At 44.3% G+C, this 986,782-nt stretch overlaps 3 protein-coding genes, 2 non-coding genes and 3 pseudogenes across 7 annotated transcripts; 3 read left to right on the top strand and 5 right to left on the bottom strand.

Annotated features, from left to right (window-relative positions):
- Window positions 1-19,194: 19,194 nt before the first annotated feature.
- On the bottom strand, window positions 19,195-734,569 carry LOC126106100 (RAC serine/threonine-protein kinase). Its single transcript, XM_049912348.1, has 10 exons — window positions 734,322-734,569; window positions 442,825-442,905; window positions 106,087-106,321; window positions 57,585-57,789; window positions 54,976-55,173; window positions 54,430-54,621; window positions 51,135-51,263; window positions 40,920-41,057; window positions 25,559-25,723; window positions 19,195-21,892 (listed from the first exon to the last, which is right to left on the bottom strand). Exons 2-10 carry the CDS (start codon window positions 442,901-442,903, stop codon window positions 21,632-21,634), a joined length of 1,602 nt encoding a protein of 533 aa, XP_049768305.1. The 5' UTR covers window positions 442,904-442,905; window positions 734,322-734,569; the 3' UTR covers window positions 19,195-21,631.
- Window positions 46,509-46,581, bottom strand: Trnaa-cgc (transfer RNA alanine (anticodon CGC)). Its single transcript has one exon. It is a non-coding gene; the product is annotated as a tRNA-Ala (tRNA).
- On the top strand, window positions 84,551-84,625 carry Trnat-ugu (transfer RNA threonine (anticodon UGU)). The gene has a single exon. It is a non-coding gene; the product is annotated as a tRNA-Thr (tRNA).
- Window positions 184,025-184,142, bottom strand: LOC126106980 (5S ribosomal RNA; annotated as a pseudogene).
- LOC126107177 (5S ribosomal RNA) lies at window positions 316,273-316,390 on the top strand (annotated as a pseudogene).
- A 791-nt stretch (window positions 734,570-735,360) lies between the features above and the next one.
- LOC126106916 (piggyBac transposable element-derived protein 3-like) lies at window positions 735,361-850,565 on the top strand. Of its 2 annotated transcripts, none has more exons than XM_049913335.1 (3): window positions 735,361-735,790; window positions 847,671-847,865; window positions 847,959-850,565. In XM_049913335.1, the coding sequence occupies exons 1-3, from the start codon at window positions 735,526-735,528 to the stop codon at window positions 848,612-848,614; spliced, it is 1,116 nt and encodes a 371-aa protein (XP_049769292.1). In that variant the 5' UTR covers window positions 735,361-735,525; the 3' UTR covers window positions 848,615-850,565. The 2 variants fall into 2 exon arrangements, with proteins under 2 accessions (XP_049769292.1, XP_049769293.1); XM_049913336.1 differs by lacking the exon at window positions 735,361-735,790 and adding an exon at window positions 847,348-847,425.
- A 733-nt stretch (window positions 850,566-851,298) lies between these two features.
- On the bottom strand, window positions 851,299-851,416 carry LOC126107169 (5S ribosomal RNA; annotated as a pseudogene).
- Window positions 851,417-864,795: 13,379 nt separating this feature from the next.
- LOC126106915 (smad nuclear-interacting protein 1) lies at window positions 864,796-893,342 on the bottom strand. 2 transcript variants are annotated; one of them, XM_049913334.1, is made up of 5 exons: window positions 893,295-893,342; window positions 892,242-892,864; window positions 885,848-886,123; window positions 877,371-877,719; window positions 864,796-866,053 (listed from the first exon to the last, which is right to left on the bottom strand). In XM_049913334.1, exons 2-5 carry the CDS (start codon window positions 892,847-892,849, stop codon window positions 865,760-865,762), a joined length of 1,527 nt encoding a protein of 508 aa, XP_049769291.1. In that variant the 5' UTR covers window positions 892,850-892,864; window positions 893,295-893,342; the 3' UTR covers window positions 864,796-865,759. The 2 variants fall into 2 exon arrangements, with proteins under 2 accessions (XP_049769291.1, XP_049769290.1); XM_049913333.1 differs by having other exon boundaries at window positions 893,201-893,333.
- Window positions 893,343-986,782: the final 93,440 nt, after the last annotated feature.

Below are 986,782 nucleotides of genomic sequence, written 5' to 3'. Positions count from 1 at the left end.
TTTTGCTTTAAAAATCAAATTGTTATGTTTCCATAATTTAAGCAACTTTTATTAAAAGTATTTCATAAAATATCAATAATTAAGAATTTATATTTGAAAGAAAACAGGAATTTCACATGCAATGTGTAATTAGAAACAACATGGTGTGCATTATTCAGGAATAATACTAATGAATTTTACAGTTACGAGACTTAGGTATTTCAAATTGAATAAGAAAAAACAATAAGACGAGATTTGAACCAACAAACCATGAACTGTAATAGATTTTCAGTCAGTTACGCTACTGATTGTGTTGCACATCTACTATGTATTTGTGTCTCAAATGAATCTAATACAGTCCACAACAGTGTGCAGGTCATGACTGTTTTCTAATATTGAAATGAAAATTATAAAGCTAAAGCACGATTGAGACAAATGTTAATGACCGTTAATACATTTGAATATCTTTAAGTTTCATTTAATGTAAGTTAGTAATAATATATCTAATACATACCTAGGATCTACTACCAAGAGCCGGCCGGAGTGGCCGAGCGGTTTTAGGTGCGTCAGTCTGGAACCGCGCGACCGCTACGGTCGCAGGTTCGAATCCTGCCTCGGGCATGGATGTGTGTGATGTCCTTAGGTTAGTTAGGTTTAAGTAGTTCTAAGTTCTAGGGGACTGATGACCTCAGGTGTTAAGTCCCATAGTGCTCAGAGCCATTTGAACCATTTTTTTTACTACCAAGAGCGTAACACCAGTGTACATGTGCTATATTCCGTTCATCATAAGAATATACCTGATGTAAACAAATACAAACACAATGATTGGCCAGAAGCCATAGCACAACTGGTGTTTTAATGCTCTTGGAAGTAGGTCCTACTCATGTATTAGATAAGTTTCATTTAATGTAAGTTAATATATCTAACCCATGAATAGGACCTACTTCCAAGAGCGTTAAAACACCAGTTGTGCTATGGCTTCTGACGAATCATTGTGTTTGTGTTTGTTTACATCAGGTATATTCTTATGATGAACGGAGTATAGCACATGCACACTGGTGTTACGCTCTTGGTAGTAGGTCCTAGTTATGTATTAGATATATTATTACTAACTTACATTAAATGAAGCTTAAAGATACTCAAATTTATTAACAGTCATCAATGTTTGTCTCAACCACACTTTAGCTATGTAGTTTTCATTTCAATAATAGAGTACAGTTATAGCCTCTGCACTACTGTGCTCCGATTGTCGCGCTGTTGATGTGCAATATGAAAATGGCTGAGGCTGCTTCTTGTTCTGTAGTGAAACAGGTTTGTGGAACATTGTTAAAAAGTGCCGAGGAGTAGGTTGCTCTTAATGTATTTCATAAAATTGCAGAGATAGTTGAGTTTGAAGTTTTCTGAGGGGCTATATTGGATTCAGTTGAGTCAGAAATACATACTAGATGGGTAGTGCAATCAGTAACGTAACTGACTGAAAATCTATTACAGTTCATGGTTTGCTGCTTCAAATCTCGTCTTATTGTTTTTTCTCATTCAATTTGAAATACCCACATCTCGTAACTGTAAAATTCATTTGTATTTTTCCTGAATAATGCACATTTTATTGTTTCTAACTACATATTGCATGCGAAATTCCTATTTTCTTTCAAATAAAAATTCTTAATTATTGATATTTTATGAAAGACGGTTAATAAAAGTTGCTTAAATCAAGGAAATATAACAATTTAATTTTTAAGGCAAAAATGAATAATGGATTGCTCTTTATTTGGACTAAATCCATCGTTTTAGACCACAGATGTAGATAAGTGTCGTAGAAATGTGAAAAACAATCATTTTCACAGCATACAAATGCCGCATTTTTTCATTTGCCATTATATCATTACAATATGAACAGAACTGATCTGGAGCCAAGTTACGGGATTTGAGCCTAGAAGTAACAAGACTACTAAGCTGCCAGACATACTGGAACTACCGCACGCAGGTTTTTAACGTGTCACTGCCGAATGCTGGTGGGATATAGAATGGCTTGTCATAAAAAAAAGAGGAGACAATGTGGCGCCTGGTTGGCTTTGTGGGTTCTGTTATTGATAGGCTTGTTATCAATGTAGCAGGCGACACTTCCAGAACTGAAATGTATTTCTCCGATCCAGATAAGGAAGGAGTTAGGTGATTGTCAGGTGACTGATTGTAATTAATACCTTCAGTGACTTCAGTATTCAACAGTACAGTGAAATCCCTGTAGTATGATTTGCATGAAACACAGCTCACTCAGAAAAATTACCCTGCATCTAAGTTAGTATTCTGATTACAAACAAGAGTGATGAAAATTTCTATGTCAGGTGAGAACAAGAGCATTTTATGCTTTCTGTCTGGTCACCTAAAAAGCGCGCAGTAGTGCTGCAGTTTTGTCAAATATTATTTCAATCTCTTTAAAAATTAAATGACATTTGAAGCTTTTTTTTTTTTCTTGTCTCTTTTTACATCTTAACTGCAACTGCTCACATCATTACAGGTTAGTTGGACTGCTGGCTGGGCAGTGCTGTCCCCAGTTTAATGTGTCGGTAAAGCTGTTGTCCCACAGTATTGCTCAGTCTACGTGCATGTAAAGCAGCATAAAATGTATCCTTACTATTGTACTTGACTGTACTGGTCACAACTTGGCTTCCACTCCACGTGAAACGAAATCCAATGACATTCAAGCAAACGCAGAAGAATACATAGCGTAATGTTTACATCGGGTTTATTCTTATGATGAACAGAGAGTAGAAGCAGGAATCAGTTGATACGACACATTCTGAGACATCGAAGAATCACCAATTTAGGGTTGAAGTGGGGGGGGGGGAGGGAGGAGTGCGTGTGTGGTGGGGGGAGGTGCACGCGTGGTCGGGGAGGGGGGGGGGGGTAAAGATTCAGAAGTAGTTGTTTGGAGGTGAAGAGACTTGCAGAAAATATAGTAATATGGAGAGCTGCATCAATCCAGTCTTTGGAAGACGACGACGCCAATGCCAATTGATAATTTCTTTCTGAATACTATTGTCTTTCGGGAAATTGATTTGAGCCACATCATCAACCAGATTTAACCCTTTAAGAGAAAAAAGGTTTTTCCCAGAATAATAGTGTCATATATGCAGGCATAGCCTCTGGGAATAGCAATCAATAAACCTGCTCAATTTATTAGCCATCCACGAGTACCTGTATACTCTTGCCCGTTGCGGCTGCTCTGTGGTCTTTGTGTGGACCCCCGGTCATGTTCGTATCCCGGGCAATGAACATGTTGACCGCCTGGCCAAACAGGCCACCAGTGAACCCAACCTGCACATTGGCCTCCCGGAGACTGATTTGCAGGCAGTCTTCCGCCGCGAAGTTCTCTCACTTTGGGACACTGAATGGCGCAATCTGCCCACGCCAAACAAACTCCGTTCTCTCAAGGCGACGACACGTGTGTGGCAGTCATCCATGCGATCCACTCGCAGAGATTCAGTTGTTCTTTGTCGGCTCCGCATTGGCCACACCCGACTGTCTCACAGTTATTTATTGCGTTGTGAGGACCCGCCTCTCTGTCGCTGTGGGGCGGTTTTGACGGTGGTGCACATTTTATTAACTTGTCCGCTTTTAACTGTGCTCAGGCAGACATCTGCGCTGCCTGATACACTCCCTGCCCTTTTACTAGATGACTCTGCCATGGTGGACTTAGTTTTGCGTTTTATTCGGGCAGGGGGTTTTTATCGTTTAATCTGAGTGTTTTATGTTTTTTTTAGTGTTGGTTCTGGCTTTTAGCCTCTGATTTTAAACTGAGTTTTTAATGTGTTCTTGGTGGTTGGCTTTTCCTCTTTTTTTCTCTATGGTCGGCCAACCACCGTCACTCTCTGTGTTTTAATTTGTTTTGTCTGATCTCTGTCGGAGTCTTTCTTGTCCCGTGTCATCTGACGTCTTTCCTGCTGTTCGTTTTTATTCTCTTTTGGCGGTTTTAATTTTTTGGAAAAAGGGACCGATGACCATCGCAGTCCGGTCCCTTTAATCCCACAAACCAACCAACCAATTTATTATGTATTATTAAGTCTACCATGAGATATGGCAAAGCAAATATTCATACCGGTAATTCAGGTGAAAAACAATTATACATGTTAGTACTGAAAGTTTTATGTGAAAATTGTTCTGATAGCTCTGACATTGGACTCTTCTACTGCAAGCTCTTTCCATTTTACAGTTTTGGAGGAGGTAATATGGAAGAAAAACAAGAAAACAAAGACCAGTAAATAGGGGTAAACTGCATACCTTAAGAGCTATAAGCACTTGTTAACCTTTGCTAGTATTTAACACATCTGTCATTGAACAGGTGCTCATAGCTCTTAAGAGTTTTTTTTAACTCATTGGTATAAAACTACTGCTGGGATTTAATTGAATTGGTAGGGCACTTGGATGATGAAATACTTTATAGCATTCATATATAAATCTCTAAAAACAAAGATGATGTGCCTTACCAATTAAAGCGCTGGCAGGTCGATAAACACACAAACAAACACAAACATACACACAAAATACAAGCTTTCGCAACCACCCTCTTTCCTGGTGAAGCAACCGTTGGTTGCGAAAGCTTGAATTTTGTGTGTTTGTTTGTGTGTCTATCGACCTGCCAGCGCTTTCCTTTGGTAAGTCACATCATCTTTGTTTTTCGTCCGGGTTATCTGGATACTTCCCACTAACACCAACCTATCCGAACTCCGGAGATGGGAACTTGCCCTTCAATATATCCTCTCTTTCCGTTGTCCACCAGGCCTCAATCTCTGCTAATTTCAAGTTGCCGCCACTCGTACTTCACACACACACACACACACACACACACACACACACACACACACACACACACACCTAAAAACAAAGATGATGTGACTCACCAAAAGAAAGCACTGGCAGGTCGATAGACACACAAACATACACACTAAATTCAGCCTAGGTCTTCGTGGCAAACGAATCTGTTCCAGTCCGGAATCCCTGAACCATTACACCAACAACCTGATAACAGCTTTCACATCCCGCAACTACCCTCCCGACCTGGTACAGAAGCAAATAACCAGAGCCACTTCCTCACCCCCTCAAACCCAGAACCTCCCACAGAAGAACCACGAAAGTGCCCCACTTGTGACAGGATACTTTCCGGGACTGGATCAGACTCTGAATGTGGCTCTCCAGCAGGGATATGACTTCCTCAAATCCTGACCTGAAATGAGACCCATCCTTCATGAAATCCTCCCCACTCCACCAAGAGTGTCTTTCCGCCGTCCACCTAACCTATGAAATCCCCAATCCCCAATCCACTTTCCCTACCCTCTGGCTCCTACCCTTGTAACCGCCCCCGGTGTAAAACCTGTCCCATGCACCCTCCCACCACCACCTACTCCAGTCCTGTAACCCGGAAGGTGTACACGATCAAAGGCAGAGCCACGTGTGAAAGCACCCACGTGATTTACCCACTGACCTGCCTACACTGTGACGCATTCTATGTGGGAATGACCAGCAACAAACTGTCCATTCGCATGAATGGACACAGGCAGACAGTGTTTGTTGGTAATGAGGATCACCCTGTGGCTAAACATGCCTTGGTACACAGCCAGCACATCTTAGCACAGTGTTACACCATCCGAGTTATCTGGATACTTCCCACTAACACCAACCTATCCGAACTCCGGATATGGGAACTTGCCCTTCAATATATCCTCTCTTCCCGTTATCCACCAGGCCTCAATCTCCACTAATTTCAAGTTGCCGCCACTCATACCTCACCTGTCATTCAACAACATCTTTGCCTCTGCACTTCCGCCTTGACTGACATCTCTGCCCAAACTCTTTGCCTTTGAATATGTCTGCTTGTGTGTGTGTGTGTGTGTGTGTGTGTGTGTGTGTGTGTGTGTGTGTGTGTGTGTGTGTGTGTGTGTGCGCGCGCGCGCGCGCGAGTGTATGCCCATCCATTTTTCCCCCTAGGGTGAGTCTTTCCGCTCCCGGGATTGGAGTGACTCCTTGCCCTCTCAATTGGGACCCGCATCCTTTCGTCTTTCCCTCTCCTTCCCTCTTTCCTGGCGGGGCGGCCGTTGGTTGCGGGAGCTTGAATTTTGTGTGTGTGTGTGTGTTTGTGTTTGTGTTTGTTTGTGTGTCTATCGACCTGCCGGCACTTTCTTTTGGTGGGTCGCATCATCTTTCAAACAAAAGTGCTGGCAGGTCGGAAGACACACAAACAAACACACAAAATTCAAGCTTTCGCAACCAACGGCTGCTTCGTCAGGAAAGAGGGAAGGAGAGGGAAAGACGAAAGGATGTGGGTTTTAAGGGAGAGGGTAAGGAGTCATTCCAATCCCGGGAGCGGAAAGACTTACCTTAGGGGGAAAAAAGGACAGGTATACACTCGCGCACACACACACATATCCATCCGCATATATACAGACACAAGCAGACATTTTTCAATATATATATCAGCTCCACTCCCTCCAAAACCTCAAAATTCCAATCAACACAATCTGGAACCACAACACCCCAATTCAGTAGTTAATCTTTCCTCCAAACCTCTCTCCCAATCCGAAACCTCTGTCCTATCCAAAGGCCTCACCTTCAGCCCCACTCCCAGATTTAACCAAACAGCCTTCGTCAAAGATTTACTGTCGAACACCCGTACTCTCTGCTGGAAGTATCACTTTGCCACAAAGAAAAATGATCCTAATCCTACTCCTAATGATCCAACTCCCCAAGACACTATCCAAATTTAACCCTGCCTGGAACAGCTCCGTCCTCCGTCACAGCGGGACCCACCTCCTCTTCCTCAAAATCACCCTCTCCAAACCTTCCAGGAATTTCTGACTTCCAGCCTTGCCTCACAATCCTCCTTAAAAAACCTTAATCCTACTCCCAACATCACCACTGCTGAAGCCCAGGCTATCCGTGATCTGAAGGCTGACCGATCCATCGTCATTCTTCCGGCGGACAAGGGTTCCATGACTGTGGTACTTGATCGTCGGGAGTATGTGGCTGAGGGACTGCGTCAGCTTTCAGACAACACTACTTACAAAGTTTGCCAAGGTAATCCCATTCCTGATGTCCAGGCGGAGCTTCAAGGAATCCTCAGAACCTTAGGCCCCCTACAAAACCTTTCACCTGACTCCATCAACCTCCTGACCCCACCAACACCCCGCACCCCTACCTTCTACCTTCTTCCTAAAATTCACAAACCCAATCATCCCGGCCGTCCCATTGTAGCTGGTTACCAAGCCCCCACAGAACGCATCTCTGCCTACGTAGATCAACACCTTCAACCCATTACATGCAGTCTCCCATCCTTCATTAAAGACACCAACGACTTTCTCGAATGCCTGGAATCCCTACCCAGTCTGTTACCCCCGGAAACCATCCTTGTAACCATTGATGCCACTTCCTTATACACAAATATTCCGCATGTCCAGGGCCTCGCTGCAATGGAGCACTTCCTTTCACGCCGATCACCTGCCACCCTACCTAAAACCTCTTTCCTCATTACCTTAGCCAGCTTCATCCTGACCCACAACTTCTTCACTTTCGAAGGCCAGACATACCAACAATTAAAGGGAACAGCCATGGGTACCAGGATGGCCCCCTCGTACGCCAACCTATTCATAGGTCGCTTAGAGGAAGCCTTCTTGGTTACCCAGGCCTGCCAACCCAAAGTTTGGTACAGATTTATTGATGACATCTTCATGATCTGGACTCACAGTGAAGAACAACTCCAGAATTTCCTCTCCAAACTCAACTCCTTTGGTTCCATCAGATTCACCTGGTCCTACTCTAAACCCCATGCCACTTTCCTTGACGTTGACCTCCACATGTCCAATGGCCAGCTTCACACGTCCGTCCACATCAAACCCACCAACAAGCAACAGTACCTCCATTATGACAGCTGCCACCCATTCCACATCAAACGGTCCCTTCCCTACAGCCTAGGTCTTCGTGGCAAACGAATCTGCTCCAGTCCGGAATACTTGAACCATTACACCAACAACCTGAAAATAGCTTTCGCATCCCGTAACTACCCTCCCGACCTGGTACAGAAGCAAATATCCAGAGCCACTTCCTCATCTCCTCAAACCCGGAACCTCCCACAGAAGAACCCCAAAAGTGCCCCACTTGTGACAGGATACTTTCTGGGACTGGATCAGATTCTGAATGTGGCTCTCCAGCAGGGATACGACTTCCTCAAACCCTGCCCTGAAATGAGATCCATCCTTCATGAAATCCTCCCCACTCCACCTAGAGTGTCTTTCCGCCGTCCACCTAACCTTCGTAATCTCTTAGTTCATCCCTATGAAATCCCCAAACCACCTTCCCTACCCTCTGGCTCCTACCCTTGTAACCGCCCCCGGTGTAAAACTTGTCCCATGCACCCTCCCACCACCACCTACTTCAGTCCTGTAACCCGGAAGGTGTACACGATCAAAGGCAGAGCCACGTGTGAAAGCACCCACATGATTTACCAACTGACCTGCCTACACTGTGAAGCCTTCTATGTGGGAATGACCAGCAACAAACTGTCCATTCGCATGAATGGACACAGGCAGACAGTGTTTGTTGGTAATGTGGATCACCCTGTGGCTAAACATGCTTTGGTGCACGGCCAGCACATCTTGGCACAGTGTTACACCGTCCAGGTTATCTGGATACTTCCCACTAACACCAACCTGTCAGAACTCCGGAGATGGGAACTTGCCCTTCAGCATATCCTCTCTTCTCGCTATCCGCCAGGCCTCAATCTCCGCTAATTTCTAATTTCAATTTGCCGCCGCTCATACCTCACCTGTCTTTCAACATCATCTCTGCCTCTGTACTTCCGCCTCGACTGACGTCTCTGCCCAAACTCTTTGCCTCTACAAATGTCTCCTTGTGTCTGTGTATATGCGGATGTGTGTGTGTGTGTGTGTGTGTGTGCGCGGCGCGCGCGCGAGCGAGTGTATACCCGTCCTTTTTTCCCCCTGAGGTAAGTCTTTCTGCTCCCGGGATTGGAATAACTCCTTACCCTCTCCCTTAAAACCCACATCCTTTCGTCTTTCCCTCTCCTTCCCTCTTTCCTGACGAAGCAGCCGTTGGTTGCGAAAGCTAGAATTTTGTGTGTATGTTTGTGTTTGTGTGTCTGTCGACCTGCCAGCGCTTTCTTTTGGTGAGTCACATCATCTTTTAAATTGCTTTAAACCCTTAACATATATATAAAGTGCATTATACACTTTTCAAGTGATATTTGTGAACCTTTGTATGTTGACCTACATTGTTATGCATTTTAATCATTCCTGAATATCATTTAAACCCTTAACTCACTGATTGTCTTTTTCATGTTACATTAAAAAATAAAAACTTTATTACTGAGGAACATCCTACAATGAGTGACATTATGCACAGATATATAAAGATAGCTTTTATAGCTTCAAATAATGAGTTACAAAATTTTGAGATTCACCAAATAATATCTTGAGTATACTTGTGCACTGGACTTGGTGAACTATGCTGGAACTTGAAGTCATTTTTTAGTTTGTACATAGCTTTGAAGTCTAACCATGTATTTCAAAACGGTTTCCTGTGCATATAAATCTTGGAAGGAGCTGGGGAGCTGGTTGGAGCACAGTGAATGTATTAATCTCATACCACTGTCATCACTTTCTTTTTTGAAAGCATTGTCTAAACAATAACAGGAGACAGGCTGAAAGCGTGTTTCGTCATCTTGTATTCAACGCTACACACAGTAAAGATGATACCTAGTGGCAACCAGCTCAACCAAAACATGACAGCCGGGCTTCAAATGTAGAAGCAGCTGTTCTCTAGCAGCTCAGTATACTCGGAATTTGAAGTTTCTGTCAACATAATAAAAATAAACTAGGGGGTTTTATGTTGAGGTCTAAAGCAATTTAATGACATTCAAAAGGCAAAGTTCATCACTTTATTTAATACGCAAAATTGTGAAACTACAGCAATTCAAATTTCATTTAGACATATTTTACTTCAGTCGGTTTAGTAGTTTCAAACTCAGGTACAAAAATATTTGTTCAAGTAATGCAATTTTTGTGAAAATATATGCAGAATTATGAGAAGCATTGTAAAGTAAGACAGTCAAACATTCAAAATGTAAACATTTCACACCATAACTTAGATTTTTCTGTCATTGTTTAAACAGTTTCAAGTATTTCTGTACAAGCAAATATATTGTCTAGCGTATTATTTATAACTGCAGAATACAATGTCATTCTTAAAACTCTGTGAATACTTAATTCTTCATTTTAAATTAATACTCAAGACTGAATTACATAGCTGTGATTGTTACTAAAATATATAAAGAAGTGTTGTGTACAAGAGTGACAATGGAAACCAGTTGTGAGCTGTAGTGGATCTAATCATTTTGTACCAATCTTGTGGCAGTTTTGTAGCATATTTCAACCAGATACATGTACATGGTGGCAGCCAGTCAAGGAATATTTTAGGGAATTAGTTTAAAAAATTTATTTCAAAGACCTAGTCAAATCTTTACAAGTGTTCTCCCCCGAGTAACTTACGCCGTGCCCACGTGACACAAGTTGCTTGTCTTTCAAAACCGAGGCAGTTCTGTCCAGTTAAAGCTGCTGACAAGAGATGCCCTGAGACCTCTGATGAAACTGCTAGCGAATTCACGTCATTGGTTTTAGTCAATAGTGTGCGCAGGATACCGATCACATGTATGGATGCTGGAGTGTTTTGTGGTGCAGAACACAGTTGCCTCTCTCTCTCTCTCTCTCTCTCTCTCTCTCTCTCTCTCTCTCTCTCTCTCTCTCTCTCGTAATCGAGACCTCGAGTAGAACAGACGTCTTTTTGGAAGTAGACATGAACCACTTCCCCTTCTGTTGCCCATTTCAATTAATTGTTCGACCTCCTAGACTGGCCTGAACCTGGTAACTTCCACCCAACATACATTGAAATACATCCTCTTCATTGTACCTAATTTCCGGTTTTGTCATTTAACGGCAGCCCTCAATGCCAACTCTCTAATCCTGACCGCCCGACCTCCTGCACTCTGTCATCACAAGGCATATGTTGCAACTGCCTCCCCCTTTCCCAAACCCTGTATACATTTACAATTGGTACCAGAAGTGGGATCATATACATTTACAATTGGTGTCAGAAGTGCCCGTATACTTTACATATGTATCAGTTTTTGTGCAGTTTTGACACTTATTTGACAGTCAACAGACATTTGTGACATGAAAAATGGTGTTTCATTCCATAGTTCATATTATGACCAAAACTATTGCTGCCGAAGACAATGTGCCATCTTCAACAGCTAAGTAGTAAATAAATTCCATATACTGCTCCTGCCATAGCCTTACTTGTTAAAATTGTTACTTGTTAAAATTGCCTTAAATTTACAACACAGTTACATCTGTAGATACAAGAGTTAATCAAATACAAACGGGAAGGTTTTTTTTTTTTTTTTTAATGGAGAAGTGTCATCTCTGCTCATTGACGTTTTTCTTCCCAGTGATTATTCTCCACAACTAGAATTTTATATTGCTTCTTTAATCAGAATCACAATGTCAGAGCAGGAGATACAGTCATCTGTCGGACTATGCATTATAATCAACTTTCTCACAGGATATAAAACAGTCCGAAATTTTGAAAAACCTTGCAGCATTGTATGGGACAACACCCTGAGAAAAACGCAGGTGTACTTATGACACAAACAATGTTTACGAGGGCAAGAAATAGTCGAGAATGTCACTCACTAATGTCACTCGACTACCAGCATGACAAGAATATTCACACTGTTAGCCAGCTTATTGAAGACGACTGCTACCGAAGTCTGTATAAGCTATGGTAGTGTTCAGATGATCATTACTGGCACACTCGGATTTTGGAGATGTCCACCAGGTGGGTGTCTCGTCTTCTCACCAAAGATCACAAACTTTACTGTCTCAAAGTGTGCAAATGGCTACTGACATGCTACCAAACTGAAGAGGAACACTTTGGGAAGGTTCTTTGAAGTCTTATTTTAAAGAAGTTCTTCTCACTGCTAAGTTTTATTCTTGCTTGTTTATTCACTTTCTCTTCATATTATACGCAAGTTTTGTTAACTAAATGTTCTTTTTGGAGGAATTTGATTAAATTGTTAAGTGATCTTGGACTTAGCAATTGATTTAGTATTGGCATAATTTGTGCCAGCGGCCACAGTTATACAATTGGTACAAGTGAATATTACTGGCTATTATCTTATTTGGATTAAGACATAAGTTTGTAAGGTGAAATGTTAAAATTTATTTATAACCCTTTTTATGACTTTGAAACTTAAATAATAAACTAGGATTGGATACTCTATTATTTTAATTGTACTTACCAGGGTATTATACAGGGGAGTCGCATAAGACGTAAGTAACACCCCCGATTATTCTGGGGGCAATTGCACGTAATCGGCATGTGGTTTTCGGCGAATCATAGCCGACTATGGGGCACATACGTTGGTACATGCACAATAATCATAATGTTTATATTGACCGAGATAATGCAGCAAGTACATGTTTTTTCAATGGGATGCTATACTTTTTTTACCATCACTCGAACGCTCTGGAAAAGACGCGTATAGTGATGTAACGCATGTTGCTATTGTGATTTAAACTTCGCTTAAAAGACGCTGGGAAATATTGTACGACTGAAGGTCGAGGCGGTCGGAAGCAGCTGCAGACTGTAAACACACCTCACGCGACCCACAGGCCGAGTTTCCGTGCTCTATGCAGCATGCAGCATGCAGCATGCACGGCCTATGCTACGTAGGGAAATTCTCATCCGCCCTCTTTTAAGCAAAGTTTGAGTCACAATAGCAGCATGTGTTTCATCACTATATGCGTCTTTTCCAGAGCGTTCGAATGATGGTAAAAAAAAAGTATACCGTCCCATTTAAAAAACATGTACTTGCCTCATTATCTCGGTCAATATAAACGTTGTGCGAAAACCGCATGCCGATACGTGCAATCGTCACTGGAATAAAGGGGGTGTTATGTCTTACACGACTCACCCTGTATATGCTGTACTATGAATGCTGCATATTAATGCCAACTTTTGGACCAAACAAAATGTATATATCGTCAGAAAAGGCACGCGCTTCCAACCCAAGATATGATCGTGTTTCACGACAATGATCGACCCCATGCAGCAGCCTGAAATCAATGGAACATTCTATAATTGTTATGGACTGCACCAGAACATCCTCCCTACAGTCCAGACTTAACCACACTGATTTTCATTTATTTGGATCATTAACAGAAGTTGTTGAAGGTCACAGATTTAGCAATAAGGGTGCTGTCACAGCCATATTCATTTTACAAAAAGTAGGTCAAGAAACATTTTAGCTATGGGGGGAAAATGGGTTTCCCTGTTCAGGAGACACTAGAAAAAAAAAAAAGTCCGGATGAATTAATTTTCCTGCAACTTAAATAAGCTTCCAAAGGGAAAAAAAATCCAGTTTGTGTGTGGTTCACCCTCATAGTAGGGTATACTGGAGAGTTAAAATTTTGCATGTATATGCCATTTCCACACATTTATCAAAATTCATCAATAGATAATACTTTTTCTTGTTAGGAAGTACTAGAAAAGTCTAATTATAGCAGCACATTGTATATTGATTAATATCAACAGTATAATGAAGATAAAAAATCATAAAGCTAATTTTTTTGTGCACACGCGTGTTCAGAAGGGGTGGGGGGGGGGTGGGATGGTTTGGATAAATTCAGTAGTGTGCTTCTAATTAATATGTTGAATGTACATACATTTTAAGTGGGTTTCAGTCCACAGATAAGATTTAAATATGATAGTCTGAGTTATTTCCTTAATATTATTCTGTTTCCAAAAACACTGCGCTTATTTTACAGTGGTCATCAACTTCCTATGGCACAGTGGATAGTTTTATGCATCAATATTTTAGTTCCCTAATTATTAACAAAGATTCTATCATAAAATAAAAATGGAAGAATTTTGTTCCTTTTCACAGAGTGATAATTCACTAATTACTTGCATGCCATGGCTATAACTTTGATGTTTTTCTGGACACTCTCACTTTGGCCCGCTGAAAAAAAAAAAAATAAATAAAATCAGAGATCTGAGCTGTGACACTGGGTGCAAACAAGTGAAATGGTTTTTCATTTGTCTCTTCGAAGTTTTAAGTCAAGTTCATATCAAAAACAGAATGCAGTTTGTTAAGATGCCTATAAAATACAGGAACAAAATCCACAGTATCTTTGAATTTTCAAGACACTTACAGTCATACCTTATGCCACACCACAATCACGTGACAGCCAAAGTACGTTAGCAAATAAAAATTCTGTTCTGTACATGTGAATGCTCACTCCATAGGTATTGCTACTCTTGAGTATCATTAGTACATAGTTATAAAATGTAATCAATCCAATAAAAAGTTCAGTTCCATTTACTTACAATATGTTTAGAATGAAGTAATATATGAATACATCTTCAATAAAACAATGGAATTGTCATATTTCTATTAGTTTTTCTTCTGCTTGAGACCATCAACTGATAGTGAAATGAAATGCCTCCCTATTTTGTCATGTCGTGTGTCTGTTAAAAGACATTGTTACCTAGATTAGATTAGATTAGATTAGTTTTTCGTTCCATAGATCCATGCTGAAGAGATCCTCGTGGATGTGGAACATGTCAATAATTTTTTTTTAAGCTGAAATAACAAAACTAATAGTATGAATATATACATACATCATTTGTTTCTGTTAAAAAATTCGTCAATGGGGTAGGAGGAGTTGGCCACTAGTAACTTTTTCAGGCTCCTTTTAAACTGATATTTATTTGTAACTAAATTTATGTTTGATGGCAAATTATTGAAGATGAGTGTTTCTGAGTAGAGGACCCCTTTTGAACTAAAGTGTGTGCTTTTAAGTCCTTGTGCAGATAATTTTTGTTCCTGGTATTGTATGTATGAACTGAGCTGTTTGTTGGAAAAAGAGATATATTATTTAGGACAAATTTCATTAAGGAGTAAATATACTGAGAGGCTTATTAGTATACCCAGTTCTTTGAAGAAGTTCCTACAGGACATCCGTCAATTTACTCCACAAATAATACATATTACACGCTTTTGGGCTCTGAAAACTTTTGACTTTAAGAGTTACCACAAAATATTATACCATATGACATTATGGAATGAAAGTAGGCAAAGTATGCAAGCTTTTTCATTTTTATGTCGCCTATGTCTGCTAACACTCAAACTGCAAATACAGATTTGTTAAGGCGTTTCTGCAGTTCTGTGGTGTGCTCCTCCCAACTGAATTTATTATCAAGTTGTAATCCCAGGAATTTAAGACTGTCAACCTCTTCTATCTGCTCTTCTTCATAATTTATGCATATGCTGGGTGGAAACCTCTTACAGGTACTGAATTACATATGGTGAGTCTTTTCAAAGTTTAATGTCAGTGAGTTGGCTTTAAAACATTTATTAATTTCCATGAAAATATCATTAGCAGATCTTTCTAGAACTACACTCGACATACTAGTTATTGCAATACTTGTGTCATCTGCAAGCAAAACGAACTCTGCTTCTGGCAGTAACTGATGAGAGATCATTAATGTACACAAGAAAAAGCAATGGCCCTAAGATGGATCCTTGTGGGACACCACATGTAATTTCTTGTCATTCTGATGATGACTGATGACTTAATTCGCTAGTCCCTTGCAGTGACACCCTTTGTTTCCTGTTAGTGAGGTATGACTTGAACCATTTTGCAGCACTGCCCATGACACCATAGAATTCTAATTTATTTAAAAGGATGTTGTGGTTCACACAATCGAATGCCTTTGACAAATCACAGAAAATAACTGCTGCTTGTAACTTGTTATTTAATGAATTAAGTACATTTTCACTGTAGGTGTAAATAGCCTTCTCGATATCAGAATCCTTCAGAAATCCAAACTGTGTTCTTGATAATATGTTATTTGTGGTCAGATGGTTGAGAAGCTGCCTGTACATTCTTAAATTTTTGAGAATGCTGGCAAAAGTGAAACTGGTCTGTAGTTTGATGGTATCTCTTTATCCCCTTTCTTGAATAGAGGCTTAACATCTGTACATTTTAGCCAGTCAGGAAATGTCCCAGTTATAATGGACTGGTTACACAAGTAACTTAGAATTGTACTAAACTCACAAGAACATGCCTTAATTAACTTTGTTGATATTTCATCGTAACCACTAGAATGCTTTGTTTTGAAATTTCCCCATGTACAGTGGGGCTTGCTCATGGGGAAATTCTGCACCTTCTGTGGCAATTCAGTCTACCTGTAACTGGCACTAAGGTGTTGAACCAAGCAGTATTGCGCATTGGTCACGTAAGTCAATACAGCTATGACGACGTGAAGAAGACAAGAATTGCCTCTACATTTCAAATTCTGCAGCTGATTCTTGAACCACTGTTCACTGACCTTTATGAGAATTCAGTCTCATTGCAGTACTTTCTTGTCTTCCCTGGTGAATAGGAACAGCACAGTTACTTAGTACTAGTAGGTCCTCAGTTCCAGAAAGAATTTTACTCTCATGTATAAAATAGGTTCAAACCTCTGTTTACTATACAAATGAGTTTGTCGTAATTCACTGACTGCCCTCATTTTCAAATACGGGATCAATATAGACTAGGTATTTGCCTAAAGACAGCATTAAGTCTCTTAACAGTACTACTACTACTCTTGCTGTGTCATATCAAACATAACATTATATCTCTTAATTTGAATAGATTATGACAAATATTTAAATTTGATCAATAATTACGTGAAATACTGAAGTAGAGTAACTGTATAGTTGCTGATTCGACTCTTCTAGCAGCCTCATTTTCATCTTTGTATTTATTAACACACAGAAATGTTAATTAATGAACATTGAATCATACCTTTTTGATTACTGGTTGTATGAAAGTAAATTTAAATTTAATAAAGAAATGTAAAACTTGAAAAATTACATCAGTAATACTGCTCGGTCTCTCTAATAATAAATGCGTTATTTTATAATTGTGTTTGATATTTTGGGGCCAAATTTTAATTAATTGTGAATACTGGCATTTTCAAGTGACTATTTTTAATTACTTAATACATGCTAGATTTCATTAAAAAACTGATTCTGTAATTAATTTAGGAGTAATGAAATCGCCACCTAATAGGAGAAGTGTTAACTCGTTGACAGCCACACACGAAAGAGAATGCATGTTTTGCTAGGTTTTGGAAAAAATTCTTTACATTTCAGCAGACCTCTCCTTACTACATGATTCAACAACTGTTAATTAACAATTATATTAAGAAACACGAAATTTGGATTTTCAAAATTTTTACACTAGTCACTCAGCTACTGGCAACAATGTCGATAAGCTACAAACAGTTTATACTTACCATCACATGGAAATCTGATCTTCAAGTGGTTTATTCATAAGCATAATAAAGAGGGGGGGGGGGGGGGGACTAATGATAGTGTTACAATGTTGACTATTTGCCAAATGCTACAGTACAGCGAACTGTAGCTGTAGTCTGACCTTATGTCATATTTGCCATAAAGTGCTTTTGGAGTACAGTTCTTATTACTTCTTTCCAATTTTGAAATATTTTATTTTCTGTTACTATTACAATGCTCACTCATTCAGACGAATATGAGTCCCACACGTACGTGAAGCCAACTGCATTTGCACTGGATCTGCTCCTGTTAAAAAATTTCCATTCCAATTTCCAATATGAAGGTAAACAAATTACAACCCATCAGGAAGAAAAAAAACTTTATTTATACATTCTTTCAGAATAACTAAGAGGAATCACCCAAATAGTCTACAAGCAGAACTTACAGCATTTCAAACTATCATCATTTCTTGCAATAAAACAGTTCATTATTTTCCTATTGAAGGCTAAAAGAAAACAATAGATTTCACAACAAATGTTATACCAGAATAAATAAATAAAACTTGTGACAAATAACAGTAATAGTAAAGCATTATTGCCTTTCCTTAAATGCAGAATTTGTATTTTAATAAATACATGGTTTCTGGTTGTAAAACTGTAATCAATACCAGTGGGGGAGAGGGGGTGCACAGATAACCCATTCTATGGTTTTATCTTGCTTATAGTCAAGAAATGTTTTCTAATCATATAAACTGCTGTCAGTTTCATCAGCTGCAAGGCTATCATTTCAACAAAAAAGTACAATCTGTATAAGATGCCTGGTTCTACTAATAATTCATTGGATTTAATTCTTTATAATATTTGATCCTGTGCACAAAATCTCCCAAGGCTTAAAAGAAAACAGAATTTTAGTTACTTATTACATTGCTTCCTATAAATACCTTCTTTCACAGTGTGCACACTACCACCTTTTGCATGAGAAGAAACAACACATCTGAGGCAAGTTGACAAAATCATTTCTCTTAATTGTATCACCAAAGATCACCTACTGTGTAGAAATATGGAGCGGTCATACTGCACATCGTCACAATAATTACAGTGCTTGTACCAGTTTCGTCAATGAGGATGATAAACATGAGTAATGTCTTTATATTTATTACTCCATCAACCTATTACCTATGAAACTTAATGGATATGACTATAATCATGATATTCTGTATCAAGATGCTCTCTCAAGCTCCCACTTTACATACAAAAATGATGAACATTTATAGAGCTTTAGCGTGTCCCTCTTAGAATTTGAACAAAACCCTAACTCAGCACTCTGGCAACAAAATTCATATCTTAACATTACTACCCACTCTAGCTTATGATGTAAACACATTGCACAATGAAACAGTGGGAACAGAAATTAACAAATGCCACAACAAATGACACCAAATGAAGCAAAAAATATTTTGCCGTCTGCTCTTACATTTCTCACACACAAAACAAAGTTTGTGCAAAGTAAGATGATCAACTAAGAGAGATAAGCTTCATGTTAACAACTCACTACTACTGGTCTACTGCAAACCTACAGTTAACGGAAAAAAGGAAATTTCAGTAAAATGAGAACTTTAAAATTCAGTCAAAGAAACAATAAGAAGAAAATATAGGCAACATTTGCCATTTGGGTACAAAAAAGTATGAAGAAATGATCAAGACAGAGAGGGCTGGCTTCACTTTATTAGAAGTATTTTGCTTATGTTTTGTTCTTATTGTTTCTCTGATTGAATGTTAAGGTTCTCCTTTCATTGAAATTCCTTTTCCACTCAAACTAGTGCCAAAAAGTTGCATAGACTATTTAAGCAGAAATGGCAAGATGCAACAAGAAACTAGTCTTTGAAAAAGCTACCTGTTAATTTCTAATGTACTTCACACAATAATTTATTGAATGCTACAGATTAAGGTACAAATGCATAGTCTCATCAAGCCGCAGCAAATGGTTATACATCGACCTGACATGGCTGGAAGCTTGAGAACATTTTGATATTTTTTCATGTTTGAAAAATTAGATTTCCATATCCAATGAGGGGAGTTATAGAGCACCAGTTGTAACTGTTCAGCACTGTTATGAAGCTTGCATTTTTAGTGCTAATAAGACAAAACTAATCACTCTTTGCTACATCATGTTTCTAGCCATACGATTCGGGTACAGCACTGGCACCATTTAAAAAAGGGAAATATTATACTTTATTCCTACCAGTCAAAATTTGCACATTTTTCACCTCTCTAAATTTGCCTAAATGTTACTGTCACCCTTTAAACATTATCAAAGACAGTACATACTACTAATAGGCAAGACAATTTAAGTTTCAATAATACTTCCACCAGCAGAGAGAACTACTACCAGATCATTTAGCACACAATTGGGACATCAATAACATAAATCTGCTTCTTACTACATGGCCCAGAACTGAATGGTATAATCAACTTCTGTGCAACAATAATAAATAGCTCTTTAAAAGGAGGAGCTGGATGTGTTAATGAGCTACTATCACAACAAATGGAAGTATCATTGTCAAGGTTTGACCTCTGTCAACACATCCATATAGTATTTAAACATATCTATAGCATGTAACAACACTCACCCATAACTGCTTCCTTCACTCTGGATTTTGTCAGAAATGTACAATATTCAACAGTAGAAGATAATTCTGGGTGTAATCACATTGGCTGCCTTTTGTATGTACCACAATAGTGCCAATAAAATAGTGGTTGTCACATCCACCTATAGTACTCTTAAGACGACTTTTAATTCATTATTTCACAAATTAATTATAAACCTTTAAGTTCATTTGTATACAAAGATAACTGTGTTACTACTTATAGTAGTGGCTTCTCTGGTTGAGTGTGTAAAATCTAACATTCTAGTTACTGTTATCCATAATTTATTCCTAACTGTACAACACAGGATTTAACAACATGATCCCCTTGCAGTATGAAAAAACTGACAGTCATTTCATATCCATTCAGGAAGGCTTAGACTTAATTACCTACAGGCACACTCACGCAAACTGGTATATCCCTTTGTACCTACCTTTGAATTCTAACACCAAAATCTAATAGGTATTTATGGCTCACTTTGCAAAAACACGTGGCAGTCAACATACGATGCTCCAGCAGGTATTCACATAATGACTTATTTTGTGGTGTGATCTAAAGCTACTCATGGAAACTAACAAAATGGAATGCTAACTACACTGTCTCCAAGTACTTAATTCTTCCAAACCACAGTACGCCATTAAACAAATTACCAAACTGGTTTCAGTTCTTTCACAATGAAAGAACTAGGAGATACAAAGGGAGCCCCAGTGCAGTTGCCCACAAAGTATGTCCCTGTATTGCTTGTTAACAATGCAATAAAACTGGTGAATATGCACTTGTAAATAAAAAGGAAAGAAACATGAAAATTAAGCCCAAAGAGCTTTGCTCACCTTGCACTAACAATATTGAAGTACTAACAAAGGTACCAAATTTCACCATTGCATAGAGGCCAGAAATTTGTTTCTGGCTTGATGGACATTAAATTTACAGTGATAATTTAAAAGAAAAAAAGAAAGAGAAATGTACAGTCTGCACAATATGCATGAAATGACCATGCTTGAAATATAAAATGTTCTTACCAGCTGAAATCAACAGAATCCCTCTTAATGTATGTTATATACTACTTACACACACACACACACACACACACACACACACACACACACACACACACACACACACACACACACACACACACGATCATGCAATGACAGACCACAAACTGGTCACAGTCTAATTATTTGCAGCCGTATCAGCGATCAGGCTCCATTTGCTTCCAGAATAGGGCAACATAGGTATTGCACAAGCAGACTCCTTTTCCTACCCCTATTGTCAATTTTAGTCAAAAAATCTCCAGAGCAGGGATTCCTAGAATCTGCCTACGGCCCGGTTCCGGGCAGCTACACCGGTATCCTACGGGTGTCGAAACGACCTCAGAGGCTCTGTCTTCGTCGCATCTCCCATTACAGCCCATCACTATCCTGATCCGTCACTCCCATACCGGGTACGTGCACAATATATCGAGCTGTCTCTCGGTCCCCGGGAAACTGCGTGCGTCGGTTCAAAATGGGAACAGTGGCACAGGGTCCTTTCAAATCGAGCCCCGGAAAGGTGGAGTTCCTCTCGGAAGGACGAGGTCGGTGACCGCAGCACACTACTGCATGCTGGCCGCCGCCGAGGAGGAGGAGACGATCGAAGTGCCGGCCGTAGAACTGAGCATACTACTGCCAGTCAGGTCCTGGTAGCTGAACTGCGAGAAATACGGCCCCGTCTGCTCCAGCTCTTCTGCGATGCTGTTCAGAGCGCTGTCCGAATGTTCGGGTGGCGTCAGCTCCACACTCTCACCAGTGAACTCCGACTCGAAATACCGGGTGTCTGTATCGGATGTCACTTGTGGCTTGAAAGGTGGCTTGATCTGTAAAGACATAAATAATGCTGCATTGAATTTTAACTTATTTACCTTGTATAATGACATAAAACACTGTCTGAAACGGTAACATCATCTCTGGGATTTTTATTTACAGTGTGTGCAGGGCCATCAGATGTGCAGTCGACAGGGCAATAGTGGGAGTTGTGGGCGGGTGCTGTAGGAAAAACGCCAAGCACTGGAGGGCAAGTGCCGTTCTAAACTGAAGGTTATACTCATATTTCTTGTAAATATTAAGTGGAGATCCTCCATGCCCACACTTGCATGGTCGCTGTTCAAAACGATCTACTGTCACCTCTGCTTTGGTTAGTATCTAAAAAGAACATATCTGGAACCAATATCTTTTAAAATCTTTACCTTGACAAAGTGCTTACCATTGAAACCTGCATAACTGTAACACATTTTTGTTACATCAGGCATTCCTCATTCACATGGAGCACTTTAAAACATTGTTGTTAAAGCCATCCATTTGTGTTACAGGTTCCTTGCGATTTCGGTGCTTTCCAGGTGACACGAAACCAACTGTTTCTATGGTTCCTACAGCTCTGACACTTTCGTTTACAATTCTCTTTACAGTTCTCTTGCCGACACCACACGGTTCTGAAGCCCATTCTTGTGTTTTCAAATGTCAACAGTAGGAGACCTGCTTTCAAATTCACATTTGAAAAAGTTATAAATGCGGGTGAAACGTAAAACCAGGTCAACGGTTTTGGCACCATCCGTCAACACCACAGTAGCGTGTCACATTTAAGATATCGCCGCAAACCACCCAAATTTGGGAGTCTAGCAGGATGTGGGCCACTGTCAGGTGGACACCACATCAGCAGTAAGGTGGGTCCTGGCGTCAGAGAAAGTAGCATTGTATCAGCCAAACACAGCCAATGCATAGCCGAGGAAGAACACTGGATTCCGTGCAAGAAATGCGAAGAAAAGACTGCCACACAGTTGTATGGCTCCTACAAAGGAAGGGACACTTAATACAGAGCCCCATGGGACCTCATTCTCTCGAACGTTGGGGTTACTGTGGGAAGCACCAACTCTAACCCAGAAAGTGCTGTGCAGCATCAAGTGGATGCGGTCTGGTCCTGGTGCTGTATCAGGGCAAAGTGCTAGGGCACTGCAGCATTCCCACTCCCTGAATGTAGCACTATAGGGCTCCAGGTGTTGTGAAGTGGAAGATAAGTGCAGTTTCTCAATCCACTGTTTAAGAACATGAAAGGTAGGTTGATAGTTTTCACACACAAAGCCTCAAGAATAATGAAGAGCAAAGTTTTCAGTTATGGTGTCTAGGTCAGTGTCCACAGCACCGTTCAAGGAAATGCCAAGTATACCTGCAGAGGACTGGTATTCAAAGAAATTAGAATCTTCGTCCAAACCTGTGAAGTTGGAGTATGTGGTCCAGTGGTTGAAACATACCATTCCCAGCATTATTAAATGGCAGACCTGGACATGGAGCCATTTAAAGGCAATCAAGTGCTTGATCGACTGATGTCACTTACGGAGTTGGAGAGCCTATCTATGATCTCCAACGGCCTGAATGATTTCCAAAGTCCAAACATCCACCGGGATACTACCTTCCAACAGAATGATCTCAAAGAATAGAGAATCGCTAAGTCGGCTCCCGATAGAATGACTGCTGTTGCATTCTGGACAGCCTCGTCAATGTCTGCATTTAATGCGGAGCTCAGAATTACAGTGGAGATGAAACCCACCCAGTCAGCATTCTGGAGAGCCCATCTAGGTGGACATGCAGGTGAGTAATGCTGAGGGAGGGACAGGAAGATCAGGAAGTGGCTGCTACCACACAGGTCATCGTGGGCCCTCCAGTGAAAGGATGGGAGAAGACCAGAGCCGCAAAAAGAAAGATCAACGGCCGAGTAAGTTCCATGTGCCACAATGATGTGTGTGGAGGCTCCAGTACTAAAGAGACAGAGGTCGATATCTGCCAGTAAGTTTTCGTTGTCTTTACTGCAGCCAGTGATCGTGGTTCCACCGCACGAAGGGTTATGGACATTGAAGTCAGTGAACATTAGGAAAGGCAGGGGGAGCTCAGAAACCAATGCACACAGTATGTTCCGACGCACTCCACCATCGAGGAGACAAACACTACAGATGGTAAAAATCCCAAAATGCTTCTACCTAAACAGCCACAGCCCTCAAAACAGTATCAAGAGGCAATACTTCAGTGTGTACAGAGTTCTGAACACAAGTGCAAACTCCACCTGACACACTATCATAATCGGCACGATTCTTAAAATACCTTGGTAGCCACGAAGGGCAGGGGACCGTGTCGTTGCAAACCAAGTTTCGTGAAGGGCAATGCAGAAAGTAGATGTCATAGCTCAGCCAGGTAGTGGAATAAACCACTACATTTCCACTGGAGAATCATGCTGTAAGTATACTGTGAGGACGTGAAGGGTCTAAGCAGCAGGTTACGTCTCAGGATCACCTGCTGCCACTGGTTGGGAGGGTATGCAGTCAAGACACAGGTTCTGAGACACGTTGTGTGGTAAGATCTGGAGCGTCAGGGAACACCGGAATTGCTGCCGTGGCCACACAAACAGAACGTGTGATTCAGTGGCATGAGGGCCACAAAAATTTCCTTCATCTTGGAAGAGTATTTCTTTTCGTGTTTCTTTTATTTAGGGGGTTTGAATTACTGTGAGGGATTCCTGTAATTAGTTTCAAGGGCGGAAGAAGATCGTGAAGCAGCCTGTGGTTCCTTCAGTCACTGGCTCATATCTGACTGAAGACCGGCAGAAACATTTGAGTGTCCCAAGGCACCCCTCGCTGGCGTGAGAAGCCAAATGAGGTTTATGCATCTCCGACTGAGGAATGGGGCCCCGTGGTAGTCAAACACATGCTCATGCCCACAAACAATAGAGTTGTGAGCCCCATGAAGGATGTCTAGTTTTCAGCAACACATTTGATGGAGTAGCATGGAAGATAATGAACTGCTGATTAGTTACTCTATGATGTGTATACATCTTATGTTGTTATCTCTGCCTAACACTGACTGACTTTGTACAGCCAAAGTTGTATGTTATCCTTCATAAACGTAACAGAAATCTATGCATCAAGTTACTCATATCATTGATAACAGCCATTAACTGCATTACCATCAATGGTGACATCCTTATAAGAACATTTATTTTTATCCTGTTTGTATGGCATAGTTCAAAATAAAATCTTCCCCAAAATCTACCCCTTTCCCTAGATCTCTCCAGTCCTTTTCCTTCACCCCTCTTCCTTCCCCTTCAACCCTTCTACTGAAGGAGGAGCCACTGGCTCCGAGAGCTTGCCAATTGCAACCGTCTTTTACATATGTGTTCTGTCGCCACTTTTTATCTATCCAATTAAATTATGAAATCAAATCTTCTATGTACAGGGATGCTGAAAACATCTCATACCTACTGTTGTTTTCCTACAATTTTCTTCTTAGCACATTGTACTACAGTAAATTTTTGAAGATTATTGACAATGGCAAATATGCCAAAATTGCAACATCACAAGAAAACAGCTACAGCCAAATGTAGAAAATCATTTCAACTTAACTAATGTAATGTAATCAATCATCAAAGAGAAAATGAGATTTAGTAGTAGTGTTACATTTCCATAACATGAATTGAAAGTACTGCAGTGACAGTAGCTCACCTTCTTCTGCACAAGGTCATTCCAGTTTATGGAACGAAAGAACGGGTGAGCCATGATCTCCTTGGCATCCTCCGGCCCTCCACCGAGCCGCTTGGTGGGATCCTTAACGAGCAACCCACTTAGGAGGTCACGGGCATCATTGGAGATGCTCCGTGGGAAGCGTACCTGCATGCAGGAGAAGAAATTTACACTATCATTTCCAAATGATGGCCAACAAATTGTTCAAAAGATTTTGGCACTACTCATTTGCCTTGAATTCTTTTATTTCTTCACCACAGAAAAAAAATCTCTTGATAAGAACAGTATGATTAAAAAGCATAATAGACATACAACATTTTAAAATTACTGTAGCTAGAAAAAATATACAAGGAAACAGATAATGGGCATAAGACCGACGACACTGCCAAGCTTTTTGATAAATCCTCCTTCAAAGCTGCATTTTTTTTTACAATAAAAACTCACACACATGCATCCATTACTTCGTTCCCAGTCTCCAACACAACTGGAATGAAAGGTTGTATCAGGTGGAACGGATGAGGACAGTGAGATGTAACTATAGCCTGCATGAAGTAGGATGGCGCTTCCATGCCTTCCACACAAAGAGGCAGAACAGCAGGAAACGTGGAGGGGATGAGACCTGCGCATGCATAGCAGCAAAGAGCAGGTAAACGAAGTCAAAGTTACTGAACTGTGCTGCTGAGAACAACAATCAGTATAATTTGCCTACGGTATAATAAATGTTAAAGCTGATTTCGATTAATCATTATGAGAGAAATCTTGTTTCACACCTTGACAACATAGCATTCACTGCTCCACAGCTTCTACGTGTGATGTTGGAGGGCAAGAACAGCTAACACAGCTTTGTGAAGACATCAAGAACAATTTTTCTGGAAATGACAACTGTCAAAAACAACGAGGTTGTTCTAACTGCTTGCAGTAACTGCCATTTTTGATTTGAACTGTACTATAAGAAAAATACACAATAAAATAAACTTCAAGCGGACACTGAAATCATCATATTTGCTGGACAACTGCTTCTACTCATGGAATTTTTAAAAATGGGTATAAATTGTACATGTTGGTGTGCTTAATTGTAGTTAAGTGTAATCACTGTGCGTATAAGAGAATTAGACTGTTGTAAAAATGGCCAGTATGCTGACATTTTTCACTGTCAGTGGGCACTTTGAGTGTAAGCTAACTCTTCAACATTACAGTGAGGGTCTGCATTTACAACTCATTGAACAGGCAAGCAGTTAACTGTTTTCTGCGAATAACTTGAGACAATGCTGACCAATAAGATAAAAAACCATTGATATCTCGACAAGTAATAATCTGTCATTTTATGGTATTTTCCTGTTTGTGTCTTGAAAATGACAGTGGTTTACCTGTAGAAATATCACAGTCTTTGATAAATTAATCTGGCCACAGTCTCTTGAGTTATTAGAGCATACAAAACGCTGGGAAAAAGGCTACAAAGTTCCCATACACTATGCGTACAGTTGATATGTAGACAAACACATTTTTTAAACCATGAGTCCTTAAAACTTAGAAATATTATTACTTTACTTTGTTTCAAATTCTATATCATACATCAATATCACTGCTAGTCTATGTCCAAACCATCTAACTGTAAATTTATAATGATAGGTTCAATCCTTATATTCATCTTCACCTCCGTATCAAAATCTTCTTTGTGATGCTTTTCAGCACGCCGCACTGACTGTGCCCATACTGAAAAGATGCTTTACTGCCGAAGTTAATTCCATGGGATTATACTGACGGTGATATGTGGGTAACCCCAAAACTCTGACCACATTCACGTGCACGAAAGTCAAGTGCATACATACGGTTGTGTGATTTATACGAGGGTCACTCCAAAAGAAATGCACATTATTTTTGTTAAAATACAGTTTTCTTTCTGCATGTGTGAAAGTTTTACAGTGTGTAGATACATCCTTCCTGCTTGTTTTCAAACTTAGTTCAACCTGTTCCCATGAATGTCACCGTCACAGCATGTCTTCAAGATGGCTGCTACACTTGACGTTTCTCAGAAGCAACGTGCTGTCATAGAATTCCTGTGCTGTGAAAACGAGACAGTGGGAAACATCCACAAGAGATTGAGAAAGGTGTATGGAGATGCTGCTGTCAATCGCAGTACAGTTAGTCGGTGGGCAAGCAGGTTATGTGATGAAAGTGGGCACACAATATTGAGGATTGTCCTCACAGCGGCAGGCATCGTGCTACACACACTCCAGACAGTGTGCAGAGAGTTAACAAATTGGTGACTGCTGACAGATGCATCACAGGGAACGAATTATCACACTATGCTGGGATAGGGGAAGGAAGTGTTTGCAGAATACTGAAAGTGTTGGCATTAAAAAAGTTTTGTGCCAGGTGGGTTCCCAGGATGTTGACAGTGGCTCACAACGAAACAAGAAAAACGGTATGCAGCAAACTTTTGGAACAGTACGAGAATGGTGGAGATGAATTTCTTGGAAGAATTGTGACAGGTGATGAAACATGGCTCCATCATTTTTCACCAGAGGTGAAGAGGCAATCAATGGAGTGGCATCACACCACACCTTCTGCTGGAAAAGTTATGGCTACGGTGTTCTTCGATTCAGAAGGACTCTTGCTTGTGGAGATCATGCCAAGTGGAACCACCATAAATTCTGATGCATATGTGACAACACTGAAGAAACTTCAAACTCGACTGAGTTGTGTTTGACCACATCAGCAAAAGCAGGATGTTTTGCTGTTGCACAACAATGCACGGCCACATGTCAGTCAAAAAACCACGGAAGTGATCACAAAACTTGGATGGACAACACCGAAACCCACCTTACAGTCCTGACCTGGCTCCATGTGACTATCATCTTTTTGGGAAATTGAACGACTCTCTCTGTGGAACAACGTTTCAAGATGATGACTCCCTTGTGCACGCTGCCAAACTGTGGCTCCAACAGGTTGGTCCAGACTTTTACCCTGCAGGTATACAGACGCTGGTTCCAAGATGGCGTAAGGCAGTGGAGAGGGATGGAAATTGTGTGGAGAATGAAAATATTGTTCCTAAAGGATGTATCTACACACTGTAAAACTTTCAAACATGTGGAATAAAATATGGATTTAAAAAAGAAATAGTGTGCATTGCTTTTGGAGTGACCCTTGTATTATTAATGAGCTGCTGGAGTTCAGCCCAAGTCACATTTATAACATGAGAAATATTTTCATTTTTAAGCCAGGGCAAAATAACCACTTTCCTGGTGCATGTTCTCGATAACAGCCGATTGATAACTGGCATGCAATTCGAAGTAATTCTGGCAAAAATTGTTCATTCACATTTGAATGGTAGACACAGAAAAACACCTGTTCACTCTCAGGAACAAAACCAGAAGAAGAGCAAGCATACAGAATAATTATTCAAAAAAACTATTTCAATGGGAACTGTGAAACTGCCAGTACCATCATTCATTTTCCAGCAGGTCTTCCTAGACCAATTCTGAGCCACCCATATTTCACCAAGCTAATACACTGTTGAAACAACTTCCTTCTCTTGTATCATGCATCCGTATAAGGGATGCGATTCTTGCTGCACCTATGCCATTTCTTTCAACTAAAACACTCTCTCCTTGACATATTTGAAACCAATGTTTTTTAAAATTCTTTACACTGAATAAGTGCTAACCCTGAACCCAATTTTCCCAAGCATAACTGTAAAAAGTTTTAGTGATGGGTATTCACCATTCACACAGAGTACTTTAAAAAATCATTGTCGAAACCATCCATGTTAGAGGTTTCTTGCGATTTCCATGCTTTCCAAGCAACATGTTACCAACTTCTCCTAAGATTCCTACAAGGCTGATACTTTCATTTACTTCCCTTTACAGTTCTCTTGCTGAGACTATGTGTTTCTGCAGTCCACTGCAGTCCGTTCTTGTAGTCACATGTCAACAGTAGGAGACCCACTTTCAAACTCCTGTTTGAAAAAGTGATAAATACAGTAAATAACCCCCGTCACCTGCTTGTGAAGCAATTCACATTTATTGCCATCAACTTACTGTTTTTCTAATCATATATTAAAACATATGTAAAAAGAAAGATGATGAGACTTACCAAACAAAAGCGCTGGCAGGTCGATAGACACACAAACAAACACAAACATACACACAAAATTCTAGCTTTCGCAACCAACGGTTGCCTCGTCAGGAAAGAGGGAAGGAGAGGGAAAGACAAAAGGATATGGGTTTTAAGGGAGAGGGTAAGGAGTCATTCCAGTCCCGGGAGCGGAAAGACTTACCTTAGGAGGATAAAAGGACAGGTATACACTCGCGCGCACACACACACACACACACACACACACACACACACACACACACACACACACACACATATCCATCCGCATCTACACAGACACAAGCAGACATTTGTAAAGGCAAAGAGTTTGGGCAGAGATGTCAGTCGGGGCGGAAGTACAAAGGCAAAGATGATGTTGAAAGACAGGTGAGGTATGAGCGGCGGTAAATTGAAATTAGAAATTAGCGGAGATTGAGGCCTGGCGGATAGCGAGAAGAGAGGATATGCTGAAGGGCAAGTTCCCATCTCCGGAGTTCTGACAGGTTGGTGTTAGTGGGAAGCATCCAGATAACCCGGACGGTGTAACACTGTGCCAAGATGTGCTGGCCGTGCACCAAGGCATGTTTAGCCACAGGGTGATCCTCATTACCAACAAACACTGTCTGCCTGTGTCCATTCATGCGAATGGACAGTTTGTTGCTGGTCATTCCCACATAGAACGCTTCACAGTGTAGGCAGGTCAGTTGGTAAATCACGTGGGTGCTTTCACACGTGGCTCTGCCTTTGATCGTATACACCTTCCGGGTTACAGGACTGGAATAGGTGGTGGTGGGAGGGTGCGTGGGACAGGTTTTACACCGGGGGCGGTTACAGGGGTAGGAGCCAGAGGGTAGGGAAGGTGGTTTGGGGATTTCATAGGGATGAACTAAGAGGTTACGAAGGTTAGGTGGACGGCGGAAAGACACTCTTGGTGGAGTGGGGAGGGTTTCATGAAGGATGGATCTCATTTCAGGGCAGGATTTGAGGAAGTCGTATCCCTGCTGGAGAGCCACATTCAGAATCTGATCCAGTCCCGGAAAGTATCCTGTCACAAGTGGGGCACTTTTGGGGTTCTTCTGTGGAAGGTTCCGGGTTTGAGGAGATGAGGAAGTGGCTCTGGTTATTTGCTTCTGTACCAGGTCGGGAGGGTAGTTACGGGATGCAAAAGCTGTTTTCAGGTTGTTGGTGTAATGGTTCAAGGATTCCGGACTGGAGCAGATTCGTTTGCCACGAAGACCTAGGCTGTAGGGAAGGGACCGTTTGATGTGGAATGGGTGGCAGCTGTCATAATGGAGGTACTGTTGCTTATTGGTGGGTTTGATGTGGACGACATGTGAAGCTGGCCATTGGACAGGTGGAGGTCAACATCAAGGAAAGTGGCAAGGACCAGGTGAATCTGATGGAACCAAAGGAGTTGAGGTTGGAGAGGAAATTCTGGAGTTCTTCTTCACTGTGAGTCCAGATCATGAAAATGTCATCAATAAATCTGTACCAAACTTTGGGTTGGCAGGCCTGGGTAACTAAGAAAGCTTCCTCTAAGCGACCCATGAATAGGTTGGCGTACGAGGGGGCCATCCTGGTACCCATGGCTGTTCCCTTTAATTGTTGGTATGTCTGGGCTTCAAAAGTGAAGAAGTTGTGGGTCAGGATGAAGCTGGCTAAGGTAATGAGGAAAGAGGTTTAAGGTAGGGCGGCAGGTGATCGGCGTGAAAGGAAGTGCTCCATTGCAGCGAGGCCCTGGACATGCGGAATATTTGTGTATAAGGAAGTGGCATCAATGGTAACAAGGATGGATTCCGGGGGTAACAGACTGGGTAGGGATTCCAGGCGTTCGAGAAAGTGGTTGGTGTCTTTGATGAAGGATGGGAGACTGCATGTAATGGGTTGAAGGTGTTGATCTACGTAGGCAGAGATGCGTTCTGTGGGGGCTTGGTAACCAGCTACAATGGGACGGCCGGGATGATTGGGTTTGTGAATTTTGGGAAGAAGGTAGAAGGTAGGGGTGCGGGGTGTTGGTGGGGTCAGGAGGTTGATGGAGTCAGGTGAAAGGTTTTGTAGGGGGCCTAAGGTTCTGAGGATTCCTTGAAGCTCTGCCTGGACATCAGGAATGGGATTACCTTGGCAAACTTTGTAAGTAGTGTTGTCTGAAAGCTGACGCAGTCCCTCAGCCACATACTCCCGACGATCAAGTACCACAGTCGTGGAACCCTTGTCCGCCGGAAGAATGACGATGGATCGGTCAGCCTTCAGATCACGGATAGCCTGGGCTTCAGCAGTGGTGATGTTGGGAGTAGGATTAAGGTTTTTTAAGAAGGATTGAGAGGCAAGGCTGGAAGTCAGAAATTCCTGGAAGGTTAGGAGAGGGTGATTTTGAGGAAGAGGAGGTGGGTCCCGCTGTGACGGAGGACGGAACTGTTCCAGGCATGGTTCAATTTGGATAGTGTCTTGGTGAGTTGGATCATTAGGAGTAGGATTAGGATCATTTTTCTTCGTGGCAAAGTGATATTTCCAGCAGAGAGTAAGGGTGTAGGACAGTAAATCTTTGACAAGGGCTGTTTGGTTAAATCTGGGAGTGGGGCTGAAGGTGAAGCCTTTGGATAGGACAGAGGTTTCGGATTGGGAGAGAGGTTTGGAGGAAAGGTTAACTACTGAATTGGGGTGTTGTGGTTCCAGATTGTGTTGATTGGAATTTTGAGGTTTTGGAGGGAGTGGAGCTGGAAGTGGGAGATTGAGGTTTGTGTGCAATGAGAGGAGGTTGAGGTTTAGTGGAAAGGTTGTGAAGGGTGAGTGAGTCGCCTTTCCGGAGGTGGGAAACCAGGAGATTGGATAGTTTTTAAAGATGGAGGGTGGCATGCTGTTCTAATTTGCGGTTGGCCTGTAGGAGGATGCTCTGAACAACCGGTGTGGATGTGGGAGAGGAAAGATTGAGGACTTTTATTAAGGATAGGAGTTGATGGGTGTGTTGATTGGCTGAGTGGATGTGTAGGTGAAGGATTAGGTGGGTGAGGGCAATGGATTGTTCGGTTTGGAACTGGTGTAGGGACTGATGGAAAGAAGGGTTGCAGCCAGAGATGGGAACTTTATGTGTGAGGCCTTTGGGGGTGATGCCAAATGTCAGACAAGCCTGAGAAAATAAAATATGGGAGTGTAATCTGGCTAGGGCGAAGGCATGTTTGCAGAGGGAATGTAAATAAAACTTAATGGGGTTGTTGTGGAGGTGTTGTGAGGGTGACAAGGTACTAGAAGGTGGAAAGTGGAACACGAGGCTGAAATGAAAATGAAAATAAATATAAAAATATATGGGGAGAGATAAAGGTATAACTAGAAAGCAAATGGAGATCTGGCGTAAAAAAGGCGAAAAAGGGTTGGTTAGAGCTGGGCTATGTTGATCCTGTGGTCTCCCATCCTTCATCAAAGACACCAACCACTTTCTCGAACGCCTGGAATCCCTACCCAGTCTGTTACCCCCGGAAACCATCCTTGTTACCATTGATGCCACTTCCTTATACACAAATATTCCGCATGTCCAGGGCCTCGTTGCAATGGAGCACTTCCTTTCACGCCGATCACCTGCCGCCCAACCTTAAACCTCTTTCCTCATTACCTTAGCCAGCTTCATCCTGACCCACAACTTCTTCACTTTTGAAGCCCAGACATACCAACAATTAAAGGGAACAGCCATGGGTACCAGGATGGCCCCCTCGTACGCCAACCTATTCATGGGTCGCTTAGAGGAAGCTTTCTTAGTTACCCAGGCCTGCCAACCCAAAGTTTGGTACAGATTTATTGATGACATTTTCATGATCTGGACTCACAGTGAAGAAGAACTCCAGAATTTCCTCTCCAACCTCAACTCCTTTGGTTCCATCAGATTCACCTGGTCCTTGCCACTTTCCTTGATGTTGACCTCCACCTGTCCAATGGCCAGCTTCACATGTCGTCCACATCAAACCCACCAATAAGCAACAGTACCTCCATTATGACAGCTGCCACCCATTCCACATCAAACGGTCCCTTCCCTACAGCCTAGGTCTTCGTGGCAAACGAATCTGCTCCAGTCCGGAATCCTTGAACCATTACACCAACAACCTGAAAACAGCTTTTGCATCCCGTAACTACCCTCCCGACCTGGTACAGAAGCAAATAACCAGAGCCACTTCCTCATCTCCTCAAACCCGGAACCTTCCACAGAAGAACCCCAAAAGTGCCCCACTTGTGACAGGATACTTTCCGGGACTGGATCAGATTCTGAATGTGGCTCTCCAGCAGGGATACGACTTCCTCAAATCCTGCCCTGAAATGAGATCCATCCTTCATGAAACCCTCCCCACTCCACCAAGAGTGTCTTTCCGCCGTCCACCTAACCTTCGTAACCTCTTAGTTCATCCCTATGAAATCCCCAAACCACCTTCCCTACCCTCTGGCTCCTACCCCTGTAACCGCCCCCGGTGTAAAACCTGTCCCACGCACCCTCCCACCACCACCTATTCCAGTCCTGTAACCCGGAAGGTGTATACGATCAAAGGCAGAGCCACATGTGAAAGCACCCACGTGATTTACCAACTGACCTGCCTACACTGTGAAGCGTTCTATGTGGGAATGACCAGCAACAAACTGTCCATTCACATGAATGGACACAGGCAGACAGTGTTTGTTGGTAATGAGGATCACCCTGTGGCTAAACATGCCTTGGTGCACGGCCAGCACATCTTGGCACAGTGTTACACCGTCCGGGTTATCTGGATGCTTCCCACTAACACCAACCTGTCAGAACTCCGGAGATGGGAACTTGCCCTTCAGCATATCCTCTCTTCTCGCTATCCGCCAGGCCTCAATCTCCGCTAATTTCTAATTTCAATTTACCGCCGCTCATACCTCACCTGTCTTTCAACATCATCTTTGCCTTTGTACTTCCGCCCCGACTGACATCTCTGCCCAAACTCTTTGCCTTTACAAATGTCTGCTTGTGTCTGTGTATATGCGGATGGATGTGTGTGTGTGTGTGTGTGTGTGTGTGTGTGTGTGTGTGTGTGTGTGTGAGCGCGCGCGCGCGCGCGAGAGAGAGAGAGAGAGAGAGTGTATACCTGTCCTTTTTTCCTCCTAAGGTAAGTCTTTCCGCTCCCGGGACTGGAATGACTCCTTACCCTCTCCCTTAAAACCCATATCCTTTTGTCTTTCCCTCTCCTTCCCTCTTTCCTGACGAGGCAACCGTTGGTTGCGAAAGCTAGAATTTTGTGTGTATGTTTGTGTTTGTTTGTGTGTCTATCGACCTGCCAGCGCTTTTGTTTGGTAAGTCTCATCATCTTTCTTTTTACATATATTTTTCCCGCGTGGAATGTTTCCCTCTATTATATCCATATATTAAAACATTTACAGATACATATTCACAGCTATACTGCTACAAGAACAAAAAGAACGACAATAAAAAGCAGGATTTCTCAAGCTGAAGTTTTGTAGTTAATTTAGATCTTTAACACTAAACAGCAAATGACCTGCAAATAATCAAGAATGTTAATACACTACTGGCCATTAAAATTGCTACACCACAAAGAAATGCAGATGATAATCGGGTATTCATTGGACAAATATATTATACTAGAACTGACATGTAATTACATTTTAATGCAATTTGGGTGCATAGATCCTGAGGAAACAGTACCCAGAACAACCACCTCTGGCCATAACAACGGCCCTGATATGCCTGGGCATTGAGTCAAACAGAGCTTGGATGGCGTGTACAGGTACTGCTGCCCATGCAGCTTCAATACGATACCACAGTTCATCAAGAGTAGTGACTGGTTATTTGTGATGAGCCAGTTGCTCGGCTACTATTGACCAAACGTTTTCAATTGGTGAGAGATCTGGAGAATGTGCTGGCCAGGGCATCACTCTAACATTTTCTGTATCCAGAAAGGCCCGTACAGGACCTGCAACATGCCGTTGTGCATTATCCTGCTGAAATGTAGGGTTTCGCAGGGATCGAATGAAGGGTAGAGCCACGGGTCTTAACACATCTGAAATGTAACGTCCACTGCTCAAAGTGCCATCAATGCGAACAAGAGGTGGCCGAGACGTGTAACCAATGGCACCCCATACCATCACGCCGGGTGATACACCAGTAAGGCGATGACGAATACACGCTTCCAATTTGCGTTCACCGCGATGTCGCCAAACACAGATGCGACCATCATGATGCTGTAAACAGAACCTGGATTCATCCGAAAAAAAAATGACGTTTTGCCATTTGTGCACCCAGGTTCGTCGTTGAGTACACCATCGCAGGCACTCCTGTCTGTGATGCAGCATCAAGGATAACCGCAGCCATGGTCTCCGAGCTGATAGTCCGTGCTGCTGCAAATGTCATCTAACTGTTTGTGCAGCTGGTGGTTGTCTTGCAAACGTCCCCATCTGTTGACTCAGGGATCGAGACATGGCTGCACGATCCGTTACAGCCATGCAGATAAGATGCCTGTCATCTCGACTGCTTGTGATACGAGGCCGTTGGGATCCAGCACAGCGTTCCGTATTACCCTCCTGAACCCACCGATTCCATATTCTGCTAACAGTCATTGGATCTCGACCAACGCGAGCAGCAATGTCGCGATACGATAAACCGCCATCGCGATAGGCTACAATCCGGCCTTTATCAAAGTCGGAAACGTGATGGTACGCAATTCTCCTCCTCACACGAGGCATCAGAACAACGTTTCACCAGGCAATGCCGGTCAACTGCTGTTTGTGTATGAGCAATCTGCTGGAAACTTTCCTCATATCGGTGTCGCCACCGGTGCCAACCTTGTGTGAATGCTCTGAAAAGCTAATCATTTGCATATCAGAGCATCTTCTTCTTGTATCACATCATTTTCGTGGTGTAGCAATTTTAATGGCCAGTAGTGTGTAATTTTTCCAGACTTAGTTGCCAATGTTTCCTTTTACTGATCCTTAATGTTTTTGAACTGCATATTTCAAATCTGAAAGCATTTTTGCTCTCTGTGCTAATCCAGATCGTACTTTTTCCATTCCAGCCATTTGCCATTAGATTAATTACTTATATGCTTAAGTTATCAACAGGATTGTGATGAAGTACATAGCTCTCTCTCTCAGATCCCACATCATTTCATCATAGCTATGAAGAAACAGCAACGTCACAATCATCGAGACAGTTTTTGTTACACCTGTGGATACTACACTCTTATTAGGTAAAAGATGCCATATAACATCCTCTTTGATGCAAGTTTATAAAGTGCTTTGGACTTAGTCCTTCTGACCAAGATTAAACATGTCCCTCCACATGCTGTATGTCACAACTGTGAGGAAGTGACTACACAAAAGGAAAGTATTAAGAGTTTACCTTCCAGAATGACCACACAATGGCAAGAACAAGTGAGTCACACAAGTGACTGCTATTTTTGTCTTTTAATACAAAGGGTGTTGGTTCAAAAAATAAATAAATAAATAAATAAAACAAAAAGACATAAAACACCATATATTAGTATCTCCTCAGCAATCAAACCTTTCATGCACTCTGATGAGTTACTGCATTTAGTTTTTACAGGATTTATTCCATCTGCAGATGTGGATAGTGACAAGAATTGAGACAGAAGAAGGGAGTGTCTTTGAATACGTATTCCTTTAATCTCTCTCAGTCCTCAACTTCTTGGTAGTTTAAGCAGTCTGAAGTGACTGACACTGTGGGTGATTTGCGTCTCTCCAACTTGCAGCTGAAGTGTTCGCCTCTAGATTTCAAGAAGAATGTGTACTGGATGTCTCAGGACTTCTCCAGGAATTAGAAAGTACATTGTACAATCCAGATGGCTGACATTTATTTGTAGACAGCTCAAAACGCAGTCTGAAGTGAGTTCTACTACACAATGGAAATGTCTCTGCTACTGTTCCAGTTGGCCATTCTGTCTCTTTATGAGAAAAGCATAATGACATGAACACTGTGATTAACTCACTACAATACCAGAAGCACAACTGGACATAATGTATGGCTGCTTTCTCTGAGTCTGAGACAGCGAAGCATGAGGTAGGTACTGGTACCACAAGGAGTGGTCCATATGTGTGACTCTCCAAGCCAGTATGCCAAATGTTGTGCATCGAGCAAACATAATTTTCCCTCCACACCAAATCAAACTGCATTTCATTAAACAGTCTGTTAAAGCATTAGATTGGGCCACTAGACTGTGTGGTGAATGCTTCGAACATATAGTCAGTGTTCTTACTACTTTGTCCCTTGAGAAGACAAAGACAAGAATGTTTAATGGCAACGCGAACAACTTATTACAAAGACGAACATCCACAAATCGGCTGAAAGGAAAGAAAGGGTGGCGAGTAACCAAAAATATTTGGTATTCCAAGTCACTAACAACTAGCTCTGCTGAGAATAAAAAGTTGAAGGAATACAAAAACTACCAATTCGGTACAAACGTACAGACTAGTAACAAAACACTTCCATTACTCTGACTCCACAGAATTGGAGGGACACAAAAACTACCGAACTGGCCAAGTCGAGCAGCCAGTGCATGTGAAAAATAAAACATGAAGTACCAACACATTTCACACAGTAACAGAACAGTACTTCAAGCCTTGTGGAATAGTCTTAACTCTCTAACAAATGCATATGATAGGCAACAGCCCTATGCCTCGTTCTCTCCATCTGAAACAACCCATCATCCCAGTCGAGTTACTGTGCTGGTTGAATGCACTCACATGAAAAAAGCAGCCATGGTAAGCATATTGTCATTCCGACACATCTTTCCCTTTGAACATTTGTGATTTCATGCCCATGCTGTAGTACAGCTGGGCCTTGTTGCCACAGCTTTGGCTTTGGCGCTAATTAGTATCCACTAGTCCGATCAGACCGATTTGGTGAATATGTTGTGGGGATGAATGGCTGTGGTATACTAACACCGTGGCATTACTAAAATGCAAAGCACGATTTTAATGCTGTTTTAACAGTGTCAAAGTATGTGACCTATTTTCGTAAAGTGCTCTCTAATAACATCTGCCAGGCAAAAAATAGAACAAACTTTCAAATATGTTCATAATACGATCAGAATAATAATAATAATAATAATAATAATAATAATAATAATAATAATAATAATAATAATAATATATGTGCACAACTGTGCCACGACTGAATTATAGACAGTACGATTTTTGTTATTAAAATTGGAACATCCCATCACTATTGCAGAATATATTGATCTTATAACTCTAGTGAAAGTTGTCAACAGTCTTCCCTGCCATCAAATCAAGTTTAGGAAACTGTAAAATGTAACTAAGTAATTTGGATTTAGTACTTTTGGAATTTATACGTGTGTGTTTGTAACTTGTGAAACATTTTCAGCAAGCCTCCACCTCTTTAGTGTAATGAAACAGTAGGTGCCATACACAAGTAGTATGGTGAGTGGCTGAAATGCAACAACTGATGCAAAGATGAGCAACTTTGACGAACTGTATTCAAATGACACTCTCATCCTTCAAAATTGTGAAGATCTAAGCCCTTTATTGAAATTTGCTACATGTGAAGTTCAGATATACAGGTCTCAGATTTTTCATCACTGTACTTATACAGTAACTATATTTAACTGGGAAAAGGGCAGGGAATACTATTAAAATACACCCATGATCATCTGGGAAGAAATATAGTTTGAAGTACAATTGAATATTGATGAATTTAGGAAATGACAGTGCGACAGTGATACAGGTGATTTAGCAATCCCGGAAATAGCATTTTGTGGTAGCAGGGTGTATACACGGATGAGGAAAGAAATAAGTTCCCTAATTCTTCCTGGATTTCCTGGTTAGAAATATACTTGTTCCCCTGGCTGAAAATACACTATACCCCGAATGAAAGTAATTTTTTTTCCTATTAAGTGACTCTATACTTTCGTTTGGAGCTGCAAAACTCTTCAATCCTTTGAATGGAAAGATGGAAGTTTTATAGGCTGATGCAGAACTTTGCAGCACTTCACAAAACAAAAAACTGTAAAAAAAAGAAGAAGAAGAAGAAGAAAGTAGAGAGAGAGAGAGAGAGAGAGAGAGAGAGAGAGAGAGAGAGAGAGAGAGAGAGGAGGAGAAAAGAAAAGAAGAAAAAAAAAAACGAAAGAAAAAAGAGTGTTTTGTTAAGATCTTTGACGTGTGGCAAAATGTGCGCTGCATATTTTCATGTTACAGAAGTACAAATACGAATTCCACCAGGTACAGCACAGTGGCTTCCAAAGTGCTGAAACTGAGGTTGTGATGTGCTTTTGTCAGCGAATCATAGCATAGGACACATGATACTACTATTACTACTACTAAAACAAACAAACAAACACACACACACACACACACACACACACACACACACACACACACACACACACACAGAGAGAGAGAGAGAGAGAGAGAGAGAGAGAGAGAGGGAGGGAGGGAGGGAGGACTCAAACCTCCGACGGGGGGTAGGGGTGCGAACCATGGCAAGGCACCTCGGACCGCATAGCTACCCCACACAGCACAGTTTGTTTTTCCTCAGCATGTTGGTGTCTACCAGCAGGAAATGTAATGTTGCAAGCAATGTGATACAGCTCGCAGTGTACATGTGTGGTTGATAGAGCACCAGTGTGAGTTTACTGTACTCCACTAGCCATCAAACTCACTGGATTTCAATCCAATCAAAAATCTGTGGGTACATCTCAATAGAGCTATTCATGCAACGGATCCTCAACTGAGAAATATAGCGCAGCTGACCACCAAACCGGAGTCGGCATAGTTCCCCATCCCTGTCAGTACTTTCTGGAACCTTTCTGACTCATTCACTCCACACCTCTCAGCAGTCCATGAGGCCAAAGCTGGGTTATTCGTGTTTTTGACAGGTGGTCACAATATGACTGGACAGTGTATAAAGAATACAATAACCGACTCAATCAGCTGATATCATTACTGCCTTATACATGTATCAGCATCGCAATGCAAGCACCACAGTTCTGGGACATTGAAATAAAAGAAGCCATACTGATAGTTACTAACCATGAGTGCACATTGTATTTGACAAAACACGAATATTTACTGAAACTTTAACATCAGTGTTCTAATGTATAAGTTTTGAAACTGTAACAAATAAGGTAATCAACACAGCAACCGTTGTTTCTGATATGACATTAAAAAAAAAGGTGTCAAATCTGAGAGGCACAACCCACAAAAAAGAAGAAATATATACAAACAGTGCTGCACTCACAACAAGCTACTTGTCACTTACATCCTCCATCAGAATCAGGGTGAAGAGCACATCGTGGTCACGATTGTAGAAAGGCAGCCGACCGCACATCATCTCGTACATGACCACGCCGATGCCCCACCAGTCGACAGCACGCCCGTAGTCGTTGTCCTCGAGGACCTGTCCAGGGGGAAGCCAACAGGAACATGAGCGAGGCACACGAGAACGCACAACCTACAATAGCACCAGGTATGCATTCAGTCTGCCATGCAAGTATCCAATCCAGGTTTAAAGCATCGCACTACCGGAACAAGATAGTCCCGTACCAACCACCGGAAGCCGAGAGACCAAATGTCTAGAAAGACTCCTTGCGGGACAATAAGAAGTGCCAGAGAACTGTAACATGAACAAGAGAGAAAAATTGCTACTACATTTAAGTGTATGGCATGCACTAAGATAAATAGAAATCACAGCTGCCAGATTGCAAATCACATTTTACACCAGCTATTTAGTCCTTGTCAATAATTAAATAGAAGAGAGATAAGCACAAGCAAGTAACTCTGTTTTGAAAATTCCTGGGAGACTAAAACTGAGTGCCAAACCAGAACCAAGTGCCAAACCGGGAGTCAAACCCTCAGCCTTCCCTTTCCCAAGCAGTGCTCTCAGTGAATGAACTCCTGCACTCACAACTTCCCTTCTGCCAATTTGGAAGTGCGTCGCATCTGGATAGCACAGCTGGCAACATCATTCCTTGTGAAAGAAACAGTTCCACAATTTTGTTTTGTAAACTGGTCTGGCAGCATCACATTTCAGGCTGTCCAGAAATATAATGTGAGATGGTGAGTCTCTCACATCACAATATATTGCATGTATGTGAAGAACAGAATTTTTGTAATTTAACCCCTCAAGCTGGGAGCCCGAATACCTACTTGCATGCTGCGAATGTCTGCACTGGCAGCATCCCGACCACGTACTCACCAGTTGCAGTCTCTGAGGTAAAACTGTATTGCTCTGCCATCTGTTGACGACAACTGATACTACTTCATCAGCTAACTACAAACATATATGTGCTGCTCTGTTTTGAAGATCTTTGTCACGAAGTGAAGCAGTCGGGAGGAATAACGTGTTGTACCTTACAGTCCAAGTGACACTCTCGAATGCAAAACGATGCAGCCGAACACTTCGCGCGGTCTTACTTCAGAGCAAACTCTCAAATTCTCAATGAACCAACGAATGGTTTAGATAGTATAAATGACAGCGGGAGTGATCTAGATGTTGACGATGAAAGTGATTTTGACTGTTTGGAAGAAACACGTGAAAGAAATGAAGAAGAAACAGCAGACAGTGATGATGACATCGAACAAGGTGCACCAGTGAAATGCGCACGGAATGAAGAAAACTGGAAATGGCAAGAAGTTGACAGCTCTTATGTCTCTCTGAAAACACCATTCATTGGTAAACGTGGATCTGTGATACAGGTAAATTCTGCAGCTGAAGCGTTCAAGCTGCATTTCGGTGAAACCATCGTAGAAAAAATCTTGTGTGAAACTAACTGTTATTCTGAACTGGGTAGATACTGACAAAGATGAGCTTTGTGTGTTTTTTGCACTGCAGATGTTAATGGGAATTATTCAGAAGCCACCAGTAAAGTCTTATTTCAACAAGCATCCGCTTTTGAACACGCCGATTTCTTTACCAGAGTATGCAACAAGACAGGTTTGAGCTACTTTGCAGATTCCTTCATTTTGTAAACAATGAAGAAATGAATACATTTGAAGGCAATAAGAGATTGTTCAAGTTGGGTTCTGTCATTCAGCACTTGAATGATACATTTATAAATACATTCAACATGGGAGAAAACATTTCTGTTGACGAATCTTTTACATTATGGAAAGGAAGGCTGGCAATAAAAACTTATCTACCTCTAAAATCCCCCCCATGAACCACGGACCTTGCCGTTGGTGGGGAGGCTTGCGTGCCTCAGCGATACAGATAGCCGTACCGTACAACCACAACGGAGGGGTATCTGTTGAGAGGCCAGACAAACGTGTGGTTCCTGAAGAGGGGCAGCAGCCTTTTCAGTAGTTGCAAGGGCAACAGTCTGGGTGATTGACTGATCTGGTCTTGTAACAATAACCAAAACGGCCTTGCTGTGCTGGTACTGCGAACGGTTGAAAGCAAGGGGAAACTACGGCCATAATTTTTCCCGAGGGCATGCAGCTCTACTGTATGATTAAATGATGATGGCGTCCTCTTGGGTAAAATATTCCGGAGGTAAAATAGTCCCCCAATCGGATCTCCGGGCGGGGACTACTCAAGAGGACGCCGTTATCAGGAGAAAGAAAACTGGCACTCTACAGATCGGAGCGTGGAATGTCAGATCCCTTAATCGGGCAGGTAGATTAGAAAATTTAAAACGGGAAATGGATAGGTTAAAGTTAGATATAGTGGGAATTAGTGAAGTTCGATGGCAGGAGGAACAAGACTTCTGGTCAGGTGACTACAGGGTTATACACACAAAGTCAAATAGGGGTAATGCAGGAGTAGGTTTAATAATGAATAGGAAAATAGGAATGCGGGTAAGCTACTACAAACAGCATAGTGAACGCATTATTGTGGCCAAGATAGATACGAAGCCCACACCTACTACAGTAGTACAAGTTTATATGCCAACTAGCTCTGCAGATGACGAAGGAATTGAAGAAATGTATGATGAAATAAAAGAAATTATTCAGATAGTGAAGGGAGATGAAAATTTAATGGTCATGGGTGACTGGAATTCGAGTGTAGGAAAAGGGAGAGAAGGAAACATAGTAGGTGAATATGGATTGGGGCTAAGAAATGAAAGAGGAAGCCGCCTGGTAGAATTTTGCACAGAGCGCAACTTAATAATAGCTAACACTTGGTTTAAGAATCATGATAGAAGGTTGTATACATGGAAGAACCCTGGAGATACTAAAAGGTATTCAATAGATTATATAATGGTAAAACAGAGATTTAGGAACCAGGTTCTAAATTTTAAGACATTTCCAGGGGCAGATGTGGACTCTGACCACAATCTATTCGTTATGACCTGTAGATTAAAACTGAAGAAACTGCAAGAAGGTGGGAATTTAAGGAGATGGGACCTGGATAAACTGAAAGAACCAGAGGTAGTACAGAGTTTCAGGGAGAGCATAAGGGAACAATTGACAGGAAGGGGGGAAAGAAATACGGTAGAAGAAGATGGGTAGCTTTGAGGGATGAAGTAGTGAAGGCAGCAGAGGACCAAGTAGGTAAAAAGACCAGGGCTAGTAGAAATTCTTGGGTAACAGAAGAAATATTGAATTTAATTGATGAAAGGAGAAAATATAAAAATGCAGTAAATGAAGCAGGCAAAATGGAATACAAACGTCTCAAAAATGAGATTGACAGGAAGTGCAAAATGGCTAAGCAGGGACGGTTAGAGGACAAATGCAAGGATGTAGAGGCTTATCTCACTAGGGGTAAGATAGATGAGCCTACAGGAAAATTAAAGAGACTTTTGGAGATAAGAGAACCACTTGTATGAACATCAAGAGCTCAGATGGAAACCCAGTTCTAAGGAAAGAAGGGAAAGCAGAAAGGTGGAAGGAGTATATAGAGGGTCTATACAAGGGTGATGTACTTGAGGACAATATTATGGAAATGGAAGAGGATGTAGATGAAGATGAAATGGGAGATACGATACTGCGTGAAGAGTTTGAAAGAGCACTGAAAGACCTGAGTCGAAACAAGGCCCCCGGAGTAGACAACATTCCATTGGAACTACTGACGGCCTTGGGAGAGACAGTCCTGACAAAACTCTACCATCTGGTGAGCAAGATGTATGAAACAGGCGAAATACCCTCAGACTTCAAGAAGAATATAATAATTCCATTCCCAAAGAAAGCAGGTGTTGACAGATGTGAAAATTACCGAACAATCAGTTTAATAAGCCACAGTTGCAAAATACTAACACGAATTCTTTACAGACGAGTGGAAAAACTAGTAGAAGCCAACCTCGGGGAAGATCAGTTTGGATTCCGTAGAAATACTGGAACACGTGAGGCAATACTGACCTTACGACTTACCTTAGAAGAAAGATTAAGGAAAGGCAAACCTACGTTTCTAGCATTTGTAGACTTAGAGAAAGCTTTTGACAATGTTGACTGGAATACTCTCTTTCGAATTCTAAAGGTGGCAGGGGTAAAATACAGGGAGCGAAAAGCTATTTACAATTTGTACAGAAACCAGATGGCAGTTATAAGAGTCGAGGGGCATGAAAGAGAAGCAGTGGTTGGGAAGGGAGTAAGACAGGGTTGTAGCCTCTCCCCGATGCTATTCAATCTGTATATTGAGCAAGCAGTAAAGGAAACAAAAGAAATATTCGGAGTAGGTATTAAAATCCATGGAGAAGAAATAAAAACTTTGAGGTTCGCCGATGACATTGTAATTCTGTCAGAGACAGCAAAGAACTTGGAAGAACAGTTGAATGGAATGGACAGTGTCTTGAATGGAGGATATAAGATGAACATCAACAAAAGCAAAACGAGGATAATAGAATGTAGCAGAATTAAGTCGGGTGATGCTGAGGGAATTAGATTAGGAAATGAGACACTTAAAGTAGTAAAGGAGTTCTGCTATTTGGGGAGCAAAATAACTGATGATGGTCGAAGTAAAGAGGATATAAAATGTAGACTGGCAATGGCAAGGAAAGCGTTTCTGAAGAAGAGAAATTTGTTAACATCGAGTATAGAGTTAAGTGTCAGGAAGTCATTTCTGAAAGTATTTGTATGGAGTGTAGCCTTGTATGGAAGTGAAACATGGACGGTAAATAGTTTGGACAAGAAGAGAATAGAAGCTTTCGAAATGTGGTGCTACAGAAGAATGCTGAAGATTAGATGAGTAGATCACATAACTAATGAGGAAGTATTGAATAGGATTGGGGAGAAGAGAAGTTTGTGGCACAACTTGACCAGAAGAAGGGATCGGTTGGTAGGACATGTTCTGAGGCATCAACGGATCACCAATTTAGTATTGGAGGGCAGCGTGGAGGGTAAAAATCGTAGGGGGAGACCAAGAGATGAATACACTAAGCAGATTCAGAAGGATGTAGGTTGCAGTAGGTACTGGGAGATGAAGAAGCTTGCACAGGATAGAGTAGCATGGAGAGCTGCATCAAACCAGTCTCAGGACTGAAGACCACAACAACAACCTCTAAAATCAGCAAAATTTGGTATACAGCCCTATGAGATCTGCGAATCTTTCACAGATTATTTATGGCAATTTATTATTAATGCAGGAAGTTCCACAGAAATAGAAACGAAATTTCTTTCTGCAGATACCCTGAAAACCAGTCAGACTGTAGTGAAGCTTGTTGATTCAACTTAGGCCATACGCTCTGGATGGACAATTATTATAACAGCATCCTTTTGTACCACTTTTTGAAGAGGAGGAGGAGGAGGAGGAGATTAGTGTTTAATGTCCCGTCGACAACGAGATCATTAGAGACGGAGCGCAAGCTCGGTTGAGGGAAGGATGGGGAAGGAAAGCAGCCGTGCCCTTTCAAAGGAACCATCCCGGCATTTGCCTGAAGCGATTTAGGGAAATCACGGAAAACCTAAATCAGGATGGCGGGAGACGGGATTGAACCGTCGTCCTCCCGAATGCGAGTCCAGTGTGCTAACCACTGCGCCACCTCGCTCGGTACACTTTTTGAAGGGAGGTATGAATGTAGCTGGCACACTTCCACTGAATAAAAAGAATGTACCTGATGCCTTGAGGCATGCAAAACTGAAGAAAGGTGAACTCGTAGCATATCATTCACACGGCGTAATGGTATTGAAATGGATAGATAAAAAGCAGGTTGACTTTATTTCTACATTCATAATGATGCAGTTGTTACAGCAACCAAAAGGGGCAATGAGGTAAGAAAGCCTCAGTGCATAAAAGGGTACAATAGCTTAATGATTGGTGTAGATTTGAAGGATCAGAAACTACAACCTATTCTCACAGAAAGGAAGAAAGGTGTGAAGTGGTATATGAAAATGTTTAGAAGGATGATGAATGTTGCAGTGCACAATGCTTTTATTGTTTACAATGCTAGCGAAAAAAACAATGGAAGAAACGCATATAAATTTCAGGCTTCTGCTCTTAACACAATTCCTGGAAATTCATGGGAAGAATGTAACTTCACCTCGATGTAGGTGACCTTCAAAAACTCCTGCACCTGAACGGCTCACAGCAAGGCATTTTATTGAGAAGATCCCATCCGCAAAGAAGAAGAGTAAGCCTACAAAGAGATGTGCAGTCTGCTGCAAGAAGACAGGGAAACATAAGGAAACATCATTCTGGTGTAAGGACTGTGGTGTAGGACTTTGTTCCGAAGATTGTTTCAAAATATACCACACTCAAAATTCATTTTAAGTGAGAATATATATTTTAATCGTAATAAATATGTATTGATACCAATTCCTGAAATTTTTGTAACATTTGAACAAGTAATTCCTATTCTTGAGCAATTTCACTGAAACACTGTATTCTAGGCCGGCCAGCAAGCCATAGAAACTACCGCCAGTAGGCTAGGCACACGTCCCGAAACTACCAGCTTGAAGGGTTAATTAAGATACAACCAACTAAATCTGAATTCAACTGATTCTACACAAATGACATTGCAACAACTGCCTACAGTTCTAACTCACGTGTGATCTATGGACAAACCTGATTCTACCCAAAACCAGTACTTCAGAAAGTCTGCTATAAACACTGAAGGAAAAAAAGAGAAGACATACCAACAGAATTTTATGGCACTGGTCCATCAATGACCATAAGGGACAAAGGAAAACTCCAAGATGACACACGTGATCACCAGAATGGCAGTTCATGGTTTCCACCACCTTATTTGCAACAACACGTCCTATTGTGAACCGAACGCAACATGCAAGTGCAGACTGTGTCAGTGAATATGCAAATGTTACCACACAGAACTCTGTACCAACAGGACATGATCAATAAGTGACTATCCAAACCTTGTACTTTGAACTTGTATGGCTATTTGGCTGCAATAAATTTATTATTATAAAAATATAAACACTTGAGGAGTCCATTGTTTTGTAATTGTGTTTTGTAAAGGGTAACACAAATAATTCGCAGTGGTTCCAAATATGACATATTATGCAAGTAAATTCATAGTACAGTGGAGTCCTGTTAATCTCAACTAATTTGGACCGGACCTTGTTCGGATTACCGATTTGTTCGGATTAGCCGGAATTACGGTGACTAGTTTCTGGAATGAAGTATACCAAGCAGCTAAGTAGGTACACCATGGTAACAAATGGGAACAAGTGTGGTAACAATGGCTCACTCTCACTCCCTGCCCTTGTTGTTGTGCATTGTTGAGACCTCTAGTGTCTGGGGGCATCGCACTGCCAGTTGGGGTGCTAAGTGCTGGGTTACGTTAGTTATCGATCACTGGCACGCGTAACAGTTGTATTCGTTCAGGTGTAATGGTGTACGTATTTTCATCATGAAAAAACAGAAACATACATTAACTCTCAAAGAAAAAAGGAATGTTTTGAAGTGGATGGACAATGGTGAGAATGTATCTAAACTGGCAACGGAACTGGGTGTTGGTAAACCAACCGTTTGTGATTGGAAGAAGAACTGAGTGAAGCTTGAACAGTCCTGTGCAACATCTTCGGGAAAAACACTCCAAATTCGGCCGACTTTGAAACAGTCCCAGTATACTAGAGTGGATGAAGCTCTTTTCCTTTGGATTATGCAGGAAAGAAAAAGGGGAACCCTTTGAGTGGAGCACTGGTTTACCTCAAGAAGTTAATGAATGGTGACGAGTCTTTTAGTGCAAGTACGGGTTGGTTGGACAGATTCAAAAAACATCAAGGAATCCGTCAGCTAACAATTACTGGAGAGAAGGTTTTTCTGACCGTGATGCAGTGAAGGAATTCATGGGTGAGTTTGAAAAAATTATGAGAGGCGGAAAGTATTCTCCCCAACAAATTTATAACACTGACGAGACAGGCCTTAATTTTAGGGCATTGCCAACAAAAAGCCTGGCATCAAAAGCAGAAGACCATGCTCCAGGTTTTAAAATGTGCAAAAATCGTGTGATTTAATTAGCATGCAGCAACACTACTGGTAATCACAAGCTGCCTTTAATGCTGATTGGCAAATCTGCTAGGCCCAGAGCTTTTAAGAACTGCAACATGAAGTCCCTGCCTGTATATTATCACAACCAGAAAAAAGCACGGATGGATGGTAAGCTGTTCAAAGAACGGTTTCACTGCCAGTTTGTTCCCTCTGTTTGACAGGTTTCTAAGGAAAATCATTTGTCTCCCCATGCAATCCTTTTGACTGATAACACGTGATGGAGAAATTGTGGTGAAGTTTTTTTGCCGCCAAATGTTACACCAATTCTACAGCCGAAGGACCAGGGCGTACTGCCAACATTAAAACTGATTTACAGAAAACAATTTTTAAGAATGGTGCCACACAGTGATGCAACAGAAGCCCTTGACCTCACACTACGTTATTTGGAGCAACATCCCACTGCTACACCTGCTGATTTGATGTTTATGAGACGATGGCACAACTATGCATCATATAACGGACTGTCTTCATTAGACCAAAAAAACAATGACTGAATTTTTGTAATCTTAAAAGTGGGGATAAAATGTCCGCTGTATTTTAGTATGTTTGACAGATTTTATTTCATTGTTATGCACTGTTTACACCTAATGTTTTCTTGCCAATTTTTTAAATACATGTTTACTGTACTGTGTAAATAGAGTGTGTGTGTGTGTGTGCAGCAGTTTACCGCACAGTTTTCCATACTTAGACTAACATTTACCACATTCGGATTAGCCGAATGTCAGCTTACCGGGGTTTGGATTAGTGGGACTCTGCTGTATAGTGGTTACATTCCTGCAACTGGCACTGCTAATCCCTCCATTCATTAAAAAATTTAACTCGTGCATTCAAATGTTATCATTTCTAATTCATGCAACAAATGATGTTTAAATTGCTTCAAGCACGAGGCTTAGCCAAAATCAATCACTACAAGATCACAGTTTTGTGGAAGTCAGATATACAGTTTGTTAAGCAGGAGCGTGGTCAGCATTACACACAAGTGATAAAAGATATTGCCTTAGTTCTTTCACACCTCATTACAAGGGAACCTTTGTCCTTTACGAAATGTCCATAAAATATTAGTTTACTTTGAAGGCTTGACTAACATTTGCACCTGTTTGCTAAGAATTTAAATCTATAGAAAATGTTATAAATTTATCGAAGGTGTTTGATTGCAACTGCCAGACATTGGTGCATTGACAAAAATTAACAATGGATACTGCAGGAGGACAATAATGCGAGGCACCACAGCAGGCATTGCAGTGACTACAAAAATGAGAACATTTGCAGGTACAGGATTTGTCCTCACAGTTGCCTGATGCTAATCCTATTCAAAATGTATGGTCTTACATAAAAAAAAGGTTGCAAGGAAGCAAGATCTTCAATTTGAAACAGCTGTTAATGCAGAGCCAATGCATTTGGAGGTCTCTTCCATGTGAATACGCAGAAAACTTGGTTTTGAGCACAATTCAGAGATGCCAAGCAATTATCGGCGCTGTGGGTGACTGGATGTATTATTAATTGGAAATGCATTTTTCTTTTGTACATATATGATGTAAGGACATGTTTCAGTTTGTTGTCAAATAAATATTTCTATTGGTTAACCAACCACAATCTTACTTAACAGACTGTATCAAACATTTATTGTAATAACTATCAACTGATATTTTGAAAGTAAGAACAATTTTGCTTCCTTCAGAAGTTCAAAATTTTGAAAATGAATGTTACTTCATTTCACAATTCACTTTTACACGATCAGCTGATTTCAGTGTGTGGTCATTATGGTGGTCTTCGCTGAAATTAGCTGATGTGCAAATGTGAATGGTGAAACCTACAATAAAATTCCAGCAGCTATGGACCAAAGCACAAAAGAATTAAAGGACACCAAGCTCTGTTTAGATTAAGCATTAGCATACGAACTAAAGTTATTGGTACATATTCAGAACAATAAAAAGAAACTAGTCAAGCACTGCTAACATACTGAAATCAAGCCATCAGTTCAGTTGTGCTGTAACATGCACAACAGAGAGTACTGTTTAAGTCATGCAAGCACACCACACAGACCCAATTGACCACAGTTCAGCATAAGCAACAACAATAACTCCAACTCACCTCTGGAGCTAGGTATTCTGGTGTTCCGCAGAAAGTCTTTGTGGTCCGGCCATATGTGATGTCTTCTTTGCACAGACCAAAGTCGGCTATCTTTATATGACCATCTTTGTCGAGCAAGAGGTTCTCCAACTGAAATTAAGCACAAAATATTTTGGTACTGTAAATACACATTCTATGTCTGAGGGAATACTATGAACAATAAAGATGGAAACAATGTAACGACAGCTGTACATCCACTTCTATTATCTGCAAGCAACTGAAGTGCATGGCAAAGGGTACTTGGGATTGTACCACATGTTTGATTTTCTTTCCATTCCTACCACTTAAACAGCGACCAAAGAGTGGCTGCTTAGATGTCTCTGGAAATGCTGTAACACCTAACGTTATCATAACATAAATTTGAGTTACAAACAAGGGAAACTCCAGGTAGGAATATCAACAATGTAGGAAAAAGACAGCTTGTACTACTGCTGTTACACGTGGTTTTTAAATGAAATCACTTGAGCGACATGTACTTTTGAAATAAATTTATTAAATTTTATGCTCTTTTTGCGTGTTATTTAGGACTATAATTTGATTTTGGGATTATTAAGTTCATGGAAGTTTCGAGATGTGGGATTGTGTCTAGGAAAAATGGAAAACTGCTTTCAAATATGTCTGCTGAAATGACATGTGGCTGAAAACTTATGTCCCCGCAGCTCCAAAGTTAAACCAAAATTTTAAAACAACTGATTGTTTACTTTTTGACAATGTCTTCTTGTACTTGTGCTTGCTATGCTAATGAAGGTCAATTTTGTAAAAAAAAAAATTAATCATTGAAGTTTTTTTATACTGTTGGGACACTAAGGATTAAAGAAGCAAGAATGGATGGATGGTTGACGCTAACATTCTGTTTATGTAACTAGAAACACAGCAACATCTCAAGGGCTAGCAACAGAGGTAAATCAGCTGTGATCTTGTTACAAAAAATGATTCCAGGAAAATATAGTGGAAGAAAGCAAGGGGAAACCTAAATAATAAATGCTAGGGCGTCATTTGAAATTAGGACGTGAGCATTTAAAATGTAAGTGGTTTCCTCGCAAAGGGTATTTCTGACATCCCAGGTGATCTACAGAATAAATCTTTCATACAATATATGCTGATAATACACTTGTCATCTGCCAGAAAAATAGTGCAGTTAGTCTCAACACAGAGGGGCAGATCTTTATACAAAATTGCAACACTCATATTCAGGAAAACAATTTAAGAGTTAATTTAGGTGATAGAAATGTCATTCGCTTTAACCCAGTTGCATTAAAAAATGCTTTAAATGAAAATTCATTGCATCAATCTGTTCAGTATGTGTGTTTCCAGATTCATACATACAACGTCTGCTCAAGAAGTAGTGGGAATTTTTCTTAATTTCACAGGCTTTATACATCTGATTTTCCAAAAAAATCTTGTTGGTACACATGTTCCTGATTTATGTTAGCATTTTGAGCTGTTTTGAATATTACTTGAAAAGTGGAATAAAATGCACCACCTCAGGTTCAAGTAAAAGAGCAGCCTTTGACAAAATCAGTAAAAAATGTGAATAGCGGAGTGCAAAGATTGGAGAGAGAGTCAGGGAAATCAGAGTCCATTAGTTAGGGACAACTGTAAAATGGTGTTTTCAGAAAACCCTGATTGTGTCAAACTTATAAACATTTCAAAAATTCTACAAGGTGACAATTCTATTGCAGTATAAATGGATGCTACTATAGTTCAGTGTCTTACATTTTCTCCAGTTACCTCAGCTCATGTTGACATTATTATCTCAGTTGGAAAACGTATTATCTGACAGGAGACTCAACACGACTCGAGAAAATTTAAAAAGCATTTGGTTACCAAGTGTAACAATTAAGTCACTACGGCATTATAATGCCAAGGCTTTCAAAAATATTTTCAGTATTCCATCACGTATAATCAGCATTCTGTTTAAAACTTTGAATTTACTTTAAAAATATTAATACAATACAATGTTAACATGTATTTGCTGACTGTTTTTTCTATAGTGTATTCTCTGCAATCTGTTTTATGGATCGCGAAAGTGTCTGCAGTATTTTTCCAGAGTACAGAAAAAATTTCACTGCCACTCTTCCAGAAAAGAAGAAAAATCATTTAAGTATGAGTTTTAGCGGTAAGCCTTGTAACATAGAAACATACAGTGCAAGCCGCTTTCACTGGTCCACTAGCAGGTCATACACATTGAAAAACCGATGATTTTGTGCTCAATGACTGCAAATTGGAGACAAAAAGTTATATTGCCACATACCACCTGTAAGCCAATTGCCCCAAATGACATAGAGGGACGCCCTCAAAAATCAAGCAAGGCAGAGTTCCAGAACAAGAAGAGTTCTAGCAAGCAGAAGAATTTCAGATCAAGCAGCCTTGGATGACCAATGGCCTACAGCAAGTACCATATGAGTGAACGTAAACTCAATCAAGCTTGTACACAAAGGTTTTGCAAAGCTTGCCTGGACATACCTGTAGGCTAGGGTTACTGGTTTCTTTCTTTCTTTCTTTCTTTCTTTCTTTCTTTCTTTCTTTCATAGGGTTACTGGTTTCTTTCTTTCTTTCTTTCTTTCTTTCTTGGTTAGGTTAGGTTAGGTTAGGTTAGGTTCTTTCTTTCTTTCTTTCTTTCTTTCTTTCATTCATCTACAACAACCTAAGCCTGTGTATCACTTTCACTGTGATATGTACTTCAACCTGGTGGTTCAATTAGAATAACAGAATCTGCTACTTCCATGTGGTCTGTAGTACCATACATTATTGTGCATACCTGCACCTCAACAAAGTTCCAGGCCAGGTTGGCCATTTATCCTTTAACTGATTGGAGAATTTTGTAAGCCTCATGTATGTTTTACACTTACTGAAGTTACATAATAGTTCTGTGCCCTTCTGCATCTTCATTGCAAACACTTTAAATACAAACAAAAAGCAGACCAATAAGCCAAACCAGAGTCTCATTTCCGTATAACCACCATATTTACACCTCCTTAGCCTAACATCCTGTCCCCCTTCTGATTTGAGCATGAGCTTCTGAGTATGTTGCGACCCTTGTTCAGTTATGACAACAGACAGACAAAACCTTCCTGGACATTGCCAGGGGCAGTTCTGACCTCTCAAAAATCTGCACAATACACCCCTAGTGAGAAAAATGTGTACCCCAGAGGCTCCACCCAATGCAGCACTACTCTGGAAACTTTTTGGTACACTCTCACAAACACATATATTCAGATAGCCACTGAGAAGTGGAAGTCTAACTGTTTAATACCTTAAGATCCCTGTAGATGATGCCCTCTTCATGCAGGTATCCAAGTGCCGAGATGATTTCTGCCCCGTAGAAGCGTGTCCGTTCTTCACTAAATATTCTCTCTCTCGATAAATGAAAGAAGAGTTCTCCACCATTCACATACTCCATTACAAAACACAACCGGTCAGCTGTCTGAAATGAATACTTCAGCGACTGAAACATAAGATATAATCCATTGTAAAAACTTTGTCCACATACAATGGTAAATGACAATTCTGCATGAGGAAATATACTAGCTCCACCATACATCAGTATTCAGTTGTTAATAAAAATCCATAAGAAGCAAGGCAAATAATACTTAATGAGTGACAACCAAAAATGGTGCAACACATCAGCCAATGACTGCTGCATGCAGAAAACTATGCCAGAAAATGAAACATTCTAAGGATATGGTCCACCTTGCTGGCATTATTAAAACCTCAAATGTCAACTTTACAGTAAATTTCGGTATTTGGACACAATTTAATAATATTAACAGTTGAGTTTTAAATTTCAATTAATACTCACAATGAGAAATGGATGGCTTGTGGTCCGCAGCACTCTGTTCTCCGTCAGGGTATGGGCCACTTCGTCCTTTTGGATGATAACCTCCTTCTTTAGAATCTTTATTGCATAAAGGTGTGCAGTAGCCTTTTCTCGGCATAAGATTACTTTGCCAAATGTCCCCTTTCCAAGGACTTTAAGGAACTCAAAATTCTCTAGTGTCTGTGGAGAGGTAAATAGAAATTTAGAATAAAATACTGTTAAGCTATATACAATGTATATTTAAAGCCTTATCAAACATAAAACAAGAGAAACAAAATAAAAAAAAACTACACTCAATCAAAATGACAGCTGTTAACAATGGGTAACAGCCCATTCATGCCAACAGTACTCTTAAGAACAAGTTATAAATCAAGCTAAAACAGTAGTGTATCAAGTAACAGTGTCCGAAGCAATTGCCATAAAATATGTCTATAACCCCCTTCTCTGGCAGACTGTCTACCAAAATAGCCAAAATTCTGAAAACAACAAAATACATTAAACCTTCACTAATTTTCACTATAATTCAGACTGAAATTTTATTGGAAAGTGAAATGCTGCCTTACTGTATGAGACATTATTTGGGATACAGAATGCTGAAAATATTCCCTTCCTTCCGGTTCACTTCAACCATGGCCTACAATGAGTTACCTATGTATCAAACAACGAAATCTAAATGTGGATTAAGAGTTTTAACTTATGAGACATGTACTTTCAACACCAAAACGAAACCACAAACTTCACAAAAGCCACACGACTGAAACATACCATCTTCAGACCGTGTCTTGTTCAGCAGCACACAAGATGAAAACTTTGCTATACCCTGGCCACCTGCCCTCCCAGAAACATTATGGCAGTCTTTCTGTTGTCTCTGTCTGTAACTCAACACCTCCTCTATATACAAAACAATATGTACTGCAATATCGTATTTATCTGCCGACACCGGGCAAGCAACTTTCAAGTAAAATGTCTCCCCTGTACAGAAATAGCCTATATACAATGGATGTATGACTACAGGTTGTAGGTACGTGGTTGAAACATATGGAAGTTCAAGTCTGGCCGTAAGTTGTGCTCAGGTATTAAAATAGGAAGGCAACCGCTCGTGATAAGCAAGAAATCTGGGTTTGAGTCCCTGTCCAGCACAAATTTTCATTACCATTATCCAGCTGATGGTTGTTCATATTTGAAACTGTGAATACATTTCATGTTGTTCTTTATACGGCAGATAGTAATATTTCCCTTTTCATAATACTGTCATTATTCCATCCCAGATTTTCCACTGTTTGATTTCATTTACACACGCTTGATGCATGGGTGCTATTAAATTTTTAAAATGTTGACACCTCATAGGTTCCTTTGAAAGTTTTATAATATTATTATAAATATTTGTCAGACAAAAACAACCAACTTGTAGAAATGGGATGAGTGGAAATATGCTATTTAAAAATTGTTTAAATTGGTAATTTATGATTACCTGCGAACTGCTGAAGTTGAAGGGGCTACCTTGGATGTCCCTAGGGACAAATCCTATTTGGAAACACTATTTAAATGCCACTAGATGTATTCCATAACACATTTAATTTGCTTTGAGTCATGTTCATGGAGCCCACAGTTCAAGCTCTTGTACTGAATTGTGTTGCATAATTCATTGCTTTTCATAAATTTGGTTGTATCAATTTTACAAATATTCACATACAAAAGAAAAGATAGTATTTCCTGCTGAAAATAGTAGCAATAACATTAAAATAATAATTTCAAATACTTTGTAAAGAAACAATGGAACAGTGCGAGTCTGTCATTAATCACTTTTTATGTTAGGCCTACCTCTTCTTGATTATTTATGACAAATGGTGGTTTTACACCTCAAGCAATAAGGAAAACACAAGTAGTCAGTGTTCTTTTGGACAGTATCTTCATATTTCAAATTTACCGTCATGTGTGGGTGAATTGACTGATGAAGAACAAGTACATACATTATAGTAAAGCAATAGTCATCCATACTGATTATCTGTGTATTATATGTGTGTGTTAAAAACAGGTACCTGCACACATTCTCTCTGTGTAAGAAAATTTACTGTGGTCCTTTTAAATGTAGAAAATGAGACATTTCATCTCAACTGTGTGAAATCAGTTGACAAAGGGCAAAGGACTTAAAAATTAGAGGACTGAGCAATGTTCTTGTGGATAAACTGCACCAAACCTGTACCATACTTGTACCAAACTTATTATGAGAAACAAGCACATAACTCATCATCATTATACGATGTAAATGTCTGTAATGTTAAGGTGAAAATTCCTGAGAAAGAGTTGAATATTGGCTTAACTAGCCTAGGAATATCTGTCGCAAAACTGGATTCAGTTTCTTGGCATAGTCAGTACGCAGCACGGAAACATAAATTGGACTCACCAACAAGGCATTAAAAACTAAAATTTCACGTGTATATCAAATTAAGTTTGGTACTCAGTTCTCTAGTAGATAGTGGTGACATGGCCTTGATGGCTTGACATGGAATGGACTGACCCATTTGTATGTTACTGTAGTTCTCAATTGCTCCCTACAAACTTCAAACATTTTTAAAATTCTGAATACATACCACTTTCTTCTTTCCGGAAGATTTGCTATTCGAGGTGCCTTGTACAGAAAACTTGGCACCGAGTTCATTAAGAGCTGCAGACGAGCCATTGTCAAAGCTGTCACCGAAGGACGCACTCCGATCCAGGTCAGATGTGGGCATGTCCACATCCTCCGATCCCGCAAGGCGGTCCGCTACGTAACGGATCGCAGCAACCCATTCTTCCCTGGAAATTACAAACTTTTACTGATCTTCTCAACTACTAGTCATCTAGTAAGCCTAGTCCAAATTTTTCTTCGTGAACTGTAACTAAAAAAAATTTGCTTTTCTTCAATCAAGATGGCAAGAGGTACTATGGCTATGTACATAACAATTTTTTAACAAAATAAATAAATAAAAATTAGTAGTGATTTTTCAGTTCTCTGTTGGGATCCACTAGTCAAAGTGCAGAAAAGGGATCGCAAGCAACGAACGCTATGGAAGCAGATTAATAACTGTCAGACACATTTACTGCATGAAGATGGTTTATTTATAATGACGATAGTTCTAGATGGATTAACACATTGAATTTGCAGGACCCAAAATTTAAATAATTTACTGCAGTAGTCTTTAGTCCGAAGACTTTGTTTCATTCAGCTCTCCCACTACAATTTTTATCACACACACTTCCTTCGATTACCGAATTAACTATTCCTTGATGCCTCAGGATATGTACTTCTTTGAGTCAAGTTGTGGTGCAACTTTTCTACCCAATTTGATTCACTACCTCTTCATCAGTTACATGATCTTCCCATCTAAACTGTAGTAATCTTCTGTAGCACAACACTTCACTTCAGAAATTCTATTGCCTTCTTATCTGTTAGTTCCACTTCCATACACTCCAGGCAATTACTTTCTGGAAAAAATTCCTAACACTTGATTTCATATTTGACTGTAATGTATCTACGTTTTTCAGAAACTCTCTTCTTACTATTACTTGTCTGTATTTTATATACTACTTGTCTCTGCCATTCTCAGTTGTTTTGCTGCTCAAATAATGAAACTTCTGTATTACAATCAGCATTTTAATTTCTAATCTATTTCCCCCACATCACCTGATGCACATAAACTACACTCCAATACTCTTTTTTCACTGACTTCACATGCATTTGAATTAAATTGTGCTTTGTAGTAATTATGATTCTACTTTTTTTTCTGAAAGTTTAAATGTTATTTAACTGTATTTCTTATATTGCAAGATAAAAGTTAAAACAGTCTCTCTCCCGTTCAAGTTGTCTTACGAAATCAATCCAGGGTGGTTTTAATTTCACCCGGAGGAAAAAAGCAGCAAAAAACACAATTAACTCAACTATATTTAATCATGAAAATTTAAGTAACATACAAAATGGTAGATAGTTAGCCTTACACAAATTAAAGAGAGACATTATATGTATTGAAGGCAACTAGTTACTATCGCAATAATTTATTTTATTATTTCTGTATTGTAACTTTTCTTGCAATATAAGACAGACTTAATTATGACCAAACACACATGTAGGGGGAGAATATTCTCTCAATGGATGCATTGCTGACACAAAGCAAGAAATGAATAAAGACATTGTAAGACTGGGTTAGTGTTTTGAACATATTACTTACAGGAATTTAAATTTCACTATTTAATCATCAATATTACGGGGGAAAATCATCCACTTTTTTTAAAAAAATATCTCCCTTAACACTAGCTTGTTTTCAAAATTTTTGTTACACATTTTTATGGAGCTGTATTGGCACCTGTAACTTGTTTAGCTGCCGGTATACAAGGATGGTTTGACAAATCCGGTAAATTTCCATGAAAGATTGGAACATTTTTGTTGCCCCTTCATACGGGGTTAATGTATTATTCCAAGGACCGTATAAAGAATTTCAGCAATGTACAGCAGACAGTTCATTATTCACAGCCATTTGAATTGGTCAGTGTGTCAACTGCAATTGAAAATGGAGAAAACAGAGTTTCATGATTTTTTTAAACATTTTCGTTTGGAGGATTAGACTGCCACACACATCAAGACAGATTGAAGGAAGTTCATGTGGACTCTGCACCATCATTGAAGACCATTTATTTTTGGATTAATTAATTTAAACGTTACTGGTAAGGGAACAAAAATGAAGAGCTCTATGCAACTGAAGTCACCACAAAGGAAACCATTGACAAAATCCATGACATATAATGAAAGACCGCCAAATAAAACTCCGTGAGACTGCCGAGCCTGTGATCATCTTAACTGAGCGAATGGGTAATAGAGGAGTAGCTATGAAGAAACAATGTCGGTGCTGTAAGATTGCCAACAGTCGATCATAAGTGCATCTGGCACAACATTTCAACACAGTGTCTGACTATGTTTAATCACAATCTGCAAGACGTTTTGCATGGATTTGTGACTGTCAATGAAACCTGGATCCATCATCACACACCACAGTCACAACAATTGAAAAAGGCAGGTGAAAGTGCACTGAAGAAGGCAAAGACCATTTTGTCTATTGGAAAGGTGGCAACCACTGTTTTTTTGCGATTCCCAAACAATAACCTTTTTTAGATTATAGCTGGGCCCTGTTATGCTTCATTGTTGAATCGTTTTAAATTCGTGTTGGCTGAAAGAAGACCGACGTTGACATGCAAAAAAGGATACTGCACCATCCTATACAATAGTGATAGCAATGGCGAAAGTGCGTGGGCTCTGAATTGGTTCTCATCCATCCTACTCACCAGACGTAGCCCCCAAGTGACTTCTCTTTTCCCTAACCTGAAATTTTGACTTGCTGGAATGACATTTTCATCAAATGAGGAAGTGATAGTTACAGTCAACGAGTATTTTGCAGAGTTTGACTGAACCCATTCTTCCGATGGGATGGAAAAGCTGGAGGACCAAATGTCCAAGCCATCAAAGGGTGACTATGTCAAGAAATAAGGCGAATTTTTTACGAAACAAAAACATTTTTTTTCTTTTTACCAGATTTATCGAACAACCTTCGTAACATGCTGTAGCAATTGTGGATATAGTGTCGATTCGCGTGCGGTGGTGTTGTGCTTATAGTCTGATTACAATTACTTGATACTTGACGTCTGTCACTTGTCACTACAGAGTTGCCACATCAGCTACCGCTCGGTTAAAAGCGATACGTTAACACGGTAGGTCACTTTACTAGTGCTGAAGTGCTGTTCATGTAATGCAGAGCAACGCCAGAAGCTGCTTGCCTGCCATCAAGTATGGCGAGAACGCGAGGTGCTCTACTCACAGCTGATTTCGAGTCACCACTGGCTGAATCACAACAGATGACGTGTTACGCAGATCTGAATATTCACACTCTTGTCCCAATTTAGCTACAACTTCTTGATATGCTACTATCCGAGAAAACGGCGGTCACCAACCTGCAGCGACTTATTAATCGTGCTACCTTTGCTCACGGCGATTAAAGCTGACCTGCGCGAGCAGGCTAAAGACAGAAAAGATTTCTGTTTCAGCGCTATAAGTGAACGGTTAGCTTGTCGCTTTTACCACGCAAGCAGTCCTGGTATCATTCATTTGATTGCAAGCGACATTGGTAGTTTACAAACGTAAAAAAATGATAGGAAGAAAAATAAGAGCAAACAAAAAAGGTCAAGATAAAAGTGATGCAACAGAAAAAAATCATTGAAACTAATTAACTAAAAACAATAATAAATAACTTTGATAAAGATTTTTAAATGACATTATTACCTGACGAGATTCGAACCCACAACCTTCAGCAGATCTGATTCTACCTTTTCCACTGTGTTACAGAAGTTATTTGTGTAAGACTCTTACATTTATTTGTGTATAGGCCAAGTTGCAACGACCATTTACTGCCTTCGAGAAGTTCTGTTTTACGCCACGTCGTATGAAGCTTTCCTATTTTAGGCAGGTATCTGCGATGATGATAATTGAATGTGTGAAGCCGAATCGCGTCTTGTGTGAAAAAACTCAGTAGTCTTTGGCAAATGATGTGTACAAATGTGCGTATTTAGTTACCGCCGTTCTGTGTGTATTGTTTTAGGTATGGTTATCCGTGTGATGAAATGCGAAATGGAAGTACTATGCAGACACACCATCGTGGCTGTTTTGAGTGTGTTTCAAATTAGTTGGCTGACGGTATAGGGAAGTGACGCCGTTGCCCAGGTAACACCAATGGCGAGCCGGCTTTCCCTACCACGACGCCAGCGGGTCTGCTGGTAAAACGCCACTGTTGCCAGACCATGAATCAACCGCAGGCTTTACATGCATGAACGTTCGTCAGCTCTCATGGAGATGTATTTTCTGGTATTGCGGTGTTCTGAAGTTGTCTCAGATATTGAGAACAAATGTTTTGTGTTAGTGCTGCATTAATAACAACAGTGCAGTACATCTGAATACGATATTTTCAGTAAAAGTGTCGCCCGAGAACACGTTCATGAGCTGGGAAGATAATGTCCTACTGCAAAACGTTCTTCGGACTTCGACAATACTAACGGCTCAAATGGCTCTGAGCACTATGGGACTTAACATCTGAGGTCATCAGTCCCCTAGACCTTAGACCTACTTAAACCTAACTAACCCTAAGGACATCACACACATCCATGCCCGAGGCAGGATTCAGACCTGCGGCCGTAGAAGGTCACGCGGGACAATAGTAACAGGCAAAACGCATTACCACTTTGTTATCATGCACAAATCTCCAACAATATAGTGAAACAAAGAGAATATTTTGTGGGTACAAAGAAATGTGCCATGAAATAAAGGTGAACTTAGCGTGTATAAAGCGAAAATATCGAGCTTTTAGTGCTGTACAAGCCAAAACTTCACGCTACCGGGTCGACGAACTGGCTAACGGTAAACCAGGCTTGCTTCCTATCAAGCTCGTTTAAATCCGACAGAATATATGTGCCTAGGTGGAAAGTAATATGGCAAAAAAACAACACGAAATTTACGCTCAGTGAGGCTGAAGTGCTGACCAAAGAACCCACTGAAAATGTTGCACGACAGGACTGGTCTCGATTTGTCAGCCGTACCCAAGGGATCACCAATTTAGTATTGGATGGCAGCGTGGAGGGTAAAAATCGTAGAGGGAGACCCAGAGATGAATACACTAAGCAGATTCAGAAGGATGTAGGCTGCAGTACGTACTGGGAGATGAAGCAGCTTGCACAGGATAGAGTAGCATGGAGAGCTGCATCAAACCAGTCTCGGGACTGAAGACAACAACAACAACCACCAAGAACGCAGTTCAGGAGACATTGATTCATGTAGGGCTGCGACGGGTTCTGACGAATACGTAACTTCTGTAGTTGCGACGTTAAAATCTGATTCTTTTGTCAAAACACAGCAGAGTTCAGAAATATTCATCTCGCCAATACTAATGCAGTTGGAATTGTTACAGAATCCTGAAATAGTGTATTATTATACTAACTGAGAGCTAATCAGGTCAACTGTTTATGAAACAGCCCGTTCTTGGTATAAAAATAAGCATGTAATTTCTTCGCTTATATTGTAATAAAACCGACAGCAGTACTCGCTTCACCAGCTATCGATCGCTCTCAGTTACATTATTTCATTGCAAGAATCTGTAGTCGTTTGAATATCGTGACGATAGATACGGAAGTTTCGCATACTAACGGTACGGCGAAACACACTCGTCTTTGCGCGCATCATTTGCCAAAATCTAGTTTGGATATTTCAAACCATTTATGAGATACGAGGAATTTTTGATTATTTTATTCTAGTTTTTTCATGACGCACGAGTTCGTCACAGAGCTCTTTAAATACATTAAATTTTCTCGAAATCTGAAACAGACGGCGATATCCTTACACGTTTAAAGAATAATTCAGTACATCATCTACATTTAATACGCAGCAACTTTTAATCTATCACGCACCAAACACAAATTAATAGCGATGCCTACTTTTCACTACAAACTAAGAATTTCTTGCTGCAGTTTACCTACTATCGAAATATCACAATAATTATGACTATTAACGAAGTGATAGAAGGCTCATCATAAGGCTGACGAATTAAACTATAAGAGGTGCGAGAATTACAGTTCATTAGCGAACCGTTTCTTTAAAAACATTTGAGAAATATCGCAGATCGGTCATTGTGGTCACCTGCTGACGCGTACTTCAATTTGCTTTGTGTTGGGGATTGGTTGTTTTCTTGTTTTGAAATGAATGAAGAGACTAATCCTGCTGCATAAAGGGAGTCGAATGCGACTCTCACCACAACAATAGTAATCAGCTATCCCTATAACCATTATGTCAGATCTGCTTTCGTGGAAGCACAAAACTAGGACTAGGATGGCAGCACTTCGATAGGGAGGGGGTGCTAGTTACCCCACACCGCCCCCCACCCCTCGGGGAGCCGTAGCTCATTTGTTTACGGTCGTGGCCGACTGCCATGATATACTGTTCGCACAATACCAGACTCTGGATTCAGGACCCAAACACAACAAGAAAGAAAAGCCAGACAAGGAATTGCAAGTGAGCTGACCATTTGTTGTGGCAGTCCGGCAACGGCGAATAGTTCTGCCACGGCGTTGAGCTCTCTGATTGGAGAAAGACACCTCAAACACTTGAAATGTGAACTATCAAAAAATTTTAATCAAACTATAGTTCCGTCTGTAGGCAACAGCCACTTCGCTCAGCCCTTCGTAGCCACAGAAAATAGCTCTAAAGATCTACTGCCTAAAAAAAAATCCGAAGTTCATGTTCAGCATAGAACTCTGTACCGTCTGCAAGTATAAGTAACTTAGGAACTAATTAGGGCCACAACAATCTTAATTTTGAAACTTCCTGGCAGATTAAAACTGTGTGCGAGACCGAGACCCGAACTCGGGACCTTTGCGTTTCGCGGGCAAGTGCTCTACCAACTGAGCTACTCAAGCACGACTCACGACCCGCCCTCACAGCTTCAATTCTGCCAGTACCTCGTCTCCTACCTTTCAAACTTCACAGAAGCTCTTCTGAAGTGCACACTCCGCTGCAGAGTGAAAATCTTATTCTGGAATCTTAATTTTTTTTTTTTTAATCTGATGGAAGTTTCCCGTCCAGGAAACAGCTTCGAACACATCACATCAAACAGGGTCTCCCAGAAGGAATGGTCATTATTCAGGAATATGAGAGGCATAATCATGCGAAGAAAAAAAAAAGTGTCTTTTACACACGAGCTCCAAAATGCATACGTTAAAGAGCAATGAGCATTCTTCAGTAGAAGAGATGTGTTTCACAGTTGATCCCCGAGTCTTCAGTTTTCCTTCAAGGGCATCCTGTATATATCGAAAACTGTTTACGTCAACAAAATGCTTTTTTTTTCAGTGGTTACCAAAATACCTCCATTCTGGCTTCTTTTTAATACCATTTAGCTGGCAAATAAATGATTCGGCTGCCGTCAGGAAGAATGGCTTATTTCACAGTTATTTGGCTTCCTTTCTACCTTTTTCTTGGCTATAGGAAAGCATTAACATCCATGTTGATTAAAGGAAGATTATTTGCATTGAACTAAGATTTCCAAATACGCTTAAATATCCTATGAAAATGCATTATTAGATTGAACCAGAATGCAAAGCAAACTAAAACTGTGACTTTAGCTGTACTGGGCACGTCGGCTTGCACATACACAAGACCAAAACTCTTACTACGGAATATTAACAGTTCAGAGCTTTACCGGAAACGCTGTTGCAGCATTACCATAGCTGACATCAGCACAGTGTCACAGCTTCACAATAATCAAGTAAACGGCCGGCCGCGGTGGCCGTGCGGTTCTGGCGCTGCAGTCCGGAACCGCGGGACTGCTACGGTCGCAGGTTCGAATCCTGCCACGGGCATGGGTGTGTGTGATGTCCTTCGGTTAGTTAGGTTTAAGTAGTTCTAAGTTCTAGGGGACTGATGACCTAAGATGTTGAGTCCCATAGTTCTCAGAGCCATTTGAACTAATGAAGTAAACTGTTCCAGGCTAAGCGGACTGATTTCTGCAGGACGAGTCTGAAGACGGACTTCACGGTTGCAACAAACTATGTGCCAACTATTGAACTGGGGAGAGGAAGCTGGAACTTCTACTTAGCGCAGTAGTTTGCTACGTGTAAGAAATAATGTACTATTATGGTGCAGAAATTGTCAAGTTTGCCCCGTAAGTACCTAGCAGAAACAATATTTATATTTTTATTGAGGGAAAAAGGAAGTTGTGTAAAAAACTTAATGTAAGTATATTTTTGTGTCAAAATATCAAGGTTTTTAAAATAGGCTGCCACTTTATACGCATATCATAGAAATAAAGTTTCAGATTGTTACATCAGCATTCGAAGTACTAGTTCATCCAGAAATCATTTCTCTAACGGGATGGACAAGGCGCACCTCTAAATTTTTATTCTTTTGTGCTTTCCGAAGCTTTATATTCATTAACATCTACACTTTCCTCTCCAGCTGTTAAAACCATTAAAATGAAACGCTGTACATTTGAAGCAAAATCCTTTGGAACAGTTATTTCCTGAAGTTGTTTCAAACTGTGACTTATATACCTGATTTGAGTAAATTATTTTCCAAGCACTTAGTTTGAAAGTTAGAAAAAAGTTCATCAAAATAAATAATATCAGTGTTGATTTCATTTAGGGTAGTCTACGTATAAAGTTTGATCAAATTATTCTTCACACAGTTGGAGTTATCTAAGAATATGTACTCTACTGCATTTTCGTGTATGTCCCTCTCCTCCTCCAATATCTTACACAATTACTACAAAAATAAAACTGCACAACAATACACCACATTTTATTTCAGCTCTTCCTGGCTTTTTATGGACAGATTTGGCTTACTTCGATTTCAAGAGATGGCAACATATCTGTCGGGAGCTGTCTAGTCCTCTAGTTGCCTTATTCAGGACTACAGTTCCCCATTCTAGTTAGTCATTTACTGCATCATACCTAAACTTAATGACTTGCGTACAGTCTTCTGAACAATTACTGATAATAGGTGGTTTCAGTTTCAATCCATGACAATCAGACCAACTGCACAATGAACCACAGCCTGCTCGCGCCAAAAAAGCCTTAATTGATCTATTGACCAGTGACGGTACCGTTTTCATGCGCCGACGTCAAATTTCCGACGTTGCACCACAACAAAACGTACAAAAAAGTTCAGATCATGTGTTTTGCAGGGATGTTTACAGCGATGGGTCACAAACTGCAGATTTATTTAATACGTAACTATAAACACAAAATCAGCAAATACGGCCTGCTACCAGAATGACATTTTCATTCTGCAGCGTAGTGCGCGCTGATATGAAACTTCCTGGCAGATTAAAACTGTGTGCCGGCCCGAGACTCGAACACGGGACCTTCGCCATTCGCGGGCAAATGCCCTACCATGCAAAGGTCCCAAGTTCGAGTCTCGGTCCGACACACAGTTTTAACCTGCCAGGAAGTTTCATACGGCCTGTTAGTTGCGCAAACACTGAAATCAAAACGGCACCTGCAGTAGTTGTTGTTGTTGTTGTTGTTGTTGTCTTCAAGTCATGCGACTGGTTTGATGCAGCTCTCCATGCTACTCTATCCTGTACAAGCTTCTTCATCTCCCAGTACCTACTGCAACCTGCATCCTTCTGAATCTGCTTGGTGTATTCATCTCTTGGTCTCCCCCTACGATTTTTACCCTCCACGCTGCCCTCCAATACTATATTGGTGATCCCTTGATGCCTCAGAACATGTCCTACCAACCGATCCCTTCTTCTAGTCAAGTTGTGCCACAAATTTCTCTTCTCCCAAATTCTATTCAACACCTCCTCATTAGTTGTGTGATCCACCCATCTAATCTTCAGCATTCTTCTGTAGCACCACATTTCGAAAGCTTCTATTCTCTTCTTGTCCAAACTATTTATCGTACTTGTTTCACTTCCATACATGGCTACACTCCATACAAGTACTTTCAGAAACAACTTCCTGACACTTAAATCTATACTCGATGTTAACAAATTTCTCTTCTTCAGAAACTCTTTCCTTGCCATTGCCAGTCTACATTTAATATCCTCTCTACTTCGACCATCCTCAGTTATTTTGCTCCCCAAATAGCAAAACTCCTTTACTTCTTTAAGTGTCTCATTTTCTAATCTAATTCCCTCAGCATCACCCGACTAAATTCGACTAAATTCCATTATCCTCGTTTTGCTTTTGTTGATGTTCATCTTATATCCCCCTTTCAAGACACTATCCATTCCGTTCAACTGCTTTTCCAAGTCCTTTGCTGTCTCTGACAGAATTACAATGTCATCGGCGAACCTCAAAGTTTTTATTTCTTCTCCATGGATTTTAATACCTACTCCGAATTTTTCTTTTGTTTCCTTTTCTGTTTGCTCAACATACAGATTGAATAACATCGGGGAGAGGCTACAACCCTGTCTCACTCCCTTCCCAACCACTGCTTCCCTTTCATGCCCCTCGAGTCGTATAACTGCCATCTGGTTTCTGTACAAATTGTAAATAGCCTTTCGCTCCCTGTATTTTAGCCCTGCCACTTTCAGAATTTGAAAGAAAGTATTCCAGTCAACATTGTCAAAAGCTTTCTCTAAGTCTACAAATGCTAGAAACGTAGGTTTGCCATTCCTTAATCTAGCTTCTAAGATAAGTCGTAGGGTCAGTATTGCCTCACGTGTTCCAAAATTTCTACGGAATCCAAACTGATCTTCCCCTAGGTCGGCTTCTACCAGTTTTTCCATTCGTCTGTAAAGAATTTGGGTTTGTATTTTACAGCCGTGGCTTATTAAACTGATAGTTCGGTAATTTTCACATGTCAACACCTGCTTTCTTTGGGATTGGAATTATTATATTTTCTTGAAGTCTGAGGGTATTTCGCCTGTCTCATACATCTTGCTCACCAGATGGTAGAATTTTGTCAGGACTGGCTCTCCCAAGGCCGTCAGTAGTACTAATGGATGTTGTCTACTCCCGGGGCCTTGTTTCGACTCAAGTCTTTCAGTGCTCTGTCAAACTCTTCACGCAGTATCATATCTCCCATTTCATCTTCATCTACATCATCTTCCATTTCCCTAATATTGTCCTCAAGTATATCGCCCTTGTATAGACCCTATATATACTCCTTCCACCTTTCTGCTTTCCCTTCTTTGCTTAGAACTGGGTCTCCATCTGAGCTCTTCATATTCATACAAGTGGTTCTCTTTTCAAGTGGTTCTCATTTCTCCAAAGGTCCCTTTCATTTTCCTGTAGGTAGTATCTATCTTACCCCTAGTGAGATAAGCCTCTACATCCTTACATTTATCCTCTGGCGATGCCTGCTTAGCCATTTTGCACTTCCTGTCGATCTCATTTTTGAGACGTTTGTATTCCTTTTTGCCTGCTTCATTTACTGCATTTTTATATTTTCTCCTTTCATCTAGCTGCTAGCTTTGCTTATTTCAGCCAATCAATGCACAGGACACTATGTCGTCCCACTAACACGATGATTTAATATTCTTACAAGCTGCACGAATATTATGACATAATTAACCAAGGCTCAGTCATTATGTTTGCATGGGGCTACCGAAATCTGGTTTCGTAAACCGATTTCACAACACCGTTTCTGGTTGGTCATGTAAACACTCCAAAATGGTTACTATTGGTTTTCCGTCTTGAGCTTAGTGCAATTTAATTAAAGAGAATTACACCAGACGCGTTTCGCTTTTATATATTAAGCATCTTCCGCGGTTATAGATGTTTCGTTATGTATTCTGCTTCTTACCTCCTTCCTAGCAGCGATTGACGCGGAAAGACTGCTTCACGTTGCACTTGGCAGTTTTTACCATTCTGCAGTATTTTTTTGCGCTGCATTTTTTACATTTTACTCTTGTAAATTGAATTAAAGTTGTGTGTGTTTCTCATTAAGTTTTTATATCAGTGCGTTATGTCAGAATGGCAAAAACTGCCAACTCCATACGTGAATCGAAGCCTTTCGACATCCACAGCTGCTAGCAAGGCGGGAAGAAGCAGAATATGCAAAGGAAAACCAATAACCACGGAAGATGCTTTATAAATAAAAGCAAAACGCGTCTGGTGTAATTTTGTTTAATGAAATTGCAGCAACCTCAAGGTGGAAAAACCAATATTAACTGTTTTAACAGCTGCTGCAGAAGACGGTCATGCAAACAAAACGTGTTACTCCAAAATCGATTCTGGAAACCGGCGATCTTATACTTCCACACAATCTATTCTCTCTCCCATGTAAACGCACAACAGATTTTGAAACGTGACTGGGTTGTCAGGTTACGTTTTGTTTTCAAAATATTCGGATAATATGGACGGATAATATGGACCTGCAGTGCAGTGACGGAGAAGCAGAAATATTAGACCGAGCATGAACCTGTTTACCTCTAATATTTAAGCGAGGAGAAATAGCGGCTGTATTGAGTAAATCAGAAACTGTAACAGCTGCTTTCCAGGCGTCATATTTAACTGGGCTAGCAAACCACTTCAGAGCTTTACATGTAAACATGACAGCGAAAAACGGTTCACGAAATTCGGTTTTCGTCCTTGTGAAGATGTGATGCATGTAAATGTAGTTATTCAAGCTGCACGCATATTATGAATTATAATTAATCAAATCTCAGTACCCTACAGTGTGGGCTCAGTTGCCTGAGACTGCAAACGTGTGTGTGTGTGTGTGTGTGTGTGTGTGTGTGTGTGTGTGTGTGTGTGTGTGTGTTTTCGTAATATTGTTACCCTACAGTTCTGTGAGATTGGGCACAGGATATATACTGACTGTGCACTTTTATTTGGCCCCTCTGTGATCGGTGGAAGTAACAGCATTGTGCGCCGTAACAATTACCAGTGAATATAGTGTTGATCCGTATGCGGTGCTGTGCGTAGTGATTGTTAATAATACTTACAAAAGTGATGCTGTACCTGGTCCTTGTAGCGACTCGTCATCAACTTTGATATCACTCTGCAATGTATTAACAGCTTAACCTATTACACGTTCAATTCCTTTAACCGCGCAGAACACACAGGAAATATTAGTTTATTTATTCAAACTGTGCAATTAGATCCCAATCCAATCACAGCCTGTCACGTGTTCTGTGCTGTGACGGGAAGACGTAGTCAGCTTCCATAACAAATCGTATTTGGTGGTTTTGCATTTATACTTGTACATTACGTAAATATGCAGTTTCGGTGATACAGCGCATTAAAGATCTCTCCGAAGTGCGTCATTTTTCGTGCTGTTTGTTGTGCTGAAGTATAGGGAACAAGCCTTCAATGTGTGGATATCGGGAATTCGTTATTCGAGTCCATCCTTCCACAACCTGACTTAGATTTGCAAGTCTTCGAAGAAAGCACTCGAATAAGGAATTCACGATGTCAAGACACTGATGACGCCTATAAACCAATATAGATACATCTGAAAATACACAGAAATTGCATATAGGGCCTGAAGATCGCATACTAAAATGTCGAAACTGGTAGTAACAATAAAAAACTTCCCTAAAACGTACGGCTGTTTGGCGATCTTCCTTGATAAATATTTGACCAGTTGCTGTCCCAGATCCACAATAGATCAACAGAGACCAAAGATTGTTCAGAATCTATGTTAGTATTATCAGTTTTGCAAACATAATTATCTGAACGGCCACCCGAGGTCTAATTTACCTTGGAATCCGATAGTCTTTATGAGTTAGCAAGCCTATAAATGAGAAGATTTTTTTATACATTTTGTAATAATTTTTTGCGCTCCCGCTGAAAGACCTCTACTTTCCCAGTGGTGTGCTTTTTGAAATTTTCATTACGTTTGATGACCCTAATAACAACAGCACCCCACTCATATTCCCTCAATGATCACGAAGCTCTGGTACTAGAAATATCCTTGACAGTATGACGACATAGTTATGTAACATTACTGTTCTAAAAAATGTCCGCACTGTTGGGGTATACAATATTCCCAAATAAACCATTTCAGCCTTTACGGCAGCTCTGACTGCTCTAATCTGAAAGAAAAACACAAGGGAACAAAGAAAGCTTGGGGCAATACAGTTTCAAAGATTAGGCGGGTTACTGCTGAAATAATTGAATAGTGTGTCATGCACGAGCATGAAACTTAATACAAAGTGCACCCTTCCATCGAAAGATCGAGAATTTTATTCGAATTGATGAGACTTGAAAACCAAGAAAATTTTGTTCTTCGCGTGTTGATGGTCCGACATTTGATACATTACCCCTATATCCCCTTGCCACAAATCAAATAAATACAATACCTATATTCTGAGCAACAAAACACACTATTCATCGTTCTTAATATTTGTTTTTGTACTCATCTGCCCTAACAACTCAAAATGCCAGCAGTGATTCATACATTTCGATGCACTGTAATAATAACCATCTTTTGTCTTGTTCTGTGCTAATTTTCCACGCAACAACGACAGCAACAACAAACCTGACACAACCTCCTTTGTCTGTGTAGCATGCGAGAGACTTTAAAGGATGTTGCGAATACTGCTAGAAGACAGCACATTATTTGCAGGAAGCGCAACAATTTGCAAAGCTTTTGATGTTCTCAGTATTAATGCGCAACCTCACAACCTCACTCCTCTAAGGTCAATATTATTGCGCATTCGGGAAAAACCGTAAACATTATTGACCATCTACGGGTAGCTTTACACATTTCTGGCTTTTGTCTTCAAATGTCCTAGCCTGAAAGAGCAATACAAAAATGGCCTCATCACGATCTTACTCATATTAGATAACTATTTCAGACTCTACACCGTAAAAAGAAGTACATGTCATTAAATTAACATTCAAATTCGAAAAATCTCAGAAGCCACAAATGCGTACTTAGGATAGTCGAACTTTAAAGTATTATTGAGAGTTTCAGTAACAGTTTCTGAACGAATTCATGGTGGCCATCTTGGCCCAGAATAAGACAACCTCTCAGACATTCTGATCAGTACTAACTGCGTTAATTATTAGGTCACACTAACGATAAAAACACGTAAGTTGGTGAGCATACGAAATGTACTTTATCTACGAGACTGGCAGTTTCGAGAAATTCAGCACACTTTCAGCCTACGATGGCCTCCCCCGACCTCTGCCAGAAAGCTATCTCGTCCAATATCTGCAGCGAGTAGAAAGAAAAACCATGAGCAACACCGTTAACATATATTGGGATCCTTATTATTAAAACAAATTTCAGTAAGACACTCATTTGTATTTCATTACGGTAAGCCTAAAACTGCACGGCTGCTGACAGTATTGCAAGAAATCGTGAAGGATTTCTAGCAATCGTAAACACAAGCTTCTGTTGACAAGTCGCACCTCGGTAAGAGTAGTGACAACTCACAAACAATACAAAACTCGAATTCAATGAATTAATTTTATAAAACTTCTTTTGAAATACTAGACGCTTCCTTTAAATTTCAAGTATTGTTCGCAGTAAATTCCATTATTTTTTCGTGTACTTTGGGGCGCTTCCTATGTATTTTTCAGTGACATTACCACAAGATGCAGTTCAACTTCTGCCACTTTTCTTGTCGGGGCGTGAAGTGTGGAAATGCGTTATAGGCACCACAAACGAACTCAGGGAAACATTTATTTGAAGCCTTACAACTTTTTCTGACGTAACACTGCGAAATTATCCCATGAAAGTTACGTTGTGGACCCTCCTGGTTTGTGTACGATAACAACAAACATCAGAATACTCACCGGTGACTTGTTCATAATCTAATATTTCCTACTGCAGTTTAGTTTTTATGTGGGAAATACGGTCAAGTGCGTTAATGTATGGCGCGAACGTAAACAATGAGCTACGTTACAGCTTAGGACAATAATTTCATTTAGCTTTAAATGCGAACATTTTAGGCAAGGCTTTACCGTGACTTATTTACATCGAATGAAACAAGTTTACTGTCGCCAGTCACCGTCATTGTAGAATGTCGTGACGTTCTTAACGAAGCCACAATCTCATCTCTGCTTGCACCGTCCCATCACTATCAAAGTGAAGTCCAGTGACTGGTAACAGTTAACTTGTTTCATTTGATTCAATTTCATTTGGCATTCACATTCGTTGGCTTCAACTCAAACCAAATTATCACCTTCCAACCTATCCTAGACCTCGGGCTACGCTTCATATCAGTCTGTCATCGCTATCAAGACATCGGTGGTGTGGGGGGTGACTGTCAATATTACACACTAGCCACCACTGGCTAAAAAATCGTTTTACTTAAATAAAGTGTACATATCTGTACAGACTCGCCGACTGAACAATACGCAACGTACTCTGGCCCATGGCTACCCTCTTACATAGTAAATTAAGTAAACAATGCTTCCCCAGTTGGCACAAATATTACGTAACGTAAGATAACCAATTTGAAGATTGACGTTACAATAAACATGGAATACGAAAAAAAGATTACCGTTTCAGATGCATGACGCCACAAATCCGGAACGTAGTCCTCCAGAATCTCTGCCACAGTTTGGAAGACCGTCGCCGCTTGTCCATATGGCCGACCATGCCACGCGCAAACGAAGCAGTCACGAACTGCCCCGAGTAAACATGTTTGTATTTACCTACAGGATCCGCCTTCGACGCAGTCAATTGTTTGGTTCCATTGTACGCTCCCGCCAAACTTTGAACTCACGTACTATACGTTAACATCGAAACCTTGTAATTAAAAAACGTAAAAAAATATTAACTGAAACGCCTGGATTATTTCTCTCCGATTAGATACAGCAATGAAATGAAACTTAATATGTGCGAGCACTTGTCTAGACACAGATTAAACTCGGTGGGAGAAACGCCAACACTTCCAGCTAAGGTCTTTGAAACGAGAGATGACAAGTGAAGCTTGATTTGTGGGCTACAATGAAACAGGGCGTCTGGAGCGAGGAGTGGGGGTTTGAACGCAATAATACTGTCTCGTTATCCGTCTACACCTAAAGCCGTTGCCTTGCGCGCCAGCTTTCATCAGAGCCTATGATAGAAAGAAAATAGACTATGTGCGCACGAAGGAATCGTTGGTTCGCCGTCTATAGTCGGTCGATCAGTGTGGAAAAAAACGTTTTGTAAATCAGACGATGGCAGTTCGAGCGCATAAGCGATTCATGGTTCGGTCGACAATTTACTTAATAATGAATTTACAAACGATAGCAAGTGTTTGTGTTCGACGTATAAAACTGATGCAGAATATTGGGTACATCCAGTAATAAGGGCAAGCCTAGCGAAAGATCGATTCAGGGGCGATAATTGGGTCACACATTTAGCAATTTTGCGATTACACTAGCACGTCTGTCAACAGCTTCGAGGCATTACTTGCTATTATTTCAGAAAAAAACGGTTCAAATGGCTCTGAGCAATATGGCATCTGTGGTCATCAGTCCCCTAGAACTTAAAACTACTTAAACCTAACTAACCTAAGGACATCACACACATTCATGCCCGAGGCAGGATTCGAACCTGCGACCGTAGTGGTCACGCGGTTCCGGACTGTAGCGCCTAGAACCGCACGGCCACACCGGCCGGCGCTATTATTTCACCTTGTATCACATGTTAGAATATCATTCGTGACAGTAGTTAAAGTAGTGAAAAGCATTTAGTTGCCTGGTGGGTACAGGTGTGTACGGTAGTTATATTGTTCATAAACATTTAAAAGTGCGACTTTTTGGAGTCGACTTTCACAAAACAATTTAACATTTCTGATAAAAATCATTAGACGACAAACAGTATACAGCACTACCATATGCGTTTATTGCTGACGAGGCATTTAGTTTATCAGAATATGTGTAACAGCTTAATGATAAATGAAATTCGATATATCTGACATGAGTTTTTAAAAACAAACTATAAACTATACAAAGCTGACAGACGTTTACAGTGAGCTTTCATCGTTCTCGCCAGCAAGTGGAGCATACTACACCTGTCTCGGCAAAAATACTGATTTCTGTGAAAGTTTTATAACATGTTGCGTGCTTCATAACATTGTAGGACAACCCGGAAGACGAAAAACATTCCCCCACAAATTTGTTGCTTGGGTTATTTCTGCAACGAACAAGTATGATTCAAAAGTGCTTCACGAGATTCGTAATTACTTTTCCGGATTCTTACTTCGCTAAAAGGATCTGTTGGGCAGCAATATAACCAATTTTTCCGTATTTCAACATACTGAGTACTTAGTTAATAACTGGTTTCTCAATAACACAGTAACAAATATTTCTCAAAAGGCCGCGAGCATAATAGCGGTTTTTTTTTGTTGGGGGAGGGAGGGGGTGGAAGGTCACAGAGTTCGGTTCCTATTTGAGCTAGTAACATGAAGTATAAAGGTTTTTCGTTCAGCCCCGGCCAGCTGCCATTTGTATAGCCATTCGAACGTACTGTAGCTATGTTACAGCATGTTAAGCAAGGTTCGAACGACGCATTGGAAATTGCACGAATCGATTAATTCCCTTTGCAGGTTTTAATTGGATTGAAATTAATGCTCAGTTAATGAAATCATTTGTAAATGCACCGCTCGGATGTTACGTGAAAAACCATGCAAAAAACAAGTTTTTCTGGGAGGTTTTAGAAGAAAACGTTTATACTTTAAACTTTTACGATGCAGTTCAAACTTTACATGAAGGCAGATAAATGGATAAAAACATGTAGCACTTAAAATTCGGTCTTACGTAAATTAAATGCGCGGAAACAGTTTAACTGTACCGAATAAATTTAAAAAATGCCTTCTGACGATAAAACTGAAAACTCGTTTCCAAATATCTAGCTTCATTCGAATTTTAGACGCAAAAACCAAGTTTTTTGTAAGCTTTTTTACGCGCGGCACCACCGTGTTCCAAACTTGTGCTAATCGGTTCAGCTTTTGTAAGAAGGTAGACAAATAACTGTAATTAATATTCGTCCTGTTGTTCTGTGAAAGCTTCTCCGTTGCCACAATAAAAGCAACATGATTCAAAAAGCAATACTGCTTGCACCGGATCAGTCGTCGCCACCCGGGTCAACAAAAATGTACATCGGTTTCCAGGCGATGGCGGTCTAATGTCAAAATTATGGTAGGGTGAAAGTTGGCAACCAAAATGCAAAATGGTGTTATGAAAGCAATGAAAAAATGACGAATATGTCCTAAGGGAGCCGGCTGCAGTGGCCGAGCGGTTCTAGGCGCTTTAGTTTGGAACCGCGCGACCGCTACGATCGCAGGTTCGAATCCTGCAACGGGCTTGGATGTGTGTGATGCCCTTAGGTTAGTTAGGTTTAAGTAGTTCTAAGTTCTAGGCGCCTGATGACCTCAGATGTTAAGTCCCATAGCGCTGAGAGCCACTTGAACCATTTGTCCTAGGCGAAGTTAGGGATGTAACAGAAAGGAACTAGCATTTCGACTTATCTGGCATCTTGAAAGACATTTAAATCAAAACATCTTGACATATTCGCGTTTTTTTACGAGTTAAACCTACATCCTTAGCTCAGGGTTAGCTCTTAGCTGCGTGTTGCCATACCTGCATCTCGCAGTTTATACGCTGAAGTTCCTGATACTGGGCCCAAAACCAAGAAGATCGACCAGCCATGGTAAACAATATAAATGTCATATACCTTAGGAGCATACATATAATATTTAAGAAGTTTTTTTTTTTTTCTGGGAGGATAAAATTTCTGGGGGTGGATTTGTCTGGGGGGGGGCACTCAGACATTTTTTTTTTTTAATTTCGATGGGGCGCGGGGTTACTTTTTCATTGAGGGGACCATTTCTCCCCCACATCCATCCCATTACATGTATGGTGTGGGGTGTAAGAACAGACACAAATTTATGTGCTTCAACAGAGTGGGATGCATCTACAATAGGAAGTATCCGATAGTGTGGTGCGTCTATAACAGTAAGTATTCCAGAGTGGGGGTGCATGAATCCTGCACTTTAATGACACATTGTACAACACAAACGCCATGTGGGATGAAATGATGACGTACATCATGTTGTATGACATGAAATCATGCATCACATTAATTTACTTGACCTGATGCATTTTATCACATGACACGGGTACTAATACTAACAAAAAAAAGTAGTCGGCCGCTGTGGCCGAGCGGTTCTAGGCGCTTCAGTGTGGAACCGCGCGACCGCTACGGTCGCAGGTTCGAATCCTGCCTCGGGCATGGTTATGTGTGAGATGTCCTTAGGTTAGTTAGGTTTAAGTAGTTCCAAGTTCTAGGGGACTGATGACCTCAGAAGTTAAGTCCCATAGTGCTCAGAGCCATTTTTTGTGTGTGATGTCCTTAGGTTAGTTAGGTTTAAGCAGTTATAGATCTTAAGTCCCATAGTGCTCAGAGCCTTTTGAACCATTTTTGGGAAAAAAAGTATGAATATCTCACGGTGTTTTGATTTAAATGTCTTTGAAGATGCCAGCTGTGATAGGAGCATTTTTGATTCTGGATTGATTGTTATTTTTAACAAAGAAATGGCTCTAACGCATTTCTATTTTCTCTCAAAAAGTTAGTTCTACCAAACTTCATGTCAATGCTTCAGAGAGGTCTTTAGTCGCTATAACTCTTCAACCATTTATCGTACAGTGCTAGTCAAGGTTCTACTAACGAAATTAGTAGTTCTGCGCTGATTTCCAGTTTTCTTTTCAAGCCCTCTCACGTGGCACACCAACCGACCAACAACGAGGCATGCGCTGTCAGAGAACCACACTGCAGATTACAGAGCAATGCATCCGCATGGTCAAACCGCGTGAGTAGCGCACGTGCTTCGCACGCACAGGCGAAAAGACATGCCCTGTAGTTCTCTCAGTCGTACCCGTGGTCTAGGGCAGCCGGCACGGTAGCTCAGCGTGTTCGGACAGAGCGTTAGCTACCCTCTGTAATAAAAAAAAATAAACTGAGTGACTGGATCAACGAAGAATCTGAACGGGTGTCACTGGACGTCCGCCCAAACAAATTCAATGAATAATATAGAACAAAATGAATTCAACGAAAAAAGGATACCGTCTTTGATTCAAAAGGTCTTCGGTCCCGGGTTCGAATCTCGCCGCTGCTTAAATTTTAATTAGTAATCAGCACTGGCGGCCAAAGACTTCCGGCATAAGAAGTCACCCCTCATTCTGCCAACGGCCTTGTCAAAGAGGGCGGAGGAGCGGACAGAGGTTCAGGGCACTCTCTTGTCCTAGGAGTGGGAAACTGCCCCTAAAGGCGGAAGAAATGACCAACGGCATGAGGATGCAGAAGGCAATGGAAACCAGTGTATTAAAGGCACGTAACGTGTGTCCATAGGGAAAAAAAATGTTCAAATGTGTTTGAAATCTTATGGTACTTAACTTCTAAGGTCATCAGTCCCCTAGAACTTAGAACTACTTAAACCTAACTAACCTAAGGACATCACACACATCCATGCCCGAGGCAGGATTCGAACCCGCGACCGTAGCGGCCGCGCGGTTCCAGACTGTAGCGCCTAGAAACGCTCGGCCACGACGGCCGGCCTCGGCTAATCCCGCGCGGCGTGCCCATAGAACATGTGGCTTATTATTGAAGAACTGTCATGATGATCTCTCCATTGGCAAAAGATTCCGGCATAGTCCTCCATTCGGATCTCCAGAAGGGAACTGCCAAGGGGGAGGTTACCATGAGAAAAAGATTGAATTATCAACGGAAGGATAAAGTTCTAAGAGTCGAGGCGTGAATGTCAGAAGCTTGAACGTGGTAGGGTAACTAGAAAATCTGAAAAGGAAAATGCAGTGGAAAGAAGACAAGGATTTCTGGTCAGATGAGTATAGGGTAATATCAATAGCACAGAAAATGGTATAACGGGAGTAGGATTCGTTATGAATAGGAAGGTACGGCACAAAGTGTTTACTGCGAACAGTTCAGTGATAGGGTTGTTCTTATCAGAATCGACAGGAAACCAACAGCGACAAAGATAGTTCAGGTATACATGCCGACGTCGCATGCTGAAGATAAAGAGACAGAGAAAGCGTATGAGGATATTGAAAGGGTAATACAGTATGTAAAGGGATATGAAAATCTAATAGCCATGGGAGACTGGAATGCAGTTGTAGGGGAAGCAGTGGAATAAAAGATTACAAGAGAATATGGGCTTGGGACAAGGAATGAAAGAGGAGAAAGACAAATTGAGTTCTGTAACCATTTTCAGCAAGTAATAGCGAATACTCTGTTCAAGAATCACAAGAGGAGGAAGTATACTCGGAAAAGACCCGGTGATACGGGAAGATTTCAGTTAGATTACATCATGGTCAGACAGAGATTCCGAAATCAGATACTGGATTGTAGGCGTACCCAGGAGCAGATAAAGACTCGGATACCAATATAGTAGTGATGAAGAGTACACTGCAGTTTAAGACATTAGTCAGGAAGAATCAATATGCAAAGAAGTGGGATAGGGAAATACTATGAAATGGCGAGATACGGTTGAAGTTCTCTAAGGCCAAAGAAACCGCAATAAGGAATAGCACAGTAGGAAGTACAGTTGAGGAGGAATGGACATCTCTAAAAAGGGCCATCACAGAAGTTGGGACGGTAAACATAGGTACAAAGAAGGTAATTGCGAAGAAACCACGGGTAACAGAAGAAATAATTCAACTGATCGATGAAAGGAAGAAGTACAAAAATGTTCCGGAAAACTCACGAATAGAAAAATACAAGTCGCTGAGGAATGAAATAAATCGTAAGTGCAGGGAAGCAAAGACGAAATGGCTGCAGGAAAAAATGTGAACATATCAAAAAAGAAATGATTGTCGGAAGGAAAGACTCAGCATACAGGTAAGTCAAAACAACCTTCGGTGATATTAAAAGCAAGGGTGACAACATTAAGAGTGCAACGGGAATTACACTGTTAAATGCAGAGGAGAAAGCGGATAGGTGGAAAGAATACGTTGAAGCCTCTATGAGGGGAAAGATTTATGTGATAGAAGAAGAAACAGGAGTCGATTTAGAAGAGATAGGGGATCCAGCATTTGAATCAGAATTTAAAAGAGCTTTGGAGGACTTAAGATCAAATAAGGCAGAACGGATAGATAACATTCCACCAGAATTTCTAAAATCATTTGGAGAAGTGGCAACAAAACGACTGTTCAGGTTGCTGTGTAGAATGTATGAGTCTGGCGACATACCACCTCGCTTTCGGAAAAACATCATCCACACAATTCCGATGGCGGCAAGAGCTGACAAGTGCAAGAATTACCGCAAAATCAGCTAAACAGCTCATTCATCCAAGAATAATTTACAGAAGAATGGAAAATAAAATTGAGGATGCGCTAAATGACGATCAGTTTGGCTTTAGGAATGGTAAAAAGGCAATTCTGACGTTGCGATTATAATGGAAGCAAGACTAAAGAAAAATCAAGACACGTCCATAGGATTTGTCAACCTGGAAAAAGCATTCGACAATGTAAAATGGTGCAAGATGTTCGAAATTTTAAGAAAAAGTAGGGGTAAGCTATAGGGAGTGACGGGTCATATACAATATGTGCAACAGCCAAGAGGGAATAATAAAAGCGAACGACCAAGAACGAAGTGCTCGTATTAAAAAGGGTGTAAGACAGGATGCAGCCAGGGAAGGTTCAGGAGTGAAATTAAAATTCAATGTGAAAGGATATCAATGATACAATTTGCTGATGACATTGCGATCCTGAGTGAAAGTGAAGAAGAATTACATGATCTGCTGAACGTAATTAACAGTCTAATGGACCGCTACGGTCGCAGGTGAGAATCCTGCCTCGGGCATGGATGTATGTGATGTTCTTTGGTTAGTTAGGTTTAAGTAGTTCTAACTCCTAGGGGACTGATGACCTCAGAAGTTAAGTCCCATAGTGCTCAGAGCCATCTGAACCATTTTTGAACAGTCTAATGGGCATAGAGTATGGATTGAGAGTATACCGAAGAAAGACGAAGGTAATGAGAAGTAGTAGGAATGAGAACAGCGAGAAACTTAACATCAGGATTCACGGTCACGAAGTAGATGAAGTTAAGGAATTCTGCTACCAACAATGACATCAGAAGCAGACTAGCAATGGCAAAAAGGGCATTCTTGGCCAAGAGAAGTCTACGAACATCAAATATGGTCCTTAATTTGAGGAAGAGATTTCTGATAATGTACGTCTGGAGTACAGCGCCGTATGGTAGTGGAACATGATTCTCAGAAATCTCTTCTTCAAATTAAGGCCGATGAGGAATGAGGAGGTTCTGCGCAGAATCACAGAGGAAAGGAATATGTGGAAAAAACTGACAAGGAGAAGGGACAGGATGATAGGATATCTGTTACAACTCCCCCTTAATAATTTTCTTTGAGAAGCTGTTCCTGCGAATTATCACGGTTTTAGAAGTGCAACGCGTTTCTGTTTTAACAACTACGTTACAGCTTCGTAATTTTCACTTAGTGATACAGATTTTCTTATTGTATAAGTTCCAAGTGAGTTCGTGTATTCTTGTAGTTCTGCAGCTCTACCTTTGTTAGCTACTGGGGCAATATGTTGGTTGCATAATTTCTCGATGTCACTCGAGCTTGCTTGCTTACGATATTTTGTCGAATTTCGTGATAAAATTGTGAATCTTGAGCCTCTCTCTTCCACGAAATTTGGAGATGAATCTCCCGTTATTTCATGGAGTCACTCTAAACATTAGACTGCTTCTCGTCTGTTACTGGAGATGTTTGCAATGGTGCCAATAAATTCCAGACAGTAAAGGTTATTTTCCTTTTGGAGATTTCTGCCAAAATTTATACGTATAAATTTTTTTGGAACTTTGTTTTACGAAAAAAACAGCGATCTTCGTAATATTATAAATTATTTCAGTACAAACAATCGTAATCGCACCTCAGTTATTTATTTTTATTTTCAGATGACCGGTTTCTATCACTAAGAGATCATCTTCAGATCTTACATTTCCTGATAACCGTAGGAACCGTTGGCGCAGAGCAGGTCCATCTGTGAGGGCGTGGAGACGACTGCAGTACTCAGTGTGTCTATAGGTTTGAACCTGAAGATGGGTCACTACCCGTGAACCAATTTCTTGTAACTATGCTTCGTTTTGTAACTAAGAGAGGGTCTTATCTTCCTCTAATAATACCACAGAGGGTAAGAATTAGGTTTCTCGTATGTTATAGTAGCGATATCTACATCTTAAACAGTTAGGTGTGTTAACAAAATAGCTATATTCGTTACTTGAAAATAAATAAAACATCCAGCGCGATTGGATCTCTCAAATCACAACAAAAACCAAACAAGTGGAGAAGCGCTTTGGTTAACATAATTTCTCTGAACAGAAGAGCCAAATCTTCCATGCGACGGTCATTTTCAGACATTAACACCAGGCGTTTACAGCCAGAATAGCATCAGAGAATCGTCCCAGTTCAAAAATAAAAAATTCCACTCTGTCATTCGTTGTCAATAGTACATCATTTTACCAAGTCATTGTCCCTTCCGTCTTAAAAAATATCATGTAAACATTAGTAGTGTAATAAGATGTCTACGTTGGTTGAAGTATAGCCAACACGCACGCAACCTATCAACGCTGGACTGGCTCAAACAAATCTCTGTAGACAGACTGGCTCACCCGCCTGCCAGTACTTTCTTCCTCCATCCGAAGTCCGTCAGTACACGTCACCCTGCCGAACTCGGCAGAATGTAAATAAACAACTTAGGCAGGCAGTGCCTCGGGTGGGCGTCACTCTGAGCACACACCGCTTGGGCGACACGTCACCGCCAACTTCTCATAGCTGCTATCTCGTCACAGTGACACACACTCTAAAAATATACCATCTACCGCTTGTTTCCCATTATGAAGCCAATAACTGCTCACCTAAGGCATCGCTGCTGTTTGCGCTGCGACGTGGTCCACAGCCAATATACACTGCAGAAATACTGAGCCATGTCCATACTCCCGAAAGTGTTGCTACTACAGGATTTTGTGCACGAACTGAGCTGGTTCAAAATGGTTCAAATGGATCTGAGCAATATGGGACTTACATCTTAGGTCATCAGTCCCCTAGAACTTACAACTACTTAAACCTAACTAACCTAAAGACATCACACACATCCATGCCCGACGCAGGATTCGAACCTGCGACCGTAGCGGTCGCGCGGCTCCAGACTGTAGCGCCTAGAACCGCTCGGCCACTTGGGCCGGTCGAACTGAGCTCTCGATTATGTTCCATAAATGTTCGATGGGATTCATGGTGTGCGACCCGGCTGGCCAAAACATTCGCTCCAACTGTCCAGTACGTTCTTCAAACCAATCGTGAACAACTGCGATTCGGTGACATGGCGCATTGTCATCCACAAAAAATTCCATCGTTGCTTGGGAAAATTATGTCGTAGAATGGCTGCAAATGGTCTCAAAGTAGCTGAGCATCCAAAGGACCGCCACGCGGGATTAGCCGAGCGGTCGAGGCGCTGCAGTCATGGACTGTGCGGCTGGTCCCGGCGGAGGTTCGAGTCCTCCCTCGGGCATGGGTGTGTGTGTTTGTCCTTAGGGTAATTTAGGTTAAGCAGTGTGTAAGCTTAGGGACTGATGACCTTAGCAGTTAGGTCCCATAAGATTTTACAGACAATCCAATCAAAAATCCAAAGGACCCAACCAAACACAGCCCGCACCACTATGGATCCATCACCAGGTTGCACATTGCCTTATTGACAACTTGGGTCCACGACATCGTGTAGCCTGCACCACATTCGAACCCTACCATCAGCTCTTACCAAGTGTAATCGGGACTCATCTGACCAGGTCAGCGTTTTCCAATCGTCTAGTGCCCAGCCGATATGGTCACGAGCCCCGAAAGAACAGATACCATCTTCGTATAGTTACGGTTAACCGGCCATTGACCTTCTTCTTCTGTGCTGGGTGCACACGCATTGCCCGAACTCTTACAGTACTCGGTAAGATTGTCTGCCGCGAGTAATGAGTGTAATGGGCAGGGGCACTACGAATGTAGTGTGTGGACATTGAGTTGGAAATGTGGCTCTGACGGGGAGCGTGTAAGGGATAAATCCCTGTGGTCACACTATCCTCTGTGCCTTCGGTGGCTCAGATGGATAGAGCGTCTGCCGTGTAAGCAGGAGATCCCGGGTTCGAGTCCCGGTCGGGGCACAGATTTTTCACCTGTCCTCGTTGATTTATATCAATGCCTGTCGACAGCTTAGGGTCTTGATTTAATTATCACCTCAGGTGCTGTAGGCGATGTCGTGTTGTCTGCTACCAAAGCCCATTAACGCCAAATTTCGCCGTGCTGCCCTTACGGATACGCTCGTCGTACGTCCCACACTGGTTTCTGCCGTTATTTCACGCTGTCTGTTAGCACTGACAAATCTAAGCAAAAGCGTCTGTTCTCGGTCGTTATGTGGATGCCGTCGACAGCTGCGTTGTCCTGGGGGTGGGGGAGAGGAAATGCCTGAATGTGGTATTCTCGGCACTATTGACAAAGCAGATTGCGGAATATTGAGTTCCCAAACGATTTCCAAAAAATTCAAATGGCTCTGAGCACTATGAGACTGCCAGCCGGGGTGGCCGAGCGGTTCTAGGCGCTACAGTCTGGAACCGCGTAACCGCTACGGCCGCAGGTTCGAATCCTGCCTCTGGCATGAATGTGTGTGACGTCCTTAGGTTAGTTAGGTTTAAGTAGTTCTGCGTTCTAAGGGACTGATGACCTCAGATGTTAAGTCCCATAGTGCTCAGAGCCATCTGAACCATTTGAACTATGGGACTTAACATCTGAGGTCACCTGTCCCGTAGAACGTAGAACTACTTAAAACCTAACTAACCTAAGGACATCACACACATCCATGCCCGAGGCAGGATTCGAACCTGCGACCGTAACGGTCACGCGGTTCCAGACTGAAGCGCCTAGAACCGCTCGGCCACAACGGCCGGTAAACGATTTCCAGAATGTAATATCCCATGCGTCTAGCTCCAACTACCATTACGCGTTCAGAGTCTGTTAATACCCGTCGTGCGGCCATAATCACGTCGGAAACTATTTTAGATAAATCAAATCAGAACGCCGGCCGCGGTGGCCGAGCTGTTCTAGGCGCTTCAGTACGGAACCACGCGCTGCTACGGTCGCAGGTTCGAATCCTGCCTCGGGCATGGATGTGTGTGATGTCCTTAGGTTAGTTACGTTTACGTCCCATAGTCCTCAGAGCCATTTGAACAATCACCCGAGTACAAATGTCAGCATCGCCAATGCACTGCCCTTTCATACCTGCGTAGGCGACACTACCGCCATCTACATCTACATGGATACTCTGCAAATCATATTTAAGTGCCTGGCAGAGGGTTCATCGAACCACCTTCGCAAAACTCTATTATTCCAATCTAGTATAGCGCGCGGAAAGAATGAACACCTGTATCTTTCCGTACGAGCTCTGATTTCCCTTATTTTATCGTGGTGATCGTTCCTCCCTATTTAGGTCGGTGTCAACAAAATATTTTCGCGTTCGGAGGAGAAAGTTGATGATTGGAATTTCGTGAGAAGATTCCGGCGCAACGAACAACGCCTTTCTTTTAATGATGTCCAGCGCAAATCCTGTATCATTTCTGTGACACTCTCTCCTCTATTTCGCGATAATACAAAACCTGCTACCTTTCTTTGAACTTTTTCGATGTACTCCGTCAGTCCTACCTGGTAAGGAACCCACACCGCGCAGCAGTATTCTAAAAGAGGACGGACAAGCGTAGTGTAGACAGTCTCCTTAGTAGGACTGTTACATTTTCTAAATGTCCTGCCAACAAAACACAGTCTTTGGTTAGCCTTCCCCCACAACATTTTCTGGTTGTTCCTTCCAATTTCAGTTGTTCGTTATTGTCATACCCAGGTATTTAGTTGAATTTGCAGCTTTTAGATTAGACTGATTTATCCTGTAACCGAAGTTTAACGAGTTCCTTTTAGCACTCATGTGGATGGCATCACACTTTTCGTTATTTAGGGTCAACAGCCACTTTTCGCACCATTCAGATATATTTTATAAATCGTTTTGCAGTTTGTTGCCCGCATCTCGTGGTCGTGCGGTAGCGTTCTCGCTTCCCACGCCCAGGTTCCCGGCTTCGATTCCCGGCGGGGTCAGGGATTTTCTCTGCCTCGTGATGGCTGGGTGTTGTGTGGTGTCCTTAGGTTAGTTAGGTTTAAGTAGTTCTAAGTTCTAGGGGACTTATGACCACAGCAGTTGAGTCCCATAGTGCTCAGAGCCATTTTGCAGTTTGTTTTGGTATTCTGATGACTTTATTAGTCGATAAAAGAAAGCGTCATCTGCAAACAACAGAAAACGGCTGCTCAGATTGTTTCCAAAATCGTTTATATAGATAAGGAACAGCTAAGGGCCTATAACACTACCTTGGGGAACGGCAGAAATCACTTCTGTTTTACTCGATGACTTTCCGTCAATTACTATGAACTGTAACCTCTCTGACAGGAAATCATAAATCCAGTCACATAACTGAGACGATATTCCAGAAGCACGCAATTTCACTACGAGTCGCTTGTGCAGTACAGTGTCAAAAGCCTTCCGGAAATCCAGAAATACGGAATCGATCTGAAATCCCTTGTCAATAGCACTCACCACTTCAGGTGAATAGAGAGATAGTTGTGTTTCACAGGAACGATGTTTTCTAAACCCATGTTGGCTGTGTGTCAATAGACCGTTTTCTTCGAGGTAACTGATAATTTTCGAACACAATATATGGTCTAAAATCGCGTCGAGTGAACGGTTGTATATGATTGTTAAGTATGGAGCTAATGAATCAGCATACTCCGAAAGGAATCTAATTGGTATACAGTCTGGACCATAAGATTTGCTTTTATTAAGTGATTTAAGTTGCTTCACTACTCCGAGGATATTTACTTCTACGTTACTCATGTTGGCAGCTGTTCTCGATTCGAATTCTGGAATATTTACTTCGTCTTCTTTTGTGAAGGCATTTCGGAAGGCTACGTTTAGTAACTCTGCTTTGGCAGCACTGTCTTCGATAGTATCTCCATTGCTATCGTGCAGAGAAGGCACTGATTGTTTCTTGCCGTTAACATACTTCACGTATGACCAGAATCTCTTTATATGTGCACATCGCTAGCCAATGACTTTTGGTACCTCAGTGTACAGCTAGATTCAAAAAGGAAGAACACATTTCAGTTGTTTATTAGAGATAAACTATACAACACAGAAACACAATGCGCATGTCACTAGTTAGAGGAAAGTTCCAAGTTTTGACACGGCTGCCCTGTAGTTTGTTCGCAGCAAGTTGGCGACTACACCAAGAGACAAATCATTTTGTATGTTGGGATTTGCGGGAAGCCCACCCACTGCGCAACGTGTTTTCTACTGTCGATTCAGCAAGAAGCCGCCTCTGCACACGCACATTTATGACTGGCACAAATAATTTTATGGAAGCTGGTTGCATAAGCAAAGGGAAGAGTACTGGTCGGCAATCCATGTGTGATGAAAATGTCGAGTGTATGCGAGATGCGTTCACACGGAGCCCTCAAAAGTTCACAAGACAGCCAGGCCAGGAATTTCACCTTCCTCAAACAACGGTGTGGCGTCTTCTGGAGCAACGCCGGCGTATGTAGCCTTACAAGCCGCAGTAGTGAGCAACTGCGTCCCGCCGACCATAACAGAAGGTACGAATTCTGCATTTCCACGCTCAAGGACATGGGAGAGGACACTTTTCCCAAACGACTTACACTATTGGCCATCAAAATTGCTACACCACGAAGATGACGTGCTACAGATGCGAAATTTAACCGACAGGAAGAAGATGCTGTGATATGTAAATGATTCGCTTTTCAGAGCATTCACACAAGGTTGGCGCCGGTGGCGACACCTACAACGTGCTGACACCAGGAAAGTTTCCAACCGATTCCTCATACACAAACAGCAGTTGACCGGCGTTGCCTTGTGAAACGTTGTTGTCATGCCTCGTGTAAGGAGGAGAAACGCGTACCATCACGTTTACGACATTGATAAAGGTCGGATTGTAGCCTATCGCGATGGCGATTTATCGTATCGCGTCATTGCTGCTCGCGTCGGTCGAGATCCAATGACTGTTAGCAGACGAGATCCAATGACTGTTAGCAGAATATGGAATCGGTGGGTTCAGGAGGGTAATACGGAACACCGTGCTGGATCCCAACGCCCTCGTATCACTAGCAGTCGAGATGACAGGCATCTTATACGCGTGGCTGTAACGGATCGTGCAGCCACGTCTCGATCACTGAGTCAACAGATGGGGACGTTTGCAATACGACAACCATCTCCACGAACAGTCCGACGACGTTTCCAGCAGCACGGACTATCAGCTGGGAGACCATGACTGCGGTTACCCTTGACGCTACATCACAGACAGGAGCGCCTGCGATAGTGTACTCGACGACGAACCTGGGTGCACGAATGGCAAAACGTCATTTTTTCGGGTGAATCCAGGTTTTGTTTACAGCATCATGATGGTCGCATCCGTGTTTGGCGACATCGCGGTGAACGCACACTGGAAGCGTGTATTCGTCATCGCCATACTGGCGTATCACCCGGCGTGATGGTATGGGATGACAATGGTTACACTTCGCGGTCACCGCTTGTTCGCATTGACGGCACTCTGAACAGTGGACGTTACATTTCAGATGTGTTACGACCCGTGGCTCTACCCTTCATTCGATCCCAGCGAAACCCTACATTTCAGCAGGATAATGCACGACTGCATGTTGCAGGTCCTGTACGGGCCTTTCTGGATACAGAAAATGTTCGACTGCTGCCCTGGCCAGCACATTCTCCAGATCTCTCACCAATTGAAAACGTCCGGTCAATGGTGGCCGAGCAACTGGCTCGTCACAATACGCCAGTCACTACTCTTGATGAACTGTGGTATCGTGTTGAAGCTGCATGGGCAGCTGTACCTCTACACGCCATCCTAGCTCTGTTTGACTCAATGCCCAGGCGTATCAAGACCGTTATTACGGCCCGAGGTGGTTGTCCTGGGTACTGGTTTCTCAGGATCTATGCACCCAAATTGCGTGAAAATGTAATCACATGTCAGTTCTAGTATGATATATTTGTCCAATGAATACCCGTTTATCATCTGCATTTCTTCTTGGTGTAGCAATTTTAATGGCCAGTAGTGTATCTCTTCGGACGAATCAACTTTTCATCCACTGTGTAAAGTAAACCGACGCAATGGAAGCATTTGAGGGTCACAAAATGTTGGCGTCTTCGCGCTGACTCACCAAAACTGAATGTGCTTTGTCTTGTTTCTCTTCACAGTTTATACTTTTTTTTATGCATGGCGGCGCCCTGCCCCACGCTCACCTTTAGGTGCGGCGTTATCTTAACACCACCATCCCACAAAGTTGGATTGGATGAGGTGGACAACAAAATCTTATTCAAGACTTAAAGGAATTACATGGGTATTGGTTTAAATCAATGGGGAAGGTTGGAAATTTGTGCTGGGCTGGGATTCGAACCCGGGTCTGACCACAACACCATGTGGACACATTGGTCACCACAGCCACGCCTACCCCAGCACGCCTCCCGTCTGACATAAATTCTCGATTTATACCAAACTCTACTTAATGTACGAGGGTAATCCCAAAAGTAAGGTCTCCTATTTTTTATGAGTACATAGACCAGTTTGTTTTTACAATGGTTTACATCAATTTACAGCTTGAACAATTAGCTATTTTTCGACATAATCACAATTTCTGTTGATGCACTTTTGTAGACGCTACGGCAGTTTTTGTATGCCCATGTCATACCATCTAGCCGCCATGCCGTTCAGAAAGTTATGAACCTCTTCTTTCACCTCGTCGTCGGAGCTGAATCGCTGGGACCAGAATTAACGCTGACAGGTACTGTGGCACTCTGAAACAACTAAGACGGCCAATTCAGAACCGGAGAAGAGGAATGTTGAGCAAGGGTGTACACATTCTCCATGACAACGCTCGCTCACACTTGGCTCGGCAAACCGTTGCTCTCCTGCAACACTTTCAGTGGAACACAATCACCCACCCACCCTATAGTCCTGACTTAGCGCCCAGTGACTTTCACCCGTTTCCTAGATTAAAAGAACATTTGGCCGGAAAGCGATTCAGCTCCGACGACGAGGTGAAAGAAGAGGTTCATAACTTGCTCTCGTAGTAGAATTGTTGACGCCATCGATTCAATAAACAGAGACCCGTTGATCTGTGTGTGGAATTAAATGGACTACCAATTTCGTATTTCTCGAGCAACGGATGCTGGTCACATTGAGTGTAAGGTATAGTGTCTGTCTAAACATAAAACTTCGAACCGTCATATGTCCAGAAGATGCACATTATGTTTCTGTCTTTCACAATTGTAATAAACTGAAATCACTCTTTCCTTTTGAATCAACCTGTTTTTTTTTTTCTTTATTTTTCGAATGGCAGTAGTATCTACGCACTGCCTACCGTAACCAGGATTAGAACATGCTTTTATTCTGTCTTTTTTTGCTACTGCGCAGTTACGCCTGTGAAGTCATTTTCAAGTGTCTGACCGGCCGGAGTGGCTGAGCGGTTCTAGGCGCTACAGTCTGGAACCGCGCGACCGCTATGGTCGCAGGTTCGAATCCTGCCTCGGGCATGGATGTGTGTGATGTCCTTAGGTTAGTTAGGTTTAAGTAGTTCTAAGTTCTAGGGGACTGATGACCTCAGAAGTTAAGTTCCATAGTGCTCAGAGGCATTTTCAAGTGTCTGCCAAAAACAAAAACAAAGAAACAGGCACCACGAAGTGGAGACGGAAACGAAAGGAAACTTGAAGGGTTGATAGTGTATGTGATGTTACCTCAGTGGTTACAAAAATCGAGTAAAATTTTTACTTAGTCGACAGTATGGATCTACTTACCACTGCATTCTATCGGGGGCGAATGCGCTCGGCTAACAAATAGTAGAAAATGAGTGTGTAAAGACAACAGCAAAAAAAAAGCGGTTTAACTGGACACAAACAAGGAAACAAAATGGTTCAAATGGCTCTGAGCACTATGGGACTTAACATCTGAGGTCATCAGTCCCCTAGAACTTAGAACTACTTAAACCTAAGTACATCACACACATCCATGCCCGAGGCAGGATTCGAACCTGCGACCGTTGCGGTCGCGCGGTTCCAGACTGAAACGCCTAGAACCGCTCGGCCACAACGGCCGGCAAATAAGGAAACAAGCTGTAGATTGTGTATCAGAGTTGAAGTTAATAGCACGGACAACTAATAGCTTAATTTGAGAAAGAAAATGAAGATGAAGGTATAAACCCACTGAAGATGGCACAAAAAGTGCTGAAACGTGTCTAGGTGACCATAAAACAATGTCTTGAATAACGCGGCATTTGTCTCTGTTTAGCTTCTTCTGTAGCACCACATTTCAAAAGCTTCTATTCTCTTCTTGTCTGAACTGCTTATCATCCACATTTCACCTCCGCACAAGGTTACATCCCAGACAAATACAGGGTGTTAAAAAGGTACGGCCAAACTTTCAGGAAACATTCCTCACACACAAAGAAAGAAAATATGTTATGTGGACATGTGTCCGGGAATGCTTACTTTCCATGTTGGAGCTCATTTTATTTCTTCTCTTCAAATCACATTAATCACGGAAACACAGCAACAGAACGTACCAGCGTGACTTCAAACACTTTGTTACAGGAAATGTTCAAAATGTCCTCCGTTAGCGAGGATACATGCATCCACCCTCCGTCGCATGGAATCCCTGATGCGCTGATGCAGCCCTGGAGAATGGCGTAATGTATCACAGCCGTCCACAATACGAGCACGAAGATTCTCTGCATTTGGTACCGAGGTTGCGTAGACAAGAGCTTTCAAATGCCCCCATAAATGAAAGTCAAGAGGGTTGAGGTCAGGAGAGCGTGGAGGCCACGGAATTGGTCCGCCTCTACCAATCCATCGGTCACCGAATCTGTGGCTGAGAAGCGTACGAACACTTCGACTGAAATGTGCAGGAGGTCCATCGCGCATGAAGCACATGTTGTGTCGTACTTGTAAAGGCATATGTTCTAGCAGCACAGGTAGAGTATCCCGCATGAAATCATGATAACGTGCTCCATTGAGCGTAGGTAGACAAAACTAAAATGAGCTCTAACATGAAAATTAAGCGTTTCCGGACACATATCCACATAACATCTTTTCTTTATTTGTGTGTGAGGAATGTTTCCTGAAAGTTTGGCCGTACCTTTTTGTAGCACCCTGTATAAGGAGCGTTCAATAAGCAATGCAACACTTTCTTCTGACAGCAGGTTGACCTTATCCAGGATGCCAATTGACCCTATTGTTCCCCACTCTTTTGGCTACACGCCACCTTATTGGGGGCTTTTATGGACGCATGGTACCACTCTACTGGTCGACTTCGGAGCCATCGTCGTATAGAGCATCAATAACCTCTCCATCGTCCACGTACTGTTCCCCACGGATCCGCAGAGACAATCCTTCGTTGCTCTTTACGGTCTCCTGGTGACGAGAAACCCAAAGCACGAGCGTGCCAGCACTACCAACAGAGACGTCCAGTTGTGCAGTGAGATGTTTGTGTCGATCACCTGGAATGAGAGTGTCCCCACGTTCCGACATACCAGGAGTCGCAGCTGTTCGCGGCCGCCCGGCACGCAGGAGACTGGACAGGCTTCCACGACCTTGTTGCGATGATGGCAGACGCCTCGCCCAACGACTCGCCGTGCTTTTGTTCACTGTCAGGCCTCCGTAGACATTGTGCAAGTGCCTACGAATATTTACGATCTGTTCTTAATATACAGGGTTATTACAAATGACTGAAGCGATTTCACAGCTCTACAATAATTTTATTATTTGAGATATTTTCACAATGCTTTGCACACATATACAAAAACTCAAAAAGTTTTTTTAGGCATTCACAAATGTTCGATATGTGCCTCTTTAGTGATTCGGCAGACATCAAGCCGATAGTCAAGTTTCTCCCACACTCGGCGCAGCACGTCCCCATCAATGAGTTCGAAAGCGTCGTTGATGCGAGCTCGCAGTTCTGGCACGTTTCTTGGTAGAGGAGGTTTAAACACTGAATCTTTCACATAACCACACAGAAAGAAATCGCATGGGGTTAAGTCGGGAGAGCGTGGAGGCCATGACATGAATTGCTGATCATGATCTCCACCACGACCGATCCATCGGTTTTCCAATCTCCTGTTTAAGAAATGCCGAACATCATGATGGAAGTGCGGTGGAGCACCATCCTGTCGAAAGATGAAGTCGGCGCTGTCGGTCTCCAGTTGTGGCATGAGCCAATTTTCCAGCATGTCCAGATACACGTGTCCTGTAACGTTTTTTTCACAGAAGAAAAAGGGGCCGTAAACTTTAAACCGTGAGATTGCACAAAACACATTAACTTTTGGTGAATTGAGAATTTGCTATACGAATGCGTGAGGATTCTCTACCGCCCAGATTCGCACATTCTGTCTGTTCACTTCACCATTAAGAAAAAATGTTGCTTCATCACTGAAAACAAGTTTCGCACTGAACGCATCCTCTTCCATGAGCTGTTGCAACCGCGCCGAAAATTCAAAGCGTTTGACTTTGTCATCGGGTGTCAGGGCTTGTAGCAATTGTAAACGGTAAGGCTTCTGCTTTAGCCTTTTCCGTAAGATTTTCCAAACCGTCGGCTGTGGTACGTTTAGCTCCCTGCTTGCTTTATTCGTCGACTTCCGCGGGCTACGCGTGAAACTAGCCCGCACGCGTTCACCATTTCTTCGCTCACTGCAGGCCGACCCGTTGATTTCCCCTTACAGAGGCATCCAGAAGCTTTAAACTGCGCATACCATCGCCGAATGGAGTTAGCAGTTGGTGGATCTTTGTTGAACTTCGTCCTGAAGTGTCGTTGCACTGTTAAGACTGACTGATGTGAGTGCATTTCAAGCACGACATACGCTTTCTCGGCTCCTGTCGGCACTTTGTCCCACTGCGCTCTCGAGAGCTCTGGCGGCAGAAACCGGAAGTGAGGCTTCAGCCGAACAAAACTTTATGAGTTTTTCTACGTATCTGTAGTGTGTCGTGACCATATGTCAATGAATGGTGCTACAGTGAATTTATGAAATCGCTTCAATCATTTGTAATAGCCCTGTATATTAATGACTTGCCATTCTATATTCATGAAGATGCAAAGCCGGTACTGATACATGTATAGCTATCACGCCCAAAAGACAAGAATTAACTGATGAAATTGTAAACGATGTTTTTCAGAAAATCGTTAAGTGGTTCTCTGCAAATGGGCTCTCATTAAACTTTGACAAAACACAGTATATACAGTTCCACACAGTAAACGGAATGACACCATTAATAAATATAGACTTCGATCAGAAATCGGTAGCTAAGGTAGAATATTCAAAATTTCTAGGTGCATGCATTGATGACTGGGTTGAACTGAAGATCTGCTGAAACGTTTGACTTCAGCTACTTATCCGATTAGGGTCCTTGCAAATTACGGCGATATACATTTCAGTAAATTAGCTTACCACCCCTATTTTCATTCTCTGCTATCGTATGACATCATATTCTGGGGTAACTTATCATTGAGTAAAAGAGTGTTCATTGCACAAAAGCGTGTAATCAGAATAATTTCTGGAGCTCATCCAAGATCATCCTGCAGACACTTATTTAAAGAGCTAGACATCTTCGCTGTAGCCTCACAATGTATATATTCACTTACGAAATTTGTTATTAAGAATCCGAACGAATTGAAAAGTAATAGCAGTGCACATGGGTACAACACTAGGAGAAAGGATGGTCTTCACTACTCAAGGTTAAATCTAATTTTGGCTCACAAGAGGGTTAATTATGCTGCCACAAGTCTTTGGTCACTTACCTAATAGCATCAAAAGTCTGACTAATAGCCATATAACATTTAAAAAGAAATTAACAGAATTCCTGAATGGCAACTCCTTCTACTCATTAGATGAATTTTTGGATATAGTAAGTGGGTAACTACCCCACCCCCACCCAAAAAGAAGTGTCATGTAATATCTTGTATAGATACCTTTTATTAACCTGACACGTTCCACATCATTACGACGTGTCGTATTCATGATCTATGGAACGAGTACTAATCTAATCTACTTTTCTGCCAAAAGGAAGTCAATGACTGCTCTCCGCTTGGACTGCAGCCCCGTTTGAGGCGTCATTTTGAAGACTACGTGGTCCGCCGCCCTCTGTCGCAACTGAAGCAGGAATATTCCTCGATGTCCCCCAAAACAAATTCCGGACTTTTCAACCACCACAAAAAATTCCGGATTTTTTCAACCCAGACTGGCCAAGAAAAAAAAGGTGGTACTTTACTTACAGAATGATACTAGCATTTAAAATTTATATTTGATGTGGGGCCGTACAGAGCTGGTGGCTAGATAGGCAGCTGCTAAGTGGTCAAGCACGGGCGGGGGGGGGGGGGGGGGGGGGCACTATTGCAGAGCAGATATAGGGCCCATGCGATACCGAGATATGGCTGCCCGAATCATCACCGAACCCCCGGCATCTTTCACTCTTGGGACGTAAACTTGCCCAGAAGTTGGAAACAGTGTTGTTGTTGTTGTAGTCACAGTGGTGGTGTTGTTGTTGTCTTCAGTCCTGAGACTGGTTTGATGCAGCTCTACATGCTACTCTATCCTGTGCATGCTTCTTCATCTCCCAGTACGTACTGCTGCCTACATCCTTCTGAATCTGCTTAGTGTATTCATCTCTTGGTCCCCCTCTACGATTTTTACCCTCCACGCTGCCCTCCAATACTAAACTGGTGATCCCTCGAAGTCTCAGAACATGTCCTACCAACCGATCCCTTCTTCTAGTCAAGTTGTGCCACAAACTCCTCTTCTCCCCAATCCTATTCAGTACCTTCTCATTAGTTATGTGATCTACCAATCTAATCTTCAACATTCTTCTGTAGCACCACATTTCGAAAGCTTCTATTCTCTTCTTGTCCAAACTACACTCCTGGAAATGGAAAAAAGAACACATTGACACCGGTGTGTCAGATCCACCATACTTGCTCCGGACACTGCGAGAGGGCTGTACAAGCAATGATCACACGCACGGCACAGCGGACACACCAGGAACCGCGGTGTTGGCCGTCGAATGGCGCTAGCTGCGCAGCATTTGTGCACCGCCGCCGTCAGTGTCAGCCAGTTTCCCGTGGCATACGGAGCTCCATCGCAGTCTTTAACACTGGTAGCATGCCGCGACAGCGTGGACGTGAACCGTATGTGCAGTTGACGGACGAGGGCGTATAGTGGGCATGCGGGAGGCCGGGTGGACGTACCGCCGAATTGCTCAACACGTGGGGCGTGAGGTCTCCACAGTACATCGATGTTGTCGCCAGTGGTCGGCGGAAGGTGCACGTGCCCGTCGACCTGGGACCGGACCGCAGCGACGCACGGATGCACGCCAAGACCATTGGATCCTATGCAGTGCCGTAGGGGACCGCAGCGCCACTTCCCGGCAAATTAGGGACACTGTTGCTCCTGGGGTATCGGAGAGGACCATTCGCAACCGTCTCCATGAAGCTGGGCTACAGTCCCGCACACCGTTAGGCCGTCTTCCGCTCACGCCCCAACATCGTGCAGCCCGCCTCCAGTGGTGTCGCGACAGGCGTGAATGGAGACGTGTCGTCTTCAGCGATGAGAGTCGCTTCTGCCTTGGTGCCAATGATGGTCGTAAGCGTGTTTGGCGCCGTGCAGGTGAGCGCCACAATCAGGACTGCATACGACCGAGGCACACAGGGCCAACACCCGGCATCATGGTGTGGGGAGCGATCTCCTACACTGGCCGTACACCACTGGTGATCGTCGAGGGGACACTGAATAGTGCACGGTACATCCAAACCGTCATCGAACCCATCGTTCTACCATTCCTAGACCGGCAAGGGAACTTGCTGTTCCAACAGGACAATGCACGTCCGCATGTATCCCGTGCCACCCAACGTGCTCTAGAAGGTGTAAGTCAACTACCCTGGCCAGCAAGATCTCCGGATCTGTCCCCTATTGAGCATGTTTGGGACTGGATGAAGCGTCGTCTCACGCGGTCTGCACGTCCAGCACGAACGCTGGTCCAACTGAGGCGCCAGGTGGAAATGGCATGGCAAGCCGTTCCACAGGACTACATCCAGCATCTCTACGATCGTCTCCAGGGGAGAATAGCAGCCTGCATTGCTGCGAAAGGTGGGTATACACTGTACTAGTGCCGACATTGTGCATGCTCTGTTGCCTGTGTCTATGTGCCTGTGGTTCTGTCAGTGTGATCATGTGATGTATCTGACCCCAGGAATGTGTCAATAAAGTTTCCCCTTCCTGGGACAATGAATTCACGGTGTTCTTATTTCAATTTCCAGGAGTGTATTTATCGTCCATGTTTCACTTCCATACATGGCTACAAGGAAACAAGAATGAGATTGTCACTCTGAATCGGAGTGTGCGCTGATAGTAAACTTCCTGGCAGATTAAAACTGTGTGCCGGACCGAGATTCGAACTCGGGACCTTTGCCTTTCGCGGGCAAGTGCTCTGCGTCCCGAGTTCGAGTCTCGGTCCGGCACACAGTTTTAATCTGGCAGGAAGTTTCAGAATGAAACAAGACTCATACGAGCGAACGACTTTCTTCCATTGCTCCACGGTCCGGATTTTGTGGCTCCGTTTTCCTACTACAGGCGTTAGCATCAGTGACGAGTGGTTTTGGGACTGAGGCGCCTTGCAATACTCTGCTTACGGAGCTCCCTTCGTGGAGTCTTGGTGCTGACGGTTCGCGTGTGCGGCATTTAGCAGTGACTTTTGCAGCTGTTGTCCTCTCTATGTTTCGTCGCACTTCTCTTCAATAACCGTCTGTCACGACCAATTAACACACACACTTTGTCAGCGTTGTAACAGAGCGTAAGATGCATTTCCGTTTTCCTCGCATGCAGTATGAATCTTCGGTAGCGTGTCTTGAATCACCAGCATTTCGTCTACCTTGGTTACGGAAGCACCCACCGTGTATTATTACTTCAAATTTGATCCTATTTTGTATGAAATAACTCTGTAAACGATGTACTTTACTTTAAATTTACGCATTCACATGAGTGTATCAACTCCTGAAAAATTTCATACCTAATCGCTGGACTAATTTCATTCGTCTGATACTTTTGCGCTCCGTATGTTGTGTTATATCTTGTGAGTTTAATCTTTCGTTGTCTAGCTCTCGTAAGATAAGGACGCCATTCTGCTGTGCTCATTGTAAAGTTTACTATGATAATTAGGTTTTCTCAATATACACACATTAAAAAAAGTTTTCCATCACCCCGGTTCCCAAAACTCCTGAAGATAGACGTTGACTATGGATACTGTATCACAGACACAGTCCCTTTGACTGTTCAGAGATGTCACTAAACCCGCGCAAAGATGTAAACAACCTTGCATGAGCAGCGCCTATAGGCGGAGGGGGTCAGACGGCCGATCAGTTAACAGACGTATACGGCTCGCGTTGTCTGTAGTTCAACCATGCCTAGATGGTCAATACCGCGGTTCGATCGCGTCCGCACTGTTACTTTGTGCCACGAAGAGCTCTCAACAATGGAAGTGTCCAGGTGTCTTACAGTGAACCAATGCGATGTTGTTCGGACGAGGAGGACATACAGAGACACAGGAACTGTCGATGACGTGCCTCGCTCAGGCCGCCCAAGGTCTACTACTGCAGTGGATGATGGCTACCTAAGGATAATGGCTCGGAGTAACCCTGACAGCAACGCCACCATGTTGTATAATGCTTTTCGTGCAGCCACAGGACGTCGTGTTACGACTCAAACTGTGCGCAATAGGCTCCATGATGCGCAACTTCACTCCCGACGTCCATGGCGAGGTCCATCTTTGCAAAAACGACACCATGCAGCGCGGTACAGATGGGCCCAACAACATGCCGATTGGACCGCACAGAATTGGCATCACGTTCTCTTCACCGATGAGTGTCGCATATTCCTTCAACCAGACAATCGTCGGAGACGTGTTTGGAGGAAACCCGGTCACGCTGAACGCCTCAGACACACTATCCACCGAGGGTGGAGGTTCCCTGCTGTTTTGGGGTGGCATTATGTGGGACCGACGTACGAAGCTGGTGGTCACGGAAGGCGCCGTAACGACTGTACGATACGTGAATGCCATCCTCCGATCGATAGTGCAACCATATTGGCAGGATATTGGCGAGGAATTCGTCTTCGTGGACGACAATTCGCGCCCCCATCGTGTACATCTTGTGAATGACTTCATTCAGAATAACGACATCGCTCGACTAGAGTGGCCAGCATATTCTCCAGACATCAAAGATGCCTGGGATAGATTGAAAAGGGCTGTTTATGGACGACGTCACGCACGACCCACTCTGAGGGATCTACGCCGAATCGCCGTTGAGGAGTGGGACAATCTGGATCAAATGCTCAAATGTTCAAATGTGTGTGAAATCTTATGAGACTTAACTGCTAAGGTCATCAGTCCCTAAGCTTACACATTACTTAAATTAAATTATCCTAAGGACAAACACACACACACCCACGCCCGAGGGAGGACTCGAACCTCCGCCGGACCAGGCGCACAGTCCGTGACTGCAGCGCCACAGACCGCTCTCGGCCAATCCCGCGCGGCCAATCTGGACCAACAGTGCCTTGATGAACTTGTGGATAGTATGCCACGACGAATACAGGCATGCATCAATGCAAGAGGACGTGCTGCTGGGTATTAGAGGTACCAGTGTGTACAGCAATCTGGACCACCACCTCTGAAGGTCTCGCTGTATGGTTGTGCAAAATGAGCAGTAAAAAGGGCGGAATTGATGTTTATGTTGATCTCTATTCCAATTTTCTGTACAGGTTCCGGAACTCTCGGAATCGAGGTGACGCAAAACTTTTTGTGATGTGTGTAGTATGAAGTTACAGTTCTCCCGCCTTTTAATTCTATCAAACACCATATCACTTTTATATGATTTTTAATCTGTATGATGTGTTTTCTGAGGACCGCGGCTGGAACAGATGCGTCGACGGAAGATGGTTAGTGGACGTTAGTGACCGAACACTTCTCATGTTCAGTCATTACTTTTCATTGCAGTGAAAGGAACGAAAGAGGTGCTTTCTTCAACCAGCGCTTAAAGAGGTGACAATGTTACGGTTACTGCTTGTTGCAACGCAGCAAGTTTACCACCACTTGTTATCTCGAAGGGCCTAAGACACTGGTCGGAGCTGACAGTTCACTTTCCCAGTGGGTTCATTTCACGCCTGACTGAAAGTGGCTGGATAAATGAGGAAATATTCTTGCAACAACTCTAACTTCTTGGATGTCAACTGCGTCAGTTTACTTTTCTGCAAGTGGATTTTCCTGATGGGGATTTACCCATTTAACCCAAATTCGATTGAGGATTACTAGTTTGCTCCTTCTGAAGCCCTAAGAGCAAACACAGAAAAGAGTGTAACAATCGGTAATTCGTTAACAGCTATCCTAGAAGAATCCACTCGGGATATCCTTCCTTCTCCACAAAAGATATCGTGAAAGAAAGATCTCCAGAGATATACCAAACGCTCGTCACACAACATCTCCAGAGACCATTGCTGTAGTGAGGGCAAAGAAATAGAGTGACCTACCGATGCATGAAGTAGCAAAAAAGAAAGCTTCTGAATCTAATGGTGACGGAAAAAGTAGTGCCAGTAATAGTAAGAGAGCTAATGATGGCCTATCCAAGAAGACAGCAAACAAAAGAAAAGTTGTATACACCGATTCAGATTGCAGTGTCAACACTCCTGTGCCCCTAAATGATTCACGTAAATATGGATTCTGCCAGAAGAAATAAGCACGTGTTGCAGATGATCAAAAAACGTGAATGAATGCAATGCCAAAAGTGTACCACCTGGCATCAAGAATACCGCGCCGGTGCAGGATGCTGTATTCAATTTTTCTGACGACTCTCCAGGTGACTTACGAGAGCAGAAACATTTCACAAAAACTACTTTCAATTAATGTGAAATCAGCATTGCAGTTATTATTGTATTATAGGGGTAATGAGTGTTAAATAGAAATTAGCGTATTTTCAGCTAACCTTCCATGTAATTTAGCTGTGTATCTGTCCATAATTTATCTTAATCAAATAGCCCCGGCCACTATTCGAATAGCGCCGCTAGATTCCACTTTTGTCCGGTCGGGAGGGTAAATCGAATAACAGCGTAACATAAAATGTTTGACAACCCTGTACAACCACCTTTCATCAGTAGGATAGAAGTAAAACTACATGCCTAAAACGAAAATTTAGTTAATAATCTCCAAAAAAAAAAAAATTGATATACACTGAAGCGCCAAAGAAACTGGTATAGGCATGCGTATTCAAATACAGAGATATGTAAACAGGCAGAAGACGGCGCTGCGGTCGGCAACGCCGGTGTAAGACAACAAGTCTCTGGCGCAGTTGTTAGACCGGTTGCTGCTGCTACGATTGCAGGATATCAACACTGAGTGAGTTTGAACATGGTATTATAGTCGGCGCATGAGCGATGGGACACGGCATCTCCTACGTAGCGATGAAGTGAGGATTTTCCTGTACGACCATTTCAAGAGTGTATCGTAAATATCAGGACTGCAGTAAAACATCAAATCCCCGACATCGCTGCGGTCGGAAAAAGATCCTGCAAGAACGGGACCAAAGACGACTGAAGAGACTCGTCCAACGCAACAGAAGTGCAGCCATTCCGCAGATTGCTGCACATTTCAATGCTAGGCCATCAACAGGTGTCAGCGTGCGAACCAACCAACGAAATATCATCGATATGGGCTTTCGGAGCAGAAGGCCCACTCGTGTACACTCGATGACAGCACGACACAAATCTTTACGCCTCGCCTGGGCCCGCCAACACCGAAATTCGACTGTTGATGGCTGGAAACATGTTGCCTGGTTGGACAAGTCTCGTTTAAAATTGTATCGAGCGGATGGACGTGTACGGGTATAGAGACAACCCCATGGAGCCTGCGTGTCAGCAGGTGTTCAAGCTGGTGCGGAAAGTGCCCAGTTGGAGTGATATGGTACCCCTGATACGTCGAGATACGACTCTGACAGGTGGCACGTACGTAAGTATCCTGTCTGGTTACCTCCATCCATTCGTGTCCATTATGTATTCCGACAGACACTGGACAATTCCAGCAGGACAATGCGACACCCCACACGTCCAGAATTGCTAGAGAGTGGCTCCAGCAACACTCTTCTGAGTTTAAACACTTCCGTTTGTCACCAAACACCCCAGACGTGAGCATTATTGAGCATATCTGTGATGCTTTGCAACGTGCTGTTCAGAAGAGATCTCCACCCCCTCGTATTCTTACGGATTCAGGGACAGCCCTAAAGGATTCATCGTTTCAGTTCCCTCCAGCACTGCTTCAGACATTAGTCGAGTCCATACCACGTCGTGTTGCGGCACTTCTATGGGCTCGCTACACGTTATTAGACAGGTGAACCAGTTTCTTTGTCTCTTTAGTGTAATTTAACTGTGTATCTACCAATAATTTACCTTATTCAAATACCCCGACCGCTAATCGAAAGCCCCACTGTAATGCACTTTTGTCCGATCGGGAGGGTAAACCGAAAAATAGCGTAACATAAATGTTTGACAAACCTGTACAATCACCTTTCATCAATCGGATAGGTATACCCATAGAAGTAATACTACATATCTAAAACGGAAATTTATTTAAAAATCTTCCGAAATAATTTGACATACGCTCAAATCATTCTTATAGCACCGCTCGCTGTTCCCTTTGTGAATACTGTCTTGCAAAGTGTAGTGCCAATATAATACATAGTACACAAGCAATAAATTAAAACAGGACGTCTGAAGCGGCAGTTTTACTGCATGAACGGCTAAAATACAGTAAGCGAAGATCTTTTTTCGTTTCATTAATATGTGCTGGATGTCAGCGAGAAAATGTTTGGAAAAGTTTGGAAACTACGAGTAAATTTTGTTAGAAGTCACCACGTCCTGCCATTCTCAAATAGTGGATGAATATAGTCTGGATAATTTTCGCGCCGTGAGTTACACTGTCCGAAGACACAAGACACACAGTTTCTAACTGTAATACGTGAGTTTGTGTGCTAAATTTTTAACGCAAGATTGTGCCACTTAATGAGTAGATCATGACAGCATTTTAAAATTTTGAATTCGGTCAATAATTACAGGAAACACTGAAAATCAAACTTTTGTTGTTCCTGGAGGTCGCCAGATAGGCAACCTGCAATCGGAAGCCTGTAGCTTTTTAGGTGTTTGGTAATATACAGCATATTGTTAAATATTACGGTTGTCCATCTTACGTGGTACGTTACGCGTTTCACTTTACAGTATAATGTCTACGGTCTCTTGAATAATTTGCACAGCCTTAGCGTGAGGAATGGCCGATGCCGTAAACAAACAATGTAATCGAAGCCCCCCCTGTCCGCGATACGGCGACTGGAAATATCTGGTTCTGCGCGGTACGTGGCACGGCGAGGCGCGAAAACTGTTTACATAGGCGGCGCCTGGTGATCGCACATGCTGCGGGCCTTTAAGCTTGCTCCTGTTTCGCGAGTCGGGCAGCGTAGCGAGCCAGAACAGCGGGGGCGGTGTCTTCACCCTCTATGTACAACCACTTTCAAATTCAGAGGAAAAATTGCAGCTTTTTTTCTAGTAAAGGGGACTGACTGGTTCTAAGAAAGTATTTATATTAATCTATTTTTAGTATTGGTTAAAAACAGTCTTGGTTGTAATTTTTAGTTTTTTTATTTTTCAACTACGCGTTCCGCCTTATTTAGGCATCTTCAGGTTGATCTTTTCTAGATGGACGTGAGTGACTCCAAGACCTTCATAACGGGTTCCCGCTCACAGGAGCGAGTAACAGAATAAGATGGGGCTCAGGTAGTAAGCATAATGCATAAGGCATTAAAACTAAAATTGCAACCAAGACTGTTTTTAACCAATACTGCTAAGCACTGGTTTGCTGTATTCCACATATGGATTGGAAGCATAATCTATTTTTGTAACGGATAAGATCTTACCACCACAGAAGCCGCAACGGGATTTTTTAAAAATATTTATTTCAAGTCTTAGTTGCAATTAGTCACACTTGACACCTGGCTTCGGTCACACTTAATGATCATTCTTCAGATCTAAAAACAAAATAATAATACTTCAAATACTTATTTGTTAATATTTTTACTGGTGTTTCTTACGAAGCACCACATGACATAACTTATGTCGTCTTTCTCTTCTCCTTGCCTGTTTTCGAGTAGTTTTTCACTCTTATCACAACAGTATATTGGCACCAATAGTAGGGCACGCATCCAGTGTGTGGGCCCACAGGTTAGCTCTGGTGCGGCCTGCCGCTGCTGTCAGGCGAATACAGAGGAACGTTCTGTTGAGATGCATTGGAGCATTCAACACAAGTCCAACAGATGCACTGTTGGTAATTATGGGTCTATGTCCACTAGACCTGTAATAAGGCAGCACGCAGCCTTCTACTGGCTGCGCAAACAGAACATCGACATGGTGCAAAATATAATGGGCACTCCTCTGGTTAGCGTCAAATCCATCCGAGAAAAAATGCTCGACATTTGGCAGGACGAATGGGATGGGTCCAGTACAGGCCGTAGAGACCATGGGTTTCTACCCACAGTAAGGGAAAGACTAAAGAACAAGATAATGAAGCCCTCACAGGGCGTAGTTCACTTCCTTACAGGCCGCGGTCCCTATCCCACGTACCTGCATAAAATAGGAAAAAGCCAACACCGGAGTGTGACTGGTGCCCACGCAGGATCGCCAGAACACACAGTGTTTGAGTGTCCAATATACGAACAGGCTGTCTCAGTTGAGAGACAGCTTCTGCACACAAGGGATACAAATGATATATTAACAAACGGCGAATTGTTTAGCAATTTCGCAAAATTAGTGAATAAAATCTCAAGGGAGGCCCAGCGAGCCTACCTTGGGAGAGGGTAAATGCGCTTCAGATCTAATGCGCAATTGTAAATATGTAAATACTACGTTTGTTTAAGTCTCTGAATTGTAGTAGCTAGTAGTTGTAGTTAGATCAGTATGGTGGTGGGGGGAATAAAAGAGAAGTATAAATGGAGTGGTTTCTTCTAGTAGTAGCGGCCCGCCTCCACGTCGCTACGGACGGGCAACTCTCTGGCAAGATTCCAGAGAGGCTAAGAGGCCGATCATCCGTATATAGCACAACGTTGCGTAATAAATAGATAGTGTGCATGCATTAATAAACCACTTCTGTAGTACTAATAGCAGAGATAGTTAGTCTTAATACACCCACTCAAAAGTGTCAGAAAGTGGGTTATGAATGTTTCACAAATTGGAAGAAAAAAAAAAAATTGGTACCTTTGGGTCTTCATGGTCTGTTCGAGAGGAGTTTTAAACCGCGAGTTGTGCTATATGAACCACTGCACTCGCCGTTTCTAACTGTGGGCCAATGACGCCAAACGTCCATTTCCATTCCAATGTTTGACACAAGGAATACTCGGCGAATGCAAAAATTAGGCCTGCACCTTGGGCCAAGGAGTGCACTACGAACCTCTCCTTGTCGGACTCGACGTGGAAGGTGCGCTCGATGACGGTGGTCCACTGGAGGCCGCGGATGATGAAGGTGTAGGGCTTGGGCCGGTCCACCGACATGATCTGGCAGCCCTTGACGGTGAAGTTGTTGAGCGGGTCGGAGAGCGCGTGCTCCGGCTTGTTCTTGAAGCCCACCAGCGAGCCGTCGTCCAGCAGCACGAAGTAGCGCGACCGCCAGTTCTTGATGTGCTCCCCTGCAACAGCGCCACAAACCCCACGTCACTCCACACGCCCTCTGCCGCCTGCCAACGTGTACAATACCCAACTCCGTTTCCAGAAGCTCTGCGCCACTGCAAAGATTAATGATACAGATATTAGAAATCATATTTTAGATGGTTTTTGTTTTATCCAGATATGACTTGGGGGACATACCACCAACACAGATAAATACAGCCAATATGGTATACACCATTTAACCTGTAACTGCTGTCAATCTGTATACGTGGGCCAAACATGTACGAATTTTAGAATCATATACACTACTGGCCATTAAAACTGCTACACCACGAAGATGACGTGCTACAGACGCGAAGTTTAAACGACATGAAGAACATGCTGTGATATGCAAATGATTAGCTTCTCAGAGCATTCACACAAGGTTGGCATCGTTGGCGACACCTACAACGTGCTCACATAAGGGATGTTTCCCACCGATTTCTCATACACAAAAAGCAGTTGACCGGCGTTGCCTGGTGAAACGTTGTTGTGATGTCTCGTGTAAGGAGGAGAAATGCGTACCGTCACGGTTCCGACGTTGATAAAGGTCGGATTGTAGCCTATCGCGATTGCGGTTTATCGTATCGCGTCATTGCTGCTCGCGTTGGTCGAGATCCAATGACTGTTAGCAGAATATGGAATAGGTGGGTTCAGTAGGGTAATACGGAACGCCGTCCTGGATCCCAACGGCCTTGTACCACTAGCAGTGAGATGACAGGCATCTTATCCGCAGGGTTGTAACGGATCGTGCAGCCACGTCTCGATCCCTGAGTCAACAGATGGGGACGGTTGCAGCAGCATGGACTATCAGCTCGGAGACCATAGCTGCGGTTACCCTTGCGCTGCATCACAGACAAGAGCGCCTGCGATGGTGTACTCGACGACGAACCTGGGTGCACGAATGGCAAAACGTCATTTTTTCGGATGAATCCAGGTTCTGTTTACAGCATCATGAGGGTCGCATCCATGTTTGGCGACATCGCAGTGAACGCACTGTAATGTCTCTTGCAGCGGTCTCTCCGTGATATTTTCAGAAATTTTATAAATTATATAACTCAGTACATATCTCGAAATATCTCTTCTTATCTTACCGATTATCAATGCAAAGTAGTTTCAAGCCCAATTATTCCTTGGAGCGTCCATTTACTCCATGGAATAGCTTCTCTGCTATCTATGTTTTCTCTTCGGAAAAAGAATAGGGACTTCTTGCCGAGTAGTCGTGAAAGAAGGATGTATATGTATGTATTGTTGAGCTAGTCGCCATATTGAAGAGATTCTGTATGAGAAGGAATTTAATACATGAACTAAACTAAAGTAAGTGTGTTCGCGTATTATTTAACTGATTATTATTGACAGTGTCTGCTTACTACGCTGTGTTGCACGGGATCAGTGGGGAACGTCTGATTTACACTGGACGAACCTGCCGTTTTGTATGCTCAAGATATCCAGTTACTTCAAATAAATAGGCTAACACGGTCTTACCAGCAGATCTCCGGTCTGCCCCATGTGATCACCGAAAGTTAATAATTATTACAAATGTTTCCAGGAGATCGACTGACAAATTTCGTCGCACCGAGACTTCGAAATTGCTTCACTGCCTTATGGAATTTAAGCTAAGCTTAATTTAATCAGGATAGAACAGTACTGAACTGTGAGAATGTGATAAGCTTGCTTTGTCAATGAAAATTACCTTAATATACGCATGTTTTTACTATCCTGATCAGTGAAGCTAAATCAGGCCGGTGTGAGAGAGGTTTTTAAATTTTAGATCACATACAAAAATATGTTAAAGCACATTGGATGCGTGTATTCATCATCGCCATACTGACGTATCACCCGGCGTGATGGTATGAGGTGCCATTTGTTACACGTCTCGGTCACCTCTTCTTCGCATTGACGGCACTTTGAACAGTGGACGTTACATTTCAGAGGTGATACGACCCGCGGCTCTACCCTTCGTTCGATCCCTGCGAAACCCTACATTTCAGCAGGATAATGCACGACCGCATGTTGCAGGCCCCGTATGGGCCTTTCTGGATACAGAAAATGTTCGACTGCTGCCCTGGCCAGCACATTCTCCAGATCTCTCACCAACTGAACACGTCTGGTCTATGGTGGCCGAGCAACCGACTCGTCACAATGCGCCAGTCACTACTCTAGATAAACTGCGGTATCGTGTTGAAGCTGCATGGGCAGCCATCCAAGCTCTGTTTGACTCAATGCCCAGGCGTATCAAGGCCGTTATTACGGCCAGAGGTGGTTGTTCTGGGTACTGATTTCTCAGGATCTATGCACCCAAATTTCGTGAAAATGTAATCACACGTCAGTTCTAGTAAAATCTATTTGTGCAATGAATGCCCGTTTATCATGTGCATTTCTTCTTGGTGTAGTAATTTTAATGGCCAGTAGTGTATACAGAACGTCTCAGAGCACAGAAAATCTACATCTACATGGATACTCTGCAAATCACATTTAAGTGCCTGGCAGAGGGTTCATCGAACCACCTTCACAATTATCTGTTACTGCAATCTCGTATAGCGCGCGGAAACAAAGAACACCTGTATCTTTCCGTACGAGCTCTAATTTCCCTTATTTTATCGTGGTGATCGTTTCTCCCTATGTAGGTCGGTGTCAACAAAATATTTTCACATTCGAAGGAGAAAGTTGGTGATCTGAATTTCGTGAGAAGATTCCGTCGCAACGAAAAACGCCTTTCTTTTAATGTTGTCCAGCCAAAATCCTGTATCATTCGTGACATTCTCTCCTCTATTTTTCGATAGTACAAAACGTGCTGCCTTTCTTTGAACTTTATCGATGTACTCCGTCAGTCCTATCTGGTAAGGATCCCACACCGCGTAGCAGTATTCTAAAAGAGGACGGACAAGCGCAGTGTAGGCAGTCTTCTTAGCAGATCTGTTACATTTTCCAAATGTCCTGTCAATAAAACGCAGTCTCTGGTTAGCCTTCCCCACAACATTTTCTATGTGTTCCTTAGAATTTAAGTTATTCGTAACTGTCATACCTAGGTATTTAGTTCCATTTAAGGCTTTTAGATTACACTGATTTATCGTGTAACCGAAGTTTAACGACATCTTCATCTTTTGTAGTCCTGTCCTCCTCAGTTGCGTGTAATATTACGGTATACTGATCATTTTTACTTATGGACCTTCTGCCAGCAATTTTAGTGCCATACGCGTTTCGCCTTTATTTTCTGCAATGCACCATCAGTGGCATGGAATATATACATATGTTTGCTATTTAATTTACATTTTTGTCACTGTACCTATAGGTTATAAACAGTTCAGGTGGTTTGGTATTACCTATTAAGTAGTAATGTTTTAAACTGTGCTTACAGGTTGCGTGGACAGTTTCTTACATATCACGCCCCTGTTGCATTTTTGGTGTTTCTGTTCTTCTTATGAATGCCAATTTGCGGTTTTTCCCACATTCCACAGCACTTAGAACTGAACGCTTGTTTCAATGCAATGTTTTGGTTTCTATTGCCGACTGTCAAATGTTTTTGCCAAAGATCGAATGATATTGCCGAGCTTTCGAGTGTAATTATCTTCGACCATAAATATAATAGACTGGCCCTGACGTCATTTTCGTGGCTCCATCATCTCTGGGCTGAAGTCACGTGGATGTTGGCAAAACATGGTTGTTTCGTGTAGCGCTTATGGCTGTACTCAGCGTTTTGTCGGGGGAAATGGCATTACATTTCACGCGTGTTTCTATGATAATGCAGATGCGTTTATTGAAATCTGCTGAAGTGACTTGTATATGTTTTTTACACTTGAAATAGAATATCACGTAAATTAAAGTGTTGAAAGTGATGCCTGTAAAGTCAGATTCATATTACATGTTGGAAAGTATCTGTGATAGTTCGGTTACAGAAGTAAGTATAACTGTTTCTCGTTCCTACTCATAGGTTCCCTAAGGATGAAAACCAAGGGCAGCTTTGGATACAGGCCCACAAACGAAAAAACTTTAAGCCATCTGCACATAGCGCCTTTGCTCGAAGCACTTCTAGGAGAAGTGTTTTGATGGTTAGTTATTATTTACAATGTATATTTATAATTTATATTTACAGTTTCTGTCATTTTTAAACCTGATGTTTTTATAGGGCTAAGACTGGAGGGAACTGGCTAAGTAGTGATGCTATCCCCACACTTTTTGATTTTCTGGAACATATGAAATCGAAGAGGCCTAAGCTCCGTAAATCATATTTTTTTTAAACTGATAGTTTAAACTTTTGTAAAAATAGTGGGAACTGAACCTTTGAAGTGCACCTAAAATTGATACTCTAAAATGGACCTGCTCCTAAAGTCGGCAATTTTGGCATCTACTGTTGACATAATTCCCATATCCCATCTTCTTTTATAAGTGACTAGAGCTCGAAACCCGGCGAATCCAATGTTTAAAGTTATGACACGAGCCCACTCTTACTGTTTAAAAGAATTTTAACGACATTTTACTTTAATTGATAGTTTATAGTAATTTCGGCCCGCTGCCCACCAGAGTGGCGTTCGATGTATTTGTTAGATTTTATAAATGGTACTGTGAACAAATCCAAGTCAAATGTAGTTCCGGCTTAATTTTTGGCAAATAAAAAAAGTAATTTTTGTTGGAAGCGTTTGGCAGTCAATTGAAAAATGTGGAGAAAATACGATACAAACATAGGATGGCAGACCGCCGATTTGAAATCCCGCCACGTTTTGCCAACAGTCACGTGGTTTATGTTGGAGCCACGCCAGCCCTATAGCTTCTGCACAGCAAGGCCAGTCTACTAGAATCTATGGTCGAAGGTAATTATCTTCGACCATAAAAAGAATCTATGGTCGAAGGTAATTATTGAAGTATCTGTGATCTGTTCGTGTATGCATTTCTGTGTGTTTTTTGGTGTATATATATATCACGCCAAAACAGACAAACACACACACATACATACACACACACACACACACACACACACACACACACACACATATATATATGGCTGTGTGTGTGTGTGTGTGTGTGTGTGTGTGTGTGTGTGTGTGTGTGTGTGTGTGTGTGTGTGTTTGTCTGTTTTGGCGTGATACATTTTTTTCAACGAATTCCTTTTAGCACTCATGTGGATAACCTCACACTTTTCGTTATTTAGGGTCAACTGACACTTTTCGCACCATTCAGATATCTTTTCTAAATCGTTTTGCATGACTTTATTACTCGATAAACGACAGCGTCACCTGCAACCAACCGCAGACGGCTGCTCAGATTGTCTCCCAAATCGCCAGAAATCACTTCTGATTTACTCGATGACTTTCCGTGAATTACTACGAACTGTGACCCCTCTGACTGGAAATCACAAATCCAGTCACATATCTGAGACGATATTCCATAAGCACGCAATTCCACTAAGAGCCGCTTGTGTGATACAGTGTCAAAAGCCTTCCGGATATCCAGAAATACGAAATCGATCTGAAATCCCTTGTCAATAGCACTCAACACTTCATGTGCATAGAGAGCTAGTTGTGTTACACAGGAACGATGTCCTCCAAACCCATGCTGACTGTGTATCAATAGACAGTGTTCTTCGAGGTAATTCATAATGTTTGAACACAATATATGTTCCAAAATTTTGCTGCATATATACGTTAACGATATGGGCCTGTAATTTAGTGGATTACTCCTGCTACCTTTCTTGAATATTGGTGTGACCTGTGCAAATTTCCAGTCTTTGGGAACGGATCTTTCGTCGAGCGAACGATTGTATATGATTGTTAAGTATGGAGCTAATGCGTCAGTATATCCGAAAGGAACGTAATTGGTATACAGTCTGGACTAGAAGACTTGCTTTTGTTAAGTGATTTACGTTGCTTCACTACTCCGAGGATATTTCCTTCTGCGTTACTCTACATCTACATCTACATTTATACTCCGCAAGCCACCCAAGGGTGTGTGGCGGAGGGCACTTTACGTGCCACTGTCATTACCTCCCTTTCCTGTTCCAGTCGCGTATGGTTCGCGGGAAGAACGACTGTCTGAAAGCCTCTGTGCGCGCTCTAATCTCTCTAATTTTACATTCGTGATCTCCTCGGGAGGTATAAGTAGGGCGAAGCAATATATTCGATACCTCATCCAGAAACGCACCCTCTCGAAACCTGGCGAGCAAGCTACACCGCGATGCAGAGCGCCTCTCTTGCAGAGTCTGCCACTGGAGTTTGTTAAACATCTCCGTAACGCTATCACGGTTACCAAATAACCCTGTGACGAAACGCGCCGCTCTTCTTTGGATCTTCTCTATCTCCTCCGTCAACCCGATCTGGTACGGATCGCACACTGATGAGCAATACTCAAGTATAGGTCGAACGAGTGTTTTGTAAGCCACCTCCTTTGTTGATGGACTACATTTTCTAAGGACTCTCCCAATGAATCTCAACCTGGTACCCGCCTTACCAACAATTAATTTTATATGATCATTCCACTTCAAATCGTTCCGCACGCATACTCCCAGATATTTTACAGAAGTAACTGCTACCAGTGTTTGTTCCGCTATCATATAATCATACAATAAAGGATCCTTCTTTCTATGTATTCTCAATACATTACATTTGTCTATGTTAAGGATCAGTTGCCACTCCCTGCACCAAGTGCCTATCCGCTGCAGATCTTCCTGCATTTCGCTACAATTTTCTAATGCTGTAACTTCTCTGTATACTACAGCATCATCCGCGAAAAGCCGCATGGAACTTCCGACACTATCTACTAGGTCATTTATATATATTGTGAAAAGAAATGGTCCCATAACACTCCCCTGTGGCACGCCAGAGGTTACTTTAACGTCTGTAGACGTCTCTCCGTTGAGAACAACATGCTGTGTTCTGTCTGCTAAAAACTCCCCAATCCAGCCACACAGCTGGTCTGATATTCCGTAGGCTCTAACTTTGTTTATCAGGCGACAGTGCGGAACTGTATCGAACGCCTTCCGGAAGTCAAGAAAAATAGCATCTACCTGGGAGCCTGTATCTAATATTTTCTGGGTCTCATGAACAAATAGAGCGAGTTGGGTCTCACACGATCGCTGTTTCCGGAATCCATGTTGATTCCTACATAGTAGATTCTGAGTTTCCAAAAACCACATGATACTCGAGCAAAAAACATGTTCTAAAATTCTACAACAGATCGACGTCAGAGATATAGGTCTATAGTTTTGCGCATCTGCTCGACGACCCTTCTTGAAGACTGGGACTACCTGTTCTCTTTTCCAATCATTTGGAACCTTCCGTTCCTCTAGAGACTTGCGGTACACGGCTGTTAGAAGGGGGGCAAGTTCTTTCGCGTACTCTGTGTAGAATCGAATTGGTATCCCCTCTGTTGAGTGATTTCAGTTGCTTTTCTATTCCTTGGACACTTGGACACTTGGAAGCTGTTCTCGATTCGAATTCTGGAATATTTGCTTCGTCTTCTTTAGTGAAGGCATTTCGGAAGGCTGTGCTTAGTAACTGTGCCTTAGTTCCAACTCAATATTTGCTGATCACTTAATAGCACCATCATCACCTGATGAACACAGAAACTGATTTATAAATTCTCAAACTTTTAACAGCCGGTACCCTAAATTAACAGTACAATAACATTATCACATCCAAAACCCAATAGCTCCAAGAAAGAAACTTCTAAAAGTATACACATCACCATGTAATAAAACACACTTTGCTACAATAACCAAGTGTACAAATAACACCTCCCCCCAACAGCATCTCTCTCTCTCTCTCTCTCTCTCTCTCTCTCTCTCTCTCTCTCCCCCTCTCTCTCTCTCTCTCTCTCACACACACACACACACACACACACACACACAAACACACACACAACCAAACAAACAAACAAGCCAGAAAATCTGCGCCAAGCCGCAAACAACATGAAACGAAACAAATGAACACAGGGCAGATACAAAAAGACGTGAAATGGCAGCAGATGCTTTCTGCTTGGCTGTCAAACTACACAAAATGCGTGTGTAACAACATGAAACGCAAAGCGACAGTAGCAAACTAAAATACGTACATCGGCACATCAACATGGAATACCCGTAAGCAACGTGCTAAATAACGCGATATATCGCGATTCTCAGTCGGTAATGAACGACAAACAGAAAAAAGAACGTTTCTTTTGCTTTCAGATGACAAGCTGTAGAATGTGTGGTAGATTTACAGCTACCATCATACACAACTAATAGGTGCATGCTGAGAAGTAATACCTCCGAATTTTTTATGTGAGAACTCTAGAAGCTTTTTAAACAAAACAAACTTTACGAACTTCAACATCTTTATTCTTCATGTCTACACTACTGCCCATTAAAATTGCTACAACACGAAGATGACGTGTTACAGACGCGAAATTTAACCGACAGGAAGAAGATGCTGTGATGTGCAAATGATTAGCTTTTCAGAGCATTCACACAAGGTTGGCGCCGGTGGTGACACCTACAACGTGCTGACATGAGGAAAGTGTCCAACCGATTTCTCATACACAAACAGCAATTGACCGGCATTGCCTGATGAAACGTTGTTGTGATGCCTCGTGTAACGAGGAGAAATGCGTACCATCACGTTTCCGACTTTGATAAAGGTCGGATTGTAGCCTATCGCGGAACGCCGTGCTGGATCTCAACGGCCTCGTATCACTAGCATCTTATCGGCATGGCTGTAACGGATCGTGCAGCCACGTCTCGATCACTGAGTCAACAGATGGGGACCATCTGCACGAACAGTTCGACGACGTTTGCAGCAGAATGGACTATCAGCTGGGAGACCACTGCTGCGGTTACCCTTGGCGCTGCATCACAGACAGGAGCGCCTGCGATGGTGTACTCAACGACGAACATGTGTGCACGAAGGGCAAAACGTCATTTTTTCGGATGAATACAGCTTCTGATTACTGCATCATGATGGTGAACGCACATTGGAAGCGTGTATTCGTTATCGCCCGGCGTGATGGTATGCGTGCCACTGGTTACACGTCTCGGTCACCTCTTGTTAACATTGACGGCACTTTGAACAGTGGACGTCACATTTCATATGTGTTACGACCCGTAGCTCTACCCTTCATTCGATTCCTGCGAAACCCTACATTTCAGCGGGATAATGCACGACCCCATGTTGCGGGTCCTGTACGGGCCTTTCTGGATACAGAAAATGTTCAACTGCTGCCCTGGCCAGCACATTCTCCAGATCTCTCACCAACTGAAATCGTCTGGTCAATGGTGGCCGATCAAGTGGCTCGTCACAATACGCCAGTCACTACTCTTGATGAACTGCGATATCGTGTTGAAGCTGCATGGGGAGCTGTACCTGTACACGCCATCCAAGCTCTGTTTGACTCAATGCCCAGACGTTGCAAGTCCGTTATTACGGCCAGAGGTGGTTGTTCTGCGTACTGATTTCTCGGGATCTATGCACCCAAATTGCGTGAAAATGTAACCACATGTCAGTTCTAGGACAATATATTTGTCCAATGAATACCCGTTTATCATGTGCATTTATTCTTGGTGTAGCAATTTTAATGACATTGTAATTCTGTCAGAGACAGCAAAGGACCTGGAGTGCAGTTGAACGGAATGGACAGTGTCTTGAAAGGAGGATATAAGATGAACATCAACAAAAGCAAAACGAGGATAATGGAATGTAGTCAAATTAAGTCGGGTGATGCTGAGGGAATTAGATTAGGAAATGAGACACTTAAAGTAGTAAAGGAGTTTAGCTATTTGGGGAGCAAAATAACTGATGATGGTCGAAGCAGAGATGATATAATATGTAGACTGGCAATGGCAAGGAAAGCGTTTCTGAAGAAGAGAAATTTGTTAACATCGAGTATAGATTTAAGTGTCAGGAAGTCATTTCTGAAAGTATTTGTATGGAGTGTAGCCATGTATGGAAGTGAAACATGGACGGTAAATAGTTTGGACAAGAAGAGAATAGAAGCTTTCGAAATGTGGTGCTACAGAAGAATGCTGAAGATTAGATGGGTAGATCACATAACTAATGAGGAAGTATTGAATAGGATTGGAGAGAAGAGAAGTTTGTGGAACAACTTGACCAGAAGAAGGGATCGGTTAGTAGGACATGTTCTGAGGCATCAAGGGATCACCAATTTAGTATTGGAGGGCAGCGTGGAGGGTAAAAATCGTAGGGAGAGACCAAGAGATGAATACACTAAGCAGATTCAGAAGGATGTAGGTTGCAATAGGTACTGGGAGATGAAGAAGCTTGCACAGGATAGAGTAGCATGGAGAGCTGCATCAAACCAGTCTCAGGACTGAAGACCACAACAACAACAACAGCAATTTTAATGGCCAGTAATGTATATATTTATTTCCCAATATAGTCAGCCTGGTGATGAACACATTTATCCCAACGAGAGAGCTCATCGGAGCTCAGTTCGAAGCGGGACTCGTCACTGAAGACAATTCTGCTCCAGTCTGCGAGCTTCCAGGCCGAAGACGAGTCTGGAAACTCCCTGGACAGCAGGGGGACACCAGCATGACAGTCGCCCGCCATACGCCGCGACAACCAGGAGCGACTGTCTGGGGTGCCATTTATTTTTTTTATTTATTTTCATAGCAGGACCCGTCTGGTTGTCATCCGCGGTAGGTACACAGTACAGAGGTACGCCGGCGATATTCTTAGCGCTGTTTTGTTTCCCTTCATGATAAACATCCTGGGCTTACATTTCGGCAAGATAATGCTGAAAGCTTGTACTGTTTGTCTTCGTGCTTGCCAAATCCTACCTTGACGAGCAAGTTCGCCGGATCTCTCCCCAACTGAGAACGTATGGAGCAGAATGGGCAAAGCCTTCCAACCTTCTCGGGCAGAATTTGGCAGGATATCCTTCAGGAGAACATTTAACAGCTTCGTCAGTCAATGCCCACCCCAACAGCTGCTAGTGTAAGGGCCAGACGGCCGGCCGTTGTGGCCGAGCGGTTCTAGGTGGTTCGGTCCGGAACCGAGCTGCTGCTGATACGGTCGCAGGTTCGAATCCTGCCTCGGGCATGGATGTGTGTGGTGTCCTTACGTTAGTTAGGTTTCAGTAGTTCTAAGTCTAGGGGACTGATGAGCTCAGATGTTATGTCCCATAGTTCTTAGAGCCATTTGGACCATTTGAAGTTGAAGGGCCAGACGTGGAGCAACGCTTTATTGATTTGATCAATTTGTGAAGCTCTTTCGCTTGAATAAACCATCCAATTTTTCTGAAATTGTAATCATTTGTTTATGTGTACATCTGCGTCACATCTACCGATTTATGTCATATTCGGATAATTCCTCCGTGGTACTCCTCCCCTTTTTTTTTTGCCATAGAATGTATGTACGCTACATAGGCAATTGAAGAAGTTTGACATTTCGATATACCAATACCGCAGTGCAACAAACTGTAGAGATACGGAATGGGATGATTACATGGGCTCAGTTTTAGGTAAAGCAGGCGGTATACTTCGGTTCACTGTTAGAACATTTGGGAAATTCAATCAGTCTACAAAACCAGACTGTTTACAAATGCATTTTGCGTTCCATCGTAAAATATTGCTCAGGTTTCTGGGATGCGTACCGCATAGAATTAACAAGGGACACTGAACGTACACAAAGAAGACAAGCACGGATTGTCACAGATTTGTTTAACTAATGGGAGAGAGCTGCTGAAATAATTGAACTGGCTCGCGCCTGAAGACAGACGCCAGTTATCACGCGAAAGCCTACTTACATATCTTCAAGAACCAGGTTTAAATGATGAATTGAGGAAATTCAACCTCCTATGTGGCGCTCTTACGTAGCGTGAGACAATTCCACTGCGCACAGGGGCGTTTAAATAGTCATCCATCCCGAGCTCCGTATGTGATTGGACTGGGAAGAAAAGCTACTGTGAGTTACGGTACAACGTGTGCTCTGGCACGCACTTCACAGTGTTTGGTAGTGAATGTATATGTGAATGTACGAGGGCAAAAGAAACCGGACTCCGAGGGTGCTGCCACTCGTAGACGTAGTGCAGGGTTCTCACGCTAGATGGTGTTAGCAGAGAGCTTCATGAAACAGCTGTGCAGACGGCGTCAGTGTAAACGTGCAAGTGTGGTATTGTGTTTCTCTGACTGTTGGTGGGTTACCTCTGCGAAGTCGTTATGGCAACTTTAAAAGAACAAAGAGTATGTATGAAATTTTGTTTCCTGCTTAAAAAAACTGCAACGGAGACACACCAAATGCTTCAGGAAGCTTTCCAGGAGGACGCTATGAGCCGCACACAGGTTTTCGAGTGGTTTGTGCGCTTTAAACGTGGTGGGATGTGTGTTGAAGACCAAGCTCGTTCTGGGCGCCCTACAACATCACGAAATGAGGAGAACATTGAAAAGGTCCACCAAAATATCAACGAGGATCGTCGCCAAACGATCGAACAAATTTCAGCAGAGACAGGAATCAGTTGGAGCTCGTGCCAGCGGATTCTGGGTGAGGATTTGCACATGAGACGTGTTGCTGCTAAATTTGTTCCGCGCCTCCTCACACAGGAGCAAAAAACCATCCTCATGAATGTGTGTCAGGACTTGAAAACAGATATTGCACGTGATCCAAACTTCTTGAACAAAGTCATTACAGGGGATGAGAGTTGGTGATACGGATATGACCCAGTAACCAAGCAAGCGTCAAGCCAGTGGAGGACTCCCAACTCTCCCGGACCAAAAAAAAAGCAAGGCAAGTGAGGTCAAATGTGAAGAAGATGATCATTATCTTTTTTGATGTTCGTGGAATTGTGCATCGGGAATTTGTACCCCCTGGCCAGACTGTTAACCAGCACTGTTACTTGGATGTTTTAAGGCGTCTGCGAGAGGATGTGAGGAGGAAACGCCCGGAACTTTGGCGATCAGGTGACTGGTTTCTGCATCACGACAACGCCCCGGCACACACGGCCTTACGAGTGACCCACTATTTGGCATCTCAGGGGTGGTCTGCCGTTCCCCACGCTCCGTATTCGCCGGACCTAGCCCCGTGCGACTTTTTCCTATTTCCACGAATGAAAAAAACGCTAAAAGGAGAGCGTTAGGACGATGTGGAGGCGGTAAAAACAGCTTCGCAAAGGGCACTGGACAATATCAAACGTGAAGAGTCCCAAACATGCTTCCAACAGTGGGAAAAGAGACTTGACAAGTGCATCGCATGTAATGGAGAGTATTTTGAATGTGACTGAAGTAATTTCGTAAAAAGGTTCATCAATAAATTTTTTATGACAACAATCCGGTTTCTTTTGGGTCCCACCTCGTACATTTGGATAGTCGGATGGGGGAGGGTTGGAGGGGGAGGGGGCAGGGGTCTGAATCCAGTTTCTTCAGTAGACGAGACGTTTCTCCAGACCACGAGACCTGCACCGGCTCGGTCGAAAAAATGGTTGAAATGGCTCTGAGCACTATGGGACTCAACTGCTACGGTCATCAGTCCCCTAGAACTTAGAACTACTTAAACCTAACTAACCTAAGGACAGCACACAACACCCAGCCGTCACGAGGCAGAGAAAATCCCTGACCCCGCCGGGAATCGAACCCGGGAACCCGGGCGTGGGAAGCGAGAACGCTACCGCACGACCACGAGATGCGGGTCGGCTCGGTCGGTTCGGGTCTGTATATGGCGCCACAGTTAAGAAGAAACACTAACCGCTATTAGACGGCCGCCTTTAGGCAGACTAATTTAGCTGTTGCCCTTGGTTGTTCTTCATGGCTGGGGGAACACGTGCTGAGGCTCTTGAAATTCGTGACTCGGTTACAGACAATTGCGAACGTTACGGTCCGCCTGAGCTGTAAGCCGGCCAACAGGGAGATGGCGCCAAAACTGTTCGCACGTGCGAGCCACACAACACAACACAGCGCACACCGGGCACCGTTTGAGGAGAGGGCCACCACGAAGGAATGAAGGGTGTTAAAAAAAAACCGAACACCTGTTAGTGGACATTAATATGGGGTGTGTCCACACTTCGCGTGAAAGACGGTGTGAGCTCGACTACAGACACTTTCAATGAGATGTCTGAATGTCTGTCGAGGGATGGTAGTCCAATCGTCTTCGAGAGTCGAAACTAGAGAAGGTAGTGATGCTGGGCGGTGGGTCTGGAGCGCAATCGACATTGTAACTGATTCCAAAGTTGTTTCATTCGGTTCATGTCTGGACACTGGGTAGACCGTCCATTTGTCCGCAAACCATCATTGGTACTTCATGAAAAGGTCCATAGTCATGCTGATACAGTCATCGTTTCTCAACTGTTCCTCAACTGTAAGCATTCCACAATGCCGTAAAACGTCTGCACAGCCTTCCGCATTTAGCATATTCTTAATTGCAATAAGGGGCTCACAAAAACATACCCATACCGTAAAACCACCTGCGCTGTTGTCACTAAACATGATGGCAGGTAACATTCCAGAGGCATTCGCCAGACCCAAATACTCCCAATGGAACTGAGGCAGGGCACAGCGTGATGCATCACACCAAATTACTCGTTTACAATCATCCACAGTCCTGTATCGTCGCTCTTTATACGCTGAAGCGCCAAAGAAGCTGGTGTGAGTATGAGTGTTCAAATACAGAGGTGCGTAAACAGGCAGAATACGGCGCTGCGGGGGGCAACACCTATACAAGGCAAGTGTCTGGCGCAGTTGTTAGTTTGGTTACAGCTCCTATAATCGCAGGTTATCAAAATTTAAGACACTTTGAACGTGGTTTTGCCCGCAGCTCGTGGTCGTGCGGTAGCGTTCTCGGTTCCCACGCCCGGGTTCCCGGGTTCGATTCCCGGCGGGGTCAGGGATTTTCTCTGCCTCGTGATGACTGGGTGTTGTGTGGTGTCCTTAGGTTAGTTAGGTTTAAGTAGTTCTAAGTTCTAGGGGACTGATGACCATAGATGTTAAGTCCCATAGTGCTCAGAGCCATTTGAACCATTTTTGAACGTCGTATTATAGTCGGCGCACGAGCGATGAGACTCAGCATCTCCCAGGTAGCGATGATGTGGAGATTTTCCCGTAAGACCACTTCATGAGTGTACCGTGAGTATCAGGAATCCGACATCGCTGCGTCTGAAAAAGATCCTGCAAGTACGGGATTGAAGAGAATCGTTCAACTTGACAAAAGTGCAACCCTTCTGCAAATTGCTGCAGATTTCAATGCTGCGCCATCAACAAGTGCCAGCATGAGAACCATTCAACGAAACATCATCGATGTGGGCTTTCGGAGCAGAAGGCTCACTCGTATACCCTTGATGGCTGCACGACACGAAGCTTTAAGCCTCGCCTCGGCCCGTCAATACCGAGATTGGGCTGTTGATGACTGGAAAGATGTTACTTGGTTGGACGAGTCTCGTTTGTATCGTGCGGATGGACGTCTACGGATATGGAGACAACCTCTTGAATCCATGGACCCCGCGCGGGACTGTTCAGTCTGGTGGAGGCTCTGTAACGGTGTGGGGCGGTAACAGTCAAGAGTGATATGAGACTCCTAATACGTCTAGATACGACTCTGACAGGTGACACGCACATAAGCACCATGTGTGATCACCTACATCCATTCATGTCCATTGTGCATTACGACGAAATTGGTAAATTCCAGCACGACAATGCGACACCACATACGCCCAGAATTGTTACGCACTGGCTCCCCGTCTTCTGAGTGTAAACACTTCCGCTGGCTATCAAACTCCCAAAACATTAACACTGTTGAACATATCTGGGATGCCTTGCAACGTGCTTTTCAGAAGAGATCTCCTCCCTCTCTTACGGATTTATGGAGAGCCCTACAGGATTCATGGTGTCAATTCCCTCCAGCGCTACTTCAGACATTAGTCGAGTCTATACCACGTCGTGTTGCGACACTTCTGCGTGCTCGCGCGGGCCCTACACGATATTAGGCAGGTGTACCAGTTACTTTGGCTCTTCAGTGTTCGACCTCCTGCGTCGCTTAACAGTGACGTCAGAAATGTGTGGCTTATGAGCAGCTCCTCGACGACTGTACTTCTTATTTTCAGATTACATTTTATTTCCTTATTTTCCAAATTTTTGCGTCTGCAGATATCAGTAGCATTCAATAAGCTCAGAGAACCCTACAGAACGTATAAGAAGAAGTAAGATTTCATTTCCCATTCTAGCTGAAGTAGCCGCTAGACCTTGTGGCGTTGGCAGGCCGCTGTGGCCGAGCGGTTCTAGGCGCTTAAGTCCGGAACCGCGATGCTGCTACGGTCGCAGGTTAGAATCCAGCCTCTGGCATGGATGTGTGTGATGTCCTTAGGTTAGTTAGGTTTAAGTAGTTCTAAGACTAAGGGACTGATGACCTCAAATGTTACCGTAGTGCTTAGAGCCATTTGAACACCGTTCCTACGATTTTGTTGCCATGCAACTTGTACATCTACATCTACGTCCATACTCCGCAAGCCACCTGACGGTGTATGGCGGAGGGTACCTTGAGTACCTCTATCGGTTCTCCCTTCTATTCCAGTCTCGTATTGTTCGTGGAAAGAAAGATTGTCGGTACGCCTCTGTGTGGGCTCTAATCTCTCTGATTTTATGCTAATGGTGTCTTCGCGAGATACACGTAGGAGGGAGCAATATATTGCTTGACTCCTCGGTGAAGGTATGTTCTCGAAACTTCAACAAAAGCCCGTACCTAGCTACTGAGCGTTTCTCCTGCAGAGTCTCCCACTGGAGTTTATCATCTCCGTAACGCTTTAGCGGTTACTAAATGATACTGTAACGAAGCGCGATGCTCTCCGTTGGATCTTCTCTATCTCTTCTATCAACCCTATCTGGTACGGATCCCACACCGGTGAGCAGTACTCAAGCAGTGGGCGAACAAGTGTACTGTACCCAACTTCCGTTGTTTTCGGATTACATTTCCTTAGGATTCTTCCAATAAATCTCAGTCTGGCATCTGCGTTACCGACGATTAATTTTATATGGTCATTCCATTTTGAATCACTCCTAATGCGTAGTCCCAGATAATTTATGGAATTAACTGCTTCCAGCTGCTGACCTGCTATATTGTAGCTAAATGATATGGCATCTTTCTTTCTATGTATTCGCACCACATTACACTTGTCTACATTGAGATTCAATTGCCATTCCCCGCACAATGCGTCAATTCGCTGCAGATCCTCCTGCATTTCAGTACAATTTTCCATTGTTACAACCTCTCGATATACCACGACATCATCCGCAAAAAAGCCTCAGTGAACTTCCGATGTCATCCACAAGGTCATTTATGTATATTGTGAATAGGAACTGTCCTAAGACACTCCCCTGCGGCACACCTGAAATTACTCTTACTTCCGAAAACTTCTCTCCATTGAGAATGATATGCTGCGTTCTGTTATCTAGGAACTCTTCAATCCAATCACACAATTGGTCTGACAGTCCATATGCTCTTACTTTGTTCATTAAACGACTGTGGGGAACTGTATCGAACGCCTTTCGGAAGTCAAGAAACACGGCATCTACCTGGGAACCCGTGTCTAGGGCCTTCCGAGTCTCGTGGACGATCGTCTTTTTCGAAACTCATGCTGATTCCTACAGAGGAGATTTCTAGTCTCCATAAATGTCATTAATACGTGTTCCAAAATTCTACAACTGATCGACGTTAGAGATATAGGTCTATAGTTCTACACATCTGTACGACGTCCCTTCTTGAAAACAGGGATGACCTGTGCCCTTTTCCAATCCTTTGGAACGCTACGCTCTTCTACAGACCTACGGTACACCGCTGCAAGAAGGGGGGCAAGTTCCTTCGCGTACTCTGTGTAAAATCGAACTGGTATCCCATCAGGTCCAGCGGCTGTTCCCCTTTTGAGCGATTTTAATTGTTTCTCTATCCCTCTGTCGTCTATTTTGATATCTACCATTTTGTCATCTGTGCGACAATCTAGAGAAGGAATTACAGTGCAGTCTTCCTCTGTGAAACAGCTTTGGAAAAAGACATTTAGTATTTCGGCCTTTGTCATCCTCTGTTTCAGTACTTCCCACAACGAACACCCGCCACTCCGCTGTGCGTACCATCGTCTCCTTTGCACTACTCCACTCGCTCGGACACAGGCCTGACTACGCTCTGAACGGTGTGAAGCCACCGAGCGAGGTGGCGCAGTGGTTAGACACTGGACTCGCATTCGGGAGGACGACTGTTCAATCCCGCGTCGTCCGGCCATCCTGATTTAGGTTTTCCGTGATTTCCCTAAATCACTTCACGCAAATGCCGGGATGGTTCCTTTCAAAGGGCACAGCCGACTTCCTTCCCCGTCCTTCCCTAAACCGATGAGACCGATGACCTCGCTGTCTGGTCTCCTTCCGCAAAAACAACAACAACCGGTGTGAATCACGTGGCGGGAGTACAAGTGGTGTGCGCCACATGGGGTGTGGTTATGCGCACACATTCACGTCCAATGGTGTCCATTTGCCCGGTCATCTTTCATTTGCCCCACCGTGTATCTGGTGGTCAGTTCTGCATTACACAGTGGTGTCTGGATACTTTTGATGAGACTTGTAACATTATGTGATTTCCTTATCATTTTAAATCATTCACTAATCGAGCAGTCGCTCGGCAACAGCTACAGTTAGCAAATAATGTTGCGAGAATGTAAAAGGTGAACGACCTGTGACGTAACTTGTTTATTGTCGAAGCGCCGTCAGAGATGCAGTGAGTTATTGACTTGGAAAACCGCGGCGCGAAAAACGGACGGAAGAAGAACACTTTTACACTTTTTTTTTTTTTTTTTTTTTTTTTTTTTTTTTTTTTTTTTTTTTTTTTTTTTTTTTTTGATGTACGGGATATTCTCGATGAACAGTTACTCACTTCTTCTCTTGTCTTTTGTAACTTGTGTCGGACGCCCATGTCTTGCCGCCGTATTATTATCGTTAAAAATAATATTATTTTAGTGTAAAGTAAAAGTGCAATACTGAAAGTGTAATACTGCATAGCAGTAGATTTATTGCGCGGTGTGTATGTGAAAACGTCAAAGGAATTATTTTCATTACGAGAAGCGCCAGTGAAAACGGCATCCATGTTACATTCTTCATTGTAGTGTAAGTTCATGTATTAATTGCCATAAATTCAGAGTTAAATGGAACTAGTGTATGGACTATTTATTTAGTGTAGAATCTATGTCTCACTCCTTCATGAAGTTATTTAATTTTCTTTATGTTTCTGCCAAATAGAGAGTTCACACTCACGAATTCCTTCGTCGAAATCGGACGGAAGTTGTATGCAGCGAAATATTTTCTCCGCGCCATATTCTACTGGTAAATGCATGATAAACTACGGTCCCTTAGGAAATTCATGTTGAGCTATCCAAAAATAATTATATTTTGAGTAGGCATTTACTCTCCTCTGCAATGCAACTTCCGACTGATCAGACGATCAAACAAGAAACAGCCGCACACGGTCGGCGTTCGCAAATATATTTCCACCGCTGATTATAGCTATATGTTACAGCACAAAAGTAAACATATTGCTATAATTAGTGACTACGAACGGGGACATTTATAACTGTATGTTTATGTATACACATTACGTAGACATATCGTTATAGACTGTGAATACCTTATTTATGGATAAAGTTAGAGAATTTTAACTTGGGCTTAGAAATTAAAATTTCACCATGGCGCCAGTTCTTAACTTGCCGTAGGGCCTCCCTGTTGCAGCCATCTCCCATGCTCAGCGTGCGTCGACTTGTGCCGGCGACAACGCAGCAATGAAAGGTATATCCTACGAGGTGTGGCTAGAAAAAAACCGGACTAGTACTGGTGAAACAATGAAACGAATGCAATAAGGCTGAAAGTCGCGTGGCCTGTCACGTGACTCTCGCTCCGCCTACTGCTCGAGTTTCATCTGCCTCCTGCAGTCAGTCTGCCCGTGGCGTCTGTTCTAAGAAGTTGACGTTTTGTCTGTGCGTCGGAAAATGTTGAGTGTACAGAAAGAACAGCGTGTTAACATCAAATTTTGTTTCAAACTGGGGAAACCTGCAAGTGAAACGTTTGTAATGTTACAAGTAGTGTACGGCGATGATTGTTTATCGCGAACACAAGTGTTTGAGTGGTTTAAACGATTTAAAGATGGCCGCGAAGACACCAGTGATGACACTCGCACTGGCAGACCATTGTCAGCAAAAACTGATGCAAACATTGAAAAAATCGGTAAACTTGTTCGACAAGATCGCCGTTTAACAATCAGAGCAGTGTCTGAGTTAACAGGAGTTGACAAGGAAAGTGTTAGGCAGATTCTTCATGAAAGTTTCAACATGAACAAAGTGTGTTCAAAAATGGTTCCAAAGTGTCTCACAACTGAACAGAAGGAACGCCGAAGAATGATTTGTTCTGACATCCTGGAAAACATTGAAAGTGATCCCACCTTCTTACAAAATGTTATTACTTGCGATGAATCGTGGTTTTTTACTTACGATCCCGAAACTAAACGCCAATCGATGCATTGGAAAACTCCTGGTTCTCCACGACAAAAAAAAGCACGAATGTCAAAATCGAAATTCAAGGCAATGATGATTGTTTTTTTTTTTTTTTTTTTTGACATCAAAGGGATTGTGCACATTGATTGGGTACCAGAGGGACAAACAGTGAATCAGCATTACTACATTAGCGTCCTGGCTACCCTACGTGAGCGAGTACGGAGAAAACGGAACGATTTGTGGAGAAAAAAGTCATGGATCCCTCACCAAGACAATTCCCCAGCTCACAGTGCGTTGTCAGTGAAGACGTTTTTGGCAAAACACAACATTCCCATCTTAGATCATCCACCCTACTCACCTGATTTGGCCCCCTGTGACTTTTTTCTTTTCCCTAAAGTCAAGTCAGCTTTGAAAGGAACTAGATTTGAGACTGTTGAAGCAGTAAAAGAAAAAGCGACGGAAGTAATGTATGGACTTACCGAAAATGATCTGCAGCATTGCTATGCACACTGGAAAATTCGTACGAAGCGGTGTAGAGACCGAGGAGGAGAGTACATTGAAGGAGATAACATGAAATTGTAAATAATTGTAAATAAATGTATTTCCAGTATTAGTCCGGTTTTTTTCTAGCCGCACCTCATATGCCCGTTACAACAGGTGTTACGACTGTGCGCTGGTTGTTTTGATCGTGAGTACGGAGCTGGAAATCCTACGGCTCAAGATGCAAGACAATGGCACCAGCAGTCTAGAGACACAGACTGTGTATGTAAGGGGAAATCCACAGTTTGCCTCAGCGCGCTCGCAGTCCGCCGAACTTTACTCACGGTGACCGCCCAGGCTTAGTCACTCTCCACGTGCCTGACGTGTCTTGCGGCGACGCTTACGTTCTTGCTGAACACCATCAGTCATTACAAACGGCCTTCACAATCGTGGCAAACAACGACGTGCACAGTTTGGTCAACTCGAACTGGGCGTGGAAATGCAGAAAAATTTCTTTCACACCGCATTTAAATAGGAAAGTGAGCGGCCACAACGTAAGAGTATGAGGAAAGCAATAGCGAAGTACCACAGTCGACGTCGATAACAGACTCTCCAAAGCTTCATGTTTTCTGCGTCGTTTCCACAAAAATATTTACGATCCGCCCATTTTTTTCCGGGAAAGACGGTTATATGAAGTCCAGTCACGTTAATGTGACCACCGCCTACGTTCGATGTCAACGTGCAATAACCACGCACAGACGGCAGCAGGTGAGGGTATACGAGGGCAGTTCCATAAGTAATGCAACACATTTTTTTCTGAAACAGGGGCTGTTTTATTCAGCATTGAAATACACCAGGTTATTCCCCAATCTTTTAGCTACCCAACACTATTTTTCAACGTAATCTCCATTCAATGCTATGGCCTTACGCCACCTTGAAATGAGGGCCTGTATGCCTGCACGGTACCATTCCACTGGTCGATGTCTGAGCCAACGTCGTACTGCATCAATAACTTCTTCATCATACGCGTAGTGCCTCCCACGGATTGCGTCCTTCATTGGGCCAAACATATGGAAATCCGACGGTGCGAGATCGGGGCTGTAGGGTGCATGAGGAAGAACAGTCCACTGAAGTTTTGTGAGCTCCTCTCGGGTGCGAAGACTTGCGTTGTCATGAAGAAGGAGAAGTTCGTTCAGATTTTTGTGAACAATTGTGACAGCACTACCAACAGAGATGTCAAGTTGAGCACTGAGTTGTTTGATGGTGATCCGTCGATCATCTCGAACGAGTGTGTTCGCACGCTCCGCCATTGCAGGAGTCACAGCTGTGCACAGCCGGCCCGCACGCGGGAGATCAGACAGTCTTGCTTCACCTTGCGGCGATGATGACACACGCTTTGCCCATCGACTCACCGTGCTTTTGTCCACTGCCAGATCACCGTAGACATTCTGCAAGCGCCTATGAATATCTGAGATGCCCTGGTTTTCCGCCAAAAGAAACTCGATCACTGCCCGTTGTTTGCAACGCACACCCGTTACAGACGCCATTTTAACAGCTCCGTACAGCGCTGCCACCTGTCGGAAGTCAATGAAACTATACGAGACGAAGCGGGAAAGTTTGAAAATATTTCACAAGAAATTTCTGGTTTTTTCAACCAAAATTGGCCGAGAAAAAAAATGTGTTGCATTACTTATTGAACTGCCCTCGTATAAAGTCAGTGGGGAAGCGAAAAAAAAATGCAGCGGTTGCGTAATGCGGAAACGAAGCGTCCAAGCAGGCTTTATCATTGGCCTTCAGACCAAGGATGGAAGGATTTCTGAAACTACTAAGTTTGCAAAGCATCCGCTTGCCACCGTGGTTAAAGTTGAAACGTCCCCTTAGAAAAATTATAAATCAGTGTGCTGGTAAACCTCTTACGTTATTTGATACAGAAACAGCTAAGTAACACTGAACGTACTCAGACAGTTTTCTCTTTACTTATTCTGATCATCATTAAACTGCACACAATATTTTAGCGCAACGCAATCTCACTCTTTAATAATCCCTACAAAAGAATAGCCCTGACTAACAATAACCTATCCTTCATGAATCATTTACCTCACCAAAATCTTCCGTTACTCGAACTACTGCAATACAGCGAGCGCCAATACTGCCAGCAAAATAAAAGATGCTAACTACTGAACGCGCTAACTACTAATAGGCATAGTTAGCAAATAAAAGATTTTGATAGACAACAAACAATGTATTTACCTTAATAATGTCAAAAGACATCATCTACATCTACATCCATACTCCGCAAGCCACCTGACGGTGTGTGGCGGAGGGTACCTTGAGTAACTCTATCGGTTCTCCCTTCTATTCCAGTCTCGTATTGTTCGTGGAAAGAAGGATTGTCGGTATTCCTTTGTGTGGGCTCTAATCTCTCTGATTTTATCCTCATGGTCTCTTCGCGAGATCTACGTAGGAGGGAGCAATACACTGCTTGAGTCCTCGGTGAAGGTATGTTCTCGAAACTTCAACAAAAGCCCGTACCGAGCTACTGAGCGTCTCTCCTGCAGAGTCTTCCACTGGAGTTTATCTATCATGTCCGTAACGCTTTCGCGATTACTAAATGATCCTGCAACGAAGAGCCCTGCTCTCCGTTGGATCTTCTCTCTCTCTTCTATCAACCTTATCTGGTACGTATCCCACACCGGTGAGCAGTATTCAAGCAGTGGGCGAACACGTGTACTGTAACCTACTTCCTTTGTTTTCGGACTGCATCTCCTTAGGATTCTCCCACTGAATCTCAGTCTGGCATCTGCTTTACCGACGATCAGCTTTATATGATAATTCCATTTTAAATCACTCCTAATGCGTACTCCCAGATAATTTATGGAATTAACTGCTTCCAGTTGCTGACCTGCTATATTGTACCTAAATGACAAAGGATATTTCTTTGTATGTATTCGCAGCACATTACACTTGTCTACATTGAGATTCAGTTGCCATTCCCTGCACCATGCGTCAATTCGTTGGAGATCCTCCTGCATTTCAGTACAATTTTCCATTGTTACAGCCTCTCGATATACCACAGCATCATCTGCAAAAAGCCTCAGTGAACTTCCTATGTTATCCACAAGGTCACTTATGTATATTGTGAATAGCAACGGTCCTACGACAATCCCCTGCGGCACATCTGATATCACTCTTACTTCAGAAGACTTCTCTCCACTGAGAATGACATGCTACGTTCTGTTATCTAGGAACTCATCAGTCCAATCACAGAATTGGTCTGATAGTCCATATGCTCTTACTTTGTTCATTAAACGACTGTGGGGAACTGTATCGAACGCCTTGCGGAAGTCAAGAAACCCGGCATCTACCTGGGAACCCGTGTCTATGTCCCTCTGAGTGTCGTGGACGAATAGCGCGAGCTGGGTTTCACACGATCGTCTTTTTCGAAACACATGCTGATACATATCTATGACATCCATCTGTACAAATTTCCTTTTTCTGGCGGACACACGTCCAGATCGTCCGCTTATAGTGACCTCTCAAAACTCTGGCATCTCTCCCCCCCACATCCACCACGGCTGGCGGCCCACCTGCAACTAGTGATGGGGAGCTCGTGAATGAGTCGTTCAAATGAACGCTTCATTCCAGTGAAGTGTGAACTAGCCACTCATTTTCAATGAACTGGTACTTCAAACTCTTCACACATAGCACACTCCACACTTTTTTCTAGTTCACTTACTCTCTTCCCCTCTCCCTCTCCCACTACATCGGCGCGTCTACGGGTAGCCTACCGTTGGCAGCGCTTGCAGACAAATGAATATTAAAGATACAAACGAAGAGGCTGGCTGTTTGTTAATAACACTGAAAGAGGGTTTTTACCTGAAATCGTACCAATGACTACAGGTGACAGTTTACGTTTTGAATCTGGAGGGTTATTATTTTCAACAAAAATAAAATCTACAGGAAAACTTCTGAATAATTACTTAACGTAGGTATATAGACTTTATGACAGTGGTAATCTTAATCATTCTATTTTGGATTAAATTTTAAAAGGAACATAAAATTGGACTGCTTTTCGTTGGTAGTCCTAGTTTTCAGTCCATGAATACAACAAATAATGTTTCATTTGGCCGATAAAGACTTTCTTGGGCGCTTCCTGAGAAAATGTCGAGCAAAATTAAATGTAATTTCTTTATATGTGACAGGCTTCTCTGTTTATCTTTCCTTTGTCCCCCTCGAGCATGCTCTATTTAACTCAAACCCTATAAGAGCGCAAAACGTTGCGTGCACGTTACTGCATAGTTCGGCCATCTGTTGGTAAAATTATGAAGTTCTACGAAGCTTTATTGTACGAGGCGAAGCGAGCGTAGCCGCAGCTGAGCGGCGAACTGGGCAACTTCGCCAGGCTTCCGTACATCATGAATGAACTACTTCATTTGAACGCTTCACGGCAAAGAGTGAAATGAATGAAGTAGTTCACGGGAATGAACGAGTTCGACCCATCTCTACCTGCAACTGCCCAACGCTAACGTGCTGTTCACATCCAACTGCCCAACAATACAAAAGCGAATATTCCAACAATGAGTCCAACCAGCCACAGACTGCACACAGCACAGTCAGTGATTTTCATACAGAGTAGAGATGGGCAAACTGAAACACTTAACCGTTTCGAAACAAATGAAACAGTTTGTGTTTTATAATTTAATAAACCTACACATTTTATCATCTTGAATGTCTACTGTATAAGTATGTCCATATAAACACAAATGAGGCGCGAGAGCGCTAATCATATCGCAGAAAGTATGAAACTATCACTTAGGCGTTTTGACAGTTCCGTATTTCATGCAGCAAATGCGCTGCTTTCGTGTCGTGTCACTTTCATACTTTGCAATTGGCTGAGGACAGCCATAGCTGAAGACAGAAGAACCACCACGAACGGAACTGGAGGTGGGAGCAAACTGCAGAAACTACGGATATTCTACTGGGATTCCCACATTCCGTTAGTATGGGTAATATACCCATCCTGCTAATTTCCATGCACACAAAGGGAATCATTGTGGAAATAGGTATACAACAGAAAAAAATTTGTCTTTCAAGGTGTTTTTAACCGTTACAATAAATTCACCATGCTCCCCAACACTTCCCGTTCACCATTACACTATAAGTGATATGTCAGACAGATTTATTGCAATTATACCTACATCAAATTTATGTATGTGTCTAATAACTGTCACTCTACGTCTTTTTTTTTATTCAAAATGTAGTAGGCTTACTTGCGTTTCTTAATATGATTACTGTACATGAACAGAGAAGCGTGTGTTATAAAAAAGTGTAATTTATTTGAATGATTTTCACATATTTATTATTTTGAATGTGAATAGTATGCGTTGTTTTATTGTTTGGTTAGTGTTTATAAAGCAGATGTTACGCCATTTCGGAATAGGACAGTCAGCTAGAAACGAAGATTTATTTTCGGATATCTTAAGCTTCATGCTATTGCCTGTCACAAAGATTTCGACACTCTTGAAAGTGTTTCATGAAGTGGTATGTTGTGTTTCAGTACCTGTGCCGAGCCCGAATCTCGTCCGACACAGAGCGGAATGACACATCACTGTTTCGATACACTTGGTCCGTTGCAAGCACAGATGGACTGAAACAGCCTTATTTTGAAACAACGATACAGTTTCTGTGTCTCGCTCGAGATCGAATCCGAGACAGGGGCGGAATGAAACACCACTGTTTCGAAACAGTGAACCACAGCCGTTCCGAAACACTGAAACAGTTGCATGTATCGATACACTGTATCGAAACATAGAAACAGTGGCCAAGTCTAATACAGAACGCTACGTGGCGTTACCAACATAAAAACCTAAACAGCCTACTTACGAAGTACACCGTGCATGGCAAAATGGCGCCGAGGCAAATATGGCTCATCCACTGACATGTAAAGGCGAATAGATGAGCAACTGTTGAGCGACTGCCCGCCCTGATAAACTAGGGCGCTAAGAATCAATGTCTCGTCAACGCCCGTACAGCGGAAAGTTGCTGTTATGGGCCTCCGTAGCAAGCGCCTCTTTGATGCACCCTTGTTGACCGCCGTTCAGCGACGACGAAGGGTGAAACACGCACGCCAATATCGCAACTGCGCATGCACACAGTGGCGACATGTGGCCTTTTCAGAAAAATCATGTTTTATGTTCCAATTCTTTACAGACGAGTGGGAAAACTGGTAGAAGCCGACGTCGGGGAAGGTCAGTTTGGATCCCGTAGAAATATTGGAACACGTGAGGCAATACTGACCCTACGACTTATCTTAGAAAATAGATTAAGGAAAGGCAAACCTACATTTCTATCATTTGTAGACTTAGAAGAAGCTTTTGGCAATGTTAAATGGAATACTCTCTTTCAAATTCTGAAGTTGGCATGGGTAAAATACAGGAAGCGAAAGGCTATTTACAATTTGAACAGAAACCAGACGGCAGGTATAAGAGTCGAGGGACATGAAAGGGAAGCAGTGGTTGGGAAGGGAGTGAGACAGGGTTGTAGCCTCTCCCCGATGTTATTCAATCTGTATATTGAGGAAGCAGTAAAGGAAACAAAAGAAAAATTCGGAGTAGGTACTAAAATCCATGGAGAAGAAATAAAATCTTTGAGGTTCGCCGATGACATTGTAATTTTGTCAGAGACAGCAAAGGACCTGGAAGAGCAGCTGAACGGAATGGACAGTGTCTTTAAGGGAGATTTATGATTAACATCAACAAAAGCAAAACGAGGATAATGGAATGTAGTCGAATTAAGTCGGGTGACGCTGAGGGAATTAGATTAGGAAATGAGACACTTAAAGTAGTAAAGGAGTTTTGCTATTTGGGGAGCAAAATAACTGATGATGGTCGAAGTAGAGAGGATATAAAATGTAGACTGGCAATGGCAAGGAAAGCGTTTCTGAAGAAGAGATATTTGTTAACATCGAGTATACATTTAAGTGTCAGGAAGTCGTTTCTGAAAGTATTTGTATGGAGTGTAGCCACGTATGGAAGTGAAACATGGACGATAAATAGTTTGTACAAGAAGAGAATAGAAGCTTTCGAAATGTGGTGCTACAGAAGAATGCTGAAGATTAGATGGGTAGATCACATAATTAATGAGGAGGTATTGAACAGAATTGGGGAGGAGTTTGTGGCACAACTTGACTAGAAGAAGGGTTCGGTTGGTAGGACATGTTCTGAGGCATCACGGGATCACCAATTTAGTACTGGAGGGCAGCGTGGAGGGTAAAAATCGTAGAGGGAGACCAAGAGATGAATGCACTAAACAGATTCAGAAGGATGTAGGTTGCAGTAGGTACTGGGAGATGAATAAGCTTGCACAGGATAGAGTAGCATGGAGAGCTGCATCAAACCAGTCTCTGGACTGAAGACAACAACAACAACAACAACAACAACAACAACAACAACAACTGGCTGTTAGCGTGTACGGAGTGGGACGTTTGAAAGCAAAGGGGTACGTCCTGGAGGGTGGAGCGGTATAAATTGAGGGACGTTGGCGCGGCATTCCCTGGGTGATTTCGTCATTGTGAAAGGCATAACGTATCAGAACAAGTATGGATCTGTCGCTGTGCACCATGTCCACCCCTACACGCACGCCTCGGCAAGATGGCATCTATCAGGAATACAATGCATCTGTCACACACCTCCCGTGGTTCGAAGACCGCCAGTATCAGTTGACCGTTCTCCCCTGGCCATCAAACTTCCCGGATTGAAATCCAATCAAGAACCTGTGGGACCACCTCTTTGGGGCTGTTCGCGCCGAGGATCCTCAATCGAGGAAAGTAGCGCTCCACGGCACTGAAGTCGTCATGGTTCCACATCCTTGGCGGCCCTACCAGAACCTCATTGACAGTCTTCCTGCATGTCTCGCAGTGGTCCACGCTGCAAATGGTGCTTATTCAGGCTTTTGACAGGGGGTCACATTAATGTGACTAGACGGCGTAATACGGCCGTCCGTGGAAGTAAAACTGGTAAGCTGAGCTAGGACCAAAGCTGACAACTTCTCACTTGAAGGCTGGGAGCGAGGCCAACATTCGCAGCATTCCTCGAGAAGTGGTTTGCACTCGGACTGAAGAGGTGAATCGCCGCATACAAACAAAGTATCCCGGAACTCGCCATTGGCCATACTACTGCTGCACACGTCGACGGCGTACTCCAGAACAATGGAGGAGCGTCCGCCTGGAATGATATATCAGATTAACACGTCGTGGCAGTCAGACGACAGTAGCGAGGCGGATGGAATACCAAATGAGCAGAATTTCCGAGAATGCGTGTTTCTCGGCTCGCGTCTACCCTCTGGCTACTGTCTTGGAACTGCCGGATTCAAGGAGGAGGAGGAGGTTACCGTTTAACGTCCCGTCGACAACTAGAACATTAGAGACGCAACACGACCTCGGATTAGGGAATCTTGGAGAAGGAAAGTGGCCCTGCCCTTTCAAAGGAAACTTTACGACATTTAGTTATCACTGTTAGCATTCAACCGCGATTCTTATACATATATTTTAACAACGCGTTTCAAGATACAATGCTCTCATCATCAGGTTGTAAAATCTATGTCATGAAATTAAACGGACTAAAAAGACAAAATACCATCACATATAGTTGGGAAGTCCATAGAGTAAAACAGAATTAAAAGTATATTGGACTGTGGGTCCTCGTCTTACATTGAAGTTGTTGACACAAGTCGATGGCCGTCCCACAGCTACCAAATATGCTGTCGCACTGTGCCGGCTCGGGAGCTGTTGTGGACTGACGTGCCTAGGTGTTGTGGCGTGGTTACAGCCGTGTGCTTGACGGTAACGCTATGCTATTGGGCGCCTGATTTCCTTATTGCATTGGTCTGCCATCGTTAGCCTCTCGCAACTCCGTCTGTGACATGCTACAAGTTTAAAGTCGCATACCTGCCCTAAAATAATTCTAAAAACCCGCTAAAAAATCTCATTTCTATAAAATTATGTCAAAATAACTTTTTAGACTAATAACCTAGTAAGGTATAGCCTTAAGCACGATATTGGCGAGAAGAGAAATAAGTTTGAAAGATCGGGAGTTTATAAGATTCAGTGCAGAACTTGTGATGCAAAATATATAGGGCAGACAGGAAGATAGTTCGCGATCCGGTATAAAGAACGTAAAGATGCGTTCAGGTTAGGAAATTATGACAAATCAGCTGTTGCGAACCATATATATGTAACAGGCCATCCCCTTAATAGCATAGAAGATAACGTAGAAATACTGCATGTAGAAAAGAAAGGGAGGAAACTTGATTTACTACAGGAATTCGAGATAGCTATCCATGAGAAGAAACAAAGCAATATTCTAAATGCACAAGATAATTTTATAGAAATGAAATTTTTTAGCGGGTTTTTAGAATTATTTTAGGGCAGGTATGCGACTTTAAACTTGTAGCATGTCACAGACGGAGTTGCGAGAGGCTAACGATGGCAGACCAATGCAATAAGGAAATCAGGCGCCCAATAGCATAGCGTTACCGTCAAGCACACGGCTGTAACCACGCCACAACACCTAGGCACGTCAGTCCACAACAGCTCCCGAGCCGGCACAGTGCGACAGCATATTTGGTACCTGTGGGACGGCCATCGACTGGTGTCAACAACTTCGATGTAAGACGAGGACCCACAGTCCAATATACTTTTAATTCTGTTTTACTCTATGGACTTCCCAACTATATGTGATGGTATTTTGTCTTTTTAGTCCGTTTAATTTCATGACATAGATTTTACAACCTGATGATGAGAGCATTGTATCTTGAAACGCGTTGTTAAAATATATGTATAAGAATCGCGGTTGAATGCTAACAGTGATAACCAGTATAACGACAACTGCTACCTCAACTCCATTATGGATTATATTAAATTTACGACATTTGACTGAAATGATTTAGGAAAATCACGGAAAACCCAAGTCTGGATGGCCGAATGCCAGTTTGAACCGTCGTCCTCCCGAATGCGAGTCCAGTGTGCTAACCATTACGCCACCTCGCACGGTGCAATATTCGACACGGGTGATTACATTGCATATTTCTTAGGGTGAAAAAAATTGGTGTCATTTTTTATCACATTGTTTTACTTAAACATTTTACACTCTCTCTTGTCATACTCATAAATTCATTTTTACAAATCTCCGTACATCTAATAATAGGCCAGGTACGGTAGGACGCACACACTGTGGGTTCCGTAAATACGTAATTATGTGTACAGACAGTTCACCGATCCCGAGAGTCTAGAATCGACGAGTTTTTCCAGTTATCGACATTGATACTGGCAGGATATCGATTCGTAGAATTCAAAATCTTTCGATAATTGTTTTAATTTTAAGTTTGAAGACGGATAAAAAGTGACAAAAGAAATATTTTTTGTATGATATAATCACAAATCAACAATTTTCTTATCAGTAACTTGATTCAACATATTAACGCTCCACAATAATATTTATTAATTCGTTATGAAGGGCCTTCCGGCTTCTTAGGTCATCGTCAGATAACGTAATATTGAACAGATAGTCCACACAATTTCAGTGAGAATTCATAGCTGTACAAAGAGTGCTGTACAGAGATATGTGATACTTCATAACTATATCGATACAAACACAAGCATGATGTAATACCTAAAGAGACAGTGAACAAATAAATCTTACATTATAGTATATTCAGATATTAAAAAGGTGTTAGCGTATAACACAGAAATGTTCTACAAGTGAATATTGGCACAGGCTACTGTATCATACGGACAAACTGGTGAATGGACAACAAACAGGCCGAATAAAGGGAGGGGAAGGAAGATGTCTATGGTATATGGGTGTGGAACAGTTATAACAAGCTTATTAGTTAATGATGAGAGAAATAATAACTGGCTGCTACTTTAAGAAGGGTGAGTAGTGGAACTGTGTTTGGTCATTAAGGACCAGGTCACGATTCTTTGATTGGTGTTTATTAATGGCCAGAATTCCACGTAACGTTAGTTTTCTCCCTTTAGTTGCTCTATGTAGAACATCACATTTCACATCATATGTATTGTATTGTATGTTAACAGGGGTCCTAGAAACAGCAGAAGGCTCCGTCCCAGCCACAGCCGCGGTGGTCCACAACCCCACGACGACTACCGCAGTCCACTTCACCCCTCCGCCGCCCCACACCGAACCACTCTTTCAGGGCTATTGTGTGGTTCGGCCCCCGGTGGAAACCCCTTGGGAACGCCCCACACCAGACGAGTGTAACCGCTATGTTTGCGTGGTAGAGTTAATGGTGGTGTACGCGTACGTGGAGATCTTGTTTGCGCAGCAATCGCCGACATAGTGTAGCTGACGCGAAATAAGGGGAACCAGCCTGCATTCGCCGAGGCAGATGGAAAACCGCCTAAAACCATCCACAGACTGGCTGGCTCGCCGTACCTCGACACAAGTCCGCCGGGCGGTTTCGTGCCGGGGACCAGGCGCTCCTTCCCAATCCCGAAAGCCGTGCGTTAGACCGCACGGCTAACGGGCGGGCTCGCATCATATGAATCACATTCATTCAGAGCATGTTCAGCGAAGGTGGAATATTTCTTTTAGTCTGCAACTCCTTTCACGCTCAGTCAGTATAGTAGTCTGAGTTGTAAATACTAGACTGACTGATCGACCTACATATAATTTGCCACACAGATTGCAGGAAATTCTGTAAATTCCTCTCTATTCTAAAGGTGAAATGTTATCTTCACTGCCGGCCGGAGTGGCCGTGCGGTTCTAGGCGCTACAGTCTGGAACCGAGCGACCGCTACGGTCGCAGGTTCGAATCCTGCCTCGGGCATGGATGTGTGTGATGTCCTTAGGTTAGTTTAGGTTTAATTAGTTCTAAGATCTAGGCGACTGATGACCTCAGAAGTTAAGTCGCATAGTGCTCAGAGCCATTTGAACCATTTGTTATCTTCACTGTTGTACAGAAGGTGGGCAGCAGTATTCCTAGAGTAAAAAGCTGGAATACATTTCCTGGACTTTAGTTTTCTGGCAAGAAACTGTGAAGTCCTACCCACACATAGCATCGTGGCTCGTTTCCTATTATTGCGTGGGTTTGTGTTGTCTGTCTCTTCTCTTGGTGAGTATATAAAGAAATAATAAATATTACTGTGGAGCATTAATATGATGTATTGAAGTTGTTAATATGTGTATGTTCCTCCAAGAGCCGACGGAATATTCCACAAATATCAACTATTTTCTGATTTATTTATTTATTTATTTAGCGTATGGCTCATAACATCACAGTAAAAATTACAGAAACAACACGATGTCTGTCGTTCTGTTTCACTGTGATGTGGGGCAGGAATTCTTCGTTCGGTCTGCCGCCAGTTGTGTTAGTTCATTTAGCATTACCCAGGGTGCACCACGTGGAGGCGAACTAACTTTACACTGATTTTTTTTCTTTATTTGTTTTGTGAAACCTTGCTCGTTGCCAAATTTCATGATTCTAGGTCAATACCCAACAGGTTTTGATGAGTGAGTCTGCGATTATCACAATATGTGACATAAATGGCCGTATCTTTTAATTTCACTAATTTAAAAGCTTAACGGACCATAGATCTACGTATGTGACATCAGTTTCAACTTTATACCAGTCGTGAGAAAATAGTTGGATGGACTGACGCGCGAACAACGAAGTGATCCTGTAAGGGTTCAGTTTTTACCAATTGAGGTACGGAAGGCTTAAAATCAATTTTCTTTTTCTGTTAGGAATCCTACCTGGTGAGTGTCCCCTGGCATAACGAGCAACGTTCAAGAATTAATCGAACACAGCACTTGTAGATTCTCCCGGTCGTGGATGAATTACATTTCCTTAATTCCAATGAATCACAGTCTGGCGTCTGCTTCTGATATAACTACACTCATGCTCATAAATTAAGAATAATTGCAGAATGTGGTGCCACATAAAGTAGCACTACACAAAACTGGCGCTAATAGCATAGGCACATACAGACCACACACGACGCAGATCTGTAAGTCCACGGTATTGGTGACAAGTTGAGAAAACCGTCCCGAAACACATGTGCTACAAAACGCCACTGTTTACTGCCCATGTACCCCGACATCAGTATGGGATATGATCACCATGCACACGTACACAGGCCACACAAGGGGGTGGCACACTCTGGATCAGGTGGTCGAGCAGCTGCTGGGGTATATCCTCCCATTCCTGCACCAGTGCCTGTCGGAACTCCTGAAGTGTCCTAGGGGTTTGGAGACGTGCAGAGATACTTCGACCGAAAGCATCCCAGGGTACTCGACGGGATTTAGGTCTGGAGAACAGGCAGGCCACTCCATTCGCCTGGTATCCTCTGTTTCAAGATACTCCTTCACGATGGCCACTCGGTGGGGCCGTGCGTTATCATCCATCAGGAGGAAGGTGGGACCCACTGCGCCCCTGAAAAGGCGGACATACTGGTGCAAAATGATGTCCCGATACACCTGACCTGTTACAGTTCCTCTGTCAAAGACATGCAGGGGTGTACGTGCACCAATCATAATCCCACCTCACACCATCAAACCATGACCTCCATACAGGTCCCTTTCAAGGACATTAAGGGGTTTGTATCTGGTTCCTGCTTCACGCCAGATGAAAACCCATCGAGAATCACTGGTCAGACTATACCTGGACTCGTCCGTGAACATGACTTGGGACCACTGTTCCAATGACCATGTACTATGTTCTTGACACCAGGCTTTACGGGCTCTCCTGTGACCATGGGTGAGTGGAATGCACCTTGCAGGTCGCCGGGCGAATAAACCATGTCTGTTCAGTCGTCTGTAGACTGTGTGTCTGGAGACAACTGTTCCAGTGGCTGCCGTAAGGTGCCGAGCAAGGCTACCTGCAGTACTCCGTGGCCGTCTGCGGGCACTGATGGTGAGATATCGGTCTTCTTGTGGCGTTGTACACTGTGGACGTCCCGTACTGTAACACCTGAACACATTTCCTGTCTGCTGCAATCGTTGTCATAATCCCGACATCACACTTTGTGGCACACGGAGGGCCCGTGCTACGACCTGCTGTGTTTTACCAGCCTCCGGTCGCCCTAGTATTCTACCCCTCATAACGTCGTCAATATGTGAGCCATTTTCAACACACAGTCACCATTAGCACGTCTGAAAACGTCTGCACACTTACTCGCTGCACCGCACTCTGACATGCAGCAACACACCTCTGTGTATGTGGACTGCTGCCAACGCCACCGTGCGACGACCACAAGTCAAATGCACAGCATGGTCATACCCGCCGGTGATTTAAACCCGCAAACCGCCCACCAGAGCGTTGTTTCACCATGTATCAGCATTATCCTTAGTTTATAAGCATTAGTGTAGTTTTAGGTGGTCGTTTCACTTGTGGTTGAATCAGACAGATACTACAGACATTTTGCGGTAGCTAATGTATCGAGTGATCAATCGCCAATAGTGATCGAGAAGTAATGAGCTTTTCGTTTCTTTTATATATATATATATATATATATATATATATATATATATATATATATGCACCTAATGTCGATTCGCTACAGGTCTTTATGCACATCGCTACAGCTGTCTGGAGATGCGACCTTCCTACACACAAAACCAACATCGCTAATCAGCCTCACTCAGTTTGGGACTTTTGCACCAGTTGGTACCTCATGACATCACAAGCTAAAGACCGTCGCTGCCAGATACTGCCACGAAAGAGAGGCAACGGCGAAGACACGTCCTCGAGAGGTTCCCTCCTCCGCCGGTGCTGGAAGTAGACTTACGTCCAGTGCAGCGTCGCCCATCCCACGCTGTGATCGCCATAGTTCAGGTCCGGCAGCGCTAGCATCCTTATTCGGATCTGTGTGCTAAAGTTTAAAGTTAAATGTACATTGATACGTGACTTGTCCTTCAGTATTATTAAAGTAGAAACAGTTTATTTACTCTGTGACAGTAACGAATTCATATTGTCATTGAAGTGGACCAAAATTAAGTATTATATATTGCAGAGTTATAGTAAAAGGAACTACCAAGGGGAAGCCACAACGTTGGGCTCACAGATTTACTTCAAACTTTGCACAACTCTAGTAGGCCATTAAAACGTACAAGCAGTAAGGTGCACTAGTCTGGCAATTCCCAGAAAATCGCGTGAGAAGTTTAGCGCGTCTGTTATTTGGCTATGTATCTATGCGTAGGTGCCAGACCTTAGAGGTCATGCTGATCAAGTGGTTTGCGTTAGAGCTTCGTAAAACGAAGGTGAATGAGGCGACGTTTCGCCTCCCGCTCAATGTTAATTATTAATCGACTTTATCATCACTGGTCATATTATTTAATTTATATGACATTTGAGAGGTAATATAATTTGCATGAAGTTTTCATGAATTTCTTGTTATTTGACTTCGTACTATTTTTAAATAAATTTCATTATTACAACAAACATATTTATAACTATCGACAACTAAACGAAAACAACGCAAACAGTTTTCCTGAAAATGTATGTCGTCGCGATTTGCAAAATACCTTGTACATACAATCTAGTACGGTACCCGGAACTACTTTGCATCTCGACGCTTCATGCTGCAGACACAGAGGCAACCCTCATTTGGCAGTTAAGCTGCGTAGCGATGCGACGTTGATAATAGAGCAAGAACGAATAGCGTAGGTGCAAATTTTTTTAATATCACAGAATTTACACTTGCACTACAAAAATGAAGATGATGCCCTCGTTGACGTCGGCTTTCCAAGCCTGTTCCTCGTCCTTCAAAATTTAATTACAGGTATTAAATAGTTAAATAGCATATGAAGAGCTTATTTCAATAGTGGTACAAGTCCATTTTTGTTCATTCTGAGATACAGAGTCCTAAAGTTAAATGAGCGCTGAAAAATCTGCAGTTGAGATACCAGAAATATTCAAGTATATGTGAATCCGCTGTGTTTATTAAACTTACGAAAAAACGCTTCGAACATATCCACCAACCCAATAACATAACCTATTGTCGCAACATGTGAAGTTTCATTTCGTTTTCTCCACCGCTCCTGGGAGCTTCCTTTTTTGTAAGTGAATTTATCCGTTATGCATCTTTTTTTAATATTTTTGCTTCCATTTCTTTTACCTTCTTACATCAGATTCCCTGCCCCGTTGCATTAGCGACGAGGCATTTGCTGTTGTTGTGGTCTTCAGTCCAGAGACTGGGTTGATGCAGCTCTCCATGCTACTCTATCCCCTGCAGGCTTCTTCATCTCCCCGTACCTACTGCAGCCTACATCCTTCTGAATCTGCTTAGTGTATTCATCTCTTGGTCTCCCCCTACGATTTTTACCCTCCACGCTGCCCTCCAATACTAAATTGGTGATCCCTTGATGCCTCAGAATATGCCCTACCAACCTATCCCTTCTTCTACTCAAGTTGTGCCACAAACCCCTCTTCTCCCCAATTCTATTCAATACCTTCTCATTAGTTACGTGATCTACCCATCTAATCTTCAGCATTCTTCTGTAGCACTACATTTCGAAAGGCTCTACTCTCTTCTTGTCTAAACTATTTATCGTCCACGTTTCACTTCCATACATGCCTACACTCCATACAAATACTTTCAGAAACGACTTACTGACACTTCAATCTATACTCGATGTTAACAAATTTCTCTTCTTCAGAAACGCTTTCCTTTCCATTGCGTCTACATTTTATATCCTCTCTACTTCGACCATCATCAGTTATTTTGCTCCCCAAATAGCAAAATTCCTTTACTACTTTAAGTGTCTCATTTCCTAATCTAATTCCCTCAGCGTCACCCGATTTAATTCGACGCCATTCCATTATCCTCGTTTTGCTTTTGTTGATGTTCATCTTAAATCCTCCTTTCAAGACACTGTCCATTCCGTTCAACTGCTCTTCCAGGTCCTTTGCTGTCTCTGTCATCGGCGAACGTCAAAGTTTTCCATGGATTTTAATACCTACTCCGAACTTTTCATTTGTTTCCTTTACTGCTTGCTCAATATACAGATTGAATAGCATCGGGGATAGGCTTCAACCCCGTCTCACTCCCTTCCCAACCACTGATTCCCTTTCATGCCCCTCGAGTCGTATAACTGCCATCTGGTTTCTGTACAAATTGTAAATAGCCTTTCGCTCCCTGTATTTTAGCCCTGCCACCTTCAGAATTTTAAAGAGAGTATTCCAGTCAACATTGTCAAAAGCTTTCTCTAAGTCTAGAAATGCTAGAAACGTAGTATGAAGAAGAGCAGATAGAACAGGTTGACAGTATTAAATTCCTGGGATTACAACTTGATAATAAATTCACTTGGGAGGAGCACACCACGGAACTGCAGAAACGCCTTAACAAATCTGTATTTGCAATTCGAGTGTTAGCTGACAAAGGCGACATAAAAATGAAAAAGCTTGCATACTTTGCCTACTTTCATTCCACAATGTCATATGGCATAATATTTTGGGGTAACTCTTCAAGTGAAACAAAAGTTTTCAGAGTTCAAAAGCGTGTAATACGTATTATTTTTGGAGTAAATTCACGAACGTCCTGTAGAAACCTCTTCAAAGAACGGGGTATACTGACTACTGCCTCAGTATATTTACTCCTTAATGAAATTTGTCCTAAATAATATATCTCTTTTTCCAACAAACAGCTCAGTTCATCCATACTACCAGGAACAAAAATATTCTGCACAAGGACTTAAAAGCACTTACTTTAATTCAAAAAGGGTTCCACTACACAGGAACACTCATCTTCAATAATATGCCAGCAAACATGAAAAATTTGGTTACAAATAAAGATCAGTTTAAAAGGAGCCTGAAAGACTTAGTAGAGGCCAACTGCTTCTACTCCATTGACGAATTTTTTTAATAGAAACAAATGATGTATTGTATATACTCATACTATTGGTATTGTTATTTCAGCTTTAAAAAATTATTGACGTGTTCCACATCCACGAGGATCTCCTCAGCACGGATCTATGGAACGAAAAACTAATCTAATCTAACCTTGCCTTTCCTTAATCTATGTTCTAATATAAGTCGTAGGGTAAGTATTGCCTCACGTGTTCCAATATTTGTAAGGAATCCAAACTAATCCTCAAAAATGGTTCAAATGGCTCTGAGCACTATGGGACTTAACATCGGAGGTCATCAGTCCCCTAGAGCTTAGAACTACCTAATCCTAACTAACCTAAGGACATCACACACATCCACGCCCGAGGCAGGATTCGAACCTGCGAACGTAGCAGACGCGCGGTTCCGGACTGCAGCGCGTAGAACCGCTAGACCACCGCGGTCGGCAACTAATCCTCCCCGAGGTCGGCTTCTACCAGTTTTTCCATTCGTCTGCAATGAATTCGAGTTAGTATTTTGCAACCGTGGCTTATTAAACTGATAGTTCGGTAATTTTCACATCTGTCAACACCTGCTCTCTTTGGGACTGGAATTATTATATTCTTCTCGAAGTCTGAGGGTATTTCGCCTGTCTCATACATCTTGCTCACCAGATGGTAGGGTTTTGTTAGGCTAGGCTCTCCCAAGGCTGTCAGTAGTTCTAATGGAATGTTGTCTACTCCCGGGGCGTTGTTTCGACTCAGGTCTTTCAGTGCTCTGTCAAACTCTTCACGCAGTATCACATCTCCCGTTTCATCTTCATCTACATCATCTTCCATTCCCATAATATTGTCCTCAAGTATATCACCGTTGTATAGACCCTCTATATACTCCTCCCACCTTTCTGCTTTCCCTTCTTTGCGTAAAACTGGGTTTCCATCTGAGCTCTTGATATTCATGCAAGTTGTTCTCTTTTCTCCAAAGGTCTCTTTAATTGTCTTGTAGGCAGTATCTATCTTACCCCTAGTGAGATAAGCCTCTACAGCCTTACATTTGTCCTCTAGCCATCCCTACTTAGCCATTTTGCACTTCCTGTCGATCTCATTTTTGAGACGTTTGTATTCCTTTTTGCCTGCACCATTTAGTGCATTCTTGTATTTTCTCCTTTCACCAATTAAATTCAATATTTCTTCCGTTACCCACGGATTTCTACGTGATCCTCTACTGTCAGTACGCATTTACGCAATGAAGAGTTGCGGGGGCCTTCCTGCGTGTGGTCGTAACGCCGTTGCTCCGGTGTTGACGCGGCGGCGCCGTCTTAACGCGAGGTACGAAAGACGCCGGCGCCCGGCAACCCCTCCCCCCCCCCCCCCCCCTGCTGCTGAGCTATGAATAGCCGCGCAAAACAGATTAGACGGCGCTATTCTCGGGGCGACGTGGGCCGCGGAAGCATCCGCGTTGCGCAAAACGGGGCGCCTCGGTCGCGCTCCCAGCCGCTGACGTCTGCCCGCCCGTCTGTCTGCCTGTCTGACGAGGCTGGGCCGCGTCCCCACCACGGTTTCACTTCAGTACACTTTTCTATTCCATTAGGAAACCACAATGTCCAAGTACACTACTGGCCATTAAAATTGCTACACGAAGAAGAAATGCAGATGATAAACGGGTATTCCTTGGACAAATATATTATACTAGAACTGACATGTGATTACAAAAAATGGTTCAAATGGCTCAGAGCACTATGGGATTTAACACCTATGCTCATCAGTCCCCTAGAACTTAGAACTACTTAAACCTAACTAACCTAAGGACAGCACACAACAGCCAGTCATCACGAGGCAGAGAAAATCCCTGACCCCGCCGGGAATCGAACCCGGGAACCCGGGCGTGGGAAGCGAGAACGCTACCGCACGACCACGAGATGCGGGCATGTGATTACATTTTCACGCGATTTGGGTGCATAGAACCTGACAAATCAGTACGCAGAACAACCACCTCTGGCCGTAATAACGGCCTTGATACGCCTGGGCATTGGGTCAAACAGAGATTGTATGGCGTGTACAGGTACAGCTGGCCACGCAGCTTCGACACGATACCAAAGTTCATCAAGAGTAGTGACTGGCGTATTCTAACGAGCCAGTTGCTCGGCCACCATTGACCAGACGTTTTCAGTTAGTGAGAGATCTGGAGAATGTGCTCGCCAGGGCGGCAGTCGAACATTTTCTGTATCCAGAATGACCCGTACAGGACCTGCAACCTGCGGTCGGGCATTATCCTGCTGAAATGTAGGGTTTCACAGGGAACGAATGAAAGGTAGAGCCACGGGTCGCAACACATCTGAAATGTAACGTCCACTGTTTAAAGTGCCGTCAATGCCAACAAGAGGTGACCGAGACGTGTAACCAATGGCATCCCATACCATCACGCCGGGTGATACACCAGTATGGCGATGACGAATACGCGCTTCCAATGTGGGTTCACCGCCAAACACGGATGCGAGCATCATGATGCTGTAAACAGAACCTGGAACATCCGAAAAATGACGTTTTGCCATTCGTGCACCCAGGTTCGACGTTGAGTACACCATCGGAGGCGCTCCTGTCTGTGATGCAACGTCAAGGGTAACCGCAGCCATGGTCTCCGAGCTGATAGTCCATGCTGCAGCAAACGGCCTCGAACTGTTCGTGCAGATGATTGTTGTCTTGCAAACGACCCCATCTGTTGACTCGGGGATCGAGAAGTGGCTGCACGATCCGTCACAGCCATGCGGATGAGATGCCTGTCATCTCGACTGCTAGTGATACGAGGCCGTTGGGATCCAGCACGGCGTTCCGTATTGTCCTCCTGAACCCACCGATTCCATATTCTGCTAACAGTCATTGGATCTCGACCAACGCGAGCAGCAATGTCGCGATACGACAAATCGCAATCACGATAGGCTACAATCCGACCTTTATCATAGTCGGAAACGTGATGGTACGCATTTCTCCTCCTTACCCGAGGCATCACAACAACGTTTCACCAGGCAACGCCGGTCAACTGCTGTTTGTGTATGAGAAATCGGTTAGAAACGTTCCTCATGTCATCACGTTGTAGGTGTCGCCACCGGCGCCAACCTTGTATGAATGCTCTGAAATGCTAATCATTTGCATACCACAGCATCTTCTTCCTGTCGGTTAAATTTCGCGTCTGTAGCACGTCATCTCCGTGGTGTAGCAATTTTAACGGCCAGTAGTGTAGTAAGGCCTACTGAAAGTTCCTGTCAGATTAAAACTGTGTGCCGGACAGATACTCGAACTCCCAACTTTGCCTTTCGCGGGCAAGTTCTCTACCATCTGAGCTACCCATGTACGACTCATGCCCCGACCTCACAGCTTTACTTCCGCCAGTACCTCGTCTCCTACTTTCCAAACTTCACAGAAGCTCTCCAGCGAACCCTGCAGAACTAGCACTCCTGGACGAAAGGAAGAAAGGAAGTAGGAGACGAGGTACTGGCGGAAGTAAAGCTGTGAGCACGGGGCCTGAGTCATGGTTGGGTAGCTCAGTTGGTAGAGCACTTGCCCGCGAAAGGCAAAGGTCCCGAGGTCGAGTCTCGGTCCAGCACACAGTTTTTATCTGACAGGAAGTTTCATGTCGGCGCACACATCGCTGCCGAGTGAAAATCTCATTCTGGAGTAAGACCTACTTCTTACTTGGGAAACTCCCCATCGCAACCCCCCGATCAAATTTCTTTTTCTTCACGTAAGAACTCTCCCTCCGGCGATTGAGTTGTCTGTTCGCTATACTCAAATTTTTGTCATTATCGTGCTGCCACGTCCGTTTGCAACAGGAAGGAATCAGGAAGGGACTCCAGACGTACTCTATGTGATCAAAAGTATCCGGACACCTGGCTGAAAATGACTTACAAGTTCGTCGCGCCCTCTATCGGCAATTCTGGAATTCAATATGGTGTTGGCTAACCCTTAGCCTTGATGAGAGCTTCCACTGTCGCAGGCATACGTTAAGTCAGGTGCTGGAAGGTTCGTTGGGGAATGGCAGCCCATTCTTCACGGAGTGCTGCACTGAGGAGAGGCATCGATTTCGGTCGGTGAGGCCTGGCACAAAGTCAGCGTTTCAGAACATCCCGAAGGTGTTTTATAGGATTCAGATCGGGACTCTGTGCAGGCCAGTCCATTACAGGGATGTTACTGTCGCGTAACCACTCCGTCATAGGCCTCGCATTATGAATAGGTGCTCGATCGTATTGAAAGATTCGATCGCCACCCCCAAATTGCTCTTCAACAGTGGGAAGCGAGAAAGTGCTTAAAACATCAATGTAGGCCTGTGCTGTGATAGTGCCACGCAAAACAACAATGGGTGGAAGCCCCCTCCATGAAACACACGAGCACACCGTAACACCACCGCTTCCGAATTTTACTGTTGACACTGCACACGCTCGCAGATGACATTCACGGGGCATTCGCCATACCCATACCCTGCTACCGGATCGCCACATTGTGCACCGTGATCCGTCACTCCACACAACTTTTTTCCACTGTTCAGCCGTCCGATGTTTACGCCCCTTACACCAAGCGAGGCGTCGTTTGGCATTTACTGGCGTGATGTGTGGTCTATGAGCAGCTGCTCTGCCATGAAATCCAAGTTTTCTGACCTCCCCCCTGCCTGTCATTGTACTTGCACTGGATATTCATGCAGTTTGGAATTCCTGTGTGATGGTGTGGATAGATCGTCTGCCTATTACACATTACGACCCTCTTCAACCGTCGGCGGTCTCTGTCAGTCAAAAAATGCTTCAAATGGCTCTGAGTACTATGGGACTTAACGTCTGAGGTCATCAGTCCCCTAGAACTTAGAACTACTTTACCTAACTAACCTAAGGACATCACATACATCCATGCCCGAGGCAGGATTCGAACCTGCGATCGTAGCAGTCGCGCGGTTCCGGACTGAAGCGCCTAGAACCGCTCGGCCTCTGTCAGTCAACAGACGAGGTCGGCAACTACGCTTTTGTGCTGTACGTGTAACTTCGTTTCCACTTCCCTAGCACATCGGAAACAGTGGACCTAGCGATGTTTAGGAGAGTGGATATTTCGTGTACAGACGGATGAAACAAGTGCAACCCAATCACCTGATCACCTTAGAAGTCCGTGAGTCCCACGGAGCGCCCCATTCTGCTCTCTCACGATGTCTAATGACTACTGAGGTCGCTGATATGGAGTACCTGGCAGTAGGTAACAGCACAATGCACCTAATACGAAAAACGTATATTTTTGGGGGTGTCCGGGTACTTTTGATCACATAGTGTATTTGAATGACAACGAACGAAAAACTGATTTTCGTGAAGATGCTATTAAACACATTCAATTGTACAAAGCCAATTTTCGGCACCGATATTTGCGAAAATGTTGCGTTAGACATGTATTCTATCCAATTTTTGGAAGAAAGATAAGTTTTTCAAAACGGCAAACAGCTTTGTTTCTTGTTAGAAACACTGAAGATTCCTTGTGCACGCGGGATAATTGCTTTCATTCGATGTAGTAGATGTCATTTTAATTTATGTTTTCCCTGTCTGTGTGAAAAATATCATGTTGGAAATTGTGACGTCGAAACTATATCCGACGATTAATCGTACATTACCCTCATATTCTGGCATATTATAACTCATTGTCTTATTGAATAAAGTTATTTACACCTTTATTTATCGATGTTCGACTTGGGCTTTTCACGCCTGTCCCTCGTCCCTGAAACTTATGTCTGCAGCTCGAAGCATCCAAGTGAAAAGCAGTTCTCAGTTCCTTACCCGATTGCAGGTATAAGCGAGTTCGAAAATGACGACAGACATACATATTCAGAAAAAACTTCACGCATTTGGTCGTTTTTTGTCGATAATTACAAATTTCATATTTGTTGTGCTAATAAAACTAGCAAACAACCAGTTAATATTGGAAATTCAATAAAGTCATGGAAATACATGTGACTTTTCATCGTATTACCTTTGAAAAGTAATTGTATGATATAATATGACATATGTTGAAAAAATATAAATTTAAAAAATGTAACGGGACTCGATGCAGCTCACCATCGATTACGGAGCTTTAACACCAACCACATGACCGCCGCCATGTCGTGCTCAGCGTCGCAGCACACCAGTATATCACTGACGTGTAAAACTTCTCTCGCGGTTTTCTCGGAATCGGCTAAGTACGAGGGCAGTTCAATAAGTAATGCAACACTTTTTTTTTCTCGGCCAATTTTGGTTGAAAAAACCGGAAATTTCTTGTGGAATATTTTCAAACATTCCCGCTTCGTCTCGTATAGTTTCATTGACTTCCGACAGGTGACAGCGCTGTACGAAGCTGTTAAAATGGCGTCTGTAACGGGTGTGCGTTGCAAACAACGGGCAGTGATCGAGTTTCTTTTGGCGGAAAACCAGGGCATCTCAGATATTCATAGGCGCTTGCAGAATGTCTACGGTGATCTGGCAGTGGACAAAAGGACGGTGAGTCGTTGGGCAAAGCGTGTGTCATCATCGCCGCAAGGTCAAGCAAGACTGTCTGATCTCCCGCGTGCGGGCCGGCCGTGCACAGCTGTGACTCCTGCAATGGCGGAGCGTGCGAACACACTCGTTCGAGATGATCGACGGATCACCATCAAACAACTCAGTGCTCAACTTGACAACTCTGTTGGTATTGCTGTCACAATTGTTCACCAGTTGGGATATTCAAAGGTTTGTTCCCGCTGGGTCCCTCGTTGTCTAACCGAACACCATAAAGAGCAAAGGAGAACCATCTGTGCGGAATTGCTTGCTCGTCATGTGGCTGAGGGTGACAATTTCTTGTCAAAGATTGTTACAGGCGATGAAACATGTGTTCATCCCTTCGAACCTGAAACAAAACGGCAATCAATGGAGTGGCGCCACACCCACTCCCCTACCGAGAAAAAGTTTAAAGCCATACCCTCAGACGGTAAAGTCATGGTTACAGTGTTCTGGGACGCTGAAGGGGTTATTCTGTTCGATGTCCTTCCCCATGGTCACACGATCAACTCTGAAGTGTATTGTGCTACTCTTCAGAAATTGAAGAAACGACTTCAGCGTGTTCGTAGGCACAAAAATCTGAACGAACTTCTCCTTCTTCATGACAACGCAAGACCTCACACAAGTCTTCGCACCCGAGAGGAGCTCACAAAACTTCAGTGGACTGTTCTTCCTCATGCACCCTACAGCCCCGATCTCGCACCGTCGGATTTCCATATGTTTGGCCCAATGAAGGACGCAATCCGTGGGAGGCACTACGCGGATGATGAAGTTATTGATGCAGTACGACGTTGGCTCCGACATCGACTAGTGGAATGGTACCGTGCAGGCATACAGGCCCTCATTTCAAGGTGGCGTAAGGCCGTAGCATTGAATGGAGATTACGTTGAAAAATAGTGTTGTGTAGCTAAAAGATTGGGGAATAACCTGGTGTATTTCAATGCTGAATAAAACAACCCCTGTTTCAGGAAAAAAATGTGTTGCATTACTTATTGAACTGCCCTCGTATTATGCCTTCCACATTATGTTGTCGTAATGGACTACTAAAAGTGTACACAGTCGGAAAGAAACTCGTGACCTCCCCTTGTGAGTGTACACGTGACGAACGCACGTGGCAGAAGACTCACTTGTTTATTGTAATTTAATCCCCTTACCTAAAAAACGGTGGTGGGGGGGGGGAGGAAGACGAGTCAGCGGTAACACCTGCTGTAACACGACCATTCAATAACGTCTTCACAATGACGTGTCCACTTTACTAAAAATAGAAAACTTTTACTTATCTAACTGTTTGTCTTACGCTGACTTCGTCGTCTTGTTTTTAGATGCATAATTGTCTCGGATAATTTCTCCATTATCCAAGTGACCCTGATTTCAACAAGATGTGGTTCACGCAAGAGGGGCTCAACTCCATCGAAGCAGGAGAGTGTTTGATGCCCTAGGGGAGCACTGTGGTGACCAAATGGACGATCGGCATCGACCTTGATTGGCCGCCATATTCTCCGGATCTGGACACACGTGACTTCTTTTTGTGGGGCTATATTAAAGACAACGTGTACAGCAATAACCCAGAAACCATTGCTGAGCTGAAAAGAACCACTGAGGAGGTAATCGACAGCTTCGATGTTCCGACACTTCAGTCATGTAGAATTTCGCTATTCCTCTGCGCCACATCATCGCCAATGATGGCAGGCATATCGAACATGTCATAATCTAAATCCGAGTATCTGTAGTGGCGTTCACACGTTGGATAAAGTGTGTGCGCGCCGTAGTTTGTAATTAATATACGTTCTGTTCACAGTTCAGTAATTGTCACCCTATATGTAGACATATCAGTGCGCTGGTTGCTTTTTCTCTGCTTCTAACTGTCTTGCCACAAACACGTCACAAACTTAACGAAATTATGTTTTCTACATGGTTGTAACTGTACCACTACGTGGACTACGCCACTCAGTATAGGCAAACCATTTGGCATCCACCTGTCCACACTTCAACATCTGACATGACGCCCAGGCGTAAATAAGCATTAATGGCTTCTTCTGGCCAAATGCACTTGGAGGTACTAATCAACCGAAAAACACACTACTCCCAATAGCTATAATTTTTTGTCTGCAAATGAACCAAATACTGATACACAACTGGCCATTAAAATTGCTACATCACGAAGATGACGTGCTACAGACGCGAAATTTAACCGACAGGAAGAAGATGCTGTGATATGCAAATGATTAGCTTTTCAGAGCATTCATACAAGGTTGGCGCAGGTGGCGACACCTACAACGTGCTGACATGAGGACAGTTTCTAACCGATTTCTCATATACAAACATCAGTTGACCGGCGTTGCCTGCTGAAACGATGTTGTGATGCCTCGTGTAAGGAGGAGAAATGCGTACCTTCACGTTTCCGACTTTGATAAAGGTCAGATTGTAGCCTATCGCGACTGCGCTTTATCGTATCGCGACACTTCAGCTCGCGTTGGTCGAGATCCAATGACTACTAGCAGAATATGGAATCCGTGGGTTCAGGAGGGTAATACGGAACGCCGTGCTGGATCCCAACTACCTCGTATCACTAGCAGTCGAGATGACCGGCATCTTTACTCGGCATTCCTGTAACGGATCGTGCAGCCACGTCGCGATCCCTGGATCAACAGATGGGGACGTTTTCAAGAGAACAACCATCTGCACAAACAGTTCGACGCCGTTTGCAGCAGCGTGGACTATCAGCTCAGAGACCACGGCTGCGGTTACCATTGACGCTGCATCACAGACAGGAACGCCTGCGATGGTGTACTCGACGACGAACCTGGGTGTACGAATGGCAAAACGTCATTTTTTCGGATGAATCCATGTTCTGTTTACAGCATCATGATCGTCGCATCCGTGTTTGGCGACATCGCGGTGAACGCACACTGGAAGCGTGTATTCGTCATCGCCATACTGGCGTATGACCCGGCGTGATGGTATGGGGTGCCATTGGTTACACGTCTCGGTCACCTCTTGTTCGTATTGACGGCACTTTAAACAGTGGACGTTACATTTCACATGTGTTACGACCCGTGGCTCTACCCTTCATTCGATCCCTGCGAAACCCTACATTTCAGCAGGATAATGCACGACCGCACGTTGCAGGTCCTGTACGGGCCTTTCTGGATACAGAAAGTGTTCGACTGCTGCCCTGGCCAGCACATTCTCCATATCTCTCACCAACTGAGAACGTCTGGTCAATTGTGGCCGAGCAACTGGCTCATCACAATACGCCAGCCACTACTCTTGATGAACTGTGGTATCGTGTTGTAGCTGCATGGGCAGCTGTACCTGTACAAGCCATCCAAGCTCTGTTTGACTCAATGGCCAGGCGTATCAAGGCCGTTATTACGGCCAGAGGTGGTTGTTCTGGGTACTGATTTGTTAGGATCTATGCACCCAAATTGCGTGAAAATGTAATCACATGTCAGTTCTAGTATAATATATTTGTCTAATGAATACCCGTTTATCATGTGCATTTCTTCTTGGTGTAGCAATTTTAATGGCCAGAAGTGTATAAGTATAATATTGTTCAGTACACCGTCCTCAGTCACCACTAGAAAGATCTGCCAGGTGGTCTCCTTGTTATTCACGTGCAGTACGTGCAGAACAAACGTCAAATAATTCAGTGTCATCTCAGAAATTTACAACTGTGACAACTAACACGCGCTACAGAAGCGCTAAGGAGTCCCTGCGCACAGTCCGGACAACGGCAAAACGGAATCTTCAGGCTGGGACTGCACGCAGACGCCGGCGACATAACAGGACGCAGTCCGGCCGGCGCAGCCACCACGGCAGGAGCCGCTCCAACGGCACCTGCGTTCGCTGACTCACGCTCGGCACAGCGAAAACACGTTTCCCCACTCCTCGCCCGTATCAATTTCACGAGTGGACGTAGGCCTCCCTTCAGCGCCCACCCCCTCTCTCCCATTGCTGCCAACCGCGAAGAGAAACGAAAATAACGGCCCACTGTCTCACATCGAGCTATAGAGGTGTTTGGCAACTTCCGACGGAAATACAATTTCCCATTACGAAACTACGCCATCTGAAAAAAATAAGGCGAACACGATCAAGGGCAAGGTCTTTTTATTGACAAGTGATGTTACAGGTAGTTCATTGTGGTAGGTGTGTATAATAGCAAAAAATGGTTCAAATGGCTCTGAGCACTATGGGACTTAACTTATGAGGTCATCAGTCCCTTAGACTTGTTGTTGTTGTTGTTGTGGTCTTCAGTCCTGAGACTGGTTTGATGGAGCTCTCCATGCTACTCTATCCTGTGCAAGCTTCTTCATCTCCCAGTACCTACTGCAACCTACATCCTTCTGAATCTGCTTAGTGTATTCATCTCTTGGTCTCCCCCTACGATTTTTACCCTCCACGCTGCCCTCCAATACTAAATTGGTGATCCCTTGATGGCTCAGAACATGTCCTACCAACCGATCCCTTCTTCTGGTCAAGTTGTGCCACAAACTTCTCTTCTCCCCAATCCTATTCAATACTTCCTCATTAGTTATGTGATCTACCCATCTAATCTTCAGCATTCTTCTGTAGCACCACATTTCGAAAGCTTCTATTCTCTTCTTGTCCAAACTATTTATCGTCCATGTTTCACTTCCATACATGGCTACACTCCATACAAATACTTTCAGAAATGACTTCCTGACACTTAAATCTATACTCGATGTTAACTTTCTCTTCTTCAGAAACGCTTTCCTTGCCATTGCCAGTCTACATTTTATATCCCTTAGACTTAGAACTACTTAAACCTAACTAACCTAAGGACATCACACACGTCCCGAGGTAGGATTCGAACCTGCGACCGTAGCACTCGCGCTGTTCCGAACTGAAGCGCCTAGAACCGCTCGGCCACAATGGCCGGCGTATAGTAGCAAATTCCGTCCAAAAGAAACACATATGTCACGGTGAAGAGGCTCAAACAGTCGCATCAATACACTGTCTAAATCTCCTCCCCTCGCCTCCCTTGGCGGCAATGCATGTTTAAAACCATTTATCCATTTTCATTTCGTCTCAATGCTTTTAGGAAACATATGAAACGTGATTTCTAACTTAATTAATTGTCTGCCCTGGTTAGTCAAACTGGCGATAGCGCAGCAAACCATTATGTTTCACTTAAAAACTTACTCTAAAAAAGTACCTCAGTACATTGATTATTAGGCATAACTCTGAATTCAATCCCCTGTCGCTAATAAAAATTCGTACTATCGTAAACAACCTTGTTTTCGCTCGTAAACGCAATTACAACACAATACGTCATGCCACTTGCAAGCTACCAAGCGCTGGTTGAGTGCTTTCTGACATCAGCGCCGCGTCTTGCTACGGCGCATGCGCCTCCTGATATCTACCGTGTATTCTGGTATCCGCGGACCGAACTATTTCCTACTTCCGCCGAAACTAGGTTGGTTGATTTGGGTGAAGGGACCAAAAAGCGGCCGGCTGGTGTGGTCGAGCGGTTCTAGGCGCTTCAGTCTAGAATCGCGCGACCGCTAAGGTCGCAGGTTCGAATCGTGCCCCGGGCATGGATGTGTGTGATGTCCTTAGGTTAGTTAGGTTTAGTAGTTCTAAGTCTAGGGGACTGATGACATCAGAAGGTAAGTCCCATAGTGCTCAGAGCCATGTGAACCAAAAAGCGAGTTCATCGGTCCCATCGGATTAGGAAAGGACGGGGAAGGATGTCGGCCGTTCCCTTTCAAAGGAACCATCCCGGCATTTGCCTTACGCGATTTAGGAAATCACGGAAGACCTAATTCACGATGGCCAGACAGGGTTTGAACTACCGTCCTTCCGAATGCGAGCCCAGTCTGCTAACCACTATGCCGCCTCGCTCTCCGCCGAAAGTAAGTTTGAGCCACTCAAACAGCAGTCTCACTGAGCGAGACGATCATTTAGGCCTGCGCGCTATGGCACCCGGCGCTTCCACCGCAGCCAGCTACACCCGGAAGACCCCGCCTGGACAACGCGCTGCCGCCATCAACTCATGACTTCCGCCGTCACTGTGAAGGCAGACTTTATGTAAATTGAAGGGGGAGGGAGGGAAAGGACTTCGTGCGGAATCAGCGGGGACGAGCGAGAATTTGTTCCCGACCGGGACTCGAACCCAGGCTCTCCTGCTTACTAGGCAGTTGCCTTATCCACTGCCCAGATACAGTGTTTATCGCAGATGCGCAGACTGCCTCGGCACGCTCCCCAGCCGACCCACGCGCCCCCCCAAGTGTAACTTACCAGCAGCGTCCGTCCATGTCCTCCACGGTCGCCAATTTTAGGTTCCAGCTAGAGGTCGAACGTAATTATCCGTCTGCACTGAAGGTTGTGGTTTCATTGCACATCGAGGCGATTTAGTTATATGATTTCGTGGTGTTCATGCATTCACACAAGTGGGACTTTGTTGGCAGGACTTGGTATTCTGTTTTTGCTACTTCATATAGAATTGGAAAGTGTTGTGCTTAGTGCCACAATAAAAAACATTTATACAGATTCTAAGGGATTCAACTTGCTGCTGTTATTTTTGGAACACAGTTTATTTGAGCATTCACTCAGTGTAGAAAGTTTCTTTGTGTTTCCTTTTTCTTCAGTAGTTAATCATCGTGTTAATCCCAAATCTGTGAAGTTATTTCTTGTGTTACGAATAAACCTGTTTAATGGTATACCTGGTGAACGTTTCGTGTGATATAACCGAAGTAAGGGAAATATCATACTTTATTTCAGTTATATAACACTGACTGGAATCTAAAATTAATTTTGCTATTCGAAATTAAGTTACGATTTTTTTAAATTTTGAAATTTAGTTGAGATGGTCAGTAGGCTGCCCCATAAATCCGTATTTCTATCAGACATTACTGCTTTAGCCAATTACTACAGTCGAGTTTGGACAATGATCAGAACTGATAGTCTTCACACAACTAAAAAACGAAAAGAGTGAAAAAATAAATTACGAATGTGAGACATACATAAGTACCAGGTTGGATGAGGGCATACTGAAAAGCAATGCCTCCGAATTTTTAATGTAAAAACTCTTAAAGCTTTTTCAATAAAAAGCCGGCTTTTCCGGCGATCTAATGACATCTTGGGTTGTCGGGTGTTCTGCCTGAAATCAGCGTCGTACTTGCACAATATTTCGGTAGCGTAACTCGTTACCTTCATCAGGTGAGACCTGATAAAAGTAACGAGTTACACTACCGAAATATTGTGCAAGTACGACGCTGATTTCAGGCAGAACACCCGACAACCCAAGATGTCAAAACGAACGCTATTAACATTCTTCATCTTTATCCATCATGACTACATATCCCCAACCCTTTGCGGCTAGAGGGCACTTGACGTGACAGTGTGTAATATAACTACGAGGGGCGTTGGAAAAGTCCGTACAACGTCCGAGAGATGGCACCACCGGTGCATATCGAGGTCATGTTTAGTTAGTAGCATCTTTGGAAAGAACGCCCACCAAGTTTCAGCCCTATTCGTCTATTTCTTTGGCATTCGTGTGAATCAAGGAAGTTGAGTGATTGTCAAAAAATGGACGAAAAAAAATTTCGTCTGATGGTTAAACATTACTTCATGAAAGGAAAAACGCCTAAGGAGACTAAAGATAAGCTTGATAAACATTACGGTGACTCTGCACCTTCGATTATAACAGTTTATAAGTGGTTTCAAAATATTCGGATTGGCGATATGGGCACAAGTAATGCTGAACGTTCTGGACGCCCTGTGGAGGTTACGACTCCAGAAATCATTTATAAAGTCGATCATATGGCGATGGATGACAGAAGAGATAAGGTGCGTGAGATTGCTAGTGCTGTGGGCATCTCGAATGAACGGGTACATAATATTTTGCATAAACATTTGGACATGAGAAAGCTATCCGCAAGATGGGTTCCGCGATTGCTCATGCTTGACCAAAAACGGAATCGTGTGAAGTGTTGCAAGGATGGTTTGCAGCTGTTCAGGAAGAATCCGCAGGACTTTAAGCGTCGTTTCGTCACTGTTGATGAAACATGGATACATTACTATACTCCTGAGACCCAACAACAATCTAAACAATGGGTTACCAAGGGAGAATCTGCACCAAAAAAAGGCAAAGACCAGTCCTCCGCGCGGAAAGGTTACAACGACTGTCTTTAGGGATTCGCAAGAGATAATCCTCATCAACTATCTGGAAAAGGGTAAAACTATTACAGGTGCACATTATTCATCGTTGTGGGACCGTTCGAAAACCGAACTGCAAGAAAAACGCAGGCGGTGGGACCACAAAAAAGTCCTTTTCCATCACTACAATGCACCAGCACACACCTCAGCAGTTGTGGTCACAAAATTAATGGAAATAGGATTCGAACGCGTTTCACATCCCCCCTATTCTCCATACTAGGTTCCCTCGGACTACAATTTGTTCCCCAATTTGAAGAAATTGCTGGCGGGACAAAGATTTTATTCAAGGAGGAGGTGATTGAAGCAACTAGTGGCTATTTTGCAGACTTGGACATTTTCTATTATTCGGAAGGGATCAACAAATTAGAACAGCGTTGGACGAAGTGTGTAAGTCTAAAAGAAGACTATGTCGAAAAATAAAAAAGGTTTACCCCAAACACTTACGTAGTTGTTACTTTTGCACGGACTTTTCAAACGCCCCTCGTATGTTGGTGCGTGAGAAACAGCGTACTCTACTCGAATGTCAAATTAGAGTCCACACATGGAGCACCCTCTGCTTCAGCATGACAATGCCAGATCACACACGAGCGCTGCGACATCTGCAACCATCTGACGCCTTAGGTTCACTGTCATCGATTATCCTACATGCTGTCATGGCCTGGCGCCATCCGACAGGGCTATTACAAATGATTCAAGCGATTTCATAACTTCACTGCAGCTCCATTCATTGACATATGGTCACGACACACTACATATACGTAGAAAAACTCATAAAGTTTTGTTCGGCTGAAGCCGCACTTCAGGTTTCTGCCTCCAGAGCGCTGGAGAGCGCAGTGAGACAAAATGGCGACAGGAGCCGAGAAAGCGTATGTCGTGCTTGAAATGCACTCACATCAGTCAGTCATAACAGTACAACGACACTTCAGGACGAAGTTCAACAAAGATCCACCAACTGCTAACTCCATTCGGCGATGGTATGCGCAGTTTCAAGCTTCTGGATACCTCTGGAAGGGGAAATCAACGGGTCGGCCTGCAGTGAGCGAAGAAACGGTTGAACTCGTGCGGGCAAGTTTCACGCGTAGCCCGCGGAAAATTGGCTCATGCCAGAACTGGAGACCGACAGCGCCGACTTCATCTTTCAACAGGATGGTGCTCCACCGCACTTCCATCGTGATGTTCGGCATTTCTTAAACAGGAGATTGGAAAACCGATGGATCGGTCGTGGTGGAGATCACGATCAGCAATTCATGTCATGGCCTCCACGCTCTCCCGACTTAACCCCATGCGATTTCTTTCTGTGAGGTTATGTGAAAGATTCAGTGTTTAAACCTCCTCTACCGAGAAACGTGCCAGAACTGCCAGCTCGCATCAACAATGCTTTCGAACTCATTGATGGGGACATGCTGCGCCGAGTGTGGGAGGAACTTGATTATCGGCTTGATGTCTGCCGAATCACTAAAGGGGCACATATCGAACATTTGTGAATGCCTAAAAAAACTTTTTGAGTTTTTGTATGTGTGTGCAAAGCATTGTGAAAATATCTCAAATAATACAGTTATTGTAGAGCTGTGAAATCGTTTCAATCATTTGTAATAACCCTGTATTTTCGTCTATTTTCCAAATTCGAGGGCTTCAGATTAATAGTGGTCAAGCGGAGCAGAGGAGCCGCGCGGGATTAACTGAGCGGTCTGGAGCGCTGCAGTGATGGACTGTGCGGCTGGTCCCGGCGCAGGTTCGAGTCCTCCCTCGGGCATGGGTGTGTGTGTTTGTCCTTGGGATAATTCAGGTTAAGTAGTGTGTAAGCTTAGGGACTGATGACCTCAGCAGTTAAGTCCCATAAGATTTCACACACATTTGAACATTTTTTTGGAGCAGAGGGTGAGGTCAATGGATTGACACATCCAACAGAGGCAGTACTTTTCACCACAACCTCTTGCCTACGTTTTGTGTCTCGACTTCTGCAATACCGCTTTACACTGGCAATTATATCACAACAGGAAGGGACTTAAGGCAATCACTGCATCCCAAACAAATCCTAGAGAGAATCTCACGTAAATGAAAGGGGGAGAGCTGGCAGTATTTGTTTTTCAGCGAAAATTTCTTTAACATTTCTCTGTTTGTTTTGCAGACTGCCTTCAAAAAATGGTTCAAATGGCTCTGAGCACTATGGGACTCAACATCTTAGGTCATAAGTCCCCTAGAACTTAGAACTACTTAAACCTAACTAACCGAAGGACATCACACACACCCATGCCCGAGGCAGGATTCGAACCTGCGACCGTAGCAGTCCCGCGGTTCCGGACTGCAGCGCCAGAACCGCTAGACCACCGCGTCCGGCACAGACTGCCTTCTGAGATCTGTTTTACGAACTGCCTTTTGAGATAAGCGGACTTCCTAAGAGCAGTTTTCGTTCCTTCATTCACGAGTTTATAGTGCCATATTCTTGATAGCGTTATATATGCTAGCCATGAAATACATACACGCGTTGCCCCCTCCCCCCCCCCCCCAAATCTCCTGCTTCTGTTTTTCTGTGTAAAATACGTTTTGTAATTAAAATCCTAAAAAAAAAAAACGATTGACTAGAGACTTTTGCTAGAGGGACCAAACAGGTATGAACTTTGTATATCTTCTGCTGTAAAACTGATTCGCCATTCTGTGACGTCGCTTTTCGTCTGGCCGTTGTATACGAGAATAAGCACATATATTTCTATGTCCCATAAATTTAGATGAAATATACGATTTTTTAAAAAAATTGTAAGTGGCATTTAATTGCAGTATCAGACTTGATCATATCCCATGATAACAACCATAACTTTGTACGAATATTTGCCTCTTTCTTTCCCGAGGATGTAAAGAAAGGATAGGTGACGAATTTTTCACGGACAGAACGACCAACCACATTACGTGTTCTCTCGCTACCTATTCGATATCGCTGAGCAGAGCTACTCCGAGATCGAGTTGCCAACTATTTTCTTTCATTTATTACGTCTATTTTTACGTAGTAATAATCATTTAGGTTGATCGGTCAGTTACCTTCGAATAATGACGTCGGCATTCGTTTAAATAGCTTGGATGATGTTTGGTTTGTGGGGCGCTCAACTGCGTGGTTATCAGCGCCCGTACAATTACCCAATGTTTGCTCAGTCCAATTTCGCCACTTTCCTGGATGATGATGAAATGATGAGGACAACACAAACACCCAGTCATCTCGAGGCAGGTGAAAATCCCTGACCCCGCCGGGAATCGAACCCGGGACCCCGTGCTCGGGAAGCGAGAACGCTACCGCGAGACCACGAGCGGCGGACGTTTAAGTAGCTTGATGTATCGTGACACACAATATTAATATATGTGGTAACCTGATTATTACGTGAATACTTAATTTACATTATTTGCAGTAATCATTAATTTCATTTATCTATATTTTTGATACAGTTTGCCGTCTTTGAACGTATCTCCCGCCCGTCACGGAATTGTATAATAATCAGTAATTTTATTTGCCGTGGCGTACTGGGAAAAGTTTCAAGGTAGGAATATCTCAGGCGTTTCTCTCGTAATATAAATTGTAGAAGGGAAACGCTTCGCGAGAAACGAATAGCGGTTACTTAAGTATTTCGTTCCCATACATCGTAAAACTTCTTACAATACTATAACTATTAACATTTTCTGTTTTTTCTTTTTTTAAGTGTAGCTATGTATACAAGATTTTCATACTCGCTTATTCTTTGGCCTTGTTGCCAGTTATCTGGTTCAATGGCCTGATGTTCACGTAGGAACTGTTTCCCATTTCATCGATTTGTGATCTTCGTCGTACAGCACACCATTGTTCGACATTTAAATGCGTAGAAAATCAGAGCGACTACGAACGAACCGAAAACACCAAAACAGAAAACCGGAGAAGAAATCGTCCACCGCGTATGCGAATCGGACATTGTGTGTCCAAAGATACACTTAGAGAAAGTCTGACTGATTTTGAGATTGACAAGACACTGCCGTAAGGAACTCTTAGTCAGATCCTGCAACTAGTACTATGAGCTTGCATCATTTGGACATGAAAATTCACAAAAAAATGCTTAATTACCAGGTTCTGAGCAAACCTTAACCATTACATAGGGAATAATAAAACTAAATGCATGTCATAATTATTTCCGTATTTGTTTCTTTCTTGCATAGCTAATGGTCTCAGAATTGAATATGGTCCAGTCAGCACACTGCGAAAAGAATAAAATGAAGTGCTGTCGTCCCTATACACACACAAAATCCCGTTGTTGTTTTTACTAGTATAGGAACGATCACTTTTCTCTAACGAGTTGTCATATCCAACAGTTCCTCACACCAAGATTCCAGAAGCTGGAGTGGTATGGGTCTCGATAACCGCTGCTTCCCTAGACCTTTCGTCTGGACCTCTATGGACACGATGATGTTGGCTTAGTCGCCAAAAACAGAAGAGAGACTCACCTCTGGACACCACATAATGACATTCAACGTCCTTGTTGATTCTGGCTCCACACCAAGTTTTCTTTTTTTTTTTTTTCAGAATTTGTCGTCTGCACGCTCCGGCAAGTTTTATCGTTTCTATCAGCTGGAAGCGAAGAGCCGTATGGTTTCCCAGAAATCCTCAGACAAGATTTTGCGTGTTCTCCCCTCTATAAAGTTTATTTCTCGCAAATTTTCAAGCTTTAGTATGTGTGGAAATTCTCTCGAGTTCATCGTCCGAACGTAGCGATAAATCGAAAACACACCAGAATCTAAAAAAGTTGTCAGTTATTCACAAAATTATCGCTTTCTGCGCAGATGCAGCCAATAAATAACACCCGGAGGATTGGTAGTACGAGGTGACGAAGGAGGCACCCTATTTTGTTTTATTTTGTGGGAGACTGTAAATGAACAAGCGGCAGCTTTTCAGCATTAATAATCTGGCCCATGAATTATGAAACTGGACATGTTCCAAAAGCACCCATTAATTCTCTACTTGATTTACCGTTAATTTACAGAGAAACTCCTGTGTCGTGAACACATCCTTTGCAGCTTCGTCATTGTCATAATAATAATAATAATAATAATAATAATAACCATAACGCCTGTGGACATATTAGATCCTCATTAGATAAATCAACCGGACTGTATCAAGCTCGATTCAGGAGTAACAGATCGTGTCCACAGCAAATTCCGAACCTTAAACAAGTAATTAGGTATATGAAAATATAGAGGAATAAATCCTAGTCACTTCCAAAATGTACCAGAGCCAGTCAAGGAGACAGTTTCCCACTATTATCACACAACTGTATGCTGGAAGAAGTTACAAGAGAATGGAAAATAGAGGAAGATAAACAAAAACTTAACAACCACATAACGTTGAACAGAAGACAAGTATCTGTAAATTGCTTAGCCGTTGCAGACGATCTCGTAGTAACAGATGGAACCTCAAAGAAAGCAATGAGAAGACTAGAACTTATGAGGGAAAGAGCTGAGAAGGCAGGTCTACAAATATCGTTCGAAAAGACCGATCACATAACTTACGAAAATAACTCAGCAAGAATTTTAAATACCAAGTATGGCAACATCAAGAAAACATACACCTTTAAATATCTGGGTGAGAATATAAACATAAAAAGTCAAAACAATCGATAAAAATCAGAACTGAAAAAAAAGAAAAGAACAGACAGGACAGTGATAAATATGTACTGTGAAAATATTTTTCTAAATACGTTAATCTGAGGCACTGTAATACAGCTGTAAGCCCGAGAAGCCCTCCACGGGTTGGAAACACTACTTTTATCCAAATGCAATAGAGTCTTAGAGGACGTGGAAAAGACACAAAGAAGAATCCTGAAAAAAAATGTTAGGTCCAGTCAAGAAGAAAGATGGCAGTTTGGTTCTCAGACCAAATAATGAAATATACTCATTCTGCCTTAAGATAATAGACGATATCACGAAAAACCATGGCCGGCCGAAGTGGCCGTGCGGTTAAAGGCGCTGCAGTCTGGAACCGCAAGACCGCTACGGTCGCAGGTTCGAATCCTGCTTCGGGCATGGATGTTTGTGATGTCCTTAGGTTAGTTAGGTTTAACTAGTTCTAAGTTCTAGGGCACTAATGACCTCAGCAGTTGTGTCCCATAGTGCTCAGAGCCATTTGAACCATTTTTTTGAAAAACCATGTTACACTCTACAGACATCTAGAGAGAGCGAAGGCATACAGACTAACAAAAAAATCGAGACATCGACACATTCTTCAAATACAGGAAAAGAGACAAAGAAAATGGGTGCGGAGCAAGATCAAAAAGGACTGGAGGAAATGCAGTTTAATCACGATAGTTTACTCAACGCAGAGAAGTTCAGACTAGGAGTCGAGAAGGTAAAATAAACAGAAAACTAACTCTGGTCAGATGGGAGGAAAAGAGCTCATTCTGAGAAAATGAAGGAGGTTTACAAGTAGCTAAAGGAAAAGAGAAGTAAATAGTCATCTTGACGTAGTCCTTAGTTGGCCTGTGACGATATAATAATAAGCTCATCAGGCAAACAATTACTCAGTCGTATAGAAATCATTACAAGCATCATTTAACACCGTGTAATTCCGCTGCTGGAGTTGATAACCGCCTGGATTCGGGTAGGAACAGAGTCCACACGTTGTGCCGGTACGTCGCATCCAGCTTAAGCCACTCGCTGAGGATTTGATCGCGCAGTTGCACAAAACAGCGAGGATGCTGATGTCGGCGTTTTACCAACATGTTCCACCATGTCCCTCAGGTTCTCTATGGAGCTCACGTCAGGTGATTTAGCACGAAAATCGAGAAGTAATAGCGTCGGGGAGTGTTCACAAAACCGGTCAAATATTCTTCCAGCCCGATTAACTTTGCTGTTGTCGTCTCTAAGTGCTTGTGTGAGCAATGGCCTCTTGCGAGTTTACCGACGCCAAATGTTCACTGTCTGACCTTCCCGACGCAATGTTCTCCCGCTGTCAGGATGGGATGGACGTTCATTCGCTGCCTCAGCAATTCCGGCCGGCCTTGGAAGCGATTTTGATTCACAAGCCCTGAAACGCGTTCCGGTTCCCCTCAGTCAAGATCTTTTACCAGCCACAATTACGACGACGTGTTTCGCAGGCACGCGTGTTACACCACTGCCCGCTAGTCCGCAGCGAAACACTAACAAATCCAGCAACTTCAAATGGTTCAAATGGCTCTGAGCACTATGGGACTCAACTGCTGTGGTCATAAGTCCCCTAGAACTTAGAACTACTTAAACCTAACTAACCTAAGGACAGCACACAACACCCAGCCATCACGAGGCAGAGAAAATCCCTGACCCCACCGGGAATCGAACCCGGGAACCCGGGCGTGGGAAGCGAGAACGCTACCGCCCGACCACGAGATGCGGGCCCAGCAACTTCACACACCGTATGGCCATGGGAGCGGCCGAACACGATTGCCCCTCTTTGTCACGCTGTCACGTCCTTACATTTACCCACGTTTACGTACAATGTCTGCTTGAAGCATAAATGCCTCACTGGTCGCTACTGCCAACTCACGTGGAGGTAAGTGCGTGCACGGTTACACACGTGAGTCGATCGCTGCGGCATTCGTAAAGGCTTAACGAAACATCTGTGCGTAAAGAAACATCTGTGCGTGCGCATTAGAGTGGCCAATATTTTGTCTGGCGATCTTAATAATAAAAATAATAATTACTGAAATTTATGGCAGATATTCACGATACTTTTGAACTCAGGCCGACAAACTTTTCAGTTGTGCGTTTGAGAAAGTGGACCACGAGTGGCGAAAAAGAATGAGTGAACAAAGTGTTAACAACACTATGAGTTTAGTTCCATAAACATGAATCCGACAGTTGACGGCCTCGCCTTTGTACATGATCTCGCAATTTCAGTTGACTCGCCAGACACAGCTGCAGAACAGATCAATGACCTCAGAAGGGGGAACTCCAGATCTCCTTCCAGATAAATGAATTTATTACGAACATCAGCCCACCACCCATTGTAGCAGAGGCACAATGAGGGGAAATCAGACGGCTGGAGAAGTGTAACCTTCCTTTGTGAACATGGCACTATTTTACACAAGTGGTCACGCGGGGCCAAGTGGATCCCCATGATGTCTTAATGTTGCTACAGGCGTATAACATTAATAAATATGTTATTTAATACAAATTAAAGTAGAGGCAACAACATAAATTGTGAAATTGAACCAGTCAATGCTTATTTGAAGAAATAATGACTTTTATTACAGTAGATACAAGATAATACCATACAGTGATGTTTACACAATATAAACTGCATATTCAGTGATTCAACAGTCTTCTTCTGATGACTCATTACAATTACCATTTAGACACTGGTCACAGACTGCAAGGAAATGTTACATGCACATATGTTTTCCACATTGCTGTCAAATCGAGTTTTTTACATCCTTATTTTTAAACCAGATGATGTGCCTTGTAAAGGGACATCCTCCTCTACCACTACTTTTCTTCGACAGCAGTTGTCCATACCAGTATTATTTTTCGAATTTTGGAAAGGTCAGTATTATCTCAGCCGCTTTTCTGAAAACTTTTATATAATTTATGAAAAAGAATTCCTCTTCTTGGATGTTATAATCTATATATACTATCTCTGAATGGGCAGTTAAAAATGATGTTTTTTAGAAACATTTCAAGTTGCGAATTATATGGCACAATTAAAATTTCTATTATTAACTACGCGATCTAGTACTGTTTATTATCCAGAATGAGATTTTCACTCTGCAGTGGAGTGTGCGCTGATATGAAACTTCCTGGCAGATTAAAACTGTGTGCCGGACCGAGACTCGAACTCGGGACCTTTGCCTTTCGCGGGCAAGTGCTCTACCAACTGAGCTACCCAAGCACGACGCACGCCCCGTCCTCACAGCTTTACTTCTGCCAGTATCTCGTCTCCTGCCTTCCAAACTTTACACAAGCTCTAATGCGAATCCTGCAGAACTAGCATTCCTGAAAGAAAGGATATTGCGGAGACATGGCTTAGCCACAGCCTGGGGGATGTTTCCAGAATGAGATTTTCACTCTGCAGCGGAGTATGCGCTGATATGAAACTCCCTGGCAGATTAAAACTGTGTGCGGGAAGAACGACTCCCGGAAAGCTTCCGTGCGCGCTCGAATCTCTCTAGTTTTACATTCGTGATCTCCTCGGGAGGTATAAGTAGGGGGAAGCAATATATTCGATACCTCATCCAGAAACGCACCCTCTCGACCCCTGGACAGCAAGCTATACCGCGATACATAGCGCCACTCTTGCAGAGTCTACCACTTGAGTTTGCTAAACATCTCCGTGACGCTATAACGCTTACCAAATAACCCTGTGACGAAACGCGCCGCTCTTCTTTGGATCTTCTCTATCTCCTCCGTCAACCGGACCTGGTACGGATCCCACACTGATAAGCAATACTCAAGTATAGGTCGAACGAGTGTTTTGTAAGCCGCCTCCTTTGTTGATTGACTACATTTTCTATGGACTCTCCCAATGAATCTCAACCTGGCACCCGCCTTACCAACAATTAATTTTATATTATCATTCCACTTCAAATCGTTCCGTACGAATACTCCCAGATATTTTACAGAAGTAACTGCTACCAGTGTTTGTTTCGCTATCATATAATCATACAATAAAGGATCCTTCTTTCTATGTATTCGCAATACATTACATTTGTCTATGTTAAGGGCCAGTTGCCACTCCCTGCACCAAGTGCCTATCCGCTGCAGATCTTCCTGCATTTCGCTGCAAGTTTCTAATGCTGCAACTTCTCTGTATACTACAGCATCATCCGCGAAAAGCCGCATGGAACTTCCGACACTACTTGGTCATTTATATATATTGTGAAAAGAAATGATCCCATAATACTCCCCTGTGGCACGCCAGAGGTTACTTTAACGTCTGTAGACGTCTCTCCATTGAGAACAACAAGCTGTGTTCTGTTTGCTAAAAACTCTTCAGTCCAGTAACACAGCTGGTCTGATATTCCGTAGGCTCTTACTTTATCAGGAGACAGTGAGGAACTGTATCGAACGCCTTCCAGAAGTCAAGGAAAATGGCATCTACCTGGGAGCCTGTATCTAATATTTTCTGGGTCTCATGAACAAATAAGGTGAGTTGGGTCTCACACGATCGCTGTTTCCGGAATCCATGTTGATTCCTACAGAGTAGATTCTGGGTTTCCAGAAATGACATGATACGCGAGCAAAAAACCTGTTCTAAAATTCTACAACAGATCGATGTCACAGATACAGGCCTATAGTTTTGCGCATCTGGTCGACGACCCTTCTTGAAAACTGGAACTACCTGTGCTCTTTTCCAATCATTTGGAACCTTCCGTTCCTCTGGAGACTTGCGGTACACGGCTGTTAGAATGGGCAAGTTCTTTAGGAAGGAAGACGGGGGGAGGGGGGAGAGAGAGAGAGAGAGAGAGAGAGAGAGAGAGAGAGAGAGAGAGAGAGAGAGAGAATTACAACCTCCTTTTCGCAGCTGGCACTTAGTTTTGTGCTCGTTTGTCATTAACAGCAGATGTTGACACACTCATTTTTGCTGCCCTTAGGCGAATTTCTCTGCGTAAGCAATCCAATGTTGTCCTATTCTTTAGATGGTCTTACACCAAGCCCAATCTAATTTCTCAAAGAAAATCCTTTTCTCCATTTTAAGCATGAGTATGCGAATTTAACCTCTCTCTTCGGCACTGTCTTGAACACAAGTGATAATGTGGAGGTCTAGGAAATTCCCAGCCACTAAATAACTGTCGAACGCTAATAACGATGAGCAGCACAAGAGTGGAAAACTGGAGACCGGGCATCAACAGATGTGAGAGGCGACTACTAGACGGCAGGCAGTGTTGCCAACTTTATTCATACAAATTTAGCTAAACTAAATGTGCTGCCGATCTGTCGGACCCCATGTTAACAATTAAAGATTAAATACATACTAGAGTGGATAGGGCAAACTCCCCTGAGGAAGAAACCTTTGCATCACGGATCGGTAAAAAAAAAAAATAGAAACAGCAAACAAATTAAAAAAAACGGCGTCTGCAAGAAGAAGAAGATATCATTTAATGCTAAGATACAACATAACTGCATAGCAACACGACCGGAGAACCTACTTGCAGAATGCCTTGCTATGAATAGGAAAGGCATGATCTAAAAAAAAAAAAAAAAAAAGAGGGTTCAAATGGCTCTGAACACTATGGAACGTAACTTCTGAGGTCAGCAGTCCCCTAGAACTTAGAACTACTTAAATCTAACTAACCTAAGGGCATCACACATATCCATGCCCGAAGCAAGATTCGAACCTGCGACGTAGCGGTCACGCGGTTCCAGACTGTAGCGCCTAGAACCGCTCGGCCACCCCGGCCGGCTCTGATCTACTAAGCAGAAATAAGAAAAAGACAGATCTTGAGAAAAATGCTACACCCGGTGACAGGAAAAGGAGAATTCACGAGACGACACAGCCAGGAATCCTGCACACATGTCTCCCACAGTAAATTTAATCTTTCGCTCTGAGTTGTGACCAATTAATAACACGCGACGCCCCAACATGTAGTGCGACGCTATGAAGGCGTCCTGTTTTGTTTTCTTTCCGAGAGATCGCCGTACTCACAGAAGACAGTACTTTCGGCATTAATAACGACCATAAATTGCAAGAGTGGAGGCGTTCCAACTTTCGTGGAAGACTTGGCGATCCTCCGCTGTTTTCATAAAATTATCTTTCAGAGAAACACACGGTAAATCGCGGCCATGTTCTTAATGCACAGCGCTGTTTATTACGGCCATTACGAAAATAGCGCTATAAACACACAAAGCAGACCCGTGAATGAAAGATCGGACGATTATACGAGCTGCTCGAAATAATGACGGTAGAGTCTCAGCAAGTAGCTAGTAAAACAAACACGGGCAAATGCCCGAGATAAACGGCCGTATGCTCTGCTATAGTTTATGAGCCGCTATTCAAGCTTTCCGAAATTTAGCCAGAAGCGGCGTCAACTCCCGTCAAGTCAAGAAATGCAATACAATGCCTCCAGAACCGAACGGTTAGCACGTGTGACTTCGAAGCAGGAGAGATGGGTTTGATGGTAGGTACTTCCTAAGATATGGACTTATTCAACTACATGAAAAAAAAAACATAAATTAGTTACAAACAACGGCGTGCACACACATTATTCAATATGTAAACGTCAGTTCAAATATTCGGATTTAGGTTATGACATGTTCGATATGCCTACCATTATTGGCGATGATTTGGCGCAGACGAATAGCGAAATTCTGCATGACCCGCTGAAGTGTCGGAACATCGATGCAGTCGATGACCTCCTAAATGGTTGTTTCCAGCTCAGCAATGGTTTCAGGGTTATTGGTGTACACCTCGTCTTAAATATAGCCCCACAAAAAGGAGTCACATGTCTCCAGATCCGGGGAATATGGCGGCGAATCAAGGCCCATGCCAGTGGCCTCTGAGTACCCCAGAGCCAGAATGCGGTCCCCAAAGTGCTCCTTCAGGACATAAAACACTCCTGCTTTGACGGGGTCGAGCTTCGTCTTGCACGAACCACAGCTTATCGAAATCAGTCACTCTGGATAATGGGGATGAAATCATCTTCCAAAACCTTCACGTACCGTTCTGCACTCACCGTGCCATCAAGGAGTATCGCACAGATTATTCCGTGACTGAACATTGCACACCATACAGTCACCCATTGAGGGTGAATGGACTTCTCGGTCGCGAAATGTGGATTTTTAGTCACCCAAATGCGCCAATTTTGCTTACTGACGAACCCATGCAGCCGGCCCTTGTGGCCGAGCGGTTCTAGGCGCTTCAGTCCGGATGCGCGCTGCTGCTACGGTCGCAAGTTCGAATCCTGCCTCAGGCATGGATGTGTGTGGTGTCCTTAGATTAGTTAGGTATAAGTAGTTCTAAGTCTAGGGGACTGATGACCTCAGATATTAAGCCCCATAGTGCTTACAAGGGAACCTCCCCATCGCACCCCCCCTCAGATTTAGTTATAAGTTGGCACAGTGGATAGGTCTTGAAAAACTGAACACAGATCAATCGAGAAAACAGGAAGAAGTTGTGTGGAACCGTGATAAAAATTAGTAAAATATACAAACTGAGTAGTCCATGTGCAAGATACGCAACAATAAGGAGAATGTGAACTCAGGAGCGCCGTGGTCCCGTGGTTAGCGTGAGCAGCTGCGGAACTAGAGGTCCTTGGTTCAAGTTTTCCCTCGACTGAAAATTTTACTTTCTTTATTTTCTCAAAGTTATGATCTGTCCGTTCGTTAATTGACGTCTCTCTTCACTGCAATAAGTTTAGTGTCTGTGTTTTGCTACCGCACCGCAAAACCGTGCGATTAGTAGACGAAAGGACGTGCCTCTCCAATGGGAACCGAAAACATTTGATCGCAAGGTCATAGGTCAACCGATTCTCCCACAGGAAAACACGTCCGATATATTCTATACGACAATGGTGACGGCATGTGCGTCACATGACAGGAATATGTTGTCGACCCACCTAACTTGTACACTTGGCGAATGGGTAAAAAGATTCTTCTACCTTGCCCGATTTAGTTTTTCTTGTGGATGTGATAATCACTCCCAAAAAAGTGATGAAAACGTAAGAGTTTGTCACATAAACTTAAAATAAACAATTACAATTTTCAGTCGAGGGAAGACTCGAACCTAGGACCTCTCGCTCCGTAGCTGCTCTCGCTAACCACGGGACCACGGCACTCCTTGACTGCCACCCTCCTTGATGTTGCATATCTTCGCGTGGACTACTCAGTTTGTATATTTTACTAATTTTTTTCATAGTTCCACACAACTTCTTCCTGTTTTCTCGATCGATCTGTGTTCAGTTTTTCAAGGCCTTTCCACTGTGCCAACTTATAACTAAATCTGAGGGGGGTGCGATGGGGAGGTTCCCTTGTTAGAACCATTTGAACCCATGCAAATGAAAGTGGGCTTCGTCGCCAAACCAAACCATATATGCGCATACTAGTTCCCATCATGCCCCGCGGCCAGCCGCCCAATCAGAAGGTCCCAATGCAAACCGTTCAGAATTTATAACGATTTTATTTCATGTAGTCAGCCTGTAAGAGGTCCAAACACAATGATTAAATGCTTCAAAAATAAACCGCGTTCAGCTGTATATGAACTTTTTTTATTTACAGGGCTACGACCAGTTTCGCGATACTATATCACATCATCAGGTGTAAATACGTCAACAAAACAATAACCCAATATTAGGGGGAAGGGGAGATTCAGCCTCCTCAAAGTATAATACTGATACCCGCAACAAACAGGGCGTCCATATATCAAATTGACCAGTTGAAAAACTCTTGACATGTGGAAAGAGCGAATACTCCATGTCTGGAAGCGATTGGAGGTTTGGTGTCCGGTGCTTCCAGGTATGAAGTAAACTCCCTTTCAACATGTCAATTTTTCAAACTGGTGGATTTGACCTACGACGCCCTGATTGCTGCGGGGAACAGTCTTCCAATTTCTGCCATTCCAGAAATAGGGAGTTTAGCAACCTAGTGATACACAAAGTGATCTGTGAGCACCTCGATTTGGCTGCTCGCATCACGGATACTCAGTCGGGGAAACACAAGGCAGCTGGCCACAGCACTGGAATCAGCATGACTCCACATACCTGACGATACCTTCCAGAACCTCACTGAGTCTCTTCCTGCGCGCTCCGCGCTGCGAAAGGTGCTCACTCAGACTTTTTACAGTGTGTGGTACTGAACGGCAGAAAAGATGCACGAATTCAAATTGAAGTTGACTGTGCAAAGGTTTCCAGGGACAACAAAAATTCGATTTTCCGTATTCATAAAATCATCGACCGAATTTAAAAATTCTGTCAGAATCTAAGTAATAAGTAACATAATTCTAGGTTAATGATTTAACACAATAATGATGTTAAAAGTCAGATACAAACAGTCTCGACCGCGTTTTCATATTTTGATTAGTTAGCAACCGGTTTCGTCCCTGTCCTCATACTACCTTTAGGCTTTTCCCCGCTGCAATACAGTTATAATACATGTCCCGTACGGAAATGGAAATAAAGTCTCATGCTTCTTGACAGAGCGTACTAGGCAAGATCCTAATGGAGGTGGTTTTCCGTTGCCATCCTCCGACCGTAATGGAGATGAATGATGATGAGGAAGACGACACAACAACACTCACACATCTCGGGGCAAATTAAAATCCCTGAGCCCGCCGGCATAGAACCCGGGACCCCGCGCTCGGCAAGCGAGAACGGTACCGCGAGACCACGAGCTGCGGACATATTTAGAATAGAGGGATAAAAATGTGGCTAAACAACGTCTACGATATAAGCTACAATAATTAAAATGTACGATCTTACACCCATTATGGCTGCTATGGCGGCAGACTGAGCGAGATCCGTAAAAGTATGCATGGCACTGTTGAATAAGGTAGCTGTATTCGAGATTATATACTGTAAGTTCCGCCCGTCGCTTACAGCAGTGCATCATTGACAACCTATCATCTACATCTACATCTACATTTATACTCCGCAAGCCACCCAACGGTGTGTGGCGGAGGGCACTTTACGTGCCACTGTCATTATCTCCCTTTCCTGTTCCAGTCGCGTATGGTTCGCGGGAAGAACGACTGTCTGAAAGCCTCTGTGCGCGCTCTAATCTCTCTAATTTTACATTCGTGATCTCCTCGGGAGGTATAAGTAGGGGGAAGCAATATATTCGATACCTCATCCAGAAACGCACCCTCTCGAAACCTGGCGAGCAAGCTACACCGCGATGCAGAGCGCCTCTCTTGCAGAGTCTGCCACTTGAGTTTGTTAAACATCTCCGTAACGCTATCACGGTTACCAAATAACCCTGTGACGAAACGCGCCGCTCTTCTTTGGATCTTCTCTATCTCCTCCGTCAACCCGATCTGGTACGGATCCCACACTGATGAGCAATACTCAAGTATAGGTCGAACGAGTGTTTTGTAAGCCACCTCCTTTGTTGATGGACTACATTTTCTAAGGACTCTCCCAATGAATCTCAACCTGGTACCCGCCTTACCAACAATTAATTTTATATGATCATTCCACTTCAAATCGTTCCGCACGCATACTCCCAGATATTTTACAGAAGTAACTGCTACCAGTGTTTGTTCCGCTATTATATAATCATACAATAAAGGATCCTTCTTTCTATGTATTCGCAATACATTACATTTGTCTATGTTAAGGGTCAGTTGCCACTCCCTGCACCAAGTGCCTATCCGCTGCAGATCTTCCTGCATTTCGCTACAATTTTCTAATGCTGCAACTTCTCTGTATACTACAGCATCATCCGCGAAAAGCCGCATAGAACTTCCGACACTATCTACTAGGTCATTTATATATATTGTGAAAAGCAATGGTCCCATAACACTCCCCTGTGGCACGCCAGAGGTTACTTTAACGTCTGTAGATGTCTCTCCATTGAGAACAACATGCTGTGTTCTGCTGTGTTCATGCGTGAGATATGCTACATTGATTGCTTTAGTGGAATTTATACGAAAAATAGATACAGAAATAAATACAAAATTTACATACTTAACATTTTTATGTGTCTAATTCTATCATCATTTAAGTAAAAAAACTACATGACAGGGATGGTATCTGTGGTGGGCCTCGCTACAGTGCAACTATCGATACTGGCAAGCCATTGCTATAGCAACCAAACATAGATGTCTCCGCTGCAGCGAGTACATACAAATGCTCCCAGAGGACAGACTGCACACAGCAGCGATTACAGAATGGCTGTCGGGGTACCTGCCCCGGGCACCTAATTCATATTCTTGAAGAAGAAAAAAGCGTTTTCACAATGAGCCTAGCATCCTGCGCGCGTTGGTCTATCGATTATTCATATGATTTTGAAACGAATCGCTGTCCGTTTTTGATCATTTTTGAGCACATTCTAAGCTTATTTCTGAACGAATCGTAAGTCGATTTTTGAATGCGTGCATGTGTACACGATGTCTCTGCCGGGGGGTATCCCCCTCGAAACTAGAAACAAAAAACTTTCTCGCAGACAAAAGGGGACGGGGCTATACGAGCTGATCCGAATAAACCGAACAGGTGAACGCCAATCGCTGTTCGTTCATGTGGTTGATTGGAGTGAGAATGATCAACGTTGTTATAATTATTAGCGGAATCTATAGACTCAGGCGACCAGAGTCGAAATACACGATTAACAGAAATAACGGGCGAGGAAGATTACGTATTATCTTCTCGGTGTATCCAAGAACATAAAATTTTGACAGGAAATTTTTGCCAGATCGTCACACTACTAACAGCCAATTGTGAAGGCCCTGATTAGCAGCCGCATAAGTTCCGTTCTCGGTATTGCGCGGAAAACGCGTTGTCCGAAAACGTAATAACGCCTAACCGGAGAATAGACACTGGATAACTAAACCGGTGATTCTGTCAGGGTAACGAAGTTAACCGGAGAATAAGTTGTGACAATGGTAGGAATACTTACAGAACTAGTGATGACGAGATTGATTGTTAGAACGAGGAGGAAAAGAAATGAGGGCATCACATAAATTATATGGAAGAAAATGACGATTCCAAACTTATAAAAAAGATATCGTAATACTACTTTTCTATCTTATGCTTGAGAAACTGTAGCGTATGAATGAAATGTGAACATAAAACGTTTTGCTTGTAGTAGACCTAATACGCATTTAATATTGGTACTTCTTGAATTATACCCTGTAGTCTTATTTATGTGAATGAGGTACATAAAAAATCACCATTTATACCAAAACAGTCTCGCAAGATTACAGGAAGAAAAATAATGGGACCTAAGGATTGAAGAAATGTGTACTGCCGTGCTTGACTCTTGTCTTTGCTGGTTTTGTGTGTCCTATACTTCATTTTGTGCCACATAAAATCTAAAGTTGTTAGCTGACAGGCAATAAAGAGTGGAAACTTGCTGAAGAGTTCTTATTCGGCCGGTCACAAATGATACTACCCACCGTTAGTGTTAATTGCGAGGCGCTTCTTTTTGAGGGAGTAGGATGTCAAAGTGGCCAACTGGGAACAGGGAAGGCACCACAGGACATTTTAGTTTCCACTGTCCCGAATATAGGTCTTATGGCTTCCACTGCAAAATATACGCGTTTGAATTCCACAGAACGAGATACAGTGACGTGCGATAGAAGAACATTGCGTGAAAAGGTGCGGCACTGCACTTTGACACATTTAAGACCAAATAACATGTCTTAAATTTCCTTGAAGATACATGTTTAATATATCAAACTCTTCAGAAAGATGTGCGCTACAAAATGAACATATTTTTGCCGGTTTTTTTTTAATTTTTGGACGTTCTATCCCTCAAACTCTCGAAGAGGAGAGGAAGGGGGGAGGGGGGGAAGGGACAAAATTTACTCACATATACGAGTAACTACCACTACGAGTCTCAAAGGCTGGTTAACCACTAACCGAAATAAAGTTGGACGCAGCGATAACATATTTGCCACTCCTAGAGAAAGTGGCGACAGAATATCTCCACCTACTATGTTTCCCCAGGAGTGATGTTCGAGAATCATAGGTTGAGAACATCACAGACAATGGAAATTTTCGTTGGGCCCAGAGACGTGTTCGGAAGACCTGATGGTATAACGCGGCTGTTCGCACTGAGCAGGAAATCCAGGTTCGCATCCCACTGTGGCACAAATTTTTGTTGTCACATCTATTCATTACTGTCCTGCCTGCCAGAAGGTACGAGACAGGGCCTACATGGAAGAGCGCCGGGCTGCCTACAACTCAGGCATAACACAGTTAAGGTTATATACTACTGGCCATTAAAATTGCTACACCACGAAGACGACGTGCTACAAACTCGAAATTTAACCGACAGGAAGAAGATGCTGAGATATGCAAATGATTAGCTTTTCAGAGTATTCACACAAGGTTGGTGCCAGTGGCGACACCTACAACGTGCTGACATGAGGAAAGTTTCCAACCGATTTCTCATACACAAACAGCAGTTGACCGGCGTTGCCTGGTGAAACGTCGTTGTGATGCCTCGTGTAAAGAAGGAGAAAAGCGTACCATCACGTTTCCGGCTTCCATAAAGGTCGGATTGTACCTTATCGCGATTGCAGTTTACCGTATCGCGACATTGCTGCTCGCGTTGGTCGAGATCCAATGACTGTTAGCAGAATATGGAATCGGTGGGTTCAGGAGGGTAATACGGAACGCCGTGCTGGATCCCAACAGCCTCGTATCACTAGCAGTCGAGATGACAGGCATCTTATCCGTATGGCTGTAACGGATCGTGCAGCCACGTCTCGATCCCTGAGTCAACAGATGGGGACGTAAGCAAGACAACAACCATCTGCACGAACAGTTCGGCGACGTTTGCAGCAGCATGGACTATCAGCTCGGAGACCGTGGCTGCGGTTACCCTTGACGCTGCATCAGAGACAGGAGCGCCTGCGATGGTGTACACAAAGACGAACCTGGGTGCACGAATGGCAAAACGTCATTTTATCGGATCAATCCAGGTTCTGTTTACAGCATCATGATGGTCACATCCGTGATTGGCGACATCGCGGTGAACGCACAATGGAAGCGTGTATTCGTCATCGCCATACTGGCGTATCACGCGGCGTGATGGCATCGGGTACCATTGTTTACACGTCTCGGTCACCTCTTGTTCGCATTGACGGCACTTTGAACAGTGGACGTTACATTTCAGATGTGTTACGACCCGTGGCTCTACCCTTCATTCGATCCCTGTGAAACCCTACATTTCAGCAGGATAATGCACGACCACATGTTGCAGGTGCTGTATGGGCCTTTCTGGATACAGAAAATGTTAGACTGCTGCCCTGGCCAGCACATTCTCCAGATATCTCACCCACTGAAAACGTCTGGTCAATGGTGGCCGAGCAACTGGCCCGTCACAATGCACCAGTCACTACTCTTGATGAACTGTGGTATCGTGTTGAAGCTGCATGGGCGGCTGTACCTGTACACGCCATCCAAGCTCTGTTTGAGTCAATGCCCAGGCGTATCAAGGCCGTTATAACGGTTAGCGGTGGTTGTTCTGGGTACTGATTTCTCAGGATCCATGCACGCAAATTGCGTGAAAATGTAATCACATGTCAGTTCTAGTATAATATATTTGTCCAATGAATACCCGTTTATCATCTGCATTTCTTCTTGGTGTAGCAATTTTAATGGCCAGTAGTGTATTTAAGGGGTTTCGTTTGATCTCCCCTTGGTATTCATACAGTAATTATGCCCGTAGATCATTGTAGCAGGCAACTGCATGGCGTGACAGTGAAACCTACCTCGGGCCCGCGCGGTGGCTTTGTGAGTGGGGCCTTGCGGCGTGCCGCTACGGCGCTAGTAGCGTTTTAGAAAGAGGAAAGTTGGCAGCAGTGCGGCGGCCGCCTGCGCCGCGGTGCTGGTGTTCGATTCTCGCCCCCAGGGCTCCGTCCCTCCCTGCGGGAGTACCCTTCCGCGTGACGCGGGCCACTTAGTGGGTACTCTGAGCGTCGCTGCGCTGACACATTAGCGACGCGCCTGCTGCCCGGAACACACGGTCAGACGGCAGTCAGACCACTCCCACGGCTGACACGACCCGTGGACTCCATAGTGGTTGCCCCAGCGCTCACACACGCACGCACGGAACGAGCTCGCCGACGTCATCCCCGGCTGCAGACCTTTGTTTTTATTATCCCACTGTCCGCCCCCGGAAGCTGAATGGTCAGCGTGACGGATTATCAATCCTCTGCGCACGGGTTCGATTCCCGGTTGAGTCGGGGAATTTTCTCCGTCCAGGGACTCGGTGTTGTGCTGTCCTTATCATCATCCTATCATCCTTATCGACTGCAAGTCGCCGAAGTGGCGCCAAATTGAAAGACCGGCGCCCGGCGAACGGTCTGCCCTAGCCGTATGATTAAATTAAAAAAAAAAAAAAAAAAAAAAAAAAAAATCCCATTGTCCGACTGCGATCCTTGACCGCGTAAACATAGAGCGGCGATCTAGGCCTCCGCCTAGCCGCGTTTATTTTCCACGTTTTTAGTTTTCATATTTATATTTCACATGCATCTGGAAAGTGTACACGTGAAGAAGGTAGACACAAAACTTAACGACACAATGCGCTTCACTACTGGTTCCATCAAATCAACCCCCTGCTGCCACTGGTTACCTGTACTGAGTCATACCTCCACCTCACTTAAGGCAGAAACAAGCTCTACTGAGGGGTCCGCAGCTCGTGGTCGTGCGGTAGCGTTCTCACTTCCCGCGCACGGGTTCCCGGGTTCGATTCCCGGCGGGGTCAGGGATTCTTTCTGCCTCGTGATGACTGGGTGTTGTGTGTTGTCCTTAGGTTAGTTAGGTTTAAGTAGTTTTAAGTTCTAGGGGTCTGATAACCATAGATGTTAAGTCCCATAGTGCTCACAAGGGAACCTCCCCATCGCACCCCCCTCAGATTTAGTTATAAGTTGGCACAGTGGAAAGGCCTTGAAAAACTGAACACAGATCGATCGAGAAAACAGGAAGAACTTGTGTGGAACTATGAAAAAAATTAGTAAAATATACAAACAGAGTAGTCCACGCGAAGATATGCAACATCAAGGAGGGTGGCAGTCAAGGAGCGCCGTGGTCCCGTGGTTAGCGAGAGCAGCTACGGAGCGAGAGGTCCTAGGTTCGAGTCTTCCCTCGACTGAAAATTGTAATTTTTTATTTTCAGGTTATGTGACAAACTCTTATGTTTTCATCACTTTTTTGGGAGTGATTATCACATCCACAAGAAAAACTAAATCGGGCGAGGTAGAAGAATCTTTTTACCCATTCGCCAAGTGTACAAGTTAGATGGGTCGACAACATATTCCTGTCATGTGACGCACATGCCGTCACCATTGTCGTATAGAATATATCGGACGTGTTTTCCTGTGGGAGAATCGGTTGACCTATGACCTTGCGATCAAATGTTTTCGGTTCCCATTGGAGAGGCACGTCCTTTCGTCTACTAATCGCACGGTTTTGCGGTGCGGTAGCAAAACACAGGCACTAAACTTATTGCAGTGAAGAGAGACGTCAATGAACGAACGGACAGATCATAACTTTGCGAAAATAAAGAAAGTAAAATTTTCAGTCGAGGGAAAACTTCAACCAAGGACCTCTAGTTCCGCAGCTACTCACGCTAACCACGGGACCACGGCGCTCCTGAGCTCACATTCTCCTTATTGTTGCGTATCTTGCACATGGACTACTCAGTTTGTATATTTTACTAATTTTTATCACGGTTCCACACAACTTCGTCCTGTTTTCTCGATTGATCTGTGTTCAGTTTTTCAAGGCCTATCCACTGTGCCAACTTATAACTAAATCTGAGGGGGGTGCGATGGGGAGGTTCCCTTGTCAGAGCCATTTGAACCATTTCTACTGAGGGAGGTCAAGATAAAATGTCTGCATCGCCCTCTCTTTCACTGCACCATGAATTCTGTCATCCGCCACAGCAACGATTCCGATCAAGAAGACCAGCAAGTGTTACTTCAGGACAACTCATCGCGGGTAGTTTTGATGTAAATGAATGCTGGAAGCATGAATGGTCAACAAAAACATTCGGAACAAGAGCCCATCACCTTGATCCCACAAAGAAGCCAAAAGATTTCGGCCTACCGAGGAACCTCTGGTGCCGCCTCAACAGGTTAAAGACTGGACATGGTTGTTGTAGGTACTTCAGGTACAAATGGGGCTGGATCAATTCACCAATGTGTGAATGTAATCAGGAAGAGCAGACAATTGAACTTTTAGTCCAATTCATACCCTGGAATTCGCGATGACTTGTTCACTCTCACATCCAGCTTATATTAAAAGATTATATATGTTTTCTATTATCCTCTATTTTCGGTCATCTGGCTTCTGACTAGTTTCATGCTGCCCAACATACATTCCTATTCGGTACCAATCTCTTCATCTAAGAGGACCACTTGAACCCAACATTCTTAATTATTTGTTGGATATATGCTACCTCTACAGCTCCCTGGAATACCGTGACAATTATTACTCGATTGCCTGCGACTGCATTTGCACATCAGTAACTTTGTTCTGGTGAGTGACTATTTGGTTGGCTGATTTGGGGAAGGGACCAAACAGCAAGGTTATCAGTCTAATCGGATTAGGGAAGGAAGTCGGCCATGTCACTTCAAAGGAACCAACTCAGCGTTTGCCAGAACAGATCATGGAAAACGTAAATCATGATGGCTGGACACAGGTTCGAACCGTTATCCTCCCCAACGCGAGTCGAGTGTGCTAACCACTGCACAACCTCCCTCGGTATGATGAGTGATGGTGAGTAAACAAGCTACAGTACGAGCAGTGATGTGCACCCGGCTCTCCCGCCTTCAAAGCAGTCCCACGCACGCCGGCCGGTGTGGCCGTGCGGCTCTAGGCGCTTCAGTCTGGAACCGCGTGACCGCTACGATCGCAGGTTCGAATCCTGCCTCGGGCATGGATGTGTGTGATGTCCTTAGGTTACTTAGGTTTAACTAGTTCTAAGTTCTAGGGGACTGAGGACCTCAGAAGTTGAGTTCCATAGTGCTCAGAGCCATTTGAACCATTTTGAAGTCACACGCACGATGCGTCGGTATGTGCAATGCGGGATCAACGACAGATACGGGCCCAGCAACGGACCTGTGACGTCATATTAGTCGGCTTGTTAGCCACACTTCGCGAACACCCAACTCCGTGCAGGGTCCACGGGAAATCAACATTTAATTAAAGAGGTACCCACTAAAGGTCTTAACTATATCGTGTGCTATCGAGAAATCACATGCAGCTACATGCGCAATCGAGGATTATTGAAGTTGTCTGAAACAGTTACTCGCTCCCCACGTGATACGGCTGCTGGCACTCATAAGACCTGTAGTGTTACGTGCTGTGACGTACGCGCCGCAGTCTTTCTTGTGGATCTCAGTACAGTGTGGCTGCCGAACAGCACGTATAGATGGGCATAAGCAGGAGGGCGCGTCTCTGCAGCGTGCTATTGAAGTAGCACTTCGTCTTCAGGCCACGAGTGGCTTACCGGTACCATCCGACCGCCGTGTCATCCTCGGTGGAGGATGCGGATAAGATGGTATTCTTGACCGAAGCCGCTACTATTCGGTCGAGTAGCTCCTCAATTGGCATCACCAGGCTGAGTGCACCCCGAAAAATGGCAACAGCGCATGGCGGCCTGGTTGGTCACCCATCCAAGTGCCGACCACGCCCAACAGCGCTTAACTTCGGTGATCTCACGGGAACCGGTGTATCCAATGCGGCAAGGCCGTTGCCATTGAAGTAGCTATATATTATACAACGTGTACATTATGCAACAAACGGCGAGGAAGTATCGATTAAACACTCAAAACATTGTACAAGCATTCTATTCATTACTTTGAATCGAATCACGTGGCACATGTCAACCAATAAAAGCATGATAAGAGATCAAAACTCAAAGAGTAATTTTTTTTTTCTAATTCGCGTAACATTCTTCAAATCAATAACTATCTTGTACTGCACACTTTGTAAAGTAGCCTACGTCCTTCCTCACTGTTCGAGATATATCCAAACCAAATTTCATCGAAGTCGATTCAGCGGGTTCGTCGCGAAAACTAAACAGACGGAGCTACTTGCGGATTTCATTATTAGTAGGTATAAAACTTTCAATTAAGTTATATTTTTTTCGTAATCTGAATTTGATGAAATAAGGCCCTTACGGTGTCACAAGCTATGCACAAGTTAAAATCAGACCTTTAGCTGCTTACAGGCGTTGGTAAATATCATCGAGGACAGTTGAAAGACGGCCTGTGTGGCCGAGCGGTTCTAGGCGCTTCTGTCTGGAAGCGCGCGACCGCTACGGTCGCAGGTTCGAATCCTGCCTCGGGCATGGATGTGTGTGATGTCCTTAGGTTAGTTAGGTTTAACTAGTTCTAAGTTCTAGGAGACTGATGAGCTCATATGTTAAGTCCCATAGTGCTCAGAGCCATTTGAACCATTTGACAGTTGAAAAATGTGTTCCCCGACCGGGACTCGAACCCGGAGTCTCCTTCTTACATGGCAGACGCTCTATCCGACTAATTTTTATCTCAGTCTGCATTTAAAGCGAACAGCCAACCAATATAAATTCTATATGAAGACGGTACCTGTTCTTTCGGACATCTCTGAAAGAACAAATACCATCTTCATGTAGATAAGGATTATCGGCTAACGATGTTCTTCAGTGCGGATGTACTTAGATTGCCCGAACTCTTACGGGAATCGGTAGATTGACTGCCGCGAGTAATGAGTATGGTGGGCAGGAACACTACAAATGCAGCGTGTGGACAGAAAGTTGGAAGGTGTGGCTCTCTTGTGGAGCGTGCCAATGATAAGTACCTGCAGTCGCCCTCGGTGGCTCAGTCGGATAGAGCATCTCTCATGTAAGCAGGAGGTCCCGGGTTCGAGTCTCTGTCGGGGCACACACTTTTCAACTGTCCCCGTTGATATTTACCAACGCCTGTAAGCAGCTAAAGGTCCTATTTCGTTGTAATTTCGTTCTTCCAGAGCTGCAAGGTCTCCAACGGTGTCTGTACAGATATCAGCTTCATATAATTATAAAATGTTTCGCAGAGCGACTTAGCTTCTTAGTTCATATCACCGACCGTAAGTAGTTTACAAATGCATGGCATAAGTCAAACTGCAGCTAACAGACGGCACACGGCGTTGAATATTAAATGCAACTTGTAGTTGTGACTGAAATTACAGCCAGATTCTGTAAAGAAATTATTGTGGTTTCTGCGACTTCTCAATAACTGTGATTTGTAACCGATACGCTATTTCTTGGCCATCCCTTCTGAGGGTATAGGGAAACAGACTTGCCCTTTGGGGCTCCAGTACCCCGTGGTCAAGCGTGGCTGTCGAGAAGCCGTGACCAGAGGTGACTGACTCGTTAGGCAACCAGCACAACAGTTCCGTAGGGCAGGAAGCAGATCTCTCGACACATGGTGCTCCGATACCTACATCTGCATCTGCGTCTACGCTGCAAGCCATCCTGAGCTGTGTTGCGGACGGAACTTTATAAACCGCTTTCACACTTCTGCTCTTTCTTGTTCCAGTCGAGACTGTCACATATTTACGATCTGTTCAAGAGATATGCGAGGGTCACTCCAAAAGAAATGAACACTATTTTTTTTTAAATCCATCTTTTATTCTACACGTTTGAAAGTTTTACAGTGTGCAGATACTTCCTTTAGGAACAACATTTTCATTTCTCCACATAATATCCAGGCCTCTCAACTGCCTTACGCCATCTTGGAACCATCGCCTGTATACCCGCACGGTAAAATTCTCCACCAACCTGTTGGAGCCACTGTTTGGCAGCGTGCACAAGGGAGTCATCATCTTCAAATCTTGTTCCAATACGTCCCAGAGATGGCAGCACCGTACGGCAGATGGAATTTTACCGCCAGCGGCGAGAATGAGAACTGTTTTAAATACTTAAAATGGCGACGTGTGTTTTAGTTTCCCAAAGAGATGATAGTCACATGGAGCCAGGTCAGTACTGTAAGGCGGGTGTTTCAGTGCTGTCCATCCGAGTTTTGTGATCGCTTGCATGGTTTTTTGACTGACATGTCGCCGTGAATTGTCATTCAACAGCAAAACATCCTGCTTTTGCCGATGTGGTCGAACACGACTCAGTCGACCTTGAAGTTTCTTCAGTGTCGTCACATACGCAATAGAATAACTGGTGGTTCCACTTGGCATGATGTCCACAAGCAAGAGTCCTTCTGAATCGAAAAATACCATAACCATAACTTTTCCAGGTGTGGTTTTGAGTTTGTTTTTTTTTCCTTGGGTCAATTAGCATGATGTCACTCCACTGATTGCCTGGTGAAAAATTATGGAGCCATGTTCCATCACCTATCACAATTCTCCCAAGAAATTCATCTCCACCATTCTCGTACTGTTCCAAAAGTTCGCTGCATACCGTTTTTCTTGTTTGTTCGTGATCCACTATCAACACCCTGGGAACCCACCTGGCACAAACCTTTTTTAAAGCCAACACTTTCAGTATTCTGCAAACACTTCCTTCCCCTATCCCAACGTAGCGTGACAATTCGTTCACCGTGATGCGTCTGTCAGCAGCCACCAATCCGTTAACTCTCTGCACATTGTCTGGAGTGTGTGCAGTACGAGGCCTGCCGCTGCGAGGACAATCCTCAATATTGCCGTGCCCGCTTTCATCATGTAACCTGCTTGCCCACCGACTAAGTGTCCTGCGATCGACAGCAGCATCTCCATACACCTTTTTCAACCTCTTGTGGATGTTTCCCACTGTCTCGTTTTCACAGCACAGGAATTCTATGGCAGCACGTTGCCTCTGATGAACGTCAAGTGTAGCAGCCATCTTGAAGACATGCTGTGACAGCGACACTCAAGGGAACAGGTTGAACTAAGCTTGAAAACAAGCGGGAAGGATGTATCTACACACTGTAAGACTTTAACAAATGCAGAATGAAAACCGTATTAAAAAAAAATAGTGTGCATTTCTTTTGGAGTGACCCACGTATGTATGAGGAAGCAATGTACTGGTTCCCTTTCGGTATTCTCACTCTCTGGGAGAAACCCTAATAGTAATGTTCGAAAACTATAGGCACAGAACATCAGTCACAATGTAAATCTGGATTAGGGCAGGAGGCGTGCTCGAATAGCCTAATGCTACGAGGTGCATTCAAGTTCTAAGGCCTCCGATTTTTTTTTCTAATTAGCTACTCACCCGAAATCGATGAAACTGGCGTTACTTCTCGACGTAATCACCCTGCAGACGTACACATTTTTCACAACGCTGACGCCATGATTCCATGGCAGCGGCGAAGGCTTCTTTAGGAGTCTGTTTTGACCACTGGAAAATCGCTGAGGCAATAGCAGCACGGCTGGTGAATGTGCGGCCACGGAGAGTGTCTTTCATTGTTGGAAAAAGCCGAAAGTCACTAGGAGCCAGGTCAGGTGAGTAGGCAGCATGAGGAATCACTTCAAAGTTGTTATCACGAAGAAACTGTTGCGTAACGTTAGCTCGATGTGCGGGTGCGTTGTCTCGGTGAAACAGCACACGCGCAGCCCTTCCCGGACGTTTTTGTTGCAGTGCAGGAAGGAATTTGTTCTTCAAAACATTTTCGTAGGATGCACCTGTTACCGTAGTGCCCTTTGGAACGCAATGGGTAAGGATTACGCCCTCGCTGTCCCAGAACATGGACACCATCATTTACAGCACTGGCGGTTACCCGAAATTTTTTTGGTGGCGGTGAATCTGTGTGCTTCCATTGAGATGACTGGCGCTTTGTTTCTGGATTGAAAAATGTTATCCACGTCTCATCCATTGTCACAACCGACGAAAAGAAAGTCCCATTCGTGCTGTCGTTGCGCGTCAACATTGCTTGGCAACATGCCACACGGGCAGCCGTGTGGTCGTCCGTCAGCATTCGTGGCACCCACCTGGATGACACTTTTCGCATTTTCAGGTCGTCATGCAGGATTGTGTGCACAGAACCCACAGAAATGCCTACTCTGAAGGCGATCTGTTCAACAGCCATTCGGCGATCCCCCAAAACAATTCTCTCCACTTTCTCGATCCTGTCGTCAGACCGGCTTGTGCGAGCCCGAGGTTGTTTCGGTTTGTTGTCACACGATGTTCTGCCTTCATTAAACTGTCGCACCCACGAACGCACTTTCGACACATCCATAACTCCATCACCACATGTCTCCTTCAACTGTCGATGAATTTCAATTGGTTTCACACCACGCAAATTCAGAAAACGAATGATTGCACGCTGTTCAAGTAAGGAAAACGTCGCCATTTTAAGTATTTAAAACAGTTCTCATTCTCGCCGCTGGCGGTAAAATTCCATCTGCCGTACGGTGCTGCCATCTCTGGGATGTATTGACAATGAACGCGGCCTCATTTTAAAACAATGCGCATGTTTCTATCTCTTTCCAGTCCGGAGAAAAAAAATCGGAGGCCTTAGAAGTTGAATGCACACCGTATATGGTAACAAGACTGTCCGCACTGAGTGGCAAATTCAGGTTCGAATCCCAGTGTGGAACAAATTTTTGCTGTCACGACTTACCATTACTGCTCTGTCTTCCAGACGATATGGGACACAGCCTATCTACAAGAGCAAAGGACTGTTTAAGACGCAGGCGTAACGTAGTTAAGGTTGGACTACAGAGAGGGCGCACTCGACAGGCGGTAGTAGTTTCATCAATACATCACTACATCAGACTCTGTCCGCAGTTCGTGGTCTTGCGGTAGCGGTCTCGCTTTCCGCGCAGGGGGTCCCGGGTTCGATTTTTCTCTGCCTCGAGATGACTGGGTGTTGTGTGTCTGTCACCATCATTTCATCCTCATTCACTAGAAAATCGCCGTAGTGGCGTTAAAGAACTTGTGGAGCGGCGGCCGAACCGCCCCGCGAGGGGTCTCCCGGCCGCCAATGCCACATGCTCATTATTATTATTATTACAGCAGACTTCCTTCAAATTCCGTTTGTGCTTCGTAGTTAAAATTCCAAATATTTGGACAGCTCCGGAGTCGGCAACGATGGACGAAGTATTAGCAGGGCCGAAACTAAATCTGCGCCCAAGAGGCAGTCGGTGGAATGACATTTCAAATCATCTCCGACAAGGAAAAAATTAAGTTTTTGAAAACAGCTACACGTCTTCAAATGAACAAGAGCAAACATGACATCAGACTGGTTTTTAGACTAACAAAGAAAATAAGTCAAGTACTCCGATCTGTGTAGGATAAACGCTCTCCTCTGTAGACATATGGCGTATACAAAATTCCATGTATGAGTGGTAAAGTTGATATTGGAACTACCATGAGGAGCGTAAATACACGGCTAAAAGAGCACAAAAAGTCTTTGCGAAGTAGAAAAAGAGAGAAATCAGCTGTAGCAGATCATGTTCTTCAGTCAGGAAACCACGAAGTGACGTTTTCAGAAACAGAAATTTTATCTACAACGTCAGATTATTATCCACGACTATGTAGAGAAGCCATTGGAATTTATAAGCATCAGGATATTTTTAATAGGAAAGAGGAGGCAATAAAAGCGACATATGCACAGTAGCTCTGCAGAATCGCTAGACAATTTTGTCTTCCAAAATACGACAATCGATAGTTAAGTTTTATCTTTGACAAGGATTATCTCTGCTCATCACGTGTTACTTCGGCCACGCCCCCTTTCCTGTAGTATATATGTCGCTCTACGACGTCCGACCTGTCAGTCGGCAAGACCCAGCGGAGGAGCGCCTCTGCCAGCGCAGTCGTGGACGAAACGTCATGAACAGCAGAGTTTCTTGGACCACGACCTTACATCACGAAAGGTTTACCAGCAGCCATGTAGTTGAAAGCTGGCTTACATCATTGCTGCATTAATGCCGTGAACCAACTTTGAACTATATATTCTTACGATGCTCTTGTAAATAAACAATACAAATGCTCTTGTACATAAACAATACAAAGTAGATGTGTGGCTGTTTTCAGAAACTTAGTTTTAACAGTCGCGATGCACTATAAACTCTATCCAATATGTGAAAGGGGGAAAACTCTCAAGAAGTTAGTTTGAAAGCACGTGTTCTGCAAGTTCGTCCACCAAAAGTTACTGAGGATGTTCTTTTCCATCCTCCGTACAGCATTCACCTAGCGCCGTCAAATTTCCATGTGTTCGGACAGTGAAAGAAGTTTTTTGGGGATATCACTTTGAATCCTACTGCAAATCGACGTTAATGGTATGGGTCTGCAATTCAGCGGATCATTCCTGTGTCCTTCCTTAGGTATTTGCGTGACTTACGCAACTTTCCAGTCTTTAGGTACGGATCTCTCGACCAGCAAGCCGTTGTATACGAGGGTGAGTGAAACGAAAACCTTAAATATTTTGTTTACATATTATTTATTGTGCAGAAGTGGTACAATGCTGTATCACTTTTCAACATAATCTCCCCCACGCTCAATGCAAGTCCTCCAGCGCTTACATAGTGCTTAAATTCCTTTAGAAAAAAATTCTTTTGGTAGTCCGCGCAACCACTCATGCACCGCGTGGCGTACCTCTTCATCAGAACGGAACTACTTTCCTCCCATTGCGTCTTCGAGTGGTCCAAACATATGGAAATCACTTGGGGCAAGGTCTGGTGAGTATGGTGGATGAGGAAGACACTCACAATAGAGTGAACCCATGCTTCGTCCCCAGTAACGATTCTTGCAAGGAAGCCATCACCTTCTCGTTCAAAGCGCCGAAGAACTTCTTCACAAGCATCAACACGTCGTTCTCTCATTTCAAGAGTCAGCTGCCGTGGCACTCATCTTGCAGACACTTTGTGAAACAGGAGCACATCATGCACAATGTGGTGTGCTGACTCATGACTAATCTGTAGACATGCTGCAATGTCATTCAGTGTCACTCGGCGGTGTTCCTTCACTATGGTTTCAAGTGCTGCAATTTTCTGTGGAGTCACAACTCGTTGTGCCTGACCTGTATGAGGAGCATCTTCCACTGAAGTCACACCATTTGCGAACTTCCTACTCCATTCGTAGACTTGCTGCTGTGATAAATATGCATCACCGTACTGAACCTTCATTCGTCTATGAATTTTAATAGGTTTCACACCTTGACTACGCAAAAACCGAATAACAGAACGCTGGTCTTCCCTGGTGCGAGTCGCAAGTGGGGCGGCCATCTTTATACTGATACTGCGACGGTATGTGTGCATCTGCACTATGCTGCCACCTACAGGCCATTCTGCACGCTGTTTGTAGCACGCTTACCAACTTACAGGATAAAGGCGCGAAATTTCGATTTGTTATTACAAACAACGTTTTCATTTGACTCATCCTCGTATGATTGCTAAGTATACAGTTATTGTATCAGCATGCTATGAAAGTAAAGTGACTGGTATATAATACGGACCGGTGGCCTTGCGTTTAATAAGTAATTTTAGATTCTTTGCTATACCGAGGATGAATTCTGGAGTTCTTACTTCGTTTCCTTTGGTGGAGAAATTTCGGAAAACCGTGCTTTCTGACTGATGCTCGTATGTTTATATAATGACGTAGATCTTGTAAGGGGCAGTCAAATGGAAGCGGAACACACGTCACAACGGGATAATGGAATGGTTCCATTCAGAAGTAATGACCACACGTGTTACGACATTTACCACATTGGGAGACCACAAGACCGGTTCCCGTTTCGTAGAACGCGGTCGGCCGCCCACGGCCTTCCGACAGCCAGCCCGGGCGTTTTGACTTCATGGCGCGTCGCAGTTTCTGCTAAGTCTCTACACAGCGCTGCGCAATGGTTGCAGTCCCACGCTACGAGCAGAGGACCTCTGCAGACATGACCTTACCGAAACTTCTGGGTACAGCTTTGGATTTCTTTGGCTCGGGAGATGAGGGATAGGTCCGCGTTGGCTTTCACGTTTGCATCGGACTCGAAATGGTGGGACCACGTTAAGCCGTGATGTCCTCCTCGTTCACTGGAGAGGGCCTCTCCTCGTCGAGTCCCTGGAGCGTGGAATCAAAATAAACGCACAGCTCTACGGAGACACACAGCAGAAACTGCAACGCGCCACAAAGTCGGAACGTCCAGGACTGCTGTTGCACGAAATCGTCTTGTAGCACGAAAACGCCAATCTGACGAAGGCTACACTTCAGCGACTTGGTTGGGAAACACTGCAAAACGCTCCTTAAGTGGAGCCGGAACGATCCATCTCCTCCACGTTAATTTCAGCAACTAGAAGGAACATTTCTTCTAAAACCATTAAACACATTGCTCTGAAATTTGGACTACATGTTCAGTGAATATTTCTCTACAAAGTTTTAATGGCATGTTTAGAAATATTTATTGGTTTTTGTTTTATTATAACTCTTGAATTATACAATATTTTCTTTACACTTTGTTACAAAAATGAAGGAAAAGAAGTAAACAATATTGTGTATAAATTTCATTGATATACTGTTAGCAGTTTTTGAGAAAATGTTCCTCAAAGATGAAAATTTTAAAGTTACTGGAAATGGCTTCCAAAGTTTTTAATACATTCCTGCCCCACATGATGGATTATCAGCATCTTCTTCTTTTTCCAGGGTTAGTTTCCTCTTCACTGGTCTTATCTTGCCTTTTGCTGCATATTGTAGGCTTTTGTCTCTTCTTCCTGCACCTCTTAGTCTTTCTTCATCAATTAGGCCCATTGTGGAAGTGGTGATGTGTCCTGATTGGAAACCTAAGCGTTTCAGCACATCACATTTCATAATGTTCACTTCATTGTATGTTGCTACTGCAAAGCCCGGATCTCTCGTCGTGTGATTTCGCCAGTTTTTGGCCAACTGAAGATGGATGGATGGATTGAGAGGGTTGTTGGGCGCACGACGGCAAGGTTTTTAGCGCCCACTCGGTAACAGATTGAGAAGGGTGTCAAGAAAAGACTCAGAACAATAAGATAAAACAGAAGGTAAGACACAGGAAATGAGCTTGGAAAAATATGTGCCTACCCACACCGAAGCGTGGGACGAAGCATGCCGCCAGCCGTAAAACATGGACAACCCAGGAAGAAAGTGGTAGAGGTAAGGCATGCGTAGACGCCGGTTTTAGTCGGACTAGGAAGTACAGGACCGGGTGGGGTCGTGGAGTCAACGGACGCCCACGTTCTAACAAGGGAACCTCCCCATCGCACCCCCCTCAGATTTAGTTAAGGGTTGGCATAGTGGATAGGCCTTGAAAAACTGAACACAGATCAATCGAGAAAACAGGAAGCAGTTCTGTGGAACTATGAAAAAAATAAGCAAAATACACAAAGTGAGTAGTCCATGTGCAAGATACGCAACATCAAGAACAATGTGAGCTCAAGAGCGTCGTGGTCCCGTGGTTAGCGTGAGCAGCTGCGGAACGAGAGGTCCTTGGTTCAAGTCTTCCGTCGAGTGAGAAGTTTACTTTCTTTATTTTCGCAAAGTTATGATCTGTCCGTTCGTTCATTGACGTCTCTGTTCACTGTAATAAGTTTAGTGTCTGTGTTTTGCGACCGCACCGCAAAACCGTACGATTAATAGACGAAAGGACGTGCTTCTCCATTGGGAAGCGAAAACATTTGATCGCAAGGTCATAGGTCAACCGATTCCTCCACAGGAAAACACGTCTGATATATTCTATACGACACTGGTGACTACATGTGCGTCGCATGACAGGAATATGTTGTCGACCCACCTAACTTGTGCACTTGGCGAATGGGTAAAAAGATTCTTCTACCTTGCCCGATTTAGGTTTTCTTGTGGATGTGATGAAAACATAACAGTTTGTCACGTAAACTGCAACAAATGAATGCAACAGTTTCACAGTCCCACAGTTTTCCCTGTGCTCTGTCAAAACATGTTTTTAACGTTCTCAGGTATTTTCCATTTGTAGGCCGTCAAATCCTGCATATGTCCAAGCAAATCTGAACATGTCCTGGAATTTTGGAGAGCGAAGTTGATTATCTGTGAGTGCCTGAACTTTGATAACTGACACACGATCACGTAAACAATACTGCTGTGTCTACCTGTGCAGCTTCGCAACATAATTGTCTCATAATAAAAAAATTAAACTTTTCACTGGAGGAGGACTTGAACCAAGGACCTCTCGTTCCGCAGCTGCTCACGCTAACCACGGGACCACGGCGCTCCTGAGCTCATTATATCCTTGATGTTGCTTATCTTGCACATGGACTACTCAGTTTGTATATTTTGCTTATTTTTTGACAGTTCGACACAACTTCTTCCTGTTTCAAAAGTGGCTCTGAGCACTATGGGACTTAACATCTTATGGTCATCAGTCCCCTAGAACTTAGAACTACTTAAACCTAACTAACCTAAGGACATCACACAACACCCCGTTCTTCCTGTTTTCTCGAGTGATCTGTGTTCAGTTTTTCAAGGCCTATCCACTGTGCCAACTTATAACTAAACCTGACGGGGGTGGGATGGGGAGGTTCCGTTGTAAGAAACAAGATTTGGTCGTCCTTTCTCCGTGTGGGGTAAATTTGATCAGTTTTGAATGGAACCATTCCACAGTCTCATTGTGGCGGGTGTCCGGTTTTCGTGTCACTGCCCGTTGTCGTTTGTCCAACCTCTGCGTGCGGCGCTTACGCAAGTACTGTCACGGTAGGCGGCGAGTACGTATAATACGCGACGTGCGACACACGGAGCGGGGGCGTGGTAGGCACAAGACGAGGGCGGTGTCCAGACGGAGACTTGGCAGCGCCGCGGCGCGCCACCCCCGAATCGAACCGTCTCGCCGGCGCCCAGACGCCGGAGGGTGCGGGGGGCGGCTGGGGCACACGAGCCGCGGCCCGTGCCGTGGCGTGGCGTGGCGTGGCGGCTGGCGCAGCGGCGGCGGCGGTCAGGGGTTCAGCGGGGGCGGCAACAAGTAGCCGAGCCGGGCCGGCAGGCGGAAGTGGGGGCCAAGCGGCGAGGCAGCCGACTAGTCGCGGGATCGGAAAGCGCGTGACCATTCCGTTGCGGCATATACAGGGTGGAAAGTATTTAAACCGGCAAACACTGCGAGGTTGTAACGGACATCAAAACTAATATTTTTCCCTAATGTCATTTTTTCTATGAAGATTATTTAAGCCGGTGGAGGCTGTTCAGTTGTAGGCAACTGCTGTCCACCGGTGTAGTAGTGCATTGTCTCTGTTTACTATTGGAGCGATACACCTGGAGTGAGTACACTGATATGGTTGGTGCGTACTACGAAGCGCACCACAAAAGACAAGCTGCACAGCGGGTTTATCAACAACAATATCCTAGAAACTTCCTGGCAGATTAAAACTGTGTGCCGGACCGAGACTTGGTAGAGCACATGCAAAGGCAAAGGTCCCGAGTTCGAGTCTCGGTCCGGCACACAGTTTTAATCTGCCAGGAAGTTTCGTATCAGCGCACACTCCACTGCAGAGTGAAAATCTCATTCTCGAAACATCCCCCAGGCTGTGGCTAAGCCATGTATCCGCAATATCCTTTCTTTCAGGAGTCCTAGTTCTGCAAGCTTCGCAGGAGAGCTTCTGTAAAGTTTGGAAGGTAGGAGACGAGGTACTGGCAGAAGTAAAGCTGTGAGGACGGGGCGTGAGTCGTGCTTGGGTAGCTCAGTTGATAGAGCGCTTGCCGCGGAAGGCAAAGGTCCCGAGTTCGAGTCTCGGTCCGGCACACAGTTTTAATCTGCCAGGAAGTTTCATATCAGCGCACACTCCACTGCAGAGTGAAAATCTCATTCTGGAAACAATATCCCAATCGCCGTATCACGCATAATACGACCTCTGCTGCTGTGTACCTATGTCTCCGTCAGACCGAGTCATTCAGCAGATTACCTGCACAGGGACGCCGTCGCACGGTAAGAACGCTGCAATTTGAGGAAGCTATCTCGCAGCATGTGGAGCGGGATCCTTCAATCAGCACTCGTGCAATTGCTCGTAAAACGGGGACGGATCAGACGAATGTAAGAACAGTCCTTCGAGAGCAATTGTTACGTCCATTACACTTACAGCGTGTCCACAACCTGGAACCAGTTGATCATCCACCCAGAGCACAGTTTTCGCAGTGGTACCTGGAACACAGTGAAATGCATCCTACATTTCCATCCTCTGTGTTGTTTACCGATGAAGCAACGTTCGGGCGTGATGGAGTCTTCAACACGCACAATTCGCATGTTTGGAGTGAGGATAACCCAAATGCCACAGTTACTAGCGCGCATCAAGTGCGGTTCTTCGTTAATGTGTGGGTCGGTGTTATTGGGCACCGTTTAATTGGGCCGTATCTGCCACCTAGGCAGTTAAATGTCAGGGACTATTACAATTTTTTCGCCAGAGCATTGCCAGAATTGCTGGAAGACGTCACGCTCCCTAGAAGACAGCGCATGTGGTTACAACATGACGGGGCGCCGTCACATTTCAGTCGTCGTGTGTGTCGATTCCTGGACCGACGGTTCCCAGGAACGTGGATTGGCAGAGGTTGTCTTGTAGCATGGCCTGCTCGATCCCAAGATATGTCCCCTCTGGAATTTTTTTGTGTGGGGAGAGATGCGCAACCTTGTTTACGCAACCCCTGTTGCATCAGAAGAGGATCTGGTTGCCCGGATAGTAGCAGCACCAAGAACAATTCAGGATACTCCTGGGATTTCTGCCCGTGTCAGACAGAACATGATCCGACGGTGTAACCTTTGTTCAAGTGTCAATGAAGGCATTTTTTGAAATCTACTATAATTGAAATTGGGTTGTGTTAATGTGTTGTCTCTTGGTCATAAAAAATGGAAAAGCGTTTGTTGGTTTAATTAATTTGCCGTCAGAGAAATCTTCCACTACCGGTTTAAATACTCCTCATACGAAAAAATAACATTAGGGAAAAATATTTGTTTTGATGTCCCCTCCCATAGTTTGTCGGTTTAAATATTTTTCACCCTGTATACCACACGATAAAAAAAAGAAAGAAAAAGGCGCACTGCGAAGGAATTGTCCGAATGAGATGCAAACCTGTAGATCTTATGTTAATGTACAGACAAACAACTGATTACAGCTGCAGGAAAACTGGATGATTTATTCAAGAGAAAGAGCTTCACAAATTGAGTAAGTCAACAATGCGATGGACCACCTCGCGCTCCCTATTTGTTAGAGTCTTCAGTCTTTCTGACTGGTTTGGTGCGGCCCGCCACGAATTTCTCTCCTGTGCCAACCTCTTCATCTCGGAGTAATACTTGCAACTTACGTCCTCAATTATTTGCTGGACGTATTCCAATCTCTGTCTTCGTCTACAGTTTTTGCCTTCTACAGCTCCTCTAGTACCATGGAAGTCATTCCCTGATAAATGATAATTAATTGAAACCCTCAGCTGCCGACAGGTGTTGATATACCTCGATGGGGGCAGCTGAAAATGTGTGTCCCGACCGGGACTCGAACCCGCGATACCCTGCTTACACGGCAGACGCTCTGTCCATCTGAGCCACCGAGTGCCATGTGCGAGCAGACATTATCTTGCTGAAAGGTAAGCCCAGGGTGGCTTGCCATGAAGGACAACAAGACGGAGAAGACCTAGTAGATAGTGTCGGAAGTTCCATGCGGCTTTTCGCGGGTGATGCTGTAGTATACAGAGAAGTTGCAGCATTAGAAAATTGCAGCGAAATGCATGAAGATCTGCAGCGGATAGGCACTTGGTGCAGGGAGTGGCAAACTGACCCTTAACATAGACAAATGTAATGTATTGCAAATACATAGAAAGAAGGACCCTTTATTCTGTGATTATATGATAGCGAAACAACCACTGGTAGCAGTTACTTCTGTAAAATATCTGAGAGAATGCGTACCGAACGATTTGAAGTGGAATGATCATATAAAATTAATTGTTGGTAAGGCGGGTGCCAGGATGAGATCCATTTGGAGAGTCCTTAGAAAATGTAGTCCATCAACAAATGAGGTGGCTTACAAAACACTCGTTCGACCTATACTTGAGTATTGCTCATCAGTGTGGGATCCGTACCAGGTCGGGTTGACGGAGGAGATAGAGCAGATCCAAAGAAGAGCGGCGCGTTTCGTCACAGGGTTATTTGGTAAGCGCGATAGCGTTATGGAGATGTTTAGCAAACTCGAGTGGCAGACTCTGCAAGAGAGGCGCTCTGCATCGCGGTGTAGCTTGCTGTCCAGGTTTCGAGAGTGTGCGTTTCTGGATGAGGTATCGAATATATTGCTTCCCCCTACTTATACCTCCCGAGGAGATCACGAATGTAAAATTAGAGAGATTCGAGCGCGCACGGAGGCTTTCCGGCAGTCGATCTTCCCGCGAACCATACGCGAGTGGAACAGGAAAGGGAGGTAATGACAGTGGCACGTAAAGTGCCCTCCGCCACACACCGTTAGGTGGCTTGCGGAGAATAGCGCGACTACAGGGACTTACCCCTTACACGCTCCCCGTGAGACCCACACTCCCAACTGTCCACAATTCTACATACGTAATGTACCTAATAGATATTTGCCCATCTACTCAATACTCGCGCACACTTTGGCGATTCCCGTAGGAGTTTAGGCAACCTGTGCGCATTCGCATGTGGGTCTCAAGGGAAGCGTGCAAGGGATAAGTCCCTGCACTCGCGTTATTCATCTCTCCTCGGTGGCTCAGATGGACAGAGCGTCTGCCATGTAAGCAGGAGATCTCGGGTTCGAGTCCCGGTCGGGGCACATATTTTCAGCTGTCCCCTACGAGGTATATCAACAATACCTGCCGCTAGCTCAGGGTTTCAATTAATTATCATTTATTCTAGAGAAACTGCACGGTCATCAATGGTATCTGTTCTTTCGAGAAAAGTTACTATCTTCATGTATCATTCCCTGATGTCTTAAAGTCCTAACATCCTGTCCCTTCTCCCTGTCAGCGTCTTCCACATATTCTTTTCCTGACTGTTCCTTATGCAAGCAGTTATTCGGCTTCGGATTGAACTGTTGTTTTGTGGCCTGCTGAGAGATATGGTGGCAAATTCTGCCCAATTAACGGCGTGGATCGTCAAAATGCTGAGTGGTTAGAAGGCCCCGCCCATAGAGTTCCAAACGTTGTCAATTGGATAGAGATCCGGCAACCTTTCTGACCACGGTAGAATTTGGCAGGCATGAAGACAACCCGTATAAAATCTCGCCGTGTGCGAGCAGACATTATCTTGCTGAAAAGTAACTCCAGGGTGGCTTGCCATGAAGGGCGACAAGACGGAGAATATAATGTTGTCGACATACCGCTTTGCTGCAAGTGCCCTTCGGATGACAACGAAATAAGTCCTGCTATGTAATGGCAGAAAAATCAAGACACGTTCATAGGATTTGTCAACCTGGAAAAAGGTTTCGACAATGTAAAATGGTGAAAGATGTTCGAAATTGTGATAAAGTAAGAGTAAACTATAGGGAGAGACGGGTCCATATACAGTATTTACAACAGCGAAGCGAGAATAATACGAGTGGATGACCACGAACGAAGTGCTCGTATTAAAAAGGGTGTAAGACAAGGACGTAGTCTTTCACCCCTACTGTTCAATCTCTACATCGAAGAAGCAATGATGGAAAAAAAAAAGGTTCAGGTTCAGGAGTGGAATTAAAATTCAAGGTGAAAAGATATCAATGATAGGATTCGCTCTTGACACTGCTATCCTGAGTGAAAGTGAAGAAGAATTGCATGATCTGTTGAACGGAATGAACAGTATATGGATTGAGAGTAAATCGAAGAAAGACGATGGTAATGAGAAATAGTAGAATTGAGAACAGCGAGAAACTTAACATCAGGATTGACGGTCACAAAGTAGATGAAGTTAAGGAATTCTGCTACCTAGGCAGTAAAATAACCAATGACGGACGGAGCAAGGAGGACATCAAAAGCAAAAAAGGCATTTCTGGCCAAGAGAAGTCTACTAATATCAAATACCGGCCTTAATTTGATGAAGAAATTTCTGAGAATGTACGTCTGGAGCACAGCATTATATGGTAGTGAAACACGGACTGTGGGAAAATCGGAACAGAAGAGAATCGAAGCATCTGAGATGTGGTGCTATAGACGAATGTTGAAATTTAGATGGACTGACAAGGTAAGGAATGAGGAGGTTCTGCGCAGAATCGGAGAGGAAAGGAACACGTGGAAAACACTGATAAGGATAAGTGACAGAATGGTAGGACATCTCTGAAGACATGAGGGAATAACTTCCATGGTACTACAGGGAGCTGTAGACGGCAAAAACTGTAGAGGAAGACAGAGATTGGAATACATCCAGCAAGTAATTGAGATCGTAGGTTGCAAGTGCTGCACTGAGATGAAGAGGTTAGCACAGGAGAGGAATTCGTGGCAGGCCGGATCAAACCAGTCAGAAGACTGATGGGTGGGGGGGGGGGGGGGCGAAGAAGCAGCTCAGACCATTACTCCTGGATGATGGGCCGCATATCAGGTTGGTGACCCACCGCTATCTGGAGCTTCTCCAGACACGTCTTCCCACTGTAACCTCACTGACTGGAGAAGAACTGTCTTCAGTGATGGGTCCCGCTTGGAATTCAGCCCCTATGAGCAGCGAAGGCGTGCATGGAGGCGCCCCGGACAGTGGTGGGATACCAACCCGACTGTCGTCCGGTGTACAGCCGATGACAAGGAGTTACAGTCTGTAGTGCCGTTTCTTTTCATAGCAAAACCGTTTCGGTTGTTATCCACGGTACGGTTACAGCACAGCAGTACGTCGAAGATATTCTACGCCGCGTTTTGTTGCCCTTCGTGGTAAGATAACCAGGACTTACATTTCAGCATGACAACGCCCGCCCGCACAAGACGAGATTGTCTTCCTCCTTGCCAAACCCTTCCGGCGTCAGCAAGGTCGCTGGACATCTCTCCTATTCAGAACGAGAACGTTTGCAGCGCTATAGACGGTCCCTCCAAGCCTTCTGGTTCTGACGATTTACCGCGACAATTGGACAAAAACAACCTTGACAATCAATACCAAGCCCAATAACTGTTGGCATAAGGCCGAGAGGTTGGCCAATGAGTTACTAACTAGCTCAATTTGTGGAGCACTCTCTCTTGAATAAATCAACCAATTTTTGTGAAACTGTTGTCATTTGTTTACAGTGTACATACTGAGAGGCCAACGTCAGAATTCCCAGAGAGCTCAACAGACGCGTTCTGCCCTCTGCTTCCTGAACGCAGGAGAAGTTCGTGCCGCCGAAATTCATTGTCGTTGTCATTGTCATTGTCGTTTGTACCGTGTGTAAGGGGACGGCGTTATAAGTGATGATGCTGTGAAGGAATTGTAGTACGGAAAATTCATGGCTGAGCGCACAAAGCGCATGATGAAAGTGGTAGAGGAACACATTCAGGTTTGACTGACAAACTTGTGCAACACCTTGAAAAAATTGTGCGTGCGAGACGTCGGTTCTCAATTTCCGAACATCCTTAAGTTCTGACCCACTTCAACATTCTGGTAGAGGTGTTGGGTTACGACCGGTTTTGTGCACGGTGGGTACCAAAATGCGTAATCGATACTCGCAAAACTGGAAGAATAGGTTTGACCTTGACATTCCGTAGCGCTGACACGAATCTTTTAATAGAATCGAGACCAGGGAGGAGGAACGGGTGATACACGTGAATTCTGAAACTAAGCGACTGTTCAATACTAGATGCACACTAACTCTCCAAATAAGCGTCCGCAGCTCGTGGTCGTGCGGTAGTGTTCTCGCTTCCCACGCCCGGGTTCCCGGGTTCGATTCCCAGCGGGTCAGGGATTTTCTCTGCCTCGTGTTGACTGGGTGTTGTGTGATGTCCTTAGGTTAGTTATGTTTAAGTAGTTCTAAGTTCTATGGGACTGATGACCATAGATGTTAAGTCCCAAAGTGCTCAGAGCCATTTGAACCCAATAAGCCCGAAAAATTCAAGCACACGGATGTCAAACCGCAAAATGGTGGTTACAGCATTCTTTTTCTTTTTTTTTTAAAAAATCGAAAGGATTTATTTCGTATTAAAAAGGAGAAAAACACTGATGTAGTCTTTTGCACCTACTGCTCAATTCATACATCGAAAAAGCAATGACGGGAATTAAAGAACTGTTCAAGAGTGGTATTAAAATGCAGAGTGAAAGGATATCACCGGTAGATTCGCTGATCACATTGCTATGCTCAGAGAGAGTGAAGAAGAGTTACGGCATCTGCTCAATGGAATGAGCAGCCCAATGAGTACAGCATATGGACTGAGAGTAATTCGAAGAAAGCGAAAGTGATGAAAAGTAGCAGAAATGAGATCAGCGATTAACTTAACGTTAGAATTGGTGATCACGAGGTTAAGGACTTCTGCAGCCTAGGCAGCAAAATAACCCATGATGGAAGGAGCGAGGAGGACATAAAAAGCAGACTAGCACTGGAAAAAAGGGCATTCCTGGCCAAGAGAAGTCTGCTAGTTTTAAACATAGGCCTTAATTTGAGGAAGAAATTTCTGAGATTGTACGTTTGGAGCACAGCATTATATGGTAGTGAAACATGGACTGTGGGGAAACCGGAACAGAATACATTCGAAGCATTTGTGATGTGGTGCTACGGACGAATGTTGAAAGTTAGGTGGTCTGGGCAGAATCAAGGAGGAAAGGAATATGTGGAAAAAACTAACAAGAAGATGACACGGGTCGATAGGACACCTGTTACGGCGTCAGGCGTCCAGGGTACTAGACGGAGCTGTCGAGGGTAAAAAGCTGTAGAAGAAGACAGAGACTGAAATACATGTAGCAAATAACTGAGGACTTAGGTTGCAACTGTTACAATGAGATGAAAAGGTTGGCACAGGGGAGGAATTCGTGGAGGCTATATACCGGGTGATCAAAAAGTCAGTATAAATTTGAAAACTGAATAAATCACGGAATAATGTAGATAGAGAGGTACAAATTGACACACATGTTTGGAATGACATGGGGTTTTATTAGAACAAAAAAAAAATACAAAAGTTAAAAAAATGTCCGACAGATGGCGCTTCATCTGATCAGAATAGCAATAATTAGCATAACAAAGTAAGACAAACCACAGATGATGTTCTTTACAGGAAATGCTCAATATGTCCACCATCATTCCTCAACAATAGCTGTAGTCGAGGAATAATGTTGTGAACAGCACTGTAAAGCATGTCCGGAATTATGGTGAGGCATTGGCGTCGGATGTTGTCTTTCAGCATCCCTAGAGATGTTGGTCGATCACGATTCACTTGCGACTTCAGGTAACCCCAAAGCCAATAATCGCACGGACTGAGGTCTGGGGACCTGGTAGGCCAAGCATGACGAAAGTGGCGGCTGAGCACACGATCATCACCAAACGACGCGCGCAAGAGATCTTTGACGCGTCTAGCAATATAGGGTGGAGCACCGTCCTGCATAAACGTCGTACGTTCCAGCAGGTGTTTATCAGCCAGAATGGGGATGATGCGAATCTGTAACGTATCGGCGTACCTCTCACCCGTCACGGTAGCAGTTTTGCTGTCCAGCGCCATCTGTAGGACATTTTGTGAACTTTGTTTTTTATTTCGGTTCTAATAAAACCCCATGTCATTGCAAGCATGTGTGTCAACTTTTACCTCTCTATCTACACTATTCCGTGGTTTATTAAGTTTTCAAATTTATACTGACTTTTTAATCACCCTGTAGTTAATCCATCCTGGGAACCGAGAATATCAACAATTTTTACCTGTTAAAGATATCGATACTTGCAACACATTGGTCCCAGGAATTCCCAAGACCGCATGAAAATCGCTAAGTAATTCTTCGGAATAGCCAGGACATGAAAAAAAAAGACTTCACTTTATATATGTAGAGAAAGAATATTTACTAAAACGACGGCTGCTGTGACCGTTCGGTTCTAGGCGCTTCAGTCCGGAACCGCGCTGCAGCTACGGTCGCAGGTTCGAATCCTGCCTCGGGCATGGGTGTCTGTGACGTCCTTAGGTTAGTTAGGTTTAAGTAGTTGTAAGTCTAGGGGACTGATGACCTCAGATGTTAAGTCCCATAGTGTTCAGGGCCATTAGAACCATTTACTAAAACATTTTTTATTTAGCTGCTAAAATGTGACTACAAGTTACATTTTATGTGTGTCTGCGGTTCGTCCATTATGCTTCTGACGAACTGAGAATGCAATGTACGTACGTTCAAATTGCAAAAGGTACAATATTTCTAATCGATACAATTACAGTTTGGCAAGTTTCACATTGTTACTTACTTGTACTGTGAAACGTTACTTCTTGCCGAATTCCATGATTTCAGGACAATGGAAGTTGGTTGTACGAATTTGAGAGCACCTAGACATGCGACGTAAATGACCGAATCTTTTGACTGCACTGACTAAGAAAGTTAAATTTTTTTACACCGCTAAGGGACCATAGCCTTTAATATGTGACATAAATTTGAGCTTGTAAACTGTGACATCACAGGTTTATTGTGGAAGTCTTCCAAAACTACGAAGGTCAGTCCAAAACAAACGGCACGGGATAATTACCGAAGGCATCATTTGGTGATATAAAAATAATAAAGCTAGTACACTATGTTTAATGTCACTATGTTATGTAATGTCACAAGCATTTCTTGAGGGGGCGCGGTAACTCATCAAGCCGAGTACTCCGGGTCAAAAAACTTGTAATAAGTATTATTTGTGATGTGAACTCAAGAAGAGCGTGCTGCGTCTTGTTCATGGGCAGAGGGGTACTAACTGCTGCTTCCCATTAAACTAATTCCTAAATGAAATTTCTCATTAACATATATTTTTGTAACATAAAAGTGTAAATACGACAAATACGGCCAGTAAATTTCCAAGGCGGCTGCTCATGTCTGCGAGTGACAGCACAAGATCCGTGACGTCATGGTAACGTCACTGTTTCGTCACGAAAGCTCATAAACAATGTGGTTTGAGAGCACAAAACACTAAACTTCAGAAACTTTTAAATGAAAACCTCACAACCTATAAGCATGCAACGAAGCTTAACATACACCGAATTAAAGATCTCTCCAAAACGCGTCTTTTAGTACGATTTGTTGTGGTAAACCGTCGGGAAATGGCGTTAGCTTTTGATGTTATTTTGTAGTTGATTATGAAACGGAAAGAAGATGTAGAATGTAAACGTTTCGCTACACTGTGATATTGCGACGCCATGTCCGAAAGGAGATATATATATATAAAGCTCATTGGCCATTTGACCATCTTCTTCTGTGCGGATGCACAAACAGTGCCCGAACTCCTACAGGAGTCGGAAAAAAGCCGCGAGTAATGAGTATAACGGGTAGGGGCACGATGAATATAGTGCGGGACAATAAGATGGGAGCCGCCCAATGTGGCCGAGCGGTTCTAGGCGCTACAGTCCGGAACCGCGCGACCGCAGGTTCGAATCCTGCCTCGGGCATGGAAGTGTGTGATGTCCTTAGGTTGGTTAGGTTTAAGTAGTTCTAAGTTCTAGGGGACTGATGACCTCAGAAGTTAAGTCCCATAGTGCTCAGGGCCATTTGAATAATAAGTTGGGAATGTGGATCTCACGGGAGGCGTGCCAGAGATAAGTCGCTGCAGTCGCACTATCCTCTGTGTCCTCAGTGGCTCACAAGGGAACATCCCCATCGCACCCCCCTCAGATTTAGTTATAAGTTGGCACAGTGGATAGGCCTTGAAAAACTGAACACAGATCAATCGAGAAAACAGGAAGAAGTTGTGTGGAACTATGAAAAAATAAGCAAAATATACAAACTGGGTCGTCCATGCGTAAGATAGGCAACATTAAGGGCAATGTGAGGCGAGGAGCGCCGTGGTCCTGTGGTTAGCGTGAACAGCTGGGGAACGAGAGGTCCTTGGTTCAAATCTGCCCTCGACTGAAAATTTTGCTTTCTTTAATTTCGCAAAGTTATGATCTGTCCGTTCGTTCATTGACGTCTCTGTTCACTGTAATAAGTTTAGTGTCTGTGTTTTGCGACCGCACCGCAAAACCGTGCGATTAGTAGACGAAAGGACGTGCCTCTCCAATGGGAACCGAAAACATTTGATCACAAGGTCATAGGTCAACCGATTCCTCCACAGGAAAACACGTCTGATATTTTGTATACGACACTGGTGACAGCATGTGCGTCACATGACAGGAATATGTTGTCGACCCACCTAACTAGTACACTTGGCGAATGGGTGAAAGGATTCTTCTACCTTGCCCGATTTAGGTTTTCTTGTGGATGTAATAATCACTTCAAAAAAAGTGATGAAAACATAAGAGTTTTTTACATAAACTGAAAATAAAAAGTTAAAATTTTCGGTCGAGGGAAGATTTGAACTGAAGACCTCTCGTTCTGCAGCTGTTCACGCTAACCACGGGACCACGGCGCTCCTCGCCTCACATTGCCCTTAATGTTGCCTATCTTACGCATGGACGACCCAGTTTGTATATTTTGCTTATTTTTTCATAGTTCCACGCAACTTCTTCCTGTTTTCTCGATCGATCTGTGTTCAGTTTTTCAAGGCCTATCTACTGTGCCAACTTATAACTAAATCTGAGGGGGGTGCGATGGGGATGTTCCCTTGTCAGATGGATGCCGGCACGCGAAGAACCTGAACGGGTGTCATCGGACGTCCGCCCCAAACAAATTAAATGAATGATATAGGATCAACTAAAAAAGAGCGTCTGCCATGTAAGCAGGAGATCCCGGGTACGAGTCCCGGTCAGAGCACACATTTTCAACTGTCCCCGTTGACTTATATCAACACCTGTAGGCAGCTAGGGGTTGTTGTTGTTGTTGTTGTGGTCTTCAGTCCAGAGACTGGTTTGATGCAGCTCTCAATGTAGTTAGGGGTATTCATTTCATTGTAATTAATTTTACTTCTGTCAGTACGTGATTTGTTTACTTGAATGCGTACCAAGTGAAACGTCCTTGGGCGCCACCGCCTGGGAACCGCTGCTCTTGAAGGTCCAGCTTTTATGGCACGCCTAAAGCCGTCGGCACACGGACTGTGCATCCGAACGTTCTGCGCTGAGCGTGCCGAGTTTCTCACGTCATAGCATGGAATAGCACGTTAGGGAGTCTTTCCGAACGTGCGCAGCAGTATCTGGCATGTAAGATATAGTGACAAGGGAACCTCCCCATCGCACCCCCCTCAGATTTAGTTAGAATTCGGCACAGTTGACAGGCCTTAAAAACTGAACACAGATCAGTCGAGAAAACAGGAAGAAGTTGTGTGGAACTATGAAAAAATAAGCAAAATATGCAAACTGAGTAGTCCATGCCCAACATAGGCCACATCAAGGATAGTGTGAGCACACAAGCACCGTGGTCCCGTGGTTAGCGTGAGCACCTGCGGAACGAGAGGTCCTTGGTTCAAGTCTTCCCACGAGCGAAAACTTTACTTACTTAATTTTTGCAAAGTTATGATTTGTCAGTTCGTTCATTGACGTCTCTGTTCACTGTAATAAGTTTAGTGTCTGTGTTTTGCGACCGCACCGCAAAACCGTGCGATTAGTAGACTACAGGGCGTGCCTCTCCAATGGGAACCGAAAACATTTGATCGCAAGGTCATAGGTCAACCGATTCCTCCACAGGAAAACACATTTGACATATTCTATACGACACTGGTGACTACATGTGCGTCACATGACAGGAATATGTTGTCGACCCACCTAACTTGTGCACTTGGCAAATGGGTAAAAAGATTCTTCTACCTTGCCCGATTTAGGTTTTCTTGTGGATGTGATAATAACTTCCAAAAAAGTGATGGAAACATAAGAGTGTGTCACATAAACTGCAACAAATGAATGCAACAGTTTCACAGCCGCACAGTTTTCTCTGTGATCTGTCAAAACATATGTTTTTAACGTTTTCAAATTTTTCCGCGTGTAGACCGTCAAATCCTGCATATGTCCAAGCAAATCTGAACGTGTCCTGGAATTTTGGAGAGCGAAGCTGATTAAGTGTGAGTGCCTGAACTCTGATAATTGTCTGAAAATAAAAAGTTAAACTTTTCAGTCGAGGGAAGACTTGAACCAAGGACCTCTCATTCCGCAGCTGCTCACGCTAACCACGGGACCACGGTCCTCCTGACCTCACATTATCCTAAATGTTGCCTATCTTGCGCATGGACTACTCAGTTTGTATATTTTGCTTATCTTTTCATAGTTCCACACAACTTCTTCCTGTTTTCTCGATTGATCTGTGTTCAGTTTTTCAAGGCCTATCCACTGTGTCAACTAAATCTGAGGGGGGTGCGATGGGGAGGTTCCCTTGTGAGCGTTGACCAATGAGATGGCACAACGCCACCTACGTCACAAGCACGCCGTCTGCCTTCAGTACAGGGTTGTGAGGCGCCATATTGGCATTCATTTCAAGCCTACATGTATATATGCCGTTTCTGACCACCACCAAATTGACAATCACTGGAAAACGCTTTGTTAACTGTGTGATTCATTTCAATAAAATAATGAGAAACATCGTATTCGTGGCAAAAGAATGATTGTAACTTGCGTATTATGAGAGTAGGCTATTTGTAGGCAGCGACACACTGAAGGTCCACCCAAAACGCAATGTTCTTTGTACAATTTGTTGTAACTAAATTTCAATTAGTAACATATCTACGATTAAGGTTTTCTGCAGGCCCTAACACACTATGATTAAACGGCTGGAGTCTGTTTTTGGTGTAGCGTAATGACTAGCAACACTGCCTGCTGCAGAGGTGTTAAATGGGGTGGAGGTTCGCGTCTTGCCACTTCCAATTTTTTTTCCCAACATTGGCGTTTTTATTGGGTTCTGATACTTTATTATTAGTTTATTATAAGTATATACTATAATATTTGATGTTATGTAAATATAAGTTCATCTTTTTTTTTTGCACCGAGCGAGGTGGCGCAGTGGTTAGACACTGGACTCGCATTCGGGAGGACGACGGTTCAATTCTGCGTCCGGCCATCCTCGTTTAGGTTTTCTGTGATTTCCCTAAATCGCTCCAGGCAAATGCCGGGATGGTTCCTTTCAAAGGGTGCAAAGATTGTGCTTCTGGGTAGAAACAGTGTGATCAAGTAAGACTGACCTTGGGGTTTTACTAAAATTTGGGAATGATGAAATAATGTTTATCTTATGCGGAGAAATATTCCAAATTTGTACCGCACTGTTTGTAATGGAACTTTTATAAGCCTGTGTCCTTATTGATTGGACACGGTAATTTCCTTTTCGTGGAGCCGGCCGGTGTGGCCGTGCGGTTCTAGGCGCTTCAGTCTGGAACCGCGTGACCGCTACGGTCGCAGGTTCGAATCCTGCCTCGGGCATGGACGTGTGTGATGTCCTTAGGTTAGTTAGGTTTAAGTAGTTCTAAGTTCTAGAGGACTGATGACCACAGAAGTTAAGTCCCATAGTGCTCAGAGCGATTTGAACCATTTTTTGTGTTGTGGACTGACAAGACAGCCAGTCCACAGTGACGGGTAACCGAAAGGCACGCGTTTACACACGCCGGCTGGCGTTAGGTCTGAAACAGGATACGTAATGAATGCTATAAAGAAAAGTACGTAGCTGCTGGAATACTTAACTTTAATCCATCATTTGTATACAGCATTCTTGATGATACAAGTGAGAATCTCTCTAGAAATGGTTAATGGCGCCTTGCTAGGTCGTAGCCATGGACTTAGCTGAAGGCTAATGAGAGAAAGGCTTCGTCAGTGTAGTCGCTAGCAAAGTCGTCCGTACAACTGGGGCGAGTCCTAGTACGACTTTCTAGACCTGCCGTGTGGTGGCGCTCGGTCTGCGATCACTGACAGTGACGACACGCGGGTCCGACATGTACTAATAGACCGCGGCCGATTTAAAGCTACCACCTAGCAAGTGTGGTGTCTGGCGGTGACACCACATTTTGAACCTTTTCGTGGACGATGGAGGAAATGTGCGTTTTAATAGAGTAATGTGGAAATTTACGCGCGCCCGTTGAGCAAACAATGTGATTTACGAAGTAGAAGCATCCCTCAACTGCCGCTGCAGTGCGTTGCGATCGCGTATACCACGTTGGGGCCCACGTACCGTATGCACGAGTCGCATCGTTCCTGAGCGTTCAGCAGAACGTTGAACTTCGCACGCTCAACGTTAACGTTCGACATTACGGTCCGTGTGCCGACGGCTTAACCATGTCCTTCGGCTTTAGGTACGTGTAAGTTGAGGAAGGTTTGCGTTTACATTAGGCATCACGACTTCGTAAACACCGCCGGAAGAGCGCGCACTGCGAAGCGCGTCAGGGCCGTGTTATTGGCGCAGCCGGTACTACGGGACGCGAGTTGTTTACGGCGGGCGCTCTGTTCTATGAATGGACGCACACCGCGGCGGCCTGCGGTTTCCGCTTCCTGCCGCCAGGCGCCGCGCGTGCGCCCAGCTCCGCCGTCGCCTCTTCCTGCTACGCCCGGCGCCGTTCGGCTCATTCATGCCGCATCGGCTGCTCTCAACACGCAACCCGACGTAAGACTCCCACAACCTGAGCTCCACTCTCCCGCCACGTTTTCCCCAAAGATTGAGATATTCATACAGGGTGTTTCAAAAATGACCGGTATATTTGAAACGGCAATAAAAACTAAACGAGCAGCGATAGAAATACACCGTTTGTTGCAATATGCTTGGGACAACAGTACATTTTCAGGCGGACAAACTTTCGAAATTACAGTAGTTACAATTTTCAACAACAGATGGCGCTGCAAGTGATGTGAAAGATATAGAAGACAACGCAGTCTGTGGGTGCGCCATTCTGTACGTCGTCTTTCTGCTGTAAGCGTGTGCTGTTCACAACGTGCAAGTATGCTGTGGACAACATGGTTTATTCCTTAGAACAGAGGATTTTTCTGGTGTTGGAATTCCACCGCCTAGAACACAGTGTTGTTGCAACAAGACGAAGTTTTCAACGGAGGTTTAATGTAACCAAAGGACCGAAAAGCGATAAAATAAAGGATCTGTTTGAAAAATTTCAACGGACTGGGAACGTGACGGATGAACGTGCCGGAAAGGTAGGGCGACCGCGTACGGCAACCACAGAGGGCAACGCGCAGCTAGTGCAGCAGGTGATCCGACAGCGGCCTCGGGTTTCCGTTCGCCGTGTTGCAGCTGCGGTCCAAATGACGCCAACGTCCACGTATCGTCTCATGCGCCAGAGTTTACACCTATATCCGTACAAAATTCAAACGCGGCAACCCCTCAGCGCCGCTAGCATTGCTGCACGAGAGACATTCGCTAACGATATAGTGCACAGGATTGATGACGGCGATATGCATGTGGGCAGCATTTGGTTTACTGACGAAGCTTATTTTTACCTGGACGGCTTCGTCAATAAACAGAACTGGCGCATATGGGGAACCGAAAAGCCCCATGTTGCAGTCCCATCGTCCCTGCATCCTCAAAAAGTACTCGTCTGGGCCGCCATTTCTTCCAAAGGAATCATTGGCCCATTTTTCAGATCCGAAACGATTACTGCATCACGCTATCTGGACATTCTTCGTGAATTTGTGGCGGTACAAACTGCCTTAGACGACACTGCGAACACCTCGTGGTTTATGCAAGATGGTGCCCGGCCACATCGCACGGCCGACGTCTTTAATTTCCTGAATGAATATTTCGATGATCGTGTGATTGCTTTGGGCTATCCGAAACATACAGGAGGCGGCGTGGATTGGCCTCCCTATTCGCCAGACATGAACCCCTGTGACTTCTTTCTGTGGGGACACTTGAAAGACCAGGTGTACCGCCAGAATCCAGAAACAATTGAACAGCTGAAGCAGTACATCTCATCTGCATGTGAAGCCATTCCGCCAGACACGTTGTCAAAGGTTTCGGGTAATTTCATTCAGAGACTACGCCATATTATTGCTACGCATGGTGGATATGTGGAAAATATCGTACTATAGAGTTTCCCAGACCGCAGCGCCATCTGTTGTTGAAAATTGTAACTACTGTAATTTCGCAAGTTTGTCTGCCTGAAAATGTACTGTTGTCCCAAGCATATTGCAACAAACGGTGTATTTCTATCGCTGCTCGTTTAGTTTGTATTGCCGTTTCAAATATACCGGTCATTTTTGAAACACCCTGTACTTGTTTCGAATGAAAAACAACTTGCATGCTTTGCCTACTTTCATTCCATAATGTCATATGGTATAATATTTTGTGGTAACTCTTCAAGTCAAACAAAAGTTTTCAGAGTCCAAAAGTGTGTAATATGTATTATTTTTGGAGTAAATTCATGGATGTCCTGTAGAAACCTCTTCAAAGAACTGGGTATACTAACTACTGCCTTTCAGTATATTTACTCCTTAATGAAATTTGTCCTAAATAATATCTCTTTTTCCAACAAACAGCTCAGTTCATACATACAATACCAGGAACAAAAATGATCTGCACAAGGACGTAAAAGCACTTACTTTAGTTCAAAAAGGGGTCCACTACTCAGGAACACTCATCTTCAATAATTTGCCAGCAAACATAAAAAATTTAGTTACAAATAAAGCTCAGTTTAAAAGGAGCCTGAAACACTTACTAGTGGCCAACTCCTTCTACTCCATTGACGAAATGTTTAATAGAAACAAATGATGTATGTATATATTCATACTATTAGTATTGTTATTTCAGCTTATTAAAAAAAAAGACATGTTCCACATCCACGAGGATCTCCTCAGCACGGATCTATGGAACGAAAAAAATAATCTAATCTAATCCAATCTCCCACAGTTGCACTAATTATGTTTATACTAAATCTTGACCATGGTTTCAACTATAATAATATAGCCTTATTCAGAAGTCCTAGAAAGTGATAAAAATTACATACAATCTATGCATAAGCTTCTAAAATTACGTATGTGATAACATATTACTTACATAAGCTTACAAAAATGAAAAATGTCTTAGCCCGGCGGCCACGTCAATCAAATAAAAGGCCTTCGACAGACACAAGCCTGTTTCGATCATAAGTAAAACTACATACATATAGTACCGTATGTCCTCCGCCACTACATCTGTTATACTAGGTGTACGGTCGTGGGCATGGATGTGTTTTTCTTTTTATAAGCGTATGTAAGTAATATCTTATCACATACGCAATTTTAGAAGCTTATGTATGTATTGTATTACTGGTCTAAATGTTATTTTGATCACTTTTTAGAATTTCTGAAGAAGGCTATATTATTATAGTTGAAATCTTGGTCAAGATTTAGTATAAACATAATGTAGTGCAACTGTGGGCTGTTTTTCATTCGAAACAATTTCGTAACGGTTGCTGGTGCCGCCGCCATGATGAAAATAATGATATTCATACCTCTCTACATATCAGTCACGATGTGAATGGCGATTTGTAATTAAATGGACTGAATAATTTGCGGCTAATATGGGTGGCCGCTTAGCTACGAACTGCACTAACCATTGCAAAAATGGTTTCCACAAACTTAATTTCCAAGTGACCCCTAAAGAAGAAAATCTGGGTCATAAATTGCAGGAGACAGAACTGGGAACCAGGACGTGGGGCTCAATTGCGTACTGTAGGTATATGTTAATAAAAGTAGTTGTAAACATGAAACCGATTTTGCACAGTTGCGTTTCTTTTCCCAGTCGAAAACTATACTGAAGCAGTTGGTCTCAAAATTTTTCGATTGCTGACATATTTTCGCAACTGGCAAAGTGGGGAAGAATTTATTGTGGTGTATTTATACGTCGTTATCATAAACATACATACACAAACTGAATAACACTTTACTCCATATCAGATACAGGTGTGGAAGCACGAAAGATAATTAGGATATTTTTGTAGCGGATTCGTCATTGTCAAGGAACCGGCGCAAGTAACGTGCCCTATCATGAAGCACACAAAATGATTACAGGTTAAATAATCAATGGAACTATTTATTAAAATTCGTTTCACAGTAAAAGGAAACTATACTTTTTCTCCATGTACAGTAAACATGCCACATTCCTTGAAGTAGCTACTTTTAATTGAGAAATAAACACTACTTTTGCAAGTGCCTACGAACGGGCAAAAACTATTAAACAGGCTCAGATTGTTACTGTGTAATATCGATATTTGAAGACACTGGCACCCATTTCTTAACTCTTTAGATTTAATAATATATACAAACTACCACTCAAGTTCCGAGCTCACATTTCTACCGCCTTGTAATATTACATTTCAGTTTTTCTATTACGTAAGAAGAACATTCTCAATATCTCTATAAGCAGTAATTACTATTCGGTACACTCCACCCAAGGAATGTCAAATATTTTATAAAGTTTTAATGAGCAGGGAGTGAATAGAATTGGGGAGAAGAGGAATTTGTGGCACAACTTGACTAGAAGTTCCGTACATGCGGAACTGTTTAACAACGCAGCCTCGGGAATTTTATAAGACAGCCATTCGCCGCCTTATGCCACAGTGTGACAAGTATCTCAAGAGGCAGGGTCAATACTTCTAACATACAGGTAACTGTTTCTGTAATTATGCCTCCGGATCTTTTTTTTTTAACGCCCCTTACAATTACAAAATACAATTGATATTGTTTGGTTTGGCTCTGAATTGAACTTTTGGGAACGGGCGCAGATAACCTCACTGTTGTGCGCCCTAAAACACCAATCATCATCATCATCATTGATATTGTTTGGTTCTGTGCTCACAGTAGGAGTGGGAAAAACAGTGACCCGTATTTCAGTACTGAAGGACTTCTCGGCATTTATTTGGTCTCGGTTATAACAGATTTTTTTCATTTTTTCCTAATAACCTGGTAAAAAAACAGCATATGAATTTGACATAGGAGGAGTAATAATATCTTTTAAAAACGAGTAATGTTTATTCGTAGAATTTACATTGCTTTGAAACACTGAATTAGTACAGAAATGGGGAAAAGCAATCAGCACTATTTTAATAGCCGGCCACTGTGGCCGAGCGGTTCTAGGCGCTTCAGTCCGGAACCGCGCTGCTGCTAAGGTCGCAGGTTCGAATCCTGCCTCGGGCATGGATGTGTGTGATGTCATTAGGTCAGTTAGGTTTAAGAATTTCTAAGTTCTAGGGGACTGATGACCTCAGATGTTAAGTCCCATAGTGCTCAGAGCCATTTGAACTATTTTAATGTGTTCCAGAATGGCACCATCCTTAGATTGGACGTATTTTTTGGATTGTGGTAGCAATCAAGTACAATGCTCCATTTGCTTTACGAGATTAAAAACGGGATGAGGCGTAACAAAGATGCGACACCATACAACGACGAATCATCCACAATCTTCCTCGTAAGAGAAGGTGTGCTATACGTGTATAAACTCGGGATGATAACTGAACCCTTACTTTCGTAGTTGCTGCAGGGTGAAAAACTGATACCATCCAAAAGTAACGGTGCAGGGAAGCGGCCAGCTTGTGAGCTTTCGCCCTCTCTGTCGCCACGTCTGTCTCCTTCACATTCGCAGTCTTTGTTGGAGGCAGTGAGTCCGATTTCTGATGCAGCCCCAACCACACACAGACAGTCATCTCCTGCCCCCTTGATCTTCATTTGAGTTTTTCAGTTTTTACGATAATGATGGAAGCTGAATAAATGAATTAAAATTTGTGGCAAGGCCGGGTCTTGAACCCGGGTCTCCTTGCTTAACGCACGGGAATGCTGACCATTACAACGCCGCAGCGCTATGATTAACACTGCTGCACGAACTACTCGAGTCCAATTCCCTCCCCAAACTTCAATTCATATCTTAAGCTTATTTTCCACCTAAATCGTCACTACTGCCGAGGCTCTCCGGCATAGGAATAGCATCCCTGCGTAGGACTTGTCTAGTCCGTGCAGCAATGTTAAGGATAGTGCTGCAGTGGTCAGCATTCCCGCCTAGTAAACGTACTCGCTTCGACGGTACATATACTAACATTGTAACGACACAGAGATGGCTGCAACCTCAACGGATGTCATGTGACGTCCGCTACGACCAAAATACAACGAACAATAATGAAAAAAAGTAACCGAGGAGACCCGGGTTCAAGTCTCGGCCGTGGCACAAATTTTAATTCTTTTATTCAGCTCCCATCATTATCGTAGATAAAGATAAGACTTAAATGTCTCGAGGAAAATTTAATTATAAGATTCTCAAGTTTTGTCGGAAGTCCATGTTCATCACTGGACGTATTAGCAACAAAAAACCGAAAATTAATTAGTTCAGAAAGCACCTATTTTGAGCGGTTTTAACTACCCAGGTAAACTGGAGGCGAAAATAACTGGTGGAACAGAAAACATGTTGTTTCTGCGATAACCACCATCCCTAACTCAAAGTGCCAACGTGTAAATTAAACGAGGTTGAAACTTAATGGCAGATTAAAACTGTGTGCCGGACCGGGACTCCAACTAGGGACCTTTGCCTCTCCCGGGCAAGTGCTCTACCACCTGAGCTACCCAAGCACGACTCACGCCTCGTTCTCACAGCTTCACTTCTGCCAGTACTCGTCTCCTACCTTCCAAACTTTACAGAAGCTCTCCTGCGAACCTTGCACAACTAGCACTCCTGAAAGGAAGGATATAGCGGAGACATGGCTTAGCCGCAGCGGAGAATAAGATTTTCACTCTGCAGCGGAGTGTGCGCTGATATGAAACTTCCTGGCAGATTAAAACTGTGTGCCGCACCGAGAGTCGAACTTGGGGCCTTTGCCTTCGCTTGGGTAGCTCAGTTGGTAGAGCACTTGCCCGCGAAAGGCAAAGGTCCCGAGTTCGAGTCTCGGTCCGGCACACAGCTTTCATCTGCCAGGATGTTTCATACCAGCGCACACTCCGCTGCAGAGTGAAAACCTCATACTGAAAACGAATGTTTCTTGACAGTCCGGTCCAGTGGCCTTTGAGAAATCTTGTTACACTGATTTGGTAACGCAATTGAATGACATTTTTCAGTTACTACCCGTTCTTCTTGAACTTTGAGGTTCACCGATGACATTGTAATACTGTCAGAGACAGCAAAGGACTTGGAAGAGCAGTTGAACGGAATGGACAATGTCTTGAAAGGAGGATATAAGATGAACATAAACAAAAGCAAAACGAGGATAATGGAATGTAGTCGAATTAAGTCAGGTGATGCTGAGGGTATTAGATTAGGAAATGAAACACTTAAAGTAGTAAAGGAATTTTGCTATTTGGGGAGCAAAATAACTGATGATGGTCGAAGTAGAAAGGATATAAAATGTAGGCTGGCAATGCCAAGGAAAGCGTTTCTGAAGAAGAGAAATTTGTTAACGTCGAGTATAGATTTAAGTGTCAGGAAGTCATTTCTGAAAGTATTTGTATGGAGTGTAGCCATGTATGGAAGTGAAACATGGACGATAAATAGTTTGGACTGGAAGAGAATAGAAGCTTTCGAAATGTGGTGCTATAGAAGAATGCTGAAGATTAGGTGGGTAGATCACATAACTAATGAGGAGGTATTGAATAGAATTGGGGAGAAGAGGAGGTTGTGGCACAACTTGACAAGAAGAAGGGACCGGTTGGTAGGACATGTCCTGAGGCATCAAGGGATCACCAATTTAGCATTGGAGGGCAGCGTGGAGGGTAAAAATCGTAGAGGGAGACCAAGAGATGAACGCACTAAGCAGATTCAGAAGGATGTAGGTTGCAGTAGGTACTGGGAGATGAAGGGTAGCACGGAGAGCTGCATCAAACCAGTCTCAGGACTGAAGACCACATCAACAACCTGTTGTACACTTCACAGTGGCTGATCCTGTTTGTTAATGTCTACTTTTACTCGTTCCACTTCCCTTCATGATGAGATTCTGGGGGCACGACGTGTCACTGAATGGACAGAGGAACAAATGAAAGAATGGATGGACGGGGGAATGAATGAATGAGCGAGCGAGTGAGTGATGTGCGGCGACACAGAGCGGTGTGTGCTGACTACGACCGGAAGTCGTCGCTGTCACGGCAACAGGCGGGCCGCGGCGCGCTATCTTATCGGCCACAGCAGAGGTAAACATTTGTCTTCCATCAGGTCGGCGGGAGGTGCGCCGAGGTAGTGCTGAGTCACTGCCAGAGTGCTGCGTTGGCGGCTCGCGTTTTATCACTATCCTCTCACTCGCTGACAGTTTCACTGATACGTCCAGAACACCAGCTGCAAGTTGCGCGTACGACTTAGTAGTGCAGATGCACGTACATTCAGTTTTTAGCATGAACAGGTAAGACAAGGATGCAGTCGGCCTCTGATTCTTTTTAATATTTATACTGAAGATAGGCTGAGGCAATGGATAAGTACACCACTGGCCATTAAAATTGATACACCAAGAAGAAATGCAGATGATAAACGGGTATTCATGGAACAAATATATTATACTACAAGTGACATGTGATTACATTTTCACCCAATTTGGGTGCATAGATCCTGAGAAATCAGTACCCAGAACAACCACCTCTGGCCGTAATAACGGCCTTGATACGCCTGGGCATTGAGTCAAACAGAGCTTGGATGGCGTGTACAGGCACAACTGCCCGTGCAGCTTCAACACGATACCACAGTTCATCAAGAGTAGTGACTGGCGTATTGTGAGGAGCCAGTTGCTCGGTCACCATCGGCCAGACGTTTTCCATTGGTGAGAGATCTGGAGAACGTGCTGGCCAGAAAGGCCCCTACAGGACCTGCAATATGCGGTCGCGCATTATCCTGCTGAAATGTAGGGTTTCGCAGGGATCGAATGAAGGGTAGAGCCACGGGTCGTAACACATCTGAAGTGTAACGTCCACTGTTCAAAGTGCCGTCAGTGCGAACAAGAGGTGACCGAGACGTGTAACCAATGGCACCCCATACCATCACGCCGGGTGATACGCCAGTATGGCGATGACGAATACACGCTTCCAATGTGCGTTCACCGCGATGTCGCCAAACACGGATGCGACCATCATGATGCTGGAAACACAACGCGGATTCATCCGAAAAAAATGACTTTTGCCATTCGTGCACCCAGGTTCATCGTTGAGTACACCATCGCAGGCGCTCCTGCCTGTGATGCAGCGTCAAGGGTAACCGCAGCCACGGTCTCCGAGCTGATAGTCCATGCTGCTGCAAACGTCGTCGAACTGCTCGTGCAGATGGTTGTCGTCTTGGAAACGTCCCCACCTGTTGACTCAGGGATCGAGACGTGGCTGCACGATCCGTTACAGCCATGCGGATAAGATGCTTGTCATCTCGACTGCTAGTGATACGAGGTCGTTGGGATCTAGCACGGCTTTCCGTATTACCCTCCTGACCCCACAGATTTCATATTCTGCTAACAGTCATTGGATCTCGACCAACGCGAGCAGCAATGTCGCTATACGATAAGCCGCAGTCGCGATAGGCAACAATCCGACCATAATCGAAGTCGGAAACGTGATTTTACGCATTTCTCCTCCTTACACGAGGCATCACAACAACGTTTCACTAGACAACGCCGGTCAACTGGTCTTTGTGTATGAGAAATCAGTTGGAAACTTTCCTCATGTCAGCACGTTGTAGGTGTCGCCACCGGCGCCAACCTTGTGTGAATGCTCTGAAAAGCTAATCATTTTCATATCACAGCGTCTTCTTCCTGTCGGTTAAATTTCGCGTCTGTAGCACGTCATCTTCGTGGTGTAGCAATTTTAATGGCCAGTAGTGTAAATTAAGTTTTTATACTTATGACTTTAACACAAGGAATTATTGTGAGACATTACTATTTACCCATGATCGAGTCGTGCCTGCTGATAGCGAGAACACGGTCCAAAAGTGCTGTTGATCCTGCATCCACAACAGTTGTGATAATACTACGCCCACCGCATATCTTCGACGTCAACATGCAGTAACCAATGGGACGGCAGTGGAGGGTATATAAATCGCGTCGGGAGGGGGGGGGGGGGTTAGCGGATAGCAGTGGAGTCATTGTCGTAATGCGGAAACTGAGCAATTTTATTTATTTACTTATTTTTTTTAAATTGTACAAGTCTAGTTCCGTAGGATTAAACTGAGGAGCGAATCTCCAAGGCCATGGAACGTGTCAGTACACGAAATTACAACATAAAAGTAATAGCAGATAAAATAAAATGTTTATGAAGCCTGAAAAAGACAAGTCATAAGTTAGTTTATGTACGCGCGATCAACAATATAGCACAGGAATCAGCATAATTTTTCAAGGAACCCCTCGCAGAATAGGAGCGACCACGAGGAAACACTTCAGTTTCGATTTCAAAGCGCGTGGAATACTGGTAAGATTTTTGAATTCTTGAGGTAGCTTATTGAAAACGGATTTAGCAGTATGCTGCACACCGTTCTGTACATGAATCAAGGAAGTGCGATCCAAATGCAGGTTGGATTTCTGCCTAGTACTGAGTGAAAGCTGCTAATTCTTGCGAATACGCTCATATTTATGACAAGAAAAGACAGTAAAGAATATATGTATTGAGAGGCGAATGTCAGAATACCCAAGCGAACGAACAGAGGTCGACAAGAAGTTGGCGAACTTACACCACTTGTTGCCCGAACCACTCGTTTCTGCGCGAAAAATATCCTTTCAGAATGGAAAGAGTTACCCCAAAATATAATACCATATGACACAAATGAATGAAAATAAACAAAGAAGACTACTTTTCGTGTCGAACTATCACTCACTTCTGATACCGATGCAATAGCAAAAATGGCAGCATTAAGTCTTTGAACAAGGTCCTGCACGTGGGCTTTCCACGAAAGTTTACTATCTATCCTAGAAATTTGAACTCCTCAGTTTCACTAATCGTATGGCCATTCTGTGAAATTAAAACGTCGGGTTTTGTTGAATTCTGTGTTAGAAACTGTAAAAACTAAGTCTTACTGCGATTTAGCGTTAGTTTATTTTCAGTTGTTAAACGACTTCTAAATCCGAAGTCTACTTCTGATAGCAAATTTGTTGAAATAAAATGATCAATTATCCTTACACACACAATCTTTTCGATAACTTTAATAAACACTGATGGCAAAGAAATGGCAACGCCTTGCCGCAGTGGTAACACGGGTTCCCGCCAGATCACCGAAGTTAAGCGCTGTCGGGCTGGGCTAGCACTTGGATGGGTGACCATCCGGTCTGCCGAGCGCTGTCGGCAAGCGGGGTGCACTCAGCCCTCTTGAGGCAAACTGAGGAGCTACTTGATGGAGAAGTAGCGGCTCCGGTCTAGTAAACTGACATACGGCCGGGAGAGCGGTGTGCTGACCACATGCCCTTCCATGTCCGCATCCAGTGACGCCTTTGGCCTGAGGATGATACGGCGGCCGGTCGGTGCCGTTTGACCTTCCAAGGCCTGTTCGGACGGAGTTAGATGGAATCGAAATAGGTCTAAAATTGACGATCATTGGCTTTCGCCCCAAGGGTGAAAGCATCTACGAAAAGACTACGTCTGTGAACTGTTCACGTGACGTCATGGTTAAAGTATGCCGTGCATGGAAAAATAGCGCCACCCAAGGCGGGTGCCGAGGCAACCGTGGAGGATCACGGTATATACACTCCTGGAAATTGAAATAAGAACACCGTGAATTCATTGTCCCAGGAAGGGGAAACTTTATTGACACATTCCTGGGGTCAGATACATCACATGATCACACTGACAGAACCACAGGCACATAGACACAGGCAACAGAGCATGCACAATGTCGCCACTAGTGCAGTGTATATCCACCTTTCGCAGCAATGCAGGCTGCTATTCCCCCATGGAGACGATCGTAGAGATGCTGGATGTAGTCCTGTGGAACGGCTTGCCATGCCATTTCCACCTGGCGCCTCAGTTGGACCAGCGTTCGTGCTGGACGTGCAGACCGCGTGAGACGACGCTTCATCCAGTCCCAAACATGCTCAATGGGGGACAGATCCGGAGATCTTGCTGGCCAGGGTAGTTGACTTACACCTTCTAGAGCACGTTGGGTGGCACGGCATACATGCGGACGTGCATTGTCCTGTTGGAACAGCAAGTTCCCTTGCCGGTCTAGGAATGGTAGAACGATGGGTTCGATGACGGTTTGGATGTACCGTGCACTATTCAGTGTCCCCTCGACGATCACCAGTGGTGTACGGCCAGTGTAGGAGATCGCTCCCCACACCATGATGCCGGGTGTTGGCCCTGTGTGCCTCGGTCGTATGCAGTCCTGATTGTGGCGCTCACCTGCACGGCGCCAAACACGCATACGACCATCATTGGCACCAAGGCAGAAGCGACTCTCATCGCTGAAGACGACACGTCTCCATTCGTCCCTCCATTCACGCCTGTCGCGACACCACTGGAGGCGGGCTGCACGATGTTGGAGCGTGAGCGGAAGACGGCCTAACGGTGTGCGGGACCGTAGCCCAGCTTCATGGAGACGGCTGCGAATGGTCCTCGTCGATACCCCAGGAGCAACAGTGTCCCTAATTTGCTGCGAAGTGGCGGTGCGGTCCCCTACGGCACTGCGTAGGATCCTACGGTCTTGGCGTGCATCCGTGCGTCGCTGCGGTCCGGTCCCAGGTCGACGGGCACGTGCACCTTCCGCCGACCACTGCCGACAACATCGATGTACTGTGGAGACCTCGCGCCCCACGTGTTGAGCAATTCGGCGGTACGTCCACCCGGCCTCCCGCATGCCCACTATACCCCTCGTTCAAAGTCCGGCAACTGCACATACGGTTCACGTCCACGCTGTCGCGGCATGCTACCAGTGTTAAAGACTGCGATGGAGCTCCGTATGCCACGGCAAACTGGCTGACACTGACGGCGGCGGTGCACAAATGCTGCGCAGCTAGCGCCATTCGACGGCCAACACCGCGGTTCCTGGTGTGTCCGCTGTGCCGTGCGTGTGATCATTGCTTGTACAGCCCTCTCGCAGTGTCCGGAGCAAGTATGGTGGGTCTGACACACCGGTGTCAATGTGTTCTTTTTTCCATTTCCAGGAGTGTAGATGACAGGAATTCGCACGACGGTTGCGGTGGTGTGTACGAGCGAATATAAGATGGAAGCAGCTGCTGCGTAGGCCTTGTCTCCTATGATTACGTTGCTCTGGTGGTTCGATGGATGACGGTTTAGAACAACGGTTTCCATCTGCCGTTTACTTTTCTCCTGGAACCCTCTAAAATCTCCAATGTTGTACGAACGTCTCTCCCACAGTGTTATTCAACCACACGCCTATTCCTGTTCCTTTGCCCTTGCTACCTATGAAGCCAAGCGTGAGCATGACGGGGGGGGGGGGGGGGGGCAGGAATTAAAAAAGGGTGCACATTAAGCTGATTAAGCTGTGTGTTTGCACGAAGGGGGAGGGGAAACTGAAAATGTATGTTTGTAGGTGTCTGTATGTGGAGAGGAGTAAGTTTCAGGAATCACAAGAGGCCGTGCTCGCATGTGCGTCTCTCTCTCTCTCTCTCTCTCTCTCTCTCTCTCTCTCTCTCTTTCTTTGTGTGTGTGTGTGTGTGTGTGTGTGTGTGTGTGTGTGTGTGTGTGTCGGGCGTGGGGAGGAGGAGGGGGGGGGGAAATTGCGCTGGAGTGTGTGTCGTGGGAGAGGGGGCACATACACACACGCGAAGTGTCAAAATACTTACATTAGTTGGAAATTCTCCTTCCAGGGGATGACTCATATCAACAACAGTTGTGACATCGGGAACTTACCTGTAAGGAAAAAAGAAAGCGAATTGTTAATGAATACCACAGAGGTTTTTCGTAACTGAGTCAAATACACTGGTAAAATTAAAGGTACTACAGAAAGGTTAGCCACATCGTCTTTCAATCGATGGTTTAAAACATAAAGGTGCTCAAGCCGTTCGACCTTCTGGTGCTCCACCGGATAACAAACGAGTTTTCAGGTCAGACAAGCTCCAGAGGCTTGCTCTATAAGAAGCTCCTGCACCCTCTCTTTCCGCAAATGACACACGCCAAAGCTGCCCAGCATTCCATTCATTCGCAGTCTTTGATAGAAAAAAAAACTCCTGTCAGTATCAACCAGTCCAATGGCGCGTCTATGCACTGGCAATTACGCATGCAGTCTAGAGCCCAAACAATGAAAATCTAAAACGAAATAAAGATAACTTTGTTTTAATACTGTGCTGCGGTCACTCTCATAATCGTAAGAGACATAGTCGTGATTACACACGACTGAAAAATGATATGACGTGTGACGTTATGCGTGCACAAAACAATACGACAGAACACGGAAATGAAATATTTCTTTAGCATCTATATTAGTTTTTTGAAATATAGATTGTTGTGACAGACCGATCTGTAGCATAGCCCCAGATACATTAGTTTGGAAGGTAACAATATCTCTATGAGTGCACAAAGTTGTATAGAATGTTTTAATCAATAGAATGTTTGTGTAGTATTGAAAGAACACTCAAGCTGCACTGTGTCAAAGCTGTCTGAAATACGAGACGACGGCAATGAGAACGCGATTGTAATATCTTAGACAGGCATGGATCTGAGGGGGAGGGGCGTCCCCCCCCCCCCACACACACACACATTAACATACACATCTCTACTTCCGAGAAAAAAAATTAATACAGATGTTTATACTTTTACACGGCAATGGCCTTGCCACAGGGGTAATACCGGTTCCCGTCAGACCACCGAAGTCAAGTGCTGTCAGGCTGGGCTAGCACTTGAAGAGGGTGACAGTCTGGCTCAGCCGAGCGCTGTCGGTGTGAGGAGTGCACCCAGCCCTCGTAAGGGAAACAGACGAGCTACTGCACTCAGAAGCAACGGATCTGATCGTGAACGCTGACACATCTGACAGAGTGGCGTGCTAACCACATGCTCCTCCATATCCGCATCCAGTGACACCTAAGATCTGAGGGTGACACGGTGGTCGGACGGTATCGTTGGGCCTACCGAGGCGTGTTCAATGGAGTTACATTTCTCCATACGCTGATATAAATTTCCAAATTTCATAAAGTATTCCAGAGAATCAAGTGGCACGAAAACTCAAGAGTGTCTTCAAATTACACTCCTGGAAATTGAAATAAGAACACCGTGAATTCATTGTCCCAGGAAGGGGAAACTTTATTGACACATTCCTGGGATCAGATACATCACATGATCAAACTGACAGAACCACAGGCACATAGACACAGGCAACAGAGCATGCACAATGTCGGCACTAGTACAGTGTATATCCACCTTTCGCAGCAATGCAGGCTGCTATTCTCCCATGGAGACGATCGTAGAGATGCTGGATGTAGTCCTGTGGAACGGCTTGCCATGCCATTTCCACCTGCCGCCTCAGTTGGACCAGCGTTCGTGCTGGACGCAGACCGCGTGAGACGACGCTTCATCCAGTCCCAAACATGCTCAATGGGGGACAGATCCGGAGATCTTGCTGGCCAGGGTAGTTGACTTACACCTTCTAGAGCACGTTGGGTGGCACGGGATACATGCGGACGTGCATTGTCCTGTTGGAACAGCAAGTTCCCTTGCCGGTCTAGGAATGGTAGAACGATGGGTTCGATGACGGTTTGGATGTACCGTGCACTATTCAGTGTCCCCTCGACGATCACCAGTGGTGTACGGCCAGTGTAGGAGATCGCTCCCCACACCATGATGCCGGGTGTTGGCCCTGTGTGCCTCGGTCGTATGCAGTCCTGATTGTGGCGCTCACCTGCACGGCGCCAAACACGCATACGACCATCATTGGCACCAAGGCAGAAGCGGCTCTCATCGCTGAAGACGACACGTCTCCATTCGTCCCTCCATTCACGCCTGTCGCGACACCACTGGAGGCGGACTGCACGATGTTGGGGCGTGAGCGGAAGACGGCCTAACGGTGTGCGGGACCGTAGCCCAGCTTCATGGAGACGGTTGCGAATGGTCCTCGCCGATACCCCAGGAGCAACAGTGTCCCTAATTTGCTGGGAAGTGGCGGTGCGGTCCCCTACGGCACTGCGTAGGATCCTACGGTCTTGGCGTGCATCCGTGCGTCGCTGCGGTCCGGTCCCAGGTCGACTGGCACGTGCACCTTCCGCTGACCACTGGCGACAACGTCGATGTACTGTGGAGACCTCACGCCCCACGTGTTGAGCAATTCGGCGGTGCGTCCACCCGGCCTCCCGCATGCCCACTATACGCCCTCGCTCAAAGTCCGTCAGCTGCACATACGGTTCACGTCCACGCTGTCGCGGCATGCTACCAGTGTTAAAGACTGCGATGGAGCTCCGTATGCCACGGCAAACTGGCTGACACTGACGGCGGCGGTGCACAAATGCTGCGCAGCTAGCGCCATTCGACGGCCAACACCGCGGTTCCTGGTGTGTCCGCTGTGCCGTGCGTGTGATCATTGCTTGTACAGCCCTCTCCCAGTGTCCGGAGCAAGTATGGTGGGTCTGACACACCGGTGTCAATGTGTTCTTTTTTCCATTTCCAGGAGTGTAGCAAGGAATTCCAGAAATGACACAAAATCCTCTTCCGCTATTGCAGGAAGCCTTTATCACGTGGATGGGCTTACAGCGTGGCCGGCAAATGCCAGCCAGGTAAAAGCGACGCTTCACAGACTGGCCGAGCTCTTAACGGTGCACATGACAACGTTCGTGACACTTTTCTTGGGTATTGTAAAAATTACACTCCAGAGCCAAAGAAACTGGTACACCTGCGTAATGTCGTGTAGGGCACCCGCAAGCACGAAGTGCCACAACATGACGTGGTATGGACTCGACTAATGTCTGAAGCAGTGCCGGAGGGAACTGACACCATGAATCCTGAAGGGCTGTCCATAAATCCGTAAGAGTACGGCGGGTGGAGATCTCTTTTCTTTACAGCATGATACAAGGCACCCCAGATATGATCAATAATGTTCATGTCTGGGGAGTTTGGTGGCAAACTGAAGCGTTTAAACTCAGAAGAGTGTTCCTGGAGGCACTCTGTAACAATTCTGGACATGTAGGGTGTCGCAGTGTCCTGCTGGAATTTCCCAAGTCTGTTGGAATACACAATGGACATGAACGGATGCAGGTGATCAGACAGGATGCTTACGTACGTGTCACCTGTCAGAGTCATACCTTGACGTATCAGGGGTCCCATATCACTCAAAGTGCACACGTTCCACAATATTATAGAGCCTCCACTAGCTTAAACAGTCCCCTGCTGACATGCAGGGTGCATGTATTCATCAGGTTGTCTCCACACCCGCACACGTCCATCCATTCGATATAGTTTGAAACGAAACTCATCCGACAAGGCAACATGTTTCCAGTCACCAACAGTCCAACAGTCTGTGTCGATGGGCCCAGTCGAGGCCTTAAGCTTTGTGTCGTGCAGTCATCAACGGTACACGAGCGGGCCTTCGTCTCCGAAACCCCATATCGATGACCTTTCGATGAATGGTTCGCATGCTGAGATGCCCCATCACTGAAATCTGCAGCAATTTGCGGAAGGATTGCACTTCTGTCACTCTGAACGATTCGCTTCAGTCGTCGTTGGTGCCGTTGTTGCAGGATCTTTTTCCGGCCGCAGCGATATCGGAGATTTGATGTTTTACCCGATTCCTGATATTGACGGTCCACCAGTGAAATCGCTACTTGATCGCTACTTCGGAGACGCTGTGTCCCATCGCTTGTGCGCCGACTATAACACAACGTTCAAACTCACTTAAATCTTCGATAACCTGCCATTGTAGCAGCAGTAGCCGATCTAAGAACTACGCCAGACATTTGTTGTCTTAAGCAGGCGTTGCCGACAGCAGTGCCGTATTCAGCCTGTTTACATATCTCTGTATTTGAATACGCATGTCTATACCTGTTTCTTTGTCGCTTCAGTGTGTAACGAAACGTTGTTAGGAAACAGGAAAGTTGCATTTATGGCCTGTGAAAATGGTTCAAATGGCTCTAAGCACTATGGGACTTAACATCTGAGGTCATCAGTCCCCTAGACTTAGAACTACTTAAACCTAACATACCTAAGGACATCACACACATCCATGCCCGAGGCAGGATCCGAACCTGCGACCGTAGCAGCAGCGCGGTTCCGGTTCAAATGGCTCTGAGCACTATGGGACTTAACTTCTATGGCCATCAGTCCCCTAGAACTTAGAAGTACTTAAACCTAACGAAACCTAACGGCATCACACAACACCCAGTCATCACGAGGCAGAGAAAATCCCAGACCCCGCCGGGAATCGAACCCGGGAACCCGGGCGCGGGAAGCGAGAACGCTACCGCAAGACCACGAGCTGCGGACGCGCGGTTCCGGACTGAAGCGCCTAGAACAGTGGCCAGCTTTATAGCCTGTCGGACAGGGCAGTAGGTGAAGGACTGGAGAAGATGGACATAGAAAGCTGGGGGAGGAGGTGATGGACGGAGATACGGGGAGAGAGGGGGGCATCAGGACGTATATGCTATTCCCACACATATTAGAAACATGTGCTGTTTTCTTTCTTTTCCGTTTAACTAGACCGATCCACAAAAATGCGTGGCCCAGAACAAGTAGTTAAAAATAAAAACATATTATTTGCGTTAAAAACTGTAGTTCTACATGCGTTAATTAACATTTTTGTTACGTAATAAATATAGAAATCGATTAAAAGGTCAGTAAATACCGAAGAGCAACATTCGAACCAACGACATCACCTTTACGCTTAGCTACCGGCGCACATTCAAAGGCGATTTGTTGACTGCATCGGACTGCTGTTGTAAACTGATATCTGGGCACTGACCTCCAAATCTTGAAAGTCCTCACGAAAGAGGTTAAGCACCCGAAAGACATGGCCGGATGTGAAGGTAACAAATGCTTGGAATTGCAATTCTTTGTGGCACGTAAAACGTGTTTCTCATGTCCACTGTCGTTCCAGCCCTGGCAGGGCACATAAGGAGCGTGAACGACGTTAGATGTTGAACGACCACCGTGAAAGACACGGAAATGCAAGGTAGTCGTGTGAGACAGCGTTATCAGCACCTCACAGATGTTGTTCTCCATTTGGCTAGTCGAATCGCACAGTATCGAGGTTTGCGAGGCATTCGGATGCGACTGTAGCCCGATGTTGAACTGCATGGGAACGTGAGGGCATGCATACACGTCGTCAAATTTGTGGTCGAACTTGTCACACCATCACACGAGAAGATCACTTTGTGGACCCAGCACAGCATATACCCTTCATATCTGGCCATCCACACGACAACAGGTAGTGGAATCCTTGCAACATTCTAAGTCGGCCCTCACTGTTTATAAGAGACTAGCGAATGGCGGACAATTGCCACACTTGCCCCTTCGCCAGGTAGCGATCCCTCAGGTAAGGGACGGCCTTCCTCGTACGACTTCTGTCCGCTTCAAACCGCCATCTTACTCGATACAACCAGTAGGTAAGGGACCTTCTTCCTCGGCATCTTGGCCAAATATAGAGCTTCTTTTACGAAATCGAAACATATATAACTTTTCGGAAACGAAAGCAATACCGACGAATATGTCAGTACGTAATTAGTTCTACAAAGTATAAATATACACTACTGGCTATTAAAATTGATACACCACGAAGATGACGTGCTACAAACGCGTAATTTAACCGACAGGAAGAAGATGCTGTGATATCCAAATGATTGGCTTTTCAGAGCATTCACACAAGGCTGGAGCCGGTGCAGACACCTACAACGTGCTGACATGAGGAAAGTTTCAAACCCATTTCTCATACACAAACAACAGTTGACCGGCGCTGCCTGGTGAAACGTTGTTGTGATGCCTCGTCCGACTTTGATAAAGGTCGGATAGTAACCTATCGCGATTGCGGTTTATCGTATCGCGACATTGCTGCTCGCCTTGGTCGAGATCCAATGGCTGTTAGCAGAATATGGAAACGGTGGGTTCAGGAGGATAATACGGAACGCCGTGCTGGATCCCAACGGCCTCGTATCACTAGCAGTCGAGATGACAGGCAACTTATCCGCATGGCTGTAACGGATCGTGCAGCCACGTCGCGATCCCTGAGTCAACAGAAGGGGACGTTTGCAAGACAACTACCATCTGCACGAACAGTCCAACGACGTTTGCAGCAGCATGGACTATCAGCTCGGAGACCATGGCTGCGGTTACCCTTGACCGCTGCATCAAAGACAGGAGCGCCTGCGATGGTGTACTCAACGACGAACCTGGGAGCACGAATGGCAAAACGTCATTTTTTCGGATGAATCCAGGTTGTGTTCACAGCATCATGTTGGTCGCATTCGTGTTTGGCGACATCGCGGTAAACCCACATTGAAAGCGTGTATTCGTCATCGCCATACTGGCGTATCACCCGGCGTGATGGTATAGGGTGCCATTGGTTACACGTCTCGGTCACCTCTTGTTCGCACTGACGGCACTTTGAACAGTGGACGTTACATGTCATATGTGTTTCGACCCGTGGCTCTACCCTTCATTCGATCCCTGCGAAACCCTACATTGAAAACGTCTGGTCAATGGTGGCCGAGGAACTGGTTCGTCACAATAAGCTGGTCACTACTCTTGATGAACTGTGGTATCGTGTTGAAGCTGCATGGGCAGCTGTACCTGTACACGCCATCCAAGCTTTGTTTGACTCAATGTCCAGGCGTATCAAGGCCGTTATTACGGCCTGAGGTTGTTGTTCTGGATAGTGATTTCTCAGGATCTATGCACCCAAATTGCTTGAAAATGTAATCACATATCAGTTCTAGTATAATATATATGTCCAATGAATACCCGTTTATTATGTGCATTTCTTCTTGGTGTAGCAATTTTAATGGGCAGTAGTGTAGATCCCTTTGTCTGTGCGGTAGCGTCCTTTCACGCTTACTTTTTGCGATAGAAACAGTCCATCGGCATGGAAGCAACAAGAAAGGAACGATGTAAAGAGAATGCGAATGTACGCTAATCACTCCTTTTTGATCACTGTATTTGTGCCTACTTTAATTATTACAACTGCATGCCCAAAAGACAATAGGGAAAGAAGAAATGGGTATGAGAATATTTGAAAAGAAGAACGACATACTCCATATTAATTTACTCTCCACAATGCGATATCCCATGCGGCGAAAGATTAGTTAATAAAGTGTAGTGGGACAATGTTCAAAACACGACTCAAAATACGTTCACTAAATAGAGATAAGAACATCTATGATTGACATGTCATCTAAAGTCGACGTACAATTTTAAAATGTTAGAAATAAGGAAATGAATTAATACAGAATGCTGTGCTTGTAACGTACGTTGTTGCTCTACATTGTTTAGCTCTGGTATTTACAGGGTCACAAAGAAAGTATGCTAGGTTTTGGAGGGAGAAGCATTAATTGTATCGATCTGCACTGCAACAGAAACAAGAAGCTCAACTTGAGGAAAAATAAAGTAATGTGTGTTCCCGCTCACAAGCGACATGTAAGCAGATAGTTCCTGTGACTTAGTATGGTCAGAGCTTATATTCGACAACCGGAATAAATTAATAACTGGCTCATTTTACCGAGCCCCGGTCTCAGATGAAATAGTTGCTGAACAGTTCAAAGAAAACTTGAGTCTCATCACAAATAGGTACCCTACTCATACAATTATAGTTGACAGTGACTTAAATCTACCTTCCGTATGTTGACAAAAATACATTTTCAGACACTATGGTAGATAGAAAACAACTTCCGTAATTGTTTTTTCAAATTATTTTGAAGAATTAGTTCACGAGGCCATTCAAATTGTAAATGGTTACGAAAACACACTTGACCTCTTAGCCACAAATAATCCTGAGCATCACGACCGATATAGGGATTAGTGAACACACATTCGTAGCGAGGCTTAATTCCGTAACAAAGAAATTCACCAAAACTAAACGCGAAATATATCTATTTATAAAAGCAACTAAAAATTCGGTTGACGTCTTTCTAAGAGACAGTCTCCAATCCTTCCAAACTAAGTAAGTGAAGACCATATGTGGCTTAAGTTCAAAGAAATAGTATCAGCAGCACTCGAGAGATTCATACGAAATAAATTAATAAGAGACGGAACTGATCCTCCATGGTACACAAAACGCGACAGAAAGCTGCTGCAGGAGCACCGAAAAAGGCAAGTATAATTTAGACGAACGCAAAATCTCCAAGATTGGCGAAGTTTTACTGAGATTCTGGTTCTGTGTTAAGCAAACTAGCCGAAAGGCTCAGTAAGCGATGAGGAGGAGGAGACAAGGGATCCAACCCTTCGGAGCAGCTAAAATCTTGGCAAATGTCCGCACACCGAGACAAGCAGCGGCCGGACGGGGAATTACCGTCCCATGTGTAGGTTGCCATTAACCCCACAACACAAACGAATGCATTTGATGTGATACCGTGACCTGGAGGCATGGGCTGTTGGTGAAGCGCTGTTCTGCGCTTCCTCAAATGCCCATCGTCGGCGAGTATCACTTCCTCCTGCGCAGAGGGCCATTCTTACAATGTTTGGAAACGCACAGCGGTGCTACTCCTCGCACCGTGGTGTGGGGAGCCACTGGTTATGTCTTTAATTCAGCACGGATACCCTCAGACTTCAAGAAGAATATAATAATTCCAATCCCAAAGAAAGCAGGTGTTGACAGATGTGAAAATTACCGAACAATCAGTTTAATAAGCCACAGCTGCAAAATACTAACACTAATTCTTTACAGACGAATGGAAAAACTACTAGAAGCCGACCTCGGGGAAGATCAGTTTGGATGCCGTAGAAATACTGGAACACGTGAGGCAATACTGACCTTACGACTTATCTTAGAAGAAAGATTAAGGAAAGGCAAACCTACGTTTCTAGCATTTGTAGACTTAGAGAAAGCTTTTGACAATGTTGACTGGAATACTCTCTTGCAAATTCTAAAGGCGGCAGGGGTAAAATATAGGGAGCGAAAGGCTATTTACAGTTTGTACAGAAACCAGATGGCAGTTTTAAGAGTCGAGGGACATGAAAGGGAAGCAGTGGTTGGGAAGGGAGTAAGACAGGGTTGTAGCCTCTCCCCCATGTTATTCAATCTGTATATTGAGCAAGCAGTAAAGGACACAAAAGAAAAATTCGGAGTAGGTATTAAAATCCATGGAGAAGAAATAAAAACTTTGAGGTTCGCCGATGACATTGTAATTCTGTCAGAGACAGCAAAGGACTTGGAAGAGCAGTTGAACGGAATGGATGGTGTCTTGAAGGGGGGATATAAGATGAACATCAACAAAAGCAAAACGAGGATAATGGAATGTAGTCAAATTAAGTCGGGTGATGTTGAGGGTATTAAATTAGGAAATGAGACACTTAAAGTAGTAAAGGAGTTTTGCTATTTGGGGAGCAAAATAAATGATGATGGTCGAAGTAGAGAGGATATAAAATGTAGACTGGCAATGGCAAGGAAAGCGTTTCTGAAGAAGAGAAATTTGTTAACATCGAGTATAGATTTAAGTGTCAGGAAGTCATTTCTGAAAGTATTTGTATGGAGTGTAGCCATGTATGGAAGTGAAACATGGATGGTAAATAGTTTAGACAAGAAGAGAATAGAAGCTTTCGAAATGTGGTGCTACAGAAGAATGCTGAAGATTAGATGGGTAGATCACATAACTAATCAGGAAGTATTGAATAGGATTGGGGAGAAGAGAAGTTTGTGGCACAACTTGACTAGAAGAAGGGATCGGTTGGTAGGACATGTTCTGAGGCATCAAGGGATCAGCAATTTAGTATTGGAGGGCAGCGTGGAGGGTAAAAATCGTAGGGGGAGACCAAGAGATGAATACACCAAGCAGATTCAGAAGGATGCAGGTTGCAGTAGGTACTGGTAGATGAAGCTTGCACAGCATAGAGTAGCATGGAGAGCTGCATCAAACCAGTCTCAGGACTGAAGACCACAACAACAACAGTAGTGACTGAGTGACCTTTGAAGTCACAATGATACCCCGCGGACATCCTGCGTCTGCAGGCGCTGCCTCTCATGCAACAATATGATGGTGCCATTTTTCAAAAGAACAATACTCGTCCACAGTTGACCGTATCTCTATGAACTCATGAAGTTCAAATGGCTCTGAGCACTATGGGACTTAACACCTGAGGTCATCAGTCCCCTGGAACTTAGAAGTGCTTAAACCTAACTAACCTAAGGACACCACACACATCCATGCCTGAAGCAGGATTCGAACCTGCGACCGTAGCGGTCGCGCGGTTCCAGACTGTAGCGCCTAGTACTACTCGGCCACACCGGCCGGCGAGTACTGAAAGGCGAGCAAGATACCCAGATCAGTACCCCAGAGAAGATGTGTGGTACCAGATCGGACTTCAACTCTGCTTCACGGCCACTATCCAAGATATGAAGCGCCAGTTCCACCGTTTGTGGGCCCACTTGCCCCAGAAGAGGGTACAAAGGTTTTGACAGTCTTCCCAACGGAATCAATGCATCCATACAGGTCACAGCTGGTGTAACATCATACTGATACGTGGACTCACAGTGGCAAGTTTTTTGTTAATTTCGCTCTATTTTGTAATCCCATCCGTCTCTGGGTGCTTCACCTTCCTTGTCAGTCAGTGTATGAAGAAAATCGGAAGGGGCTAGTCAGTACAGTGCCCTTTTATGACAGGGTGATCTAGCAGACCAGCCAATAAGCGGTAGGGTGTCAGAGTGTTCGTCAAAGCAGGAAAGTATTCGTGCAGTCCTGTTGAAACGGCTGTTGGCACCTTAATTGGTTGGTTGGTTGGTCTGGGTTAGGGGACCACACAGCGAGGTCATCGGTTGCATCGGCTCAAATGGTTCAATTGGCACTGAGCACTATGGGACTTAACATCTGAGGTCATCAGTCCCCTAGAACTTAGAACTACTTAAAACTTACTAACCTAAGGACATCACACACATTCATGCCCGAGGCAGGTAACGGCCGGTGTGGCGGAGCGGTTCTAGGCGCTTCAGTCTGGAACAGCGCGACCGCTACGGTCGCAGGTTCGAATCCTGCTTCGGGCATGGATGTGTGTGATGTCCTTAGGTTAGATAGGTTTAAGTAGTTCTAAGGTCTAGGGGACTGATGACCTCAGATGTTAAGCCCCGTAGTGCTCAGAGCCATTTGAGCCATTTGAACCCGAGGCAGGATTCGAACCCGCTACCGTAGCGGTCGCGCAGTTCCAGACTGTAGCGCCTAGAACCGCTCGGCCACCCCGGCCGGCTGGAAATGGTTCAAATGGCTCTGAGCACTATGTGACAACATCTGAGGTCATCAGTCCCCTAGAACTTAGAACTACTTAAAACTTACTAACCTAAGGACATCACACACATCCATCCCCGAGGCAGGATTCGAACCTGCGACCATAGCGGTCGCGCGGTTCCAGAATGACGCGCCGAGAACCGTTCGGCCACAGCGGCCGACTCGGTCGCATCGGGTTGGAGAAGGGTATGGTAGGAAGCTGGCCTTGCCCTTTCAAAGGAGCCATCCCGGTATTTTCCTGAAGTGATATAGGGAAATCACAGAAAACCTAAATCAGGATGGCGGGAGGTGGGTCTGAACCGTCGGCCTCCCGAATGCGAGTCCAGTGTGCTAACCACTGCGCCACATCGCTCGGTTTGTCATCTTGGAAGATGGCTGTGCCCACAGCGTCGCAGTTTTCGTCCCTCTGTAAACAAACAAATGCACGTGACCTGTGACCAGAAACGTGTCAATATACTGTGACGTGGTCCGAGCTCGGCCTCCATCTGCTAGCTAGATAAACGGCAGACAAGTCGCCAGTGGTGTGTGCGTGTGCGCGGGGGGATAAGGGCGCGTTACTCACGCGCAGGCGGCCCCTTTGTGTCTGCCAACCTTCCATCGCGCTGCCGCCTCTGCAGGGCGACAGACCGTAAACAGCACGCCGCCTCTGACCATCCTCAACAGCAGCAGCGACAACAGCACAGCACCGCAGGCAAAGATCTGTTACTCTGTGACAGCACACAGGGTTCGGACGTTTCTCGTTACATCATCCTGCGCGACACCTTTGTTACGACGGTAATCCCAAAAGGTCTCCTATTTTTTTATAAGTACAGAGCTCTGTTCATGTGGCAGATGGTCACACTGTCATGAAGAGTGATTCACGCGCTATGTGTAAACATGCGCACGCCACGCTGAGGCGCTCACTCTTGGCTTGTGTAACACCTACAGCGCCCCTCGGTGTTGAAAAAACAAAAATAGCTCCCAAATTAGCTCCCATGTCCTTAGAATATCAATTCACAAAATGACCCAAGTCCCTCCACAAGTAATAATTACGAAAAATAAATAAAAAACAAATAGTGGGAAATATCTAGTATAGAAAGCAAAAGAAAAGAAAAGGAAAATTTAATTATAAATTTTAGAAGCATGGGAAAGGGGAAAAACAGTAGAAAATATTAAAATATTAGTTATTCCAATACGTAAGAAAATAAATATTATAGTCATAGAATGTAGGTCTGGGACACCAAAGATAGTGTTTATTAAAGTATAAATAGCCATACGTTGTAATTAAGATACTCCAGTCTCTAGTCTGTTCTAGTTCGGAAGTTATTTAGGACGTACAGCTTTAGAGAACAACAATTGGGACTTTATTAAACGGGGATCAAGAATAGATCGTGACGAGATTGTTTCTGAGGATTGTCAATTCAAGACTTTAATTTGGACATTTATCAGATTAGATAAACGGGAAGGTGAATAGTAATCTCTTTGCCTTTAATGTCAATTCGTGTGAATATTTAAACGCTTTAGTGAATTGAGAATTTTAACCGGATTCGGACTTTGAATTGTGATAGTGGGAAACTTAAGCTTCACGCGACTAGTGCCCACAGTTAATGACAGTTTGGGGATATTAAATAGAAATAACTTATTTACCGAAAGTGATAGGATATTATCTAACACATCTGATGCTAGCGGGAATCCTACTTAGACATTTAATTAAAGAACTTCTTTGAATGAGGTCGTATGAATGAACCTATTTATTAATAATTCTTGTCAATAAACTGACGTTGTTAATTTGAAACATGAAGAAGTCTTGAACATTAATTTAACTTAGATTAATAAACGTTAAGGTTACGTGATCTATGCCAAGAACAAACTAGCGATTCGTAACTAAAACAATTGAACGAAAGGTTAAAGTATCGTAGTCTGTAAACATTGGTAGTAAACCTACTAAAGATTTTTTTCTCATAGAGTTGGGAAGACCATACGTGTAGTGACCCACGTTTAACATTGGGGTTTAAAAGTAATCAAACTGATACTTAGCCGGGACAATATCAAATAAAAGTAAAACCCTTCAATAACAGTCAATGTGTAAAAAATAAAATCAAACTTTCACCTATTACACAAAAAAGCTAAAACAGAAAAAGGGCTGCTACACTTGGCAGCCGTTGAGAATGGAGCTCCCGTTGGATGTTACTGCCAAGTGCGAATTGCGCGCAGTTATTTGGTTTTGGAACGCAAAGGGCACTGCGCCGATTGAAATCCATCGCCAATTGGCGGAAGTGTATGGTGAGTCGTGCATGGATGTCGAAAATGTTCGTAAGTGGTGTAGAGAGTTTGCAGCTGGTCGGACCGAAATTCACGACAAACAAAGGAGTGGGAGACCGCCAATTTCTGAGGAGACAGTGTTGGAGGTTGAGAAAAGCATGCGTGAAGTTCGGTGATCCACCCTGCATGATCTCTGCACGGTGGTTCCTGAGGTTTCCCGAAGCACTGCTCACAGAATTTTAACGTAAACATTGAACTACTGGAAGGTGTGTGCAGGATGGGTGCCACGCATGCTGACTGAGGACCACATGCGGCAACGGCGCATTTCTTCACCGCCTTGCAGCCGAAAAGGACAACTTTCTGGACTTAATTGTCACCGGTGACGAAACCTGGGCATACCACTTTACACCCGAGACCAAGCAACAATCCTTCTTCGCCAAAGCCGCGGAAATTCAAACAAACACAATTCGCCGGTAAAGTCATGACAACCGTTTTTTGGAATCGGAAAGGGGTATTGTTGGTCGACTTTAAGCCCACTGGGACCACAATTAACGCTGACAGGTACTGTGAGACTCTGAAAAAACTCAAACGGGCAATTCAGAACCGGAGAAGAGGAATGTTGAGCAAGGGCGTACACATTCTCCATGACAACGCTCGCCCACACGTCGCTCGGCAAACCGTTGCTCCCCTGCAACAGTTTCAGTGGAACGTAATCACCCACCCACCCTATAGTGCTGACTTGGCGCCCAGTGACTGTCACCTGTTCCCTAGGTTAAAAGAACATTTCGCCGGAAAGCGATTCAGCTCCGACGACGAGGTGAAAGAAGAGGTTCATAACTTTCTGAACAGCATGGCGGCGAGCTGGTATGACATGGGCACACAAAAACTGCCACAGTGTCTACAAAAATGCATCGACAGAAATGGTGATTATGCCGATGGTGATGGTGGTGGTTAGTGTTTAACGTCCCGTCGACAACGAGGTCATTAGAGACGGAGCGCAAGCTCGGGTTAGGGAAGGATTGGGAAGGAAATCGGCCGTGCCCTTTCGAAGGAACCATCCCGGCATTTGCCTGAAACGATTTAGGGAAATCACGGAAAACCTAAATCAGGATGGCTGGAGACGGGATTGAACCGTCGTCCTCCCGAATGCGAGTCCAGTGTATATGATTATGCCGAAAAATAGCTAAATGATAAAGATGTAAACCGTTGTAGAAATAAACTGGTCTATGTACTTATAAAAAAAAAAAAAATAGGAGACCCTACTTTTGCGATTACCCTCGTATTACAACGTAGCGTTTAGCAGGCGAAATGGAATACAGACGTCTGGAAAATGAGTAAGAAGTGCAAACTGGCTGAGACGAGGAATGTAAGAATGCACAGGGGGTGGGCAAAAATATGGAAACGCCAAAAACGCAACACATTACCATACCAAATACGGTGTAGGAAAACAGCTGCCATTCAGAACTACTTCCACTCGTCTCGGAATGGAACAATACAGGTCCATATAGTTTTCAAGCACACCTTCTGTGAAATGGTATCAAGTTCTGGTAAGGACGGAAATGGAAATGATCGTATGGCGTCAATGGCCGGGAGTTCCCAGGCGGGAAGTTCGGCCGCCAAGTGCAGGTCTTACTGAGTGCGACGCCACATTGCGCTACTTGCGCGTCGACAATGGGGATGAAATGATGATGAGGACAACACAACACCCAGTCCCTGAGAGGAGAAAATCTCCCACCCCTGCCGGGAATCAAACCTGGGCCCATGTGCGTGGTATTCCAACGCGCTGCCTGGTAAGGATGATGGAGGTGGGGGCAGCTATCCTCACCCTCCTCTCCAAAATCAACCACAAAGTATCACTAATATCGAGATCTGGTGACTGTCCGGCTATGGGAGAAGCGACAATTCATCATCTTGCTCACAAAACTACTACTGGGCGACGCGCGATGTGTGGTCAGCGACCCTCTCGCCTAGGAACACAGCATCGTCACTGGGGAACAAACACTGTACCGTGCGGTGGACCTGAGCAGCCGAAATGGTCACATACTCCTTGGCAGTAATACCACCCTGCAGAGTCTCCACTGGCCCATGGAATACCACAATATGGCTGCCAAAATCATCACCGAACCACCGCTACATTTCACCTAACAAGGGAACCTCCCCATCGCACCCCCCTCAGATTTAGTTATAAGTTGGCACAGTGGATAGGCCTTGAAAAACTGGACACAGATCAATCGAGAAAACAGGAAGAAGTTGTGTGGAACTATGAAAAAAATTAGTAAAATATACAAACTGAGTAGTCCATGTGCAACATATGCAACATCAAGGAGATTGTAGCAGAAGGAGCGCCGTGGTCCCGTGGTTAGCGTGAGTAGCTGCGGAACGAGAGGTCGTTGGTTCAAGTCTTGCCTCGACTGAAAATTTTACTTTCTTTATTTTCGCACAGTTATGATCTGTCAGTTCGTTCATTGACGTCTCTGTTCACTGTAAGAAGTTTAGTGTCTGTGTTTTGCGACCGCACCGCAAAACCGTGCGATTAGTAGACGAAAGGACGTGCCCTCGAATGGGAACCGAAAACATTTGATAGCAAGGTCATAGTTCAACCGATTCCTCCACAGAAGAACATCTGATATATTCTATACGACACTGGTGACGGCATGTCCGTCACATGACAGGAATATGTTGTCGACCCACGTAACTTGTACACTTAGCGAATGAGTAAAAAGATTCTTCTACCTTGCCCGATTTAGGTTTTCTTGCGGATGTGACAATCACTCCCAAAAAAGTGATTAAAACATACGAGTTTGTCACATAAACTGAAAATAAAAATTTAAACTTTTCACTCGAGGGAAGACTTGAACCTAGGACCTCGGGACGGCGCTCCGTGGTACCCATTCACCTTGATGTTGCCTATCTTCGCATGGACTACTCAGTTTTTATATTTTACTAATTTTTTTTCATAGTTCCACACAACTTCTTCCGGTTTTCTCGATTGATCTGTGTTCAGTTTTTCAAGGCCTATCCACTGTGCCAACTTATAACTAAATCTGAGGGGGGTGCGATGGGGAGGTTCCCTCGTAAAATGCCTAGTACGACTGCTACCTGAGGAGTGGTCCAATTCTTGCGGTATTTTGGAAAATTCCAGCGTTTTACTTTTGGGTCACTGGGAGCCAGCGGGTATCACGTAAGATCACAGCTGGTAGTAATCATCTTTTAGATTTGCAGCTCTTCTATTTTTCCCCGTGTTTGCAGTTAAAATTATTGGATATAGGTACTGCCTTTTATGTGAAAACACTGATTTTTGTTGACACACCAGAGTCATGTTTCTTAAAAAATCAACGGACGTGTGAACTCGCTGATAAAATTTTTACATTTAAATCGTTTGGCCTGCAGACGGCAAGCTATCAGTGCAGGACACCATACAGATGGTCACGCAAAACCGTATAATGTAAAATCAACTTAAGGACAAAAACGAACAAAAAATGTCTTTAGCCCTCATTTTGTTAGATCCGTTACTAACTAATGTATGTTCACTTCTTACAGATTTCAATAAACAGAAATTACTGATAATGGCACACAGCTCCCGAAACATACACTACTGGCCATTAAAATTGCTACACCACGAACATGACGTGCTACAGAAGCGAAATTTCACCGACAGGAAGAAGATACTGTCATATGAAAACGATTAGCTTTTCAGAGCATTCACACAAGGTTGGTGGCGCTGGCGACACCGACAACGTGCTGACATGAGGAAAGTTTCCAACCGATTTCTCATACACAAACGGCAGTTGACCGGCGTTGCCTGGTGAAACGTAGTTGTGATGCTTCGTGTAAGGAGGAGAAATGCGTACCGTCACGTTTCCGACTTTGATAAAGGTCGGATTGTAGCCTAACGCGATTGCGGTTTATCGTATCGCGACATTGCTGCTCGCGTTGGTCGAGATCCAATGACTGTTAGCAGAATATGGAATCGGTGGGTTCAGGAGGGTAATACGGAACGCCGTTCTCGATCCCAACGGCCTCGTATCACTAGCAGTCGAGATGACAGGCATCTTATCCGCTTGGCTGTAATGGATCGTGCAGCCACGTCTTGATCCCTGAGTCAACAGGTGGGGTCGTTCACAAGACAACAATCATCTGCACGAACAGTTCGACTACGTTTGCAGCAGCATGGACTATCAGCTCGGAGACCCTGGTTGCTGTTATCCTTGACACTGCATCACAGACAGGAGCGCCTGCGATGGTGTACTCGACGACGAACCTGGGTTCACGAAAGGCTAAACGTCATTTTTCGGATGAATCCAGCTTCCGTTTACAGCATCATGATGGTCGCATCCGTGTTTGGCGACATGGCGGTGAACGCACATTGGAACCGTGTATTTGTCATCACCATACTGGCGTATCACCCGGCGTGATGTATGGGGTGCCATTGGTTATACGTATCGGTCACCTCTTGCTCGCACTGACGGCACTTTGAACAGTGGACGTTACATTTCAGATGTGTTACGACCCGTGGCTCTACCCTTCATTCGATCCCTGCGAAATCCTACATTTCAGCACGATAGTGCACGACCGCATGTTGCAGGTCTTGTACGGGCCTTTCTGGATACACAACATGTTGGATTGCTGCCGTGGGCAGCACATTCTCCAGATCTCTCACCAATTGAAAACGTCTGGTCAATGGTGGCCGAGCAACTGGCCCGTCACAATACGCCGGTCACTACTCTTGATGAACTGTGGCATCGTGTTGAAGATGCATGTGCAGCTGTATCTGTACACGTCATCCACGCTCTGTCTGACTCAATGCCCAGGAGTATCAAGGCAGTTATTACGGCCAGAGGTGGTTGTTCTGGGTACTGCTTTCTCAGGATCTGTGCACCCAAATTGCGTGAAAATGTAATCAGATGTCAGTTCTAGTATAATACATTTGTCCAATGAATACCCGTTTATCATCTGCATTTCTTCTTGGTGTAGCAATTTTAATGGCCAGTAGTGCATAAATACCGTTAAAGTCGCCCTGCGTTCCCTCGCGACCATCCCGGGGCGACACTTTTTTGTTGACGACGTCACCGCCTAGGTCCGCTGCCGCCGCGGAAGCTCTGGTTAAAACGAGCGCTAGGAATACCTGTCTAAGCTGCTATACGGAGGCAGGCGCGGGTGGAGACGGTCTTCCTACCTGTTCTGCGGTTATCGCACGGTCAAGAATGCAGCGCGGCCTTCAGCCGTGCCCGATGGGTTGCCTGCCTGCTGGGCGCGCGAGCCGCAATCCGGTCGATCTGTATTGTCCAGCAATGGGTTTCTTCTCGCATCTCCCGTACTAACGCGTTCACACGCGTAGCTGCCGCCGCAGTTCAGCGCTCGCAGAGATCTTGCATCCTGGAGAAGGTCATCATATGAAAACTTGTTGTCCTGGACTGTCACGGGCTTTACTCCGAATATTTATACCTGACCACGCTTTTCTGTGGCTCAATCTCGTTAAATGGAAAGAGAAAGAAAACAGAAAGTACATGTTTATTAAATGTGTGGGCCTTAGATATACGTTCTAATCTTCTCCCTCCTCCCCTGTCTCAGCCCATCTCCTTCTCCCGCTCTCTCCATACATCACCTCCCCCTCCCACGCCTGTATCCAACTCCTCTCTCCCTCACCCCCTGACTAAGAGCCTCTTTTAATGTTATCCTAAATTTAGACACTGCAGTATCGTTCTAATCACAGACCAGTAGGCCAGAAACACAACTTTTCTGTTTTCTGTGAAAACAATCTGAGACGTGAAAACGAAACAGCACATTGTGCACACTGTTTATATTCAAAAATATATATAATGAGAAAGAAAATAAGCGGGAGAAATAACTTCTCTAATAGCTTAAATACCCCACTAGCGTCGTTAAAACTGGCTACGACAATGGAAACAAAACCGCACATTTCTACAGCAGACGATTCTTTTTCCTGGAGTCAGTTTAACAGAAAATTTGCACAATGTTGTTTAAAAGAACATGAACTCTATGTTCGTCTCAATGTTCAGCAGCTTCTAAGGTTTCAGGTAATTCGGTCGCAAACGTTTCGAGATTTATGCTAACAATGTTTAGGTAATATACAGGGTGGGGAAGAACTGCGTCACGAAATTTTAACCCTGGACAGCTGATGCCAGTAGCAACCAAACTTACTAAGGTTGTGTAGGTCGACAACGACAACGAACAATTTTTAAACTTAGCAAACTTGGCGCCATGCGCTCCGATTGGCCGCGGTATTGCCCTGTTGCCGGATGCTCTGGACAACGCATGACCGCGAATCCTTTGCCTGCCGGAGACCGCGATGTATCTAAAGCAGCCCGCACGCTCGGTGGTAGCGTGCCAACCCTCCAGTCTAGGCGCCTGGGGCGAATCCGCCGAGGTCCCGACACATCCATTGTAGTTTCGTGGTAAGACGTACCGCGAACAAAACCGTCAACAGCTGTTAGTTCGTGTACAGAAGGTCTTTCACAAATTGTGTCGGCCCAGAAAAGGGCCTCTTTTGTAGCTAGGACATTGTTTGCTTCAAGCAGGTGCTCGAACTGGCGACCCTCAGACGCTACACAAACTTGGCAACGACGAACGGTGTTTTGCTTTCAAAGATTCCTGTCATTGTGTTGATGTGATTGGCGGCATGTTGAATGCGATCCATTAATTCCTCTTCGTTTCTAGTTTGTTCGCGTCCGGTGGGTGAACTACACTCCTGCAAATGGAAAAAAGAACACATTGACACCGGTGTGTCAGACCCACCATACTTGCTCCGGACACTGCGAGAGGGCTGTACAAGCAATGATCACACGCACGGCACAGCGCGGACACACCAGGAACCGCGGTGTTGGCCGTCGAATGGCGCTAGCTGCGCAGCATTTGAGCACCGCCGCCGTCAGTGTCAGCCAGTTTGCCGTGGCATACGGAGCTCCATCGCAGTCTTTAACACTGGTAGCATGCCGCGACAGCGTGGACGTGAACCGTATGTGCAGTTGACGGACTTTGAGCGAGGGCGTATAGTGGGCATGCGGGAGGCCGGGTGGACGTACCGCCGAATTGCTCAACACGTGGGGCGTGAGGTCTCCACAGTACATCGATGTTGTCGCCAGTGGTCGGCGGAAGGTGCACGTGCCCGTCGACCTGGGACCGGACCGCAGCGACGCACGGATGCACGCCAAGACCGTAGGATCCTACGCAGTGCCGTAGGGGACCGCACCGCCACTTCCCAGCAAATTAGGGACACTGTTGCTCCTGGGGTATCGGCGAGGACCATTCGCAACCGTCTCCATGAAGCTGGGCTACGGTCCCGCACACCGTTAGGCCGTCTTCCGCTCACACCCCAACATCGTGCAGCCCGCCTCCAGTGGTGTCGCGACAGGCGTGAATGGAGGGACGAATGGAGACGTGTCGTCTTCAGCGATGAGAGTCGCTTCTGCCTTGGTGCCAATGATGGTCGTATGCGTGTTTGGCGCCGTGCAGGTGAGCGCCACAATCAGGACTGCATACGACCGAGGCACACAGGGCCAACACCCGGCATCATGGTGTGGGGAGCGATCTCCTACACTGGCCGTACACCACTGGTGATCGTCGAGGGGACACTGAATAGTGCACGGTACATCCAAACCGTCATCGAACCCATCGTTCTACCATTCCTAAACCGGCAAGGGAACTTGCTGTTCCAACAGGACAATGCACGTCCGCATGTATCCCGTGCCACCCAACGTGCTCTAGAAGGTGTAAGTCAACTACCGTGGCCAGCAAGATCTCCGGATGTCCCCCATTGAGCATGTTTGGGACTGGATGAAGCGTCGCCTCACGCGGTCTGCACGTCCAGCACGAACGCTGGTCCAACTGAGGCGCCAGGTGGAAATGGCATGGCAAGCCGTTCCACAGGACTACATCCAGCATCTCTACGATCGTCTCCATGGGAGAATAGCAGCCTGCATTGCTGCGAAAGGTGGATATACACTGTACTAGTGCCGACATTGTGCATGCTCTGTTGCCTGTGTCTATGTGCCTGTGGTTCTGTCAGTGTGATCATGTGATGTATCTGACCCCAGGAATGTGTCAATAAAGTTTCCCCTTCCTGGGACAATGAATTCACGGCGTTCTTATTTCAATTTCCAGGAGTGTAAAAACTTGAAGAAACCCAACAAGAAAAACTCCGGTGGCGTGAGGTCTGGTGATCGCGGGGGCAATGTCCTAAGAGCACCTCTGCCAATTACCCGACCGTCGAAGAGTTCATTTAAATATCCGCGCACAGCACGACTGTTATGTGCGAGCGCCCCATCATGCTGCAATCACATGCGTAGCCGTATGTCCAGAGGAACATCTTCAAGCAGGCTGGGTAGCTTTTCTTGTAAAAAGTGAAGGTAATTTGTCCCGGTCTGTCGAGGAGGTAGAAGCACCGGCCCAGTCAGATGGTCACCCACAATTCCTGTCCAAATGTTGAGCGAAAATCGTTCCCGGTGCCCGTGGACGTACGTGACGCGAGGATTTCCCCTTGTCCAGTAATGAACGTTTCCAATATTGTATAGGCCATCCCGTTCGAAGGTGCACTCGTCGGTAAACAACGCAATGGCGGGGAAGTCAGGATCTCGTGCAACACGTTACAGAAACCATCGGAAAAACACTAGCCTGTGTTCATAGTCTGGTACAGGATTTAGGTCTTGGACAGGGTGGAAACTAATGGATGCTGACAGTCATCCCTTAAAACCTCCCAGACTAACCGATGAGTGACCCCATGCCGTGTCCAACCGCTCGAGTACTTGTTGTAGGCGCTTCCTTGGTTCAAATGGCTCTGACCACTATGGAACTTAACATCTGAGGTCATCAGTCCCCTAGACAGAACTACTTAAACGTAACGACATCACCGTGATATCCCGATATTTGGCCTATTTCGCCAAGTCGCCGGTGAACTGCTGTAAACTAAGTGTTCTGCCAATAAAACGCTATCTTTGATTCGCCTTCCCCACGACACTTTCTATGCGTTCTTTCCAGTTAAAGTTGTTCGTAATTGTAATCCCTTGGTATTCAGTTGAATTTACAGCCTTTGGATTTGAATGATTTATCGTGTAACCGAAGTTTAACGGGTTCTTTTTAGCACCCATGTGGGTGCCCGACACTTTTCATTAAATAGCCAATGTTCTTACTATACAGGTATCTTTTCTAAATAGTTTTTCAATTTGTTTTGATCTTATGAGGACTTTAGTAGATGACAAACGACATTATCATCACCAGAAGCAACCTAACACGGCTGCTCAGATTGTCTCCTAAATCATTTATATAGATACGGAACAGCAGAGGGCCTATAACACTACCTTGGGAAAATTGGGAACAATGGAACAGCAATATAAAAAAACTGACAGTGCTGAAATGAATACTGGCAGTGGTGATGATGTTTGGTTTGTGGGGCCCTCAACTGCGCGGTCATCGGCGTCCGTACAAAGTCCCAAATTTTACACAGTTCAATTTTTTTTTTTTTACCCAGTCCAATTTCGCCACTGTCATGAATGATGGTGATGATGATGAAATGATGAGGACAAAACAAACACCCAGTCTCCGGGCAGACAAAATCCCCAACCCGGCCGGGAATCGAGCCCGGGACCCCGTGATCCAGAAGCAGCAACGCTAGCCACTAGACCACGAGCTGCGGACTGAATATTGTCAGTGCTCAGGATATCAGTGACGATTGATCGACGCTGGGTATTAATTCATACACAGAGGACGATCAGCAGCAGTGGATATGTGGCGAACAACTGGCAGCTCTGGGCAGAACCAGCAGAATGACTCAGAAGCCGTAGGTGACTTACTTGGGTCTCCAATCAAGAGCTAGTTGGCAAGTTCGCCGACTGGCACTGTGTGCGACGGCTCTAGCTCAACTGTGGTCCCATCTCAGACCTGGCACGCAGACGGTTTGGGATCGTATGGGAATAACACGGGTTTCCTAGAAATCCAACACTAAGGATTTAGCATCGGGTCACCAGCGATCGTAGACTCTGTGGTGCAGATGTAAGTAGTCTTAACATAGGTCGCAGAAGTAGATTTCCGCTAAAGTGGTTTCCTGAAGAATATAACCTTCTTAACCCCGATGTTTCTCATTGGTTAAGATTAGAAACTACCATTCAGCCACCTGCTGCGTCGTTAGTGTATATCAACAAATGTGGTTATGGTTTCAGGGTTTTGGATATTTCCCTTTTTTAGAATAACGGCTGTTTTTCCTTTCTTATTTTATACTTAAAGGCTGGACGCACGTCGCAGAACATGCATTGCTTTCCGTGGCGATCACACACCCTAGTAAGTAACCTGTCACAACTTTGTAATGCTCAGAAGACCACATGAATCGCGGTGACTTCATGGTCATTATTGTTTTGGAATAAAAGTGCCATTTCTGTTTGTCTCATTGCGTACATCTTTCAGTTACCTTCTCTACTATATTAAAAACTAAACTTAACTCGGTCCGAACAGGCCTCGGAAGGACCAACGTTGCCGACCGGTCGCCGTGTCATCCTCTCAGCCCACGGGCGTCACTGGATGCGGATATGGAGGGGTATTTGACCAGCACACCGCTCTCCCAGCCGTGACAGGAGCCGCTACTTCTCAGTCAAGCAGCTCCTCAGTTTGCCTCACAAGGGCTGAGTGCACCCCGCTTGCCAACAGCGCTCGGCACCCCGGATGGTCACCCATCCAGGTGCTAGCCCAGCCCGACGGCGCTTAAAAATGGTTCAAATGGCTCTGAGCACTATGCGACTTAACTTCTGAGGTCATCAGTCGCCTAGAACTTAGAACTAATTAAACCTAACTAACCTAAGGACATCACACACATCCATGCCCGAGGCAGGATTCGAACCTGCGACCGTAGCACTCACGCGGTTCCAGACTGAAGCGCCTAGAACCGCTAGGCCACACCGGCCGGCCATTCTTCCGAGCGTGGGACGATTCAGAGAACGAACCGCAGTACGAACTGGTTCAGTGAAACAGTTACGAGAAAATTAATTAGTATGTAGATCTTTCTCCGTTAATCCGCATTTCAACGCTACCGTTGTCACTGTGTGATTGGACAGTTTAGAATGAACTGACGAGTCGTTGGAATCACGAAGAGGTGGCAGTAGCTCGTACTGTTCATTAAACACTGAGGTGAGAAGAATCATGTGGTACTTCCCAGTATTGTATCGGACGTCCTTTTCCAAAGCGTAGTGCAGCAACTTGACACGGCAAGGACTCAACAAGTCATGGCAAGTAACCTTCACAAATACAGAGCCACGCTGCCTCTGTTTTTGTGAGTCCTCAGTCTGCTGACTGGTTTGATGCCGCCAGCCACGAATTCTACATCTACATCTATATCCATACTCCGCAAGCCACCTGACGGTGTGTGGCGGAGGGTACCTTCAGTACCTCTATCGGTTCTCCCTTGTATTCCAGTCTCGTATTGTTCGTGGAAAGAAGGATTGTCGGTATGCCTCTGTGTGGGCTCTAATCTCTCTGATTTTATCCTCATGGTGTCTTCGCGAGATATACGTAGGAGGGAGCAATATACTGCTTGACTCTTCGGTGAAGGTATGTTCTCGAAACTTTGACGAAAGCCCGTACCGAGCTACTGAGCGTCTCTCCTGCAGAGCCTTCCACTGAAGTTTATCTATCATCTCCGTAACGCTTTCGCGATTACTAAATGATCCTGTAACTAAGCGCGCTGCTCTCCGTTGGATCTTCTCTACATCTTCTATCAACCCTATCTGGTACGGATCCCACACTGCTGAGCAGTATTCAAGCAGTGGGCGAACAAGCGTACTGTAACCTACTTCCTTTGTTTTCGGATTGCATTTACTTAGGATTCTTCCAATGAATCTCAGTCTGGCATCTGCTTTACCGACGATCAACATTATATGATCATTCCATTTTAAATCACTCCTAATGCGTACTCATAGATAATTTATGGTATTAACTGCTTCCAGTTGCTGACCTGCTATTTTGTAGCTAAATGATAAGGGATCTATCTTTCTGTGTATTCGCAGCACATTACACTTGTCTACATTGAGATTCAATTGTCATTCCCTGCACCATGCGTCAATTCGCTGCAGATCCTCCTGCATTTCAGTACAATTTTCCATTGTTACAACCTCTAGATATACTACAGCATCATCCGCAAAAAGCGTCAATGAACTTCCGATGTTTCCACAGGGTCATTAATGTATACTGTGAATAGCAACGGTCCTACGACACTCCCCACGGCACACTTGAAATCACTCTTACTTCGGAAGACTTCTCTCCATTGAGAATGACATGTTGCGTTCTGTTATCTCGGAACTCTTGAATACAATCAGACAATTGGTCTGTTAGTCCATATGCTCTTACTTTGTTCATTAAACGACTGTGGGGAACTGTATCAAACGCCTTGCGGAAGTCAAGAAACACGGCATCTACCTGTGAACCCGTATCTATGGCCCTCTGAGTCTCGTGGACGAATAGCGCGAGCTGGGTTTCACATGACCGTCTTTTTCGAAACCCATGCTGATTCCTACAGAGTAGATTTCTAGTCTCCAGAAAAGTCATTATACTCGAACACAATACGTGTTCCAAAATTTTACAACTGATCGACGTTAGAGATATAGGTCTATAGTTCTGCACATCTGTTCGACGTCCCTTCTTGAGAACGGGGATGACCTGTGCCCTTTTCCAATCCTTTGGAACGCTACGCTCTTCTAAAGACCTACGGTACACCGCTGAAGGAAGGGGGGCAAGTTCCTTCGCGTACTCTGTGTAAAATTGAACTGGTATCCCATCAGGTCCAGAGGCCTTTCCTCTTTTGAGCGTTTTTGAATTGTTTCTCTATCCCTCTGTCGTCTATTTCGATATCTACCATTTTGTCATCTGTGCGACAACCTCTTCATCTCAGAGAAGCACTTGCAATCTACGTCCTCTATTACCTGTTTGATGTATTCCAATCTCCGTCTTCCTCCACAGTTTTTACAGTCTACAGCTCCATCTAGGACCAGTGAAGTTATTCAGTAGTGTCTTAACAGATGCCCTACCAACCTGTCCCTTCTGCTTTCCTTGCATATCTTCGCTCATCGATTCTCCGGAAAACCTCCGCATTCGTGGCCTTATCAGTTCACCTGCTTCTACATGTTTCCACAATTGCGAAAAGTGTGTCGGTGCAGGCTTTTGTGCTCGAACTGACCTCTCGATTACGTCCCACAAATGTTCGTTGGGACTCATGTCGGGTGATGTAGGTGGCCAAACCATTCGCCCAAATTGTGTGTGTGTGTGTGTGTGTGTGTGTGTGTGTGTGTGTGTGTGTGTGGTTTGAGGTTTTCGGGCGCTAAACAGCGTGGTCATCAGCGCCCAAACGCATAGAAACAGGAACACATGCGGTGAAGGGACGAAGACAGACAGCGAACAAGGAGAACGGCTAAAAGACACAGACCTGACGCAGTTCCAAATCCTCACATACAGAAGCAAAACAAGAGGAGAAGAAACGCACTAAAAAAGGAAAAGAAACAGAAGGAAAAGACAACAGAGAGCGAAGTGAAACAAGTAGGTAATCGTGACTGGCGGACCTCTTACCTAAAACCTGGGTAAGCCAGACACCCAGCAGCACATTAAATTCCTCTCCCTAAAATCGGAGGCAACAAACTGGACAGGACACAAAACCGTAAGACCTTAACCGGAGTCGTTTCGTCGTCTTGCAAAATAGAGGGCAAATCCGGTGGCAAGGAAACCACGCCCTCTGGTCAGAGAATAAAAGACAGTCAAGTAAAATGTGGCGGACAGTAATCTGGACGGCACAAGCACTGCAGATTGGGGAGGTCCTCCCGCCGGAGTAAAAAACCGTGCGTTAAGGGACAGTGCCCGATGCGGAGGCGAGTGAGGAGAACCTCATCCCGCCTGCATGACTGGTAGGACGTACGCCATGGCCGCGTGGTGGCCTTGACCCCACAATGTTCTTCAAACGAACCACGAACAGGGGACATGTATAGGAATATGAAGTCCACGAATAGCTGCAAATGGTCTCCAACTAGCCGAACATAACCATTTCTAGTCAGTTGGACGAGAGGACTCGGTCCATTCCATGTCAACACAGCCCACACCACTAAGCTGCGTTTACACCTCCGCCCCGTGCGGATAGCCACCGTTCGGCTGCAGCATGCCGCACATGGAAGTAGGGGCGCCCCACGTGAAGACAAGTGTGAATGGAATCACTGGCGCGCACATGATGAGGGAGCCTCAGAGCGCACAGGTGTAAACGCGCCATAAGGAAGCCACCTCCAGCTTGCACAGCGCCTTGTCGACAGACTGGACGCTTGGCTTCGTGGTGTCTGGGCTACACTCGGATCCTACCATCAGCTCTTACCAGCTGTAACCGGGACTCGTCCAACCAGGGCACGGTTTTACAGCCGTCTAGCGTCCAACCGATCGCGCCCCGAAGGGGAACTGCAGCTGCTGCCGCGCTGTTACCAAAGGCACTCACGTCGGTCGTCTGCTGCCATAAACCATTAAGGGGCTCCGGAACGCCCTATACTTGCAATGTTAAAATAACGCATATAAATTACATCTTTCCTCACAAAGTATTTGAGGTAGGAAGTTGAACTTCTTACAGATTATTTATTGGAATATGGGCTACAACTTAAGACAGCGATTTTACAAAATTTCAGTTCAGTTCTTAAAGATGATTTTTTTTCAATTGTAATGAAAATTCACAACATTTTTTTTGCAATTTTTTACTTATATATTCAAAAATATACAGTTTTTTGGAAAGAGGCTGTGTTAAATTATGCAGAAGGTACTGTGTAACATTTACTGAAAGTTTGAAACAAATATGTTTGGAAGATACTTAGAAAACATGTAATTAGTATGAGAAAATAAAAGTTTTGGGAATCGAGCGACAAAGATTGGATAAAATTTTTAGTGCATTCCAGGTCCATGGGATGGATTATCTTCATCCTCTGCAAACTCCTCCTCCAGATTCCTCTTGTTCCTCCTCCTGTTTACTCTTGCTTGTATTTCTAGACTCTTTACAGCCCTGTCTGCAGCCCGAAGGCGTTCCTTGTCTAAAGCAAGCATCGCTCGTACCATGTTAGAACCTATCGTCATTCCCATATTTCTAAATACCTTGCACCTTACAATGTTGCCATCGTTGAAAGTCGCAACAGCATCATACACACCAAAGTGAAGTGTTTCTATTGCAACAAATACCGTCTTGGGGATTCTCGACCATATAACACTATGTACACTTTCATTGGGGGTTTTGAGTTTTTCCGTGAATACACTTTTTCAACAGTTCAGGTGCTGCTAAGTCTCTGAAAATAGGTTAGCCACAACACATACTTTATCTCACATCACTAAAATGTACCTGATGAACACGGACGTTAATAATAACACCATTTGACAGCAGTTTAACAGCGCCACAGTGGGTCACGCCCATGTAGAACACATTTCAAAAAAAAATTAAAAATAGTTGTAGTCTTCGGAATTGAATAAATTATATACGTATTAAAAGGTAAAAGTCTGCAGATTCAGAAAACGCAAAAAAGTAAAAATTGAACTTTTCATGATTTTGAGCCTTTCCGGAGCCCCTTAACGCCTAATTTCCCCGCGCCGTCCTTCCGAATACGTTCACCGTACGAAAAATGGTTCAAATGGCTCTGAGCACTATGGGACTTAACATCTGAGGTCATCAGTCCCCTACACTTAGAACTACTTAAACCTAACTAACCTAAGGACATCACACACATCCATGCCCGAGGCAGGATTCGAACCTGCGACCGTAGCGGGAAGCGCGTAGAACCGCTCGGCCATCCCGGCCGGCTTCGCCGTACATCCCACATCGATTTCTGCAGTTGTTTCACGCAGTGTTTCTTGTCTCCTCAGCACTGAGAACTCTACACGAACGTCGTTGCTCTCGGTCGTTATGTGAAGGCCGTCGGCCACTGCACTGTCCGTGATTACACGTAATGCCTGGAACTTGGTACTCTCGCCACACTCTTGACGCTGTGGATCGCGGAATACGGAACTCCTACAGGATTTCCAGGATGGAATGTCTCATGCGTCCAGCTCCAGCTACCATTCCGTGTTCAAAGTCTGTTAATCACAGTAGTGCGGATGTAAGCACGTCGGAAACCTTTTCACGTGAATCACCTGAGGACAAATGACAGCTCCGCCAATGCACTCTTATTCCGTACCTTCTGTACTCGATACTACTACCACCTATGTATCTGCATACAGGGAGATCCATTGATCGTGACCGGACCAAATATCTCACGAAATAAGCGTCAAACGGAAAAAATACAAAGAACGAAATTTGTCTAGCTTGAAGGGGGAAACCGATGGCGCTATGGTTGCCCTCGCAATGGCGCTGCCATCGATCAAACGGATATCAATTGCGTTTTGTTTAAATAGGAGCCCCAATTTTTGTTACACACTCGTGTAGTACGTACACAAATATAAATGTTTTAGTTGGATCACTTTTTTCACTTTGTGATAGATGGCGCTCTAATAGTCACAAACGTATAAGTACGTGGTATCACGTAACATTCCACCAGTGCGGGCGGTATTTGCTTCGTGATACATTACCCGTGTTAAAATGGACCGTTTACCAATTGCGAAAAAGGTCGATATCGTGTTGATGTATGGCTATTGTGTTCAAAATGCCCAACGGGCGTGTGCTATGTATGCTGTTCGGTATCCTGGACATCACCACCCAAGTGTCCGGCGCTGTAATAGGCACAAACATATGACTCACAATTTTAGACGAACAGTTGGTAACAGGTAGGTTTTCTAAATTAAAATACAGAACGTGGGTACGTTTGAACATTTTATTTCGGTTGTTCCAATGTGATACATGTACCTTTGTGAAGATATCATTTCTGCGAACGCATGCTGTTACAACTAGATTTCCTGGGTTCGATTCCCTGCGGGGTCAGGGATTTTCTCTGCCTCGTGATGGCTGGGTGTTGTGTGCTGTCCTTAGGTTAGTTAGGTTTAACTAGTTCTAAGTTCTAGGGGACTTATGACCACAGCAGTTGAGTCCCATAGTGCTCAGAGCCATTTGAACCATTTGAACTAGATTTCCTGTAAATACCACATTAATGCAATAAATGCTCAAAATGATGTCCGTCAACATCAATGCATTTGGCAATACGTGTAACGACATTCCTCTCAACAGCGAGTAGTTCGCCTTCCGTAATGTTCGCACATGCACTGACAATGCGCTGACGCATGTTGTCAGGCGTTGTCGGTGGATCACGATAGCAAATATCCTTCAACTTTCCTCACAGAAAGAAATCCGGGGACGTCAGATCCGGTGAACGTGGTTAGATGACCAATCCACCCGTCACGTAATATGCTATTCAATACCGCTTCAACCGCACGCGAGCTATTTGCCGTACATCCATCATGTTGGAAGTACATCGCCATTCTGTCATGCAGTGAAACACCTTGTAGTAACATCGGTAGAACATTACGTAGGAAATCAGCATACATTGCACCATTTAAATTGCCATCGATAACTCGCCAAGGTCGCTGATGTTCCACTTGTCGCAGCCATCGTGGATTTTCCTTTCCCAATAGTGCATATTATGTCGGTTTACGTTACCGCTGTTGGTGAATGACGCTTCGTTGCCACATAGAACGCGTGCAAAAAATCTGTCATCTTCCCGTAATTTCTCTTGTGCCCAGTGGCAGAACTCTACACGACGTTCAAAGTTGTCGCCATGCAATTCCTAGTGCATATAAATATGGTACGGGTGCAATCGATGTTGATGTAGCATTCTCAACACCGACGTTTTTGAGATTCCCGATTCTCGCGAAATTTGTCTGCTACTGATGTGCGGATTAGTCGCGGCAGCAGCTGAAACACCTACTTGGGCATCATCATCTGTTGCAGGTCGCGGTTGACGTTTCACATCTGGCTGAACACTTCCTGTTTCCTTAAATAACGTAACTATCCGGCGAACGGTCCGGAGACTTGGGTGATGTCGTCCAGGATACCGAGCAGCATACATAGCACACGCCCGTTGGGCATTTTGATCACAATAGCCATACATCAACACGATATCGACCTTTTTCGCAATTGGTAAACGGTCCATTTTAACACGGGTAATGTATCACGAAGCAAATACCGCCCGCACTGGCGGAATTTTACGTGATACCACGTACTTATACGTTTGTGACTATTAGAGCGCCATCTATCACAAAGCGAAAAAAGTGGTCCAACTAAAACATTCATATTTCTTTACGTATTACACGAATATGTAGTAAAAATGGGGGTTCCTATTTAAAAAAAAAAAAAAAAAACGCGGTTGATATCCGTTTGACCTATGGCCTCGCCATCTAGTGGGCGAACCACAGCGCCATCTGGTTTCCCCCTTCAAGCTAGACGAGTTTCGCGTTTTTGTAGTTTTTTCGTTTGATGCTTATTTCATGAGATATTTGGCCCGGTCACTATCAATGGACCACCCTGTATAGCTATCCCATTACTTTTGTTACCTCAGTGTACAGTAATAACTGGCTGGAGTACAGCAGAGTACGTAATGCCGACCGCTTGGTGGCTTTGTGGGCCACAAGGCCAGCGTCAGTCGTAAACCAGTAATAGGACAGCCTTGAACAGCGCGGCCACTGTCACAATGGCGGCTTTACTGCGCGTTTTCGCAACGCGCCGTTCGTCGTCCGCTGCCCTGCGTCCCAGTGCGACCGACGCAGTGGGTGCGCTCTTGAGAAACTGTTTACTACGCGGCCGAAGGCGGGGCTGCCCAATGACGCTCCGGGGGCGTTCCCTTGCTTCCCCAGTGGGAAGTGGAGTCCCGGCCGCGACAGTCGATACCGCGGCAAGTGATCAGCACGCATTTAGCAGGCACCGCTCCTGCCAAACGCTGCTTGCCCTTTCCCCCCCCTCCGCCTTCATCGCTCGTTAAACAATCCCCGTGAATACAACAGCTTCGAACGCCTGATGACTTTACAAATGACTTAATGTCTCTTAAGTCTACCTTGGTACAGGATGGTTGCGGGGCTTCGGCCGTTCAGTATACACTGAAGCTCCAAAGAAACTCGTATAGGCATGCGTAGCCAAATACAGAGATATGTAAACAGGGTCCGCAGCTCGTGGTCGTGCGGTAGCGTTCTCGCTTCCCGCGCCCGGATTCCCGGGTTCGATTCCCGGCGGGGTTAGGGCTTTTCTCTGCCTCGTGATGACTGGGTGTTGTGTGATGTCCTTAGGTTAGTTAGGTTTAAGTAGTTCTTAGGTCTAGGGGACTGATGACCTCAGATGTTAAGTACCATAGTGCTCAGAGCCATATGTAAACAGGCACAATACGGCGCTGAGGACGGCAACGCCTATATAAGACAAAAAGGTCTGGCGGTGTTGTTAGATCGGTTACTGATGCAGATTTCAATGCTGGGCCATCAACAAGTGTCAGCGTGTGAACCATTCAACAAATCATCATCGATATGAGCTTTCGGAACCGAAGGCCCACTCGTGAACCCTTGAAGACTGCCCGACACAAAGCTTCAGGCCTCGCCTGCGCCCTTTAACACCGACAATGGACTGTTGACGACTGAAAACGTTGCCTGATCGGACGAGTCTCGTTTCAAATTTTATCGAGCGGATTAACGTGTACAGGTATGGAAACAATCTCATGAATCCGTGGACCCTGCACGTCAGAAGTGGACTATTGAAGCTGGTGGAGGCTCTGTAATGGTGTGGGGCGTTTGCACTTGGAGTGATGTGGGACCCCTGACACAACGAGATACGACTCTGACAAGTGACATGTCCGTAACCATTATGTCTTATCACCTGCATCCATCCATGTCCATTGTGCATTCCGACGGACTTGGTCAATTCCAGCATCACAACGCAATACCCCAAACGTGCAGAATAGAAACAGAGTGGCTCCAGGAACACTCTCCAGAGTTTAAACACTTCCGCTGGCTAGCAGTCCAATACTGAGCATATCTGGGATGTCTTGCAACGTGCTGTTCATATGACATCTCCGCCCGCCCCCTCCCCACTCGTACTCTTATGGATTTTTGGACAGCCCTGCAGGATTCATAGTGTCAGTTCCCTCCAGCACTACTTTGTGTTGCGGCCCTTCTGCGTGCTCACGGAGGCCCTACACAATATTAGGCAGGTGTACCAATTTCTTTGGGACTTCAGTGTAAAATGTAAAATTAAAATCACCTTCAGCCGTATGTATTTCGAGTACAACTTATCTATGCTACCACTTTGGGCGTGTCACTGTTCGATTTTCAGGTCGGCTAGTAAATGGCTCTGAGCACTATGGGACTTAACATCTATGGTAATCAGTCCCCTAGAACTTAGAACTACTTAAACCTAACTAACCTAAGGACAGCACACAACACCCAGCCATCACGAGGCAGAGAAAATCCCTGACCCCGCCGGGAATCGAACCCGGGAACCCGGGCGTGGGAAGCGAGAACGCTACCGCACAACCACGAGATGCGGGCGATTTTCAGGTCCTTGTATAAAGTCAACAACAACAATGACAATGTGAACTACATAATAAAGGGGTGGTGTAAAATTTGAGAGATCAGTTATATTGTCGCAGAAATCGTGGTGTATTGGTTATGATACTACACTGTTGCATGGAGGGTCGTGAGTTCAAAACTCACCTGAACTGTAAAATTTTCATTTCTATATTGGGTTCGAGTACATTCTAGAAGTATCCACAAATGCCAAGAATCATTGTACTGGAATGTTAGCTAACTGTATACAGGGTGTTACAAAAAGGTACGGCCAAACTTTCAGGAAACATTCCTCACACACAAAGAAAGAAAATATGTTATGTGGACATGTGTCCGGAAACGCTTACTTTCCATGTTAGAGCTCATTTTATTACTTCTCTTCAAATCATATTAATCATGGAATGGAAACACACAGCAACAGAACGTACCAGCGTGACTTCAAACACTTTGTTACACGAAATGTTCAAAATGTCCTCCGTTAGCGAGGATACATCCATCCACCCTCCGTCGCATGGAATCCCTGATGCGCTGATGCAGCCCTGGAGAATGGCGTATTGTATCACAGCCGTCCACAATACGAGCACGAAGAGTCTCTACATTTGGTTCCGGGGTTGCGTAGACAAGAGCTTTGAAATGCCCACATAAATGAAAGTCAAGAGGGTTGAGGTCAGGAGAGCGTGGAGGCCACGCAATTGGTCCGCCTCTGCCAATCCATCGGTCACCGAATCTGTTGTTGAGAAGCGTACGAACACTTCGACTGAAATGTGCAGGAGCTCCATCGTGCATGAACCACATGTTGTGTCGTACTCGTAAAGGCACATGTTGTAGCAGCACAGGTAGAGTATCCCGTATGAAATCATGATAACGTGCTCCATTGAGCGTAGGTGGAAGAACATGGGGCCCAATCAAGACGTCACCAACAATGCCTGCCCAAACGTTCACAGAAAATCTGTGTTGATGACGTGATTGCACAATTGCGTGCGGATTCTCGTCAGCCCACACATGTTGATTGTGAAAATTTACAATTTGATCACGTTGGAATGAAGCCTCATCCGTAAAGAGAACATTTGCACTGAAATGAGGATTGACACATTGTCGGATGAACCATTCGCAGAAGTGTACCCGTGGAGGCCAATCAGCTGCTGATAGTGCCTGCACACGCTGTACATGGTACGGAAACAACTGGTTCTCCCGTAGCACTCTCCATACAGTGACGTGGTCAACGTTACCTTGTACAGCAGCAACTTATCTGACGCTGACATTAGGGTTATCGTCAACTGCACGAAGAATTGCCTCGTCCATTGCAGGTGTCCTCGTCGTTCTAGGTCTTCCCCAGTCACGAGTCATAGGCTGGAATGTTCCGTGCTCCCTAAGACGCCGATCAATTGCTTCGAACGTCTTCCTGTCGGACACCTTCGTTCTGGAAATCTGTCTCGATACAAACGTACCGCGCCACGGCTATTGCCCCGTGCTAATCCATACATCAAATGGGCATCTGCCAGCTCCGCATTTGTAAACATTGCACTGACTGCAAAACCACGTTCGTGATGAACAGTAACCTGTTGACGATACGCACTGATGTGCTTGATGCTAGTACTGTAGAGCAATGAGTCGCATGTCAACACAAGCACCGAAGTCAACATTACCTTCAATTGGGCCAACTGGCGGTGAATCGAGGAAGTACAGTACATACTGAATAAACTAAAATGAGCTCTAACATGGAAATTAAGCGTTTCCGGACACATTTCCACATAACATCTTTTCTTTATTTGCGTGTGAGGAATGTTTCCTGAAAGTTTGGCAGTGCCTTTTTGTAACACCCTGTATATACCGTATGTGTTCTGGCCGGAGGCAGTTCGCTCCGAGCTCTTGTATGTGCGAGTGCTGAATAAACCTTCGTGACGTTAGTGTTCGTCATTCATCTAAGTACACCTTCTTCTACGTGACAATATACCGTTGCAATACGTAGTGTTCATGTAACATAAACCAAATTGTACAAGGTAATGATAAACTACGAAATAAAACGAAAGAACAGTTGTACCATGTATGAATGTAAACTGGGGAATATATACATATTGCATATAATAGTAAAGATAACCAACTAATGGGAAGTCAAAATCACTCTTCGATAACTGAGTGTCACATATGGACAAACAACTAGTATGTAATGCTAACGTGATTACCTGTGAATAAAATGAATTAAACCACTCACAGCTGTATACTGATGAGAACAACCAGAAGGCAAATTATTTATATATTGTCATATACTAATAAAATATAACACCATTTGTAGGAGGTCACCCCCCCACGCTAATTACCTTTATCACCAGGTATCATATACTAATGTCCGCCGCGATAGCTGTGCGGTCAGCTTGACGGACTGCCGTCCTACGGGCCCGGGTTCGATTCCCGGCTGGGTTGGGGATTTTCTCCGCGCAGGGACTGGGTGTTGTGTTGTGTTGTCTTCATCATCATTTCATCCCCATCTGGCGCGCAGGTAGCCCAATGTGGCGTCGACAGTAATAAGGCCTGCACCAAGGCGGCCGTACCTGCTCCGTAAGGGGCCTCCCGGCCAATGACGCCCAACGCTCATTTCATTTCCATATACCAATAAAACTGGAGCGTAATGTTACGTCAAATTAATGTATCAGTTATAAAAATGGTTCAAATGGCTCTGAGCACTATGGGACTTAACTTCTGAGGTCATAAGTCCCCTAGAACTTAGAACTACCAAAACCTAACAAACCTAAGGACATCACACACATCCATGCCCGAGGCAGGATTAGAACCTGCGACCGTAGCGGTCACGCGGTTCCAGACTGCAGCGCCTAGAACCCCACGGCCACAACGGCCGGCTTTCCATAAGTGCTCATGACAGTAGTATGCCACCAAGTGACCACCTTCCCGTTTCCAACCGCAGCGCAACAAAAAGTCCCTTGTCAAAGCCGCTTGCATTCAGTTGATTTCCGCATTTACGACTCGTATCTTCGCTCTAATGACTGACCGTCCGTCACTGTTCCGCTGAAATTCTTGCCTTATTGCATCACGTACCCATAACATCCCCGGAAGGCATTCAACCTGGCGGTGGGCTGTGGTCACAATGTTTTGGAATTTGTACATGTAATACTTAGGAAAAGACAGAGCTTTGGAAACGAACGCATCATTACTATACTACTGGCCATTAAAATTGCTACACCACGAAGATGACGTGCTACAGACAGGAAATTTAACCGACAGGAAGAAGATGCTGTGATATGCAAATGATTAGCTTTTCAGAGCATTCGCACAAGGTTGGCGCCGGTGGCAACACCTACAACGTGCTGATATGAGGAAAGTTTCCAACCGATTTCTCATACACAAACAGCAGTTCAACGGCGTTGCCTGGTGAAATGTTGTTGTGATGCCTCGTGTAAGGAGGAGAAATGCGTACCATCACGATTCCGACTTTGATAAAGGTTGGATTGTAGCCTATCGCGATTGCGGTTTATCGTATCGCGACATTGCTGCTCGCGTTGGTCGAGATCCAATGAATGTTAGCAGAATATGGAATCGGTGGGTTCAGGAGGGTAATACGGAAAGCCGTGCTGGATCCCAACGACCTCGTATCACTAACAGTCGAGATGACAGGTATCTTATCCGCATGGCTGTAACGGATCGTGCAGCCACGTCTCGATCCCTGAGTCAACAGGTGGGGACGTTTCCAAGACGACAACCATCTGCACGAGCAGTTCGACGACGTTTGCAGCAGCATGGACTATCAGCTCGGAGACCGTGGCTGCGGTTACCCTTGACGGTGCATCACAGAAAGGAGCGCCTGCGATGGTGTACTCAACGACGAACCTGGGTGCACGAATGGCAAAACGTCATTTTCTCGGATGACTCCAGGTTCTGTTTACAGCATCCTGATGGTCGCATCCGTGTTTGGCGACATCGCGGTGAACGCACATCGGAAGCGTGTATTCGTCATCGCCGTACTGGCGTATCACCCGGCGTGATGGTATGGGGTGGCATTGGTTACACGTCTCGGTCACCTCTTGTTCGTATTGAGTGCACTTTGAACAGTGGACGTTACATTTCACGTGTGTTACGATCCTTGGCTCTACACTTCATTCGATCGCTGCGAAACCCTACATTTCAGCAGAATAATGCACGACCGCATGTTGCAGGTTCTGTACGGGCCTTTCTGGATACAGAAAATGTTCGACTGCTGCCTTGGCCAGCACATTCTCCAGAGTCTCACCAATTGAAAACGTCTGGTCAATGGTGGCCGAGCAACTGGCTCGTCACATTACGCCAGTCACTACTCTTGATGAACTGTGGTACCGTGTTGAAGCTGCATGGGCAGCTGTACCTGTATACGCTATCCAAGCTCTGTTTGACTCAATGCCCAGGCGTATCAAGGCGGTTATTACGGCCAGAGGTGGTTTTTCTGGGCACTGATGTCTCAGGTTCGATGCACCCAAATTGTGTGAAAATGTAATCACATGTCAGTTCTAGTATATGTCCAATGAATACCCGTTTGTCATCTGCATTTCGTCTTGGTGTAGCTATTTTAATGGCCAGTAGCGTAGCAGCCCTGTAATTTAGCACGTTGTCCCAGATGGAGCGGTAGCTGCTCTGTCTGGCCGAGTTGCTTCCTTTCTGAATGGAGCCACGTGGTCGGTTGCGCCGGGCGCGGGTTGCGAAACGGCTCGGCCCATTATCTGCGGTGCGGCGCTACTCGTTTCCGCGAACTGTTTACCCGCCGCACGGCACGGAGAGGCGGCTTCCGCCAGTGCCGGCGCTATCACCCCTGCCAATGACGCTGCGGACACAGCGCCGGCTGCGTGCCTGCCGAATGCAAATAATGTGCGGCGCTCCGCGAGGGCAGACAAACCCACAACACAAGCAGGCGCCGCCGCCGGTACAAGCTTCCCACTCACTGCCGCAACTTCAAAAAAATGGTTCAAATGGCTCGCGGCACTATGGGACTTAACATCTATGGTCATCAGTCCCCTAGAACTTAGAACTACTTAAACCTAACTAACCTAAGGACATCACACAGCACCCAGCCACCACGAGGCAGAGAAAATCCCTGACCCCGCCGGGAATCGAACCCGGGAACCCGGGCGTGGGAAGCGAGAACGCTACCGCACGACCACCAGATGCTACCGCAACTTCGCCTGCTGAAAAGGTCGTAATGGTACTTGAATTACGTAACCGTTGCGGCACCTCACCACAACCTCGCGTTACCAGCAATATTCTACTGTGTTTCTGTAAAATAGTTAACATATTTCTGTGACAACATTCAGATTTGGTTTCATTAATGAAGAGGTACTTCGATACATCGATATGTTTACATTGCAATGATATTATTCTTATGTGAATTCTTTCTTTTGTGACTATGATCTTTGACGTACCTGTAACTCTGATTTTTGGGCGAGTAAGCGGTTATTAGAGAGTAAAGCTTTGGTCGTCATGTTAAAAAGACGCAAATTGTAGTCAGTTTGTGAAATGTGAACTTTAACAGTGAGGAAGATATTTTCAAGTACGTTTTATATTGTGAAGTGATCTTGCAACGAAAGTAACAAAAAAAGAAGTGTAACTTAAATTCGGAGTGCTGATTACTTTTTTACATCACCATTGTCCTAACTTGCAAAAGTTTAATCTTCAAGAATGGTTTATGAAACACATCTATAAAACTTTTGAATATCGCAGAATAACACCCAGGCCTCTTTGCATCCGAGCTTGCAATCATCGACTATTGAGCCATGAGTTCACAACGAGACCAGCGCGGGAAACACGAAAAGATAAGCGCCTAGTTTATCCATTATTTCAAGAAATGACTTTATTAACTGGGCTCTAATGATACCTGTCACATAATATAACTTTGTTGTTCCCCGAAAATGCAATATTTAGCAGCGTGAGCAACACTACAATCATAATTAATTTTTGACCTTTGTTGTGGTAGGGTTGTTAGAAGGTACACGATGAACCAAAATGCCGCGCAGAGACTTCGCCAGTGTGTTATCGTACAAAGACCGCGGCGCCACACCAAAGTCGGCAACGCAAATCGATACCACAGACATTACTGATGTCTCGCTGCAGTCCGCAGTCACCAAAGGCAGAGGCGGAAGAAGACACGTTGTCCCCCTCTCTCAGCGCAGCAGCGCCTGGGCACAGAGGTTAACACAGAGTGGTCCATTGACCGTGACCGGGCCAAATATCTCACGAAATAAGCGTCAAACGAAAAAAACTACAAACAACGAAACTGGTCTAGCTTGAAGGGGGAAACCAGATGGCGCTATGGTTGGCCCGCTAGATGCCGCTGCCATGTTGTTGTTGTTGTTGTGGTCTTCAGTCCTGAGACTGGTTTGATGCAGCTCTCCATGCTACTCTATCCTGTGCAAGCTTCTTCATCTCCCAGTACCTACTGCAACCTATATCCTTCTGAATCTGCTTAGTGTATTCATCTCTTGGTCTCCCCCTACGATTTTTACCCTCCACGCTGCCCTCCAATACTAAATTGGTGATCTCTTGATGCCTCAGAACATGTCCTACCAACCGATCCCTTCTTCTAGTCCAGTTGTGCCACAAACTCCTCTTCTCCCCAATTCTATTCAATACCTCCTCATTAGTTGTGTGATCTACCCATCTAATCTTGAGCATTCTTCTGTAGCACCACATTTCAAAAGCTTCTATTCTCTTCTTGTCCAAACTATTTATCGTCCATGTTTCACTTCCATACATGGCTACACTCCTTGCAAATACTTTCAGAAATGACTTCCTGACACTTAAATCTACACTCGATGTTAACAAATTTCTCTTCTTCAGAAACGCTTTCCTTGCCATTGCCAGTCTACATTTTATATCCTCTCTACTTCGACCATCATCAGTTATTTTGCTCCCCAAATAGCAAAACTCCTTTACTACTTTAAGTGTCTCATTTCCTAATCTAATACCCTCAGCATCACCCGACTTAATTCGACTACATTCCATTATCCTCGTTTTGCTTTTGTTGATGTTCATCTTATATCCTCCCTTCAAGACACCATCCATTCCGTTCAACTGCTCTTCCAAGTCCTTTGCTGTCTCTGACAGAATTACAATGTCATCGGCGAACCTCAAAGTTTTTATTTCTTCTCCATGGATTTTAATACCTACTCCGAATTTTTCTTTTGTTTCCTTTACTGCTTGCTCAATATACAGATTGAATAACATTGGGGAGAGGCTACAACCCTGTCTCACTCCCTTCCCAACCGCTGCTTCCCTCTCATGCCCCTCGACTCTTATAACTGCCATCTGGTTTCTGTACAAATTGTAAATAGCCTTTCGCTCCCTGTATTTTACCCCTGCCACCTTTAGAATTTGAAACCGAGTATTCCAGTCAACATTGTCAAAAGCTTTCTCTAAGTCTACAAATGCCAGAAACGTAGGTTTGCCTTTCCTTAATCTTTCTTCTAAGATAAGTCGTAAGGTCAGTATTGCCTCACGTGTTCCAGTATTTCTACGGAATCCAAACTGGTCTTCCCCGAGATCGGCTTCTACTAGTTTTTCCACTCGTCTGTAAAGAATTCGTGTTAGTATTTTGCAGCTGTGGCTTATTAAATTGATAATTCGGTAATTTTCACATCTGTCAACACCTGCTTTCTTTGGGATTGGAATTATTACATTCTTCTTGAAGTCTGAGGGTATTTCGCCTGTTTCATACATCTTGCTCACCAGATGGTAGAGTTTTGTCAGGACTGGCTCCCCCAAGGCCGTCAGTAGTTCTACTGGAATGTTGTCTACTCCGGGGGCCTTGTTTCGACTCAGGTCTTTCAGTGCTCTGTCAAACTCTTCACGCAGTATCGTATCTCCCATTTCATCTTCATCTACATCCTCTTCCATTTCCATAATATTGTCCTCTAGTGCATCGCCCTTGTATAGACCCTCTATATACTCCTTCCACCTTTCTGCTTTCCCTTCTTTGCTTAGAGCTGGGTTTCCATCTGAGCTCTTTATGTTCATACAAGTGGTTCTCTTATCTCCAAAGGTCTCTTTAATTTTCCTGTAGGCAGTATCTATCTTACCCAAAATAATAGGAACCCGCATTTTTTATTACATATTCGTGTAGTGCGTAAAGAAATACGAATGTTTTACTTGGACCACTTTTTTCGCATTGTGATACATGGCGCTGTAATAGTCAGAAACATATGGCTCGCAATTTTAGACGAACAGTTGGTAACAGGTAAGTTTTTTAAATTAAAATACAGAACGTGGGTACGTTTGAACATTTTATTTCGGTTGTTCCAATGTGATACACGTACCTTTGTGAACTTATCATTTCTGAGAACGCATGCTGTTACAGCGTGATTACCTCTAAACACCACATTAATGCAATAAATGCTCAAAATGATGCTCGTCAACCTCAATGCATTTGGCAATATGTGTAGCGACATTCCTCTCAACAGCGATTAGTTCGCCTTCCGTAATATTAGCGCATGCATTGACAATGCGCTGACGCACGTTGTCAGGCGTTGTCGGTGGATCACGATAGCAAATATCCTTCAACTTTCCCCACAGAAAGAAAGCCGGGGACTTCAGATCCGGTGAACGTGCGGGCCACGGTATGGTGTTTCGACGACCAATCCAACTGTCATGAAATATGCTATTCAATACCACTTCAACCGCACGCGAGCTATGTGCCGGACATCCATCACGTTGGAAGTACATCGCCATTGTCATGCAGTGAAGCATCTTGTAGTAACATCGGTAGAACATTACGTAGGAAATCAGCATACATTGCACCATTTAGATTGCATAGATGAAATGGGGGCCACTTATTCTTCCTCCCATAATGCCGCAGCATACATTAAATCGCCAAGATCGCTGATGTTCCATTTGCAGCCATCGTGGATTTTCCGTTCCCAATAGTGCATATTATGCCGGTTTACGTTACTGCTGTTGGTGAATGACGCTTCGTCGCTAAATAGAACGCGTTCAAAAAATCTGTCATCGCCTTCTTCTCTTGTGCCCAGTGGCAGAACTGTACACTACGTTCAAAGTCATCGCCATGCAATTCCTGGTGCATAGAAATATGGTACTGGTGCAATTGATGTTGATGTAGCATTCTCAATACCGAACTTTTTGAGATTCCAGATTCTCGCGCAATTTGTGTGCTACAGATGTGCGGATTAGCCGTGACAGCAGCTAAAACACTTACTTGGGCATCATCATTTGTTGCAGGTCGTGGTTGACGTTTCACATGCGGCTGAGCACTTCCTGTTTCCATAAATAACGTAACTATCCGGCGAACGGTCCGGACACTTGGGTGATGTCGTCCAGGATACCGAGCAGCATACATAGCACACGCCCGTTGGGCATTTTGAACACAATAGCCATACATCAACACGATATCGACCTTTTCCGCAATTGGTAAACGGACCATTTTAACACGGGTAATGCATCACGAAGCAAATACCGTCCGCACTGGCCGAATGTAACGTGATGGTTTAAATGGTTCAAATGGCTCTGAGCACTATGGGACTTAACTTCTGAGGTCATCAGTCCCCTAGAACTTAGAACTAATTAAACCTAACTAACCTAAGGTCATCACACACATCCATTTCCGAGGCAGGATTCGAACCTGCGACCGTAGCGGTAGTGCGATTCCAGACTGTAGCGCCTAGAACCGCAGCGCCACTCCGGCCGGCTGTTACGTGATACCACGTAGTTATACGTTTGTGACTATTACAGCTCCACCTATCAAAAGCGAAAAAAGTGGTCCACAACCATAGCGCCATCCCGTTTCCCCCTTCAAGCGAAACGAGTTTCGTTCTTTGCAGTTTTTTCATTTGATGCTTATTTTGTGAGATTTTTGGCCCGGTCACTAGTAATGGACCACCCTGTATAGAGCGATCAGCCAGAACATTATGACCACCCACTCGATAGCCGGTATGTCCAACTTTGCCTCGGATAACAGCGAAGACACGTCGTGTCATGGAAGCAGTGATGCCTCGGTAGATCGCTGGACTGAGTTCGCACGATGATTTGAATGAGTTTGAACGTGGTATAGTCGACACACGAACGATGGGACACAGCATCTCCGGGGTAGCAATGAAGTGGGCATTTTCCCGCACGACCATTTCACGAGTGTACCGCGAGTATAAGGAATCCAGTAAAACATCAAATCTCTGACACTGCTGCGGCCCGAAAAAGATCGTGCAAGAACAGGACCAACGACGACTGAAGAGAATCGGCCAACGTCACACAAGTGCAGCCCTTCCGCAAATTGCTGCAGATTTCATTGCTGGGCCATCAACGATTGTCAGTCTGCGAACTATCCAACGAAACATCATCGGTTCCGAAAGCACACTTTTGTACCCTTGATAACAGCACGACACAGATCTTTATGCCTCGCCAGGGCCCGTCAACACCGACATTAGACTGTTGATGTCTGAAAACATGTTTCCTGGTCGGACGGGTCTCGTTCCAAATTTTATCGAGTGGATGGACGTGTAATGGTATGGAGACAGTCTCATGAATCCACCGACCCTGCCCGTCAGCAAGGGACGTTCAAGCTGGTGGAGGCTCTGTAATGGTATGGGGCGTGTGCAGTTGGAGGGATATGAGATCCCTTATACGTGGAGATACGACCCTGACAGGTGATACGTACTTAAGCATCCTGTGTTGATCGTGTGCGTCCATTCACGTCCGACGAACTTGGGCAATTCCAGCAAGACAATAAGACCCCAAATGTTCAGAATTGCTACAGAGTGGCTCTAGGAGCACTCTTGCGAGTTTAAACACTTCCGCTGGCCACCAACCTCCCCAGACATGAACATTATTGAGCGTATCTGGGATGCCTTGCACCGTGCTGTTCAGAAGAGATCTCCACCCCGCCGTACGCTTACGCATTTATGTACAGCCCTGCAGGATTCATGGTGTGAATTCCCTTCAGCAGTACTTCAGATATTAGTCGAGTCCATGCGACTTCCTGTTGCGGCACTTCTGCGTGCTCGCGGGGGCTCTGCACAATATTTGGCAGGTGTAAAAGTTCTTTGGCTCTTCAGTGTACATACACATGCGGGCGAGACCACGAGCAGAAAGCTTGTTGTGCTTAAATGGAATCAAGAAGTCGAAATGATGTGGAACGAATCAGTTTGCAGTATTGTATAGATGACCGTTTAGCTATTTACCTGAATGTGACGCTGGGCTAAAATACACACTAGTGAATACAAGATTTTTCAGTCTTCTCTAAGCAACTACAGTTAAATCTACGTTTTCTTTTCTTTCATTTGTTAGAAGCTACCTGTTTTTTTTTAAATTACTCTATGGAATAGAAGAACTTGTGCGACGGACATGATTTTAGTTTAGATTTAAACTTTGCTTTCCCACCTGCAAGCCATTTCATATTTGTGGGCAAATGATCCAAAATGTTTGTTGATGCATTTTTAGCTACTTTGAGCCATTGAAAGCCTTAGTAATGGGTAATAAGTCATTGTTTTCTTTACAGGAGTTTCTGCTAGATCATTCATGTCAAATTTGCTTAGCGAATATATTACGTATTATGATAGTGCAGCTAAAACGTCAAACTCCTTGAAGAGTACCTATATGACGAACGCAGGTGAACATGATACAATATTCTTAATGCTCGCTTTTGTGCAGTCAATACTTTCTAAGTGATGACTCATGAGTCGCCCCCAAAAATTAATTGATAAGACATTACTGGGTGGAAATATGCTGATTTTTCCCGAATTATTTTTATTTATTTATTTTTATTTTATTTTGCTGGCATGACTCTATTTGTTGTACAGAACTGAGAGCCCTAGAATTGCCGGCAAAAAGTACCAATTCTGCTTCATGAATGTTAAGTGTAAGGTCATTCACTAATATAGGAGTGGCACACGAAAAGTGATACCATTTGTTTCGTACGTAATTTCTGAGCCGCACAGAAACGCCGCTGAGCATCTCCACAGCAGTAGCAGTAGAGCTTGGAGAAACAAATGAGTTGGGAAACGACGCGTAGTTCAGGATACCGTCGCTACGACACTGGTGTTTAGAACAAGTCCGACAATGAATGAACAACGCAGCAGCGATCGGCAGTTGCATTACTTTATCACGAAACGAAAAGTCCTGTGATGACTCAGAGGCGCTTTCGACAACAGATTAATACATGGTGGGCCCCTTACAAAACAACCATTCGTAGGCTGTATGATAGATTTGTACAGGAAGCATCAGTACTGGAAGCGAAGCGAACGCGGACGAAGTCCGTCTGTTCGCCAGAGGGCATATCCAGACGCTCGGTTCATCAGATTCTTAAATGTGACCTCTGGATGCATCCGTACACGATGACCTCTGCTCAAAAGCTCACAGCAGAACAAAAGCGGCAGAGTCTAGTGTTTCCCGAATGGGCAAACGATAGGAAACAAACTCTGAACAAAATTGGGTTTTCAGACGAGGCGCCTTCTCATTTGGACGGTGTGGCAGCTTCTGTTGTGAGCTACTAAAAATCGCAAGTGCTTCATGAACGACATCATCATGTTCCAAGGGTTACTGTGGGGGTTACAATTTCGAATCACTGACTTATTGGAATTTTTTTTTTCCTTTGAAGAAACTGTGTACAGTGGGCGTAATTTGAGCATGCTCCGCAAGAAGCTCGTTCGACATCTTCGTGTTGCTGCGTTGTCCTTCAACAGGCAGTGGTTAATGGACGATGGAGGAAGGCCACATAGTGCAAACACTGTGTGGGTTTTCTCACACGACCGTTTAGACCAGTCATTCCACTGAGATTGCAAGGTCGTTTCAATTACCGGACAATTTCGGCCCTCCAATAGTCCAGTCCACACCCTAAACGACATATTTCTTTGTGGGTGCCTAAAGGGAACAGTTCTCCCGAAACGTCCATTTGATTTAATGGAGCTCAGATGCCTATTTCTTCAAGCCTGCAATGCCGTAGGATTGTGACTGACATCAGAGTTCGTGTGAAGAAGTGAAGAATCAAAATGGTGGTCATACTCAACATGTGCTGAGTCAGATCAATTCTCCACAGAATGTCTGACATGGTAGGACACATTATGTGATCAAAAGTATCCGGACACCTGGCTGAAAATGACTCACAAGTTCGTGGTGCCCTCCATCGGTAATGCTGCAATTCAGTATGGTGTTGCCCCACCCTTAGCCTTGATGACAGCTTCCACTCTCGCAGGCATACGTTCAGTCAGGTGCTGGAAGGTTTCTCGGGGAATGGCAGCCCATTCTTCACGGAGTGCTGCACTGAGAAGAGGTATCGGTGTCGGTCGGTGAGACCTGGTACGAAGTCGGCGTTCCAAGACATTCCAAAGGCGTTCTATAGGATTCAGTCAGGACTCTACGCAGGCCAGTCCGTTACAGACTGTGCATTATGAACAGGTGCTCGAACGTGTTGAAATATGCAATCACCATCCCCGAATTGCTCTTCAACAGTGGGGACCAAGAAGGTGCTTAAAACATCAATGTAGGCATGTGCTGCGATAATGCCACGCGAAACAACAAGCGGTGCAAGCCCTCTCCATGGAAAACACGACCACACCATGACACAACCGCCTTAGAATTTTACGCCGGCCGCGGTAACCGAGCGGTTTTAGGCGCTTCAGTCCGGAACCGCACGACTGATACGGTCGCAGGTTCGAATGCTGCCTCGGGCATGGCTGTGTGTAATGTCCTTAGGGTAGTTAGGTTTAAGTAGTTCTAAGTCTAGGGGACTGATGACCTCAGGTGTTAAGTCCTGTAGTGCTCAGCTCGGTCCGCGCATGCGTAAGAGGTTTCAGCGCATCTACGGCCGTGAGCCGGCAAACAAACGACCCCCGTATTGTTGCGAAACAGTCGATCAGAGAAGCCGCATTCTGTTGAACTAAACTGTGTATGCGTTCTCACTTAGGAACCGCAAAGGCTGCTTGGGAATACGACATGAAGTAAAAGTACACATGTTTCTCACAGATTTATTCAATAATTTTACTCATTATTTTCACGGTTTGGTAAAGGGTGGCCGCGGACCCCCTAGAAAGAGCCGGCGGACCCCTAAGCGGTCCGCGGACCACACGTTGGGAAGTCCTGGTCCAATGCATACAGTCCTTACACCAAGCGAGACGTCGTTTGGCATTTACCTGCGTGATGTGTGGTTTCTGATCAGGCGGTCGACCATGAAATCCAAGTTTTCTCACCTCCCGCCTAACTCTCACAGTACTTGCAGTGGGTTTGGGTTCAAATGGCTCGGAGCACTATGGGACTCAACATCTTAGGTCATCAGATCCCTAGAACTTAGAACTACTTAAACCTAACTAACCTAAGGACATCACACACACCCATGCCCGAGGCAGGATTCGAACCTGCGACGGTAGCGGTCCCGCGGTTCCGGACTGCAGCGCCAGAACCGCACGGCCACCGCGGCCGGCTCACTATCAGATCGGAAACAGTGGACCTATGGACGTTTATGACTGTGGAGATCTCGCGTACAGACGTTTGACACAAATGATACCCGATCACCTGTGTCGTTCGAAGTCCGTGAGTTCCGCGGAGCGCCCCATTCTGCTCCCTCACGATGTCTAATATGGAGTACCTGGCAGTAGATCGCAGCACAATGCACCTAATATGAAAAACGTATGTTTCTGGGGGTTTCCGGATACTTTTGATCACACAGTGTATGTCCCTCTGAGTTAGTGTTGACAATAAAGTGTTTATTCGATCACAAAATAGTGACAAACTTCGTGCGCCACACTGTACAGGTGTGGACCCAACATTGAACCTTGAGGGACCCCTTCCTTTACAGTAGTGCTGTAGATGAGGTGATTGGGGGACGTGGCGAGGCACCCTGCAGTATCGTCCGGCCAGACGGCTTGCCCCGCTGCACTCTGCCGCCACTCTGGGGACCCCGACACGTGTGCGCCGGCTGCAGACGGCCGCATCGATTCCGCTGCACCGCGGCGCCGCACCGCATGCCGAACGCCGCCGCAGCTGCTGCCTGCGTCTTGCGGGGCACGGGAAGGCGCGCCATTGGTCGGCTCCCCGCGGTGCCGCGCTCTGATTGGCTCTCCTCGGAGCGGCCCGTGCTCAATGGGACTGCCGACGGCGTGGCGTACACGAGCGGTCGTATGTGGGTCACCGCAAGCCAATGCGGTTCCCCTCCAGGGTATTTTCCTATCCCACTTACCTCACTCCTGCAGTGTGGGCGTCTGCTTTCGTAATATACTGCAGGGCGCCTACAGGCATTTCGCACTGGACGTAGAATACGAATTATCAGCGCTTGTACACTACTGGCCATTAAAATTACTACAACACGAGGAAATGCAGATGATAAACGGGTATTCATTGGACAAATATATTATACTAGAACTGACATGTGATTACATTTTCGCGCAATTTGAGTGCATAGATCCTGAGAAATCAGTACCCAGAACGACCACATCTGGCCTTGAGACGCCTGGGCATTGAGTCAAACAGAGCTTGGATGGCGTGTACAGGTACAGCTGCCCATGCATGTTCAACACGACACCACAGTTCATCAAGAGTAGTGACTGGCGTAATGTGACGAGCCAGTTGCTCGACCACCATTGCCCAGACGTTTTCAGTTGGTGAGAGTACTGGAGTATGTGCTGGCCAGGGCAGCAGTCAAACGTTGTCTGTATCCAGAAAGGCCCGCACAGGACCTGCAACATGCGGTCGTGCGTTATCCTACTGAAATGTAGGGTTTCGCAGGGATCGAATGAAGGGTAGAGCCACGGGTCGTAACACATCTGAAATGTAACGCCCACTGTTCAAAGTGCCGTCAATGCGAACAAGAGGTGACCGAGACGTGTAACCAGTGGCACCCCATACCATCACGCCGGGTGATACGCCAGTATGGCGATGACGAATACACGCTTCCAATGTGCGTTCACCGCGATGTCGCCAAACACGTATGCGACCGTCATGATGCTGAAACAGAACCTGGATTCATCCGAAAAAAATGACGTTTTGCCATTCGTGCACCCAGGTTCGTCGTTGAGTGCACCATCGCAGGCGCTCCTGTCTGTGATTCAGCGTCTATGGTAACCGCAGCCACGGTCTCCGAGCTGATAGTCCATGCTGCTGCAAACGTCGTCAAACTGCTCGTGCAGATGGTTGTCGTCTTGGAAACGTCCCCACCTGTTGACTCAGGGATCGAGAGGTGGCTGCACGATCCGTTACAGCCATGCGGATAAGATGCCTGTCATCTCGACTGCTAGAGATACGAGGCCGTTGGGATCCAGCTCGGCGTTCCGTATTACCCTCCTGAACCCACCGATTCCATATTCTGCTAACAGTCATCGGATCTCGACCACCGCGCGATACCATAAACCGCAATCGCGATAGGCTACAATCCAAACTTTATCAAAGTCGGAAACGTGATGGTACGCTTTTCCCCTCCTTACATGAGGCATCACAACAACGTTTCACCAGGCAACGCCGGTCAATTGCTGTTTGTGTATGAGAAATCGGCTGGAAACTTTCCTCATGTCAGCACGTTGTAGGTGTCGCCACCGGCGCCAACCTTGTGTGAATGCTCTGAAAAGCTAATCATTTGCATATCACAGCATCTCCTTCCTGTCGGTTAAATTTCGCGTCTGTAGCACGTCAACTTCGTGGTGTAGCAATTTTAATGGCCAGTAGTGTATTACGTACACGACCAACCTCTCTCGAGAGAACACACGTCTCCCCCTATGGAGGGCTTTGGATGGCGTAGAGCTGGTACCAGACGGTTCAAAATGTGTGTGAATTCCTAAGGGACCACACTGCTGAGGTCATCGGACTTCGACACTACTAAGACTACCTTAAACCACGTTATGGTAAAAACAACACACACACCGATCCCCAAGGGAGGACTCGAACCTCCGGCAGGACAGGCCGCGCAATTCGTGACATGGCGCCTCTAACCGCGCGGCGACCAGATGACCATGAGACTCTTCACTGCTGACGTAAGTCACTACGGTGAAGTGGACTGCATGCGCCAGTCGCTTGTACCGGAGGGGTGCAAATGGTTGCTGGCACGGTAGCGCATCGTCTGATCAGTACTCTGACCATCATTTGTACGAGGGTGAGTCAAATGAAAACCTTAAATATTTTTTTAAATACTATCTATTGTGCAGAAGTGGTACAAAGCTGTATCACTTTTCAACATAATCTCCCCCACGCTCAATACAAGTCCTTCAGCGCTTACAAAATGCATAAATTCCTTTAGGAAAAAAAAATTCTTTTGGTAGTCCGCGCAACCATTCATGCACCGCGTGGCGTACATCTTCATCAGATCGGAACTTCTTTCCTCCCATTGCGTCTTTGAGCGGTCTAAACATATGGAAATCACTTGGGCCGAGGTATGGTGAGTATGGTGGATGAGGAAAACACTCAAAATGCAGGTGTGTGACTGTTGCAACTGTTGTACGGGCAGTGTGGGGCCTTCCATTGTCATGTTGCAAAAGGACACCTGCTAACAGCAAGCCACGTCGCTTTGATTTGATTGCACGCCGCAGATGACTTTTTAGGAGACCTGTGTATGATGCACTGGTGACAGTGGTCCCTCTAGGCATGTAATGCACTCTGCAGGACCAATGAAGATCCTGCTACAGCGTTTTCAGTGGGAAGTGTTTGACCACCCACAATACAGACCGCAATTGATACCTGAGTTTCATCTCTGCTCTCATGAACCGCTGACTATGAAGACAACATTTTGACACAGACAACGAGCTGTAGACCTGCGTAGAGAATTAGCGGAAAGCACTGAGGGCTGCCTTCTATGACAAGGGTATTGAAAATTGGTACAATGCCACGACTAATCTCTAAGTTGGGGCGGCGATTATTTACATAATTATCTGGGAGTTGTGGCTAGCTGTTGCAAATAAAACATTTTTTATTTTTACAGTAGTGCCCATTTCGTGGACGATCGGAACTTACTTTCTGAATAGCCCTCGTAGCTTATGCACAGCGGCACGCGAACAGTTTCCGAAGTTAGCCGTTTCGGAAATACCAATAATCACGCTCTTTCGGACGTCAGACAAATCCCTCCATTTCCGCATTACGAACGCGATTTCACTGTTTTCCACGTTCCCGAAACACGCTTTGTATACCCTCCACTGCTAGTGCTGCCGTCTGCTAGTGGTTACTGCACGTTGACGTCTAAAGTAGTCGTTGGTCACATTAATGTGAACAGCCCGCGCATTGTGCCGGCATCTTACGTGAAACGTTCAGTTTACCACAAAGTTTTTCTGTAGGGAACACAGAAGTAACAAACGTTGTTGCTACCCTTACACGCGCTAAACCGAACTGGAGCGGACCTGCAACTGTTGTACACAGTCAAGGCAACAATAGTCCGTCAGGAGTCCAACAATAATGGGGATAAAAGTGGATACATCTAATGGTACGCTATTGATTTCGCGTATTTTCTTTTGCAGTTCTCCAGAAACTTTATTTCTTATCATCCGCTGAAATTAAATTCCGCAAAATTGGCACATATAACTGACATGACCTTCTCTACCTACCTTGCCTACTATCTTAAGAAAATTCTACATTGTCAAGATGATGATGTGTGTGACTGTCTATCTAAATTTTAAATATATTTGTCGTACTAAAATAAACAGTACATTTTTCACATATCAGTACTGACGAGGAGATTATAGGCATAACATACTTTCCTGAATGTTGTCTGCCAGCTGACTGTTCCTCTAAGCTGTGCAGTCAGTGGCGCCAAATAAAATGCTATGTCAGTTAAACAGTGTTCTGTTTATTGGCCTTTTATAAATATTGTTGCCAACACCACAGTGTAACAAATACTTAACTTATTTTTCAGATATGCTTCGACTAATAACCAAAAATGTTTGTGCAAATTTTGAGCTACCTCTGCTTTATACGAGGCGTGTTTTTTAAGTAAGTACCGTTTTGAAATTAAAAAAAAGACGTGCTAAGATATCTCAATAATTATATTTTTACATGAAAGCCTGTACCTTAATCTACTTTTCTACATAATTTCCGCCAGTACTGAGGCACTTGTCATAGCGTTGTACCAGTTTTTGAGTACCCGCCTCATAGAAGTCTGCCGCCTGACTTGTTAACCACTGCATCACCACTGTTTTGACTTTGTCATCGTCTCGAAGACGCTGACCGCCCAGGTGTTTATTCAAGTACAGGAACAGATGGTAGTCACTGGGCGAAAGATCGGGGCTGTACGGAGGATGATCTAGAGTTTCCCATCGAAAAGATGTGGTGAGATCTTTGGTCTGATTCACCACATGCGGACGGGCATCGTCTTGCAGCAAAACGATGCCCTTGCTGAACTTCCATGGACTGTTGCTTTGATTCTGGCGTGACGTAGGCCACCCGTGTTTCATCGCCCATAACAATTTGGCTTAAGAAATCATCACCGTCATTGTGGTACCGCTCAAGGAAAGTCAATGCACTGTCTAAACGTTTGGTTTTGTGCACATCCGTCAACATTTTCGTTACCCAACGTGCGCACAATTTTCGGTAATTAAGTGCTCGGTCACAATGCCATACAAAACACTACGAGAAACATTAGGAAAGTCATCCCGCAAGGCGGAAATCGTAAAGCGTCTGTTTTCTCTCACCTTATTGTCCACTTACTGCACCAAACTTTCATTAATGACCGAAGGACGCCCACTCCGTTGTTCATCATGCACATTTGTGCGGCCATCTTTAAATGCTCTCACCCACTTTCTTATCATTCCATCATCCATAATGTTTTCTCCGTAAACTGCACAGACATGTGACATTGGAAGTTCACTGAGGCTTTTTCTGCATGATGCTGTGGTATATCGAGAGGTTGTAACAATGGAAAATTGTACTGAAATGCAGGAGGATCTGCAACGCATTGACGCATGGTGCAGGTATTGGCAATTGAATCTCAATGTAGACAAGTGTAATGAGCTGCGATACATAGAAAGAAAGATCCCTTATCATTTAGCTACAATATAGCAGGTCAGCAACTGGAAGCAGTTAATTCCATAAATTATTTGGCAGTACGCATTAAGAGTGATTTAAAATGGAATGATCATATAAAGTTGATCGTCGGTAAAGCAGATGCCAGAATGAGATTCATTGGAAGAATCCTGAGGAAATGCAATCCGAAAACAAAGGAAATAGGTTACAGTACGCTTGTTCGCCCGCTGCTTGAATACTGCTCAGCAGTGTGGGATCCGTACCAGATAGGGTTGATAGAAGAGATAGAGAAGATCCAACGGAGAGCAGCGCGCTTCGTTACAGGATCATTAATTAATATTGAAAGCGTTACGTAGATGATAGATAAACTCCAGTGGAAGACTCTGCAGGGGAGACGCCCACTAGCTCGGTACGGGCTTTTGTTGAAGTTTCGAGAACATACCTTCACCGAGGATTCAAGCAGTATATTGCTCCCTCCTACGTATATCTCGCGAAGAGACCATGAGGATAAAATCAGAGAGATTAGATCCCCCACAGAGGCATACCGACAATCCTTCTTTCCACGAACAATACGAGACTGGAATAGAAGGGAGAACCGATAGAGGTACTCAAGGTACCCTCCGCCACACACCGTCAGGTGGCTTGCGGAGTATGGAGGTAGATTTTTATGTAGAGATCTCACGATGAATATCGATCGCTTTTAGGCCTTTAGCACTAATAAATCTTATAACAGCCCGTACTTCAGAGTCGGCGGTACTCTCGATTATCGGAGGCATCTTAAACACTCAGTAGCCGCGCAGGATTAGCCGAGCGGTCTCAGGCGCTGCAGTCATGGACTGTACGGCTGATTCCGGCGGAGATTCGAACCCTCCCTCGGGCATGGGTGTGTGTATTTGTCCTTAGGATAACTTAGGTTAAGTAGTGTGTAAGCTTACAGACTGATGACCTTAGCAGTTAAGTCCCGTAAGATTTCCCACATATTTGAGCATTTGAAACACTCAGTACACAACGTAAACAAGAAAGAATCAGACTGTAATGGCGTCAGTGAGTAGATTAAGGTACAGGGTTTCAAGTAAAAATAAAATTATTGAGATATCTTAGCACGTCCTTTTAAATTTGAAAACGGTACTTACTTAAAAAACACGCCTCGTAGAACAGTAATTCAGTGGGAGGCCAAGAGCACGCTAGAAACGCAGAACGTTCAGGGACAGGTTCCCTTAAGCCGTCGGCACACGGACCGTGCTGTCGAACGTTAAAGTTGAGCGTGGGAAGATCAACGTGCTGCTGAACGCTCAGGAACGATGCGACTTGTGCGTACGGTAGTGGGCCCCAACGTGGTATACGAGATCGCAACGCACAGCAGCGACAGTTGAGGGATGTTTCTAGTTCGTAAATCACACTGTTTATTCAACGGGAGCGCGTAAAATTGTCACGTCAGCTCTATTAAAATGCACATTTCCTCCATCGTCCACGAAAAGGAAAGTACCATGTCCAATCAATAAGGACACAGGCTTATAAAAGTTCCAATGCAAACATTACGTTACAAATTTGGAATACTTCTCCTCATAAGATAAACATTATTTCATCATTCCCACATTTTAGTAAAACCCTAAGGTCTGTCTCACTTGATCACTGTTCCTACACAGTAGCAGAAGCTTTGCAACAAGTGAATTACGAAGCGTAAAAGAAGAAGGAGCATAATATCTTTATACAAGTAGCGCAAGCTGTCCTTTAGATTAAGCCAATCGAACCAAGTCACCCCTCAAAAAAAGGTGAACTTGTATTGACATAACATCAAATATTATAGTCTATACTTATATTAAACTAATAATGAAGTATCAGAACCTACAGAACCTAATAAAAACGCGAATGTTAGGGAAAAAAATTGGTTGTGCCAGGAAGCGAACTACCGCAAAAAAACTGATTATATGGTCAATGATACTATTCATTACGCTAAACCAACATCACACATTTTCGCTTGTTAAAAACGTTAATCGTAGATATGTTACTAAATGAAATTTAATTATAACAAATTGTGCCAAGAACAATGCGTTTTGGGTGGATCTTCAGTGTGTCGCTGCCTTCAAATTGCCTACTCTCATTATACGCAAGTTGGAATAACTCTTGGCCACGAATACGACGTTTCTCATTATTTTATTGCAACGAATCACACAGTTAACAAGGGGTTTTCGAGTGATTCTCAATTTCCTGGTGCTCAGAAATGGCATGTGTACGTACAGGCTTGAAATGAATGCCAATATGGCGCCCGTCAACTCTGTACTCAAGGGAGACGGCGTGCGTGTGACGTAGGTGGCATTGTGCCATCTCATTGGTCAACGGCCAGACGTACGCTCAGGATATCTGACACGCCAGATACTGCTCTGCACGTTCGGAAAGACTCCCGAGCGTGCTATTCCACGCTGTGACGTCAGAAACTCGGCACGCTTAACGTTCGGATGCACGGTCCGTGTGCCGACGGCTGTAACGTAGAGGACCTTCTGTGATTAGTTTACTCACTGACACAGTCTGTTGACCTGGTGTGACACGCACAGTAGAGGCCCTAGAGTGGAGCCCTGTGGGACGCGTCGTGTCGGCGGCTCGCAGCTCGCCCGTGGGTCCGCCCACTCCAGCCGCGGTTCCAGCGAGTGCGCCAGAGTTTGCTTACACTGCCGGCAGACGCCGAACAGACGGCGTCACGGAACGCCAGGAAAGGCTCCACCCCCACCCCCGCCGCCACCGCCACCTACACCTCCGCCGGCACTTTTTTGCTGCTCGTCGCGGTCCCTCGCCGTCCCCTGCAGCCCCCCTCCACCTCTTTACCTGAGACGCTGCGACGCTGTTTGAGGCCGCTCTCCGCTTTCACGGACTGGCAAGCGCGGGACAAAAGCATTCGGGGGATCCTCGGCGTAAGGACAACGGTTCGCGGAGCAAACAGCTGCGCCTCCCATTGAGCGAGAGGCTAACCGTCTAGTACAAATACCAGCGCTCAAGGTGGTTATTCAGGCAGCTTTTATAATCGAGTGTACGGGAAAGGCACACGTAGCGGGGCCCGACCGAGGAGAACAAAAATGTGGGGAAGACCACAGCTTAACATGCCTGAGCAGTGGCCGGCTCGCGTTCGTGCCGTTTTTTCTTTAACATTTCGTCGCAATCGAGTGGCGTCTTATTTCTCCCCGAGTTACTACCATAACGAGTTGCTGACTTGCCTGCGCGGTTCCCGGCGCTTCAGTCTGGAGCCGCGCGACCGCTACAGTCGCAGGTTCGAATCCTGCCTCGGGCATGTGTAACATCCACAAGACAAATTTTAGCTACAGTGCGACGAGAGGAAATTATGCCTCTAACAGTTATATATCTATCCGACATATGAAAAAAACAGTGAAACAAAACGATGATAAATATTAATTATTTATATAATATTTTATGTTGTAATTGGACATATCTATGTGTATCACACAAAGACAATGATAATTGTAAATTCCTTTTATGATCTGCATTTGTCTTTCTTTTGCTTTTACCTTTTGTTGGTTGGCTTTTGTAGGATGCGGAGGCAAGACGCATATCAAACTGAATCTGTTAAGAAATTGTAATTATTTGTTAGAGTTCATTATTATTATAAATATGAGTGAATAATTATTTGTAACTTCAGTTCCACTCTCAATAAGCATTGTTCAAATGTTCAAATGTGTGTGAAATCTTATGGGACTTAACTGCTAAGGTCATCAGTCCCTAAGCTTACATACGACTTAACCTAAATTATCCTAAAGACAAACACACACACCCATGCCTGAGGGAGGACCCGAACCTCCGCCGGGACCAGCCGCACAGTCCATGACTGCAGCGCCTTAGACCACTCGGCTAACCCCGCGCGGCTCTCAATAAGCATTATTTGTGTTAATTATTTCTTTCCGCTGCAAGGAGCGCAGCCATGGCTCTTATCTGTGTTTCTTACGAAAGTATCAGAGGTTTGTTTGATGAAAATTAGTCTAAATAGAGCACAATATGAAAGTAAAGTTTAATAAGCATTTCAAATACTTATCCTGTTAAAAGGAAATTTGCTCTAACAATAGAAAGTCTCTATCAATTGTCTGTCGCCATCTTAACAATGATCTCAGCGGCAAATTCAAATTACGCAACTCTGCAGACATAAATGCCGAAGGCAATAAAAATGTGTAAAAATAAATGTGCACCGGTGGTCCCGAACTCATTTTAATGAAAATAATTCGAATCAGATTGGTTCTTTATAAACAGTGCTCACAGCACGATCCATATAACAAACTTTTCTTGCCGATGTATGGAGCCGAAATTAATTACGCACGAGTTGCGAAGAATATTTTTTCAGGTAACATACGTCAGTGTTGTGCGCAGCTGATATTCGGTGGTTTTAATGATCATTTTGCTGAAGATAACTGCTTCCATCATAATCAATAGCTGTATAGAATCTGTTGTATGAACTGTGATTTACTGACACTTACACAACTTACAGACAACACTTTAACACAATGTTATCTTGGAGTTCTTTAGCAACTTTAGCGAGGAGAAAAAATTATTTAGTAATTGAAACTTCCTGGCTGATTAAAACTGTGTGCCGGACCGAGACTCGAACTCGGGAGCTTTGCCTTTCGCGGCAAGTGCTCTACCAACTGAGCTACCCAAGCACGACTCACGCCCCGTCCTCACAGCTTTACTTCTGCCAGTACCTCGTCTCCTACCTTCCAAACTTTACAGAAGCGCTCCTGTGAACCTTGCAGAACTAGCACTCCTGAAAGAAAGGATATTGCGGGGACATGGCTTAGCCACAGCTTGGGGGATGTTTCCAGAATGAGATTTTCACTCTGCAGCAGAGTGTGCGCTGATATGAAACTTCCTGGCAGATTATTTAGTAATTACTCACTGTAATGAAATAAGATTATCATTTTCATATACAAATTAGTTAAATACCAAACCACTGAATAACACAGCGAACGCCACACATGGATGTGTGTGATGTCCTTAGGTTAGTTAGGCTTAAGTAGTTCTAAGTTCTAGGGGACTGATGACCTCCGATGTTAAATCCCATTGTGCTCAGAGCCTTTTGAACCATTTTGAACTTGCTTCCGTCAGTGGCAGCAGCGCTTAACGATACTAGTACTGCTGCACCATCTTTGGTGTGCCACTATATTTCCGTGTGGTGGTGTGTGAGGCAGTCGGTCGGTTGGGACAGAGCAGTGAGGAAGTCTCCACAGTAGAGGTGGGGGATCCGCTCCTGAACTGATTCATAGAGTTGAATCTTTCAAAGGAGTGAACAATCAGTGATTCAGAAAAAAAGAACGGTAGCTCCAAACGTTTCCCACAGCAGAGAGAGAGAGAGAGAGAGAGAGAGAGAGAGAGAGAGTCGGAGCAGATCAGCGGGGCCTCTGCTGGTCAGAGCACAGTGCACGCCACACAACACAGTCGGCGCCGGCCTCTGCCCTGCTTCTGCCTTGGCTGCCTGCATTGTGCAGTGCCCCATTGGATTTTGTGTTTCACATATGCCGTGCCGTCTCTGTGCTTCATCTGCCGCATGCAGTGTCTGGCGCAGCTTTAACTTAGCATCGCACTCCATCGGCGATCGTTTCAGTCACACGTCCTGCCCTCTGGGCAGTTATTGTGAGCAACAGGACAGAGAGCCTCCTAGCGGAGAACATAAGAACTACTTGCAACAACCTGCTCGCAAGAGAACGATTTGTTTCGGAGCGGGTGACTGGTGGCCGTTCACCGCTCCCCCCACCCTCAGAACTCGCCCGCTCAACGCTCATCCCACTGTTCTCGACTCTAGCCAGAGCGTTGAGCAAAGCAACTCAGGTGTCACTCTGGTCTCTGAGGTCTTAGCTCACGCAGTAATACAGCTCGTGGCTCGACCTGCTTGACTCAGCGCCTCTGCATCGGAGTTCGTCTCTACTGGATATTGTTCTTCGTAGTAATACCACTATGTATATTACATTATTATGTTATGTATACATCATTTGTTTTTATTTTATTTTTATTAGTTTAAACTGATCAGATTAGGTTTCTGACGACTCCTCTTACTATAGGATTTTTATTATGGACACTCGAATTTACGCTTTAATTACAAGCGAACCGATAAAGGTATTGCAAAATGTGATACATCAATATTTTCCTTGTTTTATTCTGCGTAAGGCTATATGCAGCACTTTAGTCTTACACTCAATTTTTTTTTCTCATTCTGGTATGGATTTTGCGATTTTAGGCGTCTTCGGAAGGAAACGTTCACTTTAAAAATATATGGCTTGCGATGTATTTGTACGAGGTTAATGAAATTATAATACATTATAGCCAAATATATTGTTAATGTAAATCTCAAGTTACAACATTTTCCGATCACCCAAAAAACCACGATAGTGCAATATAAATCAATAATGAAAAACTTTGTCATATCGTGGAAATTTTAATAAACAATACAAAATTCTTATTCATTATCTGTGTTACTTCAAAATAGGACCAAATAATATCAAAATACAGGTATAGTACTGGGATAAACCAAGTTTAAAGGGCAATGTGCCTTCCATTTATTTTCTATTGTGAGTGAGTGGTGAGTCATGAAAAAGAGCTAGTTCATTTCAGGGAGTGAACAGTTCTGATCCGATCTCTGAAAAGAACAGTTTTGCCCATCTCTACTCCACAGTGCGAGGTCAGGCCAGGACCAGTGGTGGTATGCATGCACGGTCGGAATGTGAGACACTAGCTGCAAGAGCTACAAAGTTCGTCGCCCACCGAATCTGGACACTGAAGTTGAGTGATCAGTCAACCTGTTATGAAACCTCAACTGCTGTGGCATCTCTTCGTTCATTTCCGGTTGTTGCTTTCTGGGCCCTTCCCGCAAGCAGAGCCGGCCGGAGTGGCCGAGCGGTTAGACGCTACAGTCTGGAACCGCACGACCGCTACAGTCGCAGGTTCGAATCCTGCCTCGGGCATGGATGTGTGTGATGTCCTTAGGTTAGTTAGGTTTAAGTAGTTCTAAGTTCTAGGGGACTTATGACCACAGCAGTTGAGTCCCACAGTGCTCAGAGCCATTTTGAACCATTTTGAACATGTGACACGTACGTAAGTATCCTGTCAGTTCACATGCACCCATTCATGTCCACTGTGCATTCCGACGGACTTGACAATTCCTGCAGAACAATGCGACACCCCACACGTCCAGAACTGCTACAGATTGGCTCCAGGAACGCTCTTCTGAATTTAAACACTTCCAATAAGCATCAAACTCACCAGACATGAACATTACTGACCATATCTGGGATGCCCTAAAACGTGCTTTTCAGAAGAGATCTCCACCTCGTTGTACTCTTACGGATTTATGGACAGCCCTGCAGGATTCACGGTGTCAGTTCCCTCCAGCACTACTTCGGGCATTAGTCGACTCCTAGCCACGTGGTGCTGCGGCACTTCTACGTCCTCGCGGGGGCCCTGCACGACATTAACACGATGTTAGGCTCGTGCACCAGTTTCCTTGGCTCTACGCCAACACATTTCCTGATCTCCAAAACACTTCTAGAACTCGATCTTATGGATATCTTATAGCTCTCTCGGCGATGCGTTCGTAAGCTCATCTATGCTGGTAAAACTACGTTCCTTGAAGGTTTCGATCGTTTCTCAACAAAAAGTGAAGTGGGAGCATGTCTGGCAAATATGGAGGCTGGGGCATCATTATCGTATTGCTTCGCGCTAAAATTTCACGAACAAGCACGTGAATTATCGTGGTTCAGAAGCCTTGACCCGTTTTGGCACAAACCCGGGCGGCTGTTCTTAATGTTACACGCACATGGCGTTGCAGTTGTAAGTAGTAATGCGTACTCACCGTTTCCCACACTTCTTTTCTTTTCTTTACTTAGTACTTCTGAGCGATTTTCTTAGTGTATGTCATCTAAGTTGAGGTTAAAGCTCATCTCTTGCAAATGTAAGACCAACAACATGCAAACATGGAACCCCTATTTGTTGTGTAGTGGGCAGAGATGTGGAACTGTAGGGTGAAACGTTTCTGGTTTGCGCCTTGGGCTCTGGGAATCTTTTTTACTCATGTTCGTGTTCCCTAAAAGATTCTGAGACTATGTACCTAACATTAGTATGTTCTGGATTATTCAGTATTATGTACAGTAAAAGAAAACGCCGTTCAGCAGTGAGTTCGTTCGATTTTGTATATTTGCGAAAGAAGATCGACCACTGAACTGAATGACTGCTGTCTACGCGACTGGCTGAGTGCTCACAATTAAGTTGGATGTATACTACAGGCGCAAACATACTCATGCTCATAAATTAAGGATAATTGCAGAATGTGGTGCCACACAACGTTGCACTACACAAAACTCGCGCTAATAGCATAGGTACATAGGGAACACACACGACACAGATCTCTAAGTCCACGGTATTGGTGATAAGTTGAGAAAACCGTCCAGAAACACATGTGCTACAAAACGCCACTGTTTCCTGCGCATGTACTCCGACGTCAATATGGGATATCATCACTATGCAAATGTACACAGGTCGCACAACGGGTTGTCATACTTTGGATCAGATGGTCGAGCAGCTGCTGGGGTATAGCCTCCCATTCTTGCACCAGTGCCTGTCGGAGCTCCTGAAGTGTCCTAGGGGTTTGAAGATGTGCAGAGATACGTCCACTGAGAGCATCCCAGACGTGCTCGGTGGGGTTTAGGTCTGGAGAACAGGCAGGCCACTCCATTCGCCTGTTATCTTCCGTTTCAAGGTACTCCTCCCCAGTGGCAGCTCGGTGGGGCCGTGCGTTATCATCCATCAGGAGGAACGTGGGACCCACTGCACCCCTGAAAAGGCGGACATACTGGTGCAGAATGAAGTGCCGATACACCTGACCTGTTACAGTTCCTCTGTCAAAGACATGCAGGGGTGTACGTGCACCAATCGTAATCCCACCCCACACCATGAAACCACGACCTACATACAGGTCCCTTTCAAGGACATTAAGAAGTTGGTTCCTGGTTCAATCCAGATGAAAACATGGCTAGAATCACTGTTCGGACTACACCTGGACTCGTCCGTGAACATAACCTGGGACCACTGTTCCAATGACCATGTACTGTGTTCTTGACACCAGGCTTTACGAGCTCTCCTGTGACCAGGGGTCAGTGGAATGCACCTTGCAGGTCTGTTGAGCCGTCTGTAGACTGTGTGTCTGGAGACAACTGTTCCAGTGACTGCGGTAAGGTCCCGAGCAAGGCTACCTGCAGTACTCCGTGGGCGTCTGCGATCACTGATGGTGAGATATCGGTCTTCTTGTGGTGTTGTACACTTTGGACGTCCCGTACTGTAGCGGCTGGACACGTTTCCTATCTGCTCGAATCGTTGCCATAATCTTGAGATCACACTTTGTGGCACACGGAGGGCCCTTGGTACGACCTGCTGTGTTTGACCTGCCTCCAATCGCCCTAGTATTCTACCCCTCGTAACGTCATCAAGATGTTTTCTTTGAGCCATTTTCAACACACAGTCACCATTAGCACGTCTGAAAACGTCTGCACACTTACTCGCTGCACCGTACTCTGACATGCGCCAACACACCTATGCATATGTGGACTGCTGCCAGCGCCACCGTGCGACGACCGCAGGTCAAATGCATACCCCGAGGTGACTTAAACCGCAAACCGCCCACCAGAGCGTTGTTTCACCATGTATCAGCATTATCCTTAATTTATGAGCATGAGTGTACATGGCTAACATGTCGACAATAATGGAGCGGATGCGCATTTTTGCACGTCTATTTCGCTAAAGAACCTGAAAAGTTTCCTCGCCGGATACAAGCAAAAATTGCCGCCGTTAGATAGCACTGCGTTCGCAAGTCACGATGGGGACTATCTCGTTTCCGAGCGTGTGCGCCAACCACTTTGCAAATCACGTGTGGCGAGCTTAACGATGAAGTACGTCCCGCGTGAGGACACCGAGTATTAGCGGTCCCCGTGTGGACGAAGTATCATTTAACCTTTGGCTACCTTTGAGCTAACTCGTCCGCGTATAACGGGCCAGGTAACAAACGCGCGAGCCAATAACAGCCGGCAGCGGGACACCTGTTGCTGACCTCCGCAGCGTCCCCCCCCCCCCCCCCCCCGAAGGACCACGACAGGCGGGGAATCTCCCCTGTGGACGGCTCTCTCTCGGCCGTGACGCGAAATAGACTTCCCCCTCTGCAGCACCCAACTACCTCCGTAGTCATTTTTCATTTATTTATTTATTTAACCTGGCAAGATTAGGGCCATCAGGCCCTCTCTTACATCTAACCAGACATTCTACTTATTTTACATTCATACGTTTTAATAGGCATGTTAAACTACATCTAGTACAAAAAGTGAAATAAACAATTAGAAAGGTACACCTGGAAAAATACATACATATAGAGTTTATATTCGTAGATCATAAGTACTGTTATAATTAGACATTATGAAAGGGACAGATTTTAGAGAGGAGTACTAGCAGCAGGGAGTATGAGGGAGACCCATGGTGAAGGGAGGAGAAGAATAGAGAGACATGATGAAACATAATTAAGGAAATATAAAGGAAAAGAAGATTGCGTGGCTAATAGAGATAGATGAAGAGGAAGGCATCTCAGGAGCAAGATAGGAGACGCTAGCTTTGCTATTTGACAGATGAGAGGATTGGCCTGGTACATTAATTTTGTGGAGAACTTTATGAGGATTACAGTAGGAAATGCTTCAACTTCTTCTTAAAAGCAGCAGGAGATTGAATTTTGCGCAAGGTAAGGGGCAGTTTGTTCCAGAGGCGGACAGCGGCAACTGAGAAGGAGTTTGCAAAAGTTTTTGTTTTGTGAGTCGGCACAGTTAGGATACCAAATAAGAGTGACCTCGTGTTTCGATTATGATGGCATGACAGGTTCTTAATCTCTGAAGCAAGGTACTGGGGTGCTTGCGCGACGAGGAGTCTGTGAAGTAGACATAGAGTGTGGTAGTCTCGCAATTTGTCAGGCCGCAGCCACCCTAGCTCGGAGTATGAAGCACTAACATGATCATATCGGTGACTGTTGCAGGTGTAACGCACACAAGCATTCATGGTTAGCTCTAGCCGTCTTTTGTTTTCACTACTCGTGCCTTGTTGAATCACATCACAATAGTGGAGGTTCGGTAGAACAAGTGCTTGCACGAGCTGGCGTTTCAAGTCCTGTAGAAATATGTTCCGAAACTTTTTGAGAGCACAGAGACAAGTAGACGTCTTCCGGTACACTGCGACTGTATTCTACGCCCAGTTGAGATGCTCATCCAAAGTTACACCCAAGTTCTTCACTGTTTTCTGATATGGTAGTCATGGGTATCAAAATACGAAACACCTGTAACACAAAATTACACTGCGTTCCCGACAGAACTCAGTGCTATGTGTCTTAACACTGAACTGATGGCACAGAAATCTTTTTCTGTGTTCATGAGAAATCAATGCTGAACTACTTCTTCTTTGCCTTGTACCTTTGCCCCGCAGTTTTTGCAGAGTCGGCAGTGTTACAGTCGGATTTGGCATGGTTAATGGTAGGGGTGACTGGATGCCCTTCCTGCCACCAACCCAACCCATACCCCCCAGGACGGAATCAGTCTACCCCAGCTATCTGTGTCTGGTGTAAACTATGAAACAGTGCGAACGTGTGTCAAATGTCTGCAAGTCGTGTAACTGAGGCCCGATGTGGGGACCAACCCAGTATTCACATAGTGGGATGTGGAAAACCGCCTAAAAAACACACATCCAGCCAGGCCGCCCCACGGCGTTAATCCGCCGGGCGGATTCGATCCGAGGCCGGCTCTCCTACTTCATCTACATCTACATTTATACTCCGCAAGCCACCCAACGGTGTGTGGCGGAGGGCACTTTACGTGCCACTGTCATTACCTCCCTTTCCTGTTCCAGTCGCGTATGGTTCGCGGGAAGAACGACTATCTGAAAGTCTCCGTGCGCGCTCTAATCTCTCTAATTTTACATTCGTGATCTCCTCGGGAGGTATAAGTAGGGGGAAGCAATATATTCGATACCTCATCCAGAAACGCACCCTCTCGAAACCTGGCGAGCAAGCTACACCGCGATGCAGAGCGCCTCTCTTGCAGAGTCTGCCACTTGAGTTTGTTAAACATCTCCGTAATGCTATCACGGTTACCAAGTAACCCTGTGACGAAACGCACCGCTCTTCTTTGGATCTTCTCTATCTCCTCCGTCAACCCGATCTGGTACGGATCCCACACTGGCGCGCAATACTCAAGTATAGGTCGAACGAGTGTTTTGTAAGCCACCTCCTTTGTTGATGGACTACATTTTCTAAGGACTCTCCCAATGAATCTCAACCTGGTACCCGCCTTACCAACAATTAATTTTATATGATCATTCCACTTCAAATCATTCCGCACGCATACTCCCAGATATTTTACAGAAGTAACTGCTACCAATGTTTGTTCCGCTATCATATAATCATACAGTAAAGGATCCTTCTTTCTATGTATTCGCAATACATTACATTTGTCTATGTTAAGGGTCAGTTGCCACTCCCTGCACCAAGTGCCTATCCGCTGCAGATCTTCCTCCATTTCGCTACAATTTTCTAATGCTGCAACTTCTCTGTATATTACAGCATCATCCGCGAAAAGCCGCATGGAACTTCCGACACTATCTACTAGGTCATTTATATATATTGTGAAAAGCAATGGTCCCATAACACTCCCCTGTGGCACGCCAGAGGTTACTTTAACGTCTGTAGACGTCTCTCCATTGATAACAACATGCTGTGTTCTGTTTGCTAAAAACTCTTCAATCCAGCCACACAGCTGGTCTGATATTCCGTAGGCTCTTACTTTGTTTATCAGGCGACAGTGCGGAACTGTATCGAACGCCTTCCGGAAGTCAAGAAAAATAGCATCTACCTGGGAGCCTGTATCTAATATTTTCTGGGTCTCATGAACAAATAAAGCGAGTTGTGTTTCACACGATCGCTGTTTCCGGAATCCATGTTTATTCCTACATAGTAGATTCTGGGTTTCCAAAAACGACATGATACGTGAGCAAAAAGTGAGCCATACTTGAGTCCAGGAAGCAGCGCATTAGCGCTCTCGGGTAACCTGACGTGTCAAATCAATGCTGAACAATGCACGTGACTATTTTCTATTTCATTAATATTACTAAATAGCTAAACAGTGCACCATACACATCTTAGATGCAGGTTGCTTATCTAAGAGCTTCCAGGGGCAGCAAAAATTGACTTTCCATACTTAATATAGTTATGAAGTAATCTACTCTTGAGAGGTATAATTTGATGACAAAGGTTTAACACAGTAAGTCAATTATTAAAATTAGAAACTGTGCCTACGTCACCAGGCAGAGTAACTCACAGCGCGCAAATGAACGAGACTACACTCATCCAGAATTTCACAGTCAGAGTACTCAGTAACAGCCAACAAACTTTCGCCGATGACATTGTAACTCTGTCAGAGACGGCAAAGGACCTGGAAGAGCAGCTGAACGGAATGGACATTGTCTTGAAAGGAGGATGTAAGATGAACATCAACAAAAGCTAAACGAGGATAATGGAATGTAGTCGAATTAAATCGGGTGATGCTGAGGGTATTAGACTAGGAAATGAGTCGCTTAAAGTAGTAAATGAGTTTTGCTATTTGGGGAGCAAACTAACTGATGATGGTCGAAGTAGAGAGGATATAAAATGTAGACTGACAATGACAAGAAAAACGTTCCCGAAGAAGAGAAATTTGTTAACATCGAGTATAGATTTAAATGTCAGGAAGTCGTTTCTGAAAGTATTTGTATGGAGTGTAGCCATGTGTGGAAATGAAACATGGACGATGAATAGTTTAGACAAGAAAAGAATAGAAGCTTTCGAAATGTGGTGCTACAGAAGACTGCTGAAGATTAGATGGGTAGATCACATAACTAATGAGGAGGTATTGAATAGAATTGGGGAGGAGTTTGTGGCACAACTTGACTAGAAGTCGGTTGGTAGGACATGTTCTGAAGCATCAATAGATCACCAATTTAGTATTGGAGGGCAGCGCGGAGGGTAAAAATCGTAGAGGGAGACAAAGAGACGAATACACTAAACAGATTCAGAAGTATGAAGGCTGCAGTAGATACTGGCAGAAGACGCAGCTTGCACAGGATAGAGTAGCATGGAGAGCTGCATCAAACCAGTCTCGGGACTGAAGACAACAACAAGTTAGGCAATCCAAGTTGCATCAGCCGACCCGGAGTAGACGATGTAAGATGTTGAAGGAAGAACGAAGAAAAATGGGATTTAACGTCCCGTCGACATCTAGATCATTAGAGACGGAGCACAAGCTCGGATTGTGTCAAGGATAGAGAAGGAAATCGGCCGTGCCCTTTCAAAGGAACTTAATCCCGGCATTTGCCACATGCGATTTAGGGGAATCGCGGGAAAGCATAATTAGGATGGCCGGACGTGGGTTTGAACTTTCGTCCTCCCGAATGCGAGTGCAGTGAGCTAGCCACTGCGACACCTCGGTCGGTTGCCTACCTGAAGGTGCGCGACGTATTTTTCGCGCCAGTTTTTTTTTTTTTTCCCAACCTGTAGATGAACGCTGGCGGCCGGATGTTTACACGGGGCGTGCTCGCACTGTGCCGTGCCGCATGTAGGAGTGGATGGAAACGCCGGGAAGCAGGCTGAGCTGGTCCCGGTCGTCGCCCCCCGCCGCCTGCGCCTTCCGGCTATTGTGTTGTGTTGTGTTGTGTTGTGTTGTGCCGCGACGCCCTCAGCTGCCTCTGGCGAGCGAGGTCAGGAACGCGGCGGGCTCGCAAAGTTATGAGGCGCGCCGCAGCGCCGTCACCTGACGGAACGGGTTCTCTTCCACACTGGCGAGAAATCAATACCGCCGTAGCGATGCAACAGCGTCCAGTTTTCGACCCAGTCCTACTCTACAACTTCATCTACAATGAGGTAACAAAGTCATGTGATGGCGATATGTGGACATACGGACTGCGGTATTACCACGTACACAAGGTATAAAAGGAAAGTGCATTGGAGGAGCTGTCATTTGTACTAAAGTAATTCACGTGAAACGGCTGCGGCGCGATTGTGGCCGCATCTCGGAATTAACAGACCTTCAACGTGGAGTGGTAGCTGGAGTTAGACGCATCGGACAGTCCATTTCGGAAACCCTCAATGCGGTGGATGACTAATAAGAAAACGTACTTTCGTCGGACTACTACACAGAGTTCGTTTGTTGGTAAGAACGTCAAGTTACACAGAGTCACAAACTCGTGTACAGTCGCCGCCAAGAAGGACCAAGCCGGACATTACACAAGTGACAATAGATATAGTTCACTATATCTAGGAGTGCAGCAATGTTTAAAGATACGAGGTGCATTCAAGTTCTAAGGCCTCCGATTTTTTTTCTAATTAACTATAAAACGTCCCCTTTGAACAATTATACAAGACTGTGCTTAACCTGACAGACTGTGCTTAACCTGACACAATATTTTAAGCGCAACGCAATCTGACTTCCAATAATCCCTACAACAAAAGAATGGCCCTGACTAACATTAATCTATACTTTTCACAAATCACTTACCTCACAAAAATCTTCGTTACTCGAACTACTGCAATACAGCGAGCGCCACTGCTGCCAGCTAAATAAAAGATTCAAACTACGGAAGGCACTAACTACTCATAGGCATAGTTAGCAAATGAAAGATTTTAATAGAGAACAAACAATGTATTTACCTTAATATCATCAAAAGTCATAATATATGTAATTTCAAAACTCCGCAGTTTCCTTCCACACATCCACCACTGCTGGCGGCTCACCTCTAACTTTTGAAGCTTTTGTCTCATTTGTTGGATTAATTGTAATAACAATGCACTGGTGTCTGAAACATGTTCCTCAGTGCTTTTCGGCAGTGAATTTGCACCGGCAACATTCACATTTTGACAAGCAGAAAATGTGTCTTGACTTATTTGAGAAAAGGGTGAGGACGCAAAACTTGAATCTACAGTATTTGCAAAATTGTGTCCTGTCATTTCGGATTCCTGAGGCAAGCTGTTGCCGACCGATCGATCAATAATGCTTCCCTGTTCACTAATTGTTTCACTGACTACGCCATTATTTGCCGCCCGCTCCATTTCCCTATGAACAATTACCAAATTACTACTTTGAACATTAGTTACTTCATTACACGGTGGCGCTAACACACTGCTTTCGTCTTCACTGTCATTTCTCAGTTTACTTTGGAGCCTAGTATTACGTTTTTCAACTACTCACCCGAAATCGATGAAACTGGCGTTACTTCTCGACGTAATCGCCCTGCAGACGTACACATTTTTCACAACGCTGACGCCATGATTCCACGGCAGCGGCGAAGGCTTCTTTAGGAGTCTGTTTTGACCACCGGAAAATCGCTGAGGCAATAGCAGCACGGCTGGTGAATGTGCGGCCACGGAGAGTGTCTTTCATTGTTGGAAAAAGCCAAAAGTCACTAGGAGCCAGGTCAGGTGAGTAGGGAGCATGAGGAATCACTTCAAAGTTGTTATCACGAAGAAACTGTTGCGTAACGTTAGCTCGATGTGGGGGTGCGTTGTCTTGGTGAAACAGCACACGCGCAGCCCTTCCCGGACGTTTTTGTTGCAGTGCAGGAAGGAATTTGTTCTTCAAATCATTTTCGCAGGATGCACCTGTTACCGTAGTGCCCTTTGGAACGCAATGGGCAAGGATTACGCCCTCGCTGTCCCAGAACATGAACACCATCATTTTTTCAGCACTGGCGGTTACCCGAAATTTTTTTGGTGGCGGTGAATCTGTGTGCTTCCATTGAGCTGACTGGCGCTTTTGTTTCTGGATTGAAAAATGGCATCCAAGTCTCATCCATTGTCACAACCGACGAAAACAAAGTCCCATTCACGCTGTCGTTGCGTGTCAACATTGCTCGGCAACATGCCACACGGGCAGCCGTGTGGTCGTCCGTCAGCATTCGTGGCACCCACCTGGAGGACACTTTTCGCATTTTCAGGTCGTCATGTAGGATTGTGTGCACAGAACGCACAGAAATGCCAACTCTGGAGGCGATCTGTTCAACAGTCATTCGGCGATCCCCCAAAACAATTCTCTCCACTTTCTCGATCATGTCGTCAGACCGGCTTGTGCGAGCCCGAGGTTGTTTCGGTTTGTTGTCACACGATGTTCTGCCTTCATTAAACTGTCGCACCCACGAACGCACTTTCGGCATATCCATAACTCCATCACCACATGTCTCCTACAACTGTCGATGAATTTCAATTGCTTTCACACCACGAAAATTCAGAAAACGAATGATTGCACGCTGTTCAAGTAAGGAAAACGTCGCCATTTTAAGTATTTAAAACAGTTCTCAATTCCATCTGCCGTACGGTGCTGCCCTCTCTGGGACGTATTGACAATGAACGCGGCCTCATTTTAAAACAATGCGCATGTTTCTATCTCCAGTCCGGAGAAAAAAAATCGGAGGCCTTAGAACTTGAATGCACCTCGTACACCGAGCAGAAACTGGTACGCCTGCCTAATATCGTATAGGGCCCCCGCGAACACGCAGGAGTGCCGTAACACGACCTGGCATGGACTCGGCTAATACACGAAATAGAGCTGGAGGGAATTGAAAGCATGATTGCCGCAGCGCTGTACATAAATCCGTAAGAGTACCAGGGGGGCTGGAGTTCTCTTCTGAACAGCGCGTTGCAAGGCATCCCAGACATGCTCAGTAATGTTCATGTCTGGGGAGTTTGGTGGCCAACGGAAGTGTTTAAACTCAGAATACCGTTCCTGGGGCCACTCTGTCTCAATTCTGGAACTGCTGCCTTGCTGGAACTGCTAAAATCCGTCGGAAAGCAAAATGGACACGAAAGGATGCAGGCGATCAGACAGGATGCTTACGTACGTGCCATGTGTCAGAATTGTATCCAGACGTATCAGTGGTCTGTACCATGTCACTCCAACTGCACACACCGCACACCATTACAGAGTCTCCACCACCTTGAACAGCCCCTGCAGACGTGGAGGGTCCATGCTTTGATGAGGTTGTCTCCATACCAGTACACGTCCATCCGGTCGATAAAATTTGAAACGAGACTTGTCGGACCAGCCAACAGTCCAGTGTCGGTGTTGAGGCGTCCAGGAGAGACGTAAAGCTTTGTGTCGTGCAGTTATCGAGGGTACACGAGTGGACCTTTGGCTCCGAAAGTTCATAGCGATGTTGTTCCGTTGTATGGCTGCATGCTGACACTTGTTGATGGCCCAACAATGAAATCTGCAGCAATTTGCGAAAGAATGAGATTTTCACTCTGCAGCGGAGTGTGCGCTGATATGAAACTTCCTGGCAGATTAAAACTGTGTGCCCGACCGAGATTCGAACTCGGGACCTTTGCCTTTCGCGGGCAAGTGCTCTACCAAATGAGCTACCGAAGCACGACTCACGCCCGGTACTCACAGCTTTACTTCTGCTAGTATCTCGTCTCCTACCTTCCAAATTTTCATATCAGCGCACACTCCGCTGCAGAGTGAAAATCTCATTCTGGAAACATCACCCAGGCTGTGGCTAAGCCATGTCTCCGCTATATCCTTTCTTTCAGGAGTGCTAGTTCTGCAAGGATCGCAGGAGAGCTTCTGTAAAGTTTGGAAGGTAGGAGACGAGGTACTGGCAGAAGTAAAGCTGTGAGTACCGGGCGTGAGTCGTGCTTCGGTAGCTCAGTTGGTAGAGCACTTGCCCGCGAAAGGCAAAGATCCCGAGTTCGAATCTCGGTCGGGCACACAGTTTTAATCTGCCAGGAAGTTTCATATCAGCGCACACTCCGCTGCAGAGTGAAAATCTCATTCTGGAAACATCCCCCAGGCTGTGGCTAAGCCATGTCTCCGCTATATCCTTTCTTTCAGCAGTGCTAGTTCTGCAAGGTTCGCAGGAGAGCTTCTGCAAAGTTTGGAAGGTAGGAGACGAGATACTGGCAGAAGTAAAGCTGTGAATACCGGGCGTGAGTCGTGCTTCGGTAGCTCAGTTGGTAGAGCGCTTGCCCGCGAAAGGCAAAGGTTCCCGAGTTCGAATCTCGGTCGGGCACACAGTTTTAATCTGCCAGGAAGTTTCAATTTGCGAAAGGGTTGCACTTCCCGTCACTTTCAACGATTCTCTTCAGTCTTCGTTGGTCCCGTTCTTGCAGGATCCTTTTCCGGCCGCAGCAATGTCGGAGATTTGATGTTTTACCGGATTCCTGATATTCACGGTACACTCGTGAAATGGCCATACGGGAAAATCGCCACTTCATCGCTACGTCGGAGATGGTGTGTCCCGTCTCTCTTGCGCCGACTGTAACACTATGTTCAAACTCACTTAAATCTTGATAACCTGCCATTGTAGCAGCAGTAATCGATCTAACAACTGCGCCAGACACTTGTTGTCTTATACAGGCGTTGCCGACCGCAGCGCTGTATTCTGCCTGTTTACATATCTCTGTATTTGAATACGTATGCCTGTACCAGTTTGGCGCTTGAATGTAAAAGGGCAGTGCATATGCAGAGCTGTCATTTATACTAAAGTGATTCATGTGGAACGGTTTCCGACGTGATTGTGGCCGCACGACGGAACTGATAGACTTTGAACGCGGAATAGTTGTTGGAGCTTGACTAATGGGACAGTCCATTTAGCAAATCCGTAATGCGGTGAATGACTAAGAATGAAATGTTGTTTCGTCATATTACTCCACAGAGATCCTTTGTTAGTAAGTACATCAAGTTACACAGAGTCGCGGTACTCATGTACAGTCACTACGCCGGCCGCTGCGGCAGAGCGGTTCTAGGCGCTTCAGCCCGGAACCGCGCTGCTGCTACGGTCGCAGGTTCGAATCCTGCCTCGGGCATGGATGTGTGTGATGTCCTTAGGTTAGTTGCGTTTAAGTAGTTCTAAGTCTAGAGGGGGACTGATGACCTCAGATGTTCCATAGTGCTTAGAGCCATTTGAAGAGTCACCACCGAGAAGAGCCAAACGGGACATTAATACAAGTGATGTTAAACATTGTTCACTAGATTTAGGAGTGCAACAGTGTTGAAAGATAGAGCACCGTAAGTGACCACAGAACTACAGGGTGAGACAAATAAAAGTGGTCCAGAGAACAGAATTGCAGGGTATATAGAAACACAGCAGTACTAACCAGACTGTGGCGGATGCAGGAAGTCAGTTCCATTCATCACCCGGTAATTTTGGACCCCGGTCAAGAAGCTGTTGAAGCCAAATCGATGCTGGACTGCTGGAATTGCTGCAGAGTCATCCGAAATGTTCTGCTGCAGTTCTTGCAGACTATGAAGGTTGTCGCGATACACCTTACGACCTGAGGGCGCCTCACGCAAAATAATCGCACACTGACAGATCATGTGACCTGGATGACCAGGTACGGCTGTGACCAGACTGACCTCTGCTAACAACTCTATCAGGCGGAAGCTCGTGTAAATTTGCCCCAAGGTTTGGCCGGCTGTAGGGGCAGTTGCTCCATCCTGTTGGAAGTAACTGTGGCTCCTTTCCTCCTCCGTTAATGCTACCACAAATGGCATCATCAAAATGTTGGCAATGTAACGCGCCTAAGTCTAATGAAAGAAGATGGTGTCAAAAATGCAGCGTGCAGACACTGCACTCTAAACCCCAACCTTCTGACTATGGAATGGTCTTTAATGAAAGTTATGCGAGACTCTGCTGCCCAGAACCTATGATTCTGTGAGGTGAAACCAGGCTACATCAGACACGATGCATGACCAAGCCATCCATTGTTACCTCAGTGAACAGCCACTCACAAAACTGGTGCATCTGCTGGGTTTAATGCGTGACCCACAGACACTCGGTAGGTATGCACGTGCAGACCCACGGGGAGTATTTGTCCGCACGACAGACGTGATATGCCGGTCTCTTGAGACAGAGGTTGGGTTGATTTGGCAGAAACATGAAGCGTTTCCTGGCGAACTGCAACGCCATTTTCAGGGGTGCGCGCACGTTCCGGAATGTTTTCTGGCTTGTTCGAAACAGATCGTTGCACGGCACTCTCTGATGGCACTTCGACACCACTGAACTTCTCAGTAAGCGACTGACCGACCGCTTCCACGACTTCGTTGCCGCGTAGCTTACCATCACGAACACCACCTGCTCCACACTGTGAGTGCCATCGTCCCCTCTGCACTGCTCCACTCGTACTGACACAGGCAGCGCTACTCCAGAAACCGGTGTGGATCACGTGGAGTGGCGTCCACGTGGTGTGCGCGTCACGGGGTGCGGTTATGTGCGTACATTCACGTCCACTCGGCCGGGCCACCTTTATTTGCCTGACCCTGTATATTGGCGACCACAGCTGACGTCTCGCAATCGATTTTGCTTGACCACGATGGATTCCAGCGATCGCTGGTGGGTGACTCCCATGACGGGAGGTTTATGTTAAGGAGCGCGTTACACACACACACACACACACACACACACACACACACAGAGAGAGAGAGAGAGAGAGAGAGAGAGAGAGAGAGAAGAGAGAGAGAGAGAGAGAAGTTGACAAAGGAAGCGTGAGGTGGCGCGGGGGACTGTGGTGCCGGCAGTTACTCTGCGGCACGGCGGAGTAAAGCCGTCGGCACACGGACCGTGCATCCGAACGTTGAGCGTTGAGCGTGCCGAGTTTCTGACGTCACAGCGTGGAATAGCACGTTCGGGAGTCTTTCGGAACGTGCAGAGCAATATCTGGCATGTCAGATATTCCGAGCGTGCGTCTGAGCGTTGACCAATGAGATGGAACAACGCCACCTACGTCACACACACGCCGTCTCCCTTCAGTACAGAGTTGTGGGGCGCCATATTGGCATTCATTTCAAGCTTATACGCATATATGCCGTTTCAGAGCACCAGCAAATTGAGAATCACTGGAGAACCCGTTGTTAACTGTGTGATTCGTTCCAATGAAATAATGAGAAACATCATATTCGTGGCAAAAGAATTATTTTAACTTGCGTACGAGAGTAGGCTATTTGAAGGCAGTCACACACTGAAGATCCACCCAAAACGCATTGTTCTTGGTACAATTTGTTATAACTAAATTTCAATTAGTAACATAGCCACGATTAAGGTTTCCAGCAAGGGAAAGATAATATGATTATTTATTAATGGTCTGAAGTTGGTTCAGCGTAGTGAGCAGCGTCACTGTCCCAGACCCAATAGTTATTCGGGCGGTGGTTCGCGTCTTGGCGTGGACAATTTTTTTTCCTAACATTCGCGTTTTTATTAGGTTCTGATACTTCATTATTAGTTTAATATAACTATAGACTATAATATTTGATGTTATGTAAATACAAGTTCACCTCTTTTTGAGGGGTGACTTTGTTCGATTGGCTTAATTTAATGGACAGCTTGCGCTGTTTGTATAAAGGTATTTTGCTCCTTTTTCTTTTACGCTTCGTAATTCACATGTTGCAAAGATTCTGCTACTGGACAGGAACAGTGATCAAGTAAGAGTGACCTTGGGGTTTTACTAAAATGTGGGAATGATGAAATAATGTTTATCTTATGCAGAGAAGTATTCCAAATTTGTACCGCACTGTTTGTAATGGAACTTTTATAAGCCTGTGTCCTTATTGATTGGACATGGTACTTTCCTTTTCGTGGACGATGGAAGAAACGTGCGTTTTAATAGAGATAACGTGGGAGTTTTACGCTCGCCCGTTGAGTAAACAGTGTGATTTACGAACTAGAAACATTCCTCAACTGCCGCTGGAGTGCACTGCGATCGCGCATACCACGTTGGGTCCCACGTACCGTATGCACAAGTGGCATCGTTCCTGAGCGTTCAGCAGCACGCTGAACTTGGCTCGCTCAGCGTTAAGGTTCGACAGCACGGTCCGTGTGCCGACGGCCTAAGCGCAACGTACGGCAGCTAAAGCCTTCGGCACACGGACCGTGCATCCGAACGTTGAGCGTGCCGCGTTTCTGACGTCACAGCGTGGAATAGCACGTTCGGGAGTCTTTCCGAACGTGCACAGCAATATCTAGCATGTGAGATATTCTGAGCGGGCGTCTGAGCGTTGACCAATGAGATGGCACAACGCCACCTACGTCACACGCACGCCGTCTGCCTTCAGTACAGAGTTGTGAGGCGCCATATTGGCATTCGTTTCAAGCCTATATGTATATATGCCGTTTCTGAGCACCAGCAAATTGAGAATCGCTGGAAAACCCGTTGTTAACTCTGTGATTCGTTCCAATAAAATAATGAGAAACATCATATTCGTGGCCAAAGAATTGTTGTAACTTGCGTATTATGACAGTAGACTGTGTGAAGGCAGCGACACACTGAAGATCCACCCAAAACGCACTGTTCTCGGTACAATTTCTTGTAATTAAATTTCAATTAGTAACATAATTATCTACTAGTATCGTTTATAGCAAGGACTAACAAATTATGATTAACTGTAATGACCGTGTTGTTGGATCAAATGGTGAAAATGGCTCTGAGCACCATGGGACTTAACATCTGTGCTCATCAGTCCCCTAGAACTTAGAACTACTTAAACCTAACTAACCTAAGGACATCACACACATCCATGCCCGAGGCAGGATTCGAACCTGCGACCGTAGCGGTCACGCGGTTCCAAACTGAAGCGCCTAGAACCGCTCGGCCACACCAGCCGGCTCGTGTTGTTGATTTAGCGTAATGAATAGCCTCTCTGTCCAGTAATGAGTTTTTGTTGGGGGCGGTGGTTCGCGTCTGAACACTTCCAATTTTTTTTCCCTAACATTCGCGTTTTTATTAGCTTCTGATACTTTATTATTAGTTTAATGTAAGTATATGTTATAACATTTCATGTTATGTAAATATAAATTCACCTTTTTTTGAGGGGTAACTTTGTTCGATAGGCTTAATCTACAGGACAGCTTACGCTACTTGTATAAAGATATCTTGCTCCTTTTTCTTTTACGCTTCGTAATTCACATTTTGCAAAGATTCTGCTGCTAGGTAGGAACAGTGATCAAGTAAGACTGACCTTGCGGTTTTACTAAAATGTGGGAATGATGAAATAATGTTTATCTTATGCAGAGAAGTAATCCAAATTTGTACCGCACTGTTTGTAATGGAACTTTTATAAACCTGTGTCCTTATTGACTGGACATGGTACTTTCTTTTCGTGGGCGATGGAGGAAATGTGCGCTTTAATAGACCTAACGTGGGAATTTTATGCGGGTCCGTCGAGTAAACAGTGTGATTTACGAACTAGAAACATCCCTCAACTGCCGCTGGAGTGCGTCGCGATCGCGTATACCACGTTGGGGCCCACGTACCGTGTGCACGAGTCGGATCGTTGCTGGGCGTTCAGCAGCACGTTGAACTTGGCACGCTCAACGTTTACGTTCGACAGCACGGTCCGTGTGCCGACGGCTTAAGGGGCTCCGGAAAGGCTCAAAATCATGAAAAGTTCAATTTTTACTTTTTTGCGTTTTCTGAATCTGCAGACTATTACCTTTTAATAGATATATAATTTATTCAATTCCGAAGACTACAACTATTTTTAAATTTTTTTTGAAATGTGTTCTACATGGGCGTGACCCACTGTGGCGCTGTTAAACTGCTGTGAAATGGTGTTATTATTAACGTCCGTGTTCATCAGGTACATTTTAGTGATGTGAGATGAAGTATGTGTTGTGGCTAACCTGTAATGGTTCAATATATATCGCTGGTGTGATTGTCGATTGTTTCATGTTTATTTACTCTGTCGTTATCTCGAAAATATTCGTAATTAATTCTGTTTCTTGAGTCTCTGTTTCGTTGAAGTATAATAATGAGTAAAAGTAAAGTTGCTGTTGCGACTTTCAATGATGGCAACATTGTAAGGTGCAAGGTATTTAGAAATATGGGAATGAAGATAGGTTCTAACATAGTACGAGCGATGCTTGCTTTAGACAAGGAACGCCTTCGGGCTGCAGACAGGGCTGTAAAGAGTCTAGAAATGCAAGCGAGAGTAAACAGGAGGAGGAACAAGAGGAAGCTGGAGGAGGAGTTTGCAGAGGATGAAGATAATCCATCCTATGGACCTGGAATGCACTAAAAAGTTAATCCAATCTTTGTCGCTCGATTCCCAAAACTTTTATTTTCCCATACTAATTACATGTTTTCTAAGGATCTTCCAAACATATTTGTTTCAAATTTTCAGTAAATGTTACACAGTACCTTCTGCATAATTTAACACAGTCTTTTTCCAAAAAACTGTATATTTTTGAATATATAAATAAAAAATTGCAAAAAAATGTTGTGAATTTTCATTACAATTGAAAAAAAAATCATCTTTAATAACTGAACTAAAATTTTGTGAAATCGCTGTGTTAAGTTGTAGGCCATATTCCAATAAATAATCTGTAAAAAGTTCAACTTCCTACCTCAAATACTTTGTGAGGAAAGATGTAATTTATAAGCGTTATTTTAACATTGCAAGTATAGGGCGTTCCGGAGCCCCTTAAGCGAGCACTGCGCTCCAGGTCAGACGCCACTGTTTCGGTGAAACGGAGTGCGCGGACGCCCTGCTGAGGCGCGGCACGTTCTGCGCCAATCTGGACGGCGATTAACACGGCGAGCTGGAGAACTGAACTGTGCGGGACTGTGCTGGATGTGCGGCTCGTTATAAAGGTTTTCACGGGTTCTAACTGGCGGGGTTAATATCTTACGACCGGTTCAAGTGCTCAACGGTACATTTCTATTGCAAGCTTCGAAATTCAGAAAGAAGTTGATTGGCAGCGTGGGAATATTTAACTGCTAAGTTTAAATTTGTAAAAATAGTTTATAAGACTCTCCTCTTTCCCTGTGTTATTGTCCATTGGGCACATTGCAGCCGATAACAAGCGCACGTATGGAACTGTTGGTCGCTTCAATTAACTAATTTCATTTAACTACTTTCACTTCTCTGTTTGTTGTGCAAGCCTGGTTATACGCTATGTACTGGTTCCCGTGATAGCATGTGATTGTTTGTGATTTCAGGAGGTCTTGGGCAGCTTTGACCACCCTTATCCATGCGATGGAACGGTGCATTTTCTGGTTGCAGTTCCATAACTGTGGTATCCGAATTTTTTCTGGATTAAACTCTGTAGAAAATTTTTTCTGCTTTGTATTTCTTTAAAGTTCTTGGAACTGTTTTTCAATGATTGGAAGTTTTGATTAATGCTAGTATAGGGTGAGTCACTAATTATTGCCACCTAGAATAACTCCGAAAGTATGATAGGAGCTGAAACGTTTGTGGGACAAATGTTGCGTGGGACAGCGGGGGGCCGTAATATGACGTTGGTTTTTTGTTGCTAGGTGGGTCGCGTCACAGATATGAAGGTCAACTTTGTTTTTTTTTCCCCTTTTTTAAATGGGATGCTATACTTTGTTACCTGTTTTCTCATAGCGGCTATCGAGACGAATCCAATGATGTGTAACAGTACGGTCTTTGAAGGTCAACGAAGGTCACAAAGGTGGCATGAACGTCCATTTACGGAAGGTGTTCGAAGTGATGACCATTGGTATCAATGCAGTGCTGCAATCTTCTTATCATGGGTTGAGTGGTATTGCTGATCGCCGGCCTCTGTGGCCGAGCGGTTCTAGGCGCTTCAGTCTGGAACCGCGCGACCGCTACGGTCGCAGGTTCGAATCCTACCTCGGGCATGGATGTGTGTGATGTCCTTAGGTTAGTTATGTTTAAGTACTTCTAAGTTCTAGGGGACTGATGACCTCAGCAGTTAAGTCCCATAGTGCTCAGAGCCATTTTTTTTTTTTTTTTTTTTTTTTGTATTCCTGATCACTTCGACACTTGGTCGAAACACATGCTCTGACAATTCTCTCTCGTATATCGTGCAAATAGTAAATATTCGTTCAATCCCGTCTCCGGCCATCCTGATTTAGGTTTTCCGTGATTTCCCTAAATCGTTTCAGGCAAATGCCGGGATGGTTCCTTTGAAAGGGCACGGCCGATTTCCTTCCCAATCCTTCCCTAACCCGAGCTTGCGCTCCGTCTCTAATGACCTCGTTGTCGACGGGACATTAAACACTAACAACAAACAAACAAGTAAATATTCGCCGAATACGGCGTATCCACCTAAATTGCCATTGACATATAAACACCATTTGACGGTTTCGCAATATAACACTAACAGGAACGGTAAGGCTAGTATCATCGAATCAAGCGAATGTGAACGATGTTTTCCTTCGAAGAACAAGTCGATATCCTTCTAATTCACGGAGAATGCCAACGAAATTCAGTGAAGCTAGAGACTTGTCCTCAGCGTACTCGCCCTACACGTTGTACATTTAAATATGTGTATCGTAAATTGAGAACAACTGGGTCTTTAACGCATCGGAAACATAACCGGCAAAGGAAAGTTACTAACGAGGCAACGGTAGTTGGAACTCTTGCCACTGTGGTTCGAGATCCTTGTGTTTGTTCGCGTCAAATCACAAGGGAGTCTGGCATGAGCCACAGTAGTGATGTTCGTGTTTTGCATCGCCATAAATATCATCCTTACCACATCAGTCTCCACCGAGAATTAACTGGTACGGATTGTACGCGTCGCATTGAATTCTGCCGATGGGCTCAACTTCAGATTCAGAGGGATGACACATATATTAATTTGATTCTATTTACTCACGAGGCTACATTCGAAAACCATGGAAATGTTAATTTGGATAACATGCATTATTTTCTTTTCAGCTACTATCATGCTTTCGGAGTTATTCTAGGTGGCAATTGTTAGTGACTCACCCTGTATAATTCTTAGATTGGTATTTTTGTGTTTTCTGAACTCTAAAGTAAGGTATCGCTTAAAAGATGACTGATGCTTATGTCACAAGGTGGTCTGTGGAAGTTTGATGGCGATAAAAATTTTGGGTCAACGGCTTGAAACTCTGGCAGTAATTTAACATTAAGGACAGAGATCTCATGAAAGTTGTTCAATGTTAAGATGTCTTATGGGGTTTGATATACAAGTAGTTAAACAAAATTGTTTTTGTTCAGGAAAGAGGAAAAGGTTTTCTTTGATTATTTTATTGCCTTTTACATTGTTATCAATATTGTTATGATTTCGTCCATTGTTTCTTTAAAAGAATGTTTTTATTGAGCTGAAGTTTTACTAAAAAGGAACGAAAGCTTTGCTGTAGTAAAGATTGTGTTAATAAATATAACATCACAAGAGAAGGTTCAGCAGCATTCAGCAAAGAATCCCTGTTTGCTGGTGAACCCGATCAAGTGGCCTAAAGGTTTTAACAGTGTGTCCGCTTGAATAACATTGATACTCCAGTTAAGTATTGCAAAAACTTGTAATTACTAAATCATTATACACTGTCGCTAGTATGTGTTGCCATCCGTTTTTTCCGTAGCTGTTGCCTAACGCTCTTTGGCCGTCCTACAAAGCTATATACACTGAGTCGCAAAAGTATTCGGACAGCACGTAACGGCGCATAATTTTGCAGTTTGCCGCATGAACAAATGCAGAAATTGCACTTTGTAATGTATTTGGGACTCTGGGTACGATGTCGCAACGTGAAACACGCGTCAAATACGAAGAATTGTTGTCGGACATGTGTCTGTTACGTAATATTTCCTGAAAACGGCATGGGAAGGTGCAACAAAAGTATTCGGACAAAGGCGGACGACGTGAGAGAATAGTTCATTCCGAGACGCACGGAGGGTGAAACGACTGCAGTGTGTCCGACATTTCCGCGAGACGATAGCGATGATCAGCGAACACGTAGCGCGAGCCTGTGCAGGTCGACGATGGGACGCAGAGGGAAGTGTCCTACGTTCGAGGAAAGGCGACTTGTCGTTCATCATCACGCGAAGGGGAAAACCTGCAGGGAAATTGCCGCAATAGTGAACATGAGGAAAAGTACAGTTCACGACATTATTAAACGGTCCGAGAAAGAAGACCGATTGGAATTCCGTTGCAGTACAGGACGGCCACGGACATTTTCACAGAGAGATGAACGTGTCATTGCGCGAAAGGTACAATAGAATCCGAAAATATCTGCCACACGAATTGCAAGTGAGGTGGAGGGAGACCTCGGTATAAAAGTTCATCCCGAAGCCGTGCGGAGAGTACTACGACGATCGCAGTACCGTGGTCGAGTGGCACGCCGAAAGCCATTCATAAATGCAGGGAACCAGAAGAAACGTATGCAGTTTGCGAGGGAATACGCCGAATACGGTCAGGCTTGGTGGAATCGGGTGATATTTTGCGACGAATGTAAATTTACATTATGGCAAAGCGACGGAAAGGCAAACGTGTGGCGAAAGACCAATGAAGAGCTGAATCCCAGGAACCTCAAACCAACAGTAAAGTTTGGAGGTGGGAGCATCATGGTGTGGGGATGCATGTCCGGCAATGGTGTGGGTGATTTAGTGTTCATTGATGATACGATGAACGAGGAAGCGTATCTGAATATACTGCGAGGACATTTGAAGCAGGGTGCACCCAATCGAACATTTGTGGGATAAATTGAAACGGACCCTCCGCGCGGGCAACATCTATACGGAGGAGACCTTGAAATTAGAAACTGCGCCAAGAATGGGCAGAGATAGGCCCAGATTTCACGAAAAAACTCGTGGAAAGTATGCCTAGTAAATTGGAGGAGGTATTGAAAATGAAAGGTGGACCCACAAGGTATTGACATTTTCTTCGTACAACTTACGAACATTTATTGGACAGTGTCCGAATACTTTTGTAGAAGCAGGGTGTGCCGGATGTTTCATTTTTGTTGTTAATTTTTCTGTTATTTATGTTTTGGAAACGAAATAATACAATAATTCTTTTGTAATAATGTTGTCACGCATATATATTGCTAATAAATATGTTTGGCTTTCATAGTCAGTGTTTCTCGGGTAGTCATTGTGAAACTTCCCACTGTCCGAATACTTTTGCGACTGAGTGTGGCTGCTGCGAGCAAGCAAACCACTTTCGGTGGAAAGGGCTTCCCTTCCTGTCACGGCTTTCCCGTCGTGTGTAGACGCACAGTGCAACATCACGGCGGTCGCGGCCGGGGGTCCGTAGCGCTACGTGACGTAAACACCACGTCACAAATATGGTCGCTGCAGCTGCGCCTACTTTTCCCCCCCATATGGCCACTTGCCAAACCCGTGCCCGCATTCGCACGTCGGAGCACGACCGCCAGCCGCCGAGACAGACCCGGCTGCGTTCTTGTTTACCTCCCCTGGGTCCGGGTCGCTGATAGAATTCCGCACGCAGCTCCGCGTGGCTTTGCGGGCGGCCTTATAGTCTTCTTGTTTTCTTTACAACGGCGGGCAGGGCTCTCTCTCTCTCTCTCTCTCTCTCTCTCTCCCCTACGCAAGCACTCGCCGCTTCGCAACGGCTTGGCAGTTAAAACGTCGGCAATAAATATCCGCGGGTAACTGCCCCCTTTTCCCACTCCGCACTGTAGGCTCGCGGGTCTGCGAAGACGCAGACTGAATTAATGTTCCAGGAGGCGCAGCGAGACACGACCAATCCCTGTTCCCTCCGTGAGGCAGCATATTGTGGCCGCTTCGGCAAAGGAACCGAAAGGAACCGAGGCTTCTCACAAGGGAAACTCCCCATCGAAACCCCTCCCCCCCCATCCCCCCAATGGCTCAGGACATAGCCCGCCAAAAACTGAACACAGATCAAGGATAAAAACCGGATGTAGGTGTACTAAACTGCGAAAAAAAAGCAAAATAAAAACAGTGAGCGGTCCAAGCGTAACAAGTGTAATATTCAGCGCACCTGTACAGCCGTGGAGTAGTGTATAAGTGGCCATGGTGTTGGACTATTAATCAGAGAGCTAGCCGCCCTCTGTAATTAAAAAAAAAAAACAACTGTGTTAATGGATCAACGAAGAACTGAAACGGGTGTCTTGCGACGTCCGCCCCGAGCAGATACAACGAACGAATACGAACAAAATAAAATAAATCGTGTTCGGTCAGAGGGTTGCGTCCTCTATGTAAAACTAAATCAAGGAAACAACGATCAACTTGAACAGATGTCCTGTGACCTCCGAACCTCCGACCAGACCAAACGCAACGACTACATCGAAAAAAAAAAGACGGGCTGGGTTCAAAACTTCCTCGTGTCATCTATTTTTATTTTTTCACAACATTGCGAACCGTTCGTACGGTTCTAGCCGCTTCAGTCTGGAACCGCGCGACTGCTACGGTCGCAGGTTCGAATCCTGCCTCGAGCATGGATGTGTATGATGTCCTTAGGTTAGTTAGGTTTAAGTAGTTCTAAGTTCTAGGGGACTGATGACCTCAGAAGTTAAGTCCCATAGTGCTCAGAGCCATTTGAAGCATTTTTGTTGGTACGGTCACTGAAACGTTTGCTCTCTTTCTGTAGTCTTGCAATTTGTCATATTATACACTGGTTATAGAACATGAGTCATGGGATAAGAATACGTTACCGCCGCAAGTAAACGTGAGAGCAGACGAGATAACATATAAACAACTCACAGAAATGAAAACAACAAATACACGGGTGTGAACTAAGTTACAGCAAAGGAATTCGAAAGTCAAGACTTCCAAAATGGAACGCAACTTCAAAAGCGTTAAAAACATGTGTTTTGACAGTACATAGAGGGACTGTGTGATTGTGGGACTGTTGCGTTTATTTGTTGCAGCTTATATGACAAACTTCCCCGTTTCCATCATTTCCATGGGAGTGATCACATTCGTACGAACACAAATGCCGTGTATGACACACCCGACGACTTTGCCGGTGGTGGATTAGGTTCACTTGTCGCCTTGTCATCAAACTTAGCGGTTCCCATTCGAAAGTCACTTCCTTTCGGCTGCTAGTACAGCAGCAGTGGAAAATGAACTGTCGTTATTGGTTCGTTCCTTACACCTCGCTGGTGCAAACGACGTTACAACACGACACTGATACAAATCTGAATACAGCGAACCACGGAAGAAAAAACAAACAAATAAATAAATAAACAAAAAGCTTTGGCACGAACTTGGCTCGCCCGGCTGCACGTCCAACACCACTGGACGGCGATGCCAGTGCTCTCTCAGGCTCCTCTATACTGCACTTCCTGTCCTCCCACCGTTCCTTTTTCTATTTCGCTTTTTTTTTTCAAAGTTCAGTACTCCTCCTTCCTCTTTTCAAGCTTCATCTGTGTTCAGTTTTTGACGGGCTCTCCGCTGGGCCATCTTACCATTAAATCTGACTGGGGATTCCCTTGTCAGTACGATGCAGGTTCAAGGCAGCGCAACTTGTGTTGTGGGCAGGCGAAACTACTTTCGTCCGGCCACAACTGTGGCGTCTATGATTTCTCTGGAAGAAGGAGGCCCATCACACTACAACACGTGAAATTTTAGTTTACCTTATTACAGAAATAAATAAGACATTTACTTAACGTTGACATACTTATCTTCCACAGCAGTACTGGATAATTTACAACCCACGTCGACTAGGAAAGCATCAGTTGATGCACTACATAACAATGATCAACCCAGACCAAAGTATATGCCCATCTTAAACTCTTTCACTGTCCTACCCGATGATGTCGACTGCTGTAGCTCAGCTCTACAACTGGGCACGTCTCCACAATACACTGGTCTCAGCTTGAGGGCGCTACTAAGCTGAGAGTGGAGTCATGGTCTTCAGGAGCGTCTCCAGTACGTCGTTACGGATTGCAGCGACCCCTCGGACTGAAGACTACACCACAGAACCTACGTAATACTGAAACATGGAAGTAAGTGAGTGGTCTGGCCGCACCAACCAATATGGTGCCAGTTTTAAAAGACATCACATGTTTTCAGGAAGTATTGAACCGCACGGCGGTATGGATCCTCTTAACGTATCCCTTTCCGCCCCCCCTTTTCTCTCTCTCTCTCTCTCTCTCTCTCTCTCTCTCTCTCTCTCTCCCGCTTCCCCCCCTCTCCCCCTTCCTCTGCCGCCCTTCCTCTCTCAGCATGACGTGAGCAGCTGTCAGAATCATGCGTACGAAGTGAATTCGCAGCCCTAGGTGAGCGGACGGTAAGTGCGGAGAATTTGCATAATTGGCCTCCGCGCGTGTAATGGCTCGTCCACATAAGGCGACTCCAATTAACTGCCGGCCGTAGCGTAGCGCGCGCACTGGCTGCGATCATACTTTCGAAGCCGGCGAATGTAGACTGCATCGAGCCAGCACTGTGTTCCAGCCCGGGGGCGGGGGCACCGTGTCGCCGCGTGAGATTGAAAATGCAAAACTGGTGTCAGCGGGCGGTGTGGCTGACGTTAATCAGAAACCCACCCAGCGCGCTACAGTACAGGCTAGCCGGCGCGTGAAAAGCGTCTCGCGCTGCTAATGGTTTCGACATTTTTTTTTTTTTTACTTACATTCGTTCGTGGGTCAAGGAACTCTACATGTGCAATACTGGCCATAAAAAGTATTCAAGGAATGTGAGCGAATAATGAAGTTTTACTTATTGTGCGTATACAGTACGGCGGGAAGAATACATACACTACAGGCCATTAAAATTTCTACACCAAGAAGAAATGCAGATGACAAACGGGTATTCATTGGACAAATATATTGTACTAGAACTGACATGTGATTCATTTTCACGCAATTTGGGTGCATAGATCCTGAGAAATCAGTACCCAGGACAACCACCTCTGGCCGTAATAACGACCTTGATACCCCTGGGCATTGAGTCAAACAGAGCTTGGATGGCTTCAACACGATACCACAGTTCATCAAGAGTAGTGACTGGCGTATTGTGACGATCCAGTTGCTCGGCCACCATTGACCAGACGTTTGCAATTGGTGAGAGATCTGGAGAGTGTGCCGGCCAGGGCAACAGTCGAACATTTTCTGTATCCAGAAAGGCTCGTACAAGACCTGCAACACGCGGTCGTGCATTATCCTGCTGAATTGTAGGGTTTCGCAGGGATCGAATGAAGGGTAGAGCCACGCGTCGCAACACATCTGAAATGTAAAGTCCACTGTTCAAAGTGCCGTCAGTGCGAACAAGTGGAGACCGACACGTGTAACCAATGGCACCCCATACCATCACGCCGGGTGATACGCCAGTATGGCGATGACGAATACACGCTTCCAATGTGCGTTCACCGCGATGTCGCCAAACACGGATGTGACCATCACGGTGCTGTAAACAGAACCTGGATACATCCGAAAAAATGGCGTTTTCCCATTCGTGCAAACAGGTTCGTCGTTCATTACACCATCGTGAGCGCTCCTGTCTGTGACGCAGCGTCAAGGGTAATCGCAGCCACGGTCTCCGAGCTGATAGTCCATGCTGCTGCAAACGTCGTCGAACTGTTCGTGCAGATGGTTGTTGTCTTGCAAACGTCTCCATCTGTTGACCCAGGGATCGAGACGTGGCTACACGATCCGTTACAGCCATTCGGATAAGGTTGCCGTCATCTCGACTGCTAGTGATACGAGGTCGTTGGGATCCAGCACGGCGTTCCGTATTACCCTCCTGAACCTACCGATTCCATATTCTGCTAACAGTCACTGGATCTCGACCAACGCGAGCAGCAATGTCGCGATACGATAAACCGCAATCACGATAGGCTACAATCCGACCTTTATCAAAGTTGGAAACGTGATGGCACCCATTTCTCCACGAGGCATCGCAACAATGTTTCACCACGCAACGCAGGTCAACTGCTGTTTGTGTATGAGAAATCGGTAGGAAACGTTCCTCATGTCAGCACGTTGTAGGTGTCGCCACCGGCGCCAACCTTGTGTGAATGCTCTGAAAAGCTATCATTTGCATATGACAGCATCTTCTTCCTGTCGGTTAAATTTCGCGTCCGTAGCATGTCATCTTCGTGGTGTATCAATTTTAATGGCTAGTAGTGTAGTTCATTAAATCCATAAAACTGATGGGAATGGTTTCTTGAAACCACAAACAGTTTCAATTAAACGACTACTACCATCACCACCACCTCCCCGCCCTCCTCCTGCTTCCTTACCTTTTCCCGTTCCTCTAGAAGGTCGGCGATGTTATAAGTCTACTGGTAACATTAGTTACAGTCGGGACTGGGTGCCCTTTCTGATACCACCCCTTCCGCGTGAGACGTAATCTGTGTACCCCGACGGTCTGCATCTAGAGTTTGATGTTGACGTGTGAGAACGTTTTTCTAAACGTTTGCTTAGCGTGTATCTGATGCAGGACCTGATACCAGCCGAGTATTCATCTAGTTGGAAGTGGAAAACCGCCGAAAAACAACAACCATGCGGGCCGACTCATCAGCCGCCGGCCGTCGTTACCTCGCGAGGTAGAGTCGATCCGGCGGCAGGGTCTCCTCTCTGAATCTTGAAAGCGGGTATTATATTGGGCTACTGTAAATGATCCATTCATTTTCAGAGTTGTTAATTATCCGAAGTATTATGCCTGCAAATACGACTGACGCATGGATACAGCCGTAAACATATCCAGTTTACGTTCTGCCGATCCGTTGGCGTTACGAGAGCAGTAAGTCGACAAGATGACAAGGTAAAGAGCTTTTGTGTGATGGAATATGCGAAATGTGTGTCTATACAACAGTGCAATGAGCATGCAGAGAGAATTATGGAAAGGAACAGCGATATAAACAGAGCATTGTGCCTTGGCATCAACGAACAGGGTTGGTTGGTTGGTTGGTTTTGGGGTTTGATGGGGGCTAAACATCGAGGTCATCAGTCCCCTGTTCCAAACAGACATAATTGTAAAAGGCCTGTACAGTAAAAGCGTAACCTCTGCACCCAGAGGGACGGAACACCGAGGGATACAGAGCTAAAATGAACACCGCAATAACACAAAATAGAGGACACTTAAAAGGAGGAGAGCAAATAGTTGACTAGAGTATAACAGACAAAAGTGATTGATGGATCAGGTATAAGGTCAACCACTGTACTACAAACGAAGAACCTCCAGCTGGAAAGCATTGACAGAGGTACCAACACAACTTGTTACCATAAAAGACAAACGACACAGGGACACTAGTTGTCTCTGTAAACTGAAAAGCAACGGCCGACGAACTTCCTTATCGCTGGGGTTGGACAGAAATAAAGAAACGGCAAAAACAGCACACATTGTCACGCCCGTTACGAGTAGGAAACCCGTAGCCATTCAAATCAGCTTCCAGACTTTTTTTTTCAGGGATCTTGCAATATTATTCCTAGCAAAATACTGGCAAGTTCAGATAATAAGATAATAATTGATGTGGACAACGATCACGCACCCTCCTAAATAGAATTGGTGGCTAGGGGGGGGGGGGGCGCCACAATTCATCTTCGAGCTCACAAACCAGTCCTGGACGATGCAAAATCTGTGACTAGGGGCCTTGTCATCTTGGAAAGGAGCATCACCATTGGGGAACAATCTTCGTACCACCGGATGAAGCTGATCAGCCAAAATGGTCGCATAATGCTTGGCAGCAATTTGACCTTGCTGAACAACCATCGGGTTCATGATATACGTCGTCGCTGCGGAAAGTACACTCCTGGAAATGGAAAAAAGAACACATTGACACCGGTGTGTCAGACCCACCATACTTGCTCCGGACACTGCGAGAGGGCTGTACAAGCAATGATCACACGCACGGCACAGCGGACACACCAGGAACCGCGGTGTTGGCCGTCGAATGGCGCCAGCTGCGCAGCATTTGTGCACCGCCGCCGTCAGTGTCAGCCAGTTTGCCGTGGCATACGGAGCTCCATCGCAGTCTTTAACACTGGTAGCATGCCGCGACAGCGTGGACGTGAACCGTATGTGCAGTTGACGGACTTTGAGCGAGGGCGTATAGTGGGCATGCGGGAGGCCGGGTGGACGTACCGCCGAATTGCTCAACACGTGGGGCGTGAGGTCTCCACAGTACATCGATGTTGTCGCCAGTGGTCGGCGGAAGGTGCACGTGCCCGTCGACCTGGGACCGGACCGCAGCGACGCACGGATGCACGCCAAGACCGTAGGATCCTACGCAGGAGGGGACCGCACCGCCACTTCCCAGCAAATTAGGGACACTGTTGCTCCTGGGGTATCGGCGAGGACCATTCGCAACCGTCTCCATGAAGCTGGGCTACGGTCCCGCACACCGTTAGGCCGTCTTCCGCTCACGCCCCAACATCGTGCAGCCCGCCTCCAGTGGTGTCGCGACAGGCGTGAATGGAGGGACGAATGGAGACGTGTCGTCTTCAGCGATGAGAGTCGCTTCTGCCTTGGTGCCAATGATGGTCGTATGCGTGTTTGGCGCCGTGCAGGTGAGCGCCACAATCAGGACTGCATACGACCGAGGCACACAGGGCCAACACCCGGCATCATGGTGTGGGGAGGATCTCCTACACTGGCCGTACACCACTGGTGATTGTCGAGGGGACACTGAATAGTGCACGGTACATCCAAACCGTCATCGAACCCATCGTTCTACCATTCCTAGACCGGCAAGGGAACTTGCTGTTCCAACAGGACAATGCACGTCCGCATGTATCCCGTGCCACCCAACGTGCTCTAGAAGGTGTAAGTCAACTACCCTGACCAGCAAGATCTCCGGATCTGTCCCCCATTGAGCATGTTTGGGACTGGATGAAGCGTCGTCTCACGCGGTCTGCACGTCCAGCACGAACGCTGGTCCAACTGAGGCGCCAGGTGGAAATGGCATGGCAAGCCGTTCCACAGGACTACATCCAGCATCTCTACGATCGTCTCCATGGGAGAATAGCAGCCTGCATTGCTGCGAAAGGTGGATATACACTGTACTAGTGCCGACATTGTGCATGCTCTGTTGCCTGTGTCTATGTGCCTGTGGTTCTGTCAGTGTGATCATGTGATGTATCTGACCCCAGGAATGTGTCAATAAAGTTTCCCCTTCCTGAGACAATGAATTCACGGTGTTCTTATTTCAATTTCCAGGAGTGTATTTAGGAAATCTCGTTATATTTCACTCTTGGGACGTGAACTCGGTCAAAATTTGGGAACAGTGTGAAAAGACTCATTCGACCAAATAATATTCTTCCATTGCTCCACAGCCCAGCTTTTCCGACTTCGGCACCACGTTTTCTTGTTGCTGACATTTGCGCCACTGATGAGTGGCTTCGGAATTCCCTGTTTCTGGATCTCCTTCGTGTTGTTTCGGCGCTGACAGGATTCGCGAGTGCGACATTCAGTCCTTCAATGACTTCTGCAGCTGGCGTCCTCTTACTTTCCGTCACAGTCCTCGTCAATGAACATTTGCCGCAGTCACTCCACACACACTTTCGACCCCGTAATTACTCAGAGACGGCCTTGCCGCAGTGGATACACCGGTTCCCGTGAGATCACCGAAGTTAAGCGCTGTCGGGCGTGGTCGGCACTTGGATGGGTGACCATCCAGGCCGCCATGCGCTGTTGCCATTTTTCGGGGCGCACTCAGCCTCGTGATGCCAATTGAGGAGCTACTCGACCGAATAGTAGCGGCTCCGGTCACAGAAAAGCATCATAACGACCGGCAGAGCGGTATGCTGACCCCCACACCCCTGCTTTCCGCATCCTCCACTCATGATGAGACGGCGGTCGGATGTGCCCGATGGGCTAGTTGTGGCCTGAAGACGGAGTGCTGCTATGACTCAGCGAATAACGTTTTTCCGCTTTCCCCGTATGCAGTATAAATCTTCGATTTGGTGTCTGTTGAAACACCAACCACCTCGGCTCCTTTGGTTACAGAAGCACGCACCATACCGGCACCAGCAACTTTCCCACGTCCGAACTCACTGAGCTCCGACACAGCGCACTGACAACTACCCAGAACACTGTTCTGAGCACGATAGTCACTTTCATCGTACTGAGGCCCTGTGTGCAGGTGACGTTCGTGGTCAAACAAAACACCTCAACCTGCTGGTTTATTTTATTTTACTGTTTTACACGTCCAGTTCCGTAGAACAAAACTGGGGAGCACACTTACAAGGTCATATAACGTTTGAGTACATGAAATTACAACTTAAAAGTAGTAACAGATAAAGTAAAATGTTTATGAAACCAAGAAAAGACAAGCCATATAAGTTTACGTAAACGCAAACGACAATATAACACAGGAATCAGCTTAATTTTTCAAGAAACTCATCGACGGATTAGAAGGAGTGACCCGTGAGGAAACTCTTCAGTTTCGATTTGAAAGCGCGTGGATTACTACTAAGATTTTTGAATTCTTGTGGCAGCTTATTGAAAACGGATGCAGCAGTACACTGCACACCCTTCTGCATAAGACTCAAGGAAGTGCGATCCAAATGCAGGTTTGATTTATGCCTAATACTAACTGAGTGAAATTTGCTAATTCTTGGGAATAAGCTAATATTGTTGACAAGAAACGACAGTAAAGAATACATATATATTGAGAGGCCAATGTCAGAATATCCAGGCTAATGAACAAGAGTTGACAAGAGATCAGCGCACTTCCATCACTTATTGCCTGAAACGCCCATTTCTGAGAATGAGAAAAGTTACCCCAAAATATAACACTATATGTCATAACCGAATGAAAATGAGCAAAGTAGACTACTTTTCGCGTCGAACTATTACTTACTTCAGATACCGTCCGAATTGCAAAAATGGCAGCTTTAAGTCTTTGAACATGACCCTTAACGTGGGCATTCCACGAAAGTTTACTATCTATCTGACCACCTAGAAATTTGAACTGCCCAGTTTCACTAATCATATGCCCATTTTGTGAAATTAAAAAGTTGGATTTTGCTAAATTGTTTGTTGTAAAACGTAAAAACTGAGTCTTAGCTAGTATCTGCGTTTTTGTTCAAGTACGATTTTCTAAAGCTGTTTCCATATCTTTGCCTACCTGCCCACCTCCTGTATAACACACACACACACACACACACACACACACACACACACACACACACACACACACACACACACAGTTAAGAGCTTTATTAGCCATCCGTCTACAGCTATCCAGCTGTAAAAAGACGCGATCTCTCAAAGATTGTCGATTTTTTACAGATTCTCGAAATTTAGCGCGGACTTTAATACTAGATGCTCATTATACACTCCTGGAAATGGAAAAAAGAACACATTGACACCGGTGTTTCAGATCCACCATACTTGCTCCGGACACTGCGAGAGGGCTGTACAAGCAATGATCACACGCACGGCACAGCGGACACACCAGGAACCGCGGTGTTGGCCGTCGAATGGCGCTAGCTGCGCAGCATTTGTGCACCGCCGCCGTCAGTGTCAGCCAGTTTGCCGTGGCATACGGAGCTCCATCGCAGTCTTTAACACTGGTAGCATGCCGCGACAGCGTGGACGTGAACCGTATGTGCAGTTGACGGACTTTGAGCGAGGGCGTATAGTGGGTATGCGGGAGGCCGGGTGGACGTACCGCCGAATTGCTCAACACGTGGGGCGTGAGGTCTCCACAGTACATCGATGTTGTCGCCAGTGGTCGGCGGAAGGTGCACGTGCCCGTCGACCTGGGACCGGACCGCAGCGACGCACGGATGCACGCCAAGACCGTAGGATCCTACGCAGGGCCGTAGGGGACCGCACCGCCACTTCCCAGCAAATTAGGGACACTGTTGCTCCTGGGGTATCGGCGAGGACCATTCGCAACCGTCTCCATGAAGCTGGGCTACGGTCCCGCACACCGTTAGGCCGTCTTCCGCTCACGCCCCAACATCGTGCAGCCCGCCTCCAGTGGTGTCGCGACAGGCGTGAATGGAGGGACGAATGGAGACGTGTCGTCTTCAGCGATGAGAGTCGCTTCTGCCTTGGTGCCAATGATGGTCGTATGCGTGTTTGGCGCCGTGCAGGTGAGCGCCACAATCAGGACTGCATACGACCGAGGCACACAGGGCCAACACCCGGCATCATGGTGTGGGGAGCGATCGCCTACACTGGCCGTACACCACTGGTGATCGTCGAGGCGACACTGAATAGTGCACGGTACATCCAAACCGTCATCGAACCCATCGTTCTACCATTCCTAGACCGGCAAGGGAACTTGCTGTTCCAACAGGACAATGCACGTCCGCATGTATCCCGTGCCACCCAACGTGCTCTAGAAGGTGTAAGTCAACTACCCTGGCAAGCAAGATCTCCGGATCTGTCCCCCATTGAGCATGTTTGGGACTGGATGAAGCGTCGTCTCACGCGGTCTGCACGTCCAGCACGAACGCTGGTCCAACTGAGGCGCCAGGTGGAAATGGCATGGCAAGCCGTTCCACAGGACTACATCCAGCATCTCTACGATCGTCTCCATGGGAGAATAGCAGCCTGCATTGCTGCGAAAGATGGATATACACTGTACTAGTGCCGACATTGTGCATGCTCTGTTGCCTGTGTCTATGTGCCTGTGGTTCTGTCAGTGTGATCATGTGATGTATCTGACCCCAGGAATGTGTCAATAAAGTTTCCCCTTCCTGGGACAATGAATTCACGGTGTTCTTATTTCAATTTCGAGGAGTGTAGTTTTCACAACGGAACTTTGTCTCGAAAAATAGTAGAAAATCCAAAGAGATTGTGGTCGTACGTAAAGTATAGTAGCGGCAAAACACATTCAATGCCTTCTTTGCGCGATAGCAAAGGAAATACTATCGATTACAGTTTTCCTAAAGCAGAGTTACTAAACACAACCTTCAGAAATACCTTCACCAAAGAAGACGAAGTAAGTGTTCCAGAATTCGAATCAAGAACAGCTGCCAACATGAGTAAGAATATGATATCCTCGGAGAAGTGAAGTAACTTAAATCACTTGATCAAAACAAGTCTTCTGGTCCAGAATGTATACAAATCAGGTTCCTTTCAGGGTAAGCTGATGGAATAGCTCCATACTTAATAATCATATACATACGCTCGCTCGACGAAAAATCCGTACCCGAAGACTGGAAAATTGCACAGGTCACACCAATATTCAAGAAGGGCAGTAGGAGTACCCAACCAAATTACAGGCCATATCAAGAACGTAGATACGCAGTAGGATTTTGTGCTGGAACATTCTGAATTACCTAGAACAGAACGGTCTATTGACACGGACTTACAAAAAATCGTTCTTGTGAAACAAAGCATGTCTTTACAGAGACGAAGTGTTGACTTCTATTGACAAGGAATTTCAAATTGATTCCGTACTTCTGGATTTCCAGAAGGCTTTCGACACTACCTCACTAGCGGCTTGTAGTGAAATTGCGTGCTTACGGCTTGTCGTCTCAGTTATGTGACTCGACTCGCGATTTCGTGTCAGAGGGACACACATGGAATAAAACAAAAGGGATTTCTGGCGTTCCCCAAGGTAGTGTTACAGGCCCTTTTGCTGTTCCTTATCTATACAAACGATTTGGGAGACAATCTCAGCAGCCGCCTTAGGTTGTTTGTATATGACGCTGTCGATTATCGACTAGTTCAGTCATCAGAAGATCAAAACAAATTTCAAAACGATTTAGATAATGTATCTGCATGGTGCGAAATTTGGCAATTGATACTAAATAATGAAAAAGCCTCTGAGAACTATGGGACTTCACATCCGAGGTCATCAGTCCCTTAGAACTTAGAACTACGTAAACCTAACTAACCTAAAGACATCACACACACCCATGCCCGAGGTAGGATTTGAACCTGCGACCGTAGCGGTCGCGCGGTTCCAGACTGAAGCGCCTAGAACCGCTCGGCCACATAGGCCGGCTAAATAACGAAAAGTTTGAGGTTGCCCAGGAAGTAATGGACGGCATATTTTTCTCAGCCGAAAGCAATGCTACGAATGCGAAACGTTATGTATGTATTGAAGTCTCCTAAGTGAGCGCGCCAAGTTTCCATCACTTCCGATAGATAGCATAGTTGCAGCACAGTTTCCAAATGGCGTCTGTAATTGATGTGCGTTACAAGCACCGTGCCGTCACTGAATTTCTCACTGCAGAGAAAGAAACTGTGGGGAATATTCACAAACGCTTGTGCACATAGCCTATGGAGCATCTTCTGTCGACAAAAGTACAGTCAGTCGCTGCGCACGGAGGGTGAGGTCATGAGAAGGCGGTTCGGCGGAGCTCCACGATTTGCAGCGGTCGGGGAGACCATCCACGGCTGACACACCTCACCTATCCCCCTCGGACTTCCATTTGTTTGCGCCATTAAAGCATGCCACTCGTGGAAGACATTCTGAGGACGATGAGGAGGTGAGCCACACAGTGAAGCACTGGCTCCGCCACCAGGACGAGGATTGGTACCGACAGGCCATACACGCCCTTGTTTCGCGTTGGAGCAAGGCCACAGAACGGGATGGAGATTACGTGCAAAAACAAGGTGTGTAGATAAAACATCATTCTTTCGTGTGTATAATTCTTATTATGTTCAATAAAGAACTGTTGAATAAAATGCGCTGCTTTACTTTACCCTCGAATATAAACGATTTAGGAGACAATTTGAGAAACCGTGTTAGGTTGTTAGCTGATGATGCTGTCGTTTATCGTCTAATTAAGCCATCAGAAGACCAACGATAGAGAAAAGATATCTGTATGGTGCGAAAATTGTCAATTGACAGTAAATAATGAAAAGTGTGAAGTCATCCTCATGAGTACTAAAAGGAACCCGTTAATCTTAGGTTGCACAATAAATCAGTCAAATCTAAAGGCCGTACATTCAGCTGAACACCTAGGAATCCTGTCCTTGGTAAAAACTTTCATTCGACGCTTAACTTTGCATATAAACACTGAAGCGTCAAAGTAGCCGGTGCAGGCATGCGTATTCAAATACAGAGAGATGTAAACGGGCAGAATATAGCGCTGCGGTCGGTAACGCCCACACAGTGTAAGATATGTATCTGGCGCAGTTGTTAGATCGGTTACTGCAGCTAGAATGTCAGATTATCAAGATTTAAGTGAGTTTGAATGTGCTGTTACAGTCGACGCACGAGCGATGGCACACAGCATTTCCGAGCTAGCGATGAAGTGGGGATTTTACCGTACGACCATTTCACGACTGTACCGTGAATACCAGGAATCCGGTAAAACATCAGATCTCTTACACCGCTGCGGCGGGAAAAAGATCCTGCAAGAACGGAACCAAAGACGGCTAAAGAGAATCGTCAACGTGAGACACGTGCAACGCTTCCGCAAATTACAAATTACTGCAGATTTCGATGCTAGTTCATCAACACCTGTCAGCGTGTGAAACATTCGACGAAACATCATCGATATGGGCTTTCGGAGCCGAAGGCCCACTCGTGTACCCTTGATGACTGCACGATACAAAGCTTTACGCCTCGCCTGGACCCGTCAACACCGACGTTGTAGGCCTAGTCTTGATGACTGGAAACACGTAGTCTGATCGGAAGAGTCTCGTTTCAAATTGTATCGAGCGGATGGACGTGTACGGCTACGGAGACAAGCTCATGAATCCATGGAGCATGCACGTCAGCATGGGACTGTTCAAGCTGGTGGAGGCTCTGTAATGGTGAGGGACGTGTGCAGTTGGAGTGATATGTGACCCCTGACACTTCTAAATACGACTCTGATAGGTAATACGCACGTAAGCATCCTGTCTGATGACTTTCATCCATTCCTGTCCATTGTCCATTCTGACGGACTTGGTCAATTCCAGCCTAACAAAGCAATACCCCAAACGTCCAGAATTGCTACAGAGTGGCTCCAGGAACAGTCTCCTGAGTTCGAACACTTCCGCTGGCCACCAAACTCCACAGACATGAAAATTATTGAGGATATTTGGAATGCCTTACAACGAGCTGTTCAGAAGACATCTCCACTCCCTCGTACTATTACGAATTTATGGCCAACCCTGCAGGACTGATGGTGTCATTTCCCTCCAGTACTACTTTAGACATCCGGCGAGTCCATGCCAAGTCGTGCTGCGGCACTTCTGCGTGATACACAGTATCAGGCAGGTGTACCGGTTTCTTTGGCTCTTCAGTGTACATCAAAGATGTGTGGGGGATTGAAAAAGTATCTGAAACCTTTTACGAGGGCAGTTCAATAAGTAATGCAACACATTTTTTTTCTGAAACAGGGGTTGTTTTATTCAGCATTGAAATACACCAGGTTATTCCCCAATCTTTTAGCTACACAACACTATTTTTCAACGTAATCTCCATTCAATGCTACGGCCTTACGCCACCTTGAAATGAGGGCCTGTATGCCTGCACGGTACCATTCCACTGGTCGATGTCGGAGCCAACGTCGTACTGCATCAATAACTTCTTCATCATCCGCGTAGTGCCTCCCACGGATTGCGTCCTTCATTGGGCCAAACATATGGAAATCCGACGGTGCGAGATCGGGGCTGTAAGGTGCATGAGGAAGAACAGTCCACTGAAGTTTTGTGAGCTCCTCTCGGGTGCGAAGACTTGTGTGAGGTCTTGCGTTGTCATGAAGAAGGAGAAGTTCGTTCAGATTTTTGTGCCTACGAACACGCTGAAGTCGTTTCTTCAATTTCTGAAGAGTAGCACAATACACTTCAGAGTTGATCGTTTGACCATGGGGAAGGACATCGAACAGAATAACCCCTTCAGCGTCCCAGAAGACTGTAACCGTGACTTTACGGGTATGGCTTTAAACTTTTTCTTGGTAGGGGAGTGGGTGTGGCGCCACTCCATTGATTGCCGTTTTGTTTCAGGTTCGAAGTGATGAACCGATGTTTCATCGCCTGCAACAATCTTTGACAAGAAATTGTCACCCTCAGCCACATGACGAGCAAGCAATTCCGCACAGATGGTTCTCCTTTGCTCTTTATGGTGTTCGGTTAGACAACGAGGGACCCAGCGAGAACAAACCTTTGAATATCCCAACTGGTGAACAATTGTGACAGCACTACCAACAGAGATGTCAAGTTGAGCACTGAGTTGTTTGACGGTGATCCGTCGATCATCTCGAACGAGTGTGTTCGCACGCTCCGCCATTGCAGGAGTCAAGCTGTGCACGGCCGTCCCGCACGCGGGAGATCAGACAGTCTTGCTTGACCTTGCGGCGATGATGACACACGCTTTGCCCAACGACTCACCGTGCTTTTGTCCACTGCCAGATCACCGTAGACATTCTGCAAGCGGCTATGAATATCTGAGATGCCCTGGTTTTTCGCCAAAAGAAACTCGATCACTGCCCGTTGTTTGCAACGCACATCCGTTACAGACGCCATTTTAACAGCTCCGTACAGCGCTACCACCTGTCGGAAGTCAACGAAACTACACGAGACGAAGCGGGAATGTTTGAAAATATTCCACAAGAAGTTTCCGGTTTTTTCAACCAAAATTGGCCGAGAAAAAAAATGTGTTGCATTACTTATTGAACTGCCCTCGTAGTTTCATTTGACAAAAGAATTCAGTTAGTCAGAACCAACGTTTCATTCACGCGAATCGCTAGCCGAGTGAAAGCCCGGGAGGGAAACAGGCAGGCGCAGTGCGATCCTGCGCCCAGTTTTTGCTGCAGCCGACCTCAGGCGCGCCGCGAGGCCACGCTCTCAAGCGCAGACCTCTGCAGAAGCCCCGCGCGCTGGAAACTCATCTCCCACTGCCTGCGCACTCGTGATGCGAAGAACGACACTGCCCGACAAAAAAAAGTGAGGCGCTTAGAAGATACGGTTAGATGCCAGCGCAACTTCTTACCGGTCACCCCCGTCAGCGGGTATGTAAACGAAGGAGTGATGGGTGGAATGGCCACCAGAGTCCATTAATGTTGTTGATGTTTAGTATTGTCTCCAGGCGTGGCAGGACATAAGGGGTGTGAAGAGCGGCAGTTGTTTAGTGATCACTGTGAAGAATACGGAGACGCCGCATACTTACAGTTGTACAACTACCTCAGGCTACCGTAGTTTGCCATAAGTAAGAATAGATTGCGGTAGTTTTCGTAGTAGCTTTGGTCAGCTAAGGTCACACCCGCGGTACCTGCACGTTAGGAGTGTTGCATAGCTATCGGGCGTCTCTTCATTACAATCGCTTTCCCTACATATACAGTCAGTCTCTTGCTGGACACCTCTAGAAACCGGAAGCGGTGAACTGTCTAGAAACTGAGTGAGGATATATAATGGGCCACGTAACCAATGGAATATTTTTTTTCTACATGACTCTATCTTTCTTTCTTTCACTGGTGCCATGTCCCGCGCTGACGCAGGGTCGGTATTATTAGGGACGGATTCGGCAAGGTTATTGGAAACGGGTGGCCGGATGCCCTTCCTGCCGCTACCCCGTACCCCCGCTGTCTGCGTCGAGTGTAATTCATGGAATAGTGTGAGCGTGTGGACATGTCTGCGACTCGTGTAACTGAGGCGGAACGTGGGGACCAGCCCGGTATTCACCTAGCGGGACGTGGAAAACCGCCTAAAAACCACATCCAGGCTGGCCGGCACACCGACTGACGACAGTAATCCGCTGGGCAGATTAGACCTGGGGCCTGTGTGCCTACCCGAGTCCAGGAAGCAGCACATTAGCGCTCTCGGCTAACCTGACGGGTTTTGTTCTACATGACTATCCTCCTTTATTTAAGAATAAACAGTATTTACAGTAGAATTGACGTGGTCAATATTTAAGTCAGGTTTTATTCGAAAATTATTGGTTTTAACGTCGAACTTATATAAAACATTTTTCTGTTATTCATAAACAACTTCCGGTTTTTTCAATAATAACAGGGATGTCTTCCCTTTCATAATGATTAAGAATGTACTACAGAGTACAAAATAACAATAATTACATCTATTTTTTTTGTCTGTGCACGTAAACTGTACTTGCATCAAAAGTAATTGCTTTGGTTACATAAATGTGCAGGAGTTATGTAATCAAATAATCTTTATTGCTTACAAAACGCAATTTATACTGCCTAAGGACACAAAACACACAATAGACTAACACTGAGTGATGTGTGATTCTAATTATGCACAAAAAAAACCTAACAAACAAAAAAGACGTCTTCAGCTCCGAATCTCTCTCTTACAGATTTGTTTATGTTTCTCTCCCCACCAATGCTACCAATACTATCGGTAATTCTACCATTTACTAAATCATTTGTGTATCTACCAAAACTACTGAACCGTAGTTTCAGCACAGTGCAACCTTACACATACTCGTCAGAGACGGCATTATCAGCACCTGTCGTAGTTTTAAATGGCCCTCACTGTGGGGTTTCAGTTTGACTGGCTAGTCTGTTTTAAATCGAAAAATCGTTCCATGGATGCTCCTTGATACGACCAACGTACTTTACAGTAATATTTAAAGTATCTATACTCTTCGCTCAATTCCATCGAAAACTGTTGGAACTGCTGGCAGCTTCAGAAATTTTACTATTTCGTACCACAAATTCCATCACGTGCCGCATGCCTGCAAATTTAGCAGAAAGTGCTTCACAATGTACACAACAACAAAACACATTTAAAGATCGTTGTGATATTGTGCTCTTTCATCAAGAACTAATCTTCAGATTCTTTCTGCATGTAACGTCGTTTCACAGAAAATTTCAAGTAAACGTCACTTATGCAACTGCATGACAGATAATGAGAATTCTCCTCACTATCTTTTGTCATTCGCATCCATTTTTAAATGATTGTGACGACAGATCGCTGGGCTGACTCTGTCTGTGTAAACACCGCGAGACCTGTGAACGTCCTTCATAAGACGAACAAATAGCGAAGGGTAAACATTGCTGACACCGTGATTCTGCCGAAATGAAGACAGTCACACAGACCGAAAAATGCCGCACGGCCATACTAACCGAAATGTTGGGCTGTATCTAAATCTAGATGTAGATCTACGTGACTGCACTGCAATTCACACGTAAGTGATTGGCATACGGTTTTTCAAACCACCTTCAGACTGTTTCTGTACGGTTCCACTCTCTAACAGCGTATGGGGAAAATGAACATTTCTATCTTTCTCTGCGAGCTCGGGTTTCTCTTATTTTATTACGACGATTATTTCTATTTATGTAGACCGGGACCAGTAAATATTTTCACATTCAGACGAGAAAGTTGGTGACAGAAATTTCGTGAAAGGATCTCGCCACAACGATAAACGTCTTTGCCATTCCATCTCGCTTATCATATCCGTAACACCCTATGCCCTACTTTGCGATAACAGAAAACGAGTTGCCCTCCTATCAACTTTTAAGATGTTTTTCGTCAAACCTGTCTAGTAAGGATCTCATAAAGCACAGCGATATTCCAGAAGACGACAGATAAGAGTAGTGTAGGCGGTGTCTGCAGTAGACATGCCGCATCTTCTAAGTGTTTTGCCAATAAAATACAGTCTTTGCTTCGGCTTCAAAAATGGCTCTGAGCACTATGCGACTTAACTTCTGAGGTCATCAGTCGCCTAGAACTTAGAACTAATTAAACCTAACTAACCTAAGGACAGCACTCACATCCATGCCCGAGGCAGGATTCGAACCTGCGACCGGAGCAGTCGCTCGGCTCCAGACTGTAGCGCCTAGAACCGCTCGGCCACTCGGGCCGGCGCTTCGGCTTCCCTCACAACATTTTCTATATGATCGTTCCAGCTTAAGTTGTTCGTAAATGTAGTTTTAGGTATTTAGTCAAACTGGCAGTCTTGAAGCGGGAACGTGTTGTATCTCCGCTTACAGTCGCTCATGTGCAGTGAACCGGCATTTATCGCCGCGCCCACGCACTATGCTCATGGGAGAGGCTTTGTGGCAATAAATGACTAAAGCGGATTCTGGACAGGACACATTTATTTTTCCTGCCGTTACAATAAATGACAAATAATATACTTCGCTAATGTCCGTCTACATAGGCGCGTTGCACTGGCGGCACGGCTCGGTCACCGATCCCGGAGGGTGTACACTCCAGTGACGAGCCGTGGCGCGACCACGTGGACCGAGCGAGACAAAAGGCCGCGTCACCGAATGTTCTGCTCTTGGCGCGGCCGGAGGCACCGTAATGTCCGCGAAGGAGCGAAAGACAATTTAACGGCGACTGCGTTTACGACCGCGCGTACGCATTTACGGCGGAGTCACGTTGACCCGACGCACGTGGTCCGCGGCGGAAGAACTGGGGAGACGTGCGTCGCGTCGCGTCGACTAGCTCGAACTGGTGGCAGCTTTGTTCCCGTCCGGTCCGGTGTGCGACGCGCCGTTGCCGAAATTCAGCATAACGGTATAGCTGCCCCTACTTGTGTCGGCAGTGCCGTAGTTCAGCCCTTCGTGCGTTGGACGGTGCTGCCGCCACACAGATCCCCCCTTGGAGAGCGGAGCTCCGTAGCTGCGAAAACGCGGCGATCGTTCGATGGCGCGCGTGTGTTTAAAGTTCGCGCACTGCGTGATGGCAGTGCGGCAGCTTTGGTGGGGGTCGGTCGGCGTCGGAAGGGCGGCGGCCCGTGACGTCAGCGCGCCGGGCCGGCGAGCGTGCGGTGGGCGTGTCCTCGCGCTGGCGGCTAGTGACAGCGGCAGCAGGCACTGGCTGCGACTGTCCGTGGCGATGCGCGTGAAGGCGCGCGTTGCAGGTCATTGGTGGTGACGTCTCGAAGGCGCTTGCGCGAGTGCGTTACCGTCGGAACTCGAACGCGGATTCCGGGAGCTACTACGGACAAGCCGGGCGGTGTGGTGCGCGATGTCCGGAGCTCGACGGAGAAGCGAATGCGGTAAGCTGGCGCGGGTGCCGATCCGGCCTCAACGCCCGACGCGGCGGAGGCAAAAGACGCGAACGCGGGTCCAGGAGCTGTGACGAACGCTCGACTGGAGTTACCGGCCGAAGGCACTTGCAGCTGGAGGTCGGGCCTCTACAGCGGACGGCGGCTCGTGGGCGCCGAATTCTGACGGCGTTCGGTGGCTCGGGCGCATGATTGCCGGTTTGGGTGTCGTGGCGCGCTGGCGACGCAGCACGGCCGTTTGAACCGGACGCGGCGGCCGGCGCGCGTGACGTAGTCCGCTGGCGGCTGTGGTGGGGGCGACCGGTGCGCCTGTGGTGGGCGCGGTCCGGGCGGCCGTACCAGCTGCCTGGGCGTGGTGGAGGGAGGCGCACGTGGCGGCGCGATGACAGCAGGCTGCGGCTGTGCGTCACCGGCGGCTCCGGGTGCGGGTTCCGTCTGACCGCTGGCAGAGGGAGTGTCGTCCGTGAACAGATCTTCTGCCGGGTCGAAGAAATGCGTGGCTGATGGAGCGGGCAAGACGTAGGCTGGTTTGACGCGGTCGACTGACACTGTCGACGGCTTTCCGTTGCACTCGAGGACCAGCGTTTTGTCTCCTCGGGCGATCACGCGGTGCGGTCCACTGTAGGGCGGTCGGAGAGGCGGCCGTACTGCGTCGGTACGCAACATGACGTGCGTGCAGCGCTGCAGGTCGGCGTGGACGAATATCTTCCCGGTGCCGTGCCGCGTCGGTGCGTGCGCTCGGAGGCCGGCCATGTGACTGCGCAGACGTTCCGCCAGAGTGGGTGCCACGGCGTCGCGTGGGAGTCTTGCATCTTCGACAAAATCGCCCGGGATTGTCAGGGATTGCCCGTAAACGAGGTCGGCAGGTGACGCGCCGATCTCCTCCTTCGGCGTGACTCGCAGGCCGAGCAGCACCAGTGGAAGCGCCTCTGGCCATGAGGTGTCGTGGCAGGTTAGAGCGGCTTTGAGGGTCCTGTGGAACCGTTCGACCATGCCATTCGACGCCGGATGGTAGCTGGTTGTCCTGTGTAACCGGGTGCCACACAATCTGGCGACGTGCGTGAACAACGCGCAGTCAAACTGGCGGCCGCGATCAGTTGTCACGTGACTGGGACATCCGAAGCGTGCCACCCAGGTGTCGACGAATGCGGTGGCGACGGTCTCGGCTGTGACGTCCGCGACGGGCGTTGCTTCCGGCCAGCGAGTGAAGCGGTCCACCATAGTTAGGAGGTACCGCTTGCCTTGTGAGAGAGGAAGCGGGCCGACGAGGTCCACGTGGACGTGCGCAAATCGGCGCGTCGCGTCCGGGAAGGTGCCCACGGGTGCGTGGGTGTGCCTGCCGACTTTGGCGCGCTGACATGCGGTGCAAGTGCGCGCCCATTCGCGGCAGTCCTTCCGAAGCCCGGGCCAGACGAAACGCGCAGCCACGAGCGTCGCAGTGGTGTTGGTGCCGGGGTGTGACAGTCCGTGGACACGGTCGAAGGCACTGCGCCGGAATTTCTCCGGGAGAAACGGTCGGTGCGTGCCGGTTGAGGTGTCACACCAAATCTTCCGTGCGGAGCCGGGGACAGGCACCAGCTCCAGTTGCAGGCCGCTGGAAGTGTCGTGACGGAAGCGGTGTAGTTCTTCGTCACTCTCCTGTACTTGGGCCACGTCCTCAAAGTTCACAGGGGGTGAAATAACGGCACACGCTCGGGACAAACAATCGGCGACGATATTGTCTATCCCCGAAATGTGTCGAATGTCAGTCGTGAATTGCGACACGTACTCTAACTGCTGGAGTTGGCGCGGTGAACACTTAGTGTGGTTGTTCTCGAACGCGTGGGTAATGGGTTTGTGATCGGTGAAAATGATGAACTGTCGGGCTTCTATGGACGGTCGGAAGTATTTCACCGCCGCGTACACCGCAAGCAACTCTCGGTCATAAGCGCTCCAAGCACGTTGCGAATCGGAAAGCTTTTTAGAGAAAAAACCGAGAGGCTGCCAACTCCCGCCGACGCGCTGTTGTAACGCCGCGCCGATGGCGGCCTGGCTGGCGTCCACGACTACAGCTAAGTCCGCGTCATGTACCGGGTGCGCGAGCAGCGTCGCTTCCACGAGATTCCTTTTTGAGTCCGTGAAGCTCTGCTCCATTGCGTCTGTCCAATTCACGAGAGTCCTTCCTTTTGAGGTAGGACCTTGTAACGCCTTAGTCAGCGGCTCTTGCACGGCTGCGGCGTTGGGCAGGTGTCGTCGATAAAAGTTCAACATGCCGAGGTAACGTCGTAATTCTCTGTGCGTCTGCGGACGCGGCATGTTCTGTATTGCCTTCACTTTCTCCGGTAGCGGTGTCGATCCGGTGGGCGTAATTAAATGGCCGAGGAACTCAATTTCCGTCACGCCGAACTCGCATTTAGCGGGGTTAATGACGATGTCGGCTTCACTCAGGCGCTGAAAGATGGTCGTTAAGTGGCGGCGGTGGAGTTCGGGCGACTTGGAATACACCAAGATGTCGTCGAGGTACGCAAAGCAAAATGGCAAGCCTCGCAAGACGCCGTCCAGGAACCGCTGCCAAGTCTGGGCAGCATTCCGAAGACCGAAAGTCATAAACAGGCTTTCGAAAAGCCCAAAGGGCGTTACGATGGCTGTTTTTTCGATATCTTCGGGCGCCACCGGAATTTGGGTGTACGCCTTTGCGCAGTCAATCTTGCTGAACACCGCGCAGCCCGCCAGGGCGTAGCTGAAGTCTTGAAGGTGTGGGACTGGGTAGCGGTCCGGCACCGTTCGCGAATTAAGGGCGCGATAGTCCCCACACGGGCGCCACGAATTGTCTTTTTTGGGCACTAAATGCAACGCCGATGACCATGGGCTGCTCGATGGTCGCACGATGCCTTGCCGCAGCATGGCCTCGAACTCTGCCTTTGCTGCTGCGAGTCTGTCTGGCGCGAGTCGACGTGGGCGACACGATGTGGGGGGTCCGGGTGTGGTTATTATGTGGTGCACCGTCGAATGTTTAATGTCTCTCGGTGCACCGGCTGGGCGGGTGAGGTCGGGGAATTGTTCAAGAATGTCAGCGTACGGTCCGGGGCACTTCACGGGTTTAACGCTGTAGTATGCAGCCTGCCGGCGCTGTCCCGCTATCTTTAAATTAGTTGTGGCGTCGATGAGCTGGCCGTTTGCGATGTCGGCTAGTAGCCCGTAGTGGCCGAGAAAGTCTGCGCCCAGGATCGGCTCATTGACGTCGGCCACGGTAAAAGTCCACGAGAACGTGCGCCGTAGGCCTAGATCTATATTGCGGCTGTGTGTGCCGTAAGTTTTTATAGCGGAATTGTTCGCCGCTGTAAGGCAGAGTGCCTCGGCCCGCCTGCGGTCTCGTAACATAGAACGGGGGAATATCGAGAGGTCCGAACCCGTGTCGACGAGGTACCTCACGCCTGCCCCCCGTTCCGCAACAAACAGACGCTTCGAAATCATATTGCAGCCGGGTGCGCCTAGGTCCGGTCGCAGCTGGCGTTTGGGTGCGAGCAAGGAGCGCGGCACCTGGTTGCTTCGTTGCCGAAGCGGGCGTGGTACCAGCAGTAGCCGCTTTGTGAGTGCTGTGACGTCGGCGGGGTACCGTTGGAGCGGCTGTGGCTGCGTTGCCGGCTGCGCGAGCCACGCCGCCTGTCGCCCGGTCTACTGCCGCTGCGACGCGTGCTGCCCTCTTGCTGCGAGCGCGCCAACCGGTCGACTTGCGTCGAGAGAGCTGCCACCTGTGCGGTCAAGTTTTGCACTAGCTGGTGCAGGTCGGCATCCGATGCGGGTGCGGGAGGCGCTGGCCGCCACGGAGGTGGGGGGACGGAGTCGTAAGCTGCCGCAGCCGCGGTGCTAGGCGCCGTTGTCAGCGCGTCGTGCACCCTGTCGGCCAAGTTAGCGACGGCGTCCAGCTGCATCTCCGTCTGTGCGGCTATCACTGCCTGGACCTGAGCTGGGAGGCTGCGCACCCAGATAGTGCGCAACAGCGAATCTGGCACCATATCGGACTGCGCGAGGCTCCGCAAGTGGCGCAGGAACTGCGAGGGCCTCCGATCGCCGCATTCCTCTTGCCGCAGCAGTTGGTGCACTCGCTGTTCCTCTGACGACGAAATCCGCCGGATCAGCTCTTGCTTGAGCCGTTTGTAGCTTGACTGCGTCGGCGGGGCGGTGATTATGTCCCGCACTTCGGCCGCATAGTTCTGGTCCAGCTGGCTCACTACGTGCCCAAATTTCGCCAGGTCGCAGGTCACGTGGTTGCTCATAAATACCGCCTCAACCTGGCTGAACCACATTACAGGGTCGCGCGGCCAAAAGGGAGGCAGCCTGATCAGTGCCCGTCCTGCGCCTGTCGGCGTTCCGGCGGTCGTAGGAGGCGTCGCTGTGGCGGGGATTTGCGCGCCAACATTGTCCTGAGCTGTCTGTGGCTGCGCGGCGTCCGCGCGTGTAGTCCGTGCCTGTAGCTCACTCTCTAGCCTCGTGTTGCGTGCGAGCAGTTCCTCTACGGTCTTTTGCAACTCCTCTAGTGTCGCCATCTTAGTTCAGAGTCGAATCCTCGTACAAGAGGAAAGTACACAGCGAAAATAACACAAGGGAAACACACGAAAAGAAAAAAAAAACACTAAGCAGTCCGCGATCAAAATATACGCACACGAAAACAATACAAAAAAAAGTAAGTTAAAAAAAAAATTTACTACGGAGCACTGTTCGGCGCGGGCGTATGCGCGCAAGCCTACTCGCGGTTCCACGTCTCTCGTACCGACGAACGTTCGTCACCACGTGTTTTTTTAGCCTCAGATCACGTCGGGGTCACCAGTGAAGCGGGAACGTGTTGTATCTCCGCTTACAGTCGCTCATGTGCAGTGAACCGGCATTTATCGCCGCGCCCACGCACTATGCTCATGGGAGAGGCTTTGTGGCAATAAATGACTAAAGCGGATTCTGGACAGGACACATTTATTTTTCCTGCCGTTACAATAAATGACAAATAATATACTTCGCTAATGTCCGTCTACATAGGCGCGTTGCACTGGCGGCACGGCTCGGTCACCGATCCCGGAGGGTGTACACTCCAGTGACGAGCCGTGGCGCGACCACGTGGACCGAGCGAGACAAAAGGCCGCGTCACCGAATGTTCTGCTCTTGGCGCGGCCGGAGGCACCGTAATGTCCGCGAAGGAGCGAAAGACAATTTAACGGCGACTGCGTTTACGACCGCGCGTACGCATTTACGGCGGAGTCACGTTGACCCGACGCACGTGGTCCGCGGCGGAAGAACTGGGGAGACGTGCGTCGCGTCGCGTCGACTAGCTCGAACTGGTGGCAGCTTTGTTCCCGTCCGGTCCGGTGTGCGACGCGCCGTTGCCGAAATTCAGCATAACGGTATAGCTGCCCCTACTTGTGTCGGCAGTGCCGTAGTTCAGCCCTTCGTGCGTTGGACGGTGCTGCCGCCACAGTCTTTAAATTAGTGGGATTTATTGTGTAATCGAAATTTAACACTTTTTTTTTGTACTCACGTTGATGAGCTCTCACTTTTTCTTACTGAGAGACAAATGCAACTTTTCGGACCATCCGGATATCGCGTCTAAGTCACTTTGCAATAGGTTCTGATCTTCTGATGACTTTACCAGACGCTAAATGACAGCATCATCTGGAAACAATCTAAGACGGCTGCTCAGATTGTCTTCTAAATAGTTTGTGTAGGTTAGGAACAGCAGAGGGCCTATAGCACTTCTTTGGGGAACGTTAGACATTATTTCTGTTATACTTCACGAATCTTCATCAACTACTACTTACTGCGACCTTTCTCAGAGGAAACGTCAGATCAAGCCGCACAGCTGACGTGATACTGCTTAAGCACGCAATTTGATTGGAAGTAGTGTGTGTGGAACGGTGGCAAAAGGCTTCTGGAAATTTCAAAATATGAGCTCAATTTGAGATCCACTGTCGATTGCCGTCACTACTTCGTGCGAATAATGAGCTAGTTGTGTTTCACAACAACGATATTTTCTGAAACCGCATTGGCTATTTGTCAACAAACCATTTTCTTCGAGGTGATTTGCAATGTTCGTGCACTGCGCATATTCCAAAATCCTACTGCAAATCGGCGTTACTGATACGGGTCTGTAACTTAAGCTCATATTTCCTTTCTCAGTCCGCAGCTCGTGGTCGTGCGGTAGCGTTCTCGCTTCCCACGCCCGGGTTCCAGGGTTCGATTTCCGGCGGGGGTCAGGGATTTTCTCTGCCTCGTGATGACTGGGTGTTGTGTGATGTCCTTAGGTTAGTTAAGTTTCAGTAGTTCTAAGTTCTAGGGGACTGATGACCATAGAAGTTAAGTCCCATAGTGCTCTGAGCCATTTGAACCATTTTGAACCTTTCTCGAGTACTGGTGTGACCGGCGCAACTTTGTAGTCGAGTATCGACTACTTCGAGAAGGACCGAGTAAAGCTGGAGAGTTGGGCCCACACATTGTAATCGCGTGTCGTTTGGAACGGGATGGCAGATCATGTTCTAAACGAACATCTTCAGGTGACACCTGGTGTGCTCGGAGACGCAGTCCACCAACGAAGAGCGCGGGTACAGCGGGTTGCCGAAGCGCGGGCGTTCCCGAATCACGTCTTCGAGTGCCAAACACAAACAGTCCCATATGACGGCAGCACCAGACTTGGTATGGTGAGGCTCACAGACTGTGATCCTGATGCGGTCTTTCTGGACATAGAATTTATGGTGTTACAACACGCAACGACTGTACACTACTGGCCATTAAAATTGCTACACCGCGAAGATGACGTGCTACAGACGCGAAATTTAACCGGCATGAAGAAGATGCTGTGATATGCTAATGATTAGCTTTTCAGAGCATTCACACAAGGTTGCCGTCGGTGGTGACGCCTACAGCGTGCCGACATGAGGAAACTTTCCAACAGATTTCTCACACACAAACAGCAGTGGACCGGCGTTGCCTGGTGCAACGTTGTTGTGATGTCTAGTGTAAGGGGGAGAAATGTGTACCGTAAAGTTACCGACTTTGATAAAGGTCGGATTGTAGCCTATCGCGATTGCAGTTTATCGTATCGCGACATTGCCGCTCCCGTTGGTCAAGATCCAATTAATGTTAGCAGAATATGGAATCGGTGGGTTCAGGAGGGTAATACGGAACGCCGTGCTCGCTTCCAATGGTCTCGTATCACTAGCAGTCGAGATGACAGGCATCTTATCCGCATGGCTGTAACGGATCGTGCAGCCACGTCTCGATCCCTGAGTCAACAGATGGGGACGTTTGCAAGGCAACAACCATCTGCACGAACAGTTCGACGACGTTTGGAGCAGCATGGACTGTCAGCTCGGACACCACGGCTGCAGTTACCCTTGACGCTGCATCAGGTTCAAAAATGGCTCTGAGCACTATGAGACTTAACTTCTGAGGTCATCAGTCCACTAGAACTTAGAACTACTTAAACCTAACTAACCTAAGGACATCTTACGCATCCATGCCCAAGGCAGGATTCGAACCTGCGACCGTAGCGATCGCGCGGTTCGAGACTGTAGCGCCTAGAACTGCTCGGCCATCCCGGCCGCCGCTGCATCAGGGATCGGAGCGCCTGCGATGGTGTACTCAACGACGAACCTGGGTAGACGAATAGCAAAACCTTTCTTTTTTTTTCGGATGAATCCAGGTTTTGTCTACAGCATCATGATGGTCGCATCCGTTTCTGGCGACATCGCGGTGAACACACATTGGAAGCGTGTATTTGTCATCGCCATACTGGCGTATCACACGGCGCGATGCTATGGGGTGCCATTGGTTACACGTCTCGGTCACCTCTTGTTCGCATTGAGGGCACTTTGAACAGTGGACGTTACATTCCAGATGTGTTACGACCCTTGGCTCTACCCTTTATTCGATCCCTGCGAAACCCTACATTTCAGCAGCATAATGCGCGACCGCATGTTGCAGGTCCTGTACGGGCCTTTCTGGATACAGAAAATGTTTCACTGCTGCCCTGGCCAGCACATTCTCCAGGTCTGCCACCAACTTAAAACGTCTGGTCAATGGTGGCCGAGCAACTGGCTCGTCACAATACGCCAGTCACTACTGTTGATGAACTGTAGTATCATGCTGAAGCTGCATGGGCAGCTGTACATGTACACGCCATCCAAGCTCTGACTCAATGTCCAGGCGCATCAAGGCCGTTATTACGGCCAGAGGTGGTTGTTCTGGGTACTGATTTCTCAGGATCTATGCACCCAAATTGCGTGAAAATGTAATCACACGTCAGTTCTAGTATAATATATTTGTCCAATGAATACGCGTTTATCATCAGCATTTCTTCTTGGTGTAGCAATTATAATGGCCAGTGTTGTACTTTTTGTGGCATAGGTAACTCGAAAGTGAATCAAATGATTTGTATCAAACATGGTAGTGTCTAGAGTCTTCCTCGTCCATCCCGCCAGCCCTCCCCACCACGGCCTTGAGATCATTTCCGCGGACACCCACAGCTGTGGAGGAGAGCTTGCCCTCGCACGCAGCGGTGGTCTGGAGTCGGCGTTGTCCCGTTAGTCCGCGGCGAGTCGCACGTGCCGAGTCAGGACACCCAAGGCCGTCGCCCAGCCGACGCGTCGCCGGACTCTGCTGGCGGAACCACGGGACGGGCGGGCTGCCTTATGCGACCTGGTCACGCCACGTGTGTCGCAGCTTGCCGCATGCGGCGCGCCGCATTGTGAAGCTGCGCCGCGGTCTGCAAATGTGGCGGTCAGGAAGCCGCAGGAACGCTTCGAACGCAGTTCCGTATGTACCCACTCCTCGCCGATTCTTTAACCCCCGATTCAGATGTATTGGTCTAGGAGGGCCGTTATAGAAACCCCAATATTTAGGAAGACGATGCCATTCTAGAGATTTCTGGACATAAGTAGTTTTCTGCATCTAGCGAATAACAGTTTAGCCAACGACACAGATAAGCTGTTCAAGCTAAGGCCAGTCATAGATATGTTAAATCAAAAATTTAAGGAAGTGTACACAATGCAGGATAATATTGCCGTTGATGAGTCATTAATGAAATTTAAGGAGCGCTTATCCTACAAACAATTTAATCCATCAAAAACAGCGAGGTTTGGTATTGTTGTTGTTATTGTGGTCTTCAGTCCCGAGACTGGTTTGATGCAGCTCTCCATGCTACTCTATCCTGTGCAAGCTTCTTCATCTCCCAGTACCTACTGCAACCTACATCCTTCTGAATCTGCTTAGTGTATTCATCTCTCGGTCTCCCCCTACGATTTTTACCCTCCACCCTACCCTCCAATACTAAATTGGTGATCCCTTGATGCCTCAGAACATGTCCTACCAACCGACCCCTTCTTCTGGTCAGGTTGCACACAAACTTCTCTTCTCCCCAATCCTATTCAATACTTCATCATTAGTTATGTGATCTACCCATCTAATCTTCAGCATTCTTCTGTAACACCATATTTCAAAAGCTTCTATTCTCTTCTTGTCCAAACTATTTACCGACCATGTTTCACTTCCATACATGGCTACACTCCATACAAATACTTTCAGAAATGACTTCCTGATACTTAAATCTATACTCGATGTTAGCAAATTTCTCTTCTTCAGAGTCGCTTTCCTTGCCATTGTCAATCTATATTTCATATCCTCTCTGTGGTGTCACAGCCAGACACCACACTTACTAGGTGGTAGCTTTTAAATCGGCCTTGGTCCGCTAGTATACGTCGGACCCGCGTGTCGCCACTATCAGTGATTACAGACCGAGCGCCGCCACACGGCAGGTCTAGAGAGACGAACTAGCACTCGCCCCAGTTGTACAGCTGACTTGCTAGCGAAGCTACATTGACAAATACGCTCTCATTTGCCGAGACGATAGTTAGCATAGCCTTCAGCTACGTCATTTGCTACGACCTAACAAGGCGCCATAGCATTTCATAATTAATAGTGTGAAGCCTGTACAGTAACGAGAGATGTTCTACAACTGTGGATTGAAGTTAAGTATTCTACCAGTTACTCTTGTTTTGCTAGTCTTATTTCTCTGACCTGTTCCACACCTCACGCCAGCCTGCGTGAGCTTAGTCGCGTGCCTTTCGGCTTCCTCCAAACTCCGTGAATTGGCTCCTGCCAATTCACTACACTCTCTACTTCGCCAATCATCAGTTATTTTGTTCCCCAAATAGCAACACTCCTTTACTACTTTAAGTGTCTCATTTCCTAATCTAATACCCTCAAAATCACCCGACTTAATTCGATTACATTCCATTATCCTCGTTTTCCTTTTGTTGATGTTCATCTTATATCCTCCTTTCAAGACACTGTCCATTCCGTTCAACTGCTCTTCCATGTCCTTTGCTGTCTCTGACAGAATTACAACGTCATCGGCGAACCTCAAACTTTTTATTTCTTCTCCATGGACTTTAATACCTACTCCGAATTTTTCTTTTGTTTCCTTTTCTGCTTGCTCAATATACAGATTGAATAACATCGGGGAGAGGCTACAACCCTGTCTTACTCCCTTCCCAACCACTGCTTCCCTTTCATGTCCCTCGACTCTTATAACTGCCATCTGGTTTCTGTACAAATTGTAAATAGCCTTTCGTTCCCTGTATTTTACCCCTGCCACCTTTAGAATTTGAAAGAGAGTATTCCAGTCAACATTGTCAAAAGCTTTCTCTAAGTCTACAAATGCTAGAAACGTAGGTTTGCCTTTCCTTAATCTTTCTTCTAAGGTAAGTCGTAAGGTCAGTATTGCCTCACGTGTTCCAGTATTTCTACGGAATCCAAACTGATCTTCCCCGAGGTCGGCTTCTACTAGTTTTTCCATTCGTCTGTAAAGAATTCGTGTTATTATTTTGCAGCTGTGGCTTATTAAACTGATTGTTCGGTAATTTTCACATCTGTCAACACCTGCTTTCTTTGGGATTGGAATTATTATATTCTTCTTGAAGTCTGAGGGTATTTCGCCTGTTTCATACATCTTGCTCACCAGATGGTAGAGTTTTGTCAGGACTGGCTCTCCCAAGGCCGTCAGTAGTTCCAATGGAATGTTGTCTACTCCGGGGGCCTTGTTTCGACTCAGGTCTTTCAGTGCTCCGTCAAACTCTTCACGCAGTATCGTATCTCCCATTTCAGCTTCATCTACATCCTCTTCCATTTCCATAATATTGTCCTCAAGTACATCGCCCTTGTATAGACCCTCTATACACTCCTTCCACCTTTCTGCTTTCCCTTCTTTTCTTAGAACTGGGTTTCCATCTGAGCTCTTGATGTTCATACAAGTGTTCCTCTTATCTCCAAAGGTCTCTTTAATTTTCCTGTAGGCAGTAACTGTCTTACCCCTCATGAGATAAGCCTCTACATCCTTACATTTGTCCTCTAGCCATCCTTGCTTAGCCATTTTGCACTTCCTGTCGATCTCATTTTTGAGACGTTTGTATTCCTTTTTGCCTGCTTCATTTACTGCATTTTTATATTTTCTCCTTTCATCAATTAAATTCAATATTTCTTCTGTTACCCAAGGATTTCTACTAGCCCTCGTCTTTTTACCTACTTGATCCTCTGCTGCCTTCACTACTTCATCCCTCAAAGCTACCCATTCTTCTTCTACTGTATTTCTTTCCCCCATTCCTGTCAATTGTTCTCTTATGCTCTCCCTGAAATTGGTATTAAAATTTATAAATTGTGTGAATCGAGTTCAGGATACTGCTATGATTTTACGATATGCACGGGTAGCGACAAACGTGACGCCAGTGATAGTGCCTCTGAAAGTGTAGTTCTACAACTATCACAGTCGGTATTACACAACGCGCATACTCTATATTTAGATAACTAGTTCTCTTCACCGAAACTGTTCAGAACTCTCCTCACAAATAAAACTAACGTGATTGGAACAGTGCGCTCAAACAGAAAAAATATGCCCACAGTTCCCTAGACTTAGAACTATTTAAATCTAAGGACATCACACACATCCATGCCCGAGGCAGGATTCGAACCTTAGCAGCAGCGCGGTTCCAGACTGAAGCGCCGTTCGGCCACAGCGGCCGGCTGGAGCCACTCTGTGGCAATTCCGAGCGTGTGTGATGTCGCATTGTCCTGCTGGAATTGCTCAAGTTCGTGGGAATGCACAATGGGCACGAATGGAAGCAGGTGATCAGACAGGATACTTACGTACGTGTGAAATATCAGAGTCGTATTTGGACGTATCACGGGTCCCATATCACTCCAATTGCACACGCCCCACACCATTGCAGGACCTCCATCAGCTTGAACAGTCCCCTTCGGACATGCAGGGCCCATAGATCCATGAGGCTGTCTCCATAGCCGTACATGTCCATCCGCTCGATACAATTCGAAACGAGACTCCACCGACCAGACAATATGTCTGCAGTCACAAACAGTCCAATTTCGGTGTTGACGGGAGCAGGCGACGCGTAGAGCTTAGTGTCGTCCAGCCATCAAAGGCACATGAATGGGCCTTCGGCTTCGAAAGCCCATATCGATGATGTTTCGTTGAATGGTTCGCACGCTGATACTTGTTGATGGTCCAGCATCGAAATCTGCAGCAATTTGCGGAAGAGTTGCAATTCTGTCAGGCTGAACGATTCTCTTCAATCGCCGTTGGTCCCGTTCTTGCAAGATCTTTCTCCGGCCGCAGCGATGTCGGAGATTGGATGTTTTACCAGATTCCTGATATTCACGGTACACTCGTGAACTGGTCGTACGGAAAAATCCTCACTTCATCACTGCCTCGGAGATATTGTGTGCCATTACTCGTCCGCCGACTATAACACCACGTTCAAACTCACCTAAATCTTGACAACCAGCCATTGTAGCAGCAGTAGCCGATGTAATAACTGCGCCAGACACTTGTCGTCTATATAGGCGTTGCCGACCGCAGCGCCGTATTCTGCCTGTTTACATGTCTCTGTATTTGAATACGTGTGCCTGTAATAGTTTTTTTGGCGCTTCAGTGTACATGCCATGCATGTTGCTCGGTCGACTTTCCCGCCTAGCTGACGCCAAGGTGCAACAATTGCCGGTAGGGAGTTCCGAAATGAAGCGTGTAACATGGCCGTGTGTAACGTAACTTCGTCGGTGCGTGAGAAACAGCGTTTTGTAATCGAATTTCTGACTGCATAAACCGTGCATCCAACTGAAATCCATAGAAGAATGAAAGCTCTGCATGGTGATGATTGTACGGACATAAAAAAAATAGTTCAAATGGCTCTAAGCACTATTGGACTTAACATCTGAGGTTCAAAATGGCTCTGAGAACTATGGGACTTAACTTCTGAGGTCATCAGTCCCCTAGAATTTAGAACTACTTAAACCTAACTAACCTAAGGACATCACACACATCCATGCCCGAGGCAGGATTCGAACCTGCGACCGTAGCAGCCGCGTGGTTCCGGACTGAAGCGCCTAGAACCGCTCGGCCACAGCGGCCGGATATCGACATCACTAATGTACGACTTTGGGCTGCACATACTCGTAATGAACGACACTGTCGTGCGAACTTCAACATGTGTGACAGTGCTTGCAGTGGACGACCATATGTGGCAACCGACGAGACTCATTAGCATCGTTTCGAACGTCAATAAAATTCACCAACAGCTGTAGAGTTTAAGATATTTTATTTTATTCTGAAAGCAGCCAGTTTCGGCATTTCATTTTGCCGTCTTCAGGCCCCATACGCTTCTATCCAAATAAACGAACTTGTCGCATAGCGCCATAAATCACGGAAGCGTGTACATGGCATTACTGGCGAGCTGCGGTACAGAAAACTGTGTACACACTGGGTGCCTCGAATGCTTTATTGCCGGGACACTTAGAAAATGCAACACGCAACAGACCTACTAACAAGGGAACCTCCCCATCGCACCCCCCTCAGATTTAGTTATAAGTTGGCACAGTGGATAGGCCTTGGAAAACTGAACACAGATCAATCGAGGAAACAGGAAGAAGTTGTGTGGAACTATGAAAAAAATAAGCAAAATATACAAACTGAGTAGTCCATGAGAAACATAGGCCACATCAAGAATGCTCCCGGCTCAGTACTGCCGTGGTCCCGTGGTTAGCGGGAGCAGTTGTGGAACGAAAGGTCCATGGTTCAAGTCTTCCCTGGAGTGAAAATTTTTATTTTTAATTTCGAGACAATTATCAAAGTTCAGGCACTCACACATAATCAACTTCGCTCTCCAAAATTCCAGGGCATGTTCAGATTTGCTTGGACATATGCAGGATTTGACAGTCTACACACTGGAAAAATTTTAAAACGTTAAAAACATATGTTTTGACAGAGCACAGGGAAAACTGTGCGACTGTGAAACTGTTGCATTTATTTGTTGCAGTTTATGTGACAAACTCTTACGTTTTCATCACGTTTTTGGGAGTGATTATGACATCCACAAGAAAACCTAAATCGGACAAGTTAGAAGAATCTTTTCACCCATTCGCCAAGTGTACAAGTTAGGAGGGTCGACAACATATTCCTGTCATGTGACGCACATGCCGTCACCAGTGTCGTATAGAATATGCCAGAGGTGTTTTCCTGTGGAGGAATCGGTTGACCTATGACCTTCAGATCAAATGTTTTCGGTTCACATTGGAGAGGCACATCCTTTCGTCTACTAATCGCACGGTTTTGCGGTGCGGTCGCAAAACACGGACACTAAACTTATTACAGTGAACAAGGACGTCAATGAACGAACGAACAGATCGTAACTTTGCAAAAATAAAGAAAGTAAAATTTCTCACTCGGGTGAAGACTTGAACCAAGGACCATACGTTCCGGAGCTGCTCACGCTAACCACGGGACCACGGCGCTAGTAAGATCATAGGTTCCTTTCTATTGCCTATCTTGCGCATGGACTACTCAGTTTGTATATTTTGCTTATTTTTTTCATTGTTCCACACAACTTCTTCCTGTTTTCTCGATTGATCTGTGTTCAGTTTCCTTAGGCCTATCCACTGTGCCAACTTATAACTAAATCTGAGGGGGGTGCGATGGGGAGGTTCCCTTGTAAGGAGACTGCCTGCACTACGCCTGTCCGGCCTCTTTCAGAATACTGCTGCGCGGTGTGGGATCCTTACCAGGTAGGACTGACTGAGTACATCGAAAACGTTCGAAGAAGGGCAGCACGTTTTGTATTATCGCGAAATACGGGAGAGAGTGTCACAGAAATGATACACGATTTGGGCTGGAAATCATTAAAGGAAAGGCGTTTTTCGTTCGGACGGAATCTTCTCACGAAATTACAACCACCAACTTTATCCTCTGAAAGCGAAAATATTTTGTTGACACCGACCTACATAGGGAGGAACGATCACCACGATAAAATAAGGTAAATCAGAGCTCGTACGGAAAGATATACGTGTTCATTTTTTCCGCACGCTATACGAGATTGGAATGATAGAGAATTGTGAAGGTGGTTCGATGAATCCTCTGCCAGGCAAATGTGATTTGCAGAGTATCCACGTAGATGTAGATGAAATGGTCACTCCTGACATGAAATGGAGGAGATTGGACATAGGTCCGCAATTTCTTTTGCGTTTAGGGCGTGAGGGTGATGGATCCCTTGACAACACCGTGACATGTGACGGAAGCTGGATTCACCATTTTGACCCCGAAAACAAGAGAGCATCAACGGCGTTCTACCACAATGAATTACATATTCGTGTAGTACGTAAAGAAATATGAATGTTTTAGTTGGACCACTTCTTTCGCTTTGTGATAGATGGCGCTGTAATAGTCACACACATACGGCTCACAATTTTAGGCGAACATTTGGTAACAGGTAGGTTTTTTAAATTAAAATACAGAACGTAGGTACGTCTGAACATTTTATTTCGGTTGTTCCAATGTGACACATCTGCCTTTGTGAACTTATCATTTCTGAGAACGCATGCTCTTACAGCGTGATTACCTGTAAATACCACACTAATGCAATAAATGCTCAAAATTATGTCCGTCAACCTCAATGCATTTGTAACGACATTCCTCTCAACAGCGAGTAGTTCGCCTTCCGTAATGTTCGCACATGCACTGACAATGCGCTGCCGCATGTTGTCACGCGTTGTCGGTGGATCACGATAGAAAATAGCCGAACTTTCTCTAGAGAAAGAAATCCGGGGACGTCAGTTCCGGTGAAAGTGCTGGCCATGGTATGGTAGTTCGTCGACCAATCCACCTGTCACGAAATATGCTATTCAATACCGCTTCAACCACACGCGAGCTATGTGCCGGACATCCATCATGTTGGAAGTACGTCGCCATTCTATCATGCAGTGAAACATCTTGTAGTAACATCGGTGGAACATTACGTAGGAAATCAGCATACATTGCACCATTTAGATTGCCATCGATAAAATGGGGGCCAATTATCCTTCCTCCAATAATGCTGCACCATACATTAACCCCGCCAAGGCCGCTGATGTTCCACTTGTCGCAGCCATCGCGGATTTTGCGTTATCCAATAGCGCATATTATGCTGGTTTACGTTACCGCTGTTGGTGAATGACGCTTCGTCGCTAAATAGAACGTTTGCAAAAAATCTGTCATCGTCCTGTAATTTCTCTTATGCCCAGTGGAAGAACTGTACACGACGTTCAAAGTCGTTGCCATGCAATTGCTGGTGCATAGAGATATGGTACGGGTGCAATCGATGTTGATGTAGAATTCTCAACACCGACGTTTTTGAGATTCCCGATTCTCGCGCAATTTGTCTGCTACTGATGTGCGGATTAGCCGCGACAGCAGCTAAAACACCTACTTGGGCATCATCATTTGTTGCAGGTCGTGGTTGACGTTTCACATGTGCCTGAACACTTCCTGTTTCCTTAAATAACATAACTATCCGGCGAACGGTCCGGACACTTGGATGATGTCGTCCAGGATATCGAGCAGCATACATAGCACACGCCCGTTGGGCATTTTGATCACAATAGCCATACATCAACACGATATCGACCTTTTCCGCAATTTGTAAACGGTCCATTTGAACACGGGTAATGTATCACGAAGCAAATACCGTCCGCACTGGCGGAATGTTACGTGATACCACGTACTTATACGTTTTTTTTTTTGTTTGGTTTGGTTTGTGGGGCGCTCAACTGCGTGGTTATCAGCGCCCGTACAATTACCCAATCTTTGCTCAGTCCAAGTTCGCCACTTTCCTGGATGATGATGGAATGATGAGGACAACACAAACACCCAGTCATCTCGAGGCAGGTGAAAATCCCTGACCCCGCCGGGAATCGAACCCGGGACCCCGTGCTCGGGAAGCGAGAACGCTACCGCGAGACCACGAGCGGCGGACACTTATACGTTTGTGACTATTACAGCGCCATCTATCACAAAGCGAAAAAAGTGGTCCGACTAAAACATTCATATTTCTTTACGTACTACACGAATATGTAATAAAAAATGAGGGTTCCTGTTTAAAAAAACGGCAGTTGATATCCGTTTGACCTATTGTAGCGCCATCTAGCGGGCCAACCATAGCGCCATCTGGTTTCCCCCTTCAAGCTAGACGAGTTTCGTTCTTTGTAGTTTTTTCGTTTGATGCTTATTTCGTGGGATATTTGGTCCGGTCACTATTAATGGACCACCCCGTATAGACGACCGTTATCTTGTTGAAAAACACACCCTAAAATGATTTCCGCGAATGGCGACACAACATATCGAATCAACACACTGACGTACAAATTTGCAGCCAGGGTGCGTAGGATAACCAAGAGTGCTCCCGCTGTCATACGAAATCGCATCCCAGACCATAACTCCAGGTGTAGGTCCAGTGTTTCCAGCACGTAGACAGGATAGTTGCAAGCCCTCAAGTGGCATCCTTATAACCAATACACGGCCATCTCTGGCACCGAGGCAGAACCAGCTTTTATCAGGAAACTTACCTCCAGTCCGCCCTCCAATGAGGTTTTGCCTGACACCACTGAATTCGCAGATGGAGGTGGTTTGGGGTCAGTGGTATGCACGCTGCAGGGCGTCTGGCTCCGAGCTGCCCTTTAAGTAACAGATCTGTAACAGTTCGGTGTGTCACCTTGGTGCCATTACAGGGATGTTATTGTCGTGTAACCACTCCGCCACTGGCCGTGCATTATGAACAGGTGCTCGATCGAGTTGAAAGATGGAATCCCCATCCTCGAATTGCTCTTCAACTGCGGGAACCGAGAAGGTGCTTAAAACATCATTGTAGGCCTGTGCTGTGATAGTACCAGGCCAAACAAGGGGTGCAAGCCCCCTCCGTGGGAAACACGACCACACACCATAACACCGCCACCTACGAATTTTACTGTTGGCGCTACACACTCTGGCAGATCACGTTCACCAGGCATTCGCCATACCCACACCCTGCCATCGGATCGCGACACGGTGTACCGTGATTAGTCACTTCACATAACGTTTCTATCCACTGTTCAATCGTCCAATTTTTACGCTTCTTACACCAAGCGAGGCGTCGTTTGGCATTTACCGGCATGATGTGTGGCCTATGAGCAGCCACTCGACCATGAAATCGAAGTTTTCTCACGTCCCGCCTAACTTCCATAGTACAGGGTGTTTATAAATGATTATCGGGGTTTTAACGCTTTATAATATTTGTTATATTAAACTTACAGTTATAAATGATATGTCAAATGAAAGAGCAACTCAAACGGTTTTACCAAGAACCTTATAAATGTTCAATGTGAGCACTCTTTGTCACACGACACATTATCAAGTCTATAGCCGAGTTTTTCCCAAACGTTGATAGTGTGTCTTCAGTGATTGTAGCAACAGCTGCTTCAATCCGGTTTCTTAATTCAAGGAGTTCTGCTGGTAGCAAAGCCACGTACATACGAACCGTGATGAAGCCCCAAAGGAAAAAATCGCATGGAGTTAGGTCCGGTGAACGTGCAGGCCATGCAAAGCAAACACTGTCACTGGACCCCTTGCGGCCTATCCAGCGCTTGGGTACAGTGAAGTTCAAGCAATCGAGTACTTCGTTAGGCCAGTGCTCACACTGAACATTTATAAGGTTCTTGGTAAAACTGTTTGAGTTGCTCTTTCATTTGACATATCGTTTATAACTTTAATGTAACAGATATCTTAAAGCGTTAAAACCCCGATATTCATTTATAAACACCCTTTACTTGCAGTGGATCCCGATGCAGTTTGGAATTCCTGTGTGATGGTCTGGATAGATGTCTGCCTACTACACATTACGACCCTCTTCGACTGTCGGCGGTCTCTCTTAGTCTACAGACGAGGTCGACCTGTACGCTTTGGTGCTGTACGTGACTGCTTCACCTTTCCACTTCACTATCACATCGGAAACAATGGACCTAGGGATGTTTAGGAGTGTGGAAATCTAATGTACAGACGTATGACACAAGTGACACCCAATCACCTGTCCATGTTCGAAGTCCGTGAGTTCCGCGGATGACCCCATTCTGCTCTCTCACGATGCCTAATGACTGCTGAGGTCGCTGATGTGGAGTACCTGGCAGTAGGTGGCAGTACAATGCACCCAATATGAAGAACGTGTGTTTTTGGGGGGTGTCCGGATAGTTTTGATCAGATATGTATGTATAGTTTAAACAGTTTTTATTTATTCTGCGAAATTGTATTGACAGTTTCTCGGCGGTTGAGAAATGATAGAAGCTGGATTTCGCTGTGCCCCGTTAAGGTAGCGCTCTTTGCCGGAGCTAGGGTAGGATTGACGAGCGCAGCCTCCGCGAGGTATTGTCTGCAGTGGAGCCGGCGGCTTGCGTCGCATCCCTTTGTGTTCATCTCGCAACAGGTGGCAGAGAGCGTCCCCATTGTGTGGTGTCAGTCGCAGCCCGTTTTCTCGCTCTGGACAATGTCGCGGGAAGAGCGAGCTCGCTGTTGTACAGCTAGGGGCCATCCGAAAGCCGCGGCGTGGTGATGCTGCGAAATGGTGCAGAGCAACAGGTCCCGTATACGCCGACGGGCTGAAACAGTATGGCACCAGGTTAATACTGTGATGGTTCCCGTTCGGAATGCACTATTGCGTGCCACGGATTCAGCAGGGCATCGGTACGTTTCCAAGGCCATGTGGCTCCACATGTCAAAGCACATGTCACGCATTTCGTGTAAGTTACGGGGTTGGTTGGTTGGCTGGTTGGTCGTGGGTGCGGAGCTGGTGCCCAGAAGGTTCCCACATGTGTTCCACAATCTCACATCAGGCGAATCTGCTGGCCGAGACATCAACGGGAATGCACTATCACACACTTGAAACCGCTGTAGTTCAATATTGTCCTTGTGACAGGGACAGTTATCCTGCTGGAAAGACCCATCGCCATCAGGGGGAGACATGAAGCGATGCTGGTAGATCACAGCTGTTAACGTTGCCTTTGACGACTGCCACAGGTCCACTGAATCCCAGGTGAATGCCTATCATAGCATAATACTGCCCCAACACCCTCTGTCTCTGGCGCACTGGATACTGCGAGCTGCCGTTCGCTTAGAGTGCCGCTAGATGCGCAGACGGCAAGGCACGCGTGGGGAGAGCGGCAGTGGTGGGGGTTCCGGGCAGGCGCGGCAAGGGAAATGCCGAGCGCTGGAGGGGAAGTGCCACTCTTAACTGAAGCATAGGCCCACACTTTCTGTTAATACTCAGTGGGGCTCTTCAAAAAGATCTGCTGTCACCTCTGTCTTGGTTAGCATCTAAAAAGAATTTCGCCAAAAAATGCAGCGATTTATTTTCGCTTGCCTTGTTAACCATTCGTAACTTTTAGAGAAGCATCATGAATGGCGAATTATGAGTAAAACCTACTCATTTCTCTGGTTGCCATGTCAAAATTTCCTTCTTTTTAAAAAACGCAGAAGAGTTTCCACAGTAACCCCTCACTAAAAAATTGTGCACATACAATTGAGAGAGAATTCTGAAACAGTGGTTTATTAAGTGAAGAACTAAGGATATGTACGGTCAATAGCTGCCCATCCGGTTGGCCGTGCGGTCTAACGCACGTCATTCTGGATGGGAAGGAGCACCGGTCCCCGGCACGAATCCGCCCGGTGGATTTGTGTCGAGGTCTGGTGAGCCGGCCAGTCTGTGGATGGATTGTAGGCAGGTCTCCATCTGCCTCAGCAAATGCGGGCTCATTCCCCTTATTCCGCCTCAGCTACACTATGTCGGCGATTGCTGCGCAAACAAGTTCTCCACGTACGCGTACACCACCATTACTCTACTACCACGCAAACATAGGGGTTACACTCGTCTGGTGTGAGACGTTCCCTGGTGGGGGGGTCCACCGGCGGCGAACCACACAAAAACCATGGGTTCAGTGTGGGGCAGCGGAGGGGTGAAGTAGGCTGCAGTAGTCGTCGTGGGGTTGAGGACCACTGCAGCTGCGGCGGGGACAGAGCCTCTCCGACGTTTCTAGGTCCCCGTTTAACATAACATAACATAACATCAGGTCAATAGTTTATCAAAAAGCATATTCACGGTACAAAATAAACGTATAATGTCTTCACTTACGTTGATCCAAAACCCGTAGCATTTCTCGTTTCACTAGCTATCAACGGCCATTAAAAATTGCATTGTTTCATCGAAGAAGTCTGCAGTCAGCGAAATAACACGGTAGATAATGATATTTTGCATAATAACCAAGTGGCAAAATACTCTCCTCTTTCTGTCTACCATTTGCTGCAATCTCATTTCGATATCCCAAACCGTTTATGAAATATGAGGAATGTTGTAGATATTTCACTCTGGCTTTATCGCTGGCGCGGCGCAGTCGCAAATGACTGTGCTACGTCAGATCAATTTTCTCAAGATTGGTGACAGCGACCTCGAGCCAAGTCTGAAGAAAAATTCAATATGTTAGCTACAGGGTGGCGCACGAAATGTGTTACCATTTTGTTTTTGAATATAAACTTTATTGTCAATACAATCTGAAAGGAACATATACTACAATGAAGACCTGTCCATGGAGATTTTTTCTAACTTAGCACATGCTCAATATGTCCACCATTTCGTTTCCTAACTTCCTTCAAACGAACACTGAAGTTAGTGATTACCCTTCGGCACATGTCTTCCGAAATTTCACTGCAAGCTTGAGGAATAAGTCTTCTGAGCTCCATTAAATCACGTGGACGTTTCGAGAAAATTTTTTCCTTTAGGTACCCCCAAAGAAAAAAGTCACATGGACTGAGGTCTGAACTATTGGGGGGGCAATTTTGTCCGTCATTGAAGCGACCTGTAAACCATAGTGAAATGATCCGCATGTCGAAATGCTCGTGTAAAAACTCCAACACAGTGTTTGCAGTATGTGGCCTTGCTCCACCTTACATGAACCACTGCGTGTTGAAGGGCAAGGCAGTAACAAGAAGCTGTGGAATGAAGCTATTGCGAAGCATGCTCAAATAACGCTCGCTGTTCACAGTTTCTTCAAAGAAAAAGGGTCCAATAAGTCCGTGACTGGAAATTGCTGCCCACGCTGAAATCCTCGGAGCATAATGTTGTCGTTCATGAAGCACTTGTGGGTTTTCAGTGGCCCAAAAGCGTACATTTTGTTTGTTAACCACACCGTCTAAATGAAAATGCGCCTCGTCTGAAAACCAAACGTTGTTGAGAGTCTCTTCCCTATCCTCCGCCCACTGAGCAAACAGTAGTGTCTGCTGCTTGTGTTCCTCAGTGAGCTTCTGTGCACAGGTCATCTTGGATGGGTACATATGGAGGTCACTTTTAAGAATGCGTTGAACGGAGCGTCTGGATATTCCCAGTTGCACTGCTGCCTTTCTACACGATTTCCCGGGACTCGTCTGTACAGCAACTCGTACCGCTTCAATATTCTGCGGCGAACAAACGGGCTTAGGCCGAGGTCGCTTCGCTTCCAATACTGTTCCTTCCTGTACAAATTTATCGTACAGCCTGTGGATGGTCTTCTTGCAAGAGACCCATCGTGCGTTAAACTGTTGTAGAAAACGCCTCTGAGTCACAACATGGCTTTTCGTTTCATGAAAAAGTAACACAATTTCCGATCGTTGCTGTGTCGTCAGTCTTCCATTGTCAGCCATTGCTCCTGACAAGTCTCCTAGCGACAGTATCCTGTTTCGTAACTCATTTGTTTTTCCAAGCTCTGCTGGTACTGCTGTAGATATTCCAGAGGAATATCTAACGTGCGTCGTAAATTGTGAAAGAAACAATTGGTAACACATTTCGTGCGTCGCAAATGACTGTGCTACGTCAGATCAATTTTCTCAAGATTGGTGGCAGAGACCTCGAGCCAAATCGAAAGAAAAATTCAATATGTTAGCTAAATTTCATACGCCGCAACATACTATGTAATATTCACCAAACGCAAAATCATAGCGACCTCTATTTTTCATTACAAACTTTTACGAATTTCGCGCAGTGTCTTACTTCCATGTAAATATCACAGCAAGTACGACCATTAGCGAAATGATGGGCACTTCATGATGAAGCTGACATATAAGTAAAGCAAAAAAATGTTTTTTTTTCTTACCGAATAGTTTCTCTAAAATCGTTTGAGAAAGACTGCGCGGCGTGCGCCTCGGTTCTGTCATCGCCGACCAGCCGAAATGTTTCAGACGCTCCATGGAGATTTTTTCTAACTCAGCACATGCTCCCCCCCTCCTAACGAACGAATGAAACCCCCCAGCACTTTGGACGAAAACTGGTCACTGCACGTCGGCCACCGTATCCTGCGCGAGCTGTACAGCACATGCTCCCCCCTCAGCACATGCTCCCCCCTCCTAACGAACGAATGAAATCCCCCAGCACTTTGGACGAAAACTGGTCACTGCACGTCGGCCACCATATCCTGCGCGAGCTGTACAGCACATGCTCCCCCCTCAGCACATGCTCCCCCCTCCTAACGAACGAATGAAACCCCCCAGCACTTTGGACGAAAACTGGTCACTGCACGTCGGCCACCGTATCCTGCGCGAGCTGTACAGCACATGCTCCCCCCTCAGCACATGCTCCCCCCTCCTAACGAACGAATGAAATCCCCCAGCACTTTGGACGAAAACTGGTCACTGCACGTCGGCCACCGTATCCTGCGTGAGCTGTACAGCACATGCTCCCCCCTCAGCACATGCTCCCCCCTCCTAACGAACGAATGAAACCCCCCAGCACTTTGGACGAAAACTGGTCACTGCACATCGGCCACCGTATCCTGCGCGAGCTGTAACATGAACCATGGCTCATCCGAGCAGGTGTGACGCTTCCATGGATCCGTAGCCCACACTCGATGATCCCATGGGTACTACTACCATCTTAACAGGCAGGTTTCATGATGAACAAACCGATGGCTAGGAGATGGATGGTCCATTATCGCATGTCGTGGCGAACCTTTTACGTAGAAGACTTTGAAGCAAAGGCACCAAACCCTGCAAAACTGGAACTCATGTGTTTCAATCGGGACGTGGACGACATGTTTGTGGTGTGGCCATTGGCGATTGCGGTTTATCGTATCGCGACATTGCTGCTCGCGTTGGTCGAGATCCAATGACTGTTAGCAGAATATGGAATCAGTGGGTTCAGGAGGGTAATACGGAATACCGTGCTGGATCCCAACGGCCTCGTATCACTAGCAGTCGAGAAGACAGGCATCTTATCCGCATGGCTGTAACGGGTCGTGCAGCCACGTCTCGATCCCTGAGTCAACAGATGGGGACGTTTGCAAGACAACAACCATCTCCACGAACAGTTCGACGACGTTTCCACCAGCATGGACTATTAGCTCGGAGACCATGGCTGCGATTACCCTTGACGCTGCATCACAGACAGGAGCGCCTGCGATGGTCTACTCAAAGACGAACCTGGGTGCACGAATGGCAAAACGTCATTTTTTTGGATGAATCCAGGTTCTGTTTACAGCATCATGATGGTCGCATCCCTGTTTGGTGACATCGCGGTGAACGCACACTGGAAGCGTGTATTCGTAATCGCCATACTGGCGTATCACCCGGCGTGATGGTATGGGGTGCCATTGCTTACACGTCTCGGTCACCTCTTGTTCGCACTGACGGCAATTTGAACAGTGGACGTTAAATTTCAGATGTGTTACGACCCGTGGCTCTACCCTTCATTCGATCCTTGCGAAACACTACATTTCAGTAGGATAATGCACGACCGCATGTTGCAGGTCCTGTACGGGCCTTTCTGGATACAAAAAATGTTCAGCTGCTGCCCTGGCCAGCACATTCTCTAGATCTCTCACCAACTGAAAACGTCTGGTCAATGGTTGCCGAGCAACTGGCTCGTCACAATACGCCAGTCACTACTCTTGATGAACTGTGGTATCGTGTTGAAGCTGCATGGGCAGCCCAGGCGTATCAAGGCCGTTATTATGGCCAGAGGTGGTTGTTCTGGGTACTGATGTCTCAGGATCTATGCACCCAAAATTGCGTGAAAATGTAATCACATGTCAGTTCTAGTATAATATATTTGTCCAATGAATACCCGTTTATCATCTGCATTGGCGTAGCAATTTTAATGGCCAGTAGTGTAGCTTTACAACGAAAAAATTACCGATTCGAATCAATACAACGCACGGTATTACAAAGCTCTCGTTGCTTTTTGAACACACCTGGTCTGTGTGCTAGAGCAGAGGGTAATCTGTGCTATTGAGAGCGCCAGTACAGACGAATCCGGTACGTGCAGCACGTGGCGCTGGGAGTTCCGGCAGGCACTGCAGAGCGACCTGGAGCTGCGACTGCGCAGGTCGGCCCGCTGAACCGGACCAGGAGGGCGGGCGCATTCCTAACGGGCCTGGGTTCGAGCCGCAGCGCGAGAAACCACGCGCGAGGCTGGCGAACCTCGCGTTCCGTGCGCGCTGTAGCGCCGCGTACCATCTGGTGTGTGTGTGTGTGTGTGTGTGTGAGTGAGAGAGAGAGAGAGAGAGAGAGAGAGCGCTTCTATAGATCTGTATCCTGCAAGCCACTGTGCAATGCCTGGCGGAAGTTACACACACTGCGTGGCCAAAGGTATCCTGAAACCTCGCTGAAAATGACTTACAAGTTCGTGGCGCCCTCAATCAGTAATGCTGGAATTCAATATGGTGTTGCCCCACCCTTAGCCTTGATGACAGCTTCCACTCTCATTCAATCAGGTGCTGGAAGGTTTCTTGGGGAATGCCGGCCCATTCTTCACGCAGTGCTGCACTGAGGAGAGGTATCGATGTCGGTCGTTGAGGCCTGGCACGAGGTCGGATTTCCAAAACATCCCAAAGGTGTTCTGTATGATTCAGGTCAGGACTCCGTGCAGGCCAGTCCATTACAGGGATGTTATAGTCGTGTAACCACTCCGCCATACGCCGTGAATTATGAACAGGTGCTCGATCGTGTTGGAAGATGCAACCGCCATCCCCGAATTGTTCTTCAACAGTGGGAAGCAAGAAGGTGTTTAAAGCCGGCCGAAGTGGCCGTGCGGTTCTAGGCGCTACAGTATGGAGCCGAGCGACCACTCCGGTTGCAAGTTCGAATCCTGCCTCGGGCATGGATGTGTGTGATGTCCTTAGGTTAATTAGGTTTAATTAATTCTAAGTTCTCGGCAACTGATGACCTCAGAAGTTCAGTCGCACAGTGCTCAGAGCCATTTGAGCCATTTTGAAGGTGTTTAAAACATCAATATAGGCCTGAGCTGTGATAGTGCCACGCAAAACAACAAGTGGTGCGAGTTCCTTCCATGAAAAACGCAACCACACCATAACACCACCGCCACCGAATTTTACTGTTGGCACTACACACGCTGCCAGATGACGTTCACACCGGACATTTGGTACAACCGCACCCTGCCATCGGATCGCCACATTGTGTACCGTGTTTCGTCACTCCACACAACGTTTTTCCATTGTTGAATCGTCGAATGTTTACGCGTCGTTTGGCATTTACCGGCGTGATGTGTGGCCTATGAGCAGAAGATCGAGCATGAAATCCAAGTTTTCTCACCTCCCGTCTAACTGTCATAGTACTTGCACTGGATCCTGATGCAGTTTGGAATTCCTGTGTGATGGTCTGGATAGATGTCTGCCTACTACACATTACGACCCTCTTCAACTGTCGGCAATCTCTGTCAGTCAACAGACGAGGTCGGCCTGTAGGCTTTTGTGCTGTACGTGTCCCTTCACGATTCCACTTCAGTATCCCATCGGAAACAGTGGACCTAGGGATGTTTAGGAGTGTGGAAATCTCGCGTACAGACGTATGACACAAGTGACCCCAGTCACCTGACCACATTCGGAGTCCGTGAGTTCCGCGGAGTGCCTCATTCTGCTCTCTCACGATGTCTAATGGCTACTGAGGTCGCTGACATGGAGTACCTGGCAGTAGGTGACATCACAATGCACCTAATATGAAAAACGTATGTTTCTGGCGGTGTCCGGATACTTTTGATCACATGTTGAGGCGGCAAGGAATATACTGGACACTGTAGCGGAGAACTCGGGAATACCGACATGTCAGGGAATACCGATCGCATCCTCTTTACAGCAGAGTAGCGTTGTAGACAGTGGGAGACAGTGCTTCAGCATAAAAGATGTTGCCAGAAGTAGAGCGCAGAGGCGAAGAGTTCTTGTCAACGAGAGCCTTATTTTGACGCTAAAAATAATTTTGTGTTGAATTTCGTGTTCGTTTTGGTTTATGCTTAAATTGAGGTAAGTGTTTCAATACTTTTTAATGGTGAAACGTAGGTAGATAGTACGTTTCCTAGTGCGTCTAAGAAACGGGTTTTGTAACTTTCCGAGACTTAGCGAAGCCATTAAACTGATCTCCGACGTGATTTCTGAGTGTGGTAATACCGATGGGCGTATATGGGACAATGTAGACAGGCTGTCGATACTTCCCCATGCTCCAAACGTTAGAAAAAAAAAGCTGTTTGCGCGTAACTATGGTCTTAGTATCTAACATCAGAGGACGAGGAAAATAAATAGAAAAACAGAGGCTTAAGTGGACTGAATAAACCCGAAAAGACGCATTAACTTTACTGAAGTCAGGGAGAGCTATGGACAGGGTGTCAAAGGAGCTGGACATACTTTAAAATCAAATTCAGACGATGATCCTTCTTTGGAAAGAAGATCTATTTTTACTCGTGAACAAGAACGAGAATTATTCAACTATTTTACGGCACAGCTATTCTCTGGCATTTTCCTGATTTAATTACGGCGAACTGCCGGAGACCTTGTCCTAGAACTAGGCCTTAAGCCCAAATTCAATATAATTACAAAATGACTAAAGAGCAGGTTTCTAGTTTACAAAAAAAAAAAGAAATCCTACGAAAGCTTAAGAAAACAAAGACACAACTATCAACGGAGTTATAGGTTTCAAGAAAGCTGAAGTTGATTTTTTTCCGCAACTTGAACACTATTTTCGAAAAACATTCGGTGCATGTATGTTGATACACCTTAAGAAACAAAAATGTTTTACTTTTTTATTGCAGGAATTGTATTCTGTCTGTCGTGCTATTTACATTATCCTGTAAGGTACACGGGGCAATACAGGCAGGTTGCAGACCTTAGAAACTGTTTATATACCTCCGAAGGTTTCAATGCGTTTTGATTATTTTGCTACTGATACACCGTACGTCTAACATTCCTGGATCACACAGTGGGGCCGGCCGGGGTGGCCGAGCGGTTCTAGGCACTACAGTCTGGAAGCGCTACGGTCGCAGGTTCGAATCCTGCCTCGGGCATGGATGTGTGTGATGTCCTTAGGTTAGTTAGGTTTAAGTAGTTCTAGGGGACTACTGACCTCAGAAGTTAAGTACCATAGTGCTCAGAGCCATTTGAACCATCACACAGTGGGTCAAGAAATTTTCCACGGAAGTGACAGATTCGAAGACAAAAAGAAAAAGTTTTTACGGTGTCGGTATTCCCTCGGTCTATCCCCGTACATGTAACAGCCTAGAGGATGCCTCCATGCAGCAATAGAGGTTCCAAATGGCCGAGATACACACTGACGTGCAAAACGTTATGACCACTGTAAACGATGAGGTTGAATACTGCCTAGTGGCGCATAGCGGCAAGGGCGAAGTTGGTCAGTCGTTAGCGTGCTACTGTAGTGCAGCTTCTATCGAAAGTGGTTTAGTGACGGTGAAACCTCGGGTAGACCACAACGTGTTGGACGTCCACCCTTATCACAGAACGTTGAGGCCGGAGGCACTCGCTTTGTAAAGCAGGACAGACGGCGATCTGCGGCAGGTATGACGGCAGAGTACAATGCTAACGCAGCCACTAGTGCTTCGGAAGGCACCGTTCAGCGCAACATTGTTGAGACTAGGGCTCGATATCCAGATGACCCCTACGTATTCGTATGTCTGCAGGACGACATGGTCAATTACGACTGCAGTGGGCACGAGATCATCACTAGTCCACCGTGGATCAATGGAAACGTGTTGCCTGATTGGATGAATCACCGGGTCGATGGCCGTCTCCAGGTACGCTGACATGCAGGGGAATGACTGCTCGAGACATGCTCCGCACAACACATGCAGCCTGGTTGGGGCAGTATTAACGCTGCGGGGGGACATTTCGACCGGAGTTCCATGCGACCTTTGATAGTAACTGAAAGCAATGTGACAGATGTCAACTAAGTCAATATTATTACGCACTACCTGCACCCCCATACCTCGTGTCTTCCCCGATGGTGCTGGCATCTTCCACCAAGATAACAGTCCGTGTCGCAAGGCGACAATCGTGCTACAGTCGTTTCAGGAGAATGACGGTGAACTAATGTTGATGCCTGACATCAACTTTATGCACTTGGCTCAGAAACCCGAAAAAGTGGCTGTTGTTGTTGTGGTCTTCAGTCCTGAGACTGGTTTGATGCAGCTCTCCATGCTACTCTATCCTGTGCAAGCTTCTTCATCTCCCAGTACCTACTGCAACCCACATCCTTCAGAATCTGTTTAGTGTATTCATCTCTTGGTCTCCCTCTACGATATTTACCCTCCACGCTGCCCTCCAATACTAAATTGGTGATCCCTTTATGCCTCAGAATATGTCCTACTAACCGATCCCTTCTTCTGGTCGAGTTGTGCCACAAATTTCTCTTCTCTCCAATTCTATTCAATATGTGATCTACCCATCTAATCTTCAGCATTCATCTGTAGCACCACATTTCGAAAGCTTCTCCTTTTCTCGTCTAAACTGTTCGTTGTCCACGTTTCACTTCCATACACGGCTATACTCCATACTAATACTTTCAGAAACGACTTCCTGACACTTAAATCTATACTCGATGTTAACAAATTTCTCTTCTTCAGAAACGCTTTCCTTGCCTTTGCCAGTCTAAATTTTATATCCTCTCTACTTCGACCATCGTCAGTTATTTTGATCCCCAAATAGCAAAACTCCTTTTCTACTTTGTCTCATTTCCTAATCTAATTCCCTCAGCTTCACCCGACTTAATTCGACTACGTTCCATTATCCTCGTTTTGCTTTTGTTGATGTTCATCTTATATCCTCCTTTCAAGACACTGACCATTCCGTTCAACTGCTCTTCCAAGTCCTTTGCTGTCTCTGACACAATTACAAAATCATCAGCGAACCTCAAAGTTTTTATTTCTTCTCCATGGATTTTGATTCCTACTCAAAATTTTTCTTTTGATTCCTCGACTGCTTGCTCAATATACAGATTGAATAACATCGGGGATAGGCTACAACCCTGTCTCACTCCCTTCCCAACCGCTGCTTCCCTTTCATGACCTTCGACTATTACAACTGCCACCTGGTTTCTGTACAAATTGTAAATAGCCTTTCGCTCCCTGTATGTGACCCCTGCCACCTTCAGAACTTTAAAGATTGTGTTCCAGTCAACATTGTCTAGAGCTTTCTCGTAGGCTACAGATGCTAGAAACGTAGGTTTGCCTGTCCTTAATCTATCTTCCAAGGTTAGTCGTAGGGGCAGTATGGCCTCCCGTGTTCCAACATTTCTACGGAATCGAAATTGATCTTACCCGAGGTCTGCTTCTACCAGTTTTTGCACTCGTGTGTAAAGAATTGGCTATAAATTAAAAAAATAGTTCGGAGTTGAGGAGTTTCGTTCAGTAGCTTGGCTAGAGTAATGTTGGGACTAGTGAATCCCGGTCTTAAAAAGGACCAGCTGTTTCTTCTGAAGGTTAAATTTCAGATCCAACGGGGCATTCATTTGTCCGAAGCGTGCCAAGCTACCCAGGCTAGAAAAGTACTACGTCGTTGGGGTGAAATATTCTTATTCGACAAAATCACACTGATCCTTTTTTTTAAAAAATAGAGGCTACTGCAGAAGATATGTACTTAATTACGAACATCTATTGCGTTATTTAATCATTAACAAATGGTTTCTGTTAATTAACTTCTTACCAGAGCGCAAACAAGAAAATTGTAAAACCTGAGCGACGGAAGGGTACAGGTTGTAGGTTCCACGACAGTGGATTTCATAGGGCTGTTGACAAAACGTTGTCTCGCTTGCTCGACGACGTCGTCAGATGTGCCTGGACACCTGATGATTTCCCATGTCTTACCGAGCATCCTGTTTCTACGAAACATCTACGCCACTCATAAATCGTAGGCCTACTCAAAAATGGTTCAAATGGCTCTGAGCACTATAGGACTTAACATCTATGGTCATCAGTCCCCTAGAACTTAGAACTACTTAAACCTATCTAACCTAAGGACATCACACACATCCATGCCCGAGGCAGGACTCGAACCTGCGACCGTAGCAGTCGCGCGGTTCCGGACTGAGCACCTAGAACCGCTAGACCACCGCGGCCGACGTAGGCCTACTAGGAGGATCTTTAGCGTACTTGGAACGGAAACTACGATGAACTCTTGTCGCCGACTTCGGATCTTGAAACCGAAACCCACAGCTAGCAGGATTGGGTCCAGTGAAGGCGGCCATCCTTAACGCAACTGCCGGTAGCGCTCCGTATGGTGCGATTCGGCACTAGAGAACTACGCGAGACAAAACTTTTTGTATTTCACTGCAAATTGACACTACACTCACCTCTGTACGTACTATAAATTAATTAATATGAATTTTCAAAGTTAAGGAGTCTTGTCACAGTCCGGGCGGCTGCCCCCGTCGGAGGTTCGAAATCCTCCCCCGGGCATGTGTGTGTGTGTGATGTCCTTAGCCTGCGTTAGTTTAAATTAGATTAAGCAGTGCGTAAGCTTAGGGACCGATGACCGCAGCACTTTGGTCCCATAAGACCTTACCACAAATTTCCATTTTTTCAAAGTTGTAAAGTCCTTTCTGAAACACCCGGTACACACACACACACACACACACACACACACACACACACACACACACACACACACACTTCGACACTCTGTGACGTCGTTGGATGACGTTCCTGGACGTGTACTCCTATTTATTATTTATTTATTTATTTATTGTTCCGTGGGACCAAATTAAGGAGAAGTCTCCATGGTCATGGAACGAGTCAATACATGGAATTATAACACGATAACAGACTAGAAGAAGGGATCGGTTGGTAGGACATGTTTTGAGGCATCAAGGGATCACAAATTTAGCATTGGAGGGCAGTGTGGAGGGTAAAAATCGTAGAGGGAGAGCAAGAGATGAATACACTAAGCAGATTCAGAAGGATGTAGGTTCCAGTAGATACTGGGAGATGAAGAAGCTTGCACAGGATAGAGTAGCATGGAGAGCTGCATCAAACCAGTCTCAGGACTGAAGACCACAACAACAACAGTAGAAAAAGATAAAAAGAAATATGAAAAACATATTCAGGCGATAAGTCTTAAGTTTAAATAAAGAAAATCAACAATGTAACACTGGAATTTGCTTAATTTTTTTAGCTCTTCCAGGAGCTTCTCGACAGAATAGAAGGAGTGAGCCATGAGGAGACTCTTCAGTTTAGACTTAAGAGAGTTTGGGCTACTGCTAAGGTTTTTGAGTTCTTGTGGTAGCTTATTGAAAATGGATGCAGCAGAATACTGCACTTTCTGCACAAGAGTCAAGGAAGTGCATTCCACATGCAGATTTCTGCCTAGTATTAACTGAGCGAAAGCTGCTAACTCTTGGGAATAGGCTAATATTGCTAACAACAAACGACATTAAAGAAAATATATACTGTGAGGGCAATGTCAGAATTCGCAGACTATTGAACAGGGGTCGACGAGACGTTCTCGAACTTACACCACATCCAGCTCGAACAGCCCGTTTTTGAGCCAAAAATACCCTTTTTGAATCAGAAGAATTACCCCAAAAAACAATACCATACGACATAAGCGTACGAAAATATGCGAAGTAGACTACTTTTCGTGTTGAAATGTCACTTATTTCAGATACTGTTCTAACGGTAAATAAAGCAGCATTTAGTTTCTGAACAAGATCCTGGAAGTGGGCTTTGGTTGGTTGGTTGGTTTGTGGGATTAAAGGGACCCACAGAGAATAAAAACGATTAACAGAATGGAGCACAGACGACACAGAACAAGAGAAACTGAGACAAAGACCAGACAAAACGAACTAAACGAACTAAAATCACACAGAGTGTGGTGACGGTGGTTGGCCGACCATAGAAATAAAAAAGGAAAAGCCAACCACTTAAAACACATTAAAAAATCAGTTTAAAACCGGAGGCCAGAGGCCAGAATCCACACAAAACAAGAAGATAAAACAGAAACACTTACATTAAATGATAAAAAAACCCTGCCCGAATAAAACGTAAAACTAAGTCAGCCGTAGCAGAGTCATCTGTTAAAAGGGCAGGGAGTGTGTCAGGCAGTGCGAACGACTGCCTGAGCACAGCTAAAAGCGGACACACCAATAAAATATGGACCACAGATAAAACGGAGCCGCAGCGACATAGAGGTGCGTCCTCACGGCGCAATAAGAGGCCGTGCGTAAGCCGAGTGTGCCCAATGGGCAGCCGGAAGAGGACAACAGACTCCTTGCGGGAGACCCGCTTGGACGACCGCCACACAGTCGTCGTCGCCTTGATCGGACGGAGTTTGTTAGGCGTGGGCAGATAGCGCCATTCAGCGTCCCAAACCGAAAGAACTTCGCGGCGTAAGTCTGCCCGCAAATCAGTCTCCGGGAGGCCAATCTCCAGAGATGATTTACTAGTGGCCTCTTTCGCCAGGCGGTCAACATTGTCATTGCCTGGGATACCGACATGCCCGGGCGTCCACACAAAGACCACAGAGCGGCCGCAACGCCCAAGAGTCCACAACAGCTTACTATCTATCCGAACCTACACTCCTGGAAATGGAAAAAAGAACACATTGACACCGGTGTGTCAGACCCACCATACTTGCTCCGGACACGGCGAGAGGGCTGTACAAGCAATGATCACACGCACGGCACAGCGGACACACCAGGAACCGCGGTGTTGGCCGTCGAATGGCGCTAGCTGCGCAGCATTTGTGCACCGCCGCCGTCAGTGTCAGCCAGTTTGCCGTGGCATACGGAGCTCCATCGCAGTCTTTAACACTGGTAGCATGCCGCGACAGCGTGGACGTGAACCGTATGTGCAGTTGACGGACTTTGAGCGAGGGCGTATAGTGGGCATGCGGGAGGCCGGGTGGACGTACCGCCGAATTGCTCAACACGTGGGGCGTGAGGTCTCCACAGTACATCGATGTTGTCGCCAGTGGTCGGCGGAAGGTGCACGTGCCCGTCGACCTGGGACCGGACCGCAGCGACGCACGGATGCACGCCAAGACCGTAGCATCCTACGCAGTGCCGTAGGGGACCGCACCGCCACTTCCCAGCAAATTAGGGAAACTGTTGCTCCTGGGGTATCGGCGAGGACCTTTCGCAACCGTCTCCATGAAGCTGGGCTACGGTCCCGCACACCGTTAGGCCGTCTTCCGCTCACGCCCCAACATCGTGCAGCCCGCCTCCAGTGGTGTCGCGACAGGCGTGAATGGAGGGACGAATGGAGACGTGTCGTCTTCAGCGATGAGAGTCGCTTCTGCCTTGGTGCCAATGATGGTCGTATGCGTGTTTGGCGCCGTGCAGGTGAGCGCCACAATCAGGACTGCATACGACCGAGGCACACAGGCCGACACCCGGCATCATGGTGTGGGGAGCGATCTCCTACACTGGCCGTACACGACTGGTGATCGACGAGGGGACACTGAATAGTGCACGGTACATCCAAACCGTCATCGAACCCATCGTTCTACCATTCCTAGACCGGCAAGGGAACTTGCTGTTCCAACAGGACAATGCACGTCCGCATGTATCCCGTGCCACCCAACGTGCTCTAGAAGGTGTAAGTCAACTAACCTGGCCAGCAAGATCTCCGGATCTGTCCCCCATTGAGCATGTTTGGGACTGGATGAAGCGTCGTCTCACGCGGTCTGCACGTCCAGCACGAACGCTGGTCCAACTGAGGCGCCAGGTGGAAATGGCATGGCAAGCCGTTCCACAGGACTACATCCAGCATCTCTACGATCGTCTCCATGGGAGAATAGCAGCCTGCATTGCTGCGAAAGGTGGATGTACACTGTACTAGTGCCGACATTGTGCATGCTCTGTTGCCTGTGTGTATGTGCCTGTGGTTCTGTCAGTGTGATCATGTGATGTATCTGACCCCAGGAATTTGTCAATAAAGTTTGCCCTTCCTGGGACAATGAATTCACGGTGTTCTTATTTCAATTTCCAGGAGTGTATGTGAAACTTGATGTGTTAAGTCCCCTCTACAACCTCTAGAGTGTGTAACACGAACTGTATAAAGCACGCTGCATCAGGTCGCCAGCAGAACGCGCCTTTTGCTTACGCACTCGGAGTGTGGCCCTGCCTGCAGCTGACCCTGGCTCCGACATGCCGGCCACGGAGGAGAGATTCCGCGGCCGCTCGCCTCCACGGCGCGGCACACATCCCAAGTATTCCGCGGCAGCTGATACCATCTCGCCGGCGCCCGGGCCGGCCCACGTACGATGCGGCCATTCCTGGCGACTTCAGCAGCTGCCGAAACCCGTTACACACGCTCTTACCGAGCCGCAAGTCTTCTCGTCCATTATAATGACCACCGTAAGGCAACGCGGAAGAAGCTTCTCTGTCTAGCGCACGCAGGCGCCGAGTTCGAGCAAAATTTGTATAGGCAGCAACCTCTCGGTCATCAAGGTTGATTGTGGATCCGAGACTGGGCGGATAACTGACAAACACGGATAATCAAAAATACACATGTATCTTACCGGAAACGGCTACTCACTCTACTTACAAAACATGCTAGATGTCACACTGGGAAGCCCGCTGCATTACTCACTTCCATATCCATACCTATACACTACGCAGGCCAACTTGCAGTCTCTGGCAGAGGGTACTTCTGGGAATCATATGCGTTCGCAGAATTTTTTCCGAGAGGAGTTTGTTTTTTTTGGGGGGGGGGGGGGGGGTCGCAAGACTCTAAAAAATTCAAATTCCCATTTTTTATGTAAATGACTTCGTCAGCTGCGTAACATGTCAGGCAATAAGAACTAAACTATATAACCAACACAAAAAACTTATCACAGAAAGCCGGCCGGAGTGCCCGTGCGGTTCTAGGCGCTGCAGTCTCGAAACCGCGAGACCCCTACGGTCGCAGGTTCGAATCCTGCCTCGGGCATGGATGTGTGTGATGTCTTTAGGTTAGTTAGGTTTAAGTAGTTCTAAGTTCTAGGGGACTGATGACCTCAGATGTTAAGTCCCATAGTGCTCAGAGCCATTTGACCCATTAATCAATGACAATATTTTTTAAAGTTGATCGCGTGCTCCAATTTGATAACGTCAAAATTGATTCACTGATATGCATTTTGAAGAGGTGTGATTTTGAGCTTTCGTGTTTTGTTTCGCTTTTTTTCTGAGATGATACTCGTACTTACGTCACCTATCAGGCACATAATTCGAAGGTCGATGTTTTACCATACAAGCAATCTTCTGATGTTAGCTATGAAGCATCATATACAATTTGACGTCTTATAATAGTTGGCTTAGATAACATCCCGAATAATTTTTCATACTAGCGTGTACCACACATTTATCGCTTAAGAACAGTTCTATTTCTCTACTACATAGACACAAGAACTGATGGCAAAATACAGCTAAGAATTTCTTTTTACTAATTTAAACTTACGCATAATTGCGTCCCTCCGAGCAACAGCCTCTGCCTCACAATCAGTCGACAACTTGAGAGTCAGGGACTTACCTGAAACAAATCGAATGAGATTTATTAAAACTTTTATTTATCTATTGATGCGTTTGGTCGTCTCGAAGGAACTATAACAGAGATGAACGTCAGTGACAAATTACAGACACTCCATGTGTCCATGCACATAAATGAATGAACGCCAAACTTAAGAAACTCAAGAATCGGTCGAAGAAGCGCCATGTATGCCACTTCCTTCGTGGGTGAGTTACATTTCCTTAGGATTCTTCCTATGTATCTCAGTCTAGAATCTCCTTTTCCTGCTATTTGCTTTAAGTGGTTGCTCCACCAAAGGTCACGCTGGATACTTACTCCTAGATATTTTACGCTTGATCCTGTTTCCAGGACTTGGAAGAGCAGTTGAACGGAATGGACAGTGTCTTGAAAGGGGGATATAAGATGAACACCAACAAAAGCTAAACGAGGATAATGGAATGTAGTCTAATTAAGTCGGGTGATGCTGAGGGAATTAGATTAGGAAATGAGACGCTTAAAGTAGTAAAGGAGTTTTGCTATTTGGGGAGCAAACTAATTGATGATGGTCGAAGTAGAGAGGATATAAAATGTAGACTGACAATGACAAGAAAAACGTTTCTGAAGAAGAGAAATTTGTTAACATCGAGTATTGATTTAAGTGTCAGGAAGTCGTTTCTGAAAGTATTTGTATGGAGTGTAGCCATCTATGGAAATGAAACATGGATGATAAATAGTTTGGACAAGAAGAGAGTAGAAGCTTTCGAAATGTGGTGCTACAGAAGAATGCTGAAGATTAGGTGGGTAGATCACATAACTAATGAGGAGGTATTGAATGGAATTGGGGAGAAGAGGAGTTTGTGGCACAACTTGACAAGAAGAAGGGACCGGTTGGTAGGACATGTTCTGAGGCATCAAGGGATCACAAACTTAGCATTGGAGGGCAGCGTGGAGGGTAAAAATCGTAGAGGGAGACCAAGAGATGAATACACTAAGCAAATTCAGAAGGATATAGGTTGCAGTAGGTACTTCGAGATGAAGGAGCTTGCACAGGATAGAGTAGCATGGAGAGCTGCATGAAACCAGTCTCAGGACTGAAGACCACAATCGTGGGTTTCTTTTCGTACGCAAAAGCAATATGTTACATTAATTTGTGTTCAGTGTCAACTACCAGAGCCTGTACGATTCATCAATCCTCTGCACTTCATTCTGCAAATCGGAATTGTCCTCTGGCGCTGCTAGTTTCTTACGGACATCCGCATCATGTGCGAACTGTCTCAGAGAGCTTCCGACGCTTACTACTAGATCATTTATAGAGCCTGATGAGATACAATCTGAACAGCTAGTGAAGGTGTTGCAGGGTAGGATCTGCTGAGAAATAGTTAAGAAAGAATTCGATACACTGCGCCGTTTCCGAATTAATTAGCATTGAAGTTACCCAATCAGGCCGTTGCGCGCGCAAATTCAAACGACCCGCCAGATACGAGCAGAGGAGGAGGAACAGACAAAGCTGAGCTCGGATTACGGAAAGGTGGAAAGAAAAGCGGCCTGCCCTTTCGAAGAAATTATCCCTGAATTTGCTTGAATCGATTTAGGGAAATCACGGAAAACCTAAATCAGGACAGCCGGACGCAGATCTGAGCCGTTGTCCTCCCGAATGCGAGTCCGGTGTGATAACCAGTGCGCTGTCCACTTCTGTAGCGCAGCGGTAGCGTCACCGACTACCACGCAAGGGGACCCGGGTTCGATTCCCGGCAGGGGACTGGGTGTTGTGTGTCCATCATCATTGACATGCAAGTCGCCAAAGTACCGTCAACTAAAAAAACTTGCAATAAGGCGGCCGAACCCCGAAGGGGATATGCACGCAAGGGGGCCTGAGTTCGATTCCCGGCAGGGGACTGGGTGTTGTGTGTCCATCATCATTGACATGCAAGTCGCCAAAGTGCCGTCAACTAAAGATACTTGCAATAAGGCGGCCGAACCCCGAAGGGGATATCCACGCAAGGGGGCCTGAGTTCGATTCCCGGCAGGGGACTGGGTGTTGTGTGTCCATCATCATTGACATGCAAGTCGCCAAAGTACCGTCAACTAAAAAAACTTGCAATAAGGCGGCCGAACCCCGAAGGGGATATCCACGCAAGGGGGCCTGAGTTCGATTCCCGGCAGGGGACTGGGTGTTGTGTGTCCATCATCATTGACATGCAAGTCGCCAAAGTACCGTCAACTAAAGATACTTGCAATAAGGCGGCCGAACCCCGAAGGGGATATCCACGCAAGGGGGCCTGAGTTCGATTCCCGGCAGGGGACTGGGTGTTGTGTGTCCATCATCATTGACATGCAAGTCGCCAAAGTGCCGTCAACTAAAGATACTTGCAATAAGGCGGCCGAACCCCGAAGGGGATATCCACGCAAGGGGGCCTGAGTTCGATTCCCGGCAGGGGACTGGGTGTTGTGTGTCCATCATCATTGACATGCAAGTCGCCAAAGTACCGTCAACTAAAAAAACTTGCAATAAGGCGGCCGAACCCCGAAGGGGATATCCACGCAAGGGGGCCTGAGTTCGATTCCCGGCAGGGGACTGGGTGTTGTGTGTCCATCATCATTGACATGCAAGTCGCCAAAGTACCGTCAACTAAAGATACTTGCAATAAGGCGGCCGAACCCCGAAGGGGATATCCACGCAAGGGGGCCTGAGTTCGATTCCCGGCAGGGGACTGGGTGTTGTGTGTCCATCATCATTGACATGTAAGTCGCCAAAGTACCGTCAACTAAAAAAACTTGCAATAAGGCGGCCGAACCCTGAAGGGGATATCCACGCAAGGGGGCCTGAGTTCGATTCCCGGCAAGGGACTGGGTGTTGTGTGTCCATCATCATTGACATGCAAGTCGCCAAAGTACCGTCAACTAAAAAAACTTGCAATAAGGCGGCCGAACCCCGAAGGGGATATCCACGCAAGGGGGCCTGAGTTCGATTCCCGGCAGGGGACTGGGTGTTGTGTGTCCATCATCATTGACATGCAAGTCGCCAAAGTACCGTCAACTAAAAAAACTTGCAATAAGGCGGCCGAACCCCGAAGGGGATATCCACGCAAGGGGGCCTGAGTTCGATTCCCGGCAAGGGACTGGGTGTTGTGTGTCCATCATCATTGACATACAAGTCGCCAAAGTACCGTCAACTAAAAAAACTTGCAACAAGGCGGCCGAACCCCGAAGGGGATATCCACGCAAGGGGGCCCGAGTTCGATTTCCGGCAGGTGTCTGGGTGTTGTGTGTCCATCATCACTGACATGCAAGTCGCCGAAGTGGCGTCAACTAAAAAGACTTGCAATACGGTGGCCGATGCCCGAAGGGGATATCCCGGCCAATAAATGCCATCCGATCATTCCTTTTTTACCACTGCGCTATCCCGCTCGGTCCCGCCAGATACGGTTCGTGTCTGTTGTCATGGAGCAGATGACAGCGCACATGACTGCTCAGCCTTTGAGTCGAGTTCGATCCTTACTAACGTCCCACGCCCAAATTTTGTGTCGCTCTCTTGTTCGGTTATAGGAAACCAAAACAACGTTTGCCTACACCGTGTCTGACGGGGCGCTTAAATTTGCCGGCGCAACGGCCCGCTTGGTTAACTTCAATGGCAGGTAACTCGGACACGGCGCAACGTTCAAATGGCTCTGAGCACTATGAGACTTAACTTCTGAGGTCATCAGTCGCCTAGAACTTAGAACTACTTAAACCTAACTAACCTAAGGACATCACACACAACCATGCCCGAGGCAGGATTCGAACCTGCGACCGTAGCGGTCGCTCGGCTCCAGACTGTAGCGCCTAGAACCGCACGGCCACTCCGGCCGGCTACGGCGCAACGTATCCAACATTTTTCTTAACAATTAATTCTCAGCACTACCTATCGTCCGCAGCTCGTGGTCGTGCGGTAGTGTTCTCACTTCCCGCGCCCGGGTTCTCGGGTTCGATTCCCGGCGGGGTCAGGGATTTTCTCTGCCTCGTGATGACTAGGTGTTGTGTGATGTCCTTAGGTAAGGTTAGGTTTAAGTAGTTCTAAGTTCTAGGGGACTGATGACCATAGATGTTAAGTCCCATAGTGCTCAGAGCCATTTGAACCATTTTGAACCACAACCTATCCTCCAAAGACCTAACAAGCTTTTCAGACTGTTCCTTACAACACCGTTTACTTTACGAACAATATCGGTCCTACAAGACTTTCTTGCGACGCTGCGCTCATTACCTTTGCATCTGTCGATTTTGTTTCGTTAAGAAGTTCTATCTGTAAGGAAGTATTCCACGCAAACGCGACTTCCTCAAAGTGTATTACCGAGGTCCTCGCGGTTGGAACGGCGCTGTTTGTGGAAACTGACACATTGTGTTCCATCTTGTTCTTTCTTTCCCTCCTAACCAAATAATCTTTAGTGAAACACTAACTTTTCAATCTAAAGTTATTTTAAAGTTTTTATTTAACTGTAAAATGTTAAGTATATACTAGGATACAACAAAAATGGCTCGAATGGCTCTGAGCACAATAGGACTCATCAGTCCCCTAGAACTTACAACTAGTTAAACCTAACTAACCTAAGGACATCACACACATCCATGCCCGAGGCAGGATTCGAATCTGCTACCGTAGTGGTCGCGCGGTTCCAGACTGAAGCGCCTAGAGCCGTTCGGCCACACCGGCCGGCTAAGATACAACAGAAATGTCTTTTGCACAAAATGTAAGATGGTGCGCTGAAAATAAATGGTCCCGAATCTTTTTCTGAACACCCTTCAAGCTTTTTAAATAAATAAAAGAAACTAAACTCCTCCCGAACAGGCAATGAATGCCCAAGGGAACCGACTGGCCGCCGTGTCATCTTCAGCGCATAGGCGTCACTGAATGCAGACATGGAGGGGCATGTGGTCAGCACACCGCTCTCCCGTAACAAAATAAGAGGAAATGGACTATCAGACCAATTGTGTGATTGGATTGAAGAGTTCCTACATAACAGAACGCAGAATATCATTCTCAACGGAGAGAAGTCTTCCGAAGTAAGAGTGATTTCGGTTGTGCCGCAGGGGAGTGTCGTAGGAACGTTGCTATTCACAATATACATAAATGACCTTGTGGATGACATCGGAAGTTCACTGAGGCTTTTTCTGCATGATGCTGTGGTATATCGAGAGGTTGTAACAATGGAAAACTGTACTGAAATGCAGGAGGGTCTGCAACGAATTGACGCATGATGCAGGGAATGGCAACTGAATCTCAATGTAGACAACTGTAATGTGCTGCGAATACGCAGAAAGAAAGATCCTTTATGATTTAGCTACAATATAGCAGGCTAGCAATTGGAAGCAGTTAATTCCATAAATAGGATTCATTGGAAGAATCCTAAGGAAATGCAATCCGAAAACAAAGGAAATAGGTTACAGTACACTTGTTCGTCCACTGCTTGAATACTGCTCACCAGTGTGGGATCCGTGCCAGATAGGGTTGACAGAAGAGATAGAGAAGATCCAACGGAGAGCAGCGCTCGCGTAATCGCGAAAGCGTTACGGAGATGATAGATAAACTCCAGTGGAAGACTCTGCAGGAGAGACGCTCAGTAGCTCGGTACGGGCTTTTGTTGAAGTTTCGAGAACATACCTTGGCCGAGGATTCAAGCAGTACAGGATCAGTTACAGGATCATTTAGTAATCGCGAAAGCGTTACGGAGATGATAGATAAACTCCAGTGGAAGACTCTGCAGGAGAGACGCTCAGTAGCTCGGTACGGGCTTTTGTTGAAGTTTCGAGAACATACCTTGGCCGAAGATTCAAGCAGTATATTGCTCCCTCCTACGTATATCTAGCGAAGAGACCATGAGGATATAATCAGAGAGATTAGAGCCCGCACAGAGGCATACCGACAATCTTTATTTCCACGAACAATACGAGACTGGAATAGAAGGGAGAACCGACAGAGGCACTCGAAGTACCCTCCGCCACACACCATCAGGTGGCTTGCGGAGTATGGATGTAGATGTATAGATGGCAATTTACGAGACCGGAGCCGCTACTTCTCAGTCAAGTAGCTCCTCAGTTTCGCTCGCAAGGGCTGAGTGCACCCCGCTTGCTAACAGCGCTCGCCAGACCGGATGGTCACCCATCCAAGTGCTAGCCCAGCCCTACAGCGCTTAACTTCGGTGATCTGACATGAACCGGTGTCACCACTGCAGCAACATAAGTTATTAACGTTCTACTTATTTATTTTTCACGGCTGCATGTATATTCCTTAGCATAGTCACCCTGGCTACGAACGCGTGTCTCCCAGAGAGAGCTCCGGAAAGCGTTTGACTCGGTGTCAAACTGCAGACTCCTAACTAAGTTACGAGCATATGGTATTGGTTCCCAAATATGTGAGTGGCACGAAGACTTCTTAAGTAATAGAACCCAGGACGTTGTCCTCGATGGCGAGTGTTCATCGGAGTTGAGTGTATCATCTGGAGTGCCCCAGGTAAGTGTGGTAGGTCCGCTGTTGTTTTCTATCTACATAAATGATCTTTTGGATAGGGTGGATAGCAATACGCGGCTGTTTGCTGATGATGCAGTGGTGTACGGGAAGGTATCGTCGTTGAGTGACCGTAGGAGGATACAAGATGACTTGGACAGGATTTGTGATTGGTGGAAAGAATGGCAGCTAACTCTAAATATAGATAAATGTAAATTAATGCAGATGAGTAGGGAAAAGAATCCTGTAATGTTTGAATACTCCATTAGTAGTGTAGCGCTTGATAGTCTCGTCGATTAAATATTTGGGCGTTAACATTACAGAGCGATATGAAGTGGGACAAGCATGTAATGGTAGTTGTGGGGAAGGCGGATAGTTGTCTTCGGTTCATTGGTAGAATTTTGGAAAGATGTGGTTCATCTGTAAAGGAGACCGCTTATAGAACGCTTGCGGGACGTATTCTTGAGTACTGCTAGAGCGTTTGGGATCCCTATCAGGTCGGATTGAGGGAGGACATAGAAGCAATTCAGAGGCGGGCTGCTAGGTTTGTTACTGGTAGGTTTGATCACCACGCAAGTGTTACGGAAATGCTTCAGGAACTCGGGTGGGAGTCTCTAGAGGAAAGGAGGCGTTCTTTTCGTGAATCGCTACTGAGGAAATTTAGAGAACCAGCATTTGAGGATGACTGCAGTACAATTTTACTGCCGCCAACTTATATTTCGCGGAAAGACCACAAAAATAAGATAGGAGAGATTAGGGCTCGTACAGAGGCATATAGGCAGTCATTTTCCCTCGTTCTGTTTGGGAGTGGAACAGGGAGAGAAGATGCTAGTTGTGGTACGAGGTACCCTCCGCCACGCACCGTATGGTGGCTTGCGGAGTATGTATGTAGATTTAGATGTAGATGTAGAGAGCCCTACACTCACTGTAGAATACTTGACTTCACTGCATCGGATTGTTGCAGATGCCGCAGCTCTCGTGTGCGTGGTCTGACGTTGACATGCTGAAGTAGAGGGTGCTCTACTCCAGATGTGGACGAACTGTTCCAATCCTGAACACGATTACAGCACGCTGATTCTGACGCACCGACACAGTGCCGTTACAGACCGCCATGTCACACGCTGCAGTTCGAAGCCCTCTATGGGCAGAGGACGTCAATATGTCGGAGCGGGAGAAACAGCGTGCTGAAATCGAGTTTCAAATACGAACAGTTCGTCCACACATGGAGCACCATATCCTTCAGCATGACAATGCTACACCACACACGCACCCCGCGACATCTGCGACAATCCCACGCCTTGGATTCATTGTCACCGGTCGTCCTCCACACAGTCATAACTTGACCCCATCCGAATTTCGTATGTTTCGAAAACTTAATGAACACCTTCCAGGATTCCACTTTGATAGTGATGAAGTGGTAGAAGCAGAGGTGAGGTTGTGGCTCCGTTAACAAATTCGAACTTTCTACAATGGCGATGTCAACAAAATGATCTCTCGTTGCGAGCAATGTGTTCTTACGTAAAACGTTAATAAAATTTGTTTTATTTAAGAAGCTTAAGCAATTTTCACATAAAAAACCCGGAGCGATTTTTTTCCAGAACCCCTAGTAAAAAAATGCAATTTTAAAGAAAACGTCCATTTAGTTACCTAGGTGATGGACCATTAACAAATATAAACGGTAAACAGTAAATCATTATCTTCTCTGATGGCGGCTCTTGAGGAAGAATGGGCTGCCACTCCTCTACAGACATTCAGAAACCTCACTGAAAGTGTCACAAGTAGAGCTCAAGCCGTGATGAAGGCGAAAGGTGGATACACGGCATATTAACGTACGCTAGTTGGTTTCTGAATAGCTTCTGATCAGGTAATGAACTTGCACTCGTGTCAGTTTTCGCTACAATATGTAGACTGGAAATCCATAACGGACTACGAACTAAAAAAAAATATTTTTAGTCAGACCCGAAAAACCAACCTGACAACGTGAAAAGCCGGCTAAACGTAATCCTAATTTCTAGCAGTACACAAAGGCCCGAAAGATAGCGCGACCGGTGTGCGCCGGCCCACTGATGAAGCCAAAGCGGCCTAAGTGTAACAAAGCTTTGTGCTTGGATGTATCGTGTGGCGGGGATTGCAATTCGTAAGAGGCTGGAAGAACGTCGAGTACCTAAGCACCTTGTAAAACTTATGGAGAATGCGACACCTAACAGTCCAATTATGGTTACTACGCTCCGGCCAGAGAATTTATTTTACAAAAGTAGCCGATAAACATGTTAATGCAACGAAAATAAATATTTCCAAATATAATCAGATTGAAGTAAAAAAAAAACTGCACATGGTGTCGTCCAAATAACAATGTTTAACGAACCTGAAGACTGCAGCATCTGCATTTTGAAGAAAGGGATTACCACTGACTCAATAAAGAATTTTGTTTTACCGTCAGAACAATGGAAAAACAACTTGTCAGCTGAAAAGAAAAAGGATCTGCAACAGATGTTGCCGAATTTGAAAGTAGCTAATAGAACATTTTTCCAGCAGTTAATCACTTAAAATTGCTTTGTGCCGTACAAAATTAAGATGAGGATCAAAAGTAATTTAATCACAGGATAGTGTAGCTATAAAATGTTTATTATTAACAAAAGTGGTAAATGTTTAAGACTTCTTTCACTGACACTTATCTTGTCTCTGCGATACCTGTGTGGCATTTAGGACTTTCTGCGTTTTTCCGAAGAAGATATTTATTTTCACTGGTAAAAAGAAAGGAACTTCAAAAAATTTGCAATAGTTGTGTGGCTCTTACTACACACAGTAAATAAAAAATATTGATTTTTTGTCATAATAACATTTTTCTCAAAAAAAAACTGAATAACTTGGAATCAGTCTTTTGGCACTTAGCCCATTATTGATTTCAACTCTACAGTTACTGTACACCCTGTATGCAAATACCGCACTCTGTCAGCTTGGCGCCTGCAAACGGCCCCACAGCATTAAAGTCAAAACGAGAGAGAAATTCGTGGCTGGGGGCTGGACGAGGCGGAGTGGGCGGGGGGGGGGGGGGGGGGGGGGGGGTCGGCATCAAAACTCCCTGGGCTACTATACGCCGTTTGTACATCCGAACCTGCACAGATCGCTCGAAACATAATCGAAGCTGTGAGCCTGAGCAAGGTAGCCAAGCAGATTAGGAATGGGAAAAGTTTTAATGAGGTCCCATGCTTCTTGACAGAGCGTAGGGGAACGATGCGGGAGACCCGCACCGCCTTACTAGGCAAGGTCCTAATGGAGGTGGTTTGCCGTTACCTTCCTCCGACCGTAATGGGGACGAATGATGATGATGATGATAAAGAGGACACAACAGTCATCTCGAGGCAGGTGAAAATCCCTGGCCCGACCGGGAATCGAACCCGAGACACTGTGCTCGGGAAGCGAGAACGCTACCGCGAGACCACGAGCGGCGGGCTATGGGAAAAAAAAAACGACCGGTTAAAACCGATACCGGCGTTTTAGTCCTGAATAATTGGTATTTACCGGTGTTTGTTTGGTCTCAGTTATGACACGTGTTTCTTTTATTTTTATTGCTAACAACCGAGCTAAAACATCGAAATATGGGTTAGTCATAGAAGCGATGCTAAAATTTTGTTTTTAAATAAGCTGTTTTATTTTAAGAAAAGGGCTAATTTTTATTCGTTTTGCATTGGCTAGAAATGTTTCATTATTAATAGCAAATGGGAAACACGATCAGTGCTATTTTAGTAACAATACCGACAGAAACGAGTAAGGGGAACACATGACGTAATAAGAATTGGTACAGCATTGCTGAGACAATGGCGTCCCTGCTGCTGTGTGTCGTGGCTTAAGGTAGGCGTGTGCGTGCAGTGTGCAAGGCTCGCCCCCACCTGGTCATCGCCGGACGTCGGCTGTATTTTGGAATACCAACAACACCAGACTGCAAATACTTCCAGAAAGTGGCGTGGCAAATACGTACAATGCTTCATTTTCTTTAAAAGATTAGAGATTTGTCTGCCATTTTTACGAAGTATTAGAAGAGGAAGGAAATTGTGGTGACAGTAATGAATTAAAAACTTGACAATTCATTCGCAGTATACAGTAAAAATATAAAGTATCTGATCTGTTGGCTATGTCTACATAACATGCCTTTATGTGCTTGTAGCTTAGGAAAAAGAGAAATTAACACGAAAAACAATGTTCTTGAACCTCAGGTTTCACCCTTTAGCACTCACTCTTAGTAACGCCCAAACAGTGTTATGGTTCCCGATTAAAACACGATTTTTGAGCAGAGTTTCAAAAGAACTAGAATCAGTAGGTGAATGCTGGTGTTCAACCGCGTTCCACTTTTTGAGAAAAGCAACGAACGGTGCACGGGCTTTCTTTCATTTCCGTATTTAATTTAATATTTTGATTCTATAAGTCTTGAAACTGTGTCCAAATTTTCAATCCTTGTTCGATTTCAACGCATACAGGGTGCTCACTTTTACTGTCGACACTGAAATATCTCTAACTACACATCGGATCAACAAAGATTGCCGGCCGCGGTGGTCTAGCGGTTCTAGGCGCTCAGTCCGGAACCGCGCGATTGCTACGGTCGCAGGTTCGAATCCTGCCTCGGGCATGGATGTGGGTGATGTCCTTAGGGTAGTTAGGTTTAAGTAGTTCTAAGTTCTAGGGGACTGATGACCACAGATGTTAAGTCCCATAGAGCTCAGAACCATTTGAACCATTTTTTTTTCAACAAAGATTATGATTCCAATTTGTTTGTCTTGGAGGGGGACATCCAGTGATACAACATTCGACCCCCCCATGACACCACGCCATCCCGCTCATGTGTTCTGCGTTTTTCGGAATAAGATATTTCTTTTCATTGGTAAAATGAATGGATCTTAAAAAAATTTGCAATGATTGTGTGGCTCCTACTACAGAAAATAAATAAAAATATTGTTGATTTTTCATAATATTTTTCTCGAAACAAAAAAAAATGAATAACTTGGAATCAGTCTTTTGGCACTTAGCCCATTATTGATTTCAACTCTACAATTACTGTACACCCAACATGCAAATACCGCACTTTGGCGTCCCTGTCAGCTTGGTGCCAACAAACGGCCGCACAGCATAAAAGTCTAAACGAAAGAGAAATTCGTGGTGCGGGGGGGGGGGGGGGGGGGGGGGGTAGGGGGGGGGGGGGGAGCGGAACTTAAAAATCTTCAATGGCAAACCTTATTTTTTTATGGCAGATTAAGATTATACGCCAAAATCTACATACGTTTTGTTTCGTTCTTCGTTTCGCCACAGATGCCGCTGTAATAGCAGGAATAGAAATGGGTACACAATCGGAATCTACGACACGGTACTCAATGCCCCTTGAATATCCAACGGCACGTGGGAGCCCACCTCCATGATGCGAGGCTAGGACACGCCAGTATTTCCTAACCACTAATTGGAAATCCCATTCGATACGCTGCATTCCTCAGACATATTCAACAGGGCGCCACTATGGCCGTGGCTCGAGGCGAACGCTACTCTACTTTTCCAATTAGATTAAGTACCGCCAACTTCAACACACATAGTGATCAGCTTTTCGAATGACCGTACACAGGACAGAGGCATATCTCCGCCAATGTGAGCACAGGCGTTTCTGATGCGGGCCGATTATGTCTTCACGACCTGCTGGCACTTGCTAGCACACGTTATTTTTTTAGGTATCCCCACGGAAAGAAATCTGGCGACGTCAAATCAGATCGTCGGTAAAGCAGATGCCAGACTGAGATTCACTGGAAGAACCCTAAGGAAATGCAGTCCAAAAACAAAGGAAGTAGGTTACAGTACACTTGTTCGCCCACTGCTTGAATACTGCTCACCGGTTTGGGATCCATACCAGATAGGGTTGACAGAAGAGATAGAGAAGATCCAACGGAGAGCAGCGCGCTTCGTTACAGGATCATTTAGTAATCGCGAAAGCGTTACGGAGATGATAGATGAACTCCAGTGACTCTGCAAGGGAGACGCTCAGTAGCTCGGTACGGGCTTTTGTTGAAGTTTCGAGAACATACATTCACCGAGGAGTCAAGCAGTATATTGCTCCCTCCTACGTATATCTCGCGAAGAGACCATGAGGATAAAATCAGGGAGATTAGAGCCCACACAGAGGCATACCGACAATCCTTCTTTCCACGAACAATACGAGACGGGAAGAGAAGGGGGAACCGGCAGAGGAACTCAAGTTACCCTCCGCCACACACCGTCAGGTGGATTACGGAGAATGGATGTAGATGTACATGTAGACCTAGCCAGCCAATTAATAAGGCCACCAACCAGTGGAAACTCGGTCTAGTTCCTCCTGGACTGCAATCATGTAATGCGCTGGGCAACCGAAATTGTAAACCACATACGTTGTCGAACGACCAGAGCAACTTGCTGCACTGGTACCGGTTAATTCCTGTTCCAAAAACGTACCATATTTACGTCCATTCACCGTGCCGTCGATAAAATACGGATCAACGAGTTTGTTCTGCATGATGCCACACACTACGTTAACCGACCAACCACATTGACGGTCAAGTTCCCGTAACCAGTGGGGCATTGTCTAGACTCCTGTAAAGCTGGTTAACGCTGCCAAGGTTTGTGGATGTAGATTCATCGGAAAGTAGTTCAATGGCTCTGAGCACTATGGGACTTAACATCTGCGGTCATCAGTCACCTATAACTTAGAACTACTTAAACCTAACCAACCTAAGAACATCACACACATCCACGACCGAGGCAGGATTCAAACCTGCGACCGTAACAGCAGGGCGGTTCCGGACTGAAATGCCTACAACTGCTCAGCCACAGCGGCCAGCCGAAAAGTAGTACTCCGGAATGTGGGGCTAATTTGCATTTCTCGACGTGCCCATTCACTAAACACTAACCGGTTATGGAAATCGGCGTCATTCTTGATTCAGGGACACGCGGTATGGATGACACTATTGTAATATTACCTACGAACATCCGAGAATCGCGGTGTAATTGCCTTGTGCTTATCCGTGTGTTGTGGCGCACTGCCGCTAGCACAGCAGTTTTATTACCTTCTCCTGTAACACGTTGACTTCCGCCGTTCTGTACGCTGCCATCCGCAATAAAGGCTTTCACAGCGTTGTAAAAGAACGAACGAGAGCGAGCTTCCTCTCGAAAATGCTCGGCACACAAGGCGACAGCAGTCTCAACATTTCTCCTGCATTCTCCGTAGATCAGCATCATTTCAATTTTTCTTCTGTGGTTGCAACATTCGTCATCCATTTACACGTCTGTTCTCCTAATGATAGATACACTATGTGATCAAAAGTATCCGGACAGCCCTAAAAATATAAGTTTCTCATATTAAGAGCATTGTACTGCCATCTATTGCCAGGTACTCCATATCAGCGACCTCAGAAGTAAAAAAAAAGAGAGAGAGAGAGAGAGAGAGAAATGGTTGAAATGGCTCTGAGCACTATGGGACTTAACATCTATGGTCATCAGTCCCCTAGAACTGAGAACTACTTAAACCTAACTAACCTAAGGACATCACACAACACCCAGCCATCACGAGGCAGAGAAAATCCCTGACCCCGCCGGGAATCGAACCCGGGAAGCCGGGCGTGGGAAGCGAGAACGCTACCGCACGACCACGAGATGCGGGCTCTCAGAAGTCATTAGACATCATGAGAGAGCAGAATGGGGCGCTCCGCGGAATTCACGCACTTCGAACGTGGTCAGGTGATTTGGGTGTGACTTGTGTCACACGTCTGTATGCGAGATTTCCACACTCCTAAACATTGCTAGGTCCAATGTTTCTGACGTGATAGTGAAGTGGAAGCGTGAAGGGAAAAGTACGGCATAAAAGCATACATGCCGACCTCGTCTATTGACTGACAGAGACCGCCGGCAGTTGAAGACGGTCGTAATGTGAAATAGGCAGACATCTATCCAGACCTTCACACAATAACTCCAAACTGTATCAGGATCCGCTGCAAGTACTTTGACAGTTAAGTGGGACGTGAGAAAACTTGGATATCATGGTCGAGCAGCTGCTCATAAGCCACACATCACGCCGGTAAATGCCAAACGACGCCTCCCTTGGTGTAAGGAGCGTAAACATTGGACGATTGAACAGTGGAAAAACGTTGTGTGACTCGATGAATCAAGGTGAACAATGTGGTGATCCGACGGCTGGGTGTGAATATGGCGAATGCCCGGTGAACGTCATCTGCCAGAGTGTGTAGTGCAAACAGTAAAATTCGGAGACGGTGATGTTACGGTGTGGTCGTGTTTTTCATGGAGGGGGCCTGCACCCCTTGTTGTCTTGCGTGGCACATTCACAGCAAAGGCTTACACTGATGTTTGAAGCACCTTCTTGCTTCCCACTATTGAAGAGCAAATCGGGGATGGCGACCACCTTTCAACGCGATCGAGCACGTGCTCATAATGTACGTCCTGTGGTGGTGGGGTCACACGACAGTAGCATCCCTGTAATGGACTGGCCTGCATAGAATCCTGACCTGAATCCTATGGAACACCTTTGGGATGTTTTGGAACGCCGACTTCGTGTCAGGCCTCAGCGACTGACATCGACAACTCTCCTCAGTGCAGCACTCCGTGAAGAATGGGCTGCCATGCCCCAAGAAACCATCCAGCACCTGATTGAACGTATGCCCGTGAGAGTGGCAGCTGTCATCAAGGCTAAGGGAGGGCCAACACCATATTGAAGTCCAGCATTACCGATGGAGGGTGCCACGAACTTGTAAGTCATTTTCAGCCAAGTGTCCGGATACTTTTGATCACATATTGTAGATGTACAGGTAATAGATACTGCATAATGTAATGTTTAGAGCCGCTATGTCTTCTACGTCTGCATAAGTGAGCTACGGTCGCAGTACTGCCTATTATGATACCTCGTCGTTCGTTACATGGCGTCGAATTCTCCACTGTTCGATGTGTCGGAGGAATATAACTTTGCGAATGGAGTTTCCAATTAGAATTTATGTAATACTGGTCTGTCCTACCCTCGCAGCACGACGGTGGGGTCCCACGTGCCATTGTATACTCAAGGGCCGTTGAGTAGCATATCGTAAATTACGACTGAGAACCGACTTCCATTCCTCCGATTACAAGTGGCGTCTGTGGCGAAACGAAGAAAACGCTTCAGACAAACAGTATGTAGATTGTGCCGTAGAATCGTAATCTGCTACATAGAAGGGGGGTTCCCGTTGAAGGCTTCAGAGTTGACCCCAGCCACCCACGCACGGGGTGGAGTGGCGGGTCGAGTGTGGTAGTATCGTTGGCTGTCCTCTTCCGAGACAAACAAAATCAGAATTATAACTTTTCTCATACGATGTGTAATTTTTGAGATATCTGAATGTCTTCAGTTAAAATGAACACCCTGTATTACGGGAAACGAGTAAATGAGTCGAGTAAAAAAAAAAACTGCAGTGGATAGGCACTTGGTGCAGGGAGTGGGGACTGACCATTAACATAGACAAATGTAATGTATTGCGAATACATACAAAGAAGGATCCTTTATTGTATGACTATATGACAGCGGAACAAACACTGGTAGCAGTTACTTCTGTAAAATATCTGGGAGTATGCGTACGGAACGATTTGAAGTGGAATGATCATATAAAATTAATTGATGGTAAGGCCGGTGCCAGGTTGAGATTCATTGGGAGAGTCATTAGAAAATGTAGTCCATCAACAAAGGAGGTGGTTTACAAAACACTCGTTCGACCTATACTTGAGTATTGCTCGCCAGTGTGGGATCCGTACCAGGTCGGGTTGACGGAGGAGATAGAGAAGATCCGAAGAAGAGCGTCTCGTTTCGTCACAGGGTTATTTGGTAAGCGTGATAGCGTTACGGAGATGTTTAGCAAACTCAAGTGGCAGACTCTGCAAGAGAGGCGCTCTGCATCACGGTGTAGCTTGCTGTCCAGGTTTCGAGAGGGTGCGTTTCTGGATGTGGTATCGAATATATTGCTTCCCCCTACTTCCCGAAGAGATCACGAATGTAAAATTAGAGAGATTCGAGCGCGCACGGAGGCTTTCCGGCAGTCGTTCTTCCCGCGAACCACACGCGACTGGAACAGGAAAGGGAGGTAATGACAGTGGCACGTAAAGTGTCCCCCGCCACACACCGTTGGGTGGCTTGCGGAGTATAAATTTACACTACTGGCTATTAAAACTGCTACACCAAGAAGAAATGCAGATGATAAACGGGTATTCATTGGACAAATACATGATACTAGAACTGACATGTGATTACAATTTCACGCAAATTGGGTGCATAGATCCTGAGAAATCAGTACCCAGAACAACCACCTCAGGACGTAATAACGGCCTTGATACGCCTGGGCATTGAGTCAAACAGAGCTAGGATGGCGTGTACAGGTACAGCTGCCCATGCAGCTTCAACACGATACCACAGTTCATCAAGAGTAGTGACTGGCGTATTGTGACGAGCCAGTTGCTCGGCCACCATTGACCATTGGCTAGGGCAGTAGCAGAACATTTTCTGTATCCAGAAAGGCTCGTACAGGACCTACAACATGCGGTCGTGCATTATCCTGCTGAAATGTAGGGTTTCGCAGGGATCGAATGAAGGGTAGAGCCACGGGACGTAATACATCTGAAATGTAACGACCACTGTTCAGAGTGCCGTCAATGCGAACAAGAGGTGACCGAGACGTGTAACCAATGGCACCCCATACCATCAACGCCGGGTGATACGCCAGAATGGCGATGACGAATACACGCTTCCAGTGTGCGTTCACCGCGATGTCGCCAAACACGGATGAGACCATCATGATGCTGTAAACAGAACCTGGATTCATCCGAAAAAAAAAAATGACGTTTTGCCATTCGTGCATCCAGATTCGTCGTTGAGTACACCATCGCAGGTGCTCCTGTCTGTGATGCAGCGTCAAGGCTAACCGTAGCCATGGTCTCCGAGCTGATAGTCCATGCTGGTGGAAACGTCGTCGAACTGTTCGTGCAGGTGGTTGTTGTCTTCCAACGTCCCCATCTGTTGACTCATGGATGGAGACGTGGCTGCACGATCCGCTACAGCCATGCGAATAAGATGCCTGTCAGTGATAAGAGGACGTTTTTATCCAGCACGGCGTTTCGCATTACCCTCCTGAACCCACCGATTCCATATTCTGTTAACAGTCAATGGACCTGGACCAACGCGAGCAGCAATGTCGCGATACGATGAACCGCAATCGCGATAGGCTAAAATCCGAGCTTTATCTGTGGTGTCACCGCCAAACACCACACTTGCTAGGTGGTAGCTTTAATCGGCCGCGGTCCATTAGTACATGTCGCACCCGCGTGTGGCCACTGTCAGTGATCGCAGACCGAGCGCCACCACACGGGAGGTCTTGAGAGACGTACTAGCACTCGCCCCAGTTGTACGGACGACTTTGCTAGCGACTACACTGACGAAGCCTTTCTCTCATTTGCCGAGAGACAGTTAGAATAGCCTTCAGCTAAGTCCATGGCTACGACCTAGCAAGGCGCCATTAACCATTTTTAGAGAGAGAGTCTCACTTGTATCATCAAGGTTGCTGTATTCAAATGATGGATTAAAGTTAAGTATTCCAGCAGCTACGTACTTTTCTTTATAGCATTCATTACGTATCCTGTTTCAGACCTAACGCCAGCCGGCGTGTGTAAACGCGTGCCTTTCGGTTACCCGTCACTGTGGACTGGCTGTCTTGTCAGTCCACAACATTATCAAAGTCGGAAACGTGATGGTATGCATTTCTCCTCCTTACACGAAGCATGACAACAACGTTTGACCAGACAACACCGGCCAACTGCTGTTTGTGTATGAGAAATCGGTTGGAAACTTTTCTCATGTCAGCACGTTGTAGGTGTCGCCACCATCGCCAGCCTAGTGTGAATGCTCTGAAAAGCTAATCGTTTGCATATCACAGCATCTTCTTCCTGTCGGTTAAATTTCGCGTCTGCAGCACGTCGTCTTCGTGGTGTAGCAAATTTAATGGCCCGTAGTGCAGATGTAGAGATAGATGTAAAACAGAAAATTGTTCTTTTAAGGAAGCGTTTGTTTTGAGTGGTCCCAACAGTAACCGCCATCCCCAGGGCAGATGTGGGGCGCGCCTCAGGTCGCGGCAGGTGCGGCGCGGCTTGGCGGCGGCAAGTGTGCCGGACGCAGAAGCCGCGGCCGAAATTCGCGAGCGGCGAGGCCGCGTTCCGCGAACTGCTCGCCTCGCCACACACGGGCGGGCTGGCGCGTGCCCCGACTGCGGGACGCGGGGAGCGCACCTGCCGTGGCCCCCGGCGGCGCAGCTGCGGGCCGCGACGTCCACCCTACACCGGCGGCTCGTGCAGCGGCGCGGGAAGCCGCCTCCACCGTGTCTGGCGGGCACTTCCGGCCACACCTAGACTGCATTCACCGAAACAAGAAACGTATTGTAAACACGGCAAGGCGCGTGACCACAGCGCTCCCGTCGAGGGGTGTACAAGGCAGGGGCGTCAGAAATTAAAAAATGAAAGTCGTGTATTTTATAATTTGGAACCTGAGCATGATAAAGTGATCCGAGAACTACCTACCGAACCCTTTTTTTTCATTACATTAAAATTTATTGTCACTGAAAAAGAGAAATATTTAAGCTTTCGGGAAAAGTTGTTTTTTCGCGTTACTCTATATTCATCACGCCATATCTCCTAAACTGTGTGTCGCACAGCAAAATAATTTTATAATTGCCTTCAGTACAATATGTTGATGACGTCCGCAAATTTTCTGCGCAATAGTCAGTAATTGTGAAGTAATAAATTAAAATCTCACGTCTGATGCAGAACTTTTACGAAATCATCATCCGAAATATAGTACGCCACAAACTTTTCCCCTTTAAATTTTTTTGTGGGGGTGTAAGCGAGAAAAGTTTCAGAAAGGTTTGAATTTAATTTTGTAGTTTTTTCGAATGCGATGGGTGCAACCATTTGTCCTTTACGAGTGTAAACTCAAATGTGGAAATTAGACTGCATTATAGAGGAGAGAGAGAGGAGCGGTTTGTTATAAACCTCAATGAAAACAGTTCAAGTTCGACAGAGTGAACCTTGTTTCGTCCTTTCTCATTATTATTATTACTGGTATTGTTATTAAAATTAACAATTAATTGTGTTTTAATGGAGCGTTTTGTTAGCAACCTGAATGAAAATAGATCTGCTTCGACAGAATGAACTCAGTTTAACATTATTTTAACATTATTGTTAAATTTATTTCGTACATTGTTGCCCAGGTTTCTCACAGTCAGCTGTGACAGCTCGGCAGCCAGCTGAACGCCGCCAGCCGCAAAGCGTGCGCCAAGGATTTTCCACACCCCTACGTATCACGTGAACACCGAATGCTTTCTCTGGAAACGAGCGTAGTCGCTCACGTGACACTGTTTATGTTTCGTCCCAGCTCTCAGTGAATAGACTGTAGACTGCATTTTCTTGCAGCTCTTTTCCATCCCCAGAGTCCCACGCCGGTGAGATCTTCACAACATCATCAAACCAACTTCTTCTAGGCCTCCCTTTCCGTCCAGCAGCAAGGATCATACCTCTCATCATTTTCTTTCGTGTTCTATCCTCCGCCATTTGCTCCGCGTGTCCAAGCCATCGTATTCCATCTGATTTGACAGATTTTACTCCATCTTCTTGTATTAAAGCTTGTATCTCCTTCTTACCAGCGTGTCCTGCAGTCTTCTTCGTGCCTTACTAGGCCATAAATTTTACGTAGTACCTGTCGCTCAAAGGTTCTAACAAGGGAACCTCCCCATCGCACCCCCCTCAGATTTAATTATAAGTTGGCACAGTGGATAGGCCTTGAAAAACTGAACACAGATCAATCGAGAAAACAGGAAGAAGTTGTGTGGAACTATGAAAAAAATAAGCAAAATATACAAACTGAGTAGTTCATGTGAAAGATAAGCAACATCAAGGATAATGGGAAGCCAGGAGCGCCGCGGTTCCGTGGTTAGCGTGAGCAGCTGCGGAATGAGAGGTCCTTGGTTCAAGTCCTCCCTCGAGTGAAAACTTTACTTTTTATTTTTGCAAAGTTATGATCTGTCCGTTCGTTCATTGACGTCTCTGTTCACTGTAATAAGTTTAGTGTCTGTGTTTTGCGACCGTACCGCAAAACTGTGCGATTAGTAGACGAAAGGACGTGCCTCTCCCAATATTCATTGACCTTGTTATTGAAGTCACGAGCTATATTTGCTGGATTCATATTGTCCACGGTATACATCTCACGTATTTAATGCACTCTCATACAAAGTAGTGAACAGTCAACTGCCAGCCAGGGAGCCTCGTTAGCAGGAATACTCTCTCTTCCGTGCGCTGTAGTCGACTGACGTCGTGTGTTTCGATGTTTGTTTAGGTGCTGCGTGCCCATACTAGTGGTGGTGGTGGTGATTAGTGTTTAACGTCCCGTCGACAACGAGGTCATTAGAGACGGAGCGCAAGCTCGTGTTACGGAAGGATGTGGAAGGAAATCGGCCGTGCCCTTTCAAAGGAACCATCTCGGCATTTGCCTGAAACGATTTAGGGAAATCACGGAAAACCTAAATCAGGATGGCCGGAGACGGGATTGAACCGTCGTCCTCCCGAATGCGAGTCCAGTGTGCTAACCACTGCGCCACCTCGCTCGGTGTGCCCATACTACGGCGCAGTTACCTCGCATCGGACGAACAGATAATAATTGTCTGAAAATAAAAAATTAAACTTTTCAGTCGAGGGAAGACTTGAACCAAGGACTTCTCGTTCCGCAGCTGCTCACGATAACCACGGGACCCCGACGCTCCTGTCCTAACATTATCCTTTATGTTGCCTATCTTGCGCATGGACTACTCAGTTTGTATATGTTGCTTATTTTTTTCATGGTTCCACACAACTTCTTCCTGTTTTCTCGATTGATCTGTGTTCAGTTTTTCAAGGCCTATCCACTGTGCCAACTTATAACTAAATCTGAGAGGGGTGCGATGGGGAGGTTCCCTTGTTAGAACGTTTATGTGATCATCTGTCATCACCAATAGTAGCGACAGGAATGGCATCAGATTTCGGACGAATCCTGGTTGAGGTTGCTTGAAAATGATGGCCGCATTTTTGCTCGCGGTAGACAGGGGAAGCGACTTCACAGTGGCTGCATTCGCACAAGACATGCAAAGCCAACTCCATGCCTTATGGTGTGTCGCGCTACTGGTTACAACCACGGATCACAGTTGGTACGTGCGCAGGGCACAGTGGCCAGTGTGACCTATGTGAATCACGATTTGATGCAAGAATTTCAAAACTTATTTCAGGATTTTCTAAAAAATAAAAAACTTCTGTGCATTTATGTGATGCCGTTTGCATAGCTACGTTGCCAGAAGATTTTCAGATGGAATGCATAGAGTTGCAGTCTGACGTCGACTAAAAGAAAAAATTGATCGTGTAACTTTTTTTTGTTGGATTTCTAACAAATCATACCTGCCTTGAGTCAAATATCCCTTGCTGTGCACAGTCACGCGAACCTTTTTCTTTTTCTCCTTTCTCTTTTAATTCCTCTGCTGCCCTTGGTTAGGATCCCAGTGTGTCGTGCAAATGTGGACTCTATGGATTCAGGAGGGCAACACTCGACGGCATGAAAATTTGGGATTTTTGTGGTAAGGTCTTATAAGACCAAACTGCTGAGGTCATAGGTCCCTAAGCTTACACACTACTTATCTAACTTACACTAAGGACACCATACACACCCATGTCCGAGGGAGGACTCGCACCTCCGACGGGGGCAGCCGCGTGAACCTTTACAAGGCGCCCAAGACCGTTCGGCTACCCCGCATGTAAGATGTCATTAGCTACAAGCGACATCGACATCTACATCTACATGGATACTTTGCCAGGCACTTACATGTGATTTGCATTGATGTAGATGTCATAGCAGCACTTGCTTCTACGTCCACACATATTCGTTATTCCAATATGTGTCGTCCTCTGCAGCTTTTACCCTGTACAGTTCCTTTTAAGTACCGTCAAAGTTACTCGCTAGCGTCTTCACATGTGTCCTGCGACCTGTAGCCATACCATTTCTGCGCAACAACCCGGACGACATTTTCCAGCCTGATAACGCACGACCACATACTGGTGCACGAACACGTGCCTTCTTGGTGTCACTGGGCGTTAGCCTTCCGCACTTCGCCCGTCGCATCAAATTATCAGGGCCCAAGGCGGACCAGGTGCGTACTAGGCAACAGGACACGAGATGAAGCAAGGTTTCTGAAATGATAATCATTTCTGCATAAAATACTACCGTACATGTCCTCTGAATAAGAAGTCCTGTCACTAGTCGTTCAAGGTGCTCGACTTTTTCTGAACACGAGCGTTAATGCGTGGAAGGTGGCCAAAGGATCTGTTACTGTAGCAACGTGGACAGACACGGAAAAGATTAAGTCGGCACAAGCGCACTTAGAATTTATATAATTTACTCAACTTGTCCCTCAAGAACTGCTGCAGTTGACAACTTCATGCAGCCGTCGCTAACTGTAAGCAGAGGCCCAACAACGGGGGTGCGTCTATCTACTAGAGTGCTGCAACGCTCCATGTTTGACCGGTCACGGCTCGCCTGTTGACGGGGGGACCGAGCCGCTCGTGTCCGGCCCCATACGACTCGGCTCGGTCACGTACTCGCCCCACGTCTGTTGCCCGGATTCCGGACACGCGGATAACCGAGCATGACCGGTCACCGCTGAAGTCTCACCTCGCCTCGCCACGGCTCGCTGCTCTGTACTGCACTGTACAAATCCAACACCTCTCTGTCTCTCTCTCTCTCTCTCTCTCTCTCTCTCTCTCTATTTCTGTCTCTCTCTCTCTTACTTTTAATACAAAAGTAACGTTTCCAAGAACGAGTACGTTACACAGCTAAATTCATAGAGCACTTTCTTTTATAATATTTACTCCCGAATTCCTAACGTCCGGGAATTTTGTTGTAAATAAAACATTGATCAGAAGAGACCAATCTGTTTTAATGTAATGAGATGTAAGCGTCAAATAGTGCACCTGATTAAGCGAATCAGTCCACATATCAACTATCGCAGCACATGTTTTATTAGTAACTTCCGCAATAACAGAAGGCATTATACTGTTTCGTATTGCATCAGCTTGTTCTTTGACATGTCTGCTTATAGTAGAGGGATGTGGCATGACATCTGCCACGTTAACTTTTCCGTAATGCGCACCTAGATGTATTAATTCTTGGCCTAGTTCTCTGAAACCGTCACCGCAAACAGCATTAAAAGGTCTCATATCTTTAGCACACATTGCAACACACTTTGCTGTAATACTATTTTTTATTACTGCCGGTATTCCTGAAGGAGCTGTATCTTTGTGAGGTTTCTTGCAACTTTGTTTCTTTAAAAGAGTGGTTCCCGATTGCAAACACAATAATGTGGAGCAGTTTATGCACGATACGTATCCAGTAGACGCACTGTTTTCGTCTACAACCACCAAAAATATGCTCCATACTTGGCTTTTTAGACTTTCCCGTCTCTTCAATGTGTAAACATTGATTTCAATCTTACGTCTTACTGCACTGGTTTCATCGCACTGAATGATTGCAGAGACAGAGAGAGAGACACACACACCACAAATGAGAAGCCCGTACTGGCTGCAGTCTCACACGGATAATGACACGTGTAATGTGTTTAAAGTTGCGTGCTACGTATTCGGTCACGGCTTCTATGCTCGGTCACTAGAACTAGTGCGGGCAGCCTATCCAGTTAGGGTGTGCTCGCCCCACCTCGTATTTTGTGCTCGCTTACTCGGTCATGCAGGACTCTACTATCTACACTAAATGAGTGCCGGTAAAGCTAATTATCAACAGTTCGTCACGAACTAGCAACACGGAAGTGATTTCGAACGACAAGGTGCCAGTTGCCCGCCAATTTTAACACCAACCTAGCGGTCTTCATGGGTCAGTTATTCACACCATCTGTGGCGATATTCAAAAAGTCGCTCGGGACGCCCGCAGGGATCTTTATTGAGGCGCCCATTCCGACAGTATCGATAAGCTTCGGAACTACAATATGAATATGACGAATAAGATACACGTGAAGTAACCGCTCACACGAAAACAAAGTCTTTCGGGGATGCAGGTAACAAAATAACAATTTAATTATCCACTCTAAAGATGTATGCCGGTTCTAAAAACGTTGAATAACAAGCGGCTTCATTCAAGCACAATGACAACACGCAAACACAAGTCCAAAAAGAGCACGACACGGAGCAAAACCAGTATATTACCTCTACAGCTTTGCTTCCGCAGTTGTTTACCGAAGTTCCAGGCTTTATTGTGAAAAACTGACATAAATTCGCTGTTCGAAGTACTGCCTATCGCTGGTCTCTACTTTCTCCCATCTACTGGGCAGCACACGAATCAGGCGGGGGAAGAACTAGGCATCTTTTGAGGAGATCCACGAAGAGATCCAGTTCTGCACTTGTTCATATGACCGTAGGTGCTGGTCAGTCAAGCCACGTGCCATTGGTCGGGAAACGTGACCACCAGAGGGAGCAAAGTCTGGAGAATACGGCGCGTTTTGGGTAGGACTTCTCATTTCACCGTTTCCAACTATGTTACGAGGGGTTTTGCGACGTCGGATCGAGCACTGTCGGGCTACAAAATCACCTTTTTCATGTCTATCGCTGTATTGCCGCTGCTTCTCTTTCAGTGCTCGGCTCAAGGCATCAGTTGCTCGCGGTTACGATCCCCTGCGATTGCTTCCGTCTGTTTCGGTAGCTTCGAAACCACTCTCTCTTCCAACGCCATACGAATCTTCGACGTTAAAGTCGCCGTTCTTGGAGCACTGAAACCATTATCTGCACGTTCCCTCATTTACAGGTGTCTTGCCATACATCTCATCCAGAATTTTAATAGCATTAGCCTCAGATTTCTCAAGCCAAAATTGGGCTAGTAAGTTGACATATTCCAACGAGAATAACTTGCAACCATAAATCGACTAATATTTTGATTGTTGTTGTTGTGGTCCTCAGTCCAGAGACTGGTTTGATGCAGCTCTCCATGCTACTCTATCCTGTGCAAGCTTCTTCATCTCCCAGTACCTACTGCAACCTACATCCTTCTGAATCTGTTTAGTGTATTCATCTCTTGGTCTCCCTCTACGATTTTCACCCTCCACGCTTCCCTTCGATATAAATTGGTGATCCCTTGATGTCTCAGAAAATGCCCTACCAACCGATCCCTTCTTTTAGTCAAGTTGTGCCACAAATTTCTCTTCTCCCCAATTCTATTCAATACCTCCTCATTAGTTATGTGATCTATCCAACTATCTTCAGCATTCTTCTGTAGCACCACATTTCGAAAGCTTCTATTCTCTTCTTGTCCAAACTATTTATCGTCCATGTTTCACTTCCATACATGGCTACACTCCATACAAATACTTTCAGAAACGACTTCCTGACACTTAAATCTATACTCGATGTTAACAAATTTCTCTTCCACAGAAACGCTTTCCTTGCCATTGTCAGTCTACATTTTATATCATCTCTACTTCGACCATCATCAGTTATTTTGATGCCCAAATAGCAAAACTCATTTACTACTTTAAGCATCTCATTTCCTAATCTAATTCCCTAAGTATCACCCGACTTAAATCAACTACATTGCATTACCCTCGTTTTGCTTTTGTTGATGTTCATCTTATATCTTCCCTCCAAGACACCATCCATTCCGTTCAACTGCTCTTCCAGGTCCTTTGCTGTCTCTGACAGAATTACAATGTCATCGGCCAACCTCAAAGTTTTTATTTCTTCTCCACGCATTTTAATTCCTACTCCGAATTTTTCTTTTGATTCCTTGACTGCTTGCTCACTATACAGATTGAATAACATCGGGGAGATGCTACAACCCTGTCTTATTCCCTTCCTAACGACTGCTTCCCTTTGGTGCCCCTCGACTCTTATAACTGCCATCTGGTTTCTGTACAAATTGTAAGTAGCCTTTCGCTCCCTGTATTTTACCCCTGCCACCTTTAGAATTTGAAAGAGAGTATTCCAGTCAACATTGTCAAAAGTTTTCTCTAAGTCTACAAATGCTAGAAACGTAGGTTTGCCTTTCCTTAATCTATTTTCTAAGATAAGTCGTAGGGTCAGAATTGCCTCACGTGTTCCAACATTTCTACGGAATCCAAACTGATCTTCCTCGAGGTCGGCTTTTACCAGTTTTTCCATTCGTCTTTAAAGAATTCCTGTTACTATTTTGCAGCCGTGGCTTATTAAACTGATAGTTCGGTAATTTTCACATCTGTGAACACCTCCTTTCTTTGGGACTGGAATTATTATATTCTTATATTCATGAAGCTGGTATCTGTACAGACACCACCGGTGAACTTGCAGCTCTCGAAGAATGAAATTATAATGAAATCCAGACCTTTGGCTGCTTACAGGCGTTGATAAATATCAACGGGGACAGTTCATAAATGCGCTCCCCGACCGGGACTCGAACCCGGGATCTCCTGCTTACATGGCAGACACTATATCCAACTGTGCCTTCGAGGACGCAGAGCATAGTGGGACTGCAGGCATTTATCTCTGGCGCGTTCCCCATGAGACCCACATTTCCAACTTATTGCCCACACACTAAATTTGCAGTGCCCCTGCAGTCGGATAGAGCGACTGCCATGTAAGCGGGATGTCCCGGGTTCGAGTCCCGGTCGAGGCACACATTTTCAACTGTCCCCGTTGTTATCTATCAACGCCTGTAAGCAGCTAAAGGTCTGGATTTCATTATAATGATATTTTGGTGGCGTTATGTTTACGACTGCCTACGCTTTTTGTATCACACGGCCGCCCACCTGAACCACAACTTAGTGGTACTCCCATCTACTGCAAAACAGCGGAAGGACAGCAGTAGACTTAAAACACCCTACAAAATGCTTGGAATTGACGAAAAATAACAATCGATATACAGGCCGCGCGCGACTTCCTGATGTCCATAACCTTCGATGCTTATATCGATTACATAAAACTAATGAGCAAAGGACTTTCACTCATTGGGCAATAAAACTGAAATGGCGAGTTCTCAAACCAAAGGAATTAGTTCTGACGGTAATTAGCTAACAATCGGTAGAAATAATGGAATAATTGGCTGGAGCGAGAAAAAGTGGAATATCGGGATTCTCTCGCATAAACCGGGACAGCTGGCAGGTGTTCCATCCTGTTTGGCGAACATGTGAACGCCTGTCGACGTAGACCTGTTTACGGAACGAAACTACGACGTTGCCGGAGTACGGCTCACTCAAGTACGCAGACACACACATTCGTCCGGCTCGTCCGCCCACGCACAGTACGCCCGCACTTGCGCTGCTGTCTGTCTGTCTGTCTGAGGCCTTCTGCCCCGCTAACAGGCCTTCACAAACCGGACCGTTCCGGCTCCGTGTGGACAAAATCGCCGCCAAAGACTGCGTCACGACTTCTAAAGTCAGGCTAAGTACACACGGGTTTGTCCTACGTCGCTGGGGCGACTGGGGGTTCCAAACGGCAGTAAAATGTAGCAGTTCATTCTCGTTTGCTACAAGGATCGTCGGATGGGTCAACGCAATTACAAATCTGTAGAGGTGAAATGGACACAATTCAGGGATATAACAGGAACGATCATTCGAAGGGAAAAAATGTAGCAATCATGGGCTCTATACGGTATGCCTTAAGAGCAATGACTACGATTTCATCTACTGCGAAACAAATCTCTTCCACTGTAAGATCTTTGCTTTCTATATTTTGGGAAAAGTAAATGTGAAACAAAACAACAAAAAATTCTGTGGTTAACATGGGCCTTAATGCATACCCTAAGAGCCCTTTTTCAGGCAAAGATACGTGTTTAGCAGTAGCGAAAGTGAACAAGTGCACTAGATTAAGATACGCACTTCAGAGCCCATATTTACTACACTTTGTTTCGAATGACCGTTCCTGCCTATCCAAGAAAATTGACCAATCCTCCTAGGACACACCGTGCATATCTCCGACGAAAGCCAAAATACGTACACTATGTGATCAAAAGTATCCGGACACCTCCAAAAACATACGTTTTTCGTATTAAGTGCATTGTGCTGCCACCTACTGCCAGCTACTCCATACCAGCGACCTCAGTAGTCATTAGACATCAAGAGAGAGAGAGCAGAATGGGGCGCTCCGCGGAGCTCACGCACTTCGAACGTGGTCAGGTAATCGGGTGTTACTACACTCCAGGAAATGGAAAAAAGAACACACTGACATCGGTGTGTCAGACCCACCATACTTGCTCCGGACACTGCGAGAGGGCTGTAAAAGCAATGATCACACGTACGGCACAGCGGACACACCAGGAACCGCGGTGTTGGCCGTCGAATGGCGCTAGCTGCGCAGCATTTGTGCACCGCCGCCGTCAGTGTCAGCCAGTTTGCCATGGCATACGGAGCTCCATCGCAGTCTTTAACACTGGTAGCATGCCGCGACAGCGTGGACGTGAACCGTATGTGCAGTTGACGGACTTTGAGCGAGGGCGTATAGTGGGCATGCGGGAGGCCGGGTGGACGTACCGCCGAATTGCTCAACACGTGGGGCGTGAGGTCTCCACAGTACATCGATGTTGTCGCCAGTGGTCGGCGGAAGGTGCACGTGCCCGTCCACCTGGGACCGGACCGCAGCGACGCACGGATGCACGCCAAGACCGTAGGATCCTACGCAGTGCCGTAGGGGACCGCACCGCCACTTCCCAGCAAATTAGGGACACTGTTGCTCCTGGGGTATCGGCGAGGACCATTCGCAACCGCCTCCATGAAGCTGGGCTACGGTCCCGCACACCGTTAGGCCGTCTTCCGCTCACGCCCCAACATCGTGCAGCCCGCCTCCAGTGGTGTCGCGACAGGCGTGAATGGAGGGACGAATGGAGACGTGTCGTCTTCAGCGATGAGAGTCGCTTCTGCCTTGGTGCCAATGATGGTCGTATGCGTGTTTGGCGCCGTGCAGGTGAGCGCCACAATCAGGACTGCATACGACCGAGGCACACAGGGCCAACACCCGGCATCATGGTGTGGGGAGCGATCTCCTACACTGGCCGTACACCACTGGTGATCGTCGAGGGGACACTGAATAGTGCACGGTACATCCAAACCGTCATCGAACCCATCGTTCTACCATTCCTAGACCGGCAAGGGAACTTGCTGTTCCAACAGGACAATGCACGTCCGCATGTATCCCGTGCCACCCAACGTGCTCTAGAAGGTGTAAGTCAACTACCCTGGCCAGCAAGATCTCCGGATCTGTCTCCCATTGAGCAAGTTTGGGACTGGATGAAGCGTCGTCTCACGCGGTCTGCACGTCCAGCACGAACGCTGGTCCAACTGAGGCGCCAGATGGAAATGGCATGGCAAGCCGTTCCACAGGACTACATCCAGCATCTCTACGATCGTCTCCATGGGAGAATAGCAGCCTGCATTGCTGCGAAAGGTGGATATACACTGTACTAGTGCCGACATTGTGCATGCTCTGTTGCCTGTGTCTATGTGCCTGTGGTTCTGTCAGTGTGATCATGTGATGTATCTGACCCCAGGAATGTGTCAATAAAGTTTCCCCTTCCTGGGACAATGAATTCACGGTGTTCTTATTTCAATTTCCAGGAGTGTAGTATCATACGTCAGTACACGAGATTTCCACACTCCTAATCATACCTATCTCCACTGTTTCCGGTGTGAGAGTGAAGTGGACACGTGAAGGGACACGAACAGCACAAAAGCGTACAGGCCGAACACGTCTGTTGACTGACAAGAGATCGCCGACAGTTGAAGAGGGTCGTAATGTGTAATAGGCAGACATCTATCCAGACCATCACACAGGAATTCCAAACTGCATCAGGGTCCACTGCAAGTACTGTGACAGTTAGGCGGGAGGCGAGAAAACTTGCATTTCATGGTCGAGCGGCTGCTCATAAGCCACACAGAACGCCGGTAAATGTCAAACGACGCCTCGCTTGGTGTAAAGAGGATAAGCACTGGACGACTGAACAGTGAAAAACGTTGTGTGGAGTGACGAATGACGTGGCGATCCGATGGCAGGGTGTGGGTATGGCGAATACGCGGTGAACGTCATCTGCCAGCGTGTGTAGTGCCAACAATAAAATTCGGAGGCGGTGGTGTTATGGTGTGGTCGAATTTCTCATGGAGGGGGCTTGCACCCCTTATTGTCTTGCGTGGCACTTTCACAGCAACGGCCTACATTGATGTTTTAAGCACCTTCTTGCTTCCCACTGTTGAAGAGGAATTCGCAGATGGCAATTGCATCTTTCATAATGCACGGGCTGAGGCAGAGTGGTTACATGACAATAACATCACGGTAATGGACTGACCTGCACAGTCCCTCACCTGAATCCTACAGCAAAACCTTTTGCATGTTTTCGAACGCCGACTTCGTGGCAGGCGTCACCGACCGGCATCGATGCCTCTCCTCTGCACAGCACTCCGTGAAGAATGGGCTGCCATTCCCCGAGAAACCTTCCAGCTCCTGATTGAACGTTTGCCTGAGAGAAAGGAAGCTATCATCAAGGCTAAGAGTGGGTCAACACCATACTGAATTCCATCATCGCCGTTGGAGGGCGCCACAAACTTTTAAGTCATTTTCAGCCAGGTGTCCGGATACTTTTGATCACGTATTGTATGTGAATGCGCAGGTTTCCTCGGCGTGACTGATTAATGGCAAGCTTTCACGGGCTCAGTCTGATCTTTGTTTCCTTTGTGTGCATAAAATGGAAACAACAACTTCGTTGACTTTCGGAAGCACACCATTAGCAAAATACGCAAATTACGCTATTATGAGTAAAGGACAAATACACTGGCCTCCAAAATTAGAGCAACCAACTGGTATTTCCCCGTCCTGTGTCTAATTCACGATATAATCATAGAAACTGCCAACAGATGTCGTTACGATAGTGTTCTCCACGGAACATAGCATTCCGATCAGCGGACAACCCAAAGACCTTGTAAAAAATAACTAGACTCACCGATGGCGCTGCAGTCGCGGGATAATTTGAACGTTCGGCTGGACGCCATTATAGTGGTTGTAGTCTGATGTGTTGTGTAGTAGTGTTGTTTATGAAGACCCTGATTCAACGTTGTATATTTGTTGGGGCGTACATACAGTATTTGTTACTCGTAATTCAACTGTCTGTACATTCCGATCAAAAGAAGTACAATGGTGAAGAGTTGTGCAACGATTAATTGTACAAATAAATTCGAGAAAAGAACGAATATTACATTTCACATGTATGTAGATATTTTAAGTTGTTTTGTATGTCAGTGCACTTGCTTAGTAAATGTTTTTGTAACACGGTATTAGCAGAATGTCTGTGCATATATTTGCAGGTTTCCTTTCTCAAAACCACAGCTGTTACAAAAATGGTTACACGCTGTCAGGAGGCAAGATTTCCGGCCGACAGAATACCATTTTATATGTACCGATCATTTTGAAGAAAGTTGTTTCCTTGAAAATTACGTAAATCGCACAAAGCTGAAAAATGATGCTGTTCCACCCATCTTTCGTTTTCCAGACCATATACAGCAGAAGATAAATTTTTCTTTGTGAACCACATTTTATTTTAACTATAAAAGTTGAGTTGCAAGCAACACGAAATTTGAGTTAGCAGGCTTTTTATCGTTATAAAATGCAACTGAATGTGTGTAATTGTAATCTGATTTCACAACTTCTCTCGATGGAACAGTTGTTGAGTTTTATTTATTATATGAAAAAACCACACTTATAAACTGAAGTGTACATCTTCGAAAGTAAATATTGTGACTAATGCGGTACTGGTTGCCTGCCTGAAGTCTTTTTTGTTGTAGCTGGCTGATCGGTAGTGTTTTCATGGTCTAGGTTAGGTTGAAACTTGATAATTTGGTCGTGAGTTGCCAATCCACTACGCCATATATAATGCTATATTCGTCATAAAATCTAAAGCAAGGTAGAGTCAGAAAATATCTATTAACATAGTGGGCAAATCTTCGAGTATTTTGATGCATTTTGCGTACATCTATCGTAAATGAACTACGAAAAATGCTAGGGGTCCAGCGCGTAACTTTTAGCTACAACAGATTCCATGTACTACGTAACATAAATTCATAAACAGTGACTAGTTGCTGTTTGTTCATAAATTACAAACTATATTGTAGTAACGTATATAAATGAGGCATTATGTTTGTGACCTAACTCTAGGGAAGGCATTTTGTAACCAAAAGCGATGTATAAACATTCGAAACCCGCACGTCAGTTTACCACTCTAATGGCCGCCGGCCAGCTATTCAATTTGTCCGCTCTTCACAGTCGACCACTCGTGCGGTTGTGGGGGCCTGGGACAACCACGCCAGCAGTGACGTCATGGCACCTGTCAAATGGGGTGGTGTTTGCAGGGTAGGCCCACGTCCACAATCGCGGTGTAACAGACGGTGCAGTACGGCACAGAGAAGACGTCTACAGGTACTCCGCCGTGGAGGGCCACAGGAAGAATGGAAGCAGGGCGGTCGCAAACCGATGTGGCCCGATGGCTTAATGTGAATCGTTCTGTTGTTTCTCGCGTGTGGCGACAGTTTACAGAAACCGAAGCTGTGTCCAGGAGAACAGGGCAGGGCCGACCACGTGTGAGATCAGAAAGAGAGAACCGTTATTCGGCTGTAGTGGCACGACGGCACCGCCTTATTACTGCACAACCTGGCCAGAGACGTTTTACATTAGAAGAAAACCTCGAGCAAGTTTACTTCTGTATGTTGCTTGAGGACGTTAATTTGAAGAACCTGCAAGTACTTGCAGAAGTGTTCTACAAAGGCTGCGTCGTGTGGCACCTGGAAGTTCATAATATTGTGCTTATAAACCAGAGCGGTTGCCACCGTTGTCGCATAATTACTACTAAAAAACCGTGACAGAAGAAAAAAAGTTAAGAAAGAAGAAAAGTTCGGGTCCAGAGGCGCATATACCTAATACTGCTCAAGTCAGATGACTTGCCAAGATCGTATTGTTATTATTCTTAGATTTCTACAAACAATATTTACTACTTTTATTCCAATCTTAAAGTATTAGGTTGGTGCATAAGTTTATTTATCGATTGTCAATTTTTATTTGCCGCTCACTGTTCTCTGAGTTTACATATTGTCATTTTGCCTTCTTCGCACGTTGATAATCCGGTTGTTATGGGTTTGTTTATCAACTGTCATTTTTTGTTCTTAGTTCACTGTTGCTATTTCATTTAACATATTGTCATTTTGACATTTGGAGATAGTGAATGGCTCGCTGCTGAGTGGGTGTGTTGGACCTTCCATCGAGCTACAGACCCCATTGAAGAAGTCCTCCGCAGACGGGGACGAAACGTTGGGAATTGACACAGAATTCATCAACCGACCACGGCATAACAGCCCGGATAATTATAATGGACAGTACAGTCGTTTTTGTAATGTGGAAACGGCGCCATTTGTCTGTGTTCCAAGATGGCATGATCACTGGCTTTCGCGCCAAGGGTGGAAGAATTTCCGAAACAGCTAAGTTTGTAAACTGTTAGCGTCCTGCCGTGGTTAAAGAACACCGTGCATGGCAAAAGGGCGATATCCAAAACTGGCGAGAGGCAACTGTAGTGCACCACAGGCCATGGATCCATAGATGACCGGGGTGACCCAAGTCTGCGGAGACGTGTAAAGGCGAGCAACTGACAGCCCAGATGACCAAAAGGGCGACAAATGGTGTCTCCCAACAACTGTTCAGCGAACGTTGCTGCGTATGAGCCGTCGCAGCAGACGCACGTTTCATGAAACCATGCTGACTACTGTTCATTGGCGACGAAGGCTGAAATTTGGACGCCAATATCGCAAATGAATGTCCACTGACTGGCGCCAGGTGGTCTTTCCAAATGACTCACATTTTATGCTCCACTGGACAGATGTCCAATGGCATGTGCCCCCCCCCCCTCCCCCAACCATCTACGGGAGGGTGCAGGTCGAAGGAGCGAGTCTTATGCTCTGCAGAATGTTCTCGAGGCATTCACAGGGTGGTCTCGTCATTTTGGAAGGCTCAACGGATCAGCACAAGTATGCATCTAACCTTGAGGTCCATGTCCAGCCCTACAAACAGTTCTTTTGTGCTCGACGCGATGGCATCTACCAGCAACACAACAAAACATGTCACACAGTTCACAGTGTGCGTGGTTCGAAGAGCACGAGGATCAGTTTACGGTACTCCGATGTCCACCAAATATCCCCGATTTAAACCTAATCGAGAATCTGTGGGACCACCTCGAACGGCCTGTTGGCGCCACAGACCCTCCAACCGAGAAATCTACCGCAGCTGCCCACAGCACTGGAATCGGCATTGCTCCACATCCCTGTTAGTAGGCCGACCGCGGTGACCGTGCGGTTCTGGGCGCTGTAGTCCGGAGCCGCGGGACTGCTACGGTCGCAGGTTCGAATCCTGCCTCGGGCATGGATGTGTGTGATGTCCTTAGGTTAGTTAGGTTTAAGTAGTTCTAAGTTCTAGGGGACTGATGACCACAGATGTTAAGTCCCGTAGTGCTCACAGCCATTTGAACCATTTGAACCCTGTTAGTAGCTTCCATAACCTCAATGAGACGTCAGGCAGCGGCTCGCGCTGAAAAATGTGGTTATCTGGGCTTTCCACAGGAGGCCGCACTGATGCGACTGGACAGTGTACCTCTCATTCCATCTCAGTTCGACTCGATGTGCAGATGAGTTAGAAAAATCAAATTGCTCTGAGCACTATGGGACTTAACATCTGAGGTGATCAGTCCCCTAGAACTTAGAACTACGTAAACCTAACTAACCTAAGGACATCACACACATCCATGCCCGAGGCAAGATTCGAACCTGCGATCGTTGCAGCAGCGCGGTTCCGGACTGAAGCGCCTAGAACCGCTCGGCCACAGCCGTCGGCCAGGTGAGTTAGAGCCATTGTTACTGCCACAGGAGGCGTTTCGCACCCTGTGTATCTTCCAAATAACCTACTGCGGTTCCTTCCTACTATACCACATACTCACGGTAAATAAAATTTCGTTATTTTCTGTACGTCCTCGCGTTGCTAATTCAATGAGCAGCAGTACATAATGTAGCTCAGGGCTTAACAACTGGCCGGTTTTGAGCGCGAGTACTCGCGTCTGCTCAGGCACGTGCTCGCGAGCAGGTGCAAGGTCGCGGAGTAGGGAGGGAGGGGAGGGAGAGGAAATGCGCGCGCACGTTTGAACGTGATGTCGCGTTCTTAGCAGATTTAACTAGCCATCTGAATGCTTTGAACATTTTACTACAAGGTAAATATTACTCATTTCATAGATCGAATACGAGCTTTTAAAATGAAATTGACACTTTGGGTGAGTCAGCTGGAAACAGGAAACCTAGCTCATTTTCCTAAATTATCATCCATGCAAGATGTTCACAAAGACTGTGAACGTTATTCACATAGTTTAGTTGCCCTTAAGGAAGAATTTGATCAACGCTTTCAAGATCTGACAGCACTATACAGTGATTTTGATCTGTTCTCTCCATACTCAGCGAATATTTAAGAGATTGGTCCTGAGCTGCAGCAAGAAATTATTGACCTACAGTGTGACAGAGAATACAGAGACAAATTTCAGAACAAGAAAAACATTTTGGAATTCTACAGACACTTCCCTCAGGATAGATTTCCTCGTTTGCACAAACTGGCAGCTACAATAATATCAATGTTCGGTTCCACGTATGTTTGTGAACAACTGTTCTCTGCAATGAAATGTAACAAGACGCGCCTGAGAAACGCATTGTCTGATAGAAATTTAAACTGCACGCTGCGCCTAAAATGCACAAAAACAATTACTCCGAACATAGACGCAATTGTAAAGGGCAAAAAGTACAAGATAACCGAGAATCCCACACTTCAGTGACACCTTTTATTGTGTAACAGTTCACAAATTAATGCGAATGTAGAGGCATACACTAAGCTAATAAAATTATGTGGCATGTGTACATTCTCCTTTATTTGTTTCATTTGTCGCAGTAATAATTCGTGAGTGATATCCCTGCAGGTGGCCGCGGATTTACGTTGACTGGCGGCAGCTGTTGTGTGCCCCACGTGACTTTCCCCACTCTCCGCTCAGGTCCGGTAGTGGGGGTAGCGTACTCGCGCTGCTCCGTGCTCGCGCCTTGCTGCTCACGGCTTGCTCCGCGAGCACGTATGTTGTGAAGCCCTGATGTAGCTGGTTACGCGTGCGTAATCAAGGAAGGAGCTTATGCAAAGACTAACTAATAAATATGCGCAGGTCGACAGTTTCTCTTTCAAAAATTTATGAACTGCTGTCATGGTTTTATTAAGTCTTCAATCTCTTCCTGGTAGCCATGAGAACGGAGGTAATAAAATTTACCTTGCCTCCGCACACTCCGGAACGTCTAATCCGAAAACATGGCAGTGGCGCATTTCCAACAGGTGCCTCGCCCAGCAGAGAGAAAGCGTGTTTACGCACTGAGAGTTTTAAACGCAAATCACGGCTTCAACAGCCGCCTGCCGCTATAAACGTAACCGACTGACTTGCGTCTCACGGCCTCCATGTTTAACTGAAAGGAACGAGCGTGTGTGACAAAGAAATTCCTACCAGTGGCCCTAAATCTTTTATTTGCCTGTCACGATGGCCTTGTTGTTGAGACGTCGGGCGAGAAAAATATATCCCCATTCCCGTTTACGCCGCGATAGCTTCTATTTTCAGAAACGGCACCAGCAGGATAGGCTATAACCGTCGGAATGCGTTTACCTTTAACGCTGGTTCCTATTTGTCAACAACGCTAATGAAATTTACATTTACAAGGCTGCTGCATAATTATCGTAAATCGAATAGCGCGTATCACGTATTATGACGAGGCAGGGTACCTTCAGAATTTCTTACGTCACTGCCTGTTTACCAGCTGATACAGAGGGATATTACACAAATGGAAAAGCCCGATTAGACACTATTTCCACAAAACTTCATCTAAAGGACAAATTTCTTGTTGTCTGTTACTGAGTCAATCGTTCACACAGTATTCTGATGACTGCCGCTCTCATTACCTGCGAGTCTCTCTCTCTCTCTCTCTCTCTCTCTCTCTCTCTCTCTCTCTCTCCGTGGTCGTGCGGTAGCGTTCTCGCTTCCCACGCCCGGGTTCCCGGGTTCGATTACCGGCGGGGTCAGGGATTTTCTCTGCCTCGTGATGGCTGGGTGTTGTGTGCTGTCCTTAGGTTAGTTAGGTTTAAGTAGTTCTAAGTTCTAGGGGACTTATGACCACAGCAGTTGAGTCCCATAGTGCTCAGAGCCACCTCTCTCTCTCTCTCTCTCTCTCTCTCTCTCTCTCTCTCTCGCCTCTGCCCCCCCCCCCCCCCCCCCACTACAGACATCGAATTATACGTACTGCGTGTATGACACCAAGCTATTCGTGTGACAAGATCAGACACAACGTCGCACTATCGTGGCCGTATTTTCCGTCAAAATGAGATTATGAGCAGAACTGAGTGGCTTCGAACGGAGGACAACTGAGACAGTCATTTTTGAAAGGACCTTACCCCAGATCTTCAGGAACTAAGGAAAAAAATATGCGAGTGAGTGTATGGAATGTAACAGGATTGGCTTTCCAAACGCTTAAACAACAGAATGAAATGAATATTTTGCCATTAATGCAGTTGCTAAGTTTTGCAATCTCTTTGGGAAAAAAAAGGCAAAAATCTTGGAATAAGGTCCCTTTGCCGGCCGAAGTGGCCGTGCGGTTAAAGGCGCTGCAGTCTGGAACCGCAAGACCGCTACGGTCGCAGGTTCGAATCCTGCCTCGGGCATGGATGTTTGTGATGTTCAAATGGTTCAAATGGCTCTGAGCACTATGGGACTTAACTTCTAAGCTCATAAGTCGCCTAGAACTTAGAACTAATTAAACCTAACTAACCTAAGGACATCACACACATCCATGCCCGAGGCAGGATTCGAACCTGCGACCGTAGCGGTCGCGCGGTTCCAGACTGGAGCGCCTTTAACCGCTCGGCCACCACGGCCGGCGTTTGTGATGTCCTTAGGTTAGTTAGGTTTAACTAGTTCTAAGTTCTAGGGGACTAATGACCTCAGCAGTTGAGTCCCATAGTGCTCAGAGCCATATGAACCATTTTAAGGTCCCTTTCTTGAGGAAGTAATTCATTCGCATGGTCAAGATCAGTTTTTAGTTTTCTTACTCGTATATTTTCACAGTATTGTAATTCTGATCAAATCAAATATAGAATGGTTTCACTTATCAGCAGCAGCACTGTTACGCACAAGCCATTTCACAAAACCATCGTAGAAATACCTACATTCATGCGAAATATGATTAAGAAAACAATGTATGCCTTGCATTATGTTCCTGTTAATAACCAACTGTCCAGTGTAAGCCTTTGCAAAATTAAAACCAGCAGACAACTCCGCAAACAAAAGATTTTTGGTACTTACACTACGTTCCAACTTAATACTTGACGCTATTTTGCATTTCACATGACTGTTCAGAAATAACAACAGGCTGGTACGGTGTACAATGTGTGAAATTTTAAAGCCCTTTTCATCCAGAAAGATCTGGATATGTATGTACAATCTGGTACCGTTCTTAACTAATTTTGGCAAAATTTCGATAAGGCCCTTTCGAAAATGACTGTGTCAATTGTTTGAATCCTACCATCCGAGGGACTCACAAGAGATTTTCTAAAGAAGTTGAATTTCAATAACTTTTTAAAAACACACTACTGTCGCTTATAACTGTTAAAATTATTTGTTACAAGTTTAACGATTGAAATTTCGGCATGTGGCCATTTTCATATGGAACACTGAGAAAAAGTTTGAGTTACCACATGTCAAAATTTAAATTTATTGGGCAATGTTGATATGCGCCCTCTCGATAGCGAAAATATAACAACCGCCCAGTTAAAGGACATTAAGAAATAGGATTGAGTCGAAGTTTGACGTGCGTACTTTTGTCAAGTCAAGAACGCGAATTCCAACAGCAATGGGATTTCCATTGTGTCCATTATCGCCTTTTATAAGCAACCTGTCGTAATTTAAAAAAAAAAAAAAACACTGTTGGTCGCTGAAAGAGAATTAAAGATAATTACATTTCAAGTCAACATGTTTTGGTTGTCTCTCGTCATTATTCGTGATTCTTGACCGTAAAACTTTAATAAAATTCCTACACGGAAATAATTTGGGAATTAAGATAATCGGTCTTTGATGTTCATTCACTGTTAAGACAATGACTAAGGAAAGAAAAGCACAAAGTGAACAAACCGGCTCCAGCTTTTTTGAAAAACGAAGCCTGTAAACCTAATAATACATTTAATGCATAATATATGACTTCTCAAGTTATGTATGTCGTCTGATCTTGAGAAATTAGACACAGTGAAATAATTAATTCTTAACTTACTGTTGCGTAAGACAGAGAATAAGGAACTTACATGTGGCCTCTACAAAGAACGAAACTTGTCTAGCTTGAAGGCGGAAACCAGATGGCGCTATGGTTGGCCCGCTGGATGGCGATGCCATAGGTCAAACGGATATCAATTGCGTTTTTTTTTTTAAATAGGAACCCCCATTTTTCATTACATATTCGTGTAGTACGTACAGAAATATGAATGTTTTAGTTGGACCACTTTTTTCGCTTTGTGATAGATGACGCTGTAATACTCACAAACATACGGCTCACTATTTTAGGCGAACATTTGGTAACAGGTAGGTTTTTTAAATTAAAATACAGAACGTAGGTACGTCTGAACATTTTATTTCGGTTGTTCCAATGTGACACATCTGCCTTTGTGAACTTATCATTTCTGAGAACGCATGCTGTTACAGCGTGATTGCCTGTAAATACCACATTAATGCAATAAATGCTCAAAATGATGTCCGTCAATCTCAGTGCATTTGGCAATACGTGTAACGACATTCCTCTCAACAGCGAGTAGTTCGCCTTCCGTAATGTTCGCACATGCATTGACAATGCGCTGACGCATGTTGTCACGCGTTGTCGGTGGATCACGATAGTAAATATCCTTCAACTTTCCCCACAGAAAGAAATCCGGGGACGTCAGATCCGGTGAACGTGCCGGCCATGGTATGGTGCTTCGACGACCAATCCACCTGTCATGAAATATGCTATTCAATACAGTTTCAACCGCACGCGAGCTATGTGGCGGACATCCATCATGTTGGAAGTACATCGACATTCTGTCATGCAGTGAAACATCTTGTAGTAACATCGGTAGAACATTACGTAGGAAATCAGCATACATTGCACCATTTAGATTGCCATCGATAAAATGGGGGCCAATAATCCTTCCACCCATAATGCCGTACCATACATTAACCCGCCAAGGTTGCTGATGTTCCACTTGTCGCAGCCATCGTGGATTTTCCGTTGCCCAATAGTGCTAATTTGCCGGTTTACGTTACCGCTGTTGGTGAATGACGCTTCGTCGCTAAATAGAACGCGTGCAAAAAATCTGTCATCGTCCCGTAATTTCTCTTGTGCCCAGTTTCAGAACTGTACACGACGTTCAAAGTCGTCGCCACGCAAATCCTGGTGTATAGAAATATGGTACGGGTGCAATCGATGTTGATGTAGCATTCTCAACACCGACGTTTTTGAGATTCCCGATTCTCGCGCAATTTGTCTGCTACTGATGTGCGGATTAGCCGCGACAGCAGCTAAAACACCTACTTGGGCATCATCATTTGTTGCAGGTCGTGGTTGACGTTTCACATGTGCCTGAACACTTCCTGTTTCCTTAAATAACACAACTATCCGGCGAACGGTCCGGACACTTGGATGATGTCGTCCAGGATATCGAGCAGCATACATAGCACACGCCCGTTGGGCATTTTGAACACAATAGCCATACATCAACACGATATCGACTTTTTCCGCAATTTGTAAACGGTCCATTTTAACACGGGTAATGTATTACGAAGCAAATACCGTCCGCACTCGCAGAATGTTACGTGATACCAGGTACTTATACGTTTGTGAGTATTACAGCGCCATCTATCACTAAAACATTCATATTTCTTTACGTACTACACGAATATGTAATAAAAATGGGGGTTCCTATTTTAAAAAAACGCAGTTGATATCCATTTGACCTATGGCAGCGCCATCTGTTTTCCACCTTCAAGGTAGACGAGCTTCGTTCTTTGTAGTTTTTTCGTTTGATTCTTATTTCGTGAGATATTTGGCCCGGTCACTATCATTGGACCATCCTGTATACTCGCAGTAATCACTTCAAACATTACCAAACTGCATTTTCTGTTCGTATTACGTTTAGAAAAAATCGTCTTATCAGATCGCTATTCAAATGGCAGTTTCCCGATTATTCCACGTGGCGCTGATTAAATAGTTCAGGTCTCATAGAACTGAAGATGTCTGCTATATTGGCCGGCCGGGTTGGCCGAGCGGTTCTAGGCGCTACAGTCTGGAATCACGCGACCGCTACGGTCGCAGGTTCAAATCCTACCACTGGCATGGATGTGTGTGATGTCCTTAGGTTAGTTAGGTTTAAGTAGATCTAAGTCTAGGGGACTGATGACCTTAGAAGTTAAGTCCCATAGTGCTCAGAGTCATTTTTTGTCTGCTATTTTCTGGAGTGGTAGCGCTAGGTCTAAAAGGCGCCTGCATCAATGATACAAGATATGCGACATGCAACGCGTGTGAGAAGACCTTCCCAACAGCAACTTGCTGACGTAAATAAAACCGAGGCTGCAGTTATAAGTTGTGCTAACAGATGACGTTACTTCAGTACTTGGGCCAAGGTCGTAACAGTGTTTTGGAAAATCGGCACAAAATTGGGTCCTGTCGGGAAGTCGGAACAAGAAGGTCCATAACGGTGACGATCCCGAAATGTCGAGACGGATGACCACCCTATGTGGAATTCATATTGTGAAGGAGCGAGCCAAGATGTTCGTGCCTGAACATTGCAAAAATCCCGGGACGTGATACACGGAGAGAAACACACGCGTGTACGTGTCGATTGGCGCTCTGCGAGGCTACCGCGGCGCGTGTACTGATAACCGACCGGCAGTGGCGCTCGCATCCATTGGTCTGGCGCTGCGCAGTCGTTGCGGAAGTTCCCTGACCTGCACCGCAGCACCCAGCAGTGGCCGCGACGCCGCCTTGCCGAACACCGACGAACATTGCCGACGACGCGCGAAGACGCACCGCTACGAGCTCCGCTACAGCACGGCGAGCGCCACGTGCTAAAAGCCATCGACAAACGGACCGCGCTTTCGAACTTCAACGTTGAGTGTGCCGTGCTGCTGAACACTCAGAAACTATGCGACTTGTGCGTACTGTTAAGTGTGGCTCTAACAAGGGAACCTCCCCATCGCACCCCCCTCAGATTTAGTTATAAGTTGGCACAGTGGATAGGCCTTGAAAAACTGAACACAGATCAATCGAGAAAACAGGAAGAAGTTGTGTGGAACTATGAAAAAAAATAAGCAAAATATACAAACTGAGTAGTCCATGCGCAAGATAGGCAACATCAAGAATAGTATACGCTCAGGAGTGCCGTGGTCCCGTGGTTAGCGTGAGCAGCTGTGAAACGAGAGGTCCTACGTTCAACCCTCGAGTGAAAAGTTTAATTTTTTTTGTTTTCAGACAATTATCATCTGTCCGTCCGATGCGATGTAACTGCGCCGCAGTGAATTCCAGTGCGTCAGGAAAAATGAAGAGAAGACTAGTGAAAGACTTTAATGAACATGTGATGGCTCCTTACGCGGACAAAATTTTTGCCTAACTCCTTGACAGCTATACAGCACAGAAGGATCAAGCATTGTACAATTTTAGTGTGGGAGTAGACGTGATTACCATTCCTCCAGGTTGTAAACCTCTTGTGCAACCGTTAGATGTGTTTGGTTTTCGGCAAGTGAAATACTTTGTGACAAGATTCTATGATTTTGCGAAGCTGCACAGGTACACAGAGCAGTATTGTTTACGTGATCGTGTGTCAATTATCAAAGTTCAGGCACTCACACACAATCAACTTCGCTCTCCAAAATTCCAGGACATGTTCAGATTTGCTTGGACATATGCAGGATTTGACGGCCTACAAACGGAAAAAACCTGAAAACGTTAAAAACATGTTTTGACAGAGCACAGGGAAACCTGTGCGACTGTGAAACTGTTGCATTCATTTGTTGCAGTTTATGTGACAAACTCTTATGTTTTCATTACTTTTTTTGGAGTGATTATCACATCCACAAGAAAACCTAAATCGGGCAAGGTAGAAGAATCTTTGTACCCATTCGCCAAGTGTACAAGTTAGGTGGGTCGACAACATATTCCTGTCATGTGACGCACATGCCGTCACCAGTGTCGTAGAGAATATATCAGACGTGTTTTCCTGTGGAGGAATCGGTTGACCTATGACCTTGCGATCAAATATTTTCGGTTCCCATTGGAGAGGCACGCCCTTTCGTCTACTAATTGCACGATTCTGCGGTGTGGTCGCAAAACACAGACACTAAACTTATTACAGTGAACAGAGACGTCAATGAACGAACTGACAGATCATAATTTTGCGAAAATAAAGAAAGTAAACTTCTCACTCGACGGAAGACTTGAACCAAGGGCCTCTCGTTCCGCAGCTGCTCACGCTAACCACGGGACCACGGCGATCCTCAGCTCACATTATCCTTGATGTTGCCTACCTTGCGCATGTAGTACTCAGTTTGTATATTTTGCTATTTTTTTTCACAGTTCCACACAACTTCTTCCTGTTTTCTCGATTGATCTGTGTTCAGGTTTTCAAGGCCTATCCACTGTGCCAACTTATAACTAAATCTGAGGGGGGTGCGATGGGGAGGTTCCCGTGTAAGAGATACAGGTAACTGCAGCGCGCTCTAGCGGCTGTTCTCGACTGTATCTGCCCCTCGTAACACACCATTCGTTTATGAAACCGACTAGCATAAAATTTCCACGTTAGCTCTATTGAAACGCCCATCTGCTTTCTTATCCATATGTTAGCCACGTTATTCTGTATGTAGTATACACAAATAAAAATTCAATTCCCATGGACATATTATAGAGCAAAAAGGAAAGTACCATATACAGTCAATAATGCCATCTGCTTATAAAATCTCCATTACAAATAGTGCGATACAAATTTACACTAGTTCCCCATGTAAGACAAAAATTATGTCATCATTACAGCAATTGTCCGCGAAAGACATACCAGGTGTACCGGTAAGAAATGGGCATTAAGATACAAATGTGTCGATAGGGAACATTTGTTGTGAACGAGTCTTAATTTTTTTTTTGTTTGGTTGGTATGACATCTGTCAAAAATATTTAGTATACATCAGGTCATGGAACAAACAACATCATATGTTTTCACCGTGTTAACAATGTCGAATTTTGTACCAGAAAGTGATGACTTGCGGAAAGCAATAATTTTTTGTTTTCATTTGAAGAAAAGTGCTGCGGAGTCGCATCGAATGCTTGTCGAGGAATATGGTGATCATGCTCTATCAGAAGCGACATGCAAAAGACGGTTTCAGCGGTTCAGAAATAATGATTTTTGATGGAAGAAATGAAGAACGTGGAAGACCACCAAAAAAGTTCGAAGACGCCGAATTGCAAGCAATACTGGATGAAGATGATACTTTGAGTCAGAAGCAAATGGCAGCAATGCTAAATGTTGCATAACAAACAATTTCTGACCGTTTGAAAGCTATGGGAAAGATCCAAAAGTGTGGAAAATGGGTGCCACATGAATTGAATGAAAGACAGATGGAAAGCCGAAAAACCATTTGTAAAATTTTGCTTCAGACATGAAAGAAAATCAATTTTGCATCGAACTGTTACTGGCGATGAAAAATGTAATTATTTTAAGAATCCTAAACGGGAAAAATCATGGGTTAATCCGGGACACCCATCAACGTCGACTGCAAAACCATATCGATTCGGCAAGAAAACAATGCTCTGTGTTTGGTGGGATCAGAAAAGTGTGGCGTATCATGAGCTTCTAAAACCCGGTGAAACTGTGAATACTAATCGATACAGACAACAAATGATCAATTTTAATTACGCACTGATCGAAAAAGAGACCAGAATGATCCAGAATACATGGCAAAGTATTATTTTTTACACGACAATGCACCTGCACGCATAGCAAAACTGGTTCAGGACACAATCAAAACACTTGGCTGGGAGCTGCTACCCCACCCGCTGTATTCACCAGACTTGGCCCCCTTCCGACTACCATTTGTTTTCATCAATGGGACACGCAATGGCTGAGGAACACTTCGATTCCTACGAAGAAGTCGAAAATTGGGTGTTTGATTGGTTTGCTTCGAAAGACGAACATTTCTATCGGCGTGGTGTCCACAAATTGCCAGAAAGGTGGTCAAAATGTATAGAAAGCAATGGTCAGTACTTTGAATAAAATATTTTTACTTTTCAATTCAAAATTAGTGTTTCATTTTCACAAAAAACGCTCATTTCATACCGGTACACCTGGTACATCCAGAGTTCGATTCTCGGTCCGGAACACAGTTTTAATCTGTCAGGAAGTTTCAGACACTACGAGATCAAAATTATCCGGACACCTGGATGACAATGACTTACAAGTTCGTGGGGCCCTCCATCGGTAACGCTGGAATTCAATATGGTTTTGGCCCAACCTTAGCCTTGATGACAGCTTCCATGCGGCCCTGAAGCGGAGGAATGCTTGCGTTACCATGTCATCGGGAATACTTCGAAAAACGATGTCTCCCTTTTTATGTATTACCTTATTTGCACAATAATAAATAATTAACGTTTTAATTTGAATTACGCTAATATTTTTTGGGTAAAAAGGAGTCAACAATTTATTAATGGCCAAAACAAAATTCACAGTGTACGTTGTTGACAAATGTCGTATGGTGAATTCCCAACACACCCTAGAACGAGCGAGGTGGCGCAGTGGTTAGCATACTGGACTCGCATTCGGGAGGACGACGGTTCAATCCCGCGTCCGGCCATCCTGGTTTAGGTTTTCCGTGATTCCCCTAAATCTCCCCAGGCAAATGCCGGGATGGTTGCTTTGAAAGGGCACGGCCGTCTTCCTTCCCCGTCCTTCCCTAATCCGATGAAACCGATGACCTCGCAGTTTGGTCTCTTCCCCCAAACAACCCAACCTATCCCTAGAACTGAAGAGCAGGAAGTGCCGTCCAAACAATGGAGCATTTACACAGTTTATGTAGTTAAACATATCAGACAATATTTAGATGACACTAAATACTGTCTTTTTATCGTTTCTGTCTAATTTTCTAACGTAATTTTCAAAATTTGATCGTATTTTTGTGTGTGTGCGTGCGTGCGTAAACGCGCGCGCGCGCGCTCGGACTCGTTCCATGGCCAAAAACTTTCCACTGAACCTGAAGAAACAAAACCCTTAACAAATAAAAATATTGCCTCCAAGACGCTGCTACAGGAGCTCGAGAATGAGTCGATACCGGGAATCATGCGGTTTCTAATTCGGCGCTTCTAGCTCGCCTGGATATGGGAGAAGACACCAGCTTGGTAGTGAAGGATCTTGTGTGTAATGTTGAAACAGTATCAAATAATGTACACTCCTGGAAATGGAAAAAAGAACACATTGACACCGGTGTGTCAGACCCACCATACTTGCTCCGGACACTGCGAGAGGGCTGTACAAGCAATGATCACACGCACGGCACAGCGGACGCACCAGGAAACGCGGTGTTGGCCGTCGAATGGCGCTAGCTGCGCAGCATTTGTGCACCGCCGCCGTCAGTGTCAACCAGTTTGCCGTGGCATACGGAGCTCCATCGCAGTCTTTAACACTGGTAGCATGCCGCGACAGCGTGGACGTGAACCGTATGTGCAGTTGACGGACTTTAAGCGAGGGCGTATAGTGGGCATGCGCGAGGCCGGGTGGACGTACCGCCGAATTGCTCAACACGTGGGGCGTGAGGTCTCCACAGTACATCGATGTTGTCGCCAGTGGTCGGCGGAAGGTGCACGTGCCCGTCGACCTGGGACCGGACCGCAGCGACGCACGGATGCACGCCAAGACCGTAGGATCCTACGCAGAGCCGTAGGGGACCGCACCGCCACTTCCCAGCAAATTAGGGACACTGTTGCTCCTGGGGTATCGGCGAGGACCATTCGCAACCGTCTCCGTGAAGCTGGGCTACGGTCCCGCACACCGTTAGGCCGTCTTCCGCTCACGCCCCAACATCGTGCAGCCCGCCTCCAGTGGTGGCGCGACAGGCGTGAATGGAGGGACGAATGGAGACGTGTCGTCTTCAGCGATGAGAGTCGCTTCTGCCTTGGTGCCAATGATGGTCGCATGCGTGTTTGGCGCCGTGCAGGTGAGCGCCACAATCAGGACTGTATACGACCGAGGCACACAGGGCCAACACCCGGCATCATGGTGTGGGGAGCGATCTCCTACACTGGCCGTACACCACTGGTGATCGTCGAGGGGACACTGAATAGTGCACGGTACATCCAAACCGTCATCGAACCCATCGTTCTACCATTCCTAGACCGGCAAGGGAACTTGCTGTTCCAACAGGACAATGCACGTCCGCATGTATCCCGTGCCACCCAACGTGCTCTAGAAGGTGTACGTCAACTACCCTGGCCAGCAAGATCTCCGGATCTGTCCCCCATTGAGCATGTTTGGGACTGGATGAAGCGTCGTCTCACGCGGTCTGCACGTCCAGCACGAACGCTGGTCCAACTGAGGCGCCAGGTGGAAATGGCATGGCAAGCCGTTCCACAGGACTACATCCAGCATCTCTACGATCGTCTCCATGGGAGAATAGCAGCCTGCATTGCTGCGAAAGGTGGATATACACTGTACTAGTGCCGACATTGTGCATGCTCTGTTGCCTGTGTCTATGTGCCTGTGGTTCTGTCAGTGTGATCATGTGATGTATCTCACCCCAGGAATGTGTCAATAAAGTTTCCCCTTCCTGGGACAATGAATTCACGGTGTTCTTATTTCAATTTCCAGGAGTGTAGTTACTGCTGTGTTGTGCTGTGAATTAGTACCTTTACTATTCGGAAACGAATACTGAAATACATTTCTGGTCTACTGCTGAAACTACCTACAATCGTACAAGATATTACTATCAGATATTTAAGCATGTCACAATTTTACAGAAGTAATACAAATCCTAAAGTAAAATGTATGTGTGTGGTGGCTGGACTACGTGAGAGAAACTTCCATACATTATTTCAAGTCCTGCAATCTCCACAATACTTTGTCACATGTTGTACAGGTGAAATACCGTACCGTGCGAGGTGGTGCAGTGGTTAGCACACTGGACTTGCATTCGGAAGGACGACGGTTCAAACCCGCGTGCGGCCATCCTGATTTAGGTTTTCCGTGATTCCCCTAAATTGCTTCAGGCAAATGGTGGATGGTTCCTTTGAAGGACACAACCGACTTCTTTCCCCATCCTTCCCTAATCCGATGGGACCGATGACCTCACTGTTTGGTCCCGTCCCACTAATCAACCAACCTTAAATACCGTTTTGTGCAACTGAAATGAAAATCTTAGTAAGACCAAACGCATTTCGCTTTATTCTAAACTATTTTCAGTGCTCACAGTTTTTTTTCTCTTACAATTTTGTTCGCTAGGATTATGAACAGTTCGTATTCTTTAACTTACTACTATAAATAGTATCGTTACTCACGGTTTTTGTTGTTTCCGTTATTCTTTCCGTTCTCCCACATACGTGTACTAGATTTTAGCACAGAGCACTTTCACTGGACTACATACATTCACGTTTCTGTGTTCTGAACAACCGCTGTCATCTCGCCTAAAGAGGTAAGATGAGCCGGCCGAAGTGGTCGAGCGATTCTAGGCGCTACAGTCTGGAACCGCGCGACCGCTACGGTCGCAGGTTCGAATCCTGCCTCGGGCACTGATGTGTGTGATGTCCTTAGGTTAGTTAGGTTTAAGTAGTTCTAAGTTCTAGGGGACTGATGACCTCAGAAGTTAAGTCCCATAGTGCTCAGAGCCATTTGAACCATTTTTGAAGTAAGATGACACTGAAATGCACGGAAAATCTGGCTCTTAAAAGCTCCACTGTTTAATTGTGATGCTCTATACTTAGGGCAGACCAGCAGAACGTTTGAAATAAGGTATAAGTAACACAAAAGAGCATGGAAATATGCCACGACCCATTCCACATTTGCAGAACACCTTCGGCAAGAAAACGACGATCCTACCATAATAGAAAAGAACATGAAGATAGTCAGTTTCAGTAACAAGAAACATTTCCTGGCCTTATAACAGAACTTTCAAATTTAAAAAAAAATTGTAACAGAAAAGAAGTAGATAGTAAATGACTAGAAAATATCAGCACAACCTAAACCGCCAAAAAAACTTACAAACACTCACACTCACACACTGTAACCTCTACACTTGTGTATTTTCCAGGCCTGTGAAGCCCTGGAGAGTTATGGCATTGCTTCATCAACACATAACAGTGGAGAACGCGTACGAAATGGCGGCATGCGCCTAATAGATGTTTTTGCAACTAGGGTGTCCATTCAATTATCATTTCATTTCTAGCAAAGCTGCATAGTCATCCACGGTAACTGTTCTTTCGGGAACAGATACTACCGTCATATATAGTTAAAATATGGCTTCCCGGCCATTGACCTTCTTGTGCGAACGCACACGCTATGCCCGAACTCGTACGGGACTTGGTAGATTAATCTGCCACGAGTAATGAGTATGATGGGCAAACATCTGTTAGGCGCACTACGAATGTAGTGGTGCGGACATGTTGGGAATGTGGGTCTCACGGGGAGCGTGCAAGGGATAAGTCCCTGCAGGCGCACTATCCTCTGTGTCCTCGGTGGCTCAGATGGATAGAGCGTCTGCCATGTAAGCAGGAGATCTCAGGTTCGAGTCCCGGTCGGGGCACACATTTTCAACATGTCCCCAATGAAGTTCATCAACGCCTGTTTGCAGCTAGGGTGTCCATTTAATTATCATTTCATTTCTAGCAAAGCTGCATGGTCATCCACATTACTGTTCTTTCGGTAACAGATACTACCGTCATATATATCCTTAGGTTTAAGTAGTTCTAAGTTCTAAGGGACTGATGACCTCAGATATTAAGTCCCATAGTGCTCAGAGCCATTTGAACCATTTTGAACTAGATGTCCTGCACGACATGTGTTGTATGAATGGAAGAGGCTGGGGGAAAGGGGAGAGTTAATGTCTTTCAAAGAGAAGTATCAACATATTACAACCAAAAACTGCCAACAGAATATTGGTATAAAAGTCGAACAGTCCTTTTACATGACAGAAACACGTTGTCCCGTATAACAGCTCCAAACGTACTACATACAAAAACTGACAACACCAGGGCTCGAAACCGGGATCCTCGGTTTGACCAACTATCGTTGTACAGACTTCCCCACTGGAGAGCTCTCTGTTATGCAGCTGCTGTTCTCCGCACCTCAGGTGTTACTTATTACGTCTGATTTGCGCATGTTCTCCTAGACGACAGCACATGGCAATAACTATATTGGAGTTTTGGTTGATACTCTGTCGATATTCAACGTTTAGCGCCGATGAAACTGTCTGACATCAGGAGCTTTGCGTGTCAGACGTTTCCCACGGACCGATCGAGAAGGCACAGTGATTAGCACTCAGGACTCGCATTCAGGAGGACGACGGTTCAAACCCGCGTCCGGCCATCTACATTTAGATTCCCCAGTAAATGCTGGGGTGGGTCATTTGAAGGGGCACGGCCGATTTCCTTCCCCATCCTTGACACAATCCGAGCTTGTTCTCCGTCTCTGATCTACATCTACATCCATACTCCCCAAGCCACCTGACGGTGTGTGACGGAGGCTACCTTGAGTACCTCTATCGGTTCTCCCTTCTATTCCAGTCTCGTATTGTTTGTGGAAAGAAAGATTGTCGTTATGCCTCTGTATGGGCTCTATCTCTCTGATTTTATCCTCATGGTCTCTTCGCGAGATATACGTAGGAGGGAGCAATATACTGCTTGACTCCTCGGTGAAGGTATGTTCTCGAAACTTCAACAAAAGCCGTACCGAGCTCCTGAGCGTCTCTCTTGCAGAGTCTTCCACTGGAGTTTATCTACCATCTCCGTAACGCTTTCGCGGTTACTAAATGATCCTGTAACGAAGCACGCTGCTCTCCGTTGGATCTTCTCTATCTCTTCTATCAACCCTATCTGGTACGGATCCCACACCGATGCATTCAAGCAGTGGGCGAACAAGAGTACTGTAACCTACTTACTTTGTTTTCGGACTGCATTTCCTTAGGATTCTTCCAATGAATCTCAGCCTGGCATCTGCTTTACCGACGATCAACTTTATATGATCATTCAATTTTAAATCACTCCTAATGCCTACTCCCAAATAATTTATGGGATTAACTGCTTCCAGTTGCTAACCTGCTATATTGTAGCTAAATGATAAGGGATTTTTCTTTCTGTGTATTCGCAGCACATTACACTTCTCTACATTGACAGATGACCTCGGTTCCGTTTTGCTCCGTCTGAACACCGCCGCACGCAGTCAGATTCGCGCACCTGCCTCCGGGTTGCAAAAGGCCGGCCGCGGCAATCCGTCTTCTTCGCCGCCCTCGCTGGCCCACTTACGTCAGGCGCCGCCCACGCCAGCGCAGGCAGTGCCGGGCGGTGGGAAGTGGGTCGCAGCCCCTGCCGAGCCGCCCCGCCTTCACACTCACACACGGTCTGCGGCGTAATCGCGACACCCGGCCGAAAGCGCGTGTCAGTTCCACCAGCTACAGTGTTGTGCAAGTGACGTGGCGGCTGTGCGACTGCGTTCTGCGCACAGAAGTACGCAGCACATTTCGCGGCGTCGCCACTGCGCCTTTTGTCCCTCCCCACACCATTCCCTCCACCCATTGCCTACCCTGGTAACTGGCAACGAAAGCGTAAGTTCACGTTGGGTCTCACTTCCTGCTTCTATCGACGCAATTCTGCATCCGTGGCAAAAAGACCAAATTGCCCCCCCCCCCCCCTCTCCACAATAGTCGAATTTTTTTTTGTTTGCAGATCTTGAAAACGTACATAATTTTGTAAGCAGGTCTAACACAAATTACGCGTTATTGCAAAATATTACGTACATGAACTAAACCAGTAAATTACGAGTAAACGTATAACCTCTGTAAATAAAGCACAAAATGTATAAATTTCCTAAAGAAAAGTAAACACTGCCAAGGTGCGAGTAGGGTTCGCCGACTGACGGTTCCGTACAAATTTAATTATGTATGAGGACAGATCATCCACCCAGGGAATTGAGAATCTCGACCATTTTTGCCTGTTATCGGCATTGCTACTGTCAAGTTATCGATCCTGGGCCAAGAATTTCGAGAATGTCTTAAATTTTAATTTCTTCAAGATTGGGCCTGAAGTGGAAAGAATATATGTCTTGAATGGGCGTTGTAAGTAAATTATTGACTATTACCACAGCTGTTACGGAAGATTTCCGTTTTCAAATACTTCTACGCTGCCCCAACACATATACAGCGTAGTCCATTGATCGTGACCGAACCAAATATCTCACGAAATAAGCGTCAAATGAAAAAACTACAAAGAAGGAAACTTGTCTAGCTTGAAGGGGGGAAACCAGATGGCGCTATGGTTGGCCCGCTAGATGGCGCTGCCATCGGTCAAACGGATATCAATTGCGTTTTTTAAAATATGAACCCCCATTTTTTATTACATATTCGTGTAGTACGAAAGAAATATTAATGCTTTAGTTGGACCACTTTTTTTGCTTTGTGATAGATGGCGCTGTAATAGTCGCAAACATATGGCTCACAATTTTAGACGATCAGATGGTAACAGATAGGTTTTTAAATTAAAATATAGAATGTAGGCTCGTCTGAACATTTTATTTCGGTTGTTCCAATGTGACACATCTACCTTTGTGAACTTATCATTTCTGAGAACGCATGCTGTTAGAGCGTGATTACCTGTAAATACATTAATGCAATAAATGCTCAAAACGATGTCCGTCAACCCCAATTCATTTGGCAATACGTGTAACGACATTCCTCTCAACAGCGAGTAGTTCGCCTTCCGTAATGTTCGCACATGCATTGACAATGCGCTGACACATGTTGTCAGGCGTTGTCAGTGGATCATGATAGCAAATATCCTTCAACTTTCCCCACAGAAAGAAACCCGGAGACGTCAGATTCGATGAACGTGCTGCCCATGGTATGGTGCTTCGACGACTAAAGGAAAAAGGTTCACATCCCACTCAGCCAGATCGAGCTCTGGCTCGGATGATGTCAGAGACGGACTGTGACAAATCGCCTATTTGCGATAAAAACTGATAGCGGACTCGCGAGGACTGTACACCGTCCTGGATTGCTTAGAATTCGCTAAGTAACTGTTAGTGTGCCGGCCGCAATAATGACAAATCCGCGTGGCAACAGGTGAATATTATTTCCACTTTTGTGGAGAGTATTTATATCGAAATATAGCTATACCCGGCGAACTTCGTTCCGCCTCTGAAAATCTTTATACGTTATATAGCGTATGTTATATGGGAAACGTTTTGCCATATAAATTATCTCTAGTCTATAAGAATAATGTATATGTGTAACACAATGTATACGTGGAACACAATAGCCATTGTTGGCGGGAGCTCGTGACACAAACAATAATAATGGCCGAAAACTGTGTAGGGAGTGAGAAAAGGCTTAGTGGCAAGTCCGGCAGTATCGGCCACTATTAGTTCTAACGTTTCTACGGTAGATCGCGCGGATTTAACAAATGCAGCTCGTCCATGAGCATACAAACATAGCGACAATTTTGTGTCGAAACGTGTTCGCCAGCATTATCAACAAGGCACAACCGCACACGCCTCGATTTTTATCGTACATAAAATTTTGTACGATTACATTCTTTTAGAGGGACAAAGGAGAGCTTCTTTCTTCCACTAAAAGAATTTGATTGTACGATATATTTCCGTATGACAAAAATCGATCCGTGTGCGCTAGGTCTAAATGTCGGTTTGGCGGATGACGCGTGGTACCAAGTTAAACTTCTCGATCTAGTTACGTCGATTCAGGGAGGGATATTCGAGTAGTTGCTTTTGGTATATTTTCTTCAATTACCTATCTATCGAATAGTGAAAAGCTATCACCGGTAGACACCTGGCGGGGATAACTGATCAAGTGATAATTGATCAGTTATCGACCGGGGTTGAAAATTATTAAATTACTAAAATCGCAATTTCAAAAAAAAAGGGTTGGTGGTAGAAGGGTGAAAATTTAGGGTTGCGTGTATTTTGTAATGCCATATCACAAAAAAGTAAAAAGTTCTGTCCAAAAAATAAGAAAAAGTTTTTGGGATGGACTACCCTTATCACTTAGGGGTATGAAAATAGAGTACGACCGATTCTCAGACATACGGAATATACATGTAAAATTTCATCAGAATCGTTCGAGCCGTTTCGGAGGAGTACGGCAACTAACACTGTGACACGAGAATTTCACATATAAGGAAGGATATCTTTGAGTATTACTAGTCATCGCAAAGGACTACTTACAAGGGAACCTCCCCATCGCAGCCCCCCCCCCCCCCCCTCAGATTTAGTTATAAGTTGGCACAGTGGATAGGCCTTGAAAAACTGAACACAGATCAATCGAGAAAACAGGAAGAAGTTGTGTGGAACTATGAAAAAAGTAAGCAAAATATACAAACTGAGTAGTCCATGCACACGATAGGCAACATCAAGGATAATGTGAGCTCAGGAGCGCCGTGGTCCCGTGGTTAGCGTGAGCACCTGCGGAATGAGAGGTCCTTGGTTCAAGTCTACCCTCGAGTGAAAAGTTTAATTTTTTGTTTCCAGACAATTATCAAAGTTCAGGCACTCACACATAATCATCTTCGCTCTCCAAAATTCCAGGACACGTTCAGATTTGCTTGGATATATGCACGATTTCACGGTCTACACAAGGAAAAATTTGAAAACGTTGAAAACATATATTTTGACAGAGCCTGTCCGACTGTGAAACTGTTGCATTCATTTGTTGCAGTTTATGTGACAAACTCTTATGTTTTCATCACTTTTTTGGGAGTGATTATCACATCCACAAGAAAACCTAAATCGGGCAAGGTAGAAGAATCTTTTTACCCATTCGCCAAGTGTACAAGTTAGGTGGGTCGACAACATATTCCTGTCATGTGAAGCACATGCCGTCACCAGTGTCGTATAGAATATATCAGACGTGTTTTCCTGTGGAGGAATCGGTTGACCTATGACCTTGCGATCAAATGTTTTCGGTTCCCATTGGAGAGGCACGTCCTTTCGTCTACTAATCGCACGGTTTTGCGGTACGATCGCAAAACACAGACACTAAACTTATTACAGTGAACAGAGACGTCAATGAACGAACGGACAGATCATAACTTTGCGAAAATAAAGAAAGCAAAATTTTCAGTGGAGGGCAGATTTGAACCAAGGACCTCTCGTTCCGCAGGTGCTCACGCTAACCACGGGACCACGGCGCTCGTGAGGTCACAATATCCTTGACGGTGTAAATCTTGCACGTGGACTACTCAGTTTGTATATTTTGCTTTTTTTTTTCATAGTTCTACACAACGTCTTCCTGTTTTCTCGATTGATCTGTGTTCAGTTTCTCAAGGCCTATCCACTGTGCCAACTTATAACTAAATCTGAGGGGGGTGCGATGGGGAGGTTCCCTTGTTAGTAGGAACGTACCGTAGAGGTCGCCTCTGATCTGATAGGAGTCCTGTTTATTTACTGTCAATTGAACATAGTGACTTTCAAAGTACTGTGCGAGAGAGACTTTCCTAAATACACTCCTGGAAATGGAAAAAAGAACACATTGACACCGGTGTGTCAGACCCACCATACTTGCTCCGGACACTGCGAGAGGGCTGTACAAGCAATGATCACACGCACGGCACAGCGGACACACCAGGAACCGCGGTGTTGGCCGTCGAATGGCGCTAGCTGCGCAGCATTTGTGCACCGCCGCCGTCAGTGTCAGCCAGTTTGCCGTGGCATACGGAGCTCCATCGCAGTCTTTAACACTGGTAACATGCCGCGACAGCGTGGACGTGAACCGTATGTGCAGTTGACGGACTTTGAGCGAGGGCGTATAGTGGGCATGCGGGAGGCCGGGTGGACGTACCGCCGAATTGCTCAACACGTGGGGCGTGAGGTCTCCACAGTACATCGATGTTGTCGCCAGTGGTCGGCGGAAGGTGCACGTGCCCGTCGACCTGGCACCGGACCGCAGCGACGCACGGATGCACGCCAAGACTGTAGGATCCTACGCAGTGCCGTAGGGGACCGCACCGCCACTTCCCAGCAAATTAGGGACACTGTTGCTCCTGGGGTATCGGCGAGGACCATTCGCAACCGTCTCCATGAAGCTGGGCTACGGTCCCGCACACCGTTAGGCCGTCTTCCGGTCACGCCCCAACATCGTGCAGCCCGCCTCCAGTGGTGTCGCGACAGGCGTGAATGGAGGGACGAATGGAGACGTGTCGTCTTCAGCGATGAGAGTCGCTTCTGCCTTGGTGCCAATGATGGTCGTATGCGTGGTTGGCGCCGTGCAGGTGAGTGCCACAATCAGGACTGCATACGACCGAGGCACACAGGGCCAACACCCGGCATCATGATGTGGGGAGCGATCTCCTACACTGGCCGTACACCACTGGTGATCGTCGAGGGGACACTGAATAGTGCACGGTACATCCAAACCGTCATCGAACCCATCGTTCTACCATTCCTAGACCGGCAAGGGAACTTGCTGTTCCAACAGGACAATGCACGTCCGCATGTATCCCGTGCCACCCAACGTGCTCTAGAAGGTGTAAGTCAACTACCCTGGCCAGCAAGATCTCCGGATCTGTCCCCCATTGAGCATGTTTGGGACTGGATGAAGCGTCGTCTCACGCGGTCTGCACGTCCAGCACGAACGCTGGTCCAACTGAGGCGCCAGGTGGAAATGGCATGGCAAGCCGTTCCACAGGACTACATCCAGCATCTCTACGATCGTCTCCATGGGAGAATAGCAGCCTGCATTGCTGCGAAAGGTGGATATACACTGTACTAGTTCTGACATTGTGCATGTTCTGTTGCCTGTGTCTATGTGCCTGTGGTTCTGTCAGTGTGATCATGTGATGTATCTCACCCCAGGAATGTGTCAATAAAGTTTCCCCTTCCTGGGACAATGAATTCACGGTGTTCTAATTTCAATTTCCAGGAGTGTATATGTATGAACTAGAATGCTACACTTTCATTTATAATCATAGGATTATGATCCCGCTAAGTAGAAGGAGAATAGAACATTTCTTTCAGTGGGCTGGACCAAAATGTGGCCGTGCAGAGTGGAAACTATGGTCAATATGCTCTCCATCGCTCTCTGGCTGACGACAAAAATAGTTGACAGGTTCACGTGAAAAAGACGGCGAACAAAGACATCAGTAAGCAACCACCATCACTATAATGTAAACCGCCGCCCCCACAACTGCAGCAGTGTTAAAATATGTGGTTTTGAAATAAACAAAAAAGTCTTTTTTTATTTGTAAATTTTCCGTTCATTTGAAGTATTGCGTCATAAAAACTGGAAACCTAATCGCAACTATTTTAATAACAATGTCGACAGACACGAGCAACAAACACGTGACATAACAAATGGTTCAGCACTGCTGTGACAAAGATGTTCCTATTGCCGCATGGCTGGTGTATTGGATGATACGCTTGCACTTGCAATGTGCGAGACGCGCCCCATCTGGTCTATACGGTAGTTTCACACTGTCGTCACCGGACATCAGATATATTATGGGATGGCACCATCCGTAGTCTGGAAGTATTTTACAAAGTGCGGGATCAATGAAGTACAGTGTTCCATTTCCTTTAATAGATTAAGAACGGGAGGAGCTACAACAAACCTGTGACATCATAGAAGCAGAAAACTTACAACAATTCACTCATAGTATGCTATCAAATCTGAAAGTAGTCTATGTGTTACCTGTGTCTACATTACATGCGCTTGTGCGCTTGTACCCTTGAGAACGGGCGAATTAACAGGAAAAATAGAGCTCTTCAAACTCATTTTTCAACGTTTCGCACCCACTATTCCTAACTGTGGTAGTATCCCCTTTTACAAAATTTTTTTAAAGTAGAGTTTAAAAAAATTAGAATCAGTAGAGAATACTTTTTTGTATAGTATTCACACACTTATCACTTTTCGTGAAACACCGTACCGTGGACGTAGAAAGTTTCCTTTTATCTACCTATTTAAAGTAGTATTTTCAAATGTTTTTTATTCCAGTCTCTGATCACAATATCAGTTCTTTAGACAATGACCGGTTTCAGTCCGTAATGACCATCCTCAGATCTAAAATATATACATCTAGTGAGCAGAGTGTCTTTCAATATAAAACAGCAATATGTATCACAATATACTGTCATACAACAAGAGAAATGTACAGATAAAATATGGCATAACATACCTTTTTTACACCATGTCCTAAAGTGAGAAGGCCATAATGGCATCGTCAAAACACGCAAAAAAAATCAGCAATGCATCGTCACATGGATCTAAAATAAGGTGTAGAATAGGCCAAATCGTCCACATAGTGATTATTGCAACTGGCTACTGAAGTACAGTAGCTTCCAGAAACCTGTTTGCCTACATCCTCTTTAGATGTCGCTACTGTGGGCTTACTTAGATATAGTCATCATTTACACAAACAACATAATCTGACAAAAACACATTAGGTAAAATGCATGTAACTGACTTATTAAAATTGATGACTATCATAGAAAAAAATTGTCATACATTAAAAGATGAATGCAGTTACCCATATAAAATTATTAAAAGGAAATATATGAAGAGAACAGGTCCGACCCTTTTTTATGATTAAGTATGTTCATTTTAAGTATCCTGAAACTGAGGGAATCAAAAATTTTCAATCATTGTCCGAATTACATGTATACTACAGGAAGTTCAAATGGCTCTGAGCACTATGCGACTTAACTTCTGAGGTCATCAGTCCCCTAGAACTTAGAACTACTTAAACCTAACTAACCTAAGGACCTCTCACACATCCATGCCGAGACAGGATTCAAACCTGCGACCGTAGCGGACGCGCGGTTCCAGACAGAAGCGCCTAGAACCACTCGGCCACACCGGCCGGCTACTACAGGAACTAATATGAATAAAAAACTCAAAATCGGGTATTTCAGAAACGGGTTATTTTGAAAGGTTTTAAAACTCAGGTTAAATTGACTCTAAAACAAACCGGTATAACCGAAAACAGGTTGTTTCGCCGATAACTGCCTCCCTACCCTCCATATCCGCAACCAGCGACGCCTATCCGTGAGGATGACGCGGTGGTCGGTCGGCACCGTTGGGTCTTCCGAGGCCTATTCGGACGACGTGTGGAGAGGATGCAGTCTACGCCATACAGGCCTTCCTTCTTTACAGTACGGTAACGGAAAGTTGTTGCTGCTGAGCGGGTAGTGTTGTGGCTGTGTGAAGGTTGCCCCAGAGGAGTGTCACTGTCCAGTGGCCTTTGCCGCAGGAAGCGTAAACAAGAGGGGAGCTGAGAAACGTGCGCGCCGGACTTGGGAGTTCGGTGACACGCCGCCAGGTTTTCTGCCGGTAAACATCCTGTTTGCTCGCCGCCGCGGCTAACGCTGCCTCACGCTGTCCTATCGCAGCACACACACACAAACACACACACACACACACACACACACACACACACACACACACACACACGCACACGCGTGTCCTATATTGTTTACAACACTGGATGCTACTCTACGGAGATTGTTATTGTTGTAGTTGTGGTCTTCAGTCCTGAGACTGGTTCGATGCAGCTCTCCATGCTACTCTATCCTGAGCAAGCTGCTTCATCTCCCAGTACCTACTGCAACCTACATCCTTCTGAATCTGCTTAGTGTATTCATCTCTTAGTCTCCCCCTACGATTTTTACCCTCCACGCTGCCCTCCAATACTAAATTGGTGATCCCTTGATGCCTCAGAATATGACCTAGCAACCGATCCCTTCTTCTAGTCAAGTTGTGCCACAAACTTCTCTTCTCCCCAATCCTATTCAATACCTCCTCATTAGTTACGTGATCTACCCACCTTATCTTCAGCATTCTTCTGTAGCACCACATTTCGAAAGCTTCTATTTTCTTCTTGTCCAAACTATTTATCGTCCATGTTTCACTTCCATACATGGCTACACTCCATACAAATACTTTCAGAAACGACTTCCTGACACTTAAATCTATACTCGATGTTAATAAATTTCTCTTCTTCAGAAATGCTTTCCTTGCCATTGCCAGTCTACGTTTTGTATCCTCTCTACTTCGACCATCATCAGTTTTTTTGCTCCCCAAATAGCAAAACTCCTTTACTACTTTAAGTGTCTCATTTCCTAATCTAATACACTCAAATTCACCCGACTTAATTCGACTACATTCCATTATCCTCGTTTTGCTTTTGTTGATGTTCATCTTATATCCTCCCTTCAAGACACCATCCATTCCGTTCAACTGCTCTTCCAGGTCCTTTACTGTCTCTGACAGAATTACAATGCCATCGGCGAACCTCAAAGTTTTTATTTCTTCTCCATGGATTTTATTACCTACTCCGAATTTTTCTTTTGTTTCCTTTACCGCTTGCTCAATATACATATTGAATAACATCGGGGAGAGGCTACAACCCTGTATCACTCCCTTCCCAACCACTGCTTCCCTTTCATGTCCCTCGAGTCTTATAACTGCCATCTGGTTTCTGTACAAATTGTAAATAGCCTTTAGCTCCCTGTATTTTACCCCTGACACCTTTAGAATTTGAAAGAGTGTATTCCAGTCAACATTCTCAAAAGCTTTCTCTAAGTCTACAAATGCTAGAAACGTAGGTTTGCCTTTCCTTAATCTTTCTTCTAAGATAAGTCGTAAGGTCAGTATTGCCTCACGTGTCCCAGTATTTCTACGGAATCCAAAAAGATTTTCCCCGAGGTCGGCTTCTACTAGTTTTTCCATTCGTCTGTAAAGAATTCGTGTTATTATTTTGCAGCTGTGGCTTATTAAACTGATTGTTCGGCAATCTTCACATCTGTCAACACCTGCTTTCTTTGGGATTGGAATTATTATATTCTTCTTGAAGTCTGAGGGTATTTCGCCTGTTTCATACATCTTGCTCACCAGATGGTAGAGTTTTGTCAAGACTGGCTCTCCCAAGGCTGTCAGTAGTTCTAATGGAATGTTGTCTACTCCAGGGGCCTTGTTTCGTCTCAGGTCTTTCAGTGCTCTGTCAAACTCTTCACGCAGTATCGTATCTCCCATTTCATCTTCATCTACATCCTCTTCCATTTCCATAATATTGTCCTCAAGTACATCGCCCTTGTATAGACACTCTATATACTCCTTCCACCTTTCTGCTTTCCCTTCTTTGCTTAGAACTGGGTTTCCATCTGAGCTCTTGATGTTCATACAAGTGTTTCTCTTATCTCCAAAGGTCTCTTTAATTTTCCTGTAGGCAGTATTTATCTTACCCCTAATGAGATAAGCCTCTACATCCTTACATTTGTCCTCTAGTCATCACTGCTTAGCCATTTTGCACTTCCTGTCGATCTCATTTTTGAGACGTTTGTATTCCTTTTTGCCTGCTTCATTTACTGCATTTTTATATTTTCTCCTTTCATCAATTAAATTCAATATGTCTTCTGTTACCCAAGGATTTCTACTAGCCCTCGTCTTTTTACCTACTTGATCCTCTGCTGCCTTCACTACTTCATTCCTCAGAGCTACCCATTCTTCTTCTACTGTATTTCTTTCCCCCATTCCTGTCAATTGTTCCCTTATCCTCTCCCTGAAACTCTGTACAACCTTTGGTTTAGTCAGTTTATCCAGGTCCCTTCTCCTTAAATATAATATATAAGTTTATTTGATATATAAGTTTATTTGATAATGACGTTTCGTGGCGGATCTGGTGACAGTTGAGTCAGCGATATCAATACAGCTGTCACGAAATGCCATCATTATATATATTTAACATGTACTATAGCCCCAACAACGTCAAAGGAGCAAACGTATACAACAGTGCAACAGCAACTGAGACATCAATGTTGTGTGGCTATCGAGACCATATGATACAACTTGGCAGTCACGGTGAAACAGCCGTATAGTAATAACTAGTATTATGAAACAGAGCATTGTCATCCGTCGCAAATATAGTATATATTTCCCGTCGTTTCGTTTTCCAACGCGGGGAAGGATGGGGCATACTGCGAGACTATTAACACCTCCGCAGTTTCGGAAGACATCTGCGCAAAAACTACGAGACGTACGGAAACCAGACATACATCAGTAGATACATCATCTCTCCAAGTTTTTAACTGACATTAGGGGGCGGATTCCAGTTACCCAATATATCGGAAGACAAATATAACACATAAAGTGAAGTACATCTACGTCTACATTTATACTCCGCAAGCCACCCAACGGTGTGTGGCAGAGGGCACTTTACGTGCCACTCATTTTCTGTTCCAGTCGCGTATGGTTCGCGGGAAGAACGACTGCCGGAAAACCTCCGTGCGCGCTCGAATCTCTCTGATTTTACATTCGTGATCTCCTCGGGAGGTATAAGTAGGGGGAAGCAATATATTCGATACCTCATCCAGAAACGCACCCTCTCGAAACCTGTCGAGCAAGCTAACCGCGATGCAGAGCGCCTCTCTTGCAGAGTCTGACACTTGAGTTTGTTAAACATCTCCGTAACGCTATCGCGGTTACCAAATAACCCTGTGACGAAACGCGCCGCTCTTCTTTGGATCTTCTCTATCTCCTCCGTCAACCCGATCGGTACGGATCCCACACTGATGAGCAATACTCAAGTATAGGTCGAACGAGTGTTTAGTAAGCCACCTCCTTTGTTGATGGACTACATTTTCTAAGGACTCTCCCAATGAATCTCAACCTGGTACCCGCCTTACCAACAATTAATTTTATACGATCATTCCACTTCAAATCGTTCCGCACGCATACTACCAGTGTTTGTTCCGCATCATATAATCATACAATAAAGGATCCTTCTTTCTATGTATTCGCAATACATTACATTTGTCTATGTTAAGGGTCAGTTGCCACTCCCTGCAGCAAGTGCCTATCCGCTGCAGATCTTCCTGCATTTCGCTACAATTTTCTAATGCTGCAACTTCTCTTTATACTACAGAATCATCCGCGAAAAGCCGCATGGAACTTCCGACTCTATCTATTTGTTCGCAATTATTTAGTTAAAATAAGTACACCTTTTACTGTAATTGACTTTAAATTTTGGACACAGACAAGCGTAGTGCATACATACCAATTTTATAAAAATTATACTTCTTTTGCTATAAGGGTCCAGAAATTTGTACTTAGGAATAATCAAAACTGACAGTTGTTACTCATGTGTTTAAACTACGGTTGGTTCTATGGCCATGAAACCAAAACCCAAACTAAAAGAATAAAAAATCTCAAAATAAACGAATAAAAAATCTTACATCCCAAGTGCTCAATATGAGCACCGTTTGTCACGCGGCAAACGTCAAAACGTGCGTACAGACCGGGAAGGCACGACAGCAACCCGCTTTGCAAATCTGTTCATTCGGTTGCCTATCTGCAGGCGCTATCCAGTTCGATGCGGAGCGGAGCGGAGGGTTAGCAACGAAACTTGACGACAGCACAACCTACAAGTGCAAAACGTAATTGTAAGAACTGCGGAGACTATTTGGCTGGCTTCCCTTTATCAGGGGACTCTGGCAGTAAAAACATGCAGCAAACTGCCATTGGCTCTCTGATAACCCGTCGTGGGACACACACGTCTGAATGGTAGTAAAGAGGTTGAACGGTTTCGACCAGCCACTGGTCATATTCAAACTGTCAATAGACAAAAAATGTGGCAAAAAATCATTATAGTCTATGGAATGGGCAAAGTACCTTTGTAGTGAGGTAAAAGAATAAAATTATACCAAAAGACACGTATTCCAAGTGGTCCCTCCCCCTTGCGTTGTTAAGAATGACGAAGGCACCACTACTTCGAGCCACAGGTTTTGTAGTAGGAATGAACATGAACGAGTATCGATAGACAACGATATGCTTCCACTCCGACTACAAAACCTGGATCTATAGCTGCTTTACTGTTGACAACGCACGGGAAACCACTTGCATCACGTGACTTTACGTGTCATTTTATTGTTCTGCATCATTACACAGTTACTTCACAGATTTTGTAGATCAATCGAAGGCATAACGTCAGTAGATGAGTCCACGATCATGTTATGGTACTTTATTTGTACAGGTCCGCCTTGATCACATAAATTGTACATTTCACAATTATCATGTTGATCACATGAATTGTACGTTTCATAAATACCGCTTTCGGCCATTGCCTTCTTCAGATCATAAAAATATTTCTGATGTAGGTATCAATGTCAAAATCTATATATCAAGGTACATGGAAAGTGCTCACTTAGTAGGTACCTAGATATACAGATTTTGACGTTGATATCTGCATCACAATATTTTTATGATCCGAAGAAGTCAATGGCCGAAAGCGGTATTTATGAAACGTACAATTCATGTGATCAACACGGACCTTTACAAATATTTTCTAGACTCTATAACGTTTCTTTGACTGCTTATTTCAGCTACTGAAAGTGACCAGTGCATGGTCGCATGCATTTACAGGATTGTGAAATTCTCACTCTACTGTGTCGTACAATTTTCGAAAAAAAGTAAAACAGCTATCATTAATATTCGGCCAATCACTGTTTTTAATAACGTCCTGCATCGATTGATTCATTACATAACAAACGTACATGAAAATGCTCCTAATCGCGTGACGGCGTGAACTGAGTTCGCTTGTGGAACAGCCCATACATTTTTTTTTAATTTAATAGAAAGCAGCAAAATTAAGTTTCTTCCCGCATAAGAAAATATACTGGGTGAAGAAAAATTCGCGCAAATGGACTTCGCAGTGCAATACCTCACAACTACCTACATAAAAATGTCTTTCACAAAATTTCGTTCTGCACATATTCCGGGCAGTAAATGGACGTTAAAGATTGGCAAGATGCCCACACTACAATGACACTTACGGTAACTAACACTGACGGGATATAGCAATAGTGTTGTGCAGTTTGCATAGTGGATAGTGTTTTGGATTAGCACGCATGAAGTCGAGGATTCGATTCTGGGTCGAGGCTTATTCGTTTTTATTTGCTAAATGTAGTCCGCGTAATACGGTATCTGGCACCTTAATCGTCCCACAGCCTTTACAATGAGTCTTCTACAAAGCATTTGCAGTTGCGTAATATCAACACAGAAATGGAGATACACTCATTTTCATTGACCAGCTTATAAGAAGCCTTTGCACGTCGTGGATGCGAGTTGTTTCGCGTCACTGTATATACTAGGTTCCAAACCTGCTTTGTGTGTACCTCCCCTGATGGTCTCATTGATTAATACCAACTATTATTCTTGGCACATTCAAGTCCATTACATTTCGTAAAGGCCTTACGTCAACAGCAGGGCTAGCAACGTGCTTTGTAAATAATTTCAATGGGTCCATTCAGGGAGGGTGCACAATTCGCGTCCACGACGTGCAAACGGCTTCTTTAAAAGCTGCAATGAAGACGATCGTATTTCGATTTCTGTGTTCATAGGACGTAACGGCAGATGTCTTTTAAAACAGCCACTGTAACCGCTATATGGCGATTAAGACGTCAATACCGTACCACGATGACTACATTTAGCAAATAAAAAACCAACACGCGTCAACCCAGAATCGAACCCTCGACTTCCTGCACGCTAACCCAGAACGCTATCCACTACACCAGCTGCATAGCCCTCCTGTTATATGATTTCACATGTATGTAGTTATCGTACATGTGATTACAGTGTTGCCAGTTTGCCAATCTTTAACTCCCATTTACTGCCTGAAATATGTGCACGACGAAATTTTGTGTGACACATTTTTGTATTACTAGTATGTGAGGAATTGCACTGCTACGTAAGAGTGCGCCAATTTATCTTCACCCTGCATATATCAGACAAAAAAACCATGTTATTTTTCTGTCAAGAGGACTAGGTAATTACTAAATTTAAATTATAACTAAAAATTATAATGGGAGCCCTTTGTACGCATATTGAAAGTAAGAAGTGTAAACTGCTCTACGAAACCGAATCTTGGTATCCTTTTGTACACGAGTAGTAATTTTGCCGAATTTGGATCTGTATAATGAGGAGATAATAAATTGGTACAGGAGAAAGACTGCCCACTTACGTATTGTCTTTGGTATTACTTTCATTAACTTACGATCAGCCAACCACTTCGTCTCACATTCGACTGACTGGGCAACAGAGGTCGCATTAAACACTGAAGACCCAAAGAAACTCGTACACCTACCTAACATCGTGTAGGGCCCCGGCGAGGACGCAGAAGGCCGTAACACGACGTGGCATGGACTCGACCAATGTCTGAAGTAGTGCTGGACGGAATTGACACCATGAATCGTGCAAGTCTGTCCACAGATAACGATGATGGAGGTGTGCAGCGATCACGCATCTTTCTCTCCAAAAGAAGACCAAAGAGGCTCAATAATACTGAGATCTGGCGATTGTGGTTGGCAAGGAAGACGCCACAATTCATACCTCGTCCTCAAAAAAGAAACCAGTCCTGGATAATGCGAGCTGTGTGAACATAACCAGTGACATCTTGGAACACTGCGTCACCATCGGGGAACTAATATTGTACCGTGGGATGGACCTTATCAGTCAAAATCGTCACATACCCTTGGCAATAACGTCCTCGCAAAGTAACTATGGGGCCCATGGAATCCCATGATATGGCTGCCCAAACGATCACCGATCCCCCGTCATGTGACGTAAACACGATCATAAGTTGAAAACGGTGTGAACTAAAACTCATTCGACCAAATGACCTCCTACTACTCCACAGACAAGGTTTTATGGCTTCGGTACCACGTTTTCCTGTTCGGGCATTTGCACCACTGATGAGTGGTTTTGGAATTCCAACTCGCTCTGGAATTCCCTGATTATGGAGCCCACTTCGCGTTGTTTTGCTGTTGATAGGGTCCGCGAGTGCGACATTCAATTCTGCAGTGACTTTGCAGCTGTTGTCCTCTTCAAATGGTTCAAATGGCTCTGAGCACTATGGGACTTAACATCTATGGTCATCAGTCCCCTAGAACTTAGAACTACTTAAACCTAACTAACCTATGGACATCACACAACACCCAGTCATCACGAGGCAGAGAAAATCCCTGACCCCGCCGGGAATCGAACCCGGGATGTTGTCCTCTCATTTTTCGTCGCATTCCACTTCAAAAATGGTTCAAATGGCTCTGAGCACTATGGGACTTAACATCTGAGGTCCCCTAGAACTTAGAACTATTTAAACCTAACTAACCTAAAGACATCACGCACATCCATGCCCGAGACAGGATTCGAACCTGGGATCGTAGCACCACCGCGGTTCCAGACTGAAGCACCTAGAACCGGTCGGCCACGGCGGCCGGCGCATTCGGCTTTTATTAGCACCCGTGACCATCACTGAACGCACCCTTTTGTCCGTGTTCTGACTTTGCGGATGACGTTTTTCCCATTTCCCTTTATGTGATACAAGTCCTCGATGCTGTGTCTCTTGAACCACCAAAAACTGCGGCTACCTTGATTACCGAAGCACCTCCCAAACGAGCAACAACAAAAAAAATGGCTCTGAGCACTATGGGACTTAACATCTCAGGTCATCAGTCCCCTACACTTAGAACTACTTAAACCTAACTAACCTAAAGACATCACACACATCCATGCCCAAGGCAGGATTCGAACCTGCGACCGTAGCGGCCGCGCGGTTCCAGACTGAAGCGCCAAGAACCGCTCGGCCACACCGGCCGGCCGAGCATCAACAATTTTCCAACATGCGTTTCTCGCGGTGCCACCGTATTTCTGTGCAACCACCGTATCTCTGACATATACCGAGTCGTCCTTAACAGGGATAACGGTGAGGGCGCGTTGTTGTTCGCCCGTACCGCCGACCTTCACGTCAATAGTAAGTGCAGTCTGAGCGAACAGCGCACTGTAATTAGTCCTCTAAAGGTTAAATGCTGTCTGACACGCAGGGCTCTAGTACCCCCTCTCACTGCAGCCCGTACAAGCGGGAAGGGGAACAGAGGAGCAACTACCTACATCGCTGTGTAACAGCTTAGTGATTAAGTCTCCAGATTGCCACCTCATTCGTGAACACTGGTCGTTCTATCGTATTACAAATTTGTTTCACAACATGGGCGGGTACGGGCGTAGTTAAAAATTCACACTTGCTTATTTGTCACTGTCATAAATACACTATCGGATAGAACCTGTGCGGAATTGACCACCAGATATCACGAGCGGCGAAGTCGTCGGTATAAAAGGAGATGATGAGTACTGTGCTGTCAGCAGAGATTAGATTAGATTAGATTAGATTTACTTTCATTCCAACTGATTCGTAGTGAGGAGGTCCTCTAGGTTCAAAATGGTTCAAATGGTTCTGAGCACTATGGGACTTAACATCTGAGGTCGTCAGTTCCCTAGAACTTAGAAATACGTAAACCTAACTAACCTAAGGACATCACACACATCCATGCCCGAGGCAGGATTCAAACCTGTGACCGTAGCGGTCGCGCGGTTCCAGACTGAAGCGCCTAGAACTACTCGGTCCTCTAGGATGCAGAACACGTCAGGAAAACAATAATACATGACAAATATTTACAGCTAAAACAAATAAGCTGATGTGCTTCCACAGGTCCCAAGTGTAATGATCGTATTTTTTTCTTTAATGAACAGTATATGAAAGGATCATTTTACAACACTCATTTACTAAGATCGCATTAATGCACTGAATTTAAAAAAAGTTTCTTTTTTTTTATTAGGTAAACGTAAATGTCGTATGCCTTGCGGCTCCCCTCTGGTAGACCGTTCGCCGGGTGCAAGTCTTTCGATTTGACGCCACTTCGGCGACTTGCGCGTCGATGGGGATGAAATGATGAAGAATAGGACAACACAACACCCAGTCGCTGAGCGGAGAAAACCTACGACGGGAATCGAACCCGAATCCTTAGGATTGACATTCTGTCGCGCTGACCACTCAACTACCGTGGGGGGGGGGGGGGGAGGGGGTGTACATTTATATACATTTATAAGGTAATAAACATATCATAGAACTACTCCAATACTTATTTACAATGAACACATTGCTGCACTGAAATGGTGCGGAAGTTAGATTCTACTTTTACACTTTAGCTCTACTGAGAAGAGTTGGCCACCAATAAATAAACCATTACTGAATTTCATTCGTTGTTAAGTTTTTAATGGCTGTTGGCAAGTTACTGAAAATGTATGTTCCTGAATAATGCACACCTTTTTGTACAAGTCTAAGTGACTTTAAATCATTGCGAAGATTATTCTTATTTCTAGTATTGATTCTATGAATTGAGCTATTGGTTTGAAAAAGTGATGTATTTTTAATGACAAATTTCATTAAGGAATAAATGTATTGGGAAGCAGTAGTTAGTATCCCTAGATACCTAAACAGGCCTCTGCAGGATGTTCTTGAGTTCACACCACCTATAACTCTTACTGCACATTTTTGTGCCCTGAAAACTTTAGTTTGGTTTGATAAATTACCCCAAAAAATAATCCCATATGATATTATGGAATGAAAGTAAGCATAGTATGCCAGCTTTTTCATGTTTATGTCCCCTACGTCTGACAGAATTCGCATTGCAAATACAGATTTGCTTAGACGCTTCAGCAGTTCTGTTGTGTGCTGCTCCCAATTGAATTTATTATCAAGCTCGAAACTTCCTGGTAGATTAAAACTGTGTGCCCGACCGAGACTCGAACTCGGGAACTTTGCCTTTCGCGGGCAAGTGCTCTACCAACTGAGCTACAGAAGCACGACTCACGCCCGGTACTCACAGCTTTACTTCTGCCAGTACCTCGTCTCCTACCTTCCAAACTTTACAGAAGCTCTCCTGAGCTTCACAGTCTGCGTTCGGCAGGGCAGCAGTGCGCACCGCGCTCGGCCGTCCACGCCGCTGCGCGCGCGGAGTGTTTTGTTTACTTCCTCGTCACAGCGCTTCTCAGTCGAACAAGCTGTAATGGCCAACTCTTACAGAAAGAACACTCTTAAGTTCACCTTCTCAAACGAATACGCACGACCCAAAGCACTGGCCGTCGAACGCTTCCTACGCGAAGACGTGAAGATCCCGCGTGACGAACTCATCGGCATACACCTATCGATCATTAGCAGCGTCGTTTATGTTAAGATGACTTCCGACGCTGCCTGCAATGAGATCATTCAAAGGACGCGACATGGACTAAAATTTCGGCACTCCGACGGAAACGTCGGGTGCGGTGGTCATATACGACGGACAACCTCGAACATGTTCCGGTTGTGGCAAAGAAGGACACGTCCGTAATGAATGCCTGCAACGCCGCATCACACAACTACGGCCCGACGATACGACCACCGACAGAACCACGACCACCCTTCCCGTCACCTATGCGGCGACACTGCACGTCCAGCCCTCACAAGGCGCCGTTCATGAGCTTCTCTCTGGTCCGATACACCCGGAGGCGTCCCAGCACCTTGACACCGGCGATGCCGCCCGTGAACATGTCCAACAGCCGGATACACCAACGATAGAAGATCACAAGGATACCAATGAGAGTGTTCTGGAGAATGAAGACCGCATCACAGCACCCGCGGCTTTTGTACCGGAACGACGTGAATCTCTTCCTTCCTCAGACACCGAAACTCATTGCCGAAAGCAGAAGTCGCCCAAACGACGAAAAAAACGCCGCAAGACATCAGACTCGACTATTGAACCCCCTCCGCAGGACGAAGAGATGCCACATCACTCCGACGGAGAACACGATAACACTTTCTCCTCTGCCACGGAGACGCGTCATCCACAAGACTGTGAACCGGCCAACAGAGATCGTGCGCAAGCCCCGCGCCCAGAAGCCATGGAACATAGCACGCCTGTTGTCACCGACGCCATTGAGCCGACTCGGCCAGCGCTGCCACCTCTCGCCGATGTCAAACCTGTCGGACACCTTTCATGGGCGGATGACACGGATTTCCCACCTCCATCTGATGCGGAAATGAGATCTGTTTCTCCGTTAGACCAACACTAAAATGGGGGAAGTTTCTACGGCGACTCCTGCGACTTCTATGGACTTCCAGCATCCACCACAACAATCTTCACCAGCTACGAACCTATCGGCAGCACGGATCTCCCATCAGGCGTACCGAATAGCTACTATCAATACTAATAATATCGGCTCCCACGCTAAACTTCAACTGCTCCGTGACACGCTACGAGCAGCGGACATCGACATCGCCCTGTTACAAGAACTGAGAACAGCTACTTGGACTGGGTGTTATGGATATGAGACGTACGCCGCCCCTGCAGCTATGGAACACTCAGGCGCAGCCATCCTCCTCCGAGAAGGAATTGCAGTTTCCGATGTCGCATACCTCCCAACAGCGCGAGGGGTGGCCATATCAGTTGAAGGACTCAAAATCATAAATCTCTACGCCCCATCGGGCACTGATAAACGGAGGGATCGCTCCCATTTCTACGCAGAAGATATAACGCCTTTATTCCTCGGTCGATACGATCATCTCATCGTAGGTGGAGATTTCAACTGTGTTCTCGAGCGCACAGACCAATACCCTCATTTCACCACATGTCCCGAACTTCGCTTCCTCGTCCGCCGCCTTCGTCTCCTCGACACTTGGCGAGTGGTACACGGCGACCGCCCGGGGTATACACACATCACGAGCCACTCCGCCAGCCGACTTGATAGAATATACATCTCTAACGCTCTAAAATCAGATCTCCTCGACGCGGAACGTTGGCCGTCTGCCTTTTCGGATCATGACATCTATATCTGTACCATGAACCTACGTCGACAATCTATATGGCGCAGTGCAGGACCTTGGAAACTAAATGTCGCGCTACTGCGGGACCCTGAATGTCGACAACAGGTCACCGACACGTGGCACACCTGTGTTCGACGCATTATGCGTTACGAGACCACACTGCAGTGGTGGTTGCTGTGCGCCAAACCGGCCATCCGACGCACATTGACACGCTATGGCAGAGACAAAGCCAGGTGGAATCACCATACAACTGATTTCTACTATAGCGCTCTACGTGAACTCATGGATCATCCTCCATCCCCGGATCGCCTCCAAGAAGCTCAACGCATCAAGGCAAAGATTTTATCCTTGACCAGATGCCGTCTAGAGGGAGCCATTGTACGAGCCCGCAGCCAAGACAGGATTAACGGTGAAGAACCTTCTTTGCATCATATTGTTCAAAATGTTCGTCGACGCCGACAGGCTTTAATGACAACTTTAGACTTACCTGATGGACGACGGCTGACTTCGCAAGCTACCATTGCGGATGCATTCACAACGCACTATAGACTTTTCTATCAAGAAGTACCTGCCGGTGCAGAGGCAATTGCTGAGGTTGCCCAGGAGACACTTGGTACTCTAAACGCAGCAGCTGCAACCCTCCTGACTGCTGAAGTGACCACCGACGACGTCCAAGGCGCTGTGGCCAAGGGGTCTCTGAATCGATCTCCCGGCCCGGATGGTTTACCTCTCGAATTTTACAGAACCTTCCAAGATTTGATGATGCCACGATGGAGGGACATGTACTGGGAACTTTTGTCCGGCGCGGCGAACCCGCCACCAATGTTCATGGAAGGCTTACTTGTACCAGTCCCGAAACCCGCAGGAGGAACACGACTCGACAGTTATCGGCCGATCACGTTACTCAATTCGGACTTCAAGATTTTCACACGCCTTCTAGCAGTGCGACTCAAACGTGTCTTACGGGACATTGTTTCCCACGAACAAACATCCTTAGGCGGCGATCGTAATATACAGACAGCCCTCAGTGAATATCGCGATGTGATCGCTGTGGCAACACACTCGCGACTGCCAGGCGCTTTAATCTCCATCGACTTCAAACAAGCGTTTGACCGCGTCAATCATGCATTCCTCAACGCAGTGATGGACCGAATGGCAATTCCCCCGACGTTCACGCAGGTGATTATGCGGCTCCTTCGTGGAGCAACGTCCAGACTTCTCGTCAACGGCAGACTTACGGAACCTATACGGATTGAACGATCAGTACGGCAGGGTTGTCCATTGTCGACGGTGCTTTATGCCATTGCGATGGAACCACTCATTTGCGGATTACGGCGACGTTTGACAGGTATTCCACTCCGGGATCATATTTTCCGCTGCCGAGCTTATGCGGACGACTTGGCCCTCGTCGTACGTTCAGCGGCTGACGTACAAGCTGCGATGCAGTGGATTACCCGTTACAGTGCAGGGGCAGGGAGCGTTATGAACGTGGCAAAATCATGCGCCATGAAGATCGGCCGCGGCCTTCCCGCAGACAGCGTAGTTCCATTTCAACTGGTGGATACCCTTTGTTGTCTCGGATTGGTGTACACCCGAGACATTCGCCGCACCTCGGCGATTAATTTTCGGGCGCTGCTGCAACGCATCCGGGCCAACATACAAAATCACATACTACGCCCGTTGAATATGTGCCAGAGAGTCACCTTCGTCAATACCCATCTGGCGGCTCGGATACCCCATATAGCGCAGATTCTGCCCATCACTGCGACAATGGCGGCCAGGTTACAGGCGGCATTCGGCTATTTCATTTGTTCTGGACACATCTTCAAAGTCCAGTATGAAGCTCTCACCTTACCGAAGCGGGATGGTGGCCTCGATCTGGTTAATGTGAGAGCCAGGACTACGGCACTTTACACCAATACTATGCTCCGGTTATGGAAAAGCCAAAATGCTAGTTTTACTGGAATGTTGACCACCGAGCTCGCACCTGTTTCGAGACGCCCACCGACGTCTTTGGCACACATCCCACCTCCGATGTCACACATCGGCCGTTTCTTTTTGGAGTACAGCTACATATGCACCGAGCTCCCCAGGACCAGGAAGCCGACCACCCGCGACATCTACCGCCTTCTCCGAAAGTCTCCACCCCGCAACCCCGTCGAAACACGTCACCCACAGGTTTCATGGCATACAGTTTGGAAAACGATCCACCAACCGTATCACACCACTGACACCACCTCTATGTGGTACCTTCTCGTCAACGGCAAGTATACTACAAGACAGAAACTGCATCGCATCGCACTGGTGGACTCACCCCTGTGCCTCAAGTGCAATGTCGAAGATACCGATTTACATCGTTTTGAGTGTGGGCCAGCAGCAGCTGTCTGGACCCTCGTACAGAAGATTGTGGCTTTCTACCTCCGAGTACCACCACATCACGTTTCTCCCACAATGATGATATATCCCGACACGACCTACTTTCCATCGGCTAAGTGGCACGCCATCACATGGATCAGTGGCATGGCTGTCAACTACCTCTTCCGGGACGACATTGTCGATCCGGCGGACTTTTGGACACGCCTCCACGTACATCACCACACCCTTCGCCGGCATCGACACTATCGGGCCACTTTCGCGAACTATTTACAGAGCATTTTCACCAACCCGCCTCAAAGCTGGAATCTGAACGAACCGTGCCAGCCAAGACTGGACGATCCCACGTTCCCCTTCAATGGTCAATGATAGAATGCATTTTGTTCTAATGGCGCGCCAAAGTGGAGCATGGCGCGGAAAGTATTCCTATTTTATTTCACTTCTCTTTTCTCCTCCTCTTCTAAGTTTTTTTTCTCCTTACACATGTTTATCCTTTTCACACATAGCTCTCTATCTGCAGCCTATTTGTTTTCTTTCTCTTGTGCTCCCAAAAAAAAAAAAAAAAAAAAAAAAAAAAAAAAAAAAAAAAAAAAAAAAATTGCTGCTGATGGTGAGACTGTATACTCATTTATGTTAACAAAAAACATAAAAATACAAAAGAAGGCCGTTGCGGAAATATAGCTACCTTTTATGTTTTACGTTTTCAAAGAATATTGTGTTATTTTATGAAGAACGTCGTCTTTTATTTTCATACCCAAGAGGTTTTTATTTGTTTTCTAAAACAAAAAAAAATAATTAGTAGAACACTTAAAAAAAATTAAAAAAGAAAAAAGAAAAAAAAACAAAAAAAAAAGAAAGTTGAAAAAAAGAAAAAAATAAAAAAAAAAGTTGGTAGAGCACTTGCCCGCGAAAGGCAAAGGTCCCGAGTTCGAGTCTCGGTCGGGCACACAGTTTTAATCTGCCAGGAAGTTTCATATCAGCGCACACTCCGCTGCAGAGTGAAAATCTCATTCTGGTATTATCAAGCTCAATTCCAAGAACTTAACACTGCCCACTTCTTCTATCTGCTTGTCATCATATATTAGGCAAAGCATATGTTAGGCAAGCAAGGTCAGCTAAGTGGGTCTCTCAGGAGAGCGAAATGCCTTCGAACATGGTGTAATCATTGGATGTCACCTGAGTAACAGATCCACCAGGGACATTTCACCCCTTCTAAAGCTGCCCAGCTGGACCTTTGAATTGGAAACACGAAGAAACTATCACTGATAAACGAAGACAACGGAGGTCTCATATAGTGACAGGGGGTCCATCGAGCATTGCAGAGGGTGGTTATAAAAAAAAAAAAAAAATAAAAATCGTACGAACTCAGCAGAAGGAATCACTCTTCACTTCTAAACTAATATCAGTAGTCCAGCTCGCACAGTGATTGCGCTTATGTAGTTGAAAAGAATGTAATACAATGTTCGAGCAGTCATTGCTGGAGTCAGTGCTAAACTAAGCTTGACGTCGTCTAGAGAGAGACGGCACTAGACAGTGGAAGACTCGAAACGGCCGGTTTGGAGTGATAAACCAAGATACACCCTGTGGCAATACAATGGAAAGGTTTGCGTCTATCGAACGCCTGGAGAGTGTTACCCCACATCATGTGTAGACCAGCAGGGAGGTACAGAAGATGATGATAATACACTCATGCTCATAAATTAAGGATAATGCTGATACATGGTGAAACAACGCTCTGGTGGGCGGTTTGCGGGTTTAAATCACCTCGGGGTATGACCATGCGGTGCATCTGACCTGCGGTCGTGGCACGGTGGCGCTGGCAGCAGTCCACTTACGGAAAGGTCCCAACATCTCCTCGCCTATCGTGAGGTGAATACCCTCATTTCAAATCTTATCAGCCCACCTAATTACCAACACCCTTCGATGCTACATTTCAAAATGTTCGCTTCTGTTTTTTTTTTTTTTTTAATTTTTTCTATCTGACAGAACAGATCTTACGACGTCTGATCTGCTTCAGCAATAAACTGAATCGTCGACGGCGTACGTTATTTGTGGCGTACAAAAAAGGACAGTTTACGCAATATATTAAGTATCAAATAAGTTTTATGATTTGTTTGGGGAAAGGCACGCTCTCGTACTGCTACGACAGCATCGCTCCACCACACGCCCTCTTGCCAGGTGTCCTCATTACCTTGTAAGTGATAGGCGACAGTACAGGTACTCACCCCTCTTGAAGAGCCACCCCTCCTTGACGATGTTGGCTGTGGTGGGCGCCGAAGATGGAGGCGGCGACACCTCCGCCATGTCTGCAACACACGGCACACGCTGGCGTTAGGGACGGACCATTAGCATGACTTTACATTGCTATCACGTTAACCTCCAAAATTTCTGATGTCCGAACTTAGAGAGAGATTGCGAGAAATGGGGATCGACTTCTTGTGTATCCAGGAGCCTTACACTGAGCTGACTGAAGTCATGGGATTCACATATGCACATACACAGATGACAGTAGTATCGTATACACAAGGTATCAAGTTTAGTTTTAGTAATGACATGTTCCGTAGATCATTTTGACGATTATTTTATCGATATGATGTGGAACAAGTCAGATTACAAGATATATATATTTACATGAATACTGCTAATATTAATATTACTGAAATTTTTAGTTCTACACATCCAACTACATTCAGAGGAAAAATCTTTTTTTTTTTTTTTAACAGTTCTGAATCACAGAAAATCATCCAGGGAATAGAAGTTGTTCAAAAGAAATGACTTTAAGCTACATTTAAAACCTGATCTGCTACCTGCCAGACACTTTATGTTGTTGGGCAAATGATCAAAGATTTTTGTTGCTGAAGAATGTACTCCTTTTTGAGCAACTGACAGCTTCTTTAACGGATAGGAAAGGTCATGTTTTCCTCTAGTGCTGTACGTATGGACATCAGGGTTCTCCTCAAACTGAGATGGATTATTTATGACGAATTTCATTAGCGAATATATGTACTCTGATGGTGCAGTTAAAATACCTAACTCCTTGGGTGAACACCACTAATTATTCTCACTGCTCTCTTTTGTGCAATCAATACTTTAAATGGTGAGTTACCCCAGAAAACTATTCCATAATACATTATTGAGTGGAAATATGCACAGTACGTTTGGAGGCTGATCTGTTTATTACCAAGACTAGAGATTATACGAAGATCGAAAGAAGCTGAACTTAATTGTTAGAGAAGCTCAATAATATGCTTCTTCCATTTCAAGTTGTCATCAATGTGAACACCCAAAAATTTGGAGAAATCTACCCTGTTAAATGAGCCCTGTCCATATGCTACATCAACTGTCGGTATGACTCTATTAGGTGTACAGAACTGGATATAGTGTTTTTTTTTTTTCAAAATTAAGGGCTAGTCCATTCTCTGAGAATCACTTAATAATTCTTTGAAAGACATTCTTAACAATATCTTCACCTGCTTTTTCTGAAATGGGATTTATTATAACACTCGTTTCGTCTTCCTGAACATTAAGTGGGAGGTCATTCACATGAATAAGGAACAGCAGAGGACCTAAAACTGAACCATGTGGGACTCCTTTTGTGATAGCTCCCCATTCACCCTCCCAACATTATTCGTGTTATTCAGCACAACTTTTTCCTTTCTGTTCATTAAGGATGATTCAAACCAGCTGTGTGTATAGCCTTCAATTCCATAAAACCTGAGTTTTTCCAAGAGTGTGACATAATCCCACACAGTCAAATGCCTTGGGAAGATCACAAAAAATACCAACTGGCTATAATTTGTTATTTAGGGCTTCTACTACTTGATGGGTAAATGTGTAGATAGCATTCTCAGTCGAGTAACCCTTCTGGAATCCGAACTGTAACATGCTGAGTAAATTATTTTCACTTAAATGTGAGACTACTCTTGAATACATAACTTTTACGAATATTTTAGAAAATAAAGTCAGCAATGAGACTGCTCTATAATTATTTAAGTCACTCTTGTCCCCTTCCTTATGAAGAGGTTTGACAATTGCGTATTTCAATCTGTCTGGAAAAAATTCCCTGTGCCAGCGAAGAATTAGGCACAATGCATTGGCGCAGCTGACATTTGCACTCAGGATAGTCTAGCGAAAAGGTTTTCGACGTCATTAGACCAGCACGACGGGAATTAAAAGACTTTCAACGCGAAATCGTAGTTGGAGGTAGATGTATGAGACATTCCATTTCGAAAATCGTTCGTTAATTCAACATTCCGAGATCCACAGTGTCAAGAGCATGCCAAGAATACCGAATTTCAGGCATTACCTCCCACTACGGCCAATGCAATAGGCGACGGCTTTCACTTAATGACCGAGAGCAGCGGCGTGCTGTCAGTGCTAACAGACAAGCAACACTGCGTGCAATAACCGCAGAAATCAATGTGGGACGTACGACGAACCTATGCTCCATCGCATCCATGTCACAACAGATGTTCAAAGCGGCCTCTACGGAATGAAATGCGCGCGTTCTCGTGACACACCATGGATTATCGTACTCTTTCGCTTACACCATGCTGGCGGACCACTTGCCTTGAGCTTGTACTTGGCTTCGTCTGAGTACTAGGATTCATCCCAGTATCCCGTAGAACCCGGTCCTCCAGATCTGGTACATGTGCAGACCGCCGCCACTCAGCCCATTCGTTTGACTGAACACTTATGATCACACAAACGCCCAAAAACGTCTTGATATGTTGTGTGACGTGGATGGTGTTTGTGAGTGTACTTCTCGACCGTTTCCATCTGCTTGGCCGCACAGAAACAGCATCTTGGCTTGGTCCCGATATTACGAGGTGCATTCAAGTTCTAAGGCCTCCAAAATTTTTTCTCCGGACAGGAAAGAGATAGAAACATGCGCATTGTTTTAAAATGAGGCCACGTTCATTGTCAATACGTCCCAGAGATGGCAGCACCGTACGGCAGATGGAATTTTACCGCCAGCGGCGAGAATGAGAACTGTTTTAAATACTTAAAATGGCGACGTTTTCCTTACATGAACAGCATGCAATCATTCGTTTTCTAAATTTGCGTGGTGTGAAACCAACTGAAATTCATCGACAGTTGAAGGAGACATGTGGTGATGGAGTTATGGATGTGTCGAAAGTGCGTTCGTGGGTGCAACAGTTTAATCAAGGCAGAACATTGTGTGACAACAAACCGAAACAACCTCGGGCTCGCACAAGCCGGTCTGACGACATGATCGAGAAAGTGGAGAGAATTGTTTTGGGGGATCGCCGAATGACTGTTGAACAGATCGCCTCCAGAGTTGGCATTTCTGTGGGTTCTGTGCACACAATCCTCCATGACGACCTGAAAATGCGAAAAGTGTCATCCAGGTGGGTGCCACGAATGCTGACGGACGACCACATGGGTGCCCGTGTGGCATGTTGCCAAGCAATGTTGACGCGCAACGACAGCATGAATGGGACTTTCTTTTCGTCGGTTGTGACAATGGATGAGACGTGGATGCCATTCTTCAATCCAGAAACAAAACGCCAGTCAGCTCAATGGAAGTACACAGATTCACCGCCACCAAAAAAATTTCGGGTAACCGCCAGTGCTGAAAAAATGATGGTGTCCATGTTCTGGGACAGCGAGGGCGTAATCCTTACCCATTGCGTTCCAAAGGGCACTACGGTAACAGGTACATCCTACGAAAATGTTTTGAAGAACAAATTCCTTCCTGCACTGCAACAAAAACGTCCGGGAAGGGCTGCGCGTGTGCTGTTTCACCAAGACTACGCACCCGCACATCGAGCTAACGTTACGCAACAGTTTCTTCGTGATAACATCTTTGAAGTGATTCCTCATGCACCCTACTCACCTGACCTGGCTCCTTGTGACTTTTGGCTTTTTCCAACAATGAAAGATACTCTCCGCGGCCGAACATTCACCAGCCGTGCTGCTATTGCCTCAGCGATTTTCCAGTGGTCAAAACAGACTCCTAAAGTAGCCTTCACCGCTACCATGGAATCATGGCGTCAGCGTTGTGAAAAATGTGTACGTCTGCAGGGCGATTACGTCGAGAAGTAACGCCAGTTTCATCGATTTCGGGTGAGTCGTTAATTAGAAAAAAAATCGGAGGCCTTAGAACTTGAATGTACCTCGTAATACCGTACCATTTTTTCTGCTTCGCTGCGTCAATCACACATCGCGCCAACACGCAAGGCACACACGGCACGTGGCCAGATGAACTGATTCGTCAGCGCCTTCTACCGAGGCAAAGATGCATTTACGGACACATGTTCACAGGACCTTTTCTCCTCCACTTCTAGCCAGAAATCTGTTCCTGGAGTTTGTCGGTTCAAATGGCTCTAAGCACTATGGGACTTAACATCTGAGGTCATCAGTCTACCACGATGGTCAACATAACAACTACAAACAGCCCAACTTGCAAACAGAAAACAAGGCATCCGTTGCTGTGGAATCATGTCTCACGTAATGGGCCAGTTTACTTCAGCGAAAACGCAACATTACCAAGAACGTTAATACACAGTCTTGACTAAGGAAGCTCTTCATTTCTTTAGCGCGCCGCATGTTGCGGAAAGATCGATCTCGCGCGAAGACACGGACTCTCCGAAAAATGACGCAAGTAACATTCCAGCACTTCAGCTTATTTTTTGGGGTGTTGGAGGGATGGGGATGGAGAGGGAGAGGTCCCGAGCCCCACGAAAGCCCAGCTAGATCCGCGGCGGCTGCTACGCTGTGAGTGTTGGCAGTGAATAACGTGGCCAGTGAGTCAGAGCGGCCGCTGTGTCGGGGTTGGCGCAGAGGCGCCTCGCCTGGAGAGGTGAACGGCCTGTCCGGAATGACAAACACCGCCCCCCCCACCACCACCGATCTCCCCTCCCCCACCCTCCGTCTTGATCCCCGCGCTGCCCTGTTGCTCTTCTCTTCCACACCTCCCCTCCCACTCTGCACTTAACCCGCATCAGACAGCCCCGCGTGCAGGAGATGACAGCAGAGCAAAACAAATGCCACGCTTTTCGTTGAAAGCTTAGCTGCTGCAAGGTCGACCATATCCAACGGCAGGCTCCGGTTCAAAACACACACCACCAAACTCTCTCTCTCTCTCTCTCTCTCTCTCTCTCTCTCTGCTTAGGGTTAAAGAACTACATGGCATAATATTCAGTCCTTCGGTCAAAAGGTAGTTCTTCCAGAAATAATGACATCCACTAGAAATTTGATCGGATTATTAACACGCGTACGGGTGTTAATATCGACACAATGAAACCAGTACTGATGCCAGAGCTGAGAAATATGCACTGAAGACCCAAAGGAACTGGCCCACCCGCCTAATATCGTTTAGGGACCCCTCGAGAGCCGTAGCAGCGCCGCAACACGACGTGGCCTGGGCTAGACTAATGTCTGAAGCAGTGCTGGAGGTAACTGACACCATGAATCCTGCAGGGCTGTCGATAAATCAGTAGGAGTACGAGGGGGTGGAGATTTCTAAACAGAACGTTGCAAGGCATCCCAAATATGCTCAATAATGTTCATGTCTGGGGAGTTTGGTGGCCAGCGGAAGTATTTAAACTCACCTGGAGCCGCTCTCTAGCAATTCTGGACGTGTGGGGTGTCGCACTGTACTGCTGGAATTGCTCAAGTCCGTCGAAATGCACAATGGACGTGAATGGATGCAGGTGATCAGACAGGATTCTCACGTAGGTGTCACCTGCCAGAGTCGTATCTAAACGTGTCAGGGGTCACGTATCACTCCAACTGCGCACGACCCACACCATTACAGAGCCTCCACCAGCTTGAACAGTCCCCTGCTGGCATGCAGGATCCACATATTCATGAGGTTGTCTCCATACCAGTACAGGTCCATCCACTCGATACAATTTGAAACGAGATTCGCCCGACCAGGCAACATGTTTCCAGTTATCAACAATCCAGTGTCGGTGTTGACGAGCTCAGGCGAGGCGTAAACCTTTGTGTTGTGCAATCATCAACGGCATACGATTCGACCTTCAGTTCTCAAAGCCCACATCCATGATGTTTCGTTGAACGCTTCGCGCGCTGGCACTTGTTGATGGCCCAGCATCGAAATCTGCAGCACTTCGCAGAAGTGTTGCACTTCTGCCACGTTGAACGATTCTCTTCAACCTTCGTTGGCCACGTTCTTGCAGAATCATTTCCGGCCACAACCTGTCTCCACTGTTGTTCATGTTATTTATGGATCATATGTTGAAAACAATAGACTGGCTGGGTGAGATTAAGATATGTGAACACAACATAAGCAGTCTTGCATATGCGGATGACTTAGTTGTGATGGCAGATTCGACTGAAAGTTTGCAAAGTAATATTTCAGAGCTAGATCAGAAATGTAAGGACTATGGTATGAAGATTAGCATCTCCAAAACGAAAGTAATGTCAGTGGGAAAGAAATATAAACGGATTGAGTGCCAAATAGGAGGAACAAAGTTAGAACAGGTGGACGGTTTCAAGTACTTAGGATGCATATTCTCACAGGATGGCAACATAGTGAAAGAACTGGAAGCGAAGTGTAGCAAAGCTAATGCAGTGAGCGCTCAGCTACGATCTACTCTCTTCTGCAAGAAGGAAGTCAGTACCGAGACTAAGTTATCTGTGCACTGTTCAATCTTTCGACCAACTTTGTTATATGAGAGCGAAAGCTGGGTGGATTCAGGTTACCTTATCAACAAGGTTCAGGTTACGGATATGAAAGTAGCTAGGATGATTGCAGGTACTAGACGATGGGAACAATGGCAGGAGGGTGTCCACAATGAGGAAATCAAAGAAAAACTGGGAATGAACTCTATAGATGTAGCAGTCAGGGCGAACAGGCTTAGATGGTGGGGTCATGTTACACGCATGGGAGAAGCAAGGTTACCCAAGAGACTCATGGGTTCAGCAGTAGAGGGTAGGAGGAGTCGGGGCAGGCCGAGGAGAAGGTACCTGGATTCGGTTAAGAATGATTTTGAAGTAATAGGTATAACATCAGAAGAGGCACCAATGTTAGCACTGAATACGGGATCATGGAGGAACTGTATAAGGGGGGCTATGCTTCAGACTGAACGCTGAAATGCATAATCAGTCTTAAATGATGATGATGATGATGAGCCATGTCTGAGATCTCATATTTTTCCGGATTTCTGGTACTGTACACCCGTGAAATGGTCGTACGGGAAAATCCCCACTTCATCGCTACCTCGGAGATGCTGTGCCCCATCGCTCGTGCGCCTGCCATAACACTTTGTTCAAAGTCACTTAAATCTTGATAGCTGGCCATTGTATCAGCAGTAACCGATTAACAACTGCGCCAGACACCTGTCATATAGGCGTTGGCGACTGCAGCGCCGTATTCTACCTGTTTACATATCTCCGTATTTGAGTACGCATGCCTATACAAGTTTCTCTGGCGCTTCAGGGCATATAAATATGAACTTTGCTTGTGGCTAGGTCTCCTGTCGGGTAGACCAGTCGCTTGGCGCAAGTCTGATTATTTGCTGCCACTTCTGCGACTTGCTTGTCGATGAGGATGAAATGATGAAGACAACACAACAGCCGGTCCCTATGCGTAGAATATCTCTTCTCCGGCCGGGAATCAAAACTGGGCCCCTCGCATGGCGTTCTGCCACGCTACCACTCAGCTATGGATGGTTGGTTGGTTGTTTGAGGTTTAAGGGACCAAACAGCAAGGTCATCAGTCCCTTGTTTCAAATATGCTCCATTCCGCTAATGGGACATCTCAGTAAAGTCAGAACAATAAAACGGAAAAAGGGAAAAACGTAAAAGGGCAGTCATTTTGTCATTGGTAAAAAACAAAATGAGGGAAGTCGGCAAGAGAACGAACCCAACACTATGCTGAAGCAGCATAGGCAAGACCACATGTGATTTAAAAGGTGCAACCGCTAGAATGTAGGAATACGTATGGGAAAAGGAGACTAACCAATCCTTAAAAAAAAGGTAAAAACAGAGTAAAAGGGGAAGAAAAGAAGATCTCTGTCAGGGAGGTGAATCGGGAATCTCCAAACACGGCTTACCGTGGGAGACACCCAAACACTCACCGCCCTGCCCCAACACCAGAGAGAGAGAGAGTAAAAACCTTAAAACTGAGAATAAAAACCACTTTCCCCTGAGGAAACCGAGAACCAGAGAGACCATCCGGGAATCGTCAGCCAACATCAAAGGTAAAGTGTGGGGGAGCCTATACTTAGCACGCAGAGCCAAAAGAAGGGGGAATTCAACCAAAATGTGGGCTACTGACTGGAAGGCTCCACAACCACAAAGTGGGGGTGGCTCATCGCGCAAAAGAAAACCATGGGTCAGCCTGGTATGGCCAATGCGGAGACGACCTCAGCTATGGAGACAGAGAGCTGATAAATAATGTAAGGAGAAGTAAAACAACACTATAGGACAAAAAAAGAAGCACGAGGAAGACATTATTCAAATGGTGCCGGAAATCGGCAAATGTGAAGTACATTTACAGACAATTTTAGAAAAAATTGGTTGATTTCTTCTAGGGAAAGAGCTTCATAAAATGAACAAGTCAGTAACGCGTTGGTCGACCTCTGGCACTTATTCAAATCCTTATTCGGTTTGACACTGATTGATAGAGTCGCTGAGTATCCTCCTGAGAGATACCATGCCAACTTGTCTCGAATTGGCGTGTTAGATCGTCGAAATCCCGAGATGCTTCGAGGACCCTGCCCATAATTTTCAAACGTTATTAGTTGGGGAAAGACCCGGCGACCTTGCTGGCCAAGGTAAGGTTTGCCAAGCACAAAGACAAGCAGTAGAAACTCTCCCGCCGTGTGTGGACGGAGCCTGTGTTGCTCAAATGTAAACCCAGGAAGGCTTGCGGAGAACGGCGACAAAACGGGGCCTGTAATATCGTCGAGTACTGCCGTGCTGTAAGGTCAATGCGAATGACAACCAGGGTGGTCCTGCTATGAAATGAAGTGGAACCCCAGAGCATCAGCCCTGGCTGTCGGTCCGTATGGCGGACCAATGTCAGCTCGGAATCCCCTGCGCTTTGCGGCCTCTCCAGACACCGCTGGTCATCGGAGCTCAGTTCGAAGCAGGTCTAATCACAGAACACAATTGTACTCCAGTCAGTGAGATTTCAGTGCGTAGACGCCCCGGAGACTGTTGGGATACCAACCTGACTGTCAATGGGTTTGCCGGCCGATGTGGCCGAGCGGTTCTAGGCGCTTCAGTCTGGAACCGCGCGACCGCTACGGTCGCACGTTCGCATCTTGCCTCGGACATGGATGTGTATGATGTCCTTCGGTTAGTTAGGTTTAATTAGTTCTAAGTTGTAGGGGACCGATGACCTCAGATGTTGAGTCCCATAGTGCTCAGAGCCATTTGAACCATTTGGCAATGGGTTTGTTTATAAGAACTTTCCGCCTGCCAGTCACGATTTTACTTTATTCATATTTTACTCGAAGCGTTTCGGAAATAATTCCATTTTCAAATGTGCTTTCTCTTTTTAACACGCAATTTTTGGATCTGTGAGGTTCTGTTTCGTTTTGTTGACTTCACAGCAATGTACAAAAAAACGCGCAATTCTTCGTTACTTATCAATTTTTATATCTACTTAGTGGCGAAATATGGTCGAACTTGTACTTGCAGTGTCTCACACATGTTAAACATCACACAAAACTTTCAATGCACTATACATATCGAGATAACTTACAAAAACAAACAGTTACAAAGATGTTTTTAGTTGTTGTAGTTGAGAGATGATGATGCTGTTTGGTTTGTGGGGCGCTCAACTGCGCCATCATCAGCGCCCTTACAAAAGCCCATTTGTTACAGTCTAATTTTTTCCAGGTCAACTCTAACCACTGCCACAAATGATGATAATGATGATGATGATGATCATGAGGGGCGTGAGTCGTGCTTGGGTAGCTCAGTTGGTAGAGCACTTGCCCACGAAAGGCAAAGGTCCCGAGTTCGAGTCTCGGTCCGGCACACAGTTTTAATCCGCTAGGAAGTTTTATACCAGCGCACACTCCGTTGCAGAGTGAAACCCTCATACTGGAAACATCCCCTAGGCTGTGGCTAAGCCATGTCTCCGCAATATCCTTTCTTTCAGGAATACTAGTTCTGCAAGTTTCGCAGGAGAAATGGTTCAAATGGCTCTGAGCACTATGGGGCTTAACATCTGAGGTCATGAGTCCCCTAGAACTTAGAACTACTTAAACCTAACTAACCTAAGGACACCACACACATCCATGCCCGAGGCAGGATTCGAACCTGTGACCGTAGCAGTCTCGCGGTTCCGGACTGAAGCGCCTAGAACCGTATGGCCACCGCGGCCGGCCTCGCAGGAGAGCTTCTGTAAAGTTTAGAAGGTAGGAGACGAGGCACTGGCAGTAGTGAAGCTGGGAGGACGGGGCGCGAGTCCTGCTTGGGTAGCTCAGATGGTAGAGCACTTGCCCGCGAAAGGCAAAGGTCCTGAGTTCGAGTGTCGGTCCGGCACACAGTTTCAATCTGCCAGAAAGTTTCATATCAGCGCACATTCCGCTGCAGAGTGAAAATCTCATTCTGGACTTCGACTAATGATGACGAGTAGGAATCTGTTTGAAACATTTCGACATAACTCGAATTATGACGCGACAAGGTTTCATGAACAAAACTGTTGTTTCCACTTACTATTTTCTGAGTTACGGAGAACAACTCCTAATCTGAGACAGCCTGTATAATTTCGCGTGTGCCGTCCGTCGCAGCGCTGCGGTGCGGCAGCGCCTGGCTGTAAACAAGTGTGTGTGGGTGCCGCCCACGCCGGTCTGGCGAAGCGCGAGACGAGACGACAGGAGCGGAGGAGGAGACGCGACAGGAGGCCCAGAAATAAATGGTGCCGTCGCGGCGGCGCTGGGACCGCATTTAGCAGCGTCAGAGGAGGCGGAGGCGGAGGCGCGGCGCAGCTGCAGGCGGTGGGACCACACGTGATGCGGACGACTAGCACCGTCTCCACGCGGCGGGCGTACACTGCGGACCATTACAATTGCAGCGCTATCGAGGAGCCATGCAACACACGTCACATCGCACAGTGACCCATTTCGTTGAAAAGGAAAACCGAGGTTGGTTGGTTGATTCGGGGGAGCGGACCAAACAGCGAGGTCATCGGTCTCTTCGGATTTGGGAAGGGTGGGGAAGGAAAACGGCTGTGACCTTTCACAGGACCCATCCCGGGATTTACTTCAAGCGATGTAAGGCAATCACGGAAAACCTAAATCAGGGTGGCCGGACGGGGGTTTGAACCGTCGTCCTCCAGAATGCGGGTCTTATGTGTGTTAACCACTGCGCCACCTCGCTCGGTGCAAACCGAGGGAAAACCTAGCCAAATGCGAACAGGACTCATGCACTGAGGGTTCCGCACCAAGCTAATAATGTATTTAGACAGTTCATCCATTTTGGGAATCGAAAATGTCGGCGATTTTTGCCTGTTATCGAGGTTGATACCAGCTAGATATTGTTCCGTACCTCCTCAGGAGCTCGACGTGGCATGGACTAAATAAGACGCTGGAAGTCAACTGCAGAAATACTGAGCCATGCTGCCTCTACTGCCATCCATAATTGTGAAAGTGTTGCAGGCGACGGATTTTGTGCACGAACTGACCTCTCGATTATGTCCCATAAACGGTCTATGGGATTCAAGTCGGCCGATATGGGTGGCCAAACCATGCACTCGAATCGTCCAACACGTTCTTCAAATCAACCGCGGGCAGCAGTGGCACGGTGAGATGGCGCATTGTCATCCATAAAAATTTCACTGTTGTCTTGGAACGTGAAGTGCATTAATTGGATCCAGTACAGTGCTTTTTTTCTAAAAAAAAAAGTTTGAGGGTACTCCGACATTGGATATAATCCAGCGAAACCGAAGCATGCGATATCACCCCTCTGCTTTTAGCCATGACGTCATCAACATGTCGAACTAGGTATCGGCCACTTCAGTTGACTTTACAACTCAAATGAAGTAGGCGATACCGAGAAACATGCAAACACAAGAGAATTTGGTATCGAACACTTCAGTTTACATCACCTTAAATGAAGCATGCGATTCCCATCAACCCCTGAACAATAAAAGAAAACGGTATCGTACACTACAATTGTCCTGTAATACACCTCAAATGAAACAGCAAACGGAACGGCAAACGCCAACGAATGAAGAACTACAAAACAAAGACGGAAATGAATCGCGAAGGCTCATGGTAGCGGGCCCGTAGAGACATCTATCCATAGCTCGGCTCTGAGCGCACGCTTATCCCTTTAGCACTAGCATCGCCCACTATTGGCGGGCGAGGGCACTACACGCTTGTCGACCTGGCTGCCGGCAATGCAGTTGTCGAGAACGGTTGCTGCAACTTCGAAATGCTGGAAACACTTAATGGCATCGCTTTTCCCACCAAAAACTTCACTGATTTCGTTCGTATTGCAATTACCAACACCAAAAAATGAAATTAAAAATTTACGTCCGTGAAATAAATCTTTGGCACTCTTCCAAGTTCTCAACATCGTAAAAAAATTACTTTGTCAACGAAAAGGTTTAGGGGTACGAATCCCTCAGGGTTCCCCCAGAAAAACAGCACTGATCCAGTCCATTCCATGTAAACGCAGACTACACCATTATGGAGCCAGCCCTAGCTTGGACACTGCCTTGTTGACAGCTAGGGTTGATGGCTTCGTGGGGTCTGCGTCGCACTCGACCCCTACCATCAGGTCTTACCAGCTGAAATCGGGGCTCACCTCACCGGGCACAGATTTTCCAGTCGTCTGGGGTCCAAACAACGTGGTCACCAGCCCGGGGGAGGTGCTGCGAACGATGCAGTGCTGCTAGCGAAGGCACTCGCACCCCTCATCTGCTGCCACAGCCCATTAACGCCAAATTTCGCAGCACTGTCCAAACGGATGTTAGTCCCACGTCCAACATTGGTTTCTGCGGTCATGTCAAGCATTTTTGCTTGTCTGTTAGCACTGCTAAATCTACGCAAAGGTAGCTGCGTTGTCCGTGGCGCAAGGTAATGCCTGAAATTTGGTGTTCTTTGGCACGCTCTTGACTCTGTGGATCTCGAAATATTGAATCCCCTGGCGATTTCCGAAATAAAACTTCCCATGCCTGTAGCTCCAGCTACCATTCCGCGCTTCAAAGTCTATTAATTATCGTCGTGCAGCCGCAATCATGTCGAACACCTTTTCACATAGATCACCAGAGAACAAATGACAGCTCCACCACTGCACTGTCCTCTTACACCTTGTATATGCAACACCTCTGCCATTTGCATAGGTGCATTCGCTATCCCACGAGTTTTGCCAACTCACTGTAAATTTAGCACTCATGCAGGAGACAGGCGACCTCTGTGATAATAATCAGGACTACTCCATTCAGGGCGACTCTGTCGAAATGCTAAAAGTCAAACACCAGCCAGGGAATCGCTTCATTCCTGACGTGATGCGCATTTTAATTTATTCATCGTTAGATATTCAGCAGCGATTACTACACCTATATACACTACTGGCCATTAAAATTGCTACACCAAGAAGAAATGCAGATGATAAACGGGTATTCATTGGACAAATATATCATACTAGAACTGACATGTGATTACATTTTCACGCAATTTTGGTGCATAGATCCTGAGAAATCAGTACCCGGAACAACCACCTCTGGCCGTAATAACGGCCTTGAAACGCCTGGGCATTGAGTCAAACAGAGCTTGGATGGAGTGTACAGGTACAGGTACAGCTGCCCATGCAGCTTCAACGCGATACCACAGTTCATCAAGAGTAGTGACTGGCGTATTGTGACGAGTCAGTTGCTCGGCCACCATTGACCAGACATTTTCAATTAGTAAGAGATCTGGAGAATGTGCTGGCCACGGCAGCAGTCGAACATTTTCAGTATCCAGAAAGGCCCGTACAGGACCTGCAACATGCGGTCGTGCATTATCCTGCTGAAATGTAGAGTTTCACAGGGATCGAATGAACGGTAGATCCACGGGTCGTAACACATCTGAAATGTAACGTCCACTGTTCAAAGTGCCGACAGTGCGAGCAAGAGGTGATCGAGACGTGTAACCAATGGCACCCCATACCATCACGCCGGGTGATACGCAAGTATGGTGATGACGAATACACGCTTCCAATGTGCGTTCACCGCGGTGTCGCCAAACACGGATAAGACCATCACGATGCTGTAAACACAACCTGGATTCATCCGAAAAATGACGTTTTCTCATTCGTGCACCCAGGTTCGTCGTTGAGTACACCATCGCAGGCGCTCCTGTCTGTGATGCAGCGTCTAGGGTAACCGCAGCCATGGTGTCCGAGCTGATAGTCCATACTGCTGCAAACGTCGTCGAACTGTTCGTGCAGATGGTTGTTGTCTTGCAAACGTCCCCATCTGTTGACTCAGGGAACGAGACGTGGCTGCACGATCCGCTACAGCCGTGCGGATAAGATGCTTGTCATCTCGACTGCTAGTAATACGAGGCCGTTGGGATCCAGCACGGCGTTCCGTATTACCCACCTGAACCCACCGATTCCATATTTTGCTAACAGTCATTGGATTTCGACCAACGCGAGCAGAAATGTCGCGATACGAAAACCGCAATCGCGAAAGGCTACAATCCGACCTTTATCAAAGTCGGAAACGTGATGGTACGCATTTCTCCTCGTTACACGAGGCATCACAACAACGTTTCACCAGGCAACGCCGGTCAAGTGTATGAGAAATCGGTTGGAAACTTTCCTCATGTCAGCACGTTGTAGGTGTCGCCACCGCCGCCAACCTTGTGTGAATGCTCTGAAAAGGTAATCGTTTGCATATCACAGCATCTTCTTCCTGTCGGTTAAATTTCGCGTCTGTAGCACGTCATCTTCGTGGTGTAGCAATTTCAATGGCCAGTAGTGTAATACGTTCAGATCATCAGGATCATAGCGACGACGTTCGGTTAAATTTTGTGTGTGACAACCTTCCATTTGGTAACGTGAGAAACTGAGCGAGTAAAGTCGTCGGCAGTTAGACCGTGCTTTCGAACGTCGACGTTGAGCGACCGGTTTCAGCGCCCCGCTGAGCGTTCACAAACGATGCTACGTGTGCATACGGTACGTGGGCACCAACGTGGTATGCGCGACCGCAACGCTCTCCAGCGGCTCGGAAATCACACTGTTTACGAAATGGACGGGAGTAGAATTCCTATATTAGTTCTATTAAAATGTAAAATTTCTTCTTTGTCTACATGCTTGTCTACTTGTTCTGTCTATAATACGCACAAATAACAACTTCAATATCGATGAACACATTATGAGGCAAAAAGGAAAGTAAAATGTCCAGTCAGTAAGGGAATCAGCTTATAAAAGATCCATTACTAATAGTGCGATACAATATTACACTAGTCCTCCACACGAGTTAAAATTATTTCAACATTTACAATTTTTGGCAAAACCTTACGGTCGTTGTTACTTGATCACTATTCCCATTCAGTAGCAGAATTTTTACAACGTATGAAACAGAAAAGTTAAAAGAAGAAAGGGCAATTTTTTTGCTGTAAGTAGTGCAAGCTGTACTGTATACGTATAATATCGAATATTATAGTATATACTTATGTTAACCTAATAAAGTATCAGGGCCGATTAAAGACGCGAAGGTTAATTCTGGAGACAGCTGGACACGAACCATCACCACGCCACACCTCTCGTCAAGTGTCTATAAAGCTACTCACTGCTCAACCGACCACAAGTGGGTGTAGACTATTCCTAGCATGTTACATCTCCTTAAATCTGTAATCGTAGCTGTGTTACTAACTAAAATTTAATTATAACAAATTGTACCAGGAACAATGTGTTTATATTGGATCCCCAACGTGCAGTTGTCTTCAACCAGCATACTGCCACAATACGCAAGTTACAATAATTCTTTAACGACGAATATGACGTTTCTAGTCATTCTATTACAACGAATCGTGCAAATAATGACAGGTTTTCGAGAGATACTCAATTTTCTGGTGCTCAGGAAATCCATGTATCCATATGGGCTTCAAGAGAAAGCCAATATGGCGGCTCGCGACTCTGTACCGAAGGGAGACGGCGTGCACGTGACGTGGCTGGCGCTCTTCCACCTCACAGGCCGACGATCAGAATATCTGACATGCTGAATAATGCTCTGCGCTTTTAGACAACGTGCCATTCCACGCTGTGATGCCACGAACTGCGCTCGCTGGACGATTGAATGGACGGTCCGTTTGCCGACGGCTTAAGCACCTACAATAAACCATATGGTGAGCTCAGAATCTCTATTTCCCATTGCAGAGCTTTGAGAGCAAGGTTTTCCCGAAAAGACAGCAAACAAATAAATAAAATAATATAAAAAGAGGAAGAGAAGAAAAAAATAGTGTGAAAGTATTATGTGAAATAACAGATTTATTTTTCTCATTATTATGTTATTCGTCGTCGTCGTCGCCGCAAATTGATTCCGAGTATGCAGAGCTGCTTCCTGCAAAGAGTGAGTATTTCAAGTCAATTTACGGACGTGTTTCCGGTGGCTGAACAGACCAATAGTGGTGTAAAAAACACGAAATAAACAGTTCACATAATATGCAAAAAACTGGTGATTTCTCAAACTGGCGAACAATCACGAATGGGGTGCCGCAAGGTTCGGGCTTGGGTCCTCTGCTGTTCTTAATATATATTAATAACTTGCCATTGCCATTCAATATTCACGAAGATGCAAAGCTGGTACTTTTTGCCAATGATACAAGTATAGCTATCACACCCGACAGACAAGAATTAACTGATGAAATTGAAAACGACGTTTTTCAGAAAATCGTTAAGTGGTTCTCTGCAAATGGGCTCTCATTAACTTTGACAAAACACAGTATATACAGTTCCACACAGTAAATGGAATGACACCATTAATAAATATAGACTTCGATCAGAAATCGGTAGCTAATGTAGAATATTCAAAATTTCTAGGTGTATGCATTGATGAGGGGTTGAACTCGAAAAAAACGCATTGAAGATCTGCTGAAACGTTTTGAGTTCAGCTACTTATGCTATTACGGTAATTGCAAATTTTGGCGATATACATCTGAGTAAATTAGCTTACCACGCCTATTTTCACTCTCTGCTTTCGTATGGCATCATATTCTGGGGTAATTCATCATTGAGTAAAAGAGTGTTCATTGCACAAAAGCGTGTAATCAGAATAATTGCTGGAGCTCATCCAAGATCATCCTGCAGACACTTATTTAAAGAGCTAGGGATCTTCACTGTAGCCTCGCAATATACATATTCACTTATGAAATTTGTTATTAGCAATCTGAACGAATTCAAAAGTAATAGCAGTGTACATGGCTACAACACTAGGAGAAAGGATGATCTTCACTAGTCAAGGGTAAATCTAACTTTGGCTCAGAAGGGAGTAAATTACGCTGCCACAAAAGTCTTTGGTCACTTACCTAATAGCATCAAAAGTCTGACAGATAGCCATATAGCATTTAAAAGGAAATTAAAAGAATTTCTTAATGGCAACTCCATCTACTCATTAGATGAATTTTTGGATATAGTAAGTGGGTAATTTCCCAACCCCCACAAAAAAAATATTGAGTGTCATGTAATATTTTGTCTAATGTAATATCTTGTATAGACACCTTTTATTAACCTGACACGTTCCACATCATTACGAAGTGTCGTATTCATGATCTATGGAACAAGTATAATCTAATCTAACCTAATGTAACCCGCGCTGAATGGTTGGAGGATGGCGGAGGTGTCACTGACAGAGCTTCACTGCTTGTCGCTTGGCCGCTTCATGGCCGCGGCGTTCTCTTTCAAACAAGTTGATAGCCGTCCACAGCACCCTCTTCCCATGTTTGTATGTTTCTACCAGTCGCCTTCATGATGTGTTTTAACTGGTTCTTAAGGGGCTCCGGAAAGGCTCAAAATCATGAAATGTTCAATTTTTACTTTTTTGCGTTTTCTGAATCTGCAGTCTATTACCTTTTAATAGATACATAATTTATTCAACTATTTTTAAATTTTTTTTGAAATGTGTTCTACATGGGCGTGACCCCCTGTGGCGCTGTTAAACTGTTGTCAAATGGTGTTATTATTAACGTCCGTGTTCATCAGGTACATTTTAGTGATGTGAGATAAAGTATGTGTTGTGGCTAACCTATTTTCAGAGACTTAGCAGCACCTGAACTGTTGAAAAAGTGTATTCACGGAAAAACTCAAAACCCCAATGAAAGTGTAAATAGTGTTATATGGTCGAGAATCCGCAAGACTGTATTTGTTGGAATAGAAACACTTCACTTTGGTGTGTATGATGCTGTTGCGACTTTCAATGATGGCAAGATTGTAAGTTGCAAGGTATTTAGAAATATGGGAATGAAGATAGGTTCTAACATGGTACGAGCGATGCTTGCTTTAGACAAGGAACGCCTTCGGGCTGCAGACAGGGCTGTAAAGAGTCTAGAAATACAAGCAAGAGTAAACAGGAGGAGGAATAAGAGGAAGCTGGAGGAGGAGTTTGCAGAGGATGAAGATAATCCATCCTATGAACCTGGAATGCACTAAAAAGTTAATCCAATCTTTGTCGCTCGATTCCCAAAACTTTTATTTTCTCATACTAATTACATGTTTTCTAAGGATCTTCCAAACATATTTGTCTCAAACTTTCAGTAAATGTTACACAGTACCTTCTGCATAATTTAACACAGCCTTTTTCCAAAAAATTGTATATTTTTGAATATATAAATAAAAAATTGCAAAAAAATGTTGTGAATTTTCATTACAATTGAAAAAAAAATCACCTTTAATAACTGAACTAAAATTTTGTAAAATCCCTGTGTTAAGTTGTAGCCCATATTCCAATAAATAATCTGTAAAAAGTTCAACTTCCTACCTCAAATACTTTGTGAGGAGAGATGTAATTTATAAGCGTTATTTTAACATTGCAAGTATAGGGCGTTCCGGAGCCCCTTAAAACGCGTGAAAGGAGCTCCGTAGTATCTACTGCTCGAGCAGAGTTCACAATAATGGATTTGGCGGGGAAGTCTCGTATCACTCGTGCGATGAAAATGGCCTGGCCATCTAAGCTGATTACCGATAATCGCCGCCTCAGAGTTGTTTAGATACGCTTCCTCGACAACAGTAGTGTTGGTCACATTGTCCTTCCACTGTAAGTTCAAGATTGTATCTCATTTTTTGTTGGTGGAAGCGCTCATGTTTTTTTGATATCACGGCGACGGCGGCAGAGTGTCCAAGTTCAAATGGCTCTGAGCACTATGGGACTTAACATCTATGGTCATCAGTCCCTTAGAACTTAGAACTACTTAAACCTAACTAACCTAAGGACAGCACACAACACCCAGTCATCACGAGGCAGAGAAAATCCCTGACCCCGCCGGGAATCGAACCCGGGAACCCGGGCGAGAGTGTCCAAGTGTCATAGCCTTACATGAGTCTAGAAATGACAACAGCTCTGTACACCACAAGTGTGATTATTACGTGGGTAATCCCAAATGTAAGGTCTCCTATTTCTTTTTATAAGTACAGAACTCTGTTTGTGTGGCAGTTGGTCACACTGTTATGAAGAGTGCTTCACGCGCTGTGTGTAAACATGCGCACGCTGCGCTGAGGCGCTCAGTCTTGGCTTGGCAGCCGCTGAGAATGGAGCTCCCGTTGGATGTTACCCCCAAGTGCGAATTGCGCGCAGTTATTTGGTTTAGGAACGCAAAGGGCACTGCGCCGATAGAAATCCATCGCCAATTGACGGAAGTGTATGGTGAATCGTGCATGGATGTCAAAAATGTTCGTAAGTGGTGTAGAGAGATTGCAGCTGGTCGGACCGAAGTTCACGACGAACAGAGGAGCGGAAGACCGTCAATATCTGAGGAGACAGTGTTGAACGTTGAGCAAAGCATGCGTGAAGATCGGTGGACCACCCTGGATGATCTCTGCATGTTGGTTCCTGAGGTTTCCCGAAGCACCGCTCACAGAATTTAAACGGAAACATTGAACTACCGGAAGGTGTGCGCAAGATGAGTGCCACGCATGCTGACTGAGGACCACATGCGGCAACGAGTTGATGCTTCCCGCGCATTTCATCACCGCCTTGCTGCCGAAAAGGACAACTTTCTGGACTCAATTGTCACCGGTGACGAAACCTGGGCATGCCACTTTACACCTGAGATCAAGCAACAATCCTTCTTCGCCAAAGCCGCGGAAATTCAAACAAACACAATCCGCCGGTCAAGTCATGACAACCGTTTTTTGGGATCGGAAAGGGGTATTGTTGGTCGACTTTATGCCCACTGGGACCACAATTAACGCTGAAGGGTACTGTGAGACTCAGAAAAAACTCAAACGTGCAACTGAGAACCGGAGAAGAGGAATGCTGAGCAAGGGCGTACACATTCTCCATGACAACGCTCGCCCACACATCGCTCGGCAAACCGTTGCTCTCCTGCAACAGTTTCAGTGGAACACAATCACCCACCCACCCTATAGTCCTGACTTGGCTACCGAGTCACTACCACCTGTTCCCTAAGTTAGAAGAACATTTGGCCGGAAACCGATTAAGCTCCAACGACGAGATGAAAGAAGAGGTTCAGAACCTTCTGAACAGCATGGCGGCGAGCTGGTATGACATGGGCATACAGAAACTGCCATAGCGTCTACAAAAATGCATCGACAGAAATGGTGATTATGTCGAAAAAGAGGTAAATGTTCAAGCTGTAAACTGATGTAAACCATTGTAGAAATAAACAGGTCTATGTACTTATAAAAAAAATAGGAGACCTTACTTTTGCGATTACCATGGTATTATTGTTTGTTGTGTTACTTTTTTTTTACCAAACGCAAACACTAAGTTATCTAAGCAATCCTTCAATGTATAGAAAGTATTGCTTAACATCTACTTAAGAAGGTTTTTCTTAATGAATAGTGTAAGTAATCTCTATAATCTCCTTGGTTAATCTATTCTACTGTTTTATTCGCTGGCATAAAATTATGTTTGGTGTTTTACGTTTATTCTTACTGCATGCATACTCCGTACACATACACACCGTCGGCGAGTACGTAGATGATTTATTAGAGTTCCACCCGTCCCTCACAGGTCGAACCACTACCAGTGTGCACCTGTGCTGTTCGTGGTTACTGTCGTTGCCCGACCTCCCGTGTGAAACCGGGCGTTGAAGTCGCGTTCCCTGAATATTTATTTTTTTGAGTCATCAGTCTTCTGAGTGGTTCGATGCGGCCCGCCATATAGCAGGTGTAATATTTCTGGCTTATTCAGCCATCATATTAGGCTCCAGGAAGCTATTCCCAGGGCAGTGGAGATGCAAGAAGCGTAGAGATGACGCAATGTGGGATGAGGTACCGGTGACAGATGTTAGATTCGGCACCATTCCCGTGAGAAAGACCGCCTGCATGGTGCTGCTGCCCTGTGATTGGCTGCTGTGTTCGGCGGTAGGGCGCCAAAACGTTAAACTTTAGTTGCCATTATTAATTAAACCTGTCATCCAAATTACTTCAGTTTTTAAAATAAACATTTCTCAACAGCCAGCTATCAGTCAGTCATTTCAAAATTATTAAAATCAAAGTATTACTAAAACAAAAGACTGACGATATTACCGGCGAAGCACTTCGGTGGCGTTCGGGTCACGCCTTGCTGGCTTGGCGCGCGAAGTGTCTCGGGCAGTCCGGCTCTCCAGTTCTGACCGTTCCAGTGGGCAGACATGTTGTCTGTTATAGCAGTATTTGTTTCATGCAATTTTATTTACTACAGTTCCGACCGTCGCTAGGTACAGACATGTTGTCTGTAATAGTAGTATTTCATTCGTGTAATTTTATTCTCCAGTTCTGACGGTTCCAGTAGACAGACACGTTGTCTGTGGCAGCAAGTATTTCATGTTTATTTAGCCAGATATAATGACTGTGGAAAGCTATGTTCAATATGTTGTGATCAAGGATAGTTTCTCGTGTCTATATCAATAAAAACGCGAATGGCATCCCAAATGAGTTATAGTTTATTCGTAGCACCAGTTCCTTGCGAAGTTAATTTCGGCCTCAAGAAAAAGAATCCACGACCTGCGTGCTGTTTTCTGCGCTGGGAACATCATCATCATGAAGACAGTAGGTTAGTGAAGTGTACAAGAACTTATGTATTCCACAGAGGGCAGTGGAAACAACTAGGCACCTCACGTGTACTGCATGCACAGTACAATTGTGCTCAGTGACACGTCATCTGCAGTAATGCAGAGGAGGTAAAGAAGGAAAAAGTATTAACACTATCTCACTTTTATCCCTTTTTTTTGCCGTACAGGTCATTTGCCGCATAATACCTTTGGGAGCACGGAACACTGTTACCTTTATTGAACAGCCACAAGTAGTACAGACAGCCAACTGTGAGCGGATGCAGCTACTGTTTGAGTGCAGAGCTTTTCACTGTGTGTGTGTGCGTGTGTGTGTGTGTGTGTGTGTGTGTGTGTGTGTAGGAGGAGGAGGAGGAGGACGACGACGACGACGACGAGAGAGACGGAGAGGAAACGAGAGTGTTCCTTAAGTGGGTCCGCTTCCGGTCGCTCTAAATCCGATCCGGCTGTCTCTGGAGTGAAGAACGCAACGGGACGCATAGGGTGGGCGATGGGGGTGGAAAGAGGCGGAAGGGTGGAGGGGCAGCCCACGCCGCTCCCCGGAAGCCGCAACGGATGGGCGCACGTCTCTCTGGTCCTCGGCGGCGGGAACTGACGGGTCAGGAACCACGCTACCGTAAGTGTACAGCTCGTTTCCTTTCCCCTGCACCCTGCTGACTGTCTTCCACTACTCAAGACAACATATCGTTCTGCACTTTCCCCACCGGAAATTTACACCTACACTTATGCTCTGCCAGCACACTCATTTAAGTTGCCCGCATCTCGTGGTCGTGCGGTAGCGTTCTCGCTTCCCACGCCCGGGTTCCCGGGTTCGATTCCCGGCGGGGTCAGGGATTTCCTCTGCCTCGTGATGGCTGGGTGTTGTGTGCTGTCCTTAGGTTAGTTAGGTTTAAGTAGTTCTAAGTCCTAGGGGACTGATGACCATAGATGTTAAGTCCCATAGTGCTCAGAGCCATTTGAACCATTTGAACACTCATTTAAGTGGCAGAGAGCTTTCATCGAAGCATATACAATACAACGAAGGTGAAGCACCCAAAGACATGGTCGGATGTGAATGTAACTCCGTACATATATACGAGGCTGAGTCAAATGAAAACCTTAAATCTTTTTTAAATATTATTTATTGTGCAGAAGTGGTACAAAGCTGTATCACTTTTCAACATAATCTCCCCCACGCTCAATGCAAGTCCTCCAGCGCTTACATAGTGCATAAATTCCTTCAGAAAAAAAAATTCTTTTGGTAGTCCGCGCAACCACTCATGCACCGCGTGGCGTACCTCTTCATCAGAACGGAACTTCTTTCCACCCGTTGCGTCTTTGAGTGGTCCAAACATATGAAAATCACTTGGGGCAATTTCTGGTGAGTATGGTGGATCAGGAAGACACTCAAACAGGGCTGTGGTGGTGGTGGTGGTGGTGGTGGCTAGTGTTTAACGTCCCGTCGACAACGAGGTCATTAGAGACGGAGCGCAAGCTCGGGTTAGGGAAGGGTTGGGGAGGAAATAAGCCGTGCCCTTTCAAAGGAACCATCCCGGCATTTGCCTGAAACGATTTAGGGAAATCACGAAAAACCTAAATCAGGATGGCTGGAGACGGGATTGATCCGTCGTCCTCCCGAATGCGAGTCCAGTGTGCTAACCACTGCGCCACCTCGCTCGGTAAAAGGTCTGTGATTGTTGCAACTGTTGTACGGGCAGTGTGGGGCCTTGCATTGTCATGTTGCAAAGGGACACCTGCTGACAGCAATCCACGACGCTTTGATTTGATTGCAGTCCGCAGACGACTTTTTAGGAGATCTGTGTATAATGCACTGGTGACAGTGGTCTCTCTAGGTATGTATGCACCAAAATGACGCCTTTTTCGTCCCAAAAAGAGAGTCAGTATAACCTTCCCTGCCAATGGTTCTCTTCGAAACTTCTTTGCTTTTGGTGATGAGGAATGGCGCCATTCCTTGTTCGCTCCCGTCGTTTCCGGTTGGTGGAAGTGAACCCAGGTTTCGCCCCTAGTAACGATTCTTGCAAGGGAGCCATCACCTTCTCGTTCAAAGCGCCGAAGAAGTTCTTCACAAGCATCAACAAGTCGTTCTCTCATATCATGAGGCTGCCATGGCACCCATCTTGGAGACACTTTGTGAAACTGGAGCACATCATGCACAATGTGGTGTGCTGACCCATGACTAATCTGTAAACATGCTGCAATGCCATTCGTGTCACTCGGCGGTTTTCCTTCACTATGGCTTCAACTGCTGTAATGTTCTGTGGAGTCACAACTCGTTGTGCCTGACCTGGACTAGGAGCATCTTCCACTGAAGTCACACCATTTGCGAACTTCCTACTCCATTCGTACTCTTGTTGATTTGACAAACATGCATCACCGTACTGAACCTTGATTCGTCGATGAATTTCAATAGGTTTCACACCTTCACTACTCAAAAACCGAATAACAGAACGCTGTTCTTCCCTGGTGCAAGTCGCAAGTGGGGCGGCCATCTTTATACTGATACTGCGCCGGTATGTGTGCATCTGCACTATGCTGCCACCTACAGGTCATTCTGCACGCTGTTTGTAGCACGCTTACCAACTTACAGGATGACGGTGCGAAATTTCGATTTGTTATTACAAATTTAAAGTTTTCGTTTGACTCACTATCGTACACCATCGGCAGGTTTGTAGATGATCTAGCGTTCCAGCCCTCTCTCACAGGTAGAATGGCCACCAGCGTGCACTAGAGATGGGTCTTTTCGCGAACTAACTGGCCCATAGGAACGGTTCACGAAGATGAACGGAGCAACAGAGGAACGAATTCTAAGGAATGGTCTTTCATAGCTCAAATGGCTCTGAGCACTATGCGACTCTACTTCTGAGGTCATCAGTCCCCTAGAACTTAGAACTACTTAAACCTAACTTACCTAAGGACATCACACACATCCATGCCCGAGGCACGATTCGAACCTGCGACCGTAGCGGTCGCGCGGTTCCAGACTGTAGCGCCTAGAACTGTACGGCCACTCGGGCCGGCCTTTCATAGTTCACTTCGGTCTGGGTTTCTACTTATAGTTCCCGGGAATGGGAAACGGTCGGTCTCATTCACGAACGGCACGTCGGCCAGTGTCGTTCCAGCCTCGGTCCCGTTTCCGTCGGTCTCGGTCTCGCTCGGCCGGACTCGTCCTTCTTCGCGCGGCCACTCGCAGTTCCACTGCCGTCTGCTCATGGTTAGTTCAGTATCCAGTTGTTCGTTTCGTTCACTTCGCACGCGCACTCTCTATCTGTTTCAACCGTTTTTTGAAATCTGAACGTTTGATTCTTTTCGTATTCTATTCAGCGTCCACGACCGGTAATTAAAATTGTTGTGGCGTAACAAGACAGCCACGCCACTCGGAAGTAGCCGAAGGGCACGCGTTAAGCTCACGCAGATGGGCGTGAGGTCTGAAACAGGATACGTAATGAATGCTATAAAGAAAAGTACGTAGCTGCTGGAATACTTAACTTTAATCCATCATTTGAATACAGCATTCTTGATGATACAAGTGAGACTCTCTCCAGAAATGGTTAATGGCGCCTTGCTAGGTCGTAGCCATGGACTTAGCTGAAGGCTATTCTAACTATCTCTCGGCAAATGAGAGAAAGGCCTCGTCAGTGTAGTCGCTAGCAAAGTCGTCCGTACAACAGGGCGAGTGCTAGTACGTCACTCTAGACCTGCCGTCTGGTGGCGCCCGGTCTGCAATTACTGACAGTGGCGACACGCGGGTCCGACATGTACTAATGGACCGCGGCCGATTTAAAGCTACCACCTAGCAAGTGTGGTGTCTGGCGGTGACACCACAAAAATGTGTTTATAATTACGTAAACTGCATAAAAATTACATCTTTTCAGCTAACAAAACGGCGTATCAGCTTACTCCACTATTTCGATAAACAGCAGAAGAAATACTTGCAAAAAGGAAAGATTTTTTGTTATTACACATGCAAAAGGACGTCGGCACGGCACACACGAGTGGCCATTTTCCGTCTTCTTTTGATCCAAGGTAAAAGAGCATGTTCATGGTTATGGAAGGCAGACAGACTTACAACCGAATGAAGACCGCGTTCCACAATCGAGTGTCTGGTGTCACATTTTGTAAAGAGGATATGATATCTCCTACAATATTATTTTATTGGTACTGGGTGGCGAACGAAAAATCAGCCCGAGTACTAGACTGCTGATTGTCGCCTACCAATCGTCATCTATTGTTTCGAAGCTGTTTGCATTTGCTCATTTGTTATTTCTTCACTGCCCAATTATTACACGTTTATCTGTACTGCACGCAGCGGTCAACAAATCGTGCGTGATTGGCGAGCAGTCTGCACTCGGGGCCGGTTTCTCGTGCGCCACCTTATATTATTTCCCTGCGATCAGCCACATAACGCTACAGTTGGCTAAACGAGAGGTTTTACGAAACACGAAAATTACAAGTGTGTGAGAATTCTGTTATGAAAAAAAACTCTGTACTCCAGGGGGAGCCAAGTCCTCTCTTGGCGCCTTCCATCTTCACTCACCTACGCTACTAATTTTCAATTTTTCATAAGAACCATATCCCAAGCACAATGAACGTTGAAAGGGTAAAAATGAAAGGTTCCCAAAAAAGAGCGATCGCCAGTGAACTAGATCCCAAGGATGAACGACTTTGCCCATCTCTAGGGTGTACTAGTGCTGTTCGTGGTAATAAAGATGGCCGGACACGGGTCTGAACCGTCGTCCTCTCGAATGCAAGTCCAGTGTGCTAACCACTGCGCCACCTCACTCGGTATATACGAGGTGCATTCAAGTTCTAAGGCCTCCGATTTTTTTTTTCTAATTAACTACTCACCCGAAATCGATGAAACTGGCGTTACTTCTCGACGTAATCGCCCTGCAGACGTACACATTTTACACAACGCTGACGCCAAGATTCCATGGCAGCGGCGAAGGCTTCTTTAGGAGTCTGTTTTGACCACTGGAAAATCGCTGAGGCAATAGCAGCACGGCTGGTGAATGCGCGGCCACGGAGAGTGTCTTTCATTGTTGGAAAAAAGCCAAAGGTCACTAGGAACGAGGTCAGGTGAGTAGGGAGCATGAGCAATCACTTCAAAGTTGTTATCAGGAATAAACTGTTGCGTAACGTTAGCTCGATGTGTGGGTGCGTTGTCTTGGTGAAACAGCACACGCGCAGCCATTCCCGGACGTTTTTGTTGCAGTGCAGGAAGGAATTTGTACTTCGAATCATTTTCGTAGGATGCACCTGTTACAGTAGTGCCCTTTGGAACGCAATGGGTAAGGATTACGCCCTCGCTGTCCCAGAGCATGGACACCATCATTTTTTCAGCACTGGCGGTTACCCGAAATTTTTTTGGTGGCGGTGAATCTCTGTGCTTCCATTGAGGTGACTGGCGCTTTGTTTCTGGATTGAAAAATGGCATCCACGTCTCATCCATTGTCACAACCGACGAAACGAAAGTCCCATTCGTGCTGTCGTTGCGCGTCAACATTGCTTGGCAACATGCCACACGGGCAGCCGTGTGGTCGTCCGTCAGCATTCGTGGCACCCACCTGGATGACACTTTTCGCATTTTCAGGTCGTCATGCAGGATTGTGTGCACAGAACCCACAGAAATGCCAACTCTGGAGGCGATCTGTTCAACAGTCATTCGGCGATCCCCCAAAACAATTCTCTCCATTTTCTCGATCATGCCGTCAGACCGGCTTGTGTGAGCCCGAGGTTGTTTCAGTTTGTTGTCACACGATGTTCTACCTTCATTAAACTGTCGCACCTACGAACGCACTTTCGACACATCCATAACTCCATCACCAGATGTCTCCTTCAACTGTCAACGAATTTCAATTGGTTTCACACCACCCAAATTCAGAAAACGAATGATTGCACGCTGTTCAAGTAAGGAAAACGTCGCCATTTTAAGTATTTAAAACAGTTCTCATTCTCGCCGCAGGCGGTAAAATTCCATCTGCCGTACGGTGCTGCCATCTCTGGGACGTATTGACAATGAACGCGGCCTCATTTTAAAACAATGCGCATGTTTATCTCTCTTTCCAGTCTGGAGAAAAAAAAAATTGGAGGCCTTAGAACTTGAATCCACCTCGTACAGGGTGAAGCACGAAGATATGCAAATATTTTAATGTGTTATTCTAGAAGTATAACTAAAGAGAAAAAAAGTTCATATTAACATAGGTCCGCAAATGTTTAGTTACGGAGTTAGGGCTAATAAAAGATTTTGCCCGAAATTTAGCAACTTCGCTAATGTGAAGCCATTGCAAAACAGTACGAGGATAAAGCAAAACACGATTTCCATTTATTTTGTTGTTATCGATCTGGAGATTCTAATAAAACACGTCCCAGACGTGTGCGTGGGACATGTGCGTGCAGTAGTTTTCCAGAAATGAGCGTAGTGCTAGGAGCTGACAGGAAACACTAACGATTGCTGCTACGCACTGAGAAATACTGCTTCTGCACATGCTGTTCGATTATCAACCAAGGATTGCAAAACATTACTAAGGTGTGTGAAACTAAGGACACAACCTCTTTAATTTTTAAAACGGCTGAAGGCCCATGATTTGGAACACAACTACAACAAATTTTCAAAAGGCAGAAAACGGAAGGTTTTATCCTTAAATAATAATTCTGATGAGGCTGAAGACCCAAACAATCTAAGACTTGACAAGTAACGAATTTTAATTTTAAAACGGCTGAAAGCCCATGATTTAAAACCACAACTACAATATATTTTCAAAGGCAGAAGGCCCAAAGCTTTATCCAGAAAAAAAATTTTAATGAGTCTGAAGGCGCAAAAAATGCAAGACTTAACAAGTAAGAAATTTTCAGTTTTAAAACGGCTGAAAGCCCATTATTTAAAACCCAACTAAAAGCATACAAATTCAAACCATCGGCTATGAGCCATTAAAAATACACAATCAAACAGCAATAGGAAAAGGCAGTACAGCCAGCGGCCCTCAGAAGTTTCTGGGGGTCGGTCTGCACTTGAAATATTCGCGTTCGCTTAGGGGAGGCAGGTAGTCGGCCCAACTATTCCGATCCGTCGGCAACCCAACCAAGAGACAGTCAACGGACCCACCGACAAGACGACTTGCTTTCCACCCGACCAGTACACAAGGAACTCCAATGCCGAAACGTAAAAGGCGTAGCCGCCGACAACCAAGTATGCGTAAGCAGTCAAAACTACCCACACGTGTTGGACAGCGACAATACGGTGAGGAAAGGACACTGCCCGAATTTCACGTCAGCGGCCAGGGCAGGTAACCGGAACGCTAACGGCAACAAGACAGCAAATTTCCTCTGGTGCACTTGGACTTCAAATAACCAAAATACAGTTAATCTCCACCGGATGGTGGCCAAACTTTTGCCAACTCGAACACTCGCTGTTGCTCACGGGAATACCCCCAACAGCCATGAAAACCAACGACACAATGTGAACGGACTGGCTTCGGTAATTAAATCGCCACTCAACTTTGATGTCCTGCGTCGGTTAGCCACGAACCTCCTAGCAATCGGCACAGCTCCCACACACTCCGACACTGCGTAGAGACCGCCAGTGGGCCCGGCCCACTGCGCCGCGCCATTTCCTGGCTGATCCACCCTTTTTTTTTTATCTCATTTTGTTCTCTTTCGTTCGTTGTATCTGCTCGGGGCGGACGTCGTAAGACACTCGTTTTGGTTCGTTGTTGATCGGTGAACTCAGTTTTTTTATTACAGAGGGCAGCTAACCCTCTGACCGAACACGCTGAGCTGCCGTGCCGGTCCCTAAACCCGTCGGCACACGGACCGTGCATCCGAGCGTTGAGCGTGCCGAGTTTCTGACGTCACAGCGTGGAATAGCACGCTCGGGAGTCTTTCCGAACGTGCAGAGCAAAATCTGGCATGTCAGATATTCTGAGCGTTGACCAATCAGATGGCACGACGCCACCTACGTCAGACACACAGGCCGTCTCCCTTCAGTACAGAGTTGTGAGGCGCCATATTGGCATTCATTTCAAGCCTACATGTATATATGCCGTTTCTGAGCACCAGCAAATTGACAATTACTGGAAAACCCTTTGTTAACTGTGTGATTCCTTCCAATAAAATAATGAGATACATCATATTCGTGGCAAAAGAATTATTGTAACTTGCGTATTATGAGAGTAGGCTATTTGAAGGCAGCGACACACTGAAGATCCACCCAAAACGTATAGTTCTTGGTACAGTTTGTTATAATTAAATTTCAATTAGTAACATATCTACGATTAAGGTGTTCAGCAACGGGTAAAATTATAATTTACAGTAAGGGGTGTGATGCTGGTTTAGCGTAATGAGTAGCGTCACTGTCCTGATAGCAACTGTTTATTGGGGCGGTGGTTCGAGTCGTGACACTGTCAAATTATTTTTTCCTAACATTCGCGTTTTTATTAGGTTCTGATACTTTATTATTAGTTTAATATAAATATATACTATAATATTTGATGTTATGTAAATATAAGTTCACGTTTTTTTGAGGGGTGAGTTTGTTCGATCGGCTTAATCTACAGGACAGCTTGCGCTACTTGAATAAAGATATTTTGCTCCCTTCTCTTTTACGCTTCGTAATTTACGTCTTGCAAAGATTCTGCTACTGGGTAGGAACAGTGATGAAGTAAGACTGACCTTGGGGTTTTACTAAAATGTGGGAATGATGAAATAATGTTTATCTGATGCGGAGAAGTATTCCAAATTTATAATGCACTGTTTGTAATGGAACCTTTATAAGAATGTGCCCTTCTTGATTGGACATGATACTTTCCTTTTCGTAGACGATGGAGGAAATGTGCGTTTTAATAGAGCTAACGTGGGAATTTTGCGCGCTCCCGTTGAGTAAACAGCGTGATTTACGAACTAGAAGCATCCCTCAACTGCCGCTGGAGTGCGTCGCGATCGCGTATACCACGTTGGGGCCCACGTACCGTGTGCACAAGTCGCATCGTGCCTGAGCGTTCAGCAGCACGTTGAACTCGGCACGCTCAACGTTAACTTTCGACAGCACGGTCCGTGTGCCGACGGCTTAACCGACCGACTGCCGCACACCGGCTTGCCAGAGACTATAAGCACCAGACCGAAGGTAGTACAAGGTGAGAATATCGATACACACCGCTGCCGCCACACGTAGAAAGAGGAAGAACCACGGCATAACCGCAATAACCGCAGGAAACCGAACGCAGAGTAACAGTCAAGGTCTAAACCAACGCGTAAGCCAGGGCCAGCACGGCTCACTGGCACGTAACAGCCCGATGAAACTTGAACCACACGTAGAAAGAACTGTTTCAGTATAGTACAGAAGGTAACTGAAAGCCATACACGATGAGACAAACAGAAATAACACATCTATGCAATAATTACACTTAAGTCAGAGTGATTTGTGATGGTCTCCTGCAAATGACGAAAGGTGGGGCACAGCTCTTAACGCGGAGTGTATGAGACCACCACGAAGTGCAACGTGGTGCCACGTTGGCTACAAACACGGCAGAGAGTTCTTGCGGTAGAGCGTTCCATTTCTTCACCAGTGCGGTTTACAACTGACAGATGGTGGTCGCTAAATGTGGACGACGGGCTGAAATTCCTCTCCCCAGCGCATCCGACACGTGCTCGGTGGGACTTAAGTCGGGAAAACGGACAAGTCGAAAATCATCTCGTTTCAACAGCTCCTCCACACGCGCTATTCGATGCGGGCGCGCATTGTCATCCACAAAAATAAAATCAGGACCGATTGCAACCCTGAAAAGGCGCTTATGGGGCAGGAGTACAGTGTCTACATCTACATCTACATTTATACTCCGCAAGCCACCCAACGGTGTGTGGCGGAGGGCACTTTACGTGCCACTGTCATTACCTCCCTTTCCTGTTCCAGTCGCGTATGGTTCGCGGGAAGAACGACTGTCTGAAAGCCTCCGTGCGCGCTCGAATCTCTCTAATTTTACATTCGTGATCTCCTCGGGAGGTATAAGTAGGGGGAAGCAATATATTCGATACCTCATCCAGAAACGCACCCTCTCGAAACCTGGCGAGCAAGCTACACCGCGATGCAGAGCGCCTCTCTTGCAGAGTCTGCCACTTGAGTTTGTTAAACATCTCCGTAACGCTATCACGGTTACCAAATAACCCTGTGACGAAACGCGCCGCTCTTCTTTGGATCTTCTCTATCTCCTCCGTCAACCCGATCTGGTACGGATCCCACACTGATGCGCAATACTCAAGTATAGGTCGAACGAGTGTTTTGTAAGCCACCTCTTTTGTTGATGGAGTACATTTTCTAAGGACTCTCCCAATGAATCTCAACCTGGTACCCGCCTTACCAACAATTAATTTTATATGATCATTCCACTTCAAATCGTTCCGCACGCATACTCCCAGATATTTTACAGAAGTAACTGCTACCAGTGTTTGTTCTGCTATCATATAATCATACAATAAAGGATCCTTCTTTCTATGTATCACAATAATGTTCACTGGGGGAGTGAAACGTGTTCAGAGATTTGGACATGAGTACGCCCATACATTTTGCCACCCACAGTCTAAAACCTGGACCAGCAAAACGATAATGTTCGGCATTGTTCCTGGGTGCTAAAGTGCTCCGATCTCTCGCCATATGAGAGTTTTGAGTCACCACTCTTCTGACTGGTTTGATGCGGCCAGCCACGAGTTCCTCTCCTGCGCCAACCTCTTCATCTCAGAGAATCACTTGCAAGCTACAGCCCTCCTCACTTGCTGCCTTCCTGTACAGTTTTTACCCTCTTTATCTCCCTCTAGTATCATTGGAAGTTATCCCCTCATGTCTTTACAGTCGTCCTATCATCTCGTCCCTTCTTCTTGTCGGTGTTTTCCATATATTCCTTTCTTCTCAGATACTGTGGAGAATCACCTTATTTCTTACCTTATCCGTATACCTAGTTTCAATATTCTTCTGTAGCACCACATTCAACTGCTTCGAACCACCTCTGTTCAGGTTTTCGCACAGTGCATGTCTCACTACTATACAGAGCTGTGCTCGAAACATACATTCTCACGAATTTCTTCCTCAAATTAAGATCTATGTTTGATACTTCTGACATCTCTTGGGCAGGAACGCCCTTTCTTCCAGTCCTAGTCTGCTCTTTATGTCGTCCTTGCTTTGTCCATCGTGGGTTATTTTGCAGAATTCCGTAACTTCATCTATTCTGTGATCATCAATTCTCATTTTAAGTACTCATTAGGCTGTTCATTCCCTCTAACAGAGATCCTCTAATTCTTCTTCTGAGTCACAAAGGATACCAGTGTCATCAGCAAATCTCATCATTCACATCCTTTCAACCTTAATTTTAATCCCACCCTTGACCCTTTCTTTTATTCCCGTCGCTGCGTCTTCCACGTATAGACTGAACATTAGGGGAGAAAGAAGTCTGTCTTACATCCCTTAACATGAGAGTACGTCCAGAATCTGCTCTCATCCTAGAAGACTACGTGACTCCACTACTCGCTGAACCAGTCCCTAGCGTCTTGGCACCATCACGAACGGTGCCTCCAATGTACGGGTGTCGGCAAACCACAATGTACTGGTCGACCCCCAAAGAGACTACCCCCATGAAGTCGCCGTACCATTAGTGAGCGTGGGACTGCGTGGCTTGCTGTCCTGTTGATTGTGGTTACAATTGCCCCCGCTTTCATGTTGGTCCCTTGTTGCCTAATGCAAAATGTAGCGGTCATCCACTGCTGTAGTTGACTGCGATCGAGCACCTCCACTCCTTCGGGCAGCATGCGAAACAATGCTCTGAGCAATACCAAATTACTGAGCTGCCACTCATAACGATTTGTCCTTCTCGTAGTTTCCCGATGATTGTACCCATGTGACGTCATCCGAATGTTTGTCTCCAGACTATGTTGTAATGAACAACACCACTGCAGTGCATTGCAATTGCTTCCTGATGGGCACACACAGTCTTTTTGAATTCCTTGCATTGCCTCGTGTTGCGGCGCCGGGCCCTTTTGGCGCTTAAGTCACCCTGACCTCACGCCACGCCCCGTTCAGCTTTCTGTCCATGATTGAGAGATCTGTGGTACCATGCTTCCCCACTATTTCATTTCCACAGAATTTTTAATATTTATTTACTTATTGCGAATTTAAACACCTATTACCTGATGTTTTAAAACAAGCCGTACACATTAAAGTTTTCGTTTGTTATCTTTTTTTCTTTCCTTTTTATCTGTAAAATTTTACATAGAATATTACTTTTTTTAAAAAAACAACAATTATTCGAAGTTCAAATACAAATAATATTTTCTTGTTTTAAGAATAATATAAAAATATGTAAGACAGAGGCGAAATTTGTTAGTAACATCGTCAGTTGTGACTGGCGGTGAATACCTTGCAATAGTTTCTTCGAGCTATGGACCAGCAGTCAGAACAAAGCAGTTTATACAAGGGTTGAAACTTTAATAGTGCCAACTACTTATTTACAGCTCGTACAACATAGAAACGTGTTTCAAAGTTTTACTGACCTTCACCAGCATTGTGTATAACCCGTTGCCACCGATATGGAAGTCGTAGGATACTCTTAGCAGTGGCAATTGTGTTGACAGTTCGAGCGACGCGGTCTATTGCCCGACGAATTTGTAGCTGTTCTGAAGCGAATGCCGTGAAGTGTTTCCTTCAGTTTTAGAGTGCCGGCCTGTATGGCCGAGCGGTTCTAGGCGCGTCAGTCTCGAACCGCGCGACCTCTACTGTCGCAGGTTCGAATCCTGCCTCAGGCATGGATTGTGTGATGCCTTAGGTTAGTTAGGTTTAAGTAGTTGTAAGTTCTAGCGGACTGATGACTTCAGATGTTAAGTCCCATAGTGCTCAGAGCCATTTGAGCCTTCTGTTTAGAAATCGAGTTGAACCCACGAGGGCTTAAGTCGGGGGAGTGCAGTAGATGGTATAGCACTTAGCCCCTTCAGTCAAACAAATCAGTAACAGCTTGCACAGTACGTGCTTGAGCACTGTCCTGCAAAATGATGAGCAGGTCTTGCAGAAAATGTCAACGCTTCTGTCTCTATGCTGTTCATTTTTAGAACACATCCTACGACCAGCTTAGAGACAGAAGTGATGACACTTTTTGCTGGTTCGGATCATCATTTTGCAGGACAATCACGTACAGCGCAAGCTGTTACTGATATGATGTAACTCTTCAGGCTTTCCCGGCGAGATCTTGACATGTGGAACAATCGGGTCTACTGCCGGATGTTTGTGTCGCTCTGGCACAATATTTCGGCCACGTTGCCTTCTTCAGGTGCTACCTGAGACTGCCGTGTTGTGTGTGGTGTGTCGGATGGGATATCAGTATCCCTCGTTTTGTTTCGAAGGACCGGGACTGCTCGACCCCATACCCTCTATCGGATAATATAGGGGTTCGGAATGATGGGTTTGGGAAAGAATCGTGAGTAGTGTTTCTTTGGTTGTTGGTAGGATGGTCTTGGGAAGATATTTCTGGGATGATTTAGGGTGTGGATTGATCTGAGATTGGGATAGGATCGGATGTCGACGTCTTCTTGGCTTCTCTCGCCCCAACGCGCCGACTGCGTTGTGGCTCGGCGAACGAGCTCCCCCCCCCCCCCCCCTTGAGGAGGGCGGCGAGATCGTTCCCGGCGTCTCGTGGTAAGATTTGGACGACTGTTGTCTGTCGTGAAACAGCCTTCTTCTGTTCTTCGTCGGAGACCGGGGCTGCGTTTTCCTTGGTGGCAGCCTCAACCTTTTCGGAGGCGGCCAATGCAAGCAACCCTTCCAAGTCCTTGGAGATCCGCACCGTCAACTTCTTCTTGCCGTGTTGGAGGATCTTGTCCAGTATTTATGCCCGGAGGGCGCTAGGTGCTCTCTTTGCCGTCCGCGCCCGCCTGGCGCTGCTTGTAATGTGTTCTATCTTCCCCGGTGTTCCCTCGGACGTCCGCGCCCGACTTGAGCGCGGGCTGATATGTTTGACTGATGGGGCTGCTAAGTGCTATACCACCTACTGCACTCCCCTGACGTAAGCCCTCATGAGTTCAACTCGATTTCTAAACTGAAGGAAACACTTCACGGTATTCGCTTCAGAACAGCTACAAATTCGTCGGGCAATAGACCGCGCCGCTCAAACTGTGAACACAACTGGCACTGCTAAGAGTATCCTACGACTTCCACATTGCTGGTAACGGGTTATACGCGATGCTGATGGTTACTTTGAAGGTCAGTAAAACTTAGAAACACGTATCTACTTTGCACGAGCTGTAAATAAATAGTTGCCACTATTAAAGTTCCAACCCTCGTAGTTAGCAGTACAGAAATGGTATCGCTAATCCTATTCATTAACATTAGCTACTCATCCATGTATAACACTGGGTGCTTACTTGGCTCGGTTACCAGAAACTTACACTGCATTTACAGTAGTATTTGGTATCCTTGACTAGACCCATGTTCAGAAACAAACAGAACACCTAGAGATATGATAATCATATTCACAGGACACGTACATTAGTATGTTCTGCACAAATGATTAGCATTTCAGCCACCTCAGTTCAGAATGTGTCCTGTTGCCTGGTAGGCACATGGTCCGCCATGGACCCTGATAATGTGTCCCATGTGCGATGGCATCAATGCGTATACGATGCGAATGGCGTCCTGTGTTATAGCCATCCAAGCTGCATTCACCTGGTTCCAGGTTCATCTGTGGTGGTAGCCGTTGGGTCACAGTGCTCAACTGTCGTTTGAACATATCACACACATTTTCCATTGCCGACAAGTCTGGTGATCTGGCAGTCCTGTTGCACCAAGAAGGCATGTGTTCATGCAGCAACATTTGGTCGTCCATTGTTGTTGTTGTTGTGGTCTTCAGTCCTGTGACTGGTTTGATGCAGCTCTCCATGCTACTCTATCCTGTGCAACCTCCTTCATCTCCCAGTACCCACTGCAACCTACATCCTCCTGAATCTGCTTAGTGTATTCACCTCTTGGTCTCTCTCTATGATTTTTACCCTCCACACTGCCCTCCAATACCAAATTGATCCCTTGGCCTCAGAATATGTCCTACCAACCGATCCCTTCTTCTAGTCAAGTTGTGCCACGAACTCCTCTTCTCCCCAACTGTATTCAATACCTCCTCATTAGTTACGTGATCTACCCATCTAATCTTCCGCATTCTTCCGTAGCACCACATTTCGAAAGCTTCTGTTCTCTTCTTGTCCAAACTATTTATCGTCCATGTTTCACTTCCATACATGGCTACACTCCATACAAATACTTTCATAAACGACTTCCTGACACTTAAATCTATACTCGATGTTAACAAATTTCTCTTCTTCAGAAACGGTTTCCTTGCCATTGCCAGTCTACATTTTATATCCTCTCTACTTCGACCATCGTCAGTTATTTTGCTCCCCAAATAGCAAACCTCCTTTACTACTTTAAGTGTCTCATTTCCTAATCTAATTCCCTCAGCATTACCCGACTTAATTCGACTACATTCCATTATCCTCGTTTTGCTTTTGTTGATGTTCATCTTATACCCTCCTTTCAAGACACTGTCCATTCCGTTCAACTGCTCTTCCAAGTCTTTTGATGTCTCTGACATAATTACAATGTTATCGGCGAACCTCAAAGTTTTTATTTCTTCTCCATGGATTTTAATTCCTACGCCGAATTTTTCTTTTGTTTCCTTTACTGCTTGCTCAATATACAGACTGAGTAACATGGGGGAGAGGCTACAGCCCTGTCTCACTCCCTTTCCAACCGCTGCTTTCCTTTCATGTCCCTCGACTCTTATAACTGCTATCTGGTTTCTGCACAAATTGTAAATAGCCTTTCGCTCCCTGTATATTACCCCTGCCACCTTCAGAATTTGAAAGAGAGTCGTCGTCCATTGTCGTGCTGAAAAATGACATCTGGGGCGTTGTGCAGAGAGGATATGGCTGTGGGTCGCAGGGTGCCATTCATGTACGTCAGGCTGGTCAGAGTACCCTGGACATGCATCAACTGTGATTTGTGGTTGTAACCAATAGCACCTCACACCATAAGGCTTTGAGTTGGCACTGTAAGTCTTGCGCGAATACAGTCATTGTGAATGGGCTTCCCCTGTCCGCAGTGAACCAAAATGCGGCCATCATTTTCAAACAAACAAGACCCGGATTCGTCCTAAAACATTGTCTGATACCATTCTTGTATTCAGTGACGTCGTTCCATACACCATTGCTGTCTAGGATGTCTCTGCACATTCGTCAACGGTAGGCGTAGGAGTCGACGACGCGCACATAACCCATGCTGTAATAAACGGCGATGGACTGTCACCACTGAGAGTGAGAACTGGATGAGGAGGAGGAAGAGGAGAGCAAAAAAAGAAGTAGTCCCTGTGGCACACATTAAAGTCGTTGCTCGGCGAGTCTGAGCACATCGGCTGCTCTTCGCACGGCGCCGCCTCCGCTGTGGAGGCGGGAACGCCCTCCCACTCACCCGCGCCCCGCCCCCAGTCTCCCACGCAGTCTGCAGCGGCGGTAAACAAGTGCCGCGCGCCAAGTATTTCCGGCCGCGGGCGCGCGCGCCAGGTCGGACACAGCGCCAGCCGTTTGCACCTGACAATAGCCGGCCGAACGCGAGCAGGTTTCAGCGACGGGCCGCGGCTATTTCCGACGGATTCTGCACAGCCCGCAGGCACCCGCGAGCTAGTGCAGACTAAGGGCGGGCTAAACTGGGGCTTTACGATGACAGTGATTTCTGCTGATGTTACTTTTCGGTTACTGGTATTTTAACACGTTCCTGTGAGGTTGCTTTCTGGTCTGCCTGTCAGTATAAACATTGAGGTTGGTTTTAATAAACTTCCTCTGATCTAGAGATTTAAAATTTTAAAAATAGCTCAGAACTGGATGACAAAGCGGTAGTGACTCATTTCCTGTCTGACCCACCTATCTTGCATTGGGGTGGGGGTGAAGGTGTTGGTAACCCCTGAAATATCAGCTGCCCTGCACGACATGTGTGTTGTGCAGGTAGTATCGGAATGCGTTCCAGGCGTCACGTTAGCGGGCAGGCAAAGCTGAAAATGGGGAGGGGGGGAGGAGACTGATTTGCATTCTTGTCTGTCTGTTTGGTACAAACTTTGCCACTGATTTTAAATTAACTACCTGAAGAGCTAGAGACTTCAGATTTTAAACATAGTTCAGAATCGAATGAAAATACTATAGTGTGGATGTAAGAAGCACCTACTGGCAATAAGGAACACAGTGAGGGTGAAAACTCGTTCTTGAGCAGCATATTAGTGACGCAGAAGGAAATGTCATGGAACGATAAAAATTTAAGGAACATTTGACCAATAGATGGCACTGTAAGCGTCAATACAGTTCACCAACAGACATGCGGCAATCGGCTGTTCCCCAGTTTGCATCCGAAACGCCTAAGACGATTGTTTCGATAAACGGTCGCGCGCGTCTGGTAAAGCTCTTCTACAAGAACGGTGACTGCGCGCCTATAGACCAGTAGAAATTCCGGTCACTCAAAGGTGTGGAAAAATGAATTGGACCGATGTCTATGAAGGATTTGGAGAAAATACACTCCTGGAAATTGAAATAAGAACACCGTGAATTCATTGTCCCAGGAAGGGGAAACTTTATTGACACATTCCTGGGGTCAGATACATCACATGATCACACTGACAGAACCACAGGCACATAGACACAGGCAACAGAGCATGCACAATGTCGGCACTAGTACAGTGTATATCCACCTTTCGCAGCAATGCAGGCTGCTATTCTCCCATGGAGACGATCGTAGAGATGCTGGATGTAGTCCTGTGGAACGGCTTGCCATGCCATTTCCACCTGGCGCCTCAGTTGGACCAGCGTTCGTGCTGGACGTGCAGACCGCGTGAGACGACGCTTCATCCAGTCCCAAACATGCTCAATGGGGGACAGATCCGGAGATCTTGCTGGCCAGGGTAGTTGACTTACACCTTCTAGAGCACGTTGGGTGGCACGGGATACATGCGGACGTGCATTGTCCTGTTGGAACAGCAAGTTCCCTTGCCGGTCTAGGAATGGTAGAACGATGGGTTCGATGACGGTTTGGATGTACCGTGCACTATTCAGTGTCCCCTCGACGATCACCAGTGGTGTACGGCCAGTGTAGCAGATCGCTCCCCACACCATGATGCCGGGTGTTGGCCCTGTGTGCCTCGGTCGTATGCAGTCCTGATTGTGGCGCTCACCTGCACGGCGCCAAACACGCATACGACCTCATTGGCACCAAGGCAGACGCGACTCTCATCGCTGAAGACGACACGTCTCCATTCGTCCCTCCATTCACGCCTGTCGCGACACCACTGGAGGCGGGCTGCACGATGTTGGGGCGTGAGCGGAAGACGGCCTAACGGTGTGCGGGACCGTAGCCCAGCTTCATGGAGACGGTTGCGAATGGTCCTCGCCGATACCCCAGGAGCAACAGTGTCCCTAATTTGCTGGGAAGTGGCGGTGCGGTCCCCTACGGCACTGCGTAGGATCCTACGGTCTTGGCTTGCATCCGTGCGTCGCTGCGGTCCGGTCCCAGGTCGACGGGCACGTGCACCTTCCGCCGACCACTGGCGACAACATCGATGTACTGTGGAGACCTCACGCCCCACGTGTTGAGCAATTCGGCGGTACGTCCACCCGGCCTCCCGCATGCCCACTATACGCCCTCGCTCAAAGTCCGCCGTCAACTGCACATACGGTTCACGTCCACGCTGTCGCGGCATGCTACCAGTGTTAAAGACTGCGATGGAGCTCCGTATGCCACGGCAAACTGGCTGACACTGACGGCGGCGGTGCACAAATGTTGCGCAGCTAGCGCCATTCGACGGCCAACACCGCGGTTCCTGGTGTGTCCGCTGTGCCGTGCGTGTGATCATTGCTTGTACAGCCCTCTCGCAGTGTCCGGAGCAAGTATGGTGGGTCTGACACACCGGTGTCAATGTGTTCTTTTTTCCATTTCCAGGAGTGTAATTATGAAATTCGAAGAGACAGCTTCTTTTGAAGTGCAATTTGGCAGATGGAGGAAAGCAATTGATTCGGCGTCTGTCAAAGATGGTGGCCGCAGCACTGCACGGGGGATCGACCGGTTGTTTGCAAACATGCAGTGCACATGGAATTGCCCGAACGTTGGACACGCCTGCGAGCACAGCGCATTGTATCTTACGAAACACCCTGCACTGCTACCCGTACAAAATCACCTGTGTTCAGGACTTGCTTCCTGCTGAGATGCCGTCGAGGCAAATGTTCGCTCCGAAATTTACTGCTCTGATGGAACCACTTCCAGTTAATGGCCATCGAACATTCTATGGAGAGACAAAGCCCACTTCCATCTCCAAGGACACGTCAATGTGCATAACTGCAAAATGCGGGCAACGGAAAAATCGCATGCACATCAACCGGTACGACCTATTTCTGCCAAAAGTGGCTGTGTGGTGCGGGTTGACAGCGTCGTTTACCATAGGGCCGTATTTTTTTTAGTAGATGCCTTCTGCCAGTCTTGGTATCTGTATCTGAGAGTGTTTTACGCACCTCATTTCGATCCTTCAACAGCGTGGAGATGTGTGGGATGATACCATTTTTATGCAACGTGGCGCTCTTCCGCTCAGCGCACAACCAGTGAAGCGGCTGACGCAGCATGTGAACGTTGCTGTATGTGGATGGGTTACTCCTGTAACCGAAATTGCAGATCTGAAGATAGTTCTAGAAGAACCGAAACCGGTCATGTGAATAAACATTTTTGCAATCAAGACGGATTATAAGTAACAGAAGTATCATCACCTTCCTATCCCTTTCTAGTGCGTGTGTATGTGCAATCTGGCAAAGAGAACGACATTTATTATTGAATAAAACATCCTCTCACTTGTTTTTCGGTTCTTCATGTACAGTGGTACAATGAAATAAGCAATATCAAATTTTTGTTTTTCTTGGCAACATGAAGTATAATTGTCAAATTGTTTTTCACATCAAAATGATAATGATAAAACTTCTCTGGTTGTGGAAACCATCATTTGCAGTGAAATTTTGTTTTTGTTTTGTTGTTTTCCATGTTAATGGAGCCTGCATACTACATTTGAGACGCTGGAAGATGCGAGTTGATTATACTGCGGATCACCGGTGTCTGAGTATCTGACATCTTCGAGCCATCCAGTAACAATCTATTCAAAATTTCCATCACTTGTGCCGACTATATGTGATGTTCTTTTGTGTCTTACAGGCAGTACTGTACCGCTGTTTTACGTAAAGAACTAAAATGTCTTCCATAATTATTCCATCTGTAAAACTAAACTTGTGCTCATCTGAAAGTATTTTGGCAATGAGCAACGCCCTTATCTTCACAAGAGTACTCAGTCATATCTTTTGCAGTACATCTTAACACTCAGTAGAGACTATACATGTACATAACTGATAACTTTTATCAGTAACTTGCCACTTAAACACGCCACCCACATCAATGACAAATACACTATTGGAAATACGGCTTGTTTGGTAAGGGGATGAAAGACATGTAGAAGATTACAAAATTCATAACATAAGTAATCTGGCCTACAACATACGAGGGGGGTTTGAAAATTCCGTGCAAAAATAAAAACTACTTACGTGTTTAGGGTAAACCTTTTCTGTTTTTCCACATAGTCTCATACACTTCGTCCAACGCTGTTCTAATTTGTTGAACCCTTCTGAATAATAGGAATTGTCCAAGTATGCAAAATAGCTATTAGTTGCTGCAATCACCTCCTCGTTTGAATAAAATCTTTGTCCCGCTACCCATTTCTTCAAATTGGGGAACAAATAGTAGTCCGAGGGAGTCAAGTCTGGAGAACGGGGGGGGGGGGGGATGTGAAACGAGTTGGAATCCTATTTCCATTAGTATTGCGACCACAACTGCTGAGGTGTGTGCTGGGGCATTGTCGTGATGGAAAAGGACATTTTTGCGGTCCAATCGCCGGCGTTTTTCTTGCAGCTCGGTTTTCAAACGGTCCAATAACGATGAACAATATTCACCTGTAATAATTTTACCCTTTTCCAGATAGTCGATGAGGATTATCCCTTGCGAATCCGAAAAGTCAATCGCCATAACCTTTCCGGCCGAAGGACTGGTCTTCGCCTTTTTTGGTGCAGATCCTCCCTTGGTAACCATTTGTTTAGATTGTTGTTTGGTCTCAGGACTATAGTAATGTATCCATGTTTCATCGACAGTGACCAAACGACGCTTAAAGGCCTGCGGATTCTTCCTGAACAGCTGCAAACCATCCTTGCAACACTTCACAAGATTCCGTTTTTGGTCAAGCGTGAGAAATCGCGGAACCCATCTTGCGGATAGCTTTCTCATGTCCGAATGTTTATGTACTCGTTCATTCGAGATGCCCACAGCACTAGCCATCTCACGCACCCTCTCTCTTCTGGGATCCGTCACCATATGACGGATTTTATCAATGATTCCTGGAGTCGTAAGCTCCACAGGTCGCCCAGAAAGTTCAGCATCACTTGTGCCCATATGGTCCATCCGAATAGTTGGAAACCACTTATAAACTGTTCTAATCGAAGGTGCAGAGTCACCGTAATATTTATCAAGCTTCTCTTTAGTCTCCTGAGGCGTTTTGCCTTTCATGAAGTAATGTTTAATCACCACACGAAATTCTTTTTCGTCCGTTTTTTGACAATCATTCCACTTCCTTGATTCACACGAAAGCCAAACACAAAGAAATAGACCAATACGGCTGAAACTTGGCGTGCGTTCTTTCCAAAGATGCTACTAACTAACCATGACCTCGATAGGCGCCGGTGCTGCCATCTCTTGGAGACTGCACGGACGTCTCAAACGCCCTCGTATAATGTTTTTTTTACATTGAATTTTAATTCAGTTTCCAACGATTACGCAGGAGAACAACTTGATTTTAAGATAATTTACTGAGAAAACTAAAGGCTGCCTGGTCTAAAAGACCCCAGTTATGTATCCAAGATGAGCTCGCGGTCTCCACTGGTGCGCGGACGCCAGGTTACACGTCACCTCGGGCGTGCTGGACCACTTTCGTCGCCGCTACAAGCGCACTCGCTTTCTACGCCTCCGTCGCTTTGTGGGTCAGTGGAACAGTGACGTCATCATCAGATAAGACGCCTCTTGCGTCACCAAAGCGCACTGCCGCTGCCTTATGGACGGACGCGTCAGAGCGATTCCATTCACTCCAGAGTCCCCGAGACTCGCCGCCGCAGCGGGAAAGGTTCCTGTTTTCAGTCGCGTCCTTCGAGATGCAACATAAGCAACGTATGCTAACCAGTCAAAATATAGGTCACTCCCTTATGGGAATAATGAAGTGAAAACTCCTCAAAATAGCAGCTTTTTTTTCTACTGTGTTAAGTTATACCCAAGTCCTTCCTGAACAGGATTACGTATGCTTTTAGTATGTTTGGTGTAAGTTGATGCGAAAGTGGGAGCATTTACATACCAACGACACGCCCCCGTCTGTTTGTTGTCAATTCAGCTGTGTTGAACATGTCTGCAGGGTACTCCCTGACTTTCCTCTACTTATTATTCCCAGGATTTTGACAGTGGCTCACAAAGAAACGAGGAAAATGGTATGGAGCAAACTTTTGGAACAGTACATGAATGGTGGAGATGAATTTCTTGGAAGAATTGTGACAGGTGATGAAACATGGCTCCATCATTTTTCACCAGAGATGAAGAGGCAATCAATGGAGTGGCATCATGCAAATTCACCCAAGAAAAAGAAATTCAAAACCACACCTTCTGCTGGAAAAGTTATGGCTACGGTGTTTTTCGATTCAGAAGGACTCTTGCTTGTAGACATCATGCCAAGTGGAACCACCATTAATTCTGATGCATACGTGATGACACTGAAGAAACTTGAAGCTCGACTGAGTCGTGTTTGACCACATCGACAAAAGCAGGATGTTCTGCTGTTGCACGACAATGCACGGCCACATGTCAGTCAAAAAACCATGGAAGCCATCACAAAACTCGGATGGACAACACTGAAACATCCACTTTACAGTTCTGTCCTGGCTCCAAGTGACTATCATCTCTTTGGGAAACTGAAAGTCTCTCTTCGTGGAACAAGGTTTGAAGATGACGACTCCCTTGTGCACGCTGCCAAACAGTGACTCCAACAGGTTGGTCCATAATTTTACCGTGCGGGTATACAGGTACTGGTTCCAAGATGGGGTAAGGCAGTTCAGAGGGATGGAAATTATGTGGAGAAATGAAAATATTGTTCCTAAAGGATGAATCTATACACTGTAAAAGTTTCAAACATGTAGAATAAAAGATGGATTTAAAAAAAAAAAGTGTGCATTTCTTTTGGAGTGACCCTCGTACATGCAAGTATGGCATCTTGGGAAATTCGATACAGTTTGCAGTGAAAAATAGGGGTTGTTATGATTTTGCAATCTGTGCAGATTACATAATATGTTGCTACACATGAAATTTAGCTAGCGCATCGAATTTTTCTTTAGATTTGGATGCAGGACTGTATCTGTCAGCAATCTCGAGAAAACTGATCTTACGTAGGACACTCATCTGAGATCGCGCGCCTGCCGGGGTGGCCAAACGGTTCTAGGCGCTTCAGTCTGGAACCGCGTGACCGCTACGGTCGCAGGTTCGAATCCTGTCTCGGGCATGGATGTGTGTGATGTTCTTAGGTTAGTTAGGTTTAAGTAGTCCTAAGTTCTACGCGACTGATGACGTCAGAAGTCCCATAGTGCTCAGAGCCAATTTGAGGTCGCGCACGTCTGTGGTAAAGCAAAAATGAAATATCCACAACAGTCCTCGTATTTCATAAACAGTTTGAGATACTGAAATGAGATTTTAGCAAATGATAGCACGCAAAGAGAAGAGTATTATGCCTTGTTATTATACAACACTTCGTTATCTACCGAGTTATTCCACTAACTGCACACTTTTTCGATGAAAAAATATTTTCAATTGCCATCGATATCCAGTGAAATAAGAAATGCTGTGGGTTTTGGAACAACATAACTGAAGACACTACACGTTTATTTTGTACCGAGGATGTGCTTTCTCATAAGCTACTTACCTTAATTTTCCTCAGTTCCTTGCTTAATTAACCACTGTCTCAGAATTCTCTCGCAACTGGGTCTGCACAACGTGTTACTGAGGTGTTTTACTTAAAATTCGCGACTCATGACGCTTCTCCGAAAGTTACAAAGGTTTAACAAGCCACGGGAAAATAAATCACTGCATTTTCGACAGAATTCTTTTCAGATACCAACCTAAGTGGATGTGACAAGTCTTTTTGAATGGTCATGATGCAAGTGTGGGTGTGGCGGGGCTCCACTTAAAATTTACAAAACATGTGAGTGTAGGCTTCAGTTTGGAACCGGACTGCCCCCCTTATCCCCCCCCCCCGGGGGTTTCCGCTACAGCGCCCACCTGTAACCCCCACCACTACCACTCTCCCCACGCGTGCCCTGCCGACTGCGCATCTATCGATCTATCGACCACGTTATTCTGCGTGGCCTTATTTTCTAATGGCCTATTTTCTATGTATTCGTATTGCTGTTATTCACAATGATTATCAAAAACGCTTTGTTATTGGCTGAAGCTCTACTGACGTAACAGGCTAGGAGCTAGACGAAGCTATACGTGTGACACTCGCTCTCCAGTCACATTAATGTCACCACCTGTCAAAAGCATGAATAACCACGTTCTGCAGAGCGAACTGTTGCGAGAAGGTCCTGAAAGGTATGTGGATCCATGCCTACTTCAGTGTCATGGACAGCTGCACTAGGTTTCTCCATTCCATGGGACAAACAGTCCCACCGAGGCAGTCCCACAGATTCTCGATTGGGTTCAAATCCGGGGACTTTGGTGCCCAGGGGAGCATGGTAAAGCCATCTTGGTACTCCTAAAACCACGCTGGTACGCTGCGAGCTATGAGACACTTTGCATTCTCCTGCTAGTAGATCTCATTGTAGCGAGCGAAAACACACAGCCCGTTGGGGTGAACATTGTCCCTAAGGATAGATGCGTACTTGCTTTGACCCACTGTGCCTTCGCCGGCCGCTGTGGTCGAGCGGTGCTAGCCGCTTCAGTCCGGAACCACGCGGCTGCTACGGTCGCTGGTTCGAATCCTGCCTCGGGCATGGATGTGTATGATGTCCTTAGGTTAGTTAGGTTTAAGTAGTTCTAGCGGACTGATGACCTCAGATGTTAAGTTCCATAGCGTTTAAAACAATTTTTGAGATACTGTGCCTTCCAGAATGACGATATAACCCAGGGAGAGCCACAAAACCATTCCCCAGCCCATAAGGCTCTCTCCTTTGCTGCAGGCCCTTTGCTTTCAGACGTTTCACGCCGTACAAGCCAACGGCCGTCAGCTGAATTGCGCACAAAACGTGATTCATCTGAGAAGCCATCTGTCAGCAGTCAGTGGACGTCCACTTTCGGTACTGCCGTGCAAACTCCAGCCTCGGTAGCTGATGAACAGCAGTCGGCATGGGTGCATGAACCGGGCGCCTTCTGCGGGGACTCATATGCAGCTGCGTTCGCGGAAAGCTCCTTGAGGAGACGCTGTTGGTAGCAGTTAATCAGTTAATGATACGATCGAGATTATGCCCTACTCGCTTGTCCGACTTTCTCTGCCCACGTCCCGTTCGTAATACATTACATATGGTAACATTTCTAGACGTCTTTCTTTCATTCACAGCGCCAGATTTGCAATTGGTGGCTAAAATTTGACCCTTCTTTTCAGCGTAAATCGGTTCCGCATTAACGCATTAGAATATCTGTCGAGTTTGACTCCAAGCCTAACTCCAAACCCATTTGGCGAATACAACACAAATAGCGAGTCACTTACACAGTACAACATCAACATCTACATGGTTACTCTGCAATCCACACTTAAGTGCCTGGCAGAGGGTTCATCGAACCATTTTCATACTACTTCTCTACCATTCTCCTCTCGAATGGCGCGTGGGAAAAAGGAACACCTAAATCTTTCCGTTCGAGCTCTGATTTCTCTTCTTGTTGTTGTTGTGGTCTTCAGTCCTGAGACTGGTTTGATGCAGCTCTCCATTTCTCTTATGATGATCATTTCTCCCTACGTAGGTGGGTGTCAACAAAATATTTTCGCATTCGGAAGAGAAAGTTGGTGATTAAAGTTTCGTAAAAAGAAATCGACGCAAAGAAAACCGCCTTTGTTTCAGTGACTGCCAATCCCAATCAATGACACCCTCACTCCTACAGCGCGATAACACGAAACGAGCTGCCCTTCTTTGCACTTTTTCGTCAATCCTACCTGGTAAGGATCCAAGACCGCGCAGCAATATCCCAGCAGAGGACGGACAAATGTAATGTAGGCTGTCTTTAGTGGGTTTGTCGCATCTTCCAACGAAGCGCAGTCTTTGTTTCGCCTTCCCCACAATATTATCTATGTGGTCTTTCCAATTTAAGTTGCTCGTAATTGTAATTCCTAGGTATATAGTCGAATTGACAGCCCTTAGATTTGTGCGGTTTATCTTACGCACAAAATTTATCAGATTTGTTTTAGCACCCATGTGGATGACCTCGCACGTTTCTTTGTATAGTGCCAATTGCCACTTTTCGCACGATACAGAAATTCCCTCTAGATCATGTTGTAATTGGAATTGATCGTCTGATGATTTTATTAGGTGGTAAATTACAGCGTCATCTGCAAAGAATCTAACAGGGTTGCTCAAAAATGGTTCAAACGGCTCTGAGCACTATGGGACTTAACATCTGAGGTCATCAGTCCCCTAGAACTTAGAACTACTTAAACCTAACTAACCTAAGGACATCACACACATCCATGACCGAGGCAGGATTCGAACCTGTGACCGTAGCGGTCGCGCCGTTCCAGACTGAAGCGCCGAGAACCGCACGGCCACCGCGGCCGGCCGTGTTTTTCATGGAGGGGTCTTGCACCCCTTGTTGTTTTGCGTGGCACTATCACAGCACAGGCCTACATTGAAGTTTTAAGCACCTTCTTGCTTCCGACTGTTGAAGAGTAATTCGGGGATTGGCGACTGCGTCTTTAACACGATCGAGCACCTGTTGATGAAGCACGGCCTGTAATGGACTGGCATGCACAGAGTCCTGGCCTGAATCCTATACAACATCTTTGGGATGTTATGGAATGCCGACTGACATCGATACCTCTCCTCAGTACAACACTCCGTGAACAATTGGCTGGGCTGTCATTTCTCATTTATGTAAATCAGGAACAGCAGAGGGCCTTACATCTGCAAGTGGCCAGCATGTAGCCCTATGAATATTTTTCCCTCTATTTCTTGCGTTCCACGTCGCAGCGGTTGTGGTGTGCGAGTTTATGTTCTATGGAAACGGTAACTGAACAAACGCTTGCAGACGACGTGGATGAATGGCAGAATCTGTAACACGGAACGAATGACGGCGCGCATGTGGAGCGCTCAGCCAGCCAAGTGGTACGGGAGCGAGCCGAGCCGTGGAGCTGCGCGAAGGCGTGCCCAGGGGCGGAGGGAACTTTCACCGCCTGACTTCACTCGCCAGGCACGCGCGTGCCGGCACAAAGGGGCCGCCGCCACGCACACAACACGCACACGTCCTGCTGGCGCGCGGCCGACCGGCCTCCACTCGACGTTAGCTGGGGAGTGGCGAGAGCGATGGAGTACCAACAAGGAGAGAGCCCCAGCGGTGGGATGAACTTTTTGAACCACCTGTACGGTGGCGTAGGTCAGGGTCCCAGGTGTCACACGCTGCAGCCATCCACCCCAGTGGGCCGTCATTTGCGCGTAGTCAACAAAATAGAATTGAAAAATTTCGTTTGAGTCTACAGAGCATTGAAAAAACCGTAATTACCAAAAACGGCACAGTGGTTAACTGTCTGGCATGCTCAAGTTTGTAGGTTTGCATTTAGCCAAGCACATTTTTGATTCTTTTTGCATTTTTATGGAAACGACGATCGACGGCAGCGGACAGCGGCCAATTGCACTGACGTTTTCAAAACACGTGACGTCACGCCTCGGCGCGGACACGGCATTTAGCGGCAGTCAGTAGCGAGCCAGTGGGTGTGTTGGACCTTCCATCGAGCTACAGACCCCCCTTGAAGATGTCCTCCGCAGACGGGGACGAAACGTTGCGAACTGATAAAGAATTCATCAACCGACCACGGCATAACAGCCCGGCTAATTATAATGGACAGGTTTGTAATCTCTCCGACAAAACGACCGTCTCGTCTCAACGTTTCGGCAGAAAGGAACAAACTATAATATGCTTCATCTACTATCTCGCTGAGGATCAGCGAGTAAAGGTGCGAAGGATAGCAGCGATTTAAATTGTCGTTTACTTGTCTGGTCTAGTAAGCAGACGCCACCTTACCACAGACGTATTATTCCTGTAAATAGGTCTTGTATTTCAGTATTATTCTCACAGTAATGTTACAAGCTATGGGGGGAGGAGTTGCTGGCAGTGTAGCACAGTAGGCTGTGATCAGTGAAACTATCCGGCCGTGGCGCTCCTCACACCAGTCTCTCCAGCGAGAGCCACACCCCCTCCCCCCCCCCCCCCCCCCAACTCTCGACAATACATTATGATGACAGGGCAGGAGCAAATTCTAGTGGGGATCTACATTCTTAGTTAGCTGACGACGAGGAGAGTATGGTGACGCTTGTAAAATTTTGTATAGTGCTTGTTCTCTGTCCTAAGCTTTTAGACTGTCTTTTAGTGTGTTGCGGAGCGCCTGACACATTGCTTTTTATTCCAGAGATCATCCAGCCACATCTACCTCCTGTACTACGAGGGTTGTCCAGAAAGGAAGTTCCGATCGGTCGTGAAATGGACACCACAGTGAAAACCCGGCGAAGCTTTTCACAGATGCGTTGGGTAGTGTCTCTACTATGACCGCCGATCGCATCGAGACGCTCTTTTTAGTTGTGAGTGCACTGTGAGCGAGTAAAGGTGCCTAGAACAACAACGTCTCCCGCAAAGTAGGAGGGCCTGCAGAGAGGCTTCGCCTTAATGAATGCAACCCACCTGACACAACTGCCACGCACTCCCTTCTTCACAGCAATTCTCAGCCGCACTCTGCAGGGGGAGGGAAGACTCTCCTGCAGCCTTTTCGATGGGAAGTGTTCGATCACACACAACGCAGTCCCAATTGGCGCGTCCTGACTATCTTCATATGGAATCTTTCCGTTCGAGCTCTCATTTCTCTTATTTTATTATGATGATCATTCCTCCCTACGCAGGTGGGTGTCAACAAAATATTTTCGCATTCGGAAGAGGAAGTTGGTGATTGAAATTTCGTAAATAGATCTCGCCGCAAAGAAAACCGCCTTTGTTTCAGTGACTGCCACCCGAACTCGCGTATCATATCAGTGACACTCTCACCCCTGTTGCGCGATAACACGAAACGAGCTGCCCTCCTTTGCACTTTTTCGATGACCTCCGTCAATCCTACCTGGTAAGGATCCAACACCGCGCAGCAATATTCTAGCAGAGGACGGACAGGTGTAATGTAGACTGTCTCTTTGAGTTTGTCGCATCTTCTAAGTGTTCTGCCTTCCCCACAATATTATCTATGTGGTCTTTCCAATTTAAGTTGCTCGTAATTGTAATTCCTAGGTATTTAGTCGGATTGATAGCCCTTAGATTTGCGCGATTTATCGTGTGCCCAAAATTTATCGGATTTCTTTTAGTACCCATGTGGATGACCTCGCACTTTTCTTTGTTTAGTGCCAATTGCCACTTTCCGCACCATATAGAAATTCTCTCTACATCATTTTGTAATTGGAATTGATCGTCTGATGATTTTACTAGACGGTAAGTTACAGTGTCATCTGCAAACAATCCACGGCGGCTACTCACATTATCACCTAGATCATTTATACAAATCAGGAACAGCAGAGGACCTATGACACTACCTTGCGGAACGCCAGATATCACTTCTGCTCTACTCGACGATTTACCGTCTATCACTGCCGTCTATCCTCTTTGAGAGGAAATCACGAATCCATTCACACAACTGAGACGATACTCCATGTGCACGCAATTTCATTAATAGTCGCTTGTGAGGAACGGTATCAAAAGCCTTCTGGAAATCTAGGAATATGGAATCGATCTGAGATCCCTTGTCGACAGCACTCATTACCCCATGGGAATAAAGAGCTAGCTGTGTTGCACAAGAACGATATTTTCTGAATCCGTGTCGGTTATGTATCAATAAGTCATTTTCTTCAAGATGATTCATAATGTTCGAGTACAGTATATGCTCCGAAATCCTACTGCAAATTGAGATCAGTGATATGGGTCTGTAATTCAATGTACTCCTATTTCCTTTCTTGAATATTGGTGTGACCCGTGCTACTTTCCAGTCTTTAGGAACAGACCTTTCGTCAAGTGAGCCGTTGTATGGGATTGCTAAGAAAGGCGCTATTGTGTCTGCATACTCTGAAAGAGTTGTTCTACATCTACATCTACATCCATACTCCGCAAGCAACCTGACGGTGTGTGGCGGAGGGTACCTTCAGTACCTCTATCGGTTCTCCCTTCTATTACAGTCTCGTATTATTCGTGGAAAGAAGGATTGTCGGTATGCCTCTGTGTGGGCTCTAATCTCTCTGATTTTATCCTCATGGTCTCTTCGCGAGATATACGTAGGAGGGAACAATGTACTGCTTGACTCTTCGGTGAAGGTATGTTCTCGAAACTTTGACAAAAGCCCGTACCGAGCTACTGAGCGTCTCTCCTGCAGAGTCTTCCACTGGAGTTTATCTACCATCTCCGTAACGCTTTCGCGATTACTAAATGATCCTGTAACGAAGCGCGCTGCTCTCCGTTGGATCTTCTCTATGTCTTGTATCAACCCTATCTGGTACGGATCCCACACTGCTGAGCAGTATTCAAGCAGTGGGCGAACAAGCGTACTGTAACCTACTTCCTTCGTTTTCGGATTGCATTTCCTTAGGATTCTTCCAATGAATCTCAGTCTGGCATCTGCTTTACCGACAATCAACATTATATGATCATTCCATTTTAAATCACTCCTAATGCGTACTCCCAGATAATTTATGGTATTAACTGCTTCCAGTTGCTGACCTGCTATTTTGTAGCTAAATGATAAGGGATCTATCTTTCTGTGTATTCGCAGCACATTACACTTGTCTACATTGAGATTCAATTGCCATTCCCTGCACCATGCGTCAATTCGCTGCAGATCCTCCTGCATTTCAGTACAATTTTCCATTGTTACAACCTCTCGATACACCACAGCATCATCTGCAAAAAGCCTCAGTGAACTTCCGATGTCATCCACCAGGTCATTTATGTATATTGTGAATAGCAACGGTCCTATGACACTCCCCTGCGGCACACCTGAAATTACTCTTACTTCGGAAGACTTCTCTCCATTGAGAATAACATGCTGCGTCCTGTTATCTAGGAACTCCTCAATCCAATCACACAATTGGTCTGATAGTCCATATGGTCTTACTTTGTTCAATAAACGACTGTGGGGAACTGTATCGAACGCCTTGCGGAAGTCAAGAAACACGGCATATACCTGTGAACCCGTGTCTATGGCCCTCTGAGTCTCGTGGACGAATAGCGCGAGCTGGGTTTCACATGACCGTCTTTTTCGAAACCCATGCTGATTCCTACAGAGTAGATTTCTAGTCTCCAGAAAAGTCATTATACTCGAACACAATACGTGTTCCAAAATTCTACAACTGATCGACGTTAGAGATATAGGTCTATAGTTCTGCACATCTGTTCGACGTCCCTTCTTGAAAACGGGGATGACCTGTGCCCTTTTCCAATCCTTTGGAACGCTACGCTCTTCTAGAGACCTACGGTACACCGCTGCAAGAAGGGGGGCAAGTTCCTTCGCGTACTCTGTGTAAAATTGAACTGGTATCCCATCAGGTCCAGAGGCCTTTCCTCTTTTGAGCGATTTTAATTGTTTCTCTATCCCTCTGTCGTCTATTTCGATATCTACCATTTTGTCATCTGTGCGACAATCTAGAGAAGGAACTACAGTGCAATCTTCCTCTGTGAAACAACTTTGGAAAAAGACATTTAGTATTTCGGCCTTTAGTCTGTCATCCTGTGTTTCAGTACCATTTTGGTCACAGAGAGTCTGGACATTTTGTTTTGATCCACCTACCGCTTTGACATATGACCAAAATTTCTTAGGATTTTCTGCCAAGTCAGTACATAGAACTTTACTTTCGAATTCATTGAACGCCTCTCGCATAGCTCTCTTCACACTACATTTCGCTTCGCGTAATTTTTGTTTGTCTGCAAGGCTTTGGCTATGTTTATGTTTGCTGTGAAGTTCCCTTTGCTTCCGCAGCAGTTTTCTAACTCGGTTGTTGTACCACGGTGGCTCTTTTCCATCTCTTACGATCTTGCTTGGCACATACTCATCTAACGCATATTGTACGATGGTTTTGAACTTTGTCCTCGGAATGGTCGTTACTGTCAAGCCTCAGGATACTGATCTCTCCACCTGGGAAACCCTGCGTTTGGTCGTTTCCTGGTGTCATTCGAAAATGGCCTCTCAAGCCGAACCGGACCAGCCCGTCAAGTAACAAAGAGAAACCATGGTTTCGACGTTTCGCGTCTTTACAGAGCGACACAGTTACACCAACATTTGAAACATAAAGCATTCTGGGAAACTGTATTCGTGGCGGCCGCGTGTCACAGTGTTGCTTAGCTAACCGAAATCAGTCGCGCTAGCTTTTTCGCAGCCCACTACGGTTTCGTGTTGTCCGGCGACGAAATATCTCCGCTGCCCCGAGTCGAAGAGCAGCAGACACAAATATTTTTGTGTGATGCGTGAACTTTGACCGTACACTGAAGAGAAAGACGGACGCAGTTGAAAACTTCCGTACGGGCAGCAGCCGGCCACAGATAAGGCGCGTAGAAACAAGGAGCGACTAGCCTGCTGCTTGAGTGACCGAGGTGTCCGTGAACCGGCTGCGGCACAATTATGTTTTCACCAACTCCACGACTAGCTTTATTTCCCCATGGTAAAGCTAGTGCAGGAGTGTTGCAGTTTATGGACTTCTCCAGAAAGGCCGGCACATAACCTTTCGTTTAAATGCTTTTCTAACGACCGTTTTATGTAAGACGTCGCTTTAGAGAAACAACTTGCCTTTCTGTTTTTTAGATCGAAACAATCAACTTCTAAAGCAAGCAATACCGTTTGACCTACAATATTGTTTTGCGGCGTATCTATAAAGGGTAAGCAAAGCCGACTTCGTATTTGTAATTTATAAACATCATCAGCTTTTGCACGCCCAACTCTGGATAAAGCCCGCCTCTAAACTCTGCAATGTGTAGCAGAGCAACGTGGAATCATCACAATGAGTTTTTCCCTCTGCAGCGGAGTGTGCGCTGATATGAAACTTCCTGGCAGAGTAAAACTGTGTGCCGGACCGACACTCGAACTCGGGACCTTTGCCTTTTGCGGGCAAGTGCTCTACCAACTGAGCTACCCAAGCACGACTCACGCCCCGTCCTCACAGCTTTACTTCTGCCAGTACCTCGTCTCCTATCTTCCAAACTTTACAGAAGCGCTCCTGCGAACCTTGCAGAACTAGCACTCCTGAAAGAAAGAATATTGCGGAGACATGGCTTAGCCACAGCCTGGGGGATGTTTCCAGAATGAGATTTTCACTCTGCAGCGGAGTGTGCGCTGATGAAACTTTCTGGCAGATTGAAACTGTGTACCGGACCGAGACTCGAACTCGGGACCTTTGCCTTTCGCGGGCAAGTGCTCTACCACCTGAGCTACCCAAGCACGACTCACGCCCCGTACTCACAGCTTTACTTCTGCCAGTACCTCGTCTCCTACCTTCCAAACTTTACAGAACCTCTCCTGCGAACCTTGCAGAACTAGCACTCCTGAAAGAAAGGATATTGCGGAGACATGGCTTAGCCACAGCCTGGGGGATGTTTCCAGAATAAGATTTTCACTCTGCAGCGGAGTGTGCGCTGATATGAAACTTTCTGGCATATTGAAACTGTGTACCGGACCGAGACTCGAACTCGGGACCTCTGCCTTTCGCGGGCAAGTGCTCTACCAACTGAGCTACCCAAGCACGTTGTGCTTGCCAGGAAGTTGGAAACATCATGCTTGTCCTTACCACTCCCGATGCCAATATTATTATAAGACAAAAAGGAATTAAGACATTGGATGTGAGTGGGCACTGATTTAAATCACCGGCGAAAGTCGAAAATTTGTGCCATACTGGGAGTCGAACCAAGGTCTCCTGCTTACTACGCAGATGCCCTGACCACTGCCCCATATGGGCACAATGATCATCTCAACTGCGCTGACTACCTCAGAGCCGCGCGGGATTAGCCGAGTGGTCTGCGGCGCTGCAGCCATGGACTGTGCGGCTGGTCCCGGCGGAGGTTCGAGTCCTCTCTCGGGCATGGGTGTGTGTGTTTGTCCTTAGGATAACTTAGGTTAAGTAGTGTGTAAGCTTAGGGACTGATGACCTTAGCAGTTAAGCCCCATAAGATTTCACACACATTTGAACATTTTGACTACCTCATCACGCCTCCTGCCGGGTCCAAATTCCCAAAAACTTCAAATGTAGTGCCCTTTGCCTATTATCCTCGTTAGTCGCGGCATTTCGCCGATTCCCATAGAAGTTAGAGCCTGTGATGCATCTCCACTGGAGAGATCACCGGCCGCCCTCGCCGTAATTATATACAGTGCTGCCAAAGAAACTGGTATAGGCACGCGCATTCAAATACAGACATACGTAAACAGGCAGAATACTGTCCTGCGGTCGGCTACGCCTATATAACACAACAAGTGTCTAGCGCAGTTGTTAGATCGGTTACTGCTGATACAATGGCAGATTATCATGAGTTCAGTGAGTTTGAACTTGGTGTTATAGTCGGCGTAAGGGCGATGGAACACAGTATCTCCGAGCTAGCGATGAAGTGGGAATTTTCCAGTGCGACCAGTGTATCCTGAATATCAGGAATCCGGTAAAACATCAAATCTCCGACATCGCTGCGGTCAGAAAAAGATCCTGCAAGCACGGGACCAACGAAGACTGAAGAGAATCGTTCAACGTCACAGAAGTACAACCCATCCGCAAAATGCTGCAGATTTCAATGTGTCAGCGTGCGAACCATTCAACGAAACATCATCGATATGGGCTTTCAGAGCCGAAGGCAAACTCGTGTACCCATGATGACTGCACGACAGAAAGCTGTAAACCTTCGCGTGGGCTCGTCAACACCGACATTGGACTGTTGATGACTGGCAACAGTGCCTGGTCGGACAAGTTTCGTTTCAAATTGTATGTACCGGATGGACGTGTACGGGTATGGACACTACGTTGAATCCATGGACCCTGTATGTCAGCAAGGGACTGTTTGAGGTGTTGGAGGCTCTGTAATGGCGTGCGGCGTGTGCAGTTCGACTGATATGGGACCCCTGATACGTCTAGATACGACGCTGACAGGTGACACGTACGTAAGCATCCTGTCTGATCATCTGAATCCATTCATTTCCGTTGTCCATTGCGACGGAGTTGGGCAACTCCAGCAGGACAGTGCGACACTCCACACGTCCAGAATTGCTACAGAGTGGCTCCAGGAACACTCTTCTAACTTTAAACACTTTCGCTGGCCACCAGACTCCACAGACATGAACATTATTGAGCATGTCTGGGATGCTGTGAAGAAGAGATCGCCACCTCCTCGTACTCTTACGGATTTATGGACAGCCCTGCAGGATTCATGGTGTCAATTCCCTTCAGCACTACTTCAGACATTAGTCGAGTCCATGCCACGTAATGCTGCTGCACTTCTGCGTGCTCGCGGGGTCCTACAGAATATTAGGTAGGTGTACCAGTTTCTTTGGGTATTCAGTGTAGATAATGATGTGACGAAAGTAAACCACAGACTGTGTTTTACTGGCAGAATACTTAGAAGATGCAACAAATCCGCTAGAAAGACTGCCTACACAACGCTTTCCGTTCTCTTCGAGAGTATTGCTGTGCAGTGTTTTACAGATAGGATTGATGGAGGACATCGACAAAGTTCAAAAGGCAGCGCGTTTCGTATTATCGCGAAATGTGAGAGACCGTGCTACGGATGAGGTACGCGAATTGGGTTGTCGATCATTAAAACAAAGGTGTTTTTCGTTGCGACAGGATATGAGCCATGCACGGCTTGTGTTCATGCCATTTATTGTTTCTCATCTTCTATTACGGTACGGCCGCCCCGTTTTCTTACTCCATTTACTGGCGTCACTAACTGCCTGCCTTACTTGCCCGTGAGCGGCAGCAGCAGCGCGTATCGGTAAGTCCACTGTCGTACTGTAACATTACGAGTCAAGATAGCTGTAACGGAAATTGAATAGCGTAAAGTTATCATTAAAAACGCACGCCGCGCGATTTAATTGAATAGCGTAAAGTTATCATTAAAAACGCACGCCGCGCGATTTGTGACGATTTAGTTGGTCATAATAGTAGTAACATGCTTTTGAATACAATTAAAATATAACGGCGATACCTGTTTAGTGTTATTGGAAACAATATGTAGTAAATTAATGAGTAAGGTAGCCGATCCTATAAGAAGAGGTGAAATTGGGCATATTAAGGTGTTTTGCTTTACGTCGACTAAGCCCATGATACGGCGTCTTTTTTTCCGTTTACTCTTAGAAAGAAAAAAAAAACAAGTAACGAAGTGCTAATTGTGCGTTGTGAAAAATACAGGGGCGAATTTTAAATAGCTACAGTGTATAATCAGACTAACAAATGGACATTCAGTTACGCGAAATAGCGGACAGCGAAGTGTGGTCATTAAATTGAGTACACCTACAGGGCGGTCAATTCCGGGATAAGTCTATTCGCATCTCACGAGGGACGCGGTATTGAGACCGGTTTTTTTTCTTATTATATCACGGAGAGCGGGCTTCAATTTATAAAAAGGAGAAAAGCTGTATCATTACCATTGACTGTTGGTGTTAAGCAACCAAAACTGTTCATCAAAGGGTTTCGGTGAATGAGTGGTGAATGCGAAATGAAACTATGAACGAAGTTATGTTAAATAAAGCAGAAGAGACAAGACAGTTTGGTCGTATCTGTTATTATTCCATCAACCGTAACATTTCTTCTCGTTGTACGAAGCCTTTATAGACGATCGTTATGACAATTTGCTTTGAAGGGATCTCGTTACGAGTTAAGTTTTGGGGACCTGGTCAACAGGGGATAGTTCGTAGATCTTAGCTACTGCAGCTATTCTGGAATCAGGTGCTACCGTGACCGTTGTGTGTTGTCAATGGCTTAAGGTCATCATATCTCATGCTCTAAGATCGACGCGCCTTTCCTCTTGGTATAACGGTGTCTCACGGTAACAACGACAACGCCGACGGCGAAGGAAGATACGGTAGAGTACCATCTCTGGAGCGACCGATAGTACACTCCTGGAAATGGAAAAAAGAACACATTGACACCGGTGTGTCAGACCCACCATACTTGCTCCGGACACTGCGAGAGGGCTGTACAAGCAATGATCACACGCACGGCACAGCGGACACACCAGGAACCGCGGTGTTGGCCGTCGAATGGCGCTAGCTGCGCAGCATTTGTGCACCGCCGCCGTCAGTGTCAGCCAGTTTGCCGTGGCATACGGAGCTCCATCGCAGTCTTTAACACTGGCAGCATGCCGCGACAGCGTGGACGTGAACCGTATGTGCAGTTGACGGACTTTGAGCGAGGGCGTATAGTGGGCATGCGAGAGGCCGGGTGGACGTACCGCCGAATTGCTCAACACGTGGGGCGTGAGGTCTCCACAGTACATCGATGTTGTCGCCAGTGGTCGGCGGAAGGTGCACGTGCCCGTCGACCTGGGACCGGACCGCAGCGACGCACGGATGCACGCCAAGACCGTAGGATCCTACACAGTGCCGTAGGGGACCGCACCGCCACTTACCGGCAAATTAGGGACACTGTTGCTCCTGGGGTATCGGCGAGGACCATTCGCAACCGTCTCCATGAAGCTGGGCTACGGTCCCGCACACCGTTAGGCCGTCTTCCGCTCACGCCCCAACATCGTGCAGCCCGCCTCCAGTGGTGTCGCGACAGGCGTGAATGGAGGGACGAATGGAGACGTGTCGTCTTCAGCGATGAGAGTCGCTTCTGCCTTGGTGCCAATGATGGTCGTATGCGTGTTTGGCGCCGTGCAGGTGAGCGCCACAATCAGGACTGCATACGACCGAGGCACACAGGGCCAACACCCGGTATCATGGTGTGGGGAGCGATCTCCTACACTGGCCGTACACCACTGGTGATCGTCGAGGGGACACTGAATAGTGCACGGTACATCCAAACCGTCATCGAACCCATCGTTCTACCATTCCTAGACCGCCAAGGGAACTTGCTGTTCCAACAGGACAATGCACGTCCGCATGTATCCCGTGCCACCCAACGTGCTCTAGAAGGTGTAAGTCAACTACCCTGGCCAGCAAGATCTCCGGATCTGTCCCCCATTGAGCATGTTTGGAACTGGATGAAGCGTCGTCTCACGCGGTCTGCACGTCCAGCACGAACGCTGGTCCAACTGAGGCGCCAGGTGGAAATGGCATGGCAAGCCGTTCCACAGGACTACATCCAGCATCTCTACGATCGTCTCCATGGGAGAATAGCAGCCTGCATTGCTGCGAAAGGTGGATATACACTGTACTAGTGCCGACATTGTGCATGCTCTGTTGCCTGTGTCTATGTGCCTGTGGTTCTGTCAGTGTGATCATGTGATGTATCTGACCCCAGGAATGTGTCAATAAAGTTTCCCCTTCCTGGGACAATGAATTCACGGTGTTCTTAATGGTTCAAATGGCTCTGAGCACTATGGGACTCAACATCTTAGGTCATAAGTCCCCTAGAACTTAGAGCTACTTAAACCTAACTAACCTAAGGACATCACACACACCCATGCCCGAGGCAGGATTCGAACCTGCGACCGTAGCAGTCCCGCGGTTCCGGACTGCAGCGCCAGAACCGCTAGACCACCGCGGCCGGCCGGTGTTCTTATTTCAATTTCCAGGAGTGTATTTCCGGGCCGTCGTGTGTGTGGCAGTCGGTTGGGGACGGACCAGCCGTGCAGTCGGGACGCAGCAGCAGTGGAGTCGGGGACGGAGCGCCAGTGAGGCGCCGACAGCCAGTGCTCGCCGACCGCTGGCGACACACACGAACTGTCCCACGGAGGGAGACTGGAGCGGAACGACCGTTGGTTGGTCGTTCGGTTGGTCGTCTCATCGGCCGACGTATATTTGGTCCTTTCACCCTTTCCGGGCCTGTGCAGTCGGTCAGTTGGCGTGGAGCAGCAAGGAAGTTCCCGTCGCGAGGAGTCGGCCGTAGCTGCTGGCGGCGTGCACGCGCGGTTGGAGTGTGGGGTGCTGCTCGCGAGTGCTGCGAAGTTCGTCGCCCACCGCTCTTCGACATGAAAGTTGAGTCCTCACTCAATATCGAGCCTCAACTGTTTGCATTTCTTCGTTTGATCCCGGTTGTCGCTTTTGGGACATTCCCGCGAGCAACAACGTATGTGTACTTAAGTCGGCTAAGATTCCAGCCGTCTTCCTGTGCAGTTAATTTATTCCCTTTTATTGAAGTTGGCCAGCGGTATCTTCTGCTTTGTGGCCGTTGACGTTCCGGTTACCTGCCCTGGTCGTTGAGGTAATTTTAGGCAGTGTATGTTCCTCGTCGTGTTGTTGCTGTCCAGCACGGTGTGTAATTCGACAGCTGAGGTGTTGTTGGTCGTTGTGGGCGCCAATAAAATGGTTCAAATGGCTCTGAGCACTATGGTAGTAGTAGAAGGTAGTAGAAGGGTTTTGTGGGCGCACGACAGCAAGGTCTTCAGCGCCCGTTCAGTATCATAGTGAGACGGGTGTCAAGAAAAATCACAGAACAAGAATAAAAAACGGAACATAAAACACGGGGAACAATCAGTGAAAAATATGTGCTCACCCACACCGAAGCGTGGGATGAAGCAGGGCGTCAGCAGTAAAACATGGACAACACAGGAAGAAAAATGTAGAGGGAGCTAAAACAACGTAGCAGATGGAAGTGGCTGGCTGACCGCAAGGAAAAAAAGGGAGGAGTCAGCCACTCTGCAATACACTAAAACCGCCATCCTAAAAGTTTAGGCCAGAGTCCAGACACATCACAAAACTTAAAAACCCTAGACACACACGTCTCATCGTTAGCTAAAACACAGGGCAGATCCCCATCAACTTGTGCTTCTGCCCTTGCATCACGGTATAAAACGCAGTCTGTTAAAATGTGCCGGACAGAGATGTGCACACCACAAGCATCACAAAACGGAGGATCCTCCCGCCGTAATAAATAGCTATGTGTCAGAGGACAGTGCCCGATCCGAAGACGTGTGAGCGCCACCTCCTCCCGCCTGAGCAGCCGGCAGGAGGAACGCCACGGCCGAGTGGTCGACTTTACCGACCGCAGTTTATTGGCCGTCACCGCCAGCCATTCGTCCTCCCACAACTCCATGCACTTCCTGTGGAGTGCAGCGATGACTGACTGCAAGGGGATAGGACACTGGACCACATCCTGCTCTCTGCAGGCCCCTTTGGCAGCCCGATCAGCCTGTTCATTGCCCCATATGCCGACATGACCAGGCACCCAGCAGAAGGATACGTCTTTACCCCGCCGTTGGAGCAAGTACAGTTGGTCATGTATCAGCTGGACCATCTCTTCAGTCGGGTACAGGTTCTGCAGTGACTGTAAGGCACTAAGAGAATCGGAGCAGAGAAGAAATCGATCGCCCCGAACACGATGCATCTGCTCCAGTGCCGTCAGGATCGCGTGGAGCTCCGCTGCGAAAACGGTATATTCAGCAGGGAGGCGAATCCGGGTAACACGATCAGGGAACACCACAGAACAGCCAAGGAAAGTCTCCTGTTTGGAGCGATCAGTATAAACGACAGTGAAACCGTGATGCACATCTAAAATGTTAAAAAACAGAGATTGGAACGTAAAATCTGGTGTGCCAGCTTTCTTAAAATTAGTCAAATCTAAAATAAGTTTGGGTCTCCGGAGGAGCCAAGGTGGAGATCTGAGCACTGTGGGACTTAACATCTGAGGTCATCAGTCCCCTAGAACTTAGAACTACTTAAACCTAACTAACCTAAGGACATCACACACATCCATGCCCGAGGCAGGATTCGAACCTGCGGCCGTAGCAGCAGCGCGGTTCCGGACTGAAGCGCCTAGAACCGCTCGGCCACCGCGGCCGGCCGGGCGCCAATATTCTGTGTGTCGTTGTACTGAAATCTTGTGGTCGTTTTGCTGGCTGCATGGAGCGGAACTGATCTTGTTCACTGGTCGGTCGGCTGTCTGTCGGTTGGGTTGCCTTCAGATTAAGAAGTCTTTGGATAGGCAGCCTCCCTCACCTAAACGGGCGTTAGTGTTACAATCTCAGGCCGACCCTTTGAAAATTCTGAGCGCCATTCCTAGTGTGTTACATAGTAATTTCCCTGTTTGGGTTTTAGTTATTTGGTTGATATGTGACCTTCAGCCGAGTATCAATATCTCTTAAGGGGCTCCGGAAAGGCTCAAAATCATGAAAAGTTCAATTTTTACTTTTTTGCGTTTTCTGAATCTGCAGACTATTACCTTTTATAGATATATAATTTATTCAATTCCGAAGACTACAACTATTTTTAATTTTTTTTTTTCAAATGTGTTCTACATGGGCGTGACCCACTGTGGCGCTGTTAAACTGCTGTCAAATGGTGGTGTTATTAACGTCCGTGTTCATCAGGTACATTTTAGTGATGTGAGATAAAGTATGTGTTGTGGCTAACCTGTGATGGTTCAATATATATCGCTGGTGTGATTGTCGATTGTTTCATGTTTATTTACTCTGTCGTTATCTCGAAAATATTCGTAATTAATTCTGTTTCTTGAGTCTCTGTTTTGTTGAAGTATAATAATGAGTAAAAGTAAAGTTATTAGAAATCCTCTGAAGGCTTTTAAGAAAAGGAGAAATGTTGGAAAGCCAAAGGTATGTGTTATTACTGTAAATAATAACATTCTAAGATAGTACGAGCGATGCTTGCTTTAGACAAGGAACGCCTTCGGGCTACAGACAGGGCTGTAAAGAGTCTAGAAACACAAGCAAGAGTAAACAGGAGGAGGAACACGAGGAAGCTGGAGGAGGAGTTTGCAGAGGATGAAGATAATCCATCCTATGGACCTGGAATGCACTAAAAAGTTAATCCAATCTTTGTCGCTCGATTCCCAAAACTTTTATTTTCTCATACTAATTACATGTTTTCTAAGGATCTTCCAAACATATTTGTTTAAAACTTTCAGTAAATGTTACACAGTACCTTCTGCATAATTTAACACAGCCTTTTTCCAAAAAAAACTGTATATTTTTGAATATATAAATAAAAAATTGCAAAAAAATGTTGTGAATTTTCACTACAATTGAAAAAAATCATCTTTAATAACTGAACTAAAATTTTGTAAAATTCCTGTGTTAAGTTGTAGCCCATATTCCAATACATAATCTGTAAAAAGTTCAACTTCCTACCTCAAATACTTTGTGAGGAAAGATGTAATTTATAAGCGTTATTTTAACATTGCAAGTATAGGGCGTTCCGGAGCCCCTTAAAATAATGTTCTTGTCTTGACCTTAAGGCATGAGATTGTTATTCTTTTATGTGGGGCCTTTAGTCCAATTTTACATGAGACGTTCTAATATAAAGCTTTCTGCCTTTTAAACTGAAACTCTTTTTCTAGGCCTGAAGCCGTAAAACATATTTTGTTGCTATGTCGCCTTCAGCTGAATATTAATATCTCTTAAATTAAAGTTCTTGTCTTGCGCTTAAGGCATAAGATTGTTATTCTTCTGTTGTAACATAAGCCCTTCTGCCTTTTAAAACTCTTTTTATTCATTAAAATGCGGCATCCATCCAAGTTCAATTAAAATTAAATTGCTAAGGCCTTCAGACTGTTTAGATTGAAGATTTAGAAAATATACTTCGGTGAAACGTCCAGAAGAACCTTGTATTTAAATTTCTTTCTTAGTGCTTGTGTCTTGGATTTTGAGTGTGGCGTTCAGCCGATCTAATGTCAATCAAAGGAGGTCGATTAAATTGTGTGTTGATGAATAAAGTTTTTACGTTGAGTGAAACTGACAGCAACTTATTTTGGCCCCTTTCCACAACCTAATCCGCTCTCTCCTGCTAGCTCAGGCATTTCAGGATATTCTCATGAAATTTCAACCAACTTTCTCCTCTAAGTGTCAAAATATTTTTCTTGCGCCGCCTATACAGGGTGAAAAGTATTTAAACCGACAAACTCTGGGAGGTTGTAGAGGACATCACAAGAAATATTTTTCAGTAATGTCATTTTTTTGAGGAATATTTAAACTGGTAGAGGAAGTTTTCTCTGGCGGCAAATTAATTAAACCATAAACACTTTTCCATTTTTCTATGACCAAGAGACAACACATTAACACAACCCAATTTCAGTTACAGTAGATTTTCGAAAATGCCTCCATTGACACGTAAACAAAGGTTACACCGTCGGATCATGTTCTGTCTGACACGGGCAAAAACCCCAGGAGTATCGTGAATTGTTCCTGCTGCTGCTACTATCCGGGCAACCAGATCCTCTTCTGATGCTACAGGGGTAGCGTAAATAAGGTTGTGCATCTCTCCCCACACAAAAAAGTCCAGAGGGGACATATCTTAGGATCGAGTAGGCCATGGTACAGGACAACCTCTGCCAATCCACGTTCCTGGGAACCGTCGGTCCAGGAATCGACGCACACGACGACTGAAATGTGCCGGCGCCCCGTCATGTTGGAACCACATGCGTTGTCTTGTAGGAAGTGGGACGTCTTCCAGCAATTCTGGCAATGCTCTGGCGAGAAATTGTAATAGTGCCTGCAATTTAATGGCCTAGGTAGCGGATACGGCCCAATTAAACTGTCCCCAACAACACCAACCCACACATTAACGCCCACGCCCGGCTTCCCGGGTTCGATTCCCAGGGGGTCAGGGATTTTCTCTGCCTCGTGATGATTGGGTGTTGTGTGATGTCCTTAGATGTTAGGTTTAAGTAGCTCTAAGTTCTAGGGGACTGATGACCATAGATGTTAAGTCCCATAGTGCTCAGAGCCATTTTTGAACCACACATTAACGAAGAGCCGCACTTGATGAGCTCTAGTAACTGTGGCATGTGGGTTATATTCACTCCAAACATGCGAATTGTGCATGTTGAAGACTCCATCACGCCGAACGTTGCTTCATCGGTGAACAACACAAGGGCTGGAAATGTAGGATGCATTTCACACTTTTCCAGGTACCACTGCGAAAACTGTGCTCTGGGTGGATAATCAACTGGTTCCAGGTTGTGGACACGCTGTAAGTGAAATGGACGTAACAACTGCGCTCGAAGGACTGTTCTTACATTCGTCTGATTCGCCCCCATGTTACGTGCAATTGCACGAGTGCTGATTGAAGGATCCCGCTCCACATGCTGTCCGACAGCTTTCTCAAATTGCAGCGTTCTTACCGTGCGACGGCGTCCCTGTCCAGGGAATTTGCTAAATTACCCGGTCTCACGCAGAAGTTGGTACACAGCAGCAAATGTCGTATGGTGCGGGATACGGCGATTAGGATATTGTTGTTGATAAACCTGCTGTGCAGTTCGTCCGTTGTGGTGCGCTACGTAGTACGCACCAACCATATCAGTGTACTCACTCCAGGCGTATCGCTCCATTAGTAGACAGAGACAATGCACTATTACACTGGTGGACAGCAGTTGCTTACAACTGAAGATAGTAATACAGCCTCTAACAACTGAAGAGCGTAATATGGCCTCCAGCGGTTTAAATAATCCTCATAGGAAAAAATGACATTAGGGAAAAATATTTGTTTTGATGCCCCCTACAATCTCCCAGAGTTTGTTGGTTTAAATACTTTTCACCCTGTATAGCGAGAAATAATCATTATAATTAGAGAAATCAGTATTCGAACGGAAAGATTTAAGAGTTCGTTTCTCTCGCGCGCTGTTCCGGAGTGCAGCTTGTAGGTGGTCTGGCTCTGAGCACTATGCGACTTAACTTCTGAGGTCATCAGTCGCCTAGAACTTAGAACTAATTAAACCTAACTAACCTAAGGACATCACACACATCCATGCCCGAGGCAGGATTCGAACCTGCGATCGTAGCGGTCGCTCGGTTCCAGACTGTAGCGCCCAGAACCGCACGGCCACTCCGGCCGGCGTAGGTGGTCTGCTGGGGCATCTACTAGTCACTCAATTATGATTTGAGGGATGATGTAGATCTAGAAAGGAAGCAATACAATAAATGAAATGAAACTGTAAGAATATGCTTCCGCTCAGAGACCAGCATAACGATAGCGTCGCGTTGCGCACATATCGGCCAACGGACGCAGCGGAGGTTGGGCAGACTAAACACGCTGTGACGTCACGGAAGCGTCTGCAGCGCGGAGATAGGGCACAGGCGCCTGGGCGTGTTGTGGTCTGCTCTGCTCTGCTCTGCTCTGCTCCACTCGCGGGCTGGATAAAGCAAGCATAGGTCAAGGTCGCCGCTATACTGGTGCCCTTAACACGTGTCGCCCGTCGCAGCACATGCGCCGTAGAACCGCGCGTATGTCATTAAAACTAGGGAGGCATCCACAATGAGTGAACAGCGTGCAGCAGTGACGTCTACACACAACACTAAACTGTAGAGTGTACTCCGACCAGAGGACGGTATTAGTCGTCCTCAATACACTGATGTGGCGTTAGTATCACGTACACAAGGGCAGCGCATTAGCGGAGCTGTCATGTGTACTCACGTGATTCAAGTGAAAATGTTCCTGACGTCATTATGCGCACGACGGAAATTAACAGACAGTTAGACGCATGGGACATTCCATTTCGTAAATCGTTAGCGAATCGAATATTCCGAGATCCACAGTGTCAAAAGTGTGCCGCGAGTATCAAATTTCAGACATTACTTCTCACCGAGGATAACGCAGTGACCGACGCCCTTCACTTAACGACCGAAAGCAGCGGCAACACTAAGTGAAATAACCCCAGAAATAAATGTGGGCCGTATGACGAGTATATCCCTTAGGCGAAATCTAACACGTTAATGGGCTGTGGCGACGCGAGTGCCTTTGCTAACAGCACGACACAGCCTACGGCCAGCTCTCCTGGGCTCGTGACCTTATCTGGTGGACGTTATAGAACTGGAAAACCGTGACCTGATCGGACAAAAAATGGCTCTGAGCACTATGGGACTCAACATCTTAGGTCATAAGTCCCCTAGAACTTAGAACTACTTAAACCTAACTAACCTAAGGACATCACACACATCCATGCCCGAGGCAGGATTCGAACCTGCGACCGTAGCGGTCACACGGTTTCCAGACTGAAACGCCTAGAACCGCACGGCCATACCGGCCGGCCCTGAAATCCCGATTTCAGATGCTGATAAAGCCCTCACGAAGCCATGGACCCAACTTGTTGTCAAGCCGGTGTGCCAGATAGCGGTGGCTCCATAATGGTGGTGGCTGTGTTTACATGGAGTGGACTCGGTCTTCTGGTCCAACAGAACCCATCGTGGACTGTAAATGCTTATGTTCGGCTACTTGCAGACCAGTTGCAGCCATTCACATGGACTTCCTGTTCCCAAACAATGAGGAATTTTATGGATGACAATGCGCCCTACCACTCGGCCGCAGTTGTTCGCAATTCTATCGTCTGCTCCCACATCCCCTTAACGCCAAATTTCGCCGCACTGACCTAATGGGTACGTTCCTTCTACATCCCACATTTATTTGTGCGGTTACTTCACGCAGTGTTCCTTGACTGCCGGCACTGACAATTAATTCTATGTGAACTCTGCTGCTCTCGGTCGTTAAGTGAAAGCCGTCGGCCATTGCACTGGCCATAGTACTGCCTGAAATTCGGTATTCTCGGCACACTCTTGACACTGTGGACCTCGCAATACTGAATCCTAACGATTTCGGAAATAGAATGTTCCATGCGTCTAGCTCTAAAGTCTGTGAATTCCCGTCGTGCGACCAAAATCCAGGAGGTAACCTTTCCACATGAACGACGTGAGTACAAATGACGGCTGCACAATTGCACTGCTCTGTTATACTACCACCATCTCTCTATATGTGCGTATCGCTATCCCATGACCTTCTTTTCTCACCTCAGTGTAATATGGCAGTTGCGATTCTGACGGAGTTGTCCTCTCACGCGCTGGAGGCAGTTATGGATAACAAACACCCTACAGTGTTTCAACAGCTGTTTCACTTATCTTTTTGTGGATCCTACGACCAACGTGCTTATACAGACAGTGGTTCCCAACTTGGGGGTTCAAAAATGGCTCTGAGCACTATGGGACTTAACATCTGAGGTCATCAGTCCCCCAGAACTTAGAACTACTTAAACCTAACTAACCTAAGGACATCACACACACCCATGCCCGAGGCAGGATGCGAACCTGCGACCGTAGCAGTCCCGCGGTTCCGGACTGCAGCGCCAGAACCGCTAGACCACCGCGGCCGGCAACTTGGGGGTTATTACCCCTTTACGTGTTAAATGTAATTTTCTGAGGGGGAGAAAGAAATGCGTTCAACTGTATTTGCTACGCAACAACTTTTTTTTTTAATGGCATTAGTACTGTCACCGTTTCGAAGTACTAAAATACGCATTACTTCTGTTACTTCTTGGTAGAAGAGTTCTATATTTAAGATTGAATATGTTCATTATATAGATTTTTGTTTATTTCGAACTTCTTTTCGGCTTATTAGGCTATCTTCAGCAAACCATTATTTCATGAAGATGCCCCACTAGCCCGAAAACTAGTTCAAAAAATGGCTCTGAGCACTATGGTACTTAACTTCTGAGGTCATCAGTCCCCTAGAACTTAGAACTACTTGAAGCTAACTAACCTAAGGACATCACAAACATCCATGCCCGAGGCAGGATTCGAACCTGCGACCGTAGCGGTCGTCCGGTTCCAGAGTGAAGCGCCTAGAACCGATCGGCCACCCCGGCCGGCGAATACTAGTTCGAAATAAACAAAAATCAGTAGTACAAAAACGCTATACTTTTAACTGAACCCATTTCTTCTGAAATACTAGCATTAATCGTGACGTGATATGGTGGAGATTATACGTTGTAAAACGAATGTGCAAACTTTATTTTCCTCACACAGTCCACACGCTACAAACACTCTTTGTACTTCGTACCATGCTTTAAAACTGATACATATGTATTCATATGCTGAAATGCGTCATGAAATTGCTTTCTCCCAGTTTTAGGTTGTTCGCGTGATGGACCAGAATTGCTTCATTATTCACATCGTAACAAATAAACAGACAGCTTAGCAAAACAGTAACTACGGAATGGCTAGTATAGTGCTGTAGGACATACACTGTATGTATATTATTATTATTGCTAGTAGAATTGGTGGTAGTAGTAGTAGTATTAGTGGCAGTGGTCACACGAAAAGCACTGTCAGCGTGAAGTCTTGCAGTTTCTGCCAGTTCATCAGTACGCAGTCCTTCAATCAGTTGGTTTACAAACATTTTAATCTGGCTGTCATTAAATAGTGGTACAGTATATAGGTGAAGCACATGTCGTTAGGGAAAGGAACGATGCAGAAGCAGCATGGTTTGTAACACGTCGTTAACCTCCATATGCATAGTTAGCTCTTTTTTCTGAGAAGAAGTTGGAGGAAACACTCGCGATGCACTGAGAATTGGTTTAACCTTCTCTAAAACAAGATTGTTAGAAATAAGCACTACTGATGTCTCATTGACTCCAATGAAACAGCTAATCTGAATATCATTTCTCTTTTGTCATTTCGAGCATGAATGTGTTAGACGACAATTTTTTTTCATTCTAAAGATTAGTTAGTCGTTAAGGATGATGCAGGCGGAGGGGAGGGACGATAACAGCTAATGCCTCATTGCACTCGGGGCTGATGAGAACCACTGATTTACACGAAGTAGTCACACACAATCCTCCTAACGGTACAGTTTTACGCACGTATCAGTTACTTTTATGTTCCTCTGACCTCTTGTTTGTAAAATACACAAAAGTAACGTTAGCTCCGAGAACAGTGGCTTGCGGGAGAAAGAAATGGAACAAAACTTTTCGATTCCCCACAGCAACACCTCTACGAATCTCGATTTTCCGTGTATATCTGATAGTCACCACATATATGAGTCCTTATTTATGAGTATTTTCTTTTCTTCTCTACATTAATGGCGACAGAAGTCCACCCTCGGGGATGTACTGCGAACTGGCGCTGAGGAATAATAGAAAGTTGTGGCCTCCGCTCGCAGACTTGCACGTCTTTTAATTAAAATGGCGAGTGAGATGACGGCAGAGGTCTGCGTGGCGGTGGCAGAGTGCCAGCAGACGCGCCGGGGTCGAGCCAGCCGCCTGAGTAATGAAGGCTGGCGTGGCGTGGCGTGGTCTGGTATGGTGTGGGGTGGGGTGGGGATATTGCCGGGCAGATCGGCGCTAGACGTCTCAATGCCCAGACGCTCCCCACAGCCCCTGTACCCCCGCCACCCCTCTCTCTCTCACTCTCTCTCTCTCTCTCTCTCTCTCTCTCTCTCTCTCTCTCCAGTAGGAGCTCCGATAGATCAGATTTACTTTAAGTCACAGCTGCAAAATACTAACGCGAATTCTTTACAGACGTATGGAAAAACTGGTAAAAGCCGACCTCGGGGAAGATCAGTTTGGATTCCGTAGAAATGTTGGAACACGTGAGGCAATACTGACCTTACGACTTATCTTAGAAGAAAGATTAAGGAAAGGCAAATCTACGTTTCTAGCATACTAAGAGAAAGCTTTTGACAATGTTGACTGGAATACTCTCTTTCAAATTCTAAAGGTGGCAGGGAGTGAAAGGCTATTTACAATCTGTACAGAAACCAGATGGCAGTTACAAGAGTCGAGAGACATGAAAGGGAAGCAGTGGTTGGGAAGAGAGTGAGACAGGGTTGTAGCCTCTCCCCAATGTTATTCAATCTGTATATTGAGCAAGCAGTGAAGGAAACAAAAGAAAAATTTGTAGTAAAAATTAGAATCCATGGAGAAGAAATAAAAACTTTTAAGACACTGTCCATTCCGTCCAGCTGCTCTTCCAGGTCCTTTGCTGTCTCTGACAGGATTACAATGTCATCGGCGAACCTCAAAGTTTTTATTTCTTCTCCGTGGATTTTAATTCCACCTCCGAATTTTTCTTTTGTATCCTTTTGCTCAATATACAGATTGAATAACATCGGGGAGAGGCTACAACCCTGTCTCACTCCCTTCCCAACCACTTTAAATTTTCAGAAATGTAAAATTGTGCGCTTCACGAAACGAAAAAACGTAGTATCCTATGACTATAATATCAATGAGTCAGTGTTGGAACTGGCCAACTCATACAAATACCTGGGTGTGACACTTCGTAGGGACATTAATTGGAATGATCACATTGGTTCAGTCGTGAGTAAAGCAGGTGGTAGACTTCTGTTTACTGACAGAATACAGGAGAAGTGCAATCAGTCTTCAAAGGAGATAACCTAGAAATCGTTCGTGTAACCGGTTCTAGAATATTGTATGCGGGACCTGTACCAGTTAGGACTAAGAGGGAATATTGAACGCATCCAGAGAAGGACAGCACGAGTGACAGCAGATACTGAATAAACTGAACTGAAGGCTCTTTAAGATGAACGTAAATTACCCAGAGAAAGTGTATTAACAAGAAAGTGTATTAACAATGTTTAAAGAACCGGCTTTAAGTGCGACTCTAGGAATATACTGCAACTCCCTACGTACACTACTGGCCATTAAAATTGCTACACCAAGAAGAACTGCAGATGATAAACGGGTATTCATTGGACAAATATATTATACTAGAACTGACATGTAATTACATTTTCACGCAATTTGGGTGCATAGATCCTGAGAAGTCAGTACCCAGAACAACCACCTCTGGCCGTAATAACGGCCTTGATACGCCTGGGCATTGAGTCAAACAGAGCTTGGATGGCGTGTATAGGTACAGCTGCCCATGCAGCTTCAACACGGTACCACAGTTCATCAAGAGTAGTGACTGGCGTACTGTGACGAGCCAGTTGCTCCACTACCATTTACCAGGCGTTTTCAATTGGTGAGAGATCTGGACAATGTGCTGGCCGGGGCAGCAGTCGAACATTTTCTGTATCCAGAAAGACCCGTACAGGATCTGCAACATGCGGTCGTGCATTATCCTGCTGAAATGTAGGGTTTCGCAGGGATCGAATGAAGGGTAGAGCTACGGGTCGTAATACATCTGAAATCTAACGTCCACTCTTCAAAGTGCCGCCAATGCGAACAAGAGGTGACCGAGACGTGTAACCAATGGCACCGCTTACCATCACGACGGGTGATACGCCAGTGTGGGGATGAGAAATACATACTTCCAATGTGCGTTCAAAAAATGGTTCAAATGGCTCTGAGCACTATGGGACTTAACACCTTAGGTCATCAGTCCCCTAGAACTTAGAACTACTTAAACCTAACTAACCGAAGGTCATCACACACATCCATGCCCGAGGCAGGATTCGAACCTGCGACCGTAGCAGTCCCGCGGTTCCGGACTGCAGCGCCTAGAACCGCACGGCCACCGAGGCCAGCAACGTACGTTCACCGCGATGTCGCCAAACACGGATGCGACCATCATGATGCTGTAAGCAGAACCTGGATTCATCCGGAAATATGACGTTTTGCCATTCGTGCACCCAGGTTCGTCGCTGAGTACACCATCGCAGGCGCTCCTGTCTGTGATGCAGCGTCAAGGGTAACCGCAGCCGCGGCTTCCGAGCTGATAGTCCATGCTGCTGTAAACGTCGTCGAACTGTTCGTGCAGATCGTTGTTGTCTTGCAAACGTCCCCATGTGTTGACCCAGGGATCGAGACGTGGCTGCACGATCCGTTGCAGCCATGTGGATAAAATGCCTGTCATCTCGACTGCTAGTGACACGAGGCCGTTGGGATCCAGCACTGCGTTGCGTATTACCCTCCTGAATCCACCGATTCCATATTTTGCTAACAGTCATTGGATCTCGACCAACGCGAGCAGCAATGTCGCGATGTGATAAACCGCAATCGCGATAGGCTATAATCCGACCTTTATCAATGTCGGAAACGTGATGGTACGCATTTCTCCTCCTTATGCGAAGCATCACAACACCGTTTCACCAGGCAACGCCGGTCAACTGCCGTTTGTGTATGAGAAATGGGTTGGAAACTTTCCTCATATCAGCACATTGTAGGTGTCGCCACCGGCACCAACCTTGTGTGAATGCTCTGAAAAGCTAATCATTTGCATATCACAGCATCTTCTTCCTGTTGGTTAAATTTCGCGTCTATAGCACGTCATGTTCGTGGTGTAGCAATTTTAATGGCCAGTAGTGTATGTGGGACCCGTAAAAGTTAGGACTAACGGGAATACTGAACGCATTCAGAGAAGGACAGCACGAATGATCACGGATTTGTTTGATCATTGGGAATGTGTCACAGAGATACTGAATAAACTGATCTGAAGGCTCTTGAAGATGGACGTAAACTATCTCCGCAATATCCTTTCTTTCAGGAGTGCTAGTTCTGCAAGGTTCGCAGGAGAGCTTCTGTAAAGTTTGGAAGGTAGGAGACGAGATACTGGCAGAAGTAAATCTGTGAGGGCCGGGCGTGAGTCGTGCTTCGGTAGCTCAGATGGTAGAGCACTTGCCCGCGAAAGGCAAAGGTCCCGAGTTCGAGTCTCGGTCGGGCACACAGTTTTAATCTGCCAGGAAGTTTCATATCAGTGCACACTCCGCTGCAGAGTGAAAATCTCATTCTGGAAACATCCCGCAGGCTGTGGCTAAGCCATGTCTCCGCAATATCCTTTCTTTCAGGAGTGCTAGTTCTGCAAGGTTCGCAGGAGAGCTTCTGTTAAGTTTGGAAGGCAGGAGACGAGATACTGGCAGAAGTAAATCTGTGAGGGCCGGGCGTGAGTCGTGCTTCGGTAGCTCAGATGGTAGAGCACTTGCCCGCGAAAGGCAAAGGTCCCGAGTTCGAGTCTCGGTCGGGCACACAGTTTTAATCTGCCAGGAAGTTTCATATCAGCGCACACTCCGCTGCAGAGTGAAAATCTCATTCTGGAAACATCCCGCAGGCTGTGGCTAAGCCATGTCTCCGCAATATCCTTTCTTTCAGGAGTGCTAGTTCTGCAAGGTTCGCAGGAGAGATTCTGTTAAGTTTGGAAGGCAGGAGACGAGATACTGGTAGAAGTAAATCTGTGAGGGCCGGGCGTGAGTCGTGCTTCGGTAGCTCAGATGGTAGAGCACTTGCCCGCGAAAGTCAAAGGTCCCGAGTTCGAGTCTCGGTCGGGCACACAGTTTTAATCTGCCAGGAAGCTTTATCCTGAGAAAGTGTATTAACAAGAAAGTGTATTAACATTGTTTAAAGAACCGGCTTTAAATGCGACTCTAGGAATATACTGCAACTCCCTACGTATGACTCACAAAGGTATTATGAGGATGAGTTTAAAATAATTACTGCATGCAGAGAGGATTCAAACAGTTATGGCGCTGCATACGTGAATAGAACGAGAAGAAACTCTAATAACTAGTAGAATGGAACGTACCCTCTGCCATGCACTTCACAGTGGTTTACAGCATGTGGATGTGGGGACCTCCGGCGCATGCGCGCTGGCTGCCTCGGCCAGACCGCGCAGGTAGTCCGAGCTGAAAAGCGGCCACGCGGCGCTCGGTTATTTCTCGTCGTTATTTTTACGAGCGCGCGCGGCGCCCAGTTCAAGGGCAAGGGCGGCGTGTCCCAGATACCGCTGCACGCCGGTGCGCGCGCCGCCGGCGAGAGGGAAACCTCACCTCGTTACTCGAGCCGCTCGTCGCTCATTCACTCCCTGCAGCGCGTTTTGTAGAGAGATTCCGCGGTCAAAATCTTGAACTGTGCGTCACTAGTAACGTCAGTCATTAGCTGATTGTACGGACTGTCGCCAAACACTGCGCCTCAGGCGGTGATCTAGGATTCGCTCTGTTTGCGAGAAGAACAGGAAGAGAAATGACTACTAATCCCGACTCACAAGGGAACCTCCCCATCGCACCCCCCTCAGATTTAGTTATAAGTTGGCACAATGGATAGGCCTTGAAAAACTGAACGCAGATCAATTGAGAAAACAGGAAGAAGTTGTGTGAAACTGTGAAAAAATAAGCAAAATATACAAACTGAGTAGTTCATGGTAACATATAGAACATCAAGGACAATAGGTTCGCAGGAGCGCCATGGTCTCGTGGTAACGTGGGCAGCTGCGGAACGAAAGGTCCTTGGTTCAAATCTTCCATTGAGTGAAAATTTTTATTTTTTATTTTCAGTTTATGTGACAAACTCTTATGTTTTCATCACTTTTTTGGGCGTGGTTATCACATCCACAACAAAACGTAAATCGGGCAAGGTAGAAGAATCGCCAAGTGTACAAGTTAGGTGGGTCGACAACATATTCCTGCCATGTGGTGCACATTCCGTCACCAGTGTCGCATAGAATATATCAGACTTGTTTTCCTGTGGAGGAATAGGTTGACCTATGACCTTGCGATCAAATGTTTTCGGTTCGCATTGGAGAGGCACGTCCTTTCGTCTACTAATCGCACGGTTTTGCGATGCGGTCGCAAAACACAAGACACTAAAATTATTACAGTGAACAGAGACGTCAATGAACGAACGGACAGATAGTAACTATGCAAAAATAAATAAAGTAAAATTTTCACTCCAGGGAAGACTTGAACCAAGGACTCCTCGTTCAGCAGGTGCTCACGCTACCACGGGACCACGGCCCTCCTGAGCTCACATTGTGCATGATGTTGCTTATGTGACCCATGGACTACTCAGTTTGTATATTTTGCTTATTTTTTCACAGTTCCACACAACTTATTCCTGTTTTCTCAATTGATCTGTGTTCAGCTTATCAAGGCCTATCCACTGTGCCAACTTATAACTAAATCTGAGGGGTGTGCGATGGGGAGGTTCCCTTGTCAGAAGATATAGTTGTTGAACATATGGAACGAGGAATTTTTCGTTCCATATTTTCGTTGCAAACACGGACATGACAAGAAGAACTGCAACACGAGAAGACTATTATTTGCTGAACAGTTTGAAGAAAACCTGAGTCTCATTTCAAATAGGTACTCCAGTCATGCAATTATAGTCGGTGGTGACTTCAATCTACCCTCGATATGTTGGGAAAATTATACTTTAAAGCCGGCGGCAGGCGTAAAACTTCATCCGAAATTGTACTGAATGCTTTCTCAGAAAATTATTTTGAACAATTAGTTCATGAGCCTACTCGCAGCGTAAATGGTTGCGAAAGCACACTTGACGTCTTAGCAACAAATAATAGGACAAATAGTCAGTATCGTGAAGAATACAGGCATTAGCGACCACAAAGCAGTTGCTGCTAGGCTGAATACCTTAACGCCCACAACCATAAAAAACAAACGCGAAATGTATCTATTTAAAAAAGGTGATAAAAATGCTCTTAACGCCGTTTTAAGAGACAGTCTTCACTCTTTCCGATCTGATCATGTAAGTGTAGAAAAGTTGTGGAATGATTTCAAAGGGATAGTATCGACGGCAATTGAGAGATATATATACTACGTGAATTAATAAGCGATGGTAGTGATCCCCCATGGTACACAAAACGGGTCAGATCGCTGTTGCAGAAGCACCGAAAAAAATGCCAAATTTAAAAGAACGCAAAATCCCCAAAGTTTTACAGAACTTCGAAATATAGCGCGTACTTCAGTGAGAGATGCTTTTAATAATTTCCACAACGAAACTCTGTCTCGGAATCTGGCAGTAAATCGACAGGAATTCTGGTCCTATATAAAGCACACTAGTGGCAAGACGCAGTCAATACCTTCACTGCGCGGAAACAACGGTGAAGTCACTGATGACAGTGCCACTAAAGCAGAGTTATTAAACACGGTTTTCCGAAACTCTTTCACCAAAGAAGGCGAAGTAAATATTCCTGAATTCCAATCAAGAACAACTACCAAGATGAGAAACATAGAAGTAGATGTCCTCTGTGTAGCAAAGCATATTAAATCACTTAATAAATGGAAGGCTTCCGGTCCAGATTGTATACCAGTCAGGTTCCTCTCAGAGTATGCTGATACAAAAGCTCCATATTTAGCAATTATATACAACCGCTCGCTCACAGAAAGGTCCGTACCTAAAGACTGGAAAATTGCTCAACTCACACCACCACCCAAAAACGGAAATAGGACTAATCCGCTAAATTACAGGTCCATATCACTAACATCGATTTGCAGTAGGGTTTTGGAACATATACTGTGTTCGAACATTATGAGTTACCTCGAATAGAACAATTTACTGACACATAGTCAGCACGGATTCAGAAAATATCATTCTTGTTAAACACAACTCGCTCTTTATACTCATGAAGTAGTAAGTGCTATCGACAGGGGATGCCAAATTGATTCCATATTTTTAGATTTCCAGAAGGCTTTCGACACGGTTCCTCACAAGCGTCTTCTAACCAAAATACGTGAGTACGGAGTATCGGCTCAGTTGTGCGACTGGGTCCGTGATTTCCTGTCAGAAAGGTCACAGTTCGTAGTAATAGACGGAAAGTCATCAAGTAAAACAGAAATAATATTCGGCGTTCCCCAAAGAAGTGTTACAGGCCCTCTATTGTTCCTGGTATATATTAACGACATATGAGACAATCTGAGTAGCCGTCTTTGATTGTTTGCAGATGATGCTGTCATTTACCATCTTGTAAAGTCATCAGATGACCAAAACCAATTGGTTCAAATCGCTCTGAGCACTATGCGACTTAACTTCTGAGGTTATCAGTCGCCTAGAACTTAGAACTAATTAAACCTAACTAACCTAAGGACATCACACACATCTATGCCCGAGGCAGGATTCGAACCTTCGACCGTAGCGGTCACGCGGTTCCAGACTGAAGCGCCTTTAACCGCACGGCCGCACCGGCCGGCGACCAAAACCAATTGCAAAATGATTTAGATAAGATATCTGTATGGTGCCCAAATTCGCAATTGACCCTGAATAGAGAAAAGTGTGAAGTTATTCACATGAGTACTATTCGGTTATGCAATAAGTAACACAAATCTGAAGGCTGTAAATTCAACTAAATACTTAGGGATTACAAATAACCTAAATTGGAAGGATCACATAGATAATGTTGTGGGTAGAGCAAACCAAAGACTGCGATTCATTGGCAGAACACTTAGAAGGTGCAACAGGTCTACCAAAGAGACTGCTTACACCACGCTTGTCCGCCCTATTCTGGAGTACTGCTGTGCGGTGCGGGATCCGCGTCAGGTGGGACTGACGGATGACATCGAAAAAGTTGAAAGAAGGGCGGCTCGTTTTGTATTATCGCGAAATAGGGGATATAGTTCCACAGACATGGTACGTGAATTGGAGTGGCAATCATTTCGTTACGACACGATCGTCTCATGAAATTTCAATCACCAGTATTCTCCTCCGACAGCGACAACATTCTGCTGACACCCACCTACGTAGGGAGAAATGATCATCACGATGAAATAGGAGAAATCAGGGCTCGCACAGAAAAATTTAAGTGCTCGTTTTTCCCGCGCATCGTACGAGAGTGGAACGGTAAAGGAGGTGGTTCATTGAACCCTCTGCCAGGCACTTTATTGTGAAGAGCAGAGTAATCACGTAGATGTAGATGTGGTATAGGGTCTCTTCCGCCACGCGCCTGACGGTGGCCTGCAGAGTATCTACACTCAGTCGCAAAAGTATTCGGACAGTGGGAAGTTTCACAATGACTACCCGAGAAACACTGAGTAGGAAAGCCAAACATATTTATTAGCAATATATATGCGTTACAACATTAATTACAAAAGATTTATTGTATTATTTCGTTTCCAAAACATAAATAACAGAAAAATTAACAACAAAAATGCAACATCCTGCACACCCTGCTTCTACAAAAGTATTCGGACACTGTCCAATAAATGTTCATAAGTTGTACGACGAAAATGTCAATACCTTGTGGGTCCACCTTTCATTTTCAATACCTCCTCCAATTTACTAGGCATACTTTCCACGAGTTTTTTCGTGAAATCTGGGCCTATATCTGCCCATTCTTGGCGCAGTTTCTCTTTCAAGGTCTCCTTCGTATAGATGTTGCCCGCGCGGAGGGTCCGTTTCAATTTATCCCACAAATGTTCGATTGGGTTAAGGTCTGGTGATTGGGGAGGGGGGGGTGCAATACTTTCGGGCAATTGAAGAGCAACCACATTTGTACAATATGCGCGGTATGCTTGGGATCATCACCCTGATAAAAATGAAAGTTGCTCTCAATACTTAGATGTCGTGCACCCTGCTTCAAATGTCCTCGCAGTATATTCAAATACGCTTCCGTGTTCATCGTATCATCAATGAACACTAAATCACCCACACCATTGCCAGACACCATGATGCTCCCACCTCCAAACTTTACTGTTGGTTTGAGGTTCCTGGGATTCAGCTCTCCATTGGTCTTTCGCCACACGTTTGCCTTTCCGTCGCTTTGCCATAATGTAAATTTACATTCGTCGCAAAATATCACCCGATTCCACCAAGCCTGATCGTATTCGGCGTATTCCTTCGCAAACTGCATACGTTTCTTCTGGTTCCCTGCATTTATGAACGGCTTTCGCCGTGCCGCTCGACCACGGTACTGCGATCGTCGTAGTACTCTCCGCACGGTTTCGGGATGAACTTTTATACCGAGGTCTCCCTCCACCTCACTTGCAATTCGTATGGCAGATATTTTCGGATTCTGTTGTACCTTTCGCACAATCACACGTTCATCTCTCTGTGAAAATGTTCGTGGCCGTCCTGTACTGCAACGGAATTCCAATGGGTCTTCTTTCTCGGACCGTTTAATAATGTCGTGAACTGTACTTTTCTTCATGTTCACTATTGCGGCAGTTTCCCTGCAGGTTTTCCCCTTCGCGTGATGATAAACTACAAGTCGCCTCTGCTCGAACGTAGGACACTTCCCTCTGCGTCCCGTCGTCGACCTGGACAGGCTCGTTATACGTGTTCACTAATCATCGCTATCGTCTCGCGGAAATGTCGGACACACTGCAGTCGCTTCACCCTCCGTGCGTCTCGGAATGTTCTCTCACGTTGGCTGCCTGCGTCCGAATACTTTTGTTGCACCTTCCCATGGCGTTTTCAGAAAATATTACGTAACAGACACATGTCCAACAACAATTCTTCGTATTTGACGCGTGTTTCACGTTGCGACATCGTACCCAGAGTCCCAAATACATTACAAAGTGCAATTTCTGCATTTGTTCATGCGGCAAACTGCAAAATCATGCGCCGTTACGTGCTGTCCGAATACTTTTGCGACTCAGTGTATGTGGAAGTGGATGTTTCACCGGCAGTACGTGAACGTTTCCACGACCCCCCCCCCCCCCCCCCCCCGCCGTCAGACGAACGCGCGGGACGAGAATACAGCCGCCGTTGACCTGCGGGGAAGGCAGCGCAGGTGGGTGAGGTTAGCGGCAAAAGGGCGTCGCGCTCCCAGTGGAATTCGGGTCGCATGCCTGCGGCCCGGACTTCTTCGCTCCGCAGCCTTCTCCATTTACGGAACCCTTGTAGCGTCACTTTCTTGTCCGCCTGTCTACCTGTCCGTCTCTTAAGGGGGGGTAGGACGTGAAACGGGCCGACTTGGAGCAGGAGAGGCACCACAGTACATTTTAATTTACACTGTCTATACTTTTACAAATACATTCATAAAATTTTGTTAGCATGACCATGAAGGAGTCAGGATTCACACTCATAGCAGAGGAAGTTCAAAAACATGTTGTTGTTGTTGTGGTCTTCAGTCCTGAGACTGGTTTGATGCAGCTCTCCATGCTACTCTATCCTGTGCAAGCTTCTTCATCTCCCAGTACCTACGGCAGCCTACATCCTTCTGAATCTGCTTTGTGTATTCATCTCTTGGTCTCCCTCTACGATTTTTACCCTCCACGCTGCCCTCCAGTACTAAATTGGTGATCCCTTGATGCCTCAGAACATGCCCTACCAACCGATCCCTTTTTCTAGTTAAGTTGTGCCACAAATTCCTCTTCTCCCCAATTCTATTCAACACCTCCTCATTAGTTATGTAATCTACCCATCTAATCCTCAGCATTCTTCTGTAGCACCACATTTCGAAAGCTTCTATTCTCTTCTTGTCCAAACTATTTATCGTCCACGTTTCATTTCCATACATGGCTACACTCCATACAAATACTTTCAGAAAAGACTTCCTGGTCCTTAAATCTATACTTGATGTTAACAAATTTCTCTTCTTCAGAAACGCTTTCCTTGCCATTGCCAGTCTACATTTTATATCCTCTCTACATCGACCATCATCAGTTATCTTGCTCCCCAAACAGCAAAACTCCTTTACTACTTTAAGTGTCTCATTTCCTAATTAATTCCCTCAGCATCACCCGACTTAATTCGACTACATTGCATTATCCTCGTTTTGCTTTTGTTGATGTTCATCTTATACCCTCCTTTCAAGACACTGTCCATTCCGTTCAACTGCTCTTCCAAGTCCTTTGCTGTCTCTGACGGAATTACAATGTCATCGGCGAACCTCAAAGTTTTTATTTCTTCTCCATGGATTTTAATACCTACTCCGAACTAACAACACAAATTTTTTTTACATGTGTAATTTCATCATTTTTCACTTGGTATTAGCTGCATTTGTTGCTGTAGGTACACTTTTCTTCATACGTAAGAGAGATTCTTCGATGAATTTTGCACAGCATACAAACCATACTCACAGGTGTATGAAACTCTAGAATTTCCCAAATCTGTTAAAAACTGTGGTAAAAAATGAAATTAACTATAAAATTCGAGTTTTCTCTAAACACGAAGTTTGAAACGTGACAGCCCATTCATTTTTCCATAGATTAAATAAATTCTAGAGCTTCATTCACCTGTAAGTATGGTTTGTAAGCTGTGCAAAATTCATCGAAGAATCTCTCTTACTTATGAAGAAATGTGTACCTATAGCAACAAATCCAGCCAACAGTAAGTGGAAAAAAAATCATGAAATTTCACATTTAAAAAATATTATTTTTTCGTGTTTTTGAACTTCCACTGCTATATCGAATAGATTGCTTCCCCCTACTTATACCTCCCGAGGAGATCACGAATGTAAAATTAGAGAGATTCGAGCGCGCACGGATACGCGACTGGAACAGGAAAGGGAGGTAATGACAGTGGCACGTAAAGTGCCCTCCGCCACACACCGTTGGGTGGCTTGCGGAGTACAAATGTAGATGTAGATGAGTGTGAATCCTGAATCTTTCCTGGTCATGCTGACAAAGTTTTATGAATTTATTTGTAAAAGTGTAGACAGTGCAAATTAAAATGTCCTGTGGTGCCTCTCCTTCACGACGTCGGCCCGTTTGACGTCCTACCCCCCCCCCCCCCCCCCCTTAAGAACACTTTTTATCAGGAATTGTTAATCAAGCCGAAATTTGTGTCACGTACTAAGGTGCCCTCCCCGTACGAACCATGTGCCCTTGGTGGTGGTGGCGGTGGAGGGGGGGGGGAGGGAGAGGAGGGAGGCTTGTGTGCCTCAACGCTACAGACAGTGCCGTACCGCGGTTACAACCACAAAGGAGGAGTATCTGTTGAGAGGCGAGACAAACGTGTGGTTACTGAAGAGGGGCAGTAATTGCAGGGCCAACACTCTTGATGATTGGCTGGTCTGCCATGGTACGAATTCATGCTTTCGCGGCGATATCCGTCAATAAAACATTCTGGGGTTTCTGACAACAAATTCAATAGAGACGGTGGATTGCAGCTCAGTACAGCGTGGGATCCGATGTCGAGGGAGTTGAAGCGGGCCCGGCGGTCGCGCGGCCAAAACATTACAATATATGGTGCGGGACAGAGCACCAGTGACGTCACGAGCAACGGCGCGGCAATATAAGCACGGCAATGACAACCACACGACAGCCATCCACTTGACAATGGCAGAGGAGATCTCTGCCGAAGGCTCGTGGGCAGTAAACCACTTGACGCGGCTTGAGACCGGAGAATGTTTTATTAATGGTCTGGCATTGTCACTACGACTGTTGATATTTTTAAAAATACCGGGTGTCCGAGATATATACCGGGTGATCAAAAAGTCAGTATCAATTTGAAAACTGAATAAGTCACGGAATAATGTAGATAGAGAGGTACAAATTGGCACACATGCTTGGAATGACACGGGGTTTTATTAGAACCAAAAAAATACAATAGTTCAAAAAATGTCCGACAGATGGCGCTTCATCTCATCAGAATAGCAATAATTAGCATAACAAAGTAAGACAAAGCAAAGATGATGTTCTTTACACGAAATGCTCAGTATGTCCATCATCATTCCTCAACAGTAGCTGTAGTTGAGGAATAATGTTGTGAACAGCACTGTAAAGCATGTCCGGAGTTATGGTGAGGTATTGGCGTCGGTTGTTGTCTTTCAGCATCCCTAGAGATGTCAGTCGATCACGATACACTTGCGACTTCAGGTAACCCCAAAGCCAATAATCGCACGGACTGAGGTCTGGGGACATGGGAGGCCAAGCATGACGAAAGTGGCGGCTGAGCACACGATCATCACCAAACGGCGCGCGCAAGAGACCTTTCACGCGTCTAGCAATATGGGGTGGAGCGCCTGGTTCTAATAAAACCCCATGCCATTCCAAGCATGTGTGTCAATTTTTACCTCTCTATCTACATTATTCCGTGATTTATTAAGTTTTCAAATTCATACTAACTTTTCGATTAACCGGTATATATATTTCTTAAAAAAATCATTATCGGCCCGGTATATCGAAAAATGTATCGGTTTTTCGACGGAAAAAAATATCGACATACCGGCCTATAAAAATATCGGTTGCAGATTGAAATGTAATGACTGTTTAAGACCTGTATACACGGTGAGTCACGGTGTTTTACCCCCTGGTTTCTGGAGAGTATTCCTTATGTTATTAGGAACAAAAATGTAAATACAGTACTGGGATCATATCCACAATTAAGGAGGCACAGTAATTGAAAAACTCAGGAAAATACAATTGTTTTATTGTAGGTTTTCACTATCAAAAATGCTCATAATAATTAATTTAAACAATTTTGTAGCATTCTCGTGCATTCAGAGTGCAGAGTGCAGAGTGCAGATTCCCTGCATTGGAAGGGAAAGGTTCGCACGGGAGTGAACCGCGCGAGTAGCATTTCGTAGTTACACGTGGTCGTTCCTTATTGGAGTTGCGGCAACGAGAACGCGTTGTATCAATTCTTCTCGTGTTCCCACCGTAACTTCGTACACGCTTTCATACACCCCCAGATGCTGTAATCTAGGGGTGTTAAATCTGGGGATCTGGCGGGCCAGTTGATAGGGCCCCCGCGACCTGTCCATCGATGTGGGAATTGCAGATTAAGGTAAGCTGCTACCACATGGTGGAAGTGTGCAGGTGCCCGTTATGTGGGACGCACACGTGGCGTCTTGTTTCCGGAGGAACATCTTCAAGAAGCGGCGGTAAGTCTTCTCGTAAAAAGTTAACGTACACCTTACCATTTAAATTTCCCGGGGGAATAAACGGCCCCAGTAACTAGTGACACACACAACACCACACCAGAAACTGACACTGAACCTGCGTTGAAATTGAGATACTAGTGTGTGGCATGGGGATTGTCGTCTGCCCAGACATGCATGTTATACATGTTGTTGATGCCATCTCTTGTAAAGGTTGCCTCACCATGAACATTATGAAGCGATAGAGCTGCCGATTTCCATTTAACCAGTTACAAACGTCCAAACGGTTGGCACAATCATGTGGCTCTAAATGGTGAACTTTCTGCACATGAAAAGCATACAGTCCATTCTCATGAAGAATCCTACATACCTTGGATTATGAAACGCTGGATCGGGTAGTTAGGCAAAGCACTTGAACGAGGACCGCGCTCTACTGAATTCAGAATGTTTCCCTCTTCTTGAACGTCACGATGTCTTTCGGAGTGAATACGAATGCTGGGAAGAGCATCAGTTTGTAGCAATGTTCGATACGTTCCAGTAAATGTTTTGTCACTCTGAATGCTACGACTAGGATAGCGACGGCGATATTCGGCAACAGCAGCTTTCGCACTGCCATCACAGAAGCCCAAAATGTAGCCTATCTCTCCATACTCCTGCGATGACACACTGGACTCGCATTCGGGAGAACGACGGTTCAAAAAATGGCTCTGAGCACTATGGGACAAAACTTCTGAGGTCACCAGTCCCCTAGAACTTAGAACTACTTACACCTAACCTAAGGACATGACACACATCCATGTCCGAGGTAGGATTCGAACCTGCGACCGTAGCGGTCGCGCGGTTCCAGACTGTAGCGCCTAGAACCGCTCGAAACGACGGTTCAATCCCGCGTCCGCCCTCCTGATTTAGGTTTTCCGTGATTTCCCTAAATCATTCCAGGCAAATGCCGGGATGGTTCCTTTGAAACGTCAGGGCCGACACCCTTCCCTGTCCTTCCCTAATCCGATGAGACCGATGACCTCGCAGTCTGGTCTCCTCCCCCAAACAACCCAACCCATCCTGCGATGAAAACTTGTACGGCATCGCAAAGTGTACTGTACACAGGAAACAATAACACTAAACAGTGACTGCAGTATCAACAGCGTCGTTGTTATGCGAACGTGCCACTTGTTGTACTTGTCTACCTGATCGTGTGTCCTGTGAACACAAGTGCAGCGCTCCATACACTGTGGCTTGTTTGGGAACTCTGTTGTAGCTCCTTAACTATGGATCTGATCACATTACTGTATTTACAATTTTTTGTTCCAAAAAACCTAAGGAATAACCTCCAGCAACCGGGGGGAAATCTCTTGATCCACCCTGTGTTTAAGTCTTGATTTATTATCAGATATTCTGTACAACAACAAACTAGCAGCCTACCGATCCCACTTACGGCAAGAACTGAAAGGAAAACGATGCACGTTAACGCTTGGCGATAACCACTTTGCTAACAATGGTAACTGCATGTACACTACTGGCCATTAAAATTGCTACATCAAGAATAAATGCAGATGATAAACGGATATTCACTGAACAAATATATTATACTAGAACTGACTTGTGATAACATTTTCACCCAATTTGGATGCATAGATCCTGAGAAATCAGTATCCACAACAACCACTTCTGGCCGTAATAACGGCATTGATACGCCTGAACATTGAGTCAAACAGAGCTTGGATGACGTGTACACGTACAGCTGCCCATCCAACTTCAACACGATACTACAGTTCATCAAGAGTAGTGACCGGTGCATTGTGACGAGCCAGTTGCTCGGCCACCATTGACCAGACGTTTTCAATTGGTGAGAGATCTGGAGAATGTGCTGCCCACGGCAGCAGTCAAACATTTTCTGTAACCAGAAAGGCACGTACAGGACCTGCAACATGCGGTCGTGCACTATCCTGCTGAAATGTAGGGTTTCGCAGGGATCGAATAAAGGGTAGAGCCAAGGGTCGTATCACATCTGAAATGTAACGTCCACTGTTCAAAGTGCCGTCAATCCGAACAAGAGGTGACCGAGACGTGTAACCAATGGCACCCCATAGCATCACGCCGGGCGATACGCCAGCATGGCGATGACGAATACACGTTTCCAATGTGCGTTCAACGCGATGTCGCCAAACACGGATGCAACATGCAATCATGATGCTGTAAACAGAACCTGGATTCATCCGAAAACATGACGTTTTGCCATTCGTGCACCCAGGTTCGTCGTTGAGTACACCATCGCAGGCACTCCTGTCTGTGATGCACCGTCAAGGGTAACCGCAGCCGTGGTGTCCGAGCTGATAGTCCATGCTGCTGCAATTGTCGGCGAACTGTTCGTGCAGATGGTTGCTGTCTTGCAAACGTCCCCATCTGTTGATTCAGGGATCGAGACGTGGCTGCACGATCCGTTACAGCAATGCGGATAAGATGCCTGTCATCTCGACTGCTAGTGATACGAGGCCGTTGGGATACAGCACGGCGTTCCGTATTACCCTCCTGAACCCACCGATTCCATATTCTGCTAACAGTCATTGGACCTCGACCAACGCGAGCAGTAATGTCGCGATACGATAAACCACAATCGCGATAGGCTACAATCCGACCTTTATCAAAGTGGAAACGTGATGGTACGCATTTCTCCTCCTTAGACGAGGCACCACAACAACGTTTCACCAGGCAACGCCGGTCAACTGCTGTTTGTGTATGAGAAATCGGTAGGAAACTTTCCTCTTGTTAGCACGTTGTAGGTGTCGCCACTGGCGCCAACCTTGTGTGAATGCTCTGTAAAGCTAAATCATTTGCACATCACAGCATCTTCTTCCTGTCGGCTAAATTTCGCGTCTGTAGTACGTCATCTTCGTGGTGTAGCTATTGTAATGGCCAATAGTGTAAGTGGCACAATAAAAGGTATCAGATGGGTCCGTCGTTCGATTTCGTCGAAGGATTTCTCTGGAACACTTCATGTCGAACCCTCGTTTTATCATTTCTGCCAACGCCAGCGCCCCAGCAGTTTCAGTATTAAAATCGCGTGGTGAAGCTAAACGTTGCAGTTTCCGTTGCAGCGCCGAGTGTCCGCCCAACGCAAAGACCAATGCTGTCATTTAAATTTTTTTTTCATCATTTTCAGCCGGCCGAAGTGGCCGTGCGGTTAAAGGCGCTGCAGTCTGGAACCGCAAGACCGCTACGGTCGCAGGTTCGAATCCTGCCTCGGCCATGGATGTTTGTGATGTCCTTAGGTTAGTCAGGTTTAACTAGTTCTAAGTTCTAGAGGACTAGTGACCTCAGCAGTTGAGTCCCATAGTGCTCAGAGCCATTTGAACCATTTTTTTCACCATTTTCAGCAACTCTTTTTGAAGAATGTCGATGTCAAGAAGTAGCACACAAATTGCGTTAAAATTAGTTTTTTTAACGTAACTGGTGTGCTATTTCTCCACACAGGAAATCATGTTATTCTATTCACACGGCCACCACCCCACACTAATCGAACTTCCTCTTTGTATCACCCACACTTTCTTCTCACAGTCGAAGAGGAAGACTGGACGTGATGAAAGCTCAAAAAGTAGCAAGACTACTTCAAAAATGTTCGAATATGTGTGAAATCTTATGGGACTTAACTGCTAAGGTCATCAGTCCCTAAGCTTACACACTACTTAACCAAAATTATCCTAAGGGCAAACACTCACACACACACACACACACACACACACACAGACACAGACAGACAGACACACACACACACACACACACACACACACACACACACACACACACACACACACACATCCATGCCCGAGGGAGGACTCGAACCTCCGCCGGGACCAGCCGCACAGTCCCTGACTGCAGCGCCACAGACCGCTCGGCTAATCCCGCGCGGCCAAGACTACTTCACACAACGAAAATAAAATTATATTCTACTACAGTTTCAGAAGAAGAACTTTAAATATTTACCGAAAATTGCGAACAAAATATAATACGACATTGCCATTTCGATATCGATGCGTCTGTATATTGATATATCGTAAAAGAAAATATTGCCGATATTTACTGTATTTTGTGGAAGAGACATCGACGTATCGATATTTTATCGACAGCCCTACTTGCAACATCAACGAACACGACCTCGCTGTGCTGGTACAGCGAACGGCTGAAAGCAACGGGAAATTACAGCCACAAGTTTTGCCGAGGGCATGCAGCTTTACTGTGTGGTTGATTGAATCAGGTGAGGCTGAGGAAATTAGAGTAGGAGACGAGACAGTTGAAGTAGTGGATGAGTTTTGCTATTTGGGCATCAGGACAACTGATGATGGCCGAAGTAGAGGTGATTCTGAGGAAGATAATTATTGTACAGTATAGACTGAAGGTCACGATGTCTTTTCTGAAAATCTTTGTATGGAGTGTAACCATGTATGGAAATGAAACATGGAAGATAAACAGATTGCACAAGAATAGAATAGAAGCTTTTGAAACGTCGTGCATCAGAAGGCTGCTTAAGATTAGATGGGTAGATCATGTAACAAATGAGGAGATAAGTTTCCTTTAATTTACGTCTATGGTCACAAACTGTTTGATAACAGGTTACCGGTTTCGGTCTTTAATGACCACCATCAGATCTGCAGCAAATGGGAAAAACATAAATACATTCGCAAACTGTATACAGAACAATACATAGACCATAATGAAAAGTAGTACTGACAAAATTTACATTTGTGCGCTTTAAATATGAAGAGGCATATCTGGTTCATAAAAACAAAGTCCTAATGTACTGCAGCCATAGTGGTATCGTCAAATGTTAAATGCGGAATCAGTGCCAGCATCGTCAAATACATATAGAAAACATCACGTGCACACAAGTCATGTTGTCAGTAGTACTACTGTTTAAAACAAGCTGCCGTACAGTAGCCACAAGATGTTTGTGTTGTAAGTTGATAAATTTGATGGCGCTGAAGTATACAGGATTGACTGCAGTAACTGTGACAAATATTACATCGGTCAAACACGCCGCTCTTTTAAATTAAGGTTTAAAGAACACTCACAGTCACGAAACAAAACGGCTTTGGGACAGAATCTATCTGAAACTGGTTATTCCATAGGGACCACTGAGAGTTGTATGCGTATTCTTCACAGAGAGTGGAAAAAGGCCTTGCTCTTATAATTTGTTAGAGGAGCTAGAGAGAGAGAGAGAGAGAGAGAGAGAGAGAGAGAGAGAGAGAACCAATCAAACTGCTTAACTGGCAAAATGACTTAGTGCCCAATTCCCACTTTACTTTATTTGACAATGTTTTACCCTAATCACTGCACCCCCTTTGTTATATATAGTGTGTTGGTAAGTTCGACTAGTATTGAGTGCATCACATATTTACTTCGTTTTCACACATTTTACGATTAACTCTAGTATGTTCTCGTTCCTTCTCTCTTCATTTCATAGACTACATTGATCAGATAATGTGGATCATCCACTGTTACGGAATTTTATCATTCTTTTATTGCAATGGAGTACCGCAGGGTACGAGGGGCCCTCTGGCGGTCACGTTCCTCCAACCACTTCCCGCCTGTGCGGAATTCTGGCGTCAGCGCTAACAGGGGGCGCTGATGATGTGCAGAACTATGGTTTCTTTCATTTGTGGCTCCTTTAGCGATTTGTTTTGTGGTTGTTTAGTATTACCCGGTACACTATCAACGGTGTTTAATACTTATGGCATTGTCTACAACATTGGCACTAGAGCACATGTCAACCACTGTTATATAACTCTTCCTCTTTTTAACAATATTACTTTTGTCGTGTTCTTCTTTTTATTGCTTTTTATTACTGTAATGCCTTTTATACGTTCTATATTATAGACTTCAACTATTATATCCCCCTTTAATTTCGCTGTTTCAATTAATTATTGAAAAGTAGTGTATCCCGACATTAGCGACATATGGTGAACTTACAACACAAACATCTTGTGGCTACTGTACGGCAGCTTGTTTTAAACAGAAGTACTACTGACAACATGACTTGTGTGCACGTGATGTTATCCATATGTTTTTGACGATGACAATGCTGATTCCATATTTATCATTTGACGATGCTACTATGGCTGCAGTACATTAGGACTTTGTTTTTATGAAACAGATATGCCTCTTCATATTTAAAGCGCACAAATGTAAATTTTGTCAGTACCACTTTTCATTATGGTCTATGTATTGTTCTGTATACAGTTTTCGAGTGTATTTATGTTTTTCCCATTTGCTGCAGATCTGATGACGGTCATTAAAGACCGGAACCGGTAATCTAAAGTTTGTGACAATAGACGTAAATTAAAGGAAACTTATTACATATAATGTTTTTTCGCGACGATGTCGCAGCTTGTGAAATGAGGAGATACTGAATGGAACTGGGAAGCAAAGATATTTGTGGCACAGCCTGACTAGAAGAAGGGCTCGGTTGGTAGGACACATTCTGAGACATCAAGGGATCACCAGTTTAGTTCAAAAATGGTTCAATTGGCTCTGAGCACTATGGGACTTAACATCTATGGTCAGCAGTCCCCTAGAACTTAGAATTACTTAAACCTAACAAACCTAAGGACAGCACACAACACCCAGCCATCACGAGGCAGAGAAAATCCCCGACCCCGCCGGGAATCGAACCCGGGAACCCGGGCGTGGGAAGCGAGAACGCTACCGCACGACCACGAGATGTGGGCTACCAGTTTAGTACTGGAAGGAAGCGTGGAGGATAAAAATCGTAGAGGGAGACCAAGAGATGAATACACTAAACAGATTCAGGTTGCAGTTGTTACTCAGAGATGAAGAAGCTTGTACAGGACAGAGTAGCACGGAGAGCTGAATCAAACCAGTCTTCGGAATCAAGACAACAATATCATTAAAGTCTAGCGTAAAATACTCAAGGTTCTAAGTCAATGCAGTCAAAAGATACGGCCATTTACGTGACGTATTTTGAAACTCTCAAACTCACTCATCACAGGGAACTTCCCATTGAACTAGAATCATGAAATGTAGCAAGGACCACGGTTTCATAACACAAAGGGGAAAAAATCCGAAAATGGTTAATTTGTTATTATATCACACAAAAAATATGGCATTTATTGTTCATCTGTCTGTTACGACCCGTTTTTCCCAGGAACGTCTACAGGTATCAAGATGAAATTCATGTAAGGCTGAGTACCAGGCGTTGCACGGATCTTTTGTTATTCCATTTCCTCTCCCTACCTCGCCATGCCCATCGATTCCTCCCCCTCTCTCTTTCATATCCGAGGTAGCGATAAAGAGAGTAATTTCCCATACGACAATGTCACGAGTGTACCACGATTATCAGGAATCCGCTGAAACATCAAATCTCCGACGTCGGTGCGACCGGAAAAGGATCCTGCAAGAACGGGACCAACGATGACTGGAGAGAATCGTTCAACGTGACAGAAGTGCAACCCTTCCTCAAATTTCTACAGACTTCAGTGCTGGGCCATCAACAAGTGTCAGTGTGCGAATCATTCAACGAAAAATCATCGATATGGGCTTTCGGAGCCAAAGGCCCACTCGTGTACCCTTGATGACTGCACGACACGAAGCTTTACGCCTCGCCTGGGCCCGTCAACACCGACATTGGACTGTCGATGATTAGAAACATGTTGTCTGGTCGGATGAGTCTCGTTTCAAACTGTATTGAGCGGATGAGCGTGTAAGGGTATGGAGACAGTCTCATAAACCCATGGATCCTGCATCTGGTAGAGTACTGTTCAAGCTGGTGGAGGCTCTGTAATGGTGTGAAGCGTGTGCAGCTGGAATGATATGAGACCCCTGATACGTCTAGATACGACTCTGACAGGTGACACGAACGTAAGCATCCTGTCTGATCACCTGCATCCATTCATGTCCATTGTCCACTACGACCGACTTGAACAATTCCAACAGGGCAATGCGACGCCCCACACATCCAGAATTGCTACAGAGTGGCTCCAGGAACACTTTCCTGAGTTTAAACACTTCCCCTGGCCGCCAAATTCCCCAGACATGAACATTATTGAGTATATGTGGGATGCCTTGCAACGTGCTATTCAAAAGAGATCTCCACCCACTCGTACTCTTAAGGATTTATGGACAGCCCTGCAGGATTCATGGTGTTAATTCCCTTCAGCACTACTTCAGACATTAGTCGAGTCCATGCCACGTCGTGTTGCGGCAGTTCTCCGTGCTCGCGGGGGCCCTACACGATATTACACAGGTGTACCAGTTTTTTTGGCTCTTCAGTGTATTTAGAATAACAGAAAACATTTGAGAACTTTATGTTGTGTTGGCATAAGAGCCAACACAGTGTTACTAGTGGAGGCCGAAATGCACGCGTTTTAGCTCACGCAGGCTGGCATGAGGAGGGAAGAACTATACTAACGTGAGGTCTGGAACATGACAAGGAATTAGAATTCAGAAAGCGGACGTAATTAGTTTGATACTTAACTTTAATCCATTAATGATGAAGTCGCTCTTGAAGGTACATGATTCACAATATCAATAGTAACTGAATATGACGCCTTGCTAGGTCGTAGCAAATGACGTAGCTGAAGGCTATGCTAAAGTATCGTCTCTGCAAAAGAAAGCGTATGTAGCCAGTGAACCATCGCTAGCAAAGTCGGCTGTACAACTGGGACGAGTGCTAGGTAGTCTCTCTAGACCTGCCGTGTGGCGGCGCTCAGTCTGCAATCACTGAAAGTGGCGACACGCGGGTCCGACGTAAACTAACGGACCGCGGCCGCTTTGAAGGCTACCACCTAGCAAGTGTGGTGTCTGGCGGTGGTGTCTGGCGGTGACACCACACTCTACAGTTGTTGTTGTTGTTATTGTTGTTGTATTTGACTTTAGTGCAAAGTCTAATGCGACAGACCTCTCAAAAATGCTGTAGCATGTGTCGTGTTAACCGAGCCCTTGTTTTAGTCAAGTTGTGCCATAAATGTACTTCCTCACCAATCGAATGCAGTGCCCAGGTACACAGCCGTACTGGGTCGGTACTTCTGAAGTTCTATGTGTGTTTGTGTGTAGAGCACAGACAGAGGTAGGGCAGACAGAGCGGCTGCCAGGCAGATACCTGCGGTTACGCAGACGTCAGGCAGACAAGAGAGGCCGTTGTTGAGGCGCCCCAACTGGGTCAGGGCTACACGAAAAGCGACACCGCAGCCCAAGGTCAGATCCGTTAGCCTAGCCTGGCTGGGCACAAGTGAGCGAGCTTTCGTGTCGCGGACCGGCACGGTCGGGGTCTGTCAACATCGTAACTGACAGCTGGCCTCGTGGACGTCCGCAGAAAATTTTCCACGAGGGAAGCAAACTTCTACGTTTCATACGAGGGCGTGCTGTAAAGTAAAGCCTCCGAATTTTCTTTATTCTGGTCTCAATATTGCTTCAAGTATCACATGTTATTCGGCGAACGTTCTCGCTTGACTGACGCAATTTACGACCTTCTACCGCTGTCCAGCTCCGAATTGTATAGTGTAACACGGCGGTGTGCAACGTAGCTACACTGATGAGCCAAAACAGTATAACCACTGCCCACCGCGAGCTGCTGCGGGTACGTGACGCAGTAAGGAAAGAACTTAAGCGGAAGAGAGGCAAATGGGCAGTCACGATAGCAAAGATAACGCGCCACAAACCCGGAACTCCACTGATATCATGGAGTAAATATCTCTGGAGTGAGCATTGCGTTCTGCGCATGTTGTCAACATTAAACCAGGATTGTCACGTGTTCTCGGGACTTCGCTGTGCGTGTGTGCTTTCCGCAGCGTTTGAAGTTCATAATATCAAGAGTTTTTGTTGTGTTTCACCGTTTGTTGATAGTGTAAGAGCGATGGTGAATTACTGTTGTTGCTACGGATACAAAGAAAAATATGTGAAACGAGGGATAGTAACTTTTCATGGGTACATACCATTTAGCTCTAATTATTGTTACCATATTAGTAAGAGACACTGTATATGTTAAAAATTTCGAGACGCATTGTAATTAAGGCTCGATTCTGTAGACCTATTTTTCTACGATTTTATGACTATATAATAGATATTACGGCTCGTACAAAAGCTTACAAACATTCGCTTCCTCTCGTAAATTTGCTAGTGGAACAGGAAAGGATGTGGTTAGTTGTTTCAGTAAATACTATCCTCCATGCATTTATCAATGACTTCTCTATTACGTATATAGATTACTCAGTCCACTATTTATTTAATAAACTGGCAGCAAGTACGTAAAATGTGTTAAATAAATACTTCAATGTGTCACCAGTAAGAAAAATTGTGCTTTAGGTCGCAAAAATGAGAAAATAAATACGCAAAAAAGCAGGAAAAAAGGACGAATTACCAGGGATATAATCGCTAATGTGTGTCAAATTCGGTGTTTTTCGGACACTTGCAAAAGTACTAGCGTACTGTCAAGTCGTTTTGCAAGACTATCAGTGCAAAAATGTACGTCAGGCTCTGTAATACTATAAAGTGCCGTATCATACCGAAAACTACCAAAAACCGAGTGCATCTTAACTGTGACATCTATCGCAAAGAAGCAGGATGTAATATCACTTGCCCTTAAAAGTTACGTAGCTGGTTTATTCCCGGTATCAAATGGATACTGTTAAAATGTCTGCGCAACATATATAAATAATCCACGACACGCACGAAAAGAATCCGTCTGTACTAGGGATATAGTGACATTCGAAATATACAGAGAGCTATACGGACAAATACACGACGTCCCGAGAACACGTGACCAGGCCGGCAATGTATGTTGACAACACAAAATCTGTTCTGTGCATGTGAATGCTCACTCCAGAGATATTTACTCTATGCCTGATATAAGCGGTTTTGACAAAGGCCACATTGTTGTCTCGCTGTGATTGGAAACTAGAATCTCTGAAACAGGCGAAATTGGTCGCCTGTTGGCGTATTGCTGTCGTGAGCACCTAAAGTGGTTGAAGAATGGTGAAATAACGACTGGCCGTATGGTATTGGACAACCACGTCTCATCAGAAAACGAAGAGGTCGGGGGATCCTCACTGAGTAATCCAGTATAGGCAGCGATCTGTGGCAGATATGAAGACATAGTACAATGCAGGTGCAGGCACACCGTTCAAACGCCATTGTTCGACATGGAGCTTCACTTCAAAGGACTCCTAAGTGCTCCAGTGTTGATACAACGACATCGTCAGTTTCTGGAGATTAGAAATCTACTCTGGAGGAATCAGCATGGGTTACGAAAAAGACGATCGTGTGAAACCCAGCCCGCGGTATTCGTCCACGAGACTCAGAGGGCCATAGACACTGGTTCCCAGGTAGTTGCCGTGTTTCTTGACTTCCGCAAGGCGTTCGATACAGTTCCCCACAGTCATTTAATGAACAAAGTAAGAGCATATGGACTGTCATACCAATTGTGTGATTGGATTGAAGAGTTCCTAGATAACAGAACGCAGCATGTCATTCTCAATGGAGAGAAGTCTTCCGAAGTAAGAGTGATTTCAGGTGTGCCGCAGGGGAGTGTCATAGGACCGTTGTTATTCACAATATAAGTAAATGATCTTGTGAGACATCGGAAGTTCACTGGGCTTTTTGCAGATGATGCTGTGGTGTATCGAGAGGTTGTAACAATGGAAAATTGTACTGAAATGCAGGAGGAGCTGCAGCGAATTGACGCATGGTACAGGGAATGGCAATTCAATCTCAATGTAGACAAGTGTAATGTGCTGCGAATACATAGAAAGATAGATCCCTTATCATTTAGCTACAAAATAGCAGGTCAGCAACTGGAAGCAGTTAATTTCATAAATTACCTGGGAGTACGCATTAGGAGTGATTTAAAATGGAATGATCATATAAAGCTGATCGTCCGTAAAGCAGATGCCAGACTGAGATTCATTGAAAGAATCCTAAGGAAATGCAATCCGAAAACAAAGGAAGTAGGTTACAGTACGCTTGTTTGCCCACTGCTTGAATACTGCTCAGCAGTGTGGGATCCCTACCAGATAGTGTTGATACAAGACATAGAGAAGATCCAACGGAGAGCAGCGCGCTTCGTTACAGGATCATTTAGTAATCGCGAAAGCGTTACGGAGATGATACGTAAACTCTGCAGGAGAGACGCTCAGTAGCTCGGTACGGGCTTTTGTCAAAGTATCGAGAACATACCTTCACCGAGGAGTCAAGCAATATATTGCTCCCTCTTACGTATATCTCGCGAAGAGACCATGAGGATAAAATCAGAGAGATTAGAGCCCACACAGAAGCATACCGACAATCCTTCTTTATACGAACAATACGAGACTGGAATACAAGGGAGAACCGATAGAGGTACTCAAGGTACCCTCCGCCACACATCGTCATGTGGCTTGCGGAGCATGGATGTACACTCCTGGAAATGGAAAAAAGAACACATTGACACCGGTGTGTCAGACCCACCATACTTGCTCCGGACACTGCGAGAGGGCTGTACAAGCAATGATCACACGCACGGCACAGCGGACACACCAGGAACCGCGGTGTTGGCCGTCGAATGGCGCTAGCTGCGCAGCATTTGTGCACCGCCGCCGTCAGTGTCAGCCAGTTTGCCGTGGCATACGGAGCTCCATCGCAGTCTTTAACACTGGTAGCATGCCGCGACAGCGTGGACGTGAACCGTATGTGCAGTTGACGGACTTTGAGCGAGGGCGTATAGTGGGCATGCGGGAGGCCGGGTGGACGTACCGCCGAATTGCTCAACACGTGGGACGTGAGGTCTCCACAGTACATCGATGTTGTCGCCAGTGGTCGGCGGAGGGTGCACGTGCCCGTCGACCTGGGACCGGACCGCAGCGACGCACGGATGCACGCCAAGACCGTAGGATCCTACGCAGTGCCGTAGGGGACCGCACCGCCACTTCCCAGCAAATTAGGGACACTGTTGCTCCTGGGGTATCGGCGAGGACCATTCGCAACCGTCTCCATGAAGCTGGGCTACGGTCCCGCACACCGTTAGGCCGTCTTCCGCTCACGCCCCAACATCGTGCAGCCCGCCTCCAGTGGTGTCACGACAGCCGTGAATGGAGGGATGAATGGAGACGTGTCGTCTTCAGCGATGAGAGTCGCTTCTGCCTTGGTGCCAATGATGGTCGTATGCGTGTTTGGCGCCGTGCAGGTGAGCGCCACAATCAGGACTGCATACGACCGAGGCACACAGGGCCAACACCCGGCATCATGGTGTGGGGAGCGATCTCCTACACTGGTCGTATACCACTGGTGATCGTCGAGGGGACACTGAATAGTGCACGGTACATCCAAACCGTCATCGAACCCATCGTTCTACCATTCCTAGACCGGCAAGGGAACTTGCTGTTCCAACAGGACCATGCACGTCCGCATGTATCCCGTGCCACCCAAGGTGTAAGTCAACTACCCTGGCCAGCAAGATCTCCGGATCTGTCCCCCATTGAGCATGTTTGGGACTGGATGAAGCGTCGTCTCACGCGGTCTGCACGTCCAGCACGAACGCTGGTCCAACTGAGGCGCCAGGTGGAAATGGCATGGCAAGCCGTTCCACAGGACTACATCCAGCATCTCCACGATCGTCTCCATGGGAGAATAGCAGCCTGCATTGCTGCGAAAGGTGGATATACACTGTACTAGTGCCGACATTGTGCATGCTCTGTTGCCTGTGTCTATGTGCCTGTGGTTCTGTCAGTGTGATCATGTGATGTATCTGACCCCAGGAATGTGTCAATAAAGTTTCCCCTTCCTGGGACAATGAATTCACGGTGTTCTTATTTCAATTTCCAGGAGTGTAGATGTAGATGCAGTGGGCACAGCATCACTGAGTGTTCACTGTGGATGAATAAAAAGGTGTCGCCTGTGGAATGAATCTCATTTCTTGTTACACCAGGTCGGTGGTTGGGTCCTTACACGCTGCCGTCCAGGTGAATGGCTGCACAAAACACACACCACGCCACAGCGCCAGGCAGATGATTGAGGGCTGAATTATGCCGTGGGGTACAATGAGTTGGGCTTCCAGGGGATCTGTGGTGGTGCTCGAAGGCATTCTGACAACAATGAACTGCGTGAACATTACTGCGGACCACGTGCATCGCTGCATGCTTGAAGTCTCTCCCTACGGTATGACATCTTCCAGCAGGTTAACTGTCCATGATGCAAGGTTTGAGAGGTCCTGTAGTGAACTCACAGTGATGTCTTGGCCAGCAAATATGCCTGATCTGTACCCACGGAAACACACATCGGGCGCCAGCTGCGTGCCTGTAAACCATTACCCCATAATTTGTGGGAATTGCTTGACCTTTGCGTAGACATCTGGTGCCACTTACTTTAGGAATCCTTTCAAGGATTTGTAGATCCATACCAAGCAGAATCCCTGTTGTATAGTGTTTGAAAAGTAGAACAAGACGCTATTAAAGAAGTGGTCATAAAGTTTTGACTCTTCGGTGTATGTCAGTGGTGAGAAGCAGCTTGGTGTATTCAAGTTTCTAACCGCAGGAAACTTGCCTGCAATTGAAATGCATAGAAGAATGAAAGCTGTGTACGGTGAAGGAAATGGTGGTGCTAACATCAAAGTGTGTGACAGAGCTCCACGAACACAAATTTGATCTGTTTCTTCATGGTTGACATAAAGAAGCGTTGGCAGTGGCTATCTGACAGTTTCTTCCCAGTTCTTTGGGACTTTTTAATCACGTGTGACGCCTCGAATACGAGTAGGAAGAATTTCATCGCTGCTGTAATGAAGCATCGACTGTGGCTATATGCCTGTCAACTCCGAATTCTATAGGACTTTCAGTTTCATTCGACGCCTCTGTTACGATTAGCACGAGTTTTTATTCGATTGCCTGCTGATGCCTAGAACAGGCGAAACGCGTCACATGTTGAGGTTGAATAAACCTATCTTGCACAACCAAGGCTGTTTTTTTCTGTATCTAAAGATCTACTACTGTTGCTGTACCAGTGCCAACGCGGTAATTACGAAGTGGAGTGATTTTAGTAATTTCAAACGTCTTTCTCGCTGATCACTGCCCCTCGTCCGTCTCCCATCCTACAAAATAAAAAGAAGAAAAAAGTTTTATTTCCACCGTTGGTGCAGTAAAACTACAATATCAGGCATAACGTCTTACTTCGCAACACATATTGCAGACAGTATCCACACAGACCACTGAATGTCTCTCGAACGTAATATCACGGAACGGCGCATACTTCAGGAGACAATACGTCAAAGATTCAGTTGGCACTCCGTCTTCAGGCCACGAGTGGCCTACCGGGACCATCCGACCGCCGTGTCATCCTCAAAATGGCTCTGAGCACTATGGGACTTAACATCTGAGGTCATCAGTTCCCTAGAACTAACTAACCTACGAACATCGCATACATCCATGCCCGAGGCAGGATTCGAACCTGTGACCGGTGCGGTCGCGCGGTTCCAGACTGAAGCGCCTAGAACCGCTCGGTCACACTGGCCGGCCGTGTCATCCTCGGTGGAGGATGCGGATAGGAGGGGGGTGGGGTCAGCACACCGCTCTCCCGGTCGTTATGATGGTATTCTTGACCGGAGCCGCTACTATTCGGTCGAGTAGCTCCTCAATTGGCATCACGAGGCCGCGTGCACCCCGAAAAATGGCAACAGCGCATAGCGGCCTGGATGGTCACTCATCCAAGTGCCGACCACGCCCGACAGCGCTTAACTGCGGTGATCTCACGGGATCCGGTGTATCCACTGCGGCAAGGCCGTTGCCCGAAACGGATGTTTTACGCTTGGAATTTCGATACTTTAAGTTGTGGAACGTGAACGTTGAGCGTGCCGATTTCAACGTGCTGCTGAACGTTCAGAAACGATACGACTTCTGCATCGGTACGTGGGCCCCATTGTCGTACACGCGATCGCAACGCTCTCCAGCGGCAGTTATCGGCAGTATCTGGCTCGTAAATCCCACTATTTTCGAAATCGATGGGCGCAAAATTCCTATATTAGTTCTATTAAAACGTACTTTCCTCCTTGTGCACATGCTAGTCAGGTTGCCCTGTCTGTATTATACACAAATAAAAACTTCGAATACTCATAGTTTATATTTATATTAAATTAATAAGGAAGTATCAAAACGTATAAAAATGCGAAGGTTAGAAAAAAAATTGGATGCAGTGGGATGCGAACCACGAACTTTATAACTAACCTATGATGCTATTCATTATGCTGACCACGAACCTTCGCCGGCCACTGTGGCCGAGCGGTTCTAGGCGCTTCAGACTGGAACCACGCGGTTGCTACGGTCGCAGGTTCGAATCCTGCCTCGGACATGGATCTGTGTGATGTCCTTAGGTTAGTTGGGTTTACGTAGTTCCAAGTCTAGGGGACTGATGACTTCAGATGATAAGTCCCATAGTGCTTAGAGCCATTTAAACCATTTTTGAACCACGAACCTTCGATGATCTTATCTAGCTTTCACCCAGTACTGAAAGCTTTAATGGTAGCTGTTTTACTGACTGAAATTTAATTATGACAAACTGTACCACGAACAACGCGTTTTTAATGGATTCTCAGCATGCCGTTGTCTTCAAATGGCATAGTCTCATAATACGCAAGTTACAGTAATCCTTTTACCACGAATATAACGTTCCTCGTTATTTTATTACAACGAATCATATAATTAACGGCGTGTTTTCGACAGCTCCTCACATTCCTGGTACTCAGAGACGATATACTGGGTGATCAAAAAGTCAGTATAAATTTGAAAACTTAATAAACCACGGAATAATGTAGATAGAGAGGTAAAAATTGACACACATGTTTGGCATGACATGGGGTTTTATTAGAACCACCCCATATTTCTAGCCGTGTGAAATATCTCTTGCGCGCATCGTTTGGTGATGATCGTGTGCTCAGCAGCCACTTTCGTCATGCTTGAGCTTCCAGGTCCCCAGACCTCCGTCCGTGTGATTATTGGCTTTGGGGTCACCTGAAGTTGCAAGTGTATCGTGATCGACCGACATCTCTAGGGACGCTGAAAGACAACATCCGACGCCAATGGCTCACCATAACTCCGGACATGCTTTACAGTGCTGTTCACAACATTATTCCTCGACTACAGCTATTGTTGAGGAATGATGGTGGACATATTGAGCATTTCCTGTAAAGAACATCATCTTTGCTTTGTCTTACTTTGTTATGCTAATTATTGCTATTCTGATCAGATGAAGCGCCACCTGTGGGACGTTTTTTGATATTTTGTATTTTTTTGGTTCTAATAAAACCCCATGTCATTCCAAGCATGTGTGTCAATTTGTACCTCTCTATCTACATTATTCCGTGATTTATTCAGTTTTCAAATTTATACTGTCTTTTTGATCACCCGGTATATACATACGGGCTTCAACTGAAAGCCAATACGGGACGTAACAACTTTGCGCCGAAAGAATATGGCGTGAAAGTGATGTAGGCTGCGTTCTGCCATCTTACTGATCAACGTTCAGACGCACGTTCAGAATAGCTCACATGCTACATATTGCTTTTCACGTTCGGGAGAACTTCCCAACGCGCTATTCCACGCTACGACGTTAGAAACTCGGCACACTCAACGCTCGAATGCACGGTCCGTGTGCCGACAGCTTTGCCGGATAATATTTTTTCGCTTTACCTACATACGGTATAGATCTTCGATATGGAGGCTCTTGAAACACAACTTTTCGGCTACTTTGGTAATGGCAACACCGAGCATACAATTCCAATTCACTTAGCTCCGACATAATGCACTCACAACTACACAGAATGCCGTCCTGACCATGGCTAACACTTGCAAGCCGGCCGGTGCGGCCGAGCGGTTCTTGGCGCTTCAGTCCGGAACCGCACTGCTGCTACGGTCCTGTGAGTCCTGCCTCGGCATGGATGTGTGTGAAGTCCTTAGATTAGTTAGGTTGAAGTAGTTCTAAGTTCTAGGGGACTGATGACCTCAGATGTTAAGTCCCATAGTGCTTAAGAGCCATTTGAACCACTTGAGCTGTGAATTGCTTTGTTTTGTGCCTACTGCTACGTCTCAGAAATTAACATTACGAATAAACCTAAAAACCAAGCTGGGTAACACAAAACTTTCTGATGGCAAGACAATAAAAGTGCTTGGAGACTAAAGGACAAAGTTATTGATGAATTACAGGAATATTATGGGAAGGCCATTACAGAAAACTGTGACAATTTAGAGAAGATGAAAAGAGCTGTGTGGAGCACTTTCTTTCATCGAATATCAACCGATGAAAAGCCATGTCATGCTTTGTGTCCACCTACACCAAACTCTTGGTGTAAATATAGCCAAGCTGAATTTTCTGCCACCCTGCATGAATTCACACATAAACATTCCCTTCCTTTGGCAGTAATTGAGGCAATCAAACTTATTTACAGAGATTTTCCTGAGCTACTAAAGAAGTGTTTACGTGGGAAGACCCAGAATGTGAATGAATCCTTCAATATTGTTGTGTGGTGGCGTGTGCCTAAAAATGTATTTGTTGACCTCATGACTGTAAAGTTAGCAGTGTCTGATGGTGCAATAATTTTTAATGGTGGGAACTATGAAAGACGTAAGGTTCTGGAGAAGTTAGGGGTAAGATTCGGACAGAACACAGCTAAAGGACTGCGGGAACTGCATGAGGTTCGTGTACGTGAAGCGGAGTTAGCTGCTCAGCAAATGACAAAAGAAGCAAGAAAGAAAAGGTGGAGGCATGCACTGGGCCGTTGTGACACTGAAGAAGACACAGACTATGGGCCAGGGCAATTCTAGTGCACAAAAGACGCAAAAATGTACGTCTGTATAAGAATTTGTAATAAAAAAGTTTTAAACCTCAGTATCTCTGAACTACATTTTTTGCAATAAATGACCCATTTTCTAAAAAAGTACTGATGGTAGAGACATGAAATTTTCACACCATGACAAGTGTGAGATTTAACACATATGGAACTATAATAATTAAAATATCCTGAGTTGTTTTCTTTTTATGTTCATTTATTTACAAAATTCTGTCAAAAAATTAAGTGTTTGAAAAAAAAAAAAAAAAAGATAACACTTGCAACCTACTGAGGCCACTGCACAGGTCGCTTTCGCGACAGATGCAAGTTCGGTTACCATCTGTGTTTATGTTTGAGCATAGATTTCTCGCGGTGTTTCCATGTTTTTGCGCAACCCCAACACTTGGATATTTTTTTTATGAGTGTGATCTTCCGATCAACCAGTATTTCTTTATACTAGGGCCAACTACTGCGGATACCCGCGAACATCGAAGACGTCTACGGATGGTCCCCGCTTTTGGGAGAGTGGGCGGTGGGTTAACTCGGAGATGCCGGCCCTGGGACCTCCAGTGCCCCAGAGCCAGTGACGTCCGGCGCCGCATTGCAGGCGAAAGCCGAGTGCGTGGGCGGCGGGGGCGGCGCTCTACTGCCCGCCGCCCACGCAGGTTCTTGCCCGCGCCCGCCTCCCTGTGACTGCACAGCAGAGCAGACCAGGCCACCCCCAGCTGTTCGGGGGACCCAGCCAGCGACACTCCGAATCGATACGCAACAGAGAGCACTGCATCCGGGAGGCGAATCGGCTTCAGTAGCGTTGGTCTATGTCACTTGTTAAGCATGCGGACATCACACTACGAGGGGCGTTTGAGAAGTCCGTGCAAAAATAAAAAACTACTAACGTGTTTGGGGTAAACCTTTTTTATTTTTCGACATTGTCTACTTTTAGGCGATAGTCTACGCACCGTTTTGTTGCCCTTTATGGCAAGCCGTCTTCGCTTACACTTCAGCAAGATAATGCACACCCGCACACGGCGAGAGTTTATACTGCTCGTCATCGCGCTTGCCAAACCCCACCTTGGCAAGCAAGGTCAGCGGATCTCTCCCCAACTGAGAACGTTTGGAGTGTTAAGGGGAGAGCCCTCCAGTCACGTCGGGATTTTGACGACCCAACGCGCCAACTGAACAGAATGTGACAAGATATCTCTCAGTCGGACATTCCACAACTCTCTCAATCAATGCGAGGCCGAATAACTGCTGCATAAGGGCCATAGGTGGACCAACGCGTTATTGACTTCCTCTGTTCATGAAGCTCTTTCTCTTGAATAAATCATCCCATTTTTGTCTGCACACATACCGTAAATCACATCTACCGATTTCCGTCCCTTTCGGATAATTCCTTCGTGAAGCGTAGCAAATATTTATGTAGTATTAGAGCTATGTGACAACTTTATTTAATCAGACCGGAGTATGTACACTGCAACAAACTTTTCCTGCCAAAGCAGTTAAACTCTGTTTTTGATTCTACAAGCCCTGTTGGTAGAGTACATCTACTAATACTGCACTGTACTACTCAGATAGGAAGGGCACGAGAACAATCATTTGTTGGATGGTTCCTCCATTGATTAAACTATGCTTGGGGTACTTACATACAAGCGAACTGACGTTTTCTCTAAAGTTTTCAGTTACATCAGAAAGTGAGTCAGGTGGTCGATATAATGATCCAACTGTAATTTACGCCCATCCTTGATAATAAGTCTCGCCCATTTAGTCTCACATGCAGCTTCGATTTCTATCTCGGTGGATCCGAGTTCCTTTAGTCTACTGCGACCATTACACGATGTCCATATCCTATTTCCCTATCGCTTTGGTAAGCACTTAAATCTACCCTAATCTCTCACTACTGCCAGCTCCACGTAGTAAGCCTTACGTACCTGTATTGTGTGTCACTGTTCTTTAGGAGCGCTTCAACCTCTAGCGCTTCGTTGATAACGCTTCGACAATCAACCGCTAGACTTTGTGTACACTGATCTGTAGGGGCTTTTCTTTGAATCTTACACTGCGACTTTTGGATTTCCTTCAGCTATCGTTATCTGGATTGAATGGAGAGTCTAAAAAAAAAGGCTTGTTTTCACCCCACTGAGTAACTGCCTCTGATGTGTAGGCTACACCTGACCCATTTAGAGGGACCTCATAGTTCTCAACCCTATGTTACAAGTCTACGAAGTTGCAGCCTAGTTTGTCAGAGAACTTAAACAGACTCTAGTTCAAGCCTCCCATTTAATTCAAAACCTGGGGGCCACGGTATTTTCTGGGGACAAAGCTGCAGACTGTGAGCTTCGTTGAAATTCTGTGAGCAAGGGCAGTATTCTCTACATTCTATGCTAGTCTGAAATGATCCAAGTATAATCACAGAGCTCAGGTGACAGGCTTCGTTTGTTGCAATGTGTGCCACAATCTGTAGTTGGTTAACACTGTTCTCTCAATGGCTGTCGGGAGAGCGTCTTCAGCATGCTGAATGACGCCACTGGGGATACGAGGGGCGTTTGAAAAGTCCGTGCAAAAATAAAAAATACTAACGTATTTCGGGTAAACCTTTTTCATTTTTCGACATTGTCTATTTTTAAACTTAAACACTTCGTCCACCGCTGATCTAATTTGTTGATCCCTTCCGAATAATAGGAATTGTCCAAGTCTGCAAAATAGCTATTAGTTGCTGCAATCACCTCCTCGTTTGAATAAAATCTTTGTCCCGCCAGGCATTTCTTCAAATTGTGGAACAAATAGTAGTCCGAGGGAGCAAAGTCTGGAGAATAGGGGGGATGTGAAGCAAGTTGGAATACTATTTCCATTAACTTCGCGACCACAACTGTTTAGGTGTGTGCTGGTGCATTGTCGTGATGGAAAAGGACATTTTTGCGGTCCAATCGCTGACGTTTTTCTTGCTGCTCGGTTTTCAAACGGACCAATAACGATGAATAATATTCACCTGTAATAATTTTACCCTTTTCCAGATAGTCGATGAGGATTATCCCTTGCGAATCCCAAAAGTCAGTCGTCATAACCTTTCCGACCGAAGGAATGGTCTTCGCCTTTTTTGGTGCAGTTTCTCCCTTGGTAGCCCATTGTTTAGATTGTTGTTTGGTCTCAGGAGTATAGTGATGTATCCATGTTTCATACACAGTGACGAAAAGACGCTTAAAGTTCTGCGGATTCTTCCTGAACAGCTGCAAACCATCCTTGCAACACTTCACACGATTCCGTTTTTGGTCAAGCATGAGCAATCGCGGAACCCATCTTGCGGATAGCTTTCTCATGTCCAAATGTTTATGCAAAATATTATGTACCCGTTCTTTCGAGATGCCCACAGCACTAGCAATCTCACGCACCCTATCTCTTCTGTCATCCATCACCATATGATCGACTTTATAAATGATTTCTGGAGTCGTAACCTCCACAGGGCGCCCAGAACGTTCAGCATCACTTGTGCCCATATGGCCACTCCCAAAATTTTCAAACCGCTTATAAACTGTTGTAATCGAAGGTGCAGAGTCACCGTAATGTTTATCAAGCTTCTCTTTAGTCTCCAGAGGCGTTTTGCCTTTCACAAAGTACATCTACATCTACATTTATACTCCGCAAGCCACCCAACGGTGTGTGGAGGAGGGCACTTGACGTGCCACTATGATTACCTCCCTTTCCTGTTCCAGTCGCGTACGGTTCGCGGGAAGAAAGACTGCCGGAAAGCCTCCATGCGAGCTCGAATCTCTCTAATTTTACATTCATGATCTCCTCGGGAGGTATAAATAGGGGGAAGTAACATAAACGATACCTCATCCAGAAACGCACCCTCTCGAAACCTGGACAAGCTACACCGCGATGCAGAGCGCCTGTCTTGCAGAGTCTGCCACTTGAGTTTGCTAAACATCTCCAAATAACCCTGTGACGAAACGCGCCGCTCTTCTTTGGATCTTCTCTATCTCCTCCGTCAACCCGACCTGGTACGGATCCCACACTGATGAGCAATACTCAAGTATAGGTGAAACGAGTGTTTTGTAAGCCAGTTCCTTTGTTAATGGACTACATTTTCTAAGAACTCTCCCAATGAATCTCAACATGGTATCCGCCTTACCAACAATTAATTTTATATGATCATTCCACTTCAAATCGTTCCGTACGCATACTCCCTGATATTTTACAGAAGGAACTGCTACCAGTTTCTGTTCCGCTATCATATAATCATACAATAAAGGATCCTTCTTTCTATATATTCGCAATACATTACATTTGTCTATGTTAAGGGTCAGTTGCCACTCCCTGCACCAAGTGCCTATCCGCTGCAGATCTTCCTGCATTTCGCTACAATTTTCTAATGCTGCAACTTCTCTGTATACTACAGCATCATCCGCGAAAAGCCGCATGGAACTTCCGACACTATCTACTAGGTCATTTATATATATTGTGAAAAGCAATGGTCCCATAACACTCCCCTGTGGCACGCCAGAGGTTACTTTAACGTCTGTAGACGTCTCTCCATTGAGAACAACATGCTGTGTTCTGTTCGCTAAAAACTCTTCAATCCAGTTACGCAGCTGGTCTGATATTCCGTAGGCTCTTACTTTGTTTATCAGGCGACAGTGCGGAACTGTATCCAACGCTTTCCGGAAGTTAAGAAGAATAGCATCTACCTGGGAGCCTGTATATAATATTTTCTGGGTCTCATGAACAAATAAAGCGAGTTGGGTCTCACACGATCGCTGTTTCCGGAATCCATGTTGATTCCTACACAGTAGATTCTGGGTTTCCAGAAACGACATGATACGCAAGCAAAAAACATGTTCTAAAATTCTACAACAGATCGACGTAAGGGATATAGGCCTATAGTTTTGCGCATCTGCTCGACGACCCTTTTTGAAAACTGCAACTACCTGTGCCCCCTTCCAATCATTTGGAACCTTCCGTTCCTCTGGAGACTTGCGGTACACGGCTGTTACAAAGGGTGGGGGGGGGGGGGGGGGCGCAAGCTCTTTCGCCTACTCTGAATCGAATTGGTATCCCGTCAGGTCCAGTGGACTTTCCTCTGTTGAGTGATTCCAGTTGCTTTTCTATTCCTTGGTCACTTATTACGATGTCAGCCATTTTTTCGTTTGTGCGAGGATTTAGAGAAGGAACTGCAGTGCTGTCTTCCTCTGTGAAACAGCTTTGGAAAAAGGTGTTTAGTATTTCAGCTTTACGCGTGTCGTCCTCTGTTTCAATACCATCATCATCCCAGAGTGTCTGGATATGCTGTTTCGAGCCACTTACTGATTGAACGTAAGACCAGAACTTCCTAGAAATGTCGAATCACCAAACGAAATTCTTCTTCGTCCAGTTTTTGACAATCACTCGACTTCCTTGATTCACACGAATGCCCAACACAAAGAAATAGACCAATACGGCTGAAACTTGGAGTGCGTTCCTTCCAAAGATGCTACTAACTAAACATGACCTCGATAGGCGCCGGTGGTGCCATCTCTCGGACTTTGCACGGTCTTTTCAAACGTCCCTTGTAGTTAGCATGTCCTCCACACTTTGGAAATGTCGACCTCTTTAGGTTCCATGGGAAATACGTACTTGAAAAGGTACAAACTACACGTCGTAACTATGTCGTGTGCAATCGAGAGCTTGCAAACATTCGAAGACTTATTAAGCTCGTCTGAAACACACTGGTGGGAAAAAAACCTCAAAACCAAGATAACGTAGAGCTATATGCAGGGTGTTTCAAAAATGACCGGTATATTTGAAACGGCAATAAAAACTAAACGAGCAGCGATAGAAATACACCGTTTGTTGCAATATGCTTGGGACAACAGTACATTTTCAGGCAGACAAACTTTCGAAATTACAGTAGTTACAATTTTCAACAACAGATGGCGCTGCGGTCTGGGAAACACTATAGTACGATATTTTCCACATATCCACCATGCGTAGCAATAATATGGCGTAGTCTCTGAATGAAATTACCCGAAACCTTTGACAACGTGTCTGGCGGAATGGCTTCACATGCAGATGAGATGTACTGCTTCAGCTGTTCAATTGTTTCTGGAGTCTGGCGGTACACCTGGTCTTTCAAGTGTCCTCACAGAAAGAAGTCACAGGGGTTCATGTCTGGCGAATAGGGAGGCCAATCCACGCCGCCTCCTGTATGTTTCGGATAGCCCAAAGCAATCACACGATCATCGAAATATTCATTCAGGAAATTAAAGACGTCGGCCGTGCGATGTGGCCGGGCACCATCTTGCATAAACCACGAGGTGTTCGCAGTGTCGTCTAAGGCAGTTTGTACCGCCACAAATTCACGAAGAATGTCCACATAGCGTGATGCAGTAATCGTTTCGGATCTGAAAAATGGGCCAATGATTCCTTTGGAAGAAGTGGCGGCCCAGACCAGTACATTTTGAGGATGCAGGGACGATGGGACTGCAACATGGGGCTTTTCGGTTCCCCATATGCGCCAGTTCTGTTTATTGACGAAGCCGTCCTGGTAAAACTAAGCTTCGTCAGTAAACCAAATGCTGCCCATATGCATATCGCTGTCATGAATCCTGTGCACTATATCGTTAGCGAATGTCTCTCGTCCAGCAATGGTAGCGGCTCTGAGGGGTTGCCGCGTTTGAATTTTGTACGGATAGAGGTGTAAACTCTGGCGCATGAGACGATACGTGGACGTTGGCGTCATTTGGACCGCAGCTGCAACACGGCGAACGGAAACCCGAGGCCGCTGTCGGATCACCTGCTGCACTAGCTGCGCGTTGCCCTCTGTGGTTGCCGTACGCGGTCGCCCTACCTTTCCGGCACGTTCATCCGTCACGTTCCCAGTCCGTTGAAATTTTTCAAACAGATCCTTTATCGTATCGCTTTTCGGTCCTTTGGTTACATTAAACCTCCGTTGAAAACGTCGTCTTGTTGCAACAACACTGTGTTCTAGGCGGTGGAATTCCAACACCAGAAAAATCCTCTGTTCTACGGAATAAACCATGTTGTCTACAGCACACTTGCACGTTGTGAACAGCACACGCTTACAGCAGAAAGACGACGTACAGAATGGCGCACCCACAGACTGCGTTGTCTTCTATATCTTTCACATCACTTGCAGCGCCATCTGTTGTTGAAAATTGTAACTACTGTAATTTCGAAAGTTTGTCCGCCTGAAAATGTACTGTTGTCCCAAGCATATTGCAACAAACGGTGTATTTCTATCGCTGCTCGTTTAGTTTTTATTGCCGTTTCAAATATACCGGTCATTTTTGAAACACCCTGTAAATTCCAGGAATTGTTTTGCCTAGGTAACGTATTTAAGTGATTAACGCTGGAAGACTACAAGTTAATGTAAGCGCGAGACAAGAGACTAAAAAATGTGAAATGCTGGTACATGGATAAACAGTGTAACGGCCAGATAGTTGAAAGCAAGCGTGCAGACATGCAAGCATTGCGTTGTCCAAGAGCCGGCTGTGAGTTTGTGAGATAAAGAGTTCCACCCCTGTGGCATTCGACCGGTCGAGACAGGGACGGTTAATGACAGTTGTGGATGACGCCGGAGTTGTCGTATAATGTCTCATATGTGCTCGACTGGAGACACATCTAGTGATCGAGCAGGCACGCTGCAGAGAACGCTTAGTTACAACAGCGGTATGTGGACGAGCGTTATCGTGTTGGAAAACACTCTCTGGAATGCTGTTAATAGGTGGCAGCACATCAGGTCGAATCACGAGATTGACGTACAAATGTGCAGTCAGGGTGCGCGGGATAGCCAAGAGAGTGCTCCTGCTGTCATACGAAATCGCACCCAAGACCGTAACTCCACGTGTAGGTCTAGTGTGTCTCAAGTGCAGAGAGGTTGGCTGCAGGCCCTCAACTGGCTTCCTTTTAACCAACACACGGCCATCACTGGCTTTCGTCAGAAAACACAACAGATCTCCCCCTCTGCCCTGCAATGAGCTCTCGCTTGACACCACTGAAGTTTGAGTATAATGACTTTTCTGGAGACTAGAAATCTACTCTGTAGGAATCAGCATGGGTTTCGAAAAAGACGGTCATGTGAAACCCAGCTCGCGCTATTCGTCCACGAGACTCAGAGGGCCATAGACACGGGTTCACAGGTAGATGCCGTGTTTCTTGACTTCCGCAAGGCGTTCGATACAGTTCCCCACAGTCGTTTAATGAACAAAGTAAGAGTATATGGACTGTCAGACCAATTGTGTGATTGGATTGAGGAGTTCCTAGATAACAGGACGCAGCATGTCATTCTCGATGGAGAGAAGTCTTCCGAAGTAAGAGTGATTTCAGGTGTGCCGCAGGGGAGTGTCATAGGACCGTTGCTATTCACAATATACATAAATGACCTTGTGGATGACATCGGAAGTTCACTGAGGCTTTTTGCAGATGATGCTGTGGTGTATCGAGAGGTTGTAACAATGGAAAATTGTACTGAAATGCAGGAGGATCTGCAGCGAATTGACGCATGGTGCAGGGAATGGCAATTGAATCTCAATGTAGACAAGTGTAATGTGCTGCGAATACACAGAAAGGTAGATCCTTTATCATTTAGCTAGAAAATAGCAGGTCAGCAACTGGAAACAGTTATTACCATTAATTATCTTGGAGTACGCATTAGGAGTGATTTAAAATGGAATGATCATATAATGTTGATCGTCGGTAAAGCAGATGCCAGACTGATATTCATTGGAAGAATCCTAAGGAAATGCAATCCGAAAACAAAGGAAGTAGGTTACAGTACGCTTGTTCGCCCACTGCTTGAATACTGCTCAGCAGTGTGGGATCCGTACCAGATAGGGTTGATAGAAGATATAGAGAAGATCCAACAGAGAGCAGCGCGCTTCGTTACAGGATCATTTAGTAATCGCGATAGCGTTACGGAGATGGTAGATAAACTCCAGTGGAAGACTCTGCAGGAGAGACGCTCAGTAGCTCGATACGGGCTTTTGTCAAAGTTTCGAGAACATACCTTTACCGAAGAGTCAAGCAGTATATTGCTCCCTGCTACGTATATCTCGCGAAGAGACCATGAGGATAAAATCAGACAGATTAGAGCCCACACAGAGGCATTACCGACAATCTTTCTTTCCACGAACAATACGAGACTGGAATAGAAGGGAGAACCGATAGAGGTACTGAAGGTACCCTCCGCCACACACCGTCAGGTGGCTTGCGGAGTATGGATGTAGATGAAGTCACAGACGGCGGTGGTCTGGTGTCAGTGGAATACACGCTACAGGGCGTCTGATTCGGAGCTGTCCTTGAAGTGACCGGTTTGTAAACGTGCACTACGGTGCCACCTGCTGCTCATATTGCTGCTGCAGATGCAGTATAACGCGCCACAGTCATACGCCGAACATAATGGTCTCCTCTTTTGGTAATGCCACCCGGAACTCCAGAGCTCGGTCTTCTTGCGGCCGTACATTCTCGTGATAACCGCTGCCAGCAATCACGTACATTGGCGACAGTCGTGCCAAGTTATAAAATAAATAAAATAAAAATATTATTTAAATATTAATTTTATTCTATCTGTATGATGGTGATTGTGATTGTAATTGTAATAAATATTTGCTTATCTGGAACGTGGACGTTTAATTATTCGGTGTCAGACGCTTGACAATGGCTTTCTCGTAAAGGCAATGTTACTCGTAGTTGACCGTGAAATAAAACTGAAATAATCGGACTTCGTAAATAAATCGTTTCCAAAGACTGCTGCGGTAGGTGCGGACTCATAATCTAAATCTCAATATTTCAATAATTTGCCAGCCATGCCAATACGTCGTACAGAGGTGATTGTCTATTTTATAAATATAAATTCTTTACAGAATCGAGTGCCTAGTCTGGTTGCAACTCGCAGTATTCTTCTATAACATGAAATATGGCGGTGTGCCAGACAATAGAATAAAATACGTGCTTCTCGCACCACTTCTACCAGAGCTCTCCCCTTTCTTAATCAAACATAAGAGTAACGTAATTGTGCTTTTGTTTTATCAGCGACACAGCGCTGCAGTTGTGTGCCATAGGCTTTATTTATTTGTCACTGATTATTTATTTAATTAATATTTCGCGTTTCCGAGGAAACCCACGCTCGGCATGCAAATGTGCCTTTATAAAGTCTTCCTGCAATATCGCAGAAAGAACATCCTGCTTCTCGTAGTCCTACTACACGACCTCGTTCAAAGTCAGTAAGATGCTGACGAAATAAATCTCGGGTGAACAGCCTGGTATGAGTGTGCATAGGACACAATATTTCGGCAAACGACCACGTTGCCATCATCAGGTGCGCTGATGTACTGACCGGCGGTGGGCCGGCGCAATGTATACAGGGTGTTCCAAAAAGGTACGGCCAAACTTTCAGGAAACATTCCTCACACACAAATAAAGAAAAGATGTTATGTGGACATGTGTCCGGAAACGCTTAATTTCCATGTTAGAGCTCATTTTAGTTTCGTCAGTATGTACTGTACTTCCTCGATTCACCGCCAGTTGGCCCAATTGAAGGAAAGTAATGCTGACTTCGGTGCTTGTGTTGACATGCAACTCATTGCTCTACAGTACTAGCATCAAGCACATCGTTACGTAGCATCTAACAGGTTAGTGTTCATGACGAACGTGGTTTTGCAGTCAGTGTAATGTTTACAAATGCGGAGTTGGCAGATGCCCATTTGATGTATGGATTAGCACGGGGCAATAGCGGTGGCGCGGTACGTTTATATCGAGACAGATTTCCAGAACGAAGGTGTCCCGACAGGAAGACGTTCGAAGCAATTGATCGGCGTCTTATGGAGCACGGAACATTCCAGCCTATGACTCGCGACTGGGGAAGACCTAGAACGACGAGGACACCTGCAATGGACGAGGCAATTCTTCGTGCAGTTGACGATAACCCTAATGTCAGCGTCAGAGAAGTTGCTGCTGTACAAGGTAACGTTGACCACGTCACTGTATGGAGACTGCTACGCAGAACCAGTTGTTTCCGTACCATGTACAGCGTGTGCAGGCACTATCAGCAGCTGATTGGCCTCCACGGGTACACTTCTGCGAACGGTTCATCCAACAATGTATCCATTTCAGTGCAAATGTTCTCTTTACGGATGAGGCTTCATTCCAACGTGATCAAATTGTAAATTTTCACAATCAACATGTGTGGGCTGACGAGAATCCACACGCAATTGTGTAATCACGTCGTCAACACAGATTTTCTGCGAACGTTTGGGCAGGCATTGTTGGTGATGTCTCGATTGGGCTCCATGTTCTTCCACCTACGCTCAATGGAGCACATTATCATGATTTCATACGGGATACTCTACCTGTGCTGCTACAACATGTGCCTTTACAAGTACGACACAACATGTGGTTCATGCGCGATGGAGCTCCTACACATTTCAATCGAAGTGTTCGTACGCTTCTCAACAACAGATTCGGTGACCGATGGATTGGTAGAGGCGGACCAATGGCGTGGCCTCCACGCTCTCCTGACCTCAACCCTCTTGACTTTCATTTATGGTGGCATTTGAAAGCTCTTGTCTACGCAACCCCGGTACGAAATGTAGAGACTCTTCGTGCTCGTATTGTGGACGGCTGTGATACAATACGCCATTCTCCAGGGCTGCATCAGCGCATCAGGGATTCCATGCGACGGAGGGTGGATGCATGTATCCTCGCTAACGGAGGGCATTTTGAACATTTCCTGTAACAAAGTGTTTGAAGTCACGCTGGTACGTTCTGTTGCTGTGTGTTTCCATTCCATGATTAATGTGATTTGAAGAGAAGTAATAAAATGAGCTCTGACATGGAAAGTAAGCGTTTCCGGACACATATCCATATAACATTTATTTCTTTGTGTGTGAGGAATGTTTCCTGAAAGTTTGGCCGCACCTTTTTGTAACACCCTGTATATAGGGCTGTCCCCCTCCCGCTCCTCCCTCAGGCGCTTCCTGTGAGTCGGTGCGGTCCGCGCCCCGCGCGTGGTCCAGGTGCAGCGTCCGTTCTCCCGCCGCCTGGGCGCTGCGTCCTAGGTCTTCTCGTTCAGGAGGGTCTGCCGGCACCACTCTCTTTATTCTTCCCTCCTCCCCCGAAGTCGGTACACTCTGGCAAATATCATTTTTCTTCTTAATCCGGGTGATCGCGGGTTCCCCCGCCTTGCTAAGGATGTAACCGGTGTCACGATTTAGTTGTGGCTCCCTTACTCTGATCTCTATGGCTTCTTTGATGACACAGTCCCAGTATTTGGAAGTCTGGTCTATCTGGTCATAATCCATGCTGTGGAGTTCCGACAGGCAATGCTCAACGATTGCTGACTTACCGGGCTGTTGCAGTATGGTGTGCCGTTGATGTTCTGGGCCTGGGTCCTCAATGGTACGAATGGTCTCCCCTATGTATACACTACCGCACGGCACGGTATCTGATAAACCCCAGATTTACGTAGACCAAGGCTGTCCTTGACACTGCCAAGAAGGCTCTTGGTTTTGCTTGGAGGACGGAAGATGGTTTTCACTTGGTGTTTGCGTAAACTGCCCCACAAAACGGAATAATCGCCAAGACCGCCTCCTCCTGAGGTTCATCCTCAGTTGTCGCCGGTGCTGCAGGTGACGCATGTAGAGCCTTCCGAATTTGCCCTTCCTTGTAAACATTCCTCCGAAACATGGCTGGCCCACCGCCGGTCAGTACATCAACGTAGTCGACTGCCGAAATATTGTGTCCTATACACACTCATACCATGCTGTTCACCCGACATTTATTTCGTCATAAAATACGCCTGGAGAAACTGAAGAATCACATCAGTAAGATGCTGACAATGGCGTCTTTGCCACCTTAGAAGCACGCTCAATCTCAAAGGTAATTAACGCTCAAGGCCGATACAGCGTGGATTTAAAGCAAATCTAATTTACATCCTCATAGTGGCGTTATCTTATGCGACTGGCGCGAAATTTGAACAGACCTCATCTTTGACCTGTAGGATCATGTCTACCAATTTCTTATTGGTGGATTATTATTATTATTATTATTTTCAATCAGTGCAGTTTCGCTCCACACTGGAGACGCCTGCTGGCACTCTTAAGACCTGCAGAGTCACGTGCTGTGACGTACGCGCCGTGGCCCGCCTTTCCCGCTAGGCTCGGTACGCATGCGCATGCGGAAGCACGCGGTTGGCGGTTCCCTCACTCGGTATGACGTGGCACTCACTGACCGTGCGTCCAGGCCACGCGGCCAAGGCAACACAACACTCTACACCGCTTAGACACAACGCAACGGCAGTAATGCGCCCAACAGGCATCTAGAGTTAGAATCTCTTTTTCGCTGTCGATTTTCCATGGGTGTACAGTATACTTGAGGTTCTCCAAGCGTCACCATGTTGTTCTTGTTGTTGTTGTTGTTGTGGTCTTCAGTCCTGAGACTGGTTTGATGCAGCTCTCCATACTACTCTATCCTGTGCAAGCTGCTTCGTCTCCCAGTACTTACTGCAGCCTACATCCTTCTGACTCTGTTTAGTGTATTCATCTCTTGGTCTTCCTCTAGGATTTTTACCCTCCACCCTGCCCTCCAATACTAAACTTGTGCCGGCCGCGGTGGTCTAGCGGTTCTGGCGCTGCAGTCCGGAACCGCGGGACTGCTACGGTCGCAGGTTCGAATCCTGCCTCGGGCATGGGTGTGTGTGATGTCCTTAGGTTAGTTAGGTTTAAGTAGTTCTAAGTTCTAGGGGACTTATGACCTAAGCTGTTGAGTCCCATAGTGCTCAGAGCCATTTGAACCATTTGAACTAAACTGGTGATCCCTTGATGCCTCAGAATATGACCTACCAACCGGTCCCTTCTTCTGGTCAAGTTGTGCCACAAATTTCTCTTCTCTCCAATTCTATTCAATTCCTCCTCAATAGTTATGTGATCTACCCATCTAATCTTCAGCATTCTTCTGTAGCACCACATTTCGAAAGCTTCTACTCTCTTCTTGTACAGATCTACCCATCTAATCTTCAGCATTCTTCTGTAGTACCACATTTAGAAAGCTTCTACTCTCTTCTTGTACAATCTATTTATTGTCCATGTTTCACTTCCATATATGGCTACACTCCATACAAATACTTTCAGAAACGAGTTCCTGACACTTAAATCTATACTCGATGTTAACAAATTTCTCTTCTTCAGAAATGCTTTCCTTGCGATTGCCAGTCCACATTTTATATCCTCTCTACTTCGACCATCATCAGTTATTTTGCTCCCCAAATAGCGAAACTCCTTTACTACTTTAAGCGTCTCATTGCCTAATGTAATTCCCTCAGCATCACCCGACTTAATTCGACTACATTCCATTATCCTTGTTTTGCTTTTGTTGATGTTCATCTCATCTCATATCCTCCTTTCAAGACGCTATCCATTCCGTTCAACTGCTCTTCAAAGTTCTTTGCTGTCTCTGACAGAATTACAATGTCATCGGCGAACCTCAACGTTTTTATCTCTTCTCCATGGACTTTAATACCTACTCCGAATTTTTCTTTTGTTTCCTTTACTGTTTGCTCAATATAAAGATTGAATAACATCGGGGATAGGCTACAACCCTGTCTCACTCCCTTCCCAACCACTGCTTCCCTTTCATACCCCTCGACTGTTATAACTGCCATCTGGTTTCTGTACAAATTGTAAATAGCCTTTCGCTCCCTGTATTTTACTCCAGCCACCTTCAGAATTTGAAAGAGAGTATTCCAGTCAACACTGTCAAAAGCTTTCTCTAAGTCTACAAATGCTAGAAACGTAGGTTTGCCTTTCCTTAATCTTTCTTCTAAGATAAGTCGTAGAGTCAGTATTGCCTCACGTGTTCCAATATTTCTACGGAATCCAAACTGATCTTCCCCGAGGTCGGCTTCAACCAGTTTTTCCATTCGTCTTCTTCTTCTTTTGTTTCACTCTCTTTGGGGTACGCTGGATCAATCATTTCTTTGTGCGTTGTTCTTTTCTTAGGGCCCAGTATTTCTTCATTCTTTCTGATCTTCTTCTCTTCTCTTCTTCCGAGATGAAGGATTTGGACTTTTGTGTGGATTTGTCTTGGAACCTTATGCTTTCATCTTTAGTAATTAATTTAGCAGTTCGATCAATAAGTGAATTTTCTGAAATATTTAATTCCACTAGGTCTTTCTCAGTTTCTTTAAACCAGTTGGGCTTCGTTTTTCGGTTACGGAAGAAGTCAAAGATTTGTTTAGTTAATCTGTTGGAATTCATTCTGCGAAGATGACCATAAAAATTTATTCTCCTTTTTCGCATAGAATCTGAAAGTTTTTCAATTTTCTTGTAGAGAGTTTAATTTTTGATGTATATAATCTTATTGTCTTGAAATTTTCGCCCAATGATTTTTCTTAAAATTTTTATTTCCTTTACCTCAAGTTTCTCCATTTGGCCTTTGAAATTCATGTTAAATGTTTCTGCTGCATACAGTGCTTCTGGCTTAATCACTGTCTTGTAATGTGTAATTTTGGACCCCCACGAAAGGGATTTTTTGTTGTATGTATTTTTTGTTAGTTGGAAGGCCAATTCAAGTTTATTTTTTCTGGATTCCATTGGTTTGCTTTCCCCAGCATTCCAACTAATCCATTCTCCGAGGTATTTGAATTCTTTTACTATTTCAATCTTCTGTTCTTGAACTTTGAGGTATTTACATGAGTGCTTGATGTTTGTCAATATCTTAGTTTTTTCAGAGGAGATGTGAAGACCAATTTTAGCTGCTTGTTTCTTTAGTTCAAGGATTTGCTTCCGTGCTTCTTCCATTGTTTCAGCAAACAGGGCCATATCATCTGCAAAAGCAATGCAATTTACTTTAAGGTTCTTCTTTTTGCAACGCAGTCTTATACCACTCTTAATATTTGTGTTCCATTCTCTGACTACTTTCTCAAGTGCACAATTGAACAGCAACGGTGAGAGCCCATCGCCCTGTCGCACTCCCGTTTTTATTTCAAAGGGTTCCGATAGTTCGCTCATAAATTTAACTTTCGAAAATGTATTTGTAAGGGTACTTTTTATAATATTAGTCTGTAAAGAATTCGCGTTAGTATTTTGCAGCCGTGACTTATTAAACTAATAGTTCGGTAATTTTAACATTGTCAACACCTGCTTTCTTTGGGATTGGAATTATTATATTCTTCTTGAAGTCTGAAGGTATTTCGCCTGTCCCATAGATCTTGCTCACCAGGTGGTAGAGTTTTGTCAGGACTGACTCTCCCAAGGCGGCTGTCAGTAGTTCCAATGGAATGTTGTCTACTCCGGGGGCCTTGTTTCGACTCAGGTCTTTCAGGCCTCTGTCAAACTCTTCACGCAGTATCGTATCTCCCATTTCATCTTCATCTACATCGTCTTCCATTTCCAAAGCGTCACCATAGCGACACAGTATGATCATGTACAGCAGTAATTAAATTCTGAAGTTACTGAAAACCATTGTTTTAGCTGTGGAACTGTAACTTTGCGTGAAAGAAAAGCTGATGAAATAATGCTCGCTTTCAGTCTGCTGATAAAATTGCACTGACGTTGGGACATATTTTGGACAGAACATAAGAGGTGTCATTCGAGTATTAATCGATTGTACAATAATGTCATAGCTTTGCTCTCAAGGAAAGAAAGCGAGCAGCGATGTTGTAAGCTGTATTGCAGGGTTAGGTTATCGTATTTGCTGTGCGTGCAGGCGCAGTAGCAGATAGTGGTTGTCTGAGTTTAAATGAGGAAGCAGTTGTAATGTTATGTTTCAAATGTAAAACCTCAATTTATCGCCGTGTTTAATTAAGAGGATTATGTACTGGTAACTGATCTGAGACGGAGGAGGTGTAATGGAATCTTTTATTTACGTGAATAGGAATTATAAGTTTTTTTTTTAATCACTCTTATTATTGCAGCGCCATTTTTCACCTACGTTTCTCTTACAATTTTTAATTGATCGTGGTTTTTTCAAAAGTAGAAAAGGAACCAAGTGCGTTCCGAAAATAATTCGATCGCAACTAACAGAGAAGTCATTACACATCAAGGATGTCTCCGTGCAGATACAGTAATTTGCAGCTTTAGCATAGCAGTACTTCAACGTGTTACCCATATTTGTGCAGAATAGAGGTAAGGACTAAATATTTTGATGTATTTTTTATTCAATCAGGGCCAACGTAGTTCACCTAGAGACAGTTATGTTTTTGTGTTTTACGTATCAGTTTTAGTTCTGGGATTTGGGATCAGTTTTGCAAAACTAATTATAGTAGGTTTTATGTCAAAGTTTATTATTCAGGCAGTTTATACTATTCAGAATTCTTGTAGTCAGATTATTCACTTTACCAGTATTAAAGGCTTGCCTGCTCATCATGACAGTTCAGTTTTCTATTACGATTCATTATTAAAGGTGCACAGCTCTTATTATTCAAAACAGAGTACTGAAAGGGTACAGTACCGCCCGACATTGAAAATAGGTACAACATACTTCATTATTTTTGTCAGAACAATATATTTTTTGTAAAAATAACTCAATTTCAATTAATACAGCGAAGCCGGATACCAGTGTAGGAAAGAATGACAATTTATTTATTTAATTTATCATATGTGCACTCCCACAAAATAAATCCCCACATCCAGTTTGGTGAGATCTGTGAAATGAATGAATGTATGGTCGTCTGCTAACCGCAGATAGTGAATGTGAATATATGATCATCTTTGAGACGATCCTTTGGCCACCTTTGGTGGGACCAAAGAGATGAAATTTACCTGAGCTTTGAGCACCTGAAATGTGGCTGACCAATACGGTAGCAAGGTGCTCCCCCACTTCGGCAGAGGTGCGAGAGAACCTGAAGAACGGCCATGTTTCGGCACTCTGCCGCTGGATCTTGTGCTGTTTAGACCTGTCTTAGGTGTGCTCCGTAAAGACAAAAGAGTGGAGACATGGTATGCATGTGGAATATTTAAGAGTAATTTGAAATAATAATTTCTCTATTTCAGGAACTTTTGTGGGGAGAATTAAATGTCAGGCAGGTAATATTAATGGGATCGTAGTAATCTTCGGAAGTGACCAACGGTCACAATGAAACCACGTGTAGCATTAAGTTTAAATACTTCCGTGTGCTTAAGTTAAGATGAATTACTAGCGTGTGTACTATAAGTTGGAAATATTTAAGGAATGGCGTGTGCAGGACTTGAAATTAGAGACGAGTACTTCCACGTGGTGAGTACTGTGTGAGTCTCAATCTGTGTATGAGACAAAGGATAAAGAGAAGTACTCGTCCATGGTATCAGTTGAGGACTCGCGTGTGTGATGAATATGCTCTTAATATTACTTTGCATGTTATGTTTCTGTGATTCAAACTATAATACTCTGAGAGAGAAGCAAGGTGAGTCAGCCGTCTATCCAGCAACGCCACTTGGCTTGCATTGCACAGGAAGACGTGCATATATCTCCAGAGTTCATAGTAGGAAAGAAGAATTGCGAAGTGGGGCAGTGTCGTGTGAAACTGGGATAAATACTAATTGAAGTGGGAAAGCTGAAAGTGATAGTGTTGTGACTATTTATTGTGTTGTATTCCATGTTGTAGTGTGGTGTTGTGATGTAATTTGGGTATGTGTGGTTTGCGTGGGAGAGTAGCTAGGTAGTTGCAGAGGTAGTGGGTTATGCGTGTTCCTTTTGTACCGCTCGGTCTGGAGGAAAGTTTCGTGATGATGGTTGTGAGAGTCGAAGTGTGAGATCTGGCAAAAAGATCCACCATCCTATCCAGAAAGTGCACTGTAGCGCTGAATAATTACGAGACCATAAGATAGAGAATCACTAATACAAAGCCATGCCCACTGGGCGGAATTTCTCATGTGCCATTGTTGTAGGTTATAGAATTTGTGTGTTTAGGTTATAGAATTTATCGGAATAAATAAGATAGTGAAAAGAAAAAGATTGGTGGCCTTTTCCTTCGAATTGTATGTTGTCATGATATCCAGAATTTATAATGTGTGCGCCACTCATATTCAGTGCGATGGCCACGTGTTGACAAAAGCCGTTAAATAAAAAAAAAGAAAATGTGGTATTGCCACTGCGTAGTGAACAGTCAGAGTTCTGTAAATTACTGATAGTCAGATGTGCGTTTCCGTTGCGCATTATTCAAACTGGAGGATAATTTGTAACTTTATTGTGAGTACTAGAGTTCATGTTACTCGACAGATAAGAATGAATCCAATCGCTTGGCAGACCACTCATCTTGCAGGCCTGACTGCTTGATGCCACAGTATGAGCAAGGCATGTGGGTGCCTCTAAGTACAACAATCATAGTTTTATTATTTACAGATAACTTTCAAACAAATTAAGAAGATTTATGTTGAAGAGCGTGACACCACACTACAACTGTCAACTTTGTTTGTAATTATCAAAAAACTACAATCCAGCTAGACCACAGGCCTCCGTGAGTAAATCGGCGTAATAATTCCACAGGGAGCCATCGGGATTTCAGGGTGGGTGTTCGAGTGGTGGTGTCTGTAATGGATGAGGTTGGCCTCCGAGACAAACCAGTAAATGTCTGACGTAGGAAACTTGTATGTAATGCAGTACCTACATTATTTAACGTACCAAATAAACCGCCAGAACTGTAGCTGAAGGGAAAATCACACTGATGTGATAACAGAAAGTGAAAAGCAGTAGAATTCTTTCCCTACACAGGAGAAACCAATTCCGCAACTGCTGTTAAATCTGCGTCACACATGGCAAGAATCTTCAACACATTCGCTTTTAAAGTAATAACATTTACAAAACTATTCCTGTATAAGAAAGTCTAGTGACATGGAAGAATGTCCGAAGCACTACACTGCATACAAAGCTGTTAAGTGTCTATCATAATAAGGACATACAGCAACATAAATATATGCTTCTCATGCATTAGCCCGCATCTCGTGGTCGTGCGGTAGCGTTCTCGCTTCCCACGCCCGGGTTCCCGGGTTCGATTCCCGGCGGGGTCAGGGATTTTCTCTGCCTCGTGATGGCTGGGTGTTGTGTGCTGTCCTTAGGTTAGTTAGGTTTAAGTAGTTCTAAGTTCTAGGGGACTGATGACCATAGATGTTAAGTCCCATAGTGCTCAGAGCCATTTTTTTCTCATGCATTAAGTGTGTTTATATTGTCTTGCAGTGAGCGGAATAAACTGGAATTATAGAGATGTTCGAAGGTATTTCCTCATGATTCAGTTGTAGCTTATGCCACTGCGTCAGTGAGACTGGTCTGTTTTTACATTTAAATAACGGATATTCGTATCTCTACATAATTAACTAATGCTTGAGACGCAAAATATAGTAAGTATTTCGGTGATTAGGAAGAAGAATAACCGAAAATAAACTTTCTCGCCGCTAGGAGCGCTAGTGTCGCTCCAACTGTCGGACGGTAAGGCCGTGTCCTACGTAAGCGACAGAAACGAGCGACAGCTTCAGGCGACAAAACACGGCTGCACGTGTAGTGACAGAAGTGTCCAACGTGAGCGACACCTGTGTCACTGCCTGTCTCCCGCTGCAACTGGCGACGTTTGAATTCGAACGTGTTTGAATCTTGTCGCTGCAGCACGCGCGACACAGAGCGACAGCCACGTGTCTTCTCGGCAAGCAGTGGAGCGGACGCGACGGCAGCTATGAATTACTTAACATCCGAGTTTAAGAAAACTACTCGGTGAAAAAATTTGATTCTTCCGCAACCTACCGCAACCTATAGCTTGATGCCTTTAAACGATAAAGGTCTGAATTTACTTTCGTTATTGCTGCACGAATCTGAGTACATGACTGCACGAAATTTTTAAGAATTTGCAGAGGTAAAATCACATTGTGTAGACATAACCGTATAGTACATTTAAGGCCATACATTATTGCATATGATACAGGGTGTTTCAAAATTGACCGGTATATTTGAAACGGCAATAAAAACTAAACGAGCAGCGATAGAAATACACCGTTTGTTGCAATATGCTTGAGACAACAGTACATTTTCAGGCGGACAAACTTTCGAAATTACAGTAGTTACAATTTTCAACAACAGATGGCGCTGCAAGTGATGTGAAAGATATAGAAGACAACGCAGTCTGTGGGTGCGCCATTCTGTATGTCGTCTTTCTGCTGTAAGCGTGTGCTGTTCACAACGTGCAAGTGTGCTGTAGACAACATCGTTTATTCCTCAGAACAGAGGATTTTTCTGGTGTTGGAATTCCACCGCCTAGAACACAGTGTTGTTGCAACAAGACGAAGTTTTCAACGGAGGTTTAATGTAACCAAAGGACCGAAAAGCGATACAATAAAGGATCTGTTTGAAAAATTTCAACGGACTGGGAACGTGACGGATGAACGTGCCGGAAAGGTAGGGCGACCGCGTACGGCAACCACAGAGGGCAACGTGCAGCTAGTGCAGCAGGTGATCCGACAGCGGCCTCGGGTTTCCGTTCGCCGTGTTGCAGCTGCGGTCCAAATGACGCCAACGTCCACGTATCGTCTCGAGTTTACACCTCTATCCATACGAAATTCAAACACGGCAACCCCTCAGCGCCGCTACCATTGCTGCACGAGAGACATTCGCTAACGATATAGTGCACAGGATTGATGACGGCGATGTGCATGTGGGCAGCATTTGGTTTACTGACGAATCTTATTTTTACCTGGACGGCTTCGTCAATAAACAGAACTGGCGCATATGGGGAACCGAAAAGCCCCATGTTGCAGTCCCATCGTCCCTGCATCCTCAAAAAGTACTGGTCTGGGCCGCCATTTCTTCCAAAGGAATCATTGGCCCATTTTTCAGATCCGAAACGATTACTGCATCACGCTATCTGGACATTCTTCGTGAATTTGTGGCGGTACAAACTGCCTTAGACGACACTGCGAACACCTCGTGGTTTATGCAAGATGGTGCCCGGCCACATCGCACGGCCGACGTCTTTAATTTCCTGAATGAATATTTCGATGATCGTGTGATTGCTTTGGGCTATCCGAAACATACAGGAGGCGGCGTGGATTGGCCTCCCTATTCGCCAGACATGAACCCCTGTGACTTCTTTCTGTGGGGACACTTGAAACACCAGGTGTACTGCCAGAATCCAGAAATAATTGAACAGCTGAGCTGAAGCAGTACATCTCATCTGCATGTGAAGTCATTCCGCCAGACACGTTGTCAAAGGTTTCGGGTAATTTCATTCAGAGACTACGCCATATTATTGCTACGCATGGTGGATATGTGGAAAATATCGTACTATAGAGTTTCCCAGACCGCAGCGCCATCTGTTGTTGAAAATTGTAACTACTGTAATTTCGAAAGTTTGTCTGCCTGAAAATGTACTGTTGTCCCAAGCATATTGCAACAAACGGTGTATTTCTATCGCTGCTCGTTTAGTTTTTATTGCCGTTTCAAATATACCGGTCATTTTTGAAACACCCTGTATGTAACCAATATATCTAAATTGTATTTAAAGTTGAGACCGGAATGATACCTCTCTTCATTCTGGAGATACTAGTTGTTACATCCGCTGACGGGTCGCTAGCGCCGCGTCCGAACCTTTCCTGTGCTTCGGGAATCAAGTGGTCGTAAAAATCGTCGTATCTCATAGAAGGTTCAAGATATCGAAACGACGAATTTTGGATATGACAGCACGCAGAAAGGACTATTTTATCATGTGATTAACACTCGATACGTTTTTGTAAATGCGTGAGCAAAGCGAAAGCAAGACTCCCTATAACTTACACGATGAGGTTTTGCCCAAATTTTCATAGCCAAACAAAGGGAGAGAAACAGGTAAACGGGGTATCAAAGTGACCAGCATGAGGTCTAGTTTGGCATGAAAATATTTAACTGCTTGAAAGTAGTCAGGGTAATTAACGAAAATTTAATTAATAAGCTGAGGAAAAATTGAAATAATTCACGAAAAGCTTGCTCTAAATGAAGTGTCAAAAATTTCATCTGTTCAAGCCCTATATACTTTCCACATAAAAAGATACATTGGTGTGGTATTTAAATGACAAAAAGGCTTCCTTCGAATCAAGTACGTTAGGAACGCCAACGAGGACTCAGGAAGATCATGCTTTCTGAATAAAACTTGAAATAAAAAAATTAATGAAATCAGTCAAATATTTGGCGAAATGATTTGTGTAAAAGAAATAAGTAGATCAGAGAAACGTCTACGTGCCTTTGAATGATGCTTGAAATCATGAACAGAAAATGAGGTGCACCAAACGTTTCCCTAATGTTTTTTATTTCATACTTTTAGACAAATCATTACAGAAAACGTTTGACTTCTTTTCAAAAATTTTGTAAGCTTTACTTTTACAGACTATTTAGAGTAATTGAAACGCTTGGCCTTAACCTTGACTACTGATGAATTACGTACGCAATATCAAATATCTGTTAAATTTCATGGATCATTGTAATTTATTAGGAATTAAATGAGTGTGATATACTGGGATAGGTGTGAAGATGCAGTTCTTTGGCAAGACCTTAAAAATATGCTTAGCGATGCAGTGAAAACAGTATACACAAAACTTAGTATATAGAATTGTAGCTGAGTCAGTAAAAATATGAGAACAGCCCGGTATCGAACCCAGGACATTCTGCTAACACGTAATCACCAACTGTATATTTCTTTTAACTTTTCCATCTTTATGTATTTTTTTCCATTTTTTGTCATTCATAAGTGCAAAACACAACATACAGAAACTAAAGGTGCCATTCAACACATCCTAACGTAAAAAGAAAACTCCTAACGCCGTCTACATTTAAAGAATTCACTAGAAAAGAAAGGAAAGGAAACAGGACCCTACAACGGCCCTGTAGGTGTGTGTCCAGGTCGGCTTCTCGTTAACTTAAAAACTATATATAGACCCCTGAATTACGTCACGCTTGAACGTTAGTTTCTGTGCGTTGTGCTATCTCCTCATTTCACTTCTCATACCCAGAACACCCCAACTAGCCGCAGGGTCCGTGAATAACGAACCCAAGTAATTGGAAAAACATGTTCTATATTTCACGTGTCGACGCAAGGTACCACGTAGCTCTTGCAGTACGTACCAGAAGTCTATGACGTTGTTGTCATCGGTGCGATACAGATAATATGTCGCCATCCCCTTTATCCGGTTTACGGCGTTTGTCCTGGCGGTGGGAAAGTATACTTTGTCCGGGAACAGTAGGTCGACAGTTTTGATCGCCGTGTGCGCCGTACGCAGTAAAAGGGCCAGCATTTTCCTCGTTAGAAGCCAACAGTCGATTGCCGTGCAACAAATCGAACAGTGTTCGTTGGAGTCGACGACCGCGCAGTGGGGACATATCGGCATGTCGACCGGATGAATAGAATACATTCGTTGACGGTTCGGGAATTTGCCGTTCATCACTACATACTACAATGCGCGTACCTTTGTAGGGAGGGAGATGGACCGCTCTCCATATTCTCTGCCACTGTATCACCGGGTACTTCTACATCTACATACATACTCCGCAATCCACCATACGTTGCGTGGCGGAGGGTACCTCGTACCACAACTAGCATCTTCTCTTCCTGTTCCACTCCCAAACAGAACGAGGGAAAAATGACTGCCTATATGCCTCTGTACGAGCCCTAATCTCTCTTATCTTTGTAGTCTTTCCGCGAAATGTAAGTTGGCGGCAGTAAAATTGTACTGCAGTCAGCCTCAAATGCTGGTCTCTAAATTTCCTCAGCAGCGATTCACGAGAAGAACGCCTCCTTTCCTCTAGAGACTCCCACCCGAGTTCCTGAAGCATTTCGGTAACACTCGCGTGATGATCAAACCTATCAGTAACAAATCTAGCAGCCCGCCTCTGAATTGCTTCTATGTCGTCCCTCAATTCGACCTGATAGGGATCCCAAACGCTCTAGCAGTACTCAAGAATACGTCGTATTAGTGTTTTATAAGCGGTCTCCTTTACAGATGAACCACATCTTCCCAAAATTCTACCAATGAACCGAAGACGACTATCCGCCTTCCCCACAACTGTCATTACAAGCTTGTCCCACTTCATATCGCTCTGCAATGTTACGCCCAAATATTTAATCGACGTGACTGTGTCAAGCGCTACACTGCTAATGGAGTGTTCAAACATTAGATGATTCTTTTTCCTATTCATCTGCCTTAATTTACATTTATCTATATTTAGGGTTCGCTGCCATTCTTTACACCTATCACAAATCCTGTCCAAGTCATCTCGTATCCTCCTACAGTCACTCAACGACGACACCTTCCCGTACACCACAGCATCATCAGCAAACAGCCGCACATTGCTATCCATCCTATCCAAAAGATCATTCATGTAGATAGAAAAAAACAGCGGACGTACCACACTTCCCTAGGGCACTCCAGATGATACCCTCACCTCCGATCAACACTCACCATCGAGGACAACGTACTGGGTCCTATTACGTAAGAAGTCTTCGAGCCACTCACATACTTGGGAACCAATCCCATATGCTCGTACTTTAGTTAGGAGTCTGCAGTGGGGCACCGAGTCAAACGCTTTCCGGAAGTCAAGGAATATGGCATCCGTCTGATACCCTTCATCCGTGGTTCGCGAGATATCATGTGAATAAAAGGCGAGTTGCGTTTCGCAGGAGCGATGCTTTCTAAAGCCGTGCTGTTGCATGGACAGCAACTTCTCTGTCTCAAGCAAATTCATTATATTCGAACTGAGAATATATTCGAGAATCCTGCAACAAACCGATGTTAACAATATTGGTCTGTAATTTTGAGGATCCGTCCTCCTCCTACCCTTCTTATATACAGGTGTCACCTTCTTTTCATTTAGCATAGTTACTCGTGTAGTAGCCATTCCTCCGCATTTACTGGCTGTTAAAAGTTCTTGATCATGTAAAAAAACATTTGTCTTTAATTTATCGATGAGATAGCCGAATGCTCCTCTGCTTATCCACGTGTATTCGAAGAATTTCTCTGGTGATCTTCGTAGTTGATGATATTTATGAAATTCTCCGTGGAGATTCCTTCCTTTATAAATTTCATTCACAGCATTCCTTTTCGCTTTTCTTAAGTAAACCTAATTCTGCAGCCCTACTCTCCAGCTACAGTATTCTAAAGGTCAGGGACGCCGTTTTATGGAAACAGATGGTTGGCTCTAAGCAGCCATCTAGTAGCGCGACATGGTCGCTCGCACGCAGGACACCCAAGCTTTTCGCCTGTTGCTGCTGCTTGTCGCTGGAGTGTCGCTTATCCAGAAGTCGCTCGCTACTGTCGCTCACGTAGGACACGGCCTAACAGCTTTACAGATGTGAGTCGTACCTGTTTGGGTGCGACGGCCGTTTCATGAAAAAGTTTCAGTGGGGATGCAGGACCAACGTCCGAACTGCTACGGGTATCAGAAATCTGCGAGTAGGGGGTTAACGTGCGGGGGTCGTCGCTGTGCGGCGAGTGGGAAGTTGGGAATTTGGTTCTGAGGGGAAGTGTGACCGGATAGCCGAGGCGGTTAAGGCAAACGCTCTACAGAAGCAGGGTATCTGGACTCGAATCAGGGTCCAGCACGAATTTTCAACTTCCGCCGTTGCATTGCCGCAGTGCCCTGTGCGGCTGCACGTCATTACATCCTTCCTATCTCTTTCCCACACTGCTTCCTTTCCAGTCCTTTCACACCAAAGTATTCATGCAACTTCCACAGCAGTTAAATGTCGCGACTGTGGGAGTTCCACATTACAATAAGTTGCTACACTGCACATCACTAACAAAGTCTAATCTTCCATCGTGAAGTAATTGCCAAGAATCTGAGAAATGGCTGGACTTTTTGCACGTACGAGGGGCGTTTGAAAAGTCCGTAAAAAGTCCGAGAGATGGCACCACCGGCGCATATAGAGGTCATGTTTAGTTAGTGGAAAGAACACACACCAAGTTTCATCCATATTGGTCTATTTCTTTGTGTCTGGCATTCGTGTGAATCAAGTAAGTCGAGTGACTGTCAAAAAATGGACGAAGAATAATTTCGTGTGGTGATTATGAAAGGCAAAACGCCTCAGGAGACTAAAGAGAAGCTTGATAAAGATAACGGTGACTCTGCATCTTCGATTAGGACGGTTTATAAGTGGTTTCAAAATTTCAAAAAAATGGTTCAAATGGGTCTGAGCACTATGGGACTTAACATCTATGGTCATCAGTCCCCTAGAACTTAGAACTACTTAAACCTAACTAACCTAAGGACATCACACAACACCCAGTCATCACGAGGCAGAGAAAATCCCTGACCCCGCCGGGAATCGAACCCGGGAACCCAGGCGCGGGTAGCGAGAACGCTTCCGCACAACCACGAGCTGCGGACTTCAAAATTTCGAAGTGGCCATATGGGCACAAGTGATGCTGAACGTTCTGGACGCCCTGTGGAGGTTACGACTCCAGAAATCATTGATAAAATCCGTGATATGGTAATGGTTGACAGAAGAGTTAAGGTGCGTGAGGTTGCTAGTGCTGTGGGCATCTCGAAAGAACGGGTACATAATATTTTGTATAAACATTTGGACATGAGAAAGCTATCCGCAAGATGGGTTCCGCGAATGCTCACGCTTGACCAAAAACGGAATCGTGTGAAGTGTTGCAAGGATGGTTTGCAGCTGTTCAGGAAGAATCCGCAGGACCTTAAGCGTCGTTTCGTCACTGTGTGAGAAACATGGATACATCACTATACTCCTGAGACCAAACAACAATCAAAACAATGGGTTACCAACGGAGAATCTGCACCAATAAAGGGGAAGATCAGTCCTTCGGCTGGAAAGGTTATGGCGACTGTCTTTTGGGATTCGCAAGGGATAATCCTCATCGACTATCTGGGAAAGGGTAAAATTATTACAGGTGAATATTATTTATCGTTATTGGTCCGTTTGAAAACCGAGCAGCAAGAAAAGCGTCGGCGATTGAACCGCAAAAAAGTCCTTTTCCATCACGACAATGCACCAACACACACCTCAGCAGCTGTGGTCGCAAATTTAATGGAAATAGGATTCCAACTCGTTTCACATCCTCCCTATTCTCCAGACTTGGCTCCCTCGGGCTACTAGAAATGGCTGTCGGGACAAAGATTTTATTCAAACAAGGAGATGATTGCAGCAACTAATAGCTCTTTCGCAGTCTTGGACACTTCCTATTATTCGGAAGGGATCAACAAATTAGAACAGCGTTGGACGGAGTGTATAAGTCTAAAAGGAGACTCTGTCGAAAAATAAAAAAGGTTTACCGCCAAACACGTAAGTAGTTTTTATTTTTGCACAGACTTTTCAAACGCCTCTCGTAGTTAGTGTTAGTGACCTTCCCACTCTTAGTGTTTATTTTTTTATTTGAATTTATTTTATATATAATGTTTTAGAATTGGCCTTACTTGGTTGGTGGTTACGCGGTCGGAATTGCCTGTAATGATTTACATACATTCGAGCCGCAGCTGCTCAGCGTGTGAAAGCAACGAAATGAATACAGCGAACAAGCATAGAGCACTGCCTTGCATTCGTCACTGTTAATAGTTTGATATTACGTGACCAAAAGGTTTTGATATGTTGGTAAAATTAATCTTCCGAACCAATATGTCTGATAAAGCTTCGGTATGCGATGTCAATAGTATAAAATTGTTTATGTCTGCCTGACACAACGTACACTTTCGAGAGGGATTGCCAATATAAACACTCACGTAACGAAAAAATATTGTAATGAAGTAATTCTTATGATTTAGGCATCCAGAATGAATGAACTTTGGTTATCTATTCAGTATCTGTCTTCAAGTTAAAGCTTTAACGAAACATTCATTGTTATCAGATTTCGTGAAACGAAATCCATCAAGTCAGAGCATTTTATTACGTCGGTAAAAAAAGATATCCCTGAGCACTCACATTTTATGGTATCATTAAAAGGCGTAATGTTTTACTGGTTTTTATTCCAGTGATATTACTCGAGAAGACTGGTGAAGCCCGCAGATAATTACACAAATATAAAGCTATTTGTGGTTTACGGCCGCGATCCAGCAATGACCTGCAATGGCTTATGGCCGCTAGAAAACTTACGTATTTACTTAACAATTCAACGAGAGGAGCTCAAATGGTTCAAATGGCTCTGAGCACTATGGGACTTAACTTCTGAGGTCATCAGTCCCCTATACTTAGAACTATATAAACCTAACTAAGCTAAGGACATCACACACACATCCATGCCCGAGGCAGGATTCGAACCTGCGACCGTAGCGGTCAGGCGGTTCCAGACTGAACCGCCTAGAACCGCTCGGCCACAGCGGCCGGCAACGAGAGGAGCCTTTCAGAAAGGAAGAAAGCAGGTTAATATTTTAACTATTGAATTATATTCTGAAAATAAGCACAAAGTAATACATATACAATACATACGTTTTCGTTTTACAAACAGTAAGGGTCAGAGGTGATATTAGACGAAAACTTCCTTCTTGTGCAGCGAGACAAAAGAGTCAGTCAATTTTCTTTCTGGTGGCGCTTAGTATGTTTATTGCGACAGAGAGTCTGTTGAGTTTATCAAAAGTAAACACTGTCATCTGCTATTCTTTACACAGCTTATATGTTGTGGATGCGCTATATTGGCTTTTATTTCACACTTCATGATATTTTCACAACCCGACACTGTTTCCTGCTTTATCGCCGTGGCACATACAGTAAAAGACTTAAAACAGGGATGGTTCAAAATTGTCAGAGGGGGGAAAATGTGGGATGTGGATTTTCTGTGGCCACAGAAAAAAAGTATCGAGAACGTTTCGACTGTCAAAAGAAACTTTTGTTTTTCCTTCGGGAGCCATGGCTACACTACAGTCCGACTCACGTACGATGGCCGTTCGCGCAGGTCGAGGCATGAGGATTGCATTGTTAACCGTTTCCCAAAGTTGCGATACGCGCATACGTGCTTTCCGCTTGAAGAAAGCGTGTATCCTGCAGATTATGTCTCTTGCTTACTTATGTAGAATGTGTCACTCACCGCCAACATCAGCGATGACCACCCGCAACAAACGGAATAAAAATTTCTAAATACAGTCGATATCGTTAATACCGACATCGCTTTTACCGGGGTACAAGCTACAACAGCGAAATCTAACGGTCCCGTCTGAATCCTACATTTAAAAAGATCGCTTAGTGCGACGTCGCTTATTGTGACTTATCGTATAAAACGACGTATTTTTATTTCATTATCGGAGAAGTATATCGGCTGTAACGTACAATGTTCAGTTTTGTTTGTTACGTATTTGGGAATTACTAACTACAATGTAACGCCTATTTTCAAATTCTTGTTTTCTGCAGATCGTTGGTTTTAAATCAGGCGTCAAAAGGAGTACATCGTCAAATGTAAAATGCGTACGCACATCTTAGACACAAAATGCAAACAAATGTAACTGACTACCTTAAGTAGGACGGTATACTGAAGTATGCGTTACTGCACCGCATTTTAAAGTTGAAGCAGCTGGTTAAAGAACTTAAACAACACTGTCTTTGTTGTGATCGTAGACAGCTTGAAAATAAAAATTCCAATATATGTTATTTTCTCAAAGTACAGAAGTGGAATAGTGTATTCGAATGGCTCTGAGCACTATGGGACTTAACATCTGAGGTCATCAGTCCCCTAGAACTTGGAACTACTTAAACCTAACTAACATAAGGACATCACATACATCCATGCCCGAGGCAGGATTCGAACCTGCGACCGTAGCGGTCGCGCGGTTCCAGACTGTAGCGCCTAGAACCGCTCGGCCACTCCGGCCGGCAATAGTGTATTCGTTATTCATGTTTTGTGCTTGTGTGTGTTAGATATTTTCAATATGTTAGGTAAACTACATCACATTTCTAGAAAGTTTAGAGACACACAGGAGGTGTAGGCTTCGTGTGATGTATGAACAGAATAGTCTTTTCATTTCAGTACTGCCGGCTGCGGTGGCCGAGCGCTTCTAGGCGCTTCAGTCCGGAACCGAGCGACTGCTACGGTCGCAGGTTCGAATCCTGCCTCGGGCATAGATGTGTGTGATGTCCTTAGGTTAGTTAGGTTTAAGTAGTTCTAAGTCTAGGGGACTGATGACCTCAGATGTTAAGTCCCATAGTGTTCAAAGCCATTTGAACCATTATCCGTGACTGTGTTCGCTATTGTTGAACAATTTACATTGTTGCTACTTCTTTCTTCACTTATTAACGATTTTTACATTTTGCTCGCATTTTACTGCTATACGTACTGCATAAAAACAAAATTCATGCCGCGCGGAGTGGCCGCGCGGTTTGAGGCGCCATGTCACGGACTGCGCGGACCCTCCCGCCGGAGGTTCGAGTCCTCCCTCGGGCATGAGTGTATGTGTTTGTCTTAGCATAAGATTACGTTACTTTAAGTTGTGTGTAAGTCTAGGGACCGATGTCTTCAGCAGTTTGGTCCCGTAAGAATTCACACACATTAGAACATCTTTGAACAAAATTCATCGTCAGTCCCTCTCCACAAATACTGGACTGTAAATACCCTCGGTGCGCTGTATTTGTGGTGTCACCGCCAAACACCACACTTGCTAGGTGGTAGCTTTAAATCGGCCGCGGTCCATTAGTACATGTCGGACCCGCGTGTCGCCATTGTCAGTAATTGCAGACCGAGCGCCACCACACGGCAGGTCTAGAGAGACGGAACAGGAATCGTCCCCAGTTGTACGACGACTTTGCTAGCGACTACACTGTCGAAGCCTTTCTCTCATTTGCCGAGAGACAGTTAGAATAGCCTTCAGCTAAGTCCATGGCTACGACCTAGCAAGGCGCCATTAACCATTTCTCTAGAGAGTCTCACTTTTATCATCAAGAATGCCTCCTCTAACTACAAGGTGTTGGCACATCTGCCAACACATCAGTATTTATGCGTTTTTGAAGGGTTAACTCTACGGTAGCCTAAAATTGACAGACAGGAAATTTTTATTTTAAAAAAAAGGCATAAACCCAGTTTGTACGACTAACGGCTATACCGACCGTAAACAGTCGATCCCTTCGACTTAATACGAGTATAACCGGTTTCGACTGCAGCTTGCTACAATCGCTTTCAATGCTCGCACTGGCCACGACATTCACAGAAGAGCTCACACAACACTAATGAACGCTAATTGGCTGTCGGAGAATGCGTGACTGACATCGGTGCGCAGAACAATCCTGAACTCAACCGCCATCGTTCTTGACTCCGACTATAATAGCTTCAGAATACGTGAGATCACTGCAGGTTCGTAAGGTCCTCGTGCGTATTACTAAACCGCTAGAACTGTGCACGATCCCAGTCCAGTGGGCGGATCTCGGAATCTTTCTCAAACTAGTCAAGTAGGTTGAGCCGCGCTGCCGGCCGAAGTAGCCGTGCGGTTAAAGGCGCTGCAGTCTGGAACCGCAAGACCGCTACGGTCGCAGGTTCGAATCCTGCCTCGGGCATGGATGTTTGTGATGTCCGTAGGTTAGTTAGGTTTAACTAGTTCTAAGTTCTAAGGGACTAATGACCTCAGAAGTTGAGTCCCATAGTGCTCAGAGCCATTTTTGAGCCGCGCTGCGGCTCGCGTTAGTGCTGTTTCCGCCCGCTGTTGGAGGCCAGAAGGTATCGTTTGGTTGGCATGGTTGCGGGTTGTTTGTCTTCTTCTCGTGGTGACTGGCGCCACTCGGTTTCACAAGCGTTGCCTGTCCGCTAGTGGCAGCAGCGGCGGTTATCGATATGTAGTAACTGTTGCCCTATCTTTGGGGCGGCGTCGTTGTTTTCCGGGTCGTGTGTGTGGGCCAGTTCGGTTGGGGACTCAGGTGGAGTCAGGTCCGCGCAGTGCCAGAACACGCCGGGACCGCTGGCGGCGCCCATGGACTGCCGGATGGAAGGGCTGTGGTCGCGAGGGTGCACGACTGCGTCGTAAACCGGATCCTGCAGGCTTTAAGGGGCTCCGGAAAGGCTCAAAATCATGAAAAGTTCAATTTTTACTTTTTTGCGTTTTCTGATTCTGCAGACTATTACCTTTTAATAGATATATAATTTATTCAATTCCGAAGACTACAACTATTTTTAATTTTTTTTTTGAAATGTGTTCTACATGGGCGTGACCCACTGTGGCGCTGTTAAACTGCTGTCAAATGGTGTTATTATTAACGTCCGTGTTCATCAGGTACATTTTAGTGATGTGAGATAAAGTATGTGTTGTGGCTAACCTATTTTCAGAGACTTAGCAGCACCTGAACTGTTGAAAAAGTGTATTCACGGAAAAACTCAAAACCCCAATGAAAGTGTAAATAGTCTTATTTGGATGAGAATCCCCAAGACTGTATTTGTTGGAATAGAAACACTTCACTTTGGTGTGTATGATGCTGTTGCGACTTTCAATGATGGCAACATTGTAAGGTGCAAGGTATTTAGAAATATGGGAATGAAGATAGGTTCTAACATGGTACGAGCGATGCTTGCTTTAGACAAGGAACCCCTTCGGGCTGCAGACGGGGCTGTAAAGAGTCTAGAAATACAAGCAAGAGTAAACAGGAGGAGGAACAAGAGGAAGCTGGAGGAGGAGTTTGCAGAGGATGAAGATAATCCATCCTATGGACCTGGAATGCACTAAAAAGTTAATCCAATCTTTGTCGCTCGATTCCCAAAACTTTTATTTTCTCATACTAATTACATGTTTTCTAAGGATCTTCCAAACATGTTTGTTTCAAACTTTCAGTAAATGTTACACAGTACCTTCTGCATAATTTAACACAGCCTTTTTCCAAAAAACCGTATATTTTTGAATATATAAATAAAAAATTGCAAAAAAATGTTGTGAATTTTCATTACAAGTGAAAAAAATCATCTTTAATAACTGAACTAAAATTTTGTAAAATCCCTGTGTTAAGTTGTTGTGGCCCATATTCCAATAAATAATCTGTAAAAAGTTCAACTTCCTACCTCAAATACTTTGTGAGGAAAGATGTAATCTATAAGCGTTATTTTAACATTGCACGTATAGGGCGTTCCGGAGCCCCTTAAGATGAGTGCATTTCAATCCAAGTAGAGAAACCTCCACCATTGTGACATCTCGCGACTCTCCAGTGACCTGGGGTCGTGTTGCTGCTCGTAGTGTCGCCGAGGCGAAGAGCAGCGAATGGAGTGGTTGGGGAAAGCGGATCTGATTAGCTTTTCTCGACTTCTTTTTACTATATACTGCGTCCAACTTGGTACAGTTTGTTAAGTTCAACCAGCGGTAATTTTTCTTGCCTGGTGGCCGCTAACCTTTGTTGCCCCAGTTACCTGCCCTCGGGGTAAGTGTACGTAACGGCAGTGTACGTTTCCTCGCCTTGCCGCTGCTATCCGGTAAGGCGTGTAGTTTTGACAGCTTCCTTGATTGTAGGCCGGTTGGTGATTCTTCTACTCTGGTGGAGGTGATTCCTTTCTCGTTCCGGGCGCGGGCGCTCTAAACACAGTATTCTGGGGACGTAGTGCAGACAGCCGGTTCCGGCTGTGGCGTATTGTTTCATCGTTGCATTTGCTTTATTGGACGTCCGGTAGCTTCAGCAAGATTATCATTAGTCATTCGTTAGACTGCCACTTGTCCAAGTTGCCTTCTTGTGAAGTGAATGCAACTCTTGTCTGCCTATCTCATCGCTCGCGAAAGTGTCTGTTGCCAGACCTTCTCACAGGTCGATTCCTGGAGCACCGTCAGTGGCCCCTTGGTTCTTGTAAGACATGTGTGTTATGAAAGGAGGTCTGATGGCCAGTAGTTCAGTGTAACGCTCCTTCAGCCCACGCCTTCTGTGGGTATTATCTGCCTCAGTACCCTTTAAGGAACTTATGTACTGGTCCTTGTGTTTTATTATTTTATTATTTATTACAATGCCTTGTAATGACTACATTAACGGTTATATATGTCTAGTTAATAGTTCTGGTCGCCTTCTGGAGTAAATCAAGCAGTGCAGTGTTCAGTGGATCTTAAGGGTTTTGTTATAAAGTTTACCATCATCTTATTTCATCCGTTTGGTGATCAGTTGCTTGTTTTTTTAATTAACCTTTGCTATTGTATTTGCTGTTTTACTACAGGTTTCCAAATTTTTTTAGATTATTGCCGTTCCTGGCGTGATTGTGGTCATTTGCCTTAAAATTCTCATTTGGTATTTGTATTTTAGCAGTAAGCCTTAAAACCTTATTTACTGCCATTCCTGGCGTCTGATACCTTCTGCTGTGTTTATGGCGATTTGCCTTTAATATTTCAATACCTGTAATTTGTAAGTTGCAGCGAGTTTTAAACAATTCTTAATTCATTGCCATTCTGTCTAGATCACAGTGGCTTGCTTTTACAAAATTATCTATTGCATCTGTATTTAATGGTGATATACTAAATTGTAACTCACTGATAACACTATTATTTACACAGTTGTTTATTCCTTCATTAATAACGTGTGGTATTTTTAATTTATTGTTGAGTCTGGAATTACTGGTTTAAAATAAATTGTGTGTAACTGTAGAAGGCAACCAATACTAACTGATTACGGCCCCGTCCACAATCGTAACCGAATCCTGCCTTCCCTTGACTACCAGGTTTCGTAGGTGCAGAAAAGGAACATTGGGTTTAACGTCCCGTCGACATCGAGGTCATCAGAGACGGAGGAGAAGCTCGGTTTGTGTCAAGGATGGGCAAGGAAATCGGCCGTGCCCTTTCAAAGGAACCATCCAGGCATTTGCCTGGAGCGATTTAGGGAAATCGCGGGAAACCTAAATCTGGATGGCCGGACGCGGGTTTGAACCGTCGTCCTCCCGAGTGCGAGTCCAGTGTGCTAACCACTGCGCCACCTCGCTCGGCAGATGCGTGCAGTGCTTTTAATCCTTAACTTGGCAGTTGTGAGAAGTTTAAACCTGCCTCGCAGTCAAAGCGAGGAGCAACAGCGCACAGAACCGATCCGGGTCCGCCGGTAAACGTTTGCGAGTAAATCCGTGGAGTACCACGGCACCTAATGGCCCGCCGCATCGCCGACAGTACTCCGAATCTGGCCGTGAACGGAAGTGTGGTTTCACGCGACGCCAAGGAACTTCTGAAGAGCAGAAGAGAGGGACAGGTTTCAAAACTTTTATTTTCTGACTCAAACTTACGCGGATCTGCGTATTTTCCACCAGCAACGAGTCTCCACGGCAGCCAGTAACTTCTGAGTTCGGAACTTACCTGGAACAAAAGGAACACAATTCATTAAATTACAGATTTCCTTATAGCTCACAGAAATAAATTATTTAAGAATGAAGAATTTATTAAAACTGAAAGAATTTAAGTAACTAAGAATGTTCTTCTCCTCAAACATGAGGGCTACACCTTGTGTTTAGATTGCATTGGTTTTCCTTTTCTTCCCCTGACATGCTTGTTTGATATGTTGTCTGTCATTAAGTGGCTGCTTGGTATCTCGTTTTTGCTTCCGGCAAACTGCAATGGAGGAAGTGAGATCTTTGACCGGTGGTAACTTCGTGTGGCGGCGCGGAAGTAGGGGCGTGCGCGCAGTGAGTCTGGTGGACACGGAAGGGCAGTGTGTGGCTCGCCAGCGCGAACCAGGCGTGGTCGGTTGTACCGAGTCGCCACGTGATGTACGAGGTGCATTCAAGGTATAAGGCCTCCGATTGTTTTTTCTAATTAACTACTCACCCGAAATCGATGAAACTGGCGTTACTTCTCGACGTAATCGCCCTGCACACGTACACATTTTTCACAACGCTAACGCCATGATTCCATGGCAGCGGCGAAGGCTTCTTTAGGAGTCTGTTTTGACCACTGGAAAATCGCTGAGGCAATAGCAGCACGGCTGGTGAATGTGCGGCCACGGAGAGTGTCTTTCATTGTTGGAAAAAGCCAAAAGTCACTAGGAGCCATGTCAGGTGAGTAGGGAGCATGAGGAATCACTTCAAAGTTGTTATCACGAAGAAATTGTTGCGTAACGTTAGCTCGATGTGCAGGTGCGTTGTCTTGGTGAAACAGCACACGCACAGCCCTTCCCGGACGTTTTTGTTGCAGTGCAGGAAGGAATTTGTTCTTCAAAACATTTTCGTAGGATGCACCTGTTACCGTAGTGCCCTTTGGAACGCAATGGGTAAGGATTACGCCCTCGCTGTCCCAGAACATGTACACCATCATTTTTTCAGCACTGGCGGTTACCCGAAATTTTTTTGGTGGCGGTGAATCTGTGTGCTTCCATTGAGCTGACTGGCGCTTTTGTTTCTCGATTGAAAAATGGCATCCACGTCTCATCCATTGTCACAACCGACGAAAAGAAAGTCCCATTCATGCCGTCGTTGTGCGACAACATTGCTCGGCAACACGCCACACGGGCAGCCATGTGGTCGTCCGTCAGCATTCGTGGCACCCACCTGGATGACACTTTTCGCATTTTCAGGTCGTCATGCACCATTGTGTGCACAGGACCCACAGAAATGCCAACTCTGGAGGTGATCTGTGCAACAGTTATTCGGCGATCCCCCAAAACAATTCTCTCCACTTTCTCGATCCTGTCGTCAGACCGGCTTGTGCGAGCCCGAGGTTGTTTCGGTTTGTTGTCACACGATGTTCTGCCTTCATTAAACTGTCGCACCCACGAACGCACTTTCGACACATCCATAACTCCATCACCACATGTCTCCTTCAACTGTCGATTAATTTCAATTGGTTTCACACCACGCAAATTCAGAAAACGAATGATTGCACGCTGTTCAAGTAAGGAAAACGTCGCCATTTTAAGTATTTAAAACAGTTCTCATTCTCGTCGCTGGCGGTAAAATTCCATCTGCCGTACGGTGCTGCCATCTCTGGCACGTATTGACAATGAACGCGGCCTCATTTTAAAACAATGCGCATGTTTCTATCTCTTTCCAGTCCGGAGAAAAATAATCGGAGGCCTTAGAACTCGAATGCACCTCGTATGTCGGTTGTGTGTAACGAGTGGGTGGAGTTGACGGAAGAGTCCCCCGCGGGTTGGTTGTATACAGAATCGCCCCACGAATAGTTGCTCTTCATTTCACCTTGGTGGGACGTTAACAAGATTCTTTAAGTCCTCCGTTACAACATATGAGTTTAAAAGGAGACACCGAACATGATGGAGCGGTCACGACCCGTCAACGTTGCTGAGAAGACGTGAACTCCGGTGACAGAGCGTGTTGTCGCGTGACCGTGGCGTGTTGGGTACGCTGGCGACGCGTGCGCTGTCGGATGTGTGGATCCTTGCCATCGGAGGTCGTGTACTGCCTGTTCGAGCATAATTGCAAGATAAGTTCGTGGAAGGTTCAATCATTAAGTAATAATTTTGTTGTTACCAGCGTCTTTTCTGCCGTGTGTCCTCCGGCGATAGGGGTTTCCTGTCCCCGGCACCGGTGTAATTAAAGACAGTGATCTTTCCTCCTCCTCACGTTACTGCTCGATGGGAGGTGCAGTTTTGGCAGTTTAGTTGTTTCGCTATTCTGTCTTGTGTTATGAGTAAATTCATGCTTCTTGTTGGTTGATCACGTGGTCGCTCATTCAGGACTGTGTGGTGTAATGTTTCCTTGCACGGGGTTAGCTCCAATTCTGTCAGCAAGTTAAGCCATCTATGTTCTAATGATATTGCAGGACACTTTTGTTTAGAAACTTTTTTAAATTCCTCCATTCCTTTATTGCCATTAATCGTGTGTTTGCTGAGACCTCTGATTTTTTTTTTAAATGGCGGTGTTGTTAGCTTCACTACCTCACCGTACTTTATTAACAAAGTTCTGCATTTACGTTAGTAGCCTGTTTACTAATGTTCTTTAAATTTTTTAACTGTTGTATTGCCATAAATTACTTGATTGCCGTTAGCGGCGTGTTTAAAAGGCTGTTTATTGCCGTACTGCTAGTTTCTGTAAGATATGAATAAAACATTTGTGTGTGAAAATCTCAACTCGACAGTAAACTACTAAAAATTTCGCCCCGTTTCCCAACTTATGGTGTGGCTTGTAGTACCTGTAACCACTGTGTGTGTCAGTAATGCCCCCAAATTTTTATGTGAAAACTCTTCAATAAAATAAAACGAACGTTATTAACATTCCATATTCTTCACGGATACACATTTGTTTCTCAGCATAGTCACTCTGGCGACAAACAGTTTTCAGCCAACGAGAGACCAGTTTATAGACACCGTCTCTGTAGAATATTTGACGTTGCTGACACAGCCATCACCTCACCTCTGCATGCGCCGCTTCACCACTACGGGGCCAAATGGGAACTGTAGCGAGGATGATCGATGACAGTGAATCGAAAGCATACGATTGTTGCTGATGCTGCAGTGCTCGTATATTGTCTGGCACTCTCTTACTGAAGGGGAGAGTGCTCCAGGTGTGGATGAAGAATTCAAGTTTGTGCTTTCACTTTTTTGAGTGGCTCTCATACACATATTTACGTAACACAATACCACGTTACACGCCACGGTTCCGGGCGCTTTAGCAGCAGAGCGTTACAACTTGGTCTGCAAATTGCTAATACACACACATAAAAAAATTCTGCATCACCTCGATTCCGCGAGTTCCAGAACGTGTACAGAAAATTGGAATAGAGATCAACATAATCATTTCCGCCCTTTTTATTCCTCATCAAAACCACACATTGCATGTTGTACCACCACAGAGCGAGACCTTCAGAGGTTGTGGTCCAGACTGCTGTACTCGCCGGTACCTCTAATACCCAGTAGCACGTCCTTTCGCATTGATGAATACCTGTATTCGTCGTGGTATACTATCCGTAAGTTCATCAAGGCACTGTTGGTCCAGATTGTCCCACTACTCAACGGCCCCTCAGAGTGGTTGGTGCGTCACGTCGTCCATAAACAGCCCTTTCCAATCATCACACAGGCATCCAGAATGAGATTTTCACTCTGCAGCGGAGTGTGCGCTGATATGAAACTTCCTAGAAGATTAAAACTGTGTGCCGGACCGAGACTCGAACTCGGGTCCCGAGTTCGTCTCCGTCCGGCACACAGTTTTAATCTGCCAGGAAGTTTCATATCACAGGCATGTTCGATAGGGTTCATGTCTGGAGACCATGCTGGACACTCTATTCGAGCGATGTCGTTAACCTGAAGGAAGTCATTCACAAGATACGCACAATGGGGGCGCAAATTGTCGTCCATGAAGACGAATGCCTCGCCAATATGCTGCCGATATGGTTGCACTATCGGTCTGAGGGAGACATTCACGTATCGGACAGCCGTTACGGCGCTTCCATGAACACCAGCGGCGTACGTCGGCCCCACATAATGCCACTCCAGAATAGCAGGGAACTTCCACATTGCTGCACTAGCTGGACAGTTTGTCTAAGGCGTTCAGCCTGACCGGGTTGCCTCCAAACACGTCTCCGACGATTGTCTGGTTGAAGGCCTATGTGCCACTCATCGAGAAGAGAACGTGATGCCAATCCTGAGCGGTCTATTTAGCATGTTGTTGGGGCCATCTGTACTGCGCTGCATGGTGTTGTGGTTGCGAAGATGGACCTCGACATGGACGTTGGGAGTGAAGTTGTGCATCATACAGCCTATTGCACACAGTTTGAGTCGTAACACGACGTCCTCTGGCTGCACGAAAAGCATTATTCAACGTGGGTGCGTTGCTGTCAGGGTTTTTCCGAGCCGTAATCCATAGGTAGCGGTCAGCCTCTGCAGGAGTAGCCCTCGGGCGGCCTGAGCGAGGCATGTCATCGACAGTTCCTGTCTCTCTGTATCTCCTCCATGTACGAACAACATCGCTTTGGTTCACTAAGAGACACCTAGACACTTAACCTTGTTGAGAGCCCTTTCTGGCACAAAGTAACAATGTGGGCGCGATCCAATTGCAGTATTGACCGTCTAGGCGTGGTTGAACTACAGACAACACGAGCTGTGTACCTCCATCCTGGTGGAATGACTGGAACTGATCAGCTGTCAGACCCCCTCCGTCTAATAGGCGATGCTGATGCATCGTTGTTTACATCTTTGGGCAGGTTTAGTGACATCTTTGAACAGAGAGACTGTGTCTATGATACAATGTCCACAGTCAACGTCTATCTTCAGGAGTTCTGCGAACTGGGCTGGTAGCGCCTGACATCTCTGCTGCCCTGCAGGACGAATGTGCTCTGTGCCGCTGAGCATAGAAATGGGAAAGAGGAGATGGATATTGCTTTATTGTCTGTCCCCCTGACTGCCTGTGTCCATGTGTCTGTTCAGTACAAATTCTGCAACTGATTTTAAAATAACTTCCCAATGAGCTCGAGACTTGGAACCATCAATGTTGCTCAGAACTGAGTGACAGTGCAACATTAACGCGCTTTTTTGTCTGGTGAGTGGTGGAGGGTACTTTCGGTACGACTGCCATTTCACACTTTTCGTGTTCCAGTCGCGAATGATACGCGCCAACTGTTGTTAAGCTCCAATGTGAGCTCTAATGTCTCTACTTTGTACCTTCACGTCTTCGTGGGGTATATGTAGAAGGAAGCAATGTATTGGTTGAGTGAGGTGAAGAGAAACTGAAATCATATCTCCTTGACAATTCCTGCTATACGATAGATGAATTCTTGAATAGGAATAAATAAATCTATAAATATAGTATATGCATTTTGTGCCATTTAAGGGAATGGGGAAAATAACAGAAATATTAATCTTTAACTCTGTATTGTAATATAAAATTTTGTTTCATATGTGCATTTCTTGTGCACTTGACACGTTCCACATCATGACGACTACCGTACCATGCGATTGATCATTGGAACATAAAAAATAATAATAAAGCAGACATTTATCAGATCACGTCTCTTTTGCAATTTTATGAAAATGTTTCATATCAATTGAAAGATTTGTGACACATAAGACTAAAAACAGAAAATATTCATTTACGAATTTAGTTATGAGTAACTTAAATTCTAACGATCATACAGTAATGATGTGGGGAAAGCAAACCAAAAATTGAATTTTATTGGCAGAACACTTGGAAAATGCAGTAGGTGTACTAAAGAAACTACCGCCCTATTTTGGAGTACTGCTGTTAGGAGTAGGATCGACAGCAAATTAGACTTACGGAGGACATCGAAGAAGTTCAAAGAAGGGCAGCGCATTTTGTATTATCGTGAAATATGTGGGACAGTGTCACGGATATTATACGCGAATTGGAGGGGGGGGGGACGCAATCATTTAAAACAAAGCTGTTTTTCTTTGTGGCAGGATCATCTCGTGACATTTCAATCACTAAATTTCTCCTTCGATTGCGTAAATATATTGTTGACACGTACCTACATAGGGGAATGACCACTGTGATAAACTAAGAGGGACCAGAACTCACAGGGAAGGACTTAAGTGTTCGTTTTCACCGCAAGCTGTTCGAGGAAGAGGAGGAGATTAGTGTTTAACGTCCCGTCGACAACGAGGTCATTAGAGACGGAGCGCAAGCTCGGGTGAGGGAAGGATGGGGAAGGAAATCGGCCGTGCCCTTTCAAAGGAACCATCCCGGCATTTGCCTGAAGCTATTTAGGGAAATCACGGAAAACCTAAATCAGGATGGCCGGAGACGGGATTGAACCGTCGTCCTCCCGAATGCGAGTCCAGTGTGCTAACCACTGCGCCACCTCGCTCGGTAAGCTGTTCGAGAGCGGAACGGTAGAGAAATAGCTTGAAGGTGGGTCGATAAAACCTTTCGCAGGCACTAAATTGTGTACTGCAGAATAATCATGTAGATATCGAGTTAGCAGACTAATCATGTAGATATAAATGAAAATCAGTTTTTGATCTATCAACTTTTTAAATTGGACTCGGAAGAATGAAACAAATTCTCTTTGCCACAAACAGGCAGTCTTGAAAATATGTGTCTGAATTTTTAACAGCTGTGAAAATACTTGAAAGATTTTAAACGAGAAACTAGGGCCCATTCAGTGCATAACTGATGCATGTATAATTCACCTCCTTACTAGTATACTACTTACGAAATGATGCATGAATAGCACTTCCTTCCTATTATCTATCGTGTGCAACCCACTTTTCTTGTTTTAAATCCTAAAAATATTTTCTTCGTCATTAAAAAAAATTCACGATCATAAATTTTAAGGCCTATCTGTGTGTGGCTAGGAATCTGTAAGCGGCAACGAGAACTTATTTTTAAACTAAAAAGTTGTATATTAAAAATTCATGTGTACTTTTCTGATTACTCCGTTTCTCTACGCTACCCTATAAACCTGTGCTCCCCACTTAAGAATACGCAAGCGAGTACACCGGTTACATAATTCTACGAGGAAGCTGCAGCGGGCGTGGCTGGCTGTTGCTAGATAACCGCAAAGTAACTGTGTCACAGAATCGGGGAATCGTTTACCATGAGACCAGGTCGTCGCGTGTCAAGCGCGGTCCGTATCGACGGAGTCTGTGATGTCACAGCAGCGGCTGTTCGCGACGGATGCAGTCATTGGGGCGGAGGAGGGGAAGTGAGAGTGGGGGCAGAGGGAAGGGGCGGGCCCGGAGCTATTCTGGGCGGCAGACGCGCCGCAGACGAGGCGGAAAAAGACCGCAACTGCAGAGGTCGTCCGTGCGCCTGACTCCCTGGCGCACGGGCCAGCTGCACTCTCAACCCGCGCGACGCCCTCCCAAGTTTCCTACCACACGCCAATAGGTAATGCAACACGCTTTTTCGCTGAAAGCAGGATGGTTTTATTCAGGATTTGGATGTTCCACATTATTCCCCTCTCCTTTGATCCGCCAGGGTAGCCGAGCGCGCTAACGCGCTGTTTCCTGGGGCCCTATCCAGTATCGTTCATATCGATCGGTGTAGTTGGTTCGTTTCGGTAGTGACGTCATTTTCGGTTCTTTATCGAAATATGCTATTCAGTAAGCTTCTGTTACCGAACGGTCCTCCCACCGATTTTACGACAATTGTACCGAGAGGTTTTGGATTTCGTTGTGGCCCTGTCGATCAGTGAGCTGTGGTTCATGCACACCTATAATTTGGCGGTTTTAGCTTTGGATTTAGTGATTATGTTACTAAAGAATCACCAGGGGGACGCATCCGGTTGGAAAGTTAGTTCGTAATAGACTATTTTCCTTTGTTAGAAATATGGTTAGTTTGTTACTGTGAATGATTACATCCAAAAAGAAAACGTTTACGGTCAATATTCTCTCAAAATATGTGTTATTTTAACGCAAATAAGAGTCTAAAGATCATTAAATAGCAAGACATCGGCTCTGCTTACGTATATTACATGAGTGTGAACTGACGTTACTAGTGACTTTGTGTACTTTTTCCCTACAAATGGTTTAGTTAGCAATTATCGAAACGTGTTTACAACTTTCAAGTAACAATGGAAAGCAATTATGTGAAGCCTGATATTAGAAACCTTCCAAACTGTTACGCATTTCTGACTTACGCAGCATCGTTTGGCAATGAAGTCAGCCTACGTTCCTCCGCAATAGTACACGAATTCAGCCGCGCGTAGCTGTTGTATAACGTAGTCAACAAATTCAACAAACAACATAGAACAAAATGAGATCAACGAAAAAAAGTGGTTAGCGCGCGGGATTGCTATACGAAAGGACACGGGTTCGCGCACGGATGGGTGCAAAAATTTTTTTTCCCTTTTCATATATGCAACACGTATTGAGACATTGGTATTCGTGTAAGTTAAGATTTTTCTGCAATATTACTTACATGTAAGAGCGCACTTCCTCAGTAATGATTTCGTGATTTCTGTGTGTTTAAAATACGAAATATGAAACTGTTGCAGGTGAAATTGCTGTGAGTGAAACAACCGACACTACCCTTTATATTTTTTTCTTGTCAGAAATAATTCACCAGTTTTTTTCCGAATATGTAGCAATTTCCGAGTATGCGGTTAGACAGGAATCTAAGAGCACAACTTAAATTACTGGGAATGTAAGTAGCAGCAGTCATCTTCATAATCTTGCTTGTCACAAGTCTTTATCTGCGATCGAGTCCTCAACAACAGTAGACAGAGATGAAAGATCTCTGCCGTAACATTTTTATACTGTAGCACCATATACGAAACATTTTCATTCATGAGATGCATGTTATAGACTTCAACGAACTGCAGGAGCTCTCGAAAACGCGTTTTTTAGGTTTTGTTTTTAAGACCGAAATCGTTGACGTATCATATAGGGAAATAGGCTACTTAATCATTTGGATCTCTAGGAGCGAGTTATAACCACATTCTGTTTATTTTCTTATTCTTTGAAGGTACTACACACTATTCCTAACTCATTTTCCGAAACGTAAAATCCAAAACACGATGTCAGTGTGAATGAGAATAAGTTGACATAATGCGGAATTTACGACAATCTGCAGAATACAGTCAAAAACGGTATCGTTACTATGCATGCATGGAAACATGCGGTCAGGGAAACTAAAAATTTCTATGCACTCCAACTGAGAATCATGGAAATGGATATACTGCGCCTGAACCGTTAAGGAGGAGTCAAGAGCGATGAAGGCGAGCACTTCAGCTCGATGGAATGCGGCGACATGCGTTACGGCAATGTAAACGCAATTTTCGGTACTTGGAGGAATAGCGCGCCTGTGTCGTCTGCTAGCCGCCTTGTGTTCGTGGAGCTGTGCGCGCAGCAGTGCGCATGCGCGGACTCTTGCTTTTGATTGGCTTGCGCGACGCGAACCGACAACAGTGCTTCGGTTCTCTAGACCCGAACGGTATCGCTACCGAAATTCATACTGAATAAAGATGGGACTTTAATTCGAGTACTAGACCGTTCGGTGCTCTTGAGTACCTAAACGATCGGCACAATGGCGGAAAGATACAGAATAGGCACCCTGGACTCGGGTAGGCGCGCCGGCCCCGGATCGAATCCGCCTGGCGGATTAACGACGAAGGGCCGGTGTGCCAGCCAGCCTGGATGTGATTTTTAGGCGGTTTTCCACATCCCCCTAGGTGAATACCAGGCTGGTCCCCATGTTCCGCCTCAGTTACACGACTCGCAGACATTTGCAACACATTCGCACTATTCCATGGCTTACATTAGACACAGACAGCTGGGGTACACTAATTCCTTCCCTGGGGGTACGGGGTGGCGGCAGGAAGGGCATCCGCCCACCCCTTAAACTTAACATGCCACATCCGATTAACCATGTACTACCCTGCGTATCAATGGGACAAGGCTCAGACAAAGAAAGAAAGAAAGAATTATTCCCCAATCCTTTGACTAAAACACTCTATTTCTCAACATAGTCTCTGTTCAATGCGACGGCCTTGGTGCACCTTACTGGGAGGGCTGTATGCCTGCGTAGTATCACTCTACAGGTCGAGGTCAGAGCCAATGTCCCGCTGCGTCAAAAACCTCCCCATTACCCTTGTACAGCTTCCCATGGAATGCATCCTCCACTGGGCGAAACAGCTGGAAAGAGCGAGGTCCGGGCTGTAGGGTGGATGAGAAACAACAGTCCAATATTGCTCCACCCTCTGGAAGGGCTGTATGCCCGCGTGGTATCACTCTACTGGTCGAGGTCAGAGCCAATGTCCCACTGCGTCAAAAACCTCCCCATTATCCTTGTACTGCTTCCCATGGAATGCATCCTCCATTGGGCGAAACAGCTGCTAAGTGCGAGGACCGGCTGTAGGGTGGATGAGAAACAACAGTCCAATGTTGCTCCACCTTCTGGATGGGCTGTATGCCAGCATGGTATCACTATTGGTCGAGGTTAGAGCCAATGTCCCGCTGCGTCAAAAACCTCCCCATTATCCACATACTGCTTCACATGGAATGCATCCTGCACTGGGCGAAACAGCTGGAAGGTGCGAGGTCTGGGCTGTAGGGTGGATGAGCAAGAACAGTCCAATGAAGTTTCTTGAGCTCCTCTCGGATGCGCAAATTTGTATGAGGCTTTGCGGTGTCATGGAGAAGTTCTTTTGCATTTTTGTGGCGACGAAGACGCTGAAGTCGTTTCATCAGTTTTGTGAGGGTAGCACAGTACACTGCAGATCCGATCGTTGCAACATGAGAGAGAGCATCAAACAGAATAACCCCTTCAAAGTCCCAGGATACGGTCGCCATGACATTATCGACGGAGGGTACGGCTTTGAACTTCTTCTTCGGAGGTTAAGTGGTGTAGCGCCACTCCATGGATTGCAGTTTCGCTTCCGGTTCAAAGTGACGAACCCGTGTTTCATCGCCTGTGACAATGTTCGACACAAAACTGTCGCTATTAGCCTCGCAACGAGCCAGCAATGCCCTACAGATGGTCCTTCGTTGCTCTTTACGCTTTTTTGTTATTCGATAAGGAAGCCAGTGGGCACCCCAGCTGGTGGAGAGTGTGCCAGCACTACAAACAGCTGAAGAGCGAGGTGTTTGATTGTGTTCTGTCAATCACCTCGAATGCGTGTGTGTTTCAACGTTGCAGGAGTCACAACTGAGTGCGGCCGGCCGGCATGTGGGAGATTGGACAAATTTGCGCGACCTTGTTGAGATGACAGACGACTCACCGTGCTTTTGTTCACTGCCAGGTCTCTGTAGATATTCTGCAAGTGCCTGTGAATAGCAGCGATGCTCTGGTTTTCCGTCAAAAAGAAACTCAATGACAGCTCTCTGTTTGATACACAGTTACTCCACAAAATATTCGTCTGATACATGATTGTCTGTATAAGGGTGTATAAAGGGTGGAGAACTGGCGGATTGAAATAAAGCAGGAACAAGGACGTCCTTATTGATCAATGAAAATGAGAATACAATAAAGAAGCACAGATTGCTATGTAAATAAACATAGTTAAGCATTCAGAAGTAAAGACAAGCAATGGAAGACGCAAAGTAAGTAATCGTCTACAGTACTGAAAATCACACTTTGAACAGAGAATGTTGCTGTTAGTAGGGCCTCCTCCGCCTTTCCTCTTTATAATCCCATGCATTCTTCTCGGCACGGATTTCACCAGCGATTCTGTTGTTTGCACTGTACTTTTACGCGATCTGTATATCATTTCTACTGGATATCTGACGATTCCTGATGTTGCTTGTCGAGTAAATGCCACAAGTTCTCGACAGGATTAATGTCTGAGAATTGTGGTGGTGTCTGCATCCAGTGGGGCGTGTTATACAGCAGCCACAGATCTGTACCTAGAGCCGTATGTTTTGGATCATTATCTTGTGTGAAAATACACTACTGGCCATTAAAATTGCTACACCACGAAGATGACGTGCTACAGACGCGAAATTTAATAGACAGCAAGAAGATGCTGTGATATGCAAATGATTAGCTTCTCAGAGCATTCACACAAAGTTGGCGCCGGTGGCTACACCTACAACGTGCTGACATGAGGACAGTTTCCAACCGATTTCTCATACACAAACGTTGTTGTGATGCCTCGTGTAAGGAGGAGAAATGCGTACCATCACGTTTCCGACGTTGATAAAGGTCGGATTGTAGGCTATCGCGATTGCGGTTTTTGTATCGCGACATTGCTGCTCGCGTTGGTCGAGATCCAATGACTGTATGCAGAATATGGAATCGGTGGGTTCAGGAGGGTAATACGGAATACCGTGCTGGATCCCAACGGCCTCGTATCACTAGCAGTCGAGAAGACAGGCATCTTATCCGCATGGCTGTAACGGATCGTGCAGCCACGTCTCGATCCCTGAGTCAACAGATGGGGACGTTTGCAAGACAGAAACCATCTGCACGAACAGTTCGACGACGTTTGCAGCAGCAGCTCTGAGACCATGGCTGCGGTTACCCTTGACGCTGCATCACAGACAGGAGGGCCTGCGATGGTGTACGACGAACCTGGGTGCACGAATCGCAAAAAGTCATTTTTTCGGAAGAATCCAGGTTCTGTTTACAGCATCATGATGGTCGCATCCGTGTTTGGCGACATCGCGGTGGACGCACGTTGGAACCGTGTATTCGTCATCGCCACACTGGCATATCATCCGGCGTGATGGTATGGAGTGCCATTGGTTACACGTCTCAGTCACCTCTTGTTCGCATTGACAGCACTTTGAACAGTGGACGTTACATTTCAGATGTGTTACGACCCGTGGCTCTACCCTTTCATTCGATCCCTGCGAAACCCTACATTTCAGCAGGATAATGCACGACCGCATGTTGCAGGTCTTGTTCGGGCTTTTCTGGATACAGAAAACGTTCGACTGCTGGCATGGCCAGCACATTCTCCAGATCTCTCACCAATTGAAAACGTCTGGTTAATGGTGGCCGAGCAACTGGCTCGTCACAATACGCCAGTCACTACTCTTGATGAACTGTGGTATCATGTCGAAGCTGCATGGGCAGCTGTACCTGTACACGCCATCCGAGCTCTGTTTGACTCAATGCCCAGGCGTATCAAGGCCGTTATTACGGCCAGAGGTGGTTGTTCTGGGTAGAGATTTCTCAGGATCTATGCACCCATATTGCGTGAAAATGTAATCACATGTCAGTTCTAGTATAATATATTTGTCCAATGAATACCCGTTTATTATCTGCATTTCTTCTTGGTGTAGCAATTTTAATGGCCAGTAGTGTATAATCTCCATTAAGACCCATATGATTCACACTATTGGATATATGTGTTTTTAGAATAGTTACGTAGGAGTTATGGTTCATAATGCCATGAATGACGACACCCACACCATTTGCACTCATGCACCACCACACACGAACTGAATCTCCTCCATGTTTGACTGAGTCTGTTATATTTCTCTCTTCAAATTCACAATTCTTTCTCTCCACACTGTTACCCGCCCTTTAGACTTAAACAGCTCAAAACGACTCTCGTCAGTAAATACAACCGTTTCCCAGGAATCAAACCCATCTGATTTGTGTTCCATTACAAATGCACGTCGCTTTCTTCTGTTGATCTCACTGAGGTACGGCTTTCTATAGGCTCTCCGGCCTCCACACGCAGCTTCATGAAGCACATTTCTTACAGTCTGTGCTGAAACAGACCTTCCTGTAAGCAGATGAAAAGCATGAGCAAGATGTGGAGCGCTCAGCTTCGGGTTTTTGATGATTTTTCGAAGTAGCTGTCGTTTCTCTCAGGACGACCACTTCTTGAGTTGTTTTCGTACTTCTTGCTCTGATTAAACCTGTATATAATATTCTTCACTGTACTTGTAGGTCTACCAACGGTTTCTCAGATTTCTTGAAAACGTTTTCCTTGTCGAAACAAGCTGCCGCATATTTCTGTCTCTTCCTTTATAGTTTCGCAACGTTTCCGCACCATATTACGTAAATATAACTCAACGGCTTTCAGACCGGAGAGGAAACTATTCCCTGTGCTGAATGGAACACGACTGCATAACGAACGCAATAGTGGCCTGTGTCAGTGCGGCCCAATACCACAGATATTGCTTACTAGACGACTACTTGTTTGGCGTCCATTGCGGCGTGATTTTACATAGCATGTAGTTGGTCACAAATTAAGCGACGTCTGGACCACAAAGAGCGTTTTATTTCCACATGCAGAAATCAAGCAATGTACGGAAATGTTCAAATGTGTGAGAATTCGTAAGGGACCAAACTGCTAGGATCGTCGCTCCCTAGACTTACAAACTACTTAAACTAACTTACGCTTAAGACAACACACACCCACGCCCGAGGGAGGACTAGAACCTCTGGCGGGAGGGGTCGCAATGTAAGGTGTGGTGTCACCGCCAAACACCACACTTGCTAGGTGGTAGCTTTTAAATCGGCCGCGGACCGCTAGTATACGACGGGCCCGCGTGTCGCCACTGTCAGTAATTGCAAACCGAGCGCCACCACACGGCAGGTCTAGAGAGACGTACTAGCACTCGCCCCAGTTGTACAGCCGACGTTGCTAGCCATGGTTCACTGAGAATTACGCTCTAATTTGCCGAGACGATAGTTAGCATAGCCTTCAGCTACATTTGTTACGACCTAGCAAGGCGCCGTATTCACTTGATATTGAGATTCTATTAATGTATCATCAAGAGCGATGTTCTACAAATGTGGATTAAAGTTAAGTATTCCAGAAGCTACGTACTTTTCTTTATAGCATTCATTACGTATCCTGTTTCAGACCTCACGCCAGCCTGCGTGAGTTTAAGCGCGTGCCTTTCGGCTTCCTCTCATTGTGTCTAGGCTGTCTTGTCTAGACACAACATAAGGCAATAGTTATTATTCATTTCGCAGCTATATTTGTATGACTGCGCGTATTATAGTCTATGCGCCACGGTCGGACGAATACTTTGTGGAGTCACTGTACATCTGTCACAGATGCCATTTTGAAGATTACGTACGTACAGAGCCACTACCAATCGAAATTTCATGAAACTGTAGGGGCTGAAAGGGAATATTCCACGATGTTCCACACCAAATTCGAAACATTTTTGGACCGAAATTGTGGAGAAAAAAATGGGCTGCATTGCTTATAAAACGCCAATTGTATATCTCAGCAAAAGTATCTGGACGACATTCATATGGGATATGTGGAACCTTCGTCTTTATGACGGCTTGAACTTTGCTCGGGCCACTTTCAATGACATTTCTGAATGAATGATTTTATCTTGGAACTCTTGCATTTGGTCCGTGTTTGCATAGAAAAACAGTAATATCAGAAAATTGAGTCCGCCTTGATGCAAAACACCTTGTTATTCGTTTATTTCTTTATTCTTCCAAACTAGTTCCGGCGACAAATATCACCATCACCAGTGTTTTTTTTTTTATCTAAAACATGCAGAAAATAGCATGGTTATACAAACACATTAGCAAGTTATTACATTTTTACTATTCGTTTTTTAATATAGTTTTCTATGGACACTTTTATACTACCTTATTTATTGTATGTTACAGCATGTTTTAAACAATTATTGTCACTGTCTGCGGTATATTTTCTGTGCGCTTTTTGTTTCTGTTGCCGTTTTCCACTTAGCGAACATCATGTCATCTGCAAACATGTGAGCGGCTGTTAGTAAACAAAATACTAAAAGGTGAACTTCGTATGTCAGCAATATATACTTGGGGTTGTGGTAGTGTTGTGGAAAACCAGTTATTTGGTGTGTACTGAGCTGTTACTTAGCTATTCGTGTACTCACGTTCGTTGGATTGTATGTGGCTGCTTTTATACAAAGAAAAACAAAACTTTCGCACTCTGTTTCTGATCCAGAACATTACGCCGCGTTCATGTTCGCGTGTGTCGCTAAGTAAAAACACGGCAACAGAAACCAAAAGCGCACAGAAAATATGTCGCAGACAATGAGAATAACTGTTTAAAACATGCTGTAACATACAATAAATAAGGCAGTATAAAAGTGTCCATAGAAAACTGTATTAAAAAACGAATATAAAAAACGCAATAACGTCCTACTGTGTTTGAACCATGCTATTTTCTGCATGTTTTAGATCTAAAAAAAACCACTGATGATGGCGATATTTGTCGCCGAAACTAGTTTGGGATAATAAAGACATAAACGAATAACAAGGTGTTTTGCATCAAGGCGGACTCAATTTTCTGATATTACTATTTCTGAATGTCTCTGGATTAATGACAGCCGTTCTGACGGTGGGGTATCCAGCGAAGCTGATGTTCGAAATTACCTCAAAGCTGTTCCACTGGGTTCAGAATGCGATTCCGAAGACGCCAGTCCACTTCAGAAATGTTACTGTGCACAAACCTTTGCCTCAGAGATGCTGCTTTAAGACAGGATGCATAGAAAGAATCATTGCCACCGAACTTCTCTCGTACCGCATCCAATACAAAATGTGATCAAAAATATCTGGAGAAATTCAAAAGCCGTCCGCTGTGGCCGAGCGGTTCTAGGCACTTCAGTCCGGAACCGCGGTGCTGCAGGTTCGAATCCTGCCTCGGGCATAGATGTGTATGATGTCGTTAGGTTAGTTAGGTTTCAGTAGTTCTAAGTCTAGGGGACTGATGACCTCAGATGTTAAGTCCAGTAATCCTTAGTGCAATTTGAACCAATATTTAAAAGGTAAATATACATAACAAAAAATTCGCTACATGGTTTCCAGCATTGTAAGCAAAATCCCCCCCCTCCCTCTCTCTCTCTCTCACTCTCTCTCTCTCTCTCTCTCTCTCTCTCTCTCTCTCTCTCTCTCTCTCTGCGCCAGTTCGATAAGGCCTTTGCTCGCCCGGCCATCTCACGCTACGTGACTATCTGGCGTCGAAGAGTCTGACTTGTTTGTGATCCTACCTACTTGCTAGCCTCTCGTAACAAATCTTTGCATTAAGACACAGCAACAAAAATTTAATAAACGTGGGCCGGGATGTGGCATCAACGCCGTAATAGACTTGGTGAACTCAAGTCTCCTCAGTTATCGAAAGCGAAAGACGTATATCGATTGATGTCAGTGGAAACGTCAACACTTTCGCATCACGGAAAGCACGCTGCGTGCTCCAGCTTCACTACAAATCAGGGTGTACACACAGAGTTTTTAAAAGTACAAGTACATGAAACAGCAGATAGAAGTTTCAATCGCTAAAATGCATTTAATTTTCAATAACGTTAACCAATCATAATAATCTTATTTAATTTTTTAAAATAATGAATGAATAAGGCCTTTAACAAGTCTGTTTGTGTAGCCATCAAAAAAAAAAAAAAAAAAAAAAAGTTCAAATGTGTGTGAAACCTTATGGGACTTAACTGCTAAGGTCATCAGTCCCTGAGCTTACACACTACTTAACCTAAACTATCCTACGGACGAACAATCACACCCATGCTCGAGGGAGGACTCGAACCTCCGCCGGGACCAGCCGCACAGTCCATGACTGCAGCGCCCAAACCGCTCGGCTAATCCCGCGCGGCGGCCATCCTCCGCAGCAAGCATATAAATACTTGTTTTGCAAATCAAACTGCCTTTTCCTGCTGCTAATTATTTTATTTATCCCATACGCGGCTCTATCTCCCCCCCCTCCCCCCTGTCTCTCTCGCTCATACGCACACACACGGTATAAACATATACTTCGTTAGGTTGGCAACAAATAGGTAAACATACCAAAGACGATGAAACACGTGACGGAGTCACAATATTTATGCTGTGAAAAGAAGTGTACGACGAAATAGTTGTATAGAGTGACAGAAGAACGATAGTCCACCACAAAAAAGAGTGAGAAACATGGTGAACAGTGTGCGGATGGCCAAAATACAAAGATGTGAATATAGAACAGTGATAAAAGTGGTAGTGCGACCTCCAGACCAGATTTGATGTAACGCAGATCAGCAAATCTTAAGTAATTACATTTTTACAAAAAATCGCGAAGTGAACTGTTTGATAATCTATAACTAACAAAACTGTATCATTACAGATCCCACTGATGATGCCTTAGAACAGGAGAAGGCGAAACGCGTATGGGATAAACAAAATAATTAGCAGTAGGAAAAGGCAGTTTGATTTGCAAAACAAGTATTAATAATGCCTTTGTTTATATTACATGGGACTATACAGCACACAACATTAAATTTCTACTTGTAGCGGTTGTAATTAAAATTATGTTAGTTGTACATTTTTACGGGCCCGAATTTTTATTTTCGGATGCCGGTAAGTGTCGAGTATGTTACACCTCTGCAAACACCTGAAAGTGCTTCAAAAACAAATGAAACGATATGTGCGAGGGTAAAGACTGAAAATCTCTTCATTCTTCCACAACGACGTGCGACACGGGTATACTAAGTTAGAAAAGAAGAGGCAGTCATCACAAAATTAGTATCGTAGGAGCGGGACAATAGCTACATTCAATAAAGTATGTCAATTTCTCTAAATGAAGGGCGCAGCTGTTTGATCAGAGAACGACATTTCTGTACCACGACGTAATTGCCGTGTTTATCCGATAACGCGATAATTTCCACGCGATCGCTTTGGAGTGTCGGCAGCGACGCACGACGCACCGCGGCTTTCGGCGTAATAATATTAATGGCGGCCGTGTTTACCTGGTGACGTCACTCGACGTTGCGTGATATTACGAAAAGCCGTCTCAGACGAGACCGCCGGGGAACTCACACGCGACAGACAGGAAACAAGGCCGAGACCCTGTTTGGACAACTCGACATATACAACAGCGATGCCTGCTTGCGATTCGCACACTCGAAAGCCGTATACTGAATAAACCTGCTCTGTACATCATCATCATCATCATTATTATTATTCTTTCTTCCATTCTTTCTTCCTTTCTTTCTTTCCTCAGACGTTATGTCTGGTCAAAAATGGAAAGTGACGCGGACCTTGATCACGCGTGACTTCCTTTTAACTGTACGGTATATGTTATACTGCATTTAGGAACTTTCGGGTGATTGAACATGTATCAATAATTGCAGATTTCTGTAGTTGTATATGTGGTGTTGTTTTATCTGTTATAATGGTTCTGTCCCAGTATAATTTGCATTCATCATTCTCCAGTACATTTTGTGATGCATACTTGTATGTGGGAACGTGTTGTTTTATTAGTTTATGTTGTACGGCAAGTTGTTGATGTATTATTTTTGCTACATTGTCATGTCTTCTGGTGTATTCTGTATTTGCTAGTATTGTACATCCGCTTGTGATGTGATCTACTGTTTCTATTTGTTGTTTGCAAAGTCTGCATTTATCTGTTGTGGTATGGGATCTTTAATAATATGCTTGCTGTAATATCTGGTGTTTATTGTTTGATCCTGTATTGCAATCATGAATCCTTCCGTCTCACTGTGTATATTGCCTTTTCTTGACCATGTGTTGGATGCGTCTTGATCGATGTGTGGTTGAGTTAGATGATACGGGTGCTTGCCATGTAGTGTTTTCTTTTTCCAATTTACTTTCTTCGTATCTGCTGATGTTATGTGATCTAAAGGGTTCTAGAGGAGGAGGAGGATATTAGTGTTTAACGTCCCGTCGACAACGAGGTCATTAGAGACGGAGCGCAAGCTCGGGTGAAGGAAGGATGGGGAAGGAAATCGGCCGTGCCCTTTCAAAGGAACCATCCCGGCATTTGCCTGAAGCGATTTAGGGAAATCACGGAAAACCAAAATCAGGATGACCGGAGACGGGATTGAACCGTCGTCCTCCCGAATGCGAGTCCAGTGTGCTAACCACTGTGCCACCTCGCTCGGTAAAGGGTTGTAGAAGTGGTTATGAAATTACACTGGTGTAGCCGATGTATTTATATGAGTGATTGCTTTGTGTATTTTGATAGTTTCTGCTCGTTCTACAAAAATTTTCTTAAATTGTCTATCTGTCCATAATTTCTTATGTCGATAAATCCCCTTCCTCCTTCCTTTCTGCTTAATGTGAATCTTTCTGTAGCTGAATGTATGTGATGTATTCTGTATTTGTGGCATTGTGATCGTGTAAGAGTATTGAGTGCCTCTAGGTCTGTGTTACTCCATTTCACTACTCCAAATGAGTAGGTCAATATTGGTATAGCATAAGTATTTATAGCTTTTGTCTTGTTTCTTGCTGTCAATTCTGTTTTCAGTATTTTTGTTAGTCTTTGTCTATATTTTTCTTTTAGTTCTTCTTTAATATTTGTATCATCTATTCCTATTTTTTGTCTGTATCCTAGATATTTATAGGCATCTGTTTTTTCCATCGCTTCTATGCAGTCGCTGTGGTTATCCAATATGTAATCTTCTTGTTTAGTGTGTTTTCCCTTGAGTATGCTATTTTTCTTACATTTGTCTGTTCCAAAAGCCATATTTATATCATTGCTGAATACTTCTGTTATCTTTAGTAATTGGCTGAGTTGTTGATTGGTTGCTGCCAGTAGTTTTAGATCATCCATGTATAGCAAATATGTGATTTTGTGTTGGTACGTTCCATTAATATTGTATCCATAATTTGTATTATTATTATTATTACTATTATCACACTTCTGACACCACAGCTTCAGATGAGTAAAGTTCTCCTCGAGGCTTCGCCTCGGCTTAAGGATTCAGAGATAGAGATCCATGATGTTTCTTCGTGTTTTCCAGTGCTGTCTTCTAACTATAGCCGGCCGATGTGGCCGAGCGGTTCTAGGCGCTTCAGTCTCGAACATGGTAAACATTCGTGGGATTTCTGAGACTGTAGGCATCTCAACTGAGCAAGAGAATTGGCTTTAAAGAAGCTGTGTGCGTGGTAGGTACGTACCGCGATTGTTCACAGTCGACCGTAAAGCGCAACCGACACAACATTTCAAAATAGTATCTGGCGATGTTTCATCGCCATTCGCAAAACTTTTCACTCCGATTTGCGACAGCTGATGAAACCTGGAACCATCACTACACACCAGAGTCAAAACGGCAGTTTTCTGAGGTCCCTAAGGGTTAATCCTGATAGAATAACTGGAAAAAGGCAGTACCATAACTGGAACCTATTATGCTTCATTGTCGGATCGTTTAAAACTTGTGTTGGCTGAAAAAAAAGAGGTTGGATGCAAAAAAGTGCTCTTTCAACAAGATACTGCACCTTTCGACACATCAGAGATAACAATGGCGAAAAATGCATGAACCGGGCTCTGAATTCGTTACTCTCCGCCATACTGACCAGAACCCAAGTACCGAGCGAGGTGGCGCAGTGGTTAGCACACTGGACTCGCATTCGGGAGGACGACGGTTCAATCCCGTCTCCAGCCATCCTGATTTAGGTTTTCCGTGATTTCCCTAAATCGTTTCAGGCAAATGCCGGGATGGTTCCTTTGAAAGGGCACGGCCGATTTCCTTCCCAATCCTTCCCTAACCCGAGCTGGCGCTCCGTCTCTAATGACCTCGTTGTCGACGGGACGTTAAACACTCACCACCACCACCACCAGAACCCAAGTGATTTCTTCCTATTACCTACATTTCAATTTAGGGTTGTTGGGAAGAAATTTTCATCAAATGAGAAAGTAATATTTGTATTGATGAGTAATTTGCAGAGTTTGACAGAACCTATTTTTCCGAAGCGATTTAAAAAATGGAGGATCGCTAGAGCAAAGTGTACATACCTCGAAGGAGCCTATGTCGTGAAGTAAGCTGAACTGTTTACGAAATCAATTTTTCTTGCTTTTATAAAGTTTATTGAAAGGGAAAAATGTAATAAACGAATGCAACAACACACACTGTACTGCTCTGAGACAACTGACTCAGGACACGAAGCAAAAACACACATATGCAAAAGAACTTCCCCATCACACACAGAGACATAAATAAAGAACACAAGTCGTCGTAACTCCTGCTACTGTTTTCATAGCCTTCTCGCAACATGCCCACATGTCTCGCGATACACGCGAACAGTAAGATGGCGTAACGTACTGGACCATAAACAAAGTGCGAAAGTTTTGTTTTTCTGTGTACAGAATCAGTTACATGTCGTCCAAGGCACGTGAGTACACGAATAACTAAGTAACAGTCCAGTACACACAAAAACTAGATCCCACAACACTACCACAACCCCAAGTGTATAACGCTGACATACGTAAAATTCAACTTTTTTGTATTTGTTTACTAACAGCTGCTCACACAGTTGCAGATGACATGATGTACGCTGGGAACAAACGGCAACAGAAGAAGCACAAAAAATATGCCGCAAACAGCGACAATAAATAAGGCAGTGTGAAAGAATCCACAGAAAACTATATTTCAAAAAACGAACAGTAAAAATGTAATACTGTGTATGTGTAACTATGCTATTTTCTGCATGATTTAGATTTAAAGAGCCCACTGATGATGGCGATATTTGTCGCCGAAACTAGTTTGGGAAACAAATGAGCAAACAAATAACAAAGTTTTTGCAGCAAAGTTTGTCAGAACCTATTTTCCCGATGCGATGTACAAAATGGAGGATCGCTAGAGCAAAGTGTACATACCTCGAGGGAGCCTATGTCGAGAAGCAAGCTGAATTGTTTATGGAATCAATTCTTCTTGCTTTTTTACCGTTTACCGAAAGGGAAAAATGTAATAAAAGAAAACACAACACTTTGCAACAACACACACTGTACCGCTCTGAGAGAACTGACCCAGGACACACAACAAAAACACACATATGCAAAATATCCACTTCCCCATCACACACATCACAATTCGCATATTGTTGAGAAAGTAGCCATTCTAAACTGAAAGTTGTATTTGGAAACCAGCAACATTTAGTATTTTAGTTCAGTATTGATTCAAAAGAATAATATTTCAAAATGTGGTATCGATTTCGATACCACAAAAAAAAAAATTATCAATTCATGAGCAGACTCGCACTTAAAAAAACGGGGTGTGTCACAGACACTTTCTTTTAAAAGTGACAGGACTTCGTTTGTTCTACAGAAGCCCATTTTTTTGCCTGCTGTAGGAATGGCTGCAGCAATACTCTTCAGGGCAGATTAACCCGTGCTGAATATGACCGCTGGCTAACGGCCGAAACGGCGGTTTTATACGTGTTTCAGTGTTCAACCATGACGCAGCCCAAAACCCAGATTTCTAATCCTGGGCGCCCCATAAGCTACCGCTACATCCAGGTGGACGCTTTATAGCAAAGCAATACGATCCGTAGAGAAAGAGAGAGGTAGAAGAAAATTTTCCCCGCCCCGTACAAAGTATAAAGGCCAAGGCTCTTCACAGTGTGAGGCAGCCGAGGAAACACGTTATCTTAACGACGGCCGTGCGCTATAAGAGCCACGACAAACACTTCATTTCGCAAGCACTCCATCATCGAGAGCGTCAACAAATAGCACCAGATGCGCTTCGAGATCGCCGTTCTCGCAAGTTGACAGTCACTATTGGGGGCTTTCACGGATACCTCTCATTGCCACCAATAACGACCGCCGCCCCCCTCTCCCCTCCCCAACGCCGATCTTATACACCCACGTGATAACGTTGCTATCGGTAACAAGGATGGCAGATTAAGGTTTACCGTCCCGTCGACCAAAAGGTCATCAGAGACGGGTCTCGAGATCGGACTGAGGAGGCATGATCAAATGGTTCAAATGGCTCTGAGCACTATGCGACTTAACTTCTGAGGTCATCAGTCGAGGCATGATCCTCAGAACACACATACAAGAACAGTATCCTGGCGTACCGGTTTTGCTTATACCATCTCGAACTTAACCATTGTCTGCATAGCTGGGGTCCTTCAGACGCACCAACTTCTTATTTTCTCAATAAACTGTCTTAAGATTAGTTCATTTTAGCTGATGTCCTGTGCAATCGTTGGAAATACAACTGACTTTCCTCAGAAAAAAATTACTAGTTGAAGGTCAAATTAATTATTTTATTTTATGAATTTTGTAATCCTACATGTGTAATGGATGACAGGGCTCTTTTAGATTCCAAAGAACTGTCTTTCCAATAGTTTCCATATCACTGTTCTGAATGGCGCAAGTAGCAAGTATCTGTTAACAATTATCAATTCCATAAAGTTATATTCGTCGTACGCCTTCTTGAAGTCAACAAACGTGATAAAGCAAATTTTAAACCTGAAGTTAATTATTAAATATAGACGATTAAGAGGAAAAGACATCTTTATCACGTTTGTTGACTTCAAGAAGGCGTACGACTCCGTTGACAGAACAACCTTGGTTAACATCCTTAGGGAGTTTGGAACAGACAAGAAAACAGTCGCAATCGTCAAAGAGACACTTACGGATACCTATGCAAAAGTAAAGTTCCGTGGTGAGGTATCCAGACCATTCAAAATCAGAACAGGATTAAGACAATGAGATGGGTTGTCACCTACCCTATTCAACTGTGTGTTAGAAAAAGTTATTAGAGAGTGGAGGAAGAAAACGACTGAAGAAGGAATACAAAAAATCAGATTAGGAAGAATAAAGGATGGATTAGAAGTAGATTGCCTCGCTTTTGCTGATGACTTAGCGATTCTGGCAGGAAGTTTGGAAGAAGCAGTCAAACAGATCAATATTCTGAATGAAACAGCAGAAAAAGCAGGACTGAAAATCTCCTTTGAAAAGACAGAGTACCTAACCAATGTAAAAGAGGCACCGAACATTATGATTACAAAGTATGGCCAGATAAAGAAGGTTTCTAATTTCAAATATTTAGGGGAAATCATCCAGCCCAATGCTTCAGATAAAGAAGGAAATAAAACAAGAACAAGAAAAATGGAAATGGCATTCCAGCTAACAAAGAATGTACAACAAGAAGTCAGTATCAATTAACGCAAAAATAAGGCACTACAACACTGTGATTAAGCCAGAGTGTCTGTATGCATCTGAATGTTTAGCAATGAACACTAACAAGGAAATGGAAGCTATAGCAAAAAAGGAGCGAAAAATCATTAGAAGAGTACTTGGGCCGAGGTTTGAGAATGGGACTTGGAAGCTTAGAAGTAATAGAGAAGTGTATGACAAAATTGAGAAAGTGGGAGATACTATGAGGAAGAGAGGAGTAAGCTTTTACGCCCATTTGAAAAGAATGAATGATGAAAGGCTGACAAAGAAAATATTCATGTTTTTTGACAAGAACCTCAGAACCCAAATCACCTGGTTCAAAGAAGTCAAAGCAGACTTAGAGGAGATGGGTATAGGAGAAGATGATATAACCAACAGAGACTTAATGAGAGACAAAATTCAACATTTTGAAGGATTTGAAGTGAAGAAGAGAAGAACTGGAGGAACAGCGTGGACAGAAGACCGAAGGGAGCAGCACAGAGAGAGGATGAAGACATATTGGCAGAAGAGAAAAGAGGAGGAGCGCAATAGGAGAAATGTACATTGAAAAATAGTTGTTTAACGCGGTCCCTAGACGGCCAAATTCGGAATAAAAAAAAAAGTTATATTCTTGTCAAGAGGCTTAGAACTACAGCAAAAGGATAATGTAAGCGCGAGACAAGCCACTGCAAATGCAAAATGCTAGTACGTTAACAACCGGTGTAGCCGAAAGATTGTTTAATGCAAACATGCACAAAAAAACTAAAACTAAACTCCTTCCGAACAGGCCATGGAGGCCCAACGGTACCGACCGGTCGCCGTGTCGTCCTCAGACCACAGGCGTGACGGGATTGGGTATAGAGGGGCATGTGGTCAGCACACCGTCTCGCGGCCGTTTTGTCAGTTGAAGAGACCGGAGCCGCTACTTCTCAGTCAAGCAGCTCCTCAGTTTGCCTCACGAGGGTTGAGCGCGCCCTGCTGGCCTACAGCGCTCAGCAGACCGGATGGTCACCCATCCAAGTGCTAGCCCAGCCCGACAGCGCTTAACTTGGGTGATCTGACGGTAACCGGTGTTACCACTGCGGCAAGGCCGTTGGCATCCAAACATGCACATGGGCATGAATAGTACAGGTGACGGATGTCAGTTTGTAGGACGGAGTTCCACGCCTGTTGCACTTGGTTGGTCAGTACAGCGACGGTCAATGCTGATTACCCGCAGGCTCGGAAGGCGCGATCCTCCTCAACGTCCCCCCCACCACCTTCACCTAAATGGAACCCAACTCCCCTGGCGCAGAACCGCCAAGTACCTTGGCGTAACCTTGGACTCTCATCTTACGTGGAAACCCCACATAGACGAGGTCCACAGGAAGGCCTGCGCCAGAATGTCCATCCTATATGCCATCCTGAACACAACCAGCTCCCTTCCCTGCCCACTAGCAGTAAATGTGTATCAGGCCCTGATCCGGCCAGTAATGGAGTATGCGTGCCCTGTCTGGGGATACGCGGCAAAGCAGCACCTGGACAAACTCCAGAGGCTGCAGAACCGCGCCCTCAGAAGGGCACTGCGCTTACCTCTTGGATTCCCTACAGACGACTTGCACGCCGCAGCCGAAATCCCACTCCTGAGAGAGCGTTTCCAGGATCTGGCAAGGGCCTTCTATGAGGGTTCTTCCAGATCCGGAAACGCACTTATCCACTCCCTAGGTCGGTATGACATGTCCCGCGATAAGCACAAGCGCCCCATGACGATCTTCGACGACTAAGTCGAAGAGAAAATCCCTACACCAAATCAATCATCCTGTTCCTTCCCATATAACAACAAACTTCTCGCCCACCTCAGGCAAGTACCAGACACACTCACAACAATCATCACAAATCACAGACACCAAAAACTACAGAAAAATCACACACACACTTTCACAGGGGAGTAAAAGCCTAAAGGTTACAGACTCCCCCTCACACTTCCCCAAAGAGGGGAAAGCAAAAGATGAGAGCAGCAGGTGGATTTGGATAACACTGGAGTTGTCGTCCGATTTGTCCCATACGTGCTCGATTGGAGACAGATCTGGTGATCGAGCCGGCCAAGGCAACATGTCGACACTGTGTAGACCATGTTGGGTTGCAACAGCGGAACCTGGGCGAGGGTTATCCTGCTGGAAAACCATCCCTGTTCATGAATGCCAGCACAACAGGTCGAATCACGAGACTGAAGTACAAATTTACAGTCAGGGTGTGTGGGAGAGCCACGGGAGTCTCCTGCTGCCACACGAATCTGTACCCCAAACCATATCTCCACGAGTAGGCCCAGTGGTCTTGCAAGCAGACAGGTTCGCTTCACCCCCTCAACTGGCCTTCTCCCAACCAACGCACCAAATCGTTGACAACGAGGCAGAACCAGCTTTCATTATAAAACACAACAGACCTCCACACTCTCCTCCAATGAACTCTCGCATGACACCACTGAAAAGTCAAATGGCTGTGGTTTGGGATCAGTGGAACGCACGCTACAGGACGTCTAGAGCTGTCCTTGAAGTAACCAATTTGTAACATTCAAATAACTTCCGGAAATTCAGCCAGGTAACACTTTCAGCGACCGCCGATATTTCGGCGGGAGAACACCCCGCCATTTTCAAGGCAAACTGCAACGGACAGGCGGCGTACATGCAAATTTAATACCTCGGTTCTCGGACCGAAGCAGGAAAGATAACACACACACACACACACACACACACACATACACATACATACACACACACACACACACACACACACACACACACACACACACACACACTGAACACTAGTGCCACCAAATATGACCAAAGTCAGAGCTATCGATAGTGAGACTATGAATTCGCAGGTGAGGCAGCATTGACTCTGTTCCTCTGTTTTTTTGACAAGGGAGAGAGCCGGATTCCAAACAGAGTTTAAACAGAAACCTCCATCCCTGTTAACGAGGTTGCTCGCAAATTTAATCTCAACTGCCTCCCTAATGACACTGTCCCAATAGCTGGACGTGCATGCCAATATCTCGGTGTTATTATATAACATGGGGTGACCAGTATCCAAGCAATGTTCGGCAATAGCAGATCTATTTGGCTGCTGTAATCGAGTGTGCCGTTTATGCTCAGTACATCTGTCCTCCACGGTCCTGATAGTTTGACCAATATATGCCATGCCGCAGCTACCAGGAATACGATATACACCCGCCTTACGCAGTCCAAGATCATCCTTAACGGAACTCAAAAGTGCTCTAATTTTAGATGGAGGTCGGAAAACACATTTCACATCGTATTTCCGTAAAATACGACCGATCTTATTGGACGTGTTTCCTACGTAAGGCAAGAAGGCAGTAGACTTAGGTGTTGACTCAGAATTATCATCAATCACCCGATGTACAGTTCGTCAATAGCGCAACGCACGTTCAATCTGTCTATCACTGTAACCATTTTGACGAAATGTAACTTCAAGATGGGACAGCTCAGCTGGCAAAGTCTCAGCGTCAGAAACGACATGTGCCCTGTGTACCAAGGTACGAAGAAAAAAAATCGGAGACCTTAGAACTTGAATGCACCTCGTAATTTCTGCGGCTCTTCAGTGTATCTCAAATAACAAAATACTTACGATTTATTTTAAAAGTCTGATGATTCTCTTTGACATATCCTGTATAGAGTTACCACTGCGCCAGGTTGTCGTGATAGGAACACGCGTGCACGTAAGCTGGTTGGTTTCGGCTGTGTGTTGCCAAGCGCGCACACTGAGTTCGCCAGCCTACCGCGGCTCGGCACGCCCCCTCCGCCAGCCGCGCAGATATTCTGCCGAGGCTCGCCGCGTGTTTTTTTGCGCCAGCCTTATCTAGCGGGAGCAGGCGGCGCGCGTTGTGTCAGGGCGGCGGGCAGGCCTACAATTAGCCGCCTTTTGTTCCAGCCCCCCTCGTCTGTCGCCGCCATGTTTGTGAGCGCTGCGTGTGCGTGCGTGCGTGCGCGCTGCGAATGTCGAGGCGCCCTGATAGGCCCCACGGCCCGCGTCTTCAAAGGGCGGGCGGCGCTCTCCGCCTTCCTGGCTCCAGCTTCAAAGGCGCCGCCATGGGATAATCTGCATAACGAAGCCCCTGCCATCCACCGGACGCCAGCCACTCCGAGCCTTCCACCTGATGCGGAGGCTTTCACTGTACCTTGTGTGGTGTGCGTACTGTAAGACCTTCAGTACACACACCATCAGATTACTTGACTTGTCGCTCTACCGAAGTAGACGAGTGTCAGCAATATGTCTCGGGGTCTTATCGTGGCGTGTTTATCTTGTGCCGTTAGGTCAGACCATAGAAATGCCACTTGCACACTTAGAGTAGCAGATTGACGGTGACCAACTTTAAACAGAACTTGATTAATTTTCACACACATTTATTAAAATAATAACAAGCCTAAAAATTAGTTAACTTGGTTCTGGATGCTATTTACGATTGACAATCTGAAGTTCCTTTGGTATTGGTACGTTAATCTCTCACATATATCTCTGATACTTGGCAAAAGTGTCTATATATTTATCTTCATGGCTATATACAGGAATATGATAATCTTAATAGGCGCAGACTGAAACTTGACTATAGACTGGTACAGGCAAATGTAGAACTCGTACAGACAAATGCGGACTGACTAATTGGAGGTCTGTAAACTCGTTATAATACCTCGCGCGTTCATGTATCACTGCGAGGTGTGATCCGCGAGGAGAAAAGGTTCTACATTAGCAGCAATCTCATTGGCTGCGTTACATATTAATACGCGGATCGGTGGAAGCAGAATTTGGTCCGTCTCTATGGCAGCGCCATCTCGTAGTGCGGAGACGGATGAGCGCTGCGCCTGCACTATTGTGCTTAGCGGGACGCGCTCTAGTGGGAAAGTTGTGTACAAGCTGACTACACGGAACTATGTACACTACACCTTGCAACAGTACAGTTACAGATTCTCTTCTTATTCTTCCTTGATTTTTCCTTATTCTGTACGGGTCGGCACTGTTTTACGGACTGATGCACAGTTAGTGACATTTGGCGGTCGGATGCTATCAAAGCCGTAGTGGATATCTGCATTTCAAAGAAAAAAAAAGCCTTTGCTACACTACTGATTGTAAAAAAATGAAACATTCAGAAGTATTGCTCTGAAATAAGGCACAATAAAAAGATGTGTAGAATAGCGGAAGCGTAATAAATGATTTAAATGAGAGAGAGGTGTGAGCCGTGGTGGCTGATATCGATAGTGCCACTGTGGTGGTTTATCTTTCCTGCCACGGTCAGGGTGGTAAGCAGCGCCCTCTAGGGCCTATGCCAGGGGTAACGAGGCGAGGTCTTGTGGGGGTGTGCTCCGGGACGTGGTGGAAGACGGTTGTCGGGTTGACGCAGTGGGTATGGGACCGGACCCATAGCACGGAGATATACAAGTTGGCTCTGAACGAAAGGCGCCGTAGCAAGCAGCGAAAAGCGGGCGTCCTGTAATTTGTGTGAAGGAGTAACGATTTTGCATTGGATGCCCCAGTGGTTCCCCAGAGGTGCGGTGGCTGCTTTCGGAGAAGAGAATTGGTAAGAGCTTGTGTCTACGCTCTTTTCCGTACGATGTCGCTGTCTGCCGTTATTAAACTGGTGAAAATCAGGCGCTTGTATTGACTATACGGGAACTGGTGATGTAAAATTACGTTTGTGATTGAGTCTCACTTGTACTGTGACAATTTAGAGGCGAAAACTGTGGTGGTTTCATTAAATCTGATTCTTTGCTGTGCAACTAAGGGAGTGAGTTATTTGGGGTAAGTGAGGGAGCACCATTATGTTGGCCTAAGTCAGGGATCCCCAAACTATTTTCGACAAGTGACCCCTTTTCCAAAACGAACCGTTACCTCAGACCCCCATGGCCAAATTACCTACTTTTAAGATCAACCCCCTTATTCATAATGGTCCGCTAACTTAAAACAGCTGCTACAGAGTGTTATTTTTCATTCTGACTTAGGTCAATAGAAGAAGACATGTTTGGACTAGATCATGAATTCGTTCGTGTTAAATCGCGTAAGCGTCAAATAGAGAGCAAGTCAAAACGCGTCTGAAAGACGTACGCTCGAACTCATTACCTTGCACAAACTTGTCCACACAGACTTAACGAGTTTTTCATCTTGTACGGACTTGAGACTTTACATTACTACAACAATGCTATTTCCTACAAAAATATTAATTATTCTTAGTACACATAAAACAACATAAACAATACAGTACCTACCTATCTTGAAAGTTTTAAATAAGAACTTGTCTTAATTTAATAGGGGCCGATTTTTAGACCTCGTCGACCCCCAAAATCAATTTTGGTTTATGTCGACCCCTAGGAAACCGATATCGACGCCAAGGGGTCGATATCGACCACTTTGGAAATCCCTGGTCTAAGTGATACGTTCTCCACGTTTTGTCTATGGCTTTGGGAATCGAAATCGTGGGGGAGTACACGTGTGAGTAATTTGCTATTGTATTGATGGTTATGTTGTAAAGACTGTTCTCTGGTGTGTTAAATCACGCGCTGATTTGTAGCCAATCTAAGCAGAAGTTACCATTGCTACTTGCTTATGTGCTACTGTCCTTATGATTGGCTATGTTTGTCTTTTGATTGAGGGTGTGCTCACGTTTAAAAAAAAAATTACGGCTACTATTCATAAGGGTTATCTAGTAAGGAAATTGCTTAAGCTTTTATCATATGCTGGTCTGTTTGCCTATCACATTGGCTTTCTATGCAGTAACTGAAGGAATGTGTATGGTTGGCGACTCCATGGAGTGTCCTGTGCACCACGACCAGATAATGGATATACTTAGAAGGAAAGACAGCATTGGTCGTATTTTACGACCAATGCTGTCTCTCCTTCTAAGTATAATGTGTATGGTGGTTCAAGATTGTAGGCTGACTAGCATTTCAACTGGTGTTGACGTTAAGGGCGAGATCAGCATCCCGCAAACCCGCACGCTGCGCGTGGTTAAATGTTCCACTATTGGGGAGCCGGCTCTCTGTTCTTGGATTTTGTAAGGATACGTGATGAGTGCATCGCTGTAGTTTCTCGCGTGCTAAATTGCGGGGTGTCGGTGCCGTCCTAGGGCTAGACTTGTGATGTACGTTATGTCGAAAGGGAATTAACTGTACCAAACTTAAGAGAGCTTTTAGTTTGTTTTAGGTCTGTACATGGAATGATGTTGATATTTTGTCGATTGCGGCAATATCTTCCTGTGTGGGGAGATCCTCTGAGAGACTTGTAGTGTACTGTTGCAGTGCAGTCCATCTGAAACGTGCTGCTTAAAACTTGGAACTGCAGCCCTCTGATGTTATATATTACTCTTTAATCTTAAATGTCTTGGATGTAATATGATTGTTGAGGATTATGTAATTTTGAACGCTGGTTCTTTAAAGGAAGTATTTCGCTTTAAAATATGTGCTCGGTCAGAGCCTATTTAAATATGATTTAACTCATCATTCAAATTTTCTTGCCTTGCTTTCTTAAAAGGCTTTCAGTTAAATGATTGCTACTTGCCTGTTTAAATGTTTGAGTGACTTAAAGGAAAAGAACATTATTTTGTAATTTGTACTCATTGTTCCTTTTGGGTAATACCTGACTTGTGTGTTCAATAAAAGAGTGTCTAGTCAATGGTGATGCACTGTTCTATTGCTAGCCTACCCCTTCCACTCCACAGCCTATTGAGCTGCTTTGTGTCGAAATTGTGTTCAGAACACCCCTCTGACCTGACACCTCAAAGTGGCGTTCACGTAGGACAAGTAAGTATTATGAAACGCTCAGTCGGTGCGGAACAGTCATACGGAGTGGAAACGTGTAACCAAGTGCCGCTATGCCTCGCCCACATCATACTGTGGAATATCGGCATGTGAGGACAGCCTTGCCGCAGTGGTAACAACGTTTGCCTTCAGATAACCGGTTACGCGCTGTCGGGGTGGGCTAGCACTTGGATGGATTATGAAATGACTTTTAAAAATAATAATATGAATATTTATATATGAATTTGGAGAGAGAGAGAGAGAGAGAGAGAGAGAGAGAGAGAGAGAGAGAGAGAGAGAGAGAGATTGATTTTTTGATTGAGATTTTTACTTTACGTCGTAACTGGTACCTGAATTTTGGTTGCTGCCTCCTTGAATGATCAGCTTCTGCACCAGCTGGTGACGTATTACAATTTGGAGGAAGTTATTGTTCTTTAAGGTTTAAAATACGACTCAGTTACTTGGCCGTACTGCGGATAGCGTTGAGCCCAAGTTTTCGTAGCTTTTCATACCTAAGGGACCACTGTTGTAAGTAAATAAGATCAAACAGCAACCTGCTTTTCGTGAGAAAAGGAGATTGCTTGGCACACAAACTTCGTTCAAACTACACGTCCTGCTACATCAAAATTGGTCACTGGAGTTCAGCACCATACTATTGTACATCATCCAGTTACTGTAATTAAGAAATTATGGAAGGCTGTTACTAACTGAATGAAAACTAAGAGAATGCATTTCTTTTCCTGTATTTTAGTGAACTTTCTACACTTACATTTCTGTCGATTGATAGACGGCGACGACAATGAAGTTCACCTCCTTTTCCAAAAACAAGATATTTCTATTCTTCACTTCCAGAAAATTTGTATGCATAAATGTTTGGCAAGTCTTACACATACTTTACTCGGTTTTATCACTAAAATATCAATTTTCATTAAATGTAACAATACGTTCTGAGAGACGGCCTAGCAACACGTCCTCTTTCTACAAGATACAGATTAACCGTTCTCTTTTTTTTTTAATCAATTTTGTCTTTTTTTTGTTTAGTCGATACTCAAAGATTCACAACTACTATCGTTGCGGCGATTGCGCGCAAAAGATTTTGTTGCTGTCCAGCTGTGCTTTACTTCGCTTCAAGTACTTTTTGAATCAAATTTACATTTACGGTATTATCATACATTTCTGAGCTCTCAGAATAAAATCTGACACAAATTAGTTAAAAAAAAGAGGCAGTGAGGCTCACATAACATTACAGGGTGACCATCCAGTCTGCCGCGCGCTGTTGGCAAGCGGGGTGCACTCAGCCCTTGTGAGGCAAACTGAGGAGCTACTTGACTGAGAAGTAGCGGCTCCGGTCTCGTAATCTGACAAAACGGCAGGGTGGGCGATGTGCTGACCACATGCCCATCCACATTCACATCTAGTGATGCCTGTGGGCTGAGAATGAAACGGCAGCCGATCGGTACCATTGGGCCTTCATGGCCTGTTCGGACGGAGTTGAGAGCGTTAGAACGGAGCAGAATAGTTGGTCTCCGGGAGGCGGCTACGTCTTTCCTCGGACAGGCTAAGCTGCTTCAGCAGTGAGGCGTATGTGGAACCAGTGGAGAGAAGTGAGCAGTACACATTGCCGATAGCGTACTGGACAACACAAGAAGACCACAGTGCGCGGTGACCGCCGTCTTGTCCGCTTGGTCGTAACGGACAGAACAGCTTAGTCCGCAGTGGTGGCACGACGTTGGAGTAGTGCAACGGGTGTGGACACCTGTGCCGACGATTCAACGCGTCTTCTGCGGGCTGGACCGATGGCACGCAGCCATTTGGTCGGCTTCCATCCATCAGAAACCACCAACGCCGCAGACTGCGATGAGCACACGTACGCTGCACTGGCGTGCTGAGTTGCAAAATGTAGTGGTTCAAATGGCTCTGAGCACTATAGGACTTAACTGCTGAGGTCATCAGTCCCCTAGAACTTAGAACTACTTAAACCCAACTAACCTAAGGACATCACACACATCCATGCCCGAGGCAGGATTAGAACCTGTGACCGTAGCGGTCGCGCGGTTCCAGACTGTAGCGCCTAGAACGGCTCGGCCACTCCGGCCGGCAAAATGTAGTGTTTACGGACGAGTTCCGCTTCAACTTGTCGTCATACGCGTTGGACGTCTCCGTAGCGAACGCAGTCGGGCAGACTGTATTATTATGCGGCATAGCAGGACAGACGCCAAGTATGACGGTTTGGGGACCCATTCCCTACAAAACGCAATCTTACCTCCTACGTCTTGAGGTCAAGTCTCAGCAGGTACCGCTACACCGAGAAAGTTTTACGTACCAAGGTATTGCCACTCCTGCAGGCTGAAATGATAATTAAATAGACACCCTAGCTGCAAACAGGCGTTGGTATACATAATTGGGGACATGTTGAAAATGTATGTCCCGACAGGGATCTCCTGCTTACATGGCAGACGCTCTATCCATCTGAGCCACAGAGGGTACAAGAGCGTAGTGCGCCTGCAGGGACTTATCTCTGGCACGCTCCCTGTGAGACCCACATTCCCAACATGTCCACACCACTACATTCGTAGTGGGCCTAAGAGATGTTTGCCAATCACACTCATTACTCGTGGCAGATTAATCTACCACATTCCGTACGAGTTGGGGCATAGCGTGTGCGTTTGCACAAGAAGGTCAATGGCCGGGTATCCGTATTTTAACTATATATGAAGGTAGTATCTGTTCCCGAAAGAACATATCACTGATGACTGTGCAGCTTCTCTAGAATGAAACGATAATTAAATCGACACCCTAGCTGCAAACAGGCGTTGGTATACACCATTGTGGACAAGTTGAAAATGTGTGTCCCGATCGGGACTCGAACCCGGGATCTCTTGCTTACATGGCAGACGCTCTATCCGAGCCACCGAGGGCACAGAGGATAGTACGCCTGCAGGGACTTATCCCTTGCACGCTCCCTGTGAGACCTACATGTCCCCAATGATGTATGTCCCAATCGCAATGTGGAACTGCTATGGAAAACGCCACCGAAAGGCGAATGCTGTTGAAAGGTGGCACAGCAAAATACTCGTAAATAATGTTGTTGGAAACCCTCTACCTAGAATCGAGTATCTGATGGAAAGCTTGAAAAATCTGCATGTACATAAAGCTGGAAACGAGTCTCGAAGAAAAGAGGAGAAAGAGGACATTCTTGAAGCTGGACGACAGGACAGAAGAGAACTGTAAAAAAAAAATCATGAAGATCCTGGCGACGTACTGTTTGAAAGTTGCCGACATTCAGAAATAGGACTACGGTCTGTTCACACGTAATGTATTAAAAAGCTATGATAGCTTGTGAGTCATCGTAGATTACTTCGTTAAAATCATTGATTAATGGGTCAAATGGTTCTGAGCACTATGGGACTTAACATCTGAGGTCACCAGTCCGCTAGAACTTAGGACTACTTAAACCTAACTAATCTAAGGACATCACACACATCCATGCCCGAGGCAGGATTTGAACCTGCGACCGTAGCGGTCGCGCGGTTCGAGACTCACGCGCCAAGAACCGGTGGGCCACACCGGCCGGCATCACTAATTACATTGAAGAAACCTTATTAGCACTAATTTTAAGTTACATTAATAAATGAAGTGTAATTCATTTGTAGCGTAAAAATGGTGAAGGTTTTGGGGGGAAAATGCGAATTATTCGTTCCTGATAGCGCTAATTTCCATACAAAGTAAGTGTTTTAAAAATAAATGTGACACAATATTTACAAAAAATGTGTTTCCCATTTATCTTAAGTTATCCTTTCGTTGGTCTATCCTTTAACCACTGTTTCAAGTTTACTTTTCGTACTTTTACTGTCCATAATAATTCTAATAAAGTTGGATACAGTTTGTTTGTCTCTGTTTCAACTTTTTAAGTATGATTGTACTTTTTCCTCATGGGTAGTTTCTGAAATTTACTAAATTTACTCTTATCTACCACGTCAGACAAGTCGAGACAATCATTAAGAAACTGATACCAAAAAAGGCATGGTGGGGTTCAAATCGAAAAAGACGAAGTCTTCAAATAGTTGACCATGTTTTCTAGTACATATACAAACAGAAAACATTGTTTGCCCACAGAATATGCCTGAAATAGCGTTACATGCATCGGCGCATGTCTTCATACTACACATTTAAAACAAAACAAAAACCTCTTTCCTTAGAATTTTTTGAACACTGTTTTAATACAATTTTCTTAGATACCACAGATCTATGCAACAATAATTACACTGAACACTTCGTAATGTGGTTAATAAGTGATTCTCTGTGACACTGCTTTCATTTTAAACATTCGAACACAGCCTTAGTTTGTCGAATTGAATCACAACATTACTCCACACTGCAACTGCGGGAAAATGTTCTACTTCGAAGAGCACACCGCATTCATGCTGGTACTCTGTGAAATGCAGGTCAGTCTCACGAAATGATAAAGGAATATGGACGCAACGTTGAAGAAATACTCAGTTATGTGCTCAACAAAATCGAAGTGTGTATACATTTAATACTTATTCCTCTTCAATGACACAAAGTGCAGCAGAAACAATGACACGTCTGAAGTTGCTCCGCAAATCTCTGACAAACCCTGCTGTCCGCTTTTCTCCGGCGTTCGGCGGCAACTGTATGAATCAAGCGCTCTGTTGACACAAAAGCCAAGTGACGCATGTTCGGCAGCAGTCATTTATTTAGGTGGTATTTAGACGAAATGATACTGTGACATCAACCTGCGTACTCTAAAGGCTGCTTCTCGCAGGCAGAAGATAGGAAGTAGAGCTGGAAAAACTCACGCACCTCTGTCCCGGTTAATTCTTAAATCGTCTTTCTACGATCTGATTAAAATTACTTGATTGTTGACACTTTACGTGTTGGAGGTGCCTTCCTCCAATCAGAGCGCTCAACATCACTACCGAACTGTCCGCCGATGCCAAACTAACGCAACAAACGGTCAGGTAACCTCCAATACCCTGTCTGGTTTATTTTCTTGCTGTGTTTGGATCCTGAATACTGGATCGGTCCCTTTTATTTCGAATTTCATCAGACATGATAAACACATCCAAAACAACGCGTACAAAACGATGGCAACGAAATACCTCATATTTCATATACACCATTAACCAAAGACTACTGGATTCTTTCTCACAAGACAAGATTCTGCTTCACATATTCGATTATTATCATCACAGAGATCGGCTTACAGTAGGTAAACGTCATATGACGGGGCGTGAAAAACTTTTTGAAGGCAACAAATGATCATTGCTACTTGTTCTATACATAAATAAGTACAGGGTGCTTCAAAAAGGACTTAACAACTTTAAAAATTCATATAAATTTATTGAAAGACGATATAGAGCTGGGTTTAGTGTCACTTTGTAGGGCAACACATCAAGATTTTTTACCTTAAACTAAAGATAATGTATGTGATTTCCGTTGGTTATCCTGCACACGTCCCATTGGGGGTCAATTTCTTCTCAAACTCGCTGTAGCGTTAGAGGTGTAACTTGCTCAGTGCCAGCGTAAATTCTTACTCTAAGTTCAGGTTGAGAAGCTGGCACAGGAGGTACAAACACGATATCCTTGGTGAATCCCCATTTTAAAAAAAAAATCGAGTGGTGTCAGGTCTGGGGAACATGGGGGCCATGCAGTTGGTGCATCACGGCCAATCCATTGACCCGGAAAGCGGTCACTAAGAAAATGCCGGACGTCACCCAGGTAGTGTGGTGATGCATCATCTTGCATGAAGTGAACATTTCGTTCTTGGTCATCCTCATCGATCTGTGGTATCAAAAATTGTTGTAACCTCTCCAGGTACACTATCCCGTTGATGGTTCTCTCACGGAAAAAAGGGGCCTTACACGTTTTCCTTGATCAGTGCACAAAAAAGTTCAGTTTAGGGCTATCACGGACATGTTGCAACGTTTGATGTGGATTTTCATTGTCTCAAATCCTTAAGTCATGTGTGTTAGCCTTCCCATTTAAGTGAAAAGTAGACTCGTCAGAAAATATGATTTTGTCCAAGAAATGTTCATCCTCATGTAATCGATTTAAAGTATCCGCACAGAACTTCTTGCGAGCAATTATATGAGTGTCGTTTATTGCTTGTACGATCGTCAATCTGTACTGTTTCAAATGCAAATGGTTTCTCAACACACGCCAAACAGTCGTATGTGGGATTTGCAGTTCGCGAGACGCACGCCGGGTGGATTTCTTACGGCTATTGACAAAACGTTGTCTCATTCGCTCGTCAGATGTGCTTGGACGACATTTTGATTTCCCATGTCTTACCGAGCACTCTGTTTCTACGAAATATTTATCCCATTCATAAATTGTACTCCTACTAGTAGGATCTATAGCGCACCTGCTACGGAAATTATGAAGAATTGTTGTTGCCGACTTCGATTTTTGAAACTAAAATTCCCAGCTAGCGCGTTCGGGTCGAGTGAAGGCAGCTATCTTTAACACAAGTGCCGCTAGCTTTCATTACAGTGCGATTCGGCACTAGCGAACTACGCGAGACAAAACTTCACGTATTTCCCTACTAATTGACACCACAATCACCTCTGTAGGTACTATGTATTAATTTATATCAATTTTCAAAGTCGTAAAGTCGTTTTTGAAACACCCTGTATAAGGATACATCCTAAATATCTTCGGTGGCGCAGTGGTAAAGTTACAAAAAATGGCTCTGAGCACTATGGGACTTAACTGCTGAGGTCATCAGTCCCCTAGAACTTAGAACTACTTAAACCTAACTAACCTAAGGACATCACACACATCCATGCCAGAGGCAGGTTTCGAACCTGCGACAGTAGCGGTTGCGCGGTTCCAGACTGTAGCGCCTAGAACCGCTCAGTCACACTGGACAGCGCTAAAGTTACAGTCTCTGACACAGAAGGTCGCAGATTCGAAACCTCAATGTAATCTTTTTATAATTTTCAATCTTGTCTGCCCCGGTAGCTAAATGGTGAGCGCGACAGAATGTCAATCGTAAGGGCAAGTCGCCGAAGTGGCGTCAAATCGAAAGACTTGCAGCCGGCGAACGGTCTACCCGACGGGAGGCCCTACTCACACGACATTCTCAATCTTTTGTCGCATTACTTTCATCATCGTAATGACTTCTTTATTTGCTCTTATTTGTCTTTCTATCACTATTTTTTCGTTTGTAATCTGCCTGTGTCCCCTATAGCCTGTAAACGAGTTCCAACCACGGTTACTCATCGATCGGTATCGCGTCAGCTCGCGTAGAAAAAGCGAGATCTTGCAGTTCGCTTTTAGAGCTGAAACTGATTTTTTTATTTTTTGTCTTGAGTTTGTTCGTTCGTGTCAATTTTAATCGCTGTGATCAAGCGAGCGTGATTAATAGTACTGCTGCATGTTGCTGACCCCCATTTCTCAGATGCAATACACCTAGCAATGGCTAGGTTACAAGATGACTGTAAGCTCAGGGCTACAAAACGCGTTGTCTGCCGCATTTCAGTCACTGGTCATATAAAATCAGCTGTGGACAAGGCATCTCACTATAAATTTTATGGCAGCAGCTTCCAACATCGCTACGCGTTACTTAACGGCATTTCGGCACTTGCGAAGTGATCCGCCGCGTTTGTATGTCACCTTTAACCAAGCGGTAGCCGATGTGGCAACACTGTAGCGCCAAATGACAGACTTCAACTATCAAGTAATTTTAAACGGACTATAGTTTTCGTTTAACGCCCCGTGAATCCAGGCGTATAACGCAACCCGCCGGACACTCCCGCCGTGCTGGCAGCCGCCTCACACCAATAGACAACACTCCGGCTAAATACATTTACGCTTGTAAACACTTCAAGCACCGCCGATATTGATCGACATGGCGAATAGTAAACCTGACCGTAGCGAGAACGAACTCAGTCAGGTTACTAGTACAGCTTTGAGGAGCTACTGTTAATATCACGAAGTTTATTCACGATGAGCAGTAATGGGACATGGAAGCACATGTTTCTCTGTTAGAAATATTGACAGTATCACCACAGACTAATAATGCAGTCAATATACTCTCGATAATTTTTTTTATATGAGGTATGGCTACTAACTAAAGGACTATTGCTGTAAAACATATTTCTAAAACATACATATCTAGTTATTGTAACCTTCAATATACTCCCCTTCTCTATCCCTGCAACGCTCCATGCGAATTTTCCATTGATGGGAACAATTCTGAAAGCAGAATGAGATTTTCACTCTGCAGCAGAGTGTCGCTGACATGCAACTTCCTGGTAGATTAAAACTGTGTGCCGGACGGAGACTCGAAATCAGGACCTATGCCTTTCGCGGGCAAGTGCTCTACCATCTGAGCTACCCAAGCAGACTCACGACCCGTCGTCACAGCTTCAATTCTGCCAGTACCTCGTCTTCTACCTTCTTCACAGAAGCTCTTCTGCGAACCTTGTACAACTAGCACTCCTGGAACAAAGGATACTGCGGAAACATGGCTTAGCCAAAGCCTGGGGGATGTTTCCAGAATGAGATTTTCACTCTGCAGCGAAGTGTGCGCTGATATGAAACTTCCTGACAGTTGAAAACTGTGTGCCGGACCGAGACTAAAACTCGGGACCTTTGCCTTTCGCGGGCAAGTGCTCTACCAAGTTTGGAAGGTAGGAGACGAGGTACTGGCAGAATTGAAGCTGTGACGACGGGTCATGAGTCGTGCTTGGGTAGCTCAGTTGGTAGAGCAATTGCCCGCGAAAGGCAAAGGCCTCGAGTTCGAGTCTCGGTCCGGCACACAGTTTTAATCTGCCAGGAAGTTTCAGTTTTGAAAGCCTTTCTCTATGAGTTCCTTGATGACGCGTGGCGCTTTCTCTTTGACTGCTTCAACGGACTGAAATCTCGTTCCTTCTAATGCAGATCTGACGTCGCGGAACAGATAAAAGTCACATGGTGCTATGTCTTGCGAATAAGGTGGGTGGTCTAACACGATGCAGTACTTCAAAAATGGTTCAAATGGCTCTGAGCACTATGGGACTCAACATCTGAGGTCATAAGTCCCCTAGAACTTAGAACTACTTAAACCTAACTAACCTAAGGACATCACACACACCCATGCCCGAGGCAGGATTCGAACCTGCGACCGTAGCAGTCCCGCGGTTCCGGACTGCAGCGCCAGAACCGCTAGACCACCGCGGCCGGCTGCAGTACTTCGTTACAAACTTCTTAACAAGGTAAAGCGGTATGAGCCGGTGAGCCGTGTTGTTGCAGAACCAATGACTCGTTCTTCTATAATTCCGGTCGTTCTTTTCTCACAAAACTGAGCAAGAATCTCACGCCAGTAATGTTGATTAATAGATTGACCTTTAGAAACCCAGTGAACGTACACAATTCCTGAATATCGTAAAAAGCAATAATCATCGCCTTGAATATTGATTTGATCATTCGAGCTTTTTTCGCTCTCGGTGAAGTTGAGTCCATCCATGCATGGATTGGCGCTCAGTTTCTAGCGCAAAAGAAAAAACCAAGTTTTCTCACACATTATCACTTTTTCCAAGAAATTAGAATCATTTTCAACGATATTCAAAGTGTCAGCACACACATTTCCATGAAGTTCATTTTGGCCGATCGAGACAATTTTCGGCCTCAGTTTCGCATACATGTTTTCATGTTAAACTAGTTATTTAAAACATGCCTTTAGCATTTTTCGTCAATTTCTACAGTCTGAACAACCGCTCGAAGGCTCAACCGAAGGTCACATCGAATCAGGTTACCTAACTTTCAGATATTTTCATCCGTTTTTGATGTTGAAGGGCGTCCCGGGCTCTGGTCATCTTCAACGTCTTCTCGGCGATCTTGGAAATGCTTGAATGGCGCAGAAGCTGGTGTATGTAATAACACATCTTTCGGTAACATATGGATTTTACTAGCAGTTTCTTCCACGTTTCATGTAAAGCTTCACGTCAATTCGTTGCTCTATTATTACACATATAATTTTTCCGGCAAAACAAAATCACAGCTCTTACACAGACGAAGGCCACGGCTACGGTGATTTGTCTACAGGCACCAAAGACGTCACATTTGACAGAGAATTCACGGTCCACACCTATTGCTCGTTCATCTTTGTCGCAAGTGACTCTGTGACATCACCAGTCCCGTCATTTTATAACCACATCTCGTACAGTTAAAGTTCTGTATAAAGGAAAGTATGGCCATCTATTCCCCTGCGTTTGCCGCCGTCCGCAGTTCAGGATTGGCTGAAACCGCGTCACGTGACATTAGTAGGTATTGTGGACACAAGCGTTACGTGTGAGGCATAGGAAGTGTTGTGTATTTTCGAAGTTTTACGTAGAATAATACCTCAGTGCTGTGCTTTTCGCTGTTCGTTTCGAGGCGAAAAGGGAGGAAAACTCTACAGAATTCCTTCCGAAGGGAGAGATGCAACAAGAAGGAGAATATGAAATCCACTCACACAGCAAAAAAAAAAAAAAGGTCGGAAGAGCTAACAGGATGGTTTAGTAGTAATTTAATTACAAAGTAGGAATCTTAAGAGATAAAAGTGCCTCTGTTAGCACATAAAACGAAAAATAGTGAGTGATACCGTGCAAAGTTATCATAACTGGTAAAAAATTTGACCTGATTGATTGTACAGTATGGTTTAAACTTACATATAGTATGCTCACAATAATAAAGTGTATTTTATGCACACAATGTAATATACAAAAAGATATAAAATTTTTTCTCTATCCAAGTACCGAACCTATACTTTTTTTGTTCGTTCTATTTGGTCGTAGCGGACGTCACATGACATCCGCTGAAGTTCGTTGTTGATCCCTTGACTCAGCTGTTTTATCACAGAGACCACCCAGCTCTCTGACCGAATACGCTGGGCTGCCGTGTCGGCAGTTCAGTAACCATTAACGTTAGCAAGAGACTATTACTACTGTTGTAACCTAGCCACTAATGTACATTGTATTAATACGAATACAGTTGTCACAGTTTCCTACAGCCCACTTTTGATCGTAGGCCTAGTTTTATTCGAACACATTTTAAGAATATTGTATTCTCTTGTACTTTTGTAATCATTCTCCAAATGTCATAGAACAAATTGCAGACAAAATTTTATGGGATATATCTGACAAACATATAAAGCACGCCTAATCATATAGGCACATTTATCGATTCTATTTACCGAGGTAACGCGCATATACATTTGAATCCAACGCTTTATTTCGTACAACAAAAGAGACAATGGGCGAATTTTCGTAGTACCGATTAGCAGGAAGAAGTAGTAAGTCGATCTAGAGCTTTAAATTAGTGATGGGTTGTTCTTTGCACTTGCAAACTATTATTGGTTCCCTTTTGTCTTGCTGACAATTGGATTAGATCAGTTTAACGCCCATTACGAAAAGAGGTGTTCACACTCGATCCCACAACAATAACTGCTATTAATAAAGGATAGCAGGGAAAAAACTGTTTTTCATGCTCGCCACAACATATGCTTTTCGACCCTTTTAGCTTAGATTTGCTGAGATTTTTAGTTGCTGAATATCCAACATGTTCCGTTTCATGTCACTGATCAGTTTTAGCAGTGCATTAGATGGCTGAGTGCACTTAATATACACGGCTGGCTAAATATGCTGCAGAAGTCAACTTATCACCACTGGCACAGTGGGCCCAAAATGGCGGCCACTGGCAAGTTGGCTGTACTTACCCTATACAGAGCTTTACGTACAGTGCGACGGCTGCGCTCCAAGCGGACAGAATGCTACACTTTTGACTACCGGATGAGTGTGAATAGTGTCGTTTATATTGAACTGTAACTTAACGCCGACTGGCGTTGACAACGACAGCTATCTCCAAACACGGGTGTTTAATGAACTACTATCGCAGTGGTTTGTTCTGGGTTTCACCCTGAACTCTGCCTGATGAGTAACACACACCGTGTATAAATTATACGTTGTCGTGCTGGAAGTCAGATATAGATGCTGGAGGGATTAAATCAGAGTCCCTAATCGATCTCTCCACCAACCTGTCGTCTTCTAAAGTTGTGTCCCCAGTGGAGGAGAGAGCTCGTCGGTCTGGGATCTTCGTCGGAGGCCGCTATGCTGTCATCTCGAACATGAACCGTCCGTAGCTCGTGGTCGCGTTCTCGCTTCCCCAGCACGGGGTCCCGGGTTCCATTCCCGGCGGGGTCGAGATTTTCACCTGCCTCGAGATGACTGGGTGTTCGTGTTGTCCTCATCATTTCATCATCATTTATGAAAGTGGGGAGATTGGACTTTTTATGGGATGACACTTCCCCAGGTTAATCTCTGTATCTACAGAGCACAAGGTCTGTAGTACGAGGTGCATTCAAGTTCTAAGACCTCCGATTTTTTTTCTAATAAACTACTCACCCGAAATCGATGAAACTGGCGTTACTTCTCGACGTATCCGCCCTGCAGACGTACACATTTTTCACAACGCTGACGCCATGATTCCATGGCAGCAGCCAAGGGTTCTTTAGGAGTCTGTTTTGACCACTGGAAAATCGCTGAGGCAATAGCAGCACGGCTGGTGAATGTGCGGCCACGGAGAGTATCTTTCATTGTTGGAAAAAGCCAAAAGTCACTAGGAGCCAGGTCAGGTGAGTAGGGAGTATGAGGAATCACTTCAAAGTTGTTATCACGAAGAAACTGTTGCGTAACGTTAGCTCCATGTGCGGGTGCGTTGTCTTGGTGAAACAGCACACGCGCAGCCCTTCCCGGACGTTTTTGTTGCAGTGCAGGAACGAATTTGTTCTTCAAAACATTTTCGTAGGATGAACCTGTTACCGTAGTGCCCTTTGGAACGCAATGGGTAAGGATTACGCCCTCGCTGTCCCATAACATGGACACCATCATTTTCTCAGCACTGGCGGTTACCCGAAATTTTTTTGGTGGCGGTGAATCTGTGTGCTTCCATTGAGCTGACTGGCGCTTTGTTTCTGGATTGAAAAATGGCATCCACGTCTCATCCATTGTCACAACCGACGAAAAGAAAGTCCCATTTGTGCTGTCGTTGCGCTTCAACATTGCTCGGCAACATGCCACACGGGCAGCCATGTGGTTGTCTGTCAGCATTCGTGGCACCCACCTGGATGACACTTTTCGCATTTTCAGGTCGTCATCCAGGATTGTGTACACAGAACCCACAGAAATGTCAACTCTGGAGGCGATCTGTTCAACAGTCATTCAGCGATCCCCAAAAACAATTCTCTCCACTTTCTTGATCATGTCGTCAGCCTGGCTTGTGCAAGCCCGAGGCTGTTTCGGTTTGTTGTCACACGATGTTCTGCCTTCATTAAACTGTCGCACCCACGAACGCACTTTCGACACATCCATAACTCCATCACCAAATGTCTCCTTCAACTGTCGATGAATTTCAGTTGGTTTCAAATCACGCAAATTCAGAAAATGAATGATTGCACGCTGTTCAAGTAAGGAAAACGTCGCCATTTTAAGTATTTAAAACAGTTCTCATTCTCGCCGCTGGCGGTAAAATTCCATCTGCCGTACGGTGCTGCGATCTCTGGGACGTGTTGACAATGAACGCGGCCACATTTTAAAACAATGCGCATGTTTCTATCTCTTTCCAGCCCGGAGAAAAGAAATCGGAGGCCTTAGAACTTGAATGCACCTCGTACTGACAATGATGGTAGGCGACACCTCACATTAATGTATGCTGTTTTTTTTGTGTGAAATCTTATGCGACTTAACTGCTAAGGTCATCAGTCCCTAAGCTTACACACTACTTAACCTAAATTATTCTAAGGACAAACACACACACCCATGCCCGAGGGAGGACTCGAACCTCCGCCGGGACCAGCCGCACAGTCCATGACTGTAGCGCTTTTGGCCGCTCAGCTAATCCCGCGCGGCGCTGTTTGTTTATGTTTTAAAATATCACCTTGTACACTATCTTCTACAACACTCGACATAGCTTTCTTAATAGTACGGTAACTTTTCTGACAATTTCCGATATAGAGAACGGTATGTCCGTCCGAAACGGAGATAGACGTCCGGCTCTGAAGAACACCCGAAACAGAGTTGCGTGACCGGACATTCAGAACGCCCGACACAGTCTGACTAGTGCAGCCGATGTACTTCGTCTCCCAAGCGCCAAGTCGGCCCGAAGATAACGATACTCCTATGTTCCTCAAAACTAGTGAAATTTAATAAACAAATACGGTAGACTCGTGGGGTAATCATGAGAGTTGGTCATACTGAAAACTAGGTTAAATACAATGAAAAGTATACAAATAATTAAGAAGAGAAGTTGGGCGTTTTGGTGGCTAGCACCCGAACGTGCCGACCAATCAGAATCAAGTTCAGTACAACTGGCGGACTCCCCACGGAAATACACTACTGGCCATTAAAATTGCTACACCACGATGATGATGCTACAGAAGCGAAATTTAAACGACAAGAAGAAGATGCTGAGATATGCAAATGATTAGCTGACACAAACAGCAGTTGACCGGCGTTGCCTGGTGAAACGTTGTTGTGATGCCTCGTGGAAGGAGGAGAAATGCGTACCATCACGTTTCCGACTTTGATAAAGGTCGGATTGTAGCCTATTGCGATTGCGGTTTATCGTATCGCGACATTGCTGCTCACATTGGTCGAGATCCAATGACTGTTAGCAGAATACGGAATCGGTGGGTTCAGAAGGGTAATACGGAACGCCGTGCTGGATCCCAACGGCCTCGTATCACTAGCAGTCGAGATGACAGGCATCTTATCCGCATGGCTGTAATGGATCGTGCAGCCACGTCTCGATCCCTGAGTCAACAGATGGGGACGTTTTCAAGAGAACAACCATCTGCACGAACAGTTCGACGACGTTAGGAGCAGCATGGACTATCAGCTCGGAGACCGTGGCTGCGGTTACCCTTGACGCTGCATCACAGACAGGAGCGCCTGCGATGGTGTACTCGACGACGAACCTGGGTGCACGAATGGCAAAACGTCATTTTTTCGGATGAATCCAGGTTGTGTTTACAGCATCATGATGGTCGCATCCGTTTTTGGCGACATCGTGGTGAACGCACATTGGAAGCGTGTATTCGCCATCGCCGTACTGGTGTATCACCCGGCGTGATTGTATGGGGTGCCATTGGTTACACGTCTCTGTCACCTCTTGTTCGCACTGACGGCACTTTGAACAGTGGACGTTACATTTCAGATGTGTTACGACCCGTGGCTCTACCCTTCATTCGATCCCTGCTAAATCCCTACATTTCAGCAGGATAATGCAAGACCGCATGTTGCAGGTCCTGTACGGGCCTTTCTGGATACAGAAAATGTTCGACTGCTGCCCTGGCCAGCACATTCTCCAGATCTCTCACCAATCGAAAACGTCTGGTCAATGGTGGCCGAGCAACTGGCTCGTCACAATATGCCAGTCACTATTCTTGATGACCTGTGGTATCGTGTTGAAGCTGCATTGGCAGCTGTATCTGTACACGCCATCCAGCCTCTGTTTGACTCAATGCCCAGGCGTATCAAGGCCGTTATTACGGCCAGAGGTGGATGTTCTGGGTACTGATTTCTCAGGATCTATGCACCTAAATTGCGTGAAAATGTAATAAAATGTCAGTTCTAGTATAATACATTTGTCCAATGAATACCCGTTTACCATCTGCATTTTTTCTTGGTGTAGCAATTTTAATGGTCGTAGTGTGGTACATACTGTACCGTCTGCTGCTTGTACCTCACTCCACTTTTGTACCATATGCTACGTCACGTATATCAAGCTGCATCATGGCGAGCTTCTATGAAAATATAAAACGGGCGACCACAGCCAGGAATATCACACCTACCCAGCTGGTCAGTACCGAAAAGGAGCATCAGTGCTTCAGAACCTTTTCGCGATTTCGTTCCGAAGACGATCCTTTTGTCACACGTTGTGTTAGTACGGCGATTGTGTGCAGAAACACGGCGAGTGCGATGTGCGGCCAAATTCCTCGGGCTGGGCGAGAGAGGCCAACAGCTCCCGTCGCGGCGGACAACTTGTGGAGGGCCGTCGCCGGAGTGGTGGGTGGCGGAGGGTGGCTCTTCCCAGGCCTCGTTAGCGACCTTTAGTCGAGGGCCTCGGGGCTGGGCGTTAAAACAAAAACCCGGGCATGCCTGTCGCGGCGCCTTAAAGCCGCACCACCGACGTCTCTCCCTGGACCCCACCGGGCACTGCAACAGCGGCCTGAGCTCACCAGGTACTGAAGACGGAACTGTCCTGTGATTAACAAGACTGTCGAAACAGTCGAGCAGCTTAAAACTCTCCGCCAGATTGGGAGTTGAGCCCGGAACTTGCAAGGAGGTGTCCCGATAGGTGGCATGGACTTTTTGAAACCACCCGCACGATGGTGTAGGTAACACACCCTGCAACCGTTCTCCCTGGTTGGCCTTCGTTTGCAAGTAATGGCCCAAACAAAATTTCATCATGTCTTGTTATTCACTAGGGCCTTTAAACGGAATTTATTTGCAAAAGGCATGGTAGCTCAGCGGGTAATAATAATAATAATAATAATAATAATAATAATAATAATAATAATAATAGCGACTGACACAGTCTCCAAGGTCAAATTTATGGGGGATATCTCTGAACCATTCGAAATCCAAACTGGAGTGCGACAGGGTGACTGACTTGCACCATTACTCTTTAATATCATTCTTGAAAAAATTATCAGGACATGGGAAAAAGAAGTCAAACGAATCCAAATTGGCATTAGAAAAGATAATAGATTCAATGTGAAATGTTTAGCTGTTGCAGATGACCTTTCAATCCTCACAAATAAAAGAAAAGAAGCCACAAACGCCACAGAGAAGTTACACGAAATTCCAGAAAGAACTGGCCTGCAAATTTCGTGTGAGAAAACTCAGTACATAGAAATAGTGCCACAAGACAAATTGCCTATTGTGACAACCCATGGGAAAATCGTGCAAGTACCACATTTTAATTACCTGGGAGAAATCATCCAGCCATCAGGGATCAACCTAAAGGCCAATGAGGAGAGAATAAAAAAAATACAGAAAGCGTATAGACTCACGTGGAACTATTATAACAAAAAGTCCATATCCATTAACGCAAAACTGAGGCACTTTATGCATCTGAAACAACACAAATTAGTGGGCAAACTAAAATCAAAGAAATAGAAAAACAAGAAAGGAAAATTCTGAGGAAAATTTTTGGCCCGATACAAGAGCAAGGAATCTGGAAGAAGAGACCAACATCAGAATTATATATATATATATATACAGACTTGATTACGGATACCATAAGGAAAAGAAGAATGCAGTTCTACGGACACATCCACAGGATGAATGAAAACAGAATTTCAAAGCGAATTCTTAAAGTCATCAACTCAGGCAGGGGAAAACAAAATGGATAAAAGAAGTTGAAGAGGACCTCAGACAAGCACACACACAGTAAACGATGCAGAAAATAGAACTGAATTCAGGAACATCGTCAAAAAACATAAATTTGACACCACAACACTGAAGAGATCAGGATGCAAATGGACAGCGGAGCGAAAGAAACAACACAGTGAACACATGAAGAAAATTTGGGCTCAGAAAAAACATAAACAATCATCATAAAGGAATTCAAGTTCAAACGCTCTCTTTAAATGGGAATAATCGATGATAATAATAACAATAATAATAATAATAATAATAATAATAAAGATCCCAATACCACAACAGATAAATGCAGACTTTGCAAACAACAAATAGAAACAGTAGATCACATCACAAGCGGATGAACAATACTAGCAAATACAGAATACCCCAGAAGACATGACAATGTAGCAAAAATAATACATAAACAGCTTGCCTCACAACATAAACTTATAAAACAACACATTCCCACATACAAGTATGCACCACAAAATGTACTGGAGAATGATGAATACAAATTATACTGGAACAGAACCATTATAACAGATAAAACAACAACACATAACAAACCTGACATCATACTCACCAATAAAAAGAAGAAAGTAACACAACTAATCGAAATATCCATACCCAATACAACAAATATACAAAAGAAAACAGGAGAAAAAATTGAAAAATACATCCAACTAGCTGAGGAAGTCAAGGACATGTGGCATCAGGATAAAGTTGACATTATACGAATTATACTATCAACTACAGGAGTCATACCACACAATATCCACCAGTACATCAATGCAATGCAGCTACATCCAAACTTATATATACAACTACAGAAATCCATAATTATTGATACATGTTCAATCACCCGAAAGTTCCTAAATGCAATATAACATATACCGTACAGTTAAAAGGAAGTCACGCTTGATCAAGATCCGTGTCACTTTCCATTTTTGACCAGACATAACGTCTGAGAAAAGAAAGAAAGAATATTATCGACTGATCAGACCGACACTGACAAAAACAACATCAAAAGTGAAATTTAGGGGGGAAATCTCTGAACGAAGGACAGGTGTGCGTCATGGTGATGGTCTCTCATCACTCCCGTTCAACACAGTGTTGGACAAAGTTATTATGGAGTGGGAGGAAGAGCTGAAATTACAAGGATGCTGGAAACCAGTCCGGCTAGGACGACCAACGATGAACTGTAAGTTGGCTGTTTATCCTTCGCGGACGACCTGGCACTAAAATGGTTCAAATGGCTCTGAGCACTACGGGAATCAACTTCTGAGGTCATCAGTCCCCTAGACTTAGAACTACGTAAACCTAACTAACCTAAGGACATCACACACATCCATGCCCGAGGCAGGATTCGAACCTGCGACCGTAGCGGTGCGCGGTTCTAGACTGTAGCGCCTAGAACCGCACGGCCACCCCGGCCGACACCTGGCACTACTTGCAGGAGAACGAAACCACAGCAATCAGGCAGGTAGGAGTACGCTAAGAGTGCGCTGGAAAAGTAGGACTACAGATCTCCTTCGAAAAAAACAGAGTTCTTCTGCAGGAAACTCAACATACTAAATTTAAACACAGAATATGGCAAGATCAACGACTAAGACATTTTAAATACCTAGGGAAAGTACTCGAAACGACAGGAAAGGAGAAAATCACGCAAACACCAGGTTACTGATAATGAAGAGAGCCTTATGCAAAACACAGGGTGCCTACAACAAAAAGTGTCTGTCCTCCTCCATCAAACTTCGTCATTACAATACTGTAATCAAACTGGATGTGCTACAAGTCTACGAGAAACTGACACTACACAACAAGGGCGACCTAAAGAAGATCCTCACAGAGGAAGGAAAAATTATCAGGAAAATTATTGGACCAAAACTCACTGATGGAGGATACACGCTTCACTCCAGAGACACCACAGCGAAGTTGTCCAACCTCGCAGCGGACATCAGAAAAAGGCGACTAAAATTTTACGGCCACATCAGTAGACTCCCGCAGACCAGACTCACCAACAGAATACTCAGATACGTAAATATGCTCAAACCAGTACACCTTGGATGGTACAAGTCAACATTGATCTCGAAAAAAAGGACAAGTAGGTTCAGCGGACATCACAGACAAAAGCGTCTATAGACACAAAATACACAAGTGGGCAGTAATGTCAGAGAAGGCAGCACCTAAAGCTCAAATAACAAAGTGCACCGAAGAAAGGAGAGGACCTTTAGCGAACGAATGAAAGAGTACTGCAAGAACAGGAAGAACAAGTAGTCATAAATGCTTCGCGTAGTCTGATAATGGCCTTTAACGTGTGTAATAAGAATAATAAACTCAGTGACGTTCTGAGCGATGAATTTGAAGAGATGTACCAGAACACCCGAATTGGCTAATGCCAAGAAATGACGAAGAAACAGATGGGTATATAGATAGATAGAACAAAAAATGTAGTTAAGATATTTGACTCGTATGCTGCAGGTTTTACATCTTTATCGAAACGATTGAGATCGTAATTTTTATTCAAGTAATTGGTTTAAATGTAACTGTTTCACTTCTTATCCGTTGTCACGTCATTTCAGTTAACATACTACCTGTATTTATCCTCTCTTCTTTTACTACTTCTTATTCTTTTTGATTTCGGAATTTTGTCGATGTAATACTGATTATTTTTTGTATTTATTTCAATTTCGTTTCTTCCTTTCCGTCATTTTGTTTTTTTCGCTCGTTTTCTTGCAGTCGTTATTTGTATTATTCGTTTTGCGTGAAATTCTTTCAATTTATAAACTCTTTCGTTTGTACCTTCATCTGCTTTATTATGTCCATGGTGCGAGAAGAATTGTGTTCGAAATTTCTGTACGACTATTACAACCCAAAGAAATGTACATCCCGTAACGAAAATTCTATTTCTGACACCGTTTCAAAGCCAATATTAATAGACTGTTTCATCGTTTGTCTTTTATTTGACAGTTAGGTACTTTCAGACGTTTAAATATTACCGCAGTAAAACCAAAGTATTTAACATCACATGGATTAAGATTCAAAATGAAAAAAAGAATAAAAACAAGTAAATATGAGAGCACATAAGAAAGTTAATACGATTATGTAAATGACGCAATAGGAATAAAACCAACACTTTCCGAAGAAATGTACAAATTTCAACTGGATTTTTTCCCCTTCATCAGCTAGTATCAAGGTTCAGAAATACTTACCGTCGTCCTTCATCGATTGGTTGGTTGGTTGGTTGTGGGTTAAAGGGTTAAACAGCGAGATCTAGAAATAGTTCATCTGGAGTTACTGACTCCTGCCAGAAATTTAATCGAATTGTGGGCATACGTAAAAGTGGTAAACTCGGCCCTTGAAAGGATTACTGATGCCAGAGCTGATAAATAATTTAGAGAGATGTAAAAGTACATGGTTCACACCGGTACGGACGCCAGATTGCAGACGAGGGATCTTCGCAGGCTCACATGTTGCGAGAGAAACCACACCCACATCTGCCCCTGCCAACCTGATAAAGGAGAAAGACAGCTATATCAGAAAGCATGTCTTATAGCCGAGAGATTCGTAATAGTATTAATGAGAAGGCTAAAAACGCAATGAACATCAGTAACACTGACCACATTATAACAAGGCGAGAGGAATAATGTGGCCAACAAGTGGCTGTGGGTAGGACAGCGTCCCACTAGAGCCCAGCATGTGATGGAAGACCTCCCTCCCACAGCCGTCCCACTCCTTTCTCGACGTTTTCAAGATACACTGTGATCAAAACTATCCGGACACCTGTCTGAAAATACCGTACAAGATCGTGGCGCCCTCCATCTGTATTGCTGGAATTCCATATGGTGTTGACCCAACCTTAACCTTGATGACAGTTGCCACTCTCGCAAGCATACGTTCAGTCAGATGCTGGAAGGTTTTTGGGGGAATGGCAGCCCATTCTTCACGGAGTTCTGCACTGAGGAGAGGAACCAATGTCGGTCGATGAGGCCTGGCACGAAGTCGCCGTTATCAAACAACCCAAAGGTGTACTATGGGATTCAGGTCAGGACTCTGTGCAGGCCAGTCCATTACAGCGATGTTATTTGTCGTGTAATCCCTCCGCCACAGGCCGTGCATTATGAACAGGTGCTCGATCGTGTTGAAAGATGCAATCACCATCCCCGAATTGCTCTTCAACAGTGGGAAGCGAGAAGGTGCTTCAAACATCAGTGTATGCCCGTGCTGTGATAGTGCCACGCAAAACAACAAGGGGTGCAAGCCCCCTCCGTGAAAAACACGACCACACCATAACACCCACGTCTCCGAATTTTACTGTTGACACTACAGACGCTGGCAGATAACATTCACCGGGCATTCGCCATACCCATACACTGCGATCGGATCGCCACATTGTGTACCGTGATTCGTCACTCCGCACAACGTTTTTCCACTGTTCAGTAGTCCAATGTTTACGCTCCTTACAGCAATCGGGGTGTCGTTTGTCATTTACCGGCGTGATGTGTGGGTTATGAGCTAGTTTTCTCACCTCCCGTCTTAAATGTTATAGTACTTGCAGATGATGCTGATGCGGTTTGGAATTCCTGTGTTATGGGCTGGATAGATGTGTGTCTATTACGCATAACGACCCTCTTCACAAGTGTGGGCGGTCTCTGTCAGTCAACAGACGAAGTCGGCCTGTACACTTTTGTGGCCGGCCGGTGTGGCCGAGCGGTTCTAGGCACTTCAGTCTTGAACCGCGCGACTGCTACGGTCGCAGGTTCGAATCCTGCCTCGGACATGGATGTGTGTGATGTTAAGTCCCATAGTGCTCAGAGCCATTTGAACCAACACTTTTGTGCTGTACGTGTTCCATCACGTTTCCACTTCACTTCCACATCGGAAACAGTGGACCTAGGGATGTTTAGGAGTGTGGAAATCTCGTGTACAGATGTATGACACAAGTGACACCCAATCGCCTGACCACATTCGAAGTGCACGAGTTCCGCGCAGCGCCCCATTCTGCTCTCTGGGTACTGAAGACGCTGATATGGAGTACCTGGCAGTAGGTGGTAGCACAATGCACCTAATGCGAAGAAAGTATGTTTTTGGGGGTGTCCGGATACTTTTGATCACATAGTGTATACTGAACGCAGAGGTATTATTCATCTTTGGTTCATTATCTCCCATCGCTTCTCTCTATTTACTTCAGTTCCAAGAATGATTACGCATCGAAGTTGCGGTGTCCAAACGATACGTATCGAACGTGCGATCGTAAATCGATCATACGACTCTGGTGACGGGCGTTGTGATCAATTATTTGTGATGGTCATTTTTATCTGTTTTCCGTCGTTCCCTTAGTTGCTCTAAATTACATACATCCGCTAATTATTTGCAAGTTGCAAGGGAATCCCTGACGATGTATGTCGTTAGTGAGTGGGATATCTGGTGTTCTTGACGTTTCTTCGGCGGATTCTCTCACACGGAAAAATCTCATCCCATGTTTATCCAGCGTAGAAAATTGTTCGACTTTTTGTCGCAGATATGGAGTACCACCGGACGAGGAAAGAAGGGACTAACAAGGGAACCTCCCCATCGCATCCCCCTCAGATTTAGTTATAAGTTGGCACAGTGGATAGGCCTTGAAGAAACTGAACACAGATCACTCGAGAAAACAGGAAGAAGTTGTGTGGAACTATGAAAAAAATAAGCAAAATATACAAACTGAGTAGTCCATGCGCAAGATAGGCAACATCAAGGATAGCGTGAGCTCAGGAGCGCTGTGGTCCCGTGGCTAGCGTGACCACGTGAGAAACGAGAGGACCTTGGTTCAAGTCTTCCCTCGGGTGAAAAATTTAATTTTTTATTTTCAGACTATTATTTTGCGAAGCTGCACAGGTACACAGAGCAGTATTGTTTACGTGATCGTGTGTCAATTATCAAAGTTCAGGCGCTCACACATCATCAACTTCGCTCTCCAAAATTCCAGGACATGTTCAGATTTGCTTGGACATATGCACGATTTGACGGTTTACACACGGAAAATTTGAAAACGTTAAAAATATGTTTTGATAGAGCACAGAGAAAACTGTGCGACTGTGAAACTGTAGGATTCATTTGCTGCAGTTTATGTGACAAACTCTTATGTTTTCATCACTTTTTTGGGAGTGACTATCACATCCACAAGAAAACGTAAATCGGGCAAGGTAGAAGAATCTTTTTACCCATTCGCCAAGTGTACAAGTTAGGTGGGTCAACAACATATTCCTGTCATGTGACGCACATGCCGTCGCCAGTGTCGTATAGAATATATCAGACGTGATTCTTGAGTTTCTCCCGGCGTATTTGATAATCAAAATATCCACGGGTATGCTGCCGGTCTATAGTGTCCAACGGGCACAATATTTCGGCGATCAAACAAGTCGCCATCATCAGGTGAACTGACGGACTGAGCTCCTGTGAACGTGCCGGCACGGAGATCCGTACGCTATGGCTGCTCAGAGGGAACTGGGTTTGGTCGCGGCGGCGGCCGATTTAAATACCCTCCGCCCGCGGCGCGCTCCCTCAGCCGTCCGCGCCCAGCGCCACGGTCGCGCGGTGGAACAGATTGCGACGGCGTCTGAGATGACGTCGGTGTGATGGCTCTGTCCGCCGTGGTCGTCACAACTATACGTCTGCTCGATTTACTCTTGATTAACCCGATCGCTGGTTCCCAAGCCTTGCTAAGATTATAGCCACAGTCCCGGTTTATGAGGTCGTCATTGGTGCGAATTTCGATGGCCTCTCTAACAACGCTGTCCCAGTATCTCGACGTCTGTACCAGAATCCTCGTGCGGTCATACTCCATGGAGTGATTTTCCGACAAACAATGTTCAGCGACCGCCGACTTGCTCGGATACATCAGTCGAGTGTGCCTCTGGTGTTCACGGCATCGATCCTCGACGGTACGCATCGTCTGAGCAATATACGACTTGCCACATTGACACGGAATCTGGTACACGCCGGCCTTCCTCAAACCGAGGTCATCTTTGGCGCTCCCCACCAGTGCACGAGTTTTATTTGGAGGACAAAACACAGTTCCGACCCGGTGTTTCTTCAGAATGCGGGCGATTTTCCCCGAGAGTGCGCCTGTGTATGGAATAAATGCAATGCCTACCTCCTCCCTCGTGACTTCATCCATCTCAACAGGTTGTGCTGCAGTGGGTGGGCGGAGAGCACGTTGAATCTGCCACTCTGAGTACCCAGTTTTTTCGAAATACAGTTCTCAGATGTTCCAATTCCTGGGGTAGACTCTCTGCGTCAGAGATAGTGCGCGCCCTATGTACTAGAGTTTTAAGTACCCCATTCCTCTGTGAAGGGTGGTGGCAGCTGTCTGCATGCAAATACAGATCAGTGTGCGTAGCCTTCCGATACACCCCATGACCTAGGGTGCCGTCAGCCCTTCTCTTGACCAAGACGTCAAGGAAAGGTAATTTACCCTCCGTTTCAGTCTCCATAGTGAATTTGATGTTGGGGTGTATGGAGTTTAGATGTGTAAGGAAGTCAAGGAGTTTATCCATACCATGTGGCCAGATGACGAACGTGTCGTCCACGTAACGGAAAAAGCAAGTAGGTTTCCATACGGATGACGACAGGGCTTCCTCCTCGAAGTTCTCCATGTACAAATTCGCTACCACCGGTGAGAGTGGGCTACCCATGGCGACTCCCTCCGTTTGTTCGTAGTATTCTCCATTAAAAAGAAAATACGTGGAAGTCAAGACATGCCTAAAAAGTTCAGTGGTCTTCTCATCAAACTTCTGACTAATCAATTCTAGTGACTCTCGCAGGGGTACTCAGAGTGGCAGATTCAACGTGCTCTCCGCCCACCCACTGCAGCACAACCTGTTGAGATGGATGAAGTCACGAGGGAGGAGGTAGGCATTGCATTTATTCCATACACAGGCGCACTCTCGGGGAAAATCGCCCGCATTCTGAAGAAACACCGGGTCGGAACTGTGTTTTGTCCTCCAAATAAAACTCGTGCACTGGTGGGGAGCGCCAAAGATGACCTCGGTTTGAGGAAGGCCGGCGTGTACCAGATTCCGTGTCAATGTGGCAAGTCGTATATTGCTCAGACGATGCGTACCGTCGAGGATCGATGCCGTGAACACCAGAGGCACACTCGACTGATGTATCCGAGCAAGTCGGCGGTCGCTGAACATTGTTTGTCGGAAAATCACTCCATGGAGTATGACCGCACGAGGATTCTGGTACAGACGTCGAGATACTGGGACAGCGTTGTTAGAGAGGCCATCGAAATTCGCACCAATGACGACCTCATAAACCGGGACTGTGGCTATAATCTTAGCAAGGCTTGGGAACCAGCGATCGGGTTAATCAAGAGTAAATCGAGCAGACGTATAGTTGTGACGACCACGGCGGACAGAGCCATCACACCGACGTCATCTCAGACGCCGTCGCAATCTGTTCCACCGCGCGACCGTGGCGCTGGGCGCGGACGGCTGAGGGAGCGCGCCGCGGGCGGAGGGTATTTAAATCGGCCGCCGCCGCGACCAAACCCAGTTCCCTCTGAGCAGCCATAGCGTACGGATCTCCGTGCCGGCACGTTCACAGGAGCTCAGTCCGTCAGTTCACCTGATGATGGCGACTTGTTTGATCGCCGAAATATTGTGCCCGTTGGACACTATAGACCGGCAGCATACCCGTGGATATTTTGATTATATCAGACGTGTTTTCCTGTGGAGGAATCGGTTGACCTATGACCTTGCGATCAAATGTTTTCGGTTCCCATTGGAGAGGCACGTCCTTTCGTCTACTAATCGCACGGTTTTGCGGTGCGGTCGCAAAACGCAGACACTAAACTTATTACAGTGAACAGAGACGTCAATGAACGAACGGACAGATCAGAACTTTGCGAAAATAAAAAAATAAACTTTTCACTCGAGGGAAGACTTGAACCAAGGACCTCTCGCTCCGCAGCTGCTCAGGCTAACCACGGGACCACGGCGCTCCTGCGCTCAAACTCTCCCTGATGTTGGCTATCTTGCGCATGGAATACTCACTTTGTATATTTTGCTTATTTTTTTCATAGTTCCACACAACTTCTTCCTGTTTTCTCGATTGATCAGTTTTTCAAGGCCTATCCACTGTGCCAACTTATAACTAAATCTGAGGGGAGTGTGATGGGTAGGTTCCCTTGGAAGTAGACTGCGGTAGTGCGAGGTGTGTAGAACTTCGTAAGAATAGTTTCGATGCTGAAATGCGCCTTACATTTTCATTGCGGACAGTGTGGAAAACGAACGAGTATCAGGAAGAATACTTGGTTCAACTCTTCCAAATTATCCATCCACACCACCGTAACTGACTTTCACATGATGACAACACCGACGACGAGTAAGAGACGTCGCCTCCTTTGCAGTTACAAGTATTTTTGTTACGCTCTTCTTTTGTCTTTGCTGTAGCGACCACCCTAAAATTACTCATAACGCCAGCATGATCTACCGGGTGATCAAAAAGTCAGTATAAATTTGAAACCTTAATAAACCACGGAATAATGTACATAGGTAAAAATTGACACACATGGTTGGAATGACATGGGGTTTTATTAGAACCAGCCCATATTGCTAGATGCGTGGAAGATCTCTTGCGCGCGTCGTTTGGTGATGATCGTGTGCTCAGCCGCCACTTTCGTCATGCTTGGCCTCCCAGGTCCCCAGACCTCAGTCCGTGCGATTATTGGCTTCGGGGTTACCTGAAGTCGCAAGTGTATCGTGATCGACCGACATCTCTAGGGATGCTGAAAGACAACATCCGACGCCAATGCCTCACCATAACTCCGGACATGCTTTACAGTGCTGTTCACAACATTATTCCTCGACTACAGCTATTGTTGAGGAATGATGGTGGACATATTGAGCATTTCCTGTAAAGGACATCATCTGTGCTTTGTCTTACTTTGTTATGGTAATTATTGCTATTCTGATGAGATGAAGCGCCATCTGTCGGACATTTTTTAAACGTTTGTATTTTTTTTGTTGTAATAAAACCCCGTGTCATTCCAAGCATGTGTGTCAATTTGTACCTCTCTATCTACATTATTCCGTGATATATTCAGTTTTCAAATTTATACTGACTTTTTGATCACCTGGTATTTACGATCGCACCTTCGATATGTATCGTTTGGACACGCCAACTTCGATAGGCAATCATTCTTGAAAATTACAGCTTTCGTTAAATTAAAATCCGAAAGTTTTCTTGGGCTTCCTGAACGTGGAACTTTCGGGAGTCGAACTGCGCGCGTAAAAAACAGTCACCTGCTGTCTGCAGACTAGCGGGCACAGGAGTGCCGGGAATGTTTAGGCCGGTATTACACTATCAAATTTCTTTGTCCAATATCTTTGTCAAAGATATTTGATAGTGTAATAGGGACTTTGTCAAATACAAATACAAAAACAGATTAAGAAGATTGGAGACCTAACCTGATCTAACCTAACCTAACATAACCCTCTCCTGTAGCAAGGAATGGGAGTGTTATAGTGAGCCTGTCTTCTGAAGATGTAGCAGTTCTTAAGTGAATATTGTGCTTTGTGATATGAGGATACACTTCATTGAGCACATACAGAAATGTATGCTCATCCATTCTTAAGTAATTGATGTACGACTTGACGTCTTCCACTGTAAGCTCACGTAACAAGTTTTGTTGAATGCTTTTATCGTGTCGTCGTAAAACCCACGGCTTCACCCAGATTAGATTAGTTTTTCGTTCCATAGATCCGTGCTGAGGAGAGCCTCGTGGATGTGGAACATGTCGATTTTTTTTAAAGCTGAGATAGCAATACTAATAGTATGAATAAATACAATACATCATTTGTTTCTATTAAAAATTTCGCCAATGGAGTAGAAGGAGTTGGCCAGTAGTAAGTCTTTCAGGCTCCTTTTAAACTGATCTTTATTTGTAACTAAATTTTTTTATGTTTCCTGGCAAATTATTGAAGATGAGTGTTCCTGAGTAGTGGACCCCTTTTTGAACTAAAGTAAGTTGGTTGGTTTGTGGAATTAAAGGGACCAGACTGCGATGGTCATCGGTCCCTTTTTCCAAATACTAAAAACACCCACAGAGAATAAAAACGAGTAACAGAATAGATCACAGACGCTTTTAAGTCCTTGTGCAGATCATTTTTGTTCCTGGTATTGTATGTATGAACTGAGTTGTTTGTTGGAAAAAGAGATGTATTATTTACGACAAATTTCATTAAGAAGTAAATATACTGAGAGGCAGTAGTTAGTATACTCAGTTCTTTGAAGAGGTTTCTGCAGGAGGTCCGTGAATTTGCTCCACAAATAATACGTATTACACGCTTTTGGACCTTGAAAACTTGTTTGACTTAAAGATTTACCCCAAAATATTATCCCATATGACATTAAGGAATGAAAGTATGCAAGCTTTTTCATTTTTATGTTTCCTATGTCTGCTAACATTCGAACTGCAAATACAGATTTGTTAAGGCCTTTCTGCAGTTCTGTGGTGTGCTCCTCCCAACTGAATTGATTATCAAGTTGTAATCCCAGGACTTTTAAGACTGTCAACTTCGTATGTATGGTTCCATTTTTTCCCCCACTTCTTTTCCGCATGTGCACACAATGCAACTGGAGTACGTAGAACTGCTGCAGTTAGTAACAAGTTGTTGTCAGCCATCTTGAACTTTGACGAAAAATTTGATGACAGTGTAATACCCCCTCTAGCGCTACGTCAAAGATCTTTGTCAAATATATTGGACGGAATATTGGATCACATCTTTGATCAAATCTTTGACAAAGAAATTTGATGGTGTAACACCGGCCTTAGGGGCGCGGGCAGGCTGGGAGGCGCAGTTGTCGGGCTTCCGCCGTCTGGCGCCGCGGCCTTGTTCGGCTGATGCCGCCAGCCGCGCTGCAGGCCACGGGCGCACCGGGTCACGGCTGCGCCGGCGACCGTGCCGGGAAAGGAAAACACAGACTTCTCTGCCGTGTTGCTCGGCGGCGCGTGTCTCAGCGGGTTGTGACTTGTCAGAGGCACGTTTACACTGGGCCATAAGAATTTCATTATGGCGACGACATATACCGACAATGTTGCCTGGCAACATCGCGGCTCACTAATTGCTCCCACATGTACTTCAACATTACTGGTCATTATTCACTATTCCCACAAAGTGGACGAACGCGAGATAGTACATACATACATACACATACACACACACACACACACACACACACACACACACACACACACACACACACACACATTAATCCTTGTTCCATAGATAAAGAATACGACAGTTCATAATGATGCGGAACGTGTCACTGTAACATAAGTTTTCATTACACTATATATATATATATATATATATATATATATATATATATAGTTACTACTTCATATGTAAGAATTCATCTACTGAGTAGAAGGAATTGTCATTCAGAAATTCTATTTGGCTACCTGTCAGACTTTTAATACTACACTACTGGCCATTAAAATTGCTACACCAAGAAGATGTGTAGATGATAAACGGGTATTCATTGGACAAATATATTATACTAGAACTGACATGAGATTACATTTCTACGCAATTTGCGTGCATAGATCCTGAGAAATCAGTACCCAGAACAACCACCTCTGGCCGTAATAACGGCCTTGATACGCCTGGGGATTGAGTCAAACGGAGGCTGGATGGAGTGTACAGGTACAGCTGCCCATGCAACTTCAACACGATACCACAGTTCATCAAGAGTAGAGACTGGCGTATTGTGACGAGCCTGTTGCTCGGCCGACATTGACCAGACGCTTTCAGTTGGTGACACAGCTGGAGAATGTACTGGCCAGGGCAGCAGTCGAACATTTTCTGTGTCCAGGAAGGCCCATACAGGACCTACAACATGCGGTCGTGCATTATCCTGATGAAATTCATTCGCAGGGATCGAATGAAGGGTAGAGCCAAGGGTCGTAACACAACTGAAATGTAACGTCTACTGTTCAAAGTGCCGTCAGTGCGAACAAGAGGTGACCGAGACGTGTAACCAATGGCACCCCATACCATCACGCCGGGTGATACGCCAGTATGGCGATGACGAATACACGCTTCCAATGTGCGTTCACCGCGGTGTCGCCCAACACGGATGAGACCATCACGATGCTGTAAACAGAACCTGGATTCATCCGAAAAATGACGATTTCCCATTCGTGTACCCAGGTTCGTCGTTGAGTACACCATCGCAGGCGCTCCTGTCTGTGATGCAGCATCAAGGGTAGCCGCAGCCATGTTCTTCGAGCTGATAGTCCATGATGCCGCAAACGTCGTCGAACTGGTGGTGCTGATGGTTGTTGTCTTGCAAACGTCCTAATCTGTTGACTCAGAGATCGAGACGTCGCTGCACGATCTGTTACAGCCATGCGGATAAGATGCCTGTCATCTCGACTGCTAGTGATTCAAGGCCGCTGGGATCCAGCACGGCGATCGGTATTGCCCTCCTGTACCCACCGATTCCATATTCTGCTAACAGTCATTGCATCTTGACCAACGCGACCAGCAATATCGCGATACGATAAACCGCAATCGCAATAGGTTACAATCCGACCTTTATCAAAGTCGCAAACGTGATACGCATTTCTTCTCCTTACACGAGGCATCACAACAACGTTTCACCAGGCAACGCCCGTCAACGGCCGTTTGTGTATGAGAAATCGGTTGGAAACTTTTCTCATGTCAGCACGTTGTAGGTGTCGCCACCGGTGCCAACCTTGTGTGAATGCTCTGAAAAGCTAATCATTTGCATATCACAGCATCTTCTTCCTGTCGGTTAAATTTCGCGTCTGTAGCACGTCATCTTCGTGCTGTAACAATTTTAATGGCCCGTAGTGTATTTGGCAAATGACCAAAGATTTTTGTGGCAGCATAATTCACCCCTTTCTGTACCAAAGTGAGATTTACTCCAGAATAGTGAAGATCATCCTTTCTTCTAGTGTTGTAGCTATGCACTTCGCTGTTATTTTTGAATTGGGATGGGTTATTAATGACAAATTTCGTAAGTGAATATATGTACTGCGAAGGTACTGTGAGTATCCCGAGTTCCTTAATTAAATGTCTGCAAGGTGATCTTGGGTGGGCTCCAGCTATTATTCTGATAACACGCTTTTGTCGAATTGCGCCAAAATACGATGCCATATGAAAGCAGTGAATGAAAATAGGCATAGTAGGCTAATTTACTGATATGTTTGTCACCCTAAAAGCATAAGTAGCTGAACTTAACCGTTTCAGCAGATGATCTATGTGTTTCATCCAATTCAATTTCTCATCAATGGCCGGCCGGAGTGGCCGAGCGGTTCTAGGCGCTTCAGTCTAGAATCTTCGTGGTCTAGCAATTTTAATGGGCAGTAGTGTATGTATTTGAACACCAAAGGCCTAATAATTTTTTTTAAAAAAGCCTTGTGCTTTGTACGGGGCCCATAGTGACCGAAGTGCATTCGTTGCAATTCGTGCTTCGGTGCACTTCGTATTTTCAATATTTTTGTTTGTAACCCCGCCGCCGCGCTATCAAGTTGGCCGCCGAAGATGTCGAAATATTAAAAGGGCGCCAAAGAAGGAGACGGGTGCGGGCGATCGATAACTCCGCCGAATCCGAGGAGCAAACTGCGCTGATAGAGAAATGCATAGAGGCGCAGTGCAGGCAAAAGGGGGGGGGGAGGGGGGGGGGGCGACTCCAACACTGCTGCTGAACAGCTCTTCGCTTCTTCATTTCTTTTATCCCCCACCACCCTCCCTTTTTTTTTTCAAATATACGGACTTCTCCGTGTAGGAGTACGCCCTGCAGGGCTATTTTTCGTACGTTTTTCGCTATTGAAAAGGGGAGTGATACGTGGGAGAGAGGAAGGAAAGAGCAGTAGGAGAGCAGCGTGTGTGTGTGTGTGTGTGTGTGTGTGTGTGGTGAGGAGCGAAGTAGGGCAGACTTGGAGCGCGTGGGACGGCTCCCAGGCGAATGCAGAAGTTGGCGCGGCCGGACGCGCAACTTGCCCGCTCGCTAGCGATAAAGCTCCGTGCGTCCTAGGGCACAGCGGCGACGCTAGAGGCAGCCAGCCAGCCAGGTTGGTGTCGGGGCTGCACGCTCGACCCGGATCTACGCGGAGCACGACTAGGAGGCACTCAGTCAGTAACACTCCGTAATTCCTACCGTCTCGTCCACTGGTGACATAACTTTCGTCAGTCAATTCTGCTCTTTTTTCTCAACACTGCTCAGTTTTACGATGATGATGATGATATTTGGTTTGTGGGGCGCTCAACTGCGCGGTTATCAGCGCCCGTACAAATTACCAACCTTTTCTTAGCCCAATCTCGCTACTTTTATCAATGACGATGAAATGATGAGGACAACACAAACACTCAGTCATCTGGAGGCAGGTGAAAATCTCTGGCCCCGCCGGGAATCGAACCCGTGACCCCGTGATCGGGAAGCTGCGGACTCAATTTTAAGAGTGCCGCAGATAAAAATTACCTCCCTGTAAATGCGAAGGCGAGTCAAATGAACAACTTAAATATTACTTATTGTGCAGAAGTGGTACAAAGCTGTATCACTGTTCAACATAATCTCCCCAACGCTTAATCCAAGTCCTCCAGCGCTTACAAAGTGCATAAATTCCTTTAGAAAACTCATGCACCGCGTGGCGTACCTCTTCATCAGAACGGAACTTCTCTCCTCCCATTGCGTCTTTGAGTGGTCCAAACATACGGAAAGCACTTGGGGCAAGGTCTGGTGAGTGTGGTGGATGAGGAAGACACTCAAAATGCAGGTCCGTGATAGTTGCAACTGTTGTACGGGCAGTGTGGGGCCTTGCATTGTCATGTTGCAAAGGGACACCTGCTGACAGAAATCCACGTCGCTTTGATTTGATTGCAGGCCGCAGATGATTTTTTAGGAGATCTGTGTATGATGCACTGGTGAAAGTGGTCCCTCTAGGCATGTAATTCTCCAAAATGACGCCTTTTTCGTCCCAAAAGAGAGTCAGCATAACCTTCCCTGCTGATGGTTCTGTTCGAAACGTCTTTGGTTTTTGTGATGAGGAATGGCGCCATTCCTTGCTAGCTCTCTTCGTTTTCGGTTGGTGGAAGTGAACCCATGCTTAGTCCCCAGTAACGATTCTTGCAAGGAATCCATCACCTTCTCGTTCAAAGTAACGATGAAGTTCTTCACAAGCAGCAACACGTCGTTTTCTCATTTCAGGAGTCAGCTGCCGTAGCACCCATCTTGCAGACACTTTGTGAAACTGGAGCACATCATGCAGAATGTGGTGTGCTGACCCATGACTAATCTGTAAACATGCTGCAATATCACTGTCACTCGGCGGTTTTCCTTCACTCTGGCTTCAACTGCTGCAATGTTCTCTGGAGTCACAAATCGTTGTGCCTGACGAACGGTTCTAGGCGTTCAGTCTGGAACCGCGCGACCGCTACGGTAACAGGTTCGAATCCTGTCGCGGGCATGGATGTGTGTTGTCCTTAGGTTAGTTAGGTTTAAGTAGTTCTAAGTTCTAGCGGACTGATGACCTTAGAAGTTAAGTCCCATAGTGCTCAGAGCCATTTGAACCATTTTTCCCCATTTTTCGTTGTGTCTGACCTGGACGAGGAGCATCTTCCACTGAAGTCACACCATTTGCGAACTTCCTACCCCATTCGTAGACTTGCTGCTGTGACAAATATGCATCACCATACTGAGCCTTCGTTCATCGATGAATTTCAATAGATTTCACACCTTCACTTCGCAGAAACCGAATAACAGAACGCTGTTCTTCCCTGGTGCAAGTCGCAAGTGGGGCGGCCATCTTTATACTGATACTGCGCCGGTATGTGTGCGTCTGCACTATGCTGCCACCTACAGGCCATTCTGCACGCTGTTTGTATCACGCTTACCAGCTTACAGGATAACGGCGCGAAATTTCGATTTGTTATTACAAATTTAAAGTTTTCATTTGAGTCACCCTCGTACAAAGGAAATGCAGTTAAATTACAGAAACGAAGAGCTGAAATGGACTTACTATTTATTTACAACGAAAATAAAGTGAAAAATACAATTACAGAAAAGTTGAAAGTGACCCCTGCAACATTAATGAACAGCTGTGAACGTCTAACCATTATTATTCAGATACACCCAGCGTAAAGTTCAAATATAGATGGCGGCAACTTCACGGCTGATGTTTTTCAGTTCCAGTATTGAGTGTGGATCTTTTTCAAAAACCTTTGCTCTTCTAGTGTTCTGTAAAATTAAGCGTGTTCTTTAGAAATCAGACCTGGAAGCTGGAGAGATTGAATAAGAGTCCCTAACCGTTCTTTGCACCAACCTGTCGTCTTCTACAGTTGTGTCCCCAGAACAAAAGACACCTCGGCGGCCGTGGGATCTTCTTCGGCGGAGGCTGCTACTCTGTGAACTTAAACCTGTGATTGTGCTTTTTATAGAATGCTACTTGTCCAGGTTAGTCTCCGTATCTACAGAAGGCAAGGTCTGTAGTACTGACAATGATGGTACACGACACTTCTCATTACTGTATCCTGTTTTGTTATATTTCAAATAATCACACATTTTATACTGTCTTTTACAACACTCGACACAGCTTTCTTAAGTTTTCTCACAACTTCCGATATAGAGTACGACATGTCCGTTCCTGCTAAATGACGAAAACATAGTTACACGTCCGTCCCTCTAGAACGCCCGAAGCAGATTTACGCGTCCGGCTCTGAAGAACGCCCGAAACAGTCTGACTGGCGCAGCCGATGTACTTCGTTTCCCAGGCGCGCCAAAGCGACCCGACGGTGTCCGAAGCACTACGGTCGCAATATCGTTACTCTTATGTTTCTCAAAACTAGTGAAATTAAATAAACAAAAACGGTATACTCATAGTGTAGCCATGAGAGATGTGTGGAATCATATAGATTCACAATACCTACAAAAACTAATTGACCGCATGCATTTGTGAGGCGCCGGCCGTTGTGGCCGAGCGGTTCTAGGCGTTTCAGTTTGGAACAGCGCGACCGCTATGGTCTCAGGTTGTAATCCTGCGTCGGGCATGGATGCGTGTGATGTCCTTAGGGTAGTTAGGTTTTAGTAGTTCTAAGTTCTGGGGGACTGATGACCTCAGATGTTAAGTCCCATAGTGCTCAGAGCCATTTGAACCTTTTTTTTGCGAGGCAGTCATTAAATCCGAAGGAGGATAATTTGATGAAAATAACATATAGTCTAATGATTGTGATTGTATTATATATGTGGAAGTTAATAAAATTATATTTTGTGAGAAACTGATTTGTGTTGTACATCTGTAATACCTTGGTGTATTGAAATTGATCAGCGGTAATGTACCTGGTTCGCTGGTTGGTTAAACGATTAAAGGGACCAAATTACAACGTTATCAGTCCCTTTTTCCTCGAACAGACAGGTCTACGTGACTGTAGAACAGAGATAGCCTACCGCGCAAAACCCAGCAGAAGAAAACAAGGTCTACGAAAGGTCAACAAGGCGAGTTACAGACAAAAAGAAGACAAGACAAATGAAGGCAGACAAGGTGCCTCATCTGGGGAGCAGCCGAAAGCCTGTGAAAGCAGAGTGCAATAAGGGGACATTCATCCCCCAGCCTCCGCCACTTGTTACAACGCCCCACTCAGAGATTGTCTAGGATACGGACAGGGCAATAGAAGCACAGTGAGATAAAAGATGAACCAGTCTAACAGCGCACGGGACAGGGCGAAAGAAGAACAACGCAGCTGGTACGGTCTGCATCTACCTGGAGCGACGTACGAAATCTGGATCGTCGGATGGGGATTTGGACCGTCGTCCTCTGGAATGTACGGCTATTGTCGGGGGGCAGGAGGAGGGCGCCGGCCGCCACAGATTGCTGAGAGCTCCGGAGACGTCAACCACGATCCCGATCACATTCTTTGCTTTGGCTGAATGGACAACGCGGTGTAGCTGGTGAAAGGCATCACGGGAGGGATTTGCCCAGTGGCAGTAGTTACGTATTCCAGCAGCAGCGCACAGTAGCGTCACAGCACGACAGGTGGCAGACGGGTCGCCGCAGAAATTGGCAGCCAGAGACCGAGCGGCACAGCCTGTGCTCTTCTGCCGATTCCAATCATCGGAACTCTAAACGGCCAATCTCCGGTCTGCTATTTAACAGACAGCCCGTGCCTCGCGGGGCAGGTGACAAGCGCTCTGTAAACAGGAAGTAAAACACGGTTTCCTGCTGTTATTTGTCGATTCAGGGATGATGGGGGGCGAAAGGGGGGTGGTGGTGGTTGAGGATGGAGGTGACTAGAGGGGAGATCAGTGTGCAAATAAAGTAATGAAACATTTTTTCACCTGTTTTATTCCAACGTCGTTAAAATTTAACAATGTCCCCTTGTAGTCCAGTGAAACTGTCAGAAAAAAAGCCTGTACCTTGCATAGGTGGGGTAGAAGATTTTATTTTTTTAACTCGTTCATATTGTTGGAAAGGTTAGAAAATCAAGGTTTGCCAACAAAATTTCTCTTGGGAAAACTTTCTGCAGTCAAAAAACTTCGAAAATTTCGGACATTTTTCAGTTTTTTCAAAATATCTTAGTTTCATTTGCTCCTATCGCTTTGACGTCTATTTTCTTTTCTAAAGAGCACAACATTCTCTACAAATTTGATTTTTACCATTTTTTTCTACTCCCAATATCTAAGGCGCTACAGCGCGTAAAAAAAAAAAAAGAAGCCGGCCGCGGTGGCCGTGCGGTTCTGGCGCTGCAGTCCGGAACCGCGGGACTGCTACGGTCGCAGGTTCGAATCCTGCCTCGGGCATGGGTGTGTGTGATGTCCTTAGGTTGGTTAGGTTTAAGTAGTTCTAAGTTCTAGGGGACTTATGACCTAAGATGTTGAGTCCCATAGTGCTCAGAGCCTTTTGAACCAAAAAATAACAAATTTTCAAATTTCGAGCAAAGTGGCAAATTACCTCATTTTTTGAACACTGTTATTTCAGTTTCTATTTGTGTGGTATAAACATATTACTCATCATGTTATTAATTGGAATTTACCATCTCACTCTGCTGCAGGTCCAGGACAAACAGCATCATATTCAGTAACTACGAACACATTCACGTCGGATTGCGTGAAGTTTATTTGTGTTACAATATGTAATAGGATTGCATGCAGGTGCCGTACATTTTCTACAGTTGATTGACGTTGATCATCAGTTATAAGAAAAAGTATGTAGGAATTGTTCTTTGGCGGACAAAAGCGTATTTATTCTTTGGCGGGCGGAAGGCAATTATCTCTAGTGATTGTTCACAGCGCGCTAACAGCTATTAGCACACAACAATAAGGGTCCTACAGTTTGGAGTCGCTTCCATTCAGTATATGTTGTGCTGCTGAAAATGAGTATGTCTGACATTAATTTCTGTTTCATTTGCGAAAAAACTGTGGTGAGTGGTGGATGCAATGTGAAAAAGAAAGGACTGAGCACACATATCGATTGTAGTGCTAAACCCAGGGAGTCTGCTCACACCCGTTTTTTGAAAACGCTCAGTGAAGTGATGGTGCATGAAGCATGCTACAACAAGTACATTAATGATAGAAGCAGCTAGCCTTCGTCATCCTCAGGAACCAACAGGCGTGCTACGTCGGTCGCAGGAAAAAGGTCAATTCAAGTTCAAAGAGAAATGCTTCTTATGTGCAACAGGGCATTCTGATGACTTTTTAACCAAGCAGTTAAGACTGCCATATGCCAAAAGAAATTTTGATGGAGGGTACCTTATCCACAAAGTGAATTGGACTCGAAATGTTTGCTTCACGTCAATAGCCCAAAGCTATGTTTCTTACCTGCAACGTCAATTTGTATCTCAATTTGCTATTGTATTTGATGGGTATCCATGTGAGGGAGACAAATGTAGCACAAAGAGTGCTGAGAGGATTCATAGGTCCAAAAAACATTCTTCGGTTGACGTTGTGGTTGAGTCACAGATGGTGAACCAAGTCCCTCAGGACAAATTTTTGTACAACGAACGAAACAAGATGCGTTTGATTACACTTCTTAAAAAGGAATTTCTGGAGTGTAGCGTTGAAGTGCACCAGCCACAAGAAGATGCTGACGTTATGATTGTAACATCTGCCATTTCAAGAACCAAAGATTTTGGAAGTATTGTCATTGTAGGAGAAGATGTTGACCTGCTTGTGCTCATGACCGGCTTGGGGCAAGGCATTGAAAACTTATTTTTCTTAAAGCCAACGCCTTTAGCGGATGTGATACAACATCCGCTTTTTTGGTCAAGGAAAAATTAAGTGCTGCAATATTGTTGCGAAAAATGAACACCTAACCTCAGCGCTTTGCACGTTCAATAAACCACATGCTACCCGTGAAGAAATAACAACAGCAACAAAACAGGTTACTATCGCATTGTATAGTAGAAGTGTCAGCAGTTCCCACACACTAGACCATTTGCGGTACCAGCTATTCGCCAAGTCTGCCACAAAAAGCAAACTGAATCTTGCACGGTTGCCACCTACAATAGATGCTGCACAACATCATTCGTTGCGGACTTACCAACAAGTCCAAAGTTGGATGGGAAACTGGAAACCTCCTGAGAAATGGGGCTGGAATCACAGTGACCACGGTCCAATACCCGTTATAATGAGCCAAGATCCAGCACCTGAAGCACTTCTTCACACTGTTTCATGCTCATGCAAGCTGAACTGTGGCGGAGCGTGCTCCTGCAGAAAAGCGGGTTTGAAATGTTCTTCAATTTGCCAGAAATGTATTGGGGTCAACTGTGAAAACGTGCAGAAATTTTTATATCAAGACAGTGAAGAAGATGTTATGGAGGATGTTGAGGAAACCGCTGACGAAATCAAGGAACTTGCCGAGGCTGACTTGCTGTTTAAAGAAGAGGTCAATCTGGGATCAACTCTAGGTACAGACCCTGAATCCGTAACTCAAGGTATTTCTGGTGACACTGAGGAACCTGGCCCATCAAAACGTTGGAAGTGATGCTCATATCTGTCTCAAGTGCGCTAATGTGCGATATTACAAGTATTACACACCCAGAACTGTCAACATTTTTTAGTAACTGACAATGCATTTTAATTGTAATAAAGCTACTTATTTTTAATGTCAACTGTGTGGCTTTTATACACAAGAATAATTACCTACCTAATTAGGTTGTCTATTGCAGCTAATAATAGTTCAGTTTCCTGAGACAATTTGTTGTGTGTGTGTGTGTGTGTGTGTGTGTGTGTGTGTGTGTGTGTGTCTGTCTGTCTATGTTTCTTAATAATGTATTTTTATATTTATAGTTTTACAAATACCAGGGCTGAGGTGGCCCATAGTGAACTGCAGGTAGTGATGTAAGAATCACAATAGTTGGGTGCCCAGCAATCCTCATGCTGCATACAGAGAAATTGAATACTTGAAAGTGAGGTGGTAAATTCCAACATATAACATGATGTATAATGTATTTATACTACACAAACAGAAACTGAAAAAATAGTGTTCAAAAATAAGGTATCTTGCCACTATGCTCAAAATTTGAAAAATTGGTATTTTTTGAGGCGCTGTAGTGCCTTGGATATTGGGAGTAGAAAAAAAAAATGGCAAGAATCATGTTAGTAGAGAATTTTGTGCTCTTTAAAAAAGAAAATAGACGTTAAAGCGATAGGAGCAAATGAAACTGAGATATTTTGAAAAAACGGAAAAAAGGTCGAAATTTTCCAAGTTTTTTTGACTGCAGAAAGTTTTCCCAAGCGAAATTTTGTTGGCAAAACTCGGTTTTCTAATATTTCCAACCATATGAACGAGTTGAAAAAAATAAACTCTTCTACCCCACCTTTTGCAAGGTATTTCTGCAATTTGACTGGACTATTCAAAGAGCGGAATGTTTCAGTTACGACGCATGGGGGAAGTCCACACGGCAGACCTACCGGTCATTTCCCCCGCGTCTGCCGCAAAACGACTGTGCGTGCTTCCCCCAGTTGGGCTTAAAACAATGATGCAATCTCACTAAATTAGGCTTACCTTCCTTTGCAGCACCTACGGCCTTGTCGCACTGTTAACACTCGTTATGTCAGATCACCAAAGTTAAGCGCCATCGGGTTTGGTTAGCACTGGGATGGGTAACCGTCCTGGCGTGCCGACCGCTATTGGCAAGCGGAGTGCATTCAGACCTGAAGGCAACTGACGAGCTGCTTCATTGAGAAGTAGGGGGTCCGATCATGAAAGCTGACCACGGTGGAGAGAGATTGTGCTGACCACACGGCCCTCCAAATCAGCATCCAATGACGCCTGTCGGCCGAGGATGACAAAGCGGACGGTCGCTACCGTTGCACCTCCGAGACCTGTTCGGAAAGAGTTTGTCTGCAGCGGGTGCTCAAAATAATGTCCGTCCGTGGCTAAGGCAGCCTGACAAAAAAAAGGGTTCAAATGGCTTTGAGCACTATGGGACTTCTGAGGTCATCAGATCCCTAGACTTGGAACTACTTAAGGGGCTCCGGAAAGGCTCAAAATCATGAAAAGTTCAATTTTTACTTTTTTGCATTTTCTGAATCTGCAGACTATTACCTTTTAATAGATATATAATTTATTCAATTCCGAAGACTACAACTATTTTTTTTTTTAATGTGTTCTACATGGGCGTGACCCACTGTGGCGCTGTTAAACTGCTGTCAAATGATGTTATTATTAACGTCCGTGTTCATCAGGTACATTTTAGTGATGTGAGATAAAGTATGTGTTGTGGCTAACCTGTGATGGTTCAATATATATCGCTGGTGTGATTGTCGATTGTTTCAGGTTTATTTACTCTGTCGTTATCTCGAAAATATTCGTAATTAATTCTGTTTCTTGAGTCTCTGTTTTCTTGAAGTATAATAATGAGTAAAAGTAAAGTTATTAGAAATCCTCTGAAGGCTTTTAAGAAAAGGAGAAATGTTGGAAAGCCAAAGGTATGTGTTATTACTGTAAATAATAACATTCTAACATGGTACGAGCGATGCTTGCTTTAGACAAGGAACGCCTTAGGGCTGCAGACAGGGCTGTAAAGAGTCTAGAAATACAAGCAAGAGTAAACAGGACGAGGAACAAGAGGAAGCTGGAGGAGGAGTTTGCAGAGGATGAAGATAATCCATCCTATGGACCTGGAATGCACTAAAAAGTTAATCCAATCTTTGTCGCTCGATTCCCAAAACTTTTATTTTCTCATACTAATTACATGTTTTCTAAGGATCTTCCAAACATATTTGTTTCAAACTTTCAGTAAATGTTACACAGTACCTTCTGCATAATTTAACACAGCCTTTTTTCCCAAAAAACTGTATATTTTTGAATATTTAAATAAAAAATTGCAAAAAAAGTTGTGAATTTTCATTACAATTGAAAAAAATCATCTTTAATAACTGAACTAAAATTTTGTAAAATCCATGTGTTAAGTTGTAGCCCATATTCCAATAAATAATCTGTAAAAAGTTCAACTTCCTACCTCAAATACTTTGTGAGGAAAGATGTAATTTATAAGCGTTATTTTAACATTGCAAGTATAGGGCGTTCCGGAGCCCCTTAAACCCAACTAACCTAAGGACGTAACACACATCCATGCCCGAGGCAGGAGTCGAACCTGCGACCGTAGCGGTCACGCGGCTCCAGACCGAAGCCGCCTAGAACCGCTCGGCCACTCCGGCCGGCGCAGCCTGACAACTTATGAACACATTACCAAATACGCGACGAATTTCGGCTACCGAAATTTGGGAAATGACTAGCCGAATACCCAACTCTTCGAATGTATGGGGACTGTTTGCATATAGTGGAAAGTAGGGTAGCACTGGATATGCGGGTCAAACCAGGTAGCTTCAGATTCCCACGACTAGTGCCGCCATCGGACTGATAACACACAGAACCACTAAGGAGTGTCATTCTGGGAGTCGTAAATAACCATCATCAGCGCTTTTCCTTCTAGACATTTTAAAAGTTTTTGCTGACATTTTTTCGATGTTTGCGCTTCTTGATGCAGTGTCTCGAAGACAATCATCTACATCTACATGGATACTCTGTAAATCACATTTAAGTGCCTGGCGGAGGGTTCATCGAACCACCTTCACAATTCTCTATTATTTATATCTTGTATAGCGCGCGGAAAGAATGAACACCTATATCTTTCCGCACGAGCTCTGATTTCCCTTATTTTACCGTGGTGATCGTTCCTCCCTATGTAGGTCGGTGTCAACAAAATATTTTCGCATTCGGAGGAGAAAATTGGTGGTTGGAATTTCGTGAGAAGATTCCGTCGCAACGAAAAACGCCTTTTTTTAATGATGTCCAGCCCAAATCCTTTATCATTTCTTGACACTCTCTCTCCCATATTTCGCGATAATACAAAACGTGCTACCCTTCTTTGAACTTTTTCGATGTACTCCGTCAGTTTATCTAGTAAGTATCCCACACCGCGCAGAAGTATTCTAAAGGAGGACGGATAAGCGTAACGTACGCAGTTTCCTTAGTAGGTCTCTTACATTTTCTAATGGTGTATTCTGTCAGGGAAGGTGTGGAGGGTGTTGTTTATGATTGTTCTGGATGGGTAGGTGTATTTGTGTTTGGGTTTGTCTCTGTGTCGGGCTCTGTGGGTGTATATTGTGTGTAGGTCCGGTCGGGAGGTGAGGGTGGTTTTCGCTAGGCACGGAGGTCACCGCTTATATAGAGCGCTTGGATGGCGCCACCCCTCATCACGTGCTTTGGACTTCAAAACTATCTCTGGCTAGTGCCATCTCTCTCGATTATTATTGTTGTTGTTGTTGTTGTCTTCAGTCCTGAGACTGGTTTGATGCAGCTCTCCATGCTACTCTATCCTTTGCAAGCTTCTTCATCTTCCAGTACCTACTGCAACCTACATCCTTCTGAATCTGCTTAGTGTATTCATCTCTTGGTCTCCCCCTATGATTTTTACCCTCCACGCTGCCCGCCAATACTAAATTGGTGATCCCTTGATGCCTCAGAACATGTCCTACCAACCGATCCCTTCTTCTGGTCAGGTTGTGCCACAAACTTCTCTTCTCCCCAATCCTATTCAATACTTCCTCATTAGTTATGTGATTTACCCATCTAATCTTCAGCATTCTTCTGTAGCACCACATTTCGAAAGCTTCTATTCTCTTCTTGTCCAAACTATTTATCGTCCATGTTTCACTCCCATACACTTTCTAAGTATCATGCCAATAAAACGCAGTCTTTGGTTAGCCTTCCCCACTTCCAATTTAAGTTGTTCGTTATTGTAATACCTGGGTATTTAGTTGAATTTACGGCTTTTGGATTAAACTGATTTATCCTGTAACCGAAGTTCAACGAGTTCTTTTTAGCATTCATGTGGTTGACTTCACCCTTTTCGTTATTTAGGGTCAACAGCCACTTTTCGCACCATTCAGATATCTTTTCTGAATCGTTTTGCAGTTTGTTTTGGTCTTCTAATGACTTTATTAGTCGATAAACGACAGCATCATCTGCAAACAACCTAAGATGGCTGTTGAGATTGTCTCCCAAATCGTTTATATCGATAAGGAACAGCAAAAGGGCTATAAACACTACCTTGGGGAACGCCAGAAATCACTTCTGTTTTACTCGATGACTTCCGTCAATTACTACGAACTGTGACCTCACTAATAGGATATCACAAATCCAGTCACATAACTGAGACGATGTTCCATAAGCACGCAATTTCACTACGAGCTGCTTGTGTGGTACAGTGTCAAAAGCCTTCCGGAAAACCAGAAATACGGAATCGATCTGAAATCCATTGTCAATAGCACTCAACACTTCATGTGTATAAAGGGCTAGTTGTGTTTCACAGGAACATTACCTGATAAAAAATATTAAAGTAATTAGTTCGATTAAGCATGTTTTTCAGTGTGTTCAATGTTTGTATGATGCACATGATGCGAATGCTAACTTTCCAGCGCTATTTTTTGTTCTGTCTTACACTGTGGGACAAAATCGGATATACTGGCCGGAGCGGAACCAGGCTGGCAAAAACTTCTAATGGCTCTGCCAAAGCCTGATTCTGTGGAAAGTGCAAAGAAATCACCAGCAGAATAAAAGGCAAAGCAATAATACTGACCACGTCTCCATACAAAAACGATTTCAAGGTAACAGAAAAGGCCAGGAAAGACTAAGATGAAAAGAAAAATTAAAAGTAAAAACTTGTTTATGGCGAAGAAACAAAGGGGTCAGGCTAACGAAGGTGAAGCAGCTGAAAACGACAGTTGGAAACACTAGAAGAGCTAAATAAACTGAGAAATACAAGATTCTTCAGCTTCATCGGGCGAAGAAGACGCAGACGAAGCATGCGTATGTTGCGATGGGCCAGATCCAGACTCGTTATACAAGGAGGGATGGATCCAGTGTCTATCTCGTGAACAATTTTCCAGTTTGAGGATTACACTGTGGGTGGCAGTTTCCAGTCGCGGAGTTATTGGATCTTTTCTCTTTGAAGAAACTGTGAACAGTGCGAGTTATTTGAGCAGGCTCTGCAACAATCTCGTTCCACAGCTTCTTGCTACCGTGTTGCCCTTCAACTCACAGTAGTTCATGCAAGACGGAGCAAGGCTACTAGTCCCGGCGGAGGGTCGAGTCCTCCCTCGGGCATGGGTGTGTGTGTGTTTGTCCTTAGGATAATTTAGGTTAAGTAGTGTGTAAGCTTAGGGACTGATGACCTTAGCAGTTAAGTCCCATAAGATTTCACACGCACAACAACACACAACAAGCAAGGCTACATAGTGCAAACACTCTGTTGGATTCAGGTTACCTTTCATTCGGAAAGTGGGTGCACTCAGCGACTGTTATGTGGCTTATAAATTACAGAGAGCAGCAATCAGTCATCCTTTTTAGATTTTATTACCCAAATCCAGATGTCGGCTAATGGCTAGCCATTCTCAATGCACTATTTTCTATTCTCGATGTATGTAAATAACTTCGACAATAGCATTCAAAGAAATGTGACTGACGCCCGAACAACATCGACTTACATGCATCGAGAATAGGAAATAGTGCACTGAGAATGGCTACCCACTAGCCGAAATCTGGATTTGCGTAATAAAATCTAAAAAAGGACGAATGATTGCTACACTCTATAGTTTATAAAACTCTGTTGGATTCCTTACACGAGCGTTTCGACATGCGCGTCATTTCACTCAGATCTCGCGGTCGTTTCAATGACGGACAAATGGAAATTTGTGGTAAGGACTTATGGGACCAAACTGCTGAGGTCATCGGTCCCTAAGCTTGCACACTACTTAATCTAACTTAATCGAACTTACGCTAAGTACGACACACACCCATGCCCGAGGGAGGACTCGAACCTCCGACGGGCGGAGTCGCGCGGACCGTGACAAGGCGCCCCAGACCGCGCGGCTACCCCGAGAATGACGGACAAATGTTCAAATGTGTGTGAAATCTTCTGGGACGTAACTGCTAAGGTCACCAGTCCCTAAGCTTACACACTACTTAACCTAAATTATTCTACGGACAAACACACACACCCATGCCCGAGGGAGGACTCGGGCCTCCGCCGGGACCAGCCGCACAGTCCATGACTGCAGCGCCTTAGACCACACGGCTAATCCTACGCAGCAATGACGGACAATTTTGGCCCCCCAATAGTCCAGATATCAACCTGTATGACTTCTTTCTTTCGAGGCACCTAAATGAAACAATTTTCAAATGATTTATTGTGTGTCAGACGCCTCATACTTGGAGCTTGCAGTGAAATCACGGAAGACATGTGTCGCAGGGTTATCGCTAACATCGGTTTTTCGTGTGAAAGAAGTTAGGACTCAAAATGTTGGACATACTGAGCATGTGCTGAGCAATTCTCCACAGAGTGTATCCATGGTGGTGTATGTTCTTTAGAGGTTCTCTTGCACGTAAAGTGTTTATTCAAAAGCAAAATTGTGACACATTTCATGCCCACTCTGCGGTAAAACGAGTTGGGGACACGTGCACGGAGCGACACTTGCACGGAGAGGGTATATGTTGGCATTTGCGTGGAGACCGGGACACGGTGGGTAGTGGACAGCGTGTTCCAGAAGTAGGGTACCCTAGCCCGTCCGCCGCTGCCGGGGAAGGCCTAAGCCCATTTCCTGCACAAAGTTCCCTGTCCCTGCACCAGTCTTGAATTTCTGAATAAAAATCTACTGAATAAAACCTACTGAATAAAAATCTACTGAATAAAAATCTACTCACAATGTTCGTGAAGTGGTGCACTGGTAGGGTTATCTGATTGTAAGATAATGCCTATTTCCTTGAAGCTTGCTGATTCTACTGATCAGGTCTTCAGTGTAATCCCTAAATTTATATTTACACAGTCAACAGGCAAAGTAATTGATTTCCGAAAAATGGCTGAAAATTGCTTCGTTTCAGTTTCCCCCGAAATCTTGCAACTTATTTTTCCCAGTTTAAGTTTATACCAACTTCGCAGTAAAGATGGTTCCGTTCGATGGTGATAGAAATCGAAAATTATCCTTGTTATCTTTCGGTGTGCCACAGCCCCTTACGTAATCCGTGTTTCAAACGTTTCTTAGACGTACTTGTAATTGGAATACAGCCAAATCGTTTTGGGATCTAACAGCAAACACTCCAGAGATGTGAAACAGCCACTAAATTTTTTTGTTGACAAATGAAGTTTTAGGGTGGAATCTCCCCTTGAAATGGAGAGTAGCTGTTTTTAAAGGAAAGAAAAATAGCATGATGGTCGGGTTACGAGATTCAGAGTGGTCAGACACATCAACATCAACGAATCAGTGCAGGATGCCAAGTCTGTATGTTTGTTGTATGCGATGAAGTCTTGATACGCTTAGTGTTCTATTAATATACTTCAAAACTTTGAACACAACGAAAAAATTCAGTTTACATAAACATTGCTATAGATTCCATACAAAGATTCTGGACACTCGGAAGGCGAACAGCGAGAAGCCGATGCACAAATATTTTTTCTTAAAAACACCGATTTTAAGCGATATGTCAGAAGAAAGTATTCATCATATGAGAGTAGAGAGATAAACGTCTCAATAATTTTCCCAGGATTTTCACTATGGAAATACTTTCTTTTTCAGGAGATGACTGAATCTGCATTTACATTAAGTTACCATACTGCTTTTCAGCTTTTAAAGAGTTGCGCAGTTTCATTGATTTTCGCATTATTTTGGCAGTGTGGACTAGATCTTGTACACCCAAAGTGTCACGTTTGCGTGATTAATTTCATAGCAAAATTAAGTCTTGTGGACTTCTGTCTCCACAATGTAAATTTCCACTACTTGACAAGTCCGGAGGTGTGATTATGTCGATGTTTACACTTACAGGTACACGCTGCTTTTTTACGCAATGAAGAGGAAGAAATCCACACACAGAAGCTAACCGGCAGACTTCAGCTTAAGAACCTGTCTTCAAATTAGCATTATTCAGAAACTGGTGTCGCGTATTGATCCTTAGTGATAAGCAAAAGTAGTAATTTTCATTGAAACTCTGTGATTTTATGTTTAAGGCTTAAATAAAACGGTAACGAAATATATATCTGTCGAGTTAAAACGACATCATAAGACTGCAAAAGTCGTAAGAAATACCATGTTTCTTATTTAGCCGCCACCGCGCGGGGTAGCCGCGCGGCTCCTCCCCCCCACCCCCTCCCACCGCAGGAGGCCCGAGTCCTCCCACGGGTGTGTGTGTGTGTGTGTGTGTGTGTGTGTGTGTGTGTGTGTGTGTGTTCTTAGCGTAAAGTTAGTTTATTTTAGATCAGGGGTCTCCAAACTACGGCCCGCGTTTGCTGCCCGGACATCCCCGGTGTCCGGCCCGCAGCTGCCAACAATTGAGTTTCGAAGCCTATCGCGACCAATAGACCGCGACATTGGCTCTGCTACTCGCTACAAAACTACACTTATTGTTGCGCCGCTTGAAATAACAATGCGTTGACATACTCTACCTCTCTTACGTCTTGCAGTAATAGTGTTGCTAACAATGATTTAGAGATTTCGTTAACTTTGCAGAACGCTTTCGTGAAGAATGTGCAGTGACACACTTTTTTTGTCGGTGAAAGTCACCAGAATAAAATACGCCAGAATTTCGGTCAGATACGTCCACCAATCAAAATTATGTAATTAAATAAAAATCGTAGTTCATTTCAGTGCTAGCTATTCCCACAACCTTAGATTTTTGCGATTTCATCTTTCCTTTAGCCTTACATTACGGTGATCGTGGCGTGCTAGGGTGCTTTAATCGCACTACGTAGTCTTGACCCTTATGACTTCGTGGTGGAGCCAATGTGGCCCGCGCACTAAAAAGTTTGGAGACCCCTGTTTTATCTTCTGGTAAACCTTCCGGGATGTAAGGTCGTGGTCCATGAAACTCTTCAGCTCCTAAAGTTTCGTTCAGAGCTGCGCTGGACATCTTCAGAGGGGTGTTTCTCCTTACCGAGGAGAAACACCCCTCTGAAGATGTCCAGAGCAGCTCTGGACGAAACGTTAGGAGCTGAAGAGTTTCATGGACCACGACCTTACATCCCGGAAGGTTTACCAGAAGATATGTCATCCGGTCGTGAAAGCCTTCATACTATGACCCCTGTTTTAGATTAAGCATTCTAGAAGCCTATGGACCGATGCCCTCAGCAGTTTGGTCTCATAGGAACTTACCACGGGTTTCCATTTTAGCCGCATCCAGTTCTTTCCATAATCAAAATATTAAACGAGATGTTGAATATCATTGTCAGTTCCCGTTAATACAACACCGAGCGAGGTGGCGCGGTGGTAGCACCCTGGACTCGCATTCGGGAGGACGACGGTTCAATCCCGCGTCCGGCCATCCTGATTTAGATTTTCCATGATTTCCCTAAATCGCTCCAGGCAAATGCTGGGATGGTTCCTTTGAAAGGGCACGGCCGACTTCCTTCCCCATCCTTCCCTAATCCGATGAGACCGATGACCTCGCTGTTTGGTCTCTTCCCCCAAACAATCCAATCCAATACAATCCCGTTAATACAACAGCCTTACAAATAAATTTGCCACCCTGAAGCGGTCATGATTGCTCACTGCTGTGGTGTGGGCACGAGCCAGGTCGCTCGAGCAGTTGTGCTGAGCTGCTATACTTCCTTGTATCCCTGTACCTGTGAAAAGCCGGTTGAGTCCGTGGGTTTCGAAAAAGACGATCGTGTGAAACGCAGCTCGCGCTATTCGTCCACGAGACTCAGAGGGCCATAGACAGGGGTTCCCAGGTAGATGACGTGTTTCTTGACTTCCGCAAGGCGTTTGTTCCAGTCCCCACAGTTGTTTAATGAACAAAGTAAGAGCTTACGGACTATGAGACCAACAGCGTAATTGGATTGAAGAGTTCCTAGATAACAGAACGCAGCATGTCATTCTCAATGGAGAGAAGTCTTCCGAAGTAGAGTGATTTCAGGTGTGCCGCAGGGGAGTGTCTCAGGACCGTTGCTATTCACACTATACATAAATGACCTTGTAGATAACATCGGAAGTTCACTGAGGCGGATGGGCCGGCCGCGGTGGCCGAGCGGTTCTAGGCGCTACAGTCTGGAACCGCGTGACCGCTACGGTCGCAGGTTCGAATCCCGCCTCGGGCATGGATGTGTGTGATGTCCTTAGGTTAGTTAGGTTCAAGTAGTTCTAAGTTCTAGGGGACTGATGACCTCATATGTTAAGTCCCAAAGTGCTCAGAGCCATTTGAACCATTTCACTGAGGCTTTTTGCGGATGATGCTATAGTATATTGAGCGGTTGTAACAATGGAAAATTGTACTGAGATGCAGGACGATCTGCAACGAATTGACGCATGGTGCAGGGAATGGCAATTGAATCTCAATGCAGACAAGAGTTATAAGCTACGAATACATAGAAAGAAAGATCCTTTATCATTTAGCTACAATACAGCAGGTCAGCAACTGGGAGCAGTTAATTCTATAAATTATTTGGGAGCACGCATTAGGAGTGATTTAAAATGGAAGGACCATATAAAATTAATCGTCGGTAAAGCAGATGCCAGACTGAGATTCATTGGAACAATCCTAAGGAAATGCAGTCCGGAAACAAAGGAAGTAGGTTGCAGTACACTTGTTCGCCCACTGCTTGAATACTGCTCAGCAGTGTGGGATCCGTACCAGATAGGGTTGATAGGAGAGAGAGAGAGAAGATCCAGCGGAGAGCATCGCGCTTCGTTACAGGATCATTTAGTAATCGCGAAAGCGTTACGGAGACGATAGATAAACTCCAGTGGAAGACTCTGCAAGAGAGACCCACAGTAGCTCGGTACGGGCTTTTGGTGAAGTTTCGAGAATATAAATCCACCTAGGAGTCAATCAGTATATTGCTCCCTCCTACGTATATCTCGCGAAGAGACCATGAGGATAAAATCAGAGAGATTAGAGCCCACACAGAGGCATACCGACAATCCTTCTTTCCACGAACAATACGAGACTGGAATAGAAGGGAGAACCGATAGAGGTACTCAAGGTACCCTCCGCCACATACCGTCAGGTGGCTTGCGGAGTATGGATGTAGATGTAGATTTCATTAACCTTATTTAAGGTATTTAGTTACAATTATTGTTGCCCAAAATCAGTGAAATACGAGCAACTGCCTGTGATGTGATGACGGGCAGTCACAGCTCTTGAAGTGAGTGTATTAACTGTGTTAGTTAAAGTTCGGGCGCAATCAGCGAATATTTTGCAACGGACCGACTTGTTTGGCGAGGCCCGCGCAGCAGTCCACCGAGTTATCACCTCGCTTGTCGCCTGCCACTGCCCCGTCAGCTCTTCTCCCGTCGACCGAGCCAAAATAACAGATAACGAATTTGTGTCGAAACTAACAAGCCCTATGAGTTCACTTGAAATGTTGATAGGCTAAACATAGGCTTGCGAGGAAATACGGTAAATGCGAGGGTCACTCCAAAAGAAATGCACACTACTTTTGTAATAATACAGTTTTCATTCTGAATGTGTGAATGTTTTACAGTGTGTAGATACTAGAGTCTTGCATGACCGAGTAAGCGAGCACAAAATACGAAATGGGGCGAGCACACCCTAACTGGATAGGCTGCCCGCACTAGTTCTAGTGACCGAGCATAGATGCCGTGACCGAATACGTAGCACGTAACTTCAAACACATTACACGTGTCATTATCCGTGTGGTGTGTCTCACTCTCTGTAATCATGCAGCGCGAGGAAGCCAGTGCAGTAAGATGTAAGATTGAAACCAATGTTTACACATTGAAGAAACTGGAAGGTCTAAAAAGCCAAGTATGGAGTACATTTCTGTTGGTTGTAGATAAAAACAGTGCGTCTACTGGGTACGTATCGTGCATAAACTGCTCCACATTATCGTGTTTCCAGTCGGGAACCACTCTTTTAAAGAAACACAGTTGCAAGGAACCTCACAAAGATACAGCTCCTTCACGGATATCGGCAGTAATAAAAAATAGTATTACAGCAAAGTGTGTTGCAATGTGTGCTAAAGATATGAGACCTTTTAATGCTGTTTGCGGTGAAGGTTTGAGAGAACTAGGCCAAGAATTAATACATCTAGGTGCGCATTATGGAAAAGTTAACGTGGGAGATGCCATGGCACATCCCTCTACTATAAGCAGACATGTCAAAGAACAAGCTGATGCAATACGAAACAGTATAATGCCTTCTGTTATTGCGGAAGTTATTAATAAAACATATGCTGCGATAGTTGATATGTGGACTGATTCGCATAATCAGGTGCACTATTTGACGCTTACATCTCATTACATTAACACAGATTGGTCTCTTCTGATCAATGTTTTATTTACAACAAAATTCCCGGACGTTAGGAAGACGGGAGTAAATATTATAAAAGAAAGTGCTCTATGAATTTAGCTGTGTAACGTACCCGTTCTTGGAAACGTTACGTTTGTATTAGAAGAAAGAAAGAGAGAGAGAGAGAGAGAGAGAGAGAGAGAGAGAGAGAGAGAGAGAGACGTTGGATTTGTACAGTACAGTGCAGCGAGCCGTGGCGAGGCGGGGTTAGACGTCAGCGGTGACCGGTCATGCTCGGTTATCGGCGTGTCCGGAATCCGGACAACAGACATGGGGCGAGTACGTGCCCGAGCCGAGTCGTATGGGGCCGGACACGAGCGGCTCGGTCCCCCCGTCAACAGGCGAGCCGTGACCGGTCAAACATGGAGCGTTGCAGCACTCTAGTAGATACATCCTTCCCGCTTGTTTTCAAACTTAGTTCAACCTGTTCCCATGAGTGGCGCCGTCACAGCATGTCTTCAAGATGGCTGCTACACATGACGTTCGTCAGAAGCAACGTGCTGTCATAGAATTCCTGTGCTGTGAAAACGAGACTGTGGGAAACATCCACAAGAGGTTGGAAAAGGTGTATGGAGATGCTGCTGTCGATCGCTGTACAGTTAGTCGGTGGGCAAGCAGGTTACGTGATGAAAGCGGGCCCGGCAATATTGAGGATTGTCCTCGCAGCGGCAGGCCTCGTATTGCACACACTCCAGACAATGTGCAGAGAGTTAACGAATTGGTGACTGCTGACAGACGCATCACAGTGAACGAATCGTCACGCTACGTTGGGATACGGGAAGGAAGTGTTTGCAGAATACTGAAAGTGTTGGCGTTAAAAAAGGTTTGTGCCAGTTGGATTCCCAGGATGTTGACAGTGGCTCACAAAGAAACAAGAAAAACGGTATGAAGCGAACTTTTGGAACAGTACGAGAATGGTGGAAATGAATTTCTTGGAAGAACTGTGACAGGTGACGAAACATGGCTCCATCATTTTTCACCAGAGACGAAGAGGCAATCAATGGAGTGGCATCGAGCAAGCTCATCAAAGCAAAAAAATTCAAAACCACAACTTCTGCTGGAAAAGTTATGGCTACGGTGACTTTCGATTCCGAAGGACTCTTGCTTGTGGACATCATGCCAAGTGGAACCACCATAAATTCTGATGCATATGTGACGATACTGAAGAAACTTCAAGTTCGACTGAGTCGTGTTCAACCACATCGGCAAATGCAGGATGTTTTGCTGTTGCACGACAATGCACGGCCACATGCCAGTCAAAAATCCATGGAAGCGATCACAAAACTCGGATGGACAGCACTGAAAAACCCGCCTTACAGTCCTGACCTGGCTCCATGTGACTATCATCTCTTTGGGAAACTGAAAGACTGTCTTCGTGGAACAAGGTTTGAAGATGATGACTCCCTTGTGCACGCTGCCAAATAGTGGCTCCGACAGGTTGGCCCAGAATTTTACCGTGCGGGTATACAGGCCCTGGTTCCAAGATGGCGTAAGGCAGTTGAGAGGGATGGAAATTATGTGGAGAAATGAAAATATTGTTCCTAAAGGATGTATCTACACACTAACACTTTCAAACATTTGAATAAAAGATGATTTTTTAAAAAATTTGTGTGCACTTGTTTTGGAGTGACCCTCGTATTTTAACGGGGGATGTAACGGAAAATGCAAACATTTACTTACAAAATCAATACAGCCCTATTTACTAATGTGTAAATCTAAAATTTTTTATGTGTAAAGAAAAGGAGTTGCGTTTTGACGGAAAAATGTAATAAAGTAACCAGGATTAATATTTTGTCAGAAATCTGAATTTTTTATTTTATTGTCTTTTTTATAAAAAGCCGTACCACGAATTCTAATCATGTAATTAATCTGAATATTTTATTGCAGTGTCCTGAGAAGGTTATAAGACCACTGAACTACAGTTATTAATTTATGGTACAAACTGTATCATTAACGGAGTTTTTAATTTTGCACATCCAAAATTAACTTTTTTTCTACATACAATCACCTAAAAATCAGAATGTAATTGCAGGATCTCGTATTTTTAGGTCCAGGGAGACAGCGAGACGTTGTGAACAGTTCCTGAAAATTTCATAGCATTACCGCATATACTTTTTGAGAAACGTCTTGTAATAACGTAAAAAATGTAAAACAGAGAATATGAGGTTCAAAGATTTTCTTCTCATACTTCTACATGTCATAAGTTCACGTTAATTTTAAAATCCTCCATATTGATACTCCTCATCCTCCAGGTTTCTTTTCTCTCCTCATCGAATCTGCCTGGCCTGTATTTGCAGGCAAGACACTGAACTGTTAGCTTTCTTGACCATGCTCTCGTCGATGGTGTAAAATGCTTCTGTTGTAAACACGATGATCTATACCAACTCTCTTTACTTCAGTTCTGTCATTATTTCCGTTATTGTAACATAAAACTGTATCATAGACACCTATTTTGAGTACTTCAAGTCCACAGCTGAATTAAATTATTGAGGCTTTCGTTTGCATTTTGTGTATTTCCGCGAAGATACTTCCTCAATAAGTCACGGTTTGCAAGAAACCTGAATGCGGGCTTTACTGCATTGATAACAGGTTCTGGTAATGAGTGTTCATTTGAATACGTCTTACTTCTGTTACTGAAATTACACCAATCGTCTTTCGCACACAGATTGCGCACTGGTGTTTGCTCAGTGCATAGTTTGTGGAAAAAAACTGCCCACACAGCACGCCTCATTCGCTCTAAATTATGTGTGATTTCCTGATAGCTCTCCTATAAAATAATCGAAGAGAATCAATGTCTTTCAGAGTAAGCTTGCCTTTTCCTTCTAGTGGGTTTTCATCCTCAAGTACTTCACCTTTCTTCTCTTTTTCAGCAAGCGACGAAGCCTACCACCAAGCCTCTTTCGGTGGTGACCAACAAATTCCAACTTTTGTATTATTTTATTGTACGGATTTTTATCTGCTACAGCTCTGAACGAAGAGGAGTCCCCACCACCAAGGTATTTAGTATATCTAACATCACACTGGTCCTCATATCTGGGGAACACCCTCACAACTGCAGCAGCCTCCATGCCCGCACTTAAGCCACTATAATTTTTAGAGCACGCTACTGCATGCTTGTCTTGCCACAGTTTCTCACTGTCTTCATTGTTGGACATTTTCCTTGTTGTACACTGGTGGCAGAATTTAGACACAATTTCTACATCTAAAACTTTACCTGAGTCAATACCTGTAACGGATGCAACTCCAAACAGATATTTGTGACCCCTTTTCATCCAGGTCCCATCTACAGACACACAGAGGTCAGAAACACTTGTAGGAGATTCACTGTCACGAATATCTACCCTAGCATACACTTCTTTTTGGTTTATTTCCACCAATTCCTCCACTACTTTCTTCACAGAAACTCTGGCAGTATCGCCTACAGCATCAGACATTTCTTTATTTATTTTTTCAAACCTTGCACAAGGTGAAGGCATGTTCAGAAAACCACACAATAAATTACCTCCTTCCCTGCTCTGTCCAAGGCATCTCAAAGCATATGCTAACCTAAAATTGCTTTCATAGGTACCAGTGTGGAGGAAGAAAATGAAAATTCATACCCACACGAATTACAAATTAATTTGAAATTACAAGCTATTCCCACTCTTCTTTCTTCAACAACAATCATGCATGAACATGAAAACTTTATAGTCTGGCAGAAAAGCTCTAAATCAGCAAGTCTGAATGCAGAGGAATCCGTATCAACATCATTCATGCATCTGTACAATTCTCCTGTCCCAAGTTTCTATGCTGAAGCTGAGAGCTTATGTTCTTCATTTCGAGCTGCTTCCTCTTTTATGTTGGTAAACAGATTTCCCCGAAACCTACGTTTCCTAAACACAGTTTTTCCACCACCCATTATGCATAACTCTTGACTTCCATGTAAAGGTCTGAGAATTCAACCTTCCACCTACTAACGTGAGTTAGTATTGTCAAAACACATAAACCAAATGCAACAAAATTTTCAGGCAAAGATATAGATGTCAGCCAGAGACACAGACGTCAGCCAAAGACATCGCAAGAAAATAGTCTTCACACTGAGAAAAATTCCGCTGAAGCAAGCAGTTTCCCAAATGTCGGAAAAGGAGGAAGTGGCCGCCAGTGCAGTGTTAATTAGTTTAACAATTTAGAGGCATTTATTTAGCTGATATCTCGATCAAATTCAAACAAAATGTAGATTAAATAGTGTAGATCAAGAAAACAATATTTTTGAAAAATCGATTTTTTGGACCAAAATCCATTACATCCCCTAACAAGCAGAAATTGAGTGGAAAACTGTAAGTCTTGAAGAATACAGTAAGTTTAGGGCAGCTCTTATTAAATCAGATTCTCAGAACATCAGATATACCGAATCGATAATGCAAAAAATGGCTATTAATTTCTGTGGACGTGTATAGTTAGCATTTGTCGACTTAAAAAAATCGTTCGACAAGGGATAAAATGGAGCACATTGTTAAGATTTTTTTAGACAAATCTGTGTAAGGTAAGAGGAAAGATAGTCCACCCTGCGAAGCTGGGCGCTGAACGCAACTGAGTGCCATGCAGGGGACCCGGGTTCGATTCACCGTACTGGAAACTACAGGGTGTTTATAAAGGAATATCGGGGTTTTAACACTTTATAATATTTATTACATTAAACTTACAGCTATAAATGATATTTCAAATGATAAGAGCAACTCAAACAGCTGTGTTTGGCACCAGTGCGCATGCAACGAGATTCCCCTAAAGCGACTGTTTTTTTTTGTGCCGCATCCCGACGGGAAGTTTATGGGCCTTTCTTTTTTTGGTGAACCTCCCGTAGCTGGCACTTCTTACCTTGATACACTAGAGCAATGGGTCTTCCCTCAGTTGGAAGAAGATGAGCCAGAGAACCTCATTTTCCAGCAAGATGGTGCGCCACCCCACTGGCAAAGCGAAATACGCGATTGGTTGAACTTCACTGTCCACAAGCACTGGATAGGCCGCAAGGGGCCCAATGACAGCGCTTACTTTGCGTGGCCTCCACGTTCACCCGACCTAACGCCATGCGTTTTTTTTTCCTTTGGGGCTTCATCAAGGATCGTGTGTACGTGTCACTGAAGACACACTTATCAACGTTTGGGAAGAACTCTGCTATAGACTTGATGTGTGCCGTGTGACAAATGGTGCTCACATTGAACATTTACAAGTTTCTTGGTAAAACTGTTTTGAGTTGCTCTTTCATTTGACACATAATTGATAACTGTAAGTTTAATGTAATAAAGCGTTAAAACCACGATATTCATTAATAAACACCCTGTATTTTTTCTTGGTGGGAGGACTAGAAGAGGTGCACTCATCCTGGTGAGGCGAATACTGAGGAGCTATTCGATCGATTAGTGATGATGGTATTTGGATTATGGGTTACTCAACTGCGCGGTCGCCCTTATAAAGTCCCAATCGTTACACAGTCCAATGTTTTCATGGTTCACCCTAGTCGCTGGCACAAATGATGATGATGATGATGATGACGAGGATGGAAAAACGAACACAACACAAACACCCAGTCCCCGGGCAGAGAAAAATCAGCAACCCGGCCGGGAATCGAACCCGGGACCCCGATCGATTAGTGGCAGTTTAGCGGTTCCACGGTCAGAAATCCGATAACAGCTAGGAGAGTGGTGTGCTGACCAAAAGCCCCTCCGTATTGCATACTATGACGCCATTTGCAGATCATGACATGGCGATCGGTTGGGCCCGAGCGCAGGTCTTTACCTTACCTTTTACAAGGAAAGAATGACAAGAAACAATATGTACCAGAAACAAAAATGACAGTAAGAATGGATGACCAAGTGGGAAATGGACATATTCAAAAGCGTGTAACACAAGGATGTAGTTTTTCGTCCCCACTGCTCAATCTGAATATCGAACACGTAATGACGAGAACAAAAGAAAGGTACATGAGTCGGGTTAAAATTCTGGCTGATAAGTTCACTGATGACTTAACCATCTTCAGTGAATGTGAGGATGAACTGTAGGAGACGCTGAATGGAATGAATAGTTTACTGAACGCAGAATATGAACTGAGAGTGCAGCAAAAACGTTGAAAGTAAAGAGGAGTCGCAGAATGAGATAAGCGCCAAACGTACTATTAACAGCGAGGACGATGCAGCACGGAATTCTGCTACCTACGAAGCAAAATAACCCACGACGAACGAACCAAGGAATAAACTGGAAAGAGACTTGCACAGGCTAGAGACTTTCCCTCGGAAAAAGTATGACCGAGTGTCCAAGTATCAAATACACTGCCTGGCAAAAAGAAAGTAATATACCCATTCTAAACTTTAGCGCCAAAGAAACTGGTATAGGCATGCGTATTCAAATACAGAGATATATAACAGTCAGAGTACGGCGCTGCGGTCGCCAATGCCTATATAAGACAACAAGTGTCTGGCGCATTTGTTAGATCGGTTACTGCTGCTATAATGGTGGTTATCAAGATTGAAGTGAGTTTGAACGTGGTGTTATAGTCGGCGCACGAGCGATGGGACACAGCATCTCCGAGGTAGCAATGAAGTGGGCATTTTCCCCTAGACCATTTCACGAGTGTATCGTGAATATCAGGAATCCAATAAAACATCAAATCTCCGACATCGCTGCGGCCGGAAAAAGATCCTGCGAACACGTGACCAACGACGACTGAAGAGAATCGTTCAACGTCACAGGAGAGCACCACTTTCGATAAATTGCTGCAGATTTCAATGCTGGACGGTGTCAGTGTGCGAACCATTCAACGAAACATCATCGATAAGGTCTTTCGGAGCCGCAGGCACATTCGTGTACCATTGATGACTGCACGACACAAAGCTATACACATCACCTGGGCCCCTCAACATCGACATGGACTGTTGACGATTGGAAACATGTTGCCTGGTCGGACTAGTCTCGTTTCAAACTATATCGATCGGATGGACGTGTACGGGTATGGAGAAATCTAATGAATCCATGGGTCCTGTATGTCAGTAGGCGACTGTTCAAGCTGGTGGAGGCTCTGTAATGGCGTGGGGCGTGTACAGTTGAAGCGATACGTCTAGATACGACTCTGACAGGTGACACGTACGTAAGCATCCTGTCTGATCATCTGCATCAATTCATGTTCATTGTCCATTCCGACGAACTTGGGCAATTCCAGCAGGAAAACGCGACAACCCACACCTCCAGAATTGCTGCAGAGTGGCTACAGGAACGCTCTTCTGAATTCAAACACTTCCGCTGACCGCTGAACATCATTTCGGCCCAAAAAACCAGACATAGGATGTTGTACCACCATACAGCGAGACCTTCAGAGGTGGTGGTCCAGATTGCTGTACACACTGGTAACTCTAATACCCAGCAGCACGTCTTATTGCATTGATGCATGCCTGTATTCGTCGTGACATACTATTCACAAGTTCATCAAGGCACTGTTGGTCCAGACTGTCCCACTCCTCAACGGCGATTCGGCGTAAATTCCTCAGAGTGGTTGGTGGGTCACGTTGTCCATAAACGACCCTTTTAAATCTATCCCAGGCATGTTCGATAGGGTTCTTGTCTGGAGAACATGCTGGTCACCCTAGTCGAGCGATGTCATCCTGAAGGAAGTCATTCACAAGATGCGCACGATGGGGACGCGAATTGTCGTCCATGAAGACGAATGCCTCGACAATATGCTGCCGATATGGTTGCACTATCGGTCGGAGGATGGCATTCACGTATCGTAGAGCCGCTACGACGCCTTCCGTGACCACCAGAGGCCCCACATAATGCCACCACAAAACAGCAGAGAACCTCCATTTTGCTGCACTCGCTGAACAGTGCGTCTAAGGCGTTCAGCCTGACCAGATTGCCTCCAAACACGTCTCCGACGACTGTCTGGTTGAAGGCGTATGCGACACTCATCGGTGAAGAGAACGTGATGCCAATCCTGAGTGGTCCATTCGGCATGTTGTTGGACACATCTGTACCTCGCTGGTGTCGTGGTTACAAAACTGGGCCTCGCCATGGACGTGAGGAGTGAAGTTGTGCATCATGCAGCCTACTACGCACAGTTTGAGTCGTAACACAACGTCCTGTGGCTGCACGAAAAGCATTATTCAACATGGTGGCGTTGCTGTCAGGGTTCCTCTGAGCCATAATCCGTAGGTAGCGGTCATCCACTGCAGCAGTAGCCCTTGGTCGGCCTGAGCGAGAAATGTCATCGACAGTTCCTATCTCTATATCTCCTCCATGTCCGAACATCACTACTTTGGTTAACTCCGAGACGCCTGGACACTTCCCTTGTTGAAAGCCCTTCCTGGCACAAAGTAACAATGCGGACGCGATCGAACCGCGGTATTGACGGTCGAATCATGGTTGAACTACAGATAACACGAGGCGTGTACCTCCTTTCTGGTGGAATGACTGGAACTAATGGGCTATCGGACCCCCTACGTCTAATAGGCGCTGCTCATTCAAGGTTATTTACATCTTTGGGCGAGTTTAGTGACACCTCTGAACAGTGAAAGGGACTGTGTCTGTGATACAAAATCCACAATCAACCTCTATCTTCAGGAGTTCTGGGAACCGGGGTGACGCAAAAGTTTTTTTGATGTGTGTAGATTTTCCGAAAGATCTTGTTTGTGTTGGAAGTCATTCAGCGCCTCTCTGCAAGTGGCGTCCGGGGCATGATGAAGCCCCTTGCTCCTCGCTATGCCACTAGCCGTAAGATCTTTTTTACATCTGACCACCAGTGAGCCACCTTACTTCCGTAAAATGTACAGTATCACCATACTCAGCATCCAAACTTCTGAATAATTCCTGGAACTGACGATGATTCAATGCCGTAGCGAGCTAGAACGTGGGCTGCCGAATGAGGAAATAGAATTGAATTGAAGCTCATTTCGTTCCGCCGTGGTAGAAATTGCACACGAACGTAAAAAGACAGTGAGCGTTCTTGTTCAAATGTGGTTCTTATTTGTAGCAATAGATATGATATCAAATTGAAACTGTTATAGCATACATTGGCAGTAATTGCAATCCGCATGAGGATTTCAAACTTCTACCGTCTTGTACTGCCAGAATTACCGTGAAAACGGTTCTTGATGACAACTGTATACAAACAGCACAGAATTTGTTGTTTTTCTATAAATTAATTTATACATCTTCAACTGTTTTAGTCCTGTCTTCCTCAGTTGCGTGTAATATTACTGTATATTGATAATTTTTACTTATGGACCGTCTGACAGCAACTGAATAAAACACAATTTGCGTGGCACTAAAATTGTAATTTACACGTCTCTAAATCTCTAGTTCCGCAGCTGCAACTAAAGTGGCCACACGACAACAGACTAACGAGTTTGAACGGACTGTCAAATATAGCACGGGCAGCAATGTTAAGAACGGGATGGACCAATGAGAGAGCAGCATCGCGTGGTTTTATGGATTTTTTTCTTACCGATTGTGTGATAGATGGCCACTCTTAGACTGCATGAGGCCCAAGGGTTGGACAACCATGCTTTACACCGAGAGTCACTTCACAAAATAAATCAACATGCGTCCCCAAGCGACAAATACGACACTGACGTCAACACAGGAAACATTCTGACTGCTTAAGCGCCATATTCTGGCCTGGAGGCAGAAAATGGGACTATTATTTTTATCGGCATATTCCCCGACCGCACCGATTAATGAACATACCTACGATGTTTGAGAGTCCGCGATGTATACAGGCCACACTACACCACTCGGAACACAGTTTAATTACAACCAGCGGGTGCATACCGATGGATTATCGCGGCCGTGCAGCGCCGCTTCGCAGAGCGAGGTACAGCGGGCGTGCGAATCGTGCCAGGAGGCGACCGCACGCGATGCTCTCGAATTTCGCGCCAGACCGGACCCAACAGGGACCCACAGAACAACTGCGCAGTTTCGCGAGGGGCCCGGCGTGGGGTTCGGTTCACGCCCGAGGGGAGAGAAATTCTGGCATATACGTGCGCGGGGCCGACACGAGCGCCGACGCCAAGTCGAGGATAGGAAAGCTCCCGCCTCTAGGTCTAGCCTGCCCCCTTTCACATGAGCGGCTTTCTCGAAATTTAAAAATAAAATAAAAATACAGTCATGGAAATAAGTATTCATACAGCAGGTGGTGACAAACTACGATGGTGTGTTGGGATAGTAAATCACCCGCAGCGCCGATACGAATAAGTACGATGATGTAGCGTCAGATAACCATGTTCTTGGTAATGAAGGTTCCCGTATGCCATGAATCTATTCTGTGAAAATAAAATATGTTACACTCCGCACGGTCTACGACAGGGGTAAAATGTATTAATACAGCGGACTACTTTCAACCAAACAAACGGCTGACGCAGCCCCGGAGTGCCTGCCACACTTGTGTAGTCGTGTGGCGGCCGTGAAGCAACAGCAAGTCGGGCGTGGGTACCGTGGAACAGCAAGGGGAAGGAAACGACCATTGAGGAACGAAACATCGTTGTCGCCCAGTATCTTCAACACAAGTCGTATGCCGAAATTGCGAACATCATAGGACGAAGCCGAGCGACTGTGCAATCTATCATTAAGCCATATAAGGGCAGACATGGTAGTAATAAACAGTGAACGACTTGGTCGTCCACAGAAGCTTACAACAAGAGAGACCAGAATTCTTCCAAGAATCATCAAGAAAAACCCGAAAACGACAGCGTCGGCACTATCCGCATATATACACTACTGGCCATTAAAATTGCTACACCAAGAAGATTCTGAGAAATCAGTACCCAGAACAACCACCGCTGGGCGTAATAACGGCCTTCATACGCCTGGGCATTGAGTCAGACAGAACTTGGATGGCGTGTACAGGTACAGCTGCCCATGAAGCTACAACACGATACCACAGTTCATCAAAAGTAGTGACTGGCGTATTGTGACGAGCCAGTTGCTCGGCCACCATCGACCAGACGTTTTCAATTGGTGAGAGGTCTGGAGAATGTGCTGGCCAGGGCAGCAGTCGAACATTTTCTGTATCCAGAAACGACCGTACAGGGCCTGCAACATACGGTCGTGCATTGTCCTGCTGAAATGTAGGGTTTCGGAGGGATCGAATGTACGGTAGAGCCACGGGTCGTAACACATCTGAAATGTAACGTCCACTCTTCAAAGCGACGTCAATGCGCACAAGAGGTGACCGAGACGTGTAACCAATACCATCACGCCGGGTTAATGTGCGTTCACCGCGATGTCGCCAAACACGGATGAGACCACCATGATGCTGTAAACAGAACCTGGACTCATCCGAAAAAATGACGTTCTGCCATTCGTGCACCCAGGTTCGCCGTTGAGTACACCATCGCAGGCGCTCCTGTCTGTGATGCAGCGTCAAGGGTAGCCGCAGCCATGGTCTCCGAGCTGATAGTCCAAGCTGCTGCAAACGACGTCGAACTGTTCGTGCAGATGGTTGTTATCTTGAAAACGTCCCCATCTGTTGATTCGGGAATCGAGACGTGGCTGCACGATCCGTTACAGCCATGCGGATAAGATGCCTGTCATCTCGACTGCTAGTGATACGGGGCCGTTGGGATCCAGAACGGCGTTCCATATTACCCTCCTGAACTTACAGATTCCATATTCTGCTAACAGTCATTGGATCTCGACCAACGCGAGCAGCAATGTCGCGATACGATAAACCGCAATCGCGATAGGCTACAATCCGACCTTTATCAAAGTCGGAAACGTGATGGTACACATTTCTCCTCCTTATAGGAGGCATCACAACAACTTTTCACCAGGCAACGCCGGTCAACTGCTGTTTGTGTATGAGAAATCGGTTGGAAACTTTCCTCCTGTCAGCACGTTGTAGGTGTCGCCACCGGCGCCAACCTTGTGTGAATACTCTGAAAAGCTAATCATTTGCATATCACAGCATCTTCTTCCTGTCGGTTAAATTTCGCGTCTGTAGCACGTCATCTTCATGGTATAGCAATTTTAATGGCCAGTAGTGTACATGATCACTTCCGAAAGGACATCACTCCAAGGGCAGTTCGTACCATTCTCAATCGTTCGGGCTACAGACCCAGGGTCCCGAGAAGAAAGCCCTACATCAGCAAAAAGAACAGGAAGTGGCGGATGGAGTTCGCCAAACAGCATGTATCCAAGACAGCAGACTTCTGGGAAACTGTATTGTTTAGTGATGAAAGCAAATTTAATTTCGTGCACAATGATGGTAGGATCTTGGTTTGGAGGAGACCGAATACAGACCTCGACCGAAAGAACATTCAACCCACGGTGAAGCACGGAGGTGGTGGAGTGATGGTATGGGGCTGTATGTCAGCCTCCGGTGTCGGAAAATTAGTGTTTGTGGAAGGTACCATGGACAGATTTGTGTATATGAACATTCTCAAACAGAACTTACAACAGTGTTGACGCCTTGGGTCTTCCCAGAAATTATTACTTCCCACAGGACAATAATCCCAAACATACGGCGCAAATTGCCCGGCTGTGGTTGCTCTACAACACTCCACACACTCTTAAAACACCAGCTAAGAGTCCAGACCTGAGTCCCATCGAACACCTGTGAAGTGAGCTGGAAACACGAGTGAGAAAACACGAAATCCGTAGTAAGGCCTCTTTGAAAGAGGTTCTCCTTCGAGAATGGGAAGGTATCACGTCGGAAACTACAAGAAAATTGGTCCATTCCATGCCACGCAGGTTGCGAGAAGTAATACATCGGAAGGGTATGCATACCAAGTATTAAACATGTTCTGGCTTTGTTAGAAGTGTCATTTTCTGTTGGTGTATGAATACATAATTCCCAGGGCAGTAGAGAACTTGGTAGACGTTTTAGTATTTTGTTTTGTACAGGTTTGTTCATTCTCGTTCTATACAGGGTGTTACAAAAAGGTACGGCCAAACTTTCAGGAAACATTCCTCACACACAAAGAAAGAAAATATGTTATGTGGACATGTATCCGGAAACGCTTACTTTCCATGTTAGAGCTCATTTTATTACTTCTCTTCAAATCACATTAATCGTGGAATGGAAACACACAGCAACAGAACGTACCAGCGTGACTTCAAACACTTGGGTCAGGGATTTTCTCTGCCTCGTGATGACTGGGTGTTGTGTGATGTCCTTAGGTTAGTTAGGTTTAAGTCGTTCTAAGTTCTAGGGGACTGATGACCATAGATGTTAAGTCCCATAGTGCTCAGAGCCATTTGAACCAACTTCAAACACTTTGTTACAGGAAATGTTCAAAATGTCCTCCGTTAGCGAGGATACATGCATCCACCCTCCGTCGCATGGAATCCCTGATGCGCTGATGCAGCCCTGGAGAATGGCGTATTGTATCACAGCCGTCCACAATACGAGCACGAAGAGTCTCTACATTTGGTACCGGGGTTGCGTAGAAAAAGAACTTTCAAATGCCCCCATAAATGAAAATCAAGAGGGTTGAGGTCAGGAAAGCGTGGAGGCCATGGAATTGGTCCGCCTCTACCAATCCATCGGTCACCAAACCTGTTGTTGAGAAGAGTACGAACACTTGGACTGAAATGTGCAGGAGCTCCATCGTGCATGAACCATATGTTGTGTCGTACTTGTAAAGGCACATGTTCTAGCAGCACAGGTAGAGTATCCCGTATGAAATCATGATAACGTGCTCCATTGAGCGTAGGTGGAAGAACATGGGGCCCAATCAAGACATCACTAACAATGCCTGCCAAAACGTTCACAGTAAATCTGTGTTGATGACGTGATTGCACAATTGCTTGCGGATTCTCGTCAGCCCACACATGTTGATTGTGAAAATTTACAATTTGATCACGTTGGAGGGGGTGGTGGTGGTGGTTAGTGTTTAACGTCCCGTCGACAACGAGGTCATTAGAGACGGAGCGCAAGCTCGGGTTAGGGAAGGATTGGGAAGGAAATCGGCCGTGCCCTTTCAAAGGAACCATCCCGGCATTTGCCTGAAACGATTTAGGGAAATCACGGAAAACCTAAATCAGGATGGCCGGAGACGGGATTGAACCGTCGTCCTCCCGAATGCGAGTCCAGTGTGCTAACCACTGCGCCACCTCGCTCGGTTTGATCACGTTGGAATGAAGCCTCATCCGTAAAGAGAACATTTGCACTGAAACGAGGATTGACACATTGTTGGATGAACCATTCGCAGAAGTGTACCCGTGGAGGCCAATCAGCTGCTGATAGTGCCTGCACACGCTGTACATGGTACGGAAACAACTGGTTCTCCCGTAGCACTCTCCATACAGTGACGTGGTCAGCGTTACCTTGTACAGCAGCAACTTATCTGACGCTGACATTAGGGTTATCGTCAACTGCACGAACAACTGCCTCGTCCATTGCACGTGTCCTCGTCGTTCTAGGTCTTCCCCAGTCGCGAGTCATAGGCTGGAATGTTCCGTGCTCCCTAAGACGCCGATCAATTGCTTCGAACGTCTTCCTGTCGGGACACCTTCGTTCTGGAAATCTGTCTCGATACAAACGTACCGCGCCACGGCTATTGCCCCGTGCTAATCCATACATCAAATGGGCATCTGCCAACTCCGCATTTGTAAACATTGCACTGACTGCAAAACCACGTTCGTCATGAACACTAACCTGTTGATGCTACATACTGATGTGCTTGATGCTAGTACTGTAGAGCACTGAGTTGCATGTCAACACCAGCACCGAAGTCAACATTACCTTCCTTCAGATGGGCCAACTGGCGGTGTATCGGGGAAGTACAGTACATACTGACGAAACTAAAATGAGCTCTAACATGGAAATTAAGCGTTTCCGGACACATGTCCACATAACATCTTTTCTTTATTTGTGTGTGAGGAATGTTTCCTGAAAGTTTGGCCTACCTTTTTGTAACACCCTGTATACCAGCATAGCTGCATTGGCGACTGGCCAATGTATATAGTGCATATCCAATTAGTGTTTCTGGTGTCGTATTGTCAATAAAGGCAGTTTACTTTTCCACGCTCTAGTGTATGAACGCTTATTTTCATCACTGTAAACAGCACAGGGGCGAGTAAGAGACGTCCACGAATGTTTCGCACCATCTTAATCATGTATACACACTGACGGGAAAAAAAAATCCGAACGACAAGAAGGAGATGTGCTACGTATAAGAAGGTTGGCAGAACTGTTTCTACACCTGAAAGATGACGCCTATTCAAATTGTGGGCCAGTCGCATAAGAGTAACACTAATATCGCCACTACGTGGACGCAAATCAGGTTTTCTTTAGATACGTGATATAACGGTTGTGAGCATTAGCTGCCCTTGAACGTAATGGGTTTATGCTAGTCCAGAGTGCTTGTAAGACGACGTAGTGGCCGTTGTCAACAGCTCACAGAGTTGGGACGAGGTCATGTAATAGGGCTACAAAAAGCCGGATGTTCCTTCTGCGATCGCAAGACGACTTATACAACCAAGGTAACAAACCATCGTGTTCGGCGTCTGCCCCTCGCACGTCGTACTGCATCTGCAGCAGCGGTTTGAGCAGCAGTTGACACCACAGTGGCACAATGAACTGTTACAAATCGGTTACTTCAGGAACAGCTTGGATCTGGACACCAAGTAGCGTGTATTCCGCTGATCTCAAACCGCCGCCATTTGGGACCAGAATGGTGTCAAGCAAGAGCTCACTGGAGAGCAGGATGGGGATCTGTTGTGTTTTCGGATTGTTGTGTACACAGTTCCGCGTAGTCAGCGCGTACACAACTTTCCCACTAGAGCGCGCCCCGCTAAGCACAACAGCGAAGGCGCAGCGCTCGTCCGTCTCCGCTCTACGAGATGGCGCTGCCATAGAGACGGACCAAATTCTGCTTCCGCCGATCCGCGTATTAATATGTAACGCAGCCAATGAGATTGCTGCTAACGTAGAACCTTTTCTCCTCGCGGATCACACGCGCGCAGTGATACATGAATGCATGAGGTATTATAACGAGTGTACAGAGTTCCAATTAGTCAGTCTGCATTTGTCTGTACCAGTCTGCATCAGTCTGTACGAGTTCTACATTTGTCTGTACCAGTCTATAGTCAAGTTTCAGTCTGCGCCTAATAAGATTACCATATTCCTGTACATAGCCATGAAGATAAATGTATAGACACTTTTGTCAAGTATCAGAGATGTATGTGAGAATAAGATTAACGTATCCATACCAAAGAAACTTCAGATTGTCAATTGTAAATAGCATCCAGAACCACGTTAAGTAATTTTTATTCTTGTTATTATTTTAATAAATTTATGTAAAAATTAATCAAGTTCTGTTTAAAGTTGCTCACCGTCAATCTGCTACTCTAAGCGTGCAAGTGGCATTTCTATCGCCTGACCTAACGGCAGAAGATAAACACGCCACGATAAGACACGAGACATATTGCTGACACTCGTGTACTTCGGTAGAGCGACAAGTCAAATAATCTGATGGTGTGTGTACTGAAGGTCTTACAATACGCACACCACACGGATGAAAGGTGGTTCTGCCTCGCTGCCAGTGATGGCCGTGTGTTGGTTAGGAACAAGCTAGTTGAGGGCCTGCGACCAACCTATCTGCGTGCTAGACACACCGGACCTACACCTGGAGTTATCGTCTGGGGACGCTCATGGTTATCCCACGCGCCCTGACTGCAAATTTCTACGTCAATCTGGTGATTCGACCTGTCGCGCTGCAATTCATCAACAGCATTCCAGCGGGTGTTTTTCAACAGGATACTACTCGCCCGCGTACCGCTGTTGTAACTCAACATACTCTTACAAAGTGTCAACATGTTGCCTTGGCCTGGTTGATCGACAGATCTGTCTCAATCGAGGACGTATGGGACATAATCGGACGACATCTCCGGCGTCATTCACAAACAGCCTGTACTGACCAACCAAGTGCGACAGGCATGGACCTCCGTCCCAGGAACTGACATCCAGCTCCTGTCCAACACAATGCAATCACGTGTGCATGTTTGCATTCAATATTCTGGCGGCTAAACCGGTTATTAATGTACCAGCACTTCACATTTCAAATGTCTTAACTGGCGCTACTAACCTGCGATATTGCACTTAAATATGTTGCCCAGACAACTGTTTTCCCCAAATTTGAGCACTCTACATTAATTTTTCTTGATAGGATTTATTCCCGTCACGGTAAGTAACAATAATAATTTCATGGCGGCTCAAGCGTGTAGCGTTTCATGATGCAAAGACCCATAAATAAAGTGCGACGGACTATCAATACAACGATAAATGCATAATGCCTGAGCGAGAGATAAATACTCTGTGGAATTTAAGCATCTCCGTGCGAACTCGATAACAATAATATACAGACTGTATTAAGCTACGGCAATGAGATAACTATTCCATGTTGGACACTGGAAGAGAGATGTTCTAAGTCGAATTGAGAGGAGATTGTTGTTGGAAGCCGCCATTAAGGCAGTAATCTATGTTTTATGGTATTGAAGATAATAAATACATATAAAAGCACAAAAGGAGTATCAGGTGTGTAGAGTTCATAACCCTTAATCATTTCAAAATAAATATTCAGTGATTATAAATACGCAAGCCGTTCGGAAGTGTTGTGTGGTTTGATGGTGCGAACCTACAGCTTTGCACGGTTTTGGGATCCTTCTAGAATATTTCTCCGAAGACCTAAATAGTTTTACGAACTAAAGTTGAACGCCACATTCCATACACAGCATAGCACTTGGCTGTACCGATCGATTTCCGTAGAGCGATAAATTATCTTTAGCGATTTCAGGTGGAGAAGTTCCAGCAAGGAGACTCAACAAAATCTGCTGCTGCGAAACGCATCTGGTGTTACCTTATTCTTTAACTTACGGAGAACAGTAAGTAATATAGACTTCATAACCACCACAAACATAATTAAAAGGAGTCAAATAAAAGGAGCAAACAGTAAAAAGGAATCGCTAAACCAAACCATAAATAAAAATCAATTAACAATAATACCCAATCACATTAATAAAACGCTCATTAAATAGCAGAGAGAAAAGGCCACTTCGGTGACTTGCAGTTAAACGTGGCACCCGAATCACGTGTTGTTTCTGCAGACTTCCCATATCGTTGAGAGGTATACGCTTGGTTTAAACGAAGACTGAAAAACCCGTGGTGCGACCGAGATTCCATATTGTGAGCTCTTAGTTTCCAGGTACGCACTTCATCGTTAAACCACCAGGTCGGAATGTGTACAGATAATCCATCTACACGTTTTGAAGAGTGAATTTCGGGGTACAAAAATAACTGACATAATTATATGGTCGTATTGACTGCACTGACATACAAGTTTAACTTTTTTTATACCGCCGAGGGACCGTCGATCCTAGTATTTGACGCAAATTTCAACTTCATGGCTGTACCCGTTCCTGAGGAAAAAAGGGATCTTAAACTGACGGACAGACACACAATTTCTTTATGAGTCTGAGCAGAGAACAAAATTGAAAAGTCGGTGTCGACAAATGTACTCCGTGGCCTGATACAGGGTGAAGGGCTCGGCTATAAATACTGAGAGCAGAGTGCCGGACGCCGATATCGAAGGACACGGGCGCCAGGATTATAGGCATGAGTTCAGGAACGGAGCGGTGTGCGTCAGTAGCTGTGCCGAAGAATCTATTTCTCAGCCTATGTATTATGTCCGCAGCCAATGCCCAAGTCGACTGTTGGTGATATTACTGTGAAGTGGACAGGCGAAGCAACAACCACAACTAACTCGAGACAAGAAAAAGCTCATGTACTGACGGACAACGGCGTCGACTAATGCGGAAGATTGTTGTAAAAAAACACATGCAATAAGTGGACGGAATCCAAAGCCCTATCAGCATTCTAGCGAGCACAATAACTGCGCGTAGCGAATTAGAAAGAATGGGATACAATGCCCGAATACTTCATCAATAGCCACATATTTCTGTACTCATTGCTGAGCGCCGCTTGATGTGGTGTAAAGAGCGAGGTCACTGGGCAGTGGAAGACCGGAAATGAGTCGTTTCGAGTGATGAATCACGGTACGCGCTATGGCAGACTCATGGAAAAGTTTGGGTTTGGCGAACGCCTGGAGAACACTACCTGCCGCCCCATGTGTAGTGCCAATGGTCAAGAATGCAACACCGGAGCCGGCCGAAGCGGCCGAGCGGTTAAAGGCGCTACAGTCTGCAACCGCGCTACCGCTACGGTCGCAGGTTCGAATCCTGCCTCGGGCATGGATGTGTGTGATGTCCGTAGGTTAGTTAGGTTTAAGTAGTTCTAAGTTCTAGGGGACTTATGACCACAGCAGTTGAGTTCCATAGTGCTCAGAGCCATTTGAACCATTTTTTGCAACACTGGAACTGAGAAACGCTGAAAGTGACAAAAATAAAAAATTCAGGAAACTGGGTAAAAACCTTATGGAAGTTATATTACAAACAATTTGTATTTAATGAAATATAAATTGTTATACACTGAAGCGCCAAAGAAACTGGTATAGGCTTACGTATTCAAACACAGTGATATGTAAACAGGCAGAATACGGCGCTGCGGTCGGCAACTCCTATACAAGAAAACAAGTGTCTAGCGCACTTGTCAGATCGGTTACTCCTCCTACAATGGCAGGTTATCAACATTTGAGTGAGCCTGAACATGGTGTTATAGTCGGCGCGCGAGCTATGGGACACAGCATCTGCGAGGTAGAGATGAAGTGTGGATTTTCCCGTACGACCATTTCACGAGTGTACCGTGAATATCAGGAGTCCGATAAAACATCAAATCCCCGACATTGCTGCGGCCGGAAAAAGAGCGGGACCAACGACAACTGAAGAGAATCGTTCAACGTGATAGAAGTGCAACCCTTCTGCAAATTGATGAGGATTTCAATGCTGGGCCGTCAACAAGTGTCACCGAGATAAACATTCGACGAAACATCATCGATATGCGCTTTCGGAGCCGAAGGCCCACTCGTTTACCCTTGATGACTGCACGAAACCTACGTCTACCCTGGGCCCGTCAACACCGACATTGGACTGTTGATGATTCGAAATATGTTGCTTGGTCGCACGAGTCTCGTTTCAAATTGTGTCGAACAGATGGACGTGTACGGGTACGGAGACAGCCTCATGAATCCATGGAGCCTGCATGTCAGCAGGGGCTGTTCATGCCGGTGGACACTCTGTAACGGTGTGGAGCGTGTGCAGTTTGAGTGATATGGGACCCCTGATACGTCCAGATACGACTCTGACAAGTGACACGTACGTAAGCATCCTGTCTGATCACCTGCATCCGTTCATGTCGATTGTGCATTCCGACGGACTTGGGCAATTCCAGCAGGACAATGCGACACCCCAAACGTCCACAATTGCTATAGGGTCTCCAGGAACGCTCTTCTGAGTTTAAACACCTCCCCTGACCACCAGACTCCCCACACATGAAGACTGTTGAGCATATCTGGGATGTCTTGCAACGTGCTGCTCAGAAGAGATCTCCACCCCCACGCACTCTTTGGGATTTATGGACAGCCCTGCAGGATTCATGGTGTCAATTCCCTCCGGCACTACTTGAGACATTAGTCGAGTCCATGCCACGTCGTGTGGTGGCACTTCTGCGTTCTCGCGGGGATACTACACGATATTAGGCAGGTGTACCAATTTCTTCAGCTCTTCTGTGTATTCGACATTACTATTAACAATTCACCCAAACACATTTCAAAAAGTAGCATTTCATATTGAGCACAGAATCCCATAAAACTCAACATTTCGGTAATGCTGAACGTGCCAGTAGATCCTTTTTTTTTTTTTTTTTCTTCACTTAATTTGCTTGATAGTCGAGGTTGGGGCATTTATCCTAAGCATGGTAGGTCAGTGAAGTTTCGTCCCTTTTTGAACACAGCGAACTCAGTTCAGTCTGCGCCATCCACTCGAGTTTTCATTAGAAGCTTGCCTTTCTAGTCTGAAGTGACACGAAATACTGAAGCTTTGGTTATTTTTAGTTTGCTGGCGTCAACATGTGCGTTCCGAAGGAATCTGGAGCCAAGAAATCTCCGTCACCCATGTTAATCAACAGAAAAGATTTTTTTTCACTCTAGCTGTGGCCACCATATTTTCCAGTACTTCTGGCACCATGCATTCAACATTCTTTTTTTTTTCCTTTCTATAACAGCAGAGTATCGATCGGAAGGCATGGAACTATGAACAGACACGAAAAACTTGATTTCAACACTTTTAAAGATACCTTCTGAAACAGACTATATTAAAGTTATCAACATCATATGATTTTTGGTATGTTCGACACAGTTATAACACCACAAAATGAGATTACACAATATTCAAAGTACTACATTGGTAGGAGCTCACACCAGACACAGGTTACAACAGTCACTGCCTTAGGCACGTTATACATTCATGGTTCACTGTGCCGCCGCCGATGGAACGTCCATTCTCCTACATTTATCGGACGTCTTGTGAATTAAAGGGAAACATTTGTGGCACTTCCAACCTTTTCCATGTTATTCACCTTGGCACATAAAACGGTTTCCATGAAAAATCTGACATGGGACGATTCAGCGTTTCCCATTTCCAGTCTTCTTTTTAACGGGATATGGTACATCGGTATAGAGGTCTTTTTCATGGTCTGGGTGTGGTCCTCTTATCACTCGTAAGAGTATGCTGAATGCGCCCGCCCGGTTGGCCGTGCTGTCTAACGCACGGCTTTCAGGGCGGGAATGAGCGCCTCGTCCCCGGCACGAAGCCGCCCAGCGGATTTGTGTCGAGGTCCGGTGAGCCGGCCAGTCTGTGGATGGTTTTTAGGCGGTTTTCCATCTGACTCGGCGAATGCGGGCTGGTTCCCCTTATTCCGCCTCAGTTACACTATGTCGGCGATTGCTGCGCAAACAAGTTCTCCACGTACGCGTACACCACCATTATTCTACCACGCAAACATAGGGGTTACACTCTTCTGGTGTGAGACGTTCCCTGGGGGGTCCACCGGGGGCCGAACCGCACACAATAACCCTGGGTTCGGTGTGGGGCGGCGGAGGGGTGAAGTGGACTGCGGTAGTCGTCGTGGGGTTGTGGACCACTGCGGCTGCGACGGGGACGGAGCCTCTCCGTCGTTTCTAGGTCCCCAGTTAACATACAATACAATACAATGCTAAATGCGGAAGGATATGAACACATTTTAGAGCATTGTCTACAGTAGAGGAAGCGTTCGGAGACGATGACTGTGTCTGCATGACAACACACCCTGCTATGAGGCAGAATCTGGGAGGCAGTGGTTTGTGTAGAATAACATTACTGAAATGGATTGGCATTCCCAGAGTCCCGAACTGAACCTAACAGAACACTTTCAGCATGAGTCAGAGTTGGGGTGTACAAACTTGCTGGTATCGCAGATCACAAATGTGGCTACGTAAAGGCAGAGGGAAAAAAAGAAAAAAAACGGGAGGGGGAGGGAGGGGGAGGAAGAGGCCAGGGAGAGAGGCAGAGGCAGAGGCAGAGGGAGAGAAACAAAAAGTACACCACAGACGACTAAACAATGACTTTCTCTACAGTCCCGGGTACAGCTCTTGTTGCTGCGACTGCACTATGATCCCCCAATCCAGCTAGACTGGCGTGGCTCAAAAGTTCTACATGGGCCCAATCTCTCCTTTCCGGGAGGGAATGGAAGATGAGTAAAACACAAACAAATTGAAAGAACGGACAATGAGGTGGGGGACGCCATGAGGTCTCAGGTCTAGGGTCCTAGTCTGTGCATCCCTGAGTTACAACTTCGACTTCGCTCCAGACATCAGCGGCCCTAAGCACGACATTCTCTAGTTGTGGCTCTCGAGAAACAGTGAACTTCCATCTCTCCATGGACAGACACCTCCTTGAAAGCGTCCCAAATAGGATGAAGGCTTTCACGACCGGATGTTTCAGCTGCCAAGAATTCTTCTGGGTTGTATGGCCGTGGTCCATGGAACTCTTCATCCCTGACGTTTCGTCCAAAGCTACGTTGGATATCTTAGGAGGTGCTCCTGGTTATGCTGAGTCTTGCCGACCTCCGAAGATGTCCAACGTAGCTTTGGACGAGACGTCAGGGATAGAAGAGTTCCATGGACCACGACCATACAACTCGGAAGAATTCTCGGCAGCTGTCCCAAATAGAGTTCAAGCCGTCATCAAGGCGAAGTGTAGACACACCCCAAATTACCGTGTCAGCGTACCACTGAGAAGATAGTTTAGAATGCAGTTCAAGTCTAATAAAGGCTGTAGCGCTGGTACGCTTTACCTCTCAACATATCATACCTAAAACAAAAACGGGATGCAGCGAAATACAGGGTGATTCAAAAAGGCAGAACAGATTTCAATTGTTTATTACAGACAAACGGTGAAAGATAGAAACACACTGCGCATGTCGCTGGATAGAGGAAGGTTCGAAGTTTCATGTTCGTACAGACACTATTATCATGCACTCTGCATGAGCACCAATCGTTGCTCCAGAAAAATCGAAACGGAAGTCCATTTCATTCCACACACGAATGAACAGATCCCTGTTTATTGAATCTAACAATTCGATTTATCAACTCTTGAAGAGTATATGCCACACGTGGGGCAAAAGCTCTGTCCGTTACATACTTCTACAGGAAAAAATCGCAAGCTGTGAGGTCTGATGACCGGCCAAAAGCAACAAACAAGACCTTGTTGTCCATCTCTCCCAATCCGACGTTGTGCGATGGTGGTGTTAAGACAGCAGCGCACAAGGTGAAAGAGAGGCAGGACAACATGATGATGACGATGATGTTTGGTTTGTGGGGCGCTCAACTGTGAGGTCATCAGCGCCCGTACAAAGTCCCAATTTTTACACAGTCCAATTTTTTTACACAGTCCAAGCTAGCCAATGTCACGAATGATGATGATGAAATGATACGGACAACACAAATACCCAGTCCCCGGGCAGAGAAAAATCCCCAAGCCGGCCGGGAATCGAGCCCGGGACCCCGTGATCCAGAGGCAGCAACGCTAGCCACTAGACGCGCACCGCTTTTCACAACAACAATGAAATCCTCTGACTTTGGGTCTTAGCAGCCAGAGACTACGGTCATGTAGTTCGCTTTACCTCTCAACATATCATACCTAAAACAAACAGGGGATGCAGAGAAATACAGGGTGATTCAAAAGGGTAAAAATTGTTGGATTCAAAAAGGCCATCCGGGAATCGAACCCGGACCCCTTTGCACAGCATTCGGCCGCTCTGACCACTCAGCTATCCAGGCGGACTTCTGACGGTCTTTTTGTTGTGCCTGCCTGTGTGTGTGTGTGTGTGTGTGTGTGTGTTCTACCTTCGACGAAGACTTTGTTAGCCGAAAGCTCATTTTCTGACAGTCTGAAATGAACTATCGCATAGCTAGAAGCCTCCCGTTGGGTAGACCAGGTCGCCTGGTGCAAGTCTTTGGGTGTGACGCCACTTCGGCAACTTGCACGTCGATGAAGATGATATGACGACGGCGAAGACATCACAACACCCAGTCCCTGTGCGGAGAAAATCTCCGACCCAGCCGGAAATCGAACCCGGGCCCCTTTGCACAGCATTTGGCCGCGCCGACCACTCAGATATCCAAGCGAACTTCTGACGGTCTTTTTGTTATGCCTATATGCAACTCAACAAAAAATGGTTCAAATGGCTCTGAGCACTATGGGACTTAACATCTGTGGTCATCAGTCCCCTAGAACTTAGAACTACTTAAACCTAACTAACCTAAGGACATCACACACATCCATGTCCGAGGCAGCATTCGAACCTGCGACCGTACCAGTCCCGCGGTTCCGGACTGAGCGCCTAGAACCGCTAGACCACCGCGGCCGGCTGCAACTCAATATCTCCGCTATATGGTGAGTAGTAAGTATCCTTTTCACAATACTGTTACAATCCATCCTGGTTTTTCCATTCTTGAACAAAATCAATGGAATCTTCGTGAAGGTGAGGAAACAACTAATTCTGCAGCATGTCCATGTATCATATTCCTGTCACAGTTCCTCCGTGAAAAAAGAAAGGTCCGTAAACTTTGTGAACAGAAACGGGACAAAACACACACTATTGTCAGTTTCGGTGAGCCTCTTACATGTTCCACGACACACCGCGATTTTGCGACCCCCCAAATTTTTACATTATGGCCGTTTACTTTACCCAATAGAAACGCTGATTCGTCCGAAAGGATGAGTCGTTAGGAAAAAGTGTGCTGCCATATCCTGGAGAAATGAAATGCAAAATTCGTAGCTTCTGCTATGGTCGCCTGGACGCAATTTGCTGCAGTAACTGCAACTTGTACATATACAGGCGTCGTTTCAGAACACGCCGCACCGTTGTTTGAGGAAGTTGAAGTTCCTACCTGCGGGTCTTGCGAACTTCCGAGGGCTCCGTGTGAATGCGTCTCGGATACGCTCGACATTTTCATTTTCATCGGTCGTGTGTAGCCGAACAGTTGCTCTTCCTTTTGCATATGCGACCAGCTTCCAAGAATTTTGTATTCCAGTCATAAATCTGCTTATGCAGAGGTGGATTCTTGCTGAATCGACGACGGAATGCACGATGCACTTGAACAATGGTCTGACGTCAAGCACATTCCAACTCACAAAATTATCCCTCTTGTGGTGTACTCGCAACGTTGCTACAGACAACCAACTGCGCAGCTGTTCCTAAACTTGGGACCTTCCTCTATCCCGAGACACGCGCAATATGTTTCTGTTTGTAATATTTTGTAATAAACAACTGAAATCTGTTATTTCTTTTTGAATCACCCGGTACAAGAAAATACGCAACTGAGCATACGCCTTACGTCTCAAAATGTCATGGTAAAATAAGCGCACGATGCGGCGAAATACAACAAAATACTCAACTGACGAAGGTGTTACGTACCCTGTGAACCAAATGAAGTGGAAACATACAGAAGTTCACTGCTATCATTGGCAGAAAGGAAGTGTTTGTGACCTGGAACCCCGCAGCTGTGCCGTCCCGCAAGCAAAATTGCTTTCCACATGCGCGTCGCAAACAGCTCCGTGCTAAATGGGATTGTTAACACTCGCAGCATCCGTGTTTACAATGTGTGGCAATTGCCACGTTACAAAAGACGCCGCCCTGCGACTCTTGCCACACGAAACTGTGCCGCTGTTGCGCCTCAACGTGTGAGAATACAGACAAGAAATATACTCTAGAAAAGGACTTCCAGTTGTTACGAACGACGAAGCCGTTTCCGCCCAATTTAGACGTACAAGTAGTGCTGCACCTATTGAATGAGGTCACAATGGAGACAACATTTTATAAAACAAATTACAGTATTTATTTTTTAATTTACCTTTTAAGGGCCACGGAAACGATAAAAAAATTGTCAAACCTTACCAGTCTGTCAAATTACTTGGCAGTTTGCGGCACTGTTTGACGTGTTTGCCAAACATTTAATTTTGAGAGAAATTTTTACTGATGGCAGATTTGAAAAAATGGCGTACATATTTTTTTGTTGATGTTCAGTGAGAAAGAGTTATTACAGTTATTTATCTCACCATATCGCGAGCTTCCACTACTACTAATACTACGATCACGAATAAAACAAAAAGAGCAGTGGCAATTACAAAAATGGTAGAGATGTTGAGTCTTTTCCAGCCGTATATTACGCAAGAAGATCTTGACGAATATCAGTATTCCACAACGATGGATACGTTTTAATGAATTTTCGTTAGAGGACTAAGTCTGCATAACTGTGTGTCTTCAATGTGAGTGCGAACTAATTCTAACGGTTTATAAAAAGTTTGACTGTCTATTCGGAGAAAGTTGACGTAATTTGGAAATTTGTGGTAAGTTCCTATGAGACCAAACTGCTGAGGTAATCGGTCCCTAGGCTTACACACTACTTAATCTAACTTAAACGAACTTACGCTAAGGACAACACACACCGCCATGTCCGAGAGACGACTCGAAGCTCCGACGGGGAGGGGGGGGGGGGGCGACCGTGGCAATAAGCCTGAGACCACGCCGCGCAGCCTTTGATTTAAACATCAGCTTCTGAGTGCTATATTCAGTTAAGCACACTTTCATGGATACATTTCTTTCTCAATTTCAACCACTCCCTGAGCCAGTGACTTGTTTTCTTTTCTGCTTGCTAGCCATTTCCTCTAGTGGCAAAATACTTCACGACTACAGTTGCCAGATTGGACCGACAAAGTGAATGAACATTTTCTGGCAGAAGGATTTGCTGAGCTGAGAGTGAACACAATAAAGCATTTAGTAAACATTAAAAATTGTACACTCCTGGAAATTGAAATAAGAACACCGTGAATTCATTGTCCCAGGAAGGGGAAACTTTATTGACACATTCCTGGGGTCAGATACATCACATGATCACACTGACAGAACCACAGGCACATAGACACAGGCAACAGAGCATGCACAATGTCGGCACTAGTACAGTGTATATCCACCTTTCGCAGCAATGCAGGCTGCTATTCTCCCATGGAGACGATCGTAGAGATGCTGGATGTAGTCCTGTGGAACGGCTTGCCATGCCATTTCCACCTGGCGCCTCAGTTGGACCAGCGTTCGTGCTGGACGTGCAGACCGCGTGAGACGACGCTTCATCCAGTCCCAAACATGCTCAATGGGGCACAGATCCGGAGATCTTGCTGGCCAGGGTAGTTGACTTACACCTTCTAGAGCACGTTGGGTGGCACGGGATACATGCGGACGTGCATTGTCCTGTTGGAACAGCAAGTTCCCTTGCCGGTCTAGGAATGGTAGAACGATGGGTTCGATGACGGTTTGGATGTACCGTGCACTATTCAGTGTCCCCTCGACGATCACCAGTGGTGTACGGCCAGTGTAGGAGATCGCTCCCCACACCATGATGCCGGGTGTTGGCCCTGTGTGCCTCGGTCGTATGCAGTCCTGATTGTGACGCTCACCTGCACGGCGCCAAACACGCATACGACCCGCCGGGAATCGAACCCGGGAACCCGGGCGTGGGAAGCGAGAACGCTACCGCACGACCACTAGATGCGGGCTACCTTTATTTTATTTTTGGTAAAATTTGTTACATGTTGCACACTTCAAATTATACCGAATGTAACACACTACTTTTATCATACAACCTTCAATTTGTTCATGCGACTGAAGACTCATTTTACATAATAATAGCTGCGTGGAACTGCCATTACGCTTTCGATATTTTTTTTTATGTTAGGACTTTTTCTGTTTAAAAACGTTTTCCGAGAAATCGAGTTAATAGACGTAGTGCTTCACTTAGTAATTGTTCCAAAGTTTTGTTTAGCATACGGCTCTCTTCGTATAAAATATTTAAATTTGTGATATGAATGGAATTCGAAATTTAACTAACCACTCATACTTCGGTATCGAAAGCAGGGCTGAAATAAAGAACAGTTCGGCAAAAAAAAGAACACTCGACTACCAGTTTACGCCACGAACGCACAACGCGACAGCGTCAAGAAACGAGGTTAAATCTGACAAACTTTATTGGTATATCTGCGCACTTGTTTCACAAACAAACAAATGGATAGAAAACAGCAAATGATTCAAATGGCTCTAAGCACTATGGGACTTAACATCTGAGGTCATCAGTCACCTGGACCTAGAACTATTTAAACCTGAGTACATCACACACATCCATGCCCGAGGCAGGATTCGAACCTGCGACCGTAGCAGCAGCGCAGTTCCGGACTGAAGCGCCTAGAACCGCTCGATTATAGCGGCCGGCTAGAAAACAGCGAATCTGATACGTATATCAGGGGCCTTTAGAGATAATCACTTTTCTCATCGCCATCAGATATTTTTAACCGCTACAAATAATAGGCATTATCAAACTCTCTGAAATACTCTTCTGGTCGTTAAAACTATAGTCGCCCGGCTGACCGTGCACGTTAACGCCCCGCTTCCGAGATGGGGCGTATGCCCTTCCCGCATCGAATCCGCCCGGCGGATTATCGGCGAGTGGTCGGAGTGCCGGCCAGCCTGGACATGGTTTTTAGGTGGTTTCCCACATCCCACTAGGTGAATACTGGGATAATTCCCACGTTCCGCCTCAGATACACGCTACGCAAACATTTAGAACACAAAAATTGCATGGACAGAGTCCTGACTCGAAAAGGATCCTATGGACATGTGACCAGAAATTCATCCTTGCCACAGTAGATGGCTCCTCTGAGCGCATGCCGTGAGTTCCTTGGTGTTGCAGGCCGGTGATTGATGCAGCGTGCTGTAAGCAGCACCCAATGGTCTGGTATTCATATTAGGAAAAAGCCGAGATGGTGTTTGCATACGGCCAAGCAGGCGGAAACGGTCGAGAGGCAGCACGGCTACACCAAAACACGTACCCTCACAGACATCAACCACATCACTTAACATTTCAAGCCCTTTGTGCGCTGAAGCAATTACAGTCCTCGGTCGCAAAAATTAAGTCGTTTGACCTGGTTTCAGCACTTCTATGAGTGCCTTCATCAGAAATTAAACATTCAGATTGGCCCTACGTGGGCGTTTGCGTGATCATAGGTCCTTTCAGGCAGACGAACGTGCAGGGAGGCTGCAGACAGCGTACACCAGATTTAGGGACCGGGTGTACAAGGATACTGTAGAACCTGAAAGGGCTTCAAATGTTGTGTGATGTGGTTCGTGTCTGTGAGGGTACTTCTTTTGGTACAGCAAAGCTGCCTCTCGACCGTTTCCATCTAGTTGGCCGTACACAAATACCGTCAAAAATCTCGGTGCGTTCCCGATATGAATACGGTACCATTCTGCTGCTTACAGCACGCTGCAACAACAAGGAACACACGGCACTTGGTCAAGAGAACTTTCATTCGTCAGTGCCACCTACTGTGGCAACGACGCATTTCCGGGCACATGTTAGTAGGACCTTTTTTCCTCCAGTTACCTGCAGTTTTTCGGTTTTATTAATACGCAGACATATTGGGTAAACTGCTGTCTTTCGGTGCTCGGCTCAAACGCATTAATTGCTTTCGATAACGCTCTCCTGTGATTGTTGTCGTCAGTTTCAGTAGCTTCGAAAATCACCTCTCTTCCATTGCCATGCTGGGCTTTGACGTCAAATCACCGTTCCTGAAGCGTAAAAACCATTCTCCGCACGTTCTTTCACTAATAGTTGCCTCACTACAGCGTCTGCCGCAGATTTCTTCATGTTTAAGCAGAAAGTAGAATTTTCCGGCCAATGGCGAAAATTGGGTTCGTAAGCTGACATACTCAATCGACTAATATTTTGGTGGCGTTATGTTTACAAATGCCAAAGTTTATTGTACGTCGCTTATGACTGACCACCTGTACCGCCACTTGCCGCTACTGCCATCTACTGCGAAACGGCGGAAGTTGTAGACCTAATAAGATTTGAAATCTTTATTCTTTTTGTCGCTAATTCCACTGTATTTCACGATGTCATAAAAAAATACTGATATGATATACTTCCGCAGCGACAAAAAAAATAACACCTTACGACTGCACCCTTACACGGAGTGCAAAATTTAGAAACGGTTCTCTTACCCACTGCACTGTCAACACATACGGTTTTGCGTCGCACGAGTAACCTGATGAACTCGTTTCGAAACTTGGACCGTCTTGTTCTCGGAAGATATTGCTAACTGGCGCCCAAGCCAAAGAGGATAGCTCTTCATTTTCATCCTTCTTGATAGATGACCAGTTGCGACTGGCGTGTCCCCCTTGTGAGTCTCTTTCACAATCACTAGCAGCCCGCAATAGAAACGGTGAAACATGTTGTACAAGGAAAGATTACGGCAGTCGCTTTCTCACTGAACAATCGCATTTCATAATTATGCCAGCGTGTACGAAGACAAACGTCTACTAGGACTTGTAGGAATACCAAACCGGCAGAATCTTGGCCTACCAAAATTGCAGATCATCGTTCAACGATACCGCTGCTCGCGTTGCTGAGGTCCCCCCCCCCCCCCCCCCCCCGAATGGCATGCGAATATGTAGTCGATACGTTCTGGAGGACTATACCAACGCTGTGCAGCACTCAACGGCCCAACGCGACTAGCGCCCGAGAGGACATAAATATATTTCGTTCGGTCGTATAGGACAATACAACCACTTCACGCACCTTTAGACAGGAGTTGGATTTGTTCGCAGTGCGACGAAGTGTTGAGCAGACCTGACAGCCAGCAAGCCAACCAATGGTGCACTTTTCCTTTTGTTTCACAAATATTTATTGACGAACGCGGCAGTGTTTCGCAGCTGGTATATACACTCCCGGAAATTGAAATAAGAACACCGTGAATTCATTGTCCCAGGAAGGGGAAACTTTATTGACACATTCCTGGGGTCAGATACATCACATGATCACACTGACAGAACCACAGGCACATAGACACAGGCAACAGAGCATGCACAATGTCGGCACTAGTACAGTGTATATCCACCTTTCGCAGCAATGCAGGCTGCTATTCTCCCATGGAGACGATCGTAGAGATGCTGGATGTAGTCCTGTGGAACGGCTTGCCATGCCATTTCCACCTGGCGCCTCAGTTGGACCAGCGTTCGTGCTGGACGTGCAGACCGCGTGAGACGACGCTTCATCCAGTCCCAAACATGCTCAATGGGGGACAGATCCGGAGATCTTGCTGGCCAGGGTAGTTGACTTACACCTTCTAGAGCACGTTGGGTGGCACGGGATACATGCGGACGTGCATTGTCCTGTTGGAACAGCAAGTTCCCTTGCCGGTCTAGGAATGGTAGAACGATGGGTTCGATGACGGTTTGGATGCACCGTGCACTATTCAGTGTCCCCTCGACGATCACCAGTGGTGTACGGCCAGTGTAGGAGATCGCTCCCCACACCATGATGCCGGGTGTTGGCCCTGTGTGCCTCGGTCGTATGCAGTCCTGATTGTGGCGCTCACCTGCACGGCGCCAAACACGCATACGACCATCATTGGCACCAAGGCAGAAGCGACTCTCATCGCTGAAGACGACACGTCTCCATTCGTCCCTCCATTCACGCCTGTCGCGACACCACTGGAGGCGGGCTGCACGATGTTGGGGCGTGAGCGGAAGACGGCCTAACGGTGTGCGGGACCGTAGCCCAGCTTCATGGAGACGGTTGCGAATGGTCCTCGCCGATACCCCAGGAGCAACAGTGTCCCTAATTTGCTGGGAAGTGGCGGTGCGGTCCCCTACGGCACTGCGTAGGATCCTACGGTCTTGGCGTGCATCCGTGCGTCGCTGCGGTCCGGTCCCAGGGCGACGGGCACGTGCAACTTCCGCCGACCACTGGCGACAACATCGATGTACTGTGGAGACCTCACGCCCAACGTGTTGAGCAATTCGGCGGTCTTGTAAGTGCTAAAGATCGGTTTCAGAGTGAATTAAAGAACTTCCTGTTGGCCAACTCTTACTACTCCATCGATGAATACCTTCACAAGGATTATTGCACATAACTCTGTCTGCATTAAGATTGTACAATATCTATGTATCTGAGTAAAAAAAGGGTATTGAAATGTAAAAAGAAAGGAGAACTGACCAATTGTCTTGGCGGTTTGGCAACGGCCTCCCGCATGCCCACTATACGCCCTCGCTCAAAGTCCGTCAACTGCACATACGGTTCACGTCCACGCTGTCGCGGCATGCTACCAGTGTTAAAGACTGCGATGGAGCTCCGTATGCCACGGCAAACTGGCTGACACTGACGGCGGCGGTGCACAAATGCTGCGCAGCTAGCGCCATTCGACGGCCAACACCGCGGTTCCTGGTGTTCCGCTGTGCCGTGCGTGTGATCATTGCTTGTACAGCCCTCTCGCAGTGTCCGGAGCAAGTATGGTGGGCCTGACACACCGGTGTCAATGTGGTATAGGCATGCGTATTCAAATACAGGGATATGGAAATAGGCAGAACACGCCGCTGCGGTCGGCAACGCCTACATAAGACAACAAGTGGCCGGCACAGCTGCTAGATCGGATATTCCTGCTAGAATGGCAGGTTATCAAGATTTAAATGAGTTTGTTGTTTGTCAGCGCACGAGCGATGGGACACAGCATCTCCGAGGTAGCGATGAAGTGGGGATTTTTCCCGTGCTACCAGTTCACGAGTCTACCGTGAATATCAGGCATCAAATCTCCGACAACGATGTGGCCAGAGAAAGATCTTGCAAGAACGGGACCAACGATGACTGAAGAGAATCGTTCAATGTGACAGAAGTGCAACCCTTCCGCACATTGCTGCGGATTTGAATGATGGGTCATGAACAAGTGTCAGTGTGCGAACCATTCCACGAAACATCCTCGATATGGGCTTTCGTATCCGAAGGCCCACTCGCGTACCCCTGATGACTGCACGACACAAAGCTTTATGCCTCGCTTTGGCCCATCAACACCGACATTGGACTGTTGACGACTGAAAACATGTAGTCTGGTCGGACGAGTCTCGTTGCAATTGTATCGCGCGGATGGACATGTAAGGGTATGCAGATAACCTCACGAATCCATGGACCCTGCATGTCAGCATGGGACTGTTCAAGCTGGAAGAGGCTCTGCAATGAAGTGCGGCGTATGCAGTTGGAGTGATATGGGACCCCTGATACGTCTAGATACGACTCTGACAGGTGACACGTACATAAGCATACTGTCTGATCACCTGCACCCATTCATGTCAATTGTGCATTCCAACAACTTGGGTAATTCCAGCAGGACAATGCGACACCCCACAACTCCAGAATTGCTACAGACTGGCTCCAGGAACACTCTTCTCAGTTTAAACACTTCCGCGGACCACCAGACTCCCCAGACATGAAGATTATTGAGCATATCTGGAATGTCTTGCCAAGTGCTATTCAGAAGAGATCTCCACCCCCTCGTACTCTTATGGATTTATGGACAGCCCTGCAGGATTCATGGTGTCAGTTACCTCCAGCACTGCTTCAGACAGAAGCTTAGGCCATGCCACGTCGTGTTACGGCACTTCTGCGTGATCGCGGTGGCCCTACACGATATTAGGCAGGTGTACCAGTTTCTTTGGCTCTTCATGAGGAAGAACATACATGGAAATACAAAAAAATTGTGTAATGCTTCAAATGTCTTGCTGTCGTATTTAAAACTGACTGCGAATGAGAAAACTAAACACATTTTCACAATAAACCACATCACAGAACTTTCTTACTCACAGTCAGAAAACCTCGTTTGAAAAATATGTATTGTCTGCATCCGTCTAAATGTTTATTACAGTATCGCGTAAATATCTGAAGTATATCAGTCAATTCACGTTCGCAAGTGGAGGTTGCAGACAGGTGCACAAAATTATATGCCTGTATCACTGACGTCATGCTGTTCCAGAATGGAACACGTTTATCATCGTGTCTCATGACTATTTTGCAGAGTGAAAAACTCCTCTACTGGGATACATATAAACTCCAAAAACGAACTTCTCTTGAAGCTCAGCTACACTACTGGCCATTAAAATTGCTACACCAAATCAATCCAAATCATGAACATGTCAACAAATTAGGTGATTTCCGAACCAATGCCAGTGTCATTTAAGCCGGCAATGTTTCCGCGAGTGCCGCCTCCGTTTTCATATTAAGCACAAAACATGGGTAATGATGCCACCATTGCTACAAACAGCTGACGTTACTGCTCATTACAGCGACCATGCGAATCGTCAACTTATCGTGGACGACCATTACTATAGTCTGATTAAAATTACTTGATAGTTGACACTTCACGCGTTGGAGCTGGTTTCCTCCAATCAGAGCGCTCAAAGTCACACCCGAACCGTTCGCCGTTGCCAAACCGCCAAGACAATTGGTCAGTTCTCCTTTCTTTTTACATTTCAATACCTTTTTTTTACTCAGATACATAGATATTGTACAATCTTAATGCAGACAGAGTTATGTGCAATAATCCTTGTGAAGATATTCATCGATGGAGTACTAGGAGTTGGCCAACAGGAAGTTCTTTAATTCACTCTGAAACCGATCTTTAGCACTTACAAGACCTTTGATATGCTCTGGTAAGTTACTGAATACATGAGAACTCATGTATTTGATTCCTTTTTGTACTAATGTTAAGCTCTTATAGTCATCATACAGATTGTTTTTGGTTCTGGTGTTATAATCATGTTTTGCACTATTTTGTGTAAAAGGAGACACATTGGAAATGACAAAGGACATCAATGAATATATGTACTGAGAGGTAATAGTTAGGACACCAAGTTTCTTAAAGAGGTCTCTGCATGATGATCTACGACTGACACCAGATATAATTCTAATGACTCGTTTCAGAATTTTGAAAATGTTCTCTTTGTGAGAGGAGTTTCCCCAAAAGATCATTCCATAACTCATTAGTGAATGGAAGTAGGCCGAATAAACTAACTTCTTCATTTTTAAATCACCTATTTCTGCTATCATGCGTACTGTAAATGTAGCTGAACTAAGGCGCTTCATTAAGTCTAGAGTGTGAGTTTTCCCATTTAGGTTGTGGTCAATATGTAGCCCTAAAAATGTGACATTGTCTATAGCTTTAATTTCATTGTTTGAATACATTAGACTTACAGGGTCAGGTATTCTTTGTGAGGTACTAAGCTGTATGTGCTGGATCTTGTCAAAATTCACTGACAACCCATTTGCTGTGAACCACCCACTGATACAAATATTTTATTAAAAAAAATGGTTCAAATGGCTCTGAGCACTATGGGACTTGACATCTATGGTCATCAGTCCCCTAGAACTTAGAACTACTTAAACCTAACTAACCTAAGGACATCACACAACACCCAGTCATCACGAGGCAGAGAAAATCCCTGACCCCGCCGGGAATCGAACCCGGGAACCCGGGCGTGGGAAGCGAGAACGCTACCGCACGACCAAATATTTTATTAGCTGATTGCTCATTGAGATATGTTGTGTTTGGATCCCGAATCCGGAATCTGGCTCTTTAATGTCGTATTTCATCACTCATGAGAACACCGAAAAGACACACACCCACAAAAACGACGACACGTTGTCATACACAGCACTAACCAAACACTAGAGGATACTTCCGCGATTCAGTGTCACATAAACAGTTATCATAATCCTAGAGATCGGTTTACATTAGATAAGTTTCGCAAGACATTCAGTAAAGCCGAATTTTTGAAAGTTAAGTTCATCCTTGCAACTGGATCAGAATAATCATGACTTTAACACCTGACCCACAGCTATGTGGCGTAGTACATTGGCTTGAGTGGAAACCTTACGCATAGATCTTAGGTTCGAATCTCATCAAATACAGGGTGGCGCACGAAATGTGTTGCCATTTTGTTTTTGAATATAAACTTTATTGTCAATACAATCTGAAAGGAACATATACGACAATGAAGAGCCGTCTATGGAGATTTGTTCTAACTCAGCACATGCTCAATATGTCCACCATTTCGTTTCCTAACTTCCTTCAAACGAACACTGAAGTTAGTGATTACCCTACGACACATGTCTTCCGTAATTTCACTGCAAGCTTGAAGAATAAGTCTTCTGAGCTCCATTAAATCACGTGGACGTTTCGGGAATTTTTTTCCCCCCTTTAGGTACCCCCAAAGAAAAAAGTCACATGGATTGAGGTCTGGACTATTGAGGGGCCAATTTTGTCCGTCATTGAAGCGACCTGGAAACCTGAGTGAAATGATCCGCATGTCAAAATGCTCGTGTAAAAACTCCAACACAGTGTTTGCAGTATGTGGCCTTGCTCCATCTTGCATGAACCACTGCGTGTTGAAGGGCAAGGCAGTAGCAAGAAGCTGTAGAATGAAGCTATTGCGAAGCATGCTCAAATAACGCTCGCTGTTCAGTTTCTTCAAAGAAAAAGGGTCCAATTGGTCCGTGACTGGAAATTGCTGCCCACGCTGTAATCCTCGGAGCATAGTTATGTCGTTCATGAAGCACTTGTGGGTTTTCAGTGGCCCAAAAGCGTACATTTTGTTTGTAAGCACACCGTCTAAATGAAAATGCGCCTCGTCTGAAAACCAAACTTTGTTGAGAGTTTCTTCCTTATTCTCCGCCCACTGAGCAAACAGTAGTGTCTGCTGCTTGTGTTCCTCAGTGAGCTTCTGTGCACAGGTTATCTTGTATGGGTACATATGGAGGTCACTTTGAAGAATGCGTTGAACGGAGCGTCTGGATATTCCCAGTTGCACTGCTGCCTTTCTACACGATTTCCCGGGACTTGTCTGTACAGCAGCTCGTACCGCTTCAATATTATCCGGCGAACAAACAGGCTTAGGCCGAGGTCGCTTCGCTTCCAATACTGTTCCTTCCTGTACAAATTTATCGTACAACCTGTGGATGGTCTTCTTGCAAGGGACCCATCGTGTGCTCAACTGTTGTCGAAAACACCTCTGAGTCACAACAAGGCTTTTCGTTTCATGAAAAAGTAACACAATTGCCGATCGTTGCTGTGTCGTCAGTCTTCCATTGTCAGCCATTGCTGCTTACTAGTCTCCTAGCGGCAGTATCGTGAATTACGCGTCATTTCGTAACTCATATGTTTTTCCAGGCTCTGCTGGTACTGAGAGATCCCAGCGGGATATCTAATGAGCGCTGAAACAGAATTTTCTCTGGTCTAGCGTTTGCTCGTACACGTTAGCTTCAATCGCCGTGAACAAAGCGATCGTAATTCTCGCCCTGCCGCAGACTGTTGAGCACCATTTTCGCTTATAAATTGCACATCACGACGTTGTGTTTAACTTAGGACATGAGGTTAAATTCAGGGTTACAAAACGCGTCGCTTGCCACAGTTCAGTCATTGATCACTTAAAATCAGTTATTGGCAGGGCATCTCGCATTTACCACATACCTTGCAGCGGTCGCTTCCAACATTGCTCCGCGTTACACACGAACAGCATTTGTGAAGTGTTCCGCCGAGTTCGTTTGTCACCTACAACCGAGCTGTAGCCAGTAGTCGATGCGGCCACACTGTGGCGGCAAGTAACAGACGTCAACAATCAAGAATTTTAATCGGACTATAACATTTCGTGCAGTAACAAACAGGAAAGAGAATGTTTTACAATGCACTTTGTCGACTGCGATGTATGAAGTGCTTCTCGCCTTAGACTAACGTTAAGCGTACAACGTTTGAACCGAGACGTGAAATGACTAATAAGCGCAGTGGTGTCGATAATTATCACGTTGTGTTCGCTGAGTGAAGCACGTTTGATGTTCGGCGCCGACATTGTACAACAGGACGACCGCACGCAGATTTCCTCAGCTAAGTGATTATTCATCTGAGTGACAGGCAGCTCATCTCTCGCAAATTTAATTTGTCAAGTCTTGTGTAACGAACATACAGCAGAAGTTGCCTTTAAATTTTCTCTTTGTTGTACGGCACCTATCTCACCTTAAACCAAGACCCTTTGATCATACTTTCAATAATTTAAAAAGATTAAAGCGGATTCATTTCTTTCATAAAATGTTCCTTTATATGTTTTTACGAATATTTTCTCTTCTGTCATCGTCTTCATTCTTGTAGCGTTTCTGTGTGCAATCGAGTGATAGAATTACCGAGCGAGGTGGCGCAGTGGTTATCACACTGGACTCGCATTCGCAAGGACGACGGTTCAAATCCGCGTCCCGCAATCCTCATTTAGGTTTTCCGTCATTTCCCTAAATCACTTCGAGAAAACGCCGGGATGGTTCCTTTGAAAGGGTACGGCCAACATCCTTCCCCATTCTTCCGTAATCCGATGGGACCGATGACCTCGCCATTGGTCCCCTCCCCCAAATCAACCAACCAACCTAGTGATAGAATTTATTTTCTTGTTATATTTTCTACATCTTTTGCTACATACAAATGTACAACTTCAGTGTCTGCGAGCCACACTCCTGTCTTTTGCACGTTTATCCACATCCCATGTTCAATTGTGTGCTGTGTAATGAAACTGCTAGTAAAATACGCTTGTTGTACAGTCTCCGACAAGGTTCAGAGTAGTTCCAGGGGTAAGACAAGGCTGCAACCTGTCTCCACTGTTGTTCATATTATTTATGGATCATATGTTGAAAACAATAGACTGGCTAGGTGAGATTAAGATATGTGAACACAAAATAAGCAGTCTCGCATATGCGGATGACTTAGTTGTGGTGGCAGATTCGATTGAAAGTTTGCAAAGTAATATTTCAGAGCCGGCCGCGGTGCCCGACCGGTTCTAGGCGCTTCAGTCCGGAACCGCGCTGCTGCTACGGTCGCAGGTTCGAATCCTGCATCGGGCGCGGATGTGTGTGATGTCCTTAGGTTAGTTAGGTCTAAGAAGTTCTAAGTTCTAGGAGACTGATGACCTCAGATGTTAGGTCCCATAGTGCTCAGAGCCATTTGAACCAATATTTCAGACCTAGATCAGAAATGTAAGGACTATGGTATGAAGATTAGCATCTCCAAAAAGAAAGTAATATCAGTGGGGAAAGAGATATAAACGGATTGAGTGTCAAATAGGAGGAACAAAGTTCGAAGAGGTGGACTGTTTCAAGTACTTAGGATGCATATTCTCACAGGATGGCAACATAGTGAAAGAACTGGAAGCGAGGTGTAGCAAAGCTAATGCAGTGAGCGCTCAGCTACGATCTACTCTCTTCTGCAAGAACGAAGTCGGTACCAAGACTAAGTTATCTGTGCACTGTTCAATCTTTCGACCAATTTTGCTATATGGGAGCGAAAGCTGGGTGGATTCAGGTTACCTTATCAATAAGGTTGAGGTTACGGATATGAAAGTAGCTAGGATGATTGCAGGTGCTAGTAGATGGGAACAATGGCAGGAGGGTGTCCACAATGAGGAAATCAAAGAAAAAAAATGGTTCAAATGGCTCTGAGCACTATGGGATTTAACATCTGACGTCATCAGTCCCCTAGAACTTAGAACTACTTAAACCTAACTAACCTAAGGACATCACACACATCCATGCCCGAGGCAGGATACGAACCTGCGACCGTAGCGCCTAGAACCGCTTGGCCACACCGGCCGGCGAAATCAAAGAAAAACTGGGAATGAACTCTGTAGATGTAGCAGTCAGGGCGAAGAGGCTTAGATGGTGGGGTCATGTTACACGCATGGGAGAAGCAAGGTTACCCAAGAGACTCATGGGTTCAGCAGTAGAGGGTAGGAGGAGTTGGGGCAGACCAAGGAGAAGGTACCTGGATTCGGTTAAGAATGATTTTGAAGTAATAGGCTTAACATCAGAAGAGGCACCAATGTTAGCACTGAATAGGGGATCATGGAGGAATTTTATAAGGGGGACTATGCTCCAGACTGAACGCTGAAAGGCATAATCAGTCTTAAATGATGATGATGATGAAAAACTTCGAATCTGACAGATGCGCGTTGCATAAAATTTGTTTACATATTAGTATTGGTCACACTATGTTCTTCCAGAACTATGTGCGGCCTTGCTTGTTTTGTGATTATTGGCAATCGGTTTGGTCCGAGTAAGTGTAATATTCAGTTAATTTTATTAACTGTTAAAATTTTATGGTTTTAGTTACCTCAAAAATTACATACACTAAATCTTGTATGTATTTCATTAGAAATGTTTCAAGAGACCTCCACTTTTGATACGTTCTGTGCTTTGAATTCTGCTACGATGTAAAAGATCAATTATTTTATCACGAAATTCTATACGACCACAGTCATTTTTGGTAGAAGCAATATTAGCAATGCTGCTGTTTCATGTAGGGTTACCATACGTCCACATTTATGCAGACATGTCCGCATCTTCGCCGGTTAATGTAGCGTGCGCGTACATTTTTACGATTTCTGCTAACATCCGCTTTTTTTTTTAGTTTTGGGAATTACGATCTTTAGATTTCTGTTTTCATTTGGTGTCGTCAATAAATTATGTAGGCCTACCTTTTACTTCGTCAACTGAATTACATCATTTGTTATTTGCTTATAATCGATTTGTTATGCTAGTCAAACCGAAAATATTGCTCATAATCGATGTTTCGATCTTTTATAGCTTAGAGATAGCTGTGATGTCTACGTTCCTTGGTTGTGACAGTTCCCTTCCTTCCACTTTCCACTTAAAAGTGGATTTCTGTGCAATACGTGTATTTTTAGTGAACTAGTGTATTCACCCAACAGCATCTTCTTCAAATTGCCTATTACTCACCCAATAAATAATATTATTAAGTAAGTTGAAACAACAGTTTAAAGATTTTCAAAATATACCCTATGGCACAGAAACATTGTTTTATTTAATATACTGAAAAGTATTTTGATCGGTTTTCACATTAAAAGAAAAATTATGGCCACATTCGATGGAACATCTTGGCAGTGCCAGCCCATAGCGCTGGTGTTGGAGGTTGTTCTCTTTAATATGACGAAGTGGACAAAGGAGAGAAAGTTGAAACTATAAAAGGGATTACAATGGTAAAATTTAATTTCCCACATCTGAACTGCAAAAACGTTTTTAAATATCTGTGTCAACAAAGAGAACTTTTAAACAAGATTCAGTCTGGTGAATTATACATATGGGACAAGGGGTAATAAGTTATGTAAGTGTGATGTGTGTAATATTTTTTATTTTGTTCCATATGTGTTATAGCCGTTTCGCAACGCAAAAAACTGAACTAATAATGTGTCATTCGGCAGTCTTAAACGAATTATTCCGGATCTCGATAGAAACGCGACAGTCACTGTTTTACGGTAATCGTACTTTTTAATTACAAATAAAAAAAAAGTCCCAGCCTAGAACCGATTACCTGGGCTATGATACAGATAAAGGTACGGCAATCATAATTTTTTTATTTACGATTAAATAAATTATAGCACAGCTATAAATATGATATGACGTCAGCAATGTTTGCCTTATTCTACCCTGTTACCGACATACGGACTACAACCATATTAGGAACGTGCTGATAAGCCCCCTTGAGGGTGTCCTCATTTTGGGGTTTTAGAATATTGTAACACTAGTTACGTTACAAAGTATTTGTTAGCAATTCCTGACATACACTGAAATCCTCCCGCCACAGTACCACGCCACTAGAGGAGCCAATGGCGCAGACCACTAGTAAAGGGGAGTATCGTGTGGTAATTCGTTTTCGGCAACAGCAAAAATGTTGCAGGTCTGTCAAGCCAACCATGGGAGAAAGTAGTTCTCTGGAAAGGTAAAATGAGAAGACACGCATGCCCTAAACTTGAAATGGTGCTTTGGAGCCCTGTTGAAAGACTGAACAAGTATAAAGGGTGGTGAGAAGCCGGATTCAGAACCACCGACGACTGAAGAACTACAGAAGGTTATTTCAGAACTTAAAAACAACAAGGCGTCCGGAGAAAATCAAATAGTGGCCGAACTATGGAAAAAGGCTGACAAAAATGCAGTTACATCCCTAAAGTGTGTTTTCGATCAAATCTGGAAAGAAGAAGAGATCCCCGCAGAATGGAGAACAGCTCTCATCCACCCTATCCACAAGAAAGGTTTGAAGGCAGACCCCAACAATTACAGAGGAATATCACTGCTGGATATAACGTACAAGATTCTTTCTAAAGTCCTTTTGAACAGGGCAGAGCCGCAATTGGATCCTCAAATCGGGGAATACCAGGGAGGTTTTAGAAAGGGTAGATCATGTTCGGAACAAATACTAAACCTCAAAAACATTATGGCATACCAAAAATCAAGGGCAAAGACATACGTAATCTCCTTCATTGATTTCAAAAAAGCATATGATTCGATTGATAGAGAATCTCTGTTATCAGTTCTGGAAGAAATGGGTTTGGATAAGAAAACAACTAATATTATAAAAGCGACCCTTACAAATACATTTTCGAAAGTTAAATTTATGGGCGAACTATCGGAACCCTTTGAAATAAAAACGGGAGTGCGACAGGGCGATGGGCTGTCACCGTTGCTGTTCAATTGTGCGCTAGAGAAAGTAGTCAGGGAATGGAACACAAATATTAAGAGTGGTATAAGACTGGGTTGCAAAAAGAAGAACCTTAAAGTAAATTGCATTGCTTTTGCAGATGATATGGCCCTATTTGCTGAAACAATGGAAGAAGCACGGGAGCAAATCCTTGAGCTAAAGAAACAAGCAGCTAAAATTGGTCTTCACATCTCCTCTGAAAAAACTAAGATATTGACAAACATCAAGCACTCATGTAAATACCTCAAAGTTCAAGAACAGAAGATTGAAATAGTAAAAGAATTCAAATATCTCGGAGAATGGATTACTTGGAATGCTGGGGAAAGGAAAGCAATGGAATCCAGAAAAAATAAACTTGAATTGGCCTTCCAACTAACAAAAAATACATACAACAAAAAATCAATTTCATGGGGATCCAAAATTACACATTACAAGACAGTGATTAAGCCAGAAGCACTGTATGCAGCAGAAACACTTAACATGAATTTCAAAGGCCAAATGGAGAAACTTGAGGTAAAGGAAAGAAAAATTTTAAGAAAAATCATTGGGCGAAAATTTCAAGACAATAAGATTATATACATCAAAAATGAAACTCTCTACAAGAAAATTGAAAAACTTTCAGATTCTATGCGAAAAAGGAGAATAAATTTTTATGGTCATCTTCTCAGAATGAATTCCAACAGATTAACTAAACAAATCTTTGACTTCTTCCATAACCGAAAAACGAAGCCCAACTGGTTTAAAGAAACTGAGAAAGACCTAGTGGAATTAAACATTTCAGAAATTTCACTTATTGATCGAACTGCTAAATTAATTACTAAAGATGAAAACATAAGGTTCCAAGACAAATCCACACAAAAGTCCAAATCCTTCATCTCGGAAGAAGAGAGGAGAAGAAGATCAGAAAGAATGAAGAAATACTGGGCCCTAAGAAAGGAACAACGCACAAAGAAATGATTGATCCAGCGTACCCCAAAGAGGGTGAAACGAAAGAAGAAGAAGAAAGGGTGGTTCCGTAAGAGCGTGCAAAAATGTAACAGGACTTAACAGAATGCTCCACTGAACAAATTGAGATGGCACCTGGGGTCGGAGAAGCCAGCTAAAGGAGATATGGAGGTAAGCTTGTCTACTGCTTTGTTTAGCATTACTGTGTTCCAGCGTATTTACAACTAACAAGAGTACAAGTTTACAGGTACTGCGCTGTTTATTTAGATGTACATTCCTTATTTCCTGCAAGGACTCAAGGAGGCCGAGCCCGATTACTAAGAAGTCATGATGCAGGTGCTGTTTACTTTACTTGTCCATAACGTGATGTGTTGTATCGTATTTACATAGTCCCATGACAGAACGTGCTATGAATCAACGTCACACCCATTCATTACTCAGTGCTATTCAGAGGCGTACAGTACAACACGATGAAGCAGTGAAGGTAGAGTTTCGCAAAACTCACTGAGGTGCAACTTGCGTATGGGGAAGTACGTTGCAATGCTCTCGCTGGTGAAAGGTTGTGCTGGGAACGATTTCCTGCCAGGCATCATCCGTCACGACGAATGTTTATTTCTCTCGATCGACGAATGCGGGAGACTGGTCATTGGAAAGAAGAAACGAGGGACCTGGCAAGATGAGGACCAGTCGCACACCCGATTCTGAAGAGGAGGGGCTGGAATGTATTGCAACGGATCCCCCCACTTACAAGTTCGTGGCGCCCCTACCGGTAATGTGGGAATTCAATATGGTGTTGGCTCACTCTTAGTCTTGATGACAGCTTCCACTCTCGCAGCCATATGTTCAATCAGGTGCTGGATGGTTTCTTGGGGAATGGCAGCCAATTCACTGACGAGAGGTATCACTGTCGGTCGGTGAGGCCTGGCACGGCGTTCCAAAACATCCCAAAGATGTTCTGTAGGATTCAAGTCAGGACTCTGTGCAGGCCAGTTCGTTACAGGGATGTTATGGTCGTATAACCACTCCGCCATAGGCCGTGCATTATGAACGGGTGCCCGTTCGTGTTAAAGGGTGCAATCGCCATCCCCGAATAGATCTTCAGCAGTGGGAAGCAAGAAGGTGCTTAAAACATCAATGTGTAGGTCTGTGCTGTGATAGTGCCACGCAAAACAACAAGGGGTGCAAGCGCCCTCCACGAAAAACACGACCACACCATAACACCACCGCCTCCGGATTTTACTGTAGGCACTGCACATGCTGGCATATGACGTTCACCGGGCATTCGCCATACCCACACTCGGATCACCACATTGTGTAACGTGATTCAGCACTCCACACAACTTTTTTCCACTGTTCAATCGTCCAATGTTTACGCTCCTTACACCAAGCGAGGCGTCGTTTGGCATTTACCGGTGTGATGTGTGGCTTATGAGCAGCCGCTCGACCATGAAATCCAAGTTTTCTCACGTCCCGCCCAACTGTCATAGTACCTGTAGTGGATCCCGACGCAGTTTGGAATTCCTGTGTGATGGTCTGGATAGATATCTGCCTATTACACATTACGACCCTCTCCAACTGTCGGTGATCTGTCAGTCAACAGACGAGGTCGCTCTGCACGCTTTTGTGCTGTAGGTGTCACTTCACGTTTCCACTTCACTACCACATCGGAAACAGTGGACCTAGGGATGTTTAGTAGTGTGGAAATCTCGCGTACAGAGTACGACACAAGTGACACCCAAGTAACGGACCACGTTCGAAGTCCGTGAGTTCCGCGGAGCGCCCAGTCTGCTCTCTCAGGATGTCTAATGATTACTGGTGTCGCTGACATGAAGTACCTGGCAGTAGGAGGCAGCACATGCACTTAATAAGAAAAACGTATGTTTTTGGGGGTGTCCGGATACTTTTGATCATATAGTGTAGCTTGTGGTTAGTACTCCACCAACGATAATTACATCCATATAACCACGAGTCCATGGAATGCTTATGACCGCGTTGTGTCAGTGGTTGCCCCAACAATGGATTCATCGACCATATGTCCTCCAAATCGTACTGTTTACTGACGAGTCCTCATTTGATCGTGATGGTATTTCAAACACCAGGAATAGCCATGTGTGAGTTGAGGAAAACCTCCACGCTGTAGTAAAGTCACACCATCAAGTACGGTATCCACAGATACTCCACAAGCCACCGTAAGGCTTCGTGTAGGATACCCTGTACCACTATTTGTCTCATCCTCTCCTGTTCCACTCGCAAACAGAGCGAGGGAAAAACGACTGCTTGTACGCCTCCGTACCAGCCGTAATTTCTCGTATGTTATCTTCTTGCGATGTATGTTGACGGGAGCAGAATCATTCAAAAATGGTTCAAATGGCTCTGAGCACTATGGGACTCAACTGCTGTGGTCATAAGTCCCCTAGAACTTAGAACTACTTAAACCTAACTAACCTAAGGACAGTACACAACATCCAGCCATCACGAGGCAGAGAAAATCCCTGACCCCGCCGGGAATCGAACCCGGGAACCCGGGCGTGGGAAGCGAGAACGCTACCGCACGACCACGAGATGCGGGCAGAATCATTCGGCAGTCAGCTTCAAATGTCGCTTCTCTAAATTTCCTCAATAATGTTTCCCGAAAAGTACGCCGCCTTCACTCCAGGGATTCCCATTTGAGTTCCCGAAGCATTTAAGTTTTATTTGAAGCTACCGGTAACAAATCTTGCAGCCTGCCTCTGTATTGCTTTGATGTCTTCCTTCAATCCGACCTGGTGCAGATCCCAAACACTCGAGCAGTACTCAAGAATAGGTCGCACCAGTGTCTTATATGCGGTCTCCTTTATAGGAATACCATTCTTTCCTAAAACCGAAATCGACCATTTGCCTTCCCTCCCACAGTTTTCACTGGTCGCTCCACCTCATATCGCTTTGCAACGTTACGCCCAGATATTTAAACTTCACTGTGTCAAGCTGGACACTAGTGAGACTGTTTCCGAACATTAAAGGTTTTATCTTCCTAGTCATCCGCATTAACCTACGTTCTTCCACATTCAGGGCTGACTGCCATTCATCACATCGTTTGGAAATTTTATCTAAGTCGTCTTGTATTTGCTACAGTAACTCAATTTCGACACCTTACCGTACACCACAGCATTATCAACAAACAACCGCAGATTGCTGCCCTCCCTCTCTGCCAAATCATTTATCTACAGGGTGGTCCACTGACCGTGACCGGACCAAATATCTCACGAAATAAGCCTCAAACGAAAAAACTACAAACAACGAAACTTGTCTAGCTTGAAGGGGGAAACCAGATGGCGCTATGGTTGGCCCGCTAGATGGCGCTGCCATTGGTCAAACGGATATCAACTGCGTTTTTTTTTTAAATAAGAACCCTCATTTTATTATTACATATTCGTGTAGCACGTAAAGAAATATGAATGTTTCGCTTTGTGATAGATGGTGCTGTAATAGTCACAAACATACGGCTCACAATTTTAGACGAACAGTTGGTAACAGGTAGGTTTTTTAAATTAATATACAGATCGTAGGTACGTTTGAACATTTTATTTCGGTTGTTCCAATGTGATACATGTACCTTTGTGAACTTATCATTTCCGAGAACACATGCTGTTCCACCGTGATTTCCTCTAAATACCACATTAATGCAAAAAATACTCAAAATGATGTCCGTCAACCTCGATGCATTTAGAAATACGTGTAACGACATTCCTCTCAACAGCGAGTAGTTCGCCTTCTTTAATGTTCGCACGTGCATTGACAATGCGCTGACGCATGTTGGCAGGCGTTGTCGGTGGATCACGATAGCAAATATCCTTCAACTTTCCCCACAGAAAGATATCCGGGGACGTCAGATCCGGTGAACGTGCGGGCCACGGTATGGTGCTTCGACGACCAATCCATCTGTCATGAAATATGCTATTCGGTACCGCTTCAACCGCACGCGAGCTACGTGCCGGACATCCATCATGTTGGAAGTACATCACCATTCTGTCATGCAGTGAAAAATCTTGTAGTAACATCGGTAGAACATTGCGTAGGAAATCAGCATACATTGCACCATTTACATTTCCATCGATAAAATGGGGGGCCAATTATCCTTCCTCCCATAATGCCGCACCATACATTAACCCGCCAAGGTCGCTGATGTTCCACTTGTCGCAGCCATCGTGGATTTTCCGTTGCCCAATAAAGCATATTATGCCGGTTCACGTTACCGCTGTTGGTGAATGACGCTTCGTCGCTAAATAAAACGCGTGCAAAAAAATCTGTCATCGTCTCGTAATTTCTCTTGTGCCCAGTGGCATAACTGTACATGACGTTCAAAGTCGTCGTCATGCAATTCCTGGTGCAAAGAAATATGGTACGGGTGCAATCGATGTTGATGTAGCATTCTCAACACCGACGTTTTTGAGATTCCCGATTCTTGCGCAGTTTGTCTGCTACTGAAGTGCGGATTAGCCGGGACAGCAGCTAAAACATCTACTTGGGCATCATCATTTATTGCAGGTCGTGGTTGACGTTTCACATGTGGCTGAACACTTCCTGTTTCCTCAAATAACGTAACTATCCGGTGAACGGTCCGGACACTTGGATGGTGTCGTCCAGGATACCGAGCAGCATACATAGCACACGCCCGTTGGGCATTTTGATCACAATAGCCATACATCAACACGATACAGACCCTTTCCGCAATTGGTAAACGGTCAATTTTAACACAGGTAATGTATCACGAAGCAAATAACGTCCGCACTGGAGGTATGCTAGGTGATACCACGTACTTATACGTCTGTGACTATTACAGCGCCATCTATCACAAAGTGAAAAAAGTGGTCCAACTAAAACATTCATATTTCTTTACGTACTGCACGAATATGTAATAAAAAATGGGGGTTCCTATTTAGAAAAACGTAGTTGATATCCGTTTGATCTATGGCAGCGCCATGTAGCGGGCCAACCATAGCGCCATCTGGTTTCCCCCTTCAAGCTAGACAAGTTTTGTTCTTTGTAGTTTTTTCGTTTGACGCTTATTTCATGAGATATCTGGCCCGGTCATGATCTATGGACCACCCAGTATACAGAGAACAGCAGCAGTCCTATACGCTTCCCTGGGGCATTCCTGCTGTGAATATCTGGGCCAGCACTGTAAGCGACAGTCTCATTGGGCCGTATCTTCTACCTGGCCGTCTGAAAGGCCACAAGTACTTGAAGTTCGTGTAGACAGTTCTACCTGGGTTGTGGGAGAACGTAGCCTTGGCTGGTCGTGAGAGGATGCGGATACAACTTGACGGTGCACCGTCTCACTGAAGTTTGAATATCCGCAACCATCTCAGTGCTGTATTTCCTGGTCGCTGGATCGGAAGACGAGGTCCGATTCCATGGCCTGCGAGGTGACCTGACCTGAATCCTCTTCATTATTTCCTATGGGGTATCTCCTTTAAGTCACTTGTGTATGAGGCCCCAGTGACTACAGAGATGGAATTAGTTGCCAGAATTATCGCTGCCAGTGATGTGGTTCGAAACACAGCAGTGGTATTTGTCAGGGTGTGTCAGAATCTAGTTCGCTGATGTCATGCTTGCATCGAGGTTGATGGCCATCTGTTTCAGCACATTTTGTAAGATACAGTACAAATGTTCGTTGTGGTAAGGGTGGTATCTGTTGTGTCTAGACAAGACAGCCTAGACACAATGAGAGGAAGCCGAAAGGCACGCGCTTAAACTCACGCAGGCTGGCGTGAGGTCTGAAACAGGATACGTAATGAATGCTATAAAGAAAAGTACGTAGCTTCTGGAATACTTAACTTTAATCCACATTTGTAAAACATCGCTCTTGTTGCTACATAAGTACTATCTCAATATCTATACTGGTAATGGCGCCTTGCTAGGTCGTAGCAAATGTAGCTGAAGACAATGCTAACTATCGTCTCGGCCAATGAGAGCGTAATTTGTCAGTGAACCATTGCTAGCAACGTCGGCTGTACAACTGGGGCGAGTGCTAGTACGTCTCACTAGACCTGCCGTGTGGCGGCGCTCGGTCTGCCATCACTGACAGTGGCGACACGCGGGTCCGTCGTGTACTAGCGGACCGCGGCCGATTTAAAAGCTACTACCTAGCAAGTGTGGTGTCTGGCGGTGACACCACAGTATCTGCAGCTAACTCTAACTAATGTAAATAGAAAAGTACACAGTAATGTGATTTTATTCCTATTATCTCCTTAAGCTGGCTTTTCCGACCCCACGATCCCTACCTCAAACTGTTCAGGGGAGCACCCTCTAAGTCTTGCTAAATTTTTGCACGCTCTTACGGAAACCCCTGTATATAGTGCGGACTTTTATGTTAGCTAGGTGCTCCCTAGGTCTAAATCGGCAGAAGTCGGTAAAAGTCGGACGGCTTCCGCCGGTAACCATTTTGTTTTGGCTGCGGCCAACATCAGATGACAGTACTGTGTGAGATAGCCATCTATGTCTGTTCTGTGACTTTTTGTACTTATGTACGCGGATGGTTCGGTATGTCTGGTAAAAAACTGCAAGAAAAAAAATTATTTCGTAACCAGCTCACCTTACTTCCTGACATGTCTCCTTTGAGAAATATACTCTTTGTCCAGCCATCTTCCAGCTTTTTCATCTCATTGGAAAAATAGGTTCTGTCAAACTCTGCAAAATACTCGTTGACTGCAACTATCACTTTGTCATTTGATGATAATTTCTTCCCACCGAGCCAAACTTTGAAGTTAGGGAACAGCCTGGGGCTAAGTCTGGTGAACGGGGTGGATCAGGAACCAATTCTAAGTCCAATTCACGCAGTTTCGCTTTTGTTATCGCCCATGTGTGTGATGGTGCATTATCCTGGTGAAAGAGCAGTTCTTCACCTTGTATGGAAATGTTGTGCCGGATGCACTTTTGGTCGTCTGTGAGCAATCGATTTTATTCGGCAGTCTTGCATTAGCATATCATGGACTTCGTCAATGGTTTCCCAGTGGTGACCTCAATTGGACGGCTGGGCAGCACCTCGTCTTTGGTGCTTGTCCGCACACGTTTAAAATCATTAATCCAAAAGTAAATGGTCTTCAGTGATGGTGCACAGTCCGCGGAACTTCGTCCAATCCTGCTTACATTTGTGCGGCAGTCGAAGTCCTCGACCTATGTTTAATAACAGCACAAATCTGTTTTCTCCATTTTCAATCGCAGAGGAAACACTGACCAACTCAGACGACTGTTAACAATGAACTGCATGTTGAACATTGTTGAAAATCTTTATACGATCCTTGTAGAGATGGGCAAACTGAAACACGTAACTGTTTCGAAACAAATGAAACGGTACAATGTAATGTTTCGATACGATGTTTCGAAACAGTGAAACAGTTTGTGTTTTGTAATCTAATAAACCTACACATTTTATCATGTTGAATGTCTACTGTATAAGTATGTCCATATAAACATAAATGAGGTGCGAGAGCGCTAATCATATCGCAGAAAGTATGAAACTATCACTTGGGCGTCTTGGCAGTTTCGTATTTCCTGAAGCAAATGCGCTGCTTCCGTGTCGTGTAACTTTCATACTTTTCAATTGGCTAAGGACAGCCATAGCTGAAGACGGAAGAACCACCACGAACGGAACTGGAGGTGAGAGCAAACTGCAGAAACAACGGATATGCTACTGGGATTTCCACATTCCGTTAGTATGGGTAATATACCCATCTTGCTAATTTCCATGCACACAAAGGGAATCATTGTGAATAATAGGCACCGTGACTATAGACTCACAAATAATGCCAAATAATTCGAATAAATAACAAAATATAACAGAAAAAATTTTGTCTTTTAAGGTGTTTCGAACCGTTACTATAAATTCACTATGCTTCCCAGCCCTTCCCGTTCACTATTACACTATCAGTGATACGTCAAACAGATTGCTTGCAATTATACCTACATCAAATTTATGTACATGTCTAATAACTGCCACTTTACGCTTTTTTTATTCAAAATGTTGTAGGCCTACTTGCGTTTCTTAATATGATTACGGTACATGACCAGAGAAACGTATGTTGTAAAAAAAAGTGTAATTTAACTGAATGATTTTCACATATTTATTATTTCGAATGTGAATAGTATGCGTTGTTTTATTGTTTGGTTAGTGTTTATAAAGCAGATGTTACGCCATTTCAGAATAGGACAGTCAGATAGAAACGAAGCTTTATTTTCGGATATCTTAAGCTTCATGCTATTGCTTGTCAAAAAGATTTCGACACTCTCGAAAGTGTTTCACGAAGTGGTATGTCGTGATTCAGTACCTATGCCGAGCCCGAATCTCGTCCGACATAGCGCGGAATGAAACATCACTGTTTCGATACAATTAGTCCGTTCCAAGCAGAGGTGGACTGAAACAGCCTTATTTTGAAACAACGATACAGTTTCTGTGTCTGGCTCGAGATCGAATCTGGTCCGGTTACCCGAGACAGGGGCGGAATGAAACACCACTGTTTCGAAACAGTGAACCACAGACGTTCCGAAACACTGAAACAGTTCCACGTATCGGTACACTGTATCGAAACATAGAAACAGTGGCCAAGTCTAGATCCTTGGAACACTCCAGCTTACCAGCTATACAGGCACAACAAAAATTTGCTAGTCTTACCAAACCACCCCGGATTTCGTACCGTTGTCTTTCCTTGCGGTAAGTGTCCGTAATTGCTGCATTTAGGTTGCTTGTCACACATGCCAGTGTGTAAGATGATTTCAGATTCGTTCATCAACAACGTTTAAGTGATATTGTGGTGTCACCGCCAGAGACCACACTTGCTAGGTGGTAGCTTTAAATCGGCCGCGGTCCATTAGTACATGTCGGACCCGCGTGTCGCCACTGTCAGTAATTGCAGACCGAGCGCCACCACACGGCAGGTCTAGAGAGACGTACTAGGACTCGCCCCAGTTGTACGACGACTTTGCTAGCGACTACACTGACGAAGCCTTTCTCTCATTTTCCGAGAGATAGTTAGAATAGCCTTCAGCTAAGTCCATGGCTACGACCTAGCAAGGTGCCATTAACCATTTGTAGAGAGAGTCTCACTTGTATCATCAAGAATGCTGTATACAAATGATGGATTAAAGTTAAGTATTCCAGCAGCTACGTACTTTTCTTTATAGCATTCATTACGTATCCTGTTTCAGACTTAAGAAAGCCTGCGTGAATTAAACGCGTGCCTTTCGGTTACCCGTCACTGTGGACTGGCTGTCTTGTCAGTCCACAACAGATATTTTACTTCCGTGCGGGACTTCTGGTATGGGGCCCCATTCCTCAGCTCTGAAACCTGCCAACTTACAGTTAACACACTGTACACAGGCTGCACTATCCCGTTCACCGTTGAAGAAACTGAACTGCACCGCAAATTACAATTACCTCGATTACACAGGTGACTACAAAGCGATTCCTGTGTTTAAAAGTGTACTGAGGAAGACGGTTCGTGTGTGTTTCAACATACGATAAGTAATTAAGTACTTCGACAATTTCGTTCTAGTTTCTGTCGCATAGAAAGATGGAATGAATGCGTAATAACTGTTCTATTGGTCGTGTCTGAAAGAACGGACGTCACGCATTCATATAATTGATTTGCCTCAATGGGCAATGGATCCACCACAGTCAGTGACGGTCCACAACTACGTACGCAGGAGATCCCGAGTTTGAATCCCCGCCTGACACACATTTCCACTCGTCGCCGCTGATGCCGTACGAAGTCCTGATGCAGCTGATATCAAAAACCCCTTCCCTTTCCTTTGTCCTTCCTCTTCCTACAATTTACGAATAGAAAGACTTGCACCAAGCGGCCGAACAACTCCAGGCAGGCTCTCCCAGCCAATAATGCCATACGACAATTTGATTTTTCAGACCACACATATCTTTCCAGATGAGAGAAAAAAAAAAAGAGGTTCAAACACATCAGTTGGTAGAGCACTTGCCCGCGAAAGGCAAAGGTCCCCAGTTCGAGTCTCGGTCCGGCACACACTTTTAATCTGCCAGGAAGTTTCACTATGGGACTTAACATCTGAGATTATCAGTCCCGTAGAACCTAGAACTACTTAAACCTAACTAACCTAAGGATGTCACACACATCCATGCCCGAGGCAGGATTTGAACCTGCGACCGTAACGGTCGCGCGGTTCCAGACTGAAGCGCCTAGAACCGCTCGGCCACAAGACCGCCAGATGGGGCATAAGTCAAGAGAATGTTTAAGTGCCAAGCGAACATGACACGTACATCACTTATTAACATGAGAAACATGCTTTCGGGCTGATATACCCCACCACCTCTACGATAGAATCCAGGTGTGAAGGTTGCAACATAATAATAATAATAATAATAATAATAATAATAATAATAATAATACGAGGCGTGTTTTTTAAGTAAGTGCCGTTTTGAAATAAAAAAAGGCATGGTAAGATATCACAATATTTTTATTTTTTCATGAAAGTCTGTACCTTAATCTACCTTTCTACATAATTTCCGTCAATATTGAGGCACTTGTCATAACGCTGTAGCAGTTTTTGAATGCCCTCCTCAAAGAAGTCTGCCGCCTGACTTGTTAACCAAAGCATCACCACAGTTTTGACTTCGTCAGCGTCCTGAAGACGCTGACCGTGTGTTTCTTCAAGTACAGGAACAGATGGTAGTCACTGGGCGCAAGATCGAGGCTTTACGGGGGATGATCTAGAGTTTGCCGTCGAAAAGATGTGATGAGATCTTTGGTCTGATTCACCACATGTGGACGGGCATTGACTTGCAGCAAAACGATGCCCTTGCTCAACTTCCATGGACTGTTGCTTTGATTCTGGTGTGACGTAGGCCACCCGTGTTTCATCGCCCGTATCAATTTGGCTTAAGAAATAATCACCGTCGTTGTGGTACCGCTCAAGGAAAGTCAATGCACTGTCTGAACGTTTGGTTTTGTGCACATCCGTCAACACTTTCGGTACCCAACGTGCGCACAAATTTCGGTAATTCAAGTGCTCGGTCACAATGCCATACAAAACACTACGAGAAACATTAGGAAAGTCATCCCGCAAGGAGGAAATCGTAAAGCGTCTGTTTTCTCTCGCCTTACTGTCCACTTCCTGCACCAAACTTTCACTAACGACCGAAGGACGCCCACTCTGTTGTTCATCATACACATTTGTGCGGCCATCTTTAAATACTCTCACCCACTTTCGTACCATTTCACCACCCATAATGTTTTCTCCGTAAACTGCACATATCTCACGATGAATATCGATCGCTTTTAGGTCTTTAGCACTAACAAATCTTATAACAGCCCGTACTTCACAGTCGGCGGGACTCACGATTATGGGAGGCATCTAAAACACTCAGTACACAACGTAAACAAGGAAGCATCAGACTGTAATGTCGTCAGTGCGTAGATTAAGGTACAGGCTTTCATGTAAAAATAAAATTATTGAGATATCTTAGCACGTCTTTTTCAAAACGGTACTTACTTAAAAAACACGCCTCGTGATAATAATAATAATAATATTATTACATTTGGTTCAGTGGCCCAGTGCAAGTCTTTCTATTGGACACCACATCGTTGACTTACGTGTCCCTAACCTACCCATGGCCATCCAACCTGGGAAAGGGGACCTACAGTTTGACTGTTTAATGCTGAAATCGAACCAAGTATCGTTTTGGCGACTGCTCACATCGTGGAGAGATGATTGATGGACCGAAAAATTCGTTGTTCGACCGAGATTAGAACCTGCTACCTCTTGGTTGCGAGGCACAACGTCCACCGCTACACCACCAAGGCCGACATGTGTAGACAGTTTATCTGTACGTTTTGGTGAGTGAGTTTGCGAGTACCAAAACATGTGACATAAATGACCGTATCTTTTGACTGCAGTGACATGGAAGCTTAAATTATCTACACCATCCAGGGATCGTTAGTACGTGACATAAATTTCCACTTGATATTGAGAAAAAGCGTCTCGTAAGTTGGACAGGCAGACAACAAAGTGATCCCATAAGGCTTCCGTTTTTGAAATGTTCAAATGTGTGTGAAATCTGATGGGACTTAACATTAAGGTCATCAGTCCCTAAGCTTACACACTACTTAATCTAAATTATCCTAAGTACAAACACACACACCCATGCCCGAGGGAGGACTCGAACCTCCGCCGGGACCAGCCACACAGTCCATGACTGCAGCGCCCCAGACCGCTCGGCTAATCCCGCGCGGCTCCGTTTTTGACGACTGAGATACGGAAAAAGAGCAGAGCGGAATTGAGGGGGGGGGGGGGGGGTAGTGGGGGACATCAAAAGATGTTAGTGTCGATCTGCCTCTTCAATTTTACCACCCCCCCCTTCTCTTAATGACCCAAGTGATGTTGCCTTGGTACCTTCTTTTAGTGAAGTCGTGCCGCTTTCTTTCTCGCCAGTTTGATCTACCAATCTAACATTCACCATTCTTGTCTGAACTATTTATCTTTCATGTTTCACTTCTGTATGAGGCTACACTCAGGATTCCAGGTGCCTTCAGAAAAAAAGACTTCCTAGGACTTAAATTTATATTTGATGTTAATAAATTCTCTTCATCAGAAATGTCTTTGTTGCTCCTGCCTGTCCGTATTTTACATGCTCTCCATTTCGGAAAGCTTCAGTTATTTTGCTGCCCAAATATCAAAACCCACCCACCACTTTCACTAATCTCATTTCCTAATACCCTCATCAGTGCCTGATTTGATTCGACTACAGCCCAATCCCCTTCTCTTGCCATTGTTGACACACATCTTACAATCTCACTTCAAGCTACTATCCATTCCGTTCAACTGATCTTCCAAGTCCTTTGCTAGCTCTGATAGACAATGTTGTCAGCAAACCTCCAAGTTTTCATTTCTTCATCCTGAACTTCAGTTTTCTTTACGTATATCTGCAACTATGTGCCAGACCAGGACTCGAACCTGGGACCTTTGCATTTCTCAGGCAATTGATGAAGATAGCCGAGCACGACTCACGACCTGTCCTCACAACTTTACTTCCGTCTACCTTCCAAGCTTCACTCAAGTTCTCCTGCGTAACTTTCCGGATTTGCACTCCTGGAATAAAGGAGAGTAGAGACAGCCTGGCGAATAGATTCCAGAAAAAAAATTCTCTCCAAAGACGACGGTGCGCTGGTATGAACCTACACTCCTGGAAATTGAAATAAGAACACCGTGAATTCATTGTCCCAGGAAGGGGAAACTTTATTGACACGTTCCTGGGGTCAGATACATCACATGATCACACTGACAGAACCACAGGCACATAGACACAGGCAACAGAGCATGCACAATGTCGGCACTAGTACAGTGTGTATCCACCTTTCGCAGCAATGCAGGCTGCTATTCTCCCATGGAGACGATCGTAGAGATGCTGGATGTAGTCCTGTGGAACGGCTTGCCATGCCATTTCCACCTGGCGCCTCAGTTGGACCAGCGTTCGTGCTGGACGTGCAGACCGCGTGAGACGACGCTTCATCCAGTCCCAAACATGCTCAATGGGGGACAGATCCGGAGATCTTGCTGGCCAGGGTAGTTGACTTACACCTTCTAGAGCACGTTGGGTGGCACGGGATACATGCGGACGTGCACTGTCCTGTTGGAACAGCAAGTTCCCTTGCCGGTCTAGGAATGGTAGAACGATGGGTTCGATGACGGTTTGGATGTACCGTGCACTATTCAGTGTCCCCTCGACGATCACCAGTGGTGTACGGCCAGTGTAGGAGATCGCTCCTCACACCATGATGCCAGGTGTTGGCCCTGTGTACCTCGGTCGTATGCAGTCCTGATTGTGGCGCTCACCTGCACGGCGCCAAACACGCATACGACCATCATTGGCACCAAGGCAGAAGCGACTCTCATCGCTGAAGACGACACGTCTCCATTCGTCCCTCCATTCACGCCTGTCGCGACATCACTGGAGGCGGGCTGCACGATGTTGGGGCGTGAGCGGAAGACGGCCTAACGGTGTGCGGGACCGTAGCCCAGCTTCATGGAGACGGTTGCGAATGGTCCTCGCCGATACCCCAGGAGCAACAGTGTCCCTAATTTGCTGGGAAGTGGCGGTGCGGTCCCCTACGGCACTGCGTAGGATCCTACGGTCTTGGCGTGCATCCGTGCGTCGCTGCGGTCCGGTCCCAGGTCGACGGGCACGTGCACCTTCCGCCTGGCGACAACATCGTTGTACTGTGGAGACCTCACGCCCCACGTGTTGAGCAATTCGGCGGTACGTCCACCCGGCCTCCCGCATGCCCACTATACGCCCTCGCTCAAAGTCCGTCAACTGCACATACGGTTCACGTCCACGCTGTCGCGGCATGCTACCAGTGTTAAAGACTGCGATGGAGCTCCGTATGCCACGGCAAACTGGCTGACACTGACGGCGGCGGTGCACAAATGCTGCGCAGCTAGCGCCATTCGACGGCCAACACCGCGGTTCCTGGTGTGTCCGCTGTGCCGTGCGTGTGATCATTGCTTGTACAGCCCTCTCGCAGTGTCCGGAGCAAGTATGGTGGGTCTGACACACCGGTGTCAATGTGTTCTTTTTTCCATTTCCAGGAGTGTAGATTAAAACTATGTGCCAGACTGGGAATCGAACCTGTTCCAACCTTTGCCTTCCATGGACTAGTGCTCTACACATCGAGCTACACTAGCACGACTTATGACCTGCCCAGCATACAGTTTTAATATGCAGAATGAACTATCCTTTCCTCTAGGAGTGCTAGTCCTGCAAATTTTGCAGGAGAACTTCTGTGAGGTTTGGAAGACAGGAGATGAGGTACTGGCGGAATTAAAGCTGTGAGGATGGGACATGAGTCGTGTTCGGGTAGCTCAGAAATTACAGCATCTGACCACGAAAGGCAAAGGTGTCATGCTCGAGTTCCCACACAGTTTTAATCCATTAGAAAGTTTCATATTAGTGCACACTCCACTGTAGAGGCAAAATTCATTCTGTTCTCCCAGTCCTCCTCTACTGCTTGCTCAGTGTACAGACTGAACAACCCCAGGGATAGGCTACAACCCTGTCTCACTCGCTTAACAACTGCTTCCATTTCATGTCCTTCGACTTGTGTAACTGTAGACATATTTCTGCATAAGTTGTAGGTAACTTTTGCCTCCTCATTCCTTTCCTTTAATGCCTGATACCTTCACAAGTCACAGAGAGTATCCCAGTCAACAATGTCAAAATGTTCTCAAGTCAGACCAAAACAGTACATTCTACGGGGGAGGGGCGCTTAATAAATAATACAACTCATTTTTTTCGTGGCCAATTTCGGTTGATAAAATGCGGAATTTGTTGTGGGGCATTGTGGAATATTCCCGCTTCAGCCCCTATAATTTCATGAAGTTCCTATTGGTGGCGGCGCTAAAAGTACCCTTTAAAAAGTCGTCTGTAACTGAGGTATGTTCCCAGCAGATAGCTGTCACTCAGTTTCTTTTGGTGGAAAACCAGAGCATTGCAGATATTCATAGGCATTTTCAGAATGTCCACGGAGACCTGACAGTGAATAACAGAGCGATGAGTCGTTGGGAGAGGCATCTGTCATCATTGCAACGAGGTAGCGTAAACCTGTCCATCTCCCACACACCGGCCGACCACACACACCTGTCGATTTACAGTAGGGTTTTAGAACATATACTGCATTCGAACATTACGAAGTACCTAGAAGAAATCGGTTTATTGACATATAGTCAGCACGGATTCAGAAAATATCGTTCCTGTGAAATAGAACTAGCGCTTTATACTCATGAAGTAATAAGTGCTATCGACAGGGGATGTCAAATTGATTCCATACTTTTATATTTCCAGAAGGCTTTCGACACCGTTCCTCACAAGCGTCTTCTAATCAAACTGCGTGCCTACGGAGTATCGCCTCAGTTGTGCGACTGGATTCGTGATTTCCTGTCAGAAAGGTCACAGTTCGTAGTAATAGACGGAAAGTCATCGAGTAACACAGAAGCAATATCCGGCGTTCCCCAAGGAAGTGTTATAGGCCCTCTATTGTTCCTGATCTATATTAACGACGTAGGAGACAATCTGAGTTGCCGTCTTAGATTGTTTGCAGATGATGCTGTCATTTACCGTCTTGTAAAGTCATCAGATGATCAAAACGACTTGCAAAGTGATTTAGATAAGATATCTGTATGGTGCGAAAAGTGGCAATTGGTCCTGAATAAAAAAAAGTGTGAAGTTATTCACATGAGCACTAAAAGAAATCAGCTAAATTTAGATTACTCGATAAGTCACAAAAATCTTAGGGATTACAATTACAAATAACCTAAATTGGAAGGATCGCATAGATAATATTATGGGTACAGCAAACCAAAGACTGCGATTCATTGGAAAAACACTTAGAAGGTGCAAAGGTCTACCAAAGAGACTGATTACACTACGCCTGTCCGCCCTATTCTGGAGTACTGCTGTGCGGTGTGGGATCCGCATCAGGTGGGACTGACGGATGACATCGAAAAAGTACAAAGAAGGGCAGCTCGTTTTGTATTATCGCGAAATAGGGGGGATAGTGTCACAGACACGATACGTGAATTGGAGTGGCAATCATTAAAACAAAGGCGGTTTTCGTTGCGACGGGATCTTCTCATGAAATTTCAATCACCAGTTTCCTCCTCCGATTGCGAAAACATTCTGTTGGCACCCACCTACATAGGGAGAAACGACCATCACGAAAAAATAAGAGAAATCAGGGCTCGCACGGAACAATTTAAGTGCTCGTTTTTCCCGAGTGTCGTTCGAGAGTGAAACGGTAGAGAGACAGCATGAAGATGGTTCATTGAACCCTCTGCCAGGCACTTTATTGTGAATAGCAGAGTAATCACGTAGATGTAGACTCCTGCAATGTTGGAACGTGCGGACACTCTAATAGAGGGGATCGACGGATCACAATCAAACACCGCACTGCACAACTGATCATCTATGTTGATGGCGCTGGCACACTCCTCCACTCAAAGTTGTATGCTCCGTGGATTCCTCGCCGCTTAACAGAAGACCGTAATGAGCATCGAAGGGCCACCTGTGCGAAATTGCTTGCGCGTTACGAGGCTTGCGTTTTTGTGGAAAATCGTCACGGGGGATGAAACATGGGTTCACCACATCGGGCCGGAAACAAAACAGCAATCCATTGAGTGAAGTCACACCACCTCATCTCTGAACAAGAAGTTCAAAGCCGCACCCTCAACCGTTAAGGTCATGGCGAAGATCTTCTTGGACACTGACGGCTTTATTCTGTTTGATAGCTTCTCTCATGGTGGAAAGACCATCTCTGATACGTATTGTGCTGCCGTCAGGAAACTGATGAAACGACTTCAGGGTGTTCGTCGTCACAATAATGTCCGGGGGCAAAGCAAAGCCTCACACAGGTGTGCGCATTCGAGAGGAGTCCACAAAACTTCATTGGGCTGTTCTTCCTCAGCTACGCTACAGCCCAAACCTCGCACTTTCCGACTTCCAGCTGCTGACCCAACGAATAATGCACTCCGCAGGAAGCAGTGCGTGGATGACTGGGAGGTTCCTGACATAGCAAGACGTTGTTGGCTCCTACGTCGACCAGTAGAGCGGTACCATGTGGGCATATGAGGTCCCCTCAGTAAGGTGGCGTAAGGACGTCGCACTGAACGGAGATTATGCTGAAAAACAGGGTTCTGTAGCCGAAAGAGTGGGGTATTGTATGGTGTACTGTACTGGATTCCTGAATAAAACCAACCTGCTTTCGGTGAAATACTTATTGCAATACTTATTGGGCGCCTGTAGTATCTGTACTGTAACAGAACCATGCGCAGCGTTGTCCGGAAGCATTCTCACGGCACTGAGTTTATCAATGCGGTGGGGCCTAGCTGGCGGCCACTACATGCACCTATACAGGGGTGGTCCATTGATAGTGACCGGGCCAAATATCTCATGAAATAAGCGTCAAACGAAAAACCCACAAAGAACGAAACTCGTCTAGCTTGAAGGGGGAAACCAGGTGGTTGGGCCGCTAGATGGCGCTGTCATAGGGCAAACGGATATCAACTGCGTTTTTTTTAAAAATAGGAACCCCCATTTTTATTACATATTCGTGTAGTACGTAAAGAAATATGAATGTTTTAGTTGGTCCACTTTTTTCGCTTTGTGATAGATGGCGCTGTAATAGTCACAAACGTATAAGTACGTGGTATCACGCAACATTCCGCCAGTGCAAACAGTATTTGCTTCGTGATACATTACTCGTGTTAAAATGGACGGTTTACCAATCGCGAAAAAGGTCGATATAGTGTTGATGTATGGCTATTGTGATCAAAATGCCCAACGGGCTTCTGCTATGTAAGCTGCTCGGTATCCTGGACGACATCATCCAAGTGTCCGGACCGTTCGCCGGATAGTTACGTTATTTAAGGTAACAGGAAGTGTTCAGGCACATGTGAAACGTCAACCACGAACCGCAACAAATGATAATGCCCAAGTAGGTGTTTTAGCTGCTGTCGCGGCTAATCCGCACATCAGTAGCAGACAAAATGCGCGAGAATCGGAGATCTCAAAAACGTCGGTGTTGAGAATGCTACATCGATTGCACCCATACCATATTGCTATGCACAAGGAAATGCATGGCGACGACTTTGAACGTCGTGTACAGTTCTGCCACTGCGCACAAGAGAAATTACGGGACGATGACAGATTTTCTGCACGCGTTCTATTTAGCGAGAAGCGTCATTCACCAACAGCGGTAACGTAAACCGCCATAATATACACTATTGAGCAACGAAAAATCCAGGATGGCTGCGACATGTGGAACATCAGCGACCTTGGCGGGTTAATGTATGGTGCGGCATTATGGGAGGAAGGATAATTGGCCCCAATTTTATTGATTGCAACCTAAATGGTGCAATGTATGCTGATTTCCTACGTAATGTTCTACGGATGTTACTACAAGATGTTTGACTGCATGACAGAATGGCGACGTACTTCCAACATGATGGACGTCCGGCACATAGCTCGCGTGCGGTTGAAGCGGTACTAAATAGCATATTTCATGACAGGTGGATTGGTCGTCGAAGCACCACACCATGGTCCGCACGCTCACCGGATCTGACGTCCCCGGATTTCTTTCTGTGGGGAAAGTTGTGAAAGATATTTGCTATTGTGATCCACAGACAACGCCGGACAACATGCGTCAGCGCATTGTCAATGCATGCGCGAACATTACGGAAGGCGAACTACTCGCTGTTGAGAGGAATGTCGTCACGCGTATTGCCAAATGCATTGAGGTTGACGGACATCATTTTGAGTATTTACTGCATTAATGTGGTATTTAAAGGTAATCACGCTGTAACAGCATGCGTTCTCAGAAATGATAAGTTCACAAAGGTACATGTATCACATTGGAACAACCGAAATGAAATGTTCAAACGTACCTACGTTCTTTATTTTAATTTAAAAAAACCTACCTGTTACCAACTGTTCGTCTAAAATTGTGAGCCATATGTTTGTGACTATTACAGTGCCATCTATCACAAAGCGAAAAAAGTGGTCCAACTAAAACATTCATATTTCTTTACGTACTACACGAATATGTAATAAAAATGGGGGGTTCCTATTTTTAAAAAACGCAGTTGATATCCGTTTGACCTACGGCAGCGCCATCTAGCGGGTCAACCATAGCGCCATCTGGTTTCCCCCTTCAAGCTAGACAAGTTTCGTTGTTTGTAGTTTTTTCGTTTGAGGCTTATTTCGTGAGATATTTGGCCCGGTCACGATCAATGGACCACCCTGTATATGCCATATATGTAATTCTCTAGAATATACGGTAAAACCATTTGGTTTGCCTGTGAATCGACCCTTGCAACTTGCGCTAGTTTTTTGACTGACAGTTTCTCGTCGTTCACATGTTTTTATCTTCTTTTACAGCTGGAAATCGTTTACTACAAACAAACAACATATATTCGAAGGAAAGCACTTCAATACAAAACAAGATGATGCAATTATTACTAGCAGGCAAGTGGCTTAATGAGTCTTACGAAAGGCGCATGTCTTGCGAAACAGAATGAACGTTAATGATATGTATTTTTTTTTCTCAATGGCAAAAACCCGCCGTATTCCGACGCGCAACCGGCTTGAGTTCCCGTTACCTCTGCATATATTTTTATTGGAGCAAGGACGTCTGGCATCGGTTCCTCTCAGCCTCGCAGAGCCAAGGAGGACTCTGTTGCAACTAAGCGGAACGGCGTCGAATTAATGCAGAACGTCGAATATGAGGTGCCGTGGATTGATCTTTAAGAAATATTCTATATTGTAGAACATTGCCTATGGGGCCAATGTGTTACCACGAGTATACTCTTTGAACTTATAGAAACGTTGAGTTTCCAGAATCTCTCTTCGCGATGCGTCTTATTGACGGGAATTACCTAAAAACTTAAACGGATAAACCACGGTCATCACTTGCCTCTTCAGCCGGCGAATAACTGCCTCCCCAGACAACTCGGCTCAGGCACATTTCGTATGAGAAATGAAAACGTTGGCGGAAGATGGCTTTTTAAAAATATACAGGTAACCACTGCAAAAGAACTAGGATACGCGCCCACGACGCCCTTAAAATCAATTCCAGAACTGCACAACATCACGGCTAACTTTCTTTGCGCTGAGTAAATGTTATCTCACAAGCTGTAACAAGAGGCCCACTACATTCCTGGACAGTTGTCAGACTACTCTCAGTGACGTGTCCGTGGCATCTGGAAAACACACAGGATTAAGAAACAGCGGCAGACAGGAACGACGCAGCTAACTAACTCTATGGATACCTCTTAAATTCTGTGGAAAACGTGACAGACACAATTAACAGTCTTTACTATCCTCTTGGTGTGGCATGTAATGACCAAGTAAGGGACACGAACACATCCGTAACTGGCGGAGTGCACTTCACAGGCGAGACTTTGGAGATGTAATGACTTATAGTACAGGTACATCAGAAGCTAGAAAGTATGTCATGAGTATAATTTGTACATCACGGTGTTATAAAAAGCATGGAAAAATGTGCTTGAAAGGAGGAGGCTAGTGTCTGCAGATCCCATTACATTCGCTGACTTGCCGTATATATTTTGAGTATAGTGCCATAAACATAAACGTTGGACGAAGAATAATGTTTACAAAATCATAGCTTTAGAATATTTTTATTTATTATTGTCTCTGGTCAACGCACTCAGTCCGAGATAGCTGGGAATCCTGAGCGTCTTTATAAATCCCATTGGAAAAGGGAGTCGTCCAGAAAAGCACAAATTTCCTTTGGCTTCGCTTTCTTCACCAACTAGCAGTTATTAAATACGGCGTATTTGTATCTCTGACACGAACACGTCTAACTTACAAGTAAAGCGATAAAGCGACTGGAAATAAAACTTCGGATAATCAATCCGAAAATTACTTGAATTGCACAGCCATCTGACAGTATTACTTCGAAATTTGAGGAAACCACACAAAAAGATGAGAAAAACCAGTGCCTAGAGCAACATATGTCCCCTGTAAAACATACAATACTATATACTCCAGTAGTAGTAGCATACCTAATACTGTGGCATATTCTTCTAAAGACAGACGATGTAGGCCTACGGTCAGGAAATACTTCTTTCGGAGCTACTTTTCCAAGACGCCACACACAGCAGCCCCACAGTCATTTATAAAACTTTGTACCGTACAAAAAGAAATCTACACAGTTCTCAACAAACAACTTATCAACAGACGACGAGGCTGCGCTGAAAATTTATTTCAGGCTACGTGATAGTGCGCCTACAAAATAATCGTAAGAGATAACTCAGCACCACGATAAGCCTCGCACAACTAAATAAACAACCCAATTATCTCTTCATTACGTGCCGCTGCGCCGAGGAAGTGTGCGCTAATTGTCCTTTAAAAATAGCTACTCGTCGGCAAGAGGCTACTTCGAGAGACGATGCCAAAAATCACTCATAAAAAAATTTAGTATTCGATGTCAAACTCCGATTCGTCAAGCACTACACGGGCGAATAGTGTCAGGTTCGATTAAAGTAGAAATAAGCCATTCACAAAACTCAGCAGGCATAAAAAAGTATGTAAAGTCGAGAATGGACTAGAAAATACTATTTTGAATGTATTGCTTACGTTGCAACACACATATAATGCACAAATCAAGAAACTGGCGGCCAATTTTGACGATGAGAACTAAAATTTCGTGAGAGGATTGGTCACTATTACAGAATAGACAGTGTGAGGTTACCCTCCGTCCACTGCAAATGATAATAAACACTCATGGCATTCATTACTTACTTTAAAAGGCGTGGATCCGAAGGACGATGAACTGTTAACCCTCCAAAACACAGGAAAGCATGTTCCAAAACACTGCAGGCATTACGTGAAATCACACTCCTCCGTAGGCGATGCGGGGAAAACAAAAATTACGTAAACAAAAACACTGAGAACCAAAGTTGCTACAACTCACTGGTCACTCTTACTTTGTCACACAACTCGCGTAATACTCACTAACAACACTAATGCGCAAAGATTGTAAACTACTACGATGAAATTCACCGTCAAAGATATTTCACTTCGCAAGCCTACGACAACTGACAAGCGTGGAGAGCTACCAACGCTGGAAGCTTTTAGCGCAAGCACTGCTGTGTCGTGTAAGCAAAGAACTGAGATATTTAATTTGAAAATAACTGTCAACAGATGTACTAAATCACTTGGAATGTCTTACAATAAGCAGGAACTTACCTTCTACTGTGTACTACTTCACCATAAAAAGTATACTATTCGCAGAGTTGGCTACCGTACTGAAACCTAATGTCTCTGTAAAGACTACCGCAACCGCAGTTGTATTGCGAATTTACAAGTTTGTGAAATGTGAATCCTGGAGCGTCGAAGTGATATAGGTAGATGGCGCTGCTATATATAAGGCTGAGGTGTGAATTAAGAACTGTAAAAAAATATTCAGCATTCGTATCAAAGACAAATTGTATATCATACGGCAGTAGTTGGCTGATACAAATGCACTCAAAGAATTGTTGAACAGTTGTATCTGGCGATTCATTGTACGACGGGTATTATTGTTCGTTTGCCCTTATTTGGAAGAAATGCCAGGTTTTCATTTAAGTGTTATATTAATTGGTATCTAGTAAACAAGTATATAGATGTGATTGTATTCCTCGACGTAACTGTTTTGGCTGCCAGTAATTGCGCAAACGGTTGATGAATTTACCCTTCGTAATGACATAATGCGAAATTTATATAATACAAACCTCACCGTACATTTCCAATTAAAAGTGGTGGCTGCGACTGTGTTCTAATACTGTAAGTGAACATACGCCCAAGAATATCTATAAATTACTAAAAAGAGAACTAGATCTGTTTATTAGTAGGCGTACATATGACGCAACAACTGAAACAGACGAGTGTAAGGCACCATAATTATTAGCGATTTCAGTCTTTTCGAATACCGTGTGTGTGAGGGCAACTCTACACATTTAGCGTAATGAGGTCGAACCCATACTGCATAAAGCTATTGATGTCAGCCTTGCTTGCAGTTAGTCGATTTCTTTCTTTTATATTGCACATCTTTAAATTTCGAGAAAGAAGGAAGCGTAGTGGTGTCATACCAGTCGCCATTAACGTGCAAGAGAGAGAGAGACGACATAATTTTGGATTGTGTATAGTTATAGAAATCAGCCATGGCGTATTCAGAACAACAATCTCAGCTTTTAGATCAAGAAATTTGTGGACACGAAAAACTCAGCATGGTGAGACGTCGATTTGTATAAAATCTTTGTTTATTAACCAGTGTGCCACCTGGATTGGTATACATTCAGTGGCATAATTAGTACAATGAAAGTTTATTGCCTTAAGGGGCAAACAACAAACAGAAAAATGACAAAAACCATGACATAATGGGAAAAAATGGCATTTTTAAATTGTATTGAGAGCTACTGACAAATGAAGTTTAATTACCATATGCTAGGAGAATGATTCTTGAAAGACTAAAACATGCTGTGGTGGTGTTTATTTATAGAAGTGGATATTTGGAAGCAAACTGATCATGAAGAGCCATATCACTGGCAGTTTTTTCAAACTTCTTTCAGAGAATAACTGTGATAGGCTTTAAGACTTCCAATCATGATAACTTCTTTTTAACAATCTCTCAGTTTGATTTCATGTAAGGCTTTGCTAAAACTCCTTTTTTTATTTTATCTCACAAATTAATTTTGATGAGAGCTATGTAAACAGGAAACATTACCTATTGTCTGTTACTTCATCGAAGAGTTTGAATGTTTTTGATACATAATCTAACATGAGGAGAAACCAAATAAATAGTATCAGTAGTACACTGCCACATTCCAGAAGTATTTTCTCACTAACAGGAATCATCGCATCACATTAAAGGATGTTACTACAGGAGTAAAATCTAAACCCACTGTGGGGTAAAATGAAATATGGTATCCCACAAGGTTCAGTCATTCCTGTTTAAGACTCAAGGTTCCTAAATGATCTGTCAAGGAACTATTTGAATTTTTTCAAAAACATTCACGGATAACAAAAACATAAGCAACTGACAAACCCAAGACAGCAGCTAACCAGATTCAATCTTAATCTTACAAAAACACATTTTTGAAGTGAAACTGTTGAAAACAACTTATGTGTTGCCCAGGTAAGTATCATTCATCAGTTACTTGATGCAACATCATAGGAAAAAAATGATTTATGTACAGATAGACATAAAATATAAATGGGCTCAACATGTTTTTTCAAACAAATTAAAAAAAAAGTGGTTAAGCCTATAACAAATGCCACATTGTTTTCATTAGTCCACTTTGATTATGTTTCTAAGTGTTGTAAATGAGAATTTATCTCACTTTGTAACAACTGGCAACATTTCGTTCTGTTTGACCTCATCACTTTGTACTCCAAACTCTTGCAGGTACATCTTCAGGCATATCATAAAACTAATTTCATCACATGTGCAGAAGTATTAATACTATTAATAATAAACTAACGCTCAACCCACTTCCCCATGGGAGTTCTACATGACAGATACTCACAGTTATGCCTTTCCTAAGCTCCAGAGGTCATTCAATACTTATTTCTTACCATTCACGAATGTCTTCCTGAGTGACAGCTCATAGCACAAACTATGTCAGTGTTTTGATATACAATGTCTGACAAACGTCTGGAGATTTGGGGGTGTTTGTAGCGGAAAATGTTGATTAATAGTTGTTGTTGTTGTGGTCTTCAGTCCTGAGACTGGTTTGATGCAGCTCTCCATGCTACTCTATCCTGTGCAAGTTTCTTCATCTCCCAGTACCTACTGCAACCTACATCCTTCTGAATCTGCTTAGTGTATTCATCTCTTGGTCTCCCCCTACGATTTTTACCCTCCACGCTGCCCTCCAATACTAAATTGGTGATCCCTTGATGCCTCAACAAATGTCCTACCAACCGATCCCTTCTTCTGATCAAGTTGTGCCACAAACTTCTCTTCTCCCCAATCCTATTCAATACTTCCTCATTAGTTATGTGATCTACCCATCTAATCTTCAGCATTCTTCTGTAGCACCACATTTCGAAAGCTTCTATTCTCTTCTTGTCCAAACTATTTACCGTCCATGTTTCACTTCCATACATGGCTACACTCCATACAAATACTTTCAGAAATGACTTCCTGACACTTAAATCTATACTCGATGTTAACAAATTTCTCTTCTTCAGAAATGCTTTCCTTGCCATTGCCAGTCTACATTTTATATCCTCTCTACTTCGACCATCATCAGTTATTTTGCTCCCCAAATAGCAAAACTCCTTTACAACTTTAAGTGTCTCATTTCCTAATCTAATACCCTCAACATCACCCGACTTAATTCGACTACATTCCATTATTCTCGTTTTGCTTTTGTTGATGTTCATCTTATATCCTCCTTTCAAGACACTGTCCATTCCGTTCAACTGCTCTTCCAAGTCCTTTGCTGTCTCTGACAGAATTACAATGTCATCGGCGAACCTCATAGTTTTTATTTCTTCTCCATGGATTTTAATACCTACTCCGAATTTTTCTTTTGTTTCCTTTACTGCTTGCTCAATATACAGATTGAATAACATCGGGGAGAGGCTACAACCCTGTATTACTCCCTTCCCAACCACTGTTTCCCTTTCATGTCCCTCGACTCTTTATAACTGCCATCTGGTTTCTGTACAAATTGTAAATAGCCTTTCGCTCCCTGTATTTTACCCCTGCCACCTTTAGAATTTGAAAGAGAGTATTCCAGTCAACATTGTCAAAAGCCTTCTCCAAGTCTACAAATGCTAGAAACTTAGGTTTGCCTTTCCTTAATCTTTCTTCTAAGATAAGTCGTAAGGTCAGTATTGCCTCACGTGTTCCCATTTTTCTACGGAATCCAAACTGATCTTCCCCGAGGTCGGCTTCTACTAGTTTTTCCATTCGTCTGTAAAGAATTTGTGTTAGTATTTTGTAGCTGTGTCTTATTAAACTGATTGTTCGGTAATTTTCACATCTGTCAACACCCGCTTTCTTTGGGATTGGAATTATTATATTCTTCCTGAAGTCTGAGGGTACCTTGGCTGTTTCATACATCTTGCTCACCAGATGGTAGAGTTTCGTCAGGACTGGCTCTCCCAAGGCCGTCAGTAGTTCTAATGGAATGTTGTCTACTCCCGGGGCCTTGTTTCGACTCAGGTCTTTCAGTGCTCTGTCAAACTCTTCACGCAGTATCGTATCTCCCATTTCATCTTCATCTACATCCTCTTCCATTTCCATAATATTGTCCTCAAGTACATCACCCTTGTATAGACCCTCTATATACTCCTTCGACCTTTCTGCTTTCCCTTCTTTGCTTAGAACTGGGTTTCCATCTGAGCTCTTTATGTTCATGCAAGTGGTTCTCTTATCTCCAAAGGTCTCTTTAATTTTCCTGTAGGCAGTATCTATCTTACCTCTAGTGAGAGAAGCCTCTACATCCTTACATTTGTCCTCTAGCCATCCCTGCTTAGCCATTTTGCACTTCCTGTCGATCTCATTTTTGAGTCGTTTGTATTCCTTTTTGCCTGCAACATTTACTACATTTTTATATTTTCTCCTTTCATCAATTAAATTCAATATTTCTTCTGTTACCCAAGGATTTCTAGTCGCCCTCGTCTTTTTACCTACTTGATCCTCTGCTGCCTTCACTACTTCATCCCTCAAAGCTACCCATTCTTCTTCTACTGTATTTCTTTCCCCCATGCCTGTCAATTGTTCCCTTATGCTCTCCCTGAAACTCTGTACAACCTCTGGTTCTTTCAGTTTACCCAGGTCTCATCTCCTTAAATTCCCACCTTTTTGCAGTTTCTTCAGTTTTAATCTACAGGTCATAACCAATAGATTGTGGTCAGAGTCGACATCTGCCCCTGGAAATGTCTTACAATTTAAAACCTGGTTCCTAAATCTCTGTCTTACCATTATATAATCTATCTGATACCTTTTAGTATCTCCAGGGTTCTTCCATGTATACAACCTTCTATCGTGATTCTTAAACCAAATGTTAGCTATGATTAAGTTGTGCTCTGTGCAAAATTCTACCAGGCGGCTTCCTCTTTCATTTCTTAGCCCCAATCCATATTCACCTACTACGTTTCCTTCTCTCCCTTTTCCTACACTCGAATTCCAGTCACCCATGACTATTAAATTTTCGTCTCCCTTCACTATCTGAATAATTTCTTTTATTTCATCATACATTTCTTCAATTTCTTCGTCATCTGCAGAGCTAGTTGGCATATAAACTTGTACTACTGTAGTAGGTGTGGGCTTCGTATCTATCTTGGCCACAATAATGCGTTCACTATGCTGTTTGTAGTAGCTTACCCGCATTCCTATTTTCCTATTCATTATTAAACCTACTCCTGCATTACCCCTATTTGATTTTGTATTTATAACCCTGTATTCGCCTGACCAGAAGTCTTGTTCCTCCTGCCACCGAACTTCACTAATTCCCACTATATCTAACTTTAACCTATCCATTTCCCTTTTTAAATTTTCTAACCTACCTGCCCGATTAAGTGATCTGACATTCCACGCTCCGATCCGTAGAACGCCAGTTTTCTTTCTCCTGATAACGACGTCCTCCTGAGTAGTCCCCGCCCGGAGATCCGAATGGGGGACTATTTTACCTCCGGAATATTTTACCCAAGAGGACGCCATCATCATTTAATCATACAGTAAAGCTGCATGCCCTCGGGAAAAATTACGGCCGTAGTTTCCCCATGCTTTCAGCCGTTCGCAGTACCAGCACAGCAAGGCCGTTTTGGTTATTGTTACAAGGCCAGATCAGTCAATCATCCAGACTGTTGCCCTCGCTACTACTGAAAAGGCTGCTGCCCCTCTTCAGGAACCACACGTTTGTCTGGCCTCTCAACAGATACCCCTCCGTTGTGGTTGTACCTACGGTACGGCTATCTGTATCGCTGAGGCACGCAAGCCTCCCCACCAACGACAAGGTCCATGGTTCATGGGGGGGGGATTAACAGTTATTGGTGTGATAATGGTTGTCAGAGAATTTGGTGTATAATGTTAGATTTAATTACCATTGTCGTGGTTCATTATATATTAAATGCAGTGTCATAATTTATGAAAAAGTGTTTCGGATGAAATCTGCATCCCAGTGCAGGGTAAAGCCTTTATTCTGGAACAATTTCGAGGAAGTAAATTGTGTATCCTCAAAAATACGAAACTAAATTTAAGGTGTGTGTTGTTAACAATTCCTTCTGTAATCTTATTATTGGGTTTCTAGAATTGCAGTAAATATTATAACTGTAGAACATAGTTTGTTGCACATAAATTACCACCATACAATGAGTGTTGTTCTACGACAGTAAAACTTGTGTTATGTAGTTGCAAACAGTAAACTGAGATGATGCCAGAAATTTCCATAAGTTAAGCAGAAACCTCCTTTCTGCCCACTTTTAAGGGGACCCGGAACGTCCTATACCTCCAATGTTAAATGTAAGGAACATTTTCTTATGAACTATTAACACCAGAATGATGAAACTTTTACAGTATAATATTACTTATATTTAATACCATGTACCATATGGATTTTAATTTATTGGTGTTTTTTGGGAAGATATTAATTATTTTGTACTGAAAATAATTGACACATTTTTTGGCATAGTATTTTTGAAATAAAATCTGTTATCAATTATGTATCACAAAAAGGCTATGATACAAGGTGTATATTGGTACTGTTTACATTCCTTGAAAATTTTAAGTCTTTATCTCTAATAGTTTAGCAGAAAATATTCCTTATATGGCAAAAAAGTGAACTTGTGGAAAAAGAGTTTCAAAGTTTCACTAACATTTTAGTGGAGTCCAGCACCATAAGAGGGGTTTTCACTGTCACTGGACATCTCCCCATCTAGCCTTCTTTTCACACCTTTCATTCTTTGTGTGGCTTGCCTCTCACACTCCTTTTCTTTCCTTTCAGCATCCTGTTTGCTCTCATTGTCTATCGACATCATTGCACTCACCATGTACTTTCCGGGCATCACATCCAACTTCTGCAGCACATTGCACTTTATAATGCTACCTTTGTTGTACGTAGCAATGGCATCATATACTCCAAAATAAAAGAGTATGAATTTCCACAAACACATTTTTTGGGATTCTGGTCCAAATTACATTATTCACACTCCCATTTTGATTTTGTGTACGTCCATGGAGACATTTCTTCAAAAGTTCAGTTGCAGAAAGATCTCTGAAAATTGGTTTTATAGCCTTCATGAAAGTTTCTGGTAGACTGTGATGATGCTTGTATACACGTACAGATCCCTGATATTTGTTCTACTTGCACCAGGAATTGGGTCCCTGTGGGCATAGTCCATATAGTGGTTCCTCGTCAGTCGATAAGGTGTGGTAGTAAAGTGCCATTACAGCCTTTTCCATTGCATCAACACTGTGAGTATTTTGTCTTATTGCCAGTCCATAGTCTCTCTACAATCTGTTGATTACCTCGTCTGTCAATCTTTTAGCTCCACCCAAAGGTTTTCCATCACCGAGTACTTGGCCTTCATTGTGGTCTTCAGTCGACGCAGCCTTGTTCGCGTAAGTTTCTGAACGTGACCTATGCACTCCTGTTTAGTAATGGTAACATCATTTCCATAAGGTCTCAGATACAGCAGCACCATCACCCAGGAACTGTAGGTATCTGACCTTGTACCACAGAACAGAGCGACTGAAAATGTCTTTCACACCGGAAACTTCCATGGTCCCACTAGACCCACTGAAATTCCTTCGACAGTTTCCTGCATGCTCATCCTTCACTCTTTTAGGACACCTACAGTGCGTGGATTTAATTACAACATCTATAACTTTTGTAGTATCAGCACTTGTTGCCGTTATTACCCCATTATGTGAAGTGTGCCTGTGCTTCTGTCACATACCATCTAGTGCCACAGTCAGGTCCCGAGGATTCTGAACATCTGGAATTTCTTCATTCACCACCACAGCCTCCTCCACTGCTTCTTTCATGGGCAATATCTTCAACGTGGGATCCAACAACCGAGTTATATTTTGAGAATTTCGTTTGTGGTGATGGTAGATTCATTACACCACAAAACATTTGACCAGCACAGTATCCCTTACTGATTGACCTTAGAGCATAAACACATCTAATATTTACACCATAGTACTTGCTTTTCTCACTATCAGTTTCACCTTGGCCTATTTCGACATATTCTGAGTTCCAAAATGAAACACTGTAATGACAACTAGTACAATGGAGACAGATTTCTGCTACAAGTTCTATGTGTCGCTTGACATTTACTGACATACTCAATTTGCAACATTCCTTACACAGTACTGAACTCTCAATCTCCTTTGAGAGCAATGAAATGTTAATTATTATGTTCAAATTATCCTTACTACACTTCTCCAATAAACTGCAGTATGTTTCAGTTGATCCACGCAACTTATTGCTTTTGCTAGAGACAGGAGTAGATTTCACTTCATGAATGACCTCACTATTTTCAGAATCATTTCCCAAAGTCAGAGAAATTGTCACAGTTCCACTAGTGTACCTCGGAGAAGGCTTCTCCCTCTTGTAAACTCTGTTACTAAATCGAGGCATATTTGATATGTTCCAGTTACGCAATAGAAATACAACACAAATGATGCAGTAACCACCAAATGCTCAATGTAAACAACAGTATCCAAACACTACCATACGCAGACAAAACAATTGCCTATCAAATTGTGTTGCCAACATAATATAAAGTCTTTGGAAAGACCGGAAGTTTTGAAAAACAGTGTTTTCAATGAACATGTATCCGTGGAAATTCAATGTCGCGACATGCCCTCTACAGCACATAATTGAAAATAATATTTTCAATACTTGGAGTTGAGCTACAGGTAAGATTAATATGTCAGTTAAAGAGGAAGATCTGTAGTATTTTATTTCACAATAAAATGAAAACCCAAAATTTCATCATTTTTAGGTTCCGGGTTCCCTTAATACAGTAATCACTGCATTGAGCTGGGTGGGATTGCTAGGGTACAATTACCTGGTACTGCCCTGTGGCATTGTCTTCTGGGGCAGTTAACCTAAGGACAAAAAATTATTTATTCTACAGATACTGGTAGTAAGAATATTATGTAAACTTGATTTTTTTTAAATTAATGTATGCATATTCCATGGTCCATGATAATCCCACCTTAGTTCTGGAACATGTCTAGACTATGATTATGTACACTATGTGATCAAAAGTATCTGTATGCCTGGCTGAAAATGACTTACAAGTTTGTGGCGCTCTCCATTAGTAATTCTGGAATTCAATATGGTGTTGGCCAACCCTTAGCCTTGGTGACAGCTTCCACTCCGCAGGCATATGTTCAATCAGGTGCTGGAAGGTTTGTTTGGGAATGGCCGCCCATTCTTCACGGAGTGCTGCGCTGAGGAGAGGTATCAATGTTGGTCGGTGAGGCCTGTTAAGAAATTGGTGTTCCAAAACATCCCAAAGGTGTTCTATAGGATTCAACCCAGGACTCTGTGCAGACCAGTCCATTACAGGGATATTATTGTCTTGTAACCACTCCACCACAGGTCGTGCGTTATGAACAGGTGCTCGATCATGTTTAAAGGTGTAGTCGCCATCCCTGAATTGCTCTTCAACAGTGGGAAGCAAGAAGGTGCTTACAACATCAATGTAGGCCTGTTCTGTGATAGTGCCACACAAAAAAACATGGGGTGTAAGTGCCCTCCATGAAAAACACGACCACACCATAACACCACTGCCTCCGAATTTTACTGTTGGCACTACACACGCTGGCAGATGACATTCACTGGGCATTCTCCATGCCCACACACTGCCGTTGTATCACCACACAGTGTACCGTGATTCATCACTCCACACAACTTTTTAGCACTGTTCAATTGTCCATTGTTTACGTTTCTTACGCCAAGTGAGGCGTCGTTTGGCATTTACTGATGTGATGTGTGGCTTACGAGCAGCTGCTCGACCATGAAATGCAAGTTTTCTCACCTCCCGCCTAACTGTCATAGTACTTGCAGTGGATCCTGATGCAGTTTGCAATTCCTGTGTGCTGGTCTGGATAGATGTCTGTATTACACATTATGACTCTCTTCAACTGTCGGCATCAACAGAAGAGGTCGGCCTGTACGCTTTTGTGCTGTATGTGTCCCTTCACATTTCCACTTCACTGTCACATCGGAAACAGTGGACCTAGGGATGTTTAGGAGTCTGAAAATCTCACATACAAGCCTATGACACAAGTGACACCCAATCACCTGACCATATTTGAAGTCCGTGAGTTCTGCGGAGTGCCCTGTTCTGCTCTCTCAAGATATCTAATGACTACTCGGGTCGCTGATATGGAGTACCTGGCAGTAGGTGGCTGCACAATGCACCTAATATGAAAAACGGATGTTTTTGAGGGTGCACAGATACTTTTGATGACATAGTGTACATTTACATGAATATTCAGTTACAAGTTACCACTCAGCAGAGACCTGTACAGCAACCAAACAGGTCGACAACAAACTGCAAAAACTGGGAGCATGCAGGCACCTTATACTCTTTAGAAACATGTTAGCTGCAAAAGAAATTTCCAGAGAGTACTTGATACTCCTTACATGAACAAAATATTCCTTATATTACCATGATGCAAAAATACTGCATGGCTTCAAACGTATTCAATATATCATGATCCCAAAATGAACGTCAGTACATATAGTGTGTCACTCGTCTCAATCGCAAATGTTATTGGCTTGGATAACCCTAATAACCACACCCACTCTTCTACAGATAGAAAAGAAAGGCAGTTGTTTGAGAGTTCCCTTCTCTCTTTCTCCTTTCTTGTGAAGTGCTGAAAAGTTAGCCAGTATTGTTCCCAGATTGATGATAATTACCCAGAATTCGATTATTTTGAGGGATTAGGGGCTTTACATGTGTTACATATTACATCACTAGATGGCGCTACACAATTTTAAACTTGCGGGTATTTCAAGGGGATTGTTGTTGGAGTTGGAAGGTAAAACAGAAGTTTTAGATTGGCAACTCTAGTTGGGAGTGTTATGTTATTTCCCCTGTCATCTTTCTCCTATACAGTTACTCTCTTCATGTGTTTTTCTGGTGGAGAAAAACATCTGTTCTTAATTTTTTCCCCGCTAGTAAGTACATTTTTTCTATTATATTTTTAATAAATCTTATTTTTTTATTTTACTTTTACAATGCAATTTTACTATTTCAGTGTAAATAAATTGTAAAGCCACATTTATCTGATAATTACCTGTGAAAGAATGGGATACAAAATGTTAAAGATATGGTGTTTCGGCCAACTCTTCCAGCTAACACGAAGGAACTAAAAGAATGAATAACTACAGCTATCCAAACTGTTACGCCAGAGATGGTTGATGTCGCTCCAGTGTCTGGAAGGGGTCACATTGAACATTTATGAACTCATTTCTGTGGAAAATACTTTGTTAAGTACTCTTCGCATTGATTAATTGCTTAATGAACTTTATAAGCAATGTTGTCTGCAAGAAAAAAAAATGCATTTAAATATCGCTGAAGCCAAGAACCTCTTCCCAGAGGTGGATGCAACAGAGAATAATGTTCCATCTGAAAAAGAAGTGGAAAAGAAAATGCTTAATTATCTGGAGACCATCGGTCATTGATTAAACGAACAGGGTTGGCTATTTTGTATTTAAACTTACGAAAGCAGTAAGCAATATTGTGAATACTGTGCAATTTTAGCACTAACTATTCAAATCTAACAGAATAAAATTTGTTTGAAATAATTTTCTGCCACTGGAACACTAAAAATTACTGTGTGAAGTAATATGGGCTGGAGACTTCTTAGATACTCCTTGGATTTTTTTGTGCCAACTCTGTAAATATCCTGTGAAAGCTGCAGAAATGAAGTTCTTATTAACTATGATCCAAAAAACTAGGAAGGATGGGAGTGAAGTGGGGGGCTGAGTCTAATAAGTGCAGAGAGGTCTTTTAAAACATTTATTGATTATCCGAACAATTAAATAAAAATTTAAAACTGTGAAATTTAAGCATTCTTTACCAAACAATTAATGTTTCTGTACACAATACATACTTGAATTGAATTAGTCTTACAATTATCTCGAGTCAGCTGGTTCACTGCCACAGTACAATAGTTGTATGCAATGTAAGAATCCATGGACACTGCCAGAAACAGGCCGACACCAGTAATACAAATATCGCTACAGGGTCCTCTACATATAGACTATATATATTAAAATCTGACGAGAGAAATATTCAATAAAGACTCTCTTTTCCTCATAGTGCCGGCACTTTCACACTTTAACACCCATATTGTATAAACCGTGAACTTACTGTATAATAGTGTGAACTTGAATTCCAGCTACTAAGCCAGATTCCAAAGAATTAACCAATAATCTAAAACCTAAGGTATCCTAACAATTAAAGCATTCATAAAGTAACACAGTCATCAGGAGAAGTGGTGGTGGTGGTGGTGGTGGTGGTGGTGGTTGTGATTGGATTTCAGCTTCTAGGCACAGTTCTTAACAGCCTCTCACAGTACAATTTGACTAAAGAACCATTGAAAGATTAGGTTAAATCACCCAGCTTTACTACTGGTAATGATACAGGCTTAGTTTGAGCTTACGTAGCCCAAGTGCTGCAAGCACACAGGTAGCAAGCTGGCAACACGATCCCAAATGCCACAGCAGTAGCATGTGGTAGCACCAACAGACTAGTCTAGCAGAAGAATGTACAGGAATTAAGCCTGCTGCCTGAAAGTACTTACAACAAACGCTGATATACATCATTATTAACATCGTGGCACTCTACACAAATCACTTGTGGTGGCTCCACATCAGTTAGAATACATAGTTCGTCTAACAAGGCCAGGCAAGGTGCGATAAAAAGCAACCACTTCATACATACTATTTCCAGTATGGTAGGACATGTTCTGAGGCAGCAAGGTATCACAAATTTAGCATTGGAGGGCAGTGTGGAGGGTAAAAATCATATAGGGAGACCAAGAGATGAATACATTGCTTATTCAGAAGGATGTAGGTTGCAGTAAGTACTGAGAGATGAAGAAGCTTGCACAGGATAGAGTAGCATGGAGAGCTGCATCAAACGAGTCTCAGGACTGAAGACCACAACAACAATATTATTTACTCACATTCTCTCTATATACACTCAAACCATTTTAATACTGTTTGCCATATTGAAATTAGGTAACTATAATGTACAAAAGGTACTGTATGTGTGAAACCGTGGCCCGATGCGGGAGATGGCCTGAGGCTCTAATCTGATCAGGTTAAATAAATAAATAAAGTTTATTTCTTTTTTAGTTATAAGAATTTTACTATAGCAGCCATCAGGCATTTACATATGTCTGCCTGTGTGTGTATATGTGCGGATGGATATGTGTGTGCGTGTGCGCAAGTGTATACCTGTCCTTTTTTGCCCCTAAGGTAAGTCTTTCCGCTCCCGGGATTGGAATGACTCCTTACCCTCTCCCTTAAAACCCACATCCTTTCGTCTTTCCCTCTCCTTCCCTCTTTCCTGATGAAGCAACCTTGGGTTGCGAAAGCTTGAAATTTGTGTGTGTGTTTTTTATTGTTTTTATTGTCTCTATCAACATACCAACACTTTTGTGTGGTAAGTTACAGCTTCTTTGTTTTTAGATATATTTTTCCCACATGGAATGTTTCCCTCTATTATCTTCATAACTATACTCTTAAATGTTTTACTTGCATATCTGACGCTTCACAGTTTCCCAACAGTTATCCTGACTTCATGCAGAGGTTTCTTAGCTCAGCCCTCTGTACTTGTGACCGGACTGGAGTAGGGGGGAGGGGAGGGGGGGGGGGAGCGGATGTATGAGACAGGTCTTGCATCGAGACCTATTACATGAATACAAGGCAAGGGAATGGAAGGACATGCATAGGTTCGGTGGGCAGCAGAATGCCACTGTGGAAGGGATGGGCAGGATAGTGGTCAGGACCCTCCTCATTTCACGACATGAAGAAAGGTAGTTGAAACGCTGGTGAAGAATGTGATTCAGTTGCTCCAGTCCTGGGAAGTACTGAGTCATGAGGGGAATACTCCTCTGTGGCCGGATGGTGGGAATTTGGGAGGTGGTTGTTGACTGGACAAATAAGGCTTGGGAGGTCTGTTCTTGTGCGAGGTTGGGAGGGTAATGTCAGTTTGTGAAGGTCTCAGTGAGACCCTTGGTATATTTGTACAGGGACCACTTATTTCTACAGGTGTGATGACCACAGTCGGCTAGACAGTATTGGGGGGGGGGGGGTCATTTGGTATGGAGTGTGTGCAGTGGTCAGAGTGGAGGTATTGCTGCTGGTTGGTAGGTTTGAGATGGGCAGAGGTACTGGTGCAGCCATCTTTGAGATTGAGGTCAACATTGAGGGTGGTGGCTTGTTCGATTGAGGTGGGCCGGATGAAGTGAATGAGGGAGAAGGTGTTGAGGTTATGGAGGAATGTGGGTAGGGTATCCTCACCTTTGGTCCAGATCATGAAGATTTGTACTGCAGCACCCTACAGACACGAGCACCCTCATAGAAACAACTGTCTATTAGACACCACAAAGGGAGAGCAACTTTGCAGAGCAGAAATCAACACTTTGGTTTTGCCCAGTTGTGCTCAAGAAGCACGATGCAATAATTTGCTATGTTAGCTCCATTGTGGAAGTACATCATTCAACTTTGCAGATAAGTCTATACCTAAGATAACCATTGGGCATAAACTCCTGTATTGGAAATATCATCTGTCTAGATCACAACATAGACACTTTTACTTAGAGTTTAAATTCTCTCGATACAGTCCACACTATAAAGATGTGCACTACACAGCTGCCACAGATACTATTTTTTATTTGATGGGCTAGTGATTGCTACTGGAATATGATGATAATGATATTGATAATGCGTCAGACTGTCAAAAGACCTACAACATTTGCACTAATAATTACCACAGACAATCTCAGCTTCAATGGAAAATACTATGCACTGTTGTATACTTTGGATAGAAAATCAGATACTTGACCTCACCAAGATACTTGACCTCACCACTTAAATTTTCCACTGTGTAACTCTACTACATGCCAACACACCTCGTTAAGAAATGTCATAAGTGAAATGTTCACTTCTTTTGTTATTAAAAAAAATTACCAGCTTTTGTGCTCAGTAAAACCATATAAATATCTTTCCAGTTCAAAACCACACTCAATTGAATAGAACCAGCTAACGAGACTGTGCATGTCTGCACTTTTAAATAATATTTATTTTATGTTGCACTTTTAAAGTTATAATTTACTCTCTTGTTTAATACGTGCCTTTATTTATATGTACATGATGAGACGTACCACGCTACAAAAATATCGTTGCATAATTTGAACACCAGTATATTCATTTTAAAATTCTCATCTTCACAATAATAAGTAAATCATCTTTCCCTTCACATAAATTCCTGGAGATAATTTCTTCCCTTTTAACTTAAAAATATGAAATAATTTCTCTCTTTAGAAATTAACAAATCTGACCTATGAGGGTCACTCCAAAAGAAATGCACACTATTTTTTGTAAAAATACAGTTTTCATTCTGCATGTATGATAGTTTTACAGTGTGTAGATACATCCTTCCCGCTTGTTTTCAAATTTAGTTCAACCTGTTCCCGTGAGTGGCGCCGTCACAGCATATCTTCAAGGTGGCGAGCAGGTTACATGATGAAGGCGGGCACGGCAATATTGAGGATTATCCTCGCAGTGGCAGGCCTCATACTGCACACACTCCAGACAATGTGCATAGAGTTAACGAATTGGTGACTGCTGACAGACGCATCACAGTGAACGAATTAACACACTACGTTGGGATAGGGGGAAGGAAGTGTTTGCAGAATACTGAAAGAGTTGGTGTTAAAAAAGGTTTGTGCCAGGTGAGTTCCCTGGATGTTGACAGTGGCTCACAAAGAAACAAGAAAAACAGTATGCTGCAAACTTTTGGAACAGTACGAGACTGATGGAGATGAATTTATTGGAAGAATTGTGACAGGTGTTGAAACATCGCTCCATCATTTTTCACCAGACACAAAGAGGCAATCAATGGAGTGGCATCATGCAAATTCACCCAAGGAAAAAAAAAATTCAAAACCAGACCTTCTGCTGGAAAAGTTATGGCTACAATGTTTTTCGATTTCAAAGGACTCTTGCTTGTAGACTTCATGCAACACGTGCCTTACAATCCTGATCCGGCTCCATGTGACTATCATCTCTTTGGGAAATTGAAAGACTCTCTTTGTGGAACAAGGTTTGAAGATGATGACTCCCTCGTGCACCCTGCCAAACAGTGGCTCCAACAGGTTGGTCCAGAATTGTACCGTGCGGGTATACAGGTGCTGGTTCCAAGATGGCGTAAGGCAGTTGAGAGGGATAGAAATTACGTAGAGGAATGAAAATGTTCCTAAAGGATGTATCTACACCCTGTAAAACTTTCAAACACGTAGAATAAAAAACAGTGGGCATTTCTTTTGGAGTGACCCTTGTAATATTCCTTTTCCTGTAGGAATTAATATCTTTTCTTTTTATAACACTGAGAGACCTTTTTATCTAATCTTTGATTTCCTATTAACACTTTAAGATGTTAGCAAATTATACGTTCGCTATAAAATTGATCTTTACTTTTAAAATATCTTTGAATATTAGATATGGGGCAAATGAGACTTGAGAAACTATTTCTATTTTTACAGCAGAAAAAGTTCTTTCTTTATTGTCTGTTTTCTTTCATGTACAGGTACAAGTCAGCTTTGATTTTATGAGTGCTGTCCAATTGAACAAACACCTCTAGGCGGAAAAAAAAAAATTATGAAAAAACTTGGGTGTCACTGCCACTTTTGAACTGCTTGAACTTTGAAATAGACACAAACTTTCCACGGACCTACTATTATTGAAATTATTCCATACACAGCACTAGCACAATAGGAGGCACAATTAGTGTGTCCTCAATAACAATGCTGCTTCCTTTGTAGTTTAGGGTCTTATATGAAAAACTACTAAATTTGAGGCCACATATGCAAATCTCGTACTAACTTAAATTGGGTCTTGCTATATTACATAGAACTGTAGGATTTCCGCTCTCCTAACTACAGAGATAATACAGCCTGTGTATCTGTATAGGGATTTCCAAACTTTAACTGAAATACATAGACACTCATGCTGAAGTCGCAACATAATCCGTAAGACAATATCACAAAGTCTCTATTTCCTAAGTGCTTGCTTTCACCTTCAAGTCCACTAATATATCAAAGCAGAGGCACTATTTCCTTAGTGTGTGCTTTCTCCACCTTCAAATTCAAATAAAGACTTCACATGACGATGTCACTTATCTCCCACAACAAAATGTCAAATCTGCAATATAGGCCTAATCAAAATATGGGGTGCCTACAGACAAGTGGCTTTCAAGCTACACTTCATTAACTGTTTTGGCATAAAATCACCAATCACGGGGATCCAATCCCAAACTACAATATACTGTAGCCACTATTGCTACCTCAGACAAAATTCTACGCTCCCATACAAATCAATCACTCGATGATTTTCACCCCACAGAGTGATATCAAATTTGTCACAAATTGGCTTAAGTACCTTTCAAACAAGTCGATAACAATCTCAAGGAATTCTCCTAAAAGACTGCAGTGATTGACTAATCTTGAGTCTGATCCTGGTTCAGACTGATCTTAGTCTGGCTACCAACCAACAGTTCCCCCCTGGGGGCTACAATATGCCAGAGGTATTCCTGTCTCTCATAAGAGGTGACTAAAAGGAGGCTCAGATGTTTAGGCCTTTCTCTGATTGTCCCCTATAGGGTGTGACCTCCATTCTTCAAAATTTTTCCGAAGAGCAAGCTTTTTGGGAAAGAGTGCCTTAACATGGTGCATTGTGTCCCTTGTGTGCTGCAACCTTTAGCATCCTTTATCATCGTGGATCTGCAATTCTGCTCATTCTCCAGCCATTGGGTGAGGACACTTTCCCAGGTGTGTTTCCTCCATCCATTGTGTGACATTATTTTCTGCACTGACAATGATAATGGACTTGTTTGCACCTGATATCTAGCACGGTAGCCAGCCATTTGTGGTGAGGTCACCATGTACCCTCTTGGTTGTACCCTCCTGACTACACAGGGACCCTCTGCTGATGCCTGCACTGTTAACTCCCTACGTATGCTAAGGAGTAAATGCCTGTCTACCTGGGGCATCTGGACTCCCAGCAAAGGCCATCCTGCCAGGTGGCCTTTGCTGAGGCTGCGTGGCACCCATGGGTAGGGCCCCAGGTCAGAGTGGATGGCGTCAGGGCAGATGACACAGAATGAAGTGGACTACGTCCCCTCTTGCTGGTGGTCAAACACCAGAAGTCTCTAAGCATTCAAGGTCTCAACTCAATGTAAGGAAGTATGACCCCAACTTGTTACATTCCCTGGCCACACAATGGGAGGAATGCCAGGCTAAACATACAAGTGAACCTTATTCACACCAGAACCTAGTATGTATGAGAGCTGATGGGGAATCTTTCCTGTCAACAAAGCCTCAGTTCTTTGTGGAGCATTTAGAGAACCAGTTTGGGGAAATGAAAGGATTGTCCAAAACACGATCTTGGTCAGTCTTGATTAAAAAAAGCATCCTCTGCCCAGTCACAGGTATTATTCACCTGGGGATGTTTCTGTTTGCATGACGCCCCATAAGAGCATATTATATTCCACAGAGACCTTCCTTTTGCAGTCCGATGGAGAGTTACATGCCAACTTAGAGTGATGAGGTGTTCATTTCATCTGGAGCATCCATAGGAGTTGAAAGGAAAATCAAGTTGCCACCGGTGCCTTCATCTTGGCCTTTTAAGGTGACACATTACCCGAGAAGGTCAAAGTGATGGTATAACAATACAATGTAAAGCCATATATCCGTCCCCTGATTTGATGCTTTAAGTGCTGGAAGTTCAGGCATATGTCTTCGCAATGGACTTCCAGTGTCACATGTTGAGATTGTGGACATCCCTCACATCCCAATACTCCATGTGCCCCACCTCCCATCTGTGTCAGCTGTTGAGATCACCATTCCCCTTGCTCACTAGACTGCAGAATTCTCCAGAAAGAAAGGAAAATCATGGAATATAAGACCCTGGACCAACTGACCTATAAAGAGGCCAAGAGGAAATTTGAAAGGCTACAGCAACGGTTGTGGCCCCATCAGTTTTTCCTTTTATAGTTGGCCCTCTGGGCCACAAGGCTACCTTCCCCCCATGATGGTGGGGAGCACTCACAACTCTGTTGCTTCCACAACACCTACTTTGGGAGCAATGCCCCCCCCCTCCCTCCCAACCATTGGGGACATCAGTGAAGCATCGGTCTTTTTCAGCTTCTCTAATAGGAAGGGGTCCCTTGAGTCACTTCCTTCCTAGGTTCCTACCAGTGGGAAAGAGGATGCCCACCAGTGGCTGAAGAACAACTGGTTGTAGGGCTTCAAGATCCTCCTGAGCCCCTGAACTGAATCAGTGCAGCCTCCCAGCCAGAGAAATCCAAGGTGCAGGGAGAGACATCCAAAAAGAAAGAGACCACCAAGAAAAAACGAAGTGGTGGCCGCCACGCCACTGCTTCCTACTACCTCTGTGTCTGAGGAAGAGGTGGAGATTCTGGCATCCCCCGAGGACCTACTAGATCTCGCCGGACCTTCAGACTTAATGGATACTGATCACAAAGGTACTCACTCAGTGGCAGCAGGTGACCCTGAGGCATTAACTGCCTCCTCAGCCCTTCATGCCTTCCCAGCCTCCAGACAACGTCATCCTCCAGTGGAATTCTGGTGATTTTTTCCATCACCTGACTGAGCTTTGACAAATGTTAAGCTTTACACCAGCTTTCTGCATTGCCCTCCAGGAAATGTGGTTCCCAGCAGTGCAGACCTCCGCTCTAAGCAGTTATAGGGGATATTACAATAACCACAGCAAATATAATAGTGTCAGGTGGAGTGTGCATCTATGTCCTGAACTCAGAATGTAGCGAATCTGTACCCCTTCCAACTCCTCTCAAAGTGGTGGCTGTTAGGATAACGAAAACACTGGAAATAACTGTCTGCAATGTATATCTTCCTCCAGATGGTGAAGTGTCCCTGCAGATATTAGCTCCATTGATTAATCAACTTCCCAAACCTTTCCTACATTTGGGAGATTTTGACGCCCATAATCCCTTGTGGGATAGCACCACGCTTACTGGCTAAGATAGAGATATCAAGAATTTCCTGTCTCAACTCGACCTCTGCCTCTTAAATACTGGGACCCCCACACATTTCAGTGTGGCTCATGGTACTTACTCGGTCATTGATTTATCACTTTGCAGCCCAGGACTTCTCCCATCTGTCCACAGGAGAGCCCACGATGACTTGTGTGGTAATGACCACTTCCCCATCATCCTGGCACTCCCCCAACGTCATTCCCTCGGACGCCTACCCAGATGGACTTAAATCACTGTTTAATCTCCCCCACATGGTAACATCGATGTGGTGGTCGAGAGAGTAACCACAATGATCGTTTCTGCTGCAGTAACATGATCCCTCGTTCCTGATGGTGACCCCACTGAAATCCAGTGCCTTGGTGGTCACTGGAAATCACTGAGGCCTTTAAAAAGCGTATGTGGACTCTACAGTGGCATAAGCAACATCCAACACTGGGGCACACAATAGATTTTAAACATGTCCATGCCTCCGGTCGCCAGCTCATAAAAGGATGAAAACAGGAGTATTGGGAGAGGTACCGTCTTAGATATAAAAACTGACCACCAGCCGGCAATCACAGAGACTAAGCCCAAGTCATTCACTTAAGGTGGCCAATAAAACCCACCACCCCTGACAACGCTAAGTCCGGCCATCTCCACAATCTGGCAACACTGTAGAATGCAGAAGTATTAGGTGGAAGTGTCGTCTACATCTGAGAAGTTGTCGCGTTGTGTGTACACGTGGTCTAGTGGTAATAATTGTGCATTGTAAACTTATAGTTGCGTGTTAATGTGCAACCATATCTCTTCTTTTTTTTTTTCTTTACCACATTTCGACCCTAAAGTTAAGAGTCTGATAGGACGTCAAAGACAATTTGCGTCACATTCTACCCACCAGTAATAACTAATACTTCCAGAAACAATTCAGCAGGAAAGGTTGTGGCTGTGTCGCGATCAGAACAGCTTACACTTGAGCGTTTCCTCGCGCTGCAGCAGGTAGTAGTCACTGGCTGGACACCACCCGCCGCCTGAAACCGGGCGCCACACAGCTAGGTGAACGCGGTGCGACGCTGTCAGTGTATGTATTAACTATCATTTTGGAATTTGAAGTTCTAGTTATCATCTTGCAGTTGCATACTTGAAAATCGTGAACTACAGTTAAACGTTATAAAATTGGGTCGCAAGTAGAAAAAGGTGTAACATCGGCAACACAGTATTTACTTCTGGTATAATAGAGGGGTGAATGAAAGGGCGGAGGGGGGGGGGGGGGAACTCGAAAGATTTGATCTGTGTATGGAGCTTTTGGGAAAAATACGCCAGAAATTAGATATTCTCATTTCAACATAGACTGTTCTGACATGAATGATCTTCCACATTAAGGAAGTCGATATAAGTGATGGATTACCATTTAACCATCATGCGACAGTTGCGTTCAACAGGCAAGTTTCAGAAGTCTGGTGTAGAGCCCTACATCATGTTCTAATTCGAAGCCACGCGGGATTAGCCGAGCGGTCTAGGGCGCTGCAGTCATGGACTGTGCGGCTGGTCCCGGCGGAGGTTCAAGTCTCCCTCGGGCATGGGTGTGTGTGTTTTTCCTTAGGATAATTTAGGTTAAGTAGTGTGTAAGCTTAGGGACTGATGACCTTAGCAGTTAAGTCCCATCATAGGAGGATCCTGAAGCCCTACAGCCAGTTGTCTACAGGTTCTTCAGCCATTGGTGGGCATCCTCTTTCACACTGGTAGGAACCTAGGAAGGGAGTGACTCAAGGGACCCCTTCCTAGCGAGAGAAGCTGAAGAAGACTGATGCTTCACAGGTTGAGAAGTGGGGACTGATGTCTCCAATGGTTGGGGGGGGGGGGGGGGCGGCATTGCTCCCAAAGTAGGTGTTGTGGAAGAAACAGGTACATGAGTGCTCCCCACCATCATGGGGGCAGGTGTAGCCTTTTGGCCCAGAGGGCCGACTATAAAAGGCAGAACTGATGGGGCTACAACTGTTACTGTAGCTGCAGGATGAGACGGTGTCATTTACACAGGGTTTAGCCTTTCAAATTTCCTCTTGGCCTCTGTGTAGGTCAGTTGGTCCAGGATCTTATATTCCATGATTTCCCTTTCTTTCCAGAGAATCCTGCAGTCCGGCGAGCAAGGGGAATTTTGCTCTCCACCGTTGACACAGATGGGAGGCGGGGCACATGGAGTATTGGGATGTGATGGATGTCCACAATCTCGACATGTGACACTGGAAGTACAGTGTGAAGATATATGCCTGAACTTCCAGCACTTAAAGCATCACATCAAGGTAGGGATATATGGCTTTACATTGTATCGGTATACCATCACCTTGACCTTCTCGGGTAATGTGTCACCTTCAAAGGCCAAGATGAAGGCACCAGTGGCAACTTGATTATCCTTCGAACTCCCATGTATGCCCCAGATGAAATGAACACCTCATTCTAATTCGAAACAACAAAACTCAACGGAGTGACCAATATTGCAGTTTTCCTTGAACATCATCAGGTCGCTCATTGAGCATTCTTATGCAATACTAGTGACGTGTTACGATGCCTTTATCGTTAATCTCCTGAGAAGAAATGAAAGGCTGAGCCCTACCAAAAGCCGTAAACTCGAGCAAAGAGTAGTGTGAACATAATATTTTCCATCTGATAACTCCAAAAGTGTGTTGTGCACTACAAATTCTTCCCCAAATGTATGTCCATCACAGCTGGAATTTGTTGACAACAATTGAGACACCTTTCGGTTGCAGTGTAAGAAAATCAACTGACAAAACTACATCACGTGTGATACTGCATGATAACGCACTCTGCTAATTTGAGAAACAACGCTATCCAGGAGATTGATAGGGAAGTCATCTCTCAGGCACTTGTATTGATTGGGAAGTCATCTCTCGGGCACTTGTCCCTCTGATCGTATACTCGTAAAATTTTATCTTTCCCACTCGTGGTCGATCAACTGTCAATGCAACTCATGTCTAGACGAAAATGCTGTTCAAACTACATTGCTTTAAAGACGTCGTTAGAACCAGTAGGTTACTACAGCCATAGAATTTGTAAACTACTTTAGCACTGTCAGATTGTTTTAGATATTGTGAAAGAATACACTGTTGCTGATTAATTTCTCTTTGGTGATTACTGTTGTGTTCAATAAACTAATGTAAAACGCCATTAAAATATTCACTGTACTAATATAAATTAAATTCAACTTACTACAGAAACATCACGACGGGAGACTATCTTAACAAAGCATTAAGTGTCTGTAAGAAGATTGTGCCTATTTTAACATGAATTATTACGATATTAACGAATTTTGACTTCGAAAAGTTCTGTATTTACTTCATGTCCTCAATTATACTCAAGTATTATGAAAATGTGGCTCTTCGTAGTTAAATTTATGTATTCACAACAACAAAAAATATGTTGGCAGAAAACGGAAGTGGCATGAATTTTGTGGTACCATAAGTTTTTCGATCTGACACTAAGGGGGACTGAAAGTAGTAAGACGAATTTTGCTCAAGAGTTGTCTTGCGATTCCCTTGTTGAGTTACTATCTGCGAGCTAGTAGCTCTGCTACAAAATAATTAAAAATCTGGCTTTCAGCGAGTCTCGAAAGACGAACGGAAGCAGCTTGCACCACGTAGTAGGCAAGCATGTTACCCCCTTTTTTAAATATTTTGTTTGGTACTGTTCGTTGCGTGTGGTCTGGGCGGACGTCAGATAACATCCATTCAAGTTGGTCGCCGACTCCTTTACTCAGTTTTCTTTATTTTATTTTTTTTTATTACAGAGGGCAAATAGCTATCTGGCCGAACATGCTGAGCTACTGTCGTGGCAGAAGCTAGCGAAGAGGTGCGGCATATGTGTCTTACTCACTGGCACCAGCAGCTGCTATGTCAGATAGTTCACAACATAAGAGATGAGAGTAGTCGTATTTCCCGTGTGGAACGACTTTCGTTGACTCAAAAGCATTAACTGATATCCTTATATCACATCTCAAGAGAAAATCACTCCATTATTCAATTGACATGACACGGTAATATCAAGTGAATTTAGGAGGATAGTTCTATGCCATCAAGGAAATAACTTGTCCGTCACAGAGTTGCCAAGTTTCAGTTACACTACGGTCACAGAGTTGCCAAGTTTCTGTTACACTACCGGGAAGGATACCAGCTGATGTGTTCCGTGAGTGACCTCAGAAGTGACTATAGCTTCCTCTCAGAGTTGTGTGTGACAAGGGCCGCTGTTGTTGTTGTGGTCTTCAGTCCTGAGACTGGTTTGATGCAGCTCTCCATGCTACTCTATCCTGTGCAAGCTTCTTCATCTCCCAGTACCTACTGCAACCTACATCCTTCTGAATAAGCAATGTATTCATCTCTTGGTCTCCCTATACGATTTTTACCCTCCACACTGCCCTCCAATGCTAAATTTGTGATCCCTTGATGCCTCAGAACATGTCCTACCAACCGATCCCTTCTCCAGTCAAGTTGTGCCACAAACCTCTCTTCTCCCCAATTCTATTCAATACTTCCTCATTAGTTATGTGATCTACCCATATAATCTTCAGCATTCTTCTGTAGCACCACATTTCGAAAGCTTCTATTTTCTTCCTGTCCAAACTATTTACAGTCCATGTTTCACTTCCATACATGGCCACAGTCCATACAAATACTTTCAGAAACGACTTCCTAACACTTAAACCTATACTCTATGTTAACAAATTTCTCTTCTTCAGAAATGCTTTCCTTGCCATTGCCAGTCTACACTTTATATCCTCTCTACTTCGACCATCATCAGTTACTTTGCTCCCCAAATAGCAGAACTCCTTTACTACTTTAAGTGTCTCATTTCCTAATCTAATTCCCTCAGCATCGCCCAACTTAATTCGACTACATTCCATTATCCTTGATTTGCTTTTGTTGATGTTCATCTTATATCCTCCTTTCAAGACACTATCCATTCTGTTCAACTACTCTTCCAAGTCCTTTGCTGTCTCTGACAGAATTACAATGTCATCGGCGAACCTTAAAGTTTTTATTTAGTCTCCATGGATTTTAATTCCTGCTCCGAATTTTTCTTTTGTTTGCTTTACTGCTTGCTCAATACACAGATTGAACAACATCGGGGAGAGGCTACAACCCTGTCTCACTCCCTTCCCAACCACTGCTTCCCTTTCATGTCCCTCGACTCGTATAACTGCCATCTGGTTTCTGTACAAATTGTAAATAGCTTTTCGCTCTCTGTATTTTACCCCTGCCACCTTCAGAATTTGAAAGAGAGTATTCCAGTCAACATTGTCAAAAGCTTTCTCTAAGTCTACAAATGCTAGGAATGTAGGTTTGCCTTTCCTTAATCTAGCTTCTAAGATAAGTCGTATTGTCAGTATTGCCTCACGTGTTCCAGTATTTCTACGGAATCCAAACTGATCCTCCCCGAGGTCGGCTTCTACTAGTTTTTCCATTCGTCTGTAAAGAATTCGTGTTAGTATTTTGCATCCGTGACTTATTAAACTGATAGTTCTGTAATTTTCGCATCTGTCAACACCTGCTTTCTTTGGGATTGGAATTATTATATTCTTCTTGAAGTCTGAGGGTATTTCGCCTGTCTCATACATCTTGCTCACCAGATCGTAGAGTTTTGTCAGGACTGGCTCTCCCAAGGCCGTCAGTAGTTCTAATGGAATGTTGTCTACTCCCGGGGCCTTGTTTCGACTCAGGTCTTTCAGTGCTCTGTCAAACTCTCACGCAGTATCATATCTCCCGTTTCATCTTTATCTACATACTCTTCCATTTCTGTAACATTGCCCTCAAGTACATTGCCCTTGTGTAGACCCTGTATATACTCCTTCCAACTCTCTGAGCTGTGTGTAACAAGGGCCGCAATATGCTCATTATATGTCAATGAGTTTTCTTCGCATTTCTGTAACTAGTTGTAGGGGCTAGAGTATAATTATTTGTAATACATCGATGCACTGGGTGGAAACGAAACGTCATGAATTAGTAACTGCGACAATTATTTGTGTTTTACTGTGTTAATTGGACCGAAACGTAGAATGCGTATTCAGCATATGCGATTCACAATTTTGAAGCTTCTCCAATGGTTGAGTTGGAAACGTATATTTGCTATACGATATTGTTATTGAGATCACTGTCATTGTCACGCCCGCCCGAAAACGGGCATGACCTGGCTTCTTCTTGTCAGCTTTTCTGGGCTATTTTGCTGTTGCTTGAAACGTGAAGACTTAAGATGAATTCGAATATTCTATATGGCGAAAATCTCATGTTTCTATTCTTCCAGCTCTAACGTTCAAAAAATAATACAATAAGTGGCAGAAAAGCGACTGTGAACCAACAATTAATAATGCAGTCATAATTAGCGGAATCTGACAAACTCCATCTGTCATCTGATAGGCAATTGTGAAAAACTTCTTTTTTCATCTGCACTGCACCGCAGTATGAACACAAGGGTTTCGAGGGATTCCTATACTTAATTTCGTAGTGATCGTTTTCAATGACAGCAGAGGAGGAGTAAAACGATCTGACTCGAAGTAAACTTTTTCAGCGGCATTTCAATCTTTGGCTACAGTTGCAGTAGTAAATCCAGTGAGGTACCAAAAATGCGAGCATTCACTCATGGCTGCAGTATTGGCTGGAGCGTTCACCTGGGTAGCGCTCGACTTCAGGCGGCGCGTGGCATCTGGCTTGTGGCCGGTAGCCGCTGCAGCGCGAGGAAACGCTCGAGCGTAAGCTGTTGTGATCGCAACGCAGCCACGAGCTGTCCTGCGGAATTTTTTCTGAACGTATTTGTTATTACTGGTGGTAGAATGTAAGTGATTTGCCTTCGATGTTCAATCAGACTCATAACTTTAGATGAGGGCCAAAATGTGGTGTAAAAAAAAAAAAAGACACGGTTGTATGCAAACACGCGACTGTAAGTTTACAATGCATGACGATTACCACTAGACCACAGGCTCACGCAACGCCACAACATCTCGGAAGCAGACATCACTTCCTCCTAATACTTCCGCATCTTACAGTATTGCCAGATTGTGAAGATGGCCGGATTTAGCGTTGTCAGGGGTGGTCGGTTTTACTGGCCACCCTAAGTGAACGACTCGGACTTAGTCTCTGTAACGGCTGGGCAGCGGTCAGCCTTCATGTCTAAGACTGTACATCTCTACCGTTGGGTCACATACGTCATCTTCGCAAGTCTGGACGAAGATCGTATGTGTCTTTGGGTACCATGCCCCAACACGTGTCCCTGGCATATCCATCAATGGAGCGTTATCTACCGACGCAAACGCAATTGCCGAGCACTTTGCTGAGTGCTATGCTTGGGCCTCTGCATCAGAGAATAACCCCTCCCCTCCCCTCCCCTACCCCACCTTTCTCACCCTCAAATGACGGATGGAAGGGAAGTTCCTCTCATTCACTACACGCCACAGTGAACCATATAAAGTTCCATTCACTGAATCGGATCTTCTCCATGCCCTTGCACATTGCCCCGACATAGCTCCTGAGCCATATCGTATCCACTCTCAGATGATTAAACATCTCCCTTCAGAGTATCAGTGACATTTCCTCGTCATGTTCAACTACATCTGGAGTGATGTCATATTCCAGTTGCAATGGCGGAAGAGCATCATCATTCCAATGTTCGAACCTGTAAAAACCTACTTGATGTGGATAGCTGTGGCTCATCGGCCTCACCAATGTTCTTTGTAAGTTGCTAGAACCTATGGTGAGATAGCGGTTGTGTTGGCTCCTGAAGTCATGGGGCCTAAAGGCTCCATGCTACGGCAGTTTCTGCAGGGTTGCTCCACCACTCATAACCTAGTGTCCCTCGAGGCTGCCATTTGAATAGTCTTTTCCAGACGCCAACACCTGGTAGCCGCCTGTTTTGATTTAAGAAAAACCTACAACAGGACCTGGCGACACCACATACTCGCCACATTACATGATGGGGTCTCTGGGGCCTGCTCCTGATTTTTATCCAAAACTTCCTGTCACTCCATACTTTCTGTGTCCAAGTTGGTGCCTCTCATAGTTCCCCCATATCATGGGGAATGGGGTCCCACAGGGCTCAGTATTGAGCATCTATTTTTAGTGGCCATTAACAGTCCAGCAGCAGCTGTGGGGCTGTTCGTCTCACCTTCTCTATATGCAAACGACTTTTGCATTTCCTATTGCTCCTCCAGTTGCTGAGGGGCGCATACAGGGAGTCATCCAAAAGGCACAGTCATGGGCTCTAAGCCACAGCTTCTAGTTTTCAGCCACGAAGTCGTGCATCATGCACTTCTGTCAGTGTTGTATCGTTCATCCAGAACCAGAACTTTACCTTGATGATGATCCTTCCATTGTAGTGGAGACATATCGATTCTTAGGACTGGTTTTTGATGCCCAATTGACTTGGCTCCCTCATTTTAGGCAGCTTAAGTGGTACTGCTGGCAGCACCTTAATGCCATCCACCACCTGAGCAACATCAATTGGGGTGCAGATTGCTCTACACTGCTGCGGCTCTACAAAGCCCTTTTCCAGTCCAACTTTGACTATGGGAGTCTGCGGTTGCTGGACCCAGGCACCATTGTGTGGTTTAACTAGCGATGGGAGCTTTTAGCGTAAGTCTGGGGATCAGCCTACTGGTGGAGGCTAGGGTCCCTCCATTGCAGATCAGATGCCAACAACTGCTCACCAGTTATGGCACAAACATTTGTAGCTTTCCTGAGCACCCAAATTATTGTCTCCTCTTCCCAACCACAGCAGTTCGTCTCCTGCATCGGTAGTTCATCTCCTGCATCGGCAGCCCAGGTCAGGGATTACAATTGCTGTTTGCAGCCAATCCCTTCTATCTGAACTAGAGTCCTTTCCTTTACCACCTCTCCTTTGGGCCCATTCACATACACCTCCATGGTATATACCTGGGCCACACCTTCGGCTGTACCTTTCACGTGGTCCTAAGGACTCAGTTCCTCCTGAGGCTCTCCGCTGTCATTTTCTCTCTATTCTTGATGCATCCCGGGGCTTTGAAGTAGTTTACAATGATGGTTCAATGGTTGATGGTCACATTGGCTATGCTTATGCTCACACAGGACATACTGAACAACACTCCTTGCAGGATGGCTGCAATGTTTTCGCTGCAGAGCTTGTGGCCATATCCTGTTCTCTTCAGCACAACCGTTCCTGCTCTGTTGAGTCCTTTCTTGTCTGTAGTGACTCCTTGAGCAGCTTACAAGCTATTGACCAGTGCTACCCTGGCCATCCTATGGTATCGACCATCTATGCCCTGGAATGATCTGGTCATTCGGTGGTGTTTGTCTGAACCTGGGGACACGTCGGAATTCCAGGAAATGAGCTTGCTGACAGGCTGAGTTATCAGGCTACCCGGAACTGCTTCTGGAGATCGGCATCTCTGAAACTGACCTGTGCTTGGTATTATGCTAGAAGGTTTTTGGGATTTGGGATATGGAGTGGCTTAATCTAGGTACACTCAATAAACTGCATGCCATAAAGGAGACTATGAACGTGTGGAAGACTTCCATGTGGGCCTCTCGCAGAGATTCTGTGGTCCTTTACTGGCTCTGCATCAGCCATGCTTGGCTGACCCATGGTTATCTCCTCTGCCAGGGCGACTGACCCCAGTGTCAGTGCAGCAGCCGGTTGACTGTGGCCCATATTCTGTTGCATTGTCCTGACCTGCGACGGAATTTTCAGTTACCATACTAGTTACCATTAATCTTCGTAAATCCATAGTTGAAATGGAGGACAGTGGGACGTCAGCTGGTATAAATTTATATTAAAAATGAAGAAATTTCTCCAGCTGTATTTAAGGTGTCGATTTTATTTTGGCAACTAGTTTCAACGCTGTAACAACATCATATTCAGGCCCATACGCTTGTTGACGTCAACTGCATGCGGCTGATAATAGAAGTCAGTGGTGAGATATGGACATGCTCCATGTGGAAGGTGGTTAGTAACCACCTTCCACACGGAGCACGTCCGTATCCCACCGCACACTTCTAGTATCAGCCATACGCAGTTGACATCAACAAGTGTACGGACCTGAAGATGACGTTGTTACAACATTGAAACTAGCTGCCAAAATAAAATTGACACCTTAAATACAGCTGGAGGAATCCTTCATTTTTAACATAAGTATAGTTACCATTACTTTTAGCCAACAATGCCTCATCGGCTGATTTAGTTTTATGTTTCATATGTGAAGAGGCGTTTTATCATTCCATCTAGGATTTAGTGCATGTCCTTAGTCCATCTGTGTTCTCTACTCTAGTGCTTTCAGGCTGGAGGTTTTAATGGGTTGCAGAGTGGCTGGCTTAACCCTTTTTTTATTCTTGTGATCAGCCATCCACCGTTGTCAGCTCTACTGTTTTAACCCGTACTATCTGTTTCATGTGTGTCTGTGGTTTTCTTGTCTTATTTTGTCCATTGTAGTGTTTGTCACCTTTCTGTAGCTTCTGTGGTTCTTATTTTCTTCAGGTTTTGTGCGATAAGCCTTATTTGCTTCATCCCTTCCCTCGTGGATTTATTTCTGGAATAAAGGACTGATGACCAAGCAGTTTGGTGCCTTCTCCCCCCTTAAACCAATTAACAAACTAACAAACGAACCAACCAACAATAACTAACTGAATTTCCCATAGGACAGACCAAGAACCATTTACGATGAACAACATAGCATGCTAATCATAACATGTAAGCTTTCACAGCTGGTGACTTCATTAATTAAAACTTCCGGGCTGAATTGCCGTGGTCCATATATAAAACTGCTTCTCCTTCCTGATGTTTCATTGCCTACTGCAGGCAACATCTTCTGAGGTGAGTCGGCGACTGGCTGCTAGGCGCTGGAGGTCCTGCTTATACAGGGTGATTCAAAAAGAATACCACAATTTTAAAAATGTGTATTTAATGAAAGAAACATAATATAACCTTCTGTTATACATCATTACAAAGAGTATTTAAAAAGGTTTTTTTTCACTCAAAAACAAGTTCAGAGATGTTCAATATGGCCCCCTCCAGACACTCGAGCAATATCAACCCGATACTCCAACTCGTTCCACACTCTCTGTAGCATATCAGGCGTAACAGTTTGGATAGCTGCTGTTATTTCTCGTTTCATATCATCAATGGTGGCTTGGAGAGGTGGCCGAAACACCATATCCTTAACATACCCCCATAAGAAAAAATCGCAGGGGGTAAGATCAGGGCTTCTTGGAGGCCAGTGATAAAGTGCTCTGTCACGGGCTGCCTGGCGGCCGATCCATCGCCTCGGGTAGTTGACGTTCAGGTAGTTACGGACAGATTGTGGAATTTGTAGCTCTCTGCGAGTTGATTTTCCTGGGCTGCGAACAAATGCTTGCTGGATGCGTGCTACATTTTCATCACTCGTTCTCGGCCGTCCAGAACTTTTCCCTTTGCACAAACACCCATTCTCTGTAAACTGTTTATACCAACGTTTAATACACCACCTATCAGGAGGTTTAACACCATACTTCGTTCGAAATGCACGCTGAACAACTGTCGTCGATTCACTTCTGCCGTACTCAATAACACAAAAAGCTTTCTGTTGAGCGGTCGCCATCTTAGCATCAACTGACGCTGACACCTAGTCAACAGCGCCTCAAGCGAACAAATGTACAACTAAATGAAACTTTATAGCTCCCTTAATTCGCCGACAGATAGTGCTTAGCTCTGCCTTTTGTTGTTGCAGAGTTTTAAATTCCTAAAGTTGTGGTATTCTTTTTGAATCACCCTGTATAGAGCGCTTAGATGGCGCCACCACTCATCACCTGCTTTTGACTTTAAATTATCTCTGGCTAGTGCCATCTCTCTCGATTATAGGTAATCGATAGTCACTTCGTTGGTACAGAGTCGACCGCCATATCTTGTCTAGTTTTAATCCTTCTTCTTTTTTATTAAAATTATTTCCATGCTTGTAGATCTCTATAGCTTCTCTATACATGACAACAAAATAGATCGAGCACTCCACCCTAGAAGAAAAGTGTCCCAAAATACACGACAACAACAACTGTCGGTTTTTCTTCCATTTATTCATAACATCACGGACCGTACTGGGAAAGTATTGGCCGAGATTCAAGTGGAGACAATCTTTCGACCTACCAAGAAAGTTAGTGAAAGTTTAAGATTGGTGAAAGACGCATGACACCCCTTAGCTACCCCCGGTGTGTATAAAATTCCGTGTAGCTGTGGCATGGTTTACATTGGAACAACTAAAGGGAGTGTTAATACCCGCCTAACGGAACACAAAAGGAACTGTAGATTGGGACAAACTGACAAATCACCTTTAGCGGACCACGTTTTCAAAGACGGTGATCATGAAACAAAATTTAGTGAGACAAATGTGATAGCTAGGACCTCACATTATTATACCCGCATGTACAGAGAAGCTATAGAGATCTACAATATGGAAATAATTATAATAAAAAAGAAGAAGGATTAAAACTAGACAAAATATGGTGGTCAACTCTGTACCAACAAAGTGACTATCGATTACCTACCCCCATGAACCATGGACCTTGCTGTTGGTGGGGAGGCTTGTGTGCCTCAGCGATACAGATGGCCGTACCGTAGGTGCAACCACAATGGAGGGGTATCTGTTGAGAGGCCAGACAAACGTGTGGTTCCTGAAGAGGGGCAGCAGCCTTTTCAGTAGTTGCAGGGGCAACAGTCTGGATGATTGACTGATCTGGCCTTGCAACACTAACCAAATTGGCCTTGCTGTGCTGGTACTGCAAATGGCTGAAAGCAAGGGGAAACTACAGCTGTAATTTTTCCCGAGGGCATGCAGCTTTACTGTGTGGTTAAATGATGATGGCGTCCTCTTGGGTAAAATATTCCGGAGGTAAAATAGTCCCCCATTCAGATACCCGAGTGGGGACTACTCAAGAGGACGTCGTTATCAGGAGAAAGAAAACTGGCGTTCTACGGATCAGAGCGTGGAATGTCAGATCCCTTAATCGGGCAGGTAGGTTAGAAAATTTAAAAAGGGAAATGGATAGGTTGAAGTTAGATATAGTGGGAATTAGTGTAGTTCGGTGGCAGGAGGATCAAGACTTTTGGTCAGGCGAATACAGGGTTATAAATACAAAATCAAATAGGGGTAATGCAGGAGTAGGTTTAGTAATGAATAAAAAAATAAGAGTGCGGGTAAGCTACTACCAACAGCATAGTGAACGCATTATTGTGGCGCAAATAGACACGAAGCCCATGCCTACTACAGTAGTTCAAGTTTATATGCCAACTAGCTCTGCTTGACAATGAAGAAATTGATGAAATGTATGATGAGATAAAAGAAATTATTCAGGTAGTGAAGGGAGACGAAAATTTAATAGTCATGGGTGACTGGAATTCGAGAGTAGGAAAAGGGAGAGAAGGAAACATAGTGGGTGAATATGGATTGGGGGAGAGAAATGAAAGAGGAAGCCGTCTGGTGGAATTTTGCACAGAGCATAACTTAATCATAGCTAACACTTGGTTCAAGAATCATAAAAGAAGGTTGTATACATGGAAGAATCTTGGAGATACTAGAAGGTATCAGATAGATTATATAATGGTAAAACAGAGATTTAGGAACCAGGTTTTAAATTGTAAGACATTTCCAGGGGCAGATGTCAACTCTGACCACAATCTATTGGTTATGAACTGTAGATTAAAACTGAAGGAACTGCAAAAAGGTGGGAATCTAAGGAGATGGGACCTGGATAAACTGAAAGAACCAGAGGTTGTACAGAGTTTCAGGGAGAGCATAAGGGAACAATTGACAGGAATGGGGGAAAGAAATTCAGTAGAAGAAGAATGGGTAGGTCTGAGGCATGAAGTAGTGAAGGCAGCAGAGGATCAAGTAGGTAAAAAGACAAGGGCTAGTAGAAATCCTTGGGTAACAAAAGAAATATTGAATTTAATTGATGAAAGGAGAAAAATATAAAAATGCAGTAAATGAAGCAGGCAAAAAGCAATACAAACGTCTCAAAAATGAGATCAACAGGAAGTGCAAAATGGCTAAGCAGGGATGGGTAGAGGACAAATGTAAGGATGTAGAGGCTTATCTCACTAGGGCTAAGATAGATACTGCCTACAGGAAAATTAAAGAGACCTTTGGAGAAAAGAGAACCACTAGTATGAATATCAAGAGCTCAGATGGAAACCCAGTTCTAAGCAAAGAAGGGAAAGCAGAAAGGTGGAAGGAGTATATAGAGGGTCTATACAAGGGCATTGTACTTGAGGACAATATTGTGGAAATGCAAGACGATGTAGATGAAGATGAAATGGGAGATACGATACTCCGTGAAGAGTTTGACAGAGCACTGAAAGACCTGTGTCGAAACAAGGCCCCGGGAGTAGACAACATTCCGTTGGAACTACTGACAGCCTTGGGAGAGCCAGTCCTGACAAAACTCTACCATCTGGTGAGGAAGATGTATGAGACAGGCGAAATACCCTCAGACTTCAAGCAGAATGTAATAATTCCAATCCCAAAGAAACCAGTTGTTGACAGATGTGAAAATTACTAACGCGAATTCTTTACAGACGAATGGAAAAACTGGTAGAAGCCGACCTCGGCAAAGATCAGTTTGGATTCTGCAGAAATGTTGGAACACGTGAGGCAATACTGACTCTACGACTTATCTTAGAAAATAGATTAAGGAAAGGCAAACCTACATTTCTAGCATTTGTATACTTAGGGGAAGCTTTTGACAATGTTGACTGGAGTACTCGGTTTCAAATTCTAAAGGTGGCAGGGGTAAAATATAGGGAGCAAAAGGCTATTTACAATTTGTACAGAAACCAGATGGCAGTTATAAGAGTCGAGGGGCATGAAAGGGAAGCAGCAGTTGGGAAGGGAGTGAGACAGGGTTGTAGCCTCTCCCCAATGTTATTCAATCTGTATATTGAGCAAGCAGTAAAGGAAACAAAAGAAAAATTCGGAGTAGGTATTCAAGTCCATGGAGAAGAAATAAAAACATTGAGGTTCGCCGATGACATTGTAATTCTGTCAGAGACAGCAAAGGACTTGGAAGAGCAGTTGAACGGAATGGACAGTGTCTTGAAAGGAGGATATAAGATGAACACCAACCAAAGCAAAACGAGGATCATGGAATGTAGTCAAATTAAGTCGGGTGATGCTGAGGGAATTAGATTAGGAAATGAGAAACTTAAAGTAGTAAAGGAGTTTTGCTATTTGGGGAGCAAAATAACTGATGATGGTCGAAGTAGAGAGGATATAAAATGTAGACTGGCAATGGCAAGGAAAGCGTTTCTGAAGAAGAGAAATTTGTTAACATCGAGTATAGATTTAAGTGTCAGGAAGTTGTTTCTGAAAGTATTTGTGTGGAGTGTAGCCATGTATGGAAGTGAAACAAGTACGATAAATAGTTTGGACAAGAAGAGAATAGAAGCTTTCGAAATGTGGTGCTATAGAAATATGCTGAAGATTAGATGGGTAGATCACATAACTAATGAGGAGGTATTGAACAGAATTGGGGAGAAGAGGAGTTTGTGGCACAACTTGACAAGAAGAAGGGACCGGTTGGTAGGACATGTTCTGAGGCATCAAGGGATCACAAATTTAGCGTTGGAGGGCAGTGTGGAGGGTAAAAATCGTAGAGGGAGACCAAGAGATGAATACACTAAGCAGATTCAGAAGGATGTAGGTTGCAGTAAGTACTGGAAGATGAAGAAGCTTGCAAAGGATAGAGTAGCATGGAGAGCTGCATCAAACCAGTCTCAGGACTGAAGACAACAACAACAACAACAATGATCGAGAGAGATGGCACTAGCCAGAGATAGTTTTAAAGTCCAAAGCACGTGATGAATGGTGGCGCCATCCAAGCGCTCTATATAAGCGGGACCTCCGTGCCTAGCGAAAACCACCCTCACTTCCCGACCGGACCTACACACAATATACACCCACAGAACCCGACACAGAGACAAACTCAAACACAAATACACCTACCCACCCAGAACAATCATAAACAACACCCTCCACACCTTCCCTGACAGAATACACCAACACGAGCATGCAAGACCACTACACATACAGAACAACGACACTCCCACCCCTCCCCACCTCCAGGCCCTGAACCCCGACTGCCCACCACCATAAACCCGTCCAAGTCAACTGTAACCAAAACTGCAAAACAACTGTGCTACCACAACAAACCCATTACGCATCACGTACAGTGGCTTGAGCCCAAATAAAAATATAAATTAAATCATTGTAAAGCCATATCTAAGCAGTCCACACGATCATTCATTTGTTAACCCATTCCCATCCCCACTCAGGCCACTGGTAAAAGTAACTCAGTAAGATACTATCCAAATTCCAAATTTCCATATTAAGTAAAATGTTACTAGTTTATAAGATAGTGTTAAGACAAACAAAAACGAAATTACTTATTAAAAACAGTAACTAGTTATTTATTTATTTTTTGAAAAATAGTAATTAGTCTCTAAGTTAACAAAACAATGATGCATTATAAAAAAGCTAACCAAAGCTACTTAAGAAAAACTGTAATTAGTATGTAAGTTAGCAGTAAGTTCAACCTAAATAAAGAAAAGTAAAAGAAAAACCCTCATCTCTGGCCCCATTAGAGCAATAAGCTCTCCAGCGGCCCATCCGCCTCCCTCTAGGAGCAGAAATGAATAGTATATATAAAATTAAAAAAATTAATTAAAAAAAAGCATAGCAGCCAGTCGCTGACTCACCTCAGAAGATGTTGCCCACAGTACGCAACGAAACGTCAGGAAGGAGAAGCAGTTTTATACATGGACCACGGTAATTCAGCCAGGAAGTTTTGATTAATGAACATAGCATGCTAATTCTCCCTTTTACAAAAGATGATTTTTCTTTGTGGCTTTCGTTAGAGTCTTGTGGTGTCCAGCTGCACCGTAGATATTAACTTTGCCGCAACTCAGCAGTTCGTTCGTTTGTAGGAAACTAGCTGACTTTTACTCTATTCTACTACTAAGATGTTTTCAGGCCACTGTCTCTTTAACATTTTACAAAAAAACATATAAGAACACTTCCTGAACAGCTCATTACACCCTCGTTTATTTTCATGACAGCAAATTTTGATAATGAGGCGACACCTACTAGTAATGTCAGTTTAACACAACACATATTTTGGCACATTACAATATCATCAAGTAATCTGTTTTGATTGTGTTTTCCCGTTGATTCCTGTTCGTTTTTGCCTTTCACTATCAGCCCTGCACCCCCAAGTTTCACCTTTCTTCTCCCCTTTCCATCCATTCTGAGATTTTTTCCCACGCATTTTCACGTTTTTTGCGTGCTTTTACGAGCTTTTTCTGCACATATTTTTACGTAATTTAAGTATTTTTACGCTTTTTATCATCCACTGTGGATCCCTACCCCTTCCATCTGGGCCAACACAGAAGCCTTTTCTCGTCACTAGCCAGAACCTGGTCCCACATACTGTTCCTGCTTTGCTGCCTGGCTCATGCTATCCCCCCAAATGGCCTTACCATTATGTCACCCCTCTCTGGCTGCAATCTCTCCTTCCACAATGACCTCCATCTGTTCAAAGTCTGCCAGTCCATAGCCTTCACCAACCTAGCCCTGCAAAATCATGTAAATGAGGCCCAAACCTCCTCGCAGTACTTCCTCTCCATCTATAAAATTATCCTACTCTTTAATCCCAAATTCCTGTATCCCATCTCTCACAATGAAACTTGCCCTCCAGGAACTAGGGAAGCATGCACAACGCCACCTCACAATTCTCCAACCTGTTCACTTCCAACTCACCTTGGACTACCACTATCCACCACCTATACTACAGCCTCCATACCTCCCTCCACATCCCTAATAGCCGAAAATTTCTAACCCACAGACCTACTACATTTACCTTACCTTAAGATATTCCCTACCACCAGCATTCACTATCCAGAACCTAAACAGACCTGAAACATAGCCATGAACCTTCCTCCAAAAGCCTTAGTCTGACAGAAGTATCAGATGTTTCCAAAGGCCTTACTTTTGGTTCCACTCCCAAATTCACTCATGCTGTTAAAAACCTTTTCTCCTTCACCCAATCACCGCAGTGGAAACACTTTTTTGCCACCAACCCTATTCAGACTCATCTCAAAGCCAATGTAGAACTCTGCCTGTCTCAGTTCACTCCTCCAGCCAACTGTCATTCATCCCCATTGCCGCCCCCCCCCCTCCCCATCATTATAATTTCAGAGTTTGTTAACCTCAAACCATGCCTTACCATCATCTCTCTAATTCCTCAGCATGGAAGCTAATCTCACATCTGCAGAAAGAAACTCAGTCCACCACCTATAAACTGATCCCAACCTTATAATTCTACATGCCAGCAAAGGGCCCACCACTGTTGTTTTCAGTCTCAGGGATTACTTGGCAGAAGGATTCTGCCAGCTGTGTTTCATCCACCCACCAACTCTGCCACAGTGACCACTATCCAAAAATCGAGTCTCTCCTTGAACCCTTAGGCCCATTCCAGAACCTCTCCCCTGAGCCTATGTCTCTCCTCACCTCCACCACATCAGAACTCCTATGTTCTACATGCTTTCTAGAGCCCATAAACTCAACCACCTAGGACACCCTATTGTGGCTGGTTACTATGTCCCCACTGAGACGCTCTCAACTCTTGTGGAGCAACACCTTTAACCCATTACCCATAACCTTCCCTCCTGCATCAAAGACACCAACCACTTCATCCACTGACTCTTTGCAGTTCCTGTTTCTTTACCACACAGCACCTTGCTCATAGCTATTGATGAGACTCTATTCAACACTACCTTTCCCAACACCTGACTGTTTCCACACCTACAACCTCCTCCTTGGTCACCTTGAGCAACTGTATCCTTACCAATAGTTATTTCATTTCTGAAGGCATCAACTACAAACAAATCCATGGTACAGTTATGGGCCCCTGCATGGCACCATCCTATGCCAACCTATTCATGGGCTATCTGGAGCATTCCATCTAACTACCCAGAATCCCAAATCTTTCACTTAATTCAAATTCATTGATGATATCTTCATGGTGTGGACTGAGGGTGAGCACATCCTAACCACATTCCTCCAGACCCTCAACATCTTCTCCCCCATTTGTTTCATCTGTTACTCCTTAGCCTATTAAGCCACCTCAAAGATGGTTACATCAGTACCTCCATCCATATCAAACCTACCAACCACCAGCAATGTCTCGACTTTAACAGCTGCCACCAATTCCATACCAAGAAGCCCTTTCCGCACAACCTAGCCACCCGTGGTTGTCGCATCTGTCACGATGAGGAGTCCCTCTCCAAATATACCAACAATATCACTGAAACTTTCACAGACCAAAATTAACCTCCCAAACTTGTACAGAAACAGATTTCCATGCCTTGTCTCTCCAGTCACCCACCACCTCCCACATTCCCACTGTCTGGCCACAAAGAAGCACTCCCCTTGTGTCTCATTACCACCAAGAATTGGAGCATCTGAATCACATTCTCTGCCAGGGTTTTGACTACCTCTCCTTGTGCCCTGAAATGAGGTATATCCTATCCACTGTGCTTCCCACCCCTGGTACTCTGCCTCCCACTGAACCTACACAATGTCCTTGTCCATCCCCACTCCACTCCTGCAACCATGCTCCCAACCCTTTGCCTCATGCCCCTGTAATAGACCTAGATGCAAGACCTGCTCCATAGGTCCTATCACCACCACCTACTCCAGTCCAGTCACAAGCATCATCTATCCCATCAAAGGCAGGGCTAACTATGAAAGCAGTCTTGTGACCTAAAAACTAAGCTGCAACCACTGTGCTCCGTTCTGCATAGGCATGACAATCAGGCTGTCTGCCTGCACAAATGGTCACCGACAAACTGTGGCCGAGTGACAGCTGGACCACCCAGCTGCTGAACATTCTGCCCAACACAATGTGCTTCACTTCAGTGACTGATTCACAGCCTGTGCCACCTGGATCCTTCCTATCAACAATTGCTTTTCTGAAGTGCACAGATGGGAACTCTCCCTGCAATATACCCTATTTTCCCACAATCAACCTGGTGTCAGGCTTTGTTAGTTTTTGTCCTTTACCTTCACCAAATCCTCTCATTAGTGTCTCTATTTTTTTCCCTACCATACTTCTCTCCTTTTCTGCTTATCTTCCTCCCTCCCCCTGAAACCTTCTGGCTGCATCTAGCAGCCCTATCCTGTCCCCATTATGTCCTTGCCTGCTCCCATCAGGAGCACTATGCCTTCCTCCACACCTACCCTGCTATCCCTCCTCCTCCACGATACAACCTCCTCCTTACCCACACCATCCAGTTTGCTTCTACCATCAGGGGTAGTTGCTTGCATTCTGTATTACAATGAGTCTGAAAAGTGCAAATAAACTCGTGAAACAAACTATGATCAGTGCAAACAGTGGACAGAGACAGTGGTTGTGTGTGTGAGTTGTTCTTGCATGAATGCATATCTGTTTTGTACTTTAGAAGAAGGCATTTTGGGCAATAGCTCACACATGTAGTGGTCTTTTTGTTGTGTCAGTCTGTGACTCATCATACCTTCTATAAGGTAACAACCTATCTTTTTCATAATTTTGTCATTATTCCAGCCTGCATTTTTGATTACTTGATCAAAATGGAATTAAAGTAATATCCCATCTCTTATTAATGACAACACACAAATAAAATCTCCATGAATCATAATATGTACCATTCAGAAAACAGTCACAATTGTATCATTAAAAATCCTTTTAGATGAGAAATAAATAAACTGTGATTTGTTTGTGTTCAAATGCAATTGGTTATGAGCATGTACTGTGACATGTGCTCTCTGATGCCTGCACTGATCATTATTTGCAGATTTAACATTCATTTTAATACATTCAAAACTGGGCATGATTTTTACATTCAAGCAAATTCCTGTTACTTCTTGTAAATACCCTTTTAGCCTTGTCCTCACTTTCGTGTCTTGTGCGTATGTACCATATTTATGATAGATTCTCTTTCCTGGCTGTGACATTTAGTCCACTGTGATGCTTTCTTCTTTATTTGCGAGCATACCTTAGAACACAGCTAGCACATGTTCCATTACATTAAAACAAAAAACAATTTCTGTTCACTTGCAGCTAACACTGCTGTATCATCAATTAATTGTATTGTGCTAATATTCTGATAAACAGTAGCGGTCCTTCACCTATACCAAACCCAACTGAAGGTGCTATAATTTATAGTGCCACAATGAAACTCCAAAATAGGATCTCATTTGCATTTTGAATTTGCTTCTCCTCTCCATATACACAGTCATTTCACAATGTGTTTATACATGCAAGCCCCTTGGCAATGCTGCAGTAGTGAAGGTGCAGAAAAACTGTGGGAGTTTTGTGACTCATTGTCTTGGACTCTGGTTCGAATTATTAAATAAAAACAATAGCAGAGTAGTGTAGGAGGGAGGGCAATGGCTAAGAAAGCAAAGGGTAAGCGGACCATTGTGTCTTCCCCAATGGTATTTAATTTTTATAATATTGCCACAACTTAGTGATGCATTTATCTGTGTAAAACCACATACTGAGTCAGATTCACAGGCATTTGCCAGACAAAGCTAGATTGCAAAGTTTTCAATTGTAGTCTGATAAGTACTCATTTTTTTATTGATTATGTTCACCTAAATACTTCACAATACTGATTTCATCTCAATGATTTTTTCTGAATCTTTAATTAATGTTATACTTCTAGCATGGGTGGTCCAGATTCCTATAAAGATTTATGAAGTGTATCATCTGGGCCATGTGCTTATTGTAACAGCTATTTTTTGAGGATCCAGTTGTCCTAAAATGGGTCCATTAAACCCATTATAATTTTTTAAATTTCTTACAAACCTACTGCAGTTGTTAAATATAGATTAAAAATAAATTTTCAAGTAATCTTTGGAATAAAATTGATGCAATTTTTATCAGATTAAGTCATGGTGCAAACATGCAGGAGAAAACAGAAGAGGGGTTCTGTTTACTTACAATTCCGAAGACTTGAAGCAACAACTAGATGGTGTGTGAGACGGAAATAAGACTACCCAAGGGGTGGAAGTTGTTTCTTTTTATTTTTATTTATTTTTTTACAACTTCCCTTGTTCTACACTAAGACATTATGTTAATGGAGCTCATCAGAAGAAGTTGGTGGTGGTGGTGGTGGTAATCGTAATGATATTGTCACCTTATCTTTCTGCAAGAGGAAGAGAACAACTCACAAATGTAATCCAAGCAATGGACAAAAATGGATTTGGTTTGTTGTCAGATGATATACTGGATATCAGGGAGTGTCACATCAAACAAGACAAGCTACAGTCTGCAGCTCATGGTCTAGTGGTTAGTGTTGCTGCCTCTGGATCACGGGGCACCGGATTTGATTCCCAGCTAGATTGGGGCTTTTCTCTACGTGGATACTGGCTGTTTGCATTGCCCTCACCATTTCATTTCATTAACATTTGAGAAAATGATGAGACTGGACTGTGTAAAGATTGGGAATTTATATGGGCCAAAAATGTCATTGTCGTCGTCATAATCATTAAAACAAGCTGCAAAAAGTGCAGTGGCTCTGTTTGGAGTGGTGTCCTGATTGGGCAGTATGAACTGCTGATGACTGGTGCCACATTACGTTCAGTGACGAATCATAGGTCTGCGCTACTCCTGATGACCATCAATGGCGAGTACGGTGGTGACCTTGGGAAAGTCCCATTCTTCCAGTGGTTTTGAGAGGCACAAAAGTGTTACTTCTGGCATCGTGGTTTGGGGAGCCACTGGGTATGACTTCAGGTCTTGACCGGTAGTAATTGAGGGATATCTGACAACCCAGTGGTACTTCACACGTACCCTACTTCCTCATTTGTTACTTCTCATGTGACAATATTGTTGTGCCATTTTTCAACGTAACACATCATGTGTCTCTATGAACTGTCTGCGTGATGTTAAGGTACTTCTGCGGCCAGCAAGGTCCCCAGATTTGTGCCCAGTAGAACACATGTGGGACGGGCTTCGACGTCAACTTCATCCCAGTACTAGTATCCAGGATATTGGTGACTAGTTTCAATAGACATGGATCTTAGAAGAGGATACAGCGGCTTTATGATACCCTTCAAAGTGGAATCAGTGCATGCATCTAGGCCAGGGAGTGTGCAATGCCATACTGATAAGTAAGCCATTAGTGTCAGTGTCTTTAGACATGCATCCGCCTAGCAGGCCATTCTGCAGGATGACATCAGACAAGATTGAATAATGTCCGCTCCTTTCCTTTCCTTTACTTTCTTTTCCTATCATTCCAAGTGAGCCAGTTTGCCTGTACAGTGGGTACAACAACTTTATGACACCCTTCCCAACCCTGTCAGTACAAGCATTCAGACCAGAGGAGGTTCAATGTCATACTTCAAGTGGGCCTATATTGCTGAGTTTCTTGTGTAATTGACTTGATTCTGTAATCACTGAAATATCATCACATACCTCTCAACCCGCAAAGTTTCATTTCCCCCTCCCTTTCCGGGTACTTCACTAATTTTGATCTACATCTACATCTACATTTATACTCCGCAAGCCACCCAACAGTGTGTGGCGGAGGGCACGTTATGTGCCACTGTCATTACCTCCCTTTTCTGTTCCAGTTGCGTATGGTTCGCGGGAAGAACGACTGTCTGAAAGCCTCCGTGCGTGCTCGAATCTCTGTAATTTACATTCGTGATCTCCTCGGGAGGTATAAGTAGGGGGAAGCAATATATTCGATACCTCATCCTAAAACGCACCCTCTCAAAACCTGGACAGCAAGCTACACCACGATGCAGAGCGCTTCTCTTGCAGAGTCTGCCACTTGAGTTTGCTAAATATCTCCGTAATGCTATCATGCTTACCATATAGCCCTGTGATGAAACGCGCCGCTCTTCTTTGGATCTTCCCTATCTCCTCCGTCAACCCGACCTGGTACGGATCCCACACTGATGAGCAATACTCACATATAGGTCAAACGAGTGTTTTGTAAGCCACCTACTTTGTTGATGGACTACATTTTCTAAGGACTCTCCCAATGAATCTCAACCTGGTACCCGCCTTTTATATCATCATTCCACTTCAAATCGTTCCGCACGCACACTCCCAGATATTTTACAGAAGTAACTGCTACCAGTGTTTGTTCCACTATCATATAATCATACAATAAAGTATCCTTCTTTCTATGTACTCGCAATACTTTACATTTGTCTATGCTAACGGTCAGTTGCCACTCCTTGCACCAAGTGCCTATCTGCTGCAGATCTTCCTGCATTTTGCTGCAATTTTCTAATGCTGCAACTTCTCTGTATACTACAGAATCATCCACAAAAAGCCGCATGGAACTTCCAACACTATCTACTAGGTCATTTATATGTATTGTGAAAAGCAATGGTCCCATAACACTCCCCTGTGGCACGCGAGAGGTTACTGTAATGTCTGTAGACGTCTCTCCATTGAGAACAACATGCTGTGTTCTGCTTGCTAAAAACTCTTCAATTCAGCCACACAGCTGGTCTGATATTCTGTAGGCTCTTACTTTGTTTATCAGGCGACAGTGCAGAACTGTATCGAAAGCCTTCCGGAAGTCAAGGAAAATGGCATCTACCTGGGAGCCTGTACCTAATATTTTCTGGGTCTCATGAACAAATAAAGTGGGTTGGGTGTCACACGATCGCTATTTCCAGAATCCATGTTGATTCCTACAGAGTAGATTCTGGGTTTCCAGAAATGACATGATACGCGAGCAAAAAACATGTTCTAAAATTCTACAACAGATCGATGTCAGAGATATAGGCCTATAGTTTTGCGCATCTGCTCGATGACCCTTCTTGAAAACTGGGACTACCTGTGCTCTTTTCCAATCATTGGGAACTTTCCGTTCCTCTAGAGACATGCGGTACACGGCTGTTAGAAGGGGGCAAGTTCTTTCGCGTACTCTGTGTAGAATTGAATTGGTATCCCGTCAGGTCCAGTGGACTTTCCTCTGTTGAGTGATTTCAGTTGCTTTTCTATTCCTTGGAAACTTCTTTTGATGTCAGCCATTTTTTCCTCTGGGCGAGGATTTGGAGAAGGAACTGCAGTGCGGTCTTCCTCTGTGAAACAGCTTTGGAAAAAGGTGTTTAGTATTTCAGCTTTACGCGTGTCATCCTCTGTTTCAATGCGATCATCATCCCGGAGTGTCTGGATATGCTGTTTCAAGCCACTTACTGATTTAACGTAAGACCAGAACTTCCTAGGATTTTCTGTCAAGTCGGTACATAGAATTTTACTTTCGAATTCACTGAACGCTTCACGCATAGCCTTCCTTACGCTAACTTTGACATCATTTAGCTTCTGTTTGGCTGAGAGGTTTTGGCTGTGTTTAAACTTGCAGTGAAGCTCTCTGTGCTTTTGCAGTAGTTTCCTAACTTCGTTGTTGAACCACTGTGGGTTTTTCCCATCCCTCACAGTTTTACTCAGCACGTACCTGTCTAAAACGCATTTTACGATTGCCTTGAATTTTTTCCATGAACACTCGACATTGTCAGTGTCGGAACAAAAATTTTTGTTTTGATCTGTTCGGTAGTCGGAAATCTGTCTTCTATTACTCTTGCTAAACAGATAAACCTTCCTCCCTTTTTTTATATCCCTATTTACTTCCATATTCAGGGATGCTGCAACGGCCTTATGATCACCGATTCCCTGTTCTGCGCTTACCGAGTCGAAAAGTTCGGGTCTGTTTGTTCTCAGTAGTTCCAAGATGTTATCTCCATGAGTCAGTTCTCTGTTTAATTGCTCGAGGTAATTTTCGGACAGTGCACTCAGTATAATGTCACTTGATGCTCTGTCCCTAAAGCCCATCCTAAACATCTGAGTGTCCCAGTCTATACCTACTTAAGCTACTGAAATTATTGTGGAGTGCAAGGACCAAACAAGCAAAATATTCTTGAGTTAGTCTCCAAGGTGTAAGATTTGGCGATGTATAACAAAAATATTCCTTGCTCTGATGCTGTCCCACTTCCACATCCACATTGATACTCAGCAAATCAGATTAAGTGCCTGGAAGTTGGTTCATCAAAATCTTCTTCACAATATTTCTCTACTATGCCTATCTTGAACAATATGCAGAAAAAATGAATGCCTATATCTTTCCATGTGAGCTCTGATTTCCCTTATTTTATTATGACAATTTCTCCCTATGTAGGTCAGCGTCAAAAACATATTTTAACACGCGGAGGAAAAAGTTGGTGATTGAAATTTCGTGAGAAGATTCCATTACAACAAAAAATGCTTTTGTTTTAATGATGTCCACTCCAAATCCTGTAATATGTCAATGACAATCTCTTCCCTATTTCATAACAATGCAAAACAACCTGCTCTTCTTTGAACTTTCTCGATGTACTCTGCTAATACTGTCTGGTAAGGATCCCAAACCACACAGCGTGTTCCAAAAGAAGAGTCTTTTTAGCAGATATGTTGCATTTTCTATGTTCTGTCAATTTATTTATTTAGTTATATTCCATAAATACAATACTGCGAGGCATTCACATGGATGTAGGACGTGTCAGAATTATTACAAATAATACAAAAGGAATACGTAAAAGTACCTCTTGCAAGAGGATATCTGGTATAAGACAAAATACACATTAATAGGTACAGAAAAAATTACATTAAATATGGTAGATCTTAATAGCTAAATGAAAGACACGGTAATGTTAACAGTGATTGTGAGTATTGTAATGCACAATAGCACATCAAATTAGTAAATGAAAAAATCAATTACAGTTAACTCTACTGAAATATTCTTCTACCGAATAGAAGGAATTATCTAATAAATACTGTTTGAGCTGTTGTTTAAATTTGGGAAGCTTGTGGATAAGTAATTTCAGTGATGGTGGGAGAGCATTGAACACCTTGCAGCTCATGTAATGGACTCCTTTTTGTACAATAGTAAGGTTTTTTGATTCATAATGGAGGTCCATCTTCCTCCTGGTATTGTGGATATGGTATGAATCATTGGTTTTGTACGATTGTCCATTTTTACCAATGAAACAAAACAGGGAGTAGATGTATTGGCATGCAGTTGTCAGTATCCCTAATTTTCTGAAAAGGTTCCTACAAGAATTTCTAGGCTGGACTCTGCTCATTATCCTAATAACTCTCTTTTGGGCAATGAATATTTTTTTCGATAGTGGCTGATTACCCCAGAAAACTATGCCACACACCAATAATGCATAGAAATAACTAAAATAAGCAGTTTTTGTGGTGTCTCGGTTACATACAGTGGAAATAATATGAACAGCGAATGTTGCTGAGCTGAGTTTTTTGTGTAGGTGCAAAACATGTTCAGACCGTTCTAGACTGTTGTCAATGTGTACACCCAGAAACTTGGTTGACTCAACTTGTAGTAACTCGATTGATTGGCGACTCCATGTTGTCTTGTGCACTATGACCAGATAATAGGTATACTTGAAAAAAGAGACAGCATTGGTCGTATATTTTTTATTATCGCAAAATCGATTTTCTTGCACTGAGTGACCATCTTCAGTGCTATATTGTATAACTTAAATTAGGATGCACTGTTGTCACTAAGCTTACGGCAATCACATTTAAGTTATACAATATAGCACTGAAGATGGTCACTCAGTGACAGAAAATCGATTTTGCGATAGTAAAAAATATACGACCAATGCTGTCTCTTTTTTCAAGTATACCTTGTAGTAACTCACTACCATTCAATGTAATACTTAGTTGATCCTCAACTTTTTTCCTTACTTGGAAATGCACAAACTGGGTCTTATTAACATTTAGTGATAACCCATTATTTACAAACCAATTACATACTTCACTAAAGACAATATTGGCCAATTCCTCAAGATTGAGGTTGGGAGTTTTGTTGATGAGGATAGAGGTGTCATCAGCAAAAAGAGTAAAGTGAGTTTTAAAGCTAGTATGCAAGGGAAGGTAATTGATAAAGATGAGAAAGAGAAGGGGGCCACATACAGAGCCCTGAGGAACACCACAGCCAATAGAGCCCCAGCTAGCTGACACAGATTACCCCTCAGAGTCGTTCAACATGACCTTCTACTTTCTTCCAGCTAGCTAGGTTTTAATCCATGAGCCAACTGAGCCACTTATACCATAATATTCAGCCTTTGCTAAGAGGATTTCATGATTAACACTATCAAAGGCCTTAGAAAGGTCACAGAAGATACCAACAGGAGATAATTTATTATTAAAAGACTTTAAGATTTGATGGGTGAAGGAAAAAAAATAGTTTGTTCTGTTGATACACCCTGTTGAAATCTGAACTGGCTACTGTTTAATACCTTATAATGCATGAGGTGTTCAGTAAGTCTTTTCTGAACCAATTTCTCAAGAATTTTAGAAAAGGTTGTTAAAAGGAAGATAGGCCAATAGTTGGTAACATCGGCTTTATCACCTTTTTTAAAGAGAGGTTTCACAATAGCATACTTTAGTCTCTCAGGAACAATCCCATGCTGGATGGATTCATTGAAAATATGGCACAGTATTTTGCTTATCAGCTTATAGCACTCCTTCAGTAATCTTGAAGAGATACCATCTATGCTAACAGAATTCTTGCTCTTCATCTCTCTAATTGTATTCTCAATTTCATGTACTATGACAGGAAACACTTTAATCTGCTTGGTTTTTTATTAATAGCTTTTTGAAGGGAAAACATGGCTTCATTAACAGAACATGTTTTTCCTGTTTGTACTGCTGATGCCAGAAAGTGGTTGTTAAAAATGTCAGTGATTATTTCAACATTGTCATGAATGGTATCATTTGTTTTAATTTCTATTGTGTTTTCTGCATCAGGGATTTTACCTGTTCGCCTTTCCCACAACATTTTCTAGGTGTTCTTTCCAATTTACATTGTTTGTAATTGTAGTTCCTAGGTATTTAGTTGAATTCATGGCCTTTAGATTTGACTTGCTTTATTGTGTAATAAGTTTAAAGGATTCCTTTTAGCACTCATGTTGATGACCTCACACCTTTTGTTATTTATGGTCAATTACCAATTTTTGCACCATACAGATATCTTGTCTAAATCCTTTTGCACTTTGTTTTGATCTTCTGATGTCTTTACTAGATGATAAATGACAGCATCATCTGCAAACAACCTAAGATAGCTGCTCAGATTGTCTCCTAGATTGTTTATATAGATAAGGAACAGCAGAGGGCATACAACACTACCTTGGGGAATGCCAGTAATCACTTTTGTTTTACTTGGTGACTTTCCATAAATTACTACAAACTGTGACCTCTCTGACAGGAAATTACAAATCCCGTTTAATAACTGAGATGATATTCCATAAGCAAGCAATTTCGCTTCAAGCTGCTTGTGTGGTACAGTGTCAAAGCCCATTTGGAAATCTAGAAATATGGAGTCAATTTGAAATCCCTTGTCAAAAGCACTCAACACTTCATGTGTGTAAAGAATCAGCTGTGTTTCACAAGAATGATGTTTTTTAAATCCATGTTGACTCTGTGTCAATAGACAGTTATCATTGATGTAATTTATAATGTTCAAACACAATGTATGTTCCAAAATCATGCTGCATATTGACGTTAGTGATATGGGCTTGTAATTTAGTGCATTATTTCTACAATCTTTCTTGAATATTGGTGTGGCCTGTGCAACTTTCCAGTCTTTGGATACGGATCTTTCGTCAAGCAAGTGGTTGTATATGATTGTTAAGCATGGAGCTATTGCATCAGCATACTCTGACAGGAACCTAATTGGTACACTGTCTAGACTGGAAGACTTCAGTCTGGCAAAGCAGTGAAAAGGGGCAAAGAATTGTCTAGGTGAGGGACCATCAGCAGCAGAAGAACTGCCACCTATAGAAGAACTACGAACTGCAAAAAAACTATTAGCTGCCAGAAGGACACCAGCCACAGAAGAACCACCAGCTGCAGGATTACCATGATTAACAGAATAAAATTTATAAGAATGCAAAATCTTGGATGATTTGCTTTTAGAACTAATTGAAAATGAACAGATATTGGAAGGAAGCTGGAAATGTTGGAGTGTTACTGGGGTAAATTGGTCAATGTAAGTCACTTCCTGTATCATCTGTCACCTGGTTGCACCCTTACAAATAATATGCAGTCACCATTCTTGAATTTAATTGCTCAAGTGTACCTGCTATGTAGTGCCATGTGAATTATTCTCTTCTTGCAGTTTGGGTGGGTGCCGAAAGAGAGATCTGATCTATTTAAGCTACTAAAATGATGTAATTAGGTTTGTGATAAATCTTCTGTATTGTAAAAGCAACATTTTCACTATTTACTTTTACAATTTCAGATGATGCAGATTGCTCATAACTTGTAGCTCACAATGGCTCATAACATGTATGTGTAATGTCTTGACATTAGAGATTGAGTGACAGTTCTTGTCTAGCTTGCTCAGTTGTTCCATCATTTTACATTCTTGCCAGCACCAATTTTCTGCTTAACAGGACAACCGACCATTCATGCCAAAGCATAACTAGGCTTCCAGGTGGAGATGCGTGTTCACCGTCGCTCCTTGCCAGTATGACTTCCTTTTGCATCAGTTTGCACTTGCATCAAATGAGAGCATGCAACGTAGGGACGTTACACACCAGACAACTCCATTTTCAGATGTTTGCTACTAAATCATGATCCTGTTGGTTCTTCCTCTTTCTTATACACATTATCATGCATTGTACCACATACAAAGAGAGCTGCCATTTATTGATGATGATGATGATGATGATGATGATGACGATGATGATGTCCCATACTCCTTGACAGAGCATAGGGGAACAATGATGGAGACCCACACCGCCGTACTAGGCAAGGTCCTAGTGGAGGTGGTTTGCCATTGCGTTCCTCCAACCACAATGAGGATGAATGATGTTGGTGAAGATGACACCCAGTCATCATCTCGAGGCAGGTGAAAATCCCTGACCCTTCCGGTAATCGAACCCGGGACCCCGTGCTTGGGAAGCGAGAACGCTACCGCGAGACCACAAGCTGTGGACTGCCATTTATTAAGCCAAGACTTGTATATATGACAAGAGTCTTGCCATAGCAATGGGAGTATGCTATTGGGTGTGTCTGTGGTTGTGTGTGTGAATGTGTGTACTATTGCTGGAGAAAGTGCTAGTTCTCGAAAGCTAGTATGAATGCTGTTTTTGGGTATGTGTCACTCTGCTCCATGCATCAATCCACTACAGGTTGAGTGGTTGCCTTTCCCTTATTTTATGTATCACAGTTTTTCTGCATTATCCATTTTCATCCAATCACTCTACAATGATTCTTCTGTGATATTTCCCAGATAAATAATGAATCTCAACAGCTTTTATTTTTAAAATGATTTATCAAATTATGGTAATCAATTGTGGCTCTGTAAAGCAGTATTACAGTTAGTACACCAACACTTGTGAAAATCTCATCACCAATAGGGAGACATGTGACTGAACAGACACCTACTTGTATACTACAGACTGGGTACATTACAACATAGAGATGATTATAGCTACAGAAATCTACATAATCTTTGATGTGGAGAATTCAGTGTGGTGTGAAACCTACAAACACTGTCCTTAGACCCACTAAATGTATTGGTGTGGAATGCATAGCCTCTACGAAATTGTCCTCCATGGAAGCTGTGTGCAAGTCCACAAAAGATCAGCAGTGGGTGCTGGAAGAAGGTGGCAAAGAAATGGAAACCATCTGTCTCTCAGACATCCAAATATGTACTCTGCATACCACTGTGACGTGTGTGGTAGAGGGACTGTACCATTTTACCATTTATTAAGATTCCTTCCCATTCCATTCACAAAAGGAGCATGGCAAAATGATAGTGTAAATGCCTCTGTGTCTGCTGTAATTAATCTAATCTTGTCCTAATGATTCCTACAACAGCAGTATGTAGGGGGATTGTAGAGTCATTACTTAAAGCCAGAGCCAGAGCCAGTTGGCTTAAAAATGATTAAAACACAAGTGCATGGAATCTACAGCTGTAAGTTTTCTGTTCCATATGTTTTATCTTATGAGCAATTAATCTGCTGTTACAGTGTAAAATTTTCTTACAAAGTTATATATTTAGCCATGACTATAGAAGCTAGTTGCATATTAATGTAATTATGATATCAAGTGAGAAGACACTAAGTTAATAACATTTCTTTTTACATAACCTACTTTAGTGCGTGACACAGTCATTTATTTGAAATAAACACCTTGTTTATTTCAAGAAATTTAATGTGGCTGTGAACCCAAGCACAAAAACCTTAGATAGAATCTGCCTGCAATTTAGAAAATCTATTATTCAGAATGAATTTTGAACCCCATGGGTTAATTGTCACATTATGCTTATAGTATACTGGATGTTCACCACTGTAAGCTGTGAATATTTACAGCTATGTTGTAATGATTCTTTACCAACATAAAAATTTAAATTACCACATATATAGAATGTCTCCAAATCTGTGCCAAAGCTGTTCAACTTGTGATGTGTGCGAGACCAGACTTTAAAACAGAAATACTCTATCTCAAAGTATCATCCTATCCATTGCTTACAGTTCTGTATTGTAGTTTACTGAACAAAATACATGCCTACCAAGTATTGGACAAGACTTGTGATTGAATTCTGGACTTCCTTGCAGATAGAACTCAACATGTCTTTCTTAACAGACTAAAGTCAGGGATGTACAGGTAATTTCAGGAGAATCTCAAAGAAACTTGTTAGGTCTATTACTGTTTACAAAATTTATGGGGGTAATCCCGAAAGTAAGGTCTCCAAAGCACTGGGGCCACAGGGTAACTGTTTGCATGGCTATTGGCCACACTGTGTTTTTCCTTGCTCCCTCCACTCTGTACAGAAACCACGGCACATCCAGTGGAGCTTTCAGTCTTGACTCAAGCAGCCAGTTGTAATGGAGCTCCAGTTTGCCACTGCTGCCAGGTGTGAAGTTCATGCAGTTATTCGGTTTTTTAGTACAAAAGGCATTAAACCAATTGACATTCATTGACAGCTGATGGAAGTGTATGGAGAGTCGTGTATTGATGTCAAAAATGTCCACTAGTGATGTAGTGAGTTTGCAGGCAGTCATACTGAAATTCATGACAAGTAAAGATGCAGGAGACTGCCAGTTCCTGAAGAGACAATTTAAAAAGTTTGAACAAATTGATGGATTACTCTCAATGAGCTCTACAATGTTGTTCCTGAGGTTTCTCGAAGCACCATTCACTGGTCTTTGACTGAAGTGTTGGAATTTTAGAGGGTGTGCACAGGATGGGTCCCAAGAATACTAACAGAAGGCCACAAACAACAATGCATTGAAGTTTCTTGCCAATTTCTTCGACATTATGCAGATGAAAAGGACAATCCTTTTGATCCAATACTCATGAGTGATGAAACTTGTCTTTCCACTTCACACCTGAGACCAAACAACAGGTACATGAATGAAAGCATTCCGATTCACCTAAGCTGCAATAATTCAACAGAATGCAGTTTCTGGTAAAGTCATGGCAGCTGTGTTTTGGGATCGAAAAGGGATAGTCTTTGTTGACTTTATGATTCCTGGGGCAACAATAAATGATGACATGTATTGTCAACATTAAAAACAACTCAGACAGCTGATTCAGATCTGAAGAAGAGGAAAGTTGAGCAAGGTCATAACCCTTCTCCATGACAATGCTTGCCTCCACATTGACCATCAAACCATGGCTCTTCTGCAACAATTTAGATGGTACACTTCACCTTGTAGTCCTGACTTAGCACCCTTTGGCTACCACTTGTTTCTGAAGTTGAAAGAACATTTGATTTGGAGGTGCTTCAGTGAATGATGAGGTCTGATGCTTCTTCAAGAGCATGGCAGCAGGCTGGTATGACATGGTCAAACGTAAACTACTCCAAAGTTTGCAAAAATGAATCGATCGAAATGGTGGTCATGTGGAAAAATAGAAAAACGTTCAAGTTTTAAAGCTATGTACAATTTATTGCAACTAAACATTTCCTTACATTTTTAAGAAAATTGGAGACCTTATTTTTGTGATAAACCTTGTATTTTAATGATTTAGTGGATAACATTGTGGGCTATATGGATCTATACACAAACAATCCTGTCATCTATAAAAAGGCTGCAGTGGCAAAATTCAGGTAACAGGCATGCCATCACTGTGAAAGGCACCAAATACCTGCGGCCTCACCAAGAGTGAATCATTGAATCTGACATGTCACTGCTGTGGCAATGCCTTTGTGTGTTCAAAAGTGTGTTCCACATAATGGCTCTTACTGTTTTGGTATGAGGTTATAAATAGAAGGTGATGGGGCTGGGGAATATGGTTAACGCTCCAATACTTCCCATCCCCATAGTGTGGGCAGATTCTGTATGCACACTGCTGTATGGGCTCTCGCATTGTCCTGAAGAATTAATGCATCGTGTAGATGTTTGGGACATTTCTTCCAAATAGTCCAACATAGTTTACTGCAGGAAAGTGTGACAGTAGTGCAGTACATTAACAGTTTGTCCATTAGGGACGAAATGGCACAAAATCAGTCTTCTAATGTCATAGGATATGGTGATCATTAACATGAGAGGAGAGGGATTGTGATGAAATTTCTGCTTGTGCTGTGAACTTGGACGATGAGAGTCAGTGGACAGGCCTTTCAGTTCTGACTCATTGGCCCTGGCCCAAAATTCATCTATCGCAATTATCCTCACAAGCTTATTGTCTCCCTCCTCCTCTTAAGACAAGAAAAGATTCATAATTTGTCTACTTTTCCACTTCACTTAGTGCATCAGACACCCATTCTGCTGCAACTTTATGCATGTGCAGCTCATTATGTAAAATCCTATAGATTGTTGTCTTCTCAATACCAGTATGGCATTGTAATTCCTGCAGTGTCATCTTCTGTCATTGTCCAAACACTGGGCGATCTTTGTATGAGCACAGTCTATACTCGCACTGATAGGCTGCCCACCCAGCAGAGCCTGTCGGCCACTGCAGCTCTGCCACATCTGAATGCATCTACCCACTGAGAAACTGTTCTATGCAGTAGAGTAGCATTTCCTACTGCTTCTACAAGCTCCTTGTGGCAGAGTAGCACGTTCATTCCAAGACGAACTGCAATCATGTCATAAGAGCATTCAAGTCAGGTACCATCCATCCTGAATGGCTGCTCAACTCACACTGTGGTTTCTCTTCATGCTCCATTCTCCTGGAAAGGGTGGCCATCTAGCATCGTGTCACACTACTGCATTACTGGGAATTCATGGGGAGACTCCTGATGCCATTGGATGCATATAGTTTGTAATTTAGTATTGCATACTGTGGAAATTGACAATAAAACATGTTTGCAATGACAAACTTTCTTTTCGTCTTTTTCGTGTGTGTGTGTGTGTGTGTGTGTGTGTGTGTGTGTGTGTGTGTGTGTGTGTGTGTGTGTGTGTGTGTGTGTGCATCCATTTACCTACATGTTATGTTTACATATGAACTAACTTTCCATTTGCATATTTCAGAATTTTTTAGTTTGTTATCATTTTCGAGACAAAAAATAATTCCCGTGAGTTTTCCAATGAGCCTCAAATTTGGAAGATGATTTAACAGGTTACATACAAAACCAGTAATTCAAGTGAAATTTAACTCCCAGAAAATAGCTCTGGCAGAAATGACACTTCCAAATCAATGGGCATCAAATTCAATTATTACTCCCTCACAGTGGCTGCAAACAATACACTTCATTTCCAACAACCAAATACAGAACAACCTACTTGTGCAGACACTACAGATGCCACCAACAGACATTAGTTTCAAAAGTGAAGCATCCTAAAGAGATTACAGAATTTCTCAGATATCAATAAAAGTAAAAATTCTGCTTGCTATCATGATGATTAATAGTAACCTCAGACCTCTCACAGATGTTGCAGTTATCTCTCTATATAAAAGGCAATGTCCTGACTGACTGACTCACTCACTTGCTGACTGACTCATCATCAGCCAGCCCAAAGTGCTAAGAACAGAAACTCGAAATTTGGAGAGCAATCATTTAAGGTGGGATTTTTCAAAATTCCACCCCTAAAAGGTGAAATAGGGGATGAAAGGGTTTTTGAAAATGTGTTGCTATTACGGCAATTTTGAGACTAGACCTACAGGAAAGGTATTTGGGTTCTTGTTCAGAAATGAAGAAATATGTGTTTTAGCATTTTTGGGAATTTTACCCTGATGCAGGTGAAACAGTGGGTGGAAGCTTTCTTGAAAATAAATCATTACTAAGGAACTACTAAAACATTTTTAAAGCTATATCTATGGAAATTGGTATTTGATTTCTCAATTACACCCCTTAGGGCGTGAAATAGAGGATGGAAATTTTTACTTAAATATTTCTTAACATTAAAAAAAATTTGAAGCAAAATATATGGAAACTTATTTCACTCTCCAATTAGATATAAAGAAATATGTGTTAGGGGATAGAAGTTTCTATGGAAATAATACTACAAGAACGCAGAAGGCATGATTAACAAAAACCTTGGACTCCAGCTACCAGAATCGTTTTTTGGTCAGAAGTACATTCAGAAAAGACCATATTTATATGGCCTTAATTGGCATGAAAAGTTTAGAAGGTGGTGCAGTTTGTGAACAACATAAAAATTTTATTAAAGAAAAACAAAGAAAATCTGTGGAATCATACAGTCTACGCAATTGAAGCAGTGGGTACTAAGCTAATATAACACATTATATGGATATATATGGAAACTTATTTCACTCTCCAATTAGATATAAAGAAATATGTGTTAGGGGATAGAAGTTTCTATGGAAATAACACTACAAGAACGCAGAAGGCACGATTAACAAAAACCTTGGACTCCAGCTACCAGAATCGTTTTTTGGTCAGAAGTACATTCAGAAAAGACCATATTTATATGGCCTTAATTGGCATGAAAAGTTTAGAAGGTGGTGCAGTTTGTGAACAACATAAAAATTTTATTAAAGAAAAACAAAGAAAATCTGTGGAATCATACAGTCTACGCAATTGAAGCAGTGGGTACTAAGCTAATATAACACATGTTGTCTTCAGTCCTGAGACTGGTTTGATGCATCTCTCCATGCTACTCTATCCTGTGCAAGCTTCATCTCCCAGTACTTCTATTCAATACCTCCTCATTAGTTATGTGATATACCCATCTAATCTTCAGCATTCTTCTGTAGCACCACATTTCGAAAGCTTATATTCTCTTCTTGTCTAAACTATTTATCGTCCATGTTTCACTTCCATACATGGCTACACTCCATACAAATACTTTCAGAAATGACTTCCTGACACTTAAATCTATACTCGATGTTAACAAATTTCTCTTCTTCAAAAACGCTTTCCTTGCCATTGCCAGTCTACATTTTATATCCTCTCTACTTCGACCATCATCAGTTATTTTGCTCCCCAAATAGCAAAACTCCTTTACTAATTTAAGTGTCTCATTTCCTAATCTAATTCCCTCAGCATCACACGACTCAATTCGACTACATTCCATTATCCTCATTTTGCTTCTGTTGATGTTCATCTTATATCCTCCTTTCAAGCCACTGTCCATTCCGTTCAACTGCTCTTCCAAGTCCTTTGCTGTCTCTGACAGAATTACAATGTCATCAGCGAACCTCAACGTTTTTATTTATTCTCATGGACTTTAATAACTACTCCAAATTTTTCTTTTGTTTCCTTTACTGCTTGCTCAATATACAGATTGAATAACATTGGGGAGAGGCTACAACCCTGTCTCACTCCCTTCCCAACCGCTCCTTCCCTTTCATGCCCCTTGACTTTTATAACTGCCATCTGGTTTCTGTACAAATTGTAAATAGCCTTTCGCTCCCTGTATTTTACCCCTGCCACCTTTAGAATTTGAAAGAGAGTATTCCAGTCAACATTGTCAAAAGCTTTCTCTAAGTCTACAAATGCTAGAAACATAGGTTTGTCTTTCCTTAATCTAGCTTTTAAGATAAGTCGTAAGGTCAGTATTGCCTCACGTGTTCCAACATTTCTGTGTAACCCAAACTGATCTTCCCCGAGGTCGGCTTCTACCAGTTTTTCCATTTGACTGTAAAGAATTCGTGTTAGTATTTTGCATCCGTGACTTATTAAACTGATAGTTCAGTAATTTTCACATCTGTCAACACCTGCTTGCTTTGGGATTGGAATTATTATATTCTTCTTGAAGTCTGAGGGTATTTTGCCTGTCTCATACATCTTGCTCACCAGATGGTAGAGTTTTCTCAGGACTGGCTCTGCCAAGGCTGTCAGTAGTTCCAATGGAATGTTGTCTACTCCCGGGGCCTTGTTTCGACTCAGGTCTTTCAGTGCTCTGTCAAACTCTTCACGCATTGTCATATCGCCTATTTCATCTTCATCTACATCCTCCTCAATTTCCATAATATTGTCCTAAAGTACATCGCCCTTGTATAGACACTCTATATACTCCTTCCACGTTTCTGCTTTCCCTTCTTTGCTTAGTACTGGGCTTCCATCTGAGCTCTTGATATTCATACAAGTGGCTCTCTTTTCTCCAAGGGTCTCTTTAATTTTCCAGTAGGCAGTATCTATCTTACCGCTAGTGAGATAAGCCTCTACATCCTTACATTTGTCCTCTAGCCATCCCTGCTTAGCCATGTTGTACTTCCTGTTGATCTCATTTTTGAGACGTTTGTATTCCTTTTTGCCTGCTTTATTTACTGCATTTCTATATTTTCTTCTTTCATCAATTAAATTCAATATTTCTTCTGTTACCCAAGGATTTCTAGTCGCCCTCATCTTTTTACCTACTTGATCCTCTGCTGCCTTCACTACTTCATCCCTCAGAGCTACCCTTTCTTCTTCTACTGTATTTCTTTCCCCCATTCCTGTCGATTGTTCCCTTATGCTCTTCCTGAAACTCTGTACAACCTCTGGTTCTTTCAGTTTATCCAGGTCCCATCTCCTTAAATTCCCACCTTTTTGCAGTTTCTTCAGTTTTAATCTACAGTTCATAACCAATAGATTGTGGTCAGAGTCGACATCTGCATGCCCTCGGGAAAAATTACGGCTGTAGTTTCCCCTTGCTTTCAGCCATTCGCAGTACCAGCACAGCAAGGCCGTTTTGGTTGTGTTACAAGGCCAGATCAGTCAATCATCCAGACTGTTGCCCCTGCAACTACTGAAAAGGCTGCTGCCCCTCTTCAGGAACCACATGTTTGTCTGGCCTCTCAACAGATACCCCTCCATTGTGGTTGCACCTACGGTACGGCCATCTGTATCGCTGAGGCACACAAGCCTCCCCACCAATGGCAAGGTCTATGGTTCATGGGAGTAGGATTATAATGAGAATCTGTCTGAAAGAAGCTGCACAAGCATTGAGTCATATCTTGAAAAGATTTTGAAGTGGTGCACAGATTGGCAACTTGCTTTAAATGTTCAGAAATGCTAAACTGTGCACTTCAAAAAATGAAAAAGAAAAGTAGTGTCATATGAGTATGTCAATGAGCAACAATTGGAATCAGTCAACTTGTACAAATACCAGGGTGTAAGTACAGGGTGTAAGTACAGGGTTAGTCTAAATGATGGACCCATTTTCAAAAGTTTGTATGCATTCAAGTACAGGTCCAAAATGAACAAGCTTTATACTAATGAAAAGAGGAAGTTCAAAGTTTTTGGCAGGTGGCGGAGGGTGGGCGGTGATGGTTTCAGAAGTGGCCGGTAGAGTTCGCGCGTGGCTATAGGGCTGTCATTGCGTGTCACTGTAAGTTGTGAATGGGAGCAACTGGGGAGCACAAGGTTTTCTACATTCTCAAGTTTTCTAAAAGTGAGCTGCAAATTGAAGTGTAGCAGGCATTTTGTACCAAATTCGGTATTCAGCCACCAACATGCAAAAGCATTAACAATTTAAACACACTGGGAGTGTGTGCAAAGGAAAAAGTATAGGCCGACTGTGTGTGTCACAGGATGAAGTCTGACAGATTCATGAAAGTTTTGTGTGCAGTCCCAGTAAGTCTACCAATAGGGCCAGTTGAGAACTTGGAATACTCCAACCAACTGAATGGAAAGTTCTGAGACGGCGTTTGCAATACAAGCCCTGCTGATTACAACTTGTGCAGGCTCGCAACCCCAATGTGCAGGCTCGCAACCCCAATGACAAAGAGAAGTGTCCCACATTTTGTGGTAATGTGCTAGCAAAGATGGAGGATGATGCATTTCTACGTGTAATTTTTAGTGATGAAGCGACGTTCCACCTTCGTGGAAAAGTCAACAGACACAATGTTCGCATATGGGGTTTGGAAAATCCACGTTCACCACTGCAAGATGAAAGAGGCTCACCATAGATCAATGTGTTGGATATGGCACAGAACACATTGATCTTCATACAAAGGTTTACAGACCATTTTTCTTTGCGGAAAGAACTGTAAAGGGAATCATGTACCTGGACATATTGGCACAACGACCGTTCTCTTAACTTATGGAACATTCCCAGGACTTCATTTTCCAACAGGATGGAGCTCCGCTCCAATGGCACTGTGATGTATGAGGCTCATTAAATGACTCCCTTCCTCAATGCTGTATCTGTTGCAGGGGACTTGAGGACCTGGCTCTGCACTTCCAGCCACTGAAATCTCCTAATCTCACACCCCACGACTATTTCTTATAGAGTTATGTGAAGGAAGCTGTTTACGTCCCACCTCTACCAACCCCTCTGAATGATTTTTGGAACCGGATCACTGCTGCTGTGCACTCAGTAACAGTAGATATGCTTTCGCGTGTGTGGGACGAGTTTGGCTCCACGTTGATGTGTGCTGTGCAGCTAATAGTGGCCACACTGAAAATTTATAACATCTGTAATTATTAAAACTAATTAATTACGAATTATAAAATTTATTATATTGATATCAAACATTATGAAAAAACTTTGAAACTTCCTCTTTTCATTGCTGTAAAGCTTGTTTATTTTGGATTTGTACTTGAATAAATACGAAGTTTTGAAACTGGGTCCATTATTTAGAATAATCCTGTATTTTTAAGGATATGAAATGCAAATGATCACATAGGATCAGTTCTTAGAAAAGCAGGGGGCAAACTTCAGTTCACAGGAACAGCAATAGGGAAACTTAATCAGGCTAAAAAGGACACAGCACACTGAACACTTTTGCAACCCATAATGGAAAATTGCTCAAATGTGTGGGACTAATACCAAACAGAACAGGGTATGCTCAACGTATACAGAGAAGGGCAACATGAATTATCACAGGTTTGTTTGACCTATGGAAAAGCATCAGAAAGATGCTGGAAGAGCTAAGTGACAGACACTTGAAGATAGATGCAACTATCTCACGAACACTTACTAGGAAATTTCTAAAACTGACTTTCAGTGATGGAACTAGCAGTATATTACAACCCACTACATATCTCTCATATAGCGATTGTAAAGACAAGATTAGAGCAATTTAATTACAGTGCATGTAGATACATTTAAGCAATCATTCTTCCCATGTTTCCTTTATTACTGGAACGGAAAAATCCCTGATAACTGGTAATATGGGACATATTCTCTGGCATGCAGTTCACAGTAGTTAGCAAAGTATGTATGTAGATGTAAATGAATGAAGATGTATTTTTAGTGGAATATTAAAATCTTCTGCCAACTTTAGAATTACCCACATGCTGTCTTCGTAATCAATCTACGGTTTGGGGCATGTTTCGTGAGAGGCTTAGATATGCTATAGTAACACACGTCTACAAGATTGGAGATAAGCAAACTAACTCTATTTACAGGCCTATATCACTCTGTCCAGATGTGGAAAGTGGCCTATCACAGAGTACTGACTCACTTAACAGATCAGGTGTTAATTAACTCTTAGTTTGGCTTTTGTAAGGGATCGTCCATACAGAAAGCAATGAAAGACTTCAAAAATGAAATACTGAAAGAGCTAAACAAAGTGGTACATGCATTAAGACCAAAGGAGGTTCAATGGCATAGTGGTTAAGTGACCTCATTGTACCAAGTTCTTTGTAAATTTGACTCCATTGTGTAATCGTTGAACAACAGCACATACCTTCTCAACCTACAAGTTTCATTTCGGTTCCTCCTCTTTTGGCTGCTTTGTTGTTTGTCAGGCCATGTATATTCATTCAAAATGTCAAAGATACACCATTATCAGTTTATATGGAACTTGTGGAACTCATACAGATGGGCTGTTAATAGAAGTTACATTTCAAAACTTTGGCTTCAGCCACAATGTTATTTAAAGAAAGTGAAAACAATGTGGGACAGGTGGGGCATTATTTCATAGATTGATTCTCCAAATGATCATAGTTTACAAAAAAGCAAATTGAAAACAGGGTCATATTTAGCTTACATTTTACGTTGCTTTACAAATGCTAAGAAACAACTGACACTTGCTAAAAAAACAACTGTCAGTTGTTACAGAATGACTGATAATTGTTACAGAACACATGACCAATGACAGTAAAAGGAAATGTAGAGGGCAGAATGTGTTTACCTGCAGCAAAATTTGTGCACGAATGTTCTCTATGCATTCTACAGTTTGTAGAGTACAGTGTTTGTCGAAGGTTGTTGTACAAATGATTAGTGCGACATTCTGTGTGGTATGGCAACACGTTTGCAAGACATCATTTGAGTGCTTAAGATCAGGGGCAAACAGCTGGATGGCTTGATGGTGTTCAAAGTGTCATCTTGTGATTAAAAAATGCCACTTGAGGTGAAAATGCTGTGCAAAAGCATGTCAGTGGTTGCAGGTGGACCATCACACCCCAAGAGCACTGACACATGGCCCTAGTCGTGAAAAGGAACAGGCATCGCCCTCCTAAGAAGGTCGTTGGAGACCTTGCAACTGCTATCATTAAACATGTATCGTCAGGACGATTTTGTGGTGAATAAATCAGGCTGCTTTGTACGCTTAGAATCCATTCAATCATGCCATCATTGAGAAAGGTTTCATTGGTGTAGGGAGCATGAGCATGTTGATGGGGGTCAGCAACAGTAGTCCAGGGTGATGTTCTCTGACAAATCCTGCTTTACTGCGGCAAGTGATTCTGGTCACCAGTTAGTGTGGAGCGAGAGAGAGGAAAGCATCACATACCACTGACAGTCATTGTTATGGTTTAGGCATAATGGTGTGGGCATGCATTATGCACAGTGGCTGAAAACCACTTCATTTCTTTGTATTAGGCATCGTGATAGCACAGGAGCATTACAGAAAGATTATTCTACATCTACATCCATACTCCGCAAGCCACCTGACGGTGCGTGGCGGAGGGTACCTTGAGTACCTCTATCGGTTCTCCCTTCTATTCCAGTCTCGTATTGTTCGTGGAAAGAAGGATTGTCGGTATGCCTCTGTGTGGGCTCTAATATCTCTGATTTTATCCTCATGGTCTCTTCGCGAGATATACGTAGGAGGGAGCAATATACTGCTTGATGCCTAGGTGGATGTATATTCTCGAAATTTCACCAAAAGCCCGTACCGAGCTACTGTGGGTCTCTCTTGCAGAGTCTTCCACTGGAGTTTATCTATCGTCTCCGTAACGCTTTCGCGATTAGTAAATGATCCTGTAAAGAAGCGCGCTGCTCTCCGTTGGATCTTCTCTATATCTTCTATCAACCCTATCTGGTACGGATCCCACACTGCTGAGCAGTATTCAAGCAGTGGGTGAACAAGCGTACTGTAACGTACTTCCTTTGTTTTCGGATTGCATTTCCTTAATTTTCTTCCAATGAATCTCAGTCTGGCATCTGCTTTACCGACGATCAACATTATATGATCATTCCATTTTAAATCACTCCTAATGCGTACTCCCAGATAATTTATGGAATTAACTGCTTCCAGTTGCTGACTTGCTATTTTGTAGCTAAATGATAAAGGATCTATCTTCCTGTGTATTCGCAACACATTACACTTGTCTACATTGAGATTCAATTGCCATTCCCTGCACCATGCGTCAATTCGCTGCAGATCCTCCTGCATTTCAGTACAATTTTCCATTGTTACAACCTCTCGATACACCACAGCATCATGTGCAAAAAGCCTCAGTGAACTTCCGATGTCATCCACCAGGTCATTTATGTATATTGTGAATAGCAATGGTCCTATGACACTCCCCTGCAGCACACCTGAAATCACTCTTACTTCGGAAGACTTCTCTCCATCGAGAATGACATGCTGCGTCCTGTTATCTAGGAACTCCTCAATCCAATCACACAATTGGTCTGATAGTCCATATGCTCTTACTTTGTTCATTAAACGACTGTGGGGAACTGTATCGAACGCCTTGCGGAAGTCAAGAAACACGGCATCTACCTGTGAACCCGTGTCTGTGGCCCTCTGAGTCTCGTGGACGAATAGCGCAAGCTGGGTTTCACATGACCGTCTTTTTCGAAACCCATGCTGATTCCTGCAGAGTAGATTTCTAGTCTCCAGAAAAGTCATTATACTCGAACACAATACGTGTTCCAAAATTCTACAACTGATCGACGTTAGAGATATAGGTCTATAGTTCTGCACATCTGTTCGACGTCCCTTCTTGAAAACGGGGATGACCTGTGCCCTTTTCCAATCCTTTGGAACGCTACGCTCTTCTAGAGACCTACGGTACACTGCTGCAAGAAGGGGGGCAAGTTCCTTCGCATACTCTGTGTAAAATTGAACTGGTATCCCATCAGGTCCAGAGGCATTTCCTCTTTTGAGCGATTTTAATTGTTTCTCTATCCCTCTGTCGTCTATTTCGATATCTACCATTTTGTCATCTGTGCGACAATCTAGAGAAGGAACTACAGTGCAATCTTCCTCTGAACATTTATTTTTATTTTACAATTTCCATTGCCAACTTTAGCCCATATGAACAGGTACTCATCAGCATTCAGTTTCTTCTTTCTTCTGGTAGTCAATACAAATGGCATGCTTGGAACAAGAGTGCCATATGGAACTTTAGCCAAGAGTCCTGTGGTCTCAGCTATACTCCATGTCTTCCAAGCTAAAATATTAGCATCAACTGATTGGAGGTCCCAATGTTTTTCGTGGACTCCGCCTGAACTTTGCATGTGATGTACAAGCTCTTTTTGGAGGCAGTACATGGCTTACACTAGCTGTAGTGTGGGGCAATCACTGTGACTACGGTGGCCTTGAAGCATTTCCAGATGCTGGTATATGACATGGCTGCTTTCACAGGTGGACCAGTCTCTGATGGTGTAGGATAAACCCGTGACAAGACTGAACTAGGAAGTTCTGGGTGGGTGGATTGGGCAGGTCTTACACCTTGGTCTTCCACAGGGATATGATCTTTAGGCATGGGGTTGGGATTGACAGCAGAATAGGTATGAGCTATGATGTCGCAGAGGATGAGTGGGCAACCGAACACTACTTTAGGAGGGATGGAAAGTATGTCCCTAATTTCAGGGCATGACAATAGATAATCAAAGCCCTGAACGAGCATGTATGTCAATGTTCCAGTCTAGGACACTACTGGGTGATAAAGAGGGTGCTCCTTTGTAGCTGGTTCTTGGGGGCTGGTGGAAGGATTATCAGTGTGGGAAGAGGGAAGATTGTGGGAAATCTGTTTGCAGACAAAGTCTGGAGGATAGTGCCTGTCAATGAAGGCCTTCATGAGACCTTCAGCATACTGGGCAAGGGAACTCCTGGCACTACAGAACACTGTCGTGTGTGTGGGGGGGGGGGGGGGGGGCTGTGTGTGTGTGGTGCTTACGGGTGCTCAATGGCAAGGTTATCAGTGCCCTTATTCATATTACAAATAACGAATGTAAAGAAAAGTAGTAAAATGTGACCATACACATTAAGACAACAGGAAAAAATTAAAGATCCTATACAGGAGACTAAAGCACAAGTAAAACGACAAAGGAGCTAAAAGGAAGGCACAGGAAAATGTCACTGTCTGGCCATTTTCGTAAAATATGGCGAGCCAGTCACCCCATGAACATATTAGAACCATCTCCCTAAAATCTTGTTAAAAACGTTGGATAATTCACAAAACTTTAAAACTCTAATCACATTCATTTGATCATTACCTAGAATAGTCTGTGGATCTGCTGGCAAAGCAGCCGCGACCCGCTGGTCAAAAAGTAAAATGCAGTCTAATAAAATGTGCCACAGAGTGATCTGTATGCCACACATTAGAGTGGCCTCTCACCAAAGCAAAAAGCCGTGCATCACAAAGCTGCAGCCTATGCGAAGGCAAGTGAGGGTGGCCTCGTCCTGTCAATGTGGCTGGAAGAAGGTGCGCCACAGACTAGTTGTGGGCTTTATGATATGAAGGGTATTGTTGGTTACTTCCAGCCACCCATGTTCCCATTGACACAAGACCCTGGAGCTCAACAGCAAGGTCATAGCACACAGAGGGATGGCACACTGAAATACCTGAGAATCAAGACATGTCTCCTTAGCTGCTAAATCTGCCCTTCCATTTCCCACAGTTCCCAGGTGCCCAGGTACCCAGCAGAAATACACCACCTTCCCCAGCCATTGTAGGTGGAGGAGGCTATCCTGGACTACTTTATCTGCTGGGTACAAACGTTTCAGAGAGTGAAGAAGAACACTGTCCCCTGGCAACCAAGTTGTATGGGAGAAACTTCTGGTGTGGAAAGGGTGACAGCTGTTGAAATGCAGGTACCATTGGTGGTTGGTGAGTATAATGTGGACAGAGGTGTGGATAGGACCATCAGAGAGGAGGTGGTCAATGTCCTGGAAGGTGGCATGTTGGGTTCAGGAGGACCAAATGACTTGGTTTGGGGAGAGGATGTTGAGTTTGTGAAGGAAGGCTGTCCTGGTCCTCAACCCAGTTCATGAAGATATCATTGATGTACCTGAACTTGACCAAGGGTTTGGAGATTTTAGAGGCTTAGAAAGATTTCCTCTAGACAGACCATAAACAAGCTGGTGTAAAATAGTGCCTTAGTGGTGCCTATGGCTGTGACATGGATTAGTTTCTATACCTTCCCTTCAAAAGAGAAGTAGTTGTGCATTAGGATACAGTTAGTAAGGTATATGAGGAATGACTAGTGGGTTTGGAGTCTGAAGAATATTGGAAGAGGTAGTGTTTAATAGCCTCAAGACCACGAGCATGACGGATGTTGATGTATAGGGAACTGGTGTCAAAAGTGATGAGTTAAGTTTCAGGAAGTAAAGGGATGAAGATGAAGGACAGTTGGTGAAGGATGTGGTTGGTATTTTCGATGTGGGAGGCTAGATTTTGGACAATAGGTTGGTGCTGGTCAACGATGGCTGAAATTATTTCAGTGGGAGCACAATTACAAGCTAAAAAGGAGCTCCAGGATTGTTGGGCTTGTGGATTTTGGATGTGCATGGTGTCATATGAATGACAAGGGAAATGGATTCATGTGAGAGGTTCTGGGAAGGGCCTAAGGCTTTAAGCAGATATTGGCATTTATGCTGGACTTCTGGGATGGGATCACTCTGGCAGAGTTTATAAGTGGAGATGTCAGACAACTGCTGGAGGCCTACTACCAGGAAGTCACTGTGATTCATGATGACAGAGGTGGAACCTTTGTCTGCAGGTAGGATGATCAGGTGAGGATCTGTTTGGAGGCTGTGCAAGGCTGTCCTTTTTCTGCTGAAAGGTTAGTGTTCTTAGGAAGGAATCTGGGGAAGGATGGTAAGGCCACATCAGAGGTAATAAATTCCTCGAAGTTGACCAGGGGCTGGTTAGGTGGGAGGACCACAGCTGGATGGTGGTATGAACTGAGAGAGACAGGGTAAAATGTTTGGAATAGGTTGGAAGGACTGGTGGCAAAGAAGTGTTTCCATTGCAGGGATTGGGAGGACGATAGTAGGTCTTTGGTAAATCCAACATAGTTAAATTTGGATGTAGGGCTGACAGTGAGGCCTCTGGGAAGGACTGGACCTTCTATGGGGCTGAGGATTTTGGTGGAAGGAGTAGCAATAGTGATCTACGATTGTTTTGGCTCAAGATTTAGTGGACTGTTGGACTGTAGTTATGGGGGATGTGTCAGATTTGAAATGTCAGCTACACAGTGTCTGGATGCTGTGAGACTTGATGAGGAGAAATACTGTGAGTAGTATAGGGGTTGGATAGTGGTGCCCCAAGCGGGCAGTAGGATATCAGCAGGCTGGTTGGAGGTAGCATCTGGAGTGCTCTTCCAGGTATTGGCGTGCAAGGGATTCAATTTCAGAGATGTGATGTACGAGGGTGGTTTGAAAAGTTCTTGGAATCACCATGAGAGGTCAGCACTCATGCATCAAGTTGTTCATGTGATATTCAATGGACTGTTGCCTGTAAATGCATGCCATGTCAGTGCTCTTGAAAGAGAGCTGTGGCAACGATGTGGCTCTGTTGTTGTTCCCACGTAGTGATTTGTGAAGATGGGTGGGGGGGGGGGGCGGGGGAGGGGGGGAATCGAGATTCAAGCAGTGATTAAGTACTTCATAAAGAAATGTATGAGAGCAAAGGACATTCATGCCGATTTCCAGAATACACTGGGGGACTCTGTTCCTTCATATTCAACTGTTGCCAAGTGGGCAAATGAATTTAAATTTGGCTGGGAGAGCTTAGATGATGATTCGCACAGTGGCCAGCCAAGATGTGTAACTACTCCAGAAATTATTGCAAAAGGGCACAAAATGGTCATCGTGGATCACCAATTGAAAGTGCACGAAAATGCTCACGCTTGCCAGATGTCATCTGAAAGGGTGTATCACATTTTAAATGAAGAATTAGAAACGAAAATTTTCTCTGCAAGATGGGCACCACGACTCTTGACGCTGGATCAAAAACGCATGAGAATGGACATATCGTAACAATGTTTGGCCAGTTTTTGGAGAAACAAACAAGATTTTCTGCGTGGTTTGTGACCACAGATGAAACTTGGGTGCACTACTGTACCCCAGAGACAAAACAACAGTCAAAGAAGTGGAAACATGCTGATTATCCACCACCAAAGAAAGCGAAGACAATTCCTTCAGCAGGAAAGGTTATGGCATCAGTGTGCTGGGATGAAAAGGAGATTCTGTTTGTAGATTGTCTCCAGACTGGGCAAACAGTTACTGGAGAGTACTATGCTAACCTCCTGGACAAATTGCAGCAAAAGATACGCGATAAAGGGCCAGGTTTAGCAAGGAAGAAAGTCATCATCCATCAAAACAATGCGCACCCGCGCACCCGCACACATGTGCTGTCGCCATGGCAAAATTACTTGAACTATGGTATGAATTGTTGCCACACCCATCTTATTCACCTAATATGGCTCCGTCAGACTTCCATCTCTTCCCAAAACAAAAAATTTTCTTTGGTGGACGAAGATCCACTTCAAACGAAGAATAGATAGCTAGAGTTGACAACTACTTTGCAGGCCTGGAGGAAACTCATTTTCGAGATTGGATCAAGGCACTGGAACATCGTTGGAGCAAGTGCATTAGTCTAGAAGGAGACTATACTGAAAAATAAAAAAAAGTTTCAGTGATGTAAGTACTTTTTTCCTATTCCGTTCCAAGAACTTTTCGAACCACTCTCATATGTAGTAGGAATTTCAGAGCAGCAGCATCTTGCAGAGGCGGTTCTTGGATGCCCGTACCATGGAGATTTATTTTTGCAGTACTAGGTCTGTGAGGAACAGGGAATGTCAGGATCTGAAAAGGTGAAGATCATATTGGAAGGATGGGGGAGGGCGGAGACGAGGGGTGAACGAAGGGTTAAATCCCATGGTTAGGCAGCATTTAAGAAACGAGATGTGGGACTGTGTTTTTGCCAGGGAAAAGCAAACTTTCGTGAGCTGGTGCAGAAACAGGCAGCAGGGGCCCACTGTGGCAGGGATGGCACTGGAGAAAAGGAAATGATGTAGGAAATGGGCAAAACTGAAGGGATTAGGTGGTTGTGAGGGGAGCTGGATAACAGTAAAAGATGCCTAAAAATACATACGCAAAAATATGCACAAATACATAAAATTGTGCACAAGTACATAAAGTGGGAATAATTATAATATTGGTCAGTAGAATTTTTAGCATAAAACGCTGCACCAACAACATGTGGTTATGCAGCCATGTGGGGAAAAAAAAGGATGGATCGGATGAGGTATGGGATAACGTTTGTGTTGGGACTGGGGAAGAGGTGTTGGTTGGGTTTACAAGTTCATGTGGCACACGTAGGTATGGAAATTAATATGCGAAAATATGAGAGGATGAGGAAGGAAATGTGATCAATAGCAGTAACTTTAATTATCGATCGGAAAAATTTTTGGCATGAGATGCTGCACCAACAATATGAGCAGTTATGCAGCAATGTGTTGTGTGTGTACATGACCTTTGATACAGTGTGGCTCAGAGCATGTGTAGTTTGGAAGGCGATGAGAAAAACACAGGAAACAAGAGAAAGAGCAGACATGGAGTACTGTTTTAGAGAAAAGTAACAACAGGTCTACTCATGGTCTAGGGGTAGCGTCTTTGATTCATAATCAAAACGCCTTCGGTCCCGGATTCGATCCCCACCACTGCCTAAATTTTGATAAATAATCAGCATTGGCGGCCGAAGACTTCCGGCATAAGAAGTCAGCCTCATTCTGCCAAGGACCTTGTCAAAGAGGTTGGAGGAGCAGATAGAGGTTCAGGGCACTCTCTTGTCCTAGGGGTGGGAAATTGCCCCTAAAGGCGGAAGAATCAGCAATGATCAACGACATGAGGATGCAGAAGGCAACGGAAACCACTGCATTAAAGACACGTAACGTGTATCCACAGGACATGTGGCCTGTATTTGAAGAAGTGTCATGATGATCTCTCCATTGGCAAAAGATTCCGGAATAGTCCCCCATTCGGATCTCCGGGAGGGGACTGCCAAGGGGGAGGTTACCATGAGAAAAAGATTGAATAATCAACGAAAGGATAACGTTCTACGAATCGGGGCGTGGAATGTCAGAAGCTTGAATGTGGTAGGGAAACTAGAAAATCTGAAAAGGGAAATGCAAAGGCTCAATCTAGATATAGTAGGGGTCAGTGAAGTGAAGTGGAAGGAAGACAAGGATTTCTGGTCAGATGAGTATCGGGTAATATCAACAGCAGCAGAAAATGGTATAACAGGTGTAGGATTCGTTATGAATAGGAAGGTAGGGCAGAGGGTGTGTTACTGTGAACAGTTCAGTGACCGGGTTGTTCTAATCAGAATCGACAGCAGACCAACACCGACAACGATAGTTCAGGTATACATGCCGACGTCGCAAGCTGAAGATGCACAGATAGAGAAAAAGTATGAGGATATAGAAAGGGTAATGCAGTATGTAAAGGGGGACGAAAATCTAGTAGTCATGGGTGACTGGAATGCAATTGTAGGGGAAGGAGTAGAAGAAAAGGTTACAGGAGAATATGGGCTTGGGACAAGGAATGAAAGAGGAGAAAAACTAATTGAGTTCTGTAACAAGTTTCAGCTAGTAATAGTGAATACCCTGTTCAAGAATCACAAGAGGAGGAGGTATACTTGGAAAAGGCCGGGAGATACGGGAAGATTTCAATTAGATTTCGTCATGGTCAGACAGAGATTCCGAAATCAGATACTGGATTGTAAGGCATACCCAGGAGCAGATATAGACTCAGATCACAATTTAGTAGTGATGAAGAGTAGGCTGAAGTTCAAGACATTAGTCAGGAAGAATCAATACGCAAAGAAGTGGGATACAGAAGTACTAATGACGAGATACGTTTGAAGTTCTCTAACGCTATAGATACAGCAATAAGAATAGCGCAGTCGGCAGTACAGTTGAAGAGGAATGGACATCTCTAAAAAGGGCCATCACAGAAGTTGGGAAGGAAAACATAGGTACAAAGAAGGTAGCTGCGAAGAAACCATGGGTAACAGAAGAAATACTTCAGTTGATTGATGAAAGGAGGAAGTACAAACATGTTCCAGGAAAATCAGGAATACAGAAATACAAGTCACTATAGGAAGTGCAGGGAAGCTAAGACGAAATGGCTGCAGGAAAAAATGTGAAGACATCGAAAAAGATCTGATTGTCGGAAGGACAGACTCAGCATACAGGAAAGTCAAAACAACCTTTGGTGACATTAAAAATAATGGCTGTAACATTAAGAGTGCAACGGGAATTCCACTGTTAAATGCAGAGGAGGGAGCAGATAGGTGGAAAGAATACATTGAAACCCTCTATGAGGGTGAAGATTTGTCTGATGTGATAGAAGAAGAAACAGGAGTCGATTTAGAAGAGATAAGGGATCCAGTATTAGAATCGGAATTTAAAAGAGCTTTGGAGGACTTACAGTCAAATAAGGCAGAAGGGATAGATAACATTCCATCAGAATTTCTAAAATCATTGGGGGAAGTGGCAACAAAACGACTATTCACGTTGGTGTGTAGAATATATGAGTCTGGCGATATAAGATCTGACTTTTGGAAAAGCATCATCCACACAATTCCGAAGACGGCAAGAGCTGACAAGTGCGAGAATTATCGCTTAACAACTCATGCATCGAAGCTGCTTACAAGAATAATATACAGAAGAATGGAAAAGTAAATTGAGAATGCGCTAGGTGACGATCAGTTTGGCTTTAGGAAAAGTAAAGGGACGAGAGAGGCAATTCTGACGTTACGGCTAATAATGGAAGCAAGGCTAAAGAAAAATCTAGACACTTTCATAGGATTTGTCGACCTGGAAAAAGCGTTCGACAATATAAAATGGTGCAAGCTGTTCCAGATTCTGAAAAAAGTAGGGGGAAGCTATAGGGAGAGACGGGTCATATACAATATGTACAACAACCAAAAGGGAATAATAAGAGTGGACGATCAAGAACGAAGTGCTCGTATTAAGAAGGGTGTAAGACAAGGCTGTAGCCTTTCGCCCCTACTCTTCAATCTGTACATCGAGGAAGCAATGATGGAAATAAAAGAAAGGTTCAGGAGTGGAATTAAAATACAAGGTGAAAGGATATCAATGATACGATTTGCTGATGACATTGCTATCCTGAGTGAAAGTGAAGAAGAATTAAATGATCTGCTGAACGGAATGAACAGTCTAATGAGTACACAGTAGGTTTGAGAGTAAATCGGAGAAAGATGAAGGTAATGAGAAGTAGTAGAAATGAGAACAGCGAGAAACTTAACATCAGGATTGATGGTCATGAAGTCAATGAAGTTAAGGAATTCTGCTACCTAGGCAGTAAAATAACCAATGACAGACAGAGCAAGGAGGACATCAAAAGCAGACTAGCTATGGCAAAAAAGGCATTTCTGGCCAAGAGAAGTCTACTAATATCAAATACCGGCCTTAATTTGAGGAAGAAATTTCTGAGGATGTACGTCTGGAGTACAGCATTGTATGGTAGTGAAACATGGACTGTGGGAAAACCGGAACAGAAGAGAATCGAAGCATTTGAGATGTGGTGCTATAGGCGAATGTTGAAAATTAGGTGGACTGATAATGTAAGGAATGAGGAGGTTCTACGCAGAATCGGAGAGGAAAGGAATATGTGGAAAACACTGATAAGGAGAAGGGACAGGATGATAGGACATCTGCTAAGACATGAGGAAATGACTTCCATGGTACTAGAGGGAGCTGTAGAGGGCAAAAACTGTAGAGGAAGACAGAGATCGGAATACGTCAAGCAAATAATTATTGACGTAGGTTGCAAGTGCTACTCTGAGATGAAGAGGTTAGCACAGGAAAGGAATTCGTGGCGGGCCACATCAAACCAGTCAGTAGACTGATGACAAAAAAAAAAAACAAACAAAGAAAACTATCACTGGGTTGTGGGATGGAAGAAAAACCATTAAGCATGATCAGATAATGGAAAGTCCAGATTGGAATATCAACAATATTGTCACGTAGAAGAAGGTGTAATCAGATGAATGACGAACACTAACTTCCCTTAACGAAGGTTTACTCAGCACTTGCACATACAAGATCGTGGAGTGAACTGCTTCTGGCCAGAGCACATACAGTATATATACAGCTACAGAACATTTCAGTACAATGATTCTTGACATTTGTGGATACTTCTAGAATGTACTCGTAGAGAATATAGAAATTAAAATTGTACAGTCCAGGTGAGTTTTTAACTCATGACCCTCCATGCGACAGTTTAGTATCATAACCACTACACCATGGTGCTACTCAACTTCTTCTGTGACATTGCTCCCTCCTTACGAGAACAGCGCCTCAATGTTATGTCCTCCTAGTCCGAGAACGCGTCATCGGTCCTGCATACTCCGACTCCTGATGACTGATTCTAGCCCTGGCGGTGATCTTCTTAGAACTTCTTTTGCCGCTGTGCTCTTCATCACCTTTCCACTTGTTGCCTGTCGCTGGAGCTTCGAATTTACCCTGGGTTGCAGGATTCTTATAGGGCTTCATTCGTAGGACGTGGACCATATCTCTGATCTTTCGTCGTCTTGTGTCGGGGTCGAAATCTTCAACTTTATAAATATCAGACAACTGTCTTACAACCTTATAAGGTCCAAAGTAGCGCCTGAGGAGCTTCTCAGAGAGACCAACCTTCCGAACAGGAGTGAAGATCCAGACAAGGTCATCAGGCTGGTATACAACAGGGCGGTGGCTCATGTCATACCTTCTGCGATCGTTTTCTTGAGCCTGCAGTGTGCGGAGTCGAGCTAACTGCCGAGCTTCCTCAGCTCTGGTTAACACATGACCAATGTAGTTGTCGTCCATGTCATCAGGATGTGACTGAAACAGTGTCTGTGAACGTAATCGCCTCACATCCATACACCAGGAAAAATGGCGTAAATCCTGTGGTGTCTTGTTTGGCTGTGTTGTAGGTAAATGTCACGAAAGGTAGCACCTCATCCCAGTTGCTCTGCTCAACACTGACGAACATTGATAGCGTGTTCATCAAGGTCTTATTAAGGCGTTCAGTAAGCTCGTTAGTTTGTGGATGATAGGCAGTCATCACGTGATGAGTAATGTTGCACTGACGGTCTATCTCTGTCACAAGATTCGATTGAAAAACTTTCCCTCAATACGTAATTAATGACCTTGGGGCACTGTGTTTTAATACAATGTTTTCCACAATGAATCTGGCTACCTCGGATGCTTCGGCTGTTTTCACGGCTTTTGTAATGGCATAGTGTGTCAGATAATCAGTGCAAACAATAATCCATCTATTGCCACTAGCAGACGTTGAAATCGTCCGAGGTCAATCACAACATGCTGGAAAGGCGTTTTGGCTGGTGGAATTGGTATGAGTCGGCCATGTGGTTTTTGAGGAACTGCCTTTCTCCTCTGGCACTCTCGACAGTGTGACACATAGTGACAGACACTCCTAAATAAACCTGGCCAGAAAAATCCTATTGTATGTCTTAATAAATCTTAAATGCCTGGCCTAAAGTGTTTCATGGAATTTCTGTAGAACATCTAATCATATGTGTTTAGGTATCACTGGTAGCCACCTCTTTCCAAATGGATCAAAGTTTTTCTTGCAAAGTAGTCAATTAACTACATTAAATTGTCCTTTCACATCCTCTGACCAATTTAAGGCAAGCATAATTTGAGATATATTGGTGTCCTTCTGCTCAGCAGAGAGATCCTGGAGTGCAGCGAGAGAGTCACTATTTTCATCAAAGTCTTGATGGTCTTGCACAGGGTTTCCTGAGAGACAGTCGGCATCTTGCTGTTTTCTTCCACTTTTGTACACTATGGTAATGTCATACTCTTGTCGATGTAGTGCCCACCTGGTGAGTCGTCCTGTTGGATCCTTAAGACCTGTCAACCAACAAAGTGAATGACGGTCTGTAACAGCTGTGAATGGCCTTCCATAGAGATAGTGTCGAAATTTGCACACGGGCCCAGCTCTCAGCAAGACATTTTCTTTCTTTAGTTGAGTAGTTTCTCTTGGCTTTTCTAAGTGTTCTAGAAGCATAGGCTACAACCTTCTCTTTTTCATCCAAAATTTGCACCAGAACAGCACCGATCACATACCTGCTGGCATTTGTGTGTAGTTCTGTAGGGGTGCTCTCATCATACAGACCAAGTACAGGGTCAGTCGTCACAGCTTTTTGCGGCACATCGTGGCTGCACACCTTCGTTTGACACAAGATGTCCAAGTATTTTGATTTATTTTGCTCCAAGGAGACACTTTCTTGGATTAAGTTTCAGTCTGCCTTGTTGGAGACACTTAAGAACGGACCCTCAGCCTTTTTATATGTTCATCAAATGTGTCTGAGAACACTATAATGTCATCTAAACATTTAAATAACAAAGACACATCGTCCACTTCAGGTGCCTTAGAAGATTATCCATCATCCGTTCAGAAGTTGCTAGTGCATTACACAAACCAAACAGCATTACCTTAAACTCACACAGGTCCTCAGGGGTGATGAATACAGTTTTATCACGATCAGCCTCATCTACTTCTATTTGCCAGTATCCCGAGTACATGTCTATGGTTGAGAAAAACTTAGCCCCCTTCAGATAATCTAGTGTACCGTCAATTCGTGGAAGAGGGTAAACGTCCTTTTTAGTTATCTTATTACGCTTCCTGTAATCAACAGAAAAGTGCCAACTGCCATTCTTCTTCCTGACGAGGAGAACTGGTGGTGACCATGGGCTCTGCGAAGGCTGAATTATGTCATACTTCATCATTTTCTTTACCTCATCGTGAATTATTCGACGTTCCGTCGCTGACACACGGTATGCTCTCTGGCTTATTGTTTGATGGTCTCCAGTGCTAATTTGACACTTCACCGTCAATTTGTCTAAATTACTCTTCACCTGTGGTTGAAGCATTCAGAGAACTCTTGAAGAATGGCAAGTAGCTTCCGTGAGATATAGTGATAGTCGAGCCAGAAGATCTTGTCTTGTAGTGGTAGCACTAATTTCGCCCACAGATTGTGCATGGGAGGTTTCTATGATACTCAGCTGTTCTTCAGTTACCGGCTCAGCATTTGCTACACACATGCGTTTTGGAAGGATCTGTGGTTCTCGGTGACAGTTAACTATCCACAATTCACCAAACCCGTTCTTAAATGAGATGACAGAGGCTGGGATGACCAAGTTATTTTTCAGTGGTATGCTTCTCTTACATTCCACTACATGATCCACGCGTTGATGTATGGCATGACACGTGACTGTTACCTTTCGAGTGCTGACTGCAAGAATGATCATTTCACCAGCACACAGTCTACACACACTCGGATGCGCATCTTCCTGTCCACAGTATCTTATCTCGTCTAGCATAATCTTCGAGGGACCACAATCTATAATTGCCTGAGAAGCTTTCAAAAAGTCCCATCTAAGAATGACATCGTGACTACACTCTTGTAAGATGATGAATTCTAAGGGCTGTGTATGGCCACTTATACCCCCAAGAATGGTACATCTTCCTGTAGGTTTTACACATTTCCCATTAGCCACCTTCAGCAGAGATGTTTTGCTCTCGACAAATACAGTTTTCTGCAACTGGCGGCGGTACTTCTCCGAAATGACTGAATACGATGCTCCAGAGTCCACAAGAGCTTGGCCTGGTTGGCCATCCATGAGGATATCAACATAGTTTCCTATCATTTTTGTAGTGATCGAAGGCGGAGGATTTTTCTCTTCAGCGGCCTCACCTCCAAGGAAGGTCGCATCCTTTAGTTTTCCAGGTTGCGGCGGCTAGGTGATCAGCTGGAGCTTCTAAACGGTGATGGAGATGCTGATCGGTGTGTTGGGGACTGTACTCTCCAGTGGCTAGCTTGCGGTGATGGTGACCTACGTCGTCCTGCACCCACATCTTCTTGTTCCACTTTGTCGTCCCGGAGTTGGCGTCGACTAAGATTGGTCTGCTGTCTTGTGGCGCGTGCATCATCAAATGTCACCCACCTTTCTCGACAATAACGCACCACATGTCCCAGCCATCCACAGTGGAAACATATCGACTGGTTATCCTGGGTCCTCCAGACATCAGACTTCCTTGGTGCCTAAACAGGTTCCTCCTGCGGCATGGCAGGAACGTTTCACCGTTTTAAACGGAAATGGAGGACAAGAGATCAGGTTCCTGTTCCACTTCCTCCCTTATGACTTCTTGACGCGTATCCGTTTTTTGCTCGCCATGCAATCCAATTGCCTTCTGAACTTCCTCTCTCACTATCTGATGAAGAACACTTGTGATATCAATTTCCTCCGCCATCACAGACATCAATACGATGTTTGGAAGCCGTTCAAACTTCTTGGGTGTAATTCTTTTTTGATGCATTGTCACGATATACTGGCACCATTTTATGAAGTCGTCTGCTGTTGAAACCTCCTTCAGGAGTAGGGCTTGATACATGTCCTCAGCAACACCCTTCATGAATGTGCAACCTAATTTTCCTCCTCCATTCTAGGATCCACTATTTTACATAGCTCCAAAACGTCTTGAATGTAGGATGCTGTAGTTTCTCCTGGACACTGTGCCCTGCACTTTAATTTATCTTCAGCCTTGCACTTCTGTTGTTGTGTGTCGCCGAAATACTTGTGCAGTTCCGCCTGGAATACTTCCCAGCTTGTTAACTTCCCCTTATTGTTCTCATATCATTGCTTGGCAGTGCTCTCGAAGTAGAAAAATAAGTTAGCCAAACACACGGCATCATTCCATTTATTACATTTTGCTATACACTCATATACCTTCAGCCACTTATTTGGATCTTGACCACCGTCACCAGAGAATCCGAAGAATGTCTCGTGGTGGCACGCAGTTGCTGTAATCGTTACGTCCTCTTCTTCTTCTGTCTCCAATAGATTGCGATCTGTTGAATATGGCTCAAACTTGAGTTCCTCGCCACATAAATGGCAGTTCTGTCGTTGCCTGATGGGAGCCACTGTGTCGTCGATAATGTGCATTATCACAAGTTCTAATTTACAGCGTCTCCACCAGAATAATGTCACGTAGAAGAAGGTGTAATTAGATGAATGACAAACACAAACGTCCCTTAACAAAGGTTTATTCAGCACTTGCACATACAAGAACACAGAGTGAACTGCCTCCAGCCAGACACATACAGTATATATACAGCTACAGAACATTTCAGTAGAATGCGTCTTGACATTTGTGAATACTTTTAGAATGTACTCGAACCGAATATAGAAATTAAAATTGTAGAGTCCACATGAATTTTGAACTCACGACCCTCCATGCAACAGTTTAGTATCATAACCACTACGCCATGGTGCACCCCAGCTTCTTCTGCGACAATATTATGAAAACAATAGATTGTTACTCACCGTAAAGATGAGATCTTGAGTTTCACCAAGCGAGGTGGCGCAGTGGTTAGCACACTGGACTTGCACTCGAGAGGACGACGGCCCAATCACGTGTGCAGCCATCCTGATTTAGATTTTCCACAATTTGTGTAAATTGCTCCACGCAAATGCCGGGATGTTTCCTTTGAAAGGGCATGGTCAACTTCCTTCCCCATCCTTCCCTAATCCTCGCTGTTTGGGCTCCTCCCCCAAACAACCTAATCTTGAGTTGCAGACAGGCACAACAAAAAGACTATTTCATATGTACTTATCGAATGTGTGTGCATTTTTTTTTTCCTGAAGAAGGCTTTGGTCCAAGCCTTATACATAACAGTCTTTTTATCATGCTTCCCTGTACCTCAACGTGTCAACTTTACAGTGAGCAGCAATGTATCCTTGTCATAAATATTTATAAGTAACATCTGGTAGTGGGCATGTAATCCAAATTAAACACACACACACACACACACACACACACACACACACACACACACACACACACTTAGGCAGATCTGAAAAAATATATCAAACAAATATGCTATGATACTGTAGGATATTTCTTGAGAAATAACTGTGTAAAATTGTATCTGTAATTAGGCCTGCTGTGTATATCCAGAAATTTAGTCACACTTGTCTTCTGACCCTTAATATAAACTATCTGTGTATGTCACACAACTTTAGATTAATTTTATCAGTCTGTACACAGCTTTACTGACAAATCACCTGTCACAGTCTTTGATTGTATGGAGTAAGTAATGTGACAACAAACATTTAATTAATCAACTCAACCACAATAATTCACTTTGTAGTTTCTCGTCAAAGAAAAGGAGAGGTTAAGGAAAAAATAGACAGTTGTAATTTACAAAAACAGTAATGCACAAAAATTTTAATATATGTTTCTTTTTCTGTACATTCTAGTATACGTGGATGCATACATAAGTGCCATAGTATTAAATATTTCTAGTTGCACAAATGAATATGATTTCCACTTAGTTTTCAAATACAAAAATTACTTCTGAATGAAACAATGAGAACTTCAAAAAATTGTTTATATTTGATAACCATTATACATAACTGTCTTGCTTTTACAGTAAGACCAAAAATTTTCTACTACCAATTATTAACTGTATTCCAGTTTTTACAGTGGAAGACTTCAGGTGTTTAGGACACACGTCAGATGAGAGTGAATACAGGATTAGTGTATAAAATATATGTTAAAACTGTATGACAAATTCACAACTGTAGATGCTCTATCACCACTATTAACAACTTATTAGCTTTCAATAACAGGTGACACAATGAGCAAAACTTATTTCAATAAATTAATCTTTTATTTAAAACTAAATGTAAATCCCTTTTAAATAAAGGGATACAACAACTAAAAACAAACTAAGGTATGAACCAAATTACTACTCTCACACAATTTTGTACTTTACTTAATGTTAAATATGATGACAGAATGACAGAAGCCACTACACTTTTCAGAGTACACACACACACACACACACACACACACACACACACACACCACACACACACACACACACACACACAGAGAGAGAGAGAGATCTTCCGTCACAATCAGTGAACCTGAACAAGAAACACATTGATATGCCAGCTCTTCATCTGTGCCTCTATCCACAGTATTGCTGTGTATCACTGTTAATGCACAATGAACACTACTAGAAAACAAAATCCTTGAGCAGTACTAAATGCAAACTTTAGGGCAAAGAGTTGATGGCATTATTATTGTTAACAGCAGGTATCATGAGTGAATGGAAACAAGATACTGAACACATACCGTAGACAGTTGGACTGCTGTTCACTATTTTCTGTGCAATATGAATAAGAAGATAATTAGAGCAAGAAACCAAACAAAATGCAATAACTCTGTAATGAGCTGCTGGATACCTTGTGTAGTTATGTAATAGCAAAAAACAGAAAGGCAGGAAACATTGTATCTGATTTAAGTTTGTGTGACTTCTTTCTTTGGGCTCAAACCTGAAGTTTCTTAACACCGGCCAAGGACCTGGGAGCCTTGGTGGATGCTATATGCCTTGTATTCCACAACAGATTGTCCACGGAGTGATGCAGAAAGTTAGAAACTGGCTGCATCTGTGCACTGACAATGAGGGACTCACTTGCAGAATCTGATGTTCAGTACTTAATAAAATGAAACTTCCAACTGTACTTTATTAAGGTAATAGATAAATGTTTTCTAGCACTTTTCGTTTACTTTTATTAAATTTAAAGGGCTTATTGCGCGCCCCAACCTATACTATAAACACAACTCACTGTACGAGAGTAAGTATGGTAAGTCTCCCTTGACCTGTGGTTCTGGGTGACTTCCCCAAAATCTACCCCTTTTCCTAGACCTCTCCAGTCCTTTTCCTTCACCCTTCTTCCTTCCCCTTCAACTCTTCTACCTGAAGAAGGAGCTACTGGCTCCAAAAGCTTGCCAATCACAACAGACTTTTTATGTTTTTATTTCAAGCACGGTATTACACGCTAGCAGATGACAAAAATAATGTTGCCATTTCGAACCACTCGATGTCATCAGCTGCATACTGCCTCGTACAGAACTAATGCATTCTTGCTAAAGTTTCTGCTTTTATCTTTATATGATATTTGCCTTCACACACTAGTAATAACGCAGTACCCTCTGCTGTAAGATCGCGTAGGTTGGCAACTGTTCTGAAAATGACAATTTCCAACTTCTACTGACAAATAACACTCCCAGCATCTTTCACAGCAAGGGCCCTAGTCATCATAACCAAAAAGATTTAGACTATATGTGCCATAATTAATGCTTTTTACTCCACAACATTATTATATATTTTGCCATCACGATGCCACCAGAAATAAACATAGCCTCAAACTCTAGCCAACTGGAATCTGTAACCTCGGTGTTGAACATTGGGACTTGTGAAGAACAGCTGTGTTCTCTGCCAGTTAGCAGGACAGTGATGAAGTTAAACAATAATTTGTTAGTTTGGACCTTGTAACGTGGAAGTTTCCCGTAACAGATTCTCAGTGTCACAATATTGTTCAAAGCGGCTCTTCACAGCAGTTAAACAACAGTGAAGAAGATAATCCCAGGGCTGCCACATTGCCTATTTTTAATACAAAGAGTCAAAGATACAAATATCTTGGAGAACCAGTCGACTATTTTTCTTTCCAGGTGACTATTTCTTATTTTCATTCAAGGATAATGTTTGTGTGTAGTTCACTTCTGCCTAGACATGACTTTTCACAGGTTTATACTACCCCGTGTTACGATTTCACCTTTTAATACCTTTGGCTGTGGTAACTTACAAGCACTTATCTCTGGTATTAGAGATCACTGTTAATAAGCCACACTCCACCAGTTACATAAAGCGTCTACATAGCTGCCATGTTTACGAAGTACTAATCATTGCATGGACCATTGCCTTACTCCTACCATCTTTAGCAACAGCTCAGATTAGATGGGAAATAGTGAAACAGAGGTATGCTTATGTGGTGGGAAGTATCATATTGTAATCAAATAAAGGTTGACTTTTATTAAAGAAGTAATAATAATGTCGTGTGACTAGGGCCTCCCGTCGGGTAGACCGTTCGCCTGGTGCAAGTCTTTCCATTTGACCCCACTTCGGCGACTTGTGCGGCGATGGGGATGAAATGATTATGATTAGGACAACACAACAACCAGTCCCTGAGCGGAGAAAATCTCCGGCCCAGCCGGGAATCGAACCCGGGCCCTTAGGATTGACATTCTGTCGCGCTGACCACTCAGCTACTGGGGGGCGGACAATAAAGAAGTAGAAATATAAATACCTAATTTGTACATTGACATAATGGACCTAGGTACCCACTACTACAGTTTCTTTCTTTTGCAGGCGACTTAAAAAAAAGGGGGAACTTATATTGTACTCCCTGAGTGGTTTAGAAAAGACAGCCAGCCTTGGGCACATATTTTCTAAGTGGTGGAAAAAACTTATAAAAGAGAAGTATTTTGTATCATTTGTAACAAATAAATTAGCTGTTAAACGAAAGGTTTCCTAGCTCCAACATGGCGCGTTCCTACAAATGTGCACCAAGAAAATGTGAAAGTCAAGTTGACAAGCAAATAGTGCCTGTTAAAAATGACCCAGGAAATTACAGCCTCAAGAGAAATTTAAACACTGATATTAGGAAATACACCATTCCTTTAACAGTGTTACAGCTATTTAATTCAGAAGAGGAAATCACAAAAGCTGCATTTGACCAATAAAATCAGTTCAGTATAACATGGCTGCCACTATCAATGACAACTTAAAAATTGTTTTACTGCAATGTTCCCTGGCACCATTGCACAGGATTTTCAGATAGGTTGAAGAAAGCCGACCTACATCATAACAGAGGCACTGGCGCTGTAATAAAAGGCATTCGAGTGTCAAGTCTCACGAGCCCAGTGGGAACTTGCAGGTTTGCTGCATCAAGTGTCAGATGCCGGCTGCTTCCCACTGCAACTCACAGCTACGAGTACACAGCACACTGGCTACAAGCTTACGAGTGACTCTGAAGACTGAGGTGACTAGCCATTGTAGGGTTTGTTTTGTCACGTCCCAGTGCAATTAAACAACTAAGTACCATGAAGTTACTCAATCTGGAACTGCCCTAGTTCATTCTGGGTCTGTTCAGTGGAACATACATCTCTTCTGCTAACAGTGTAGAACATCCTCCTTAGGCTACTTTTGCCTACAAAGTGTGTTAATTTGAATGGTAACTAACACTATGGTATTGTGTTACAGAAATAATGAATTTCCCCTATTTTTAAAACAAATAAAACTTGAAATGTAAAGTAAGAATTTTGTGAGTAAATGTTGTTTAGTGTGTTATATTTGTTATATTTGGGTCGTTTAAATGCATAAACACGTTTGAAAGTATAAATGCTAAATAAATGATGAATTTGAATTTCAAAATGCCAAATTTTCGACGTTTACTTGCCGATTTCACATATCCGTGGTGATAAGTGGTATGCAAAACACATAACAGATTCTCTATCTTGAAAATGCTGACTGTGTAATCGAATTGGTAGTATCTAAAAGGACCTTTCTCCAATTTTTTTTTTTTTTTTTTTTTTTTTTTTTGCAAAAATGGTTTTTTTGTGGATTCTTTATGCTAGTGCAAAGGCTCCTAGAACTTCCCTTAACCTACATGCACAGACACAGGAGGCACTAAAATATTTAGTCATTTCTGAAGCGTCCCATCTACAGGATAGCCAGCCTTCTAGCAATGAAAGTCTTGGAATGCCGTGATTCAATCTGATGACATAAATGTGAACTAACTGAGTTTTATGAACAGCTAATTTGTGTGCACGGTATGTTTTATACAACAGAGATAATTCCTCTGTATTAAGTTAATTAAAGGATTGGAATGCTATATAACCAATTTTAAATTGAAGAGAAACCAAATAAATCTAGAAAGAGAAATTCAGATCTTGGCGTACAACAGGAACGTGATCAAAAAAGCTAAACTTATTGGCACTGAAAACGTAGGTAGTGAAATAATAATTTCGTTTTACCTATTGTGATAAAATATTTTTCAAAACATCCACTAACTCCTTTGTCAATAACAATAATTAAAAGCTCAACTGTTGTTTGAGATTATGTTTACTTGTCTGTTCTGCATTGCAGATTATTGTAAGGAAAACAGCAATAATATTTTGGTATATTTAATAAAAAGCAGAATAAAGTAATGAAGTCATTAATGTAAAATATATTACTACTTTATCCCGGCACAGCAATTTTCGGCAAACACACAAGAAATCTCAACTGAACCTACCTAAGCAATTGTCATCCCTCAATACAAAGGATGAACAACATATATTCATTCAGGGTCTCATTCATGCCATACCAGTGCAACGATGTGTTCAGCCAACGGTGAAGATACCAGTCACACAAGTTCCTCTACATTTTACGTTAGCACAAGAAGCAGATATTCAGGTTTGGAGAAAAACCATTTTGAGTCTTACAGAAGGAGGAGAAGAAGAGTATGTAGACTTAAAAGTTTATTACTGTTTTCAAAATCATCAAACGACTGACAAGGAAAACTCGTTAAAAAGACAACTTCTGCCAATGGATGCATGAAAATTCATGATCATATTCAGTCATTCCCCGTAAAGAAGATTCATTACACTTGAAAGGAGTATGCGAAAGACTGAATGGAAGAATCATGCATGAACTCTACATGGAGAAATACCCTCATACACAAAAACAAATAATAAATAAATATTATTTGACAATATTATGAAAAGAAAAGTTGCTACTCACCATATAGTGGAGATGCTGAGTCGCAGACAGGCACAACAAAAAGACTATCACAACTAAAACTTCCAGCCATTAAGGCCTTCGTCATCAACAACAGAAAACACACACACACACACACACACACACACACACACACACAAACAAACTGCAGTCTAAGGCAACTGAAACCACACCGCGAGCAGCAGCACCAGTGCATGATGGGTGTGGGGACTAGGTGGGTGTAAGGAGGAGGCTGGGGCGTGGAGAGGTAGGGACAGTATGGTGGAGGCGGCGGACAGTGAAGTGCTGCAGATTAGACAGAGGGCACAGGAGAGCTGGGGAAGGGGGAGGGAGTGGGGGGGGGGGGGGAGGTACCAGAAAAGGAGAGAAGTAAAAAGACTGGGTGTGACAGCGGAATGACGGCTGTGTAGTGCTGGACTGGGAACAGGGAAGGGGCCGGATGGGTGAGGACAATGACTAACGAAGGTTAATGCCAGGAGACCTATGAGAATGTAGGATGTATTGCAGGGAAAGTTCCCACCTGCGCAATTCAGAAAAGCTGGTGTTGGTGGGGAGGATTCATATGGCACAGACTGTGAAGCAGTCAGTGAAATGAAGGATGTCATGCTTGGCAGCGTGTTCAACAACAGGGTGGTCCACTTGTTTCTTGGCCGCAGATTGTCTGTGGCTATTCATGCGGACAGACAGCTTGTTGGTTGTCATGCTCACATAGAATGCAGCACAGTGGTTGGAGCTTAGGTTGTAGGACTGCAGTCGTGTGTGTGTGTGTGTGTGTGTGTGTGTGTGTCGTCTTATTGTTGACGAAGGCCTTAATGGCTGAAAGCTTCTTTCTGCTGTGCCTATCTGCGACTCAGCATCTCCACTATACGGTGAGTAGCAACTTTCCTTTTCATAATATTGTTACATTCCATCCTGGATTTTCCATTATTTTTTAATTTTTATTTGAAATATTTAATGAGAATTTCAATATGTGAGAGTCTAATGGCTAAAATTCACAGCACATTTTTAAATGAAGCTGCAAAAATGGCTGCTGCCACTGAATTAGTTGTTCACTAGAAGTCTGCATCCAAATTCTGTGCAAAAATGAATGCACCCAAATTCTAAGCAAAACAGAATGATTCTGAGAAAGAAGTATGATAAAATGATTGAGTTTTTGCACTCTCCTTTGATTTCAAGCAAACTCTACTCCTGTCACATATTCCTGTTCAGAAACTGTTTTATCTATGTCAGTTATTGGTTTATATATTCTGCATGCATAATTTACAAACACATAAATCAGTTCTCTAAGTGTACTATGAGAGAACAGCCAACAATGGGAGCCAATAAGGCTTGTTCTTTTCTTAGACTATACATTAAAGAATATGTGCCAGATACCATGAGAAAGCCACATCTTTATTCTGACTCCTGCCTGGACAAACCAAGAATCATTCCACGATATGCTTGGATTTCCTGTCACTGGACACTCATATCTGCCATGCGACTGGGATTTTGGGTCAATTAACAGGGCTATTTCTGAGAGATAAGAAAGGTGGCCTCTTTGTAGAATCTCAAGTCTCAAGACAAAGCAGTACCTTGGCAATCAAAAGTGTCATCTGCTCCAGACAGCAAGTCAAAATTTGAGTACACTGATAGCCTTCCTCATATTGTAAATACTTCAGAGTTCATTGATGCATGTATTGGGCATATCTTTGATCTTTGGCTACCTGCTGTTAACCCTTCCTACTAGCCCTGCATATGTTGAAAGATGATGCTTAACCCAGAAAATTCGAAAGGCATTTTTAAAGTTAAGAAATTATATTACATATGAACCTTCAACTTCTTATGAAGGTGTTCAGTAACAGTAAGTGTACAATAAGCAAGTTACGCTAATGAAATCATTCATTTTTTCTGTTATCTGTTTTTATGCTATAAAATGCACTTGAGTGTCAAATACAGCAGTTTGTTCTAATTTGTAACCACTTTACTTGTCAAAGCCTTTCTGTGCCATATGAACTTTTATATAGCTGGCTTTCATTTCAAAAAGGCCCTTAGTTATTTAAAAAAATCAAGAACAAAGATAGTAACAAACAACAATAACTGAAAGTAGTGCCAAATGGGAAGCCCTCTAACATATCTACACAACATTAATAAAGTACTCTACGAAAAATAAGAGTAAGAAAAAAAGAAATAGCACTTTTTTGGCTCAAAACATACTTTTTGCAACAAAGGCCTTTTAGAAAAGACTGATTCAATTGTTCTTATGTTATAACAAATTTGTACAGGGTGTCCCACTCAAAAGAGGACTCACAAATATGTGCAGTAATTCCACTGAAATGGAACCGCGTAATTTGTGAGGTTTGATGTCGTATCATGCAGTCTACAACATCACTTGATGCAACAGTGTGTTTCCATGTGTCGGTGTGGCTGGAATTCACTGTGTTCAATGTTTAGTGATAATGTATCACTATTCTGTCTAAGAGCACTTGTTCCTTGTGAAATAATATTCAATTACTGGTTCCATTAAGACAGGCCAGTGAACGTTTATTGATCGGTTTGGTGACTGCCAGAATGCTGCATGCAAAAGACAGTGAACAAGACAGAGAGCAGTGGAACAGCGCTGGATCTTCACGGCAGAGGACAGCGCCTTTATTGGAAGAAAAAGCGACAGACGTGAAACAACAGTTGTTGGCCTCCCCTGCAAAGTCTATTCAACATTTATCTCAGGAATGTGGAATGTCACGGAGCACATGTCACAGAGCTGCATCTATACAGGTTTATAGTAGTTCGGGAACTGAATGTCAATGGCAAAGACAAACACATTACATTTTGCCATTGGTTTCTGCAATGTATTGCCCAGAGGCCAGGAATATTGCAGTACATACAGTTCAGTGATGGGTCATGCTTCCACCTCTCTGACTATGTAAACTCTCAGAATACATGTTTGTGGTGTAATGAAAATCCATACGCAAAGGTCTGTGTTCTGTGCAATATCACAGTGTCACATCATCGGCCCAGTTTTTTTTAGTCTACTGTGACAAGTGCAGTTTACTTTGAAATGTTTTGGGAATTTGTGAACCAGTTGGCAATGAAGAACTTAGCCTCGGCTGGTAACAACAGGATGCATCACATGCCATACATTTTAAGTGACAATGGCTGAGGTGATTTCGAAAGGACTGTGCCCCCAAGGTCACTGGCACCTGTTTTAGCACCACCTGACTGTTTCCTCTGCAGTGGTCTAAAAGGAAAGATCTACAGGAACAAACCACACAACTTGAAAAATTTACAAGAGGACATCATTTGTGAAATCCAGGCAGTGACACCAGAGGTTCTGGCAGCAACATTCAAGAATCTGCAGCGTAGTGTTCAACTGTATTTACAGGTTGAGGGTGATCACTTCTGACACCTTTTGTGATTCACCTTTATTTCCCCATGAACAAGGAATTAAATGTTCGTTCCACTTCATCTCATTTACTGAGTTTTGTACAAAGCTTTTACATGTAACTTGAGCAAATTTTTCGTGTGGGGCCTTCTTCAAGTGGGACATCCTGTATTGTAAGTACTGCTAGTAATATGAGAAAATTTTACCTAACAAATAGAAAACTGGTTTATAGTTCTTAATAAAGTGTATGGTGTACATAAATGTGAAATAATAAACATTTAATAAATACTGCATGCCTCATTGCTAGTACTGAGATTGCTGCTATTTTGTTTGAATGTTAATGACATTAAGGACTATTCTCTTAGCTTTAAGTTATATAGTTCTCCAGGAACATGAAATACCTGGCTTTTACAAACACAGCTTACAATGAATTAAAGATCTTCTGTAACGGTTTGGTAAATTACATACTGCAGAAATTTATGGGAAGTGATCTTAGGAGAAGCACTACCAAAATATCAGACAGTCATTGTTTCCGTAAAAAAAGCATACAGAGAATGGTATGCAAATGAACACAAGCAGTAAAATTACACATATACGGTTGTCATGAAGTTCACAAGTGATTTGCCTCACTTCAGAAGTTTGTGGTAGACATCAGTGATTACTCAAACATGTACCTATCAGGAATCACCATCTGCCAATTTTCACAGCTCTGATATTGTTTGCATGCTTACTGCTAAGACTCTTCTGACATGGTGTGTTTAACTACCTTCAACAAGCACAGATGAATTTTATGCATTGAGAATGAAGCTACATTTCTTTGGAGTCTGTTTCCAAAATAAATATATATACAATAAAACCCTGTTAACAAGATGAAATGTACGAGCCATAGCTAGTGATTTATGTAGAGATCAAAACAGGGGTTTAGTGAAGCTCATGATACTTGAATCTTTTTTCATTCTACACCTTATCTTTTAACAAATACGGCATTTTGATTTGCATTTGAGTAGGTCACTAATATTTCTAGATGCTAGTAAGAATTTTTCTTTTCTTTGAAATAATTATCCATAACTGTGAAAGTTCATAAAACAACATAAAAAAAAGGTATTGGATACTGTTCTAGGTACCCTGCAACATCAACTGAAATCTCCTGTTGTTATGCTCTGCGATGATACACCAGACTCTTTATCGACAAGAGGCGTATACACCTCCTTCAAGCTACACAATAAAGAAATATCATGATGCCGAAGACCACTGGCAATCCATTGCCCAAAGTGCCTAAAATTCGGCCACTCAACAGAAGACTGCACAGAGAAAGAACCAATCTGCACAAAGTGCACAGGAAATCACAATGCAAGATGCTGCAGAGCTAAAATAATCCCATCACACCGTAACAACTGTGCTAAAGGTCAAGTAGCATATTCTGCCAAGTCCAAAAAGCAATTCACAGAAGCACGACGAAATGAGAGGTGTGCACCCAATGGAACCTCAGGAATTCCAACCTCACTGCCTCAGGACAGTGAAGCCCAAGAACTAATGGAGGAGGCTGCACACAAAGACAACGTGATCAGACTCAACATCAGTACTGTGGACAATTGTTTCTTTCACTGTATGGTGTATTTTTGCGAACTTTTTTGAGAAAACGAGTCCACGACTAGCATTCAGTTATATACATGTATCAATGATTTACACAGACTGTATAAAAAATAATGAAACTGATTTTTTGCTGACACGATTGTACTTCACAGCGCGCACTTGCCTGGGGGTAGTGGGGGGATGTCTGGCTGAAAACGTGCGGCATGCCAGTCGCCTGGGGGTTCTTGTCTCAGCAGCATCATACGTTGAATGGACACGTTGCTAAGTCGTCGGTCATGGCACAACAAACAGCAAATGATCGAGCAACGTTACACCACCAAGTTTTGTGTGAAACTAGTAAAATTGGGTATGGAAGCGCTGGATATATGTCGGCAAGCCTGCGGTGATGACTGCCTGTCAACAGTCCAGGTTTTCAGAGGACTAGGACAGTGCCGAGGATGAGGACCGCTCCGGACGCCCATCAGCCAGCAAAACTGAAGAAAACATGGACAGCGTACGCGTTTTATTGAACACTGACCGTCAGATGAGTGTCAGGATGATAGCAGATGACCTCAGACTTGGTAAAATGACAATGCACAGCATTACCACCAAAGAATTGTCGATGAGGAAGATCTGCACCAGTCCCAAAGATTTTGTCAGACGTTCAAAAGCAAGCACTTGTACTGCGGAGACAATCTACAGAACCTTGAAGCTGATCTGGGATTTTAGATGAAATAATCATTGGAGATGAAACCTCGCTGTTTCAGTATGACCCAGAGACAAAGCACACAAAGTGCCGAATGGCACACTGCAGGATCTCCACGTCCACAAAAGGCTCGCATGAGCAAATCGAAGGTGAATGCCACGTTGATTGTGTTTTTCATCGTCAGGGGTGTGGTTCATGATGATGATGATGATGATGATTATTGGTTTGTGGGGCGCTCAACTGCGCAGTTATCAGCGCCCGTACAAATTACCAACCTTTTCTCAGCCCCATCTCGTCACTTCCATGAATGATGACGAAATGATGAGGACAACACAAACACCCAGTCATCTCGAGGTAGGTGAAAATCCCTGATCCGCCGGGAATCAAACGCGGGACCCCGTGCTCGAGAAGCAAGAACGCGACCGCGAGACTACGAGCTGCGGACAGTTCATCATGAGTTTGTGCCCCAAGGCCATACTATCAACAGTGCTTTTTACTGCGAAGTGCTCAAGAGACTGAAAGCCAGGGTCCATCACATGAAGCCAGCCATCGCTGATGACTGGAAAAGCTGGATCATGACAACACGCCGAATCACAACTGCTTCATGGTGGCCGGCTACCTGCCAAGATAGGGATTTCAACAATTCCGCAGCCCCCCTACAGCCCCAATGTGGCCCCGCCAGACATTTTTTTGTTTCCCAAACTAAAAACTTCCCTGAAAGGACACCATCACTGGCCTGTGGAGGAGGCCTAAGGCGCCACAGTGAGGGCTTTGAAGGCCATTCTGGACTCACCATTCACGGCAGCACTTGAAGCGTGGAAATCTCGCATGCAGTGGGTTGTTGACTCTCAAGGGTCATACAGGATGAGTCAGGAGGAAAGGTACGTGCATTGACGGTGATACCAGTGGTGACTCTGAACAAAAAACTCCTGATAAACATATGCCCTTTTCTTAACCACTTCAGGGTAAACCAATGAAGACAACTAGGAACAGGAAACGTGTACTGTCGACCTTACTAACTGTGTCAGTACGCAATTCACTTGCGCTTGGTGCAGTTGTTTACCTCTAGTCTCAGTCCGACAGTGCTTGTCATAGTGCACGGTACTACAGTGTTGTAAACTGAACAACAAATACAGTTTTGTGTAGTGAAAAAATGCGATGGATCTTCACATGTGCAGAGTATGCTGACATGGTGTTTGTCTACGGTTTGTTCAATGGGAATTCCAGAGCAGCTGTGCAAGAATACCAACAATAATTTCTGAATCGCAGAGTGCCAGATAGCAGGGTGTTTCATGGATTGTGTGAGGACGGTATGCTTCCCAGCGTAAATGTTGTCTCTGAACATCCCGTATAACAAACCATTAATGAATTTGAGAACAAACTTCCTGTATTTGCTACCCAACTTGGTATTCCACAAACACGAGTGATAAGCACGGTACACCAGCAAAGTCTGTATCCCGTTCATTGGCAGAGTGTACATCATCTGCATGAAGGAGACGCTGCCACCCGGCGAGAATTCTGTCAATGGATCATTGCCAATGAGCGATTAATTCCACATATTTTTTTCACTGATGAGTCAACATTTACCCACTACGGAATCAACAACATGCGCAACTCTCATTTACGGGCAAATGAAAATGTGCACGCTAATGTGGAAACGGTATTTCAATGGCGTTTCTCAGTCTATGAGTGGTAAGGTATTATTGATGACCAACTCATCATCAGTCCAGTTGTTTCAGATAACCATCTTACTGGGAAACACCATCTTGAGTTTCTTCAAAATGTGTTACCAAGAATACATGGAGGATATTCCTTTGGCAACACGAGCTCGTATATACTTTCAGCACGACGGAGCTGCTACACATTCCTTATGGCTAGTGGCACAGTATCTCAACACAACGTATCCCGATCGTTGGATCGTCACTGTGGAGTCATTGCTTGACCACTGAGGTCGCCCGATCTTACCCCATTGAATTACTGTTTGTGGGGTGGCTGAAGAGCGACGTCTACAAGTGCAGAGTGGACACATAAGAGGAGCTTCTTGCTCCTATTTTACATGCTTGTGCCCAGGTAATAGAATGCAAAACTGAGCTCTGATCGGCGACACAATACCTGTCTACAGGAGCAGCAACATGCACTGAAGTTGATGGTGGACTGTTTGAACATCTTCTGTGAGGAAACGTACACAATTAAACAAACCGTAACGCAACAGTATCTTAATTTATCATCACATGCACCTTTTGTGTTCCTACCTGTTTTCAATGGTTTACCCGGAAATGGTTAAGAAATGGGCATATGTTTATCAGAAGTTTTTTGTTCAGAATTACCAGTAGTATCACCCGTCAAAGCATATATCTTTCCTAATGACTCACCCTGTATGCTGAGGAGTACTAAGTGGTTGCAGCAATATGTAGAATAAATAAACTTTGTTTCGCAAGCTTAATCTCAATACTTTTTATACAAACCCTGTAGTAGTGAAAAAAAATATCTTAATCTACCTTGTGTTTTGTGGACACTTATATATTTTTATGTTTCCAGAGGTGGGGACCATAGGAAGACTTCCTGGATATTTTTTTTTTAAGCTATGATCCATGGTCGAGGTTTATCCTTGGCAGGTGTTGAAACATCTACCAAGCCAGCCTCTATGGTCCAGGTTTACCCTACATTGTGAAATGGGTGTAGCGTTGCAGCGAAGATCCACAAGAGAACAATCTACCAAAAAAGGGAAAGAGATTAGAGGTATCTATGCATCTGCTCAATCAGACGCCATGAATTAGGTTTATCATTCCAATGTGAGAGAAATGGTGAACAGCAGCCATGGATCATAAGAATACTATGTGGATGGCAAAAAAAAAGATGAAACAGGTGGGGAACCGACTGAGCAAGACCACATGGATTAGATTTACCCATTCAGTGTGAAGTAAGAGAGTAACTGGAGGAAAGTCTGGATCAAGTTTCGCAACGATTCACTAAAGACTAAAAACGTGAAGCCTCCATATAAGCAAGATGCTGAACTGAAACTCAATGTGGATGGCTATGAGTATAATAATGATAAAAATCCATTGGGAATCTCTTGGTACTCTGATCTGATCAAGGAAGATCCTGAACTAAATTCGGAAGCAAATGAAACTGAGAATATTGTCAGCATTCACATCTCTGATTTACTGGTACTGCATGTACCAGTGGGCCAACCTGAAGGCAAAACTGGGAAACCAAGCTCTGTCACAAACCACGATAAAGGGTGAGGGTGAGTGATAGAGGAGTAACATCTAAAAAAAAACCAACCTTGGTGCACATGGCACAGATGGCAGTACCATGTAAGGGCACCTTGTCACAGTTACGGGTGCAGGAAGATTCATTGGGAATCTCTTGGTACTCTGATCTGATCAAGGAAGACCCTAAACTTAATTTGGAAGCAGATGAAACTGAGAATATTGTCAGCATTCACATCTCTGATTTACTGGTACTGCACGTACAGTGGGCCAACCTGAGGGCAAAACTGGGAAGCCAAGCTCAATCACAAGCCAGGATAAAGGGTGAGTGATACAGGAGTAACATCTAAAAAAAAGCCTTGGTGCACATGGCACAGATGGCAATACCTTGTAAGGGCACCTCGTCACGGTTACGGGTGCAGGAAGATTCACTGGGAATATCTTGGTACTCTGATCTGATCAAGCAGGACCCTAAACCAAGCTCTGTCACAACCCAGGATAAAGGGTGAGTGATAGAGGAGTAACATCTCTAAAAAAACAACCTTGGTGCACATGGCACAGATGGCAGTACCTTGTAAGGGCACCTCGTCACGGTTACGGGTGCAGGAAGATTCACTGGGAATCTCTTGGTACTCTGATCTGATCAAGGAGGACCCTAAACCAAGCTCTGTCACAAGCCAGGATAAAGGGTGAGTGATACAGGAGTAACATCTAAAAAAAAAAGCCTTGGTGCACATGGCACAGATGGCAGTATCTTGTAAGGGCCCGTTGTTACAGTTACAGGTGCAGGAAGCTTCATTGGGAATATCTTGGTACTCTTATCTGATCAAGGACAGGGTGTATACGCGGACAAGGAGAAAAGCTTCCCGGTTAAAAATACACTTTCTCCCAGACGAAAATACACTTTTTCTGTGTTAAATGACAGGATACGTTCCCTCGGAGCTGTAAAACTTATGAATCCTTTGAAGGGTTAAGGTTTCATGAGCCGGCCTGAAATTCCCAGCACATTAGCAAACGACCTCGAGCAAGGTAATATATGCAGTCATAAGTATGCTGCATATTTTCATATTACAAAAGTATAAATTCAAATTTCCGTAACTGGAGGAGAGTCTGAATCAAGTATCTCAACTATTCACTACAGACTAAAAAAGTGAAGTCTCCATATAAGCAAGATGCTGAACTGAAACTCAATGTGGATGGCTATGAGTATAATAATGTTAAAAATCCATTGGGAATATCTTTGTACTCTGATCTGATCAAGGAAGATCCTGAACTAAATTTGGAAGCAAATGAAACTGAGAATATTGTCAGCATTCACATCTCTGATTTACTGGTACTGCATGTACCAGTGGGCCAACCTGAAGGCAAAACTGGGAAACCAAGCTCTGTCACAAACCACGATAAAAGGTGAGGGTGAGTGATAGAGGAGTAACATCTAAAAAAAACCAACCTTGGTGCACATGGCACAGATGGCAGTACCATGTAAGGGCACCTTGTCACAGTTACGGGTGCAGGAAGATACATTGGGAATCTCTTGGTACTCTGATCTGATCAAGGAGGACCCTAAACTTAATTTGGAAGCAGATGAAACTGAGAATATTGTCAGCATTCACATCTCTGATTTACTGGTACTGCACGTACAGTTGGCCAACCCGAGGGCAAAACTGGGAAGCCAAGCTCAGTCACAAGCCAGGATAAAGGGTAAGTGATAGAGTAGTAACATCCCTAAAAAAACCTTGGTGCGCATGACACAGATGGCAGTACCTTGTAAGGGCACCTTGTCACAGTTACGTGTGCAGGAAGATTCATTGGGAATATCTTGGTACTCTGATCTGATCAAGCAGGACCCTAAACCAAGCTCTGTCACAAGCCAGGATAAAGGGTGAGTGATAGAGGAGTAACATCTCTAAAAAAACAACCTTGATGCACATGGCACAGATGGCAGTACCTTGTAAGGGCACCTTGTCACAGTTTCGTGTGCAGTAAGATTAATTGGGAATCTCTTGGTACTCTGATCTGATCAAGAAGGACCCTAAACCAAGCTCTGCCACAAGCCAGGATAAAGGGTGAGTGATACAGGAGTAACATCTAAAAAAAAAGCCTTGGTGCACATGCTACAGATGGCAGTACCTTGTAAGGGCACCTTGTCACGGTTACGGGTGCAGGAAGATTAATTGGGAATCTCTTGGTACTCTGATCTGATCAAGGAGGACCCTAAACCAAGCTCTGTCACAAGCCAGGATAAAGGGTGAGAGATACAGGAGTAACATCTAGAAAAAAGCCTTGGGGCACATGGCGGGCACCTTGTCACGGTTACGGGTGCAGGAAGATTCATTGGGAATATCTTGGTACTCTCATCTGATCAAGGACAGGGTGTATGCACGGACAAGGAAAAAAACTTCCCGGTTAAAAATACACTTTCTCCCAGATGAAAATACACTTTTTCTGTGTTAAATGACAGGATACGTTCCCTCGGAGCTGTAAAACTTATGAATCCTTTGAAGGGTTAAGGTTTCATGAGCCGGCCTGAAATTCCCGGCACATTAGCAAACGACCTCAAGCAAGGTAATATATGCAGTCATAAGTATGCTGCATATTTTCATATTACAAAAGTATAAATTCGAATTTCCGTAACTGGAGGAGAGTCTGAATCAAGTATCTCAACGATTCACTACAGACTAAAAAAGTGAAGTCTTCATATAAGCAAGATGCTGAACTGAAACTCAATGTGGATGGCTATGAGTATAATAATGTTAAAAATCCATTGGGCATATCTTGGTACTCTGATCTGATCAAGCAGGACTCTAACCCAAGCTCTGTCACAAGCCAGGATAAAGGGTGAGTGATAGAGGAGTAACATCTCTAAAAAAACAACCTTGATGCACATGGCACAGATGGCAGTACCATGTAAGGGCACCTTGTCACGGTTACGGGTGCAAGAAGATTCATTGGGAATCTCTTGGTACTCTGATCTGATCAAGGAGGACCCTAAACCAAGCTCTGTCACAAGCCAGGATAAAGGGTGAGTGATACAGGAGTAACATCTAGAAAAAAGCCTTGGAGCACATGGCACAGCTGGCAGTACCTTGTAAGGGCCCATTGTCACGGTTACAGGTGTAGGAAGATTCATTGGGAATATCTTGGTACTCTCATCTGATCAAGGACAGGGTGTATACGCGGACAAGGAAAAAAACTTCCCGGTTAAAAATACACTTTCTCCCGGACAAAAATACATTTTTTCTCTGTTAAATGACAGGATATGTTCCCTCGGAGCTGTAAAACTTATGAATCCTTTGAAGGGTTAAGGTTTCATGAGGTGGCTTGAAATTCCCGGCACATTAGCAAACGACCGCGAGAAAGGTAAAAAATAAGTACGCTGCATATTTTCATATTACGAAAGTATAAATTCGAATTTCCGCCAAACTCGGCAAGTTAGTTTCCGAAGCATTGAAATTGAGTTTTGTGATGCGCATTTGTAAGTCAATCAGAACTCATGCCACGTGATCTCGCCAGCCAATGAAAGCAGGTATTCAGAGCATATAACACATGATGTAGTCAGTCAACAGCAACATCGTTATTAAATAGCGCGAACACACGAGTACGGAAAGTTAATGGTTTAAATTAATATACCAGTGTGGCTGCAAGGGAAGGTACGCTTTCACATATAATACTGGTCTCGAAACTCAATTAGATACCAGAAAAGCTAAGGTCACAATTAGTCTTTTTTTTACGTGTGTTACACTTTAAATTACACACAGGAAAATTTTAAGTTTTAAACGACAGTCAAATGGTCTACGATTTAAGAAATTCATCGCACATTCTCATACGCAATATAATTCATCTTGCGTAAAAGGATATTTACACTGCCAATGACGCATTTCAAACCACCATTTGCAACATTTTCCCTCAAGCTATTAGAAATGGGTTCATTTCATCAGCTGCCATTGGCCTCCAGAAAACAGTTGGTACTGCCCGTGCGCAGCCTGTATGTTCATACTTTAATAATTAACCCTCTACTGCCCACCGTGACTCTGAAGTCACGTCAAATTTTATCGTTATATTTCGCATTAGGATCGTCGTTTCTTTCTTGACCAGTGTGACTTGAGTGTTACAATATGGATGCTTTATATTTAGGTTGTTTGCACTGGCACCAGAATAATATTATCTTTGGTAGGTAGCATTGAATGTTTGACTGCAGTCATTTGTCGTCTTCCTGTGCTGGTGCAAGTTTAGCTATTATTTACAGTGATGCTATTGTCATTTTTAAAGAAACAAAAATACTTAGTTAGAAATGTAAGAATCATTCTTCATTATAAACACTGCATTTCATGTAACTATAAATATTGCATGTGCTATGAGCGAATTTGAGTCCGTTTCTCTGAAGTCACGTTGGGCAATAATGGAATCATAACCTCACTTTGTTACAGAGTCATGGAGCCCAATAAGTTTTATGGAAAACGTTAAGAAAGGTGAAGAATATGAAGTTAGAACTATTCCTGGGTATGAATCAGAAGATCCTGTCTTAGATTCAGATAGTGTGGATGATATTGAGATAGTAGAAAAGCATCAAGGTGACATAATTATAGGCGAGAGTGATAATGATAGCGCAGAGGACGGTGATAATGCTGTACTTGTGAATAATGAAAGTGATAACGAGATTGTTAGTGATGAATTTCGAGTCAATTATGATTGGAGACGTTCTAGCAATCGTATTATTCGTCCTGTTCAACCACGGAAGTGTTGTCTCCCTTGTGCACCGGAAGAACCTCATCTACCTATGACCTATTTTAGGCAGTTGTTAGACGATAAAATTGTGGAAAATGCTGTAGATCAAACCAACTTATATGCAATACAGAAAGACATTTCTAAACCAATAAACACTGATAAAAATGAGATTGAACAATTTTTTCGTTGTTGTATGTACATGTCCATTTATGGACTTCCATCGTCTCGTATGTATTGGAAAACTACTACTCAGATTCCAGCTGTTGCTGATGCAACGAGCCGCAATAGGTGGGAGCAGCTAAAATTAGGACTCCATTTCAATGATAATGAAACTGTAGATCAAGCTGACACATTGTACAAGATCAGACCCTTTCTGGAGCCACTGGTTGAAAATTTTCGAAGAATTCCCACGAGTGAAAAATTGTCAGTGGATGAACGGATGATTCCTTTCAAGGGAAGACACACCTTGAAGAATTATGTCAAAAATAAACCTAAAAAATGGGGTTACAAAGCATTTGTCTTGTGAGATTCACATGGAATTGCACATAATTTAGAGATATATTCAGGGAAAGTGAAACATGACCCATCCTAACCTGATGTAGGTGTGAGTGGAAATGTTGTTCTCAGATTGGCTTCTGTAATACCTATACACATGTTTCACAAACTGTATTTTGATATTTGGTTCACAGGAGTTCGGTTAGAAGTTGAACTAGAAAAGTGGGTATTCAGTCTTTAGGAACTGTGAGACCTAATCGGCTTAAAGGCTGTATGTTCACTTCTGACAAAGTCACGAAAAAGAAGGGTCGAGGGCGTTTTGAGGAACATTTATCTAAAATTGATGGCATTACTTTGAGTGCAGTAAAATGGTATGATAACAAGCCTGTTCATTTGCTCAGTACTTTTGCTGGTGCTCATCCAACATCAACAGTGGAGAGATGGGACCGTAGAAAGAAAGAAAAAATAAATGTTGAATGCCCCAGTATTGTTTACTGTTACAATCAGTGCGTGGGTGGTGTTGATCTGTTGGACTCACTGATGGCATTGTATCGCATCAAGATCCGGTCGAAGAAATGGTATTTGAGAATTGTATTTCACTTGCTTGATCTGACTGTAATCAATGCTTGGCTACTATACAGAAGAGATTGTACAGAGTGTAACGTGAGAAAACTAGATCAGCTCAGCCTATTGGACTTCAAAGCTACTGTTGCTGCTTGTCTTTGCAAACAGAGTAAGGATGGACAGAAAAAAAGGGGAAGACCTAGTAGTTCGTCAATGGAAACTGCAATTCAGTCGAAGAAGAAGACTGGGTCAGCAGCACCACTGCCTGAAAAAGAAGTGAGGAAGGATGGAATTGGCCACTGGCCTCAATTTTTAGAAGAAAGAGGTTGTTGCAAAAAACCAGGATGTAATGGTGCACCAAAAATGTTTTGCACAAAATGTAAAGTGCATCTTTGCTTCACACCAAATTCTAACTGTTTTTTTGATTTTCATACTCAGTTGTTCATGTCAGAAACTAAAAATAACCAGAAAATTGCTGACATTCAAATCAATTTTTAAGTTTGTATTATTTTAATTATTGTATTGTGTATGTTTTTATCTGTAATTAATTGTTATCTCATTATTCTTTACTTACTTCCAATTTTACCGTAACATGCAGCTCGAATTAGAAATACTAAATTATTTGTACAAGACTGAACAAAAAATGTAACTGCCCACTGTGACCTTAGTCACAGAACTATTTTTAAAAAATAAATTATTTCAAAAACAAAAATTCACCTTATGTGTGTTAAATACATTATTCTCTAACATTCTGTGCATATAAATATTTTTTTATACGGGAAATAATAATTTGGGCAATAGAGGGTAATAAAAGAAACAGAACATCACATGGTAATCCACTTATAGTGTACATTCCTATGTCCAGATTTACAATGAAGTAGGCCCCAACCTGATATTAAGCTTTTCAGTGTGGTTTTAAAAATGGATGTAAATTTTCTTGGGGTACCAATACTGCATTATCTCATGTTTGGTTCTTTATTATCGTAGCATCGAATGAAATAAAGACTTGCACATGCTCATTTCATTTTATCGATAATTCCATACGTGCCAGAAGATGAAGACGAACACTTGATATCCAGCAAACAGTTGAAGAAACTACCAATAGCATGGAACGAAACACTTCATTTCAAATAAATTGACTGCCTCAGGGGAAAAGATTAATAACCACCAAATTTCTTTAGCAAACCAGTGAAAAAAACTTCAGCGCTCTGCAAGGCGATTAATGCTTGACTGTTAAAAACGTGGAAATAAAATAAAACCAAAAAATTGAAACGAATAACATATACTGGTCTTTCATAAACATGTGAATCTATTTTATCTATGGAATCTATATTATCTATGAAATCTATGAATTGATGGCTCCCGGCCACAGAAATCCGTTTTGTTTTCATGACATGAGATCTGTAAACGAAGAGGAAACAGCAAAATAGCTAAATGTAAACACTGCGTGCCAGAAAAAATTTTCCGGGTAGCATCTGGCGCCTTGTTACAGCCACACTTCCAAGTAGCCACAAGCGGGAGAATGCGCTGTTCATACGCAACTGGCATCTTCTCTAGCGAAGCTAACGTAAACAATTGTGACGTCACGCTCATCGCAAGCAGTTTGCTGTTATGAAGTATTGCATAGTCTTTTGTCCTAAGGCCTTTAACACATTTTGTTGTAAATGGCGGATTTCCTTTGCAACTTGAGTTTTACTTAATTTTTTTCCTCTCGTTTATGTTTTATTGCTGCAATATAATTCTGCAGTAGCGAGGTAGAGTAATATTCTTTGTTAGACTGTCAGTTATTAGCAATCAAAACTGCAAAAATGTAATTGATAACTAAATCTGTGAAAAATTCCCGAAGTTCTAAAAAATTCCCGTGTTTTTCCCGGTTTTCTCACGGATGAAAAAATTCCTGGGATTTTCCCAGATCTCCTGGGGCATATACACCCTGAAGGAGGACCCTAAACTTAATTTGGAAGCAGATGAAACTGAGAATATTGTCAGCATTCACATCTCTGATTTACTGGTACCACATGTAGAGTGGGCCAACCTGGGGGCAAAACTGGGAAACCAAGCTCTGTCACAAGCCAGAACAAAGGGTGAGTGATAAAGCAACATCTCTTTTAAAAAAAAAAAAAAAAAACGACACTTGGTGCACACGGCACAGATGGTAGTACCTTGTAAGGACCCCTTGCCACAGTTACATGCGAAGACAGTCAGTGGTTTTGAAGGTGGATAAGGCAGAGGACATATCTTCAAGAAATCGTCAATGGTGCTCAGGAAGTCATCTGAGATGTAGAAGAACTGCAAAAAAGGAGGATTGGTCAACAAAGTCCAGAAACATGGACAATCTCTAGGACTACATTCTTGTACCATGCTCACCTTGTTTCCCAAGTTGATGATTGAGGTGTCGGGCTGGTTCCCTATCACTTTTTAAATGACTGATACACTATGTGATCAAATGTATTCGGACACCCCCAAAAACATATGTTTTTCATATTAGGTGCATTGTGCTGCCATCTACTCCAATCAGCGACCTCAGTTGTCATTAGATATTGTGAGAGAGCAGAATGGGGCGCTTCGCAAAACTCACAGACTTCGAAAATGGTCAGATGACTGGGTGTCACTTGTTTTTTCACAATTAACATAAAAAATTGATAGTGTAACAATAGTCAATGTCTACAAGCCTCCCGCAGTAATCTGGCGTACTCCACCTTTACCACCTCAGCAGCATCCATCTCTATTCCTGGGCGACTTCAACAGCCATCATAATCTATGGGGACATTGTGAAAACGACAGTAATGGTGAAGCTCTTTAAGAATGGATGGAAGCCGAACACTTGGAAGTAGTTTTTGATGCCTTTCATTCAGGATGTTGGAACAGAGGATGTACACCTGATCTGTGCTTCACAGCACCCATACCAAGATACACCGCTCAATACTTAAAAGATTCCTCCCCCCCCCCCCCCCCAGTCACCACAGACCTATTATTCTAGAGACTGGAATATGTGTAACCCTTGTGCAGTCACATCCGAAACCAAGATGGAATTTCAAGAAAGCTAACTGGATTGAATTCAGAAAACAAACAGATAACAATATCAGATGGATCACACCAATAAACAGTGACTACAGTCGGTTTATAGGCATAATTAAAGGTGCAGCCAGATGATTTATTCAGAGAGGCTATCATAAGGAATATATACCTGGCTGGAATGAGGACAGTAAAATATTGCTTCAAGAATATGAAGAAAATCCAACTGTTAACAAAGCTACAGACCTTCTGCACTCACTTGATGAGAATAGGAAGATGATCTGGCATCAAACCGTAGAATCATTCGACCACACACATTCAAGTCGAAAAGCTTGGCCTGTTACCAGAAAACTGGATGCAACAAACTCAGCGCCGGTGAGACCTAAAATTGCCATCAAGCTGAATGATTTTGCCAAACATCTAATCTCAAATTCCAAGAGCCCAAAGTATAAGCAGACAAGAAGGGAAATCAAAATCCAGCTCAACACCAAGAAACTAGCAGTACCAAATTCTTCTAAATTTTCCAATCCAGTCAATGAAGAGGAAGTAGGAGATGCCATCAGAAACATGGAAGTTGGGAAGGTAGCTGGATTCGATGGAATGTACTCTGAATTTCTCACACAGTGTGGACCAGCAACTATTAAATGATTTTCTAACTTCTTCTCAGACATTCTCTCCCACCATTATTCAAGAAAACCAAGCTAATAGCAACCCTTAAACCGAACAATGACCAAACAAAAGTAGAAAGTTACTGCCCAATAACTCTGTTAAGTGCTACTTACAAACTACTTGAACGACTCATCTACAACAGGATCTATGAAACAATTAATAAACAAATACCCATAGAACAAGCTGGATTCAGGCCTGGTAGAAGCTGTAATGACCAAGTGTTTGCATTTACAACCCATATTGAAAATGGATATGAGAAGAAATGCGTAAGCATAGCTGCTTTCTTGGATCTATCCACCGCCTACGATACCGTAAGGCAAGAAGGCCTTCTCTTTAAATTTGTGAGCATCATTCAGTGTCGGAAACTTACAAACCTACTTAGCAACATGCTAAGCAACAGACCTTTCCAGATTTAACAACAGAAGCAAAGTCTTCAAAGTAAGTGACGGACTACCTCAAGGATCTGTATTGGCCCCTCTCCTATTCAACTTACACATTTATGACCTGCCAGCCACAACCTCAAAGAAATTCATATATGCCGATGACATCCGATAACCCAGAGCTCCAGTTTCACTCGTGCTGAAAGCACATTAACTGCTGACATGGAAATTCTGGACACATACTTCAGGACATGGCGCCTCCACCTAAACCCTCAGAAAACTGTGACTTCAGCATTTCACCTACGGAACAGACACTCTGACTATAAACCAGAAGTTAAACACCAAGGACAAACCTTGAAGTACTGCAGCACACCGAAGTACCTTGGAATAACACTCAATAGGTCTCTAACTTTCCGACAACATCTCTCCAATGTGGCCGCAAATGTGAAGACCTGTAATAATATCATTCAGAAGCTTGCCGGTACCTCCTGGGGTTGCAGCGCTCAAACCCTAAGATCAACTGCTTTCGCACTATCATTCTCTGTCGCTGAATATCGTTGTCCAACTTGGATGAACAGTGCTCACTGTAGCAAGATACATGTACAACTCAACCAGACAATGCGACTTATCACAGACTGCATTCATAGCACTCAAACTGCATGGCTACCAGTTTTAAGTAACATCCAACCTCCAGCTCTACGAAGATCAGATGCTCTCCTGAAGATCTGGAGAAACATTCAGAAGAACCCCCAGCTACCCATACACAGTGATATATTAATAGCAGAACATCAGTGTCCGAAGTCAAGAAAACCACCTTGGTGAACTGCACATCATCTTGAAGCCTCCGACTTTAACATCAACAAAGTATGGAGAAGTCAGTGGGATAATCACCAGTGTTCAACGGTCATCTAGTTGAAAAGCCTTCCATGCGAGTTCCAGGTTTCACACTCCCCAGATGCCGTGGAGAACCATCAACTGCATCTGAACAGGACAAGGGAACTGCGGATATCTAAAGCACAAATGGGGCTGGGCAACACATCCAGATTGGACTGTGGAGCTGCCCTGCAAACAATAAATAACATTATTGGTGAATGCCCAAAACGAGCCTTCGGGGGATCAATAAATGACATCCACCATGTATCATCTGAAGGGCTCAACTGGATCAACAGACTGGACTTAGAAATCTAAGACTTTGTGTAATGTGTACAAACATAGTTTAGCATTTGATTCTGTACCTGTATTTTGCTTGTCATTTCTTACACTATATACTCTTAAAATTATGTATTTGATCCAAGCTCTGTATCATCATACGATAAATAAACTTTTGTCATACATCTGTATGCGAGATTTCCACTCTCCTAAACATCCCTAGGGCCACTGTTTCCGATGTTATAGTGAAGTAGAAACGTGAAGCGACACGTACAGCACAAAAGCGTACAGGCCGACCTCGACTGTTGACTGATGGAAACCCCGTCAGTTGAAGAGGGTTCACTGTTCTACACAACTTCTTCCTGTTTTCTCAATTGATCTCTGTTCAGTTTTTCAAGGCCTATCCACTGTGCCAACTTATAGCTAAATCTGAGGGGGGTGCGATGGGGAGGTTCCCTTGTTAGAATTCGTTTCAGCAAAATGGTTCAAATGGCTCTGAGCACTATGGGACTCAACATCTTAGGTCCTAAGTCCCCTAGAACTTAGAACTACTTAAACCTAACTAACCTAAGGACATCACACACACCCATGCCCGAGGCAGGATTCGAACCTGCGACCGTAGCAGTCCCGCGGTTCCGGACTGCAGCGCCAGAACCGCTAGACCGCCGCGGCCGGCTCGTTTCAGCAGTTGTCAGAATGCGCCTCTGGGCGCGCAGCTATGACTACGTAGGAAGCCCATGTATGCAGCATTATATCTTACATTACATCATAAATGAAACAGGACATCAGAAAATAATCAAAGAGCATCGGAATTTCATCAGGGTGTATACGGGGACAAGGAAAAAAAATTCCCGGATTATTCCCGGATATCCCGTTTAAAAAATATGCTTTTTCCCGTGCGAAAATACACTTTTTCTGTTCAAAGTGACAGTAGGTTTTCCGAAGATTTTCCCTCGGAACTGTAAAACTTATCAATCCTTTGAATGGTTAACGTTTTATACAATCGCATAGAACTTCCCGGAAAAAAAGAAAAGACGGGGCAAAGAAGTTTTGGAGAGACTTTTAATTAAACAACGAGGAGAGAAGTTTTGGAAAGACCTTTGATTTGCAGCAAAATATACATTGCATATTTTCGTATTACGACAGTGTAAATGCGAATTGCACCAAACACAGGGCGTTAGTTCTTGGGGCGTTCAAACCGAGGTTGCGATGTTCTTTTGTAAGCGAGTCATATCTCAATCCACGAGATCTCGTCAGCCGATGGCAGCAGCTATTCAGAGCATATGACACGTGTTATAGTCAGCCAACAGCAAGATCACTGGTTACATAGCGCGAACACGCAAGAGGAAAAGTTAACGGTTTACATTAATGTAGACAGTACCGTATATCTACAAGAAAAGCTAAGCTTTCACATATAATGTTAGTCTCCAAGATTAACACGCTACAACAGAACCTAAGCTTTCACATGTAATATTGATCTTTTTTGCGTGTGTTATACTTTAAGACACATCACACAAATGTGCCAGAAAAATTTAAAATTATGACATAAATGTCTCGGCTCCAAATTCTTGTAAGTGGCTGGTCCTCAAACTGTTCAGTTTCGAACGCTCTGTGATTTAGATATCCATCCCACTTTCTCACACGTAACACAATTCATCTTGCGTAAAAAGAAATTTACTTTGAAAGTAACGCTTTTCTAACTACCGTTCGTAATACTATCCGGAGACTGTTAGAAATAGGTTCGATTTACCAGTTGCCAGAGAGCGCCAGAAAACAGGCATTATTGTGCGTGTGCAACTGCAGTGGTGTAGGAAGCCCGTATGTTCGTATGTATAAATCACTAGGAGAGCTTACATTACACCATAAAAGAAACAGGCAAACAGTGCATCAGAGGATACTCCAAAGAGCATCGGAATTTCGTAAACCATACTAAAATGCATAATTCGGCTTGAAGTGCAAATTGGCTTTTTCCAGATTCACAATGAAGTAGGTCCCATCTGATATTAAGCTTTTCAGTGTGGTTTTTGGGATGTAAATTTTCTTGGAGTACCAGTACTCTACGATCTCATTTTTGGTTCTTTATTACGGCATAATGCCATATATGGCAGAAGATAACAACGTGCACTTGAAATTCAGCGAACACTTGGAACTAGCCAATACTGTAGAATGAAACACTTCGTTTCAAATAAAATGATTGCTCGGCGGAAAGATTAATAAAGCCAAATTTCTTTAGCAAACTTGCAAAAATAACTTCACTGTTCTGCAAATACTTGATTGCTACTAACTTGGAAACAAAATAAAATCAGAAAACTGAAATTAATAATATATGTTTGCCCACCGTAATTATGTGAATGTATTTTAATTCGTTTGATAGCTCCCGGCCACAGAAATCCGTTTTGTTTTCATTTGACATGTGAGCTGTACACGAAGAGAAGCAGCGAAATCACTTAACGTTAACACGGCTAACGTGGAGGTTAACCCCCTCCTCACTACAACTCAGACAACTCTGTGCAAGCGTGAATCTGGCAGCTATGGCGCGCGAGAAAAATTTTTCTCGTTTGCATCTGGCTGCTTGCTGCTACTACCGATACAGCTAACAGCCAAACTTCAAATAGCGGGAGAAGGTACTGCTTAATACGCGAGTCAAATGCGCATGCGCAACAGACCGCTGGCAATTGGTCAAACGAACCTAATGTGAACAGTTGTAACGTCATGCTCATAGCAAGCAGTTTATTGTTACGAAGAACTACAGTCTGCGCCCTACGGCATTTGACATATTTTTGCTATTTGCAGACGCTTGTGCGTGCACGGTTTTTTGTTGTTGTAAATTGCACATTTCCTTTGCCACTAAAGTTTTATTTTTTTCCCTCTCGTTTATATTTTATTGTTGCAGTATCATTCTCCAGTAGCAGGATATAATAACATTCTTTGCTAGAGAATCTATTCTGCAGTCAAAATTACAAAAATTTAACTGAAAGCTAAAACAATGAAAAATTCCCGGAATTCCGAAAAATTCCCGGGTTTTTCCCGGTTTTCTCCCGGATGAAAAAATTCCCGGGTTTTTCCCAGATTTCCCGGTTGTCCCGGGTCGTATACACCCTGTTCATAAACGATACCAAAATGAATAATTTGGTTTACAGTACACATTTGCAAGTCCAGGTTCACAAAGAAGTTGGCCGCAACCCAATATTAAGCTTTTCAGTGTGGTTTTCGGAATGCAGTACCAGTACTGCATTATCTCATGATTAGTTATAACGCCATTAGTGCCAAAAGATAAAACATGCACTTAAAATTCAGCAGACAGCTGGAAACTAGTGAGTAGTGTGGAATGAAACACTTCGTTTCAAATAAATTAACTGTCTCTGCAGAAGAGATTAATGAAAGACAAATTTCTGTAGCAAATCGACAAAATAACTTCATTATTCTGCAAGGCGATTAATGTTTGATTGCCAAAAACATGGAAATAAAATAAAATCATGAAACTCGAAGCTAGTAACATTTTTTAGCCTACTATAATTATGTGAATGTATTTAAATTAACTCGATATCTCCCAGCCATAGAAATCGGTTTTGTTTTCATTTGACGTAAGAGCTGCAAATGAAGGGGAAACAGTAAAATCACTAAACATGAACACGAATGACAGAGACAAGACACGCTCCTCACTAGAGATCTGACTGCTCTGCACATGCATGAATTTTGCAGCTTGGGTGTGCCAGAAAAGCTTTTCTGTTTAGCATCTGACTACTCACTGCTGTTGCTGATACAGCTAACAGCCACACATCAAGTAGCCAGAAGTGGGAGAAGGTATGCTCATACCCAACTCAACTGCACATGCGCATGAACCTGATGGCAACTGCTCGACCGAATCTAATGTAAACAGTTGTGACGTTATGCTCACTGGGAGCAGTTTGTTGTTCTGGTGTACTGCACAGCCTTCGTGTTTGATACATTATGCAGCTGGCAGACGCTTGTGTGTGCTCTGTGTTTTGTTGTAATGGTGCATTTCATTCGCAACCAAGTTTTTCCTTCTTCTCTCATTAATGTTTTAATGCTGCAGTATTATTATGCAGTAGGGGCATACAGTAAAATTCTTTGTTAGAGCATCAGATCTTACCAGTCAAAATTACAAAAATTTAACTGAAAACTAAAACAATGAAAAATTCCCGGGCTTTCCCTGGATTTTTCCAGTTGTCCCATGGTGTATACACCCTGTCCTGAGTATACCTGCGCACTGGACTTTAACTAAAGTAGCCTGAAACTTGGAGTCTTTTTTTTAGTTTCTGCTTAACTATGAAGTCTAACCATGTATTTCTTAATGGTTTACTGTGAACATAAATCTAGGAGGTGCTGGTGCTGATAACTACAGCCGTTCTTTTTCAAAGCACTGCCTAAACAACAACACAGGAGAGAGACTGAAAGTGCCCGTTTATTTTCGAGTATCCAAAGCTGCCGACAGTAAAGACAATATCTGGTGGCAAGCATCTGAACTGAAACACGACAGCCAGGTTACAAATGTAGGGTCATATGCTCTCTAGCAGTTGAACATTTAGCTATCAGTGCTGAAAATGTTATAAACAGGATTTTATTTTTTTGAAGTTACGTTCTTAAGTTACCCAAGTATACTTGCGATTTTAAGTTTCTGTCAAAATAACAAAAATGAGATAACTCGGGGTTTAATGTTCCGTGTAAAGTGCCAGTATACTTTTCCTCGACACTGTAAAACTTGTCAATGTTTATGGTTTTCTACACCGACGTAGAATTTCCCGGCACTTTAGAAAACCAAACTCAGGGGAAAAAAAACACGTTTTGGAAAGATGTGCAGTAACATGTACGCTGCATTTTTTCATGTTACGAAGGTATAAATTCGAATTCCGCCAAACACCGCACGTTAGTTTCCGAAGCATTGTAATCGAGATTCCAACGCGCTTTTGTAAGCCAGTCATAGCTCCTGTCACGTGATCTCGCCAGCTGATGACAGCATAGGACACGTGATGTAGTCAACCAGTAGCAAAATCACTCGTAAGTAGCGTGAACACACAAATCAGAAAAGTTAATGATTTAAATTAATAAACATAGTGTTTCTACAAGAAAAACATAGCTTTCACATATAATATTGGTTTTGAAGATTAATAGGCTGCAAGAGAAGCTAAGCTTCCACATATAATGTTGATCTTTTTGCGCGTTACATTAAGCTACATCACACAAATTTGCAAGTAAAATTTTTATTAACGACGTTGTCTGATCTTCTGGGCTTGAAATTCTTCTACATGGTCGTCCTCAAAGAGTTAATTTTTAAATGAGAGTCAAATGCTCTGTGATTTAAGAAATACATCGCACATATTTCATCTTGCGTAAAAGGGAATTTACTTTGACCGTAACGCTTTTCAAACCACCATTCGCAATATTTTCCCGTGACCTGTTAGACATTGGTTCGTTTTAGCAGTTGCCAGAGAGCGCCAGATAACGGGCGTCACTGCGCTTGCGCAGCTACGATGACGCAGTAAGCCCGTATGTTCGTACGTGTAAAACATTAAAAAGATCTTGCACAATGTCATAGAAGACACAAGACATCAGACGATAATTAAAGAGCATCGGAATTTCGTGAACCATACTAAAATGCATAATTCGGCTTAAAGTGCACATTCGTATGTCCAGATTCGGATGTAAATTTTCTTGAGTGCCAGTACTGTATTATATCACGTTCGGTTCTTTATTATGGCAAATGCCATACGAGCTAGAAGATGGAAAACGTGCACTTGACATGCAGTGAACAGTTGAAACTAGCCAACAGTGCGAAATTAAACACTTCGTTTCAAATAAATTGACTGTATCGACACAAAAGATTAATAAGCAAACCGACAAAAATAACTTCATTGTTCAGCAAGGCGATTAATGCTTGACTGCGAGAAAGGTGGAAATAAAACCTGAAACTAACAACGTATTTTAGCCTTCCGTAATTATGCGAACGTATTTTAATTACTTTGGTAGCTCCCGGTCACAGAAATCCGTTTCGTTTCCATTTAATGTGAGAGCAATAAATGAAGAGGAAATACCGAAATCACTGAACGTAAACACTGGTCACGGGGAGGCTACCCACCTCCCCATTACAATCAAACTGCTCTGTGCATCAGTCCCGGATCTATGATATTTCCGAACCGCGGCAATATTAGATAGTGGCGCCCAGCCACACAACTGTAGCCAGAAGCGGGAGAAGGTACTATTCATACGCGACTCAACTGCCCATGCAAGAGCCCGCCCACAACTACTTAAACGAATCTAATGTAAACAGCTGTCACGTCACGCTCATCGAAGGCAATTTGTTCTTAGGAAGCATTACATATTCTTCCTAAAGCCTTTGACACACTTTGCTGTTGGCAGGCGGTTGTATGTGCACTGTGTTTTGTTGTTGTATATGTCGCATTTCCTTTGCGACTTAATATTTCTTTTTTCTTTCTCTCTCGTTCATGTTTTGGTGCTGCAGTATTATTCTGCAGACACGGGATACAGTAATATCCTTTGTTAGAGAATTGGTTCTTACCAGACAAAATCACAAAAATTTTACTGATAACTAACACAATGAAAAATTCCCCGGTTTTTCCCGGACGAAAAAATTACTGGGTTTTTCCCCCATCTCCCAGTCGTACACACCTGCATCGGGCCACACATTTAAGTGCAACACAGGAGCCACATGTCTTTTGTATGAGAGCTACTTACATTTTTCGTCTACTCACTCCTTTGCTGATACTGCACTCCGCGTTCTGGTAAAAGAATTACTTTAAAAGGAACACTAAGTGAAGCACATGTGGTACTGTGACTAAATGCACCATTCTGTGCTTGGGTCATGATGAGATTTGCACTGTTCCTCTTCCTTCTTTTGCCGTTCTAATTCTTCTCTCCAGTATGTCGTGGTTTTTGAGGAAGTAGCTTTCTAATTATAAAAGTTTTCTTTGCTGTCATTATTGCAACTGGTATTTCTGGTTGAATAACAGTTGTTTTAACCTCTTCGTTCCAGCGGGCCACAAATGTGGACCTACGTTCGTTATTTTTTTTTTCTCCGCAAATACGCGTATTTTTCCGCTTACAGACCCTTAGTCCACCAGCCTGGACCTTTATTTCTCAGTTTCAACACGAGAGCGCAGCACCTCGCTGGGGACGACTGATGTATTTGTTTACAGCTGGTTGTGCACTCAAAATGACTGCAAAAGTTAGAAATGTATGTAAATAATTATTATGCTCAAATATTAGTCTAAAATGCTGTGATTTTTTTATAAAGTGTGTTAACTCTTCTAGATGTTGAGAGTTAGTTCAGATTTGAATATATTTTGTTTATTACTATGAAATAACTCATTTTCTGAAGGTCCTCGTATGTGGACCTCAGGTCATAATATGAATTTGCTGACTTCAATTTCGTCTTCGCCAGTAGAGTACTGAAGTAACTCTCCTTTTTATACTTTACAGATATGAATGAAATATTAACTGACGAGCAATTGGAAGCGCTTCTGAACGACAGTAATGCCGAATTATCTGATGGGGAAGATGACGAATTTTCATTTTTGACTGGAGATTTTCCTGTTGAACCTGAAGCCAATGATGAAGATAAAGCAACAGTAGATGAGACTGTGGATTCTTCTGAAGAATTAGACGATAGAAATGGTAGGTTTACCCCACATAGTAATGATCAATAATATTATGAATTATGTAGTGAACTTACTCATGTTTTTTTCTTACAATTTTGTTTATTTGCAGATCCCCAAGACGAAATTCTTGTTCCACAACATCTGCCAGTGCGATCTATGAAGTGGAGGAAGAATGAAATGCCGTATTCGAATCCTTGTGAGAGCGAAATCCATCTTCCAGATTATGAAGAAGAGAGAGGAATTTTTGAATCTTTCTTGGAATACCTTCCTCTGACATTCTGGGAAGAACATGCACAACAAACCAATTTGTATTCAGTTCAAAAACGACAACATAAATCTGTTAACACCAGTGAAGAAGAAATGTTGCATTTAGCTGGAATACATGTTGTTATGGGAGTTCTGGGCTATGCACAAAGTAAGCTGTACTGCCAGCAAGATACTCAGGTTACAGTTATTGCTAAGTGTATGACAAGAGACCGTTTCTATGAACTGAGAAATTATATGCATTTTGTGGATAACACAAGTGAGCACAACGAGAAGCTTTGGAAGGTAAAACCTTTTCTTGATTGTGTGCAGAAGAAGTGTCTGACCCTTCCAAGATCACATCATCTTTCCATTGACGAACAGATGGTGCCATTTTCTGGTAAATGTGGCTTTGTGACTTACGTACCATTAAAACCTAATCCATTAGGTTTAAAATGCTTCATTCTGGCTGCACCTGATGGCCTTCATGTTTTATGCTGGGTCAGGTACTGTGTCAGCTGAAGATATGAAAGAATATGGTCTCAGTGCAGCAGTTGTTAAGATGACAGAAAGTGTTCCTAGAGACAACCAGCATTGTGTATACACTGATAGATTTTTCACAAGTGTAAAATCTGTAGACATGTTGCTGGGAAGGAAAATTTATCAGACAGGTACAGTTATGAAGAACAGATTGGGTCCAATAGTGAAGAAACTGAAAAATGACATGCTATTTCAACAGGGGGGATGGGAAGAATGGGTTAGGGAAGATGATAAAATTTGTCTTATTAAGTGGAAAGACAACAAAAGTGTCCTGATACTCTCATCATGTGTTGGAAGCAGCCCTCCAACCACATGTAAGAGGTGGTCAAGAGAACAGAGAAAGAAGATAGATGTTCCTCAGCCAGTGGCAGTGAAGCTTTATAATGAAAACATGGGAGGTGTTTATCTCTGTGATAGATTTTTGTCATATTACAGATGCTACATTCACACATCAAAATGGCCTGTAAGAATGTTTAATCATTTTATAGATCTTGAGATTGTCAATTGTTGGGTGATGTACCACAGATGGTGCTCAGAAAATGAAATACCCAAACAAAGAAGGTTGTCACTGATGGATTACAAAATGCACGTAGGCAAAGCTATGATTAATTACGAATATGTTGAGCCTGTAGCTAGAAGAAGAGGACGCCCTTCAGTAGTCAATTCCTCTGATAGTGAAGATGTAGATGATGTACAAAATATGGATAAAAAGCCAAGAAGAGTTCTGTCACAACCAACTGCAGAAGTTAGGTTTGACAATGTAGTCCATTTACCAAAATTAGTTGAGGCAAAGAATGCCCCAAAATACAGGAATCATGGCTGCTTTTTACTGAGGAAAAGAGAGAAAAATGTAATCAAAGACAAGTACATTATCATGATAACTGTGGACCTCCATTTATGCCCTAGTGAATAACCATTTTTTTTCCTTTGGCATATGTGTCATGCTTGTATACTAGTTTGTTGGAAAATATGAAAAGAAAAATTTCCTGTAAATTTTTTTCGTCTCAGGAGTGAAGAGATTACCGTAAGACTTTTTCGGCTTTGTCTCAGCCATTTTCAGAGGAATCTTATGATGTGCAGCTGGATAACGTAACAGTCTACACTGGGCATAAACAGGTTAACAATGTTTAGTGAGAATTTTTGAACAGTGGAAAAGTCAGCACGGCTGAAGGAGAAAAACAGTTTTTTTTTTTAATTGCCATCATCTGCCAATGATAAGGATAACAAGATATAAAGTAAAAAGGAACAATGTACTGCCATCTCAATACTGTCCGACATGCTTATGTGTATACACGGTGGCCAGAACCATGTGATGACCTTTAAACTTTCATTTGCGGGATGACTGCTGTGTTCTCTGGAGTTTAGCTGGTCTTTGAAACATTCAGGTGCATCACATTCCTCCTACTTTTCTACTATAGCATGAATGCTCCTGCATTTTCTTTATATGTCCTCCTTTCCCACTTTTTTTGAAATTTTTATTCTTGGCTTAAAAAATAATAAATTCATTTTCATGTTTTGAGTTGTACTCTGTTTGCCAAAATTTCAAAAATGTAGTGTAGTGTAGTAGTACTTATTATTATTGCTAGATGGCAGCATCAATCCATTTACAAGTAACAAAATGTTTTGAATGTTAAACACACTGCATAAATCTGTATTGCTGGACAGATTAGCATCCTTGAGCATAATGTCACCATAAGCCCACAGTTACCGTTTGAGTTATTTTGGTGAGCTCAAGATGACATCTCTACCAACAGTGCAGAACAATGTGTTGGGCACACATGTATATTTAAGCAATGGCTGAACAATGATGTATTTATTTAATCACTATCTGATTATCTTATTTTCATGATCTTGCATGTGTGTAAATTGTATGAACACACAGTGTTAAAAAGTGTGAAGTAATTAAAACTTTCTGTAAAGTTTTATGAGTTTTGAAGGCAAAATAAACAAATGGGTGCATGAAATATGAGTTATTGTTTTTACTGTGTGAAACAAGTGTCATTTCTGCACTTTTATTTTTAGCCTGAACATGAAGCATAAAAATGCCAAAGAACCTAACTTCTTTTAGCAAAGCATCGTTCAGGTTAAGGACTGTGATGAACATTTTATTCAAGACTGATGTAATACTTATGATCAAAATGTAGTGTGGTGTCTAAATGTCAGAAGAAAAATGTTAGATCTGACAAAAATGGACTTAGCTTCTTCGCCATTATGAAACAGAGATGCATAAAAAGAATACTGAAGACGTAATGTCAGGAAGTCAGCTTGTTATGCAAGTATCTCTTCTAATGCATACAAAAGTAATAAACTAACAATAGTCTGCTGGTGCAGTAGGAATAACACGACAACAGCTAAACTACTTTGCCCTTCAAAGAGGGCTTGCAATAACTTTAGGTGGAGGTCTGTTGATAACTTGAAGCTATTCATGGTAATGTTACCCAATAGTATAATTGCTGGAAAATTGGCATTATCTCACTCACTCCGTCGTTAGGCCACGAGTGGCCATCCGACTGCAGTGTCATCCTTGGTGGAGGATGCGGATAGGAGGGGCGTGGGGTCAGCACACCGCTCTCCCAGTCGTAAGATGGTATTCTTGACCGAAGCCGCTACTATTCGGCCGAGTAGCTCCTCAATTGGCATCACTAGGCTGAGTACACCCTGAAAAATGGCAACAGCACATGGCGGCCTGGATGGTCACCCATCCAAGTGCCGGCCATGCCTGACAGCGTTTAACTTCGGTGATCTCACGGGAACAGGTGTATCCACTGCAGCAAGGCCATTGCCCAAATTGGCATTATCTGCATCAGAATTTTCCTATCTGATATCAGACACCATACGGCCATATTCCCACATACTATCATTAGATGAACTGCAAAAATAAGGTTCTTATACTTTTGTATATGATGAATTAATAGAGAAATAAAAAAAAGTAGCTAGATATTAAAGTAAGGTACTGGTCACATGTCAATGATGAAGTTGAAATTCATTACTTGAACACTTACCTGATGTCTTAAGCTACAGCAAAAGACAGATCATAGAGTATCACGAAAGCTGTTGGATGATCATCAACTGGCCTTTAAAAATGTTTAATAATGTTGGGCAGTGATAAACCAAATGTGAATGAAGCAGTTGGTAGAATTATTAGGGAGCAAAAAAAGATTTTAAAACTATCTGCAACTAACTGATATTTGTAGCTGCACTCTACATAATACATGAATTTAAAAAATTCATGATCATCTTCATCCAAAATTGAAACATATCAGACATGCGCAATGTAGATGGCCAACACTTCTTCCATGCATTGAAAGAATTTTACGTCAGTGACCTGTTCTTTGAAAATACTTCTTGAGTTGCCAAAGAGTGATTAAAAAACAGGTGGTAACTCTTGATCTGGTAAAATTAATCTTATACAAAGTACGTAAGACAAAATTTTACTTCAGTTACATGTTCTAATTTGTGTCTTAGTTGATGAGATGACATCGCTGACAAAGATCTTTCATGGGTGTTTTGTTCATGTTAAAGAATTACAAAACAGCAGTATTTCGGATATTGTATAGAAATTCCCTGATAGTAAACGAAGTGACCGATGATGTAATGGAAACTGGAAATGAAACAAGGAAAATTCTTATAAAGTTAGTACCTAAAATGCAGAAGTCAGTTCTCAGTAAGAGACAATTTTATGGAGGGGGGGGGGGGGGGGACACTACCTTCAAAAATTATCATTCAACAATCAATAGTGCAAGAGAGTAAGTTCCTTCAAACAGCAAACAAATGTGAATCATGGACTGCGAATATCATTCAAAGCTCTCAGAAAAAAATTCTGTAGATAGTGCTACATTCCCAAATCTGAATAAATTGGTGAAAGCGTTATTAGACTGCCACAAGGCAATGCAGATCCAGAAAGAGGATTTTTTTAATGCTAAAAATTCTCTTTCAAACCATGGAAAAAGTTCCTATAATACGAAGAGTTTTTGAAAATAGATAATATAGCTCATCAATGTTACTTAATTAGACTTGAGGAGAAAAACAACTGCAAGAAGTGGGTATTAGGCAAAGGAAAGAAGAATATGAAGAGAGGAAGAAAGATGAAGGAGCAGCACAGAGAAAAAAAATATTTTAGAAAATCAAAAGAAACTTTCATGAAAGAAAAATCATGGGGGGGGGGGGGGGGGGGGGGGGGGGAATGGATACCAAATTGGAATCATGTGCCACCAACACACTTTTATCTGAAGTAAAGGAGAAAAACATGCCCTCAAAGTCAATGATATGACTGGCATGAGAATCTGACAGACAAAGCAAAGTTACAAGCAGCACAAAATAAACTAAATGACACAACCATTGCTCTAGAAACTATATGTGAAAATCAAGAGAGACATCAACAAACAGAAAAGAACAGAATGAAAATGTTTTGTTTATTTCATTGTTTCTTTTTCTTTTCACTTTTTGAGTACTTAACCCCTTACCGCATACTGGGTCGAATGTAGCACATACCATTTTCCTCATTGTGGTGCTCATATTTGAAAATATAATTTTGTAAACGCATGTTGGGACAGATATGGTATGCTGTTAAGAATATCTCTGCAAACAATGAATGCCATCTGTTGAGATTAAGGAGCTATGTAGTAAGAATCTTTGCTTTGCGCTGCAAGCCGTTTATGTCAAGTTTGGTCATATGAAAAGTTGTATTTGACACAGTAAACATTTGAGTTCGGAGTTTATATAATTTCTAGGGGGAAAGGACATATGTGGCTAATTGTAAAGATGTAAGTGTATATATCTGTCAATCAGAACACATATAACATTGAAAAATTGGTTTGTGATACGTATGGCACAACATGCATTATTGGTAGCATAGAGTAAACATTCATCATAACCTAACTTTCGCAGCTTCTTTCCAGCTGTGTTAGTGCAATGAATCAAACAAAGTTTTACAGCTCTTCTGCCACAATAAGAGTCACTAAGGATGGAAATGTTAGAGTCACTAAGGATGGAAATGTTAGCAAAGACCCAGATATGTCTGATGACGAAACATTTTCTGCAGAACAATATTTTCAAAATGAAGATGTGCTTTGTTCAGAGTCAGATAGTTATGATAATATCAGACCTAAGAGCTATAATGTTAACAACGGTGATACCAGAAACAGAATCAGAGTCAGAAGATGACAGTGAGATGAGGCTTTCTGCTGATTGTAACCTTGATGATAATGGTGTTGCAGATAGGGTTGAAGCACAGCAATGAATTTCAAAACCTCCTACTAAGGTGGAGAAACCTACAATACACTGGAAAGTAGGACACTTGATTAGAAAAGATGAAGAGAGAAAATTCACCGGTAATACCAATCATTATTGGATCTTGACAATCCTGTGGAATATTTTCAGTACTTCTTTACTGAAGACATAGTGCAGTACATAACAAAACAAACTAATTTGTATTCTGTACAATGGCAACCCAATATGTTAATGTCGAAGAAATGGAACACTTTACTGGTATGACCATGCCAATGTCCATTATTCAACTCCCAGCAACAAGGCATTATTGGTCTCAACATCTGGGCCACCCTGCTGTAAGTGACATAATGATCTGTAACCAATGGAAGGAAATCAAATGCTTCATACACTTTTGTGATAACAGTAATCTAGTCCCTGCTAGTGACCCCAACCATGACAAACTTTTCAAAATTCGCCCACTGCTACACCAGTTGCATGAAAGACTGTTGCGAGTACCACTAAGAGGAATTTTTAGCTGTTAATGAACAGATTATTCCAACAAAGTGCAGATCTTCACTAAAACAATACAATCCTAGTAAACCACATAAATGGGGGTTCAAAGCTTTTGTTCTTAATAGGGTGCCAGGATTCAGCTATGACCACTCGAAAACTGTGGTCGATGGAAGTATCCAGATTGTAATGGAAAATTCTGCACAGCATGTCTGAAGTACAGTGCATCTTTATGTTTGATTCCTAATAAACAAGTAAATTAATGAACAGAAATTGTAATTATTAAAAAAAAATAAACTTAGTCCTGCTAATGTGTGTTTATACAGTATCTTGTTGTATATTTTTGAAGTGTTTTCTCACCCAGCCTGAAACTAGAATAACAAAATGTTAGCCGTAACTGCATGCTGTCCCATATACGGAACAAACCCTTAAATCAAAACTAACGGACCACACATAAGAGATATAATATTTTAAGTATTTTTCCAGACATCAGGACACTGAAATTAACATGTGTAATTTTTTTCATGACAATTAATCAACTCTATTAATGTTAAACTTAGAGATAATGATGCTCTCATAACAAAATCAGATAAAGGTAATTCTCTTATTATTGCTACAAAAGATGAATATGTAGCAAAAACTTCAGAATTTTTTGAGGAAAACAACATTTCTGAGCTACAGGTAGATCCTACCCCAATTTTACAAAAAGAAATTAGATCTGCGGTCGATGATGCAAATTCCTTACTTAAGCCATTCCAGAAAAACAGCTGATTAACATGAACCCCCAGCTGCCAAAGCTTCGGGCCCAGTTTAAGGTCCACAAAATAAATCACCCCATTCGGCCTATTTCTAATAGTATGAACAGCGCTTACCACGATCTAGCAAAATTCCTTCACGATAAATTAAAAAGGTCTTACATTTTTCGAAATAATTACTCTATAGCTAACAGTCAGAGCCTCATCAACAAAATAAAAGACATACACTGCGACGAAAACACAAAGATGTTCTCATTTGACATTAAAAACCTTTATACCAATGTGCCTGTACTAACGACTTTAGATATTATAGAGAATAACTTATGTTTGTTCAAAAAAGAACACTCTGATGAACAGATCACTGATTTCATTAACCTAATGCAGATTGTAACAAAGTACAATTATTTCGAATTCAATGGACAGCTGTATCAACAACGGTCTTGCTATGGGCAATCCCTTAGCTGGCATGCTAGCAGACATTTTTATCTACTCTCTAGAAGAGACATTTTTCAAAAATTTTTCCACTACCACCTTAGGAATTGCTTCATATTCTAGGTACGACGATGACATTTTAATTGTCTATAACAGAACGAACGATGGCATTAACCACCTGTTCGAGATCTTTAACAAACTACATGAAAAAATCACCTTCACATGTGAACTTGAAAACAGCTCCCGTCAGTTAAATTATTTACACTTAACTTTGACAATAGTGAATGACAAAATCTCTTTCAATATTTTTCGTAAGGATTCTTTTTCTGACCAAATTGTGCCAGCCTGTTCCACACATCCACGATCTCACAAAAAAGCATTTTTTCACTCTGCTGTTCATAGAGCAATCTCTACCCCTTTGTCCTCTAACAGAATTACCACGCTTGGTACCACTATTGACGAGCCTAGCGATTTGAAGAAATACTTCTCTTTACCGTATGTAGGGCCAATAACCTACAGATTGCAACGTCTCCTTAAAAATAAATATGGCTGCAACATAGTTTTCTCTACCAACAACTCTCTCAAAAGTAATCTTATCCATAATTTAAAACCAAGACGGTCGCCTCTGCAAAACTCAGGCGTTTATAAAATCACCTGTGACACTTGCTCAGCTTATTATATAGGACAGACTGGACGAGCTTTTTCGATTAGATATAAAGAGCATCTATTAGGGAAAATAGGTACGAACGTACATAATTTGTCATTCGCTGACCACCTTCTTATCACAGGACACAAATCTAAATATGTTCATCATATTAGTATCTTACATACGGAAAAGAAAGGCTTCAGACTTGATATTCTTGAACAGCTGGAAATTTTCACACATTTTTCCCGTAACGACCATTTAATCCTCAATGAGCAATTACAATTACGTGATAAAAATTTCTTTGATGGTGTAAAGCCCTTGCTTAAAATCACTTACCGCGGAATATTGCTATTATGCTTCCCGTACTGTAGCCTTAAATACTGTTCTCTCTCCCCCTGTTTTACAGTATAATATTTTGTTCAACTTTCGATTTGTTACATACTATCTGACAGAATGTAATCAGCACATTACGTGCACTCCTGTTCCAATGCTTCTGACAGCTGTTGTCACTGTAAATTACAAGCATTCAATACTAGATGGCACGATACAAGGTGCTGACTTGCTAACATCGACAGCGCGCGCGCCTGTCAGTGTGATGCGGCTTACAGTGTTGGCCGCACATGCGACCCTTAGCGGCGCGTCTTAATCAAGTTGTGCATTCCTAGGAAAATTTTATAATGTACAAATATATTTTTATCTTTAACGTGAGCACTGTTGCTCTAAACCATTTCATAACTATTTACTCTATGTAAGTATGCTTTCTTTGTCTGCTGTACCGTAGCAGTTAGCTATGATATAATTTTATTACATATGTTTAATTTAATAATTTTTATTTGTTGTTGTTGTTGTTGTCTTCAGTCCTGAGACTGGTTTGATGCAGCTCTCCATGCTACTCTATCCGGTGCAAGCTGCTTCATCTCCCAGTACCTACTGCAACCTACATCCTTCTGAATCTGCTTAGTATATTCATCTCTTGGTCTCCCCCTACGATTTTTACCCTCCACGCTGCTCTCCAATACTAAATTGGTGATCCCTTGATGCCTCAGAACATGTCCTACCAACCGATCCCTTCTTCTGGTCAAGTTGTGTCACAAACTTCTCTTCTCCCCAATCCTATTCAATACTTCCTCATTAGTTATGTGATCTACCCATCTAATCTTCAGCATTCTTCTGTAGCACCACATTTCAAAAGCTTCTATTCTCTTCTTGTCCAAACTATTTACCGTCCATGTTTCACTTCCATACATGGCTACACTCCATACAAATACTTTCAGAAATGACTTCCTCTTATATTTTTTATTTATATGACTTTTATATTATTCCAAAATTCTGTTATAGGTGATGTAAAATTTTTTTACTTCTGATGAAGTCTGCCTTAGAGCAGTTGAAACCTAGGTAAAGTTGAAAATTTTTTACCTGTGCAACCGAAGAGCTGTATTTTCAAGTAGTATTATAGACAATAAAAAAGTCATGTCGTAAGAGGTTAAAAATTGGAGTGCATAGAAATATTTATAAACAAAGGTAATAGTAACTTTCCTTAGACAGTCTGCAGTTAAAGAAAAATACTAGTGAAACCGGAAGTCTACTAATTTCAATCTATCATTAGTAGAAAATGTTGATGTTTTCATATTAAAATGAGGTTGTGAATTTAGGGAATATGATTCCAATAACTGTGAATATATTCTCATTTTCAAAAAGCAAACTGGAAAATTATTTGTGTTTAAAATATAACAATCTTCATAAAAATCTGAATGGATCATATTAGTATTTTTGTTGCTTTATTTCTTAACTTTTATTTATTAATTTTTTTTCTTAATACACTGGATAAGTTCAACTATCATATTATGTTGTACAGCAACTGAAGTTCTCCTACACTGAATCCTACTTTTTCACTTTAAAGTGTTACTTTTCCTACTTTTTGGAAAAAAGACGGCTGTGTTGCCTGAATATTGCACAACGACACTAGAGGAGTTTAGCTGCTCGATAACTTTTAATGCAGTTTTGCTCAACATGAAGCCTCTAGTCACAATACTCCATTGCTATGGGTATTGAAAATTGTGTCACAACGGAACTGTAAACAGCAGTGAGCCTGCAGGATGTCCTAGTTCAATACTTACACCGGAAAATGTGAATAATGTATGGAACATGATCTTGCGTATCCCTCGATGGCAAGCTATCGCACTCAGGTTAGTCGATACCAGTGTTCACCGTTATCTTGCACAAAAATCTTCTCTGCCATATGTACAAGGTCCAAGTTGACTTTAAGCTTACTAAAAGGGTCAAGATGAAGATACTTCAATTTTGTAACAAGTTCTTGGAGCTCCTGCAAGCTTACTGCTGTCAGGCAAGGCTCTTTTCCACTTGTCTGGGCACACAAACAAACAGAATTGTCAGTTCTAGCCTCCACACACCCTGTGTGAATTGCTGGAGCATACTAGACACTGCTCAAAAGTGACAAAATGATGAGCAATTCCTTTGAGCGCATTATTGGTATATGTATGTTTGAGAATGAGGGCCATACTGTGAAATTAAATTCCAAATGCAACACAGCCAAGCTGCAGAACATTTCTACATCATGAAGTCAATCCCGATAATCACCTATGGTTCCAGCAAGAGTGTGCAATAGTCAATACTACATATCTTTCCACAGGAGCCCTGAATGAAATGTTTCCAGGCAGAATCATTTCTCACTTTGAAGACACCAACTGGCATGCTCTTGTTCACTTCACCTGACCTGACAGCATCTGATTATTCATTGTGGTGCTATCTTAACAGAAAGTTCGTGAACAACCGGTTCAGACAAGCTAGCAGATCAAATTCGTGAGTGCGTTCTGGAGATTCCAAACAACATGTTACAGTGAGTTATGTTCTCTTCCAGACAGCCTATGTAAGTGTGCTATTCAGCATGACTGACACTTACCAAATATTACTTTTAAGAAATAGTGATACACACTTTAATTCTTCATAAAAAGGGAATGTACCTTTACAAAAATTACTCTTTCCCCCGACTTGTTTTATTCTCAAACCATCAGCTGTTTCTGGGGTGCCCTGAATATTTTATTTTTCAGATGGGTTGTCCCCCATAACCTCACCCTAACTGTTCAGAACTGGGCCAAGGGACAAGACATTCTAATGTGAATTCATTATCATCGATGGTGGTGATGTTTTTGCTCGGTGATGGTCCATTGCCATATACTGTGAATCAACCTTCAACCACTTGATTTCTTCTGGAGGAGTATCCTGGAGTACATATTGTACACAAGTCAGTGAAAGAGAATTAAGCTCAGCACCTAGGTGAACCCTTTTAACTGGTTCCGATACAAACTTACATGCTCTCTTTGCTAATGATGTATATATACAGCAGCAGTCGACAATGCCACAAGGGCAAATGTCAGATATATACGTGTGTTTTGATGTACACATGTAGAACTACAGCATATCGTGTGTTTGTGTGCTGTACAAATAACTTCACAATACTGCTCACGGATGGCAGGAGACAATTCTTACTTGCCTTTCGCAACTTTTGGAGGTATTATTGTGTCGGAACATGTACAAATCACTTAAAAAATTTGCAAGCTTGGACAGTCAAATGCAGAAGTTGGAAAGTTGCTTATGAACAATGACACTGAGGATGAAAATTAATTTCATCTTCTTATGAGCATTTTGGCTCTTCAACAAATCAAGGCCAAGAAAATTGTCCTTCAGTTTCACGTGCTTGTCTTCTTTAAGCAAAACTGGTGACTATGACAAAGTGGTCCCTTCCAGTGAAAAGAAAAGCACGTCTTTGGATAGTTTTCAGTGGCAGAGAAAGGTAATGCATCATGTGATACGTAAGTTTGACTCATCAAATTCAGGTGCAAATCTTGCATTTGCAGATAGTTTTAGTGCCTTGGAAATTTAAGAATTTTTTTTTCTTTTCTCCATCTGATATAGTTTCACGTACCATAGGAGAGACTAACAGTTATCATAAATATAATGTGCAGAATATTGTTATTAAAGGGAATAGCTGTGTTTTTGCCTGGAGAGACACGTGTGTCGATGAAATGTATTGTTTCCTGGCGGTAACCCTGCTTATGAGGCACTGATGAGTTGAACATACCACATTATAAGTCAAGAGATCCTCTTCTTCAGAGTCCAATTTTTCGTGAAATAATGTCTCAAGACAGATATTTGCTGTCACTCTGTATGTTTCATTTATATGATGATAATGTTCCTTCTCAGGGGGACAGCATGTAAAGTGTGGTTATACACTGAAACACATATAATTTTAGATTTGTGACGTGCAACTATAATAACGGTACTACTGATTCTGGTTTTGTGACAAGTGTAACAATGTCACTCACAAGTACGATGACAGTGGACATCATTCAAATATGACATGTGCAGAGGCTATTATGGCATAAAGTGCTACACAGTAAGTTTTTATTAATCATAGCATAGTTTACCATCTGATTTGTTACCATGTTTAGCTTCTAACACGGACTTGTTAACTTATAGGAAGACACTGTAAGAATACTATCACACATTTTCTGTGCATTTTTGACAAAAGTTACCATTTTAACAAAATTAAGTTAACAGTCCTGCACTGTTGAAACCTTTCTGTCAACAGTTGCAGGTGACTAAGGAAAATTCCCCATTCTGTTTAAGGGGATAAGGAATTGGATTTTTGGTGAAATAAATCGATTCATCTTTATACGACATATCATACACGTCTCTATTAGAATTATAACTATTTTATTTTTATAGATTTGTGAGATCAGGTATTGCGCTTTTGTGATACACTTCTGTCATGGGAGACGATAAACTTTCTGGCACTATATTCATGCGACATGAATTCAAAATCCCGCTTTCCAGCAACTCTTTATACATAATTTGTCCGAAATTGTTTGTCTGGTTGCATGAAGTTACTATTTAATTTTTTAACTTAGGACTGCTTGTAAACAGTGTGTTGTAAGAAAGTAGTTGTGCCTTTTTTTTTGGTTGTTTTTTTTTTCCGTCTATAGTGCTTGATTTTCTGCATTGAAAATGCTTAGAGAAAGGGCAAAAGTGTTTAAAAAGTGTGTGAACTGGAAAAAGAAAATAAACGTTGATTCACTAGCAAATGAAGCATTCCTTCATCATGGTTTTTGGAAAACTTGAGTCCACTTACTTCTGATTTGCAGAACGAACTTACTCCAAATGAAAACAGTGTTTCCCAAAGATTTGGAAGAGAAATACAATTTATTTGATAAAAGGAAGAAAGTTTTTGAACTCACTGGCATAAGTATATTGCGCAAAGCTCTTAAAAAAAAATGCGTGCTGCAAAAAATGTCAAAGAAACGTCTCTCTAAAAGTAGAAACCCATGTTTGTCTAGCTGCCCTGTTTAATTTACTATGGATTGTTTGTAAACACAGCTGTTAAGTTTCCAAGCTCTGTTTCAGTAACTGCAAATAATGGATACAAGAACACTGAATTTTGTAGTTTAAATATTAGGTTAGTCTACGGGTTGTGAGTGGTTGATAAGGGCAACGCAGCAGGTAACTTGCTATGTGGTGTTCTAAATCTTCCCAGTGTACCTTCAAAGTTTGATACTTACAACTATGTACTAGGATCTGCAGTTGAAGATGTTGCACATAATTCGATTCAGGAAGTTGTGGAAGAAGCAGTAAAGGAAAGTGAAGACAACAGTGACCTCACAGTAGCTTCTGATGACACGAGACAAAAAAGGGGTCACACCCGCAATAGTGGTGTTGCCACAGCAACTAGTGCTGAAACTATTAAGGTTATTGATGTTGCAATAATCTCCAAATACTGTAGATGCATAGATAGGCTGAAAAATTAACACGTTGATGATTGTGTTGCTAATTAGTTCAGTAGTAGTGGCGGCATAGAGGTAGCTGGGATGAAAAGAATTTTTCATCTATCTTCTGAGTAGTATAATGTTCACTATGCCCAGTATCTGGGATATGGTGACTCTAAAGCATTCAAAGAAGTTTTGGAAAGCAAACCATGTAGGAACAGTGTAAATATAAGCAAACTTGAATGTATAGGACACGCGCAGAAGAGAATGGGTGCCACGCTGAGAAGATTGAAATCAGTTATGAAAGAGAAAAAATTAGATGACGGGAAAACCTTGGTATGGTCTAGCAATCAGACAAAATACAGGCAGTCCTGAAGAAATGTGGAAAGCTATATGTGCTTTGAATTTCTACACCACAGACACAAATGAGCATCCGCAACAAGGTTTGTGCCCCAGAGGTGAAAAGAGCTGGTGTAAATATAATAGACGACTAATAACTGGGAAGAAGTACAGTTATCAGCACAGTCCATCAGCAACAATCATGGAAGAAATAAAGCGCATCTTCAGAGATCTTGCTGACAGAAGTCTTCTGATGAAATGTCTTCATGGAAGAAGGCAGAACCCCTACGAGTGCTTGAACAGTGGGATATGGCATCACCTCCGAAAACAGTGTTTGTTGGAATTAGTACACTGCATTTTGAAGTGCAAGATGTTGCGGCAACCTTCAATCCTGGGAATATTTCTAAATGCAAGGTCCTTGAAAAGCTGGCTGTGCATGTTGGTTTCCGCACAGCATATGCTATGTCGACTTTAAACTGGCACAGACAAAGGCGTGCAAACAATACAGTTAAGACATTAGTGAAAAAAGCAAGGCAGGTGCAAAGAGGGGCCAAAACAAAAGTTAAACATGATTAGGAATATTGTGAAGAAGGTATTAACAGTGGCTCAGGAATGTTTTAATGTTCTTTCTCCGTTTTCAGTAAGTTTACTTTTTACTTCTTCTAGGAACATTATAACACCCACTGCTGAACCTAGAAGTCTGAAATTTTTATGACATAGTCACATATGTTTCTTGTACATACTGAAACAATGATTTTCAAATTATGTGATTTACAAAAGATTTTGAGGAGATAACTTAGTGAAAAGTAATGGAAAAATTTAATATCTCTTTAAGTAGTAACTATGAACAAAAACTGTTGTTTCTGTATTGTTATGACATATCAATACACATACAGTAAAAATTTTCTCTCCAGTTCCAGTAGTTTGAGAGAAAACGTTCCCTAAAGTAGCCATAAATTAACACTGCGGTGATGGGAGATTCTGCATCCCCTTAACAAATATGAGCATAAATCTGAACTTAAGAGAGAGAGTGATATAATTCATTGTGCAACTGGAAACTTAATAAATCGAAGAATTTTTTTAAATCAAAAGGTATATAACAGTGTTCAAACAGACTGTATCACAACTATTTAAAGAAACTGCAGAGAGGAAAGTTACACGGCGACAAAATAGTCAAAATGAAAGTACCTATATCAATGAAATTAGACAGCAGATGCATCACCAAAATCCAGGTAAATTATATTACCGGCAACATTATTCATCCGCCAGAGGCGATTGCTGGTACTCTGCACTGTCAGATGTATCTAGTAAACAGGTGTAATCTCAAACTGGCCAAGGAGTTTACACAATTTACAGAGTATGGTAGAGTCATCATTTTCAAAAGCATTCACACTGGGCATTCAGCAGCATATGCAATTTCCTTCTTTGAACAACCTGAACTTATTGTCTTGTGGCAAAATATTCAGCTCCAGTACACTCAAACTCAGACTCCAGTTTATTGTCATGGAAGCATCACTCGAACGACTGCATCGTGAGGATCCCTGAAGTTGTAGAAACAGCTCAAGTGTTTGTTTCAGAGGAGCAGAGACCATCATTGTGATCATTGGTGAAGATTATTGATGTAAGCAAACTGACAATGAACATAATTTTTGAGGATGATATACGACACAGATCTTATAATCGAAGGCCAGACAAACGCTCCCTGAAACTAAGAAAGCAAAGCCTGTCAGTCACTGTTTTTTTTTTTTTTTTTTTTTGTGAATGTATCTTATAGACAGAAAAAATAATTCCTGTCAGTTCTGACAAGTTCACAAGCTCACCACTGTGTCCCGTGAGGTCATGTCATGTCTCCATATTTTTGTTGAACTCCACGTTTTTCAGCAAGACAGTGCAATGGCCCGCATAAGCTATCTGGCACAATACTGTATTTTACACAATTTTGATATGATTTTTCCTAAGGAATTTTAGCATGCCAACACTCCTAATTTAGATCTCATGGACTACGGCACACAGACAGTAGTTGAAAGGGTTTCCAACAAATCTCAACATGCCAATATAGACTATGATACATAATTTTGTGCACACATGCACTTCAGACAGATATTGGAGGTCATTGTTTATGCTAAAAGAGGTTGGGTTGAAATACTGTGTTCTACACATGTAAAGAATTTTTCATAATATTAAATATTTCACAAACAAAATTTTATCTAAAGAAACTAATAAATTGTCCTGAGTTTGGTGATGCACCCTGCCTGTACCACCTATATATAACATCCTCAAAATGTCTTTCATCTAGCAATACCTTCTAGGTGTTCTGCTAACAGAAATATAATTTACATAATGAAAGCAAAACTTACATATTCCAGTGAACATGGTGGGAAAATGGGAATTCAATGTATGTGATTGTCATGATGCAGTGGTCAAAAAGTTTTATTAGTCAGAGTGTCTTCACAAACAGCTGAAAATTGTAATTACACTTAATCTCCCCCCCTCCCCCTCTCTCTCTCACACACACACACACACACACACACACACACACACACAGGTGTTTAACCTGCTATTACATAAACAATGCAAATGGGTACCTATGAATAACTATGGCTATAGTCAAAAATGCAAATGCTGTTCTACAACTGAAACAACAAAACAAAAAAATACTGAAGCGCTGTCTGCTCCCTTTAAAAATGTGTGATTGAATTCATATCAATTAACTTCACCTCTGTATTGTGATTAAAATTCAGTTGTACGTAACTGCAAGTGCCAAATGGCAAGAAAGGATTAAACTGAAGGAATCTTTACTTTACGTAAGTTCAACCCATACCCTGTTTTTTATAACTATATCACAGTCTTTTTGTCTTAAATGCAAAAGTGCCACAAATAACATACTACACACTTCTCAGGGACCACGTCACTGCACAACATACAATGGACTAAGTCTAGTGAGTTATTACTACCATAACCAACTTCCCTTGTGGTGAAGTTAGTCCTTCTCTCTGCTCTTTTTGAAGTATTGAGTTAAATAATATGGCACCAACGCATATTCTACTATGAACATTTCCTCCACTATAAGACAACAGCATTATTATCAACTTTATAGATGAAACAGGTACTTTTACTGCTATTAGAATTGTTACAACAACAATAACAACAGCCACCAATGTAAGTAGCATGATGAAAAGAAAGACAGAAGTGCCATTGTTGAGGTTTAATGACCGATTCTGATGAATCACAACCAACGTGATACAAAATGAGGCAGTCTAGCGCTGTCATTAATCAGTGGAAATTTTTGCCTAGTGGGCACAATATGACAAAGTGGTCTAGATGAATGGAGCTCATTCAACAATATCAACAAATGAATCACTTTTTTTTTCACCCATTCAAGTAAACGTTAACTAACCAGTTCAATAAAACAGGCAACTACCTTCCTTCAAAGTATCTCCCAGACAGCCATTTGTGACTACCCATTCTGATCGTCGTCTTCTTCGTCGCCTTTGCTGTGCTCGTGTAACAAAACATAATCTCTTGAGCTGTATCCAAATTTAATAACATCTCGCTCCATCAGTTCCACGTACTTCCGTGCCTCAATACGCTTATTGTTCACGTACGTGCCATTAGCAGAGTCCAAGTCGATGATGTACGGTCGCACTCTCTTGCCTTTTGTTCCATCTTCTCGAGTGAAAGGCACAAGTCTATACTGCAGGGCTGCGTGCTGCTTCGAACATGATGGGTGGTCCACAGGGATATCAGCCACCTGCAAAAATTTTAAATACTAGCTTATAACAGGGATTCTGTACCTAGTAGACTGGCAGAAGTGTTATTTATTTCATCACTGATAGTTACAATGTCCGTGTTTATATAGTGTCTATCTTCTCATGTGTCTGTTCCTGCATGCATGCATGCATATCAGGGACATGTGATGTGCAGACATGGACATTGCAGATACGGAAACTGTATAACTGCAGACATTGTAACCATCAGTGATGTATCCTTGCCTATGTGTCAAAATCACAATGTGTGCAAGCATAAGGGTTGTGAACTCCATGTGGATGTTTGGGTCAGTCCTGAAGGCATGCTCAAACAGCTGAAGTGATTAAGGGACTGCTCATGATAAGTGGGAAATCCAGATTCACACCCCAGTCCGGCACATATTTTCAACTGTCACAAAGAGCTGACACCAATCCAGATTCACAAAATGCAAATCAATTTTGTAATATTATTTATTTATGGATATGTGGCACCTGGGAACATTAAAGCCATCAGGCCTATTACTAGATATCCTTAGAGATTTGAAATTGTGATATTCATACTACACGAGAAGTAAATATTGACAATTAATTTGACTGAATGGCTGATGATAACACTAACAGCTCTCATAATGAGTATCTATAATTTATGAAATGCCAGTCTTTGTGATATTACGTTAAGCTATTTCCTCATTACATTCTTATCAAATTTTAACACATCTTTTCCTAGCCACCCAGGTGTTCTTTAGCAGTTTTGATACTGTAGTCACCCAAGCTGATTTGTGATTATGATGATGTTTGGTTTGTGGGGCGCTCAACTGCGTGGTTATCAGCGCCCGTACAATTACCCAATCTTTGCTCAGTCCAATTTCGCCACTTTCCTGGATGATGATGAAATGATGAGGACAACACAAACACCCAGTCATCTTGAGGCAGGTGAAAATCCCTGACCCCGCCGGGAATCGAACCCGGGACCCCGTGCTCAGGAAGCGAGAACGCTACCTCGAGACCACGAGCGGCGGACCCCAAGCTGATTTCTAGTGGCAGAGGGAAGTGAGTTTATGTTCGGCCAGAGGAAGATGGGTTAGATTTTCCCTAAATGGATGCCAGTTGGAGCCAAGTAGACTGGCTCCGAGGGAGAGAAATACTGCAGGAATGATTCTTTAACTCTTGCCACTTTATAGAAGTGCAGTTAAGCAGGGGCAGGGGATGGCTAATACAATGGTTACATTCTCCTCCAGATTTCTGAATGGCTCAAAGGTCTCTATTTTAAACAATTTTGTGGGCTGGTTGGTTGCTCACGAAATCACGAGTCAGACTGAGCCCTCATCAAATTGAGGTGGCAAGCTGTCAGCCATTTTTCCTTTTTTCTTTTTCTCTTTTTCCAAATGCCAATTTTGAATGTCTGGAATTAGTGGCTTCTTGGCATCAAAGATTACATTTCTGGAACGGAATCCTATAAAGCATTCGAAAGTGCGTTCCGCTGCAGGGGCATCAAATTCTATGCGTGCACTTTTTCTTGTTGTCTGTCAGTGCCATGGATTAATGAGTGTCCACTTGTTCTGTGAAAGAAGGGTTCAGAGTGGTGTGTGGAAACATTAGCCAGCTGGAGATGTGATTTGAACAGAAGTGTAGGACTTGGATAGAGTTAATTAATAACAATAAATTTCATTTTTTTCTGTGCAAATTTGTGCATGTGCATGTTTCCGTGATTGCATGACAATTTCCCTACCTACCTCATGTAATTCATTGTGAAATAAGGACCAATAAGTACTGAACAAAGATGAATAAGAATGCATTTATTCAATGACTAAAAAGAACAACATGAGATGTCTTAAAATTAACAGATATTGAGGAAAGTCACTCGTCGATGTGGTGGCACAAGACAAAGGTGGCGCACGGTAGGAACAGTGGACAACAAACAAAGTCACTACCTTGTCCCCAAGTATCACCAGCATAATACCAAATTTTATCGAAGCGAGAGGCTTAGAATTAATCGTCTCTTGTGGAAAAAATGGTCTGGACAAGATCCGGACTAAACGTACGTGTTTAACACACGAGTTTGCCGGCAGTGTCCAGTGGACCTTACGCACACTCACGTGGGCATTAACATTTGCCAGTTGGAATGCCTTGGAGCATGAAACACCGATTTACATGTTGGGCTGTGTAGCATGAGTAATGACAGTGAAATGGTGGCGAGTCACAATACTTCATGAAAGGCATTTCGGCATGAAATCGATGCTGATGCTGCGAGGAGAAGACGAAGACTGAGAGCAATGCTAGGTCAGTGGAAATCTCACTAGGAACTGAGATATTTTCTTGTACCAGTAGCTAATGACTATAGGAGCCAGCTATCCAGTTGCACCGCAGAATCGACAGCTTAGGTTTGGAGTAAGTGCACGAAGGAACAAACTTACTGCCGTAACAGACAGCTATAGCGAGCTAGGAACATACGATACTATAAAGATGATGACGATTTGAGTTGAGGGGGTGCTAGACATCATAGTCATCAGAGCCCTGACGAAAAGTCAGCATGCAAATCTCATTGGTGGGGATGAAGGCTGTCCCCACATGCAGAGCAGTTTATAATGTCAAAATCTGCTGCCCTTCCCCACCAATTTAGGGATGAGGCCTGACAGTGCACAAAACTCCACCAGCCTTGTAACACTAGAATCGGTATCTGTGAGGATGGTGGGCACATCTCCAGCGAGACTAAGGGCTGCCCTGATATCAGTATACAGGACACACATAGCCAAAATACGCCGAACTGAAAGTGGCACGCAAGAAACTTCAGAGTGGGGGATCCTCCCACTGCCTGAAGCGCAGTCTGGTACGCAGAACCTTCTCCCAGCGTCGAAGCTGACATGAAGTCTGCCAAGCCTTTGTGGCCGATTTGAGCGACCGCAGTTTATTGTCTGTCACATGCAAACATTCAGCCTCCAACACAGCTGTCAGAAAATGAGATGATGGCGTGCAACGGGATGGGACAGTGATGGACAGCACCATCCCAACATGCTTCCTTGGCGACTGTCAGCCATGTCGTTGCTCTGTATCCCAATGTGGCCAGGTATCCAGCAAAACATCACCTCCTTACCGCAGTGTTGGAACCACTGTAAGGAGTCATGGTTGGACTGAATCAGTGGGTCTACTGGATACATTTGGTGCTTGCAGGGCACTAAGAGAGTCAGAACAGACAAGAAACCTTGTACAGTGATGTCTGTGAACCCTCCCCAGTGGCACCAGAACGCCATATAATTCATCATCATAATTTGTAAATTGTTCTGGAAGATGCACTTTAAAAGCTCTTATCAAGATAAACAGCAGAACAACCGAGAGCATTCTCTTGCTGGGAGCCAGCTATATAAACAATGATAAAACTGTGGTACGTAGTTAAAATGGCCGACAACATACGTGTAAAAACAAAATCTGGAGTACAAGTTTTACTGTACTGTGTCAAGCTTAAAATCACTCTGCGCCTCTGAAGACACCAAGGCGGCAATGTGTTCTGTCCCTGGCTGTGTATTTTGATGCCTGGTACATCCAGATCCTTGAAACAGTCCATAGCATGTATCCCAAATGGCTTGGTCGCATGGGGCTGATTCCTGAACAGCCGTTCAAAGGTGGGTTGGACCACTGAACTAAATGTCAATGACTGAGATTTTCAGTACCTGCCAAGCCAAATGGATATGTTGCCAAATCCAGAGTGGTGGTGCACCAGCCTCTGCACACAGACTCCGAGCTGGGCTGGTCCGAAACACTCCAGTCAACATCCAAATGCGCTCATGGTGGACAGCATCTAACATCTTCAGATAGGAAGAACAGGCCAATCAGTAGACCACACTGCCATAATCTAAGTGTGATCGAACAAATGCCCTATAAAACTGGAGGTGGCGGGACCTGTCAGCTCCATGTTTTTCCGCTAAGACATTTCAAAATATTCAATGACTGGAAACCCTTTGTTGATAGGTCTTTCAGGTGGGGGAGCAAAGTCAATTTTGAGTCAAATAATAAACGCAAAAAGTGCACAGTATCTTGAAAACATAAAATATTGTTCACCACTGTGAGCATTGGTTGGTTAAAACTTTGACGAGCACGGTTAAAAGTGACACATGTAGTCTTGGGTGAGAAACGAAAACCAATTGTCCTGGCCCAGGTTTCCAGCCTCGTAATGGTAAACTGTAGCTGCCTCTGATCTTGTCATCGTCATAAGATCAGAGGAAGAGTAGACGACTGCAAAGTCATCCACAAACAAAGAGCATTTGACAGGGTTCGTGACTGCAGAGGAAATGGCATTGACAGCGATGGCAACTGCCGTGGGGGATCCCATTCTCCTGAACGCAGAAGTCAGATTTGGCACTGCCAATGCGATATTGGAAATGCTGGTCCTCAAGAAAGGATTGGATAAGAAGTGACAGATGTCCACATAGTCCCCATACATGAAGTAGGCAAAGGACGTTGTACCTCCAAGTAGTGTCATACACTTTTTCGAGGTAAAAAAAAGGACAGACAAAATGGTTTTGGCGTAAGGATGACTCCTGTATTGCCGTCTCCAGTAGAATTAAGTTGTCAAGGGTGGAATGGTAGCACCTCAAACCACACTGGGTGCGGCTCAGGTGACCTCAGGATTCGAGCAGCCAGATGAGGCGGCTATTGACCATGCGTTTAAGAGTCTTACCCATACAACTGGTAAGGGTGACAGTCTGGTGACTGTTAGGGGCGCCACAGCAGTCCTTGTCTAGTTTCCAGAATTGAATTAATATTACCTCCTTCCAAGTCGTGGGGTACTGTCCAGCAAACCAGATCTGACAAACAAGAGAGGAGCTGTTCTTTCACTTCAGGGCACATGATGAAGCATGGCATTATGGATCTCATCAGATCCTGGAGCAGTGTCTCTGGCTGCAGACAAAACTAATTCCATTTCCCGCACGGAGAACGGAAGGTTGTAGACTTCGTCATTATTCAAGAAGAAATTTAGCTTCCTCACCTCTGCAGTCCTACAGAACACCTGAAAAGCAGGAGCTTGTCAGGATGACATAGTAACAGTAAAGAAGTGTTCAGCTAAAACTTGAGCCATGTCTTCTGGTGTGTCCACCAAGACCCCATTACTTGCCACGGCCATAAGGGGATGAGTACTACCTTTGCCTGAAATCCATCTTATTGATTCCCAAACTTGCACATTGGAAGTGGACCAATTAATGGAAGTCTTGAATTTCCTCCAGGAAGCCCTCTTTTGTTGCTTTATCACTTGTCTCGCAGTGCTCCTGCAGATCTGGAGGCATGAAGAATGTCTGTAGTTGGACAGTGTTTTAAGTTCTGCAGAGCTGTCAGTCTGGCACCGATTGCCAATCGACAGTCGTCATTCCACCAAGGTATAGGCTGCCGTCTCAGGTGGTTACTAGACCTGGGGATGGACGCTGAATCAGCACAATTGATCTCACAAGTGATATGGGTCACCACCCCTTACGCACAATATTTTTGTTCAAAAATAGCCTGTCAATTCTACTGTAACAATTTTCCCTTTGTATCATCCATCTGCAAGGTCTCCTGTTGGCCACCATCCTAGTCGGCATACAGATCCACACTGGGAAGCGGTCACTAGACTGTAAATCTGAAGCTACTTCTCACTGAAATGAGTCTGCAATAGCTGGGGAAAAAAAAGAAGGGCTCATGGCTGAAAAAGACCCTGTAGCTGTGGAAAAGTGTGCCATCTGACTCGCGTTCAGAAGGTCGATATTCTCAGAGTATATGAGTCATTTGATCATCCGACCCCTAGAGCAACTGGTAGCTGAGCCCGACAGCACACTTTGTGCACTGAAGTTCCCCCACGAGGAGGAATGGGCATGGTAGTGCTCGGAAGAGTTCTTCCAGTGCATCAAAGCATCAATAGGGGGAAGGTACAATGAACACACTGTGATATTAAAGGGTACAAGAACTTTCACAGCAACTGCTTGCATGGCTGTGGTAAGAGGGGCAGCCACTCCACCTTTAACCCTGTCTCCAGTAGTAACGTCTTTCCTGTATGCCTGGTAGCCCCATAATGCAGGTGTGTCAGTGACTTTAAGATGCATTTCTTGTAAGCAGATGCAGAACGGTTTCTCCTGGACCTATAGCTGCAATTCTTTCAAATGTGAGCGATATCCATTCAAATTCCACTGCAACACTGAAGTCCCTGTGGAAGCCACTGGTTAGCAATGGTTGTTCTCTTTCTCCCTCGGAGGCGGTGATTTACTGGAGAGGTCAGGGAGAACATTAGTCGGTTCCTTGGTCTCCGGTTCCTCCAACTGGAAGTCCATATCCTCATGAGCATAGTGCCCATCAGAAAGGAAGAGAGAGTGCCGATCTGAAGGTTTAACTACTGCTTTCTTGGAGTTTTAACTACTTTTCAAAGGATGTTTTTCTTTACTGACAGGTGGTTGGCTGGATTGTGGAGATGGCTTAGTTGGCTTCTGATGTTGGTAGTGGTATGGGGCTTAGGTGGCAAGCCTATTGTTGATGACTTCTGAATGACTTCAGTTTCAAGTGGAGCACCGACAAGTGCATGTACTCATACTTGAATCTGTGGTCTGAGTTCGTGTAGAGGCATCACACTTAGTGATTGGCATCTTAAGAGATGATGCAAAAAAAGTAGCAAAAACCAGTGGTTGTATAGCTTTGAAAGCCTTTTTAGCTTCCCCATAGGGTATGTGTCTCTTTACTTTCAACTCCTGAATTTTGCTTTCCTCATTGTAAACCCCACACTTCCTGCTCCAGACTGGGTGATCCCCAGAGAAGTTCATATGTTTTGGAGGAAGTGTACAAAAATTGCCCGAGTCATGAGCTGAGCCTCCACAATTGCAACACGTAGCCTTCCCATTATATCCCATAGTGGTATGGCCAAATCTTTGACATTTGTAGCATCACACTGGTAACTCCACGGGGTCCAACTCCATTATATTGGAGCAGTTAATCATGCCCTTACAAACGTAAAGGGTGTTACGCAACTCAGCCTCGACTGGGGATCCACCTAGGGCCTTACATCCCAGAAGCTTAGATATTTGGTTTGAATCTGCTGATTCTACTAAAAGTGTTCCATTACGAAGTCATTTGACACTTTTTACAGACCCAGCAATATCTTACAATGCCTTGTGAAAATAGAAAGGGGAGATTTTCTCAAAGGTTCCCCCTGTTTGCTCGATTACAACGAAAGTGTTATGGCACAATAATGCCCCGTTACTATGTTTCTGAGACTTGTTTTCGGGAGGACTGACCAACCGAGCTCTCTTTGAGGAGTGGATGTAGGTACCAGCTGACGGTACACCCGTACCGTCAGTGGCAATAGTAGTAGTAGTAGTAGTAGTAGTAGCAGTAGTAGTAGTAGTAGTTTGATTAGACCGTTCCATAGGGATCCCATGATACATTAGGGAAACAACCGTCGACCCAGGCAGAGCTCTGCATGCCTTAGCAAGCCTCATACAACCAGAGGGCGGCAGGTGCCCGAGAGGTTGCCTGCCGGAGACTGCTTTACTTCAAGAGCCATTCACCTCATCAGCACGTAGCACATGTTGAGGTTGAGTTTTTTTTTTAGAGGTTTGTACCTTCATTGTGGTCTAGGCGGTGAAGCAATGGCCTACATTCTCCAAAACAAACAACATTACATCGCTGCGCTGCACAGGTGGTCGCTGAAGCATACCCAGAGCTTACGGTGGCAGAGGGCTGGCGGCACTTATCAGTCTCCAGCTGAGGAACCCCGGGGTCACCCAGCCCATACTCGGCAAACGAATGCAGAGCCACTGAGGGACGGAACTATTGAGACATGTGGCGAAAGGCTGTCACATGAGCTTTTGTTGAATTGTTACTTGTTTTGTTGCTACAGTAATTATTAAGGGCACTTACTAATAGCCAGTTGAGAGAGTTGTATTGAATTGTTAGTGGTGATCATTTCCAGTCCAATGGTTGGATCTCTGAAACTTTTATGAAAGCAGTTTGATAGTTACAGGGCTTTTAATTACTGACAGTCGAGTTGCGAAGTTTAACCCTGTCACACAGATCGACGTGAGACTGGCTACCCTTCCCTTTACTGATGTCTAATGTAATAGGTTGGTGTATAAGTTTATAGCATTTTTCTTTTGCATGGGTTCATTTATCAATTGTAATTTTCTATTTGTAGTTCACTGTTGCTATTTGAGTTTACATATTATCATTTTGTGTTCTGGAGATACTGAGTGGTACTTTGGGCACTAGAAAATGGAGTTCCAAGTAGAGAATCTGAACATTTCTGACATGTTATTCTGTCCGAGTTCAATAGAGTGGTGACATCAGCAAAGGCAGCCAGAAACATTTGTGCTGTGTATAGGGCTAATGCAATTGGACAGAGCATGGCAAGGAAATGGTTTTCTCATTTTGAGGAGGATCATTTTGATACGAGTGTCTCTCGATGTTCGGGAAGACCTTCAGGGTTCGATGAAGATCGTTTAAACACACTAATCCACATCAGTGTATTTGAGAATTGGTAAATGTGACAAATTTTGATCATTCCACCAATGTATGACATTTGCATGCAACGGGAAAGGTTTGAAAATCTAGTAAAAGGATACTGCGGGCTCTAAGCCACAATCACAAAAATCAGTAGGTGCCTGTACGTGCATCTCTGTTTGCTCGACATCAATTGGTTCGTGAAAAACATCGACTGTTCCTACCCTGAATGATTACTGCTGATGAGAAATGGTGTCTCTATGCTAACATAAGGAAAAGAAAAGAATGGTTGTGCCCAAACAAAGCAGCAAATCCCTGTACAAAGGCCAGCACACATCCCCAAAAGATAATGTTGCGCATCTGGTGGAGCAGTGATAGTGTGGTGTACTATGAACTCCTTCCCCGAGATTTAACCATCACTGCTGACATTTATTGTCAACAGCTGAGATGTCTTGCAGATGCAGTCAATGAACAATGACCAGGAAGACCATAAAGTGATGCTACTCCACCATAACGCACACCCACAGTCTGCTAGATTGACAAAAAATTCTATACAGGAGTTGCGTTGGAAAGACATTCTGCACCCACCTTATTCCCCAGATCTTGCGGCCTCACATTTTCACCTTTTCTGCTCTCTATAGAACAACCTTCAAGAAACTTCTTTTCCGGATGAAAATGCACTCTGAATATAGCTCGAAGAGTTCTTCACCTCAAAACCACGATTCCTACACTCACAGAACTGAAAAGTTACTGCAGCATTGTTGGACTGTTGTAAATAGTGAAGGAGATTATATTGATGAAATAAGTCTCAGTTATGTGCATCTGTTGTATTTATTAAACTTATGGAAAAATGCAATGAACTTATGCACTAACCCAATAACAGTGAAACAATAAATCCGGGCCCACCATCAAACATTTCCAATCAAATCAGGAGAGCATTGCTCTATGTCATTTCTTTCAAATGCCATGCATTGCCAAGACTGCAGATGCGAGATGACTTCGCATGAAGTCATGGATGTTCCATGAAACAAATGAAAGCAATGTTTAAAAACATAAGAATGATACGTATCACAACAGTACTGAAGCAATCAAATGTGGAGAAGCAGCTGAGTGGTCAGAGGAAGTGAGAGAAACAGTAAGATAAGGCTAGTGGATGAGATGGAGGGAAGAAAACAGTAATGGATAGATATGAGAAAAACATTTCGGTGTTAGCAATTTAACAAATATAGTGTCAGACAGAAGGAAAATTGCTGGTATACATCAAAAGGGAAATAATGTTGATGGTAAGACTGCACGGACTTTTTAGCTAAAATACAGGTTACTAGGTCCCTTGTTCCACACTTGCACACCTAAAAGGGAGAAGAAGAAAAATTTAGTGTTATGCAAAGGTGCAGCCAAGATGCTGGACATATCCAATCTGGTATTGCAGTTATGGAATGATGATAGGTATTTGATACGTGAGGATAGGTACTGAGGACACTAGTGCTAAAACACCAACAAAGTAACAGGATGTGAGAAAATTACGTTCCTATTCCATCACATTCCCCCTAACTGAGCACAGGAAGGACCAACAATCTGGCAAGATACACTTTCAGTGGACATAACACAAATGGAAAACAGGCTCTTCAACAAATCAAGTAATGACTTTTTGGAAGACTATATGTTTACAGAAGGATGATCATCGAGTCATCTACCAACTAATTTACAAATATTATCATTGATAACACATACAGTGTATCAAAATCAAAATTCATTTGAGAAAATTGTAAAATTACTGTGACACAGACTGGCCCGTCAGTAATTACATTCAGAGGGTTAAATTCAAAAGACTGCAAATACTTGTACAGAAAGCAGTAACGACAATCAGTTCACAATTACTTTAAGATTGACACTTAGGCAGGAGTACACCAAAGACACACACAATCTCGTATTTCATTCCGTTCACTCGAACTCACAAACTATTCAACATATAAAGATGAAACCGGCATCAGTGTGTTCTTGAAGAAAAATGTTCAAATGTATGTGAAGTCTTATGGGACTTAACTGCTAAGGTCATCAGTCCCTAAGCTTACACACTACTTAACCTAAATTATCCTAAGGACAAACACTTACACCCATGCCTGAGGGAGGACTCGAACCTCCGCCGGGACCAGCCGCACAGTCCATGACTGCAGCGCCTTAGACCGCTCGGCTAATCCCGCGCAGCTGTTCTGGAAGACCACTCAATGTTTTCATTTTAGGTTCTCTCCCCCCCCCCCCCCCCCCCCCCAGCAAATTTTTGAGATGATACATTGAAAGTTTATGAAACTGCATTTGCTAATGACATTACTGAGTTTTCAATATTACTCAATTTATGTGGTGACAGGGGAATGAAGGTTTACAAGCATTTATCCGTTTTTGTTTCATTTCATTTTTCTTAGGAAATACAGAAAACTTAATTCATAACTATTTCTGTTGTCTGCAGTGGTTAGTAAACTTCGCGATCAGATGGCATTTCAAAACATTGTCTTGGAGCTCCTCGGTACAATGATAACTGTAGCATAACACTTCAGTTGATCATCAGTCACTGATAAGAACTCATATTCATGTAAATAACCTTACATTCACTCAAAACTGCAATGACAACACAGCATGATACAGGACGGGTGGGCTACTGAATGGTGGCATGGTCAGCTTTGATGTCAGCATTGCAGCCTTTTACTGCACCATCTCTGAATGATTCCTACTGTGTAATCTTCATAACCGTGGGAAAACATATCACAAACACTCATGGATATGATGGAATGATTTATAACTGCAATAATACATGAATCTGGAATTGATATTTTTGCCTTTTGCAACTAAGAAAAAGAATGGCACATCAAGTATACAAACCTTTCTATCACGGCCAATCAGGAATGCAGACTGTCTGTGAAGGTACAGCGTGGGCAATGCCTCATCGCCTTTGAATGGGTAAAATCGCCACCGACGTTTCGGCTTGCGAGCTTCTGGAGGCTCGCTGTACTTGATAACAACACCATTGTAAACATTGACATCTTCTGTCAGTTTCCCTGACAGGCCGAAGTTTGGCTTCTTCTTATCCTCAGCTGAGGAAGGGCCTCCAGAGTTGTTATTTGCAGCCTGTTTGTTGTCAGACTTGCCCCACTCATACTCCCTCTCGTCTTCGGTGGGACGCTCACGTTTTATTCGGCGAGGACCTTCCCGTGAATCACCTACATGGTCCCTGGAAAGCAAATGACATGCTTTTACACTCATTTGACAACTGCTTTAACTAATACAACAATAAAAAGGTTGTTCTGCACTTTGCAGAAATGTCACAAAACAATGTGATGGCTATTCTGTAAGTGAAGAAACAAGCTCTACATTTCAGTCTTGTCTAGTGTTACTTACAAAGACAGTCTCAAGAATCTCTCTCACTGAGGAGAGCAATGAAGAAGCATGATCAATGCACAAATATCATTTCTTCAATGTGACTGGAAAATGAACTAGAAGGTGACTCATTACTTAACACTATCAACTACATCCCAATCATCACTAAACTGCACTATTAGATGTGTAACTCCACTTTTTCCAATGTTACTTCAAAATAATAAAAAGGCAACACTAATGGCTAGTGTGCCGAGTACCTACATCCACTGGTTATCCACGAACACAATAATTGAACTATTTGCGTCTGTTTATTTTGTTTGTGCATTCTAATACGCCTCAGATAGTTGACAATACCTAAGCATGAAATATAAGCAGCGAGTCATTCTGTGTGTGCAAAAGCAGTCAAAATTGAGTCACAGCTCAATAAATGGATGGGACAGTAACAAGAAAGTATTAGTGTTCAACAGATAGCCATACTAATGGGCATGATGAAATTCCAAATGGGCAGCCATCTGCCGTAATTGAAAGACTTGGCACAGAAAGTTTATGCAAGATGAAGTTTTATAATACTGTCCTTATTTTAGTGTGTTTCCTCACATTTCAGGAAGTTCTTTTTGGAAAAAAGCGCTATTTTTTATTTGACAAAAATGTGTACAATTACTGGGCAAAACATAAATAGACAGCCAATAGTTAACCAAAATAGCTTCACTTCTAAATGTGTGCAAGTATTACCTGTAATCCCTGTCTTTTATGTAATTGCTCTTTATTTTAACTTCTCGCAAAAATCTTCCAATTGAGTCTTTAAATGGAAACAACGGATACTGCCTCAGTCTGTCTCTCTGAAGCATTCACTGAGTATGTTCATTTACAAGGTGCTGCCCTAAATGCCTGAGAATATCCTGCAAGAATTACAAAACTTACAACTTAATTTCCACCATTCACTGTCAAGGTAGTCTCCATGCACTTGTACGATGTTTGTTCAAAAAATTCCGGAACTTTGTCTACAAAATTTTTCTATGCTTATCATTTAGTTACTGTGCATGGTCTCCTCCAAAATACTCTCCTCCCAATTGATATACTGCTCCCAAAGCCGTTTCCACTTCCAGAAGCAGTCTTCGTACGCCTCTAGTGGGATCGGTGAAGCACCATCTGCGAATTTTCTTTTATCTCATCTATCGTTGCAAACCTTTGTCTTTCAGCAGGATTTTCAACTTTTTTTTTTTTTTTTTTTTTGGGACGGGGGGGGGGGGGGGGGGGGGGGGGGGACATGTGCAGCTGCATTATCATGATGCAAGAGCCATGAATTGTCTCACATGTTTCAGGCCATTTCCTTCTCACATTTTCTTGCAGGTGTCGCAAAGTACCGGATAGTGTTATCGATTAACAGTTTGTCCCTGTGGTAGGAATTCATGATTAACTAATCCTCCAAAGTCAAAGAAGACTATCAGCATGGCTTTGATATTTGACCTGACCTCAAGAGCTATTTTTGGCCTAGGAAAACCTTTCCTGACCCATTATGAAGACTGAACCTTTGTCTCAACATCAAAACCCTAGAACCATGCCTCAACACCAGTTATGATTCTCTCAAGGAACATCTCGTTCTCATTTGTATGATCCGAAAGCTCTTCACAGACAGTGAGGCGAAGTTCTCGGTCTTAACTCATGAGCCATGGGACAAACTTGGTGGCAACATGATGCCTTCCAAGATGCTCTGTCAGGATTTCATGGCATGATATTACTGAATTGTTAAATTCTTCTGCAATCTCTCAAACAGTTAGTGATGTGGACAGACATCAAAGGGCATCCTGAATGAGGGTCATCTCCAACTTCCGTCTGGATATTTTTAAACTTTGTGAACCATTCATAACACCAAGTACAGCTTAAACACTCATCACCATAAGCTTCCTGCATCATTTGCTGTGTGTCTCATGATTTTCTTGAGTTTCATGCAAAATTTAATGCAGATGACTTGCTGCTCTAACTCTGCCATGTGCAACATAACATTCTACTCAATACAGCACCGAAAAATAACTAACAGATATACAACAATGAAACTTCCGGCAGTTACACATTAAATACAGGCACGTGCAGGGATGCCAACCACATTTCGCTCCAACACGTCATTGGCACGCGGATGGATGTGTGTGTGTGTGTGTGTGTGTGTGTGTGTGTGTGTGTGTGTGTGTGTGTGTGTGTGTGTGTGTAGGCGCGCGCGCGAGTGTATACCTGTCCTTTTTTCCCCCTAAGGTAAGTCTTTCTGCTCCCGGGATTGGAATGACTCCTTACCCTCTCCCTTAAAACCCACATCCTTTCATCTTTCCCTCTCCTTCCCTCTTTCCTGATGAAGTAACCGTTTGTTGCGAAAGCTTGAATTTTGTGTGTATGTTTGTGTTTCTTTGTGTGTCTATCGACCTACCAGCACTTTCGTTTGGTAAGTCACATCATCTTTGTTTTTACATGTATTTTTCCCACGTGGATTGTTTCCCTCTATTATATTCATAAATTATTTAACAGTTACATTGCTGACCCATACACATTCCCTGATACACTTACACATGGAATAACTTATCTGAAACCTAAAGATCAAGCATTCACAGCAAACCCAGCTAAATATCGCCCCATAACATGCCTACCAACAATATACAAAATATTAACTTCAGTAATCACACAGAAATTAATGACACATACAACACGGAACAAAATTATAAATGAAGAACAAAAAGGCTGTTGCAAAGGAGCACGAGGATGTAAAGAGTGACTGATAATAGATGCAGAGGTGATATAATATCGAGCTAAAACTAAACAAAGGCTGCTACACTACGCATACATTGATTACCAAAAAGCCTTTGATAGTGTACCCCACTCACGGTTACTACAAATATTGGAAATATACAAAGTAGATCCTAAATTGATACAGTTCCTAAACATAGTAATGAAAAATTGGAAAACCACACTCAATATCCAAACAAATTCAAATAATATCACATCACAGCCAATACAGATTAAGCGTGGAATATACCAAGGAGACTCATTAAGTCCTTTCTGGTTCTGCCTTGCTCTGAACCCACTATCCAACATGCTAAATAATACAAATTATGGATACAATATTACTGGAACATACCCACACAAAATCACACATTTGCTATACATGGATGATCTAAAACTACTTGCAGCAACAAATCAACAACTCAACCAATTACTAAAGATAACAGAAGTATTCAGCAATGATATAAATATGGCTTTTGGAACAGACAAATGTAAGAAAAATAGCATAGTCAAGGGAAAACACACTAAACAGGAAGATTACATATTGGATAACCACAGTGACTGCATAGAAGCGATGGAAAAAACAGATGCCTATAAATATCTAGGATACAGACAAAAAATAGGAATAGATAATACAAATATTAAAGAAGAACTAAAAGAAAAATATAGACAAAGACTAACAAAAATACTGAAAACAGAATTGACAGCAAAAAACAAGACAAAAGCTATAAATACTTATGCTATACCAAAATTGACCTACTCATTTGGAGTAGTGAAATGGAGTAACACAGACCTAGAAGCACTCAATACACTTACACAATCACAATGCCACAAATACAGAATACATCACACACATTCAGCAACAGAAAGATTCACATTAAGCAGAAAGGAAGGAGGAAGGGGATTTATCGACATAAGAAACCTACATTATGGGCAGGTAGACAATTTAAGAAAATTCTTTGTAGATCGAGCAGAAACTAGCAAAATACACAAAGCAATCACGCATATAAATACACCGGCTACACCACTGCAATTTCATAACCACTTCTACAACACTTGAGATCACATTAACATCAACAGATACGAAGAAAGTAAATTGGAAAAAGAAAACACCCGTATCATCTAACACAGCCACACATAGATCAAGATGCATCCAACACATGGCTAAGAAAAGGCAATATATACAGTGAGACGGAAGGATTCATGATTGCAATACAGGATCAAACAATAAACACCAGATATTACAGCAAGCATATTATTAAAGATGCCAATACCACAACAGATAAATGCAGACTTTGCAAACAACAAATAGAAACTGTAGACCACATCACAAGCGGATGTACAATACTAGCAAATACAGAATACACCAGAAGACATGACAATGTAGCAAAAATAATACATCAACAACTTGCCATACAACATAAACTAATAAAACAACACGTTCCCACATACAAGTATGCACCACAAAATGTACTGGAGAATGACAAATACAAATTATTCTGGAACAGAACCATTATAACAGATAAAACACCACCACATAACAAACCTGACATCATACTCACCAATAAAAAGAAGAAAGTAACACAACTAATCGAAATATCCATACCCAATACAACAAATATACAAAAGAAAACAGGAGAAAAAATTGAAAAATACATCCAACTGGCTGAGGAAGTCAAGGACATGTGGCATCAGGATAAAGTTGACATTATACCAATTATACTATCAACTACAGGGGTCATACCTCACAATATCCACCAGTACATCAATGCAATACAGCTACATCCAAACATATATATACAACTACAAAAATCTGTAATTATTGATACATGTTCAATGACCCAAAAGTTCCTAAATGCATTATAACATATACAATACAGTTAAAAGGAAGTCACGCTTGATCAAGGTCCGCGTCACTGTCCATTTTTGACCAGACATAACGTCTGAGAATAGAAAGAAATAATAATAATAATAATAATAATAATAATAATAATAATTATTATTATTATTACTACTACTAGTATTATTATAGCTATTAGTGGTGTTGACATTATTATTTATATTCATAGCTGAGGAAGAACGTGATGTGGAGATGCTCAGGACATTCATTGGTTCAGATACAGATGATGATCCATCCTACAAACCGGACAACAGTATAGATTCTGGTGAGAAGTCAAACAATTGCTGGACACTATAGCAGTTTCAGTGATTTTTCCCCCCTTTCTCTGAATACCTGTCATGTTATTGTTAGACAGCGGTATTGAGCATACAATGTCCCTTGTAAAGAATGTCACAAAAACTGCTGAGGATGCAACTAGTCCACAAGTAAATCATCACAATCAGGACGGGGATACTGCAGATGCCAACGCTGGTATTGAGTAACAAAACGAGAACGAAAAATGGTAGCGGTTGAAGAGGAATGGAAAAGAAATCAAAGAAAAATCAATTGACAGCATGGTAGAGCATGTATTTTTATGAAGAATTGTGAAGTTCCTGCAAGAAATGTGAAGCCGAAAGATTGCTCTAGATGCCCAAAACAGTTCAGCAATAAGTTTACTGAGCAAGACTTACAAAATATCCATAGAGCTTACTGAGAACTTGGATCAGTTGATCTACAAAGGCAGTACCTAAGTAAGTAAGTGGAAGACAAAGAGAAAAAAGGTGCGAGGCCAAAATCGGATAACTCACGAAGGAAGAGGACCAAGAAATTATATTTACTAAAGGGTTCTGATAAGATTCAAGTGTGTATGCAGCTTTTCTGAAGACTTTTGACATTTCTGAATACTTTGTAAGGAATGCTATTAAAAAGAGAGATGAACATCACATAATTGAGAAAGAGAGAAGAGGGTGTCATGAACCAGATATAAAGAGAGCAGAAGAAAGTAAAGAGGCTATAAGGAAACGTGTTAAAGAGTTTTCCTGCCCTTCCTTCTTATTACAAGAGGAAATAATGTACAGCAGATTATTTACCTGCCAATATGAGTATTAAGATAATATATGAGTTGTATCAGGTACAATGCTATGAGGAAGGAAAGACAGTCAATAAATTATGATGGTATGGGGAGATAATCACAACGGAGTTTAATCTGAAATTCCACAGCCCACGAAAAGATGTGTGTGATAAATGTTTAAAGTTTTCACACCTGGCCGAGGAAAAGGAAGACCAAGATTTTAAAAGGGAACAGGAAGAGCATTTGAAGAAAATGAAAGAAATGGCAAGGGATTTTAAGAACATTAAGAAAGAAAGTGCAAGAAAAGGCGAATCTTTGCTAGCTTAATCTCACTTACAAGCTGTGCTTTACTGCCCATGAGTGAATGAAAAGGCAGTATTCTATAAAAGAAGACTCTCCATGTACAATCTCACAGTTCTTAATAAAGGAGAAAACAAAACTGATTGCTACATGTGGGACGAGACAACAGCAAAAAGGTGGCTTCATTTCTGTGGGACTTTTTGAAAAAAATCATGCACAAAAAAAACCGACAACCTTGTTTTCTGATACATGTGGGGGCCAGAACAGGAATGCCAACATGAGCACTATGTGTTTGCATGCTGCGAATACACCGGACATTCCAACTATCGACCAATGCTTTTTTGAGCCTATATATATTCACAAATGTAAGTAGACTCGGTGTTTGCGAGCATCGAAAGAAAAAGAAAACACACAGATGTTTCTGGTCACATTGGCTAGTATACAATTTTAAGAATGATCTCAACAAGTACAGAGTGACAAAGATGGGTAACACTCAAATTTTAGATTTCAACCAGCTTCAGAAGAAAATAATTCAGAATAGGAAAACTGCTGAAAATGGAGAAACTGTGAAATGACTTAAGATTGATTGGATGCAAAATACAAAAGAACAGCGTGACACGATGTTTTTCAAGTATTCCTACGATCATTATGACTTTCAAGTTTTGCACACCAAGAAAAGACCTGGCCTTCGAAATTCTTCGAATTCAGGACCTAAAGATAATACTATCTGCCCAGCATATGACAATCTTCTCTGCATACCTAAAGAAAAAAGATCTTGCAGATTTATGTAATAAGGGTATTATACCTCCTATGTATCACACATTATACCAAGGACTCAATGCTGTTAATGATTCAGAAAATGAGGAAAACGTGGAGGAATCACAGGAATAGACTTCATGTTTATTCTCTGTTTTTTGTATCCCTTATTACTGTTCCTAGTTCATCACCTTAGCTATTTCATGAAACCACTAATTTTAGCCCGTTTAAATGTCTGTATTGTATTATTTTTGAATCAGTAATCCACAAACAGAAAAACAAGTGTGAGGGAGCACTGTGTTTCGCTAAAATGATTTTTCCTATGTTTGTTATGTGAAGATTAAAAAACACGAATATCATTTCTGTTACCTGTAAATTATTTGTTGTAAGTTCAATGTGACTGCAGACAAATAATACAAAGTGAAAATATTAATGGCTTTTATGTATTCTCCATCACAGTTCTCTTGCTTATAGCACTCACTGAATAGCTGTGACACACATTCCCATAGCTCATTTCATGTAATCTGTATTTATAAAGACATTATTAATACAACTTCAGTAATCTATCAAATGATAACATTGCTTAAAGCTATGTATTATTTGTTTGACATTCATATGTTATATAGCAGCAGCCTTTAAGCTAAGGATCGGACAAACGTAACTATGTGGGTAATTTCATAAAATATTGCATTAGTGTCCACCAAGTGACTAGAATATGTAACACCTATTAGAAAACAACAGTCAATGGAGTATACTATTTATTTACTATAGAAGGTTTGTGAAAAATTATTAGAAATTACTCAGATTTTTGGACAAAAACCTTTAAAACGAATTATCTTAAAATACTGTTTTTAGAGTTACGTTTCTTTGGTCCTAAATGGGTGAATTGTGCAGGTACGTTCTCTCCCTGCAACATATCTCTCATTCCTATAGACCCTGGCCTCTAACTTCACTAGTCCCGTCCCGGTCTTCCACCCACTCCAGCAGTACACACACTTTTTACTCCGCCAACATTCCCACTGGTCTTTTGCCCTTCTCCCCAACACAGCCTCCCGAAACTGCACTTAGCAACTCTACCCAGTCCTCACCATGCCAATGCACACACTCATATTATTGTTTTTCAATCAAGCACTTTCAACTGTTTGAAAAACTTAACAAATGTGATTCCACTGTGTCACCTCTCCCCCAGTCAGTCAGTCACTCACTCACCTGGATCGCTCCTCCTGTTCATCGTTCCTCCGTCTTCTGCTCCTGCTCCTTGAACGAGAATCATCATCCCTTTCAGTCTTTACGGATGATGACGATTCACCGTTCACCCGGCCATTCCTCCGATCTCGGTGGCTGTGGTGATCTTCACTGGTTCCATTCCTCCTCTCTGGCTTAACACGTCTAAGTAGCTCTGGGTGGGGCTTTCGCTCACCAGAACTAGAGCGATCACGGGGTTCCTCCTTTATACGATGGTCTGGCCTCAAACTGTTGTGACTGCTGCGAAATGTGAATTAAATTTTAGAATAAAAATTTAAAGAACAACAGATTCTATGAACACTAAATGCCACAAAAATGTATCAAGATCAGCACAGCATAGAAGACACTGAATGTGGAAAACTGCAAAATGATCAGAGATCAGGAAAATTGCAAAATAATAATCAGGTCAGATTTACAACATTGTAAGCTGTTGCCATAACATGACTGAATATCAGGTATAAGCATACATAATATGAACTAGGAAGTGGAGTATATTATACTTGACTAGCAAAATCATTTCTAAAATGCCAATACATTCTTTGAGAACTTTTTAGCTTTGTAATGATGCTGGAGATCGAATTTCTTGCATTAACAACGAAAACTTTTATCTGGCAAGTTCATAACAAGTATTTCCAGTCCTTCAATTTAATGAAATCCGACTTACAAGTGTCTAATAAGACAAATTGCCAATGCCTATTTCTTGCTGTACGTAATATTTAATTTTCTAACTGGAAATATTAAATTTTACTGGAGGCTTTTCTGAAGTCAAGTAACACGACCTAAGTGCTGTTACCTGCAGCTGTCTGTGACAAGTAACACAGGAGATTAACTGTTTTACACAAAGCACAAGGCATAGTGTTTGCCGCATACTCTAAATACACTGGTCTCCAGGATGTCTGCTTTCAAACAGAAGTTCTCTCTTGCTCTTGTGTTGTAAAGAAAAATTATAGGATTGTTGGTTTTCTGTGAAACATTCTGCAACAGTTAAAAGTTTACAGCAACGGCACCTGACTGCAAAGCTGGATCACAATTTTATATTATTTTCTTCATATTTATTTCTTAATGTTTCTACTATTTCTATTATTATGGGCACAATTTTTTAAGGTGAAAGTATCTTTGCTTAACTACATAGATTATACAATCATTAACAACAGAGTTGTCTGGAGCAAAATTCTTCACTTCCTAAGGAAATTAGTAACTGTGCCTACTACTTCTAATGAAGGTAGTTGAAAAAACTGCATATTCTTCGAAGATTCATAAAAAAAACTATTGAGAAAGCTTGCAAACAGAAATACTGTGCAGAACAGGAAGTGGCTGTTTCATCTAAGCTTCGGGCACCAGCTAAAAATAGTAAGTGAGAACAATGAGCAACAGACTCTTTCTAGCAAGATACTGCTCATTGACACAAATATTAGCATTATCAAAGAAAAGAACACCGAATCATAGAAAAATATCTGTACCTTACTCTATGCAAGAAGGATTTTTCAGTGGCAGCAAAATTTTTTCAGTTTCACAACCCTCGGTTTCCGGTAAAAATAAATTAATGGATCCAAAATTATAAAATAGAGCTAAGTGACATAGTTGAATTCATTCCATTAGATAACATGGAGAGACGACGATACACGTGGAAGTACTCCTATTCCCATGGCAATGGCACTATGATTACTGTTTCGCATGCTGGGACTTCCTCTGGTTTTGCTCTGAACTGCCATGGGGAGATTATTCACTACAGTTTTCTGCAGTAGCAACTATTTGAAAACAAATCAGAAGTTATGCTACCATAATGGTTAATGCCCCACATCTGCAGTTATTAGAGATGAAGCTCCAATAACGGCAACACAAAAAAAGCATCACTCTAGCAGAAATTCAGAAACTGCCGGGGAAAGCAATGGCACAAATAATGCTATGGAAATGGAGTAATGTTTCATGCAACACAGAAACAGTTGTTGTTGAAGCAAAGTGCGTTCAGACAATAATATCGAAGATGCCATTACATCCTTGGGCAATTCCAATGGCTCTTCCACATATCAGAGTACTGATAATGGCAATATTAGGGATGTAGCATCTGACGTAAGAGGTACATACCCTTCACTGTATTCTGTTTTTCTTCAGTGTTTGTAGATACAGCTTCTGTTTCATATTTCGAGTGAGGGGCATCTACCTTGCCCTTAGATTATAAATGTCATTTCACTATACAGAAATAACACTCTGCACAAGTACAAAATACTGCAAGGACTATACAGTGATTAGTATGTGCTTAAGCAGTTTATATTGTTTTAAAGTTGTTACATATTGTGTTTACATGAAGAACTCAGATCCATTCGAGCACTGCTATCATTACGAATACACCGACTAAATTTGAATCATACTGATTATTGTAAAAAACCATGTAAATATATTATGAGATAATGTTATTATGATGTAGAGTGGATTAACATTGCATGTTAACAGGGAACCCGACAAGACAGTTGGTATGGATTTTTACAGCTGTTGCCACTAGGGTCATTGCACACTGCGACGCAACAAAATCGCCCCCTTCCACACAATACTGTGCTTTGTTGCCAATCACTTTGATATTCTGATCCAAATACTGTACCATAAAATCACCGTCAGCATTTCAGTAAGTAGTTTGGACATTACTGAAAATTGCAGTACCACACGTTGGTTTTCAGTCGTGATGTCACCAAGATGGTGGACTACCATTCCTTAAAGCTTACACAATATGACAACCAGGACATTACACATTATGCATTCGATTAGACACAAACACAAAAAATAACTGTAGGAATAACGTGAAACTAATTGGGCAAATGCGGAAAATAGGGGTTTTTGTGTGGGAACGAACTAGATACATGACAATCCTAGTAGCTAATGAAGACTTAGCAAAACAAGAGTTCATGCAAAAATGAACCTAATGGAAAAATCAGAAAAAGTGGGTATTGGAAATATCATTTGACCTATTTAGCTCAAAAAGCCCACCATACCAGGAACAAAAAAACTTACAAAAACTAGGCATCAAAAATTTAACTCAATCTTTATAGGTCAAATGAAGTCTACAATACCAACACACCCCAACTATTACCAAAACCTAACCAGGCCAAAATAACTACAACATACTCAATTTGCATCCAATGCTACAGACTTCGAAAACCAACCAAAACCATAAAAAAGCTACTCTAACGTAAATTTCAATACCCACGTCTCAAACAACATTAGGTACAAAAACCAGTACACCACAGTTCCGACTATAAAGAACAAAACTACCATAAAAAGATACATCCCACACAAAGCCAGCTGGCAAATAAATCTAGGCTAGCACAACATAACACACATACAAAACTGGGTTTACGGAAACGTTCGATTCCACCCTTCTGCTCTGACCAATGATCTCACCAATGTGGTGAAAACGAAAATTCACAAAAACTCCCATATCGCGACTATGACGTAAACATGACAACAAACACAAAAATAGATCGAAAACCCATCAAACACATAGCCCTCCAAAAATATACTGAAACTAACGGGACAATGGGGGGAAATAGGGGTTTTTTCGGTGGGGACAAAATAAAATGAACACACGTCACTAAACCAAACGACAAAAACGACAAAATAAAACGACCACAACCTTCCCAAAATCAACTAAAAACAATATCCACTGGAATCGAACATTTCCCTTGACCTATATAGGTGAACAGCAACTACCGATACCAAATCATGAAACCCAAAACTACAACCATGTCCACAATCATCACTACTTCAAAAAGCACAACAAAAAGCAAAACTGGAAATGAACACTTCCCTTGACCTATATAGGTCAACAGCAACTACCGATACCACACTATAAGTCTCATAACATTCACAACCACAACCACCACCACCACCACCACAAATCCTACCCCAAAAGGAAAAGGAATTGGAATTGAATGCTTCCCTTGACCTGCTATCCTTACAACATCTCCACATATAGCAGTCCCTAATCCGAGCCGCCGCAACTTTAGTAAGCCTCATTTCTTCACAACACACTGAACACTTCATGACTTCAGCCAACAGGCCGAATAACTGAAGAAATTTTATTAGAGACAATGCAATGTCCCTCATCATCGCCGACAACCGAAAACTTTTGACCTTGCCAGTCATATCCATACCTACCAAAGACAAACAAAGTGATGTACCAAAATTGACACACGCCGAACAGAAAAAAACCCTACAATAACATTGACATAACAAAACCAAAATCGCTAACTCACTGAAAAATAGTCTGCTGAAATCACAGTCACCACCAATACCACACACATGCAATGCTACCACGCAAATGAACCTCATACGCCACGTAACGCACTAACCATAAACACACCACCAGAGAGAACCACCGACAGCAACAATACGCCACCTATAAAGACGCAAACTAAACCAAAAACATCACCTAACACACAACACGTGAACACACCAACAGAGAGCACCACCGATCATATCAAATTTCAGACCATGGACAACACAATGAAATAACAACTTGAGACCAAAAACAAATCAGTGGCCAATAGCTTAACTCCTTCCCAAAACACTGAGTAACACACAGAACTAAGTCCAATGCCACACCAACACCACCTACAAACAATTTAGGAACAGACACATCTCACACTAGAATGCGCCACCACTTTACTCTAACAGGCGCTCTGCAAATAAGATTCATTTCAAATAAACCACACAAGACTTAAGTTGTATCTCAGGTCCAAGCCAATGGGTGGGGGCACAGTTTTCAGTTGACCCTTAGTTTCTGGTGACAGTGAGATCTCCGTACAGCCACAGGACTCAGTTAGGTCGGAAGCCAATAGTTTCGATGCGAGTAGGCAAAGCCAATGATTTGACAAGACAATTATATTTTTATAAACCTATAGCTATATTTATATCCCCACTGAAAATCTCTATTTTCTATAGTGTGAAAATATCAAGTTCTTCATATGCTATTAACAAAAATACCCCCTCCAAAAACCTTCCATGTTTGTATGATGTCTTAGTAACAAAGTAGGTTACACAATTCTGACAAATAGATTGCATTGTCCACAACTTTGTAGCTGTATGTGTGCAAAACTCAGATTCAACAAAGAACATTTTGCCACATATAGAGTCAAGAAAGAAATATCTGTCACCCAAGAATGGATTAACAGTGTAAATGTAACAACAGTTGGATGTTGGAGCAGGCCTGTATGAAAGTAAAGTAATTATTGCAACTATGAAATTAACATACACAATGCCAATTGTGTTCAGAATATAAGACTACCAAAACGAATTAGTAATGTCAGATTTACAAAACACCAAATTGGTAACCTTTAAAAGGAGATGTGGGTAGGGAGGAAGTTATATTTTAACACACTATTTGGCCCACCAGTCCCTCTAGCAAAGTTACAGTGAAGGCGCCTCCCCCCCTTTTTCTTTCTTCGACTACAAATCTACGCAATACAGGCCTATTTGTTAGAACCATATAATTATTTTGCTGTCTGACATTTACAACCTATATGGACACACAGCTTTGCTGCATCACATATGCTAAGCGTGCATGAAACTTTACGTATGTGTTCTCAATTTTTGTATGGTTGCCATCATCACATATTACAAATGTAACATACAACTTGCATCCACAACACAAATGATACTGAATCCTCCATGCCTGCACACACAAAGCAACGGCCTTTCTATGAAAATAAGCCTACTCAGGAATCTCCAATGCATATAACCACAACAGCCCTGTGCACAGAGAACAAGAAACTGCAATAACATTCATGTCATCCATGTCAAAACATCTGCTCATCAGAAAGTGCCTTTCAGAGTAGAACACAATTATGCAGTTACCTTTCTAACAATATCAAGGTCATAAAGATAGAAACCCTGTTTTTTAAAGAAAAAAAGAAGTGTGATTTCCTCTTTAAATGATGACCCCAGAGAATTGAGTGAAATCTTACAAAAGTAAAATCGACAATTATGTTCCCTGGTGTAATTTTTATGAACAGCAATGATGTTCAATTTTACTGCGAAACAACATTTTATGTATCAACTGCTTAAGACACACACTTATATAATTAAATATTGGGAAATACCTAAAATAACAAATATGTATTGTCAGCAGTAATACTGCTGCCACACATACACAATGTCTAACTATGCTGCTTATATTCATCATGTGTGATAAATTACATTAACATAATCATATGTATTTATGGTGAAACTCTACACCTACATGTTTGTTTTTATGAAAGACTCCATACTTTGAGATCACCTCACTCAGTAACGTACAACACATTAAATATATTATGCATTTTTGTTGTAAGTCCTACTAAGATGAGAATGCAAGAACTACGTCTACCTGTTGGAATGCCAGTTCCTGTTGTTAACGTCTGCTGATTGTTTCTGGTCCTTTGCTCTTTGACGGCGTCTTGTCTCTTCATCACTGCTTAATGGCTCCTGTTTCACTCTCACTAGCATCTGTTGTTGTTCATGCTGATGATCAGGCGAATGGTCATTATCAGTTTCCCCATCACGTTTCCTTCGCGATTCACTTAAATGATTAGCTGTGTGATCGTCGTCCAGCCTATGTTTCCTGCAATGTTTTCTCTTCTTTTTTTCTTTATGCCTGTGCTTCTTTCTTCTCTTGGCTTTATCTTCATCTCCTTCTGCGTCGTTATCAGTGTCACTAATTGAAATTGTCATCACATCACAACCCGTGTTTTCCACGTCCCTTTGTCGCCGTTTCCGTGCAACGTTTTCGGGAGATTCACTGCCACTAGCAACACATTGGTCCTTGGCAACAGGAAAACATCTCTCACTTCCCGACGTATCTGACGGAACAGGAGCTGGGGATGCGTCATCAGTGGCTGTTTTCGACGAACTCTCCTGCCGTCGTTTATGTTTAGAATGGCGCTCATGATGGCGATGACGACTATGGTGGTGACTTTTACGGACTTCACTTTTCATATTTCTGCTGTCGTCCTGTAAATACAATCATTTTGTGACTACATACACTTCCAATGTACGTAAAAAAACATAAAAAGTCACTAAACTGGAACCCAAGAAATGATTTTTCAGTAAACAGGAGAATCTCAAACAAACTACACTAACAAAAAATCACTGTAACCTTTTGTTGATGTACATTATATTACTTTAAAACCAATTGCTCCACGGAGGCGAAAAAAAATACCGTTAACGAATATGGAGGTCACGAGTCCCATCGATGGACGAACACTTCCTTGAAATCTAGGTTAGGGTGGTATTTCACACAGTATTTATACAATTTCACGTAGATTTTTTTAGAACCTGACACATTACCTGGTGAACAATCCGCATTGAGCTTTATCAATTTCAAAAGCTCATAACAAGAACACGTTAAATTTTCTTCTCAAAACATTACTTAACAACTTACTTCCTTCCCCCTACGTCAGAAACAGAAGCAATCACTGGCGTCACGTTGGTTACACGACAGTGTTGCCAACCTATCCATAACTTCTCGTTTCCTGCCGAAATAAGCGGTTGCTTCCACAAAATACTCCCTCATTATCTGCTATTAAGTATACTGTAATTAACTTTAGATTGTATATTTTCCATTTACTTAGGCTCCTCGTATTTCAGGTATTTATTTTATGGCAATATCGATGAAATTACCGTATTTTTATGTAGAGGAACTCTGGCTCAAGTTTAAAAGAATAACTGACCATGCACTGGATAGATGTAGACATTAGACAACGTAGAACAAACAGTTCATAACAGGAAGGAATGTCCAGAGTATACAGCCACTGTAAAGAAACACCTAAAGAAAGTGATTATTGCATGATAGGTGTAAAACAAAGCATACGCCTATACACAAAGAGATGCTGAAGGAAACGCGTTTAACTGTCAAGAGAGCAATGGGTGATGCCTTCAATGACAACCGTGCAGAATACCGTCACATGATATTCCATAAAACCCAAGGAAATTCTGGTCATATGTAAAGGCTAGCAGTGGCACCAAAGTTAGTGTCCAGTCCCAATGAGTGAGATAGGAACTGAAACTGAGGATAGCAAAGCGAAAGCTGAAATGTTGAATTCCGTTTTCTGCTTAGCTCCATTTTCAAATGTTCCTTTATAAAGGGAAACCCAAGAGGATTGCTCCAATTTAATCCTTGCGCCATTAAATGAATGAATGAAATAAATATTAGTTTGAGTGGTGCCGATAAACAGTTGAAATCGTCAACACTGAACAAAACTTGTGGCCCCGATGGAATTCCAGTCAGATTCTAAACTGAATTTGTGGCTGAGTTACCCCCTCTTCTAAGTATAATCTGTCGTATATTACTCGAACAAAAAACCATGCCCAGTTCTTGAAATAAGGCACAGGTCACGCCCGTTTACAGGAAGGGTGGTAGAAGTGATCCACAAAACTACCGTCCAATATCCGTGACATCGATTTGTTGCAGAAATATTAGAAAATATTATGAGCTCACACATAATGAGGTATCTTGAACAGAATGAGCTCCTCAATGCCAAACAGCATGGATTTTGGAAACATCAGTCACGTGAAACCCAACTTGCACTTTTCTCACATGACATACTGAAAGCTTTAGATGAAGGCAACCAGGAACGTGCAGAATTTCTTGATTTCCGAGAAACGTTTGACTCGGTGCCATACCAACGCGTATTGTCGAAAGTACGACCATATGCGGTATCAAATGAAATTTGTGACTGGACTGCGGAATTTTTGGTACGGAGGACACAGCATGTTATCTTGGCTGGAGAGTCATCGTGCCCCCAAGGAGTATGTTGGGACTCTTGCTGTTCATCTTTATATTAATGACCTTGCAGACAATATTAATGGTAAAAGTGGGTAAAACAGGTGGTAGACTTCAGTTTATGGTAGCATTCTGGGGAAGTTCGATCAGTCTACAAAAGAGATTGCTTTCAAATCACTCGTGCAATCTGTTCTAGGATCTTGCTCAAGTGTCTGGGACTCCTACCAGATAGGACTAACAGGGATACTGAAGTATACAGAGAAGGGCAGCACGAATGGCCACAGGTTTGTTTAATCTGTGGTAGAGTGTGACACAGGTACTGAAGTACAAGGGTTGGAACTTAAATAGTGGCAACTATTTATTTACAACTCGTACAAAATAGACACGTGTTTCAAAGTTTTACTGACCTTCAAAGTAGTCATCAGCATTGTGTAAAACACGTTGCCAGCGATGTGGAACTCTTAGGATACTCTTAGCAGCTCCAGTTGTGTTGACAGTTCGAGCGGCGCGGTCTATTGCCTGACGAATTTTTAGCAGTTCTAAAGCGAATGCCGTGAAGTATTTCCTTCGGTTTAGAAATCGAGTTGAACTCAAGAGAGCTTAAGTCAGGGGAGTGCAGTAGCGGGTATAGCACTTAGCAGCCGCATCAGTCAAATACAGTACGTGCCTGAGCATTGTACTGCAAAATAATGGTCAGGTCCTGCAGAAAGTGCCATCACTTCTGTCTCTAAGCTGGTAGTAGGTTGTGTTCCAAAAATGAACAGCATACCTGCTACTGCACTCCCCTGACTTAAGCCCTCGTAGGTTCAACTCGATTTCTAAAGAGGAGACACTTCACGGCATTTGCTTCAGGACTGCTACAAATTCGTCGGGCAATAGAGGGCGCCGCTCGAACTGTCAACTCAACTGGCACTGCTAAGAGTATCCTACGACTTCCAAATCGCTGGCAACGGGTTATACACAATACTGGTGACTACTTTGAAGGTCAGTAAAACTTTGAAACACGTATCTGTTTTGTATGAGCTGTAAATAAATAGTTGCCACTATTAAAGTTCCAACCCTCAAAATGGCTCTGAGCACTACGGGACTTAACATCTGAGGTCATCAGTCCCCTAGACTTAGAACTACTTAAACCTAACTAACCCAAGGACATCACATACATCCATGCCCGAGGCAGGATTCGAACCTGCGACCGTAGCGATTGCGCGGTTCCAGACTGAAGCGCCTAGAACCGCTCGGCCACATCGTCCAGCTCCAACCCTCGTAAATGGGCTGACAGACTCTTGAAGACAGAGGTAAACCTTCCTGAGAAAATCTGTTAACAAAGACTGAAGAACTGGCACTGAATGATTACTCTAGGGATATACTACAACCCCTACATATCACTAACATAGGGATCGTAGGTATAACATTATAATAATTACTGCACGCACAGATGCATTCCATCAATCATTCTCCTCGCCCGTCATACGTGAATGGAACAGGAAGAAACGCTAATAACTGGTGCAATGGGACGTACCCTCTGCCTTGCACCTCACGTTGGTTTGCAAGGTGTAGATGTAGATGTTGTATACTGTTTTATAAATACTGAACTGAATTTTGATACTGCATATTTTTAGTGTTTTGCTGTCTCATGGTACATGTTTAATGGTATGATACTGCCTGAATGCATGCATGTTTTACGACTTGGCAGTGCATGAAAATTTGGCCTCTAGTAAAATGATAAAGAAAATACACTCATATGCAGTAACATCCACAGGCATAGAAAATGACGTGTTAGCTGCTTCAAGTGGATATGCATTTATTGTGCTCCACATTTCACGTAGCTTTTGTGAAGTATACTGATGCTGCAGTGTTCGTCTTTGGCACGCTAGTGTAAAAGGCGACGCCAAATCAGATAAGACGCAAAATTCGTGTGATTCGCACGTTTACTTGGTTCTGTTTAAGTAAATAAGACGACTGCCGGCATTACGGTTGCCCCCGAGTAAAATCACTTGTATAGATAAGAATTGTTCATTCATTCATTTCCGTGTCCGGTCGGCATTTCCAAAAAATACCAGCTGCGATAGCTTTGTCATTTCCTTCGTAAACATCTTGTGTTGTGCATGGGTTGTCCAGGAGGGGGTATACAAGTAGGTGGCTTGGATCTTCTTAAGCCTTGCAGTCGTAAAAGCTGTCAGCGCTTGCTGGAAGGATTCTCCATTTCTTCAGGTTAATAAGAGAAGAACGAGAAGTAACCGGTCTCCACTGAAATAAAATCGTTCAGAATCCTTAGGACCAAAGATTTGACGTAAAATTTAAACATGTTTTTCAGTTCGATTTTATCAAAACTCTTTCGGGTGTCGTCATACACTGAGTAGTACTATCTATCAATAATAATCATAACCTGTCGCTTTTCAGAAAATTGTTATAGGCTGTTGTGTAGTCTTGTACCGTCAAGTGCAAACTTAACTTGTGTTTTCAGAAACTTTTGACCATACTACCCTTGTTCAGAATCGACAGTTACCTAATTTAGTCATATACGCACGTAAAACAGGGCATATTTTTGTGACTCTTCGGACGCTTGCAGAGGTTTTTCTAAGTTGCATGTATTTTGCAGGATATATTTTTTAATAAATCGGCTCCTGTGATTTACAGTTTCCATAAATAAGTAAATACAATGTCCCATTAATTTTTTCTTTTAACCGACTTGTATACTCATGCATTTCAAGTAACTTAAGCTACTGTCGACTTTATTAGAGAACACAACCCGAAAAACTTTGAGGAACACTGAAGTTCAAAGTTTTCTGCTTTCGTAACAGATATCTCATTCCGGCTCCCAATCGCTGTAGTTCTAAAAGGGAGCAAGGTAATGTGTAGCATTGTATTATCAAATGTAAACTTCACCTGTGTTTCCAGAAATTTTTGACCACAGTACCCTTGTTCGAAATCAACAGTCCTCTAATTTAGTTATACATTTACGTAAAAAAAGGTATATTTTCGAGAATTTTCGAACGCTTGCAGAGATATTAGTGAGTTACAAGTGTTTTGCAGAATCCATTTCTTAACAAATCGGCGTTTGTGATTTACAGTTTCCATAAACATGTAACATACTGTGTTATGGCATATCAGACTCGTAAATTAAAATAGAATCACAGCAAGCTTATTAGTCGCTTGTTTACCGTTCTGTAAAATATTGCACCAGACGCAATGCAGTCTCACTGTGTTCGCTGTTCGTAAGCAGCTGGAAATCGCTCTCTTTCCTGTCAAGTGATTGGAAGCTGCTACGAACAAGTGTTATGTACCATATGTATCTCAACATTATCCTCTCTTGAGGGTACTGTCTCTTTCGGTCGAAATACCGGACCCATCATTATTCATTTACTTGACTGTGAGTGACGCGTCAATGATAGGTCTAGGAGTCCTGCACAGCGGAGACAGGGATCACAGAGAACTAATGATGTTACACTCCTCCACCTAATAAACGGGGTCGAGGTGTTGTCTTCTACTGAAATCCAAACTGAGCCAGTGTGACTCACTTCAGCTACTGGAAAATAACCTATGTCCTGCGTCAAAGCCAAGCGGTTAAAGGCGCTACAGTCTGGAACCGCGCGACCGCTGCGGTCGCAGGTTCGAATGCTGCCTCGGGCATGGATGTGTGTGATGTCCTTAGGTTAGTTAGGTTTAAGTAGTTCTAAGTTCTAGGGGACTGATGACCTTAGAAGTTAAGTCCCATAGTGCTCAGAGCCATTTTTTCCTGCGTCAAGGGGAGGTAAACGCCTGTTTGTCATCATGCTTGCCAAACCCAACTTTGGCAAGCATGGTCAGCGGATCTCTCTCCAGTTGAGAACGTCTGGAGTGTTAAGGGGAGAGCCCTCCAGTCAGGTCGGGAGTTTGACGACCTAACGCGCCAACTGAACAGAATGTGACAAGATATCTCTCAGTAGGACATGCAACAACTCTCTCAATCAGTGCGAAGCAGAATAACTGCTGCATAAGGGCCATAAGTGGACCAACGCGTTATTGACTTTCTCTGTTCATGAAGCTCTTTCTCTTGAATAAATCATCCAATTTTTTTCTGTACACGTACCGTACATCACATCTACCGATTTCCGTCCCTTTCGGATAATTCCTTCGTGAAGCGTAGCAAATATACAGGGTAGTCCATTGATCGTGACCGGGTCAAATATCTCACGAAATAAGCGTCAAACGAAAAACGTACAAAGAACGAAACTTGTCTAGCTTGAAGGGTGATACCACATGGCGCTATTTCCCGTTGTCCAATAGTGCATATTATGCCGGTTTATGTTACCGCTGTTGGTGATTGACGCTTCGTCGCTAAACAGAACGCGTGCAAAAAATCTGTCATCGTCCCGTAATTTCTCTTGTGCCCCGTGACAGAACTGTACACGACGTTCAAAGTCGTCGCCATGCAATTCCTGGTGCATAGAAAAATGGTGCGGGTGCAATCGATGTTGATGTAGCATTCTCAACACCGACATTTTTGAGATTCCCGATTCTCGGGCAATTTGTCTGCTGCTAATGAAGACCAGGCTGTAGTCTTTCGCCCCTACTCTTCAATCTGTACATCGAGGAAGCAATGACGGAAATAAAAGAAAGGTTCAGGAGTGGAATTAAAATACAAGGTGAAAGGATATCAATGATACGATTCGCTGATGACATTGCTATCCTGAGTGAAAGTGAAGAAGAATTAAATGATCTGCTGAACGGAATGAACAGTCTAATGAGTACACAGTATGGTTTGAGAGTAAATCGGAGAAAGACGAAGGTAATGAGAAGTAGTAGAAATGAGAACAGCGAGAAACTTAACATCAGGATTGATGGTCACGAAGTCAATGAAGTTAAGGAATTCTGCTACCTAGGCAGTAAAATAACCAATGACGGACGGAGAAAGGAGATGGAGAGATGAAGAGGTTAGCACAGGAAAGGAATTCGTGGCGGGCCGCATCAAACCATTCAGTAGACTGATGAAAAAAAAAAAAAAAAAATATATGTGCGGATTAGCCGCGACAACAGCTAAAACACCTACTTGGGCGTCATCATTTGTTGCAGGTCGTGGTTGACGTTTCACATGTCGCTGAACACTTCCTGTTTCCTTAAATAACGTAACTATCCGGCGAACGGTCCGGCCACTTTGATAATGTCATCCAGTATACCGAGCAGCATACATAGCACACGCCCCGTTGGGTATTTTGATCACAATAGCCATACATCAACACGATATCGACCTTTTCTGCAATTGGTAAACGGTCCATTTTAACACGGGTAATGTATCACGAAGCAAATACCGTCCGCACTGGCGGAATGTTGCGTGATACCATGTACTTATACGTTTGTGAGTATTATAGCGCCATCTATCACAAAGCGAAAAAAGTGGCCCAACTAAAACATTCATATTTATTTACGTACTACACGAATATGTAATAAAAATGGGGGTTCCTATTTTAAAAAACGCAGTTGATATCCGTTTGACTTATGGCAGCGCCAGCGGGCCAACCATAGCGCCATCTGGTTTCCCCTTTCAAGCTAGATGAGTTTCGTGTCTTTGTAGTTTTTTCGTTTGATGCTTATTTCGTGAGATATTTGGCCTGGTCACTATCAATGGACCACCCTATATGTTACCGTACAGTGGAGACATTTTACTAAATAGTCGCTTGCCTGTGTGTTTCATGACAGCTGTAGTCGCTGCAGTGCCTGTTCCTTTGGACAGACATGCGATATTGTATTTCTGTGCTGATACAGGACAAGCGACTTTCTAGTACAACGTCTGACCTGTAAGGGAATGTACATAATGGATGTACGAGTACAGATTGTAGACACATGGTTGATGACATACGGAAGTTTGGGTCTGGCCGTGAGCCGTGAGCCGTGAACGGGTAGCCAAATGGTTAGGCGACCACTCGTGATAAGCGGGATTTGGGATCGAGTCCCAGTCCGGCACCAATTTCATTTTCATTATTCTGTTCTACAGCTGATGGTTGTCCTCATTCACATTTGCAAATTCATTTAGTGTAACTCTTGGAATTTGTTCGTCAATATTCCCTAGCATGTGTGCAATATTGAACAACCTCACTCCTGCGGGAAAGTGCTATATCAGAAAGACAGATTAGAGACCATAGGATGGGGAGTGTTCATTGGAGTTGACAAAAATATTGTCTCTAGTGTGGTCAAAGTTGAGTGTGACAGTGAAACTGTCTTGAGCAACTAGCTCAGCAGCCAACACACAACGAAAATACCTTAGACATTGTAGCTACATATATTTATTGGGACAAAGCCATTCTGGCACACTCTGCATTGTTGCCAGTGTATCCAAGATGGCGGCGATGACGTCATCCAAGATGGCGGCGTGTAGACTTGGCAACAGTGCATGACATAATCCAAGATGGTGGCCATGGCGTCATACAAGGTGGCTGATTTGGATAGCAAGTTCAAATTCCATCAACACATTGCAACACACCTCTACTAACCTAAGGGATACTCACACAATCAGAACTGGAGCCAGGGACAGAGACTCTTGTGACATTATCCTGACTGCCTTGTCCGAGAATTACTTCGAGCAGATAGTTAGAGAACCAACTCGTGAAGCTAACGTTTTAGACCTCATAGCAACAAATAGACCGGAACTTTTCGACTCCGTGAATGTAGAAGAGGGTATCAGTGATCATAAGTCAGTGGTTGCATCAATGACTACAAGTGTAATAAGAAATGCCAAGAAAGGAAGGAAAATATATTTGCTTAACAAGAGTGATAGGGCACAAATCGCAGAATATCTGAGTGACCACCATCAAACGTTCATTTCTGAGGAAGAGGATGTGGAACAAAAATGGAAAAAATTCAGAAACATCGTCCAGTACGCCTTAGATAAGTTCGTACCGACTAAGGTCCAAAGCGAGGGGAAAGATCCACCCTGGTATAACAATCATGTACGAAAGGTACTACGGAAACAAAGAAAGCTTCATCATAGGTTTAAGAGTAGTCGAATCATAGCTGATAAGGAAAAGCTGAACGAAGCGAAAAAGAGCGTAAAGAGAGCAATGAGAGAAGCATTCAACGAATTCGAACATAAAACATTGGCAAACAATCTAAACAAGAACCCTAAAAAGTTTTGGTCATATGTAAAATCGGTAAGCGGATCTAAATCCCCTATTCAGTCACTCGTTGACCACGATGGCACCGAAACGGAGGACGACCGAAGAAAGGCAGAAATACAGAATTCAGTGTTCCGAAACTGTTTCACTGCGGAAAATCGTAACACGGTCCCTGACTTCAGCCGTCGCACGGACGCCAAAATGGAAAATATTGAAATAAACGATATCGGAATTGAAAAACAACTGCTATCACTTAGTAGCGGAAAAGCATCCGGACCAGACGAGATACCCTTAAGATTCTACAGTGATTATGCTAAAGAACTTGCCCCCTTTCTATCAGCAATTTATCGTAGATCGCTGGAAGAACGTAAAGTACCTAGCGACTGGAAGAAAGCGCAGGTCGTTCCCATTTTCAAGAAGGGTCATAAATCAGATGCGAATAATTATAGGCCTATTTCGCTTACGTCAATCTGTTGTAGAATAATGGAACATGTTTTGTGTTCTCGTATTATGACGTTCTTAGATAATACAAATCTCCTTCATCATAACCAACATGGATTCCGCAAACAGAGATCATGTGAAACTCAGCTCGCCCTATTTGCCCAAGAAATTCACAGTGCCGTAGACACTGGCGAGCAGATTGATGCCGTATTCCTGGACTTCAGGAAGGCATTTGATACGGTTCCGCACTTACGTTTAATGAAAAAAATACGAGCTTACGGAATATCGGACCAGGTTTGTGATTGGATTCAGGATTTCCTAGAAGAAAGAACACAACATGTCATTCTTAACGGTTCAAAATCTGCAGATGTAGAGGTAATTTCGGGAGTACCGCAAGGAAGCGTGATAGGACCTTTATTGTTTACAATATACATAAATGACTTAGTTGACAACATCGGTAGCTCCGTGAGGCTATTTGCAGATGACACGGTTGTCTACAAGAAAGTAGCAACATCAGAAGACTCGTACGTACTCCAGGAAGACCTGCAGAGGATTAATGCATGGTGCGACAGCTGGCAGCTTTCCCTAAACGTAGATAAATGTAATATAATGCGCATACATAGGGGCAGAAATCCATTCCAGTACGATTATGCCATAGGTGGTAAATCATTGGAAGCGGTAACGACCGTAAAATACTTAGGAGTTACTATCCGGAGCGATCTGAAGTGGAATGATCACATAAAACAAATAGTGGGAAAAGCAGGCGCCAGGTTGAGATTCATAGGAAGAATTCTAAGAAAATGTGACTCATCGACGAAAGAAGTAGCTTACAAAACGCTTGTTCGTCCGATTCTTGAGTATTGCTCATCAGTATGGGACCCTTACCAGGTTGGATTAATAGAAGAGATAGACATGATCCAGCGAAAAGCAGCGCGATTCGTCATGGGGACATTTAGTCAGCGCGAGAGCGTTACGGAGATGCTGAACAAGCTCCAGTGGCGGACACTTCAAGAAAGGCGTTACGCAATACGGAGAGGTTTATTATCGAAATTACGAGAGAGCACATTCCGGGAAGAGATGGGCAACATATTACTACCGCCCACATATATCTCGCGTAATGATCACAACGAAAAGATCCGAGAAATTAGAGCAAATACGGAGACTTACAAGCAGTCGTTCTTCCCACGCACAATTCGTGAATGGAACAGGGAAGGGGGGATCAGATAGTGGTACAATAAGTACCCTCCGCCACACACCGTAAGGTGGCTCGCGGAGTATAGATGTAGATGTAGATGTAGATGTAAGAAAAGTGTGGGAAATAGGTCAATTGGGCTACCTCCACTAACCTAAGTCGTATGACAGCCACCTCTTCCTAGGGATTATTAGGGAGAGGATGTAAGTCTTTATTTTGCATGCAGTATTTAGTTAAACAATTAGAGGCACTACCACCATTCAGTGTAGTCACCATGGGGTCTGCAGTTCAACTGACCTTTTACACAGTACTGCCACCAAAGGGCATTGTCATCTGTTCCATGATGTAATCCAAGATGGCAGTCTGGTGTGTGTGTGGGGGGGGGGGGGGGCGGAAATGACAAGAAACAGTATGCTCACCAGGGGTTCGGAGTCCAACTGACCTAGTACACAGTACCACCACCAGAGGGAGCTGTCGTCCATTCTCTGACATAATCCAAGACGGCGGCCATGATGTCAGATGATGACACATGTACCATTATCCAAGATGGCGGATTTTGGCGGGAAACAGTGTGTTCACCATGAGGTCTGGATCTAGTACACAGTACTGCCACCAGAGAGTGATGTCCATTCCATGATGTAACCCAAAACGGTGTGGTCGCCACAATGTATGGACCTAGCACACAATACTGTCACCGGAGGGTGCTGTCATCCATTCTGTGACATAACCCAAGATTGCTGTCCGGAGGGGAAAATGACAGCCTGCGCTTGGCTGCTGGAGAGAGGAAGGAGTGTACTTTATTCATTTTGGAACAATTTATTTAGGGATGGATTTGATATGGTATATTTATCATACTGATACAAAACACACGCTCTGACATGCTTGGGGTCACACCACACAGCCCGCAGACCTGTAAACTACTACTACTACTAAATAATGCTCTGCAGACATGCAAACAACTCCTAACTTACTGAAATAATTTCGGTACAGACATGCAAACTTCTCCTACATAATGCAGTACACTGATGTGCAGACACGAAATCAACTCATAAACTAACTGAGTAACGCAGAGCACATCCTACAGACCTGCTCACAAAATAATGCAACACACATGCAAACAATGTGCACAGACTCCACCCACCGCCCCTGTCCACTGGACCGCACAGGACGCTACCGCACATTCTCCCAGAAGTCGAGATGCACCGGTAGCTGTCAAACCACGCACAGGTGCCCACAAGCATGAGAGGACCACATCCCACTCATACTTGACACCTGAGAAATTCCTCTTGAAATACATGATCACCTAGGCACTGTTGGTGATGTACCGGATGGGAGCGAAGACCTATTTGCAGAGCGCAGACGCTCCAAGGGCGCGAGCCACTGCCGGACACAAGCCAGTGTGAGCCATTACGCTCATGCCGCTGTGAAAGTTCTTCAACTGTTATACTGACGTCACATGTCTATCTAAATAAGGGCCAAGTCATCCTCTGGACCGCACGCACATGTGTTCACTACTGCCGACGTCATCCCTCTCTCTACCTGCGTTCCAGCAAAGACCTCACAGGTCATGCAATAGAAAAACAGTTCCACTGGTCGCGATGTGTGTGTGACACGCATAACTGACGTCAGAGATCGTGCTCTAGAAAAACTGCTCGCGACATGTGTGACGCGCATACTGACGCATCACTGCACATAGCTACAAACCGTCCCAATCGTATAACAAGGTTCTGAATCTTATACTGATGTTAAATGGCTATGTAAAATAAGAACCGAGTCGATCTCTCGGAAATTGTATAGTGTCCCAGAAATAGTTAACGCTCGCTTTCTCGATGTCTGAGCTTGTATGCACGGAAATTCTTGCTGTAACAGAACCTGTTTACGAAAATACACTCCTGGAAATGGAAAAAAGAACACATTGACACCGGTGTGTCAGACCCACCATACTTGCTCCGGACACTGCGAGAGGGCTGTACAAGCAATGATCACACGCACGGCACAGCGGACACACCAGGAACCGCGGTGTTGGCCGTCGAATGGCGCTAGCTGCGCAGCATTTGTGCACCGCCGCCGTCAGTGTCAGCCAGTTTGCCGTGGCATACGGAGCTCCATCGCAGTCTTTAACACTGGTAGCATGCCGCGACAGCGTGGACGTGAACCGTATGTGCAGTTGACGGACTTTGAGCGAGGGCGTATAGTGGGCATGCGGGAGGCCGGGTGGACGTACCGCCGAATTGCTCAACACGTGGGGCGTGAGGTCTCCACAGTACATCAATGTTGTCGCCAGTGGTCGGCGGAAGGTGCACGTGCCCGTCGACCTGGGACCGGACCGCAGCGACGCACGGATGCACGCCAAGACCGTAGGATCCTACGCAGTGCCGTAGGGGACCGCACCGCCACTTCCCAGCAAATTAGGGACACTTTTGCTCCTGGGGTATCGGCGAGGACCATTAGCAACCGTCTCCATGAAGCTGGGCTACGGTCCCGCACACCGTTAGGCCGTCTTCCGCTCACGCCCCAACATCGTGCAGCCCGCCTCCAGTGGTGTCGCGACAGGCGTGAATGGAGGGACGAATGGAGACGTGTCGTCTTCAGCGATGAGAGTCGCTTCTGCCTCGGTGCCAATGATGGTCGTATGCGTGTTTGGCGCCGTGCAGGTGAGCGCCACAATCAGGACTGCATACGACCGAGGCACACAGGGCCAACACCCGGCATCATGGTGTGGGGAGCGATCTCCTACACTGGCCGTACACCACTGCTGATCGTCGAGGGGACACTGAATAGTGCACGGTACATCCAAACCGTCATCGAACCCATCGTTCTACCATTCCTAGACCGGCAAGGGAACTTGCTGTTCCAACAGGACAATGCACGTCCGCATGTATCCCGTGCCACCCAACGTGCTCTAGAAGGTGTAAGTCAACTACCCTGGCCAGCAAGATCTCCGGATCTGTCCCCCATTGAGCATGTTTGGGACTGGATGAAGCGTCGTCTCACGCGGTCTGCACGTCCAGCACGAACGCTGGTCCAACTGAGGCGCCAGGTGGAAATGGCATGGCAAGCCGTTCCACAGGACTACATCCAGCATCTCTACGATCGTCTCCATGGGAGAATAGCAGCCTGCATTGCTGCGAAAGGTGGATATACACTGTACTAGTGCCGACATTGTGCATGCTCTGTTGCCTGTGTCTATGTGCCTGTGGTTCTGTCAGTGTGATCATGTAATGTATCTGACCCCAGGAATGTGTCAATAAAGTTTCCCCTTCCTGGGACAATGAATTCACGGTGTTCTTATTTCAATTTCCAGGACTGTAGCTCGCAAAACCTCGAATGCATTCTTCCTCGCGGTCCTAACGTCCATCACATATTACCCTTCCTGCTTTGAACATATGCAAACGTTCTCACCTCTATGTAGACTCTCCTATATCCCCCCCCCCCCCCCCCCCGCCCGGCTCGCCAGGGCACCAAAGAAACAACATTGCTTCCCGCTTGACATACTTAACTCAATGCGACTGGGAAACTCGACAGCAGTCACTTCCCAATAAGAAAGCTTCGAGTGAAACTACTGAGTTGGTGCATAAGTTGGTACCGCTTTTCCAAAAGTTTAATAAACACAAGACACACAAATCAGAGACTTTAGTCACCAATAGTATATTCTCCTTTACTATTTACTTTTCGATTCCGCGACTGTTGGAAATAGGTGGTTTTTGAGGAGAAGAACTTGTCGAGTCATGTTCGGAGCGCATATTCATCCAGAAAGGAAATTCATTGATGGTTGTTCGATGGAGATCGGAAAAGGTGAAAATGTGATGGCGCAATATCAGCTGAATAAGGTGGGTGCGGAACGATTTCCCAACCCAACTTCTGTGTAGTGGTTTTTGTCAGTCTAGCAGAATGCAGGTGGGCATTATCGTGCGGTAACGTTATTTCACGCTGTCTTCCTGGACATTGCTCTCGGACTGCGTCTGCAAGACGTCTCAATTGTTTACAATAAATGTCAGTAGTGGTGGAAAGGCAATCCCTAGTGCGCCACACTTTTGCTGTTCCACCAGATGCATAACATTATCTTTTATGGATGCGCGCAAGTCTTTGTACAAGGAGTTGCTGCTTTGTTCGAATTCAGTAATTCCTTTCGTTTCGTCGTCGTCGTCGTTGCTGTTGTTGTGGTGGTCTTCAGTCCTGAGACTGGTTTGATGCAACTCTCCATGCTACTCTATCCTGTGCAAGCTTCTTCATCTCCCAGTACTTACTGCAACCTACATCCTTCTGAATCTCTTTAGTGTATTCATGTCTTGGTGTCCCTCTACTATGCTTACCCCCTACACTTCCCTCCAGTACTAAATTGGTGATCCATTGGTGTCTCGGAATATGTCATACCAACCCATCCCTTCTTTTGGTCAAGCTGTGCAACAAATTTCCTGTCTCCCCAGTTCTGTTCTGTACCTCCTCATAAGTTACGTGATCGACCAATTTAATCTTCAACACTCTTCTGTAGCACCTCATATCGAAAGCTTCTATTTTCTTTTTGTTTAAACTGTTTTACGTCAATGTTCCACTTCCAAACATGGCTACATTCCAGATAAGTATCTTCAGAAAAGGCTTCCTAAGACTTAAATCTATATTCGATGTTAACAAATGATTTTCTTGCCATTGCCAGTCTGTATTTTATATCCTCTCTACTTCAGTCATCACCAGCAATTTTTTTGCACAAATAACAAAACTCATCTACTACTGTAAGTGTCTTGTTTCCTAATCTAATTCCCTTTGCAACACACTATTTAATACGGCTACATTCCATTATCCTTGTTTCGCTTTTGTTGACATTCATCTTATATCGTCCTTTCGAGACACTGTCCATTCCGTTCAACTGCTCTTCCAAGTCCACTATTATTATCGTATGCATCAATTACAGTAATACACATTTAGCAAAACAAAGAAATATATATAAAAATGAACATGTGAAATGATATATATAGTACAAAAGTTTTAAAATGGCTCAGACTACACTCGGATGTTGATGGACTCGATCCAGCGGAGTGCCTCGTGGGATGCTTGATGGAGCTTCTCAATGCCGCCAGGGAAGCGTCTGATTGGACAGTCATTCACAATGTGGCTCATTGTTTGGGTGTCACCACAGTCACACACACTGTCACTTGAAAAGCCCCACTTGCGCGTGTTGTATTTGCACCTACCCTCTTCCGTCCGATATCTGTTTAACTGCACCCACACCTCCCTTGGTTGGTGGAAGCCTGGAACTGAAACTGTTGGATTGTCTACAAGTTCGCGGTTTCGGGTTCTTGTAGCTTGCCACTCACGTTTCCACTCTGCGTCCTGGTCGAATCCTGTGGACAGCATTTGGACTCCCATTTCATATGCTGGTCTTCTAGATTTGAGGCGTTTCCTGGGCAGTGATAGCAAATCGTCATGAAGAGGGATCGAGTTGTTTTCAGAAACTTGCTGACAGACCTCCTTTCGACGGAGGTCTGGTGGACAGGTGTTTGAAAGCACTGGTAGCCAGCAAGTAGGTGTAGACCGGGCTGTACCACTAATTACTCTAATAACTGAGTTCAGTTGGACGTCTACTTTCACTACGTGGGTGCTTCGGAGCCAGACTGGTGCACAGTATTCTGCAGCAGAGTATACCAGTGGAACGGATGCTCCTCAGAGGACTGATGTGATTGCTCCCCATTTACTGCCTGCCAGCTTTCTCACAAGGTTCACTCGTGTTTGTATGTTCGTGGCCAAGTTGGCAAGGTGTTTTTTGTATGTCAAAGTTCTGTGGTGGTGGTGGTGGTTAGTGGTGTTTAACGTCCCGTTGACAACGAGGTCATTAGGGACGGAGCGCAAGCTCGGGTTAGGGAAGGATTGGGAAGGAAATCGGCCGTGCCCTTTCAAAGGAACCATCCCGGCATTTGCCTGAAACGATTTAGGGAAATCACGGAAAACCTAAATCAGGATGGCCGGAGACGGGATTGAACCGTCGTCCTCCCGAATGCAAGTCCAGTGTGCTAACCACTGCGCCACCTCGCTCGGTCAAAGTTCTGTCCAGAGTGACTCCCAGGTATTTTGGGCTTTCATTGTATCTGACTATACCAAGAAATCCATTGTCGTCTCTGACAGAGTGATCGAGAAACCTCAAAGTCTCTATTTCTTCTCCCTGGATATTAATTTCTTCTCCATATTTTTCTTTTGTTTCCTTCACTGCGCGCTCATTGTACAAATTGGGTATCATAGGAGACAGGCTACAACCCTGTCTCACTGCCTTCTGAACCACTGCAACTACTGAGAAGGCTACCGGCCTCACTTCAGGAACTACACTCCTGGAAATGGAAAAAAGAACACATTGACACCGGTGTGTCAGACCCACCATACTTGCTCCGGACACTGCGAGAGGGCTGTACAAGCAATGATCACACGCACGGCACAGCGGACACACCAGGAACCGCGGTGTTGGCTGTCGAATGGCGCTAGCTGCGCAGCATTTGTGCACCGCCACCGTCAGTGTCAGCCAGTTTGCCGTGGCATACGGAGCTCCATCGCAGTCTTTAACACTGGTAGCATGCCGCGACAGCGTGGACGTGAACCGTATGTGCAGTTGACGGACTTTGAGCGAGGGCGTATAGTGGGCATGCGGGAGGCCGGGTGGACGTACCGCCGAATTGCTCAACACGTGGGGCGTGAGGTCTCCACAGTACATCGATGTTGTCGCCAGTGGTCGGCGGAAGGTGCACGTGCCCGTCGACCTGGGACCGGACCGCAGCGACGCACGGATGCACGCCAAGACCGTAGGATCCTACGCAGTGCCGTAGGGGACCGCACCGCCACTTCCCAGCAAATTAGGGACACTGTTGCTCCTGGGGTATCGGCGAGGACCATTCGCAACCGTCTCCATGAAGCTGGGCTACGGTACCGCACACCGTTAGGCCGTCTTCCGCTCACGCCCCAACATCGTGCAGCCCGCCTCCAGTGGTGTCGCGACAGGCGTGAATGGAGGGACGAATGGAGACGTGTCGTCTTCAGCGATGAGAGTCGCTTCTGCCTTGGTGCCAATGATGGTCGTATGCGTGTTTGGCGCCGTGCAGGTGAGCGCCACAATCAGGACTGCATACGACCGAGGCACACAGGGCCAACACCCGGCATCATGGTGTGGGGAGCGATCTCCTACACTGGCCGTACACCACTGCTGATCGTCGAGGGGACACTGAATAGTGCACGGTACATCCAAACCGTCATCGAACCCATCGTTCTACCATTCCTAGACCGGCAAGGGAACTTGCTGTTCCAACAGGACAATGCACGTCCGCATGTATCCCGTGCCACCCAACGTGCTCTAGAAGGTGTAAGTCAACTACCCTGGCCAGCAAGATCTCCGGATCTGTCCCCCATTGAGCATGTTTGGGACTGGATGAAGCGTCGTCTCACGCGGTCTGCACGTCCAGCACGAACGCTGGTCCAACTGAGGCGCCAGGTGGAAATGGCATGGCAAGCCGTTCCACAGGACTACATCCAGCATCTCTATGATCGTCTCCATGGGAGAATAGCAGCCTGCATTGCTGCGAAAGGTGGATATACACTGTACTAGTGCCGACATTGTGCATGCTCTGTTGCCTGTGTCTATGTGCCTGTGGTTCTGTCAGTGTGATCATGTGATGTATCTGACCCCAGGAATGTGTCAATAAAGTTTCCCCTTCCTGGGACAATGAATTCACGGTGTTCTTATTTCAATTTCCAGGAGTGTATATGTAGCCTGGCCTCTCCACAGGTAGCCCTCCAACGTGAGTGGTCTATTCTTCTGATTACATTACGTGTTTTTATGTGTTTCATTGCGGTGGAGCTTGTGCAATTGATGATATTCCCGAATTTCACTGATTCAATGAATGAGCCGTGTCAGAGGGGAACACAGTGCAGTTGTCGTTGTAATGTGGAAACGGAACTATTTATCTGATGTCTGAAAAAGCAAAATCAGTGGCTTTCGGCCAAGGGTGGAAGCATTTCCGAAATCACTAAATTTGTAAACAATTCGGGTGCCGTCATCGTTAAAAAAGGAAAAGGGCACAGGTCGTCCCCGTTTTCAAAAAGGGACGTCGAACAGATGTGCAGAACTATAGACCTACATCTCCAACGTCGATCAGTTGTAGAATTTTGGAACACGTATTATGTTCGAGTATAATGACTTTTCTGGAGACTAGAAATCTACTCTGTAGGAATCAGCACGGGTTTCGAAAAAGACGGTCGTGTGAAACCCAGCTCGCGCTATTCATCCACGAGACTCAGAGGGCCATAGACACGGGTTCCCACGTAGATGCCGCGTTTCTTGACTTCCGCAAGGCGTTTGATACAGTTCCCCACAGTCGTTTAATGAACAAAGTAAGAGCATATGGACTAACAGATCAATTGTCTGATTGTATTCAAGAGTTCCGAGATAACAGAACGCAGCATGTCATGCTCAATGGAGAGAAGTCTCCCGAAGTAAGAGTGATTTCAAGTGTGCCGTGGGGAGTGTCGTAGGACCGTTGATTAGATTAGATTAGATTAGATTAATACTAGTTCCATGGATCATGAATACGATATTTCGTAATGATGTGGAACGAGTCGAATTTTCTAATACATGACATAATTAGGTTAATTTAACAACATACTTAAGTTAATATAACAACTTTATTTTTTGTTTTTTGTTTTTATTTATTTTTTATTTTTTATTTTTATTTTTATTTTATTTTTTAAATATTTTTTATCTTTTTTTTTCTTAATTTATATCTAAAAATTCCTCTATGGAGTAGAAGGAGTTGTCATTCAGAAATTCTTTTAATTTCTTCTTAAATACTTGTTGGTTATCTGTCAGACTTTTGATACTATTTGGTAAGTGACCAAAGACTTTAGTGCCAGTATAATTCACCCCTTTCTGTGCCAAAGTTAGATTTAATCTCGAATAGTGAAGATCATCCTTTCTCCTAGTATTGTAGTTATGCACACTGCTATTACTTTTGAATTAGGTTTGGTTGTTAATAACAAATTTCATAAGAGAGTATATATACTGAGAAGCTACTGTGAATATCCCTAGATCCTTAAATAAATGTCTGCAGGATGATCTTGGGTGGACTCCAGCTATTATTCTGATTACACGCTTTTGTGCAATAAATACTTTATTCCTCAGTGATGAATTCCCCCAAAATATGATGCCATATGAAAGCAATGAGTGAAAATAGGCGTAGTAAGCTAATTTACTAAGATGTTTATCACCAAAATTTGCTATTCATAATATACATTAATGACCTTGTGGAAACATCGGAAGTTCATTGACGCTTTTTGCGGATAATGCTGTAGTATATCTAGAGATTGTAACAATGGAAAATTGTATTGAAATGCAGGTGGATCTGCAACGAATTGACGCATGGTGCAGGGAATGGCAATTGAATCTCAATGTAGACAAGTGTAATGTGCTGCGAATACATAGAAAGAAAGATCCTTTATCATTTAGGTACAATATAGCAGGTCAGCAACTGGAAGCAGTTAATCCCATAAATTATCTGGGGGTACACATTAGGAGTGATTTAAAATGGAATGATCATATAATGTTGATCGTTGGTAAAGCAGATGCCAGACTGAGATTCATTGGAAGAATCCTATGGATATGCAATCCGAAAACAAAGGAAGTAGGTTACAGTACGCTTGTTCGCCCACTGCTTGAATACTGCTCACCCGTGTGGGATCCGTACCAGATAGGGTTGATAGAAAAGAGAGAGAGAGAAGATCCAACGGAGAGCAGCGCGCTTCGTTACAGGATCATATAGTAATCGCGAAAGCGTTACGGAGATGATGGATAAACTCCAGTGGAAGACGCTGCAGGAGAGACGCTCAGTAGCTCTGTACGGGCTTTTGTTGAAGTTTCGAGAACATACCTTCACCGAGGAGTCAAGCAGTATATTGCTCCTTCCGACGTATATCTCGCGAAGAGGCCATGAGGACAAAATCAGAGAGATTAGAGCCCACATAGAGGCATACCGATAATCCTCCTTTCCACGAACAATAAGAGACTGGAATAGGAGAAGAACCGATAGAGGTTCAAATGGCTCTGAGCACTATGGGACTCAACATCTTAGGTCATAAGTCCCCTAGAACTTAGAACTACTTAAACCTAACTAACCTAAGGACATCACACACACCCATGCCCAAGGCAGGATTCGAACCTGCGACCGTAGCAGTCCCGCGGTTCCGGACTGCAGCGCCAGAACCGCTAGACCACCGCAGCCGGCAACCGATAGAGGTACTCAAGGTACCCTCCGCCACACAGCGTCAGGTGGCTTGCGGAGTATGGATGTAGATTTTGATGTACTGTGCATGGCAAAATGATCCTATCCAAAACCGGCGGCGAGGCAACTGTGGTGTACCAGGGGCCATACGTGATGGGGATGCGGATATGTGTATGGACGACTGTTAATCAACTGACCGGCCAGGTTAATGAAGGGGCTACCAACAGTGCCTCCTGAGCAACCGTTCAGTGAAAGATGCTGCGTTTGGACCTGCACAACAGGCGCCTGGTTCGTGTAGCCATGCTGATTGCTGGAATTTGGACGCAAATAGGCAAATGTATGTCCACCTAGTGGCGACAGGTCGCCTTTTCAGATGAATCACGTTTTATGCTTCATTGGACAGATGGCGGACAGCACGTATGGCAAGAAACGTCTGAAAGCAAACACTCCACAACAATCGTCGGAAAGGTCCAAGCTAGAGGAGGGAGCGTTACGGTCCAGACATATTCGTGGCATTCCCTGGATGATCTCGTCATTCTGACAGGCGCAATGGATCAACACAAGTAAGCATCTATCCTTGGGGACCACCTTAATTGCGCTGTTAGTACCATGGATTGTCAACCGAGAAACCTTGTGCAGCTGGCCACAGCGCTGGAGTCGGCATGGCTCGACATCCATGTCGGTGCCTTACAGAACCTCACTGACTTGCTCTGTGGACACCTCAGAGCTGTCCGTGCTGCAAAACCTGGTTGTTGAAGCTTTTACCACGTGGTAACATTAAGGTGACTGGACAGTGTACGCAATGAATGCGCTTTTCACTCTACAGCGGAGTGTGCGCTGATATGAAACTTCCTGGCAGATTAAAACTGTGTGCCGGACCGAGACTCGAACTCAAGACCTTCGCCTTTCGCGGGCAAGTGCTCTACCGACTGAGCTACCCAAGCACGACACCCGCCCCGTCCTCGCAGCTTTAATGCCGCCAGTACCTCGTCTTGTACCTTCCATATCAGCGCACACTTCGCTGTAGAGTGAAAATTTCATTCTAGAAACATCCCCCAGGCTGTGGCTAAGCCATGTCTCTGCAATATCCTTTCTTCCAGGTGTGCTAATTCTGCAAATTCGCAGGAGAGCTTCTGTGAAGTTTGGAAGGTAGGAGACGAGATACTGGTGGAATTAAAGTTGTGAGGACGGGGCGTGAGTAGTGATTGGCTAGCTCAGTCGGTAGAGCACTTGCCCGCGAAAGGCAAAGGTCCCGATTTCGAGTCTCGGTCCGGCACACTGTTTTAATCTGCCAGGAAGTTTCAGCAGTTTGCATATTTAATGAGGGCTATAACTATCATTCAGAGAGAACGTTTTGTTTGGAAAAGAATGCGAGGAGAGACAGGAATTATACATTACACAAGGTTTATGAGCAGGCACATAGGTGTCCGCAAGGGGAAAGGGGGCTGGGGCGCAAGAGGGTGCACTTGCCAATTCCTGGTATTTGGGTATAGCCTTTTTATTCATTACACTTTTCTCGAATTACGAGCAATCATTGACTGCGACAGCACTAACCTGCAGATTTAAAAAAAAAAAAAGAAAAAAAGGAGAGATAGAAAGAAAAGAAAAGCTACACACCACGAAGGAGTTACCCGAATGGGACAGAAATCGATATGTGATGTGTATGTAAGACAAACAAATGATTATAATCATCCCATGTAGGCTTTCACGGCCGGCGTCTTCATCAGTAAACACTTTCGGGCTAAGTTGCCGTGGTCGATCTGTAGAACTTCTTCTCCCTGGACGTTCCGTGTAGTTGTGGCAGGGTTTACATAGGAACTACAAAAATAAGCATCAATACACGGTTGACGGAGCACAAAAGAAACTGTCGCTTGGGACATATCGACAAATCGGCAGTAGCGGAACATGTTTTTAAGGATGGAGATCACGAAATAAAATTTGGAGAAACAAGCGTCCTAGCGAGGACGTCGCATTATTATACACGTATGTATAGAGAGGCAATTGAAATCCACAAACATCACTACAATTTTAATCGTAATGAAGAAGGATTAAAATTGGATAAGATATGGCGCTCGACGTTGCATCAATCACGTGACAATCGACTGCCTGCAATCGAGAGAACAGACGATAGCCAGAGATAGCTGCACATCGACGCCACATGACGTGCGGTGGCGCCCCCTGCGATATCCATATAAGCGGCGGCCCCAGCTCCTAGCAGCCAGTCGTTGACTCACCTCGGAAGATGTTCTCCGTAGTTGAGAACGAAACGTCAGGGAGAAGAAGTTCTACAGATCGACCACGGCAACTTAGCCCGGAAGTGTTTACTGATAAATGATTGTAATTTGAGAATAATTGGAGGATTTATCCAAGAGAAAGAGATCCACAAATTGAGCAAGTCAGTAATGCGCTGGTCCACCACTGGCCCTTATGCAGTGTTTGGCACTGATTGATAGTGTTTTGGAGATCCACCTGAGGGATATCGTGGCACATTATGGCCGATTGTCGCGTTAGTAAGTCAAAATACCGAGCTGGTTGGAGGACCCTGCCCATAGTGCTCCGAAGATTCTCAGTCGGGGAGAGATCAGCGGCCTTGCTGGCCGAGGTAGGGTACGAAAATCACGAAGATAAGCAGTAGAAACTCGACCTGCGTGCGGCCGGACGTTATCTTGCTGTCATGTAAACCCGGAAGGGCTTCCTATGAAGGGCAACAAAACGGGACGTAGAATAATGTCGACGTACCGCTGTACTGTGAGGGCACTGCGGATGCAACCAAAAGGGTCCTCCTACGAAAATGAAACGGCATCTCATACCATCACTCCTAGTTGTTGGGCTGTATGGCGGGCGACAATCGGAGGATGCTAAGTTCACCGGACTTGGATACGATGTGACGTCATTATGACGTATACACGCTACATCGAAAACGGTAGAAACCGTATATCGACTATTCGACTTTCGTGAACTTTCGAGAGGTTGTGACAGGGTAGCACTGTGCTCTGCGCCATTCGTTTGTGAACAGTAGACTCCAAAGCTGAACTGAGTATATGATGACCAAAACACATTGGTTCTCCGAGTAAGAGACCTTTACTGGCGCCATCTTCTGCAAGCTGCATCCAGCAAAAGTAACGAGACTTCTGCATAGTTTAAGGTATCCACTCATGTTGTGATGCAATTCGTATTTTGCATAATCTTGTCTTAGCAAATTATACTGCTGACATAAACCACATTGACATGGCCAGGTACATGCTAAAACTATTGTGGTTGTATACATGACATAATATACAGTACGTCTGGTTTATCATACCACCATGGAATGCTTTGACACTGCATTCAATCATTTCATACGTCAATCAGTACTAGACACTAACCTTTGGTTAAGATTACATTGAGAAATCCACTTCCCTTCGTATTTCGTCTCCGGTCGACGATTTTCCTTCAACAATGTCTCATATTTTTCTTTTTAAGTTCGAAATTCAATCATTCTACACACGTCATTACTGGATACTAAGGTACCTGTGTCTGCGGTCCGAGTGTAAAATTACTTGGAATTATGGTTGATAAAAGACTATCTTGGGATGGACATATAAATTACTTAGCTAACGAACTTGCACGAGTTCTCTTTCAGCAATATAAATTAAGAAAAAAAAGTCAGCAAGAGTACGCTGCTACAATCTAATATGTACTGACAAGACCAAATGTATGAAACCATACTAAAATGTTGATAATAAATAAATATTATTTTCGGCGTAAGCATTCAATACAACAATCACACAATCTAATCTGGTCTGGACATAAGAAGACTTCACTTTTTTACGAAACGTGTTGTCCGTGGTGTTTTCAAGGCCACGGTCAGGAATATTTCTATTAATATCCAGCTCTTTTACTTTTATTTTGGAGAAATACATATACGCTGCCACACTGACCTGTTTTCAGAATCGCACGTGTCAAAACAAACAACTAGCTGACGACAGTTTAGAATCTCGAACGTTCGTAAAAGTCGATAGGTGTGTTAATCGACTAAAGCGTATATATGTCATAATGACGTCACATCATATCCAGGTTGGGTGAACTTAGCATCCTCCGCGACAATCAGGTTCGTGTCCTACCGCTGGCCGGGGCGTCTCTCACTGTGAGCACAGTGCCCTTTCTGTGAGATTTCTGTTGGTGGCCCTTGTGGTCAATGAAGCACCCGTTACACGTCGGATCGATGATAATGATGAATTCGGGATTCCAAGTGCCTCTCTGACAATTGCATCGTCCTCACGCTCTGTTGTCTGTCTAGGTTGACTACTTCCTTCTTGAAGCTGTGTCCAGCCATGGTTCATCCTTCCTCCAAGCTTCGTCGAATAGTCGCATGTGTTGTTGTTGTGGTCTTCAGTCCAGAGACTGGTTTGATGCAGCTCTCCAAGCTACTCTATCCTGTGCAAGCTTCTTCATCTCCCAGTACCTACTGCAACCTACATCCTTCTGAATCTGCTTATTGTATTCATCTCTTGGTCTCCCTCTACGATTTTTACCCTCCACGCTGCCCTCCAATAATAAATTGGTGACCCTTGATGCCTCAGAACATGTCCTACCAACCGATCCCTCCTTCTAGTCAAGGTGTGCCACAAACTTCTCTTCTCCCTAATTCTGTTCAACACCTCCTCATTAGTTATGTGATTTACCCATCTAATCGTCAGCATTCTTCTGTAACACCACATTTCGAAAGCTTCTATTCTCTTCTTGTCCAAACTATTTATCATCCACGTTTCACTTCCATACATGGCTACACTCCATACAAATACTTTCAGAAACGACTTCCTGACAATTAAATCTATGCTCGATGTTAACAAACTTCTATTCTTCAGAAACGCTTTCCTTGCCATTGCCAATCTACATTTTACATCCTCTCTACTTCGGCCATCATCAGTTATTTTGCTCCCCAAATAGCAAAACTCCTTCACTACTTTAAGTGTCTCATTTCCTAATCTAATTCCCTCAGCATCACCCGATTTAATTTGACTACATTCAATTATCCTCGTTTTGCTTTTGTTGATGTTCCTCTTAAATCCTCCTTTCAAGACACTTTCCATTCCCTTCAGCTGCTCTTCCAGGTCCTTCGCTGTCTCTGACAGAATTACAATGTCATTGGCTTACATCAAAGTTTTTATTTCTTCACCATGCAATTTAATTCCTACTCCAAATTTTTCTTTTGTTTCCTTTACTGCTTCCTCAATATACAGATTGAATAACATCGGGGAGAGGCTACAACCCTGTCTCACTCCCTTCCCAACCACTGCTTCCCTTTCATGTCCCTCGATCCTTATAACTGCCATCCGGTTTCTGTACAAATTATAAATAGCCTTTCGCTTCCTTTATTTTACCCCTGCCACCTTTAGATTTTGAAAGAGAGTATTCCAGTCAACATTTTCTAAAGCTTTCTCTAAGCCTAGAAATGCTAGAAATGTAGGTTTACCTTTCCTTAATCTATTTTCTGAGATAAGTCGCAGGGTCAGTATTACCTCACGTGTTCCAACATTTCTACGGAATCCAAACTGATCTTCCCCGAGGTCGGCTTCTACCAGTTTTTCCATTCGTCTGTAAAGAATTCGTGTTAGTATTTTGCAGCCGTGGCTTATTAAACATGATAACTCGGTAATTTTCACATCTGTCAACATTTGCTTTCTTTTGGACTGTAATTATTATAGGTTTCATTAAAATGAAGAGCGATTAGCCGATTATTACAAAAGGAATTCTTGAGCCCAACTACACTTACTGAGTACACAGAATGAAATTCGCGAAGACTTTATGCCCAGGTATCGACATGTACTCTGTTTAATATCCCTGTCAGCTGTGAGGTGAAATTACGCCACCGCGTCACACACACATTCATCGGCCACCAAAATATAGACTGTTGCAATTTTCGTCGATTGCTGTATGAATACGAATTTTTGATCATTGTGATAAATCCTCCGTGGTGCATTGTGCTTTTGTCTGAGAGTGTATAGTGGCTGTAGTTTCCCCTTGCTTTCAGCAGTTCACATTATCAATATAGTAAGGCCATGTTGTCTAATGTTACAAGGACAGATCATTCCAACCTTCTGGACTGTTTCCCCTGCAACTACTGAAAAGGCAGTGGCCCCTCTTCAGCCGGCTGGAGTGGCCAAGCGGTTCTAGGCGCTACAGTCTGGAACCGTGCGACCGCTCAGTCGCAGGTTCGAATCCTGCCTCGGGCATGGATGTGTGTGATGTCCTTAGGTTAGTTAGGTTTAAGTAGTTCCAAGTTCTAGGGGACTGATGACCTCAGAAGTCAAGTCCCATAGTGCTCAGAGCCATTTGAACCATTTTTTGAGCCCCTCTTCAGGAATCAGATGGTAGTCTGGCCTCTCCACAGATAGCCTTCGTATGCGGGTGGTCTACTCTTTGATTACTTTATGTGTTTTTACATGTTTTATTGTGGCCGAGCTTGCACTATTGGTTGTATCCCTGAATTTCAGAGATTTAACTAATGAGCTGCAAGTCTTCCAGAATGGAGTAGTCAGATGGTCTTAGAATGTCTAGTAGCTCGACAGCCCTTTTCTCAGTTTTGAAAGTAAAGCGAGCCTGGTGACCCTAATACACGAACCAGTCCTGCACTGCTCACCTGGGCATACACATGGTGTTTCGACTGCTTTGGCACACTTTATCATTCGATTTCACAAAAACTATTTGGCCCAAAAATTTGATTTTTACACGTCTTCTTGACTGATAGTTTCCCGACCATAAATGACTTAATTTTGTTTCGATGTTCAACGCAGTTATTGTGCAGCATTAGATGTAGTAAACCATTGCACGAAATTTGAAGAGTTTGCAGAGGTAAAAGTCCATAGCGTACACGTTCCGTACGGTGGATTTTAGATGCCACTAGAAATTTCAAAAAATTACATTGAAACGAATACAATTCATGAAGTAAGACACTTCAATACGGTATTGTTTTTAAGTAAAGAAAATATTAAGCACCGATCAAGGTTTGAACTGGGAACCTTTCGCTTAGCAGGCACACACTTTAACCATTACGCTAACGCAGCTCGTCTTTAAATATATCTCCCGGAGGACTTCAAAATATCACGCAAAATACCGACAAACACTGTTGATATGATTAAGAATTACTCACGTTTCGTCGAAGTACAATAGGAAATAAACAATTACCGCTGTTCTTTATTGCGAAAAAGCGGTTAGTGAGAATGATACAAACACCTTTCCTTGCTATCACCTGAATTAGGAGGCTTATTGCTTGTTTGCTTTAATTAATTAATAGAATATGAAGCAATTGGTATAAAGAATACTTTTTCCAAACTTCCTATAAAAGAAAGTCTGCTATAAAGACATTGCTTTTGTTCAATTACTTTATTTATGACTGAACGTTTCTAAAACTGAAGACACTGGTCCGTGCTCTGCACTGCAGTCGAGCTCTGGCAACGTCGTTCTCTGTTCATTGGCTGACTGTTTTGTGACGTCAGATGCGCAGAACGAACCTAAACTCGGCCGCCGTCATAAATGACGCGCACTTTAGCAGTATAGGGTATGCAAAGCGTGTCTGGGGACGCGGAAAACTGTGGTCACTGCAGTAATACGGATACAGATCGATTTATATACACTTCCAAAGGAGCGTGATCAATGGTTTTCGGGCCAAAGATGGAAACATTGCCGAAACCGCGAAGTTTGTAACGTGTTCGTGTGTGGCTGTAGTTAAAGCATACCGTGCCTGGCAAAATGTTCCAGTCCAAAACTGGGTGGTGCACCACGGGCCATGAATGACAAAATGAACAATGACGTGTAGACGTGTACGGGCGAATAGATGTGCAACTGACCGCCCAGATCAAGCAAGAGGCTGCCAGCTATGTCTCCTCAACGAACGTTGCTGCCTTTGGGCTCTGCAGCAGGTGCCTGGTTTACGTACCCATGCTGGCTGCAGTTCATTGGCGAAGGTTAGAATTTGCCCGCTAATACTGGAAATGGACGTTCACTGAATGGCGACAGGTGGCCTTTTCAGATGTATCAGACAGATAGCCGTTGGTGTAGACGTTGTGAAAAGGCTGAAAACAAAGAATCCTGGCCAGAGGAGGAAGCGTTACGGTCTGGCAAACGTATACGTGGCATTCCGTGACCGATTCGTCATTCTACATACATACTCCGCAATCCACTATACGGTGTGTGGCGGAGGGTACCTCGTACCACATCTATCATCTTCTCTCCCTGTTCCACTCCCAAACAGAACGAGGGAAAAATGACTGCCTATATGCCTCTGTACGAGCCCTAATCTCTCTTATCTTTGTGGTCTTTCCGCCAAATACAAGTTCGCGACAGTAAAATTGTACTGCAGTCAGCCTCAAATGCTGGTTCTCTAAATTTCCTCAGTAGCGATTCACGAAAAGAACGCCTCCTTTCCCCGATTCCTGAAGCATTTCCGTAACACTCGCGTGATGACCAAACCTACCAGTAACAAATCTAGCAGCCCGCCTCTGAATTGCTTCTATGTCGTCCCTCAATTCGACCTGATAGGGATCCCAAACGCTCGAGCAGTACTCAAGAATAGGTCGTATTAGTGTTTTATAAGCGGTCTCCTTTACAGATGAACCACATCTTCCCAAAATTCTACCAATGAACCGAAGACGACTATCCGCCATTACATACTTGTCCCACTTCATATCGCTCTGCAATGCTACGCCCAAATATTTAACCGACGTGACTGTGTCAAGCGCTACACTACTAATGGAGTATTCAAACATAGAGGATTCTTTTTCCTATTCATCTGCATTAATTTACATTTATCTATATTTAGGGTTAGCTGCCAGTCTTTACACCAATCACAAATCCTGTCCAAATCATCTTGTATCCTCCTACAGTCGCTCAACGACGGCACCTTCCCGTACACCACAGCATCATCAGCAAACAGCCGCACATGGATATCCACCCTATCCAAAAGATCATTTATGTTGATAGAAAACAACAGCGGACCTACCACACTTCCCTGGGCCACTCCAGATGATACCCTCACCTCCGATCAACACTCACCATCGAGGACAACGTACTGGGTCCTATTACGTAAGAAATCTTCGAGCCACTCACATATTTGGGAACCAATACCATATGCTCGTACCTTAGTTAGGAGTCTGCAGTGGGGGCACCGAGTCAAACGCTTTCCGGAAGTCAAGGAATATGGCATCCGTCTGATACCCATCATCCATGGTTCGCAAGAGATCATGTGAAAAAAGGGGCGAGTTTCGTTTCGCAGGAGCGATGCGTTCTAAAGCCGTGCTGGTGCATGGACAGCAACTTCTCTGTCTCAAGGAAATTCATTATATTCGAACTCAGAACATGTTCGATAATCCTGCAACAAACCGATGTTAAGGATATTGGTCTGTAATTTTGAGGATCCGTCCTTCTACCCTTCTTATTTACAGGCGTCACTTGCGCTTTTTTCCAGTCGCTCGGGACTTTACGTTGGGCAAGAGATTCGCGATAAATGCAAGCTAATGAAGGAGCCAATGCAGTAGAGTACTCTCTGTAAAACCGAATTGGAGTATCATCAGGACCTGTCGATTTATTTATTTTCAACCCATTCAGCTGCTTCACAACCCCAGGGATGTCTATCACTATGTCCTCCACACGGGAATCTGTACGAGACTCAAACGGCGGTATGTTTGTACGATCCTCCTGCGTGAAAGATTTCTCAAATGCTAAATTTAAAATTTCATCTTTCGTTTTGCTGTCTTCTGTTGCCAGGGCATAGTGATCAGTGAGTGGATGCTAGCCTTCGACCCGCTTACCGATTTTACGTAAGACCAGAATTTCCTTGGATTTTCAGCAAGATCTTTTGCTAAGGGCCGGCCGGAGTGGCCGTGCGGTTCTAGGCGCTACAGTCTGGAACAGAGCGACCGCTACGGTCGCAGGTTCGAATCCTACCTCGGGCATTCATGTGTGTGATGTCCTTAGGTTAGTTACGTTTAATTAGTTCTAAGTTCTAGGCGACTGATGACCTCAGAAGTTAAGTCGCATAGTGCTCAGTGCCATTTGAACCATTTTTCTTTTTTTTTTTTTTTGCATTAATGTTACACCGAAGAAGATTTTCACAGTCTGTGGAAGAAGATCAATAATTCGGAAAAATACGTTTGACCCCACCACAGGAAACATGAAGCAACCCCAAGAAGGTGACGTTCATAAACGTTCGTAGTAGAACCCCAGCGAGACACAGCGGGATAACTAAATAAAAACATGCATAAAATACCTGTAAGGACGCTGTTAAAAAAGGGACAAATAACCGTGGATGGATGACGACTTAGAAATAATACGCGACCCAGCCACTCTGTGACACATTAAGACCTCACACCAAGTATTTTGGGAAGAATTCCGAACACCACACACAATTTTAAGACACGAACAACACTCGCCTCGTTATCTGTTAAAATAGAGGGAAGATCCTGTGGGAAACCCAGTTCAACCCTCAGGTCGTACTGATAGCTGTGTCCCTCATCTCTGACATACTGGGGGCTCCTCCCGACGTAAAAGGAAGCCATTTGTCAATGGACAATGTTCCACTCTAAGCTGAGTAAGGGCTACTTCTTCACACCATCGCTAGTGGAAGGAGGTGATCCATGGTCTCACTGAAGTCTTGATGTAACGTAGTTTATTGTTCCTCACTTCCAGCCACTGGGACTTCCACCTGCATACAACCTTCCTGGTCACAAATCAAGTGACAGCCCGCAGAGGAACTGAACAGCGGGCAGGAGGAGTAAGGGAGCAAGCCTCCTTAGCAGCTACATCACTGAGCTCGTTTCCCTGGATGCCTATGTGCCCTGGAACCCAGCAAAAACTGATTTCCTTGTTTTACCTGTGCAAGAGAAGGAGAGCGTCCTGTGCCTGCGGCACCATCCGATCTGCTGGGTACATCTGTCCAACTGCGAGAAGGGCACTTTGAGAATCACAGTAGATGACGCCTTCTCATCTGCTCCACTGCCCTCAGGATAGCAAAACGTTCCGCGTAATAAACTGAAATCTGCTCTGCGAGCCCTATCCTGAGGACAATGTCGGGGAACAGGACAGAACAAACGAAAACATCTCCCTGCTTGGAACCGTCCGTGTAGATGGTAATAAAATCTAGGTGGCTACGTAAAATTTCATTAAATTTAACTTTAATGCTTCTTGTTAGCAGTGTAATGACACATTCCGACGCAGAGACATACAATACCTTAAAGGCTGCACCAAAGATTAAATTGAGAGGCATGTAGGTTATAATCTTTGTAATGTTCACATTGGATTCTCTTTTGTTTCATCCTCCAAGAAGGAGCTAAGGGCCACTTTTAATTGTTGCCTCGTGGAGGATGGACGTAATTTTTGGTGTCTGCGGAAAGGCAGCCATATTGTTAGTAATTATGGTTTGTGCGACGAGCAGAGCAAGTCTTATTGTCTTGTGAATAAAAAATAGTGAGAAGTATCGAAGTGTTACGAAAATTATTTAAAGCAACGTAGCATTGTATTCCTTGGTTTCCACCGTCTTCGTGAAGTGAACCGATGCTGACTTAGGAAGATACACACGGTCAACAAAGAGAAGAACTTCGATGGCGACTGATGAATTAATATTGTGGCAGAAGGACTAATTCTACGTCTAAGGTGAGAACTCTGATTAAATCAACAATGACGTAGAATTCAAAATGTAATTAATCGGAATGGTAAATTATATTACAGGCATATTTCACGCAGCACTGTATTTGTCCGCATTCAAGCCGGTCAATACAATCCGTAAAAAAGCCTTTCAAAAATTCTACAGTTAAAAAACACAATAAAATCAAATGTTTTTTATTTATTTCGCCACAGCAGTCAGTTCTAAAAGCAATCTGGGCCTTGGTAGTAGCCAGGAGGCGGCCCTACTCCACCCCTGGCTTTGGACCTTAATGCCACCAACCTGTAATAATTCGAGGCTCTCCCTTGCACAGATCCCAAATGGCCGTGTTGCATGTGGCCGATGATCGAACAACCGTTCCAGTGGCGGCTGAACAACGTACCTGGATGCTGGCGATGTAGGAACGGACAATGCCCTATATGCTTGGCATACCACGAGAAGAAGACGTCGAATAGACAGCGGAGGCTCACCAGCCCCTGCACACAAACTAACAACCGGGCTCGTGTGATAGGCCCCTGTAGACCGCCTAATACCCTCGTGGCGAACTGCACCCAGCATTTTAAGGTATGAAGGCCTTGCTGACCCATATATCTGGCATCCATATTCAAGATGGGGTCGCACAAAGGCCTTATATAGTTGTAGCAGACGTGCCCTGTCAGCTCCCCAAGACCTATGACTGACAAATTTCAGGATGTTTAAGGCTTTGAGACATCCGAGTTTCTGTTCTTTTAAGTTGAGAGGTGGCATGAGCCCCCTCTCATATTTCTATCTTACGATTCTCCTCTCTAATTGCATGCAGTGGAAAGTTGCTATTCCTTCACACGTGGACTTCCCACGCAGCGTCTCTCGTCACCCGGGTGGTCCAGTGACAGGCGGGCTCTGTTGACTTTGAAAGGGTAAGCCGACAGGTGTGAGGGAGTCGAGTGAATGCTTTCCAGACGCCGACATTGTCAAGAGGCATGCCCGCAGGGCCTGAAGTAGCGGCTGGGCTAGAGGTTCCGTTACTTCGCAGAAACTTAGCGAAAACACTTTCTGGCGGGCTACCAGCGAGGCGTGGGAATGACTTGTGTACCCAGGCAGCTGTGGCGGGAAAATTTCTGCAAAATAGTAACTGTGATTGGCTTGCTCAGGGCATAGCTCCGTGACGTAGCAAAATCAGCGCAGAAATTGGCGCCAAGAATCTCCATTGGTGGAATGGTAGTGCTCCGGCAATAGAGGGGAATTTTCCGCCGGTTTTCGAGTTGCTGATTGGAACGTTTAACCACGGCCACTGTCGTGTGTTCGGCCTGTACGGGTGCTCTAGGTAGTCGGCTCTCGCCTTTCGGTCGAGGACGTCGAAGCAACCAGCCATCGGCTCCGGTATGCCAGATCGTGTTCTGGCAGTTAAGAAGACAGTTTGGTAAGGTATGTCCGCAGCACCGGCAGACAGGGATTTTCCTAGGTGATAATCAGAGCTCAGCAGAGCGCGCCTGTTCGTCTTTTTCTAACTTTGTTCTGTCTTGGGTAGCAGGAATTAATGTTGGGTTGGCTATGTGTTTTCTCTAAGATTTGAGTTGCAAGGAATTGGCTGCACATACCACTTCGTCATAATCCTCACAATCTAGTTTAGGGACAACTTCACATTCACAGCGTTTGTTTGAGTCTCCAATTTGAGCCAATTTGATGTATTATAAATGTTTCATGTGGTTTTGTTTATTATTTTGTGTTTAGTCTTAATAAATCATATTGTTATTTTGGACAGAACTTTCATTCTGTTTATCGGTAGAGCAACCCCATCATTCCTCACTATGTTAATGAAACCTTCGTTTATTTAACTTATTTATCAAATTAAATTATTGCAGGTGCCAAACTCTCTTCTACTCCACTGGCAGGGTTGATTAGAGTCAGTTCGCGTATTTTTTTTATCCTTGTGCAACAGCAAAAGTTGGAGTTAGAATAGGGGGGGCTTAGAGCATCATGTACATATGTAGATTCTAGAAGAATTGAGTGTTAAATACACTGCTAGCCCCGGCACCTCGCAAAGTGTGGCAACCATGTTAACTTCTCATCAAAGATAAGACTCAGATACCTCACCTTTTCCTTAAAAGTGAGAATGGTGTCCCCAGTTTTAAAATGGGCAAATTATACAGAGAGTGAGAACGATTAAAATCAACACAAACTGTTTTCTCTAATGCGAATTTATAACCTGTGGTGCATGACCATTCCTCCAACCACCTGATCGTCAGCTGCAATTGCAAAGTGTCCTTGGCGAGGCTGAAGGATGCACAGAAGCCGTCCACAAGCAAGGAACATAGTACTGGACGTCGCACTGTCGTTGTAATACTATTGATTGCAATAGCGAAAGCCATGAAACTTATAACACTCCCTTGAGGGACACCATTCTCCTGCTTAAACCGTCAGACAGGACATTCCCAAACCTTTATCCAAAATATCTGTCCAAAAGATAGGACTGCATGGAGATTGGCAGACTACCACGGAATCCCCACTGATGGAGTTGCGACAAAATATTATGCCTCCAGGTAGTATTGTAGGCCTTTTCCAAATCGAAGAAAACACCGATAAGGTGTTGCTTACGAAGGAAAGCTTGTTGAATTACAGCTTCGAACACGTTCAGGTTATCGAGAGTTGAGCAGTACCTCCTGAACCCACACTGGGAACGACTGAGTAGGGACCTGGTTTCAAGAACCCACACTAGGCGCCGATTGACCACACGCTCCAGTATCTTTCCTATGCAGCTTGTCAGGCTAATACTACGATAACTACTGGAGTCTGTTCGATTCTTTCCCGTTTTAAAATTGGGATTAAAATAGATTCTTTCCACGAGTTGGGAAAGTTGTCAGTGATCCAAATTTTATTGAAGAACTGAAGGACGACTTCCTCCCACCGTCGGTCCAACTGTTTCAACATGCTGTAGGTTATCAGGTCGTTTCTGGGGGTCGTATCACAAGCAACTGACAAAGCGGAATCCAGCTCCCACAGAGAGAAAGGCTGGTTGTATTCTTCCATGTTGGTGGAATGAAAATCAAGAGCAACCTTCTCCAGGGCCTCTCGATATCGACGGAAGGTGGGATCCTAACTATAATCAGCCATAATGGATTTATATGATTCAGTCATTGTCTGAGATATGTCCCTCATTGATGTTACAAGAGACCCCTGTATTTGTACAACTACTATTGGCAGTTGAGAGTTGTGCCTTGAGATCCTCCTGATGGCTTCCCATACTTTACTTGCGGTTGTAGACTTACTGATGGCGTTCAGGAACTCTTGCCAAGACCTCTGCTTACTCCCTCGAATTACAAGTATTCTCCTGGCATTTGCACGTGATATTCGAAAGTTTGCAAGGTTCGCATCTGTAGGGCATCGATTGAATCTGCGCATAGCTGCCCTCCTGTGCCTGATTGCAAAACGACACTCATCATTCCACCAAGGGATGGGTCGCCTCCTAGGCACTTCTAAAGACTTTGGGATGGATCCATCAGCTGCATGGTGAATCACAGCTGTAATGTGATTTACCCAGTCCTGGACGCCGCCACATTGCTCGAAAACAGCTAACTGCCTGTAAAGCATCCAGTTAGCCTTCTTGAGCAACCATATCGGTGGCTTTCTTCCAGGATCTGCTCCGTCAGGCACAGGGATCCATACAGGGAAATGGTCACTACCATGAAGGTCATCGTCCACTGCTCACTGAGCAGTGTCCCCAAGAGCAGGCGAGCAGGAGGAGAGGTCTATGGCGGTAGACGAACCTGTAGCGGTGCTAAAATGTGTGGCTTGATCCATGTTCAGCAGTATAAGATCTGTTGCGTGTATCATATCCTCAAGTACCTGACCTTTGGAGCATGTGGTGCTAGAACCCCATAGAGCACTGTGTGCACTGAGGTCCCCCAAAAGGAGAAAGGGACAGGGTAGTTCATCAAGAAGGTGAGTGAGGACCCATGATCAAAAGGCTCATTGGGTGGTAAGTACACACAGCACACTGTGATATCAACATGCGCCACTATCCAAACAGCAACAGCTTGTAGTGTTGTTGTTAAAGGAATAGGTGAGGAGTGAAACGTGTCCTTTACAAATACTGCGACCCCACCTTTGGCCCTCTCACCAGTAAGGTCATTGTTTCTACAAAGGTACAGGAGTGTCAGCCTCTTTAAAATGAGTCTTTTGAAGGCAGGGGCACAAGGGTTTGTCTTGTACAAGGAGTCTCAGTTCCTCCACATGAGTCTTGCATACATTTATCTTCCATTGGAATATGGGAGCCATTTCGTCAATGTGGTCTTGATTTACCCCTGTTTTTGCACCAGGATGGTGAGGCGCTTGTAGAACGAGGTGGGGTTTTAGGGCTGACTGGGTCTGGTGATGAGGCATCAAAATCTATGATGTCCTCATCATCAGTCAGACGTGCCAGAATTACATCTGACGGTGTCTGGGTCAGCTTTCGTCCTGAATGTTGGAATCCTTTCCCTGCTCCCTTTCCCAGCAAGCATGAGGGGGAAAGGGGGGGCGATGAGAGCCACTTTTTTTTTTTTTTTGAAGAAACTTGGCGTTGAGGGGCACACAGCTTTTAGGGTGTCTTCGGACTGTGCACTGTGGAAGCATGACTTGTCTCTTCCATCTTAACTGTTTGGATCGCTATGTCTTTCACTTTACTTTGATACATAAAGGTGCAAGTACAGGTGCCAGAGGTGGATAAGGGAACACTGGACGTCGTCTGAGTCGAAGCGTCGGCCTTAGTGACAGGTTTCTGCACCAATGAAGCATAAGAAGTGGCAAAGACAGGGGGTTCCATCGCCTGATAGTCCTATTTGGCGTCTGAAGAGGGGATTCGCTTTGTGATTTCCTGAATTTTGCGTTTCTCTGCAAAAACAGGGCAGGCTCAGCTCCAGACTAGATGGCTGCCAGAGCAATTAATGCAGACTGCTGGAGATGGACAGTCGGTCTCAGCTTCATGGGCTGTCTTTCCACACTTACCACAAGTCGCTTCACCTCTGCAACTCAGCGTTGTATGACCAAAACACTGGCATTTGAAGCATTGCATAGTTTTAGATACATGGGGCCGAACCCTAAGTCGGAGGAAACCTGCCATGATGTGTTCAGGTAGAGTTGGAGAAGTGAAGGTCACAATGAAAGTGGCAGTCTTCTCAATCTCTCCATTGTTCTTCGAGTCCTTTGTTCCAAGTCTATGATCCCCTGGGGTGCCCATTCTTGTTTGAGTTCAGCGTTGTCTGTATCAACAATATCCCAGCATGTCACCACACCTTTGCTGGAGTTAAGGGAGTTATGCAACTCAACAATGATGTCGTACTCACCCAATTTCTGTGACTTCTTAAGGAGTTCCACCTGCTTCGCCTGGTTAGTCTCAACAAGCAAGGAATCATTGCATAATCGCTTAATAGACTTTAGGATACCAGCCAGCCTTTCTAAACCTTTATGGATATAGAACGGGGACACTTTCTCAAACGACCCCTCCTTCCTCTTGATCACTACAAAGACATTGTCATTCATGACTCCTTGAGCCCCGTTACTGACAAATGATTAGCAGAAGGATTAGCCTCCATCATTATTCTTGATGAATGGGTGTGAGAACTCCCAGGTGGTACACCCTTCCCGCTGGGAGGAGAAGAAGGAAATTTCGAGGGTTACATCTCGGTCCCACGAGCAGCTAGGGAAATAAGGGTCCACTCAGAGAGAGCCCCGCGTGCCTGAGTAAGCCTTATACAACTGAGATGTGGCAGGTTCCCCAGAGGTTGCCCGCTAATGACTGCCCCACCTCAACAGCCATGCATCTCTTCAGCACGCAGCACACCTTGAGACTGAGGTTTTTTTATAGAGGTTTATTCCATTGTCGCAATTCAGGCGCTCAAGCCAAGATCTCCGTTCCCTGTGACACACAACGTTCCACTGCTGCGCCGCACGGTGGTCACTGAAGCATGCCCAGAGCTTACGGTGGAAGGGGACTGGCGGCGTGTACCAGTCCCCAGCTCAGAAACCCCGGGGTCGCCAAGCCCGTACTCAGCAAACAAATGCTGAGCCCCTGAGGGCATCAGTGACCGAGAAACCTACAACAGCTGACCATGTCACTGGTATCGACAAGGCTCCACCTCTCTGTCTGTACCTTGCAGAACCTCTCTGACACTCTTCCAGCACTCCACCTTGCAAAAAGTAGTTATTCAGCCTTTTGACAGGTAATTACATTATAGTGCACTTGTCCCATCCTGGAATCTGAGTACAGAATTTTTATTCATAGCAGAATTTTCTAGAATTTTGAGCAGTCTTTGTTTGCGACTCCACAAACTACAGATTTAACATTGCCACATGCGAGGGAAAATACTACAGCTTATTATCCAGTTGGGTTTTCTTAGCTGTCACTCTGTTCAAAGGCGGCTATGCTGGTTCCTGGGCGCAGCTGCAATTCTTGCACTGTTGTGAAGTCAAGCTGTTTCTTTATAGAACAGTGCTGAAAGAGTGTTCAGTCTTTTTCAGTCACTGTCTCGTTCAGCTCTTACTGATATGCAGAAAGGAGAAAGTCCACTCTAACATTCTGCGTGGTTTCTGTTTGTGTCGTGTCTCCCTTCCACTTTCGCGCAACGACGCTCTGAGCGTGTTTTTTAGGAAATTTACTAGTTTGAACCTGAGACCTGTTGCTGGTAAGGAGACGCCAGACCACACGACATGTAGAGTTCAGAAGAGTTCAGTGAGACTAGCGATGATATAACCAAATACTTAATGATTTCAGCGTCAGCTCCACTGCACCCCCTGTAAAAGAATCTTAATACTAACTAAATTTAGTGGAAGGGGTTCAAGGCTTTCCTATTTTTAGTCAGCTGGTAAAATAATGTCGAAAAAGCAGTTAAGTTTACCATTGGAAATTTTATTCTACTCACAAAACATTGTTTATAAATTGCACTATTGATAAAAGGAAATATTTTAATACAGGATGATAAAAACCAACTGCGTTCAACAAAAATGTGAACGAATATTCCCTGAGTGGGTTTCCAAGTTCTACAATGGATCAAAGAATGACCTATGCCATATCACATCTATAATCTAGGTTTAAATTAAGTTTCACAAAAGAGAAAACTATCAAAATGGTCTACAGTGACCCTCAATTATCTTTAATTACGTATCTAACTCGTCGTAAATCACAGTGGCTGATGTGGCTTCTCAATAATTATATAACAGAAAAATCATCGCGTTTCAGATTTTAACTTACGGAGCAAATGTGAATACCATGAGCTTTAATTGTCGATCGACACTAGTATTACGCAAAAAGGGGGTGTAACAGATGAGACTTCTACAGTTCTGAGTGAAGCTTTATGCGCTGTTATGCGACATCGTGCGTGTTCATTACCTTGTCGTTGGTTACGCAGCATCAGGGGGCGGCGGGCGGCGCAGCTCCATACAGCTCGCCATCTCGGAAGCAACTCTCTCCTAACTTCTCCTTACTACAATTTGCCGAAGTTGGTTTAAAAAAAGCTATCTGGCTATATTTTCAACTGACCAATCAGGGTCTCAATGTTAACCTTAAGCACCGCCTACAAAAATTCTGTCTATCCAATGAGAAATGTTATACTTTTCGTGGTGGGGCAATGTTTTTAACGTTTGCAACGTAACAGAGACGCAAAAAAGTCTCACGCTAAAACTTGCAGCTGGTGTGGCCCTTTTAGTGTTATCGTAAGATCTATACTGTTCTTCTGGAGGGCTCTATCTTTTAACATGGGCTGGGGGGTGGTCCTGGCGGTTGGCTGGCGACGTGGGTGTCCGTCCCTTGTCGCAGGGCCTTCTACCGTAAAACGGTTCTGCTCTCGGCTTCTGTTCTCGCTTCTCCCCTCGGAACTGCGTCTGTCTCACGGTGGGAAGGTATGACATGCATTTAGGCATTCTTGTGTTAGTCTGTGGTATTCCATTTGCTCACTCGTTACTCGTATTACTTTGGTTAATTTCACGTCACGATTTATTCGGAGCTATGTGACATACTACTGGATTTGCTTATCATGTCAGGGTTTTCATGGAAGGTGTTGGATTTGCCTGACACCTTACACCACCACCTCAGCCCACTGATTCCTTCGGTGGTTCTCAAAACATAAACATGACAGCATTATATTCTCATAAGAGCGCCCCATCACCCAGAAGCACAGTGGAATCACAACGGTATCTTACGATTTGTCTGTGGACAAGGGAAGCCCATGATGGACTGCTGATGTTCCATTCAGTTTTACACGGCAGGGCTTTTGTAGTAACTGGAGGAATACAGCCACGCTATACTGTAGGTATGTATATAGTTATACTCAAATACATCAGTGGAAAAAAGATAATACGATTATCTACACTAGAAAAGATGGGAAAAGAATGTGAAATTTCAAGGTCGAAAGAATGTTCTCTCCAGGATTGGAGCCTTCTCAAAATCTACTGGTGCAACAAGCGCCACATGCAAACAGAGCTATGAATTTTGCATTCCAGTTGTCTTGACTGGACAACAATGTGGGTATCTAGAAACATGAGAAATACCTTAGTCAGTCCTAGGCCTCTAAAATTCGATTCTGTCGGGCAGTTTGAAGGGGGTTTTTGTAAGGTTTCCCATATTCACCTAGTCACATTTTAGCCCTTGGACAACACTTTACATAGCAGCAATAACAAATGTAGATTACAAAATACACTTTGTTCAACTTCAGTTTCGCCATCACAATAAAAATTGCAAAGCATGAATGTACTATCAGAAGTGCACTGATGAGTTCAGATGTGAAGCTTTATAAGCAAACAAAATTTTGAAGATGGCGTCAGAGTTCAATAAGCCTTTACTTGAAAGTTTGTTTCCTGTTTGTCCACTTCGGGGAGAACTAATGTGGCATTTTCTCAACCATTCTGACTCTTTTTCCTATTCCAAATTTTTAATATTCGTTTTTAATCTAACATAAGGCGAAAATGGATAATTATTCTTGTGACTGTTTTATGGATTTATTTCATAACTCGTTGGTTATGCTACATTTAATCCACGAGGATATACTTTAAATCGTTAACTCAAGAAGGTGGCGCCCAGATTTACATGGCGACCCAAAAGACCGCTAACACTTGAAAATGCACTACTTCACGAAATAACGCAGCCGCCTGAAGTGACATACGGTTTTGTTGAAACCAAGAACGAGTGACGGGTGGGAGGTACGCCACTATATTACAAAACGGCATCATCCCTAGCCTGGCTGATATACATCTGCTGGAAAGCATGACTTTTATGCAGCATGGCTCTCCCCTTCATATAGCTAGATGTATGAAAGATCACTTGCATACATCATTTGGTGAGGATCGCACGCTGAGCCGCCATGTCCATCATGATGATGATGATCATGATCGTGATCGTGATGGGTTGTGGGGTGCTCAACATCGTGGTCATCATCGCCCGTTCAAGTTCCAAATCTGTTTCCAGTCTTGGCACTTCCCGAATGATGTGAGATGATGAGGACAACAGAAACACCCAGTACCCGAGAAGAACGTCCGTCATGCTTGTCTTCCCAGGTCCCCAGACCTCAATGTGTGTGTGTGTGTGTGTGTTGGTATGGGGTTACCGTAAGTCCCAAGTCTACCACGATTGTCCGACCACATTAGGGATGCTAAAACACACTCCTATGGCAGTTTCTCGACATAGCTACTGATACGCTGTACAGTGCTTTTCACAAAATTGTCCCTCGACTATACGTATTGTTGATGTATGACGGCCAACACGTTGTGCACTTGCTATAAACAACATCGTCTCTGTTAAATATCAGTTGTTATGCTGATTATTGCTTTTGTTATCAGATGAAGCGCCATCTATTGGTCATTTCGTACACGTTCTTTTGTTTTCAATAAAACCTCATGTCATTCCAAGCATGCATTATTCCGTGAAATATTGAATTTTGAAATGTTGGTGGATTTTGGGGTCACCCCGTATATTTATGACATAAAAAGGTACTTTGCATACATTACTGAAATATGCTTACCGTTTTGGTATTTTTGTAATCGATCTTATAAATATGACTATCTTCTCAGATAAAGTAAGTTTTCTGTATTTTTTGCCAAATTTAGTTTTTGGGGGTCGTGACGGTTTCAGACTCTTTCAATAAGTGGTATGGAAACTGGCAGTTTGGTCCCTCTTGGGAAAAAAAAAAAAATCTGCAGCCGGTCATAAACAGGCATGATAGCGTGGCTGAACGGTGTGTAAAAAAATGGTTCAAATGGTTCTGAGCACTATGCGACTTAACTTCGGAGGTCATCAGTCGCCTAGAACTTAGAACTAATTAAACCTAACTAACCTAAGAACGTCACACACATCCATGCCCGAGGCAAGATTCGAACCTGCGACCGTAGCGGTCGCTCGGCTACAGACTGCAGCGCCCAGAACCGCACGGCCACTCCGGCCGGCTAACGGTGTGTACCAATATTCGTAGTAGAGGTGAACGAACATTTTAGCTTGCTCATAAATTAAGGATAATGCTGATACATGGTGAAACAACGCTCTGGTGGGCGGTTTGCGGGTTCAAATCACCTCGAGGTATGACCATGAGGTGCATTTGACCTGCGGTCGTCGCACGGTGGCGCTGGCAGCAGTCCACATCTGCAGAGGTGTGTCGGTGCATGTCGGAGTACGGTGCAGCGAGTAAGTGTGCAGACCTTTTCAGACGTGCTAATGGTGACTGTGTTGAAAATGGCTCAAAGAACGCATATTGATGACGTTATGATGGGTAGAATACTAGGCCGATGGGAGGTTGGTCAAACACAGCAGGTCGTAGCACGGGCCCTCCGTGTGCCAAAAAGTGTGATCAAGATTATGGCAACGATTCCAGCAGACGGTAAACGAGTCCAGGCGCTACAGTACGGGGCGTCCACAGTGAACAACACAACAAGAAACTGATATCTCACCATCAGTGCCCGCAGACGGCCACGGAGTGCTGCATGTAGCGTTGCTCGGGACCTTATCACAGCCACTGGAACAGTTGTCTCCGGACACACAGTCTACAGACGACTGAACAGCCATGGTTTATTCGCCCGGAGACCTGCAAGGTACATTCCACTGACCCCTGGTCACAGGAGAGCCAGTAAAGACTGATGTCAGGAACACAGTACATGGTCATTGGAACAGTGGTCCCAGGCTATGTTCACGGACGAGTTCAGGTATAGTCTGAACAGTGATTCTCTCCGGGTTTTCATCGCACGTGAACCAGGGACCAGATACCAACCCCATAATGTCCTTGAAAGGAGCCTGTGTGGAAGTCGTGGTTTGATGGTGTGGGGTGGGATTATGATTGGTGAACGTACACCCCTGCATGCCTTTGACACAGGATCTATAACAGGTAAGGCGTATCTGGACGTCATTTTGAACCAGTATGTCCGCCTTTTCAGGGGTGCAGTGGATGATAACGCACGGCTCCACCGAGCTGCCACCGTGGAGGAGTACCTTGAAACAGAAGGTATCAGGCGAATGGAGTGGCCTGCTTTTTCTCCAGACCTAAACCTCATCGAGCACGTCTGGGATGCTCTCGGTCGACGTATCGCTGCACGTCTTCAAACCGCTAGGACACTTCAGGAGCTCCAACAGGCACTGGTCCAAGAATGGGAGGCTATACCCCAGCAGCTGCTCGACAACCTGATCCAGAGTATGCCAACCCGTTGTGAGGCCTGTGTATGTGTGCACGGTGATCATATCCCATATTGGTGTCGGGCACAAACACAGGAAACAGTGGCGTTTTGTAGCACATGTGTTTCGGGACGGTTTTCTGAACTTACCACCAATACCGTGGACTTATTAGCGCCAGTTTTGTGTAGTGCCACGTTGTGTGGCACCACATTCTGCAATTGTCCTTAATTTACGAGCATGAGTGTAGTAGACTACCGCAGTAAAACGATTTATCCTCTACGTTACTAATGATACTGGTGACGTGAAATCCAAAAACAGGACACTCAGTACGTTACCGCAGCAATCGCCTGTCGCAGAAGATACTGGATCCTCAGCTTCCTCTTCAACGCATGGACGAGTGCACGATGGAGCAGTATCTGTGGGGTAAGGAAAAGAGATCAGTAACTTTTGTATACTAGTAACTCAATTTTGGCAGGAAATACATCATCATGATCATCATCATTTAAGACTGATTATGCCTTTCAGCGTTCAGTCTGGAGCATAGCCCCCCTTATACAGTTCCTCCATGATCCCCTATTCAGTGCTAGCATTGGTGCCTCTTCTGATGTTAAACCTATTACTTCAAAATCATTCTTAACAGAATCCAGGTACCTTCTCCTCGGTCTGCCCCGACTCCTCCTACCCTCTACTGCTGAATCCATGAGTCTCTTGGGTAACCTTGCTTCTCCCATGCGTGTAACATGATCCCACCATCTGAGCCTGTTCGCCCTGACTGCTACATCTATAGAGTTCATTCCCAGTTTTTCTTTGATTTCCTCATTGTGGACACCCTCCTGCCATTGTTCCCATCTACTAGTACCTGCAATCATCCTAGCTACTTTCATATCCGTAACCTCAACCTTGTTGATAAGGTAACCTGAATCCACCCAGCTTTCGCTTCCATACAACAAAGTTGGTCGAAAGATTGAACGGTGCACAAATAACTTAGTCTTGGTACTGACTTCCTTCTTGCAGAAGAGAGTAGATCGTAGCTGAGCGTTCACTGCATTAGCTTTGCTACACCTCGCTTCCAGTTCTTTCACTATGTTGCCATCCTGTGAGAATATGCATCCTAAGTACTTGAAACCGTCCACCTGTTCTAACTTTGTTCCTCCTATTTGGCACTCAATCCGTTTATATTTCTTTGCCACTGACATTACTTTCGTTTTGGAGATGCTAATCTTCATAGCATTGTCCTTACATTTCTGATCTAGCTCTAAAATTACTTTGCAAACTTTCAATCGAATCTGCCATCACAACTAAGTCATCCGCATATGCAAGACTGCTTATTTTGTGTTCACATATCTTAATCTCACCCAGCCAGTCTATTGTTTTCAACATATGATCCATAAATAATGTGAACAACAGTGGAGACAGGTTGCAGCCTTGTCTTATCCCTGAAACTACTCTGAACCATGAACTCAATTTACCGTCAACTCTAACTGCTGCCTGACTATCCATGTAAAGACCTTTAATTGCTTGCAAAAGTTTGCCTCCTATTCCATAATCTTGTAGAACAGACAATAACTTCCTCCTAGGAACCCGGTCATATGCCTTTTCTAGATCTATAAAGCATAGATCCAATGTCCTGTTCCACTCATAACACTTCTCCATTATTTGCCGTAAGCTAAAGATCTGGTCCTGACAACCTCTAAGAGGCTTAAACCCACACTGATTTTCATCCAATTGGTCCTCAACTAATACTCGCACTTTCCTTTCAACAATACCTGAGAAGATTTTACCCACAACGCTGATTAAAGAGATACCTCTGTAGTTGTTACAATCTTTTCTGTTTCCATGTTTAAAGATTGGTGTGATTACTGCTTTTGTCCAGTCTGATGGAACCTGTCCCGACTCCCAGGCCATTTCAATTATCCTGTGTAGCCATTTAAGACCTGACATTCCACTGTATTTGATGAGTTCCGGCTTAATTTCATCCACCCCAGCCGCTTTATTGCACTGCAATCTATTGACTATTTTTTCCACTTCCTCAAATGTGATCCTATTTCTATCATCATTCCTATCCCATTCTACCTCGAAATCTGAAACATTACTGATCGCATTTTCACCTACATTGAGCAACTCTTCAAAATATTCCCTCCATCTGCCCAAGGCATCCACAGGATTCACCAGCAGTTTTCCTGACCTGTCCAAAATACTTGTCATTTCCTTCTTACCTCCCTTTCGAAGACTGCTAATTACACTCCAGAATGGTTTTCCAGCAGCTTGACCCATAGTCTCCAACCTGTTTCCAAAGTCTTCCCACGATTTCTTCTTGGATGCTGCAATTATCTGTTTGGCTTTGTTTCTTTCTTCAACATAACTTTCTCTGTCTACCTGGGTTCTGGTATGTAGCCATTTTTGATACGCCTTCTTTTTCCTTTTACAGGCTGCCTTGACTGTATCATTCCACTAAGCTGTTTGCTTCATCCTACTTTTACACACTACTGTTCCAAGACATTCTTTAGCCACTTCTAGTACTGTGTCCCTGTACCTTGTCCATTCCTTTTCCAATGACTGTAATTGACTACATTCAACTAACTGGTACCTCTCTGAGATCGCTGTTATGTACTTGTGCCTGATTTCCTTATCCTGAAGTTTCTCCACTCTTATCCTCCTACATATGGACCTGACCTCCTGCACTTTCGGCCTCACAATCCCAATTTCACTGCAGATTAAATAATGATCAGTGTCATCAAAGAATCCCCTGAATACACGTGTGTCCCTCACAGCCTTCCTGAATTCCTGATCTGTTATTATATAGTCAATGACAGATCTGGTTCCCCTGCCTTCCCAAGTATACCGGTGAATGTTCTTATGTTTAAAAAAGGAGTTTGTGATTAGTAAGCCCATACTGGCACAGAAATCCAAGAGTTTTTTCCCGTTCCTGTTGGCCTCCATATCCTCTCCAAATTTACCCATAACCTTTTCATACCCTTCTGTTCGATTTCCAATCCTGGCGTTAAAATCACCCATGAGCAGAACAATGTCCTTGTCCTTTACTCTAACAACTACATCACTGAGAGCCTCATAAAAACTATCCATCTTATCTTGATCTGTCCCTTCACAATGCGAATATACTGACACAATCCTAATTCTTGCTAGACACTGTCAAATCTATCCACATCAGTCGTTAGTTTACATACCTTATTGCAACTACGCTGGGTTCCATTTCTTTCCTGATGTAAAGCCCTACACCCCATTGTGCTATTCCTGCTTTGACTCCTGACAGGTAGACCTTGTATTCTCCCACTTCCTCTTCTTTCTCACCCCTTACCCGAATGTCACTAACAGCTAAAACGTCCAGCCCCATCTTACTTGCAGCCTCTGCCAGCTCTACCTTCTTCCCAAAATAGCCCCCATTGATATTAATAGCTCCCCATCTCATTACCATTTGTTTGCCAAGTCGTATCTTAGGAGTCCCTGGTTTGTCAGTTAGAGGTGGGACTCCGTCACCTCCAAAGGTCCGAGGCATTTTGCTCTGATTGTTGCCAGCATCATATTTAAAGTACCAGGGAAGCAGGTTGCTAGCCTTACTTGCCCCGAGTCCCATTGGGTTTTACCCCTAACGGCTGAGGGACTAACAGGTAGATTTGGTAGTCTTTGCCGTATGAGCACAAAGGTGACCACGACTCAGCATATATCCGAGATGCCCAGCCTTATTCCAATGTAACTGGTATCCCGACTGTCGGGACCACTTACTTGGCCACTCATACGTTGCCCGTGGTTCATGAACTAGGAAATGACTACAGGAACCCACACCATGAACCACAGGAAATACATTTAAAAAATTAACAGCAATTTTTATTTTGTCTTTGGAAAGTATTTTATTTATTCGTCTACATCTTTGTTGTTGTTGTTGTTTTTGTTGTGGTCTTCAGTCCAGAGACTGGATTGATGCAGCTCTCAATGCTACTATATCCTGTGCAAGCTTCATCATCTCCCAGTACGTACTGCAGCCTACATCCTTCTGACTCTGCTTAGTGTATTCATCTCTTGGTATCCCTCTACGATGTTTACCCTCCACGCTGCCCTCCAGTACTAAATTGATGATCCCTTGATGCCTCAGGACATGTCCTACCAATAGATCCCTTCTTCTCTTCTGGTCAAGTTGTGCCACAAACTCCTCTTCTTCCCAATTCTATTCAATACCTTCTCATTAGTTTTGTGATCTACCCATCTAACCTTCAGCATTCTGTAGCACCACATTTAGAAAGCTTCTATTCTCTTCTTGTCCAAACTATTTATCATCCATGTTTCACTTCCATACATGGCTACACTCCACACAAATACTTTCAGAAATGACTTCCTGACACTTAAATCTATACTCGATGTTAACAAATTGCTCTTCTTCAGAAACGCTTTCCTTGCCATTGCCAGTCTACATTTTATATCCTCTCTACTTCGACCATTATCAGTTATTTTGCTCCCCAAATAGCGAAACTCCTATATTACTGTAAGTGTCCATTTCCTAATCTAATTCCCTCAGCATCACCCGACTTAATTAGACTACATTCCATTGTCCTCGTTTTGCTTTTGTTGATGTTCATCTTATATCCTCCTTTCAAGACACTGTCCATTCCGTTCAACTGCTCTTCCAAGTCCTTCGCTGTCTCTGACAGAATTACAATGTCATCGGCGAACCTCAAAGTTTCTATTTCTTCTCCATGAATTTTAATACCTACTCTGAATTTTTCTTTTGTTTCCTTTACTGCTTGGTCAATATACTGATTGAATAACATCGTGGAGAGGCTACAACCCTGTCTCACTCCCTTCCCAACCACTGCCTCCCTTTCATGCCCCTCGACGTTTATAACTGCCATCTGGTTTCTGTACTAATTGTAAATAGCCTTTCGCACCCTGTATTTTACCCCTGCCACCTTTAGAATTTGAAAGAGAGTATTCCAGTCAACATTGTCAAAAGCTTTCTCTAAGTCTACAAATGCCAGAAACATAGGTTTGCCTTTCCTTAATCTGTTTTCTAAGATAAGTCGTAGGGTCACTATTGCCGAAGCCATGTCTCCGCTATATCCTTTCTTCCAGGAGTGCTAGTTCTGCAAGGTTCGCAGGAGAGCTTCTGTAAAGTTTAGAAGGTAGGAGACGAGGTACTGGCGGAATTAAGGCTGTGAGGACGGGGTGTGAGTCGTGCTTAGGTAGCTCAGTCGGTAGAGCACTTGCCCGCGAAAGGCAAAGGTCCCGAGTTCGAGTCTCGGTCCGGCACACAGTTTTAATCTGCCAGGAAGTTTCATTGCCTGACATGTTCCAACATTTCTACGGAATCCAAACTGATCTTCCCCGAGGTCGGCTTCTACCAGTTTTTCCATTCATCTGTAAAGAATTCGTATTAGTATTTTCCAGCCGTGACTTATTAAACTGATAGTTCGGTAATTTTCACGTCTGTCAACACCTGCTTTCTTTGGGATTGGAATTATTATATTCTTCTCGAAGTCTAACATCAATATTATTTATTATCTGATGGGAATCATTTCGAAGAGGTTAACATCAATATTATCCTCTTCGAAATGATTGCCATCAGATAATAAATACTAATACCAGAGCTTTTTCCAATCCCCGAAACACTTTTCGAACTTCATCTTTGGTGTGGATTTTAGTTCTCTCAGCGATGTGTTTTTAAGCTCGTCTATGTTAATAAAACGGCGGTCCTTTAAGGTATTTTTACTTTTGGAACAAAACAAGTGACGCAAGAGTATGTGTGGTGAATGCAGAGGCTGTGCCATAATTGAATAGTTAGTTTTAAAGCCCTAATTGTAGCCTCTTGGGTACACACGTCATTATATGTAGAAACCATGTACGTCTGGTGTAAACAGTGGCAGTGAGGGGGTCATAAATACAAGGTGTATCATAAGGAATCTTAGGTGTTCGATATGTGTTTGTGAGAAGCTCAGTAATGTATGTAAATACCGTAAATGTAAATGTCATTCAAGAAGTACTTGAAGTGAAGTGCAGCTGGAAAGCAAGAAACTCTTTAGCGCGCAATCTCCGCAACGATAGTATTAGAGAATCTTTGATTATGGACTCTACAAAAGAAAGACAATTGATTTTATTTTTTAAAAATAAGACTGTTACTCTGTATCTTGTCGAAAGAGGACGTGTTGCTAGGTCGTCGCTCAGAACGTATTGTTACATTTAATGAAAATTGATTTTCTAGTGATAAAACCGAGTAAAGTATATGTAAGAGTTGCCAAACATTTATATGTACAAATTTTCTGGAAGTGAAGAATATAAATATTTTGTTTTTGGAAAAGGAGGTGAACTTCATTGTTGTCGCCGTCTATCAATTGACAGAATTGTAACTGTACAAAGTTCACTAAAATACCGGAAAAGAAATGCACTCTCTATAGTTTTCATTCAATAAGTAACAACCTCTCATAATTTCTTAATTACAGTAATTGGATTATGTTCTTGTACAATAGTATGGTGCTGAACTCCACTGACCAATTTTGATGTACCAGGACGTGTAGTTTGAAGGCAGTTTGTGTGCCAAGCAATCTCCTTTTCTCACGAAAAGCAGATTGCTGTTTGATCTTTCTTACTTACAACAGTGGTCCCTTAGGTATGAAAAGCTACGAAAACTTGGGCTCAAAGCTATCCGCAATACAGCCAAGTAACTAAGAGAGTCGTATTTTAAACCTTAAAGAACAATAACTTCCTCCAAATTGCAATACGTCAACAACTGATGCAAAAGCTGATCATTCAAGGAGGCAACAACCAAAATTCAGGTACCAGTTACGACTTAAAGCAAAAATCTCAATCAAAAATTCAATCTCTCTCTCTCTCTCTCTCTCTCTCTCTCTCTCTGCAAACACATATATAATATTTATATTATTTAAATAAAAGTCATTTTACAGTTCGAGAGTGGAACGGTGGAGATACAGCTTGAAGATGGTTCATTGAACCCTCTGCCAGGCACGCAATGATGCATCATATGCTGAAAGAGTCGTGGCTTTGTGATGGCGGGGCGGAAGGGAGACAGTGTCAGCAAGCTTGTGAATTCCTGCAAATCATGTCTGACGCTTCGGTGCACTGCTGCTGCTAGTCGAGTCTACCAGACGGAGATAGGTTTCCCTCGACATCGAATACATGGCCATTTTTAAGACTAGCAGGTTCAAATGGCTCTGAGCACTATGGGACTTAACATCAGAGGTCATCAGTCCCCTAGACTTAGAACTACTTAAAACTAACTAACCTAAGGACATCACACAGTATTCGAACCTGCGACCGTAGCGGCCGCGCGGTTCCAGACTGAAGCGCCTAGAACCGCTCGGCCACCCCGGAAGGCAAGACTGGCAGGAATTTTGAATCAAACACTGGACGTTCTTATATTAATGTCGAATATAAGACAAATCTGAATTTTGGAGTTAATTTTTCGAAGAAAAAATGCGTCTTATCGTTCGCAAGATGTGGTAAAACCGAAAACTTACGGCCGGCGCCTTCAGTTTTGCAGGAAGCACTTGAGAATGAACATTTTGCTTGGAAGTTAACATTCAGCAACGAAATAACCTTTCCTCTGTCTGGAGAGGTTAATCGCCACGATGTTGGGGTGTGGGGTACTTAATATTCTCATCAAATTGCGGCGCATTAACCTCGACCGGTAGCGCGTTCTATTCCGTACAGCAGCCAGGCATGAACTCTTACACTGTTTATGCATCCACTAAACAAGTTTGGGGTGGGGCATTCGTCAAGAAGAGTATTAACCTGACGCGTAACGGATGCCAATATTCTGAGAAGCTGATTGGAAAGGGTGGGCAGTTAAAATAAGCCGAGTGTCCTACAAAATACATGAAATTATTATGAAGTCCAGACCATTAGTTCCTTACAGGCGTTGATAAATATCAACGGAGACAGTTGAAAATGTGTGCCCCAAACGGGACTCGAACCCGGGCTCTCCTACTTACATGGCAGATGCTCTATCCAACTGAGCCACCGATGCCATGGAGGATAGTGCGACTGCACCATACCTTCCAGTCTGCAAGTCCACATTCTTGTTCAGCTCACTGGAATAAATGTTTCTATTCTCTATTTGCTCAGAGGGGTCAGGAACTATGATTATAAATGAAGATTGTTAGTTCTAATTAATCGATATATTTGATAAATTTTCACACGCACAACATCGTAATATTCATGATGTTAATACTAATAATTAATCTCTGTAAGTTAAACAGCACTGTGAGCAGCTCAGAGGCGGCGCGACAGCACCGTATCCTGTTCAACAACATCCGCTCCCTTCCCGCCAACAAGACCGTCTTCCTGCACACCCTTGCCACCCACCACGTGAATGCCTTCCTCCTAAATGAAACCTTCCTTCAACCCCACCACACCATCCACACTTCGCTCTACCTCCTTCACCGCTCCAATAATCCCATCTCAATCGTGCGTGGCAGAGTTGCCATTGGTCACCACCGCCACATCCCCGTTCGGCTCCAACCTCTCCTTCCCGACCCCACCGAACACCTGATCCTTAGTCTCTTCTTCCCCGGCCTTACCGTCACCTGCGCCACCATCTATGTCCACCCTAACGCCCCTATTCCTTTCGACTTCCTCTCCCACACTGACCGTACCTTCTCCTCCTACGTGATCGCCGCCGACCTCAACATCCTTAGTCGTTCCGCTGTCCAGTTATGGCGGTGGCATCAGTTCCTCTCCTCCCTCCAAGGCGACCTCGTCCCCATTCCCCAGCACACCCACCCCAAATCCAACTCCACTCCCGATGTCATCCTCTCCTCCCCTAACCTCCTTGGCAGCATAGCAGTGGATGTCCTGGACCCCATTGGTAGCGACCATCTCCGTGTCCTCCTCACTGTTTCAGACGGTCGTCGCCCCCGCCCTGACCCTCGTAATGACCCTCCCCTGAAGTACGTCCATGATTATTCCCGTGCCGACTGGAATGTCTACCGGGATACCCTCTCCACCCAGGTCGATAGCCACCCCTTCACCTACTACCACCCTGAAGGTATTACCCATGCCGCCTCCTTTCTCCAGCAGACCTTGTCTGAGGCTGTGGAGGCCCACGACCCTACTGTCGCCATCCACCCTCACCGTCCTACCTTACCCCCAAAGGCCGTCCTCCTCCTCCGTGAATCCCGCCGTCTCTACCATGCCTTCCTCCACACGCGTGACCCGGACACACTACGACGCCACCGGCAACTCCAGTGACACATCCAAAACTTGCTCGCGGCTAAGAAACGCCGGGACTAGTGACAGACATGCACCTGTTTAAATGCTACCCTTCCTATAAACTCGTCCAAGTTCTAGTCAGCCTTCCATCGCCTTACCAGAACTAAACCCTCCCCCTACTACACTCTTCTCCATGATGATCACCCCTTCCCTGACAACCTTAGTAAGGCCAATGACTTTGCCTCCTACCTCTCTGATGTCTTTTCCATCCCTGACGATCCCCAGTTCGATTACTCCCTCTTCCCGGATGTCCGCGATCGAACTGACACCTCTGTCCCCCCCCTCACACCTGGTTTCCAGTACTTGGACAACATGGCACACACAGAACTCACTGCCCCTATCACTACATAGGATCTTATTGCTACACTCTGCATAAAACCCAACACCGCTCCTGGTCACGATCGTGTCACCTACCGCCACCTTCGTGAAGCTCCTGTCTCTTTCCTCTCCACCCTGGCCAGACTCTACAATGTAGTCCTGTCCACCAGCTACTACCCCGACCTGTGGAAAACCTCCTGTATCCTGATGTTCCTTAAATCCGGTAAACGGGTGTCCGCCTTCTCCTCCTACTGTCCCATCAGCCTTACCTCAGTCTTCAGCAAGGTCCTGGAATCCATCCTCACCCGCCACATCCACCAGCATCTCCACCTGCACCGCCTCCTTCCCGTTACCCAGTGTGGCTTTCGGCCGTCCTTCTCTTCTGATGACCTTCTCCTTCACCTCAATCGTCTCCTTTCCGAACAGCTTAATTCCCATCGCTCCGCTATCTTCCTCTCCCTGGACCTCGAACGTGCTTATGACTGCATATGGCATTCTGGTCTCCTCTTCAAGCTCCAAACCTTCGCCCTTCCTATTAACTTTGTCCATCTGATTGGCTACTTTCTCTCCCAACGTCCTTCCTACGTCACCATCCGTAACACTGATTCCTACCCCTTTTTTCCCTCCACCGGTGTGCCCCAACGCTCTGTCCTCTACCCCTTCTGTACCTTTTGTATACGGTGGACATGTCGCCGCCATCACCCTCACCCATCTACTTTCTCCAGTTTGCCGATGACACCGCCTTCCTTGCCCTTGCCCCTACCTTGCAGCATTCCCAACACCTTCTCCAATCCCATATGGACCGGTTCACCGCTTGGTGCAACCAGTGATTGCTTAAGGTCAATCCCTCCAAAACCCAGGCGATCATTGTAGACAAAACCACCCCTTCCTTCCGCCACCTCGATTTCTATCTAACCATCTATGGCCGTCCTATCACCCCCACCCTTAAGTACCTTGGCGTCGCCCTAGACCGTCACATCTCCTCGAACCCCCATCTCCAGACAATCCAAGCCAAGGAACGCTCCCGACTCCGTCTCCTCAAGCTCCTTTCCAGCTGTACGTGGGGTCTGGACCCCTCCACCATACTCCACACCTATAAATCCCTCATCCGCCCTATCCTCTGTTACGCCCATCCTGCCTGGATCTCCGCCCCCCCTACCTTTTACAAATCCCTTCAGATCCTTGAACGCCATGCTGTCCAACTCGCCTATCGCATCCGTCTCACCTCCCCCACGTGGATCCTGTACGACCTCATTCCTTTCCCCCACCTCCTCCTTTTCCTTGAACAGATACAGATCCTCTACACCTCCCGTAAATTCGATCCTCCTCACACGTGAGTCTCACCCATCCTCTCCCACCCCTGCCCGCTGCCGCACCTGTATCTCCACGTCCTACCTGATCTCCATCTCTCCACCCTCCTTACCCTCTCCCAAGGTGGCTTCCGCCAGCTCCCCCTCCCTGATGATGTCCTCCTCCCCTCCATCTACCCCTCCTACCAACTTTGATCCTCCCCTACCACTTCCTGTGGTTTTCCTTTGGGCACCCTCCTTCCCTTCTCTCTCCTTTTCCCTCCATCCCCCCTTCCTCCACCCCTCTTCCCCCGGGCTTCCCCTACCCCTACCTCCTCCCTTCCTTCCGTCCTCCTCCCCTATCTTCCCTGCCCTTGGCATCTTTGCTCTCCCCTCTCCCTCTGCCCCCCCCTCCTCTTTTGGCAGGTCCCCGGACTCTTACACACTCAGTGGACATTCGCGCGCTGGAGATCATCGCCACCAGTCTCTCGTGTGTGTGCCTTCGTGTTTGTGTTTAGTGTTCTTTCGCCGTCACGCCCCACCGTTCACATGTGCGTCGCAGTCGTCAGTGTTCGTGTGCCGTGTCAACAGGTTTGAGTGTTTTTTTTTTTTTTCTTGAACAGCGCGAACAGCTTCGTGTATATTGTTTTCTGTGTCTACAGTTTTTTGCCCACCATTTGTATTGTCTCATCTGTACCCCCCTTTATGTCTTATATTGTACCACTCGAGGCTGAAGAGCAGCGTACTATGCTGCTAACAGCCCACCTTTGTACAAGGTGTTTAAAATAACAATAAAGAAAAAAAAACCAGCTCAGAGGCGACCTCTACGGTAAGTTCCCATTAAACGATCTTTCGCCCTGACTTCTGATAATCAAAATAACTCCTCGCAACAAACGAGGAAAATAATTGTCACCACTTGCCACACGGATTTTGTTAACATTACGTGCGGCAAACTAACAGTTACTTCTGCGAAATCTAAGCGATCCATGACGGCGTACAGTCCTCGGGAGTTCACTTCCGATTTGTACCAAAAACATGAGTGTAATTGCAGTCTAGCTGTGACGTCATCGGAAGCAGCGCGTCTACTGTTACGCCGGCACGGTAGCTAAGTGTGTTTGGTCAGAGAGCCTGTTGGCCTCTGTAATAAAAAAACTGAGTGGAAGGATCAACCACCGAACTTGAACACGATGTCTTGCGACGTCCGCAACGACCGAACACAACGATTTAAAAACAAAATGCCCAAGGTAGTAGCCTCTAAAAGGCCGCTATCTCGGAAACAATATTTTATAGCATTGTCATGAATTAATTTAGAATCTTTGTAATTTTTGTATGAATGTTATTAAATTAGCTATAATCACAGAAAAAGCTTTAGCTCGCCTGCGTTTAAACTTTGGCGTCTAAAAATTTTAGAATGGAACTGGCAGTAGAACATGACCTCTGAACTACAATTTTAAGAGACGTTTTATTTGTTATTACTTATACCCAGGCCTTGAAAATTGTTATAGCTCTATTATTTAATAGGCTTCATCACATGCTGTAGTGAAAACTTTCTAAGATTAATATAATAGGTACTTAGTCTACTACAAATAAGGATGTTTTTGTTCCAAATTTATTTTTCAGTAAATCACTCGAAAACTATTAGAGGTAGCTTAATGGAGTCACGCAGTTACTATTTTCATGTAGAACTGAAGCTTCATACAAATTTTCATATTTCTAATATTTAGCGCCTTTAATTTTTCTTAAAAACGTTGATTCTGACCAAAATATTGCTTTAAAAATGGTTCAAATGGCTCTGAGCACTATGGGACTTTACATCTACGGTCATCAGTCCCCTAGAACTTAGAACTACTTAAACCTAACTACCCTAAGGACATCACACAAGACCCCGTCATCACGAGGCAGAGAAAATCCCTGACCCCGCCGGGAATCAAACCCGGGAACCCGGGCGTGGGAAGCGAGACGCTACCGCACCACCACGAGCTGTGGACAAATATTGCTTTAATCACGTTGAGACTTGTAGCAGTTAATTCTGACATACATCTGCACATTATAGCCAATTTTTGGCTTTGTAGCTTGATTATTTAGCGCCACTTATTTTTTTCTTAAAACGATGTATTTTGGGGAAAATACTTATCTGATCAACCTGAGATTTGGCAGTTTAAACGTTAATATACTGAAGCATATGTTGACAAATTTGGAAAAGCAACTTTAATTCTTAATTACATTCTTAAATTAAGGTGCAATACTTGTGTGCTATGCACAGATGCGTTGTGGTGACGTGACGCTACTAGCAGTGAACTGGGGTAAGTCCCAGTGCACTCTCTCGCCTCTTATCTTGAAAGGGTACAGTACCGCCCGACATTGAAAATAGGTACAACATACTTCATTATTTTTGTCAGAACAACACATTTTTTTTGCAAAATAACTCAAGTTCAATTAATACAGCGAGGCCAGATACCAGTGTGGGAAAGAATGACAATTTATTTATTTAATTGATCACATGTGCACTCCCACAAAGTAAATACCTACATACAGTTTGGTGAGATCTGTGAAATGAATGAGTGTATGGTCGTCTGCTAACCGCAGATAGTGAATGTGAATATATGATCATCTTTGAGATGATCCTTTGGCCACCTTTGGTGGAACCAAAGAGATGAAATTTACCTGAGCTTTGAGCGCCTGAAATGTGGCTGACCAATCCGGTAGCAAGGTGCTCCCCCACTTCAGCAGAGGTGCGAGAGGACCTGAAGAACAGCCATGTTTCGGCACTCTGCCGCTGGATCTTGTGCTGTTAAGACCTGTCTTAGTTGTGCTCCGTAAAGACAAAAGAGTGGAGACATGGTATGCATGTGGAATATTTAAGAGTAGTTTGAAATAATAATTTCTCTATTTCAGGAACTTTTGTGGGGAGAATTAAATGTCAGGCAGGTAATATTAATGGGATCGTAGTAATCTTCGGAAGTGACCAACGGTCACAATGAAACCACGTGTAGCAGTAAGTTGAAATACTTCCGTGTGCTTAAGTTAAGCTGAATTACTAGCGTGTGTACTATAAGTTGGAAATATTTAAGAAATTGCGTGTGCAGGACTTGAAATTAGAGGCGAGTACTTCCACATGGTGAGTACTGTGTGAGTCTCAATCTGTGTATGAGACAAAGGATAAAGAGAAGTGCTCGTCCATGGTATCAGTGGAGGACTCGCATGTGTGATGAATATGTTCTTAATATTACTTTGCGAGATATGTTTCCGTGTGACGCTTGATTCAAACTATAACACTCTGAGAGAGAAACAAGGTGAGTCGGCCGTCTATCCAGCAACGCCACTTGGCTTGCATTGCACAGGAAGACGTGCATATATCTCCAGAGTTCATAGTAGGAAAGTAGAATTACAAAGTGGGGCAGTGTCGTGTGAAACTGGGATAAATATTAATTGAAGTGGGAAAGCTCAAAGTGATAATGTTGTGACTATTCCCTGTCTTGTATTTCATGTTGCAGTGTGGTGTATGTCATGTAATTTAAGTATGTGTGGTTTGCATGGGAGAATAGCAAGGTAGTTTCAGAGGTAGTGGGTATGCATGTTCCTTTTGTACCGCTCGGACTGGAGGAAAGTTTCGTGATGATGGTTGTGAGAGTCGAAGTGTGAGATATAGCAAAAGATCCACCATCCTATCCAGAAAGTGCACTGTAGCGTTGAATAATTACGAGACCATAAGGTAGAGAATCGCCAATGTAAAGCCATGCCCACTGGGCGGAATTTCTCATGTGTTATTGTTGTAGGTTATAGAATTTGTGTGTCTAGGTTATAGAATTTATCGGAATAAATAAGATAGTGAAAAGAAAAAGATTGGTGGCCTTTTCCTTCGAATAGTATGTTGTCACGATACCCAGAATTTATAATGTGTGCGCCATTCATATTCAGTGCGATGGCCACGTGTTGATAAAAGCCGTTAAATAAAAAAGAAAGAAAATGTGGTATTGCCAATGCGTAGTGAACAGTCAGTTCTGTAAATTACTGATAGTCAGATGTGCGTTTCCGTTGCGTATTATCCATACAGGAGGATAATTTGTAACTTAATTGTGAGTACGAGAGTTTATGTTACTCGATAAATAAGAATGAATCCACTCGCTTGGCAGACCACTCATCTTGCAGGCCTGACTGCTTGATGCCACAGTATGAGCAAGGCATGTGGGTGCCTCTCAATCTCTCAAATGATACAGCGCTTGTTTGGTCACAGTGGTACCGGTGGCGGTTAACGGTATTCAGCGAAAGTTAACATTTTCTGTGCAGTGTCACAGACGAGTCTGTATGGGGCCGTTTGACTGTGATGAGTACCTAGGTTGCCATCCGTCCCAGTACACCGTCACTGTCGCCGTTGTGAACCTTCATCGACATCTACATGGTGACAATTATTGAACTATATGAAATAAAATGGTCGTAACTTTTGAATAGTTTGCGTTAGAACGTTCAAACTGCACGGTTGGCCGCGGCGCATGATGGGGTTCAGCGACGGGTATATCAAACATGTCATAACCTAAATCCGAATATATGTAGTGACGTTTACATGTTGAATAAAGTTTGTGCACGCCGTATTTGTAACTATTTTACGTTGTTCTTCATTCAGTTCAAAAATTGTTGAGCCGTGGGAAAAAATTACTGTTTTGAAGAGCGCGCCGCAGCGCGTTGTGTGAAGCAGTCGCCCTCCGTTTCTGGCGGTGGCGCCGCTGTGGTAATCGCAGCTTTGGTGTCTCCCTCTGGTGGGAAAGCGGAAAGGTTGCCTGTTCACGTGCATTTAAGGGGCCCTATCAGCTCGGCAGGGGGTCAGTCGGACTGAGACACCAGTTGCTGGTCTGTCTCTCGTTTGCATTTGTGCGGCAGTTAGTGTGTCGTCGGAATGCTAGTACGGTCTGTCGTTTGGATCAAACTTTAATGCCAGAAAATGAGTCTTGCCACTCCACCAGTAAGAGAACTCAGCTAGTGGTCGCCCAGTCGGGGCTGAGTTCCCGCATCTCAGTCTGCGCGTTAGGCCGTCGGTCTGCTCGAGTTGCTCGGGCAATGGTCATTGGCGGTTGGATCGGTCGGTTGGTCGGTCGCGCACTGAGACACGAGATGACTTGTCCGCCTTGAGCGTCGGCGAATGTGAGGTCCCCGAGTGAGTACAGTAGGCAGCGCCTTATAGAAAGGGGTAGTGGCTTCGCGGTTCACACGAGAGCAACAGGAGCGAAAACACGACATCGGGCTGGCCGGGGCGAGCTGCGACGCCGTGAGACGGGAGATCGGCGCGCCTTCCCGCGTCCGTTGAAGCGCCTGGCAGCGGACGGTTCGGGAGAGCGTTGGGGGTGCTGCGCCAGGTCTTCTCCAGAAATCGCAGTTTATTAGAAGTTAAGTGATTGGAGATACGTTGTTTCATTTACTTGTTAAATTCTACTTGTTTTGTTGGTGAGGTCACCAGCCGCTTTGTTTTGGGGTCGTCCCACCATTCTTCTCCGTTTGCCCACCCGCAGGAAGGTAGTTATTTGTGAATTGGGTGGTCCGGTTTTCCCTTGAGGAATTGGGGAGGTTTAGAGCAATCTGCGGTTCGGGTCGTTTAGTAACACCCCCCACCCCCCCTTGTCAATCTGCCATACGTTAATAGCTGCCTCTGTCATGTTTGTCGGATTCAGTGTTAACGAATTTATTGCTTAAAGGCCGAATTCTTGAAATATGTTTTTGTCTTGCGTATTATCTTGCGACGTGGTATATGTGTAATGTAGAGCATGTTGTACATTTTATTAGTTTTATTTAAATAGTCATTTTAGGTTATAAGGTCGTCACCCTTCCACCGTAAGAGTCCTTTACAAAAAAAAAAAAAAAAAAAAAAAAAAATTGCACTTTCGGTGGCAAATAATTTGAGTGTTGTACCATTTCCATCCCTCTTACGAGGTGCATAGTTTACGTGTTTGTGTGAGTTGTTAAATTTTTTTAGTTTAAAGTAATCTGGTGTGTTGCAGATTTGCACCAGCGTAGTCTTTCAGAGGTTGTTGTGAGCGGTCATGACTACGGCCGTGTTGAAAGGGAGCAGGCAAGCTTCTAAGCCCCAAGGCTCATACTGTTAATATTGTCCTTTCTGCCTCTAAATAAAATTGTAACTTGATATTTCGAGTGTGCTTTTCTGCTTATAATTTTAAATCTGTTTTTGAAAAAGCTTTTAGGAATAAAATTCATATTTGTTAAAAGTAATTTCATTTTCCATCAGTTACTTCCTGCCAACTACTTCCACGCTCACCTATAGTCGAATTCTTTTATCTTGGCGGCTCGCGTATGCCCGCCCAGACGCGGGAGATTGCTGCGTTGCCAGTTGCACACGACGCACGCGCCAAGAGAAGCAGCGCCATAGTATAGCATAGTTCGCAAGCTTAGGTTTAGGGGGGAGCGCGCAGTTCATGAAGTAAAGCCACCACGGCCGCATTAACCCTATCGCTGCTACAAAGACGTGCACCCTGCATTCCGCGCTGTGCGCGATTTTGTCACTGCACTGCTCGCCTGTGTAGACACATGGTGTTCCGCCTGCTTTGACACTCTTTATCATTCGATTTCACAAAAACTATTTGGCCCAAAATTTGATTTTTACACATCTTCTTGACTGATACCTTCCCCACATAAATGACTTAATTTTGTTTCGATGTTCAACGCAGTTATTATGCAGCATTAAATATAATAAACCTTTGCACGAAATTTTGAAGAGTTTGCAGAGGTAAAAGTCCATTGAGTATACTTTCCGTATGGTCGATTTTAGTTGCCACAATGTTGAGAATGAAATGTGGACAAGATACCTAAATTTCATATAAAATTTACTGTATGACAATATCTCATTTCATTTAATTACCACGTACAATCGCACCAAAAAGTATTGGCACACGTGCGTATTTATCGTTGCTGGTTACAAACGCCGCACTTTCCGGTACACAGTACATGTACGTGCTACCTCACATACCAGACATTACAATTCTGCCCATAGTGCCTACCATTAACAAAGAAATGCAGTGTTATGGGCAAACACGTATCTCCTCTGCACACAAAAAGTATTGGCACAGAGCATGGCATCTCGGTATATTGCTGGGTTTTCAGGTACCGGAACGCCATCTGCTGACACATTAGACACTGCGTGTTGTTGACGGCCCGGTCGCCAGTATGTTGCTGTAGTGCGCGATAGTGGTCAGCATGGGGCCGAAGAAGAAGGAACATTCAGTGGCGTTGCGTGAGAGAGTGGTATTGCTCCATTCACAAGGGAGAAGCTATCGACAAATCGGAGCAGAGGTGTCTGTGAGCTACACCACGGTAAGAGCCATCATTCAGAAATATAAAGAGACTGGAACAACAGTGAATAAGTGTCGTCCTGGACGTCCAAAAGTGCTTACAACCCGAGAGCGTCGCCATATCATCGCACTTGCTCGGAAGGAACCTGCTACAAGTGCAGCAACTATTGCTGAGATTGTTCAGACAACGTCCGACAAGACGGTTAGTGTTCAGACTATACGAAATGTGTTGAATGAGGCTGACATGCATGGACGTTCTCCCAGGAAGAAGCCATACATTTCGGAAATTAACCGGCAGAAACGCCTGCAGTTTGCCAAGGACTACATCAGCAAGCCGATGGAGTTTTGGAACACTGTGATATTTAGCGACGAATCGAAGTTCAATGTGTTCGGATTTGATGCAAGAAAGAAAATTTGGCGCAAGCCGAATACGCACCTCGACATCAAACACATGCATCCCACAGTCAAACACGGTGGGGGCGGTATCATGGTCTGGGGCTGTATGGCGGCTTCCGGCGTTGGAAATCTAGCTGTAATTCACGGCACAATGGATCATATGAGATACATTGACGTGTTGCGAGGTAATTTACACGCTAGTGCACAGAAATTGGGCCTTACTGGGGTGTTTCAGTTCCAGCAAGACAACGACCCAAAACATACCGCCATGAAAACCCGGGAGTGGTTACTGTACAATGCCCCCAGAAGGGTTCTAACACCACCTCAGAGCCCTGATTTGAACCCCATTGAGAACCTGTGGGCTCATCTTGACACACAAGTCAGAAAAAGGCGTCCGTCCGGTAAAAACGACTTGGAGAAAGTGCTCCTGGAGGAATGGTCGAAAATTACCCCTGATATCACCCGGAATTTAATACAAAGCATTCCTAGGCGTTTACGTGCTGTTATAGATGCTAAAGGGATGCACACTAGCTATTAGATGGTGAACATCAATGAAGAAAACGAACACACTGTCCGATTCATATGCGTGTGCCAATACTTTTTTGGGTGCAGAAGAGCGATGTTTTTTTTCATGACACTGTATGTTACTTTAAGGACAGGTGATTTTGACATATTTGTAAACTATGTAATGTAAGGTGTCACATGTATGGGTTCTGTTCTGAAATATATGTTTCGTTTAACCTACAACCACTAAAATGTAACTGTGCCAATACTTTTTGGTGCGATTGTAGGTGTCGTATGTAATATTAAGAAATATTCCGTCTTTCGCGACTGTAACAAAAGTTTTATTTAGACCGGGCACGTTTGGCTTTATTTTAAAGCACTTCAATCAATCAAAAGGAAGTAGACAAAATAAATTAAACAAAACTGTGGACTTACAAAAACATTAGGACTTGAACATACCGTCTATCAGTGAAGTGGTCTGAGCTATGTCAAATATAATTTTTGTGTGTGGCACACACAAACAACATTTATTTGCTAAAACACTGATCAGCCGACACAAACGTTGAATATTGTGTTACCGCAGCACATAACTACGAAAGATGACTTGGCAATGGAGGAGACAAAATATTGTCAACTGAAGATGCTTCAAATGAGAGACACGCATCTCGTCTAAGTAAGTCGCTTCATTACAGTTGCAGAAGAGGAATATATTTCAATACCATTGGTAAAACTGCGACTGTGGAACAAAAACAAGAAAGAGAACATGAGTACCACTGTGTATGTGCCATACCTTTCATTGACTGAAGTGCTATAAAATAAAGCCAAACGCGCCCGGTGTAAATAAAACTTTTATTACAGTCGCGAAAGACGGAATACTTCTTAATATTACATACGACACCTATGTGGTACTTAAATGAGATGTTGTTGTACAGTAAATTTTATATGAAATTTAGGTATCTTGTCCACATTTCATTCTCAACATTGTGGCAACTAAAATCGACCATACGGAAAGTATACGCTATGGACTTTTACCTCTGCAAACTCTTCAAAATTTCGTGCAATGGTTTACTACATTTAATGCTGCACAATAACTGCGTTGACCATCGAAACAAAATTGTCATTTATGGGGAGAAGATGTGTAAAAATCAGATTTTTGTAAAATCGAATGATAAAGTGTGTCAAAGCAGTCTAAACACCATGTGCCTGCACAGGCGAGCAGTGCAGTGATGACAAAATCGCGCACGGAGCGGAATGCGGGGAGCACGTGTCTGCAGCAGCGAAAGGGTTAATGAAGAGACAAAGCACTAGAAATTTAAAAAAAACTGCATTCAAACGAATAAAATTCGTGAAGTAGGACACTTCGATATTATTTTTAAATAAAGAAAATATTAAGCACTGCACAAGGCTTGAACACTTTTCCTTTCGCTTACTAGCCCAACGCCTTAACCGTTACGCTAACGCAGCTCCAACCCAATATAGCTCCATGAGGACTGTAAGAGGACATGCAAAATACTGACATACACTGTTGGTATGACTATGAATTACTCTGACTTCGTCGAAGTACAATAGGAAATAAACAATTACCGCTGTTCTTTATTGCGGAAAAGCGGTTCGTGAGATTGATACAAACACCTTTCCTTGCTATCGCCTGAGTTAGGAGTCTTACTGCTTGTTGTGTTTAATTAATTAACTGAATATGAAGCAATTGGTATAAAGAATGCTTTTTCCAAAGTTTCTATAAAAGGAAGACTGCTATCAAGACATTGTTTTTGTTCTATTACTTTATTTATGACTGAACGTTTCTAAAACTGAAGACACTCGTCCGTGCTCTGCTCTGCAGTCGAGCTCTGGCAACGTCGTTCTCTGTTCATTGGCTGACTGTGTTTTGTGACGTCAGATGCGCAGAACGAACCTAAACTCGGCCGCCAACGTAAATGACGCGCACTTTAATGTGTTAATGTTCTTGATGAATCGCTAGTAAATAAAGTAAATTCATTAAGAAAAGATTTTGAAAGCAAATTTACGGTTTAATTGTCATCTTATACATCTGCATGGATACTCTGCAAATCACACTTAAGTGCCTCACGGAGGGTTCATCGAACAGTGCGCGGGGAAAGCCACCTGTATATTTTCGTGCAAGCTATGATTTCCCTTATATTATTATTATGATAATCGTTCCTCCCTATGTAGGTATGCATTAATAACATAATTACGCATTCGGAGGAGAAAGTTAATGATTGAAATTTCGTGAGAATATTCCACCGCAACGAAAATCGCCTTTGTTGTAAAGATGTCCATCTCAAATCCAGTATCACGTCCGTGACACTCTCTCCCCTATTTCGCTACAATACAAAAGGTGCTGCCCTTGTCTGAACTTTTTCGATGTACTCCGTTAATCCTATCTGGTAAGGATTCCACACTGCGAAGCAGTATCCTAGAAGAGGAAGGACAAGCGTAGTGTAGGCAGTCCCTTTAGTACATCTGTTGCTAAGTGTGAAGTTTAACGGATTCCTTTCAGAACTCATGCGGATGACATAACACTTTTCATTATTTAGGGTCAACTGCCAATTTTCACACCATACATACATCTTTTCCAAACCGTTTTCAATTTGTTTCGATCTTATGATGACTTAACTAAAATCCGTTCATCATAAGAATAAACTTGATGTAAACGCGATGATTGGTCAGAAGTCGTAGAACACGTACACTGGTGTTATTACGCTCTTGGAAGTAGGTCCTACTTAATGTATTAGATATCTCATTACTAAATTATGTTAGATGAAACTTTAACATATTCAGATGTATTAACAGCCACCAACGTTTTTCTTAATCATGCTTTAGCTACGTAGTTTTAATTTCAAAAATCGTGTACAGTCACAGCCTCTGCAGGGTAGTGCTCTGATTGTCGCGCTGCAAATGCGAAGTATGAAAATGGCTGACGCTGCTTTCTGGTCCGTAGTGAAACACGCACATGCCGAGAAATTGGCTGTTCTTAATACTTTTCATAAATTTACGGAGATAATCGGCTTTGAAGTTTTACCAGTTGTATATAATGCAGTCAATAAACATACCCACATTGAACGTGTAACGCAGTCAGTAGCATAATGGAAATCAAATGTGGTTGTTCGTGCGTTGGTTCACATCTCCCCAGTATCATTTTTTCTTCTCGTTCTATTTGACATACCTACATCTACTTCCCCCTGAACCATGGACTTTGTCGCTGGTGAGGCGGCTTGCGTGCCTCAGCGATACAGATGGCCGTACCGCAGGTGTAACCACAACGGAGGGGTATCTGTTGAGAGGCCAGACAAACGTGTGGTTCCTGAAGAGGAGCAGCAGCCTTTTCAGTAGTTGCAGGGGCAACAGTCTGGATGATTGATCTGGCCTTGTAACACTAACCAAAACGGCCTTGCTGTGCTGGTACTGCGAACGGCCGAAAGCAAGGGAAACTACAGCCGTAATTTTTCCCGAGGGCATGCAGCTTTATTTACTGTATGCATGGAGAGCTGCATCAAACCCGTCTCAGGACTGAAGACAACAACAACAACAACAACATCTAGTAATTATAAAATCATCAACGTTTATGAATAATGCACGACTTCTTGTTTCTAATTATACAGGGTGATTCAAAAAGAATACCACAACTTTAAAAATGTGTATTTAATGAAAGAAACATAATATAACCTTCTGTTATACATCATTACAAAGAGTATTTAAAAAGGTTTTTTTTTCACTCAAAAACAAGTTCAGAGATGTTCAATATGACCCCCTCCAGACACTTGAGCAATATCAACCCGATGCTCCAACTCGTTTCACACTCTCTGTAGCATATCAGGCGTAACAGTTTGGATAGCTGCTGTTATTTCTTGTTTCAAATCATCAATGGTGACTGGGAGAGGTTGCCGAAACACCATATCCTTAACATACCCCCATAAGAAAAAATCGCAGGGGGTAAGATCAGGGCTTGTTGGAGGCCAGTGATGAAGTGCTCTGTCACGGGCTGCCTGGCGGCCGATCCATTGCCTCGGGTAGTTGACTGTTTATACCAACGTTTAATACACCACCTATCAGGAGGTTTAACACCATACGTCGTTCGAAATGCACGCTGAACAACTGTCGTCGATTCACTTCTGCCGTGCTCAATAACACAAAAAGCTTTCTGTTGAGCGGTCGCCATCTTAGCATCAACTGACGCTGACGCCTAGTCAACAGCGCCTCAAGCGAACAAATGTACAACTAAATGAAACTTTATAGCTCCCTTAATTCGCCGACAGATAGTGCTTAGCTCTGCCTTTTGTCGTTGCAGAGTTTTAAATTCCTAAAGTTGTGGTATTCTTTTTGAATCACCCTGTATATTGGACGCAAAATTCCTGTTTCCATTTCATATACAAATTCTTAATTAACGATGTTTAATGAAAGACTGCTCATAAAAGTTGTTTAAATTAAGAAAACATAACAGTTTAATTTTGTAAGGCAAAAATGAAAAACCAAATCCACTTCATTTGGACTATGTCCATCGATTTATACCACAGAGGTAGATAAGTATCGTAGAAACATGAAAAACAATCATCTTCACACCATCGAGCACATCTTACAAATGCTGCATTTTTACATTTGCTACTGTACCATTACAATATTGACCAAACTGAGGGATTTAGCCCGAGAAGTAAGAAGACTGTTAAGCTGCTAGACATACTGGAACTAACGCACGCAGCCATTCCACAGCTCACTGCCGAACGCTGGTGGGATATAGAACGACTAGTCATAAAAGAAGAGAAAATGCTGCGCCTGGTTGGCGTCGTGGATTCTGTTGTTTATCAACGTAGCACGTGACGCTTCCAGGGCTCGTTATCAACGTAGCAAGTGACACTTCAAGAACTGAAATGTATTTCTCGGATTCGGGTAAGAAAGGAGCTGAGTGATTACCACACGACTAAGTAATACCTTCAGTGGCTTCAATATTTATCTGGCGGTGAAATCCTTCAATACTCTCTTACGTTACACACAACTTACGCAGAAAAATTAGCATGTGGTTATGTCAGTAATTTACATCATTCTTGTTAAATTACAACAGTACGTTAGCTAAAAACTATAACGTGTGGCGGTTTTCGTCTAGTCATCGAAGGAGCGTATTGTGGGAGATTTACAGTGTATTACTTCATGCTGCTTAAAAATTAAATGACATTCGAAGCTGTATTGCCCCTCTGCTCGTCTCGTTTCACGTGTGAACTGCATCTCGCCACGTCACTGCAGGCTAGCTGTACAAGCTGACCGTCCAGTGCTGTCCTAGTTAAATGCGCCGGTACAGCTGTTGGGGCGCTGGTACAGCTGATGTCCCATATTACCGCTAAGTCGATGTGCGCGTACCGCACAGCGCAAAACGTACCCTTAATTATCGTACTTGACATTACTCGAGACAGCTTGGCTGCAGTCCCACGTGAAACGGAAATCCAATGAGGTTTCAGCAAACGCGGAACAATACAAAGTGCTATGTTTACAGCAGGTTTACTTTTCTGATGAACGGATCACAGACGATGAACGACAGCCTCATAAGATGGCTGCTCAGATTGTCCCCTTAAAAGTTTATATAAATAAGGAACAGCAGAGGGCCTATAACATTAGCTTGGGTAACGCCAGAAATCACTTCTGTTTTACTTGATGACATTCTGTCCATTACTACGAACTCTGACCTCTCTGACAAGAAATAACGAATCAAGTTGACTTCCCAAAGGCGTTCGATACACTTCCGCACTGTCGCCTGGTAAACTAGGAGTCTATGGAATATCAGACCAGCTGTGTGGCTGGTTGAAGAGTTTTTAGCAAACAGAACCCAGAATGTTGTTCTCAATGGAGAGGCGTCAACAGACGTTAAAGTTATCTCTGGCGTGCTACTGAGGAGTGTTATGGGACCACCGCTTTTCACAGTATATATAAATGACCTAGTAGATTGTGTCGGAAGTTCCATACGGCTTTTCGCGGATGATGCTGTAGTATACAGAGAAGTTGTAGCATTAGAAAATTGCAGTGAAATGCAGGAAGATCTGCAGCGGTTAGGCACTTGGTGCAGGGAGTGGCAACTGACTCTTAACATAGACAAATGTAATGTATTGCGAATACATAGAAAGAAGGATCCTTTATTGTATGTGTGGTGTCACCGCCACACACCACACTTCCTAGGTGGTAGCCTTTAAATCGGCCGCTGTCCGTTAGTATACGTCGGACCCGCGTGTCGCCACTATCAGTGATTGCAGACCGAGCGCCGCCACACGGCAGGTCTAGTCTAGACTCCCTAGCACTCGCCCCCTGTGGTACGGTACAGCCGACTTTGCTAGCGATGGTTCACTGCCTACATACGCTCTCATTTGCCGAGACGATAGTTTAGCATAGCCTTCAGCTGCGTCATTTGCTACGATCTAGCAAGGCGCCATATTCAATAATTAGAATGAATTCTGAACAGTCAATATTGTTAATCATGTACTGTCAAGAGCGACGTTCATCATTAATGGATTAAAGTTAAGTATCAAACTAATTACGTCCGCTTTCTGAATTCTAATTCCTTGTTATGTTCCAGACTTCACGTCAGTAGAGTCCTTCCTTCCTCACGCCAGCCTGCGTGAGCTAAAACGCGTGCATTTCGGCCTCCCCTCGTAAGACGGTGTTGGCTCTTCTGCCAACACAACAGTATGATTATATGATAGCGGAACAAAAACTGGTAGCAGTTACTTCTGTAAAATATCTGGGAGTATGCGTACGGAACGATTTGAAGTGGAATGATCATATAAAATTAATTGTTGGTAAGGCGGGTGCCAGGTTGAGATTCAGTGGGAGAGTCCTTAGAAAATGTAGTCCATCAACAAGGGAGGTGGCTTACAAAACACTCGTTCGACCTATACGTGAGTATTGCTCATCAGTGTGGGATCCGTACCAGGTCGGTTTGACAGAGGAGATAGAGAAGATGCAAAGAAGAGCGGCGCGTTTCGTCACAGGGTTATTTGGTAAGCGTGATAGCGTTACGGAGATGTTTAGCAAACTCAAGTGGCAGACTCTGCAAGAGAGGCGCTCTGCATCGTGGTGTAGCTTGCTGTCCAGGTTTCGAGAGGGTGCGTTTCAGGATGAGGTATCGAATATATTGCTTCCCCCTACTTATACCTCCCGAGGAGATCACGAATGTAAAATTAGAGAGATTCGAGCGCGCACGGAGGCTTTCCGGCAGTCGTTCTTCCCGCGAACCGTACGCGACTAGGACAGGAAAGGGAGGTAATGACAGTGGTACGTGAAGTGCCCTCCGCCACACACCGTTGGGTGGCTTGCGGAGTATAAATGTAGATGTAGATATAGATAACTGAGACGATATTCCATGAGCTGCTTGTGTGGCACAGTGTCAAAAACCTTCTGGAAATCCAGTAATACGGAAGCAATTTGAAACCCCTTCCCAATAGCAATGAACACTTCCTGTCAGTAAGCAGCTAGTTGTGTTTCACAAAAACGATGTTTTCTAAGTCCGTGTTTACTGTGCGTCAATAGACTGTTCTTTTCGATGTAATTTATAATGTTCGAAAACAATTTATGTTCCAAAATCTAGATACTTATCGACGTTAATGATATGGGCCTGTAATTTAGTGGATTACACTTTCTACCTTTCTCGAATATTGGCGTGACCTGTGCAGTTGTAGAACACTTTGAAGGAAGAGTGAGTTTGTAAACAATTCTGTCGAACTGATGTCTTCTGATGATCCGTCTGTACACACATAGACCGTCGAGCGATTATAGAAATCTGTGAAATCATGCCGACTCTGAGAACGAGATAACTGTATATGTTTTAATACGAAGTGGTGTAAGACTTCGCTGTGTGACTGTCAGTTTTCTTCAGAGACACTGCTGGAGTGTACTCCGGCTATGGGCAAAAAGGACTTCTAATGGCAGCATACACATCACACGGAATTTTCCTGGACGAAGACATCGATGACGAGTAAGGTAAGTGAAATTACATTTAATGTCGTAATATGAACATTTTCATGCATTGTCTTTGTCGTTGCCAACGCTACAGCAGAAATCCACACCGTTCATCTTTTGTCGTAATATGTAGTTCCGACACAGTCTAACAAATAATAAATACAGTCACGACGCTCTGGAGCGAAAAGTTATTACCGTTTGATAGACGAAGCGACAATAGCGCTTCAAGCGGTGAGAAAGCACTTACAAGCGTCTTAAGGATGATTGTTTTTAATTATTTTCTACCTAATTAACGGAATTGTTGTATTTGTGCGTGCCTTGCATTAGTAAGCTACTAAGAGATAAGAATTCGTGAAATACCTGTTAAAAAAGCTGAATCACAAGCTGCAACTCATTGTATAAAGAAATACCTTCGAATATGTCTATTTGCAGCTTATTACGCTGAAAGCGAGAGGTTATAAACAAATTCCATGCATGAAAAGCATATATTTCTACTGTTGTCACAGGCACTTACCCCGACACTTAATTTTTTTATATTCTATGATTCACCCTTTTTGTATATGTAATTACTTTTACTTCAAAAGCGAAAGTGTTGAAAATTATTGCCTTTTGTGGCTCAGATTTAGCAACAATTGTGGAAGTGGTTTCTCCTGTGTTGGGAAACAGTTTTATTGCTTTACACGATTTATTATCACATCTGTGCGGTTTTCCACTTTGCTACAGTTGTGATGGCCTATTTGGTACTTTAAATAATGTGCATACTACATTCCATACTGGTTTCCTTCGTTCCACATTCACTTATTTGGCTGAACTGTAGGAACAACACTCCACTAAATTGGAAACATAAGACGCATTTCTGTAAAAGGCCATTTCTTCTGGTGTCTACTAGCAATTTTGTTATTATTGAAAGGAAATGACATTACTCAATAAACATCTGGTCGCCAGAAGAGAATCATAAATAAACAGTCCCGTAATGCACAGCTTCGTATTTCCTCGGGTACTTAGAAAACTAAATACATATGTGGTGTAGTTTCTTAGTTATTGTCGATTTCCATGGCACTACATAAGCTTCCTATAGTAAAAACTACGTTACAAATCAATATAAACGTTAGAATTCGCACTCATCCGATATTGCATTCAGAAATGGGCACTTATCGAGTTTAGGGGGACACCCATGAAATCTTTGATTTTTTACCGATTATCGTCAATTTGACTATGCTGATCACGAATATATTTTTCATCAGTTTTGAAACAGTAAAACAGCAGAATGTCATTTAATCAAATTGTAACAATACAACAACATAACAATGTGATTGAAACAATAAAACAACATATTCTCATGTAATCGAAATATAACAATGCGTAATGATCATTCAAGTTAATTTGCAGCAAGCTAAATCGCAGCATTCGGATAAACGTGCCTGATGTGATCAATCAAATTGCGAAATGGGTTTGATCCAAAGTGTTTCCGCCATAGAAACTCGGCCAAATAGTTGGACAACATATTGCGATGAGTACCAAACATGCTCTTGTTTTTCTGTTTTGCTTTCTGCCATACGCTTTAAACATGATTAGTAGTTGCGTGAGTAATTGGATCAACGAAATGCATGGAGTGATTAACAGTCAAATGCTGATAACAGATTCTGGACTGAGTTATACGCTCGCTTCAAATCGAAAACAATAATGGTCCCAGGTCGCACGTATTATTGTAGGATCGGCAGCTAAGTTGCATCATCTCTTCGAACTACAGGAACGAGGAAGCTTTCTCTGGTCTTAGTGTCGTATCCGGCGAATACCCACTCTTCCTTAACCTTGTGACCTCGATTGCATTTTCGACGGACAAAACAGCTTTCGTCGATCTCAACTGTACGCCCTTGACCGCATAAAACAATCGGCTCTTGCAGGAAATACTTGTGGCAAATGTCTCTGCAGAACTGTTTCCAATCCGCATCCGTATTAGCCGAGAGTTGTCGTTCACGCATCGAAAATTCCTGTTTATTGAGTTCGAAGCTTCAGAAGTAAGCCATTTTGATAAGGCATTCGATAGACGGATGACTACCCGTAAAAAAGAATTTTTGCGAATTGAAATCTTCTTCCTGCAAATGCGTCTTACCGAGCAGCTCCAAAGACGACCGTTGGCAGATCGCTTGCGTTCTACGAACATTTTATTCGCACCGCCAAGGCGTTGTCCATCTTCACAGAATCTCTCACGTTTCAGCAAACCGTGACCGAAAGCCTATTCAATAGCTGAATCACTATCACGGCGAACGTTGAACAAATTTACCATACGAAATTCGTCAAATCAGGGAAAATTCTAGTCATTACGAGTTAGTAGAACAAACGCACAGAACAAACACCGAACTAACACCTAACTACACTGTTATTTGACTTTAGTGTAAACTGAATGAGTCGATTTTATCCCAGTGCTTTGATGTGCTACGATTTAGCTGCAATGATGTTTGCAAATAACATATTCGTCACCTGGTCAAAAATGAGAAAAAAAATTTTTTTCATTAAATTTTTTTTTCTCTCGATATATTAAAAAGTTTTTATCAGGGATGAAAATAAACATCTTCGAGATCAACATAGTCTAACTGATCAAGAAGTGAGAAAAAATATTTTCGAAAATTTTGTCCCCCTAAACTCGGTAAGTGGCCAAAAATTTCGCTTGCTGGCCGCTTGGGGCGCTGTTATCGCCGGGGGTAAGAAAAACGAGACGGAGTGTCGCGACTGCTATGTTAGTGTGTGGCTCCAATCGCTGTAAACAAAATAGGTATCTTACTCAGCGACAGTCGCGCGTTCGATATATATCGCTGCAAGCGTTCTTGGAATTTATCAAATTCCCTTACTTGGAAATTATCAAATTCCCTTACGTGCGCCAAATCTCTCCCCCCCCCCCCCCTTTCCCCTGACTCGTAGGGATCGTGAAGATAAAATGAGATTAATTACAGAGCGCGTAGAGGTATTTAAACGGTTATTCTTCCCCAGCACCATGCAGAATGAAACCCTAAAATGGTACAATTTTGAAGCTTTGTCTGTCATGCCGATAATATTATGTTGTCTTTAATCTTGGAAAAAATACCACACCTTTCGTATTAAGGGTATAGCATCTTAATGAGGACTACCATGCTCGTTATGGTAATGGTGCGGCATTTCTCTCAAGTGGGAGGATGTTGTACCAGTAAACATTACGGGCGTGGCATTCTTTCCAACACTGAAGACGTTTAATTACAGGCGTAGTACTCAAAATGGTAGATACCCCTTGCCATGCACTTCAAAGTTATTACAGACCAAGTATATAAAAGTAGGCGAGAAGAAGAAAAGTGCTGCCAGATTCTTCTTTTAAATACAAAGCAAAATCGAGATAAAGTATAATTAACCACCAAGAATAAATTGAAAATCATCACAATCCACAATAACGATACATATTTTCAACAAAATGATACTTCAACCAATCCTGTAATCTCGTGATCTTACCTGGGAAAGAAAATACGTTTTTCTCTTCATCATCGACATGAAGACGATGTTTCACTTGCAAGTGCTGCCGTCGTATTGTAATCACATATTCCGAAGCATCTTTAAAATATTCGTTTGACACTGGAAGCGAAAGGAAACGGAAAACTACGCCACATTTTCCGCTTATTTTCTGGGGAACTGCCCTGCCGCTTAGCAGTGAGGTTATATCAACTGCCGTATGTCAGCGATATTAAGTGACAAGATAATCAAAGAATGTGTACAATTATTTCACAGATGCACAAATGCGCGCTTTCACGGAGTAGTCCGATACAAAAGCACACCACCACCAACGTAAAGTACGTATTCTTATTTTGATACAATATACCAAATATATGAAATATGACGATTCCTAGATGTCGGAGGAAGAAAATGTGGATGCACCTTTCTGTCTCTCTCCACAAACAAGACACACCAAATTAGGGAAAGAAACTTCAGTCCCTCTACGCATCTGTAGCCAACACACAAGCCTTACAATCTCTAAGATCTCTTCAGGTTCCCAAGGTTTTGAATTTAACAGAGTCTGTATTAGTTTTCCCTACTATGTACTAAAGTAAATGGAATTCAAAGGCAAAAATAACTTTTTTAAAGTCATCAGTCTTCCCAGTGGTTTAATGCGGCTCACCGCAGCCGATATCGGTGTTTTAGTTCCGAATAACCGCGATTTTTCAGTATTTGTCTTGTCTCAATTATAATACGTGTTTTTAATTTTTTTTCTAATAACCGTGTAAAAAACCGAAATATAAATCAGTCATAGCAGCAATGCTAAAATTTTTCATTTTTTAATAACCCTTTTTTAAGAAATGAGTTATTTTTTTGTAAAATTTGCTTTGGTTTGAAATACTACGTTGTTATAGAAAATCGGAAAAGCGCTCAGTGCTATTTTAATAATAATACCGACAGAAAGGAATGATACACACATGGCATAACAACTGATGCAGCACAGACGAGACAGTGGTGTCCCTGCTGCCGTGTATCGTAGCTTACGCGTACGCATATACAAGGCGACAGTTATTGAACTACGTGAGAAAAAACATAAATTAGTTATAAACTACGGCGTGCACACACTTTATTCAACATGTAAACGTCACTACAGACATTCGGATTTAGGTTATGACACGTTCGATATCCCTGCCATTATGGGCGACGATGTAGCGCAGACGAATAGCGAAATTCTGCATGACCCGCTGAACTTAGATGCTGTCGATGACCTCCTGAATGGCTGTTTTCGGTTCAGCAAGGTTTTGGGGTTAGTGTGGTACACCTTCTCTTTAATACAGCCCCACAGAAAGGAGTCGCATGTGTTCAGATTCGGAAAATATGGCGGCCAATCGGGGCTCATGCCAGTGGCCTCTGGGTACCCCAGAGCCAGAATGTGGTCCCCTAGAAGTGCTCCTCCAGGACATCAAACACTCTCCTCCTCCGTGGAGTCGAGCTCCCTCTTGCACGAACCACATTTTGTCGAAATCAGTCACTTTGGGCAATGGAAATGAAATCATCTTTCAAAACCTTCACGTACCGTTCGGTAGTATTATAAAATATTTGCTAAGCAAGCCTACAGTTCTACAGAAAATTGGATCTTTAGAGAAGTAATAATAAAAGTTAAGGAGTGCATGTTATGTGTGATGGTTGCCCAGAAAGTAATGCACCGCATTTGTTTTCTCGGCCGAGAAAAATGCTACGATTGCGAAACGTTACGTATGCATTATTTGAAGTCTCCTGAGTGAGCACACCTGGTTTCCGTCACTTTGGAGGAACAGCGTAGGTGAAGGACAGTTTCAAAACGGCGTCTGTAGATGATGTACGTTACAAACAAAGTGCCCTCATTGAATTTCTCACTGCACAGAAAAAAAAGTGTGAGAAATATTCACATAAGCTTGTCCAACGTCTATTGAGCATCTACTGTCGACAGAAGTACGAGGTGCATTCAAGTTCTAAGGCCACCGATTTTTTTTCTCCGGACTGGAAAGAGATAGAAACATGCGCATTGTTTTAAAATGAGGCCGCGTTCATTGTCAATACGTCCCGGACATGGCAGCACCGTACGGCAGATAGAATTTTACCGCCAGGGGCGACAATGAGAACTGTTTTAAATACTTAAAATGGCGACGTTTTCCTTACTTGAACAGCGTGCAATCATTCGTTTTCTGAAACTGCGTGGTGTGAAACCAATTAAAATTCATTGACAGTTGAAGGAGACATGTGGTGAGGGAGTTATGGATGTGTCAAAAGTGCGTTCGTGGGTGCGACAGTTTAATGAAGGCAGGACATCGTGTGACAACAAACCGAAACAACCTTGGGCTTGCACAAGCCGGTCTGACGACATGATCGAGAAAGTGGAGAGAATTGTTTTGGAGGATTGCCGAATGACTGTTGAACAGATCGCCTCCAGAGTTGGCATTTCTGTGGGTTCTGTGCACACAGTCCTTCATGACGACCTGAAAATGCGAAAAGTGTCATCCAGGTGGGTGCCACGAATGCTGACAGATGACTGCATGGCTGCCCATGTGGCATGTTGCCAAGCAATGTTGACGCGCAATGATAGCATGAGTGGGACTTTCTTTCGTCGGTTGTGACAATGGATGAGACGTGGCTGCCATTTTTCAATCCAGAAACAAAGCGCCAGTCAGCTCAATGGAAGCATACAGATTCACCGCCACCAAAAAAATTTCGGGTAACCGCCAGTGCTGAAAAAATGATGATGTCCATGTTCTGGGACAGCGAGGGCGTAATCCTTACCCATTGCGTCCCAAAGGGCACTACGGTAACAGGTGCATCCTACGAAAATGTTTTGAATAACAAATTCCTTCCTGCACTGCAACAAAAACGTCCGGGAAGGGCTGCGCGTGTGCTGTTTCACCAAGACAACGCACCCGCACATCGAGCTAATGTTACACAACAGTTTCTTCGTGATAACAACTTTGAAGTGATTCCTCATGCTTCCTACTCACCTGACCTGGCTCCTAGTGACTTTTGGCTTTTTCCAACACTGAAAGACACTCTTTGTGGCCGCACATTCACCAGCCGTGCTGCTATTGCCTCAGCGATTTTCCAGTAGTCAAAACAGACTCCTAAAGAAGCCTTCCCCGCTGCCATAGAATCATGGCGTCAGCGTTGTGAAAAATGTGTACGTCTGCAGGGCGATTACGTCGAGAAGTAACGCCAGTTTCATCGATTTCGGGTGAGTAGTTAACTAGAAAAAAAATCGGAGGCCTTAGAACTTTAATGCACCTCGTACAGTTAGCCACTGAGGTCATCAGAAGGCGGTTCGGCAGAGCTGCACGATTTTCGGGAGACCATCCACGGCTGTCACTTGTGACATGTCACAGCGAGCTGATGCTGTCAGTCGCGAGGACAGACCCATTACGATTCGGCAGTTGGGCTGCATCTGTCATTCAACAAAGGAAGTGTGGATGTAATTATCCGCACTCTTGGATACTCAAAAGTGTGTGCAAAATTGGTCCCCCAGTGTCTTGCGGTGGATCACAAATCGCACAGAAAAAACATTTGTCTTGATTTGTTGAAACGTTTTGAAGCTGAGGGGGAGGCCTTCTATTGTCCCGGTTTGTGACAGGGTGATGAAACCTTGGTTCGCCATTTTGAGGCTGAAACAAAACGACAGTCGACGGATTGGCCTCATTCCCATTCCCACTCCGCACAGAAGAAAAAATTCAAAGCAACTCTTCCGCCGGTAAGGTAATGATCATCGTGTTCTGGGATTGTGAAGGTGTGATTCTGATTAATGTGATGTTAAGAGACGATACCATTAATTCAGAAATGTATGTCAACACGTTAACAAAACTGAAGACACGCTTCCAGCGACCCAGCAACCCAAGAGATGTTATGGTTCAACACGATGTGGCTCAGCCTGACAGAAGTCTGAGGACTGCTGAACACATCGCAAAACAGGATTGGACAGTATTACCCCATCCACCCTACAGCCCTGACCTAGCCCCCTCGGACTACCACTTGTTTGGGACGTTAGAGGATGCCATTCGTGGAAGACATTTTGAGGGCGATGAGGAGGTGATTCACACAGTGAAACACTGGCTCCGCCACGAGGACAAGGACTGGTAATGGCAGGGCAAACACACCCTTGTTTTGCGCTGGAGGAAGGCCATGGAATGGGGTGGAGATTGCATGGGAAAATAGGGTGTGTAGATAGAACACCATTCTTTCGTGTGTGTGTGTGTGTGTGTGTGTGTGTGTGTGTGTGTGTGTGTGTGTGTGTGTGTGTATCATATGTTGAATAAAGAATTGTTTAAGAAGAAAATATGGTGCTTTACTTTCTGGGCAAACCTGTAAGTAGGCTGTTTAGGTTTTTATGTTGGTATCGCCAAGTAGCGCTCTGTATGAAAATCACTGCCTGTGCCGTGTGCAGTCTGTGGCTGGGTGGCATTGTTGGAATATTCGCTATTGTAGTGTTGGGCAGTTGGATGTGAACAGCGCATAGTGTTGGGCAGTTGGATGTGAACAGCGCGTAGCGTTGGGCAGTTGGATGTGAACAGCGCGTAGCGTTGGGCAGTTGGATGTGAACAGCGCGTAGCGTTGGGCAGTTGGATGTGAACAGCGCGTAGCGTTGGGCAGTTGGATGTGAACAGCGCGTAGCGTTGGGCAGTTGGATGTGAACAGCGCGTAGCGTTGGGCAGTTGGATGTGAACAGCGCGTAGCGTTGGGCAGTTGGATGTGAACAGCGCGTAGCGTTGGGCAATTGGAGGTGAGCCGCCAGCAGTGGTGGATGTGGAGAGAGAGAGAGAGAGAGAGATGCCAGAGTTTTGAAAGGTTACTATAAGCGGACGATCTAGATATGTGTTCTCCAGAAAAAGGAAATTTGTAAAGTTGGATGTCATGAATTGATAGATATATATATGATGCCTTTTGAACATCATTAAGGTAAATACATTGTTTGTTCTCTATCAAAATCTTTGATTTGCTAACTATGCCTATCAGTAGTTAGTGCCTTCAGTAGTTAGAATCTTTTATTTAGCTGGCAGTATTGGCGCTCGCTGTTTTCCAGTAGTTCGAGTAACGGAGATTTTTGTGAAGTAATTGATTCATGAAAGGTATACGTTATTGTTAGTCAGGGCCATTCTTTTGTAGGGATTTTTGAAAGTTAGATTACGTTGCGCTAAAAAAAATTATTGTGTGTCAGTCTAGTGATTATCAGAAAAAGTAAAGAGAGAAATGTCTGCGTACGTTCAGTTTGGCTCAACTGTTTGAAAATCAAATAACGTAAGAGGTTTAGTAGCACACCCATTCATAATTTTTCGAAGGGGACATATCAAGCCTCGAGTATTAATTATTTCGTTTATTAAGTTTGAATGTATGTTTCCGTGTGCCCTCTTTTGTCTAACTCTATCCTCCTTTTTGAAACTGTTGTCCTCCTTTTTATACCTCTGCGTCTGGTCGCCCTAGGCTTTCCGCATTCTGCTAAGCGCGGTGACCGTCGTCGAAATTCCCAGCCTTGGGATTTACCCACATCAGGTCAGGCTACTCCCTCCACCTGGCTGGCCCCCACAGGACGCAACGCAACGCTCCCTCGGCCCTGGGCTGTACAAAAAATGGTTCAAATGGCTCTGAGCACTATGGGACTTAATATCTGAGGTCATCAGTTCCCTAGAACTTAGCACTACTTAAACCTAACTAACCTAAGGACATCACACACATCCATGCCCGAGGCAGGATTCAAACCTGCGACCGTAGCGGTCACGCGGTTCCAAACTGACGCGCTTAGAACCGCACGGCCACACTGGCCGGCTGGGCTGTACAGTTAGTCCTCAGCCTCACACGCAAATTCACTTCTCCTAAACACCAGGCCTAGGCGAACGAATACCTCAACCATGGTACAACACACATCAAGAAAGCCGGACAAGGAACTGGAAGTAAACTAATCGTTGTCGCAGTTTGACAACGGTGAAAGGTTCAGGCGTGACGTTGACCGCTCTGATCGCAGGAAACCATCTACAACGCGGGAAGTGTCAAATACCAAGTAATTTTAATCACACTATGGTTGCAGGTTGTTTCCAATGACAGCAAAAATTTGGTTTTCAATATTCCATATAATTTTTGACCGAATTGAAGAACTAAAATTCTGTCACAATCTACTTATTAAATGGCACACTGAAGCACCAAATTTTGGAGATTTGTAGGAAGGTCTTAGGGGACCGAACTGCTAGGTCGCCAAAAATGGTTCAAATGGCTCTAAGAACTATTGGACTTAACATCTGAGGTCATCAATCCCCTAGACTTACAACTACTTAAACCTAACTAACCTAAGGACATCACACACATCCATGCCCGACGCACGATTCGAACCTGCGACCGTAGCAGCAGCAGCGCCGTTCCGGACTGAAGAGCCTAGAACCGCTCGGTCACAGCGGCCGGCCTTTGAGGTCATCGATCCCTAAGCTTACTCACTACTTAATCTAACTTAAACTAACTAACGCTAAGGATAACGCACACATCCATGCTCGAGGGAGCAGCGCGAACCTTGGCAAGCGCCAAAGAAATTGGTATAGGCATGTTCTATTCAAATACAAGGACATGTAAACAGGCAGAATACGGCGCTGCGGTCGACAACGCCTATATAAGATAAGTGTCTGGCTCAGTTGCTACATCGATTACTGCTGCTACAAACACAGTTTCTCAAGATTTGAGTTTGACCATGGTGTTATAGTTAGCGCACGAGAGTTGGGACACAGCACTTCCGAGGTAGCGACGAATTGCGGAATTACCCGTACGACCATTTCACGAGTGTATCGTGAATACCAGGAATCTGGTAAAACACGAAGTCTCCGACATCGCTGCGGCCGGAAAAAGATCCTGCAAGAATGGGACCAACGACGACTGAAGAGAATCATTCAACGTGATAGAAGTCCATCCCTTCCGCAGATTGCTGCATGTTTCAATGCCGAACCATCAACAGGTGTCAGCGTGCGAACCATTCAACGAAACGTCATCGATATGGTTCTCGTGTACCCTTGATGACTGCACGACACACAGCTTTACGCTTCACCTGGGTCCGTCAACACAGACGTTGGACTGTCGATGGTTAGAAACATGTTGCCTGGTCGGACGAGTCTCGTTTCAAACTGTATCGAGCGGATGAATGTGTACGGATATGGAGAAAACCTCATGAATCTATGGACCATGCACGTCAGTAGGAGACTGTTCAAGCTGGTGGAGGCTCTGTAATGGTGTGGGGCGTGTGCAGTTGGAGCGATATGGGACCCCTGATACGTCTAGATACGACTCTGACAGGTGATACGTACGTAAGCATCCCGTCTAATCGCCTGAGTCCATTCATGGCCATTGTGAATTCCAACGGACTTGGGCGCTTCCAGCAGGACAAAGCGACAACCCACACGGCCAGAATTGCTACAGAGTGACTCCAGGAGCGCTCTTCTGAGTTTAAACACTTCTGCTGGCCACCAAACTCCCCAGACATGGACATTATTGAGCATACCTGGGATGCATTGCAACGTGATGTTCAGAAGAGATCTTCACCTCCTCGTACTCCTAGGATTTGTGTACAGCCCTGCAGGATTTATGGTGTCAATTCCCTCCAGCACTGCTTCAGACATTAGTCGAGTCCATGCCACGTCGTCTTACGGCACTTCTGCGTGCTCCCAGGGACCCTACACGATATTAGGCAGATGTACCAGTTCCGTTGGCTCTTCAGTGTGCAATCTTATGTTAAAGTTTTAAAACAATACATATTAAAGTTACAAGCTATGTACAGGGCTATTACAAATGATTGAAGCGATTTCATAAATTCACTGTAGCTCCATTCATTGACGTATGGTCATGATACACTACAGATACGTAGAAAAACTCAAAGTTTTGTTCGGCTGAAGCCGCACTTCAGGTTTCTGACGCCAGAGCGCTCGAGAGCGCAGTGAGACAAAATGGCGACAGGAGCCGAGAAAGCGTATGTCGTGTTTGAAATGCACTCACATCAGTCAGTCATAACAGTGCAACGACACTTCAGGACGAAGTTCAACAGATCCACCAACTGCTAACTCCATTCGGCGATGGTATGCGCAGTTTAAAGCTTCTGGATGCCTCTGTAAGTGGAAATCAACGGGTCGGCAGTGAGCGAAGAAACGGTTGAACGCGTGCGGGCAAGTTTCACGCGTAGCCCGCGGAAGTCGACGAATAAAGCAAGCAGGGAGCTAAACGTACCGCAGCCGACGGTTTGGAAAATCTTACGGAAAAGGCTAAAGCAGAAGCCTTACCGTTTACAATTGCTACAAGGCCTGACACCCGATGACAAAGTCAAAATCTTTGAATATTCGGCGCGGTTGCAACAGCTCACGGAAGAGGATGCGTTCAGTGCGAAACTTTTTTTCAGTGATGAAGCAACATTTTTTCTTAATGGTGAAGCGAACAGACACAATGTGCGAATCTGGGCGGTAGAGAATCCTCACGCATTCGTGCAGCAAATTCGTAATTCACCAAAAGTTAGCGTGTTTTGTGCAATCTCACGGTTTAAAGTTTACGGCCCCATTTTCTTCTGCGAAGAAAACGTTACAGCACACGTGTATCTGGACATGCTGGAAGATTGGCTCATGCCACAACTGGAGACCGACAACGCCGACTTCATCTTTCAACAGGATGATGCTCCACCGCACTTCCATCATGATATTCGGCATTCCTTAAACAGGAGATTGGAAAACCGATGGATCGGTCGTGGTGGAGATCATGATCAGCAATTCATGTCATGGCCTCCACGCTCTCCCGACTTAACCCCATGGATTTCTTTCTGTGGGGTTATGTGAAAGATTCAGTGTTTAAACCTCTTCTACCAAGAAACGTGCCAGAACTGCGAGCTCGCATCAACGATGCTTTCGAACTCATTGATGGGGACATGCTGCGCCGAGTGTGGGAGGAACTTGATTATCGGCTTGATGTCTGCCGAATCACTAAAGGGGCTCATATCGAACATTTGTGAATGCCTAAAAAAACTTTTTGAGTTTTTGTATGTGTGTGCAAAGCATTGTGAAAATATCTCAAGTAATAAAGTTATTGTAGAGCTGTGAAATCGCTTCAGTCATTTGTAATAACCCTGTACATGTTACGATGCAGAGCAAGTCATGGCGCGCAACTTACCCGGGCTGTATGTATCCAATATTTGAGAATGACAACACTTAGCGGCCGTCAGCAAAACTTTATACACAATTTCAATTCTTTTCGTAACTTTATTTCGCTGACACACCCCAAAAAATAATACAAGGAGTATAGTTTATCCTTTGCTAGTTCTTCGCTGTTCATTCAGCTAAACTTTAGCACCAGGCTTGACGTTTTTACTTTTTCACTACAATACTCGCAATATATTTTGCTGACAGTATCCATACGTATCACTGAATTTATGCACAAAATTAAACCATTGTACGAGGGTCACTCCAAAAGAAATGCACACTATTTTTTTTAAATCCATCTTTTATTCTACATGTTTGAAACTTTTACAGTGTGTAGATACATCCTTTAGAAACAATATTTTCATTTCTCCACATAATTGCCATCCCTCTCAACTGCCTTACGCCATCTTGGGACCAGCGCCTGTATACCTGCATGGTAAAATTCTGGACCAAACTGTTGGAAATGAAATGATACTTAAATGGACACCCTAGCTGCAAACAGGCGTTGATGTACTTCATTGGGGACATGTTGAAAATGTGTGCCCCGACCGAGACTCGAACCCGGGATCTCCTGCTTACATGGCAGACACACTATCCATCTGAGCCACCGCGGGCACAGAGGATAGTGCATCTGCAGGGACTTACCCTTGCACGCTCCCCGTGAGATCCACATTCCCAAACTGTTGGAGCCACTGTTTGGCAGCGTGCACAAGGGAGTCATCATCTTCAAACCTTGTTCCACAAAGAGAGTCTTTCAGTTTCCCAAAGAGATGACAGTCACAAGGAGCCAGGTCAGGACTGTAAGGCAGGTGTTTCAGTGTTGTCCATTCGAGTTTCGTGATCGCTTCCATGGTTTTTTGACTGACATGTGGCCGTGCATTGTCGTGCAACAGAAAAACATCCTGCTTTTGCCGATGTGGTCGAACACGACTCAGTCGAGCTTGAAGTTTCTTCAGTGTCGTCACATATGCATCGGAATTTACGGTTGTTCCACTTGGCATGATTTCCACAAGCAAGAGTCCTTCGGAATCGAAAAACACCGTAGCCATAACTTTTCCAGCAGAAGGTGTGGTTTGAATTTTTTTTTCTTGGGTGAATTTGCATGGGCCCACTCAATTGATTGCCTCTTCGTCTCTGGTGAAAAATGATGGAGCCATGTTTCATCAGCTGTCACAATTCTTCCAAGAAATTCATCTCCACCATTCTCGTACTGTTCCAAAAGTTCGCTGCATACCTTTATTCTCGTTTCTTTGTAAGCCACTGTCAACATCCTGGGAACCCACCTGGCACAAACCTTTTTTAACGCCAACACTTTCAGTACTCTGCTAACACTTCCTTCCCCTACCTCAACGTAGCGTGACAATTCGTTCACTGTGATGTCAGCAGTCACCAATTCGTTAACTCTCTGCACATTGTCTGGAGTGTGTGCAGTAGGAGGCTTGCCGCTGCGTGGACAATCCTCAATATTGCCGTGCTTTGCCGTGCCCACTTTCATCACGTAACCTGCTTGTCCACCGACTAACTGTACTGCGATCGACAGCAGCATCTCCATACACCTTTTTCAACCTCTTGTGGATGTTTCCCACTGTCTCGTTTTCAAAGCACAGAAATTCTATGACAGCAAGTTGCTTCTGACGAACGTCAAGTGTAGCAGCTTGCTGTGACAGCGCCACTAACGGGAACAGGTTGAACTAAGTTTGAAAACAAGCGGGAAGGATGTATCTACGCACTGTAAAAACTTTCACACATGCAGAATGAAAACTGTATTAAAAAAAATAGTGTGCATTTCTTTCAAAGTGACCCTCGTATGACACATCGTTCAGCAGATACATTGTCCAGTTGCATTAATGTCACCACCCATCTAAAGCCATAATAACCACCCTTCGCAACGTACACCGCTAAGAGTTGTGCACGAAGAGAGTCATTGAGGTTCTGGATGGTATCAGCAGATATGTGGAGCTATGCCGACTCCCGTGACGTAGCGAATGCGCTGGGATTCTCGGTTGAGGATTCATGGCGTTTACAGCCCCATCGAGGAGATTCCACAGATTATCGATTGGTTTTAATCCCGCGGATTATGATGGCAAGAGGAGTACGCTATGTCATCCTGCTACTCTTTGAAGTGGTACACGGCAACCTGTGCGACACGTTGCATTGTCCTACTGGTGAATGACATTGTACCAAGGAACAACGAAGAACAGAAAAACCTGAATGCTGGAAAATTGCTCAAGTCACACCAATACGCAAAAAAGGAAGTAGGAGTAGTCCGCTGAATTGCAGGCCTATATAACCAACGTCCATTTGCAGTAGCGTTTTAGAACATTTACTGTATTTGAAAATTATGAAGTACCTCGAAGAAAACGACTTATTAACACACAGTCAGCACGGATTCAGAAAATATCGTTCTTGTGAAACACAACTAGCTTTTTATACTCATCAAGTAATGAGTGCTATCGAAAGGGGATGTCAAATTGATTCCGTATTTTTAGATTTCCAGAAGGCTTTCGACACCGTTCCTCACAAGCGTCTTCTAACCAAACTGCGTACCTACGGAGTATCGCCTCAGTTTTGCGACTGGATTCGTGATTTCATGTCAGAAAGGTCACAGTTCGTAGTAACAGACGGAAAGTCATCGAGTAACACAGAAGTAATATCCGGCGTTCCCAGAGGAAGTTCCTGATCTATATTAACGACCTTGGAGACAATCTAAGTAGCCGTCTTAGATTGTTTGCAGATGATGCTGTCATTTACCGTCTTGTAAAGTCATCAGATGACCAAAACGACTTGCAAAGTGATTTGGATAAGATATCTGTATGTTGCGAAAAGTGGCAATTGACCCTGAATAAAGAAAAGTGCGAAGTTTCTCACATGAGTACTAAAAGAAATCAGCTAAATTTCGATTACGCGATAGGACACACAAATCTGAAGGCTGTAAATTCAACTAAATACTTAGGGATTACAATTACAAATAACCTAAATTGGAACGATCGCATAGGTAACGTTGTGGGTACAGCAAACCAAAGACTGTGATTCATTGGCAGAACACTTAGAAGGTGCAACAGGTTCACTAAAGAGACTGCTTACACCACGCTTGTCCGCCCTATTCTGGAGCATTGCTGTGCGGTGTGGGATCCGCATCAGGTGGGATTGACGGATGACATGGAAAAAGGACAAAGAAGGGCTGCTCGTTTTGTATTATAGAGAAATAGAGGAGATAGTGTCACAGACATGATACGTGAATTGGAGTGGCAATCATTGCGACGGGATCTTCTCATGAAATTTCAATCACCAGTTTTCTCCTCCGATTGCGAAAACATTCTTTTGGCACCCACCTACACAGTGAGAAATGATGATCACGATAAAATAAGAGAAATCAGGGCTCGCACAGAAAAATTTAAGTGCTAGTTTCTCCCGCGTGCCGTTCGAGAGTGGAACAGTAGAGAGACAGCTTGAAGGTGGTTCATTGAACCCTCTACCAGGCACTTTACTGTGAATAGCAGAGTAATCACGTAGATGTAGACGTAGAAACTGCATGTAGGGGTGGACATGGTCTCCAAGGATAGATGGAGACTTATATTGATAAACTGTGCCTTCCAAAATGACGAGATCGCCCAGGAAATGCCACGAAAGCATTCCGCCGACCATAATGCCCCTTCCTTGTTTGCTTTGAAACATTCACGCCGTACCCAATGGCCGTATGTTCGATGGAACATCAAACATGTTCATCTGAAAAGGCTACCTGTCGCCACACAGTGGACATCCACTCGTGGTACTGGTGTGTAAATTCTTGTCTTCGCCGCAGATAGACAGCAAGCAGCATGGTTTGTGAGAACCAAGCTCCTGGTGCGGAGGTCCAAACGTAGCAACCGCTGAACGGTCGTTGTGGAGAGACAGTCCGTAGTCTCTTGTTTCATCTGGGCGGTTTACAAACTGAGCCGTTTTGGAAATGCGTCTACCCTTGGCCCGAAAGCCAATGATCAGGCCCTTTTGGATGAAAGATAAATCGCTCCGTTTCCACATTACGACAACGACACTTCACTGTTTCTCCGCTCCCCCGCCCCCCCCCCTCCCAACATTTATACACCCACTGTTATCTCTGCCACCTGCCGACCGTAAGTGGTTATTGCACGTTGATGTCGAACGTAGGCGGTACATCTACATGATTACTCTGCAGTTCACGCTTCAGTACCTGGCAGAGGGTTCATCGAACCATATTCATACTACTTCTTTACTAGAGGTGGGCAAATTCGTTCATCCTTGGGAATTAGTTCACTGGTGATCGCTCTTTTTTGGGAACCGTTCATTTTTACTCGTTCACCGTTCATTTGTACTTGGCATACCGTTCTTATGAAAAATTGATAATTAGTAGCATAGGTGACTCAAGATGGAAGGCGCCAAGAGGGGGCACTTGCCTCCCCCTGGAGTACAGAGTTTTTATTCGTAACAGAATTCTCACACATTTGTAATTTTCATGATTCTGCAAAACCTCTCGTTTAGCCAGCTGTAGCGTTATGTGGCTGATAGCAGTGAAATAATATAAGGTGGCGCACGAAAAACCGGCTCCGAATTTAGACTGCTCGCCAATTACGCAGTATTTGTTGACTGCTACGAGCAGAATAGATAAACATGTAATAATTAGGAAGTGAAGAAATAACAAACATGCTAATGCAAACAACAGCTTCGAAACAATAGATGACGACTGGTAGGCGACAATGAGCAGTCTAGTAATCGGGTACGATTTTTCGTGCGCCACCCTGTACCATTGAAATAATACTGTAGAAGTTACCATGTTCTCTGTACAAAATGTGACACCACACACTCGATTATGGAACGCGGACGTCATTTGGTTGTAAGTCGGTCTGCCTTCCATAACAATGTACATGCTCTTTTACCTTGAACCAAAAGAAGACGGAAAATGGCCACTCATGTGTGCATGCCGATTTCCTTTGCATGTGTAATAACAAAAGAAATCTTGCATTTTTACAAGTACTACTTCTGCTATTTATCGAAATAGTGAAGTAAGCTGATATGCCGTTTTGTTACCTAAAAAGATGTATGTATTACATACCATGTAATTTTATGTAATTTACGTAATTATAAAATACATTTCAACTATCGGTCATGGACGGTGAATAGAATACGAAAAGAACCAGAAGTTCAGAATTCAAAAAAGGTTTGAAACAGATCAAAAATAGGCGTGCGCAGCCAACGAAACTAACAACTCTATACTGTAACTATGAGCAGTCGGCAGTGGAACTGGGATGGGTGGCCACGCGAAGGAGGAGGAATTCGGCCGAACGAGACCGAGACGCATGGTTCAAATGGCTCTGAGCACTATGGGACTTAACATCATCAATGGTCATCAGTCCCCTAGAACTTAGAACTACTTAAACCTAACTAACCTAAGGACATCACACACATCCATGCCCGAGGCAGGATTCGAACCTGCGACCGTAGCGCCGAGACGCATGGGAACGGGACCGAGGCTGGAACGAGACCGACCGACGTGCCGTTGCGGGAACGAGACTGACCGATTTCCGTTCCTTTGGAATCGTTAGTTCGCGAACGATCCATCTCTATTCTCTACCATTCCACACTCGAATGGCGCGCGGGAAAATGGAACGCCTAAATCTCTCCGTTAGAGCTCTGATTTCTCTTATTTGATTATGATGATCATTTCTCCCTACGTAGGTGGGTGTCAACAAAATATTTTCGCATTTAGAAGAGAAAGTTGGTGATTGAAATTTCGTAAATAGATCTCGCTGCAAAGAAAACTGCCTTTGTTTCAGTGACTGCCACCCCAACTCGCATATCATATCAGTGACACTCTCATCCCTATTGTGCGGTAACACGAAACGAGCTGCCATTCTTTGTACTTATTCGATGTCCTCCGTCAATTCTACCTGGTAAAGATCCCATTCCGCGCAGCAGTATTCCAGCAGAGAAGGGACAAGTGTAATGTAGACTGTCTCTTTAGTGGGTTTGTCGTATCTTCTAAGTGTTCTGCCAACAAAGCGCAGTCTTTGTTTCGCCTTCCCCACAACATTATCTATGTGGTCTTTCCAATTTAAGTTGCTCGTAATTGTAATTCCTAGGTATTTAGTCCAATTGACAGCCCTTAGATTTGTGCGAGTTGTCGTACACACAAAATTTATCGGATTTCTTTTAGTACTCATGTGGATGACCTCGCACTTTTCTTTGTTTAGTGGCAATTGCCGCTTTTCGCACCATACAGAAATTCTCTCTAGATCCTTTTGTAAGTGGAATTGATCGTCTGATGATTTTACTAGACGGTAAATTACAGCGTGATCTGCAAACAACCTAAAGGGGCTGCTCAGATTATCACCTACATCATTTATATAAATCAGGAACAGCAGAGGGCCTATGACACTACCTTGAGGAACGCCAGATATCACTTCTGTTCTACTCGATGATTTACCGTCTATCACTACGAACTGTCACCTCCCTGAGAGAAAATCACGAATCCAGTCACAAAACTGAGACGATGCTCCATATGCACGCAATTTGATTAACAGTCGTTTGTGAGGAACGGTATCAAAAGCCTTCTTGAAATCTAGGAATATGGAATCGATCTGAGATCCCTTGTCGACAGCACTCATTACTTCATGGGCATAAAGAGCTAGCTGTTCTGCACAAGAACGATATTTTCTGAATCCGTGTTGGTTATGTATCAATAAGTCATTTTCTTCGAGGTGATTCATAATGTTCGAGTGAAGTATATGCTCCACAATCCTACTCCATACTGAGGTCAGTGATTTTTTTTCGTCATCAGTCTACTGACTGGTTTGATGCGTCCCGCCACGAATTCCTTTCCTGTGCTAACCTCTTCATTTCAGAGTAGCACTTGCAACCTACGTCCTCAATTATTTGCTTGACGTATTCCAATCTCTTTGTTCCTCTACAGCTTTTGCCCTCTATAGCTCCCTCTAGTACCATGGAAGTCATTCCCTCATGTCTTAGCAGATGTCCTATCATCCTGTCCCTTCTCCTTATCAGTGTTTTCCACATATTCCTTTCCTCTCCGATTCTGCGTAGAACCTCCTCATTCCTTACTTTATCAGTCCACCTAATTTTCAACATTCGTCTATAGCACCACATCTCAAATGCTTCGATTCTCTTCTGTTCCGGTTTTCCCACAGTCCATGTTTCACTACCATACAATGCTGTTCTCCAGACGTACATCCTCAGAAATTTATTCCTCAAATTAAGGCCGGTATTTGATATTAGTAAACTTCTCTTGGCCAGAAATGCCTTTTTTGCCATAGCGAGTCTGCTTTTGATGTCCTCCTTGCTCCGTCCGTCATTGGTTATTTTACTGCCAAGGTAGCAGAATTCCTTAACTTCATTGACTTCGTGACCGTCAATCCTGATGGTAATTTTCTCGCTGTTCTCATTTCTACTACTTCTCATTACCTTCGTCTTTCTCCGATTTACTCTCAAACCATACTGTGTACTCATTAGACTGTTCATTCCGTTCAGCAGATCATTTAATTCTTCTTCACTTTCACTCAGGATAGCAATGTCATCAGCGAATCGTATCATTGATATCCTTTCACCTTGTATTTTAATTCCACTCCTGAACCTTTCTTTTATTTCCATCATTGCTTCCTCGATGTACAGATTGAAGAGTAGGGGCGAAAGGCTACAGCCTTGTCTTACACCCTTCTTAATACGAGCACTTCGTTCTTGATCGTCCACTCTTATTATTCCCTCTTGGTTGTTGTATATATTGTATATGACCCGTCTCTCCCTATAGCTTACCCCTACTTTTTTCAGAATCTCGAACAGCTTGCACCATTTTATATTGTCGAACGCTTTTTCCAGGTCGACAAATCCTATGAAAGTGTCTTGATTTTTCTTTAGCCTTGCTTCCATTATTAGCCGTAACGTCAGAATTGCCTCTCTCGTCCCTTTACTTTTCCTAAAGCCAAACTGATCGTCACCTAGCGCATTCTCAATTTTCTTTTCCATTCTTCTGTATATTATTCTTGTAAGCAGCTTCGATGCATGAGCTGTTAAACTGATTGTGCGATAATTCTCGCACTTGTCAGCTCTTGCCGTCTTCGGAATTGTGTGGATGATGCTTTTCCGAAAGTCAGATGGTATATCGCCAGACTCATATATTCTACACACCAACGTGAATACTCGTTTTGTTGCCACTTCCCCCAATGATTTTAGAAATTCTGATGGAATGTTATCTATCCCTTCTGCCTTATTTGACCGTAAGTCCTCCAAACCTCTTAAATTCCGGTTCTAATACTGGATCCACTATGTCTTCTAAATCGACTCCTGTTTCTTCTTCCATCATCAGACAAATCTTCACCCTCATAGAGGCTTTCAATGTATTCTTTCCACCTATCTGCTCTCTCCTCTGCATTTAACAGTGGAATTCCCGTTGCACTCTTAATGTTACCACCGTTGCTTTTAATGTCACCAAAGGTTGTTTTGACTTTCCTGTATGCTGAGTCTGTCCTTCCGACAATCATATCTTTTTCGATGTCTTCACATTTTTCCTGCAGCCATTTCGTCTTAGCTTCCCTGCACTTCCTATTTATTTCATTCCTCAGCGACTTGTATTTCTGTATTCCTGATTTTCCCGGAACATGTTTGTACTTCCTCCTTTCATCAATCAACTGAAGTATTTCTTCTGTTACCCATGGTTTCTTCGCAGCTACCTTCTTTGTACCTATGTTTTCCTTCCCAACTTCTGTGATGGCCGTTTTTAGAGATGTCCATTCCTCTTCAACTGTACTGCCTACTGCGCTATTCCTTATTGTTGTATCTATAGCGTTAGAGAACTTCAAACGTATCTCGTCATTCCTTAGTACTTCCGTATCCCACTTCTTTGCGTATTGATTCTTCCTGACTAATGTCTTGAACTTCAGCCTACTCTTCGTCACTACTATATTGTGCTCTGAGTCTATATCTGCTCCTGGGTACGCCTTACAATCCAGTATCTGATTTCGGAATCTCTGTCTGACCATGATGTAACCTAATTGAAATCTTCCCGTATCTCCCGGCCTTTTCCAAGTATACCTCCTCCTCTTCTGATTCTTGAACAGGGTATTCGCTATTACTAGCTGAAACTTGTTACAGAACTCAAGTAGTCTTTCTCCTGTTTCATTCGTAGTCCCAAGCCCATATTCTCCTGTAACCTTTTCAGGTCAGTGATATGGGTCTGTAATTCAATGGGTTACCCTTTATTGAATATTGGTGTGACCTGTGCTAATTTTCCGTCTTTAGGAACAGACCTTTCGTCAAGTGAGCAGTTATATATGACTGCTAAGAAAGGCGCTATTGTGTCTGCATACTGTGAAAGGAAACTGATCGGTATACCATCTGGACCTGAAGACTTAACGTTCGTAAGTGATTTGGGTTATTTCGCAACACCTCAGGTATCTACTTTTATGTCATTCATGCTAACGGCTGTTGTGGTTTCGAATTCTGGAATATTGACTTCATCTTCTTTCGTGAAGTAATTACGGAAAACTGTATTTAGTAACTCCGCTTTAGTGTCACCATCATCGGTAACATTTCCATCGCTATCGCGCAGTGACGGTATTGTCTGTTTTTTGCCACCGGTGTAATTTACATATGATCAGAATCTCTTTGGGTTTTCTACCATATTTTGAGACAATGTTTCATTGTGGAAACTATTAAAAGCATCTCGCATTGACGTCGGCACTAAATTTTCAGCTTCCGTGAAACTTAGCCAGTCTTGGGGATTTTGCGTTCTTCTGCATTTGGCTTGCTTTTTTCGTTGCTTCCGCAACAGTGTTCTGACGTGTTTTGTGTACCATGGTGGATCAGTCCCGTCTCTTATTAACTTATGCGGTATGAATCTATCTATTGCTGTCGATACTGTATCTTTGAATTTGAGTCATATCTGGTCTACACTTACATAATTAGCTTGGAAGGAATGGAGACACTCTCTTAGGAAGGCATCAGGCGATTTACACATTTATGGGACTGGACGGCGCGTAGTTTCAAACATTGACGAAATGAATCAGAAACTAAGGTTTTGCGTCTTCGACCATAATGGTTTCACATGCTTAACGCCAAATATTTGATTTTCACTCTGCATCGGAGTGTGCGCTGATATGAAACTTCCTGGCAGATTAAAACTGTGTGCCGGACCGAGACTCGAACTCGGGACCTTTCCCTTTCGCGGGCAAGTGCTCTATCGTCTGGGCTACCCAAGCACGCCCCGTCCTCACAGCCTTACTTCTGCCAGTACCTCGTCTCCTACCTTCCAAACTTAACAGAAGCCATGTCTCCACAA

The sequence above is a fragment of the Schistocerca cancellata genome, chromosome 10, assembly GCF_023864275.1.
Source record: "Schistocerca cancellata isolate TAMUIC-IGC-003103 chromosome 10, iqSchCanc2.1, whole genome shotgun sequence".
Taxonomy (NCBI): domain Eukaryota; kingdom Metazoa; phylum Arthropoda; class Insecta; order Orthoptera; family Acrididae; genus Schistocerca; species Schistocerca cancellata.
This window is presented reverse-complemented; position numbering and strand designations above follow the sequence as displayed.

Excerpts from the sequence above, each read along its gene's own strand:
- LOC126106100 (XM_049912348.1), bottom strand. The coding sequence starts at position 442,903 with ATGGCGGAGGTGTCGCCGCCTCCATCTTCGGCGCCCACCACAGCCAAC. Across the intron at positions 106,322-442,824 it reads GGGGTGGCTCTTCAAGAGGG|GGGAGCACATCAAGAACTGG; the intron begins GTGAGTACCTGT and ends GCGCTGTTGCAG. Across the intron at positions 57,790-106,086 it reads GTCGAGTCCGACAAGGAGAG|GGAAGAATGGGTTGCTGCGA; the intron begins GTTCGTAGTGCA and ends TGTAATTTCCAG.
- LOC126106916 (XM_049913335.1), top strand. The coding sequence starts at position 735,526 with ATGAGGTCGAACCCATACTGCATAAAGCTATTGATGTCAGCCTTGCTT. Across the intron at positions 735,791-847,670 it reads GACACGAAAAACTCAGCATG|ATATGAATGAAATATTAACT; the intron begins GTGAGACGTCGA and ends TATACTTTACAG. Across the intron at positions 847,866-847,958 it reads AGAATTAGACGATAGAAATG|ATCCCCAAGACGAAATTCTT; the intron begins GTAGGTTTACCC and ends GTTTATTTGCAG.
- LOC126106915 (XM_049913333.1), bottom strand. Across the intron at positions 877,720-885,847 it reads GAACAGGAGGAGCGATCCAG|GGACCATGTAGGTGATTCAC; the intron begins GTGAGTGAGTGA and ends TTTGCTTTCCAG. Across the intron at positions 866,054-877,370 it reads TGATTGGCCGTGATAGAAAG|GTGGCTGATATCCCTGTGGA; the intron begins GTTTGTATACTT and ends AAATTTTTGCAG.